Here is a 981,037-nt window from a genome sequence, read left to right on the forward strand (position 1 = left end):
TATTCTAACATTTTGAAATTCCAAAACGGCATTCTCGTCATTTTGCTATTTTGCATTAAAATAAGAAAAAGTGATTTAAAAATACTTTTAAGTCTGTTCTTAGTTCCAAACATAAATTAACATGGTGCTCCGAAGATCCGTATTTTTGTGATATTTCGAATTTCCGTGCTAGAGCAAAGCGTAAAGAATGCGCCCTTTTCAAATATTTCCAATTGGACTTTTTGACAATCAGAAACGTCAGCGTCAACGCCGAGCATGTTGTTTACAAAAGTTTTGGAAGAATCAGAACGAATTCTGCTCTGGAATTTGGTTTGAAAATATAAAATGAATCTTAACTAAATTGATTTCTTTTTGCTAGATTATTATAAGTAAAGTGAGGTAGTAAAGTGCATTGTAGTTGGTTGATGTTTTATTCGTATTTAGTCGATTTTCGAACATAATTTAATTAAGTGGCCTTGTAAGGCTTCCGCATGAAAATTGTTCTAACCGAGCTAGTAATTCGTGGCAAACCATGTTGCTGAGGTAAGATTTTTTCTTTAATTCTGCTAGATTTTCGGTAAAATGCTCTTCTATCATCCGCCAGACAATTTATCTCGGCCAGTAATGCCATCGAGGAGATTTACATCGTCAAGCGGGAGCACGGCGACAGCGACGACGATGAGAACCCGCCGGTGGACAAGCTGGTGCCGGAAACGGGCAGCGTTCCCGAGTCGGTCATGATGGTGGCCGCTGCTCCGGCTGTGGTCGCGGTCGACGCGCAAACACTAGCGGAACCGGTCGAGATCAAGAGCGAACCGGAGGATGACGGTGGGGCTGATGACGATGGGGTGATGGTTGTTGAGGTTGAGGCGGATTCTGGTGCTCCGAATGCTTTGCTGAGTGTCAAACGGGAGGAAGTGGTGGAAGATTTCGATAATGTTCCGCTGGCGGTTCGATTGAGGAGGATTAAGGAAGCGAAGATTGCTGGTCGAAAGAAGCGGAAGATTAGAAAACCGGCTAGGTTTCAGGAATCGGATTCCGCGAACGACACGGCCCGGGTTGAGGAGGATGAAGATGACGACAAGTACACGGATTGTAACATCTGCACGATAAAGTTTCTGACTCGGCACGAGCTGAACAACCATCTGAAGCGGAAGCACTCGGCAATGCTTCCCTTTCGGTGCACGACGTGCGTTTCTCGTGAACTGAAGAGCGTTTGGTCGCTGAACAAGCATTTTGAACAGCACGACGCGTCCAAGCCCCAACAGTGTTGTTATTGCGAGGCTCGGTTTTCTTCGCGAGTTCATCGAACCGCCCACCAGCGACGTTTTCACAAGGACGATCTGGAGAATGACACGATTAGGAATGCGAATCGTCGCTTCGTCTGTCGGTACTGCAATAAGAAGTTTGCGGCAAAGTACAACATGGAGCGCCACGAGCGAAATCATGAGATGAAGATTACGGACGATGATGAGTTCCTGAACCGACGAAACAAGTGCTATTTGTGTGAAACGAAACCTTTTGATTCGGTGGCATCGCTCATAGATCACCTTAGCGTTCACGTCGATCAGATTCCGTACACTTGCCAAAAGTGCGAACCGATGCCGCCGGTCATCATAACGTCGGTCAGGTTGCTGAACAAGCACTTGGCGTCGCACGAGGAGTCGGAGAAGCCCATCAAGTGCGTTTACTGCAGCGAAAGGTTTATTTCCGTGGTAACTTGCCAGGCCCACGAGCGGACTCACACTCAGGAGAAGCAAGCGGACGAGGTGGCCGTGGCCAAGATCGAGAGCGAGCGGATTTCCGCCAAGATCGTAATCATTGATGGAATGAAACGGTATCAGTGTAGCTTTTGTGAGAATTCCTACTCTTTGCTGAGCACCCTTCGTCGTCACGAGAACATTCACACAGGAAAGATTCAGTACGTGTGCAAAGTATGTGGAAAAATCTTCAACAAATCGTCCTGTTTGCTGCAACATGAGCGAACGCACTCTCAAAATACGCCATTTAAATGCGAGACTTGTGGCCGTGGCTTCAAAGAAACCATAAGACTCATTGAACATCGAAGAATTCACAGCGGAGAGCGCCCCTTCACCTGCCAGGTCTGTTTCAAGAGCTTCAGAATCAAACCACTGCTGAAAGAACACAGCCTTCAGTGCATTCCGCCGGAGGAGCTCGCCGAGACCAAGTGCCGTTACTGCGAGTGGTCGTTCAACAGCTACCGGGAGATGCTGAGCCACACGGCCCAGAACCACCCCGTCATCGAGGAAACCAAGTGCGAATTCTGCGATTTGAGCTTCAAAAGCGGTGCGCAACTCGTCGACCACGAAACCAACCATCGAAATCCGTCTTCCATTAGGTGCAAGATTTGCAACCGCATCTTCAAGCAGCTGTCGAACCTGCGCCGGCACGAACGCTTGCACAGCAACGATGCCGTTCCGTACACGTGCGATCTGTGCGGCAAGAACTTTAGCCAGAGCGGAGCGCTCAAAGTTCACAAGCGAATCCATTCAGGTGAGTCTCCCTAAAAATTCTTCAAAATTAAATCCAACCTAACGATTCAAATCTTCCAGGCGACAAACCCTACAAGTGCGAACTGTGCAGCAAAACGTTCTACCACAGCTCGACCATGAACCGCCACAAGCGGTCCCACTACAAGAGCAAAAGCAAACTGTTCCTGTTCGGCGATCTAAACCCAAGTCAAGCGCAGGAACCGACCGACCTGGACCCCAACATGCTGGTCAGCCCGCTCGAACAAGCGCTAACGCCCCAGATTTCCATCCTCAACAGCTCCGAGCTGGTGACGATTCCCGTTTCGGTCGAAGCGCATCACTTTATCGATCCACAAGTGCCTACTGACAACATGCAGCAGGAGCAACAACTTCCGCTCGCAAGCTTCGAAATTACGGCGGCTGGTACGCTGAGTGGGGGAGTGACCGCTACGCTGGCGGACGGAACGCCACTGTACGTGCTCGATTCGAAGCTGCTGATTCCGCAGACCATCATGCAGCATCAGCAGGAGGAGGAGGGCTCGCCGCCGGGGGAGATGGTGCTGGGGGCGGAAATGCAACAGCAACAGCAGCTGCCTTGATGTTGGAACAAGCGATTTAAGATGATTAGATTTCCGTTGATACTTATAGTTTGTCGAAATAAAAACAGTAAAAATAAAATTATCAATAAAGTTATGCCGAAAATCCATCCAAATGTGTTCAATAAATCAATATGTAACTAGAGACCAGCTTAAAAAAATTAAAGTTAAACCGGAATGGCGTTAAATAACGTAGTTCATGTCAGTTTGGTTCATCAAGAGGTACTAGAAATGTCAAAAATCGGTTTGGTGAACGCAAGATTTACTTCAAAATGTTGTGTGTTCTACGTGCTTGATGTTCGCATCCGTGTCAGGTTTTTCGAAATGGCACCTTTGAATAATACGATATCCAACGTCAAAAATGTAGTAGATGTTTACAGAACCGGAATGGCGTTGGAATGTTGGATAATTTCACACGAGTCTCGATATTTACTCAACTGGAGACCAACTAACTAGAAGTCCTTGAAATTGATGAATGTGTTTGGAAATGTGTTTTAGTTACTTTAAGTTCACAACTGTGTTTGAGAAGAGCATTTTCAGGGGCAAATTTTATTCAGATTAGGTACTTGTTCACCTTGTTAGTGAAAAGCACGTTTGGCTGGATAATAGTTAATGGTTACCTTAAATGTTATCCAAAAATTGATGATATAACTCTATGTTTAAGGTTACGAGCTACATAATTAAGGCTTAGTGATCATATACTTTCAAATATTAACGGGGACCATAAGTAAAAAAAAATATCAAATTTTAAGAAACGTGCAAAATGGTAATATTACCTTGAAAATAGTATGTACAAATTACAGAAAGTACATTTTGTACATTAATTTATATTATTCATCAATCACCTATACATTTTACTCGCCAATGTTCAAGATGACACTAATAGAAAATCTATTCAAAATGTCTATGTTGTTTCAAGTCACGTAAGATTGTTCTCTAAATGCTATTAAATATATACCGAAAGAACTAAAGCAAAGATTTTGAGTAAAATATGGATAACATTTACCAGTCTTATTAGCTAAAATGTTGAATCTTTTGTTTAATATCACTTAAATTTTCTTAAACATTCTAAAAGACCTTTAAAGACCAATCAAATTATGCTTATTTATTTTTATCTCTCCCTTCTCAAGATCCGTTAAAGAATCTCAAGTTTCTTGAAAATTGCTCGGTATTTGAAAAAATATCTAAAAATTACTGACTTCTTTTTAGATCAAAAATAATATTATGAAACAAAACTTATGTGATCTTCAATAAACAAAGTTTAATTTTTCTAAATAAAATGGTGGTAAAATTATTATGACAAGGAATGATAGATGATTTGATTTAGCAATTTTTTTTTTTAGAATTTTTGAAAATTTTCTCTTTTTCAATGGAATTTTCATTCCATTCCATTGACATTTTTTCTGAATGTTATTTTTACTTTCATTACATTTGCAATAAATCGATGTTTTTTTTTCAATTTTATTAATTCTAATTTACTTTATTGAGCTATTCATGAGCATTCGTTTCTTAGAAACTGTTGTAACAACTTTGTTTGAATGTATGTTTTCCTTTCAATTCTTCAAATAGTTAACATTAAAAAAACAAAATGGAACTTGATTGTAACTAATAAAACACTAAATTACAAAACCAGATTTTTTTGTAAGGTCCTATAAACATATGAAAGACAATAGCTTATTGGACCTTTTTTTTAAAAAAAACTATAGAAAAAAGCTTTAATAAGAATTTGTTAAATGTTGTTATTTTTAAGCATCTATTAATTTTTTTAGCTTAACGGGGTTACATCAAAATTTCAAATTTTACGATGAACGCAACATTGCGAAAATTCACGAACCCTGAAAATCAAGTAACATAAACAAAAGTGTCTAATGCAGCTTTAAAACATAATCTTTTATAATTTTTTTGTATTATTATTTTTTTTTGCAATAACGACTTTTCATGTGTCATTTGCTGCTTGTGAAATAATACAATTATGTAAGCAAGCATGGATCACGGGCAATACATATTCAAAACCAGAGTGGGTATTTAAGACTAGGTATTTATAAATTAATCCAATGAAAATTAATTAAAAAAGAGTATATTTGTTTGAACTTTTGGATTTTTTTCACGACAGAGATGCAGTCTAGTTCTTGGTAAATCATGGTAAAAACCTAAACTTGACCAAGGAATGATTGGGGAGATTTACGATATAATCTGATAATAAAGATCATTGAGCTTGTTAATGATGATTATCATATTAAGAAATTTCATCAAGAGTATTATCTAATTAGATCAAACTAATGATTTATTAAATCTCTGATATCATAGTTGTTCTGAGAAAGATGGGGAATACAAAAATGGTCCCTAGATGTGTTGATTACCGATGAGTAATACGAAAATGTGTCTTTCTTTATTCCACCACTTAAAATCTACCACTTACTCTTGTCGCCTATTCAGGATTCCGAAGGAATGACAGAGCTTAATCAGTAAATTATGATATACTCTAATAAATTCGGTCTAATTTGGTAAATCGTTTTGATGATTGTTGTTCGCGGATCGTTCCCGAAATTTATATAAAAAAAAGTCCGTCAGCGATTTAACTTATTTTTTTTTAATCTTTTCAGAGTTTTTTTTTTTATTAAATGAATGATGAATAAAAACAAGTGAAGTAAAGTTTTTCGTAGCATTAGGCTGCTTAATCAAATATCTTTTATGTTGCAACCTTTCATTTTTCTGAATCTCATGATTTATGGTGTGTGCATGACCAAGCCGAATTTTAAAAAGTTCCTAAAAACTCAAATAATGGCGTTTTTATATGGAACCAACCTAGTTTTCCGCGGTGGTAAAACGTTATGCGAATGTTTAAGTCTAATTTTTTTTAAACATTCAATTGGAAGGAAAACGAAGCCGAACGAAAACTAATATTAAGAAATTTGACTAATTAACTTAAGAGTAACCCCATTTTTTATGATAATATTTAAAAATATGGAAACATATTCGGAATTTATTCAAAATTAAAAAAATCATCGCAGTAAAATTCTGATTAAATTGCTTTCTTTCTGAAATAAAAAAAACTATTCAAAACAAACTAGACCTCGAATAAATTCTTACCAAATTTGCTCAACTTTCTTCCCACATTTCACTCCCACAACAATCACCGTTCTGTCGATATGTTCGATATCCGATCGCCACACCAACACACGCTCAACTCAGCATACATCGCATAAGCATAATGTTTTCCGTCCAAACATGCACAACCACAACACACCACACGCTCTCTCTCTCCCTCTCATTTCATTCACGCGCGCTCCGCTCTCTCAGCTTCTTCAACGGGGCGCCGCCGAAGCCTACTCTGTTGAAATTCCTGTTCTTCAGTCGAGTTGGGAACGTCGTCGCTGGTGCACGTGCTGCCGATTTTGCGCGCGCGCGCGTTACTGTGATCAAAGGAAGAATCTTTCCACTTCTTGAAGGGGGGTTGGTGTTTTGGGAGTGAGTGAGAAGTTGCGAGTTGTGCGTGTGGGGTGGCAGCATAATAACAGAACCACCACCACCCTGTCCGTGCTGTTCGTGGGTTCGCTTCCGGGGGTGGATCCTTTTTAAGGGAGTTTTTTTTTGAGGAAGGAAAGTGCGTGAGTGTTTTCTTCTGTGGGTGACACCCTAGAGCAAGTTTTGCGTGCGTTACATACACACCGACCGACCGACCTGGAGTCAAAGAGATATACAGAGAGGGAGAATTTCGAGCGCCAGCATGTGAGCAAGAAGATATGTATCTCATGGGTTAAGTCGGGTGGTAGCAAGGATAACGAGTACGACGGTGCTGCTCCGTCTTCCTGAAGTGTTGTGGAGTACGGCGAGTAATGTGTAACACATAGATTTACACCGCGCGACGTCGACGACGTAGTGAATAAAGTGATTAAAGATTCAGATGTTTTGGAAGAGAGTAATGTAATTTCCTGCTTTTTATTTTGTGGAGAGTCAAGTGAACCACTTTTGCGGGAGGGTGCAGCAAGGCCACGAGGTGGTTCGTAGAGGGTTGTGTTTGCTGTAGGCGTACGGTGGCTGGAGAGAGTGTGCCGCCGAAGATAGAAGATAGTGCATCATTTCGGTGAAATGGCTTGATTGTATGGTGTACAGAGAAGATTTCAGTGAGTTTCGGTGAAATGGCCACAACAATGGAAAACTTGGACCATCGTTCAAAGTCGCTGGGCTGGGCCAGCAGTTGTACTAGGTCTTGGTCGCGACGGGCAGAAGCAGTAACAGCAGCAGTGGCAGTACCAAAAGTCAGCAATTGAGACTCTCGTGTCGCCGTTCGGTCCCATTCATCCGGAAGGATATTGATTGTAACCAATCCGTAGATACATACATACAGCACGAGCGAGAGTGCTGCAAAAATTCCACAGCAGAGCCACGACCAGCAGGCTCCAGAGCATCCAAAGCAGTTCGAGGAGTGTTGGGAAGGCTCGAGTATCATCATCGTCATTCTCTAGCCCAGTGTGGTGAGGCATCAAGAGCCAAACCGAAAGGCCAGAATCGAACCGAGAGCGCCGCGACGAGAACCGAAAAAAAATCGATAAAAACAATTCGCTTCTCATCAAAAATACATTTTCACACACAAGCAAAGAAAGCCAAGGAGAGCCGACAACGACGACGACGACTCCATACACCTTTTCTTCGTTCCACCAAAAAAACACAGCACTGCAAGGCTGAAGGAAAGGAAAGCAGTAGCATAGCACAGCATAGCAAGGGTGTGTTTTTCGGGCCCATTCAAACGTTGTGTCTGACTTTCTTCGTGGCGAGAGGACACAAGGAGACACAGAGCAAGAGAGCCAGAGATTCGAGCGCGAGAAATTACACCAAATTGGGAGAAAAACATGGATTTCCGGATTACGTTGCTGCTAATTATCGGTAAATATTTTATTGACGCTTTCGCCTAGATTCTACACGATAGCTTTGCGGACGGCTTACACACAGCCATGTCACCAGGCGGGGGGATTAATCAAACGGGGATAATCGATCCGCGGGATCACCATCGTCACACTGACTGTAATCTTCAGCAATTATTTGAACACAGGAAAAAAAAGTTGGGATAACAAAGTGCTCTGCCAACAACAAACGCAAACCAGGCACATAAAAATAGTTTAGAACGAAAGAATGCCAACAAACTCTTTCCAGCAAACATACACAAACACACACACACGATTCGCTCTTCAAAGTTACGTTATGCAATAGAAGAACCACATCGAGGTCTGGGGAGGGGGGAATGCATTGCAATGTTTGGAGAACGGTGAAGAGTATGGGGAGGGGGGCTAGTTAGAATGAGGCATTGTTTTAAACTAATTGCCTCTGTTCCCGGTAAAAGTTGCCTTTTGCGGCGACGAGAAGGTATCGATGGCGAGGCAGGATATCCTGCAGGTACTATGTTAGTTCGAGGGAAAAAATAATTTAATTATAAATCTAGTCGATTGAGGGTCCTTGCAGTTTCATAAAAAAAATTCTTTTTGAGGTAGTTTTTTCTCGATTGATCTCTTTCTTTATTCTCTATGTATTTATAAAATCTTAGTGTAACTAACATTAAGATAATGTAACTTGTCTGATCACGCCTTTCGTCGGACGGGGAAGTAAATGTTGGCCCCGATCTAGCCTAGAGGTTAGGTCGTTAGCTCAGTTCAGATGTAGGAGTCGTCTCCCTGGGTCCTGCCTCGGTGGGGTCGCTGGTAGACAGTTGGGCTCATAAGCCAAAGGTCGTCAGTTCAAATCCCGGGGTGGATGGAAGCTTAGGTGTAAAAAGAGGTTTGCAATTGCCTCAACAATCAAGCCTTCGGACACCTAGTTTCGAGTAGGAATCTCGCAATCGAGAACGCCAAGGCAATGCTGTAGTGCGAATAATTTGATTGATTTGATTTGAAACTCTGTCTTACCAATTGTTCAATTAGGCAATAGAAATATGCTTAAGAAGCAATGTTTGGAAGTTAGAAAGAAAACAAATCCCGAGTAGGTATGTTTTTGCTCAACATATTGTGAAATTGGCCTTCCAAATACATATTTTTTGCTTTTTTTTATTTTCTTACTTTTAAAATCCAATTCAAATTTATTCAATTATTAACAGTTTATTGCCTATTAAATTAAAAATTGCATTTTTCAATATTTCATCACCGTCACTTTAGCGTAGTTCAGGGATCATACTTAAGCTCGAAAATCAAAAATAAAAGAGAACAAACAAATTTCTTTTCGTGGTTAGATTGTCCGAAAATTCAAAGAATCAAATCTGGACTGTATATTCAAATGTCCAAAACATTTCTTATAACCTTGATCAGTTGCCAAATTTTCTTATTGCACAAACTAAATGCTTAACCAGATTGTTTACCCATTTCAATAAAAAAGGTCCAGTGGTAATGTCAGAGACATAACCAAAATGACGAAGAACTTATCAACCTCCTCAAAGGCTTCTTTGATTTTTTAAAATAAAAACTAAGACAGGTTGCAATGGGACCATCCACAAACCACGTGGACACTTTTTTCGAAATCCCAACCAGCCCCCCCCCCCCTCGTGGACAATTGTCCATAAAAAAAAACTTTTTTGCATGGAGCGTGGACAACCACCATAACCCACCCCCCTTTTCAAAGATAAATCAGATTTGCGTTGATTCTTATTTTAAACTGTCAGAAACATTCGGTTTTTTTAAATATATATGAAAAAGTGTTTATAGCTCATTACATTTGGAAATGTGTTATCCTTCAAATTAAAAAAAAGCATGGAAAGGATTAATTTACCCCATTACTTCTATATTATTTAAAAGAATGATTATTTAAATAAAATTAAAACATAAAACAAATATTCTGAAAAGGTTAGCATAGACATTTATTATTAAAAGATTACAGTGCGAATTCTATATTGCAAATTAATTATTTTAGCTTACTTATCCGATGTTATGCTTAAGTTATTTAGTCGAATTTTGTTACAAAAACGATCATACTTTGATATTTTAAAAAAATGCTGAAAATAACTGTTAAAGAAATCAGAAAGAATCTTGGTAAGAACAAATTTCATGTTGAAATAAATACTTTTCGCAAATTGATTTTAGCTGTTTATGTACGTTATTTTGGTCGTTTTTCCTAATTATCCAAAGTGATTTTTTTCTAAAGCATTCAGATAAGTGAGTCTTGACTGTACTGTCAAATAAAGCTAAATCAATTCAATTTCAACAAAAACACTTGCATCGTTGAGATCGATTGTGTCTAACCCATTACTACATTCTCAAGATGAGGACCACATTCCTAATTAGACCTCCTTGTTGCAAAGTTTCACGAATCAACCCAACTCATGCTCAGGCCCCGTCTATTTTAAATTTTGCAGCAAATAACACGCTAAGCACTCCACCCCAGTTGAGCCTCGTCGGAGAGAACGAGAAGCGGAATTTCCTATCATTTCGAGCATAAATCTACTTATTCGTGCCGGCCTCGTCCTTTGTGCAGAAAACGCAAAAAGCTCTACGAAATAGGATTTCTCCGAGTTGTCTAACGTCTTTGCCGGCAACGTCGTCTTATGGGGCAAAGCCTACAGTAGAGAGCATTTACCGAAGCCTTACACACCACCGCCGGGGGGCAAAGTTTCCTTATTTCGAGCGCGGCATTATTTCAAATGCGAACAACCCGAAAAAGAGTTCCGTTTTGAGCTACTGTGCCGGTGAACCCGGAAGGGAACTCCGGGGCTGGCGGCTTCCCAAGCTTTGGAATTGCACAAGCAGAAGAAGAGGTAGAAGGGTTGAGCCTCAAAGACCAAAGACGTATAGAGTGTAGGAGCGGGCTCTCTCTCTTTCTCGCCTGCCTCTGTTGGTATACGGGTTTTCCAGTTGTGCATAAATTGCAACTGTCGACATCCTGGCGCGAACACGATCCACACACCAGTAGCTAGGGCTAGGGGGAGCGCAGTGTGGCAGCAGTCCTCTGGTGGATGGTTTGGTAGCAGGTTGGAACCAAGGTTGCACCACCCGGAAAAGTGGAGATATACTTTTCTGGAAAGGGCACTTGAATGTCCCAAATTTGCTTTCTTTTATAAAAAAAAAACTTTTTTTCGGATTACCGAATTTTACCTGTGCACTGGTACCCCGATGGTCCCGGTAAATAACACGGGAATACCATATTTTGGTATTACTTGGCATAATAACAAATACCAAAATGTGCCCTTGGTTGCCCAGTAATAGATGGTATAATATCATGAAATCATACCAAAAAACTGTATGGGGAAGACCAAAGCAATACCGAAACGTGCCATTTCAAATGAATACCAGACAAATTACAACTTTCCGGGTAAATAAAAATCTCATTGGACAAAAAACAGTGAGAATTCTCTATATGCTATATTTAAATCCTTCGAACAGGCAGGAAAACGAAGTCTTGCTTGGAGACCCAAAAAAAAATCAGGTAAAGAAAACTAGACGAATACTGGAATCGAACTCGTGATAGGTAAGGTGCAGACACCATTTTAGCTACCCGTTTATCAACTGAGCTATCAACGCTTGTTAAAATTGGCCTGCTGCTGCATCAACATGTTTTAGCTGCAGGCAAAAATATCAGGAAATTCAACGAAAGAGAAACAAACTAAACCAGAACGAAAAAGGCTATAGCCCAGGCAGCGTGGCATTTTTGAGGATGGATGATTCCAACTGAATAGGATTCAACACAAATCCAATATTAAAAGGATTTAAGAACGAAGTTCGAATACCACATGCATACCATCATTTTGGTATTGAAAGAGTTATTTTATCACATTAACAAAGATTGTCATTATTTTTTTGAGTTTATCGATTATGACGTAAAAGGCACACAATGTTAAGTAAAATCCATTCTAAAATTTTGAATTTTTCACCTTAAACCTATTGTTGTCGTAAACTTAATGGTCTAAATATATAAATGTTTTTCTTATCATTATCAAATGCAGCATACTTTTAAGACTGTTAAACGTCATTTGAAAAAGTTTTTGTTATGAATCACCTTTATTTTATAATATTTCTATTTAATAGTAGTTTATGCAACAAGTTGCAAAAAGAGGATTTTTTCAGCACGAGTCGTACATTTATCCAACGAGGTTCACCGAGTTGGATAAATACGACGAGTGTTGAAAAAATCAAGTTTTGCAACGAGTTCCATACATTTTTTTTTTGCAATTCCGAAAACACCCATTGAGTGAAATTTTAAGTACAATTTTCATGTATTTTTCCAATAAATCGTTTTGCAAAATAAATGCTGAAAAGTTCTACTTTTCAGCACTGAAATGAGTGCTGAAAAGTTGAACTTTTTAGCACTTGTTTCGAAAATTAACACTTTTCAACATTTTTTTGATTTAAACGATTTATTGACAAAGTACATGAAAATTTGACTTAAAATTTCACTCAGTGTGTGTTTTTTGGAATTGCAAAAAATGTTGTATGGAACTCGTTGCAAAACTTGATTTTTCAGCACTCTTCGTATTTATCCAACTCGGTGAACCTCGTTGGATAAATGTACGACTCGTGCTGAAAAAAACCTCTTTTTGCAACTTGTTGCATAAACTACTATTACAATACCAATGTATGGTATTCCCTCATTTATAAAGATCATGAAATGACTTTTTTAGACCAAGGCGTTTTTAAGGATGTAAGTAAAAAACAGTATGTCAAAATTCGACATTTTCTTTAAATTTGCCCAATACCAAAATTTGGTATCAATCCACAGATTGGTATTAACTTACACTTTAGACATTTTTTCAAGGGCTCGCGAAAACCAAAATTTGGTATTGATACCATTGAATGGTATTATTTAGCATTTCCCTTGTTATTTACTCATGCTCGGGGTTTGATACCAATTGTTGTCAAACAATCACACTTACTACCAAACACAATGACGATCAACTGATCAAATCCTACAAGGTTGCGAAGTTCCAGAGTGAAAAGATGGACAAGTTGATCGCCAGGAAGCTTCTCGTGCTGGCCAAGTATTCGGAAGCTGCAAGAGCGTCGTCCAGCCTTGCGGAACATGCGCAAGCTAGCCGTGAAGCGTTCTCACCACGGTCCGGGATCGACGAGCCGCGGCAGCAGCCACAACTCCCGTTCGCGAAAGTCCAACGCAACCGGATCGAAGCGGGTTCCGGTTACTACGCCGGATGACGCGTTGTCCAAGGTCCGCTGAACTGGTGTCCGAGGCGCGGGAGCGGATGCTCCAGCAGCAGGCCATGAAAGCCATGGTCTACCAGTCTTTGGCATTTTCAAACAACAAATCGTTTGAACCTTGTTTATTTGACTGAGAAAGCCAAAAAATCTACAAAAAAAGAATAGATTTGCGTTTTTTTTCAAGATTGAAATTTGGCCCGCTCAAGGGCCTCGTACGTGTGCCAACCAGAGAACAATTTCGGGTGGAAATGGTTCGCCGTTTCCAGTTTTGTCTCGTGACACAAACTCAAGGCATAACTGGGAAAACTCTAAATAATTGAGCGCACTGCTGGCTGGAAACGGCTGCCGGCGATGGTGTTGCAGTTTCGCCTAGTTACCGTAATCAATTCACGATTCTTCTTCTCCCCGTGAGAGATCAAATGGTAGAGGCCACCCCAGCAGATGTCTGTCACACTGGCAACACTTTGTCCGACAAGTTCCGGCGGCAGTTGTTGTTTGCTCTGAGTCTGTTTTTGCATCGATCCGAATGCACTTGGTCCTGGTGCCATGGAGTGCCGTTTATATCGTCGTGACCATCAGCTCGGGTTGGTCAGTTTGGCACCGGTTATCGCGGCTCGGAGTTATATTTTTGGGGAGAAAGTGATTTGGAAGTGCGCCAATTTGCAACTTTTCCTTCTCTTGTTTTATGGTCTTGCCCTTGTTTGAATTTGAAGCTGTGAGGTGGAGACGCGCGGTGTTTCATAAATTGAGCAATAAATTCGATATGTGTAAGGGGCCGCAAAAAGTTTGTCTTTGTTCTCTCCCGGGCGATCCGGTTTATGGGCGCGCATTGCGTTGCGGCGCATCCTGGGAGGTAATAAAATCGCGTACATGGCGATGTGATTATGATGCTTCCTCACGATACGCCAAATTGCTTCCACGGCGACGCGGAGGGTCATAAAAGTTGGTAATATGTCGCGGTTAAGCCAAGATCTCGAACCGATACACCGCTTTTAAATGGATCGGCACCTGTCCTCTCGGGCGGAGACGAGCTACCGTGAAGGTCCCAATGGCACCCTGAACTGGCGGTAAATGAAAATATTACGTTGTTTTGATGACAACACGTGCACCATAAAAATCTGTTCAACCAGGGTTAATTTGCGCTCAAGTACAGCACCATTAACGCTGGTAAAATTCATTAATACTTTCCACCGGATTCAGCTCTTGACCCTTTTGGCTAATTAAAAGGCACTGCCAATATTTAAATCATCGGAAGACCCTCCGGAGAAATGGTTTAATTCCGAAGCCCTGCATAGTGGCGAAAAAGCTGCTTAAGGTGAAGCCGTTGATCATTTTCGAAGAAAATTGATCATCACCATAAAATATTCTGTATTAAATTCAATTTAACGAAATTCAGCACCAAAAGGAATCAGCATGTGCCGGTTGTTGCCTTCTTGAAGCCACTGAAGGAATTTTTGATCTAAATCAATTGTGCTTCAAAATTTATATAATTTTGTCGCGCAGTCATTGACGTCCTAGTTGGCAATCATTGATTAATGACGATTTCCATAACTTTACAAGGAATGGGATAATCGTTATCAAAAGGAATCAGCATGTGTAGGGCACTATTCTAAACAACTTGTTGAAGGAATTTTGTCAAAATATTGAAAGCGACGCAAAATTTATATCTTTGAACAAAAAATCATGACAATGATGGAAGTCTTCACGTTAATGGTATGCAAACTCGACGAGAGAGAAGGTAAATCGCTTTATTAACTTCCAAATTAATGGGTTCGTCCTCTCTCGTTTGATGGCGCCACCGTAGCAATGCCAGCAGGTAGCGAAAAGGAATCCTCCGTAATCCTTTCGGTGGTCACCGCCAACCGGAGCAGAGTGGCTAGAGCAAGGAATCGCATTCCGTAAAATCCTTTTTCCTTCTGGTAGACCGCCCAAATTTCAGTAACCTAATTTCCAGAATCTTCGGTAAACCTTTTCGGCTGTCGAATTTAAACTTGGGCCCGCAAGAAACCCATAAAATGTCATCTCTGAACGGGGTTGACTCGGGGTCTTCCTTGCGGATCGAACCGACGACACGACACCGGAGAAGCCGGTGTGGTTGTGCGAAAGTTTTTTAATAATCCTCATTAAGGCCGGGGTGTGCGTAGGTACACGACGATATTCCACGTGGTGGGGCCCGTGTTACAGCATCGACAATTTGCGGAGGATGCGTGGAGAAGCACGTGGTGGGCCGGGGGGAATATTACCTTGCTAATTGAAAACTTGCGCTCGGATTTCCGCGAGAAGTCGAGCGTTATCAGCTAATGCTCGACATGGTTTGGTAGACTTTGTTGTATATTGAAAAATGAGCTCCAAACTGATCATTAGTTTTAAAATACAAAATATATATAAAAAATCAATTCTTACTCTGAACGGAATCAGCACGTTCCACCACTTCTTCAAGCTCTTGCAACGGAATGCTGAAAATATTTCAATTACGTTAGCAAAACCCTTCAAATTTTGTTCTGGAAACCCCTCGAAAAAATCTTCCCCTTGATGTAGCTCTCTCCACAATAAGCAGCAATTTCCCATCGTCAACCCTAAGAAATTGATGATTTTTGCAGCACACAACACCCACAGCTCTTCAAAAGTGTGCAAGAATCTCCGCAAGCGCTGAGGAAGCCCCTGTCGAACTCACCTCCGCCCAATCATCCCCTCACTTTCGGGTGGGGGGACAAAAAGGGGTTGCAAATGAAGTTGAGTTTTTGTCCCAACGACGAGGACGATGGTGATGATATTTGCCCTCCACTTCATCATCATTTTCCAAAAACACTAGAGTACAGTACACACCAGCAGACCGAAGCGAGACTCGAGTGGGGCCAGAGGCTGGGTCGAAGGGTCTCCAAGATACAGGACTGGATTAATTAATTGGCTCAACTCGGTCGGTCGGTCGGTCGGTCTCTGCCGTCTGAAGTCAGCACGACCCCGATGGGGGACGATGAGAGATGAGTCTGCTCTCAGTGGTGTCTGAATGAGGGGAAAAAGGGCACGATGCGTGTTGTATTATTTTAGGGCAGGTTGGACGGATGGGGTGTTGAGCAAATAGAACCACAGAGTACAACACCGAGCACACAAAACTCTCAGCGACTCAATGAAGATGTATGCACAGCACAGTGCTCACTGTGGATAAGGATCAGCCCCGGTCAGGTGCACTCATTCACAGAGTTTTAAACTTGACATTCATTTTGGCTCCTCTGGTGTTGCGTTCCTTTTTGTCCCGAAAACGGGGGGAACCCTGGGAATCGAGGAACCTGTTACGAACCAGCACACTCTCCACCACCACCAAAGAGCCAAGTCAACAATCGTAAACATTAATAACAAGGTGGTAAACTGGTTGGAGCGGCCAGATATGCGAGCGAGTGTGTGTTTTTTATATGGTGGAGGTGTCCCCGCGTGCCGGGCACCCATTAGGCTCGCCGTCTGGACAGAGGAGCCCCATGCAGCACACACGGCCGGCGCATTCCGGGTTATCTGCATAATTAAATTCATACGCGCGAGCCATGAAGCGGTGTATGTTTGCCGTCGTCGACCACTAGCTGTACGACGCGACGGTCCTGTGTGCGGTGAGTCCGACCGCTCAACCAGCTGGCCTTAGTACCGTGTGACTTAACCTTGTACAGGCGAGCTAGTTAAAAAAATCATTAAAATGTAAAATTGAACAATTATGTTCAGTTGCGATTGTTCGAGTGGTGCAGTCCTTGAAAAATTGTGTTCGAAAGGTATTATTGTGTATTCGGATTGAATTATCAACAATTCGTGATAAATCTTAATAAAGCAGTCCAACAAAATTTTCCATTGGAAATTTAGCTAATCCAGTTGAAATTTAGCGAATCTAGCGAAAAACATAGCTGGATTTGTAATTTTAATTAATTAAATAATTATTTGCCGAAAATACAAATCCCATTTAACATTTTGATGGCTAGTTTTAAGAAAGTTGAAAGTATTTTCGGATTAGTCCATGAAATTTTAGCTCATATCACATTTTTATTTATCTCATCCTATTTGGGTGATTCACTTAAAAAAATGTATACGGAAAGTCTGTTAAATTTGTTGAAAAGCGCTCTGTATACTTTACAACCGAAAATCATAACATTTATTCAATATTGCCAATTGATATGACCATTGGGAATATTCCTAAATATTTGTTTTTGATTAAAAATCGAAATAAAATCTACTCAAAACGTTTTTTTTTTATAAAAGACGATTGAAATTTGATTTTCCTGGATTTGTTTTTCATTTCAAATAACTAGTACTAACTTAAATACTGAATTTTAAACTTTGAGCAAAGTTTTCAATGTTTTGAATCAAATAATGACAAATCAAACTAGTGTAAAATTTCTGATCTCTTCGAAAAAAATATTTGAGGATTTTGAAATCAAGACTAACATATATGGGCCAAATACAGGGTTGTTACGGACGGCGCGGATCGCGCGGATGGCGCGTTTCGCGTGGATAGCGCGGATTTGCTGACTAATTTTGCTCAGGCGCCGATTTCATGTGGATGACAATTTTGATAAATAAATAGATAAATAGATAGAAATACTTTCAAGTTTTTAAGAAAAATATTATCGAGAATTACGAGAATTTGTTTTTTTTTCATTGAGTGCAATTTCAATTTCTTATTATTAGATTTTTTCTGAAAATGTTTGTTTGTAGGGTAGAGGACCCAGTTTTCGCCCTGCTCCAGTTTTCGCCCACCTACTGGATTTAATCAGTATTTAGCAAACTTATATCATTTTTTGGTTGAATTACTTATGCAGGTTTCAATATTCATTCATTTCTAGTACTAATTGAAACTTTCCTAATGAATTGCTATTGTTTATCACGTTTTTATAAACACGTCAAAAAAAGCCTTTTTACAGCCGCCATATTTTTGTCAATTTTGACTACAGCGGGTAATAATGTTTATGAGCGAAAACAACTCATTTTGTCCGAAAATAATGTAAATGAGTAATTCACTGCTTCACTGTATGTCTGAACTTCATGAAAGTCTATCGATTAACCTGTTTTAACCGTTTACCAAAGGTTATTTTAATAAAATATAGTGGGCGATTTCTGGGGTCATGAAAAAACATGCGATCCAATTTTCGCCCAGGGCGAAATCTAGTACTGTGTTTTCAGATTTATCTAGAACCAGTTTTCGTTTACCATAAAAACTAATCTAATCACAGCGAAATGTGCTTGTAAATATATTTTCAACATTCTAGATTATTTTTTAAAGTTAATTAATCAATTTATTTTATTTCTTTCATTAGGGACCATCCATAAACAACGTGGACACTTCAGGGAGGGGGGAGGGGATGTATGGCGATTGTCCACAATCGATACAAAAAAGTTTTTTTTTTGTATGGACAATTGTCCACGAGGGGAGGGGGGGGGGAGAAAACAGATTCCCAAAAAAGTGTCCACGTGGTTTATGGATGGTCCCTTAGGGTGTTTTGGTATAAACATATGTTCAAAATTTAACCTAAGCTGAGATATGGGAAACCTATTTCAAATGTGGTAAGAGTTTACTGGTACATAGGAGAACAAATCAAGCAGAGGATGGAAAAGCAGTTACACAATATCCTTCAAAATAGCACATGTGCTTTAATATTTTTATTAAGAGGTATTCAAAGTTTTCTATTGAGTCAATTCGGGAGCAAATGACCCATAGGGTTAAAGCTCCCCTAATAAAATCAACAACAACATGGAGCTAATCTCGGAGCTAATTGTAACTATGTGCCCTTATCTTGGGTGAATAGGAAAACATGAGTTCTACAAGGAATTTTGATTTAGTCATATTTTTTAGTGAGAGTACAGGGAACCTCAAAATTAGTAGGATATCTGTTAAAAAAAACTCCTTGGGTTTTATGACCTTAAATTTATTTTACGACAAAATATGTGCACATCAATGAAATTTAGCTTCGGGAACAAGTTGTGTATCAATAGGCGACCATATTTGCTTAGCTTTGTGCCATAATTTCATTTGATTTCTTGATTTTTGTCGTGGATGAAAACTGGTTCCAAGGGTGGGCGAAAATTGGATTTAGGGGGGCGAAAATAGGCACTTCAGAGCACATTATTAAAACGCAAAATTTTAACAAAAATTAACTTGTTTATGATAAAAACCTTGTGGAAGCTTAAAATCAAATAGTTTATCAACGTTCCACAACAAATAGAACCAAAAAACATAAACTGTCACTAATTTCTCGACAAATTTCCAGGATTCCCACTATAAAGTGGGCGATTTCTGGGTCCTCTACCCTATTTTCTTAATACGAACCGACGAAAAATTAAGAAGAATATTATGTAGAGATTATTTTTTAAATGTTTTTTTGAGAATTTCTTAAATGAAATTTTTACTTCTTAATATATCCGGCTCTGAATATGTTATTTATTTTTAGTTTTGAGTAATGTTTTTTAACCTTATTTATTTTTAATTTTATAGTGGATCTATTCAATTGGCCTTTGAAGTTTAGATGGGATTTACCCGTAGAAATATTTTTTCAAAATTTAAACATAAGGCTTTCTAGTCAGAAATTTACCAACACATTCAAAGTATGTTTACATGACAGCTGGACTTTTGTTTGCATCAGGTTTCCTATCTCTTTCTAGCAATTTTTTTTGTCAAGCGACTTCTAGCTGGTTTATTTGACTGACTGCCCGATATGTCAGCCAACATACTTCGCAGGGCTGTGACAGCTACAGCTCGATCATTGTTTGCATCAGGACACTGTGACGAGGAGTTCGTCATTTTTGAGTTAAATTATATTTTTTTCACTGGGCCTAAAAAGCCTTATTCTTGGCGAAAAATAAAATAATAAAAATTCAAATTTCAAAAGTTCGAAACTTTTTTTTATATTTTAATAGTTTTTTTCAATCAAAATTTTTAAAATTCAGATTAAAAAAATTTCGAATTTCTAAAATCGTAATTAAAAAAATCCGAAATTTCTAAATTCAGAATTTTAAAAATCTGAAATTCAAAACCCCAAAAAACTAAAAAATCCAAAATTCAAAATAAAAAAAAATCAAAATTTAAAAAAAATTAATTAAAAAAAAAAAATTAAATAAAAAAAAATCAAAATTTGAAAACTAAATTATTGTTTTTGCAAAATTGCTTTAATCTCAAAAATATCAAATAAAATTTAAATTTTAGATTCTTAAATTCCTAAATTCCTAAAATCACAAATTCTTCAATTTTAAATTCTTAATTTTTTACAAGAAAATATTTTAATTTGTTTCGGAATGAAATTTTAGTGAGGAATTTGTAATACAATCTGTATTAAAATTAATAGATTTTGAATTTTTAGAATTTCGAAATCTAAAATTTAATCATATTGAAATTTTAGATTTTTTTTGAACTTAAAAAAATAAAAATAAATTTCATTTATTAGATTTTTAAATTTTGTTTTTATTGGTTTATAATTTTCTATTTTGTTTATATTGGTCAAAATTATTGTAGTGTCCCTCTGATTTGCAAAAAGATTTTTTTTGTGACACTTTTCTTGACGTCTCTTGAATTTTTTTTTAAAGGATTTTTTGCTTTCATTCCTTCAAACATAAAACGAGTTTCATTTTTTTTTTTTATCATTTTCTGTATTTGTTTTTTTTCTTTGGAAATAACATTTCTTTAATGTTGGACGCAATTTTTTTTTATATGGCGCGGATTTCGCGCGGATTGAGGTTTTGGTCGGCGCGGATTTGGCGAGGATTTTTTTCGACTTTCCCGTAACAACCCTGCAAATATTCAATATGAAATTGACATTTGAATGAAGTTTTATAAAATGTTTTTTCGAAGAGATCAGATTATATGCTGATATATTAGCATTAGAAAATAGAAGGATGTTTGATTGTAATAACTTAGAAAACTTAAATTTCCTTGTAATTCTTGCTATTATTTTCTGTCTTTCAGCAACCAAAGGTTCGAGCTTCAATGTTTTTAAGACAAATTTAAAGTAAAAAATCTAAACTTTTTGAATCACTCAGCTCATCAGTTTTAATAAAATTGGGTAATTTTTGACTTGTTGCTTGTTGAATTTTTTCCGTTATATCAATTTTTAGCCAGTTATTGTAAGCTTGTTTTCAAGCCGGGTCCGGTGGTTTAGTGGTTAGCGTGGTAGCCTCTAAATGCCAGTATGGCCTGGGTTCAATCCCAGACGGACCCAGTGGCATTTTTCGAGACGAGATTTGCCTGATCACGCCTTCTATCGGATAGGGAAGTAAAACGTCGATCAACACATAACCTTCGGACGCCTTGAAATGAGCAGAAACTTGTAACAGAGCCCACAAAAGACCTGGGGGTCGTTAAAGTGGATTGCTTTTTTGGAAGCTTGTTTTGATTTTTTTTTTCTTATAAAAATCGATTCGAAGCAATAAAAAAGGTTCTCCGTTTTGAATGCATTTTTAATTTCAGAAATAAATGTTATTGTTAAAAAAACTGAATCTCAATGTGATTAATTCTCCAAACATTGCGACTGAACTTAATTTCTTCAGAAAATATCACAAAATTGGGGAAAACACGGTATTTCCTTCAGGTTACGAAAACAGAGTAGTGGATGTTTTTGGTTTTTTACTAAAATGTTTTATTTTTCGTTAAATCGGTTTAATGCAAATAAATGCAAACGATTAATAATCACACGTCCATTAAAGGGTTAACAACCACGGTATAAAAACAACAACACCCAATCACACACACCCACTGTGGTGCCTCCATATTTTATTCCCATAATAAACACCACGTTTTTCCAACCTGCCGAGTTTTGTTCCGACGATTTATCTCTCGTTTGTTTGTTATTTTTTTTGCCGCTGTCCCCACGCGCCGCGTGGTCATCCAGTTTTGCGGCGTCGTCGTCGATTCCCTACAGGGTCGCGCACCGTGATTGCATGTTCCTCCGGGGCTTTTTTTTGGGGTTGAAAATGCTTTTCACCACCACCACACACAAAAAAAAGCTCCAACCAGAGTCCACTCAGAATGTCGGACCTTGATTGAGTGAACTCCGGGGAATAAAAACTGCAATCACACTCTGGTCGTCGCCGGTCCGTTGTTGGAGGACAACCCTAGTGGGTGCACTCGGTGTGTGTGTGTGTTGTGGTGTGGAGTACTGCTGCTAACATGATTAAAAATTCATTCAGTCGAACGTTTAGCGACGACATTCCTCCGCTCTGACGACTGGCCGGCATCGAGTTCCCGCCGTCACTTCTTCTGACGGCGCGCGGTCATTGCTTTCGCGCGAACTCCAGGAACGGAAGCAGCCTAGCCCGGCCACTCTTCCTGCTATTTTTTTGTCATTCTCATCGTTCAATCTTTTTTTTTGCTCTTATGCCATAGTCGCTGGATATTAGTTTAGGTTTCGCATTCTTTTTGGTTTCCTCAAACTTCCCCTTTTTTTTCCTGGTGGCCCCGGGGAGGGTTCCCCGCTTTCAGTCGCTGGCACTGGCGGCAGATTTCTGAAGCAACGACCAAATTTGCCTTAAGGCTGGCCGCGAATATCGGTTGCCTTCGGAATGTACCGTGCCTTTGAGTGAATCAATATTGTTGTTTCATTTGCGATTGAGCAACCATGCGTCTCCATCTACTTTATTCTTTGAAAGTTTAGTGGAGAAGCTTGGTAGTTCAACACTAACATTGTACTTTTGGGTTATAAATTAACGATCTTGCAAAGTAATCAAATTAGCTCCGCCCAACGGTTCTTTACATGTTTAAAATTTTTATCATGCTTTCGCTCCTCCGGCACTCGTGTTCCGCCTGCACTTGCCACTGCTGCTATTCAGGCGGCCCTACCATATAAACATTAATCTTCAACCATTATGGTGGTCCAACATACCCCCCTCCCAAACACTGGAGCTAGGGAGGGGAGGGCGGACGCGGGACATGGCGTCGTCGTCAGTTTTTGGCTCGAGCCGTCTTGGCCGCTGCTGGGTGGTGCCACTGACTAACTGCCGCCCGCCACCACCACCACCGGTGACCGTGCCCTGCCCTGGCTCTGGATCATTGTTTCCCCTGGACTGCATTCTAATGTTGTCGATGGGTTTGGAAGAAAAGAGCAGAGTGCGCGCGCAAAAATGCTCCTTTTATGGTTACACATTGGAAATCGATTCCGTATGCTTTCGGCGAACTCGCTGTACTGTTGTTGTTCTGCTCGAACGACACACAATGATGGTGTACATTTTTCACAATCAGTTGCAGCCAGCCAGCAAGGCGGCGGCGGGGAAAATGGTTCCAGATCAAATATTTAGCGAATTACGTTTGCTGTCAACACCATGCTTGTGGAGCATTTTGTTGAAAAATTCAGGCTGAACTGAAAGTAGGGTACAAAGTAAGTGTTCTTGCGAGGAGAGAACAGCTGAGATATGTATGCCGATTGAAACTTTTTTAAAGACTAAAATTACTTCAAGTGCAGATCAGGCTCGATTTTCCAAAGTCTCAACCCCTGGAGTTCTTCGGATACTTGAATAATGTTTTTTAAATAGTAAATTGTTTTTTTGTTTTTTTTTCTCTACATTATTCTTAAATGATTAAACAAATGTATGCAGGCGCTTCAATCGCCTATATCCAAAAATTGCAAGCTGAGAACGTAACCAGGCAAATTTGTCAGCAAGTCAAGATTTCTCAAGAAATAACTAACTTAACCCCCTTCAACCCAACCCTGCCTCAAGACAGGCTTCGAAATAAAATATCGTAAAACAAATTTTTAAACAAATTTTGAATCTTCAGAAAGCATTGTAGAACTCTTAATTGCAAAATTAGAACTCTTATTGAAATCTTGAAGTTGATGATTTAACTTGTTTCATATGACTTCGCCAAGAAAATTTATCTTGGGTTAACTTTAGCCATTTTTCTAACTAAAAATTCCTATATTTTATATCAAAATAAGTATGCAGTAATTTTTGTTTTGTCCCAAATTATGCATTGACAAATGTTGTTGCGACTTGTTATCTAATGGGTTAAGTTTACATTTAAAAAACCAAAAATCCAAAAATTAACAAGAAAATCATAAAAAAATAAAGGCTTAAGATAAATAATAATCGGGGTTTGTAAAATTGGCTTAAAACTATTGCCAATTTTGCACCTAATTCGACGCACAGCCATAAAATATTCACACCTCAAATATGCACACATCACAATGCACACCCCCTCTCCACCCGCTTGCCTACTGTGTTTGGTGTCTAGGATAAAAGCTATCATCGATTTGAAGCAAAGCTTTCAAGTGTGTGTCTAAGACAGTTTTTTCTGCTGTAGTTCGAGTTGTGCACATTTGTGGAGAGCTTTCCACAACTTGCTCGATTGTCTAAAAAGCTTTGCAATCTGCAATATTAATATAAAACAAAAATGAACAAGGTAAATGCATAATAGTAGTTTATGCAACAAGTTGCAAAAAGAGGATTTTTACAGCACGAGTCGTACATTTATCCAACGAGGTTCACCGAGTTGGATAAATACGAAGAGTGCTGAAAAAATCAAGTTTTGCAACGAGTTCCATACAACATTTTTTGCAATTCCAAAAAACACACACTGAGTAAAATTTTTGCCGAATTTTCTTTTTTTTTGTCAATAAATCGTTTAAATCAAAAAAATGTTGAAAAGTGTTACTTTTTTCAAAACAAGTGCTGAAAAGTTTAACTTTTCAGCAACCATTTGAGTGCTGAAAATTAGAACTTTTCAGCATTTATTTTGAAAAGTGTTGCTATTCGATTCTGTTATTTTTGGTACAGAAAAGTAGGCTATTTCGTCGTTCAAGAATGACAGGAAAAGTAAGTAGTTTCACGACGGGACTGCAAAAAAAAAAAAAAAAAAATAGAGCAAAAGTATATTTTTATATACCCATGACACGGGAAAAAAACAGAAAACAATTATGGGCAGTAGAGTATTTTTTTTGCAATTTTCCTTTTTTTTTTGCTCTGGATGAAACTTTGTCCATGCAAAAGATAAGAATTTTGGGCAGCAGAGCATTTTTTTTTTGCAGTTTTCCTTTTTTTTTGCTCTGGATGCTGCTCTATGTCAAAAGACGAAATTTAGCGTTATTAGTTTTTTCTGATCAATTTGGTGTCTTTGGTAAAATTGAACTTAAAAAAAAGGTATACGGAAAAAAATGCACAATTTCAAAAAGGGTACTGATAAGACATCATTTGAGCCATTGTGCGTGAAGGGTTGCAGGCTTAGAAAATATGAAACTTATTTTTTTTGAAAAATATTGAAAGTCTGGACAAAATTTCATTAGCAATCGAAAAGAACAACAAAAAAATTTTTTTTTGCTAAAATTTACCGTTTTCAAGTTAAAGCTTCTTTTGGGTATTTATTTTTGATTTCTTTTCGTTTTTTTTTAATTTTTGTTGATAGAAAATCACATCTAAAAAATATTTTTGAAAGGCTGACTAAATTTATTTTTTTCTGGAACCTCGAATTTCTCTAAGTGTCACTTTAGTGGCAACTAATAAGCCTGTAATTTTCAACTGACGATATCTCTGCAACTATTGGTCCAATTTTCATTATTATTAATTGAAACTATTGTGAAATTCCTATTTTTTTCAATAAAAATAATTTTAATCCAACCAGGGTGCTAAAATAGTAATTTATGCAACAAGGTGCAAAAAGAGGATTTTTTCAGCACGAGTCGTACATTTATCCAACGAGGTTCACCGAGATAAATACGAAGAGTGCTGAAAAATCAAGTTTTGCAACGAGTTGAAAAGTAGAACTTTTCAGCATTTATTTTGAAAAAATATTGCTATTCGATTCTGCAAATAACAAGTTTTGCAACGAGTTGAATACTTTTTTTTGCAATTCTAGAAAAACATATTTCGAATTTGATTTTTCAATAGAACGTTCGTTTTTTGCATGAATGTCAATTGTCGTCAAGATAACAAAATAAACTTTTTGCAATTCCGTCGGAAACTATTTACTTTTCCTGTCATTCTTGAACGACGAAATAGCCTACTTTTCTGTCAAATGGGTGCTGAAAAGTTGAACTTTTCAGCACTTGTTTCGAAAAGTAACACTTTTCAACATATTTTTGATTTAAACGATTTATTGACAAAATACATGAAAATTTGTCATAAAATTTCACTCAGTGTGTGTTTTTTGGTATTGCAAAAAATGTTGTATGGAACTCGTTGCAAAACTTGATTTTTTCAGCACTCTTCGTATTTATCCAACTCGGTGAACCTCGTTGGATAAATGTACGACTCGTGCTGAAAAATCCTCTTTTTGCAACTTGTTGCATAAACTACTATTTCAGAACTCAAACGGATGCTGAAAAGTACGGATGTTATTTTTGCCGATAAAAAGTAGGCCGTTTCGTCATTCAAGAATGACAGGTAAGTAGTTTCACAACGTAATTGCGAAAAAAATATTTGCTACTAGATTCCTTGCGGTATCACTGAGAGAATTAGTCTGACTGAATTCCTAAATCACTTCACAGAAAAAAAATCATGGTAATATTACATCTGGGAAGGGGTACATCTTTTATGTCAGAAAAAAGGTGTAATTTTACCTCTGGAAATGTGTAATTTTACCACTTTTCTGGTGTAATGTCACTTTTTCAGTCTAAATTGAGGTAAAATTACATCATAAAAGAGGTAATATTCAACATTCCAAAATTATAGCTTCCAAATTTACATTATTTTTTACTGTGTAGCGAATATTTAGATATCAAATACAGCCTTAAAACTTTAAATTTTATGTATAAGCAAAAATGAACTGTTATTTATTCCGATCAATATATACCAAAACATTTTAAACCATAATTAAAATGTATATTATTGATAACAAAGCTCCCTAATTGCCTTCTAATTGCAACGTTTTACCAGCACATTAAACACGAACTTTAAAAGCTCCAAATTGCCTTAAACCACTGCCAGCTCGGGCCCGACCAGCCATAAACCATCCAGAGGGCTTTATGACAGCAACCAAATGGCCGAACACTCTCAACAAAAGTACCCCCTCTTCGCTTTCCACCCTCAACACTAGGATGGTCCAAATCCGGACTTTTTTGGGGCTACCCCCTGAAATCAAAGATTGACCCATCACTAGGCTAAATTCCAAATTTGAGCTCATTCTGACCACGGGAACCCCTCCCTCCAATCGCTTAAAGTTTGTATGAGAAAAATCGTCAAAATGTATGGAGAAAAGCAACTGTTTTACTTTTTTACCTGTGGAAGGCGCCAAAGTTATCCGATTCTTACCATTTCTCAAATGTAGAACCTTCATTAAATTTAGAACAACTTTCCCGAAGACACCATATTTTTAGGATTTTTTCGCGCGAAGTTATTAGCGCCCAAAACTGACCCTTTTTGCGCGGCCAGCTGTAAGGGGCTACCTAACAACGATGTTTATTTCCAATTCGTACACGAACGTGCTCTCTCTCAGGTTCAAACTCTCTCACGAGCTTGCTCGCCTGCCTGCCTGCTTGTTTACCTACAAGCGCGCGCTCTGTTTCTCGGCTTGGACTTTTGTCGTCGTCGTCGTTTTCGTTTGCTATCCGCTGCGCTGCGTTCTTGACATGTTTATTATAATGTTGAACTAAAATACCAGGTTTGTTTTGAGATATAAAATTTAATGTAATATGTGATCAACAAAAGATATCATATTATAAGAGCGTGTGAGGGAGAATACAAATTTGATGAATTAGTTCATCCCAAGTTCATCCATGAATCGTCATCGTTTTGGATTTTAATTTATCTGCTCTTGTTACAAGAAATACCATGCAGTTTTTTTAGATAAAAAATGAAGGAATCTTTTTCAGATTTTTTTTTAAACTGAAAGGAAAGGAGAGCCGCAACTGCAAGATCTGAAGGTAGTTTACGATTGTGCAGAAAGAGATGTTTTCTGAATCGTTAAATTTACAGGTAAACTGACAAAAAATGATAAACAGTTGCAAAATTTGTTGCAGGTGGTCTAGGAACACAGAAAGAAATTTCCTTAAAGAATAAAAAAATAATTTTAGAGAGTATGAATGAAAATTTGCAGCAATAATTGTAAAATTGTTTTGATTTGTACTAAGTATATTTTTGTTAAAGCAAACTACCTAAAGGAACAACATTTATATTACCTGATTTTTTTTTAATAATTGAATCATTATCATTAGAGGGTGACGATTCTCGAGATTTTCAATTTCCCGGGAATCGAGAGTTGAATTTGGCCATTTCCCGAGAATTCCCGGGACCCGGGAGTTTTTTTACTATGCCAATAGTGCTAAAATTTAATAAAATGAAAAGTAATAAATTTGTTTTTGTTATTTAATAAATTCAGTTACAATTGATTCATACTAATTCTATGAGACGGTAATTTAAGCAGCCTCATAATTTTAAGGAACTATATGAAACTTTTTGATTTTTTTTTGAAATACAAAATCGTTTCCTGAGCTTTTTAAGACTCAAAATTATAGTTTAAAATGTTAACGAATCTTAATTCGCACTGAGTCATTTTTCAAAAGTTGCATAAAGTTGTTATTATTTTTTTTTTCCAGTTCATTTATTTATTTGGGCTCAATCGAATAAACTTTACGGAGCCGAGAGTCTAGGATACAATTTGACGTAACTTTAAGTTGTTACAAAACGATCTAATTCTGGCACTTTCACAACGATGAATCTCCAGAGGTGTTTCCAGAAGGGCATCGCTAAGTTGATAATTTCTCTCCAATTGTCCAATTGTCCAATTGTCTCTCCAAATCTCTACGTTTCGACACGGTACATACACGCGGTAGGTTGACGTGAAGGTCGGATTTTGGGTGAGATGGTTCGCTTCTACCCGATCAGTCAAAAGAACTTTCACGGTGTGACGATTTTGTTTGCTGATCTCTTTAATCGATAAATAATATCGATTAATCGTGTCAGCTAAATTGATCAAATTTATCGGGGTGTCTTGTTGCCGTATCAAAACAGCATATGGGCTGGAAGCTAGCTCGGGATACTTTCGTAACCAACTAGCACGTTGAGCAGGTTTCACTTTCGCGAACTGTGGTTCCTTTGTTTCCATATTGACTACAATAAGGCGGACAAGTAAAGCAAGCGATCCGATCTGGTCGAATGTAGATGAGCAACTGAAAGTTGTTATTAGATTTTTGTAAAAAAAAATAACTAATATAACTAATATATAATTTTCCAGTATCGGGAATTTTGCAATATGATAAACATCGACTGAAAACAACAAGTTCAACTTTTTTTGTTATTTTTGAGGTCAACTCTAAAGTTTAATTGAAGAAATATTAGAGTTATCAGTTCACAAAAAACTAGATTATGAGGATTGCTATGCTCAAGACAAGATTATGAAAATAAACTTAACATGAAAAATCTTTTCCCTCTTAGAAATAATTAAAAAAAAAATATTTGAAAATAAAACATTTGATTTCATGTCTGGGGTGTAACTGGTAAATATTTTTAAAGGTAAATTTTGGGGTCCAAATTTTTCTCAATTCTAGCGTTTGGAATTTTTGACAAGTTAAAGTTTAAACTTTCTTGATAAGAAGATTAGAGAAGCATTGGTTTTTTCGAAATTGAACATCGAACATCGAACATTGAACATTAAATGTTCAAAACATTTTTTTCAAAATGTTTTTCTTATTAGTTTATCTATGTTTGCTTCAATATTTATAAGTTAAAAAATTCCCGGGAGTCTCGACCGAATTTCCCGGGAATCGAGAGATCCAAAAATGGTCGATTTCCCGGGAAATTTTTCCCGGGAATTCCCGCTCGTCACCCTCTAATTATCATGTTTCTTTAGAAAAAACAAACAAACCCTGTTCTCATGACATTTGCTGTAATTTTTTGATCGAGCCTTAGCTGTCTTTTCTTTAAACAATTTTATTCAGCGCAGTTTTTTTTTTATTTTTGTCATAATTTAAGAATTTATATGCTAAATATATCTCAAAACAATCCTGCTATTTTAGTTGAAAATCATAATAAACATGCCAGAAACGCAGCGCAGCGGATAGCAAACGAAAACGACGACGACGACAAAAGTCCAAGCAGAGAAACAGCGCGCGCTTGTTGGTAAACAGGCAGGCAGGCAGGCAGGCGAGCAAGCTCGTGAGAGATTTTGAACCTGAGAGAGAGCACGTGCGTGTACGAATTGGAAATAAACATCGTTGTTAGGTAGCCCCTTACAGCTGGCCGCGCAAAAAGGGTCAGTTTTGGGCGCTAATAACTTCGCGGGAAAAAATCCTAAAAATATGGTGTCTTCGGGAAAGTTGTTCTAAATTTAATGAAGGTTCTACATTTGAGAAATGGTAAGAATCGGATAACTTTGGCGCCTTCCACAGGTAAAAAAGTAAAACAGTTGCTTTTCTCCATACATTTTGACGATTTTTCCCATACAAACTTTAAGCGATTGGAGGGAGGGGTTACCGTGGTCAGAATGAGCTCAAATTTGGAATTTAGCCTAGTGATGGGTCAATCTTTGATTTCAGGGGGTAGCCCCAAAAAAGTCCGGATTTGGACCACCCTACTCAACACCCTACTCATGTGGGCGTCGCCCACCCCCACACTGGACAGCTTCATCAACAATCGTCGCACCGTGCGCGTGGTCATCCGGCTTACTGTGTGTGTGTGTGTGTGTCACTCCAAAAACCAATCCCCTGGTCATCATTGACTTTGTCGACTTCCACCCCGCCGCCACTTCTAAGCCGTCGCCTGTGCGATAACTAATTGTTTATTCCAGCTACTGCATTTTTGCATTTGTGCTTATTTGTGGTCCCCCCTCCCCCCTCTCCATCCCAAGCGGGGAGGGGCTTGGGGGAACAGCTGAAACCAGACAGTGCTCTTCCATTTCAGGATTATGGAATTTCACTTTGTGCGCTGGCATTTGTGAGCTTCGTCCGTTCGTCCTGCGGGATTGCTCGTCCGCCCATCCTGTCCTGCCCTGGGAGGATGAAATAGGCGAAAATTGCATGAATATTTGCGCGCGCCATCTCTCGGCGAGCACTGGCTGGCTGGGCTAAAAGCTTATTGCTGATGCAGTGTTTATGCGATTGGGAGAGATGTGCGGGAAGCGGAACGAATGTTTCGGTATTTCCCTAAAATATTTTCATGGATTTATTTCCTGATTGAGTTTTTTTTTGTTGTGTGGTGGGGTTGAGGGTTGGTTGGAAACTAATAGTTAAATAGAGAGGACATAAATCAACCATTTGTGTCAAAATGTCACATTGTTTCGGTGGTTTCAGCGGAGCTTTGGCTAAATTGTTCAATTTCCCAGTTGGGGGAAAGTTTTCGAATACAGCACACATTGTGCAACCATCAGCCGCAATTGCAGTCGGTTGGTCGGTGCCGTCAATAGTCGTTCCCTGAGCTGATTGTCTGCAGATTAGTGCTGGCGACGACCGAGCACTTGACTCTGCTCTCTTCCCGAAATTCCTCGACTCGAGTGGACTCGCCGAGCAAACACAGAGTACAATTAGAGTGTGTACTTCTGCACTCTTTGTACAGTGCTTGGGATGTCGCCAGTAGGTCGTCCAATGGCCAATCAATCAATCAATAGCCCTCGTTGGCGTCTCGCGTGTGCCGTATTTGGCCTCTCTATATCTGGTCCTCGGTCGTCACTCGACACTCTATTGTTATACGACCAATGGGGACGGTCAACGACGACGATGATGGTACGTTTAATTACTAGAGTAAACACATCATAGTCGCGATTGACGATTTTTTTTTGCCCCCGCGCGCACACCGTCCCTTACGCCATTATCGCGCTCTTTGACCCAGTTCCAACGACGACGACGGCTCCAGCTCCTAGTGCTATGTGGCGGTTTAATGGCGCAAAGTTTCGACCCGAAAAAGGAGCTTCTCACTAGACTAGCGGAGATGGTATCGCCCAGAGTAATTCATTTATTCCGCAGCCACAATCGCGCCGTGACGCCGTGTAGGTTAGCGCAAGTCACAGACAGTGGGACGACGCCAACGATGACGTCCGTTGGGCGTTGTGGAGTGTGGTCCTGTTGAAATTTGGCGGGGAGAGCACTCGAATTGAGGCAGCAAAGAGCGGGAATCAAACTCAAGTCTTTGACTTAACAGAACCTTGATTTTACAGTATCTACCACCAAGACTAGATCAGTAATCATCAGAATGTAATACTTGGTGTATCCAAAAAGCTCTCAACTAAAATAGAGGCCATATTACTCTCAACCATCTGAAGTGGCCGTGAGAAGGAGAAAACCCGTCCCAATTCCAACGGGACCAACCCTTCTAACGAGTAACTGGGTTATTACACGCAACCCCCCATCCGTAGAAAAAGCCAAACCACCCCGCATCCAAGGAGGCCTTGAAACACGTGTCTATCCACGACACATGTGGACCCCTCGCGCGAAATGCCGAAACAGGTCACAATTGTGTGTACACGTATGTGTGTGGAGCACGGATTTTACCACCAAGTTGCGGTCACCAAACTTTCAAACCGTGATTTTCCACACCGAGTCCTGCCTGCCTGCCTGGTGACCCTTTTATTTCGCCGGGAAAATGCGACACGGTGGGTGGGGTGGTGGCGCGCCAGCGGTTTGCGTTATAAATAAGTGGAGTAATTATCATAATCCTGGTGTAATAGTTACCACACAATTTATTTATAAGAGCGTGGTGGTACAGCCGACGCGAGCCGTCCCGGCATGCACGGTAGGCCGTTTTGTGGCGTAACGACCAGCGGAACTCTCAAGTGCCGCGCCGCGCCAGCAGCCGTTGTTGGTCGTTGGTTCTATTTTTATGGCGGGCTGGGTATATTATTTATTCCGCGGCTATGGCTGCATCGGAACCAGCGGCGGCTGCAACCAAGTGCATTTTTCGGGACGAGACATCATACACAGCGAGTGTAACACGCGTCGGCGATTTGTTTTGCGTTGCATTTTGAAGCGTTTCATTTATGATTCAAAAGCGACCAATTTAAGCGTGAACAAGGCACGGCGGCAACAGTTGGGAGACCATGGCCACTCCTGCCGGTCCTCGCGCCCATTATGGTCTAGTGCTCGTTACGGTTCGGTTCTGGACGCGCGCAACTCGAGGGCAACGAGCGGTTAAATTGACCAATTTCGAACCGTGCCCGGGCTGAATTATCTCGCCCCGGTCCCAGATTAAGTTATAAATTGTGGCCATCGATTGTTCGTGAGATAATGAAGCGGTGGCGGCATATTGAACGCGATATTTATGGCACACGCGGTATCGAAATCACACAATTATCGCTATTGGCTATTTAGAACCAAACCAACACACAGTAAACTTCACACTACGTGATTTGCTATCGTGACCCGAAAAAGTTCAAACCGAAAAACAACACACAATCAAAAAAACTTTTCCCCCAAACCAGACCAGCAAACGCTCCAGCGACGATTTACCATTCGGCTTAAGCTGCCATTATTTGGCTACAATTTATTACATTTCACCGGGACAGAGGACAACAAAGTTACGCCATTTGTGACACCGACGCAAACCACCACCTCACACACATGTGTATACGGGGAAAACTTTTCCAAAGTGTGCTCCTTCCGTACTATACAGCATTTTCGCCACATTCATCCCCGGTGACATTTGAAGTCGCAACTTGATCCACTTAAGTGGATCTACGGACTTTCCTAACTGTTTTCAGTTTTGTAGTAGTTTGCAGTTTGCAGCAGTGCTGTTTACTTGTGGAGAGTTTGCATACCCCCTTTTGAACTATGTTTTGAGTTCGGCGACCCATTTTTATTTAGAAGATAAATTTTCATTGCAAAAACTTGTACGATTGGAAACTATTTAGAATACAGAACATTTATTTCTGTATTTTGAATCTGATATGCTTATTAATAAATATAGAATTAATAGTATCAGAAATTCATCGAAATTTTTCTAATTTTTAACGGTAGCATAGTTTTAATAACACATCTCGACATTTGTAAAGTTGATTTTGGTAAAAGCTTTAGTTTCATCAAGGTATGATAGATTTTGATTTTCTGAACACGTTCAAATCACCAGAACTCAATTTTAGTAAATTATCTGACAATTGTATACGTGCTACAGAATCATCCGCACCCCCTTATTTTTGCTAGCTCCAGAGATAAACGTGGGTGCGCATGGTTGCTTAACACTGGAACGCCCAACGTATGTCCAACTTACACGGACGTCCAAGCCTCCCAAAAAAGGTGGAACGGTAACTTCAACTTGCTGGTTCCCACACAGAAAAAAATCAATTCCCGTAATCGTTAATTAAGTTCACGAATGTGAGATCCACGAAGGCATTTATTCATGAGTATGGTGCATTTGCACCATAAACGTAAATATATTCCTTCGTGGTTCTCATAATCGTGAACTGACTTCACGGTTTCGAGAATTGATTTTTTTCTGTGCAGGCATTACTCAACCAATCGGGTCGATTCTTGTTTCCAGTGATTTGTAAGAATGTCGAGATGATAATAAAATTCTGCAGAACTTGATTTTAACAAATCTCTAATTTCTGCGACCGAAAACATCGTTCCACCTTTTTTAAAAATACTGCCTCGGCGGAATTTTTGGCGAATTTTTTTACACTTGGAACGATGTGTTAGATCGCAAAAATTACAGATTTGATCAAATTAAGTTCTGCAAAGTTCTAGAATCATCTAGACATCCTAACAAATCACTGAAATGAAGAATCATCTTGATTGGTTGAGTTAGGGCCGAGAATCATTGAGTTGAAGTTACCGTTCCAACTTTTTTGGAGCCTTGGGCGTTGGAATGTTAAGATGATTCCATACCACTTATACCCGAAATTAACTTTTTTGTTTATTAGCAGGTTATTAACTAAATTTCAATACTATCAATAAAAGCGTGTTCGGGGAGCCCCAATCTATTATGCCTTGGCGAAACTGAAGCGTTTACAGACATAAACTTGAAAAATGTCGAGTTGTGTAATTTTAAAAAAAATGTGATGATTTTTGTTTGTCTTTTTTTTTAACTTTGGCTTAAAACCTTGCAAAGAATGATTTTTTTAAGTCTACCCATTTGACACTAAATTTTAAAACGATGATAACTTGGAATCAATTGAGCATTTATTTTGAAAAGTGTTGCTATTCGATTCTGTTATTTTTGGTACAGAAAAGTAGGCTATTTCGTCGTTCAAGAATGACAGGAAAAGTAAGTAGTTTCACGACGGAATTGCAAAAAATAGTAGTTTATGCAACAAGTTCCAAAAAGAGGATTTATCTGCACGAGTCGTACATTTATCCAACGAGGTTCACCGAGTTTGATAAATACGAAGAGTGTTGAAAAAATCAAGTTTTGCAACGAACAACATTTTTTGCAATTCCAAAAAACACACACTGAGTGAAATTTTATGTCAAATTTTCATGTATTTTGTCAATAAATCGTTTAAATCAAAAAAATGTTGAAAAGTGTTACTTTTCGAAACAAAAGCTGAAAAGTTCAACTTTTCAGCACTCATTTGAGTGCTGAAAAGTAGAACTTTTCAGCATTTATTTTGAAAAGTGTTGCTATTCGATTCTGTTATTTTTGGTACAGAAAAGTATGCTTTTTCGTCGTTCAAGAACGACAGGAAAAATAAGTAGTTTCACGACGGAATTGCAAAAAAAATATTTTCAGGTTTTTATTGTCACGAATACATTCGATTCAATTCAATTTTGTTGAATAATTTTACCTAAAATGGCTTAAACTAAAACGAAATTGTTTTTTATCAAAATTCTTTAAAGGACTTTTGAAAATAGAATTCAATGTTACATTTAAACATGACATCTTTTGTGTATTTTTGATACTAAAAAAACTATTCAAAAAACACAATTTACAACAACTATAAACAATGCAGCCTGTCATGCCTGTTTTAGCACAAATGTTGGAACTGTTTGTCTACTAAAACGGATCAAAAAATAAAAAAAAATCGATGCGGTTAAAATCGATGGGGGTTGTCAAAGTCATGATTTGTATTCAAAAGTTATTAAAAGAAATTAGTAATTTTTACGATGTATTTTTTTAAGTAGTCCTGATTATAACCTACAACATTGCCCAAGACACCAAAGCGATCAGAAAATCTCTTCTCGAGATAAAGATGGACAAAGTTTTATACCAATGTATAAAACAGGGATAATTTTTTTGTTTTCATAATTATTGATTATAATTATTGATTTTGAAACATCTTTTGACAAGAAATCAATAACTGAAATGAAAATTAATAAAACCGTAAAAAATACATAAAATAGGATAGGTAGAATTGAGATCGATCATTTTGTTGGTTCAGCGGTCTGATTAAGGTTGGATAATTTAATTAAGTTTGGATATTATAGTGTTCCATAAAAAGAAAGAATTTACTGTCATGAATAAAATCCGAATCGCAACACATTTTCGGCGCAAAAGTATACACATTGCTGCTTTCGACGGCGAAAAGAGCAACAATAAAAAATCCAGTGCCAAAAACTTACCGCCAGGACTCGTATCAAAAATTCCGAATCTCGCACCGAAATCAGTACGCCATTCATGTGAATTACATGGAATTGAATTAAAACTTTCCGCACCAAAGAGGCCAACAAGCAACGTGAGCCCGAACTTTCACACGCCATGCCCAATGTCAGAGTTAGGAACAATAAAAATGAATTAGCTCTAGATTTATTACCCCATATTCCACCCAGTAAGCCCGAGCCCACTCGACGGAGGCCTTGGAGGTCGTCGGGTCAGCGCGAAATGGGCCCCCAGGAAAAAAGGGAATCGATTTACATGAAATTGCACCTATAAATTTGTGGCTCGTTCGGCACGCTGTGCTGAATTGTGTAAGCTTGCGTTTTTCACGGTGGCGCGCGGGAAAAAGGGTTTCCTTTGCTGGCGGTAGACCACGTGCACCTTCGACATGGCGTGTTAATCGACGTTTTACGCCCGCCGAGCAAGCGGTTCAATTTTCTCTGCCGTTCTTCTTGGAGGCTGCCTCTCAGCCTAAATCAAACGAGAAGAAATTGAATTTTCCGTATAAATATGGTAATGTGGTCGGGAAAAGATGCGCCCGATTTTATAGACCGCCAGCAAGTCGGGCGCGCCTCGAACACAATTTATTCCCTATTTTGCGTGCGAATGAGCCGTGGGTATACGCGTCGAGTGGGAAAGAAAAACCAATTTTCCAGCCCCGGCGAGACGCTATTGCGGAGTATCCTTCCGGGAATGTAAATTTTCCACCCGTCTGGAGAGTACTGGGAAAAAGTGCCGGATAATTCCCAGCTCGAGTGCGAAGCGTAAGGACACAAGACCTAATTTATTTATGTGAACTTTGTGTGTGTCTTTGCAGCATGCATTAGCATTTATTTTTTTTATGGAAATTTGCGGATTTTACTTTGCCGTTTTTTTTTCGTTCTCAAACGATATGAGAATGTGACGTAAAAATGACCAAGCTTGGATGCAAAGTTCGGCGGGAAATTGATTCGGCGAGATGGCGAAACTTTAAATTAGAACAAAAAACTTGAACAAGCAATCAAAATGTTTCCCACCAGAGCAGCACGCGTCCAAAGCGAGTGAAACGATAATGTATGGAGCCTTTCTTATGCTCTTTCTCCCAGCCCAACTTTGTGTGACCCAAACCCGAAAGGAAAAACTGCCAGAAGTGCGCAAAAGTTTATAGACATTCATCTGCTGAGCTGCTTTTTTTTTCTCTCTCGTCCGAGTTATTTGCGAGGACTTTGTGCTTTGAATTTGAACGGGGATCTGCCCTTTTGTTCGACCCAGATGGGTTGCCTAGACATTCTGTCGACCGTCCTCGATGGGCCGATTGCTTGGTAATCACTTTGCTATTGGATTTTTAGCCAAGTAATCAAATCGCAATTAATAATAATTTAAGAGGATTTTTCGCCTCTGCCGTCCGAAAATTGTTCGATTTCCCTCCCCATCAAAAGTGGAGCAGAGGAAGCCGAAAAATTGCTTTATTTTCAACCAGTAAGCTCCCCTCCCAACCCTCCAAAATTCCCAGCATCATTGAGTGTGGTCGATTCCGGCACGGCCGGAGAGTGCCCACTGCTCCGTGGTTGATTGCGGATGGAGAGGTTGGTTTTTCACGTCACGTTCTGCGCTAACAATCATTCCAGCCGGCCAGCCGGTGGCAGCCACATTGACGGAACGGAACAACGGAGAATTAAAGGACTAAATGTGAAAAATGTTTCCACCCCGCCCGAAAAGCGAGACGCGGAAAATTTGACCCCTTTGGGTGGTGGCCCCTGAGGGCGTGCGCAAGGGGTTACTGGCAGCACGTGTGAAGCCCTTCGAAACCCCCCCCATTGCTGCCCTCTCACAACTTACAATAACGACTATTGAACCACCGAAAACCACTTGGTTTGCTGGTGCGCGCGCGATTTGGCCATTATTCTGGCGATAGGGGAGGTTTGGGATTCGTGTCATAGTTTGGTCATGTTTTTGACCATTCGATTGCGTCGCTTCGCTTCGCGACGGTGATTTTAGCAGGTTGCAGTTGCAGACTGGATTTCGTCATGTCGAAAATTTAGATTAAAACCAACTCCACCTGAACCAGATTTTCAGCACAATGCCGCCTATCTGCACCGCTCACCAAAGAAGTGTTGACGATCTACTTTTTTAAGTGGAAAAGGGAAAATCTCCATGATATTCCCAAATAAGTTTTGCTTGGAGTTGAAAGGTTTTGTTAAAATATTCGCTTTGCTTGGAGACGGTGATTTTAGCGGGTTGCAGTCTGGATTTCGTCATGTGTATATGATGCTTTTCTAGAACAGGTTACTTAGGAGTCAATAAAAACCAACTCCACCTGAACCTAATTCTCAGCACCAAGACAGCCGTCCATTGCGGGTCGTTCCCATCTCAACGTTCAACAGGAAAGTGTTGATGCTTCGCTTTTTTTAAGGGGATAAGGGAAAATCTCCATGAAAAAGTTTCGCTTGGAGTTGAAACCTTACCCCAACCTCCCCTAAACCGCCAGCAGCCGGTGGCTTATGTTGTTGTATCGTCACATGATCGGGATACCAGGCCAGCGAGGTTACTGCCACTTTGCTCCAACCCTTGGCCGCGTAGAGGTCGGTCGGCGGCGGTGGAGGCGCACAACGACCTCGTTCGAATTGCCGTTTGTGTATAGATTTTCCCTTTCCAACCCCACGCGGGGTGTAGACGGCAAAATAGACCAGGCTTTGCTTTTTTTTTGCTCCCTTTTCCACCAGACTACATGGAGCATACGAAATGAGCCACCGCGTGGGTTGGTGGATGGGTCGCAGTAAAGCTTTCGGAAAACGTTTTCCATAACATATAGCCGGTTCCCTGTGTTTGCCGTTTGGAATCGGAACGCCTCTGCCGAAGGGTTGCACCGGGATAACCTTCGGTGACAACGACTTCCGACGGGGGTTGGGGGCGGTTTGGGGACATTTACACACTCACACACGCGCGGCACTTGTCCACGTAGAGCTGCTACTATACGTGCACATTCCGGCACACATTCGTAACTCTGGCTGGGGGTGAGAGTGAGCCAGAGGGCGTGCGTGACGTGATGGCTCTGAAATTGCTCTAGTTGTGGATTGGTCTGGCTGCCGACCGGTGAGTGGTATCCTGGTTGACGATAAGGGTTTCCTCGTTCACCACACAAGTGAGTTGGTTGTAATTAGACAAAAACAATCTGGTGGTAGAATATGTCTTGTTTGCAGTTGAAATACTGTGCAGCGCACACTCGACTGGACACAATCAATTTTCAATTCTCTAATGTTTTTATCAAAGACTGCAAAAACACTCAACCATCGACATGCGACGTTTGCGACTGTGCACGAGGACAAGTCCAGAAGGCCACACAGAGAAAAAGCAGAGCTCTGTACCACATTGCATCACATCATCATCGAGGAAACTATTTCGAGAGATTCATTTAAATCATACTTTATATATGTTTGGTCGTTCTGTTCTCATCATCATCGTCGTCGTCGTCGTTGTCGTCGCAGTCGTTAGTGTCGTTTGGCCGTACGTTCTGTATGTGCCCTGCTGCTGCTGCATGTAGGAATGATGCATGGGCGATTCCGGAGCACACACTTTGAATTACGAAAGATGTATTTTCTCTTCGTTTGTGAGCTCTGTGCGGATAGGATTTTGCAACATGGTGGAAGCTTTAGAATGGAAGTGACAGGAGCAGTCCAATATTTTGCACTCAATTTATGAGCATTTTGGAGGAAATGTTGCCTTTTCCTTAAACGTTTTATGCACATTGATCAAACACGTTCCTAGCGCAGAATCGTCACCCTGCAGACTTAACTCGGGAGGCGTCGGACTAGGTGACGATTCTCAGTCTGCACCAGTAACATTTAGTACGAGTGCAGTGAGCGCAAATGATGAGATCCACAGACGTGCCTGCATCTAACCTCCGAGTCCGGAGTTGGTCAACTAAAGGGAAGGCTTACGGGTAAAAAAGCATATCCTCAAAGCTAAAGAGGGCCATCATATGAAATCTGCTGCTCCCTGGTCAGCCCAACGTGGTAATGGCCAACCGGCCACACACACAGGCTTCGGCCAAGCTGAACAATTACGTGTTCGTCCGTAGAGGGTTTTTGCAGTCGAGAAAAGGTAAACCATCGTCGTCGACCGCACTTGAAAGGGGCCCACTCGAGTGCGCCGGACTTGGTCTTCGAGTACTTCGCTCAAGTACATCACGACGGCGTTGGCTTTTAGTAACACTTGTTTGGGGTGCCAGCTGAAAATTTGTTTATAAAGGCCTTTGAGTGAACTTTAAGTTTTTGATGAAGTTTTTTTTTATTTACTATGTCGCCAAGGCAAAATTGCCCACCCCTGCCACGGTGAATCGAATCGACCAATCAAGCCTAATCCGAAAAGGCTAATTTGATTGATGAATTCGTGTGGAACAAAGTTGCAGAATTTGAATCCAATAAAAAGCACAACCCCCCAGGTATCTTTCGGGGGTATCAGAAGAAACCCCAACATCGGTATCAGGCCTATTATAAAACCCGGCAGGTTGGCCGCACCAAAAATACGGGCGATCCTGGAACAAAAAGCTCTGCTTCCAGCCCAAGTATCCCACATTTCTTCCAAGAAGCGCGCAATCTACCTGCCAGCGAGCTCCGTTCGATACCCTTCTAATGTCTATAATAAAGATCCTAATCACACAAGCCAGCATAGCGAGGTGAAAAAAAACGAAAACTCCTACACCATGCAGCAGCAGCTGGTGTTGTCGACCTTTTTCGACAAACCCCGTAAAAGGATCGAGTGTGATGAAGGTGGTTCAAAGCGGGTGCGCAGTGAAACCTTTCAGAAAAAACTTTTTGTTAGATGGCAAAAGTTGGGAAAATCGGCTCGCGGGACAAGGCTCGAAATTAAAAACAAAAACAGAACCCATCAGGAAAAAAATAAACGAGGAACGACAGCGCAGAAGGTGCGGACGAAAGGGAGGAACCGAAACTTGTAAACATAATTCACCTTAGACGAAGCATACAAGACAGAAAGAACAGCATGACACGCCACGGCGGCAGTCCCGGGACACTCTGGGAATGTTATTCTCCGCTCTCTTCCGCAGCGTATTCGGTGAATAACAGTTTGACCTAGGCGAGTTTTGAAAATTTCGGTTTGTTTTGGAGATGTTTCGTCGCGGTAGATCGACGTCTCCTCCGCTGAGAGAGTTGTTTATTTACACGCCGAAAAACCGATCAACAGTGTGTAATGCCACCCCAGTTGCAGAACTGTACGGCCAAAATCTGACTGCGCGTCGTTGGCGGCCGGGGAATTACACTGGGATATCCCTTGTTGCGACGGGAGCGTCGGAGGGTCGAATTTCGACAATTTAGACAGTAGGGACCGATGATTGCCATCGATGGTGGTGGTAGCGTTGACCATCTGGCTGCATTGTGATTACGTAGAAATGCTCGCAATTACAAGTAACGATTGGCACGTGCTTTACCCGTGGAGTGTCTAAACTGGAGGGCTCGATGGAGTGGGGGTTGTTATGAGGATGATGTTTGTTTTTGAACAAGTTGTAATGGCTTTTGAAGTGTTTTTTTGTAGTATCGACTTATTTTAAATAAACACAACTATTCAATTTGAAAAAAAATCTGTTGATTTCCATTCACATTCTGTAAGAATTGGGCTACTACATCTCAACCCGGAATTTTTGAAGTTGAATTCAGTAAACGCTTTAGTTTTATCAAGGTATGATAGATTTGGGCTCCCTTAACACGCTCCAATTGTCAGAATTATTTTTGTATTTCCTGTTAAAGAATAAAGTTGTAAATTTCGGGTGCAAAATGGCCTTGAAATCATTCTCAGAAACCAAGCGCCTCCATTGAATTTATATTACTCAGAATAAAACAATGGAGGCGCTTGGCTTTTTAGCACGGAATCATATCATTTGTACCCGAAATTTGCAACTAAATTCTTTCGTAGGAAATCAATCAAAAACCAACTCTGTCGATTGGAGTGAGTTCAGTTGTCGAATTGTGATATCTCAGGATTGCATTTTAAATATTGGAGGTCTGTGAAGGTCAAAAGGTGAGGAATTGAAAGCTGTACAAAGTCGCGTTCTTAACTCAATTTAGTTCAAAGTCGACATCTGACACTTGATCACGATGATTTCTTGTACGCAAAATACCAAATTTCTGGTGTAAATGGTAAGGAATCATATTAAGGGGTTACATACATGTAGAAAATTACAAAATTTCATATTTAAGAAAATTTATTTAATCCACTAAAAAGATGATTTTTAATCACTCCTGAAAGTTTCATAAAGATTATAAATCTGAGAAAGAGACGATTTCAACTAAAAAATTTGCGATGCGCAAAGCGGACTTTCAAACATTCTGAACGTTTTTCTTTCGAACACCGAGTTGATTTACGGGTGCCACGATATCTCGAGATGAGATCGACCAAATTGGTTGAAATTTGGGTTGAAAACTCTCAAGATATATTGCGTGTGCATGACGAAGCCCGATTTTTAAATATCGCTTTAAAAAAATTACAAAAATCAAAAACTGACTATTTTTTATATGAAAAACAATAAAATATTTTGATCTTTTTTTTTAAATAACCTTTTTATAAATCGGCCTTCGTCATGCACACGGGACCAGTTTAACAAGTCTTCACCAAAATTTTTAGCCGATTTGGTCAAAGCAGTGTTGAGATATCGTGGCACCCGTTTTTCTAAACTGCTAACTTCAAATAGCTATATCTCGGCAATGCTACAGAGCAATATGTCAAATAGGGAATCGGTTGTACCCGACCCTCTCCGATTTCAATGAAACTTTGTAGACATGTTATCCTAGGCATATATAAGCCATTTTTGTGTATATGGAGCCAGTTACGCTCGATAATGACATTTGAGAGGAACGTAAGTGTTTTAAATATTTTTGTATTTCGTAATTTAAATATTGCTTTATTTCGAAGCCGTTGCATCGCATCAAAAAGTGATCAAAGACATACTTTAAGGAAATTTGACGGGCTTCCCGAAAAAAAATACACTGAAAGAAAAAAACAATCCACTTCTATGAGATTTTTTGATTTTTAAGTTTAAAAGTCATATTTGAAAATAGCCTAAGACTCACAAAAAATGCAGGATAGAGCAACTCACCTAAAAAAATATACAAAAATCATTTACTGAAACTGTTTTTTTGAAAAGTGCTCTAAACTTCAAAATTTTCAAAAGCCGAATACGGGAATCGATTCTCCAGACAATTTTACATAAAAGTCTCCATATCGATCATTGTCTTAAGTCCAATCCTTGTGAAGTTACAGCGGTTTTAAAAATAAAAATGTTGAAAAAAAAGGTTTTTTTATGGTTTTTGGCAATTTCTATATGACAGACTTGATTTTTCAATCTCAAAAATATTTTTACCGGAAAGCTCGTCCAATTTCCCATAAGTTTGTCTTTGACCACATTTCAATTGGATGTATGGGCTTACAGATGCCAGATATTTAAAAAGTATAGGTGTGTGCTCATACCAACCTCTGACATTTTTGCCGAATTACACCTTAAGAAACCACACACCTTAGTTGAATCTCCTTTTCTTTGAATGAATCAATGGAGGTGCCTGGTTTCTTAACATTGCATACCTAAAAATTTGTTATGCGCTGACCAGACATGAAAAAAAAACACAGAATTCTATCGATTGGACTGCGTTTAGGGAGCCTAGTTCTTATATAACGTGAGAGAAAGCAACAGAAAAATGAATTTCAAAATGTAGAGTTGTTTAATCAACTAGAACTATTCTGTCAGATACTTCAACATTCAATCTTTGAATTTAATTATAATACTTTTCAAATTAGCATAATAATTTGAATATTCAAATGATCATTCCATTTAAACACCACCCTTTAACAATCTCCCAAGTGATTTGAAACGAATCTCACCCAATCGGCCGCTCCCCCATAAGAACGCCAAATCCGTCATCAAGTGTGCGAATTTAAAGCTTGATTGGCCAGCTCTCGAGTCGATTCCCTAGTCCTCGTCTCTGGGCACGTCCAGCTACGGACCAGACCAGACCAGATTGTTCCCGAGCCGCAAACAAACATGCCCCAAGTACATGGAAATTTACTTTGGCTCTGGGAGGGAAATTTTGCACACCCTTGAAAATGGACAACTCGACTTCAACATCAACAACAAGTGGTCCGTCCAGCCTGCCTTCTGTTTAGCCTGATGACGGGAGTGGGAAGCGACGACGGGGTTCGTTGATAAATGAGTATCGTACTCACTCTGGATGCTGTGGACTAGAAAGTCTCTCCTTAGATAACGAGCCGGGGGTTGCAGTACGGTCCACTGGAAATTGGCGAAATCCCCGTAGCAGGTCGTCCAACGGTGGCGGTGTTTTTTCGAGCAGGGGTTGAGCTCGGATTTGAAGGGTGGATTTTTTGCTTCACGCCACCCGAAAGGTCAGTCCTGTCGGGAGTTGGAGCTATTAGGCGCTCTCGGTACAATGGAGCGATCAAGCGCGCGCGAGTTGGCACATTTTAGGTCAACCGTTGCACGTAGCTAGCGTTATCTTGACAGAAAAATCAACATCAGCCTTCCACCGTGTTATCATGTTTCTGCAGCACTCGATCGGTGGCCACACCACGGGGTGTTCCAGCAGCGGCCCAGGAGAGCATACTAAACGATTACCATGGCACACGGGCGAGGTTACCTTCCCCGTGCATACATTTGCCGTGGTATGTTGTACACCCAAACGAGGAGTGTCGATTTTTTGCTAAAAGTTCTGACGCACAGGTTGTCAGCGACCTCCCATTTGGGTGCAAGCGCTCGGGTGTGTTTGTACACTTACACTATTCATACACTTTCATTGCTCTGTGGTGAGCTCTGCAAGCATGCAAAACTAAGGGAAGAAAGATTAACTGCAACTTCAGCCATTATGACAAGTTGTGGATGCGGAATAGAGAAAAAAAAATAGTAGGAAGGCACAACCACTCGACCAACAAACCTCGAATGTGTGTGCACTCTTCACGTTTGAGAGGACTTCCCCTATGCGCTTCTCACAGCATCCCTGTGAGCATTTCGAGTGCGAGATCAGGGTGCAACTTGCCGGCCAGCCAGCAGTCGGTGGTTATGCTGTTTATTATTGACTTTGCCTCACACTCGCACACACGCACACGTGTTTTGAGCCATACTGCGACATCATAATATAATCATGCAGGAAAAAAAAAGCCGAGACTTCTTCTTGTGGCCACTTGTGTGTGTTATGCCATCAGGTCTGTAATCAGTGGACGCGACATCCGTCGGATCGCGCGTCGCGACGACTCCCTTGAGGTGATAAAAATAACGATTTATGCTTGGTGCACGTGGAGTTATGCAACGTTTTATCGGTTTATAGCATCAGGTGTGCTGCTACTACTTTGAGCTACATCCCTGCGGTCGCCCCAGCGACCGCTGCAGATTGGCAGCAATGGGAAAAGCGCACTCCTCTTCAATAAGTCCCTTTCCGAGAGGAGGCCAGGATGAACCACGGTGTTTTTCATGTCGCTTCTGTTCAGGAATTCTTGCCTTGTGTAGATTTTTTTCTGCTGGAAGGCATAATCATAACTGCACATGGCACCGCCCCGCGGGGCCACCAAAGTCACAGTCACTCTCATATGGTACCACCCCCTCGAATTCCCCCTTCTCCCAGAGCATACAGTGAACATATTGAAACACCCACGTGAACGTGATACGGAGCTTTGCCTATGCTGGGCGGCCTCTTGAAGGTGCAACGGCTGTGACGGTAACAACGCCGCCACTCCAAGAGTGGCACATATTCACTAGGCGAACGGCGATGATGATGACGAAGTCAGGATGCTGTGCAGGTGAAAGACAAAAAAAAATGTGTACCACATTCACTCTATTATATGAACATTTCTCCGCTCTTTCGCTCTGCGGCGACCATGTCCTGTACTGTGGGAAAAAAGGACAAAAATTACGACCCTTAATTAGGCTTCTTTTTTTTTTTTTTTTTTTTCCTCCGCTTGCGGTGAATTAATACAATGTATGAATGGAAAAAAGTGGAACTTTGTCACCCTAGCTTGAATCATTTGAGGAAAAAATCGATTAATTTTAATTGCGTTCGGGGTCTGCTCTATCGAAATTAAATCGTCTGATAAATTTAAGCTGATTAAATCCGAACGGATTCGTTAGACGTGAGTGCTGTTTGGGGCGCATTTCCGAGTACGTATGCAGATGCAGATGCACAAAGCTGATAGGAAACTCGAAGTGAGAATGAAATTCCATACAGGGGACCTATCGGACTTCCTGGTAACAAAGTTTGATGAGGGTTTCCAAATTTTCTAAAATAACTTGTTGTGTGAGTCAACCACCAAAAACTTCAATTCAGTTCCCCTCTATGACATCGTAGCTCGGAAGGCATTGCAAACAATCTTAACTAAAACAGATACTTGAACCAACACCTAGCACCCGGTGAACTGCAGCCCCATCGAGAGGGCGCCGGTATTGACAAATGAAGTTTAACATCTTCAGAGCAGGGGTGCTCAAAGTTTTTGAAGGCCGGGCCAAATTTGATGCTCAAATGAGCTTGAGGGCCAAATTTACAAAATAGATTATTAAAAAAATGAAATATTGTAATTTTGATTTAAAAGTCTACACTAAAAATTTTAAGAAAAAAGTTAGTTTTTTTTTTTAATTTCTGACACCTTTCGAAAATTTTCGCTAATTGAAGATTTTTGATTTGATTGTGATATTGTTGATTCTTTTTGTTTTTGATAGCTGAAAAAAAAATTGCTGAATGTAATTATGTTTTCAATGGAATTTTAAAGTTTTTTTTTATTTCAAAAATGGTGACATGTAATCTGAACAATTTATGTAGGTAACAGCGTAATTTCATCTTTAAACTAAGTGTGACTGATGAAAAATTGTTGAGAGCCAGAACTTCAACATTTCAATGAAAAAATATGTTAAAAATAGTTTTAACCCTCTACAACCTAACCCCGCCTTTAGACGGGCTTCGATCTAAAAAATTGCCAAAAATCAATTTTCCAATCGATTTTTGATCTCTAAAAAGCATTCGAAAAAAGAACTTTTAAAATTTTAGAAAATTTAAGGGTTGGAAGTTAAACTCGTTTTATGTGACTTTGCCAATGTTTTTAAAAATGTAATTTTTTAGGGGTCAACTTTGGCTGTGTTTTTTCTAACATTTCCAGTATTTTCAGTTAAAAGAAGTATGCAGTCCTACGCATTTTTTTGCAATTTAAATGATGATGGTGCGATTCTATAGCAGAAAATGTGAAAAACATGCAAAAAATTGAAAAAGTGACTGTAAAAACATGAAAAAAATAGATAGTCGAAATGTAATTATATTAGGTGGTAGAGTAGGCCAAATACTACCAAAAACAAACATAAACAAAACAAGATAAATGCAAATTAAAATACTAAAAATGAAACAAGAAAAACATAAAACAAGAGAAGTCAAGTTTTTCGTAGAACAAAAGTTGCTCAAAAGGACCTCCTGAAAACGGGAAAAATAAATATTTTCGAAAAAAAATTGGGCAGTAGAGGGTTAAGCACCCGTAATGTTAAATTGCAAACATTATTTTCAAAAAAGGTAAAATTCAACGAAAATAAAAACATGAATAATCCCAAACATGCTCAAATGATTCTAAACGCAGAGGAAAGCATTTTTAATAGAATTCAGTTGATTGCACTTAAATTTCCATTGCTCTTTTGCAGCTTTTTGAAAAAAAAATTGCCCCTGATTTTTCGACCAAATTTTTAATTATGAGGGGAGGGGAGTTTGCAACAGGCTCATTCCTCCGATTTCAACATTTTGTATGCCTGAATCAGATGAAGTCAATCAGATTCGTTATCCAACTGGCATGAGTTGGAATCCCGAGAGAAGGTTTCTAAGTGCAAATTAAGTTTGAGGACCAGTTTATAAAAGGGTTATTATGACTTTCAAATTGATATAGAATACTTATATTTTTGTCAAGTAAGTTAAGTCAAATATTTCCAAAAATGTTTGATGAAAGTTTTGACGATATTTACTAGTTTCACTCACATTGAAACGTGTGAAATTGTTTTGATTTTTAAGATTTTTGAAGAAAATATTTGTGTCTTAAAATGTGGATCAAAATATTGATAAATCATTAGTTTTTTACTTAGGCTGTTACAAATATTTTTCAAATTTTATGTCACCCCCACCCCCCCCCCCTTCAAAATTTTATTGAAAATTAAAGTTTAACCAACTGAAAACCAGTTAAAATGAATTTTCTCGCGTTTATAATCATATTCAGCATGTTTGAACTCCTTTGAAAACATTTTAAATGTACAGCCCCACAAAAAAATTTTTTTGGAGAAAAAACATTCCGTCAATACCTCGATATTTTAAAAACTAATGATTGGAAAGCAACTTTACGCCTGTAAAAAGCATTTTAAAACACTTTTTTCATCCAAATGTTGAAACCTAGGCTTGTAATTTAAATTTTTATATTTTTTCATTTTTTGCCCCCCCCCCCCCTCGATTTTGGTCAGAGCCGAGGGACATAAACTTTGAAAAGTATTTGCAACGGCCTAACAAAAAATAAAAAAAAGCATAAAAAAGTTTCAAATAAACATTAATATTGAAAAGTATAAAATCACTTTACAAGTGGAAAACGGGCCATTTTACGTGATCATTCAAAATAGGTCCGCGGGCCACAAAAAATCACCTCGCGGGCCATACTTTGGGCACCCCTGTCTTCAGATGCTATACAATAAGTTTGATGTTGATTCATTTTGAAACTACTGTCATTAACATAGCAACCTGCGTCATGTTTTAACTTGATAATGTTTAGAAATGTTTAGATTCTTTTTCAAATTTTCTAATTTTTGTTCCAATCCTACATATTCTGGTAACGCTAACCCTGCTCCACTAACAAGCTCATTTGCCGTCAAAAGCCAAACACCTCGCTCTCATAACGATGCGCGACACAACTTTCCGCTTTCGTCGGTGTTGTCATCGGCCAACGCCATCACACACGTGTGCACACCACACGCACATCCCGTCTGCACATTATTAAAAATGTTTTTATTAACTCAAAGGTACATTTATTATGATTTTATGCTAAATTTGTTAATTAGATAGAGATGGCCTGATACGGCCCCGGTCTTCCTCCTCTGTCGCAGGTTTTTTTAAATATGCTTGCACAAGAGACACTTTGGCTTTGCGGCGGTGGCGTGTCGAGTGCTTCATTATGAGGTCCGGACTGTGGCGCGTACTCACAGAGTCAGTGTTAATCGCGTTTCACGCTCGGTTCGCTCTGCGGCCGAGGTAGAAAGATTTTAGGCGCTTGATTAATGCGCTCGGGGTTCAAATTTCATCAAATCGTCAGCTTTTTTTGTAAATGTTAACCACATTTTAATGCTGGAAACACGCAAAACACTCTCGCGACGTATAGCGGTGAAAGGGTATAGGAAGCCGAAACTGCGCGCTGCATACGAGTGGAAGAAAAAAGATCAGCATCGTTGATTAGGTCGGGAGGTAGGCAGTTACAACATCATCAGGCCCATGTTAACATAATGAAATCCGAGCATCGATCCACCCAGCAGCAGCAGCACCTGATTGCTGAGTTGGTTCAGAAGATGAAGAGCAAATAGTAGAGGGTCCCCGAAAAGCGAAGTTGGGCAGTGAATCACGTAGCAATCATCCCATCAGGCTGGTCGTTGAGTGGGTAGGACGAAAGTTGCGGTCGTAACTTATGACCGTCGTCGGCCCCCGTGAAAGATTGCCAGGCGATAGTGAAAGCGGCCAACCTCCAATCGTCGAACATACATAGTAGAGTATAGTTTGTAAGTTGATTCCCCGTCCAAAAAGTGCTTAGCTCGAGAGAAAGAATATATGTTAATAAACTCAACGGCGTGGCGTCACATTGCTGTGCCGGTGATGGACAGTCGGGACGGGTTTCGGATATCGCTCTCGCTAGTTGGCCGCGAAGCTGTCGGTTCCAAACGGTAGATGTGGCACGTCGCAGCTGGGATGCCCAACGACGTGGAACGGTTTTCATCTGGTGCAGATTCGTGCTTCGTGTGCCTGACGTTCTCGGTGTGATTATTGATTATATAAACTTTCCCATTGTCTCCCTCTGCTGAAATGAGTACGTGTGGGAATGAAAAGTTGCAACATTCGGCTTAACGGATTAGCGCGAAAAATCATATAAAAAAGTTGTCACACAGAGTTTATCACATTTGATGTTTATCTTGCCACTATAAAAATAGCTACACCAGTGACCCTGTTTTCATTTTCCGCCCGTTATCGATAACCTCCCCACCACCCCCCCAATACTCATAGCTCACTCAATCAAATTTGCCCTGGAGTGGACCCAAGGACACACTCGTCCTCACAGTGCCATTAGCAGTGACCGACCGTACGGTAATGAATCCTGGCTCGCGTGCCCGGCATACTCAATCGCGCCCTCGGGCTTGCTGGTGTTGCTGGTGATGATGGCATAATAATTTTCTCCGCACATTCAAGCACGAGCGGGTGCGAACACACACACAAATTTTCTGACCATTTCCCATTTCACCCTGGGGTCGTGTGTGTGTGTGCGCCGCTCACAACTGTTTCCTTTTGTTTTGTGCTCGATGATTTATGATTATTTTCACTTTTTTTCTACTTTTCATGGCCCAATAGGGTTGGCGATTCTATTTCTGACTTTATTGTTCGCACTTGATTTGCACAAAACGATTGAGCAAACATTGATCGCACACGACGTACGGACGTCAGCACAAAAGAGAAAAGAAAACCATACCGAAACCGATTGTCACGAATATCCGCACAAAGCGGACGCGAAAACAGCCAAGAAAGCGATTTGAACAAGTGCGAACGTCCACACAAAAGGGAGAACGCAAAAAAAATGAACACGATTTGTTCATCAAATCTAAAAGCAAACTTGAACATATTTAAAACAAAGGTAGCACCCTCTACCCTAGTGCACCCCAAACCCGCCCCTTCATCCTGCCGTCCGCTGCCGGTCGAGTGCCAATGACAGGGCAAGTCGTGATTTCGGGTCCTCTTCAACAGCAGCAGTCACGAATTACGGCCTCGATCGGCAGGGGACCCCGGGAACAGGTGGCCGTGTCGCCACGGTCGTCGTCACTCGCTGAGGTGGGTTCCTCCAGGTCGACTCTATCCAACCAAACAATACACAGAGACACACACACACACTGAGTGAGTGGTAAAACTGCGTGACAAACACGTGCCCTCCGGGTCTCTCCCAGTGTGTGTGTGTCTATGGCAGAAGCGACAAGTGCCACCAGTCTACGACGGCACTCGGCGGAAATAAAAATCGTTTGATTGATAGTCGAGTTGCTCTTTTGTTTCGCCGCGGCCTGCCTGCCGTCGTGAGTATTATTTTTCACATTTTTTTTCTTATTTCCATTTTGCCGTGTTCCAGTCCATCTCGTAACATTAGTAGAACGTCCTCAATGATTTTACGATCAGTCGTAAAATATGGAATAACTTGGGCGTAGAAGTCATTCTCTCGTGGAACGATAATTGAGGAAGCATTACTTTAAGTCACATTCAGATTCGATTTTGTTAAAATTTTAGGATCTGAAAGATCTAAGGTACACATCACTTAAAGTCTATAATCGACCCCGAGAGACTCATTTCCGTGAAGTGTCAATATGTTGCTTCGTTTCGGTACGGGATTTATTTGGAAAAACAAGACATTAAAATGTTCGACCGTTGTTCGCCGAAAAACATGGCCTTTATCTCTATGGTACAAAGTATGGGCAGCTGGAAGCCAAAGGCCATAAAAATCGTTCCAAAAATGGACAAAATGAATTGACACCAGCGAGTGTGTCGCGGTTGGGCGTCCATCCATCGTCGTCGTCAGATTTAACAGGTAGCCAAAAATACGAATGTGATCTCATCGATTGCACTCTGCCACTTGATCGCGCAAACAGTTGAGCCTTTATTTGCTATTGATAGACGGTGCGACTAATGGACACCTTCTCCGCGATCGCCTCAAGATCCGTCCTCCGCGCCTTTGGCCGAGTGGGCATAATTATTTGAATAATGTTCACGGCAGCGCGCGACTACCAGTGAGTTTGGTCAAGGTGGGTAAAAATAGAAATTCCATCCCAACAAACTATGGCTTGGGGTACTTGAGGACGGATGTCGACGCTTTCGTCGTCTTGATTGCGAGAAATGACGCTTCATTTATCTCAAACACTGATATCCAGGAAGAATTCATGGAAAATATCAGTTTACTGGGATTTGCGAGACTTAAATTCAGTTAACATTAATATTTTAAGCTACAGACAATCTGTTTAACCTGTACCTTTTTCACACTCCCAACTTTGTGGCGGGACAGGAAGTTGGCCAAGTTTTGCTCATCCCAAAAATGTTCCCCGGCCCGGAACCTTCCGCCCCACCCTGCACAATAAATACTAATGAGCTAATTTTATATTCACCGTAACCTAATATCTTCTGCACATTAGTTAGAACGCCGCCGACGACGACGCCAACTCTCAGCAGGCCATGGGTCAGCGAGGTCGGGTGCCCGTAGTCAGGCTATGCTAATCCCACTAAGGATTTTCTCCCTATTAGCGCACAGCAAGTAGGCGTAGCAGTCCCGGTGCACACACAACGCCTACCATGACGTGGCTTCCTTGGATCTCCGGTAACAACCGCTGGGAAACATTGTAAAAGGGTCTACTGGAGTAACTTTGAAATTTCGAAAAAAAATCAAGTGTGTTTTTGCGTGAAGATTCAGTATTCCGCCATTCCAAATTGTTACCGCCGCATTACTAACGCAGTAAGTGTTAGTGGAACGGGCACGCTAACCAAATAAGCCCGTAAGTATTGCGAGCCAACGAGCCGTAAGCGAAAACAGAGGGATAATTGATTAATATATTGTATTAAATTTCACTTTCGCTGGATTGCGAGTCTTCCAGGCAGATTAATTGAATTTACCGCGCCGGGGTGGGTTTTCGCGGCCCGAAATACCTTCCGTGCCAACGAGCCGTTTCTACCGTGGCGTCGAATGACGGAGGCGTAAATTTGGCGAAATTAGCTTCCTCAAGGCAGCGAGGGTATCTCTCTTTGTTGGGAGTCCTTATGCCTTTAAATTTGGCCGTGGAATGTAATGAGTTGAGTTTAAAAATGAAGTAACTTTTTTTTTCGTCAAGTCGTTGGCGCCTTAAGCTTATTGCGATGAGAGCAATGAACCGAATGTTTGATAGCAAAAGTCCCGGGGATGATCATTGTGATGAAATTTCTATGGTGTCGTAAAGTTAAATTGTAGCATTATTTTAACGGAGTTGTTTGGTGCTAGTAGCAGGGGGTTGGCGTTCAACAACGGCCGGAATAGGTCGCCGCTGCAGGTTCCTGGGGCTTTCATTTCACAATTCGCGAAATGTTTTGTACCAGTGAAAGCTCCTGCGGGCAGTGAGAGTATTCTTTTTCGAGATATAAATTTATTGCCAATTTTGCGGGATTATACGCACACGGTAGCGAGCTAGCGTTGGTGACAAGCTGTGTGCCATTTGTTTCCGCATAATTGAATTCTTTAATGTGATACTTAATATTTTATTGCTTCGTTTATTTGCAGGTAAGAGCACTGGATTAACATTCCTCCAGCAGGGTCAATCGTATTCAGTGAGTAACAAGATATTGAACTTTCTAAAAGCTCCTTGTTTAGAAATCTTAGAACGTAGCTAAAACAATAGGGGAAAATTCTCATTACATCAGCTTCTCCACGTGCAAAGTAAACTTCGTTTCAAACAATGTGCCCACTCACCGTACAGCGATCGGAATCCAATTAGTCCAAAGTATCTCATGCCAGAATCATAAATCAACCGAAAATCCAATTTCACCGGTAAAGTATCACTCGCCATGGTACCCTCAAAAGGCATGTGCCGCCGTTGCTGCGCTCGCCATTCAAGAGTTCACCCTTCTCCTGCATTGCTGCACAAGACGTAGAAGAAGCAATTCATTTAAAATTTCTCAAAAGTTTCTCGCACCAGCAATAAATTAATTATCATTGAACTCTGATTTCTATCACAGCTCGTATGGGTGCCAGTTGCCGCCCCTTTTTATGACGGCGGAGATTCCGGGAGCGCATACACAGTCTCCGTTCATTCATGGTTTGGTTGGTGCAGCACACTTCATATGTTTCCACTTTGTCGTGCCGTGTCGGTCCCCGGGTTCAACTCTTCTAGTTGCGAAGAATAGACGGTGCGAGTACGAGGCGGTATGCTTGCAGCTGGTACTAATATCGGAGATAGTTTCAGCCTTGGGTAACGCCGCGCCGCAATGGCACTCGGGTTCTGGCACACTAAAGATGACGACGACGTTTGGGCGAGAAAGTGTAAAGTTCGTCTGGAATTTAGGTCGGGACGGGCTAGAGGCGTCCCCAGTGTGAACCTGCTTATGTTTGCACCAGTAGTGGGACCAGAGCTGCAATTTGTGATTGCACTTCATTTTCTCTGTTATTGGAGGTCCTCAGACAATTCTTGACTTGATTTTTTCTTGTCTTTCTTAGAACATACAGATATACAGAAAATTCTGTATTTGACAGATTTTTCGATCCCAAAAAACACAAAAATAATATTTGAAAATCTAATCTAATCTAATCTAATCTAACCCTAGCGCAGCCAGTCTTTCGAGGGCATCCTGGAAAATGCCTTAGGTTGATTAACGCCTAGCATCCTCTTGTCATTATTAACAATTGCAGTGCCCCATTGCATTAAATTGCATTGAAACATCACAAACGTTAAAGCGGCCAGGCCAACTGCGTAAAGTTCACCGCAAAGATGATTCGTTGAATTGGATTGAGTTTGAACACGAATGTTCAAACAGCAATACAGTTCTGAATCTGCAGGGGAGGAAGAAACGTGGGGATCCCCCGCTCACGTTCCTGTTTTTAGAGCAATGAATCGTTGGGAGCACCATGCTAAGAAATTTTGGTGCTCCGGGACCCTCGAGGATGGGACATTGTATTTCCACAAATGCCCTGGACACTATTTGCCATGGTTATAGCGCCACAACTCGCTCTCTGTTGATGAGATAGTGTTAAAATAATTATTATGAAAATACAAATTTTTGATTCACACAAAACATTAAAATTTCGTTCAGATTAAGCTGATACATGAAAAAATGATTTCTAGTATAACAAACAAATAGCGGAAAACGTACACAGAAATATGATTGGAAAATAAAAAATGTGGACTGACCTTGATTAATAAACAGAACGCCAACACACTCTGAAAACAGGAAAAATCTTACCTCACATAACAGCTTCTTTAGTCCCTACCGTTCTGAATTATGTTTTCCCTCGCTCACCAACTTTGGCTCGGCAAGCCAGTCAGAGAACGCTTTTTCACCAGTCGTCAGGTAATGCACCAGCCGCATCGCACAGCCGCATCGCACAGCCGCTTTCGCATTTAAGCCGAGTAAACGCTGCAGCTCAGCATAGCAAATTCAGGTTGCCTCCAACGCCCCCTTCCGATGCCGTCAGAGTTTCCTACTGCATACCAGCCTGAATATCCCAATCCACTAACACTAACGCAATCCAGTTTTGCGCACACCTTTTACTGCTAACCACACAAAAATAATATTTGAAAATTTCAACAATTTAGTGTTTGAATTATGCTTTAATATGATTAAAAAGCCTAACTCTACTGTTAAAAATCTAAAAATGTCTTCCATTGTTCCGAATTAGACATGATACAGATAAAATACAGATTTATTTTGAAGAAAATAATCTGGCAACGTTTAGTAGATGTCATTCTAGAACATCAATGACATGGTGTCGATTTCTGGAAAAGTCATGGAAAACCTGGAATTGTCAGGGAATTTTATTTGACCTGGAAAAGTCAGGGAAAGTCAGGGAATTCAAAGCTGGGTCAGTGAATTTTGATGATCTTGTTGTTGTTTATATTACTACAAAATTTCATTTCTTTTTGTAAATTCGCCCTTGATGATGTATTTGAATGTCTTCCAGGCCAAACTTTGCAATATTGATAATATTTATTTTTTTATATTGGTTTCCGAACTGAACGCGAAACTCCATATAAAAAAGGTTATGAAAAGGGTCACGAAAAAAAGGAACAGCAACGAAAAATTTCATTTGGCATTACTTTGTGCGTTGCTTGTTTGTAATATGTTTAGTAGCGTGGCTCACGGATATATGAAAAAGACAAAAGTGTTCAATTTCGAACGCCTCGACCGAAATTTTGTAGCATTCTAACCGCAGAAGCTAGCCTGAAATTTTGAGCGCATTTTGTTAATGTTTAGTTGTTCCACTTCCACTGCCACGCTAATGTTTAGGTTTAAAAATCAAATAATTAATATTTGTTTTGGATTTGCGTTCAACTGAAAATTAAATATTACTAGCGCACACAGGGTGGGACAATATGAGGCAGTTGCCCCACCATCCTCAGAGATTTGTTCTAAAATTGGTCGTTTGTTCAACATATAGAGATCATAGAGAAAATCAAACATTTTGTCAGAAAAATTGAATGATTAAAAAAAATCAAAAGTAAAAAAAATCGAACATTCGAAAATAAAAAAAAAAATATAAAATTATAAAGCTCAATGATTCTATTTTTTTTAAATTCTGAATTTCTGATATTTTTTTAATTGTTGATTTCTTAAATTTTTAAATTTTTATTCTAAAATTAAAAAAAAAAAATGGTAAGGTTAGAAATTTTTTCAAAATTTCACATTAGTATTCGTTATCTAAATTCTTATTTTTCTCAAAATTAAACTGAACTATGATTTAAATTGATTCAAAGTTATCTAATTTTGTGTAATCTGAAATGTAAGCAAAATAGTGGTGGTAAAATGGAATAAAAAATTAAAGAATTAAATTCAAGAATTAAAGAAATTAAACAAAAAATTATGGAATTAACAGGGTTGTTACGGACGGCGAGAATTTGGCGCGGATTTCGCGCAGTAGCAATTTTGATTAAAAAATTTATAGAGAGATGAAATTACTTTCAACTTATAAAGAAAAATTTTATCAAGAATCAGGGTAATGTTTTCTTCGTTGAGTGTAAAAACTTCGATTTCTTATTAATTGAATTTTCTTCCGAAAATTTTTGTTTGTATTTTCTCAATAAGAAACGTCGAAAGATGAAGATGAAGATTATGAAGATTTATTTTTAAATGTGTTGTTGAGGATTTCCTAAATAAATGTATTAGTACACTCAACTCATTTTTAAACATACTGACTCTGACTATTTAATTTCTTTTAAGTTTTGAGTAATGTTTTTTACCCTTATTTAGTATTCTTTTATACTGGATACATTCAATTTTAATCTTGTGAATCTTAATCATAATTTAAACTCTTCCTGAAGATACAGATATTAAGATGTAACAAAAATTATTATTGGGGCATGTTCCAGTGGGTGTACTGTATTATATCCCAAATATGAGCTTCATTGGACGTAACAGAAGCTGGCATCCGCCTTTGAATTTTAGATGGGATTCAACCAGTAGAAATATTTTTTTAATTTAAACATTCTTGAAAAAAAAAACAAAACATTAAAAAATACAGCTCCAAGATTCAGAATTAAATTATTCAGATTTTAGGAAATAAAATTAGGAAAAATAGTATTAAAAAACAAAAAAAAATCATATTTAAAAATATAAAAGATCCGAAATTTTCTAATTGAAAACTAAAAAATCAGAAAAAACCAAAATTATCAGTATTTAAAATAATTCAAGAGATCAAAAAACTTATTTTCTTAAATTCTTAAATTCTTAAATTCTTAAATTCTTAAATTCTTAAATTCTTAAATTCTTAAATTCTTAAATTCTCAAATTCTTAAATTCTTAAATTCTTAAATTCTTAAATTCTTAAATTCTTAAATTCTTAAATTCTTAAATTCTTAAATTCTTAAATTCTTAAATTCTTAAATTCTAAAATTCTTAAATTCTTAAATTCTTAAATTCTTAAATTCTTAAATTCTTAAATTCTTAAATTCTTAAATTCTTAAATTCTTAAATTCTTAAATTCTTAAATTCTTAAATTCTTAAATTCTTAAATTCTTAAATTCTTAAATTCTTAAATTCTTAAATTCTTAAATTCTTAAATTCTTAAATTCTTAAATTCTTAAATTCTTAAATTCTTAAATTCTTAAATTCTTAAATTCTTAAATTCTTAAATTCTTAAATTCTTAAATTCTTAAATTCTTAAATTCTTAAATTCTTAAATTCTTAAATTCTTAAATTCTTAAATTCTTAAATTCTTAAATTCTTAAATTCTTAAATTCTTAAATTCTTAAATTCTTAAATTCTTAAATTCTTAAATTCTTAAATTCTTGAATTCTTAAATTCCTCAATTCTTAAATTCTTAAATTCTTAAATTCTTAAATTCTTAAATTCTTAAATTCTTAAATTCTTAAATTCTTAAATTCTTAAATTCTTAAATTCTTAAATTCTTAAATTCTTAAATTCTTAAATTCTTAAATTCTTAAATTCTTAAATTCTTAAATTCTTAAATTCTTAAATTCTTAAATTCTTAAATTCTTAAATTCTTAAATTCTTAAATTCTTAAATTCTTAAATTCTTAAATTCTTAAATTCTTAAATTCTTAAATTCTTAAATTCTCAAATTCTAAAATTCTTAAATTCTTAAATTCTTAAATTCTTAAATTCTTAAATTCTTAAATTCTTAAATTCTTAAATTCTTAAATTCTTAAATTCTTAAATTCTTAAATTCTTAAATTCTTAAATTCTTAAATTCTTAAATTCTTAAATTCTTAAATTCTTAAATTCTTAAATTCTTAAATTCTTAAATTCTTAAGTTCCTAAATTCCTAGGTTCTTGAATGCTGCCATTTTTGTTATCATCTCAAAAACCTGGTAAAATTTGAAGTATTTTTGGAGTTATTTATTCGGTTAGAGAAATTTTGAGAAGAAGATGTAGGAAAATTTGCTTCGATTTTTCTAAGTGACGTTTTGGTAAGATTATCGAGTATGAACTGTATCTTAAATTTAAAATCTCAAGATTGAGGATTTATGACAATTTTAAAATTTTATTATTTTTCTTTATTTAGTTTTTGATTTTTTTGCCAAAATGTTTGTTTTGGCTTTTCCCTCTAGTTTACCTAATCCTAGCAAAAATACATTATAAGCTTTTCAAGATTCTGCGTTCTGAGATTACAAAATTGAATTTATTATGAAACTCTTTTATATGCTTGTCGCAAAAATATTTTTCTTAAAATGACGCGGATTTTGCGCGGATTGGGTTTTGGGATGGCGCGGATATTTTGTTCGATTTCTCCGTAACAACCCTTTATAAAGGAATTTGAGAGTTCAAGAATCTATAAAATACAAGCCTTACCCGACAAACTTCGTTCTGCCTTTTTTTCGTTTGTTGACGTTTTTTGCTTTTTTGCTTATTCAGCCTCCTGTGATCTAAATTTGATTTTACGTAACTTTCTCCATACAATTTGCTGATGTTCCGGAATCGGTTCCAGAGTGGCCAAAGTGTCAATTAGTTAGCGTATAAACCTTCCTTGGGCTTATTCGAACCCAACGCAACAAAGAGCACCTCGATCCGACGTTCCGTGTTGAATTGATTCGCGTTCGAACAAAACCGTCGAAATTTTTTATATATATAGATGGTCTCTTCGGGAAAGTTGTTTCAACTTTAATTAAGATCCAGCATCCGAGATTTAAGGGATTGTACAACTACATTTTACATGTTTTTCCCAAACAACATTCAAGGGCTTACAAGGTGGAGTTTCCGTGGTCAGATTGAGCTTAGATTTGGAATCTATTCCAAAACACCCAAATATCCAAGTTTGATAAATAATGACTTTTCGAAAAGCTCGAGCAGGTTGTATTTTGTTTTTATTTTTATAAAATGTATTGATCGTGTGACTGATCGTCTGTAGGCTCTGGTCAAGGAAGAAAACTTTTTTTTTAAATTTTATAGCAAAAATATTTTTTTGTAAAATAATTTAAGAAGATATTTTCTTCAAATATCCAGAAACTATCAAGAAAACCTCGATCTTTTTAAAAACCGTAAACATGTGCTTGAATGATGCACACTTAATTGTATATTTTTCTTTTTTTTTATTTTTCTGAATCTTTCTCAAGGTTCTGCAAAATTACATTTTTTTCAAGTTTTTGTCTCCAAAACCTTTAGTTTTTTTTTTATAAAAATACAATCAAAAATGGCATTGGCCTAAATTCGTTTGAATTAACCATTTTGAAATTTATGGTTTTTATGGTCGATAAGAAAAAAATGGTTGACAAAATAAAAAAAAAGTTTTTAAGTTTTTGCAAAATCCATCGTTAAAAAAATAAAATAAAAAAATCATTGAAGTTTTTCAATATCTTAAATTTTTAATATTCAAAAAGAAAAAAGCATGAAACCATAAAAACGCGCTAAACAATATGTTAGTAAAAAAAATAGAAAATAAAAAAAAAATTGGTGGTCTGGAGAGGTCAGGGAAAAGTCAGGGAATTTTATTTTGGGATTTGGATCGACACCATGAATGAGTAAACATAATAAATGAAAAAAGTAAATTATTTTACTTAACATCACTATATTTGATTACTCTTTCTTTTATAAACATTAGTCGTCTGCTAGAACTGACAGCACAGTAAGCGACGACTGACGTTTCACCTGCCTGATATCTCGCACTAGAGAGAAGAGAGATTCACTCTCTCTCTCAAATTTCTCTGCAATGAGTACTCAGTGAAACTTTTTCTGTGAAGATTCTTTCATCGCTGCTCTCAAAATTTCATCGATTTTTATACGTTGAAATACCAAGTTGAGCATATTGAGTTCGTGTAATAACTGTTCCAATGGTTTGTGTCATTAGCCTTCTTAGTAAGAACGCTGGTTAACAAAAGTGGCATGCTTCCAAATCCCATACGTGAAGTATTTTTTTCTCAAATTTTGCGACAAAACGAACAATCCGAAGCCCTGTCACTCTGAGGCACCTAGTTTCGCACACGCCAAACTTTGCCATTACTGTAATGTGGTGCAGCAAGGAGCGAGGAGTGGGAAAAAAGCTTTAAAACTCATCTCCTTTTTCCGCCCGCGAACCTGAGCTTACTGTACATCAGGCTATGACTATATCGTAGGATTGTTTGCCCCACTCGTCCCAAGGCATTGATTATTTTTCGGTGAGAAAGTGCTGGCGCTTCTTCTCGTACACACAAGCATATATCTCACCCAAGAATAAACTTGCCATTGGAACTATGTGTGCTCTCCCCCCCCCCCCCTCCTCGTCAACCCCCAGGACCATTAACCGCTCCACCAAGGGTATAAATTTCGATTATACTTGGGGGGAAATATTTTTGAAGCGGCTGTCGATATGTGCTTTTCTTAAAAATAAACTTTACCCGTGTCGACGGATAAAAGACATCTTTATAATATCCCTTTCTTTACGCTTCATTTCGTGCATGGATCTGCCCCTCCCCCTTCTCCCAAAAAATCATGCCTCTTTCGCTGAGTGACTTCAGAGCAGGGAAATGCTCCAGAATCTTCAGCGCCGTCGTCGACAACGGTTTCAAAAATTCTTTTCCTTCTGAGCTTCTCGCATCCCACATGACTCGCCAAGAGACTCGATGCTGCTGTGCGGTATGGAGTGCGGCATTCTTGAACAAGAAAAATATACATTTCATATTTTATTTTCCCCTGCTCCCCTGAAGCCCCCCCTCCTCACCATACCCAAAACAGGCATTTTCCCCACCCGAGGAGGTCGGCCCCATTTTTTCAGTGCCACTCTCTTGAAAACTCAAGAACGCGATGAAAAAGAATAACCCTCATCTGAGAACGACAACAAAACCCCCCGCAGAACTCATGTCGAGAGGGCGCGACTCGAATTTTGCGGTGTACACGCGAATCCTTTGACTTTTACTTCCCCGAGCATCGCGAAATGTGACACACCAGGAAGCGCTTTTCCCTGCAATTTTCCACCCTCCGAGGCACGAAGAAAGAGATAACGACGTTCGGATATATGTGCTGCATATTTGCATTAGCCTTGGTATCATCATGAGTGTGCAGTGCGTTCTTCTAGGCGAAAAGCTGCTGCTGCACGATGGCGAGAATGTCAGCTGACTGACGATTTCGTCGGTGCTTCCGTCATTATTTCGGTTGAAGAGGTGCTGTCCTTTTTTCATGCACCGTTACTGCGGGAAAATGCCGGGGTTGTTGAATATTATGCGCTTTTGACGGTACATTCAGGTGCACACTTATGGAACGAGATTAAGGGAAGTGTTAACTGCCCTATTGTTAAGCTCGTTTAACAAATTTAAAAGAATGTTGTTGATTTTTTGCAGAACTTGAAATTTATTATATTGTTTATAATTATTTTACTGAAAGAGTCCACCATTAAAATTTTAATCAATTCTGGAACTAAATATCACATTTCTCACTAAGATTGTTAACTTTTAATAAAATGTAAATAAATTTGAGGTTATGCAAACGAAAAGTTCCAAGATTGATACAAAATCATTTGATATTGATTTTTCCATAAAAAAATTAGGTCAATATAACAAAAACTATTTTTGGTGCCGCCAAAATAAGTTTTTTAGCAGCTTACTTATCAAGATTTGTTGAAGCCCACTTCTTGAGGTACTTAGAACACTTCATTACCAAGCTCAGTATTGTTCTATACCATACTGTTTGAAGTCACCCCAGTTTTCAGTACATTTTTTTACTTCTATTGTTAAATATTTAGTTCAGTACTCCTTAAAAATAACAATTCAATTCAATTCATTTTATTTACCGAAATAACAATTCAACATCTTGTGTGATTGGCTGGCCAAAAAAACCTAGTGAGATCGTAACAACTAAAAAATAACAAAATTTATTAATGTTTAAAAAAATGCAAAACAAAAATAAAACATTATTTTAGAATTGATGGATTTTAGCAAATGCACGAACACAGAACTCACAGAAATTATTAACGTTGATCAAATACATTCTACTCGTGATCGATGAAAATGTATAATGTTTTTGGTAGTTTTTTTATGTATTCAAATTTTTTAATATTTTGAAAATCAACCCATTTGTGAAACAATTATAAAACAATTAGAAATGAAAGTGTCATTGAAAAAAGACAGGAACAGCTTATTTTTTAACACAAATAAATCTCAAAAATATTTAACAAATGCATGTTGTTGTTGTTAATTCATTTATTTCTGGCAGCTTTAACCTACTTGATCATTCGCTACACCTGTCACAGAAAAAAATACTTTAATACTTATTTTTTCAAAGAACTGCTCATTTTAACAAAATGCCAAAACTTGACAAAATACTTTGGCCTGTCATTTCAAAAACCACCCATAAAAAATGATTTGTTTGATAGATATCAATTCCTGCAATAAGGCCGTTGCATATATTTTCAAAGTTTATGTCGCCCCCTTCAAAGTTGGTTTGAAAAATCAAATATTTTCAAAAAAAAAAAAATATTTTTTCGAAAAACTTCAAAGTTGGCTTGAAAAATCAAATATTTTCGAAAAAAAATATTTTTTCGAAAAACTTCAAAATTTTAATGAAAATTAAACTTTAACCAACTGAAAACCAGTTAAAATGCATTTTCCCGCGATTATAATCATATTGAGCATGTTTGAACTCCTTTGAAAACATTTCAAATTTTCATGAAATACCAATGTACAGTCCCACAAAAAAAATTTTCCGGGAAAAAAATTCCGTCAATACCTCGATATTTTCAAAACAAATGATTGGAAAGCAACTGTACGCCTGTAAAAAGCATTTTAAAACACTTTTTTCATCCAAATGTTGAAACCTATGCTTGTAATTTCAATTTTTATATTTTTTTTATTTTTTGCCCCCCCCCCTCCCCCCTCGACTTTGGTCAGAGCCGAGGGACATAAACTTTGAAAAATATTTGCAACGGTCTAATTTATGTTCAAAATCTCTTTTATTTTCAGCAGATAATTCTTTCCCAATTCGTTTAATTGCAATTAGACAAAGTATTTGCCTTCTAAAAAAAAAAAAAAAAAAAAACGGGGATGTTTACCGCTATCATATTTGTTTATTTAATGTTATTTTTTGATCAAAATGTTTAATTTTGTAATTCTGAAGCTTTTAGCAAAAAAAAAATTGTAAAAAAATAATTATTCGAAAATTCTCATGTTTCAATTTTGTGATTTCAGATGAATAATTGTTTATTTATTTTCATTCCACTATAGTAACGAGAATAAAAAAAATTTTTTGGCTCATTTATATGCTGCGGATCAACTTGTGGCCCTCGGGGAGCTGATGTTTAAGTACATCTACAATAGGACAAAAACAAACTGTGATCTAGTTATAAGCTTCCATTATTTCTACCCCTTTCCTTTGAATTTCAATTAGCTTTTCTTAAAAAATACTCCTGGTAGTGCCTTAGTTAATACAAAAAAGTTCCAAAATGGATTGCGTTGTTATTCACAGCTAAAAGGAACTCCAAAACTATTTTTTTACAAATCAAATCATTGTAACTTGATTATTCACCAATAAAACCTATTTTAAAATTGAAATTTAAAAAGTAATATAGAAAAGCATTGAGCCGAGTTACATCTGGTGGAATTTCAACAAGGTACAAAAAGCATATTTTTTCTGAGCGCTTTTACTCTAATCTATACTACATATGAGAATTTTACGCATTTTAGGTTTTTGTCTTTGGAAAGTTAATTGTATGTCTGAAGCTGTAAATGAATAACGTTACCTTTAAATTTGAAATTTTCACTTTTTCAAATTCCTTAAATGAAAAATCTATTTGCTATACTAAAGCATGATTTGAAAATAAGCAACTCGAAAGCTTTCTGTAAAATTGAACCTTCTCATCACCAAATTCGTAGAAGCTACCGCACCAATGCTCGTGTGGTGCAAAATTCCGGAAATCGTTCCGGAATTGCACACCCTGATAGAGAGCTTCTACCGCTTCTTCTTCTTCATATTCTTCCCCATAAGTAAACGGCCAAAGAAAGGAGGAGGAGTTCATTTCGGAAAATTTCATATTTTTCCAATCAGACCTGTTTGTGTGTGGGGATGCTGGCGAGGGGGCGGTCCTCGACGACAAAGGAAAGAGCGTTTTCCATCTTGCCGCTTTGCGGCGCAGGATAACCCTGCAGGCTTAAGCTCCCTTTCACAAAACGAGGACGTCGTCGTCCCGGCTGAACCGTAACGAACAACCAAATCTCGCATGAATGTAAATTGCGAAAAATGGAAACGTCCTCATCGGTCCTGACATCTTGGAGAGACTCGGAGCTTTTTTTTGCGAGGGACCGGTACTCTGGGACTCTGGAGTTCAAGCTCTCCCCCCCTCCCAAGTCAGTCAGTGATGAGAGTGTTCGGAACAGCACTGAGATGAATGTATGTAAATCAAAATTTATGCAAAATGAAACGCAAACAGGGCCGCTTTTGGCTCGTTTGGGCTTGCAACGGAGTTGGGGGGTTGGGACTTCCGGTGTCGGCCACACTTTCTCTGTTCTAACCCAACGCGCGTCACGTGTGCGTTGCTGGTGGGAGTCACTTCGGTGTCGGTCGGTGGTTTCCCACCCGTCGTCATATGATTTAGCCGTGTGGTTGATCATTTTATTTTTTGCTTCTTCGGGTTCTGGTTCTGACGCTGATGACGACGGCTGGAGAGGACGTTTCCCGCATAAACACATGCCTCCAACACGGCCGCGGTGTTATGCACATATGTATAAATGCAGAGGAAACAGCTCCGTGATGGAATGCTAATGGCAGCAGTAGCAAGCAGCCAGGCAAGATGATTGAGTCCGACTCGGAGTCGAGTATTTCCGAGGAGCAGCAGCAGCAGCAGAAATTTAAATTTCCCATTTCGTGCTCCAAGTGGAAAACGTAAATAAATAACCGATGAATTATTAAAACGTTAACTGGTTTTAAAAATCGTTTTACATGCGCTTTTTCGTGTCTTGGCTCCCCCAGAAGTTTGTTGAAAAGAAAAAAAACACGTTGTTTTAAAGGTTTCCCCCTCTCAACAAAAAAAAAAAGACCCACTGCAAACGGTAGCAGCTCGTAAATTTGGGACTTTGGTTTCTTTTTTTTTGGCAAAATTGGAGTACGGCGGCCCACCTATTTGGCGGTTGAGAAATGAAAATACACGCGTGTATTAATCGCCTGTTGTGACACGCGCGTAAATTATTGTCGCGACGCGCCGCGCCACGAAAGCGATTTTTTAACCCACGGGCAGTGGTTCTTAAATTTTTTTTTGCAATTCCGTCTTGAAACTTCCTACTTTTCCTGTCATTCTCGGGTGACGAAACAGCCTACTTTTATCTACTAAAAATAACAGAATCGAATAGAAACACATTTCAAAACAAATGCTGAAAAGTTCTTCTTTTCAGCACTGAAATGGATGCTGAAAAGTTGAACTTTTCAGCACTAGTTTTGAAAAGTAATACTTTTCAACATTTTTTTGATTTGAACGATTTATTGACAAAATACATGAACATTCGACTTATAATTTCACTCAATGGGTGTTTTCAACCTCGTTGGATAAATGTACGACACGTGCTGAAAAAAATCTTCTTATTGCTACTTGTTGCATAAACTACTAATTTGCAATTCCGTCGTGAAACTACTTACTTTTCCTGTCATTCTTGAACGACGAAATAGCCTACTTTTCTGTACCAAAAATAACAGAATCGAATAGCAACACTTTTCAAAATAAATGCTGAAAAGTAACACTTTTCAGCACTTGTTTCGAAAAGTAACACTTTTCAATTTTTTTTTATTTAAACGATTTATCACAAAATACATGAAAATTCGACCTAAAATTTCACTCAATGGGTGTTTTTCGAAATTGCAAAAAATGTTGTATTGAACTCGGTAAACCTCGTTGGATAAATGTACGACTCGTGCTGAAAAAATCATCTTTTTGCAACTTGTTGCATAAACTACTATTTGATCAGCACACCCATACGAGAGCGGCCAAAACCTTTGAAAACTCCGACTTCTTATACAATCCTGTATTTAACGCAGATGAAAAATGTGTAAACAAAAATCAGTTAAAATTTAAAAAACAAGTTATACAACAAGTTGCATGAGTCGAACCATTATTCAACGAGGTTTATCGAGTTAGAGAAATACGACGAGTGCTGAAAGAATCAAGTTTTGCAACGAGTTCTATACAAACAAAATCTAATTCCTAATAACACCCCTTGAATGGAATGTGTTTGGGGTTTTCACCACTAAAATCAAAACAATATCGAAAAGTGGTACTTTTCAAAACTAGTACTGAGAATTTCAACCTTTCAGCAACTATTTCAGTGCTGAAAAGTTGAACTTTTTGGCCCTAGTTTCGAAACGTATTACTTTTCGATTCTGTTATTTTTAGGAGAGAAAAGTAGGCCGTTTCGTCAATCGAGAATGCCAGGAAAAGTAAGTGGTTTCACGATAAAAAGTACATTAAAGGACTCCAAAATACCCAGGTTGAGAACCTCCGACGCGCAGGAAGATGGCAACCGAGATGAATGACAAATTGAGAGGATTGAGGCAGTTTTTCAGGGATGCCGAAATGCGGGTCAACTGCGGTGGTGTTGTTGCGAGGTTGGGTGGGAATTTATCGCCGGTCCTTTTGAAGAGAGGTTTATTGCGAGATATCAATCATTTGCGTTATTGACATTTTTGCGTACCCGTCCTTTGGGCGTATTGTGTTTCTCTCTCTCGTTGGTGGTGAAAATGCTTTCTTTTAGAGCGTGTGATGATTTATAAGCCGTTTTGGGGAAGTTTTTTTTTGCATTACGGCTTAAAGATGACGGCGATTATGATGCTTTTGAGGCGATAAAATCTAATGATTACAAATTGATCAATTTATTTTCAGTGAAACGTTAGAAAAACAGTTATTTGATGTCATGTCTTAGCCACTTTAACTTTAAATGTTTAATCAACATTCTCAACTCAGGTCAATAAACCGTTCCACGAAAAGCATCGCAACCGACCTACCCCAACCAGCGATGGAGATAATGTTTGCCTGCGCGAGAAAAGGCAATTTTTCATCCATAATGCAAGCAAGTGATCTTTTATTCCTTATGCAGTTCTCCGACATGCCGACATTGCCAACGAACCGCGACTACCTCGCGTAGAGTTCTACAACAGTGCGCGGAGCAGGGGAGGGAAAAGTAGCAGCAAACATCAGGACCATCTTGGCACTTTTGTTCTGACAGCATGTTCGTTTATTTCCCATCCACCAACCGACCACCGACTGACTCGGTCGTCGGTTTCCGTAAGTTGTGTTTCATTCACTGGCGGTGGTGGTTTCGAATCTGTGCCACAGCTCGGCTCAACCCTTTCCGTTTCTGGACGACGCGCAACATAAATACATGTACTCCTCGAGGAGAAGATGCCGCAGCGAAACCAGGGCCAGCAGTGGCTCTATTCCGGACTCGTCAGGAAGAAAAATCACGCAGCACTATAAAAAGTTTTTATGTGCCAGGCCATCACGGGGAAGATGGCATGTAAAAAGCCATATACACAACATCATCTTCAGCAGTCAGTGGCAGTGGGGCTGCGAAAAAGACAACGAGATCTGCTCTCCGATGCAGCATCCAGCACCGGAGGACATCTCCTGCTGAATCTGAGACGGACGGAGAAGATATAAAGCCAATGTTGTGTGAACGGAAAAATATATCAAATAATATTTGTACTCACGTCGCTATGCCTGCGTCTGAGACGGGAAAATATGGAGGCCGTCCCGTCATCCAGCATCCCAGAGCTACTTGGGTATTCAGGAGAGGCTGTGCGCCATACATCCTCATTTATGTGTTCGTAAAGAGTTGGACACTGTTATGACAGTAGAAAAGCAAAGGCACTTGATTCTGTCCTGCTGCTGAAGTTGATAACAACGGTTCCAGCCAGCGTGGAACCACACACAAAAGACAATCACAGCTTAGCTGTCGCACATCTTCATAATGAATAACGCCCGAACGTCTCACAGTATAAAAACGACGTCGCACGTCGAACCCCGCACCAGCGCCATTAAATCACTTTAGTGACTTTATTGCAGCAGCCGCAGCAGCGCCACACCACACGTCTTAACGACTTTTCCAACGATCCAAATTTATATTGGAAATGTGCGCCGCGAGAAGAAAGCAAACTCGCGCGAACGCGCGTGATATTCGTGAGAAGAAGCGTCGCCGTGTGTTTGGAAAAATTAATTAAATTTTACAATGTCACACTCCACGTGCGAGTCTGTGGTGCAACGGCGATGACCAGCGTCCAGACGACGACTTCGTCGTCGTCATCACCGCGATGAAGTTATTAAAGTTTGATCAACATATCAAAGCCCAAACCATAAATCTTGGCCACTTCTCAATGTGGTGGAAATTTATGGTAACGAGCATAAAAATTTAATCAATATTGCCCTCGGTCGAGCTTATCTCCAGCGCGTTTTTTGTGGTGTTTTGTGGGAATAAAAAGGTCTCGGAGCTTTGTTGGAGACAGCGATGTCGTTAAATTCTAATCGACTTTGATGGCGTTCACACGGAGCAGCAGCAGCAGCAGCATCTGTGGAGCGAATAAATGTCAAGATCGGTTCGAGGAAGTGTCTAAAGTGACAATGGAATGAAGATGAATCAGTTGTTGAATTGGATTAAAGAGCGCTGGCGGGGAACAAGTGATTGGAATTTTCAATTTAAATGGCTCTGGGTTATTGCATTAATTGAACATTATATTGAAAATTTTGTGAGATGAATAGTTCAAAAAAATATATAAATAATAGCTTATTTTCTGAAATCTGCATTATCTTGACATATAAAATTAAAAAAAAAATTGCGAAAATGATTAAAATGACCAAAACGATACAATGACCAAAATGACCAAAATGATCAAAATGACTAAAACGACCAAAATAATCAAAATGCCCAAAATGTCCAAAACTGACAAAATGACCAAAATGACCATAACGACACAATAACCAAAATGAACAAAATGTCCAAAACGACAAAGATTACAAAATGACCAAAATGTCCAAAACGACCAACACGACAAAATGACCAAAATGACCAAAATGATCAAAATTACCAAAATGACCAAAATGACCAAAATGATAAAAATGACCTAAATGACCAAAATGACCAAAATTACCAAAATGATCAAAATGACCAAAATTACCAAAATGATCAAAATGACCGAAATGACTAAAATGACCAAAATGACCAAAATGATAAAAATGACCAAAATGACCAACACGACAAAATGACCAGAATGACCAAAATGACCAAAATTACCAAAATGATCAAAATGACCAAAATTACCAAAATGATCAAAATGACCGAAATGACTAAAATGACCAAAATGACCAAAATGATAAAAATGACCAAAATGACAAAATAATCATATTGCCAAAAATGTCCAAAAGTGACAAAATTACCAAAATGACCAAAATGACCATAACGACACAATAACAAAAATGACCAAAATGTCCAAAACGACAAAGATTACAAAATGACCAAAATGTTCAAAACAACCAACATGACAAAATGACCAAAATGACCAAAATGACCAAAATGACCAAAATGACCAAAATGCCAAAATGACCAAAATGACCAAAATGACCAAAATGACCAAAATGACCCAAATGACCAAAATGACCAAAATGACCAAAATGACCAAAATGACCAAAATGACCGAAATGACCAAAATGACCAAAATGACCAAAATGACCGAAATAACTAAAATGACTAAAATGACCAAAATGACCAAAATGACCAAAATGATCAATATGACCAAAATGATCAAAATGCCAAAAGTGACCAAAACGACACAAATGACCAAAATGACCAAAATGACTAAAATGACCAAAATGACCAAAATGACAAAATGACCAAAATGATCAAAATGACGAAAATGATCAAAATGACCAAAATGATCAAAATGACCAAAATGACCAGAACGACAAAAGTGACCAAAATGACCAAAATGTCAAAAGTGACCAAAACGACACAAATGATCAAAATGACCAAAATGACCAAAATGACCGAAATTACTAAGAAGACCAAAATGACCAAAATGACCAAAATGACCAAAATGATCAAAATGACTAAAATGACCAAAATAATCAAAATGCCCAAAATGCCCAAAACTGACAAAATGACCGAAATGACCAAAATGACCATAACGACACAATAACCAAAATGAACAAAATGTCCAAAACGACAAAGATTACAAAATGACCAAAATGTCCAAAACGACCAACACGACAAAATGACCAAAATGACCAAAATGATCAAAATGACCAAAATGATCAAAATTACCAAAATGACCAAAATAACCGAAATGACCAAAATGATAAAAATGACCAAAATGACCAAAATGACCAAAATGACCAAAATTACCAAAATGATCAAAATGACCAAAATTGTCAAAATGATCAAAATGACCGAAATGACTAAAATGACCAAAATGACCAAAATGATCAAAATTACCAAAATGACCAAAATGACCAAAATGACCAAAATGACCAAAATGACAAAATAATCATAATGCCAAAAATGTCCAAAACTGACAAAATTACCAAAATGACCAAAATGACCATAACGACACAATAACAAAAATGACCAAAATGTCCAAAACGACAAAGATTACAAAATGACCAAAATGTCCAAAACAACCAACACGACAAAATGACCAAAATGACCAAAATGACCAAAATTGCCAAAATGACCAAAATGACTAAAATGACTAAAATGACCAAAATGACCAAAATGACCAAAATGACCAAAATGACCAAAATGACCAAAATGACCAAAATGACCAAAATGACCAAAATGACCAAAATGACCAAAATGACCGAAATGACCGAAATAACTAAAATGACCAAAATGACTTAAATGACCAAAATGACCAAAATGACAAAATGACCAAAATGATCAAAATGATCAAAATGACAAAAATGATCAAAATGACCAAAATGATCAAAATGACCAAAATGATCAAAATGACCAAAATGACCAGAACGACAAAAGTGACCAAAATGACCAAAATGCCAAAAGTGACCAAAACGACACAAATGATCAAAATGACCAAAATGACCGAAATTACTAAGAAGACCAAAATGACCAAAATGAGTAAAATGACCAAAATGACCAAAATGACCAAAATGACCAAAATGACCAAAATGACCAAAATGACCAAAATAACCAAAATGACCAAAATGACCAAAATGGTCAAAATGATCAAAATGGCCGAAATGATCAAAATGGCCGAAATTGCCATAATGACCAAAATGGCCTTAATGACCAAAATGGCCTTAATGACCAAAATGACCGAAATGACCAAAATGACCAAAATGGCCATAATGACCAAAATGACCAAAATGATCAAAATGATCAAAATGACCAAAATTACTAAAATGACCAAAATGGCAAAAGTGACCAAAACGACACAAATGACCAGAACGACAAAAGTGACCAAAATGACCAAAATGACCAAAATGACTAAAATGACTAAAATGGTTAAAATTACCAAAATGACAAAAATGACAAAAAATACCAAAATTACCGAAGTTGATTTTGTTGCAAATTTTTCTAAAAAAAATTAATAAATTTTGGAAAACGTTGAAAATGGCCATAATGACCAAAATGACCAAAACGACCAAAATGACCAAAATGACCAAAATGACCAAAATGACCAAAATGACCAAATTGACCAAAATGATCAAAATGATCAAAATGACCAAAATTACTAAAATGACCAAAATGGCAAAAGTGACCAAAACGACACAAATGACCAGAACGACAAAAGTGACCAAAATGACCAAAATGACCAAAATGACTAAAATGACTAAAATGGTTAAAATTACCAAAATGACAAAAATGACAAAAAATACCAAAATTACCGAAGTTGATTTTGTTGCAAATTTTTCTAAAAAAAAATAATAAATTTTGGAAAACGTTGAAAAAAGCAAGTAAAAGACGTTTATCTCAGCAAATATGCGTTCGATTTAAGAGGTTTTGGGCCTTTGAAGTCGTTCAGGTTGATTTAAAAATGTAACGAATATTTTTTTACTACACAGAAAAAAAAATCATGGTAATATTACATCTGCGAAGGAGTACATCTTTTATGTCAGAAAAAAGGTGTAATTTTACCTCTGGAAATGTGTAATTTTACCACTTTTCTGGTGTAATGTCACTTTTTCAGTCTAAATTGAGGTAAAATTACATCATAAAAGAGGTAATATTCAACCTTCCAAAATTAAAGCTTCCAAATTTACATTATTTTTTTCTGTGTATGAAAATCGGACGCATATTTGCTGAGTTATCGTGTCTTCAAATTTGACGCTATTTTGGTTATGTAGAGAAATCTTATTTTTTCCAGTTTGTTCCTGTTTATCTTCAATGTTTTTGAAGCTAATTCATAGGAAATTTTCTGTTCTGTTCGTATCAAATGTTATTTCGTATCAAATAAATGGAATTTTCAACAAAACCTTCGCTTTTAAAGGTGAATCGTATTCTGAAAATTCTTCAGTAGTGGCGCCAATCACTTAATTTGCAATCCACGTGCGTACGCAGGATAAGGCTAGTCCGGTGTCGTTACTTCGGACACTTCCCCCACAAGAAATCATCGCCCAATCGCCATTGCACACATAAATTCATAAATAATAATGACCAGCCTGGCCAGCGTCCGGCATGCCATTGTCATCGTCTCGTGTCCGCCACCCCGTCCGGAAATAGGCAATTGAGGCAGAGATCGCTTCGTTTGAATTTTGATCAAATATTGACCGTATCGATTATGACGGGTCCTTGTTCGTCTTTTGTGCTAAGGCGGTTCTCCCACGTTCTGAGCCGGCATCAGTGGAAATTGTTGCCTCCGTTTGCTCAAGAGTGGATGAGACTTCTCTACGAATCCATTCTTTTGTGATATGTTTTTTGTCTTTGCCTTATCACACATAAAATTATTCCAAGAAGGAAATCCCACGTGGCAGTGCTTGCACGGCTACTTTCCTATACGAGAAGAAATGAAATGAAATGTGATGTCTTTTTGGGGATTGTGCCTGGGCATCGGCAGCAGTCGCAGCCGCTAAGAAAAGGCAACCCCGGAGGGAGCAATGTTTGCTAACCCAAGCAGAAAACTGATGCTAAAAGAAAGGAAAATACTCAACTCTCCCATCCCCCCCCCCCTCCACCCCCTTCTCAGTCCGGTGGACCTCACCTTGGGATCGCCGGGAAAGCCCTTCCTGCTCCACCATATATATATCGCTACATTTGAAATGAAAATGAAACCACAAAAGTGGGTCCCTTTTTCGCTCTGCTTGACTGCTTGACATCAGTGCAGTGCACAGCGCCCCCGCAATCTGACCACATCGACCGACCAAAAGAATGTTAATATGGAGAGGAGCCTTACGTTCTGTAAAGCCTCAGCTCATCCTGGTTCACATGAGAGAAGTGCTGTGCTGCGGTGTATATGTTTCATATTTAGCCCCAAGGTCTTCCCGCAAACCAAACTCTCGTGCGGTGTAAACACAATTTCTTCCAACTTGTTTCCTTCGCCCTTCGCCTTCAGTGTGTGTGTGTGTCTTGACTGGTGGCTTACAATTTAATAATTAAGAATCAGGGAAGCCGTTTGATCTTGCTCGTGCTGCTCGTGAGTAAACAATCGTGAGCTGTATACATGAATCATAAACACGTGATGATGGCAGTTGAGCAGAGATCGGACGCTCGTGCTGTAACGAGTCGAATCCATCGATTAGATCGTTGCTTCAATTACGCAACGTTACCGGAGAAAATTAGACACAATCCGACGGAATGGGAGCTTAAGTTGCTTCATTTTGGCGCACACGTCAACCCACAAAACCCAGAAGAAATTGGTTTCTATCACGATAATGAGAGGACACCCATTAAGGAGCAGGGTAGGGCCGGAAATGAGAGGAGACTTCCAACTTTCGATTTAGACACGTCGTCGTCGTCGTCGCAAAGCAAACTGAAAGGATTTCCAGGACTCAGAAGCTGCTTTGCGATGAAAAAAAACCCCGTCAGAAGCCTTTCCGAGATGGTAAATATTGAATCAAGCGCTCTGATGCTGTGTGTGGTTGGTTGGTTGGTCTCCAGCTTCAAGGTAGTCGATGTGCTGACGATGGGCTGACTTTTGGATTCCGCTCACAGGAGATGCCCCCCCGGGGGTTGTTTGAACTGGCCAAGTGATGGCAAAAAAGAGCGACACTGCCGATGCTGCTGCTGTGGAGTTGTGGAGGCAAAAAAAAAATATTTCAGCCAAAATAAACAACCATCAAATGAATGTGCACGGGGCGTTCTTGGAGGTACACGGGGAAAACGCAAAAAAAAAGGTGAATACAGAAAAAAACACAAACACTGGAGAACGGTGGGGACGGGACAGTGGGTCAACAGTTGTGGTTGGGCAATGTTGATTGAAATTAGTTTCGTTCTATTTACCTGGAATTGCTATTTAGCAGCGTTGTTTGATTTGATGTTCTGTGGCTGATTTTGTTGTCAATTTGTATAGTTGGTACGAGGTTAAATGAATTATAATCAATCGGGGCACATTTATAAAGCTGAAATTAAATTAGGGAGGATTCTTTTTACAGACAATTTAATTAATTGATTTATTTCAACCGGACGATATCTCAGAAAGTATGCGAATTAAAAAATAGTTGTTTTTTTTATCAAGCCGAACATTTAAAAATGTTCAAAATAAATGTAACAACCTTCCAAGCTTTCAGGATTCATCTAAAACATATTTTTATTGGAAATAGCAGAAAGTTTCACGAAAGATTCTTTTTTCTACGTTGAAAATCGTAGGAATAGTTTTTGATATCCACAGTTCAAATATTGGGGCTAGAGGGTGACGAGCGGGAATTCCCGGGAAATCGTCAATTTTTGGACCTCTCGATCCCCGGGAAAATTGTTCGGAACTCCGGGGAAATTTTATTTTAATCTTCTTATTGTAAATTTTAACTTATTAAAAGTTCTAATAACTATAATGGAGCGAACCCAAAATAATGTGGACTCTAAAATATTCCTCAAAGCATACCTAACAATTAAAGACCAGAAAGGAAATCTAATGGTTTTCAAATGTTTTTTATTATTTTTTAAATTCTAATGTCAATAAATCTCTATAGAAAATTGTCCAAGGAATTCGATAAAATCAAAATTTTATCCCTTAAATGCCCACTAATATTATGTTTTAACGTTTTAAGTATTTAAATTCAGTTTTGACCAAATCCTTATATTATTATTTGTTTTATTTTATCACCATCGTGTTCCCCGGGCATTTTTACATGATAAACAATGTAGATCTCAAACTAAAATGAACTATTGGCGAGATACAGCGATTTTACTGAAAAAAGTTTGATTTTGCGCAGTTAACCTGGAATGACTCATAAGCTATTTTTTACTTCACAAATACCAAACTCAGTGTGAAAAAAAGTAAAAGTTTTAAACTACGATTTTGAGTTCTAAAAAGCTCAAGAAACGATCTTGTATTTGTAGATTCAGAAAGAAAATGAAAAGGTAGAATAATGAGGCTACTAATTATTGTTTTATTGAAAAAGTATGAATTAATTGTTACTGAATTCATTGAAAAGAAACACATTTATTACTTTCCTATATACATTATTGGCACTATTGGCATAATTAAAAAACACTTGCCAAATTCAAATCTCAATTCCCTGGAAATTGAAAATCTCGAGAATCGTCACCCTCTAATTGGGGCTAATAAGTAGCCAGTGAGTAAGCTCATATTTCCCAAAATTTTAAACCTTTGGAGACTGTATTTCAGCTACCAGGAGTCCGATTAACTAAGTCTAAAAAGGGAAATTTTCAGAAAGTATGTCCGCTTTTCGAAAAAAAGTTTTTACTGTAAAATATTTCATCTTTCAAAAAAACTGTTTTTTTTTTCGAAAATGTCAAGCTTATTAGCTTATTTGGCCTAAAACTTTAAAATGCCGCATTTTATCAAAAAGGGTAGAGTAACTTTCGATTTCATCTAAAAATAATTGTAAAATGTTGTGTGAGATTCGAGATTATCAAAAGATGCCTTTTTCATCCCCCAAAACAGACCAAAAATGTTTGAAAGTGAAAAAAAACAACATATTTCAAGAATAACCAATTAAAAAAATTAAATAAACAAAAAGTTTTTTTTTAGGAACATTTTTTCAGACCAGTCGTTAGTAAAACCTAAAACTTTTTCGAAGATGAGCAGTTCTCTCAGATTTCGGTCATTCGGTCAAATATTCAATACTACGCACTTTTAAAATGTTAGTCTTGGTTTAATTTTTTTTTCAAATATTTTCACGAATGTTTCATATTGTAACATTGTAAATCGGACCATTACTGGAAGTCGCGTGTTTCGCCTTTCTTACAAGTGCCGTTACAAACTGTGTACAAAGTACACGTACGCGACTGCCGGTGGGTTAAAAATGGCTTTAGCTTGAAAACGGTGCACTTAATCAAAATTTCACTAAAGTACTTTTTGATTGCAAATTGGATTTTACATCGAAACATGAAGTTGAAAATTTTTGGGACCAATATTTCGATTTTTTTGAAAAAAATCAGTATTGATTGAAAAATTCATAACTCGGTCAAGGATTTTTTGCACAACCTGAAAATTTCTGAAAAGTTGGCATTTTATGTCCCCTAAAACATATAAAACAAAATAAAAATAGTGTTTTTTGCAAATCAAGTTTTAGTGACGAAAAGTTAAATCTGGTCCCCGTGTATCATTTTTTTTCAGTGTAGTCTATATCCATACCTACAACTTTGCCGAAGACACCAAATCGATCAAAATATTCCTTCAAAAGATACAGATTTTTGAATTTTCATACATACCGAAGGCACCAAAAAAGTTTCAGTTGGATTAAAAAATACAAAAATTAAAATTCTTAAAAAAGACCGATTTCGTAGAGAATTGCTCAGATGACAAATCGATTAAGATACAGATTTTCACGTATTCAAATGCCCACTTTGAAATACCATTCCTCAACTTGTATGGAGAATTGTATGAAAATATCATCAAGTAAAAAGAAAACTATTAAAAGTCGTTTTGTGAAAACGTCATTTTTTTTTTAATAATAATTTGATGAAATTTAAGTTTGGGAAATGCTATAGATTGGAGCGTATTCAAGGAGCGCAAATCTATCATACCTTGATGAAACTTAAGCGTTAACATCCAAAAATTTCTACAAAAATATGTATTTAAAAAAACTCGCAAATGATTTGATATATGGTGAAATCATATAGCAACTTATAACCATGTAAAGCTGCTGTGGCAAATTAATCAAACTTGGCCCACAGTGCCCTTTTGATCGCACTCGCGAGAAACTGCACAAAGAAAGACCCAAAAGAACACATCGAAAGAAAATAAGCATGGTACAGAGAAGGTTGAAAAACGAGCATCCCGCAGAACTCCCCGCGTCAAAGAAAAGCCTCGATTGGCGATAGAAGACCGCAAGAGAAGAGTACAAAAACGAAGGGGGAAGTTACCTATTTTCGTCTGGTTGAAATCTCAATCTATTTTTATCATTTCAAGCTTTCAATCTGTCAAAAATCGAAATAAAAAAAAATTTGTTGCAAATAGGTACCTTCACCCTACCTCACAGTCTCACACATGCATGCCGGCAAGAAAACCTGTTCGACTGGAATCACGGCGGCAATTCGCAAACTTTTTAACTTCTCGACAGGTGGCAGCACCGCGCGCCTGGGGTCTCCGCCGGCGGTTGGAGGTGAGCGGGAGGATTCGTCGACCGCGAATCGAGTGGCGGTCATCGCCGGGTCTTGCCTTTTTATTTCGCCTGACATTGGACCATCATCATCTTGGTACAGGTTATGGGACCGGCGGCCCCAAGGAAAGAGAGTGGAGAATCGGTCGGCAAATAGGCTGCCACAAAAAGAATATGTCGAAACGAAGGGTAATTCGTCAGCTTCTAATGGCCGACGCCGCCGCCGCTCGGCAGGGAGTTTATTGACTGATTTCTATTTGGGGAATTTTATGAGGGCAAATATTGCGATTAATTCCGTTTATTAGTATACGGTTTGGAGTTGTTGTCGTTGCTGTTGTCACACGCGGCAGCCCGGGCAGGTTGGTTGGCAAAATCGTTTTGCAATTCGATTTTTTTTTGGAAACCTGTTTGAGAATCGATTCTACGGGGCTTGCTATAATTTGTAAATTGGATAATGGGGGATCGATTTTCTGGTCCGAAATTATATTGCTGCCCCTCGACGTTGCCCAACTTTGGAGTCGTGTTTTGGGGATTATGCCGAAAACGGTTTCGCGTCTGTTGGCAGTTGGTTAGTCGGCGGTAAGTGCTCGGGCGGACGTGATTCACCATCCGCCTCCATAGCAATATTCATTCAGAATCGAGTGTGTGTGACTGAGATTAGTGTTTTGCCACCCAGATTTGGCGCGGCGGCTCTCTTTAAATTGTCGCATTAAAACAACCGCTGATCGTTGATCGTTTCGCGATCTTTCAGCTTATGTACAGTGATCTTACGATTAATTCTACAAATAAAATATTTTTACTTGTTTTCAGTATCTACATTTTCTTAGTAACTAAAAAAGCAAAATATACTTAAATTTCAAAATAAAATTTGAAGGATCACTGTCCACTTCTGGGTATAATCCGTCCCACCGGACACCGGCAAGTGATGTCATTTGTAGCACCGCCTGCACAACACTGAATTCGGAACAAGCAACAACGCTTCTTTTGTCAGTCTAGCCCCTCGCTGCGGTGGTGGTTCATGTCGTTAGTTGGCATTTCGAACCCCACTTTTTCAGGACAAGTGCCGGCGCACACTCGTCTTAACGATTTATTAGGCAAGAAAAGCGGCCAGATGCTGAGTGATTCGTTTTTTCTCTCTGTCAAATTTGATGAAAAACGCTGCATTTTTAAAGTCTTTATTTTTGAAGCGAGTGAGGAAAAGGAAAAAACCCGCTCCCAATACCAAACAGCCGGAGGAAATCATTATTTTCTGTCGGGAAATCGAAGGGAAGAAAAAGAAAGTCCGAAGCGAAGGAAATTCTTCATTCAATCATTTGCTTCATTTCCCCTTTTCACTTTGGCTCAGATGCTGCCGATGCTGACTGACTGCTGGGTGGTGGTGGTGTGTGCGTTTCAAGGAAGAAAAATGAGATCCTGCGGTATTGGAAACAATCGGAACCAGCCGGGATGGGGAAAAAGAGCGACGCAATAGATTCTTTTTGCCTTTCTTACAAAAGAAAGGTTTAAAGTTTGCTTTTGGAAAAACACTTTTCTCAGAAATCTTAAAAAAATCGTGTATGGCTGGGAGTCGTCCTAGAAAAAATCCTATTACTATTTTGAAGGTTTTGATGCGCTCTTTCGATTGAATTCTGGCCCGAAACCCGGAACTCAAAGCATGATTTTTGAGAGCTCTTTTTCTGAAATACTTGTGCGATGTCTGTATCCGCTCTTAAAAATTTGTGTCTTCCATCATTGGAAATGCGCTCGACAAACCCACAATTTTTATATTTCAAATTTGTAGCCATGGGGTAGGAGACGAACATTCTATTTTTTGATTCACAATTTTCGACCAGTAAATGTGGTCAAAGCCATTTTTAGAGGTATTTTTTGGACTATTTTACAGATAACACTATCAAATTAGAAAAAATCAGTTTCAAATAAATTGCCATTCGAAAATACGCAGCATAAATTGGTCCCAAAATTTTAAACTTTTCTAAAATTTATTTTCAGAGATGTTGCCATATTAGTGTTTTACGTCTTATTTTTACCCTATTTTTTCCTATTAAATGTTTGGTTTTATACAGAATCATATAGTCAAAATCATATAGTCGAAGCATAAACGCCAGCATATTTACTAGAGTGTAACAAAAATGACTTTTTGACGAGCATTCAGGGGCTGGTTCCGGTGGGCGTACTGAGCCCAAATTCCAAATATGAGCTTGATTGGGCGTAACGGGAGCTGGCGCTTCGCCTTCAATTTTAAATAGGATTTAACTCGTAAAAAAAGATTTTTTCAAAAATGTTAATTTTTGAGGCACTTTGGCAATCAATGCGTTTACCAAAAACATCACTGGCGTGTAGTTCAGATCCTTGCGCATCTTTTGGTATAAATAACATTGAAGTTTGGAGCACCCTGGAGATCGATACAGACCTTCAAAGATTAGCATTTTTCGAAAAAATGACCCCAGCAAAATCAAATGGCGTCTAGGGCGTCGCGAGGGGCGACGCATATCTTTTTTACCGGGGCCTATTTTTGAAAAATGCCAAACTTTGAAGGCCTGTACGGAGCTCTAGAATGCTCAAAACTTCAATGTTATATATATACCAAAAGATGCGCAAGGATCTGGCCTACACGTCAGTGATGTTTTTGATAAATGCATTGGTGGCCAAAGTGCCTCAAAAATTTAAATTTTTGCTGAAATCTTTTTTTGCGGGTTAAATTCCATTTAAAATTGAAGGGCGGAGCGCCAGCTCCTGTTACGCCCAATCAAGCTAATATTTGGAATTTGAGCTCAGTACGCCCACCGGAACCAGTCCCTTAATGAATTCATGAAAAAATGTTAAATTTTCAGATATTTAAACTTTTACATAGAATACGCAAAACAAATTTTATACACACAAAATAAGTATCTTCTGTATATGTTTCGTGCAATAGGGAATTTTTAGAATCAATTTTTTTTATTGGAAAAATTACAAAGAAAAACTCCCAAATTTTGGCAAAAAATCCGTAAAAACTTTAACATAAAAAAATTCAAAGAAAAAAAAATAAATAAAAAAATTAAAATGAAATCAGTCAGATTTAGTGTTTTGTCAAAAATATTTGGTCGTGGTGAAGACGATTGGAGTGTTCTGTCAGTTATCACAAACAAAGTCGAAATTTCGCAAGCCCTGCCCTGAATGCCCGCCAAAAAAGTCATTTTTGTTACACTCTAATATTTACTCTGGCGCGTTTTACGCTGCGCGTGAATGTGTGAAAGTGCAATATCGATACATTTTTTTAGGTTAATCATAGACTAAAATTAAAGACTGAGTACCCTTTTTTCTAATAATGTCAATCCAATATGTTTTTCTTAATTAAATAAAATTAACTTGCGACCCATAATGTTCCTCTGAAATAAAAAAAATGGCATTCGAGGTTTAGCCTAAAAAGATTCGAAGCTTTAGGTAAAATTCTCACTGGATGGTATCATTATGTCTCTGAAAAAATAATTGCATCAATATATATGTCTGAGTTTCATAATTTTGTAAGAAAGCCTCTATTTCACCTTTGGGGATATTAAATCGGATTTTTTTACTATTGAGGGAAGCAGTGATGGGAGATTCAAGATTTTATTTCTTAACGATTGAAAAAATTACTTAATTCATATGAACATCAACGGTTGAAACATAGACATTGTCTCACACACAGTCACACAAAGTCACACAAAGTCACACAAAATCAAACAAAGTCACAGATAGTCACAAACAGTCACACACAGCAACAAACACACAAGCACAAAATATTGAGTTGAATTGAATTAAAAGTTTGTTTTAATCAGGATTTGAAACCTTTGCAACATAGTTTTTTTTTATCAAGTTCATGTTAATTTTGCAAATCTTGTAAATATTTGTTCTGAATGTGGAAAATATGCCACATATCTAAGAAATTCACCAACACAAATTTCCAACAGAACCATTCCAAGAATGTAAATCTTCCCCATCCCTGCCGCGCGCCGGTCCTTTTGGGAAGAATCGTCCTTTTTTCGTCGTCGCGTTTTCGATTCTTTCAAAGGCGAAGGATAAATAAAAAGTAGGACAGCTGGTTCGAAACCGCACAAGGGCAATAAGAGGGACCCTCTCTGCACAGCACCACCAGCAGTCGTCATCGCACAATAAGGAACGCGAGTTGAAATAAAATCTATTATTGAATTTCGATGACAGGGGAATAAGGCAGTAGGGCACCGTCGTCGTCGGTTGTCTTCCGTTTCGTGCCGCAAAAGGATCTACCTACGACGAAGGATATTCACGACACGGTGACAGCGCAGAATGTAATAAAAATCAACTCGAAACTATGGAAATGATATATATTTACACAGGGTGTGTGTTGTGTTGTGTTGTGTTGTGGGGGAAAGTCATTTGTAAGCCATTCTGATGCAGGCTTTTGGGAATCGATTAGGGTGTGGGATTATGGTGATCGATTTTGGCATGGATTTCTTGGGGTGTGTTCGTACGTGTCTTACCGTCGTCCTGGCACTGTCTGTGACACGTTAACTTTACCTGAAATTTAATATAAAAGTTGCAAGAAACATGAGACTCATTATACACATATCTTGCCATTAGTCGCTTGTACACAGGGTCATTAGACGACCCTCGTTTCGGTGTTATCCCCCTGTCTGGAGCAAAAACTTTGTTACTTTGCTGACACCAACACGTCTTAAAGACGAAGTCTGAGTGTGTGTGTGATTTGGGGGGAATCTCCTCGAAAGAAAAACTCATTAAAGTGTTACAACTTTATCAGCGCGCGCGTTCCGAGAGATATCACGTTTCCAACGCAGGACTCGCGCGACCGACGCGACATCTGCTGCCAGTTCTTCTGGTCGAAGGGCAAAACGGTTATTGAACTGATACGCAACGCGCAAACCCACCCCGCCCACACCACCCGCTGAGGGAAGTTGCTCAAGCACGTAGTGGGTCGAGTCCGGGTGGGTGGTCCTGAGGGGGTGGGAGTGTGCGTGTCCTTTTGCCGCCGTTTTCTGCGTCACCCTTTGCGTCCTTTCGGGAAGACAGCAGGGATGGTGTTTGTGTTGATTTTGTTAAATTGTTTTCAATGGAAAGAAACTCGAAATATCAACCCAAAAACAGAGACAGAGACACAATAACACAATAACTCACAAAATTACACTAAATTATACAAAATCACACACAAACCAATTCTACTCTGGTTGTTTTGATTCTATCCACCGTAATCTAATTTATTTCTTTTCTTTATTTCAGGTAATTATATGTTTCGCAGTTATAGCAAAGACCTCTAACTTGTAAGTAAAGATAGCACATTTTGCTAATAATGACGACGTGACAATTTTCTCAAAATCTTTTGGACTAAACTTAATAATCTTCAATAATGGCTCTGATATTTCATGATTACGTTTAAGAATTCTTTACGCAGGTCCAAAATAAGGCTCGTGTCAAAATTTCATCAGCAACCACTGACAAAACCTCAAAACAGCAACCCTGCCTGGGCAATACAGCCCACGCGTCACAGCAGGCCTGTGGCGAAGTCACTCGTCCCCGTCATCCCTTCATCCCCCAGGGGTGTATTTTGCTTCCCGCCGGCGAGGCCTACTGTGCGAAGGGTGCGTGTGCGACCATTCGTCATTCTAGGCGCCCTTTCTCCCCCCCTCGGGATCAGCGGCCTCGTGCGTGTTTAGTATGTTTGTTTGATTTGGGCTTAACTTTAACCCCAATTTGGCAGTGACTTTGCACGCGGAAAAGCCCGCTACTGTAATCGGTCTTTTTCGTTGGGACGCCGAGTGTCGAAATGGTGCTTGACTTTGATTTCACGCTTCCGAGCACTTTCTTGGCAATATTCGTTTTTCCCCGGCCCCGGGTGAGGAAATGGTTGATTTCGTCAATTTTATTACCCTCTCGTATGCGGCTCGTGTACACATATAATCACATTCCCTGGAAATTCCCCCAGGGCCGTAATTTTTTAAATGCACTTCATGTTTCCTTCTTTTTCAATTTTTATTTCGGAACCCGCTCTTGATTTCAAAGAGCCGCCAAAAATGCCACACTTGGACCATTTTCCAAAGTGCTCTCCTCTCAGTATGTTTATAAGCAGCATCAACCATATTTTAAGAGAAATATCGTTAACTGTGACTAAGTGACGAGTGCGCGCTGCCTGTGAGTGTGTGTGGCGTTGGATTTTTCCAAGTGTTTTTCCTCACCCACTTGAGCCGTCATGAATTTGTCGAGTTGTTGAGCCGCGGCTCGCACTCTCCAAAGCAATCGTGACGACGACTGCTTGAGCGTGCTCGAAAAAATTAACGCACAACAACATCAACACGTAAAAAAAAAACGCCACTCGACTCGCACTTGGCCCGCAGGTCCTCCTCGTTGATGGAGGCAAGAATCGATCTAATTTAGAGCGCACATCAATCTCATTTAGCTCTTTTATTCGTGAGTAGCGTCGAAAAAAAAACAAACTCGAAATTTATATATTCGATTATAGTTTGCCAACTTTAGTCAATGTTCGTTTGCACGCAATAAAGTGTCGACCGTAGGGTGGTCCAAATTTCGAAGAGAGAAACTCGCTCTTCCAAACTCAAATTTGAAGACGCTCTAACAACCTGTAAATGAACTCCTCGGCAAGATACCCTTCAAGAAACGAGCTCAAGTGCTCTCGTTTTTTTTCATTTTATCTTCACCTTGGCGCGCATCTTCGGCCTTTTGCCCCTTGTGTGCGGCCCTAATCGTCCGAAATTAATTACACCAGAATTGGGTGTTGATTGTAACGAACACTTTCGTTCCGTTCTGTTCCGACCGAGCATAATGTGCTGGTTGCACGATGATGCGCCGCCGACAAAGTCAGACTCGAAGTCACGACGAACTGCTGGCTTTGCTGGATGGGTTGGGGATTGTGAGAGTATTTATAAGAAAATTATTAATCTCCACTTGGCTTGTACACACTTGTGAGGAGGCGAAACGCGTGTGTGTGTGCGGTTCTTGACGGTCGTGTATCTCGTTTTGATCGTTCTCGATGAAAGTGGGATCTGCTTTCCCCGCCCCCATCCAGTCGAGAGTTTTATTGGCCGGGCTCAGTGTCGTGCTGTGCCTTTCATCGGAGCCGTTTTCTTGCTTGATGAAGGGGGAAGGGGATCAATATTGCATCGCTGGCTTGCCGCGAGCTCGGGAAATGACGATTTTTATTTTGACGAGGGTGGAAATCGTATGTTTATTGTCTGAGGAAGTGATAAATGGAACAAGTTGCAGTCTTATAATTAAGTGTGACCAGCTCAGACTGGCTTAGATCTGTATTACAGATTAGCAGGGTATTTGGACGGCTGGTGCAATCGTTGGTTGAAACTGAATTGTTTGGTGTTACATTTAGTAGACTATGACAAAAAAATGAATAAAATGCGTTTTACACTTATTTTTCAATTCATGAAAAAAATGTTAAATTTTCAGATATTTAAACTATTACATAGAATACACAAAACACACAAAATAAGTAGCTTCTGTATATGTTTCGTGCAATAGGGAATTTTTAGAATCAATTTTTTTCATGGAAAAATTACAAGGAAAAACTCCCAGATTTTGGCTAAAAATCCGTAAAAACTTTAACATACAAAATTTCAAAGAAAAAAAAATGAAATCAGTCAGACTTAGTTAGTTTTTTTTTTGTAAAAAATATTTGGTATTCAAGATATCTAAAACAAAATAAATTTTAGAGTAGGTCAAGCTACTCGCAAAATGTTATTTCATTATGAATTTTTAGGATGATACAACATAACAAAAAATAAAATTCTTGATACAGTCGACTCTCTGGTTGTCAATATCCAAGGGACCGTCGAGGAAGAGAATCATCAGTTTACAGAACGATGCAAAATGAAGACTCGAATGAAAATATGTTTTTCTTGGTACCCAGCTATGGGAGAGAATCATGGCAACGTCCAGCAAACAAAAACAAACTAATGTCAAACACCCTTCAAAGCTTCGTTTTGCAAAGAAAAATGTCTATGCAAGCCATAAGATAGTGACAATATTGACAACCGGAAGAGATTTTTAAAGCAAACAGAATCCAAGGGACCGTCGAGGAAAAGATCCTTCAAGCAAGAGAAAATATCGAGGAATAAAGCCAATCGAAGTATGTAGTTTGAAGGGACTGAAGAATTCATCGATAGATGGAGAAATATTGATATCGAGAAGATCGACAGCCAGAGAGTCGAGTTTTAAATTTGTTTCAAAAATTCATAAAAAATATAATTTAGGTAATTTTATTTTTTTATTCGATTGAAACTTTTTTTTATAGAATTCTTAGGGACCATTCAGAAACCACGTGGACACTCTTTTGAAATCTCAGAACCCCCCCGCCAATGGACGATTTCCATACAAAACAAATCATTGTGGTTTATGGATGGTCCCTTAACATCAAAACCCAAATGTTTGTCGAAGATACAAAATCGATCAGAAAAAATCGTTCTCTAAATTTCGATTTTACAATACAGTCATCCCACATATTCGGAACACGTTTGTGATAATTTGTCAATAGCATGCCAAATGCACTTTTTCTGTCGACCCTACTATTTTTAGGAACTTTATTTGGACATTCTCTTGCTATTTCACTAGTAATGGTAGTAGCAGCAAAATACTGCCTTCAAATTGCATGTTCCATAATTGTGGGATGTTATTGTGCCTCCCACAGTTGTGAAACACCTGAATTTAACTGGTATTTTCACAAAAAATAGTTATCAGAGCGTTCATGAACCATATCTAAGCTTGAATTTCATTGGTTTCAGTGCGTGACGTCATTATTTTGTAAAAATATGTACCAAAGTTTGTTTACATCCGTAAGAAAAAAGTGCTCCGAATTTGTGGATTTCTAGGGTTAAAGTTTTTCTTCAAAAACTTGATATAAAAGTTTAAATTTGCAGTTGTTCGATACAAAATTTGAAAGATCACAAGAAAAGCTTTGAAAATGAAGGTAAAAGCAAATCATTAAGTTCAATTATTGATTTGCTATGATTTTTTGAACATTGTACGATCTGTAAACTGTTCCGAATATGAGGGATGACTGTACTTTTAAAGCATTTTTGCAATAAAAAAACTATAAGAAATATCTAATTCTTTGTAAAAGTAGCACAAACATTGAATAGTATTTGCATTATTTTTTTTTTAAATTTTGTATCTCTAAAAAATCAAATTTTATTCATATTGAGTTTGGAAAAATTCAAGGGCATGCAGATGAAAGCCTCAAGGTTTAGCAAAATAGGGGGTTGCATTGAAAATCGAGCAAAAACGGCTTGGTTTTGACCGTTAAAACATTTCTGGGAAAATTCCTTATCGTTTTGGGAGGAAACCAAAGAATTTGATTACTGAAATTTGGTGGCCACTCTGATTTAAATGGTTTCCGGCAAATATGAAAAAAGTATCTTGTTCTGTACTGCATTGTCATCATATAAACATGACGAAATCCAGTCCGCAATTCGCTAAGATGCGAATGCAAATATGGAATAAACGTATCTCGTCAAAAATACGTACTTCTTCCTTGGTTGGGACGATAATATCAAAATTAAATGTCAAAAAGTAACAAGATAAACTAATCTTACGAAGCGTCATGAAAGTTACAGCGATTTTTCATGTTTTCACTTTATTCTTTCCAGAAACAATGAACCATGTTTGACATAGTTTTGTTTCGGTTACATTTTTTTTCAAAAAGTTCACAATCAAACTCTAGTCTAATTTTGCAAGACGCCGGGCGTCTCCATCGCCCTCGCACAGAATGCAATTTAAATTCCAAAACCATTTCACCATTTTTTTTGAAAGCATTTTATTCTCGCTTCCCACAGTCAACTGCGAGAAGCAGAGATTTGTGATGTCGAATCCGAGTGCCCGTTTCCACTTCAGTAAACGCTCCAAAATCAACACTCGCCCAACATATTATGTGCGAGAAAAGAATCTCTTTGACGACGGAAACCATCGCTCCTTGGGGCGGGAGGGGAAGAAAAAAAAAATAAAAAAAAAAAACAGAGCAGAGCATCCAATACCTTGAGTGAAAAAATCTGCAATGAAAGTTAAATAGGGTAACCGTGTTTTGAGAAACATCGTAAATTTTAAAATATGGTCCAGTTACTCTACAGACGAATCGGAATCAGCAAGCGCAAAAGACAGTGTTTAAAAGTGGAGATTTACAGCTTCTTATTTTATCGAAGCCGTTTGGAGTGAAATGTATTGCTCTGTCTTTTGCTTTTCCACACGGTCTCCACTCACACTCACACTCGCTTCTCGACTTTTGTCTGGCGAAAGTGCTGAAAATTAGTTCTAGACCAGAGACCTTCGGACTCTTTAATTTTCGTCGGGATTTAATATCTCAGAAAAGACGTTTCAAGGCTGCAAAAGAGTCTGCACAGTTAAAAATTGTGACCTTCGCCAATTGTGTGTTCGCTTTTGTTATTTTTTTTTGATGATTTTCTTTTTATCTTGCCAAGGACCTCCTTCATTTTCCTGACGCCTTTGTGTGTCCTTCCGACCGTCTTCTTGACGCCATTGTTGGGCTTTCCTTTCACGCTCGAGAGCGGACACAATGGGAAAGCGCGCGCGGGGAGGATTATCTTGATTTTATTTTGACAATTATCTCTCAAATTTTGTGATTGTAAGCGGAAGCCCGGTGCGAGGGAGAATGTTGAAAAATAAATGTACAACTTCCCGCGAATCGGCGAATGCTTCCCCGAGTGGAAGAAATTTAATTCGGCTCCCCTTTTTTTTGTGGAAATTTTTAGCTCGCCTTAAGGTAGCAGCGCCCTGAGGGGGGGGAAATTTCCAGCACACCGTAATCGGATTTGGGGCAGACGGGGTGGGCAAATATTTCTCCAAGCTTAGTTCATTTTTCATGCGAAATTAAGACAGTAAATGGATGGCAAACAAGAATTTGCAGTGCGCGCTTCGAGATGGAGTTAACGTAATTAATAAAGTTTGCTGCACAAAGCTCCGCTGACCGTGCTGCAACTGTGTGTGCTGAGAGCAGAAAAGCTGCCCGGATTAACATTATTGGAAAAGTACCTGACGGTAATAAGGGAGACTTTTTGTGCACTCACCCACGCGGGCATGATAATTCCATGAAAATGAGCTTTGGTTTATTCCGTGCTTCCTGGAAGGACTCTTTGTTTGGCATTATTTTCAGATTTTTCAGCGTAGCAAACAAGCGAGCCGTGATGATCCGTTTAAAGAAAAACGTTCTCGGGAAAATCATCCCCCAAGGCACTTCATTTGCTAAAGAGAACACATAATTTTTGATACTAAACGAGTCTTCCGAATAGCATTAACCTCATTTAATCCTTTATTTTCGCCGGAATCGATACAGTTAAAAGCACCAGCTAATCATTGCTAATCCGACCGGCTACATTTGTCGCAGACATTCCCCCAAATCACACTTCTTCAAAATGGCCCCATCGTCGGTGTGTCGTCAAATTATCGTAAATTTCCCCAAACTGGCGCTCCGCAGCATCCCATTTCCGACCGTAGGCTTATGTGGACCATTTTCTTGCTTTTAATCTGCCTCGGAGGCTCCCGGGTAAGGTTCACTTTTCTGACGAAAGCTGGTTGACTTGGTAACGTGCTCTGCGGGGGAGAGGTGGTGGTTTCGGTTTCCAACCGATCGAACACGGTGATGCTGTGCGACGATGGCTCCATTTGTCTACCCGTGGTCTCGTTGATCCCGAATCTACCGCGAGTTGATCTAATTTGTCGGCAAAAGTTGTCAATTTCCGAACTTTACCCAACATTTGACACACAAAAGTGCGCTGTCGAGTTACCACGTCAATTTGCGCACTTCACTCGCGGCTCGTGCAAAATTCGCTCTCATTCAAATGCTCCCACCTACTCGGGAGTGTGCCAAGGTGGGTGGCTGTCATGATTGTGGGTCGACAATTTTATGTTCCACATTTAGGGCGGCGAAATTCGACTGGAGCGCGCGTGTGACGACTCCCTCGCCGGCTTCCGTCGAAATAACAATTTGCGGTGTGTGGGTGAGGGAAAATGAAAACAAAAGTGGATTTTTTTTCTCTCCCCGTTCCGGAAGGCTCATGGCGGCGCGTCCGACGCCACGGGAGGTTGAAACAACATCGAAACTTATTGTTTTCGATGACGTACGCAATATGGAGGGCAAATATAAGAAACATATTCATTAATTTTCAGAGTGTTTGTTTTTATTGCGGTGTCGGAATCTGCGAGGGGATCGGGGCTGTAGCCGGACCGTCGACTTCGTCGACTGCTGGTTCATTGTTTGTTCGAGAGGTTGAGCTCACGTTTGTTTAATAAAACAAAATAAAACCGGCCCCTGCTGCTGCCGCCGTCGTGCTCCCTTCATTCCGGATTATCCTTCATCCGTGCAAAAAGTGGCCAAATGAAAATGGTAATCCAACGTGGTGGGGGCGAGCGGGGATGATGCCTCTGTGAATTCCCGTCCCGCGCTGCTGTCCCGGGCATCGTGACGAATTATTTATTCGCGTGGACCATTGTGGACGTTGCTCGGTAAAGTCAGATTAAGTGATTTTAATGAATGTATCGTGTGTGTGAGTGGAGTGGAGAGCGATTTTCATCATTTCAATTTTGTTCGTTCAGAAAATGTTAAAACAAAAAAAAAAAACGCGACGTGAGGTCAATCATGGCTATTGTCGCGGCTCAAGTTTTGAAAGGGGCCATGAATTATTATTCTCTCGTGAGTGGTACGGCACGTGCATGATGCAATTGTTGTGCACGAGTGATTAAACTGTGCGATCACTAATCTAGTGCAAACGTTCGATGTGAGTACTTTGTTGTTTTGATTTTCGTTTGGACGTAATTGTGCGCAGCAATCAATTATGCTAAGGACAATGAATGGGGCTAATTACCATGAGCGAAATATGTTTGCTTTTGTTATATTGATGTAATGAGCTTAGTGAACGTTTGAAAATGCATTTTATTTCAACTAAATATAGAATTTTAATGAAGAGATTTAGGCTTGTGAAACGATATTTTTAAATCACAGCGTTGAACAGCTGCAGTTAAAAAAAAAACCTAGGTTTCTTTTTAAGAATGTTGATGAACATAGACCAACTTTTTTCCAAAATAACGAGATGTTTCCAAAACCATTGGGCTCACCTGAATTTCGCTATTAGGAAATTTCTGCCATAGGAACGATGTTTAAATACACCCAAAAAAATCAAAATTCACTTAAAGCTACATCAACACCATTTTTTTGAATTTTGATGTAAACCTCTTTTTACAAAAAATATTGATATATGCATTTATGTTTTTTTTTGTTTTTACACGGCTTTCTTTTTTTTCTTTTTTTTTGTGTCAAATTTGGTGAATTTAAAATGCGCGACGGCTTTTCAAAAAAAAATTATATTAATTAATTATTTTTTCAAAATAAAAAAAATAAGATTCACATTTAATATTTGCACATAAAAAAAATAAATAGGAACTTTTTGTTGTTTTTGCAATAAAAGGTTGCTATTTCAACGTTTTTTTTAAATTTTGCTTCGTTTTCAATTTTGGTTTGAAATTCAAACATTTTTTATGCTGTAATTTAATTCTTATTATTTTTTTATTGATATTTTCAGAATCAATCATCAAACTGATAAACTGAGCAAGAACACAAAATTATCCATTTTGTGAAATATATGAAAAATTAGATTGTTGTCTAAAAATTTACAAAAAGACACTTAATATTTTTTCTGAGCTAACTTCGAATTGAAATTTTAATTTTTTGAGGAACTTAAAAAAATAAAATTAAAATTAAAATTTATTTTTGAATAAATGAATAAGCAAAAAAATAGTGTATTTTTCAGAAACACTTTACAGTGTTAAAGTTTTGGTTAAAATAAAAGCTTGAAAACGCGAATTATTTAAAGTGAAAATAAAAATCACTGCACAAAAGGTATTTTTTTGTAAAGAAGATTTGGATACATATTTAAATTAAATAAATTATATCATGTCTCATTGACTTTTTTAAAATATTGGTGTGTTGAGGAGGTTGAACTATAATTACAATACAATTTTAAACAAAAACAAATATAAAAAATATAATATATAATTATTTTTAAAGATATCTTTGTTTACCTTTCTTATAATCAAGATATATGAATCTTATTTGGGTAATTCTCCGCCAACTCACACAGCAGTTGCCCCGACCCCTCTTCGATTTGCGTGAAACTTTGTTCTAAGGGGTAACTTTTTCCCCTGATCACGAATCCGAGGTCCGTTTTTTGATATCTCGTGACGGAGGGGCGGTACGACCCCTTCCATTTTTGAACATGCGGAAAAAGAGGTGTTTTTCAATAATTTGCAGCCTGAAACGGTGATGAGATAGAAATTTGGTGTCAAAGGGACTTTTGTGTAAAATTAGACGCCCGATTTGATGGCGTACTCAGAATTTTGAAAAAACGTATTTTTCATCGAAAAAAACACTAAAAAAGTTTTAGAAATTCACTCATTTTTCGTTACTCGACTGTAAAAATTTTTGGAACATGTCATTTTATGGGAAATTTAATGTACTTTTCGAATCTACATTGACCCGGAAGGGTCATTTTTTCATTTAGAACAAATTTTTTCATTTTAAAATTTAGTGTTTTTTCTAACTTTGCAGGACTATTTTTTAGAGTGTTACAATGTTCCACAAAGTTGTAGAGCAGACAATTACAAAAATTTTCATATATTGACATAAGAGGTTTGCTTATCAACATCACGAGTTATCGCGATTTTACGAAAAAAAGTTTTGAAAAAATTGTGCTGGTACACTTTTCCTACCTCACTGAGGTAAGGCTATAATCCTGCTCTAGAAATGAACTTTTCTCATAAAGCTCGCAGACCCGCCTTCATGTATACCTATCGAGAATCGGAAACTGAACAAATGTGTTTATGTGTTAATGTGTTAATGTGTTTATGTGTTTATGTGTTTATGTGAGTTCTCACTGAGTTTTCTCAGCACTAGCAGATTTTGGTCAAACCAGTTGCATTCGATTTGGTTTAAGATCCCTTACGTACCTATTGATTTTTATAAAGTTTCGATAAGTAGTTCAAAACCGAAAATCTACTAGAATACCATCATGTTATACGTTGTTGGCAATCGACCTTTCCAACGAGTCCAAAACATTGAGAATCTGGCAACCCTGTCTCAAGTTATGGCCACTTAAGTGATATTCATGAACTTTTTGGAGCCGGGTTTCACTTAAATGTATTTAAAATATGTCCGGATCCATCATCCGACCCACCGTTGGTTAAGTAATCCAAAGACCTTTCCAACGAGTCCAAAACACGGCACCAACCAAATAGGTGGATTAAGTTAGTTTTTTTTTTAAATTGCAAGCCTAATTTCAATGTTTAGAATAAAAGTATCAGGAAATGCTAAATATATTTTAACAGTCATGCTACTGTATTTTTTTCTATACATTAACAAAAACATTGATGAGGGGTCCCAAAATTTAAACTTGTTAGTAGCTTTAAAAAATCTATTTGATTAAAAATACAAAAATAAACGTTGTGCAATGTATCCTGAATAATTTTCAACCGATTGTAAAAGCTTTCTGAAATATATTAAAAATTTTAGCAATATTTTTTTTCCACCGGAGTTTTTCAGGAAATATCATGTTTTCAATACAAATTTACGACGCCCTGGATTAATACTAATAGAGAACATTATTATTGATATTAATTTGCTTGTATTTGTTTCTTCTCTGGTACTAGAACAAAAAAATAATTTTTATGGATGGAACTGAAAAAATCGTACGAAAAAGTGGAATAATGAACTCATGAAATCATGATTTTTGGAAAGGGTGATCGCTTGAAGCTACGACAAATCGCCCTTAGTCTGCGTACACACATTTGGGGGAAAAACCTTTCGACAATATTTAATATTTTTGAAATACTCAAAATTCACGTGATTCTTGTGCGCTTCAACTTCATGCATTCCATTAAATGAGAATGTGCAGTGGGGTGTCAGTAAAAAAATACTAAAATTCCCTTCAAGCTGAAAACTGCTTTTTGTTTTTTTTGTATTTATATTTTACTTATTTTGTGAACATGTTACACAAATTCTTCGATGGTTGGTTACTTTTAGTGGTCATATCATAATAATGTATTGTATATGTATTGATGGTTAATCTTCATTAAGCATTTCTAATCATTCCGTAACCTCAATATGTCAATTGATCAGAGAAGCTTTGATGAAAACATCGGGTGATGTCACAAAATGCTAATTCTTGGTCACATATCGTCCTCAACAGACGGCGGCCAGCACCGGCGCATAGTCATCCTCCTCGTCAACGAGATTGAAATAAATTGTAACCCGGTAAAAGCATCATCAATCAGTCCGTTACAGAGTGGCAACGTAACCCCAATTTCTTCTTCATATATGCTAAAACGCTCCATTTTCTGCATAGATGTCAATTTTGCATTGTATTGCACAAACAAAGGGCGTACTTCGTGGAGGACCCCCTCCCCCTCTCTTTCCCTTCCCTCTGATCCTTCCAAGAGGAGACGTCGACCACATTCCTGGTGTCAGCTTCTTTCATCATCGCCCCGAAACCACACATCATTGTGTGCTGTTGCTCCACTCCACCGTCGCCGACGACGACGACGACGCCACCTCGTTGATGTCGTGTGTCGCATGGTTCGTTTGCCTCCCCCTCAACCGCCTCCCACTTTTAAAAGCTGTGTTTTGTCTTTTGTCGGAATATGTATGTGAATGTTTTGTAAAAGCAGTGCACCAGCGAAACACTCTCGGAGACTGTGGCTGTGCCGACATGAGTGATGCATCACACACTCTGCCAATTGAAGAATGAAAGATATGTTCTCCTCGTGTTCCTTGTACAACAAAGTGCTAGTTGACTCTTCATGTCATTCCCGGGGGGCTCCTTTACAACGGTTGGTTAGGGTGATTTGATTACGGAACAGATTCTTATTTGCGATTGATGTTTATCGATTTGATTAAGCAGATGATCCTGGAATATTTATTTTTAAACAATTTATTCCTTACAAATTATCACCCTAATTTAGCGAGAATGGTGACTATCTGGCGGTGACGTTGCCTTACACAACAAAGACACCAAAAAGCTCTGTCTCATCTTGGCTTTTGTGTCCTGCTTAAAAGGAGCTGCGGCAGGCCTCGGTCGGCAGCACTAATAATAATGTTCTCCACTTTCAAAGGCTTGGCTGTGGGTTCGTGGCGCCTTCCATTTTGTAATGCAAACCCCTTTCCATTTGGTCGTCGTCCGACGCGGTGATCGGAGAAGAAGCCCTTCTACTTTGTGGTGGCTGGCGCGCGCGCGCCGGGCTTTCCTCCCCGAATGGGTTAAATTGAGAGTTCAGGCGGGTTGTTCCACGAAGCGGCGCGGGTCCAGCTGAATTTAATTAACCAGCTCAGGGCAGAAAGCATAAGACAAGACAAAAACAATACCACCGAACTGGACCGGATCAAGAACATAAGGCAGCAGGCAGACATGGCGCGCACATCAAGGAGAGCGAGCAAAGGAGGCGAGCAAAAGAACAGTCCAAGGGAGGAGAAGAATCGAGTGTCCGTATCCATTATCTTAATTGATTGAATCTGCTGGCTCCTGGCGGGCGGCGTCCATAAGAAACGGAATGTTCTTTCCTGGAATTTTGGTTTCCAGAATTAGGTCACAGTCGAGTTAAAAAAAACCTCCTAAATAAAAAACTGTTTTGTATCCTGATTAATTATTAAACTCACCGCAATTAAAAAAATACTAATTGTAATCCTTCCAATAGAAAAACAATAAGCTCAATGACTTTTGTATTTAACCCTCTGCAACACAACCACGTCTTTAGGTGGGCTTCGAGAATTTTTCAAACATATATTTATCTTTAAAAAACATTTGAAAGAAGAATTTAAGAAATTATAAAGTTGGAAGGATTTCTTTTTATGTAACTTTGCCAAAGTGGTCCAGATCGCAACATTAAGTAGAAATTAGATTTTTCAAAAAATGGTGAAGTTTTGAAGCTTTTGAGAAGAGTTCTGAATAGTTTTGCAAATGGAAAGGAGCATATTTTGGTTTGGTTGAAAATAATGGTGATTTACGATTAGGGTGATTTGGAATAACTAGCTTTTCAGGAAAATTTTTGGAATGTTTTTTCTCTTTTAGAAAGATTTTGGGCTTGCCAATCCAAATGTAAACCCAAAATTTGCCCAAAAAACGATTTCTTGAAAATTTTCATTGCATTTCTGAAGGACATTTTCAAAGAAGATTTTGCAACAATTTTTCTGAAGACACCAAGGCTCTAAAACTCCACATTTTTCTGTAAAACCAATTTTCCTCTTAATTTTTTTATTTGGCCACCTTGCAATTTTTTTAAATTGATTTTTTTTCGGGCTTTATTTGAACTGATTTTTTTTGTATTATATGCATAAATAATCATGCAGAATCTTAAAAAATATCCCAGGTTATGCCTCTACACTAAAATAAAAAAAGTACCTAATTCCAAAATTCTAGAAATTTCGCCTCTTTTCCATATTTAGTAATTTGGTTTTTTGGATTACTTAATAAGGAAAGGAGCAAAACTTCCTCGAATTTAGGAATTTGGTACTTTTTTATTTCAGTGTACGCGTTCATTCAAAATTTAAGGGATAAAAAATCAAGCCCAACATTTAAAATGTTTATACAAAAGACAAAATCCTTTATACAACTTCTCAGTTGTGCTGCTATCGAAAATATGCAATTAATGTTAATACTTTTCTTCCCTAAATTTTTACGTTTTTTACCGAACTGAGGACATAAATTTTTTTTTGCTAAGATTTTAAATAATCTATTTGATTTCAAATGCATAAATTATCGTTATAAAAAGTTTTCTTTTATGCTTCGCTATCGATTTTACGAGTTTTAATGAAAATTAATATTTTCTCACAAATCGAGTAACGCTAATCTCACTCTCGGAAAAGAGTCCGTTTTGTACCATTTTTTCCTAAAAATTTTGTTAAACTTACTGGATCTCGAACGAAAAAATCCTGGCAAATCGATCGGAAATTTATTTCAAAATTGGGGCAACATATATACAGCAATTCCCCACGAAAACAGCATGGAAAAAAAACAAAAGTGTTCGGATCGGGCTCAAAAATTTTCTGGTGGTTCCCTGGCCGAAATAATTAGACCCGTATTTTTTTGTTTGGCCTTAAGGGTGACCTATGGCGCGTTAGGGTGGTCTGAAAAATGGTAATTTTCGTCGATTTTTGCAAAAACCAAAAAAAAAATGTAATTAAACGACGGAACTTTTGGTACCCAGACATGTATAGGTCATCGCTGAAATTTTTAAGTTATCGCAGTTTTAGTCAAAAAAGTTGATTTTTTGCCAATTTCGTCATTCTCCGGTTTTTGCGCGCGGTGCGTCAAAAAACACGGATTTTATTTTCAAAAAATCATATCTCGGAATCCTGTTAATGAACTCCTCCCATTTTTTAAAATGTTATTTTAAAATGTCCGGGAAATCCGATAAAAATATTTCCAGACATAGGTTCTTTGGTCCAGACACCGCCAAAACGGCATTTTAAAGTTTCATACGCCCTTTTCATATGTTAGGCTAGATTTTTGAAACTTCTTATTATTTTTCTTTAAAAGGCCAACTTATCACCTTTCATTTGCGTATAAGACAATTGAAATCGGTTAAAATGGCGAGGAGTTATGATTTTTCGAAAAAAGTGATTTTTGTGAAAATCGGTGAATTTTTCACTTTTTCGGTGCGGCGTGTACGCGTTTTCGCGCGCGGTTCCGGGAATCGACGCGAATGTGGCCACTTTTGGACGGTCGAAACTCGGTGGAATCGCGGTGCCGGACGGCGGAAATTTCATCTTCAATTTGAATTCATGTGTGGTTATTTAGTTTCACATCGAAAAGTGAGGTAGAAAAAGGAAAGATATTTGTAAAAGTGAGACAAATTATAACTGAAAAGAGTGGGTTGCTGCGAGTGCCGAATGGGCATTTTACATTAGGTCTATTCCCGTACTTGCAGAATTGCAGAATTTCTGCACAATTCTGCATCCAGCATAAGTCACTTTTTTGCAGCACGTTCCCGTACTTTTCAGCTCGCTCTCTTCATCTCTCTCTTTTGCAGAAGTTCTGCAAGGAGAGAAGCCGCAAAACTTTTGCCTGAGTAGCGCGTTCCAGTACTTATTCTGTAATATTGTACACAGTTGAGTGGATTTACTCAAATTGGGTATTGAAGTTTTTTTTTATTATTTCAAAACAATTAAAAAAATGGATTGACAAAAATTGTAATTGAAAGAAGTTTACCTCTAGAACGGGGACTTATTTTTTATGCAAATCAACAGTTTATCTAAAAAATCAAGCATGTACCATATATTAAACTAGAAATTCATAATGCTTAGGTAGACATTTTATATTAGAAACAACTCAAAGCTTTTACATTAGGTAAACAATTTAAGAAATGAGAATGGCAAGGTTTAATATAGAAGGTATATTTATATAGACCATAAATACATGTTTTAATAGCAAAATATTTGAAAGATAACATAAATAAATTATGATTGGATTTCACATCGAAGAACAACGGTGACGCAGCGAAATTGACAAATAAAAAAAATGAATCACAAACTCTACAATTTTAAAACTCATAAATTTAGAAATCTGAAAATTAAGAAATTCGTGATTAAAAATATAAAAAAAAACTATTTTCAAATCGAGGAACTTGAAAAAAAAAATCAGATATTAGATAAATTTAAAAATACAAATATTTATTTCAGAAAAAAACAATAAATCAGAAATTCAAAGCTTGAATAATACAAATAATTAAAAATTAAACATTGAAAATTTCAAAAAAATCTTAATTTTCAAAATTCGAAATAAAAAAATAACTTAACTTAAAAGTTCCTAAACTTAAAAATTCAAATATTTTTAAATTCGAAATAAATGAATCAAAAGTTTGAATATTTCAAAGTTCAGAACACCAAAAATTCAAAAGTTACAGTTTAAAAAAAATAGCAAAAAATAAAGAAACTAAAAAAACAAAAATAAGTAAAATTTTAAAATTCTGTACAAAAAAAATGAAAACTCAAATATTAAAAAAAATAGAAACAGTTCGTACTCTATTTTCCGAAGAACTCGTCAAAATGTTAAATCTGTAAATCCTCTAAACCTGATTTTCTAACGACTCCAAAAAAATGTACATTTTGTGATTCAAGATGGCGCATTTAAGAATTTCCGAATTTTAGAATTTAAACTTCCTAAAATTTAAGAATTCGACTAAATTACATCACATTTTTTTGTTCAAATAAGAATACAAATTGGTAGCACCGTTAAAGGTACAATTTATTATTTGGCAATTAAATTTACCTATTATTTAAACACACATATTTAGTCTATTCAAAAAGTTATCATTTTAACACAAAAAAATATCGCTATAGAGCAATTCCAGCCCAAAACAGCATTTTTTCTCATAATTCAAATATAACATTTTTTCAGTGTAGTAAAGTAACCTGGATAATAAATTAACTTCTATCTGTAAGCCCATACATCCAATTGAAATGCGGTCAAAGACAAACTTATGGGAAATTGGACGAGCTTTTCGGTAAAAATATTTTCGAAACTGAAAAATCATTCCGTCATATAGAAATTGCCAAAAACCATCAAAAAACCTATTTTTTCAACATTTTTATTTTTAAAACCGTTGTAACTTTACAAGGATTGGACTTAGGACAATGGTCAGTATCGAGACTTTTATGTAAAATTGTCTGGAGAATCGATTCCCGTATTTGGCTTTTGCAAATTTTGACGTTTAGAGAACTTTAAAAAAAAAAACAGTTTCAGTGAGTAGTGCGGTGCCTGTGTGGACGCGCAGTCCTGTTTTTTTTTCGTGTTATTTTCCGTCTCTTTTGTGTCGCTATTTGTGTACATGGGGTGATTGGATTTCTTCTTCTTCTTTTTTCATTTATTTTTTGTTCGCGCGTTCGTTGGCCGATGAATTTTATTTTTGTTCCCTTTATATAGTTTTCGATAGAAACTATCCGATTTTTGTTTTTTGAGACAAGCAAGTCGTATTGCTGGATTAAGTCCTTTCCATATCATAGAGGATCGGAAGGCACGTCGACGGATATGTTTTAAGGCTTATGATATAAAATAATTTTAATGAATGAAGCCCTTCCTACATCACCGTTGATCGGAAGGCACGCCGACGGAGAATTTCTGGAGAATCGCGGTCGAATTAATACTATATTTAAATCCCTAGATAGGTATCTTTCCGCAGCCGGCTGCCTAAGATTTTTAAAATTTCAACCCATAAACAAATTGCTCATGGTCGCATCACTTACCACAGTGAATCCTGACCTCATACCCATCTTACTAACCCCTCAAAACTCATGTGATACTTTGTCGGAGACGCAGTCGATTTGGCGGTCCCATCACTCAAGTATCGGCTAACATTCCCATCCACTTCCCCGTGTCTTACCACTGGTCGTGGCCGGCGTCGGTATTGATCAGCACGATAGGGACCTTTGAAAATTGCGAAGGGGTGATGATTGGTTCCTACTTTTCATCTGTGGTCCACGGAGCAATGTTTGGGGGTCCTGGTCAATAACGAAGTAGCAGCTACGGGTAGACACCAATGCTATGCTATGCTATGCTAAAGTAATTTTTGTGAAAATCGGCGAAAATGGCAATTTTTCAGACCACCCTAACACGCCGTAGGTCACCTTGACGGCCAAACGAAAAAAATACGGGTCTAATTATTTCGGCCAAGGAACCACCAGAAATATTTTGAGCACGATCCGAGCCCTTTTGTTTTTTTTCCATGCTGTTTTCGTAGGGAATTGCTGTATATTGATATCTGAAAAAACATTCTGGCTTTTTGGGAATACAGTACAGAAATGTCAGGCGAAACAAATTAAGTCTTAAATTTGTAGAAGTTAACAACGGCAAAAATTGTGCAAAGGTTACTTTTTCAGACTGAGTTTGGGAGAATCTTTAAATTTTAAATTGATAAACATTTTAATCTGATTGAAAAAAACTGTTATGGTGCAAATTTTACAATCACGTGGTAGCTGTTTGACACGTGGCGTCGCGGTTTTCATCAAGCATTTATAGCATGCTAAGGAAAAATTGATGCTTTTCTGGGGAAAACCGTTTGTTCCGAAAACCCCGGATGTATAGCCGTTGAGCTCGATGGGGGTTGAACGCATCGACCTGGTCTCTTAGGGAAAGTGGTTCTCCAGACGATTCCGCTCATTTCTGGCCATCCTAGAAGTTTCTACATGTTTTCCCCAGGCCTGTAGGAGCGAATGAACGAAAATTCAAAATTTCCCATAGTAATTTCCATATAAACTTGTACCCGCTTGAGACAAGCCAGTTTTCAACCAAATGAGCTGAAACTTGGCGTGAGAGTCTCTATGGGTATGCCCTACAAGGGGAACCACACCAGAACTTGATCTGAGAGCTTTTAAAAATCCGTACCCACCTAGTATATATATGAGATGAACTAATTTCAAGTTTAGGGTTAAACTTCGTACGAATTTTAAATTTGTTTTGTCATACATGATGAAATGCAATTTTATTGATCTTTTGAAGTATTTAAAAATGAGAGCCATGCTAGTTTTGCTACAATTTGCTTGAATCAAAAAATTGATTATTGAAACTGATGAGTGCTGGTTAAACATTTCATAAATTAAGATTTTCGCACTTTTTTCCGATAACTGTGACCTCATTACCGGACGATATCTTCGCTGACTCCTTGCTCCAACCGAAGAGATGTATGTTTCCCCCCAAAAAAAACTTGCAATCCTGCTGGTTATGTCTGGAGCCAGAGCGAAAGGGAACGATTTAATATGTGTGTGCTTTTTTACTCTTTTTTTTCGCTCCACACACCACACCATCGTCTGTCTATCCCGCGGCAGACGAAAGAATCGTGAAGAAAGAGAAAAAAACTTATGCGATATAATCTTCTTTTTTTCTTAATTCGAGCAAACTCCTTTTTTTCGGAGCAATTGAGCCTTGGCGGCAAAAAGTTGCTGCAAAGAAGAAAGGAACCTGTTTTGGCTGGCTTGCTGTTTTTTTTCTGTTCACTCTTTCTACTTCTCCACTGTTGCTGCTCCAGCTCTGATGGCTCAGAGCTCCCTTTCCAGCAGCGAACTGGCGTGTAATTCTTCTGGAAACTATTCACGGCATCCTCCTTCTGTGCTTCTCTCTCTCTCTATGCACAAAACAGCTCAACATACATGTTTTAAACAGTTTGCATCTTTTGTTTCCAGCGGCAGCGCTGTGATATGTTTTTGAAGCTCTTGAAGTTTGCTGCTGGCTTTCTCCGCGCGCGCACAATGAAGAAAAAGCCATTCTCGAGCACACCACACCGGGAATGCCATGAATGGCACAAGTCGCCCCACCAAGAAAGAAAGAAAAAAAAAAAGCATCAGCCAAAGAAACTGGAAAAAGGTCGCTGGCTGGTTGCACTTTGCAAAATTACACCCAAACTCACCTGCTGCGCGGCAATATCGACTAAGACAAACAAAAATCTTACTTTTTCGCAAAACAAATCTACCCGCGGCTGGCCCGCCGCCCGCCAGTCAGACTAAAGTAGTCGAGCTGATAAGTTTTATTGGGGCGAAATTGGCATCAAATTAGACGGAATAATTTAAGCTGTTTTGTGGGGATTAAAGCAGAAAGCAACTTTGGCTGATGCTGCCAGTCGCGTCGTGGTCATTTGTGCAAAATTTATCGTGGGGGAGGGTGCTTTTCTTCATTTAAATTTGCTGTGCGATTATGAAACCAGTCTATAAATAGGATGAAAAATTGATGGCAAATTGCATTGGAGCTTAACTGATGGTAAATTGGATCACCGATGCATATATTTAATTTATGCTTTGATCGAACTGGAGTTTTGTTTTTTTTTATTGCTACACAGTTGAAAACACGGTTGAATTTCGGTCAGTATCTATTTGTGATGTTATTTTATAATTTTATTATAATAATTGATTTTACCTTTCATAACGCTTAAATTAAATGACACTTAAAATCTGGCCAATAGCTTCTAACATATCGTTAGGAAGAATTTTGAAGGATTTTTTTAGTGAAACATAGAAAAAAAAAGTTTTGCCATTCAAATCATTTTATTTTATTCTCCCAAAGGTCGTATCTCAGCAATTTATTGTCAGATCATCGAAATCTTTGCTGGATTTTTTAAAGCTTTTTCAAACTATTCTTTCAGGAGTATTTTTATTTTATCGGCAATTCTTCACGGAAACAGCACGATAAAAAAAGATGCAATATTTTCAATTTTTTTAAATCAAGACTAACATTTTAAAAGGGCTAAATATTCAATATTACGCCCTTTTAAAATGTTAGTCTTGGTTTAAAAAAAATGAAATTATTTTTTTCGAAAAGATCGGAAAATTTCACGAATGTTTCATATTTAAACATTGTAAATCGGACCATTAGTTGCTGAGATATCGACATTAGAAAACGGTGGGTTGTTTGGGTGAGACTTCTTAGAAAACATCAATTTTCCTGTTTTTAAACACTTGCATGGCAATATCTTAGCAACTAAGGGTCGTATTAACAAAGTTCAAAATCGCAAAATATAGAGAATTTTCTCAGCTTTTCAAAAATATTTTTTTCAAAGGTGGGCAAATATGTGCACTAATCAAAAAAAAAAAAAAGAAAAACTGCGACTATTTTAAAAAAAGTTACTTAAAAATGGCTTTAACTTGAAAACGGTGTACTTAATCAAAATTTGCAAATATGATTTTACATTGAAAAATGAAGTTGAAAAATTTTTGCGACCAATATTCTGATTTTTTTTTTAAATTAAAAAAATCATAACTCGGTCAAAGTACCATTTTTTTTCAGTGTAGTCCATATCCATAACTACAACTTTGCCGAAGACACCAAATCGATCAAAAATTCCTTCAAAAGATACAGATTTTTGAATTTTCATGCATCGCTTTTGTATAAACAGCTGCCAAATTTGTATGGAAAATTATATGGACAAACTAATGATGCAAAATTGCTTCTTTGGGCATACCGAATGACCAGAATCTGAGCGAACTGCTCAAAGGTCTTCGCCTAAATTTTAAAGATATCGTACACGGAGAAAAAAAAGTTCCCAAAATCGTGAACAAGCGTTCATGAAAATGGGAACCTCGAACAAAGTGTTCATATCCCATGGTACGATTTTGAAAAACGTACCATGAAATTTGAACTCTTTGTTCGTGGTTCCCATTTTCATGAACGCTTGTTCACGATTTTAGGAACTCTTTTTTCTCCGTGTAGTTTTAATGAAAAAAGTAGTTTTTTCCCGTACCAACAATGTGATAAATTATAAGAGTTTTTAATTTTTTGAAAGCTTTCAATTCTCGATAATTTAGTTTTTAGGACTCTGGAAATTAATCACATCCCTAATTTTTGAGATTTAGACTTGCAAATAGATTACATTTTGCACTAGTTGTGTCGATCATGACCGTTCATCGTCACCACGATAACTCGTGATGGTTATAAGCAAACCCCGCAACATTTTTGTAATTGTCTGCTCTGAAACTTTGTACAGCATTATTACACTCTCAAAGTTAATCCTGCAAAGTTAGAAAAAAAAAAACACGACATTTTAAAATAAAAATGTTTGCTCTAAAGAAAGAAAGATCTTCTGGGATAATGTAGATTCGATAAGAACATTAAACTTCCCTTAAAATGGCACATTCCAAAAAAAAAAAAAAAATTACAGTTGAGTAACGGAAATTTGCAGTTTTTATATTTTTTTGTGTTTTTTCGATGAAAAATAGTATTTTTTTATGAATTTACGTCATCAAATAGGGCGTCCAATTTTACATTAAGTTCCCTTTGACTCAAGATTTCCATTTCATCACCTTTTCAGGCTGCAAATTCTTGAAAAACATGTATTTTTTCGGGTTGTACAGCCCCTCCGTCTCCAGATTCGTGATCAGGGACAAAAGTTTCGCGTAAATTGAAGGAAGGTCTGGGCAACTTTTTCCGATTTTGTAACAGTTCGGGAGTCGTACGATGCGCAGCAAGCTGGACCGAGGTGAAGGAGAACCAATACGATACAGAAATGCCAACCTTCCTCGGCCAGGTTCTGCAGGAAGAAAATACCCAATGCCAACACACTACCCTTCTTGAAACACTCCCGCTTTTGCGCCAGTGTGGCCCCGATCGCCACACTGCGGAAGGTCTGTTACGTGCCCGACTAGTTCTGCTCAGGGCGGGTTGTGGAACAATCGCAAATGTACAACGGCAAAGAAACCCAAAATCTACAGCAAAATCGAAATTAAAAGTCAAAACCAAATTGCACTCAATAATGCAACGAATAAACAAACTGTACTTGGGGAATGAACATGATTTTATTTGCCCTGGCAAAATGCATCAGGGACGACTTGGGGAGCTTAATCTAGCTGATCTGACCTGATTTTTCGCTTGTCGTTCTTCTCGCTGCCGCTCGTGCTGTTGATGTTCACGTGGCCGCTCGATGCTCGTGCAGCCGCTGGCAGGAACGCGGGTGAACCCCACAGCTGCGTGCGCCGTCTGCTGTTCGGCGTCTTGTCGTCAGATGACTACGTGCAGGACGAAGAGATGATCACGTGGCCGGAGCGGCTCTGCGCTTGTCGACGGCCTTCGGTGGCGAGCGGGTGATGTCGATCACCGCCCAGATGTTGGCGACGAGACCGGTTGGTCCCGCAGGTGAAACACGTGGCCTGGAGCGTCCGAACGCTTCCCGACGGCCTTCACAGGTGAAGAGGTGGTCGTCGACCGCCACGTGGTTGTAGCTGGCGTGAGGCACGAGGTGGAATGTCGCAAGGCAGTGCGACCGGGTTTGCTCCAGCAGGATGTTGATGGCGCTGCGAAGTCTTGTCACACGATAAGATGGCGTACGTGTGTGTCGAGCTTGAGTGTGCGTGTGTGCGGATTGCGGATGATGCCCAAGTGTGCCGGACGCGGCGTCGGCGTCGAAGGTAGAGGACGTCAAATGGATCGCACCCGTCCGGTGACGATCGCGATCGCTGCTCGCAAGCAGTGGATCCCCAAGATTTTACAGCCGCCGGTGGTTCCCTTTTGCTCGGGGTTTTGGCGCGCCCCTACGGGTAGACCACTACCAGACGTGAAGTACGCACCCCTGCGGAGTGACCGTAAATCACTTTGTCGGGCAGGCGACCAGTCGAAACTGGATTTCCCCTGCAGGCTGCGCCCTTAGCTCGGAAACCGTGGCTGTGGTTTCCTACGGGCTTGTCGACGTCCTCGTGTGCACCACGTGGTCAGCGACCAGGTGCTGTCCGACGCTACGGATGATCGCGCGCTCCGGTAGATGCTGTCCAGAGTTCGGGCCGGCGAAGATCGCCGCGTGGTTTGCTGAGAAGAAACCAAAGAGAAAAACCTTCTCCCTGAAGGTTTTCTTCAGGCAGAAGAACGACACAATTAGCGAACTGACCCTAATTTCTCCACATGACCTTTACCTCTTCCGCAGTCTACTACTGCCTCGTGTTTTGTACAATTGTACACGATCAAGTGTGCTGGTAGATGGCTAAATGGGTACAATTTCAATTATGGGCACAATTCCTTCCGGGACCGCTAACTACTCACTTAAATGGCCAACAAACAGGCTCATGCAACGCCCGTGGGCGCCTATTGGGTCACCTAATCACTTGGTGGTTTGATCGGAGGATCTTTACAACTTTGGGTCGATCGAGATTTTCTAACTACGCACTTTTCTAAACGCACTAGGCTTGGCTGACGGTGGCCTTGCTCGACGGTTTGTACTCGCGCACGGTTGAAGTACAATTGATCTTGACCTTCGTATCGATCGTGCCTCGAGCCCTTTCGTCTCGGATCGGAAAAGGGGATCGATGCGTTGTCCAGTTGTGATTGGTCCACGTAGCAGATCGTAGATCGGCAAGTATTAGTGATGACCGTTTCGAAATGGGCAGGGTGTGGCAAGGATAAATTTTCCCACAGGGTCAGGCCGAGTGGCGGGCAAGACGATATCAGATCGATTCTCCTAACACCTCGATCTGAAGCGCAGTATGTAAAGGTTACATTACCCCCAATTTCAAATAAGAAAATTTTAATTTCTTAAGGAAATTAAAATTTTCGCTGGAATTTAGCTTATGATTTCAAAAATGTATTTTTTTGAAGTTTAAAATATTTTTTACGCGAATTAAAGGACGATAATTAGATTCAAAAAAGAACGGTAATAGATAGAAAAGGGTTAGAAAGAGATAGAAGTGGCTTGAAAAATAAATGGATTTCTATTGCAAAAAGGCTATTTGTTGGATGGACTTACAGTAAAACTAAAGCATAAATCACACACTTTATGCTGCCTCGAACACCTGTCCTTGCATACTGTAACGAACACTCTGCGTATCATTGCATATCCAGACATTTCTGGAGCATTTCGTGGTCCTTTCTATGACACACTAATTGATATACTAAACGGTAATTTGTCCACCAAATATATTTGGTATTAACTAGTACTAGAGTTTAACGCTAACGGTAAATCGCAATCCCGAAAATGTTCGAGTATTTTTTTCTTACCCTAAATGAAAAAAACAAAATAAACTAAAGTATTTCGCAATCCCGTATTTCGCAATCCCGAAAATGTTCGAGTATTTTTTTCTTACCCTAAATGAAAAAAACAAAATAAACTAAAGTATTTCGCGCGCGCACCGATCTAATACATTCCGCGAGCATAACTTAATCATTCGAGAAGCCGTCGCTTCTGCTGTCTCACATACGACGATCTATCTACTACTGAAACATACATTTGCTTGAGCACTATCAGCCAACCAACTGTGCAAATGGAAAAAAGTGATCAAAACAAATGAAATGAAAAAAATTGAACTTTTGCTACAAAGGGGGTTATATTTGTATTTGTGATTTTCTATTGTGCAGATTGTATTGATTATAATGGAATGGATTATTGCTAGATTATTTTGGAACAGCCAAAGTAGAGGAAAATTTGATAGTATGAGTAAATTTAAAAAAAATATATATACAACGACATCGATATTTCTATATTCGAAACTCTCACCACTATAACACGAACGAAGATAAAATTGATCTTTATCTATCTCTTTCGCGGATCGCTCGGGAAGACGAATCTCGCGAGGAACTGATAACAATAAATGTGTTTTGTTTTGATTCCCTTTTGGTTGACCTAGAAAATTGCTTCTATTGTCGACATAGCTTGTTTTTTTTTAATGTATTGTTCTTTTCGGGCCAGCTGGATAGAAGCTGGTTTCTTCTTTTTGTATTAGATCTTTTTCAGTACTGACGAGTGGAAAACACCGAGTCTCTTCTTCAAATCTTTATCCCAGAGCTCGTACGTATTCGAGCCAACTTGTCTTTTAACAATTGCTTCGCTGTACTTCGGGGCCAGTTTTGCATTAAAATTAGCTGCTTTATCAGACTGATAATAATTTTTCTTGAGGACTGTTTCGCCTTCCTTAAACTCGACTTTTCTTGTTGATCTTAAATTGTAATTTGTTGCGTATCGCTGGTACGCTTTCTTGAGGTTGATTCGCACTGCTTCGTAAAGGTATTTAATATCTTTGCCTAACTTCGCGGGATCGAGCGAGCAATCGGAGTTACTATCTCTAAGGTGATCGTATTCTAGGCCGGAACTGATAATATTACGACCAAAATTGATGAAGTATGGTGAATAACCGGTGCTATCGTGAACGCTATTTCGAATTGCTGCTGCGATAGATTGGATGCCCTGGTCCCAGTCTTTTTGCGTTTTACCTTCGAGGGAACTCCTAATCGCTGCCACTATCACACGGTTTACGCGCTCTGTTGGATTAGGACTCGGTCGATAGACAGCTAAGTTCCAGTGATCTACGTTGTAAAGTTCTAAAAACTGCTTGAACGCGCGAGAGACAAATTGTGGTCCATTATCGGAGATCAAAATGTTTGGAACTCCAAACAGCAAAAATACGTTATTTTCTAAGAACTTAATCACAGCTGCTGTGGTGGCTTGACGCATGACCTGAATTAAGGTGAATTTTGAGAAGTGATCTGTGACTACTAACGCATAAGTGTTACCTGCTCTTGATCTAGGGTAAGGTCCTATAAAGTCGATCGAAATCATTTCCCATGGCCTGTGACAGATCTTTTCCTTCCCGCACGGTGTGTTTGGATTTGTGTTAGCTACTTTAGAACGTTTGCAAATTAGACAATTCCTACAATACCTGAGGACTTCAGCACTCATTCGCGGCCAGAAAAACTTTTGCTGAATGACGCTTAGCGTTTTTTCGAATCCCAAATGGGCCTGCTCGTGAGTTTCGCGGATTATAGTTGGTCTTTCTGTCACTGTTGGGTAGTACTTCCACCGAAATGCCGGATCATCTGACTTGCCAGCGTTAGTTACAAATTTGAAAATCTTGTTATTAACAACTTTAAAATCTGAGTGTTTATCAGGGTATTTTTTGATATTATCACGAAGTTCTTCATATTGAGCATCAGGAAGCTGAGTTGAAATTGTATTTAATGATCTTGACAAAGCGTCAGCTGTTATATTTTCTTTACCTTTCTTGTACACAAACTCAACATCGAGGTCTTGAATCTTCATTGACCAACGTGCTAGTCTGGGTGATCTACTGTTGATGGACATCGTTTTTAGAAATGTTAAGCTCATCGCATCTGTCATGATTGTAAATTTTGTACCTTCAATGAACGGACGAAAATGGTCAATTGCCATGAGGACTCCTAAGCATTCACGCTCTGTCGCACTGTACTTTTTCTGTGTAGATGATAATTTTTTTGAATAGTACGCAATGCAATGACGATTCCCATTCAAGGTTTGCGTCAAAACTGCGCCAACAGCGATATCGGAGCTATCAGTTTCAATCGTGAAAGATTCAATGAAATTAGGATTAGCCAAGATCGGCGGTGAAGTTAGAGCGGATTTCAGCGCCAGAAGGGCTTGATCTGCTTGTTCAGTCCAATTAAATTTTCCTTTTGACTTCTTGAGTAAATCAGATATTGGTGTGACTATTGCACTGTAATTTTCAATAAATTTTTGATAAAACCCAGCGAGTCCTAAAAGTCGCCGGATATCTTTAACGCTCGATGGTACTGGGTAATCAAGTATTGGTTGAATTTTGGAAGCGTCGACAGCGATTCCGTCTTCGCTTAGAACAAATCCTAAATAACGAACAGATTTTTGACAAAATTTGGATTTTTCTACACTTATTGTAAGTTTAGCCTTTCTGAGGCGTTCGGAAACTTTTTCTAACAAATCGAAATGTTCTTGCAGCGTATTTGATGTTATTATAATGTCGTCTAAATAGACCCAAACTTTTGGACTTAAATCGAAACCAATAACTTTTGTCATCAAACGAGTTAATGTTGCGCCGCTGTTAAGCAGGCCGAAAGGCATTGTTTTGTATCGAAATAGCCCTTTTGGTGTACGAAATGCAGTTAAATCACGTGAATCTGGGTGCAATAGAACTTGATGATAAGCATCTTTTAAATCTATCGTCGTGAAAAATTTCGACTTTTCAATTCTGTGCAAAATTTGGGACATGTTAGGGAAAGGGTACTCGTCTCGTCTAGTGAATGAATTTAACCTCCTAGCATCTAAGCATAAGCGCCATTTGTTTTCACCCTTTCTTACTGGAAGTAATGGGTTAAGAAAATCGCTTTCGCACTCCTCAATGAAATCCATGCTCCTTAAACGTTCTATCTCTTTATCAACTTCTTTCTCGATCTTTGGCGAGAGTGGGTAAATAGGTACTTTTTTGTGTTTTATTTCATTCAAACTTTTGGTTAGTACAATTCGGTGTTGCATTAAATGCGTTCTACCAATATTTCCATTGACTGTACGCGGAAACCTCTTAATTATCTCAAACAAATTTAGTTTTTCTGAGTTAGAAAGTATGTGTTCAGTTACTACGTCTTCTGGTCTCGTAAGGTCCTGTTCCGGAATTTCTACGGATGGGATATCTAAACTTTCGTCTTTGATTGTTGGCTCTACAGGACCGCGAAACGAGGGGTCTACTTGTAGATTAAAGCAAATGTTATCGTCGTCGTATTCGATAATGTGGACTGAATCGGTAGAATTCTCAACTAAATCAATATTTGGAATGGGCTTTCCCTCAATGGACAGCTGAATATTGAATGCTTTCCAGAAATCTGTGCCTAAAATTAACCTTTTTGATAGTTCTGGTATTACTGCTGTTGGTAAAACTGTAGTTCTGTTGTTGAATGTGAATGGGATGTAAGCGAAACCTAAACATGAAAGTTGTGAACCATTTGCTGCTTGAACTCGAATAGGGTTTTTGATTATTTTCAAATTCAAACGTTCTAAAAGATCGATTGCATTTGTAACGGTAATGTTTGCACCTGAATCTAAAAGACCAACAATTTTTTCTTGAAGGATCTCGACCGTTGCATGGGGGCAACGAGAAGGACTTGTGTTAATTTGAAAGACGCGATTAAAATAGTTGAATTCTTGGGACGGCGGCAGGGATTCTTCCTGGGTCGCCCCGGAGCTTAGTTTTTTGGACTAGAAGATCGATAATTGTGCTTATTTGGACAAGTCTTGATTGTGAACGATGGCTCACCACATGCGAAACAAAATACATTTCTTGGTTCGAGGCAATTTGAATACCAATGTCCTCTTTGCTTACAATTCCAGCAAATACTCAAATCAGGTGTTTTCTGTGCTAAATTTGAACTCTCAGGCCTATCTTCCCTTGCTTTCTGATGTTGATTTCGGTTTTTGAATTTGTTGTTGTTGTTCGATTTGTAAAGTGCATTAACCTCGTCATCTGAGACCTCTTCGTATTCTTCATCTAAATTCGTTTGATCAATTTGATTAATTGTAGAATGTCTTTGATTACCCGAACCGAGCTGAGGGAATAACCCAGGTTCGAGACTATCGAAGTTGTAGCAGTACTGTGATAGCTGATCTAGTGAACTTATTGGAGTCAATTGAAGTCGTTTTTTGTAAGTAATTTTTGTGTTGTTATAAATGATTTTCAACTTTTGTGTTTCATCCATCTTATACGAAAGATTTTGGAAAAGCCTTTCCATGTCTGCCTGATAGTAACTGAACTTTTCATTCCCACGTTGTTTGCGTTCGCGAATTTGTTGTTCGATATCATTGTCTTTGTTAGGATGTTCGTATTGGAGTTTAAGGTAATAAACAAGATGATCCCAGGTTTGGAACTTTTCCCAATACGTAAAGTACCATTTTTGAGCCTCTCCTGTGAAAAACAGGTATGCTTTTTGAAGAAGTTGATCTTGACTAATTTGGTTTGTGTTCGCCAGGATTGTAACTTGTCGTACAAAGTCGCAAACTGATAACGATCTTGGGCTATGCTCACCACTGAACTGCACGGGCCAACGTTCAATTTTTGTTCTCAAGTAGTTGTTCTGGTAATTGTTTTGATTTTGGTAATCTTGAGGATCTTGATTAAAATTTCTGTTTCCGGCGTTAATTCCGGGATTTTGTATCTCATTCGGTACGCTGTTGTTTAAGAATGGAAAATTGTTGTTGATCACGGGTAGATTGGATTGAGCTCTATTGTTTATTTCGGGTCTTACGCGATCTGGAACGACGTTTGGTGTAGATGGTAAGGTTGGTGTCGGTAACGACTCTAAGTTGCCGAAATAATCATGAACTGATTCCCTGACTACTTCTTGTATCATTGCTCTTATCTCATTACGAAAGTCATTGTTGTTTGTTTGAGAAGGTTGCTGTCCCTGTTGTGTGCTATTCAACGCATCAGCTGGTCGTTTAAGTGTGGATGTGTTTGAAAACTGTATTTCGTCTATTACCTGATTAAATGAATGCATATTGAATCTGTTATTGTCTTGGTTATTGTTTCTTCTATTGTTGTTATTCGTGATTGGGACTGATTGGGAGAGTTGGGGGGGAGGGAATTGATTTGGTTGCTGTGGGTGTTGTTGTTGTTGGGAAAACTGAGAGGATTGTTGTTGAGGTTGGGAGTATTGGTTTTGTTGGGGAAATTGCTGTTGCTGTGGGTGTTGTTGTTGCTGGGAAAACTGAGAGGAATGTTGTTGGGGTTGGGAGTATTGGTGTTGTTGGGAAAATTGTTGTTGCTGTTGCGAATTTTTCTTCTGGGGGTTTTGATGTTGTTGTGGGAATTGGGGTACTGATGATTGATTTATCGCGTTGCCTTTTGATTTCTGTGAATGGTTTAACGAAAAAGCGTTGTGTCTGGTGTTGTTTCCAACTGAAGGTTGAGTGTTTGAAACCGGAAGTGGTGGATTTAAAGAAGAGTTCATTATTGTTTGCAGAGTCTCTCTTTCTGCGTCCGTAAGAAAATCAAAACGAGAATCTTTTCGAATATCACCAAGAGGGCGATTGTTCGGGTTTGTATTCTGAGGAATTGGGATCTGATTAAGTGCTTGTCTCTGCGGGTTAGGAGGCGGAAACTCGAACTGTGGAATTCTTGGAATGGCACCAGAGGGGTGATTGTTAGTGTTAGATGACTGTTGGTTACTGTTCCAAAATGGTCTGCTTGCATTAGGATTTGCGTTGTAATTATTGATGACATTTGTTTCTAAATTCGCGAAACTACTCGATCCACTCTGATTCAGGTCAAATGAACGAACCATATGAATGTCCGGGCTGACTTCTGACCCTTCGTTCGCACTAGTCCGATTAGATTGATTTGCTTCTACTAGTCCTGCCGCTTCTTCTTGTGTTCCTTCTGATTCTAGCTGAACCTGGTTTGATGTCGCCTCTGTAATCGTGTTCTTCTTCTTACTAGGAAAGTACATGTTTAGCCATTTATCGATATCGTTAACAAATTTGTTCTTCAAATCTCTGCACGCTTCTTGGTTTGTTGTCAACCGTAGAATACGAAATTTCAAGTGAATAAGTCGCGATCGAAGTTTGTGCTCAGGTTTAAGCGCTAGCATTGTGCTAATCTCTGCTATTTTCTTTTTGACTACTTTTAGTTCACCGAAAAAAGTTTGATTTGATTGGTAAAACGGTCGATGTTTTCTATCATCTTGCAATGCTGCGCGCAGTGTTCGAACTAAGTTTTCTTTAGGTGTATTATCATAAATTTGGACACCTCTGAGCAAAAGCTCGTAAATCACCTCATCGTGTTCTAACTCATCAGCACTGTAATCGTACATCTTGATTGAAAATGTGCTACTAAATGATTAACTATAAGTAGTGATTAAATATGTAAAGCAAAAAACACTAAACGGGCAAAACAAATTCAAAAATTTAATATTCTGCTAATCAGAGAGAAATAGAATGAAAAGGAAAAAGTAAAGAAGATTTTCGGAATAGGACTAAGTAAATTAGATAATAACTAACTAAATAAACGGTAGCGATAGCGGTAAATAAAAATCTGAAATTTCAGAGAACCAATTAAATCTACAAAAAAAATATCACGAATGCGTGAAGAAAATTTCCGAAAAAAAATACGGAAATTCAAAAAAAAAGTTACAAAAAAGAATAAAAAAAATCCGATAGTTGGGCGCCAAATGTAACAGTTCGGGAGTCGTACGATGCGCAGCAAGCTGGACCGAGGTGAAGGAGAACCAATACGATACAGAAATGCCAACCTTCCTCGGCCAGGTTCTGCAGGAAGAAAATACCCAATGCCAACACACTACCCTTCTTGAAACACTCCCGCTTTTGCGCCAGTGTGGCCCCGATCGCCACACTGCGGAAGGTCTGTTACGTGCCCGACTAGTTCTGCTCAGGGCGGGTTGTGGAACAATCGCAAATGTACAACGGCAAAGAAACCCAAAAATCTACAGCAAAATCGAAATTAAAAGTCAAAACCAAATTGCACTCAATAATGCAACGAATAAACAAACTGTACTTGGGGAATGAACATGATTTTATTTGCCCTGGCAAAATGCATCAGGGACGACTTGGGGAGCTTAATCTAGCTGATCTGACCTGATTTTTCGCTTGTCGTTCTTCTCGCTGCCGCTCGTGCTGTTGATGTTCACGTGGCCGCTCGATGCTCGTGCAGCCGCTGGCAGGAACGCGGGTGAACCCCACAGCTGCGTGCGCCGTCTGCTGTTCGGCGTCTTGTCGTCAGATGACTACGTGCAGGACGAAGAGATGATCACGTGGCCGGAGCGGCTCTGCGCTTGTCGACGGCCTTCGGTGGCGAGCGGGTGATGTCGATCACCGCCCAGATGTTGGCGACGAGACCGGTTGGTCCCGCAGGTGAAACACGTGGCCTGGAGCGTCCGAACGCTTCCCGACGGCCTTCACAGGTGAAGAGGTGGTCGTCGACCGCCACGTGGTTGTAGCTGGCGTGAGGCACGAGGTGGAATGTCGCAAGGCAGTGCGACCGGGTTTGCTCCAGCAGGATGTTGATGGCGCTGCGAAGTCTTGTCACACGATAAGATGGCGTACACGTGTGTGTCGAGCTTGAGTGTGTGCGTGTGTGCGGATTGCGGATGATGCCCAAGTGTGCCGGACGCGGCGTCGGCGTCGAAGGTAGAGGACGTCAAATGGATCGCACCCGTCCGGTGACGATCGCGATCGCTGCTCGCAAGCAGTGGATCCCCAAGATTTTACAGCCGCCGGTGGTTCCCTTTTGCTCGGGGTTTTGGCGCGCCCCTACGGGTAGACCACTACCAGACGTGAAGTACGCACCCTGCGGAGTGACCGTAAATCACTTTGTCGGGCAGGCGACCAGTCGAAACTGGATTTCCCTGCAGGCTGCGCCCTTAGCTCGGAAACCGTGGCTGTGGTTTCCTACGGGCTTGTCGACGTCCTCGTGTGCACCACGTGGTCAGCGACCAGGTGCTGTCCGACGCTACGGATGATCGCGCGCTCCGGTAGATGCTGTCCAGAGTTCGGGCCGGCGAAGATCGCCGCGTGGTTTGCTGAGAAGAAACCAAAGAGAAAAACCTTCTCCCTGAAGGTTTTCTTCAGGCAGAAGAACGACACAATTAGCGAACTGACCCTAATTTCTCCACATGACCTTTACCTCTTCCGCAGTCTACTACTGCCTCGTGTTTTGTACAATTGTACACGATCAAGTGTGCTGGTAGATGGCTAAATGGGTACAATTTCAATTATGGGCACAATTCCTTCCGGGACCGCTAACTACTCACTTAAATGGCCAACAAACAGGCTCATGCAACGCCCGTGGGCGCCTATTGGGTCACCTAATCACTTGGTGGTTTGATCGGAGGATCTTTACAACTTTGGGTCGATCGAGATTTTCTAACTACGCACTTTTCTAAACGCACTAGGCTTGGCTGACGGTGGCCTTGCTCGACGGTTTGTACTCGCGCACGGTTGAAGTACAATTGATCTTGACCTTCGTATCGATCGTGCCTCGAGCCCTTTCGTCTCGGATCGGAAAAGGGGATCGATGCGTTGTCCAGTTGTGATTGGTCCACGTAGCAGATCGTAGATCGGCAAGTATTAGTGATGACCGTTTCGAAATGGGCAGGGTGTGGCAAGGATAAATTTTCCCACAGGGTCAGGCCGAGTGGCGGGCAAGACGATATCAGATCGATTCTCCTAACACCTCGATCTGAAGCGCAGTATGTAAAGGTTACAATTTCGTGTGAGTTAGTAGAGAATTACCCCAGTACGATTTAAATGTTTAAAAGAAAAAACTCAGCTTAAAAAACACATAATAGACTAAGATAATGCATAGATACTCATTCTATTACACGGAGAAAAAAGAGTTCCCAAGAGATTCCCCAGAGATTTTCAAAAACGTACCATGGAATTTGAACACTTTGTTCGTGGTTCCCAATTTCATGAATGGGTGTTCACGATTTTGGGAGCTCTTTCTTCTCCGTGTAGACAAATAAAATTTAGTCTTTTCATTTGTATAGTTGAAACTTTATTATATTATTGTTCAATAATTTCATGATACTGCAACTTGGCATCATCTTAAGAACCTTGCGTGGAAACCAAACAAATTATTCAGCAAGATTGGTATCATTCTCTTTATCCATTCTGACCAAAAAAGGACATTGCACGCACTTGGCCACTTTCTTGCCTTCGACAAAAAGCAAAAAAAAAAAAACAGAATCTCCAGATACCCTCCTACCCCCGCAAGTGCCTCGCATTCCACCGCCAATTCCTGTGGCCGGGCCGGTGGCAGCAGTCTTTTGATCGTGTCCCGTAAAAAGAAGAGGCAAAACAGACGTGGAATTCATCTCCGCCCACGTGCCTGGCACGTAAATTTGGTCAGCAGTCTCGCTGCTCTCCGAGAGTTCATCAAAGCATCCGTATAACCTGCTCCATGATCGTATCGGCACACTTGCCAAATGAACTCACAACTATGCAAATGAGGCACGTTAATTTATGATGATAGCCCACATTCTGTCCGCTTGAAGTTGCTGGGGGTGGTGGCGAGGTATCCGATGGCCACTAGGTCCCAGTCTGGACACAAATCAGGTAGGCACTTCACCTGACTCCCCCCACCTACTCTGTGCTGAGTGGCCAAAAAAGCAGCGCCTTAATTTATACACCGTATCGCACGGTCGGAGGAGAGGCCACTTCATGCTTGCTTCCCAATCGTGACCGAAAAAAAACGAAATGGTATTCCGGGCTTCTAAAGGGAATGTGCTCCCACTCCCCAACGAGAGTAGTAAAATATCGGAGGCAAATCTTGCGGTTGGGTAATCTGAGTGTCCGTCCGTCCGCACAGCCTCAATTTGCCCTAGCACCTCTTGGACTAATTCTAGTTTGTTTACCTCGCTCCCCTACCCACTCAGTACCTCCACCTTTTTTGCTCATTGTGTACAAACGGGGAGGGGACGTCCACCCACAACCGCACGTGTGCGTTGTTTCGCTTATCCAGGCCTCGTTTTGTTTGCCACCGCCCTGGTCCGTCCCTTCCTGGTTCGGGGCTTGTAGCTGAAAGTCTGACCTGACTGGCTGCCACAGGCCAGAACAGGGCAAAGCCAAAGTAAATGAACCCCGGCTATGACGACAGTCGGTGTGTGGTTGGCAGTGGGGGCGGAAAAGAAAAGCCACATTGTTAGCATACTTTTTACAGTCGGTTAGTGGTTGAGCTCTATTCACACACAGTGTGTCCCACGGGGACAAAGCGGTCGGGCGTGCAGCTACCGGTGGAAGGAAAAAGCGAATTTTCTTCAGAGATTGCATCTTGATTATATTTAGCCTCGAGCGAACGGAGCGTCCCCGTTGGTGGTCAGGAAGAAGATCCCGTTGACACCGCGGCCAAAGTTGGACGGTTGTCCGCCCATGTTGGCATCCGGTCCACTTGGAGTACACACTCCGGCGAGGATTTCGTCGTGACTGGCACACCGCGTTGATCGGAATGGCACGGAAGCTCCGATCGACTCAGCGTAGAATTGTGGGGCACGGGCGTGGGCGCAGCTACCTCCGATGTCAGTCCCACAGCCTGGCTGAGATCTTCCTCCGTTGGGGTAGAAGTTGGCCTGTCCCAGCGGCACATTGATACCCAACAAACCAGCGTTGCTCATGATAGTCTCCACGTACAAACCGTCCTGAGGAGACACCGCATCGGCCTGTCCAGCGGAGAACAAAGGCCCCGCAGGATCCAACGCAATGATCGTATTGATCCGACCTCCGTGATGCTTTCCCGCATTGCCAGCCACATGAGCCCCCAAACTGAACCCAATCAAATAAATACTGTTCACATCCACCCCACGATGAGCAATCAGTTCGTCGATCATGCGGCCAACTCCAAACCCGGCAGCACCGACACTGTTACGCGCTCCAATGTAACTCGGGTTCAACGCAGCCGCTCCCCAGTCTACGGTGATCACGTTGAAGTCTCCAACCGCCAGCAGTCGATCACGGATAGCGTTGTTCATCGGGTAGCTTCCGTCGTTGCTCCATCCGTGGATGGTGAAGCGGGTTGGGTTCGCCGGGTTGAAGTTGGAGTTGACTATCGAGGCTGGGTCATTTATCCTTAGAAACTGTGGCGTAGTTGGGTTGCTTCGAGTGAACAGCCAAAACCCGATGTCGGTTTCGGGCTCAAAATGTACCTCGGGATCTTGAGCCTCCGGAAGATTGTACGGGTTGATGTTGACGAGATGTAGACGACCATCGGCAGTTGGTACTAGCTGCCAGTTACTGTTATCCACAGGCAGAGCAGACGCTGAAAAATTATTTGATTAAATTTTGTCAAGCCAATATTTTCAACTAAACCAACCAGCTGCCAAAACGCCAAGGAACGCTATACTGAGAATAAACATGTTTTTGAAATTGACTGTTACTGACCCGCAAGAATCAAACGCTCGGTGCTTTTATAGACCAGCATCAGCCGATTGATTAATTTTTGCAGACACCTTCGAGGAAAATCCGGGTTGTGATAAGAAATCCAGGAACACGTTCAGTCTGCTCTCTATTTCGGGAATCGACGTCACAAATGATAATCGGTCAAGTTTTTTTTAATTGTATTGTACCATTTGTGAACTTTGAGCTTTCTTTCCTAAATGTTCCAGACCAAAAAGTTCCTACATTCGCAGGTGCTAAAATGCTTAAAAGCTCTTTAATGGCTCTTTATGGTATGGCATGGAAGTCAAACTGTGGTAATGACATATTTTTAATTTACGATTAGATAATAGATGAGCGGGTATCTTTATCATTTTCAAATTTTACCAATTTCTTAGCTTTTTTGGCATGTTTTTCTATAAAAACTAAGAATAAATCCTTTGTTATTTACTTTCAGAAAATGGCATTCTTAATTACTGCAGCTGAAATTATAAGTTTTTTTTTCATTTTGGCAGGTACACATTTTATTTAAAGCTTTTGTCAAAAATAATTATCTAAATTTTGAAACAAAAATTGTCACAAAAGAGTGGTGGAAATTTTCATATGTTTGGCAGGTTGAGTACTCGCTCCTAACTCCATCCAATTTGTCGATGTTCAGTATTCAATCAATTTAGTAGTAAAACTCTCTATAAAAGGTTATGATATGCCAGTATTAGAGGCACAATGAAATTACATGCTGTTTTCCTAGTTTTCTGGATTTTTTTTATGGTGGTAAGGATGTCATGATTTTCCACACATTCAATATTACGCCCTTTTTAAATGTTAGTCTTCATTAATAAATATTGAAAATATTGTTTTCGAAAAGTTTGGAAAAATTTATGTATATTTCATATTTTAACATTTAAAACCGGATAATTAGTTGCTCAGATTTCGACTTTAGAAAATGGTGGATTGTTTGGATGAGACTTAGAAAATATCAATGTTCCTGTTTTTTAATCATTGCAGGGCAATATCTCAGCAACTAAGGGTCGTATCGACAAATTTTAAAGAAGCAAAATATAGAGAATTTTCTCAGCTTTTCGAAAAAAATAATTTCAAAAAAAAAGTTTGAACATCGAATTTAAGACCCATGGTTACAACATTGGAATGGGTGATGAATAGAGAAAATTCGTAACGTAATTTTCGAATGCTCCCACTTTGTTTACATCTACCAAGTAGGAGGCTGTTCAAGCACAAGCATGACTTTTTTCTTACTGGTAAATGAGCTGTTTTATAATCAGTGGTAGGTATGTTTTTTTTATATTTTAGACATTTTTTGCTGGAAAATGCTGTGTGTTTTCAAGTTTAAATTCCCTGGCTGATTTTGGAATCCTGCAGCTCTTCCTGGTTCATTAAAAAAATTGCTAATTCTAGCGAAGCTGATCCAACAAACAGAGAAGATTTTTACCAGTAGCATTTTAAATGGCATCAAACAATTAAAAAAGTTTCTGGATGGATCCAACCGCATCGACTCCATAAACAACTTCCATTCATAATAATAAAAAAATTACGATCTCACCTTCAACTTCCTTAAAATTTGTCCAGATCTTCAAAAGTCACATATTTTTCATTCTTGCAAAAAAAAAAAAAAACAAAAACATTTTTTAATAATCGATAACAATACGCTCTACTTTTGGGGAACAGCAAATTGGTTCCACTTTGACAGTTCAAAATTGAGGCCGTTTTGCGAACCACTGTTCTGCACCCAGGTCATTAGTTTCCAAAATACCTAATTATTGACGAATTTTTTTTTTTTTGCAAAAAAAAGTTTTTGCGGCGCTGTACATAGGAAATTCATAAAAATTCAAAATACTTTTAATCCAGCCCAAACATGCTAAATACGATTATAAATGCAGAAAAATGCGTTTTAGATTGTTTTAAGTTGATTTGACTTCTATTTTCATTAAAATTTTGAAGATTTTTGAAAACATATTTTGTTTGCCCCCTGATTTTTCGGAACAATTTTGAAGGAGGGGGGGGGGGGGGGGGGGGGCGACATAAACTTTGAAAAATATTTGCAACGGCCTAATTTGAAAACGGTGAACTTTATCAAAATTTCACTGAAGTACTTTTTGATTGCAAATTCGATTTCGTTTTTTTTAAATCAGTTTTGGTTCAAATATTCATAACTCGGTCATAGATTTTTAGCACATTCTGTTAATTTGTGAAAAGTTGGCATTTGATGTGCCCTAAAATAAATAAACAAACAAAATAGTCTTTGTTTTGGCAAATCAAGTTTTAGTGACAATAAGTGAAATTAAAAATAACAAAAAAAATACCGTTTACATTTTTTTCAGTGTAGTTTTTATCAATATCTATAACTTTGCCGAAGACACTAAATCGATGAAAAAATTCATTCAAAAGATATAGATTTTTGAATTTTTATTTATCATTTTTGTATGGACAGCTGCCAAATTTGTATTGAAAATTATATGGACAAACTAATGATGCAAAATTTCAGCCGGATTAAAAAATACAAAAATAAAATTAAAATAGACCGATTTCGTAGCGAATTCCTCTAATTCAAAATTGTACGAAATACGCTTGAAAATGAAGATTTCTCAACTGCTCAGCAATTCAAAACCACACCCACTTTTGTTTAAATCTTTTATTCACCCTTGAGCAAACGGAGACTCTCCGTTTGTGGTCAGGAAGTAAATCCCACTAACGCCACGTCCAAAGTTGGACGGTTCTCCGCCCATGTTGGCGTCCGGCCCACTGACGCTACACTCTCCGACCAAGATTTCGTCGTGACTGGAACAACGCGTCGACCGAAACGGAACCGACGAACGGATCGACTCCACGTAAAACGCAGGCGCTCGCCCATGGGCACATCCTCCGCCGATATCCGTACCACAGCCGGGTTGGGTACGCCCTCCGTTCGGGTAGAAGTTGGCCTGTCCTAGTGGTACACCGTTTCCAAGCAGACCGGCGTTGGTGTTGACAGTCTCCACGTACTGCCCGTCTTGAGGGGATAATGCGTCAACGTCTCCAGCGGAGAACAGCGGACCTGCCGGATCCAGCGCGATGATCGAGTTGATACGACCTTCGTGATGCTTGCCGGCGTTAGCCGCAACGTGTGCCCCCAAACTGAACCCAATAACGTAGATATTGTTTACGTCAGCTCCCCGCAGGGCAACCAGCTCATCGATCAGCCGTCCAACTCCAAAGCCGGCCGGACCGACGGCGTTGCGAGAGGATATGTAGTTGGGACTGTTGGCCACGCTCCAGTCAACGGAAATGACGTTGAAATCTCCGATGGCGAGCACTTCGTCGCGAACGCGGGTGTTCAAGCCATCGTTTCCGTTGCTGTTCCAGCCGTGGATCGTGAACCGAGTCGGGTGCGCTGGGTTGAAGTTGGAGTTTAGGATCGAGGCAGGGTCGTTGATCTCCAGGAACTGGGGCTCGCCAGGGTTGTTGCGGGTGAACAACCGGAACAAGAGATCGGTCTCTGGTTGAAAGTGAAACTCTGGATCGTCGTAGGTTTGCGGTAGATCGTAGGGGTTTACGTTGACGAGGTGTAGACGACCTTCCGAGTTCGGAACCAGCTGCCAGTTGATGTGATCGATGGGAACGGCGGCAACTACAATAACAGGTCATTAGTTATTTGATAACGTCTATAGTAGATATACTGGTACCGACTGCCAGGAGCCCCAAAAAAGTTATTTTTCGAACAAACATTCTGCAGATTTCGAATGATGCCAACTGAAACGGTTCCCGTGATTGCTTGGCGCTTTTATAGCTCAATTCATTTAGATTAATTTGTTATCGGACCACTTCGACGCGCGGTTAATCCGCGCTTTGATAAGCTTATTTTCGGAATCAACGTCACGAGGTTTGATAAACAGTCGGTCTCAAAACATTGATATCAATAACCTTTAGCGCTTCAACGGACAATGACAATGAACGTTCATGCATCGTAATGAGTTCGGGGGTGGTATCGCCGCACCGCCTTCGAGTGGGAGGCACCGTCTTGCACATGGGAGAGAGGGGGCGGAGCATTCCCAAGCGTGCGGCATTGCAAAAGACACAACGAGATCGTTTGAGTCATCGGCCGCTTCGGTGTCAATGGGTTGCAGCATCCGACCACCCTCGCCACCCCGTTCCTCGTCGAATAACATTCTCTGCGTTGACGACGACGATGCAAATGCGTGCAAGGGCAGAAGGATTACTGCCGCCGCCGCCAACACACATGAAGATACAGCCTGAGATTCATCATGCGATAGCAATGTGGGAAAAGAATGCTTGAAATGCGAATCACTCTGGGCGGAGGATGCTCTTAAAACTTAAGTAAAGGCGCCCCTCGGTTGACGCTGCTAAGCCGTGGTCTTTTGCCCTACTCTCTATGCTTGTTGTGGCCGGTGGGGTGAAAGATCAGCGGAAATGTGCTCGATTAAAGTTTGAAATAAATACGACTTCTTTGTTGATCTCACTTAGCAGCGGGGAAAAACTCGGAATCGCGCCAATTCGCCTCTGAAGTGACTGCGACTTCCCTCGGAATTCCAGTCGCACTTCCTCCGGGCAATGATTTGCTTATCAGCGCTTGTAATTAGTAAACAGACAATAAAGCGAAGAAGTATACATTCAATAAAAAGCTTGCTCTGCGAGGGAAGTTAAATTAAAAATAAACTTAGCGAGGCAGAATCCCGTGGACGGGCGATGACGACGACGGTGTTGAGATAAGATAATGACGCTTGGAGAAATGTGTCGCTAAGCTGACACCAATTCAACACTAGTCCGATGTAGGTGAAATTCAACTAAACTACGTTATTTCTTTTTCATTTACAGGCACAGCATTTGCGGTGGAAGTTCACTTTGAGACACCGGACAGTGGCTTTTTCTTGAAGCACTCGCCACGGCAGAGTTCGGTATCGTCCTCGTCGGGTAAGGGACGATCCGGGTCCGACTCGGTGCTGTCGATTGACCGATTTACGGTGGTTCAAACTAGTCAACCCGTGTCGATTCGTGCCAGCTATGGACCGTTTTCGACGAAACAAACCGTCCCAGCGCGGTACATTGTGCCGGATGTCATGGAATCGTCCAGCGATACCACACAAAACACGACGGCCGCCCTGATGGATCTGCAGCAGTCGAACTTGCACCTGGACATTTCGGCACACCTCGTGAAGAATACCATCCCTCGGGACTCTCCAGTGCTGAGGGTACTGTTCCACGCTGGAGCCGATCCCGGTGGGCACCTGCAGCGTCAGAAGATTTGCGTGCTTTTGCACGCTTCAATTGGGAACAAAACACCCCTCAAGGGTCGTTGCATGCCCGAAGGAGAAGACGGAGTGTGCGTCGCCGAAGTCGTGATACCTTCGAACTGGTGGCCTCCACTACCTCCTCCAGAGAAAGACGGGCGCCAACCAGCAGCACTGAAGACTCCCCAGCGAATGGTTCAGGTGTCGTACAGCGTGTTTGAACCCCCAGCGCGTAGTCCCGAACTGTGCGAGCCAAAGGTCCAGATCCAACCGTTGACGCCCTTCGCCAAGATTCCACTGGTCCCTAGTCAGATGCCGTACAAGGAGCTCCGGGCGGACGAAACGCTCACGATGATGGTGCCCCAGCAGCCGCTCTACCCGCTGTCGAAGATTCACGTGCCCGTGTTCCTACACCCGGAACCGGGACAAAACATTGCGGTGTTCATCGTGAGGTAAGTAACGCTACCAGGGTTGTTAGTCGATAAAATTATCGTCGATATCATTTTTGACGATAACGATAATGGTTAGACATAAACTTCGAAAAATATTTGCAATACCTACACAAAATAATTTAACAAAATAGCGTACACTTTAAAAACACTCATGTTTACAAAATATACAATATGGGTGTCAAACGGAGCGAATTGTTTACGCTTTTTCACTTTTATTAGAGTTTTTTTTTGTGAAATTCTCATATTTCCACAAAATACCGTGTTTTTGGTAAAATTTATAAATTTTTGTTCATCACTTTTATTAGAGTTTTTTTTTGTGGAATTCTCATATTTCCAACGCAATACCGTGTTTTTATTAAAATTTATTAATAAAAACACGGTATTTTGTGGAAATATGAGAATTTCCCAAAAAAAAAAACTCTAATAAAAATGAAAAATCGCAAACAATTCGCTCCGTTTGACACCCATATTGTATATTTTGAAAATATGAGTGTTTTTAAAGTGTACGCTATTTTGTTAAATTATTTTGTGTAGGTATTTATTGTTTGAAACTTAGGCCGTTGGAAATATTTTTCAAAGTTTATGTCTAACCATTATCGTTATCGTTAGACGTTAATATTATCGACGCTAATTTTATCGACTAATTTTGTTTACTCATTTTTTTTTATTATTTGCAATATTGATATCAAACGAATCAAAATTTTGCACGCATTTCCTCTTTAATTTGTTTTTTTTTTTGTAAAATGTTTAATTTTTTACAAAATTCCGTATTTTTTTAAAAATACTATTTTTTTATTATTTGCAATATTGATATCAAACGAATCGAAATTTTGTATGCATTTCCTCTTTAATTTGTTTTTTTTTAGTATGATGCTCAATTTTTAACGAAACACCGTATTTTTCGAAAATACTCAAATTTATAAAATTTGCAAGATCGGTATCAAACGAATCAAAATTTTGTATGCATGTCCTTTTTATTTTTTATTTTGTAAAATTCTAAAATTGTTACAAAATATCGCATCTTTTGCGAAAATACCCAATTTTTTTCATACTAATTTTTTTTTAATTTGCAATATGGGTATCACACGAATCGATTTGGTATGCATTTCCTCTTTAATTTGTTTTTTTTTGTAAAATGTTTAATTTTTTACAAAATACCGTATTTTTTGAAAATACTCATTTTTTTTAATTTGTAATATTGGTATCAAACGAATCGAAATTTTGTATGCATGTCTTTTTTTTATTTTTTTTGGAAAATGCTAAAATTCTTTCAAAATATCGTATTTTTTCGAAAATACCAGATTTTTTATAATTTGCAATATTAATATCAAACAGATCGAAATTTTGTAAATTTTGCTTTTTTGTAAAATGCTATTTTTTTTTATATAAAATGCCGTATTTTTTTCTGAAAATTCAAAAAAATATAATTTGCTATAATAATATCAAACAAGTTGAATTTTTGTATGCATTTTCAATTTAATTTTTTTTTTTGGAAAATGCTCAAACTTTTTTTTTCGAAAATACTAAAAAATTTATAATTTGCAATATGGGTATCAAATGAAGCAAAATTTTGAATGCATTTTAAATTTATTCAAGTGGTTTGTTTGTATGCATTTCCTCTTAAATTTGCTTTTTTTGTAAAATGCTATTTTTTTTATATAAAATACCGTATTTTTTCTGAAAATATTAAAAAATATATAATTTGCTATAATAATATCAACCAGATCGAAATTTTGTATGCATTTCCTCTTAAATTTTTTTTTTTTTTTGTAAAATGCTAACATTTTTACAAAATACCGTATTTCTTCGAAAATAATAAAAAAATTATAATTTGCAATATGGGTATCAAACGAAGCGAAATTTTGAATGCATTTTAAATTTATTCAAGTGGTTTTGTAAAATACTAATATTTTCAAAAATTACCGTATTTTTTTCGAAAACACTCAAATTTTCATGCGAGAACAAAAATTTAATATTTTTTTTTTTCAACCCAACAGAGCACGTGTCAAGGCGGGTATGCGCATTCTGGGTGCGAGCGCATCCTCCGAAGACTGGAACGTTTCCGTCGAGAAGGAAAACACCAAGCATACGGTGGCTCGAGTGACTGCGTTCCGCAAGGACCAGGACCCGGACAGTCCGGCCAGCACCGGGGACGATATGAACTCGAACAAGTAGGTTAAAAATTATCTTTTTTAATGTATTGAATTAATCAGCAATTTTCGAATTTCTCATCAGAATCGTGGAGGTCTTCTCCTGGCTGCTGGAGGTGGCGAACGACACCAAAGACCACTGGGACGGCGGACGGATCGTGTGGTCCGTCAGCTACGTGCACGACGGCCCGAAGATCAAGGAACTGTCGGCGGAGGCGTCCAGCTCGTCGCACGAGGAGGGCCGCAAGAAGATCGTCGCCAAGCTGGAGATCCAGAAGGATGACATTCAGGCGGTGTTGCCGATTTCGAAGGTGGGATTTTTTGGGGGGATTTTTTTTTTTTGAATTGGGTGACTGATGTAGTGTTGTTTGATTTGTAGAACTGGGAACTAATGAACACGGCCGTTCTAACTGGACGACAAGTGTCGCAAGCGATGAAGGTGTTTATCGTGTCGCAAGCAGGGAAGGTAGCGGACGTAACGCTGCAGAGTTCGTGCCAGGCTGAGGATGAAAGTGTCATAAAGGTGAAGGCACAACATTACTTACCTTTTTATAGAAAAAAAATCTAATAATTTTCAATTGACAGGTCTCATCGTCATGCAGTTCGGTGTACGTCGACGGTTCGGAGGCACGTGGCTCGTCGAACGCTTCCGTGCAGGTCAAGTACGGAACGTACGCCGGGTTGGCCAAGTTCATGGTTTGGATGCCCGAGTTTCCGCTGGAAGTTTCCGTGGCAGATTTCCGACTGTCTCAAATCAAGGGCTGGAAGATTCCCGAGGATCACAATGTGTAAGATTTTGGTTGGCATCACTTATGTAAAGAACTTCGCTACAAAAATCGTCTTTTTCAGGAGTGCCAACGGGAAGATGCGACGCCGCAAGCGAGCTTACGGCTGGGGTCACCACGGGGATGACTTTGTCAACGGTGTCTCGCCGGAGCGCAGCGTTTGTCGGGCGCGCTACCAGCAGAGTCCCGTCGAGGTGTACGCGCGCTTTTTGGCCGTGGATCAGGATTCTGGACGGGTGAACTACTTGATCTCGCGTCGAACTGGTTTGAGGGTAACGGATTTGGTGCAACCGTTGCTGCGAGTGGCCGATCCGAAAATTGCCACTCTGAGAGGACGAACGCTGCAGGGGCGAGCTATGGGAAGGACCGATGTTCAGGTAGGTTGAGAAACGCTGCATGTTGAGGGATCGCTAAGAGTCAATTTTTCAATTTAGGTATTGTCACCCATTACCGGACGGGTAATCGGAGCACGGGAGGTTCGCGTTGGAAGCGATAAGGTCAGCCTAACGAGACTGCTGGTGCGTGTCGTCTCCGGACTTCAGCTTTCCATCACCAGTGACAATGCGATCGAGAATGGTTACATCGCGGAAACGTCCGTGACTAGGAAGTTGACTGCTCAGTACCAGGAAGGTCTGCTGGACATTGATCTTGAGTTCTCGGATGGATCGCGCACTCCTCTAAGGTAAGATGTTCAAATTAGGAGTTCATAAAAAAAATTCAACGAATCATTTTTAGGGACATTTCCGTTGACGACTACTTCCTCCTTGTGGAGAGTCTGGACACGGAGGTCGTTGCGTTCGCACCCATGCTGGCGTCGCACCATCCGCGTGTGATCGCGGTTGGCGAGGGCAACGGAGACCTTCTCCGGGTGACGCTGCTGCTGTCGGAAGAATGTCGGTTGAGGCGGAACATTCCGGTGTCGAAACAGGTATGTTGAGTATTGCTTGTTGCGGTGCCTGAAATTAACGAAGTTAGAACTAGAAAAAAGAGCAGTGTGATACTAACATCATCAAAGTTGTTCTGTTGAACAAAACAGTTGGTTTCGTTTTCAAGGATGATGAAACCAACAACCGTAGACTTCTTCAAACATAATTTTAAATACATAAACAACAGTTTATAGAAATCATAAATTCATATAGATTGAATAGTCTGTCAATTGGAAGGTAACTGGATCAACCATAATTTGTATCATTCTCATAAACTATCGTCATCCAAAGAATATTCGTAGAATCCTTGATATCATGCTCATCATCTTCATCCAGTACATTGCTTGAACACTCAGATCATCACTATTTTGTCTCGTCACCAAAATTCCTCTGTGTTTGTGCTAAATTTTCTTCAAATAAGTTCCATAAATTGCACGGTTTGCGAAAATGTTTGTAACTCTTACAATTTTTGAACACAATAAATAATACATTTTTAAAGAGTTCCAAATATTGTTTGCCTTCTCACCAACTGCTTCTGTTTGACCCTCAAAAGCCCACGTTACACTCCGACTGATTCCGTTTCCCCTTCCTCCACAGGGCATGAAATCCTCCGTGGGTCCGCTGGTGAGTGCGCTCGCCTCGGTTCAGGTGGATTTCAGCTCGTCGTCGGACCTGAGTGCCGCGACGCGTCCCGACACGGTCCAGAATGACGGTATTAGTGGCCGCGACCGTAAGCCGGGGAGTGAGTATAGTAATTTGGACGACATTTTGATAGGTATCCCGCTCAAGGACGACCACGGCCAGGAGATGGCGGCCCTGTCGCCGTCCCGGCAGAACCGCGGCGGCATTCCCGGGTACGCCAACAGCAAGAGTATGGTCTACTCGGACGGAACCTCGCTGGAGATTGGCATGTACGTGCTGCTGGCGGCGTTCTGTCTGGCGATCGGGCTGTTTGTGGTGTCGTGTGTGGTGTACGCGTCCAAGTTCCGACCTGTGACGATCGACGTGACGGGCGAGGCTAGCGTGCGGGATGGGCTTGGGAACGCTTCGGTGCTGGGCGGTAAGGCGATCGAGTCCACGACGAACGCCCACGATTGGGTGTGGCTGGGACGCGCCACGATGGACAGATCAACCAACGGACACGAGATCGGTGGAAACAATAGAGGTAGGCGGAGTGATCTGTTGAGGTGACTTGTATAGTTACAGCGGTTTATTTTGTAGATTCACGCATGCACATCATCAACAATCCGATGAGTTCCAAGTACGGCGATGCGGAGGAAAGTATCGTTCAGGTGAACAGCTTTGATAACCCGAACCACATTCAGCTACCTTTGACGGTTGGCACAGAAGGACAGCAAGCTGGAGCGGTGAACACCTGCACTTACAATAAACGTGACCGTAGAAGTCGGGTTTCGAGGTGAGAACTGTTTTTATTCTTGGTGTAAATTTGAGTTGAAATGTCGTTTTCTTGTAGTGAGGACGAAAAGGCTCCACCGTTGCCGCCCCATGGAATTCCCGTAATTGATGGAGTCGAATACCGTCCGCCAGTTCCTCCCCACAGGAACATGGGAGTGACCGCGGGCGTTGCCAATAGGGTATGTTTGTACATAACCTAGATCTCAGACTTGTAGCTCAATCATTAAATTCCCCATTCCAGACTCCCGAGCCTGTCATCCAGATGAGAAACCCCAGACCACGTCTGCATCCTCGTTACGTGCGCCACAGCGGCAGCAGCAGCGGTTCCACAACCAACCCCGCGTTCGAAATCCAACTGCACGGTAACCAAGCGCAGCAGCGCAACCTGAACTTCACCCAGCAGCAGATCAACGCTGCCCTGTTCAACAACAACATCCCCCAGTACTCGGTCCAGCCCATAGTCCGGCAAACGACAAAGTCACCGCACTCGTTCGAGAACATGGGCTTCGCGGCGATTCCGCAGCCGGCGGGCCCGTCCAGCAGTCGGAACCCGGAGGAGATGCACATGGCCGAACGGTTGGTCCAGCAGTGCTCGCAAAAGTCCGCGTTCAAGTTCGACACCATCAACAACCAGTCGGGCCGAAACAAGGCGACGGTCGTGGCGCAGCTCGTCCAAAGCAATCCAATCTTGTCCAGTAGTATTAAGGACCCGTCGCCGGTGCCGGTGGAAACGACCGCCGAAATCAGCCCCGTTCCGGCGTCGGTCATGGCGGCGGCCGTCGCAGCGGAGAAGAGACGCTCCCGCGGCGAAGAATGTCCCACCGGGGTCAAAACGCTCGAGTCCAGTTCGGACGACAACGGGGGCTTTGTGACGCCGCCCAATGAGCAGCAGCAGCAGAACAATCAGTCCAAGATACCAAAGCCACCGCTCCCGCTGAAGCATAGTAAACCGACGGTCGTGGGCAACCCGATGTTTGCCAACACGCCCGACAGCGAGCTCGGGCCCGGCGAAAGTCTCGGCCTGGACGATTTAGATATGGACTACGAACAAATTATGCACTACTTCGATAACCTAAAGGTGAGATTTGCTAACATTTGTTTTTTCTCCAAATTTTTGAAAGTGTTTACACAGTAAAAAATGTGTAAATTTGGAAGGTGTCATTTTGAAAGGTTGAATATAACCTCTTTTATGATGTAATTTTACCTCAATTTAGACTGAAAGTGACTATACACCAGAAAAGTGGTAAAACTACATATTTTGAGCGGTAAAATTACACATTTTTTCTGTCTTAAAAGATGTACCTTTGAGAGAAACAGAAAATATTATTACCCAGTAGGGTGACAATAAAAAAAATCGACATCAGAGATACCCTCTGACTCGATTCCTAATGCAAAAATAAGTATCTGTGCCAATTTTGAGCCAGATCGGATATGGCTAAGGGGATCAACTCGGATCGTCTTGCACCCATCTACAAAGTTGTAGGTAATTAAATTTCCTACAAGAATCTCACACTTGGACAATTTTGGGCGAGACCTGCGTCACCTGCTGCAAAAATCCTGAAGCGATGTTTTTCCCCATACATTTTTGCGATTTTCCCCATATAAACCTCAAAAATGAAAAGCGACCCCTTAGCCTTAACCGATTTGGCTCAAAATTGGCACAGTTACTTGTGTTTGCCTAAAGAATCGATCCAAGGAGTTATCTCTTGCGATTTTCCGAAATTTTCAATTTTTCTTGTCACCCTATTACCCTGTCAATATATTTATATTTTTTACATTATTTTGAAAGACGAAGACGCTACAGTTATCTTATCAGTTATTTTTCCAACCAAGCTTTAAATTTTAGGAAATTCTCTACATCTTTCCCGAAGAGCAATTCTCTGAGATTTCGGTCAGTTGAGTTTTTGTTGTATTTTTTAATCCAGCTGAAATTTGTTTGGTGCCTTCGGTATGCACATAGAAGCCATTTTGCATCATTAGTTCGTCCATATAATTTACCATACAAATTAGGCAGCTGTCGATACGAAAATCTATACATATAAAACATTTCGACGGTTTTGTTCGAACGCGAATCAGTTCAATACGGAGCACCGGATCGAGGTGCTTTTTCTTGCGTTGGGTTCGTATAAGCCCAAGGAAGGATTATATGCTAAAAAAAGCCACTTTGGCCATTCTAGGACCGATTCCGGAAAAATCTGCAGATTGTATGGAAAAAGTTGAGTAAAATCAAATTTTGATCATAGGAGGCTGATAAGGAAAGAGCTAAAAACGTCAACAAACGAAAAATGGTAAAGACGAAGTTTTTCGGGTAAGGCTTGTGATGTATGAAAATTCAAAAATTTGTATCTTTTGGAGGCATTTTTTGATCGATTTGGTGTCTTCGGCAAAGTTGTAGGTATGGATGAGGACTACATTGAAAAAAAAGATGCACAGATATTTATTTTGGTAATTTTTATTTCAAGAAGCAAAATATGAAGAATTTTCTCAGCTTTTCCAGAATATTTTTTTCAAAAGTGGGCAAACATGGGCACTAATTAAAAAAAATGAATAACTGCGACTATTTTCTAAAAAGTTACCCAAAAATTGCTATAGGTAACTAACTGCACTTTATCAAATTTTCATTTAAGTACTTTTTGATTGCAAATTCAATTTACATCGAAAAATTAAGTTGAAAATTTTTTGCGATGAATATTTCGATTTTTTGAAAAAAAAAATCAGTATTGATTCAAAAATTCATTACTCGGTCAATTATTAACTTCGTGAGGAATTGCTCCGAAACAATAATCACGCTGTTTTGCTCCTGACAAAAGATTCAGCGTTCTTAAATCTGCTTTTAAGTACAAAACTCGCGTTATAGACCTGTTTGGAACACTCTGCAGCTAAGGTATAGCTTATAAGGCGGTTTTCCCGCTGTCGAAAATAGTTAGCACTGAAACAGATTTTCTGAAAAGTGATTTTTTTTCATTCCATTCCACGATTTTCGATTCAGTTGGAGATGGAACAGAAAAAATCGGTGAAATTTGCCCGGAAAATGATCAAATTTTCACTTTTCTGAAAATCTCCATATAAATCCGGGTATCTTGCTAATTTTTGGCAGCAGAAAATTCCGCTTTACCCTATCTAATCTACATACCTGGAACACTCTGTATCTTTTGACAGCAGCGTTTGTGTCGTTGAAAACAAGAAACAGTTCCAATCAAAATACAAAAAAAAAAAAAACTAAATAAAATTGATTTGATCTTTTAAAAATTTTCTATGCAACGACGAGCTTTTTCTCAGTAATGTTATTTACAGAGTAAAGTTTAACAATACATTTTCCATTTTCCAGGAATCGAATGCCTGAGTGCAAGAGATCATTGCAAAGATTCGGGACATATTGTCCACGTTCCAGCAGCAGTACCGGAACGTGGCGATATCTCCTGCGAACAGCCCGACGTGCATCCCTGGAATCAACGATCCCAACTTCGAACACTTTTTCGAACATTTGAGTGAGTCGTACGCCTAAGTCATTATCCCAGTTCCAGTTCCTTCCGGTTGATTTACCACCATTACCACCACCACGACCGGTTCATCAGTTTGCCATCACGCGCAACTCCACGTCTCTTCCCGGCATCGTTAGAAAGAGGGACGTGTGAGGAGTTTCACACAACACAATCAATGGGTTAGCCGAACTTGTAGTAGTCAGACAGTTGGCTTCGTTTCTCTAATTATAATCGGTGCAAAAGTGCAGGGTTCTTGTCTTGTATTATATAAAGTGATCTCATTTTACAATTTCCTATTTATTTCAACAATTAAGAACGACCTACCAGTGAAACGTGTGCGGAGAAAACAATGAAAGGAAGCGTCTTTGCAGTGATCTAAAAAAATGAATGCAAAATTTAAGAAAATAAAAACAAACATACTGAAATTCTAGCTGAGATTCGTAGATAAGATAGAATATGTATCGTACTTCCACGTAGAAGGAAAACAATGTGTATAGTACCCAAGCAGCATTATGTTGAGCGCTGAAAGAAAACGAGATAAATGGGTGAAAAACAAAACAGCAAGAAGTTACAACAATACAAAACTGAAGAAAATACTCGTATGATTGTGTTTTGTGACATATTCGTAAGCAACAAAGAAAAATTAAGCAAGTAAGAGAGCAAAAAAGAAAACTAAACAAAACATGCTAAAACATTTAATCTGGCTTGAACGTAATGTAAATTATCAAACTGCAACGCTCATCACGCGCGCTCCTTTTGTCCCACGTATTTCTAGTGCAAATTTTCGAACTTTTAATTTTTAATACTCCCTTTTCGAGGCGACCGCGTCTGCTAGTCGAAACGGCTCAAACTGGAACACAACATACACACATACACGCATGGATTGCACCCTAAACACACACATCTACGCGATGAAATGCACTGATCCCACACAGTTGAGTGAATCTTTCTCGATGAGAGAGCACTTCGGGCTGAGACAGGTCGGCAAAAAACACACAAAACACTCACCTTTGTATCATAAGTTATTCGAAGTAAAACAACAGTAAATCAAATTAACACTCTAGTCATTCATTTAAACAAATTTAAGGCAGGCGAAACAAATAAATAGTAATTATTACAACAAAGTATATATATATTATGGAAATGCAGTTATTTAGGTTAAGTTGAACAAACACAGTGTATAGAAAATAAACTCATATACCTTATATATATATTATGATTAAAGCTTTAAAACAACAAAAAATGAAACATTTTATATATATCGAAGATCGACGGCATACATTGCAAAAATTGGCACCGATTTTTTTGAGAGTTCGTTAATGTATTGGAAATCTATTATCCCGCTTGAAATTATATTAAGCATGGCGACACAACATTGAGGAAGAAAAAAAAAGGAAAACGATCCATATCAAGCACAGATTGATGCGATATTTTCGATTGTGTACATAGCGTATTCAGGAATATAAAAAAACACGAGGCAAAATTATTTTTCAAAGTTTTATCTTTGTTGAATTTACTGTTTTGCGCTTGCGACAAATTTTGGTCATGATTTAGCGATTGCATCTGGAAGAAATCGTCTGCCATATATGAGAAATACACGCAATCACCCACTCACACTTACAGAAAAGGAAAGCAAAACAACACAACAAAAATCTGTCTATATACGGAAAATGATACCAAAAATTAGCTTGTTAAGGAAACGTTAGGCTTAGAGAAGAAAGAAGAAAAAACAGCAACACAGGATTTCGTTAACGCAAAACAGAGCAGAGGAGCAGTTGGTTAGAACTGCAAATTGGTGTTCATTGTGTGAGATTAAGAAACAAAAAAAAAGTATGAGAAAAACACATGTACCTATACTCACCACAAGGTATCGTTTGATTCGTTTGATTTCAGCTTGATTTCCAGACAACTGTTAATGTCGAACTTCGGTAACAATCTCAACACATTCCCATTCGTTCGCCAATAGTTTGTTCCAGCCAAGTTCGTCATTAACACCGGGACAATTTCTCAACACATGAACAGCAGCAGACACACACACACACAGATACACGCTTGAAGTTTCGTCATTCTAAACAGAAGAAAAAAATACTCTAACGATAGTGCGTCTACGATAGATTTGGAACCATACGTAAAAGCAACTACGCTGAGACAAATCATTAAAGCCACCCCCTATAATGAGCGAAAAAATAATAAATCTATTACAAAACACTACTAAAATACACTCTATCCTACACTCGATAGTGCTATTTTTGCCTGTGCTCGCCCCCCTTTTCCCATCTGTTGATTATTTTCTTTAACAATTTCTCGTAAAAAAAACATGCAAGAGTGGAGTGGAAATCTGGAGAGTGATGAGTTTGTTATCAATCCTTTTTATAATTTATGAATATTCCGAGTTTGGAATAACATAGTCAGGGTTGTTAATCGATAAAGTTATCATCGATAATATTAACGCCTGACGATAACGATAATTGTTGTCGAGATCGTCGTTATTTTGATAATTCTGTCAGGGATAATGTTATCGACGATTACGAACAATAACTCATTTTTAAAATCTTCCTAAAATAACTTAATCCAATCATATCATGTTAAATATTCAATGCTTTACTTAAGAATGTGTTTTTGGTAATGTAGTAAGTTTCTAAGCATAAAAAAATACAATGCACCGTATATTTTGAAAATGCTCGAATTTTCATAAATGAGTATGAGTTTGTTTTTTCACCAAGTACCGTATTTTTTTCAAAAAAACTCATATTTTCATAATTTGCAAATAACCATCCACTGAACCTTACTTTTGTATGCATTTTCATTTAATTAAAATGTTTTTTTTTGGAAAATAATATGTTTTTTTTTTCAAAATTTCACTCTTATCTTACCTAGCGTCCGGAAATTTATAGCGGGTGTAGGAACGCTCACATAGACGCCCTTGCTCCCATCACTTCACTAAGGGTATGGAGTGACGAGAAATTAATAATCATTCCTCCCTCTCTCCTGTCGAACCTTTATTAAAGAAGCAGGCAATCCACAACTCACAGCGAACGACCAAGGGAATACCCTGCCGCATAATCAGTATTTATTGAAACACTTCCCGACGACACCAAATATTCTTTTAATTTGTTCAATTTTTCAAAAGAAGGATTCCGAAATTCTAAAAAATGACGGAGCGCAGCGAAAAATTTTACCCACATGCACCGGTTGCTATGATCGATTTCGCAGTAAACCAACATTCACTTATCACTCAAAAAATGGGCGCCAAAACACAATTGATCCTGAAAGGCAGCCGCATCGATTCGCCGCCCGCAATCGATTCAAATTTTATAAAATACCGTATTTTTTTCGAAAATATTCATTTAGATTGCATTTAGAACTTGCAAAATAGGATTCCAACCAACGGTTTTGATTCCCGGTTCAAGTATCAGAAATCACTCACTCATCACCGAACGAATCTTTGAGCGCGCAACCATTCGCGAGCGAACACGACTCGTTAGCTGCCAGCGTCTTGGTCATCCACAAACGAATAGGCGCTGCCACAATTTGCCGTAAATTTTTTTCTGAGCCATTCGCTGTACTACCTGATCGGCGATTGGAGTGAGAGCAAATAGAGAGTATTCAGTCTGATACCGATATTGCGAATCATGAAAAATTGTGTGCACATTTTTATAAAAAATAGAGTATTTTGTGAAAAATTGATGTTGCAAATGATGATATTTTAATAATTTTCTAAAAAAAATATGTTAAGTTGATAAATTTTGTGAGTAATTATACTTTGAGACTTACAATAATATCAAAACAATATATTGTTGGCGAGAGCTCAGAGAAATTCACAGGATTTGGTTGGATTTAATCAATTTAAGAAATATATTAAAAAATGAGTTATTGTCCATTATCGTCGAAAAGATAATTGCCGATAGAATGATTGAAATAATCTCGTTAATTTTATCGTTAACAACCTTGGAATATACACTTGATGGCATTCCATTTCGTTACATTATTTGTTTCAGAGTTTCCTTCTATTTTTTGTTGAGCAGTACAGAATCGTTTCCGCCTGAATCATTGCTCCAGGTTGACACTGTTTGTCGAACATTCTTCCAATATTGAAACAACAAAACAACACACAACTAAAACGACCAGCTAAATGTATATTGTTTATGAATGAGCTTGATTATACACGTATTCTGCAAATACCAAGACAAAAAAAGATAACAAATAAACAACAAAAAAAAAAGCATCAGTATATAGACAAATTTAATGCAAATGAACAACACAAATAAAAAAAACGCAAATATTTTGTATCTGATATAACGTTGCGAGAATATGATTTCTAGAACTATTTATACAACCAGAAAACAGAAGCATGGCCAGATCGGTAAGAGAGAAGGAGAAATGTAAGTATTAAACAAAAACACACATACGTCTAAATAAAGCGAAACGCATGAATGTCTTAACCACAAGCAGCTAAAATGTGTGTGTTGAATACCTTTTGATAGTTAGCAAGTTGTAGGTGGCGAAAACAATTGGAACACATGTCAACTGGAAACAATTGGTTAGCTTGAGTGACAAATGTGTAGCAAAGGGGCGACTTCTCAGAAAGAAAGAAAGAAAGAAACAAAAAACGTTATATTATACAGTACATAAATAGCTATTTAAAGTGCGAAAACAGAAACCTGCTTGAGATAAAAACAAACAAACGTGAAAGCAAATCAATACAATTACTAAACACATATATTGCTGTTGTAAGCTCCCACAAAGTAAGTAAAATCGTAACTCTATACACATGCGCATATATACATTCAAAATCACAGTACTATCAAGAAGGATGAAAAATGAACGTTTGACGGAGGCAAAAAAAAAAACAAATCATCAGAATTACTCTTTCCCTAAATTAAACGACTTCGAATGCTTACACCTCGACTTTTTACGCTTAGTAATTGATGTACTTATTTCCTTCCTTCAATTATGAACTACGCACACGTACGAAAAAAAAATCTTTCCCAGTTCAGTTTGTGTTCATATTGGTGAGAGTTGAATTACACAATCTCCCAGAAACAATTATTTGATTTCAAGCTGCCATAACGTATCATACTAGAACGAGAGGCCGTTGTAATAGAACATGCTTAGGAAACGTATTAAGAAATATCAACTGAAACAAAGCGCAATACGACATGGTAAATGTATCCCTTTAAACGAAAACACTCTTCTAAACTAAAGTCTCACACCGTTGCGTGAGCACAGGCCATAGTAACTTGTTTTTGTTAACTAATTGTAATGGTTTTTAATTTGTATACACACAAACCAGTTTGTTGGGACTTCTTTTTCCACACTTCCATCTCGTTACACAAACAAAAAGTCCCCGCATCTTCCACACAACTTTTCACACCTCCAGAAATCAGTTAAATTTGTTAAAACCTCTTTTTTATGTTTCCGTTTGCGCGGTCCTGTGAGAGAATTTAAATAGATACAGTTACCACCGATTGGAGCAGAAAGCATTGCGTAACTTGTTAGAGCGAATTACACATACAAAACACTGCAATAGTCGTGCACTGTATAGGCTAATTGAAACGAGTCCTCAGAAGGAAGAAGAAGAAAGTGGAGAGAACACACTAGCTTTGCAGTGACAACAACAAACAAAACAAAACAAATTAAGAATACACGTTGTTTCCTGTGTGTGAGAGATGGAAACGATACACGACAGCGCAGCAGAAGATAGTACCGCGCGTGCATAAAGCGACTTTATTATTATTTAAATAAATTATTTGAATGATTACAAAATATGAACAAATAAACGAGAAATTATTTGTAACTGTAAAAATAAACAAAAAGTGCTTATATCAGCTGGTTTGCGCGTATGGCGGAAATGGAAAGCAAAGAAATGCCCTCTATGACATTTTTATTTTGTCGTAATCTGTCCAACGTTATTCAACCCCTGAACGAATTGCATGCACACGATTCATTAGTGTGTGATCGTGGCAAATATTAAACATTCGCTAATTGGCCGTTGTTACGGCAGATATTTGCACCTCTTCCACTAGTACAAGCTCGAAAAGATTGCCGTTATGCAAGCGAGCAAAAAGAAAAAAATAATAAAACAATGCAGAATAAATCAATATTGATTCACAACACACAATAAATCAATATCTATAAATAACAGCGTGACGTAAATACTACGCACCGCGAAAAAAAACGAAGTAGCCTCCTCGCTTCGGAAACCCACGCCGGCTAGTGGTTGACCGGTGTCCAGTGACATTGGCCCTATTTTGCCGGCGCGCGACGTCAACCGACGATGGACGACGACGCACTCAAAGTTACTCATGCAGCATAAATAAAAATCATGTCGCGCACACACTTTTTGCTGTGGTGCGGTTGCCGATGAGATCCGAGCTAGCCTGCGTGTTTTGGATTGAGCTGTCGTTATAGGACGATGTGGAGTAAGCGACACTGAGAAGACATTTTGTCTTGCTCAGTGAAATTAGAGTTGATCCTGGTGGATTAAATTAGTTTTTTTCTGTTGATTTTCGTCACGTTTTGTAAGAACGGGGTGGCAGTGCGTGGCCGAATGGTTACGCTGTCCGCTTTGTAAGCGGATGATTCTGGGTTCGATTCCCATCTGCTGCAACCTTCCATCGGATGAGGAAGTAAAATGTCGGTCCCGGCCTTGGTTGTTAGGCCGTTAAGTCATTTCAGGTGTAGGAGTCGTCTCCATGCCATAAGTACAAACAACACACCAAACCAAGCCTACTCCGGTGGAATCGCTGGCGGCGGTTGGACTCGCAATCCAAAGGTCGTCAGTTCAAACACTGGGGTGGAAGGTTCCTTGGAGTAAAAAGAGGTTTGGGTGTTCTCCCCATTCAAGCCTTCGGACTCCTAGGTTCGAGCAGAAACTTGCAATAGAGACCACAAAAGACCCGGGGGTCGTTAATGTGGATGGTTTTTGGGTTCCAACAATCCAATTTGACACGTAAAATCGGTGAATCTTGATTTTTGCCTTGATTTTACGACTCAGGAACTGAAACTTTGTTCTGCTGATCAAAAATGAGCAAGGTTTTTGCTTATTATCTTAAATTTTTTAAGTTGTATTTTTTAAAACAGGGGTGACCAAAGGATGGCCCGCGGGCTAAACGTGGCCCGCGAGGTGATATTTTGTGGCCCGCGGACTCATTTTGAAAGACCATGTAACATGGCCCTTTGACCCGTCTGTAAAGTGATTTTTTTGAATTTAGTTTGGTTTAAAAGCTTTTTTGAGAAATTTTTATTCATGAAAGTTCAAATGTGATTGAAAATTGTAAATTCCTCAAAAATTTCATCAAACATTTTTGGAAACAAGTTATAAAACGTTCAAATTTGACTAAAGAAGAAAACTGATAAAAGAGCTAAAAAGTAGGTATTTCATATTAATTTTAAAGCAATACCGCCCCATTCTTTTATGCACTGGGCCTAAAACTTGTTTGTTAAAATTTTATAAAATTGGAGGATTGATTGCTAAAATTTTTTTTGGCAAAGATAAGAGTTGCACTTTGTTTAGAGAAAAAAAAAACTATGCAATAATTTGTTTTCAATAATATGTAAGGCCGTTGCAAATATTTTTTGAAGTTTATGTCCCTCGGCTCTGACCAAAGTCGAGAGGAGGGGGAATTGAAATGACAAAGGAGTTCAAACATGCTAAATATAAATATAAACACGGGAAAATGCATTTTAACTGGTTTTCAGTTCATTAAACTTTAATTTTCATTAAAATTTTAAAGTTTTTCGAAAAAATATTGTTTTGCCCCCAGATTATTCAGGCTAACTTTGAAGGAAGGGCGACATAAACTTTGGAAAATATTTGCAACGGCCTAATTAGGCCGTTGCAAATCTTTTTGTAATTTTTCTTTGTAAGAAAATAAAAATATCCTCAATATTTTGATATTTTGAAAACTAATGGTTGAAATACTAATGATTGGGTAGGTATTAAATGCATTATAAAACACTTTTTTTCATTAAAATTTTAATTCCATGGCCTGTTATTTAAATTTATATATTTTTGTATTTTTTTGTCCTCCTCGACTTTGGCCAGAGTTGAGGCATATAAACTTCAAAAATTATTTTCGTTTAATTTTGCTTGTTTAATGGAAATACAAGAGTATTCAATTCATCACCTTATTTCCATTTTATTTATTTTAATGAAATTTGGATTGACAAGATAGTGGTAATTAACATCTTACAAAAATATTGTCAGCGGCCAAACCTGATTTTAATGTTTGGTGAGGCAATGAAAAGTTTATGGATCATATTTTTCAGATTTTATTTGGTTTTGTTGATTCTTTTAAATTTAAACTAATTGGTTAGGAACTTTTCTAAACAAAACTGTTGAAAATTGCAATTTGTCGTTCTCTGATATTTAAATGTCAAACATGTAAAACAAATCATGAAATTTAAAAAAGGATGATAAATTTATTTTTGAGTTTTACGCAATTAAGATTTATTTAAATAAAAAATCCTGATTTGGGCCGGAAGCTCATGTGAGCTTCAAATTTGACCCGCTATTAAAAAACTTTGGGCACCCCTGTTTTAAAAGTTGTTTGTGATTTTTTATGACCAAAGAAGACGAGGCTTTTCAAATTTTCAAAAATCTGTATCTTGAAAACGGAATCAGTTGCACTCTAAATTAATTTACCCATTTTTTTCATTTCGAATTTTCACACAAAAAATGTAATTTGGCAAATATTACTTTATGCAACAAGTTACAAAAAGAAGATTTTTTCACCACGAGTCGTACATTTAGTCAATCCACCGTTTAAATCCAAACAATGTTGAAAAGTTTTACTTTCCAAAAAAAAGTGGAGAAAAGTTCAACTTTTCAGCTTCCATTTAGTGCTGAAAAGTAGAACTTTTCAATATTTGTTTTTAAAAAGTGATTCCATTCGATTTTGTTGTTTTTAGTAAAGAAAAGTAGATGTGAAGAATGCGCCGAATGTCAAAAAAGGTTAGCAGTTAGAAGGTTACGACCAAATGAAAAAAAAAAATACTTTTGTTTAAATTACATTTTGAATATCTTTTGCAAATTTATCGAAAATGTCATTATTTCTGAAAAATCCTAAAAAAAAGGACAGAATGGCTTATATCATTCACGTTTTCCAATAAATTTTAAATTTTCGATTAGTTTGCAACACATATTTAATATGTGATTTAAACAAAAGTTTTTTTTTCATTTGGTCGTGAAACCTCAAACCTTTCCTGACATTTGGCGCACTTTTGAAATCAAAACTTTACTCAACATTTGATATCATGCACCGTTTTCAATTAACAGCCACAAAAAGTCAATCGAATCTTCAATGTCTTTTAAGCAAATTTTAGATTGTTTAAGCTTTGCTTATAATATTTTCTCAGAGATGCTTGCTTGGTCATGACTTATACAAAAAAAATATGATAGGTTTTAAACAAAACATGAATTTTAGTTGGCTCTATATTAAAAACGGTGCATGATATAAAATTTTATGTAATGTTCTTTTCGATTTCAAATTTCATTTTACCTCTGAAAGTAAAATCAAAACAATTTTTCGACTTTTTTCACGTTTTAAAAAAATATATGAAAAATTGCAACACTGCTAAATAAGTTTAGACCAATTCGTGCCATAGCTCATAAAATACATGTTTTTGACATTTAAAACATTTGTCGAATTAAAAAAAACAGGTATGTAATTTATTTTAGAACATAACATTTTTTTTCAGAGGAGTCCTAACCAATGTCTACCATTTTATCAAGCATACCAAATTAATCAGAAAATCCGTTCTCAAGATGATAAAATAAAAAAAAAAATGCTTAGTATTTTTGTGTAGACAGCTTTCTTCACCCGCGAGCACTTAAATTATTATTTTTTTGTTTTGTTCAAACACATTGCCCGTTTACAAAATAGATAATTTTTCGACGTGTGACGTTACACATCCAAGGGTAGTAGTCAAATAGATGCTCCGCCGAATAATCAAGATGATGTTCGCTTAACATTTCTTTTACCGATTTTTCGTACGCATCCGAATTTTTCTCTTGATGAGCGTCAAAAGATTTTCTTTTTATGATGATTCTTCCATCGCTGAGTCAAAATCGAGATTTTTGCTCTGAGTGGTAGAGTGGTGTTCCAATACATCATATAAAACTTGATATTTATCTAAATAGTGTTAAGTTTTGGCTGCTGATGCGAAAACCAAACGGCTAATATAACATTCTGATGAGAAATTGCTTTCACAATGATTTGGTGATGAACAGTAAAATGCGTTTTTGTTTTCAGAATATTTGGTTTGGCAATTCATCAGTAAAGTTGTTCCATAACCAATTTGGTTACATCTTAATTAGGTACCCTAAATAGGGAGACTGGCCGAAGTGAATTTGACATACCCATACAGACACGAGTTTGACGTATCCAAACGAGCATTTGCCTTTACGCCCAGCAAAACTTGGCAGTGTTGGCAAGCTCAAAACATACGTTGCCATATCGATTTGGCAAAGTCTGACCAGTCTCCCTATTTAGGGTCTCTAATCTTATTGAATTCTCAAGGCAAGTAAACAATGATTCCCGAATCAACGGTTTTCACTTGTTTAATGAATTAGCGAAAAAATCCTTTTATAATATAAATAATAAACTCAAAATCGTGGGAATGGCACATACGCCAACTGGTTGTGTTCACAGCGACGATACGACTTTGAGACAGCAAAGTGAATAACTAAGGAGACGCATGGTTGTTCTTATAGTTCTGGGTGAATATCTTCATCAATTTGATGTTTTCATAATATGTTCAGTACTTAAATAAGGGACACGAATGAAAATGAGATTTTTTTTTTTTAAATAAATTCAGTAAACATATTTTTAAAAAGTATTTATTACTTATATTTTTAGTTGTACCATCAACTGACCATAACCAAAAAATAAGCCCTAAAACCAGTCCCACCAAAGGGCTCCCCGCTAATGATTCATTCACCGTCCGCGCGCGCCCCAGGGTCTCCGCGCAGCTGTCATCGGCAGGCACGGCCGCGTGTCACGTGGTCTCAGAACCCTCAACGCCGTAAAGCGGCGCGTTCAGCCAAGTGAAAGATGATCACCCAAAGCCGCGCCGAAACACGCGCCGCCTCAAAACACCGGTTTCGCGCCGTATATATTCTTGGAATTGACCTTTTGCGGCCCGTCGTCGCAGGACTTGCTATAGCGGTAAAATATTGAGAGACTTTCGACGACGACGACGACGACTGCGGCTTGTTTGCAACCCTTTTTTTTGTGTGATGGCCTTCACGGCGGCGCGGCCAGATTTTGGAATCGTCGCACGCACTTTGACTTTTTCGTGTGCACGTCGGATGCAAAAATCCTCTCGAAGGCGTCGGTCGGACCGGACCAATGAATGGCGGAGGAGAGACCTTTTCGGCCAGACGGTCGGACAGAATGACAGACGGCGGGCCCCACAGCCATATACTCATGAGAGTCACTTCTCACGAAAACAAGGGGGGCTATTTTTGGGGCCGAACTTCAGGGTGAGCTGATGGGGGTGATTATGGGGTGATTGGGGTGGCCCCCGGCTTCGACCATCGTCAGAGACAGAAGGGTCGATTCACCCAATCGAATCTGCTTAATTCAAGGTCTCGGACCTGTTTGGTGAGGTGCGTACGGTTTTGGCTGGGATTTAAATGACCGGCGTGGTTGCCTCACGTGGGGGAAAAGCTCATAAAAATAATATTGTGAAAATAGATTTTTTTTTATTGATGTAAAGTATAATAAAACTGAACTTGAAACAATATTCGATGTTCCAAAAATTCACGTTTTTTCACGATTACGGTACTTGTTTTTTTTTGTCTGAGTAAGTACAATTCATCATCACGACCTTTCAAAATATTAATAAGCAACGCAAAAAGTTGTCCAGGGGCTTGAAGCCAAATAAACACAAGACGGCATCGGACAAGTGGCAGCAAAAACTTGCCAGAAGTAAAAATAAAAGAACAGAAAAAAGAACACGCTGGATGAAAATAAACCAGCATGATAAACAAATAGCTGTGGCGTCGCGCAAACTCGCTGGAATTCTGTGAGCAATTGCAAAACAATTAAAACTGTAAGCAAATAAACACTCGCAAGGTTAGCCGGATCCGTTGGGAGCAGGTATAGAAGAAGCAAGAATTATATAAGAGAAGTTGCATCATTCTGTGGAGTAAAAAAATGTTTTCAAAAATTGTCAATACTGCACTGTTTCATCATTTCAAAATCCCAACCTTCAAATTGGCAAGAACGAAACGAAGCAAAATATTCCAGAAACACACATTTTCACTTTCAATCTCCCCGCTCCCAGTTTCATCAGCAGAATGCTAATGAGGAAGAATCTGGAAAAAGACCGCACAAACAAAAAAAAAATCAACAAGATTCTATCACAACAGGTGCGAGAGAACCATTCAGATATGATAAATTCTCGTAAATTTCGCAAACTAATAGACGCTCACGAATATGGCGCGGTGGCGGCTGCAGCAGCCTATCAAAGAGTTCTTCGTGAGAAAGAACACAGTGGCGGCGGCACCGGCATGGGCGAAACGCGATTCTGGCTAGAATGATGGTCGGAAATTTATGACTTCCTCTATTGGGGCTTGTTTAGGAGGGGAAACTTATAATAAATTTGTTTGTGGTCACTGACCAATGATTGCTAGTCGAAATAGTCGTAACAGTGTCTTATGGGAGTTTGTTGCCATTTATCACTTTTGCTTTTTTTTGCTGATTCATATAAAGGCAGTTTTGTTCAGGTTCATAATTGTTTGTCTTTTTTCCAAAATTTTATATTCAACGCAATGTGAGTTTGCAAAATTTACTTAATTTCGAAATGCAGGTAAACCTTTCAGTATTATTACCACTCATTAGGCAATGGCAAATATTTTTCAATGTTTTTGACTCACACCCCCTTTAAAAACGGTCCGAAATCAGAGGGCAAAAACAGTTTTTCAAGAAACTTAAAAATATCAATGTAATTTTAAGTGCAATCAGTTAAAAAAAATTGCATTCCCTTCCGTTTATAGTCATTATACACATGTTTGAGTCAATTCAAAAATATATTGAAATTTTGAGCTTTTTTCGATTTTCCTAAAAAAACTTAGAATTTAGAAAATTAATTACAGTTCTTGTTCGGTAACTGCGCTAAGAAAGTTGCCCGGTTACCGAATGTTGCTCGCTTACTGGGTTGATCAAAAATGTCAAGGGGAACGTCAATGCGTTATATTTTCTTAAGAAAAAATTAAAAATAAAATGAAAGTAACCCAAAAAATCTAGAGTATTCCCTTTAAAAATCCTTTGAATATGACATGAAATTTCATGAAAAATCATAAGTAATATTTTTTTTGCTGATAATTATTTTTTGCATTGACTCACCCCTCGATTATTGTGGTTTTGTTGTTGTTTTTTGACGTTTGTCTGCATTTTTTATCGAGCGCCCAGGTAAACAACATCCAGTTACCGAACAAGCAAACCTACTGCACTGCCATTTTCCATGCCTTTTGCATTAAAATGATGAAATTATATGGCTTGTTATTTCATTTTTTTTGCACCCTCCTTCCTCAATCTCAGTTATAGTTGGGAAACTAAAACATTGGAAGATAAATATTTTTAATAATTTGTTTAAAATCAGAAGGCAAACAGTTTTTTTAAACTTCCAAGTTTCGTTAAAAATAGGCTAAAATTGAATTTGAATTTTTGCGTTGATGTTCATTTCTTTCACAGAAATTTTCTAGTATGATTGAACCAGATTCAAATATTTTCAGTTTTGTGAAAACTCGATGTACCTTAAATATATAAAAAAAATTATTTCCAAAACTTTGTTAAAACAAAGACAACTGGGGTGGTGTAAACTGCATTTTGCATCAAAAATATCATCAAAATATCCAGAAATTTAAATTTTTATTTTTTGTTCTCAACGAATATTCTAACAAGAGAGTGCTTTTTTGATAAAAAATTTAAAAAAGTTTGCAATCGTTTGAATAAGTCTTTTCGTTAATTTTTGTGTTACAGTACATGATCTTGCGAAATTTTGATCAGGAGCTATTAGTTTTCTATAGTTTTTTGTAATATTATGTATTTGTTTGAATTTTTTGATTTCTTTTTAGATGCTTTATTAAAAAACTGATTCTTAGCGAAGCTACACCAAAATGTCACTTTTTTCAATTTTCAATGTGATTTTTTATATGAAAAATTTCATTTTAATTATGACCTAATAATTGCAATGTGCTTTAAATGCGTTTTCTTATCTGATATGCCAAAAATATTGACCAAATAAGGTCTGCAAGTCATTGTATGGGAGAGGAGTTTTTTCATAAATCTGCTCCTTTCGTTGTCCCGTCACGAAAAGAAATGGCTGTCAAAAACTCAAATCTCAACCAAATCTTTCAGTTCAAGAAGCAAAAGATTCGTTTTTCAATTTGTGATAATGGGTAGAAGAGCAAAAGTTTAAAAAATTCAATCTGGCAAAACTGTGTCGATTTTTTTGGTTTACGATGTTGTCCCGTCACGCTACATTTTCATTTCAGGAGAAGCACAGGTATAATATTGTTCATTATGTATGTCATTTCTATGTTGGAAAATCAATTATCTTTTCAAATATGTAATAACATTGGGGGGTTTCTTCTTTAATTGTGCCACTTCAGCCAAAACGCTGAAAAAAATTTGGGAATTTTTTGAAAAGGAGCCGAAGAATCGGTGAAAATTGTAATTTCAAAGTACTCTATATTTTTTTGATGAAACCCATCGATTTGAGGTTATCAGCACTCAGATATCATTTATTTAAAAAATATTTTTTAGTTTTTAAGAAAAGCTTTTCGTAAACAAATAGTTTATAAAACTATGACAATCTTTTAGAATTTTTATTGTGGGCTTTGCTGATCGGTAAACTGGATTTAATAACCGATTGGACCAATTTAAGAGAAACTTTTTATATATTTCACCTAATTTGCCTTCATTTTCAAATGATAGAGATTTGGCAAATTATGGTTCGAATTTCAATATTAAGAAAATAAAATCTTGTTAACTTTTCTATGATTTTGAATGATAAAATTTAAAAAAATCGGCATAAAACAGTTTTTAAACATAGTCGAATTTTAGATCTACCTAATAATATTAAAGAAATTAAACGAATGGTCAAGAGGATTTAATTTATCACTTGTAGCCCCAACGGGGTCAAAAAAGGTGGAAATGCAGCTCCAGCTTTTTTATTATAACTTAAGGTAGACGCATCTGTTTTGGATCTGGTTCTGGTGATTCTTGACATTCTTCCGGATCGAATGCAACAAGAATCATCCAAATCGGTTGAGTTTTCACCGTGTTTCGCGTTTCTTGGTGTTTCGCGTAAGCTTTGACCCCGTTGGTGCTACAAGTGATAAGCGATTTTTCATTATTATGGATTTCTTATTCTGGTTATTGTTTACCCTGGATGCTTTTTTGCGATTTCTTGTGCTACACAGAAAAAAAAATCAATTCTCGTAATCGATTTCGAGAATTGATTTTTTTCCGTGTACTTTCAAGGACATGGCGTTAAATTTACGAAGCTGTTTTGGTGAGCATAACAGAAAATCAATATTTTCTGCGAAGTAGGGGAACAGCATCTAATTCCAGCGTGCCTCTAATGTTGGCAGGTCAGAACTTTGACATGCAATTAAAGCTAAATAAAAGCGTTTTCAACTGAAATCGAGTGATAAATAGCTCAATAAGAAGTGAGCAAGCAAGTTTCTACCAAAAGTTTTGCAAAATTAGTTGTTTAAATAGTGAAAATCAGCAAATTGGATGGAGTTAGGAGCGAGAGCTTAACCTGCCAAAGATACGAGAATTTCCCCTATTTCTTTTAGTTTGGAAATATAATTCAAAGACTCTTATTTTTTGTGTTTTCTGGTTGTTTCAAGGCAAGTATCAATATTTCTAACTCATTTAAGACTTATATTTTGCTTAAACCGCTTTTTACAAGAATTGAATCCAACAATAATTCAATAACTGCTGGCCGAACTGAACAAAAATCCACTTCTTAGCACGTGTTTGTGGATCGATAATAGCGTTTTGCCGGGTTGGCACCGGGTGCACTTGTACCAAGCAAATTAATGTTTGTTTTAACTGCCAACTATTTCCATAAACAAACACCCGAAGCAGCTGCAGCACCATCATCACAACAGCCACTTATGCAGTGACGCTGCCAGCAACCAAGTGGTGGAAAGGCCGTGCCTACTTTAGGGTAAAGACATCAACAGTTTATTATTTTAACTAGCTTGTAAATTTTGCAAATACAACGAAAATTAGTTCAAAATTAGGCACCTCTCCCCTAGACTGCGTCAATAGCTTGCAAGAGATTCTGCTGCCACACTGCCAAGAGCTCGTAACAATTTATTTCTATAATGTTAGAACCCAATATTGACAAATTAGAAGGTCGGTTAGTGAACCCGGGTTCCCCCCGTCCGTCCGTCCTATCGTTGCCAGATCACGTCAGTGAGTAGATTCTCCTCTTGTTGTTCTGCAGCGGGTTTCGAGTTCGGGGCCTGTCCACGGTGAAGTTGATCATCATCAATTATACACTGGTGGCGGTACACACCGAAAAATCTTTTCCAGTTCTCGGCAGTAGCAAAAAACTGCGTACCGCGTAGTAGGCGCTGAAAAGGCAATTGACCCAACCTAAGTGAGGAAAGGTTTAGCGCTGGGGAAAAAACACTAATCACTTGAAGCGTAATCTTCTTCCGTGGACGCCAGGTCGTTGGCGTCGACGTCGCCTGCTTTGGTGGTGATCTTTTTCTAGCTGGCAGGGATGATTCTAAATCGGCGATCGTAATTTGCATACATGTTTTTTTTTGTTCTAGATAGAGATATCACCTTTGGACAGTGATCTTTATATGATCGTTTTATCGAGCCACCCGGCAACTAGATGTGGCTATAATTTACTGAACGGGTTGCTTTGTTCTGAACAGTGCATTGATATCGCTTTTCTGACAAAGTTGTCTGAAGATGCTGAGTAGCTTCTTCAACAGGCAATTACGCCCTAATTGAAATTTAACAACCAATCAAGTTGGAACACCAAACTGGCTGATTCTGGATTGATTTCGCGTACTTTGTTCGTTTGTGGAAGCGGCGTTTTTCAGTGACGTATTTCCCAAGGAATGGAAGTTCAAAGAACTTATGCTGATTCGCTTAGAACATTGCCATAATTCATTTGATTGAATTTATAGCTTAAATGTTCTAAATAGTACATATACGATAGCATGATTCAACCTGGACTAAATCAAATCAAAATCAAATGATTCGCTCTACAGCATTGCCTTGGCGTTCTCGATTGCGAGATTCCTACTCGAAACTAGATGTCCGAAGGCTTGATTGTTGAGGCAATTGCAAACCTCTTTTTAGACCTAAGCTTCCATCCACCCCGGGATTCGAACTGACGACCTTTGGATTGTTAGTCCAACTGCCTACCAGCGACTCCACCGAGGCAGGACCCAGGGAGTCGACTCCTGCACCTGGACTGAGCTAACGACCTAACCTTCTAGGCTAGACCGGGGCCAACATTTACTTCTCCGTCCGACGGAAGGCGTGGTCAGACAAATCTCGTCTCGAAAAATGCCACCGGGACCGTCTGGGATCGAACCCAAGCCGACTGGGTGACAGGCAACCACGCTTACCCCTACCACCTGGACTAAATTTCCTTCAATTACGTGGTATAACCTTTTTGGTGTACATTGCCTGCATTCCATGATGATTCGAGCAGCCCAAGCCAAACCAACTTTAAATATGATTTAATCCGCTAAATTTGTTTGTTTCTAATCTTCTGGGAATAAAAGGCTTTCTAAGCCCTGTGAACAAAATATTATAACTCAAACATTACGAACTTCTCGTCTCAGTGCCCTGATGCTGATGCAAACAATGATCGAGTTTGAGCTGTCAGAGTCCCTGCGAAATATTTTGGCTGAAATATCGGGCGGTCAGTCCAAAAAAACAGCTAGAAGCCGCATGACAAAAAAAAAAAACTTTTGCTAGAAAGAGATAGAAAATCTGATGCAAACAAACCCGCAGCTGCCATGCAAACATACTTTGAATGTGTTGGTAAATTTCTGACTAGAAAGCCTTATAACCGTTTTTTTTAAAGCAGAAATACATCTAGGCAAATTTCTATAAACTGTGAATCAACACGTTGGCTTTGAGACCAGCTTTCAAAAAATGTTTTTTGGACTGTCTCAAAGAAACAAATCTCCAATAAAACTCAGCAGGTAATTCACCCTTCTTTTTTATAAAATTTGAATATTTGGTATAAGATAAGAAAATCTCTGTATGTTTCGTTTTCTCATAAAAATTTACCCTAACAACTAGAAACATTTCTAGAAATTATTCATTCTGAGGAATGGGCCACTATGGCGAATGCAGGGTGAGCAATCAAATCCCATTTTCAAATTCCCGACTTTTTCCAGACTTTTCCAGAAAGCTCAAATAATAAGCATTTCTTATCTAAAGAATGGTTTCAAACAAAATACTCTTCATAAGAAAAGTCAATATCAACCACCAAAAAAAAAAAATCTGAAATAATTTTAAAAAATCCAACTATTGGCAATTAAAAAAAACACAGAAACTTCCCAAATGGAATTTCATTAGTATGATTCAGAGTAGAATTAACAAACAATAAGTCCTCGAAAAAAAAAAAACGAAAGTTCAACAATACTTATAACTTTCATGTTATTTTTTAAATTAGCAAACGTATAGTTTTTGATACTTCGATTCAACTGGAAATGGCAAAAAGTTAAAGATAACTGAATTTTTAATTTCATTCCTATTTTTCCCACTTATTATAATTTTTTTAAACAATTTTGCAATAACTCTAAATTTTTTAGATAATTTTTACTTTGACATTTTCAATATTTTCTTCATGTTTTCAAAACGTTTAAATGTTTTTCAATTTTGGATTTTATTTGATATTTAAGAAAAAATATATTTGAATTTACTTAATGAATTTAGTTAAACAATTAAACATATTTACAAAAAAAACTTTGCCATACTCAAGTTGCCATCTGTTTTCACATATTCTATGTATTTAACAAAATGAAATAGAATCATAACTCTAAGCTGGGCATTAGGCTCTATTTTTATTTTTGTTTTTAATTAACTTTACCTCTTGTTGATAAACAAAAATTAATAAACATCATTTGATTCATAAAAAAATGAAAATCTGTGTCAACTGCATCCAATATTTATAAAGATTTTGAATGTCTTAAACAGCTTTTCCATACACAAATATATTGAAATAGTGAAAAGAACCGTAAATTTTAAGTAAGTTATTAAAGAAGAATTGGGTGAATTTAATTTGAAAATTGGGCAAAATATTACAAAATTATGCAAGAGTTAAACTTAATTTTCAAACAAGTATGCTTGGAATTGACGCCTTTTCCCGATTGTTTGACAAAAATCACAAATTCCCGACTTTTTCCCGACTTTCCCGATTCCCCGACTTGAGTAGCCATCCTGCGAATGGATTTCTGAGGAAATGGTATAAATGTAAATGTAAAAATATTGAAGTAAAAAACCGTTTGAAAGTCATCAATTATTCTTTGTTTCATTATATGTGCATGAGAACAAATCATGTTTATACAACATTTAATAAGAAAGCTTCCGTGTTATAGTTATATGCCAGATGATGTATCGAAGGGTTAATGAACTAAATCCGAGATTAAGATTTGAAATTTATTAATTTTTTTTTAAACTAAAGTAAGAATCAAAATTATTAAAATATTTATTGCATTATCTTTATAGATGTGGACACAAAATGTACGACTTTTTCGAACATTGTTCCAAAATTTCGCAAAACGGCTTATCTCGCAAACAATTCCGAACTAATCAAGGAAGAGATGATCAGCGCTGCCTGATAGCAACAAGGAGCCGGCAAAAGCGGTCGCTCAATGTGGCAGGTCAGGTTAATAAACTGTACGTCGTCGCCGCCCCGATGGCGGCGGATTAGCATCATCGTCTTGGGTGGTGGGGGCGCGCTAGACTCTTTGAAGTTCATTATCAGGCAGATTGTGCAATGGGGAAGTGTTGCAGAAATTTGTACCTTTAAAGCGTCGTGAGAGCTGCTCAACTTATTTAAGAAAAATAAATATTTAAAATGTAATCAATTGAAATATTGAAGATAGGTGATGTCAAAAACCTTCAAGCTGCAGTGTAATCATTGAGTAAATACAATTACTCAAAATAGAACCAATTTCGTAGCTAAGGCACTAGGTCGAGCGTTCAAAGGTCCCACTCCGTGATGCGTCTGTTTACTATTTTGGCCAAACGTGGTCAGCAACTACCAGAGCTATTGTTTACACCCGATTGACACAAACATGAGGGCACCGCCACGGTAAGCCAGCAGGCATATCTATCAAATCGCAGCGTGAGACCGATCGTAGCCAAATTGGTAGCCGGTAAGGCGGGAAACTGGGGGCATAATTGTTTACCCATTCACGCGATGGGCGGAGACGGAGGAGGTTGGAAGTAAACACGCGGTCGTTTTGTGGCCTGCCGGCAAAAACGTGGTGAACTGTTGCGTATCGCAAAACAAATTTTTAGAATTCCAGCACATGTCTTCCTCCCGAGAGCAATCATCACACGCCCCGTGTGCCTCACAAACAGAACAGAACATAACGCGCTGGAGAGCATGGGTCTAACACGCAAATGGTCATTCCACCCCGCTCCCAACCCGGCCTCAAACTGTTGACTAACTTTTCGAAAGGTCTAACTAGGTTCTCCCCAAACTCCATTTAACCTCCCTGATGAGTATAACCCACAATGCTAGACATTGTTGTTTCACATAATGTCCGTTGCATCTTTTTCAAACAATTCTCCAGGACTCAAAGCTTTGGCTCCAAATCCGCGCAAAAAACACCTCACACCAACATCGGCAAACCCGCGCGCCAGAGTCATTGATTTATGGCCATGACCTTGAGCAGTGTTTTCCGACAACAACGCCCGCCCGCCCGCTAGCTTCACCGGGGGGATCGGTATCAATGAACTCGTACCCCACCCCCAAACGCCCCCCCCTAAATTCCCCCCAACCCCCGGACTCCCTCGAAATCCAGCAAAAATATTCAAAATATCCACCCAAATTCCCAGAACCTGAATAAGAACCACCAACCACGAGCTGCTCCTGAGAAAGCACGTGGTGGTCGTGAGTTGGGGCTTTTACACCCCCTTGACCTACCACCAGCAACCCCCCCCCCCATCCCCTCTTAATAGTATTAGATGTAGTAGGAATGGTGGTGCAAAATCAAAACAACATGTGGCGTGCGCGGCGCGCGAGATTCTTGAGGCTGACTTTTTCCAGCCAGCGAGAAGCATGAGTGAGCGCGCGCGCACGTTAGCGTTAGCAGCGAATTCTAGGAACGTCGTGAAATGCTAATTTGAACACTTTAGGTCTCTGAAGAACTTTTTTTTTTCGCAAATCACATTCAGTAGAGTGTTTATGAGGATGGAAACGTGAGATGATTTGGATTGACGAAAGAGCGGGCATGGTGAGTGTTTTTTGTTTTTAGCTTTTGATAATTTGCTATATTTTGTCATTAATATTAGAACATCAATGTTTAATAACTTCAATCTTAAATCATGCGTCCACGTTGTTTATGTTAGTTCCCGTCCATACTAATACTGATACTGAAGACGCATTTTCGTTTTATATGACAATCTTTAACCTCTCCCCATAGTGTTCTCGTGATTAATGGATGGCCCCTGACTGAGTGTATTCGAAAAACAAATTATACTGCTTTTTAAAATTCTTATTTTGATGATGAAATCATGAAACGCATTCCCAAAAATCAGGAGCTATACTTTTTTTTAAATGATAAATACGAATTAAATTCAAATGAACCGGATAGAACCATACTGACCTTGGTAGAGAAGTGTCCAAAGTACCTCATGAGTTAGTTTTCAACAAATTTTAAAGAGTTTTAAACGTAAGTTAACGTTACTTAGAGAAACATTGTAGAAAATCATTTTATTAAAAATCTCAAAGTGTCATATTTTTCTCAATAAAAACGAGTTTGAATCAGAAATATATATACACAGAATTGAAGGCATTTTTCAGATAAACAACTTTTATAGCAAATTTGGAAAAATGTAGATTCTTGCTAAAAATTGGTTTTGGTAATATCAAAATGTGATATTTTTATGAAAAAATCGTTTTGTAATGAATTTTGATCGAATTTTGAACTTTTCATTTACTGAATCTTAAATGTTTCTACATTTTATGTTAAGTTATTGAACTTAGCCAAACAAACATTTAATTGTGAATTTTTCATACAAAACAATCAAAATGTTACCTTATCAAACGAAACTATTTTTGAAGCACTACTGAAAAAAATCTTTTTTTTGGGAAAACCTACATGGACAACGAGTGGCCTAACCCAGTACTTTTTTAAAAATATAGTTTTAGAGATGTTTTACCGTTCGACAAATATATAAAAAATAAATTGAAATCTCATAAATGTTATCCCGGTTAGCGGTACAAAATGAAATTTTTAGTAGACTATGTATAGCCTGCTGCTAAATTATTTTTTTTAATTTAAAAATTATCGCGTTTTTTTTACAATTATGCTGAAAATCCAGCGGTATTGACAACACTTCCCATGCCAAACTTTCAAACACTAGGAACTTTGAGGTGATTTTTTTTTGTTTTCACCTTTCTTATTTAGATGAAATTTAGTTTTAAAATACCAAATTTTGATGCTAATGAGAGCGCATGATACTGTTTAAAATACTAAATTTAAACCTATCATTCTCCTGTGGATTTGAGATTGATTGGTTTAAATTTAGTTTGTTATACAGCGTTTTTGGTTGCAAAATTATTATTTTTTGTCTCTATCCTCCCCTCCAAAACTTTGACATAAGAATTAATGGGACAAACATTTTATTAGCGGAACATGTTCGTTTTCATTGAAAAAACATATCAACAACATAACATTGTATGCTTACATTTATATTTTTTTTTAATTTTAAAATTTTAGGCTTAAGGATTTTAGGAACACAAAGCAAAAAGTCAGAACACGATCACGGCCGAGGGACACAAAGTTTGAATAAAAGGCGGATTTTTTTTAAATGATTTTAAATATCCCTTTTTGTCTCTTTTAAAATATGCTGCTTTGCTAAGCTGAGTTTAGAGTATTAGTTAAAATGTAAAAATCATAAAAAGGGACAAAAAAAAATACAAATCAAACAAATATAGAGTCTTTTTTAAAAGGTTGCTATTAACAAAATTTTCATTTTTTGCATTTTGATTGTTTTGAATACACCCAAAAAGCAAAAATTAATTTTTTTTATGTTACCTTCGCAAAAAAAAACTCAAGAAATATTATGATTTGCGTATGTGTGTGTTCCAATTCAATACACGCTGGCGGGCAGCGAAATTATGGAAAGTATAGTTTTTATCAGACTTGGTTTTGCTGACAACATATCTCAGTCCTAGGTATTAGGTGGTGACAGCCCTCGCGCTGCTTCCAATGAGCCATATCAGAACGGCAGATATCCTAGTGGCCCAATTCCGAGGTCATTGGGCATTGTTTGGCCCCCGTTTATAATGATTAATAAATGGCATTTGTGTAACACATTATTCAACCCTGAAACCCGACCAACACGTCGGATTTTCTTCTTTTTCACTCTTTTTTTCATCCTGCCATCCTCCGACAAAGCTCGCACACAAACTCTTCTTTAAAACACTTTACAATTCTCATAAAATTTCTAACATTTTCTATAATTCTCCTAAACTCTCTAAAATTACCTAAAGTTTTCTAGAATTTTTCAGAAAATTCTCCAAAATCCTCTATAATTTTGTACAATCCTCTAAAATCCTCTACAATTCTTTAAAATTAACAAAAGTTGCCCCGACCCCTCTTCGATTTGCGTGAAACTTTGTCCTAAGGGGTAACTTTTGTCCCTGATCACGAATCCGAGGTCCGTTTTTTGATATCTCGTGACGGAGGGGCGGTACGACCCCTTCCAATTTTGAACATGCGAAAAAAGAGGTGTTTTTCAAAAATTTGCAGCCTGAAACGGTGATGAGATAGAAATTTGGTGTCAAAGGGACTTTTATGTAAAATTAGACGCCCGATTTGATGGCGTACCCAGAATTCCGAAAAAACGTATTTTTCATCGAAAAAAACACTAAAAAAGTTTTAAAAATTTTCCCATTTTCTGTTACTCGACTTTAAAAAAATTTGGAACATGTCATTTTATAGGAAATTTAATGTTCTTTTCGAAACTTTATTGACCAAGAAAGGTCATTTTTTCATTTAGAACAAAATTTTTCAATTTAAAATTTCGTTTTTTTTCTTACTTTGCAGGGTTATTTTTTAGAGTGTAATAATGTTCTACAAAATTGTAGAGCAGACAATTACTACAATTTTGATTTGTAGACATAGGGGGTTTGCTTATAAACATCACGAGTTATCGCGATTTTACGAAAAAAAGTTTTGAAAAAGTTACATTTTGCGTTTTTCTTTGTTTCGTCGTCCGTGTCTGTCGCGGGTGACCATGAACGGCCATGATCGATGACGACCAACTTTTTCAAAACTTTTTTTCGTAAATTTTTTATAATTTTCAGAAATTCTCTAAAATTTCCTACAATTCTCTAAAATTCTGAAGAATTCTCCAAACTTTTTTAAAATTTTCTGCAGTTCTCTAAAATTCTCTACAATTCTCTTAAATTCTCTATAGTTCTCTTGAATTCTCAATAATTCTCTAAAAAAATCTAAATTTTCTGAAATTCTTCTATATTCTCAAAAATTCTTTTAAGTTCTATAAAACTCTCTAAAATTATTCAAAATTCTCTATATTTTTCTACGATTTTGTAGAATCTTCTACAATTATCTAAAGTTCCTCTAAAATTCTCAAAATTTTCTAAATTTCTTTAATATTCTCCAAAATTCTCTATCAACTCTAGAAATAAATATGATTTAGGGTTTTAAAAAGGATCTTATTGAAAGTTGCTCAAAATTATATAGGAAAATATTTGGGTTTTTAGGCGCTATAGTAGATATACGTTGAAATCATCCTGATTATCTTATTGGTTGCGTTAACCCAGTATCAAAATCATCTCAAAGAATTAGATCTGCACAAAACAATTCTGGTTGCATTCCAGTACTAACGAATTTATTTTTCATCCTTGAGCCAAATTCCAAAGTTTCCGCCCCAAAGAACTACGCCGCACTCTTTGCATCCACAACAAAGCTTAACCGCTCGATAAGGTCAGCGCCAATTTTTCGCCATCGCCAAATAAACGAGAGTTCGCTCCGCTTCCTCAAATTAAAAATAACCATCTTAATCAACCACGTCAGGGGGGAAAAAACCGTTATCTGGTCGAAGAACACACCCACCGCTCGCAGATCGTCAACCCCTGACGACTGTGTGTTGCAGGCAGGAGAGTTGACGGAAGTTCAACCCGGCGTGCGCGGACGAAATATTAGTGATGACCATTTGCAACGTCCGAGCGCGCGCCCCGCGTCGTCGCCGTCGTGTCCTTCAGAATAACAACCATTTTGCATACAACACCCGCGGTTTCGCGCACTCTCGCGCCCGCTTGAAGTCGTCAAACGACCGAAAGAAGATTTATGCGGAACTGAGTGGCTTTCCGGGGGTGGGTTGGAGTAGGTGGTTGAGGAAGAACGAGAGCAATAAATATTAGCGCTATGATGAGGAGTCTAGTGGGTTGCAGCTCAACGGCCGGCGACGTCTCCTCCGGCGTCGTTATCAGTCGTCTCGCATTGGCAAAAGTCCGGAGCGGCAACAATCCGCGCTATTTCACCTCTCGAGAATCGCGCTTGTTACCCGTTCAGTGACCCTGGTCGAGTGTATTCACCCCAAACAGCAGCACTTCGCGACAACCACCCACCCAACCCCGCTCCGGATGGGGCAGCTTCAGCAAACCAACGGCACTTCCCCAATATTTGTCCCCGGTGGTCATCGACTTCGACTTCGTCATTTGGCGGTAGCTCAAAGGAATTTTTATATTTCTTGCATCACACACTTGACGCGAATGACCATCCCCGGGTGAAGTGGAGCTGGGAAGGGGAATCCTCCTAACGATAACGATTCTGGCTAGATATGGTTCCCCAAAAGAGATTCGCCGGCTTTATGCTCCCGGACAATAGGGGATTATTTTGGCCAAATTTTAACTGCACTCGGCCCTCTATTAAAGATTTGGCCAATTGCACAGTGAGACTGTTGTTAGCTTTTGTAGTTCAAAACTAGATATAATTTATTTGATACAATGACTGAACTGATAAATTTTGACTGTTGTTATTTTTTAAGCATCATAAACAATAAACAAAAACATGAATTTCAAACGCTTTTATCTTCAATCAGGCAAATCGAAATGGCACGACTTATGCACCATTCGATTTGACATTTTGTTAGCATTTTTTCAATAAATTTCCAATATATACTATATTATGACTATTGTAACAATGCAATGTTTCAACATGTTATCAAATTCAAACAACGAAAAATTTCGCTAGTTTTTCTGCTGATATTTTTGGCAGTAATTAGCGAAAACAAAACAGCAGAACTATCTTATTTTTCGCTGATGGTTTTAGTGAAAAGTGTCGCTGGTTTAGAAAACTTTTTGGCAAATATCAGCAAAATCAAACCAGGAAAATCTCTCTGCTGATTTGGCGATGTATTCTCTTTCCGTGTGCATTAGAGCCTCCAATTTCTCGGGGTTTCAAATTTCCCGGGAAACGGGAAATTTTCAACAAATTTCCCGGGAAATCCTGGGAATTCCCGGGAAATTTGAAATTTTATCAAAAAATTGTTCTGATCCTAGTTCTGATTTATATTTTGCAACAAAATTGTATAGAATAGCAACTTAATTGGTCAAAATAAGTGTGAGGATCAATGAGTGCCTTGACTGCTTGTAAAACAAAACATACAGTTTAAAATTCGTTCAAAATATTGAAAAATTGTGATAAGTATTTTTTGTTAAGACGTTGGTATAAACACCACACAATTGTTTTTAAATTTGTCATTTGGAGAGAATACGACAAAGAATAGTATTGATAATTAAGTTGAAATGAGAGAAAAAAAATGCAGTAATTATGTTTTTCATGGCAGATATTTATTCCAGAACAAATCTTACTGGTTTGATCTATATATGATACGAAGTAGTTTTTTAATGATTTTTAAATAATTCAGCCTAAATAATGACTTTAGTTAAAATAATTTTCATGGCTGAAAAAGTAGTTTAGTAGTTTAGTAGTAAAATAATCTCTTACGCCCTTGGTAACGTCATGATTCGAATTCCCGGACGCTTCGAAACCCGGACACTTCATCTTGTTTGATCAATTATTTGGATATAAGTTCGCATTATGAATGTCAAAACTGTGTTATTTGATGAATTCCAACATCAACTTTCATTTAAAGTTTGTTTGAACGCTGTAGTTAATGCCAACACAATTTAATACAATAAAATTATAAGTTTACCAAAAATGCGAAACATTTCACTTGAAATATTTCATAGGCGTTCGAAGCACCGGGAAGGCAAAGCAGAAATTTATGGTTTCGATTTCCTTAAATTCTAGCTAATTTGCATATAAACCATCGATTGTTTAAATGTTAACAGCTTCTTTGAGACCTAAAGAATGCCATTCACTAACATTTCAGTCCAAATTTGTGCGATTCATAAGCAAAAACGAGTGTCCGGAATTCGAAGCAAAAGTGTCCGGAATTCGAAGCACAACAAGTCATTTTAATTTTAAAATTATGATGAAAAATTGTTAGAAATGACATATTTAGCATGCATTTTCTTGAAACTGACTGTTTATACTACATCCTTATGATATTTCTACATTTCCAACTTATTACATGATTTTTTGTCAGCTATAACAAAAATTATATGCTACTAAGTGTCCGGATTTCGAATCATGACGTTAGCTCTTGTGATCTAAAAATTTTCAACGTTAAACTGTAATTCCTCGAACACTTTTGAACAAATTAGCTTAATTCTGCTTGCAAAACCCTCTTTGAGACATTTTATTAAACCAATTCAATTTTAATCTAATTTGGACATGGTAAAAAAAGGAAAAAAAAACTTTTTTTGAAACTTAATTTTGATCTTGGCAGAAAGAGGTACCTTTTTCAAATGATATAACATCAATTTTCGTTTAAAAAGAATACTAAAATTATAATGATTTAATTTTATTCCATAAAATCGTAATTTGTGTTGCCCGCAAATAATTAAAACCTATTCTCAGTTGTGATTGCTTCAAAAATTAATGTAATCTGAAATAAATCTTAACAGGGAGATTTTAGACGATAAGAACAGCAAATTTAATAAAATAAAATTGAGTTCTTTCATTATTATTTTATTATGTAAATTAAAAAACAATACCAAAAAGTCAATAAAATGTATACTTCCGCTTGAATTTTGAGAATTCCCGGGAAATTTATAAATTTCCCGGGAAACGGGAAATTTATTTTTTCGGGAAATCCTGGGAATTTCCGGGATTTTTTTCCCGGGACGGGATGTTGGACACTCTGTGCATCATAGTCCCTTTTAGAAGTGCAACATTACTGACAGCTTGTCCACGGTCTGTCGCGTCGCATTCACTGAGAAACAGCTTTACATTGTTTTCTGTTCACTTTTACACACTTGTGTGGGATTTTTCGGTTCAAGTATAATTACACGAAACTGAAAAATCCCGTACATGTGTGTAAAAGTGAACAGAACAGTGTGTAATGTTGATTCGCATCGTTTCGGTTTGACTGTCAGTAGTGTTGCACTTGTAAAAGGGTCTATGATGTATAACTAATCTAGTACCTCACAAAATACTACCATTCTAGAGTTTTTTTTAAAAGGTCCTACACAGCAAAAAAAGTAGTAATCCAGCTGATGGTAAAAGCCTGGGTGTAAAATAAATTTTGCATTATATTATGAAAATCTATGTAATATTACACTCTAAAATATGCAGCCCATCAGTATGGGAAACCTTCTTGACCGAAATATCAAGCTCATATATACATTATTCTATTTCATTCTTCATCGGTCTGATGGCCGAGCGGGCTATGGCGCCAGTCCTTACTGTTGGTGCTGGGTTTGATTTCCGTCGGTTGCAAATTTTTTTTGCGTTTACAAAAATTGTACATGCACTGTGTAATATTAAGTGTCTTTTTTGACGAAGGTGATGAGCATGCTTTTGCATGCGATTTTATTATCGGATTTTTGCTGTGTATAATCTATTGTGTTTCATATTGAAAAAATGCATTTGCATTGAAACTACAACGATGGAGCGCCAGGTCCTGTCGCAACAAATCAGGTTCATATTTTGGATTCAAGCTCAGTACACCTAGGAAATCATGCCTTGTAGTGATTCAGTTACTTACATAAATCACGTAAACCAACGCCATTACGGTTATGTCTATGACATAACTAAATTGGCTACTCATCTCGAAATCTTCTCTAACTCGTTTCTTAAAATGCATTTCCTTCAACGCTATTTCCCTTTTGTCAGTATTGTCTTTTTTCAGGGCATGCTTAGGTTTTCTTCTTTGCGAAGTGGAGATAGAAAGAAATTTTGACCAGCTTTTGAAATTTAATCATTGAAATGTTTAGCTATATTTTCAATTTTAAAATGAAAAAAGGAATTTGGATGCTGTGACCTCATTAGTCGAACTTTTTTGACCCCATAATTTTTTATAACTTTGATCGAAAGGGGCAGATAAGATGTTAAAAATATTTTAAATGGTCTTATTTAACGCTAAGTTTTATTTTACTATTGTCTATAGAAATATTTTTTGAGGAAATCTTTATCGTTTCAACGAATCTCACTGTTGAGCCGCAATTATCTTCGGCCGGAGGTGACGATAATAACTTTTATTGCAATTGCAGCTTTGCGAATCCGTCATTAGTCTGACCGCAACCGAGAACAATACGATTTTCTCAGGAGAGCAACAAATTATCAAACAGAAGAGTCATAAACTTTATGACTAGCAATTCGCGGGCATGCAACAAAAGAGCACACGTCGTCGTCGTCGTCGGGCAGCATTGTAGAAGAACTGACAGTCTAGCAAAAAACATCGCCAAAATTCCTCGGGTCGGGTGCATCAGCCAGACTTCCTGATTAGGACGTGCAACGCAACGTCTCGCCACCAGAGTTTCGACAAGTCACCTCCTCCGAGGCGAGTGCTCTTCAATTCTCTTACCCATTTTCAAGTGAGCAGAAAAATAGCGTATAGAGGATTAGTTGCACTTGAGGCTAAATTAAAGCCAAAAGACTGACGTACTCGTGCAAACACCCCGAAAAATTCTCAATCAAGCCCCCTCTTGGAATAAATATATATAAAAAAAGAGAGGAAAGAACACTCGGCGCAGGAAGAAAACGAAAAACGATCGACCAAAGTCAAAAATGTCAGACGATTTTTTGCGCCACTCACTGCCGGGGCCGCCGCCGTTGGATGCAAGCACCTTCAGCTAGTGCATCACCGGGCAGGGGGCGCGCGCGCGTTGGAGCAAGTCCGTCAAAGTCAGTGGCTCCGTGTGGCGCACGCGAAAGGAACCATAAAAAAAAGTTTGATTTTTCCCCTACTCGATGCAATTTTTCAGTTTTTGGGGGGTTAGTTTTGGGGCTGGTGCCAAGTAGCGGAACGAGAAGCTGTTCGATTGCAACTAAGTTGAGTTTGAAATATGGAGCTGCGGCAGCGAATCAGGATGCTAAGAACCAGAACTAAACGGACAAATGGCATGCAATGATGATTTATTGAGTGGCGATAAAGTTGCCTAATTAATCTCCCTGGCAGGTCGTTGCGGCCAGACTTTGATCTTTGGCGTTTGGAAATTTAGTGACACATGCTTTAGTTATTTGATTATTTGTTTGACGAAAGAACTTATACAAAATTTAAAACAAGGTGAATTTATTTTGAAGATCAGAAAATATATGCTTTTGGTCGAACCGCTTAAATAACACAACACTTGAAATACTAAATTGACAACATCGTTCGTTTTTGTATTTATAATTAAATAGGGAATCTTCACAAATTCAAAATTGTGGGACTACAAAGCACCGGATTTTTTTAGAAATAAATTGGAAGTTTGTAAAGTAATAATGAATTAAGCTTTTTGGAAATTTGGCTCCTTTACCTTGACCAGCGCCGAGGGACAAAAACCTTAAATAAAATTTTACCAGCCTAAACAATAGAAATTTACTGAAACATTGTTGCCAAATATCTTATCCATTTAAAGCGTCCAAATTTCACGTCCCAGGATTTCCAGTGAAAAAATATTCTCCGATTTCTGGGAATTTACATTTTTTTATCTTTTGGGCATTTATAAAGAAAAGCATTGAAAAAATGAACTTGTTTTGATTTAAATTAAAGTAGTTTTATATTTAAGTAAACAGCTTTTTGCATAGGGTTAGAGTTCCCCTAAAATATCAACAACTAAAATTAGTGGCTTTTTTGAAAATTTAAGTTCAATGCTTAATTTAGATAATCATAATATCTGTAGCATTAAAAACCTAGAATTGCTTTTGCTTATTTGTAAGTAAAAAAAAAATTACGATGTTATAGCATAGCATAGCATAGCATAGCATAGCATAACGGGTCTGCACCACGCTGTAGGGGGTGCCACAATGGTCAATTCAATATCTTAGACAATTTGATTGCTGCCCGGTACAACCAAGAATATCTAAGAACGTAAATTTCCACACTGTGCTCCAAGGCTACGTCCATACAGAAATTATGATGTTATCAAAAGAATATATGTTTTTTGCGTTTTTGTTGTAGCCTTGGCCAAATCGGATAACATTTGAATTGGTATCTGTCAATATCATCTTAGTTGGGATTGTGCGAGATGAATTAAATCAATACGTTGAACAGTTTTCGAATAATTTTAGTTTGATTTTTTTTTTCAAAAAAAAGTTCCCAGAAAAAATAACGATGTCGAATTTATAAGTTTTTTTTTTTGATGAGTTTACGCTTATTTTGAACATTAAAGTTGCTGTCCTATACTATTGTGATGCAAAATATATAACAAAACAAGGATCAGAACTATTTCCAATAAATTTCAAATTTCCTGAAAATTTTCTGTTAAGAAGGGCCTTGAAGTATTTTTTTTAAAATTGATTTTAAAATCCATTTCAAATCTCAAGCGGTCGTACAAAGTGTAATTGGGTGCTAAAATGAAGCTTAGATTGCTGATATTACTGTTTACAGCGATAAAGCTTATTTTTCTAAGTACAATGACCCTTTGTACGACCACAAAGAGTTTAAAATGGATTTTTAAATCAATTTTGAAAAATTTACCTCGCGGTCCTTCTTGACAGAAAAACTCCTACTTGACAGCTCATTTTAAGGGGACCATAGTTGATCCATCGAAAAAATGTTGTCTTGCCAATTTTTGCATTTAAATGAAAAAAAGTGATCAGAAATGGATTTTGATCGTGTTTTTTACCGTTGTTCATAAAAATTGACTTATGGTTTTAGTACCCAATTGTACTCAGAAAAATAAACTTTATCGTTGTGAACATAATATCTAAAATTTTAGCTTAATGTTAGGACTTAATTGCTCATAGTTGTATATCAATATAACCTTTTATTTCAAATAATTTTTCAAGATTACTCAGCTTTCGGTGGCAACAAATACTTTTATAATTTATTTGACATCATAAAAACTTCATCCCAATCATTGTGATCAATTGTATCACAAACTATCAACATTCCTTTTTGAAATGTCAAAAAGAACAATTCCCCAAGTAAAAAAAGGTAATCCCCAATTATTCACTAAAAACAACCGGAAACTCAACCACAAAAAATAACATGCCAAATATCGGACATCAGGGCGCCATATTTTTTGTTCATTGTCTTGTCTCGTGTACTCTGTGCAATCTAACCAAACCCGAACAGCCACAGGAAATCATGACTCAAAGAGTAGGCGAGATTAGTCTTCTCTTCTCGATTCTGGTTGCAAACTTAGTGCTGCTCTCCAGAAACTGACGCACACTGTGTCAACTGCTTATAATGACAGTGACCTCGAATTCCGGTGTACTTGAATTGCATAATTGATTTCTTTTTTTTGCGCTCACTTCTCTCTCTGCAACTCAGTGCCAGCCTACCTAGTTTTGCCCGAACTTGATCTGTTGGATGCAACGGAGGGAAAAAAACGCTAAAGCTTAAGCTAGGAGCAAATAGGAGAAAGAGCACGAAGAAAAGTTTGTGCAGCATGGCGATTATGGTGGTGGTGAATAAATTAAGCTATATTTGCCCGAATCTTATACAATTTCTCCGGGGCACGAGCGCGAGCGCAGTCAATGGTGTAACTCTCACCTTATGCAGCGTGAGCCGAGTCAGCAGCATCCGGCAGAGAAGAAGAACGAGTTCACCGAAGAAAGAAGGCGCAGAAATTATGTCGAGGAAGTGTGCAGAAAGAGAAGAAGAGCAGAGAATGGCAACACGGGAAAGCTTTCCAAACTTGAACGGCACCATGCGTCTCCATCTAAGCTGTTTGTTTACATCGTTTCTTCGTTTTGTTGTGATCAACATTGTTGCAAAAAAGCGAGGGAAACGTGCATCGTGCGTTGAAAACATTCCAAACTGGGCATGTGGAGCAACTTTTGTATCACCGTTTTAGTTGATGTTGTGTTGACCAACTTTTCCTCTGACGAGAAGTAAAGTGAGTTGCGATGATCTTTTTTTTTTGCAAACAAGGGGTAGAATTCCATCCGGTGGGTTGTGATTTTGGGACACCACTTCACCCGAGGCCAAGGCTTTTTTTTTGCTGTTGCTGCTTGGGACTCCAAGTGTGCAAATTCTTCGCTCTTTCTATACAACGCAGGAAGGCTGAACTACCACGGCACCGGTGAAATTAGGACACTTTGAACTGGGCTAGTGCGCAAAATACGTGAAATGGCAGATTTGGGGCTCGAGTTTCGAACGATTTGCTTGCGGCTTGGTGGCTTGGCTTGCGGTCATCATGCGTCATTGCACGATGTGGATCAACTTTTTTTTTCGCTGTGTGGCTTTAATTGAGGGAAAACTTTGTTATTGTTTGGTTTTGGATTGTGAATTAAATCAAATTTGCCTGGGTTTATATTTACCAATGAAGTTGATGAAATTTTTATTTCAAATTAATTGTATAAGATATTATTGAATGTTATCCTATTTCTGTGAGAAATGTTATGTTTCAACGGCCTGATAAAAAATCCAAAAGCAAAGAATTACCCGTAGAAATTATATTTTTCCGAAAACTAGTGGAGACGCCTAGTTAAGAAAAAGAAATTAAAATGGTTGTTATGCCATTAATACAGACTTAAAGAAACTTCCCCTCTTTAAAAAAATTTAAGCTTTAAAATTGTGTAAAATCATTTGGAAATTATTAAGAATACTTTGTATAACGTTCATTTTGCATTTTGAATCATATCAATCATTCAAAAAATTTGAGTTTTCATATCACAGGTTGTAACAACGTCAAATTTCTGGTCGCAGCACCTAACAAAGTGATATAATTTGAATTTGAATGTTGAAACAAACTTTTGTCAAGAATTTGAGTAGACATTTCTCATCGTTCTAAAAGGAGTTAAATCAAGGAATTTTGGAGAAAATGGTTTTTTTCTTTTAAAGAAACTGATATATATATATTTTGTTTAAAGCAACGATATTAAAGTATTACAACAACTGCTAGTAATGTTTCAGAGATGGCGAAAAAGATTCCACTTGGTGCAGGTGGGATTTGAACTCACAACTGATCAACGGTACTGATCCGCGTTACCAATTGCAAATATAATTTTTTTTAATGTCTTTTAAGCTATGAGGTACCCTATATTCATATAACCTATTCTAATGATTTTTTTCTATTTTATTTTTTTCAAAGAACATGCTCGGCAAACTGATTTCCACAATCTGATTGCTACAAAAACGTTTTTGAATATGATTTTGTAGTATGACATAAGAATTTAAAAATAATTTGGGAGTCTGAAAGGCCACAAATAATCCATCTAAATGTTGTTTAGTTTAAATATCAAATTTGTATCCGGCTAATTTTTTGATACATTTTGATGACCAAATTCAAACCATCCACATTAACGACCCCCGGGTCTTTTGTGGTCTCTATTGCAAGTTTCTGCTCGAACCTAGGAGTCCGAAGGCTTGAATGGGGAGAGCACCCAAACCTCTTTCTACTCCAAGGAACCTTCTACCCCAGTGTTTGAACTGACGACCTTTGGATTGCGAGTACAACCGCCGCCAGCGATTCCACCGGAGTAGGCTTGGTTTGGTGTGTTGTTTGTACTTATGGTATGGAGACGGCTCCTACACCTGGAATGACTTAACGGCCTAACAACCAAGGCCGGGACTGACATTTTACTTCCTCATCCGATGGAAGGTTGCAGCAGATGGGAATCGAACCCAGAATCATTTTCATGACGAATTATGTAAATAAAAGTTTTTTTATTCTTTTAACTTGGTACTTTCTGCTTGAGTTTTGGGTTTATTTAAAAAAGGGGAAGATAGGGAGCGTTCTTTTATTACGTCACGCAAAAGTTTGGACTTTTCGACCTCCTACCCCCTCGTTGCAAAATTTCCGGGCAAATTAAAAAAAATGTTTGGTAATAAAAGAACGCTCCTTTATCGGATAAATTTGGTACCAGAAACATTTCGAATTTCGAATTTCAGAAGCATTTCTGGAGTTTTTATTTCGAAAAAGTTTAATAAACCAAATTTATTTTTTTTTGCTTTTGGACGTTTTTCCTGCCCTTAAAAAAGGCGGATTCAAAAACACTCAACCAGCAAAAAAAAAAAAATGGTTTATTGGACCTTTTTTTAATAAAACCATGATATTTTTACTAAAAAATTTATTAAATGTTTTTTACTGAAAAATACCTATTATTTAATTTTGTTTATTGGCTTCAAGGAGTACATATCAAACTAAAAATAAAAACAAAACTTAAAGCTTATTTTAAAGGTTTCAAAAACTCTGGGAGACGTTTATTTAATTTTTTTACGCACATTGTAGAATACAATCATAGAAATGTTGCCATCCTTAACAAGAAATTATGTGAGACGCAAGTTAAAAATCTTTGAAGAATTTAGTTTTTTTTTTCAAATATTATTAGCAGTTTATACGCTTATGAAATATGCAGCTGATTGCAAATGGTTTAGTTTTAACAATCAGATTTTACTTGCAACAGAATTTCGAATCATGAAAAATGCAAATGATTAGAAAAATATTAGAATTCCATATTAAAATTCGGCCAACTTAAAAAATTGCTGAAGATTTCTGATTTAGATTAAGAACAATGGATTGACACTCAAAAAATACTCTTGTTTTCTTTCAAGTCAACCAAAAATAAAAATCAAAATCGAAAGACATCTATGGATTGCGTCAGCTTTGCCATATTTTTAGATAGTATTTATTCAACAATCATTGTTGAAAACAGGTTAAATCGACTTTGCACAGAGTTTTCAATGCAACTATGAATGAATTCAAAAGAACAAAGTTCGTTGATCAAATTAACATAAAACATACGTAACTCAATGCAACCTCAACGTTCATTGACCTTCTCTTGTAAAATATATGTTAAAATTATAAACGTACCCCCCATCAATATCATAAATTTCCCCCGCGCGCACACCGGACATCTGGAACCTTCTGACTCCGACATTCACTCACGGACTGTATTGGGCACTCAATCCGCTCGGACCTACCTGCAAGTGCCACCACGGTGAGGGACAGGGTTAAAAGTGGCAAGGAAATAGGCAAGAGGAGGGAAAACTCAACCACGACAACAACAACAACAACACCACCAGCAACTGCTCCAGCGCCGGACCGGATCGCATAAGCAAATTCCAACTGGCCTGAAAACTGTGTCAATGCCAATGCAAAGCTCCGGCTGAATGCCACCAATAATATAATGTGAAGAACATCGTGTTGCTGGTGCGGCCTGCTACCTACCTACAACCGCTGGATCAGCGAGTGACTCAACACAAACGCTTAGTCTATTTTCATCCCCTTAACAAAAAAAAAAAAAAAACACCGGCAAATTGTTTGCCGAGCGGTGGAAAGACTCGCGTGAAATTTTCATTAGTGCCACGCAAGATGCTGCGTCGTCGTGTACTACTTTTACTATCGAACCCGTTAAATAACACTCCCGGAAAGAAAGGTTCGCAAGCGAGCCGCTTTCCCAAAAAGAATAATCATTAAATGAACCTCCAAAAAGACCGGGTTCCGGTGCGTAAGACCTCATTAAACACTCACACACCAAGCTGCCAGAACGCATAACGAGATTTTGCAGCCCATAAAAGTTTTGTAATAAACGACAGAAGAGAAAAAAAATCCCATTCACACCACACCACCATCTCTTTCGCTGTCGTGGCCGTGGCCATAACCGAGGACCCGGCCGGCCGGGCTGGAAGAGATTCCAGCGAGAGGCAACGGCGGCGGCGGTGGCGGCCTGCCATGAAAGAAACGAGACCACTGACCCACTTTCCGGGGACCAAGTTTTCATAACAATTTCTTCGAGCAATTTCTCTCTTTCTCTTTCCCACAATTACCATTTCACCGGCGAGGTTGGACCCCAGCTCCGGACTAAGATGCGAGAGAGAGGAACCGGGTAGGAAAAACTTGACCGGCTTCGGCCTCCACGAGCAAACACGACGACGACGACGCCGGGGAAAGAAGAAAGCTTTAGTGTAATAGTGTTATGTATATTTCTTGTGTCAACTTCGTGCGCTTCGGAAAAGGGGGCCAAAAGTTGTTTTTATTTTGGTGGATCTCCTCTTTCCCCCCTTATTCTACTTCCTTCGCGGGGATACGAGCCTTTTCAAGCCCATTCAGACTCCCTGTTCGTGGCCCATTTTTCCCAAAGCATAACCCAAACACAGCGTGGAAGAAACTCGAAGCTTGTGGTTGTCGTTCGGAATCACGTGCTCAAAAATTTGGCAACCCAAATGTTGGTGACCGTCACCCGTCGTCGCTAATGTCAATGAACTTGTTGGAAGAAATTGTGAAATTGGCCGTTGAATTCAAGTACACCGGACGAGCCGCACGAAATGTTAATAGAAACAGTCAGCAGTAGCAAAAAAAAATGAATGGAGGTCCCATGCTGTCGCTGAATGAAATCGTGATGTGCATAATTTGGCACAGAATTTGCATTGTTCGTTTTGTATTTGTTTTAGCTTTTAATCTTCGGAATATCCAGGTCTTTTTATTTTTTTCCTTAAACATTATTTCGAAGATTGTATGTTATTCAATTCAATTCATTGGCGAATTATCAAGTTACAATGAGTTCATTTCTAGAGTTTTTTTTTGAATAGGTCCTTTAAACAAATGAAACACAAAACTTTATTTTACCTATTAAATAAAAATGCATAGTTCATCATCCTGCTTCACAGCTAGAAAAGTAGTAATCCAGCTGCGTGTAAAAGGCCTGAGTGTAAAATAAATATTGCATTATTTTATGCAATTTTATGTGATTTTACACCCTGAAACATGTAGCCCATCAGTATGGGAAACCTACTTGACCGAAATGTCAAGCTCATATATGCGTTTATCCTGACAGCTCCTCATCGGTCTGATGGCCGAGTGGGCTAAGGCGCCAGTCCTTACTGTTGGTGCTGGGTTTGAATCCCGTCGGTTGCAACTTTTTTTCTGTGTTTGCAAAAATTGTACATGCAGTGTGTAATATTAAGTGTTTATTTTGACGAAGGTGATGTGCATGCTTTTGCATGCGATTTTACCATCGGATTTTTTGCTGTGTTGTATATAATATTAGTGGGATTCCTTGTTTTTTTATGTGCACCGTACTGTGCAAAATGCATTTAAACGTCAACTCAGCAGGAATATCTAATACATCGATTAGTATGTGGCGGCATTGAAATTTTTATTTCAAAACAAATAAGTCTCGTGATCAATATAATTTTAGGATGTAATTATGACGTCTTGGATACATTGATCGGTAATGGTCAAAACAACCTGAAAAAGAATTTCTGTCAAAATGTTGTTAGACAAAAGAAACGTAGTGAAACGACGTGCGTCCAGATAGCACGATCACGACGATAAACAGACAATTTTATAAGAATATTGTCGGTTGGAATCGTCTCTCTCCCGTCCTAGTTTCAAAAAAAAAGGCTCAATTAAGAGAATAAAATCTAAGGTCTTTTTCTGTTTTTATTCCTTAAAAACAGTGTACATTAGGGTGACAAGAAAATTTAAATCACAAGAGATACTCTCTAGGCTCGATTCTTTGGGCAAAAATATGTAACTGCGCCAATTTTGAGTCAACGCTATTGATCGTTGAAGTTTATATGGGAAAAATCGCGTAAATGTATGGGGGAAAACATCGCTTCAGAATGTTGGCAGCAGTTGGCACAGGTTGACGATTCAATAGAAATCAAATACACTTTTGTTAAAAAAATGTAAACATTTATCTTTACTTTGTTTGAATATTATTGAAATATATGTGAATTTCCTTTGATTTCATCTCTCTAGTAATGGAAAATACCTAAAAATTGTCCTGAATAATTCCGTAAAATTATGAAGATTTTTTACATTACAACTTTTCAGCACTTAAGAGCGAGTCCACTCGTTATATCTGGATGGAATACTTTTTTATTTGAGTTTGAAAATTATGCTATTTTTTCACTAAAATGCCAATAACTCAATTTAAAAATAACCAATTGTGGTGCTCTATCCTGCATTTTGTTGCATTTTGAATTTTGAAAATAAATTGAGTTTTGCCTAAGTTATAGCCTGTTTAAGATTTTTGACGTTTTTGAACCTTCAAATTTTGTGTCCTGATTTGCCTCACTTCCCGTTGACCTAGAGTGCTCATATTTTGGACAAATGCTAGTTTTATATGTACAAACAACCCCTGAAAATTTCAGGCAGATTGGTGAGGTCGATGCGAGATGGGTATGCTTTGCTCGTGGACTTGCTCTTAAAGGTAATAATTTTCCATTTTGTTATTCTTGGTAGACAAAAGTAGGCCGTTTCGTCTTTCGAGAATGACAGGGAATGTTTGTATTTTCGTAACGGAATTTCAAAAAAAAAATATTAAATTATTTTTTTATTTATGAAATTATCAGCATAATTTTACGAAATTTTTTATTTTTTCGATTATCTGAAATGGGTGCTGGAAAGTTGAAGTTTTTAGCACTTGTACCGAAAAGAAATTTTTTCAAAAATTTTCGATTTCAAAATTTATTTCTGTGATTTTTCATATTATTTGATACATGAGCAAAAGTTAAGAATTTTTGTTATAGTTTTCAGTAATGAGCCGTACTTATTTTTTAAATAAATTGAAGCTAGTTTCCATATGCATTCAATATTAGCAGTTTCAGAAAATTAACAAAAGGTTTTTGTTAAGCACAGGTAATTTTATGAAAATTTATTTAAATTTCATTTCTTTTTAACTGGTGAGCTTTTGAAACAAATATTCCGGGAGGTTTGCGCTGATGAGAGTTTTTTTCAGAACATTATTTACATTAATTTCTGGGAGTTAATGCATATTTTTGAGCAATTTTTTTTTTACTTTGAAAAATAATCGAGTTATTTTTTTTAATAATAGTTGATTGACATCTTATTTTTTCTTTATAAAATATCAGTCTAGATTTGTGTGTATTATTTATAACAATTTATAATTTGTGTGTTTAAAATCGCTACATACAGATAATTAAAAAATAAGTTGATTTAAACTGATTTAAAAAAAAAAACAATAATAAGAATTGAAAAACTTTTAGTAGTATGCTCTGGAATGGTTTAAAACAGTAAATATTTCAAGTGCTTGTTTCAGGTGACGAATATTACGTGATGCTTGTAATTTTGAGAACTTTTGCTTATTTATCAAAAAAAGCATTTAAATCAATGATTTTTTTTTACTTAACTTATTATTCATAAGGTTATTCATAAGGTAGAATATCATGTGGAATTTGAGTAACGTTAGTCAATTTAAGTTTAAATGCAAGAGCATGGCGTCTAATCCCGTCTAGACCTCTTACTTCCACCTCCCCTATACAAAATCGTTAAGATTTAGTATAAATTAGAAAAAAAAATGTAATGTTGGTCAAAATCTTTTCATTATTACCTTGTACCATTTTGCGTTTTTCAAAAACAGTTAATCATAAAAATAACCATAGGAATCTCACCTGGTAACAACACAACTTTTCAATCATATTGCCTCACTAGTGCTGTTCTTTCACCTTGTAACATATTTCTAGACTGTGAATTGAATAATAGATGTAAATGCCCCTAATTGACGTCATCGTTTCTTTCAAAAGACGAGTTGACAAAGTCCAAAAAAGACGTGCACATGACTTGTTTGCATGACTTGCTAACGGTCTGATTTATAATCCGTTTGCGAGGTAGGTGATTGCTGCGTCTAGCCCGCTCTCACTGTCTGAATCTTGTTCATTTTTTTTGGCGTTATAAACTATACTGCTCGCCTACTATGGTCGCCTATTATATGCCACTGGCCACTGCAAAACTCAAGACCAAGCCTGCTGACGATCATCACCCCTTTTTCGTTTTTTTTCGACGAATCTCGGCGTGTGCAGCGTTGAATTTCGGCCTGCTTTGGTTGTTCCGAAGCGCGTTCGCGGCGCGAGAGAATGGCTATAATAGCCCCCAAGGCCTGCTGTGAAATTTGTTCTCATGACCAAGCCGAAAATTGTAGCATAAAAACAACCCCCTCCGCACCTCCTAGTCACTTCTCCAGCCCCGCTTCTCTCTTGCATATCCTGTGGAGCAGTGGGCAGTAAATTAAATAATGTATAGAAAGGTGGCCAATAAAGGAGACGCATAGCGTTGCCACCGGATCATGCCTTTCAAAGACTCACCGGCAGATCGGTCAGGCAACAACCACAACAACAACAACAAAGAACACACGTAAACAGAACGTGGAGCAGCAACAAAGACGATTAACAGCCGAGATTAAATTTCGGCACGGACCTTGGCTTAAATCTGGCTGTCTCTCGCGCATCAACTTGGCCAAAAGCCGAACGCTATACGCAAAACATCCACCGGACAAAGAAGTTTTGCTTGGATCGGAAACAGCAGCAACAGCAACAGTTGCAGCTGCCACTGGACCGGATTCAACTGCATTTCGTGGCGAGAGTGAGAGGAGGTGGCTCACCTTTTATGGTGCTGTTCTACCCCTACCCCTGACACTCTTTTTTTTTTTCCTTTTCTCGGTCTAGTCTACTAGCTGAGATCAGTGTTCTGAACACACGCAAAAATAAGCACCTCAACACTTGATCACCTCAGTGAGAAACTGCAGTAAAACTACGGCATTAAACCCAATCAAGTAGAAAATAGAATCCTGCGCTCCAATTAAATCAAAATTAAGCATTCATGCTCAATCTCAATCATTTTCAATGCATTATCTTTGCGGTTAACTTAACACAGTTGGCCTGGCCGCTTAGAAAATATGGGTAATGAAAGAAATTGCCCCAACATTCTCAAAAATGCTACCAAAAGGATGGCTGCGCTGGGATTATATAAGATTAGGTAAATTGTATAAGACCTCGTGAACTGATTGGTGCATATTTTCAAAAGACGGCACATTTTTAATTTAGTTATACTTTTTTTAATCAAATCTGGGATCAAAAGTTGTCTTATAATTAAGAATAACTTTGAAAATGTCATTCATTTTCGTTCTATGTTATGTCCTTTATCAGCATTATCAAAGAAAAACACATAAATTCTTCAAATATCCGAAGATATTTTATTTCTAAAGTAATCATTTTTAATCTAATCCGTTGGCATTTTATTATAATACCTGTATTATTTTTAAATACAGTCCAGACTCGATTATCCGAAGCCTCGGTTATCCGAAGTTCGATCATCCGGAGGTTATTATAGGACTTCGGAAAATCATATCAAATATTTTTTTTGTATTTGTTCAATGTCTTACTTTTAAGGGACCATTCATAAACCACGTGTACACTTTTTTGGGAATCTGTTACCGTGGACAATTGTCCATACAAAAAAAAAACTTTTTTGTATGGATCGTGGGCATTCGCCATACCCCCCCCCCTAAAGTGTCCACGTGGTTTATGGTTGGTCAAATTCGAGTTCTGCGACCCAATTTTAGTCAATTTTGAATGGTTGATTGCCTATTCAATCCAGACTCGATTATCCGAAGCCTCGATTATTCGATGGTTTTAATAGGATTTTGGATAATCGAATCACGAACATTTTTTTCGTTTTTTTTCTTTTAATTGTTTTAAACATCACATTCGAGTTCTGCGACTCCATTTTAGTCAAATTTGAATAGTTGATTGCTAAACAAATCAAAAATTAGACAACGAAAAAAATTTTTTTTTCGTTATTCGGTACACATTTTATTTAAAGTTTTTGTCTCCCCCCTCCTCCCCCTTCAAAGTTGACCCAGAAGGAAAAAAATCAAAAAACTTCAAAATTTCAATGGAAATTAAGGTACAATCAGCTGAAATCAATTTAAAATACGTTTCCCTGCGTTCAGTATCACTTTTAGCATGTTTGAGTTGATTTAAAAATCTTTCGAATTTTGGAACATTTTCAATACTTAAGCTATTTTTTGCTAAAATTTTTGTTTTCGTCAAATCTTTCATTTTTTTTAAATTAATGATTGCAAAACAGTGTAAAATGCATTTTAAAACACTTTTTCCATGGAAATGCTGAAACTATGTCTTGTTATTTCAATATTTATTTTTTAATATCTTTTTGCCTCCCCCACCCACCCTCGACTTTGAAAAATATTTGCATCGGCCTTACCCGAAGTGAAGAAAAAGCATTATAAATGAAAATATGCATATTTAATATTTCATCGCAGTTATGTTGGCCGTCAACTTGGATTTATAAATTCTTAATTACTGTAGAGTAGTTTATGAGCATGAGCATGAGCATGAGCATGAGAGATCACCCATGGTTGCCCCTCCGTTGCTGAACAGAACCGTAATATCCTTTCAGCACTACTGATTATAGGCTTCGACGATCTAGTGGTGTTTCCCTTATCAACAGCATGTATGAATGCGCTGAAAAGATAAAACACCATGATTGCCAAAACAAGATCAGTTGCGAATAGGTAGCAGTCATTGGCCACCAACGGCGCCCGCCATGTCAGTTTGTAGATCTCGATTTTTAGGGACGGGAATGTTAGTTAGCGCAGGTTGCTACTAGGGCAGCTGATTTACTCTGTGCTTACACCCCACAAGCGCCAGGAACCTGAAAATTGGTTAGTAGGATAGGGTGTTTGGTCAGGATTCATCATAGAAGATGATGATGCGACCCAAAATCATAGTGTTTGTTGAAAGGTATTATATTTTATTCTCAAGGCAAACAATCGGTTGCTGCGGATGAGACATTTCCCGTTTAACTGTTGTTAAATTTTAAATGAAATGGTTTAATCTTAGACAGCCGGCTGTGGAAAGATAAAACCAAATAATATTTATTTATAAAATGAGGTGTTAAACGCAATGCTGCAATGATAGCGTAGTCTGATTTTTAATTATATAATCATTTAGTTCATGAATTTGCAACGGAATAGACGCGACGAACTCAATCATCAAGTGCCTTCCGATCTTCTTTCTGTTAGCTAGATAAGGTATTGATTTTCGTTGCCTCTCGAGCTACGATGCTATGGAGAGGGCTTAACACACAAACAACCGACGTCGAGCCCTCCGAGCTACGGAGCTATGGGAAGGTCTTTTCAACACAAAAAGACTCGCGCACCACACGACGTTCTTAATGAATCAAAATAATTTTGCTGCGCGATAAACCTAACGAACTTAGATCGTTTTTATCGAAAACTATATCACAATTCACGACAAAAATGCGAAACAAAAGGCACACACAAAACAAATCACTTTTCACTCCGAATATTTTTTACGACCACGCGCTCCCTTTGCCAATTATGTACTGATGACGCTGCATTTTCGGAGGGTAATCTTCTCCTCGCAGCGCACAATTCACGACAAAAATGCGAAACAAAAGGCACACACAAAAAAAAATCACTTTTCACTCCGAATATTTTTTTACGACCACGCGCTCCCTTTGCCAATTATGCACTCTTAATTACTGTAGAGTAGTTTATGACCCCCAAACCCAAGCTCGACAGTAAAAAAAGACATCGACAAAAATATTGTTTTTTCTTGATTCGATTATCCGAAGTGGAATTATGCCAAATAATCAGGGTTGGACTGTATTTACAAATCAATTTTGTATAGAAAGCTCCCAAGGTTGGTTCCATCATTCTAACCTCCCTGCACTCGGGCGAATATCCCGTGATTCGTGATTCAATCAAGCGTCAGTCAGCCCAATCCAATTAATTGCATCAGAGGCACAGCGCCAGAAAGAAACAAGTGCGACAGCACAGTTGTGGTAGTAGTCGTGCGAAAATTGAGTCTAAGGTCAACAGTTAACATTAAAAGCGCCGGTGGGGTGGCTATAAAAGAGTGGAAAACAATAACAATAAATGCCGGCGAGTGACATGTGTTATTATTTTTGTTTACCTTTTTCAATCACTAGTATTAAGAAGGAAAGGTGATGAAACCATCGCAGCTACTGCACTACAACTGGATTGGATTGTTGTTATTGTTGATAGTAAAGTTCATCTGCTCCTGAGCGAAGCTTTTTGTATTGAATCATGGCGAATGATGCTAAAACAATACAATAGTCAGTTCATTGTATTCCTGCAACTGTCAATGTCCTGAAATCACCCGTCGTAGAAAGCTGTGTGCAACACGTGATTTTGAAAATTTTGCGAAATTGGTCTATACCAGCCTGCTGAATCCTCACGACTATGGCAATGATCAACATAGTGTTGACCCCTTTAGAGGTTATTAACATTGGTCCATAACCAGTTGAAACATAAGTTTTTAGGTCACACCGCTCGAAAGGCGGAAAGCTGCCGAAGCACACGCAACAGCGGAGAACCACTCCAGCCGGCCGAGTGTCCGGGCAAAACATAAAGAAAAAAAAAAAACATTTCGCTCAAAAGTTGGTCACATCGTTCAGTGAACCCGGCCCCGGTGTGACCGCAAAAATGTCGATCTCCACATAATCCCGGAGAGCTGGTTATACAAGAAAGCTCTCTGGTAATCGCGCACTAACAACTGGCATTAATCAAGCCGCTGCTGCTGCTGCTGCTGCTCAGCTTTCTTCCCTCGACCTGGGCTCGCGAGCTCTGACGTATTACGTTTTTCCCACAGCGGCGGACGACGACGACGACGCCCGGGGGCCTTATCGATATTCCGATCTACTTCTTTCTCGCTCTCTCACTGCAACCCGAACTGCTTTCATCGGCCTTTTTTGAGGTTAAGTGAGGTGTTTGTCCCAGTTGTTTTTGTTTTGTAAAATCAGCAACACCAGCAACAACAATGGCGCAAAAAGAAAGTCCGTCCCAAAAAACACGCAAAACATTTCTGGGTAGCGAGAGCATCGCGAAAAAAAAAAAGTTGCATGATCGCGTTCTTCACCCGGTCCGGTCTTTCTCCGCCAATTTTTAGACCTCCTGACTTACTAACCGGTGACCAACGCAGAAGGGGGTAAAAAAACGAGAGAAGTTGTTTCACTTTTGTTCCTCTCACCCAGAATTTGTAGGCCAACCGGGGTGCACAAAAACAATCGCGGTCAACCCCGCGTCGTCCCTTGAACAGTCATTGGACGCGAACCTCTTCTGGCGCCAAATGGGAATGACCTAACTGCCCGCAACAACTCGTTGCCAATCGGAACCGATCGACTCATACAAAAGGCACGTTATCTTCGGTAGCCAACAGTAGCAATGAGGCAATATACAGTGGCGAATGGCCTATCTTCTTCTTCTGGTGTTTGATTCCCAGAGTCAGCATTTTGAGGTCATTATCACTGTTATCTACCAGGCCGCCACCGCCGCCGCCGCCGTCGCTTACTCCAATCGTCTGGTTTGTTGTTGTTTACATTGGGATCAACCACTTGGTGGCGATTCGTCATCCTAGACATTGCACTTTCAAGCGGGAGCGTGCGGAGAGATGCGATGAGAACCACGTTGACGTGCAGGCTGATTTTGGAAAATTTTGACCTTTCCAAATTTGATAGAATTTTACATATGGGAAATAAACCGATTCTCGACCTATTTCTATAATCGGCTTTGCAGAACTATGATGATGAATTACAGCTTTCATTAAGTATTATTGGCTATTTAAAAGTAATAATTAGCACAACTCTCGATTTCAATGCATCTGAAAATATTGTTTGAAAAGTGACCAACTGCAAAAGTGACGGAGAATAGGTCAAAAAGGTTAGTGTGACGAAAATGGGTATATTTCTACTAGATTTTCAAATCACGTGATACCTTTTCTTGAAACATGACGAAAGAATAAAAATATATGTCAATCCAAATTTTAAGTTATCTTCGTAATAACTAAAGTTAATAGATTTAAAAACGTAATATTTTACCAACTCAGAAAATGTGTTGCGAAAAAGGAACTAACATAGAAAACGAAAAAAAAAAGTTTTTTGCTACTTCGACTTAGACATTTTCCAGTAATGCTCGGAAGGTCTATTTTTTTTTTAAAGATCCCAAGCTGAATTTTCATAGTATTTTTTAATGAGTTTTCCAATTTTTACCGATGTTTCCTAAAAATGCAAAAAGTAATAAATAAATGAAAATACATTGAATTTTTTTAATACTGTCAAACATCTAAGTTTTTGACATAATTTAAAAATTGCACACATTGAAATTAATTGTCAAGATTCCAAAACCTAATACAAAATAAAACTGTCTCCAAGCTGCATTATAGATGGAACATTTGTTATAAAAAAATGTTTTCAAAAATTCAAAGTTTTGATTTAAAAAAAACTTATTTTTGCGTTATTGAGTATGACAAAAATTCAAAGTATTTTAAAACTGGTTTGATTAAACTAAACTCTGCATTTTTAAATTTTTGAATTACATTTTTGTTCTAGATTTTCTGATCCAATATTGAATGGTAGGGGGCGACATAATTTTCAAATCAGCATTAATGTAAATAGGATCTTATAATGCATATGACAAGGTATTACTATGGCCAAAAAATTTCAACTCTTGTAAAAATCGGTTTGAATGCTGAAGTGCCATCTCTCAAGTTTGAAAAATTTGATGATGAATAAAAATTAGAGAGCCTATATGGAGAGGCGAAATGTCACTCTCAGTGTTCCAATCGAACTGTCAAATCGGGGTTCCAATCGAGCAACAAGATCATGCAAGAACAAGGTTGGAATCAATTTAAAATAATTTTGGCAAAAAAACGAGACTTATAACAATCACAAAAATTGTAAAACTGTTGTTGATAATAATCTGATAGTTCTTGTTATGTTTGTGCTCGTTCGGTACAAGAAAAGTGCCAGCATCAAAGAAAAACTACAAGTTTTTCAACCTAAAATTTGAACGACTTTGGGTGTTTGAAATTTCTCCCAGAACATTTAATTTCCCTATGTAGGTCCCTAATAAAAATACGTTTCAATTTTGTTATACTTTGGAACATGTAAAGTTGTTTAAAAAACCTTTTTTTTGTGGTACTCTCCTTTGAAATATCACAAAAAATCTAAATTGATTCAATCGAGTTTAAAATTATTTTCAATGCAGGAGATGCATTTTTCATAGTTTTCAGTAGTTTGCTCATCTATCTCCATCTTTTTTTTAAGTTTTTGATTTTTTTGTTCCTTAGTTTTCTGAGGCAACAGAAACTAATTAAAAATATTTGCACCAGCCTAAATTTAAAACTTAATTTTCGAATCATTTAAGGAAACAGTATTTCGAAAAGCTTTTCAAGTGGTTCTCAACTCATTCTAAAAGACGTAGACCATACATGTTGGAATCAATTTATAAGTGTTTGCAACGAAATTTTCAAGTTTTTTACCCCCTGAATTTTAAAGAAATTCACTTCAAGTGAGGCAAAAACATCCATAAAGAGTACTTTTTTGCGTTAAGCACAGGAAATTTAAATAAAAATAAAAAATAACAGCACATCTAAGCAAAGAAACTTTTTTTTTGTTTCCAAAAAATGTAAACAAACATTTCACCGCACAACGACCCATAAATCTGCACCGGACAAATGCCCCCCTGAAGGAAGACACCGCACGAGATCGTGCTGCCTTCCGCGCTAAATCTCAGCACGAGACTGATCGCGATCGCGATCTTAATCACCTGGCGGCTCCTCTCCGCTATCTCTCTCTCTTGGCACTCTTTTCTCCTCAGCAGTTACCGGCGCTCGCGCGTGAGTGGAGAGAACAATATTGTTCTTTCTCTGCTGTGCTGCCCCTTTTTGCTGTGGGACGAGCGACACTCACGATCGTTCTCTCTACACCCAAACGAAAAAATGCTGACATTTAATGTTACCGACTTGGCTTGTCCAGTTCAAAGTAACTTTTTTGTTACCTCCTCTTTGGGTGTAGCCGTGAGTGTCACTCCACGTGCTCTTACGATCGCACATGTTGTTCTGCTCTCTCCCTCTCAGCTACCCAGCACCACTCACTCTCGCGCTCACGCGACGTTTCGCTCTCTCCTTATTCGCTCTGCCTCTCGCGCTACGCTCTCGATTCACCCCCACCTTAACCCTCTCGCAACTTTTGCATTTCTCTAGGTGGCCGGGCCTACTATAAAAGCAAGGACATATAAATTCTTCTATAGTTGTGCTTTTTATCGCCGATGCCGACTGTTTCAATTGTTCCGTACCATCCGTGCGAGCTGGTCGCGTTTTTGTTCCTCCTCATCGAAAAGGTTTAGTGAAAAAATAAAATAAAAGAATCTACAAGTTCAGTTTTTCTCTCGCTCGCGTTGTGGTGTGATATGGTGATTTTTGAATTTTGTGCGCTGCCGAAAAATTTGAAAGCCAAGTTAATACAAACCGTGTGCTTCGTGTGATCGTACAAGTTCCAGAGTTGGCTCGCTGCATTTTCGGTGATCGTGATCTTCAGAAACAAAAGTTTTTCTCAATGAACAAAAGGACTTAGCGTGTGCTTAAGAAAAAGATTAAAGGCGTATTTGCGCTCATTTATTTGGTGAAAGAGTTTGGTGATTGACTCGAGTGTGAAGTTCAGGGTGGAGAAATGTTTCTCGATACGTACCTGTTGAGTGTGGTGCGGCAGGAGTTTTTGGACGCGTCCAAGGCCAGAAGCACGCTGCTGGTGTTCTGCTGTGCGCTGGCCGTGGTGCTGTTCCTGCAGTGGCTGTTCCGGTTAGTGTGTCAAATCAAGAGTCTGCCACCGGGGCCGTGGGGTCTGCCGGTGTTCGGGTACCTCACGTTCATTGGCCGCGAAAAACACACCCAGTACATGAAGCTGGCCAAGAAGTATGGGTCGCTGTTCTGCGCCAAACTGGGCGCCCAGTTGACCGTGGTCATCAGCGACTACAAGATCATCCGCGAGGCGTTCAAGACCGAGGACTTTACCGGGCGGCCACACTCGCCGCTGCTCAAAACGCTGGGAGGTTTTGGTGAGTAGCTTTTTTTTGCGTGTGCTTTGAGTGTCGTGCGAATTTTGAAAGAAAAGTGCTGGTGACTTGGGCGAATGTGAAGTGAGCGAATTTTGAAGGGAAAGATAGTCAAAATATAATATTTTTTTTTGTGAATGCTTCTTCCATAAACTAAGGCTTCACTTGATTTCGTGAAAATTGAGAAGAGTGTCAAGAAGTAATTAATTTCCATTCAACTTTTTTCATCGATTAGTTGGTCAAATTGAATATCTGTGCAATTTTGTTAGTCAAATCGAATAAGTTTTAAGAGTCGCTGAAAACCGTTTAAGTTAAAAAAAAACTAGGACTTCACGATGAAAAAACCGAAAAAAATCATTTCGCCTATCATTTTTAATTTTTTTTCACGCAAACTTCAGAGTCAACGATTTGACTCATATTTGGCACATTTCTAAGCTTAGGTTTTTCGAAACAAAATTGTCTTGTCATTACCGAGTTCAGTAAATTGTAAAAATCTTGTCTTGTTCGGGTCAGAAAATCATCATCTTGTGAGAGTGAGGCATTTAAAAAGCCAGTTTTCAAACTGTTTAAACAGTGAATGTGAAAAGATAAATTGATGATTTTGGATTTTTTTGTGGATCCTGAGTTTGATAACGTTGTTTTTTTGGTGAAGTGGCTGAAAATAGTCCTATTGATTTGAATGAGTGAAATTTCAGGGCATCGAAGTATGTTGTTTATTAAGCTTTAGTTTTGTTAGTGATTTTTATGTTATTTTGCATTGTTTTGCTTAACTTCTTATTTGGGTTAGCTAAGGCTGGTACAAATATTTTTAAAAGTTTTTGTCACCCCCCCCCCCCTTCAAAATTGGCCCGAAAAATCAGGGGGCAAAAAAATATTTTTGCAATAAACTTCAAAATTTCAATGAAAATTCAAGGGCTGAAATTTAATTAAAATACATTCTCCTGCGTTTAAAATCATTTTTAGCATGTTTGGGTTTATTAAAAAATCTTAAGATTTTTTGAAAATTTTCGATGCAAAATCTTTTTTTTTCGATACAATTTTTGTTTTTGTCAGATCTTAGATTTTTTGAAAACTAATGATTGCAAAACAACTGAACTAGTGTAAAATGCATTTTAAAACACTTTTTTCATTTAAATGTGAAGATTATGGCTTGTTATTTAAATTTTTATATTTTTTTTATTTTTTTGGCCCCCCCCCCCTTGACCTCGACCAGGGCCGAGGGACAAAAACTTTTTTAAATATTTGCATCGGCCTAATCTTGAAAATTATTTAATTACTTTTTATTTCAAATTTGCAATAATAAAATGTTCACTCAAAAAAAGGAAGATACGAAACAGTTTCATAAAATTTGCTACAACCTGTAAGCCGCGTTCAAACACTACCCTTAAACTGACAGATAGCCTCTAATGACGCTTCAATTCAAACTTTGTTTGTCCACACTCGCCCACTCAATGAAGACGCATTCACGCAAGCCGTTTGGAGCAGCCACCCCCTTCGTAACGATTCGATTATGTCATGTCACCCGGGTAAATACAGCGACAATAGCAAGCAGAGCATCGTTGTCATTCAATTACGACGCGGCGATCGCGATCGATGTTTTTGTGTGCTAAACAAAAGATCGATCCAGTGTGACGATCCTTTGTAGCCGAGGGAACCGCCAGTCAGCAGGTTTAGTGTTTGTGTTTGTGGGTAATTTCGCACACATACAACAATGAAGTCAACAAGGTGTGAACGGGGTGCACAAAACACGGTTTTAATGACACTCACTTGGTGTGTGGTGACACCCCCCGGTGCTGTTATTTAAACCAATTAGTCATTCGCCAGAAATCGTTACCCAAGATATGTAGTCCGACAGACCGGTTGAGAGTGAATGAAAGATCCCTGAATGGGAGCACCACCGGTGAGAATTCCTTCACGACGACGCAGACCACGCGTTATCGAAACCCGGGGGTTTCGACGTGATGAATGAACGCACCAGGTACGAACGGCCTCGGCCAAGTTGCACTTATCTGCGCTGCGTTTTTTTTTCGTTTAATGTCTGACTTGTGCACGCTCATTAAATTTCATTCATAAAGCGTATTTTACGTCGTGGTCGGTTTTCGTTCGTTATCACATTGTCGACTCATTTTTTTCGTTCGTTCGTTTTTTTTGTTGCTGCTCCTCGGCTGGTGACGGTGTGGATCAGCACAAATAACAGCACTTGGCACCTGTGACTGCATAATACAGTTTGAGGCAGTGTGAGTGTGTGACCATATGATTATGATGTTCCGACAGTTGCGCCGCCGCAGGTCACGGAGGTGAGCCAAACATACTTTTTTTTGTTGGGGAAATTATGCAATTTCCTGTGTTTGCTGATAGGTCCTACTCTCTGTTCAAATCGTCTAATGAGAGCTTAATATTTTGGGCAGGTAATGTGGCAAGCCCACAAAATTTCTACGTTAGCAATGCCACGTTCCGGTGTGAAATTTAAGACGATTCACAAGCCGCCCTTCGGTTGTGCATTCGAGGTGTCTGTTGCAGTGCGTTGCTGCAAAGTGGGACAACTCGTTCAGAAATATTATTTTGTGATATTGACTCAGAATTAATTTAATTTGAAAAAAGGGTGTAGTGTATAAAGAATTCTACAAGTCGGAACATTTTTGTAGATATTATTGATTGCTTAAAATTTGTCAAACGTGTCTTCAAACCCACCATGCTCTCGGGAAGGAAGTCCTCATCGCCCAACAAAAAAGGGTCAGAATCAGCGAAACCACCCAGTCCGTTGGGTTTCCAATTTCAATGATGCATTTCGTCGGCCCGCACACAAGGTGCATTGAACGGTCGCCGTGGGGATATTCCTTTATCGCTCGACTGTTCCAAAGAAATGGCACAAATTTCGCGGAATTGGCACACGTGAAGGCCTGCCTGCCCCGCTCGAATGTGCTGATTGCGGCGCTTCTAGAACGCATAATGCGCTTATCTCCGCCGCGAACAGTGACGCAAATTTGTTTAAAAAAATAAAGATTAGCGCGCGCAACGGCGACGAAGTCGTGTGTGCACATTTCCGAGAGCTGCTGAAGCTGTGCATCGTGTGCAACAATAAACCACTCCGGCTTATGCTCATGAACTGGTTACGTAAAGTGTGCCGCTCTCCGCCACCAGCGGCCGGTCCGGTCAGCGAGAGAGAGACTTAGTAAAGAGCAAAGTCAATGCACTTTGCTGCAGCTGCGGTCCCGGTCTGGCCTTGAGCTTTCCCGCCTTCGGCACGTTCAGCACTCACATGAGGGCGCGCGCGCGCGCGAGTTGGCGCGCATTTTCAGAACACGTGAGTTTCGGGAGCTCCACGTGCTTTTTGAGCCGCGTTGAATGTTTTGTATGAGTGTGTCTGTTTGTGTTCTCGAGAATATCAACAATTTCTAACAAATTTTCATTTTTTCCCCTCAACAGGTATCATCAACAGCGAGGGGCAGCTGTGGAAGGAGCAGCGCCGGTTTCTGCACGAAAAGCTGCGTCACTTCGGGATGACCGTGCTCGGCAACAAGAAGCAACTGATGGAAAACCGAATCATGGTGAGTGTCCGGAGGCAAATTTTTTAAAGCAATTTTCATCAAAAAGCTCAACCGATCGTGCCAGAATCCACCCCTGCTTATTATCCATTCCTCTCCTTAACGATGCTCGTTTTGTGCTCTTCCTGCCTTCTTCCAGACTGAGGTCACCGAACTGCTGACAGCGCTGAATGATGAGGTAGGTCACCGAACTACCGCCACGAATCAGCGTGTGTGTCTATAATAGCCACTTTTCCCATCCTTACTAGGCTAACGAGTCGACCGACCTGAGCAAGTACCTGTCCGTGTCGGTGAGCAACGTGATCTGCAACATTATCATGTCGGTGCGGTTCTCGCTCGAGGATCCCAAGTTCAAGCGGTTCAACTGGCTGATCGAGGAAGGAATGCGTCTGTTTGGCGAGATCCACACGATCGACTACATCCCCCAGATCCAGTACCTGCCCGGCAACATCAACGCCAAGAACAAGATTGCCAAGAACCGCCAGGAAATGTTTGACTTTTACCGCGAGGTGATTGATGAGCACAAGAAGACCTTCGACGCTAGCAATATCCGCGACATTGTCGACGCCTATCTGGACGAGATCGCGAAGGCCAAAGCCGAGGGTCGCGACAACGAGCTGTTTGACGGAAAAGACCATGGTAAGGGCCTGCTTGGCACCGCATTCGCCGCTTGACCCAGTTTCTCACGGTATGTTTTTCTTGCTTGTTGTGTGTCTTCCTCTCCGTACAGAAATCCAAATGATGCAGGTGATTGCGGATCTCTTCTCTGCGGGAATGGAAACCATCAAGACCACACTGCTGTGGCTGAACGTGTTTATGCTGCGCCACCCGGATGCGATGAAACGGGTTCAGGACGAGCTGGACCAGGTAGTTGGCCGCAATCGTCTGCCCAAAATCGAAGATGTACCGTACTTGCCCATAACGGAGACCACCATACTGGAGGTGATGCGAATCTCCAGCATCGTCCCGCTAGCGACTACGCACTCCCCGAAAAGGTAAGAACTGCATACTTCCCATCAAATCCAAGCCAGCCGTCATCGTCGTCGTCGTCGTCACTTCCATATCGAGCAGGTGTCGAGAGGTACTCAACTCTCACGATCGCTCCACTCACCCCGAAAGGTTCTTCCCCTCCCGCGCGGTGCGTGTGTCTCAGAACGTTGCAAAGCTCAGAGAAAGAGAGAAAACGCTCACCGTAGAACAACTTGATCGATCGAGGCTCCCTCGATCGACTCTCTCCCTCGCACACACGCACACTCACTCAGCCAATCTTCCTATGCCTAGTCGGTGTGTCTCCTATTCTCGGTGGGATTTAACGGGAATTCTTGTAAAAGAACTATAAAACGCGCTGGGGCCCCAGCTTTTTCTGTGTTAGCAGTGTGTCCACCCTACCTCCCCCAACAACCTTGGAGTTGGGCAGTCGGGTGTGCGTCGGGAGAATGTAAATAACGAAGAAAACGGAGGTAGAACCCCGGGGGCGGTGGAGAACTTTAAGCTCTTTCTTTTTTCCGTCTTTCCCCCATGTGCGGGACCAAACAGCTGCTCGGCTCGTCGAGAAACTGGTCAACGAGAGTGAAAGTTCTGCTTTCTTGCCGGCGAGCGCGCGTTCTGGAGAGAGGATAAAGCGGACCGTGTGTAATTGTGTGTTTGGGTTTTATGGAGGCGTGTTCTGGCGCACGTGCGCCACTGACCTGGTGACACGGTTTTGGAACACCTGGCGGTCTGCGGGATGTTCAAAGCTTGATGTGTTGCTATTTCATGGCCATGCGTTAAAGTTCATTGCACTGCGTGCAATAGTGGTTCAACATTTCGGGTTTTTCCCTCGTCCAGAGCGCAATGGAAGTCTACCGTCAGACCAGTTGACAGGTTGCAACGGCCATCAAAAATGTTGATTTTCTTGTTTTCCACTCGCGGCAGCGGGTTTCATTCACAGCACAGCTCGACGATGACGAGCAGAAACACAGCCAGCGAAAAGCTGGCTCAAGTTTAAAGTAATATTTTTGACGGTTTTCTTCCATTTCTTTCTTCTGCAGTGATGTCGTTATCAACGGTTACACAATCCCGGCCGGTTCGTACGTGGTGCCCCTGATCAACAGCGTCCACATGGACCCGACGCTGTGGGACAAGCCGGAGGAGTTCAACCCGAGCCGTTTCCTGGACGCCGAAGGAAAGGTCCACAAGCCGGAGTACTTTATCCCGTTCGGCGTCGGTCGTCGCCGTTGTCTCGGCGATGTGCTGGCCCGCATGGAACTGTTTTTGTTCTTTTCCTCGATCATGCACACCTTCACGATTGAGCTGCCCGAAGGTGAACCGATGCCGAGCCTCAAGGGAATCATCGGCGTGACCATCAGTCCGCAGGCCTTCCGCGTGAAGCTGATCCCGCGACCCCTCAACACCGACCTCGACCGGGTGAGGAATGTTGGCGGATACTAAGGCTCCGGCAACTGGCCTTCAAAACTAGAGCACGGTATGTTCCTATGCTTCATGCAAACACAAGACAGTAAAAACAACAAACACATCCATCATGAGCGAGACGCGAGAGCTGAGAAACAACCATCATGATTTTAGCGCAAAATCAAGCAAAACAAAAATCTATCCTCTCCTTCTGTCCTGACCACTTCCCCCCGCAGTGGACCGGTCCCCAGAGTGGAACGAAACAATTTGAATCAAGTGCCTGCACCTAAATCGAAAGTACACTAGCTAGTCATGCGTTTTTGTTCGGAGAGTAATTTTGTTGAATCATTCTTCTACAATGTTGAGTTTGTTTTAATGCCTAATACATATATAGAGAGAGAAAGAGATAGAAATCCGCATTTTAATCGCATTTTAATGACAGTTAATTATTTATACAAGCACCGAGTTTTAAAAATAGAGGGTAATAACGCACTCACGAGAAACGAGAATTTACGTTGTACAAATGGCTCAAGCCACAAATACACAAACACACGCACACACAAAGACGACACACGTACATATCAACACGCACACACAGACTTGCACAAATATCCACACACACCCGCAGCTAATAGAGTGATGAAAAGAAAAAAGGATTGAGGAATATAATATGACAACAGTTGAAACGCACAAATCAGTGAGAGTGAGCGAAAGAAAAACGCGCCAAACAGCATGACAATAAGAGAGTGGTGTTAACAGTTTAACCGAACAGTGATGGAAAGCACAACGAAGAATAGTAGTGAAACAAAAAAAAACAGTAACATGATGCCTCCCAAAATACAATGTGTTCAGTAAATTTTAGAAAAAAACAAAAAAGTTGAAACGTAATTTCGTGTATCGTAATATCGTAAGCATTCCCAGCATGAAGTACATATTTATTACTTTTAATATGGCAGCGTAATATTTAATGACGACAACAACCCGAGGAGAGAAGACACCGAATGAAAAGTAACATTTTCATAGCTTTGATTAAATTTTATAAATTTCTGACTTGATATTGCGACGTGGGCACGCACCGAAAAGTAACGTTTTGAATACTTGTGTTTTCGGACCCGAGCGCGCGCAAAGCGTTAATTATTAGCTCGATAAGTGTTGTAAGCTGACCTGGGTCGGCGTAGGTTTAGAAACGGAAGTAAGTTTCAAGTTTATGTAGTTTTATGATATTTTTTATTAAATCAAAACTTTCAACGACCTTCCATTGAGAGGGGTTCGTCGCTTCGCGCGTTCAGCTCTTCGTTCCGCAAAAGCGTATACAAGCAAGCGAGCAGGAGTGAAAGAAACGAGAAGGAAGAGAGTTTAAGCGAGTGTGTGAGAGTGAGTTAGCGAGAGAGAGAGAGTGAGTGGGAAAATCAGTGCCAATATCATTTGTTAAACAAACGAAAACGAACAGAGAGTATATGGAACGCAGATATTTAACAAGCAGTAAAAAGCTCATGTGTGAGCGCGAATTGACAAATAGGAGGGAGAAGCGAGCGAATGGTTGAGTGTTCGAGCGTTAAAATGTATGGTAATTAGTAATTTGATTAGCATTAGGGAGATATGTGTTATGTGATTATTTATACTTTACATATGTTTTTAAATGTTAGTTTTTCTCTCAAAAATTGACAGTTGAAAAGTCGATTGACTCGATTGTCGGTTTGACAGGTTTTACGAAACAAAATAAAACGAAATATTTATAAGCTTAAATGGTTCTTTGTGTTTTATTTACTGTTGATGACATTGTTCACTTGGGCGAGCACTTCTTAAAGATGATTTCATACGCTGGTGGAGCCAGCGTGATTCCGCAGATTCCGGTCAAGTCGACCGCCTTGCCGTCGAAAACGTCCAGCTCAAAGTGCCAAAAGATTCGGGCGGTGTAAAGATACAAGATCATACGGGCCAGTTCGTCACCGAGACACATTCGCTTGCCGGTTTGAAAAGGCAGAAAGTGCGCGGGAGCAACATACTGGCCAGATTCGTCCAGAAAGTGTTCCGGATTGTAACGATCGGGGTCGGACCACAGATCAGGGTTCATGTGGACGGCCCACAGCACGGGCATGATCATCGCTCCTTTGGGGATTTTGAAGCCAGCGATATTGGTGTCCTGTGAGGATAGAGGAGATAGCATCTTTAGAACATTGTCAATGCTCAACTTATGGGCTACTCACCGAAACAGTGCCATGTGGGATACCGAGGGGCACCACCGTTCTCAATCGCTGAGCCTCGGCCACGCAAGCTTTCAAATAAGGCAGCGAATCCATATCGTTGAGCGTTGGCTCACGCTGCAGAGCGCAAAGTTCACGCCGCAGCCGCTGTTGTACGTCTCGATCGAGGCCCACAAAGAGCAACAGCCAGCGCAAACTGGTGAACGTTGTATCAACACCTGCCCCGAAAAGATCAGCCAAAAGATGCCTCAGCTGGGCGTCACTGCAGAAGGCCAACTCCGGACGGCCGGCCGCTTCCCGCCGACGAGTCTCTTGCACGAAATTTGTTAGAATGCAATCGCCGTTGGCCGGGTCATTGACCTTTCCCTCCTGGTCGCCACCGTCGCCTGCAGCCTCAGGCAGTGCTCTGCGTCGCTCTTCGATGATCGAGTCGTAAATTTTATGAGTTTTTGCTTTGCCATTTAATAAAAATTCAATTATCCTTTTGCTCGCAGGCAGATGTCTGCATGATGTACGAATCCAGCAAGGAGCAGAGGAGGAAAAAAACGAGCATTAATCTTCTTTACGATCTTGTACGTTTGTATCCTGGGTGAACGATGTGAACGTACCTTAAAAATGGCAGGAAATTGACCGCCATTGAAACGCCAATGTGCTTGACGCCTTCCTCCTGTAGGTGCTGAAGGTATCGCCACGTCTCGTCGTCCCGATCGTACCGCAGCCCAAACACGAGGTCATTCAGTAGATTTCCTAGAATGTGGTGCACAAATGGTGCAGGATCAAAGGCAAACACTTTCTCTGATTCCGCCTTTAGGTCCTGCGAACGAAACCGACACAACCGCCCGAGAAGGTTAGCTCAAAGCGCAGAAGGCAATGTTTCGAGAGCATTCCTGGAAGGAGCAACCATAAGGAATTCGACAAACGGTGGAAAAAACCCAAGAATAACCCCAGTAGGAAGAAGGGAAAAAGATTCCGTACCTGTACGAGTTCATTCACACCGGCTACGATGCGGGCCTCGAGGGTCGCCCGGGCTGGGCCGAATTTAGTCATGCCCATCTTGCGCAGCCACTCGCTAGACAGACGCCGTTGATCGCGCCACAGATTGCCTTCTGCGCAGATGATTCCTGGAAAAGCGGTACCATAATTTTCACCTTCGTTCTGTTTTCTCTCACGGCTGTGCATCCTCGCTGAAAAAGCCCCACCAGCGACGACTGCATCAGGCCCGAAAATATTTGATGCGATTAATTCCACGAAACCGACGAAGGTTCTAGAGTGCAACGTGACGCCCGAAGGCCGCACCGGAAATAGCGCACATAATTGGCCCCCGGTGGGATGCTCGGGGCCAGGAATGTGCCACTAACCTTGAAAGTGAATCACCTTTTGCGTCCCGCTTTCGTTCGTGGAATTCGATGGTTTCAATTCCTGTGGGGGTTTTTTCACACGCGGTCTTAGAATTGATGGAATTTTAAGATACAGGGATGATTCGTTGCAAGGATACAATTGCTTGTTGAATATGATTCGAATTTTATAAACTTTTGCGGAAAAAGGCAGTATCATCCCCATCACAATTTGTTTGTAAAATGGTAAAAACTGCGTTCAATAAAAACATAAAAAACGTCATCTACCATCATTATTGCAAGTGGGTCGAATCGGGACTACAGTCTGAATTGGGACAGTGGTTTTTAGAGCACTAATTAGCTTAAAATCGATAGACTAACTGTAATGTCCTAACGTAATCGGAACAATTGATAGTTATGGTAATATTGAGTTGATTATAAAACTAATTTAAAATGGTTTTTGACAAGTAATTCGTATGATTCCTCATGCTGGAGACTTTTGTAGGAGATAACATAAAGGTTGATCATTGTTTTGCTCTCCATTTTGAAAGTAATTTTTTTCTCTGTTGATTTCTCGTCACGTTCTGCAAAAATATTGGCTCTCTGAACACACTTACAGTGAGTCAAATATTTGTCCGTACCCCCCCGTACGGGAAATGTTTGTGATATAAAAGTACATAAAATTCGACTAAAGTGCCATGCTTTATACATCAATCGACGCGGCAGAATGTCCTCTTTAAGACACTGTCATTGGATTTGCAAAAAAACTTTTTCTTGAAAAATACAAAAATTGTTTACTGAAAAAAGTAAAAAAAAGAGGTCAAATAATTGTCCGTACCCCCTAGTAAAAGTACAAAATCTGATCGATTTAAGTGAATTCATTTATGAAATGTTGTTTCAGTGTCAAATACTAGTACCTTTAGCCAGTTTGTGACAACTTTGAACTTCTGATAACTTTGTTTAGTAAGTTTATATTAAAAATTGGTTTAAATTTAGTATTTTTAAGTAAAACTTATCAAAACATAAGTTTATAAACAACTATTTTTATAAAATTGCTATTTTATGTTGTAAGAGTCTCTATTGAACAAGTTTCAACAATATTTGTTCAAAATATACATTGTTTTCATCTTTTTCATTGACATTTTTTCGATCAAAAATACTGTTTCGGAATAATACCGTTAAACAATCCGGATTGTCCCGGAACCGGTTCAACCCCTCGGAGGGAAATTTTGTGGTGATCAGATAGAGGACAAAAAAACCCACCTCTTGCAATTTGAAGCATCCAATTTCGTCCACTACAGCTCGATTACGAGTCCCTAGACTGAAATTTGAAATTTTCACTTTCCGTGCTGAGAATTTCTGTACCGTTCTGGGTCAGAATGTTTTGCTTGGGGAATTCGAAAATTTCAAATTTCAGACTAGGGACTCGTAATCGGGCTGTAGTGGACGAAATTGGATGCTTCAAATTGCAAGAGGTGGGTTTTTTTGTCCTCTATCTGATCACCACAAAATTTCCCTCCGAGGGGTTGAACCGGTTCCGGGACAATCCGGATTGTTTAACGGTATTATTCCGAAACAGTATTTTTGATCGAAAAATGTCAATGAAAAAGATGAAAACAATGTATATTTTGAACAAATATTGTTGAAACTTGTTCAATAGAGACTCTTACAACATAAAATAGCAATTTTATAAAAATAGTTGTTTATAAACTTATGTTTTGATAAGTTTTACTTAAAAATACTAAATTTAAACCAATTTTTAATATAAACTAACTAAACAAAGTTATCAGAAGTTCAAAGTTGTCACAAACTGGCTAAAGGTACTAGTATTTGACACTGAAACAACATTTCATTAATGAATTCACTTAAATCGATCAAATTTTGTACTTTTACTAGGGGGTACGGACAATTATTTGACCTCTTTTTTTTAACTTTTTTCAGTAAACAATTTTTGTATTTTTCAAGAAAAAGTTTTTTGCAAATCCAATGACAATGTCTTAAAGAGGACATTTTGACGCGTCGATTGATGTATAAAACATGGCACTTTAGTCGAATTTTATGTACTTTTATATCACAAACATTTCCCGTACGGGGGGGTACGGACAAATATTTGACTCACTGTAAACCGACATAATAACTTTTTTTTCGACCAGTACCAAGGCCAGTAATAAACATAAGACAGTCGAGCTTTATGCTGTTCATCGAAGCCAAGCGCCTCCACGGGTTCATTTTAAGAAAATAAGATTCAAAGGAGGTGCTTGGTATCTATAAATGATTCCTTTTAATCAATATCAAAAATTAGAATAAGTCATTTTCTGCATTTAATAATGATTTTTCCACCATATTTAAAAAGTGATAAAAATGCGTTAATTTTTTTTATGGAATTTATTACTAACCAAATCAGATCGTGGAATGAACATCAACAGAGCAACAGATGCGACGCGAGTGCAATCAAGTTAAGCGCCATAAATCAGTTTTTTTTTCTCGCGTCAACCAACTGTCCCCATTCAATCCCCGAGCCCCTCCCTCTCCCAGCCTCCATCAAGAACCCACACCGAAAGCGAAAACTTAATTCTTGACTCAACTTTTCACTCCAATCCCCCATCCCCTCCTTGAAACCCCAAACCACATCGTAAATTAAAATTTCCATTTCATTCAGGTTGGGGTTTTCACTTTTTTTTTTGCTGCGCTGTGCTTCCACCTCGCATGAAAGTACGATCTCTTGCGTGCTTTTGCGTCGTTCTTTGCAGCTTTTGTTCTGCCATTCTACACGCGCGCGCTCCTCGGAGAAGCTTCTTGTCGCGCCGAAATATCCGCATCATCTCGAGAATGCCACTGGAGATCTTCGCCGCGCCGAAACTAACGATGTTTGAGCGTGTCGCGTCTTGAATCGAAAGTGAACGATCGCCGAGCGTGAGTCAGACTGGGCTGACTAATTGCGCTGGAATTCTTTTTTTTCGAATTCGTACTTACCCTGTCCTCCCATGATACCGTGGGTGATGAAGAGCGGGGCACGTCCGGTCAGCTCTTCGCGCTTCAGGGCGTCCCGGATGAGGGAGGGATCCGTCAGGACGACTACGTACACCTGGCCCATGTGAAGTCCAAAGATCGGGCCATACTTGGCGCTGAGCTTGGTGAGTGTTTCGTACGGTTTTTTGGAATCGAAAAATGGCAAATAACCAACCACAGGGAGACCAAATGGTCCTGGAGGTTTGCCGCGACGATCGAGAATGGTCCAAATTAAGTAAATGACAATCGTGGTTATGATCAAAAGTAAGTACATCTGAAAATAGATAAAAAAGATAAGAAAAATAAGTTGAAGTCAAAAACTGTCGTTATTAAAATTTCAAAAAGATTTCCTCAGCTAATTGGTAACATTTAGGGCGTCCAATTTTCCCGGGTTTTGAATTTCCCGGGAAACGGGAAATTTTTTTTTGAAATCCCGGGAATTCCCGGGATCCCGGGAAATTTTTGAAGCAGTCATAAAATGTATGTTTTCATAATATTTGATATGTTTTCAAGCTCAATAATAATAATTGGTGACAATCTACACTTCAGTCTAAACATGGACGACAGTTTTTAAATAACTTAAAAGAAATTAAAATTGTTTTTTTTTATTTAAAAAAGGTCAAATTTAAATTTTCAATGTCATTCAAATTAAATAAGTGTTTTATAAATAAATTTCTTCTATATATTTTAATATATGCCATAACTAGAAAAGCTAGACAAATTTCTTTGGAAATATCTACAAAACGAGAAGCGACAACAAAACAAGAGTTTTTTTTAAAAAAAAAGGTCCTATAAGCTATTGTCCTTCATATTTAAAAAAAACAGTCAATGCAAAATTTTAGATAACTTTTGAATGTTTTATTTTATATAAAACATATTTTAATAATTCTCTTTAAGTTACTACCGCCAACTAAGGAAAATCAGGAATACAGACTGAAAACGTACAGGAGATTTCAGAGCAATACATTTGGAAATCGGTGTACTAAATTTTTTTCTGTTCCTGTTTTAACCGAAGTTATTCAAAACAGGATGCAATTTTTTTTTCCTTAAATAGCTGTCTTATTTCATTAAATGCCCCAAAATCCGGAGTTTGATGAAAAATAATTTAAGATGATAATTTTCAACTTAACATCATAAATATAAATATGATAAATAGTCTTCAAAAATATGTAAAATTAAACAGAAAATATTTAAAGCGCCAGGCATTTTGCGGAACTATGACAAAATTTTAATCAATTTTCCCTTATCAGTCAAATTAAAGCTGATATATGCCGAATACAAATTTTAATGCTTTAAAGTTCGTATCGATTACTATGTATTTTACTGTTCATCTATTTTTACAACAAAATTTGAATTTTCAGACCAAAATTTGAATTTTTTTTTCAATTTCGGGAATTCCCGGGACAAATTATGAAAATTCCCGGGATTCGGGAATTCCCGGTTTTGGAAAAATCCCGGGATTTTTGTCCCGGGAATTCCCGGGATGGACGCACTAGTAACATTAATGATTATAAAAGTCCTGACAAGATTTAGGTCGTTGAACCTAAATATGACAAGAACAATGCTCTGAAGTGTTTTGGGAAAATGTTATCAAAGATAGCGGCCAATATGGCGGTAAACAAGCATTTAGAATATTTACTTTGAAATAAAACAGAAAATCAATAATTCGAATTTGACATGATCAGGGACGCTGAAAACGAATTTAGTTTAAAAACCAAGAAAATCAAAAATATTAAACGATTATCCAAACCTTATATGGAGGGCCTTGGATAATCTAAATTCAGGATGATTGAGGCTTCGGATAATCAAGTCTGAACTGTATCAATAATATACTAAACTGTAAGTTGCCACACATAATTTCAAAAAATCACTGAACTATGAAATCTTTAAATTTATTTAAAACAAGAATTGAAATACAAAAAAAATAAAATATGAAAATTGAAACCAGTGGCATTAACAATATATGTTTTAAATGCATTTTGCAACAGCCCAGTTGTTCCAAAATCATTAGTTTTCAAAATATTTTAGTATTAACGACAAAAACTATGAAAGATATTTGCAACGGTATAATCACTTGAAATTTAAAAAAATATTAAAAAATACTTCAAAAACATAAAAAGAAACCTAATTTCAATTTTCAAGCCTAATTTCCATTGCGTCTGTTTTTCAATAACAGTTTTTGATGTTTGATCAATAAATTCGAAATTTGTAAAAAAAAACCTAGAATGCTCTATTTGTTTGAAAATTCAAAAATGAACGTTGCAAGTTGTGTTTCACCTTTCTGGTTAAGAATATGTTAGATTCAAAATAATCTATCGGGGAAAATTGCGTATTTTACGAAAAACGTGTTATCCCACATAAATTAGTAGGAGGAGGCGCATGGTGGCTCAAGTAAATTTTAAAATATAAATGGGACAATATCGAAAGAAGAACAAAAAGTCTATCCTGCTCTTGTCAGTTGATGTTTACGAACGAGCAGGACAGACTCCTTGTTTTCATTTTGAAATTGGCTCAATTCCTTTTTTTTGCTAGAATTTGTCAGTAATCCTAATGAAGTATGACGCGTTTTAACATTTTTAGCATTTTTTTTAAATTCAATTACAGTCCAGACTCGATTATCCGAAGTCTCGACTATCCAAGAGAAGTTGAGGGGTCATACTAAAGTTTGACAATCAAAATTAAGACAGCGAAAAAAATGTCTTTCCTTGATTCGATTATCCGAAGTGAAATTTTTCAAAGGCCCTCGGATATTCAAGTCTGGACAACACATTTTGTCTGAAAACGCATATTTCAGCGATAGAATATTTTGAATCTTACATATTCTTAATCAGGAAGGTGACAAACAACTTTCTACATTTAAATCTCCCATCTCGATTTATAATATTTTCCTTTCGCCATACTTATGCGCCCTTTTTAAATGTTGCTCCAGTAATTTGGTAATTGTTCGCTAATATTTTAAGAAAATGTTGGAGTGAGATTTGAAACTAGAATAAAGTTCTGAAAACATTCTAAACTGAAAAATATGAATTGAGAATTTAAGAACATGAAATTGATCCAAAATACTGCGTATTGAATTGAAAATTTGAGACTTACTTTGCCGGGTTGAATCTCCTCTTCTGAACACTTTTGAAACAATACTGTTCGTTCACTTCTTCTACTAACAGCACTCGCACCCGCTTGGTCTCACTCCATATGAATATCAATCAGAGCGAGCACCAATTACACTTTCAAATTCAAAAGAATGATCATCCGTACTCGTCAAAACAACTTTATTTACATTCGCTTCAGCTGGCCCGATCAGACCAACTCTCAGACATTTGACAGCCAACCGACTGATCGTTTTTCGAAAATCGAAACGATCCTCCTCATCGCCGACTCGATCTTTGATTCTCTTCCCTCCCCCGTTCTGCAAGAACAAACGATCGTTCTATTTCGAATTCGTTAGCCGTTAGAACGCACGCGCGCGCGCGCACTGATTTTGGGAACTCAAGGTTCTCAACCATCCAAGGCGGCGATGCATGGCGTCGTCGACTTCGGCGTCGTTTACGAAAACGACAAGGCGGAAAAGCATTAGCCGCGGACTTGGGCGCAATTCATGTTGGTGGGCTCCAGTTCAGAGGCTGAGCCGGTTGCTGACTTTTTTTTGTGAGTCTGTTCGAGCGCGCGCGCGCAGTTCAACGAACCTAACGACGGTGGCGGCGGCTGCGAATGCAATGGTGCGCTCGTGTGGTGATGATGATCTTGGTTGGGGGAGGGAGAAGGAGCATAACGCAGCGGAGGTCTCTTGCAGTGCAGCTTCGCGAATACGGGAAATGAAACAAGTCTCCTGCCGCCGGTTGAGGGCTCAATGACTGGAAACAGGCTTCTCGTGTTGTTTTATTTTCTTGCTTTTTTGGTGCTATACACAATCGTATGGTGGTGGTCTGGGCAGGAACATTCAAACGAACGGTTTCGTGGGACAGTGTCTGGTGAACGATTTTGGACCACGCGACGTTAATGGGCTGAGATGAAGTTTTGATGAACACTTTTGATCTTCAGTGTGCTGAGGTACCACAAGAAAGTGCATTTACCTGTGCGCAGTGTGGAGCACAGGGTTAATCCGCACGCTGAACCAGACTGGATCAGCCCTGATTGCAAGCGGCAAAAATGGATGAAAAAATATTAAATCTGCAGTCAATAAAAAACAGCGAATGCAAATACTAGCAGTCAGTTGGTGTTGCTGTTGTTGCTGATTAAAACTGGTTGCAGTGCAGAAGGACTTGAACTGCCTCGTTGTTGACTGCGTAAGACTGGTTAGATCGAAATTTAACATACAGTAATCTGGGGTAATTGCTTTTATTTTTATTGGTGCTGGATGTCGAAAGCAACTTTCGGATGCGCATAAACTTTTTGGCCAAATTGCGTCAGATATTTTTGGAACAAAATCAACAAACCAATATGCTCCTTGAACAATCTTTGGGCTGATTAAATATCATGGAAACTATGAAATTTGTGGAATTTTCTGTTGGCATTTTGATTACTAGAACTTAACCTTTTTAAATATGGGTCATTCAGCCCGGGAGCATGTTGACAGCTCCCATACAAACTGAGCGTACCCCGTTTTATGGGCCCAGTAGGCCAAAAATGGCGGCCTTCGATATTATCTAGCCAAACTTTTTAAAATAGCGAATAGTTTAAATAATATAGGTTTTTGCCTTGTTTTGGATTAAAACGACAAAATAAGCATTCTGGAAATTTCTTTAAAAACTTGTTTAGAGATACGCCACGTTCAAATATTAGTCTAGAACAGTTGAAGTAAGCGTGCCGCAAAAACCGTCATGAAAAAAAGGTTCCCATGCAAATTTTGAGTTGCGTATTTGATGGGAGGCCCACTTGCCATCTGTCGGTGAATACGCGCAACTCACGAAAACTGTCATCTTAGGGTCCGGTTGGGGTCATTCCACTGCAATTATGCACAAAATGTGCCAAATTGATATCAACATTTTCTGATCAAACTCATATTTGATGGGACTATCAAAATAAGCACGACCCTTGATTTTTGTCCAAATCTCCCCAAAGTTTAGCCTTTTGTGCAAAAAGTGTTAAAAATATTAATTTTCAAACTGCGATATCTCTGGAACCGCAAGCTGTACAAAGTCGAGGAGTTTTCCAATTTAAAAAATGATGTTTTTTCACCACGATTAATTTATTTATTCAACGAGCCTTTTCGATAGGATTCGATACAAGAGTTGAACAGTTATGTGCTAAACTAAATTTTTTGCAATCCTGTTGTAAAACTACGAAACAGTTTGCCTTTCATCGCCAACTATACTGAAATGTTCATGTTTTCATTACTCTGACAGAAAAGTATTACTTATTGATATTATTTTTGAGATTGACATATTCAACTCGTTGCAAAACATGTTTTTTCGTCTTTTTGTAACCTATTGGAAAAAAACTACTATTTCGTTATCTTCTGTTGGATTTTGGATGGAGGCCGAAAATAGCAGTTATGAAGTATTGAGAAATAGCATTTGGTAACATAACAGGCAATCAACCACTCAAATATGCACAAATCTCGAATCTCTGAAGGAATTTAAAGAAAAAAAATGTTCTTGATTCGATTACTGAAGTCTTCAACAAAATTTCGGATAATCGTGGTTTGGATAACCTAATCTAGGATGTATTTCTCTCACTTCAGATAAGAAAAAAAAGTACAATTATTTGACTAACAATAGCATGATTTAGAAAGAAATTAAGCCAATTAATAAAAAACAATTTCAAACTAGGAGTTATAAATCATCAAATCATCAGTTGCTTCTTATTTAGTTTAATTAATTTACCATCACAATATTTTCATCATAATTCAAATTTTTGCAGCAAATTTTCAGTGGCAGAAAAACGGCATTTTTTCCTGGCAAAAACATAAAATTTTATCGACTTAATTTCAAGTTCTGACTACTTAACCATTTTTGCTAATCAACTTAGAATTTTCTTAGTCCAAAAAACTAAATTGACTTAAAACCTTTGTAAATATCAATTTCATCGCTTTTCCTCTCCAAAAACCGTTTTCCGGCCGCCCGTCAATACAATTTAATGAATCCTTAAGTGACGTCCGCCGCGTATTGTCCGACATCCCAGACGGCGTAGCCGCCAGGATTGCAATCAGTGGGAGCTTTTGGGTACATTTGCACCGCTGACTGCAGACGAGCCTCGATCCATTGACCTTTCCCCTCCGGGCTTGCACACGGCAATTCTGCAAAGCGAAGGGTCCGATGATCTCGCAACAACGACAGCAGAAGCAACAGCAAAAAAAGAAGGTGCATCGTCTCCTTTTTGAACCCAGTCCACGTCCGACGAACTCTGGCCGGTCGTCCTGTCACACCGTGATGGAGGCAATAAACTTCTCGACGTAATGATTCTTGTCTGGCTGTGCGTTCGTTCCACTTCCAATTCGGAGTTCGCGGTTTTGCTGTGTTCCCGTTCGTTGGCACAATCTTTGAGATTCAGGCGGATTTTGTATCCCAAGAAACAGCTGGCATTGGACAAATTGAAGGTATTTGGATTTTAAAGCTAAAGTTCTTAATCAAATGTCATAACTATGTGTAATTAACTTATTAACTTGAGAACTAATAAATTTTCAACAAACTACAACCCATCCCTACACAGCAATGTTTCTGAATCTTTCGTAACTTTTTGCCACCCACCCGAAATTCCGCAAGCCGATTGCCACATCACAGCATCACCGACAAGACCAAAAACCTGCCCCCCTTGTTTCCCCCTTCAATAAAACCCACACACTCACAAACACATCATCGCAAAAGTCGAATAATATCAAGAAGAAACAATAGTCACCACATCTTGAACATTTTATGTTTCCTCCCAGGTAGCATCCGTGCAAAGAACCTCCTCCCCCCAACCCTTTCCCCACAAAAGTCCCCTCGGGCAAGAAGTGACCTCAAAAGTGTTATGTATGTTTGTGCTTCGTTCTTTTCTTCTTCCCAGTTTCCAGGTTCCCTTCTCAAATAGCCCATAAAATAATGTTGCGCCAAGGGAACAAACCAACTGATCGCAGCAGGAGGAACGGACTGGGCTGGAGGAGCCCTAACGATCTGGCTGGATGGCTCCGGTACTCGTGTGTCCCAGTTGGGGCGCAGAGACCCTGGAGATCACGACTCTCGATGGCATCAGTGACCCAGTGAGCCAACGACGACGACGACGACGGCAGCCACCAGCATCACCCTCCACCCGGATGAGTACTTGTTTTTCTCTGGCTGTGTGTGTGGGAGAGAGATAGAGACAGGGTTTGAAGTGCTAAGCAGAAAGAAGGTTATGTGGGGCCCGTTCCCGTTGTCCCGTTTTACAGCTGGGGGTTTCACTTCTGAGGAGATGTTCTGAAGGGAGCAACGCAATGACAGGGCAAAGTCCACGGACTGTTGCTTCGGGAATGATCATGGAAGATCTATACATTTTGTGTATAAACACATTATATTTTTTTTTAGAAAAAAAAAAACATTTTAAATTTTGTTTTATACCTGATACATAGTTTCTGAACATATTGTTTTTTTTGTGTGTTTTTTTTAATTGGGTAATTCTCCGAAAACTCACACTAAATCGGAAAAAGCTGCCCAGACCCCTCTTCAATTTGCTTGAAACTTTATCCTCAGGGGTAACTTTTGTCCCTAATCATGAATTCGAGCTCCATTTTTTTTATGGTATTTCGTGACGGAAGAGCGGTACGAACCATTCCATTTTTTAACAATAAAAAAAAGACGCCTTTTTAATAAATTGCAGCCTAGTGTCAAATAGAGTTTCAAGTAAAATTGGACGCCTGATTTGATGGGGTACTCAGAATTGAGAAAATACATATTTTTCATCAAATAAATACACAAACTGTATCCAAAATTCAGCCATTTTTGGGACAAGTCATTTTATGGGAAATTCAATTTTCTTTTCGAATCTTCAATAACTTTATAGGGCATTTTTTCATTCAGAAAAAAAAATAATTTTAAAATATCGTGTTTTTTATAACTTTGCAAGGTTAGTTTTTAGAGCGTTCTTACAGAATGAAGCTAGAAACAAACATAGAATAATGTTCTTTCAAAATCTAAAATGCGTAAGGGTGGTACCAAGTTTATTAGAAACACATCCAACCTCCTAATCATTTTGAGCGAAAAACTTTATTTTTCTCTTTCTTCGATGTTTTCTTGTTTAATTTTTAAGTATTTTATTTTGCATTTATCTTGTTTTGTTTATGATTGTTTCTGATAATATTTGGCTTATTCTACTCCATACTCTCTTTCATTTTTAGTTTTTTCATGATTTTACAGCAACTGTTTCAATTTTTTGCTTCTTTTTCACGTTTTCTTTTATAGGATGATACCATTATCATTTCATTTGTAGAAAAATGCGTTAAGGCATAGTCTGGCACAATACAAAAAAAACCATATTTATTTTTATAAAAATCAAAAAAATAATAATTTTGAAATATAATAGTAAATCACAGAAAAAGTTGACCCCAGAAAAAAATAAATTTTTAATAACATTGGAATAATCACATAAAACAAGTCCAACTTCCAACCCTATTTTTTGATCGAGATCGAAGCTAGTCTAAAATTGGGGTTAGGTTGTAGAAGGTTAAAATTTTGTGCCTCGGCTCTGGTCGATGTGAAGGGAGGGGAGCAAAATTAAAAATCATTTCAAATTCCAAACATAATTTTCAAAATGCTATATACTACAATTCACGTCAAACCAGCAGGAACCAGATAAAAAGTGTTTTGATTTGGCTCTAATTTGGCATGGAAATACCTTGTCTAAGTAATGAAACTAGTTATTTTTCGTTCAAAAATTAGGGTGGTCCTATCGCAAATAGGGTTTTGTGGTTCACAAATTGTGTTTTTTGACCCAAAAACTACAATTTAAAAAAAATTATCTCTGGAATGGCTGAAGCAATGCCATGTAGGGAATTCAATTCAATGCACAGTGGTCCAGAACGCAAAGTTAAGTGGAAAATGGATTTTCCGAAAAATGGTGACGTTTTGGAGCTTTGGTGTCTTGAGAAGAGTTGTTGCAAATGGAAAAGGGCAGCTTTTGGTTTGGTTCAAAATTAGGGTGGTTCATGACTAGGGTGAATTTTAAGCGCCAGGTTGTATTCTAAGAGGAGAAATAGCACTATAAACGCTGAGAAAAAACCAGAGGTATTTTTCTTTAAACTCGAGATATCTTCATTTGAAAATGTCAAATTTTCAAGGGAAATGTGTATGGGACCACCCTAACGAAATTCGAAAATTGTCCAACTATATGTTTTTCCATGTAACTTTGCCCTCAGAATTGAGCCAAATTGTCAAAAAAAACTTTTCTATGTAAAACTATCCTAATACCCAAAATATGATCAAAAATCGATTTTTGAACCAAGCCAAAAGCTGCTCATTTCCATTTGTAACAACTCTTCTGAAGACACCAAAGCACCAAAACATCACCATTTTTCGGAAAATCCATTTTCAACTTAATTTGCGTTCTGGACAACTGTGCAATGGAGAAGCGTTGTACTTTCAGTTCGATTGGCAATGATTTAGGAGACAATTATATTCTTTATGCATGTCTCTTTGACACAAAATGTATGGCCTACTAAAAACATTAATTTAAATATTTTCAAAATCAAAAGAAATTAGTCAAAGAAAGATTTTGTATACTTATGATATGGTATTTTGATTTAGAAATGTCAAATATTACACAATTTTAAGCATGTCAAATTATGTAAAATCAATCAGGTCCCAGTGCTGGTGGATAGCCAACATTTTTTTCCTCCCAACTAGCCGATTAACCAGGGACGTGAGGATGCAATGAAAAACGTGCACAATTCTTACGTTTTACATGTTTCGTAATTACCCTTTCTTCGGCAGCAGACAACTTTCTTCCCGACGTGAAGTCCGGCTTGGAGGTTCGTGCGCGATTCTTTCACGAATCCGTTCAACTCTACAGCCTCCCCGTAGTAAACGCAAAACCCGGATTGCCCCTACTATTGGAAATAAGATTCGAGGACTCATTTACATCTTTTTTTATGCAAGATCGACCCCAGATTGTACTCGGAGATCGGCACGAAATGTGGCGGTTTTTCGCTCGCTTCCCGAGCACCCACCCACCAGATGACGACGACGACGACGACGACGACGCTAGGCCCCATTTATGTAATACAAATGTTGTCTTTGTGGGTGGGGGTGGCACGGGGTGAACCGCAGCTGGGGCACGTGCATGTGAGTGTGTTTGACTTTTGCGCCAGCGCAGACCAAAGGAACGAAGTGAAAGATTTCGCCCCCTTTTTCCGAACATTCTCTTCGATGGTGGCTTTCCTCTGTTCAAATGCTTCGCACTCCCTCGTAAATCGCAATCCAGTGGGTGAAATGGCGATAAGTGTAACATTTCTCAAATTAACATGGTTTTATTTTGTCGTAAAATTTAACGTCACGTTGTGAAAGAAATTTGAACAAGAAAACAAATTCGATACATGGCTATGAAGAAGTTGACCAGCATATAAGGATTAAAAATAACTCCAAGTAAATCGCAACCTGACGTGTGCAACCGTATTGTTCATAGCTTACAGAGGGGATTTTTTTTGTGAATTCCAAAAGCCAGACATTTTAGAAAGTTGATTCGGTTGGCAAAAGTTGAGACAAGTCAGAGTACAGGGGGGGAGCAATGTGGTCACCAACAGTTTTACCAAATTTACGGCTTTGCATAAAATAATTTTGATGGGAAATGATTGCATTTAAGGTTATCTTGATCCATTCACATCAACGGCTTATACTTTCCAAAGGATTAAGAAATAGAAATATTTGGTATATAATTTTTATCAATGACTCTGCGATTCAGCAAGAATCCGCCTTCTAAAAATAATATAAATTTAAAATAATATAGTAATTTAAAAAGATTATCAGGGGCGCTGAGTTCCGAAATTTTAAGATTAAGCGACTAATGGTTTGATAATCACTTTGACGATTTCAGTTGTTTCATTCGATTTTTTAAAATGTTGATTCTAACATAAATTAATACATAGAATCACACATGGCTTTTTAATGCAAATATCCCTGTCAATGTAGTGCAGTTCGGGGCAATCCAAGCAAGAAATTAGCATTACACTAGTCCCCACTGACAGTGGCAACAAATCATGCATCGAGACAAACCTCCGTTACTCTTGAACAAGGAGGTTGATCTTGCGCGCCGGTTAGCTCACACAACGCACACACGCCAGGTGGAAAAACTATAAATTTTAAATTGCACTCTATCAAAATCTTCGACCTGCCGCTGCATCAGGACTAGGCTCAATTGCTAAGGCTTCAAGAGAGTAGCGCCGCCGTACAAGTTTTACAAGACCCGGTGGCAGTTGCACCGAACAAGGCGATACAATCTTCAGCACGATCAGTGTTGTTAAAACACACTTTACGCTCTCGTCGTCGTCGGAGTGTTAAAAAAAGGTTTAATTTTAATTGCAAATTCAGGCTCAATTTCTTGCTAGTAAACACTGCGGTTACCAATACAGGTGACGACTATGGTGAGAGACACTACGCCTGGCGACAGTTGTGTGATGGTGTGTAGTATATCGTAATCTTCGGCTCACTCACGCAGTCATAGCAGCGGACGAGTTTCCCTTCCTCCCAGCCCCTACCACCCACCGAAATCGATGGTGTTTGGTTTGGCATTCACGGCTCGACGTGAGTGAAAGAGAACGAAGCGTTAAATCCGGTCATTGAACTCTTTGTTGACATAAATTTTTGTGCAAAGCTTTTAAGCTCTGGCTTTGGGTTTGGCTTGGCCAAGTCTGGTAGACCCGGCTGGCTGGCTGGCTGGGGTTGGTCTGGTGGCTATCCGAAAAGAAACGATGACGAGCTTGCCACCGCTGCTGCTGCTGTCGATGAGAAAGGTATCTTTCACCGTGGTTCAGACCGTAAGACGGTGCGTGGTTCTGTGAGTTGATCGTCAAAAGGAGAAGGAGGAGGTATAGAATTGAACGCTTTCGTACTTTGCGCCGAGACCTACATATGGGAACTGCGATGTAGACTGGTCACAGCCGGTTTGCGATGTCCTAGTCAGATTTGAAGAAAACGGCGCAGCGCGGTGGCACGTCGTCGCACAAGAAGTCTCGGCCAGATGTGAAGCAATGGATCAAATTCGGGCATGTATGACGACCAGAATGATAGATCGCGGTTCAACCCACCACACCGTCACCACTATCACACCGCTCTTCAGCTGATTCTGGTTCAGAACCTGTTCGACAACGGATCAGCAGCAGTGGTTTGACCTACAAAGGTTGGGGGAACGGTCGAAATGTAACGAGCGTCCAAGTACCGTTGGATCGCGGTTGGATCCGGTTACCGGTGGGGACGCGTGGTTGCTCAACTGTAACACAAACAGAATGATTCAAACACATTTCCGGATTAGCTTAATCAACCCAGCCGGTGACACCTCGGGTGATTGGAGGTGGTTACGCTGGACCCAAAACTAGTTTGAAGCTGGTTTCGATTACAATTCGCTTGCTGGGGCCCTCCTTCCTTATGGCGTTTCCCTTCACATGGATCAACCGGCTTGCAGCGAACCCGTTCCTTCCTTCCTCCCACGACCGATTCAACGCCAGGCGGTGCAAACCAAAGTGCATTCACCTTTGACTATACTATACAGCATCAGGCAAAGCTGTGGTAGCTACTCAAATAGTATAGTGGCAACAGAAGGCACCACTAACCGCATACTAAGAGCTTAAGTGCCGGTGGTTTAGCACTATAGGAGTCATACTCAACCGATCGACCCTCTTTGATTTAGAGTGTATTTGGGTGGTTGACTCGTTTCAAGATTCAACGATGTCGAATTACGAAGTTCGATTTTTTGAGCTTTGTTTGTTATTGCTACGTCCATTTTTCATTTCATTGTCGATATGACTTTCGAAAAAAAAACTTTTGAGTATTCACATCAAATAAAATAAATAAATCGTTCGCTCTACAGCACTGCCTTGGCGTTTTCTATTCGATTCTTCTTCTGACACAACAATGGCAACATATTTTGCTACATTATTAAATCAATACAGTCCAGACTCGATTACCCGAAGGCCATGGAAAAAAATTCACTTTGGATAAACAAAAAAAGAAAAAAAACCTGGCTTGAATATATCCTCAACACTACTCTAAAGTTATTTGGAATTTTAAAATCCAAGATGGCGGCCAATATGACTGTAATGAAATACAGTCCAGACGAATCGAATCATGATTTTTTTCTATTTATTGTTTTTTCTTGTTTTATACATCAAATTTGAGTTCTGCGACCCTATTTTAGTTAAATTTGAATAGTTGATTGCATATTAAATAATAAAATGTTTTTTTTTTTTCAATATTCCGTCACTGCCATATTGGCCGCCATCTTGGATTCAAACATTTTAAATCACTTTAGCATAGTTCAAGGGTCATACTTAAGCTCAACAATAAAAAAAAATTAGGCAACGAAAACTTTTTTTTTCGTGATTCGACTTTCCGAAGTAAAATTTTTCTGAGGCCTTCGGATAATCGAGTCTGGACTGCATTCAACATTTTAAAATTTGAAGAAAGATCACAAATTTGATGTTAAGAGTAGAAAATGCAATACAGTCCAGACTCGAGCATTGACATGACCCCTAAACTACGCTTAACGGTGCACATCAAATAGAGCTTTTGCACCAAGATTTTTGTTACAGACCTTTAGTATCTTCAAAGCTACGGGACTTATCGATATGTTTTTTATTCATTCCTTGAGCTACTATTTCCATAAAGATTTACAAACAAATTTTTATAATCAAATTATCTCAGGATTGGGACCGTAAGTTCAACAATTTTAGAATAATAAGACAACAACTTCCTTGGTTGCTGTGCACCCCCCCCCCCCAGCAAGAGTAAATAACACGGGAATACCATATTTTAGTATTACTTGGCATAATAACAAATACCAAAATGTGCCCTTGGTTGCCACGTAAAATTATCATTTGAACCCAAAATATGACCAAAAATCGATTTGTTGACATTTTTGCTCAATTCTGAGGGCAGATTCAGATTCAGCGGGCAAAATTACATGAAAAAAACATATATTTGGACAATTTTCGAATTTCTTTAGGGTGGTCCCATATGGTTTTCCCTTGAAAATTAGACTTTTTCAAATGAAAATATCTCAAGTTTTAAGATAAACACCCCTGAGATTTTTTCAGCGTTTGTAGTGCTAGATTTCCTCTTTCTAATGCAGTGCTTAAAATTTGGCTTGCGCCATTTCGAGATATTTGAGTTTTAAATTTTCTTCTTTTTTACCTTAAAATGGCTGTAACTTTTGACCCTTAAGTCCAAATTGACATGTCAAAAAATGAAAATGTTTGTTTTTTAGAGCTCTAAAAGTGCTCCGAATATCACTTTTCTCTAAAAGTTAACCCTGAATTGCCACGTTCAAAAAACTGATTTTAAAGATTTGCTCAGATGCTTTCTATAAATTTGGTCATAGAAGGCGTAGATTACGAGATAAAATTTTGGTGTCTTGGACAAAGTTGCTTGGATTGGCCAGCCCAACAATTTTTTACAAGACATAAAAATTCCCAAAAATATTCCTGAAAAGTTAGATTTTAAAAATCACCCTAATCGTGAACCACCCTAATTTTAAACCAAACCAAAAGTTGCCCCTTTCCATTTGCAACAACTCTTCTGAAGACACCAAAGCTCCAAAACGTCACAATTTTTCGGAAAATCCATTTTCCACTTAATTTTGCGATCTGGACCACTGTTCAATGTTACGTAAAATCCATTATAAAATTTTAATTTTTTCACGTTAAACCTATTGTTGTTGTAAAGTTAATCGTCTAAATATATAAACGTTTTTCTTATCATTTTCAAATGTATCAGCATACTTTAAAGAATGTTAAACATCATTTAAATTAGATTTTTTTTATGAATCACCTTTATATTAAAATATTTTTATTTAAAATACCTTTACAATACCAATGTATGGTATTCCCTAATTTATAAAGTTCATTTAATGACTTTTTTAGACCAAAATAAAATAGTTGGCTGTAATTTGGAGTAGATTTGCGTTTTTAAGTATGTAAGTAAGTAACAGTATGTCAAAATTCGACATTTTCTTAAAATTTGCCCAATAACAAAACAATACCATAATTTGGTATAATACTACAGATTGGTATTAACATACACTTTAGACATTTTTTCAAGGGCTCGCGAAAATCAAAATTTGGTATTGATACCATTGAATGGTATTATTTTGCATTTCCCTTGTTATTTACCCATGCTCGGGCCTTAAGTGATTTTGAATTTTTAGATCCAAGATGGTGGTCAAAAACTTTCAGATAATCGAGTTCGAGGCTTCGGATAATCAAACCTTCGGATATTTGAGTCTGGGCTGTAACAAGAAATAACCTTCGGATAATCGAATTTCGGCTAATCAAAACTTCCGATATTCGATGCTTTCGATAATTGAGTCGGGACTGTGCATCAAATCAAACATCATTCTTGGTCAAACAAACCTCTCAGCTTTATCCACACGTGATTCCCCGTTAGGGTGACCCATTTTATGAACCCATCCGTGGGACAAAACACCGGATCTCATCGGAGCTGCAACCGCTGCCACCGTCGCAGAGCTACGCCGAAGCTTATGCAAATGACAGCTTTGGAGTAGAAAAAAAAAGTCACTTCGGATTAGATGTAGCCGCAGCTTATCCGGCTGACAAACAACCGCTAAGCAGACTCCGATGAGTGTATGTGTGTGTGTAACTTGTCACAGTGCAGTTAACAGTTAAATTACGTAAAAACCCATTTCTCCGCAGAATAATCCAATTGGAATGAAAGGTTAGATAAGCGACGTTGACGATCGCTCTGGCAAAACGGTTTGATCCTCTCTCTCTTTAATGACTAGTTTAGCGTTAGCTTAGATGCTGCGAACAAGGCTCAGCGGCTCATATATCATTCCAATTTAGCAGTGACTTCTTAGCGAATGTCTCCTGGCGCATGCAAATGAGAAGTTCATTCCACTGCTAGGGAGGACGACGGAGCGCAATTTTACGATCGTACAAATCAACCGTTCCCAGCTGGGCCTCGAAAAATCGTCGTCTTTCTAATACACACCGGTGGTAACGAGAAGAAATTAACGTAATTAGAAGCATCTGCGTGTAGGTACTGACCGGCTAGGCACGATCATCCGGTGAGGGCAAGATTTAGAGTGCGCCACCGCTGACACAAATTCAGCGTTGCGATTCTTTCTTCGACTAGAGTCAAGCACTTCAGTAGAGTTGGGTAGGAAGAACGGACCACGATGAGGGAAGGGGAAAGAGGGGGTGGGGGGGACACTTGACATGATCTTCTGATCGCGGTCAGCTTGTCGAGTGCCTCTAGAGAGAGAGTGCTGTTGAGAAGGCAGACAGCTAGATCAAAAAGGCCAGCGAGCTTTGAAAAGAAGTTTGTCCGAAAAAAGCACATATTTACACGTCAGCAGCGGCGGTGACGGAGACGAAAATGGAGAACCATCTCGCGAAAGGGGTTTGTCCTAGTTTTTGGGATTCTGTGGTGGGATTGGGCAGAGCGTTGGGAATGTCTGGATATTGGGCTTGGAAGAAGTTTACAGAGCAGGTCTGCCCAACCTTTTGTAACTAGATTTTGTATGAGAAGTTGGTTCTTTAATAAAACATTGGCAAAAATCTGTTAGTTTTGAAAAATCGGGCAAAACGTTTAGATAGATCATGCCTAAAGCATGTTGATGATTTCAGGGGTTAAAAATTAGAACTTGAACTCATGACGTTCGAAGAATAAAACCATAAATCAATTGTTGGAGACGTGACCGGCAGCAGGTAGCACCGTTTACATCCGTTTGTGGCGTACAAAACGTTACGGTTAATTCCGTATCGGTCCCAAGAAGAAGAGTTCAGTTCCCACCGACTGCTGCTCGTGTACAGGGAGTAGAACACGTTTGACTTAGCTTTACGATGGATGGCACTCATTCTCGTAAATTGTGACACATATACGGCGGCTGATTGGCTTCTCCATTCAGGCAGAACCCGTTCCGTGTCCGTGCCGCTCTATGGGACGGCGAAGAGGTGCGATTGTCAATAACAGTACCTTGCGCCAGTCCATCAGCCCTAATCAGCTGCCGCGCAGGAGACGAGAGTATGGAGCGCTTGGACATTAACAATTCACAGCATGTCGTCCAGAACGCTGTACGCCGTACTCCAGCTGATGGTGGATGGTTATTAGCAAGGTACCGTCCACTTGACCGTCGAGTCGTTCTATACGGACATCGTACCAGGAAGAGGAGAAAAAACACATCGCAAGAACCGGAGAATGACGTGATCGCATGCGGAATGATGTAAACCGAGTTCATGTACCTTTGAGAGTGAAAGTTTTGGAGACACCGCTGCCCGATCACCACCAGTCTACCAGGTACAACCGTCCCCATCAGCTCCCCGGGTGTACAACTCGACACATGATTGAAAAACGCGGAACAGAATTGCTGTCACAGCGCAAGGATTTTAATTCTGAACCTCCCCGGTCCAGCAGCTTGATGGACGTGTGAAAGACTAGCAGCACAACGCGGTGGCGATGACTCGCGAAAAGAAGCAACGGCCACCAATGTACAGTTAAGAAGATTGCAGTGCGGCACCACATTCAGAACAATTAGCTGTGAAGGTGTGGAATTTGCACTGCTGCACACCTCTTCCAGGGATCGGTGATGTAGTTCGTAGCAATTCCGGGTTGTTTGCTGGTGGGATCTGTGGATCTTACATGAAATATGGCAGCCTAGCAAATTCTCACTGAACCAGATTTATTCCTAAACACTGGTTGGTGAGCTTCAGCAGCTGCTTCTGAAATATTGAAGATTCAGGCTCCTCCGAATTTAAGAAATTCAACTTCAACTCTGAGTCCCAAAAAATATTCCCCTTCGACCAAAATTAACAGAAACGCATAACGACAAAAAGCAGTTTGTTATGAAATACTATGCGACTCCATGAAAATGTATTTCACATTGATATGAATATTTTTTCGGCTAGAGAATTTGAGTTATTCGGTAAGTTTTTTATCACTCAATCATAACAAACAAATTATTGGAGTGAATATAGTACGAATACTTGCAATGCAGCTCAAACAAGGCGATTCCCGAAATATTATCTTCGCCCAAAACCTGCACACGATTGGGTAAGCTAATAATGACCTCAAATTGGTGACGGTTAATCAAGATGCTTGGTCGATCGGCAGAAATTGCTCAACCCGCTCTCAACTGGTCCCCCAACCGCACACACACACACACACACATGAGGGTTGGAAGGTGGGTGCAAGACGAGACGAGGCGTGTGTTGAGGAAAAGAAAAAGAAAAACCTGCAAAAAGATTTATTTCGTATGGAAAAGATATTATATAATATCAAAACAAACCAGTCGCGTCTGTGTGCGCTGACATTTGAATAAATTAAATTCCATGCAAGTCAATGAACTCTCCGGTTACAATTTTTTTTGCCCCATACTTACAAAGCCGCATACGATGACTTGCAGTAGGGGATCAGAGTTGAGGGTGGACGAGAGGGGTCCAGCGCTCCACTACCCTCCCCCAGTGCAGTGCATTGCGGTGGTGGTGATGTTGTGGCAAATCGCCGCCGTCACTAGCATACAAATCTCCGTGTGCACGGTAGTGGTACTAGAGTCGGGGTATTAGTGATGCACTACAGTAGAGTGTGTGCACCAAAGTTGAGACTGTGTTGTTTCGTGAATCTCGGCGTTCTCATTTCGAACCCTTCACCTCTGCAAGCAAACCACCCCGTTCGGAGATGTTATGGTGGTAATTCACAGCACAGATACACCTGCTGGATGTACTAGCCCAGCAGCATTGGGACCTGTTGTGGTCGAGAAACCGTGTCCCGTTGTCAGTGTCATAGTCCGACTTTATAATCCAAGGCAATCCGAGGAACTCTAACAAGTGTTTTTAGTGGTGGCACCACCTATGGGGGGCAGGGTGAGTATGCAAACGAACCAAAATGACGTGCTTGGAGTAATTAGTAGATTGAAAAAATTTCCCCATATCAAACCACATTCTTGCTCGACCAGTGGACGTGACTGTGAACCTATACACGTTGGCGGTATCGCTGAACAAGGGGGTGAAATCGGGTCAAGCTCTGTAACGAGCGGCAATCGACCATTTTTGAAAGTTTCCAGAAATTAGAATTCATAGTGGTACTTTTACAACCACCACCACCCCCAAAACGGGCCTGGTTGGCCGGCTTAGTATTCATCGGCGAAGACGTCGCATCGGCAGCGGTCGTTGGCTTGGCCTCTGGTTTGTGTATCGGAGTTCAATGAACGGTCTCTTTAGTAGTCGACAGCTACTAACCACCCAAACCCATCCACCACTTCGGTTGGCCCCACTTCCACTGATGTCGATGCAGTAGTGTGGGTTTAATTTAGTAACTGGTTTTAGGAAAACATTATTTCATAACACCTCGTTCAAACGTCATATTAATTCAACAAAGACTAAATTTAAAGGAGGTTAATGGAAATATCGTCTTGCATTTAAAAAGCTAACTTCAATTTAATTTTACTAAGTGCCTATTCTTATGTTTGGACAGCTGGCACTTTTGACATCGATAACCTGTGCAATAGCGTGGTTCACGGATATATAAGTAAAGACAAAAGAGTTAAATTTTGAGCGCATGATCCGAAATTTTCAAGTTTTATGATCGCAGATGCTAGTTTGAAAATTTGAGCTTATTGTTAAGGTATAAGGGTAATTCTCCGCCTACTCACACAGCAGTTGCCCAGACCCCCTTCGATTTGCGTGAAACTTTGTCCTAAGGGGTAACTATTGTCCCTGATCATGAATCCGAGGTCCGTTTTTTGATATCTCGTGACGGAGGGGCGGTACGACCCCTTCCATTTTTGAACATGCGAAAAAAGAGGTGTTTTCAATAATTTGCAGCCTAAAACGGTGATGAGATAGAAATTTGGTGTCAAAGGGACTTGTATGTAAAATTAGACGCCCGATTTGATGGCGTACTCAGAATTCCGAAAAAACGTATTTTTCATCGAAAAAAACACTAAAAAAGTTTTAAAATTCTCCCATTTTCCGTTACTCGACTGTAAAAATTTTTGGAACATGTCATTTTATGGGAAATTTAATGTACTTTTCGAATCTACATTGACCCAGAAGGGTAACTTTTTTCATATAGAAAATAATCATTTTAAAATTTCGTGTTTTTTCTAACTTTGCAGGGTTATTTTTTAGAGTGTAATAATGTTCTACAAAGTTGTAGAGCAGACAATTACAAAAAAATTGATATGTAGACATAAGGAGTTTGCTTATAAACATCACGAGTTATCGTGATTTTACGAAAAAAAAGTTTTGAAAAAGTTACTATTTGCGTTTCTCTTTGTTTCGTCGTCAGTGCCTGTCGCCATGATCGATGACGACCAACTTCTCAAAACTTTTTTTCGTAAGATCGCGATAACTCGTGATGTTTATAAGCAAACCCCTTATGTCTATATATCAATTTTTTTGTAATTGTCTGCTCTACAACTTTGTAGAACATTATTACACTCTAAAAAATAACCCTGCAAAGTTAGAAAAAACACGAAATTTTAAAATGATTATTTTCTATATGAAAAAAGTTACCCTTCTGGGTCAATGTAGATTCGAAAAGTACATTAAATTTCCCATAAAATGACATGTTCCAAAAAGTCGAGTAACGGAAAATGGGAGAATTTTAAAACTTTTAGTGTTTTTTTCGATGAAAAATACGTTTTTTCGGAATTCTGGGTACGCCATCAAATCGGGCGTCTAATTTTACATAAAATTCCCTTTGACACCAAATTTCTATCTCATCACCGTTTCAGGCTGCAAATTATTGAAAAACACCTCTTTTTTCGCATGTTCAAAAATGGAAGAGGTCGTACCGCCTCTCCGTCACGAGATATCAAAAAATGGACCTCAGATTCGCGATCATGGACAAAAGTTACCCCTTAGGACAAAGTTTCACGCAAATCGAAGAGGGGTCGGGGCAACTGCTGTGTGAGTTGGCGGAGAATCACCCATAATGAGTCCACTTTTGACCAATAATCAGATTTCCAATTTCCTCCTTAAGAGCTCTAAAATGATTTCAAAAATTAAAAATGATTTAGGCATTTTAAATTCAAGAAGGTGAAATATTGAGAAAATTCTCTTGATTATGTAACAGGGAATCAACTTCTCACATCTGACAAAAATGGGGTCGCAGAACAACCGAATTTATGAAAAAAAGTGATTTACTTAGTGTCGTTACAATTTCTTCTGACAATTCATATTTTTATTTCGATGATTTTTTGGAAATCCATTTGCATTGAAATTCATTTGAGTAAGGCCGTTGCAAGTAGTCTAACAAACATGCCAAAAGTATTTATTAAAACATAAAATGTTGCACCGACTTCCATACAACATTTTTTGCAATTCCAAAAACTACTTATCAATAGGATTTTAAGCGAAAGATGATTTTTTCAGCACGAGTCGTACATTTATCCAACGAGGTTCACCGAGTGATGAAAAAATCAAGTTTTGCAACAAGCTCCATACAACATTTTTTGCAATTCCGAAAAACACTCTAAAGTTAACATTTTATTACTCGTCACGAATGCTAAAATTTCAACTTTTCGACGTTGAAAATCGAATGAAAGACTGAATCGTGCGTAAAAAATGGGTACCAAAAAACCATTCGGTTATCCAGCTGATCTGTCCGAAACCAGCCCAGCTGTTAGACTCTGCCACGTTGCACAACACCAAAAGATTAACATATGAATTATTACTGAAGAAACTCGTTGAGAAATAAAATCAAGTTATAACAACTTTCGGCAATGTCAAACTTTTATTACTGCACAAAAGTCACAGCGCGGACCGTCCCCGGCGGGACCAGATCCGGCCGTTTTGACCCATAAGAGAGCGGACGCACCTCCCGCCATCGCCGTCGACGCAGCCTGGAAAGTTCAATAAAACATGCGTCGAATTGCCAATCGGAGCATTGCCCTGCGTCGTCGTCGTCGTCGGTCGTCTTGGCGGGTGTTACGTTATAAGCTGACCGACCAAACGAAAAAAAAACCCGGCCGAAAAAAGAATAATGGACCAGAGGTCCAACGCAGAAAGGGTCCCCAGCATCAGCAGACAGTCAGACAAACCGACGTACGGACAGACAGACAGACAGATCGACGGACAGAGAGAGGTAAGTGACCAGGCAGATTTTGGCGGCTGACGGGACTTTGGGTCGGGCGAGCTTTACGCGTATGCGTGTGCAACACCAACTGAAGAACACGCACCGTAAAATAGCAAGAAATCTGGAAGAAGAAGAGGAAAAGCCAACCAACCAACCAACGGATTGGGGTCCTTATTTGAATATGCCTGACCAGCTGACTGGAGAAAGTCTGGACAAAATTCGTGAGTTCATTAACCGAACGTTACCTAAAGCAAAAGTCTGCTCGCGCGCGGCCCGCTTAAGTCTGCGTCTGTGTCTGTGCGTCCCTTCTTTTTCTTTTTGGCCGTAATGTTTGTTGTAGTAGTCACCGGGTGTGTAGTGTTAATAGTAGTAGTAACAGTCTGGTTTTTTGGCAGTCAGCCTGGTTTTCAGCTTTTGCTGTGTTGCGCTTTGTCCAATTTTTCATCTCTCGCGGGTGTCTGCGTCTTTCTCTCGTAATTCGTCGAAGAAAAATATTTCGTCTGTGTATTCAATTTCGGGCGCTTTTTTATGCACGCCACCACCACCGGGACACACAAGTCAAGCCAGCCGCGAAAGGAAAAGAGGTGTAACACTCCGAATGAAGAAGCAAAAATTTAAATAGTTTTGACTTGCTTTTTAGATAACACACTTTGGCCATTCGCTGCGCGTCTGAACGGTATATAATAGCGTGAAGTGCCGGGGCAACTTTGGCCAACCAAGTGACCCATTCCGGACACCGACCGGACAGAGTCCCCCCGCGGAGTTCAACCCTGGACCACAAGTGGGCGAGCAGACAGTGTCTCGAAGGCCCCCCCCTCCTCACCTCGCACAGCCCGAAATTGTTGCCGATTTTTTATGTCGGATCTTCTCGCCACGTAATGGCTTTGTTACGAATCAGCTGATGGAACTGCTGCCTCACCTCTTCTTTCTTCTGGCCCGTCCAGCCAGCTGAGCAGCCTCCATTCCGGCCAGGAAACTAAGTCATTTGGAAACGTTTTGTGGCTTCCCCAGTTCCCTAGTTTTGTTCTATTTACGAGCCAACCCGTTTTGAGCGTTCTGCCTTTTGGACAGTTATTCCAAGCTATTTTGGACGTTAATTTATTATCTTTTTGTGTTTGATTGACGCTATTAAAAATATCATTTTAATGGCTTTAAACGTTAAATTTCTTAGTAATAAACAGTTGCAAAAGAAACCATATAATTTTATTTTTAATTTCTGCCATTCCTATAATTATTTAAAGCTTTCGCAGGATGGTGACTTGAACGAAATGTTAAGAGACGAACCAAGTAAGGAACTTTTTTATAATGAACTCAACATTATAATTTCTCAACATTTGGTTTAGGTCCAAGTCGGAAACACACTCACAGTCCCAATAAGACTTTGAAGGTGAGAAAAATCATTGCATAAATGTCTACATGTCCCAGTGTAAATAAGATGAAAAAAACAGTACGCAATCGACATAAAAATCCAAAGTTGGATGATCCAAGAACAAAATTATAAAGAAATTGTGTCCTAAAACTAAGCTTAAATTTGAGATATTATTGTTCACAACGATAAGGCTAATTTAAATCAATTAAAAATAATAATTCGCGGCCCTTTCTTGACAGAAAAGGTCCTGCTTGACAGCTCGTTTCAAAGGGACGATAGTTGATGCATCGAAAAAAAGTTGTATTGTCAATTAATTTTTTGATCGTGTTTTTTGCTGTTGTTCACAAAAATTTACATAGGGTTTTTGGACCCTACTTCCCTATCTGTAATTTATTGTAAACGAAAACCTGGCCACAACTCGACAGTTTCGTTGAGGAATATATTTAGAATCCCTGAACACTAGGGTGGTCCAAATCCGGACTTTTTTGGGACTATCCCCTGAAATCAAAGATTGACCCATCATTAAGCTAAATTCCAAATTTGAGCTCATTCTGACCACGGGAACCTCTCCCTCCAATCGCTTTAAAAACTTGGGAAAAATCGTCAAAATGTATGGAGAAAAGCAACTGCTTTACTTTTCTACCTGTGGAAGGTGACTTTTTTCTGCCAGCACGTAAAATTTATAATTTCGGAAAATAATGCTACATTATTATTTTAAGCAACCTTGCGCACCCACGATTTTCTGTGAGGGAAGCAAAAATAAGGTTCTGTCTATGGTTGCTTATGATAGTTACATAATTTTTATACCCTAAATATACAATTTTATTTATGGGCAGGAAAATCACTGAAATTCTATAAGACCGTTGCAAATTTTATTTCAAGTTTTTGTCTTCTCCCACTTCAGAAACTAAATATTTATTGAAAAAACTTTTACAATTGATTGTAAACTTTTTTAAAATTCATTGTGTTACGTTTTATATTGTTTTATTAATCAAAATGTTTAATTATGGATCCACAGATAGGAAAAGATATAAAACTTCAGGAAAAAAATTCATTCATTTTTTGCGAATTTTCGGTAGGACCACAAATCCAATACAATACATTTTGCTATAAAATTTTAATAGTTGGGCTTAACATTTTTATTTTAATCTTCTTAGTAATAGTCTATTTTCAAGTTTTGGTCACTAGATTATTTTTTTAATCTTCAAAGTTTCCAAAAAATTTACAATTTTTACAATAATAATTTCTTTTTTATTAAACAATTATTTTTTCTGCCCCCTTCTTTTTTTTAGAAAAAATCAATAAGGGTGTGAATTCATGGAGTATCAAACCCGTTTTTCTTAATAAAACAACCTATTTCATGACTAAATTTAAAGGTGTAATTTGATTGTTTGACCTTAGCTTATTCATTTTAAAATTGTAAATTTTCGGTTAGTGAAATAACGAAATTATCATAAATCTGTTTTTGTATGATTTCTATATTGTTGTGAAAAGACATAAATTAAATCGATTTCAAAACGCTCCCCATAAATTATATCAAACCTTATGGTTTTGGTTCAACTTTGCATAAAATCTTTACGTAACAACGTTTAAACTTTAATAAGGTAGTTTTGAATGCGTTTGTAGCGCTGGATCATTCTTCTTCTTTATCTTTGTTGAACACAGAGTGCCGCTACACGCATGCCTCAAAACCCACCACTACTATCACATCATTGCCATATGATTTCGGCCCGTCCGTTCGACTATCTGGCCGTCCGCTGGGGCTGGCCACGCATAGAGAATGCGAAAAGTGCGTAATGAAAGAGGCTTTGGCGGACGGACCCCCGAAACTCGTCGTGGCACTGCTGCGATAGAAGTAGAGACCCACGGAGAGAAGAAAGAGATTGGAGCATTTATGTAAGGTCAGCTGGCGAATTGTGATGTTGCTGTGCAGATTATTGTCCGTGCGCTGGCCATTGTACGGCCGGCTACCCTGGGGCCGGTTTCGGATCTTTTTGGACCATAGCAACAGTCGGGGCGGACGTGTCGAAAATCGTTAACCAAGTTGCGTGAGCTCTCACGGAGTCACGCATGTCTAGGGGAGACGAGAGATTCAAAGGAAAAATCCACTCCGAAACAAAATTTTTAAAATCGGTTTATAAGCTAGAACGGAAAAGCATGATTTCAGCATTTTTTAAAGTGATACCAACTGAACCACACTCCCCTACAGCCTTTCGGTTGGGGGGCACGCATACGCACACGCACCATGAATCTATCATCTGACGGAAAGCGTTTTTTTTTCGAGAGGTAGTCAAGCTTTTTCAATTTGGCGAACTGCTCAGGTGCCAGGAGAAAGGAAGAAACGCACAAGACGCACTGTTTCCTCCGCAGTCTGTGGTTATGTAAATTTTCAGACACCCAAAATCAGCCTAAAGTGCCGGCTCAAGAGAGAGAGAGAGAGAGAAAAAGAAGAAGAAACACTTTTGTATACGTTCGTACTCTTATGACAAATGATATGTAGACTAGGATTTTATGTCTTCCTCCCCGATGGCCGTTAATCCGAACGCCGAACCAACGGGAGTAGGCCATAATCTGAGCCAAGTCCGCTGACAGATGCGTAATGAGGGAAGCCTTTTTTGGTAACGTCACTCCCTCTATCTCTCTCTCATTCTCTCCCTCTCTAGGTGACTGCTGCGACGCTTCTTCTCGCTCGCTCTCTCACACGCTACTTCCCGTGGTCTGTCGAAGCTAGAAAGCCCGTGATGAAGGCTAGGCTAGAAAGGCAGTCAGACGGCCTGTTGCTCGCGGGGTAATCTTTGGGAAAAATTCTCGTAAACCGCGGGGAGAAAAAGATGTACAGTTATTTGCCACAATTTTAGCCGGCCTTCGGAACCCGTGCGAGCTGCTCCGGGGACGGGTGGTGTAGAGGAGAAATGAAGCTGAAGGTGGAGCGAGGTGAAGTATTGTGACACAGGCATTAGGCTGGAGTGATATAAAACCGAAATGGAGTCATTGAATATCTTAATGTTTATTTTTAAAATATGATTAATCAGGCCGTGGCAAAATTTAATATTAAAAAATTACACTCTCTTCCATACTCCATACTTAGGAAAAAATATCAGATCAACAGATTTTTGACGAGCTATCATCATTTGGGTATAACATGCCCCTTTGTGAATTGTGATTTTAGCAAGTGCTTTTGAAGTTTCATGTTAAAACCATGGCTTGTAATTCCAATTTATTTATTTTTTGAATTTTGTATATGCAGTTTTCTTATTTTTGATTTAAAAATGTATATTTATTTATTTCAAAACTGTGTAACTCCGGTACCAGATTTTGCACCATCCTAAACTCTAGCGAAAAAGATGCTTTTGAGACCCTTAATTTCGAAATAGTAGTTTATGCAATAAGTTGCAAAAATAGGATTTTTTCAGCACGAGTCGTACATTTATCCAACGAGGTTCACCGAGTTGGATAAAAACGAAGAGTGCTGAAAAAATCAAGTTTTGCAACGAGTTCCATACAACATTTTTTGCAATTCCGAAAAACACCCATTGAGTGAAATTTTAAGTAAAATTTTCATGTATTTTGTCAATAAATCAATTAAATCTAAAAAATATTGAAAAGTGTTGCTTTTCGAAACAAATGCTGAAAAGTTCAACTTTTCAGCACCCATTTGAGTGCAAAAAAAAAAAAGTGAAAAGTGTTGCTATTTGATTCTGTTATTTTTGGAACAGAAAAGTAGGCTTTTTCGTCGTTCAAGAGTGACAGGAAAAGTAAGTAGTTTCACGACGAAATTGCAAAAATATAATTTAAAACCCACAATAAGGGTATTCAACTTTTAGTTATAAAAAATCAAATAAAAACATTGTTTTTTTTCCGTGACCCATTTTTGTGTGAAAAGTCCTGATCATAACTTACAACTGCACCGAAGACACGAAGTAGATTTGAAATACCTTCTCAAGATATATTTATTTAAATTATCAGGTGCTTAAAGTATATTATTTTGCCCTATCTAAATCTATGTTTATAACAGCATAAAAAAAATCTGGGGAACCCAAAAAGAAGCAAAACTATTTTGAAACATGTATCTATTTACTTGTTTTTGCCGAAAACTTGCTGGGATGGATTGGATTGCTTTTTGAATGCTCTATTCGAAGAATCAAAAACATTTGTTAATCTACCCTCGATAATGAATTTATCAAACTTTGAAAGTCTTTCTGGATGTATATACCGCTCACCCTGAAAAATCAAACAGCAAAAAAATGAAAAAAATGTAAAGAAAACTTAATTTATTTTAAAACAATCAAGCATGTTTGGGAACGTATAATAGTAGTTTATGCAACAAGTTGCAAAAAGAGGATTTTTTCAGCAAGAGTCGTACATTTATCCAACGAGGTTCACCGAGTTGGATAAATACAAAGAGTGCTGAAAAAATCAAGTTTTGCAATGAGTTCCATACAACATTTTTTGCAATAAATCAAAAAAATATGGAAAAGTGTTATTTTTCGAAAAAAGTGCTGAAAAGTTCACCTTTTCAGCACCCATTTGAGTGCTGAAAAGAAGAACTTTTCAGCATTTGTTTTGAAAAGTGTTGCTATTCGATTCTGTTATTTTTGGTACAGAAAAGTAGGATATTTTGTCGTTCAAGAATGACAGTAAAAGTAAGTAGTTTCACGACGGAATTGCAAAAAATATTTTTAATTTCTGCATAAATCCGATGTACATCACCGTGGAGTTTTTTTTTGCCAAAAAACATTACGTTAATACTTTAATATTTTGAAATCTAATGATTGCAGGATTGGCGTCATAATGCATTTCAATTTTGAAACATTTCTTTTTTTGTCGGGTGGATTTGGAAGTAAAACGTTGGTTCCGGCTTCAGTTGTTGAATGAGGTTTCACAAAAGATCTGAAGGTTTTTACTCTAAGTGGTTTGTTTTGTTGTTGAGCTCAACAATCCGACATAATTTATTTGTTGAAAAACACTACAGCCTAGACTCAACTATGCGAAGGCATCGAAGAAATTTCGAATCACGATTTTTTTTTTTCATTATCTTGTTTTTGATTATCGAACCTTAATGTGACCCCAAACATGCTCTAAAGTGATTTAAAATTTTAAAATCTGAAATGGCTACTAAAATGGCGGTGTTGAAATACTGAAAAAACTGAAAAAAGAACTCGAATCATATGTTAAAATTAGGAAAATAAAAAATTATATTTTTTTGTTCATAATTCGATTGTTTAAAGTCCCATAAAAACCTTCGGATAACCGAATTTCGTATAATGGAATCTTCGGATAATCAAGATTTTGGATAGTCGAGTTTGGACTGTACTTACTGTTCCTGTTATTCTCGAACTACGAAAAACCTACTTTTCTGTACCAATTATAAAGGAATCCAATAATTACACTTAAAAAAATGCTGGAAATAGAATTTCCAAATCGAGTATCAACTCAACTTTAAATTACATTTACTAAAATTTAAATGCTTTTTTCACCATTAAAGTCACCTACTGTTTACATTGATGTTTTGTATACAATAATATTTGATATGATAAATATAGTTAAGAGTTGATCAAAAAGTTGGTCAATTTAATTCAATGATGTTTTATTTCTCATATTGAAAGTTAAAAGCATATTTAGACTAGTTTTTCTAGCAGATACACCTTTGATTCAAACTAACTTGCTGTATGCTATTTTTTTTCTGTGCATTCGTTAGCTATTCAGTATTAGCATAATATAAAATATTGCCATATTCATGCGAACACAAAATGAGGGGAAACCCCCAACTAAATTATATATTCAAACAAACTTAAAATAAAATGCCTATTGATAATCTTGGGGACCCTTTATAAAAATATTAAAATTATCAAACATAAAAAAAACTCTCATCGGCTTGCACGGGGTCACCTCCGCGACTCTCCACCGCTTAAACTCGTTGCGATTGATTGCAGATGAATAACTGTATAGCCTGCCACTCACCGGTCAGAGTCACATCCACACGCACAAAAGCTCTCGCGAGGGCCATATGCGTGATCTTACCCCTCGATCCGCACCACCTCCCCCAACTCCCACCCCGAAAGCTCAAAGCTCGCGATCAGCATTTCTCAAAACACACATTATACAACACGCGCATACCGACTAAGCCGCGACGACGACGACGACCCAAAGACGACGACAAACGGCTGAGCGACTCCGCTCTCCCGGGGCTGAGTTCTTCTCCGGCACGACTGACTCTTCGCGGGCGCGTTCACGAGCGGTCATTGAACTGCAAGATTCGCCCCCTCCATTGACCCATATTCCGAGGCCGAAATGTAGAACACTAGGTGACAGCCGTCGCAGCAGCAGCACGAACAGCGCGCAGAAGAGCAGAAGAAAACAAAATAAGCAAGAAGAGGACGCAGAGAAAGAGGTACGAGGAGCACTGGAGAGGAGGTAGAGAAAGAAAGAAGCTCGCGCGCGCGCTCGAATGAAAATGAGGAACACACTTCTTGGCTGAATAGTACAGCGAGTAGCGAGGAGCACGTTGAATGTGTGTGACAACAACAAGAAAAGAGCGGGATCGCTGGAGGGAGAGACAGGGAAAATTAAAGAAAAAAGCATTTCGCGTTTGTACTAGAGAGAGATCGCCCGCGCGAGGGCATGTTTCTTTGATGAGGTGCATTTGATTAACAATAACAACGTCATCCGTCTTCTGGTGCTGCCCCTCCCCTTACCAACTTCAAGAACCAAGGGCAGCTTATCTCGATGGAATATGGCAATGGCAAATGCTAATGCCCACTGCGCGAACGATCCGGTACTACAATGTTTACTCTAGAGTGTGTGTGTGTGTGTGTGGTTCTACGATGGTCGACCCCAAACACTCCACGGCACTGCACTGCTGCTGGGAGATCGGACCGGTTGATGATCTCAACGGAGAGGTGTGCGTGTGTAGGAAGGTGGGTTTGACATCGTTTCTAGTAGCTGAGTAGTATGAGAAACGTGTTCTAACGGATGGGCACAGCATCATTGGGCGTATTTTCTTCTTGGAAGTTTAATTTTGCGATACTTTGCGTAGAAGATGAGGATTTCAAACATTTTCATATAAACTAAATTATGCATCTTTTCATACGTTCCAGTTCAGAGCCCCGGCGACGGCCTGATAAACGCTACAGAACAACAATGGCAATGTGGCGCCGTTTGTTTATTCAAAGAGGTTCACCGTGTCAAATGTCTCTGTATTTAGTCAATCCACCGTATAAATCAAAACAAGTGGTGAAAAGTTCAACTTTTCAGCATCCATTTCAGTGCTTGTTTTGAAAAGTATTTCTATTAAATTTTGATATTTTTGATAGAGAAAAGTAGGCTGTTTCATCGTACGAGAATGACTGAATTGCTAATTTTTTGTTGAAATATCTCTATGTGTTACGTCCTCTTAATAGATCTGTCGATATCTGTGTGAAAGTTTAATTTGAATTTTTTAATATTTCCCATAATTACCGTGTTTTTTAGCAAGATCATCTTTTATTTTCAAGCGATTTTGTCTACGAAATTTGGCAAACATGTAGTAAAAATATCAGCAAATAATTTTAATTAATAAAACATTTAGACTGAAGACAAGTGCAATTTTAACTGCACCCGTGTGAGAATCCGACAATGGGATAATTCATGTGATCCAAACAAACAAAATTTCAAACCTCACTGCGAATCTTCACTTCGCAGCATTTGTTCATGTGGGATGTTTCGGGGATCTTATTATTCGCAGCCCTCGCAAAAATTTCCCTTCGAATAATGAAATTTGGTCTTTGAGCTCAAATATGACTCCAAAACCGCTCCTAAAAAAATTGACTAAAATGGGTACGAAGGACCTTAGACTATATGTTGAAAATGACGAAATTAAAATTATGAAAATAAATATTTTATTGTTAATGATAAAATTTTCTAAAGGGACCATCCATAAACCACGTGGACACTTTAGAGGGGGTATGGCGATTGTTCACGATCCATACAAAAAGTTTTTTTTGTATGGAAAATTGTCCACGAAGGGGGGGGGGGGGGGGGTAACAGATTCCCAAAAAAGTGTCCACGTGGTTTATGGATGGTCCCAAAGTGGCGATGAGTGAAGGAAATTAAATGCAAAGAGCTGTAAAAACAGATTTTTTCAGCATGAGTTTAGGTTCGACTGAGTTGGATAACTACGACGACTGCTGAAAAAACACGTTTTTTGCAATAAATTCCATTCAGCACACTCTTTGAATATGATTTATCAGCAAAATATTTGTATTTCAGACATGTTGGTTTTCATGTGTAACGCCAATCCTCCAGATTTTTTTTAACTTCCGTAGTTTGGTGCTTATCGACATTGCGAAAAGATTAACATTTCAGCATTGTTCTATGATATTGACGTCGTTTTGAAAAGCTGAACTTTTCAAAACTAAAATGAATGCAATAATTTACTTCTTTGCATTTTTTGTGCGATGAAAAGCAGGCAATTTTATCAGTACAGAAGGACAGAAGAAGTAAGAAGTTTCACAACGGAGTTGCAACAAATAATATAATGATAATTTTTTAAGCACGAGTCGTGCATTTATCAAACGAAGCTCTGTCAAGTTAGACAAATCCAACGAGTGTTGAAAAAATCCGAAACACCCTTTATAAAGGTTTTCAAATGAAACGTCCATGCAAATGCATTGTTTGCCTGAAAGATAAATATGAAAATCCAAACTGTATTATTTTTTTCGATAAAAGCGCTGAAAAGTTGAACTGTTAATTTTTGGAGATAATAAGTAGAGTATTTTCCTAATGGTATTGCAAAAAAATAGTTTAAGCTACCCAGAATACCTTATTGCCTTAATCAAAACTTAGCAGATTTAAGATTATTGCATTTCTAACTTCAATAAAATTTTGAATCTGTTTGAAAAAATTGCCCTTTGTAGAGAACTTTTTACAAGAAGGCTGGAATGAAAAAAATTGCAATGACTTAAAAGGACCTTGGAAAAAGTATAAAATTAGTTGTTAAGGTGGTTCGAATGATTTTTAGCTCCATGCGTCTCCATTAAAACAAATGGCATAAACCAATTTTCAGGGAGAGGCAAAATGTCGGGTTTGGATTTGACGAAAACTGAGTTGCAATTGATTCCTAGAAAACTTAATTTCTGTTACGAATTCTTAAAAAATACCCTTGAAATGAACTAAATAAATGATGTTGAAGTACCCAAATATAGATTTTTATTTTAAAGTTTTGTATCACAATGCTGTTAAAAGACCTAAAACTGCAGAGCGAAGATTTGCCAAATAGTTCCAACTGTTAAAAAAATCTTGTGGTTTTGGTTTTCACAAAATAATAATCCACATCCGACAGCATTGTCCCACCAAACCCACATCCATCAATGGCACTCGCGGGGTTGAGAGATGCACAATTACGGATGAGAACTTCTTTTGTTTTCTTTGTTGTCTTCTACAACTATCTCCCACCCACAAAGAATCCGCCCACTTGCTCCAGTTGGTGTACAGGCATTTGTTCCGTCAGTTTTCCTCGTCTTTCCACCCACTGGTTGTTGTTGTTGTTAAGTTCTTTGTAGGTAAGCAGCTTGCATTTCCCGTCCCGATCAACCGTGAAGGCCTGCCAGGCAATCTTTTGCACCATTCAGTCGCCGAAGTAGAACAAACAAGTTCATGACATTTGCTGCAGAGAGAGAGAGAAAAAAATACAGACAGAATAATAAGAGCTCGTCCCACCACCGCCGAGGAGGAAAAACCGGACCGAAACTAGATCATCACGAATCCACAAGGGGGGCCTTTCTCCGGGGGTCTGTTGGTGAGGTCCCTTGAGAGTTCGGCTTGAGTGAGCCTCCGCACACCTTTCTTTCTTTCTTTTCGTTCATTTCGCGCTCGGCTCAGAGCCAAACGATGCAATCGTCGTCGGACGGCTGGGTGGGGAAGAGTGGGGTTCAGGTGGGGAGGCACATACAGTTAGGAGGGCGCCCACACAAGTCTTATTCAACTTTCCAAGAGGTTACAAAATCAATCACTTAATATCGCCGGAAGGAGTTGCGACGAGCGTGTGTGTGTGTGTGGATGTTGATCGTTGATGGTACGACAGGGTGGAAGGGGTGTTTGAAGAAGGGAGTGGGGCCGAGTAGGGCAAAGTGGATTGATGGTAATAGCTATTCATACGTTTACATGGGTCGCCGGTGCCAAAGATCGTGGGATGTGAGGGTCGTCCGAGCGAATACACACAGATGGAATTGTAGTTGGCGAGTGCGAAACCATCATGAGCCACGGGATGGAGTGGAAGAAGTGCGGTGGTCCAACTGGAGATTTTTTCAAAAAGGTGTGCAAATTTGAATTTCACAAACTAAAAATCAAATTCTCGAAAGTCTCATACTATTGTAGATTTTTCAGAATTATGAGTGTACTGCCTTAAATTTGGCATCGATATCAAAAAAAATGTTTTCCGATGATTTAATTCTTTTTAAATATATCTCCATAACAGCTGAACAAAAATTTGCTCACCGAGTAGCAAAAGAAAGGTTAGGTTCTTAAGTAACAGTATGTTTTCAGATATTTCAGCATGTTTTACGTAACAATTCAAAAAATGATTAACATTAACATTAACAAAACTCCGAGATGTGATTCCAGACTCGATTAGTAATTTGGGTACCATCATCTGGGGCGAATCGGGACTACAGTCTGAATAGGAACAGTAGTATTTGGAGCACTTAAAGGTTTTAAATTTGGAAATAGATGTACATATTTTGTTGGTCTGATTCTGTTCTATCCCAAACCAACCAGAAAAATCAAAATATTATGCTCTAACATGCTGTCCCAATTCGCCTCAGTTGACAATTATTGAGTTAATGGAAAATATTACAGGGGTGTTGAAAACATTTATTTGGTAGGCTAACATACAATCGACCACCGATTAATTTGGTTTGCTGAACTCGAACCAATTACTCAAAAGTAAAAAAAAAGCCATAAACATTGCCACAAAAATGCGATTCGATTAGCCGAAATTCATATGAAGACCCTTAAGATTGAAATAAACTTCTGGACTGCCTGATTTCTGATAAAAAATATTTTGAGGTAGATACATAGTGATCTCTATAAGAACAAGAGAAACAATTTGAAAGCTATTATTGAAATCTAAGATTCAATATTATAAACATTAAACAAATCTTCTTTCCAACCCACCGCTCCCGAGTTCAGTGACCCCTGATTAAACTTGCTCTAGATTTCCAACTTGTGCTGACCGACTGACACCAAGAAAGAGAAAGACGAAACCACTCCCTTCACCCATCTCGTACCACCGCCCATGGCCGACGGCCAGATCCGATGCCCCTTTTAGCGTGCCTTCAATCTAGGTTCTTTGTCTGTGCGGTGCTATTTCTTCTTTTTGTTCCGCCTCGTGCCAGGAGATCTACCCACCTCTAGCCCTCGCCCCGCCCTCCCCCAAGCTCGGCCCCAAAACGGTACGAATGCCAAGTGGTCATTCTCCATTGTGTTCAGCTTGAACCATAAAATGGATCCACTCAACTCCACACTCCAAAGTCACCTCGGAACGGCCTCCAAAACGATGTAACACTCTTTTTATGTGCTCGACGAACTTCCACCGTCCATGCGCGGCCAGCGGCCGGATAGTGCGTAGAGGTGTAATAGATAATATTAAGTTATTATAATTATGTGAAAGGTCGTTATTCACTATTATGTTATTTTCTCGGCACCGCGCGCGCACACGCGGACGCTGTAAATTGTCAAACTGCCGCTGCAGCTCCACATTGCACCCCGCCTCACCCCTCGGGGGGCACGTTTCTGGAATAACTGAACTTGCAGCAACCGCAGCAGCAGCATCAGGGGCGACTTTGTGTCTCACGTGGCTGTTGTTGCGACCGAGATTTGTATCCACTCTAAGGGAAGTGGCATTAGGAAAAAGCGCCGTGAAGAAGCGGCCGGGGATGGTGGTGGCGATGCAGTCGTCTCTCAGGAAAAACAACAACGTAAAAGCTTGTTTTGCAGTCGGAAAATTGGCGGAAAGTGGAGAGTAAAGCAATGGAAGTAGGGTGGTTCGAACATTAAACCCAAAAAATCAAAAAATATTATATTTACTGAGTGAGTTCACTTCAGCCAGGGTTGCGAATGAGCGAGCGAGCTCAAATCGATGCTCACTCATTCATGAGCATAAGAAATTATCAGGTAGCTCGTGCTCGCTCATGTTCATCGCTTGTGCTCGCGATCAATGAACGCTCATCAGCAAAGTAGGAAGATTTTTAGTATTGTTGATGAATCTTGCACAGGCCAATTGGGTTTCCACTTTTGAAGCTCATTTCATATCCCTGAGATAAAGGGGCATGTACTCATCTAATGTTGTAAGCATTTTTTTTTTTCAGAGTTTTATCATTAAAAATTCTAGTTGCTATTAGGTTCCCGATCAATGAAAAATTGCTGATTTGCAATCAAGACACATTTGCTTAGAATTCCAAACACTCCTTTTAGCTTATTATTTTAACTTTCATAATTAGACTAAACTTTCAAGAAACGGCATTTTTAGTTCTTAAATAAAATGTTAACAGGAAGACAATTGTTTTTTTTTTATAAAAAGAAAACATAATTTTAATTGTGGACTCATTCATCAATAGGTTATTACAATTCATCTAAGACACAGATTTGACATTTTTTATGCTAAATTATTTACAAATAATTGATTAAACAAGAAGAGATGCCCAGACTTCAAAACGTTTACGATTTAAAAAAAAATGACGTATTGTATTTCCAAAAAAAACATTTTTGTGTTCCTTAATGATACTTTTCAGTTTAATTAAATAGTTGACCTTCACGTGTTACTCTTTTATCAACTTTATTTTTATAAATCGGATTATTTCTTCAGATAACGATGATAATCCTTATTCGTCATCTAAACTCTGAATCCTAAACAAGCTTCAAAACAAAATTTATAAAAAAATATCTTCACCCAATGTTATTGAGATTAGCCTATTCCAGCCTCCATAAAAAATAACAACAACAAAGCTCTGCTGAAAAAAAAAAAAATATTATTGTATACCCGTTACAGGTAAAAAAAGACCGCGAGCGCGAGCGATGAGCATTTTCGCTCATAAAATGTATGAGCAAACATGAGCAGAAGCAAACGTGAGCCAGCTTGCGTAGCGCTCCTCCTCACGAATGAGCGAAAATGCTCGCTCATGAGCGGATGAGCTCTCAAAATCGCAACACTGCTTCAACAGTCAGTTTTAAAAGAATGCATGTTAAATATACATTTTCTAAAAAACAATCATCAGCATTTTAAAAATAAGATGACTTGTTGTGCTTCGAATTCCGGACACTGATAATAGCTGATTCGAAATCCGGACACATTTGCTTCGAATTCCGGACACTCGATTTTGCCCATGAACCGTACAAATTTGGACTGAAATGTTAGTGAAATTTGGTCGCAGCACCTAAAAGGACCTAATAAAAATAAGTTAAGAAAAAAAATAAGTGAATGCTGTTAACATCTGAACAACCGATATTTTATATAAAAAGATGCTAGAATTTAAGGAAATCAAAACCATTAATTTCTGCTTAGCTTTCTCGGTGCAAATGAAATATTTCAGTGAAATGTTTCACATCTGTGGTAAACTTGTAATTTTATATCTTATACAATTGATTTGGCATTAACTACATTGAACACTGTACACTGCACAAACTTTAAATGGAAGTTGATGTTAGTATTCATCAAATAACACAGTTTTGACATTCATAATGCGAACTTATGTCTAAATAATTGATAAAACAAGATGAGGTGTCCGGGTTTCAAAGCGTCCGGGAATTCGAATCATGACGTTATGCTACTTATTATTGTGACAATCGTGAGCTAATATTGCATTGAATGTTTGACAGCTGCAAAAAAAAAAACGATTTTGTGTATAATCACATTTTTGTCAGCAAAAATTCCGATGAGTAAAAATTGAAAAAGCCAATCCCCCCTTTTACATGCAAAACCAAAAGCTTTTCTAGGTAGGGTAGAGCTAGATATCCGAGATGCGATATTGTTCTTATACAATTTTACCAAGTAATTTATCCAAACGCGAGTTTTTTATGGTTTTTGTTTATAGTTGAACCAATATTGAACGATTTCACGAAATTTTGTTTTTATATTGAATGAAGTGCACGCAGGATTTTCATCTGTGGTCCATGGAGCAATTTTTGGAGGTCCTGCTCAATAACGAAGTAGCAACTACGGGATAATAAATGTATACATTTCAGAAATATTTTAAAAATACTATTCTTCCCAATGATACTTCAGGAAACCCCCTATCATCCGAGGCCACCTTGTTGATACGGCCTAGGTTACTACTTCAGCTGTGGCCTCCGAGGAGTATCGGACCAAAGGAAAACCGGCTTGACAATTTCCTCCTTCCAGCTTATGCTGCCAATGGTAGCAAGGGGAGGTCCGAGTAGGAAATCGAATGTTTTCTTTTCCGTAATCGCATAATACCGATACATAGTGACGACGAGCCAACCGACTGCAATAGAGATGCATTTTTCTCTCTGCACTACTCCACTCCACATAGATTGGAAAAACAGATCGTCGTCCACAAAGCCAGCAAGACCGCGGAGCAAGGGGCAGCACGAGCAGGGTGTGCGAACCGGGCAAGTTGTTCAACGACCAAATTGAACCGTTCAAGGTAAGCTATGTAAATATGCACGTAACATGATTCATTGGTTGTAACCACTTCAATTGAGAACTCCAAACCCCATTCCCACACAAATCGCTCTGTTCGTGGGCCTCCTCCGGAACATGGCCGAGGGAAGCGGGAAGGATGACATTCTTTTTCTCGGGAAGAATTGTAGGCCAACCAGATGCAAGGCCCCACCACCCCGTTCACCAGTACGACGACTTCGAAGAAACGCAGCTGAGACCAGAAGAGTCTGCTGCAGCGCCAGTGGACCTGACGGCGACGCTACGCAGCTCGCAACTCGCCGTGCGTTACAAAATAGACGACGTGGAGTCGCAGCATAAAACCAGCTGCTGAGTGATACTTTATTTACTTCCGTTTAAGTGTGATTATTAAGCCAGTTTCGAGCTCGAACCTGATGCTGCTAGCGTTGTTGTTGTGAGAAAGCGGTCATTGACCTTGTAGGGTGCCCGCAAAGTGTGTGGTTGAATTTCCTTAAACCAGCACCACGACGACGCGGCACCGGTTTACACGGGGTTGACCTTCCGCGTTCATGATGAGTTCAACAATGTTTACAGTTTTTTTTTGTATCCCACGAACCAATCAAGTTGGAAGAAGAATACCGTAATTATAGAAACCTGCTTCTATTTGGGGTCGCGCGGTTGCAGACGTCCGGTCCGGTGCGTAGATATACGGGTTTGTCACGGCTGGGCCGCTTTCGCCACCTTTTGGAGATGCACCAGACTGTGGAGTGTGTGCCAGGTATATCACCCAAGTGATAAGTAGATGATGCCACAAATGGTGTTTGTCGTTGGGTATTGATACAATTAATTAATTATCACCCGGCCCAGGCGGACGAGAGAGCGGAAAAGGGAATGGAAAATTGTTGAAAAAATATAGGGCACTGGTACGACTTTCTCAGCAGTTGATTGACTTTCGCAGGGAAAACGTATACCATAAGGGGAACGCGTGAAACGTACTTCCGTAAACGTGTTCTTAGAGGGGGTCATCTGGCGGACGTAAAAAGGCAGTTGAAATGTTTTGTTATGGCAGAAATATGTCTTGAGATTAACCAAAAGTAAGTTCAACAAAACTGATTTTGTTTAATATTTTTCAACCTAATTATATGAACTGTGACTAGAAAATAGGGTGAGAAGGACAATTGTAGTGTTGGTTATTGATCGCAATTGCATGGTCGAAACTACATGCAATATGAAACGTGAATACAATGCAAGGCGTTTTTATGTTTTTGGGCACTTTTGTTGTGATATGATATTTTTAGTACAAAGCAAATTTATACAAATGTTTAAAAATAGCTTTATTTTAACATGCAGTCTCAGCAGCGATGAACGACAGATATTTGAACTCATCGAGCGCACATTGTGCTTCCTGAAATAAATAAAAACTCATTATACCTTGTAACTACAAATAATTCAATGCAAATCGTACAGTTTTTACTTCCAAATCGCGATCTTCCAACAGTGACTCCAACGATTCCTTGATTTCGTTGTTCCAGTGTTTCTGAAGCGCCAGGCAGCTAAACCGTGCTAAAATTCTCAACAGCATGCACGTTCTATGCCTAAAATTCAAAGTTGTCTTAACCTCATCTCTAGGGTTAGTGAATTTTCACGATTTCGCGGATAGCGTGAAATTCGTGAAATTCGAAGATTTCCGTGAAATCCCGTGAAATTTATCAATTTTCTCAAATCAATTCTTTAAAATAATAACAAAATCAGTTTTTCATTCATAAAATACTTTTTAAGTATAAATTTTATTAGTTTTCAACTGAAAAATATGATATGGACCATTTGAAAAATTGTTAGCAAAACTTACATTAACATGAAATTGGTAGAACATTTACTAAGAAATGAATGCTGCGAAAACTCAAATGAAGTTAACAAAAATCAGTCAAAGAAAAAAAAAATCTCGCATTTTTTTATAAACTCTCGAAACTTGTTAAATTTGATTAAACAAGTATATTGTGATTTTTTTTTAAGATTGCACAGATTTTTTTTAAATATTATTGTTTTTTTTAGAAATCAATTAAAAGCAAACATTCTTTTAAAAGTCGTCTTTACATTTTCCACCAGTCAATGATTAAACGGAGGAGCAAAACTAGATTGAAAACTTTAAATTCATCAGAGTAAAGAAAAATATTGAGAAAATAGATTGCTATTTACTTGATACCTTTAAAAATATTTTTTATCAATTTTATTTAGGAAACTAACTTAATTTAGCAATATTTTTATTGGCCGTTATGACAATTTAATCATTATTTAATTTGAGATTTTAAACATATAATTTTAAAACCAATTAAATGATTCATGCTTGGTTTATTCAACATTAAATTTATATTTATTAGTTGTTTTTTTTCGATTTTTTTTTTATCTTTAAAGTCAGTTTTTTAAGAAAATTTCACCTGTTTAATTTTTACGATATTTAATCATCGTTCATTATAATCCCGTGGAAATTAAAAAAAAAATGTTTGTTTTCTGTTCGGATTTTGAATAAAATTTTGAAGATTTTGTTACCGATTTAATTATTTTTGCCTATTGATTTTAAATTAAGTTTTTGAAAAGTGAGATGAAAATTCTAAAAAAAATTTCTGCTGGGCAAAAAAAAGTTATTTTAATTGTTAGATTGTTTTGTTGAATTTGGCTTTGATATGAAATTCAATAAAATGTAAATGATAAAATAGTAGCAAATCAGCGAAAACTGTTTAGCTATATTAGTCGATCAATAAAAAACAGCTCAATAAATGAGAATACGCATGTCCTACATTTAGTTTCAAAATAGATCCCCTCCAACAGAGCCCATCCATAAACCAAGTGGATTTTTTAAAATTACAAAAAGTTTTTTTTAGTGCCACGTTGAACGTTTAACGTTGAAAGTTAAGATTTTTTAAGTTTATTCAAAACAATGTATAATAAAGCAAAAAGTGGTTTCTGTAGGTTTAACATAAGATTTTGATAGTTATTTTAATATTTTTCATGTTCCGCGAAATTTCCGTGAAATTTGATGTTTTGAAATTAAGGTCCCCGTGAAATTTGCAATGTTTGAGCGTGAAAAATCACTAAGCCTACTCATCTCAAAACAACCGTCAAAGCCTTCCTCACCTCAGTATCGAGTCGCCGTGCTTCAGCATCTGAATCAGGTCAACGTTGTCGTGAAACACAACCTGCTCGATGATCTCCGCGTTCTCGGGCAGCTCCCGCAAGGCACAGTTCAGTACGGCCAGAATCGAGCAGCTCAGCTTCACGTACCCGTCGTTGGTCCGCACGGCGTTGATGAAGTTCACAAACAGCTCCTTCACGCCCAGGATCTCGATGGCGTCGCAAAACTGGTTCAGGAAGTTCTCCCCCGAGTGAATTAGGAAACAGATGAGATCGTACACTGCCGTGAGGGTCTTGACCTCGTCGTGTTCCAGCGAGGACAGCTGTCGGATCGAGGCGTCCGATTGGGTTAGCTGGGCCGGTGTTGGGGAGTGGGACTGGCTTTCGCTGTTGGAGGAGGTTAGTTTTTTATTGCACAGGAGTTTGGAGGCGTACACCAGGTTTGGAACGAGCTTAAGTTCGGCGTATACGCTTAGGATGTCGTGGATTATTGCGGGAGGGGCGTCTATTGCCAACGGAAGACTTAGCAGGTGGGCAACGTTTTCTATCACTTTGGCACTGGCACGACAATTTCGTAAAGGGGCAACGATTATACTGACGAAATTTTGTTGTTTTAGAGAGTCTAGTTCTCCGTCGAGGATTTCCTGCATGGATTTCTGCAGAAACACCAACCATTCTTCATTCTCTATGGGTGGATTTTGAGATTCGTCACACGAGTCCCAGCCTGGCAGCAGAGTTGGGGTCATTTTCTCAGGCTTTTTGTCAATCTCAGTGGAGTCCTCTTCTGGCTTCTTACTTATGCTCTGAGAGTTCTTTTCCAACCTTATTGAGAAGTTGTCAATATTCTGACTGAGCTTCCTCCGTTCCAATTCTTGTGATTTAAACCTAAGCGATTGGTTCTGTAAGCTCATACTATTCAGTCTAGTTGCCAGTTCATTGGGACCGATTATCTTCTGTCCCTTTTTGTCCAACATTGGGAAATTATCGTTGAAATTGTTCATCACAAGGTTTGGATTGTCCTGTACGATTTCAGCATTCTCTCCTAACGGATGGTGGTATTCTACCGTAAAGTCTTCTGGATTGAGATTTCGTGGCACTTCTACTATGCTGCTTTTCTCATCATCGTGTTGGCTATTTCGCATCATCGAGCCAGCACCAAGTTCCTCCGCGTCCGTTTCCACGTATTCCATGTCACTTTGCAGGATCACGTTCATGCTATCCCTTGAAGAGGCCAAGTCTTCTTCGTTGGAACCCTTTGCCGTTTTAGGTGGTCGCTTCGATCCTGACTGCAAATATTCATAGTTTTCACCGTACATTATCCGGTTGGTTTGCTTTTTCTTTTCGTGGCACTGCGAGGCAGTGAGTGGGTTCGTGAAGGGAGATTCAGGAATGTCCTCTTTGAGAATCACGATGTGTCCCTTTACAAATGGATGGCTTATTATCTTACTCCAGGCCATTCGATGTGAGGGATCTCGTTCCAGAAGTCCCTGAACAAAGGATATGCAATTGGTGGTGAGAAAACTGGGCCATTTGATGTACTGATTTCGGATGAGGCGGACCAAGTGTATCATCGATGTAGAACTGAACGGAGGTTCTCCCGCAAGCATTTCGTAAATAATACAACCCAGTGACCACAGATCGGCATGGTGATCGTACGGTTTGGCCTCCAGCAGCTCCGGTGCCATATAGAGAGGCGTTCCTTTGATTGACGTCAACACATGAGTTCCCATCGTCATATTTCGTGCAAACCCAAAGTCACACAGCTTTGCTGTCATGTTTCTGTCCATCAGAATGTTCTGTGGCTTCAGATCCCTGTGCAGAATCCGATGGGAGTGCAAGTAGTACAGCGCCGAAACCAGATCGTAGGTGATTTTCTGAGTCTTTGGCTCTCCGAGCGATCCATCCCTAAGCAAACTGTGTAAATCAGTCCGAGCGAACTCGGTCACTGCCACAATTTCATGTTCTGTTTCGAAAGAATCCAGCATTCGGATTATATTCGGATGTTGAAGATTTCGTTGTATTTCACATTCTCCCCGGAGTCCTTTCAGTTCGCGTCCCGATCTCCCCCTCTAAAAATAATCACAATATTAGTTTATTCGTAAACTCCAATCCTCGCACTGCTTACCTTGCTAATAATCTTGAGGGCAACCGTAGTTTTGGACTCCTTATCGATGGCTTTGTACACTTTCCCAAAGGACCCTTCCCCAACCAGATTGTTGATGGCGTATTTATCCATCCTCGTAGCTCGTCAACACAGCACCAAAACAATTTTTCGATTTCGATAAATATTTGTTCAACAGGTAAAAACAGCTCCGGCAGCGAGCAGTGCAAATAAAAACATTCATCCGTTCCCACTCACTGACAGCGGGGAGCGACTGTCAAAGAACGCAAACTTTTGCGTTTTCATTTTCGAGCTCGAGTTCTTATTGGAAACGATGGCGTTCGAAAAAAGCTCGACGTTGTGTTCTCAATTGGAATTTCGAGTGTATCGTGGATTTTATAAAAATCTTGTCTGAAATTTCTTTTATGAGTTTTGGAGTCATTATTTTTTAAAATAGTTTTTTCTTAAATTGATGAGATATGCCTAAATATGTCACATTGTGCCATTGCAATGTCACGATTTTTTTTCGAAATATTGTATGATATCAAAATTTGTCCCAAATTTAAAGATTTCTATAGATCCGGATTGCAAATTTAATTTTGTAAAAGTAGTGACTATGAAAACTCATTTTAAGTCAAATTGTTTATTTGCCACATCGATTAGGGGAGAGTGGGGAGACTTGATCCCCTTTTTTTGTATCGCACATAACTCTGTCAATTTCTCACAAAACTATGATCTTTTTGCATGAATTGAAAGCTTAAACATTCAACTATGTTTGGCTGATAAGGGTATTTCATCAGATAAACTCTTCCAATAATGCCAAGCGTTTTTAAAAAATATTTTTAACCGGCATTTTCAAAATGTTGGGGGTAATTTGATCCCCCTTTCAACATTTTGAAGAAATCATAAGCAAAATGTTTCTTATTCATCCAAATTTTTAATTTTCTATAAGATACAGCAATTTCACATTAAACCTGTACGTTTGTGTTCAATATATAACAAGTTTAGCATGTAAAATATTTAAAAACTTAAAATTTTCTTTTTTCGACCAAAATTGAGCATGTTTACAAAAGCTGGTAATTTTTGTTTACAAAACTTTTGAAAAATGGTTCAAACTGCAGTTAGTTATGTACAACTATACTAAAGGAAACTATGTACGAAACCCCAGCCAAATTATTTAATCTTGAGGTTGATTCCAGTGACTGTAAAAATGCTGGGATCAAGTCTCCCTAAACGCACTTTTTTAAACAATTGATTGTAAAAATAGTATGACGATAAATTTAACGTCAAATGCGTAAGGGTTTTGGAGTTGATATGTTTATCAAACAATTCATGTACAAAAAATATTTTTTTGAATAATTTTTGAGTGTTTTCTATACTTATCAAAACAAAGAAAAAAGATCTCTTGGAAGTTTTTTGCAGCACTTTTTAGAAAAATGTGTGTAACTCAATCTAAACATTTTTTAATTTTTTTCTTTGTTTTCTACAATGATTTTTAGTCAATTTCGCACAACTTTCTAGAACAAAGCTAATTGTTTTACCCACATGCTGAAGAGATACAGGCTTGGGATCAAGTCTCCCCGGGGATCAAGTCTCCCCACTCTCCCCTACTCCGTGGCGTTGCAACGGAGTGAGAACTAGGGAGATATCGACCCTTTTTAGTTTCATACAATCTAATAAGTCATGTTCTAGTTATGATAAACATTTCTAATTATTTATAAATCTGTGCTGTGATTGATGATTGGAGCAATGAAGCAACGAATAAATAATTAAAACCTACCAGTCAAAACGTGTCGTTTTGTCGTTGGAATGTGTCCAATTTATTTGTTTAATAACTGTGAAAATACAAATCTAACTACTGACAGCGATCCTCGTTCTGTTCGCACCAGTGCGGCGTAACGGCCTCCGGATTCAAACCACGTGCGATGAGCCGATCACGTTGTCGGTAGAATCGGCCCTCCACCTTGGAGGCGTCCAGTTTGGGATCCGCCCATAGTCGTTCGCCTACAGCTGCCAACCGCGGCCAGGTTCTGGAGTCTGAAAAAAATAATTGACAAAATTAACATTAAACAGTTTAATTTTTTAAATTACCCAGAGAGTGCTCGTCGATGAACTCCGTCCAAATGCATGCTTCTCCGCCGAGAACAAGGGGATTTTTCAAAATCTTATTATTGTACACCTTCTTCCACTGGTAGTAGCTTGTAACACCCCAGAAACCGTGGTCAAAGTACCATGCGTTCTTCGTTGAGATGATCAGTCTGTATCCCTTCTTCAGCAACTGCTTCGGCAGGTCTTTGCTGCCCTCGACCCAAGTCTGGATGATGTAACGATCCTTCGATAAGTACTTTTCAATCACTTCCGGATCTGTAAGATGGCTTGACCAGAGTACAGTAGGAACAGGAGCTTCTTCATTTCGGGCTTGATCCCAAAGGGCCAAAACTTTGCTCTGGAACTCTCCCCACAGGTCTAAGAAATCAAAGTTACGCTCGTCTATGTAGTTCACTATCTCCTGGGTGGCATTCCAGCACCCAAAGAATACTTCATCACCACCCATGTGCAGAATCTCCCCCGATGGAATGAGACCTGCGAAATCTGCGTATACTTCTTGCAGGACTTGGTACAGTTTCGGATTGGCAGGGTTCAGCTGACCACAGGGTGGTTCTATGCACAACTTACGCCACGGTTGCTGGTTGATACAGACTGCCAGATTGCCGTAACCTTCGGAGGGACCCCACTGCCAGCCATTACCAGCATGGGCTGGGGCGTCAAATTCAAGAATCACTCGAATGCCACGTGTCGTAACTAAAAGTTTCTTTTTAATTTCATGATCCCACCACCCACCACATCATGAAATAAACTTGCGAAACTTTCATCCCGAACCGATCACTTTAATGTTAAACACGAGACTGATTTCATTTAGCCAAACCCCAAAGACCAATCTCAAGAAACCCTCTCTTTTTGCCAATTTCCTCTCAGCACACACCAATACCAACAACACTCGGCGCGACGAGAAGCAGACGACGCTGCACCACGCGCTCTCTTTGTTTTCCATCTCTCTTTTCAAATTCTGGTTCGTATCGACTCGCTTGCTTTGCTCTCGTCGTGGGCCACGGTGGCACTCACGTAGCTCACAACGTGTGTCCAACGAGTCCCAAGCAATCGGGATTAACAATTCAAATAGTCTCAAATGATCGTACGCGGAAACTGCGTACTAATTTTATTAATTCTTATTACCAACCTAGCTCATCTACCACATTTTCCTGCTCCTCTACTCTTCTAAGGATAAAAGTTCGTCATTACAATGCTTTTATAATGTGCTCTCCATATTGTTTGAACAAGGCTATACCTGTTATGCTACAATTTACTCAATTTTGTAGGAAAAAATCTACATACATGTAAATAAATAAAACAAATTCAATTCTCTGCCTTAATATAATTATGAACTAGATTATGAACATAAGGAATATAAAAAAAAATTGGTCCGTGAAGTGCTGTACACAATAAAAAACACTTGTCACAAAGTAAAATACTCCCTCAGTCTTTGCCAGACCTAGGAATCTGCACGATTTTTAGCAGATAAATAATTCCAAACCATTTTTGAATTTGATAGTTTGTAAACTAATCGTGAACCGATCCATAACAGCATTGTTTACAACTGATGCTTAGGACTTTTGAAAACTAACCTGAGACATAATCCATTTTAACTATGACATGCATGTATTCATACTTCGATCAACCCTCAAATGATTCAAGCCATTACTTGTAGATGAGAAGAATCTAACTAACCCATGTTCCTTTATCAATCCGCTTATACAAATAACACTTCCATTATCACGGCTCCATGCAAAACGAAATATTAACTGTGCGGTACAAATTTCAACAATTCATATTCACATTAAACATGCGCAAGGTAATATCTCTATACATCAAACGAATATCAATGTCATCATTGTTGAACGGTTCTTTTAATTTTATTTAATCCATCAAGAGGTCGTACCATCTAATTTGCTAATATCAGTTATCTTCATCCACCGAACGAAATTCAATAAAAATATTGTTCTGTTATACTTAACTCTTTGTCAAACCTTAGAGTCTTTTAGCAAGTTGAGTTATATAAATAACTCCATTGAACGTTTCTTACTCTTGGTTCTCTTTCTTCTCGATCCTGTCACAAACATTCTGGCGCTTAGGACCAAATGCAAGTCAATGAGCCTCAGCAGAGCACGTGTGTCAGAATTACAATTGAATTAACCACAACAGAATATCTGTGGTCTAGTAGCTCATCTGATTCAACATACATTCACGCATAAGAACACTCTTAACCAGTGGTTCTCAACCTTTTTGGTTTCATTCACCACTTAGCTTATTTTCAAGAATTTCATTCTCTCCTTAAATTGACAATGCCAAACATCATAAAACATATTTTTTAAATTATCATTTACTAACTGTTCCTGTAAATGGTAAAATGTAAATACTCACAGTTTAATTTCATACAAATCCACTAAACAAAGCTACTCTTGTATAATATTTATTTCGATATTCAGCAAAACGCTACAGATATCATTCTGTGCTGATCTTCATTTCAAAGAAAAAATAAATAAAGAGGATAAAATATCTCACATATATTGTTATTTTAAAAGCTACTCAAATTTAATTTGATTTTCAAAGAATCAGTTCATGCTTAGAGAAAACTTTAAACAGCCCAAAATCTTTAAGAAAAACGTTACTTAATCCACCCTTAGGTGGTTGGCGCCTTCCTCAAATTTAAAGGGTGCTATCCAAAATGCAAAAAGTGCGTAAATAACACTTAAGTGCTTATAACTTTTGATAGGATTGTCCGATCTTCAATGTTTTGGACGCGTTGGAAAGCTCTTTTGAATGCCTATCCAACGATAGATCATCAGAGTTCCGGACAACGTTTTCATCAACATATCTGAGATCCGGCCTCCAAAAGCGTATAAATAACACTGAAGTTTTTATAACTTTTGATAGATTAGTTAGATCTTCAATGTCTTAGACGCGTTGGAAAGGTCCTTTAAATACCTTTCTGAAAATGTATAGCATGACGGGTTTTCTTACAAAACCACCCTTTTACAATCTTCCGGACTTTAGTTAAAATCGTTTTTTAGCATAACTTATGAAGTACTTTACTAAACTGCATAATTTTTAATAGCGACTAATGGGACCCCAAGACAGACCAAATGACGCCAAAACGGACAAAATCGGTTCAGCCAATGTCAAGATAATCGAGTGACAATTTTTTGATCAACATCCCACCACACACACACAGACATTTGCTCAGAAGTTGATTATGAGTCGATAGGTATACATGAAGGTGGGTCTAGGACGTCAAATTAAAAAGTTTAATTTCCGAGTGATTTTATAGCCTTTCCTCAGTAAGGTGAGGAAGGCAAAAACTGTAAAAAATTATGAACAGCTGTTCATTGAAAATCCCAGAACTCGAGTAAATTATTTAAAAAGCACAGCTCATGTTTAAAAGAATGTTAATACCCGAAAGAATACTGTTTCAAATAAAAAGTATATACATCTCGTTTTTGGAAATTAGTACACAAATATTCAAGACATGCGCATGTTTAAAAATTGACATTTAAAGAAATTGATTCAAGAAATTCATTTTGTCAATGAACTGCAAATATGAGAGAGAATCAACTAAATCATAAAAGTGAATAAAATAACATTTTCAAATATAAACAGGAAATTCAAATAAAAATCGTTTATATTTAAAAGAACTGCTCATTTTTCAATAATAATAAACAAACTATTATTTTCTGCACAATTTTACCGATTTCTTCAAATAGAATATCTAAGATATCTTCAAAGATGAAACCGAAAAAACATCAACATAATTATTTAAGCATTAACATTTAGAATGAAATGCCAGATTCTTAAATGACGACAATCTCCTAGGTATCACCTTATTCAAATTCCCTAGCACTGTTTCTCAGTGTAACGTTGTTCAACTTCCATCACAGTCAACGGCCGACTAATCGAAAACTAGAAATTCTCCAAACATCTTAGCAGCTAGCATTAATATTAAACATTCCAATATTATTTTGTCACTGGATCCACTTTGAAATGTGTCCAGATACTCTTTGTTGTTTCTCTCAGCAATCGGGAAAATTCAACTTTAATATAGTCTACAAGTCAATTTATTCACCACCACTTCTCTCAATTCGATTATACAAGGGAAAAGCTTAGTTTGCTAACAATCATCAAGTAAAACAACTCCTTAAAACATTTTTTTTTTGTTATTTTAATCAGTTTCAATTGACTCAGTGGATTCAGACGGATCAAAATGCAACGATGTTGTCTGAATCATCATCAATCCATGTCACGATAATCTTAGCATTTCAATGGTCTGGTTCCTTCACTGATTGACACCTTCTGCTGGTCAACACTAAATCAATATTTGTTTCACCTGTTGAATTTCACCTCTTTAGCAACACTTGTCTGTGTATGTCCATATGATAGAATACCTGTATTTTTTCTAAAAAAATAGTTGCAAGTAACGCATGACATTCGATTTTTCAAACTCTTTCCTTCGTGTGTTTCAGCGTCATTACGTCTTACCCAGCAAGCAACTTAATTTCTGACTATTTTCTTTCATCTAACAATTAACAAAGCCATGCTTTAACTCCTTGTATTCAACAACAAAGTTTGTCATACATTCTTTACTATTGTATCGAAAAAGCTCCGCTTATCGCAAGACATTCGTTCGTCATTTCCAGCGCTTGTGATTTATTCATTTATATTGCTACGTGTATAACAAGCAATATTGTCTCATGATATTCTTCATTCTTGCCCAACAAGTAACACTTGTCTCATCATTTCTCATCTTCGTGTCCAATGAGCAACGCTTGCTCACGCTTTCGATTTTCTCCCGTCATGTTCACTTACGCGTCTCACTATACCTCTCATTCGTGTCCAACACTTTTCTCACGAATTTTATTATTCGTGTCCAACAAACAACGCTTGTCTCACGATTTCTTTCTTTCGTGTCAAACAGTTACGTTTGTCTTACGATTGTCTTTTGTGTCGAACAATTAACGTTCGTCTCACCAGTTCTTTCCATTGAGCCCAACAAGCAACGCTTGTCTTGCAATATCCTTCATTTGTGTCCAAGTAACACTTGTCTCACAAATTCAACTCTTCATGTTCCAACAAGCAACGCTTGTCTCACAATTTTGTCCTTTCGTGTCTAACAGTTACGTTTGTCTTACGAATTTCTTTCGTGTCCAACAATTAACGCTTGTCTCACCATTTCATTCCATTTAGCCCAACAAGCAACGCTTGTCTCATAATACCCTTCATTTGTGTCCAACAAGTAACACTTGTCTCACAAATTTAGTTCTTCATGTCCAACAAGCAACGCTTGTCTCACGATTTCTTTCTTCCGTGTTCTACAGTACGTTTGTCTCACGAATTTCTTACGTGTCCAATAATTAACGCTTGTCTCACCATTTTCTTCCATTTAGCCCAACAAGCAACGCTTGTCTCATAATACCCTTCATTTGTGGCCAACAAGTAACACTTGTCTCACAAATTTAGTTCTTCGTGTCCAACAAGCAACGCTTGTCTCACGATTTCTTTCTTTCGTGTCCAACAGTAACGTTTGTCTCACGAATTTCTTACGTGTCCAACAATTAACGCTTTTCTCACCATTTCCTTCCATTTAGCCCAACAAGCAACGCTTATCTCATAATATCCTTCATTTGTGGCCAACAAGTAACACTTGTCTCACAAATTTAGTTCTTCGTGTCCAACAATTAACGCTTGTCTCACCATTTTATTCCATTTAGCCCAACAAGCAACGCTTGTCTCATAATTCCCTTCATTTGTGGCCAACAAGTAACACTTGTCTCACAAATTTAGTTCTTCGTGTCCAACAAGCAATGCTTGTCTCACGATTTCTTTCTTTCGTGTCCAACAGTAACGTTCGTCTCACGAATTTCTTACGTGTCCAACAATTAACGCTTGTCTCACCATTTTCTTCCATTTAGCCCAACAAGCAACGCTTGTCTCATAATATCCCTCATTTGTGTCCAACAAGTAACACTTGTCTCACAAATTTAGTTCTTTGTGTCCAACAAGCAACGTTTGTCTCACTATTTCCTTCCATTGAGCCCAACAATCAACGCTTGTCTCTTGATTTACCTCCACGTGAGTTCAAATAGATTCAAATTCTCTCTCCCCGCCCTTCTAACAACATTTGTATACCTTCCTACATCAAAAAGTCTCCTTCAAGTCCTCATGTTCAAACCCAAAATTCCGTGTGGGTGGTGGATGCAAATTCATCTTAAAATTCTACTTAAACCCAATGTTCAACCAGTCAACATACTGACTCAACTCATGCTTTAAAAAAACTTCAAACTTTCCTTTTTTTGAACCAATCCTGCTTTTACCAATCATGCGCCCTATCCAAATGTTACCACCGAAACCAACTTGGAATACCAATTGGCCAATCAGCTAAGGACTCTCACCAATATCAAAGCGTCCCTGCGATTCTTGCCACGTCACAAAAATTGCCAAAGCAAGAAAAAATGGCCTCAATTTGTGATCGCCGAATCAACTGAAAAATAACAACATCACTACTTCCTTCACTGCACTGCCCGCAAACTTACCCAACCAAATCCAAACAGAAGTTCACTCTACAAACTGCGCCATTGTCGTAACTAAAAGTTTCTTTTTAATTTCATGATCCCACCACCCACCACATCATGAAATAAACTTGCGAAACTTTCATCCCGAACCGATCACTTTAATGTTAAACACGAGACTGATTTCATTTAGCCAAACCCCAAAGACCAATCTCAAGAAACCCTCTCTTTTTGCCAATTTCCTCTCAGCACACACCAATACCAACAACACTCGGCGCGACGAGAAGCAGACGACGCTGCACCACGCGCTCTCTTTGTTTTCCATCTCTCTTTTCAAATTCTGGTTCGTATCGACTCGCTTGCTTTGCTCTCGTCGTGGGCCACGGTGGCACTCACGTAGCTCACAACGTGTGTCCAACGAGTCCCAAGCAATCGGGATTAACAATTCAAATAGTCTCAAATGATCGTACGCGGAAACTGCGTACTAATTTTATTAATTCTTATTACCAACCTAGCTCATCTACCACACCACGGAATCTGGCATACTCGAAGATCTCCCGTACCTCCGCTTGACTGTAGATCTGCTTCGCAGAGTACGCCCCGAGTCTTGTAACCTGAGGGAAACTCACAAGTTCCAGTGGAAAGCTCTGTGAATCCGTAATGTGCCAGTGAAACACGTTCAACTTCACCGAAGCCATTCCGTCCAGTTGACGTTTGATTCCACGAAGTGAAATGAAGTTTCTTGCGGTGTCCAGCAGAAATCCTCGATGGGGATAGATTGGACTGTCGGTTATTTGAGCCTCGGACAAAATCACCAGACAACTTCCATCCTGATAACTGCGCTCCGTTATCAATTGGGAAAGGGTCTCCAGACCGTGGCGTGCCCCAAAAATAGTTCCAGCGATGATTTTTGCATGTACCGTGTCCTCATGAGTAGATAAGTGCAGTTCATAGGACTCATTTGTTGACCACTTGAGCTTCGTTTCCGCGGTCAAGACTTTAATGCTGACAAACAAACTTGTGCTCGTCGAGTGGTTGCAATGACGACTGCACTCTTTGTACAGGTTCTTAACGAAAATCCGCTGAGTTTCGTTGAAAAAGATCTTAATTTCCTCATCTTCCGAACTATCACTGAAGCTAAACTCGACATTGGCCGGGATGAACTCTCGCGTTCCTTGACCCAGCCGGATTGTTCCAGTTGGGATTGGCCACAACGAGCTGTACCTTCCGCAAACTAGTCGACACTCATTCAACGAACCGAAGCCTTGATCATTTCCACCCAAAACGTCGTCCTCGTACTGGCGGAGGCACTTTCCGTCAACGCATTGATACGGTGAGCTATTATGACAAAGCGTGCAATTAATCAGCACAAAAACCAGAACCAACAATGCCAGGAAACCACCGCAGCGGGAGATCGCGACCGTTCTCATTGTAGCGTGAAATTGGACTAAACGCGACAAGTGCCCGGCGCAGTGAACTTATACCGATTTGCGCGGGAGTACGTGTGTTGAGTTGTAAAGGTAAGACATCCCAGAATAACCGCACTCGACGCCGGCTGGCGATTGTGGAGCAAATTGTCACAGCTGGGATGATGACGCTGGAAATAGGACGCTTTTGCATCGCGGGAGTAACTGCACTTTGCGATTAAATTATGCAAAAAAGGTGTCGTGCGGTAGTAAAAGTGTACAAAGTGGTACATGTGTATTGTGGAACAAGCAAGTTTAGCTGTTGATAACGATCCAAACGAGATAACGATTTACTTTCGCGGCGATAAGAGCTAATGATGCAATGAGCTGAAGGAGGTGCACGGTACTTATGTCTTGATTTATAATTTTTATCTCCAAAACATTTAAGTGTTACAAAGTCCCTCTGAAGTTTTAATCCAGAGCCATTCCAGAGTTGAGCAAATTGGGTCAAGTCGGGGGTGGTAGTTTTAGTTCGAACGAAGTTCAACAACCTTTCCCAAACTCAAGAGAAAGCAAATGAAACCACCACCCACTAGGTTCAGCCAGAAATAAATGAAGAATGATAGTTTGTATTTAATTCAGATATAAACCTTGTCTACATGTGTGTTGTGTGCCACTACGTGAGAATCAGTATGTACAACGAGTTCAACGTCGCATCGAGTTCAGTTTTGTTTGGAACTGCTGGAGTAGTCGATGCAGCCGCCGTTGGTGGTCAGATCGATCTCTTCCGATCCATCCGAGAGGTCACTGCTGTTGGAGTCCTCCGCATGGTTCATAATCTTGGCAGAACTTTGCATCGCGTGGTACAGTGTCCGGTCGTCACGCAGCGGCGGCACAGTTCCATTGTGGTACATTGGATTTCCGCTGGCCTCCATCCGTTTGGCGGGTTCGGGGAAGTTGCCAGTGTTGTTGTTATTGTTGTTGTTATTGCCATTGCTTGTGCCACCGTTTGGTCCCTGGAAGGCCGGATGCATCAGCGTGAATTCTGACTCTTTGGGAGGAGACTCGGCATCGTCTGGTTTTTTGCTCGGAGGATTGTTGTTGTTGGCCGATGCAGGATTTTGGGGATCTGAAATTTTTAAAGTCTTGTAAATTCTTCGAATAATTCTTCTTGTTGAAATAACTCACCAGCTACAAGTTGAGGAGAGCTGATTCCCAAACAACGCATTCGCCAAGCATCCTGAAGCAATTGCAATCTAGCTTGTTTCCTCCACTTTGCCCGCCGGTTCTGAAACCATACCTGATATAGTGGAAAAATACATATTAGTTACACTTGTGGGATATTGTCATGATTACAGCTCACAATTGTTGATGTAATCCCAAACCGAACTGATACCTAAATCAACAAAAAAACGGCAATAACCAACTATTGTCACGCAGTTTTGCTACTTCAAAATTTGTTTTAAAGGTGAAGACATCACATGACATCGTATTTTTTTAAAATTGCAATTAAAAAATTTGCGTCAATATAACAAAAATACACTTTTGATGGCAATGCGTCACGTAAAATCGTCTGTAAAATCGATGGCAAAACGTTCCATACATTTTTCTAATGATTACTATTTTGTTTTTGGGCCAATTTAATTTTTGTTATTTTATTGGTTGCGGAGGTCTGTTAGTATCGCACATAACAATGTCAATTTCTCAAAAAACTATGAACGTGTTGCATGAATTGAAAGCTGAAACATTCAACTTTGTTCGGCTAATAAGGATATTTAATCAGATGAACTCTTCGAATCATGCCAAGCGTTTGAAAAAAATTCAAACCGGCATCATGAAAATGTTAGGGGTAACTTCATCCCCCATTCAACATTTGGAATAAATGTAAAAAAAATGTTTTTCATTCATCAAAACTTTTGATTTTCTATAAGTTTCAGAAATTTCACATAAAACCTGTACGGTAGTGTTCAAAATTAATCAAAGTTAGTATGAAAAATATTTAAAAACTACAAGTATTATTTTTTTACCAAAATTGAGCATGTTCACAAAAGCTGATAATTTTTGATTGCAAACATTTGAAAATGGTTCAAGCTTATTGCAGTTATGTACAACTATACTAAAGGAAACCATGTATGAAAATCCAACTCAATTAATTAGGCTCGAGGCTGAAACGAACTTTTTTAAACAAATGATTGTAAAAATAGTATGAGAGTAAATTAAACGTCAAATGGGTAAGGGTTGTTGTTGATAAGTTTATCCAACAATTCATGCATAAAACATTTTTTGAATAAATTTGAAGTGTTTTTCATACATATCAAAACAAAGAAAAACGATCTATTGGAGGTTTTTTTTCAGCACTTTAAAGATAAACTTAATCCAATTTTTTTTTTTAATATTTTTCTACGATGAGTTTAAATCAATTTTGCACAACTTTCTTGAAAAAGGCTATTTTTTTACCCACATGCTGAAGAGAAACAGGCTTGGGATCAAGTGTCCCCGAGGATCAAGTCTTCCCACTCTACCCTAAGGTCAAAGGTTTATAATAAAATTCGAACACTTCGGAATTTTTAAAAGGCAAATTAAAATAGTAAGAAAAACTTTTAACAAATATGTTTAATTATTTTTGAGATTTATTCAATATTTTAACACTTCATTGTGATTTTCACACTTCATTGTATTTCACAAAAAAAAACATAGCAGAACGAGGATTGAACCACCAACTTCTTGGTTATTGATCCGACACGCTACCACCGCGCCATGAACGCTTGATGAAAAGTGAGTGAAAGAGCACCAACATATGCTTCTCTTTGGAGTGTTGCTCGGGGACAGGCCAGAATTATATGTGTTGGTGAGAACTGCAGATCGCTGAAATTTTTACACGCGGGCAAAAATGATCTACGGGCTTGCTGCAAAAAATGTAATAAAATGTGACATTTTCTGCAGCAAATCCAATGTTGCAGATTTTGAGATATTTTTTTCCTTTGGGTGTATGATTCTTTCCACTGCAATATATCCCTAAGAACATCAATTCTATTCAGTTTTGTATTTCACAAATTGTAAGCAACTTATATCCAAAAAAATAATTAAAAATGCTGAAGCGTTTTTAAGGTGACGACATCCATCGAAGATACAAAAATTGCTTCACTGCCAATATTTCAACGAAAATCCTTCCACAAACGTGAATGATTTATTAGAGCTATTTTTTGCAATGATTAGAAATTTTTCACCAGAGCATCAAAAACGTTTTTTACTAATTTTGATGCACATTTTTCAGGCCTGGAATTTCTTAAGCAGCTTCTAAAGGTACTAAGCTGTTGCATGCTGTTTAATGTTTGTAGATGTAATCGTTAAATTGAATTAATCACAGAGCATATAAAATGCTGATCATTTTTTCTTTAGAAGCTTCACCTTAATTGTAATTGCGTTTTTGAATATATATTTATAGAAAGAAAATTATTTATTTTGCTCTTAGATTTAAAAAAATAATTGGAATGTTTTTATAATTTGCAGAAAAAGGAGCTCACTGATTTTTATTTAATTTTTGTTTTATTAATTTAATATGTATAATTATGATATAATTTGCACTTATTCAAACAATTTTCACTTTGTTAATACAAAATTAAATTTAGGGAGACATTACACTATTCACTTTAAATAAATCATAAAACTAAATGCTGTAAATAATAAAAAAATCGTTGTTATCACTTTTGTTAAGTTTGGAAAATCTTTTTTCCGTAACGGCCGATTATGAGCATGTAGGTCATTTCATGTAGAACGAATTTTTGAGAAATATTTACTGAAGTTTTGAACTTGCTTAGACTTTCTAAAATAAAAAGACTTTCTCAGCAAAAGTGTCGATAGCGTCGTTTTAAGACGCTTATAATTTTGCCGAGTCGTACTTTTTATCTTCAAAGATCTGTTCAGAGCTCCAGGAACTTTAAACTTCAATATTATATACACAGAAAAAAAAATGATGGTAATATTCATCAGGAAATGGTGACAGATTTTGTGGCAAAATAAATGATAAATTTTACCCCAGAAAATGATGAATTTTCATCAGTTTTTGAAGAATATTCATCAGGTTCACATTTTTACACATTTTTTATGTAATATTACACAAATAAAGAGGTAATATTCAACCTACCAAATTTTCAACATTCCAAAATTCAACTTTTTTTCTGTGTACACTAAATTTATCGTAAGAAGTTGACCGACACGCTCATGATGTTGACGTGGATCACAAATAATACCAAGGTATACACTAAATATAATTTAAGGAGTCTTATTTTTCAGGAAAAAGCTTCGAAAAAATCCTTGAATGCTGAATAAATTCAATTATTTTAAATTGCTTTTTTATAAATTTTATAATTTGTTCAGCACATTTCCATCATGGGTGGATCCTCCAAATAGCATCATTTAAAAAATGTATTACTAAATTATAAAATATGTTTTAAATCAAACAATAACTTATAATTTCTGCATTCTTGAAGCTTCCTTTGAAGTCTTCTCACTAACAAAAATTACAACAGCTTATCACCTGCACTCGCGCCTCACTGAGACTAATCCTCAAAGCCACCTCCTCCCTCAGGAAAACGTCCGGATAGTGCGTTTTCTGGAACAACGTCTCCAGCTCCTGCAGCTGCTGGGGCGTAAACGTGGTCCTGTTCCGTCGCTGGCGTCTCCGGCCAAACATGTACTCCGTTAGCAGATCACCGGGCAACGGCGATAAAAATGGTCCAGCCATGGCGCTCAACACCTGCTGGTCAGCACACTTGGAAACAGTTTGCCAACAAACAACACTTTCTAACTGAACTGATATTAACTGATATTCCGGAAGCTATCCTTGAACCCCGAACACAACCGACCTGTCCGAAGTCTACAATGGGACTGAAGATTTTTATCATAAACATCCCTTAAAATTGATGCAAATCTGCCGTGGTTCAACCACCCTCCCGGCTCCGACCAGACCGGAGTCCTTGCGATCATAATGCACATAAACGTTTCTCCTCTCCTCAACCCGCCCTACAAGCAGGTCGTCCTGGCTGCTGAGCTGAGAGCAGAAGCGAAAGGGAGAGCGCAAATTTGGATGCCCAGCAAGGATGTGTGGTATTGGCTCACTTTTAAACTGAGATTATTTTTTTTGGTCTCGATTCCTTTTTAGTATTTTTTTAGGCATAAAGTGTCAACGTTTGATCTTATCGTTTTTAATTTATTGTATTTTATTATTAGAAATTTTAGCATCAAATTTTCAAACAAAATAATTCATCATTACTGTTTTACAAATCATTTAAAACTTATTAAAATTTACAAAAAAAAAACAGTTTTCTTTAAAAAATATAAAATCCACCATTGTACTCAACCAGAAGCTGAAAACAGGTTTTCACATTTACATATTTAACTCAATTATATTTCCCGCCAGGACTTCCACCAATCCAATTCTAAATGAAATTATAACTGGCGCTTGCGCCCCTATTGTTATCGTTTCGTTTTCACTCTCACCCATATCGCTGGCTCGTGCTCGATCTCGCTCTCTCATGTTATCTGCTCGCGATGAGATAATTTTTAACCCCCCCTTCTGGTGAGGTGAGGTGCAGCACGGGAAAGTACAATGCTTCCGCCAGGAGCAGCGCTAAGAAAATTCGTGGAAAGGGACGGAAAAAAACGGCACCCCATGCGGTTGTTGTTGTTTATTATCATGTACAGGCAGGCAAGCCGCTTTTTTTATTTTCGTTGTTATTAAAAAGGCGGGGCAAATTGAGGCCAATCATAATGCGATATAGCAATATGCGAGTCCTTGTGATGCTGGCAGATGAGAGGGGTTGGCAGGGGGAAAAATGTTTTCGCGTACGCAGTCTGTTTAGAGATTTTTTTGATTAATGAGTTTTCCTGCGGTGATGTCATCAGTCAACAAATTGTTGACTGATGACGGAAAGCATTAAGATAAAAAAAATCCTGCAGTTGATATTGATGATAAAAAAAATAAAAATATGAAAAAAGGGAAATTGTTAAAATAAGGTTAATTGTTTCAATTGAATGCTTGAATGCCTCTTGTATATTTTTACCATAAAATCAAGGCTAAAAAATAAATTCAAGGAAAAATCTTTTTAAATTGACTGTAAACAAATTTGAACTATTCACTTCAAACAGAAGAAGAAGATTTTTATCAGATTTTGAATAAGGCCGTTGCAAATATTTTTTGAAGTTTATGTCCCTCGACTAGCATAGCATAGCATAGCATAGCATAGCATAACGGGTCTGCACCACGCTGTAGGGGGTGCCACAATGGTCAATTCAATATTCTTAGACAATTTGATTGCTGCCCGGTACAACCAAGAATATCTAAGAACGTAAATTTCCACACTGTGCTGCAAGGCTACGCCCATACAGTCCCGTGGGGATTTGGGAGGGAATGTTTTTGTTGTTCACTAGTGGCAAAAGTGCAGGGAACCCATGCGACTTTTAAAAGTGAACGGAATATTTTTGGGAGGTTTGGAATGGGGGTTAGAGGAATTTCAGTTTGATCATATATGGTATGAGGAGATGGTATGTTACAGAAAATGAATAGGATAAGGAATAATATGAACATTTAAATAAATCATATAGTGAGTAGATAAATTTAATTGCAGACATTTAATTTAAAATAATTCCAGGAAGCTGTAAAAGAATCAAAATAATTGAAAAACTAATACCCCACATGGAACCACAAATAAAACAATAGAGGCACAAGAATCTAAACATGAAGCTTCGTACCTTCCACAGAATTCAACATGAACACGACCAAGAATACAACACAAAAAGGACACCACAAAAAACCATCTTCTCGGCGCTGCTGCTCACACGATAATCTTGAAGTTTATGTCCCTCGACTCTGACCAAAATCGAGAGAGGGGGGCAAAAAAATAAAACAGTATAAAAATTGTAATTACGAGCCATGGTTTAAACATTTTAATGAATAAAGTGTTTTAAAATGCATTATACACCTGTTCAGTTGTTTTGCCATCATTAGTTTCCAAAATATCTAAAAATTGACGAAAATTTTAGTTTTGCGATTTTTTTTTGCGGTTCTGTACATTGGAATTTAATAAAAATTCTAAACATTTTTAAACAAGCCAAAAGATGCTAATAGTAGTTTATGCAACAAGTTGCAAAAAGAGGATTTTTTCAGCACGAGTCGTACATCGGTGAACCTCGTTGGATAAATACGAAGAGTGCTGAATAAATCAAGTTTTGCAACGAGTTCCATACAACATTTTTTTTTCATGTATTTTGTCAATAAATCGTTTAAATAAAAAAAAATGTTGAAAAGTGTTACTTTTCAAAACAAGTGCTGAAAAGTTCAAAAGTAGAACTTTTCAGCATTTATTTTGAAAAGTGTTGCTATTCGATTCTGTTATTTTTGGTACAGAAAAGTAGGCTATTTCGTCGTTCAAGAATGACAGGAAAAGTAAATAGTTTCACGACGGAATTGCAAAAATATGATTTTTGCAATTCCGTCTTGAAACTTCCTACTTTTCCTGTCATTCTCACGTGACGAAACAGCCTACTTTTATCTACTAAAATTAACAGAATTGAATAGAAACACATTTAAAAACAAATGCTGAAAATTTCTACTTTTCACCACTGAAATGGATGTTACTTTTCGATACAAGTGTTGAAAAGTTCAGCCTTGCAGCACCCATTTCAGTGCTGAACTTTTCAGCACTGGTATTGTAAGGTATTGATTTTCAAATCTGTTGTTTTTGGTAGGCAAAAGTTGGCCGTTTCGTTTCTCCAGAAGGACAGAAAAAGTTGACAGTTTCAAAGAGGAATTGCACAAAAAGGCATTTTAGATTGTTGCAGTAGATTAGACTTTTATTTTCATGGAAATTTTGAAGCTTTAGAGACCATCCATAAACCACGTGGACACTTTTTTGGGAATCTGTTACCCCCTCCCTTCTTTCGTGGACAATTGTCCATACAAAAAAAAACTTTTTTGAGGAACAAAATATAAATAAATAACACATAACTTGAGACTGTAACCCTGTAAACCAGTCAAATGATGAATCTTTGTTTTTAGTTTTTAGTTTTTAGTTTTTAGTTTTTAGTTTTTAGTTTTTAGTTTTTAGTTTTTAGTTTTTAGTTTTTAGTTTTTAGTTTTTAGTTTTTAGTTTTTAGTTTTTAGTTTTTAGTTTTTAGTTTTTAGTTTTTAGTTTTTAGTTTTTAGTTTTTAGTTTTTAGTTTTTAGTTTTTAGTTTTTAGTTTTTAGTTTTTAGTTTTAGTTTTTAGTTTTTAGTTTTTAGTTTTTAGTTTTTAGTTTTTAGTTTTTAGTTTTTAGTTTTTAGTTTTTAGTTTTTAGTTTTTAGTTTTTAGTTTTTAGTTTTTAGTTTTTAGTTTTTAGTTTTTAGTTTTTAGTTTTTAGTTTTTAGTTTTTAGTTTTTAGTTTTTAGTTTTTAGTTTTTAGTTTTTAGTTTTTAGTTTTAGTTTTTAGTTTTTAGTTTTTAGTTTTTAGTTTTTAGTTTTTAGTTTTTAGTTTTTAGTTTTTAGTTTTTAGTTTTTAGTTTTTAGTTTTTAGTTTTTAGTTTTTAGTTTTTAGTTTTTAGTTTTAGTTTTTAGTTTTTAGTTTTTAGTTTTTAGTTTTAGTTTTTAGTTTTTAGTTTTTAGTTTTTAGTTTTTAGTTTTTAGTTTTTAGTTTTTAGTTTTTAGTTTTTAGTTTTTAGTTTTTAGTTTTTAGTTTTTAGTTTTTAGTTTTTAGTTTTTAGTTTTAGTTTTTAGTTTTTAGTTTTTAGTTTTTAGTTTTTAGTTTTTAGTTTTTAGTTTTTAGTTTTTAGTTTTTAGTTTTTAGTTTTTAGTTTTTAGTTTTTAGTTTTTAGTTTTTAGTTTTAGTTTTTAGTTTTTAGTTTTTAGTTTTTAGTTTTTAGTTTTTAGTTTTTAGTTTTTAGTTTTTAGTTTTTAGTTTTTAGTTTTTAGTTTTTAGTTTTTAGTTTTTAGTTTTTAGTTTTTAGTTTTTAGTTTTTAGTTTTTAGTTTTAGTTTTTAGTTTTTAGTTTTTAGTTTTTAGTTTTTAGTTTTTAGTTTTTAGTTTTTAGTTTTTAGTTTTTAGTTTTTAGTTTTTAGTTTTTAGTTTTTAGTTTTTAGTTTTTAGTTTTTAGTTTTTAGTTTTTAGTTTTTAGTTTTTAGTTTTTAGATTTTTGCGTCATTGTGCATTTATTAATTTAATTATATGTTTTCATTTTCGATAAGCAAAACCCTGCTCAATAAATTTAACAATCCGAAAAAGTATTATTCTAAAAAGGCAAAAATCATTTCCAGTTTTGAAGAATAAATAAAATTCTATCTCATTTATCCTAAAGTTTCCCTTTACTATCAAAGCTAAACAAACGCATACCATTCCAAATTAATCACCAAAAATGTATTGTTGTGAGGAGCTCGCAAACCCATTATTCGTTTCGCTTTGCAGTCTAATTTTTTGATGTCCCAGAAGGCGCTCGGGGCCCCGAAACAACGGGAAATTCACCGCATCCCAGCTTAGCTCAACTCAGCTGCAGAGGAGATACCTCAAACGACAACCCAGGTCCTTTGTGATGAAAAGTTTATTCATTTGTGAATTATGAAAATGGGTGGTTATGGTGGGTGGGGGGGAGGGAATGGGTTTTGGTGGGCTCCATTTGTGGAAGCACAAAATTCCAACATAATTTTAAAATATTATTTCTGTCTGTACTGTCGGTGTACAAATGGAATCCTACACACACACACACACACACACAAACCAGAGCTCGTGATTGGATAAGAATTTCTCATTTTCATCTGATGCCGAGAGTGAGCAGACGAGAAAAATGTTGGTGGGAGGAAAGGTGGGAAAAAGCAAAACTCTCGGGACGTGGTAAAAAACAAGTAACAATACTAACTTTGTTGAAACGTTGTCGGTGTATTTGAAACTGTGCTTTGTTCGCCCTGCAGCACATTTTCCTCCATTTCCACTGGGTTTCTGTGTGTTCGTCTGGTGGAATTCAAATAGGATTCATAATCATAACACAATCTCATCAGACATTTCCTCGGAGAGTGGAAAACCTGCCGGGATGAGAATGGCGGCTGCTGCAACAGCAGCAGCAGTGGTGGCCAATGGGAAATCTCGACTCAACAAAGGCAGCACAGTTTTTCCACACCAGAAGGATGCTGAAGGTGGCAGTAAGTGGAAGTAAGAGGCGGGAAAAACGAGTCAGACTGAGGGAGTGTATCCACATTTCATTCTTTTATTTCATTTTTCCGACCAAGCATCCTCTCCTCACACCTCCTCCCCCACTCTCTTTTGTCATCGTGTATATGAAGTAATTTTAATCATTTTGCAAAACAATAACAATACCCGCGCGAGCTCACAGAATTATAGAGCTGTGCAGAGCATCCTTTCCTGCAGATGGTACACAATACTGAGCTGAGGGGTACACAACAGAGCTCAGGAAGGTAAAGTAAAGTAATCTTGAGCGCAGAAGGCATGTTTAATCAAACTGTGCGAGATGTGATGGGAGAGGAAAGGACTGCGCTCCAGTCGTAATGAAATGAAAAGAATGCATAGAGATCTTTTGTTGTCCTCTAGCGTTGGAAAATATCATGAGTTTTTCTTTTCCTTCAGGAATAAATATTCACTAGATGCATTTTCATAACAGAATTAATCCACGTTTAGGCGGGAGAGGAAACGGAAAGGTAGCCACCCGAGGTGGCCAGGGAAATACATTTTTCCAGGATAATTTACTGTTGCAACGCTGCGAGTCACCAGAGCGAAAAGAACGTGGGAAATGAATATTTTCAGTGCACAGGGGTGTAATGCTATTCAGTCCTGGCTCGCCTATCCGGATGTCTTGGACAAACTTTAACTTTACTTCGAATAATCAAATCATGTACAGTCCAGACTCGATTATCCAAAGTTTCGATTATCCGAAGGTTTGTATGGGACTTCGGATAATCGAATCACGAACAAAAATTTTTTTTTTCGTTTTTTTAAACATCTATTTCTTGTTTTAAACGATTAGTGCGCTGACCACGGGGACGCGCTGTCTTGTTTTTGCATGCTCATTTTCATTTCTTTTGTGTCGCTGTTTGTGTGCTTGGGTGCGTGGTTATTATATATAGGTGAAAGGATTTTATTGAATGATCATTATATTGCATTATTATATTTAATTGATTATATAACCACACTATATTTTACACTTAACACATTATACAAAACACATATGAAACTGTAAACAGGAGCGTTTGGTACGGTATGTCCACGCATCCTTCCTCCCCTGTAGATTCTGTGAAATGTGCTCCCTTCACAGAATCTGTCTCTACGGTTAATGCAACGCAGTAGGCCTGGCCGCTTTAATTTATGCAATACATCTTCGGGGTTACTCAAGTGTACTGCAATAATTAAAATTGACAAGAAAGAACTTGGGGCGTAATCTAACCCCAAGTTCTTCCAGGATGCTTTCTTCGGACTAACTGCGCTTGTGTTCGATTAGATTAGATTAGATATCTTTTTCTTTTTTTAAACATCAAATTCAAGTTTTGCGACCCCATTTTAGTCAAATTTGAATAGTTGATTGCTTATTAAATAATAAAATGCATTTTTTTTTTGAATATTTCGGCCGCCATCTCGGATGCAATTTTTTTCCTGATTCGATTATGCGAAGTTTCGATTATCCGAAGTGAAATTTTTCCGAGGCCTTCGGATATTCGAGTCTGGATTGTAATTGTTATTGTCTTGTCATATTTCTTATTGTTGTTTTTAAAGTATGGCCCGTTAATTTGAAGTGGTTTAGACTTTTTAGATTCATGATGGCGATCAAAACGGAAGTGATGAAACATGGAGAATATGCATTTGGTAATTTCACCATTCATTTTGGGGTAATTCTCCGCCAACTCACACAGCAGTTGCCCCGACCCCTCTTCGATTTGCGTGAAACTTTGTCCTATGGGGTAACTTTTGTCCCTGATCACGAATCCGAGGTCCGTTTTTTGATATCTCATGACGGAGGGGCGGTACGACCCCTTCAATTTTTGAAATTTTAGAACATGTCATTTTATGGGAAATTTAATGTACTTTTCGAATCTACATTGAACCAGAAGGGTCATTTTTTCACTTAGAACAAAATTTTTCATTTTAAAATTTCACGTTTTTTCCAAATTTGCAGGACTATTTTTTAGAGTGTAACAATGTTCTACAAAATTGTAGAGCAGACAATTACAAAAAATTTGATGTATAGACATAAGGGGTTTGCTTATAAACATCACGAGTTATCGCGATTTTACGAAAAAAAAGTTTTAAAAAATTTTGTCGTCATCGATCATGGCCATTCATGGTCACCCGCGACAGACACGGACAACGAAACAAAGAGAAACGCAAAAAGTAAAAAAAACTGAAAAAAATATATTCAGAAAAGTCTATTGTTACCTTTTTATTAGTTTTTGTCGAGTACGATCATTTGAATCCATTTTTTATCATTAATCAAAATACGGCAATTTCACGGCACCCAAAATGTATATAATACTAATTCAACTATTAAATAATTACAATGTGGACCTTCATGTGGACGGACTTTTTTGAGCTTGAATGAAGTAGAAAACTTGAATAAAATTTTATCACTAGAAATTTTCCTCGCTCGTAAAAAATCAAACAATATTCAAAAAATGTTGATAAAAAGAATCACGATATGCTTTATTCATTAATTTCAAATTTTGCAAAATTTCAATGCGTTCAAGAAAATTATTTTTATATTCAAATTTAAACTTCTTTTTCCAATCTGTGAGCTTAAAAATAAAAGTATACAATAGGTCCAAACTGGCCGATTTGATTATCAATGCAAAGGCGTCATCCATAAAGTACGCTCTTTTTGCCAATTTTCGTGACATACTTTATGGACGACGTCAAACATGAACGTTATGAATATTTTACAATCCATTCTATAAGATCGTTGCAAATATTTTTTGAAGTCGGATGGGTTGTTGAAAAAAATATATATCAAGATTTCAATATTTGAACGAAAATTCAAAATGAATAGTTTTGAATTTATAAGTTTTGAAAATATTTAATTATTGACAAAATATTGATTTTTTGTTGGTTTTTTTAGCGGTGCTGTAAATTGTATAGATTTTATTAAAATACACATTCATATGCTTAAATTTAAATTGGTCTGAAATATCCAAGAAAAATTAAATTGTTGAATCAAAAGTTAAATAAATCAGTCAGTTTAACTTTATACAATCAAAAGAGATCATCTTAGTATTATAAGTGAAGTTTCATTTATAAACTAAATCTCACAAAAAGAGTTTTTCGACAGCACGTGAGTAAGAAAAGAAAATGTCAAAAATATATTTTAAAACATATTCTTTCAAAATATCTAAGGGAATAAACGTGCAATCAACTAAAACAAATTGAAAAGATTTTTTTTTAAATGAAAGTGTAAATTTTTGATCGACCTCGGCCATAGTCAAGCGATTACAAACTTTTAAAAAATGCGTGGGCCTCGCATTACCGCTAGGCTACATTGCTCGTTGAAACCAAGATGCAAAAACATTTTTATAATGATTTGTGATTTTTTCCGAAAAATTCTCAAAAAGGTATTTGTACCCCACTAGGACCCTGCTCGTTTTTCCTCCATTTCCCGACCAAACGTCATATTCGCTGCAAAGTAAGAAGCAGCAAAAAAAAATCCAATTGTCAACCCGGCCTGTCTCGGTGGAACTCACCGTCAGACGGCACAAATCTGCCTGGGGAACTTTTTGGATAATTAGTTCGTTTGTGCTCTCTGGGAGAAAAATATTAACAATTTTAGAAAACCTTGGCGCAACACGTGTGCGAGCAGCATGTAATCCTGAGGTACACATTCTCATTTGTTTTTTTTTCTCCTCCGTTTGCTAATGAGTTACCGTCCTGAAGACTGCCGAGGGGTGCTCCACTGGGAGCAGCCCAGCCGACACTGACACTGATGGACCCCTCGACGACGGGCTGATGATGAAGCACGGGAGGAGCACTTCATTATTGTGTTCCCCAGCGCTCATTCTGCGAAGCTCATGCAATTCGTTTGCACATCATGCTTTTCAATAGAAATTAAATTCTTTTTGTTTATGTATGCTGCTGGCTTTTCATTGTACGTTTTGCTCCGGGATTGCGCGCTGGCAGCCCTGATTTCGTATTTTCATTTACATTTTCCATTTTCCTGCTCGCGCACATTCATACACTCACACACACACACACGTGCACGGTCGCTCGGGCAAAGAGGAAAAAAGATGATTAAAATTAAAAACTCCGAGAAATTTTTCATAATTAAATGCATAAAGCTGTGAAATTTTTTCGGTCACGTCCCACGCCCCGGCCTGCAAACGGAATAATAGTGATAATGGAATGTGCACCGGGTTGGAAAATTGTTTGCTCGGGGTGGGATTACTCGTTGGTAATTAACCTCAAAGTAGTTAATTGTTGTTCCAGCATCCAGCATGAGCCAGGCCCATTCAGTAAAGGATCATTCAGTGCAAATTAATTATCCTTAAGAGCTGTGGGGGTGCAATGTGGCTCAATCAAATCAAATGTTATGCAATCGCAACCCCCTTCTCGCACAGTCAAACAGTCGAGCGAACAATGAATGGTGCAGCACCAGCTGTTGGATTGAAATCACATTAAAATTAAAAAAAAGCAAATGCTGGATTGAGGACACACCAAGAGTGGGCGTAATTTCATTGTGTGTGCTCTCGCGTGCTCACGCTGGTTCTGTTTTGATCCTTCCCTTTTTGCATGCCCCTGTTACGAGGGCAAAAGCAATTATGTGAGAAAAAATCGGTTAGGGTTGATCCTTATCGAAAAACACAAACATAATATTGTTAGCACAAGTATCTTCTAGAGCAACCCTAGTAATTCCAATTATGACTTTTGACGAGTGTGTTCCACAAAAGAACCGATTACAAAAGAGAGTGTTTGCCTATTGTTAGTGGTCTTTAAATGGTTTAAAAAACCAACAACATTTAGCTCAGTGATAAAATGCGCTTCAATCACAACGGAAGTCAGTCCGCTGGATATCAATTAGTCAAAGTCGCTGACGGATAGATGATTTTTCAGACCAATCTTCGGGGTAATCTTTATTGAGGGCGTTTTGCTCGTCAGCGAAGCATATCACTGTAACAGAGAGAGAATAACAAAAAAGAGAACATAATGGAAAGCAAAATATCAACGTGAAACAGGTGTCAAAATTTAATATGCGTGAAAATCGCATGAATGCATTTGTGCTTGGATTCACTATTATGCACTGGAATATGCGCTCCTGCTTGCTAAGAGCTGCTTCGGCTGCGCTGCTATTATCTATTATTCTCACGATAGCCTAGGACTATGATGACGGTGACGCCTCGCGACACAACAAAAAAACAAGCACTGATACGGAAACTTGTAACTCGGAGCGGAGGGTGAAATGCTAGATGTTGGCAAAATAAATGCAAAATCTTCTTTCTTACACTAGAAAAGCCCTCAGAAAATATTAAACAATGTGCAATAGAGAAAAGAACGATATTCTCAGATTGTATTCGTAATTTCTAAGATCAACTAAAATCACCCAATGTAGTTTTAACTATTTGCTTCAAACCATTTAAAAAAATAAGTATAATAATCCTGATGTCAATAAAATCATATCGCTGCTTGTGTTCTATCTTGGATTGTGTTGAAAATCATTCCCCCGAATACCATTCCCCAGAAATCAATTCCCTAGAATGAACCGTTCCCCAGAAAAACATTCCCCAGAATGTATTATTCCCCAGAAAACCATTCCCCAGAAAACCATTCCCCAGAATGTACCGTTCCCCAGAAATATTTATCGTGTTGATTATAATTATTTCCAAAATTTCAAAAAAAAATCCAAAATTTTCAAAATTTCTGAATGTTTGCAAAATTTCCAAAATTTCCAAAATTTCCAAAATTTCCAAAATTTCCAAAATTTCCAAAATTTCCAAAATTTCCAAAATTTCTAAAATTTCCAAAATTTCCAAAATTTCCAAAATTCCCAAAATTTCCAAAATTTCCATAATTTTCAAAATTTCCAAAATGTCCAAAATTTCCAAAATTTCCAAAATTTCCAAAATTTCCAAAATTTCCAAAATTTCCAAAATTTCCAAAATTTTCCAAAATTTTCAAAATTTCTAAAATTTACAAAATTAGGGGAACAGCATCTAATTCCAGCGTGCTTCTAATGTTGGCAGGTCAGAACTTTGCCATTCAATTAAAGCTAATTAAAAGCGTTTTCAACTGAAATCGAGTGATAAAAAGCTCAATAAGAAGTGAGCAAGCAAGTTTCTATCAAAAGTTTTGCAAAATTAGTTGTTTAAATAATGAAAATAAGCAAATTGGATGGAGTTAGGAGCGAGTGCTTAACCTGCCAAACATACGAGAATTTCCCCTACCTAAATTTCCAAAATTTCCAAAATTTCCAAAATTTCCAAAATTTACAAAATTTACAAAATTTACAAAATTTACAAAATTTACAAAATTTACAAAATTTACAAAATTTACAAAATTTACAAAATTTACAAAATTTACAAAATTTACAAAATTTACAAAATTTACAAAATTTACAAAATTTACAAAATTTACAAAATTTACAAAATTTACAAAATTTACAAAATTTACAAAATTTACAAAATTTACAAAATTTACAAAATTTACAAAATTTACAAAATTTACAAAATTTACAAAATTTACAAAATTTACAAAATTTACAAAATTTACAAAATTTACAAAATTTACAAAATTTACAAAATTTACAAAATTTACAAAATTTACAAAATTTACAAAATTTACAAAATTTACAAAATTTACAAAATTTACAAAATTTACAAAATTTACAAAATTATCAAAATTATCAAAATTTCCAAAATTTCCAAAATTTCCAAAATTTCCAAAATTTCCAAAATTTCCAAAATTTCCAAAATTTCCAAAATTTCCAAAATTTCCAAAATTTCCAAAATTTCCAAAATTTCCAAAATTTCCAAAATTTCCAAAATTTCCAAAATTTCCAAAATTTCCAAAATTTCCAAAATTTCGAAAATTTCCAAAATTTCCAAAATTTCCAAAATTTCGAAAATTTCCAAAATTTCCAAAATTTTCAAAATTTCCAAAATTTCTAAAATTTCCAAAATTTCCAAAATTTCCAAAATTTCCAAAATTTCCAAAATTTCCAAAATTTCCAAAATTTCCAAAATTTCCAAAATTTCCAAAATTTCCAAAATTTCCAAAATTTCCAAAATTTCCAAAATTTCCAAAATTTCCAAAATTTCCAAAATTTCCAAAATTTCCAAAATTTCCAATATTTCCAAAATTTCCAAAATTTCTAAAATTTCCAAAATTTCCAAAAATTCCAAAATTTTCAAAAATTCCTAAATTTCCAAAAAATCCAAAATTTACCAAAATTTCCAAAATTTCCGAAATTTCCAAAATTTCCATAATTTCCAAAATTTTTAAATTTTCTCAAATTTCCAAAAATTCCAAAAAAATCCAAAATTTCCATAATTTCAAATTTTCAAAAAACTATAAAAAAAATTCATAATCCTTGATTTTTTTAAATTTTAAAATTTCTTTTCTCTTTAATTTTGATTTTTGAATTTCAAACTTTTTGATTTTTTTTGAGAATTTTGAAAATGTTTTTAATTTATGACATTTTTGAAGCTTACCATTAACAAATTATGATCGTAATATTTAGATCGAAAAATCTTGATCGTGCTGCGAGAAATAAAGATTGAAATATTACGCTCGAGTGCAATTATAATCACCACGTTTACTTGTGTCAGTAGTTATTACAAGGCCAGAAAGTTTTCCCTTCTTTAAAGAAAGGAAAACTTAACTGACTGATACAAGTTGAATTTGACCTTTAAAAGAGAGGAGGAGAGTTTTCCCTTCTGTAAGGAAGGGAAAAATTTATAGCCTTGTTATTATAACTGCGACACGGGTTTAATTTTCCCTTTTTTAAGTAAGGGAAAAAATACTTGACCACTTACACAACTTTTTAAGAGAGTTTTTCCTTATGGAAACAAAAAAGAATACAAGAAAAAAAAACTTTAAAGCGAAAATTCAACTTCTGTCAGCAGATATCACAAGTCAGGACAGCTTTCCCTTCTTTAAAGAAGGTGAAATTCAACTTGTGTCAGGAGACCTTAAAAGAAGGAAAAATTAATCAGTTATTGTAAGTCAAGAGAATTTTCTTCTTCCAAAAATGATAAATTAAATTTTGTCACCTGAAATCAAATTTAGAAAATTTAAATAATCATGCAAAATGAGCAATATGCCAAAGGTCCAATATGTCCAATGACACCCATAATCATATTTTAATTTCAACAAACATTTTTCTTCTTTGCAAAATAAAAATAGCATTCACGGAAAACAAGAAATAAAAAGAAACTGCAATTTTTTCGGCATTTGTATAACAAATTTAACATGGCTGAAAAAGAAGGGAAAATTTCTTAGAATAATAGAACGAGTCAAAAGCCGAATTAACATTTTCTGTTATTTTCTCAAGAATTGTTGTCAAAAAAAGAAAAATTTCTTGGCATGGATAAAATAACCTTGTCCAATTTTTATATTTTCTAAGAAATTTCAAACAAACTAATATTTGAAACTACTTTGATTTTTCGAGAAAGAAACTTTTCTGGGGAATGGTTTTCTGGGAAATGGTACATTCTGGGGAATGGTTTTCTGGGGAACGTGACACAATCTCTATCTTGAGGTACGTCCTATCTTTTTACAGTAGACGTGTCACAAGATAGCACACGCAACGGTATTCAAAGTCATATTGTCAGTTGTGTGCTATCTTGTGACAACGACCATTTAGTACTTTTCGAGAAAATCGTTTTTTAAAGTTTGTTGGTAAATAATTTCAAAGCTATGAATGATAGAGCCAAACTTTTTGAAGCAATCGGTTCGTATACTATCGCTTAAAAAACGCTCCAAGTTTCAACTAATTTGGTTACACCAGATACAGTAAATAATGTTTAAAAAATCTGAAAAGCACGTGTCACAAGTGTGTTTCGAAAGTAAAACTGTACTACGCGTCACAAGTGTGCACAGAATTCCCATACAAACTATAATAAGCTCAAATCAATTGTTTAATTGACTTAATCAGTATATTTTTATAAACAAAAGGTTGCATTGCCTTTAGAAAGTATGTGTGTACATAAATTTGTGAAAAACAAGAAAAATTTTCCACATTTTTGGTTGGGGTTGGGGGGTGCCAGATAAACTTTGAAAAATATTTGCAACGTCCTTATCAAAATATCTAAGTATTGGCAAACCTCTTTTTTCCCCCAGGGAAAAAGTTGTTGAGGTGCTGTACATTGGAAATTAATTTAAATTCAAAATACTTTTAAACGAGTCCAAACATGCTTCATATGATTTTCAATGCAGAAAAAAATATCCCAGATTGTTTTTAATTATTTACACTTTTAATTCCATTGAAATTAGCTAGTTTTTCGAAAAAAGAATTATACCAATTGTAAGGCTCTGAAAGACATTATTATTGATCGACCATTTGGCGGCCATGTTGTTTTTGAAAAACAATCAAATCAGAATGTTTCAATCAAAAAAATGGTTTTCTTTGTGTTGTTTGAAGCATTTTACATATAGTGAATATTTTTTCATTTCAACTTACTATTTCTGGACCTGAATTCGAACCATGATGGCAGTCATTGCCCCAAAAGTGAAAGACACCATCTACCACCTTAAAGGGGGGACATAAGCTTTGAAGATTATTTGCAACGGCCTTAAATATAAATTATAATTCCATAAATTGAAATTAAAAAAAATATGGCAGTACAACTGTAAAAATGTAAAATAAAATGTTGAAAAATTTAAAATATAACTACAAAGAAGGTGGTTCATCAACATGAGCGATATAAACCAACGATAACTTTTTGAAGAATCCTCTTATTTTTTTCAAAATCTTCCTTCCGCAAAACCGCTGAAACACTCAGGATGTTTCAACGAAAGGAACGGAAAAGGATTCGCATGTGCCACTGTCCTATTGTGCAACTCGGTGGCTTGAACATCATCCTCGTCATTCTCACGACACTCACTGTCTTTCACTGGCATCGCTCTCTCTCTTTCCCTCGGACTGTCTGCTTGCTTTTTAGTACTCTCTCTCTCTCTCTCTCTCTCTGTGTAAAAGTGCTCAAATTGAAATGAAATATTTTCCGCGCTCGCATCCACACTATTCTCCCTGACCTGCCCGCTCATTTTCCATTGTTTTAGCTCTGAGTCCGGATTTTCACGCGGTGTGATGATTTCAGTGATTTTTTTTTTTGTATCCCTCGTTGTTTAGATTCACTCAGCACGGATTCCGGACCGGTTCCCGAAAGGTGTCGCATTTGGCACGGTTCACGGCGCACCGAACCAACTCCACCGTGCATTAATATTAATATTTTCACTATTAATAAGGACCTTTGTTTGGAGGGGCGAAGAAAGCGGATGGATGAGAAACGGGATTCATGCAGCCATGAATGAGCAGTGCAACGAGCAACAGATTGAATCACCTGGGGAGCGTTACTTAACTGATTAAAAATTTTCGATCTCGTCTGATGGGTTCTGGGGCCGAATATTTTTATGCATCGTTCAGCAGCAGCAGCAGCAGCAGCTTTTTTGTGAATCATTTAATAATATTCATAATGGAATCACTGATTGGAACGAATTCGCTTTTTTGCGATTCATGGAAAATCGAGCTTTTTGATGTCGAAGCTGTGTGCTACTTTTTTCAGCAGAATGATGGAATTGAATAAATGTATGCAAAAAAAAGTGCTGCTTTCAAAAGACAATTTCACTGCTGACTGCCTATATTGAATCACGGCAAAACGAGGAGCATTTGCCAAATTGCGTTAGCGTATGAAATTTGTTGAATAAATTTTGTCAACCATTGAATTGGCACAAATTTAGCGAAACATTCGTGCAGCAAAAAATGTCATGTGTGTGGGAAAGCCAACAATCGCAACCGGTATCATGCTGTCAAATGAAGCGAACTAATCAACGATCTCGAAAACTGGTCCACGTTCGAATGGCACAAAGTTCTACAAACTCACCCCTCCCATCCCGACTGAGTTGGACGAAATTTAATGAAATTTTCATTTGGTAATTTGTTTATGTGAGTTGTTTTTTGTTGGCCACTGTTCTCCTCTCAATGGGCTACAACCAGCATGGTGCCGTTTCAATTGCAGGCCGTATCCGAAATAGGGACGTACTTTTGGCCACCCAAATTGACATCAACCCTGCAGAAATGCCTAATCCAACCCTGACGTAACTGTGCAAACCCTTTTCAAGGGAGAGAGAGCAAAGTGACCAGTGCGAGAGGAGCTTCCTCTTCATCACATCACAGAGGATGATTCGTCCTTGCACCACACACCTCACTCTGAGCCAGGCTCCACCGCAGGACACGAGACCATCACAGGAGCAAATCGAAATAAACTCTATTATGTAATTTCATCATTTCATTTCAGTTGGCTTGGGAGCCTGGCCCGGAGAGAGAGAGAGAGAGAGATAGAGAGACAGATGAACTGAACGAGCTCGGTTGATTAATTTACACAAGTTAATTACGGAATTAAACTGCTCCCCAGCCCCTTCCCACCACCACTCTCCACCCAGCCAGCATAGTACAAAGTTCTGCTGATCTGGCCACTTTCCGGCAGGGATTGAGCGCAGTGGTAGTAGGAGGAGGAGGACGGTGCGATCGGCCAAGGAGAAAGAGTTTTGACCGAGAGTCCGTTTTGTCGGCGGATGAATGCACTCTTGGCCACCATTGAAGAAGCCCGGCCGCCTTTCAAGCCGTTTTGTTGGAGAGGAAAGATGTTTGATTCAAGTGTAGCTACAGTATGCAAATCATCAAAGCATTATTAGATGTGAATATCGAAATCGAAATCGAAAATTGCTCTTAATCTATATCAATATTAGTTACTGTATCAAAATAAATAATAAATTTGTATTTATAAACTAAATTAAACGAAATAAACAGCTTTCAACAGCTTTAAAAATATTTTTTTATATAATAAATAATACAATGAGCAGTTCTCTAGGATTTCGGTCATTCGATTTTTTTTGTATTTTTTAATCCGACTGAAACTTTTTTGGTGCCTTCGGTATGCCCAAAGAAGCCATTTTGCATCATTAGTTTGTCCATATAATTTTCCATACAAATTCGGCAGCTGTCCATACAAAAATGATGTATGAAAACTCAAAAATCTGTATCTTTTGAAGGAATTTTTTGATCGATTTGGTGTCTTCGGCAAAGTTGTAGGTATGGATACGGACTACACTGGAAAAAATAATACACGGTAAAAAAATTTGGTGATTTTTTATTTAACTTTTATCACTAAAACTTGATTTACAAAAAACACTATTTTTAATTTTTTTATTTTTGATATGTTTTAGAAGGCATAAAATGCCAACTTTTCAGAAATTTCAGGTTGTGCAAAAATCACTGACCGAGTTATGAATTTTTTAATCAATACTGATTTTTTCAAAAAATCGAAATTTTGGTCGTAAAAATTTTTCAACTTCATTTTTCGATGTAAAATCAAATTTGCAATCAAAAAGTACTTGAATGAAATTTTGATAAAGTGCACCGTTTTCAAGTTATAGCCATATTTAAGTGACTTTTTTGAAAATAGTCGCAGTTTTTCATTTTTTTAAATTAGTGCACATGTTTGCCCAGTTTTGAAAAAAATATTTTTGAAAAGCTGAGAAAATTCTCTATATTTTGCTTATTTGGACTTTGTTGATACGACCTTTAGTTGCTGAGATATTGCAATGCAAAGGTTTAAAAACAGGAAAATTGATGTTTTTTTAAGTTTCACCCAAACAACCCACCATTTTCTATCGTCAATATCTCAGCAACTAATGGTCCGATTTTCAATGTTAATATATGAAACATTTGTGAAATTTTCCGATCTCTTCGAAAAAAATATTTTTGGAATTTTCAAATCAAGACTAACATTTCACAAAGGCCAAACATTCAATATTACTCCCTTTTAAAATGTTTGTCTTGATTTGAAAATTCCAAAAATATTTTTTTCGAAAAGATCGGAAAATTTCACAATTGTTTCATATATTAACATTGAAAATCGGACCATTAGTTGCTGAGATATTGACGATAGAAAATGGTGGGTTGTTTGGGTGAAACTTAGAAAACATCAATTTTCCTGTTTTTAAACCTTTGCATTGCAATATCTCAGCAACTAAAGGTCGTATCAACATAGTCCGAATAAGCAAAATATAGAGAATTTTCTCAGCTTTTCAAAAATATTTTTTTCAAAACTGGGCAAACATGTGCACTAATTTAAAAAAATGAAAAACTGCGACTATTTTCAAAAAGTCACTTAAATATGGCTATAACTTGAAAACGGTGCACTTTATCAAAATTTTAGTAAAGTACTTTTTGATTGCAAATTTGATTTTACATCGAAAAATGAAGTTGAAAAATTTTACGACCAAAATTTCGATTTTTTAAAAATCAGTATTGATTAAAAATTCATAACTCGGTCAGTGATTTTTGCACAACCTGGAAATTTCTGAAAAGTTGGCATTTTATGTCTTCTAAAACATATCAAAAATAAAAAAATAAAAATAGTGTTTTTTGTAAATCAAGTTTTAGTGATAAAAGTTAAATAAAAAATCACCAAATTTTTTTTTACCGTGTATTATTTTTTCCAGTGTAGTCCGTATCCATACCTACAACTTTGCCGAAGACACCAAATCGATCAAAAAATTCCTTCAAAAGATACAGATTTTTGAATTTTCATACATCATTTTTGTATGGACAGTTGCCGAATTTGTATGGAAAATTATATGGACAAACTAATGATGCAAAATGGCTTCTTTGGGCATACCGAAGGCACCAAAAAAGTTTCAGCCGGATTAAAAAATACAAAAATTAAAATTGAAGAAAAAAGACCGATTTCGTAGAGAATTGCTCAATCATAAACTCCTGGCTTCTCCACTTTCTATATCATCAAGAACAATTTTTCAAACAAAATCTGTTTTGAAATTTTTGATGTTTAAAAAGCATCACATCAATTCCTCAAAACATTTTTTTAATGGTTGGAAAAGACGACCATATGGAACAAGAGAAAAAATCGTGTAAACTTGTGTAAACAAGAGTTTATTCCTTTCACTCAAATGACTGTTTACATAAGGTGTGAGAGGGATACACTTTTGTTTACACAATTTTTGTGCCTTTTTGAAATGATATGCTTCAATTGTGAAAATTACGGGAACAAAAGCGATTTTTTCTCTTGCCGTCTTTTCCCACCATTTTCAAAAAAAAATTTTTTTGAGGAATTGATGTGATGCTTTTTAAAGATCTATGCTTTCAAACCGGATTTTGTTTGAAAAATTGGTCGTGATGGTATAGAGAGCCTTTTCCAGAAGTTCATGATTGTATTATTTATTAAATAAAAAAATGTTATTTTTCAAGCTGTTTTTTTTTAATTTTGTATATCAATATGAATTTATAATTTATTTTGATACAGTAATTAATATTGATAAGGCACGAATTTTTATGTAGGATGAACAATTGTTGCTAGCAATGAAATAAGTTAATTCTACTTCAACATAGTCTCCAGAACGCCGAATGAAAAACCTTTAATTTTTTTAGCACAGATTAAGGGATCATACTGATTTATAGTAAGAACTTACGAAATGGTTTTAAAACATAATTAATTGGGGAACAAGTGCTTAATAACTGATAAAAATTTAAACTAAATTGTCACACACTATAATAATTTCATAATCAATCAAATCAAATTATTCGCTCTACAGCATTGCCTTGGCGTTCTCGATTGCGAGACTTCTACTCGAAATTAAGTGTCCGAAGGCTTGAATGTTGAGGCAATTGCAAACCTCTTTTTACACCTTAGCTTCCATCCACCCCGGGATTCGAACTGACGACCTTTGGATTGTTATGGATTGTTTGACTATAGTCCAACTGCCTACCAGCAGCGACTCCACCGAGGCAGGACCCAGGGCGACGACTCCTACACTTGGACTGAGCTATCGACCTATCGAGCTATCGACCGGGCCAACATTTACTTCCCCATCCGACGGATGGCGTGGGGGGGACACCGGGACCGTCTGGGATCGAACCCAAGCCGACTGGGTGAGAGGCAATCACGGTTACCCCTATATCACGGTACCGGCCTCATAATATATTTTTTTAATTATCATGAATCTTCTGAATATTGTTTTTTAAAAGGCCTAAATTATCACTGAATAATAAAAATATCCGTTTAAAATATATTGTGATCTTATGCTTGGTAATAACAATCATTCATTTTTTAGCAAGTTGATTTTATTGTCAAATACTTAAAATCGATTTAAAAAAAAATATTATCAAAAAAACAGACTAATTTTTACATTTCTAGAGTTTTTTTTAAAAGGTCCTATAAACATATAAAACACAGTAGCTTATTGCCCAAATGCCCACTTTTCTCGAACTTGGAAGTTTAGGTGTTGACGAGTAATTCATCAGCTTGTTACACGTGCCCCATTTTCTCGTATACCTGGCTGATAACCGAGATGTATAAATAAACTAAAGAAGTGAATTTCTCGATACAATATATTCTAGGTATGTTTTAACTTTTGAAAAAAAAATTAGAGATGAAAAAATAGCTTTTAAAAAGAAATATCTATTTTAAAGTATAAGTTGCTATAATGCCCACCGTATTACTATTCAATACAAGTGTTAAAAATTGAACTTATTATTATTATTGACTTCAGGATTTTCATTGATAATTTTTTTGATTATTTTTTATGCAGCGCGTGAGGTTTAAACTTTTTTAAAAAAAATCTCAAAGGTTATCGAAAGACACCCCCCAAGAGAACTTGCTTGCTTCAGTATTAGTGCCACACGAAAAAGCTCGCAGTACCGCGCCACTGCCACCTAGCGGAACTTACCTGCAACACAACTGAAAACGCACCACGAAACGCAAACATTCTCTCAAGCTTTCCCATGTACGACGCAAAAAGCGATTCAACTAGTGTGCGTTTCTCAAAGAACAAGTCACGCTCGAGCTGGAGCAGTGCATTATTGTGATTTGCAGCTGCAATCGATAAGTATTTTCTTTCTACGCTTTATTGCTTGGTGGGCAATCATTCGAGGTGGTTGCATTTCATATTTTTGAATTGCTGAGATAGTTCTGATCAATTAGGTAAGTTGATGACAATGAAGACGTTCGGTGCTATTGGTGTCTTGTTGGTCCTGTTGGCTGTGCAGGCAAGCGGGGATAACGTAACAAGTCCAGGACTCCCCATTGTTATGTGGCACGGAATGGGTGAGTAATATGATAAAAGATATTGATTTTAATCCAGAAATGATAACAACTACATTTTCAGGCGATACCTGTTGCTTCCCGTTCAGTTTGGGCGGCTTCAAAATGTTCCTGGAGGCCGAGCTTGGCGTTTACGTCAAGTCGCTGGAAATCGGCAACTCAATCGTAACCGACTACAAGAGCGGCTATCTAATTCACCCAAATAGGCAGGTTGGTTGGAATTTCCTTGTAAGAGCTTTTTTTTTTTGCTTCATCGTTATTCGGTCAAGCAAGCACGATAGTGAAGGTGTTGCGTCTGGGCGTTGTGTTGCCGGCTAAGGGAAAAGTATCGATCACCACTGAGTTCATAATATGAATACGTAACAATGCATTTCAGGTGGAAGACGTCTGCAATCAGCTCAACGGCGACCCCCAGTTGGCCAACGGGTACAACGCAATAGGATTCTCCCAAGGCGGACAGTTTCTGTATGCAAAACGTCGAGTCATACCTAAATTATGGCAATGTTCTAACGATACTGCTTCCATTTCCAGACGCGCCATTGCTCAGCGTTGCCCAACGCCACGCATGAACAATCTGATCACTCTCGGCGGCCAGCATCAGGGCGTATTTGGACTGCCCGACTGTCCCTCGATCAGCAGCAAAACATGCGAGTACTTCCGGCAGCTGCTGAATTATGCCGCGTACGCAAGCTGGGTGCAGAATTACCTAGTCCAGGCCACCTACTGGCACGATCCCTTGAACGAGCGAGCGTACAAAGAGTCCAGCACGTTCTTGGCGGACATCAACAACGAGCGGACGGTCAACGAAACGTACATCGAAAATCTGCAGCAGCTGAACAAGTTTGTGATGGTCAAGTTTACCAAGGATAAAATTGTTCAACCGATCGAGTCCCAGTGGTTCGGGTATTACAAACCCGGACAAGATCGGGAAACCCAAAAGTTGGAAGAGTCGGAGCTGTTTCTGAAGGTAATTTGAACGATACGCTTTAGCAACTGGAGTTGATCTCATAATATATTTTTAGAACCGCCTCGGACTGCAAGAGATGCAGCAGCGAAACAAACTTGTGTTCCTGGAATGTCCTGGCAACCATCTGCAGTTCACAAAGGACTGGTTCAAGCAGAACATCTACCCATTCTTGTAAACCAAAGATAGTGGTGCATTCGAGATTTCAGCTGGTGATAATAATTTATTTTAAGTGCGAATTTTAAACATAGTAAATAAGAAGGAAGAGATTTCATATTGGAAGTGTATTTTCAAATAAACTGGTATCAAACGAAACCAAATCAGACCTTTCAAATTTTAATTGTCAATTTGTCAATCGTGGACACCAAAAAGTTTTGTGCAGTCCAAATTCGTTTATCCGAAGGTTTGTATAAGACTTCGGATATTTGAAAACTTAACAATCCATTTTTTTCGTATTTTTTATTTTCTTTCTTCGAGTTTTGCGCCCCAATTTTGGACAAATTTGAATAGTTGATTGCCTATTTAATAACAAAATGCATGTTTTCGATATTTTATCATCGCCACACTCAAGCTCTAAGTGAAAGTTTTCCAAGGCCTTCTCGGATAATCGAGTCTGGGCTTGTTGTTGAGTTCTGGGACCCCATTTTAGTAAAATTTGAGAGTGATGTAGATCCAGATTATCCCTCCCAGCAAAAAAGGCCTAAATGAAATTTTAACAATAATTTTGATAAAAGTCAATGTCAAGTCAAGTTAAAAATTAAAAAAAAAAGCTTTCGAAACAATGAGGAAAAACGAGTGAAAATTTTATTTTTTTTTTTATTCTAGTACTTTTTATTCCACTAAAAAACCTGGAGGGGGAGAATGTGTGAATTTGGTTTACCAGTTAATGGTCAAAAATAACAGTGGCAATTTTGAGACGAAACGGTTAAGGTTTTATATCAAATTTTCAAAGAAAAACATTGACCCTTGAAATCCACAAATTCGAAACACTTTTTGCTTACGGATGTAAACAAACTTTGGTTCTCTCCAGGAGAACATATTTTTAACAAAAAATAACTTCACACACTGAAACCAATGAAACTCAAGCTTAGTAATGTTTTATACATGGTCTGATAACTTTTTGTGATAATATCAGTTGAAATCAGGGGACTGTGGGAGGCACAATAACATCCCATAAATATGGAACAGGCAATTTGCAGGCAGTGTTTTGCTGCTTCGAATAAAATAGTCTTGAAATGCAGTTTTTTGTTTGAAAAGTACTACTTGTACGAGTGAAATAGCTAGATAATGTAAAAATAAAGGTCCTAAAAATAGTAGAGTCACCAGAACAGATGCATTTTGTATGCTATTGACAAATTATCACAAAAGTGTTCCGAATTTGTAGGTGTCGCATTTTGACAATCCGAGAAAGACGCGTTTTAATGTTTGACCTTGAATAAACTAAAACGAGAGCACGCAATGAAAACAATAACAAATACGTTTTGTGTGGTTGATCATTCTGTGCATCGTCCTGAAGTTTGGTTGCTGGAGTCCTGAGTTAGAACCAGGGTTGCGAATGAGCGAGCGCTCACGGAAGGCTTGCTCGCTCCAGCTGGAGCGTGAGTTTTTATCAGGTAGCTCGTACTCGCTCACGCTCACCGGAGCGTTTTGCGCTCACGTGAGCTGGTGAGCCAAAGTAGGTAGTTGTTTTTTCCTGTTGTAGCATCTGCCTGTTTGAAACGAAGTTTCTAGAACTATCTCAGCACAGACAGCAAAAACAAACAAGAAAGTGGTCGAACAAACAAAAGTATGCAATGAAATAGATTTGATCAGCGAATCGAAATTTATGTTCTATTTAAAATCTAGACATTTTTCGAACAAGGAACAAAAATCTAAATTCATAATGTAAACATTCATTGACGTGAAGAGATGAACTGTTTGTTCACAAATCAAATCCATATTGGACCATATTGAATTGTTGTTATGTACAAAAATATTGACAACTTATGTATATTTTATTTATTTTTAAATAATCTTTTAAACAGTTACAATCATCCATGTTCAAAAAATCATACATAACTTGTAATTGAATATTTTCAGAGGTTTGGTTGCAAAAGTGTTGAATAAAATCCACTTGTTGGAAGAAGAGCCAACCTTTTCGTGGTGAAAAATATTGACAATTTATTTGATTTGAGTCAAAAGGGTTATTTCAACCCTTAGGAATTTTGAGGCATATATTTAAAAATAGAACTGTTTCAAAAATGTTAACCTTTTTTCTAAAATGTTTGCCAAATAAAGACTAACCTTATAGAAATGATTAGCCGTTTCTAATTACTGAAAGATTTAATAAACGGAATAACTTTTTTTAATGGTAGCTCATTCTGACCCGCAATCTGGAAATGTAGTCAAAACACTGATAAGGTACATAAAAACAGTTTAATGTTATATTTTAATCAACCAAACATTTAACCTTGAATCGAACTTACCAAAGCATAAATCCTCTTGAATCAATTCATTCTTTTGTAAGTTTTTCTAAGGTTTCAAAAAAAAAATCAAATTATTCGCTCTACAGCATTGCCTTGGCGTTCTCGATTACGAGATTCCTACTCCTACTCTAAGGTTTACATAAGGCCTTTAATTTCTAAAATATTTATACATTCGACTGTATGTCTAAAAAAATATTTGACCCTTGCGGATCCAACCTTTTATTTAAAAACATGATTGATGAACGCAAAAAATCCATCAAGAATTGAAAAAAAAAAGTTTCTCAAAAACGTTAAATGATTAGCGACACGTCCAAAATGAGCGCTCCGTGAGCGAAATATGAGCGCGAGCGCGAGCGTGGAGCAAACGTGAGCGCGGGCAAACGTGAGCTAGCTCGCGCAGCGCTCCTCCTCACGAATGAGCGAAAAGTGAGCGCTCACGAGCGCGTGAGCGCGTGAGGAACGCAACACTGGTTCTAACTGAAAATGTTTACGGTAGTCGAGCTTGTACCTGTGTCAAACACGTTCTGACCTGAAATCCCTTTGGTCAATTGTCGCACTTCCATCAATTTTTAGGCAGTTTCAAGATAGTACTACAAGATTGACACTTCTTTCTTATGTAAAGAGGTAAAATGCACGGAGTTTTTCCGGATTTTATTGAATATCTCAGGATTGAAATCGAAATTTGGGTATCTGTAAAGGTCAAAAGATGAGGCATTGTGAGCTGCACAAAATGACGTTCTTAACTCAATTTGGCCCAAAATTGACTTACGACAAGTTAGCATGACAGCGACGATATCTTGTAAATTATTGATCTAATTTTCATTATCAAAGTAAACCTTTTTTGAAAAACTCAGAATTTCAAAATCCCGATTAACATTTCAAAAATACAAAATTATACGTTATTGATTTTCGAATCATGATTTCGTGTTGAAATTCAGCTTTTTTAATAAATTTCGAGGAAGATTTCTTTTTTCGTTCCTCCCATCAACATCAAAACGAGCAAAAATCATTAAATTATGTGACTTTTTATTTTTCTCATCAGCGATATCTTGATGTGTGTGAGTGTGTGTATGTTTTGTGGTAAGTGCAGCTTTTGCTCCAATTTCACTAATCACCTAATAGTTGCATCCGGATTTGATTCGCTGCTGATTTGGTTTATTATTCTGCACATTCATTCTCTGTTTCTGATTGGAATTGGTTTTTTGTTTTCTGTTTTGCTGCTTCTTCGATTATAATGTCATAAATTGTATGAATAGCGAATTTTCTTACTCTGTCGACTAACATTGCACGATGCTTTCTCTTTCTCTCGTATCAGCCAACAGTTAATCTTATGATAAATTTCTTTTGATTTTTTGTTTGCTGTTTTGTTTTCTTTTTTTATCAGCTTGTATATAACGTTTACTATTCTGTTTTTTTTCTTTGCCACAAAATTGGTTTAAAGCGTATTCACCAAACTTTTGTCAGTTAGACATTCATTCAATTTTATACTAAGATGTAGTACGATGGGAGGGGCTGGGGGTAGCAAAAATACTGAATTCGTTTAGGGGCGTGTCGACTCAAGTGGAGTTTAAAGCTAGTTGATTAGATGATTTCATAATTGAATTGTATGTTCACTGGTTTGATTGTTGTCAGATTGGATATGACTTGAGTAGGATTCTTTTGTCTTTAGGATTGGAAGAAGCGATTGTTCAAACAGCCGAAACTGGATTAAGAGTTTCGGTTGGTTGAGCAAACATTCAATAAATCTAGTAACGGTACAAAAATAGTCAAGTACTGCACTGTACAGAATATACTGCTTAGTAATCTCTTTGAACGAGCAAAATAAAGTCTTTTCTAACCGGTAACGGATATTAAAATATCGTCAACTCAACAGATGTCGCGGGTGCTGCGATAGTCCTTCCGGTGTGGAAGAGTTTTGTCCCTGCGCGCGCGAGATTAATGGGATGACCGGATAACGCAGAAAAAACTCATAAAATCGACACCTTCGTTGCCACACTTTGGCTCTGATTTTCTTTTCATTACTCTTCTCGGAACCATCGCTGAGTTGTTGTTGCGTTTGGTGCGTTTCCCAAAAAGTTGATGCGCAAAGTTTTGCGATCGCATTTTCATAGCCTTAATTATATTTCTTTGTACACGATGGGAAACTTTTCCGTTTTCGGTTATTTTTTGCTTCTTTTCTGTCTTTTTAGCTATGCTGTTCGATGAAAATTAATTTACGAGACCTTTTTGTACGGCATCCTGTCCCGCAAATTTGTACAAGTGTTTGTGTGTGTGTGTATGTGCTAGTACGATTTGTGTGTTTGTTCTTGCAAATTTATTCAAATATTGTCATTTTACTTTATTCTTATTTCATTTGTTACCATCAGCTTGTACTCTCTAAATTTATCATTTGTTTTACTTCAAAGAATGCTTCATCGACGCTCTCCTTCCCCTTGTTGTATTAGCTACTTTGAATTTGATACGACCTAGCGGAGTTTTGGGAAACTAATTACAGAAAATGATTATCTTATCTGTTTGACCGTGTTCCACTATCGGAAACACTTGGAGGGACGGTGACGGAGTTCGGTTGTGAAAGGAAACGCGGCCCGTTAAACAACGTTTTGTTTGATCAAAAGAGGTCCACCCAACAGGGAGAATGGTGGGTTGGGGACCTGCTAAATTAGTCCCCAAAGATTTCGCTGGACAGAACAGGAGAAAGAAACACAGGTAAGATTCGAATAATTGCTATTGCAGGGGAGAACAAACTGACGCGGAAAAGTTCTTCTTCGAACACGTGTTCTGGGTTTGTAAAGGGGGGGGGATGGAAATTCGTTTGTTTCTCCTGTTCTGGTCTTCCTGGTGTGATGCGCGGTGATGATGAGAGGTGCGGATAAAAAGTGACAAGTAGCAACATTAAGGACCATGGCAAACATTAGAAAACTTTTTATGGTGGCTGGGTGGGGAAAAACTTCACTTCACAAAAAACAATAAAAGAAAGAAAGAGTCAGGACTCTGCTTGTGTGCTGTTCAACAAACAGAGTCTGCAAACAGCATACAAACACGAAACGTTTCATGCGCGGTTCTTTTGAGGGGCTCATTTCAAAAAAGAAGTTTGCATGAAAGTCTCCCGTTGGCATTGTTTTTCGCTGTAATTTATTATTATTTTGCCACATAATTCTAGGGCGCGCATCCTCCACCAACAACTACAACGCACAGAAAAGCATGTAAAAGTAGGGTAAACTGAGTGATTCTTAGCGAACTTTCAATAATTTAGATGCAACAGGTAACAATAAACGGAAACATTACGGTTCAAAATTATGTCCTCTCGACACGGAAAGGGAATTCATCGCCAAACATTTTTCTGGTTTAATTTGATTTTGAACCAGCCATTTTTTGCTAAAACTTCCAGCTGCGCTGATAAAAACTTGCTAGTTTATACACTCAACCCCCGGTGGTTGGTAACTTTTTCGTTTGACACTTTTTTAGTTTGTACCCCGTTGGTTGGTCAAAGTCAAACTTAAAAGTGACAAACTGTCACTTTTTACCCGGCGCTCACGCACACTATCAAAACAAACGTTTGGTAGTGTGTGTAAACTCCGTGTAAAAGGGGTGTCAAACTAAAACGTGAACCCGTTCGTTTGACAACAGTTGGTGTATTTACAACCAAATAAACATGTTAAAAAAATCAAAAGGCAAAAAACATCTGGCAGCAAAGCAAAATCCATCTAGTATTCTTGTCTGCTAATCTGACTAAATTCTTACAGCAGGCAACTGGAACCGATCTCTGAATTGGCTGATGCACGAAGTGATTCGTTTGCCTTTTTTTGTATCCTCCGGGAACGTCAAGCCATACAAAATTGCTGCCGGATTTTTCCGGGGGAGATCCGGAAAAAGATCCGGCAGCAATTTGTACACAGCTAAAAAAGTAGTAATCTAGCTGCGTGTAAAAGGCCTGGGTGTAAAATAAATGTTGCATTATTTTATGAAATTCTATGTAATATTACACCCTGAAATATGTAGCCCATAAGTATGGGAAACCTACTTGACCGAAATGTCAAGCTCATATATGCGTTTATCCTTTCAATTCTTCATCGGTCTGATGGCCGAGCGGGCTAAGGCACCAGCCCTTACTGTTGGTGCTGGGTTTGAATCCCGTCGGTTGCAACTTTTTTTTGTGTGTAGAAAAATTGTACATGCAGTGTGTAATATTAAGTGTTTATTTTGACGAAGGTGATGTGCATGCTTTTTCATGCGATTTTACCATCGGATTTTTTGCTGTGTATTGATTTGACGTTTGCTGAGGGTGCCGAAAACTTTGGTTATGTTGACAAACATTGTGTCATGAATAAATGTAATACAGTAGACTTTCTGGTTGTCAATCTTCTCGATCGCAATATTGGTCCATCTACCGAAGATTTCTTCATTCTCTTTAAACTGCTCACTTTGAGGCTCTTTCTTCCACAAAATTTGTCCATGCTTGAACGACGGTTCCTTGGATTTTATTGACTTTGAAAATCTCTTCAGGTTGTCAATAATTTCACTCTCTCATGGCTTGCCTTACACATTTTTCTTTGCGATACGAAGATCTGAAAGATGTATTTTCAATCGAGTCTTCATTTTGCATTGTTCTGAGAACTGAAAAAAGAACTGTTCACGGTGATTCTAAGAATATTGGCAACCAGAGTCGACTTAATTATTTTTTATTTATCAAACAATGTGTAAAGTTACATCTTTTAATGATTTATTATACCTATTCTACATTAATTGAGGCCAAATAACTAGGAAAAGGGGTAATACTCAATCTTACATTTTTCAACCTCTCAAATCAAACTTTTTTTTTTACTGTGTGGTTCTGTAAAACTCTGAAACTGACCACTAGTCTGAGATATTTTTTCTTGAACAAAGCTTGCTCCAGTTGATGGGTCCGGTGGTTTAGTGGTTAGCGTGGCAGCCTCTCACCCCAGTAGGCCTGGGTTCAATCCCAGACGGACCCGGTGGCATTTTTCGTGACGAGATTTGCCTGATCAGGCCTTCTATCGAATGGGGAAGTAAAACCTTGGTCCATTTGCGTAAAAGAGGATTTAAGTGACTCACCACACATAACCTTCGGACCACAAAAGACCCGAGGGTCGTTCAAGTGGATTGCTTTGCTTTTGTTTTGCTCTAGTAGAATTGTCTTCAACTTAAGAAAATATTTAGCAAGACAACTGTTGATTTGGTGATGAACACTGCGAGACGCGTGTAAAAGTCACATTTTGGGCACCTTCTTGTACCAACCTTTCCCCGAAGGCACTTTCGTGAAGATGCGATGTCGTGCCGCTGCCTTATTTTTGATTGTGCTTGTTAAATACAAATACCTGAACCTGGAAGCAGTAATTAAATCGTCTGCGTGAGTTTCCCTCCAGGACCAATGCTGTCCAAAGCAAAGAAGAAAAATAAAAAAAAACGCGGAAAAATATTTTCCATCAGAACAAAGCAATTCAACACATTTTTTTTCTGGCACCGATGTTTTGGACGAGCTTTTTCCCGCGCGCGCAAATCTCCATGGAAAAGAAAGCAGCCGGTCGCGCGCTTCGAATCGTTGCGGCGGGAAAAGGCTCGTGACGGTGCATATTTTCACGGACCACGCGTTTCGTTTCGACTCCCGTCAGCGTCGTCGTCGAAAAATTATTCCTAGAGAGCATTCCTTCCCTTCAGTTAACTACTACAATTATGCTGCCTAGATTTTCCTCGCTCCAACACTGGTTGTGTAGTTATTTTTTTTGCGTTTATTATTCGTCAGCAGAGAAATAAGTACCGTTGTTTTGTTTTTTTTTTTTTCAGCTGGGAAAATTATCTAATCACACTTAATTGTCTTTCATAAACAGCGAAACAGTGAACGATGCTCTTGCGTTTTGTTAAGTTTGGCCAAGGATACATACGGTTTTGTTTGTTTTTTTTCTGTTGCATTTTTATGGTTGTTTTGCGTTTTTAAAAAATAATACCACTTTTTACACCTTTTTGCTGTTGACCTAGTCATTAAAAATAATCTTATATAAAATGGAGGCGCGGGATACTTTTCCCTTCAAATTGTCGAGAATGCGCGTCCCTGAAATGCAATAAACCACATTTTTCGCAGCAAATTAATAGCGTTTTTTTGTCTATACTTTTTTCTCTAAAAACTATTTACACATACTTGTCAGTATTCTCAATACTGGTGGGTATTTCCTTCGTAAACGCTAAATGTTCTTAACTAGGTGTCGTCTGTTTGTCTGTGTGTGTGTGTGACTTACTTGATGGGTTCAGCTAGTTAGTTCCTTATGTTTTGCGTTAATATTATTATTGTCTATATCATTACATTAAAATTGATATTGTATTTCAGCGAGGGGGATCGGGGTGGCTTAAGTCATGTGCAGGTCACCGCGCAGAATCCGGGTGAAGGTCTTCTTGAACTGCTGGTTGGCGAGGGCGTAGCAGAACGGGTTCATCGGGCTGTTGGCGTAGCACAGGAAGTACGAGAACATAAACAGGTGCTCGTTGATGCAGGGCGGGTTCGAGCAGAAGCCCACGACCAGGGCGAGCACGTGGTACGGCGTCCAGCAGGCGACGAACGCGCCCAGAATAAACGAGATGGTGCGGAACGCTTTGCGGGCGCGATTTTCCGACTTGGACTTTTGCCGACCGGCGATCCCGAGCGGACCGGCCTTCTGCTTGCCCTTCAGTCTTTTGCCGATCGACCGGATAAAGTCCCGCTTGCTGGACGTTTGCCGCTCCAGGCAGGGGTTGATCGTGATGGTGGGACCACTCGAGTGCGTCGTCGTTGGTGGTGGTGCCAGTGCGTTCGTTTGGGGTGGTGGTGCCGTTGAGGTGGCCGTGACCGGTGTGCTACTGCTGGTCGTCGTTGTCGCGGCTTCCGCTACGGTCGTCGTCGTCGTTGCAGCGGTCGCTACGGGCTTGGACTCGGGAGCAGTGCTTGAAACCGACGAAGAATTATTGTTGTTGTTGTTTAATTGCGCTTTCGAATTAAGGCTCGTGCTGTCGACCTGCGTGTTCTGCGGATGCTGCTGCTGCTGCTGCTGTAAGGCCTGTTGATCTATGTTAGAATTATTCGTGTAGGAGTTATTATTCAATACGGTGACCGGTTTGTCCGGATTCTGAGAGGCTACTGTGACTGTTGTACTAAATTTATTGATTGTTTGCGTCGGTTGAGCCGTGGTCGTTTGACCCGTTGGCGAAAGCGGTCCAATGTCGACCGCCCGGAGCAGAACCGTTGGCGGTGGCTGCTGGGACTGGGCGGTGGCTCGAATCAGCGCTTTCTGCAGCAGTGAAGGATTCGCAATGTTTTGGCCGGCCGCGTGCGCCGGAGATCGTGGCTGCACGACGGCAAACGCCGACGGTGGACTCTCGTACTGGGGCGACGGAACCACGACGGAACTTTCGTCCATGAAGCGTAGATCGGCACCGTCCATGCCGACGACGGCGTCGTACGTGACGGTGGAATCACCCTGGCTAATTATGCTATGAGGCCTGTCGGATTTGGACGGTGGACTCTCGGAAGCGTGTGGACTTCCCTGAAAGCCGTACGGTGGTGTTAGGATTGTGTGCGAGATTTCCGGCGCCCGTTCGGCTCTGGCTACCACTACCGGTTCGATGTCAACCGGGGAAATGGGAGACTGCACCGGGGTCGGTTTCAGCGGGGACACCTGAGGTTTGGGATCGCTGTTCTCCGAATCCAGTATGCTGGCCTCGCTGATTTTTGGAAGTCCTTCGCTTTTCGATGGATTACTAGGGGACTTTTTCGGTCTGCTGGGTTCGTTTGGAGATGCCGCTGTCGCGGGTGACGTTGACTTGAGGGCCCCGTTGTAACGATTCGACAAAACGGTAGCCGACGCACCAACCAGTAGTCCCGCCAACGATGTTCGCTTCTTCACTGCTCGTTGCTCTTCCTGTAGCTGCTTGGTGTTGGCCGAGCTCTCGTCATCCGAATCGAACGCAGGACTGCTGGAGCGTTCACTCTTGTCACCCTCCTTCTCTTCTTTACTTTTTTTGGCCTCTTCACACTTTTCGTCCTTGGGCTTGGGAACCGAACTCTTCCGTGACGCGGACGAAAGTTCCTCCTTGGGGAACTGATGCGGCGTAAGCGAGAGTGTCGTAGGAAGAATTACGTTCGGCGATGGCGCCACTGGCAGTGGTTTGTCCTGACTCAACAGGGTGCTCTGCGTTTTCGAAATCCCGATTCCACCGGCCTGGCCGGCCAGCCCCGTCATGGCGTTCCCCAGGGCCACCATCGACTGCATCTTGCGCTGTTTGGCCTCGCTCTTCTTCTGCATGTCGTACGCCGTCTTGTAGATTCCACCGTACAGCACAAACAGCACCACCAACGTCGTCCAGTAGTACCCGATGATGAGGGCGGTGTTGAAGACGGGATCCTTTAGGAACTGCACCGCACACTCCCCCGGCAGTAGGTCTCGATAGCCGAGAAAGTGCTCCCAGCCAAAGATCGAAATGAAGAACAACAGCGCCGGTATGATCCACGTGATCGTCACCATCCAGATGACCTTGTTCTTGGTTCGCCAGCTGCGGTATTTGGCCGCAATCTTCACCGAACAAAACCGATCGATCGTGATCAGCAGCACGGTGTACTGCGACACCAAACACACCGTGTAATCCACCGAGAGCCACAAATCACACAACAGCGGTCCAAGGTCCCAGTATCCCATAAGGACGTACACGGTGTAAAAGGGCATCGAAACGGTTCCTGTGGGATGAAACGAGCAGAACAAAAAAAAAAGCGGTTTAACATTCAGCAGGTGTGAGAGGAGCAAGCAAAAGGTGGAATATTTGAAAAGGGCGTGCGAAAGGCTCACCTATTAGCATATCGGTGGCTGCGAGTGACGCGATGAAGTAGTTGCTCGGCTGTCGAATGCTTCGGTCGACGATGAACGCCAGCAGCACCAGAATGTTGCCACCTATGGTGAGTATTATGCAAATGGCCAGACATATCGCTATCAGAATCGTTTGCCAAAGCTCAAACGGTGGCAGTACCGGTCCGATTCCGTTACCGTCGCGGCCATCGCCCACCACAAACGTCCCATTGTAGTAGAACCCGTCGGCGGTGCCATTGGCGCTCGCACTGACATTGTTCCACTCCAGCAGACTGTAGTTACCCGTTGCGAACCAGTTGCTGTACTCGCGAAGACTATCCAAGTCCATCCCATTGCCGATGCTGCTGCTGCCGCTGCTGCTGTCCCCACCACTCCCACTGCTGCTGGCCTTCTCGTACAACCGGTGGTACGCCGGGATTCCGAGCAAGTTTTGACATTCTGGGAAATTTAATAGATTTAATCTTTTGTAGAGTTGTTTGCAAAACCTTTCCTGTTTCTTCTTCAGCTTCCTGTTTGTTCCGGGTGCATTTGGAATAAAAGAGTAAGAGAGAAAGCAGTGGTCCATGAGAAATGGGCTATCATTCGGTTAGGGGGAGTAACATATTCTAAACTTGGCGGTAACGACTTGCTAGAAGTGATGTAATCGAGTTTAAGAAAGTTGAAGCGGTTATTTGGTCATGCAATGTGTCAGCTAGGGTGGTCCAAATCCGGACTTTTTTGGGGCTACCCCCTGAAATCAAAGATTGACCCATCACTAGGCTAAATTCCAAATTTGAGCTCATTCTGACCACGGGAACCCCTCCCTCCAATCGCTTAAAGTTTGTATGGGAAAAATCGTCAAAATGTATGGAGAAAAGCAACTGTTTTACTTTTTTACCTGTGGAAGGCGCCAAAGTTATCCGATTCTTACCATTTCTCAAATGTAGAACCTTCATTAAATTTAGAACAACTTTCCCGAAGACACCATATTTTTAGGATTTTTCCCGCGAAGTTATTAGCGCCCAAAACTGACCCTTTTGCGCGGCCAGCTGTAAGGGCTACCTAACAACGATGTTTATTTCCAATTCGTACACGCACGTGCTCTCTCTCAGGTTCAAACTCTCTCACGAGCTTGCTCGCCTGCCTGCCTGCTTGTTTACCTACAAGCGCGTGCTCTGTTTCTCGGCTTGGACTTTTGTCGTCGTCGTCGTTTTCGTTTGCTATCCGCTGCGCTGCGTTCTTGACATGTTTATTATAATGTTGAACTAAAATACCAGGTTTGTTTTGAGATATAAAATTTAATGTAATATGTGATCAACAAAAGATATCATATTATAAGAGCGTGTGAGGGAGAATACAAATTTGATGAATTAGTTCATCCCAAGTTCATCCATGAATCGTCATCGTTTTGGATTTTAATTTATCTGCTCTTGTTACAAGAAATACCATGAAGTTTTTTTAGATAAAAAAATGAAGGAATCTTTTTTAGATTTTTTTTTAAACTGAAAGGAAAGGAAGGCAAGATCTGAAGGTAGTTTACGATTGTGCAGAAAGAGATGTTTTCTGAATCGTTAAATTTACAGGTAAACTGACAAAAAATGATAAACAGTTGCAAAATTTGTTGCAGGTGGTCTAGGAACACAGAAAGAAATTTCCATAAAGAATAAAAAAAAAATATTTTAGAGAGTATGAATGAAAATTTGCAGCAATAATTGTAAAATTGCTTTGATTTGTATTAAGTATATTTTTGTTAAAGCAAACTACCTAAAGGAACAACATTTATATTACCTGAAGTTTTTTTTAATAATTGAATCATTATCATTAGAGGGTGACGATTCTCAAGATTTTCAATTTCCCGGGAATCGAGAGTTGAATTTGGCCATTTCCCGGGAATTTCCGGGACCCGGGAGTTTTTTTTACTATGCCAATAGTGCTAAAATTTAATAAAATGAAAAGTAATAAATTTGTTTTTGTTTTTTTTTTAATAAATTCAGTTACAATTGATTCATACTAATTCTATGAGACGGTAATTTAAGCAGCCTCATAATTTTAAGGAACTATATGAAACTTTTTAATTTTTTTCTGAAATACAAAATCGTTTCCTGAGCTTTTTAAGACTCAAAATTATAGTTTAAAATGTTTACGAATCTTAATTCGCACTGAGTCATTTTTCAAAAGTTGCACAAAGTTGTTATTAGATTTTTGTAAAAAAAAAATAACTAATATAACTAATATATAATTTTCCAGTATCGGGAATTTTGCAATATGATAAACATCGACTGAAAACAACAAATTCAACTTTTTTTTTGTTATTTTTGAGGTCAACTCTAAAGTTTAATTGAAGAAATATTAGAGTTATCAGGAAAATTCATATGTTCACAAAAAACTAGATTATGAGGATTGCTATGCTCAAGAGAAGATTATGGAAATAAACTTAACTTGAAAAATCTTTTCCCTCTTAGAAATAATTAAAAAAAAATATTTGGAAATAAAACATTTGATTTCATGTCTGGGGTGTAACTGGTAAATATTTTTAAAGGTAAATTTTGGGGTCCAAATTTTTCTCAATTCTAGCGTTTGGAATTTTTGACAAGTTAAAGTTTAAACTTTCTGGATAAGAAGATTAGAGAAGCATTGGTTTTTCGAAATTGAACATCGAACATCGAACATTGAACATTAAATGTTCAAAACATTTTTTCAAAATGTTTTTCTTATTAGTTTATCTATGTTTGCTTCAATATTTATAAGTTAAAAAATTCCGGGAGTCTCGACCGAATTTCCCGGGAATCGAGAGATCCAAAAATGGTCGATTTCCCGGGAATTCCCGCTCGTCACCCTCTAATTATCATGTTTCTTTAGAATATACGAAAAACTGCGTGTAATGCTTGAAAAAAAACAAACAAACCCTGTTCTCATGACATTTGCTGTAATTTTTTGATCGAGCCTAAGCTGTCTTTTCTTTAAACTATTTTTTTCGGCGCAGTTTTTTTTTATTTTTGTCATAATTTAAGAATTTATATGCTAAATATATCTTAAAACAATCCTGCTATTTTAGTTGACAAATCATAACTAATATAACTAATATATAATTTTCCAGTATCGGGAATTTTGCAATATGATAAACATCGACTGAAAACAACAAATTCAACTTTTTTTTGTTATTTTTGAGGTCAACTCTAAAGTTTAATTGAAGAAATATTAGAGTTATCAGGAAAATTCATATGTTCACAAAAAACTAGATTATGAGGATTGCTATGCTCAAGAGAAGATTATGGAAATAAACTTAACTTGAAAAATCTTTTCCCTCTTAGAAATAATTAAAAAAAAATATTTGGAAATAAAACATTTGATTTCATGTCTGGGGTGTAACTGGTAAATATTTTTAAAGGTAAATTTTGGGGTCCAAATTTTTCTCAATTCTAGCGTTTGGAATTTTTGACAAGTTAAAGTTTAAACTTTCTGGATAAGAAGATTAGAGAAGCATTGGTTTTTTCGAAATTGAACATCGAACATCGAACATTGAACATTAAATGTTCAAAACATTTTTTTCAAAATGTTTTTCTTATTAGTTTATCTATGTTTGCTTCAATATTTATAAGTTAAAAAATTCCCGGGAGTCTCGACCGAATTTCCCGGGAATCGAGAGATCCAAAAATGGTCGATTTCCCGGGAATTCCCGCTCGTCACCCTCTAATTATCATGTTTCTTTAGAATATACGAAAAACTGCGTGTAATGCTTGAAAAAAACAAACAAACCCTGTTCTCATGACATTTGCTGTAATTTTTTGATCGAGCCTAAGCTGTCTTTTCTTTAAACTATTTTTTTCGGCGCAGTTTTTTTTATTTTTGTCATAATTTAAGAATTTATATGCTAAATATATCTTAAAACAATCCTGCTATTTTAGTTGACAAATCATAATAAACATGCCAGAAACGCAGCGCAGCGGATAGCAAACGAAAACGACGACGACGACAAAAGTCCAAGCAGAGAAACAGCGCGCGCTTGTTGGTAAACAGGCAGGCAGGCAGGCAGGCGAGCAAGCTCGTGAGAGAGAGCACGTGCGTGTACGAATTGGAAATAAACATCGTTGTTAGGTAGCCCCTTACAGCTGGCCGCGCAAAAAGGGTCAGTTTTGGGCGCTAATAACTTCGCGGGAAAAAATCCTAAAAATATGGTGTCTTCGGGAAAGTTGTTCTAAATTTAATGAAGGTTCTACATTTGAGAAATGGTAAGAATCGGATAACTTTGGCGCCTTCCACAGGTAAAAAAGTAAAACAGTTGCTTTTCTCCATACATTTTGACGATTTTTCCCATACAAACTTTAAGCGATTGGAGGGAGGGGTTCCCGTGGTCAGAATGAGCTCAAATTTGGAATTTAGCCTAGTGATGGGTCAATCTTTGATTTCAGGGGGTAGCCCCAAAAAAGTCCGGATTTGGACCACCCTAGTGTCAGCCCAAAATTAGAATCTTGAGTAGCACTCCAGTGAAGAGTCAGCTTCAAGTTCATATTAAAATTATTCAGTACCACTTTATAACCACAAAACAGTCCGTCACAGTCTTAATGCCGTAGTCATTTTTCAATTCTACCCTCCTGCCCGGAAAATCTCCCCCTTAGGGGAAAGCACACTAATTTGACACCGTTTCAGAATAACAAAATACCAAGAATTTGATCAACCCGCAACAGAGTCGACACTCCCCTCGTCATGAAGATTACTCAAGCTCGTAGACCAGCGAAAAAGAAGACCGAAGACTGTGCACTTGACTTGAACCGCGCGCGCTACGCTGATGCTGGTCTGTATTTTCGGTCTGGCCAGTGTTTTCCAGGACTGTATTTCATATTTATTCTGCCACCTCACCCGCCCCTTATCCACTCACGAAACCGGGGGGGGGGGGAGTCATTTCCGTTTCCCTTCGTTCGAGCGCGCACTGACTTTGGGCCGTCACTCATTTTCCCACTACTGACGACGGCGACGACGACGAATTTGCCGGCAGCGAACTGTCTGCAAGAGAGTGAGAGAGTTACAAAGCCAAAGTCCTGAAACCCGGACCTGGGTGTCTGTCTGGTGTGCTGGGGTGTCCCCTCGGGGTTATCTAATGAGAAAAAGAGGATGTTTTGAATACGCGTCGTTACCAGGGAAAGTGGAACTGGACCAGCGCGAGCGTTGGGGAGATGAACTTTGAAGCTTCAGGGGTTGAAGCTTTTTGCCTAGGATTTTTCACCCGAGTTTTCAGATTCAAGCAAACATCCAGTTGAATGCCTCGCGGCAAATATATTGCAGCGCGTGTAGTTTGAAGTGGGATCGGCTTTGAAAGAAAAGAGGGTGGAAAAAATACGCCATCCGTTATTACAGCCAGGACTTCGAAGCCTCCGTGAAAGGAGCGAGCGAGTTAAGTGTTTGCAGTAAATTTTCCATTGTGGTGGTTCGTGGAATGTGGAAACAGCGATTTGTCGGCGCGGATTTTGCTGAAAACACAGGAAATTACATTCTGCCAGGTAGGGGCTTGACAGATTGGTGGAACATATGAAGTCAAGAACAGGAGTGGTTTTTAAACTTGCAGGAAAGGGCACGTGGGACGCCTTAACAGTAACTTTATTTGAATTTTAATCATATAACAAAATTACTATAAATCAGGTGTGGTAAATTAAACTTTTTAGTGAAGTTCGAAACCAAAGGTTTCCAGAAACGTTTTTTACTTGCCAGTCTTCTAATTAATTACTTAAATTACTGGGCACTATGGTAACAAAAATTTAATTCAAAATTAAATAAATTTGAGCATTCATTTTATTCCACTCAAAAGCTCATTCAAAAATAAAACTTGATAAAATAAAATCAAGACACTCAATATCACGCAAAGTACAGACAGTTTTTTTTTTGTTCAGAGTCTTAAATTATGATTTTATGGACAATCTAAGCTGTTCATTATCTGATTCGAAATTCCATTTTGCTTCACGTTTCAATCAACCGAAGTCTTATCAATCAATTGCAAGAGAAAATTATTTAAGTTACGTTTTTTTTTTTTTGAAATCGTGTTTATCATAAAAGCAAAAAATAGAAAGCTTAATTTAAAAAGAAATTGCATACTTATTTTTCTTTCTTTTTTATATATTTTTTTTCGCCGCAGAATAGCTTTTTACTGTATTGTTTTACTTCAATATATGAAAAAAATATTACATTAATTTATCTTAAATTGTTTTCAGTTTATTGCAATTCAAATGCCATTAAAATATTGAAGTTGTTTAAAAAAGGCCCCCTTAATTTTTTGAGCTAAACCTAAACTTTAAAAATTATTTTTAGTGGTTTAGGCCGATGCAAATATTTTTTAAAGTTTTTGTCCCTCGGCTCTGGCCGGAGTCAAAAGGAGGGGGGGGGGGGAAATATAAAAAAAATATTGAAATAACATGCCATAGTTTCAACATTTGCATGGAAAAAGTGTTTTAAAATGTATTTTACACTAGTTCAGTTGTTTTGCAATAAAAGTTTTCAAAAAATGTAAAATTTGACGAAAACGAAAATTTCAGCGAAAAAAAACTTTAGCGATAGTAGACATCGAAAATTTTCAAAAATTGAAAGGATTTTTAAATCAACCCAAACATGCTAAAAATGATTCTTAACGCAGGGGAATTCATTTTAAATTGATTTTAACTAATTGCACTAAAATTTCATAAAAATATTGAAGTTTTTTGAAAAAATATTTTTTTGCCCCCTGATTTTTCGGGCCAACTTTAAAGGGAGGGGGGGGGGCAAAAACTTTAAATAAAATTTGTACCAGCCTTATCATGATAACGGAGCAACTCTCCACGAAATCGGCCGATTTCGACCATTTTTATTTTTATTTAGCTTTTTTTCACTAAAACTCAATTTCCTCCGGCTCCGTTTTCAAGATATAGCCACCGTAAGTTTGATTTAAGCAAAATATTTGCAGTTTTTCGATTTTTAAAAATAGTGACCATTTCTAAAAAAAATTTTTTTTTTAAAAGTTCAGAAAATTTGCTATAAAATTTTCTAAGAGACATTGAAGATTGGACCTCGGGTTGCTGAGATAGAGCCGCTTTAAGAAAAAGAAACACGAAAATTGAAGTTTTCTAAATCTCACCAAAGCAACCCCATTATTTTCTAATGACGATATCTCAGCAACTAATGGTCCGATTTTCAATGTTAAGACATGAAACATTCGTAAAATTTTCCGAAAAATATTTTGAAAATTCTGAAATAAAGACTAGCATTTTAAATGGGCGTTATATTCAATGTTTGGCCCTATTAAAATGTTAAATATTTTTTTCGAAAAGATCGGAATATTCCACGAATGTTTTATGTGTTAACATTGAAAATCGGACCATTAGTTGCTGAGCAATCGTCATTAGAAAATGGTGGAATGTTTTGGTGAGATTTAGAAAACTTCAATTTTCGTGTTTCTTTTTCTTAAAACGGCTATATCTCAGCAACCCGAGGTCCAATCTTCAATGTCTCTTAGACAGTTTTATAGCAAATTTTCTGAACTTTTCAAAAAAAAAAAATCCGGAAATGGTCACTCATGGTCACCATTTTTAAAAATCGAAAAACTTCAAATATTTCGCTAAAATAAAACTTTCGGTGCCCTTTATCAAAAAATCTGTAAAGTACTTTTTGATTGCAAATTCAATTTTGCATTAAAAAATAATGTCAAACTTGTTTGACAGTTTGCAGTTTTTCGATTTTTAAAAATAGTGACCATTTCTAAAAAAAATTTTTTTTTTAAAAGTTCAGAAAATTTGCTATAAAATTTTCTAAGAGACATTGAAGATTGGACCTCGGGTTGCTGAGATAGAGCCGCTTTAAGAAAAAGAAACACGAAAATTGAAGTTTTCTAAATCTCACCAAAGCAACCCCATTATTTTCTAATGACGATATCTCAGCAACTAATGGTCCGATTTTCAATGTTAAGACATGAAACATTCGTAAAATTTTCCGAAAAAATATTTTGAAAATTCTGAAATAAAGACTAGCATTTTAAATGGGCGTTATATTCAATGTTTGGCCCTATTAAAATGTTAAATATTTTTTTCGAAAAGATCGGAATATTCCACGAATGTTTTATGTGTTAACATTGAAAATCGGACCATTAGTTGCTGAGCAATCGTCATTAGAAAATGGTGGAATGTTTTGGTGAGATTTAGAAAACTTCAATTTTCGTGTTTCTTTTTCTTAAAACGGCTATATCTCAGCAACCCGAGGTCCAATCTTCAATGTCTCTTAGACAGTTTTATAGCAAATTTTCTGAACTTTTCAAAAAAAAAAAATCCGGAAATGGTCACTCATGGTCACCATTTTTAAAAATCGAAAAACTTCAAATATTTCGCTAAAATAAAACTTTCGGTGCCCTTTATCAAAAAATCTGTAAAGTACTTTTTGATTGCAAATTCAATTTTGCATTAAAAAATAATGTCAAACTTGTTTTTGCATGAAACTTCGATTTTTTTCCAAAATTACAATTTTTTCAAATATTCATAACTCGGAAGCAGATTTTTTGCCCATGTTTCTCTATGGCTCAAAAGTTGCGGATTTTTGTCCCCTAAAACATATCAAAAAATCTCAAAAATCAAAAAAATACGTATTTTGAGAAATTGAGTTTTAGTGAAAAAAAAGTTGATTAAAAAATTGTAACCAGTGGGTGTGTAGTGAGTGAATTCCAGTGACACAGGGGCAGGTTAGCGAGTGTGTTCGTTGAGAGTGAGACGATTCGGTTTGTGTCACCCACGGAGAGCGAGCGCGACCACCCCGTATGAGATCGCCAATGAGATGGAGTAACGCCGCTAGCCACCACCAGAGGGCCGAAGAACATCGCAAGGATGGTAGCGGTGGCGAAAAGGATGATGATGATGATGGGGCGAAATATGGGACTTCGCCGGATCAGAGGTTCGCGGTTCCATGTCCTGCCGTAGATCGGCCATTTGCCCGGTGTATCGGAAAGTGTACGCGTCGTACAGATCGCGAAGAAAGCCGTCCGAGCTACGCTTAAAGCTCCGCGGCGTGATTAAGTGAAGTGCCGCGACTCACCAAGGAGAAGGACTTCACGGAGGACACGGAAAGACCGTGCAAGACACCCCAGGACATCCAGGTAAACCCGCGAACCCGTCAATAACCCTGATCTGTGCCCCGAAACTAACGCCCAGTGTAACCGCCATCTTGTTCCCCCATCTCATCACAGGACCCCGTAGTTTAGCTACAAAAGCCGGAATCCGCGACTCGGATCTCCCGGAATAACCCGTGGCTCGCCAGTGGTATCCCCAACCCGTCCACCGTGCACAATCGGTGTCGACCAGCGACCAGCCGCTCAAAGCTGAGTCGTGTGAGTCCTCCATCCGGGAACCACGAGCCACACCCGAAGACCTGCCTTACATCAACCAACCCTGCGCCGGAAACCGGGCAAGACCAGCGGTACCTTCTGGGACAGCTGAAGCTCGAGTCCGTCAACACACTCGAGGACGCGCAGAGGGCAGGCAAACGAGGGTCCAGCGAAGGCTGCAGCAGCATCAACCCGTGCGTCGGAACGTCGACGGCCACGACAAGCCACCCCAGGCCAGCGAGCAGCGCGAGCAGGCCGAGGTCGGAGACAGCGATCGCGTCAGCAGATCCAGCAGCATCGGCAGCAGTAGCTGAGGGGCCCCGAGCAGCAGGTCCGCCCACGGACAAACAAGGAAGAAAGTGTCAAGGTAGGAGATAGACAATAAGGAAGTGGGTTAGGACAGGAGGGAGAAGGTCAGGTTTAGGAGGAAGCCGTGACAAGAACGTGACAAACAGGACAATAAACCGAGGAGTTAAGCTTGATGCGACACCAGTGTTTTCCTGCCTCGTGAGCATAATTTATGCCGACCCTGAGGTTCAAAAGGGAGTTATTTGGACCACCCACTCACCCCATTGAGTTTTATGTTTCGATCCCCTTGCCTTGTAGCATGAAATAACTAAGAGGGTCACCCTAGTAGACCCGAAAGTTATACTTTGGCGCCCAACTTAAAAGTCAGTTTATGCTACTTGTGCAGGATACACGTTTTACTTCAATAAGGTGTTCGCCGAGGTCTCTGGGAAAACGCCCTGTTTCGTACCCAGTGCACTCTACAAATCTCACAAGTCACACTTGCACGGCTGTTTTTGACCGAATTTACCTGACGAATAAATTTGCATTTGAGGGGTCTTGGAGTTCTGTCAATGATAGTGAGAGACTGCCAACAGAGAAGAGGTTCAACTTAAAAAGATCAATTGTCGGAAAATTTAGTATACTAACTGTAAATTCAACAAAAATCCGGAACATTTCTTCATCTGTGCACTGCAGTCATCTTTTCATCTCAACCAAATAAAACACCGAGCAGAAAAAGTCATTTATTGATCCATTGATCATTAGTCTCATTCACAATTGAGTGATTGATTGGTATAAAAACTGTGATTCTTAATTAGCTTTTACAAGCGTGAACAAATTTTAGGTTTTTCAATTATTTGCAATCTGCAGCAGGCAGATCAATTTTGCATTCTAGGAAGTGCGTGAACAAATTCTATTCTAAAAGAGCAATTTACAATTTGTGACTGAGCAAATTTCTAGTTACATTTTCCAATTATCTCATTTTTGCGCTTGATCAAAACCTAGGTGCACTTATTTTAAATTTTACGACGTTTATTTGTGTCGTTTGATTTTTGTTATTTATTTCTTTTAAATTTCTAATTTTCTTTGATTTTCCTTAATCTGCCATGGATTTAAACCAACTAACTGCACTGTATCATGGGATGGACACAGCTCACTTGACCATTGATGAGCTGGACCATGAACTGAGGACACGTAGCATGAGTGATGCGGCTTCGCGTAGTCGAAAGGAGCAAGCATTACGCGTTCGTCTGAAAGAAGAAAAAAGTATGTTAAATGTTGAGTTTCGGTTTGTAAGCGTATCAGTTGATGAAGAGTTAGCAGTATGCGAAGATAAGATGAGTTGGATTAAACGACATCTGGAGAGTAGTAGATCACAACAAGCTCCCGCTCAGGTATACAAAACAAGACTGGTTCATTTCCTATTCCGGTTGATGCGTCTCAAAGAGAGAGTCACCGATGAGAGGAAATTGACCAGCATAGCGACACTCGCGAGAGTATGTATGGAGTTAATCAATACATATTACTCGCTCACTTCTCACCTTCCAGTAGTTAGAGCAGCTGAGTTGGCTTTGGTCAATGAAAGCGTAACAAAATTGCTGAGAGATGAAGTGGTGATTGAAGAAGGACAGATAGAGAAAGAGAATGAGAAAGGTACTGGTGATGGTAACAAGGTGCAACATAATGCTACGAAGGAGAAGCTTCTTGCTACAAACAAGGAACTCATTACCGTGGTACACCAATTGATGAATCAGATTCAGATGTTGGAGGCAACCCAGAAGGAGAAAGAAAAGCCTTGCAAATCCACAAACAGTACCCAGATCGCGGAGAGAGTTACCAAGGACTCAGGAGACGGAAAGCCAAAACCGAATGATTTTTTTGATTGGCTAAAACAAAAGGGCGTAGAAACGAGTTTGAATGAATCGGAAGGTACAGAAAGCAACGACAAACCAAACGTGAATGGAGCGTCAACACACGGGGGAGTGATGGTGAATAAACGTTTGCCGATTCACAAGTGGGCGATTCATTACGATGGTATGGATAACGGACGAAAGCTGAATGAATTCTTAAAGGAAGTTGAGTTCAATGCGCGTTCGGAACACTTTTCCGAGGATGAACTGTTTCTGAGTGCTCACCACCTGTTCACTCATAAGGCACGTGCGTGGTTTATGGAGGTGAATGGAAACAACGAATTGGGTTCTTGGAGGAGATTAGTAGAGGAGTTGAAAGCAGAGTTCTTACCTGTCGACATGGATTATGTTTACGAGCGTCAAGCCAGCAACCGTAAACAAGGTGCTAGAGAGAAGTTCCAGGACTTTTACTTGGACATGGTCCGGATCTTCAGGAATATGTCGAGTCCTTGGGATGATAAGCGGAAGTTTGAGGTGCTTTTCCGGAACACGCGTGAGGAGTGCCAAATCGCCATGCTTGCCGCTAACATCTCCGACATTCCTAAAATGAAAGAGTTTTGTAAGAAGTTTGACGCTATAAACGGGAACATGTTTCGACAGAGGAAGGAGAGGTTTTCCTCAAATTCAGTGAGGATTGACGAGATTAAAGAACAACAACAACATTTCCACAACAGCAACAACAGACAGTTTTTCCAGCAGAAGCAGAACAATTCTGGTGGAATCCGACACCAGAACCGGAACCAGGACAAACCGAAACAAGAGACACAGAAGCGTGAGCAGAACGAAAGCTCACAAGAAAGCAGAGAGCATCAGAATCGTGAGGAACCAAGGAGGGGAGTACAGACCGGAACAGGAGACTAAACAAACACAACGGAGTTCAGCATCTATGTTAAGCGGAATCAAAGCCTTGCAGCGGATTGTGAATGCTTACATTCCTGTGAAGCGGGGTGTTTGCTATAATTGCCACGAGCCAGGCCATGGTTTTGCTGATTGTCCGATGGAGCTGAATCTCTTTTGCGAGCGTTGCAGTTTTCCAGGTTTCGAAACCGGAAGTTGTCCGTTTTGTGAGTCTAAACCAAAACGGGACTGCTCAGTAAGACGAAGCAGGCGTAAACAGATTCCACCTGAACCTCACGATTCCGGCGAAGAGAATCCAGCAGAAATTTTAGATCAGCTCGGCTATTCACGGGTTAGAAGAGAAGTTGCGGGGGGAGTCTGAGATTGCATCGATGCTCATCACCCTCAGTAACGACTCTAGGCCGTTTGTGAAGGTCGACATGCTGGGAATTTCTGTAATTGGATTGCTCGACAGCGGAGCACAACGAACAGTAATCGGAGGAGAAAACTGATGAAGGATTTACAACTTAAACTTAAACCCACAACTACAACCCTGAAGACAGCAGCAGGACAAGATTTGGAAGTGCTGGGGAGCACGGACATTCCAATCACGTTCAACGGAATAACGAGGATTCTACCGGTTCTAGTCGCACCGAAGCTGGCACGGAGATGTATCTTGGGATATGATTTCTGGCTGCGATTCGGGATTAGGCCAAGCACGTACGAGTTCGTCGATGCGATCGACGAAACGGAAGAAGTCAACGTAGAAGAAGAAGAACATTTTAGTGAAGAGCAGTTACAGCAGTTGGAGGAAGTCAAGAAGTTGTTTTTAGTCGCACGTCCAGGAAGTTTCGGCAAAACGGATCTGATCGAGCATAAGATCGAGATCAAGGAGGAGTTTCAGGGAGCGGATCCTGTAAGGAAGAACCCGTATCCTTGGAGCCCGGAAATTCAAGGAAAAATTCATCGAGCTGTGGACGCCATGCTGGAAAACAACATTATTGAACCGTCCGACTCTGACTGGGCTTTACCGGTGGTACCGGTGAAGAAGAGAGACAGCGAAGACGTCAGGCTGTGCCTGGACGCCCGGAAGCTGAATGAGCGAACCAAGAGGGATGCATATCCTCTCCCCATCAAAACAGGATTTTAAGCCATTTAGGTCCATTTAAATATCTGTCAACGATCGACTTGAGTCAAGCTTTTCTGCAGGTGCCCCTGAATGAGGATTCGCGCAAGTTTACAGCGTTCTCCATTCCAGGAAAAGGCCTGTTTCAGTTCACTCGCTTGCCGTTTGGACTGATCAATAGCCCGGCAACCCTCAGCAAGTTAATGGATCGAGTTTTAGGTCATGGTGCACTTGAACCTTCCATTTTTGTGTACCTTGACGACATTGTTGTGGCAAGTCATTCTTTCGACGACCACATACAAAAGTTAAAAGACCTTGCGAGACGGCTTTCACAAGCAAACTTGTATATAAATTATGAAAAGTCCAATTTCTGTTGTCCTGAACTACCGTATCTCGGATATATTTTGTCCAGAGATGGACTCAGGCCTAACCCAGATCGAGTTCAAGCGATTCTAGAGTTTCAGGTCCCAAATTCGATACGGGCTTTGAGGCGATTCCTCGGTATGATAAATTATTACCGCAGGTTTATCGAGAACTTTTCCGAAATAACTGCTGCTCTCACAAACTTACTTAAAAATAAGCCTAAGAGGGTGCAGTGGACTAAGGAAGCAGATGAGGCTTTTCAAGTCATCAAGGAGCGTTTGATTTCCGCGCCCGTGATGGCCAACCCGGACTTTAGCGTCCCGTTCTGCGTGCAGACCGACGCTAGCGATTCCGCTCTCGCAGGAGTTCTAACGCAAGTTCACGATGGGGTAGAGAAGGTTATCGCATATCACTCGGAGAAACTGAATGGAGCCGAGCTCAATTACCATGCCGCCGAGAAGGAGGGATTGGCCGCGCTCCGGTGCATTGAGAAGTTCCGTGGTTACATCGAGGGAACCCATTTCACACTCGTCACGGACTCGTCTGCGCTCTCATTCATCATGAGATCGAAGTGGCGCTCATCTTCGCGGCTCAGCAGATGGAGCATAACACTTCAACAATACGACATGGAAGTCAAACATCGTCGCGGAAAAGACAACATCGTGCCGGATGCTCTGTCTCGGTCGATGGAGTCGCTAGGTGCGAACGATGGAGACGCGTGGTACAACAACCTGTTTCAGGCTGTGACCGAGGATCCCGAGAAGTACATGGACTTCCGGATCGACGATGGCCGGCTGTACAAGCTCGTTTCTTCTCAATCGGATGTTCTAGACTACCGGTTTGAGTGGAAAGAGTGCGTGCCGGAATCTAAGCGTCGAGAGGTGCTGAAAAGCGAGCACGATGGAAAGCTTCACATCGGCTTTGAGAAGTGCATCGAGCAGCTGAAAAGGAGGTATTATTGGCCGAGAATGAGTGCCGACCTCAAGAAGCACATTGGGAGATGCGACTCGTGTAAGGAGAACAAACATTCCACGGTGTCGATGGCACCAGAGATGGGAAAGCAGCGAGTAGCAACAAAACCGTTTCAGATCGTGTGCATGGACTACATCCAATCTCTTCCCAGAAGCAAGCAGGGCAATGCCCACTTATTGGTCATTCTTGACATCTTCTCTAAGTACTGCCTTCTTGTTCCGGTGAAGAAGATATCTGCTAGTTCATTGTGCACGATTTTTGAGCAAAATTGGTTGCGAAAGTTGTCGGTACCACAGTACTTGATCACGGACAACGCCACGACATTTCTGTCCAAGGAGTTCCAGGACCAGCTGCAAAAGTACGAGATTCAGCATTGGGCGAATGCTCGTCACCGTAGCCAAGCGAACCCGGCGGAAAGGCAGAACCGAACGATCAACGCGATGATCCGCACGTACGTTCGTGAGAACCAACGTTTGTGGGACACAAAGATCTCGGAGATAGAGCACGTGTTGAACAACACGGTGCACTCAACAACAAAATTCACCCCACATCGCATAGTGTTTGGGCACGAGATTGTCACTCGTGGTACTCAGCATCGGTTGGAGAAAGACGAGGATCTCACAGAAGAAGAGAGGATGGAGGCGATGAAGGGAGTGAGTAGAAAAATCTGGGAAATGGTGAGAGAGAATCTTAAAAAGGCTCACGAGAGCACAAAAGGACATACGATCTGCGTCACAAGAGGTACTCACCTTCGTTTGACGTTGGCCAGCGGGTTTTCAAGCGGTCGTTCCGACTGTCGTCCGCAGGTAACGATTATAACGCCAAGCTGGGTCCTCAGTACGTGCCGTGTGTCGTTGTTGCCAAGAAGGGCACAAGCTCGTACGAAGTCGCCGACATGAATGGAAAGTCCCTGGGAGTGTTCTCAGCAGGTGACTTGAAGACGTAGTTTGCCACGCATGGAGCATGAATGCAGCCGATTCCCGTGGAAGGTCAGGAGGTGCTCCGACAGCTAGTCCGACAAAAAGTTCATCTGGTCCAGTTGTCCATTCCCTTCTGCATAATTCCGCCATGTTTCGGGAGTGCAGGTGCATTATGTTGTGCAGCAGTGCGATGCAGATGCACTGTAGGCAGGTTTTGTAGAAGAAAGTCGACAGAATTAGTAAAATCCTAGGTCAATCATAGAGAATTGTTTTTTTCACATTTTAATTGATTTTAATTTGTTTTGTGTTGTTTCATTGATAGGAGTTGATGAATGAAATGCAGTTTGCACATAAATGCAGCAGTTGCATTGATTATCTTGGTATGCGGTACTGTAAAGAGCTCATCTAGTACTGCACTACTTAGTGATCGATGGCGTATGTCTGTATGAGTGCGAATGTTGTACGTAAATATCATAACCTCGAAAGTCACTGTCCAATAGTAAATTTCCAACAGTTTTGTGCGAATCGCAACAGTTTTCTAGTCAGTCGTCGTGTCTTTCAGCACACCTCGTAATCTGAGAAGTCTAGTCAGTTCTAGTTCACCGTACTTACCTTTGAACGCATATTTTCCTCATATCATTTTTTTTTCTTTCATTCACATGTAGCATATCAACAATGATCTTCCAACTAGGAAATCATTAAGTTTATTCGACCTCACTTGAGAATCCACTATTTATCGATCACAAACGCGTAACCAGATCTGGTGTGATCCCAAACTGATTAAATATCCCTCAGTGAGGGAAGAATAAACTCAAAATTTTCCTAATTGAAAAACCATTGCGACTTACCATATTATTCAAGCACATATTGATCACATGGAGCTTGACAATAGTTTGACATTAGCATGACAGTTGACAAACGGGAGCTGATTGCATACACAGATGAAGAAGTGATAACGTTATCAACACGATCGGGTCAACTCCGACAATTGAAATATTTCGCGCGCGCGTATGAAATGAAGATGGTACCGTAAAATTGCGTCGTTTTGAACATGTTTTTTTTAATTTATTTATTTCCGGAAATTTAGGGTATTTTTGTTTATTGCATGCTTAATTCATTCAAAAATATAAAAAAAATACAAAAAAATAAATAAAATTGCTTACTTAAAAATTCCAAAAATCAATTATTCATAATTAAATTCTTTGAATTATCTCAGTTATCTGATTGGAATCGCTGGAGACCGGAGTCGATAAGACATTGATGGTCAGTAGAGACTTATTACAGTCTTGAAACAGAGAGGAGCTTTCGAGCGATGATAACTTATGACCCCGATCCAAAGCAGGACTGATGTAAATAGAAAAATGTTGCATGCTAGTTTTAATTTGTACATATTTTATTTGATATTTATTTATTTGTTATTTATTTATTTATTTATTTATTCTGTGATGTAAATTGTAAATTTTGTAAATAGTAACGGTTTTAAATTGTTCCTCATTTTTGTTGGTTAGTAGGACTTTGTGATGTGTTGCTGGAGGCCGGAGTTGAAGAAACATTGAGGGCCAGTACATTGGTAAAACCGATTAAACAGCGTGGAGTTGAACACTTGTGTTACAACGATGAAACCTTATGACCCCAACACAACCCACACTGTGCGAAATGTCTCCTTTCAAGTATTCGTCTGCAGGACCTAGTAAAACGCATTTTTATTCGAGTAAATTCCTGTCAACTACTGCGCGCAAAACATAAGAAGTGTGAAAAGTGATTTTGTGAGAATGCAGTGGTTACGACGTAGGTTCAGCAGGACGCTACATCTTATTGAAGTGAATGTTAAAAAAAATATTAGCTTCACTAATATTTTTTTACCCGAGTGGGAGGAGAGTGTAACCAGTGGGTGTGTAGTGAGTGAATTCCAGTGACACAGGGGCAGGTTAGCGAGTGTGTTCGTTGAGAGTGAGACGATTCGGTTTGTGTCACCCACGGAGAGCGAGCGCGACCACCCCGTATGAGATCGCCAATGAGATGGAGTAACGCCGCTAGCCACCACCAGAGGGCCGAAGAACATCGCAAGGATGGTAGCGGTGGCGAAAAGGATGATGATGATGATGGGGCGAAATATGGGACTTCGCCGGATCAGAGGTTCGCGGTTCCATGTCCTGCCGTAGATCGGCCATTTGCCCGGTGTATCGGAAAGTGTACGCGTCGTACAGATCGCGAAGAAAGCCGTCCGAGCTACGCTTAAAGCTCCGCGGCGTGATTAAGTGAAGTGCCGCGACTCACCAAGGAGAAGGACTTCACGGAGGACACGGAAAGACCGTGCAAGACACCCCAGGACATCCAGGTAAACCCGCGAACCCGTCAATAACCCTGATCTGTGCCCCGAAACTAACGCCCAGTGTAACCGCCATCTTGTTCCCCATCTCATCACAGGACCCCGTAGTTTAGCTACAAAAGCCGGAATCCGCGACTCGGATCTCCCGGAATAACCCGTGGCTCGCCAGTGGTATCCCCAACCCGTCCACCGTGCACAATCGGTGTCGACCAGCGACCAGCCGCTCAAAGCTGAGTCGTGTGAGTCCTCCATCCGGGAACCACGAGCCACACCCGAAGACCTGCCTTACATCAACCAACCCTGCGCCGGAAACCGGGCAAGACCAGCGGTACCTTCTGGGACAGCTGAAGCTCGAGTCCGTCAACACACTCGAGGACGCGCAGAGGGCAGGCAAACGAGGGTCCAGCGAAGGCTGCAGCAGCATCAACCCGTGCGTCGGAACGTCGACGGCCACGACAAGCCACCCCAGGCCAGCGAGCAGCGCGAGCAGGCCGAGGTCGGAGACAGCGATCGCGTCAGCAGATCCAGCAGCATCGGCAGCAGTAGCTGAGGGGCCCCGAGCAGCAGGTCCGCCCACGGACAAACAAGGAAGAAAGTGTCAAGGTAGGAGATAGACAATAAGGAAGTGGGTTAGGACAGGAGGGAGAAGGTCAGGTTTAGGAGGAAGCCGTGACAAGAACGTGACAAACAGGACAATAAACCGAGGAGTTAAGCTTGATGCGACACCAGTGTTTTCCTGCCTCGTGAGCATAATTTATGCCGACCCTGAGGTTCAAAAAGGGAGTTATTTGGACCACCCACTCACCCCATTGAGTTTTATGTTTCGATCCCCTTGCCTTGTAGCATGAAATAACTAAGAGGGTCACCCTAGTAGACCCGAAAGTTATAAAATCTGCAATTTTTTCCGTGTACCTATTTTTTCTCAAAAGTCCTCAACAATACCTACAACTTTGCCGAAGGCACCAATATGATCAGAAAATTCACTCAAACTTACAGCTGTTTGAATATGTACATACCATTTTTGTATAAACAGCAGCCAAAATTGTATGGAGACTTGTATGGGTGAACCAATGACGCAAAATAGCTTATTTGGTCATAGGGAAGGCCCCCACAAAGTTTGAGCCAAATCAAAAAAATACAAATAAAATCCATTTCCGGTTTTGGTAGAGAATTGCTCAACTGTTAAATTCATCAAAAAACGATAAGTTTTAAAATGTTTTTCGAAAATGGGTTTAACATTATTTTGTTTGTTTTTTTTTCTCAAGGGACCATCCATAAACCACGTGGACACTTTTTTGGGAATCTGTTACCCCCCCCCCCCCCCCTCGTGGACAATTGTCCATACAAAAAAAAAACTTTTTTGTATGGATCGTGGACAATCGCTATACCCCCCCCCCCCTAAATTGTCCACGTGGTTTATGGATGGTCCCCAAGCATATTAAAAAAATCCGTTACCTAATACACGGATAATGTAAAACGTGACATTAACGGTGATTTTAATTTCTGTATCTGAATATTAGTCAATTCTAATTTCACTGAGTTTGATTTTTAACATTGGATTTTTTGTCTCAGAAATATTTAGAAATTTTTCAGAAAAATAGCTAAGCTCTTTAAAAATATTACAGAAATTAACTTCTGAAGATTATGCAAAAATATAAAAAAAAACTTTTTTTATTGTTATGATTAAATAATTCATCCACATAAACTTCAAATAATTTTGACTAACTTTGAAGAAAAAGCATAAACATAAATCAATTCTAGTGTAGTTCTCGCATTTTTTTTCATATTTTCACAAATATTTAATAAAATGAATAGATTTTTGATTCACATATCATTTCTACTGTTTAATATATCATGGCGTTGACTTTTGTTGTTAATAAACTTCGCTAAACAACATGTTTAAAATGAATTTTAGAAGAGTTCTAGGAGAGAACTTTGGGAGCGTACTTTTATTACATTATGCAAAATTTGGATTCGTCCCTCGTCCATACAAATTAAAAAAAAAGTATGGAGCGTAACGCGGCCTTTGCCCACCCCAACTGCGTTACGTAATAAAAGAACTTTGGTGTATAGGGCCTTCTGCATACAGAGCCAGCCTGTTTTAATCTTTGTCTTTATTGTAATCTTTGTGTACTGTAGTTATTAATTACTTGTCAGTCTGAGGCCTCCACTTGTTCGAAACAATGTTTCCTCTGAAAAATGTTTCGTTTACTTTTTTATTTAAGTGATTAAGACAATTGAAAATGGACGTCGGATTCGTGATCAACCGTAATAAAAAGTTTCCCTCAAATCGGAGCATCTGTTTGCGATTTCTAGAGAGTAACTAATTTTAAATTTCTAATGTTTCCCAAGAATAACATGCAAAGTAGCACAGCAAGGACTTCAAAGAATGTTGAACGATGAAGTTGTTTTCACAAGTCTACCCATTACTACTAATGGCACAATAAAACCATTTCCTCCCGGCTCTTAATCAAAAAGCGCCAACAATTCATTACCGTCGTGACTCGAATGAAATATAACGCCGTCATCGTTACAAATAGTTGGTCATAAAACTTTAAACTTTTCCCCCCACAAAACATTATTGTTTCGGACTACCTCCTTCAATCAAATTTAAATATTTTCATGTGCCTGCCGTCAGAACAAAAAAAAAGGTCTCCCCTCAGCGGCACCCAAAAGTTTCTGTTTACACTTCGATACCCCGGCCCCCGGGCCGCGTGATTCGAAACATTCCGGATCCAGATTTGGAAAAGACAAAAAATCACTCAGCTTGAAGTTTCGGCACAAGGTCTTCTTGACAAATATTAATCACTGGACGGGCACAGCTTTATCGGACTGCTCCCGCCGAGTCATCTAGGACTACAGCAGCGAAGAGGAAGTCATTCTCCCAAGGCTAAATGGCATCCCTATCCGGATGCTGACGGTTACCAGGGAGGAGAAAAAAACGTTCCCATTTTGTCTTTTTTTTGCTTTTGCGTCCAGCGCCAACGGCTCGACTGTAAATATTTCTCTCTCGCTGTTCCTTGGAGCACTTTATGAATATAAATTCATGAACTTTTCCTCATAGTGGAAGGGGGAGGAAAAAAGGGGTGGATCCGCTCGCAGTGACATTGATGACAACTTGCCACCGGACGGAAGGCCGTTAGGATTTTTCATGAGTCGGCAGACCATAAAAGAACGGTTATTGACTGATAGCACTTGCCCTGGGGGGGACGTTCATGGTTTCGCTTTTTCGGAGTTGTTTTTGATGCTGCGGTGAAAAATAACAGATTCTTTTAATTTTCTGAACCAGTGTTTATATTGGGGGAGGACCGGGTCGTTCCGAAATTGTGCGTTATGTTGCTTATCTGCTCCCGGAAGGGTGCCCCCATTTGTGAGCGATACCTTATCGCGTATCCTTTTGGTCCTCACTTTACACAAATTTCAGATTTTCAATGAAAATAAACGATCCATTATTCGATGTGCAGTCACTGACGGCGGTGGTCACATTCACCAGCAAACGATGAGCTATGATACGGTGAGAATAATTTGGCCTTCGGCAGCTGGGCCAGACTGCTGGGTAAAGAGTAAAGTTCTGAGACATCCCGGTCTTGGTTGGATTTCGCCGGCAAAATTTGCTCATAAAAAATGATGCACAGACTGTGGGCAAAAAATAATGAAGGTCGATGTGGTTTTTGGGTGATGTTGGTGAGGAAGGAGCCAGAACGGGGTGGTTAAACATTTCCACGACGTTAAGCATAAGCTTCATTAACGGGGGTTTTCATCGCGTGTGTGTGAAGCAATTCTTAAATAAAATCCATTGAGGTAGTCTTCAGCTTTCCGCTAAAAAAATCCTGCCGCTCGTTTTGTCCAAAGAAGCCATTTTACATCACTTGTTCGTCAAAACCAAAATAATTCAAAAGGCTAAAATTTTAAAAAAAGAAAATTTGTGCTTTGAACAAGGATTTTTAGATCGATTTGGTATTTTCTGATAAAATTGTTGTGAAGCATATTAAAATAAACAATCAAAAATAATACCTAAAACCATTTTCAGAGGGGACATCAAATTTAAAATTCAACGTTAGGCTAGTACACATTTTCTTTTTTTTTATTGGCCCTTGGCTCTGGACCAGATTTAAGTTGAGCCAAAAGAAATTCAAGCCTTATAAAAAAAAGGAAACTTAAACTATCACAAAAGGTTTTATTCATTTTAAAACTTATATGTCTGTCAAACATTTGTAAAGACGATGAATTTATGATATTATTTATTTTCTTAAAATTCATTGGAAGATATGAGGGTCAAAAATTCAGAATTTTTGATAAGAAAAAAAGTAGGGTAGATTTGATTTAAAAGGCAGGAACAATAATTTTGAAATGTATTCCAAATAGTTAGCCATTGATTGCACAAACAATATAAAATTTGAAATTACAAGCCAAGGTTTCAACATTTGGATGAAAAAAAGTGTTTAAAAATGCGTTTTAAAATATCGTGATATCGACGGAAATTATTTTTTTTTTCACGAAAAGAAAAACTTAAATTTTCAACACAAACACTTTGAAAAATATTTGCAACGGCCTAAACTGCCCCTGTTCGCATAAATGTCCCATATGCATTTTCAGCAAGTTGAGAAAACAAGCTTTGAAGTTTGGAAAAAAAATATTGTTCATGAATTCCAAATATGGGTCATTCCAGGTCAACTGAGTACACTTTTGGACTCGACCTTCACCGATTTGGACCAAACTTGGAGGGAACGTTTATCTATCGATAGTTAACAGAAATCCCAAGTTTGGTGCTGATTGGACCATCCCTCTATTTTTGACAGCACCCTCTTTTTTAGCGATTTTCTAAAAAAAAATTCTTTTAATCATAACTTTGCAACTATCTGAGCAAAAGACTTTCTACAGGTTGCATTTTATAGAAAATTGTCCAAGGAATCCGATAAAAATAAATTGTTAACCCTTAAATGCCCACTAATATTATATTTTATCGTTTTAAGTATAAAAATTCAGTTTTGGCCAATTGCTTATATTTTTATTTATTTTATTTTATCACCATCGTGTTCCCCGGACAATTTTACATTATAATCAATGTAGACTTCAAACTAAAATGAACTATTGACGAGATACAGCGATTTTACTGAAAAAAGTTTGATTTTGCGCAGCACTCGGAAGTTCATGGTGTACTTTTCAATAAAAAGGAATGAATCTCGCATAATTCGGTTTTTATATGTGAGAAACTTATTTCTGATTTGAATTCATAGGACAGAGTGCAGTGCAAAATCAAACTTTTTTCAGTAAAATCGCTGTATCTCGCCAATAGTTCATTTTAGTTTGAATTCTATATTGATTATTATGTAAAATTGTCCGGGGAACACGATGGCGATAAAATAAAAAAATAAAAATATAATCAATTGGTCAAAACTGAATTTTTATACTTAAAACGTTAAAATATAATATTAGTGGGCATTTAAGGGTTAACAATTTATTTTTATCGAATTCCTTGGACAATTTTCTATATAATGCAACCTGTAGATAGTCTTTTGCTCAAATAGTTGCAAAGTTATGATTAAAAGAAAAAAAAGTTTTTTAGAAAATCGCCAAAAAAGAGGGCGATGCCAAAAATAGAGGGATGGTCCAATCAGCACCAAACTTGGGATTTCTGTTAAATATCGATAGATAAACGTTCCCTCCAAGTTTGGTCCAAATCGGTGAAGGTCGAGTCCAAAAGTGTACTCAGTTGACCTGGAATGACCCATATACAATCCTTTCACCTAAAAATCGTTTAACAGCAATCCCACACATGCTTTTGTTTATGCATTTCAAGCAAAACAATGTAAATGGGCGAAAGCCGAAGTGTAAACAAAGAGTCTGTCTTGCTCGTTCCTTATGTAAACATCCACTGACGTAAGCAGGACAGACTGTTTGTTTACACTTCGGCTTTGGCCTATTTACATTGTTTTGCTTGATTTGATATGTTTGTATTGAATTTTTCTTGATTTATTGCTTTCGAATTGAAAAAGTGCGCAATATGTTCGCTTACCAGCCCGATCGAAGTATGCTATCAAGGTAACCAGCAGTTGTAAACAACTTTGGTGAGTTTTCCTCCTGCAAAACCAAATATTTTAAAGTAAAAGTAAGTGAATTAGAAGACTTTCTACCTCCATGAAAACAAGTTTAGTCTGCTTGACATGGACCTGCAAGGGTATTCTTCCGAAAATATTTGGGTATTATAATCATGTAAGTAAGGGCGACACTGTTCATTTTCAAGCCGGACTGATATGCGAACATTTTCTGGATGGGACCCGTATAAGCAGACGTGCATTGGCACGCTCTGCACTGGCACTTCAAATTTAGCACTTACACCAAGTTCAAAGCATGCTACTCCAGCCCAGTGCTAGTGCTATTATTTAGCACTCCCATTTATTGCGCCTTGCAGCAATTCCTAGAGTTTTGTGTCAATCGTGCTAGGCCTAGATTTTTTCATCACACTGCTTTGCAGGACTGAGAACTGTCAACTTTGCGCACTTTGCACCTCAGTAGAGTGCTGCGGAATAATTTTCATCACAGTTGGCAAACTGATTTTCCATCACACCATCAACACTAAACAAGCGTAATGCATCAACTTCTGACCAAAACCTAGTCACCAAGCTGTGGTAGCCGAGGCAGTTAAGTCATTAAGATAGACTTATAAAGGTTCCTGGCTCGATTCCCGTAATTGACACTTTTGGGGTTTTTTTGACGGGTTATTTTTTCTTAATGAGCTTGAGGGCATAATTCTATCGGCCATCCCGAAAACGATACGTACCTCGATACATACCATTTATTCTTACGACCCGAGGTCATGAATTAGCTGTGAATTTAACAGAGTTCTGGCTTAAAACCAGTACATTGTAGACGAAAAAGGCCTTTTTTGAGTAAAAACAGTTTTGTTTTTCGAAAGACTTTATTAGAAAAGATTACATGCCCGAAATGGAATTGGTAGATCAAACAAGCTCCAGGGTACCGAATGGTAACGAATCGCCCTCTCCAACGGCGCAACTCCAAGCATCCGTCCATCTCGGATTGCAAAACCGCCGCCGTCTGTCGCCTCCCCATATGAGGACCGTAGAGGACGATAAATACTGGCCTGCAGCGCCATGAAAAGACCCTCTTAGCAGCACCGGATCAGCAGATGTTGGGGATTCCAATGCAACACGTTGTGAAGACGCCTGTTCACTACGTAGCCTGCAACACCCGCTGGTTGTCCACCACTCGTCCGGCAAAAAGAAAAGCTCCACCGTAAGCCAAGTTGCCGGCGCAACATCCCAGCACCAAAGACCACGACTCCACAACCGGAACAATCACCGAGCCGATCCGAAACACTTTCTTTGGGCTGGACAAGCCATTCGTTTTTGAACTACCAAAAGTAAATAAATAAACAGCCTGCCATAGCAACGGATATCCTCGTCATCACTGTGAAGAAAAATCACTGTGATGAAAAAATACTGTGATGAAAATAATTGCGCAAGACTCTAGTAAAGTGCAAAATGCGCAATAGCACTCATAGATTTTTTTTCCTTTTTAGGGGCCTCAAGAAAATTTGATTACCGGTCAACGGGAATCTATTACAACTGCAACATACCTTATTCCAGATTCTTCCATAAAAAATAAATCTCAGGTTCCGCAAAATCTTCAGAATGTTTAAATTCAAATGTTGTACCCATTCAAATGCCAGTCTTGTCACGTCCATTTATGTCTCCAGGCCTCCTGGAACTAGTTTTCGGGTACTCCCAACGATCAACTGGTTCATTCCATGAAGCTTATTTTTTCGGACAATAATCTGCGTAGACTAAAAAAAAAGTAACGAAAAATGTGCCAAAGCAAAAAAAAAATTACCTTGAAGGGATCAGAACCATGGATCTTCCTTGAACACTAGCACTGCACCAAATTCACAGATGAATGTGGTTGTAGTTAGTTTCATCATATTCTGGACAATAATGACAGTAAACTTGAAATCAACAAATGAAAAAACAACCTGGTTACCATTTTTGTTCGAGTGCCAGGGCGAGTGCTATGATTGAAAGCGCAGTGCTATCCGTTAAAATAGCACGCGTGCTAACAGCGTGCAGTGCCAATGCATGTCTGCGTATAAGGCCAATATCAAGATGAGACAAATTTAGCCGGCATTGTTTTTCAATTTTACGGAACAAAGTTGTAAAAATGGTAAGTTTAGCATAAAGTACATACAAAATTGACCATAATTGAATACGTATCTCAAAATCACATATAATACACAGAATCATTCACTGTCCACTAGGGTGCCCAGAAAAAATGACCCCCTGCTCCACAAGCGGAAAACGGATTATTGGGTTATTTTAAGCATCTGTGTAAATTTTGAGCGAAATTGGTTGAGATTAACCCATTGATACTCGAGCCTAAAGTTGGTAAAAAAATAATATGTTTCATGCAAAAATGACTTTTTTAAATCGCTAATAACTTTTCAGGTTCAAGTTTTACAGCTTTAGTATGTTCTACAAAGTTGTAGAGCATTAAAGTTTCAATGAGAATCTCGACCCCACAAATTTTATGAAAACTTGCTGGAAAATACAAAATGTTTTCTTGAAAAAGATGGAAAAATTTCATGTAAATAAAATAGAAGTTAAACAACAATATGAATAAACTCCAATACAATCTGGATTTTTTCTTATTTTCAATGAGCAAAGAGATTTTTAATAAATTTTGTAAAATACCAGGACAACTCCAACAAAAGCTTTTCTGCCAATTTGCCGATTGCTTCCGCGTTATTGCCCGCAAACTTTACCATTCAATCACATTTGAAATGAATCAAACACTTGGTCGTTATTTCCTGCTCTCTTGATACCACTTGGGCCCAGCAATAGCAGCAAGTGGAAAACTCTCGCAAAACAGAACGCAGGACCACGCCGCGAACCAGAACCCCGGAAAAGGAAACTCAATCAACCATCGCAAATATAATGAACGTCATCGGGATAATGATTGATGGTGGAACGATTACCAGACCGTTTGACCACCATCCAGGCGGCCGTGGTCCCATTTTTGAAAATGAAGAATGCGGTTGCGGCATCATTATTAGCTCCCCTTCCCGATGTCTATCAATGTAAATTTTTCTGCCACGGCTGATTTACTGTTCAGAGGAAGTGAGCTGAAAGGTCGCAGCGGCCGCCGTCGATCGATCTCCAATTTAGATTTGAAGGACCAGCGCCGCCGCGGTTTTGCCCCCTTTTTCTGAAGGATATTGAAAGACAGTCCTCCCACTTAGAAGAAGTTTCAATTGGGGACCACCGAAATTCAAACACACTGAATAGAATTTCCATTAATGAGATTTTGCCAGTCGCCGCACGCACCGTCGTTTGATGTCACGGGTGGGAAGGAAACGGGGAACGGGGGAAGAAGATTGATGCTGCTAAGCCCAAATCACCCCAGAAACCCCCCACACTCCCAGCTTCTGCTGGGAGAATGTCAGTAATTTGCCTTCGAATCTGGCGTAATTAATTCGAAATTTGTCTGCACTGTCTGTTTGGTTTGCACGTGGAAAAACAACGTGGCTCGATGTTTTATTGCTTTTTCCTATGCTCTGTGGGATCCTGGTGGTTCAGGGGCGTTTTTTTTTTTTTGGTCCTGTGGGATGTGCGTGTCAGGCCAGGGGAGGTCCAGATTGTAATTTAATGTCTGTTACACACACAAGTATACACACACGCCAGGGATGACCAGTTGTGGCTAGTGATATTCGACCAAGGGTGACGGATAGAAAAATAGTACAAAAAAAAGCTGACAGATTTAGGTTTAAAGGTTACATGTCAAACCACGAAACAGATTGATGCCACTGACAGTTAAAATATTGTAACTGCTGGGAGTGAAACTGTTTGTGGCAATAATTTATTAAATTATTGTATTGAATTCAATTACAATCACAATGCGACTCATGGACTCGCACATCCATTTTGAAAAAAAAAACCCCGTTCTTCAAAACTAAAATGCTTTGATCATGATTACATACAATTATTTTTCTATTTTTGCCGAGAAATTCATTCAAATACTTTTGTTCCCCCAAAATTTTACACATGTTTACTACTTCACATTCACAAAGATTACAAGATCATAAGATTATTATTTTTAAATAAAAGTACTGAATAGCACCTTCAGCATCCATTTCAGTGCTGAAAAATTCGACTTTTCAGTGTTGGTATTGAAAAGTAATACTTTTCGATCGTTTCGAAGTTTAGCATAAGGCAACTATCATATTTTATTTAAAAAAATGCCTTCTGCTTCTTTTCTATCGTGTTTAGTTTTTCATTTCAAGGTATTTTGCAAAACTTTCCGTTTCCCTGGATCGATCCACAAGAACTAGTTGGTGAAAAAAAATCGTTTCAAGTATGACACATAATTTCGCATCATTCCAGTTTTTACTAACCAAACAAAGCGTTCCAGTCTTTTCCCCGAATAGGTTATACCGCCATAAAGGATCAGTCTTCCCTTTTATACCTATCCCGGTTTCGTAACATTTCGTGTGCTTTTTTTTCAAACTCCACAGCGACCAAGGGCTTGATATACCCTCAATTCAACCTGTCTCTTCGCATGTTGCGATTCCGGTGAGCCGCCAAAGGTTTATATTTATAACCCCTAGACGACGTGTTTCCTCGCCCCACCAGGACCAGTGAATATGTGCGGATCGACTTAATCTATATTTTATAACACACATGCCCTCCACACCTTCACCCTGATCCCGCAATGATACTTCCATTTTCCGAAGGGTTGGAAACTGTGTGCCTGCCTGACGAAGCTGGTGAAAGATTCAGATTTATGGGAAAATCCACCCTTCCTCTCCACTACACGTGGTTATTTTATATCCTCCTGGCAACGGCAGCGATTTGTCGGGTAAAAAGGTACTTTCAACATGCACTCGAAGCATTTTCCCGCAATTTTTTGCTTCTGAAATATGTATGATTTACGAGTGCAGTCGAGCGACATTGATTGTTGTTGCACAAGTGCATTTTGGTAGCGCAAAATTGGATTGATCCCGGAGTGGTGCACTTTTGGCGGGAATCGAATCATAGCTCCATCAGTGCAGAAAATGTATTCAAATTGAGCGGGAAGGTAAAGATTTAGGGAAACAATCAAACTCAATTGCAGTCCATTTTGCGAGGAATTTGATTGTGCAAGTTTCAGCTGAGATGTAGCCGATTCAGCAGTCCTTCAATACAAGAACACAATGTCCTGAATTTAATCAAATTTCACCACCATTTTCCAAAAATGCATCTTGCACCTAGCCAACTTTCCAAATTCCATTCTGGCCAGAAGCATGCAGCTGACAATCCTTCTGACTGACTGGCGTAGAATTTCTGAATTAAGCCATTTATTCTGACAGCACCGTGCCAGGCGAATAGGCAAAATTAATTTAAGCTTTCCGGCCAAAGTTATTCAACTTTAATTACAAATCTTACTCGTCAACCCGATCCCAAACCGCCCTTCCTCCCCCGCCAACCCAAGCAAATTGGCGAAAGTCGCAGAAAGTTAGTCTGCGTTTCCGTCCTTAAGCTCCTTCCCGCCCAGCGGGGAATGTGCAAGCGATTACAGCAATAAACCACAGCCAAACAGCTGGAAATGCCATGCCATGCCATCCACTGACACTCATCACCGTCGTCCAACGTCGTTGTCGCCGTTGTCGTTCTAGTGCTCAAGTCCTTCACTCAAGCCACCACACTCGTGCATGCACAAGTAGCAGACCGCCACTTAAATCGCAGATTATGAGAGGTTTTCCCAACCCCCACACAAAAGCACAATGGTAAACAGTGGAAAACGATGTAAATACTCTCACACACATGCACAGAGTCTCAACCTCTTCCATGCAACAAGTGGCCACCACACACCCCGCAGCCCGGTGCTGAAGGATGCAACGCCAATTTCATATAGACAACCCCAACCCGACCCGACCTGACGAGGTGCACCTGTCTGCCTGCATTTAATTAAAATTTAATCAACAAGTTTCCTCACACTCTGAAACGGGGTGCGCACACCAACACACACACACACATGAAAGCATCTCCCAACGCTGGTAGAATGTTTGGCAAGTTTTGGTTGATGGCCTGGTGGTGTTGGTGCGGAAACAAGTTAGGTTGGATCAATTTAAGTTAGTTTTCGGGAATTAGCCTTCTTTGGAATTGTTTTCTGGTATAATAAAGTTATATATTAAAACATAAAAAATATTATAATATTATAAATTGTACCAATTGTGAAACATTTTTTTCAAATTTAATTTGGAAAATTTGAAAACGACGTGGATCCAAACCACATTTAAAATATGACCTAGTATTAATTCCATAGTAACAGTTAAATAGGGCGAATCTGCGTTTGTAAACAAGCAGACTATCCCTTTTGCTCAAGTGACAGTTCACGTCAAGTAAGAGGGGGATAGACTGCTTGTTTACAAAGGCAGATTACCCCTATCACTACGAAATTAAAAGCACAATTTTCAAGTTTTTATGTTGGCAAAACTTCACATATCGAATTTAAGAAAATTTTAGGTAAATTTAACTAAACTTGCTAAGTCTATTTAAATCAATACAGCATGCAGCGTACAGCACACACTGTACAATTATTTATATTATATACCATTTATTATTTTTTCTGAAAAATATCTTCGCATAGTATTTATCTCTTTTATAAATCGTTCACATAACATTCCCATCTGAGGACTATCCAGTTAAAAAAAAACTTTAATTGCAATTCCGTTGTGATACTATCAACTATTCCTGGCATTTGAGAGAGATAATACGGCCTACTTTTCCATACCAATTTTAACACCCTTATAACATTTAAAACTTACAAGATTTATGATGGTAAGGAAAACTCCCAAAATATTACACAATTATGTTGGACAGTGTTGAAAAGTAAAACTGTTTAGCATTGTTTTGGTCGCTATAAAATGTTGCTTTTCGGCACTGTTTTGAATTCATGTGGTTTATGTGTATTTTAACTCACTTGCTTTTTTTACTTTCATTAAATTTACTTTTTTAAGCCAAATGAATGGAGTCATCGGCTCCCTTCAAAATCTTGAAAATCTGTTTCTTAGTGAGGATTTTTGATTATTTCGGGCTTGACTTCATGTAAAAAATCATACAGCTAATGAACATCTCAGGTATTTTTTGATGGGAAATTTTTTTTTTCATCATAGTGTTTGGACAGTGCGTAAAATGAGTCCATAACGTCATGATTCGAAATCCGGACACTTAGTAGCACATCATTTTTGTTATAGCTGACAAAAAATCATGTATTTAATAAGTTGGAAATGTAGAAATATCATCAGGACGCAGTATAAACAGTCAGTTTCAAGAAAATGCATGCAAAATTTGTCTTTTGAAGGTAACATTTTTTATCAGAATTTTAAAATTAAAATGACTTGTTGTGCTTCAAATCCCGGACAATGATGAAAACTGATTTGAAATCCGGACACTTTTGCTTCGAATTCCGGACACTCGATTTTACTTATGAATCGCACAAATTCGGACTGAAATGTTAGTGAATGGCATTCTTTAGGTCTCAAATAAGCTGTTAACATTAAAACAATCGATAGTTTATATAAAAATTTGCTAGAATTTAAGGAAATCGAAACCATAAATTTCTGCTTTGCCTTCCCGGTGCTTCGAACGCCTATGAAATATTTCAAGTGAAATGTTTCGCATTTTTGGTAAACTTATAATTTTATTGTATTTAATTGTTTTAGTATTAACTACAGCGTTCAAACAAACTTAAAATGAAAGTTGATGTTGGAATGCATCAAATAACACAGTTTTGACATTCATAATGCGAACTTATATCCAAATAATTGATAAAAAAGATGAAGTGTCCGGGTTTCGATGCGTCCGGGAATTCGAATCATGACGTAACTCCACACTCATGATTTTTTTTGAAATTTGCTTCTGTGACCAGTTTGAGAGAGTATGGTTTGACACACAAATTTGAAATGAAAAAAAACATGCAGAAATTATTAACATGACAAATAACTTTTCTAAAACAAGTCATACTGGTTTCAGCTCTTAAGCAAAATGGTAATGATTTTAAGTATTTCCTTAAAAACTAACTTCTCGTGTTTGTTTTACTTCAAACAACCCAATATTTTCAAATATTTGGAGAAGGTTTTAATTTTTTTCCAATTTCCCGGGAAACGGGAAATGTTTTTGTCAGGAAATCCCGGGAATCCCCGGAAACTTTTTTCCCGGGACGGGAAATTGGACGCTTTACATACAGCAGGTTTGATTTTTTCGGAATGTCCATAGGACAGTCTTAATTTGTGCCGGACTATCCCATCTCTTCTTCACAGCCCATGTTCGCATGAATGTTCCATACACATCACTTTGTGAAAAGACAGTTAATATTACACACTACATGAACAAGTTTTGTAAACACAAAAAAAAAACTGAGCCGTAAAAATAAGTAAAATGGCCATACTCTTAAACGCCAACACATATTTATTCCTCTTTGAAAAACTCTTTCAACTATTTTTTCAGAACTACAAAAAAAAACTTTGTATGGAATTCGGTGAAAAATTCGTTTCTTTAGCAATCGTCGTATTTATCCAACACGGTAGAGCCTCGTTGTGTACGTTAGCAACTCGTGCTGAAAAAATCTTTCATCATTTTGCACCATGTTGCATGAATTACTGTTTCGATATAAGTGCCGAAAAGATCAGAAAAATTACTAATAATAAAAATAATAAATAAATAATAATAATAAATAAAATTAAATTAATAAATCGGAATTGCAAAACATATTAATCAACTCGTTGCAAAACTCAAACCTCAACACTCGGCGAATCCCGTTAGATAAATTTACGACTCGAGCTGAACAAATCCACTTTTAGCTACTTGCTGCTTTTTCTGTTTAAGTGTAAAAAAAAATAAAGGAACATTCCAAAGGTTCAAAGCAACAACAAATGATCCACCCTAAGCAACCATCCTTATCGGTAAGCAGGAAGGGGCGTCCGATTGGTTTGAATACATGGTGGTATATCAATAGAATAGACACAACACCGGACGGACGGTCGGACGGAACGGAATAGAGCCATATCAGGAGCCCAAATTGTGGTCTGTGGCCGTTCCGGCCCGGGGCCCGGAGCGGATGGCAATATTGCGTGCGTGTCAAGCAGGGGTTCATTGCAAATTCATCGCTCTCTCTCTCTCTCTCTCTCTCTCTGAGTGACGCAATATGCTCCGCACCGGGATTGATACATTTGTAATCACAGCAGCAATGAATTTATCATGTCGATTTCTGATTGATTTGTTTGCATAATTACACAGGGAGCGGAAATTGGTTCGACGATTGGCTGGGCGTTTGTTTTGAGTGATTTTGAAAGATTTATCATTGTAGCTTTGCTTGGAGCAAACATTTTATTTCAAATACGTAAACGACTGGATAGGTGCTGTAATTGACCCCAACATCGGGGCGGGCAAAATTGCTGAAGCAAATTCCTAGCAAATCCAATATTCGGCAAACTTCACCCCCGAAAAAGTGTTCATTTCCTCGCAACTGCCGTGCTGCCAGGAACAGTAAACGGAAGCGTAATTTTGTGGAAATAAACCTTGTAATTGAATAAAAAGGCACCGCCATGGTTCATGGCTGGCAGCCCGCAAACACACACTGCAGCACACTGACTTCCGAAGTGAGGATAGCCTATATGTAGCGGAAAGGGAGTCTTTCGACGAGTCTGCCCTTTGCGCTACCATCAACGGAGCTAACCGTAACAGATGGTGAACTTCAATGCCGCATGTGTTTTCGCAAGCGCAACGAAAATTGGCTCGTTGGATAGTTGTGAGCAAAAACTAAGGGGAAAAATCCAGAAATTTCACTGCAAAAAGCGCCAAACCCCATAATCGGTTTTGAAGAATTTAATTTCGGCTGTGATTAGATTTAGCAGATAATTAAATGATTAAAAAAGCTCACCACCAACTCCTTGTCCAGAAGCTTTCAGCAAGCCGAAGACCACAGAAGAGCTTTTCGCCGCTCCTGCTGCTGTTGATGGCACGGGAGCGGGAAAGTTCGCCGGAATGTGGGAAATCTCTTAATAGGATTTTAATGGGTTTTTGGCTTCTGGCTGGTGGTGGTGGTGCGGTAGTGGTTCTGGTCCTCGTGTTGTTGTTACCAAAACCGAACCGAGCGTATTTTCCCAACAGCTTTCAATTTGTCGACGCGTCGCTGGGAGGCTTGGTTGACTGGTTGGCTGATTAGGTTAGGATTTTGATCGTTGGATAATTAAATTATTGACGGATGAGGGGTGGATCCAGACGAACCACTTGCGTCGTCGGTTGCGTTTGATCTCGAGTCGGCTCTGAGCTAATCGATGGAGGCTCTCAAGTGGCTTCTCCGTTGATGGGGTTCGAGACATCTTCCCCTTTAAAGACACAGCACAACACTCACTAACAATATAATTACCGTTTAATGGTGTGATTATGGTCGACGGCATCGTAAAACCGACACATTTCGTATCGATCCAGACCGTCCCGGTTTGTCGGCCGTAAAATTGATTTAATTAAGAACTAAATGGATTCGCCTTCAAGGTTCCATGGCCTCTACGACTCTATGTTTCCTTTAGTGCATCATTCATAATTTGATTTCACTCTCGTGTAGCTCGATCCTCGTAACACTAATCTTTGTCTTCCCGGAGGCGTCACAACAATATTAACTCGTAAGTTGGTATAACGTTAGAATTAAAGTTTAGTTAGTTTTTTTTTTAGTTTCATCAGAACCTTTTCCGTCAACCCTAGAGGATCGCACTAAGGACGACACTTTTCAACGAAACCGTGTGTCTTCCACTAGAACGCTCATTCGTCTTAGTTCGTCGTAAAGTTCCTCGTTCCCCTTGCTCTTGTTTGCACAGGTCCCTTTTTCGCTGATGAAGCGCCTTCACAAAGTTTTGATCTGTTTCCGGTGCCAAGGTATGGCATTTCATGCGCTTGACCTGCAATCTGGCCTTCGTTAAGTTTCTGAATAGTTTGACTCGTTACGCAGGTTAACTTTGTTGGAGACATTCTAGGGGGATAAAAAGTTTCCCGAGGGGAAATCGAAGGGATTTTTGAAGATTTTGGAGTTGGAGTACTTTGTACTTTGAAATTTTTAATAGCCTTCATGAAAGCTGTCCCCTTAATAGGCAATCCATCACTCAACTTCAACTCAGAGTCATCCAGCTAGTGCATGTACTGATTTAATATACAAGTTAAAAAAAAAGGTTTTCCACAAACCACGAAATTCAATATTCTGGCCAGCAATGCCCAAACCCAGAAATAGTCAAACCCTGCCTACAATATTGAGTTGATTACTTCTAGAGTGGTGCTTCAAAACAAACTAAATTATGTAGCCACGAACGAGGCAGCATGGCCCACTTTGTTACAAAATAATGCCTAACAACATTACGAGTGCGCTCACCCTCACCTTGGGAGCTGCAGCATTTCGTCCCAGAGTGCGAACGAACGCATTCACAGCATCCCTCCTCATCAACGTTGCAACATTTCCACGTGTTCAGGATGGTGATGCAACCACCAGCCAACCAGGCCGACGCGAGTGCAAACAAGCTTTGAAATGCTAATTTCCCACGAATCTACCAGCCTTTCCCAGGTGGAAATGAGCACCTTCCTCTCCTCAACTTTGGTTTTCCCTCTCCTGCCCCCACAGCTGCTCTGGGTGGTATTGATTTATTGGAACGCTGCGCGTTCGGCAATCGTTCCGCGAAAGAGACACTTCACTGTTCATTAGGGTGATTTATCGGGGACTGATTTTTGGACAAAATTAATCTTCAAAAGGACACAACACCATACTGCTTAGTACTTTAATCTGCCGAAATCTGCCAACATAATGTAAAACATGTCGACTCACGATCGAAAACTGAACAATCGAACCGATGCTGGAACTCGATTTTTCAGAATTATTATCCAAATTTCAAACAATTTTATCATAAACAAGCTCTTCCCGGCAAACTTCGTCCTGCCCTTTTCTGGTTCCTGGCGTTTCTTGCTTGTTTGCTAATTCAGCCTCCTGTGATCAAAATGTGATTTTACGCAGCTTTTCCCATACAATCTGCAGATTTTCCGGAATCGGTTCCAGAGTGGCCAAAGTTGTCATTTTTTTGGCGTAAAAACCTTCTTTGGACTTTTAAGAACCCAACGCAACAAAAAGAACCTCGATATGACGCTCCGTATTGAACTGATCCGCGTTCGAACAAAACCGTCTAAATTTTATATAAACATAGATAGATTAGGCTATAAATGGCAGCAACTAAAAAATCATGAATTTCAACAAAAAAATATGGTAAAACCTTGATTTAAAATGGCTTTTTTTGGTCATAGGGAAGGCTCCTACAAAGTTTGAACGAAATAAACAAAATACAAATAAAATCAATTTCCGAAAATGCTAATTTTTAAGGTATTCAATTTCGGGATTCTTGCTTGTTCTGATATTATCAATAGCTCCACCAAGTTTGAGCTTGATCAGAAAATGTTGTTTTCAATTCTGCTTTTTTGTGTTGAATTAGATTACAATGCCCCTTGGATTGGATTTGACCATAACCCTAAAATCAAAACCTTTCTCCTTGTTCCATTAAACAGCATGTTAGTAAAAGCTTAAAACGAGATACACATTATTGTGCTACTGAAAAATACAAAAACCTAAAAATATTAATTCGGTAGTTTCTCAATATGAGCAATTCTTTCAGATTTCAGTCATTCGATTTATTTATTTTTTATGTAATCCGGCTGAAACTTTTTCGATGCCTTCGGTATGCCCAAAGAAGCCATTTTACATCATTAGTTCCTTCATATAATTTTCCATACAAATTTGGCAGCTGTCCATACAAAAATGATAAGTGAAAATTCAAAAATCTGTATCTTTTGAAGGAATTTTTTGATCGATTTGGTGTCTTTGGCAAAGTTGTAGGTATGGATACGGACTACACTGAAAAAAAATGATACACGGTAAATTTTTTTTGGTGATTTTTAATTTCACTTTTTGTCACTAAAACTCGATTTGCAAAAATATCACTATTTTTATTTTTTTTATATGTTTTAGAGAACATCAAATGCCAACTTTTCAGAAATTTCCAGAATTTGCAAAAAATCTTTGACCGAGCTATCATGATTCTTTGAAACAATACAGATATTTTCAAAAAATCTAAATATTGGTCGCAAAAAATTTTCAACTTCATTTTTCGATGTAAAATCAAAAAGTACTTTAGTGAAATTTTGATAAAGTGCACCGTTTTCAATTTATAGCCATTTTCAAGTATTTTTTGCCAACCTTCGAAAATTTTTTTTTGAAAAGCTGAGAAAATTCTCTACATTTTGCTTTTTTGAACATTGTTGATATGACGTTTAGTTGCTGAGATAGGTTTAAAACAGGAAAATTGATGTTTTCTAAGTCTCACCCAAACAACCCACCATTTTCTAACGTCGATATCTCAGCAACTAATGGTCCGATTTACAATGTTAAAATATGAAACGTGAAATTTCTCGATTTTTTCGAAAACAATATTTTCAAAATATTCAAATGAAGACTAACTTTTGAAAATGGCGTAATATTTTAATTAATCTTTTTAAGTTATCTCAAATAAATCCTAATTGATTTGCTGATAGATTTTTCTGAAGAAATCGTTGAATAGTGTATTGTTTCACTAATTTGTTGTTTTAAAAGAAAGCTGTATTAAATTTCCCCATCGAAACTTTGAACCACCCTAGCATCCACGATGTGAAAAGGATAACCGATGCTATTCTCGACATGTCGTAATTTATGCAATTATGTTACTTTTTGCACTCCCAAAATGGCAGCACCCACTGTATTCCGAGATTGCGTTTCGGTACCATCAATACCGGGTCAGCGAGCGATGCTACCGATGGTGGTGGCGCAACCAGAACCGTGATTGCCACTATGGTTGTAAACTCCCGGATGAAACATCAAACGAGCCTATTCGACGATGTGGTGTACAGCGTGGATTTACCATGGGATGGAAAAATATCTCTCGTAACTTTATGAAACACGCAATTTGATGGTAATGCACTAAAAACAGGGCTTCAATTTATTAAAATTGATACCACTTTTTGCACGATGCACTCAGTTTTAAACCTGCTTGACTAAATACAATTGAAAAAATCTTTTGATCCTTCTAGGTGTGTATTAAAGGGGAAAATCATCCATCACGTTTGCTGAACAGTTGTCGAGCAGCCACAAATCACGACCACGGTCAAGGTTGCAACCCATTGAACATGAAAAAGTGACTTCCTGGCGGCTCCTAATGGTCTAAACCACTCCTTCTAGCGTACTGGGAAAATCGTAAAAACGCTTGTATGGTTCGAGTTGGTGGTCGACATGAAAAAGAAATTGGTGAAATTTTACATTTCATGTAATTCAGAAATTTGTGAGAAATTTTTTGTTGAAGCTTAAGGTGCATAATATGAATTTTTCCTCAAAAACATTTTCTCAACAGAATCTGCAATCGATAAAGCTAAAATGTTTTGAGACTGCCACCAGTTGATGCCTCGGTACTGCATGTCCCCACCCCCCACTCGAGGACTCAGAATTTATTTCCTGCAATAACTCAACCAAGAAAAAAAGGCTCAACACTCGTAAACTTGTGCCGGCTGAACAATTACCGGAACTATTGATTTATTTACGTGTGTGCGCGCGCCAGCACTGGAAAGCAATTTAATTTCCTGAATACGAAATTTGTTTTTTCCGCCGGGCTTCCGGGGGATTACGCAAATAAACCCCCTTCTAAACTCTCGCTAAACTAATCCGACGTGTGTGTGTGTGTGTGTGTGTTTGCAGCTTTCTAGCTGGAAGTCAATTAGAACTGACTGCGGACCGCTCTTCAGGCGCGCGCGTGGTGATTTGTTTAATGGTTTAATTAAATCCTGAACGGTCGTGCGTTTGCCACCATGAGAGTTTCTGCCAAAGAGGGTGGGGGCGGTAATTGCTAAAATCAATTGGACGTCATTGTTCCGGCATCACACGGTCCATAGAGCTCGTGTAGAACAAGCTTCATTCCTGGAAGCCGTCAAGCGTTTCATAACTATTTCATCGAATGAACCCCGATGAAAAATGGATAACTGTACCTGACACGTGCCGGATTGGAATGAATCAAAATGAGCATGTGGAAACGATTAAATTGGGAGATTCGTTTTATTTATTTATTTATTTATTTATTTATTTATTTATTTATTTATTTATTTATTTATTTATTTATTTATTTATTTATTTATTTATTTATTTATTTATTTATTTATTTATTTATTTATTTATTTATTTATTTATTTATTTATTTATTTATTTATTTATTTATTTATTTATTTATTTATTTATTTATTTATTTATTTATTTATTTATTTATTTATTTATTTATTTATTTATTTATTTATTTATTTATTTATTTATTTATTTATTTATTTATTTATTTATTTATTTATTTATTTATTTATTTATTTATTTATTTATTTATTTATTTATTTATTTATTTATTTATTTATTTATTTATTTATTTATTTATTTATTTATTTATTTATTTATTTATTTATTTATTTATTTATTTATTTATTTATTTATTTATTTATTTATTTATTTATTTATTTATTTATTTATTTATTTATTTATTTATTTATTTATTTATTTATTTATTTATTTATTTATTTATTTATTTATTTATTTATTTATTTATTTATTTATTTATTTATTTATTTATTTATTTATTTATTTATTTATTTATTTATTTATTTATTTATTTATTTATTTATTTATTTATTTATTTATTTATTTATTTATTTATTTATTTATTTATTTAAGCATCGTCAACTGAATTCTTATCAAATCTATGATGATAATATAGAAAAGACTTGCCCTTCATTGCTCGTCCAAATTTTGTCGTGCCCAACATTCCAGATGGAAATCGTAAATCAAGGTGCGATACTCCAGCCGACATTTTTCCCATTGCATCCAGCAGCACCTGGTGGACCGATGATAGACTACTGGCTGCTGCAACACGGCGCCGTTGACGGATGATAGACTCCGCAGGACGACTCCGGTTTGTAGGGCTTTGATTGCAATCAGCTGCGTAATTGAATTTCAACTGAATCGTTACGACCGAAAAAAAGGTCGAGATGTAATGCGAGTTGCGAATCAATCACCGGTCGTCTCCACGGCAATGTGAGAAATGGAGGCGCGTGGTAGTTCAGAGCTCGCCTTAAAGTTCGTCGCTATCACCCAGGACGGAAATAGTTCACATATTTTAGTCTGCCGGAGATAAAGCCCCCTTTTCCAAGAACCACATGCGACATTCTAAAGGAAATATTGAAGGCCTCGCAGCAACAAAATCTCAATACATATTGCTGTGGCCCCGAAACACCTTTCACGACGTGGTATCCTGCCTGGCAAGCCGGTCTATTTGGAGCGCTTTCAGGCCAAGTTGAACGGAGATATTCGCTGAAATATTTCAACGCCCCCAGGGCCAATTAAAATCGATAACTGCCACATGAATAGGCACTGGCAGCAGCAACATCAGCAGAAGAAGCACAGAGGAGCCAAGCCAGAACAGAAACTATCCCCCTATCCCCAGTGTATCGTTCCTGCCAGGAGAAACCTCCGAGTAATGGATCGCCGGGGGCCTCACTCGGCGCTGACGTTGAACGAGGTGGCTGGGTTGGTGAGTGTGCGAGTCTCGCTGAATCAGTGTGTCATGTGAAATTTCTTTACAAATGCCTTTTTATGTAACCGTATACGTATGGAAATGCGGGTCGCCGCACACAATCGAACCGCCAGAAGGACAGTAACGGGAACGCCAAACAGGTGGGCAGGAGGGGGGAAGTGAGTGGAAAGCGTGCGGAGAATTCTGCCCATTCATAAACTATCACCCCACAGCTATAGAATCAGCTGCTTGTAAAGCTGAGAAATATTTTGTTAAAGACAGCCATGAGAGGGGGAAAAATTCATTTATCAAAAGTTTTATTGTTATCAGCGTCGCCGCACCCACCCCCTTTCAAAGCTTTCGATGCAACAGTGTTCTCCGTCTTGTTGTACTTTCTAGCTCTCTGAAAAGGGAAAATGGGTGGTTCGTAGTCGTCGTCGTCGTCGTCGTCCCCTGATGAGATTCTTTTCTTCTGGCCGGCCTTTATGAGATTTTGCTCGTGAAAAATGAAGCAGTGTAGCAGATTAAACAGCTCTCCATACACCACCATCTGGACGGTGGAGGTTCGGGGAGCCAGAGCGCCAGTTGACTGCACTTTGTCATACTAACAAATTGCAAGTTTTAGGGGGGAAAGAGGCTAGATGGCATACAAGGACTTGGCTGGTATATCGCTTAAGGCTGGAAACTATGCATGAATGAAACTTTTTTGGTAAACATGATTATGGAAAATCCACAGTCCAGTTTATGTGTCTTGAGTTAATAAAAATTGTATGGTAATTTCAAACATAAATATGAAATTGACTAGCATTTGATACTGAGTACCCCAATACAATATGTTTTAAATAAATTTATTTTTCCATATTTGTGCTTTAAATTACAAATCTGCTTACATCTTCCCAAATTTCACAAACCAACAAACTTTCTGAAAATAAATAAAACCAGTTTTCAAAAGCTCGTAAAAACCACCAAAATCATACCAAACAAAACATCTTTTAAGTTGGAACAGTAATACAGCAAATCCATTTGAAAAGAGCCTAAACCGAATAAAAAGTTCTCCGATCGGGCTAAAATAATTAGACTCGTATTATTTGTTTGGCGATAAAGGTGACCTACATCGTGCTAGCGTGGTTCGAAAAATTGCAATTTTCGTCAGTTATTGCACAAACCAAATTTTAAAAAAAAATCATACCTCCGCGTCATTTCATCCGATTGATTAGTTTGGCTATTTGAGGAAAACAGCACGCTAGTCAAAAATCTAGCTCAACATTTGAAAAAGTCGTATTTTTTTCGCTAGAGCTGCGATAACTTCAAAATTTCAGCGTTGACCTATACATGTTTTGGTACAAAAAGTTGCGTCTTTCAATGACGAAAATTTGGATACCCAAACATGTATAGGTCATCGCTGAAATTTTTATGTTATCGAAATTTGAGTGAAAAAATTGTTTTTTTGCCGACTTCGTCATTTTCCCTTTCTGTGCGCGTGGCGCGTCGAAAAACTCAGTTTTTATATTCAAAAAATCATATTTCCGAGTACCGTTCGACATAGCCAACTTTTTTTCAAATGTTATGTGATTTTTCCGAGGAATCCGATAAAAATATTTTCAGGCATAGTCTCTTTGGTCCAGACAAGGTCAAAACGCCATTTTATGTTTTCATACGATTTTTTCAAATGTTAAGCTAGAAAGCTTTGGAAACTTCTTACTATTTTTCTAAAATATCCAAACTAATCACCTTTCTTTTGCGTGTAAGACAGCTAAAATAGGTTGAAATGGAGCGGAGTTATGATTTTAAAAAAAAAAATGTGGTTTTTGCTAAACAATACGAAAATTGCCATTTTTGTGACCACTCGCAAGGTGTAGGTCACCCTAATGGCCAGACAAAAAAAAATACGGGCCTAATTATATTCGCCAAGGTACCCCCAAAAATTTGAGCCCGATCGGAGAACTTTTTTTAAGGCTCTTTTCAAATGGAATTGCTGAATACCTCTAGAGCACACTCTGGTCGTATGAATTTTTTTAAAATCAAACCACTTTTCTAATAAAAAGAAAAACTTTTTCGAAATTTAAAATACATAACCAAAAACAAAGCAAAACTTGGTAATTAGTAAGACTTCCAACTGTTCGGGTTATTCCTCAACCTAAGTATTTTCGACCCTCTGCGCGGATTTTCTGCCAGCCGGATTTTTGTACGGTTTTTTTTTCGTAAGATTCGGAATTTGATGACGACATTTATATTTTTTAAATTTAAAACTTTTTTCTATAAATTGTGATGACTTTTTCCTTATGCTAAAGCACATTTATTGCATTGTTGGTTGAATTCAGATGGGATATTTGAATAGTTTCCGAGTTTGAATCTGATAAAAGTTGGAATTTAACTGTTATTTTCAATATCTTATAAAACAAATTTCCTAAGACCGAGCCACGAAGCCCAGAGGTCCCGGCTCGAACCAAGACAACTGGTGATCTTTTCCCTTCTGGATTCGATTGCTTAGTAAAGGAAAGGTCACAAACTGGACCTTATCAAGACACCTTAGGAAGACAACCTATGGAATGTTAACATTAAGTTGATTAATAAACTGTCAATGAATCCGCTTTGTAAATGCCGGCCCCGATACTCTTCCCCTGTTCCCCTCAGGAAAAGGGACGAAGGTTCACATGGTTCACACTCAGTGCAATATTGTTCCGGAAAGACAATTTGTCATTTCGTAAACTTAGTTTAACAGAATATTGAAGGGGCATAAAGATTTGAGTCGGCAAATAGCAGTTCATTTTGAGAATGATTTTAAAGCGTGCAAGTCATAATCTGATATCGAAATGTTATTTTTTGCAATTCCGTCGTGAAACTACTTACTTTTCCTATCATTTTTGAACGACGAAATAGCCTACTTTTCTGTACCAAAAATAACAGAATCGAATAGCAACACATTTCAAAATAAATGCTGAAAAGTTCTACTTTTCAGTACTCAAATGGGTGCTGAAAAGTTGAACTTTTCAGCACTTGTTTCGAAAAGTAACACTTTTCAACATTTTTTTTGATTTAAACGATTTATTGACAAAATACATGAAAATTTGACATAAAATTTCACTCAGTGTGTGTTTCTTGGAATTGCAAAAAATGTTGTATGGAACTCGTTGCAAAACTTGATTTTTTCAGCACTCTTCGTATTTATCCAACTCGGTGAACCTCGTTGGGTAAATGTACGACTCGTGCTGAAAAAATCCTCTTTTTGCAACTTGTTGCATAAACTACTATTGTAAGTTTCATAAGTACCGTAAACTGGGGTGACTTTGATAGCCCGGGGTGACTTTGATAGGTTTTTCAAATGCCCGTCAAATTAATATCTAAACATTTTTGAGAATTTTGAATATGCAAACATTAAGGGATAGCTTATTATTGCACATATATGCAAAAATAAGACTGTTACATTAGATGTATCAAAATTAGTGGCCAAATCAAATTTCTATCAATGTCACCCCGGGCTATCAAAGTCACCCCAGTTTACGGTAATTGTTATACTAAGGAGTCAAATCTAAATGACTAAGTGTACGGATTTTTGCTCAGCAAGAGTTGATAACCTTAATTATGAGATATTTCATAATTCTCACCCTTCTATTTTTATACATTAAGGAACTTTTCGAGAAATTTCAATAATATATATTTAAAGGTTGATTTTTGAGAAGTCATTTTTGGCCCAAAACGTACCTCAACTTTTGACAGCTGCCATACTGACAGGATTTGTTGTAGAGACGTGATTTTATCAGCAAAGTTTTCTTAATACATCCAATTCACTACCAAAAAGCAAAATTAAGTTTCGACGAGAAAGAATCCCGAGAAATTACGTATTACGAAATTAGTATGTCTAGATGCGGTGTTGAGTTGTAGATGGCAAAACTATTTAAGAATACTAATAGACTCATAAATAACCATTCCTGTCAAAAAAAAAACTTAGAAAATCCCAAATCTCAATTGACCAAAACCGCCTTCTATCAACTTTTGCGTCTATTGTTGGAGCAACAAGCTAAACGAGCAAAAAAAAACCTTCACTCTAAACCCCTCTCCCAGCAAAATGCCAAGTGGCCAAGTTTCGCAACACGCGTGGCTGATAAGAAAAATATTTACAGCCGTTTTCCACACTTTCCCGGCGGGATTTTTTTTTTCTTCTCCCTCGCACACAAAAACCAGGCCCAGGATTGCTCAGCACAATCGAGAAACATGTAAATGGAATTATAATAGCACTTGTTCAGACGTGTATATCTCTGCACGAGGACCGCCCTCCCCGCCATCCAACAAGGACGGTTTATCCGACCTCACGAAACGGTGAGCGAAAAACTCCACCAAAACCCACAAAAGTACGGAGTGATTGGAAAAGTATCGATTTTGGAGGAAGGGCCGACCGGCTCGACCACGTGTTTGTCTGTGTGTTGAATAGCATAAGGACTCACCACTGCGTGATGAAATCCGGATTAATCGAGTAGATAGGTGTCGTACGATTGACGTAATCGGTAGCGTTGTAGTCTCCGCCGTCATAGCCGTCGGTGTCCATGGTGGTGACGAGGGCGGCGGTGTCAGAGGCGGTCGGTGATGCGGTCTGCCGAGTCCTACCCACGGCCACCCGGAATCCGTTGATCTGCTGTGTATCAGTGCTGATGTTGCCCAGTGGCTGTTGGAGTCCCGGTCGGATACATTGATCGCTGATTTACTTGCTGAGCCTTTAGCGATCAGAGATCTTAAGCCGTAAACTGCTGATGCGGCGTTGAACAAACATTGCTGGACTTGGCCAATAATGTGTCACCTGTTAAGATCCATGATTTTGGGTTGTTCTTCTTAGTGGGTTCAAAATAGAATCTGAAAAAGATGAAAAAGAAAAAATGTTGTATGATTTCATATTAAAGTATTGATCATATTTCATAATTTTCTCATCATGGAGCAGTTTCCTAACACAAATTACCCCTATTGCTTTTGTCACCCATCCCCCCTTTCCACTCACAACACTTCATCTAAAGAGAACATTATTATTTTGTAATCAGGAAGTTGTTTCCGATGGAAACTCATTACAATTAGGCCCATGCCCTCTTACCCATTTAGCACACATTGCATCGTCTAGCTGAAGCCAGGATAAATTATTTTCACATTTTTGCGCTTAATGAGTTCCTTCCTGCTTGCACTAGGCTCTAACACAAACTAGTGTGCGTGTGTATGTGCGCAAATTGGTATTGTCGTTGCGAAAATGTCGGCGAGAAATTTGTCATTCTATAGGCCCAGGCCGTCAACGCACAACTTTGCGAATAATTAATGCTGAAATGTAAATTATAATACCCCGGAAAATTGAATTAAGACTGGAAAATGCGCTACGCTGCATCCAAACAAATACATCAGCGGCGAGCTGAGGACAAGTTAGGCTGGTTCACCGGGTTTAACCCCCATTAATACCATTGGTTCACGGAACCACCCTAACCCTGCTCACGTTCGCCCTCTAACCGTTCAATCTCGGCTAGTGATGCACGGGGAAGGTATGTTTCTCCCTGGGGAATGCAAAAGTTTGCGCTCAACTGCCAACGCGTTTGGAAGAACAGCTCCGAGCACGATGACGTCGAGCGCCATTTCCAGCGGAAGTGTGCCAGCGGCGGCAATGGACATGCACTCACGGTTCTCACCTGAACAGCGTTGTATGTTGCCACAATGAGTTTGCAGGGAAGTTTACGTGCAGGTTAAAAAATTGTAGAAATTGATCACTAAACTGATAAAAACCACCAAATTGAACAATCATAAATTAATCTTCTCTAAAAGAAGCTAATTGATAAAACATTTTTAACTGTGTTTCTCAAACGGAATGGGACAATTCTGGAATTTCCTCTCACGAGAGAACGAGGCAGAGCAGGTGGAAACAATCCAATTAGTTTCACACATATTAAATTTAGTGAAAATTCTACATGCTTAACGATACGACACTCTGGTGCATACCTCCGAGAGCATATGTGCGAAGTGCATCGGATTGATTCTGCACGGATGTTTGCAGGAATCTGTGAACGACGAACTTTTTTGAAAGACGTCATTCCAAAAATAAACCGATAGGTCTTTGTGAAAATTTATAGAAAACAAATTAATATTCATTGAAAATTTAGCTGACCATATATAAAAAAAAAAACGCTGACGAAAAACTGAGGTCGGTTAAAACAAAACAAACGTCATCTGCGTCATTCAGCATCCAAAACTGGCCATATTGTCCGCAATTTAATTACCGGCCTTCATCGTTGTTGCTCTGCCGAGGGGACGCAAATATACGCACAATAATTCCGATGAAAATTGTAAACATTTCATACCTGACTGCGCAAATTTTACTGTCCGAAGGAAGTAATTTGTTGATTGTGTCTTTTTGCTTTATTAAAAAGGTATCCTGTGTATAGACATGCAAAAAAAAGGATCAAACATGAATAACACAAATCGACATTTAAGAAGTTGATGTCGGTAAACGCTTTAGCTTGGCATAGGATTCTAATTAGATTCCGTTTCAGAATTCAAATTTAACTGGCTGGGAAGGTATGATAGATTCGGGCTTTTTGAACACGTTCCAATCGACACAATCAATTATTAAGTGAATTTTCAGCGAAAAAAAAATTATAAATTTTGAGTATTAATGCAATGGTAAACATGCGTACCCCTTTTTCTATCAGTAAATAAAGGGTTATCAAGGTTGCTTAACTCTCTACAGCTCCTTTTTTTTTCAGGAATTCAGTGTTCAGGCAGTCATTTTTAGTAACATTTGTTCACTTCACTTCTCTTGTTTTTCTTTTTTTCATTTTTAGGCTTTTAATTTGCATTTATCTTGTTTAGTTCATGTGTGTTTTTTATAGTTCTAAACTTAACATTTTCTAATATTTCAAGATTGATTGGAAAAATTATTTTTTTGCAATTCCGTCGTGAAACTACTTACTTTTCCTGTCATTCTTGAACGACGAAATAGCCTACTTTTCTGTACCAAAATTACCAGAATCGAATAGCAACACTTTTCAAAATAAATGCTGAAAAGTTCTACTTTTCAGCACTGAAATGGGTGCTGAAAAGTTGAACTTTTCAGCACTTTTTTGGAAAGTAGTACTTTTTAACTTTTTTTTTGTATTTAAACGATTAATTGACAAAATACATGAAAATTTGCCTTAAAATTTCACTTAGTGGGTGTTTTCGGAATTGCAAAAAATGTTGTATGGAACTCGTTGCAAAACTTGATTTTTTCAGCACTCGTCGTATTTATCCAACTCGGTGAACCTCGTTGGATAAATGTACGACTCGTGTTGAAAAAATCCTCTTTTTGCAACTTGTTGCATAAACTACTATTTTGCAATTCCGTCGTGAAACTACTTACTTTTCCTGTCATTCTTGAACGACGAAATAGCCTACTTTTCTGTACCAAAAATAACAGAATCGAATAGCAACACTTTTCAAAATAAATGCTGAAAAGTTCTACTTTTCAGCACTCAAATGGGTGCTGAAAAGTTGAACTTTTCAGCACTTGTTTCGAAAAGTAACACTTTTCAACATTTTTTTTTATTTATACGATTTATTTACAAAAAACATGAAAATTTGACATAAACTTTCACCCAGTGTGTGTTTTTTGGATTTGCAAAAAATTTTGTATGGAACTCGTGCAAAACTTGATTTTTTCAGCACTCTTCGTATTTATCCAACTCGGTGAACCTCGTTGGATAAATGTACGACTCGTGCTGAAAAACTCCTCTTTTTGCAACTTGTTGCATAAACTACTATTGCAATTCCGCTGTAAAACTGACAACTTTTCCTTTCCTTCTGGAGAAACGAAACGGCCTACTTTTCCCTACCAAAAATAACAGAAAGGAAAATTAATACCTTCCAATACCAGTGCTGAAAAGTTCTATTTTTCAGCACTGAAATGGGTGCTGAAAAGTTGAACTTTTCAGCACTATTATCGAAAAGTAACATTCTTAAATATTTTTTTTTTGTTTTGAACGGTGAATTTACTAAACACATGAATGTTTGACATAAAATTCCATTCAAGAAGAGTTTTTCGGAATTGCAAAAAATGTTGTAAGCAACTCGTTGCAAAACTTGATTTTTTCAGCACTCGTCGTATTTATCCAACTCGGTGAACCTCGTTGGATAAATGTACGACTCGTGCTGAAAAAATCTTCTTTTTGCAACTTGTTGTATAAACTACTATTTTAGATTTTTTTTAGATCGAAGCCGCCCACCTTGCGGGTTTGGGTTGTAGAGAGTTAAGATTAAGAACTAGAAACAATAAAGATAATGATGTTGAAAGTTTAAAATTTTATGGTTAAAAATTGTAACTTTACCTCAATTTATCAACTGTTTAAATATATATGGGTAATTCTCCGTCAAGTCATACATTAGTTACCCCGACTCATCCTCGATGTTCGTAGAACTTTGCTCCAAGGGGTAATTTTGGTCCCTAATCACTCATCCGAGGTCCAGTTTTTATTATTTCGTGACGACCGATTCCCTTTTCTGGATTTTTACAGACACGTTTTTTTTTATTAATTTCTAACTCGAACGAGTGGTAAGATATAAAATTGGTATCAGAGGGAGTTTTGTGTAAAATTGCAAGTTTATCTTCAAAAATAGAAAAATGGTTTTAAAATCGCTGCCATTTCCCCGTCAACTGTCAAAAGCTTAAGGACATGTCATTTTTAGAAATTTTATGTAGTTCTCGAATCTGTTAAAACCTAGAGAAATGTGTTTTTCATTTGTAACAAACATTTGCATTTTAAAATTACGTGTTTTGTTTAATTTTGCACTGGTATTTTTAGAATTTCAAATTTTGATGTTTCGACATAAGGGGCTTGCATGTATTCGACACGAGTTATCAGAATCAACAAAAAAAAATGAAACGGAGAACATGTTTGACCAGTTCTTCGAAGTTTTCACCCCTAAAATTAAATCGTTTGGTTTGTATTTGTTTGGAATCGTTGAGGCTCGAACAAGCTTTGCATTTGAGGATTTAAAAAATCCTGAGCAAAAACATACAACATTTTGATACAATGCAACAGTAGTTCGGTGCGGTTGTGCTAACTTGTCGTACGTGCATTTTGGGCCAAATTGATTTAAGAACGCCATTTTGTGCATCTCACAATGCCACATCTTTTAACCTTCACAGATCCCCAAAATTCGATTTCAATCCTAAGATATTCAATGAAAACCAAAAAAGCTCCGAAAATTTTTGTCACTTTTCATATAAAAGTACCGTAAACATTTGTAATTATAACTCGGGACTCCAGAAACCAACGTCTACCAAACTTCGGGACAATGCACAGAATGGTCAGCCAAACAAAACGTGTTTGTTATTGTTTACATTGCATGCTCTCGTTTTTGTTTATTCAAGGTCAAACATTAAAACGCGTTTTTCTCGGAATGTCAAAATGGCGGTGGCGGGTGGCTTGCTGTTGCAGGCTGTGGCATAATAGCATAGTGTAACTGGAACTACATTTTATTTGCAGAGTGTCAACATTGCACAATGTTTTTATGTTTGATTATGTTTTTTTTTGTATACGAAAAGAGAAAGACAAACGATGTAAATTTATCATAAAATGCATCAGTTAACAACTAAATGGTCAAAATATGTAATCGGGAACTCATCTCTGCACAGTAGATTTTACAACATGATCACGATTTGTAAGGATTGAGATAGTTCCATAATGTTCTATTCCAAGAAATCATAGCATTTAAATCTGAAACTTGTTTAGTTTAGTACCAGCCAAAAGAAATCAAAAATATGATTGAGCAAAAAAATAATTCCATTCATGCAAACTAACCAAATCTAGCAAAACAATGCAAAAGGGCCGTTGTGGGTTTGTAAACAAAGAGTGTAACGTCATGATTCAAATTCCCGGACGCTTTGAAACCCTGACACCTCAGTACTTTTGTTAATTTGATTTGGTTAACCGCGGTGGATTTTTTTGAAATAATTCGAACTGTCAAAAATCCACCAAAGGATCTACCGGTGAGTACTTTTCTACCACAGTTTTTTGTGTGATCAATGTGGTAGATGCTTTGGTGGATTTTTGACGGACCGAATTATTTCAAGAAAATCCACCGCGGTTAACCGCAATCAAATTAACAATAGTACTCTCATCTTGTTTTATCAATTATTTGAATATAAGTTCGCATTGTAATTGTCAAAAATGGGTTATTTGATGCATTCTAACATCAACTTTCATTTAAAGTTTGTTTGAACGCTGTAGTTAATGTCAAAACAATTAAATAAAATAAAATTATAAGATTACAAAAATGCGAAACATTTCGCGTGAAATATTTCATAGGCGTCCAATGCACCGGGAAGGCAAGCAGAAATTTATGGTTTTGATTTCCTTCAATTCATGCAAATTTTTATATAAAATATCGATTGTTTTGATATTAACAGCTTATTTGAGACCTAAAGAATGCCATTCACTAACATTTCAGTCCACACTTGTGCGATTCATAAGCAAAAACGAGTGTCCGAAATTCGAAGCAAAAGTGTCCGGATTTCGAATCAGCTTTTATCAGTGTCCGGGATTCGAAGCACAACAAGTCATTTTAATTTTTAAATTCTAATGAAACATTGTAAATGATATTTCTTCATTTCCAACTTATTACATGATTTTTTGTCAGCTATAACAAAAATGATATGCTACTAAGTGTCCGGATTTCGAATCATGACGTTTTCTTGCTCAAGCAAGAGGTTGTTTTCATCTGGCCTGAAAAAGATACACTCTTTGTTTACAAACGCACAACAGTCCTTTAGCATTGTTTTGCAAGAAATCATTTAACCTAGCGGTAACGCTCTTATAACTTTATTCGTTTTTAATACCGCAAAATATTGAATATAAAAAAAATATAGACTCCAAATCCAAACATTCCCTTCACACCAACCTGGAACGAAAGGGTTTCCACGTCGGTACCGCACACTGACCGTTCCCGGCTGGACCAGTCCGAGCCCGTAGATAGCCCTTCGCTGCAGTTTGTTTTGAGGTTTCCTGCTCCATGGCTGTCACACCACTTCCATCTAGATTTTTTTTATTTCACTTTCCAGTACACTTCAGCTTGTTTGCCGACACACGTACAGCCCCACCAAACAACAAACAACTAAACATTCACACAAACACTCGAGTAGGCTTCTTACACTCTTGTGTGAGGGAGTTTGTGTGTGAAGGTGTGTGTTTTGGCATGTAAACATCGCAGGATGAGGCTGCTTTAATATTTATGGCGTCTTTTTGTTCCACTTTCGTTAGTTTTACAACGAAACTGAACGTCGTCGTCGTCGTTTCGATGGGAAAAGTGAGTGTCTAAAAATAGGTCTTCTTCTCCTCGAGTACCACCCGTCTGGTTGCCGATGGGTTGCTCTCCAGCATCCCGAGCACACCCAGCAGGGATGCATACGTGATGACGACGGTGTGATGCTGGCAAAAAGGGATTTTTTTTTTCACTATTCAAACATCGAGTGTCTTTACTGAGTGAGAATTTCTTTCGGTGTGCATCGGACAAGATGGGTGGAAAAACTTTCCCCCTCAAGTAATCATTATCACCAGAACCAAAGACTGACGACCGACCGGAGAAATGGAAGGGAACTTTTTCGGAAAAATGAAAACTTTTACAATGAGGCGGGGGACGTCGGGAGGACGAGTCTAGCTTTTCAAGGAAATTAAAAACCGAAGCGCTTTTCCTGCTTTCAATTCCGATGCCCCCATTCGGTGGTCCCCTGCAGGGGGTTGAAACGATGCTAATATTTCAGTACATGGTCGAGTTTCGCCATGACCTACCAACCTTGCTTTTGCGATGATTGTGATATTTGATGCAGGTTACAATTTTTTTTTTGCTCTCTCGTTCTTCATACTGCAATAAAGAATCAATACTTTTATCGTTCCTGGCCATTATCATCGCCGTCGACGTCATCGTCCCCGTGACATGAAAATCGGAAATTTAGGACAGCTGCCTGCATACGGATCGTTCCATCAGCCTCCCCGTTCTGAAAACAAGTCCGTTCATTACGGGATGCATCCGTGGGCATAGCTATCTCCTCAACAAGTTGCCATTCATAGTCATTGTGTGGTCCTCCCTCCGCCCGATGTGTTTGCGCTCTGTGGGTATGTTATTTCCCTTTCATTGGCAGGATAAATAAAAGTTGCAACTTTGTGTGTTGTGTTGTGCTGTGTTGAGGAAGCCCATCAACGGCGGCAGCTCGACAGCATTGTGGGGGAGATTTTTCAGTTTGACGGTATCCTGTTCACGGCGGAAGCTGCTGCTCCAGCTCTCGGTGTATCAATATGCTTTTCTCCCCTATGGAATGAAAATGGCACACTCAGGACAGGCGGGAATGTAGTTCTGATTTGTTTATTACCGCAGCCCATCTGTAACGCATGAATGATTCTATTTATTGCACCATCCTTCTGTTGCCATGTGTGTGAAGCTATTGGCACAGGTTGTTCATTCATCGTAGAATATGTTGCAGCCTACAAACTCGTAATAGATTACTGTAAACGAAGGGTAAAAGTGGGCCTGTGGGGTCAGATAAAATTTTCAGCTTTACTCTGAAAATCACGAGAACTGCGACTCTAACTCCGGTTTGTGGAAATTGAAGTTGTTGAAAATTAGCCAACCTCAACTCCAACTTCTCTGGATTTGTTGATTCCTGATTTTTTTTTCTATTTTGATTTGTACTGTTAGGGTCCTTAATGAAAATGTTCAAACATTGCTATGAATTTCTCATTTTTCTTTGTAAGCTATTTAATTTGCAGAGCTTTTCCTCCAACTCGCAACTCTAGCATAAATATAAACAAAATGATTTCCAATGATTTCAATAAAATTACATTGAACGAGTTTAATCAACCACCCCGCCATCAAGAGAACGCATTCACTCTCACCACGTGTACCAACTTTTACCAACAAACACACATCTGACAAAACAATGATGATTCGCTTGCACCCTTTTCTGCAAACTGCACAACCGGCTTCGGGAATGCAGAGGAAACTGAACTGCAGGGTGTGCGTCGGGCAGAGCTTTTCAATTCCTTCCTCCTTCGTCTGGAAAATTGTTTGAAAACGTCGTAAATGTTATGAATTTTAAAAATGTATATTTTTTTCAAATTCAGACTTTTACCCTTTTAACGATTATCTAATCAAACCTAACCTCAACAAGGGAAGCATAAGATCGAAAAGAAAAACATCATCGCATACGATGTTTGTGTGTCTGTATTGTTCTACGGGTGGTTGACAAGCTTCACATTCCTCGGTCATGGCCAATAAAAGGGTTAGGGTGAAACAAGAGTGCAGCAGCAGAGGGTGGAATGTTGACTATTTTTCTGTGCTTTCTTTGTATTCCTCCCTTGTTTTTATCAATTGAGGGATCTTTTTCACTATGAAATTTCAACATTTTGGAGTCAATTATACAAATATTATTCACTGAAGGATCTCAATAAGTGAATCCAATTTAAGATTTCTCGATGTAAATTCAATAATTTCAATATAGTTACGCTTCTGTAGTCCAGCATCTCCAATCATGAATTTCCAAAGTTCTGTCAACAAAATAACAAAGTGCCAGACGTCAAGTGTCGATTGTCATCCCCTAACAAACTCCTCGTCCCCTCCTCTATCAGCCCACCACAAATGATCTTTTCATCACTGAAACATCTTGATTTCTCACCGCCTCCAATTAACTTTCGTCTTTTATCACATTGTTCGCATCTCCTGGCCGCTGTTGTGCTGCTGATGAATCACTTCCTTCTGTTGCTGCGGAAAAGAAAAGTCATCTGATATTGGTCTAGTGACTACAAGTCGAACTTGCTATCATTTTCTTTTGCGGTAGTCAGAGTCACATGCCACAACCTTAGAATTCTGTGACAACATTTGAAAAGGACGCATTCAAAAAAAACAGTTAAACCTGCTCACACTTAATTAAAAGAGAAATAACCAGTCAAACTGAAGATTCGCCACTTTGATAAATGAGCCTAGAATTTTCCCCATCCCAAGTGGCCACCACCCACGGTGATTCGCCTGTTCCACAGAAGAAGAAGAAGCCGCAGTGAGGGTGACCGTCAACGATGCCAACGAGATAAAAATGTGTTGAAGCAGAAGTCCGGCTGTCTCGGGCTGTGATGTGATGATAACGATAATGATGACAAGTTGAAGAACTGCCCGGCACCCTGCGGATTAACTCTCGTGATGGGGCTAGAATGACTGGTTGGAGTCGGGGATTGAACGCCGAATTTCCAAGTGTCATCGCAAAAAGTGTTCAGCTCATCAATTACAAACGACGAGTGTGGATTAAATCAAATTCCATGTTTGCTCACGTGCTCATGTGTTCAAGCTAAAAGTTCCACGAAAGAAAAACTACTCAACGACCAGGATCCGGATCCAGGATGAACGACACCGCTTTCCACTTCACCGGAGACAAGGATGTTCGACGACAAAAACCATCGCAACCGCCACCGGTGAAGGGAGCAACAAAAAAAAAGCTCAGCGCTCAAAGAGAAAATGGGAAAACGAGATAATTGGCGCAGTGATAGACAATCGGAGAGCGGAAAAGTCGATCCAGGATAAAAGTTAATTGTTTTGAGGTGGGTATGTGTCGGTTGGCCTTCTGTGTGCGCTCCAATGCACACACTGTGCTGCCGGTTGACATCCTGTTGACCGGTGACAGGCCAGCAAAAATCCGGCATTCCTTGATCATGGAGTCCAAAGATTTAATGTCGGATACGGATAAAACGCTCCTTTGATTTTTGATTTTGTCTGTGCCTTGCAGGTAAATTCAAATGAAATTGCTCACCGGTTATCAGTCTGATGCCAAAGTTGCAGGAATGTCCTTCTTTTGGATCGAATGGAATCGCTAAATGGGAACACAAATCCTTTAAATTACCTCCTTTTTCTAAATCAGAAAAGAGAAAGAGCGTAATAGCTATTACACCGGATAGAATGATGTGTACAAAGTGGTCTATTCCAGAGTGCAGTGGGAGACAAAAATAATACTTAAAAAATAAATCACCTACTAATTAAATCATTATTTACAACAAAATCTATTAAACTTTTTTTGCGGTTTAAAAAGTACAAGCATAATTTGAGACCCTGTGTTAAACAGCGGTATTTACGAAGAAACAACTTCATCCTTTCCAGTTTGCAGCGCTTCAGCGAGTTACAAACACACATAGGAGAAGAGTATGAATTTTCATCGAATACCTAATGTTGACTCATCAACTCTTCAACATTCAATTACAGCTTTTTGAAAACGTTATCTACTGAAATCAGATTTCTTTATAAAGTCTTTTAAAATATTTTGTTAATAAGAATCGACAAAGATACACGATTTTCCCCTACATTCTCCCAGCTTCAACTACACGGAGAGATGCTTCTCCAGGCACTCTAGGAACGAGATAGAATAAATAGATAATTTCAGAAAATCAATTTCCTCTATCTAATGTGTTAGCGGGAGCGGTTAACGATGCCGGGGGTGGGTTGCGGATCTTCAAGCTTGAGAAAAGACCACAAAATTGTGTTTAACTAAGAAAAAGGAAGAAGGAAAGTTGTCGAGCTGGAAACTGGTTTACCAATGAGAGTGTTTTTGTTGCAATTTGCCACTGTCAATAAACGTTTCAGAATGCAACGCTCAATATGCAAATATTCAAATGAATCGTAAGTTTTTATTCAAATGTGATGATTACTCGAAAATGGCCAAGACGAGAAGGACTTGAGCATCGTCCAGCTGAGCTGCACTTTAGAATTCATCCCCTTTTCCTGTCGGTGCTTGCGGAAAACTTGCAAGAGCAAAGGGCACTTACAAAAAGCTCTTTGCCATCCGGTGGCACGGGGCATAAGTCTCCCTTGTTTATCGGTGTTAGCGCACGTGAAAGCACGTGAAAGCATCAAGGGAGCAGACAAAATAAAAAAAACTATCTCTCCAACTAATGTGCACAAAATGCAGAATTCCTGTTCTAATCGGTTCTCCCCGAGTACGCCATCTCTGGCTCGTTACAGAGATTTTACATTTTTCCACCTCTTCCAGAGCAGCTTCCATCTACGCCAGCTGGATAGTCACAAGTCGGTGTTGCTTGCAGAAGAGCTTACACGAGTTTTGTATTCACACACACACACATCCTAGGCAAATTGTACCAAGGAAATCAGCTTTGAGCTATTTTTGAGCCAGCACACCATCGTCACCGATGCAGTGCTATTGAATTTGAATCAATCGGATTTCCCACTGAATGGTTCTCATTCTGAACTTGGTAGTAGTTACAGCAGCAAGGTATTACATATATACCAAGCTTTGGGGGGGGGGGGAGCTGATGAGGATGCTGGAGACGGTGGGACGGAGCGTCGAAGGTAATCCATTTATACCGGTTGGCGAGGTTTGAGACACGTGGCGTTTCCGGTTTAGCGAATTTCAAGAAAACGTAAAATTACAAGCCGGTACACGGGCAGTATGAAGGAAGTGTGTAAGTGGGTTTTGGGGCCGCAGGCGTTTTTAAACATTAGAAGTTCAACTAGTGTGATGTAAAAGGATTTCATCTCAATCTCAATCTGAAAAGCAAATTCACTGCAGATTGAAAATGTCATCCAATGCAAACTTTGAACAACACGTCAACTAAACCATCTTCATTAGTGCATTACTTTCGAGCGCTTCCACCATTCCGTCGATCCATTATTACGATCAATTTAGCAAAATAAACACCAAATTCGTTTTTGTTTTGCCTCCCTGCCTTCGATGGCCTCGCCCGGTTCCAACGCTAACGAGTGCTAACTACGTGCTGATTGCTTTCGTTTCGTTTTTGCATCTCGTCGGCACAGAATTCCGCTGATTCGTTTTTCGGGTATAAAAGCACCATCCCGCGGAAAGGATACACCCTACCCTCCCCCTTCACCCCGCTTCGGATTGGTGACGGAACCAACGTGCGATTAGTGCTAACGAATCCGGTAAACATTGACACAACACACTTTCGTAAGATCCAACCGTTAACTTTCACTAATTGAACGAAACGGGCGCGCCTGTTTTCTTAGGTTTGTGTACTACGCCAGTGCGAAACCGTTGAGCTGTCATCCGGCGTTGTAACCGCGCGTGTGAAGAAGATACATCTTCTTGCGAGTTGTTGCTACACGGGTATCATCTCCGCTCCGGAGGAAGAAGATGTCGACGGTTACGGAAGATAAATCTTGAACGCCTTTCACACACACGTAGCCCTCTGGATTGCCTTTAGGTTTCAGAAAAAGAAGACCAACAGCAATTTTCCCCGCAATATCATTTTTATCTCCTTTGGGCATAAAAGGTGAATTAGAAGGATGTTTAAATCGAACAACCCCCCCAAACAATACAACGCGAAGCAACAGTAACGTCAACGTGGTGTTACATCGTGCTGTAGTTGGTCCTCCCAGGGGAGGGACGCCACTTTAGCCAGAACCTGCCAGAAACTCTTTCGTGCCTTGTCAACGTATACCGTAATTTACCAATACACGCCAACCCAAAGTGACACGCTTCGGAGCGTGTCCTTAAAGAAGCCAATTTTGGACGACATTGTTGGCCACGACCACGCGTGGATAATCGACTGGAAGGAATTTCTCGGTTTGATGAGAACAGCTCAATTTCAATCTCCTTCAGCTCTTCTGTGGCTTACACAGATCCGAGTTCAGCTGGAAGTGAATCTGCTGGTATTTTTTTTTTTGCTATATATATTCCTTCCTTAATTGAGAAATTTTGCCACACCTGTGTCACAAACCGCTACACTTTAGTGGACGCCCCCACTCACAGAAGAGCCAAATCTGTGCCGGGCAGTGCACAACACAGCTGTTGCTTAAATTTAATTTCGTCGGTTCATTTTCGAATCAATTTCAGCAGATGTAAAATAAATTACAGCCGCAGCAGCGGCGCGAACTAATTGAGTTTCGGCCTCTTATTTATCGAAATAATTTGATAAAGTGATTAAGCTATCCACTGGCAGGAAAGAAAATCTCCTGGTGAAGGTCGTGAAAACGCTGGAATAAGGACTTGTTCAATTTTACGCTTAAACTCGCTCAGTAAATACTTTGAAAATCAAGGTAAAACTTTTACTCTGTTAGCGGAAACTCAATCTCTTTCACCACGCGTACCATGATCTCAAACCGGGAAAGTTTCATGCTAAAAAGTGATAAAGTTATACTACCGGAAAGTCAAACTCCATAGTTGTGCTTCGAGGCAAAATATTCACTAGTTGGATTGCATTGCGAGGAAAAACTCAAATTAAATATGAATAATTTTAAATTCCAGGACCAAACCCCGTGTCCTAGGTCGTTCCACTCTCGAAAAGCATCTCCCTTCATTGGTAGTGACACTTTAGTGACACCGTTTGCAAAGCCAACAGCAGCAGTATCATCATTATCGTCATCGACGACCAGAGAAGAATCATCTCGGCGTCGGGAACTGTTGCCGGGGAGGGTGAAAACCACAACATAGATAAAGCATGCACAAAGTGTCAAGATAATTACGCTTATCCTGGCCCGATCGTTGACACAGACCACAGAGCTATCAGAGTGAAAACAGGGCTTGAAATTGAAATCGAGAATAGCAGCATAAATTAAAAAAATAAATTAGTATTCAACTTTTAAAATTCATAAAATAACACAACTCGACATTTTTTAAGTTTATGACGCTTCAGTTTTGTCATGGTATCCCGAGCATGGGTAAATTACAAGGGAAATGCGTAATAATACCTTACTCTGGTATCAATACAAAATTTAAGGTATTGTTTTGATATTGCAAAATTGCAGAATTTGTCAATGGTTGAACACCACATTTTGGTATTCTTTTGGTATTACAGTCCTTTATCAAATTCCTCAGAAACTATGGGAAAATTATGACCAATTTTGACAAAATAATTAATTTTGTGCTTAAATTATGTCTCAAAGCAAATGCCTTCATTGAAAACCGGAAATTTCAAACTTGATTTTAAACATTTTTGATATACCCCCTAAAGAAATGACTTGAAATTGTAAAAAAAAAATCTAAGTCATGATGGCACATTTTGGTATTAAAGTGTTTTATCAAATTCCTCTGAAATTATGGGAAAATTTTGACCAATTTTGCCAAAATAATTAATTTTGCGCTAAAATGATGTCTCAAAGCGAATGCCTTCACTGAAAACCGGAAATTTCAAACTTGATTTTAAACATTTTTGATATACCCCCTAAAGAAATGACTTAAAATTTTTGAAAATTTTCTTAGTCAGGATGGCACATTTTGGTATTAAAGTGTTTTATCAAATTCCTCTGAAACTATGGAAAAATTTTGACCAATTTTGCCAAAATAATTAATTTTGCGCTAAAATTGTGTGTGTGTGTGTGTGTGTGTGTGTGTGTGCAACCAACCAAACGGGACCACGCGGTCGCTTCTTACAAATTGAGTTGTTTCCATGTATTTTTAGATCTACATTTTATACATGCAAATAACTCGCATAGGCATTTGGAAGGTGTTAGCTCTGCCGAGCTTCGGTGACCCATTTCTACGCTGGCTAGCCGAGCGCGAGGTACTTCAGCTTTGTCGACAAGCCCCGCCCTGAAGAACGTTTGGACCAATCGGATTCAAACGTTATTTAGAACTTCCGAACCCTTGTCAAAATGGACAAGGACCCAATTAATTTTGCGCTAAAATTATGCCTCAAAGCGAATGCCTTCACTGAAAACCGGAAATTTCAAACTTGATTTTAAACATTTTTGATATACCCCCTAAAGAAATGACTTAAAATTGTAAAAAAAAATCTAAGTCATGATGGCACATTTTGGTATTAAAGTGTTTTATCAAATTCCTCTGAAACTATGGGGAAATTTTGACCCATTTTGACAAAATAATTAATTTTGCGCTAAAATGATGTCTCAAAGCGAATGCCTTAACACTCCTCCGTCCAAGGCATCCCGTACTTACACGAACGACCAAGGCGGAAAAAAAGTTGGAACGCTAACTTCAACTCGCTGGTTCTCAGCCAAAACTCAACCAATCTGGATGATTCCTTTTTCCAGAGATTTGTACGGATCTCCAGATGAGCCTAGAACTTTGCAGATCTCAATTTGATCAATCCTCTAATTACTACGACTAAATTAGTCGGAGCAACTTTTTTTCCGCGTGTATTTCCGAAAAGCGACTCAAGCGGGAACATTTTTGCTACGCTGAAAAATACAATAACTTTGCTAAAATGTTAGCAAAACCCATAAAATTATATATCAAAATTTCCGTTATGATCTCAGGATTATGATGAGCTTCTCAAATTTCCATTATTTTCACAAAAAAATTCACAAAACTACGTAAAACTACAGAAAAAATAAAAATGCCTCATTTTATGACTAGAACTTTATAGTAAAATCATTGATTTTTTTATGAAAATGTTTCAAATGATCTAAATTATATGTTTCAGAATCATTCTGAGTGTGTTTTTTCCTGAATACTAAAAAAAATTACCAAAACTACGTAAAATACAGAAAATTTGATAAATTCCTTTAGAACTTTATTTGCTTCATGATAAAATCATTGATTTATTTTATGAAAATGTTTCAAATGATCTAAATTACAAGTTTCTGAATTATTCTGAGTGTGATTCTTACTGAGTACTACAAAATTTTACCAAAACTACGTAAAATACAGAAAATTTGATACTTTCCTTTAGAACTTTATTTGCTTCATGATAAAATCATTGATTTATTTTATGAAAATGTTTCAAATGATCTTAATTACAAGTTTCCGAATTATTCTGAGTGTGATTCTTACTGAGTACTACAAAATTTTACCAAAACTACGTAAAATACAGAAAATTTGATACATTCCTTTAGAACTTTATTTGCTTCATGATAAAATCATTGATTTATTTTATGAAAATGTTTCAAATGATCTAAATTACAAGTTTCCGAATTATTCTGAGTGTGATTCTTACTGAGTACTACAAAATTTTACCAAAACTACGTAAAATACAGAAAATTTGATACATTCCTTTAGAATTTTATTTGCTTCATGATAAAATCATTGATTTATTTTATGAAAATGTTTCAAATGGTCTTAATTACAAGTTTCCGAATTATTCTGAGTGTGATTCTTACTGAGTACTACAAAATTTTACCAAAACTACGTAAAATACAGAAAATTTGATACTTTTCTTTAGAATTTTATTTGCTTCATGATAAAATCATTGATTTATTTTATGAAAATGTTTCAAATAATCTAAATTACAAGTTTCCGAATTATTCTGAGTGTGATTCTTACTGAGTACTACAAAATTTTACCAAAACTACGTAAAATACAGAAAATTTGATACTTTTCTTTAGAATTTTATTTGCTTCATGATAAAATCATTGATTTATTTTATGAAAATGTTTCAAATAATCTAAATTACAAGTTTCCGAATTATTCTGAGTGTGATTCTTACTGAGTACTACAAAATTTTACCAAAACTACGTAAAATACAGAAAATTTGATACATTCCTTTAGAACTTTATTTGCTTCATGATAAAATCATTGATTTATTTTATGAAAATGTTTCAAATGATCTTAATTACAAGTTTCCGAATTATTCTGAGTGTGATTCTTACTGAGTACTACAAAATTTTACCAAAACTACGTAAAATACAGAAAATTTGATACATTCCTTTAGAACTTTATTTGCTTCATGATAAAATCATTGATTTATTTTATGAAAATGTTTCAAATGATCTAAATTACAAGTTTCCGAATTATTCTGAGTGTGATTCTTACTGAGTACTACAAAATTTTACCAAAACTACGTAAAATACAGAAAATTTGATACATTCCTTTAGAATTTTATTTGCTTCATGATAAAATCATTGATTTATTTTATGAAAATGTTTCAAATGGTCTAAACTATAAGTTTTCCGAATCATTCTGAGTGTGTTTTCATCCTGAATACTACAAAATTTTACCAAAACCACGTAAAATACAGAAAATTTGATACATTCCTTTAGAACTTTATTTGCTTCATGATAAAATCATTGATTTAGTTTATGAAAATGTTTCAAATGATCCAAATTATAAGTTTCCGAATCATTCTGAGTGTGTTTCTTCCTGAATAATACAAAATTTCACCAAAACTACGTAAAATACAGAAAATTTCACAGTTTTGTAAAAAAATCATCTGTTGTAGGAAAATTTGATAATTTTTTTTTTTGAAAATCTTTCAAAACACCCATGAGCAAGTCACTGAGATTTTGGTCATTTAATTTTTTGTATTTTTTAATCCGGCTGAAACTATTTTGGTGCCTTCGGTATGCCCAAAGAAGCCATTTTGCATCATTAGTTCGTTCATATAACTTTTCATACAAATTTGTCAGCTGTCCATACAAAAATGATATTCGAAAATTCAAAAATCTGTTTCATTTGATGAATTTTTTTTATTGGTTTGGTGTCTTCGGCAAAGTTGTAGGTATGGAAATAGACTGCACTGAAAAAAAGTAATACACGGTAAACAAAAATTTGGTGATTTTCAATTTCACTTTTTGTCACTAAAACTTGATTTGCAAAAGACACTATTTTTAATTTTTTTTTATTTTCTGGTATGTTTTAGAGGACTTCAAATGCCAACTTTTCAGAAATTTACAGAATGGGCAAAAAAAATCTTTGACCGAGTTATAAATTTTGAATCAATATAGATTTAAAAAAAAATCGAAACATTCGTCGCAAAAATGTTTCAACTTTATTTATCGATGTAAAATCGAATTTTCAATCTAAAAGTATGTTAGTGATTTTTTTATAAAGTGCACCGTTTTCAAGTTATAGTCATTTTTAGGTAACTTTTTTGAAAAGAAGTCGCAGTTGTTCATTTTTAAAATTAGTGCCCATATTTTTGAAAAGCTGAGAAAATTTTCTATATTTTTGAACTTTGTTGATACGACCCTTAGTTGCTGAGATATTGCCATTCAAAGGTTAAAAAACAGGAAAATTCATGTTTTCTAAGTCTCACCCAAACAACCCACCATTTTCTAATGTCGATATCTCAGCAACTAATGGTCCGATTTACAATGTTGGAATATGAAACATTTGTGAAATTTTTCGATCTTTTCGAAAAAAAAAATTTCAAAAATTTAAAATCAAGACTAACATTTCAAAAGGGCATAATATTGAATGTTAGGCCCTTTTAAAAATATTTTCAGCTTTTCAAAAATATTTTTTTCAAAGGTGGGCAAACATGGGCACTTATTTAAAAAAATGATTAACTGCGACTTTTTTCAAAAAAGTTACCTAAAATTAGCTTGACTTGAAAACTTGCACTTTATAAAAAAAAATCACTGAAGCTCTTTTCGATTGCAAATTCGATTTTCAATCGAAAAATGAAGATGAAAGTTTTTTGCGAACAATATTTCGATTTGTTGAAAAAATCTGTATTGATTCAAAAAATCATAGCTCGGTCAAAGATGTTTTGTCCATTCTTCAACTTTGCCGAAGACACCAAATCGATCAAAAAATTCCTTCCAAAGATACAGATTTTTTAATTTTCACATTTCACATATCATTTTTGTATGGACAGCTGCCAAATTTGTATGGAAAATTAAATGAACGAACCAATGATGCAAAATTGCTTCTTTGGGCATACCGAAGGCACCAAAATAGTTTCAGCCGGATTAAAAATACAAAAAATAAAATTAAAGAAAAAAGACTGATTCTGTAGAGATCTGCTCCCATACAATAAGCTTCCAAAACAATGCTCTACATTCTAATACCAACATAAAATTATAAAAATTATAAAACTTTCTGTATTTTACGAAGTTTTGGTAATTTATTTTTAGTATTCAGGAAGAAACGCACTGAGAATGATTCAGGAACTTATAATTTAGATCATTTGAAAAAGCATCATGAAATAAATCAATGATTTTACCATGAAGCAAATAAAGTTCTAAAGGAAAGTATAAAATTTTCTGTATTTTACGTAGTTTTGGTAAAATTTTGTAGTATTCAGGAAGAATCACACTCAGAATAATTCGGAAACTTATAATTTAGATCATTTGAAACATTTTCATAAAATAAATCAATGATTTTATCATGAAGCAAATAAAATTCTAAAGGAATGTATCAAATTTTCTGTATTTTACGTAGTTTTGGTAAAATTTTGTAGTACTCAGTAAGAATCACACTCAGAATAATTCGGAAACTTGTAATTTAGATCATTTGAAACATTTTCATAAAATAAATCAATGATTTTATCATGAAGCAAATAAAATTCTAAAGGAATGTATCAAATTTTCTGTATTTTACGTAGTTTTTGTAAAATTTTGTAGTACTCAGTAAGAATCACACTCAGAATAATTCGGAAACTTGTAATTTAGATCATTTGAAACATTTTCATAAAATAAATCAATGATTTTATCATGAAGCAAATAAAGTTCTAAAGGAAAGTATCAAATTTTCTGTATTTTACGTAGTTTTGGTAAAAATTTTTAGTATTCAGGAAGAATCACACTCAGAATAATTCGGAAACTTGTAATTAAGATCATTTGAAACATTTTCATAAAATAAATCAATGATTTTATCATGAAGCAAATAAAGTTCTAAAGGAAAGTATAAAATTTTCTGTATTTTACGTAGTTTTGGTAAAATTTTGTAGTATTCAGGAAGAATCACACTCAGAATAATTCGGAAACTTATAATTTAGATCATTTGAAACATTTTCATAAAATAAATCAATGATTTTATCATGAAGCAAATAAAATTCTAAAGGAATGTATCAAATTTTCTGTATTTTACGTAGTTTTGGTAAAATTTTGTAGTACTCAGTAAGAATCACACTCAGAATAATTCGGAAACTTGTAATTAAGATCATTTGAAACATTTTCATAAAATAAATCAATGATTTTGTCATGAAGCAAATAAAGTTCTAAAGGAAAGTATAAAATTTTCTGTATTTTACGTAGTTTTGGTAAAATTTTGTAGTATTCAGGAAGAATCACACTCAGAATAATTCGGAAACTTATAATTTAGATCATTTGAAACATTTTCATAAAATAAATCAATGATTTTATCATGAAGCAAATAAAATTCTAAAGGAATGTATCAAATTTTCTGTATTTTACGTAGTTTTGGTAAAATTTTTAGTATTCAGGAAGAATCACACTCAGAATAATTCGGAAACTTGTAATTAAGATCATTTGAAACATTTTCATAAAATAAATCAATGATTTTATCATGAAGCAAATAAAGTTCTAAAGGAAAGTATCAAATTTTCTGTATTTTACGTAGTTTTGGTAAAATTTTGTATTATTCAGGAAGAATCACACTCAGAATAATTCGGAAACTTGTAATTTAGATCATTTGAAACATTTTCATAAAATAAATCAATGATTTTATCATGAAGCAAATAAAGTTCTAAAGGAATGTATCAAATTTTCTGTATTTTACGTAGTTTTGGTAAAATTTTGTAGTACTCAGTAAGAATCACACTCAGAATAATTCGGAAACTTGTAATTAAGATCATTTGAAACATTTTCATAAAATAAATCAATGATTTTATCATGAAGCAAATAAAGTTCTAAAGGAAAGTATCAAATTTTCTGTATTTTACGTAGTTTTGGTAAAATTTTGTAGTACTCAGTTAGAATCACACTCAGAATAATTCAGAAACTTGTAATTAAGATCATTTGAAACATTTTCATAAAATAAATCAATGATTTTATCATGAAGCAAATAAAGTTCTAAAGGAATTTATCAAATTTTCTGTATTTTACGTAGTTTTGGTAATTTTTTTTAGTATTCAGGAAAAAACACACTCAGAATGATTCTGAAACATATAATTTAGATCATTTGAAACATTTTCATAAAAAAATCAATGATTTTACTATAAAGTTCTAGTCATAAAATGAGGCATTTTTATTTTTTCTGTAGTTTTACGTAGTTTTGTGAATTTTTTTGTGAAAATAATGGAAATTTGAGAAGCTCATCATAATCCTGAGATCATAACGGAAATTTTGATATATAATTTTATGGGTTTTGCTAACATTTTAGCAAAGTTATTGTATTTTTCAGCGTAGCAAAAATGTTCCCGCTTGAGTCGCTTTTCGGAAATACACGCGGAAAAAAAAAGTTGCTCCGACTAATTTAGTCGTAGTAATTAGAGGATTGATCAAATTGAGATCTGCAAAGTTCTAGGCTCATCTGGAGATCCGTACAAATCTCTGGAAAAAGGAATCATCCAGATTGGTTGAGTTTTGGCTGAGAACCAGCGAGTTGAAGTTAGCGTTCCAACTTTTTTTCCGCCTTGGACGGAGGAGTGTTAATTGAAAACCGGAAATTTCAAACTTGATTTTAAACATTTTTGATATATCCCCTAAAGAAATGACTTGAAATTGTGGAACATTTTCTAAGTCAGGATGGCACATTTTGGTATTATTTTGATATTGAAAGTTTTCATCAAATTCCTCTGAAAATTTTTTATAAGTTTTGATGAGATAATTAATTTTTAATTGACTTGAAACTCAAAAATGTTTAAGCTGATTTTCAATTTTTTTTTGATTTACCCACTAAGATTTTTTTTTTAAATCGTTGAAATTTCTCTAAGTCGGGATAAGCAAATACTTTGAAAAACAAGTTAATCAACAGATTATTGAATTTTGGTGAATTTCAATCCTTATTTTTCAATCTTGTTATTTTTCAGAATCTTCAAGAACTTCAAGCACAGGCCGTTCATCAATGACAAATGAATTCGATGTGGTAAAGAATATCACTAAGACAACATGAACTCATCAGGTGAGTAGATTTGGCTGTTGCATATGGATCATTTCCGTTTTTTTTTTCTAACTGCAACTGCTCCACTAAAAATGGTATGCAAATACCAAATTTTGGTATTACCAGCGACCAAAATGTGCTCTTGGTTGCCCAGTAATAGATGGTAAAATACCATGAAATCAAACCAAAATCATGTATGTGGAAGACCACAGGAATACCAAAATCTGATCTGATAAAACCATGGCAATACCAAGTTTTGGTATTCAAGCAATGTTCAAAAATCCAGAAGCCCTCAACTTGGTATTGAAATGGTTTTATTTTGAGGTATTATTTAACCCTTGGAATAACATGGTTTGGTATTGTTGTGCCCTTCCACATACAAGACTTTGGTATGATTTCATGGTATTTTACCATCTACTACTGGGCAACCAAGGGCACATTTTGGTCTCTGTTATTTGCCCAAGTAATACCAAAATTTAGTATTCCCTGCTCGGGATGATAGTTTTGTCCTTCCTGAACATACTCCAATCTAAAGAACTGAATTTCAGTGAATTTCCTGCCAATAAGTTGAATTGTTAGTTTCAAATTCGAGATTCGAGTTAATCGACTTGTGTGACAAATAAATAAGTTAAATGATGACATTTCTTAGAAGTCTAATGCTGCGGAATGCCTTAAATTCAAAGGGAAACAACCATGGAAGGTGATTGACCAGTTTAAAACCACATTCGATCAGTGCTTTTATTTGTGAACCGAGAAAGTCACCCAAACTGCGTCATAAAAATAACCCACTCTAAAACTGACTCTGCATATATATACGTCAAGTGATTAATGCTTTTTCCGTCCAAAAGGTCCCATCGTGCTCTGCTACTTTCGGGCGGGAATGCCCACCAAGTGACTTTAACAGGATTCTGGGGATTTTCCGCAAGAGTATAAAACAAAAGCCAACCAGTTCTGCTCCCTGTCGCGATTGGCACATACCTGGGGGGTATCGAAAACGTGATGGGGCATGCGATAATCGGCGCTAGTTAAAAATGCAATTATCAAGAGTTAGTTATTGGCATGCATTGAGCATTTGCCACTTTGTGCATTCTGTTGTATAATCGCCAAGTGGGGCCAGGTGCTTCAGCAGCACCGGTTTTGTGCTCTCGTGGGAGCCGGATATGAATTGATCGGTTTCAACTGGGAAGCAACCCCTCTGCTGATGGTTGAATGAATAAATTATCCCCAAGTTCGGCCGGGGCGACTAACAGTTTGTCATCCCCAGTCGGTTTTATTGATTTCCGACACATGTGTAACGGGAGAAAGTGATAGAATACACTTTGTTTTTCCCCTCCACTGGACACTAATTGACAGGTTGGCACACAAACGGCAGGGACGAGGCACAAATTACAATGTCCTGTTATTCGTTGTTTTTCATTAGGACGAAATTGATGGGCATTTCGATGGAAAGTAAATAGGTGTCCCCCCATCCCCTTACATAGTTCAGCTTATTAGGTTGACCAGCTGACATGGAGAAGATGCCAGGCCAGATAAAGATTTGGCAAACCCTGTTGCTCCTTAAGACGGACTGCTAGGCAACGATAAGATTAGATTGACCTTCGCCCAGCTGAAAGCAGGGTTGACCGCCGTAGCAAGGAAGGAAGGATGTTTGCCTGCATGGTTTTCTTCTCATTGTGGAGCAGCCACGTGGAAGGCTCGTTGATAGAGAGATTGTGTCTCCACCTTCTACACTACTGCCTGGTTGTTTATCTTCACGCCCTAGCCAAGCGAAAGTGTTGCGCCCATCAGTGATTCAGATCACGCCATTCTGCTGCTTGGATGCTGCCGGAAAGTCCCAGAACTTATGCCAGGTCCTTCTCGGGTGATAAGTGAGCAGACGTGGGCTATAATTCAATTAGGAACCCGTTTGTAGTTTCGTTTAGGGAGATCCTTACCGAAGGATCATCACCTTGAAATGCGCCGCCGACGCGAACGGCGGGTTCGTTTTAATGGTCCAGGAAATGCCGGTCGTATAGAGGAACTTCAATCATCCGCCGTGGAATATCTTTTCTGCCAAAAGCACACATAAATTATTCATCACGCTGTGTGCGCTCTATTGGCTTCGATTGTTTTTACTGGCATCTTCGTTCCACGATTTGAATGCAAACCAACGAATGGTGGCGGCGAATGCAAGCATGCGAAAGGTGAAAATGAAACACATTGATATTTAAATCCAGTTGAGCCTCGCCGAACACTATAAACCAGCGGTTCTCAACCTTTATTGATCCATTCCCCCCTTGGCTGAATTTCAGGAACATCACTCCCCCCCAACTAATGGGTATCATTGCACAAATGTCATAATTTTGGTGTTAATGTTTACAGAAACTTTAAATTTTTCACAACATTTCATTTTTTCTTCACTCGCAACAATTTACACATACTTGCAGCATTTTTTTTTCTTTTGCAATTTTCATTATCTGTTCATATTTAATGGAATGCAAAAGCTCCCGAAAAATCTTTTTATTATAATCTTTTTATAAATGTTCCTGTATGTTGCAATATTATAAACACTAACAGTTTTAGTTTTTATCAATCACAGACAGAAATCATGACTGATATTTTATTTAAAGAAAAATTGTCTTTTTCTAGACTTCATATAATTTTTACAAAAACTAATATTTGATGCTCGATTATTTTTCAAAGTATTGGAATTTTGCCCAAAACGATGCAAAAAAACTCCCAGGAATTAATTTGAAAAATGTTCGAAAAAAACGAATCAATGCAAAACTTCACAAATATATTTTATAAAAAGCTTCCCAGTTGAAAAAAACTAAACTTAACAGAACCAAAGCAAAATTGACATAAAATAAAAATATTTTCAAAACATTCTCATTTTGAACGGAAATGAAATTTAGCTTAAATTTATTTAAAAAAAAAATATTAGTAAAGCTAATTTTTGAAATTTATAACAAATTATGCTCATGTTTAAAATAATTTTATAATTTATAAAATTATTTATGAAATTCCATTCTTCAAAAATTGCTCATGTTTGAGAGAATGCAAATATTAAAAAAAAAATGATGGTATTATTCAGAACAATTTCAAGGAGTAAACTTTTCTGAATTTTAGGTTTTGTTAGCTATATTTTTGAAACACCTGCAAAAATAAAATAAAATAAAAATTGCTGTTGTATTTTATCACAGAAATTCCCATATATTTAAAATATATTGTGAACTTCACAGGTTATTTAAATACAACCAAAGATTTATATTTTTTACAAATACGCATTGGATTTCTATTACATCGTCATTCCCCCTCCAAGAACGGCCAAATTCCCCCAGGGGGGAATTCCTCACCGGTTGAGAAACACTGCTATAAACTAAGCTGACAGTTCTCCTTTTGCAAGCGCTGCCATTCCAACAGTACGGTGTGGGAACTTGGCCCATATCGGAAGACGCGCAGCCAGTGTTTGTTGATCTAATTAAAATTTCAAACAGTGCCATCGCATTTACATGACCGGAATCTTAAATGCAAAACAGGACGAACGCACCGTTGTACGGGAATGGCACGTAATTCAACTACGATCTGAAGCTCGTCACGCGAAATGTTAGTTTTGTGCGGTTATCTTGATGTTCAACATGGGGAACAGATTTTTGCTTTTGAAGGTCTACAACTTTTTCTGGGAACTGCGAATACTGGTCCGACTCCACCATCTCCAAATCCACAGATCATCATTCCGTGATGAGATATTCAGATGCCGCTTACATCCGCATTGACAAGCCATATTTGCCACCTTGACTAAAATTGAAAGCACATCATCACAAAAGATCAACGCGCGCTTTCACTGCGCCAAATTCAACCGAAACCCGGGCTATTGCAGCGCCATCACCAGGCGGCACGATGAATGAAGCCTAATTTGCATACATTTCAAGGAAATTATTTGCACTGAATTAAACACGGTCTCCCCACGCCCCCGCTTTTGCCGGCGCCAGCGGGTGCCGGTCGGGTTGATTGTACCGGTTAAACGGTTTCCCCAACCGTCGATTACACAACAGGCAAACAAACAAAACTTCGCTCGCACCTTTGTGATAGTACGCTAAACACCGAAAACAAACAGTTTGATTTCAATGGCATGCCGCAGGCTCTTCCTACTACACACCTTTCCACCCTCAATAAGCTCAAAGTGCCATTCACGAAGCGAACAAATCGACCAACCATCGCCGGCAAATTAATTGCTCGTAAAACACAGTCACTCTCATCGACTATTAATATTCGCCAGATAACATCAGACGATGACCTTCAAGTGCGCGCCGCCACCGGTTTGTTCCCAAAGATCAAAGATTGTAATCGAATTGATTTCAACGCGCCCGCGAACACGAGTCTGGAACAGTGTTTACGTTTTCGCCTTACTTCCACCTGGGTGTATTTGCCTTTTGCGTGTTCCGAGAAAGTGCCGAAAAGCCTTGGAGGCTTCATCGCGATACGATATGATTACGACTGAAAGCGTATTATACGTGAAACCTTGTGCGGTTGCGACGACACGACTCTGCGGCTGCTGCAAACATGACTCTACGACAAGCGGGAAACCCCAGCCCGTTATCATGAACTCTTCGACTCGCTGAAGGTGCTAAAATATCAAACAAACAGAAAATGGTTGGCGGAATCTGCGGGTTTGCCGATTCAACTCAGACTTTGGACTCGAATGTGGCTTCTTGTGGTCAAGGACAACCAACGAGGTTAATGAAATGAGCGGCTTGCAATTCCCGTTCCCGTTCCCAGTGGAATAGTTTATGCATCCTACACAACCAGTCACCTACTGCAAGCTGCGGCGGTCAGACCGGTATAGACTCGCTAGAGTAGACCAGCACTGAAAGGTTTTTTGTTTTAGTCAGCTTTCAATTCTTAAAAGTCACAAATATAATCTACTGTGTAATATCAACCACAAAAAGTGAATCACTTGCACACTGTCTAGAGTTAGTAATAAAACGCTAAAAACCGCTAAAGACAATTATCCTAAAACAAAAAGTCTTATTCATTAGAACGTGACAAAAATGACATGATCCAATTACGTCCAATAAACCGCATATTTAGGATTTGGGCTCAGTACGCTCACCTTAAGAATTGAGGGCTTGACGTCCATCAAAAAGTGATTTTATACACTCTGTAACCTATTTTTGATGAATATAATATAAATCGAACATGACTTTAACAATTAAGGCACGATACACATTCTATTTCTAACAATTTAAAATTAGGCAGCCTTCGTTTTACAACCAGAACCACATTTTATTTGAAGGAAGTCAAAATTTTCTTGGAAAACAGTTTGTGTATGGTCTGAAACTTATGAATTTTAAAGTCTCAAAATTATTTGAGCCAGGTTCAAAAATCAAATAAATCATCTAATCTAATCTAATCTAATCTAATCTAACACAAACGCAGGGTTCAAAAATCAAATAAATCATCAAAATAAAAATAAACCCCCAAAAATAAGTTCTACAGATTTTAACTTCGGAGGTCTCGAGAATACTTTTTCTTACTTTTTCCAAGAAACCTATCAAGATGTAAATTTATTAATATTTATTATTTAAAAAAAAAGCAATATGATCAACTCATATTTTAAAAAGCATTCTTCAGTGAAAAAATGTCACCAATTTCAGACAATGATCGGAGTTTCAATCATTTCGAGAAAAATAAAATCTTGCGCTCCAATAAGTCTTATCTATGGTAACGAAAAGTTTGCTGACATTCTTTCACGGATACCAGAAATATATCGAGAAATGTTACGTGAAATATATCGAGAAATGTTACGTGTATATAGAATTCAATCTTTTCAAAACATTGTTATCCGAGCATTCGTTGGTGAAGGTTGTCTGAATCAACATGACTCGTCGCGTCCCGGCGCAAAACGCCGGCAATATTGCCCTACCTGCGGCTCAAGCAGGCAAAAAAGTGGGAATTTCCAAAAGGAAGGTTGAGGCCTCAACTGATGGCCAAAAACCGGGAATTTCCAAAAGGAAGGTGCTTTTGGAAGTGACATCGAACAGCAAAAAGACGAAAAAGAGCGACGGTACTGTACCGATGGATGAGGAGGAGGAGAACTCTTCGTCGCACGAGGAGCAGCTATTGAAGAACAACAAGTTTGCTGGACTGCCTGACGAGGACCAGGTAGCGGAAGCAAAGGAGAATGAAGTGAAACAGCGAAAGGAGAAACTGCCTCCTTTTTATGTGAGGCAATCAGCAGCAACGATCGACTTTCGAGCGGGGCTGGTTGAACTCATCAAGTCTGGGAAAGTCCTAGGCAACATTCGTCTGTGTCAGGACGGATTTAAGGTGCTGGTGCAATCCAGGCAGCACTATCAACTGGTCAAGGATTACTTGACCGAAAACGAGGCGGAGTACTTTACCCATGATGTCGTCATGGATAAGCCGTACAAAATCGTCGTCAGAGGTCTGTACGACATGCCAGTGGAGGAATTAGCTGCCGAGCTAAAAGTTTTGAAACTGGATGTGTTGGCCGTGCACAAAATGAGCCGACGCAACAAAGACATCAAGTACCGTGACCAGCTCTACCTGCTGCATTTGGCTAAGGGATCGACGACGCTTCCTGAGCTGAAGGCAATCCGAGCGGTTTTCAACATTATCGTGTCGTGGGAGCGATACCGACCAGTGCACCGTGACGTCACACAATGCTTCAACTGCCTGGGCTTCGGGCACGGAGGTAAGAACTGCCACCTGAAGCGTCGTTGCGCCAAATGTGGTACCGATGCGCACATCACATCCCAGTGCATCCAAGATTCGCTGGTGAAGTGCCTCAACTGCAACGGTGAGCACTCGTCAACCGACCGAAAGTGCCCCAAGAGAGCTGAGTTCGTGAAAATTCGGCAGCAAGCATCGACGAAGAATCAGCCTCAGCGTCGTAGAACTCCTCCAGCCCTGGTGGAGCAAAATTTTCCACCTCTTCAACCGCGACGCCAGGTCCCGAACTTGGCACCGTTGCCGTTGGATCCCAGGAAGAGAGCTGAGATGAATCATCCACGGCCGGGTTCCAGCCAGGAGCCGAGACCGCCACCACCGGGCTTCAGCCAGGAGCCAAGACCAACCCAAGAACCAGCAGTTGAGGAAAATGGTAATGATCTTTACACCTCAACCGAACTCCTCAATATTTTCAAACAGATGTCCGCTGCACTGCGTGGATGCAAAACCAAGACCCAGCAGATTGAAGTGCTGACCTCGTTCGTCATCCAGTATGGATCGTAGGTCCCTCAAGCTGCTGAATTGGAACGCTTGCTCCATTAGGAGGAAGAATTTAGAGCTGGTGGATTTTCTTCGCGAGAAGGAGATCGACGTAGCTGCCATCACGGAAACTCATCTGAAGCCCGGTGAAAAAGTTTATCTGCAAAACTACAAGATCGCGACGCAGCTCGATAGGACCACCTCTGGAGGAGGAGGTGTGCTTGTCGCTGTTCATCGTGATCTCAAGCCACGCCGGCTGCCACACTTTAAGCTGGACATCATCGAGGCCGTTGGAGTGGAAATTCCCACTTCGGTTGGCCCAGTACTCTTCATTGCTGCATACTGCCCACGTCAGGTGAATTCCAGAGATGGTTCAGCAGCAAAACTGAAGGGCGATATCCAGAAGCTGACACGGCGGAGCGCAAAGTACATCATTGCTGGTGACCTCAACGCGAAGCATGAAGTTTGGGGCAACAGCAGGAGGAATCGGAACGGAGTGATTCTGCACAACGATCTGCAAAACGGATACTACAACGTTGTGAGTCCGGATCGTCCAACGAGGGTGGCTCGGTCTGGGAATCACTCAATCATCGACTTCTTCATTACCAATATGGCTGAGAACGTGGCTCATCCTGAGGTGTTTGAAGAGTTGAGTTCTGATCACTATCCGGTGGTTGTGGAGGTTGGAGCTTCCGTTACTCCGCAGCGGCAACCAACCCGGAAAGATTACCACAACGTTGACTGGCAGCAGTTTCAGCAAGTGGTAGACAGCAACATCGACTATGATCAACACCCGGAAACTTCTGCTGATATTGATCGTTCGCTGGAGGTGATCCAGCAGGCTATCAACCAAGCAGAGGCTGCCAACGTTCGGGAGGTTCCTGTTAATTTTAAGGTAACTGATATTGACGTAGATACTAAACACTTGATTAGACTTAGGAATGTTTATAGGAGACAATATCAACGGACTGGGGACTATGACAAAAGATTTCAGTGAACAATTTGAACAAAATCATACAAGACCGACTTGACAATATCAGAAATCAAGAATTTTCAAAACATGTAAGCCAGCTTGGGAATTATTCAAAACCATTTTGGAAACTTTCAAAAGTTCTTAAAAACAAACCAAAGCCTATTCCTCCTCTTATTGTTGAGGATTCTCCTTTGATTACATCCGAGGAAAAGGCAAATGCACTTGGGCTTCATTTTGTTAGTTCACATAATCTTGGCGCTTCCATGACCAGCCGTAAAGAAACATCAGTTGCCAATAGTATTTCAACAATCAATGACTCTACCTTTGAATTTCCTGCAGATTCCCATGTTTCTGGTGAGGAAGTCAAAGTTGCAGTAAAACAAATGAAAAATATGAAAGCTCCTGGCTTTGATAACATTTTTAATCTGGTGTTGAAAAAACAGAGTGATCAGTTCTTTCAACATCTAGCCAATATTTTCAATAAATGTTTGCAACTTGGTTACTTCCCCACCAATTGGAAACTGGGCAAAGTCATACCAATTTTGAAGCCTCAAAAAGATCCAACATCGCCAACAAGTTATCGTCCCATTAGTCTTTTGAGTAGTCTGTCCAAACTCTTTGAGAAGGTCATCTATTCAAGGCTTTTGGATTTTACCAACGATAATAATATAATTTTGAACGAGCAGTTTGGCTTCCGAAAGGGGCATAATACTGCTCATCAGCTTACGAGAGTAACTAAAATCATCAAGCAGAACAAGCTTGAGTCTAAATCAACTGCTATGGCTTTGTTGGATGTTGAGAAGGCTTTTGACAATGTTTGGCATGATGGTTTGATACATAAACTGTATTTATACGGTTTTCCAATGTATCTTATCAAAATTATCCAGCACTATCTTTCGGAGAGATCGTTCAGGGTTTTTCTGAATGGGATTGCTTCTGGATTATTCAACATTGATGCTGGGGTTCCCAAGGAAGTATTCTTGGCCCACTTCTGTACAATATTTTTACATCTGATTTGCCTACTCTTCCTGGTAATGGTGTGTTGTCACTTTTTGCTGATGACACTGCCGTTATTTATAAGGGTAAAATAACCAGATATTTAGTTGGCCGTCTTCAGAAGGGTCTTGACGTTCTTTCCGAATACTTTGGCGACTGGAAAATTCGCATAAATGCAGCCAAAACTCAAACCATCATTTTTCCACTTTCCAAATCGGCCCGATTTGTCCCAAAGGATGATGTTTTGATTAAAATGAATGATGTTTCGATACCCTGGTCAAAGGAAGTTGTCTATTTAGGTCTCATACTTGACTCGAAACTTTTGTTTCGGCAGCATGTAGACAAAATATTGAACAAGTGCAGCATTCTCATCAGGTGTTTGTATCCTTTAATTAACAGAAAATCAAAGCTTTCTTTGAAAAATAAGTTAGCAGTTTACAAACAAATAATTTACCCCGTTATTGAGTATGCAGTACCTGTTTGGGAGTGTTGCGCTAGAACTCATAAATTGAAGCTCCAGCGTGTCCAAAACAAGGTACTCAAAATGGTTTTGAATGTTCCTGGCTGGACAAGATCAAGTGAGGTTCATGAATTAGCAGAAGTAAAAATGTTGGATCAGAAGATTCAAGAAAAATGTTTGAAATTCAGGGAAAAATGTGCTATATCTGAATACCCCTTGATTCAAGGATTGGTTTAGTTTATGGTAAGATTAAGTTAGTTTTAGGTTAGGTTATGTTTTCTTAAATTTTTTTTTCCTAATGTTACAAAAATGATAAATCATATACTTTTAAAGTTAAGAAAATGAACAGTGTTTAAGTCACGAAAAGCAAACTAAAGCTGAAGAGCCACAGCTGACCACTTATTATGTAAACCAAATGTAATTATTATAAGAAAGATTCAATAAAGTATATTTAATTCAAAAAAAAAAAAATCTTTTCAAAACATTGAATTCTTTTCAGGCTCTTGGTTCTGCTCGATTTGTCAAATTAATGCCGAAATGTGTTATCAAGTTTCCCATCAAGAGTACCAAATAGAAGAAAAACTAATTTTGAAAACAAAATCAGTTGTCTCAAAAAAATCAATTAACTTGCAATTGTATATCTAACTTGAATATAATAAATAACCACGACATATATTTGCAACGGCATCATGAAAAAAAATACAGTAGATATAGCAACAGCAAATTAATTTGAATTGAATTAATGCTTACCCAGGAGTTTTATCGTTGATGGAGTGTCTGAAAAAGAAGTATGGGAAATGTTAAAAATTTAATCAAATCCTCAATTAATAAATAGCTTGTAAACATCACGCAATGATCAAGAAGAATCAAGAAGATCAATCAAGAACCATCCAAATTTTTATATTATGATGTCATCTTAGTTATTTTGAGCAACTTTTGTTTTAGAAAACATAACCAATGCTTCACTGGATTCGTGTTTTTTCCTACACTCAGAACTGGGCATCGGCAAACGAGAGGATAAATAACACGGTTTGGTAGTAAAATGGTACTGTGAACGGACGCAGAGGATAGTCCCGAAATTACCTCAAGTTAATGTTAAATTGCAATACACACCATAACAATCATGAGTTATCAAAAAATCTATGTTATGACTCGACAAAACTTTATGCTTCAAAAAACAAAAAATAATTTGTTATTTTTCATATTAAAATTTTAATTATTTTAATTTATAATTCTTTTGCAATTGTAATTTTATTTGGCAACAATATCCTGTCAGTTTACACTTTGTATCAGGGTATGGAAGGGTTTAAGGTGGTAGTATGTTATTCCATGGATGATTTTTTTGATTTTATAAGTGAACTAAAATAATAAGTTTTTGTGCATATAAGTTTGGATAAGTGAGTCAAAATTCATTCAAGTTAAAACACTGTACTGGCAACTGGCAATGAGTACTTGTTTGACAAGTTAAACAAATTAAAAAACAAACCAAATTTCAAGATTTATTTTCAGTAAAAAGTTAGTTTTAGATAATGATATAATGTCAGAATATCTCAAGCAACAAAAAATCCACTTTTCAAAATTGCCAAATTTAAAAAAAAGCAGAAAAAAGAACTTTGGTGTAAAATGCATAATACCTTATAAGGCACTTATTCCAGAACATTGTCAGCTAAATTAGTTGTCCAATTACAGCTCGTTTTCCCATCGAGTGCAAATCGCTACTGCTGCATAATGCAACAATTAAAAACGGGCATAACAAAAACCAGAAACTCAACAACAGCTCATCAGATCAAGCCCCCAACACCAAGCCTCACACGCAGCAAATCACGATATCACGGCGGCGATGACGCATCGCCGGCCACCGCCACCAGCTCCATTGAAAAGAAAATAAAAACAAAAACAAAACGCGTAAAACCCGAACCCACGAAGATTTGCCGCGATCGCCGCGTGACGTCACCGATGACGACGGTGAGTTGTTTCCGACCCAAAGTGGACTTAAGCTGGTTGCGTCGCGATCGCTCGGCTTGCAGTCGTCGAGCAACAGTCGGGAACGCAGGTCGGAACAAATTTTTACGGTGTTGTTGTTGTTGAGTGCCAGGAAGGAAAAATAAGAAAGAGACATTGAAGTGTGATGAAGCAGTTGATCTTGTTGTTGACAGTGGCCGCCGTGGTTGGCCACAGCCAGGCTCAGGGCAATCGAAAGTGTGCCGCCAACGGAGAATATGTAATTAGCGATACTTTTGTTGTTTTGTTGAACTGATGTAGCATTGAAAAGTGAAATTTTTGCTTCGTTCTGAATTGTTTTGCTTGCAGTGTTTAACGCACAGCGAGTGCTGTTCTGGTAGCTGCCTGAGCTTCTCGTACAAATGCGTTCCGGTGCCACCGAGCGCGTCCGTTGGGACCACATTCGTTCCAGTCACGGTCGATACGGCGAATCGCTTTGGGGAGGATGATGGCGGTGCGAGCATCACGCAAAAGACCTGTGCCAAAAACGGAGAATATGTAAGTTGTCAATTTTTTGCACCAGGTGGTGCCTGTCCTGCGAACCGTAAGCTCAAACAGGTGGACCTTTTTCATTAGTGTGGTCTACATCGCACACATCAATCAATTTGGCGAAGGCAATAAAAACAACCACGAAAATTGCTCAGCCATGTGCCATGCCGGTCGTGGTGATCGTTCTGATGGTGACCGGCACGCCAAAAGAGGGAAAAAATTGGTTGTTTTCATGAAACTAATGTAGATCATCGCGAAGGTCATCGTTGCCGCTCTATAATTCGATTCTGAGTTGTGGTTCCACCACATCGTACTCTGTGTGTTCTACTTTGCGCGCTCCTTATCTGTCAAAAGCAGTCCCCTGTGACCTCGCTGAAGCTCTCTTTCACCTCACCTCGTGCCACCGCGATCACCGGTTGGACTATCCTCGATATCAACGAATGATCTAGAGTTGGCGAAAAATTGCAGCTGAATTCGGTCGTGCATGTCCAGTTGTTGCACTCGCAACTCAGCAAAAAAAATAGCCGTTTACCGAAATCGGAACGAGATTGACTGGTTTGTCAGAAGCGATTATCAGCTAGTTCGAAAAGCTCAGAGATTGAAACAGGTCAAGCGTGTAGTTCGCCGCACACCCAATCGCATGCAATTTGACTTTCGTTTGTTTATGTTCTGATTTGTTGCCGTTTTTGTTTGTTTGTTGTGCAGTGTCTGACCCACAGCGAGTGCTGCTCCGGCAGCTGTCTGAGCTTCTCGTACAAGTGCGTCCCGATCCCGGGCCAGCCCGCCCAGCCGGGTGAGACCGCGCAGCAGCCGCAGCGGCCACCACCACAGACCAGCACCACCGTGGACGTGGGTAATCGCGTCGGCGAAGGTGAACAGGGCAGTACGGTCCCGGTGACCCACTTGACGCCGCCGCCACCCAAAAAGTGCGCCGCACTGGGTGAATATGTAAGTGCGCGGTGATTCGTGAAAGTTGTCACTAAGTTCTGCATGATGGTCTAAACCTGTTCCCCTGCTAACTGTCGAACCTCGATCCCACGACTAATATTGAAGTAACCAAACAAGAACTAAACTTGATCCTTGCATGAGTTTGAAAGTTGCCTTTAATGGCATGTTCAAAGTACTAAAAATGTAACTGAATAATGTCCATTTTATCAGCTAAACACTGTAAAATTTCATCACGTAATCGAGCAATTAAAAGATTCGCACGTTTAAGAGATAACTTAAGTATTAGGCTGTGTCACGTCCCATTCTTGAACAATTAATACTTGTCTATTAATATTCAAATTAGTACCTACCTAACTACATTGTGTATATCATCATCACTTATTAATGGTTATCAAAAACCTGTTCCCACAAGTTCTGAACCTTATCCAAAACCCTCCGTTTGTCCTACCCACCCTCCCGATCCAGCACCTGCTATCCCGGTGGTATTGTCCCCACGTCGCGCTCCGCCCCTCTCTAACCGATCTCCATCGATCTGCAGTGTCTCACGTCGTCCGAATGCTGCTCAGGATCCTGTCTCAGCTTCTCGTACAAGTGCGTCACCAATCCGCAGCTGGACGTCGGCTTCATCCAACGGCCCGTGTCCGGAGGCTCCTCCGGATCGGACCTGGGCAACCGATTCGGTTCGGGCTCGGACTCGTCGAAGAAATGCGCAGCAGTTGGCGAATATGTAATTATCAAATCCATCAGACCCCCCCTGCCGCAAATGAGCGTTTTGGAGGTTTCGGCGAAAAATATAGTGTGACGACCATCAATGGCAAAATTTATCCCCGTTGCACGACTGCCGCTGCTGCCGGCCGTTTGACCTTACGCCAATAACTCATTCATTATTTTTTGCGTTCTTTTTATTTCATCAATTTTTCGCATGTTCTACTTCCCTGTCAACCACGCGATTCATGATCCGCCAGTGTCTCACCAGCGCTGACTGCTGCTCCAAGAGCTGCCTGAGCTTTTCGTACAAATGCGTCGGAAACTACGACTTGGGCTCGCAGGTGACGCAGCAAGGAATTCCGGTGCAGCGGCCTTCGGGGGCGGGCAACTCCGGTTCCATCGAGACTTCCAATCGCTTCGGAGGATCCGACTCAAACCGACAGTGTACCGCTAATGGATTATACGTAAGTACCACTGGATCCTCATCTTACGGTGCATTGGAAACGAACCTACTCATTCTCACGAAACCCAAAGTGTTCGATTTCCAAGAACCACTTCTTCACCATTTCAAGTGGAAGACGCAGCAAAAAACAGCACTCGAGCGCATCAACTCACTGTGTGTAGAGAGTGGTTCGGTGACGTAGATCGAAGCTGTTGTTGGAGCGATATTTACAAAACATGTTTCGTGGGTTTTTTTTAATCGCTTCTGTCTTCTTTCCTCCTCTGATAGTGCTTCCACAGTGGCGAGTGCTGCTCGGGCGCTTGCTTCAAGTCGTACTGCGCCACCGAGATTAAGCTGGGCGTTCCCGAGTCGGACCTAACGCGGCCATCGCCCGCCAACGGCCCCTACGTGCAGGTCAACAGTTTGGACGAGCTGATAACGCGGTTCGGCGGAGGTGGTCAACAGGCGGACTCCAGCGTCAGTGCGTCGTCCAAGCTGGGCAACCTGGTGACGGGTCGGGCCGATATCGAGAAAAACTGCGCGGTCGTCGGCGAAGGGGTGAGTTATTTGACTAGAGGGGGTGGAGGGATTTCCCCTGTAGGGTGGGGTGAAGGTTAAGGGTTGTTTAGCTTTTCACGACCATTCACTATGGGGGATTCGATGAGGAAAATTGGGCACAATTCCCCTTTTAATGTCCCGTTCAAAACGTAGATCATTGCTTTGCCTTCAGAAATACCTTAAAATTTGAATTATTGCGTTTGATATTTTCAAACCCAAATTTTCCAACTATACACAACATGGTGAAAAATGCAAAACGGAAAACGAACGTTTGCGTGCCTAAATTTGATTACAGATACGAGCGTCGGATGTGATTAATTACGATAAAGTTTTTACGCGAAGCGTTTTATTTTGCTGGTTGCTCTGAGGACCCATGAAATCTGGATTTGAGCCGTACCTTGTAATTATGACAGAGTGATGGTCTTTGGCTGAGTGGAGTGAAATGTGAACTGATTTTTTTATTTCAAATATTTTTCAAAGAATAGAAAAAACAAATCAAGAATTTTCAATTTTCTTTACAATTTAAAAATTAATTGGAAAAAATATTCTTAGGCGTACACAGCAACCAAGGAAGTTGTAGCTTTCTTATTCCAAAATAGTTGAACTTACGGACCCAATCCTGAAATAATTTGACTACACAAATTGACAAATTTTGTTGTAAATCTTTTTGGAAATAGTAAATAGTAGCCGTTGATGTGCACCGTTGACACGTAGAATGATTGTTTTTTCCAACGAAGCCAATACATTTTCTAAGAACAGTCAGCTTAGATTAGTTGACTGAGCCATTACCCCTCATTTATGCGCTTGGTCAGCTTCTTACGACCAACGGAAGAAGTAGGGATGGTGTTGGATACCCTAAAAAGATACTTTGGAACTCTAAATAAAATATTTGAATTATGAAGGAGAAAGATCATTGACGGAATAATTCATCGTCACACCCACCACATTAAAAAAGATAGTTTTGGGTTCCAGGCATCACGAAAGGTAAATAGATTTTTTACCGAAATGGCTTGATTTAATATTTTTTTACAATATTATTTTTATTTATTAAATGGAACACTACATTTCACAATGATGTTGGTTTTTATTTTTGATAATCTAACCTTTCGTTGTCACACTGTGAACTGAACTGTGACACTGTGAAGACTCAAAAATAATTATTTAAGTAATACATTTTCAATCAACAAAGTACAAAAATTGCAAAAAAAAAATATTTTAAAGAGTTTGTTCAAATTTCACGTCCAGAGATTTTCTAGATTTTTAATTATTCCTTCAATTTCAATAAATATTGATCTACCTCAATCAAAAGTTAGTCACACAGATTCATGACCCAAATGAATCTAAGTTAGAATCCCAAGTTGGAAGATTTCTAAGGGCAAAATATGTTCATAAGGAAAACTTATATTTTTGATATATTTACAGTTTTAAACTCTAGTCAAATTTGAAAGTTTCGTAACTAAATTCCACAAATGTTTGATGAAAATTTTGACGAAATTAATATTTTCAAATCATATTTAAACTTTCAATATGGGTCTATCTGAAGCGGAACAGCATTTGAAAATTACCATCTCCGATTCTGCTCGAATTTGGCAGAGCTGTTGAGACTATCAAAACATGCAAAAATCCCGAATTTCATCCAAATCGGATCACCCCCTCCATTTTTGTACCCTCCCAAAAAATCGAATTTTTCGTGATTTTTTAGCGAACCCCCCTATCTTCCAACGACGATGTCATTTTGGTCATTTTGGTAATTCTGGTAATTCTGGTCATTCTGGTCATTTTGGTCATTTTGGTCATTTTGGTCATTTTGGTCATTCTGGTCATTTTTGTCATTTTGGTCACTTTGGTCATTTTGGTCATTTTGGTCACTTTGGTCATTTTGGTCATTTTGGTCATTTTGGTCATTTTGTTCATTTTGTTCATTTTGGTCATTTTGGTCATTTTGGTCATTTTGGTCACTTTGGTCATTTTGGTCATTTGGGTCATTTTGGTCATTTTGGTCATTTTGGTCATTTTGGTCATTTTGGTCATTTTGGTCATTTTGGTCATTTTGGTCATTTGGGTCATTTTGGTCATTTTGGTCATTTTGGTCATTTTGGTCATTGTGGTCATTTTGTTCATTTTGTTCATTTTGTTCATTTTGTTCATTTTGGTCATTTTGGTCATTTTGGTCATTTTGTTCATTTTGTTCATTTTGTTCATTTTGGTCATTTTGGTCATTTTGGTCATGTTGGTCATTTTGGTCATTTTTTTTATTTTGTTCATTTTGGTCATTTTGGTAATTTTGGTCATTTTGGTCATTTTGTTCAATTAGGTCATTTTGGTCATTTTGGTCACTTTGGTCATTTTGGTCATTTTGGTCATTTTGGTCATTTTGGTCATTTTGGTCATTTTGGTCATTTTGGTCATTTTGGTCATTTTGGTAATTCTGGTCATTTTGGTCATTTTGGTCATTTTGATCATTGTGGCCATTTTGGCCATTTTGGTCATTTTGGTCATTTTGGTCATTTTGGTCATTTTGGTAATTTTGGTAATTTTGGTAATTTTGGTAATTTTGGTAATTTTGGTAATTTTGGTAATTTTGGTAATTTTGGTAATTTTGGTAATTTTGGTTATTTTGTTCATTTTGGTCATTTTGATCATTTTGGTCATTTTGGTCATTTTGGTAATTCTTGTAATTCTGGTCATTCTGGTCATTATGACCATTTTGGTCATTTTGGCCATTTTGGCCATTTTGGTCATTTTGGTCATTTTGGTCATTTTGGTCATTTTGGTCATTTTGGTCATTTTGGTCATTTTGGTCATTTTGGCCATTTTGGTGATTTTGGTCATTTTGGTCATTTTGGTCACATTGGTCATTTTTGTCATTTTGTTCATTTTGTATTTTGGTCATTTTGGTCATTTTGTTCATTTTGTATTTTGGTCATTTTGGTCATTTGGGTCATTTTGGTCATTTTGGCCTGTGGGAGTCGCTCAACCTGCATTCCTGCCACATGTGAGGTCTGCACAGCTGATTCCACGTAGGTTTTTCCCGCCAGTAATGACAGGAAACGCTGGCAAACGCCTTTGAAATTTGAATCAGGAATTTGAATATGAATATAAACTAAAATGAATCAGGTGGGATTCGAACTCACAATTTTTCCCCTGCCAATTCTTCATAAGAATCACCTATCGATAGAAAGGAATATGTTTTGTTCCAGAGATATCGGATTTTAAAGTTTTAAGTATTTGAGATTACCTAAAGTTAGCTTTATTCGCCGCAGCTGCTAGAAGCACCCGGGCGCGCTGATCAATAACTGCTACCTGGTTATTTATTGAAATAAGACTTCATCCCAAATAATCATTGGCAAATTAGCCCAAAGGACAGAGCAAGAACGACATGCAATACAAGGCAAAATTGAATTCCCGCAGAGCTAGCAGGAAATTGCAATTGAATCGTGCTGAAATCATCATTTTGCCTATACTTCTATTTAAAAAAAAATGTTTTATCAAAAAATTCTTAAGAAATAATGAGTTGAACATAAAATGAAATGTAGCATGGAGATTATACCATCCCCCAGTGTTCAAGTGGGATAACCTGAATAGACAAGCCATTTCAACGTAATAAAACTCAAATTTCACCGAACTTTCCAATAAAGCTTCGCCCGAGGCTAAACCCCTCAATCTCAATATTTTCCGTTCATCTTTGCGTGATTTACAATCGATTGTACCGCGGCTCAGATGAATATTTAATCGCACGCCATGTTCACAGGGAAGAAATTTATCGAACCGCGTTCATCGTACATCAAGTCCCCCAGCCCCTGTGATGCCATCCTAGATTAAACGCAGGTCTCAAACCGTCTATTTTTCATTCTACAGTCCCCCCTCGTCCCCCCCACAACAACAACAACACCGTCGATTCATCATCTCAGTCTGGTGTAATAGTTGATGTTGTCTACAGACACACAATCCTGCCCGCTTATTGATATCGAATTGCTTATTTTTCCTTCTGTCTTTCCCTCCTCTCTTTGCAGTGCTCCCGACAGGAGGATTGCTGCTCACACAGATGCCATTCGTACCGACGCAAGTGTGTAACTTAAAGCTCAAAAAGTACACACATTTTCACACACACACGAGTACCGTGGGAGAGTCGAAAAAATAAGGGAAGGCCGAACGGAGACAAACATTGGCTTTTCACAGCCCCCCGCAGCAATGGACGAGCCTTCCAAATGGGGTGGAGAAAAAAAAATCATTTTAATGGAACTTTTTTTTACCGTGTGGAGTGGAGTGGCCACCGGAAGGAGGTGGTGGAGAGGAAACCGATTTTCCAGTTTTATTGATGCCCCCGCCGACGTCGTCGCCACCAGCTCCACCTTCGACTTCGGTTCCAGTCGTACTCTTATTTTATTTTTTTATTTTATTCGTTTCAATCAACATTTATTAAACATATATTGCTGTGATGATATACGATCCTAGATGATGTTTGGGCAGACTGAGAGTGAGCGCGAATGAGAGTGTGAGTGCGATAGAGCAAGAGCAAATAAATAAATCATGAATAAAACAAAGCCGCTAGTCTGCATTATACCGTACGTGGATGTGACCGCACCTGATCCCTGGGGACCTGTAGAACCTGTGGCTCAGCTTCTTGGGGCAGTAACAATCTCCGATTTCAGTGCAATGCACATGAATCTCGGGATATGACCTAGAATGGGAAAACATATCGATTCAGCCTATCTTGTTGTTGATCGAATATTGATATGTTTTCCCATTTGCTTGAGAGCTGTGGTTTGAAGGAAATCTCCTTTCGGGGGGTTGGGGAATCATCAGCATCATGATTTTAATATTTATTTTCCATCCGGGATATTACTGTCCTCCGGGATAGCTCTGTTTGTTTGTGCACTGAAAACAGTCATCGGTCATGTCGGAGGCAATATTATGTTCAGATCTTCTCGGTAGGTATATGTTATTATGACTTGAGTTTAAAATGGATTTTTAAATCAATTTTGAAAAATTAACCTCGCGGTCCTTCTTGACAGAAAAGCTCCTTCTTGACAGCTCGTTCCAAGGGGACCATAGTTGATCCATCGAAAAAATGTTGTCTTGTCAAAAAAAATTTTTGCATTAAAATGAAAAAAAATGATCAGAAATGGTTTTTAATCGTGTTATTTACCGTTGTACATAAAAATTGGCATAGGACTTTAGTACCCAATTACGCGAACTAGGTCAGTGTCAGTTCATCGTGAGGACTACTTGGGAAGATGATTTGTAGAAACTACTAAATGGGGTGCTTTGATTAGATTTGATTCATTTGAATTGCTGTTAAAGTTAATTAACTTTCATACAGAGAAACCTTTTCAACGCTAGATTTAATTTCCAGAAGTTCCCCTTAAATTTCGTCCCATTATCACCGCTCTCGCTTATATTTGGCCACGTGTACCAATTTAATCTCTCTCGAAACAAAAAAAAAACAGCCACGTGCACCCAGGTAGATAGGTGTCTCTGTTCTAAAAGCTTTTCGTTGTAGCCCGGCGGCGGCGGCGACGACGACGACGACACCAACAACGGCTCTGTGGTGGGCTTGGCAAGAAGAACTTCCACGTGTGGATGACTTCAAAGTCGTCGGCAATCGGGCCACTATTCGGATCCGGGGAAGATTTTCTGGTTGCTACAGGGAGGGGGTGGACAATTCCAACTAGCTTTGCATTAGATGGCCCGAGGCATGTTGGATGTGCGGATTTGCAAGGCCAAGCTCGAAAGAATCCTGCATACCGTCGAGGTTTTGCCTGGAATTCTCAGGTACGGGAAGCTTGGAATGAAACAATTCCACGTTCTTAGCCAGTTCTTGGAATAGCGAAATCCATTCAACTTTGCTACATTCATTAGGCTAGTTAGCAGCAAACAACTTCTCCTGAAACTTTGTAAACATTTAGAAAAGTCTATCATATTCGTCGTTCAGTATTGACAAATCACCAGAATCCATAAGCCAATCAAAGCAAGTAGCTCAATAACATCATCATCATCGTCGTTGTCGTCTTCCAAGAACCGATGTGCTGACAAGGCAACGTGACTCTTCCAGAAAGTTGGTCCTGCAATTGGATGCAGGTACGGTGGCGCACTCACGAGTATTGAGAACCACAAACTTCCGTTTCGTCCACTCTCTCTTCGCCCTCGGCAATATTCAAACAAAAAGCATCTGCTCTTTCTTCACTTTGAGCATCGAACAGAAATACGACTTGGGGTCTGGCACTTGGCCGGAAAGAAATGCCAACTTTTTCCTGCCTGTATCTCGTGGTCGGCCACCCTGCACGGTCCAAATCGGGCCCCCAAGCGGAGCATCGAAATTTATTTCGATTCTTCCGGCCGAGCTAACTTGGAGATGCAGTCTGGAATCAATCTTGGCCGGTGCCTTCTCGTACCAATGTAGCGGTTTTGGCCCAATTTCTTCTGTGCTTTCTTCTTGCACATCTGCTGCTGCTGGTACGAAGAAAATAGAGAGGACTTGCTGGGCGGATGTCTATCAAAGGGCCAGTGAAAGTAAGTCCGACGTTGATCTGTGACGATGCTATTGCGCAAATAGAACGAACAAGTGCCGGCACTTTGAATGAAGTGTACCAATAAATATTCTGCAAGATCTTCAATTGAGCTGCAATTTAAGTTTGGTGAATCAACTGAGGAATAATCCCAACTTTCATCGCAGAGCAATCGACTTACTGATTCATGCGAAAACAATGCATCATAATCGATGAACTCACAGGTTTACTTAAAGTCTTTCATTGTTCTTCAATGTTGTTATTCATCATTGTGGTTCGATTGCTACTAATCCAGACGTCTCGACGGGTCGCAACGATGCATCATTAATTTTATATCGCTTTGGGGAGTTCAAGATTAATTGTGCAGGGATCTAATTAAAGTTACTCAGCCGATCCATCTGACACGTTGCCAGGAAATCCGAAAGGCTCAAGCTCAGCTGCAGGTGAATTAAGCAATCTGTCTTCCTAGAGCCCCGCAGTACAGCTATTATTGGTTGCTGGCCACAACAATACCCAACGTTGTAAGCCATCGACAAAAGACCCGTCGCCATAAAGAAGATTTATAATTCATATCCTATTTCTTGACACTCTCGTTTTCACTCCGTTCGGGCGGTCGTTACCGAAGAAAGCGCCCAGAGTTTAAGGAGCCCTCACCCGCCTTTCATCATCGATCGGGAAAATTCGACCGGTTTAAGGTTCGCTCCCAAAACCGGCAACAACCACTCGGGGGGAAGAAACATGAAATACAAATGCAGGAGAATGAGCCCAAAGGTAATCCTATTTATATTTGATAGGCCACAGAAGGCTAGCCAAAAAGGTCAGGTTTCCGGAAACGTGCCGAGGAGGAAATCTGCCGGACCATACGACGATCCGTTTTCCTCGAATTCTCACCTCAAGCAGATTTCGGGCAAAAGTTGGGGACGTCGAATGAATTAAAATTTAAAAAACTGCCACCCCCTCTCATAACGAGACACGACGACCTTTTGTCCGTTGCTTTCTTGAGCCAACCACCGGCGGGAGGACACTTGACGGTTTGGGTATGTGTCGTTGCGATAATCCAATATTCTTTAGAAAAGTGAACAGAGAAGAACTCTCGTAAATTGGGTGTTTGCTGTTTTCGACCAGCATCGAGGTGAATGACCAGCGATGAGGGTACGCCTCGGTGATCCGGACTGGAAGTGGCACGAATCTTTTTTTGGGGTTCAAGTGAGGACGTTATCCACATTTTTGTGGAATCTTCTTCCAAGGACCGGACAGTCGTATATTTTTTGCTAGATGAATGAACAAACTAACAAGAGCGAGTTTGTTTTCTAAAAATATATCCTCCTAATCAGGTCCACAGCACCACAAAGTGGAGGAAAAATCTCGTTCTAGTTCAACCAGAAAGTTGTCAATAAGCCAGAGCACAACTCGTCAAACAAACCTGAAATAGGCAGTCCCTCTCGAGCGGAGCCGGCTTGTCTGCGATGAAAAGCCCCGAGTGGATCATCCACTCACAAAAGGACACTTTTATCAGCTACACCTTTGCTGATTATGATGAGTGTCATCGTGCATCCCACTTTTGCAGCATCCAGCTTCTGTTTGCTGTGGCTGACTTTCATTTGCGCTGAAAACATCCGGCAAACTATCTTCCCTTTGTCCATTCTTTTCCTCCTCCCCTTCCTGCCTCAAACGCCCTATCCCAAATGGTCCCTCTCTATATAGGCATTTCTGTCTGCCTGCCACCCCGGGTTTCCTGTTTGCCGTTCCGAGTTGGCACAGTTGGAAATGACGGTTCTACTATACGTGCCCTATTTTCCACCGAGTTCCAGAGTATATCGCCTTCAACAGTAGTTCACTTCAAATGAGCTTCCGCCTGTGCCTGGAACTGCTCGATTTGTTCAGGGGATGGCAAAAAGCAAGACGGAACTTTTCCACTTGAATTCGTCATTTTAAAGCCAATATTTAAATTTCCCACAACCAGCAAAAAAAAAAGCACACGGTGCATGGTCATATCAAGTTGCCTTCCCTTGGGTTGGACACTTCAGGGAGACCGCACACACACACACAAAACGAAATCCTGGGGTCGAGATTGCACAGTAAGTACAGGATGTCGGGACTCGGGCTCAACAGGACATTAAGGCGGAGGACAAGCCCTTCAAAGCGGCTCGAGAAGAGCGAAGAAGCTTTGCGGCTTAGGCCCCAAACACACACACACACACACCCACTCAACTTGCCGGCCAGCACCAGAGCGGCAGCTCAGCAGCGATTGAGAGAGTAAAGAGCACTTGAACTCAAATGGTTTCTAAATGACTTTTTCATTCTATTTACAGGCGCATAAAAAATGTATGGAAAAACGAAGCCACGACGCGAGATGGCTCCCACAGAGCAGCAGCTTCTTGAAAGATAGGGCAGCAGCAAAAAAAAAATGGAACACAAACAGGTCGTTTCCATTTTGGGCCCTCTTGGGCGGGGGGGGGGGGGGGGGATTCTGGATGGAAGGTGGGATTTCCAGAGGGGACGGAGGGTTGAATGTTCCCATTTGCGGTCTTTTTGTCGCGACGACACGTTATGAGATTGTTTATGAATCGAATCAAGGCTCAGAATGATGCAACAAAGCTTGAGAGTGCTATGTTGGAATTGATGATTAAACTAAATAATTTTCATAGTTTTGAAAATTGTAGACAAACTACTTTGCTTGAAGTTGGTTATTTGAACAAATTGCAGCCTGGATTTCATCATGTATATGTGATGATGTTTTGCTTTTTTCTTCACCACACACCGAGCCTTTGTGTTGATGTTCCACTTTTTAAGATGATAAGTAATACTATTTTATTGTGAATTATGAGGTGCTATCATGTATTTTTTACTGGAAACTCAACAACTCAAATGTTCACTAAAATTTCAGTACAATGAAAACTAATTTTGGTAACATTTGGCACAGATACTTTATTTTTATCAAGGCCCCTAGAAGCGGTAAGTGAAGATCATTCCTTCTAGAGGGTTTCAAAAATATCAAAAATTGCATAGTATACGTAATATAGTATACTAATCTAATCTAATCTAATCAGACCCTAGCGCAGCCAATCTTTCGAAGGGATCCTGGAGAGTGCCTTAGGTTAGATGACGCCTAGCACTCTTCTTGGCATTTATTAACATTTGTAGTGCGCCATTGCATCGGAATGCATTGAAACAACACAAGTGTTAAAGCGGCCAGGCCTACTGCGTAAAGCCGTATCGCAGAGATGACTCATAATTGGGTTGAGTTTGAGCACTGAGTGTTCGAACAACAACACAATTCTGAATCGACAGGGGAGGAAGAAGCGTGGGGACACACCACCATACGCTCCGAGATTTTAGATTTTTCGTATTCGTTGGGAGCACCATGCTAAGAAGGTTTGGTACTCCGGGACCCTCTGGGATGGGACATTGTATTTCCACGAATGCCCTGGACACTATTTGCCGTGGTTATAGCGCCACAACTCGCTCACATAGTATACGTAATATAGTATACGTAACAAAATGCTGTGTGTCAATTTTCATCACTTTACCCAAATTTCCGAAGAGTTCATCTCATCGATGAGTCCCTGCAACTCTTCAACAGTTCTGGCAGAACGAACCATATGTGTGCCGAGTGCCGATCCAAACTAACCAGCCAGTCCCGAAACCAGAATGTGTCACTCAAAGTGACGGTTCCTCCACAAATCCTTCATGTATCATTTTAGTGGGGCGGCTTGATGTTTTATTCATCCCAGCCCAAGCCCAGTTGGGTGCGCCAGCCCTTCATCCTTCGTATTAGGATTTCAGGAATCTCTACGGCACTCACCCGAAAGGATATCCCTGGAGAAAACGATGTATGCTAATCGGAAAGGTTGAAAACTATGACTATGTGTGTTGTGTGTGTCAGAGGTGAGAACCTGGAGGTTTTCAAGGTTTCCAAAGGGTAATCGTATAATTTAAATTTCCACTCACAGTGGCAACTTCTTCATTGAGTCATCGGTGCAGCTGAAGGGGTTAAATCAAGATGGAGCGGAGATCAGCTACGGTTTTCCGATTTGCATAGACAGAGAGTGATTCATGCATAACTTTCGATTTGAATTCTACCGAGTCCCAGGAACAAATAAAAGGGTTAATTTGACCTTTGCTGCGGTAATCTCGACGGAAAAGTCAACAGTGAAAGTTTCTCAATAAAAACTGTCCACAAGGCATGGAATGAGTTATTGTTATTATAACTTTACGTTCCTTGCTGTACCAAGACAAAAGTGTCACTAACGAAGAGATTCTGCTAGTCACTGACAGAGGAGTTCCGTCTAGAAAGCCCAACAGACAATCTCGTCATTGATTCGAACTTGTTCTTGTCGTTATTGTTGTTATTTTTCCTTACTGTGGGCGGACCCTGATTGAGGTATGTCGCTGAGGATTGACGTGAATCGACTCTATGGTCGGTCGGCCTGTTGGGAGAAAGAACGGCGGAGTACGGTCTTGTAGCGCTATATCGGGCGACCTTTCCGCATACGAAATTGAGGTTTGATGATGAAAGTTGTTTCCTTTCGTCCTCTCCCAGGGTGTCCAGCATGTGGTGGCCACACACGTTAGAGTCAATATAAATGGTATACACGGCTGGCCAGCCTGCCTACATGTTCTAATAGTCTTCGGTAGCAGCCGCTACCAAGTGTATTATTGAGGTTGTTATACCTCACCCCGTATTATCCATCCTCTTTGCCTACATGACGCCACTTCAGGATAACCCCCCTGTCAGAGTTTATGAAGCTCGGTGTCTGTGGGGGAAACGAAAATCGGATATGGCCAGCGCACACACTCCGAAGCCCATCATTACCAGCCCGTCCTGCAGCCAGGCTGTGTACGGTAAATCCTGTGAGCTCGTAGTTAAACTTTAATATCGGCTACTTAGTCCCGTAATCACACACCTGTGTGAGCCTCTCTCTCTGGCCACCATTCTGGCTTGTCAGAATGGTTGTAAAAAGGGCACAGATTGTCGCTTTTTAAATTAATTTGACTCACGAAATTAACTTGCAAGGGTAATGAGATTTTTAATTGAATAAAGTTTGTAAAACATTTCTGTCATTATGAAAAATGATTTCATAAGTCTAACAAATGGAATTGTCGAGTTTTGTTGCGTCAAATCCATGTGTCTCACCAACTCCAATCAATCAGATTAAACGGTAATTGAAGGAACTGATTCGTGCATATTTAACAATCTGTGACCAGTAGCACTATGAGATAAGTTGTTATTATTGGGTGTTTCTTGTTAGGGAACATTATATCAAATTTGGCAATCAAGTCTTTCGATATTTTTTTGCAGATATTATAATTTGGCTGATGAATTCTGTTACAAAAAGGTAGTCAAAACTAACCTCACATTTTTTCTTTGCAAAACAACCCTAAAACTCCTCTTCATTAAGCTGGTTAGGTGGCAAATGTTTGCGTGTATGTGTGTGAGCGTTTGCATGCCAACCCTGAACCGTTTCATACGATATTCATGCAGTAAGGAGGACTCCTGAAGTGCTTACTCTCCAGAGTACGACACACGGTCACTGCTGTGGCATGCTGGACAGTTAATCTCCCTCGGTTGGCAAACACCCCGAGCCGGTTCCGGAGAATTGCGGTTAAAGTCGTCAGCTTAAAGACCATCGCCACCGACATTCCACACACTCTCTCCGGTTTCCCCCAGCTCTCGAGGTGACACGAGCTAAGCCTGTAAGTTGTCGTTTTAATGGATCGTAACAGATTTGTGCCATTAAAGAAACTGTCTCGACACCATGCCCTCTCCGGCCGCCCAAAAAAAGTTCAACACTCATAAAAACATATCATATCCTGACTTCATGACTAGGGGTGGCAATGTGGAGAACGTTCAAAAAATTAATATTTCCCGTCCTCCGAGACCCAACTCGTCAGAACCACACGAGAAAAAAAAAACAGCTGATGATGATCATTAAACGATTTAGGGTTCATTTTCTGCCACAGCTTGTGGCCACAACATACACTCCTCCCAAAATGAGTGTCATTCTGGGGCTGCCGGAACCAGAAAGGGGACTTCCCTTTTCCTTCCGTTTTTGGTTCGGAAGTCATTCCACATTTCGGCGAATCATTTTCTCAATAACACTGCCACCACACGAAGCTTGAGACGCACAGCAAAGCAGATGAAACTACAATTCCCAGTGGAGGAAGAGGATGGTATCTGGCCATAAGATGCTTGAGAGATGGTTCTGGTCCGAATCCTCGTGGGCACTTTTACAAGACATCCAATCATCGTCAGTACGGACCCGGTCCGGCTTCCAATTCCCCCTCGGGAAAACGGAACGTCGAGGGGGGGGAGGCAAAAAGTTATCCAATTCCTAGTAATACTGTCAGCAAACTTCCGTCGGCAGCAAATCGAGTATTAAAAATCGTTTTACACTTAATCGTCCTCCGACCTCTAATCCAGGATTCCGGTCTCTTCAACTCGAGTTTGTTCTGCCGCCCATTTATTGTCAATTATAGCTGCGAAAAAAAAGCGACATTGTTCCAAAACAAAAATAACAAGTTTCTCGGAAAGGAATTGCTCGGAGGGAATCGGCGGACGACGAAGGTTTTGTTGCCTTGCCTTTGAAGCCCCATTCAACAAGACAAACGAGACATGGTAATGGTTCATTGAGAGCCTTGTGTCCTTGTAGTCTTTAACGATTTGTATTTGTTGGCTTGTTGGGACTGTGTTTTCTTCGAATCCGTTGGAAATATTAGGCGAATTGTATTGTCGTAGTAGGCTTTGAATCCAACCTACTTTTTAGTTTTAAAACGTAAATTGCAGACCCAATTGATTATGAATTCATTAAATTGTACAATATTTACAGTTAAACTCAGTGAAACCTTATATATTTTTTTAAAAAAAACTCTCTTACATTTAATTTACACAAGTATGCCATAAAACAAACAGCCATCAACTTATCTGAATAAAAACCATATAAAAAACAATATCTCAGGTGAAATATTTTCAATTTTTTTTTTCTTGTACTGCTTCTCTAAGTGAAAGCTCAAACTGTTTTCGACGATAAAAGTCCTCCCTCTGAAGCCTTGTGCAGAAGCCAACACAGAGTGATTTCATGCTCATTTGCAGCAACCAAATATTTCCCCATCACCATAATTTTGCATAAAAGCCAGCCAAGCTCAACTTCAGCTCACAACTTCACTTCCAAAAAGCTTTTACTTTCTACACTCACTCGCTTTCACAGTTCGTGCAGAAACTGATTGATATTGTTATTACGCTTTTTATATCTCTTCATTTTCCACCCCTAAATATAATGCGAGTCTATTTCTAAAAATACAAGAATAACCCAGTTTCGCCAAGCATCCAAAGCTCGAGCTTTTTTTTTTGCTGATTCCAATTCACATTCAACAGGAACCACATTAAGCCAGCTCAGAGTGAAGATGCAAATTCCGCCGGGACTTATCCAACGGAGCACACTGTACTCGGGGAAATCTGGCTCTGATTTATTGTTAAACGTGACAACAAGACTTGGCTATCTTCGCTCGAGATACTGCTGCTACTGTTGTGACTTCCACTTCGTGCAAAGTAGCTTCAAAAGAACATAAAATTTAAAATTACATCAAAACGACGAATCAGCAGTAAAAGCTACTCACACAAAAACACACATACAAAAAAAAACAGCAACAAACTGGAATGTGTCATCATAAATATCCAGAAAAATGTAAATCCCGCCGCGGGACACACGCAGCGTACACTCCACGGAAAGAGAGTGCTCCTCCTGCACAGTCAGGAGTGCGACACCAACAGAACAACGCAGCGCCAAAGTGAGAAGTTCAAGAAGTTGAGCCCCCTCTGGGCGGCCGTCACCCCGTGAAGGTGCTGCTGCTGGATGATACCTGAACCCAAGAGCGACCTCGTCCGTGTCGGGATCTGGGCGACAATGTTTGCTGCTCAACAGCTCTGGTGAGGGTGGTTTCCAGTTGGATTTCGTCAAAAGGAGAGAGAGAGAAAAAAAACTGTCCAAGCCTAGGGCAAAGCAGCGCAGAGCTTACTGACCCACATCAAGTGTCGATACAGAGCAATGGGGGTTAATAGGGGTATATTTCAAGGCAGATGGGAAGTTCAAATCTGGAGAAGAAAATCTATTATAGGGTTAACAATGTGGAGTCGAAAGAGTTGCAATCTACTACAATACTTTAAAGTATATCCGTCAACATCGAAATCAAAAAAGAAAAACAACTTTTCCAGAAAAACAGCCCTTAACTACATTTACAAGACATTTCAATACTATTTTTGTGAGATCTGAGAGTTTTATTTCAGTGAATAAACTTAAGTGCTGCCATTAAATGAAGAGCAATTTTTAATTTTTATAACAAAGATTTTATCGTTCAGCAATTCTTTTGGTTACTAAGGCCGATGCAAATATTTAAAAAAGTTTTTGTCCCTCGGCCCTGGCCAAGGTCAAGGGGGCAAAAAAATATAAAAATATAAAAATTTATATAACAAGCCATAGTCTTCACATTTCAATGAAAAAAGTGTTTTAAAATGCATTTTACACTAGTTCAGTTGTTTTGCAATCATTAGTTTTCAAAAAATCTAAGATCTGACAAAAACAAAAATAGTATCGAAAAAAAAAGATTTTGCATCGAAAATTTTCTAAAAATCTTAAGATTTTTTAACAAACCCAAACATGCTAAAATGATTTTAAACGCAGGAGAATGTATTTTAATTTGATTTCAGCTGGTTGCACTTGAATTTTCATTGAAATTTTGAAGTTTATTGTAAAAATATTTTTTTGCCCCCTGATTTTTCGGGCCAATTCTGAAGGGGGGGGGGGGTGACAAAAACTTTTAAAAATATTTGTACCAGCCTAAACGACTAAAAATAAGCTCACAGAACTTGGCTGAAATTTTAAAATAATGATTAGTAATTAGCAGAAGTCTGACATTAGACTGCCATTCCGCGAAGAAAAATCAAAACGATAAAAAAACTAACATTAATTCTTTTTAGGGGTATTAATTTTAATACAGTCCAGACTCGATTATCCGAAGGCCTCGGAAAAAAATCACTTCGGATAATCGAAACACGAAAAAAAATTTTTCACTGTCTTATTTTTTATTGTTGTTATTTAGAATTTTTTAAATCCAAGATGGCGGCCAAAATGGCGGTGATGCAATATTGAAAAAATGCACTTTATTTTTAAAAGACAATCATCAACTCAAATTTGACTAAAATGGGGTCGTAGAACTCAAATTGTATGTGTGACAAAACACGATTTTTTTTGTTCGTGATTCGATTATTCGAAGTCCCATACAAATCTTCGGATAATCGAAACTTCGGATAGTCGAGTCTGGTCTGTACCTCTAAAAAAACCTCACAAAGAATTCAAATCGATAAAAATGATTTTTTTTAAATGTCACCTAATAGGCCTGTCAATATCAACTGACGATATCTCGGAAGTATTGGTTCGATTTTCAATGTAAAAAAAATTAAACTTATGGTAAATTCTAATCCTTTCAATTAAAATAATTTCAAAATTTCAAAATCAAGATTTACTTTTGAAAAAGTATACAAATAGAAAAATTTTCTAATTCCATAGTTTGTTCCAGATTTGAAAAAAAAAAATCAAAATTGATCAAGATCGAAAATCGACCAAACGTTTCCGAGATATCGTCATCTGAAAATAACAGGCTTTTTAGGTACCACTAAAAAAATAATTGTCATTTTTGTGAGGATGTATCTCAGAAAATATTTGCACAATTTCCAAAGTTCCTGGGAGAAAATTTCAAAAAATTTTATTCAAAAATGCAAAAAAACAAAGAAATATAAAAATATATACCTAATAGTAGCTTTTTTTTTGTTAAAACTCAAAAACCGTACATTTTATCATTTTGCTTTTCCATTGCAAATTCGATTTTGCTTTAAAAATTATTTTTAATAATGTGTATACAGTGTACAGGTTTTTGATACTTTCCAAAAAACACGATTTTGCAACCAGATTTTGCATCATGGCTACACTATGGCTCAGAAGATGTATTTTTAGTCCTCTAAAACAAAACAAAAATCTAAAAACCTAATAAATGCATCGGATTTTATCCATGAACCTATTTTTCTGAAAAATCCTGATCATAACCTACAACTTCACCGAAGAAACCAAATCGATAAGAAACTCCCTTCTCAAAATACAGAATTTCATACATTTACACACCAATTTTGTATGACTTTCACTTAAACGAAAACTGCGTTGTAAAACGCTTTTCACTTGAATAAATCAACTGGACAAATGACATAAAAAAAAGTCTAAGTAAGCCGTTGCAAAGCTTTATTTAAACTAAACATCATTGATGAACTTTTTGATAAGTTAGATTTTTCTGAATAATCCTAATCCCAAACAAAGTCAAAAGTATTCCTTTTCGATTGGCAACAAGTTTGATTAAGACACAAAGCTCGAAAACTGCACAATTTTTCGGAAAATCCCATTTAAAATTTCTTTCGATTCAAAGATGACCTACTAAAAAATAAACTTTTAAAAATCTAATACTGAAGCATATAAATCGATATCTGAAAAAAAAAGTCAGGTCATCAAATTGTTAAAAAGTTTGTAGATGGCTTCATTCTTTTCCAAAAAAAAGCCGTAGGATTTATACGGTTTCGTCGAAATGCATAAACTTCCAGGTTAGATTCATTCAGTAAAAATATTTTCTGTTGAATGAGAGTCATCAGAAATTCCCTGAGTTTCCGGGTCCAACTAAATTGTCTGACAATTTATCGTTTGATGTCTTTCTCAGAAATGGTCACCATGTTATGTTTTAGAATTAACTGGAATTGAATGTACATTTTTCCTATGACTTTTATTATGTCGGTTCATGTTAAACCATCCAATTCAACCCTGCTATCCCAAATGGACAATTTGTTGTCACTCGACTGGTTGCTGATAAAGGTTAAATGTGCTTGTACCGCTTCGTGGTTCTAAAGGTCAGCTCACAACGCTACAAAAGTTCGCACGTTAATCACGTTAGCAGTTTTCCATCAAAATGTCATCAAATTTCGATAGACGAGTTGTTAACTTCAAAGTTACGTGTAACGCCATCATTCTAGTCAACCCTTAAAACTCTCGCGCACCGCCCCCACATCAGGTGAGGAATTTAAAATCGTTTTGAACGCGACGCGGAGATCCTTGGCCCCGTCCAACAACGTTCGTCGCGCTGCGGTCGTCCGAAGGCTGTCACTGAGCTGCGGGCATAAATCTGGAATCAATTTCGGCGTGCCATCGTCGTCGTCGTCGTCGCAAAAAGGGAAACTCATGTTGGAACCCACAGAAAAAAAAGAAGAGGGAAGCAGCCAAGGGGCAAAGGATGGCACATATGCTCGGTATGCAAAAAAAAATATAACTGAAAACGGTGAAAAAGTACTAAAATCATGATGAGAATCAAATTCGATTTTGATGTGTGTGCGCCGGCAGCACCGCCTCGGTTCGCGAGCTGCAAGGATTTTACAATTTTCGCGAAGGTCGTACCGACCACAAATCGTTTCGGCGAACTTCTTGCCGGCTAGATTGGATGAGGTGGGCGGTGGGTTGGGTGGAAAATTGGATTACGCTAGCCGTTTTTTTTTTTTTGGGTGGGGAGATGGAAATATTCCCATTAAGCCACGAAATCATAAACGCGGGCACTCGACAATATAAATCGATACCATTAAGGATAGACGAATGACGACGACGGGGATGATGTTGCAACGCAACATGCACGTTTGACATTTTGTGAACCTTTTTTTTCTCGGTGCGGACAAATATATAACGAAACGTGAATCATATTCATGACCGACCCAGGGGCGTAACAAGTCGCAGCTCGTGGTTGTAAACATTGCGCTATCGTCCCGCCTAATTAGAGTCCGTGTACGAGCAATTAGGCAGGAACACGATACGAGGCTGGTCGTAAAATAACCAGCAAAATTTTATGAGTCTCTTCTCTGCACGTGATACGAAATGAATATCATATTGATTTTTTTTTTAACAAAACCCCTTTCTCCATCATTTCATGTTTCATCACTCAGCTGCTATCTTTCTATAATAGATCGATTGCATGACCGATAATTAATTGTAAATTATTTCCTATTAACAAGTTGGGTAACCACTCAAGACGAGGAAAACTTAACCAAATGGGGAAACCCTTCAAACCGTTTGAGCCTCCCTCAGCGCCGACCTGTCAGGTGCGAACGGAATACCCCAAGTGCGTGCAAGATCAGCCTCCTAATTAGCATCCCATAGAGTTCCCTACCGTATCTTACCGGTCTTACACGCGCAGTCGACATCCTGTTCGTGACTGGCAAACCGATCAACACGTTATCGCCATCACGCACTCCAGTGTAGTTACACAGTCGCTTATAAAAAACGTGAACGGATGGCGCTGATAGGGACTAGGACGACATCGTTACCCGCACGCAAACTACCTTCTTGACTTTTTTCTCTCTCACACACACACTCACACGTGTGAGCCTAAAGGATTCGCGTGCTCAACTGTTTTTCAGGTGTCTGATGAAGTATTCATAACCATCGGAAGAAATTACAAGTTGGCTTCGAGTTGGGGAAACGACGCACGCCCCTTCTCCTCCTCTTTTTTCCCCGGCTCTAATCGACCGGTAGATCTTGACTTTTAACAAGCCAACCAGGATAGAGCTTTATCAGCGGTACAACTGTCAACATGTGAAAAGCTAAATGAAAAATCGCAACAAAAGTTAAATGGCACTCGCGAAATTTATGCACAAACCGCAGGAAATGTTTACGGCTGGATTATTAAATTGTGGAGATTTTTCGCACGCCGCCACAAACAAATGCGCTCACACGTGCCAGCCCGACTAGGAGGGAATAACACCGCAATAACAAGAACGTATATTTCAAAAATCTGTTATACATTTCTGATGATTCACCAACCAATCGAAACTTCTCAATTACAAAATTTGGAACATATGTTATTACCACCTCCTCGGGACGCCAACCAATAGAACTGCATTTCCTGCCAAGCCGTGAGGCATTTTTCCGCCAAAATCCATCCATTTTCGGTGCTATTAATTATGCTGACAGGCTGCAAAATACCATTGGGGCAGCAAATTTGTCATAAGTGAGAAATTAGTTACGTCATTGGCTTAATTACTCAGGAATAGTAAACATTTAATAGTCAAATAAAGCGGTTACACTTCCAGGCATTTCACTGCCCCTGATCGCATAAATGTCCCATATGCGTTTTCAGCGATTTCGAGTTTTTGATGCAGTTTGGTTCAAAATCGTGTGCTCTTTCAAAAGAGCATATAACATCCAGTACTTTGTTCTAGAAATCAGGAGTAAATCCAGTTTTTTCGCGAAAACTTAACACGTAGCCTTATGTATGGGACAAACTTCAAATGCGTTATTCTCAGCTTGCTGTTTTTGCATATGGGACATTAATGCGAACATGGGCAGTTCAGCCGTTGCAAATTTTCACAAAGTTTGTTCCTTAATTGCTTGCAGACATCAAAGTTTTTTTTTGCATATTTTTGAAACTGAAATGCAATCAGGAGACATTGATGATTTTTGCATGATTTTTTAGATTAATAAAATTATGATTATTGAAATACAAATTGAATTAATAATGCACTGATAAAATTGGTGTCCACCGAAAATAATAAGATGTCGTCTTATAGAATAATTCAGTAAAAAATTAATTACTATAAAGGCGTCTTCCATAAAGTATGTCACGCTCTAGGGGGAAGGGGGGGTTCTAAGCAAGTGTGACATTGCGTGTTGTAAGTAGGGGAGTGTGGGGTAATTTGGACACCCTAAGGAAATTGCTCTGTTACGGGCTGTATGGATATTTTAAAGGAATGTGGATGACACCAGAGGATAATAGAGACCATATTTGATGGAAAAATGTCATTCATTTCGATAAATTTTGATGAAAACCCCATTTTTATCGCAAAAGTTAAAAGGTGTTCAAATTACCCCCACATTTTTGTGTGGGGGTAATATGAACACCCCTATGGGGTAATTTGGACATGCCTTGTGGGGTAATTTGGACATGCCTTGTGGGGTAATATGGACATACCTTGTGGGGTAATATGAACACCTTTTGAGGGGTAATTTGGACACATGTTAAAGATTAAGTTTAACATTTGATTTTTTGAGCATGTTTTTTATCCTTCAACCTGGTTTTGTAATTGCTTTACATTTTGAAGTGTTGCTCACAATATTTCATCAAAGGTTTATATAATAATTTTGTGATAGAACTATAATTCAATAGGAAGATAACAAATAGTTCAGTGTAGTATACATAATTTAATCATTAATACTGAAATGATTTAAACATTGATTCTGGATCAGGCACACTATACTTGTATTTAGTGATTAAGGTATCGTTTATGTTTATATAAATCAATCTTTATATAAATTTATTAGCCTGAAAATATCATATATTTTTTAATTTTACATTCTGTAGCCCTTCAAATTTAAATATTATTGTAAACCAGCATAGAAATGAGAAATGTCAAAGAAATTAATTAAAAGCAATCAACATTAGATTCTTGTTGAACGCCAAATGTACAGTAATCAGATTTTTATCAATTCTAATATTGGAATAAATTTATCTAAATAAAAAAATAGGGGGTTTGTTAAAGTTCTCATTGCTCACATTCATTTTTGATTGTTTTGACGTATTAAATCCCTCTAAATTTATCTTAATCCCTTTAAAAACTCATCCAACCATGAAAGTTACTTTTTTGTTGCCTGACAGGTAGACTTTCAGGTATGTCCAAATTACCCCACAAGCCATGTCCAAATTACCCCCATAGCATATTCTATCATAAATTGCGATTTTTTGATGATAAAAATGGATAAAATGCACAATTTTTATACGTACATATCTCAGGCATCGTCCAAGCATCCCCCTTAAATAAAAAATGTCCACTTTTTTGCCATATAACTCCTGCAAAACCTTATTTCCTAACCTTCAAATATTAGAATTTAAGGCAGTGCCAACCGGCCTTTGGAAACTTTTACATATTATACCAAAACTACTTGACCTATTCCAACTTTTTTGGTTTGCCTATACTCCTAGACCATTACTAGTACTAGCCTTATCACTTAAATTGCCGTTTTCACTTTATATCCCAAGAAAAGGTGATTTTTAAAGGGGTGTCCAAATTACCTCCACTGTCCATATTACCCCAAACTCTCCTATAGGAAAAGCGTGACAAAGAGGGGAGGGGGGTTGATGTTGGCTGATTTTGGCTGATTTTGGCGTGACGTACTTTATGGATGAAGCCAAACTAATATGTGTTTAATCTTTCTGATAAGTTTGTAAATTTAAGTTAGAGTTAAAAAAACACTCGTTTTCTTTTGACGTGGAGGCGCATGGTACCTGGATAAAAAAAAAAACAATTTTCACGTATGATTTCAAAACAAATTTAAAATTTTGTATAGACAAATCGAAAGGGCCTAGATTTAAACAAAAAGTGTCCACATAGTTTGTGGTTCAGAGGTTTCATATTTCACAATCATAAAAAAACCCCTTCCAAAAGTGTCAGTCCTAAATTTCTCCGCAAAATATCCAAATCAAATTTGCATAATACTATTTCAAGATTCGCCAGCAACATTCTACAACACTGTTGACGACCTCACTTTCGAAACATATTGCTGCGGTCAACCACCCTGCCGGGCTCCCGTTTCCCGCGGTCCCGGGTCCAAATCGCGTCACGCCTGATTAGCGATTAGCATAGCTGATTGTCGTCGGTTCAACGCGTAAATCCAACGTCCCCCGGGCCACCACCGGCCTCACACGCCCCGGCTAACGAGCAGCTTTTTCACGAAAAATTATATCGTCAAACCTTATTTACATGCCCCCAGCACCTCCAGCGACTGACGCGGCAGCGTGAGAATAAGTTGATTCTAAATTTAATAAAAACTTCATCATGGCGCACGGTTTTGTGACGGATTTTGACCCAGAGAGGTTCAAACAGTGGCACTTAGTTCGCTAGAGATTGAGAATAATTTAAATAGGCAACGACACTGGAAGCTGGTGGGTAGTTCTAGTTAGTTAGTTGGAACTTCTGCTGCCGACCTTTGCAATACGCAAATAGCGGTATTATTTTATTGCCGTTGGCTAAAGTAGGTTATCCAATCCGGTTTGTTGTTTCAAAATTATGCAATTCGAGGCAAAAAGGGGAATTTCATTGCTCTAGTAGGAGCTTCAATCCGGTTGTCCAAGGCTGATTTTTTTCTGAATTCTCGTTTGTTTTGCTTATCAAGAATATCAGAGTAGGTGAATTAAAAATGAAAATGCAATATTATATGCCTTTTAAAACACTAATAAAAAACTGACAAGTCTAGTGTCAAATTGATAATTGCTTTCGATCCATTTCAATTAATTGCAGTTGAATGCAGCGTTGCTAATGCAGTGCTCACATGATTAAATTAGCGGATGGAACAATCAAAAGCTCGTCAAAAGTCAAAGTGCATTTTCCAATCAACACGATTGCTGCAGCAATTGATTGCAGGAAAATAACCGGAAACAGCTTGCCACGCCCACCACTGCTGACTCCAACCCCTCTCAACCTTTTTTTTTTGCTTGCGTCTGCTGATAATTTTAAAATTTACGATAAAACACGTAAACAGTTTTATTAAACCTATAAAGCCCCCCTCATAATGCAATAAGCGTAAAACAGAGCACAGAATCACATCATCAGTTTTGCTTCCTTTTCCCACAACTTTTTTTTTCGCGGTCCTTCTCGGTTCCAATCGAGTCCCTGCAACATCATCCTTATCGTCGTCCGTCGAGGCTGATTTGCCCGAGTCAGTGCCATGTCAACAGAATCGTCAAAGTCACCGAAGCGCATCAAGCTCCAAACTCCATGGAGATACCCCTTCCCTACCCCACCACCGTCTCCGCAACCAATCCGTTCAGGATCAGTCTGGGACACTGTTGCACTATTGGTACCTCTGTGTATGCGCCAAACGAGTACAAATTGATATAATAACGTTAAATCTAATGGTGGCAAACGTGAACCGGAAATTGAAATAATAATTCCCGTCGGAGCGAAAGTTGCATCGAAAGACGTCGATTTTGTGCTCCATTTTGTCAGCCGAACGACCGAGCCACACGAGATTTTTTGTTTCCTTCTGCTCCATCGAGCTCGAGTGAAGGACATGGTCCGGGAGGATCTTGGCTAAGGCGTCCGTCGTGTTGTATGCACGCTGCACCGACTCCATGGGGGATGCAACGGCAAAAATGAGTTACTGTGGCGGCAGTAATTTCACTTCCTGTACAACTCTTGGGCTTTGCTCTTTTGCAGTAGACTTGACAGGACTGCACTTGCAACTCGAAGGAAATAAAACGAGAAACGTAATAATCGGATTCTAGATACAGATTTGTCCCTAAGGGAATGCTCCCGGGTAGAGGTTTATCACACGTTTTTAAAGCAGGCCATGCTTCCGCCCTTTTTTACTATTTCAGCTCAAACGAACTCTCGACTGGGCTCAACAAGTTCCAGACAACCCTGCCGTGACCATGTTCTGGAAGCTGTCAAACTTTATTGGGCACTAGTGCTGCCACTCGTCATGGCGTGAATGCAACACTTTTATCCTGTGCTGTTCTGGCTGTGCCATATCTGGTTCCGTGGCCACTTTGCTCCGCCACACGACCATTCCATTTTAGTGCATTGCGAACATAAAAAGAACAATAAATACCGTTTGAATGTAGAGCAACGTGGCGTAACTTTGCCCCAAATTTTCACCAATCCCAAGGGAATCCTTCTCAAAATACCAACAATACAGCTCTCTACCCTGCCTCGCATCATCCAGGATGGTTGCCAGCAGATGGAGCCCCCCATAACCGTTTTCCACTATTATGGCTCACCTTCGTCATCAACAAACGCGGCGGTTTGGTATGGCGGAAGCACATCGAAGGAACAGGAAGTGCCATTCGTGGCGGTGTTTGCGGCGGTGCACTTTTTGAGTGCATATCGGTTTTCCGGCGTTATGGGGGGGCGTTGCAATATTGTGATGAAATTTTTTTTGTTTTTTTCGATAGTTTGAGAGCACGGAGCATGGATTTATATAAAAGTTTTTTTTTGTTTGCACGACAAACTGCCCATCATCACAGATCTGTCCAACTGGAGTAATGACATTTTGAGTTTTTAAGACTAAATAATTTCGTTTATCAAGAAAAATATTTGTCTTTTGGTCTAAAGATTCTTAAATTCAAATTTTGAATGCATTACCAAATTTACAACTACAGTATTCATATCATTTTAATAAGAGTAAGTCTCCGAGGTACCAGCCTTATTTAGTTTTTTTTTTGGGCCATTCATAAACCACGTGGAAGCTTTAGGAGGAGGGGGGGGGGGGTATGGAGATTGTCCACGCTCTATACAAAAAAGACTTTTATGTAAGGACAATTGTCCACAGAGAGGGGGGGGGTGTATTTTTCAAAAAAATGATCACGTGGTTTATGAATGGTTCGTTACCTAAAACCAGTGGTTCTGAACCTGTTTCATTATGTATTCCCCTTAGCTTAATTTCAAAAGTATTATTCCACCCTTTCCACTGAAATTTGGTTGGCATAAGTGTCTAAATATGAAAAATTAAAACAATTTTTTTTCATAACAAGTCTATGAGAATTAAATACGCACTTTTTTTTTTAAATAAACTGACATTTTTGTTCAACTTATGATGTGGGCTGGAGCGCAAGTGCTCTCATAAACATCTACTCAGTTCATTCCTCTAAGATCAAACTCCGACTCTGGACGGGCTTAGAATTGAAATCCGTTCAAATTCATTTTTGTTTTAAACAATCTCGAATAATTGAGCAATTCTCTACGAAATCGATCATTTTTTTTTATTTTAATTTTTGTATTCTATAATCCATCTGAAACTTTTTTGGTGCCTTTGGTATGCCAGAGAAGCCATTTGCATAACTGGTTTGTCTATATAATTTTCCTTACAAATTTGGCAGCTGTCCATACAAAAATGATGTATGAAAATTCAAAAACCTGTATCTTTTGAAGGAATTTTTTGATGGAAAAGTCTTCGGAAAAGTTGTAGGTGACCGATTCTTAGCGAAGCTACACAAAAATGTCACATTTTTCAATTTTCAATATGATTTTTAATATTAAAAAAAAATATTTTTATTATGATGCAAAAATTGCAATGTGCTTTAAATGCGTTTTTTTTTTACCTTAAAAGCCAAGAACATTGACCAAAAGTGGTCTGCAAGCCATTGTACGGGAGAGGAGTTTTTTCATAAATCTGCTCCTTTCGTTGTCCCGTCACGAAAAGAAATGGCTGGCAAAAACTCAAATTTCATCCAATTCTTTCAGTTCAAGGAGCAAAAGATTCATTTTTTAATTTGTGATAATGTGAAAAAGAGCAAAAGTTTTTAAAAATCAAACTGGCAAAACTGTAGCGATTTTTGTAGTGTGCCTTTTAAAAGTCCAGTTTTACGATGTTGTCCCGTCACGCTACATTTTGCCTTCCTCACTGAGGTAAGGCTATAATCCTGCTCTAAAAATGAACTTCGTATAAAAACGTCGTAGACCCACCTTCATGTGTACATATCGACTCAGAATCGAAAACTGAACAACTGACTGTGTGTATGTGTGTGTGTGTGTTTTTTTTTTTTTACAAGGTCGGAATCTGCTACCAGACACCTGAGAATACATTTCTCAGGTAGTGTGGGGTTGGGAAAACAAAAAAAAAAGAGTTTTCCCGACCCACTAAACCAGTCCTTGAACGCCGTGCCCTTGTCCCCCCGGGACCACCTTTCGGTATAACTTCGGGGGGAGGCGTTGCATTTTCTGCACTAGTCTACTTACAGGATCCATGCCGGGTGCTAGAACCATTTCCTGTCCTACATACATATGAGTCCATGCGAGGGTTTAACCGCGCCCAAGAATCGCGTTGCTTTTGATCGGCTAGTCATATGCAGCCCTCTCCTTGGACCATCGAGACGTGTACCGATTTGGTAGAGCCAACCGTCATAACGTGCTCTCCTTCACAGCCACACTCGTGGGTTCTCGACTCCTGTGACCATCGAGACGTGTACCGATTTGGTAGAGCCGACCATCATAACGTGCTCTCCTTCACAGCCACACTCGTGGGTTTTCGACTAGGCTCCTAGTCGTTCCTCCTCTGATCGTCTCTCCATTTCCGCTGGAGAGCCGAAGTGATCTGCGTCACCGCTCCGACGACCGCATTCCACTTGGCGATGTCGCTGCACATTCTTCGCACCACATTATGTGTGCAACGGCATGTGTGTGTGTGTGTGTGTGTGTATGTGTGTGTGTATGTGTGTGTGTATGTGTGTGTGTATGTGTGTGTGTATGTATGTATGTGACCAACAAACTAGCTCATGTTTCTCGGCACTGGCTGAACCGATTTGACCCGAACTTGTTGGATTCGACTTGGTTTAGGGTCCCATAGATCGAGTTTTATACAGATTGAAGTTTCGATAAGTAGTTCAAAAGTTATGTATAAAAATGTGTTTTCACATATATCCGGATCTCACTTGAATGTATGTAAACTATATCCGGGTCCATCATCCAACCCATCGTTGGTTAGGTTATCAGAAGACCTTTTCAACGAGCCTATAACATTGAAGATCTGGCAACCCTGTCTCGAGATATGCCCACTTAAGTGATATTGATGTACTTTTTGGAAGCCGGATCGCACTTAAATGTATGTAAACTATGTCCGGATCCACCATCCAACCCATCGTTGGTTAGGTTATCAAAAGACCTTTCCAACGAGTCCAAAACATTGAAGATCTGGCAACCCTGTCTCGAGATATGGCCACTTAAGTAACATTTATGTACTTTTTTGATGCCAGATCTCACTTAAATGTATGTAAACTATGTCCGGATCCACCACCAAACCCATCGTTGGTTAGTTTATCAGAAGACCTTGCCAACGAGTTCAAAACATTGAAGATCTGGCAACCCTGTCTCGAGATATGGCCACTTAAGTGATATTTATGTACTTTTTGGATGCTGGATCTCACTTAAATGTATGTAAACTATGTCCGGATCCACCATCCAACCCATCGTTGGTTAGGTTATCAAAAGACCTTTCCAACGAGTCCAAAACATTGAAGATCTGGCAACCCTGTCTCGAGATATGGCCACTTAAGTAACATTTATGTACTTTTTTGATGCCAGATCTCACTTAAATGTATGTAAACTATGTCCGGATCCACCACCAAACTCATCGTTGGTTATTTTATCAGAAGACCTTTCCAACGAGTTCAAAACATTGAAGATCTGGCAACCCTGTCTCGAGATATGGCCACTTAAGTGATATTTATGTACTTTTTGGATGCTGGATCTCACTTAAATGTATGTAAACTATATCCGGATCCACCATCCAACCTATCGTTAGTTAGGTTATCAAAAGACCATTTCAATGAGTCCAAAACATTAAAGATCTGGCAACCCTGTCTCGAGATATGGCCACTTAAGTAACATTTATGTACTTTTTTGAAGCCGGATCTCACTTAAATGTATGTAAGCTATGTCCGGATCCACCACCCAACCCATCGTTGGTTAGGTTATCAGAAGACCTTTCCAACGAGATCAAAATATTGAAGATCTGGCAACCCTGTCTCGAGATATATCCATATTATGTACTTTTTTATTCCGGATCTTAAAAATAGATGAAATTTTTGTACAATTCCATCATATCAGCCATTGTTGGTAATAAGTGAGGAAGGCTCCAACCACATAGGTGGATTAAGTTAGTTTTTTAAATCGAATATTAGTCGCAAAAAATGTTCAACTTCATTTTTCGATGTAAAATCGAATTTGCAATCAAAAAGTACTTTAATGAAATTTTGATAAAGTGCACCGTTTTCAAGTTAAATCCATTTTTAGGTGACTTTTTTGAAAATAGTCGCAGTTTATCATTTTTTTTAAATTAGTGCACATGTTTCCCAACTTTTAAAAATGATATTTTGAACAGCTGAGAAAATTCTCTATATTTTGCTTTTTTTAACTTTGTTGATACGATCCTTAGTTGCTGAGATATTGCCATGCAAAGGTTTTAAAACAGAAAAATTGGTGTTTTATAAGTCCCACCCAAACAAACCATAATTTTCTAACGTCGATATCTCAGCAACTAATGGTCCGATTTACAATGTTAAAATATGAAATGTTCGTAAAATTTTCCGATCTTTTCGAAAACAATATTTTCAAAAATTTAAAATCAAGACTAACATTTCAAAAGGGTCAAACATTCAATAATGTGATTTTGTGGCTGGATTTTGATCATAACGAATCTTAATATGCAAGAACATACTAAACCATCAAGTTTTTAACAATGTAATAGATTGATCTCAACGCAACTTAGATAAGGCATTAATTACAATGTCATTGTAGAACACTCTAGACTGTACCACTAATACTACTTCAGATTTTATCAAGGAAAAAGTCAATTATCCCCAATCTGAAGCATCTTTTGTCTGCCCTCCCACATACACTCTCAGCTGCCATTATATCTGAACAGGAAAAATCTTCCCGCTTATAAGCTTACATGTGCTTACACGTGTGCCAGTGCCAGTGTGTCTCAGGAAGAAGCATACTTTCTCTTCTAATATCCTTCCCGACCACACACACGTAGGGAGCCACACTTGGGCTCTTCTGTGTTACGGTTTGCGGCAAGAGCACTTACACGAGCGCACACATTGTTCTGCACTTGACAGTGTCGGATTCTTACACCTTTGAATGTAACCCAATCGAACCGTCATCTACACCTCGGTTCTCGTTCTCGGAGCTCGCTTTGAGTCTGATTCCTTTTAAATGCAGGCGATCAACGGCGATTGATCCTGCCAACAAAAGGAAAAAAAAAAAACACAGAAAGCATGTTCAACAATGAAAAGCGGAATTTCCTCGCATTTTTCGCGTCAAAAGATCCTTTCATCATTCAACCGTACCAATTAAATCGTTAATCGGCGGGTAAAGTTTCCAAAGTCATTCGATCGACATACTTTGAAAAGTTGTCGGTTGACGTAGCAGTTCAGTGATGTGCGCTTCAAATCGATTTCTGCTGTACCAGCTTGCGATCTGATTCCAGTCGGTGATGAAAAGATTGAGATTTTCCCAACGCTGACCACGAGTGACAAATGGCTGAAAAGAAGAAACACTTTTTCTTTCACTTTTGCTCCTCGTGGGAAATCCGATGACAAAAAGCTTTATTTTTTCGGAAACGAAAAAAAAACTTTTCCTTTCTCCACCGACTTTATCCCCAACAAATGGCCTGGAGGATGCTGGAGGAAGGGCGCTGGTTGGGAAGGACCACGACCCAAGCGAGAACAACTTTCCAAAACCCGAAAGGTTGGTGGTCACGCTTCGGCAAAGACATTTATCATGGAATCAAGAGCGCCGGACGAAACTTCGCGAACCGTATCCCCGTGCATGCGGTCGGAGGCTGGTCCGCGTCCGGAGGCCGCCGGTCCCAATTCCGGATGGTGATGGTGGTGGCCCCCATAAAACCGCAAGTTCTCGCCTGATGCTACACGCCTCTGACACCGAGCGGGAGAGATTTATGGTGGGTGAGTACAAATATTGACACTGATAATCCTCTTCTGCGGAACTGTCCCTCGTTACCACCAGAAGCAAACGGGTTAGATGTAAGTGACCGGCGCTGACGCCGGGGTGGGCGCCGCCGGCGTCCGAAAAAGGGGTTATTTATTCGACGGTTGTGGTAATCTGGCAATTGATGGCGAACCCGAAAGCAATTATAGTTTTGAATGGGTTTTCCCGCGCGCGCTCCGGATGGATAGTGTCACTTTGACGGACGGGAGTTTAAATTGTCTTTTTGGCCAAAATGAGTTGGCCAGATTGTGCGGGTTCATATTAGAATATTTTCTGGAATAAATTGTACATAATCCACCATAGAATCTTAATGTTTAGTCATTAATGAAAAATCCGAATAATTTATATATAATAAATTTTAATCAACCAAATTTTCAATTTTTGAATTTTCAGTGAAAGCAGAACATAAAATTTGGTTTGTGGTCCTTAAAAAAATTCCAGATATGTTGGTTTGAAGCAACTTATCGATATAAATAATTTAACTCAATAGCTTAATAGTAGTTTATGCAACAAGTTGCAAAAAGAGGATTTTTTCAGCACGAGTCGTACATTTATCCAACGAGGTTCACCGAGTCGGATAAATACGAAGAGTGCTGAAAAAATCAAGTTTTGCAACGAGTTCCATACAACATTTTTTGCAATTCCAAAAAACACACAATGAGTGAAATTTTATGTCAAATTTTCATGTATTTTGTCAATAAATCGTTTAAATCAAAAAAATGTTGAAAAGTGTTACTTTTCGAAACAAGTGCTGAAAAGTTCAACTTTTCAGCACCCATTTGAGTGCTGAAAAGTAGAACTTTTCAGCATTTATTTTGAAAAGTGTTGCTATTCGATTGGTACAGAAAAGTAGGCTATTTCGTCGTTCAAGAATGACTTTTCCAAAACTAAAGTATCGAAAACAAAAGTAAATATGTTATTTGTTACCACAGTGTCTTTCCTAACGAAATCGGACGCTCATCGCAAGAAATATTTATGGATTCCAACGGGTGCAAATCGGTTTCAGATTGCCACTCGTCGATAGCGGACACTGAAAGAAATTTATTGCCGGTCTAGAATAGAGCAATCATTTTGAATATTGTGTTTCTGAAATTTATAGTAAGATGGCCATTCGCTTTAATAAATTTCAGATCAAATTTCAGTAACTCGTTATGCGTAGAGTAAAATCCCACAAAAGTGAAAACGAAACAGTTATTAACACAGATTCTGCCCGTTGAACGAGAAGCACGAGGCAATACAATTACGGTGGAAATTCGCGACCCAGCCACAATCGAATTACGCTGAACGGTCAATTTGGTCGAGCTTTGTTTCTTTTTTTTTCTCGGAAAATCCATTTGGCAGAATACTTGCCGTTTACCGTGGGACTGGCACGTGACAAGTTTCTGTTTCGCTCCGGGAAAGATCTCTCGTGACCTAGGGAAATTCTCACAAGAAAAAAACATGCACAAATAAATTGTCCCAAAACGGTTGGTGGGTAGAAACGAGACTGTATAATCAACCGATTAAGAATTCCTCAAAGGCTGGAACCATTTCACAAATTGACCTCGACTTTTCATGTCTTTTTTTTGGGGGGTGTTCGTTTTTTGACAACCGTGGATAATACCCAATTATGGTAAAGAGGGGTCGCGCTCCGAAAAAGTGGATTAATTTCTCCGACATTTTTCACCCAACCACGGAAACTGAACCGTGCTCCATAAATTACACATCATTTATCCTCCAGCTTCTTCCAGAGGGAAATCCAGCTGAATGCATTCCGAAATGGAAAATACGCCCTGTCAATGAGCGAGTTCACACACACACACAAACACGCTCAGGTTGGGTAATTTATAAATGGTAATAAATGACTCCTCACATCGCATTAGCATACTTCACGTGGAGCGAGCATCATGAAAAATTCATTCATCTTTTTCACCTCTCCCCCTCTTTTCGTTCGCGGGTGAAATGAAATCGGTCCCAACCCAACAAGAAGGACCCTGGGACGCGCGTTAATGCAATTATTTCATTTTCCCCCCCCTCGAACACAAACATACACCAGGAGGATATACGTATATCCTCGTTAGCATGAAATGGGGATACGAGCAACACAAAAAAAAATCACATCCTGCTCTGGAGAGCTTATGACACCTTGACCTGCACCGAGGGAACTCTCATCACCATTAACTTTTGAGGGCTGTTTGGGTGAAATAGATCAGATTGTAAAATGCTATCAAAAATGCCGTAGCAAACCATGCCCATCTAACCCCACATACCCCAAACATTGCGTTCCTTCTTCAATAGTGGTGGTGGCTGCCCCAGACTCAAATTAGTGGTGGGATGGAGAAAGCAAAGCAAAAAAAACAAGTTGAGTGGTTTCATCAGTCAACCTGTAGAAACCCGCGGAAGTCCTGCGGGGTAAAACGGCAAAAGATAGAGGCTCGCGGACCAGACCTGGGGTTATTACACGCCCGCTGAACAATTAGGATAATAAAAGGCGAAATCATTCAAAATTCATAATGTTCACTGCATATATTTGTGTGATCTACACGCCATTCCAGCGTAATTTGAAGGGAAAGGGTATCACTTTCAGCACGTGGCCGCGGGTGGCTTTTTATCGATTTAGTTCTCATCGTGGGAGCCCTCCCGGGTGCGTGTCGTGGATTTATGTCACAACATGATTTGTCTTTGAGGTTAGGAACCCCGGACGGACGGTGTAGGTATTGATTGACATGTCGAGTGTTTTATAGTGTTCCGCGGCGAAACAATGTCGCCGGAAATGGGAATTAATTGGAAGATGATTGATGCTTTTCAATTAGCGCTTGAACTTCCATTGTGGATTACTTTAAAATGCGGACATTATTGTATTTGCAATGTAAGCTGCATTTATGTTTATTAAATAGATTAAATTCAAAAAGTTTTGATAATTTTAAATTTTAATTGCAGGGTCAAAGGTTTTCAAAAATAGTATGTTAATTTTTGTCAAGTTAAAGTTGGGATTTTTCTTTATAATAACATCAAATAAAAGTTTTTTCAACTGCTTAGTGGCTACTAAAACATCCACAATTGGGTGTTCCATAGAATTGCGTTTCCCAACGATTACCACAAAAATCACATTTTTCAAAAAATCTCATATCTCCGGAACAGCTGAACCAGCTCGCAACTTTTCAAAATAAAGGAATTAGTTGAGCTTTTAATGAAAAATACAAAAAGGTGGCTCAATATACTTACAAATCATACGGAAATATTGTTTACTGTATTGAAGGCTTCAGGATAAAAGATCGCACAGCTGGAAATATTTTTTTATTATTTTCCAAAATGTTTTGGATAAAATATCCAAAAATGTTTAATATCCATTAAAAGGACACTGAGATGTGTTTTTTGAAAAAATATCGCATTTCGGTATAACAATCGACCCAACTTCTCCATTTAAATGAGTTTCCGATACATTTTAGTGGAGACGCATGGGCTTTTTGTTCAGTTAATGCTGAATTCCATTTTTTTTTTTTTTTTTGAAATTATAGCTTGGAATCCTGGGTGAAGGCATGCCAGATATACAAATAAATCTGTATTTGAAATATTTTTCGATCCCAAAAATCACAAAAAACTGTATATACTTTTTTTCAACAGTTTAATGATTGAATAATGCTTTAATATGATTAAAAAACCTAAATCTACTAATAAAATTTTAAAAATGTCTTCCATGGCTTCGAATTTGACATGATACACATAAAATACAGATTTATTTTTAAGAAAATACAGATCTGTCATAAAATAATCAGGCATCGTTGCCTGGATGGAAGGGGGGCAAAAACTATATTAAAATTGAAATCACATGCCATGGTATTATTTGAGGAACTTTTTTTTTGCGAAGCTGTACATTGGAATATAACACAAATTCTAAATATTTTTAATTGATCCAAAACATGATTATTATGATTCTCAACGCAGATGAATGCATTTTAAAATATTTTTAGTTAATTAGACTTCTATTTCAATTAAAATTTTAAGTTTTCAAAATATTTTTGTCCCTTGACATTGACCTAGGTCCTAGGTCTAGGGATAAAATATAAAAAAAATGTAGCGTTTTTTTCCGGTACTGTAGATAAATATAATAATAAAGAAAAGTTGCAGTAAGAGAACGGCAATGCCATCGTGCTCCTAATGTTGGCATTTTCAGCCCATATCAATCAATTACTAGCATCATGGGAAGTGAACAAACAAGTTTATATGAAACAATTTACAAAATTGTTTGTTTTAATATTGAGAAATTGCAAGTTGGATGGAGTTAGGGCCGAATCTTCAACCTGCCAACAATTCGAGAATTTTTCTTTTATCAGTTTAAAATTTGTTGTACATTTTTATTCGCTGATTAAAATAGTTTTTTACTTTTTATTAAAATAGTTTGTGGAAGTTTTGAGAACGTTTTCAATTAAAAAAATAATAATTGATTTCTCATTTCACTTTTTTGATGAACAATTTGTAGAAAAAGTGTAGTTTAAAAAATAAGTTAAGTAAAGTGTATCTCCCTTTTCCTAACCAAAAACTAAACTTTGTATAAGACACTAAATCGAAATCCCTTCTCAAGATAAAAAAAAAATGGATGGAAGCGTGTGTAGAATAACAAAACAATCTGTTTTGGTCATAGAAATGACCCCTCAAAGTTTTAGACTGCAAAACATGCGTGACCGTTTTGCTCAGGAGAAACACCTGCCAGCGCCCGCAACTTTACCAAAAAAACGCACGGTAAACAATATCTCTATCTTGCAGATTATTCAACAAAGTTATCCCGGTAAAAAAAATCCCAAGCGCAAATCCGCAACAATCTGAAATGAGTTTTCAAAAAGTGCTCCTAATTGCTACTCGTGCCACTTTGGCGCAAACATTTCCCGACCAAACTGCGCACTAAAGCAAAAATAAAACTCTTCCAGCGCCACTTGGCGCGGAGAAAATTTGTTAATCCTTTTCTAGTGCTTCATAAAGTAGCTTCTCTTTAGCCACATAAATCCGCTCCGGAGAGCGTGGAAATAAAAAGCAGGTTGGTACCTGAAACTTGCGGAAAGGAATCCTCCTCCCGAAACCGCAGCGCAAAAATTCAAACGACTTCAAACGCAGCTCTCTCCCTTTTTTCAGGGGGATGAGACGTTTCGCCTTCCGCATTTGCAACGCACGACTTCCCCGCCCCGTTTGTGGTCTTTCAAGTCGTCGTTTCGAGATTTGTTACACGACAACTCTTTTTTTTTTTTGTTGTATTCTTTGCTCCTAATTCCCCTGGGGTAGCAACCGCGACGAAACCGCAAGGATTTACGCCAACTTCCGATCCCTGGCTTTCACACAGTTGCATATCAAAGTATATCCTGCGAGGAGCGCTGAACAAAAAGGACACTTTTTTTATGTTGTTTGGAGTTGTTCTCACTTAAGCCATGCAAGCCACAGAAACACGACTACGCGGTAACTTACTTGCCGTGATGGATTTTGCCGCCCCTCCGGGAATCCTCTCCGACAGCCCTGTTGGTTAAGTTGTGGCACAAAAACGACGTCCTCTTGCAGGGAGCAAAACTTTGTCCCTCACACTTTGTTGCCTTTGTTGCGGACAATTTGATCAATTTGTTGTTCGATCACTCGTTTTCTTCTTGAAAGCAAAACTTTTACATCACCTAGTGCGTTCGCTTAACTTTTGGACGTCGTCACTTGATCCAGAGTACACTCACACAACCGTGTTGAATAGAGTGACGAAGCTCGAGTCTGTTGTGCAAGTTTGGTTCAAAGAAAGCGACGTTGGTCAACTTGGGGAAACTTTGTATCGAACCGCCATCGAAGACCAGGTATTTCACACACGTTTGGTCACGGGATGCTAGCGTCCATCGAGCGGCGCTTGAAAAATCCGACCAATCATAACATGATTATGCAGTTAGCCCTTCTACTTCACAGATTATGGAAGACCAACGATTGCTCAACGCAAATGATCCGAAACGATTGGTTCCGTTTCGCTCCGTCGGTTGTACACAAACACTCGTACACATCTACACAATTATCGGCAATTATATGTGAACTATTTATAAACGACTAAACGAAATCAAATTGTCGATTACAATCAATCATCCTCACTCTCTTCACCCCCGGAGCAGTCTGTGTATCTAAATCGCCAATCACCAATCAGAACAGCGCGGGAATCCGCTCAACAACGGATACAATTGCACACCTGATGGATCCGAGCGCACAATCCACCTGAATGTCCCATTCCAATCACTCTTCAAAATGACCACTGAGCACAACAGGCAACTACCAGCAGGGACAGAAAAGGAGAGCATCCGAGCACGCTGCTCCATCCGAGGGTCGGCGGTCAACTGAAACGGAGCTCTATCACATGGCAGTAAACAACCAGCGAGGACACCTTTTCCCGCTCCCGAAGGACGCCAACCGAGTGTTGTAACAACCGCACGACATGCACGTCTCTCCAGCAGCACCGTTGGAGCAACAGTGAGTTGCGAAAGTGTGTCCTTCCAACGTCAACAGCCAGCCAGCTGGTTGTTTCCGGATCGGATCTGTTCGGAGTGTGAAGCGCGCGTGCGCACCCACTTCGGGAGGGAAATTTTCTTTTCCCGCGTGTTCCAGAACTTCCCTGCACGAGGTTCTAGGCCGAGGCCAACAACGATGCAACAAACGGTTATACTCATAATTTTAGCTATCGCGATGATGTGTATTGGCTCATCAGGCGGTTCATTGTGCTACACGCGGAAAATGTACGCACTTTCATCGGGGTTAATCTGCTTCCAGAAGCTGAACTCTCGACAGCGATGCGATGTTAATTCAATCAATTTTCTCCAAATGTGATTGCTTTATCGGAAAAGAGCAATCAAATGGTGCTTTTTGCTCCATTTATGCATGATTATGGAGGATTCTCAAAAAAAGAATCTTATAAACAGGTTACAAACTGTGTAAGTTTAACCCATCTGAAACGTCCCAACTATGATTGAACAAGGTCACGTGGTCCTGTGGGACGGAAGATACGTGCAAGTTATAAATAGAACTGGAAACAGTTGTCATCGTCGGAAATCGATGAAAATGTAAATACTGTATTTCGAGGAAAGCAAATAGCACACTTATGAGATGACATCCAGACACAAACACTGTTCGATTGGCTGACCAGATTATAGCGGAGCAAATCAATAGATTAGTAACAATGCTGTGTGACGTAAAGCAGCATCCCGGCCAAAGAGCAGACAACAATTTAATTTCTAGCAGTCCTTCCTCAAATAGTCTACCTCGAACCCAACAAGCGCCCGAAGGGACAATGAATCTGTTTACTTAGGACCGATTATGTGCGAAGTAATTAATTAAACCTTCCCTGCCCCCAACGCCGCAGAAGACTGGTGGGAGAAAAGGGATTCCCAACACGCACCAGGAAGTTTTCCGTAAATTAATCTTATTATCAAGATTTACGAGACTTTCAACCATCAACCCCAACCAAAGTGTGATGAGAATCGCTCACCCAGCTACAATCAATACTTTCTCCTCCCAAACTGACTGACACGTGCAAACCTGGGGAGACAGCTGACACTTACCGCGCGCGGTGATTTGCGGAAACATAAAAAGAACCGTTTACGCCGCCCTCAAATGACCGACCAAAAATGAATCAACAACTTGCCGTGCAAGCAATTATGACTTGGGCACCATCTTTACACCGGTATAACGCCAGCTATCTTACAAACACATTGATTTGACAGCAAAGTGCTGTTCGATTCGTTATCTGGTTGTAGTTTGGGGAAGAATTTGGTACCTCAACGCGCCACATTTTTCGGGTTGTGTAAGGAAGTAATTAATTATGTGGAACTTCAAAAAACGAACAATCACGTGATTCATGCTTCTGTACTAAATAAATTGTCCAATGAAAAACTGCTTTAAGCTCAATAAATTCCCAGAATACCTGACCACGCGCGAGAAATTTCAAAGAGAGGTACTTCGTCGTGTGTGCCACTTTCCAAACGGTGTCGACCTTGTCTTGGACGCGAAGAATTTACAATTCCAGGCCAATACAACCAGTTCTGTGGTCAAAAAATGAGAAGAAGAAGGGGTGGTACAGCAATTGATATCGACACACACGAAACAACACAGATGAGATAACGCATCAACAGCCCAAGTCTGCAGCAGTTCTACAGCGTTCCCAGCACTGACTGGTTCCATTTGTTGATTAGTATTCAAAAGACCGCAGGACGGTAAGGATGGACAAGTCGGCGCTGCTTGGAAGTGTCTCGGTGGTGCTGGTGCTGCTGTTGGTGCAGAGCTGTTTCACCGTTCGGGCACAGGTAGACGGTGACAACTATCGGTTACCGAACAACAGCTATCCGTTGCGTTACGACCTTGAGTTGACCACGTACGTGCACGAGGATGGCAGCGAACGCCAGTTTCGATTCGACGGAAAGGTCAAGATCGAGCTAATTGTGGAGGATGATCGCAACAGCGGTATTACCGTGCACTACCGCCAGACGACCATAACGCACGTCAAGTTGTGGTCCCTATTCGCAAACGGTACCGAAAATGTCCTGCTGGATGACGACTCGAGCTTCACGTTGGACGGTCGCAGAGAATTCCTGACCGTTACGCCTACGTCACTGCAAGTTGGAACGCTCTTCTTGGAGATTGAATACTACGGCGAACTACGCAAGGACAACGCCGGATTCTACCGATCATCGTACGTGGATGACACGGGCAGGACGCGATGGCTAGCCACGACACAGTTTTCTTCCACAGACGCTCGCCACGCTTTTCCATGTTACGATGAACCCGGAATACGGGCTCCCATCGGACTGACTGTCATTCACGGCGAGCAATACATGGTTCTGTCGAACAATCTTCCCAAGGACTCAACGAAAGGGTAAAAGCCAATCGATCATTTCATGCAATTATCAGTCGGCACAACTTCACCTGTCAATAAAAATCATCCACTACCAATAACAAGTACAATAACAAAACACCTTAATCTCGCTTATCTCCCACCGCACAATACCAAACCAATCGCGACTAAATGGGACCAAATTAGCAAACAAACAACGAATAATTGCACTCACCGGCTTATCTGCTTTCTCCCACACACAACAGCCCGCTGGAAGGGTATCAGAGAACCGTTTTCGAAGATACGCCCGTTATGCAGCCGTACCTGCTGGGAATCATCGTGAGTGACTTCCAGGGCATTCCGTCTGCGATGGATCCTCGCCAGAGCGTCTACGCGCGGTACAACGCGATCCGGAACGGCGAGGCAAACTTCATTCTCGAAGCGGGCACCAAAATTCTCAACATTCTGGAGCAGTATCTGCAGACGCCGTTTGCGCTGCCCAAGATCTATCAGGTGGCAGTGCCGGACTTTGCCGCCGGAGCGATGGAAAACTACGGATTGGTTTGTATTCTAACCTTAACAACTTGACACGACATCATTTCATAAAAAAATAACCTCCAACAGGTAACGTACAAGGAGGAGAAATTCTTCTACGACAGACAGTCCAGCCCGATGAAGCAGCAGCACGAGATAGCTACCGTAGTGGGGCATGAGTTTGGGCACCAGTACTTCGGCAATATGGTTTCGCCAGCATGGTGGAGCTACCTTTGGATGAAGGAAGGGTTCGCTAGATTTTTCGAATATTTCGCAGCTGACATCGCGTACCCCGAGCTGAAGATACGGGAGACCTATACCGTTCAAAAACTGCAAAACGCCTTCGACCTGGATTCGCTCGGATCGTCCCGGCCAATGACCTACTACGTCAACACGCAGACCGAAATAGCAAACGTTTTCGATAACATTGCTTACGACAAAGGTAAAAAGGAGCGTAGAATGGAATAAGATATTTTTTCTACATTTCTGTTTTCACAGGTGGATCCATAATGCGAATGTTCCAGCACGCTTTCGGGCCGGATACTTTCCGACAGGCATTGATCAACTACCTCCGAGATAACGCATTCAAAGGTGCGAATCCGGAAAATTTTGCTTGGGCCATTCAACAAGCAATCGATGCTTCTCCAACGACGGCGCTCCCCCAAGGGGTCACTGCGTTCACTGTCCTCAAATCCTGGACCGAACAAAGCGGTTATCCAGTTCTGCACGTATCAAGGGGAAACAATCTGCAAGTCACACTAAGTCAAGAACGGTATCTGCTCAAGACTGTTGATGTGACCGGCTCGACCTGGATTGTGCCGTACAACTTTGCTACGAGCAGAAATCCAAACTTTGACACTACCACAGATACACGATGGCTGCTTACAAACTCGACGGTTTTGCCTCCAGAGGGATGGTCATCTGCCGATTGGATTATCATCAATAAACAGCAAACTGGCTATTACCGCGTGAACTATGACGAGCGCTTGTGGAACTTGATAATTATGCAGCTTCAACGGAATTCTACGATTATCAACAATATCAACAGAGCTCAGCTGATTGACGACTCGCTGAACCTCGCTCGATCGGGACGCTTGGGATACGACATTCCGCTCCGGTTGATCGCATCTTGTCTTGTGTCCGAACGTAACTACGTACCATGGGCAGCCGCCAACCAAAATTTGGCAGTACTGGTACGACTTTTTTCGGGATCTGCTCAGTTAGACTTGCTGAAGAAGTACTTACTAGGAGCAATCACACCTGCCTTCGCCGACCTAGGTTTGATCACACAACCCAGTGACGACCTTTTCACGCGACAGGCTAGAGAAATTGTTGCAAAGTGGGCCTGTATGATGGGTTCCCAAGAATGCTTGTATAGAGCAGCCAACATCGTTCAACAATCCGTCGAACAGGATCAAACCCAAGTTGACCCCGATCTCCGCAGTGCAATCTACTGTTATGGATTGAAGGAAGCGTCCAAGGATGTATTCCTTGCTGTCTGGACCAAGATGCAAACCTCAAAGGACCAATCACTCCGATCGGATCTTATTTACGCCCTAGGATGTGCAGAAAGCAATGAGCTAAAGCAACTGTTCCTCAATACTTCAATCGCTGACGAAGCAAACGGACTCAACTATTTTGGACAAGAACGGGAACGCATCTTCTCGGCCATTTACTCCAATGGAAGAAATGGAATGCAGATCGCGTTGAACTTTTTCATGGAAAACTTCAGAAAGATAAATGAACTGTACAACAAGGGCAACTTTGGTGGACGTGCCATAGGAAGTGCCATAACTGGTATGGCAAAATACATCGTCGATATCGAACTAAACGGTCACTTCCAGCAGCTGATAGAAACTTTAAAGCAGGAAGGTTTGCTCCGTGACACCGATATCCTAAGGGCGCTGGAACAATCCAGCGAGAATCTGCAATGGGTGCGTACCAAGGGTAAGGACATCGAAAACTGGCTGCTAGCCTTATATCCAGCTCCCACTGAAGAACCTGAAACGACCACGACTACCTCCGCTCCAACTACCACCACAACTGTACCCACAACAACAACAATGTCACCGACAACAACAGTTCCACCAACAACAACAACAACCACACCACCAACGACAACAACGACTACAGCAGAACAAACTACCACGACATCGTCCACGGATGCTGAATCTACTAGCACAGTTTTCGTCGATAGTACAACGGCAGAAGCATTCGTTGGAACTACAACCGAACAGCCAGGAGGGGCAAGTGTAGCTTTAATATCTGGATGCTTGCTTACTTTAACAATTATTGTAGCTTTAAATTGATGTTATTATGTTAAGGTCAGTTCTGCTGAAATAAAGATGAGTAACTTCCAACAACAAATTTTAAGAACAAATCTCACAGTCCACATGACCACATTTGAATGCTGAACATAAATTACATAAATTACAAACGTCTGCCAGCGACATAAGCGTTCATTATTCTAGTCGACAATGATAATGTGACAATGTAAACTTCGACAGGTCTGTCAAAATTGCGATTTTTTAAACTACACGTTTTCAGTGATAAGATAAGCACAAATGGCCATTCAATTGACTGTCGCATGTCGACGTACTTGGATTGATTCTTTCGCAAGACTCTATGACTTGGAATGTGATGGCATTGTTGCTACTCGATTGATTTTACATAGATCGTTAGTATAAAAAGAAACTTGCAGGGTTTTCTGATTAGCACTCAATCAATTCTAAATGACTCTAAGCGAAAACGCATGATCGTCTGCTTAATTAAACCTCAAAAGGATTTTGACTTTTAGTTGGAATGTTAAAGTATTGTTGCTAATCTCCAGATGTTATAAAATAGGGATAACTTCCACTCAAGTTGCCACTTCTAAATTCCAGTAATTTCGCCATTTGACACAGCACTGCTATCAACAGTGCATTGAGTGCAATAAAACAATCTCTTGAATGGTTAAAACCGCAACAAGTCCAATACAGCATCAATTGCCCGCTGCTGTTTAAGAGAGCACTATTTGTCTGATAAGATAAGATAATATAATTAACTTGGTATTCTGAAGATTCCCTGTTTAAATGATCAGCATAACTTCGGCACTTTGATAGTAGAAAGAGTTAGTAGGGCCGTGATATTCAACCTAACAAGATGTGGAAGTACCTGCTCCTGGTAGCAGGACTCGCTTCGACCGTCTGGTCCGGAGTTCCCCTATTGGATCGTCGTGCTCCGACCGTGAGTGCAAAACAAGAGACGGAGCCGGAGACCGGATATCGACTGCCGAACACCACAGTTCCTCTGAAGTACAATATCGAACTCACAACCCACGTCCACGACCACGGCAGTGCCGAACAGTTTGATTTTGAGGGAAAAGTTATCATTTCGTTGCGTGTTGAAGAGGACAACGTGAGAAATATAACTCTTCACTATCGCGAAATCACGGTGACTCATGTGAAACTCAGCGAAAGCGGAAGTCTCGTGCTGATAGATGATGACTCTAGCTTTTCCACCGATTCCACTTATGAATTTCTGGTTATTGAACCACCTAGTGCTCTGAAAGTTGGTGTTTATACGTTGGAAATTCAATATAACGGCGTGCTGCGTACCGATAATGGTGGATTCTACCGGTCATCATACACGGACGCGTCCGGACGAACCAGATGGATCGCCACGACACAGTTCGAGTCAACAGATGCGCGACATGCATTCCCGTGCTTCGATGAACCCGGAATTCGAGCACCCATAGGATTGAAAATTACCCACGGAAGCACCTATCACGCCATCTCGAATATGCCCATCAAATCTCAAGTAGATAGGTATGTCGTTCGCTGAAATGTAAAAAAAAAGTTTCTATATGAGTTATTCTTTCAGTACTTTGCCAAACTATAAAATTACTGAATTCGAGGACACACTATCCATGCAGACATATCTGCTGGCATTTGTCGTTTCCGACTTTGATTCAATCTCGAACCAGGAAAACAAACAATCCGTGTATGCCGCTCCAAGTGCCATCGCCAATGGTGATCTGCAATTTGCCCTGGAAGCAGGTGTAAAGGTTATCGGCGCATTAGAGGACTATCTGCAGGTCAATTATAGCTTCCCGAAACTCGACCAGATTGGAATTCCCGATTTCGCAGCAGGAGCGATGGAAAACTGGGGTCTGGTGACTTATCGTGAGGAAATTTTGCTCTATAATGCGACCAACTCACCGAAAAGCCAGCTGAAACGAACCGCTTCCATCATCGCACACGAGTACGGTCATCAGTTTTTTGGAAATCTAGTATCACCCGCATGGTGGAGCTACCTGTGGCTAAACGAAGGATTCGCTACTCTAATGGAGTACTTGGCATCGGACAAAGCTTACCCGGAGTTGCGGATCCAAGAAATGTTTAACATTGAAGCGGTTCAAACTGCGTTCCAGTCGGATGCTCTGGAGTCGACACGTCCCATGAACAGTTATGTCGAAACGCCCGCTGAAATCTCGCAACTGTTTGATGATATCGCGTACCAAAAATGTAAGTACCAAACATTGTTTACCAATCACTGTAAAGTGTGTCATACGTTATCTTTCATCCAATAGCCGGATCCGTATTGCGCCAACTGCAACATGCGGTCGGTGATCGAACATTCAGAAATGGACTAAAGTACTACCTTGAGGCGAAGCAATTCCAAGCGGCAATTCCAGCAGATCTAGCCGCAGGTCTACAAAAAGCGGTCGACGAGGTTGACGATGCATTGCCGGGGGATGTAAAGGTGATCGATATCATCAACTCGTGGGCTGATCAAGAGGGATATCCGGTTGTACATGTCAGTCGGAATGAAGCAGGAGTTGTAAAGCTACACCAGGAACGCTATCTTTTAAAGGCTTCTGATGAAGATACGAAAGCCACATGGTACATTCCATACAACTTGGCTACTTACCAAGCTCCAAGTTTTACCTCGACCCGCGCGTTGGATTGGCTCACCAAAGAAACGGCAGAGATTCGCCCGACACCTTCCCTCAACTGGGACAATAACGACTGGGTAATCCTGAATATACAACAGACAGGATATTACCGAGTCAGTTACGACGACAGTCTTTGGGAACTCCTCATTCAGGAGCTTAACAATGGGGAGTACAGCACCATCCATCATCTTAATCGCGCCCAATTGATTGATGACTCGCTTAACCTCGCGCGTTCCAGTCACATCAAGTACGACGTAGCCTTTCGATTGATTCAATATCTCACCAAAGAAAAGGAATACATTCCATGGGCTTCAACCAACAATGGGTTGGCATTCCTTAACCGAATGCTAGCGGGATCATCCAAGTATGACTTGTTCAAAAAGTTCGTTTGGGAGTTGGTTGAACCCGCGTTCCACCATTTTACTGTGACCGACAAACCTTCTGAATCGCACTTTGAAAAGCTCACACGAAACGTGGTAATCAACTGGGCCTGCGCGGTTGATGCGGAAGAATGCCTCACTCAAACCAGCTCTCAATTGGCGGAAGTAATCTCCAACAAAACGGATGACATCAATCCGAATCTAAAGAGTGTGGTATACTGCAACGGATTGCGCAACGCCGAACGCAACTCATTCCTATTCATTTGGGATCGTATGCAGCGATCGCAGGATCCGGCCGAACGTACGCTGATAACAAATGCTCTCGGTTGCTCGCAGGACGCTGAACTGCTGAACCTCTTCCTGGAGACTTCCCTCGATGCCTCCGGCGAAACCAACTACCGTGGCCAGGAGAGGTCTCGTGTGTTTAGTTCCGTATATTCTGGCGGAAAGGTCGGTCTGGAGACGGCCATGCGGTTCCTCGACAAAAATGCAGCCGCAATCGATAAGATGTATAACGGTGGAAGCTTCGGTGGTCGCGCCATCGGTTCGGCCGTCACCGGCATGGCACGCCGTATCGTCAACAAAGAACAAGCTGATGAGGTAAGAACGTGGATCTCCGTACAATCTTACATTGTTAGCTAACGTGTGTTTTTCTAATTCCAGTTTGAAGTACTGATTACAAAGCTGGCCGCGGGAAATTATCTCAACAGTGGTGAAGTTTCAACCGCCAAAGAGCTCATACAGGAGAATATCTTGTGGACTACCAAAAATTATGACGTCATCGAAAATTGGCTCGAGACGAATATGAAATCTGGCGCAAACAAACTCAGTATTTTTGTTGTAACACTTGTTGCTTCATTGCTTGTCTCTTTCTTCCGCTAGTATGTAAAAAGTTAGAAAAATAAATTTAATTTTAGACCAAAGTATCGATATTTTTGAGTACTTTTTCGTTGGTGCAATCGGAAAGAACTGACATACAATAATCCAAAGCTCTAAAAGACGGTGGGCTATAATATTGATTATAGTATCAAATCTTATCTATGATTTAGAGCCCCGTCTTCTTATCGTCCCTCTCAAGCCGTATTAAATAAGCCACAAAACACCTTTGCTGAACCAGTTCTCGCGCGAATCAGGGATGATCAGGATGATCGCCCCAAAATCGATTTTACTGTGTGTATTGGCTGTGGCCGGCGCCGCACTGGCGGCTGACCGTCCCTTGTCCAAAAGTGCTGACGTGGATCCGCCGTTGCTGATTGCGCCGGAAATTGAAGCATTCGGAGACGACACGGTTGTTCCGTTCCAAGAAATCGATGAAGCATATCGACTGCCAACAACGATTACTCCAACCCGGTATGATGTGCTTCTGCGAACTGAGGTCCACACTGGAGATCGAGCATTCGAAGGAACCGTAGATATCTACTTTACCGTGCTGGAGGCGACCAACGAAATTGTGATCCACCAGCGTGACTTGGCGATTCAATCGTATGTTTTGTACTCGGTTGGTGCGACCGATGTTGAACTGGCCGCTCCGGCAATGACATACAACGCCCTATACAACAAAGTGACCTTCACCAGTGGAACACTACTGACGGCAGGTGAAAACTACAAGCTGGTTATTAGATTCAACGGAAAATTGGCCAACGACGAGGATGGTTTCTACATTTCCTCCTACGTTGATGACAACGGTGTGACGAAATACCTGGCTACCACGCAGTTCGAATCTACCAGTGCCCGTGAAGCTTTCCCGTGTTTCGATGAACCTAATCTTAAAGCACGATTTACTATTAAGATATTGCACCATGGATCTTATTCGGCACGATCGAATATGGGTGTTGCAAAGGAAGAGGATATTGGAAATGGTTACAAAATTACCACGTTCGGAATAACTCCACTGATGTCAACGTATCTGCTGGCCTTCGTAGTGTCCGACTTTGAAAGCATTGGAACCGATACGCAAAGAGTCTACGTCCGTTCGAATGCTCTCGACGAAGCAACGTTTGCACAAGAAGCTGGCGAAAAGATTCTTGCTGCCCTCGACGCCCATCTTAAGATGAAGTACAGCGAGCAGATGCCGGAAATGAAGCAGTTTGCGATTCCAGACTTTGCAGCCGGAGCCATGGAAAACTGGGGATTGGTTACGTACAGGTAATTACCCGGGGCAATAATGATTTTACGACGCTTTATCTGTGTCAAGGAATACAATAGATCATAAACGTATTGGCCGACTTATCTTCACAGGGAACAGTATCTATTGTTTAATCCTGCCCTGAGCACTTATCGCACTAAAACCAATATTGCCACAATCATTGCGCACGAGTACGCCCATCAATGGTTCGGCAATCTTGTCAGCCCCGAATGGTGGGAATACATCTGGCTGAACGAAGGATTTGCTACGCTGTACGAGTACCTTGCAACGCATGAGGCCTACCCCAACATGGAGTATTGGGAACTCTTCAACCTGCAGGTCATCCAAGCCGCCATGGTCCCGGATGGTTTGGAAAGCACCCGCCCAATGACCTGGAACGCCGATTCCCCACAGAGCATCGCGCGTCTGTTTGATCGTGTCGCTTATCCTAAATGTATGTGTAGCTTAAATCCTTAATTACAATCTTTACTACATGGTTTGATTGTTTACAGCCGGTAGCGTGTTGAACATGATGCGTAACATTGTTGGCGACGAAAACTGGGCAACTGGTCTGAGACTTTATCTGCAGGCCCGCCAATACAAAGGAGCCAACGTTGAACATTTGCACGAAGGACTGCAGGCTGCTATTGAAGGTAAGTCGTTGTACATCTCATTGTATGCAAATTGATTGAAGGTTTGATGTTATGACCAGGCAAAAATATCCTCCCTGATGGAATGACCATCAAGCAAGTTATGGACAGCTGGACGACGGAGAAGGGATATCCAGTGCTGAATGTTCGTCGTTCTTACGACACCGGAGACGTGATTATCTCTCAGGAACGTTTCATCTCTGATCGGAAGGTACCAAACACCAACGTGTGGATGCTTCCGTACAACTACGTGAACCAGTCTGTGGCAGATTTCCATGATACGAACACATACAGCTGGTTGACGACTAAGGCCGCCAGAATAAGCACTGATGTTCCGGACCATCTGTGGATCATCTTCAACATCCAGCAGGTCGGTTTCTATCGTGTCAATTATGACGAACGCAATTGGGAACTCATCACCAACTCTTTGATCACGAACTGGGCAAGCGTAAACCGACTGAACCGCGCTCAGCTCATCGACGACGCTTTCTGGCTGGCCCGCTCTGAAAGGCTTGATCTTGAAATTTTCATGAAGTTGCTGACTTATCTGAAAGATGAGAGGGAATACGCTCCGTGGACGGCTGCAAGCAATGCGTTGTCTTACTTCAACGGAAAATTGCGAGGAACAAACGCGTATCATGACTTCCTGGTTATGGTACACCGTTTAATCAAATACGTTTATTCTACGCTTTCCGTGGCTACCGTGTCAGAAACCGAGTCCATGCTGCACAAATACCTGAAGCAAACAATCACCAACTGGGCTTGCATCGTTGGAGATTTGGAATGTTTGAGGCTCACCAAAGAAGCTCTCGAAAACGAAGCCCTCAACGGTGTCATGGTTCATCCAGACGTGTCCAGTGTTGTGTACTGCCACGGTCTGCGTGACGCGGACGAAAACGTTTTCGTGTATCTCTACAACCGCATCTACAAAACGCAAAACTGGGCCTTCCGTATGCAGATCATCGATGCGTTGGGATGCTCGCGAAACCAGAAGTTCCTGGTTGATTTCCTGCACACGGCGCTCGGAAGTGGTTCCGAGATCAACTACAAGTCCAGCGAGCGCACCCGGATCATCCAGTCTGTTTACTCTGGAAGTCGCGTCGGCGTTGATGCGTTGATCGAGTTCCTTTCAAACACCAACAATGTTAATGATTTCGCTCTTCGTCTGGGCATCAACACGCTCAACAGTGCCATCGCCAACATTGCCTCTCGCACCAACAATGCAGAAGAGCTGGAAAAGGTTTGTGTGCTCATCGGATATCAATGGGAATCATTACTAATTAAACTCTTTGTTTCAACAGCTCGACAACCTGCTCACCAGCTTGGGATCGCACATCACTCCGGCTACTGCCAGTGCTGCCCGTGCCACCGTTCAGGCCAACCTCGACTGGCAGCAGAGCCACGAAGGCTTGCTTACGAAGACCTTCATCGCGGACTATGTCAATACCGTAGAGCCGGAAACGACGACCCAGGGAACCGAAACTACTACCCTACCCTCACCAATCACGACCACAACTGCGGCACCCGCCCCAGGAGAAACGACCACAACGCCATCGGGTGGTTCCACCACAACCCTTGCTCCCACCACGACCACCGAAGATCCGGACGGTGCAGCGACCATTGTGGTTTCTCTTACGCTGCTTATCAGTGCCGTAATCGTAACCCTAATCAATTAAGATATTGTTCTATCCCCAAGTGATCAATCAGTAAATTGTAAAGTCGAAAACTGAGCTACGTAATCGTTTAATTTTTATTTTTTGAACTTTGAATCGATGACTATCCTCAAATTGGTACGTTTTTAGCGATAAGATAAAGCTAATCGGCAACAAATCACAGTTTTATCCAGAGCCATATAAACGTCTTGTTTGGTGGATTTCGATTTATTCCTAAACTGTGTTGAAACGGTCAAGTATGGTGCAAAGAACAATAATCATATTGGCAAGCATTGCCATATTCGCTGTCAGTGCCCAGCGTTTTAAAATCGATCGGCATAACTTGCCCAAATCAAACCTCGTGACAAGAAGTGAAGTTAGTGGAAGAAATTTCGATTCTTTGCGATTGCCAAATAGTTCAGTGCCAACGCATTACAATTTGTTCCTAGATACAAACATTCATCGTGGCGATTCTGAATACAGTGGAAATGTACAAATTTCGATAAAGATTTTGGAAAATACCAAACAAATAGTGTTGCACAGTGTGGGAAATTCAATTCCGCAAGTGGAATTATACGATTCAAATCAACTTAAAATACCGCTGGTGAACTTTGAGCTTGATGTCGAGAAGGAATTTCTTGTTGTAAACACGCTAAGCACACTCCTATCTGGAAGCAATTACCGCCTAGCGATTTCTTTTGCCGGTACACTGCGCACTGATAACACTGGATTTCACCGGTTGGCGTACCAAGCCGAAGATGGTTCCACCACAAATATTGCCGCGACTCAGTTTGAACCGAGCTCGGCAAGGAAAGCTTTTCCGTGCTTTGACGAACCAGCTATACGGGCCACGTTTGACATCCGCATAACTTGTGGATTAAACTACAAGGTCACTTCCAATATGCCAGCCGCAGGAGTAACGATTCAGTAAGTAACTTGTAGTTATCAGATTAGGACTTTTCAAGTAACCAAAATTGTTTCTATACAGGCAAAATGAGAAAAAACTCACCCAATTCAAACCAACTCCTAGAATGCCCACATATCTGGTGGCCTTCACTGTAACTGATTTCATCAGCCAGCGAATGGTTTTGAAAGAGCCAACCACACTCACCATGGAAGTCCTGGCTCGATCAGCAGTTAGAAATCAGCTTGATCTTGGTCTGCGAAAGGGTGCTGAAGCCATTCGCGCTATGGAAAAACATTTTGATCAGATTTACCACCTGCCAAAATTGGACCAAATTGCACTGATGCAGAAACCTGGAGGAGCCATGGAAAATTGGGGCCTCGTGACGTACGACGACCGATACCTGCTGGTCAACGAGGAGACAGCTTCCAACTACCAGAAAGAAGAAGTCATCATAACGATCGTTCACGAGTTTGTACACCAATTTTTCGGCAACCTCGTGACGCCGAAATGGTGGACCGATTTGTTCCTGAATGAAGGCTTTGCGACCTTTTATGAATACTACGTTGGTGCTGAGGTTGAACCTAGTATACGATTCAAAGAGCTATTCGCCGTAGAAGCTTTGCAGTTGGCTCTCAGCGTTGACAGCAAAAATACAAGCAGACCTCTTTCATTCTACACGGAAACCAATTTAGATTCACTTTTTGATGTAATCACGTACAAAAAGGGAGGCAGTGTGCTCCGGATGATGAATCACGCTTTGGGGGAACGCACTTTTCAAAAGGGCATCCGCAGATATCTGGCTTCAAAGTAATACCATAAGATTCGTTTGCAAATATCTTATTTCCTCAAAACAAGTTTCTTTATTTCAGCAAGGATAGTGCCGTAGATCCGAACGATCTTTTCGATAGTCTGGAATCAGCGGCCAAGGAGGACGCCATGCTTCCGCTTAGTACCTCAGTTGGGACGGTCATGAGCAACTGGATCTATGAAGACGGTTATCCGCTGGTCACTGTAGAGTTGGTTCCAGACAGCAACGAGGTAGTATTTCGTCAGGATCACTTTTCCGAGCGAGAGCTTTCAAGCCACCGAACCTGGTGGATTCCGATCAGCTACCGACTGAGCACTCAAACCGCGAGGGATGAAACGGAAACAAAGTTCTGGATGCCTCAAGGTGCATCCCAGGTGTCGGTTCGGATAGACGTTCCGGAGGATGCGTACTTGTTGGTGAATCCGCATCAAACCGGCTACTACAGGGTCAATTATGACAATGAACTATGGCGAAGAATTATTCAACAGTTGAATGCGGACCATGAAGCAATTCCTGCCGTTTCCAGGGCACAGCTGCTGGATGATGCCCTGAAACTTGCAAAAGCTAGACGCATTTGGCCAGAAACGGCCTTTGAAGTCTACAAGTATTTGGCCAATGAAGTTGACTACGTACCATGGTATGCAGCATTCGCATCGGATAATTTGCAGTACATCAACGATGGATTGGTTGTAGAACCTACGGCTTACAGAGCTTTCCAGGTCCTTCAGTACTTTGCTAAATTAAAAAAAAAATCAACAATCATTTTCTCTTTCAAAATTTAGTTCTTCGTCGAGAAGATAACACACAAATTGTTTGTCGAGATGGGTTTCAATGAGCTAGTGAACGAACCTCACGAGCATCAACGTCTGCGGGCAATGGTCATTGAGTGGAGCTGTCGCATGGGATCGATAATATGCCGGTTCGGGTCAAACCAGCTAATGCAAGCGAATATGGACGGAGTTCAAACTCTACCACCCTACATCAAGCACAGTGTCTATTGTGGAGGCATGATGGAAGCGACTCAAGCACAGTTCCAAGCACTTTTCCAAATATACCAACAGTCTGGTGATCCAGCTGAGCGGGCCATGTACATCTCTGCCCTTGGATGCAATGAAAATTATGAATTTTTATCTGCTTACATGACAGTTACGCTGGGAACTGGACAGGAGGTTCGACTCCTACCGAATGAGTGGCTATTGATTCTCCAATCCGTATACTCGAGAACTAACAAAGGTTTAGACGCGTTCAGGGCGTGGATGCAAACCCATATAAACGATGTTGTAAGAGTGTAAGTATGATGGGAACACAACAAACAACAGCATTTAATGAAATATAACTATTTCAGACTATCGCCGAGACAAGAGTTTAATGATATTATCGCAGATTATTCAGCCAGAAACGGATATTTTGACAATTTCAAGCCGGTAATAACTCAAGCTGACATCATACAGAAAAAAACATGTTCTAATAACGATTGTGTATCTTTACAGCTCGTAGATCTGCTGAAAGACTTTGCAGATAATTGAGACATCGTTTCGCTAGCAGATAATTGTTTTTTGACAAGGTGCAGTACATTTCAATATCAATGTAAATTCAAATCAAAACTTATATAAGGGAACAATAAATATAATATTTAGTTTTAGTATAATAGAGTATCATATTGTGAAATTTCAAATCAATTCATATGTAAACAAGTCTTCGTCCATACAAGTCATTGTCTATCTTGCAAACCTCATCGATCTACTTAACGACCTTTCAGGCAATTGAGACAGTGATTAGTGCAGAAAAGATAACTATTTCGAACCTCAAACAGCTTCTGAAGCGAGATAAGATATTTTTCAGGGGCAGTAAACCAAATCCTATAAATGGCTGTACTTATTCTCTTGACGCTCACACTTCGAACAAATCTTAACCTTGTGAGAGCGCAAAATGTGGAAAATATTTGCGCTGCTGGCGCTTTCTGTGAATATTTGTGTTTCATCACCGGTAGTACGGAACCAGCGTGAATTTTCCACGTACAGATTGCCAAACACTACCGTTCCAACGCACTACAATTTATACCTGGACACTGACGTTCACCTGGGAGTGTTTAAATATACCGGAAATGTGAAGATCAGTATAAGAGTGTTAGAAGATACCAAACAGATTGTGTTGCATAGTGTGCGTAATGAGATTCAAAGGATCCAGCTGTTCACCAATCAGTTGCCAGTTCCTGTCCAGGGATTCGAGTTTGACGAGGATAAGGAGTTTTTAATAGTCAACACGAACGTATGGCTTCACGCTGGTGAAAGCTGTGTCCTGGACATTGATTTTACCAACAGTCTGGAACGATACGACCAGGCTGGATTCTATCTATCGTCATACGTCAATGATGCTGGTGAAACGAAGTAGTTTGAAGTATTTGCTTAAACAGACAAGACGATCAAACAAATTTATATTTTGTTAGATTTCTTGGAGTGACACAATTCGAATCGTGTGATGCGAGATCATCTTTCCCGTGCTACGACGAACCGGGCCTAAAAACTACTTATGACGTAAGGATTGCATGTGGCTTGGAGTACACAGCAAAGTCTAATGCTCCAGCTTCAGGAATTCAAATTATGTAGGTTATCCAACTAATAAGCGAAAGACAATTCCGTTTGAACTTTTTTCCTTTCAACAGATCGAAAGGAAAGAAGCTGATCACATTCCAGAGATCTCCTCGGATGCAAACATACTTGGTGGCATTCCTGGTATCGGACTTCGCAAATGAACGCGAGGTTAGCAAAGAGCCACACCAAGTTGCAGTTTCGACCCTGGCTCGTCCAACTGCTAGCCATGCGTTGACGTACTCCGTTGATGCCTCGGTAAAATTTCTACGCGAAATGGAGAAATACTTTAACCAAAGCTATGCCATGACGAAGATTGATAATGTTGCAGTAGCAAATGGTGATTTCGCGGCAGGAGCCATGGAGAACTGGGGTTTGGTGACCTACCGGGAGTCCACCATTTTGTTCGATCCAGAGATTCACGGCGAAGCAACCCAACTGAGTGTGGTTGGTATCGTCGGTCACGAGTACACGCATCAGTTCTTTGGAAACTTGTTGGCGCCGAAGTGGTGGTCATACCTTTGGTTGAACGAAGGATTTGCACGCTTTTACCAGTACTATGTATCTGAGTTTGTAGGTTTATCAGTAGAAGGTCGTTGAAGTCACCAATAACTTGAACATTATTTTTCCAGAGTCATCCAGAGCTCAACATGCGCGAACGGTTTGCTAGTGTACGGACGACAGCCTTGAACACTGATGCCAGTGCAACTGTTCGCCCAATGACACACTACGTCGAAACAACGGCAGAAATCAGCACATTATTTGATAATATCGCCTATGCCAAATGTAGGTTAAATGTCAAATTCAAAGGTTCATTGATTAATAGTACAAATTTTGATCCATAGCTGCTAGCGTTCTGCGTATGTTCAACTATGCCTTGACCGAAAAGACCTTCCAGAAGGGAATACGATACTACGTTCAGCAAAAGTAAGTCACTCTGCGTTGATATCAAAAAACAATTTCTAAACCATTTCTTCACAGCAAGGACAACGGCGTTGTGGAGGAACAGGATCTTTTCAACAGCTTGCAGCAGGCGGCAGCCGAAGACGTGCGTCTTCCACTCAGCTTAACCATGAACGAAGTGTTCAGCTCGTGGTCCAATCAAGCTGGAGCTCCAGCCGTGACAGTAACCCGAGTCGGAACCACCAACGAGTACCTCTTCTCCCAGGAGCGATTCTTCAACACCCCACAGGACAATCCGTCAACCCAATCATGGTGGATTCCCATTTCGTTCACCTCGTCGAGCAACACCGAGTATGAAACACGAGTTGCCTTCTGGATGCCCCCAGGAGTGTCCGAAGTGAGCTATAGAATCGATGGCGATCAGGTGCTCATCAATCCGCAGGCTACCGGCTACTACCGAGTAAATTACGATCCAGAAATGTGGGCAAGCATCATTCGTGATTTGCACGAAAACCCAAACACTATTCACAAACTGTCGCGATCTCAACTAATTGATGATTCAATGCAATTGGCTCACGCTGGAACATTGGACTACGACACCGCCTTCAAATTGATGGATTATCTTCGAGAAGAGGTTGAGTATGTCCCATGGGAGACGGCCGCTTTCAATTTGGACTATTTGCATAGAATGCTGCGTAGTGACAAAAAGGCTTCAGAAAGTCTTGAAAAATACATTTCAAAATTATCTAAGAAGCTCCTATCCAAATTCGGATTAGAGCCTGTTAAGGGTGAATCTGCTAATGCTGAAGACGCTCGTTTGCTGGGGCTTAAGTGGGCTTGTAAATTTGATGAGCAATGCAGAGCTAAGGCAAATGAAAAAATCAAGAAAATGAGACAAAGATCATCGCTTGAAATACACTCCAAATCGGAACAGCTGCTCATGTGCCATCAACTTCGTTATATAAATCAACTAGACATTGTCACGATGGTTGATAGTTTGAGAATGACACAAGATGATCGCTCTCGGGGTTATCTGATCGATGCTTTGAGCTGTGTTGAAGATAAATCTTCAATCAATTACGTGTTGAACTCGCTGAGATTGAAGGACTTTAAAGCCAACGAGAAGTTACAAGTCATTCAGAATATTTTCCGAAACTCTGTCGATGGTTTCGATATTATTATGGAATTATTCAACACATCTACTAACGTTGTGGAAGATCTGTAAGTAATCTTTATTATGCTTTCTTAAAAAATACTACATCTTAAATTTAAAATCCATCAGAAATGTAAATCGTCGTGCCTTCCACGAAATTCTGGAGAACCTGGCCGAGTTCGCTACCGATACGGAATCTGCAGCGCAAGTGATGGCCATCGTCGAACGGGAAGCTCCAGTTATTTCAGCGAACGTACGATCCAAACTGAATGAAAATCAAAGCTGGATCGAGAGAAATTCTGCTGCTGTGATTGAAGCACTTAATAAATATCTTTAAATGTGATACCATTTTAATGTAAATTGATACGAAAATATACATCCAAATATTGATGTCTACAAATCTTGCACAAGCGATTCATGTACAACTGATAATGTCACAATGAACCTCCTTTGTCAGTGAAGAAATCTCCAAAACAATAAATTTATTATCAAATCAAAAATAACCACTGATAATTCCCCGCCCGGCCAAACAAGCACTGATTATGAGAGATAGCTTCTCAAGAATTGAATAACAGTCAAAGGTAAGATAAGTCTGTGTACGATAACCTACAAAACTGAACAACCGAGCGGGTTTTCCCTCACAATCAGTGTGATTCCGAACCAAGTGAAATGTACAAGCTTATTGCGCTACTCGCGCTCCTCGTCAACGTTTGCCTAGCGTTGCCACCGGCAGAACGCAATCGGAGGGAGTTGACTTCACTGAGGCTGCCCAACACGACCGTTCCGACGCACTATGATTTGTATCTGGACACGGATGTGCACCTTGGGGTGATGGAGTACTCCGGTAATGTGCGCATCAGTATTACGATCCTGGAGGATACGAACCAGATTGTCCTGCACAGTTTGCGCAACGTTATTCATCGATTAGAGTTGTCCAGCAACCAGCTTCCGGTTCCGGTTGAAGGTTTTGAGTTGGATGCGGAGAAGGAGTTTTTGGTCATTACAACCAGCAACGTGTTGGTGGCTGGGACGTACTACGTTTTGGATATTGACTTTAGTAACAGTTTGGATCGTGATGATAAAGCTGGGTTCTACGTTTCTTCGTACGAAACCGAGGAAGGAGAAACCAGGTACTTAAAGTAAAGTTCAAATCTACAATTTTGTACTAGTATACCGGACACTTTTGTAGATATCTCGGGGTAACCCAATTTGAGCCATGCGATGCCCGAACCGCATTCCCGTGCTACGATGAACCGAGCATTAAAACGACTTACAACATCAAGATTGCCTGCGGACTGGATTACAACGCCAAAGCCAACTCTCCAGCACTCGGAGTACAGATTCTGTGCGTAACTTCCTTCAATAAGTGAAAAATCATTAACATTCGTGTATTTTAATAGTCCTGGTGGCAAGAAAGTGACCACCTTCCAAACCACCCCCCGGATGCAGTCATACATAGTGGCCTTCCTCGTGTCGGATTTCATCACCGAGCGTCAGATCAGCAAAGAACCGCACCAGATTGCCGTCTCGACGCTGGCTCGTCCCACCGCGGCTCACCTGCTGTCGTACTCGGTCGATGCCTCGGTGAAATTCCTGCGCACGATGGAGGAATACTTTGGCCAGAGCTACGCCATGTCCAAGATGGACAACGTGGCCGTCAATGATGACCACTTTTGGGCCGGAGCCATGGAAAACTGGGGGCTGGTGACGTATCGGGAATCGGCTATTCTGTTCGATCCGGAAACGCAACCGGACAGTGACAAAGTGGGAATTGTGTCGATCATCGCTCACGAGTACGTGCACCAGTTCTTCGGAAACCTGCTGGCCCCCAAGTGGTGGTCGTTTGTTTGGCTCAACGAGGGATTTGCCAATTTGTATCAGTTTTATCTGGCCGACATCGTAGGTATTCGGATGTTTGTGTTTGAAGAGTTTTCACAAATCTTGTTCCTATACAGAGTCATCCGGAAACCAACATGCGCTCACGATTCGGAGGAGTGCGTGAGGCCGCGTTGCGAAACGATGGAGATCCCACTATCCGAGCAATGACGCACTACGTTGAGGATCGAAATGAAGTTAAGAGACTATTCGATGGGATCGCTTATTCCAAATGTAAGCTTTTTTATACAAATCAGAAAATAGTAGTTATTAAGCATTCAATATTTCAGCTGCCAGTGTCCTGCACATGTTCAACTACGTCTTTACTGAAACGACGTTCCAGAAAGGACTTAGATATTACATTCAGCAAAAGTCAGTAACGGTATAATCTCAATTTCGAACAATTACTAAGCTTTCTTTTTCAACACAGCAAAGACAACGGAGTGGTCGAAGACCAGGACCTCTTCGACAGCCTGCAGCAAGCAGTCGTAGAAGACGCTAGACTTCCGCTCAGCCTTACGATGCACGAGATGTTCAGCTCGTGGTCCAACCAGCCCGGTGCTCCTCTTGTGACAGTGACCCGCGTGGGCACTACCAACGAGTACCTCTTCACACAGGAGCGATTCTTTACTGATCCACAAGAAACCGCGCCCTCTCAGACTTGGTGGATTCCCATCACGTACTCCACGTCGAGTGGTGCTGGCATCTTCTGGATGCCCCCGGGGGTGTCCGGAGTGAGTTATGAAATCGTCGGTGAACAGATAATGTTTGATCCCGAAAGTACCGGGTATTACCGTATAAATTACGATCCCCAAACCTGGACGAACCTTATCTACGACCTGTACGAAAACACCGACTCGATTCCCAGACTATCAAGATCCAGGCTTATCGACGACTCGATGCAACTGGCGCATGCTGGAAAGCTAGACTATGGAACTGCCTTCAAAGTGATTGATTACCTCCAAGAAGAGACAGAATTCATCCCGTGGGCGACTGCCGCCTCCAATTTTGAGTACTTGCACCGAATGTTGCGACATGATGAAGAAGCGCTGCAAGATCTTGAGAACTATGTTGCACAACTAGCAGAAAAGCTGCTCTTTGAGTATGGCTATGATTCTGTCAAGGGAGAGTCCGCTGATGCTCATGATGCACGCATGATAGCTTTGCGATGGGCTTGCAACAATAATCAACAATGCCGAGAGGCAGCCTCCAAGCGGATTGAAACTATGAGAAAGAGATCTTCTTTCGTGATTAACTCCAAATCTGACCAACAAATGATGTGCAATGAATTGCGAAGGATTAACTATGGAGAATACGCAACTATGGTAGAAAACTTGAGAAGTATGCATGATCAGAGAACTCGTAGCATTATGATTGACGCGATTACCTGCGCTGAGGACAAGACTGTGATCAACGACTTACTAGTTTCACTCAATTCCAATGACTTCAAAGAAATTGAGAAACTTCAAATTATTCAAAATATGTTCAAGAATTCCAACGTGGGATTGAACACTGTCATGGAAATGCTCAGCGGTCCTGAATATTTGTCCAAAATGTGAGTTTCATAATTTGACCAATATTATAGAACTAAAATCTATTTTTTTCACAGAAATCTATCAAATCGCACCTTGCCCAAACTGTTGCAGACCTTAGCAGATTACGTGGTCGAGCCTGCGGCTGCAAACAAGCTAATCGCCCTCGTCGAACGGGAAACACCCACTCAACTGCTCGCGGTTCAGGCTAAGCTACGCGCGAATCAAAGCTGGATCCAACGGAACGCGGCCATCGTTTCGAGCATGCTGAAGAATCCCGCCCAAGTGGACCTGCCGTAGTACAGATGAAATTTGATTTATCAATAAAATCGATTGTTCTTTTTCCGTTATTCTAGGAGAGTTTTTTTTTTTCTTTATTTGCTTTTTTCACGTGCCCATAATAAGGTGATAAATTCTCAGAAACGGGTTGAACTGCGTGGGAGCGTGGCCTAGCTCAATAGATAAGGAAAAGAAACTTGAAACACTTCTTCAAAAGAGAGAAAGCAAACAAAACTATAAAATAGTGTGAAAGCTACAAACTATAGGTCAGTTTGAGATTTGCCTGGATGGCGATTAGTTCTATTAGAAATGTATTTCAAATCATTCTATATTGGACTTTTGCTTTGGGTAACAGTATGTGAGGGATTCGAGAGTTATCGATTACCCAACACTACAAAGCCGACTCATTACGATTTGTTCATTGATACAAATATCCACGAGGGAGATCTGGATTACAATGGAACTGTGAAGATTTACATCGATATTCTGCAGGACACCAAACAAATTGTGCTGCATAGTTCGCGGAGTACTCTAGTGAATGTGGAGTTGAAAAACAGTGACCTATTGAATATCCCTGTGATTAAGTATGATACCGAAATCGAAAAGGATTTCCTAATTGTCCACGTAGCGAGTGAGTTGAAAAATGGCAGCAGTGTTGTGTTGGAAATCGACTTTGTCAACAGTATCAACCGAACGGATCAGAAGGGATTCTACCGTACGTCGTACACCACCGACGAAAATGTCGTCAAATATGCCGGCCTGACCCAGTTCCAGGCTTGCGACGCGAGGTCAGCGTTTCCTTGTTACGACGAACCTGGCATCAAAACCACATTCGATGTTCGAATTACGTGTGGGAATGACTATCACGCTAGGGCGAACGCCGGCATCGCTAGTGTTACTATGCTGTGAGTTGAATATTTCTCGGTAAAACATTGAATAACGTTGTCCTTTTCCAGATCCGACAAGAAAAAGTTGGTAAAGTTCAAGCGAAGCCCCAAGATGCAAACCTATCTTCTAGCTTTTCTGGTGTCGGACTATGCAGTCAAGCGAGATTACGCAAATTCTACCAAGAGAATAACCGTACAATCGCTGGCCCGTCCATCGCAAGCAGATCAGCTGAACTACTCGGTAGACGCCGCGGTAAAGTTGATCGATGAACTGCAGTCCTACTTTGACCACCCGTACGAGCTCGATAAAATCGACAACGTCGCGATTCGTAACACTGACTATTCGGAAGGGGCCATGGAGAACTGGGGTCTGGTCACATACCTGGAATCGTACCTACTGGTCGGCGCAGCGTCTTCGGAAAGTGCCAAAAGGGACGTGGTCATTGTGATTGCTCATGAGTTCGCACATCAGTTCTTTGGAAACTTGCTTGCACCCAAGTGGTGGTCATACCTGTGGCTTAACGAGGGATTTGCCACCTTGTACGAATACTACCTGGCCGATCGTACCCATCCACATTTACTGATTAAGGATCGATTCACGGTGGTGGCTTTGCAGGAAGCGTTGCAAAAAGATTCCAGCATTACGGTGAGACCGATGACGCATTACGTGGAGACTGTGCCCGAGATTGGCCGGCTTTTCGATAGTATTGCATATGCAAAGTGTGAGTTTTGAATTGATTTTCAAAATGTATAAGTATTAACATAAACTTACTTTACAGCGGGTAGCGTCCTGCGTATGATGTTATACGTGCTTGGAGAGCAAACCTTTGTCAAGGGATTGAGACATTATATCAAGAAAAAGTATGCATTCCAAACCCCTTAAATAGATCTTGATTTAAACACCTTTGCTAAATTTTCAGTCAAAACTCCGTCGTAGAACCGTCCGATTTGTACAATAGCCTACAGAACGCAACCACGGAGCATCAATCACTACCAACTTCATTGACCATCGCTACAGTCATGGAAAGCTGGACCAATCAGCCGGGAGCTCCAGTGGTGACGGTAGAACGGGTAGCAGATTCCAACGAGTTCAAATTTACCCAGAAGCGTTTCTACCACACTCCGAGCCCTCCCGAGAACAACCAAACCTGGTGGATCCCAATCTTTGTGTACACCAACAGCAGTGAAGGCGCATACGGCGATAAACCGTTGTTTTGGATTCCGCAAGGAACTTCTGCAATGACACGGAAGATTCCCATTGAGGAAAACGATGTCTTCATCCTGAATCCCGGTCAGTTGGGGTATTACCGCGTCAATTATGATAAAGCAACATGGAATAGTTTGGTTGAAACTCTTGAATCTTCGCCTGAAACCCTTGATTCCGCCACCCGAGGTCAGCTGATTGATGACTCGATGAATCTCGCCAACGCCGGTATGCTGGACCACGAGATGAGTTTCAAAATCTTGGATCACCTACGAAACAGCACTGACTTCCTTCCGTGGAAATCTGCCTATCGCAGCATACTCGAACTGGATAAAATGCTCGCCACGGATAACGACGCCCTAAACCTGCTGCATCAATACATCATTCAACTATCGACGAAGCTGTTCGAGTCTTACGGAATGAAGGAACGCGTCGGGGAGAACACGAACGATCACGATGCTCGCCTTATCGCGGTGGACTTGAGCTGCCGAGTTGGTCAGCAAAAGTGTACGGAATATGCCGCTGCTAAGAAGACGAACATCCTGGATCAACGAACGCACAGGCTGGTAATCCGATCGGAAACGGAGCAGCGCTGGTACTGTAATGCGCTGAGGACTGCCCGTGAACTGGAAGTCGAGTTGTTCCAGGAAGCGCTGGAGATGGAAGAAGATTCGCAGGCGCGATCCTACCTGATCAATTCGTTGGCTTGTGTACGAGATCGAGTGCTTTTGGAGCAAGTTATGGAGTACGTTGCCGAGCAGGTTGGAACTAATGAGCTGTACAGATTCATGGGAGCCGCCGCAGAGGACAGTGCTGCCGGAATGAATGCCGTAATTGGATTTTTGACTGAAAGAAGGAATCAAATGGATGATTTGTAAGTATTCTTTATCGGAAATATGTGAATTGATTACTAATTTATAAATTTCAAGCTTCTCCAACACGAGGGCCGTCGAGCGGCTAATTTGCAAGCTGGCGGAGAAAATTGTGGACCGAACTAGTGCCGACAGGTTGCTGATGCTGGCGAAAGTTCTGCGCATCGCTCCCGACCTGGAGGCAAACCTCAGCGGTAAACTGGACGAGCAAATTCACTGGAAGGAGCGAAACGTCCCGTTGGTGCGGGCAGCGCTGGAACGGTACCAACCGTGACGGCTGGCTCAATTTTGTGGAAATAATAAAGCTAATGAAAATAGTCGCGGTTAATGTGGTGAAAGTATCGATCGGTGGTTTTAATTGGCGGGAAATGGGGTAAAAAAAGTTGCAATTAATTTATTATGCTAATGACACTTTTCCGAATGGGGTAATTCTACACTATGCGGACAGTGACGAGACACCATAAATAGACGTTATATCGCATATTTAGAAGAAAAAAACATTAAGGATATCTAGAAAGTAACAAACTACCCTCAATTTGCCCACCCGTTGCAACCGGGAATGCTTTTAAAGCGCAAATTAATTAATTCTTCTCATTATACGGAAAGTTTTATGGTTTTTATCGCCTCTGTCTCACGACCAACAAGTGCATCCCAAGTGGTTTTTCGGATCAATGAACACAAGCAACACGTGCAGGCACTTGAACTAACTGATTATGGCGGGGGTTTAATGCAAGTAACGTAAAACGGTAGTAAATGCTACTAGCAGAAGCAGAATCTTGGAGATAACAGGAGCGGCGTTCGCAGCGCCAGAAAGCCACTTGTCAATGCTTGGCAAATTGTCTTCAGTCCAACGAATGTTTTTGCTTGCAACGTCGTAAATTCCTTGCACTATCGGTTGAAGCGTGGGATCCGTGGTTTTCTCCATGAAAACTTTAAAAGCTTGTAGTTGAGTTGGTGTGCTGATCGCATACTTTAAGTTACTGACAATTTCCGTCGTCGATCCGTATCTCCTTTTAATTGTATTAAAATCAGTGTTAAGCCGATTCAGAGCCATGTTGGTTCCGTTGACTCCACTGTTCGCAATGTAATTGAACATTTTGATCCGATCACCCTGCTCCAAAGTGTCAGTAGTAGACATCGAAAGAAGCAAATAACTCTCCAATCTTTCCTCGCTCACCGAACATCCAAATCCGTACAAAATATCCTCAAACTCCTCCGCATTGATTCGCTTCTCTTCAAAGTTCCTCACAATGTACACCATCCTTCGCACCGTCGTGGTCCAAACGTTGTAATTCTCAGTCCCCTTCATCGCACCACAAATCACGGCCGCTCGCAGGTCCGGATCAATAAGCTCGAATCCTTCGAACATTCCTATCGCGTCCTGCAAACATCTCGGAACACCCAGCTCGCAAGCAATCTTCCGCACCTCTGTTTGGTACAACTTGGACACGTGGTCCCCGGCCGTGTTGAGCAGCATACGATCGTACACTTGTCCGAGAAGTTTGACAAGGTGGTTGTGGTAGTTCACGTAGAGATCATTTCCACGCAGAGTTCGATGCAAGTACCGGACCACTTTGAAGCCTGCTTTTAGTGGGACAAAATCGTTTTCTTTGGGAAGGTAATTCAAGAGATCCAACAAGACATCGATCTTCAGAGCGTCGTCTTTAACTAAAGCTAACGCGTCGTCCAATAGTTGTGCCCGGCTAAGCAGAGGAATCTGCCGGTGATCTGCATGCATTGTAGCAGTCAGAAGATCCCAATTCTTTCTGTCATAGTTAACTCTGTAGTATCCATACTGGTGGGGATTGGCGAGAATCCATTCGTCAGATTTTACATTTTTAAAAGCAATTGTTTTGCTAGCCTCTTTATTTGTCATCCAATCGCGGCCAGATTTGCTACTCTTCGATATCCAGTTCAGAGGAATGTAGAATGTTTTTCCTGGTTCGGCTGTAACACTTGCAAAGTCTGCATTATCCCTGGTAATTGTTACAATCGGATACGACGGATTGTGAGTCCAACTTTTAACAATGTCCTCAATCGGTGGCAACTCGACGTTGTGCCGATCAACCGTTCTCTGCAGGACGCGAATCATGTCGTCTTCCGTGGAAGAATTGTAACTTCGATCATTCAAATAGTCGACCAAAAATTGATCAAACGCCGTCGCACCCACCAACGAATGGAACATTCGAATAACTGAAGCTGCCTTAGGATACACAACAAAGTCATAAATGCCAGCAATTTCCGCCGGACTGTTGATCTCCTTAGTCATCGCACGTGTGTCCGGCAGAACGTCTCTCTCCATGACGGGATGCATCTCGTTGACCAAAAACTGATCCATCAGATTCCACTCCGGGTACATCTGGCTTAGAATGTAACTTTCGAGAAATGTTGTAAATCCTTCGTTCAACCAAACGTACGACCACCACGCACAGGTAACCTCATTGCCAAACCATTGATGAATCAGCTCGTGAAACACAATCTTGGTGACGGACTGTAGCTTTTCAGTTCGATCCAGACCCTTCCGATACACGATCCGAGATGTTCTAGAGGGAAATTAAATTAGAATCTTTCAACTACCGTGCGTCTCCATGAAAACTCACTTGTACGTAATGAGGCCCCAGTTTTCCATCGCTCCCATCAGAAAATCATCCACCGCCACAATGTCCAGCTTCGCGAGCTGATAGGGTCGCTGAAAAGCGCGACTCAGGTGCCCAATGGCGTCCCGCGTAAATCCCAGCGCGTACTCGGTCGAGTTGATAACGCTGGGCTGCGCGTACGCACTGATCTTGTCGCCCCCTTCCAGGCGGCTAAAGTCCGACACGACAAAGGCAAACAGATACGTCGACATCGGGGGAGATTCGGCGAAGACTGTCAGAGACAGGTTGTCCTGGGTGGAACTGAGGGTATTGAAACGATTAGGGAAGTAAGAATCATGGGCGGATAATTCCACTTACGGGTCGATTTTCCTCTCAATGTGCATGTTTGAAAGTGCGTGAAATTGTGGTTTGTGGTAAATTTGAAGCCTAAACGTGGCCTTCAGGTGGGGCTCGTCGTAGCAAGGAAAAATTTTGCGCGCATAGGCCGCCGCGTTGAACGTCGTTGCAACAAATCTAAAAATAAAAGCCCATTAACCTCACATCAACCGCGTTCAATTAGTGTGCAACCAACCTTTCCTCCGAACCGCTGTAGTACGAGCTGCGATACAGTCCTTTGAGATCGTCGGCGATGGCACCGGCAAATTGAATTGCCATATGATAATTGCTCCCTGCACTCAGATAAGAGTTGAAGTTGAACGTTACCTCCTCTGAGTCGTACTGATTCACGGAATCTACTAGTTCTTGATTATTTCCCGCCGAATCAGTCAGAGCTACATTGGAAATGTTCAGATCCTTCACGTTCAGGGTTACACTATTGGTTGCCTCAAGAACATCGATCGCGATCTTAACACTGCCGAAGAATCGATATCGATCTAAATCTACCGTAAGCGTTACATCGTAACTGCTTGGTATGGTAGTATTTGGTAATCCAAAGGATTCAGTAGAACAAATCAACACTACAATTGTGTACACCAACAACAGCAGGTAGCTTGTTTGCCCCATTTTCACATCTAATTAATTCGACAGACAAAACACTTCTAACACACGGCGGTTGACTCGGTACTTCAACTCAATTAACCTCGCACTGATAAGATGACACTCTATCACTCTTCCGTGGAATAGATAAGCGCCGGTACGGAGGTGTGTATCGTGAACCTCCACGCGGTAACCAGAAAAGCCGGCCGGTCTACCGGTTTGCCGATGCTCAACTGCTCCGGAATGGTTCAAGTCGCCACAAAACGGTTGGAATGCGCGAATGACTGAAGCAAAACGGCCACTTGAAAAACACGAGTACACGACAGAACAACCGTTCTCGGGAGATTCTTTGAACGCGCTCAAAATGGCACCCTGCAGTGACAATCCCACGCCCTCCAACGGTACCCGTCAGATCGAATCCGTTACGCCCTGCTATCAATGAGTCCCATTGTGTGTCCTATTGATACCCGCGGGCCCGTGGTCAAAGCAAGATGATCAACGAGTCACGAGAGTGTTGAGAGAGAGAGAGACAGCGAACAAGAACAAACCACCAAACAAAACAAAAAGGCGACACAAAACGAGTTTTGGCGTCGCGTATAACATCGCATCTTCCCCCGACCCTCGCGAGCTCGCTCAGTCCGAGGAGAACATCGGCACGAGCCAGGCTCAGCCCGGGGCGCATCGATCAATAAATAACACGATGACGACGAGGATCTGGACGCTGTTGGCCGCGGCAGCTGTAGCTGTGGTGACGATCGTTGACGAGGGTATTTATTACGAGAGAATGTGTTACAAGTTCAAAGTTAATTGACCATCGCAACGCACTTACATTGACCACAGGAATCTGCAAGACGCTCAGCCCGGCCGAAGGATCGCACGTGGTAATGTACATTTTATTACGATGATTAATGGCCCGCGTATGACCGTTAACTGTTGACTTAGGTACAAATTGGTCAGAAGCTAGCAAACGGAAAGATCGAACCGGTTTGCGGTGGTTCCTACATCGGCAAAAATGTTGTGGTTCTAGGAGCTCACTGCTTCAATCGAAATGGGTAATTATCAAATCACTAGAATATTCCCAGCTTACCTATCAATCACGTTTCAGCAATGCTCCAGACACGGTTCGCTTCCGAAATGCTTACGGTGGAAGCACCGATCTTCGCATCTCCAACTTTACCCTGCACTATCGCTACAAGACCCAATTTGACTACCACAACATGGCGGTCGCGTTCCTCGATCGTGACCCAAGGACCGCGATCAACACCGTCAAACCAGCCTGCGTACTCAAGCCACACATCAAGGGCAACAAATCGGTGCAACTGATCGGACTTATCGGCAACCAGCTGGACAGGGTGGATTTGCAGACAGTTTCGTCCGAAAAGTGTCACGAGTACTACAACCCAAACCGGAAGTTGCGATTCGGAGTTCTTCTGTGCTGTTTCTGCGCAAGAAATGCCAACCTTAAAAATTGCACGGTAAGATCAAAATCTAATAAAAACTCAAGATCGCTAACGAAATATTATTTAGGATCAACACAGCGCACCGCTGCAGGCGATCGTCGTGCGCTCGGGCAAGCAGGTTCCGTTCCTGATCGGGCACAAGTCGATTGGGCGATCGTGCGGAACGAACACTCCGGCCGTGTACACCCGGTACGGTTCGTACTACGAGTGGCTTGAAACTGTAACCGGGATCAGTTTGGATGAGAAAGGTTGGATGTTATGAGCTGATGTGGTGAATATTTATTAATTATTATTATTATTATCTGCAGATTGCATCAACCGATACTGATTTCACTCAAGGATTCTCACGGGTAAAATGTGAACGTTTATTCAGGTATAAATGATCTTAATAAGAGTTTTGGAATTGTGGGTTAATAAATTGAAGAAATAATTAAAAACTTATTTGTTAGAAGTCCTATATGTTTGTATTGACTCGATTATACAAATTCCTCGCAAAAATAGCACTTCCGATAATCACATGACGTAAGTAAAACGTTTCCTTTTTTAAGTCGTTGAGCTGAAATAGACTGTTAGCATTTTTACCTTAAATTAAAGTATATTTAAAGTGTTTTTGACTATTTCAAAGTAATAAATAGCTCAAATAACATTTAGTTAGCTCTTGTTGATTGCTCTGAAAATGTTGTTTTGCAAAAGTGGTGATTGGTCTAAAGGCTTCGTGTACCGAAAAAAGGTTTATTTCCACTATAACTGCAAAAGTGCACTGAAGTGATATTGGAATGTATAATCAAAGGTGGCGGTGGACTATTTAGAATCTATAGGTGAACAGAAATTTCCTATATATGATTATGTATCAAAATTTTCGCAATTGAAAGGTGCATCTTTTGCTACCCAAACATCACTGAAAAAAGTTGATTTTTCTCGTTTTTGCGCGTGGCGCGTAGAAAAACTCAGCTTTTTTTTTCAAAAATCATATCTGGAACTTACGTGTCGACAATACGAATTGTATGATATGTATTATGTGAAATTTTGCGAGGAATCCGATAAAAATATTTCCAGACAGGGTCAAAACGCCATTTGAAGTTTTCATTAGACTTTTTTAAATGTTTGCCTGGTTATTTCGGATCTCAAATTATTTTTCCTTGAAAGGCAAACTAATCACCTTTCATTTGCGTCCATCTAAGACAGCTAAAATCGGTTGAAATGGCACAGAATGCAACAAAAAAACGAAAAAAACGGGGTTGGGACCACTCTAGCACGATGTAGGTCACCCTAACGGCAAAACAAAACAAAAATCCGGGTCTAATTATTTTGGCCAAGGAACCTCCCGAAAAAAATTGAGCCCGGTCGGAGAACTTTTTTTTCGGTTTAAGCTCTTTTCAAATGGAATTGCTGTATATCTCTATCTTTTTTCTCTTTTTTCTCTTTCTCTCTTTCTCTCTATATCTCTTTATCATTTTCACTCTTTCTCTCGTTCTCTCGTTCTCTCTTTCTCTCTTTCTCTCTTGCTCTCTTTTTTCTCTATCTCTAGATCATTTTGCTGGCAAGATTTTTTATTTATTCGAATTGACATTCTTGGCTTTGCAGCCAATTTTTTACAGAATTGCTAGCTTCATCACTTAAGAGTACTAAAGTAATGTTTACGATTTTTTAAGGGACGGATGTAAATTTGGTGGAAAACATATTTCTTGAACCTTTTCATAAATCGTTGAACAGTGTATGTATCGTGAAATTTGAAAAGGAGCGTTAATTATGATATCAATATACCTATTTTAGTTCATCTTTGAATGCGAATTCGCAATGAAATGCTAAAACCATACGAATGGAAGGAATGCTCTATTAAGTATCCTCTCCTACACAGCAAAAAAAAAGTAGTAATCAAGCTGCGGGTGAAAGGCCTGGGTGTAAAATAATTTTTGCATTATTTTATGAAATTCTATGTAATATTACACACTAAAATATGTAGCCCATCAGTATGGGAAACCTAATTGACCGATATGTCAAGCTCATGTAGGCATTCATTTTTTCCATTCTTCATTGGTCTGATGGCCGAGCAGGCTAAGGCGCCAGTCCTTACTGTTGGTGCTGGATTTGAATCCCATCGGTTGCAACTTTTTTTTGTGTTTACAAAATGTACATGCAGTGTGTAATATTAAGTGTCTTTTTTGACGAAGGTGATGTGCATGTGCATGTGATTTTACCATCGGATTTTTTGCTGTGTATATTATTTTTTGGTTTAAATTTTGTATGTTCTGGAAAATAATCTTAAAATGGTGTAATAACGAAGATATTTTTATGTTTCACATCCAAATTCCCAAAAATTTAAGATTCTTTTCAATGCGCATTTCTTTTAGTTCTTGTTTTAATGAATTCTTAAGAGACTACTCATCCTTTTATTACGTAATAAACTGCATACAATCTTCAAGCGATAATAAATTAGCAAGCTCGCAATAGCCGCACCATTAAGCTAGTCGCCGGTTTTCCCAAGCAAAATTAAATGTCGACGCTTAAAACAGAGGGTGTTATTATATGATGTCAAAAGTGCTGGAGGTAGAGATTATTATCCGTCTTGCCGTAACCCGGGAAGGGGTCTGTCAATCAATAGCGCTCGAAACAAGCTAAAAATATAACAAAACTATTGAAATCGACCAAATTTCTTCATAAAATATCACACTAACCGTCGTGATTGGCAAAGTCGATCCCCGCGATGGTCGCAATCCATGGAAAGTGTCCATCCGAGCTGAGCCGCGTGTAAATCCCCGGAATCTTTGACCCACACGATCGTCCGATCGTCTTCTGTCCCACCAAAAATGGCACTCGTTTGCCGTTCTTCTCCACGATCGTCTGCATTGGCGCCGACAGTTCACTCTGAAACACGTTTTTTTTAATTATCAGAATGTGTGATTTACCCCAAAAAAAGTTTGCCTACCGCACACTTGGTCGTCGTCGTCGTACTTCTAGCACACATACAGCACACCAACAGGGCGCCATATTTGAACTTTTTCGTGGGACTGTAATACTCGTGGCATTTGTCCGAATCGACCAGCTCGACGGCGGTCTTCTGGAACACACCTTCGGCGTCCCTGCCGATCAGGTGAATTTGCGTGGCTGGGGTTGGAAGGGTGGACAGGATGCAGGCCGGCTTGAAGATCTTCGAAACACTCTGAGGTTCCTCTTTTAGGTATACGATTGCCATGTTGTGATAGTAGTACTCGGCCTGGTACCGATAGTGGACAATCACATCCTTGATGGCGAAATCCCGCGGGGATCCGATGGCTGCACCAAGCCGTACGACGTCGGCACGTGTTCCGTTGCGTTCGAGACAGCGCGCGCCGGTCATGATCATGTTCTTGCCGATGTACGATCCCGTGCAGTCAAACTTGATCCCACCGGCGTGAGTCCAACCGATGAGAGCCACGTGGGACGCCTCGTGGTGTTCAAAGTTCTGAGCTTTACCTGGTAGCAAAAGAAACGCGTGTGTTTAGCTTTAAACTCGTTTGATTTGTTCTGTAAACTTACCTGGCCGAACCATTAGAGAAATCCACACAAGCAAAACAAAATGCACCAACATTTTTGAATATGTAGCCACTACCTGCCACTGAAGAATAAAAACTCCACTAGAAGTGGCAGTGACAACAAACTTTTTGTCCTGAAGAGTCGCCGATCGGAACGCAAATGAAACCAGTTTGGCTCGGCGTAAACGTTTTTATCCGACTCTCACCTACCCCCTGATCTATTTCGCCCTAGTCTAAGCAATACACAAACACGCATCATGATCACACAAAGTTAGTATCAAGCAAGACGGCGTCGACGACGGCAGCGCCACTCCCGCCGGCTAATTAAGACTTTATTGAAGCACACGGGAGAAAAAATCCCTCTTCTCCCGGTTGAGTCACACTTCAATAAAGAAGACGCGATCTGCTAAACTGGTTTCGGCTGTTGTTTTGGCGTCGAGTCGCGAAAAGGGATACTCAGTCTGTTCCGAGATGCGGCCGAGTGCTGTCGTGGTGGTGTTGGTTGCGGTTTTCGGTGCGGTCGTCGGACGGTTGCAGCCGGCCGAGAATGTGTTCCCGACTGACGTGAACAAGGCGTTGCTGCCCAACGTGCGGCAAAGCTTGAACGGTTAGTTGTCTCCTCCCTCCCAGCAATTGCGATGTGTAATTACCGGTGGATGATTTGCTTCTAGATTGCCACCTGCGCTACCACAAGTACGGTGACTACAACTTGATCTATCCCATCTTTGGGGTTCCGGCGCGAGTCGGGGAATTTGCGCACATGGCGGCGATCGGGTGGAGCGGACCGGGAGGCGCGGTTGACTTCAACTGCGGGGGATCGCTGATAACGACCAGCCACGTTCTGACCAGCGCACATTGTTCAACACGGGACGGCACTCCACCGGATGTGGTCCGACTGGGGGTCATCTATGTGAACATGAGCATCGACGATCCTCGTAACAACTACGCCCAGCAGTACCGGATAGCTTCGTTCAAGCGTCACCCCGAGCATCGTTTTTCTGCTTACTACAACGACATCGCGATCATCACACTCGATCGTAAGGTGGCAATTAATGACGTAGTGACGCCGGCCTGTCTGTGGACTCAGAACGAAGTGGATTTCCCCCGACTGGAGGCGGTTGGATTTGGTCAAACCTCATTCGCGGGGGATAAAACACCTATTCTGCTCAAAGTTAAGCTATCTCCGATCAACAACGCGGAATGTGCCCTAACGCACAACTCCGCGATCCGTCAGCTGCGCCAAGGAATCGTCGACAGTCAACTGTGCGCAAAGGATAGCGTTATGGACACTTGTCTCGGTGACTCCGGCGGTCCACTTCAGGCCAAACTCATGTCAAACCATCGAACAACGCCGTACGTAGTCGGTATAACCTCGTTCGGGATGTTCTGCGGCACGGAAGCGCCCTCGGTCTATACCCGAATTTCCTCGTACATTCCGTGGATTGAAAGTGAAACCAACGAAACGTTCGCGTCCGGAGAATGCGCCTCGCGTTACATCCATCTACGGGAAGCAGATGAGTCCATGGTAACGACACGAGCCGGCGATCACGTGTTTATAGAACCGGAGAGAAGCTACATGGACATTGAGTTATTTTCCAAACATCGAGTTTATCTGGGATACGAAAGAAAGCAAGATAATTGGATCCAGTGGAACTGTGGCGGAGTGCTGATCAACGAAGATTACGTCCTGACAGTGGCGCACTGTGACAAATTTGTTTTCGATCAGACGCCGAGTCACGTGAAGGTGGGCGATCTGGACATTTTCGCAAACAATCCGGATGCGCAGATCATCGCGATCGAACAGTTCATCAAACATCCAAACTACAGGGAGGGATTCATGGAGAACGATATCGCACTGGTGAAGCTGGCGAAGGATGTCAAGTGAGGATCAAAGACCAAGCGTCTCCATTGAAAGCTTTGTAACGATCATCAAAATTCCACAGAATCGGACCAAACACCCTACCAGCCTGTGTAGTGAACAACGATCTAACCATGGAAATGTACGAAATGAACGGCTTGGGACCGTACAATTTGAACAACTTTCTGCGCACCGACGAATCCATGTCGAGAAGTGAAATTCTTAAAAATTTTGTTTGTATTCAAAGTGAAATAGTAATTAATTTTTCAGATAGCAGTCTGGTCCTGACGCGGATGCGCGTCGATCCGACGTCATGCCAGCGCGGCAACAGCAACCAGATCATGTGCGCCAAAAACAGCAAATTTCTGGTACCCCAGACGTGCAGGGTAATGTAACATGTAACATCTTAAGGGATCATTCATAAACCACGTGAGCACTTTTTGGAAAATCCTTAGCTAAAAAAAACTATTTTCACAATATTTAAAATTCAAGGGCTGTAGCTCAGCAATTAGTAAATTGTAGGCATTTTGTTTTAACTTTAGGAAATTATTATTTTTTTCTTTCATTCAATAGTTTAAAACCGCAAAAATGTAACATATACCATGGTCATGAAAAGTTACGCGTTTTTTGTGACCCTGAGATAAACTTAAAACAAATGAAAAATGCATAAATTAAAAAAAAAACTAATAAATTCTAAAATTCCAAAATCCTGCAATTCAAAAAATCAAAAATTTCAACATTCAAAAATTCTAAAATTATAAAATTTTAAAATCTTTAAATTCTGAAATAAAAAAATGCCACCATTTTCCCACCATAAAGGAAGATGCATTTTTAAGAGTCATGTAAATGTCCAAATTTCGAGATAAAATAAAACGTTGGACACATAAATACTGCAAGACGCAATAATTTCCCAGATTTTTTAATTTCCTTATTTTTGAACCGACCATTTTTGAATTGTTTAATCCAATATTTTTAATTTTTCTTGTTTGATTTTTTTTAATTATACATTTGTAAAATATAGACTCTTGCTTTAAATTTTTGATGTTTTTAATATTTGTATTTGAAAATTTCTGAGTTAGAATAAATCAAATTGAAAAATATTAATGTTTTTTGAATTTTAAATTTAACTATCTTTACATTTTTTTGTGTTTTTATTTTTTTTATTTCTTAAATTTCGAATGTTGCGTCGGCTGAAAAACTCTATAAAACAAAGAATTAAAACAAATGATCCCTTGCAATTTTTCATTTCTAAATTTCTAGTTTTTTTTTATTTATTTCAACACTTTGATCGTGTTTCCCAATTTCTAAATTTAACTAACTTGATTAGGCCGAGCTCGCATTTCATCCCTAAAAAGATATTCAACGGGTTGAGAAGCATACTTTTTCAATAAACATCCAGTAGACACTTATTATCAAAAAAAAACATTTTTTGCGTTAATTCTAAGCATTAGGTCCTATAAACATATCGTCGCCGTCGTGCTAACTTGTCGTACGTGCTTTTTGGGCCAAATTGAGTTAAGAACGCCATTTTGTGCAGCTCACTATGCCTGACCTTTTGACCTTCACAGATCCCCAAAATTCGATATCAATCCTGAGATATTCAATGAAAACCAAAAAAGCTCCGAAAATTTTTGTCACTCTACATATAATAGAAGTTTCAATCCTGTCGTGCTATCTTGTCGCTCCCTGACATTGTTGGAATTCGAGCGAGAAGAAGGAAAGCATTTCTCGCTCGCGAACGAGGGAGAGAACTTGTAGGTTCTTTTCTCTTCTCGCTCGCGCTCGCATTTTCGTTCGCGTTCTCGCTCTCGCCGCGAGCGCTCGCGAGCGCCTCGTGCTAGCCGTTCGTCCCAAGCTAGCAATTTGTTTATCAGGCTTATGAATACGAACCAGGCGATGGTATAGAGGTGTAACTTCAATCGCTGTGTTGTTTTTTGTTCGTTTCTAACACGTTCAACTTCTCGCGAACGGGCAATTCTGGCTCGCGAGAAAGCCCGTTCGCGAGCGGAGGAGAGCACGGGCAATCGGTGAGTTTCTCTCGGCAGCTCGAGACTCGCGGCGAGAACTCGAGAGAGAGAAAATTTTCTCGCGAGAGCGCGATAATACCAACACTGCTCCCTGAAAATTGATGTAAGTGCGACAAAGGGCAAAGGGATTTCAGGTCAGGATGCGTTTGACGCACGTACAAGTGAGACTACCGTAAACATTTTTAATTATAACTCGGGACTCCGGCAACCAACTTCAACCAAACTTCGGGACAATGCACAGATTGGTCAGCCAAACAAAACGTGTTTGATATTGTTTACATTGCGTGCTCTAGTTTTTGTTTATTCAAGGTCAAACATTAAAACGCGTTTTTCTCGGAACGTCAAAATGGCGGGTGCGACATGATAGCACGACGACGTCGATATGAAAGACAATAGCTTATCCAGGTTTTTAAGCGAAGATGGCGTTTGAATTGTGAACGCCCGAAATGTCAAAATCGCGCAGTACCACCAGAAAAAAAGATGTGGCTGTCATGCTATGGCACCCTTTTTTCGTAATGTTGGTACTACTGCGTGATTTTGACATTTCTGGCGTTCACAATTCGAACGCCATTTTAGCTTAACAATGTGGATAGGACCTTTTCAAAAGAAAAACTGTCTTCTCAAAGTAACACATGTCTTTCCTCCCAAACAGATCGAACACGGCGGCCCACTGGAGCGCGAGACGTGGCACTACGACCGATACTTCCAGTACGTGTTCGGACTATCCGTTGCGGGCAAGGACTGCGGCTTCGGCAGCGAGGCGTACTTTGTCCGAACGAGCGCGCACGCCGCCTGGATCGAGTCGATCGTGCTGCAAAAGCAACAACAGCAGGCTCAACGCAGACGCCAGCGCAGGCAGATATTCTTCCCGGACCAGGAGTACGGCGTTCCGGTGAGGGTTGGGCAGGCTTGCGTGACTTCGAGAAATGTGGCGGGAGTTTGCGATTATTACCGAAACTGTCCGAGTATTAATAACTCAGCGACGTTGCTGGTGAAGTTCTGTAAACTTGGGGTTGACCCTATGGTTTGTTGTGAGAGGTCAGCGGCCATTCGGAGTGGTTATAGTTTGAAGAAGTGCGTTGCGCACTGGAAACAGTTTAAGCGACCGGAGGAGGAGGAGTACGAGAGCATTCCTTCGGAAGGACGACCTGTGAAGATGGAGGAGTATCCGCAGGTAGTTTTTATCGGAGTTCGGAGGAATAATCAGGTCTACTGGAGGTGTACGGGGGTGTTGGTTAGTGACGAGTTTGTACTTTCCAGTGGAAGTTGCGTGAAATCGGGAATGATTGATGTGGTGAGACTTGGGGCAGTTCAATTAGACAGTGGAAACTCGGTTGAAACAGGGGAAATCATCAACATTGCACAGATTTTAACTCATCCGGAGTATGATTCAAGCACAATGAGGGCAGATTTGGCTTTGATCAAGCTTTCATCGAGAGTGACCTTCAACAGTAGAGTGCTTCCGGCGTGTCTATGGCCAAACCAGGACTCAGTACCCCTGAAGCTGTACTCGTTAGGGGTTGATGAAGGTATGTGAGGGCAAAACATTTAATAAATCGAGACAGATTAAAAATTGCGGTACTTACAGGAATCATCAGCGTCCGGCCTCGCCTCTCCAAGTACAACCAGGACTGCCGGAAGTTCTTCCAGCTGCGTAGCCTCGCCGACGACGAGCAGTTGTGTGCCGAAAACTACTTCAGCACCAGCGATTCTTGCTTGGACCGCAACGGGGATCCGATCGAGGGAACGCTCGCCAACGGAAACATCAAGATTTCCATCGTCGTAGGGCTGACGGCGTACAGTGCGGGTTGTCCCGGCGCACCGGAGACGGTCACCGTGTACACAAGGCTTTCGGCATACATGGAGTGGATTCGGTCCATCGTGGAATCTTAAGCTGTTTACTTTTAAGTTACAAATTATACTGGGAAATGCGTTGATTTGCTGGTACCACTTAATTCCGACTAGTTTGGGTTTGGAGCTTATTTTCCTGATAAGAATATCACACGAACAGACACACTCAAGCTTAGGGCCACTCATCTTCGCCATCGATCGCCCTGAAATCGTTAACTGTCAGCCAAGTGAGTCCGTTCCCTTCCGGTTTATGTCCCGACGGTAGCAGCACATTCCACCACCAAGTTCGCTTTCGTACAAGTCCCAAAAACAGCTTCCAGTTCCGCTTGGGACCAAAATCGTACGGATTCTGGTACGTCTTCCCGAGCGCCGCAAGTCGCTTCGTTTCGGACTTGTTTATGTGCGCCTCGATGCTCGTTTCCCCGCGCGTTATCAACGAACTGTGCCACGCCGTAAGAGCACCCAACGCAAACAGAGTGGCCACGTTGATCAGCGCCATGAACACGATTGCGCGATGTTTCGCCGCGTTGCTGCTGTAGTCCTGCGGCACGGGCAGGTCGTGCTGGGCCGGAACCAACCCGTCGTCGATGTAGTCGTTCATTTCGGTCTGTAAAAAAGGTGCAGGTGGTTATGTTACACATGACCAGTATGACAAAGAACTTTGCAAGATGGTTGTTGAAATTTTCGATTACATTGTCTGGTCCAAATTTTCCCAAGATTCACTAGATTCTTAATAACCATAAAGTTTGATACCCATATTGCCCCAACTCTTATGGTTCGGCAAATGTCCCCCCATCGGAACATCGACGAGGCCTCCGGCCACTCCGGATTGTGGCCACTACTGCCGAAATGTTAAATTTCATATCCAGTATCAAAAACCATAAAGTTTGACACCTATATTGCCCATACTCTTATGGTTCGGCAAATGTCCCCCCATCGGAACATCCCCGGGGCCTCCGGCCACTCCGGATTGTGGCCATTACTGCCGAAATGTCAAATTTCATATCCGGTATCAAAAACCATAATGTTTGATACCCATATTGCCCCTACTCTTATGGTTCGGCAAATGTCCCCCATCGGAACATCCCCGGGGCCTCCAGCCACTCCGGATTGTGGCCATTACTGCCGAAATGTCAAATTTCATATCCAGTATCAAAAACCATAAAGTTTGATACCCATATTGCCCCTACTCTTATGGTTCGGCAAATGTCCCCCCATCGGAACATCCCCGGGGCCTCCGGCCACTCCGGATTGTGGCCATTACTGCCGAAATGTCAAATTTCATATCCAGTATCAAAAATCATAAAGTTTGATACCCATATTGCCCCTACTCTTATGGTTCGGCAAATGTCCCCCATCGGAACATCCCCGGGGCCTCCGGCCACTCCGGATTGTGGCCACTACTGCCGAAATGTTAAATTTCATATCCAGTATCAAAAACCATAAAGTTTGACACCTATATTGCCCATACTCTTATGGTTCGGCAAATGTCCCCCCATCGGAACATCCCCGGGGCCTCCGGCCACTCCGGATTGTGGCCATTACTGCCGAAATGTCAAATTTCATATCCGGTATCAAAAACCATAAAGTTTGATACCCATATTGCCCCTACTCTTATGGTTCGGCAAATGTCCCCATCGGAACATCCCCGGGGCCTCCAGCCACTCCGGATTGTGGCCATTACTGCCGAAATGTCAAATTTCATATCCAGTATCAAAAACCATAAAGTTTGATACCCATATTGCCCCTACTCTTATGGTTCGCAAATGTCCCCCCATCGGAATACCCCCGGGGCCTCCGGCCACTCCGGATTGTGGCCACTACGAACACTTCAGCCAACGGGGCCTCCGAACACTCCAGGTGGTGGCCAATTCCAATTATCGACTCCTTCTAATGCCGGCTGGCATGTCTTGGCTGATCCATGCCATCTGCTCCCGGGCCACCAGACCATCTGCTCCTGATGTTGACTCGTCGACGTCCAGCAACAGAATGAATTATCGGGACCAACCGAGCCGAGTTTTGTTGGCTTAGGTTTAGTTTTGTTGCCCCGTCGACGATCCAAAAATTATGAGGTGGAGTGGGGGTAATTTTAGATACATCAATCTCACGTCTCTCGATTGACTGATTGGGAAACGTTAGTTCGACCAACCAGCGTGTACTTTAGAGGGGAAATTTGCCGAGAGGGGAATTCGTCACGTAACGTTTTCGCTTCGCGAAAATTTTGGATTGACACCACGTATAGAAACCTTAGGACAAAGTTCTTTGTCAAAAATACCTTTAACCTCATCATTTTAAAGAAAGAAGAGATGAAAACCTACCACTGGAATGATGTGCCCGGAGAGATTGAATCGCACCGGATGGCCGTGCAGCGGTTCGACCTCGTTCCAACCGGCACCATCGCCGAAAAGAACGTTCCACCCCAGCTCAAAGCCAAAACATATGATGAACAACACACCGACCGAGGTGTACAGCATGTACAGGAAGAAGTACCGATGGTTGCCGTACCCAACGCAGTTGTTGAGCCATGCTGAAAAGTCAGACATTAATTAAATTCGTCCAGAAGAAAGTCAGAGTAACTTACGACAGTGATGATCCATTTTCAGCACGCACTTGTTGCACACCGAGCAGTGATGCGTTCTCGGCGGCTTTGGGGCAATACATTTCTTACAGATACTCACAGCCTCAACTATTAGCTCTCTCTGAAATATCAAAAGACATGTTTTAGCGTTTCAAAATAAGCGATTTTCGAGTTCGTTACCTCCGGTGGATACCCGGGCGATGTGGCCGCAGCTTTGTAGAAATTGTAAGCCACATTCCACAGCAACCAGTGGCCCACCAGCATGAGAAAGTAGGTCGTGTTCTGGCTCTTGTTCCACCAGTACGGAAGGCCGACCCAGTAGCAGATTATCACGACCGCCGCGGTCAGACAAACCACGGCAAATACAAAGAACTAAAGAGATTTTTATTATTACGCGCTTGAAAACAATCATTTAAAAAGTTTACCGGTCCCAGAAGATGGGTGAAGTTGTCCACGAACCAGAAGATTGGTTCCAGGCCCACATCCGAGGCGTAGGATTGGCTCATGTGGTGGTTGTAGGTGAGGGAACGGAGACATTGCATCGAATACTGGCAGCGGAAGCGAATGGAATCGCTGGAAGGGGAGTTAAGAGTTCCACTAAACTGAGTTCGGATTATTGAACAATACTTACAGAAGTTTTTTCGGAAATTCTTTCAGTCTCCAGCGAATGCGACCCATGGTTGCGGTCAGCAAATTGAATACTCGTAATTTTAGAAGGAATTGCTTGTTTTATCTACACTAACATCATTATGTACCGATTATTATAACATTTCACTAAGCACTTTTTCCCAAAGACCCTATTTGCGAGGTCAATCCAGATTTTAATAGAGAAATTTGAGCAATTCGAGCGAAACACTTGCAATTTGCACAAAATTTGTTTACAAACTGAATGCGATCTGTCAAAAACGCCGAGTAAACAAAAAATCGATAAGATGGGGTCACCCTATATAAAGGGCGTCTCCACAGCCGGACCAAACGCTTGATCGAAGGCAATCGAAATTTGCACATCCACAGCATTTAATTGGGTCCTAAAATGAAGCTTTGATTGCTGATATTATTGTTTACAGCGATAAAGCTTATTTTTCTGAGTAAATGACCCTTTGTACGACCACAAAGAGTTTAAAACGGATTTTTAAATCAACTTTAAAAAATTAACCTCGCGGTCCTTCTTGACAGAAAAGCTCCTACTTGACAGTTCGTTCCAAGGGAACCATAGTTAATCCATCGAAAAAATGTTGTCTTGTCAAAAAAAATTGCATTAAAATGAAAAAAATGATCATAAATGGTTTTTAATCGTGTTTTTTACCGTTGTACATAAAAATTGATATAGGGCTTTAGTACCCAATTTTGCAAGAAAAATTCTAGAGTTTTTTTTAAAAAAGGTCCAATAAACCAAATTTCCTGTTTTTGCTTTTTGAGTGTTTTTGAAACCGCCTTGAGTCAAAGTTATTAAAAAACACCCAAAAAGAAAAAAACTTAAAATTTGGTTTATTGGACCTTTTCAAAACAAACTCCATAATTTAAATGAAATAAAATTATGAGTTACCTTTATATTTTTGAAAGGAAAACGAATTAAAAATTGCAAAAATGATTAATATTTCAAAAAAGGCCATTGCAAATATTTTCAAAGTTTTTTTTAATTGCAAATAAAAACTTTTAATTTATCAATCTTTATTTATGCTAGATTTTTTACCTGCAGTGAAGACACCCTGAAAACCCGTAACGCCTGGTAACGTCTATAGTGCATCTCTAGTAACGCCTGCTGTCGAAACTTCAAAACAGAGAGCATTTTCAAAACAATGCGAACTGATTTAAATTTTTCCTTCTAAAAGTTAATGTAAATTGCGTGTTTTGAGTGTTAGGTTTTAGTAAAAACATTTCAAAATGGGATTTTTAACCATCCTGAAGAAAATGAAGCAAAAGGAGAAGGAGATGCGCATCTTGTTGCTGTAAGTAAAGGCCACACGAAATCATCTGCTGCGATGACTAACGCTTTCCTTCTTTTATCCCTCTGCAGTGGCCTCGACAACGCCGGTAAAACCACAATCCTGAAGCGCTTCAACGGGGAACCGATCGACCAGATCTCTCCGACGCTGGGCTTCAACATCAAAACGCTCGAGTACAACAACTACACGCTAAACATGTGGGACGTGGGTGGCCAAAAGTCGCTCCGGTCGTACTGGCGAAACTACTTCGAGTGCACCGACGGAGTCGTGTGGGTCGTGGACAGCACCGACCGGATGCGGATGGATTCCTGCCGGGAGGAGCTGGCCGTACTGCTGCAGGAGGAACGACTGGCCGGGGCGACGCTGTTGGTGCTTGCGAACAAGCAAGACTTGCCGGGAGCGCTGACGGCGAACGAGATCAAGGACGTGCTGCAGCTGGAAAAGATCGAGACGCATCACTGGGCGATCCACGGGGTGAGTGCGGTTACTGGGGGGAAGCTGATCGAGGCCATCGACTGGCTGGTGGACGACATTTCCAAGAGAATCTTCACGCTGGATTAGGCTCGGTAAGTCGCTAAATTATGTATTTATTATTCCACAAATATACTCTCTATTACTATTCTTGAAATGGCCCCTGGATGAAATTTTGAGAAATTCCCTGTTCGGATGAGTGAAACACATATTTTTGAATAAATAACTCATTTTTATTGCATCAGGACGGTTTGAGATTGTCCTCGATCCACGACATGTACTTTCCGACCCTCGTAAAAATTCCGGGAACGTTCCTCTCCCCGCACGTGTTCAAACCGGCGGAAACAATTCCAAACTGAATGAATCTAGCATCCCCATTAAGCATTCCCACCGTTCCAAGTGGTCCCCCGGAATCGCCCCGGCAGCTGTCCACCAGATCCTTTCCTCCGGCGCAGATTTGCTTATCCGAGAGCAGCACAGTCAAACGATTGCTAGCCATCACCTGCTGGCATTCGGAATTGTCCACTCGGGGCAGGGTGGCCTTCAGAAGGACGTCCGAAAGATCGTTCTTTTCCGTCGTTCCCCAACCAGTTATGATGTACTTGGGATGCAGCATGTTCTGGTAGTTTTCCGTCACCGGAAGGCAGATTGGCTTGATGTGATCTGAAAAATTATAAAAAGTATTATTCCTGGAGTTTTTTAAACTTAAAATTTCAAACAAACCTTCAAACATCACATTTCGAACTAATCGAATCAATCCAATGTCGTTCGCATACTTTGGCTTGTTGTACTCGGGGTGAACAATCTCCAACTCAACTGCGATATCCTGAACCGGTCCTGCGCAGTCGTCCTCCGAGCCAATACAATCCTGCTCCTTGCTTTTGGTGTGCTCTCCCAAGCGAACGTGATCCCTTTGAAATAGAAATTAAAATTAGTCACCTCAAATAAGAAGACCCTCAATCCAACTCACAGTGCAAATCTCCTAACTCCCAGGCAGTGTGCCGCCGTCAAAACGTATCTCTCGTTTATCAACGACCCACCGCAGCCGTCCGTAATCGTCCCGCTGTTATCTTTGTACCTCAGCAGTGCCATCCACGGAAACTCAAACGGTGCGGTGGCTTGCCCGTTGGAAATCCGGTCCGTCGTAATGATGCCACACTCAACTGGAAGCAGGGACGGCTTTTTCGAACCCTGCTTGTCCACCAGCACCGACTTGTCGATTTCACTCAGCTGGCAGCAAACGGCCTTGGTGACGCCCGCCAACCGGCACACCGACTGCCGGATGTAGGTCAAAATCTTCGGCGGGATCTTGTTGTTTGTCAGCTGGAAAATCTTGTAGATATTGCGGCATCCCTCCACCGGGACGCACATTCCCGGCTGCATGGCCGGGGTGGTGCAGGAGGGGTTTTCTGTTGGAGAAATTAAGATTTAGATTTGTTCAGCCCTTGTTGTTTTGAACAGATTTGGATTGTTTATTTTAATGCTAACAAAGTGTTATTCTCTCTGAAAATTAGTGCGATTTGGAAAATCTAATCTAACCAAAACCCTATTTAGCGCTGCCAAGCTTCATCTTGTCATTTATAAAAGCTCTGAAAGTTATCATTCCCGGTTGGCCATGTTTGTTTTGAAAAAACTTTCAAATCTTGCTTCAGAATGTATCAATCAAAAATGGTTTTCTTTTTGTTGTTTCCGAGTTTATTTGAACGTTATACAGTACTTGCTCTTAACGAGCGTACTTGTTCGAATACTATATTTTGTGAAAATTTTGGTATTTCACACTCAAAAATTCTAATGTTATTAATATCTACAAAAAAAGCTTTGTTTGAATCCCACATGGCAAATTATTAAAACTCTAGTATTAAAAATAAAGTTTTTTTTTGCTAAAATTTAATATTTTACACTGAAAACATTGGTGTGGTAAAAATCTATACATAATTTGCGGCGTGTGAAAGCTATATTGCAATTTATAAAAATTTTAGTATTTTCAAAAAAACTTTTTTTTTTATTTTTGGTATCTTATACTAAATTCTAATGGAGTGAAAATCTGAAGAAAAAATTGCCTTGTTTTAACATTTTTAAGCAGAACAATTCTCTACCAAAAACGGAAATGGATTTTTTTTTGTATTTTTTTATTTGGCTCAAATTTTTGGGGGCCTTACCTATGACCAAAGAAGCTATATTGTGTCATTGGTACACCCATATAACATTGTGTACATACAAAAATGGTTCATTTTGTACATACAAAAATGGTACGTAACTATTCAAACAGCTGTAACTTTTGAGTGAATTTTCTGATCTATTTGGTGTCTTCGGCAAAGTTGTAGGTATTGTTGAGGACTATTGAGAAAAAACATGGATTTTTTTTTCTAATTTTTTAATTAACTTTTTTTTTCACAAAACTCAATTTTCCAAAATACGTATTTTTTTTATTTTCGAGATATGTTTTAGGGGGCAAAACCCGCCAAGAAAAGTATGGTCAAAAATTCTGCCACCGAGTTATGATTTGTTTGAAAAAAGCAGTGATTTTTTGAAATACGAAGTTTCATGCAAAAACAAATTTGACTTGATTTTTTAATATTAAATTGAATTTGCAATCGAAAAGTGCTTTACAGATTTTTTGATAAAGGGGTCCGTTTTCAAGTTATGGTTAGCAAAAGTTTAATTTTGGCGACTATTGGCAGTTTTTGGAATTCAAAAAAAATAGTGCCCATGATGAGTGACCATTTCTGGAAATATGTTTTTTGAAAAGTTCTGAAAATTTGCTATAAAATAGTCGAAGAGACAACGGCTTGAAGAAAAAGAAACAGGAAAATTGAAGTTTTTTAAATCTCACCCAAACAACCCAGCATTTGCTAATGCTGATACATCTCAGCAACTAATGGTCCGATTTTCAACGTTAAAACATGAAACATTCGATAAATTTTCCGATCTTTTCGAAAACAATACTCGATCATTTTTTAATCAAGATTAACATTTCAAAAGGGCCGAACATTCAATATTACGCCCTTTTAAAATGTTAGCCTTGATTCAAAAATGGGGGGGGGGGATTTCCAAAAAAGTGTCCACGTGGTTTGTGGATGGTCCCTTACTTAAAATCTTCTATCGTTATCCTCCCTACCTTATAGCCTTTCTTTTAATATCTTCTGACGATAAAGTTAGGAGGGCCGAAATGGGTATCTCAAACTTAAAAAAAATTAGCGTTGAGATTTCTTAAAAAGTGTCCACGTGGTTTGTGGAAGGTCCCTTACATTTTTTTTTGACACAAAATCTGTCATCATTTCCTGATGAATATTACCATCATTTTTTTTACTGTGTATCTAATTAACATAAAACAGCACAGAGGCATCGAAATCATTGCGGCATATATTGCAAAGCTTTTATCGATGCAGACTTCACGTCTTCGCTGTGAATTTATATTGCTCAAATATTTGCCAGCAATCAAGCTCAAATTTCCCTTGAGAAAGGCTACGATTTCAATATTTCGCTTCAAAACAAAAATCCCCTCTAAATTGTTTTTCCTTATCTCCTTGAAATTCCCATTCACCCCTAACATTATTAACATACTTTTGGCACATCTATTCAAAAAAACACAAATACTACAAGAATCCACACAAAAACGAACAAACCAGTTTGTCACAGTCTAATGCGTTCAAAAAAAAAACCGGTAAACTGACTCGATTAAAGCCGTAACGATCATCCTCCCACGAGAAAAAAAAACTTACGCGCTTCAGCTCCTTGCAAAAAGCACCAACTACCCCAACTCAACGCAAGTCCAAGTACCACTATCAACTGCATCGTTTTCGTATCGTATCGTAAACGGCGTCTTTGCTAAACTTTGCGCTAAACTTGTAAACTCAAAACGCGCGCGCTCACTAAAAGTCAACCTCTTCGGCTCGATCCTTCGACAAGACTGACCGGACAACGCGAGCCGGCATCAATCAGGAAGACCCTAAACCGCCTCAGAATGTCGTCATTCAGCGGAATCTCAATGAGGTGGTGCTCGAAGCTCGTCGTCACGCGATTGACATACCTCGGCTATGACTCTCTTTCTCTTGGGTTGCGAACCTCGGCCAAACCTGATCATTCCTGGCCTGCCCTACGCGTCGGCGGGTTCAAGATCGTGTCACGTGCTTTCTTGTGCGCCAACGGCAAACTGACCTGCCGCGTGGTTTCGTTGCGAGAGGTGTGTTGTTGGACACCCCTCCTTTTTTTCCTACTCTAGGGGGGAAGGTTTTGAAAATTCCCCAACATAACCAGATCTTGTCACCGCAACAGAGCTGTAAAGACGCACCCGATTAGGTTGGTTTGTGCAATTGGACGCGAAGGTGGGTCGAGCTTGGTGTGACTCATCGCGTCGTGAATAAATATTAAAGTTGTTTGTTGCTTCAAGACAATTGGATGTCGAACACTGAACATGTTACATCTGTTCTTTGTTCCATATTCTTGAAAATCTAAATTCAATCTAATCTAATCTAACCCTAGCGCAACCATTTTTTCGGAAGCATCCCGAAGAATTTCGGGATGAATACTTCCAACATCCTTCTTTTCTAAACGGCCAGGCCAACTGCGTAAAGTTAACCGCAAAAATTATTCGTTGCAGTGGATTGAGTTTGAACTTAATGGTTAAAACAAGAATACAGTTCTGAATCTGTTTATATTCTTGAAAACCTATTTTTTGCAATAATGTATTCGGTTTTTTTTTGCGAAGATGGTGCTACGAAAGGTGCTCGCCCTATATGTGAAAATCGCGCAGTAGTATTGTACGATCGGTTCCTAACTGGGACTCGTTCGTTGGAAACGATCGTCGGCTCAATGACCGTCGAAATAGGCGGCGGGTCAGATTCGGGCAAAACCTCTTCCCCCTCACTTCGTCTCATCATCCAGCTGCAGCTTTGTTGACAAACAAACGGAGCACGCGGTCGTGGTTGTGGTTAAAAATTAAACTTAAAAAAAATATTTTTCCGACTAAATTAAAAATTTACGAGCTTGTTCAAATAATTATTCCTGATGTCGGAGAAGTAATTAAAATCTTAATTTTAATCCATATTGTTTCTATTAATTTAAATTTTTCACAGCAATTGGGAATCCCTAGGTCTATCCACGACCAGTTACCAGCTTAATCCACAAAACCAACATTAGACTAAAAGTGTGGCTGTCATGCCATGGCATACTTTTTTGTAATGTTGGTACCAATGCGTGATTTCCACGTGCTGTTGGGATGCTAACTTCGAAGATTTATCTGCATTTTTTAGTAATTTGGGTTTCATGAAAATGTGACGAAAGTTACAAATATGATAAAGTTAATTAACAACTTTATTTTTTTTAATATATGGCTCGAAAATTTCAAATTAAAAATTATTTTTGTTAAACAAGTCTGGATTCTTAAAAAAACACCTCTCAAAGCACTGATTCAGTCGTTTGTCTCTGATATAATTCAATTTAAAAAAAGCAGAAGCAACAAGGTTTCATCAATCAATTCGAACCGATTCAGACGCGCAAGAAGTGGGCACGATTCAACATGTTTGTGGAGGCGCCTGCGGAAGATTTAAAAGTAAACAAGATGGAAAGCAATTTTTAAGATTCACGTAAATAAAAAAAACAACCGGGATATTCCTGATAATTATTTGCCGTATTCTGTTTGTCGGCTGGTACATGAAATTTATCTAATGAATCAGCATTTCCATTGTTTGCAATTGTTTTTACAAACTGTGAATAAAACATAACAAAAATCAGGGTTTTGCCAACATCACTTGGGAAAGGCACATTTTTTGCAGTAATTTTATCATTTTGAAGCATTTGTTTCCAAGTAGTCGAAAGAAATAATTAAAAAACAAAATCCACAATATTATAACATGATTATCCGAAGGTTCGATTATCCGGTTCGAACTTTGCATTGCAACTGCCTAAATTACAAAATGCATTTTTAAAACATTTCATCACTGCCATTTTTCTAAGGATAATTTGGGGGTCATACTTTTAATTTTTTTTGTGATTCAATTATCCGAAGTGATTTTTTTCCGAGGCCTTCGGATAATCGAGTCTGGACTGTATATAATTTCCTACAAGAAACTCGCCCATGACGATATTTGGGTAAAAAAGCAAGGCCACCTATCGGCGAAATTCTTAATATTTTTTTTCCTATGCAGTCCAGACTCGTTTATCCGAAGCCACGAGTATCCAAAGTTTCGATTATCCGAAAATTTGTGTGGGACTAGGATAATAAAAAAATGTGAATCGATTATCCCAACTGGAATTTTATCAAGGACTAATCGAGTCTGGACCAGGGATAGAAGAATCTACATCAAATAAATATCTTTTGACGCTCATCAAAAGAAAAAAATCAGAAGGGAACATGGCTCTCCTCTCTCGCTCACGAAAAATCGGCAGATTAAAATTAAAAAAATCGTCATCTGGATTATTCGACGAAGCACCGATTTCACTACTACACTTGCAGGTGAGCAATTCTCTGAGATTTCGGTCATTCGATTTTTTTTGTATTTTTTAATCCGGCTGAAACTTTTTTGGTGCCTTCGGTATGCCCAAAGAAGCCATTTTGCATCATTAGTTTGTCCATATAATTTTCCATACAAATTTGGCAGCTGTCCATACAAAAATGATATGTGAAAATTCAAAAATCTGTATCTTTTGAAGGAATTTTTTGATCGATTTGGTGTCTTCGGCAAAGTTGTAGGTATGAATATGGACTACACTGAAAAAAATTGATACACGATAAAAAAAAATTTGGTGATTTTTAATTTAACTTTTTGTCACTAAAACTTGATTTGCAAAAAAACACTATTTTTAATTTTTTTCATTTTTTGATATGTTTTAGAGGACAGGCCAAACATTCAATATTACGCCCATTTGAAATGTTAGACTTGATTTAAAATTTTTGAAAGTATTTTTTTCGAAAAGATCGGAAAATTTCACGAATGTTTCATATATTAACATTGAAAATCGGACCTATAGTTGCTGAGATATCGACATTAGAAAATGGTGGGTTGTTTGGGTGAGACTTAGAAAACATCAATTTTCCTGTTTTTTAACATTTGCATGGCAATATCTCAGCAACTAAGGGTCGTATCAACAAAGTCCGAAAAAGCAAAATATAGAGAATTTTCTCAACTTTCCAAAAATATTTTTTCCAAAAGTGGGCAAACATGGGCACTATTTTTAAAAAATGAAAAACTGCGACTATTTTCAAAAAAGTTACTTAAAAATGGCTATAACTTAAAAACGGTACACTTTATCAAAATTTCACTAAAGTACTTTTTGATTGCAAATTCGATTTTACATCGAAAAATGAAGTTGAAAAATTTTTGCGACCAATATTTCGATTTTTTTTAAAAATCTGTATTGATTCAAAAAATCATAACTCGGTCAAAGATTTTTTGCCCATTCTGGAAATTTCTGAAAAGTTGGCATTTTATGTCCTCTAAAACATATCAAAAAATGAAAAAAATTAAAAATAGTGTTTTTTTGCAAATCAAGTTTTAGTGACAAAAAGTTAAATTAAAAATCACCAAATTTTTTTTTACCGTGTATCAATTTTTTTCAGTGTAGTCCATATCCATACCTACAACTTTGCCGAAGACACCAAATCGATCAAAAAATTCCTTCAAAAGATACAGATTTTTGAATTTTCACATATCATTTTTGTATGGACAGCTGCCAAATTTGTATGGAAAATTATATGGACAAACTAATGATGCAAAATGGCTTCTTTGGGCATACCGAAGGCACCAAAAAAGTTTCAGCCGGATTAAAAAATACAAAAATTAAAATTAAAGAAAAAAGACCGATTCCGTAGAGAACTGCTCAGGTGTAATGTCACACGTTGAAAAATAACCTGTCACTTTTTGTAGATGAACAATGAATGTAAACAAAACGAAATAAATTAATTTAAGTGTTGCTGACAATGAGACTCACAAAAATCTCCTTCTGATTAATTTTCTACGAAAAGTTCGGATAAGTTTTTGTTTGTGTGTTCCGCCTCCTATCTCTTTCGCGGATGAAGAAAACTAGCAAGAAAGAATTTTTGCGATTATTTCATCTAGGGACCATCCATAAACCACGTGGACACTTTTTTCGAAATCTCAACCCCCCCCCCCCCCTTCGTGGACAATTGTCCATACAAAAAAATTGTATGGAGCGTGGACAGTCGCCATACCCCCTAAAGTGTCCACGTGGTTTATGGATGGTCCCCTATGGTCTGGACTGCTGTTTTTTTTTATGATTTTTACTATACTTCCACACACAACTATAATCGATCTTGCTCAAAACTTCTTAGCATGGTTCTCCCAACAAATAATTGCCTAAAACCAAATCTTGGAGCTTATGGTGGTGTGTCCCCACGGTTCTTCCACCCGTGTAAAAAAAACTGTAAAAAATCAAATCACGGCGTTCACCAACCAACTTTCACAGCGTGGCGCTGGCCGTGCGAGTTTGGGCGCGGACTTGGTAAGCTGGATATGATTATACCCTGAATGATAATGTAATTGCATTTTTTTTTTGCATTTTGCATTGCCACAGGGAAATTTACACCTTGTCAGAGGTAATATTGAAGCTTTTTTCTGACGTAATACATCTTTTTCTCCTTTCCAGCTGATTTAATGATTTAATTGATTGTATTTTTTTAATCCGGCTGAAACTTTTTTGGTGCCTTCGGTATGAGACCATCCATAAACCACGTGGACACTTTTTTGGGATTCTACAACTTAATTTTTCAATGTAAAATCAAATTTGCAATCAAAAAAAGTACTTTAGTGAAATTTTGATAAAGTGCACCGTTTTCAGTTATAGCAATTTTTAGGTTACTTTGTTGAAAATAGTCGCAGTTATTAATTTTTAAAATTAGTGCCCATGAAAATTAGTCACTCTTGAAAAAAAAAATATGTTTGAAAAGCTGAGAAATTTCTCTATATTTTGCATTCTTGAACTTTGTTGATGCGACCCTTAGTTGCTGAGATAATGCCATGCAAAGATTTAAAAACAGGAAAATTGATGTTTTCTATGTCTGACTTAAACAACCCACCATTTTCTAATGTCGATATCTCAGCAACTAATGGTCCGATTTTCAATGTTAAAACATGAAACATTCGTGAAATTTTCTGATCTTTTCGGAAAAAATATTTTCATTTTTTTAAATAGACTAACATTTAAAAAGGGCCAAACTTACAATATTCAATATCAGAAGTGTATGAAGACTCCGACTCAAAATTAACCCACTTCTACGAATTATCTCTGCGATAAAACTTTACGCAGTAGGCCTGGCCGTTTCATCGTGTGTGATGCTCAATACATTCTAATGCCATGGCGTACTACAAATGATAACAAATGACAAGAAGAAAGCTAGGCGTAATCTAACCTATGGCTTTCTCCAGGATCCCTTCAAAAGAATGGCTGCGCTAGTTAAGATTAGATTAGATTATATTTTCTGAACTGTTAAAATTATGATGTGATATTTTTAATATACATACATAAATCAATATTCAAATCAGGTGAGCATTATTTATTTGGTAATTAAAATATATATTTTCTATGTCACATATCAAAAACTCTCGTTCACACTCAAGTCCACGCATCTCAAGCTCTAATGTTCTGCAAGATCCAGTCCATGTAGCTGGCCACCCGGCAGTAGATTCCGGGCACGCTCTTCTGTCCGCACGTGTTCACCCCGGCCGAAACAATGCCAAACTGCACGAACCGCGCCCCGTTGTAGTTGGTGCTGAACCCAAGCGGACCTCCGGAATCACCCCGGCACGTGTCCACCAGCTTCTCTCCTCCGGCGCACATCTGCTTGTCACTGAGCGCCACATTCAGCCGGTTCTCGGTCATTTTCTGCTGGCAGTCGGCGTTGCTGACGCGGGGCAGAATCGCCTCCAGCAGCACGTCCGATCCGGTTTGGTTTTCGGTCGTGCCCCAGCCGGTCACGACGTAACGATCGAACTGTTTCAACCGGAGGTCCGAAGTCACCGGGAGGCAGATCGGCCGGATGTGGTCTGGTTTTGGGGGGAGAGAAGGGGAGTCTCGTTAGTATACTTATTACTAATACTTTTTCAAAGCGATCCTCACATTTCCACGTGATGGCACGCTCCAACCGAATCAGCCCAATGTCGTTGGCGAACTTGGGACGATTGTAGTCCGGATGAATCACGAACGACTCCACCTTGTACTGCTCGGCCGGGTCGGCACAATCCCGCTCGATTTCCTCTCCGTCGGCGCCCCGGTAGATGTTGCAATCGATTTCGCTGCTTCTGGTGTGTTCTCCCAAAATTACGTGATCACTGCGAAAGAAGAATAAACCATTGAAACATTTCAACCCATCCCCAAATTCCATCAACTTACATTCTGAGCGTGCTCCTGGTCTTGAGGCAGTGGGCCGCCGTCAACACGTAACGCTTGTGGATGATCGATCCGCCACAGCCGTCAATGAACGCTCCGTTCGTTTCGTACCGCAGCAGGGCCATCCACGGGTAGTCAAAGACCTTGGTCACGTTACCACCGGCGATCCGATCGCTCACCGATTGGCCACAGTCCGTCGGCAGCAGGTTCACGTTCCCGGACAACGGGGCCAGCGTCGTGGTCGTCGGTTCCGGACCGACCTCGGTCGGCTGGCAGCAAATGCTCCGGGGCACCCCCGGAAGGGTACACGCGGCCCGTTTGATGTAGTTGTCATACTGGGGCATCGGCGTTGGGCTCGTGATGATGCTGTAGATGTTTTTGCAACGCTCGACCCGGACGCACATGCCAGGCTGCCGGCTGGGGGTGGTGCATGGTGCGCTTTCTGTAAGCAAACGTCGGACGTTTTTGGTCAATTTAATGTTGATTTGTTCAGTCAGAGTTGAAAAAAAAGATTTGAAAACAAGGCAACAGATTGCGCTAGTGGACAAGCTTTTGTTGTTGTTCTTTTAAGTTTCTTGTCTGTGATGGAAATGTAAAGTAAAGTAAAAAATCTAATTCAAAAATGCTTGGAATTTTTCATCTGTGCGTCCTTGAAATGCTCTTTACTAAAAAACAATGAAAATTTGATTTGTTTCAGACAAACAAAAAAAGAAGTGCGATGGTTGGTACGACGTATTGCAAACTAACCAGAGATATTGTCTTTTCAAAAAAGTCTCAAAAACTACATTTTTGTAATTCCGATTGGAAAAAAACTTATTTTAATTTTAATTTTTATTACGTGTTTAGCCCATTTTAAATTTTCCGCAAAAGGTGAACAAATTATTCATGATTAAACAAATATTGTTTATTCTAAAAACTTGTACAATCAAAAGTAAACTATTATGAATACATTGTTTAACCTTTTTCCTATTATATACGGCAATTTTAGTCTTTTTTTACAGATTGAAAACGGTCTTGATTTTTCATTTAACAACATTAAAAACGCGGAAAAACTCATTGCTCAAAAACATAAATCAACGTTATTTTGAAGTATAAAATCAAATATTACCATTTTTAATTAGCGTGAAATTGAAAAAAAAAATCTACAGTATCAAGCTGTTATTTTTTCATTAATAATCCAGGTTTTTAAGCGAAGATGGCGTTCGAAATGTCAAAATCGTCCGAAATGTCAAAATCGCGCAGTAGCACCAACATTAGAAAATAATATGCGGCTGTCATGCCATGGCACACTTTTTTCGTAATGTTGGTACCACTGCGTGATTTTGACATTTCGAGCGTTCACCATTCGAACGCCATTTTCGCTTAAAAAGCTGGATACATAAAATGAGCTTATAATTTATTTATATTTATCATTCTCGGATTAGTTTTCAAAAAGACGTAAGAGCCATTGGTAAACAAAGCCCATTTTGCATCGGTTTTTGACCTACTTAAGAATAATCAATTTCAAAAATGTTTGAGATTGTTCATCTACACGTCCTTCAAGTGCCCTAAGCTTAAAAATAAATGAAATTTTGTTTCAATTTGGAGAAAAACGAAAATCGGTGTCGGAGATCACGGTGGCTCTTACGGCTTTTTGAAAACTCACCCGAGCATTACTCTTTCTCACTTTGCTAGGAGCCGGTGATTTTAGCGGATTGCAGACTGGATTTCACCATGTATACAAGGTCTAGGATACGCGCTGAGCAAGCGTTGCGACCAATGGCATAATTTGTTTTAAGGGGTTTTATTTCCCGTTTGACTATTGTGATTTTTTTAAAGAGTTAATTTCTATTTCTTAAAGGCAAAAATCTGATGTTGGTATCGAGACCATGCTTGTTTTTTTACCCCTTTTTTATACTAGACAAACGAGTTACAAAAACTATGAAAAATATATTTTCCGTTGAAAATATTGTTTATTGTGGTTCAATCCAATACCAGCCGACCGACTGCGATTCTTAAGGGGTTACATACATGTAGAAAATCACAAAATTTTGTATTACAGATTATTTGATAAATCCTCTCAAAACATGATTTTGAATCACTCCTGAAAGTTTCATGAAGATATTTAATGATTAAACTGAGTAGGAGACGATTTAAGTTCAAAATTTTGCCATGCGCAAAGCGGGCTGTCAAACTTTGTTGGCGTTTTTCACTAAACCCCGAGTTGATTTACGGGTGCCACGATATCTCGAGATGGGATGGACCAAATTGGCTGAAATTTTAGGTGAAGACTCTCAAGATGTATCCCGTGTGCATGACGAAGCCCAATTTTTAAAATTAGCTTTTTAAAAAATTACAAAAATCAAAAACAAACGGTTTTTTAATATATAAAACACAAAAATATTTTTATCTTTTTTTATAATAAACTTTTTGAAAATCGGACTTCGTCATGCACACGGAATCGGTTTAACGAGTATTCACCAAAATTTTGAGCCGATTTGGTCAACACTGTGTTGAGATATCATGGCACCCGTTTTTTGAAACTGCTAACTTAAAATTGCTATATCTCGGCAACGATGCAACCAAATATCTTCAAATTTGTTTTGAAAGTAGGTGAAAATGTATATTTAAATGACATGAAAAAAGAATTTAAAAAAAAGTTGAGGTGTGTGCTCATCCTAACCTCTGACTTTTTTGCCAATATACATGTATGCAACCACTTAAATTAACAAAAAAAAATCTTCTTAAATCTCTTCCTTTTTGCAAATTCGGAACACTTTTTTCTTACGGATGTAAACAAACTTTGATTCTCTCCAGGAGTACACATTTTCTACAAAATTCATTATTCACACACTGGATCCAATGAAACTCAAGCTTAGTAATGTTTTATTGATGGTCTGATAACTTTTTTGTGAAAATATCTGTTAAATTCAGGTGTTCCACAATCGTGGGAGGCACAGCACCATCCAAAATCATGGAACATGCAATTTGGAGGCAGCGTTTTTATGCTCTGGATAAAATTGTCTTGAAATGCAATTTTATGTTTGAAAATTAGAATGTCCAAATAAAGGTCCCTAAAAATAGAATTTGTGGGTGTCCCGAATATGTGGGATGACTGTAGTTAACTTTCACCTTAAATGCACTAATCTCCACTTGGTAGAAAAAAACTTAATTGCTGTCATTTTATATCCGGATTTATCCACCCACTTTTTCATACCACGAAATCCAGTGCATTTGGCTCTTCAAAAACACGTTAATCCTCACATTGCAATCACACATGAACAAAAAACCCTCGAAAACCCCAGTTCAAGGAAACTCCTCGTCGATGATAATGGGATTGTTTGTACACAACTTTGCTCCACGATCGCTCGCTTGGTTCTTTCCAAATCTAAACAACGCACGACGCGGCCGACTATCATCATCAATGCTAACCGGCTGATAGTCGCGTCCAAGCCAAGAAACCACACCACAGAGTCAAGGTCTGCGATCATCATCGACGATCACACTTTTTTTTCGATCTTTCGCTTGCAAAGTGACTCATCTCACACAAAAACCGGTCATCTTCCATCTTTTTTTTCTGGTACCGCTTGTCGTTTACACTGTCCCCATGGGGTTAAACTCTTCACGATCTAATAAAACGGTCTAATTGATCGAGGTGATCACGGGACGACTACGTACGTGCAAAACTGCCCGGAATCGAAACTCCGAGGGCCACGCAGGCCAGCAGCAGGATGTCCACTTTCATAATCGCGGAAGACGGCTTTGTGATACGAGGACGAGGACGAATTGCGCGAAGTACACGAACGCGTGGACATACAGACGTCCAGCCGATTGGAAACTCCACGAAGAACTGACCCCGGGACGCGAAGAGTGCGACCAATGTATAGGATTTTTTTTTTTTTTTGGGAGAGCTGAGAGTGATCTCTCGCAGCATCCTTCGGTAGAGATTAGAGCGAGAGATTGAGCGTGGTGGACCAGTTGAAAGATTATTTTCGAAATCGGTAGTCTTTCAGTTGCATTTATTTGAGTGTTTAATATCTAAAGAATTGAGTTGAATAGGACTATGGCTGGATGTTGTCCAGGATCCAGTCCATGTAATTGACAACGCGGGCGTAGATCCCGGGCACGCTCTTCTGACCACAGGAATTTACTCCAGCGGACACGACGCCGTACTGCACGAACCGATCGACGCCCTTTAAGTTGGAGCTCATGCCGAGCGGACCACCGGAATCGCCGCTGCACGTGTCCACCAGATCCTGGCCTCCAGCGCACAACTGCAGCTCGGTCAGCTGAATGTTGAGCCGATTCTCGACCATCCGCTGTTGGCAGACTTCATTGCTGACTCGCGGGACCACAGCTTTGAGCAAAACGTCCGATCCTGTTTGATTTTCCGTGGCACCCCAACCGGTCACGAGGTACTTTTTGAACTGCTTGGTGCGGAGATCTTCCGTAACCGGAAGACACAGCGGCTGGATGTGGTCTGCAAAAGCATGTAACCCCCGGTCAAAACATCTCAAATTCAAACTTATTACACACAATAACCCACGCTTCATCACAACGGTCCGGTCCAGCCGGATGAGGCCGATGTCGTTGCTGAAGCGTCGTGGCCGGTTAAAATCCGGATGCACCACGAACGATTCGACGGCGTAGTCCTCGGCTGGGTCGGCGCAATCGCGCTCGATTTCGTTGCCCTCCGGGTCCAGGTACACGTTGCAGTCGATGGCGCTGTTGCGCGTGTGTTCACCGAGCCTGGCGTTAATCCTGGAAGAAGTTTAAATTTGTGTTACTATTTGAGTGATTTGTTTAGCCAAAACAATTTACAAAAAAAAAATAATTCTTTGAAATTCAAGCAACTTTTCAAAGAAGTTGGAATAACTTATTACCAGATTATTGGTTTTCAATCAATTATTTTTCTGATATTGAGCCATCTCTAGCGATTAAAGTTTTATTCTATAAGTTTTTGTTTACAAGGTACGGCTATTTGAAAACATAAGGGTTTTTTGAAAAATTGATGAAATTCGCAATACTTTGAGGTGGTGTCTCAAAAAGGGTGTCTGATTTGACTGAAATTTTAAAAAGAAACTTTTGAGCATGTTTGGGGTCATATTCAAGTAGGGGAAATCTACCCATTTTAATCCTAATAAGCGGTCGTGTTTGAATGATGCTGGATAATCTAGAGTCTCCCTTGAATTTTACTAAAACCAAGTACACCAACGAGTAGAGCAAGTTTTTGTGAACATTTCTGTTTATTTTCACTTTCACTAAAAGTTATTCTATTTCTTTACCAAGCATTTTGCATTGGGCCACGCCCATTTTTCTAATATCGGCTTAGTTCTTTTTTCTTCCAACACTCTGTCGAGTGTTGCCATTTGCGCTGACAGTTCAAACGAACACTCACGAAAAGTGGCATTTATAGGGAAAGTTTCCTGGCATCGCTGGCTGTGCTGCTGGTGGTGTTGACGGCCAGCCTTTGTTCTTTGTTGCCTTCGTCTCTCGCTCGGTTTTCTTCAGCCTTCGGTTGGAATGCAAAGTGAAAATTGAAACGTCAAACGACTTGGCGCGTTTGTTTTTTTGATGGCGCTTGCTAATTTATTACATTTTTTCGGGATTATTCTTCAAGTGAGTGCCTTACTAATGATCAAAAGAACATGTTGCCGGTAGTTGGAAGCAATTTCATATCTTAAGCGCCGTGAAAAAGTAAGCGAAAGTGAAAAGTTAATTTTGGCGATATTCATTAAGCGTTTGAGGGATTCTCGTGTGTGTCACTGTGTGTGCCAACAAAATGATGAGAAGTGGTCTCGCAAAATACAAATTATGATCAAAAGTGCATTAAATGTGATCTTTTTGGCCAGTAAGTGGCATACATTTGCGTGCTTACTCGAGGCGGTGCTGTTTCTGGTAAGTTTATAGCCCAAATAGTATTTTTGGAGCTTTAATCGAGCATCAAACTCTCCATATGACGAAGATAGGTGTTTGATTGGAAAGGGTAGATTTCCCCTGCAACAATCAAAAACTAAACAACGAAAAAATACTTTTTTGTGATTCGATTAGGCTGGTAAAAATATTTTTTTTGTCAGGGGGTGGGGCCTTCAAAGTTAGCCCGAAAAATCAGAGGGTGGCAAAAAAAGTAGTTTTGCAACGAGTTGCAAACGGCAAATCATAAGCTCAGAACTTGCACAATATGAATAAATCTGACGAATGTATAAAAAATAGTGTTTCCAGTGAATCAAACGAATTGTCATGCTTTATGTTGGCGTCCGTGCATGTGGCCAATTATTCATTCGCTTTCCGATCTAGTAGACCGTGTCTGTCACACGGTTTCAAGGTGTCGTCAAGTCCCAAGTCGAGAGTGTTGAAAAATTACACTGTTTCTAAAGTGTCAAAAATAGCAGTTTGTGAAATTTCTTTTTCAAAATTCCTACATGTCCTGTGAAAATATTTCAAAAAGGAAAAAAGAATTTTAGAAAAGCTTAGAAAATGTTCAATTATTTTTTGTTGACAGTTTTGATCGGACTGCTGGTTGCTGAGATACAGCATATTGATGTATAGAGCAGACAATTTCACATAAGTTTCATTATTGAAAATCTAAAAAATAGTTTACGAGACATCGCCATTTGAGAAATTAGGGCAGATTAAGAGACAGTGAGAAAAACTATTTTTTCGCAAAATTTATACTTTAAGAGCGTGTTAAAAACCAGCAGTCCAATCGACAATGTTAAAACATTTATTTTGATTTACAAAAAACTTAACATTTTTCTTTATAATAAAACTAGTAAATTCATAATTGATGTCAAATTTGATTTATGCGATTTTGTTTGACAATACTTTAGATTTTTTTCTAAAAATCATTTCAAATCAAATCAAATTATTCGCTCTACAGCATTGCCTTGGCGTTCTCGATTGCGAGATTCCTACTCGAAACTAGGTGTCCGAATGCTTGATTGTTGAGGCAATTGCAAACCTCTTTTTACACCTCTTAGCTTCCATCTACCCCGGGATTCGAACTGACGACCATTGGATTGTTAGTCCAACTGCCTACCAGCGACTCCACCGAGACAGGACCCAGGGAGACGACTCCTACACCTGGACTGAGCTAACGACCTAACCTTTGTAGGTTAGTCCGGGACCAACATTTACTTCCCTTCCGACGGAAGGCGTGATCAGACAAATCTCGTCTCGAAAAATGTCACCGGGACCGTCTGGGATCGAACCCAAGCCGACTGGGTGAGAGGGAAATCATTTATTTTTTTTCAAAAACGTTACTAAATTACTGGTACTTGATTTTTAGCATCCTAAACTCTAGCAAAAAGTGTGTCTTTTTTAGTACCCTAAAATATATCAGAAAATCTATAAATTAAAAGTTACGTATTTTGGAAATTGAACTTAAAGTGATATTTAAAAAAAATCGGGATTTTTTAAATGTGTTTACCTACTTTTTCTAAAGAGTCCAAATCATAACCTACAACTTTGCCCAAACACCAATGATCAGAAAATCCCTCAACAAGATACTGTTTTTCGAATATTCACATCCAGAGTTTTTGCCTTCCTTACCTGACTGAGGCAAGGCTATAAAATCACTCAAAAATTGAACTTTTTAAATAAGCCTCCAAGATATACCTTTAAGTATACATATCGGCTCAGAATCGAATTCTGAACAAATGTCTGTGCGTGTGGATGGACGTAGAATTTTTTTTCTCACTCACTTTTCTCGGAACTGGCTCGGCTGATTTTGTCCGGATCTATGTTTTTGGATTCGTTTTCAGGTTCTTTAAGTCTTTTTTTAATTTCATCCGGTTTGGTGCAGTATTTTAAAAGTTATGTTCGAACAACTGTTTTGGTTGATACAAAAAAGGGTCATTATTTACATAATTTGAAAGCTCCGGCGGATAGCTGTCGGAACTTTCCGCTCAGTGCACGCACACAAACATTGCAGTACACATGGTTCATTAAATTTATCATAGATGGCAGCATCCAGATGTATAGTGTCCTTACTAAGTAAGCGTTAGCCAAAGTTTTCGTAGTGTAAGGTTGCAAGGCTTTTAGGAGGAAGGCAGCAACCACCTTCTGGTGAATTAAGTAACGTTTTTTTAATAGGTCCTTACACATATGAAACACAATAGTTTATTGGACCAAAAAAATCAAAAAAAAAAAATCTAGACATGTTCATTTTATTTGAACAGTAGGGTGGGTACTTGGATTTGGATTTGGACGGATTTGGAAAAGTTCTCAGATCAAATTCTGGTGTGGTTCCCTTTGTAGGGCATACCCATAGGGACTCTCACGCCAAATTTCAGCACATTTGGTTGGAAACTGGGTTGTATCAAGCGGGTTCAAATTTTCATGGGAAATTTTGAATTTTTGTTCGATCGCTCCTACAGGTCTGGAGAAAACAAGCAGAATCTTATAGGATGGCCAGAAATGAGCGGAATTGTCTGGAGAACAACCTTTCCCGAAGAGACCAGGTCGATTCGTTCAACTCTCATCGGGCTCAACGGCAATACATCTGGGGTTTTCGAAATCAACGGTTTTCCCCATCAGAAAGGCATCAAATTTTCCATAGCATGCTAGGAATGCTTGATGAACACCGCGACGCCACTTGTCAAACAGCTACCACGAGGACTAGCATCGCCTATAAAAATGACTTTTTATTAATTTTTGAACTATAGAATTATAAGTTATGGTGATCCTGATACTATTAAGCTGTATTCGAATCCTCCTAAACCCCGGATGTATTGCCGTTGAGCACGAAAAAGTTGTTCTCCAGACAATTCCGCTCATTTCTAGCTTCTGCTTGTATTATTCAGACCTGTAGGAGCGATCGATCAAAAATTCAAAATTTCCCATGTAAATTTGAACCCGCTCGATACAAACCAGTTTTCATTCAAATGAGCTGAAATTTTTCGTGAAAGTCCTCTATGGGTATGCCGAATAAAGGGAACCACACCAGAACTTGATCTGAGAACTTTTCCAAATCCGTTCCCACCCTAATGAACAGCCCGAAAAATTTTAAAAATCCTTGTATGGCAAACTGATGGTGCAGAATGGCTTTTTTGACATAGGGAATGCATGCTTGATGAAAGCTTCATCCAAATAAAAAAAAATACAAAGAAATGTCGATTTGCGAAAACATGGAGCAATAATTTTCGACACTGTTTTGTTTTTTGCCTTCCTCACTGGCATAAAATCACTCGAAAAATTGAACTTCTCAAATACACCTCCTAGAATCATTTTCTGAGCAAATGTCCCTTTTACCAAACGATTATCTCAGAACTGGCTGAATCTATTTTGGTCGGGTTAGCCTTATTTGGTCTGATTTGGGGTCCTCTAAGACCTATCACAAATCCATATTAAAAAAAAAAATTCCAAATCCTCGATATGTTTACCTGATTGAAAAGGTATTGGAAACAACTTCCAAAAAGTGATTTTGAAAAGTTGAAGATTTAGACAAAAATTTACACTATCTTAAAAAATAATTTAAAAGAAGTTAAAAAAATTGATCAGAAACAAGATTATTTTTCCATTTCTCATCAACTACTAAGAGTCCACACTCTAACGAATACTTACAGCTGAAGCGAACTTCTCGTCCGAATGCAGTGCGCAGCCGTAAGAACGTATCGCTCGTTAATCAACGACCCACCACAACCCCCGATAACTGCACCCTTGTGCCGATACTGCAGCAAAACCATCCAGGGGTGGTCAAACACTTTGGTCACGTTGCCGCGGGATATCCGGTCGGCGGTGGTTTTGCCGCACTCTTCCGGCAACAGTGCCAACTTGTCCTCCTGGTCCACCCGAATCACCGGAACAACCGGAGTGGTCGTCGTCGTCGTGGTCGTGGATTTTGCCACCACTTCCGACGGTCTACAGCAAACACTGCGAGCTTCACCCGGCACGGTACACGCAATCGCCCGGATGTATTTGTCATACACCGGATTCGGGTTTGGACTGGACACAATACTGTAGATGTTTTGGCAGCGACTGATTTCCACGCAAAGTCCCGGTTTGCGATCCGGAGTCGTGCAGGCGGCATCCTCTGCAATTGACACTTTCGATAAGCTTTGATCTTTTTGAACAAATTGTAAGAATACTAACGTGCCACAATCGACGAAATAAGCCCGCAAAGGGTGAGTAATCCTAGCAGGGAAGCTTTCATCTCGTTTCTATCAAGATGCAATCTAACAGAACGACTAAAACAGCATTCGATCTAACGGAGACTTAAATAACTACTATCGCGACCGGGACGAGTTTTGCCGCGGCAATTACAACTGAACTATTGAATCCGTGCCAATGACGACGGGTCAATCATGATGTATTGTTCCATAAATTTAGCTTATATTTAGCTTAATTGTCAATTTTTATGTACAACGGTAAAAAAACACCATCAAAAACCATTTCTGAACACTTTTTTTCATTTGAACGCAAAAAATAAATTGTCTAGACAACATTTTTTCGATGGATCAACTATGGTCCCCTAGGAACGAGCTGTCAAGTAGGACCTTCGTTGTCAAGAAGGGCCGTGAAGTTATTATTTAAAAATTACTTTAAATATTTGTTTAAAATCCTTTGTGGTCGAACAAAGAGTCATTGTACTCAGAAAAATAAGCTTTATCGTTGTGAACAATAATATCACAAATCTAAGCTTAATTTTAGAACCCAATTAGAGGAATGCTGTTTTCAGTAAAGAGTCATTGTGGCTCATTTAAACACAACTCAAAATTCCCTTTGAAAAATCTCGAATCGAAGCACCGTCCAAGGCAGGAGTCTAGAGAGAGAGAGTGAGAGAACAAAAAGTAACCGCAACTCTCGGATAATTCGCGGAAAGAAGGAGTTTGCAGGGAAACCCGTACGAGATCGTCTCTGACAGTGACTTCGGAATCACGAAGCTGGAGTGGCGAATCGAAGATCTTGTTCACCTACTGATTAAATTGAGCTTTTCTTAATATAAAGATGTCACACGTTTTAACTTAAACTAGACATTACAAAACACACATGTCCTAAGTTATCACATGATTATTTTTTTTCCAAATCGTCGTGATCGTACTATCTTGTCGGGTTTAGGCCTGATCTGAGTTAAGAACGCCATTTTGTACAGCTTTAGGGAGACGGGATTTAGGGAGACGCTGTTTGCCACTCTTGAATGCCATTCTACATTGCGTATGCGCTAGTTTTTGTCCAATCAATGTCAAACATTTAAAGCGTGCTTAATACACTAGGTTGCAATCCCAACACCTTTCCTCCGTACAAGAGAGACTCAAGATCGGGGCTTGGCGGCCGTTAGTTGTAGCTCGTGCTGGTGTAATATGGCGCCGGGTGTGTGTTTCAGGGGTATTTTTCGAAAACATTGGGATTCCCCCAGGGAGAACACGTTGTTAAACGGTTGATACTGTTGAGGCCAACTTTTTCTGTCGTGGGACTTTGATCGAAAGGGGTGTGATGATGATCACATTTTGAGGATTTTTTTTTCTATGGTTTGTGAGTTGATTTCCCACCGCGATTTTGGAACGAGTTTATTGCAATTTCATGATAGGAGGGAAGTTTTGGGGGTAAATCGTTGGTTTTTTTCCAGTTATTTTTAGAACCGGTCGTTGGCAGATTTCACACAGAGAGTCACTTGTGGTGTTTGTAAGTTGATATGATGAACAACTTTTCCAACTCAATCACATACATTGTTATCAGCTAGGTTATCAATACTTTTTTCTTTCAGAGTAGGTAATTCCACAAATAAAACGTAGGATTATTCATATTCAACTGTACACAGCAAAAAATCAGTAGTAAAAACAGGTAAAGCATGCACATTAGGGTGGTCCAAATCCGGGCTTTCTCGGGGCTACCTCCTGAAATCAAAGTTTGACCCATCACTAGGCTAAGTTTCAAATTTGAGCTCATTCTGATCACGAAAACCCCTCACTCTAATCGCTTGAAGTTGGTATGGGGAAAATTGTCAAAATGTATGGAGAAAACCAACTGTTTTAGTTTTTTACCTGTGGAGCGCGCAATAGTCGTCCAATCTTTATCAATTCTCAATTGTAGTACCTTCATTAAATTTAGGACAACTTTCCCGAAGACACCATATTTTTAGACATTTTTCTTGAAAAGTTATTAACCTCCGAAAATGAACATTTTTTGCGCAGGCTCTAATAACGATACAGTCCAGACTCGATTATCCAAATTTCAAATAACCGGAAGTTTGTATGAGACTTCGGATAATCGAACCACGAACAACAAAATAAATAGTAATATTTTATTTTCGTATTTTTAACGTTGAGTGGTTAATGTGGTTGATGTCCTATTATATTACCAAATGCATTTTCTCACCATTCAACACCACGATCTCGAATTAAATTTTTTTCTCAGTATCTCATTTATTAATGTATATCAAAGAGCTGAAAGACGTTTTGCAATTTGCCAATGTGGGAAAGGGAAATAATTTGTGATTGTAGACGGTATTGTTTTGATTTGCAGCACGTTGAACCAACTGTTGTGAGTGTACCTAAAACATCGCAGAACGGGGTTTCTCTTCTTTCAATTTTTATCGACCATCTATCTTCTGTATTTATTTTTATCGATTTTATAATACGGCTTTTGTTTTTATGTTCCATTTTATTTTGATTTTTTCAACTTTTGATTCTCTGAACTCTCAACGTTTTTCCACTCTATTTTACCAATTAATACTGCTATGTGTTTTCCTTAACAAATACACACTTTCCCTTAATGTGGTAGCGATGACAATTTTGTTAAGCATTATTCTTTGTTGCTTTACCTGTCTATTTATTTATTTGATTAATATTTCATCTTTCCAATAAGTTGTCATTTTCATGAAATGTACGCTTTTTTGTTATCTCTATTTATTACTCATTTTTGTGAATATCAAAACAAACAAACAGTCTATCCCACTTGCTATAATGACAGTTCATGTTGAGTAAGAAAGGGATAGGATACTTGGTTACATCCAGGGTTTCGCCCTTTTGTAGATTTACTACGGATATCAAAAAAATCAGGGAATAAATCTGGAGTTTTTTTTAAAGGTCCAATAAATCAAATTTCCAGTTTTTGCTTTTTGGGTGTTTTTGAAACCGCCTTGAGTCAGGGGTATTAAAAAATACCCAAAAAGCAAACACTGAAAACTTGGTTTATTGGACCTTTTTTTAAAAAAAAAAACTCCAGAAATACAACAATAAAAAATAGTATTCGATAAGGTAAACATGAATTTTATTTTAAGTTAATCTATCTCTTTTCTAAAAACTTTTCTCAAAAAATCAGGGATCAATTTATAAAGAAAAGATTTTTTTAATATATATTTTTTTAATGGAGTGTTGCCCCACGATTCATAATCGCCTAGTAAAGATTTAGATCTTTGTTGCTGTTTGAACACACCGTGCTCGAACTGAACCAAGTGCAACGAATCATCCCTGCAGTAAACTTTACGCAGTGGAACTAGCCGCTTTTATGCGCATTTTGTGATATTCTTTGCATTAAAATTTCTAAAATTAGGCTGGGAAATTGAAATTTAATTAGTTTTGTTATTATTTTCAAAGCCAACCGTCGGATTACCCATTGATCATTACCGGCCATGCGTCTCCACCTAGCCGCTACGCATCGGTTTTACTTTCAAACGTAAAGATCAGCGCACGCGACTCTGTAAGCGGATTCCACACAGGTCACTTGCGATCAACCGTTTGCGTGGTGTTTAATCACTATGTCGCGGATCAGATGAATGTGCAAGCTATGTATAGGTATAGGTTTTAAGTCACTGTTCACCGCACGAGGGATAATCAGTCGAGTTCAAGTGTTCGTGTGGGTAAGGCACTTCTAGGAAATGACGGTCTCCGGTTGTTGTTTTGCCGCGGGTCTACTTTTGCTGATTGGACTGACCGGTGGTGATCGTAAGTTGCTTCTTGCGGCGATCTTCTCAAGGTTATTCTTTCTTACGCTGTGTTGTTATTGACGGTTGTAGCTATTCCACGATCATGCGTGACTCCATCGGGTTCTGCTGGGCAGTGCGTACCGCTGGAGCAGTGTTCGAATCTGTACGCGATCAAGCAGTTATCTCCTGCGAATGCAAAGAACGATCTGCTGAAACGAGCCGAGTGTGATGCGCTACCGGCGGGGAAAGGAGTCTGTTGCCAGCCGGAGCGGATATTCGCCCTGCCGGAAAAGTGCGGACTTGCCTCGTACGATCGTATTGCCAACGGGAACGAGACGGCCGTGTTCGAGTTTCCCTGGATGGCGCTGCTGATGTACCGGGATACGCTCGAGGACGAACTGACGCCGAACTGTGGCGGATCGTTGATCAGCGATCGGTACGTCCTGACGGCGGCCCATTGTCTGACGGAGAACGCGCATTCTAAGCTGTGAGTCATAGATCGCGTAACATCTGCGTGTTGAATTAATAGTCATATATTTTTGCTTTTGTGATAGTGAGTTTGTGCGGCTTGGCGAGCACACGATCAGCAAACAAGAAGACTGCAACAACTACACGCTGGATGGCGTTGTAGAACTGGACTGCGCCGGACCGGTCGAGGATGTGGCGATCGAGTCGGTGATCAAGCACAGCGATCATCGGCGCAAGTTTGGCGGGCACGACATCGGGTTGATTCGATTGGCGAGGAAGATCGTCTTCAAAGGTGACTGAAGAACATTAATCAGCGGAGTAGTTGTACAAAACTCGCGCCTCTTTCAGACCACATCCAGCCAATCTGCCTGCCGCTGCATCCGGAGCTTAAAAATGTCCTCCTCCCGGAATACTACGTAGCCGGATGGGGCTACACCGAAACCATGGAACGATCCGATGTGCTGCTGAAGGCCAAGCTGGAGCGGGTTGAAACTCCGACGTGTCAGAAGCAAATCGACGAGGTGGCCAGGACGTCGCGCAAGAAGATCAAAATTACGCTCGACGACAAGCAAATCTGCGCGGGTGGGAAAGATTTAGTGGACAGTTGTCAGGGGGACTCCGGCGGTCCGTTGATGTGGCTGTCGAAGGTGCGGAATCAGTCCCGGTACGTGCTGTTTGGGGTGGTTTCGTTCGGAATCGAAAACTGTGGCTTGATTAATTTCCCCGGGGTTTACGTCCGCGTGGGAAGCTACCTCGGGTGGATTATGTCGAATATGAAAGCTTGATATTAAAATAGAATAAAACACTTTTTATGGAAACCGATTTGCAATTTATTCAATTGTTACAAGGCTGGTTCCACCGGCTGCGCTTGGTTTTGGCGTTCCGCTTATCCTGCGGGCTCAACGGCGTCAAGTGGGCCGCATCGACAATGTCCCTGAAAGCAAAAGCATTCCGTAGTCATCGTCGTTTCACCGATTGCTCACCTACTTGAACTCGTCGTAATTCTTGGAGCTGTACACCGCCCGCAGCTTGGCGTCGTTCCGCAGATGGTACAGCTCGTCGCCCTGGATCTGCTCCAGGCATTGGGCCTCGAGTCGTTTAATGTCCGCAGCGGAAATCATTCTGGTTCCGGAATCGACTTTTTCAGCACTAGTAAATAAACAATGTCGTTTTTGTTGCCATGGATACCGTATCGATCAAAGTTTGACAATTTGACATGTTGGCAAGGAGACGTAAAACGAACCTTCAATTTGGCGGGAAAAATCAAGTCGTTTAAGTTTAGGGTGGTTGGCCTACTTCGATCAGAATAAAACAAAGACGATATATTTACTGTTGATTTATTAGATTATTTCGCCGTCACTCTTATTTCACTATCCACTATTACTTTCAGCAATACAGATTTCCTTTTTTTTATTTTGTTGTTGCTCACATCACTTATTTCCAAAAACAATCTCTTACACGTCTATTCTGGGATCTACTCTTACATTCAGAATAATGTCTATAGTTTATCGACTAATTATCTTGTCTAAATTATTTAGCAAATGTGAAAACTTAGGAGTACTCTATTTTTTTTGCTTCTTTAAAAAAAGAACTTAGGAAGAAAATATTTTAATGCTCCAGGATTGAGCGATAAGCACGAAAGAAAAAATAATAATAATCTGTTTCCGCTTTCGTGAGTAATGTCGTCGCCAATTATAAAGAAACTATACAAGCTCTTTCAACCAAATCGTCGAACATATCTGGCTGGCAAATAATACACTTATCTATTCATGCGTTCGTGAATATGCGCGTGTCACGAATTCACCGCTCTCGAAACACTCTCTTATCATTATAATGTAGGAGGAAGATTTGTCGCAGATCCAAAGAGGGTGAGGTCAAGACAATAAAACACTGGATTTCAAAAAAATGAAGCTATGCTGCCATTACCCTTACAGCGGTTGCTCCTGACCGTTATTACCACCTTCGTTCGCTTGCGCCGCCACCGGCGCCGGTGGCATCATCTCGTTTAGCAGTTCGCGCTCGATGGCCAGCTGAAGATCGTCGGGTTGCTGTGGCGCCCCGCCGGAAATCTCGTCCAGCTTGTTGTTCAGCAAGCTGTCCAAATCGACGTCGAGGCCGCCCGTCTCGGGCGGTTGCGTGCCGGCTTCGGTCACCGACGTCGAGCAGTCCAGGTCCGGTGGCCTCAAGCCTTCCGTCAGCAGGTTCTGCAGCTCTTCAAAGTCGGACTCGGGTGCTGGCTTGGGTGGTTCGTCGGATTTCTCGGGTGCAGGCGGGGCAGGTTCTGGTTGCTCCTGCGAGTTTTGCTCGTACTCGTCCATGGGCGTGTCCGAAATGGGTGACGTAGATTCCTCCGGAATGTCTTCGAGGGGTTCGTCAAGTTTTGCTGGCGCGACTTCCGGTTCTGCTGGCTGGTCTTGCTCTTCACCGTTAGTGTCTTCTGGTGTTGATTCAACTTCGTCTTCTGGTGTTGATTCAACTTCGTCTTCCTTGGTCTCTTCAGCAGGAGCTGGTTCAGCTGGTGATGCTTCAGCGCTTTCTTGAGGGTTCTGCTCTTCAGCGGACTCCTGTTCGTCTTGATTCTCCTCTGGCGACTTTTCTTCATCCTCCGGTTCTTCAGTTTTTTGCTCTTCTGGCGACTTCGGTTCTTCCTGAGTCTCTTTAGGAGAAGATTCCTCCACCTCCGGCTCTTCAGGAGTAGATTCTTCTTCTTCCGGTTCTTCAGGAGAAGCATCTTTCGCCTCCGGTTCATCATCTTCTTCAGGTGAAGATTTCGCATTTTCGTCTTCCTTTTCGTCAATTTCTTCCGTCGCAGGTTCTTCGACCTTTTCAGGACTAGAACCTGGTTCCTCGTCATTTTCGTTATCTTTCTCCTTCGCTGCAGGCTCTTCAGCCTGTTCTGGGACATCCTTTAAATAGAAAAAAATATAACATTATATTTTTTACTCAGACTTTTCACAATTGTTGACCCTGGTCAGAAAAGCGGGATGTTTGAATAAGTTATTTAAAAAAAGTTTAAAGTGCTGATATGCCAACATTAGGTCCCCGATAAAATTACATGTTGTTTCTTTCGCAATTCGCAATTTTCAGTGTAAGAACGGGCCTTGACCGATCTTATGCACTAGGTTCCCGACGAACACGCACTGCCCTTACACCTACATCTCACCCTTGCTCTGAGTCAGTACGAGCAGCACGCTAGAACACGCTTTGAGTGTTCGTGCCAGGCATGCACACCTTCTTTTCCGGTTACGCATTTTAACTCGGCCGGGGGTGGTACATTACGTAGGGTTTGATGTAAGTATAAGCGCCTAACCGTTTAAAGTGTGCCTATCAACTTTCATTAAAGCAAAAACTGTTTTATTTTTAGTTTGAATTCAAAAACTAATTGTTATTTACTGTGTATTGTTTTCTCCTGAAATCTTCCCTATTGTTGAGTCTGTTTATCAGTTGCTATTTCTTTTGTCGCGGTGTTTTGTTACAATTTTTGGTCCTAAGCATGTTATAAAAGTTTACCAAAAATACAATAGTAATATTTGTGTTAATTCTTTAACCACTCCATAAATTTAGTAAGGGCTCAAACCTCACTTGTTTGAAAAAAAGGGTGAAGATTGAAAACAATTGACAGTAAAAGATAATTTATTTTATAAAAATCAAGTATCAATAGTAAGAGAATGATGAGCGTATTTTGAAAAATAAAAATGAGAAGCTAGATGTATTAGATGTAAAATTAGACAATAGTTAACAAAAAGAGGTACAAAACAAGCTTAGATTATAGTAATGATAATTTATAGGACAGATAAAGAATTATTCAAATAAACAAATTCGCAATAAAATCAAAAAAGATTAGGCGAATGATAAATAGACTTGATATTACTAGTACATTAAGGAAAAGTATATTTTTAAGGCAAAAAAACAAAACAAAGTTTGTTACAGCAGTATCAATTGATAGAAAAGAGTGGAAAATCTTTGAGAGATAAGAGAATCAAAAGTTAGTTAAATTAAAATCAAATGTTGGATATTAAATAAAAGAATCAGTGAAGAATTGGGAATCAGAAGAGCAAAATAAAAATAGGAGATAGGTGGTAGCTGAGAATGAAGAGAAGAGAAACCCCGTTGTGCGATGTTTCAGGTACATCCACAGCAGTTGACTCAACATACTGCGAATCAAAACAATACCGTCTACAATCACAAATTACTTCCCTTTCCCACATTGTTGCGCCCCTTTCTTTTAGCCGTCTCGACTCTGACCCGCGGTGGTCAAAGGTTTACGATCCGTTTCCACAGGCCACCAGCTAGGTCATCATGAAAACCAAGCCAACGTGGAGGTAAGAAAATAGGACACTTGCAAGGAACCAGAGCTATACTGTTCTGATCAAGATAATTCGGATGATCTAACAGAACTACGGATGTAGTTAGTTACGCTCCTTCCAGGATGTTCCTTACGTGGACGTCAACCGAAGAGCACGCAACAAGGTCAGTGCCATTGCATGCTCTTAGGTATCAATCCTTGGCCTGCCATTATGCACGGAAAAATATATTCAAACAAAATTAAAATAGAAAAAAATATTTTAAAAAAGATTTAAAGATTTAATTTAAGGATTTAAAAAAAAATAAGGATTTAAAAAAAATAAAGGATTTAAAAAAATAAGGATTTAAAAAAAATAAAGATAAAAAAAAATTTTTTTTTTCAACTTAAAAAAATTACAAGATTTAAAAAATCGAAAATTCTCAATTTTTGCCTTCCTCACCTTACTGAGGAAAGGCTATAAAATCACTCGAAAAATGAACTTCTTAATTCGACCTCGTAGACCCACCTTCACGTATACCTATCGACTCAGAATCATGTTCTGAGCAAATGTCTGTGTGGATGTGTGTAGGTGAGTGGACAAAAAAATTGTCACTCGATTATCTCCGGACTGGATGAACGGATTTTGACCGTATTAGTCTCATTCGATCCGTCTTGGGGTCCCATAGGTCTCTATTTAAAATCAGCAAGTTTAGTTTAGTACTTCAAAAGTTATGCTAAAAAAACGATTTTGGCGTATGTCCGGAAGATTGTAAAGGGTGGTTTTTGCAAGAAACCCTATCATGTTCAAAGACCTTTCCAATGAGCCTGAAACATCAAGGATCTGACAACCCTATCAAAAGTTATTGGCACTTAAGTGTTATTTATAAACTTTCTGGAGGCCGGATCTGAGATATTGTGATAACAATATTGTCTGAATCTTCCATGTGAACTTTCGTTGGATAGGTTTTTTTTATCAGACCTTGCCGATGAGCCAAAAAAATTGAAGGTCTGCGAACCCTATCAAAAGAAATCAGTAATAAAATTGATTTGTTAAAAATGTTAAGGGAATGTTGCTATTTTTACTGAATGTATTGACTTTATGAATGTGAGGAAGGCACCAACCACCTAAAGGTGGATTAAGTATCGTTTTTAAAATAAGGCCGTTGCAAATATTTTTAAAATGTATGATTATATTTTTCATGGTGGCAAATTTGAACTCAGTATTCATAAGCCGGGTGCAAATTTGATGCCCTAATGGTTGCGGCTTCTGCCTTTCAAACGAAAAGTTCAGGGAGCAAATTCCGGTTGGTTCCCAGAAAATTTGAATCAGAAATTGAACAATGAATATGACCAAAAATCTACTTATTGAATAAGGTGGGATTTGAAGCCGCACATTTGGATTGGTGCCCTGGGACGCTACACCGTCGGCTCTAATAAGGGTTACAATCTAGAAGTGAAATGATCCGTAGCGTTCAACCGAGGTAAGCTGTATCAGTACAATCAATTAATTTAATAATTTTGAAATAAATATTTACACTTTTCAGAGGAGCGCAAAGTTTTTGAATGGCAAAATTTGAAGCTCAAATGTGCTTGCTGGTCAAATGAGGAAATATGTTAATTTTAAAAACTAAATCACATTATTTTACTTTATTAAACCAGTAAAAGTTTTTTTCGTGTTTTTTTTTTTGTAAATTTTTGTAATTTAAATATTAGAAAACAGGAAATTCTTTATTTCATCGCTTCGTTTCACTAGTAGACGGTGATTTAGGCGGATGTGTGTAGTCTAAGTCCAAGTTGCCTAAAAATTGATAGTTGAAAATAGAACCAAATCCACTTGAACCAAATTCTCACTACCATGACAGCCGTCCACTCCCGTCTCCACCGCGCACCAGGAACAAGGAAAGGGATTTGGAAGACGAGAAGTGTTGATGCTCCACTTTTTGCTTTGTTTTGCTTTTGATTTTGGATTTTTTTTTTTTTTTTTTTATTATTAAAGGTCCAATAAACTAAATTTTCAGTTTTTGTTCGAAAATCATGCCTGGGTTAAGACGGTAAGGCGTCATCCATAGAGTATGTCACGCTAAAATCGGCCAAAATTAAACCCACCCCCTGTGTCACACTTTGGCACGCTGGCTCCAATCCCTCCTCGAAAAGTACGTCACGCTTTGTCGCCCCCGTCTTGTTTTTGTAGAATCTAGATTAAATTTTTAAAAATTGCATAGGAAACCCATGACTCATCGGTTGTTTTGAAAATTTATTATAACAAATGTTGCATGATTTAAAATTTTTTTTTTCAAGGTATGATGATTTAAGCGTATTAGCATTTGCTTCCCGTCTCTCGTCGGTACTGGTCGCGGAAGAGGAGTCGCGCTCGCTAAATTTTTTTTGTCGTCTCAAGTTATGTCGCGTGTTCGAATGTTCGTCAATATTTGTTTGACCGGCCAAAGAGTGAACCAACTGTCTGTCGCTGGTGTAATCCGGATTTTTAGCGTTTTCCGGTGAGAAGAAGAAGAGCGCCGTGCAAGTCGCACGATCGAAATTGTTTTCCGGTAAAGAAGGGGGCGCCGCGTGCAAGCCAGCCCGCGCGGCACGATCGGAGTTTGTTCGTTCCGGAAAGAAAAAGCCGGGATCCTGATGTTCCGGTGAAAAGAAGAAGAGCGCCGTGCAAGCCAGCCCGCGCGGCACGATCAAAGGTTGTGTGTTCCGGTAAAGAAGAAGGGGCGTGATCCGGTAGAAAAAAGTGCGAGTGAAAGCAGCCCACGAGCGTGCCCTCAAAAAAGTTGGTCTACCCCCATCAGAGCGTCATACAACGAGAGATGGAACGACGACGACGGTAAGTTTTGTTCATGTTTCTTAATGTTATTTTTACCGATTGCGCGCGGATCAATCTGCAGCCATAAAATACGCTGCATTTTTTTAATCAATAACCGAGCCACGAGCCCCCCTCGTAAGCGGTAGATCGGGGTTCAATTCCAGGGTTGTTACGGACGGCGCGGATCGCGCGGATTCGGCGCGGATTTGCTGGCTAATTTCGCTTAAGCGCGGATTTCGTGACGTTTCAGAAATCTATCTTGGTTGCTCTCGGGTTTTCCAATAGGAAAAACAAACAAAATATTGACAATCTAGTAAGCAGGGTGTTCTTAGTTAAATTTACCTTTGATCAATTCGAAAATAAAGGAAAATATCAGAGCACAGTGTAAATATGTCGTGATAAAAATGGTAATAGTGAATAAAAGAAAGCCGTATTTCTTGTGTGGTCTTGGTCAATGTAAGGTCAAACTGCACTGGAGCTGATCAGCTGTCATCGTGCTCGTGGTGCCAGCGGGGGTCTGTAGGCATGATGAGAACACATGCTTATGTGCTGCACACGGGCTCCAGCTGGAGAGATTAGCCAAGGGATCATCGAATTTGAGGTAGGCTCGTTTTCTTTTTCAGGGCATGTAAGAATGGGCCCAGCACTAATGCTTTGTCAAGGTGAGTTCTTAAATTGTTATTTTGATCTCATTATAGAACCCCGGCATAGTTTTTTTTCCTCTGGCTCCCCTGTAAAATAAAGTTCAAACTGACCCCTCACCCTAAACCATAACTAACCCCTCTCCTTAAAACTGTTTATTCTTATTGATCTTATTCTAATATTTCTTCAACAGTGAGCGAGTTGTGGCGCTATAACCACGGCAAATAGTGTCCAGGGCATTTGTGGAAATACAATTTCCCATCCCCGAGGGTCCCGGAGCACCAAAACTTCTTAGCATGGTGGCTTCCAACGATTTATTGCCTATAAAATAGGAACGTGAGCGGGGGATCCCCACGTTTCTTCCTCCCCTGTAGATTCAGAACTGTATTGCTGTTAGAATATTCGTGTTCAAATTCAATCCAGTTCAACGAATCATCTTTGCGGTAAACTTTACGCAGTTGGCCTGGCCGCTTTAACGTTTGTGATGTTTCAAAGCAATTTATTGCATTTGGGCACTGCAATTGTTAATAATGACAAGAGAATGCTAGGCGTTAATCAACCTAAGGCATTTTCCAGGATGCCCTCGAAAGATTGGCTGCGCTAGGGTTAGATTAGATTAGATTAGAAATAGGGGAAGGTGGGGCAAGACGACCATATGGGGCAAAAGGAACAATTGCTCGTACGGCAGTAATTTTTACAATTTTGATTATTTCCAGTATGAGGAATTGTTGCTAGCAATGCAATTAGCTGATTCTACTAACACATAACCACCAAAACGACGTAAATGCCACGGGGCATAAGATTTAGTGAAGTTTTTTCAAAACCTTTGTTTTCTTATAATATTTGGAAAGTGCAAAATAAGACTTAGGGTTCGTTTTAAGGCTCATTTTATCAAAATGCTATTTTTCCTAGATCAGTAGTGTCCCTACCAATGACATGCACCTATTACGAAGTATGATTTAACTTTTGGTTATTTTTGTTGAGAGATTTTAAAAAATCTTGTTCAGGTGGGGCAAGTGTACCATATGGATTTTTAGTATGGAAAAAATACGAATTGCTGCAACAACATATTTTATTGGGAAATAAATACTTGATAGTACTTAAAAATTGATAAACAATTGTTAAAAAAAATGTCCACACAAAATAAAATGTTATTATGAAAATTTACTATTTAGTAATATTTTTTTTTCGCAAAAACGATAAAATTCTTAGTAAAATATTATTATTTAATCTAAACATGGAAGAAACCCTTCAAATACATTCTAATCTGATGTATCTAAGTGATAACAGTTCAATTGTTAGCAAATTAACATTTTTTTTTTTTCATGCATTGTTCCTCTTGCCCCAACGGGTTGTTCGTCTTGCCCCACTAGTTGAGTAGAACGTACGGAAAATCAAAAATTTTAAAATCATTTTTTTACATTAAAACACTGGATTTTTTTAAAACTGTTTCTTACAAAGTCTTAGCCAAGACCTAGAAAAAGATGATTATAATAAAATCCGAAAGATTTTTTAACTTTTTAATGGGTTATAACGAGCATTTCCTTAGCTTGTTACACTTGCCCCACTTTCCCCTATGATGATTTAAGCGTATTAAATCCATAATATGCAAAGTTACTTTTTTTTAATTATTTTAAGACTGAATTTTCAGTATTCAAAAAATAGTCTGGCGTAACGTCACAAACTCAAGAACCCCTTCTCTCCCCCTTGTCACACTTTGTCACGCTTGCGACAACCCCCCCTGGTTTGTCCCCCAGGAGTGGAGACGCCCTAAAAATGTATTTTCTCTACTTACCTTCGGCTTTTCCTCCTCTTCAACCACACTGGGCTGCTCCACCACACCATTCTGAGATTCCTCCGGTTCCTCCTTGATGGGCATCGGAAACTCGTCCTCTTCCGCATCGTCCGCACTTTCCGCTGGTGGCGCTTCTTCCGGTGCCTCCTCCTTAATCGGCATCGGAAACTCGTCCTGCTCTTCTTCCTCGTCTCCCCCATCCGCCACCTTCTTTTCATCAGCAGCCGTCGAAGACTCCTCCGTCGGTTCCTCCTTGATTGGCATCGGGAAGTCATCCTCGACGGCGGCGTCCTTCGCTATCGACTGCACCTGGGCAATGACGGGGACGGGTTGCTCCGGTGCGGGTTCCGCGTCTCCGGAAATACTGCTTCGCGTGGAGGAAGATGCCGTCGAGGCGGCCGCGTTGCCCACGACGTTCGTGATGACCGGGAGAGGGGATGCGGACTGTGGGGGTTCGGACGCGCTCTTGGCCGCGGCCTCGGCCGCCATTCGTTGCTTGAGCAGGGCGAACGGGTTGATTTTGACCTTGGATTTCTTTTTCTTCTCCGTTGGTTTTGGGGTGGCGTCCGGTGAGGGTGATGGGGTGGCAGATTTGGTTGCTGGTTCCACCGGGCGGTCCGGTTTTTCCTGCTTGATGCGAACTCCGTCGAATGCGATAACGGGGGAAGGTTCTCTCGCGTGGCGAGGCTTCTTGCGGGTAGGAACTTCGTCCAGATCTTGCGCTTCGATAGGTGAACTTGAGGATTCCAGTTCTTCCGGATCGATGCGCTCCTGCTTGATGCGGATTCCGCCGGGAAGTTCCGAGGATTGTGCGGCGATGATTTCTTGCCGCTCGTACGCGGGATCGACCTTTTCCTGCTTGATTCGCACAGCCAAAACGTTCGGCTTTTTGTAGACACTTTTTCGTGCCTTGGACTGGGAGCGTTCCTCCAGGTCGTCTCCTTCGTCGTCGTCCACGCTGATCGGTTCCGAGACCGTTGCGTTGAGGAGACCTTTTTCCTTTTTGATTTTGAGGATAAGCGTCGGCTTGGGTGAGCCTCGGACTGGCCCGGAGGACGAGCTGAGGGTGGACGCCGGGGAGGCCACCGAAGTGCGCGACTCGGGACGTCTTTTTTTAGCCGCTGGCGGTTCGGAATCTTCCTCCAAGCCGGGTTCCCGCTTGATGTTGAGCGCCAACTGCTCGTTGAACGTCGTGTCTTGTGATGGCGGTGCCTCTTTTTCAGCGGTTTTCGGCGCCGGTTGAGATTCACTTTCGGCAGGCGTGTCCTCTTCCTGCTTGATGGGCATCGGGAAGGGAATTTCTTCCGTGGCAGGTGCCGGAGCTGCCGCTGGTGGTGGCGGTGGCGCAGCAGCTTCTTCGTCATCTTCGTCCTGGAATCCTCCGTAGTCGTTACCCGATTCTTCGTAATTGTCGTCATCGTCGTCGCCATTTCCAAGCGGTTCCTGCAGTTGCGACGGTTCCGTGTCAATTTCGGTGGTTTCCTGCTTGAAGGTCGTCTTGGCCAGCACCACCATCGGCATCTTGCACAGTGCCAGCTGCTCGTCCATGCTCATCTGGGCGGCCTGCTCGGCAAACTCGTCCGCCTTCCGTTCTTCCTCGGTTCGCGTGTCTACCGGAGAGCTGCTGTTTTCGGCGGTGGGCGTGTCGACGTTCCGAACGCGGTCCTTGGTTTTGTCCTTTTTCTTTTTCTTCTTTTTGGCCTTGGCCTCGGAAATACTGGCGATCGCTTCCGTGACGGAGCTGAGCAGATTGTTGATGGTGGCAATGTCGGTGTCCTTGTCCAGCTTGGAACCGGTGTCGAGCAGGGTGGCAATCTTGTCTGCTGCGGCATCGGCCGGAGCAGCAGCTGGAGCTGGAGCTTCAACGGAGGGAGGTGCGTTCTTGGGCCGCCCTCGTTTCCTGGCGCTGGACGAAGGTGTCGGTGCGGGAGCTTCCGGTTCCAGCTCCAGCGGAGGCGGGAACGGAATTTCACGCTCTTCCTTGGGCAGTTCCGGTTCGGCGGGCAACGAACGACGTGTTCGACGTTCGGCGGTACCAGCGGCCGTTCCCGGGACGGCGGCAGCTCCGGATTTGCTGTTGACAGCTGCGGGCTGCTCAACCGGTTCATCTTTCGGGATGAGCAGCGGTTCCGGCGGGGGCAGTGTTCCCGTGCAGAACATCATGTAGTGACGGGTGAGGATTTGCTTCTTCACAAAGTACTTGTCACACTTGGGACACTTGGACTTGGGCTTCAGGAAGCAGCTGTGCCATTCGAACAGGTTCTGCGTCTTGAACTTTCTGTTGCACAACCGACACTGCACATCCGGTAGAATCGCCGGAGGGCGACCCCGGGAAATGCGGCCACACGCATTCAGCGAAACGTGTTTGACTAGGGCAGCGTTTTTGTCCCATTTCCGCTTGCACTTGAAGCAAGTGTACGGAGTACGTGTCAGCTGGTGCCACAGATTGTGGTCCTTGAACTCCAGCACGGACTCGAACGTTTCCCGGCACGACCCGCAACCAAACTTGCGCACCGTCGGAACGTGTTTCAGCCCGAGATGGCTGTCCAGCTCGGTTTGCGTTTTGAACTCGTCCGAGCAGAACGAACAGGGATGTTCAAACTTGATCTTCTTCGGCACCGGCACGGTCAGTTCGGATTTCGCCGTTTGCTGCTTGCTGCTGCTCGGTTCCGCCTCATCCGGAGACGGTTCTTTGCGCTTGGAACGGGTTTGCTTCAGTTCCGCTTCGGATTCCTTGTCCTTTTCGAGTTTTTGCTGAGCCAGGAGTTGTTGCTGTTGAAGCTGCTTTAGTCGCTCCTTCTTGGTCAGGGCCTTGACCGGCGTCGACGGAACCGGTTCGTCCTTAACATCGATCGGTGCCTTAACCCGGGTGGTCGGTGCCGGAGAGGGGGATGGCGACGGCGACGGTGGCCCCCTTCGTTTCTTGCCCTTTTTGCTGCTGCTCGAACTGGCCGCTTCAATCTTCACGTCCTCCTTGACGTCCTTCACGTCGGCTTTGGCCGCAATACCAAGCTGGAAAAAGAATCGTTCAATAAATTACCACCACACCCGAAATCGCACATCCTCACCTGCTTCCGCGACGGTTCCACCAGCGGCAGGTTCAGAATGGTCCGCGTCTGCAGATTCGTCGCTGCGCACATCAATCGATACTCGTAGAAATCGCTGATTTTGTCCACACAAAGAGAGCAAATATTTTGCGGCATCTTGTCATCCTTGCTCACCTAAACAACACCGCGCCGGAAATGGAAGAACCCAAAAACCAAACCAAAACAATTAGCGCCCAGCTCATTAAACGTAAACAATAATAAAAAGCAATCGAAAGAGAAAAAAAAAAAGCAATCAAAGCAGGCGGCCCCCTCACCTCTATACCAACACAGTCGAGGATTTTTTTCGCCAGCGTCGCTTCTTCTTCGTCGCCGACTATGATCTCGATTTCGGTCTCCTCCAAAATCGGGACCTTGCTCGGCTGGTCGACCCCGCAAAGCCGGCATATTTTGTAGATCTGCTTGTGCAGAATGTTGATCGCGAAGCGCTCCATCGCGTCCGGCACCGGTGGCCACCGGCACTGCTCACTTTGCGGCCCTTTTCCGGGGCTTAAAATCGATTTTTCCGCGGACCACCTTTCAGAACACAACTTTAGCTTCCATGTTTTTTGACACTTTTTTTTTCTTCTCTTCTTGATGGCCGCACCAGCGCGGGGGAGGGCCACGGATTGCGTGACGCAATGTTGACGGTCAATTTAATTTTATTTTGCTGTTTGATATCAGAAACGCACGAATTTATCACAAAATTATTGTTTACATTTCATAACTAATAAAAAAGGTATCGCTGTGCTGTGCTAAATTTTCATATTAAGAATACAAAATTTTAAAATTAAACATCAGTTACGTTATTCGAGACTCCTCCCAACCGGTCGCGTCAAACGCGTAACACGCTGCGATAGAATTAGTTACTTCTGGAGTGGTATTTAAATTTTACTCAGCCTTTGGGTAGTTAGTGTTTCTCTTCAAATTTGAGTAAAACGTGGCCATGTTTGGAATTTCACTTTGAAAATAAATAAATAAAAAATTACAGATTAAATAGTTACTTTTACTGCATAATATATTAACTTTTAAATTGATGGAAATTTTTTTTCAAACGTTACAAATCCCGCCTCGCCCTACCGCGCAACAACAATCACTTTTTGCTCGACAGCTGCCCGATCAGATTCTCCACCTTGGCCAACAGTGCGGGATCGTTCGAGCAGCAGTCGTAAATCTTCAGCAAGCTGTCGATGTCCTTTTGCTCGTACGCGATGGTGGCCGCTTCCACGTGGCAACCGGCGCGCAGATACCACTTGATCTTATTTTCCTCCCCGCACCGGGGCAAATACTTTTTCGCCTCGTCAATTTTTCCCTGGGCCAAGCAAACCTCCACAAACGGTTCATAGCCGATGGGACTTTTCTTCGACTTTGCAAACTTTTCCAGCTCGTCCCACTGGAACTGCTGCGAGAGAACCTGTATGCGGAGCCACCAGAAGCGCCGGTCCGGCACGCGGAACTCGCTCTTCAATCGTTCGGCATATTTTATGTCCCCAAGCAGTAGCAACTGCCGAATCGTAGCATGCAACGGCAATCCGTACAGTCGCTTTTGGTACTTTTCGTCCAACGTCTTCTGATGCTTCATGAGTTTCTTCGTCTCGTCGCAAGCTTCCGTTTCCAGCGTCTTGTTGGCTTTCTTGTAGTTTCCACTAATGTCCGGAATTGATACCTCGACATTGTTAATCTCCAGCGCTTCCCGCAGACCCAGTTCCGCTTGCGACTGGAAGTCATCCTCCTGCGAGTAGATATCCTTCAACGTGGACAAACTGTTTGCTTGGCAGTACTTTTTGTACAGATTCTGCGCCAGCGGAAACCGACGAATGGTCATCTGGAACTTGGCCAGCGCCGTGGTGCTCTTCATTTCCAGTATCACCATGTAGATGAGGTCGGTATCGCCCGACTGGGTGGCGGCCATCAACGCCTTTTCGTTGGCGCCCAACTTGAGCAGCAGCGGAACCTGGAGGCTTTTGCGTGGTTCCAGCTCCAGCAGCGTGATGGCCAGCTTCGTTTTGCCCACCTGTTGGGCCTTTTTGGCCACGTTCGCAAACGAGATGCGCTCGGTGCGCGTCTGGTGCGAGAGGAACTTTTCGGAAATCTTGCGAGCGACCTCTTCCTCGTCTGAAAATGATAAAAAATTTAATCCTTAGAAAAAAAAGAGATTGAATGAAACTTACTCTTATCGTGCACAATTTTGTGGAATGCCCAGTGCTCTAGAATACGCGATTCTGGAAGTTTTAGATGTTTAGCCACCTGGATTGCCAGTCCGTAGTGTTTGCGGAAAATCAACCGATCAAGAATCACCAACGGTTGTAGAAAGTTGAATCTGTAGCAATATCATAATTATTATAAGTCAAATATCCACTAATTGATTCAAACTCACTGTCTCAATGTAAGCGGCATACCGACGTTCCGATCGCGCAGCGCATTCAACACCCGCAGCACACGGCACATTTCGATGTACTCCTCGGGATTGTACCCGGAAAGAAACCCCTTCCCAAAGTAAGCCGCTCTGATCAGACTCTTCTGGGTATGGGTATCGAATTCCTGGCCAGCGGCCTGCACGCACTCCGCCACCGCCGATGCCAGCCGGTCCCGAATCAGGCAGAGATATTCGTCCGACTGATGGCTGCGCTCCTGGAACTTGCGGTGCGCTTCGAAAAGGAACGATGCCGGTTCGGAGATTCCGATGCCGAAGATGTTGCTGGTACATCGCGGCACGCGCTGGATTAACTCGTGATATCCGTTGGTCAGGATGCGAACTCCGTCCATTTCTTGAATTAGGACCATGGGGGAATCGTACGTGTAAATATTTGAGTCTCCGGTCGTGCCGACCACCAGAACCATCGAAGCGTAGCTGACCACGACCGCTTGATTGTCCGGAGTTGGGTCTTCGTCACAGCACCAAGCGATCTGCTGTGGCCGTTCGGTGCGTCCAGTTGCATATTCACAGTACTTGGTCTTGAGATCAGCCGATCCCATCCAAATAACTCCGGTATTTGTGTACAGTGCCAAGTGTCGGTGATTAAACGAGACGGCCATGAGAATTATGCTGCTGAAATCGCTCTTCATGGTAATGACGTGAGTCAGAGGGGCACTTTCGCCGTGTCTGGCTAATATGATTTCCGTATCACGGGACAGCAAGCAGCACGTGGTACGCTCTTGCGAGACCAGTTCCCAGCTGGTGAGTCCCGTTGGCAAGGACAACAGTTCCGATAGTGGTCGCGACTTTGGATCCTTGATACTATTGACGATGTAAATCTTGTGGCTGGCCGTAATAACGGCCACACCGGTCCCCGAACTGGACGCAAAAATCTTGGCATCAATCACCTCCGTAACGTCCTTTCCCATGCTGAATTTATGTTGGAAATTGCCAAACATGTCGTAGATAACCACAAAACCATCGTCCTGTACGCACAGAAATTCCTCCGCATCGGACCAGCCCATGCAAACCAGGTTGCCGTTGTCCCACTGGAATCAAATTTATGATTTTTTTGAATATTTTTTTATATCAATTTATTTCTAAAGCATTTTTAATAAAACCCCAAAAATTTGGAAGGAAGCATGCAAATTTAAAGAAAATTAAGCCAACAACCTACAACTCAAAATTGGGTCATAATAGTTTTCAGAAAGTTGGGTACTCTCAAATTCTACGTAAATATGAGTAGTTCCAAATAAGTGTGTAATAGCCTTACATCGGGCTATTTTTGTCGGGTTATGTCGGTGCATCCAAAGTTTAAAAAAAATGCAAATAAAATTTAAAATTATAAAATAAACTTTCACTCACATTAATCGACGAGATGAGCTTCCCGGCGCAGTTGAAAATCCGAATGACCGGTTTGGCCGAACCCGACCCGGACAGCTTGAGGAACTGCTTAAAGTCCTTGACCAGCGCCACCGGGCCACCGTACGAGGCGGCGTGCACGGTCATCTGCTCCAGGTTGATGGTCGCCGGCCAGTCCATGCTGTACAGGTCGATTTTCCTGAAAGAAATCCGGGTTTCGAGGCGAACGGGTCAATATTTTCGTCCATTGGGCAGCGATGAGTAATTCTCACCTGTACGAGTTTTTCTGGCCCAGCGTGAACCAATCTCCGGTGTTGCACAGGAGAGACATGTTGGCTTGTGGGAAGCAATCCGGTGTTCAGTGAAAATTTATGCACTTTTCACGAATTAAACAAGTTTTTCGTCGGATCTTATCAAAATTTTCGTGGGGCGAAACAAAAACAATCACTTTAATGACATTTTTTTCAATCATTGAGCTGTCATCATTCAAAAGGGGACATCCAATTATTACGATACGCACGATAAGTTGATAACTGTTGTTAGGCATTAGCGTTAGTGAATTTAAAAAAACTCAAATAATCAAGGGAATGTGATACAAATTTTAAGAACCATTTCAAATTTAAACTAAAATGCGATATCTTTATTGTTCATGTTGTTTTGCATTAAGGATAAGGATTTTTAAGTTCATAATTAAAGCATTAATGGAATAAGGCAATTCAGCTCGAAACGAATCCAGACCACAACACGCGCACTCACTCACTGCCGGATCTCCTTCCCGTCTTCCTCCCACTCACACTACTCGTCGGTCGCTTCGCGACGCTTTTTCGGCTTATAGCTTTCCCATTTCTTGTGATTCAGCTCGTTAAAGTCCGGACAGTGCGCCGCAATGTCCTTCAAATATTTGGACAGCTTGAGCAACTCTTTGTCCTTGCCCCGGTTCAGGTGAGCTTCGGCAAACGGCTTGATGCGCAGTCCCGATTTGGGGTTCATCAAAAAGTTCCGCCGCAGGTCGTCAAACATGATGGTATTTTTGGACGAGTACTGCTCGTATTTGCCCCAAATAACCCCCAATGGTTTGACCTCAATAACGCCACGAATCGGACAGTGTACGGTGATCATGGCCTCAGAGTCCAGCATAAAGACCAGCTTGTAATCGGGATGAGATGAAACGCCCAGCAGTTTCATCTTCTCAACGATCCACTTCATTGAAGTGGCCGACCAAATGGCGATGTCGTAATCCTGATAGGCGGACGTGAGGAACTCGTGCAGATACGGCCGCATCAGCTCGGAACCGTTCTCCGCCGCCGATCGGTGATCAAACAGAGTGTAATCAATGTCCAACACCAGCAGACGTTTGCCCTCACGCGGCGGGTTGAGTTCGTTGATTTTGTACTCGCGGACTCGTTTGTTAATTTTGGCCAAATAAATTTCCTTATTCTCCAGCGGAACCTTGTCGTCGTCGTCGTTGTCCAGGTCGTTGATTACCGTTCCGACGTCGTCCGGCTTCGAAGCTGCTTCCTCGATATCCGCCTCCAGCGAACCCACCATCATCAGCTTGAAGTTGGGCTTCAGTTCCATCATACCGAGACGCACCTCGTCGGTGGCGAATTTACCTGTTAAAGTGCAATTAGTTAAATAAACACTTCTTCATCAAGCAAGGATTAATATGGATCATTTCGCGCCAACTGTACACAAAAAAGTACAAATTCGAAATCGAAATCTTTTTCTGATCATGCTCAAATTTTGTGGAGCTGTTTATAATATCGAATCATGCCAGAATCCTAAATTTCTTCATTTTTGGGATCGGAACTTCCGACAATTTTCCAAAAAAAAACTCTGTTTTCAGATGACCGTATCTTGGAAACATTAAATGATAGAACAATGACGTCATCAGATTTTCGATAAGAAACAGACTTTTTTGTATTTTGCGCATTTGAAAACTTAACATGCATTTTTTTCGAAATACATGCGTCGCCGTTGTGTTCCCCAGACGATTTTACATAAGATTTTGTTTCTTGTTGGGCGAATTCAAACGTTATCTTGAGATAACGATTTTTTTAGCTTGGAGTTGCAGAATAACCTAGAACGCTATGCATTTTGCCTAAAAAAAACGAACAAGACAGGTAAGTACGTTTTATTCACATTTCCGCTCAAAATGCATCGCGTGGTAGGTAGGCCAATTTAATCACTCCAAGTCGTTGGACTAATTAGCGATTCTCAACGGGGGTACCGGGCCTACATGATTTACATGGTAGGGGGTACCGGCCTAGAAGAAGGTTGAGAATCGCCGGACTAATTCTCAACACTTTTACCGTTTCCGCTAATAAATCAACATTTTAAGATTTATCAACTATGGAAAAAAATATTCTTATGTAAAATCGTCATAGTTTAATACCTCCTTTAGAAATCTGGAGCGATTTTATTTCTTTTTCTAAGGGCATCCTCAACGTGCTAATGCTAATGCTAAGGAAAATGTTTTCGATTTCGTAGTGTTACGGAATGTGGGACGACACCCATTTTTAAGATGTTTTTGACTTTGCACAGGAACTACTTAAAATTGAGTAATTTTTATTTATTAGAATACAGACAGAAAGGGTTCAAAAAGAAAAAGAGAAAAAAATAAACTGAGCAAGCTTGTGTCTACAAATTTATTTTTTTTCCATACTGGGAAAGAAAATTTCCATGAAATTTCCAAAACCGATGATCTCATACACAAATTTCCTGTCAAAACACGTGAGATGGAAATTTTTCGACCCGGCAGATCGTAATTAGATTAACAAATTTTTCTCCCCACTTACCCTTGTACTTAAGATTGAGAAGTTTCTGCCGCGGCGGCTTCACTTGTGTCTTTTTGCAAATTTCGTGCTTTAACACAGCAACTGTGTCCTGATCGGTCAAATCTTCTATCGGGAACTCTTTGCCGCTCCATTTGACAATAATTTTAATCTCGTTCGACACTTGCGGTTCCATTTTCTGTCGCGTTTAAAACTCTTCCGCACGAAAACAACAAACTTGTTTTTGCTCAAAATTTCACCTGCTGCAAAAGATCTATCTCTTTTTGCGGTTATGTCAAACTGCTGAGTCGCGTTATTTACGTTTGGGGCGCGACCGAAAGGTACGTAACGGTTAGAGGATTTTGAAGAAAAAAAAGTTGATAATATTATTTTATAACACAGCAACATTTTGTGATAAACAATGATATGCCTTTTGCAAAATGGTCTGATTACAGTTTTTAAAACATTTAAAATCGTTACGTATTTCGTTGAGACTCCACTTTCGACCGGTTGTGAAAGACAGGTCGAAAGTCATCAAAGAGTTTGTATCAACAAGTCGAGTGATTTTTTGAAATTTAAAATTTATCAGTTTTTGAGTAAAAGTTTTCGGAAGAAGTAAATTGCGTTCATCAAAAATGTCACTGTTTTGTGATGCAAAGTTCAAGTTTTTACAAAACCATCCATTTATCGCAGAAATTGAGGAAAACTGTTTTGTTGGTTATGTTGCCGGTGTAAGTAAACAAACATTGGAGTCAGAGCCGGAGGTCGAATGCATAACACCGTCGTAGAACAACTTAAGTTAATTCTTAACTTTTCCTAAACGCAGGTTGCCCACTTGGTTGCCCATGGTTTGACTTGACATATTTACGGAGCTTTTTTTTATCGATTACTTTTGGTTTTATCCCTTATCCCCGAATCCCACTTTCCCGAATCCCATATCCCCGAAAATCATTTCCCCGAAAATTCCACATCCCCGAAAATCTTTTCCCCGAAAGTGCGACTTCCCCGAAAATCATTTTCCCGAAAATTCCACATCCCCGAAAATCAATTTCCCGAAAATTCCATATCCCCGAATGACATTTACCTGAATGGCCATTTTACCGAACTGTCGTTTTCCCGAATTTACATATACCCGAATGGTTACTTCACCGAAAAATCAATTTGCCCGAATGATATCCTTTATATAAACTAAATTGTTATTTTGGGATTTTTTTATAAAAGTATGACGTTAATATTAAATTCTCCTACGTGTTTTTTAAGATTATAACCGTAGAAGGCCATCCATAAACCACGCGGACGCTTCAAGAGTGCGGGATATTGAGATCATCCACGTTCCATAAAAAAAAGATTTTTCTTTTGTAGCGGCGATTTTCAGCAAAGGAAATTTTCCAAAACGGTATCTACGTGTTAAGGATTGAACAGCACGATAGCTTTATGCGAGGACTCGATGCGCAGGATTCAGTTTGTTCTAGATGTTGTTTAACTGAACTGATTTGTCTTTATCAATTTTAGCTGGATGAAGGCTATGAACAAATTTTTTTTACGTCCAAATCGAGTTTTGCGATCAACCCTTTCAATTAAATCTAAATAGTTGATTATTGAATTACAAAATGCATTTTTTGAATATTTCATCACTGACATTTTAGATTTAAAATTACTAAATCACTTTTAAGTAGTTTAGGGACTCGACAGCCAAACAAAAAGACGACTAATTTTTTTTTTATTATTCGATTATCCGAAATGAACTTTTGACAAGGCCTTCGGATAATCGAGTCTGGACTGTAATTTGATTTTCAACTAAATGCATTTTTTGCGAAATGACCAATGTATCAAATCGACGTTGTTGTGTTATCTTGTCGTTTGTCGCTCTTTGCCGTTCTGAGAAAAACGCGTTTTAATGTTTGGCCTTGAATAAACGAAAAAAGAGCCAAACACGTTTTGTTTGGTTGACCATTCTGTGCATTGTCCCGAAGTTTGGTTGATTTTGGTTGCCAAGGTCCCGAGTAACAACTACAAATTTTGCGGTAGTCGGGCCTGAACGTTTGTCAAACACGTTCTGACCTGAAATCCCTCTGGCCAGTTGTCGCACTTACATCAATTTAAATATTCAAAATTCAAGTGAAGCTCGGAATTTTTTGAACGTTCAATTGTGGACATGATACTTCCTTGGTCGCTACTTCCCCGAACCCGGTCAGGCGGGTATGGCCGTTGCCCAGGACCGCGCGCGGTTCTGGGCAACGGCCATACACGCCCGGCCGGGTTCGGGAAAGTGGCGTTCGGGGAAATGGCCGTTCGGGGATATGGTCATTCGGGAAAATGATTTTCAGGAATGTGGAAAATTAGGGGAAGTAGCCATTCGGGGGTCTCGTGGCGCAGGGGTAGCGGCTTCGGCTGCCGATCCCGATGATGCTATGAGACGCGGGTTCGATTCCCGCCTTATCCACTGAGCTTCTATCGGATGGTGAAGTAAAACGTCGGTCCCGGTTTCTCCTGTCTCGTCAGAGGCGCTGGAGCAGAAATCCCACGTTAGAGGAAGGCCATGCCCCGGGGGGCGTAGTGCCAATAGTTTCGTTTTTCGTTTTAGCCATTCGGGAAAATGGTTTTTAGGGGAAGTCGCCATTCGGGGATGTGGCCGTTCGGGGAAATGGATTGTTCGGGGAAATAATTTTCGGGTTAATGACATTTCGGGGAAGTGTCTTTTCGGAGATGTGGAATTCGGGGAAATGTCTCTTCGGGAATGTGGGTTTCGGGGAAATGTCATAGATTCTTACTTTTTCGCTTCTGATTATTTTTTTTTTCAATAAATAAATTGAATTTGGCTACAGGAGAAATAAAAAAATCCAAATTCATTGGTATCGAATTCCTCTAACTAAGTTTGTTTCTATTTACTCAATATTAAATTAATTATAGCAGATGTCTGAAAATAAGTAAAGCAAAAGCTTCTCCTCTTATTTTACATGTTGATTTGAAATAAATTTCACATCAAAATTCAAGTTTGTCTGAGATCCGGACTACTTCTTCCAAAATGTTGAATGAAAGTTTTCGTATTTTATATTTCAGCGATTCAAGCTGCAAATTATTTTACCAGATTTCCCGCAACTTGATAATATGAAAATTGCTGTTTTCGATGCGTTGCAATTAATGAACACTGAAGAGGTTTCCAAAAACGGCACACTAGATGAATACATGGAAAATTTGATAAACTTCCTAACTGGTAGAACTACGCCACCAGCGAAAGAGTCCAATCCGGATGCTTCCGCCATCCTGGCCATCTTGAGCCAACTTGAACAGTTGAAAAAGGAGCACCATTGCCAAGTCCACATCAACAGCTCGCTTTCGCAGCTTAAATTATCCAGATTCAAAGGGGACGATCAACATTTTTTAGAATTGGCACGAGCCTCCGAAACGACCTTCTCGGTCATTTCGCACAGCCTGCCGGATTTGGGTTCGTCCGTGGAGCTCTTCATGTACCCTGCGGCACCGGAAGCGCACACCACGCAATTCGTTCGAGTTTTAGAGCAGCTCGAAGAATTCTACAGCAACCTCAACACACTCGATCAGCTTTGCTACGTGGTAGATCCGACGGAGGTTGACACGCGCCTCACATGGCGCATCATCAAGTTCAGCCAAAAGGTGTTCCTAAAGATTTCGCTGCACCCTCTGCAGCCGTCCTCGATCGAGGTTGCGTTCATCGGGCCAACGGACGAGATTGAACTGCTGCGAGAGCAGTACAACGGCAAGCTGGAGGACTGGGATCCGGACAGCGACGTGTACACGAACATGCTGCGAATTTTCGAGATCATGTCGTTTCCGATGCGCACCGATGACGAGGCGGACGCGATCGACTGTGGCATCTGTATGTCGCACCGGGACGAGAGGGGCAAGATTCCGATCGTCAGCTGTGACAACGAAAAGTGCTCGCTGGTGTTTCACATCGATTGTATGAAGCAGGTGGGTTGATTGGGGATTGCTTGTAGAGTTAAGTGGTTTAAATGTATTTTTTCTTGTTGTTGCAGTGGTTCCTATCGTTGAAGGAAAGCAAAACTTTCTTCGCCATATCCATCGGAACGTGTCCTTATTGTAAGCAAAAGTTGTCATCGAGCTTCGATATGCTGCTGAGATGTTTGTGATCTCATTGATATTGTGTTTAATTTTTACATTCTTAAAACACCAATTGTGTTAATAAAGTAAGAAAAAATGTGTTAATAAAGTAAGAAAAAATCATATTTCAAATTCTCTTGCATTATTGGATCACTTAAGCCTGGAAATTGATTATCCGCTCAACGCAGAACTTATACTTCCTTATACCTTTCAGAGTCTTAAATATACTGAAATCTGCATTTGCAATATGACCTTAATCCTAGCTAAAATGGTCCAGATTTTGATTTTGATAGTCGAATTTGAATGTAACCTCAACAAAAACCCCAAACATGTTTTAAAGTTACATAGAATTTGTAAATTCAAGATGATGGCCATAATTATGCTTTTTCGAAATTGCGATTTTTATCCCCATTTTACTAGCATAACTATTTTTGCAATGGCTCTTCTATTTGACCATGTTCCGGATTCCCCAGGACACATGGAATCGGTACTAAAGTGGCCAATACGGACAAACACCAATATGAAAAATGCCATCATGTTCTCTTCAAAATTGATATCTTTTATCTCCATTTTGAAAGCACAACTATTTTTGCAAAATCAAATCCCATTTGATCATGTTCCGGATTACCAGGGGACATATAGAATCGATTCCAGTATGGACGAAAACCATTCTGAAAAATGCCATGTTTATTTTTTTTTGAAATTTAGATTTATATCTCCATTTTACAACCACAACAATTTTTGCAAAAAAATCTCCAATTTAACCAGGATCCTGATTATCCGGGGACACCTGGAATCGATTCTAAAGCGGTCGGTTTATTCAGAAGTCGGTTTTATCAATATTCTCTTTATAATTCTCAGTAAAATAATCCCGGAACTTTTGTTTTTGCCAGTCATTGCACATCATTCGAATTTTGCCGTTATTTTTCGTTCTCTCTTTCCACCCGTGTCCGCGTGGGTCTGCTCGGTTGGTCAGCGTTGTCGTCGTGACCAGTTTTGATGGATGATTTTTCTAAAAAAATCATTATTTTTTTATATCAAAGTAAAAAGTATCCTTTTTTCAAGTTCACCCGTCGTCACCCTTTAAAAGGGTATCGAAAATGTACTGAATTTGACATACCCTTTTAAAAGAATGACGCCGGGTGAACTTAAAAAATGGATAGAAAGTATCCTTTTTGAGGATTGAAAGTACCCTTTTGAGGGATACTTCTGACTTTGAGTGTAGAATTTAATAGTTCATATTGCTATACATCATTAGGTCTATTCCCGTACTGCAGAATTCTGCAATTCTGCACGAAATCGGCAGAAGAGCGTTCCCGTACTTTTCTGCAACATAAGTAACTTTTTTCCCAGGCAGAACTTCTGCAATGAGAGAGACAGAAGTTGCAGCAAAACCGTTCCCGTACTTTTCTGCAAGCTCTCTCTTCTCTTTCTTGTTGAAAAGTGACTGCAAGTTGGTGTGATGGATGTTGAGTACACGCTTACATAAAGTTTGCAATTTGGGTGAAATCAAGCATTTTATTATTAGTTGTAATATTTTTTTTGTTTTATTATTACTAAATTGAATTAGTCTTTTGAAGAGACGTTTGTATATTTTAATTTGATGGATTTTTTGGGAAGTTAGTTTTTTTTATGTCTGGTTTTATAGAGAACGATTTTTTTGTGTTCATTAATGTAAATGATATAGCGATAATTTTTAGTATTCAAATGATAACTTTTTGAATATACTAAATATGTGTGTTTAAATAATAGGTAAATTTAATTGCCAAATAATTAATTGCACCTTTAACGGTGCTACCAATTTGTATTCTTATTTGAACCAAAAAATGTGATTTAATTTAGTCGAATTCTTAAATTTTAGGAAGTTTAAATTCTAAAATTCGGAAATTCTTAAATGCGCCATCTTGAATCACAAAAAGTACATTTTTTGGAGTCGTTAAAAAATCAGGTTTAGAGGATTTAGAGATTGAACATTTTGACGAGTTCTTCGCGTTCTTCGGAAAATAGAGTACGAATTGTTTCTATTTTTTTTTTAAATATTTGAGTCTTCATTTTTTTATGTACAGAATTTTAAAATTTTATTTATTTTTGTTTTTTTAGTTTCTTTATTTTTTATTATTTTTTTTTAAACTGTGACTTTTGAATTTTTGGTGTTCTGAACTTTGAAATATTCAAACTTTTGACTCATTTATTTGGAATTTAAATATTTTTGAATTTTTAAGTTTAGGAACATTTAAGTTAGAAACCTTTATTTTTTATTTCGAATTTTGAAAATTAAGATTTTTTTGAAATTTTCAATGTTTAATTTTTAATTATTTGAATTTTCAAGCTTTTAATTTCTGATTTATTGTTTTTTTTTCTGAAATAAATATTTGCATTTTTAAATTTTTCTAATATTTGATTTATTTTTTTAAAGTTCCTCAATTTGAAAAAAGTTCTTTTTATATTTTTAATCACGAATTTCTTAATTTTCAGATTTATAAATTTATGAGTTTCAAAATTGTAGAATTTGTGATTATTTTTTTTTATTTGTCAATTTCGCTGCGTCACCGTTGTTCTTCGATGTGAAATCCAATCATAATTTATTTATGTTATCTTTCAAACATTTTTCTATTAAAACATGTATTTATGGTCTATATAAATATACCTCCTATATTACACCTTTTTCTTTTTTTAATTATGTTTTTTAAATGTACCTGCCATTCTCAGTTCTTAAATTGTTTACCTAATGTAAAGTTTTGAGTTGTTTCTGATATAAAATGTCTACCTAAGCATTATAAATTTCTAGTTTAATAAATGATACATGCTTGATTTTTAGATAAAATGTTGATTTGCATAAAAAATAAGTCCCCGTTCTAGAGGTAAACTTCTTTCAATTACAATTTTTGTCAATCCATTTTTTTAATTGTTTTGAAATAATTTAAAAAAACTTCAATACCCAATTTGAGTAAATCCACTCAACTGTGTACAATATTGCAGAAAAAGTACCGGAACGCGCTACCCAGGCAAAAGTTTTGCGGCTTCTCTCCTTGCAGAACTTCTGCAAAAGAGAGAGATGAAGAGAGCGAGTTGAAAAGTACGGGAACGTGCTGCAAAAAAGTGACTTATGCTGGCTGCAGAATTCTGCAGAAGCTGCAGAAATTCTGCAATTCTGCAAGTACGGGAATAGACCTATTGTCTTCGTTAGAAAGTTGGCTACACCAACTTAGATGGTTGGAATATGGTTTTCGAAAAATTTGCAGTGTTTTCGCGAGTGAAAGATAGGGAGCGTTCTTTTATTACGTAACGCAGTAGGGGGAGGGGGTCGGAGGCCGTGTTACGCTCAATACAAAATTTTTAAAATTTGTATGGAAATTTTGTTACGAGGGGGGGGGGGGGAGGGGGTCTAAAAGTCCGATTTTTCGCGTTACGTAATAAAAGAACGCTCCCATAAAAGTTATTTTTTTCCCACCGTTGGGGTAAAATAGCCCACCTTAACATAAAATCTGATCACCTACCCTAGTTGATCTCAACGCTTACTTTGCGGTGTAATTCGTTCGACCCCCGCAGCAAACCCCCTGACTGTTGTGAAGGAATTTGTTTGGTTGTTGCTGCAGCTGACTTTTGATGACCGTTGTCCCGGGAAAGATTCCGGGTTGTTTGCGCTTTTAAAATGTCCAACTTTGATGTCTTTGACAACTTAAACAGCTATTTAGACAGTAAGTACACAGATTTTTGGTTTAAGTTTGATTTATTTAGTAACACTTTTTTTGATAGAAACTGATGATTACGACGTGTCGGATGATGCCGAACTGGGGGTCAGTTTCGACGAGGCAGAAATGCAGCTTCCGGTGGCCACCAAGGGAAAACGCGGCACCAAAAAGGACAAAGAACCCAAGCTGATTTCGCCGAAAAAGAAGCGCGACAAGCCGACCTCGCAGACTTCGTTGCGTTCGGTGATGTCCCAGGAGGAGGAGGAGGAAGAGGATGAGCTCGAGTCCGGTTCCGGATCGCAGTCTTCGATCGCTTCAAGGAAAAGAGGAATGCCAACGGCCGCCGTGGTTGAGATTGAGGATGACGGGTTGGAACGTGAGATTTTCTTTGTTTTTGGGTTTTGAATTGAAATTCAATGGAATTTAAATTATTTTCAGAGCAAATCGCGGCAATTAAAAAGCAATACGACATCATCTTCAACCAGAACAAGTCCTTTGCCGATTCCAACAAAAAGTTCTTTTCCGGTTTGAAACGGCGCTACACGACGCTGTCCAAGCAGTTCCACAGCAAGTCGCGGAGCAAAACGTTCCCGGAGAAGTTGCAAGTGCTGCGGGATGAAATGTTCGACATTTGTGTCAATTCGAATTTGTTTGCGCCGCAGGTTCCGGCTGCTCCCGCGGCACCGCCTCCCGTCGTCAATTCGCAGCTGCCAGCCACGAGATCTGGGACGAGGCGAAGTTTGAGACGGCAGGAGCCGGAACTGATCAATCTGGTTGACAGTCCGGCGTTGATTCTTCCCGGAGTGGTAAACTTGGACTCGGACGATGATGCGGACTGCGTGATGGCCGTCAAGGAAGCGGACCAGTCGTTTGACTCGGAAAACTACGAACTTTCGCTCAAGATCAAGTGGGAGGGTAAGATCGAGCGGTTCGCCCACCGGAAGCACCAGAAGTTTGCGGATCTAATTGAGCAGCTGGCGAAACGAGCTGGTTCCGATGCAAGTCACGTGGTACTGGACATCAACGAGCGGATCATTAACCCGGAAGACACGCCCGACTCGATCAACTATCGGATATCGCAGTTTATCTGTAAGTCGGTGCTGAATCAATTTGGTCAAACTTAACTAATTCAATTTAATTTCAGCGGGTCGCGTAATGCAGGGCAAACTCGCCGACCTGTTTGTAGGAAATCGTCCCAACGTGACCAAACCAGCGGCGAACAAAAACTTGATCAAGTTGAAGGTCCAATCCGATCGCTGGAAGCATCCACTTGAGGTTCAAATCGAAAAGGATCGCAAAATGAAGCTGGTGGTGATAAAGTGCGCCGAGCAGCTCAAGTGCGCTCCCGGCGAGATCAAGCTGAGCTTCGACGGCGATCCGGTGGAGCTCGATTCGACGCCACTCGATCTGGAACTGGAAGGAGGTGAAATTCTGGATCTACGCTTCGTCAAGTGAAACCTCTTCCATCCACTCTACTGCAAGACTGTTTCCGTTATTTATTGTTATTGCGCATTCCTGTGTGGGCGAGACTTATTTTTAAACATTTCATACACGTTTCATCTGAAAGTAGTTTTAGTGCGTTTCTTCCGCGCAAGATGATCCGAAAGCCCCGCCTAATTGTGAATTCTGCTAGCGTCTTCTGGTGGAGAAGGAAATTGCGATTCGGGGACACTTTCGTTAGTTTCTGCACGAAATTTGCTTCGCTGAGACCTAGTTTACGTTTATGTAACGAGAGATGCTGATGGAATAAATTGTGACTTGTGAGTGAGACCTTTTCGAAACATCCGAACGAAAATCGTAACCATTTGTCTAAAGTCATTGTCTTCAACAGTTTGAGCATTGATAAATTTCAATTCCCAAAACACGACAGCATTGCAAGGAAAATCACTTTCGCACTCATCATTCCTTCCTCGCCACGTTGCTTTCGTCCGATTGAGCCGTTCGTTCACATTTCCTTCCGATTTAGCCGCGCCACAAATCGTTTCCACATTTTCCGTGTAAAAAGAATCGATAAGCGATGCGCGAAATACCGCACGCCACCGCGAGAGTATATTTATTGCACCGACTTGGACGGACTGCGAATGGACGGATTCCGTGACTGCAATTGCAAAGTGCAAACTCGCGATTTGTTTATACCAACCCCTAAGCAAAGTTTGTTCGAAAAAAAGGAAAGTTGGTTTTTGGTTGGCGCAAAATTTTCTGGGTCGTTTTGGTTTGACAATCCGTTCGATTACCCACCCAATTAATTTACGTTGTTTAGCAAGCTCTATCGTGATCGTTACTTAGTTGCTTGACTAACCTGATTAACGATCGCTTGTCTGGTTGTTGGTCAATTTTGCATGTTTATCGCAAACAAATCGCAAACGCGCATGCAAATATTGACCATCATTTTGCTCAATTTTGCTCAAACAATGTGCCAACTTGGATTTATCCCAAGCCCAACTCCGACTCTCATCTCACTTTACTCTCATTCCTCAAAGCTCAAAAAATCTCTTTCTCTCGCTTCTCTCGAAAACCGATCACACCTGTCTTATGATTCGTACGCCTATGGCCGCCACCCTTCCTTTTTCCTGTAATTTTGGTTTCTTACCTACTGTCTGAGCTGCTTTTTGTTCCTTCGGGGCATAGTTTTTTTTTTATTATCGCCCTGCTCACGCCTATATCGCATTTGCCGACGGGGTCCGGAATGGGAACCGTGAAAAGCGGATTGTTTCGTAATCAGGATTTCATGTTGATTTTTAATTTGTGTTATTGAAATACAGTTTAGACTCGAATCTTTGAAGATTGGATTATCCGAAGCTATCCATAGAAATTTTGAATGAAATCTTGATTGGTTTTGATTTTTACCATGACCCCAAATTAGTCAAATTCGATTAGTTAAGTGCTTGAATCATTACACATTACAGATATAAGCTAATTTACTATCCAGGTTACTATACTACACTGATAAAATATTATGTTTTGCTTATATCTGTAATCCAATTGAAATGTGGTCAAAGACAAACTTGTGGGAAGTTGGACGAGCTTTCCGGTAAAAATATTTTCGAGACTGAAAAATCAAGTCTGTTATATAGAAATTGCCAAAAACCATCAAAAAACCTATTTTTTCAACATTTTTTTTTTTAAATTCTGCGTGTATTCTCCAGAGCAAGCAGCAGTTAAGTGCTCAGAGCTCTAAAAGTTTTTTCGAATTTTCCGCCGTAATCGACTTTGATTACCCGCGAGTTTGCTCCACCAGCATGCCGAAGGCCGGCCGTGGCCGTGGCAGTTCGAGTGCGGCATCGAAAAACCCGCGAAGTTCGTCTACCGGCCGAGTGCAAAAAGGTAAACAAAACAACGCCGCCGCGTCGTCCGCCATCGCGTAGGGGAGCGTGTGCGCTGATGGATTCAATCCGGAGTTATTGCACGCTAATTACCGTGTCCAGGATCGCAGCCCTATAAGAAGCAGACTCCGCTCAGGTACTTCCGGCAATCTGTCGACCGGTGGCGCATCAACATCCGCCAACATTCCCACCAGTAACAAGTTCGCGAGACTGAGTGACGAGGAAACCAACAACAACAACACCGACGGTAGCAGCACTATAGTATACTATAGTATACCGACGACGACGACGACGATGGACGTGCACGCAAAAAAGGTAGTACGACAAAAAAAGATAATTCTCCGAAGGAACGGCGACCACCTCCAATCTTTGTTTTGGATACGTTGGCGGACGATGTTGACGAGTTGATGGAAGGCCTCCAATATAGTCTGAAAATTGGAAAATCGAAAGTACAAGTGATTACTTTCAACAAAAAGAATTTCGACCTGGTGGTGAAAGAACTGAAGTGTAGCAACTTCAAGTTCTTCACATTCGATCCAGTTGAGAAGACCGCGGTTAAGGTAGTCCTGCAGGGCTACCAAGACCGCCCAATCGCCGACCTGAAGGGACACCTCTCGGGTGCCGGAATAACGCCACGGGAGATAAAAGTGCTCTCGCGCAAGACAACAGTCACAGGTACGCACACTTTGTACCTGTTGTACTTCGACCGCGGCACCGTCAAAATCCAAGACCTGCGACGGACTAAGGCGTTGGACGGTTTTTGGGTAAACTGGCGGTTTCACTCCAAAAACCCAATGGACGTAGCGCAATGCCACCGTTGCCAGAAGTTCGGCCACGGCTCGCGGAACTGCAACCTCCCGCCCCGCTGCGTGAAGTTCGGTGAAACACACCTCTCGGAGAAGTGTGCACTGCCGTGCAAGGCGGACTTGGGGGACAAGGCAGAGCACACCAAGGCGCGCATTAAGTGCGCCAATTGTGACGGCAACCATACCGGTAATTACCGCGGATGCGTCGCGCGCAAGGCGTACCTCGAGGAGCAGGAAAAGAGGAAGAAGAAAGCAGCAGCATCCCACCCTTCTCAGCGCAATACGAGCGCAACCGTTCCTGGACAGCGTACGGTTCCCGTAAACAACTCAGCGTTCCCTCCTGGATGGGGGCGATCGTTCGCCAGCGTGGTCGCTGCCGGTAGCGGTGATGCGGCCCAGCAAGAAGTAACCGGGGAAGATCTATTCACCTTGCCAGAGTTTTTTGCTCTAGCGGGTGAGATGATGACGCGGTTCCGGACCTGCCGTAACAAGGCGGAGCAATTTCTGGCCCTCGGGGAGCTAATGATTAAGCACATCTACAATAGATAAAAAAAAACTGTGATCTAGTTTAAGCTTTTTCTATTTCTATCCCCTTTCCTTTGCAATTTCAGTAAGTTTTTCTAAATTTTTTCTTACTTTTGGTAATCTCTTAGTCATAAGCAATAATCGTTCCAAAATGGATTGAGATTTAACACACAGTTGAAAGGAACTCCAAAACTCTGTTATGTACTACGAATGAACTAATTGTAACATGATTATTCACTAATAAAACCGAATTGAATTGAATTATTTTTAAAACCACTGTAACTTCACAAAGAATCGACTTAGGACAATGGTCAATATGGAGACTTTTATGTAAAATTGTCTGGAGAATCGATTCCCGTATTCGGTTTTTGAAAATTTTGACGTTTAGAGCACTTTTCAAAAAAACAGTTTCAATAAATGATTTTTGTATTTTTTTAGGTGAGTTGCTCCATCCTGCATTTTTCGTGAGTCTTTTTGTAACATCTTAGGCTATTTTCACCAAAATTTTGAACGCAAAAAAATAGTGGGCTCACCTTCAAATTTGACTTTTAAACTTAAAAATCAAAAAATCTCATAAAAATGGAGTGTTTTTTTTCAGAAAACCCGTCAAATTTCCTACAAGTTTGTCTTTGGCCACTTTTTGATACGATGCAACGGCTTCGAGATACAGCAATATTTAAATTACGAAATACAAAAATATTTAAAACACTTACGCCCTTCTCAAATGTCATTATCGAGTGTAACTTGCTCCATATACACAAAAATGGCTTATATAGGCCTAGGATAACATACCTACAAAATTTCATTGAAATCGGAAAGGGTCGAGAAAAAGTACCAAAAAAATTCCTGTTTTGGGCTGGAATTGCTCAATAGTTTTGAAATATTTTGTACAATTTTCAAATTAATTTCACTCAAACGTCTTAAGCATCTAACTTTAAATTTCAGGTTCCTGTCACTAGTTAACATAAGAGAGCACAGAGGCATCGTTTTATAGACTTTATCGATCAAATCAGAATGTAGAAAAGAGTTAACAGAATATTAGCTCTGAATAAAATATCAGCATTAGTTCAATTTTAGCAGAAATAAACGCAATTTTAAAATTAATACCAATTTCTTCAAAAATCTAGATTTATGTTTGGATGCCATTCAATTATTCGAACGTTTAGGTTCGAGTAAAAAAGCAATAGAGGCGGCAAAGTCGTATGTTTTTTTAATAAAATTATTTTTAATAGGACCTTTTTGGTGCTGGGACCAAACAATTTATATAATTCCAATGTGAATTAGCTTAACAAATCATACCATTCTAAAAAATTACCTTTACATCCATATTTTGAAAAAGAGCGAAAGAGCCGTTCAAAAGAGCGGCTCTTTTTAATGATCGAACGAAAATGAGCGGCTCCTAAAAAAGAGCGGTTTTGCCCACCTCTAAATAACAGACTAATAACTTTTAATGGCCGTATCTCAAAACAGCCCTATTTATTTTTTAAATTTGACCTCACCATCGTATTCTCCGGCCAATTTTACATAAGAATCACATTTCGACAGAAAGGAATATGTTTCGTTCCAAAGATATCGAATTTTAAAGTTTTGAGTATTTGAGATTTGAGATACGGCCATTAAAAGTTTTCAATTGCGCAATACAGGTGAAAAACATATGTTAATCTAAATTTTGATCACGGAAATGGATTCTACGTCAAATTTCCTTCAAAATTGAATCTAAGAACGTCCCTCTAAGATTTGTAGTTCCTGAGTTATCGTCGTTTGAAGATAGGGGTTTCGCTCAAAAATCGTCAAAAAGTCGATTTTTCGGAAGGGTACAAAAATGGAGGGGGTGGTCCGATTTGGATGAAATTCGGGATTTTTGCATGTTTTGATAGTCTCAACAGCTCTGCCAAATTTGAGCAGAATCGGAGATGGTAATTTTCAAATTTGACTTTTTTCTGACACACTTCAGGTGGAATTACCCATTTATGTTTTTACTCTGAATCAAAATAATGCTTCCATTCTTGAAGTAATGTTTTTAGGAACATATTGTGAAGATAAAAATATAAAGCTGTAAATATTTTGATTTTTAAACGAAATTTTGTCCAGCGGTTTTAATTGACTTTTTTTTATGAAGAGTTTTTAATTTGGTAAGATATTTGAGGTTCTTGATAAGTCGAAAATGGGATTTTAGTTTCATAAGAATACATAATTAAATATCTTGAAAAAAGCGGGATTATTGAAAACGAGACCATAATTTATAAAATTGTTATTGCTATTGGTTTTTGTTAGACCAGTTCTTTCTATTACAGTCCAGACCCGATTATCCGAAAGCTTTGGAATAATTTCTCTTCGGAATCACTTTTTTTTTCGTTGTCCTATTTATTATATATTTTATTGTCGAGCTGAAGTATAACCTGAAGTAAGTATAATAATAATAATAATAATAATAATAATACAATACAATTTTTTTTGGTCGTGATTATCCGCAGTCTTATAGAAACCTTTGGATAATCGAACTTCGGATAATCGAGTCTTCGGTTAATTGAGTCTGGACTACATATAATCGGAATATTTTTTCACTTTTTCAAATAATGTCATGGATCACAAATTGAAATTAGACATAAATCTTGAAGAACTATTAAAATGCAACGATATTTTGAATTTGGATTGATTTTTTGTAATGTTTTTCCAATTAAATATTAATTTACTGAAACTTGCTACTTTTCGTTCCTTTTTGTTTTTCTCACCCTCCACAGTACGGTTCCCTCAATCTCATTCAAGAGCCAATCTTCTCTTTTCTTCCCAACACGCGTCGCGACGCTCAGGTTGATCATGTTTTCGTCTTCTCGCTTCTCTCTCTCTCTCTCGAACCCAATCAACTCACCTGTCTCAACCGCTCCGAGAGCAGCGCGCGCGGGCCAACTCCGCGCGATCGAAGAATTTGAGCAGCAGAAGAGGTTGGCCACCAGCGCACCACCGATTCAGTCTTTGAGTCACAGCGCGCCGGGCAAGTCGCGATTTCTTCCTTCGTTTTTGATCCGCTGCTCGTGAGGGGAGATCTTCCCGATCCGTTGTGTGAGTGTTCAAGTCTGTGTGGTCACCAAACCGGGATCGAGGGACCGTCGACGAGACAAGTGTGTGAGTGAGCAAGAGCTCGTGCGACGACACGTGAGTGAGAGTGAGATGCCGCGCGCGATCAAGTGATCGTAGGGTGAAGAAGAAGAGGAGGAAGAAGAAGCAAACAGGGTTGTGAGCGCTCTTTCCAATCCGAGATATAACGGGTTTTAAGGAATTTTTGAATATCTCGTCGCGCAGAGACAAGTGTCAATCGTGTGATCGCGATCTGTTGCGTGTGAGTGTGAGGTGTCAATCATTCGCGATCGCAGTGCCCGCGGGGATCATCCTGGAGTAGGGTGTAATCTACCAGCTTAATCCCCCCACCACCACTAATACCAGCGAAAAGGCATTATTATTGCTGGAGGCAGCCTCCGAAGAAAATACAGACTCGCGCGTCGCGATCGCGCTGATCTTCACGAAGAAATGCATGCATGTGTGTACGGGAAAGAAAGCAGTCCGCGTGCGTGTGTGGCGTTGTTTTCTTTTTCTTGCTGGTTTTCCGCTTCGATTTGTGGTGTTATTCCATGATCTTTGGTTGGGGAAAAATAGTTTGGTGATCGTGGCAGGTTCCGAGGGACAACACCACATTCCAGAGGACACACACGCTTCATTCATGCTAGCCACCAATACAAACAGATCAGCTTTGAGATTTCGAGAGACCTTTACTCCGTAGAAGGTAAAAAAAAACGTCGAGGTTCGTCGCCTATGCCGGACAGTCACCACCAGCTTAGAACTAGTCCTTCAAAGGAATGCCAACTCGAGACGGCGCAGACCCATTTCGAATGCTAGAGTCACAGACAGAGCAACAGCCCAAGATCTGTGGTCCATTCATTGAGCTTTCGCGAGAGTTGCAGTTGCACTTTTTCGCGTGTGAATTGGATCATGCAGCTGACTCTGACTTAAGTGACTCAGGGTGACTGCGGTTTTGCTCGAGTTTGAAGAATTTTCGTTCAAAGCCTCCGTTCTGGGTCTGGGAGTTGATATAGAGTTGACTTCAAGTCGGGGGGACACGTTGCGTAAGAAAAGGTGTGCGAGTGTCGGGGCGCATGTTATAAATAGTTTGTGTGTGCGGTTTCATCAGCTGGGTTGTTCTCAGTGCAAGCCATGGGTGGTGGTGTTGTTTGGAAATAGTTTAATCGCTGCTGGTCGCCAATTGCTGGGCACAGCATCAAGTCAAGTGCAGGTGCGTACGAGCATGGAGGCAGCGCATTTTAATGATTGAAATTGGCCATTGCGCTGCGGCACTAATTGTTTGCTGACATGGATTTAAGTGCAACATTAGCTTTTTATTGGGGGAAAATTGGACGATCATTAAACATTAGTTTTCATAATAAGAGTGATTGTTTCCGTAAAATAGAAATAAAATTTTAAATAGCGAAAATAATTATTTACATAATTAACCTTAATTCGGTGAACGATGTATTGAAATTGAAAAATTCTCATGATTCTAATAGCATACAATCTAAATCTTTACACTGATTTCCCTATCGATTTGATGTACTCTACAAAAAATAAAAATAAAGACAACTAAAACAAAATTACCATTTGAAATTATCCGAAAACGAAACTATTGGCACTACGCCCCCCGGGGCATGGCCTTCCTCTAACGTGGGATTTCTGCTCCAGCGCCTCTGACGAGACAGGAGAAACCGGGACCGACGTTTTACTTCACCATCCGATAGAAGCTCAGTGGTTAAGGCGGGAATCGAACCCGCGTCTCATAGCATCATCGGGATCGGCAGCCGAAGCCGCTACCCCTGCGCCACGAGACCCACTTGAAATTATCCATTAGTCCTTAATTTTTACATCACAAAAAATCCAACAACGCAAACAATCATTTTTGGTTATTTTTCTATTACAAAAAATGCTGATTTGTAAGCTATAAAACAAGAAGGTCAAAAATCTTTTGGCAGCGATTTTTTTTTTCATTTAAGGTTTAATTTGCAATATGGGTAATTCTCCGCCAACTCACACAGCAGTTGCCCCGACCCCTCTTCGACTTGCGTGAAACTTTGTCCTAAGGGGTAACTTTTGTCCCTGATCACGAATCCGAGGTCCGTTTTTTGATATCTCGTGACGGAGGGGCGGTACGACCCCTTCCATTTTTGAACATGCGAAAAAAGAGGTGTTTTTCAATAATTTGCAGCCTGAAACGGTGATGAGATAGAAATTTGGTGTCAAAGGGACTTTTATGTAAAATTAGACGCCCGATTTGATTACTCAGAATTCGAAAAACGTATTTTCATCGAAAAAACACTAAAAAGTTTTAAAATTCTCCCATTTTCCGTTACTCGACTGTAAAAAATTTTGGAACATGTCATTTTATGGGAAATTTAATGTACTTTTCGAATCTACATTGTCCCAGAAGGGTCATTTTTTCATTTAGAACAAAATTTTTCATTTTAAAATTTCGTGTTTTTTCTAACTTTGCAGGGTTATTTTTTAGAGTGTAACAATGTTCTACAAAGTTGTAGAGCAGACAATTACAAAAATTTTAATATATATACATAAGGGTTTTGCTTATAAACATCACAAGTTATCACGATTTTACGAAAAAAAGTTTTAAAAAAGTTGGTCGTCATCGATCATGGCCGTTCATGGTCACCCGCGACAGACACGGACGACGAAACAAAGAGAAACGCAAAAAGTAACTTTTTCAAAACTTTTTTTCGTAAAATCGCGATAACTTGTGATGTTTATAAGCTCTACAACTTTGTAGAACATTGTTACACTCTAAAAAATAACCCTGCAAAGTTAGAAAAAACACGAAATTTTAAAATGAAAATTTTTGTTCTAAATGAAAAAATGACCCTTCTGGGACAATGTAGATTCGAAAATTACATTAAATTTCCCATAAAATGACATGTTTCAAAATTTTTTACAGTCGAGTAACGGAAAATGGGAGAATTTTTAAAACTTTTTTAGTGTTTTTTCGATGAAAATACGTTTTTCGGAATTCTGAGTACGCCATCAAATCGGGCGTCTAATTTTACATAAAAGTCCCTTTGACACCAAATTTCTATCTCATCACCGTTTCAGGCTGCAAATTATTGAAAAACACCTCTTTTTCGCATGTTCAAAATGGAAGGGTCGTACCGCCCCTCCGTCACGAGATATCAAAAAACGGACCTCGGATTCGTGATCAGGGACAAAAGTTACCCCTTAGGACAAAGTTTCACGCAAATCGAAGAGGGGTCGGGGCAACTTTTCCCGATTTCGTGTGAGTTGGTAGAGAATTACCCATATGTTTTTAGATCTAATTTTCTAACAATTTAAACAAATTATTATTATAAAAATTTACCTATAGAAGTATTGTTCTATTGGAAAAGATTGGGTCTTTTAAAATTTTAAGCGAAAAGTATCATAAACTGCTTCAAACATTATTACGAAAATTTGGAAAATATTAGCGAAATCACCTATTATTTCCAAGTGGGTGTGGCTGCCAATCCCCCGCGTGGTCAGACCAAAATGCAGCATAAAGCTGTCATACCAAAGTGGGTTTGGCTGCCAATCCCCCTGTCTAGAGGGTGACGATTCTCGAGATTTTCAATTTCCCGGGAATCGAGAGTTGAATTTGGTCATTTCCCGGGAGTGTGTTTTTACTATACCAATAGTGGCAATAATTTAAAAGGAAAAGCAATAAATTTGTTTTTTTTTAATGAAATTACTTACAATGTTTTCATACTTATTCTATGAAACGTTATTTTAAGTATCCTTATTATTTGGAGGAACTATATGTACCTTTTGATTTTTTTTTTCTGAATCTGCAAATACTCGAGCTTTTTGGGACTCAAAATTTTAGTTGAACATGTTTACAAATAATATATAATTTCCCTGTATCGAGATTTTTGCAATATGATAAATAACGACTTAAACAACTTTTTTTTCCTTTTTAATGTCAATTATAAATTTTCATTGAAGAAAAATTTACAGTTATCCGGAAAACCCGAATGATCACAAATGGCGGACATTTACTTTACAAAGAACGCCAGAGTTTTTTCCCCGAAAATATAATCCTAGAGTTTTTTTTGAAAAGGAACGAAAAGAGACAAAAGCTTAAAGGACCCTTTAAAAAAATCTCTAGAATTTAAAATTGTGGTTGACGTGAAACACAATATGACTTATTAACACCAAAAATGAAAATTACCTTTAAACAGCCAAATTAACTTAGGGTCTAAAAAACAGACTATGAGGATTGCTATACTCGAGAAAAAGCTTTTCCCTTTAAAAGAAATAAAATAAAAAAAAATATTTCAAAGAAATTAAATTTTATATCTGGGAAGAAACAGCTAAGTATACTTTAAGGTAAATTTGTGGACCACATTTTTTGGCTTCTTTCAGTTATAATTATTGGAATTTAAAATTTACACTTTTTGAATAAGAAGATTAGAGAAGAACTTGAACATCGAACATTTCACATACAATGTTCGAAACAATTTAGAATTCTTTAAATAATTTTCTGATTAGTTTATATAATTTTGCTTTGATATTTATATGTTCAAAATTTCCCGGGAGTCTCGACCGAATTTCCCGGGAATCGAGAGGTCCAAAAATGGTCGATTTCCCGGATTTTTTTCCCGGGAATTCCCGCTCGTCACCCTCTACCCCTGTCAGACCAAAGAGCAAAAGATAAACAAACTCAAGACACTGATATTGGTGAACACAAATTAGGCCAGGCAATTTTGCAACAAAAACATTTTTTCAACAAAAAATATGTTTCGGAGCTTATAAAAATAATCCATCGACTATAAAATGATTCAATTAAAAAGATTTATAGCAATTAAAAAGATTTATAGAATCTTCTTTTTACATCATCCCTTGATTATTTCCTAATGAGCAGTACTCTACGAAATCGATCTTTTTTTTTTGAATTATATTTTTTGTATTTTTTAATCCGGCTGAAACTTTTTTGGTGCCTTCGATATGCCCAAAGAAGCCTTTTTGCATCATTAGTTTGTTCATATAAATTTCCATATAAATTTAGCAGCTGTCCATACAAAAATGATATATGAAAATTAAAAAAATCTGTATCTTTTTAAGGAATTTTTTGATCGATTTGGTGTCTTCGGCAAAGTTGTAGGTATGAATAAGGACTACACTGAAAAAAATGGTACACGGTAAAAAAAATTGGTGATTTTTAATTTAACTTTTTCTCACTAAAACTTGATTTGCAAAAAACACTATTTTTATTTTTTTTATTTTTTGATATGTATTAGGGGACATAAAATGCCAAATTTTTAGAAATTTTAGGTTGTGCGAAAAATCTTTGACCAATTTATGAATTTTTGAATCAATACTGATTTTTTTCAAAAAATCGAAATATTGGACGAAATATTGGAGTTCGATGTAAAATCAAATTTGCAATCAAAAAGTGCTTTAGTGAAATCTTCATAAAGTACTCCGTTTTCAAGTTATAGCCATTTTTAATCAACTTTTTTGAAAAAAGTCGCAGTTTTCCATTTTTTAAACTAGTGCACATTTTTGCCCACCCTAAAAAAAATATTTTTGAAAAACTGAGAAAATTCTCTATTTTTTGCTTTTTTGAACTTTGTTGATACGACCTTAAGTTGCTGAGATATTGCCATGCAAAGGTTTAAAAAGCAGGAAAATTGATGTTTTCTAAGTCCCGCCCAAACAACCCACAATTTTCTAACGTCGATATCTCAGCAACTAATACTCCAATTTACAATGTTAAAATATGAAATATTCGTGAAATTTTCCGATCTTTTCGAAAACAATATTTTCATTTTTTTTCAAATCAAGACAAACATTTCAAAAGGGCGTATTATTCAATGTTTGGCCCTTTTGAAATGTTAGTTTTGATTTGAAAATGTTAAACCCCCCCCCCCCCCAGCGTAAAACAATATATAAACTGGTTCAACAATAATTTTTTTGTCCCTAATTTTTTGTGGCATTTTTGAAGGGGAGCGTGAGAGAAACTTGAAATAAAATTTTCAATTGCCTAAATCATGAAAGTTTTATTGGCCCTGGCAACACCAAAAATAATTTGATATTTTTTGTCTGGTTAAAAGCATGTTAAAAGTATACCAAAAGTAAATAAATTATTTATTACTCGAATTATTTTTCATGCAAATAATATCTATTATCATAAATACATTTATTTTTTGAAGGTCAAAACACATTTTTTTGTTGATTACGTGATTTATAAATATTTTTTTGATGATTCTCACACAAATATTAGTAGTTTCCTCTTAAAAATACCCATTTTAAAATTTCCTGATTTTGGCAACATAAAAATCACGTCGTGTTGCCAAAAACAGGATGGCACTGTTAAACATTTTTCAATTTACTTGAGGTATTTTTACAGTTATCTACTGCTTGAAGAATTAGATTAGTTTTAAAACACTTTTTTATTGATTTTTTTTAAAGTCTAAAAGTGTCTGCAAAAAAAGGCAAACAGTCAATTATTTAAGTTTTTGTTTCAAATTAAATCTAAAGGTATGAAGTGGGATAAATCAGACATAAAAATAAGTGTAATGAATCGATTTAAAAACCTCGTTTTACGTCTGAAAAAAAGGAATGAAAAATTAGAAACAAGTTAAAGACCAACGAAACAATACAAGCAATTTTTTCGTTTAAAAATTGAAGCCGCAGAAAAAGAACAAAAAAAAAGGTTTCATATCGATATTATGTAAACATGTCGGTGTCCAAGTTCCTAGAAGATCTCTTATTTATACGTAATTGACTATTTCCTTGATAAGAACCACTTTTTACCGCAGATAACGGATTGCTCCACACACGCTACATTGAACGCCGTTATCAGTTATTAAGATAATTATTTAGTATTATAACTAGTGGAAAGAAGATTCAAGACCAATGCACAGTGGTCCAGATCGCAAAATTAAGTGGAAAATGGATTTTTCGAAAAATGGTTAAGTTTTGGAGCTTTGGTGTCTTCAGAAGAGTTGTTGCATATGGAAAGGGGCAACTTTTGGTTTGGTTGAAAATTAGGGTGGTTCACGATTAGGGTGATTTTGGAAATCTAACTTTACAGGAATATTTTTGGGATTTTTTTTGTCTTCTAGAAAGTTGTTGGGCTTGCCATTTCAAGCAACTTTGTCGAAGACACCAAAATTTTATCTCGTAATCTACGCCTTCTATGACCAAATTTATAGAAAGCATCTGAGCAAACCTTCAAAAATCAGTTTTTTGAACGTGGCAATTCAGGGTTAAGTTTTAGAGAAAAGTGATGTTCTGAGCACTTTTAGAGCTCTAAAAAACGAACATTTTTATTTGTTGACATGCCAATTTGGACTTAAGGGTCAAAAGTTACAGCCATTTTAAGGTAAAAAAGATGCAAATTTAAAACTTAAATATCTCAAAATGGCGCAAGCCAAATTTTAAGCACTAGGTTGCATTTGAAAGAGATTTTTTGGGTTTCCATGTAAAATTATCATTTATGACCAAATTATGACCAAAACTCGGTTTTTCGATACTTTGGCTCAATTCTGAGGGCAGATTCGGATTCAGCGGGCAAAATTACATGGAAAAACATATATTTGGACATTTTTCGAATTTCGTTAGGGTGGTCCCATATGATTTTCCCTTGAAAATTAGACTTTTTCAAATGAAGATATCTCGAGTTTAAAGAAAAACACCTCTGAGATTTTTTCAGCGTTTGTAGTGCTAGATCTCCTCTTTCAAATGCAACCTAGTGCTTAAAATTTGGCTTGCGCCATTTTGAGATATTTAAGTTTTAAATTTGCATCTTTTTACCTTAAATGGCTGTAACTTTTGACCCTTAAGTCCAAATTGGCATGTCAACAAATAAAAATGTTCGTTTTTTAGAGCTCTAAAAGTGCTCAGAACATCACTTTTCTCTAAAACTTAACCCTGAATTGCTACGTTCAAAAAACTGATTTTTGAAGGTTTGCTCAGATGCTTTCTATAAATTTGGTCATAGAAGGCGTAGATTACGAGATAAAATTTTGGTGTCTTCGACAAAGTTGCTTGAAATAGCAAGCCCAACAACTTTCTAGAAGACAAAAAAAATCCCAAAAATATTCCTGTAAAGTTAGATTTCCAAAATCACCCTAATCGTGAACCACCCTAATTTTCAACCAAACCAAAAGTTGCCCCTTTTCATATGCAACAACTCTTCTGAAGACACCAAAGCTCCAAAACTTAACCATTTTTCGAAAAATCCATTTTCCACTTAATTTTGCGATCTGGACCACTGTGCAATGTGTGTCAATTAACAACTATTAAAATTTTAGCTGGAAAAGGCATACTTTTTTGAGGTCCAGCAAATCATCGTTCATTTTTGAGATTTCAAAACCTTGACTTTGCAAATCTGACTCATAAATTGCGACCATTAACACTTGACACAGCTGGGTTGTGAAAGTGTACTCGTAAAATTTTCGCTAGTTTTATGTTTGCACTGTGCAAACCGTCAACGTTTTATTATTCAGGTTCTTGTTTTACCTCTAAGCCAATTCTGATTTCAATCTGCAGACACTTTCTTCGAATGCGTAAAACCGAACGACTTTCAAAATTCGAGCTGAACTAGTTTTGAAATATGATGAAGTAACTTTTTAATAAGCTTAAAATCATACAAAGGTTTCAGTCCTCACACATGCTTCAAAGTTGATACTCCATGATATACATATTTTCACACTTTCCGCCCAGTGACGTAATTGGATTTGATCCGCTTTCGTTTACACACCGTAAAAGTACACAATGCTGCGGCGGCGATGGTAGTCTCGACAGCTCGTCACTTTGCCAGCAGCAGCAGCAGCTTCAGCTGACTCCTTGATCGGCCTCTCGTATGCAGATTAAAAATGGTGTGAACGAATACAACATAGTTTTTGTACTATTTCTCCAAACGGCCACCATAGATACAACCAACGTACAACAAACGGCAGATTCATGACTACAGAAACACACACAACAGTACGCGATAGTAGCTCGTTTTGCAAAGTAGATTATTGTAAAACATGTTTTTATCACCACCAATCATGGTAGGCCGGGCGGCGGAGAAAGAGTCGTCGTCGTCGCAGTCGCAGTCATCGCAGTAGGCATGTCCCCCCCGGGTTCCTCGCCGATGTTCCGTTGAAGTCACTCACTGCATCCAAGTTTGCTAGCATAAGCTGCAGTGTGATGTGTCGCTTCAACCATAATAATATTTCCAGTGAGTTGTTGTTGTTGTCAGTGCGCGGCCTGCTGAGTTGTTGTGGTGTTGCTGGAGCTGTTGTTGTTGTGGCTGCTGCTGTTACAACCAGTTTATAATACCACTTTCCAATTTTCATGCATAGCTTAGCTGCGCAGGCTACAACACATCTTATTTGTTTTTTGAGGTCAACACCAATACCCATGGAAAAGAGAGGCTCTCTTTCTTAGGGAAGGCTGAGCGAGAGAATCGAGAGAAGCTGTGAAGCTGAGAAGAATGTGAGATTCGATTTGCTCAGAGAAAGAGAGAAAAAAAGCTTGATTAAAATGGGTATCAGTAGGTTAGACGGAACGAAGAATTGAATTAAAAAACTGAACTTAATTAGCCGATTAAGCGATGCTAATTGTTTTTGTTTTTCTTTTAATTTCACTTCGGCAAGCCCTTTTTTTAAAGCCATTCTCGTGAAATACTTTCTTCTCGATCATTACCGACGCCGGCCAACTTATAAGGCTATTAGTCATTACTTTGACGGGAAGAATTCCGCGTTTCACCCTTTTTCGGGGGGTTTGGAATTTCGCTGGACGTCATCGCATCCGGATTGGACTGGTCTTTTTGGAGAAATTTTGTTGTTTCGAATGTGGTATCATCGATCGCGTGGATAAAATAAAGTGGGAATGAGGATAAAGATGATCCCCCCCCCCTGGTATATCTGTCCGGTGTGCCCAAATTATAATCATCCAAATGCTATTAAATTTCGGACGAAGCGATTTGAGTTGCATGAGATGTGCGCGTGGTAATCGTTGATGAATTATATCTTGCGCACACTTTTTTGGTATGTTTTTTTTTTCTTTTGGCGCCGGTGGCCAAATTCACACGGTGATCGGCGATTTGGGGGGCAATGATTAAATAGTGTGAAATTTGATGTGGCGTTTTCATATTTATAGGGCATCTGTGGTCAGTCAGCCATCTAAAAGATGGGCAGTGATTTGGGTTAAACTGATATATTTCAATGAATAATCTGGATCTGAAAAAAGCCAAATATTTGTTTTGGTTCTTTAATTTATAGTTATAATTCCAGTGTGCCATTCTTATTCTAGAAATCGCATAATCTTTTAATTTGTTTGTCGAGACTGGAAACAAAATAAACGCCAGATAGCGTGAAAAAAAAAATTAACGAACCGTGTAAAAAGGAATAAATCTCAAATATTCATAATTTGAGGTTCGTAAGTTGCCTTGTTGCATGTAACATATCTCCCAAGAATGAGCTTTTTTGCCTTACTCACTGAAGTAAGGCTATAATCCTGCTCTAAAAATGAACTTCGTATAAAAACGTCGTAGACCCACCTTCATGTATACATATCGACTCAGAATCGAAAACTGAACGAATGTCTGTGTGTATGTGTGTGTGTATGGGTGTTTTATGTGTGTGTGTATGTGTGTGTGTATGTATGTATGTGACCAACAAACTAGCTCATGTTTCTCGGCACTGGTTGAACCGATTTGACCCGAACTTGTTGCATTCGACTTGGTTTAGGGTCCCATAGATCGAGTTTTATACAGATTGTAGTTTCGATAAGTAGTTCAAAAGTTATGTATAAAAATGTGTTTTCACATATATTTGGATCTCACTTAACTGCATGTAAACTATGTCCGGGTCCATCATCTGACCCATCGTTGGTTAGGTTATCAAAAGACCTTTCCAAAGAGTCCAAAACATTGAAGATCTGGCAACCCTGTCTCGAGATATGGCCACTTAAGTGATATTGATATACTTTTTTGAAGTTGGATCTCACTTAAATGTATGTAAACTATGTCCGGGTCCATCATCCGACCCATCGTTGGTTAGATTTTCAAAATACCTTTCCAATGAGTCTAAAACATTGAAGATCTGGCAACCCTGTCTCGAGATATGGCCTCTCAAGTGATATTGATGTACTTTTTTGAAGCCGGATCTCACTTAAATGTATGTAAACTATGTCCGGCTCCACTATCCGACCCGACGTTGGTTAGATTTTCAAAATACCTTTCCAATGAGTCTAACACATTGAAGATCTGGCAACCCTGTCTCGAGATATGGCCACTTAAGTGACATTTATGTACTTTTCTGAAGCCGGATCTCACTTAAATGTATGTAAACTATGTCCGGATCCATCATCAAATCCATCGTTGGTTAGGTTATCAAAAAACCTTTCCAACGAGCCCAAAACATTGAAGATCTGGCAACCCTGTCTCGAGATATGGCCACTTAAGTGATATCGATGTACTTTTTGGAAGCCGGATCTCACTTGAATGTATACTATGTCCGGATCCATCATCCAACCCATCGTTGGTTAGGTTATCACAAGACCTTTCCAACGAGTCCAAAACATTGAAGTTCTGGCAACCCTGTCTCGAGATATGTACACTTAAGTGATATTGATGTACTTTTCGGAAGCCAGACCTCACTTATGTCCAGATCCACCATCCGACCCATCGTTGGTTAGGTTATCAAAAGACCTTTCCAACGAGTCAAAAACATTGAAGATCTGGCAACCCTGTCTCGAGGTTTGGCCATTTATGTGAAAATTATGTACTTTTTTATTCCGAATCTAAAAAATAGATGAATTTTTTGTACAATTCCATCATATCAGCCATTGTTGGTAATAGGCGAGGAAGGCTCCAACCACATAGGTGGATTAAGTTAGTTTTTGGATATGTTTTAAATGACTAAAGTCGCCATTATTTGGGCTTCAACCAAGGCTACAGCTCAAATTGGTCAAAATTCAATTGGCAGTGTTGTTCAATTTTCAAAAAAAATCCTAGTTTTTTAAAACATACAAAAAAATGAAAAAAAAAAATATTTCAACTATATTTTCGAATAATTTTAAATATGCATTTAAAAAGTACTTTGCATAAATTCTGAAACCGTGCACCGTTTTCGTGTTATATCAAAGAAAAAATAGTTTTTTGATGATAACTTGTAAAGTCATAACCAAGCTTGACCATCTCTGTAAATATTTTATTCGATAGATATTGTTTAAGCCAACGGTTGCTGAGACACACAAAAATAATGAGGTTTTCTCTACAAATCTTCCAAGCAACTCTAAAATTTGAAAAGGCCCAAAAGGCCCTAAAAATTAGATTTCAAAAAAATTGTCCACGTGGTTTGTGGATGGTCCCGAAACAAAGTTGCTTTTTATACTTCTAAGGGCTAAGTGGTTATAAGTTTTATCCTGTATTCGAGAATCCCAAACATTAGTTTTGATGAATAAAATTGCAAACATTAGTTTTTGTGGAATAACATCGATTGCATTTTATCACAGCCTAAATTAAAAAGCAAACTGAAACCAAAGCAATTGCGTATCGCGTTTTTGTTAAATGTGGGTTGATTTGGCTGAAATTTATTAAAATCAAAAATTCTAATATTTTTTTATGCTTTGCATAAATTTGCTCAACTGTGACATTTTTCCTCGTTCAAGTAGAAAGCCCTCCTCGCTGTGAAGTAATGTTCACCCATGTTTCATACACACCGCACCGATGCCCTTTCAGGAAGAGTCGAAAGAGGCAGCCACAAAAACCACCCATGGCATAACCCTCAGGGAAAGACACCGTACCACCATAAAACCGTACCGCGCACTTTATCGCATGTTGTAGCTCATTTTCGATAAGCGGAAAGTGTCCCCAGCGACATTATATGCAACGCACACTGGCCGGGGCCCCAGCCCTGCGAAATAGACCCCCCCCCCTCCCCCTTTGCAAAGCAATGCCATAAGAGCACCAACTATCATCATCACTTGTGGCGAGAAGTTATGCAACGCGTGTACGAGATCTTCTGAAACAGGTTCCGACTCATCCGAGTAGGCCTCGCGATGCTGAGCTCCACCAGCCTCAATCAGACGGCTCGAGAAGAAGGGGATTGGAAGGTTACTTTGATGGCCTTTTGTCTTGTGTATTAACCCTTTATAGGAAAGCGTTTTATTTGCCGGCCAAACATGGCACACTTGGATATCTCTTGCGAAATCTCTTGTAGTGCAAGTGGCTGATGAAGATGCTGCCAGCAGAGACAAATTGATTGATGCTGCGCGAGTGAGTGAGCGCGCGCTCGCGTGGTTTTAGCGAGGACATTCCAAGAGATGTCTTCTTTTTACGGTTTGTCCGTCTGAAAACGGTTGACCACCACCGAAATGACGAGGAACGTGTGAAATGGCGCAACTCGCGTGGCTCTCCCTGCTGATGCCACTCGTTTATGAATATACTTAGAGCTAAACAAATTGATAATGATGGACGCAGGCCTTAGCCTAGGCTCGAAAGCCACTGAGGTGAGGTTGGGCAACTTGAGATCTGCGATTATCATGCGAAGAAGAGGACTTGGACGACGGTGCGACATCAAGTGATTTCGTAATCAACGCGGGTTGGTCACCTTGCCGGAGCTCTTGCCACGATTGATTCCTCAATGGAATGCCATTCGGCAAAGGGTTCGGAATGCCATTCCGAACTCTGTAGTGAGATGAAATCTCCGCTTCATCTACGTGAGCTAAACGGACGGAACGAATTTTCTCACCACGCAGATATTCATCCATCCATCATCAACTTTCGCACGTGTGTTGATGTGTCAGCCCCCTTAGCCGTCTGTCTGTCTGTGTGTGTGTATGGTGGGAGGTGTATTAGCCAAAGTGCATGTACGCGGGCGATTTCGACGGATGTAATTACGGGAAGCTCAAACGGAGCGGAAAACCGAAAAAAAGTATGAAAACCTCTCCTCCGCACATGTTGGGTGGAAAACGCAGTTAACGAAAAAAACAACAACAAAATCAGCAACAATAATAGGAAAAACCATAAATACGAAAATATCGCGCGCGCGCCGGTAAAAGTGCAATCGGAAATTATCGTTTCTCAACACATGCTCACTCACGTGTAATCGCCGAAAGAAAGAGAGTTTTACAGTTTCATTAGATGGATTAGTCTAATTAGTCGCGCACTATTGATCCTGGCCCCTCAACTGACAACTAAATTTTCGCAACAAAAAAAAAAACACATCAATTTGTAGGTGGTGCACCGACGACGACTCGTCAATACAAATCAACACCCGCCGAGCCGAAACATGTCGGCGAGATGGCTCTTACTGTTCCTGACGACGGCCGCCGCCATAGCCTGCTACGTCCACGCGTGGCGACCCTGCCTGGAGCTGGACGCGTCGATAAAACTACCCTGCCGGTGAGTGATCTAGTAGTCCTAAGGATTAGGTGATAACATTGAACTTCTATTCTAAAAACATTTATTTTTTTGGCCTGTGTTACCGATTAAAAGCATGCATTTTCATCATGTACCTTATGTTTTTGCACCTTGACCTTCGATTACAGCTTGTAAGAAAACAACCAGAAATCAATTTGTTGATTTCACGAGTTTTTTTTTGAAAAGGTCCTATAAACAAAATTTTAACTTTTTGGGTGTTTTTAATACCCCTGACTCAAGGCGGTTCTAATAACACCCAAAAAGCAAAAATTGAAAATTTTGTTCATAGGACCTTTTCAAAAAAAAAAAAAAAGCTCTAGATTTCATGCCAAAAGTGAGTATATTTCTTCTTTTTTGAACACAATATCTATGATTTTAACTCATCCAAAACTCATTAATTTTTCGAAAAACTAAATAATACGAAAGTCTCGCATTTGTTTAATTGAATTGTTACAGGGTGGCCACGATAACGGGACAACGTCGAAAATTTACCAACATTCAAAAAGGTCGGGAATAAGTTGAGAATTCGCGTTTTTTGTCAAAAGTCGGGAATTCCAAGCATATTTTTTTAAAAAATATAGTCTAGTTCTAGTTTAATGTATACTCAAGAAGTCATTAATAATAAATTAATAAAATTTACAATATATTAAATAAACTATATATAGTTTGCATTTGCACATTTTTTTTCTTATTTTCCTGACAAAACTGCGGGACAGATAAATATGCCTAGATATTTAAAAAATGAATCAGGATATTGGATATTTTGATAAGCTTCTGATTTTTTATTTTTTATAATTGTTCAAGTTTTTTTTCTCTGCACCGGAATTATGGATGTTTTAATTTTTTAGAAATTTCAATAAATATGTGTTAAATTTTTTTTTTACCAAAAGAGTGAAGAAAATTTATATATATATTTTTAAATTTATTTACTTTTTTTCAACCTTTTACTTTATATCCTGATCCAGATTTGAGAGGCCACCCTGTTTAATAGTTGAGCAGTTCTCACAGATTTCGGTAATTTGATTTTTTTTTGTAATTCGTGAAATTTTCCGATCTTTTCGAAAAAAATATTTTCAAAAATTTTAAACCAAGACCCACTTTTTTAAAGTTTTTTTTCTCTGCATCGGAATTATGGATGTTCTAATTTTTAAGGAATTTCAATAAATATATGTTAGATTTATTTTTTACCAAAAGAGTCAAGAAAATTTATATATATTTTTAAATTTATTTACTTTTTTCAACCTTTTACTTTATATCCTGATCCAGATTTGAGAGGCCACCCTGTTTAAAAGTTAAGCAGTTCTCGCAGATTTCGGTAATTCGATTTTTTTTTGTAATTCGTGAAATTTTCCGATCTTTTCGAAAAAAATATTTTCAAAAATTTTAAACCAAGACCCACTTTTTTGAAGGGCGTAATATTGAACATTTGGCCCTTTTGAAATGTTAGTCTTCATTCAAAAAAATTGAGAATATTGTTTTCGTAAAGAAAAAAAATCGCGAATGTCGGACCATTAGTTGCTGAGATATCGACCCTCAGCAACTGAGGGTCAAATCAACAAAGTTAAAAAAGCAAAATTTAGAGAATTTTCTCAGCTTTTCAAAAATATTTTTTTCAAAAGTGGCAAACATGTGCACTAATTTAAAAAAATGAAAAACTGCGACAATTAGTTACCTAAAAATGGCTTCAACTTGAAAACGGTGTACTTTATCAAAATTTCACTAATGTACTTTTTGATTGCAAGTTTGATTTTACATCGAAAAATAAAGTTGAAGTTTTTTGCGACCAATATTTCGATTTTTTGAAATAATCTGTATTGATTAAAAAATTCATAACTCGGTTTTTTGCACAACTTGGAAATTTGTGAAAAGTTGGCATTTGATGTCCTCTAAAACATATCAAAATATAAAAAAAATTAAAAATAGTGTTTTTTTGCAAATCAAATTTCAATGACAAAAAGTTAAATAAAAAATCACCATTTTTTTTACCGTGTATCATTTTCCTTTAAAAGATACAGATTTTTGAATTTGCATACATTGTTTTTGCATGGACAGCTGCCAAATTTGTATGGAAAATTATATGGACAAACTAATGATGCAAAATTGCTTCTTTGGGCATACCGAAGGCACCAAAAAAGTTTCAGTCGGATTGAAAAATACAAAAATTAAAATTCTAAAAAAAAACCGATTTCGTAGAGATATGCTCAGTTGTTTTTGGAAATATCGCCAGAAAAGTTGTTTTCCCCTTATTTATTAAGAACTTGAATTATGTGGTTCAATTCAAATAAATTATACATAAAAAGATAGTGTAAATCCAGTAATTGTAAAATCATTGTTCTGAATCCCGATTTTGTATGCCAATCTTAATGGAGCGATACAAAGTTTCAACAATATTTGAAACGTCCTTACAGGCTGTTGTAAATATTTTTCTAAGTTTTAGTTTCCCTCCCCGAGGCCGAAAATTCAGAGTAAAAAAATTTGTTTTTTTTCCAAAAATATCAAAATTTCAATGTAATCAAACAGCTGAAAACAAATTGAAGTGCATTTCGTTGCGTTTATAATCAGTTTTAACATGTTAATTCAAAAATATTTTGAGTTTCTGTGAATTTTAGTTGTACAGTACCGCAAAAAAAAATTGTTTCCATAAAACAATATTTTCTTCAAAACTTACAATTTTTGAATACTAATTACACTACTCGACAAAACAAAACTTGTGTCAAGGGATTGACGATATCTCATCCGTTCCTGAGAGAAAAGGCATCCCCGAATCCGATGCATTCGACAGAATTTGATTTTATGTCCACGCGGACTGATGCAAATCTGGTAAATTTTTTAACATAAAAAATCGAACAATTTAAAAAACCATGCGTCTCCTCCCAATTATATGAGCCATCTACAAGAATATGGAAGCGCCTGGTGCATAGCCATTTCCTTTAAGCACAACGGAAACAACCAATACAAATGTATAAAAAGTTGTCAAGTTCTCGGGGGTCCACAGCTAGCATTTTTGTACGATTATAAAAATAAATATTAAAAGTTTAAAATTAATTTATTTAAAAAACATATTTTTTGATTTATTTGTTTACTAAAATTTTATGTATCTTAAAGGTCTTAAAGGTCATCCAAGGACTCCCTGGAGTTAAGATCTACGAGTCTACCGCCGTAACAAGCAAAAGGTCGTGAGATTTTGACCCCGGATCATGTGCGTATAGCATCAATGGATATGGTAGACTACTATATGAATGTGTTGGGATGTTCATGGTCATCCAAGGACTCCTGGAGTTAAGATCTACGAGTCTACCGCCGTAACAAGCAAGAGGTTGTCGGATTTTGACCCCGGATCATGTGCGTATAGCATCAGTGGATATGGTAGACTACTGTATGAATGTGTTGGGATGTTCATGGTCATCCAAGGACTCCCTGGAGTTAAGATCTACGAGTCTACCGCCGTAACAAGCAAGAGGTCGTCGGATTTTGACCCCGGATCATGTGCGTATATCATCAGTGGATATGGTAGACTACTATATGAATGTGTTGGGATGTTCATGGTCATCCAAGGACTCCCTGGAGTTAAGATCTACGAGTCTACCGCCGTAACAAGCAAGAGGTCGTCGGATTTTGACCCCGGATCTTGTGCGTATAGCATCAGTGGATATGGTAGACTACTATATGAATGTGTTGGGATGTCCATGGTCATCCAAGGACTCCCTGGAGTTAAGATCTACGAGTCTACCGCCGTAACAAGCAATAGGTCGTCTTATTTTGACCCCGGATCTTGTGCGTATAGCATCAGTGGATATGGTAGACTACTGTATGAATGTGTTGGGATGTCCATGGTCATCCGAGGACTCCCTGGTGTTAAGATCTACGAGTCTACCGCCGTAGCAAGCAAGTGGTCGTCTTATTTTGACCCCGGATCTTGTGTGTATAGCATCAGTGCATATGGTAGACTACTGTATGAATGTGTTGGGATGTTCATGGTCATCCAAGGACTCCTGGAGTTAAGATCTACGAGTCTACCGCCGTAACAAGCAAGAGGTCGTCGGATTTTGACCCCGGATCATGTGCGTATATCATCAGTGGATATGGTAGACTACTATATGAATGTGTTTGGATGTTCATGGTCATCCAAGGACTCCCTGGAGTTAAGATCTACGAGTCTACCGCCGTAACAAGCAAGAGGTCGTCAGATTTTGACCCCGGATCATGTGCGTATAGCATCAGTGGATATGGTAGACTACTATATGAATGTGTTGGGATGTTCATGGTCATCCAAGGACTCCCTGGAGTTAAGATCTACGAGTCTACCGCCGTAACAAGCAAAAGGTCGTGAGATTTTGACCCCGGATCATGTGCGTATAGCATCAATGGATATGGTAGACTACTATATGAATGTGTTGGGATGTTCATGGTCATCCAAGGACTCCCTGGAGTTAAGATCTACGAGTCTACCGCCGTAACAAGCCAAAGGTCGTGAGATTTTGACCCCGGATCATGTGCGTATAGCATCAATGGATATGGTAGACTACTATATGAATGTGTTGGGATGTTCATGGTCATTCAAGGACTCCCTGGAGTTAAGATCTACGAGTCTACCGCCGTAACAAGCAAGAGGTCGTCGGATTTTGACCCCGGATCATGTGCGTATAGCATCAGTGGATATGGTAGACTACTGTATGAATGTGTTGGGTTGTTCATGGTCATCCAAGGACTCCTGGAGTTAAGATCTACGAGTCTACCGCCGTAACAAGCAAGAGGTCGTCGGATTTTGACCCCGGATCATGTGCGTATAGCATCAGTGGATATGGTAGACTACTGTATGAATGTGTTGGGATGTCCATGGTCATCCGAGGACTCCTGGTGTTAAGATCTACGAGTCTACCGCCGTAGCAAGCAAGAGGTCGTCTTATTTTGACCCCGGATCTTGTGTGTATAGCATCAGTGCATATGGTAGACTACTGTATGAATGTGTTGGGATGTTCATGGTCATCCAAGGACTCCCTGGAGTTAAGATCTACGAGTCTACCGCCGTAACAAGCAAGAGGTCGTCGGATTTTGACCCCGGATCATGTGCGTATAGCATCAGTGGATATGGTAGACTACTATATGAATGTGTTGGGATGTTCATGGTCATCCAAGGACTCCCTGGAGTTAAGATCTACGAGTCTACCGCCGTAACAAGCAAGAGGTCGTCGGATTTTGACCCCGGATCATGTGCGTATAGCATCAGTGGATATGGTAGACTACTGTATGAATGTGTTGGGATGTTCATGGTCATCCGAGGACTCCCTGGAGTTAAGATCTACGAGTCTACCGCCGTAACAAGCAAGAGGTCGTCGGATTTTGACCCCGGATCATGTGCGTATAGCATCAGTGGATATGGTAGACTACTATATGAATGTGTTGGGATGTTCATGGTCATCCAAGGACTCCCTGGAGTTAAGATCTACGAGTCTACCGCCGTAACAAGCAAGAGGTCGTCGGATTTTGACCCCGGATCTTATGCGTATAGCATCAGTGCATATGGTAGACTACTATATGAATGTGTTGGAATGTCCATGGTAATCCAAGGACTCCCTGGAGTTAAGATCTACGAGTCTACCGCCGTAACAAGCAAGAGGTCGTCGGATTTTGACCCCGGATCATGTGCGTATATCATCAGTGGATATGGTAGACTACTATATGAATGTGTTTGGATGTTCATGGTCATCCAAGGACTCCCTGGAGTTAAGATCTACGAGTCTACCGCCGTAACAAGCAAGAGGTCGTCGGATTTTGACCCCGGATCATGTGCGTATAGCATCAGTGGATATGGTAGACTACTGTATGAATGTGTTGGGTTGTTCATGGTCATCCAAGGACTCCCTGGAGTTAAGATCTACGAGTCTACCGCCGTAACAAGCAAGAGGTCGTCGGATTTTGACCCCGGATCATGTGCGTATAGCATCAGTGGATATGGTAGACTACTGTATGAATGTGTTGGGATGTCCATGGTCATCCGAGGACTCCCTGGTGTTAAGATCTACGAGTCTACCGCCGTAACAAGCAAGAGGTCGTCAGATTTTGACCCCGGATCATGTGCGTATAGCATCAGTGGATATGGTAGACTACTATATGAATGTGTTGGGATGTTCATGGTCATCCAAGGACTCCCTGGAGTTAAGATCTACGAGTCTACCGCCGTAACAAGCAAAAGGTCGTGAGATTTTGACCCCGGATCATGTGCGTATAGCATCAATGGATATGGTAGACTACTATATGAATGTGTTGGGATGTTCATGGTCATCCAAGGACTCCCTGGAGTTAAGATCTACGAGTCTACCGCCGTAACAAGCCAAAGGTCGTGAGATTTTGACCCCGGATCATGTGCGTATAGCATCAATGGATATGGTAGACTACTATATGAATGTGTTGGGATGTTCATGGTCATTCAAGGACTCCCTGGAGTTAAGATCTACGAGTCTACCGCCGTAACAAGCAAGAGGTCGTCGGATTTTGACCCCGGATCATGTGCGTATAGCATCAGTGGATATGGTAGACTACTGTATGAATGTGTTGGGTTGTTCATGGTCATCCAAGGACTCCTGGAGTTAAGATCTACGAGTCTACCGCCGTAACAAGCAAGAGGTCGTCGGATTTTGACCCCGGATCATGTGCGTATAGCATCAGTGGATATGGTAGACTACTGTATGAATGTGTTGGGATGTCCATGGTCATCCGAGGACTCCTGGTGTTAAGATCTACGAGTCTACCGCCGTAGCAAGCAAGAGGTCGTCTTATTTTGACCCCGGATCTTGTGTGTATAGCATCAGTGCATATGGTAGACTACTGTATGAATGTGTTGGGATGTTCATGGTCATCCAAGGACTCCTGGAGTTAAGATCTACGAGTCTACCGCCGTAACAAGCAAGAGGTCGTCGGATTTTGACCCCGGATCATGTGCGTATAGCATCAGTGGATATGGTAGACTACTATATGAATGTGTTGGGATGTTCATGGTCATCCGACTCCCTGAGTTAAGATCTACGAGTCTACCGCCGTAACAAGCAAGAGGTCGTCGGATTTGACCCGGATCATGTGCGTATAGCATCAGTGGATATGGTAGACTACTGTATGAATGTGTTGGGATGTTCATGGTCATCCGACTCCAGTTAAGATCTACGAGTCTACCGCCGTAACAAGCAAGAGTCGGATTTTGACCCCGGATCAGCGCATCAGTGGATATGGTAGACTACTATGGATGTTCATGGTCATCCGACTCCCTGAAGATCACGTCTACCGCCGTAACAGCAAGAGGCGTCGATTTTGACCCCGGATCTTATGCGTATAGCATCAGTGCATATGGTAGACTACTATATGAATGTGTTGGAATGTCCATGGTACTCTCGTCGCCGAGTCGTCGCGATGATCAGGTAGCATCAGTGATATGGTAGACTGTATGTGTTGGGATGTCCATGGTCATCCGAGGACTCTCTGGTGTTAGATCTACGAGCAAAGGTCGTCTTATTTTGACCCCGGATCTTGTGTATAGCATCAGTGCATATGGTAGACTACTGTATGAATGTTGGGATGTTCATGGTCATCCAAGGACTCCCATGAGTCTACGAGTCTACCGCCGTAACAAACAATAGGTCGCCGTTTGGCTTAAGTGGTAAGCAAGGATATACGCACAAGATCCGGGGTCAAAATAAGACGACCTCTTGCTTGATACGGCGGTAGACTCGTAGATCTTAACTCCAGGAGTCCTCGGATAACCATGGACATCCTAACACATTCATATAGTAGTCTACCATATGCACTGATGCTATACGCACATGATCCGGGGTCAAAATCCGACGACCTCTTGCTTGTTACGGCGGTAGACTCGTAGATCTTAACTCCAGGGAGTCCTTGGATGACCATGAACATCCCAACACATTCATATAGTAGTCTACCATATCCACTGATGCTATACGCACATGATCCGGGGTCAAAATCCGACGACCTCTTGCTTGTTACGGTGGTAGACTCGTAGATCTTAACACCAGGGAGTCCTCGGATGACCATGGACATCCCAACACATTCATACAGTAGTCTACCATATCCACTGATGCTATACGCACAAGATCCGGGGTCAAAATAAGACGACCTATTGCTTGTTACGGTGGTAGACTCGTAGATCTTAACTCCAGGGAGTCCTTGGATGACCATGAACATCCCAACACATTCATATAGTAGTCTACCATATCCACTGATGCTATACGCACATGATCCGGGGTCAAAATCCGACGACCTCTTGCTTGTTACGGCGGTAGACTCGTAGATCTTAACTCCAGGGAGTCCTTGGATGACCATGAACATCCAAACACATTCATATAGTAGTCTACCATATCCACTGATGATATACGCACATGATCCGGGGTCAAAATCCGACGACCTCTTGCTTGTTACGGCGGTAGACTCGTAGATCTTAACTCCAGGGAGTCCTTGGATGACCATGAACATCCCAACACATTCATACAGTAGTCTACCATATGCACTGATGCTATACACACAAGATCCGGGGTCAAAATAAGACGACCTCTTGCTTGCTACGGCGGTAGACTCGTAGATCTTAACACCAGGGAGTCCTTGGATGACCATGAACATCCCAACACATTCATACAGTAGTCTACCATATCCACTGATGCTATACGCACAAGATCCGGGGTCAAAATAAGACGACCTATTGCTTGTTACGGCGGTAGACTCGTAGATCTTAACTCCAGGGAGTCCTTGGATGACCATGGACATCCCGAAGTACCCATAGACCTTTGAGATACATAAAATTTTAGTAAACATATTAATCAAAAAATATGTTTTTTAAATAAATTAATTTTAAACTTTTAATATTTATTTTTTATAATCGTTCAAAAAATGCTAGCTGTGGACCCCCCGAGAACTTGACAACTTTTTTATACATTTGTATTGGTTGTTTCCGTTGTGCTTAAAGGAAATGGTTATGCACCAGGCGCTTCCATATTCTTGTAGATGGCTCATATAATTGGGAGGAGACGCATGGTTTTTTTTAAATTGTTCGATTTTTTATGTTAAAAAATTTACCAGATTTGCATCAGTCCGCGTGGACATAAAATCAAATTCTGTCGAATGCATCGGATTCGGGGATGCCTTTTCTCTCAGGAACGGATGAGATATCGTCAATCCCTTGACACAAGTTTTGTTTTGTCGAGTAGTGTTATTGCAAACCAACTGAATAATTCAATTTCATGCCTTCAATGTAAATATTGCAATGTTGGCTTGTTATTTCAGTAAGCATATTTTTTATTTTTACGAAATGAGTTAAATAAAAACATTAATGTTTTCAATTGTATGAGAATATTTAATTTGAAACTCTTTATAACATATGTTAGTAAAATATGATGTAAATTAATCTGGTTATGCATTATATTGTGTTAAAATTTTTTTTTCAAGTTCATTTTCTAATTCCTGCTTGCATTCTCCAAAGTTAGACAAAAAACAAAAAAAAAATCACCTTGCCCTGACTTTACCGCCCAAGAATGCCGAACATTGATTCGACAAACATTTCCCTTGTCCGTGCAATTAGTGGCGAGTTATTTGAGGCGTTTTTTCCCTCGCTGTTCCTTCCCAACCGAAACCGACTAAGCCCGGCGTAATTCGGCCCAAAAAGCCCTTGAAATTTGAATGGAAGTGTGCTGCTGCGTTTGTTTTTTTCGACAGCACGTCGTGATTTTCTCAAAGTCATCCTTCAGCGAGCTGGTCGTCTACAGAGGGTGGTGGTGAGCTGTATTAGGGCATTAGTGAGGAGATTTTTTTTTGTTTTTTTTTTTGGGAGTTTTGCTGGACGGACATTCACTTGGCGCAACGTCGTCGTGCGAGCCCTGTGTGGGATGATGGGAAACCTATTCGTTGAAGGTGAACGAACCGAATGGTTGTGACCATAATTGGGGATAAGTGGCAGGATTTGAATAATGGAGATTTGTTGTTATTAGGTTTTTGGTAGTTTAATTTCTTCACATTGAATCATACTTGAGGAGAAAAAAGATTCGCACTTCTATAACCATGCAAATTTATCGCGAGAAGAGGACTGTTAATCTTGCCGTGGAATGTCGTTCGCCTTGAAGGCAAAATGTGAAATGTCCATCGCACAATCTCTGACAGTCGCAAGTATCTTCCTCTAAGCTCGTCTTCCAGAGATTATCATATGAAGGGGAAAAGTTGTTCAGGCGACTCATCAGAACTCATCTTTGGCCTCATTAGCAATTCTATGTGATATTCGATGCCCCTTCTTCATAAGGAAGTGAAGTGATGAAAACTGGTCCAGCCAGCAGCAGCAGCATCAGCGTCAGCATCTACCAGAAATCAAGTGGGTGTGTTATAAACCGAAAAGAAGTATCCATTTGATGTGTTGTCCTACCGGTTTCCTACGGCTGACTGCACTGCATTCCAGCTATGAGCTACTTCTTGAGTCTTGGTGGACACCTGAAAATGTGTTTTTTTTCTGTAACCCTTTAGGCATTCATATCCACGGGTACCTACTGGCTTAAAAGTGCACTACTATTCCCCGACGAGAACATTTCCTCTCACCACATAATACCACCACCAGAGAGGGGCGTGATTTATGGTCATCTATGGACCATGTATGATTCACTTTAAAATACCTTTTCGGAGCGTGTCAAGGGAAAAAAAAGTCCACGGACAGCCTTCAGTGACCGACTCTGGCCACCGTAAAACGAGCATAAAATCACCCCGAAAAAGCATGCAGCCGAAGAAGTAAATATAAAAAAACCGTTCAAACCTTAATTAAATTCCGACATTTTTACATGCGCTTTACACCGAGGGGGTAGTTCGTCAGGGCCGATGCTCATCTCGCGTTAAAAACTTTATCCACTAATCACGGACAACCTGCGCTGGCAGCAGCACCGTGAACACAATATAATCTAATCAACTCGTGAGCGTTTTGTACGGCACTCAAACGGCTAAAAACAGAAGAAATTTTGCAAAGCATGCCATGGAGGCGCCTCGGGTTCCTTGGCGTCACGTTGAGGCTTGTTGACGCGCGTTTGTTCTTAAATTGGTAGGCGACGAGTTTTCAGTTGCTTTTCGCGTGCGGGAAAGGAGGAAAATTTGGTGATTTAGGTAATATTTCGGCACAAAAAAAATAAAAGTCAAAAAAAATATAGTTTGATTTTCTTTTTATCACAGACGAGTTGCGGGTTGTTTTCGAAATGGTACTTAACCGTTAGATGTTGTACGGTGGAGACGAGCATAAAGTACCATTTCGTTGTGGATTTACTCAATTTACAATACTTGTTCGATCTTAAGCCAAAGATTTACCAATTATGCTGAAGGGTCTTCAGATTACCCGATGTTTATAATCGGTCCGAAAACCCTTCCAACCCGGGGCCATTTTGACTCGCCGAGCCAGGTGCTAGGAAATCTCCAGCTGATGTTATTAATAATCCTTGTCAAAATGTTGCGGTTGTTTTACTGTTGGTCGACGGTTGGTTCTATATCATCGTCCGCTTCGGCTTTATCGTTAGTTTGGTCCACACCGGTCATGTCGTTGCCAGTCAACTGATATATGCGGCTCAGAAGACTTTCAGGAAGGTACAGAATGACAGGTACGGATCCCACGACAATCGTCAGTTGGGCCTGAAATGTACAAAATTAATAAAATTAATGATTTACTATGTCAAATAATACTTGATCGGAAATTAGAATTCACTCTAGCAAACTTACAATCCCGAGGTTGATTTCACGTGCCATTGTATTTGAGTCAGATCGCACACTAAGAATTGAAAAAAATGAAAAATTATTAGCTGACTTGAGAGTTTTTGCAAATCGAATACACTGCCCGCATATACATTTTCATCAGTTTTATGCAGAGAACGTGAGAACAAGAGAAATGATGAATTTTCTTTCGTAAATATTCTAGTTTTTTTTAAATGGAAAGAAAAAAACCAGCTTAACAAATCCTATTTCAATTGCCATCACCGTTTTTTTAACGTTTTCCACCATGTCAAAAACCAAACTGATTTGACCAATACTAGTACAAGCCGAGGGAAAAAAGTTCAAAGTTTTACCTGCAGCTCACTTTCGTTTTCGTTTCAAGGTCAAGCATATGTGAGTTCAAACATGGCGGACCTGTTGCTGTAAAATCACAATTTTTTACTTATGAAATGAATCTTACCGTTAATAACCATTTTATTTGGTGTCACTATTTCTACAAAATTGTTTAACAACAAGTATAACTCATGACGAGATCAATTTTAAACAAAAGATACTAAAATCAGAAAAAATATGTTTTTTCATAGATTTACATCAATTATTTTATAAGCGATTAACGAACAAACATTTACGCATCGAATAATTGTAACGAAGTTGAATAAAAAGCTAATTTAAAATAATAATACTCACAGTTTTGGAAACTGAGTAAATCCACGTCAACTACGCTTGCGATACTTCGCTCGTCTGATTTTCGGCAAAATATTGTTTTGACATAATGACTCATATTTTTGGGGATCGTTTAGAGATGACGTAACACAAGTTTATTTTTATCTTAACATTTCTCCTTAAAGACGTAAAGCAAAATTTGGATTACTTTTTTCGATCCAGATTTATCTAATGCTTGTGTCGTGTGATGTAATTCATGAATGTTCCCAGTACACACTTGGAACAAAGTAGTGACTTATCTTTTTTTTACACCCAACAAAGTGTTTGTTCCTAAAATGTGTATTTTTTTGTCAGAGCTGAAACACGGTAAATTGCCTTACATATAAATCAATCGATTTTTTAAAGAAATTAATGCAAACCGTAAAACGGAGTGACATGGATTTTGTTGTCTCATAATATTTGTTTAAGGGGTTACATACATGTAGAAAATCACAATATTTCTTAATTCCGAATATTTATTAAATCCTTTACAAAGATGAATTCCAATCACTCCTGAAAGTTTAATTGAGATATGTCATGATTTAAGTGAGTAGAAGACTATTTAAGTTAAAACTTTTGCCATGTGCAAAGCGGACTGTCAATCTTTGTGAGCGTTTTTCTCGGAACACCGAGTTGATTTCCGGGTGCCACGATATCTCGAGATGGGATAGATCAAATTGGTTGAAATTTGGGGTGCAGACTCTCAAGACATATTCCGTGTGCATGACGAAGCCCGATTTTGAAATTTGGATTTTTTTGAATAAAAAAATCAAAAACTGACGAATTTTTATATGAAAAACACGAAAATATTTTTTTTATTTTTTTTATAATCGGCCTTCGTCATGCACATGGGACAGGTTTAATGAGTCTTCACCAAAAATTTTGAGCCGATTTGGTCAAAGCAGTGTTGAGATATCGGGCACCCGTTTTTTGAAACTGCTAACATCAAATAGCTATATCTCAGCAAATATACAACCAAATGTGTTCCAATTTATTTTATTGATAGATGAACCAACCTCTGAAATTTTTGCCGATTTACATAACCCTTAAACAATGTTACAATTTTGTTTAATCAATTAAACCAATTTGAAATATGAAGGTATTTTTGATTCCGTTTCAACAATTATTTTAATAAGAAAAAACTAACTGCTTTTAGCTTTTAGCTTTTAGAAAAATCTGAAATTGCAAAATTTATTTCGATTTGTAGTTAATTGTCACAGAAAAAAATCTTTCTTCTTATTTTTTTAGATACATTCAAATTCAGCGACCTCAAATTAGATGAATTTGGGTTTTGAATGTCAAAAAAATATTCAAAAAAGTTATTCGCCGTCATATTGTCCGCCATTTAGGATAAAATACTTCCATGTCACTTTTAGATCATTATGGAAGTTATATTTGCTCTCAAAGGCCAGAAAAAAAGTGTATTTCCTGATAAGATGCTTAGATTCGAGTCTCAAGTGTGAGGTAGCCAATTGTACAGTCCAGACTCGATTATCCGGAGGCCACTTCGGATAATCGAATTACAAAATATGTTTTTCTTCGTTGGCTTATTTTTGATTGTCTTAAGTATTAAGAATTTTAAATCCAAGATGGCGGCCAAAATGGTGGCGATGAAATAAAAAAAATGTGTTTTGTAATAGCTAATATGGGCTCGTAGAACTCAAATTTGATATATGAAGTAAGAAAATTTCGATTATTTGAAGTCCCATACAAACATTTGGATAATCGAATCTTCGGATAATCGAGTTTGGACTGTATTGTCAATTTTGCCATTTATACTGCCACCTGAAAGTACCTGTTGCCAAAGTAATTTTTTTCAGAAAAAAAACCTTTTAATCATGATTTTATCGATGAATATTTTAAATGATTGACTTTGACACGATTGTTTCTCACACTAGTGGGATTCATCAACCCCTTTTTCATTGAACTTTTAACGCGTCCTTTGCCGGTCGTAAACCACGTGCATCTTTTCTGCGGCAAGAACTAAGACATCTTCTTAGCGCTCGTTGAAGAAGGTACATCGCCCCGGGGGTAGTAAAAGTTTGTTTATTGCAACTCTTTGGAGAGACAAACACAATGGTGATGCTGCTGCAATGAAGATCTTGTCTTGAGTCGGCTAAGATCTGCAAGGCCAGCACCTTTGGGGTCTGCTGTCTCGTTTGAAAAATTAAAAACTAATTGTGGGGATGCTAATTATCGCCGGGCTTGGCATGAAATCGCAGCCAAATTTAAGCTTTTAAGTATGTTTGTTTTAAAATTACAGGTAAAGGTAATGTGGCCGGCGGTAGTCAGGCACAATTTTCCCGATAATGCGAGCCTCGCCGCCACACCGCTCTTCTCGCGAAACGATTCAGCGATCATTGTACTTTGGAGCTGGTTGGCTATAGTAGAAAGCCCTCGCGGGCGAAATTGTTTTCCCTCGAGTTTTCCACTTTACTACTTACCTACGGGCTGTTGGCGCCCAGTCAACACCGATTAGTTCCACCGACGATTTGGCTCGATTAGCATAAATCGTGGTCCGCCACAAGACTTTTTAGATTTCGGAGCTGCTTACAATAGGCAAATTTTTAAACAAAACAAACCGCCAAAATTTGGGTCACCTGCACCTGTAAGAAACGAATAACTTCAAGTGCGATCGCCAAAATTTACGCCCACTCTTTGTAGCGCGTGTGGCGCCAAAAGTTATCTAATTTAATGAAAATATTTCTCCGCCATTCGCGGAAATAATGCACCGCGCTCTCCATAGGCGGTATGTAACAAGTGGTACTTGAAAAAAGTTGGCATATAAGATGCCTCTTCAGTTTCAGCTCTTTTCACGTGGATTCGCAGCCATCGGTTGTTGATGTTTTGGTGCGCTCAATGGGGTTTGAACACACCATTCAATGGCTAATTATTGCCATGTATATCGCCCTGGCTTTGGGTAAAGCACTCGTCATGATGAGCTTACACGATTGTGTATTCTACTATTGCGTGTTTTTTCCTCAATGACTTGTTTGAAGATCTAGTTACGTTGCCAAAAAAAGGGAGGTGGATTCTACGCGACCCAGTTCTGGACAAAGCGCAAAAAAGCTCTTCAATGAATCAACAATACTCAAGCACATGTGGCTACAATTATTTCAGCTCAAGCTTGTGTGTGTGTGTGTGTTTTATTTGCGCCTCCCTGGTCCAGGTATAATTTGGTTGAGCTTCTATTCCCCCTCCCTAATTATGCAGTCCAATCAACAGTTGTTTCTGTTGGTTGCGAAAAAAAAAACCAAGCCAGTGCGAGAGAGAGAATGATTGTTTATATGAATGAAGAACCAGACAACATATGGAGTACCGTTTTTGGGGATGTGGATGATGATGTTGATCGGCCGTTGATAACCCCTCCCTCCCTCCCAAAAGTAAGACCACCAACCAGCCAGAGTCGATGTGGTCGGCTTACTTCAGTGGGGTCCCTCTCTCGGCGAATGAATTTTAATTGAAAGGGGTCAAGAGTCTTGGCTACTGATTTTTTTGTGTGTGCTTCTCGGCTATTTGCTAAGTGAGCTTATAACAGTCCCGCGGAATGAAAGATAATCGGACGAAATTTAAATTGTTGCGTAACAACTATTCCTCCTGCACAGCTGGCAGTTTAATGGGTTTCGGCGGTTGTGGGTGGTGGTTATTAGCGAACGGGAGAATGATAATTGGGAGGTGTTCTATCGCGATGGAATGGCGATGTGTGAAGGTGATTTGAAAGGGAAAACAGTTCTGTAGGTGTCTGAAAATTATAGTACAGACCGTACTTGATAATTTTAATTTTGAATATCTCTTTGGATGTTCTTAAAAGAACTTTAGATAAGTAAATCACATAAAAACTGTTGTGTTGTTTTTTTTCTAGTCCAATTTGAATTCAGCGATTTCAATTTGCTAAAATTTGATTGTAAAATTACTTAACAAAATCTTAATCTTAATGGTATCACCGCCATAACGAACGCTATCTTTAATTAAAATATTCTATTATTCTATTTTAGGAAGTTGCAAAATTTACCGATTTCTGTTTGCAAATTTATTGTTTTAATACAATTATATACAATACAAAATCACTTTCAAAATGATAACTAGTGTATAATGATAAGCTCAATTCTCATGGAAATCCATGCCATAAGCTTTTTTTAAAGATCCTTAATATAAGATTAAATGAAGCTAAAATTCAATGGAAAAATATTACAAAATTTTTGTCTTGATATTCTTAAAAGAGCTTTGGATGTTTTGTTTTCTTGCTTCAGAATATTTGTAATTCATTAAATATAAAATTTTAGAAAATTGGCTTGTTTTGAAGTAACAAATTATGGAACACAATAGAAATATAAGAGTTCTAGATTTTTAAGAAAAAATGATTTAAGGTGAAGCAATTTTGATTACTTATATGTTTATTATTTAACAAATTCAAAAGCAGAAATATCGATAAATGCCTGAGGACAAATGTTATATTATGAAAAGCTAAATATCCTTTATTTCATAAAATATCCTGAAGTTTTACGTCTTTTTCTACCTGTGCAGGGTTGTTACGGGCGGCGCGGATCGCGTGGATTTGCTGACTAAATTTGCTCAGGCGCGGATTTCGCGCGGATCGTAATTTAGATAAATAAATTAATTAGGAGATATAGAATTACTTTCAAGTTATTAAGAAAAATATTATCAGGAATTACGATAATTTGTTTTTTTTTTCACTGAGTGCAATTTCAATTTCTTATTAATAGATTTTTTTTTGAAAATGTTCTTAATACGAACCGTCGAAAAATTAAGATGAAGATTATGTAGAGATAATTTTTTTAAATGTATGGTTGAGAATTTCTTAAATACAATTATTACTACACTTAACTCATTTCCTAATATATCCGGCTCTGAATTTGTAATCTTTTTGAGTTTTGAGTAATGTTTTTTAACCTTATATTTTTCTAAATTTAAACATTCTTGGCGAAAAATAAAAAATCAGAACATTCAAAAATTAATGCTCCATCATTCAAAATTCAAATGTCAAAAATTCGAAACATTTTTTTATATTTTAATAGTTTCTTAATCAATTTTTATAATTCAGATTAAAATTTTTTCGAATTTCTAAAGTCGTAATTAAAAAAAAACGAAATTTCTAAATTCAGAATTTTAAAAATCTGAAATTCAGAACTCCAAAAAACTAAAAAATAAAAAAAATCATAATTTAAAGAAAAATTCAAAATTAAAACAATCATAATAAATAAAATCAAAATTTAAAAAGTCGAAATTTGAAATCTAAATAATATGAAAATTAAAACAATTTTGAAAACAAAAACAAAAAACGGAAATCTCAACAATCTCAAATAAAATTTAAATTCTTAGATTCTTAAATTCCTAAATTCTTACATTCCTAAATTCTTAAATTTCTAAATTTTTAGAAGAATAAAAAAATAAATATTTCAAATATTGGAAATGCAATTTGTTTCGGAGTGAAATTTTAGTGAGGAATTTGGAATACAATCTGTATTAAAATTCATGGGTTTTGAATTTTTAGAATTTCGAAATCTAAAATTTAATCATTTTAAAATGTTAGATTTTGGTTTTTTGAGCTTATATTTTTGAAGTTAAATTTTATTTATAAGATTTTTATATTTGGTTTATAATTTTCTATTTTGTTTATATTGGTCAAAATTATTGTTAAGTCTCCCTGATTTGCAAAAAGATTTTTTTCTGGTGACACTTTTCTTAACGTCTCTTGAGGTATTTTTTAAAAGTATTTTTTGCTTTCATTCCTTCAAACATACACCGAGCTCCGTTTTTTTTTATCAAATACTTTCTGCATTAGTTTTTTTCTTTAGAAATAACATTTCTCGAATGTTGGTTGTAATTTTTTTACATGGCGCGGATTTGGCGCGGTTTTTTCGACTTTCCCGTAACAACCCTGCCTGTGATTCTTCCAAACATTTTAAAAATCCTATAATTGTCCAACTCGTGGTAATCAAATTAAGTGTATTTTAAAAAGTTTCCAATCAATTAATTTATTTTTGATTTACAATAATTTCAAAGAGGCCAATAAAAACTCCACTTCAAGTTTTTGTCTGGAGCCCCTTAAAAATTTACACAAAAAAAATTAGCGTCCGAAATAAGATTATTGCCAAAAACAAAAATATTGAAAAAAAGATTGTTAACTATTTAGAACGTATTGCTTATCGCTTATTTTTGGATTTATAATCTAATAAGGAGTTTTGAAGCTTTTCGCAAATTTAGAATTTTGGGATATTTTTTCATGGCTATTTAATATACTAAATTCAAGATAATTGTTTACATTAGCATAGCTGCAGTAATGTGCAAAGAATTTTGCGATACTTTAAAAAAATTAGGCTAGAAAATTTGTCCCATTCATCCTTGAGCAGAGCCGAGTTAAACTTGGGACAAACAATTTTACTACAAAATTTAAAATTTGGATAGTTAATTATCAAGATTTTCTGATTATCTCTATTATTTGATTTTTTATTTAATATTTTTATACCTGTTTTTTTTGTAACGGTCTGACAGTACAAACATAACACACATTAGTTGTAAAATCTTTAACTCACCGTTGAATCATGATGAGGAATTCAAAAACATCTTAGAATTAACGGTTTGAAAATAACTTTTGGAAAAGTTGAGTCGAATTGAACTTGGCTATTGCGCATGAAATTGGATTTTTCGTGTTTTTCACTGCCCTTTGTTTGATTGAACCAGTCAATCATGTTGACCTCATTTGAAATCCTGTTGTTTATTCTATTTACTTTAAATCTCCCCAAAATCGTTTTCCCATCAAGTCAGGTGTTAAACTTTTCAATTAATTTGCAATTCCTTTGTTTCTGTTTCCCTCACTATTTCGACCAGCTACAACGATCCCGTTGTGTAATGCTGTTGTTCTCCTCCAGACGAAATCAAATTGATTTTATTTTTCCACTCTTGAGATTGATTTGATTCGCCCATTTTTTCCACTATTCATTAAATCTCTCGATCTGTGTGCTGCTGCAACCCTTCTGGTGGTGCACATTCCACTTGCCACTTGCTCTCCCAAGCAGGCTAACGGTCTTGATCTTTGGAACATAAACACAGTAACATAGATTTGTGTCCAGGTGAGCCGAGCTTGGCCGCGCTAGTCGTTGCTGCTATTAGCCAGCGACACACCATTTGTTTATTAGCTTAGAGACGCTGATCATGGCGCGGGCAAACCTGTTCGGAAACAAGTTCCAACTCCCACTCGGACGCGCGGACGGAACACACAGGAAAATAGCACACTCGACGTACTCCAGAAAAGTTGGCCACATTCTAGTTCGGAAAACCGTTGCAAATTCCTTCACTTCGCGGAGTTGTGGTACATATTATGTGCAACGATCGTCCTTGATCGCTGGTGGGGGTGCCATTCTAATTCGCCAACTCATTACTACGATGATTTGAATTATCTTAGGTTGACTTTGTCCAGCACCATTGGCACTGCTCCACTCTGGGTGACCTTCGAATGGCGCTCTTTTTTTTGCATCCAAGCTCTGTGCGCAACCTTCGTTCGTCACGTGGGAGCTAGGTTGGTTTAGTCGTGACTGCGCGCAGACCCCCAGTGATCTAATATCCCGTTAAGTAATGCGAACGTTCACTCGCGATGACCCGGTCAAAGCAAACAAACCCTCTCTGTCCGTTGCGATTAGCCGAGATAACCCCGTGAAGAGGGTAGATCTACGGTTGCGTCCCAGAAATGGTCGTCTGATTGGTTTGTTGAAAAGTAGTAATTTGGGTGCCTTTTCTGGATTAAGATGATGACAGCAGACCGAGCATCATCTTCATCTAGGGCTGCGACCCCAGCGACACCAATTTCACAGAACTGCCATTCCTGGCCAAGACCTTACGTAACCCATCGAGGCATAACTTCAACCGCAGGAAAGTATAAACCGCTCAGTTCTAATTATTATTTTCACGCTGGCGAATTGAAAGCGACAGCTTGGCCGGTCTTCTTATGCAACGCCTCCAAGTTCCCTCAGAGGGTTTCACGAAGAAGACAAGCGTTCGCTCCGCGCGTTAGACAAACATGTCCACCGTGGAAAGTCACGTCGTCGTCGTCGTGGTCGATTGTCGTTCACAAATTAATTGCTGAACCATGTGCGAGGTTTATTCAATAATGATCGCCGCTTGGGATAGACCGGGCCGGCCAAGGTAGACAACAATGATGAGCAGTTTTTTTTCGATTTGACTTCATTAGCGGCGTGTCCAATCGGTCATTAGGTTGTTTTACACGCGTGGTACCTTTGGCATGCATAATCGCCGGTTGTCACCGGGGTGTCATCAAACAATGGTCGCTTGGAGTGGCTTGATTGCTCAATTATTACGAATATCTGCAGTGAGATGAGATCTTCGCAGGCGCGTGTGTTTACTTTGCGAGCAAATTTGCTAAAAGTAAAAAAACTGATAATAAACTTGGTCTAACCAGCGTGGCATCGATTTTAAAAGCCGCACCCAATCCTAAACAGCAGCCCCTCCTTAAATTATGCCTTGTAATTATACACGCCGCGGTGGACTCGTTCGCGCGTTGATCGGGGCAGTCGATCAGTCGATCATCGCGGCCAACGTTGCGCCATGCCTCCATCATCTTTTGCATGCAAATCTCCTCCGCGAATCATTACCATTATCGTACATATGAATTTCGAGCTACGATCGATCGCGGGCAAGTCTAATTAGGTCCAATTTTCTCTTTTCTCCTCGCTGTAGATGTAACATTGAAGCAGTTGGCAACAACAGCCAGTATGGATTCATCGCCGTCGACTGCGAACGAACCGCCCTCACGGGAGGAATCCCGGCCGGCCTGCCGATCATCGCCTTCTCGCATCGCAGCAGTGGACATCAGGCGATTCCAGTGAGTGTTGATTGCCCGGGAAGTGCTCGTTGAACGCTAATGATCTCCCACTCCCCCTTACAGGATCTATCGATGCTGAGTGCTTCCATTAGGAGGTTGGATTTCTCAAACAATGGGATCCGCAATCTGCCGGACAAGGCCTTTTCGCCGGTCGGGGTAAGATCAACACCTCCAAAACAACACCAATTCACACGTTCTTAATCGATCACTCTCATCCCTCTCCCATCCCCCGCTGCAGGAATACATCACCGAGCTACGTTTGGCAAACAACTTGCTGGGAGATAATTTGAATCCGATCTTCTCGACCACCGAGCTGCAGACGCTGAAGAACGTGAAGGTGCTCGATCTTTCCAACAACCAGCTGATGGCGCTGGACGAAGGAGTCTTCATCGGGTGTCGCAAGCTGCAGGACATCCAGCTGGACGGAAACAAGCTTACCGCCGTTCCTGCGTCCTCGTTCAAGGATCTACCCTCGTTGAGGATCATTTCGCTGCGCAACAATCTGATCGAGAACGTGTCCTCGGATTCGTTTGCCTTCTCCAATAAACTGGAGCGCATCGATCTGCGTTACAACAGAATTCACATGCTCAGGGCGAACGCTTTCTCCAACCTGCAGACGATGAAGGAACTGCTGCTAGCAGGAAACTTGATCAGTGTAATCGACGAGCGCGCCTTCATGGGTGCAGACATGATTCAGAAGCTTGATCTTTCCGACAACTTGATTGGAGAGTTCCCAACGGCCGCTCTCAGCTCGATCGAGTCTCTGAAAGTGTTGAATCTTTCGCTGAACAACATCGATAAGCTAGAATCGAAGCATCTGCAACAGCTTAGAAATCTGCAGATTCTCGACATTAGCAGGAACGTAATCGCATCCGTTCTCCCAGGAACATTCCGAGAGCAGATCTTGCTTAAATACCTCGACCTCAGTCTGAACTCGCTTCGAACGATTGAAGATGATGCTTTTGAAGGACTGGACAATCTGCAGACGCTGATCTTGCGTGATAACAACATCCTTCTCATCCCAGGAAGCGCCCTTGGACGACTTCCCCGACTATCCAACCTGTACTTGGACTACAACCGAGTAGCTGCCCTGTCTTCCAGCATCCTAAAGTCAATCCAACCAGAAAACATCAGATACCTCTCACTATCCCGTAACGTTATCCGAGAACTTCCCGCCAACAGTTTCACTTCGTTCAAGAAGTTGATCTACCTCGACATTTCCGGAAACAGCTTGGGAGTGATTAACGAGGATACCTTCGCCGGGCTGGACAACACCCTGCTCGAGATTAAGATGTCGTACAACAAGATTTCAACGTTCCGTAAAACCGTACTGCCAAAACTACGGAGGTTAGACATTAGCTCGAACAGCATCGATGATCTCGCCATTGATGCCTTCCACGGATTGAGCAACCTCCTGTACTTGAACATGAGTGGAAACGAACACGTGCTGCAGGTCACGCGAACCATGATCTACCCGCTCAACAAGCTGCAGGTTCTCGACGTAAGCAACTGTGGTCTGAAGGGAATTCAACCCGACCTGTTCCACAACAACACCGAGCTAAGGATCGTTTTACTCAGTCACAACCACCTGAAAATGGTCGATGAAAACACCTTCATGAGCTTGAACAATCTGTTCAACGTCGATCTGTCACAAAACGAGATCACCACTATCAAACCTCGATCGTTCATCAACACTGTCAATTTGCGAACGCTAAACCTGCGTGGCAACAAACTGACGGACTTCAAGGCCGACATTTTCAACAGCGAAACAGCCATGGAGACGCTGGATCTGTCCGATAACGAAATCAGCACTTTTGCTCCCAGCACGTTCAAAATCCACCCTCGGCTGCGAAAGATCATTCTTGCGAAGAACAAGATCGAGCGGTTCAGCCCCGATTTGGCCAACATGTTGGACTTTTTGGAAGTGATCGACTTGAGCGAGAATCAGCTTACAATCATCGATCAGCTGGACTTTTCGCGATATGCCAACCTACGAGAGCTTTACTTTGCTCAAAATCAGATCGAACTGCTGAACGACATGGCGTTCCACAATTCAACTCAGCTGCAAATCATTGACTTGAGCAGGAACCGTCTCGAGAGGTTGAGCGAACGAGCGTTCCTCGGAATGAGCCGCATCGAGAAGCTGGATTTGAGTCACAACACACTTCAAGAACTGCCGGAAGGAATCTTCGACAAGAGTCGGGTGATAAAAGTTGAAAACATCATCTTGGCCAACAACAGCTTTCGATCGATTCCGTTTAGCGCGCTGAAGGATCAGCACGACAGCGTTTACTCGCTGGACATGAGCTACAACAAGTTGACGGACATTCCAGCGTCGAATGCCTACATGGTTATGGTTAACATAAAGGATGTCGACTTTTCGTTCAACTCTCTGTCAGAACAGGCCATCAAAATGCTGCTGGAGCAACCAAAGACGGTTCGCAAACTCAATCTGGCCAGTACCGGAATCGAGCGACTGCCGATCCTTGAAACGCCCTACCTTCAGGTGCTAAATGTATCAATGAACAACATCAGTGCTGTTGGTGATCGTGTGTTCGATAAAACAACATTGCTGGAGGTACTCGATGTGTCTTCCAACCGACTCGAAAATATCGATCCGTTGAAGTCGGTGTGGCCAAAGTTGACTCTGTTGAGCTATCTCGACTTATCGCGCAACCCGATCAAAACGATCATGGCGCATGCGTTCGATTCGTTGGACGCACTGCGAACGTTGAAGATCAAGGATCTCCCGCAGATTAGTCGTCTGGAGAAGAATGCTTTCAAACAGTTGAGCAGTTTGTCCAACTTGGAAGCCTACAATTTTGCCAAGCTCGGATACATTGATGTGCAAGGAATAATCCAAGAGTTGCCTTCGCTGGCATCGATCGATATCGAGGTAAAGGATTCGGTGCTAGAGTCCGATCAACTGCAAGTAATTGATCACCCAAAGCTAACCCACCTGGGACTGTATGGATACATGCTGCAGAGTATGTCGTCGGGAAGCTTTGCCGGACTGAGAAATAAATTTTTGAGTGTCAGTTTGAAGAACACGTCCCTCTCATCGCTACCACCGGCGTTGCTGTTGCCTTTGCCACGATCGTCCCACATTGATCTGGACATTTCCGGATCGAAGATCAGTACTTTGACGCAGCCCTTCCTGAGTTCGATGGACGATCGGAAGAACAGTTTAAGCATTGCTGGATTGAGTACTAATCCGGTGCAGTGTGATTGCCAGGCAAGGGCATTCCGTCGGTGGATTATGGCCGCAAAGGTTATGGATGTACGCTGTTCCACACCAGACGCAGTCCGTGGACGATTGTTGGTTGAAGTTGGAGATAATGAGCTGGTGTGCGATCAGAAGAAATCCTCAACGGCAACGACAGCTTCAACGACTACCCGAACTTCGACGATCACTTTCACTAATTATACTGCAGGATTCACGCAGGTCGTAACAAAGGCTACCCCAACGACAGAACAAGACATAATCTGGAGTGTGGCACCGACGGCCAAGACCAAGTCCAAGACGAAGATGCCTCCGATGAAGCAGATGCCAATTACAAACGACGACACCTTGATCATAGGAATTGTGGGAGGAGTGATTGTGTTCATCTTCCTACTGATCATCATTATCTGCATATGCAGGTTGAAGATGAACAGCGATCCCTACCGGGGACCACCGATTGGTATGTCGACGATGCATCCCAACGGTATGCAGGTCAACTACAAGAGCGGAAAAGGAACGCCCATTTATCCGATCGTGGCTCCGTATGGACAAAATTACGCCACTCTCCCATACAAGCAGAGTTCTTCTCCGGACACGCCGCAGCCAAGGCCAAACTATTCGACGATCGGTCGAATTCCACACCAGTACCAGTACCAAAACCAGCACATGATGCCACCTCCATCACACCACTCTGCAGCATCTCTCCACTCGGTCCATTCTGGTCAGAATCCGTACATGGCCTACCAGGATGATAAGGCCTACCGATAGTCACCGGTTACGCAAGGCCGCCTTCATCACCTCTCCACTGAGATTTTCTTTTAGCTCTTAACTTATTTAAAATAACTGCTAAGTACAATGTTCTTTATTTTAAAAACAACGAAAAAAAAAACTGCCACTACTCTCGTCGCCAACAACACTTTCACATGAAGTCAATACACACACACACACACATTGAACAACGAAGAATGCTCAAATCTATACTTTAGTTAGGCGGTGAACACTGTAGAGAGACCCTTGGGTGCCATCGGCGAAGCTGTCCTTGCCGGTTGTCTGAGGGTAAAATTGTTGAATAGCTCGAAAAATGGTGGATCATATGTTTCCACGAGGACATACTTGTTTTGAGTGGTGCTTCAGACCGCTGAGAACAAAACATCTTGTTTCTGTACTTTATCGTTTAAATTTAAATAAAAAAATAAAATAAGTAATACACTAGTAACGATTATGATCGAGTTGTTTTATTGCCGTTGATAAATCACAAAATGGTTCAAGTTTTCACTGCCAATGCGAAATGACTGAAGAAGTTTCCAATTCTGGTGGGTTGGGAAAGACGGCTGGAATGGCATTGGATTGGTATGAACGCTTTTACCACATTCTGGTCCAACAATGATCACATGACGTCCTTTATAGTTATTGACATAATCGCAAAACGCTGCTCCATCGTTGAAGTAACAAAACATCATAGCATGCCATTGCGCGTTCTCGTCGCTGGTTGAATTTGCACCTTTACTTTCCGCAAACACCATAGGAATGTACGTTTTGGTGGCATACTTGGATCGCCACCAGTTTTCGTCCTGTTCGACGCCTGCCACGAGAATTCCCGTTCCAGCGGTGATTAGCCACTCGAGTAAACCAGTTCCACAACCTACGCTGATCACACGGCTGATGTTGTGCTCTGCCAGGCAAGTGCCAATTGTTTTCAGATCTTCACTCAGTGGCCATGCCCACAAATATTTGACCCGCGTATCCACCGCCAGTTCCTGACCTAGGTTGATCACTTTTCTCCAATCGTTGGCGTCGATGCACTCACTAATTTTACGCTCTACTTGTTCCTCTTCGCTGCGTTCCATTATGCATGAGGGACTGGACCACCGGTTGGACGCGAAACGAAAATAACAAAATTGCCCGTATTTTCACGTGTGCGCTAGCGTGTTTCTTCGCGCTCTCACCTAGTCGAATTGGTGAAGATCTGCGATGTGCGCTTTCGCCAATGAACTTCAGAGAAATTATTTATAGAAGAATAATTATTGCCGCTCGCAGTGTTGGTGGTCGTCGACGATGTTTTAGGGGTTGACGGCGCCGGCGCGTGCTCATCTGATGATACGGCATTGTTTGTTGGTTGAGGTTTTGCTGTGACGTTGTTTGTTTCATGGTCGTCGTCACCGTTGCAGCTCGGTTTGAGGATCTTTCTGTAGATTTCTAGTGGGTCGACCTTCGGGATAGGTTTTGGCTGCTGATCAACTTTGGGTGTCGTTTCTGATGTAGATGCTCTGGGTGGTTCGAGAGGTTTCGGTGTTCCTACTGTTTGGATAACACTGATGCGGTTTGATATGGGTTCGACGGGTTTCGGTTCAGTCTTTTTAATTTTATTGCCCTGCTGGACGTCCTTCTTGATGACTTCCAGTTGGTCGCCAAGATCCCCTCGAAGTACTACCTTATCGAGATCGCTCTCCGGATGGAAACTCCTAGCGTGCCGAAGGATGTTATCTTTCCTGGAACTTGTAATGCCACATTTATCACATCGATATTCCTTCTGGGTAACGTGCGTTTTAAGGTGCCGTTCAAGGTTCCTCGCATCAACAAACTCTTTCTCACACGATCGACACTGGAAGTTTTTCGATTGATGGCTTAACATATGAAACTTGAGGGCATTGTTCCGGTAGAACGATTTGCTGCAACGCTCACATTTGAATAGTTTCTGTTTAGAGTGCAATATCTTGGCATGCTTTGTTAGGTTGCCTTTGAGGCGAAAAGACAACTTGCACTGATCACACTTGAAGGGCCGCAGTCCATCGTCTGCGTGGCTTTTTCGGTGCCGCTCCAACGCTTGCTGCGATGGAAACTGCTTCGAGCACTTGCCACACCTGATCGTTTCTTCGCCAGGCGTCGTCGTCGTTTCGTGCTCGCAGCGTCGGTGAAGATCAAGATCACGCCTATGTTTGTAGGTTTTGTCGCAATCCGGGCACGGGAGACGCCGTTCCAGGTGGGTCTCCGCGTGGAATGCCAGATGCGACTTGGAGGCAAAGGTGCGTTCACATCGGTTACACTTGAACGGTTTCAGTTCCGGCTGGCGGCAGTGCTCGTGGTAGTGGCGCGTTGACCGATTGTTGAGCGGCTTGCGACACACGGCGCACTCCTCCGTGGACATCGGGTTGCGTTACTGCAGGATTGGTTGAAATCAAAACAAAACATTGACTTACGGGGGGCTGTTTCGGTAGGAGCGCATAAGGTATGCTGGTGGACCCCTTGCACCGTGGTATGTTTCCAATAAGAACAAAGAAATGTCACTTTTGGATGTGCTGCGTCGAATGTCGACATTGTCGTGTGTATTTCACGTATAGGTTGCGCTTTTGGCTCAACAATATGTGTGAATTGCATTTGTTCAGGTTATTTATTAATTTAATATAAAACATAATTAGATTCTATGCAAAAAGTAACACAAATAAGAAATTTTTCATACAAATGTTTAAACAAAAATCAAAACAAACAGTCGACATAGCGCGTTCATCGATTTATCTGTCATTCCTCGAGAGACACCCTGTGCTGCTTGCTCTTTTGTGAGCCGAAGCTGGCGCAGCAGCAGGCACTCTGTGCGAGGAGAAAGCCATATCAGAATCAGACGTGAAAACATTGCAGACGAGAGAGGCAGTGCTTTTCGGGCAGCGCTGCAAAAAATCTGCCAAAATCGGCAGAAAAACCCTGGTGATTGGGAGGGAAACTTAGCACTAAATGTGAATATAGTAGTAATTTAACCCAGTGAATTGCGAAAGTGATAGTAGTGGTTACCTTTTTGGTTAAAACAAGCTAAAAATTTAATAGTCTCGATTCTAAGTTGGAGCAAAGGAGTGAAAGAGAGCGAGCGAGAGTGTGAGCGCGAGCCCAAGCATAGAGAAAGGAAGAAAAAGGTGATGCTTCGGGGTTGAAAATTGTCGACCTTTGCAGAATTGTGCGGTTTTGGCGGAGTTTGTTGGGTGCAGCAGGTGTGCGCTAATTTGCGGTCGAGCCGTTGTTAAAATGCATCATGTTCAGATGTAACGTGAAAAGCACGCGGACCGTGGCAAAGTGCAGCATCACAAGAGCAGTAGGCGAGGAGCCGAACGTAGTTAGTGAAAAAGTAGCCCTGTCTCGCTCTTCGTCGTCGTCGTCGTTGTCGACGAATGATCTTTTTTTGTTCTTCTGCTCCGAAGAGGAAAAAAGAGCCCATCATCGTCGTCGGCCGTCGTCGACCAGCAGAAGTAGCAGAAAGCAACGGCACCACCAGCAGAAGCAGCAGAGCACTGCTCTGCTGAAGAAAATGTAGCCCATTTCTGGGTGAAAAAGGGCCGAAAAGCGTGAAAAAGTGCGAATATTCGTGCGTGCCAGTACGTGCAGTGCGAAATATGTGTAATACCAGTGCGGTGAACGTGCACAAACTAGTGAACAATTTGCAGAACCCTCGCTGGCAGGAATTCGAGGTGGAAAAATCAATACTAATATAAAAATTAACAATGGCGGCTGTTTAGTTCGGGGAGGAGCTTTAAGTAAGTTTCGGATATCAGTAGGCATGGTGCGTGTGTTTTCGGATCGATTCCGCTGCATCCAAGTGGGCCTTTGGATGGAACGAAATCTTGTCCAGGGGGTCTTGAGGGCCGTACTAGTAGGCAACCCGTTGGAATTTTCCACTTTGCAAAAGTTTTTTTTTCTCACTCCTCTCCCCAAGTCTGGGTAGGACTGTCGAGGAGTGATAGTGTGGTGTGTTATACACCCTTACAATTACACAGCTTTCGGAGTGCAAAAGCTTCTCGCCGTGCCGTGTGTATCGAGAAGCAGGATATTTAATTCTTCTATATAGATCGCTGTAGCCCCACATACAGTCTTGCAGAATGAAAAAAATAAACTCCCGAAGGGGAGTGAAATGCTCTAGTGCACTTCAGTTTTTCCCTTTCCGTGACTGCTATCAATAATTATTATCTTTCGCCTACACCGAAAAAAAATAACATTCTGAATAATTGTCCAAATAATGAGGTACGGCGAGCGAGCAAAAAAACACTCAGTCGCACGACACCGAAAGAGATATTGATTTCATCTGTCCCGTTTCCCCCCACATCGCCTTCCACTGGTATGTCCTGGGTGGAGAGTGTAATTACTCATTGCGGCGACGACCGACCCCCCTTCAGTCGGCTGCCGAAAATGAAGACCCGCACAAGAACAAGAAGAGGAAGGCCCAATCATGCCTCAATTGAAAATAATTGAAGCCGATTGCTCTAATATCTTTATTTTTGTTTCTCTTTCTCTCTTTTGATTTCCTTTCCAGATCGAATCCTCATAGAAATACCTACACAAAATGGTGATATGAGTAACTTACACAAATAATTTAATTGATATTAATAGCGAAAGAGATAAGCAGCTAAAAGACTAATCCAAAAAAGAGAAGGAAAACCATAAAGAAATTACACAAATCGACACGATTAAAACAAAAATACAAAACACACCTAGCTAAAACAAGACAAAACAAAACAAAACAAACAAACAAAAAGAAGCAGCCCAACCGCGAGAGCAGCAGCCTTTGGTTTTTCCTCATTTCTAAAATGCACAGCATGTTCAAGCAACCTAGCGAAGTTCAGCGTAAAGTCGAAAGGATTAAACTACTAAACATTTCGCTCAAGCCACTCGTTTTGTCGTCTCGTGATTCTTTCAACATTCCTGCAACATCATCATTATCATCATTTCGGTCACCATCAGCGTCAGCGCCAGCGCCGGCGACGTCGTCGAGGTCGTGTTCGGCGTCGTCACAACAGCACACAAAAGGATATCATTTAGTTAGTACACCACACAATAGTAGAAACAACAACGGCAGCAACAGCAGCAGTAGCAGCAGTAGTAGTAGTAGCAGGAGCAGAACGTTACTGTATAGGTTGATTGTTCAAACTTTTTTGGCCTTGTTCTTGGTAACCAAATGCTGTGACGCAGCTAAGCAAGATGGTAAGCACGCTGGCTATAAATATCGTTGTTTTTAGTTCAAGCAAACACATACCACACACACACACACACACACACAAGCCATTGCTATTGAGAGCAGGGTTGGGAATGGGAGACTATCACTATCACACTCAATCGGAGCGGAGCTATAGAGTTATCTACGTGCGCATGTATTGCGTGTACGTACACGAAAAAGATTGAGGTTAAATTTTGTCCGGCCAGCAAAATCAAATGGTGCGCTAGTGTGTGTACGCGAAACGTCATAAAGCTCTATTATTATTCATGAAATATGAGCAGCAGTTCCCAAAATTTCTTGGAAAAGGCATGATTATCGTAACTGATCATCACTTTGATGAATCAGTTAGCAGGTCAACATTCCCAACCCTTGATAACAGAGTATTTACTCTGCGTGTTGTCATCAACATCGCACGCGTGACAGAACGGAAGACGCGCATCGTTCAACAAAAATATCTGCATAATGGAATTATCACAGAAAATTAAAATTGGACCATTATGCCCCCCTCCAATCTCGTTAATGTTGAACAGATGCCTGTTCGCGCTCCGACACTATCATCTTGCTCTTTCACAATACTGGCCAGAGTGTGTTTGTGTGTGTTTGCGTCCGCTTAAATTTCCGACATAAAATTTCAAAAATCGTTGTTTGCCCACACAAAAGGTTTATTTTGCACAGCGAGCAAAAAAAAAAGAGGAAACGATACAGCAGCAGCAACGGCAGCAACTCGACCATAAAAAAAGTTTAAATTGGGCCAAAATGACACAATGGGACGAATCATACTTACAATTAATGCATTGAAAATAATTTCGTGCAAGAAACCACAGGCAACGTCGACCGTGATAACGCGACGGCGACGATTTCGGACAATCAATTTGATAGAGGGGAAAAAGGGGCGAGTGAGCGGCCGCGTGAAATGCGGCCAGATGTTGTTGATTGTGGGCGCGCGATAAGAAGAGGTGAACGGCGGTGACATCATTTCGGGGGTTTAAGCGGGCTGTTGTCGTTGTCGTTCGCGTGTTCAATGTTTGGGCTTGAACTGAGGCGATCTGAGCCTGTTTACAATTGGCACTGATTAGATGGGTTTTGATGATACATTTATAGGTTGCTATTATCGTGAACGAAAATAAATTTTCAAATGTTTTGTAAATCGTTGAAAATCTCTGAGTTTAATTAGAATGAGCAATTGAGGGTGTAATTGCACGAACAAAATTATTTTTTTGTCTTCCATTTTTTTTTAAAATATACTTTTTGAAAAAATATTATAAAAAAAGTAAATTTATGGAATTGATTTTTATTCTTCATAATTACGCCCTTTTAAAATATGAATCTTGGCTTAAAAATTTTGAAAATATTTTTTTCGAAAAGATCGGAAATTTTCACGAATGTTTCATATTTTAACATTGTAAATCGGACCATTAGTTGCTGAGATATCGACATTAGAAAACGGTGGGTTGTTTGGATGAGACTTAGAAAACATAAACTTTCCTGTTTTTAAACACTTGCATGGTAATATCTCAGCAACTAAGGGTCGTATCAACAAAGTTCAGAAAAGCAAAATATAGAGAATTTTCCCAGCTTTTCAAAAACATTTTTTTCAGAAGTGGGCAAACATGTGCACTAATTAAAAAAAATGAAAAACTGCGACTATATTCAAAAAAGTTACCTAAAAATGGCTTTAACTTGAAAACGGTGCACTTTATCAAAATTTCACTAAAGTACTTTTTGATTGCATAAGTTGAAAATTTTTTGCGACTAATGTTTCGATTATTTGAAAAAAATCAGTATTGGTTTAAAAATTCATAATTCGGTCAAAGATTTTTTGCACAACCTGGAAATTTCTGAAAAGTTTGCATTTGTCCTCTAAAACATATTAAAAAATAAAAAAATAAAATAGTTTTGTTTTGCAAATCAAGTTTTAATGACAAAAAGTTACATAAAAAATCATCAAAAAATTTTTACCGTGTATCCATATCCATACCCTTCAACTTTGCCGAAGTCACCAAATCAATCAAAACATTCCTTCAGAAGATACAGATTTTTGAATTTTCATATATCATTTTTGTATGGACAGCTGCCAAATTTGTATAGAAATTTATATGGACAAACTAATGATGCAAAATGGCTTCTTTGGGCAAACTGAAGGCACCAAAAAAGTTTCAGTCGGATTAAAAAATACAAAAAAAAATCGAATGACCGAAACCTGAGAGAACTGCTCACATTACAAAATCCATTATTTCAATATTTCACAATCGCCATCTTGGCCGCCATCTAGCTTTTCCCAAGCTTATCCCAAGATTTGATTTGAAGTGATTTTTTCAGGAAATTAAAAATAATAAGAAATTGTTGATAAAAAAATTGATGAAACATGGAAAACCAAAATTCAAATAATGCTATTATTTTTGATAGCCGTTAAATGTTACTTAAAAGTTTAATGTAAATACACTGTTGACTGTTGTTTATCTTTTGTATTTTTAAAGTTATGTCGATACTTTTGTCCTAATAGTTTTGGATGCACAGAAATTTAGAAGATAATCAATAACTAAGCATAATTTTTGCAAAAACGTGTTTCTACAAAAAATAATAATGTTTTGACTTAGTTGACGTAAACTTGAAACTGATTTTAAATATTTTCTCACCCATTTATCGATCCGAAAAATCATGGGACAAAAATATTTAGAGTAAATAGAAGTAACACTGTTTGAAATGCATTTTTCTGCGTTGGGAATCATATTTAACATTTCTGGGATCCATAAAAAAATGTTTATTTTTTTTTTGTAAAATCCCGATGCTCGGTACCGCAAAAAGTTTCTTCTTGGCGAAATATTTTTTTGGCAATTCAAAGATATTTTGAAAACTTATGATTGAAAAACAATTGTTTTGCTGTTTTGCTTTTTTTATGCTGTTCCTTTTAGATTTCTTTTGTAGGTATCTGGAACAAAAAATTGTTTGATTTTTTTTTATCAAGAAATAGTTTGTTTTACAAATGTTGGATCGTTTAAAAAGTTAGTTGACAATAATTATGAAATCATTAATGAATAGGGCTACTCTCAAACTGTCACAATTTTTGCGATCGGATTCTTTGGACAATTTTACACCTTAAACAAAAAGTTTCATAATTTACGATAGTATCCATTTCTAATAAATTTTGACCAACTTTGGAAAACTTTTTTTGTGTTGCCAACTCCAATATAGATTTAAAACAGTAAGAGACAAGTTTTAAATGATAAAAAAAAAATTAAAAATTAGTTGTCATTCCGGCTAAAGGTACTTTTGTTTCAAAATCAGGCAAGATTTTTTTTGTGAATATTCATTAAAAGTATTAGTGATATGATTTTTGAAAAAAAAAAAAAAAAACATTTCGGATTTCGATAATTATTCGCAATTAATGTACCATGCGTCTACAGCGATGTACTGCAAAATCATTTCTATGGAGAAACATGGTACTTTAAGTTCGATTGATATACCGGAATCCGTTTTTTCCAAAAAATCTTATCTTAGAATCTTGTTAAATCTAAAAACTTCTAGGTATTTTACATCAAATGCTCAACTTATCACCCATCTTTTGCAACGCGACGATCTAAAATTTGTTCAGCCATTCCGATGACATGATTTAAAAAAATGTGGTTCTTGTGAAAATATGAGTCATTTTTTTGATAAGGAACTAAAATTCCAAATTTGAGCCAAATCGGAGCACATTTAATGCGGATGCTGGTTTGACGTAAAAAGCATATTGAGCAATTCCAGCCCAAAACAGGAATTTTTCAAGTACTTTTTTCTCGACCCTCTCCGATTTCAATGAAACTTTGTAGACATGTTTTCCTACGCTTATATAAGCCATTTTTGTGTATATGGAGCCAGTTCCACACGATAATGACATTTGAGAAGGGCGTAAGTGTTTTAAATATTTTTGTAATTCGGAATTTAAATATTTCTGTATCTCGAAGCCGTTGCATCGTATCAAAAAGTGGTCAAAGACAAACTTGTAGGAAATTTGACGGGCTTTTCGATAAAAATACACTGAAAGAAAAAAATACCCAAGTTTTATGAGATTTTTTGATTTTTAAGTTTAAAAGTCAAATTTGAGGGGGAGCCCACGATTTTTTTTCGTTCAAAATTTTTGTGAAGATAGCCTAAGATGTTACAAAAAGACTCACGAAAAATGCAGGATGGAGCAACTCACCTAAAAAAATACAAAAATCATTTAATGAAACTGTTTTTTTTTAAAGTGCTCTAAACGTCAAAATTTTCAAAAACCGAATACGGGAATCGATTTTCCTGACAATTTTACATAAAAGTCTCCATATTGACCATTGTCCTAAGTCCAATCCTTGTAAAGTTACAGCGGTTTTAAAAATAAAAATGTTGAAAAAATAGGTTTTTTGATGGTTTTTGGCAATTTCTATATGACAGACTTAATTTTTCAGTCTCGTAAATATTTTTACCGGAAAGCTCGTCAAATTTCCCATAAGTTTGTCTTTGACAACATTTAAATTGGATGTATGAGCTTGCAGATATAAGCTAATTACATTGCTCATAATTGAAAACATCATATTTTTTCAGTGTAGTATAGTAACCTGGATAGTAAATTAGCTTATATCTGTAAGCCCATACATCCAATTGAAATGTGGGCAAAGACAAACTTATGGGAAATTGGACGAGCTTTCTGGTAAAAATATTTACGAGACTGAAAAATCAAGTCTGTCATATAGAAATTGCCAAAAACCATCAAAAAACCTTTTTTTTACATTTTTATTTTAAAAACCGCTGTAACTTCACAAGGATTGGACTTAAGACAATGGTCAATATGGAGACTTTTATGTAAAATTGTCTGGAGAATCGATTCCCGTATACGGTTTTTGAAAATTTTGACGTTTAGAGCACTTTTCAAAAAAACAGTTTCAGTAAATGATTTTTGTATTTTTTAGGTGAGTTGCTCCATCCTGCATTTTTCGTGAGTCTTTTTGTAACATCTTAGGCTATCTTCACAAAAATTTTGAACGAAAAAAATCGTGGGCTCCTCAAATTTGACTTTTAAACTTAAAATCAAAAATCTCATAAAAGTTGGGTGTTTTTCTTTCAGTGTATTTTTATCGAAAAGCCCGTAAAATTTCCTACAAGTTTGTCTTTGACCACTTTTTGATACGATGCAACGGCTTCGAAATACAGAAATATTTAAATTCCGAATTACAAAAATATTTAAAACACTTACGCCCTTCTCAAATGTCATTATCGTGTGGAACTGGCTCCATATACACAAAAATGGCTTATATAAGCGAAGGATAACATGTCTACAAAGTTTCATTGAAATCGGAGAGGGTCGGGTACAACCGATTCCCTATTTGGCATGGAATTGCTCTTTTGCAAGAACCGGCATATTTTTTTTTTGAAATTTCATCAACCTGAAAAAAATAAGTGCCTACAATTAAATTAACCCATTTTTGAAAATTGACAGTTGAAATAGAAACCCAAGTAACTTTTTTTTCCAGGAGTTCAACAAGAGCTCTTCAAGATAGCTACAGCATAGCAGTTTGGACCGCGGTAGGATAAAACTCTCTTCAAGTACTCTTCCAAACTCCTGAAGAAGTTTTGAAGAGAATTTTATCCTACCGCGGTCCAAACTGCTATGCTGTAGCTATCTTGAAGAGCTCTTGTAGAACTCCTGGGAAAAAATGATACTTGGGAAGTTTATTTAACAGGGTTCATTGGATTCCAATAGGAGCTTTCTAAGCTTTTCGTCGATTATATCGTTTTCAAAGTTTTCAATGCTGGCGACGATGAACCAAAATACCAACACACAAATGGGCTCGTACCGCAGCTAGAAAACCAAGTTGTAGAACTCCTGGAAAAAAATGTTACTTGGGAAATGATAAACCCCTCGTTATGGCCAAAGACACGAGAATGATTTATGCATCCATTACCTTTGCATTTTTTTTAATTTCAATCCTGACTAAATTGCCAAATAAGTTATCGTTGCTTTACAACAGCTTATGATGTTATTCGAAAAACAACGATTTTTGCTGTACCGGAAATATTTATTTTATATCTTTAAAAAATAATCATTTCTTTCTTTTTTTCTACCTCACCCAATTTAACCCCCTTAAAAACAATATCACAAAACTCACACAACGACGCAGCACTACAAAGCGGCACCGGGTGCACGTTTCCAAAACGGTGGGAGGGACGATGGTTTCAATCGGGGGTACAACAGGAAATTACTATAGAAGGATCAACTTTAAGTACTAGAGGAAGATGTATCGCTAGCGAGGGAGATAAATTTTTATTAGTGAACGAGTAAGTACCCTGTTTCTTCTACTGTACTTTTCTTCTTCTCCTTTTTCTTTTTGCTGCCACATATGATACCGTCCATTAATATAAGCTCATAAAAGCATTACTTTTTTTCAATTCGAGTTTCATCTTCTCGCTAGTAATCATAATCATCATCATCATATGCTTAAATTTTTGATTTTTTTTTTCGTTTTCTAATTTTCATCAATTTTTTCTCAATGTTCTGCCCCCCTCAACAGAAAAGGATGTCATCGATGCGTTGTAATATACCAGAAGCATTTAAACATACTACAGTATAAAGAAAGTGAGTGTGAAGATATGTATTCAGGCCAGTTGAACCCGGCTGCAATGCCTATTCATAGCGTTTTAAAAAGTGATCATAGTCGGGGGGCTCATCCCAACATGAACGGGCATTCAAGATTATCGTCATCGGATCCGTATACGCGATCCAATGAAGATAGCGACAATTGTAAGCAACGAATTTTCTTTTTTATTCTCTAGCAGATAATAACTATACTTTTCAATGTATTTTTCTCATTTTGTTTGTTTCTCTTTCTTTGTTTCTCTGTTCTGTTTCGGGTTGTTTTTGATTCTCTAAAAAACATTTGCATTTGAAAATCAACCAAAAAAAACAAAAGAAGCTTGCAAGCAACTTTAAAAGTAACAAACAAAATTGGTTCTTTGGTTTCCGATCTGTTTCTTTTATTTCCTGATTTCCGTTTTCGTCTCCTTTGTCTCACGTATTAGAAGCATATGTTTTTTGTTTTTTGAGTCCCACGCGGAAAATCCACTATTTTTTCACGATAAGCGAATCCCCCTCGAGGCGTGAAAGTTTGCTAATTTTCTTAAACGATTTCGTTAAATTGCCGGCGATTGGAACACAAGTGAACGGCGACCAGTACGGAAAATGTGTTAACAGTAGAAGGATGGAAATGGTGTCCCTTTGTGACTAACTAACACACACAAACTCAAACTCACTGTTAAGCTCGGTTTAGAGTGCTCGCGCGATTACGGTTTTAATGTGATGGTGGTGGTGGTGGTGGTGCAACTTAAATTAACGACTTTGACAAACACATTCGCTGATGTTTTCCGGCTGACGATGATACGCACATTCCTCTGTCCCTCTTTCTCTCTCTTTTTTTTTTTGTTTGACTGACGAGCTGCCATTGTGTTTTTCTTTTGTTTACTTAGGGGACATGTTTGCCGGGCATTGAAGAAAAGGGAACGCATACACAGTCACACACACACACCCACTCGTAGTTATTAAGCTGCCCTGGAGTCATTAAACAGTCACCCCCCAACCGGGAGTTTGATGATCCTTTTTCCCCTCCCTCATTTTTCGAGAGATGGAAACGCGGGGAAAATATGAAAAACCAGAAGGCAGTATCTGTTCTGTTTGCTTCGCGCGGTTTTCGAGCGAACACACACACAGACGCAAATTTTTAATGTTACTTCTCAAAATGGTCAACTGTGGGAAAACCGACAAAAAAAAGCCCACATTTGATTGCCATTTCGCCCTTTTCAAATGCCACTCCAGCCTAGTCGACACGGTCTGCCGCGAGAACGATGACGACGACGACGACGACGACGACGAATTGAGTGCGTGCGTGTGTGTGTGACGCTCCTCGAGCAAACAACATTTCCCTTTTCTGGTCAATAAGTTTTGCCTGTCCCCTCGAGCGAGGCAGGACGGGGTGGGCGCGGACACGAACCCACCGGAAATGAGAGTCTCATTATTGTTTGTTGGAAATTTAATATGCAGGTTATCTAATCGTTTCACGCACCACCAACAGGTCATTTTGGCCGTTTCGGAAAGTCCAAGGATAACGGGGCAACATTTTTTTTTCACTGGGTAGGGTAGGGGGAGGGGTTGTTTACGACTGCGAAACGAGGGGGTGACATCGGTTTTTTTTTTCATTTTCATCCCCTGTTTGCGAAGGGTTGTGTTCCGGCGCGTGGCGCGAAGCTGCTGCTGTGGTGACGATGGTGACTGGTTTATGGGTGGGATGAAAATTTATGTACATGTTTTTGGGAAGAACTTACTGGAATTCCGGTGGGATTCCGAACACGAGGCGGAAGGAATTGGAACTATCAATCTTTGGTATAATTTATTGAGTTCTCGACTGGAGGTGTGAGATGATGTTACAAATTTTGAAAAATGATGTAATTTTTCACAATTATTGATTGATTTAATTTTATAATTTGATTGGATTCAAATGTGACCAACTTCAAATATATGTTTTAGTGAGTTCAATTTAGATATTAAGCTGTTTGGTTGATGGAGTGTCTAACGTTCCCGGGAAAGAAAAACATTGGGATTTTCCAAGATATTCATAAACACAACTTACATTTGCGCAGTAAAAGCGATAAGAACAACATAATTGGTTGGTAGGATAGCAAACATTCATCAGTGATCAATTGCACCAGCTATAAGAAAATGCAGTGTTTGAAACATTTGCTGTGTAGCTAAAGTTATGCCAGAATATCTTAAATACGGCAATATTTCTTTTTAAGTAGACTTTTTTTGTATTTATCTCTGAGATTAAGAATTGGTCTAGATTAAGAGTGATCTTTTTAGATTTTTCCACTGAATCCGATTCCAAGTCCAGAATTGCTCCAATTGATAGCAATTCAAGTGCAGTACTTGTTCGGTAACTGGACTGAACGAAAAAATAACGAGGGGCCCACCGATGCATAATATATTCCTAATGAAATATAAAAACAAAAGTTACTCACATTTCTTTACAACGCTTACTTTTAATTATCCTTTAATTGTTACTTGAATTTACATAAAAGTTTGAAAAACTTTTTTTTATTTATCAAACATGATTTTTGCATCCATTAACCCCTCGATCATTTCGGTTTGTTTTGGTTTTTTGACGTTTGTCTGCTTTTTGACTGGGCTACGGGGTGCTGGAAGAAGAAATTTTCTTCTTTTTTACTTCTTCTTCCCTCTCTTCCTTATGTTTTCTAAAAATTTCAAGGGAGGGTGGGCTTCAGTCCGAAGCCCACCCCCCCTGGCTACGGGCCTGCTTGTTTTGAATGGGTTAAAATTTTGTTTTATGAAAAATACGATGCTCCTTACTAAAATCTAACATAACAGACTTAATATTATTGAAAAAAATGGGAAAATGGTTGATATTTCAGACAAATCTAGGCAAGGTTACCCATCGGCTCAGAGGTTTTTATTTATTTGGTCTTGTTTAAAAAATCGTAAAAAAATCGTGTTTCATTTTTTAATCATAGTTAGAGCGTCCAATTTCCCGGGGTTACAAATTTCCCGGGATACGGGAAATTTTCAGCCAATTTCCCGGGAGATCTTGATTTTAATTAACATTATGCGACAAGATTGTATAGGACACCAACATCAATGGTTTAAATAAGTGCGAAGATCAATTAAAAGCTTAACTGCATGTAAAAATTCATTCAACTACAAGAAAATGTATTTTGGTATTTTTTGAAATTATAAACTTGCCTCTGTGACCAGTTTATTGAAAGAGAAAAAAAACATGCAGAAATTATGTTTTTCATGACAAATACTGGTTTCAGCTCTTGAACAAATGGTAAAGCTGTTTAGTGTTGTTTTTACTCCAAACAACCCAATGTTTTCAAATATTTGAAGCAAGCTTTGAATATATTATGCATTTTTTTTTAGAACAAACAATAGAAAGTAATTTTCAATGTTTTTTTTTCTGTATTATTATGCAATATGATTAAAATTATACGATAAATTAACATCATTCCACAAAAAGTCTTCTATTTTTTCACATTTAACTCTCTAAAACCTGTAGTTGCACCAGTGCTCCATAATTCTTTTTCTTCGAATTGTAATTTCTTAAGTACTAGGTATTCAACCAATTAAATTAATTCTTTTTGCACAAATTCGATTTTCATCTCATTTGATTATAACAACTGGTGTTCACTCCCAGTCCATACTCGAAGTGAACTAACCTTGTAAGAGATGTGCTTCCGGTGTCAGGGCGTACAAAACCGATGGGACTCTCCCTTAAAATACCCAGGGTCGGCGTGACGCTCGAAATTATTCAAATACCAAGAAAACACTGCATTTACCTAAGGGAAACTACTTTTATTTCGTGCACAGTCGACGATTTATTCCGGGAATCCCTTCCAACCATCCACTAGCTCACACGTCCCGTCCCACTTCCTTATAAATACTCCTACCTCACACGTCCTCTTCCTCTCTTCGCACTTCCGGTGCACGCGTTCAGGGCCCCGTTCTCGCCGTTCTGCCGTCGTCGCTGCTCCTTCCTGCTGTCGTCGACGCTCCTCCGGCGCTCTGCCAAGGGGGTGGCTTCTACGTCAGTCGGATGGACCCTCCGACGTTTCGGCTGCAGCCTTCACGGACCCTCGCCAGCCGTTCGCGCCCTTCCTGTGCTTGATGACGTGCAACAGGCTTCGACGGCGTCCGGGGACTCCGTCGGAACAGTCCGGGGTTAGGGTTCGCGGGTATAACGGTAACGGCCTGGCGGTTGAGCACTGTCCAGCGAAACGCTGACGGCTCGTACAGATGGTTCACCGGGCCGGATGTCGTACGGCCGGGGTGAAACCAAGCGGTGTTCACGAAGTGAACAAAGGAACACAAAGGGGTCCTGGATGAGGGATTCAAAATGGCGGTTAGGGTATTGTCAGGCTTGGGGTTCGTTCGGGGATTTTCCTGGGGGTTTTCCGGTCATACCTGGATGTCCAAATCTCCTACGGGAAACTCCTGCTCTCTTGTCACGGCCACGGATGTAGCTCTTCCGAGCACTTCACGATCCTCCAAGGATTAACTTTTCCAACACTGGTCTTCGCGGGTAACGGTTGCACTTGCCGACAACCTTCCACTTCTCGATATCCGGACTTAATGACCGAGCAACGGTCAGACCAAAATCCCGAACCCCTGACCTCTTACGCGCCAACCCATCTCCTCCTCATCCTGTCATCCTCAAGGATTACGCACATTCACCACCCCCAATGGCCGCCCATGCGATGTTATGCAGCAGCGCTCCTGGTGGTGACTAGCGGTAACGACGCACGGTGTGGGACTTCCAGCTTCGGGTTTCTTGCTTGCTGGACGGCGTCCTGGTAACTTCCCGTCGACAAACACAACGTCTTCTTGGCACAATAATTTACATTTAAATAATTTAACACAAAATTCGCGACGAGTCACATCAATTATTGTACACAACACTCACACTGGTTACACTCTCCCCCGGCTCGGGTTAAAAAAATTGTAAACTCCGAAGAGTTTACAAGTTTTTACACCCTGCATATAATAAACTGCCACGTCTCTCTGAACCCAAAACTCGAACTAGACCAAATAGCAAACACCTTTTCATTTTTACTTGCTTTAGGTTGCTTTATTTATAAAAATCATTTTGGATTCTACTAAGTCATGTTGATGAGCCAAGGGTTTGAAACATTTCATACAGTGCGGGCTTGATCGGGGTCATAAGACTTCATCGTCGGACTAAACCAACTCCGTGCTGTTTCGAAGCAATTGCTTGTACTGGCCTTCAACGTTTTAACAACTCTAGCCTCCAGCGATACAATCACACTGTACTACTTCCAATGCTGGTGAGACACAAATCAAAATATTTACAAGTTAAAATTATTTACAATATTTACATTACTTTTATTTTTTTTTGTTTCCCGGGAAATTTTCTTTCTACTCGCATGCAAAATCTACTAAATTGTTTTTGGTAACTAAGCTTGAATGGGTCGGGGTCATAAGTTTTCATCGTCGACCGAAGTCAACTCCTCTCTGTTTCAAGGTCGGAACCTTCTACTGACCATCAACGTTTAATTCAACTCCGGTCTCCAGCGATCCCATTCGTACAGCAAAGTTGATTTTATAATTTTTCGTTTAGGCATGCAATTAATTCAAAACAAATTCAAAAATACATCACAATACGTGAATAAAATAAATTAAAAATCCGGATAAAAAAAAATATTTTCAAACGCGCGCGCAGTTACGGTTATCAATATACCAGTAACGATCAGTTGAAACGTTTCGCGTGTCGGAGTTCATCTTCTCTTTTTATCTTCTCTTTACTGATAACGTTATCGTTCTTTACTCATGTGCGTGCTGTCAAGATCGATTTGTCAAGATCTAATCAAATGTGCAGTGGTCAAACGTGGTTCGCAGCAACAAAATTTGTGATTCCAGAAAATTAAGTGAATTTTGATCTTACCGGGCGTAAAATTATCGTTTTAAAATCAATCGATCGATGATTAAGGGCCCTTTGATCACTTCAGTAATAAGTTTTACCTCGGTAGATCACTAATTCCAAAGTTATCTTGGGTCACAATTTTGTTGATGCTAAAATATTTATGAGGAAAAAAAAAATGCGAAAAAAGGTAAGTTAATTGAAATACTATTGCAGCTGTGTTGTGAAAACGTTCTACAAAGTAAAGTTCAAATTATGACACTATGGGTTGATCAAGATCGATCGACAACTACCTTGCACACACACCATGCATAAGCCAACATCCCCTCCCATTGTGTATCGTTCAATGAAGTGATAACAACACTTTCAAGGTTAAGGACTGCGTCTGTTGCATGTGTATCGAAGATACTCCTACACAATTAACTCCAACTCCTACCATTCCAAACAAAATTTCCACATGTGGTTGGGCTTTTCCCAAAATCAACAAAACAAACAAATTAAAATTTTCTAAAACAACCAATTAGGTATACCATGAATGAATCAAACTATGCTGCGCAATTCCATGAATGAAGCACCAAATTATGCTGCCCTGTGACGCTGTAATCGCCGAACGGCGGATTTCCAAATGCTGTTGCCGGAAAAGCTCCTCGTTCATCGCAGAATCGTCATGCTGGCTGCTCATCTGACTACTTCCATTCATGCCTTCAAATCGGCAGCTGAGAAGACACCTAGCGGCTTCCCATTCATATCAGAGACTGCATACGAGCTGGTCCCTTTCTTCGCTGTAATGGTGCACGGCGTGTACGGTGGACCCAACTTCGCGTTGAAGTTGTCCCCTGCCGATGACTGCTTGAATGAACGTTTGAAGACCCGCTGACCGATGTCGAATGTAGGTGAGTACCGTTTGTGTCGTAAATCGTACTGCTTCTTGGTACTCTCGTGAGCCTTTTTGAGGTTCTCACGCACTGTTTCCCACACCTTCTTGGTCACTCCGCGGAGTTTGTTCATCCGTTCCTCCTCACTGAACTCCTCGTCCTGCTCTAAGCGATGTTCATCGCCCTTGGACACGATCTCGTGACCGAATATGATCCGATGAGGCGTGAACTTTGTCGATGAGTGGACGGTGTTGTTCAAGACGTACTCGATTTCTGATATCCTGGTATCCCACAGCTTCTGGTCTTGACGAACGTAGGTACGAATCATTGAATTGATCGTACGATTCAACCTCTCCGTCGGGTTAGCCTGACTGTGGTGTCGAGCGTTCGCCCAGTGCTGAACTCCATACTTGTCCAACAACTCCTTGAACTCCTTGGACATAAACGTTGTCGCGTTGTCCGTAATGACGTACTCAGGAACCGCAAACCGACGGAACCATTCCTTTTCCAGATTGGTGCACAGATTACCAGCAGCAATCTTCTTAACCGGAATGAGCAAGCAGTACTTAGAAAAAATGTCCATAATGACTAACAAGTGTGCATTGCCATGCTTACTCCGGGGAAGTGACTGAATGTAATCCATACACACAATCTGGAAAGGTCTGGTCGCTACGCGTTGCTTTCCCATTTCTGGTACGGAAGCGGTCGTCGAGTGCTTGTTCATCTTACACGCCTCACATTTGGCAATGTAAGTTTTGAGATCGGCACTCATTCGCGGCCAGTAGTATCGACGTTTCAGGGTGTCGACACACTTTTCATAGCCGATGTGCATCTTGCCATCGTGCTCTTGTCTCATGACCTGTGGACGTAACGACTCCGGAACGCACTCCTTCCACTCGAACCTGTAGTCGAGGACGTCGGAGCGAGCTGACACGAGCTTGTACAGCTTCTTGTTTTCTATCTTAAAATCCATGTACTTTTCCGGGTCTCTTTCCACAGATGCGTACAACCGTTTGTACCAACTGTCCTCGTCCTCCGTGTCCAATGCTTCAATGGACCGAGACAGAGCGTCAGGTACCACGTTGTCCTTTCCTTTCCTATGAATGACCTCCATGTCATACTGTTGTAGAATGATGCTCCACCTGCTGAGTCGCGATGAAGACTTCCATTTCGCTCTCATGATGAAGGTGAGAGCCGAAGAATCTGTCACGAGCTTGAAGTGAGTGCCTTCGATGTAGCACCGAAATTTCTCGATACACCGCAGAGCGGCAAGTCCTTCCTTCTCAGCTGCGTGATAGTTCTGCTCTGCCCCTTCAACTTCTCCGAATGGTACGCAATTACCCGTTCCTCTCCACCTTGCACTTGCGTGAGTACCCCTGCGAGAGCTGTATCGCTTGCGTCCGTTTGGACGGTAAACGGAAGATTAAAATCTGGGTTGGCCATCACAGGCGCAGAGATAAGCCTCTCCTTGATGGCCTGAAAAGCTTCGTTCGCTGCCGTATTCCACTGCACTCTCTTCGGTTTATTTTTAAGTAAATCCGTGAGTGGTGCAGTGAGTTCACTGAAGTTCTCGATGAACCTACGGTAGTAATTAATCATACCGAGGAATCGTCTCAGAGATCTCACTGAGTTCGGGACCTCATATCCAAGAATCGCTCTAACTCGATCCGGATTAGGTCTCAGTCCGTTACGGGACAGAATATAACCCAAGTAAGGTAATTCATGGCAGCAAAAACTAGACTTCTCAACGTTGATTGATAAATTTGCATCTTTTAAGCGTCTCGCAAGGTCTCGTAGTTTTGCTATGTGATCGTCATAGTCCTGACTAACGACCACAATATCGTCCAGGTACACAAAGATTGACGGTTCTAGTGCACCTTGTCCCAATACTTTGTCCATCAGCTTACTCAAAGTCGCCGGGCTGTTAATCAGGCCAAACGGTAAACGTTTAAACTGAAATAAACCCATACCTGGCACAGAAAACGCGGTGTATTTCCGTGACTCCTGGTCCAAGGGCACTTGTAGAAAAGCTTGGGTCAAATCTATTGTGGACAGGTATTTAAAAGGTCCTAAATGACTTAAAATTCGGTTTTGATGTGGGAGTGGGTATGCGTCTCTCTTCGTACGTTCGTTCAACTTCCTCGCGTCGAGGCAAAGTCGCACTTCATCACTGTCTCGTTTCTTCACAGGTACAACAGGTAAAGCCCATTCAGAAGAAGAAGGTTCAATGATGTCATCTCTCAGCAACAAGTCCACGGCACGATGTATTCTACGCTGGATCTCCGGACTCCAGGGGTACGGATTTTTCCTGACTGGATCCGCTCCTTGGAACTCCTCCTTCAGCTCGATTTTGTGCTCAATGAGCCCCGTTTTGCCGAGATTTCCAGGACTCGCTGTAAGAAACAACTTTTGACCTCCTCCAACTGCTGTATTTGATGCTCATCTAATCTCTCCTCTTCTAGAATCTGGTCGTCACCCTCGTCGAGCGTCTCGATACTCTGGTGAACTGACGGACGAATTCCAAACTTCTGCCAAAAATCGTATCCTAGGATACAACGACGTTTTAGATCTGGAGCAATCAAAACAGGTAAGATCTTCGTCTCTTCATTGAATGTAATTGGTACATCTGCACAACCTACGACGTTCATCTGCTGTCCCGCAGCTGTCTTCAATGACACTGCTGACTCTCTCACCTTCAGTCCTAATGAATGGATCAATTTTTCTCCTCCTTTGCCAAGAACAGTTCTTGCTGCTCCGCTATCTAACAATCCTACGACGGTAATACCCAGAAACTCAACTCTCGCGAATGGCCTGGGGTCATTACTTAGGGTGACGAGTAAAGAAGCAATCTCATCATCCTTCGTAACTTCTCCACTCACTCTCGAATAGCCAAGTTCACTGAGTACCGCTTCGCATCCATCGTGAGGTCTTGTGTAGTTAGCACCGCGACTGTCTCGCCTCACTGAGCAGTCCGCTGCAAGTTTTTTTTCTCGCAGAACGGGCACGTTCGCGTATCAAACCCAGGGAACCCACAACGTTCACAGAAGACGTTCCGATTCTTCGGACATTCGCTGAACCCGTGACCTTCTTCATGGCAATTGTAGCACACTCCTCTCTTGATCGGAATGTACGCTCTCACGATCCGTTGAAGTGGGTCAGTTCCGCTTGGACCTTGAACTGGACTCTTCGACCGTTGCTGGTTGTCCTGTTTCGGTTTAGCTTTCTCCTCTCTTTGACTCTGCTCACGATTCTTCGGCTGCTGATGATACTGTTGGTTACGCCGCTGATACTGTTGTTGTTCCTGCTTGGGTGGACGTTGATTCCAATTCCCCTTCTGAAACCCTTTCACCTGCGGTTTCTGCTGCTGATAGTAACCTCTACCATCTTGGTTGTTGTTCTGGAACCTATTTCCGTTTCCATTTCCTCCGTACGGTCTACGTAGTTCTCCTACTTCTTCAACGTGTGCGGTACGAGGTGTGAACCTACTCTCCTTCCGTTTGTACAACTGCCAATTAATCGAGTCGAACCTCTTTCCAAACTCTTTCATTGCAGCTATGTCCTGGATATTTGCGGCGAGCATAGCGATCTGGCAATCTTCGCGCGTGTTGCGGAACAGGGAGTCGAATTTCCGTTTTTCGTCCCACTGCTGAGACATGTTGCGGAAAATTCTGGCCATGTCCAGGTAGAAATCGTGAAATTTCTCCCGAGCACCCTGCTTCCGATTGTACACCTGCCGCTCGTACACGTAGTCGATATCAATGGGTAAGAACTCATTCTTTAACTCCTTAACCATGCGTCTCCACGTTCCAAGTTCATTGTTCCCGTTCACCTCCATGAACCACGATCTGGCTTTGTGAGTGAACAGGTGGTGCGCACATTGGAAAAGCTCCGCCTCGGAAAATCCTTCTGAACGAGCGTTGAATTCAACCTCTTTCAGGAACTCATTCAGTCTGCGACCGTTGTCCATTCCGTCGTATCGTACTGTCCATTTATGAACCGGTAAACGGTTTCGGTTATCTTTCAACTTTTCATTCACAGACGACTGTTCGGGTTTGGACTTCAGTTTTTCCTTGTTATTTTGTTCCGAGTCTCGAGAGTTATCCAACGAGCCAACCTTTTCCTTCAACCACATGAAGAAATCGGGTTCTGCTTTTCCAGTTTCTCCTGATTGCTTGCCGTTTTCGTTACTCGCGATTTGAGTGCTGTTGGCGGCCGTGGCGGGATCTTTTTCGGGTTGTTTCAACTCAAGAGTTTCGATTCGCTTGAGTAAAGCACTCACAGCTAGTCGTAACTCCTGGTTCTGATCGACCAATTTTTGCTTTTCCTCACCATCGTCGCCAGCAGTTCTCTTATCGCTTTCACGCCTCTCAACAAGTGCTCCTGTTTGGTCACTCTTCTCAGTACCATCGCCTCCTGTCCCATTCTCGTCTCCTGGTGTATTTTCCTCCAATTGTTTCTTCGCCACCGTAATGCTCTGATTAATCAACTCCCACTCAGCTGCTCTTACTTCCGGTATTGGAGAAACAATGGAGTAGTACACGCTCAACAGTCTAACTATCTCCACAGCCACCACAGCCAACCTGTCCAAGTCTGCGTTTTCGGTGATATGTTTCCTCAATCGTTCCATCCTAAATAACATGTGGATCAATCTCGTTTTGTACACTTGACCAGGTGCTTTCGCCGCACGGCTGGTTTCCAAGTGGTTTTTGATAAAATCTAGTTTGTCCTCACACACACCTAGTTCTTCGTCTACCGAATCACTCACAAACTCATACGACACATTAAGCTGCTTTCTTTCCTGTTTCAGATGATTGTACAACACCTTCTCCAGCTGACTGCGTGCTCCATCCAGAGGCAACTTGCGGATGTGCAACTCATGGCTGAACTCATCAATCGTCAGGTGCGATGCATTCATCCCATAATACTGCGACAGCATATGTTTCACCTCCATTATGGTATCGTTTAGAAACACAACAATTAAAATTTAAAAAGAAATACTAAAAATTGGAAAACCTAAAATTTATTCACGCTTCCTAAAAGCAATCAAGCACAAGTGCAAATTGAAAAATAGTGCCTAAGTATCACAGAAGTAATCAATTAGAAAATCCTAGAAAATCAAGCAAATTGTACAGGATACAACAAATTTAACGAAAATAAACAACTGTTTCCGTCTGGTGTTTTATTTGTCCTACCAAGGACTGCACTTCATGAGTAAAGAACTCCGGATTTTTCCAAAAATAACAAGTTGAGTAAGTATGAACAATTCTCCGACTTTTTCTGTTCAATTTGTGTCTTTCCAGTGTTGGTAGTCTTCCTCCCTTAAAACATCTTCAAGACCCCTCAAATACTAAATGATCTTAGTTAAATTTAGCCACTCAAAGTAGCGTAAAGTTTTTTTCAAGTTGAGCTAGTATAGTTGCGGAAGTTTTACCAAAGAATCTGTCGACCTCTCATTAATGCAGCGTTTTCCCGAGCCTGAATAAGCTAAGCTATTCTTGTTGGGCGCCAAGTATAACAACTGGTGTTCACTCCCAGTCCATACTCGAAGTGAACACACACTGTAAGAGATGTGCTTCCGGTGTCAGGGCGTACAAAACCGATGGGACTCTCCTTAAAATACCCAGGGTCGGCGTGACGCTCGAAATTATTCAAATACCAAGAAAACACTGCATTTACCTAAGGGAAACTACTTTTATTTCGTGCACAGTCGACGATTTATTCCGGGAATCCCTTCCAACCATCCACTAGCTCACACGTCCCGTCCCACTTCCTTATAAATACTCCTACCTCACACGTCCTCTTCCTCTCTTCGCACTTCCGGTGCACGCGTTCGGGGCCCCGTTCTCGCCGTTCTGCCGTCGTCGCTGCTCCTTCCTGCTGTCGTCGACGCTCCTCCGGCGCTCTGCCAAGGGGGTGGCTTCTACGTCAGTCGGATGGACCCTCCGACGTTTCGGCTGCAGCCTTCACGGACCCTCGCCAGCCGTTCGCGCCCTTCCTGTGCTTGATGACGTGCAACAGGCTTCGACGGCGTCCGGGGACTCCGTCGGAACAGTCCGGGGTTAGGGTTCGCGGGTATAACGGTAACGGCCTGGCGGTTGAGCACTGTCCAGCGAAACGCTGACGGCTCGTACAGATGGTTCACCGGGCCGGATGTCGTACGGCCGGGGTGAAACCAAGCGGTGTTCACGAAGTGAACAAAGGAACACAAAGGGGTCCTGGATGAGGGATTCAAAATGGCGGTTAGGGTATTGTCAGGCTTGGGGTTCGTTCGGGGATTTTCCTGGGGGTTTTCCGGTCATACCTGGATGTCCAAATCTCCTACGGGAAACTCCTGCTCTCTTGTCACGGCCACGGATGTAGCTCTTCCGAGCACTTCACGATCCTCCAAGGATTAACTTTTCCAACACTGGTCTTCGCGGGTAACGGTTGCACTTGCCGACAACCTTCCACTTCTCGATATCCGGACTTAATGACCGAGCAACGGTCAGACCAAAATCCCGAACCCCTGACCTCTTACGCGCCAACCCATCTCCTCCTCATCCTGTCATCCTCAAGGATTACGCACATTCACCACCCCCAATGGCCGCCCATGCGATGTTATGCAGCAGCGCTCCTGGTGGTGACTAGCGGTAACGACGCACGGTGTGGGACTTCCAGCTTCGGGTTTCTTGCTTGCTGGACGGCGTCCTGGTAACTTCCCGTCGACAAACACAACGTCTTCTTGGCACAATAATTTACATTTAAATAATTTAACACAAAATTCGCGACGAGTCACATCAATTATTGTACACAACACTCACACTGGTTACATGATCAAGGTAAACAAAATCGTAAAGCTTAACTAATTGTAATAATTTAATACTCATTAAGCAAGATCTATTCCCAGTTGCTTCAAAAATTAATATTATCAGAAATAATTCTGATATCATAATTTCTGATAATCTGATTAATATTATATAAACCAAACAATAAATTTAATTGAACAAAATCATGTTGAGTTTGTTCATTTATTATTTTTTCAGAGCATTTTCAAAAAATACTTCCGCTTAAATTTCGGGAATTCCCGGGAAATTTACAAATTTCCCGGGAAACGGGAAATATTTTTTTTTTCGGGAAATCCCGGGAATTCCCGGAATTTTTTTCCCGGGACGTGAAATTGGACGCCCTAATCATAGTCTTTGGGAGTCAAAACATACCTTGGTGAAAATTTCGGAGAATTATCGGTGCAGTTTTGGCTGCAACTGCATTGATCTCGTAGAAACTTTCATCAGGGCTATGTTTTGACTCCCGGAGCCTACTTTGATTGAAAATTGAAAACTAGAAAAAAATTATCGACTTTCATACAAGTCCAGATTCATAAAACCTCCAAGTCGAAGGGTTTCTTTCACTTGCAGATATTTTGCAGATTGTTTTCATTTTTAATATTTCATTCAAAACAGCTTTAGGCAATTTTTAGGGAACCCGTATAATAACATGTTATTGTCTATAATTGTATAGAAATCTCATATGTTAGGGTTTCCTTGAATTTTATAATAATATTAAAATTGAAACAAATGCAAACTTTAATGCAATAATAAGATTTGTTTATTCTAAATGGTTTTTTTCGTTCATAAAATTCATTTATTTTAAAAAATGTTTTAAGATGGCGAAATCTAGTTTCTTCAATTTCCACTATTTTAGAAAGGTTGGGACAAAACTTGTGGAGTATGAAGACTTCTTTCTTAAAATGAGCGACATAAAGTTGTGTCAGTGCAACTTGCTTATGATTGCTTAAACAGAAATTGAACACAAATTTGAATCATCATTCATTTTAAGTAATTTTTGGTTTATTTATCATATCAACTACACATTGAATAAATTGCAGACTGTATTCCAAGATATTTGTTTGACAAATTTTAAAAATGTTTACAAATTTTGAGGAAATTAATTTAAGCAAATTAGTTTATGCACTGAATTAGCCTTCAATGTTTTGTTAATGACCATAACATGTAGAAACGGGAAGTATTGAAATTGACTTGTGACATATTTATACTTAATGTTAATCTTGTTAAAGCAGTTCAAAGGTTTTAAATTGTCTAACCGTTGCAACATTCCTCTAGTAAACCACAATCCCACACCGTCTCGGTCAGTTGGTCAATCTAATTATGGTTACGCATTTTTTTTTTCAAAGCCAACCATCGAGCCAGTGAGGTTTTCCCTTTAAAGTAGCCTCAAATTTCACAAAACCACAATTTCTTCAAACAAATTATAACCACACACACAAACTGCCACCATCACCACCGCCATCGTCGTCACACAGAACTTGAGAATCCTAAAAAAAATACACGCAACAAAAGGGAAAACTATACACTGCGAATCGACAATCGCTTGAATCCCAAGAATAGATTTCCCAGTGAGTGAGTTGAGCTGGAGCCGGGGGTTCTGGGAAATGGGGTGGTAAGAAAAGAGAGGCTTGGGAAAACCAAACGAAACGAAGAAAAATCTAATTTAGGTTGTCACCCTGTCTTACAATTTTAAAAATTTAATTTATGTGCATTTTCGTTCCTGTCTATTTCCGTGTGTATAATTTTTTTTGTGACAGTTTTTTTTTGTCTTCGGTTCGTTCGAAATGTGTGATAAAGGAAAGCAAACAAAGCGAATGAAACAAGTAGGAAGATATATCAAACTTTCGGCACACTAATTCAATTAGGGGCGAGATGTGAGAAACGAGACCGGCGCGCGTGCCAAGAATCAGCTGAACGACGATCCGGGAGCGATCTCTGTGGATTGTGAACTGTCCTTCTCGATTGCGCACTTCGAGGTCGGCGAAACTGCGATAGCAAAAAAAGTGCTGCCAAAAGCGTGTTGGGATGGGTTTGCCCGACTTTTGAACTAAACTTTTTCCCGTTTTTTTTTTGTTCTTTTTGGCGTTTCTGTTCGTTTTGCATAAAAGCATATCTGTATTATGTAGAGAGCCAGAATTTTTACTTAGTTTTTTGTTTCCATTCCAAGTCTCCGAGAGAGAGAGTGCAAGAATAAATTTTTCCGCCACTTCCTTTCTCTTCGCCACCTTTTTTTTTGTCCGGCAAAAGCAATATACTCTGTGTACACACGTCAATCGTATATATGCTAAACCCCCTCTCTCTCTATCTCTCCGTTCGAAAGTGCACACATTCCGACCGAGAATGCACAAAATACAACAACAGAAGCAGAAGAAAAAAATAATAATCCAAAAAGAGAGTACGAGCAAGAAATTAAATGTTCTGAAGCGAAGGGCAGCATCCGCAAATGAAAATAGGAAAATAGGGGAAAATTGCCAACGGTTGGACGCCGCAACGCGAATTTGAATCAACCTTTGTTTCGATTTTTTTTTGTTCCATTAACGTTGATAGAACTCATCTCTTATCGTTCAGCAATTCTGAAAGAAAAGGGAACACCCAGAATGGAAAGTGCTTCACTTTAGTTCGATTTTGAATCGCGAAGCACTTTTCCGTCTAGCAGAGTGTAGCTTTCCTCTAAAATTGCAGAATTACTTTTTCATAATAGCTTCTACTACTCGTGTAGCGACCAGTATGGAATGACCGTGTTCGATTAGTCCTTTCCGACACATTTACCGATTCTTTCGATTAGTTTTGAACCAGTTTCATTCAGCGTTTTATCTCTTGATCGTTTTTTCCTGTTTTGAGTTTTTTTTCTACTCTCCCCCCTTCTCGTTTCGTTTCGTTTCATTAACAAAAGAGTCCGGAGAACCAAGCGCCGTCGTCGCCGAGAGCACACAACACTAGTGATGAAGGGGGAAAAAATAATCGATAACCAAAAACTTTTCCGACTGCACACAGGCCAGGCCTCCCCTCGCAGTGGCCATGGCTGGCAGAGGCAATCACGTGACACAGTTTTTCCCAGAGGGAGAAAAAAAAGAGTACGCTCCCCATGCTCCGTTTTTATTTAAAAACAATCTCACAAAGGGACTATGTCAATCGAAAATCGCGCGCCAAAATTGTGTGACAGCAATGAGTTTAAGAAAATTACGTCAAACTTTCCCTGCCCTCCCCCACAAAAAAAAAAGTATGCAACAATCGTAGCAAGCACACCTTGCGAAAAGCGCGCACATATCTTAGCAAAAGTAGAGAAACTTTTTGGACATTAGAAGCTTCTTTCATGGGTGGGAATTTGGACAATTTTAGAGTGTCCTACCCCTCGCACGTTCCTAGAGCGCACGATTAGAGTTGAGCTGGAAAATAAAACTCCCCCCCCACACCCTCTGTGATGATGATAGCAAAGAGTCGAAAACGAACAATCAATTTATAGTTTTGTTTTTGCGTTAATTTATGTATGTTTCTTTCCTTTTTTCAATTATCTTAGTCGTGTTGTGTACAGTGTCCTGTCCCTTTGAGTTTATTTTTCGTATTTATGTTGTGCTTTTCCCTTTTCGGTTTTTACTTCTTTTCTGTGAAACACGTCAAGAAGCATCAAATGACTAAAACGCTAATAAACTCGGGTTTCTGATTTTTTTTCTTTTTCAATTCCGGAATCTACACACGGACATTCACACACTGTCGGAATGTGTCGAACAAAAAATTAAACAAGCGAAACTGAAAACCGAACGCGGCTGAAAATCTGCCAATTTTCCCGTATTTTCCTATGAAAACAAAAACGAACAGAGTCAAAACGACTCAATAAAAAAACTAATTACGAGCGATTAGTGAGCGATAAATGAAGCGTACAATATACAAGCCAGCCAATTACAGACAGACAGACAGATTATTTCGTTTTAGTCATTTAATTCTTGCTTGATTGGGAAGGAGCAGGGCTGGGGCAGGACGTGTGGCCAGCTGAATTATTCACCGGAAAATGGTGGAAATCAATTTAGAGAGATAGTTCAGCTTGCCACCCCCTAAAATCACCCCTCCTCTTCCCCTCTCTCTCCTGCTCAAACACACACTCTCTCTCTCTTTCTCTGTCCAATTCTGTCTCACCTTCCCCTTTCTCTCTCTCTCTATTTTGTGTATTGTACAGAAGCAACAAAAAAAAAACAGTAGCGATTGTGTTTGTTTAGTGTGTGATTTTGGTGTAAGTGAGCGCTTCTTCTGAATGTCTCTCCCTCTGTGTGTGTGAGTGTTTTGCCCGATAACCAATAGATGGCGTTGTGAATTAGTGCACGTGTGCGAGAGGGAAAAATGGTGCGGCTTACCGTAGAAAGATGCGTTAAAAAACCAAAAAAAATGCTAAACAAATTCGTTTTTGCACAACCACCAACGCCACGTGTTGTTCCCCCACGTGTTTGTGCGTGCGTGTGTGTGCAAAATCGACTCTTCTCTCTCTTTTCCACACCATCGTCATCGGTAAGGTATGGGATGCAAGGGACGCGAAACGTTGCACTACCTTTGCGAGCAGATCCCCGGCGATGCACTACTCTACAGTATGTTCAAGATCAACCCCGAGCCCATCAAGTGTCCACTGTCCGGTGAGTACCAGCGTATAGATAGTTATACAAGAACCAACACTGCATTAATAGTTGAGCAGCGAGTGCACTATCGATTGTCAATTCCGATACTGATGGAGGAAGCGAATGGTGCAATTTTAATGGCGCTTTTTCCCTCCCCCAGCGGGCGGACGTGAAATATTCAAAAGTTTATCCCCGTAATGAAAATTCAGCAGGATGGCATTAGTCAGATTGTCTTTGGGTTTTACACGGCGAGCGTTTTTCAATTTTAATTTCAATCAGTGTGGTGTATTTTGTGGTGAATCCTTTAAAAGATAATGCTAATCCATCGAAGGATGCACATCTAAATAATTTAATGGAGCCGCATGGTTGGTTGATTACTTATATAACCATCATTTCAGAATATTTTATACAAGTTTTCTACGAATAAAACAATTGGCTGAAATATGGGGTGAAGACTCTCAAGACATATCCCGTGTGCATGAAGAAGCCCGATTTTGAAATTTTGCTTTAAAAAAAAATACAAAAAATCAAAAACGGACGATTTTTAACATGAAAAACCCAAAAATATTTTTATCTTTTTTTAAAATAAACTTTTAAAAAATCGGCCTTCGTCATGCACACGGGACCAGTTTAATGAGTCTTCACAAAAATTTTGAGCCGATTTGGTCGAAGCAGTGTTGAGATATCGTGGCACCCGTTTTTTTAAACTGCTAACTTCAAATAGTTTTATCTCGGCAGTGATGCAACCAAATGTCTTCAAATTAACGTCGATATTAGTTAAAAATGTTTATGTTAATATTCTGAAAACAAATTTAAAAAAAAAGTTTGAGTCTGTGCCAATACCAATTTTTCACATGTTTGCCGATTTACATGTATGTAACCCCTTAAGTGGAATCTCCTTCTTTTCTTTGCTTTGCTCTGCAATTTAGCTTTTGTCACAAATTTGCACGTACTCATAGATATTTATAATTAATCTGATTTTTTTTTAAAAGATTCACTCTGACAATTTTAGAATATTGTAAATCGTAGAAGGCTATGACTACGAGATAAAACATTGCACAATGGTCCAGATCGCAAAATTAAGTGGAAAATGGATTTTCCGAAAAATGATGATGTTTTGGAGCTTTGGTGTCTTTAGAAGAGTTGTTGCAAATGGAAAAGGGCAACTTTTGGTTTGGTTGAAAATTAGGGTGGTTCACGATTAGGGTGGTTTTGAAAATCTAACTTTACAGGAATATTTTTAGGATTTTTTTGTCTTCTAGAAAGTTGTTGGGCTTGCCATTTCAAGCAACTTTGTCGAAAACACCAAATTTTTATCTCGTAATCTACGCCTTCTTTGACCAAATTTATAGAAAGCATCTGAGCAAACCTTCAAAAATCAGTTTTTTGAACGTGGCAATTCAGGGTTAAGTTTTAGAGAAAAGTAATGTTCAGAACACTTTTAGAGCTCTGAAAAACGAACTTTTTTTTGTTGACATGCCAATTTGGACTTAAGGGTCAAAAGTTACAGCCATTTTAAGGTAAAAAAGATGCAAATTTAAAACTTAAATATCTCGAAAAGGCGCAAGCCAAATTTTAAGCACCAGGTTGCATTTGAAAGAGGAGATCTAGCACTACAAACGCAGAAAAAATCTCAGAGGTGTTTTTCTTTAAACTCGAGATAACTTCATTTGAAAAAGTCTAATTTTCAAGGGAAAATCATATGGGACCACCCTAACGAAATTCGAAAAATGTCCAAATATATGTTTTTCCATGTAATTTTGCCCGCTGAATCTGAATCTGCCCTTAGAATTGAGCCAAAAAATGTAAAATTATCATTTATGAACAAATTATGACCAAAACTCGATTTTTCGATACTTTGGCTCAATTTTGAGGGCAGATTCGGATTCAGCGGGGATTGGTGTCTTGGAGAAAGTTGGTTGATTCCATCAGCAAAAAGCTTGCTAGAAGTCGAAAAAATTCAGAAAATATTACTGAATTTAAAGATGCTTGAAACACTTTAAACATGAACCACCCAAATTATAAACAAGGCTTTTGTTTCCTACGAAAAACACATTTTCAAAAAAAAAAAAATCATCCGATTCAACCAATTTGAGCTCTCCAAGCTGCATTATAAAAATGACTATAGTTGGGCTTTTAAGAAAAAGTAGTTTGAAAATATCAGCCCAATATTTGAAAAAGTCGATTGAAAACATTGAACGCAATTTTTGCGGTGTCCGGACTTAATAAATTATTTTGGAAAGTATTTTTATCGGATGTCTCAAAAAAATTTGGCAAACAAAAATCTAACATTTCTGAATGGTGAAGGAGAGGGAGGATACATATTAATTCAAAAGTTTGTAGAATTCAGATGGTTTTACTGATTTTTTAATGTTGAATTTGCATTGTCTTCAAGAAAAACATATTCCAGATATTAATTTTTCATTAAATTTACGCATTTTAATCAAAAAGTTGATCAAAAATTGAAAAATCTGTCAATATCTGGCACAGAGAAGGGTAAATCTTTATTCTGGCAGACACTTGAAATATCTGACATTCCCAGATTTATCTGGCAGTCCTTGTTGTATTCATAAATTTGGATTTCGATAATTTTAGTTTTGTTATTATTTTACGCAAAAATTGTCCTAAGACTACGATTTTAAAATGAGTTTTAAAATTAATGCTAAGAAATATACAGAAATGCAGAAATGATTCTATCAATAAATTACGAAAGTAAAAAAATATCTTTTTTTTCTGAAAACAAGTAGTACCTATGAATGTTACAAAATCATTCCAAAAAATACCATTACAAAAACCTTGTAAACAAGACAAGAGTATAATATTAAAATAATAAAAATACTTAAGACAAGACAAGAATATCGATTTGTAAAGGTTTCTCAAAATTATATTTTATATAAAACTCGCAATTTGGCAATTCACTCCTCACACTGTATAAACAAGACAAAATTTGGAACCTCTTTAAACTAACCATCCCCCATATTTCCCGCACCACCCAGGATCCTTCACGTTCACGTACAACCGTGGCCACGGCGAGTGCAAGAATCCGGTGTCCAAGATGGAAATGTGCACCGAGGACAGCCGTCTGCTGCTGAACTTCCAGGCCTGTCCGGACGTGCCCGGAACGGAGAGCACGGGTATGTCTTTCCACCTCCAAGCGCTCCAGGAAATTGAACTAATTGTCTGACCTTATTTTTGCTTCGCTTCGGCAGTCGAGGAGCTCACCTGTCTAGCCTGGTGGAAGGACGGAAATTCCCGGTATCTGGTTGGACTGGTGTCGCACTACCACGCGACCTCGAACGAGGACCGTTACCGGTGCTTCGTGTACGAGAAAATTAGTGGATCCGGTAAGGGTTGGAGGTCATTTTGCGTGGGGATAATGATTTAATTAATTGTTTTGCTTTATTTTTGTTGATGTGCGTAGGAGCCGCCAACGCCGACGCCGAGTACAAGCTGGCCCAGTCTGGGGATGCGACCTGTAACGGGCTGGAGAGTGCCGAAGTGGGCTCCCGGATAATGACCCTGAAGCGGGCTCCGATGACGGAGCGGTGTCACTTCCCGACGTGGTTCAAGGGGCCACGTCACTGGCACGCGCTGATGGGGAACGCCAACTACATCTTCCATCCGAGGTGAGTTGATTTTTTGAGAGGGGGTTGTTGAAGAATTGTATAAGAACCTCTTTTTGGTATTTCGTTTCAGTGATGAATCGCTGCACATTGTAAAGCCAAGTGGGTACATGGAAGCGCGGGCACTTTGCGAGCAGATCAACAAGCAGACGGCCACGGAGATGCAGGCCGTCGTCCATCACACTACGGGATGGTAAGTGCAACTCAAATCTCAGAGCCGCTCAATTGCTCTTAATTGATGATGGGTCCATTTATTACGCAGCACTTCGGGCTACATGTGTGTGATGTTCTATCGACGAGATACTCACGTAGCTGAGCTACAGATGGGAACGCCCGCAGCTAGGCTGGAGGATGCCTGTGCTCCGAAGAACTTTGACGTGCATCGGACTCCGTTTGTTACTTTATTAGGTAATTGCAGCGCCCATCAACAAGTGGCTATAAAACTCGCATTAACCAATCCAATCTCGTTTTCTCCCTGTCATCGCAGCTAATAATCCAGAAACGCAGATCTGTCCGATGGAAGGATACTACTCAATTAAAGGTTTCCTCGTTCCTTCCTCGTCGGTTTCGCGCCACAAGCGAAACCACAACAACAAAAGCCGGATGCACCGGCACCGGGAGCTCATCAGCTTCCGCAACCAGGAGAGCTCCCAGGACGGCGTCGTCGGTGGCGTCGGTTCCTACTTCTACAACCTGGAGAAGCGGAAAGCTTTCTCGCGCATGCGGAGAACTGCACAGGAAGTGGCTCAGCAGCAGCTGCAGCCAAGTAATAACGTCACACAAGACTTTTACAGTATAGAGTCCAGCCGGGCACGGAGGGAAACGATGGGATGTAACATTAACCACAATACCAACAGACGTCTATACATAGGATGTAACGAAAACACTGTAATAGAAGTAAAGCCAAAATGTAAAAACGACGAAGAAGAAAGTAAGTACTTGTCACTTTCGCGGAAAGTCAGCAAGTTTTAACCTGATTCCCAAAACTTTTCACAGCTTACACCTGCCACGGCCACTGGCAGGAGAACCAGACGACGTTCATCATCGCGAAGCATCTCAGCTCGCAGCATGGCGTCTGCATCAGCTACGTGCCAACCGAGGGGAACAACCAGGTGCAGCTGTACGTGGGTGACAGCTGTCACCGGCCAGGCATGCAGGGCAGTCCCGGTGGGGGTGGAGGAGGAGGCGGAGGAGGTGGAGGTGGTAATGGAGGAGCGTCGACGGCGCTGGGCGCCAGTGGCGGCTCGTACGGTGGTGGTGGCAACGGTGGCGTGACCGTCTCCCACATGACCCTGTCCAACGTTACCGTTTTAGGTGAGGATTTTTTCGTTTTACAAGAAATGATTCATTTTTTTCACCTGTGTGTGATTTTTTTGGTTTTTTATTCAAAAACATTTTAAATTCTGTCGGATGATGTTCAAAAAGCTGGTCCCGGAAGACAGAGCGAATGAAGCTCTGAACACGCTTTAATGGAAAGGATTACATTTCAATTTCTAAACAAATTTCGGGTAAAAATGTTATCGTTCCCTTCTTAAAAACCAGACGTCTCCATGAATACATATTAAGAAAGAAAGATTCAATGGAGCCGCTTGGTAAAACAAATGATTTGATAGCAGAGTAAATATCTACGTTTTCACAAATCGACTTTTCTTTGCATTTTTTTATTTGGAGAAACTTTGGCCATGCATTTCCTATGGCAGCAAAGTCATTTTGCATAATATGTTTTTACATTTAAGTCTCAATACAATTTTGATCGATGTGGGCATGTGATTTTTTAAAAAATTGTAGCTAAAGAAGGTTTTTTTTTAACAATTAGGTGTCTTCGACATAGTTGTAGGTTAAGATTAGAACTTTTCAAATTAAAAATCACAGGTATACAAATCATAATTCTCATTTTTTTACTCTTAACGGTACACATCAACCAGAGTTTTTGCACCAAGGTTTTTGTTACAGACATTTTAGTTTCTTTAAAAATACGATAATTTTTTAATCAACTCCTAAATTTACTGTCTAAAACATATTTTTTAACAAAGTTTGACTTTTTTTTACAAACAGATTGTTGCAGGATTGTAATAAGAAGACAACAACTTCCTCGGTTGCTGTGTACCCTTAAAAGTTGAATTCCCTAAATAAGTATTTTTCAATTTTCGAAATTTGTGAATATATTGAAAGGGCCAAACAAGGCATTTTTGTAGATAAAAAAAATCTGAAATGTTGTCAAACAAAATTTTCAAAAATAATTTATAGATGCAAAATCACATTTGCAATTGAAAATGACTTTACACGTTTTTTAATAGAGACCTCAGAATTCTATGCGAAAATTTACAGTTTGTTTGTAATTAAAAAAAAACTGCATGAAGGAAAGGCACCCCTCCAAAAACTGAGTTTGAAAAGCTGAGGAAATTTAATACAATTTTTCTTTTAGGTATTGTTGATCAAACTGCTGGTACTGAGTTACAGCATCCTTAAATTTAAATTTTGTGAAAAATGTGTTTTTCTCTAAAAGAAAAAAAAAGTTTTTTACCTCGGAAACTGTTGGTTTGATTTTCAAAAACTTTGTTTAAATTTTTTTAAACATGTGTTTATAAAAAGAACAGAAATATTCTAATAGGTTGTACTGTTTTACGTTGTAAATCAAATCAATAGTTTCCGAGATTTTGCGAGGTAAAAAGAAGACTTATTGAGTAACACTGAGAAAAAAACATTGTTCACAAAATAGAGACTTTAAGAGACTGTATCTCTACAACCAACATTGTCTAAAAGATAAAATTCAGGAATATTTCTCAGCACAGCTTAGAAAGTATGCTTTAAGGGAGTGCTTTCATACATTTTTTTTAAATATCAAAAAAAAAAAATGATTATCTTTCGAAAAAACCTGAGGCTGCCTAATAGAGTGTAACAAAAATGACTTTTTGGCGGGCATTCAAGGGTTTGTTCCGGTGGGCATACTAAGCCCAAATCCAAAATATGAGCTTGATTGGACGTAACAGGAGCTGGCGCTCCGCCCTTCAATTTTAAATGGGATTTAACCCGTAAAAAAAGATTTTTTCAAAAGTGTCACTTTTTGAGGCATTTTGGCCACCAATGCGTTTACCAAAAACATCACTGGCGTGTAGGCCAGATCCTTGCGCATCTTTTGGTATATATAACATTGACATTTGGAGCACCCTGGAGCTCGGTACAGGCCTTCAAAGTTTGGCATTTTTTCGAAAAATCGGTCCCGGCAAAAAAGATATGCGTCGCGCCTCGCGACGCCCTAGACGCCATTTGATTTTGCCGGGACCGATTTTTCGAAAAAATGCCAAACTTTGAAGGCCTGTACCGAGCTCCAGGGTGCTCCAAATGTCAATGTTATATATACCGTAAAACGGGGTGACTTTGATAGCCGGGGTGACTTTGATAGGTTGGCGATTTTTCTGCAAAATTATGAGTACATTTAAAATACGTACGGAATGGTTCAGAATCATACTGACCGTGGTAGAGAAGTGTTCAAAGTACCTCAAGAAGAACTTTGCATAAAATTTTGAAATGTTTAAAAAGTTAGTTAACTATAAATAAGAAAATGTTGATGAAAGTCATTATTTAAAACTTCTCAAAGTTTCATGGTTTTCTCAATGAACATGATTTTGAATCGGAAAACGGAATGCATTTTCGGGTTCTTTGGACAATTTTCCATTAGGAGAAGGTTAAATAAGTTTGTAAATAATAAAAATTATGTGTCCTTGAAACACAATTAAAAAAATCTCCAAATTTATAGGCAATTTCAGTTGAACAAATTTCATGTAAAATGTGAAAACTTGTGATTGGTGCTTTGCATTCAGTTTAAAATGCAATATAAATCGATAATTTTATAAACAAAACTAGTTTTAACAAATTTCAGGCAAAATTCCTATTTTTAAACAATTTTATGTAAAATTTATTAGTATTTTGCTAAAAAGCTTATAAACTTAGTTAACTAAATATAAACATTGATTTTTTTTCTTAAAAACTATATCAGCTACTTTAGTGATGGTACATTTAACGTACAAATAAAGTTTGAACTTCTTAAATATGATTTTAACAAGAAAAACTATGACTATCAAAGTCACCCCGGAATTTAAAATAATAATTTTTAACGTAACTATTTTTCTAAACACTATTGAAAAACTTTTTTTCCAAAATAGTGCATGGACTTTGTGTGGCCTACCCCAGTACATGTTTTAAAAATAATAATCTTGAGAAAAATCTTACCTGTTGGAAAATATTTCAAAAACAAATTGAAATCCTATCAAAGTCACCCCGGTTTACGGTACCAAAAGATGCGCAAGGATCTGGCCTACACGCCAGTGATGTTTTTGGCAAACGCATTGGTGGCCAAAATGCCTCAAAAAGTGACATTTTTGAAAAAATCTTTTTTTACGGGTTAAATCCCATTTAAAATTGAAGGGCGGAGCGCCAGCTCCTGTTACGTCCAATCAAGCTCATATTTTGGATTTGGGCTTAGTATGCCCACCGGAACAAACCCTTGAATGCCCGCCAAAAAGTAATTTTTGTTACATCCTACTGCCTATGTGTGTGTGTGTGTGTGTGTGTGTGTGTGTGTGTGTGTGTGCAACCAACCAAACGGGACCACGCGGTCGCTTCTTACAAATTGAGTTGTTTCCATGTATTTTTAGCTCTCATTCTATACATGCAAATAACTCGGTGACCCATTTCTACGCTGGCTAGCCGAGCGCTAGGTCCCTCAGCTTGAGTCGACAAGCCCCGCCCTGAAGAACGTTTGCATCAATCGAATTCAAACGTTATTTAGAACTTCCGAACCCTTGTCAAATGGACAAGGACCCAGCGCGTATATAGTTGATGGTGGTAACAGTATTCCTAATTCCTATCATAGCTCACCAAGTCGCGATGGGCTAGTGGTTAGCATTTTTGCTTACCAATCCAAAGGACGGAGGATCGAACCCCGACTCGAGCGCCTTTGATTTTTCGTACATGTTCAGAGTTTCAAGATTTATATTTCCTATACTTTCTCGTTGGGAGCAGATGGGAATCGAACCCAGGACCATACGCTTACAAAGCGAACACCGTAACCTGTCAGCCACGGCCGCTCCTATTCGAAAAAAAAACCTGAGGCTGCCTATAACATGAAAAAGATCTCTTTATCACAAAATGTGTGCAAAAATTTCTTTTTTAGTCCACTTAACCATACCAAACACTTTCGAAAATAAGAAAAGCTTAATATGGGAATCTTTTAGTAATACAAGTAATTTTTTTTATGTGTTTATAATTTGCACCAACTTTGTATTAGCTTGTTAACATCCACCGTAATGTTTTGTCCAGTAAGCATATAAATATAAAAATTGAAAATGCCACAATTATTTGAATGAAAAAGTTGTTGAAAAATTATTATACACTGGCACAGTTGGTTTGCAATCATTTTCTCTCCCAGTTCTTGAGGGGAACACCCTTGAAGAGTATCGGGGCAAGTTTTCAAAAAATGACAGTTTCAACGAATAAAAGTTTCGGTGCTGTACATCGAAAATTCACTTCAACTGAAAATATTTTGAATTTTTTTAAACATATTAAAAATGGTTGAAGATGCAGGAGACTGCATTCTAAATTGATTTCAGCTTTTTTTTTTAAATTTCACATTTCATTTTTATACAACTGTATACAAATCACTTTTACTCTGGCCCAATTTCACCCTCCTATTGACAATGTTTAAAATACGTTTTGGCATGTAAAACATGACAAGCACTCATGAAACAAATTTTGTTAACAGAATTGCAATGTTTTTAGAGATCATAATTTAAATGTTTTTAGAAAATAACTACTCTTATTTTAGGAAATAAAAATACGTTATCTAAGCATATTTCGTACGATTTCTCTTCTGGTATGGCATAAAATGTTATAAAATTGACTAATTTAGGTCCCATTTTTCCAGGCAAATGCGGCGAAACAAGCTCATCGATCACGCTACACTACCACCACACCAGCAGCTGGATGATTCTCACTGTATTATCGATAATGCTATTTAATTTTACTCTAAGATGATCATATTGTACATTTCAATAAGATGTAAACAAACAAGAGAAACACAAAAAGAAAGGACTCGAATGGGCGCTGATCTCACAGACGAAAAAAAACCCGGAGCGTGTCGTTCCGGGAAGGTGGTTTGCGGCCGTTGCAGCAACGGAGCAAGCCATGCGGTGAGAGGGAAGCAGCTGGCGAAAATTGTAAACAAGAGGCAAAAGACATATTCTACACGCTCACACATACTGAAACAAAACACACACAAAAAAGGAGAAAAATGAAAATTAAAGGTGTCGTACATCCATTGACTGTACAAAGCGAGACAGCGAGAACGTAGAACCCAAATAAACTTATGGTTTTTTATTGTTTTATCTCTTTTGTTTCATTTTATCACACATTATCGTCCCTTACTAAGCGATGAAATCTTCCTTTCTCGAATCGGTTTCACTTACGTGATGATTTAGCATAAGGAAGCAAATTATGTATACAGAGAACAAAGATTATGAAAAAAATACTAAACTAAAGTGAGGAGAGCAGTGCGAGAATTGACTTAAAAAAAAAAAAAAAAACATTGTAAATTACCAGAGTATCTCAGTGTAAGAAAGTGAAACGGAATGCGTCGGAGCAGGATTAGCAAGCCATGAACAGTTCGCCTACTTTGAGCGCCCACGCGCACACGTGCATCGCGAGTATCGTCAGTGCAGGCAACAACACGTTTTTAACCTTTTTACCAGTACTCTCCTTGTAAATTCCACGAACCAACATAAGAAAAAAAAAACAAAACATTAAAAAATAACCCTTACTGAATGTGATTATTGTGATTGAGAGCGCTCTATTACCTGTGCTTCTGTTGCCTCATTCGTCCTTTTTCGTCCTCCACTGTGGCGCACAAAAGAAAAAAAGGCAAACACAATTTCCGACTCCCCCCGCCTGCGGTGTTGTTCCCGAGAACCACTTCTGGACACAAAGCGAGTGGTTCTTCAGTGTTGATTTTTCTAATCGTTTTCGGCTAATCGGAGTTTTTAGCTTGATCCTTCTTTCCATACACACACACATCCGTACACACTCACACACAGCCACATCCACACACACACACTGCCAGCACTATCTCTCGTGTATTTTATATTTAAAAGCAAGTCATACTCACCCACACCAAAATTTCGACACTCAAAGGAGGAGGCAAGAAAAAAAAGAAAGGAAACGGAGAACAAAACTAACAAAAATGAATTATACTAAAAAACACTGCGGTTAAAGAAAAATAAAACCAAGAAAAAAACTACAACCTAAAGTCAACGAATCACATTGCGCTTACGGTACTCTCCGAACAAAAAATAAGAAGAAGAAGAAAACGGAAAGTGAATAGGAAGAGGATTGGGACGTGAGGAAAGTGTGTATAAGAAAACTATTAAATTATCCGTTTTTTCTTGAATTATGTATCCAAGGTTTCCTAAAAATGCGAAGAAAGCAGACAGAAAGAAAAAAAAACTAAACACGTGATGAGGAATGTAAAACAGAGAGAACAGGAGACAGAATTCGGTTAGCGGAGCGCGCAAGGATAGGAGCAAAATTTGCCGGTAGGGAATGGGTCCGAGGAAGATCGCGAGTGTAGGAGGATCGAGTGAGAGCGTGAGAGAGAGAGGATGGTGTGCTAGAGAGAAAGAAAGAAAGAAAGCAGCAAGCGGAGCGAATCTTGCACGGAACGGTTGGTGATGTCTAAAACGAATGTGTTGGCAGAAAAACTGAAGTTTTTAAGGATGAAAAAAAAAACTACAAGCAAGTACTCTAGGCTTTTTAAATTAAATTATCAACCGTATAAAGATTTGATATTTTTTGTGTAAGTACTTCAAACAAAAAATAAAGCGCATTATGTTTTTTTTCGAAAAAAAAGTTGTTTCAATAAAATCTAGTTTTATTTTCCTCAATACACTATACTTTTTAAAAAAAATCAAGCGATTTAATTGAAAATGTTTTCCACTGTACATTTTTCGCATGCATATTTTTTGTGGAGACACATACCGCTTAAAATTCAACAATGACTGAAGCAACAACGATTACTCAACGATTTTTCCAACACAGATTTATTTTTACTGCATAAAATTCCATATATATTTTTATTTTTTAAACCACGCACTTTTCAAAAGATCAATTCTATTTCTATCCAATTTGCTGATTCTCACTAACTACTTTTTGCTAGGAAATAATTTGTACCAAATGCATTTTCTCGATGTTTATCACTCCATATTGGATTTGAAAAATATAAATCACTTTAGAGTACACAGAAAAAAAGTTGACTTTTGGAGGGTAGAAAATTTGGTTGAATATTACACCTTTTTTCTATAATATTACTTAAAAAATTTGTAAAAATGTGAACCTGATGAATGTTCATCAAAAACTGATAAAAATTCATCATTTTCAGAGGTAAAATTAATCATTTTTTTGACACATAATCTTTCATCATTTCCTGATGGATATTACCATTATTTTTTTCTGTGTAGTTAAGTTCAAACATCAAATCAAATCAAACCATCCACATTAACGACCCCCAGGTCTTTTGTGGTCTCTATTGCAAGTTTCTGCTCGAACCTAGGAGTCCAACGGCTTGAATGGGGAGAGCACCCAAACCTCTTTCTACTCCAAGGAACCTTCCACCCCAGTGTTTGAACTGATGACCTTTGGATTGCGAGTCCAACCGCCGCCAGCGATTCCACCGGAGTAGGCTTGGTTTGGTGTGTTGTTTGTACTTATGGCATGGAGACGACTCCTACACCTGAAATGACTTAACAGCCTAACTTTTACTTCCTCATCCGATGGAAGGTTGCAGCAGATGGGAATCGAACCCAGAATCATTCGCTTACAAAGCGGACAGCGTAACCATTCGGCCACGTACTGCCAGACAACGAAAAAAACTTTTTTCGTAATTGTCCAAATATTTTACTCTCGCTTTAACAATATATTACGATTTGTAGAATAGTTTTGTGACCAATTCGTTTTCTTCTGTCAAAATCCCTTTGTAGAACGTTTGAAATCGCTAAAGCATATGTTAAATTATTAAAAATGTTTGATGTCTAGTTCCACAAAAAGTTTAGTTTGCAAAAATTTATTTTAATTTGAACTTACATTTTCTGTATAGTAATAATTGCAAGAAGTTTTATGTTTTTCAATTATTTGTGGCCTGTTGATTTCTCGTAATTTCATTTTACAATCAGCGATTTTATAAAGCGATAGAATTACATTTTTGATTATTTCTATCCAGTTAAAATTCGAAATAACTTGTTTATAATAGCATTGGAATCATTATAAGAAAACCAAGTGTCTCCATTGAAACATACTTTCTTACAATGAATCAATGGAGGCGCACGGTTTCTTGGAATAGAGCCCCTCATGATTACTTTTTCAAGGTTTCTATGCGCCATGGGTTTCCTGTGCTGATAAGACATTTTGTAAAGTAAGCGAGTATTGCAATATGTTTGTTTTCGTTGGGCTACATTTGAAATACAATAATTTGTTATAATTTGATTCCCCAAAACTGCTCTAAGCGTTAAAATTAAATTCTAGTTGATTTCCGACCACGGAATCTACGGAATCATTACATGAAACCAAGCACCTCCTTTGTGTCAAACTTTCTTAGAATGATTTAATGGAGGCGCCTGGTTTCTTAAAATTTCACCAATAAATTTGTCACTGAAATTAGAGGTATTATTTTAGGCCGGAATGAGCCAGTATTTTATTCTGATGATTCAAGCTGCTCAAAGAGTGCTTGTAGAACTCTTGAAACCTTATGCTGCTTGAGCTTTATTTCGCAGATATCCGTGAAATAAATTACTCGTTCTACGCAAAGCAATTAAAATGCTGGGTCTCTGCTGACGTTGACATACAATTTTGTGCTAACAAATTTAATGTACTTCATAATCAGCTCATTAAGTGTCAGGTAACATTGCGTTGATTTTCTGTTATGAGCAGTTCTAAATCTGTCTTGTGAATGTAAAATTAATGCAATCTGCTTTTTTGGACATTTATGCATTCACATCTTGAGCTATGTGCGCAGTTTTCAAACTGACACCCAGATGACTCTCGCTTCGCGTGCTTGTGCCCAGCATAAATATGCTTCACCGCCCACATTGCATTCATAGACTCCGTAACATTTCTTCACTTATGCTTCTCTTAGCCAAATCTACGTTACAATATAAAGCATAAACACCAACGTAAACAATCAAGCCTCCGTTCATGTCGTCATTTACGCCCCACCCCTCTCCGGTTCCATCCGCGGCGCAGTCGGGGCGCTGTCACGACCGCTCGGCTGTGTCGGCGCAGCGCACACTTTAGTATTGCTCCGAGAGTCGAACCGAGAACGCGCGCTTGTGACTTAAGCTGTGACGGTGCCGCGCGCGCTCTTATACGCAAACGTAAACGAAACCGAAAGAAAAACACCAGATTTTTCTCCACACACCACACAGAGCCAAAACGGTCGCGTCGCGCGCGTGTTGGTGAGCGTTGGCTGGTTGTGGCCGTCCCTTTCTGGTGACCAGATCGCGGCGAGCGGAGCGTGTGTGTGGATTTCGTCATTTTTGTGTTTTTTTTTTCTATGTGTGTTACTACACATTGTTGATGTCGAATTTGGGAGGCTCTTAATTGGGCTCATTTTCGACCTCGGTCGGATTGTGAGATTTTTCTGGGCCAGCAAGTCTGGTGGCGGCGAGGAAAGTCAGCTGTGGGGGATTTTCCGGAGCGAGGACGGGGGGAGGGTACGAGGGTTCCCGCAAAGTGGGCACACGCGTGTGGGGAGTGAAAAGAGAAAACGAAGGGGGTGGGTTGAGGCGGTGGGGAGGGGATTGTGTGGCAATTTGGAAACGAAAAGTGTGCGTTGACTGATAGCCGAGAGCCGTGACGACGGTGGGAGAGACGGGGGTCTTCCAATTGCTGTTTTTGGGTGTGATAATCGTGAGTGTGTCCCCCCTGTCGAAGCGCAGTGACTGCGGGCCGAAACGTTGAGCAGCAGCAGGCTGTGGGTGATATTGATCTGTGCGAAGAGCGTAGAACTCGGGTGTGTGCGCGATCGGCTTAGCGAAACGCATCGATCGAAGAGGGCCTTGCCTAGAAGCTTTAGTGGGAGTGTGCGTGCGTGCGTTGTGTACACACTACCTCACAGCAGGCTGGATCTATCTAGCAGCTAGCTGGCAAGCATAGATCATAAAGTGAGTGAAAGAAAGAAAGAGCCAAAGAGCAGATAGACGAAGAGAGGGAGAGGGCGCATAAAACAGAGGAAAGAGGCCTTCTCGACAACTCGACATCACACGGATAAAGTTTATAGAATGCGACGAACGTAGCGCACAACTCGCGATCATCACAGAGAGCTGAGCAAAACACACACTTACTCACACTTGAAAGATTCCCAAGTACCTCGACTTGGAGAGGGTTAATTAGTGAAATCCGCGTAGAAGGCAATTGCGCGTTCCAGAGACCCCTTGTGTGTGAGTCATCGACATCTGCCGAGGCGTGAGGGAGTCATCGCCATGGTTCAGCGCCGAGGATCACGTCGTACGTCGTAGTCGATGATCTGATCGTGAGTAAATGTGTCAACCAGCGGGCCTGGTGAGCAGATAATTGCCACGGCAAGCAATGCAGGTGGCGCAGCAGCAGCAGCGAATTATCGCCGTCTGTCGAATTTCAATCGCATACTTGAACTTGCCGCAGAATCTCGCGTCGAGCAGCTTAAGCTAGCAAGCTCACACACTGCAAGCCAGCGAGCGAACAGGCAAGCAAGCAACCTCCAAAGGGTAAATATTGAACCTCCGCGCTTTGCGTCGTTGCGCCGTCGCTGTCAAAGGATTTCCAGATTGTTGCTGGATGACGTCACGGCCGATACGCGCAGAACCGCGAGACCCAGCACGCAAACAAACAAACATCAGAGCCCCAACCCAAATGCTCAGCTTAGCCAGAATCGAAAATTATGAGACAACATCGGCGGCCCCAGCTGATAAGCCAAGCCGATGAGTTCAAACAATGTTGGCAGTATGCTTCCACCGCAGTGTGATTCGAACGATGTGATAGACGCGGATGTTGCCAGCACGAATGCCTCAAGCACCAGCACCGACACCAACACCACGATCACTAATCGCGATCATACGGCAGCAGCATCGACAATGTGCAAAATACCGCCGACTTTGGACGTCGGCGAAGACAACAACAATTGCTACGAGCTCGATGTGATCAATAGCAAGGACCCGTACGCCGAGCTCGAGAGATATCTGGAAAAGGTCAAGGTAAGAGAGGAGTTCGACAACGCACACATAGACAAACTAGCAGCGAACAGACACGAAACGCCGGGGCTATTGAGTTGGGGGTAGCGGCCGCGCAATTAGTGTTTTGGCTTAGAACCCGGAAGTCTCGAGTCGTGGCGTGGCTTCTAACGTTTTGAGTTCTGAACGGTTTGATTGTTCCGGGAGCGCAAGGGGTTTTATTTTTTTTTCGGGAAGGTAATTGCTGCGGCTCTCATTGTTGGCGGCACTGATGGGATTTTTATGGGGAGGTCTTGCTAGATTTGGGTATTTTATTGGTTTTAATGCAAAGTTTGGACAAGTGAGCACTTAATTCTTCTTAGAACGTCGTGATTAAGCAAATTTTGTCAAAAATCGTTTTCAAACCAAGAACTTAAACAAGAACCTCCGTCCATTGATTTTCGCATAAAAAATGAATTATTTTTTTTCTAAATATTAGTTTTTTAAGGATATTAATTGCAATGTAAGTTTTCAGAAGGTTTAAATTATTTCAACTTAAAAAAACAAGTCAGCTTGTTTTGACTCAAATTCCGGATACTCCATATGATTCACAAGTGGACAGCATGCACGGATCACTACATCAAAGATTTGCTTGGTATTTTTGAATCATCACCTGTTATACAAGTTTGGGCCCCTAAACAACTCCGCAAAATTTGGGAGTGGTTAGTTGCCTCGCACATTTTGCCTTCTTTTCTACATTTTGATTTTTAACTTTTTTTTTTCCTCAATTTTTTTTAAGCCAACAATTGCGTCAAAATTGAGAAAATTCTCGTAAACTTTCCCGAGAAAAGCATGGTGCTATCTTGCCCCTGTTAAAGTTAAGCGTCCTTAAAACTGGTCTATAACGCGATTTTCGAACAATAAACATGTTTTAGAGCAATTTTGTGGACACCGTATATTTTGACGCGAGCAAGATAATACCAAGCATTTCTTGGGAAAGTTTTAGAGATTTTTTGCAATTTTAAAGGCATTGCGTTGGCTTTAAAATTCATTTCAAAATAAATATTTCAAAAATCAATGTACTAAAGAGTAGGTTTTCCTATACAAAATTAAAATTCAATGCACAAAGTGTGAACCTTGAAAAAAAAAAATTGCAACGGCCTTATTCGTTTTCAAAAAACAAGTTCCTGATAGAGGTTCCTAATTCAAGGTTATAAAGCTTCATACAATAATGAAATTTTTTAAAATTGACGTTGATTTTTGACAACCAGAAATGTTTGAAAAAATGTATTGCCAACGGATTGGCACTGTACACAGAAAAAAATCAATTCTCGTAATCGTCAATTAAGTTCACGAATGTCAGAACCACGAAGGAATTTATTCATGAGTATGGTGCATTTGCACCATGAACGTGAATATATTCCTTCGTGGTTCTCGCATTCGTGAATTTAATTCACGATTTCGAGAATTGGTTTTTTTCAGTGTATAAAGAAAATTTCAGAAATATTCAAAATATGTTTAAATTATTTCAAATTTCATACAACTAATGAGAGGAGTGTGGTGAAATTTTATCACTCTTTTTATGGTGACATATCTTGTCGGGTAAATTTGGCACATTTTGAAGAATCAATAAAAAAATGATTAATTGATAGTTTTCGGATTAGCAAAATGTTTACTTTTGAGTTTTAAAACAAGAATTATAGTATATCCTTACCAATCTCCATTAAAATTCTTGGACAGGTCAGTAAAACAAGAAATCATCAGAAACTATCCATTAAGTTGTTCCAACTCAGTGGTCCATCAAATTAAAATTGTATTCCAAATCATTCCTGGATATTTCATAAGATTTGTTTAAAACAGCCAAATTAGAGTTTGTAGATAGAAAAATGTGTAGAATTCCGATTTTCAACTTTTCAATATACACAGTAAAAAAATGTGTAAATTTGGAAGGTTTAATGTTGGAAGGTTGAATATTACCTCTTTTATAATGTATTTAGACTGTAAAATTATCATTACACCAGAATAGTGGTAAAATGACACATTTTCAGAGGTAAAATTATTAATTTTTCTGACATAACTCTTGCCCAGACGTAATATTACCATAATTTTTTTACTGTGTATATCAAGAAGAAAAACTTTTATTATCATGGCATTCAGTGATTTGATCATTTTAACCATTGAAAAACTCAACCAAAATTGAGGTATTATCACTTTTTCATTTTGTCCATGCTCCTCAGTAGAGGGTGACAAGTTGTAATTCTCAGGAAAAAAATCCGGAATATCTAGCTCGAAACATTTTTTTTTGTTTTTTTGCTTTATAGAGCAATTCCATGTCAAATAGATAATCGGTTGTACCCGACCCTCTCCGATTTCAATGAAACTTTGTAGACATGTTATCCTAGGCATATATAAGCCATTTTTGTGTATATGGAGCCAGTAACACTCGATTATGACATTTGAGAGGGGCGTACGTGTTTTCAATATTTTTGTATTTCGTAATTTAAATATTGCTGTATCTCAAAGCCGTTGCATCGTATGGTCAAAGACAAACTTGTAGGAAATTTGACGGGCTTTCCGAAAAAAAATACACTGAAAGAAAAAAACACTCCACTTTTATGAGATTTTTTGATTTTAAAGTTTAAAAGTTAAATTTGAAGGTGAGCCCACGATTTTTGTTTGCTCAAAATGTTTGTGAAAATAGCCTAAGATGTTACAAAAAGACTCACGAAAAATGTAGGATGAAGCAACTCACCTAAAAAAAATACAAAAATCATTTACTGAAACTGTTTTTTTGAAAAGTAATCTAAACGTCAAAATTTTCCAAAGCCGAATACGGGAATCGATTCTCCAGACAATTTTACATAAAAGTCTCCATATTGACCATTGTCCTAAGCAGAGCTGAAAATGTCAGGGGTCCTGACGTGAAAATCGGCGACGCATACACGATTTTTTAAGATCCATTCACTGAACCGCAAAACCGTGACATAAACAAACCCGACTCAGTCGTGGGTGCCCTAGCTCACTGAGCAGCTGCAATGCGAGGCAGTAGTCGATCAACGCTCATTCGACGTTGCACGCACACACATAAAGAAACAAGTTTTTACACAAAAAGTTGGTATTTATGCGTGGAAATGTAATTTTGAATATAAGTTATGGTTGTTTTAAGTGTTTTGCGCAATCTAGAACCATTCAATTTTTTAAAAATAGTCAAAATAGTGTTTAGAGAGGATTTTACGAGTCAGTCATACGACACGAATTGAGTGAGTGTAGCTCATTTTTTCACGTCTCTCATTCTCCAGCAGCCGACCGGCACGAGTCAGGCGGCAGTGGTTGAACGGACACAGTAGGCTTACAGTCACATGCTAGCAGTGAACTGACATTTTGGTTTGCTTCATGTGTACGCTGGGTTGGAAACATTTTGCAGGCTTGGTCCTAAGTGCAATCCTTGTGAAGTTACAGCGGTTTTAAAAATAAAATGGTTGAAAAAATAGGTTTTTTTCTGGTATTTGGCAATTTCTAAATGACGGACTTGATTTTTCAGTTTCGAAAATATTTTTACCGAAAAGCTCGTCCAATATCCAATAAGTTTGTCTTTGACCACATTTCAATTGGATGTATGGGCTTACAGATATAAGCTAATTTATTATCCAGGTTACTTTACTACACTGAAAAATGTTATGTTTGAATTATGAGCAATGTAATTATTTCAAATGTCATTATCGAGTGTTACTGGCTCCATATACACAAAAATGGCTTATATATGCCTAGGATAACATGTCTACAAAGTTTCATTGAAATCGGAGAGGGTCGAGAAAAAAGTACCTAAAAAAATCCTGTTTTGGGCTGGAATTGCTTTATTTCTTTTATGCAGCTATGTTTTTGTCATTCGCCTAATTAGAAAGTAGAAGATTAAACTTGAAAAAGTTCCTAACATTAAATTTGAAAAATATTTTCAACGACTAGAAGACTGTTCCATCAAAATCCAACTAACAGTCATAATAAATGATTTCCATTTATTTTTCTATTGTCTGTTATTTGCGTAGAGCTTAACAAGTGAAACGTCAAACAAGACGTGATTAACTGCTTAATTAAAAGTTTAAACCAAAACAATTCGGACATGGGACGTTTATGTCTACAACGGTTGAGTGGAACTCTGAATCTGGATTCTTCCAGAGACATCCTCGAAATAACGTTATCATTGTGTGTATTTAAAGCGATTTAGCACAGAAAATGCCAAGAATAAATAATATTATCATTTTTGTCGCATCGGATTGACCCGGTGCCCCCCACCATTCGTTGTTGTGGCCTGCAGGCTTGTCAGACGACACTAGGTTAAACATTAATTGATAAGGTATTGGACGTTTGGTGTTTCTAATGGATGTTCAAAACAAAATTCCATCTCCATACGGACGGGCTCGAATCAGCAATCGCGCAAAAACCGTAAGTTGTTTGTGAATGACAACGGCACGCTCCGTCATGGTTAGTTCCCTCGAAGTTGAGCTATTAAATGATAATTGATTGACAAGTCATCTGGATGACTTGTGTGCCAGTTCCAGACATTAGTCAGGTCTGAAACAAGTCCCCCACGTTTCGCCAATTGTTCGATTTCGTTAACGGACTAATTATTAGTTGTGAGATGCTTGAAAATATCTTAATTATACCCTGTCTGGAGCTTTCCGTTATGGACCCAACCCCCCTGAACTTTGAATGACACAATCGGTTGAGGGGAAATTCCTCGGATCTGCCCCGCGAATTTCGCAACTCGATTATCGCTGATCCCGCGCGAGACTTAGTGATGCGGTCTCCAGTGTGGATTCAATTAAGTTTCTCCCCACAAACGGATCCGACCGGCACACGTCATCCGCGGTAAGTCCCATCCCAAAAAAAAATCCTGTTTGTTTGTCGTTTCGTTTCGCCACTTGCAAATTTTTCTCAACAACCTGTGCGCCGTGAGCGGAGCGCGCGCTCGGCCTGTTTTGCATCTGTTTGGCATTATTCAAATTTACCCTGATCAGCCAGTTAGCCACGTGTTGTGATCTTCATTGTGACGGGGAGCTGACAAAAGACAACAAAAAAAAAAAAAACGGGGGTGATCTCTGGCCGCACGCAATGTGTCCGTAATCCGCTGACCTTCAATTTTATGGGTAGTTCATGAACACACACTCACTCTACCAGTGCGCGATCCAACGCTAGTCAATTGTGGCTGGTCGGGACCACGGCCATGACAGATCGCCGTGAATTAATGAATGGCGCAGATAAACGCAAGCAAAAAAGCCGCTCAGTCCACACCCCAGCGATGACTTTGTATCGATCGAGCTGAGCGAGGATCGGATCAAGATTCTGAAAAGTGATTCTAGACAATTGGAATTAAGTTGGGGTTTGAGTCCTCGTGTACATTTTCGAGGAAGTCGTTGAGAGTGCTTGTTGTTATACGGTCATCAAACATGTTTCAAATCAACTACTCAACAACAATGTAGTGGCGTTGATCCCACGAGTAGACAAACAAGGTTTACTATTTTCTAGCATTATTTGTCTACAAATCGATCGTGTTTCCCCCCCTTACTATCCACTCAATGAAATGCAACGCACTCAAGAAGTTGAACGCAGTCGTGCAAAAGGAAAAACGAAGAAGACAAGACAACGATTTACCTGTGTACTGTGTCTCCCTGCCTCTCTGAACAAGTAAACATGATAAGCGCCTTATGTTTGTCCCCTCCGCGCCGAAATAAGTGGATCCAGGCGCGCCGATCGGCCAACAAATGGCCAATTTGCAAAACACAACACCGCACCAAGAGAGTACACGGAGCCACAATTTGTCCAAAGAAAGAAGTGATCATGCCGCCAACCGAGTCCCTCCGTCGACGATAAGGCCTGACCATTGCATCAGCACAGAGAGAGGTCACCCGAAACTGACTCATCCCATTACCGAACCAGATTAAGCCATTTGCGCACAACTCTCACTTTCACCCGAAATCGGTGATCATCAAGAGGGTCCTGCGTTCAAGTGACCTCCTGCTTGAAGTTCGGTCATCATAACCGTCATCGCAAAAAAAAAAGTTGAACTTTGGAGGTCATAAAGCCTCATTAAACTAGGAGGTTTTATTAATGCCATTAAATAGCCACCCAAAACGATCACGAGTGAGTGCTGGCCCGCAAGATGAGGATGATTATGGTGATGATTGCTCAACATAATACACTGAATAGTGCCCCGCGCAGACAAACTACTCACATATAGGGGCACAGGGCGTTATTTAAGAAACGCTTTGGTGTTAGAAAAAAAAAACGGTTTCACACGCACCAAACAGTGTCGGCGAGCATCCTTTACCCCATATTGTGTATGGAGAGCCGCAGCTGGTTGTTGGCATGACACGCAGCAATGACGGCGACGATGACGACAACGCGCACGGGGTGTAATTGTAGAAATAAGTGACAATAATTACGAAAGCATTTGAATGCTCTCGGTGCTGTGCTCTGAGGCAACTTCCGCTTGAATTAGATGGCTGGCTGACTGATCAAACGGCTTACAATGTGGGACGGACATTTTTTGTTGTATTTTCTTTTATCATTATGACTAAACTAAAAGGGTAATGAACTGCTTAATGGACGTGAGATCATTACGCTGGGAGAGATAAAAGAAATGTCATGTAACAAACTTTAACTCTGCGAAAAGTATTGTAAAAATTCAAGGCACCAGGGCTGCCAGCTCACTTATTTTTTCAGTGACTTCGACACCGACCTCGGATTTTTAAAAGTTTAGTGGCTCATATTACCAATTTATTTCTTCGATTTCTGGAATTTTAGCGACCCTGGATCCAAAAAAGGGGTTGTTACAACATACCGTCATCGGGAATGACATTGGGTCTGGGGGGTGAAATTGGGTCATACAAAAATTCAGGCTCAACTCATTGTCTCAATGTCCCGATGATGGTAGTTTTAATCAGGGTTGCCAGGTCAAAAATGAAAAATCTTGCAGTTTTGAAAAAAAATCAGGAAAAATCTGGCAGACAAAAATTTTACATTCATGAATAGAAGAATATGAATTAGTAAATTTTTTAAAATAAATTTAGATGTTTAAATTGATTCTTCGGCTTCAATAAGTTTAAATTTTCATTTTAAATAAAATTAACAATTTCTATTTTTTTCGTTTTTGATCAAAATTGTTCATTTCAATAAAAAAGTTGTTCGAAATTAGTAGGAATTGACTAATCTGGCAAAACCCGTCAAAGTCTGGCTATCACTTGAAAAATTTGGCATTTCCAGATTTACCTGGCAACGTGATTATATGATGATCCGGAGTAAGTTTACCTCATAAAATGTTAAAATTCACCACTTTTTTAGTGTTTTCCATTTCTGTCTAAAAGAGGTAATATTACACTTTCAAATTTTATACGTAACAAATTTACACATTTTTTTACTGTGTGGTTTCAAAACACTGCTTGGAAGATTTTATCATAGATTTTGTGTTATTTATTTGCGTTCAAGGGCCACTTAACTATAGTAATAATTTTGACACTTAATTTCACCCTCAAAAACCTAGAACAAAATTTTTTTTTTCTGATTTTTTTTTGTTTTGAATTTATAGGCTACCGTAGGCCGGGGTAACATTGACTGGATATGATTTTATTTTTCAAATATTATCCATCCTATAAAGTGTATTTAAAAAAATGCTTTGTTGAAAATTTATATTTAAAAACGTTACTTAATCCACCCTTAGGTGGTTGGCGCCTTCCTCACATTTAAAGGGTGCTATCCAAAATGCAAAAAGTGCGTAAATAATACTTAAGTGCTTATAACTTTTGATAGGGTTGTCAGATCTTCAATAATTTGGACGCGTTAGAAAGCTCTTTTGAATACCTATCCAACGATAGGTCGCATGAGAGATCCGGACAACGTTTTCATCAACATATCTGAGATTCGGCCTCCAAAAAGCGTATAAATAACACTTTCGATAGATTTGTCTTCAATGTCTTGGACGCGTTGGAAAAGTCTTTCAAATACCTTTCTGAAAATGTATAGCATGACGGGTTTTCTTACAAAAAACACCCTTTTTACAATCTTCCGAACTATTGATTAAATCGTTTTTTAGCATAACTTTTGAAGTACTTAACTAAACTTCATAATTTTTAATAGCGACTTATGGGACCCCAAGACGGATCGAATGATGCCAAAACGGACAAAATCGGTTCAGCCAATGTCGAGATAATCGAGTGACAATTTTTTGATCAACATCCCGCCACACACACAGACATTTGCTCAGAATTCGATTCTGAGTCGATAGGTATACATGAAGCTGGGTCTAGGAGGTCTAATTGAGAAGTTCATTTTCGAGTGATTTTATAGCGTTTTCCTGGGTGCTGAAAAGACAGAATGCGTAACGTGATTTTCGAATGATCCCCACTGCTCTTCACTAATACAACTGCACTTCAGCTGTAAACATAAACAAAGTAGAAGGCTATGTTAAAGCTTAAGCGTGACATATTTTTTGCTGCTGAAGTGACTTGTTTTGAAACACTTGATTTTAAAGTTTTCGCTGAAAAATAAGTGCTAAGCGCTTTTTTTGTTCGTAGACTAAACGATGGGCGGTCAAAAGAGTCCATCTCTGTTATCCACGTGACAAACAATTGCGTCAGAAGTGGGTGGAATTTTATTAATCTGATGAGCAACCGAATGGAAGTTACGAGATTTTGTATTTTTGAAGCACAGTGATAATATCGGAGTAAGTTTATTCTATATTATTTGGCTGGCGCCATTCATAGATATTGATAATTCGTCGCTAACATTAAAAAAAAACGTCATAAACAAAGGTTTTGCGTGAGACATAGCACTTATTTAAATGTTAGCGACGAGTTATGCCAATCTCGATATCAACCCTCTTCTTAACTCCTTCTCGCCCAGAGCAAAATCGAGATTTTTACGGTTTTCACCATAACTCGGGAGTAACCATGAGCGTTAGAGGGTTAAAATGTGTTGACTTCGAATACCTCAAAAGCTCGACGCCCTCAACTTTTTTTCCTGACAAAATAAATTATAGATCGATTACAATACTTGCCACTTTTTAGTATCATTTTTCAAACAGTAAATTGGTTCCGCTTTGACAGTTCTAAATTGAGGCCGCTTTGCGGATTACTATTCTGCAGGCCTTTTCTCAGTAACGTGAGGAAGGCAAAACTGGGGTGACGTTGATCCTCACTGTGTTTCTTACAAATTTTAGCTTAAAAGTGAGTAAATTGAAATAATGCGTCAAATTGATCATTGGTAATGTTTCATTTGAAAAAGTAGTTATTAAATGATTGTTTAACTAAGTTTAATAACCTTATTAAAAAAATTACATACATTTGATGTTAGGTAAATATAAGGTTCTAAGTTGATCAAAATTCATCAGAAAATTATTTTTTCATGGAATGTATCAACCTTTTTTGCCTGCAAAACCAATAGTTCTACTGAAAATGCCTATAAATTTGATGATTTCTTTTTCGATTACGCTTAAAACTTCAACCCAGATACTAATTTTAGCCGTTCTTAGAGTGAAATTGTAATAATGCTATGTTATTATACAGCAATTCCCCACGAAAACAGCATGATTCGAAAAAAAAGTTCTCCGATCGGGCTCAAAATTGTTCTGGGGGTTCCATGGCCTAAATAATTACACTCTTTTTTTTGTTTGTCCATTAGGATGACCTACGCTGTGTTAGGGTGGTCCGAAAAATGGCAATTTTCGTCGATTTCCGCTAAAACCACTTTTTTCAAAAAATCATATCTCCGCGCCATTTCATCCGATTTTAGCTGTCTTAGGCGCAAAAGAAAGGTGATCAGTTTGGCTATTTTTAAAAAATACTAAAAAGTTCCAAAAATCTAGCTTAACATTTGAAAAGGTCGTATGAAAACTTAAAATACTGTTTTGATGATCTCGGGACCAAAGGCTATGTCTGAAAATATTTTTATCAGATTCCTCGGAAAGTTTTACATGACATTTAATAAAATGGTGAAGTTATGTTTTCAATACTCTGAGATACGATTTTTTGAAAATAAAAGCTGGGGTTTTCGACGCGCCTCGCGCTATAATGGGAAAATAAAGAAAACGGGAAAAAATCGTCTTTATTCACTATAACTGCGATAACTTAAAAATTTCAGCGATGACATATACATGTTAGGATACCAAAATTTATGTAATTGAAATACGTAATATAGTTATCTAACTTTTGTATTTTTTAGAAATTTGCTGAAAAAAATACTACTTGATGTACTTTCAACAATTCTCTACCATGCTCAGTATGATTCCATATCATTCAGTTTTTATAGAATTTTTATTTTTTTATTTTGCATAAAAATCTTCAACCTACAATGTCATCCTGGTTTATGGTAGTTCTACATTTTTTCATATTTTAAATACCTTAAATCTTAATTTTTTAATGAAATGGGCATGAAATAACAATCATTCGAATAGCGTTTTTTGTAATTCTATTTTGAACGTATTTACTTTTCCTGACATTTTATAGTGACGAAGTCACTAACTTATCGTCACAAAAAATCATTACTGCTTACTGCTTTCTGCTGAAAAGCTCAAATTTTCGGCATTTATTTAGTGAAGTAATATTTATGGAATCTATTTTCGTAGGATTTATTTTGAAAATTAATATTTTTCGGATCTATTTTCGTTGGATAAATGCACGATTTGTGGTGAAAGAATGATAAAATTGTAAATTCGCTGCATAAACTACTAGCATTGACATTCGAAATTCTTGCAAGTTTGAGCATCCTCCAAAATTTCTTTACATGAAAACAATTGAACTGTAGTTATAAGGGTCATGAAATTTTCCAACTCTACTCCTTATCTAAATAATTCAAAACTGCTAAAAATTACAATTTTCATTGCAAGAAACTTGAAAATTGATTGCTTTATAAAGCTGAAAATTAGGCTTTAAAACTTAGTTTTGGACTCCTTGACCATAACTGACGTACAAAAACTTTGAAGTTAAACTTTTTTGAATAATTCCAAAATTATTCGGCGTTGGCTAGTTTTGGTTGCGTCTATCTTTTCTAAACCAAACCCCAAAATATGCAAATCATTACCTGTCATTGGTGACTAATCGTTCAACTTTCCACCACAGATTAGAGGGCAAATTAGTGCGCAGATTGGTTTCAACCGCAAACCCCAAGAGTGCGTCGCCGCCGCCAACCGCAACGCGCTGCATTGCAGGACTCGTTCCGAGAGCCAATTCGCTTGGTTTGGCCTTGGCTGTCAAAGACCCCTGAAAATCGCACCCAAAATTAGTCAAGCTCTAGCGGTACCCGGCCGAAAATTCCAGCAGCAAGGTTTGGTGGGTCAGAATTGATCAGCAGCAGCAGGAATTTCCAGTTGCCTACGCGGGGCAGATTCGACAAAGTTTTCAAGGTTGAGGAGCCGCTCTCTATTAACCTAGACACTCAACGGCCAGTTTTGGACAAAGCCGAGTTGTTGTTGTTGATGTTGGTGGTGTGCGGTGTTCATTTCGTGTTCGGAGCGCACCCCACGAAAGCTAGTTTTGGAGCCAAATTATCAACTTTCTTTAAAAGGCCAAAATGTCAGTCACTCAGTCATATGAGAAAGAAACCCGACAAAAAACAACAAAACTGTGGGCAAACAACTACAAAGCTTGTGCGCGAGCCGGTTGAGAGGATCGCGGTTTTGGTGGTTTTTGGCTTTGGCGATAGGTAATAATAGGAATAACAAGCCAAAAATCAATTTGCCGGCAGCATTTCTGAACCCACTTGAAGCTCGTCGTTGGCGCACGTACGACGTGCGTCTTGGCTCGTTGACGGAATAAATAAAAGATCGGGGGGAAAATAAGCAATAAATGGGTTCCTAGCAGAGAGATAAGTCCTTTCTTGGGATTTTGTTGAATAACTCGGGATCTAAACTGCAAGAGAATTGCACTTTCTCCCGTAAGAAAGGTCATTCGGAATGAAATCCACCAGACCACGTCCATTTGCATTTTTTGATTTTATTTCAATCTCTGAAATATCTCGTCTATGAATATTTAATCATCATCTGTGGAGAAAAAAACTAATTTCTTTACAACAAGCTGGTTAATGAATTCATGAAACACGTCAGTCCCCCGTTAATTTTGTGTTCGTTTCTTGTGTTGTTGTTGCGGCTTTGGCTGCTGCTGTCGCTTGCGGCTCGTCATGTCGATTTCGAGTATCTCTACGCGATAATCTTGTTAGTTTGATAGCGATCGAGCGCAAAGTCGGCATCGTAGCTGGAGCTATCATCAGCTGTGGCCGCCGTCAGGTATTCCCACGGGTCGTCATCGTTGCCGTTCGTGTTCTGGTTGAGCAGGTTCCAGGCGACCGGAATTCGCTTGCCACGCGACGAGAAGAACGTGTCCGCGTTCTGGGCCAGGTTGTCCAGCACGTTGGCCTTCTTGCCCCGGGTCGGGTAGAACAGCTCCTCGGCCGTGCCGTCGTTCTTCCCACCGACGTTCTGGATGGCCGTTAGGACGTTCTTCTTGTTGTAGTAGTATGGCTGCAGCTCGTTCATCGCACGTCCCCCACCTCCAAGCAGTTCAAACAACTCCTTCTTGCCTCGGTTCGGAATAAACAGCTCGTCCGAGCCCAAAATATCGTCAAACTTGACCTTCTTACTTATCCCAACTCCAGTCGCCTTTTTGCCACGATTTGGCACGAAGTAATCACCACCTTCGAGCATCTGCTTGATGGACAGCTCGCGCTTGGCCAGCGTCGACAGCAGAGGGTCCGACTTCCGGCCACGCTGGGGTATAAAGGAGAAGCTCGGGCTGGAGTGGTGCTGCTGCTGCTGCGTGGGTTGTCGCAACAGTATGAAGCGCGGTTCCTCGGCGTACAGCGGAAGTCGGCGACCTCGCAGGTTTGGTGGTTCGGGCCACTGCTGCGCCAGGAGGTCCTCCAGCGAGGGTCGGCGGGGCATGGCGTCTCTGGGGAGGAGAAGGGTGCGGTGGAAGAGCAGAGCAGTTAAACGGTTTGACTTTGAAGATCGTGAGTGAGCAGTTTTATTGTGTTCACGTATTATTTAGTGGGTTAAACTTGATCAAGGTGAGCACGAAATGTTGGGAAATTTGAAGGTTCGAGTTAGGATAGCTTAATTATGGGTTGCATGGAAATTTTATATCGGAGTTAACGTGATAATTACTGTTTTTTCTGTCAAGCTTTCACATACATGGATCATCGTTGCATTTTGATACAAAAATGTACCGAAATTTGGCTCGATAAATAAATGTATACAGTAAATATATTTTTACCAACAATTATTTTGAACTTAAACTAAATATTATTGTGCTTTTCAAAGGAATGAATTGTTATTGCTTACAACCCATGACCTTTTAATAAGGAATCTTATTATCACATTAGAGTTAGAAAAGAAGAGAAGCATTAATTAAATTAATGTATTTGATATTTTTGTGGAAAATATTAATTTTAGAAGTGGCCTATCATCATGATCGATTGAAAAACAATTGGATCGATAGGCAAACAACTATTAGTTGACACTTTTGGTTCTTTATTATAATCAAAAAATGTAGTTGAAGACAAAAAAAAAAAAACAATTTAAAAAACATAGTTTCGAATTTCAATCCAGAGTTTCGAAATTTCTACACAAAAAGTATCATCACAATGCTTTAAACAACTATAACTTTAAGGTTTTGTACCGGCCCCAAAATTCTAAAATTCGTTAAAAAATTAAATGCATGACTAGGCGTTCTACAAAGCGTTATGATTTACTTACGTATCATTGTACAAGCGTTTTTAATAAAAATTTCAACAGCAATTTTTTTTGCCCCTCAGTTTTCTGGAAAAAGTTGAATGTGGAGGAGGGGGGGGGGACAAAAAGTAAACTTAGAATTTGAAATGGCTTTATAGAAAAAATCTAACATCCCTTTTTGTTTTTTGTTTTGATTGTGTTTATTTACATTTTATTTAGCCATTACAAATTTGATTTCAAGATTCTATATCCCCCCCCTTTTCAAAATTGTTAATTGGAAAAAAAAACTTTTAAATTGATTGTAAACTATCATTTTACAAATAATGAATTTTGGTACCACCGACGAAAAAGTCATTGAAATTTTTTTTTTAACCATCGATATTGCCCCCATTTTCAAGTGTAGCACAACTGTAATGATTTATAAAGTATTAAGTGGTACTTTTCGCCAGCATTTTATTTGAAATTAGCATTGAAATTTTAAATTTATTTTTTTGATTTTTTTGTCAACCCTCCCTATTGTTCTCGATAAGAGCCGAGGGTCAAAAACTTTAAATACAATTTGTACCAGCTTTATTTTATTCTAAAAATAAGGGATCATAAAAATAAGGGATGTTGATCATAAACGCGACAAAAATTCAAATTCAACCAAACTTTCCTTTATTTCATGATTTTAAGAGAAAAAATGATTAAGATTGCACCAAACCTGTACATTTCCTACAATTGGAGGGTTGTGCCTTTCCAATGCTTTTTGAAGATCAAAATGTGTTGAAAAAATGATATTTGGCGACCTTTTTGAGAACGAAGTTGTCTAGTAAAGGTTGAGTAAATCTTTTGTTTTAAGTGTCTTGAACTGTAAAAAAATAAGGTAAACTGAAATTATTGTTTGTTTATGTTATCAGTAGGGTTAGTGAAATTTCACGATTTCGCGGACAGCGTGAAATCCGTGAAATTTTGCTTTTTCCTCGAAATCCCGTGAAATTGTATGTTTGTGTGAAACTGTAACGATATTTCTCAAAATAATTTATCAAACTCAAATAGGAATGAAAATAACCTTAAATGGTTTAATTACTAACTGTATTAGTAATTAGTTATTGATTTTTGACGATCTCGTGTACGGCTTATGTTTCGTGAAATTTAACAATTTTCTCAAATATTTTTTTAAATAGCAAAATAGTAAATATTTGATCCATAAAGATTTTTCAAGTAAATTTTATTACTTTTCAATTGAAAAGCTTGATATGAACCATTTGAAGACACATAACATACACATATACATTTTGCTGCCTATTTTATTTGAAAGGTATTGTTTCAATAGAAATTCAAATAATCCAGCTTTATGTTATGCAAAATAAAATCAAGAGTATTTTTATTTTTCACATTACCTTTTAAAAACATTTCAGATTTTTTTAGAGTCCTGGTTAATTTTAACAATATTTGATTATTTGCGTGGATGATTCCCGTGAAAGATAAGAAATACTATTTTTTTTCTGTTCTCATCTTGAATTAGAAATTTCGATTTCGTTACAAATCATATTATTTATGTCTACTGATTTTAAATTTAGTTTTTGATTAGTGAGATGAGAACTTTAAAAAATACTTTTAATGGGCTAACTGTCGCAGAAAATTCAAATAATTGTACTCATTTTGGCTCAATAAGATTGTTTACTCTTGCTTTGATATGAAATTTAGTAAAATGCAAATCAGCGAAAACTTTTTATCCTAACTAGTCGAATATTTATAAAAAAATAAAAGCAGTTCAGTTAATGAGAAAACGCATACCCTACATATTGTTTCCAAAAGTATAAAGAGCTCATCCATAAACCAGGTGGATTTTTTTTGAAAATTAGGAGAATTTTGTTTTTTTTTGTCACGTTCAAATTAAGTTAAGTTTTTTTTAGTTTATTTTAAAATGATATATAAAGAAGCATAACAAATAGTTTCTATGATTTAAACATAAGATTTTCACAGTTACTTTAACATTTTTCACGTTCCGCGAAATTTGCGTGAAATTTGGTGTTTTGAAATTGAGGTCCCCGTGAAATTTGCAATTTTCAAGCGTGAAAAATCACTAAGCCTAGTTATCAGTTATACATTGCAAGTTATCAGAATTGCGATGTTTCGAGAGTTCAGACGAAATAAGCAGAGTGTCAATCGCATTTTATTCTACGAAATGGTGCATATCTCTGCTAAAATTAAACCACAGCTGATATTGAAATAAATTGCTTTGCAAACTGTTTTTCACAATCTGATTGATTTTTTAGACTAAAATGTTTACAAATGTCATGTGCAATGTAGCAGAGGATTTAGACATTTATTTCGAAAAGCTCATGTGTAGCATTGTTAAATGCTCAGAGTTGTACCACTGTTGATGAAATTAAACACATTTAAAATTTATTACTTTTGGGCTTTTCAAAGTCCAAATTAGAAAAATAGATTCGATCTGTATTTGTTTTGTATAGCTTAAATTGTGGCATTTGTGTCTCGATGTTTTAATTAGATTTTCTTTGATAAATCTTAAACAAGGAATTTCTACCAATTTACGGATCAACGAATTCCGAATTGCTTGAATTTTTATCATCATGATTTTAATATGTGCTAACTTGTTATTTTGACCAATCGATATACAGAGCGGATTCGTTAATTCGAATTTCTAATTCGAATGTATTAGAATTAAAAAGCACTCAAACGTCAAAACCGGTTGTCAAACTGATGTTGACGTTTCAACACCATTGTTCGACAATTTCCGAACACGTGGTTTCAAGCATTTGACAGCTGTCAGTCATTCCAATCAGCGAATTTGGATTCGCTCATTCGAATGCATTTCCATTCGAATTAGCGAATCCGCTCTGTATGATTTAAAAAATCAAGCTCGTGCCACAAATCGTAATGCTTTTACGACAATTTGAACATTAATCGATGATGAAAACTAAAAAATCTCAAAACAAGCTATTTTTTCCCATATTTTTAGTTTGACGATATGAAGTATGTTTTTCATGATATCTAGACGAATAATCTTCAAAATTTATGTGATCTTAACCAGATCCGAGCACATTCTTTTGAAATTAGCAAGTGTCACGATTCCATCGGTTATCTCAACGATGTGACCAATTTCAAACCCATAATTACAATTAACTTTCAAGAGCTCATCTAAGATCTCCTCCCCGAGGTCTTCTCCAACTTAGTGCGCACGCAATTAAAGTACACTAGCTGCAGCGGCAAACCTAATTAAGTTCACGTGCAGGCAAACACCACCACTTGAGTACACTCACTTCACACTTCACACCTACCTTTTGTCGTGCTGTCGGTGATGCTCGCTGTCCTGTGGTGCCATGTCCGCCGGGATACCCTCGGGAACGTACTCAAGCATTTTGGGATCATTTTTGACGGTGGCTGACGTTGCCGGAGGTCGCGAATGTTTCGGCGACTGCTGCTGGTCAAACTCGAGGGCCTCGACGATCAGTGCCACCACCAGGCAGCACAGAACGCACATTCCCAGCGATGTGGTTCGACTCATGGTGGGTTTTTTTTTTGGGATTCTGAGTTCTTGGGATTGGATGTTGGGGTTTTTTAATCCTGCTTGGTGCACTTTCTGGTTATAAACATTGTTCCCGGTCTGCAGGTGAAATTCGACTACGACCTGGCCAACGGGATGCTGTCCTTTTAAGAGCAATGCAACAGGTCATACTCCACGTGTGGGAATCCAATTTCTCCCAGGGACCCAAATCACACTTGATAGGATAATTGCGTTTGTCACCCACCTTGCGCAATGGGATTTGACCGTTTGTTTTCCAAACGAGAATAATCGCATTATCCATTATTTTTAACACGACACCTCACCATGCTCAAGTACATATTTTACTTTTTTTTTGCTCTCCATTTCATCTCGTTTTCTAGGCTGAAATCTCGGAGGTATTTGCGCAGCTGGAATCGAGGCGTGAGGAAAACGGCATCGTCGGCAATGACACTGCCACGCTGCCGGCGGCCGGAGGAAGCTGTGACGGTGGCTGGTCAGCATCCGCCGTTGCCACCCCCGCCGTCGCATCGCCGCCACCGCCAACCCGCACCATCCCGAGGAAGTCGGCGGCGGCGGCTGCTCCGGTCCGTGACAGCAATTACAACACCAAAGCGAGCCGCTGCCAGAATGTGGCCTGCGAACTCGACTCCGTGGACGGGGCCAACCTGGAGGCGACGGAACGGCTGCTGCGGGAAATTGCCGCCACGCTGCCCAAGCAGAACCATCACAGTCAGCAGCAGCAGCAGCAACAGGTTGGTACAGTAGACCCTAGTGTAGTTTGGAGTATCAGTTAGAGGGTTTTTCTCTCAACCAACCAAAGTGCATCATGACTGTAATGCAAGGGATGCGCGAGTGGTTGGTGTGTTGGTTTGTTGGGGTGTGAATCAGCTTGCGTCAGAATTGAAAATGAACGGTGCAGAACGGAGTGCTCGACTCGACGACGGTCTTTGGGTGCGGTGGTAATCATATACCGTCTCCGTAACCTGGTAATTAACTGTAAAGTTGCATTATTTCTAATAATACAGGTGGATTATAAATCTAAGAGCAAAATAATCTGATTGACGAGAACGGTCATTAAAAATGTATAGATGAAGTTGATCTGAAGTACTCTTATCCAGGCTTCTCCGCTACATTTCTACTTGAGTATCTTCAACCATTTGATTTGTTTTTATCATCATAGAATAAGTTAAATTTTGATTAAGCTTATTTTTTACAGTCTTAAAACGGGCTAAGTACGACTCTGCTCCAAAGTGATCTAATCGTGGGCAATCTAAGGTGGTATTTAAAATGGCGGCATTGGGTTACTAAATTTCAAATTCAAGTAATTTATGGTTGCTGAACAAAACATTTTACATCACTTATAAAAATATTTTTTTAATTTTTTTTTCTGTTTGTTCAAGAAGTTATCTTGTTTTGGAACATTTTATAAGTTATTTTGGCCGTTCATTTTGCTCACGGTGTAATGAATGAGAAATAGGAAAAGTTGTCAAATCTTTGGTGCTCACCCCTAGAATGATAAACTAGGATGTCAGGAACAATGTTTTCACACAAGAAAAAAATCCTAAAAATGGTTTACAACTCGCGTGCGGAGCATGATTGAAAAAAAAGCATTTTTCGAGTATTGTTTACGTCACATTGTGAGAAAATCTCATGTTTTTCCATTAACCCGTATAGGCCTGGGTGAAATTGGAATCACTAAAATGGCCATAACTCAGCGAAAACTCAACCAATTTACATACTTCTTTATTAGTTGGACTCGTTAGAATGTCTATTTTCCGAAAATGACCCGCAGAACCCGGAAATGTTCCGGTGGCCGGAGATATTCCGGTGGGTCACTGGGTCAAACAGGGTCAAAAATGGCCATTTTTGGGTCCCGCACTATTTTGTTGATAGAAATCTTGGAAAAAACACATTTTTTCATGTTACGATCTTTGTTCTGCCAACAGACAATACTGACCAATGATTTTGCACCACCGGGGATGTTCCGGATTGAGCGGGCAGGTTCCCTACCCCGGGGGAACCGGTCAAGGGACGGTCAGAAATAAAACTATTTCTATCATGGCAATATGGGTGTCAAAGTTCATCATTTTCAAAATCAAGCTCATCTTTGATCCCCAAAACCACTTTTGGACCGATCTGGCCACTTTGGGACCGGTTCCCGGTACTCCAGTGAAATCCGGAATAAGGCAAATTACGGGAATATTTCTGAACAATTTTTGACTGGGCAATATGGGAGTCAAAGTTCATCATTTTCAAAACAAAGCTCATCCATGATCCCCAGAACCACTTTTGGATCGATCTGGCCACTTTGGGACCGGTTCCCGGTACTCCGGTGGAACCCTGAATATGGCAAATTACGGGATTATTTCTGTATAATTTTTGACTGGGCAATATGGGTGTCAAAGTTCATCATTTTCAAAACAAAGCTCATCCATGATCACCAAAACCACTTTTGGACCGATCTGGCCACTTCGGGACCGGTTCCCGGTACTCCGGTGGAACTCGGAATATGGCAAATTACGGGATTATTTCTGTATCATTTTTGGCATGGCAATATGGATGTCAAAGTTCATCATTTTCAAAATCAGGCTCATCTATGATCCCCAAAACCACTTTTGGACCGATCTGGCCACTTTGGGACCGGTTCCCGGTACTCCAGTGAAATCCGGAATATGGCAAATTACGGGATTATTTCTGAACAATTTTTGACTGGGCAATATGGGTGTCAAAGTTCATCATTTTCAAAATTTAGCTCATCCATGATCCCCAGAACCACTTTTGGATCGATCTGGCCACTTTGGGACCGGTTCCCGGTACTCCGGTGGAACTCGGAATATGGCAAATTACGGGATTATTCCTGAATAATTTTTGACAGGGATATATGGATGTCAATGTTCATCATTTTCAAAATCAAGCTCATTTATGATCCCCAAAACCACTTTTGGACCGATCTGGCCACTTTGGGACCGGTTCCCGGTACTCCGGTGGAACTCGGAATATGGCAAATTACGGGATTATTCCTGAATAATTTTTGACAGGGCAATATGGATGTCAATGTTCATCATTTTCAAAATCAAGCTCATTTATGATCCCCAAAACCACTTTTGGACCGATCTGGCCACTTTGGGACCGGTTCCCGGTACTCCGGTGGAACTCGGAATATGGCAAATTACGGGATTATTCCTGAATAATTTTTGACAGGGCAATATGGATGTCAATGTTCATCATTTTCAAAATCAAGCTCATTTATGATCCCCAAAACCACTTTTGGACCGATCTGGCCACTTTGGGACCGGTTCCCGGTACTCCGGTGGAACTCGGAATATGGCAAATTACGGGATTATTCCTGAATAATTTTTGACAGGGCAATATGGATGTCAAAGTTGATAATTTTCAAAACCAAGCTCATACATAATTTCCAAAACCACTTTTGGATCGATCTGGCCACATTGGGACCGGTTCCCGGTACTCCGGTGGATCTCGGAATATGGCAAATTACGGGATTATTTCTGAATAATTTTTGACAGGGCAATATGGATGTCAAAGTTCATCATTTTCAAAATCAAGCTCATTTATGATCCCCAAAACCACTTTTGGACCGATCTGGCCACATTGGGACCGGTTCCCGGTACTCCGGTGGATCTCGGAATATGGCAAATTACGGGATTATTTCTGAATAATTTTTGACAGGGCAATATGGATGTCAAAGTTCATCATTTTCAAAATCAAGCTCATTTATGATCCCCAAAACCACTTTTGGACCGATCTGGCCACTTTGGGACCGGTTCCCGGTACTCCGGTGGAACTCGGAATATGGCAAATTACGGGATTATTCCTGAATAATTTTTGACAGGGCAATATGGATGTCAAAGTTGATAATTTTCAAAACCAAGCTCATACATAATTTCCAAAACCACTTTTGGATCGATCTGGCCACATTGGGACCGGTTCCCGGTACTCCGGTGGATCTCGGAATATGGCAAATTACGGGATTATTTCTGAATAATTTTTGACAGGGCAATATGGATGTCAAAGTTCATCATTTTCAAAATCAAGCTCATTTATGATCCCCAAAACCACTTTTGGACCGATCTGGCCACTTTGGGACCGGTTCCCGGTACTCCGGTGGAACTCGGAATATGGAAAATTACGGGATTATTCCTGAATAATTTTGACAGGGCAATATGGATGTCAATGTTCATTATTTTCATAATTTAGCTCATCTATGATCCCCAAAACCACTTTTGGACCGATCTGGCCACTTTGAGGCCGGTTCCCGGTACTCGGTGGAACCGGAATATGGCAAATTAGGGATTATTTCTGAATAATGATGAACTTTGACATCCATATTGCCATGCCATAAATTATACAGAAAAATCCCGTAATTTGCCTTATTCCGGTTCCACCGGAGTACCGGGAACCGGTCCCAAAGTGGCCAGATCGGTCCAAAAGTGGTTTTGGGGATCATGGATGAGCTTGATTTTGAAAATGATGAACTTTGACATCCATATTGCCCAGACAAAAATATTCAGAAATCATCCGTAATTTGCCATATTCCGGATTTCACTGGATGGAGTACCGGGAACCGGTCCCAAAGTGGCCAGATCGGTCTAAAAGTGGTTTTGGTGATCATGGATGAGCTTTGTTTTGAAAATGATGAACTTTGACTTCCATATTGCCCAGTCAAAATTGTTCAGAAATAATCCCATAATTTGCCTTGTTGTTCCCGGAGTACCGGGAACCGGTCCCAAAGTGGCCAGATCGGTCCAAAAGTGGTTTTGGGGATCATAGATGAGCTTGATTTCGAAAATGATGTACTTTGACATCCATATTGCCCTGTCAAAATTATTCAGAAATAATCCCGTAATTTGCCATATTCCGAGATCCACCGGAGTACCGGGAACCGGTCCCAATGTGGCCAGATCGGTCAAAAAGTGGTTTTGGGGATCATAAATGAGCTTTGTTTTGAAAATGATGAACTTTGACATCCATATTGCCCTGTCAAAATTATTCAGAAATAATCCCGTAATTTGCCATATTCCGAGTTCCACTGGAGTACCGGGAACCGGACCCAAAGTGGCCAGATCGGTCCAAAAGTGGTTTTGGGGATCATAGATGAGCTAAATTATGAAAATGATGAACATTGACATCCATATTGCCCTGACAAAAATTATCCAGTAATAATCCGAGTAATTTGTTCCGAGTTCCACTTGATTTTGGGACAACCCCTGTCAAATTGGCCAGATCCGGTCCAAAAGTGGTTTTGGGGATCATAAATGAGCTTGATTTTGAAAATGAAAATTGACATCCATATTGCCCTGTCAAAATTATTCAGGAATAATCCCGTAATTTGCCATATTCCGATTTCACTGGAGTACCGGGAACCGGTCCCAAAGTGGCCAGATCGTTTCAAAAATGGTTTTGGGGATCATAAATGAGCTTGATTTTGAAAATGATGAACTTTGACATCCATATTGCCCTGTCAAAAATTATTCAGAAATAATCCCGTAATTTGCCATATTCCGATTTCACTGGGTACCGGGAACCGGTCCCAAAGTGGCCAGATCGGTCTAAAAGTGGTTTTGGGGATCATAAATGAGCTTTGTTTTGAAAATGATGAACTTTGACATCCATATTGCCCTGTCAAAATTATTCAGAAATAATCCCGTAATTTGCCATATTCCGGTTCACTGGGTACCGGGAACCGGTCCCAAAGTGGCCAGATCGGTCCAAAAGTGGTTTTGGGGATCATAAATGAATTATGAAAATGATGAACATTGACATCCATATTGCCCTGTCAAAAATTATTCAGGAATAATCCCGTAATTTTCCATAATCGGGTTCCACCGAGTACCGGGAACCGGTCCCAAAGTGGCCAGATCGATCCAAAAGTGGTTCTGGGGATCATGGACGAGCTAAATTTTGAAAATGATGAACTTGACATCCATATTGCCCAGTCAAAATTCAGAAATAATCCCGTAATTTGCCATATCCGGATTTCACTGGAGTACCGGGAACCGGTCCCAAAGTGGCCAGATCGATCCAAAAGTGGTTTGGGGATCATAGATGAGCTTGATTTTGAAAATAATGAACTTTGACATCCATATTGCCATGCCAAAATTATTCAGAAATAATCCCGTAATTTGCCATATTCCGAGTTCCACCGGAGTACCGGGAACCGGTCACGAAGTGGCCAGATCGGTCCAAAAGTGGTTTTGGTGATCATGGATGAGCTTTGTTTTGAAAATGATGAACTTTGACATCCATATTGCCCAGTCAAAATTATACAGAAATAATCCCTAATTTGCCATATTCCGGGTTCCACCGGAGTACCGGGAACCGGTCCCAAAGTGGCCAGATCGATCCAAAAGTGGTTCTGGGGATCATTGATGAGCTTTGTTTTGAAAATGATGAACTTTGACTCCCATATTGCCCAGTCAAAAATTGTTCAGAAATATTCCCGTAATTTGCCTTATTCCGGATTTCACTGGAGTACCGGGAACCGGTCCCAAAGTGGCCAGATCGGTCCAAAAGTGGTTTTGGGGATCAAAGATGAGCTTGATTTTGAAAATGATGAACTTTGACACCCATATTGCCATGATAGAAATAGTTTTATTTCTGACCGTCCCTTGACCGGTTCCCCCGGGGTAGGGAACCTGCCCGTTCAATCCGGAACATCCCCGGAGGTGCAAAATCATTGGTCAGTATTGTCTGTTGGTAGAACAAAGATCGTAACATGAAAAAATGTGTTTTTTCCAAGATTTCTATCAACAAAATAGTGCGGGACCCAAAATGGCCATTTTTGACCCTGTTTGACCCAGTGACCCACCGGAATATCTCCGGCCACCGGAACATTTCCGGGTTCTGCGGGTCATTTTCGGAAAATAGACATTCTAACGAGTCCAACTAATAAAGAAGTATGCAAATTGGTTGAGTTTTCGCTGAGTTATGGCCATTTTAGTGATTCCAATTTCACCCAGGCCTATACGGGTTAAATGTTATTAACACTCAAACGCTCGGGTAGTCATTTGACCCCTATTTTTTTTTCTTAAAAATCTCATAACTTTTGATAGAATTGACCAATTTGGATGCTTCCGGGTGTAAAAGATCCAGATTTGTCTATATTTTCAACTGTCAGACGGAGGACAAATGTGGTCCATTTTTACCGGAGATATTCCGGATTCTGTTGGGGTACCTCGGCCCTCCTAAATGGATATTTGGCCAATATAATAAAAACTTTCAACAGAATAAAATCGGAAATGATGCAAAACTTCAAGGAATCATCCTAAAACATCATCCTGCATAGATACATGACATGCTGAAGACCTTCGGGCACCGGAACAGGTTCTATCCGGAAACGGTTCACTGAGCTGATGTCAATTGTTGCCCAACTGGAACCGGCTCCGCTGCCCCGTAGGACTTAACCATGTCAATTATTTTTGCAGGATGATGTATTAGGATGATGCCTTGTAGTTTTTCATCATTTCCGAAATTTTTCTGTTGAAAAGTTTTTATTATATTGGCCAAATACCCATATAGGAGGGCCGAGGTACTAACAGAATCCGGAATATCTCCGGTAAAAATGGACCACATTTGTCCCCCATCTGGCAGTTCAAAATATAGACAAATCTGGATCTTTTGCAACCGAAAGCATCCAAATTGGTCAATTCTATCAAAAGTTATGGGATTTCTAAGAAAAAAAAATAGGGGTCAAATGACTACCCGAGCGTTTGAGTGTTAACAAATATCATTTATGAGGGAGCAAAATGAAAATATCCATAATATATGCCATCCCGTTTGTAATCATAGTAGGCAATGTTTTATGCTAAAAACACTTATGACCGATTCTTCAGCTCCTTTTCAATTTTTTTTTCAGCGTTTTGGCTGTAGTGGCAAAATAAAAGTAGAAACATATTTGGAAAGATAATTAAATTTTCCTAAAAAGAAATATCATGCAGAATTAACCATAGAGTAGCTGTGCTTCTCCTGAAATAACAATGTAGCGTGACGGGACAACATCGTAAACCAAGACTTTTAAAAGGAACACTACAAAAATCGCTACAGTTTTGCCAGTTTGATTTTTAAAAACTTTTGCTCTTCTACACATTATCACAAATTAAAAAAACGAATCTTTTGCTTCTTGAACTGAAAGAATTGGTTGAAATTTGAGTTTTTGCCAGCCATTTCTTTTCGTGACGGGGCAACGAAAGGAGCAGATTTATGAAAAAACTCCTCTCCCGTTCAATGGCTTGCAGACCACATTTGGTCAATATTCTTGGCTTTTAAGGTAAGAAAACGCATTTAAAGCACATTGCAATTATTGCATCATAATAAAAATGATTTTAACATATTAAAAATCACACTGAAAATTGAAAAATGTGACATTTTGGTGTAGCTTCGCTAAGAATCGGTCTTATATGCTAAGAATTGTGAAAATTCGTCACTTTTTGTTCACTAAAGTGCTAATATCTCGGCATTGCGTGGTCAAAAATTGAATGTCAAAAAAAAGCAAAATCATCTCCGTGAAATTACCTATAAGCTGAATGCATTAGTTTTGGCTGCAAAATTTTTTGCCTCGTTTTGGGGGTGATTTTTGAATTTTTTTACCTAAATAATACAAATTTTTCTCCCTAAAACAAAAGTTTTAATGGACAATGTCTGCACAGGAATTTGTTTAGGGGACACTAAACTATAACTTGAAGCCCAAGGCGACCAAATTTGAATGATTTTAGAATGATTGTTACGCGCAGTTTTGAAAAATAACTCGAAAATGCACTTTTTTAATTCAAGCTCCGCGCGCGATTTGTAAACCATTTTTAGGATTTTTTTTCTTGTTTGAAAATATTGTTCCTGACATCCAACAATCCAATCTATCATTCTAGGGGTGAGCACCAAAGATTTGACAACTTTTCATTTTTTTGGGACGGCCTATTGAGAAATGATTAAAACTATTACAGACTTATTTGTAAAACCATTGATATAGAATATCTTGCTCAATTTCCAGGGTAATCGAGTTTTCGCGAAAGTACGCTCGAAGTTTATGAAATTTGGCATTGTTCATGAAATCGCGTAAAATGTTATGTTATTTTGTTTTCCAAAATAAATACTAAAAACAATGTTTAAAAAATATCGCATTCGCAATGTTCTCGATATATAGAATTAAAAAAATATGAATTGATTGAATTTCCAATTAAAAAATTATATTTTGATATATTCTAAATGAAGTACTGAAAAAAGCGGAAAGAAGGCATTGTTATTGCTTTTTGTTCCTTAATTTTTTTTTATACATTGAACAAAAAATCAATACGAAACGCTCAAGACATATTCCAGATTCGAATAAGATTTCATAAAATTTGTTGTTTTAGAATTATAATTTAGAAAAAAAATCTAATGAGTGTAGAACTGTCAAAAACTCAAAAAAATAAATAAAATAAAAATAGTCTGAAGCATTAAAGATGCTTCAATCTAATGGTGTTTCAAATAAAAAATACACTTTCGGAGTTATTCTCCAAAATTTTGCAAAAATTTTCGAATTTTTGTATACGAAAATCTGTATTTTGAGCAGAATTTTCTGATCGATTTGGTGTCGTCGACAAAGTTGTAGGTTGTAATTTGGACTTTTCAGAAAAAAATGATACGCGTGAAAAATAATGATTAGTTTTTTACTTTTGAAGTTCTCTAAATACCAGGAAGGTGCTGTATCCTAACCCTCGCCTGGACCAGACCAAAATCCATGATAAAGCTGTCAGACCAAAGAGCAAAAAGTAAACAATCTTGGTCTTCGACGTAGGTGCACACAAATCAAGAAAAGAAAATTTGAAAAAGAATTTTATTTTTTCAATTCGATGACTGATTTTGGACTGCAAAATTGAATGTACGTGAGAAAATGATTAAACCGTGCGGCGGCCTGTACACCGACAATTAAATAAGCTGTTAAAAGCCTTATTCTTCCACTTTAATTTTTGATCGCTTTTGCGGTTTACACCTGAACAATCTTGAAATTATTTATACGGATTTGTGATTCCTCTCTTTTCATCATTCCCTTGCTAAATCCGTAATTTTTAAGGGGCTACACAAAATAAAAATAAATTTAAATTGAAATAACAAGCCATAGTTTCAACATTTGAATGAAAAAATGATTTAAAATGCATTTTACACTAGTTCAGTTGTTTTTGCAATCATTAAAAAAAAAAAATAGCGAAGCAAAACTATTTTTGCGATACTAAGCATCGAAAATTTTCAAAAATTCAACTGATTTTAAGGTCAACCCAAAATATGCTTAAAAATAATTCTAAACTTAGGGGAATGCATTTGAAATTGATTTCAGCAGCAGTTAAATTTCCAATGAAATTTTGATGATTTTTGGAAAAAAATCAAAAATATTGTCAAACTAAATTTCACAAATTTTGTTTTTATGCAAACGGAAAAATAAATCGAAAATGACTTTAAATTGATTTTTTTTGATTAAGAGAATCGTTTTCAAGTTTTGGGCATTTTTGGAAAAAAATATTTTTGCAATTTTGAAATATTTTATGAAGTAAACAAATTATTGAAAAGCAGGGAAAATAACCTACAATTTTCTGTTTCTGACTTTGTCGTTCGAATGCTGATTTGTTTGATACAGCCTCATAAAGTATAATTTTGGTGTAAAATGAGTTTTTCTCATTTTTATTTGATAAACTTTTTTTTTAATCGCGATTAACATCTCGGAAAATTTTGATACGATTTTTAATGCTTGAAAATAAACTTTTGTGAAATTTCCATCCAATTTAGTCCATTCAATCTGAAGAAGTCCTTAGGATTTCATGGGGCCTGTAAATGAATGCTGTGTTCCTAGAAAAATGTTTGGCAAATAGTAAAATTTTAAATGATCTGTATCGTACGCAAATATTTTTTACTTTTTATGATTTGTCATTTATTTTTTTCAACTTATATTTTAATTTTGTAAGCTTTAAATTTTATAAAACTCAAAAGTTCATAACGGATCAACTATGCAAAATCCTTGCAAATATCCGATCATTTAGCTACCATTACGATCTAGCCTTAACCTTTGGTATAATTGTCGATTTCGCTACGGTTGTCTCTAATTATGAAAATGAGTTAATCAAGAACCGGTGGAAACCCATTCAAAAAACAGTCGTCATCGGTCGGTAACAAACCTCATCGCTGCAAATTACACTTTTCCGATCTTCTGTGCGGCCCCAAAGCATAGTCATTCGCGCTAAACGCAACTTATCGCGCCGCAAACTGGATTTCCTCGCCTTGAATGGACTTTAATGAACATTTCTATTTGCAATTGCCGGTTTTCGAGCTAAATGATCGCCGAGCTAATAAGCCAAACGCACACGTTCACGTACGATTGACGATCGAAATCACCAAATTACCGTTGTTGGGCCAAATTAGTCGTCCCTCCTGTAATAATCGCCAACCCAGCAACAAATCGTGTACACATTCCGTAATTGTTGAGTACGAAAAGGGTTTGCTGGTTGCTGGTTTTTTTTCTCTCCGTGCCACCGCTTGAGGCGTTTCCTCGCGATCGACCGACCGACACTACACTTCTCTCGACAGTCAGTCTGCGAAGCACGTTCACCGATCGAAATGGGAATGGGGCAATGACATACAGTGTGTGTGTGTGTGTACTCCGACTAGCCCAGGCAGAAAAACAATTCATTTCAATATACGCGCAAACTAATTACAACCCACCAACAGCACTCCCATCCCGTCTCGCCGGTTCTCCCCCCTGAGGGGGCACTTTGGCCGCGACCGGCTAGAAGAACTGAGCGAGCGAGCGGGCGGGCGAAAAAAACGGCAACCTCATTAAGAACACATTTCCTAATTCAATTTATTCCGCCAGTCTGTCTCATCCCATCAGCAATACAGTCATAACGATCATCATCATCAGCAGCAGCAGCAGCATTCGCGAGAGCGCAACAATGGTGCTTTTGAGTCGGCTCGATACTGTGATCCCACGGCGGCGTTCGTCATCGGCGGAGATCATCATCTCCAGCATCAGCAGTTGGTGTTGAAGATCGACGAAGATCACGATAAGCCGGAACATCATCAGCAGCGCACGCAGCAGCGGTTTAATGGCGGCCGGTTTCTCACCGGAGTAGGCGGAGGACTTGGTGCTACCGACAACAGTCAATCGTCGGACTATGAGACCAGCAATGGACGGGAGATGCACGACAGCCTGTCGGACGACATGAGTCTGCTGGAGGAGCTGAGCATGTACGGCGGAGATAGCAACGAACAGGACGAGGATGGGTCCGACAGCAAGGACTCGTCATCGCCAAAGTTGCAACCGCCGGGTCTGGTCCACCCGAGATCGGTACAGTACCATAAGAATCAGCATTCAGGTGGCAACGGCATTCCCAGACAGTACGCAGTCCACCAGCTGGCGGACAAACAGCTGAAAACCAGTACAAATAGTCTACCTTCCACTAGCCGCAACTTTAGTCTACACCATAAGTTTAGGAATCACCAGAACGTAATCGATGCCAAAAGACGACAGTTTTTCCTGCCGCTGGAGCAGGAACCGTTCCAGCAGCAGACGAACCGGTCAAACATGACGGAGCTGCCGTCGCCGAGCAGTACGTCCCTGCACAGCGGCTACAGCCACCTGATCCTGGAGGACCTCGGCACCAAGTCCAGCTCGGCGCCGCTGCTCATGAAGAACGAGGAGGTCGAGCTGGGCGAGCGGAGGGTGAGTTGCTTACTTTTTCAACACTTTCAAAGATGAAATCTAACAAATTTTGTCGTTTTTCTTCTAATTTTCAGAACCTTAGGTACTCCCGATCGCAGAGTGACCGGCATCTAGCAGGTGAGCTCAATTTCAGATAATTATACAATTTTCTTAATTTGTTTTCTAATTTCCAACTGCCATGCGTCTCCATTCTACACTCAAGAGCTTAATTGTTTGGTGGAGACGCATGGTTTTTCTTTGAATGGAGAAAATAGGATCGACCGACAGCTCGATTCCAATCTAGTAAGCATAAGAGAGCACAAAGGTATCGAGCTGTCAAAAGCACGAAGCCACGCGCTTTGAAATCATTCAACATTTCATCAAATCAAAGAGCTTGAAAAATCACAGATTGATATTCATCGATAAATAACCTTTTCGAATAATTTCCAACCTTGAATGTTTGACTCATCCACGAAACTCGCTGACTTCATGAGATTAACTCGTGCAATCGCAATTACTGCCATCGACACACGACTAATTAGATTATCATCTACACGAAACGTAAATTAGCACTTGGCGCTGATTTCATCAACTATTCTAGCAAAATCATTCTTCCAATCCCAGCAGCAGAAGCACCCAGCTCCTCCAGCCCATCGAGAGGATAAATATTATTTTTGGTTCTCCGCGTAAAGACGCACGCGGACTTCAAGTGGTCCATGTCGGAACCTCTCGAAAGACAGAAATATCGCCTGGGAAGACCAAAAATATTCCCGATGCGGTCTGTATTGTCCCAAATTTTTGGTAACTCATTCTCGACGGTTTTTTTTCTTTCGTTATCTGTTTGGAATGGAATATTTTTCTAATGGCCAACCAAGCCCAATAAATCAGCCCACCTTTATTCCGAGAAGAATTAGGCATTCTTTTCGATTCTAAGACCCATTGTCTGCGAGTTTTGAACAAAAAAAAATCCCAAAATCGGTAAGGCAACCCCTTGAAAATGGAAATATGCTTAATTCAAGAGGTCGAGAACCACCGCAGCACACTCGAATTTATCACCCGTCCCGTTTTGCCCAAAAAAGGGATATCCTCATCACCCGACGCCGACGACGACGACGTTGACTGCTTGCTTTTGTGGACGACCTTCGCGACCACAGCAGCCGGCCGGAATGCATCTCTCGCGATGGCTGAGCTGAAATCTTCGTGGTGGCGTTGTTGCCTCCACACACACCGGATTGGATAAACATATAATATTCGCGCATTCGATATGACAGCAAGAATAGTGAGAGAAAAAAAAAGAAAAAAAAAACTTCTGGCGTAATGTTTGAGGTGGTCGTATGGTGGGTGGTGGTTGGTGCATGATTTAGCTTTTTTTATGATAAAGTATTGCGAAACAAATTGCTCGATTGAACCTTTTGAAATGTAACACTAGAATTATTCTCCAAGCCTGAATGCGCTTGAGAAGGGTACAAGGACATACCGTCATAGTAGTCGTCGTCGTCGTCATCATCGTTTGGTCATTGTTGGGACTGGTTAATGGTTCACCGTGTGGTTAAAACAGATTTTTGAGCAATTTGTTAGATCTAGGGGTGAGAAAGCTATAAGCATGACTAATGTGTTCAAGTTAAACATGTGTGTGTGTGTGTGTGCAACCAACCAAACGGGACCACGCGGTCGCTTCTTACAAATTGAGTTGTTTCCATGTATTTTTAGATCTACATTCTATACATGCAAATAACTCGCATAGGCATTTGGAAGGTGTTAGCTCTGCCGAGCTTCGGTGACCCATTTCTACGCTGGCTAGCCGAGCGCGAGGTCCCTCAGCTTTTATCGACAAGCCCCGCCCTGAAGAACGTTTGCACCAATCGGGTTCAAACGTTATTTAGAACTTCCGAACCCTTGTCAAATGGACAAGGACCCAGCGCGTATATAGTTTGATAGTAACAGTATTTCTAATTCCAGACGTCGCTCACCAAGCCGTGATGGCCTAGTGGTTAGCATTTTTGCTTACCAATCCAAAGGACGGGGGATCGAACCCCGACTCGGGCGACTTTGATTTTTCGTTCATGTTCAGAGTTTCAAGATTAATACTTCCTATACTTTCTCGTTGGGAGCAGATGGGAATCGAACCCAGGACCATTCGCTTAGAAAGCGAACACCGTAACCAGTCAGCCACGGCCGCTCCTTAATGTGTTCAAGTTAAACATGCTTTTTAAATCTCAAGCGCCCTCCATGGCAGCACTGCTTCATTAAAAATTTACTTTACCTCGAACTTCTCGATAACTTTTAAAAATATCAGCTGGATTGGTGATTTCATTACACACAAATTCAGAGCTAATTATGGTGTAAAAGTACAGTTTTGAAATGGAATACTAAATAAGTTTAGAAAAATGTTGTATTTATGTTGAAACAAACACAATAGTTAAAAATTTCTTCCCTATGTTGGTCAGAAACCATTTTTCGATAGTAATATGCAATACAATTTTGGATACCTACTTTCCATATACAAATAGTAGGCAAATTCGAGAAAATCCATACCTTAGAAATGCTTTTTGATCTACTTGACCGAAAAAAAGAAATGTTTGAATTTTAGTTTTTGAAAAAATTGTAAGTTTTTTGTATAAATAGAATTTCTAGCAATGCATATTTATTGGCTTTTTGAAAAAAATACATTCTTTTTTTAGGCTAATGCAAAATACTCTCTAGGATTTTATCAAAATTTCTCCAAAAAATTAAATATCAATGAAAATATGTATTGCTAAAAAAAGAATTTCCATTGATAAAGTTGTACAATCGATGGGATTTTTTTGTTGAGCAGATTTTTAATCCGGCTGAAACTTTTTTGGTGCCTTCGGTATGCCCAAAGAAGCCATTTTGCATCATTAGTTTGTCCATATAATTTTCCATACAAATTTGGCAGCTGTCCATACAAAAATGATATATGAAAATTCAAAAATCTGTATTTTTTGAAGGAATTTTTTGATCGATTTGGTGTCTTCGGCAAAGTTGTAGGTATGGACCAGGACTACACTGAAAAAAATGATAAACAGTAAAAAAAAATGTGATTTTTAATTTAACTTTTTGTCACTAAAACTTGAATTGCAAAAAAAACACTATTTTTATTTTTTTAAATATGTTTTAGGGGACATCAAATGCCAACTTTTCAGAAATTTTTTTTGGCTGTGCAAAAAATCTCTGACCGAGCTTTGAATTTTCGAATCAACACTAATTTTTTCAAAAAACCGAAATATTGGTCGCAAAAAAATATCAACTTCATTTTTCGATGTAAAATCAAATTTGCAATCAAAAAGTACTTTAGTGAAATTTTTATAAAGTGCACCGTTTTCAAGGGCCAAACATTCAATATTACGCCTTTTTGAAATGTTAGTCTTGATCTAAAAAAAATGAAGGATCGGAAAATTTCACGAATGTTTCATATTTTAACATTGAAAATCGGACAATTAGTTGATGAGATATCAACGTTAGAAAATGGTGGGTTGTTTGGGTGAGACTTAGAAAATATAAATTTTCCTGCTTTTTAAACCTTTGCATGGCAATATCTCAGCAACTTAAGGTCGTATCAACAAATTTCAAAAATGCAAAATAAAGAGAATTTTCTCAGCTTTTCAAAAATATTTTTTTCAAAAGTGGGCAAACATGCACAAAAAAAAATTTGGGACCAATGTTTCGATTTTTTGAAAAAATAGTGTTGATTCGAAAATTCATAACTTGGTCAAAGATTTTTTGCACAACCTGCAAATTTCTGAAAAGTTGGCATTTTATGTCCCCTAAAACATATCAAAAAATAAAAAAATAGTGTTTTTTTGCAAATCAAGTTTTAGTGACAAAAAGTGGAATTAAAAATCATTAAAAAAAATTTTACCGTGTATCATTTTTTTTCAGTGTAGTCCTTATCCATACCTACAACTTTCCCGAAGACAACAAATCGATCATAAAATTCCTTCAAAAGATACAGATTTTTGAATTTTCACATATCATTTCTGTATGGACAGCTACCGAATTTGTATGGAAAATTATATGGACAAACTAATGATGCAAAATGGCTTCTTTGGACATACCAAAGGCACCAAAAAAGTTTCAGCCGGATTAAAAAATACAGAAAAATCGAATAACCAAAATCTCAGAGAATTGCTCTGTTTCAAAACTAAAAGAGTTTGCAATTTTCAATTAAAAAAAATGCCCGTGAGTATTATATTTTTTTCACAGAGCTGAGAAAATTTCCAATATGTGCGTCTAAAAACAACGAAGATTAACCTTTTCAAATTTGACATACAGTAACTAAACTTAAAAAAAAAACAATAAACTTGAAGTTCCCAAGAGCCACAAACAGCATTTAATTTTCAAAAGTCGATATCTCAGAATCTAAAGGACCGAGTTTCGATGTTAAAAACAAATCATTCGTGAAATCAAGACTTTCAAACAAAAAAGTGCCGTATTTGGCCCTTTTCAAAAAAGATAGCTACAATAAATTGAAATCATAAGCCATTTCATTGAAAAAAAAAACTGTTGTTAAATGCTTTACATACCAGTTCAGTTGGGTTTCAATCATTAGTTTTGAAAACAGCGTAGTTTTAAAGTATAAAAAACCTTTTTGCGGTACCGGTAGCGGTATGCCAAAGCTGGCTTTATCATTCTAAAAAGGATATCAACACAGGAAAATAAGTTTTAAATTATTTTCAGCCGATTGCCTCTTTTGTTGTAATTTTTATAATCTTTGAAAAAATATTTTATTTGCCCCTTGATTTTTCTATATTTGTAACAGCCTAATTTGAATTAAAAACAAAGTTTTCTTGTAATTTTTTTTAAAGGATATTAGCCTCTGTCAAAAGTGTCAATAACAACAAGCTTGTGAATTATTTTAAAAATATCAAATATGAAAATTGCGCTAGAAAATCCAATAATTCAACTGTTTTAATACACACCGTGCCATACTCCTTCCGGAATCTGTGGTGGTGAGAACTCGAACTGAATGAAAAACAATAAAATAATGAAACTGCTCGGATATTCATAAACCGATACGGATTTACATTGCCCCTACCGAGAGAGCAAAATTTCGATTGGAAAATCGTTAACCAGAGAAAGCGGGAGAGCGAGAGGAAACGGGATTGTGTTCGATTGCTGTGGGATGGATTTTGAGCAATTACGTAGCTTAACTAAAAAGGAAGTTGAGCATGATTTACTGAAAATCAAAAAATGTTTAAATTATGCTTGGTGTAAAAAAATGTTTGATCCACGTGATTTACGGATGGCCCCGAGGACGAATGGTGGAAAATCAATTAAAGAGAAAATCGCTCCCACATGACGACGACGACGACCAACGGATGCTGCGATGCATCTTCATCGATCTCCTCACAATATTCATCATCATCGGACTTCCATCATCATCAACCGTTGTTGTTGTTGTTGTTGTTGCTGGACGACACGATGGGAGAATCGAGAGGATTGTTTGTTTACTGTTGGTGTGGGTTGGCTTGGCGATGTCAAAAGGATGCTGGCGATGGAAATGCTGTGCGTGCGTGAGAGAAAGAGACGATGGTCCTCAGGCCAGGCAGCATCCTCTCGGCGTTCGGCGTTCGGAGTTCGGAACCAATATGTGTGTATGCTAAATATGCTCTCCTCGGGACGGTGCAAAAGCTCCCTCTTCGCGCTGCCGAGCTGTGTGTGCATTGTTAATTGGCGAGCTTCTTTGTTTGTAGGCTGTAGGGCATTTTTAGGCTGCTGCTGTTGCTCATGCTGCTCGTTCTGGTGGCAGAGTGTTTTCCGTTCGGTTCTGTTAGTAGATGTTTGTAGTGGCGCAAATTATTATGTAACGATTAATCATTAGAAATCAAACAACAACAATCTAGCTGTAGCGCAAATCAATTTTCAATATGTTTCATCGCAGTGTGCTGTGAATGTAGGAGTCGGAAGTGGTGCTTTTTGCTGTGTGGTTTCAAACGCTTGTTAGCTTGCTAGGATTTTTGCTTTCTTCTATCGCCTTCCATCATTGCATCGTCGCACAGCCGTCTTCGATACATTTGTTCAGATTGTGTGACACCACCCCTCCTCCGCCCGTTCATCATCTTTTTCTGTGAGGAAAAGTCCCCCCCTCATCATCGCAGGGTGGACTACAAAATATGCATCGTAGAATGTCCAGCTTTCGCGAGTACAAATTTTTCCGCAGCTTTTCGGCCAAAATCGAAAACTGGAACGTCCGGAAGGCCGAATCGCTCTGGAAGCGGATGCGGGAACGGAAACTGGCAGGTAAATCGAGCAGACTTTTTTTCTGGTTGTTAACTTCCCCCGCCAACCCAAAGTGAGTCACCTCGAGCTCAATAACCCTACTTTGTGTGTCGAATATCGCGGTGCAGAACCCGCCAAGCCTAATTAATATTCCGTATGTTGTACGCTTGAAAAGAGCATAATTCATTTAGCATTCATACGGGGTACGTATTATAGAGAGACTTTTCATTCATCATCATCGTCACCTTGATGTGTGTTGTGTATAGTTATGTGCATCAAAAGCACAGTAGGCCGTTTTGGTGGGGCAGAAAACGGTGCGGAGGTAGCATGGAAGCGTCGTTGGTCGCGACATTAGTAGGCATTGCGCCTGTCAACTCCGTACACCACCAACTGTACGGTACGGTTGCCACTAGCAACAGTTGGTGGGAGAGAGCCGAAAAACTGTTGCTTTTGTGTTGAGCTGCTGCTGGTGTGTGGGAGAGCGAGCTTTGACTTTGTTATTTTTTATTTTGGGGAAAATGGGAAATTATGAGAGAGAGCGAGAGAGCGGAGCTTTTGGTCTAGATAAGTTTGATGATGTTTTGATGCTTGCTCACGTGCAAACTGTTGCATTTTTGTTTGGTAGTTTAATTTATTACGAACATTTCTATAGCTAGTTTGAAACATTGAAATCATTGAGTTTTTTTTGTTGTGATAATTCGCACAATAAAATTTCAAAAATTATAATGGGTTTAGCCTGAAAAATAAACGGCTAAATAAATTATGTTGGTCTTTATAAAAATTAAAACGAGCTTTGAAAATAAAACATTTTGTCCATTGCAATGGATCTCGTATCTGAGATAAAAACTCACCCGACCTAATCAGGCCCGATATCATCGCTTGAAAAAATATCTCTTATCAATCTCCAAATTTCAAACGTCTCAGCTGTGCGCGCTCTGTCCTTGTCCGCTGGGCTCAGTCTGTACTTAGCCACTCAGAAGTTTGAACCAAAAATTAATCGACCACCACCTCAAGCCAATCCCCAGATTGGGCTCTGTCATGTGATAAAATTTTCTCGTTCGATTTTTGCTCGTAAAAAACCCATCTTCCCCGTAACAAAATGGAACAACGAACCCCGTTGGCCGAGCGGAATCGCCGCGCCAAGATGCGCTTCCTGGCCGGGATCAAGAAGCATTACGAGGCCAAGCGGCAGACGTCGATGGAATCGCTCAACTCGACGACGGCGGAGCCCAAGAAGGTGGACCTGACCGTTCCGGGAACGCCCGTGTCGTCACGTTATTTGAGTACGCTTTCGCGGCCGGAGTCGGACACGGAAATGGACTCGGCGAAGGGTGAGACTGAGCTGCCGAACGAGATCGTCGTCAGCAGCTTGGTGATTGATCGGTTCCTGAAGGACATGAAGGGGTTGGGGGTGGAGGAGCAAGCGCAGGTTGATGGTGAGGAGAAGGACGGTGGAGAGGAGCTGGGGGAGACGGCACAGGAGTACTTTAAGGAGTCGGATCAGCAACGGGCGTACCAACGATCGTTCAGCAAGGCCGCTCAAACGTTGCACACGGCTGAGGTGAAGAGTCCGGTGGTGAAGCGGTATTTTGAGGAGTCATCCGCCAAACAGAGTTACAGTCGGGAATTTAGTGAGGCCGTCAACGAGCTGGACCCGGTGAAGGTTAAGGAGGATCCCTTGGTGGACGATTCCAAGTCGGCGACGCGAGGTTACAAGTCGTCGGTGCCGGGAACGCCCATCAGCTCGAAGCTGTTGCACAAGTTGAAGAACTCGAATTACATAAGTGACTCGTCGGATGACGAAGGGGACGGACCGAAGAGTTCGACGGCCCTGGCGGATCCACTGGATAAGTTTATCAAAGATATGGAGCAGTTGAAGGCGCTGAAAGAGAGCAACATGGCCAAGATCGAGAAGCAGCCGTTGATTGACTTCTCCGTAGACGAGTACTTGGAATCATCGAAGGAGGCCAAGACGTACGCGAGGTCGTTTTCGCAAGCAGTGCAGACATTGAACGCGAGTGAAGTCAAGAACCCGGTGATCAAGGACTACTTTGACCAATCGGAGGAGATGAAAACGTTTAGGCGGGAATTTTCCGAAGTGTACCAGGAGTTGAGCGAAAAGCCTACGTCTACTAAGGTAGATGCAGTGGAAAAGAAGGTGGAGAAGGTCGAGCGGAAGTTGGAGACAAAACCTGATGAGGCTCAAGAGATATTGAAGCAAATTCTGGAAACAAAGTTTGAACCGCCCAAGTTGGAAAAGCGCGAGTTCAAGGACGACTTTTCCGTGGATGCCTACTTGGACACGTCCGAGACGAAGAAGACCTACGCACGCACCTTTTCGGAAGCGGCGCAAACGCTGCACTCGAGCGACGTGAAGAATCCGGCCGTCCGCGAGTACTTTGATCAGTCCGAGGCGAAGCAATCGTTCCGTCGAGAATTCTCCGAAGTTTATCAGGAGGTGTTGAACGTAACCGAGTTTGCACGTGATGTTGTGGCAGAAAAAAGTGCAACCGTTAGCACAAAGACAACGGCATCATCTGACCAACAGCAGGAGCAGGAGCCTCAACAGGCTAAAGATAACGAACAAAGCGCGAAATCAATTTCACGCTCCGGTGGCGATGAAGATGGATCAGCACCAGCTCCCGACTCGGAGCTTGCCCAGTATAAGCGAAGCGTATCCGTTCCCGGTACACCGATCAACTCGAGAAAGCTATTCCCGAAACAGCAACAACAACAACAACAACAGCAGCAGATGCGCGACGGTGCAAAGCAATCAGATAGTACGTATTATGCCAAGGCAGAAATTCCGCTGACACCGCGCTTGCACAGTAGGAAACAGCACGTAGAGCGTTACTTTGCGGCCAGTCTGTTTCGGCGGCGGACACGCAGCTTCTCTGCGGCTGCGTCAGGCTCGGACAGCGACTCCGACGGTGGTGGCACGAACAGGCCTGATAAGCTATTCTATCTTGCAGATGCCAACAACAACAACAACAATGGTGCTTCTTCAGCTGCTGGCGTCGTCCCGAAGAACCGTGCCCAGTCTGCTACCGCCGATTGCAGTTTGGAGAAGGAGTTTTGGAAGAAATTTGGTGCTTCGGAAATTTAATGTCTTTCATTGATTGTTATTAATAAAGTATAATTATGTAGGAGATGATCGTGTTGTTTATTTTTGAACAGTTGAAGAATGCCTTTTTGTTGGGATTAAAACAGCAGTGACTAATGACGATTTTTGTTTTTCAGAAATCGAAGCCATTGAAGCGTGTCGATGGCTCCGTGCGGCCGGATTCCCACAGTACGCCCAGATGTACGAAGGTTCGTAGGTGACAAGCTCAACAAGTCTACCACGTACTAATCCTGCTTTAACCCCGTAGATCACCAGTTTCCGATCGAGATCAATGACGTGGCGAAGGATCATCCGTTTTTGGAGAACGACCCGCTGCAGTCGCTGTACCGGCGGTTGCAAACGTTAAACCGGTGCGCCAACATGCACATTGACACGCATCAGCATTCCCACCCGCCAAAGCAGAGCGAAGACTCGGACGACGATAGCTGTGCCCTGTCGGAGGCTTGGACGTTTGCCCACAACAGTCGGCGGTGGTCGCGAGTTGAAGATGCGGCTGGGTTGGTGAGCGTGATCAAGCAGAAGCACGGCAACAAGAGCGACGTCAGTACGGTTAACGAGACGGATTCGGCGGAGGAATCTTCCAAGAGTGGCTCCAAGACGACGACCACGGACGATAAGGAGAACTGGGGTGACGACGGGGTCACGTTGAGCATTCTGTCGGACAGTGACACGGGAGATGGACCGGTGCGGCTTCGCAGGACTGGCAGCGAACGACTCAAAGATGGTGCTAAAGCTTTGCTCCGGCGGGTGGAGTCAATCAAGTCCCGCAGGAGGAAGCGCCAAAACCGGGACGGACTGGTCCTAAGTGGACCCCACTCATCGAGCTTATCACCGGTGCACCATCCGTTGGACGACCTGAAGCACATGGATTTGATGTCGTTTTCGAATCCATCGTCTCCGCGTCCTTCGGCAGCGGCACTCGGTGACCACAGACGGGACAACAACACACTCGGAACGAACGAGATCGTGTCGAATCTGCTGTCGCCGTACACGCTGAGTCCGTTCGGTCACATGGCTCAGGAGGATCACGGCGGGAAAAAGGAGCACAAACGAAGCACCACAAATCGTTCTAGTCCGTTGCACTTTTTCATCCAGCTGCAGGAGGCCAAGTCGGGCGACGATTCGTCATCGATCTGCAGCGAAGACAGTCAGGATTTGAACACCGGGTACTTTGCGGGAAGGGTGGTGAAGACGCCGAGCAAGAAGTATCCCAAGGCGAAGAAGCTGCTGCGAAACAAGGTCACTGCGGACGATTCGGGGGCCCTTTCGGACTCGGAGTACCAGTCGAAGTTACGCCGGGCCAAAGTTTCGAGTGACTTGAAGGAAACCAGCAGCAATACACTTCAGGTGTCCAAGCTGAACCGAGGTGGATCGTTGAATCTGGGGAAGAATTCCAAAAAATATCGTGATGCATTCCATAATCGCTCGATGCGAGTTGCCAAGACTAGTGACGAGAAGGGTGGCGGTGGCGGCGGTGGTGAGGACAAGAAGCGTCCTACGGTGGCCAGATGGCACAGCTTCCAACAGCCGAAAAACTCCGAAGGACATCGGATGAGCATAGTCGACTTCAAGGACAGTAACGCCAAGGACAAGGGAAGATACTCCGGTGGCACGACAATCTACGAGATGTCTTGCGGTCAGCTGTTGGTAGTTCGCAAGCTGGCTCTGGTCACGCTGACAGGATGTATGGAGCGCTACTGCCCGACGCATCGTTCCGGCTGGAACTGGGAACTGCCCAAGTTCATCAAACGTATCAAAACACCAGACTACAAAGACCGACGGATATTTGGCATTCCACTAGTCCTTAACCTGCAAAGATATGGCAACACACTTCCGGAGATCATCCAGATGGCACTGACCTGGCTGGAGCAGAACGCACTGGACCAGGTCGGGTTGTTCCGCAAGCCGGGCGTCAAGTCGCGGATAGCGAAACTCAAATCGACCGTCGAATCGTGCAATAACGTTTCCAACCGGATGGACATTTTCGACGATCACCACGCGTACGACGTGGCCGACATGCTGAAGCAGTACTTTAGAGAGTTACCGGATCCGCTGCTGACTGCCAAGCTGTCGGAAACGTTCGTGGCCATCTTCCAACGTAAGTTCCACTTGAATATAATCTTAAAGTAACTTCTAACGTTTTGATTTCCCTCCCAGATCTTCCGGTCGATGTTCGCTACGATGCGGTGCAGTCGGCCATCCTTCTACTGCCCGACGAACACCGAGAGGTGCTGTACACCCTGTTGAGCTTCCTGGGCAAGGTCGTGTCCAAGGCATCCCAGAACCAGATGACCGCGAACAATTTGGCCGTTTGTCTGGCGCCGTCACTGTTTTACTCCATTTCCGGTAGCAGGTAAGCTCGAAATCCCATAATCCATCTATTCAACCTTCTAAGACCTGCGCATCCACCCGCAGATCGTCAACGGCATCGCCACGTCGCAAGAAGGGCGCCACCGGCCAGCCCGACGAGAAGGAGCTGAACGAGACGCGCGCGTCGCACGACTGTCTGGCGTATCTAATCCAGAACTATCGCACGCTGTGGACCATCTCGAGCGAGCGGATGCGCAAGTGTAGCTTCAACTACATGGAGGAATCGAAGCCGGTTCCGCTGGAGTCGTTGGGGGCGGAGTTGCACGTGCAAAACTGGCGCGGCTACCTGACCGAGTGCATCAAGGAGTGCGTCCGGGAGGGGAAGGAGCGGTGAGTTTGAGGTGTTAGAGTCTTGATAAATCATATAATAAACATTTTGATTTTAGACCACGTGGCTGGGTTTCGCTCAACTCGGCCGACCCCAGTGTGACAGTGTACTTCAAGAAGGTGGGCGATGGCCACCCGTTGCGGCTGTGGAAAACGGTGACCGAGGTTGAGGCACCGCCGACGGAGGTCATCAACCACATCCTGAACGAGCGGCACCTGTGGGACGACCATCTGCTGAAGTCGCGCACCGTCGAGCGGCTGGACGGCGATACGGACGTGTTTCAGTACGTGTGCGGCCAGCCGATTACGGATTATTGCGTGTTGAGGTGAGCAGGATTTTTGTTAAAGGTGGTTTGGTATTTGGATTTTGGGAAAATTCATTTATCTTTAGCAGGATAAGGTTCCAGGATTTTTCCCGTACATGATAAACCTTTCTACAAAACTATTCTTTGGACACCAAGTAGAGACGCTTTTTAGAAGCTGTAATTGAACGTCAATTGCCAATATCCCGACCACTCAATAAAATTCATGATTGTTGTGCTTAAAATGGTCTGATAAGTTATTGAAATAACAGAGGCAAATAACAGACAATGCTCTGAAAATTACATGAAAATAACAAAAATTGTGTATCCGTCCGTGTGTCAAAAACATTTACGTTATTGATTTGTAATTGCAAGATCAAAGCTAGTTATTTTCTTGTTATTCGCAGAAAATTTTTCATGAGCTCTGTTATTTCAACAAATGTTTTGTTTCAAAAACATTCGAGAAATCATCTGGATAGAGTTTGGATGTTAAACAATCAAACATACCTGCACAAAATCTTAGTTACAATCTTAATTACTTAGCTATATTTTACAAAAATATAACAAGGTTCCTGGAATCCTGTAATAGTAGTTTTACAACAAGTTGCAAAAAAATGATTTTTTCAGCACGAGTCGTACATTTATCAAACGAGGTTCACCGAGTTGGATAAATACGACGAGTGATGAAAAAAATAAGTTTTACAACGAGTTCCAATTCCAATTCCAGTTTTGCAATTCCAAAAAAACACCATTTGAACAGAATTATAGGACAAATGTCCATGAATCGTTTAAATCAATATTTTTTTGAAAAGTTCAACCTTTCCTAACAAGTGCTGAAAAGTTCCACCTTCAGCATCCATTTCAGTGCTGAAAAGTAGAACTTGTCAGCATTTGTTTTGAAATGGGTTACTATTCGATTCTGTTATTTTTGGTAGAGAAAAGCAGGATGTTACATCGTTCGAGAATGACAGGAAAAGTAAGTAATTTCACGAAGGAATTGCAAAAAAATATTATTTTTGCAATTCCGCTGTGAAACTATCAACATTTCCTGTCCTTATGTAGAAACGAATCGGCCTACTTTTCCCTACCAAAAATAACAGAATGGAAATTTAATACCTTTCAATACCAGTGCTGAAAAGTTGAACTTTTCAACACTAGTATCGAAAAATGGGGGGTCTCGTGGCGCAGGGGTAGCGGCTTCGGCTGCCGATCCCGATGATGCTATGAGACGCGGGTTCGATTCCCGCCTTATCCACTGAGCTTCTATCGGATGGTGAAATAAACGTCGGTCCCGGTTCCTCCTGTCTCGTCAGAGGCGCTGGAGCAGAAATCCCACGTTAGAGGAAGGCCATGCCCCGGGGAGCGTAGTGCCAATAGTTTCGTTTCGTTTCATCGAAAAATAACATTTCTCAATATTTTTTTTTTGTTTTGAACGGTGAATTTACTCAACACATGGATGCTTGACATAAAATTTCATTAAAAAATAATTTTTCGGAATTGGAAAAAATGTTTGTTAGCAACTCGTTGCAAAACTTGATTTTTTCAGCACTCGTCATAAACCTCGTTGGATACATGTACAACTCGAGGTGAAAAAATCTTTTTTTGCTACTTGTTGCATAAACTACTATTTAATGTTTTTCCACATTTTCAATCTAAGTAAAGGTAACATTGCAACATAAACCTGGTAATATTACATCTAAAAATTTTACATTGTCAAAATTTACAGATTTTGTTATTGAGTAATGGCAATTATTATGCCACTGTAAAATGATCATGGTAATATTACAGAGGGGAATGTACACAAATTGTGTGTCAGCATGTGTAATATTGTAATATTGTCTCGAAAATGGGTAAATATCCATCTTTTTAAAACATAATGTGAATTGTGGTAAAATTACATCAATATTCTACCAAAATTCAACTTTTTTACTGTGTAGAGTTTCCGGAATAAAAACATAACTTGTTGACTTATTTATTAAATGTCGATTTTTGAAACAGAAAAAATATACATCGACTAAAAACAGAAGTTAAATTCATCTTTTAGCGAAAATGAAATCCTTAAAAATTATTTTACTCTATCTACGGGGAAATTTTCGTATGTTTGGCAGATTAAGCACTCGCTCCTAACTCAATCCAATTAGCTGATTTTCACTAGTTAAACAACTAATTTTGCACAACTTTTGAAAAAACGTGCTTGCTCACTTCTTATTGAGCTATTTATCACTCGATTACAGTTGAAAACGCTTTAAATGAGTTGTAATCGAATGTGAAAGTGCTGAAATGGCAACATTGGAGGCACGCTGAAATAAAATACTGTTCTCCTAGAATTCATGTTTTAAATCATAAAGATATTTTCTATAATTTTTTTATCTTGATTTTTTATTTCGTAACTTTAAGTTAGGCATAGTTGCACAAAAAAGTGTAATTATAAAAGGTTGAAAATTTGGTTGTTGAATATTCCCTCATTTTCGATGTAAAGTTACTTCCTTTTTTGTGGGAAAATAACAATTACACATAAAATGATGTTAGTTTACACATTTTTTGAAGGCATTATCACACATTTTTTTCTGGCAAAATCTCATTCAAAAATTAAATGTTACAAAAAAAATATCTCATTTTTGAAAACATTGACAATGTTACATAAACAAGTAAAAATTTTATAAAACATTCCATTATAAATTAGAATATTGCACTTAATTGGCTCTGAATAACGTTTAACTCTTTTAACACAAAGAGCGCAAAATATTCGATTTATGGGATTTATCTAGTTTGCCGTGCATAAAAAATCTCCAAAAACATGCTGATGTTTGAGATTTGCGTTCAACAAACCATGCTCGGTAATTACGGCTAGGTTAAGATGCTATTCAATCAGAAGTTACAGCACCTAGCCATAAAATAATGTTAATCTGCTAAAAAACTGAATTTAAAAAAAAATGTTTAAGCAAAATCAAGGTCATCTGGTTAGCAATTACTTTGTAAAACAATAATATTGACTATTTCGTACAATAATCGTTGTAAATTGTGTTTTGCTGCTACTTTAGAAAAATATGTAGCTATTAAGATTTTTATGTTCATAAACCATTTCGTTTTTTAAGGATTAATATTGGAATGAAACATGTTTCAATTAAATATCATAGAATTTTGAAAATAGAGTAAACGGGTTAATATTTCTCAAAATTCTACTCGCAGACAATGGAACACCCAGCAATCGCGCGGAACCTGCGTCATCGTCGAGGTTTCCATCAGCCACAACGGCGCCCAGCTGCTGCTGGACGGGGTGCGCGGCGTCGTTCTCGCCTCGCGGTACCTCATCGAACCGTGCGGCAGCGGCAAGTGCAAGCTGATGCATCTGTCCCGGGTGGATATGAAGTAAGAGATTGGAGGCGATTTTCTGAATTTTGATTATTAAATTGATTGATTTGTTTCTTTTAGGGGTCGCACACCGGACTGGTACAACAAAAACTACGGCCACATCTGCCAGCAATATCTATCGAGAATCAAAAAGTTTTTCGAACATTACACCGAGGGACCTGAGAGCAAAGTATAATTACACACAATCACTCAAAAAAAAAAACACACACACACAATTACTACACAAGCAAGCACACAAACCAACACATTCAGCACTGCCGCAAGGCAAGAGGTGTTAAATAGTTAAGGGAATTTATCAAATACACCACAAGCAAAAGGAATAAATTTATTGTCGATGCCAGAAAGCAATGTATCAAACACAAACAGTCTCCAAACATTCCAAATTTTTTGATTACCAAGTGCCTAAACCATGATATTTTCTTAGTATTTCTGTTCGAGAGCGGGAGCGGTAGAGACAAAACCGGTCACCATGTTAGGAAGAAGAGGAAGAAGACGATGACAAAAACAAACAAACACACAAACAAGAGAAGTTATGAGAAACAAAACTAAAACTAGTCCAAGCAAATCAACTTAACCAATTTCACAAAACTTATAACATTGAATCACGTGTTTTTTTTATTTTATAGTTATTATTGTTAAAGTTTATATCGATAGTACGATAGGGAGTGCAGCAAACACAAAACATGAGAAAATAATAAATTACCGAAAGCAAATATGGAAGCAGAAGAAGGAATAAAATGAAAGCAAATAATCTCAGTACCGTTATTCTTATGGGACCAATGTCAATAAGTAATATCCAGAGGTCTTCATTGTATGGTCAGTCAGTGCCAATAAATGTTCATTTTCCCCTCCAAAAAAATAAGAGAAATGAAAGAATCAATTGTTGTATTGGAAAAAAACACAAGAAAACCCATGTTACTACTAATGAATGGATGATTAAAGAAATAATAAAACAAACCGAACTGTAAGATTTCCAGATTTTCGCTTTTATTTTTATTGTTTTAATCTCACTTTGCTTTCCCAGTATTCGTGGTTGAAATTTTTCTTAACTATCCGAAACGACTTCTTAACGTAACGTATAAACTTGTGTGTTTTGAAATATTGTAAGATGACTTTTTCTTTGTTTGATACTCGTAAATAGGGAAGAGAAACGCACACACGCAAACACCGCAATCCGTGATTAGTTGAAAAAGCGAATCACTCCTTTCAAGAGTCCGCCACGTCCATCCGAGCGCGGTCGTCGCTGGGTGCCGCCGGAATCGGTGACCGATCGCTGGGCTGCGGGAGAAGTTGTGGTGGAGGCGGCGGTGGTGACGCCTTCATCAGATAGTTGGTCGCACTGCAGATCGCGTCCAGTGAGATTTTCGACGCCGAAATCCGAGCCTCGATGTCGCTGCTGACCACCGGAACAAACGGTGGCGAAGGGGCGTCCAGCGCGTGCTTCTTCGGGTGGTGATGGTTCTGGTCCTTGGGAAGCTTCGCCAGATGGTGGAGATCGGTGGCCGACGGGTGGTCGTCGGGTTTGGGGCGTCGCATTTTAGCACCGCCGTGCTTGGAGAAATGCTTTGCGGTCAGCTTGGCGGGTTTGTCCTCGGTGGGGTTTGGGGGGAAGGAGGATGCTGACGAGGATGGGGGAAATGGTGGGGTTGGGGAAGAGAGGGAGGATGGTGGTGAGGTGGAGGGCGTTTTGGAGGCCACTTTTGGTTCCTTGGGTCCTTGGCTGGGTGGACCGGTTGAGTCGCCGTCTTGCTTTTTCCACTTGGTGCGGCGGTTCTGGAACCAGATTTTGACCTGAAAGGATAAAGAAAAAATCTTCAATTAACCAAATCTAACTTTGTTGCATGACATTTTAGAGCTTTGGTGTCTTCCGTAGAGGCTATGTAAAATTATTATATAAACACGTGAGGCACGTGGTTCTATACAATTTTCCCTTTAAAATAAGACATTTTTAAATGAAGGTATCTCGAGTACCATAAACCGGGGTGACTTTGATAGGATTACAATTTGTTTTTGGAATATTTTCTAACAGGTAAGGTATTTCTCAAGATTATTATTTTTAGAACATGTACTGGGGTAGGCCACACAAAGTCCATGCACTTTTTTGGATTTTGTTTTTCAATGGCGTTTAGAAACATTCTTAGTTTGAATTCCGGGGTGACTTTGAAGGTAATTGTTTTTCTTGTTAAAATCATATTTAAGATGTTCAAACTTTATTTGTACGTTAAATGTACCATCACTGAAGTAGCTGGTATAGTGTTTAAGAAAAAAAATCAATGTTTATATTTTGTTAACCAGGTTTATAAACTTTTTAACAAAATACATATAAATTGCAGGTAACATTCTTAAAAAGTGTGAATTTTGCCGGAAATTTATTAAAACTAGTTATGTTTATAAAATTATCGATTTATATGACATTTTATAGTAAATTTGAAGCATGAATCACAAGTTTTCACATTTTTCATCAAATTTGTTCAACTAAAATTGCCTATAAATTTGGCGATCTTTTTCATTTTTTTTTCAAAAACGCATATTATTTATTATTTACTTAATTATTAAACCTTCATGTAGTGGAAAATTGTTCAAAGAATCCGAAAATGCATTCCGTTTTCCGATTCTAAATCATGTTCATTGAGAAAATCATGACACTTTGATGAGTTTTCAAAATTTTATGGAAAGTTGATTTTGAGGTACTTTGAACACTTCCACGGTCAGTATGATTCTAAACAATTCCGTACGTATTTTTATTGTACTCTTCATTTTGCGGAAAAATCGCCAAACTATCAAAGTCACCCCATTTTACGGTATTAAGAAAAACACCCCTGAGATTTTTCAGCGTTTCTAGTGCTAGACCTCCACTTTCAATTGCAATCTAGCGCCTTTTTGAAATATTTAAGTATAAATTTGCACCTTTTTAACCTTAAATGGCTGTTTTTTCCTTAAATTTGATCATAGAAGGCGTAGATTGCGAGATAAAATTTTAGTATCATTGAAAAAGTTGCTTGAATTGGCAAGCCCAACATCTTTTTAGAAGACAAAGAAAAAACCCAAAGATATTCCTGAGAGATAGATTTTCAAAATCGTTAGACAATGATTTTTTCAAAAAATATCGGTTTAAATTGCCATTTAAACAGGTTTTGAACCATGTTTTATAAAAGAGTTATTTATTTGAAAATTTAGCTACTTCAAATGCCTTAAGTTTGTTTATATTTTTCCCTGTTTTTAAATAATTTGCTGTGCATAGATTTTTTGATTTTTACAATCTTTTCTCCCATCATTTTTTTTTCGTATGTTTTACTCGAATTAAAGTGCAAACTAATAATCAATAATTTTTACGGACGATTGCTATGAATTTTTAAAACAGAGATTTTTTTAATAAATAAATCCAAATGGCTGGAAAAATTCTACTTACTTTTTTAAACATTTTTGATCAATTCTTTTGTTAATGAGATGCAGGTCACGAATAACATTCAAAAAGTGTTTTTTATTTGATTATTTTGAAGAAAAGTTGAAGTTGATCTTAATGTTTAGAAAGAAATCGGTATATTGCTGCTTTTGTAACATTAAAAATTAGAATCCATAATTTCCAAAAGATCATCGAAAATTTCGTTTTTATTCAATCAACAGTTATTTAATATTTCTTTAGAAAATATATTAATAATTTCGAGAAAAATTAGAATCCTGCGCTCCAATTAATCGCCGCAGAAAGATATCGCCGCAACGGAAAACCCTACAGAAGGCAAGTGAAAGTAGGCTTAGGCAAACCAAAATTGTTTACATAAACTGACAATCTTAGAAAATCGTGGGGGCTAGGTCGGCTGGCTGGCGTTGGCTTTTTGGTCCTGCCATCAATTTTCTGGGTTTCGAGCCGGACGCAGAGGTTCTGCAGCCTTCGCGGTCAGCTTAGTAGTATACGTGGATTGCAGTCTTTGTACCGGGTCGGATGGACGCACAACAGACGTTGTTTGCCCCGTCCGGCAGGCTTTTTCTCTCGTTGCCGAATTGGCAGCTCGAGCATCTGCTGAACCGGACATGTCGAGAGGGGATCTTCTTTGACGGTTAAGACCAGCGGCGTCATCCTCGAACTAAATGGCGCGAGGAGAGGAGATAGTGGTGGTGGTTTGTTAAAGATTAGATGTGGAGAGTCACACGGAATTCACACTGTCTAAGCAGACTAAACCCAAAACGGACTTGCATTCGCGAAACCTCCAGGTTCCACCATTGGTACACCAGGTTCCATTGGTACACTACCTCAGCGGCTAACGCCGCAACCGAGCGAGACTGGCTTCCTCCTGGAGCTCAGCCACACCGACCAAGCAAGCAAGCAGACCAACGCCAATCCTTCACCAACACGTGGCCAAAGCTGGCCTGGCACTAAACGCGCGCTGGCATCGAATCTAACCCTGGTGATTAACCGTGTCGCGCTGTCGGCAACGACACCCATGGACAGCTCTGGAGCCGACGTGACGGCTCCCGACTCACTCTCGAAAAAGTCTTGGTCGGCACCGCTCTCCGATCGATCCCTGAACCCGACCTCTTCGGTGTCCCTACTAACCGGCTATCGCTGTGGCAAGTAATTCAACGGAAATCCAATCAGTGCTGCAAACTGTGGGCAACGGATAACCTTCACTTGACCTTCACCAGCTCTAGCACATCAATAATCTGTACCGGCAGCCGAACCTTCTGGTCGGCAAGCTGATCCTCCTGAAACAAGCTAATACCCCCTTCCTCCCCCTCTCCGATAGTGCGTGAGCCGTATCATCGCTGTTCGTCCAGTCGGACGGACTAGTGCGGGTCGTGAGCGTCAAGGTTCCCCTCGGGCGCTGTCTACGACCGGTCAGATGTAATAGTGTGCCTGATACAAGGCCCTGATACAACCTCTTACCAGGGAACAACCTCGAAGAAGACGAGTCGCCCAGCTATTCGGCGACCTCCCAAGACGAAGAAAGAAGCTAGCTTATAAGAAGTTTGAGATGTGATTAACAAGTTTGGAATCGGGTTTCCATTGGTGGCCGGTATGTTGAGGCCCATAATAAATTGTGACCCTTAAGGACCCCATTTCTTGCTCGGTTGTGCACATGGCCTTGAGACTTGCTCCTCATCTCTGCTCACCAGAATTTGTACACTGCCCCAAGCAGATCTCTATTGCGCTTTGTTAGTACAAATCCCCACTGTTTGCGATAAATGCCACTGACGTATAAAACTCCGATCGAATCCTATAACCAGCTCTCAGTTAATAAATCGCCTCATGGCAAGTGATCGTGAATCCGTCCGCTCGACCTGATTGTCATCCACCATCCACCATACATTCCACTGGCCCCTTCCCTTGTGTGGACCTGGCTGCAAAGAGGTGTCTCGGCGTAGACACCTTGCAAATGAAAGAAGCAGATCAATTTAAAATAAATAGCAAGTTTTATTTTTTCAAAAAGAAACGCAGTACGAAAACAAATTAACAGAAAAAGTTGAGTGGAACTGACAGCAATGAAAAGCGGAAATCAAAACGGTTACTGCGATGGATTGAAAAAATGCTTGCGCTCTTATCTTAAAGACCCCTTCAAGATAATCACCAAAACTGATTATTTCTTAGGACGCGCAATAATAGTTTTCATAAATATCAAAATTTTAATTCATGACATATCGCAATAAGATTATTCGACTAAAATGGGGTCGCAGAACTTGAATTTGATGATACAAAATACAAACCTTCGGATAATCAAACTTCGGATAATCGAACTTCAAATAATCGAAACTTTGGACAATCGCTGCTCCGGAAAATCGAGTCTGGACTATTGCTGATTAGGTAACACTTACAAAAAAAATAAAAAAAATCCTGAATTATTTTTTTTTGCAAAACATGTATTCAAGCAAAGAAAAGTCAGAATAACAATGTTCAAAATATGAAACCAGCATTTTGAATTGTTTTCAAAGCTGACAGTTTGGCAAAACAAATCTCTTTTCATTATTCAAATTCATAAAATTTCTTAACGAATAACAAAACATTTTTTTTTCGACTTAAAAAAACCATTTTTTTAGAATTATAGCTAGGCCAATACGCTCGTCATTTACCATCGCAAGGTACAGATTTTCGAAAAAATAAATAGCCTATGGAAGAAACCAATAATGCAAAACATCTTATTTGGGCATAAGAAATCAATTTACAAGGTTTCATACAAAATAAAAATTCAATGAAAATCGATTTTTCAAAACGGAGAGAAATAGTTGAAAAAATAAATTGCATTAATTGGTTTGCTTCCAATCAATTTGTTGGTTTTTCTCACAAATAATTTGTTTGGAGTATTTATCAAATGTCTGCCATAAAGGGGTTTGTCTTTCAGTACCCCGCAATTGATTTAAAAAACTCTTTTATTCTAGAAAAATTTTTGGTTTGTTCTCCTGTAAATTTCATGTTAACTCCATGGAAATATCTTCGTGTTATTCAAGCAAGTTTAAACCGCAAAAAAAAAAACAAAAAATAAATAAAAAGTGACCCTCACCCACTCACTTTATCACCGTCATCCTCTTCTTTAATAATTCAACTCAAGCTACTGCACCGGCGCGAGTGGCTTAATCAATCTTCGGCCCCAAAAATCACCCCCCTCATCAGTCAAGAATTCTTTTGATCCTTCCCAAAATCCCCTCGCTTCTACGCCAAACAGTTCCCAAAATCACACATACCGCTTAATCCCGCACCATCAACTATGTTTTAATATCTTGTTTTTATTAATTTCTCTCTCACGCGCGCGCACATCACAAAGTCGTCGGCTCACCGAAAGTTAATCCTGCTCGCGCCGTGAGGAAGTTTCCATCATCATCATTTTCGTCACAATTTTCGTCAGAGACGACCATCAAACGGAGCCAATTCCCGGCATCAATCAAGGCTCAGAGCTCATAAAAACCATTACTCTTCGGTTGAAAACGTGCGCCAAACAGTGTCCCCCCAAAAGAGAAGAGTTGAAGAGAAAGAGACGAGTGCTAAGCTCTGTTTTGTTTAAATTACCATTGGCTACCCCATAAGTGTATTAAGCCTTAACTTTTTTCTTTAAATTATTTGTGCGCCATTTCCGAGCCGGGTTCAGAGCGATCTCGCGGCTTGTTCTACAACCATCAACACTTTGCACCCGACAAGAAATAGACCAAAAGATTTTCCCCCTCTCTCTCTCAAAAAACGCGTCCGTCAAAGCCAGTTTATAATACAGTTTGTCAAAAAATCAAACTGTGCGGTGGACATGAAACAACACTTAAATCATTTATGAGTTCGCTTCATTAGTGCGCGAACGGGGCGGCTAAGTCACCAGCGGTGCGCGAGAGTTCGTTGGTCGCTCGGCTGACTGGCTGGTTAAGGAGAAATGAACACCAGTAGGCCATGATGCGTTGATGGGGGGCGCCTGAGATTTGGAGCAGTTTTGGTTGCGTCTTCTAGGGTGGAGTGCGCAGTAAGCGATGACAAATGTGCATCGTTTAGAGGGCAAAAGGGTGTTGTTTGCTTTAGAAAATGCTCACAGGTTCAAGAAATCGACTTTATAATATTTATTTTGTTAACTTGTCAAAATCGGGAAAAACTCGTAAATAAATCTTATTCTCTGTCTTTTTTTTCTATTTTGATTCCTGTAGAGGCTGCAGTTGTAGCCTCTACAGGAATCAAAATAGAAGCGGTTTGAATCGCGTTTTGAAGGTTGACTTTTCATTAAAATCATTCAAATTAATAAAATCGTACACACAATAAATATTGAGCAATAAATTAATTAAGCATTCTCCGTTCCTCTCGTGGGTGAGCGTGAACAAGGAAAAGAGAAGGAGTGATAGAAAGATAATGATAGTTTTTTTTATCACTCATTTAAAACACTGTTCATGTGAAAATCAAGCCCAAAGCCCAATTTTAAAAGGTTGTACTTCATTCTAAAATTTTAAATTATTTGAAAAGAGTTTGAAATTTCACAAATGTAGTACGTCCATCCCGGGAATCCCCGGGACAAAATTCCCGGGATTTTTCTAAAACTGGGATTTCCCGAATCCCGGGAATTTTCATAATTTGTCCCGGGAATTCCCGAAATTGAAAAAAATAGTAAAATTTTGGTCTGGAAATTCAGATTTGGTTGTGGAAATAGATGAACAGTTGAATACTTAGTAATCTATAAGAATTTTAAAGCATTAAAATTGGTACTCGGCATATACTACCATTAATTTGGCATATTAGGGAATTTTTTAAAATTGTAGTTTACAAATCCGCAAAATGCTTAACGCGTTAAATATTTTCTATTTTATTTATTATATTTTTTAAAGACTGGATATTAACGTATATTTATGATATAGAATAAATTTTTTTTTGCCATTTTTTGATTGCATAATGTTTTTAATGACTTCTGTTAAAACAGGAACAAAACAAAAAATAAAATAAACACCGATTTTCAAATTAACTGCTCTAATATCTCCTGTATCTCTTAAGATTATAGTCTCGATTTTCCCCAGTTGGCAGTAATAATTTAAAGATAATTTGTAAAATATGTTTTATAACTTTCAAAACTTATCTAAATTTTTACATTGACTGGTACCTTTTTATTTGCTGTCGTTTCTAGTTTTTTTAGATATATAGAGAAATTTGTCAAACTTTTCTAGACATGTCATATAAAAATATATATAAAAGAAATATATTTACAAAAGACAAAAAATAAAAAAACCCTTAATTTTGTATTTCTTTTGAGCTATTTAAAAACTGTCGTCCTTGTTTAAATTGAAGTGTAAATAATCACCAATTAAAATTTTTGAGCTGATTCTATGATTTTTAGCTTGAAAACCTAACAAATATAATGAAAACATAATTTTTATGATTATTTCAAAATTTCACGGAATCCCGGGAATTCCCGGGATTTCAAAATATTTTTTCAGTTTCCCGAGAAAATTTTACGCCCTACACAAATGTTTAGTTTTTTAACATTGAAAATTGAACTTATAGTTTCCGAAATATCGCGAGTTGAAAATGAAAATTAATTAGCTAACACTGAGAAAAACACTTTTTTTACTTAATTAAAACTTTAAGAGGCTGTATCTTAGCAGTTATCAGTCCGATCAACAAAATCATAATTAGAAAATTGTGGTAAATACTCGGAATAAGAAGAATTCCAGTGTGTTTTTTCTTCATGAAATATTTTTAAAATGAAACAAAATAAAAAAAATGAAATGTCTATTACTTGAACGAAACGGCAAACATTTTCATAAAAAAATATGTAGTCATTTCCGTTTGCAAATAAGATTTTGCGTAAAGTATGATTTTCAAAATTTTGATTGGCAATGTTTACGATTTTATCCAAAAATCTTATTTTTCTGACAATCTTTTACTCCAGAACAAAATATTTTTTTTAGTGAAATGTATAAATGCGTTTTTTTTTCGAAAAACCATTTTTTGCTAAAATATAGATTTTTATTTACTAATAAGGCCGATGCAAATATTTTTCAAAGTTTTTGTAAAATATGAAAATTGAAATAACAGGCCATAGTCCCATCATTTGAATGTAAAAAGTGTTTTAAAATGCATTTTACAGTAGTTCAGTTGTTTTGCAATCATTAGTTTAAAAAAAGTAAGATTTGACGAAAACAAAAAAAAATACGAAAAAATAACTTTTTGCGATACTAAACATAGAAAATTTTCAAAAAATCAAAAGATGTTTAAATCAACATGCTAAAATGATTTTAAACGCAGGGGAATACATTTTACATCAATTTCTGCTGATTGCACTTAAATTTCCAGTGAAATATTGTTTTTGCCATCTGAATTTTCGTGTAAATTTTGAAGGGGGGGGGGGGGGGGGGGGGGTTGACAAAAACTTTAAATAAAATTGGTACCAGCCTAAATAATATTTCGAAAATAATTCCGAAATTATAGAAAGTTACTCAACTTTTTAAAAACTACAGCGGAAATGTAAGTTTTGAGAAAAGCCTAGCCTTAACAATGTTTTGAAGTCAAATTTTAGAAATTGTAAACTTTACAGTTAATAATCTGTTTATATTGTTAAAAAAAAGTGTTGAATTAAATGTTATTTTCTTCACAGTATTACAAAACTCTTTGAACTTAAGGCCTAATTATGACAAACGACGTTCCATAAATACCATCACCAATCTAATCGCCCCGCAGTGACAATCGCTCCATTCGCGATGCCGATGAGTAATCTATTTAGTGAACCGTGCTCTCAATGAGCACTTCTTCCTGTTCGGCTTAGCATGGCCTACTGCCACTAAATAGCGCTATACGCTGCACCGCTAAACCGACACTCTCTTCCAGAGGAGAAAAAAATACAACATGAAAAACGCACCGGTCGGTCTCTCATCTTCTTCTCGGCCTGACGAAGATGTATTAGGGGATATAAAATTGAAATTGAAATGTTTATTTTTTCCCCGCAGGCAGCAGCAGCAGCCAGATCTCCCACAAAATCCAAACTCCGAGTTCGCGCGCGCGGTTCGGCGCGCTCGAAGTCGTTTCCAACAATCATAAAAACCGACAGATATAAAAAGATCTTAACAAAATATGCTATTTTTACCCACTATTCATCATTTCGAATGGCTCATTTTCGTCGTTTCCTTTACAGTCTAAATCGTCTAAATTGGTGTGTCAAAGAATAAATTACTCAAAAGCTAATTTTCAGTGCCGAGTGCCTGGTTCATCTCCTCAGAGCAGGCCATGGCGTTGGCGGGTGTGTGATGCGGTGCGGTGAGTGTGGATTTGTTTGACATTTTCAGCACCCCGCATCGAGCCGGCGAGCGTGTGTGCGTTGGCCCCGCTCACTTGGATTGAGGAGCGTTGTTGCATTTTCGGCGTTTTCCCCCTCGTGACTGCGTCTCGGCGGTTTTGGGGGAAAAAGTGAGGTTAAACTATTGGGCCGGGCCAAGACGGGGAAAACGACGACGGTTGTTTTGAGAACTGGCATTCCTGGATTTGTGGTCGGCCGGTCGGCCGGTCCCCGGGAAGTGGATTGATTTATTGGGTCGGATTGGTGGGGTTCCCGGGAAGAACGACGGGCGTTCGGTGGCCTCGTGGCCGTGGAATGCAATTTGTCACATTGCTACGGGGCGCTGGAATGTGCCACGATTTGTACCGAGGAAGTGTTAATTGGTAATTTGGATTTGGATCGTTTTTCCCGGGGTAAAACAAACGAATGATTTGTAGAGTTTGGTGAATTACCTGCGTCTCCGTGACGTTTAGCAGTTTGGCCATTTCGGTCCGCTCGCTCGACGAGAGGTACTTTTTCACCTCGAACTGCTTCTCCAGCTCGAAGATCTGCCGACCGGTGAAGGTTGTCCGCGCTTTCTTCTTTCGCCGACCGTTGCCACCATCCTCGTCGTCCTCATTCTGTTGTTCCAGCGATTCGTGGGACCTGTGGCTGTTCTTTTTCGCTCCCACCATCGGTCCGGCCGACGGTGGAACTAGCTTCTGGTGGGCGTGCGGCACACTCGACGAGGACGAATCTTTCATCGAGTGCTGGGACTCGTTCGATCCGAATATCTCCGAGTCCACATCCGTCGAGTGGGCCCGCTCTCGGCTCATGGATCGAACCGATTCTTGGGTGATTTCTACCAAATAAAAAAAAAAAAACAACAACTTTATAACAAGAACCACTTCCCATAAAACCCCAAAACTCCTTACCTTCTTCCAAATGCTTCTCGTATGGCGTTGACTTTGCAATGCAAAGATCCAGCGGTTGATCTTCCATCTCAACCTCCTTGGCCGCGATGTCCAAGCCTCGCAGCAGATATGGCACCGAATGGTTGTTGTTATTACTACTATGGTTGATACCCTGCTCCATCGGAGGCGTCTTCTGCACCTCCTCCGGTTCTTTCCACCCCAAAATGTCCATGATGGAGTGTGGCGTCGGATGTCGCACCGGCGCGTACACGTGCGGGTGCCATTTGTTGGTCGATTCCGTCGTCGTGATGTTGAAGACGTTCAGGTTTGTACTGTGGATCCAATCTTCGCTGCCGAGTGACGAAGGTGGCAGAGGGGGTGGCGGTGGGGGAGGCTGCAACGGCGGTGACTTCCGGTGATCGGATGCCTGGGCCGCCTGGGTGTGTAGATCGGGCGTGTTGGTGATGCACACCTGGTTCACTTCGCGGACCTCCTCAGCCTGTGTCATTGCGGTTGCGGTGGTCAACGACGGCGGCGGGTGCCTTTGGTCACCTATGGTTCACTGGGTGGGGTGGTCCGCCAGTTGGGATTGTGTTGACTGGTTGAGCTCACTGGGTTAACTTGGGGGGCCATAAACTGTAAGTGAAAGGAGAAAAAATTGATGAGTTAACATTGCTAACTGAATGTGTTTGAACAATTCAAATTATTTTAGATTTTTTAAATAAACAAAAACTAAACTAGCATCTATCTAAAAAAAAACTGGTGCATTTCGCCGAATGGACATTTTGTCGAAAATCATTTCATCTATTTCAAAATTCACTGAAACGTTTAAAAAAAAAAACAATTATTATCTAAATTCGATAAAGTATATTTTAAACTTTTTCACTCAATAACTAGGATAACATTAACCCTCTTCTGCTAAATATATCTATTTCAAAAAAAATCATTTTTCCGTGTTGAAGAGGTTATTTTGAGCAACTTTTGTTCTACGAAAAACTTAACTTCTCTTTTTTATGTTTTTATAATTTTTATTTTAGTTTTTTTTAATTAGCATTTATCTTGTTTAGTTTATCTCTGTTTTTGAATATCTAATTCATTTGTCACATTTTCTGCTATAAAGTGGCACCATTATCATTTAAATTGTAAAAAAATGCGTAGAGGCATAGTCTAGGACACTAGAAAAATGTCTGCATACTTTTTTTTTATTAAAATTTAGGAAATGTCAGTAAAATGAACACAGCAAAAAATCCGATGGTAAAATTGCATGCAAAAGCATGCACATCACCTTCGTCAAAAAAGACACTTAATATTACACGCTGCATGTACAATTTTTGCAAACACAAAAAAAAGTTGCAACCGACGGGACTCAAACCCAGCACCTACAGTAAGGACTGGCGTCTTAGCCCGCTCGGCCATCAGACCGATGAAAAATGGTAAGGATAAACGTATATATAAGCTTGACATTTCGGTCAAGTAGGTTTCCCATACTGATGGGCTACATATTTCAGGGTGTAATATTACACAGAATTTCATAAAAAATGCAAAATCTATTTTACACCCAGGCTTTTTACATGCAGCTGGATTACTACTTTATTTGCTGTGTTAACAGCCAAAGTTAAGATGACCAACCAACCACACCACAACGCGTGAAGGAAGGAAGGAAGACTCTTTCAACAAGACCCACAGGAGATCATCAACATCCATCAAGACGAAGAACAATAGATCTCGGATCTATAAATAGACGCACGGCTCCGTGATGGCAAGGCCGATTGAGCCAGTTAGGGTATAGGTTAAGATAGAGGACAAAGAATAAAAAAAAAAAAAACAGCCAAAGTTGACCCCTAAAAAATGACATTTCTAAAAACATTGGCAAAACTTCTAAAACAAGTAAAACTTCCAAACCATAAATTTTCTAAAATTTGATGAGTTCTTCCTTTCAATGTTTTTTAAAGATCAACAATTGTTTGAAAATGGATTTTGGTGTTTTTTTTATCGAAGCCCGTCTAAAGGCGGGTTGGGTTGTAGAGGGTTGAGATACAAAAACTCGATGGGTTAAACAATAGCTGACCTTCCCAGCCACCTTCTTTTTTTCGTAAAATAAAAAGTTACTATTCCAAAATGTCTGTTTTTGATTTCCATTCAAATGATGAACGCATTCTACTGAGCGCTGAAAATAAAAAATTTTCGATAATTTGAATTTTTGTTTTTGAAAGCATCATTCGGAATTGCATCATATTTCTTTTGCAAACCTCATGTTTTAAGCACTAGTTGTATTTAGTAATCTGTCCATGATTGAAAAATGGCTAATATCCACTTTTGTCAAAAACTAGATATTAGCACCAGCACCAACATGAATTTCACTAAAATTTTGTATTGATTGGGTTGCCGATGCGAAAAACCAAACGGCTTATATGCCATTTCTTATGAGAAATTGCCTTGACGGAATTTTGGTGACGATCACTAAAACGCGCTTTTCTCGAAATACTTGATTTGGGATAATAGCCGAATTTCAACTATGGGCAGTAATGTAAGACTGAGAAAATCATCATTTTGCAAGTAGTTATAAAAGCTGCATACTTCAGGATGATTTTTCAATAGCTGACTGTAATTGAAGGTAGTCTAGTACACAGCAAAAAATCCGATGGTAAAATCGCATGCAAAAGCATGCACATCACCTTCGTCAAAATAAACACTTAATATTACACACTGCATGTACATTTTTTGGTAAACACAAAAAAAAATTGCAACCGACGGGATTTAAACCCAACACCAACAGTAAGGACTGGCGCCTTAGCCCACTCGGCCATCAGACCGATGAATATTAGAGTGGATAAACGCATATAACAGCTTGACATTTCGGTCAAGTTGGTTTCCCATACTGATGGGCTACATATTTCAGGGTGTAAAATCACACAGAATTTCATTAAATAATGCATTTTTTTTTTTACACCCAGACCTTTTACACGCAGCTGAATTACTACTTTTTTTAGCTGTGTAGCAATGAAATTAACTCTTTAAAAATAATAGAAAAAATATTTGAAACTAAATAATTTTTAATGAATAAAAAAACTCATACAAATAAACAAAAATTCATCTTTTTAAATAGTTCGAAGATTTGCAAATGTCGGAAAGTATGCAACACCTCATAGAAATAATTAAAAAAAATAGCACTGTAAATGAATAAAAGACCAGCATATATTTGGATAAATACATAAGTTCTCATTTTATTTAATTCAAAACTGAATTTCAAAAACTGCTCATGTTTGAATAAATGTAATAGCTCAAACGCAATACGTTTTTTTTTCTTTTTTTTGCTGAGTGTAAGGAAATCTAAATTTGAATACGGAAATTACTATTGCAGCACTAGCGTGATCCGTTTTGCTAATAGTTCCACGGATTGTTCTGAATTCTGCATGTAAAAATAACACCCATGCAGGGGAATCCATCGGTCTAGGGATTTTTAAGTGTTTGTCCTTGTAAAAACGAAACTATTGGCACTACGCCCCCCGGGGCATGGCCTTCCCTCTAACGTGGGATTTCTGCTCCAGCGCCTCTGACGAGACAGGAGAAACCGGGACCGACGTTTTACTTCACCATCCGATAGAAGCTCAGTGGATAAGGCGGGAATCGAACCCGCGTCTCATAGCATCATCGGGATCGGCAGCCGAAGCCGCTACCCCAGCGCCACGAGACCCACCATCTCATAAATATACTGGATACAAATAATGACGTTCTTAAAATCCGTGAAAACGACTTATTTTTAGATAAGCATAGAAACGCTTCGTTTGCCGTCGGCAAACTCTCAGTTTCCCATGATGATACGCTCGTCTCCATCTAAATCAATTACTCCATAACTTGACAATAGCCGATCACGGCTGAAGCTCCAAACGACACAATTCTGAGGAATCAACACAAAGTTAAACGGCGCATGATTGCGTGAAATAATTACATTTTAACTGCATGCAAAAGCAGCTTCCAAAGAAAGTATATATATTTCCATTTGGAATTTCCAGCACCCATTTGCATAATTCACATCGTTCTCGACACCGCGGCTCTCTCTATATCATCACCAACTGCCAACCGGAAATCACACAAACACCACACACATTGTGACGCAAAATGGCACGATTTTCAATAATTACCTAATTAAATCAATAAAAATCATGTGGCTTTCTCGCCCAGAATCCGTTGATTGACTTGCACAGTCGACCATCTCTCTGGCTGACTCTCGGACGACGACGACGACGATGACGATGTACGATATATGAGCTGCACAATCGAGCCAATTACGGTGCGGTGCCGGGCCAAATGCCATTCCACACAAACTCACTCGCAGCAAGAATTTGTGGAATTGCAGCAGCCCCAACATTATCACGAGCATCAGTTCAGTGGATGTGAACTGTGCGTCCCGGGGCAAAAAATCGTTTAACAACCATTTATCGTTTGAATGCAAATTTTATTCAATTATTAATATCAGCGCGTTTGGCGGCGGCGGTTTGGGGAGGAGTGAACGAGCAACGAGTTTGTGGTGGTTGATGATGATACATCACCTTCTCACACTCCCACAGCGCGCAGTTGGGATGCGAGCTTCGCTATGGTAATTGCTGCTCTCGAGCACTCCACTTTCGAAGCGGGGATAAATTGCAGCATATTGTTTGTATCGATTTGATTGTCCCTATATGTATATTTAATTGAACCTCGCCGACCTCACTCTCCTCGCAAGCCAACATCCTCCCTCGCATCAAATATGCCACAACTACGAACATCATCATCATCAGGAACATTCACAAGTGCGCGCATATCAGGAGGGAGTTTCCACCCCATCATCGTCAGTGGATGCTGCACTAGGGTGGTCCAACATTGACATCTGATTCAAACCATCCTAGCATGCAGCTGAACAAAACAATGCACGCGACCAATAACGGCGCCGACCTTGTCAATTTGTAGATCTCCTAGTGAATACCACCCTAACCATCCGTACAGCATCCCTCTCTCGTCGTCATTTCGTCCTTTCCCAACAACAGGCAACAGGATAATAATGGTTGCCATCTCGGAGAGCATCATCACAGTGTGCGGTGCGGTATGTTGCATATCGTATTTGTGTTTATTATTATGTAGAGAGCCTGGCAGAATATGAAGTCAGCAGTCAGAGACCACCGGACCAGGTCCGACGTCAACCAACGCACAGTGTTTCAATTCGATCCCAACCCGATGACCGGTTGGGAAGGGAAGCGTTGTTAGCACAATTGGTACGTACAGAACGGGAACGAGATGGATGATGACATGTTTATGCTTTACATTATCAATCTCCGACCCCCGAGTTCGGCCGCTTTGTGTGCTCAATGTTGTGTGCTCCGGCATCAGTTAAGGCAATCAAGGGCTTAAACGGGTCTCCCGCCTCTCCCCTCCAACTCCCTGCACCGCGTCCAGGGCTTAATTGGCCTCCGACGACCAAGGCGAAGACGAGCCGAGGCGAGTAATTATTTAATCGTAAATGTAATAATCCAACAATCCTCTGAAACGTACAAACGCGAACCGAACAGGGAAGATTGTGCGAGCTGGCAATCGTCAAGTGGCCAACTCGGGACGGGCTTCCGATGCAGTCCCCTCTCCCGATGGTATACTGTTAATTGATTGGTTTTCAAGTATTTACCAGCACCGAACCCCCCCTTTCCGCGATAGTCTCTTGTGTCCGTGATCTGGGATGTAGCACGAAATAAGCCACCCACTCATTCGCTCATTCATCGATTGGCCCGCTTAAGTGCTCGAAATTGACGTTTTCGTGAAGAAGTGTTTCCATTATTCTTCGCCATTTGTGACACCTTCTGTTTTTTGAAAGCACATAAAATCCAGAGAATATTTACTATTTTAAATTTGGATTTTATTTTGGAAAGGTCTAATAAACCAAATTTTCAATTTTTGCTTTCTGGGTGTTTTTAATACCCCTGACTCAAGGCGGTTTGTATATTTTTCAAACATTGCAAATAATAACTGTTGACAAAAAGAACGCAAAATGCTAAAAAATCAATTGTGCACCCAACTATTCGAGTCGAAAGAACAGTGGTACCATTCACGGACACAGAGAACACAGCTTGAGATGGGTGAGAGAATTATTCTCCCAAAGTTTATTAGCAAAAAAAATCATCCCTCAAAACAATAAATAAATAATGTCGACTGCGGGAATCGAACCAGAGGTCTTTGACAGGCTAACCCACTGACCTAACTGCTTTGGCCACCAATATTTGGTGTCAAAGGAGTGGCAAGAAGTCGATGTACTTGTTGGACTTGTTGGAGATAGGAGATGGAGATATTGATTTTATTAACGAATGAACACATTTGTTTTGATGGTGTGAGATGGTACACCCAGAACTGGTCATCCGCATACGAGAGTTAGTAAATTGGAACGAGAGGATAGATCCCAAAATTTCCGAGAGTACTTTACTCGTGAGCTCACCATTCAAGAAAAAAAGTGTCAATATCAAGACTCGAACTCAAGACCTTCGGCATATTGCACCGCGCCTTTACCGTTTCGACCATCATGGTTTGGTGGCTAAGTGGCGATCATTTGTCGATACAAGCCACTCAATGGGATGAACGGTTTCAATGAACGCATGAACACGATTTGTTGCAGTTGCGCGAGAGGCATATTCTCTCGCCAAATAGTACTTTCCTCACGTCTCTACGGGAGGACTATCCGCTTGGTCTTTAACTTTGGGTGTAGCATTATTTTTTCGATTTTGGCACTGAGCTCTCAATAAATTTTGAGGGAACAATTTTTCGACTCTGAATTCTGGGTTTTGATTTGTTAAAGATTCAGACACTACATAAAAAGGTTACCTAAACGAAATTTGTTAGTTTTTGATCATACTCTTAGCTTATGATTTGTCAAAGGCAAAATTTCTTTCTATAAATACCAATAAATAGCTTCTTTAACACTGTACTTCATTTGAGGAATTAACCAAGAACTTAAGCAATAATATTTACCGATTTTTTAAAATTGACAATATTTTATTCACTCAAATTGAAATAATCTTGATAGAATTGAAAAAAGTTCAGTAGATCAGTTACTCATTGTCAGCAAATAATGAATTTGGACATGACGACTGTTATAAGGTCGTTGAACATTTTTATTTTTTGAAGTTTATGTCCCTCGAAAAATATTTTCAACGGCCAAACTAACTGAAATAGCATTTTTTCCATCTTTAGTTAAAATGATTTTTTTCAAGCATTTTTTGTTGTTGCGAAAAGTCGTATTAAAATGGGTTAATATTTTTTTAAAGCTTAAGGATTCTTTAGAAGTCAAAACAAACTTGTAAAAAAAAACAAATCGATCAAAAAGGAGATTTCACATATAATATAGAAAATGTTAGTGAAAAACATAGCCAAAGTTAACCCCCGAAAAATTTAAATTTTGATAATGTGGGCAAAGTCACATTAAAACATGTCAAATATTCAACTCTAAAATTTTCTTTTTTAATTCTTCTTTCCAATACTTTTAAAGATCAAAAATTGTTTAAAAATAGAGTTTTGGATCGCAGCCCGCCTAGAGGTGGGGTTTGGTTTTAGATGGTTTAATAGGGGAAGTGGGGCAAGTGTAACAAACTCGTTATAACCCACTAAAAATGTTAAAAATCTGTCGGATTTTTTTTTATAATCATCTTATTCCAGGTTTTTACTAAGACTTTGATAAAACAAGTTTTAAAAAAATCCTGTTTTTTTATGTAAAAAATTGATTTTATTTTTTTCCGTACGTTCTTCTCAACTAGTGGGGCAAGACAAACAACCCGTTGGGGAAGAGGAATGCATAAAACAACATGCTAATTTGCTAACAATTGAACTGTTATCAGTTAGATACATCAGATTATAATGTATTTCAAACGTTTCTTTAGGCTGGTACAAATATTTTTAAAAAATTTTGTCACCCCCCCTTCAAAATTGGCCCGAAAAATCAGGGGGCAAAAAAATATTTTTACAATAAACTTCAAAATTTCAATGAAAATTCAAGTGCAACCAGCTGAAATCAAATTAAAATACATTCTTCTGCGTTTAAAATCATTTTTAGCATGTTTGGGTTTATTAAAAAATCTAAAGATTTTTTGAAAATTTTCGATGCAAAATCTTTTTTTTTCGATACAATTTTTGTTTTTGTCAGATCTTAGATTTTTTGAAAACTAATGATTGCAAAACAACTGAACTAGTGTAAAATGCATTTTAAAACATTTTTTTCATTTAAATGTGAAGACTATGGCTTGTTATTTAAATTTTTATAGTTTTTATATTTTTTGCCCCCCCCCCCCTTGACCTCGGCCAGGGCCGAGGGCAAAAACTTTTTAAATATTTGCATCGGCCTTAATTAAAAGATTAAAAAATAATATTCTTCTTAAAAATTCGATCGTATCTACGAACATAAATTATTACTAAGATGATAAATAGTAAATTTTCATAATATCACTATATTTTGTATAGACAATTTTTTTAACAATTGTTTATCAGTTTTAAAGTACTTACTAAAAATCCATATGGTAAACTCGACCCTACTGAAAAACTTTTTAAATGCTCTCAACAAATAACGAAAAGTTAAATCATACTTTATAATAGGTGCAAGTCATTGGTAGGAACACTACTGATCTGGGAAAAACAGAATTTTGAAAAAATAAGCCTTTTAACGAACCCTAAACCTTATTATTTAAAAAAAAAACTTCTTTAAATCTTATGCCCCGTGGCGTTTACTTCATTTAAGTGTTTTTGTGGCATTGCTAGCAACAATTCCTCATACTGGAAATAATCAAAATTGTAAAAAATACGGCCGTACGAGCGATTGTTCCTCTTGCCCCATAAGGTCGTCATGCCCCACCTTCCCCTACATTTATTCTAGAAACGAAGTTGTTATTGCTCCTATTGCTGGCAATAGATTTTGTTTACTCCAAATAACATTTCAATGATTTTTTTGGATTCTGATGGATTTTCAATATTGCTATAAAATTCGACACAATTCAAACCAGAATACTTTGAAATACTTAGAAAGTGACAAAAAATTTCCAAACACTATCGGAGAAAGACCTAATTGGCATACAATAAAGCAACACAAAGAACCATCCCATTTTGTTGCCATACATGCTCCCCATCTCCGACCCAGTTACAAAAACCACTCTGTGATCAGCAATCAGATGTTATCTGCCCAGAAGTAAAAATTGCTTTCAAATTGTTTCTCCCCAATTCCCCCTCCCCCCCCCCTCCCCTTTGTTGGTACCAACTCGAACCATTTTTCGAACACGCGACCAAACCAAACTCGTTATCGTTTTTGGCACAGCATCTATCCTGGCCTGGCGGTGCGAGTTGAGTTAAGGAAGGTTCGCCTGTTGTTGGCAGCACCCAATTAGTGACATTTTATGGCAGCGATAATAGGTGCTTCGCCCCTGCAATCGCTCAGCGCTGTTCGATTGGATCGATATGGGTCGTTTATCAGTCACTAGTGTCAATTTCCCGATGAACACCAGCATTGATTCGATTACAACAATTTGTTAGATAACGCCAATTGGGTACTTGCGGTGATAAATTGATTGGTTCTGCTCAGCATTATGAAACGATTTTGAGAACACTGAAATATACAAATAAAAATCGGTTTCTGGGAACAGCTTTGTGACTAAATTTCCCCGAGCTAAATCCGCCATAAATTGAATTTATTCCTACATCAAACACTAACAATTCTCGGAAGAGCCAGGTCCAATCAGTTCTCCCTCAGTGATATTATACCAACCATCACGCAGCAATATAAGGAGACGAAGAGAGCTGCTCGCCCTAATTGACGTTCAATTATTCCCTCTGTTTGGCCGTACATAATCTAATCACCCCTTTTTCACACCCCTACAAATTTGAGCCCAATGTTGTTAGCTCACATGTTCATTTTATGACGATCCTGAAAAAACGTAAGCACTTTGCCCCTTTGCGGCGTATAAAATGTTGCTCATCATCGTGATCATTTAGCAAAATCCTCACTTAATCCCTTCCAGCAGTAGCAACATTTCGGCGAAACATTAACACATTTCATCTCGTAAATCCAATTTTCATTACTCGCGCCGCGCCACAACGATTAGCACGGCGAGAAAAATTTCGAAATTTTGAGTTGAAGGGAAAACATGTATTTTAACGTCATCCCAAATGATTTATTTTTTCGAAACTTGAAATCTCAATCAGGAGAAATAAAACGAGTTGAACAACAACATCATGACGAAAGAAGAAGAAGAGTCTCCTCCTGCCATCATCAGTCATAAAATCATATTTGGGGGAAGTCATCAAAACGGCTCATGTGACGAGAGCCGGCGACGACAAATGAATATAATAAAACAGGTTTACATTTTATTGGAATAAATTGTCATAAAAGAGCGATATAGAGGAGATACACACCTCGCCACCTCGCCAGCCCGGACTGTTTGTGCCTGTGGCGGAGGCCCTCATCATGATATGTTAAGCAAAATATCCCCCCCCCCCCCTTTTCAGACCATCAACCCCGTCCTCAACCACCCGAAAAATACACGCGTGCGTTCGATCGAGCATATATAATATGGAAACAATTAACAAAATTGATTTTCATTACATATTAAATACTCAATCATGGTTGAAACAACAACAGCAGCAGCAGCAGGAGCAGGACGATAGTCTATCCCACTCTGGCAGGATGCAACTCCATTCTCCATTCAGCAAAACGGCAGCCGAAGCAGCAGGGTTGTTGTGGTGTATATTTATTCGCATTTATGTTTTATATCGGGTTTTAAACGCTTCCAGTGCACATACTCACAAGAGCGTCGAGCTGGAGCATCATGTAGGCAATTGTGGAGAAAGAAGAGAAAGGTTTGGGGGTACGGCAGGATGACGATGACTTTGGAGGACGAATTGGCTTTGAGTACTTCTGAATAAGACAATAATTTTGAGGATAAGGTATGAATTTCAATGGAATTATTCGGATTCGTTGAATCATTGAAGTGAAAAGCAAAAAAGTAGGGTAATGAAAAATAAATAGATTTGTTTGAATTTTTTGTCTTAACCTACAGTCATCCCACATATTCGGAACACCCACAAATTCGGAACACTTTTATGATAATTTGTCAATAGCATGCCAAAAGTAGCTTTTCTGTCGACCTTACTATTTTTAGAACCTTCATTTGGACATTATCTTGCTATTTCACTAGTAAAAGTAGTACTTTTTGAACAAAAAACTTCATTCCAAGACTATTTTGTCCAGAGCAGCAAAACACTGCCTCCAAATGGCCTGTTTCATAATTGTGGGATGTTATTGTTCCTCCCACAATTGTGGAACACCTGAATTTAACTGATATTTTCACAAAAAAAGTTATCAAACGATGTATAAAACATCACTAAGCTTGAGTTTCATTGGTTTCAGTGTGTGAAGTCATTATTTGGTAATAAATATGTACTCCTGGAGAGATCCAAAGTTTGTTTACATTCGTAAGAAAAAAGTGTTCCGAATTTGTGGATTTCAAGGGTCAAAGTAATTCTTCAAAAACTTCATATAAAAGTTAAAATTTGCAGATGTTCGATACAGCATTCGAAAGATCGCAAGAAAAGCTTTCAAATGAAGGTAAAAGCGAATCATTAAGTTCAATTATCGATTTGCTATGATTTTTTGAACATTGGCTGATCTGGAAACCGTTCCGAATATGTGGGATGACTGTACTAGAACAAAAGCGAAATCTACAAAAATCACCACACGTAAGTAATTTTTCTTAAATATTTTTTGTTGGCCGAAATTTTCATTTTTTTTTGATTTTTCGTAATTAAAATACGCAACTGTTGGTACCAAAACATGTATATCGCTGAAATTTTGAAATAATCGCAGTTTTAGTGAAAAATGTAGATTTTTCCCGTTTTCTTCATTTTGACCTGGATTTTATTTTCAAAAAAAATATTCCTCAGAGTCCTGTTAATGAACTCCACCCATATTTCAGTATGTAAAATTGTCCAAGGAATCCTATAAAAATATTTCCAGATATAGGTTCTTTTTGAAAAAATGTTTTTGTGAAAATCGACGAAAATGGCAATTTTTCGGACCACCCTAACACGGCGTTGGTCACCCTAATGATTCGACCATAGAATGTTAAGGTGAAGCCGTCGATCATTTTCGGAGGAAATTGAACATCACTCTAAAATATTATGTACAAAATTCAATTCAACGAATTTCTGCACCAAAAAGAATCAGCATGTGCAGGTTGTTGCCTTTTTGAAGCCACTTAAGGAATTTTTGATCTAAATCAAATGTGTCTCAAAATTTATATATTTTTGTGGAACAATCATTGACGTCCTAGTTGGCAGTCATTGATTAATGACGATTTCCATAACATCGCAAGGAATGTAAGAATCCTTACCAAAAAATATTAGCATGTGTGGAGCACTATTCTCAATAACTTGTAGAAAGAATTTTGTCAAAATATTGATAGCGACGCAAAAGTTATATCATTGAACGAAAAATCATGGCAATGCTGGAAGTCTTCACGTTAAGAGAAAAGAAAATTAAAAATTGTACTTTTAATGATTTGATTATTTGTACCTCCTCATTAGGATGACATTAAAAAAAATCGTAATCAGGATACCCCCTGGCTCGATTTTTTATATTAAAAATAAATTACTGTACACAGCCAAATCGGTTAAGGTTCAAGGTTCGCTATAGATAAGGCTACCAACTCTTGCTGAGCAAAAATCCGTACACTTTGCCGATATGACACCATGGTGTAAAAAAAATGTCAATGAATTATTTAGATAAATTAGATTTAATATATTTGAGAATTAAAAATATAAAACTGTGTCGTTTTTACAGCAAAATGCTATCAGAGTGCTTATGACGTGCACGTTTAAAAGTATTCATAAAAAAAACCGTGATTTGAATCAAATCATTATGTTCTTCATTTTTTTTGTTAAATTTTTAAAAAAATAAACGTTATAACGTTTAAAAGTTTACTAAATGTCAAGTTTGCTTATCGTTCTTAGTGTTTTCACGAACAATTTTCCAGAGTTTTTTTTATTGAAAAGGTCTTAAAACATGTAAAACACAACTGTTGTAGGCCCTTTAGAAAAACTCTAGATTTGTTAATCCAAATGTTTTCACAAGTTTTAGAAAGCCTTTGGAAATGGATAAATATATTTAGTAAGGAATTTCTAAAAGAACCATTCTAGAGTTTTTTTTTAAAGGTCCTATCAACATATGAAAGCAGGCCCGTAGCCAGGGGGGGGGCTTCCGGGCTGCAGCCCCCCCCGAAATTTTTTCCAATTTTTTTAAAATTGAACTACCTTAAAAAAATCTTAAATCAATGATTGTGTGTTCTCTTCCCAGAAATAATTTGTAAGATAGAGAATCAAGAATTGATTGATCAAACTAAGTAATTTGCCTGTCCATTGCCGGGCTCAGTTTTTGTAGATTATGGATCCAAAATTTGGATATTTAAAAATTGAGCTGCAGATTTGAACATTGTTCCATTCAGTAACATCTCATTTATCTTGTAGTTTTAGCATTACATTGGTTAGGATGGTCCAAATCTGGGCTTACTTGGGGCTATCCCCTGAAATCAAAGATTTACGCATCACTAGCCTAAGTTCCAAAATTTGAGCTTTTTCTGACCACTGACCACCAAGTTTGGGCAAAATCGTCAAATTGTATGGAGAAAAGCAACTGTTTCAGTTTTTGACGAATGGAACGCGCAATAACTATCCAGTTCTTATCAATTTTCAGAACTAATATCTTCTTTAAATTTGGAAAAACTTTCCCGAAGACACCTTATTTTTTTGGGTTTTTTGCTAGAAAGTTATTAACCTTCGAAAATAGCAATTTCCGAGCGGACTGCTCTAAGGGGCTACATAGAAATAATTACCGTCATCTGGGGCGAATCGGGACTACAGTCTGAATAGGGACAGCAAAAATCCTTAGATCTTGTTGTCTTATTTTTGATTGTAGAACTTAGGTATGACCCCTGAAGAACCATAAAATAATTTAGAATTTTTGGATTCAATGTGGCGGTCAAAATGGAGGTCAAGAAATATTTCTGGTGTTTTTTTTTTAAAGGTCTAATAAACCAAATTTCCAGTTTTTGCTTTTTGGGTGCTTTTGAAACCGTCAGGGGGTATTAAAAACACCCAAAAAAGCAAAAACTTGGTGTATTGGACCATTAAAAAAACAGATGCCGAATTTGATGTTAAAAACAAGCAAATAAAACATGCCGATTTCATTTGTTCCTGATTCGGTTATCCGAAGTCCTTCGAACTTCGGATAATCGAAACTTTGGATAATCGAGGCTTTGGCTAGTCGAATTTGGATTGTAAAATTAATAGCCCTCCTTTATTTGCATTAAAACCTTTAAACTGTTATTACATGTTTTTTCTCTACATTTTTCAAAATTTATCATAATTTCTCAAAAATATTTAGATTTTGTTTTCAAAAACGAAAGCATTTAATATGAAAAACATTTGAGTGAATTTTGACTATTATCAGAAATACAATTCTAATTTTATCGTTTTGGTTTTAAGAATATGGTTAGTTACATATCTTAGACCTTAGAGAAAAATGCTTAAGAAATATCTGTGTGTATTTTTTTATTACTTTTTCGTAAACCTTTTTTCCGAAACCACTCGTCCAAAATGCTTTCTTTTGGTCACATTTTTTAGTTTCCACCGTGGCCAATCTCCAATTTTTATTTAATATATCAAAATCGGAAGATCAACTAAGTGAATACTTATTATCAACTAATTTTCACTTTGTGCATGAGCTTGCGATTTTTAAAGGAAGAAATAAAATGATAAAAATATTCAAAACGTTAAAAAATTTAAGCTTGGATTCAAAAACTCTGAAATTAAATTAATTAAACATCACTTTCAAATTATATAATTTCTGATCAATAATTCATTTTTCAACTATTTAATTTCTATTTTTGGATTTTACAGATTAGAATTTGCATTTTGAAAATTTTAAAATTTCTTTATTATTTTTATAATTTCTTATTTCTGAATATCAATTGTAAATATTTTCCAAAGTTTATGTTGCCACCTTTTCAAAATGGACCAAAAACAGAGAGCAAATACAATATTAAAAAAAAAAGTTTCACAATTTTAATGGAAATAACTTATTTCGATTAAGTCTTTTAGGACCAGCGACCAGGTCGGTCCGGAAAACAAATTTGAAATGTTTTTCCTGCTTTGATAATCATATACGACATGTTTGGGCTCGTTTAAAAATATTTAGAATTTTTGTAACATGTCGCGGAACCGCGAAAAGTTTTTTCTCACGAAAAAAGGATTTCGCCATCAGCTAGATATTTTTAAAACTAATGATGCAAAACAACTGTACTGATTTAAAGTGTGTTTTGAACACTTTTAAAATAATAAAACCATAGCTTGTAGTTTTGATTTGTAACCCTCTCAACTTTGGTCAGAGTTTAGTGACATAAACTTCAGAATAATATTCGCAACGGCTAATTGAAGATTTAAAAATTTTACACTTTCAAATTTCTAAATTTTCATAATTTTGATTTAATTTTTTTGGTATTAGACAAAGAAATGCCAGAAATCAAAAATAAAAATAATAAAAACATAAAAAATTTAAGATAACAATTCAACAGAATAATATCAAAAAATCTGAAATTCCAAAAATTAAAAAATCTAAAACTGAAAATTAATAAAATAATTGATACTTAAGAAATCCTAAACTAAAAAAAATATCATTTTAAAATTAAGTTATTCAAAATCCAATAAATTATGTTATTTCAATCTTAATTTTTGGATGCTTTAAATATTTTTATGTTTGATTTCTAGTATGCCTAAATTAATTTATATTTACCAGAAAATTAAGTGATTTTTGTAATGGCTTTTCCCTTATTTCAGCATTTTAAGATTCAGCGTTTTGATAGTCAGCTTCATGAGGCAATTCTTCAATATTATTTAAGCGAATACATTATTTTCAAACGTTATTTTCAGTCGCATCCAAATAAACAAATCAAAATCTCATCAACACATATTGCTCCCGAAGAAATATCAAACGACGCTTTTGTTTCTGTTCCTTTTCAGCTGCGTACCGCTTAAGAGAAGTCTTTTCGCAAACCTTTTCTTGACCGTTCCTTGAGATTTTTTGTATGGAGTTTTAAGAGTCTCCGTACTACAGGACATTTTTTAAAATTTTCTTTTGAAAGTAGAATATAGTTCTTGTAGCAAAATTCAGACTAAGATTTGATTTACAGGAAAAATGTAATTGATTTAAGAATTCTTACATAAAGTGTTCTTTACTTTTAAAACAAAAATTTAAGATAATAATTACACATGATAATTTAAAAAAAATCAGAAATTCCAAAAATGAAAAAAATCAAATACATAAAAAATATAAAATAATTGCAACTAAAAAAATCCTTGAATTATATAAAAAAAAAACATTTTTTATCATTTTTAAATAAAGATATTCAAAAAATAATTTTCAATCATTTCAATAAATTATGTTTTAATAATCTTATTTTTTTTTATGCTTCGAATATTGGTATGTTTGAATTCAAGTGCAGACTAAGATTAGATTTACAGGATAAAACTAATCAATTTATGAATTCTTACATCTTTATTTTTAATTTAGCAACGTTTCGTAAATATAAAATTTCTAAACCATAAAATGTGCAGGATTTTGTTCCTAGAGTCAAGATATTGCTTGAACAAACATCGATTTTAATAAATGGTTACAATCCTAAATTATTAAACATGTATATAGATTAAAATTTTATTAAAAAATTATCTTTAGAATTGAGATCTGATTAAATTTTGTTGTCATGTTTTAAAATTTTATTTTTGCTCAAATTCTGGACCAATTTTCAGAATACAATGAGTAATGAATTTGAAAATGGCGTTTAGTCGGAATATTAAAGTTAAACATGATTCGTTTTAATGTTTGATGCAATCGAGGAAAATTTTAACGGTTACATATGCATTTAAAAATGGTTACATATGCATTATTAACAACTCTTCCAGTGAATATTTTGGCGTTAAAAATTAATTTAATACATTTTATCTAAATTTTTTAACACATTAAAATTAAACACAGGCACTGATTTTTTTTCTTCAAATATATATTTATTATAGGCCTACACAGAAAAAAATGTGAAATTACTCGACACGGAAAAAATGAATCACATGTAAACTCAGTTGATGTAAACTTGAGATTCGACGTAATTTTTTTTGTTGCCATGGAGACACTTCAGAAGCTGAAATTTCAACGATTATATTTTTTTGTATTTCATTAAAATTATTTATTTTTGAGAGCACCAGGAGCTTCGCAAAATATGAAATGGCTTCAATAGCTTAGAACAATTAAAATTAAACATTGTTTAAGTTTGTTTATAAAATTTTAAGAAAAACAAATATTCCAGTTATGAGTTTTATGTTGTGCTAGAAAAAATGAAAAATGTTAGACAAACCATCACAATTATCACACAGCTGAAAATGTAAATCCAGACAGTTTTAAATTTCTCTCAGTATAAAATACAGAAAACATAATACTTATGGTTAGATAAATCGATATTTCTTTAAAAAAAAATATGCTTTCAAAAATTTGATTCAAGTTAAGTATATTTTAAATTTAGCGACGTTTATCACGATATTGGATTACAATTAAACAATTTAAGAAAATGTTAAAAAAAAACACTTTCTCTACTCCTTTAATACAAACTAGCTGTTAAAATAAAGAAAAAAAAATGACGAACGAGTTTCTTCAATAAATACATTGAAAACTTAATATGAAAATCTTCGAAAACTTTTTTGCATACATTACATTAAAATTTTACAATTCATCTCAATAATTATACCACAAACCAAGTGATGGTATAAATGATTTGCTGATTTTTATACTCCTTGAATTTTTGCACCCAAGCCCCCCCCGAACAAAAATCCTGGCTACGGCCCTGTATGAAAGACAATAGTTCAAACACTCTAGAATTATTGATAATCAAGTTTGAATTGAGGAAACCCCAGAAAACTCCCCTTTTTAAATCAAACTCACAGAAAAATAAAAATTTCTAGTTCACAAAAGCTTCGACCAAATCAAAAAAGCAATTCAATGATTAAAAAGTTGTCAAAATTCCGTACAAATCCGTATTATGCGTAAAATTCCCTACAAAAAATCCGGCCTGTTAAAAATCCGCGAAGAGGTTCGAAAATCTGTATGGTAAGGAAAAAATCCGTACAGTTGGTAGCCTTAGCTATAGACCATTAAAATTGGTGAAAAAAATCTCTTCATAACAAAACGATTTCCTTAAATCTCTATAATTCGTCAGGGTTAACTCGGATCGTTTTGCAATGTTTAACAAAGATGTTTGTCATCAAATTTGATGTAAGAATCTCACACTTGACAATATTTTTTTTACTGATTTTTCCATACAAACTTCAACGATCAATAGCGCCCCTCAACCTTAACCGATTCGGATCAAAATTGGCATAGTTATTTTGTGTATCTAAAGAATGATTTTCCAAAATTTTATATTTTTCTTGTCACTTTTTGCCTTCCTCACTGAGGTAAGGCTATAATCCTGCTCTAAAAATGAACTTTTTATTAAAAGCTCGAAGACCCACCTTCATGTATACATATCGACTCAGAATCGAAAACTGAACAAATGTCTGTGTGTGTGTATGTGTGTGTATGTGTGTGTATATGTATGTATGTGACCAAAATTCTCACTGAGTTTTCTCAGCACTTGCTGAACCGATTTTGACCAAACTAGTTGCAATCGACTTGGTATTGGGTCCCATACATCGCTATTGAATTGTTTGAAGTTTCGATAACTCGTTCAAAAGTTATGTATAAAAATGTGTTTTCACATGTATCCGGATCAAATTTATATGCATGTAAACGATGTCCGAATCCATCACCCGACCCATCGTTGGATAGGTAATCGAGAGACCTTTCCAACGAATCAACAACATTGAAGATCTGGCAACCCTGTCTCGAGTTATGACCACTTAAGTAATATTTATGTACTTTTTTGAAGCCGGATCTCAATTAAATGTATGCAAACGATGTCCGGATCCATCATCCGACCCATCGTTGGTTAGGTAATCGAAAGATCTTTTCAATGAATCCAAAACATTGAAGATCTGGCAACCCTGTCTAGAGTTATGACAACTTAAGTGATATTTATGTACTTTTTTAACCCACCGGCAGTCGCGTAAGTATACTTTGTACACAGTTTGTAAGGGCACTTGTAAGAAAGGTAAAAACATGCGAATTCCAGAAGGTTGCCTAAGCTATGTCCGGATCCATCATCCCATCTTTGGTTAGGTAATGAGTCTTTCCAATGAGTCTATAACATGGAAGATCTGGCAACTCTGTCTTAAATTATGACCGCTTAAGTGATACTTGTGTATTTTTTTAGAAATGGATGGAATTTGAGTTCAAACCCATCATATCACCAAATGTTGGAAAAAGTGAGGAAGGCTCCAACCACATATGTGGATTAAGTTAGTTTTTTTTTGTTACGCTTGTTAAGGTCATCCTAAACTTATCTGAAAATGATTTACAACTGTAAATCGAAAATTCTTCTTGTAAACATTGCCAAAGTCACCAATTCGACCAGAAACACCGTTCACATGATCTCGATTGTCAAAATTGCATGAAGTATCGTGTGGACAAAATAATGACGCTAAAATAACCTCTTTTGAGAAAAAGTTAGTACTTACAAAGCTTATGGCCAGATTAAAAATAAAAAAAAAATATAAAAAAATTAATAACAAGCCAAAGTCTCAAAATTTAAGTGTTTAAAAATGAATTTTACATTAGTTCAGTTGATTTGCAATCATTAGTGTTCAAAATGTTAGATTTGGCGAAAACAATAATTTCAGCAAAAAAAAACCTTTTGCGATACTGTACCTCGAATTTTTAAAAATTTAAAATTGTTAAATAAACCCATACAGGCTTAAAATGATTCTAACCGCAAGGGATTGCATTTTCAGTTATTTTCTGCAAATTGCACATAAATTTTCATTGGCATTTTGAAATTTTTAGAAAAAAAAATATTTCAAAATGCCAATGAATTTTTCAGACCGACTCTGAAGGCGCCCCTTGGGGGGTGACAAAAACTTTGTATAAAATTTGTACCTGCCTTTTGAAAATAACAAAATTGATACTACACAGAAAAAAAGTTGAATTTTGGAATGTTGAACATTTGGTAGGTTGAATATTACTTCTTTTTTCAGTAATATTACATGAAAATGTGTAAAAATGTGAACATGATGAATATTCATCAAAAACTGATGAAAATTCATAATTTTCTGGGTATAATTAATCATTTTTTTACACCATCTGTCACCAATTCCTGATGAATATTACCATCAGTTTTGTCTGTGTAGTGTAACTGATAATTCTTGAAAAAACCGAAACAATATTTTTGGTTATCATGTTCGTAGCCCATAAAACGAATAAACAAATCTTCAAAATTCTACAAATATCACTCCCAAATGCGCTAAATGCCACGTTACGCCAAGCGCTCGTAATTGAAAATCCTGACATATCGCGCCAGCTCCATGGTCGTTGAAGTCGGCACCGAAGCGCTCTACTGCTGCAGATGACGATGATTCTGATGCTCTAAATTATCTCGTTTTCAAGTGCCGCGCTCGCCGGCAGCATTTTTGGTATCATTGCGACGCTGCTAATTAGCCTACCAACATGTTCTTCTTCTTCTTCTGCTACTTTTTCCCACTCTGAAAATAAAACCAGCCAGCCAGCCAGCTCTGCTGTACCTACATAATTTAAATTTAATGAAATAAATGTAATAATCGTCACAGAGAATTGAGCACGTCGAGCGAAAAAGTCATGAAGTGCTCAAACACACTCACAAAAACGAAATGTTAATTACGGTTAAATAGAACCATTGGATCTGACAGACACAGCGAAAAAAAAACCGCTCACCATTTTGTGGGTGCGGATTTGAGAGGAGGACGGGATCCAAACATGGAAGAGGCCTGGCCGTAAATGCACTCATTTAGGAGCACAAGAACACACACAGTTTTCAGCAGAAGCTGAGAGCACAGAGGCGCAAAAGTACATGAAAATGAGGAGGATGCTGCGAGCGATGAGCGATGGAGATGAAATGAAACGAAGATTATAAAATGTGTGTTTTTAATTATTTTTCACTCGCCCCGACCGCCTCCACCTCCCTCCTCTTTTCCCGGGGGTAATTCTCCGTGAAAAAAAAAGTGAACAGTGAAAGAGACCTCAGGCCGACTTTCGAAAGATGTCATCAACGTTGAGAAGAGGGTCGGAGGTGGACGATTTCGGGGCTGAATTCAAGAAATATTTTGCATGATGATGACGCTTTGAAAACGATTTATTTATACACATACACACCATTTGAGATTTAATTAAAGAGGTTGATGGACATACGGAGGGAGACGGCCAGATTCAAAAACACATACAATGTCAAATTTTGCCTGAGGTACTTTGGCCACCGTCGTTTTGTCACATGTTTGGCTAAATTGGCAGGAATTTGGATACGAGACCAGAGAGTGAGAGGCCACGCTGGCATACACCTGGCCGCCAGAAGCCAGGATTCGGGTGGTCCTTCACGTGCTTGGACGGTGTTGGAAGATTGCCATAATCGAGTCGTGCAGTCGGAGGCGGTCAACGGAAGATTTGAATGTTTTGCTTCTGAGCACACCTCATTGAAAGTGTAATGATGGCTGGAAAATATATAGTAGAATGGTCATAGAAAATGTTTCCCCAATATTTCTGCTAAATTAGGCCGCTGCAAATATTTTTCAAACTTTATGTCCACCCTCTCCCTTACAAATTGGTCCGAAAAATCAGGGGCCAAAACATTTTTTTTTCAGAAAATATCGAAATTTTTATAGAAATAGAAGTCTATCCAACTGAAAATATCGTTTAAAAATATTTTGAACTTTTATGAAATTACAATGTAGAGCACCGCAAAACTTTTTTTTTCTCTGGAATTTCTTCGTAATTTTGGAAATTAATGATTGCAAAATAACGGGACAGGTGAATGATGCATTTTTAAAACACTTTTTCCATTAATGTATTGTTAAAATTTAATTGTGTGCAAAATGCCTTGCTCTTTAAATGTTATTTTTCTAATTTGTTTTAAGGAAAAAAAATGTAGATCCGCAAATTTCCAAGCTCTTCTCGGTTTGGAACTATCCAAAAACCACGTGAACACCCCTTGGGAGGGGGGGGAGGGGAGGGGATTGATTGGAGATATAAGATAATCAGAAAAACTGTGCAAAAACAGAATTTGAAACATTTAACATTGACTGAACTTTAACATGGGTCATTCCAGGTCAACTGGGTACACTTTTGGACTCGACCTTTACCGATTTGCACCAAACTTGGAGGGAACGTTCATCTATCGATAGTAAACAGAAAAACCAAGTTTGGTGCTGATTCAACTATCCCTCTATTTTCGGCATCGCTCTTTTTTTGACGATTTTCTAAAAAACTTTTTTTTCTTTTAATCACTACTTAGCAACTATTTGAGCAAACCACTTTCTACAGGTTGCATTTCATAGCAAATTGTCCAAGAAATTCGATAAAAATAAAAAAAAAATATCCTTAAATATCCCCTTATATTATAATTCAACGTATAAAGTATTAAAATTCAGTGTTGACAAATTTCTTATATTTTAATTTGTTTTATTTCATCACCGTCGTGTTTCCCGGACAATTTTACATAAAAATCAATGTAAACCTCAAACTAAAATGAACTATTGGCGAGATACAGCAATTTTACTGAAAAAGTTTGATTTTGCGCAGTGTACCCAGTTGACCTGAAAAGCAATATATGTATTTTGATAATGGCTGTAAAAAAAAACTAAAAAGAAAAGAATCCGAGTCACTGAAAATGGTTTCTTAAAGATTATCAAAAAAATAAAAAAGACACATTCTCCGGCAATGAGCTATTTGGATATTTTACCTCGATTCTGGACTACTTGAAGCTTAAAAAACATGGTTTTCATTAATTGGACTTTTGAATATCATTATGTACAAGTTGGTTAAGTTATGCAACAATTCGTGATAAAATCAGCGTTTTAAAACATTTTTCTGAAAACTCCTGGTTTTCAGCGAAATAAAATCCAAAAATTATTCTTTTGATTGCATTTTGTAGGTTTTCAGATGTACAAAACAGAAATGTCATGGATTTACCGTTTATCTTAAGTTTAGTATTTTTTCAAACTAGTGTAAGTTTACCATTTTATTGCGTTGCAACGTCACGAAAAAGGGACAGTTGTTTATGTCAACAGAAAACTAAACATTCAATCATTTGGATATTTCGGATGCTCTTTGTACTTAGAAAGAGCTTTCAAATGCAACCTAGAGCGACTAAATTGGTTGTCTAGATCCAAAGTTGCAACAGGTTTAAATTTGCGTTGCAACGTCACGAAATTTTAAATCATATTGGTCACATGGCAAAAAAGGTGTATGCGTAGTTGATTGTTGGAGATCAAAGGATTTTAAATATTATATATGTTTTATATAATGTTTCCGAGCCTTTTTTTACAGAAAAATTTTACATGGGTCATTCAGAATTCCGTCACTTAGGTTTGTAGCAACTCGAAAAAAATAGGTATTTTATAAAACTCGTTGAGTAAATCAAAATAGACCGATGTTTACAATGGGGAAAAATTCTAAAACTTTAAAAAAAAAAAAAAATATTCACGTGGTTACTGGATGGCCCCTTTATGATAAACTGATTTATGTGAGGGTTCATTCTAATACAACGCAACAAATTGTTTTATCGCACACATTTATGTAGGCCAAATTATGGTGAAATTCACCAAACAATAATAATCACGTGATTCGATTGTTTTTTGACAAACTTTTGTCACTTTGTTGTTGGACGAACCCTTACCTAAATAAGTTGTATGCAACGTTTAGTTGTTCGCAATTAAAAATGTTATGTTGCGCAGGTAAACAGTTTTATTATTTCCTCAAATTTAATTTAAAAAGCACAAAAGTCAACAAAATAAGTTACGTTGTTTGCTGATCACCCCTTGGAGGCCATCAACAAACGATATGGGCACTTTAGTTATGAATTTCTGTCCTCCTGAAAATTTGAAGCTCCATACCTTCCTTCTAAAACGTTGCAACGTCACGGCGGAATGTGTCAAAACTATTTATTTATTTATAACAAACCTACTTAATCTGATCATCATATAAAATTTAAAGCACATTGAAAAAAAATAAAAATAAAACAAAAATCCAATTTAAGTATTTTAGTAGTAAGTTGTTAAGAAACTGTTGTCCTTATGTTGAATGTAGTCAGGGTCCATTAATTTAATTGTTTTTAAAAGTGTGAAAATCTGTTTTTATGACCATTTCAAAAATATCCCGGGATCCCGGGAATTCCCGGGAATTAGGAAATATGTTTCCCATCACCGGGAAAAAATTACGCCCTAGAAATTATCAAACACCTCGCCTCAATGATCTACAGTCCGATTATCCGAAGAGTTGTACAGTCCAGACTCGATTACAGAAACTTTCATTCCGAATAATGAAAAGTTCGGATAATCTTCACGAGAAAATTTTTTTTTTCGTTTTCTCATTTTTGATAGTTCAGCATAAGTACGACCCGTAAACTACTCAAATATGATTTAGAATTTTCTTAATCCAAGATGGTGGCCAAAATGGCGGTGATTACATATTGAAAAATGCCTTTTTTTAATTAAAAAGGCAATCAAAAATTCAAATTTGACTAAGATGGGATGGCATAACCCAAATTTGAGATCTTAAGTAAGAAAATAAAAAATAAAAACACGGAAAACTTTCATTTTTGGTTGTGGTTCAATTATCCGAAGTCCCATACAAACCTTCGGATAATCGAACTCCGGATAATCGAGTCTGGCCTATATGTGACTTCAGGTAATGATAAGGTTAATTGAATCATATAAAAAATTGAAAATATTTTCTGTATTCTTCTTATTTTCTTACTTTTAACATAAAATTCGAGCTTTGCGACCTCATTTTAGTCAAATTTGAATGGTTGGTTGCCTTTTATATTTACAAATGCAGTTTCTCATTATTTCATCACTGCCATCTTGAATTTGAGAATTCATAATAACTTAAGAGTAGTTTAATGGTTTTACTTATACTTAAGCTTGGCAATCATAAATCGGACTTTTTTTTGATTTGATAATCCTAAGTGATTTTTTTCCAAAGCCTTCGGATAATCGAGTCTGAAATGTGCTTAAATATATACTAATTTGATGATTTCACATAATATGACGAACAAGTTTGTATTACAGAATAATTGTCATTTTTTCGTCACAAAATAATTCTCAGGTGATAATTCATAATCCACCAAGATCTCAAATTCATCTAGCCTCAAAACGTGTTGTTAATTATTTATCAACTCACCCGCACCTTCTTTCCCTCCCTCACTCATAAACCCCATCCTCAAACGATCTCCTTCCCTACCGCACGCCGCAGTAATTAGCCTCGCCGACAGCCAACTTCTTCAAGTCGATCGGGCGCGCGCGCGCAGACTCACGGCAATTAAGGTGAAGCTCCGCCTGTCTGCAAATTTGCGCGCGCGCTCCCCCACTGAAAGAAATCACCGCCAGAGAGAGAGAGTGGGAGAGGGACGAGAGCGAATTACTTGCCGCCCGCCCATCATCAACGATCAACGATCTTGTGTGAGAGAGAGTGAGTGGGAGAAAGATCGTTGGTTGGTTCAGTGATCGCTACTGTGTGTTGATGATCGTTAAATCTTGAAGGAGGGAAAAAAATCTTCCCCGAAAAGTGCTGTCGCTCTAATTAAGGCAATTAAGTAATTGGACTACTTAGAAGCTGCTACTTACTTATGGCCGTTGCTCGACGATGATGACGGCTCTTGTGCTGCTCTGTGCTCACTGTTGATGGCCGTCGGCTTCGTTTGCGGCGATGAGTTTGTATCCAATCAGTGACATCCTTTGTCGTTTAATTTTATTTGAATTGGTATTTTGTTCAGTTCACTCAATTTCCTTTTAAAACTCGCAGTTATTGATAATTTTATTCAAATCACTTTGCACACAATTATTGCACTTGCCGCCGGAGGCTATAAAATGCTCGTTACTTTTCTGTCTCCAACCCTACCCTATTCCGGGAATAGAGTAAACCACACACTCGTAAAATGTACTGTTGCGAAATTAATAATTCCACCCTCCCTCCAACCAAATCGCGACACACAGTATAATAAAGAAATAACCGTAATCAATAGCCACTGCTGACTGACTGACTGTCGTCGTTGCCCAAAGCGCTTTTACACAGCAATTACTCTCGGCTGCTGCTCCTACCCATAATAAAGTGTCACTATAGGAGCATCATAAAACGGCCGCACCAACCGCACTCTCCATCCAATCGTTTGATACTGACGGGCTGCGCTGCGATTTCGTTGCGACCAATGTTGAGAGCAGATGCACGCCGCTGATGACGATGACGATGACGATGATAATCGACACACACACATTCACAACAGATATTATCCAATTTATCATAAAATCACCCACTTTGAAAGTGAGGAGCCGCGACAAACGATGTGAACGAAAAAAAAAAGTGAACTTATGCTGCCTCGTCCCCGAACAACATGTCCTTTCTCTCCGTCTATTGTTCGCGCTGTCCCACTCGGACATTGTGTTGCTTGCCTTTGGTGGGGGGTGGGGGTGGTGGTGTGCGTTTGGATGTTTATGCTGCTGTATGTCCCCTTGTTCATCGCGTGATCGGTTTCGAAAAAGCGACACAATCATTGTCAATTTGTGGCTGGGGTTGTCACAAAAGTAGAATGAGTGAATTTATGACCCAAAAATAAGGTTATGTAATGTTTGAAATATTTTTTTTTGCGGTATTGTGCATCAAAATGTCACTTTTTCAAAAAAAATTTAAGTAGTAATGGTAGTATAGTTTATGCAATTCAGTTGTAAATTACTTAATTTTTCTGCAATCGATCGATTTTTCATCACCTAAAATAACAGTACTGAAAAGTTCTTTTCAGCATCCATATGAGTGCTGAGAAACGGCTTTTCGATGCTATTTTAAAGTTTGACAAAAACCGCGTAAAAAAAAACAAACGTATCACTGAAAAATCCAATTCAAAGGGTGTTTTCCTGAAAAAAAAATTGTTTTCAACTTTTACAGAACTTGACTTTTTCAGCACTCGTCGTATTTTTTGTCCAAATCGGTCAAACTCGTTGGATAAATGTACGACTTATGCTAAAATAGTAGTTTATGCAACAAGTTGCAAAAATTGGATTTTTTCAGCACGAGTCGTATATTTATCAAACGAGGTTCACCGAGTTAGATAAATACGAAGAGTGCTGAAAAAAACAAGTTTTGCAACGAGTTCCATACAACATTTTTTGCAATTCCAAAAAACACACATCGAGTGAAATTTTATGTCAAATTTTCATGTATTTTGTCAATAAATCGTTTAAATCAAAAAATGTTGAAAAGTGTTACTTTTCAAAACAAGTGCTGAAAAGTTCAACTTTTCAGCACCCATTTGAGTGCTGAAAAGTAGAACTTTTCAGCATTTATTTTGAAAAATGTTGCTATTCGATTTTGTTATTTTTGGTACAGAAAAGTAGGCTATTTCGTCGTTCAAGAATGACAGGAAAAGTAAGTAGTTTCACGATGGAATTGCAAAAATCTTCTTATGAAATTGAAGTTTACGAATATGATACAATTTTTGAGAAAATATTCTCTACATGACAAAGAGATTTCCAGAATAATCAGCAATTTTCAAAACTAAAAACGTAAAATTTTATATTAAAAAATAGGTTAAAAATTAAATCTTAGCTCCACAAATAATTCATGTACTTCATATTTAAAAACTCTTCCTTTTTTCATCCTTAAAAAAATACACAACAAATTAAGTATATCAATATACAGTCGACTCTTTGGCTGTCGATCTTCTCGATATCAATAATGCTCCATGTACCGATGAATTCTTCAGTCCCTTCAAGCTGCATACTTCGATTGTCTTTATTCCTCGATATTTTCTCTTGCCTGAAGGATCTCTTCCTCGACGGTCCCTTGGATTCTATTTGCTTTAAATAACTATTCCGGTTGTCAATAATTTCACTTTCTCATGGCTTGCATAGACATTTTTCTTTGAGAAACGAAGCTTTGAAGGGTGTTTGACATTTCTTTGTTTTTGTTTGCTGGACGTTGCCATGATTCTCTCCTATAGCTGGTCAGCAAGAAAAAACAAATTTCAATCGAGTCTTCATTTTGCATCGTTCTGTAATCTGATGCTTCTCTTCCTCGACGGTCCCTTGGATATTGACAACCAGAGAGTCGACTGTATTTAATATATTTTATATTTTTATTATTTATTTTTATATATACAGCAATTCCATTTGAAAAGAGCCTAAACCAAAAAAAAAGTTCTCCGATCGGGCTCAAAATTTTTCTGGGGGTTCCTTGGCCAAAATAATTAGACCCGTATTTTTTTGTTTGGCCATTAGGGAGGCCTACATCGTGCTAGGGTGGTTCAAAAATGGCAATTTTCGTCATTTTCGCAAAAACCACTTTTTCTAAAAATCATATCTCCGCGCCATTTCATCCGATTTTAGCTGTCTTAGACGCAAAGAAAGGTGATGAGTTTGGCTATTTGGGAAAAATAGTAAAAGTTCCAAAATCTAGCTTAACTATTGAAAAAGTCGTATGAAAACTTAAAATGGCGTTTTGACCGTGTCAGGACCAAAGAGCCTATGTCTGAAAATATTTTATCGGATTCCTCGGAAAATTTCACATAACATATCAAAAAATTGGCGATGTCGAACCGTACGTTTTGGAGATACGATTTTTGAAAATAAAAACTGCGTTTTCGACGCGCCACGCGCAAAAACGGGAAAATGACGAAATCGGCAAAAATCAACTTTTTCACTAAAACTGCGATAACTTTAAAATTTCAGCGATGACCTATACATGTCTGGGTACCAAAATTTTCGTAATTGAGAGACGCAACTTTTGGTACCATAACATCTATAGGTCATCGCTGAAATTTTAAAGTTATCGCAGTTTTAGTGGAAAAAGTTGATTTTTGCCGATTTCGTCATTTTCCGTTTTTGCGCGTGGCGCGTCGAAAAACGCAGTTTTTCAAAAATCATATCTCGGAAACGTACGGTTCGACATCGCCAATTTTTGATATGTTATGTGAAATTTTCCGAGGAATCCGATAAAAATATTTTCAGACATAGGCTCTTTGGTCCAACACGGTCAAAACGCCATTTTAAGTTTTCATACGACTTTTCAATAGTTAAGCTAGATTTTGGAACTTTTTCCCAAATAGCCAAACTCATCACCTTTCTTTGCGTCTAAGACAGCTAAAATCGGATGAAATGGCGCGGAGATATGATTTTTAGAAAAAGTGGTTTTGCGAAAATGACGAAAATTGCCATTTTTGAACCACCCTAGCACGATGTAGGCCACTAATGGCCAAACAAAAATACGGGTCTAATTATTTTGGCCAAGGAACCCCAGAAAAAGAACTTTTTCGGTTTAGGCTCTTTCAAATGGAATTGCTGTATATATATATATATATATATATATATATATATATATATATATATATATATATATATATATATATATATATATATATATATATATATATATATATATATATATATATATATATATATATATATATATATATATATATATATATATATATATATATATATATATATATATATATATTTATCAATATTTCAATATATTTTTCAACATTTGAAAAAGAAAATGTGTTTTGAAATGCATTTTACACCAATCCCCTTGTTTCTCAGTATATAGTTTTCAAAATAACTAAGTAATTTGAAAATATTTTTGAAGTTTATTTGGCTTTTCGAGTGTCGGCCAGAAAGAAGAATAATCCAAATTTGAACAACTTTCGAACCAATTTTAAGCAACTTTTTGAATCAAAACGAACAATTTTATTTAAAAAAATGTATATATTTTTTTAAAATAAATAGCGAATTCAACCTTTTTGAGACCAAAAATTAGTTGAACTATCTGAATTCTACAAAATTTCGAATTAATTCACATTTTTCCACCACATCGATTTTCGTCTGCCTGTTTTTTCCGGATTTTTTACCGGTACATGGCCAGTTTTTCTATTATTAATTTTGTCCTGACAACCCTAGCTTTGATTATCATTTTTAGAATAATTGAACTAGCTTCAATAGTAGTTTATGCAACAAGTTGCAAAACGAGGATTTTTTCAGCACGAGTCGTACATTTATCCAACGAGGTTCACCGAGTTGGATAAATACGAAGAGTGCTGAAAAAAACAAGTTTTGCAACGAGTTCCATACAACATTTTTTGCAATTTCGAAAAACAGCCATTGAGTGAAATTTTAAGTCGAATTTTCATGTATTTTGTCAATAAATCGTTTAAATAAAAAAAAATGAAAAGTGTTACTTTTCGAAACAAATGCTGAAAAGTTCAACTTTTCAGCACCCATTTGAGTGCTGAAAAGTAGAACTTTTCAGCATTTATTTTGAAAAGTGTTGCTATTCGATTCTGTTATTTTTGGTACAGAAAAGTAGGCTATTTCGTCGTTCAAGAATGACAGAAAAAGTAAGTAGTTTCACGACGGAATTGCAAAAAATATTTTAAAGTTTTGTGATATTCCAATTTCCACACCGCAAAAAGTTTTTTTTCGCAACAAAAATATTTTTTCTTTAAAATTATTATTCAAACCAACCGAATTGGTGTAAAGTGCAATCTGCATAACTCAAAAAATTATTTAGGATATCCGAGGGGTGCAAATATGTTTAAAATTTATGTCGTCACCGGGGTAAAAACTAATATTTTAACAAAAACTTCGAAACAACACAAAACAACTTAAAAGGCATTATCCTGGGTTGATAATCTTTATAATTTTTTTTTCTCTTTTAAACTAGTTTTAAATAAAGTCCAGATTCGATTATTCGAAATCCTCCGAAAAAATCCACTTCGCTTAACACTTTGGACTGTTTACACAGGGCCGAATTTTAATCTCCATAGTTTTTAAAAAACCATTCGGCCTTGTCTTTTTTTTAATCAAAGTGCACGGGTATCTGAAGAACCTCAAGCAGACTTATAAGACAACTAAAATCGGTTGAAATGGCGCGATGTTAAGATTTTTTGAAAAATGTGGTTTTACGAAAACTTACGAAAATTTGCCATTTTTAGGACCACCCTAGCACGGTGTAGTTCATCCGAAATGGCCAACCAAACAAATACGGGTCTAGAATTGAATTGCTTATAAGGTATATATCTGGAGTTTTTTTTTAAAAGGTCCAATAAACCAAATTTCCAGTTTTTGCTTTTTAGGTGTTTTTGAAACAGCCTTGAGTCAGGGGTATTAAAAAACACCCAAAAAGCAAAAACTGAAAATTTGGTTTATTACCTTAAAAAAAAACTCCAGATATGTTTTTCCCACATTCGAGGGACATAAATTTTGTTTTTTTTTTTTGCAATGCAATCAATTTTATAAAGTTTGTTTTTTCAAACACGTTTGAACTTGGTTATAAAGAATTAAAAAAATAATTAAATTACATAAACAAAATTTCATTTCATTTGTCAGCCCTAGTTCCAACCGCTTGACCCCGCACCGCCGATGCACAACTGCGACAGATCACTCAGAAAGTGCCGTCAAAATTCATCATCGTCGTTCGACCGCACGTCGTCGTTATCGAAAATCGGGTGCGGAGAAGTAAGAAATAACCATATACACTAAATTGATGCTCTCCACGTCCTTCTTCATGCCTCCTCCTGCCCAACTCAACTCACCACCCACTCACTCAAGCTCGCTCTTTGTTGATATGTTGCGCCGCTGAACGTAAATACACTCGTTAGCGATTGCTCGGTGCTTCGAGTTTGACTCGCTCCCTCTCACTCACTCTTGATTCCGAAACAGTAAGACACACACACACACACAGTCACTAATAGCATCGCCCCTCTGAATCAGGATGTGGGTGGAAAAGGTGGAGAAAGGAAGAAAGGACGCGGTAATAATAAGCAATAATAATATCTATATCAATGGATGATGACGATAAACGTTTCGTCGTTCGGGTCGTTTCTCTATTAAGCTGAACCGATCTGGGGTGTGGGACCACAGGGAGAGGAGGGAGGGGAAGAGTGAGGTGAGGTTGAGTTAGCTGTTGGCCCCTGATCAACCAACCGACCGGCGGCCAATCTCTAACGAAGCGACGGATGCTTCACCGCGCGCGCAAACTGACTGACTGCGATGTGAAGCGATCTGGGGGTCAATCGCAAGAGTGGCGTTTGAAGAGAGGGCAATTGGTTGGCCGAAGGGTAGGATTATTTGCGTTGGAGAGATTTGAAGTGGTATTGAAGGAAATTTTTATGATTTTCTTACTTCTTTCAATTATTTTGAAAATTAAAATAAAATCACTGAAAAACTGTTTTTATTTGTCAGTTAGGGGAAATAAACCGTTCCTCGGTCCATTTTCATGATCGTTTTCTCAGAACTTTGATCATGAATTACTGTTTGCATAAAGTGTTTTTGGCTATTTCAAAGTAATAAATAGCTCAACACGGCGTCTTTTTCAGGGGGGTAGTATTTTTTGAGAAATAGCAAGAAAACTGTCATATACATATGAAAGTGTGGAACATCCCCGTTCATTTGCGGGGCGAACGAAAATCTTTGGTCGGGAAAAATCAAAGTTATCCTCATTTGAAGTTTTTGAACTTTTTCCTATGGGGCCAAATTTCGTCTATTTCAATTTAGTATTGTTATAAGTCTACATGGGCATGATTTATGGTTCAGATCATATGATTTCTTATGGGAAATGATGCAAGGAACATTTTTCCTGAAGCACGCAAAGTGATTGAAAATAAGGGAAAAAAGTTATAAAGGTTTTGTTGGAAATTTGGGAGATTTTCTGATAAAATTGCACACCTCTTTCCCAAAAACCGCAATGTTTTTGATATTCAGATCATTATTTTGATTAATTCTTTTTTGAGAAATATTTCTGGGCCCATTGAGTATTTAAATCACTACAGAAAAGTGTAATTGGTTGGGTTTATGCTCAACTGTAAGTCACATTTATGAATTTTGGATTTCAACCGAATCAACATATTTTTGTTTGTTTTTGTTATAAAATGTACCGTTTCCATTAGATTTTCACATTTGTATTAGTCTTATTAAACCTCACAAGAGATCTCGTACTTATTTTGAGGTCAGGTGATAATATTGTAAATCAAAATCAAATCAAACCATCTACATTAACGACCCCCGGGTCTTTTGTGGTCTCTATTGCAAGTTTCTGCTCGAACCTAGGAGTCCGAAGGCTTGAATGGGGAGAGCACCCAAACCTCTTTCTACTCCAAGGAACCTTCTACCCCAGTGTTTGAACTGACGACCTTTGGATTGCGAGTCCAACCGCCGCCAGCGATTCCACCGGAGTAGGCTTGGTTTGGTGTGTTATTTGTACTTATGCCATGGAGACGACTCCTACACCTGGAATAACTTAACGGCCTAACAACAACCAAGGCCGGGACCGACGTTTTACTTCCTCATCCGATGGAAGGTTGGAGCAGATGGGAATCGAACCCAGGATCATCCGCTTACAAAGCGGACATCGTAACCATTCGGCCACGCACTGCCACTGTGATCAATTATTGGTGTGTTTTTTAGCAAAACAATTTAATTGTTGTATTGTTCGTTGTTTCAAATTTGGATGCCAGACTTGTTTAGTATGTTAAGCTCAATTATTTGAGATTAAATTAATAGATTTACATACATTTAAACTTTTAATGATTTTTACGCAATATTTATGTTATTACCAATAATTGCAAGTTCAACTCTGTAGTTTCAATACAAATAATATAGCCCAAATGGAAACACAAATTAACAAAAGGCATAGAAATAGATACTCTGTGATTGTATTTACACTGCATGTTTCAATTAGATACAAAACATATCATGTGGACCATGTACTCACAAAAAAAAGTGAAAATTGTAAACGGTACATTTTATAACCAAAACACGCACAAATATGTTGATTCGATTGAAATCCAAAATTCATAAATGTGACATACAGTTGAGCTTAAACCCAACCAATTACACTTTTCTGTAGTGATTTATATACTCAATGGGTCCAGAAACATTTCTCAAAAAAGAATTCATCGAAATAATGATCTGAATATCAAAAACATTGTGGTTTTGGGAAAGGGGTGTGCAATTTTATCAGAAAATCTCCCAAATTTTCAATAAAACCTCAATAACTTTTTTCCCTTATTTTCAATCACTTTGCTTGCTTCAGGAAAAATGTTCCTTGCATCATTTCCCATAAGAAATCATATGATCTGAACCATAAATCATGCCCATGTAGACATATAACAATACTAAATTGAAATAGACGAAATTTGGCCCCATAGGAAAAAAGTTCAAAAACTTCAAATGAGGATAACTTTGATTTTTCCCGACCAAAGATTTTCGTTCACCCCGCAAATGAACGGGGATGTTCCACACTTTCATATGTTTATGACAGTTTTCTTGCTATTTCTCAAAAAATACTACCCCCCTGAAAAAGACGCCGTGTCAAATAAAGGTGAGCAAGCAAGTCTATATTTTTGATGCATCTAAAAATGTTTTTTTTTTTTAAGCGGCAAACTGCAAATATGACGAGAATAGGTTAAAAAGCTAATTGCGACAAAGTAGTAGATTATGCAAAAAGTTGCAAAAAGAAGATTTTTCAGCACGAGTTGTACATTTATAAATACTAATAAATACGACGAGTGCTGAAAAAATCATGGTTTGCAACGAGTTACTTACAATTTTTTTTTTACAATTCTGAAAAACGCTTCTTGAATTTTAAGTCAAACATTCATGTGTTTAGTGAATTCATCGTTCAAAACAAAAAAAAATATTGAAAAATGTTACTTTTCGATACCAGTGTTGAAAAGTTGAACTTTTAAGCACTAATTTTTCCCCAATTATTTTTTTTTGATTTTTTGAAAGAAAATATTTATATTGTTTAAAAAATATCTGAAGTATTTTTTGAAAAGGTCCAATAAACCAACTTTTTGGTTTTTGCTTTTTAGGTGTTTTTGAACAGCCTGGAGTCAGGGGTATTAAAAACACCCAAAATGCAAAAACTGAAAATTTGGTTTATTGGACCTTTTAAAAAAACTCCAGAAATTAGCAACAACTAATAATAACCAAAAATTAAAAAAAAAAATGGTCACGTCATTGTGTTACACGTTAGAAGAATTTTTTTTTAATCTAAAATTCTTAAAATAATGCATGAATTTTTAATATGTCCGGAGAAATAAATGGCTTTTTTATTCCCAAGGAAAGTGTACAGATATTAAATATTCGTAGTATTGTTAAAAAGAAAATAGCGAAACTCTTTTTTCATGTGAAGTTTCTATACGAAAAGAAAATTTACAAATAATAAAATTATGGTTTGACAAATAATTGATCCAGAGTCAATCACTGTTCACAGCATAAATGTCGTCATTCCCCGAAATTTTGAACCGACCAACATAATTTTAGCTCTATTACCGTCGGTCGCCTCCACCATCAACACCGCCAAGCCAAGAAGCCAAATCCATTTCCGAAACTCATTACTAATTCACGCACATCGTTCCTCTCTCTTTTCTATCTCTGACTCTATTCTACAGTCGAACCCGACTGTCTGTCCGTCTGTCTGCCGACTGTAGCAAATAGATCTCCCTGCTCTACGGAGTCGTGCCATCCATTCTTGCAGTCCTCCCCCGCGTCCGAGCACACGTTTCTGGCCTTTCCCGAAATAGGTCACATCTCACTATTTAGCACGTCGGCCCTTTTTGCGAGCAGCACTTTCCGTTTATTGGTGATTTACACGTCCTCTCTCTCTCTTAGAACCACCCCCTGCCTCTCTCCCCTCCGAGCCATCCTTTGGGAGGGATGGAGAGGTAGGAGAAAGGAGCTAAGGGGGGAGGGACGGAACACACTCAATTAGACGTACAACAGTCGACTAACGATGGGGATGATGGCGCAAACGGGGAGGGGAGCACGCGGCTCTGCTCGCAGAGGAATGGTCAAATTCACAGAGCACTCCACTGAAAAAACCCAACACAGCAAGTTCACATGCTTTTTCACGTGAACTAATCCAAAAACTAACACAATGAATTAACATGCTTTTCCTTTGGTTTAGACATGACTTTCATTATAAATGCACGTGAAAACCGCGTCAGCTACACCCATCTTGATCCACTCTTTTTCCATGGGATTTTCATCCCAGATTCACGTGAATTGCACTTCGATTCACCCCAATTGACTTTTCCTTCAGGTTTCAAGTGAATTTCACGTTACTATCGAATGTTTTGATTTTGAAGTTCGAAATGAAAAAATAGTCTTAGTGAAGATGGCCACTCACGTTAAATCTGAGCCAGAGCTCCCGCGTTTAAATTTGATTATTCGCCAGAAAAGAGGGTTTTTCGCAAAAATGTGGCAGGATTATTTCTAAAACTATGGTAAGTATTTTCTAAATATTTCTTTGGACAAAAATTTATGCCTGACCATTTTTTTAATCGTATTTCCAGGAATCACCGTCTGCTTTTCGCCACCGCTGACTCAAAATTTTGAAGTACCTGCCTAAGATTTTTTCTGGGGATGATGACTGACCCCCATCGAGGCATGATTATGATGGTCAACTAGGATCCAGAAATGTCCAAGGAGACCCGTGAGAGTCCCGGTGTGTGACGCAGGAGCACGGTTTGCTGCTCTTGCAGAGAGCATTTTTTTGTGTGAAGTGTGAATGAAAAAGTGAAGTGTATGTGTATATTAAGAAATAAATGGAAAACTAATGAATAGCAAAATGCATTTTTTTTCAAAACATAAATAAATAAAAATAAAAAAAGGTTACCTAAAATCTTCACTTGAAAAGCAAATGAAAAACATTTGGTTTAAATGTGAAATCCATTTCATTTTCATAAGCATTTCTTATGAATATCACGTGAAACGACACATGAAACTAACGTGAATTTCATTTGGTTTTAACATGTAGCGCGATGAAAATTATCTATGTGATTTACACATGACATTCACATGCAAAGTGGTATGGGGCAGATTCATGTGTAAAACATGTGATATTGCTATGGGCCTTTCTTTCAGTGTCTGCATACTATAGCTAGAAGGGGTCAGGGGTTCTAAATTTGATTTTTAAGTCAAATTTAACAACGAAAAATTTCAAATATTAATGTTAACTTTTTACATCAAGTTCATGCGAAAAATATATTAGCAAAATAGCTCCAATTTTTTAGAAAATTATGATTAATCGTTTCTCAAAAAAATAAATGCAACTTTGTAGTATTTTTTTTATTAGTTCTAGGAAAATAACTGAAAGAAGTTAATCCGGAATAGCACAAGGAAATTAAGTTGGAGTTTTTGAAATTTTTCAAGGAAAAATGTAAGAGAACATATGAATAATTGTTAGATTTTGTGCTAGAACAGTGGTAGAGTAAAAAATATGCTTTAAAAAAATATAAGACCTTGTTGAATTAAATAATTCATGGCCAAACCTTTCTTCTCAAAGTTTATAAAAAACGAAATTAGATTTTTTGTCGAATATTTTACCAAAAAGTTGCTATAGTTGGAAATAGTGCACAATATGTAAAATACTGTTCGGTCAAATTATTTATTTCCTAAGTAATTAACTTCTGGGTGCTGAATAGTGGTTCGCAAAACGGCCTCAATTTTGAACTGTCAAAGTGAAACCAATTTACTATTCGCCAAAAGTAGAGAGTATTGTGATCGATCATTAAAAATTGTAATTTTTTTTGCAAGAATGAAAAATGTGCGGCTTTTGAGGACCTGGGGTTGAAATCAAGAAACCTTAAGAAATTTGAAGACGAGATCGTATTTTTTAAAATTATGAATGGAAGTTGTTTATGGAGTCGATGCGATTGTATCCATCCAAATGCTGTCTTTATTGTTTGATTCCGTTTGAAAACCTGGTTTAGTGAAAATCCATTCTGTTTGTTGGATCAGCTTCCCAAGAATAAGCCATGTTTTTCGCTGGATCAGGAAGAGCTGCAGGATCCAAAATCAGACAAGGAATTTATCTGTGACATCGTAGAATTGTCGAAACGCGACAATTTTGCAGCAAAACATGTCAAAAACTTGAAAAAAATAAAACACATACTACTGTTTATAAAACAGTTTATTTACCAGTAAGAAAAAGTCATGCTTGTGCTTGAACATCCTCCTACTTTGTAGATGTAAATAAAGTGGGATTTTCGAAAATCACGTTACGCATTCTCTCTATTCAACACCCAGATTAACTTCATAAATAAATGAAGATTATCATTTATACATATTTAAATAAATTTGGCTACTTTTCTATGGTACAGATTACTATATGATTAGAGACTTATTTTACAAAACCAGTCTTCAAAATACCTATTAGATAACTATCAGATTTTTTTTACATAGGGGCTGCAAGAACAAAGTCTTAGCTAACAAATCTCATAAAAAGTTATGAAAAAAATGTGAGTTTCATAATTTCGTAAAATAATGAATACAGTTCAAACTCGATTATCCGAAAGCCTCGAAAAAATTTCACTTCGGAAAATCGAAAGATTTTTTTTTTTCGATGTCTAATTTTTGATTGCCGAGCTCAGGTATGACCCCTAAACTACGCTAAAATGATTAAAAAAAAATAAATCCAAGATGGCGGCCAAAATGGTGGTGATGCAATATTGAAAAATATATATATATTTTTTAATAGGCAATCAACAACTCAAATTGGACTAAAATTTGATGTTAAAAACAAGAAAATGAAAAAAAAACACGAAAAAAAATTTTTTTTGTTCGTGATTCGATTATCCGAAGCCCCATACAATAATCGGATAATCGAACTTCGGATAATCGAAACTTCGGATAATCGAGGCTTCGGATAATCGAGTCTGGAATGTATAAAAAAATAGATGTTATGAAAAAATAAGGCCGTTGCAAATATATGTTATGGGAGAGGCCCTTGGTGGTCTATGGTCCGATAAATCAGGGGGATTTTTTTTTTCAAAAAACATCAAAATATCGATGGAAATAGAAGTCTAATCAACTGAGAACAATCTTAAATGCTTTTTTCTACATTGATAATCATTTTTAGCATGTTTGGGCTCGTTAAAAAAATATGTTGAACTTGAACTTGAACTTATAATGTACAGCACCGCAAAAACGTTTTTTCGCAAAAATAAAATTTTCATCAAAACCTAGAAATTTTGGAAATTAATGATTGCAAAACAACTGAACCAGTGTATAATGCAGTTTAAAACACGTTTTTCATTCGAATGTTGACACCGTGGCCTGTAATTAATTTTTTTAACTTTTTTTATTTTTTTATCGTTCAGTGACGCAAAAAATTATAATTTGTTTAAACATATAAAAGGTTTTATTGGATTCAAAACGCATAAAAAAGTGTTATACAACGTATTCTGAATATTTTACAATCGATTTTTGAAGTATTTTTTCCGAATGAAATTTCAATTTTAGATAATCACTAATTTTTTTGGGAAATTTTGAAGAACGCCCCCTTTCAAAAACTTGATATCAAATTTGCAATGGCATAGGAAGCTATTTAAAAAGTTTAAAAATATTTGCAGAGTAAGTTGTTTTAATTTCGTAAATATTTTTTTCAAGGCATTGTGACATATTAAAAATATTAATCATTTCTAGAGTTCCATTGGTTATTGTGTTTCATATGTTTCTTGAACTTAAAAAAACTCTAGATTTGCAAAGCTTTGTTATTTTGAAGTGATTTTTCTTTACTAAAATTAAAATAATTATCACCTGTAATTTTGTAGACACCGTGCTGAGAACCCCTGCTCCACCGAGAGATAAGAGAGGTGGCGTGGAGTAGCAGTAGATGGCGAGCAGCGCACACACAGGACGACAACGACGAAACAAGAATAACACGACTTCAAAACTCGAGAAATATAATTGAAATAAACACACCGTTTTGCGCGCCGGGTGGCTTTCCTCAGAGGCAGGCGGGTGGGTTGGTTGGGGGGAGGTCGGTGTCGGAGTGGGGCAGGGTGGAAACAGAGTTGCAAAGCGGTGAGAATCTTTCTCTTTCACTCTATCACTCTCACTTGGACGCGGCAATTGGTCCTTCAACACACAAAGTGAAGATGCTCCTCCGAATGATGATGCCCTCGCGATGATGGCAGCAAAAAGCATCAAGTATTTACTAACTTTAGTTGCACTGACTAACTGACTTTTGGTCTCTTGTTTTCCGTTCGTTCACCACTTCTTTTTGTTGACAGTTCTGGAAGGGGGGAGGGTTGAGGGGGAAACACTCAACGTCAATTTATCGACTATTAGCGCGCCACTTACAAATGCACACACACACACGCACCCGCACAAGCGAACGCGCGCGCGACTGTTCTGAACCGAGCTTAAATCGAGAACTCTCAGTGTCTTTGACTGCGCCACCAACCTCAACCAGCTACTGACTGCTGCTCGGAGTGATGTCAATTTACAACTGAAACCATTTGTCTCTGATTTTCGCTCTACAACTTAACTGTGCTGTGCTGCCCCGAGATGGCAGTCGGCGGCGGCGGCGGACGGGTCGTCGGGATGATGATGAGCTGCTGCCGAGTGAGAGAGCAGCGCGCAAAGAGCAAAGAAGCACCACAAACAGAGTGTATAAAAGTTAATCGACATCACACACAGTCAGGCAGCAGCACACAGTAGGCCAAAGAGGCGACACTAATGGAGCGTAGAATTACAAACACATGATTTTATTATTATTATGTGTGGTGTGGGGTCGTGTGTGCGTTTTCTCGCTCGCACTTTCTTTCTCGCGCTCTCACTCTCTCGCACGCGCTCGTCGTCGTCGACAGTAGCGTTTTTCGTTAGTGTTACCGTTTAGTTGAATTTCTTGTTTGGTCTCAAATGATTTTTGGATAAACCCAACCATGCTAAACATAATTCAAAATGCAGAGGAACGCAGTTTTAGTTTGATTTCAACAATTTGATGTTCTTTGCAAAAAACATTTTTTGCTCTTGGGTTTTTTTTGTAGCCACTTTGGAAGGGAGGAGGATGAGGGAGGGGGGGTTAAGGGATTGTTACAAAAACATTGAACAATATTGGCAACAGCCTAATTAATGTTTTGCCTGCTATCTTTCTTTGTAAAAAATACTTCTATTTATTTTTGAGCATTTGTGAATTTCTAGTGTACAGACCCGCAAAAACAATTTTTTTCGCAAAAAGAAAATTTAGTTAAAAACATAGGTTTTTATAAAAACGTATGATTGCAAAAAAAACTGTATTGGTATAAAAGCATTTGACATTTTTTTTGTCTAAAAATAATTTTATGAAAAAAAAAATTGTAATTTAAAAAATTGAAATCGTGCAAAGCTACAAACGATTTAATATATACACTTTTTGTTGCCCCCTTTACCTCATGTCTGCCAAAGTCAAGGGACATAGAATCCTAAAAGGTAAACTCTAAAATATAAAATTTAATTCAACCAAACATTTCATATATTTTTTTATGTACAGCATAATTATGCTTTTAACTCAGCCCGGACTGAATACAAATAAAATAATGCAAAAATGTGTTTCATTTAAATGTAAAAATCTATTCATGTATTATATTCATAAAAGTAAAAAAAAAAATGAAACTACAAGCCACTGTTACAATATTTTAATGACAAAAGTGGCGGTGATGAAATATTGAAAAAAAATGCATTTTTTTAATTCAATACGCCATCAATTACACAAATTCGACAAACATAGGGTATCAAAACTCAAATTTGATCTTAAAAGCAAAAAAAAAAAAAAAATAGAATAAAACGTAAAACTAATTTATTTTTCATGATTCGATTATCCTAAGTCGAATATAAACCAACTTCGGATAATCGAAACTTCGGACAAACAAGGATTCGGATAATCTAGTCTGGATTGTAGAACTGTCCTGTTTAGTCGTTTTGCAATAAAAAGTTTCCAAAATGTCTATGAATTGACAAAACTATTTTTTGCGGTGCTGTACATTGAAATTTCATAAAAAAATTAAAACATTTTCAAACGAACCAAAACATGCTAAACATGATTATGAATTCGGAAGAATGCATTTCAGATTGATCCTCCGCCAACTCACACAGCAGTTGCCCCGACCCCTCTTCGATTTGCGCGAAACTTTGTCCTAACTTTTGTCCCTGATTACGAACCCGAGGTCCGTTTTTTGGTATCTCAATTTTTGAACATGCTAAAAAAGAGGTGTTTTTCAATAATTTGCAGTCAGAAACGGTTATGAGATAAAAATTTGGTGTCAAAGGGACTTTTTTGTAAAATTGGACGCCCGATTTGATGGCGTACTCAGAATTCCGAAAAAAACGTATTTTTCATCGAAAATAACACTAAAAAAGTTTTAAAAACTCACCCATTTTCCGTAACTTAACTGTAAAAATTTTTGGAACATATCATTCTAAGGGAAATTTAATGTACTTTTCAAATCTACATTGTCCCAGAAGGGTCATTTTGCCTTCCTCACTGAGGTAAGGCTATAATCCTGCTCCAAAATTGAACTTTTTATTTTAAGCTCGAAAACCCACCTTGATGTATACATATCGACTCAGAATTGAAAACTGAACAAATGTCTGTGTGTATGTGTGTGTGTATGTGTGTGTGTGTGTGTATGTGTGTGTGTATGTGTGTGTGTATGTGTGTGTGTATGTGACCAATAATGTCACGCAGTTTTCTCAGCACTGGCTGAACCGATTTTGACCAAACCAGTCGCATTCGACTTGGTTTAGGGTCCCATACGGTGCTATTGAATTGTTTGAAGTTTCGATAAGTAGTTCAAAAGTTATGTATAAAAATGTGTTTTCGCATATTTTCAGAAGTTGAATAAATGGCAGTAAACTGAACCAAACATCATCATGCTATACATCGTTAGTTAGGTAGTTGAAAGACCTTTCCAACGAGTCCAAAACATTGATAATCTGGCAACCCTGTCTCGAGTTATAACCACTTAAGTGATATTTATGTAATTTTTTGTAGCCGGATCTCACTTAAATGTATGTCAACAATGTCCAGATCCATCATCCGACCCATCGTTGGTTAGGTAATCGAAAGACCTTTCCAACGAGTCTACAACATTGATAATCTGGCAACCCTGCTCGAGTTCTGACCACTTAAGTGATATTTATGCACTATTTTTGTAGCCGGATCTCGCTTAAATGTATGTAAACAATGTCCGGATCCATCATCCAACCCATCGTTGGTTAGGTAATCAAAAGACCTTTCCAACGAGTATAAAACATTGAAGATCTGGCAACCCTGTCTCGAGTTCTGACCACTTAAGTGATATTTATGTACTTTTTTGTAGCTGGAACTCACTTAAATGTATGTAAACAATGTCCGGATCCATCATCCAACCCATTGTTGGTTAGGTAATCGAAAGACCTTTCCAACGAGTCTACAACATTGATAATCTGGCAACCCTGTCTCGAGTTATGACCACTTAAGTGATATTTATGCACTTTTTTTGTAGCCGGATCTCACTTAAATGTATGTAAACAATGTCCGGATCCATCATCCGACCCATCGTTGGTAAGATAATTGAAAGGCCGAGTCTAAAACATTGACGATCTGGCAACCCTATCTCGAGTTCTGACCACTTATGATGCAACTTATGAGCCCTTGAGTGATATGTGTGTTTTTTTTTGTATTCCGGAACTTAACGAAATTAGACGAAATTTGTGTCCAAACCCATCATATCACATATCACCCATTGTTGGAAAAGAGTGAGGAAGGCACCAACCACATAGGTGGATTAAGTCAGTTTTTCATTTAGAACATAATTTTTCATTTTGAAATTTCGAGTTTTTTCTAACTTTGCAGTGTTATTTTTTAGAGTGTTATAATGTTCTACAAAAATGTATTGCAGACAATTACAATAATTTTGATATAAAAACATAAGGAGTTTGCTTATAAACATCACAAGTTATCGCGATATAACGAAAAAAAAAGTTTTAAAAAAGTTGGTCGTCGTCGATCATGGTCGTGGTCACCCGCGACAGACACGGACGACGAAACAAAGAAAAACGCAAAAAGTTACTTTTTCAAAACTTTTTTTTCGTATTATCACGATAACTCGTGATGTTTATATGCAAACCCCTTATGTTTACGTATAAAATTTTTTAGAATTGTCTTTTCTACAACCATGTAGAATATTACTACACTCTAAAAATAAAACACTGCAAAGTTAGAAAAAACACGAAATTTTAAAATGATAATTTTTGTTCAGTATGGAAAAATGACCCTTCTGATTCGAAAAGTACATTAAATTTCCCTTAAAATGACATGTTCCAATAAAATTTACAATCGAGTAACAGAAAATGGGAGGGTTTTTTAAACTTTTTTAGTGTTTTTTTCTATGAAAAATTCGTTTTTTTCAGAATTCTGAGTACTCCATCAAATTAGGCGTCTAATTTTACATAAAAATCTCTTTGACACCAAATTTCTATCTCAGCACCGTTTCAAATTATTGAAAACCACCTCTTTTTTCACACCGCCCCTCCATCACAAGATATCAAAAAACGGACCTTGGATTCGTGATCAGCGACAAAAGTTACCTCCTAAGGACAAAGTTTCACGTAAATCGAAGAGGGGTTGGGGCAACATTCTCCGATTTCGTGTGAGTTGGTAGAGATTCTATTAAAGATTCTATTAGAGAAATACCCTGTTTTCATGGAAATTTTTAATTTTCTTGAAAAAATATTGTTTGAAAAGGGTTGACATAAACTTTGAAAAATATTTGAAACGGCCCAGGCACTTTTGGACTTTTTGCTTATTTTGAATTTTGGAACAATAGGTCGATAAAAGAAAATAAAGTGGAAAAAGTAAATATTTTTTAAATTTTTTATCCTTTTTCTTCACTTAATATGTGCACAAATATGTGATTTGATAACAATAACACAATGTCCTGTTTATGGGTAAAATAAGTGATTTTATAATGAAAATCATCAAAAAAAAAATTAAAAACTAAAATAATGGCCAAATCTCTACTGATTTTGCTTAAAGTTTCACTAATGTCATATTTTGACCAAAAAAAATATGCCTACCTTGATGTAAAACAAACATCTTTATCTGTTTTAAGCAAGACCAAAACATCTTCAATCCTAGGCCAGTAGGTTCTCTTGCGTGGATTTTTCTGGCCTATCGACCACTAATTTTCATATCGATCCGAGAAATTTTTTGCAAAATGGATCACGCCATCGGTTCATACACGATAACAAATTCAAAGCAACATATCAAGAGTTGTTTTTTGAAAAGTCTCTTTAAGCGTTTGTTTTTCAAATAATGTTTTTAAACTTTTTTCGGAAAGCTGAGGTGTAGATAAAAACATAACAGAAATATTGATGTTCATGCAGCGAGTAAGTTGAAAGAAATATGTTTGCCTAGATCACTTTTAACTTTTCATTTTTTTTTCTAGACACCCTAACAACCAACCAACGAGATGATTGCCCCGAGGCGGTGGAGGAAGGGGTTGGAAGTCCATTTATTAGCCGGCGAGTTAAACGTTTCTACCCTCTCACTCACTCTGAAACAGGGAAGGAGAAGGGTAATTGATGATGGTGACGACGATTATGATGATGATGATGATGTTCTGGATTACCCCCGACGTAGCAGCAGTGCTTGGAAATTAAGCGGTTTGCTGACTGATTTTCCACCCGCACTAACTATGCTGTGTTGCTCTGAAGGGGGTGGTGGGATGGTGAGGGTAAGAGAGAGGAAGCAAAAGAGACATCATCCTCTCTCTCGCACTCTCACAAATGCAAAGTGAAGAGCATGGTGGTAACGCGGCGGTGGCTTGAATGAAAAATAAGTACGGCAATCAAGCGATTGTGGGTGAGGGGGTGAATGTGGTGAGGAAGAAGAGGAGGGGCAGGTTAAGGGTGATCTGGAGTAATGCCAGAAGGATAATAATTAGTGAGTGTGGAAGTGAGAGAGGAGCAGTGAAGGGGTGGCTCGAGGAAGAGTAAGACGGAGGGTAGCAGAGATGAATGATAAAGAGGAGAGAAAATTGGAAAAACGATTTAATTTGAATGTCGCTACTTATTCTGCTTGTTGGGGTGGTTCTGAATTAAAGAATGAAATATCTCAGTGTATGAAAAACATATCTATTGATTGTTTTTGCACATTAAAGTTTTTTCCATAGTGGTCTCCAGAAATTGATAGTGTCGCTCTTAAAAACTTTGTTTACAATGCTTTTAATCAATTTTCAAGAGGAAAAATATTTATGTTTATTTTTGTGGTAAGTTAGACAGACAAATACATAGTTTTTCACATAAAAAAGGTATCGTGGAAAATGTAGTTATTTTTGAATATGCTTTCAAAAAAAGTGTTCAATTAGGAATATCGATTTAACTTTGTCAATATTAGTATGTCGTATTTTGATATAAATATATTACATATTAGATAATGAAACCATCTTTTTACAATGAATGTCTGACGGTTGTCTAAGATACGTTCTGAAGTAAGTTTACTCCTTGGTATTTAAAACAATTATTTTAATGACAATAAGTCAAAGTCCTTCAAAATTATATTCATTACATCTCCCAAACACCTCCACCAAACAATAAGCCACTTGTCAAACTGTTAACCCCGGTCCAAAAATACAACGAGCCAAGTCCGGAAGTAGCTCGCAATTGAAATTCACTCATAATTCTGTCCATAATCCCCACCACCAAACTCAGTCCTCGGTTCGCACATAAATTTCCCGTTCCTTCCTCCGACCCCGACCCCGAATCATTGGTTTTCGGCCGAACAAGCACTTTTCTGGCGACGAACTTATGCTATTCTATTATATGATGCGATTACCACGTCATACCTACAAACAACAGTAGCACAGCAGTTATGGAGGGGCAATCAGAGCAAGTTAGGATTTGGAGAAGAAAAAGGGGGAGAGAAAGAAGGGAGAGAATGTTAGGAAGGATGCTGTGCTGTGTCTTGTGTTGATGCTGATGATGCTTTAATTCACTTGTTAGGGCGACGTTTGCTCTCCTGCTCTCGTGGAGTTTCGTTCTCTCTCTCTCCCTTTTTCTCACGAGATTTGAAAGGCCGATCTGAGGGGTTCGCGTTCTCGTTCTTGCCCTCGGGATTCCGGACCATTATATGCTCCTTCGGGGACCACTTTCGGCACACATACCGACATGCACACACACAGTCAAACGCGACCTCTTGCTCATTTTAATGCAGGCGCGCTCTGTTTTCAATAGAAAGAAGGGAAATTATATGGTAGTTAGGGCAATACAAATAAACACTGTATCCATCATAAGTCGAGCGTGGTTCACGGCGAGGAGCAGCAGCAAAAAAAAAAACTGTTGAAGAAATCATTAATTAGTCTAAATGGGTGTTTATGCCGCTCGGGGCCGGGTGAGGGCGGACGTCGTTGTCGTCGTCGTCGTACACACGGTTCGTAGCAACTAAACCGAGAGAAGTATGATTGCTAACGAGGGGAAACGAAAGAGTGTATCTTTTCGTCGTCATCGTCGCCGTCATCATCATCTCATAGAAATATAAGTACTCTGCCACAGAAGCAGCAGTAGCAAGCAATAATACATCACGAAGAGAGCATGATTCTAGGGCGCGCAATCGAAAATAGATTCAAACACACAGGGCAAATGGGCGTGAGTGTGTACGTGTGTGTGTATGTTTGTACGTGTGCCAGAAGGAGCGGCAATTAAATCAAACGATAAGTCCTAGGCAGAATTATTTCTAGTTGGGGGGAGAGACAGAGGGCTGCGCGGAGTGTTTGAAACTATATTAAATTTTATCAATTTATTTTATTTTTTTCCGAAATGTCCTATTATTGATTTGGAAATAAAATACGATAAAATGGGTTGTGATTGTTTATACTAGAACATAATGCACCATGCGTCTACAGTATAATGTAGTGGGAACTCATTTCGATGAAGAACACCCAAAACTGGCAGCGCTAGTCCGAGAGAATGATGGTCTCGAGTCGAGAGAATAGTGGTACCATTCACGGACGCAGAGAACACAGCTCGAGATGGGCGATAGAACTATTCTCTCGAGGTTCATTTGCAAAAAAAGTTCATCCGTCAAACAAAAAACCAAAAGTGTCGACAACGGGAATCGAACCAGAGACCTATGACAAACCAATCCAATGACTTAGCTGCCTCGGCCACCACAGCTTGGTGACCAAGGAGAAGTCAGAAGTCGATGTATGACACTTGTTGGAGATTTATTGATTCAACTAACGAATGAACTCATTTGTTATGATGGTGTGAGTTGCTACCATTATTCTATCGATTTTGGCACTGAGCCCTCAATAAATTTTGAGAGAACGATTATCTCGACTCTGAATTTTGGGTGAAGCATGGTACTTGTAGATCGATTAATATACCGAAAATCGATAACTTTTTCCAAGACCCCGAGCATGGGTAAATAACAAGGGAAATGCGTAATAATACCTTTCTCTGGTATCAATACCAAATTTTGGTATTCCTGGACCCTACACCCAAAGTTAAAGAACGAGAGGATAGTCCTCACGAAAAGAAACGTGAGGAAAGTGCTATTTTGCGAGAGTAAAGTCCTCTCGCGTGTTCATTCGTTCATTAGAACAGTTCATCCTATTGAGTGGCTTATATGGACAAACGACCGCCACTTAGTCACCGAACCATGGTGGCCCATTCGGCAAAGGCACGGTTCAATATGCCGAAGGTCTTGGGTTCGAGTCTCGGTACCGGTTCTTTTTTTTTTTTTGATAAATGAACTTTTTTTGAAAATGAACCATGAGTAAAGTGCTCACGGTAATTTTGGGATTTATCCTCTCCGTCCGCACACAGTACCATTTTACTATCGAATCGTGCTCTTTATCCTCTCGTATGCCGATGCCCAGTTCTGGGTGTATAAAATTTGTCTTGAGGATTATGCAAGAGCAAAATGTGCTATCATACCAATTTAAGGTATTGTTTTGATATTGCAAAATTGCAGAATTTGTCAATGGTCGAACACCACATTTTGGTATTCTTTTGGTATTACAGTGTTTTATCAAATTCTTCTGAAACTATGGGAAAATTTTGACCAATATTGACAAAATAATTAATTTTGCGCTAAAATGATGTCTCAAAGCGAATGCCTTTATTGAAAACCGGAAATTTCAAACTTGATTAGTCTAAGTCAGAATGCCACATTTTGGTATTATTTCGGCATTGAAGTGTTTCATCAAATTCCTCTGAAACTCAGGGAATTTTTTTTATAAATTTTGACGATATAAATAATTGTGCGCTAAAATGATTTGCAACTCAAAAATGTTAAAGCTAATTTCCCTTTTTATTAATGTACCCACTAAGATTTTTTTTTTTAAATCGTTGAAATTTCTCTAAGTCGGGATAACCAAATACTTTGAAAAACGAGTTAATCGACAGATTAGTGAATTTTGGTGAATTTCAATCCAGTTTCATTTTAATAACACTTATTTTTCAATCTTGTTATTTTTTAGAATCTTCAAGAACTTCAAGCACAGGCCGTTCATCAATGACAAATGCATTCGATGTGGTGAAGAATATCACTAAGAACAACATGGAATCATCAGGTGAGTAGATTTGGCTGTTGCATATGGATCATTTCCGTTTTTTCACTACACTGCAACTGTTGCACTAAAAAAGGTATGAAAATACCAAATTTTGGTATTTCTTGTGCAAATACCAGCGACCAAAATGTGCTCTTGGTTGCCCAGTAATAGATGGTAAAATACCATGAAATCATACCAAAATCATGTACGTGAAAGACCACAGGAATACCAAAATCTGATTTTCCAAGGGCGCGGGTATACCTAAAATTAAAACCATGGCAATACCAAGTTTTGGTATTCAAGCAATGTTCAAGATTCCAAGATGGCGGCCAAAATGGTGATATTGAAATACTGAGAATTTGGGGTCACAGAACTCATATTTGATGTTAAAAGTAAGAAATTACAAAAATCCGAGGATTCGATTATGATTCGATTATCTAAAGTCCCATACAAACCTTCGGATAATCGAAACTTCGGATAATCGAGGCATCGGATAATCCAGCCTGGACCGTATTTCCAACTTTTTTCTAAATTCGGATGTTGGAGAATATAAGACAAAGGAAGGATTTAGGACACATGGTCATCAAGTCAAAATAAAGCCACATCACTTTTCAAGTGCCATCAACCGATCACCACTTTATTCCGGCTTCAGGTTCGTACGGATGTAGTTCAGCACCTTGGCCAGCTGAGCCGGCACGTACTTGCCCTGGGGATGGTAACCGAGCGCATCTGCCACGTAGGTCACCTCGACGGTTTCACCCTCCGGCGTCGGGTACTTGTAGTATCCGTTGACGTTGTTGGCATCTCCCTCGGCACGGGCCACCGTTCCGTCGTCCAGTTCGAGGTTGTGCTTGAAGGTTCCGTCGGCGGCAATGTCCAGCTCCTGGGTCTTGACCATCACTTCGGGGCGGGCTTCCGAGGCAACCACGGCCAACAGGGCAACGGCGAGGGCGATCTGAGGGGAGAAGACCTTAAATAAGAAATGTAATTACAGCTTATGAACACAATTGGCTTACCAAAAATTTCATGTTGACGATTTTTAAGGTTGATTCGGCACTTCTGGACGATATCGGCAAACGATGGCAAACTGAACTGGCCGAGACACCGCGTCTGGACCTCCTTATATAGCAGGTTGCCTTCTCATAAAATCTAACAAGATCACCAGATGCCGCCCAGAAGTTCAGAACATCCTCGTAGTAGCTTCTACTTCTTCTCCCTGTTGATCGCCTGCGCTAAGAACTGTTCCTGTTTGGGGGTTGCAATAACTGGGAGGCTGGGCCCAAACACCTGTGGCCAAAAAGCCCCACCAACTCGGGTTCTAAACGTGAGAGACGATATAACAAGTTCTTGTCGGGATCATTATTATTATTGCCCCTCTCGACGCGGAGGATCATCACCGGGATGATGGCCCGGTATGGTTTGGTTCGGGAAAAGTTCACTGTGATTTGCATAAATTTCCGATGACAATATTTTATGGGCTGAATTGTGTGGCCCCCAAAGCCGAGTCCAAAGATGAAAGCAAAAGTGGAGTCCGCAGCAGTGTCGCGAAAGGATTTCTTCAAGATTTGCCAAATCACTCTTATAGTCATCATCGACCCGAAAATTTCGACGAATCTAACTTGTATCCCAAAATTTCGCTAAGAACAACCACCAGATCCGGTAACGAAGTTCGGCTCATCCCTCGATTCTTGAGAAACCAGCAGAAATCTGAGTCATTCACAAAATTGAAACTGGTTTATAGGTTGCACCATGGGGCCAGTAATTAGTTAGAGTTTCAACTGATCTTTCTCTTTCGTTCATGCTTCGCGACTCATTGACGAACGCACGTGCAGCCGATTCAAATGGCAACTTTACTTGAAAGTTCAAAAGTGTCAACGAAATGAGTTGTGATCGGTCACATCTAATGAGGGAACCATCAGGTTTTTAATAAACATTAAAATTTGCATCACTTTAACTAGCCACTTTATCGTCTCTCTTAGGAGAAAGAGCTATTAAAGTTGTTCCGCCAAACTGTGGAAGACGATTAGTAAAAAGCTTGTGCGACTATTAATTCCAATAAGATCCTATCGATTACCCCCTCCGAAACTCGAAATTCAAAATAGTGTGACTATTTTATGGTTAGCGCCAAAGGAGCGTGCAATAAAATTTAAAATTAGAGAGCCAGGGAGAGAGAGAGAGAAGGCTCGTCAGCACTTATCAGCATCTCACATCGGGAGAGCAATTTAACGACAAACTAATTTTGAGTTGTGCGTTTCAGCGCGTCCTGATAAGCTGCATATATGGTCAAGCTTTTTTTTTTGTTTTAGTCACTGTTGATGAACCACTATTTAAATAGGAACACGTTTGATGGGTGTGGAATTGATGGGTTTGCCGAACGGGACATTTTTGATGAGTTTGAGATGATGAGGACGCACGATTTGATAAAGTTTTTGAGCAACATTTCAAATATGCTCAGAGATTTTACTTTCTATATTTGCTTTTTTTATAAAGCCATTGCTAATTTTATTTCAAGTTTTTGGCCCTTCAAAATTTTAGTTGAAATTAATGCACAAAAAAGTTATTTTTTATGAATAAAAAAATATTGTTTTTATGAGAGCAATTCTCTACCAAAACCGGAAATGGATTTTATTTGTATTTTTTGATTTGACTCAAACTTTGTGGGGTCCTTCCCTATGGCTATTTTGTGTCATTGGTTCACCCATACAAGTCTCCATACAATTTTGGCTGCTGTCACGGGTATGAATCTTCAAGCAATTTCAATATGGCGACTTGTATCAGAAGAAAGTGAGGCATTTTCGCTAGTTCTCACTGTTCTGTGTTCTGCGTGCACGTCCGCAAACATCGACCACGCACATACTAACACAAAGCGCCACCAAGAGGCAAAAGGTGATTACGAATATTTTTTACAATTTTGTTACAAAATGTGCGGTTTTGCAAAAACAAATAACAAAACCAACTTTTAAGTGTAGTTCGACTGTCAAACTTGTAATTCGTTGCTGATTTGTTCGAAAATTTGTTAAAAATATTATTTTTTTTTGCAGCACTGCTTTTGGACGGACATTTTTGTTGTCACCTTCTGGTCTTTGGATTAGCCATGGATAATTTCGCAGTGTAATAAACAGGGCAGCTACCACCACGTGGCGCCACTGTTTCGAATGAGAAAATGATACAGGTTTTTCAGACGAGTTTCAATCCCGTGCTGCTGCTTCTTAAAGCGGCTGTATCTCGGCAACCCGAGGTCCAATCTTCAATGTCTCTTAGACAATTTTATAGCAAATTTTCTGAACCTTTCAAAAAAATATTTTTAAAAATGGTCGCTCATGGTCACTATTTTTAAAAATCAAAAAACTGTAAATATTTTGCTAAAATCAAACTTTCGGTGGCTATATCTTGAAAACGGAGCCCTTTATCAAAAAAAATTGTAGAGTAGTTTTCGATTGCAAATTCAATTTTGCATTAAAAAATAACTTCAAATTTGTTTTTGCATGAAATTTGGATTTTTTTCCAAAAATCACTATTTTTCAAAAAATCATAACTTGGCGGCAGATTTTTTGACCATGTTTCTCTATGGCTCAAAAGTTGCGGATTTTAGTCCCCTAAAACATATCAAAAAATCTCGGAAATCAAAAAATACGTATTTTGGGAAATTGAGTTTTAGTAAAAAAAAAGTTGATAAAAAAATTTGCAAATTTTTTTTCCGTGTACCTATTTTTTTCTCAATTATTGTCCTCAACAATACCTACAACTTTGCCCAAGACACCAAATTGATCAGAAAATTCACTCAAAAGTTACAGCTGTTTGAATATTTACGTACCATTTTTGTATGGACAGCAGCCAAAATTGTATGGAGACTTGTATGGGTGAACCAATGACACAAAATAGCCATAGGGAAGGCCCCCACAAAGTTTGAGTCAAATTAAAAAATACAAAAAATAAAAATGGTCGAAATCGGCCGATTTCGTAGAGAGTTGCTCATGAATAAAAATTAAACATAGAAAAAAAATCATAATTTCTCTGATATTTTGCAAAATGTATAACAGTAGCTAAATTTTAATGTTGTGTAAAGCATTTTTTGATATTTTTTGTTTCAAAATTTCGAAAATTAGGCTTAAAATTTTTAAGCTAGAGCATTGCAAATATTTTAAAATTAATGACGCATCCTCTCCAACAAATGCATTGTTATTATTTCTTTTTCAAAAACTTCAAGATTGCAATGAAAACAGTGCACCATTCATTTTTGCATACTACACACGTACTACACACGTCGGTCGATCTTTTTTTATAATATTGTCGAAATTTCAACGTTAATTTCAAAAGCTAAAATCTTACACGAAAAATTCTTTAAAATTGATAGGAATGCTGAAAAATACATTGAAAAGTACATTGAAAAATACAAAAAAAAAACGAACAAAATAAAATATCGAAAATCTAGTATATTTCTCCGAATGCCGAAATTTTTTAAGGTCTTTACTGCGATAAACTCACACAGAAATAAATAACAAAAAATGAGAGAAATTGCAAAGGAATGCTTATGTTCGAGATAATGCGAACCTCGATAAAATATTTTTTATTAAAAATCTTTTTTTTTTATAAGACTGGTACAAATTTTATTTTAAGTTTTTGTCACCTCCACCCCCTCCCCCTCCCCTTAAAGTTGGCCCGAAAAATCAAGGGGCAAAATATTTTCTTTAAAAAACTTCAAAATTTCAAAAAAATGTATTTGCAATCAGATGAAATTGATTTAAAATGCATTCCCTTGCGTTTTAAATCATTTTTAGCATGCTTAGGTTGATTTAGACATCTTTAGAATTTTTGAAAATTATCGATGTTTAGTATCGCTAAAAGATTTTTTTCGCTATTATTTTGTTATCGTCAATTCTTACTTTTATTGAAAACTAACTATTGCAAAACAACTGTCCAATTTTTCCGGGTTTTGAATTTCCCGGGAAACGGGAAAAATATTTTTGAAATCCCGGGAATTCCCGGGATCCCGGGAAATTTTTTAAACAGTCATAAAATCTTTGTTTTCATTAAATTTGTTATGTTTTTCATGTTTTTCATTTTTCATAGAATTAGCTCAATATTGTAAATTGGTGATAATCTTTACTTAAATCTGAACAAGAAAAGCAGTTTTTAGTTAGTTTAAAAAATATTAAAAATGTCTGTTTTTTGTTCATTGTGTTGGATTTATTTTGAATGAATCATAATATTTAATCCAATGTGATTCAAATTATTTCATATTAATAATCACAATATTCTTATTAATTTATTTCTTTAATTTTTTTATATGAAATTACTACAAAAGCTTCAAAAAATCATTGTATCTGTAAAAAACAAGAAACGATAACAAAAAAAAAATGAATCCATCCAATGTAAATTTTTCAGAAAAGTTTAGAATTTTATGTTTTATTGAAAACATATTTTACAAACAATCTTTAAATCACTACCGCCAACTGGGGGAAATCGGGACAGCAATCTGAATTCGTACAGAATTTTTTAGAGCAATAAATTTGAACATTTGTGTACTAATTGCTTTGTTGATCAAAAAAATATCAGAACATAATGCTGTCTTAATTCGTTACTATTGTCCTAAATTTCCCCAGATGCCGATGTTTGATGAAAAATAATAAAATATGATTTTTTTCAAGTTTAAAATCATCATTAAACGTAAATATTTGAAAAATAAATAAAATTGAATGGAAAATATTTAAAGCGCTAGGCATTTTGCGGATCCGTAAACTAAAATTTTAATAGTTTTTCCTTACAAGCCAAATAAATGTTGATATATGCCGAATACAAATTTGCTAATGCTTTAAAAATGTTACTAAGTATTCAACTGTTCATCTGTTTACACAACCAAATCTGAGTTTCCTGAACCGGGGACAAAATATCCAAAATCCCGGGATTCGGGAATTCCCGGTTTAGGGAAAATCCCGGGTTTTTTATCCCGGGAATTCTCGGGTTGGACGCACTATGTTTGACATACAATTCCATTCAAAAAGCTTTTTTTCTGAGTTGCAAAAAAGATGGTAAGCAACTCATTGCAAAACTTGATTTTTTCAGCACTCGCCGTATTTATCAAACTCGGTAAACCTAGTTGGATGAATGTACGGCTCGTGCTGAAAAAATCGTTTTTTGCAACTTGTTACATAAACTACTATTGCCTTTTTCTATTTAACACACCTTTGTCCTTCTCTAATTAGCAATAATTTATTTCCACTTATTTGAAAAAACGTTAGCAATATTAAGTTTAGGAAGTGGTTATAATTAATTAATTTATTAAAATTAATTTAAAAATAACACAATTCAAGAATGTTTATAGAAATGGAATGAGAAGAAGGTAAATTTATTTTTCTAAAGTAATGAGTTAAAAATTCATTCATAATTTTATTTATTGAGACATGTACTCATTGAAGAATCTGGCAACGCTGATCATGCTAACGCTTCCCAACGCTAAAACGTGCAAACATAAAACGAAAAGCAAAACAGACCCACCTCACTCACACCACCAACCGGCATGCTCAAATCAGCAATATGAATGAAGCATACTCGACAAAAAATACATGAACGAACTACCCGAACAGGTCGGTGCTTCATTCATTTCGCATCAGTTGCCGGTAGAGTTTGCACCGCCGTCCGCATCGCACCGCATAATGGCGCAAGTATTTTTCGGCCAGATTATTCACGCCAAGTCCTTCGACGAGCTGGAACTGCTCGCCGACGGTTATCTGGCCGTCCGGGAGGGTAAGGTGAGTTTCGGGGGGGTTTGAACTTTTAAACAGGTTGTTTAGCGTTGATAGCACGTGGACTTGACCTTGACTTGCGTGTGTGTGTGTGTTTGTGTGAGTTGTTTTTAATCTTGTGTCTTTTGCGCTTAGATTGTCGCAATTGGGCCGAAGGCCGACTTTGAGTCGCTTCCGAAGAAGGACTCGTACGAGAAGGTTGAGCTGAGCGAAGCTCAGTTTTTGCTGCCGGGATTCGTTGATTGCCACATTCATGCGCCTCAGGCGCCTAACATTGGGTTGGGGCTGGATAAGGATTTGCTGGGTTGGCTGAATGCGTACACGTTTCCGTTGGAGTCCCAGTACAAGGATGTGGACTTTGCCCGGCATGTGTACAGTTTGGTCGTGCGGGACACGATCGCCGCTGGGACCACGTGCGCGTGCTACTTTGCCACGATCTACAACGATAGCAACAAGGTGCTCGCGGAGGAGATCATACGCCAGGGACAGCGGGCATTTGTGGGGAAGGTCTCGTCGAACCGACTCTGTCCGGATAACTATGTGTGAGTATGGGATCAACATGGATTGGAATAGCATAACTTATTTGGGTATTATCATTGTAGGGAATCCTGTACAGATAGCTCAGTCCAGGACAACATCGAGTTCATCGAGTACCTACTTGCGAAGAAAGTAGATCGCGTTCAACCGATCATCACGCCCAGGTTCGCGATCACCTGCGATATGGCGTTGATGAAGAAGCTCGGAGAGCTTGCGGAACGCTACAAGTTGAACATTCAATCGCACATCTCCGAAAACCTCGGCGAAGTGTCCACGGTGAAGGAATTCTACCCGGAAAGTAAGAACTACTCTGACGTCTACGACGAAGCTAAGCTGTTGACCAATCGGTGCGTAATGGCCCACGGAGTCCACCTCGAAGACGATGAGTTGAAAGTATTCAGTGCCCGGGGATCCTCGGTGGCGCACTGCCCTACGTCCAACACCAACCTGGGCTCCGGGATGTGTGACGTGAAGCGTCTGCTGAAGGCCAACGTAAAGGTTGGGCTCGAACGGACGTGTCCGGCGGCAACCGGATCGGCATTATTGACGTGATGCGGGCCGCGTTGGACGTTTCGCACCATTTGAACATGATGAAGAAGCAGGACGTCAAGGGAACTGGGAAGGTTGTACCGGGGTCACCGAGAACGAGCAGTATGTGCCAATGAACTACAAACAAGTCGTTTATCTGGCAACGCTTGGCGGTGCGGAGGGTGAGTTGTTTTATTTTTCTGTTTAGAGATAAGACGCTTAAGAGCTTGGTGATTGTTCAATTTGGCACATTGATTCAAAAGTTTGTGATGGACGCACGAATGTTATCTGTTGAGACGCGACCGGTATTGAATAACACTTTTTTTACGACAATTTTACCTTTCTCAACTGAAAGTCACGTACTTGCGTGCAGCTAACGGTACATGCACCATTCGTATAAAGATTCCGGGTTGTCCACAGTCGAAAGCATTCTTCGCAAAATGCTGATCCAAGCGGTTTTAGTTGCACTGCTCGCAATATCCAAAACCTACGCGATCAGCGATCACAATGCCGTGTTCAAAAGTCCGCTGCACGCTCGAGCCGAGTGCGTCAAGTACCGGATGGCGCAGAACACGACGTTGATCGGAAGTCCGCTGCGCAGTGACGAGGAGTCGACGTGTGTCTGCCGGTGCGAGCTGATCAAGCTGGGGCTGTGGGATAGCTGTCGGGGGCATCAACTGGAGGTTCCTTCGGATCAGTATTACGACCCGGATGAGGATGATCGATCCTACCGGGAGCGGCTGAGACAGTGTCTTAAGGAGCGGTTGACATCGGAGAAAAATCAGTGTAGCAAGTCGTTTGTGTACTACAAGTGTTACAACGATCAGTATGGGACGGTTTTCTTGAATCGGCTTGGTTACGTTCCAAGTGGACAGTTGAAGCACGAGCAAATAGTGAGGAATTGTGCACGGATTTTACAGCTTTCGAAGGGTGATCTCAAGACGATCGCTGAAAATCCGCTTCAAGCCGATAAAAGTGGGAAGTGTTTATTCCGATGCTTCTTGATCCGTGAAGGTCTGTACAGTGATCATGGGGGATTTAACGAAGAACGTGTATTTGCTCAATTTGCCAAGAAAAATAATCGAGAATTATTCTTGAGAAGACTTCAACAATGCTACGATCGTCTCCGGAGTGAATGTTGGGATCGTTGTACGCTAGCTACCAGACTGGTACAAGATTGTTTGGACTAAAACGCGACTGCTTTGGATAACATCTTGTCTGCTTTGGGTAGCATAACTGCTGAGTAACGGCAGTCAAAACAACAAGTTTTTTACGTTCATGTGCACCAAATAAAAACCCCATCCCGTAACAATTACCCTCGTCACAATGCTGAATCTACTTGCTCGAACAACTTTCCTCGGTGGAGTCATCGTACTTGCAGCATATCACAATGCCAACTTCAAGAGCACCAACTCAGCTCGCCAGGAGTGCGTCCTCTATCGAGACGTTCAGAATCTCACCCTAATCGGAACACGCTTCCGCAGTGACCTGGAATCAACCTGCGTGTGCCGCTGCGAACTGATCAAGATTGGCCTCTGGACGGACGCACTCGGACATCTAGAGATCCCGACGATGCAGTTCTACAACGGCGATCCAAACAACCTAACCTTCTTGGAAAATGTCCGAGAATGCGTATCGGAAATTCCTCCCAACCTGGACCTGTGCTACCGTGCGTTCAAGTACTACAAGTGCTACGTGTCCTACTTTGGCGACGTCAACCTCGATTTACCACGTTTTGTGCCGTCAACCGACCTCCAGCAGCAGCAAACCGTAGTAGACTGCGCCAGAATTCTACAAATCTCCCACCAAGATCTGCGATCGATCGCAGCAACCCTCTGCTCGAGTCCACCCAGAGCAAATGCCTGCTGCGATGCTTCCTCATCCGACAGGGTTTCTTCAGCGACGAAACGGGTCCGAACCGGACACGGCTCTTTGCGCAGTTTGCCACGGTCAACGACGAGAGGAGCTTTCGGTACAGCTTCGGGAAGTGCTACCAACGGCTGCAGGATGAAAGCTGGGACCGGTGCAGCTTCGCGGCACGCATCGTGACCGATTGTCTGTCGTACACGTCGGTGGCGTTGGAGCAGATTACGGCCGCTATTGGGGCGGTTGCGCATGGTGGGGGGTGTTGAATGTTTTGTTAGAATTTTAACATTTAAAAATATTTATTTGTTTGCTTAATATTGCATTAAATTATACCGTAATAAAAATTTCTTATTTATGGAAATACCTGTAGTTTCCTTCACAGAAAACAGAAATTTAATTTATTTTTACAAAATATACAAAAACAAAATCACAAAAATACAAAAAATACAAAAATACAAAAATACAAAAATACAAAAATACAAAAATACAAAAATACAAAAATACAAAAATACAAAAATACAAAAATACAAAAATACAAAATTCAAAAATACAAAAATACAAAAATACAAAAATACAAAAATACAAAAATACAAAAATACAAAAATACAAAAATACAAAAATACAAAAATACAAAAATACAAAAATACAAAATACAAAAATACAAAAATACAAAAATACAAAAATACAAAAATACAAAAATACAAAAATACAAAAATACAAAAATACAAAATACAAAAATACAAAAATACAAAAATACAAAAATACAAAAATACAAAAATACAAAAATACAAAAATACAAAAATACAAAATACAAAAATACAAAAATACAAAAATACAAAAATACAAAAATACAAAAATACAAAAATACAAAAATACAAAAATACAAAAATACAAAAATACAAAAATACAAAAATACAAAAATACAAAAATACAAAAATACAAAAATACAAAAATACAAAAATACAAAAATACAAAAAAAAATACAAAAATACAAAAATACAAAAATACAAAAATACAAAAATACAAAAATACAAAAATACAAAAATACAAAAATACAAAAATACAAAAATACAAAATTGTAATTAACCTTAAACCATTTTCAGCCATGGCCATCGCCGACAAGGTCGGCAACTTCACCGTCGGCAAAGAGTTTGACGCCCTGCTCGTAGACACCTCCGTTGGGCCCATCAATCGCTACAAGCTGCCATCGGTGCTGACGGAGCAGAAATCCCCCGACGAGCTGCTCCTGGAACAGCTGCAAAAGTTCGTGTACGTCGGCGACGACCGCAACATTGTCCGCGTGTTCGTCGCAGGTCAACAGGTCAAATAGTGTGGCTTGAAACACGCAAAATTTACAACATTCCAGTTGAATGATCAAATCAGAACCAGTGGAATATAAAAACAAGTGTTATAACGTGACGTGCTAAATATTTCGACGAAATAAACGAACAAAACAAAAAAGCGACATTCATTCTCTCGTCTGGTTCCGAACCGTCATCATCGTCTCAACGATGATCATCATGACTTCCACCTAGCGTCGTACCTGGTATTGTCTCATCTTCTCAACCTGCTCACGTTCTAAGCTCGGTAGGTCAGTACGATTAGTGTGCCGCTTCATAACTTAGTATCCACTGGCGCATCACTTGATCTAGTCGCGCGCGCGCGCTCAAGTCTCGTTCAACCGTAATTCTTATCTCTATTACACGCTAGCAGTTATGCTAATTCGCGTAGCTCTGCCGCTGCTCTTTGCCATTTACTTTCACTCAGGTAAGTCGCTAGTACTACCAGCATGCCAGCAAGGCTACGCCCATGAAGCGCTTACATTGTGGCCCCCCTCTCCCATCCTCAGCGACATCCGGCGCGTCGCCGAAATGCGCCCACAGCATCGTGTTCAACAAGCTGCTCGGCATGCGGCCTCCGTCAACCAACTCGACGGTGATCCCGCTGTACGCCGCCGCCAGCAAGTCTCGCGAGGAGTCGGCGGTAAACGTGCGTTGCGCCCGAATCTGTCGTGAAGACCTGCTCTGCCACGGGTACCTGCTCGTGTTCAGCCAAAACACTTGCTACGGGTACTCCACGGCGGCGGCGATGAACCCCGAGGGCATGACGGCAGTAGCAGCGTCGCGCTACGAGCACATTGATGACGACGTCGACGCAAACTACCAATTAGTGGCCGATGCTAATGTTGCGTTTTTTGTCAAGACCTGTCTGGACGGTTAGTATTGCCAGCTTAGTAGCATCGTAATTAGCGGCGAGGGCGGCCACGACGGGGAGTTGTGCTGGTTTTGTTGACACAAGTGCCGGGTGGTGATATTGGCGGGAAAACGGAAGGTCTGAGATGATTTTATTAGAATTGTTGGTTAGAGCCCTTTTGCCACCCATGGCTTGTTTGTGAATCGTTCTAGCCTAGCAAGACGTTATTCGCGCGCGTTGTAAAACATGTTCGTTCATCTTCAAGGTCCATTTGGTTTAGGGGAGGAAAATTAGTTTTTCTGTTGAAATCTAAGGTTAGTTTGGATATTATTTACAGCTGAATTAAAAAAAAAATCTGAATGATTTTTTGGGCAGCCACAAAAACAAACAATTTATGTTTTGAGGAAATTTCATTATTTCAAACATAAAACGACAAAAAATCGCCAGCCTTTTCCTCCCCTAAATCGACAACGCTTGACTAATTTTCTCACGCGACAATGCCTGCGGTGCGCAAAAGATCCCCAACTTCCTTCCCACCTTCTTCATCCACGATCTGTAGACGATAAATCCCCACAAATCCAAACACAACAGAACTAAAAACGCTAATTAGAGAGCACAACACGGTACAACTCTCGCGTATAATGTCCAACCGAGCGACGATTAGCTAATCCATTATTCCATCCTATCTGATCTGACGCGATCTTCTCAACAGTGCCCGCCAAATGCTCCTCCAAGCTGTTCCCCCTTGTGACAATCCCCGGAGCGGGTTTAGTTGGTCAGAACGATCGCTTGCTGCCCAGGTTGGTCACGCGGGAGGAGTGCGCCAATGCTTGCTTCCACCTCAAGAAGAACTTCCGGTGTAGATCGGCGCGGTTTGTCCGATCTTTTCGGAACAACCGCCACCGGTTGAGGTTAAAGGTGGAGAGCGCCCCTTTGGGACAGTGTTATCTGAGTGGTGGGGATCGCTTCACGCATCCGGAATCGTTCCGGTACGGTGGCTGGGGTGACGATGAAGAGTACCTGGAGAACCAGTGTGAAGGATGGGTACGGGGGGCGGCGAGTTGTTCGTTCGAGCAGCAACGTGACTTGACTTTTGCGTACGCCGATGACTCGCTGATCGTGTCCGACGAGAGAGGCTGCAGCGAGCGCTGTTTGAACGAGGATCGATTCACCTGCGCGGGGTACAGCTACCACAACAGTTCGGGAAGGTCGACCTGTTCGCTGCATTCGGATGATCTGACCTCGCTGGGGCCGAAGGCGATCCGGGTGGATTTTGATTCCGTTTATGGACGGCGGGTGCGCTGCTTGGACGTGACCGCCCAGTGTTACGACGAGCGGATTGAGGTCGGGTTTGTGCCTCCGGAGGGATTCGCGGGGCGGATCTACCTTAATACGGTGCATGGGAACTGTAGCTACGACGAAACGATGGCTAATGGGACGAGGATGCTGACGATCATGACCGGAAATGAGGTTGTCGAATCGCGGTGTGGAATTCGACGCGCGTTCATCAAGGGCAATGTGAACAAGTATGGTTTTGAGGTATGACCCAAAATTAAGATAATAATTACGGTTCTTTTTTAGCTTCCTGGTATTCGGTTACGTCTACATCCAGCAACATCCAATGGTTCGAACGCAAGCAGATCGCCTGTTGAAAGCAGGTTGCATCCATCACTTGAACTCAACAAACATTACCAATCTTATGAGCAACCTTCCCATGAAGTCCACGGTAGATTTCATCCCACAAAGTCAATCGCTGAGCTTCGGCTCAACGGTCCTCCTAAACGGAACATCTAAGATCACCAAAAAAGTCACCGTCCATCTGTATGACGTAGAAACCCAGGCGGAACTCTTCGAAGCCGCCCTTGGCCAACTCGTCGAAATGCGAATCGTCTCCAAAGATCGCAACTTCGACCTCGCCCCTTACGACCTGATCGCGTACTCCGGCGAAGAATCCATCCCCCTGCTAGACTCGAAAGGATGCCCCCTGGATCGACGACTGTTCCCCGGCTTTCGGAAGCAAAAAACGACCCCCGGCCTCACCTTGCAGGCACGCTTCCACGCGTTCACCTTCCCGCGCTCAACCATGCTGAACTTCCGGCTGACGATCAAGTTCTGCTACGAGTCGTGCCCGAAAGTGGTGTGCTTTTATCAATAAACTTTATTTTAGATTCTGAAACTGACTTGACTGAGTTGCGTTGCGTGGGTATGACTAAAAACAAGCTGCTGTATTTGTAATCTCTTGTGGCGGGTGCGGTGAAGCTACGGTACGCTCTACTGCGGTATCCGGTCCCTCAGGTAAGCCATTATGGACTCGGTGCCCTTTTCCAAGATTTGATGGCGTGGTTGGCGGAAAGCATTTCCGATGATTTCCAACGTGCTGAAAGAAAGAAGTCGCTTACCAATTTGTCTCCAAAACGGTTAAATCATGACTCACGTGATGTTCTTCAGCATTCCGAGGATCGGCGGAACCTGCTTGATGTTGTTGTTGGCCACATCCAGCGTGGCCAGGCGGGGCAGTGCGCCCAACCCATGCTCGGAAGCGTCGAGCTCCTCGATCTTGTTACCCCGGGCCAGCAAAATCTCCAGCCCTTTTAGCTCGTAGACGCACGGAGGAATCTGCTTCAGCTGGTTGTTTGCGACGTTGAGTTCGCGCAGCGTGACTAGCAAGCCAACAACTTCCGGTAGATCGGTCAGCTGGTTATTGGATACGTTCAGATAGCTGATCCGCTCAAATTGGGAAAAGAACATCGGGATGGTTTTCAGCGCGTTGAAGCTGACGTTCAACTCCGTCATTATGCTGGCCAGATGAGTCAGCCCCGCGGGAATTTCCATCAGCTTGTTCTTGCTGATATCAATGTTGTACACCGAAGCTTCCATCGCATCCAAAAACACCTGCTCGGGGATGTCGATCAGATTCTTGTTGCTCACGATCATCGATCGACCCTTCTTCATCTGGTACACATCCGGGAAGGTACTCTCCTCGAACGGCACTCGAACCTTCTCCGAACTCTTCCCCGGACCATCGCGATCCTTCAACGTCTTCAAGATTCGCTGCGTACCACACTGAATGATATCTCGCCGGATCGATCGTATCGGATTGCCGTCGACCTGCAGACTCACCAGGTGAGCCAGCGTTGACAAGCAAGACGGCAAGCTGCTGATCGAGTTGTTCGACAGATCCAGCCGCGTCAAACTGGCAAGCATCGAAATCTCGTCCGGCAGCTTCTCGATCTTGTTGTCGCGCAGATCGAGTATCTTCAGCTGGGGCAAGTTTTCGCAGAAATCAGCCGGGATCGACTTGATAAAATTGTTCGAAATGTGCAACTCCTTCAGCGCGTCACATCCGGTAAAATCGGGCAACTCGCCAACGTCGTTGTGCTGCACGTACAGACATTCCAGCTTCCGCAGCTCCCCCATCACTGGTGGTAGCAGCTTTAAATCGTTCTTGGCCAGATCCAACTTATGAAGGTCTGTTTTGGAAGAAAAATGTTAGCTTTAAATAAGATCCAAATTCAAAAGGAAATCATACTTCTCAAATTGACAATGTCGTTGGGTAGTTCGGTAAGCCGGTTATTGTTAAGGGTTAGCTGCTGAAGCCGCACCAGAAAGCCGATCCCACCGGGCAGCGAGTTAAGACTGTTAAAGGAAATGTCCAGCACTTCCAGCATGATGAGGTCGCTCACGTTCGCGTGGATCTCGGCAAAGTCGTTGTGCGACAGGTTTAGGCTCTTCAGCTCGCGCAGGTTGAAGAAGCTCTCCGGCAGCTCCGACAGCTTGTTGCGGCCCAGGCTCAGCTTGGTTAGTTTGGTGAGGCAGCCGATCCCCTCGGGGAGGGCGGTTAGTGCGTTATCTTGGAGCTGCGGGAAAATGCCCGGATGGAAATGTTTGGTAAGTTTCGGTTACAGAATTATGTTTGCCTTGTAAGTTCAGAATAAGGTACTACCACTTTCTATCGGAATTTATTATTGCTTATGATATGTTGTTAGAATTGATTTAAAGTTATTTTAATAAAGCTAGTTTGTTTTCAAATACAGTCCGGATTCGATTATCCGTAGCATCGATTATCCGATTTTTGAATTTCCAAAGTTCGATTTTCCAAATTACATTTGTATGGGATAATCGAATCACAAAAAAAGGGTTTTTTTTTCAATTTTAACAGCAAATTCGATTTTTGCGACCCCATTTTAGTCAAATTTGAATCAACTACAGTCATCCCACATATTCGGAACACCCACAAATTCGGAACACTTTTATGATAATTTGTCAATAGCATGCCAAAAGTAGCTTTTCTGTCGACCTTACTTTTTTTAGAACCTTCATTTGGACATTATCTTGCTATTTCACTAGTAAAAGTAGTACTTTTTTAACAAAAAACTTCATTCCAAGACTATTTTGTCCACAGCAGCAAAACACTGCCTCCAAATGGCCTGTTTCATAATTGTGGGATGTTATTGTGCCTCCCACAATTGTGGAACACCTGAATTTAACAGATATTTTCACAAAAAAAAGTTATCAAACCATGTATAAAACATCGCTAAGCTTGAGTTTCATTGGTTTCAGTGAGTGAAATCATTATTTGTTAATAAATATGTACTCCTGGAGAGATCCAAAGTTTGTTTACATTCGTAAGAAAAAAGTGTTTCGAATTTGTGGATTTCAAGGGTCAAAGTAATTCTTAAAAAACTTCATATAAAGGTAAAAATTTGCAGATGTTCGATACAGCAATAGAAAGATCGCAAGAAAAGCTTTCAAACGAAGGTAAAAGCGAATCATTAAGTTCAATTATCGATTTGCTATGATTTTTTGAACATTGGCCGATCTGGAATCCGTTCCGAATATGTGGGATGGCTGTATTGCCTATTAAATTACAAAATGCACTTTTCAATATTTCATCACCACCATTTTGGCCGCCATCTTGGATTTGCAAATTCTAATCACTTTAGTGCATCTAGTAGCGCATTTTGTTCGTGTTTAAATTATCCAAAGTCTAATACAAACCTTCGGATAATCGAACTTTGGAAAATCGAAACTTCGGATAATCAAGGCTAAAGATTATCAAACTTTGGATAATCCAAACATCGGATAATGGAGGCTTCGGATAGCCGAGCCTGGACTGCACTCTGCTTATTTCAGAATCGAGTTTCCAATGTTCAATCAAAGTAGGCGTTTTTGGTTAACAAAAACAAAATTGATGATTTTTTTTAATTAAACCTGTCTCTTGATATAGACTTTCTTGAAAATTCAAGCAAAAACATGTCACTGGTGGCTAGTGTCACGATAAGAAATGTTATCAATATCAGACATTTCTCAACACTACATTTTGGAAGTCGTTTTTTCTGTTGATTTCTCATAACGTTCTGTAATTATAGGGCTCCCTGAACATGTTCCATTCGATAGAATTAAATTTAAGTTCATTTCCGGCCAGTTCTAAGAAACCATGCGCCTCCTTGGTTTCATTCTAAGAAAATAAGATTCAGTGGAGGCGCTTGGTTTCTTAGAATGTTTCCATTGCATTTTCACCGACTAGAATTGAACTAAAATGTGTTTCTGTCTGTTGGAGCGTGTTGTGTTCTTCAAAATGAGACGAAAATATATAAAATTGTGTTATTGATGATTTCAAAATGATTCTCTTCTAGTCAACACAAATTCACATGTACATTTCTGGAGTTTTTTTTTTGAAAAAAACCAATAAACATAATTTCCAGTTTTTGCTTTTTGGGTGTTTTTGAAACCGCCTTGATTCAAGGGTATTAAAAAACACCCAAAAAGCAAAAACTGGAAATTTGGTGTATTGATCCTTCTATAAAACTCCAGATTTTTTAAAATAATTGCTCATGAAATTTAAGACCCATCTCAAGCTCTGATTGCACTAATTGAATTTACGACCCTCCCACCCCCAATCAGCTATATACTCACATTCAGCACCGTCAGATCGCCCAGATTCTTCACGTTCTCGCTGATGCTGGTGAGCGTGTTCGAGCTCAGGTCCAACGTGGTCAGCGACTTTTGGTTCCACCAGCTGTCTTCCTCGTTGGTCCGGTCCAGATCGTACCGCACCGCCGCCGCAGCAGCATCCTTATCACAGTCCTCCGAGTCGCTCAGATTCCACACCTTTTCCGGCACTGGAACGAAAAGTGGGGACGGGGTGGGTTGTTTTTTTGGGAAACGAGAAATAGAGACGGATTAGGCGCGTCGGAACTGGCACTGACCGCGGATTTTGCGATAGCGACGCCTCGGATACGGAATCCGGGTTGTTTGCGCTCTTCTTGTTGGCTGCTGATCCCCGACCGGACAAAACCACATCTTGAAAACGCACTCATTAACTGACAACGCGAGCCAATAAGAAGATCGACTAGGACCTGAAAGGATTCGAAGCTGGCGGAAACACTGACTTTTATGCACTGCAACTGTTCGGCGAGCTGGAACTTGACGGCGGTTGTTGATGGTCTACACCCGCGATCGGAACAATACCAAATGGAAGTACTGGTCGGAGAGGTAACATTCCGAAACGATCGCTGCTCGCGCGGGTCGGTCGATTTCCCAGAGTCAATAGAACGTGAAATTGGATTTTTGTCTCGTGGAAAATCGTCGCCACTTTTAGGGGCCGCCAAGATCTAACCAGAGCAAACTAGAGCAAGTCAACGCCGGTGGTTAGCCAACTGGAACCAATATCGACTTAAGTACGACGCTGAGTACCGCGAGCTGTTGTTGAGGTTTTGTTTACGACGCTCACGGTGCGACGTTATATCATCACTCCAAGCCAATCTATAGATTAATGTACAGCGCACATCGTACGATACGACACAAGCTAGCTTAGTCTATCTCATGAAACATGTACATATAAATGACAGCATCACCACGAATCGTGACGAAATTTCAAGGCCACTTACCCGTGGCCAAGCCCTGGCCGGCCAAGTTCAGCACTCCGGATTTGAGGGCCTGCTTGATGCGTGCCTTACTGAGCACTTTGTCGTCCTCTTCCTTGTTTTGCCAGTGAAACACCGGATTCAGCTCCTGCTGGCGGATTCGACTTCGCACGGCGCGAGGCTTCATCGTGGACTAATTGCAGACCCAAGCTAGTTCAGTTTAAGCTTGTGCAGAAATTCACACCGCTAATGGTGTTAACGATTTTTTTTTCTTTGCTGTTTTTCAATTTCACAACACCACTCATTCCGTGTTGTTCTTCTTTGTTTTAAGGCAAAACATTGAATCTCTTTAAATTTAATCAGTCAGTCTGGCTCTCTTTCTTTCACACCACACAAGCAGCAGCTGGGCTGAACTGAGCTGGAGATTGTGAGGCTACTGGATAAAAATAACAAAATTGAAGATAGTGAGAATTCCGAGGGAGGTCGATGCTGCTTGGGCGGTTTGCCTTTCCATGGGCTACTGCGAGTTTGGGGTGGACTTCAAGGCGTTCCCTTGAGCGTTGTCCGGCCAGCTGGGTGGTGATGAGAAAGAAGAGAGAAATGCTGCTAAGGTAGACTCAGCTATGTTGGTGCGGTGTGATGGTGTGCATGTGTGCTGGAAAACTTGAATGCAATGTTGAGGGGGGGAATTTGAACTGGATTGTGATTTTTTTTTTATTGACTAACGGACATTTTGTTTACATGTTCATGCTTTTCAAATAACAAATCCTAAAAGAAGTCAATTCAATTGGAACAATTCATATCATTTAAATTTTATGAACGCAATCTGAATTATTGTAAATTTTTTAGTCTAAATTTTAAATTTAAAAAATTAATAGAAATGCGATCAACAATTTTTTTTTATTTTATGCAGACAAAAGGATTTCATAAATAGAACATTTTTTAAAGCTGGTAAAGAAAACATTCTTTGATACAATCAGCAATCAATCAATTTGATTTTATAGTTTTTTCCCCGGATGTCTTTGCTTGTAGGTGGGACGATGAAGAATTGAATAGAAAGATCATGACTAATTATTCAATAATTTTAATCAGATTTTTTCACAAAATGGTCAACCTACGCAAGCACGAGCTGAAAGTATTCAAATTTAAACCCAACTGAATTTGACTAACAAAATACAATAAGCCTGGAAAATGATGATACAAAAACTGTTTCAAAAACTGATAAAAATATTTTTATTAAATTTTGATTTAAAATTGTTTGTTTTATAGCAACATTAATTAATTTTTAATGTTTCAGGCAAACCCTTCTCCTTTTAATTTCTTAAAAAGTTTTCCGATTACCTTTAATAATCAAGTTACTAATAATTTATATTTGCATTGATGAGAAAACGTTCATAATCAACTTTGATTCCCAAAAAATAATTCATTTATTTCGTCTATAAACTATTTGAGATCAAGGGAGTTGGAGAGTGGGAAAAATATGTAAAACTAACCTCAACTTTTTAACCAAATTTCCAAAATGTCTTTATGAAAAATATCACATAAGCCTAAAGGCATGAAATCGACAGAAACAGTTATACTTATGTCAATAAATTGTAACTGATGTTTTAAACTGAAATGTAATTTAAAGGAAGATCATCACGATATTGTGTAACAAAACATAAAAATATTCGTAGGGATCATTTCAACAAGTTTTTTGTCAAATCTGTCAGAATCTGCCGTCTCAGATTTCGTTATTCAAATTTCCAACCTAAACAATTATTGATGGCAATTTTGGACATTTACCAAAATTGCCATAAATTATTGTTTAGGCTGGAAATCATAACCCAAACCATATTATTTTTCAATAACATTGTCCTTTTTTAAGATTTTGAATTTATTATTATTTTGAATTTATTATGTTTTTTTGCAGTAAGAGTTGATTTTAATTTTTTTTATTTCACATCATTTGCGCGTTGGAGTACAAGATTTAGTAATATTTTCTATTATAACCAAAGGATTTCTGTAAAATGTTGATGACAATATCTGAAGGATTTTTTTTTAAATTCATGGCCAAATGCAAACACAAATATGGAATCGAAAAGGATCTTACAGACTTTTTGATAAAGTACTTCATTTTCAAAGTACAGGCACTTTAAGTTAGTTTTTTTGTTGCTTTTTAAACGAATGCTGTATTGGGAATTGTAAAAGACTGTAAAATTATTGGTCTATGTACTTGATTTAAATCAAGCAAAACATTACAAATAGGTAGATGTGGATATGTAAACAAACAGTACATCCTGCTCACTCCTAATCTAAACATGTATTAACGTCCATCTGCACGGAGAAAAGAGTTCCCAAAATCGTGAACACCCGTTCATGAAATTGGGAACCACGAACAAAGTGTTCATATGCCATGGTACGATTTTCAAAAACGTACCATGGAATTTGAACACTTTGTTCGTGGTTCCCAATTTCATGAACGGGTGTTCACGATTTTGGGAACTCTTTTTTCTTCGTGTGGCCCATGTCTTTTTTAATGCTTGAAATATGTTCATAACACTTTGCCCGAAAATTAAACATGTATTCCATCAAATTGGCTTGCTTTGAACAATTTGATGGAGACGCATGATTCAATGTTCAAGTAAAACAAAAGATCGTTGACTGTTGAATTCAACAAACCACGTGACTCCAACGCATGTATAACAATACTTTAGGTTTAAAAATTCAACGTTTATTGCCCCCACCAGATGAACTTGAAATCCAATAAAAAGAAACTCTGTCATGCTCAGTCAAATTTTGGTGCGGATGACCTTCTCCCCGTTACAACGATAACAACAAAATTTTCTCTGCCAAGGTCACGTACCATCCGCCGGCTGCCATGTTTGTGTTAACTAAATTACTGCCACCCCACGTTGCAGCCAGACCCAGCTTTTGGGACGTCCCGAAACTGCAAAGTCCATCCAAAAGGGGTAACAACCGCCGAAAAAAACAAGCAGCAACGTTCGCCAGTCAACAATAAATCGCCACGTCGGGCTGATTCATCTTCCCGGTAGTGGCCGGCCAGGTTGAAGCCGTAAAGTGCGGCAATTTGAGCGATTGAAAATTGCCACTAGAGGTCAATCAGGAGTAGCGCCGTCGCCAACGATGAGACAACGTGAATTGCCGGGCGAGCTGGACTAATCCGTCCGGCATTAGGCACGAGTTTTTGATTTAATTCACTTAGCAATCGGTTTCGCGTGATGACTCTAGAACCGGGGATGGGGACCGAGAGTTCCCTAGAGGAAGCCGCGGTCACTCTAGAACTTTATTCCAGCGAAGCAAGACGATAAAGTGATGTAACGTGCGCTCTCTATCTCGAAGTGGATCTAGTTTGGTGTTTGATTTCCTGAAACGCAACGCAAGGTCACCTACCCACACACGATGGACATCAGATCCTGGGTAAGGAAATGAGACACCGTCTCGTGGGAAAACCAGGGAGGGAAATTGATTGTGCAATGTTTTGCTAGTGTTACGCTATACGACGTAGTCGGAAAGCACGTGAGTAAACACTCCACCGTTGGAAACTCTCACTCTCTTTGGCGGGCTCGGGCCAGGCTTAATTCGTCCCTCGTGGCCAAAGAATCCTCACGAGTGCCCCACGCGACGGACACGGTAATCTTTTCGCGAAGAAGTTCGTCTTTTCCTAGGGCAACATTTTCGCAAGCGAATTTCCCTCGGTGCAGGTCACTTTTCCGCACGACGCGACAGGTGGAAATTTGATCGCCGGTATAAAAGCGTCCCGCAGGTGAATCTCCGGCCTAGTCGTTGTTAGTTTGCGGTTCAAACATGGATACGATCTCGGTGGAAGTCGAGGAGGAATTTTGCGAGGAGACCAACTTTGAGTCACCTTGTCCGAGCCCGCTGGAGGGGGACAAAGTGCTCAACATGGACTTCCTGACGGTCAACGGGCGCTTTACGCCCATGTCGGGCCAGGCCAGTGCGTGTTCGACGAGGAGTGTCAGCCTGGCCACGACGCCGATTCCGCCGGAAATGCTCGGCGAAGGCGAGCAGGAGGAACAGGGGGAAATAGTGATCAATGTGCAGCCGAAGCCGAGCAGGCATTTGTTTGAGAGTAGTGGGCGGACGACACCGGTTTTCACGTGGAATCCGTTGCCCACCGGGAACAGCATTGTGTACGCAAAGGGCAAGGATAATGAAGTGAAATTTAAGAAGGTGAATCTAGATAAAACATCTGTGTTGCAAAAGTACAAAAAACCAAGTTAGACTCCAATTCGTGAGATATTTGATGATAATGTGCACTGAATCATAATGACACAGCAATGAAAACATGGAACAAAATACTCAGTCTGGAACAGGATTAAAAAAAATCCAATTATAGTGTGGATAAGCTCCAATATCAGAAGAGAGGTTTAATTGCAAACAAATAGGGCAATTCAAATATGAGCTCTATGTGCTTCGATTTACTACAATATTTGCTTCTTTTAATTTCTATGTAGTCTTTATTTTTATTCCATAACTATCTATTTTTTAAAGATTCAGCACTAGCATGTTAAACAGAACTGACTCCAAAAAGTGGTTTTACTGGCTTTCGGGAAATTTTGAAAAAAAAAAAGATATACAGTCCAGACTTGATTTTCCAAAGGCCTCGGAAAACATTTACTTCTGATAATTATAACTTCGGAAATCTAATGCCGAAAAAAAATTGTCATTGTAATTTTTGCGTCCCCTAAACTTCATTAAAGTGAATTACAGTGGACTCTCTGGCTGTCGACCTTTTCGATATCAATATACTGCCCATGATCGCATAAATGTCCCATATGCATTTTCATCACTTTTGAGTTATTGGTGCAGTTTGGTTCAAAATCGTGTACTCTTTCAAAAGAGCCTATAACATCCAGTACTTTGTTCTAGAAATCAGGAGGAAATCCCGTTTTTTCGGGAAAACTTAACACGTAGCCTTATGTGTGGGACAAACTTCAAATGCGTTTTTCTCAGCTTGCTGTTTTTGCATATGGGACATTTATGCGAACATGGGCAGTATAGCTCCAGCTGTCAATATTTTTTCAGTCCCTTCAAATAGATTGCTTTGATTTTTCGTTCTATAATTTGATAATCTCCGCTCTCAACGGTCCCTTTAACATCGACAACGAGAGAGTTCACATGTTTTTAAATCCAAGATGGCGGCAAAAATGGCAGTTATGAAATTGAAAAAGTGCATTTTGTTATTAAATAGGCAATCAGCTATTCAAATTTGACTGAAACGGTTTTGCAGAACTCAAATTGGATATTAAAAACAGAAAATAAAAAAAAATCCAATGCCAATCGAAGCTTCGGATAATCGAGCCGGGACTGTAGTTAACAATGAGTAATCAAATCAAGAATTATTATAAATTTATGAATATTTTAGAAAATATTTTCATGAAAATGTAAATATTTTTTATAAATTTTAAGTAAAACTAAAAATTTAAGAAGGATCAAAACTCAAAAAAAACCATCGGTCATGAAATTTTTAAATGGAGATTTTCTCATTTTACTATCCCCCTGCAGTTTGAAGACGATTCCACGGACACGGAAAGCTCCGCGGTCAGCGACGCCGAGGGAGACGAAAGCGCCATAACAGCCGAAACCACCCACAAAAAGCACGATCCCTCGAACTGCTACCCAAACTGCGATGTGAACGTGTGGCTGCGATCGTGCGAGCAAGAAATCGTCGAACCCATCGCGGGCGAAGTTCGCGGCGTCGTGCCGGAGTGGCTCAACGGAAGTCTGCTACGGAATGGGCCCGGGAGTTTGAAGGTCGGCGACATGACGTTCAACCATCTGTTCGACAGCTCGGCACTTCTGCACAGGTTCAACATCGAGAACGGACACGTGACCTACCAGTGTCGGTTTTTGAAGAGCGATGCGTACAAGAAGAACAAGGCCGCCCAGCGGATCGTGGTGACGGAGTTTGGGACGAGTGCGGCGCCCGATCCGTGCCATACGATATTTCATAGGTGGGTTCCATGGTTTCGTCAGAAGGTTTCTAGTGCTGACTTTGTTTTTTTCTTCCAGAATCGCTGCAATCTTCGGCAAGCCCGGTGAGAACGTTTCGGATAATGCGATGATCTCGATCTATCCATTTGGAGATGAGTACTTCACGTTCACCGAGAGTCCGATCATTCACAGGATTGATCCGGAGACGTTGGAAACGGAGGCGAAGCTGAATCTGTCCGATTACGTGGGTATCGTGAATCACACGTCACACCCGCACGTAATGTCCGACGGGACGGTGTATAATTTGGGCATGTCGGTCACGAAGACCGGGCCAACGTACACGATCATCTGCTTCCCGAACGGCGAGCACATGTTTGAGAATGCTCGGATTGTGGCGTCCGTTCCGGCGAGGTGGAAGTTTCATCCCGGATATATGCACACTTTTGGGATTACGGAGAACTTTTTCGTGGTGGTTGAGCAGCCGTTGAGCGTATCCGTGCCGCACATGTTGGTTAGCCAGATCAAGAACGAACCCATGGTGTCCTCAATGAAGTGGTTTGAAAAGCAGCAAACTTACATCTACTTGCTGGATCGTGACACTGGAGAGTTGAAGCACACGTTTCACGCGGAACCGTTCTTCTATCTGCACATCATCAACCAGTACGAGAAGGAAGGTCACGTTGTGTTGGACATTTGCTGCTACAAGGATCCGGCGATGTTGAACTGCATGTACGTGGACACCATGAAGAACATGCAGCAGAATCCGGACTACGCGAGGTTGTTCCGGGGAAGACCACTGCGGTTTGTACTGCCTTTGAACTACGAAGAATCGTTGAAGCGATCGTCAAGTGTGTTTTCCGCTTCGAAATCGTGGACTGGGTTGATGAAGAGGTTGAGCGTTGGAGACGATCTCGATGCGGATGACAGCTTGACGTTGAAGAACTTGGTGACACTGGAAGGCATGAGTGCAACGGCTTACGTCATGCCGGATTCAACAATATTCTGCAAACCGGAGCTTCTCTGCAATTTGGGCTGCGAGACGCCGCGGATCTACTACGAGGAACATCTGGGTCGGGAGTACCGCTACTTTTACGCCATCAGTTCGGACGTGGACGCGAGCAATCCGGGCACGTTGATCAAGGTCGACGTGATCAACAAAACCAGGCTGACCTGGTGTGAGGAGAACTGCTACCCGAGTGAGCCGATCTTCGTTCCGGCACCGGATCCACAGTCCGAGGACGACGGCGTCGTACTGGCAGCCATGGTTTGGGGTCGCGACGAGGAGAACCGCGTCGGGCTGTTGGTCCTGGACGGGAAGACCTTCACCGAACTTGCGCGCAGTGAGTTCGAAACGCCCGGACCGGTTCCCAAGTGTCTGCACGGCTGGTTCCAGTCGTCGACGTCAAAGAAGAGTCAATAATTGGTGTGAACGGCACGTATCAGGAACGACGATAGGAATCAATCGATTTTCTCGCCGACCGCTTGTGTATTAATGTTTGCATAGACACGTTGTTTCATTATTCACGTGACGATGGAAAACACATTGTCACCATATGTGCGGTGGTGACCGGATTATTCACTCTTGATGATGAATGTTAGAGCTTAGTTAACACAATTAGATACACATTTTCCAGAGCCGCAACTGTGTTCTTATTTGTGCAAAGAAATGTCTTAATCTATTGGTTGTTTGGTCGAGACGGTGGATACAGCTTGTTGTTCTCGGTAGAAATAATAGATATCTTGTGCTGAACGTATTAATTTCACGGCAGATCAGCTCGGATTTGCGCGTAGGAGTTCGCTTTGGATAGTGTGGACTTGGTGTTGTTTTAAAAGGCTCAGATTGAATTAGTCATTTACCGGGTGAAGTGCGATTTAACAAGTTGAAATGTGGAAGAAAGTGGTTTTATTCTTGCTTATTTGGGATTCAGCGTACAGTGCTAAACTGAGTGAGTTTTTCGTAGAATAACCAATCAATTAGAGAGTCTCAAGCAATCGTTTCAGTTAGTCGCCTTGACCGAGAGTCAATTCTGGATGCCGAAAAGAAGCATCGAACTGGTGGTAACGCGTATCTCACCGAGAGGGAAGCCCAAGCAAATGATATCGTAACGAGACTTCGAAGTAAGATACTACTGGAAGGAATCGCCAACTCGACAGGATTTGCACCGGCGATGCACTTTTTCCAAGCAAAGCCACTTATTGAGAGTAGTCCGATCTTCCGTATGTTGAAAGCGATGCCGAAAGGGTCGGTTCTACATTTGCACAATACAGCAGCTGTTAGTTCCAAGTGGGTCATCAAAAATTTGACCTACCGTTCCGAGGCAAAACTCTGTGAGGTTAATGGAACAGTGTTCTTTACAGTTAGGTATGAATTCTTGTAGGTTCTTTAGCCACAGCCAAACAGACCAAAATCCCTGTCAAATTGAGCTATCGGTTATTCACCAAAGCAATTTAAAATTCACCACAGCTTATTTCTTCTCGGTTGGTTCAAGAATGTCATGCGGGTTGAAAGTAGTTGTCAAACGAGTGTAAAAGAGCTGTGGTGAATTGGATATTGCCGTGGTGAGTTTTTTGCCATTCAACTTGACCGTTAAATTGTTGATCAATGGATTTAACAACATCATCCCTCTGTTTTTCTGTGGATTTGCGCTAAAAACATGAACGACATTCTCCAGACAATCCAAGTTCTGTGACAGTGAACCTCAAAAAAGCATCACCAAACTTCGAGCGCAAAACGCTTCAGCAGAAGCGTTCGATCTCTGGCTGGAGTCCTTCATCAATCTTAAGCTTCGCGACCCGGAGCTGATGCACACCGACGTGAACACCGTTTGGAACGATTTCCAGCAGATGTTTGACGCCTCCAAGGATCTCCTGATGTACAAACCGTTCTTCGAAGACTATCACCGTCAGATGCTGCGAGAATTTTACGACGACAACGTTCAGTACATCGAGCTACGGGCGTCGCTTTCAAAGGTGTACGACGCGAATGGAAAAGATTACAACGAGTTTGAAATCGTGAAAATAATTTCGGATATTGTGGACTCTTTCAAAAAAGACCATCCGGACTTTTTTGGAGTTAAGATCATTTACGCCAAGCACCGTTCAATTGATAATGAAACTGTGGAATCGTTCCTGGAGAAGTTCATCACTCTCAAGTAAGTTCTAAGCTTTCTTAAAAGACTTGTTATTAATCTCAATTTATCTTGCAGTCAGGAATTCCCCGATCTCGTTGTTGGCTTCGACCTCGTCGGCCAGGAGGACATCAACAATCCGCTCATCCTATTCACAGATCAGTTGCGCAAATTTGAAAAGACAGCCCCTTACTTTTTCCACGCTGGAGAGACAAGTACCACACGTCTTACCCTTTCGAGAAAAAAAACTAACCCCACCTCAATTTCAGACGGTTACGGCAGCGAGGCCGACCTGAACCTAGTCGATGCCGTACTGCTCAACAGTCGTCGCATCGGCCACGGATACTCACTGTACAAGCACCCGGTCCTGTGGAAGATGGTCAAGCAGAAGGGTATCGCGCTGGAGATTTGTCCCCTGTCGAACCAGGTGCTGCGGCTCGTGACGGACTTGCGTAACCATCCGGCGGTTTTCTACGTGTCCGAGAGTGTCCCCATCGTGATCGCACCCGACGATCCCGGCTTTTGGGACAGTGCAGCGGTTGGCTTCGATTTTTACTATGCGTTGATGTCGCTGGCTCCGCACTCGGCTGGGATTGGATTTTTGAAGCAGATCGTTTGGGATTCGGTCAAGTGAGTTTGGTTTAAATTGGCAGTTATATTGCGTTATTTTATTTTTGATATTTTTAGGTACAGCACATTAACAGAACCAGAAAGAACACAATACGCTGAGTTGCTGCAGCCCAAGTGGGAAGCATTTTTGGACTTCATCATCGCCAATAAAGTGTTGAACTATTAATCACCTTCCTCGCTCAACTTTTGAACCTTTGGATCGATAAAGTTCTGGCAGCATATAGAGATCTGGTTGTAGCACCGTCTATAGGCTTCAATGCCTTGTTCCTAAAACAAAACAAAAAATCACTTTGATTGGATTTCAAATAAAACAAACACCTATTCCTCACGTAAGGATCCACCACGATCTTGTCCAGCTCGTCCATCCGATATTCCCCCAACAGCTCCACTTTCGCCCGACACCCTTCGGGCGCAATCCGCTTTAAATAACTCAGATTACTCTCGTCCATCGAGAGGATGTAGTCAAAGTTTGAAAAATCTTCCACGCGCACCTGCCGCGACACGTGACTCGAGCCGAGACCATGCTCTCGCAGCACTGCAAACGTGTTAGGATTTGGAGATCGTCCGGCGTTCATGTCCGAAGTTCCGGCACTGTCCACGGCCCAGTTCAGTTGCTTCTTTGATTGGAGATGATTTAGGACGGCCTCGGCCATCGGTGAGCGGCATGTGTTTGCTGTTGAAAATCGTAATTTTAAATTGTTGAATAAATTTAGGGAGAAATTTTTACTAAACTTACCGAAACACACGAACAGAACCAACATCTTGCGTGAGTTTGAACAAATTTGCCGATTGAATGTAGTGAAACAGAACTAGCCAAACGGTATTTATATGAGATTTGATAACAATCCATTGCATCGCATTCATCATCTCCGTTAGTTAGAAAAAAAAAAAACATTCAGGACGTTGATATTGTTTGGACTGCACTGATCTTACGTTGAATTAAACTTTTTCCACAAGACTTTCTCGGGAAGCAGAAACGCACGCAGATTATGAGCTTTGTTGAATATTTCTACAATTAACAGGAAGAATTGATTCAATATTGTTCTGTAGGACATTATGAGAAACGCTTTTTACAGTGGACTCTCCACGAGACGATATTTTACAGTGGACTCTCCACGAGACGATATTTTATGGACTTGTTACTTCATGAACTGGTGAAGTATTCCGTAGAATTTCACTTTTTTAACCCCTTCCCGCCAAGAGCAAAATCGAGATTTTTTACGGTTTTCACCATCAGGGACCATCCACAAACCACGTGGACACTTTTTCAAGAATCTCAAACCCCCCCCTCTCGTGGACAATTGTCCATACAAAAAAAAAATTTTTTATATGGAGCGTGGACAATCGCCATACTCCCTCCCCCCCCTAAAGTGTCCACGTGGTTTATGGATGGTCTCTAACTCGTGACTGGATCGACCAAATTTGATGAAATTTTAATAGTTATAAGCCAACAATCTATAAAAACAAACGCAAGTTGAATCAGGTTGAAAAAATGCATGGTTGCAGAGAAATTTAGTTTTGAAAACAAAAATTATTGGTGCTCTGGAGTAACCATGGGCGTTAGAGGGTTAAATGAAATATATTTAATTACATTTCTTCAACTTGTCTAGTGGTTTCACTTTTTTTACACAATAACGCAGGTAAAATTCAACCACAAATATTAGACAAATGTCAGATTGAAGGAAATTTGTTTAAAAATACGCCCTTAAAAATGAATCAATTTGGAAATCTGTGGTTAGATTTTTTATATAACGTATAACATTTTGAGAACTGAACTGTTTTTAAATGAATTTTTTGTAAGGATCCCAAGCATGTAATACAATACTTTGAGTATCATATTTTGGGAATTCTACTTTTTGTGATGAGACGTTAAATGTGATAGTCGTTTTTTCCCATGTCTTTTTTTACTAAATTGTCCAATTTTTGATCATACAACTTTGCCGAACGCACCAAATCAACCAAAAAATCCATTCTAATGAAACATATTTCTGTAAACATAAAACTTCGTTGAAAAAATAGTTTGAAAATTCATAAGACCAACTGTTCTGCTGTCTGTGCAATCATTGAAAAAAAAATATTTGAAGAAATTATTTATTTTTTGTGATAAAAGAAAACCTTTTGCGGCAACTCAAACTTATTTTTAGCTAACTGAAACATGTTAAAATAAATAAAATTGAGTTGAAATTTTGAAGTTTTTTGAAAAAATATTTCATCTGTCACCTGATTTTTCGAGCCGATTCAAATCCGGGAACCGTGGTGTAGGGGTAAGCGTGGTTGCCTCTCACCCAGTCAGCTTGGGTTCAATCCCAGACGGTCCCGGTGGCATTTTTCGAGAAGAGATTTGTCTGGCCACGCCTTACGTCGAACGGGGAAGAATCCCGGGGTGGATGGAAGCTTAGGTGTAAAAGAGGTTTGCAATTGCCTCAACAAAATCAAGCTTTCGGACCCCTAGTTTCGAGTAGGAATTTAATTTAATTAAATCGGCTCGAAAAATCAGGTAACAGATTTTTTTTTTCAAAAAACGTCAAAATTTTGGTTAAATTTTTCTTATTTGAACATGTTTAAGTAAGCCTAAAAATTGTTCGAGTTGCAGGTAATTTACGATGAACCGTGACAAGATCAAGTGAGATTCTTGAATTAGCAGAAGTAAAAATGTTGGATCAGAAGATTCAAGAGAAATGTTTGAAATTCAGGGAAAAATGTGCTATTTCTGAATACCCCTTGATTCAAGGATTGGTTTAGTCTATTGTAAGATTAAGTTAGTTTTAGGTTAGGATATGTTTTCTCAACTTTGTTTTCTTCATTGTACCTAGTGTTACAAAAATGACAAATCATTTACTTTTAAAGTTATAAAAATTAACAGTGTATAAATCACGAAAAGCAAACTTAAGCTGAAGAGCCACAGCTTACCACTTATTATGTAAACAAAATGTAATTATTATAAGAAAGATTCAATATAGTATATTTAATTAAAAAAAATACGCAAAAGGTTTTCTTTTTTCACAAAAAAAAATCTTTAAATCTTGCTTTTTATTTTTTACCAAATCTGAGGCAAATTTGAAAAAAAAACAACAAAATATATAAACATCATGCACTGAAGCGTATTATATTTTGGGATAATCTGTACTGTAATTGCAAAATCAGTGACGTTAAATTGTCTTTTTACGAGTTAAATTTGAAATTAAAAAAAAAATTCAAACTGCTTGCAACTGCCACAGTTTAGTTGAGTTTTTTTAACATTCATGCTTTCTGGGACAAGACTTAGAAAAATGTAGAATTTATGTTTTCACAGGTCTTGATTATTTATTAAGAAGATCATCAAAATGTTCAATTTGATTGTAAATATAAATTAAATACATTTGTAACATGATTAAATCTATTGTGATCACCAACAATAACTATATTTTGTAACTTTAAGATAACTAGAATTTAGATCTTCTAATCCGGACACAACACTCCAAAGTAGTTTGAATCATCCTGGCCAGAGCACGCTGTTCTGTTTTGCTCTATAAAATTTCGACAGCAAACTACAATCTGATTGTAGCATCGTTTGAAGCCACGAATTCCTTTTTCCTAAAATTTAAATCACAAGTTTGATTGAATAAATTCTTCAATTTGAATTCTGATTACTCACAAAGTACGGATCCACAATAATCCTGTCCGCCTCCTCCATCCGGTACTTCCCCAACAATTCAATCCTCGCCCTACAATCCTCCGGCGCCAGCTTCCGCAAATCGTACAGGTTGCTCTCGTCCATGCCCAGAATAAAGTCAAACTCGTAGAAATCTTCGCGCCGAATTTGCCGCGAAATGTGCCGCGACTTGAGTCCGTTTCCCCGGAGCACCTCGAGCGAGCGCGCGTTCGGCAACCCACCTACGTTCCAGTCGGCGATGGCCGCACTGTCCACGGTCCAGCCGAGGGCCGGCTCTTTGGCCAGCAGGTGCCGCATCACGGCTTCCGCCATCGGCGAGCGGCACGTGTTGGCTGGATGTTGGTCGAGTTGTTATTTTAGTTATTTTTGGGATGAATTTAGTAACACTTACCTAAACAGACGAAAAGAATCTTCATCTTTGGTGAGGAGCGACTAGACAGCTTGAAAATACTTTTAACACTGAGCAGTACTAGTGGCTTTTACCGTGACTCATATAACCAGTTTCATCATCGGAGCTAATCAGTTTCACGATCTCTGTGTAAATCAAAAGGTTTTAAAAACATTGCCATCTGGGACAGATGTGCTCGGTAGGTGATCCGATAGGAAGTGCATGTTTGGTGACGAAACACGTGTACAAATTCCTTGTTAATCTTTGAAACAATCTTTAACTGTAAACATAACTCGTCTTGTTTATTGCCTAATGTATCACATGAACGTAACTAGAATTTTGTATAAAATTTGGTGGGATCACCTAAAACCAGACCTGTCAGATTTTTAAGCACTCCGCTTTTGCTGAATAAAGTTACGACAGCATATTACAATCTGGTCATAACATCGTCTGAATCCGTGTATGCCGGTTTCCTGAAATTGTATGAATATTAGTTGCAAGTTGAAAACTAAATACAGTCAAACCTCTTTTTACGCGACCTCCTTTTGCGCGAAATTTTTTTTACGCGGTTTTTTTTACGCGAAGAATTCAAAATAACGCGAACTCAATTTACGCGAAAAATTCAAAATAACGCGGTCCGATTTTAAACTGTCGGAAGTCTTAACCATTATGGTCATATATTCCTGTTCAACGGTGACCACAATCAGGGTTTTTTACCATCAGTAGGTTCGGTATACTCTCTGCGATCTGTTAGAATGTACGAGGTCATCCAGGAACTCCCGGAAGTCATGGCCTGGATATCTACCTGATCAACGGGAGTCTATATGGCTATATTAACCATCGGTATAGCTTCAGGTAGCTTCAGCGGACCACGATGGACACTCTGCGGCATGTTGGATTGTTTTGGGTCATCCAGGAACTCCCGGAAGTCATGACCTGGATATCTAATTGATCAAAGGAGGTCTACATGGCTATATTATCCATCGGTATAGCTTCAGGTAGCTTCAGTGAGCCACGATGGACTCTCTGCGGCATGTTGGATTGTTTTGGGTCATCCAGGAACACCCGCAAGTCATGGCCAGGATATCTACCTGATCAACGGGGGTCTGTATGGTTATATCAACCATCGGTGTAGCTTCAGATAGCTTCAGTGGACCACGATGGACACTCTGCGGCATGTAGGATTGTTCTAGGTCATCCAGGAACTCTCGGAAGTCATGGCATGGATCTCTACCTGATCAACGGGGGTATGTATGGATATATTAACCAACGGTATAGCTTTAGGTAGCTTCAGTGGACCACGATGGACACTCTGCGGCATGTTGGATTGTTTTGGGTCATCCAGGAACTCCCGGAAGTCATGGCCTGGATATCTACCTGATCAACGGGGGTCTGTATGGTTATATCAACCATCGGTGTAGCTTCAGATAGCTTCAGTGGACCACGATGGACACTCTGCGACATGCTGGATTGTTTTAGATCATCCAGGAACTCCCGGTCATCCAGGAACTACCGGAAGTCATGGCCTGGATATCTGCCTGATCAACGGGGGTCTGTATGGATATATTGACCAACGGTATAGCTTTAGGTAGCTTCAGTGGACCACGATGGTCACTCTGCGGCATGTTGGATTGTTTTGGGTCATCCAGGAACTCCCGGAAGTCATGACCTGGATATCTAATTGATCAAAGGAGGTCTACATGGCTATATTATCCATCGGTATTCCTGCAGGTAGCTTCAGTGGCCCACGATGGACAATTTGTGACATGTTAGATTATGTTGAGACATCCAGGAACTCGTCCTAAAATGCGAATGCTAATTCTAATGGGACATTTATGCGTTGATCAGGAAAATATCCAGGCCAGGACTTCCGGGAGTTCCTGAATGGCCCAAAACAATCCAACATGCCACAGAATGCCCATCGTGGTCCACTGAAGCCATCTGAAGCTATACCGATGGTTAATTCACCCATATAGACCCCCGTTGATCCGGTAGATATCCTGGTCATGACTTCCGGGAGTTCCTGGATGACCCAAAACAATCCAACAAGCCACAGAATGTCCATCGTGGTCCACTGAAGCTACCTGAAGCTATACCGAAGGGTAATATAGTCATATAGACCCCCGTTGATCAGGCAGATATCCTGGCCATGACTTCCGGAAGTTCCTGGATGACCCAAAACAATCCAACATGCCACAGGATGTCCATCGTGGTCCACTGAATCTATCTGAAGCTATACCGATGGTTAATTCACCCATATAGACCCCCGTTGATCCGGTAGATATCCAGGCCATAACTTCCGGGAGTTCTTGGATGACCTAGTACATTCTAACAGATCACAAGGTAACCATCGTAGGTCACGGAAGCTACCTGCAATTATTACGATGGTGGATACACTGGTACAGACCTTTGTCGAACAGATAGATAATCAGTTCATTACTTCCGGAAGTTCTTGGATAACCCAGAACATCCCAACCTGCTGTAGAATATACAGCGCAGGTCACTGAAGCTATTTTGAATAACCTGGAATTACATTATTATTATTAAAAATATATAATACTTTATAAAACTAAAAAAATCTGAAAACTCTTTTTACGCGAGCAATTCAAAATAGCGCGAACTCTTTTTACGCGAAAAATTCAAAATAGCGCGAACTTTTTTTACGCGATTTTTTTTTACGCGAGAACCAAAATTCGCGTAAAAAGAGGTTTGACTGTAATACTCCACTCACAAAGTACGGATCAAAGATGATCTTGTCCAACTCCTTCATCCTGTAATCTCCAAGCAGTTCAATCCGCGCACTACAATCCTCCGGGGCCAACTCCCGCAAGTCCCTAATGTTCCCCTCGTCCATTCCGAAAATGTAGTCAAACTGCCGGAAATCCTCCTCTCGAATCTGCCGACCAACGTGGTCCGAATCGAGCCCATTTTCCCGCAACACTGCCAAACAGCGTGGCTCCGGCGACCGGCCCACGTTCCAAGTCGCGATGGCTGCACTGTCCACGGTCCAGTCCAGCTGTTCCCGGGCCAGGGCGTCCTTCAACACGGCTTCGGCCATCGGTGAGCGGCACGAGTTTCCTGGAATTTGAAGGATGCAATCAGCGGCAGATGGCTTACGGATTTGTAAGGATTTAGAGCTCCAATTACCGATGCAAACGAACAGGATCTTCATTTTCGGCCCGGAACAGCTGCTGGTGCTGATTGTGAAATTCAACAGCGTCGAAACTTGCAACAGAACGCTCTAAACTCAGCTGTTTATCTCATTTTTGCTCTTGAAATGTACACCAGACTCGTTTTGCAATCTGGGTAGAAGTGCCTTGCTGCGATAGAGTTGAATCCTTCTAATATGACGATGATATCATTTGAATGGAACCATGTTTAGTCAGCTCTATAGAGCTTTATGACGTTTCGCGTACGCACACTAGCGCACCATTTAATTTTGCTGGCCGGACAAAATTTAACCTCACTTTCTTCTCGTGTACGTACACGCAATACATGCGCACGTAGATATCTCTATACTCAATAGACAGATCTTCTCCAACATTTTTAACCACATGTTCTACCAACTCGCTCTCTTCCCTCCTCATACACTGACCCAGAATACAGCTGCAGTAGATCCGCCAAGTTCACCCAAACACTCTGAAATAACACAAGCACCCTAAACCTGAAAGAAACCCATTCATTCTTGCCACGAAGGAAAAAGAGAATCGAGAGAAACTCGCATGAACAACTGCTCGGAGATCAAAGCGCCCAACCGGCCGATCCGGCACACCGGACAGGTATAATCTGTGTGTGAGAGAAGCGTAGAATGTGGTGTGGGAATGTGAACCCGAAATCAACGACGACGACGACGACCGACGAAGGTGCGGCTCAAGAATGCAACCCCCCATAAAACTGTACAAACCCAATCATACCTGTATGGCAGAGGAAGGGAGAGTCAAGTAATGAACGAAAATTTACTGAATGGTGGATTGGACGGACGGACGGTGGTTCTTTCCCGTTTTCGATGTAAACATTCGTGGAAGGGACAATGTCGAGGTTGTGTTGTGATGAGCCGAGGATGAGAAAAAGTCGGAATGACTTTAGTAGAGTTGAGGCTTGGGACGATGACGACGACGACGAGATAACGATGTGTCTGGCGGTACCTGGGTGATCAGGAGGAACACTTGTTGGGTCGAGCAGATTGTACAATTTTTCTCGTTTTTCAGGTTTTTCAAGATTGTTTTTAATTCAGTAGATTTATCTCGAGTTTAGTTTAACTAAAAACATTAAACTGCATCAAACACTTATTTTTTATGCGGTTCTTTTTGAATATCTAAATCGAAAATTTCCACATAAAAAATTCTCTTGGATTTCAAATAGCGAAGAATATTTCTTTTTAACAAAATATTGCATTTCAAAACAATTTTATCAAATGCAGAAAAACAATGCCTTCAAATTGCCTGTACCATAATTGTGAGATTTTTTAATGTGTAGTTAAAGTTTAAAAAAACGTTTAAATTTTCAGTTGGTCCATATATCAACCAAAAGATCACTATAAAAGCTTGCAAACTTTAGTTTAAAACGTATCATTAGGAAGTCATTTTTATTTTATTAACTTTTATTAATTTGTTTATTATTTTTCATATTGATTTCTATCTTTGGCAAATTTGTAGGTACAGGGAAGAAGATTTTCGAAAAAATAGATGAACTCTATTTTTTTTTAGATTTCACTTTTTATCACACTTAAAAAGCGCAAACCCCGAACAGACGGCAATAACTAAATTCATGCCATTTCAATAACAAATATTGTTAAAATAACAAAAAGTGTTATGGAATATTCTTGTAAAATCCATTTTTGCATAAGGGTTTAATAACAGTTTATTTTATCATAACACAATTTGTTATTGGTCCGATATTGGGAATAACATTTTTTGTTATGGAAAAATAACTCCAACTGTTATTGGGATGATCGGATTAGTTGTTAAATTAACAGAAAAGAATAACAAAGATTTGTTCAAAGAATAACTCAAAATGTTATCAGTCTGTTATTGAGCAATTCCAGCTCAAATCGGGAATTTTTCTGGCACTTTTGTACCCGACCCTCTCCGATTTCAATGAAACTTTTTAGACATGTTATCCTAGGCTTATATAAGCCATTTTTGTGTATATGGAGCCAATTGTACTCAAAAATGACATTTGAGAAGGGCGTAAGTTATTTAAAAATCTCGAAGCCGTTGCATCGTATCAAAAAGTGGTCAAACACAAACTTCTAGGAAATTTGATGGGCTTTCTGAAAAAATACACTGAAAGAAAAATACACACCAAATTTATGAGAATTTTAAATTTTTAGGTTCAAAAATTTAATTTGAAGGTGATGTCACATTTTTTTTTCGTTCAAAATTATTGTGGAAATAGCCTAAATTGTGAAAAAAAGGCTCACGAAAAATGCTGGGTGGTATGTCTCTCCTTAAAAAAATACAAAAATCATTTGCTAAAACTGTTATTTTTAATTGGTCTAAACGTCAAAATTTTCAAAAACCGATAGTGGGAATCGATTCTCCAGACAATTTAACATAAACGTCTCTATATTGACCATTGTCCTATGTCCAATCCTTGTGAAAATACAGCGGGTTTTAATTTTTTTTTGAAAAAATAGTTTTTTGGTGGTTTTTGGCGATTTCTATATGATAGACTTAATTTTTCAGTCTCGTAAATATTTCCAATATTTCCAATCCAATATATCCAATTTCCCATAAGTTTGCTTTTGACAGCGTTTCAATTGGATGTATAGGCTTACAGATATAAGCTTTATTATATTGCTCATAACTGAAAAAAGAATATTTTTTTCAGTGTGGTAAAAACCTGGATTTTATATAAGATTATATAAAAACTAAAACGAGTCAAATTCAAAAGCTTTCGAATGCAAACTTATGAGAAATTTGACGAGCTTTCCGGCAAAAATATTTACGAGACTGAAAAATCAAGTCTGTCATATAGAAATCGCCAAAAAACACAAAAAAAAAATTTTTTTCAGCATTTTCATTTTCAAAACCCGCTGTATCTTCACAAGGATTGGACATAGGACAATGGTCAATATGGAGACATTTATGAAAAATTGTCCGGTGAATCGACTCTCGTGCTCAATTTTGGAAAATTTTGATGTTTAGAGCACTTTTGAAAAAACAGTTTCAGTAAATGATTTTTATATTTTTTTTAGGTTTGTTGCTCCATCTTGCATTTTTCGTGAGTCTTTTTGTAACATCTTAGGCTATTTCCACAAAAATTTTGAACAAAAAAAATCGTGACATCACCTTCAAATCAAATTTTTTAACTTAAAAATTGAAAATTCTCATAAAATTGGCGTGTATTTTTCTTTCAGTGTATTTTTTTATTCCTACAAGTTTGTCTTTGACCACTTTTTGATACGATGCAACGGCTTCGAGATACAGTAATTTTTAAACTACAAAATATAAAAATATTTGAGTAGGGGCGTACCTTCTAAAATGTAATTTTTGAGTACAATTGGCTCCTTATACACAAAAATGGCTTTTATAAGCCTAAGTTTCATTGAAATCGGAGAGGGTCGGGTACACAAGTACCATAAAAAATTCCCGATTTGAGCTGGAATTGCTCTATTACAACAACAATCCAATAACAAAAAAAATCATAACGGCGAATAACAATACTTGTTATTAACAACATAAAATGTTATTGGCCTAGTATTTTCACATATCAAAAAATGTTATTCCCACGTTATTTCCGTCTGCTCGGGAAAACTTTTTTTTTAATCTAAAATTTTACAAAATTAACATCTTTTGAACTGCAATGGAATGTAGCAACTACAATGTGTTTGCTCGAGTTATGAACTTTTGAAAACCATTTTTAGTCGAAGAAAATTCAACTTCATGTTTGGATGTAAAATTGAATTTTCAAGCAAAAAGCAACTAAATTTGGTTTTCTTAAAAAAGGCGTCGTTTTAAGGTTTAAGCCACTAATTTTATTTTATCGAAAAGTAAAAGTTTTCAACTTTTTTAATATTCCTACTTTTTCGAAAAGATCGCAAAATTTTCTAAAAAGACTTCAATGACTATACTTATATTTGCAGATATACAGCTTTTAAAAGGAAAAAAAAATGTGAAATAAGAGGGTTGCACTAAACACTAAAACATGTTTTTTTTTTAATTCTAACCTGCAAAATGATTTCTCATAAAATACGATTCATTTGCAAGCTTTTGTCACTCTGGAGCTCTGAACAGGCCTTGAAGTCATTATATTGAAGCATAAGCCTATGCATGTACAGAGCCTCAGGTGTCTGTTTGAAAAATTACAAAAAAACGCACAAAAAATGATGAATATAACTTTCTAACAAAACATCAATGTATTGAAAAATGAACTTTTTGCAATTCCGTCGTGACACTAATTACTTATCCTGTCATTCTTGGACGACGAAACAGCCTACTTTTCTGTACCAAAAATAACAGAATCGAATAGTAACCCTTTTCAAAACAAATGCTGACAAGTTCTACTTTTCAGCACTGAAATGGATGCTGAAAAGTTGAACTTTACAGCACTTGTATCGAAAAGTTATACTTTTCTACATTTTTTGAATTAAACGATTCATTGACTCAATGCATGGACATTAGGGTGCCCAGAAAAAATGATCCCCTGCTCCACACGCGGAAAACGGTTTTTTGGGTTATTTTAAGCATCTGTGCAAATTTTGAGCGAAATTGGTTGAGATTAACCCATTGATACCCGAGCCCGAAGTTGGTGAAAAAAATGATTTTCATACAAAAATGGCTTTTTTAAATCGCTAATAACTATTCAGGCTCAAGTTTTACAGCTTTGGTATGTTCTACAAAGTTGTAGAGCATTAAATTTTGAATGAGAATCTCACTTTTGAGAATATTTGGCTGGAAGTAGCGCACCGTGCAGACCACACCGTAAGAAAGTTGGGTTTTCCATACATTTTTTTTAATTGTCCCATACAAACTTCACCTCCGAGTATCAATGGGTTAATGTTGACCGATTTTGCTCATATTTGGCCCAAAGTCCTAAAATAGCTCAAGGAACAATATTCAGCTTGTGGAGCGAGGTTTTGAGATAAAGTCCCATATTCTGGGCACCCTAATGGACATTTATCCTATAATTCTGTTCAAAAGGTGTTTTCGGAATTGCAAAAAACGTTGTATGGAACTCGTTGCAAAACTTGATTTTTTCATCACTTGTCGTATTTATCCAACTCGGTGAACCTCGTTGGATAAATGTACGACTTGTGCTGAAAAAATCCTCTTTTCGCAACTTGTTGCATAAACTACTATTATAATTTGTTCTCATGAATTGCTTATGATTAGAAAAAGCAAGAAAAAATCCTCATATTAAAAGATATCTTAAGCTTCCAAACATCAAACACCGACTTCGACTTCATTTTTTGAATAAATTATAAATCAATTGATTTTAAAACATTTTGTTATTTAGTTGACAATAATTTTCGCTTCACATTTGAATTGCATTGATTAGCCGATCCTCTGATCCACCCACCGGTAATCACAGTGTTACCCGCGTCGCCGCGCTCATTAGAAGGGAAAGATGGGAAAGAGACTTATACAGTCAGTCGTTCAATCCCATGTACACGTACGGGAGTGTGTACGGTGTACGTCGTCGTCGTCGTCCAAACGATAATCTCCGTCCATCCGCCGCGGCGCACTCGCGCTCTTCGTCCACCAGGTCGTCCGCGAACAGGTGTCGATTAGCGTGGTTCACGTTTCTATGAAAAAGACAAAAGTTGTTATTTTGTCTTGCATCAACCGGAATTTCGTTCTTTTATGTCCCCAGAAGCACTCCTGAAAATTTGAGCCCATTTGGTAAGGTCTAGGAGCTCCAGTTTTAATTTGAAATTTATATGGGATTTTGATTTATTTTCCATGGGAAACTATCTTTTTTTACATGGTATTAGGATTTTTTTTATAAATCGATGAAATGACTTGATTCTTATAGTAGGAGATAGGTTTTGAACTGGGGAACAACTTTGTAGAACATACCAACATGCTAGAGGGTTTAAAGGGTCACTTTCTAGCATGTTGGTATGTTCTACAAAGTTGTTCCCCAGTCCTCTCCAAGAATCAAGTCATATCGATTTATAAAATCCTAATACAATGTAAAAAGATAGTTTCCATGGAAAATAAATCAAAATCCCAAAAAAAAAAACGAAACTATTGGCACTACGCCCCCCGGGGCATGGCCTTCCTCTAACGTGGGATTTCTGCTCCAGCGCCTCTGACGAGACAGGAGAAAACGGGACCGACGTTTTACTTCACCATCCGATAGAAGCTCAGTGGATAAGGCGGGAATCGAACCCGCGTCTCATAGCATCATCGGGATCGGCAGCCGAAGCCGCTACCCCTGCGCCACGATCCCATATAAATTTCAAATTAAAACTGGAGCTCCTAGACCTTACCAAATGGGCTCAAATTTTCAGGAGTGCTTCTGGGGACATAAAAGAACGAAATTCCGGTTGATGCAAGACAAAATAACAACTTTTGTCTTTTTCATAGAAACGTGAACCACGCTAGTGTCGATGCTATACGGGTACGAAGCCAGTTAAGCCAGTTAGCCAGCCATAGAAAGAGCGTTTCAGGCACACATCAGTGTTTAGTCAGTCAGTCAACTGGTTCTCCAGCTTGCGGAAGCTCGTGACAATTTTTCCTTTGAGTGCGCGTAACTTGGCGCACATTTCACCGTTTCGTCGGTTGTTGCGGGGCTGAGGTGTGGAAAATCGAGTGAAAATTCGCGTCGAAAATTGGTGGAAATTATCGATTCTTTGGAGGAAGGTCCGATTTGTCATAGTCACAGCAGCCGATTGATCGTCAACTCGCCGAGTTGGTGTGAGTGAGCGGGATTAACGCCATTTCACCCCCCCGTCCGGATCAGCACACATACAGCTCGCTCTGGAATGACGACGACGTCGTTGACCACGATCGCGCAGTGGGTCCAAGTCAAGTGGCGCGCGCGATCAAGTCCCGGAATGAATGAGTGAGTGAACCTCCTGCTCTCGAACGCGAAGGAGAGAGTTGAGCTCACAGCTCGACTCGACGACGGAGTTCGGAGGAGAAAACTCGTTTGGCGAACGGCCAAGCATAGATAGTTTAGTTTGTGCGTTCGGCTTAGCCAGATGTGAAAAGTGTCGAGCTCCGGCCGTCGTCCGAGAGCGCGCAGCGTGAGTGTTAGTGTTTGTGTGAGTGTAAGAAGTTGGGAGAAGGAAGACGAGAAGAAGAAGAAGAAGAAGGAGTGTTATGCTGCTGTGTCATATATCGAGTTGCGGGAGAAAGAAGTCAAAGTAGAAGCAGTAATAACAGAGAAGAAGGAGGCAACAACCACGACGACAACATCAGCGACGACGACGATAAAGCCCATAAGAAAGCAGAAAGAAGTTGAACCGCAAAGGTGTCGACTTGCGCCGGGGATGAATCAACGCTGGAACTACGGAGCAGGTTGCTGAGCGGTGTTCGGTGCGTGTACGGTAACTCTACGGTTTCTTTTTCACCTCTCGTGTACCTTGCTTCTCTCTGCGCGGTGACTTCTACCTTCCCACAAGCCCAATCAGCCAAAGAGTATGACGACGACGACGGTTTTGGACTGCTCTCTGCTGAACCAAGCTGAGCTGAGCAGAGTGTGATGTGGATTGGTATTACCTGTTGGCTGGTGGCAAGTGACACGTTTAAAAAATTCTCTCATTAGCCTGTCAGATTTGAATTTAGCGCTCTCGTACGGGGGAAAATCTCGGAAAATCGGTGAAAATTGGTGCCATTTCGAGCGAAACGAGTCGAGAATCGGTCGCAGGTCAACCGTAATCGATCGGAAAAGCGCTCGTCTGTTCTGATTCAATTACAACAGTGTGTAATTGCATAAAGTGAAAGCTGTGCCAGAAATCGATCCCAAAAGGACGTCAAACCCCCCTCCCCGTATGGGCAGGTCAACACAGTGAATCACCCAAGTTGTGCTCCAAATTCTACCCAGTTTGAAGTGAAAAAAAAGTATGTTCAAAAGTCAAAAAGCCAGCTCAAAGAAGGAAAAATACGCAAAGAAAAGCCCCTAAATAGGCCAGTGACTCTGCGCTTAAATACTAATGTAACTCCGGGGCGGTCACATCGATATACCAGTTTTGAAAGGAATGCTTCATATGCTCACACCACACAGAAGAAGGCTGTTGAAGCAAAAGGTAGGTTTTAGTATTCATATGAGTGCGCGAGCGAGGGTTCGTGTGAACAAACACATCTCGAGCCAAGACCGACCCAAACGAGCTGAACTGAGCGCGCGCTCAGCAAAAAACAAGAAGAAACCCAACAAGAACCAACACCACCAACGTCTCTGAGACCCCTCGGGTTTTTGCCCGTTCTTTTTTACTCCGCTGTACGCAGCGGTCCCATCAGCATCTCGCCACCCTTAAGCGCAACGACTCTACGTCAGATCCATGACCCTCCGGCAGACGTTGACTTCATCAACGGGCTCATCTCGTCGCTACGCGACAAGGTCGCTGCATTTTAATCAGTGCGCACTTATCAAACCGTGAAGACCCGCGCGCGCTTTTTTTCACGGTCACAAAATCGACCTTAACCTGTTGTGTGGCGGTGGTGCGTCCATCCGTTTGTTTTAATTTCCAACCTTAATTATTCGTTGGACACCTGTCGGTGTCGTCGTCGTCGTGACGAGGGCAGGGCATTGTTCTCGGAGTCGTGTGTTTGAATGGATGCATTTTTCGTTTGAAATTGTTTCGAGCCATATCAGGCACATGCTTCGAGGGGAGAGAGTGTTGTGTAATTTAGAACAACAAAGGCTGTTACGCGGGGAAGCCTTATACGCGCCACCGTGTGGAGTGGAAAGGCACGGACAGTGGCCAGCAAACAAATAAACAAACGAAACGATTTTTCGTGAGGTGCGGTGTGTGTCGCAGAGAATTCAACGTAATACTTACCTGATAAACGAACTTTGCGTTCTTTCGAGTTGGGTGGAAACAATTGAATAACGAGCTTGGGACATTGTGGAGTGGTACTTTGAATGGGATTTTTTACTGTAAGGGGAGAGATTATCGGTAGGTGATAGTGAATTAAAGTTAAGGCCTTACATAAAGTTAGAAAAAATTAATTGAAAAAAAAAAAAACAATTTTATTTGCCCCTCTAAAATTTCTAAAAAGTCAAGGGAAACCAAAAATAAAATTGCATTAGAATGAAATTTCCATTGTTAAAACTTGTACAATCGGTTACAATTTACAAAGAATACATTGTATAACATTGTACCGTTATCTGAGGCGAATCGGGATATTTCAAGAGCACTTTAGGCTTCAAATTTAAAAATCAATGCATCAATTTTATTGCTCTATGTCTGTTCTGATCGGAACCATTCAAAAATATCGAAATATTGTGAATTGAAAATATGGTAATTTATGCCTTTTTTCAAAAAATGTCACTTTTGGAAATGTTTGTAATTTAGAGTTTTGGGACCAAAGATCAGAAAAATACCTGCAAGTTTAAAAAAAAACCGTAAACCGGGGTGACATTGGAAGGTTTGAGATTTTTTTCCACAAATTGTACAAATGTAATACGTACGGAATGGTTTGGAACAATACTAATCGTGGTAGAGAAGTGTTTATACTATGAATACAAAGAGACGAGTTGTTCCTTTTAATTCCGCTATATATTTTTAATATCTTGACAGATACGTATTTCATCTACTACTTGCAGACTTCATCAGTGTTATGTTCTCGACGTATCTGTCAAGATATCAAAAATACAGTATGTAAAAAAAGTATTTACACCCCTTGGGCACTATGCACATTTTGTGATGAAACATGTAAAAAATTTAAAGTTTGACAGGAACCTAGTACTACGTTTTGTTCACAAACTCATGCCAAACATTTTGCTACAAAAAGCTCATGAAAAGATGATTTCTATAAAAAGTTATATAACAAATACTATTACGAAAATAAAAAAGGCGCAAAAAAAGTATGTACACCTTTCAAAAAATTAACATAAATAATGTTATTTGTTGACAAATCACCATAAATCCAGTCTCCCAACTCCAAATAGGCATCCTTGACTGAATAAAAAAAGAATTTGGATTGAATATAAAGTTTACTAACTACTTAGTATAAAAGTTTATATAACTCTGGAAATTCTATATAAAACTTATCTAAACTTAATTTTGCAAACTTTTAATTCAACTAAATGTCAATATATTACCATATAATTGCTAAATAAACATTTTGGAGTGGGTATAACACCGTTTTGGGGGTATTTGTATCGATAGAATAGATTTTTCGTTGGAATTTCGTACCAACCCGGAATTACGTCGTCGGAAAATCCGCCGGCATCCGAACCGGTCCAAAATTCTTAAGTCAACCTATGTGGCATCGGAAAGGGCATAAAATTTCCGATCTTTTGATACCCAAACATCTACGTTTTCTTTAAAACCTACGTTTTTAAATACCTGGACAAAAAGTAAGTTTGATCCACAAGAACAAAAATTACGAAATTCCATACATTTTTGGCAGGTTGCTCAAACGAAACCATAACAACGTTTTTGCTTAGGTATTTAAAAACGTAGGTTTTAAAAACCTAGATGTTTGGGTATCAAATCGGAAATTTTATGCCTTTATACATAGGTTAACTTGAATCGTGGATCGGTTCGGATGCCGGCGGATTTTCCTACGGCGGCGGTAATTCCAACGAAAATCTATTCTATCGATAAAATACCAGGTGTTATTTGTGCTGGTAATATTTGACATTGAATTAAAGTTTGCAAAATAAGTTTAGATAAGTTATATAGAATTTCAGGATACTTTTTATACTAAGTAGTTAGTAAACTTTATATTCAATCCAAATTCTTAATCAGTCAAGAATGCCTATTTGGAGTTGGCTGGATTTTGGTAATTTGTCAACAAATAACATTATTTATGTTAATTTGAAAGGTACATACTTTTTCGCCTTTTTATAATAAGTTTATAGAAGAATGATCTTCATGATTTTGAGCAAAATGTTAATGATGGTCAACAGGTACTGTTCATCTAAATACATTTTCAAAGAAGAATAATAATCACATACTGTATATAGCGAAATTAAAAGGAACAATTCGTCTCTTTGTATTCATAGTAATGCATTCTGCTAAAACACTCAACCAAACCATAAGTGTTTATAGTTCTTCAAGAAGAAGTTTTCATACAATTTTGAAACGTTTAAAAGGTTAGTAAACTAAAATTCAGAAAATATTCAAGAATAGGATTACAATTTTCTCAATGATTGTGATTACGAATCGGAAAACGGAATGCATTTTTGGATTTTTTGGACAATTTTCCACAAGGAGAAGATAAAATGATTTTGTTAATAATAAATTTTTGTTTTTTTCAAAACACAATTCGCAAAAAAAAATTATAAACATTTTCAGTAGAACACATTTCATATAAAGTGTGAAATTGTTGATTCGTGAATTGAATTAAGTTTTAAATGCAAAATAAAACGATTATATTATAAACAAAACTAGTTTTAAAGATTTTTTTTTTTGCAAAATTCTGATGTTTTTACAGTTTTACCAAAAAAAAGCTTATGAACTTGGGTAACTGAATAAAAAATAATTAATTTTTTTTTATTTAAAACTATAGCGCCAAAATACATACGTACATTTGATGTAAAAAAATAATTTGTTGATCACTTTAAATCTAATTTTAACAAAAAAATCAAAGGGGGACTAGCAAAGTCATCCCGAAACTCAATTTTTTTTTTTCAAACATTATTGAAAAGAAAATCAATGCTTTGGTGAAAAGTGGGTTTGTGACAATTGCATCCATTTCAGTGCAGAAAAGTTCAAATTTCCAGCATTTTTTTTTATCGGAGAAACAAACGTTTTATTTCAAAAATCTTATTTTTATGAATTATTTTTTCCTTTTTGCTTTGTTACTTGTTTTTTCAGCACTCATTGAATCAATCCAATGTACGACTTTTTCAGATTTTTTTTTCTTTTTGCAACTTGTTGCATTAGGGTGTGATAATAAAATCGTTTTTCCAACACAGACATTTTTCGATAACAATTACCCGAGCAGACGGTAATAACTTGGGAATAACATTTTCTGATATTTGAAAATACTAAGCCAATAACATTTTTTGTTTTTAATTACAAGATTTGTTATTCGTCGTTATGATTTTTTTGTTATTGTATTGTTATTGTAATAACCAGGGCTGTGGAGTCGGAGTCGGAGTCGGAGCCGGAGTCGGAGTCGGAGCCGGAGTCGGTGGAGTCGGGTCTTTTTGGGGACCTGGAGTCGGAGTCGGAGTCGGAGTCGTCAAATCTCAAACAGCTGGAGTCGGAGTCGGAGCCGGAGTCAGCTAAATTTTAAGAGCTGGAGTCGGAGTCGGAGTCGGAGCCGAAGATTTCTGATAACCCGGAGTCGGAGTCGGAGTCGGAGTTATCTTAAATTCAACAAAAAATACGATTTTTTATTGTTCAGTATTTCCTATAAAACAGCATAATTCATAAAACTTTTTATATTTTTTATTATTTTTTACGTCGCATGCACTGCGTCGCATTTTTTTCATTTTTTATCTTAGAGATTTATCAGATGCCATTATATTTTTGAAGCTGTTTAATGTGATTGGAAAGCTCTAATTGTGTTATTTCACTAAAATCACTAAATGATAACCTTTTACCCAAGTATGTAGTATCATAATTTAAAAAATAATAAAAAATATTGGTTATGTAGTCAGACATATCTAATTGATTCTTAACTTCTTCCTTTTGCTTGTATTTATGTGCCCATTCAATTCAAATTTGACCAAATTTCATCCAGTCATCTTTTACCCCGATAGCGAATGTCTTGGAGGTTTTAAGTTGAATATTTTTTATGAAAAAAATACGAGGTACATAAAAAGATTAAAATAGTAATCACTGTTTTTGGAAATCCAAAAACAGTCACTAACAGTAACAAATAATCAACATAATAACAATGTCTTACTTGGAACTTAACATGCGCATTTTGTTTATAACTGAGTACAAGAAAATCAAAGTATTGCATTTAAAATAATTAAAACTAACAAAAAATATCAAAAGAAGTTGTAACTAATATTTTAATAATCATTGAATGTTGATGTTGATTTAAGATAAACTATTTTGATATCGTTGCAAATCATCGTGGAACAAATCTCAAGATTTCAGTACAAAAATGAACTAATGAAAAAATGTATAGCATAAAATATAGGATTTTAATTTATTTTTCAAATATTATTAAAAAAATAAAATCAAAATATTATCAACCGGTACGATTTTTTTTCATACTGTATGTCCCACGTCAATATGACGGAAGCTTATTATCATTGCAAATATTTTACTTGTGGATATTTGTTTTTTTTTTTTTTTTACTATATTTTAAATTGTTTCATTTATTTTGATGGAGGCGCAAGATCTTCCATAAAGTTTCGTTTTAGGTGAAGCTCCACGAAGTATCGTGCGCCTCCTTTTAAATGTATATTGAATTTTAAAATTAAAAAAAAAATAAAAATTTCCAGGGTAAAAGAATGTTCATGTCACAGATATTTGAAAAGGAACTCTCAAGCGTCCTTTCCACGAAGAAATTGTTTAGATACATTGATTTGCAATAATAATTTCCTTCAGTCATGGCGTGATGTCCATGTACGTTAAGGTGCCCAGAAAAAATGACCCCCTGCTCCACAAACGGAAACCGGTTTTTTGGGTTATTTTAAGCATCTGTGTAAATTTTGAGCGAAATTGGATGAGATTAACCCATTGATACCCGAGCCTAAAGTCGACGAAAAAAAAAAATTTCATGCAAAAATGACTTTTTTAAATTGCTAATAATTTTTCAAGATCGAGTTTTACAGCTTTGGTATGTTGTACAAAGTTGTAGAGCATTAAATTTTCAATAAGAATCTCACTTTTGAGAATATTTTGATGGAAGTAGCGCACCGTGCAGACCAAACCGTAAAAAAATAGGTTTTCCATACATTTTTTTCACCTTCGAGTATCAATGGGTAAATGATGACCGATTTTGCTCATATTTGGCCCAGAGTCCTAAAATAGGTCAAGGAACAATATTCAGTTTGTGGAGCGAGGTTTTGAAAAAAAGTTCCATATTCTGGGCACCCTAATGTACGTCTTAACTGATATTTTTGATTTCTGTTTCCATAACGTATAAAACTTGTAACCTAGAAACTTTTTTTCCGTTATGTGATTCGAACTTATTTTTCTTGAGAAAAACATGACGCTTAGCGAGTATTTAAATAATCCTATTTATCAATGTTTAAAAAATAATTAACTATAATAATAATTAACTAACTTTTGAAACATTTAAAAATATGTGGAGTCGGAGTCGGAGTCGTAGCCAACCATTTGTTAGAAGCTGGAGTCGGAGTCGGAGTCGGAGTCGGCTAGAGTTGGTAGGCCGGAGTCGGAGTCGGAGTCGGAGCCAACCATTTGTTGAAAGCCGGAGCCGGAGTCGGAGTCGGAGTCGGCTAATCTGAGAAAGCCGGAGTCGGAGTCGGAGTCGGAGTCGCTTGAATATGACCCGACTCCGCAGCCCTGGTAATAACAGACTAATCACATTTTTAGTTATTTTTCGAACAAATATTTGTTATTATTTTTTGTTATTTTAACAACTAATTCGATCATCCCGATAACAGTGGGAGGTATTCTTCCATAACAAAAAATGTTATTGCAAAGTTGTTTTGGCTGTCTACCAATATCAGACCAATAACAAATTTTGTTATGATAACATAAACTGTTATTTAACCCTTATGCAAAAATGGATGTTTCAAGAAGAATCCATAACATTTTTTGTTATTTTAACAGTGTTTGTTATTGAAATGGCATGAATTTTGTTATTACCGTCTGCCCGGGATACCCAAAGTTTGGTAACGATCGGTTTAGTGCAAAGCTGTTTAATTTTGTATGGAGAAAAACATTTTTTTTTATTTTGATACTTAAAAATCCACGTTTCACACCATGTTAACACCGGATCCATATTCGGTTGCTCTAAAAGTGCCCTAAAATTTTCCCGAAAAGAGAGTATGGAGCAATTCCATGTCAAATAGGGAATCGTTTGTACCCGACCCTCTCCGATTTCAATGAAACTTTGTAGACATGTTATCCTACGCCTAGTCATTTTTGTGTATATGGAGCCAGCTTCACACGAAAATGACATTTGAGAAGGGCGTAAGTGTTTTAAATATTTTTGTATTTCGTAATTTAAATATTGCTGTATCTCGAAGCCGTTGCATCGTATCAAAAAGTGGTCAAAAACAAACTTGTAGGATGGGTTTTCCGAAAAAAAACATATTGAAAGAAAAAAACATTCCACTTTTATGAGATTTTTTGATTTTTAAGTTTAAAAGTTAAATTTGACGATTTTTCTTCGTTCAATTTTTTTGTGAAAATAGCCTAAAATGTTACAAAAAGACTCACGAAAAATACAGGATGGAGCAACACTCCAAAAAAATATAAAAATCATTTACTGAAACTGTTTTTTTTTTCAAAAGTGCTCTAAACATCAAAATTTTCAAAAACCGAACACGAGAGTCGATTTTCTAGACAATTTTACATAAAAGTCTTCATATTGACCATTGTCCTGAGTCTAATCCTGGTAAAGTTACAGCGGTTTTAAAAAAATATATTGAAAAATTAGGTTTTTTGATGGTTTATGGCAATTTCTATATGACAGACTTTATTATTCAGTCTCAATTTTTTTTTACCGGAAAACTTGTCCAATTTCCTACAAGTTTGTCTTTGATCACATTTCAATTGGATTTATGGGTTTACAGGACTGTAACACCTATTAATGTTCTGAAAACTAAAATTTTTAGAACTTATTTCGATAACGCCTTGAAAACTTGTGACAAGCAAACATCATTCCAATACTTTGCGCATGGAGCCAAACTTAAAGTATTTCCAACGTCAAATTTTCAAGAAAAATCATGAACCCATCCGTATGATCTCCCCATTACCCGTTATGACCCTTTTTCCCCCCTCAAATCCATCAACCTAGAAAGGAAAAGAGTTAAGGAAACCCACTAAACGATCGTTAGTGCGCCATTTCCCTTCAAATCCGTGCCCGTGGTGGCTCTCACCTCTCGACATTTCGATTTCAACCAGCAAACCACGAACGCGCGTAACGCGGCGTCACATAAAATCTCCCATAAACGAAATTGAGTAAGAAGGAAATGGACCACGGCTCGCCGCACCAAAAACGCAAATGCTGTTTGCTGTTTTTTTTTCTCTTATTTCACTTCTTTCCCATCGTAGTAGCCGTCGTCGTCGTCGTCGTCCGATGCAGATGTTTGTGCCAAAACAGAGAAAAACTCACACACATGTGAGCGCGGCGTGTAATTAGGTGATTATTTCTGGAGAAAAAAAAACCTCGCTCACAAAATTCCAAACCGCGGTTGAAATTAAATGAGCTTGATTCGTCAGATAAACAGTCGGTGTGACGTGTGTTAATTTCTTCAAACGGTTATGGCGAGCTGAACCTTTGGCCAGAGCAATTAATCGGATTATCTCCGCTAATAGGTCACTTTTGGGTTGAACTCTGCGCCGTCGCGATTCGTAACCGCCAAAAATAGGGATGCACAACCACCCAACAAACACTCACTCGCACACACACTGGTAAATCAGCTGTTGAAGTTGTTGAAGATGCTGGAATTATCTCGCCGCGAGTTTGTTGTTGATTTTTGATTGCAGCAGCAGCCACAGCGGTTCAACAGCGGCCGGTTCGGTGTGAGTGAGATGCAATTTTGATTTATTTAGTGTGTTTTTTCGGCACACCGCATCGGTGGCGATCGATATTAATAATAGAATTGAGATTGCTCGCAATTACACCTACTAGGCGCGTCATGTGATTGTTGGCCCCGAGTGCGTGTGTGTGGGCAACCGTTGTGGTAGCATAAATGGCTGAATTGGTCCTAAATGGGGGTGCTGATTGTTGGTAATAATTGGTTAATCTGGGGGAGGTGGTCACTTTCGCTGGTGCAGTGTAATATCGGACACATTAGGAAAGCTATGAAACATTTTCAACAAAATTGCTTGATTTTTAGCCAATTATGACCAGCAAAAAAGCTTGTTTCAATTTAAGGAAAGGTGTTTGGCTAACTTGAATGAAAGTGAAACTGATTTCAAGTTCAATAACGTCATGATTCAAAATCCAAACAGTTTTTTAAGGAACAATTATGCAAATTTTTGTATTTGTGCTTTTCTAGTGTTTTTGAATACAGTACAGACTTGATAATCCCAAGGCCTCGGAAAAATTATACTTCAGATAATCGAATGAAAACCCGATTTAATATCACCAGAGGTGAAATAGAGCCTTTCTTACAAAATGATGAAACTCCGAAAAATATATTGGTGCAATTATTTTTTTAGAAACATAATGATACCACCCAGTGAGAATTTGACCTAAAGCTTCGAATCTTTTTAGACTAAACCTCAAATACAATTTTTTTTATTTCAGAGGTACATTCTGGGCTGCAAGATAATTATATTTAATCAAGAAAAACTTATTGAATTGACATTATTAGAAAAAAATAAAAGGTACTCAGTATTTAATGTTAGTCTATGATTAACTTGAAAAATATATACATCGATATTGCACTTTGTCGATCTATTATGAGAAGCCAGAAAGCACACATTCACGCGCAGCGTAAAACGCGCAAGCGTAAATGTGCTGGCGTTTATGCTTCGACTTGACGACTTGTCGATCTTTCGAGCGAGAACGAGCCGGGACTTCGAATTAGATGTTCAGTATATGATTCTGTATAAAACCAATAATTTAATAGGAAAAAATAGGGTAAAAATAGGACGAAAAGTACTAATATGGCAATATTTCTGGAAATACATTTTGGAAAAGCTTCAAATTTTGGGCCCAAGCAGTTTATGGTGCATGTTTTTGAATGGCTTTTTGTTTGAAACTGAATTCTTTTAATTAGATAGTGTTATCTGTAAAATAGTCCAAAAAATACCTCTCAAAATGGCTTTGACCACAATTGCTGGTCGAAAATTGTGAATCGAAAAATAAAATGTTCTTCTCCGACCCCAGGGCTACAGATCTGAAATATAAAAATTGTGGGTTTAACGATCGGTTTTCCAATGATGGAAAACACAATTTTTTAACAGCGGATACAGACATTGCTCATGTATTTCAGAAAAAGAGCTCTCTAAAATCAGACTTTTTGTTCCGGGTTTCGGGCCAAAATTCAATCGAAAGAGCGCATCATAATCTTCAATTTAATAACAGGATTTTTCCTGGGACGAATCCTCGCCGTGCACGATTTTTTAAAGATTTCTGAGAAAAGCGTTTTTCCAAAAGCTAACCTTAAACCTTTCTTTTGTAAGAAAGGCAAAAAAAAACATTTTTCGTTGTCTTATGTTTGGTTGTTAAAATTAAGTATGACCCCTAAACTACACAGTAAAAAATAATGTAAATTTGGAAGCTATAATATTGAAAATTTGAATATTACCACTTTTAAGATATAATTTTACCTCAATTTAGACTGAAAAAAGTGACATTACACCAGAAAAGTGGTAAAATTACACATTTCCAGAGGTAAAATTACACCTTTTTTCTGACATAAAAGATGTACCCCTTCCTAGATGTAATATTACCATGATTGTTTTTTTCTGTGTACTGTACAGTGATTTCGAATGTTTGTATCCAAGATGGCGGCCAAAATGGCGGTGATGAAATGTTAAGAAAACGCATGTTTTTAATTTTAAAGTAAATCAAGCATTTAAATTTGATTAAAATGGGGTCGCAGAATTCGAAATTGAGATAACACTTGTAGGCAGACATGCATTGGCACTGCGCGCGGTTAGCACGCGTGCTATTTTAGCGAATAGCACTGCGTTTTCAATCATAGCACTCGCCCTTGCACTCTAACTAAACTGGTAACTAAGACGTTTTTTTCATTTGTTTATCTGGATTTGAGTGACGTCGACCACTCGAAAGTTATGCAAATAATTTCATCAACTTTCATCTGAAAGTTTGGTGTAGTGCTTGCATTCAAGACTTGGTATTGAAAGGTTCATGGGTCTATTCTCTACAAGGTAAAGTTTTTTTTTTATGTTGGTGTAATAAAAGTGCCAGCTTTTTTCTTTTAGATTATTGGAATCGGAATGGCAAGAGAAACTGAAAATTGGTTAGATGTTGACCACTTGCGTGAATGGATCAACCGCCTGTAGCCTTAGAAGCTCGCAAAAATTAATCCAGTTTATTGAAATGTACCCAATTGACCGCCAAGGCTAGTGCTAACCAATTTTTTTTTTTGAAATTTCTTGGGCGTGCTATAAGGGAGTGCTAAAAAATAGCACTAGCACTGTGCAATGCGCAGTATGCGTAGAACTTGAGGTAAGTGCTAATCTGAAGTGCCAGTGCAGAGCGTGCCAATGCATGTCTGCTTGTAGCCCCAGCGGGGTCAAAAAAGTTGGAAATGCAATTTCACCGGCTTGAACCCTTGGGAAAAAAGTTGGAAATGCCTTTTTCATTGTAACTTAGAATAGACGCATCTGTATTGGATCGACCTTGTTGGAGGTGATTTTGAATCTCCTAAAAACTCCACTCTTGTCCAATTTTGCTCAAGTGGAATTCAACAATTTCCATTGAAATTAGACTTACATAAACTTAAAAAATATTGGCAACTAATCAAGTTTGAAAAAAAGGCTAAATAACAAATGATAAATCATACAACATATTTTTTTTCAAAAATAAAAAAATATCCGGAGATTAGCTTCATTGAAATCAGTTTAATTACTTACTTTCCTAAGATTAAAAGGCAAATATTTGCTTTTGTTATTTTTATTACCTTTGATTTTTTTTTGTATGATTTCCAGGCTAATTTTTGAATTTTTGTTGTTGAATTATTTTTTGCTGTTGATCAAAATTAAAAGCTCAAAAGTTACAAATAAAAGCAGAAAATTGCGGACATACAATTGAGTTTACTTACAGAAACTTGAAGAAAAAATTGTCAAAAGCCAAATTTTCTATTGAAGTATTTAAACATTCTATCAAATTTATTCAATACCTTTTTTAAGACATTGATAACTAAATTTTTCAAGGCGATAAAAACATTGCCAACATTCTTTATTTTTAGCGATTCCATGTTATATTTATTGTCTATGTTGAAATAAAATGAAACGATGTTTGATTTTATTGCTTTTTTAAATTGAATTATTGAATCTGATAAATTTCAATCGTTTGTTTGTTTGACTCCCAACCTTAATTGGCCACATTATTTCGCGCCACATGATCTCTCCCAACAGCAAAGCTCATTGCTCCATTTAACCCACCACCCCCCTCGAGGACAACTCTCTCGCGCCGCGCTAAGCTGGATAGCTAAGCTGCAAACTAATTTCGCTCGTAAATCATCTCGGGAAAATTCGCCCAACCTCTGCGCCTGGGCGTGTATTTTTCGCCACGGTTTGTGTGTTGTTGCCGTTGATTGTGTGTGCACTTGAACCAAAACACTCGAGCAAACATTTACAATTCGTCACGCAACCGCCTCACAATCGTCGTCGTCGTCAATGAAACAACTATTCCAGCGGAATAAATTGGCCAAATTACGGGGCTCGATTAAAAAGGCATCGCACCTGCCAGCGCACGCGAAAACTGTGATTTTTCCCGGTAAATTAATGACGCTTATTTTCGGGAACCGAGCGCCGCTTTTAATTGCCAAGCTTGGGATCGAACTCCGGCTGGGGTCTATAAATGATTTATGTGGAGAAATTGATAAAAATCTAAGAGTCTGGTTCGCGCTCTGTTTACGACCAGTTGTCTTTGCAGCACGCTTTAGCATCTTCTAACGGCTAATGTCGGTGAGATGTTAATCCACCAGAACTTGAAGAACGCGCGTCCGTCCAGCTATAAATTGTTTAATCGACATACCGCGTCAGAGTTGAACCACTTTCATGGCGGTTGGTCGCCACGACCAGCAAAAAAGAAAACAAAACAAAACCTTAAAAGAACAGTAAAATGACCAGCCAAACCAAACAAAAACAACCGGATTTTGTAATTTAAGCCAACTCGGCTCAACTTCTGGGCCGCCGAGGCCACCCTCAAGAGTCGAGTCGATTGCTGCGCGTAACCCTCAACAGGCTGTGGCCAAACCGCGTTCTATTATTGTGACGCTCCCTTTTTTTGCCGTTGCTGCTGCTGCTGCTGCGTTGTCCCCTTTTACCCCGTTCAGCGTCGTTTGGAAGGGTGGTGGGACATTGAACACATTCCGATGATGGAGGAGGCAAAAAGGAGTGAAGGGGTGGCACAACAACACACACCCACTATTCTGCGAACGCTATACAATGTGGTCGCTATAGCGTGGTCTCTTGACTCAGCATCGATTATTATTATTATTATTATTTTATTTTTTTTTTAATGCAATTTAGTTTTGAGGAACAATTTTCTTACAGTTTTATACGTTATAAAATCGAATAATATAAATAACAAACTTTCTGAGAACGTTAATAAACTTTATAAAGATAACATAGCTCAACACTTTGAAAGTCAATATCAACAACTGCTGAGATTTTGCCCTACCCTCTGAGTGCCTCCATTGAATCCTTTCTTAGACAGAATCCAAGGAGGCGCCTGGTTTCTTAGAATGATTCTGCATTTATTTTGCCAAAAAAAATAACTAAATTGTAATTCATCATTAGGGGGACCCATTCTTACAAAGAATAGCAAAAAATAAGCATTCAGACAGCCAGTTAAGCTGTGTTTCGGATTTCGGTTTATATATCAATCGAACTTTAAGTACCATGCTTCTGCATAAAAATGAATTCCCGGTAGATTTTGCTGGAGACGAGTGCTTGAAGTTGGATTAATGTACCGAAATGATACCTTTTCAAAAAATGACATAATAATTGTATTTAGCTATGCTTTTGTAATTTCATAGTATTTGTTATTAAAAATCCAACTAATCACTTTTATTGCAACGTGGAAGTTAAACTTTGTTCAGTCGTTTCTGAGATACATAATTATTTGGACCACACTATTTCGGATAGGACCACCATAATCGCCAAAAATACAAATCGGAGCAATAGATAAGAAAATATATCAAATTATCTCAAATTTCCCACATAATTCTTGATCAAGCCAAATAAATAAATTATCACCTGAAAATAAATATTTCAACAGATAAACCTTTACAATCGATTTAAAACTGTAAAAAAAACTTGAAATAATGTTCATTTCATCATTCGTCATTTCAAAATGACGGTTTAAGTCTCAAAATAAATTTAGAAGTTCTTTTAATCTTGGTTCAAACACCAATTTTTAGATTGTGTCACGTTCCCCAGAAAACCATTTCCCCGAATACCATTCCCCAGAATGAACCGTTCCCCAGAAAACCATTCCCCAGAATGTACCGTTCCCCAGAAATATTTATCGTGGTGATTATAATTATTTCCAAAATTTAAAAAAAAAATTAAAAATTTCCAAAATTTCCAAAATATCCAAAATATTCTAAATTTCCAAAATTTCCAAAATTTCCAAAATTTCCAAAATTTCCAAAATTTCCAAAATTTCCAAAATTTCCAAAATTTCCAAAATTTCCAAAATTTCCAAAATTTCCAAAATTTCCAAAATATCCAAAATATCCAAAATTTCCAAAATTTCCAAAATTTCCAAAATTTCCAAAATTTCCAAAATTTCCAAAATTTCCAAAATTTCCAAAATTTCCAAAATTTCCAAAATTTCCAAAATTTCCAAAATTTCCAAAAGTTTCAAAATTTCCAAAATTTCCAAAATTTCCAAAATCTCCAAAATTTCCAAAAATTTTAAATTTTCAAAATTTACAAAATTTTCTAAAATTTACAAAATTTTCTAAAATTTACAAGATTTTCAAAATTACTTAAATTTCTAAATTTTCCAAAATTTCCAAAAATTCAAAAAAAAAAAGCAAAATTTGCATAATTTCAAATTTTCAAAAAACTAAAAAAAAAATTCATAATCTTTGGTTTTTTTTAATTTTAAAATTTCTTTTCTCTTTAATTTTGATTTTTGAATTCCAAACTTTTTGATTTTTTTGAGAATTTTGAAAATGTTTTTAATTTGACTTTCTGACTTACCATTGACAAATTATGATCATAATATTTAGATCGAAAAATCTCGAATTTGATGCGAGAAATAAAGATTGAAATATTACGCTCGAGTGCAATAATCACCACGTTAACTAGTGTCAGCAGTTATTACAAGGCTAGAAAGTTTTCCCTTCTTTAAAGAAAGGAAAACTTTACTGACTGATACAAGTTGAATTTAACCTTTAAAAGGGAGGAGGAGAGTTTTCCTTTCTTTAACGAAGGGAAAAATTTATAGCCTTGTTATTATAACTGCGACACGGGTTGATTTTCCCTTTTTTAAGTAAGGGGAAAAATACTTGACCACTTACACAACTTTTTAAATTTGTTATCACTAGTCAAGAGTGTTTTTCCTTATGGAAACAAGAAAGAATACAAGAAAAAAAAACTTTAAAGCGAAAATTCAACTTCTGTTAGCAGATATCACAAGTCAAGACAGTTTTCCCTTCTTTAAAGAAGGTGAAATTCAACTTGTGTCAGAAGACCTTAAAAGAAGGAAAAATTAATCAGTTATTGTAAGTCAAGAGAGTTTTCTTCTTCCAAAAATGATAGATTAAATTTTGTCACCTTAAATCAAATTTAGAAAATTTAAATAATCATGCAAAATGAGCAATATGCCAAAGGTCCAATATGTCAAATGAAATTATACCAATGACACCCATAATCATATTTTAATTTTAACAAAAAAATTTCTTCTTTGCAAAAAAAGCATTCAAGGAAAACGAGAAATAAAAAGAAACTGCAATTTATTCGGCATTTGTATAACAAATTTAATATGACTGAAAAAGAAGGGAAATTTTCTTAGAATAATAGAACGAGTCATAAGCCGAATTAACATTTTCTGTTATTTTATCAAGAATTGTTGTCAAAAAAAAGGAAAATTTCTTGGCATGGTGAAATAACCTTGTATAATTTTTATATTTTCTATGAAATTTCAAACAAACTAATATTTAAAACTACTTTGATTTTTCGAGAAAGAAACTTTTCTAGGGAATGGTTTTCTGGGAAATGGTACATTCTGGGAATAGTTTTCTGGGAAATGGTACATTCAGGGAATGGTTTTCTGGGGAATGGTTTTCGGGGAATGGTTTTTTGGGGAACGTGACACAATCAATTTTTAATGTGATTAACTCACACCTTCTAGACAAATTGAGGCCTTTATACACAAAATAGATTCAATTTACTAAAAAAAATGAAATTACACGATTTTTATTTGTTATTCAAAATTGTAGAAAAATGTATAAAGGTGAATAAAAATAAACAATGAATAATCAAAAAAAAATCTTGACAGTAGTGTGAACATATTTAATTTTATACTTGTTTGGCAACTTTCCTGATTTTTATTCTTTAAAGAAAAACTATCTAAATTCCAATGCCATCGGAAAATTTTCAACAATCCTTGATCTTTTTCGGTCAAGTTGAAATCATGACCGTTTGCCATTCTACAGAATCAAAACATCGTTCGAAGTGGGAGAAAGTCAAGCTGCTAAGCAGATATTAAAAAAAAATCTAAAAATGGATCACACACCCTTCATATGGCGCCGTTTGAAAGTGATTTACGATCCCAGCAACCTTAAACACCATGTGCGGCCTCGTTTGGCTTGTTTCGCCGAAACCTTAAGGAGACGCATGGCATTTCAAGTCAAAGATCAAATTTTTGTCGTTTTTGAGTGGAGCTGGGAAAAGTCAATTTGATTTATTCTTGGAAATTGTGTAACTCCTCGCGTATTTCTGGTTACATGTATAACATTTCCTCAAAGCCACAATTAGTTTCTATCAGTATCAATCAATCGAAAACCGGAAACAGCTGGGTCAACGTCGAATAGACAAAACGTGCCCAAGAACCCATTACGCTTCCCAACCGCACCAGCAAAGATAACCCATTTCTGAGCAGTACAACACACATATGTAGCCTAGAACACAATCCAAAACTAAACCGGAAGGGGGTGCCGCAACGAGCAGACCCAGCTAATGAATGTCGTTCAGTCTGGGGTTTGCAACTGCAGCGAGACCGACACAGACAGAATCACACAATACAATGTGCACCAAAAACGAAACAAAATTATAAACAACCACACCACACCCTCGCTATTCCACCTCCACCTGGCGCGTCGCCCCTCTGCTCACTGATCTGTTCTTCCGTTTGTCTCGCGTTCTGATGTTTGCCGCGCCATATGTGTGTGAGTGAGAGTGAGAGATGATGCAATGCAACGGAACTACTGTTTTTGTTGTTTATGCATCACACGCAATGTGAGCGAGCGAGCTTCGATTGTTGTGAAAAGTTGTCCTATGTTTTTGTTTTCGTTGAACATGAAGTTAATTCATATGTGATTTTATGTGTGTTTTTTTATTTTTCAAATAATTTGAAGACCTTAGTCCTACTAAATAATAATAATGAAATTTTAAATGGGTTTTCAGAATGAATTATTTCGTTGAACAAAGCTAAAAATTGGATTGATATTGTTTTTCCTGCATTAAATAAAAATAAACAATTTCTAATTACTTCAAATAGATTTGGAGTTCTTTTCAACTTTGGTTTATTCATTTCGTTTCATTTTGATGTTTGAATTGGATATTTCAACAATGAATCATAGTTTTTATTGTCTTTTGACCTTGAAAAACCAACATAAATTCAAAATTTTGTTTATTTTTTACATTTTATTATTTAATTGTGTTCTTAATTTTGAAATGAACATATTCTGCGAATGACTGTATATAGTTTGGCTGAGAATTCAAGGAAAATCAAGAATATATCCTGAGTTTTTTAATAGGTCCTATTATATTGTAATACGCCGCGTTAGGGTGGTCCAAAAAATTACAATTTTCGTCAAACTTCGCAAAACCACTTTTTCAAAAAAAAAAATCATGACTCCCCGCCATTTCAACCGACTTTAGCTGTCTTATATGCAAATGAAATGTGATAAGCTGGTTTTTTAAAGAAAATAGTAAGAAGTTTCAAAAATCTAACCTAAAATATGAAACGGTCGTATGAAACTTTAAAATGCCGTTTTGACGGTATCTGGACCAAACAGCTTATGCCTGAAAATATTTTCATCGGATTTCTCGGACAATTTTACCTAACATACTAAAAAAATCGGAGGAGTTCATTACCAGGATTCTGAGATATGGTTTATTGAAAATAAAATCCTGGTTTTCCGCTGCACTTCTCGCAAAAACGAGAAAATGACGAAATTGGCAAAAAAAACAACTTTTATTTACTAAAACTGCGATATCTTTAAAATTTCAGCGATCTGAACCTTCTTCTTATTGGTTCTAAAGACTAAAGGTTTTCTTCTGAAAATTTTGTTTTTCTTCCTTAATTTTTGAATTTTTGAATGCATTTATCTTGTTAAGTTTTTGATTTTTTCAATGATGATATTAAATCCAAGCTACAACCCTCCATAGACATGCAATTTCTTTTCACATTTCTTGTTACAACATTTTATCATAACATTTATCATCATTATTATCGTAAAAATATGTTCATTGTACATTGCAAAAATTACTGCATTTCTAATTCAACTAAAAACATTATGGGATGCTAGTCAATAACACGGCAGGACTTTTTTTTATCGAAATAAAGTTGTCAAATTTATTTTTGTAACGGAAATTAAAATGAAATATTATTTTTACAGATTTTCCCATGAGACATGACTAGAGTTTCTACAAACAAAAAAATTCATAGTATTATATACTTGTAATATCTATGCTCGTTATAGGGTTGAAAATAATTAAAAGTCTGAAGATGCATCAACTTGAATATTTTTTAAGGGTTATAATCAGTCTATAATTGAATGCTCTTTTTTGACAACATATTTGAGGAAAAATCATTTTAACATTGAATTTTACATTTCCATACTCTGAAATGTCCTGTTATTGCCAATTATTAAATACAATTTAATTCCATTTAATAAAGTTTTTTAGATTTTTAAAAGTGAACATTAGTTTAACAACTTTATGCATACATTAGTGTGGTCCAAATTCAAGACGATTTTCTCATACAAACTTCTAGGAGAGGGGTTCCCGTAGCACCCCTCACACTTAATTTATGATATTGTTGTGTATTTTTCAAAAAATATAGCATTTTAATAATATTTTTCAAAGTTTATGTCGCCCCCCCCCCCCCCTCAAAAGTTTGCATGAAAAACAGGGGACAAAAAAAATCTAAATGTACATGAAAATAGATGTTTAATCATCTGAAAACTATCTAAAATGCATTTTTCTGCATTGATTCAAATATTTAGGATGTTTGGGCTCGTTTAAAAATGTTTTGAATTTTAAGAAATTCCAATTAAAGCTTCGCAAAAAAAATCTGAAAAATAAAATTTTCGTCACTACTTAGATATTTTGGAAACTAATGGAACATTACAAAACACTTTTGTTCATTAATATGTTGAAATCATGTTTCCCTATTTCAATTTTGATACTTTTTTTTGCCTCCTCCCCCCTCGACTTTTGCTCAGAGTCGATGGACACAATCTTCAAAAAATATTTGCAGCGGCCTAAACAATCATAAAAAAACAATTTACAGACGAATAAATAAACAAAATTCAAAAAGCAAAAACAATTGCGATTTTGAAAAAAAAGAATTTATCAAACAAATTCCTGACGCGAATTTCAATCAAGCTTTTTCGAACATCCGTGTGCTTTCCGTCTCCCGACAACTTGACATCCCGTTTTCGAACCAAATATCGGAAAAAAACCCCATCAATCCTCACAACCATCCTCCTCTCAAAATCGATAATCTCGCAGATTTACAACTCTCTCGCTCTCTCGCTGGCGCCGCTCTCTGTTGTACTTTCGCCAGGACATCCAGAACGCGTTCGTCCGTCAATAGTTTGTGCGAGAGCGAGAGAGCGAGATAGGGTGAGAACATTTTCCAGGAGTCTTGGTCAAGTGGTTTCAAGAAGGCGCCCACCAGCCAGGGAAAATCTCCAGCGAAAGAGCGAAAACAGAGCGAGCGAGAGTGAAAAGCACACTTTACTTCATCACCCCTTCTTTCTGCAGATTTGCAATCACCGAGGAACGGTGAGCATGCCAACCTCAGTTTCAGTTTCAGTCAGTTAGTTAGTTTAGTCGGTTGGTCGCGAGTCTTTTCGGGGACCGATTTTTTTTCAGCGCGTGCAATCGTGAGAGCGTGTGTGAACTGCGGCGTATTAACTGGATAAATTAGGAGTTTTTTCTGCTCTATTTTTAAAAATGTCCTTTTCTACACTATTGGGATGATTTTTCCACTTTGAGAATGATTCCTGGCGTTGGATTTCCGTGAGTGCGAGTGGGCAGAGAGGTGTGATATTTTGGCCATTTTCACCGTTCGGCCTTTGCCTGTGCATATCTAGTAAAAATAGTAATGATCTTTCTTTTTTGTTTCGCGCTGGTCTCAGGCGAGGACAATTAATGGAAAATGCTGGCTGATTTATGTCCCTGGGTGCGGAAAATTGCGCAAAATTCATTAGAGTGCCAAGCATCTTAGTGCTGCTGCTTTTCCGACCTAAGCAAAAGAATATCGATTTATGTGCCCTCCCGTGTAGGAAAATTTCTACACCAGGAGAAACCACCAACAAACAGTCAGTCAGGCAGTCAGTCAGTCTGACTGTAGTGTGATGCTATGCGTAGTGTGTGGCCAGGAAAGAGAGGTGCGATATGGTTCTTCCACCCGACTGAGGGGTAGGCTCAAGTGCTGCTGCTGCTCCGAGATGGCCTCCCCTTTCTGGAGTATTTCGTTTTGCTTTTCTTTTGATATGCGAAATATTTAAGGGAAAATTGGTGGACTCACAACTGGACCAGGGGTGGAATGCAGAACGAACCAGTTTCTGCAGAGCACCTTTCGTTCGTTTGTTCGTTCTTTCGGTGGATGCACACTGCACATAGAGCATAGAGCGCACATAGATATGTTGGTTGGTGGACGGACATCATCAAATTGGGTCATGGAACGGGCGTTGACTCGCAATTATTGGACGAGGAGGGAGAGATCCGCAGCCCAGCATAAATATTTTAAAATGTTCGATTGAAGGTGCCGCCACCATTCGGTGGCGCGTCTGGTGGATGGACCTCGTTGCGATTAGTATGCACATTCCAAGGTGTAGCTCATATTTTCATTTCTTCAACTCGCGATCCAGGAACAGCCGACAGGATGTGATGGAATTTCAATTAGACGTCGTCGTCTCCAAGCATGGTCAATTGGGCGAAACGCTTCGCGGCATTAGTAATCGTGCATTTTTTTTACTATCGAATTCACAAAACTCACGCTCATCCGCATACATAAGTAGTTTAGGAATTGTTTGAAAAGTGTCGTTCGCATAACAAATAAAAAAACACGAGCCTCAAAATGTTTAACTGCCTTTGGCAATTGTGGGATTGGTAAGCGAGCCGCCGCACCGCAGACAATTTTCAAATCGAAACCGAGAAGAACCACGTGCGATGCATACTAATTGCGGGTGACTTTCTTTTTTTTTTTCCTCCCCAAACAGGATCGATCCACCCACGTTCACCACGATGGAGAGCAAGAAGCTCCAGCAGCTGCAGCAGGCCAACTCACACCTAGCACCGATTCCGCAGACGAAGCCACCAACTTTCCAGCAGCAGAATGCCGCCGATTATCGGCCTTCGCGGGCATCGCCGGTCTTTCAGAACCACCCGCAGTACCAGAGCTTTGCGTCGAATTTTGCCCAAATCAACTACCCACACCAGATTCGACCCCCGCAGCAAGTCGCACAGCAGCAACAGCAGCAGCATCTTAGCGCCCACAGTAGTCCCAAATCGAATAGCAACAGTTTGTACCTTAGCGAATACTCCAGCTCGAGCCAGCAACAGCAGCAGCAGCAGCAGCCATCACAGCAGCAACATCACCACAACACGATCGGAAGTCACTATCACTTTGACCAGATCTACCAAACCAGCTCGCCGTCGAGTGGCAGTGGTGAGCGGGAACGCCTGTACCAGACTGCCCCCAGGCCAACGCAGCACACTCACACGCCAAGCCAGCCGGGCCCACCACAGCCACTCACCAAGCTGGAACTGCAGTTCCAACAGCTGCAGCGTGAAAAGATCCAGGCCCAGATTAAAACCGCCACGGAAGCGTTGGCCCACCAGCAGCAAACCTTTGCCCTTCGTCAGCAGCTCAATCCACCCGTTCCCAACTATCACCTGAAGCAGAACCTCCTTCAAAACCTGTCCCAGCAGCACCAACAGCAAATCCAACACCAGCAACAACAGCTGCAGCGAAATGCCCCTCCATCGAGTCTGAACCTGACCAGCCACTTCCAGCCGGCCCAAGGTCCCATGAAGCTGACGAATCATGCCAACATCCATGACTACGGTGCCACGGCGGCCACCAACCAGCATGCGATCAACGAAGCGTTCTACCAGCAACAGCAGCAGAAGCACATCCACGCGGTGATCAACAAAACGCCCAACAACATGCAATCCCCCGCCCCCAACCAGATCATCATTCAGCAAAACATTCCCGGCCAAGTGGTGAACCAAGCCTGCCAGACCCAAATCAGCGGCGTCAAAAACAATCAGCAGCAACAAAACCAAAAATCACCCAACTCCGACTCGATGTCCTCGCCGTCGCACGACGGCCTTGAACGCCGGAAAAGTGGTCCCGTACACACGCTCAAATCTCCCGTCACCAAGCGACCCCTCAACGCGCCCGTCTCCATGTCCGGCTGGCTCTACAAACAGGGCTCCGATGGACTCAAAGTGTGGCGACGGCGCTGGTTCGTCCTGTCCGAGTACATCCTCTACTACTACAAAAGCCAGGAAGAGGAGAAACTGCTCGGAACCGTCCTGCTCCCATCCTACAAAATATCCGCGTGCTTCCCGGAGGACAAGGTCTACCGCAAGTTTGCCTTCAAGTGCGAACACACCAACATGAGGACGTTCGTATTCGCCGCCGAAACGGGCGAATCCATGACCAACTGGGTGCGGGCCTTGACCCTGGCCACAATGATGCAGGGCAGCAGCGAGTCCGAAACGAGTCCACCCTCGAACAACGCACGCAGCGGAGACAACAGCGATTCTGGCATTCAAACGTACCAATCGCAGGTGTGCAAGACGGGAGCATCCCAAGGACCGGTAACGCCCGTTTCCGACAACGGAGGTGGATCGCAACCCCTGTACGCCAACGCACCTCCCAAACCACGCCGAGCGAACGACGGTGGGTACTCTTCCCCGAGTCCCGAACACATCCCATCCGAGCGATACGACCAGGATCAGCAGCAAATCTACGGAAAAACTCCTGACTCGAGCTTTATGCAGCAATCACCCCAAATCAAGCAGCAGCAGCAACAACAACAACATCTAGGGTACGACCCGAACGCGTATCCAAGTCCTGGCGGTGCTGGTGGTGGCCAAACTGTCTACAACGATGCGATCTACGGCAATGCCAAGCGAATCGAGCGGGACTTGTACATCCAAAAGTTGATCCAGCAGCAGCAACAACAACAAGCCCAACTCCAACAACTTCAGCAACAACAGCAAGTCCAACAGCAGGTTCAGCAGCTAGCTATGCAGCAAACTCCACAACGAGCATTCACAAACCCCTTCATGTACCCGAACGCGGACCGACGAACACCGGACACGTACGGACCTCCGCGAGCCGCCCTGGACAAACACATGTCCGACTACGAAGACATCTACAACCTGACCATGCTGTCCAAGTCTCTTCCAGCGGAAGATCCAACACCTAGTGCAGCCACCGCCGCCGCAGGTTACCGCCGACCGATGAGCCCCCTGCGCTACGACGGCCAAAACATGCCCATGCGTTACACTCCCAACTATCTGGAGGTAAGTTCCGTGTACCTCAGTGTCTCTCTGTGTGACTCACAACCCATGTGTTAACAAACGGATCGAAATCGCGCACGCACATCCTAACACCGCTAACCAACAACCCATTTTTTCATCCCACCCCCCACCCCCATCCAAAACACCCCACGCATTCAACAGAACAACTCACCCGCACAGCAGCAGCACGTACAGATGCGTGCCCGACCGGTCCAATCGACGATCCCGCGACCCCACTCGGCCGACTTTCTGGAGTACGAGGCGCGCAACCCGATCGGCGCCAACTCCCTGAACGGCGTCAAGGGCGGTAAGCTAAAGGACGGCGAACCAGCTCGAGCACCCCGGCCCAAGTCCAGCCTGGACATCAACCGAACCCCGGACAACTACTACTACTCGGAGGCGAGTTACGCGGAGAAGATGCGAATGCAGAGTGCGTCGTACCTGCAGCGGGCCGCGAACCTTGGAGCGGTAGCGGGGAAGGAAGTGCCGGGTAAGTTACGATCGGACGTTGCGCTGCTCACAATCTAATTCACATGGACTTTTTTTAGGCGCCGTCAACTCTAGCACGGTTCCACGCGATGGTTATTACGGAGGTGCGAGTTCGTCCAACGGTCGACTGGACTACGATGAAAACGTCCTGCACCAGGGTTCGGCAAGTGTCCCGCGAGCGCAGCGCATGACGATGAACAACCTCAAAAAGTATCCCAGCCAGCAGGAACAATTCGCTCGGTCGGCCAGCGCCCGGCTTCCACGCAAAGAGGAAGATCCGTCGGCACGGGACGGTGAACGCAAGCGGGAAGAGTCGATGAAGCGACTGCTCGAGTGGAAGCAACGAATGCTCCAGTCGCCGCTGACGCGCAAAATGTCTCAACAGCAAGCCCAACAGCTGGGACTCGGTTCGCCCGGATCCACTGGTAACCCGTTCTTGAGCAAGTCTGGCCAGCTGCAGATGGAGGCGGAGATGTACCTGGAGCAGGAGAAGCAAATGCAAGCTCAACACCAACAACAGCAACTACAGCAGCAGCAGCAGCAGCAACAACAACAGCAAATGCAGCACCTAAGGGTTGACAACAAATCCAACCTGGAGTACAACAGCTATTCGTCAGACGATGAAGGTAAGTCGGCCAGCTATCTGAACCTTCCTATCTGTTGTAGAACGATCCTATTATTTCTTAGTGACAATCAGCTAACCATTGTTCTGGCAGGTCCTTCCGTACTAGACTGCTCCTTTCTAGTGTACATTAGTACTAATCAGTGAACGGAAAATAACCTCTCCAAGTTTGCAGCCCTTTTCCCTCCAGCTCCAGGATATAACACACACACCTCAGCTTCGTTGCTGGTTTTGCTTCCTATTATTTCCAAAACTTCCTCTTTCTTTGTAGCGCTAATACAAGAATTCCTGACAAATTCTGGATTTGCTTTGAAAAGCTGGTTTTTCGTTATATTTCGTTGATTTCGTTCTTTTCTTAGTTTCACTGCGTTCTACCGTTGATTTTCTAGAACAGCAAAAATGATCTGGACTGGCGAACGGAACTGAACGGGCACTAGCAATGACCTTCCTGCCGCGTACAAGCCACAACCATACACAACCCATCGCACTCACAAAACTCACTCACGAGACCATAGCTCCTCAAAAGCAAATCCTGAATCCCGAACCACACGCGAGAACGCGAGCCTTCTTCAAAATTCTCACCCCATCTATACTCGGCTGTCCTGTTAAATAACCGTAAACACGTAGATCTGAATGGTTTTTACACTGGTTTTGGGCGGTAATATCTTCTGTCTCTGTCTACACGCAGTACTCCCACAAAACAAACAAAAAAAACTGAATCCTGTTGCTAAAAATAACGATGATACACGTATGTAGTGTAGCCAACTGTATTCTTCCAGCTGTACCAATCCAAAGCAAAAAAATACCACCACAACCCACGCACAACCAATATCTTATACTTTGTATTATCTGTATTATATTACCAACCCCTAGATGGAACAGAAAATACGCCGGCAGGAAGGTCAACCCCAAATGTGTCCGCTTCCGCGAGTGCAGAGCTAGAAAGTAGTGAAACTGTACCCCCAGCTGAAGCGTCCGATCTAGACCCTAAAGAATTGCCCCCACCTCCCAGTACCTCCGCGGGTGACGACACCCTGAACACCTCCCAACAGTCTTTCTCCTCTGCCACCGTCTCCGTCAGCGTAGCGGTAGACGACACGGACGACTGTTCAAACATTTACGAAAACAATTCGATCGCGGCCGCGTCCACTCCCAAGACCGCCAAACCCTTGACCAGTGTCGGTAGCTTCAAGGAGAAGATGCTTCCCTTGGAGCCACCCAAATACAAACCCGTTTACGACCATAGTTCGATACTGAAATCGCCCATACAGCAACCACAGACGAAACAACAAACTGACCAGCAAACCAAGACTCCCGAAGAACTGCACTCTAACGAAGACGACGCTGAGGACATGTCGTTCGAGTACACCGACGAAGACCTGGACGAAGCGCTGCAAGCGGAAGTGTCCGACGAGACCAAGACGACCATCGGTGACGATATGATTGACGTGAGCAGTGAGAACCAATCGTTCTACATGCCAATGACGCCGAAGAAACCAGTACTAACCAACGAGGTAGCTGAAATGAAGCTTACCGCAATGGACATTTTAAATTCCATACAGAAGGGAACGTCAGATCCTCAGGATGAAAACACCTACATCGAAATGACCAACGGACTCGGTGGAAAGTGTGTGTTTGGTGATGACCTCAAGTCTACCTATGAAATGATCATGGTACAGAATAGTCCACCGAAAGCCGACCAGGAACCGTTGTACATGGAGTTGTCCCAACTTCACAGCAACAGTTTGGAGAAGAAACCAAAACCCGATGTGAGTGGGTCTAGCAAGAAGAACGCACCGGACTCGGCTACCAGTACGCTAAAGAAGAAACAATCCGATCGTAACACCCTCTCCAAGAAGCACAACAAACGCAACGACTTGCCAGATATTCTTAAATCAAACAATAGCTACCTTAAAAGTGACGACAGCTCCGATGCCGACGACGAATCAGCAAAGGACCATGACAAAATAAAAATCAAAGCCGCTCGTTCGCGGTTCAGCCTGTCGGACACGTTCCGTCCAGCGTCCTACTACTTGGGCGCCAGTTCAAGCACTCCGCTCGGAGACTGCATCGACAGCTCGGACAGTGAGATCGTGTCTCCACCCCCAATCCCAACAACCGCCTTGCCCCTGGACGAGCACAACAACGATGAAATGTTTCTCTCGGAGAACTTCGATACGGTGAAGCGCCGTGACAAGGGATCATCCAAGTCCAACTCGCGTTGCTCCCTGCTCAACCCTTCCGATCACCGCCAGCCCAGCCAGACGAGCTTGTCCGGATCCATCGACAACAAGTCCCAGTCGAGCAAGAATCACTACGAATCGAACCGATCGAGCTTGCAAAGCAATTTGTACCTTGGATCGTGCTACAACGTGGACGGTCGGTACGACAACGGGTCGAACACCTCGTCGGACTATGATCTGTACCGGCGGTTGAAGGTAGAGCCAGCCGTTGAAGATGACGCGAGTCGGCGCACTTCTACCTCGTTGTCCGAGACGGAGTCGATCGAGTTGAGACGGAGCAGTTCCAAGATGGATGTTGCGACGCGCAACAAGCGGAGACCGATTTCGGAGGATTCGCTGAATGAGATTCAGGTTCTGGGCGGGTACAGTATCGATGAGACGCTGTCGAACGCGAGCTTTGATCAGTATTTGGGAAATTTGGAGAACGTGTACGTGAATTCGGAGAAGAACAGCTCAAGTCGAATGAGCTGGATTCACGACAGTTTGACGAACTTGCCGGCGATGGATTCGTTCAAGAATGGCCACGATAACAGTATTTACTACGAGAACGTAGAGATGCAACCGCGTGCCAAATCGACTACGGGTAATCGGACGGATGATGAGGCGAAAGCGTTCTACGATTCGCTGGAAGATGTGGCGGCTCACGAGAAGGTCACGCTGTCACCGTTGAAGGAGAAGAATCTGTCGATCCACGACGCTCGATGCGTGTCGGAGGATTTGATGGCGGCTGGGAGAAGTAACTTGAACATTGAAATTGTCGACTCGGTTACGACGATGTCCTCGATGGATTTGGATCAGCGCAGTTCGTGCACGGTGTTTGATTTGACGCAAACGACGACTCCGGCACATAGTAGGGGCAATAGCAATTTGTCAGACTCGGCACCGTACTATTATTCGGATTTGCAGAGTAGGGATTCGCCGCTGTCCGATATCAGCAAACTTTCGGATTTGGCTCGGATCAAGTATCCGTTAAAGTTGAACAATCAACGTGAGGTTGGGGTGAAGAAGGCAGGTATTTCGCACATTCACAATCCGATAAGTCACGTGAAGGCGGCGAACATTTTGACGGCAGCGGAGAAGGATCATGAAATTGATCAGCGCAATATTTACGAGTCGGATCGTATGGTGGATAAGAATGTGAATAAGATGTTGGAGGTGTCGTTGTCGAGTAACAACAGTAAGAATTATTACAACAACAAGATGATGAACAACAAGCCTAGTCAGCTGGAGGAGCCACGGGTCAGTGGAGAGGTGAACTCGTCAACGTCGATCTTGGCGTCGATACTCAAGTCTAGCAACAGTCCAAGTAGCAATCAAGTGCTGGCAGCTTTGAGCAATCAGGCGAGTGCTTCCTCCAAGAGTAGTTTGAACATATCGACGGAAATGTCCGCCAGTGGGGATCAACTGTGGGAGGAGGATAGTTTGTGGCGGGATAACTTGCGCCGGGCATCTCACATGCACGCCAAGTCGATGGAGAGTTTGGATCATTTAAATGCGGGTTCTTCGATGCAGTCCAAGTTGTCCACTTTGAACAGAAAACATCTGCAGCGTCAGGCGGGGAAGGCAATCACTCGGGATGTGACCTACGTGAACGATGCTCTGCTTACGAAGGCGCAAACGATGAAGAAGCATCACAAGTCGCAAAACTCCAGCGACGACAATGACGTGTACGTACAGCTGGCCAGCAATAGTAACATGACAGATTCGGCTTCATCGGATACGACCTCGGACGTTTATGAGGTGTTGAGGGACGAGACCAAGTACGACATTGACCGAGAAAACATTCGACAGTGGGATTTGATGTCCAGCGGGCTGGTCAACAGTGCCAACAAGTGCCTGGAGACCGAGGGTAGGGATCAATACGGACGCAACGGCAAGCAGGACTTGGGCGGCAAGCTCGGTGGGACGGGTGGCGGTGGAGGTGGGGTAAGCAGCCGGGACAGCACGCTCAAGCGGAAGCAGCTCCTGGGTCTGGATGGGTCGTATCAGGCTGCAAAGGGTGCAGAGGCTACCGCTAGTACATCCAGCACTAGCAATGTAGAGACCGCTAGTGCAGTGTCCTCTTCGACGGTTGATAGCAATGAATATACGCCAAGTCCCGGGTCCAGCCATGTCTTTGCAACGTCGTCGGATGCACATGTTCACAAAAAGCACAGTAACACAACACACTAACGCAAGAATATTAAAACAAAAACAACGGAACGCACAATCACGTTTGTTGAAAGGATAGATTTCTAAGTACTTTTTTTATCTTCTAAGCATTCCATTAATCCGGTAAGGTCCAACAATGTCACATTGTATTTATGTTTTATTTTATATACTTTTTTATGTGTAAATTAGCAATCAAAAGGCCAAATTATCAGCAAGCATTTTATCGAACAATAAATACTCTTCCATTTGCAAGCAACGAATCAAAACAGATTAACCTAAGTGATATGATATATATTGATTGATTTTTTTTTAATATGATTTCATATACAAGAGAAACGTATTGTAAATACATATATACAACAGATATGGAAAAAAAAACCAACAACCACGTGTTACTATTCAATTCAGAACACTGAACAAGCCACCAACAAGCATTCGACGACAATCCCCGTAGATTTCAAGCGAGACTTTTCTTAATACTTTCAGCTTCCATTTCAGTTCGCAACGTGAAAAACATTCCCAAGGGAGCGCTGACGGTGAAACCGGACCCGTCGGACTACCGCACCGATCCGAAGCTGGTCCAGGGTTATTACGACCCAAGGCAGACCGAGTACTACTACCAGGACCAGGAAGGCTATATCCGGCCGGACATAAGCTTCGAATCCACCCACGATCTGTATACGCAAGCCCAGCTGCAGCGAGCTCAGGAGATCAACCTGCAGCAGCACTACCAACTTCAGGATATCGATCGCAGCTTAGCGGCGATGAACGAAGAATCTCCGGGAGAAAAGTGGCCACCGAACATAAACCAACAGCAGGTGTTTACACCACGCGGTCCACAAACCCCCAACCATCATCACCAGCAACTGCAGCAGGACAAATCCGAACTGAGAGTAAGTTACGAAGCGATGCGTGATCCGATCAGACATAATCTTCACCCTTTAATTTTGTGCTTCTTCAACACCACTGAACAAACCCAATGTTTTCCCCCACCCACAGACGTTGGAAATGTCCGCCGGGGACTTACTGAACCGTACACACGAAGAACTAGTCTTGCTGTTAATTCAGTTGCGACGACAGAACAGCAATACGGCACGCTCGATCGAGCAGTGTTGCACAAATATACACGATATTCAGGTTGTTTTCAAGTTTTTGATTTTGTTTTTTTATCTCGCAAAAAATTACGCTTTGCCGAGTTGTTTGCAATTCATTTGCTGTGGTGGGAAGCTAACCCGAATCGTAGATCATTTCTGGGAATTCAGTCAAAATTTTACTAACCATCACACAAAAACACGCACACACTGTTTGTACAAACTCAAATTGGTGACGGACTTAACCCCCTTCTGGATCGACATCTCAAAACCCTTTCGGCCAAATATTTTGACTAATAAATCAAGCCTCATGCGGAATTAGCTTGTGTCAGCTGCACAACTTGATCAAACTTCGCCTTCGCTTCCAGAACTCGATACGTATGTCTGACGGACCGTCCCGGGCGGAGAACCTGGCCCGGCTGGAGGCCCTCAAGAAGCAGCTGTGCGAGCTGGAGAAGCAGTACGAGAAGGAAAAGCCGCTGATCAACCTGGTGGACAACATGGTGAAGCTGGGCACGCTGTACCGAGGGGCGCCCGGCAAGGGCAAGAGCAAATCGTCGTCCGGCTCGCTGCACGCGTCCGAATCGGCCACGCTCGACCGGCTGGAGTTCAACCAGCGGATCCAGGAGCGCCGGCTGCTGCAGGAAGAGCAACGCCAGTGGGACCGGCTCAGCCCGAACCACACCGAGCTGCAGGTTGGTTGAGGTGTGTGGTTTCTTGGAGGATTTGAGATAAAGGTTTTTCTTCCCTTTAGTCCAAGGTCCAGCAGCTGTATCAGATCGATCAGCTGCTGCAGGAGGAGTCCGGCACGCTGCAGAGCTTGCAGCGCGACAAGGAAGATCTGGAGCGTGCGCTCGGTGGGTTGAAGGCCAAGATCATGAAGGGTGAGGCACCGGCACCGGCCATGGAGGCGGCTCGGCAGCAGCAGCACACGCTGGAGCGCGAGCTGTCCCGGGTGCACCTGATGCTGGCGGAGAACTCCAAGGTAGGATTGTGGGGGAAGGTTAGTTGATTGTGATTTGATCAAATGATTTGTTTTTTTTTTCAGAAATTGGAAAAGACCGTCGCAGATAACGCTCGCCTGGAGCAGGAGTTGTTGGTACTTCGGCAGAAACTGCAAGCTTCGCGGGATACGCGAGGATCGCAGGCAACGCTGGTTCCGGGACAGGACGGACAGTACGTGGGTTCGGCAACGCTGGTTCTGGAGTCGGAACTGCGACGAGTACAACGACTGGTTGGCGATATGCAGCGCCAGCGTAACGAACTGAGCCAGGCGGTGCGACAGCTGACGGACAACTCGGACTCGCTGCACAAGCAGATCAACAAGAACGGCGACTCGCGATCGCATATTAAGAAACGATCGCAAGGTGCTGCTTGGGTGGAGACTGATTTGGATTCGCTGGTCAGCAAAGATCAGGGCAGGCACGATAGTACGCTGTCGTTGAACGTTTCGGAGAAGCAGAGCTCGGTTTACGGAAGAAGCGATCTCGATCGTTCGGAAGCGTTCGAATCTTGTAGCGTGGATAGCGATGACTTGTTGGAGGACTCTTCGGGTAATCCGTTTGGATATCCGGATAAGCAAGAGATCAAGACGGTTCGGATTGTTAAGCGCGAATCGGAGCGTAGACATAGGGATCGAGAGAAGGATCGAAGCAACGCTTCAACGCACAGTCTCGATCAAGTGTTGGAAGAGGAAGCCCAGATTTTCGAGGACTACAACAACTACCATCGGGCAAAGTCGATGCCGAGGGGTGTTTCGGAGACTCACGAGGCGTTCGTACAGAACCAGGACGTGCAGTCTTACTCGAGCAATTTGAAGGACTACTACAGTATGACGGCCAACAGCCAAAACAGTTACCCGGTATCGATGATCGATCGCAAGGCAGATTTGTACTCTGGCTGTGATCGTACACCTATTGGTAAGACATCCGCCAGCAAGGTGAGCACACTGTCGTTGAACAGTTCGATGGACGGCGGCAGCGTTGAGTACTCCGGACTTCGCACCAAAACGGAATCCATTCAGAGTTTGACCATTTCCGAGCAAAGTCCGGTGTTCCAGAGCGAAGCAGCCAAGCAGATCCTCCATGAAATGGGCGCTCCCCAGCAGGGTGGTTCGAACGGGCTGTCCGCGTCGGAACGGCAGAAACAAAAGGCAGAACACATGGCCCAGCAGAACAAGCATCGGCGGTCGGTTCCGAAGGAGAAGCGGCGTCACCACACGGCGCCACACCACGTCAACGCCAAGCAGATCGAGATCATGCAGAGTGAGAACGATATGAATAAGAATGTAAGTTTTTGATGAGGGGGGATATTGGGAAAGTATTGATCATCTGAACCTCCTTCCAGAACGTCAACTGGCGTGCGCGGGATGACGTGGATCTGGAGGTCACGCTGCGACCGCGATCGAACGCCCCGGACGTGGTCCGGTCGGCGATGGGCCCCCGCGAGAAGATCTCCGAGCACACGATCGACAAGCTGCTGGCGGCGCCCAGCAAGATCCTGATCCCCGAGCGGTACGTCCCGGAGCAGACGCCGGAGCTGTCCCCCGAGGAGAAGCAGCGCCGCCAGGAGAAGGTCGAAGCCATCAAGAAGATGCTGTCGGAGACGCCGATGGCGGGCAATGTAAGTTTGACCTAGATCGTTTTAAGATCGCGGTGAACGTTAATATTTTTTCATTTGATTGCAACAGGACACCTCACCGAATCAGCCGGCCAACGCGGAGAAGCGACAACGGGAGCACCTGCTGCAGCTGAACCAGATCTTGGCCCAACAGGTCATGCAAATGAGCAAAATTGTAGCTGGTAAGTTTGCGATCACCCGAGCGTGAAGGCTTAGCTGTCGTTTCTCCATGCTAGCGCGCTCGATTTAAACTGTTATTTTAATTTTTAAGCCATTTTAAGTTCAAATTTCTGTTCGAATTTCGTCATTTTGTGTTGTTCTATGTTTGCCCAAATCAGATGCATTTGTTACATTATGGTTTCTCTTTTTTTCGTTCTTTTCTCATCCATTAGGTAATCCGTACCATGCCACTAATCCACAAAAGTAGTGTTCGTTAGTGCCAGTCGTGCACGGTTGTTTTAATTTCGTTTTTATAATTTATTGAATGCAAATTTTCGTTGTTTTATGTTTTAAGTTTGAATGGCTTCTAGTGTTCATGTTGAATCGTTACGGAATGTTTGAACCGAGTTGAGTCGATGTTCTACACTGCTCGCTCTCTATATCTATTGATACTCTCTCTAATGCCATCTAAATGTGTATCACTCATGACAATCAAACAAATCAAATGTTTCCCAACAAATGCTTGCCCATCAACAACAACAACTACTACAACACTACAACAAACGAAACCACAACCAGACGACAAACCCCAGGATCAGATCACAGGTTTGTAGCACCAATCAGATCATCAGTACAGGATACAAGGGTGGTTCCGAGAGCACACTCATACCAGAATACTCTCAAAAATTCATGTGTATGATTTCGTTGGAAAAACAATCACCACCAAATTTGATTTTTGTTTTGCATGCTGTTGCACAATTTTTGCAATTTTATCATCCAAAAAGTTTGCATTTTGGACAGACCTTCAAACTTGCAAGAACAACTCAATAACATGAACTTTCTTTACCAACCTCCTCGACACGAACAAATTCAGAAAATTCGATGGCAGTGCTCCCATCCAGCATCTGCAAGCTGCGCAAGCGAGGCATGTTTAACCGCACCAGCCGCCGGAACTCGGCCGGAATGGCTGCTTCTGCGGCTGCCGCCGCCGACGACGAGGAAACCCGCTACCACAGCGAAGTCGAGGACAACGACGATGACGACGACGACGATACGGAATCGCCGCCGGAACCGCTGCCCCTGTACCAGCAGCGTGAAAACTATTTCACCTAAATGTCGAGAGTGGAAAAAAAGTTATACTGGCAACAAGGATTTCAGCAACACTTAAACTGCTTCCAGATGTACAAGTAATCACCAAAAAAAAAGAAGAAAAAAAACAAGAGAATACAGAGTTATTATCGTCGTTAAAGTGTTTAGATAAAGCTGTGAATTTAAACAAACTTGAACAAAACTAAAAAAACGTGTGGAGTGGAACAATTGAATTGATTTATCCGTCCATCATCGGTTGGCAGCACTGCTTTGTAAGACCCGCAACGTTAAAAATGGCTTTACAACCCGCACCTGAGCCTGAAAGAGAAGAGAAAAGGGGAAGTAAGCCACACATACTCACGCATATCAGTCGAAACCAAGAGAAACAAACTAGCGAAACAGGAAAAAAACAGAATTTAGTTGCATCGCAATAGAAAACAAAAATAAACCTTTGCTCACCCTTAGTTGTCCGCGTGTGCGATTTTAATTTAGAGTGTACTGGCCGCGCTAGAGGGAACCCTAATTTTACACACTCACCAAAATAACCCAGTGCAAATGTGTTTGATAGAAGGTTGACAGAAGGAGAAACAATTCAATGAAATGACGCGTAAACAAAATCAATAAGGCAACGTCAATTACTGTAAAATTGTGTAAACAAAAGGACGCATCACATTTGAAGCAAGGAATTACGTACTAAAATAAAACTAGCTAAATAAACACACATGTCATATGCAAGGACTAGTAGAATAGAGTTAACTGAAATAAACAACAACAAAAACAGCATACCAATCACATTACCCATTCAATCGTAGCAAGCTGTAGATTGAGGAGATAGGACGAGGAAGGGATTTTAGTCGAAGTTTCGCGGTGTTTCATAGGCGAACATTCAAGACTGAGCACTGCCTAAAACAGCTGTGCAAAGTCTTGAATGTTAATCTATGGTGGAACGATAGGTGTGGGAATAGGTTGTGAGAGTAAGGGTGGTTCCCAGACTGGACGCCACCCTGCATTGAGCCAGTCAAGCCCGTACATCCGTCATGCACCTTCACCATTAAACCCGCTTGGCTATCCGTAAATATTATACGTCAATTTGAAGCAATTTGAATACTAAAAATTACCACTTGCTCAATTCGAACAGTACTAAATAAAAAAAAAAAGAAAATTGTACCAAACAACAGTATAAATCAAGTTAAACCTAATCGCATTTATCCAAGCAAAATAGTGTTATTCAAAAACAAAGAAGATAACCTCTAACCAGACTTTTAACCGTTCAGCAGTATTAAGTTGAAGTAAATTTACCAACCATCAGTCGAAAAAACCAAACTCGCTTTAACCCCCCTCTAAATCCTCATCATACACGGTAAACCAACTCATTGGATCAAATCAGACGAAAAAAAACACACACAGGGCCTAACTTCGTAGCAAACCCGAGAGCGAGAAGGCAAATTGCTGCTGCAGAACTAAAAAGAAACACGACTTAAAAACGTAAGCTAATAACAATACAATAAAAAAAATGCATTTACAGGGTTCTTCTCTTACTCTTTTTCGAGCGTTTATATTAAAAAAAATCTTATGATCAATTGCTACCTGCATGTAACGGAGAACAAATCGAACCAAGTGGTCCAGCAGTGCGCTCTCGGGATCCCCCCTCACCAAGGTAGAGACAAATCAATCAAACATACACATCATTGAAGAAAAATCGGAAGAAAAATATCTCTATCATTATACCTCCCTCAGAATTGGCTTCGAAAGCGCTAGGTTATAAACAAACAAAAAAAACACTCTCACTTCATACCGATCGAAATCTATGCATATCACATGAACCCAAAAAAAAAGATGGCGTCAAATCGTTTTTGATTTCCACTTAGCGCCACCCTAAGTTTATTGCTCAACGGCGAAAAAAAATCTAACATTTGTTTTTGTTTTAAAATCAAATTGGCCATACTGATGAAAATATACAAGAAATTAGGAAACCTTTGCCTCGTTTAAGATAATCACAAACAAGAACAAAAATTAAATTACCCAAACCATACTGAGTGTGTACGGAGTAGTAGGCGGTGCAACGCGCGCTGCGTGGGAGAAAACACGTTGATCGTGTTCGCGGTAGATTTTCCTCCCACGCTGCCGGCGCAGCCGGCGCCTACTCAAAGGAAGAAGAAAAAAGAAAACAATTAATTTGCCATACTATTACGATGTACTATTGTAAACGAAATAATTGCAGCCTAGTTAAAGCGCTGCGAAACCGCGAGAGATTTATATAAATTTTGTTTTATTTTTTTATTCGTTGTTTTAGGTGCTATAGTTTGAGTCGATAAGTTACTCATTTTCGGTTCGTTTATTTTTATTACCTTTTTTAAACTATTTCAAATCGATCAGTTAAGGCGTTAGCGCAACCAGCAAATTACATTAAATGAAAATCATTCCGAATTATCGTTGTGCGGAATTTATCGTTGAATAATGTTAATATACCTAATGAAAACCGTATAAAGTTAATATTACACGCATGTATTGTTAAGGGGAAGTACACTTTAACCCGACAGGGAGAAAACATACACACACAATATTGTATAAAGAAAACCATAAAAAGCAGCACACAAGAGCGCGAAAACCTCGTTTTAGTTTAATTTATATTCAACCAAATAAGCTAAGTTACGTCACAAAAACAACAACAACAAAAAGATCACACTTTCAATTTCAAACCCCGGCACTTTTACCTTCACTCCGTCGATAAAACTTGCAACAATAAACAAACCGAAATAATAATAACAAACAAACACCAGACAAAAAAAAAACAGAGTAAACAAGTAATGTATACAGGCAGCATCAGTTTTAATCGTTCATTGGTAAGGCAGCAAATCGGCGCGACAGAGCAAGAGGTTGAAACAATGCAAACAAAACCTATAAACAAATAAAAGTAAATTACTACGTCAGAAAAACAAACAGTAACGTCGGTCGTCGAACGGTGCGATTGTGTTTTATTTGCATGAGAAATTTCATGGTTAATTTGGGTTGTTGAACTGACACAATCATTTTTATACCAACGTTGAACAACTTTCGTTTTTTACCCCTCTACCTTCGCTCTCCAAAATGCGTGACGTAATAAAAGAACGCTCCCTAAATTATTCTCAAACATTCAAGTAAAACACCTCGAAAAAAAAATCGTAAATATTTTGATTGCTTCGTACCACGAAGTGGTAAAAGGGCTAAATCTTGATAAGCTCCTCTTCTTTTCATAGAAGGCCATGCGTCTCCATTAAAATTGCTGCTTGAGTGACATCAATGCTGGTATAAGTGACGAACCTTCATTAGTCAAGTTGTTTTGAAAAATTGGCAACTATTTCAAAGACTTCAACTCTGATGCCATCAGATCGACATCTTTATACTCATACTTCGTGCGAACTTCCACACCATTGTCGCTCCAAGCCAATTTCCCATACTCCACTTTCCGCACGCACGCAACTCTTTGCGAAACGCATTGCCCTTCCACCTTTACTGGTTCAACGCCGCCGCGGAGCCACCTTCAAAATGCACTTCCGCCCGGCTCCATCGGTCCAGTGTGGTAGCGCAGTTGGCCGACGACTGATCGCCATGAACCTGCCGCGATACTTTGCCGTTCTGCTGCTGGTGCTGGTCGCGTTTTGCTCGCACGGGTCGGCGAACCCGCTGCGGCCCAAGATCAAGCGACAAACGCTGGTGAGTTGGATTTTGGAGGAGATTTTTGATCGAGGTTTTGATTTTTTGATTTTCTTGCAGAAATTTACCAGAGTCGTGAGCCGGGCCATCAACCAAGCTTTGACGACCATCTTTGGACGGTGATATTGGGAGAAACTCGTGTCGTGGCTATGATTAAAACGAATTTATTTTCGATAAATGTGTTTAAGTGATATTTTGTCAATAATAAAAACCTAATGTTAAAACTCAAACGTAAACTGTTTCCAACTAGGAAAACGGGAAGGATAAAGGATGTGAGACAAACATGCTAATTTTAGGGTAGTTATTTTACCGCACACAAATTTGTTCTCTAGTGCTTTGCTTACTGCTGCTGCGTAGTAAAAGTATTTTTATAGTTTTCAGTTTGTTGAAATGCGTTTGTTGTTTGTTCTATCGTGAGGGGAAAACGGCCTTCAGCATCCGCCCCCGAATGTAGGCTCAATCGCTGTCGATGCAGTCCAGCTTGCCGGAGTCGATCTTGATCTCGTGCTTGACCAGCCCCTCGGCGGACGCGTCCACGTTGACCGTGACGTGGGTGGGCGTATCGTTGGCCGTCACCGAGGACAGCAGCTGGCGCGTGCTCGAGCTGGACGAGTAGCTGTCGCCGGAGCTGCGCGTGGAAGTGTGCGAGTTGCCGCTGATGGGACTGTCCGGCAGCGAGCTTTGCGAGGCCTCCTTCAGCACGGTCAACGGCGTGGACAGCTTCTTGGCTCCGTCCGGCTTTTCCTCGGTGGCGTCCTTCAGCGGGCTGAGGATCGTGGTGTGCGGATCTTCCGGGGTGTAGTAATCCGAGTCTTCGGCGGCTGCGAGCGCTGCGACCGACTTTTGGCTCCGCGAGTCGACGTTTTCAATGTTGGGCATCTTCTCGTACGTATCACAGGTCTGCTCGGCGCCGTCCGGATCGGACTTTTGCAACAGTGGGGATAACTTCTCCGCCTCGCTGTCGTCGTCCAGTTCGGTCAGGTTGGGCAGCTTGGAACGCTCGTTGACCAGCTGGACCGATTCACGATCTAGCGGGGTCGTAGCGTTTGCTTCCTTCGCAGTCGGAGCCGCGGTAGCAACAGGTTGGCTGGACTGAATGCGGAGGCCTCCTTTTTCACGGGGATTCTTGTCGCGGCTGACCGGAGCCCGTTGCATCAGCGGAGAGTGCTTGGTCAGCAGTTCCTTAGTGACGCACGCCACCGATCCGTCCTCTTTCGATAGCAAGACCGACATGCGGAAGTCTACGGCGTTCTGGTTGAGCTTCTCGCGCGATCCCATGGTCTCTTGGTCCTTTTTGTCCGCCTTGTCCGATGATTTCTAAAGAAAAAATACAATTTAGTCTAAAGACGATTCCAAAAACAAGAAGACCTACCTGATTAGTTTGAGTGCTGTCGGTGGTGTTCTCGGTCGAGCCGGTGTTGTCCACTTGCTTGGTTATCGTAATGGGTCCGTTAAGGGCTTCAATCAGCGACACGGGAATGTACCCCGATGGAATGTTATCCGTGCTCTACAAAGAATACACAAACTTAATTTCAATTCAACCTGCCACCAAGAAAAAAAAAACACTCACATCCTGTGGACTCTGGGCGGCGCCGGCAACCGCGGCCGGGGTCGCATTCGACCCGGCGACCGCCTTCTGCACGGCCCTGATCTGCAGCAGCGCCCGGAACGGAGCCCGGCATATCGGGCAGTTGTTGGCCTGGTAGCGCAGCGAGTCCGCGCACGAATTGCACAGACACAGATGCCGACACGGCAAGATCAGCGTGTCCCGGGTGTCGCACATGCAGATGACGCACTCGCTCCCATTGTCATCGGTGTCCTCGTCCCCAATCGGTTTGCTCACCAGCTTGTTCTCGATGCCGTAAATCTCCTGCAGCAGGTAGCACAACCCGTCGACAAAGATCTTCTGCTTCAACGCCCGCAGCGCGTACGTTCCGTCCGAGTGGTGGTCCACGACGCAGATGGTCGTGTGACTCTGGCGGCACTCTTCCGCGCCCTCCTCGACCACACAGTGGATCACCACCGGGAATGTGTCCTTCTCGCAGTTGTACGACAGATCGTCCTCGGAAAACAGCGCCGGGTTGAAGATGTGCGACGGAGCGGAAAAGACCTGGCCGACGCCCCGCTTAAAGTGGAATGTCTCCGACGACAGGGACGAGTCCCGCGGGATGTAGCTGACCCCGGTGGCGCCGATGTCCTCGATGCAAAAGTGGTAGATCGTGATGGCGCACATCGAGTCCGCGTCGAACACAAACTCGATGTTGTACAGGGCCGGTTTGGTCGTGCCATCGCCGTGGATCTTGGCCGCACAATCGGATGCTTTGACGAACCGGACCGACTCCTTGCGGATGTTCACCAGGCTCTTGAGCGTCTTGGTCGGTTCGGTGGCCTGCGGCGGGGGGTACGGGAACTGGAGGAAGATTTGTTTTTAAATGTTTATAAAGCTTGAATTTTTTTTAATAATTTTTAATTCTTTGATCTTTTGATTACAGCTTGTTGATTGTTTGCTACTCAGCATAAAAAGTTTAATTTTGGAAATTGAAATTTGTTGGTAATATCTTTTTTGAGTAATTTTACCTAAATAATGTGTAAAAATGTGAACCTGATGAAAATTTACCAGAAACTGATGAAAATATTAGACTTTGTTGTCACAACATCTGTCACCAATCCCTGATGAACTACCATTTTTGTTTCTGTGTATCTTGTGATAAATCCTTTTTTTTAGTTGTTAAGAATAAATAGTAGATTTTGAAATATTCCAATTCTTACGTTAAGTTGTTAATTTCCTTACTTTTCCGTTGTAGAAGATCAGATTCATTTCCGTGGAATCGAATTACTACGCTAAGTACAATTTTCTAAGTCATGAGTCAAATTCAAATAGCCATTTCAGCCAAGTCAAGTTGATTATTAACCAGCGGAGCGAATGTAAGCGTTCACAATTCGATCATTTTTTACTCCGTATTCTATGAATTTATTCCCGTCTGGTCAAGTCAAGTCAAGATGATTCCGTTCCACGAATTCCGATTAATTATGTGCTGCTCTCGTAGACTGACCAAAACCAAACGCATTGAATTTGGGTTTTTTTTTCACAGCAAAGCTTTATGCTACTCCCTCAAGTGACATTCCACAATAAAAAAAACCCTTTCCCCTTCCTTTATGCTTAGCAGATAACGTTGTCGCACTTACGGGGGTTGGTTTGCAGCCAAGAAAGTTCAGATCAGCGTTCTCCCCGAATAGATACGCTTCCGGCTGAGGAGTGTCGAACCGCTCGCCTCCCATGATGAAATGCGTCCCAAAGTAGTTTCCTGCAAAATGACAAAACCCATAGTAGGCCGTCCACGAAATAAGTATCAATTAATATGTCGCAATCGAGGTCGGCTATGCCACTGTTGGCCAATGTTTTCAAGGACTTTTCACCTCCATAGCCTACTCAGCGCTTACCCTCCCCCGCCCCCCTCGCACTCACCCGACCGTGGTGGATACTTGTACTGATGGTTCGCGCTGACGTCCGCCTCCTCGACGGCTGCATTCTGCCTGCTGGCCAGGGCACCCATCCTCGCAGCGCTTCCCAACTAGCTGCTCCACGCCCAATTACTCGATCACTACCTTCTTCCGCTTTTCCAGCTGCCCTCGGGCACTTTTCCTGCTCCACCCAAATGATTTCGGGCAGCGAAAAAAAACTTTCCAGATCAGCTTTGACCCCCCGCGCACTGTGTTCACCCTAACGGGAACCCGACCACCCTGAGCCCTAACCTGTTTTTCCTCCTCCAAGGAACGGGAAAAAGGCGGAGATTTTTCACTTGGACATTATGTGGCGAGCCAGCAGCAGGTAAAAGTTGTCCATTTGACACAATTATATAGAGAAAGAAAATATCACACACTCTCGAACTGCGCTGCAACCCACTCTGGCAGTAGGGTTTTGTCTGTGATGTGTCTGCTGCTGGACTGTCTGTCAGTCTCGTGATGATGTCTGTGTTTGTAGATAGGCCAGATGCAATGTTAGTGCATGTCAGGAAGGTAAACGTTTGCTGCATGTTTATAGCTGAACTATGAGAGTGTGTTTGTGTGTTCAAGTTAAAATGCTAGTTTATTTGAAACGAATACACACAGAAAGGGTCACACCTTAAGTTATTATACTTTGAAATGTGCTATAAACGTGACAAGATCGATATAAATTGGTGGGATGTATGGTGGGATAATACCACGGTAAATATCATCATGAGTAGTGAAATAAAGACTACAACGAGTGCTGAAAAAATCAAGTTTTGCAACAAGTTGCTTACAACATTTTTAGCAATTCCGAAAAACGCTTCTTTCATGGAATGTTATGTCAAACATTCATGTGTTTAGTTAATTCATCGTTCAAAACAAAAAATATTGAAAAATGTTACTTTTCGATACTAGTGTTTAAAAGTTTAACTTTTCAGCACCCATTTCAGTGCTGAAATGTAGAAATTTTCAGCACTGTTGTTGAAAGGTATTAATTTTCCTTTCTGTTCGTTTTGGTAGGGAAAAGTAGGCCGTTTCGTTTCTCCAGAAAGACAGGAAAAGTTGAAAGTTTCACAGTGGAATTGCAAAAAACAATTTTTAATCTCCTGTCCAGTTGTTTAGCAATCATTGGTTTAAAAAAATTGTAAAATTTAAGATTGTTTATTTGCGAAAAACATAGTTTCTGCGATGATGTACATCGGATTTCATTGAAAAAAAAATCAAAATATGTTTAAACAAGTCTAAACATGAAAAATTAATTTTTGATTGTTTGCAGTTGGTTAGACTTCTTTTTTCATTATTTTTTTGATTTTTGAAAAACAAAATTGTTTGCCCCCGATTGTGTGAACCAATTTTATAGGGAGGGGGCGACATAAACTTTGGAAAAAAAAATGCAACGGGTTAAGTTCAAATCGGAACTGCATTATTGGATTCTTGGTACAATTTCACACTTAAACATTTAAAATTCGTATAAAAAGTTCATCAATAGTTGAATAGGCATTTTCAGTAAAACTAGTTTCTTAGGGCAGGATGAAAAAATATGAACTTTTAGACAAATCTTATAGATTCAATGGTATTCGATAAACTAATTGAAATCCTATCAATGTCAATGTTTAAAAGTTTTGCAAAATGTTTGACAATAGGAGGTTGTCATCATAATTTTTGTAATTTTGTTGATTTTGGTGCGAAAAATGGCATGAGTTGACAAAAAGTCGTAACTAACAGTTTGAGAGCATGTCGCTATCCAGGCAAGACCGGGGATTGCCGGATTCTCCGGTACATCTGGAACAACTAAAAAAGACACTTTTGGCAAATACTACCGAACTTGTTTGCCATTTTCAATTTATATTAGCAGGAATTCTCTTAAAATTTCGGTTTGTTCAGACTAGTTTTATCATCAGAATTTTGAAGGAAAAAGTTTTGCAAGCAAATCGTTTTTCATTCAACTTTTCATATCTAATCGATACTCGACAAAACAATCCATCCATTCACTAAAAGAACTCATCACACCTTTTTATCACATTTGGACAGTACTCGTGCGCAAGCTTCACGTATGCAGCCGTACTGTTCACCTTCAGCTGGATTCCGCTCGTCGCCTTGTTCCACATGTGCACCAAAATATCATCCTTGATTGACGTCATCACCGCCTCGGTACGCTCCGGGTAGAAGAACCAATCGTGCCGCGGGTACCGAATCCGGTAGAACACGTCCGGTGGGTGAACGGACAGCTGGCCACCGCACCGTGCCCGGGTCATGTTGGCCACCTCGGACACGTTGCAAAACTTCTGGAGATTCCGCGTCACCATGAACGGTCCGTTGGCGGCCCAAACCTTGCCGTCAAAGTGCTCCGCGAGGTCGCTGGAGGGAGGAAACTTGATTATTTTTTAAACATTCCTAGAAATGATGGGTTCTGACTTGAGACACGACTCGGCAAAGCGATGCCCGTAGCCGGTGGCTTCCAGGTTGATGACTCCGTTTGCCACGTAGCCACTGCCTTCCGAGCCGAGGTAGTTGGGCAGCAGCAGGTCAAAGGATCGGCGCACGATCACATCCGTGTCCAGGTAGGTTCCCCCGTACTTGTAGAGTACCAACAGACGCAGAACATCCGCTGTGTGTTCAACTATGTAGCTCGAGTTTTGAAGAGCATGCTTGGCGAAAAGACTCTCCAGTGGAGTTCCGTAGGCAAACGTTTCCAAGTCAATGTATCTCATGTGAATATTGCAGTAGTGAAGAAGAGGACTAATGAACTCATTGTTCGAAGAGTTGAACCACGTGGTCGCCACAAACAGTGGGAAAACCTTCCAATCCGCGTTGGATCGGGCCGCTGATTCGATGGCACAGGCCTGCCTGGCGGTCAGCTTGATCACACCCTCCGGAGACAGTGTGGACACGATGAAGAAGATGTTCTTCCCAGAACGAAACTCCAACTCATCGTTCTGCACGTTCGGTAGGTGAACAATATCTCGATCGACGACTTTCTCCGGCTCACTGGTCGTTGTTTCTGTGTTGCGCAGCGCGGCGATCTTCGCGTTCAAGCTGGACTGTAGCGCGGAAAAAGTCACGGATTGGCTCACGGTCAGATACACGAGGTAGAACACTACTAGTGCCGCGAAAATTGCAATAACCAGCGGACGATTGCTGTTGATTCTGGAAATCGAAAACATCACTACCGAATTCTAGTGCGCACCATTATCCACCACAGCAGCTACCGAAATGTGCGGCGTCCGAAGCAAGACTACGGATTACCGGTATCAACACGATCTATTGATTAGAGACAGCTGGGTCGACCCAAACAGACCATAGATTAAGCTACGTAGATAACGTTCAATGTGTTTTGGGTGTGTTCGGTAGCTTGATTCCCAAAAACGTTTTGGTAATACTGTTTTAGTGCTCCATAAAGAGAGTATTGATTGGCTTCATCGTGAGTTGTTTCTCTACTTGATAACGACTTGACCCTGCTTCTGTGAACTCACGTCACGTACTGAAACTCACCCGTCAATCTGTTGTACGATATGCTCAAAATTGGCAAAAACGTTTTTATCAAGAACATGACCACTTTACAGCATGTCCAAGACACGAACAATGATAAATGAAGCATTCTTTCTCGCCGAAAGTTAGTCTTCCAACGGCTCTTTGCCCATCAGGTGATAAGTTCCAGCCAAGCAAACATGCCAAACTGCAGCCCTTATCAAAGGAGTGTAGTTCACATTTTTGGCGGTAATTAGCACCCACTCCCAGGGTTGGCACAGATGGGAGCTTCATTTTTTGTTCGATCTTTAATTGTTGAGGACGCGTTGCGAAAGTGAATCGAACCGTAATGAACTCGAACAAGAGTCGAATCCTGATAGTGATTATGCTGGTGACGATTTTGATACTGTACATGAAGTACCAGAAAGCTCAAACGAAGCTATTTTTGCAAAGCTTGGATTTGAAGTATCTGTACGAAAGGGCAATGTGGCATACAAAAGCAGTTGAGGAGTTCTATTCCCCGGAAATAACCACCGAAACTGAACCGGATCCACCGTACATGCAACGCTCGTACAAACTTCAACAAACCGGAAACTATAAACTGCCCGATCTGGAAGATAACGAAGCCGAACTGTACTTCGAATCCCACACAAACATCTTCTTCATAATCTCAACCATCTTCCAAGCCGGACTCGCCAAGCTAAGCCCCCGCCAAACATGTGCCATCGAGTCCGCGGCCCGCTCCAATCCGGAGTGGAAAGTTTTCGTGCTGTTTGTGTCCGCGGCCGAGTTCAGCTTCTTCAACAGTCCCAACATTGTGCCACTGCTGCCGTATCCGAACGTGTTCCTGCGGCGGGTCAACATGACCACGTTTGGGCTGGGATCGCCAGTCGAGGAAATGTTCGAGCGGGGTGCGCTGAACAACTCCAGCTTCATCGTGGAGCACACCTCGGATGTGCTGAGATTGCTGACGGTGTACAAGTACGGTGGGACTTATCTCGATACGGATGTGGTTGTCATGAAGTCGCTCGATGAACTGCCGCTGAATTATTTGGTGTCCGAGGGGGACGGATTCGTGGCCAATGGGATCATTAATCTGCAGGCGAGTGGAGTTGGGCATACCCTTGCGGAGAGCATGCTGAGGTTGGTATAATTTTCTCATTGACACCTCCCAAACCTGATCAGTCTGACAAGATGGACGGTACCTGGGATTTCTGACACCACAAAACTTTAATGTTTCCAGATCAATTGTCATCAGCTAAATGAACGTCATGAGCAGTTGTATAGATTTTTCCCAAATTGATTTAAATTGATTTCAGCTTATTGCACTTGAATTTCCATTGAAATTGAGATTTTTTTGAAAAAAAAGTTTTTTTTCCTCCCTGGCCGATTTTTTAAGGGGGTTATAAAACTTTACAAAATATTTGTATAAGCCTAATAAAATTCCATTAAAATTCCATAAAAGATAAGTTATCCAATATTGAGTCATATTTTTTTAAAGCTCAAAAGCAATCTGATTTGGGTTTCTAACTTGATAAATATTATACAGAAAAGAAACAACCAAAATAACTAAAATGAGTACTGAATAACTCTGCAGTTTTTGTACGATATTTCATGAAATCTTCAAAAACTGGTCATCTGAGTAAGCGAATTTACCAGAATAGAAAACCTTTTTTATATTTATTTTAAATGCTGCCATTCCCTTCCAAATTTCCCTGAAAATAAGGGGCAAAACAATATTGCTAAAAATTCTAATGTTCATTAAACAAACTTGTACAATCCATTGTAAACTATTTAGAAATAACCTTTTTGAACGTCGTGAAGCAATTTGAAGCCTTCTACATGTTTTGAATTTTGGAACCACTCATCAAAGCTAAAATCGATATATTTATCGATAGATTAAGGGGTTGCATACATGTAGAAAATCTCAATATTTCATAATTCCGAATATTTGGTAAATCCTTTACAAAGATGTATTCCAATCACTCCTGAAAATTTCATTGAGATATGTCATGATTTAAGTGAGTAGAAGACGATTTGAGTTAAAACTTTTGCCATGTGCAAAGCGGACTGTCAAACTATGTGAGCGTTTTTCTCGGAACACCCAGTTGATTTCCGGGTGCCACGATATCTCGAGATAGGATAAACCAAATTGGCTGAAATTGGGGGTGAAGACTCTCAAGACATATTCCGTGTGCATGACGAAGCCCGATTTTGAAATTTTGTTTTTTTAAAAAAATACAAAAATCAAAAACTGACGAATTTTTATATGAAAAACACAAAAATATTTTTATCTTTTTTTAAAATAAACTTTTTTAAAATCGGTCTTCGTCATGCACACGGGACCGAATTAATGATTCTTCACCAAAATTTTGAGCCAATTTGGTCAAAGCAGTGTTGAGATATCGTGGCACCCGTTTTTTGAAACTGGTAAAATAGCTATAACTCGGCAAATACACAACCAAAAGTGTTCAAATTTATTTTATTGATAGATGAAAATGTATATTTTAATGCCCAACATATTAAAAAAAAAGTTTAAGCGTGTGCTCAAACCAACCTCTGAAACTTTTGCCGATTTACATGTATGTAACCCCTTAATAAATTTGGACACGTGAAAGTTAAAGCGTATTTTTTTGTTTCAAAAATGTATAATTAAGCCTGAAATATGAAATTTAGTTTTTTGTTTTGTTTTATTTTGCCCTTCTAGGACCTGCTATGTGGTGTAAATGGTTCAACAAGTAGCTAAAAAAAATGCACAAGTCAACAAAAATTTAAAATAGTACCACAAAATGACATAACTAAACCCGTTTCATCTTCCAGGGACGTAGCGAAAAACTACAGCGCCACCGAGTGGGCCGCCAACGGGCCCTTCCTGGTGACCCGAATCCTGCGCCAGTACTGCAACGTCACCGAGCCGTGGCACATGACTCGGGAGAAGTGCGGCGGCCAGTTTGGCGTCCTGCCGCCGGATCAGTTCTTCCAGGTGTTTTATCCCCACCAGTCGTGGTACTTTGAGGCGAACCGCACCCGCGAGGTGATGGAGCGGATGAAGGGCAAGGTGCTGACGCACCTGTGGAACAAGTTGACCAACGGGATTAAGCTGAAAAAGGACGCAAATGCGGCTTATATTGAGCTCGCGCGGTTGTACTGCCCAAATGCGCTGTGGTCGGTGAAGGAGTACTTTTAGGTTGAGTCAGTTTAGGATTATTCACTTAACCAACTGTATACCAAATGTAGACAACTTTAACAAATGGGTGAGTTTGCTTATCGATGACAAAAGCCTTATCTGTTCGAAATTCCACTCGAAACTTTTTGGTGGAATGTATTAGCTGCTTGATACAGCTTGACGAGCTCGATGTAGGCCATTTTGTAACATTTACACAAAATGAAATCTGAAACAAGCTACCTGCTTGACATTTATACACAAAAAATCAGACAAATGTGTTTAAATATTGAATGTTTGTTGAAAAATAAAGACAAATTTGCAAATAGGCATTTCTGCTTTCAATCTGTCCAAATTTCACTCGTAACAGTTGAGTAAAACTTCTCAAGTTTAGTCTGGCGTCTACCGTACTGAGGAGTTGATTCAGAATAAAATAAGTAATTTATTTGTAACAATTTCTATTCAAAACGCCGTATCACAAAATTTCAACACGTTCGGACAGTACTGCTTGGCCAGCTCGATGTACGCCACTTTGCTGTCCTTCCGAATCTTGATATCGCTGGTCATCCGGTTCCACACGTGCGTCAAGATGCGGTCCTTCATCCGTTCCATCACCTCCTCGGTGTGCTTCTCCTCGAAGAACCAACCATGTTGTGGGTAGTACACCTGGAAGAACTGCTCCGGCGGAAGCACCACAAACTGTCCACCGCACTTTTCCCGCGTCATGTACCACGGCTCGGTAATGTTGCAGAACTTTTGCAGCACTCGCGTCACCAGCGATGGTCCATTTGCGGCCCATCGATCTCCGTTGAAGGTTTGGGCAGCGTTCCTGAAATTGATCAAAGCTTGGAATCGGAACACCCCGTAGGTTCGGCTCTTCAAACAAACCTCAAGAACAGCTCCGCAATCTCGTGTCCAACTCCGGTGGCCTGAAGGTTGATGAACCCATTCGCAACATAACCATCTCCACTGGAGACCATATAGTTCAGCGGTAGCTCGTTGAATGACTTCATGACGACGACGTCCGTGTCCAGATAAGTCCCACCGTACTTGTACACCGCCAGCAACCTCAACAGGTCGGAAGTGTTCTCCACGACATAGCTGGCATTGTTCAGCGTCCCCGCGGCCACCAATTCCTCCAGTGGAGTCCCATAGGCAATCGCGCTCATATTTGCACTCCTAAGGTAAACATTCTCCAACGGTAGCAACGACACGATATCCGAACTGTTGAAAAAGCTGAACCCTCGAGCAGCCACAAACAGCACAAACACCTTCCAGCTGGGATTCGCACGCGCCGCCGACTCAATCGCACAGGACTGTCGCGGTGTCAGCTTGGCCAGACCGGCCTGGAATATCGTGGAAACCACGAAGAAGATGTTCATCTCCGATTTGTACTGCAGCTCGGCTTCGTTATCCTGGACGTCCGGCAGCCGATAGAAGCCGTCCTGCTGTAGTTCGTACACTTTTGGAACCACCTTGGGAGGTGGGTAGCGTTTCTCTGTACTCTGCTTAGCATTAATACTGGCGGCATGTAGAGTGTGTAGCCTAATCTCCAGCGTGACCAACTTGCTTTGAATCAGCCCGTGTCGTATGAAAAGAACTAAAATTGCCAATGTAACAAATCCAATGAAGATTTTCTGTTCTTTAGAGACCATCTTTGCTACGCTCTTGCAACAAAACTAAAATACTGAAAGACCAGTTTGGATCACGTCACCAATCGTTGTTATTTTTTCCCGGATGGTTCTTATCAGTTTCCGTGTTGCAATACCGTATCAACCATTTGGCCAAGTAGATAATTATATATATGGTTGATTGAGTTCCAAAATAGATACAAATTGAACATCAAAATGATGCTGCCAAGTTGTTGTGAGGTCACTGCAATGTCTAGACTGAAAGCTGCTATTGCGAAAGCAAACTATTTTGGTCTGTTCAACATCAATGTTGACGAGTAAACATACAAAATTGGGATGGAAAATCTGTTCAAATAATAAGTGATTAGAAACGCGTGTTTCACGAATCTGTACAAATAACGGAGAACTTGGTACACGACCAACGGAAAAAAAAATGAAAAAGCTCAAATATTTCAAATGTTTAATAAAAAAATGGAATAACAAAATTTTAAGAATAATGACTTCAACAAATTAATTTTATTGAACCCATCCGACATCACGACTTTCTGCGTGGATTTATTTAAGTTAAAACAATATTTTTAATTTTTTTATCTCAATTGGAATTAGAAATAGTTTGCAATTTTTTTGTTTTCCGCTTTAACTGAAAACTGTAAGACGAAACTAAATAAATTTAATCATTTTAAACACTTTTTTTTTTAATATGGCTACAATACACATTTCAACATGGTTACAGTAACTGTCCTATCAACAAATTTTATTATTATCGAAGAATTCATATTTTTTATAAAATTTCTTGTCAGCTGAAAGGTTTAAAATAACGGCAAAATTGGATTTTTTTTTGGAATTTAAGATTTTTTTTTCGATTTGATCGATTTTCATAATGTCTAACAGAAAAACATTTCAAATAATAAGACGGATTGGAAATATGTTTGTTTGTGATCCTAAAAATCACTTCTAAATTTTTGGGTATCACTAATTTGGAAAATTCGAATTTTAGTTGAAAAATCAATTGAACCTCCGGATTTTGTAAAAATGTAATAAAAAAATAAACTCACAGCTAATATTAAAATATATGAGATTACGAAACACATGAAGAAATTTGTTCTGAACATACAGGTTAAAATTAAAAAAAAGTCCAGTTATGTTTTTGTTTGATATTGTTTAAAAATATTTAGAATTTTTCAGAAAACCCGATGTACGGTTCCGCAAAAAGTTTTTTTTTTCGGAAAAAAAAATCGCCAATGCCTCAATATCAATATTTTGATAACTGATGATTGCAAATCAACTGGACAGGTGAAAAGTGCATTTTAAAACACCAATACAAACTTGTAGGAAGTTTGTAGCCCTTCAAAGTTGGCCCGAAAAATCATGGGGCAAAAAAATTATTATTATTTTTCAAAAAAACATCAAAATTTCAATTCAAATTTAAGAACAATCAGCTGAAATCAATTTAAAATACATTCCCCTGCATTGAAAATCATTATCAGCATGTTTGGGTTGATCAAGGGGTTGGAAACTCTTGGAGCTATAACTATTTTGTTAACCAATATATAAAAATATATGTTAGTATACTTATTATTTCCTTTACATATCGCCGGTATACTTACCAATATACTGAGAGTGTCTTAATATACTAACAGTTTATTGCTTTTTTGGTTTGTATACTAATAAGTATACTGGAATATCGTTAGTATACTCAGTATTCATAAGTTATATTAAAGTTTCCAGCCTCTTGGGGTTGATTTAAAAATCATTTGAATTTTTGAAAATTTTCGATGTTTATCATCGCAAAAAGTTTTATTTTTCGCTAACATGCTAACAAAAACGTCAAATCTTACATTTTTTGAAAACTAATGATTGGAGAACAACTAGTGTAAAAACACCTTTTCCATGTAAATGTTGAAACTATGGCTTGCTATTTCATTTTTTTTTGCTCTCGACCCCGGCCAGAGCTGAGGGACAACAAATTTGAAAAATATTTGCATCGGTCTAATGGAATTACAAAAACAAATAAAAAAAATTTAAATAAAATATGACCCCTAAACTACGCTAAAGTGATTTAGAATTTTGAAGATGGCGGCCAATATGGTGGTGACAAAATATTAAAAAAAAAAATGCATTTAGCTATTTAATAGACGTACAACTATTCAAATTTGACTAAAATAGGGTCACAGAATTCGAATTTGATGTTAAAAACCAAGAAAATAGAAAATAAAAAAAAAAACATTTTTTGTTCGTGATTCGATTATGCGAAGTCTCATACAAACCTTCGGATAATCGAAACTTAGGATAATAGAGGTTTCGAATAATCGAGTCTGGATTGTAGACAATTCTCCATATTGACCACGGTCCTTAATCCAATCCTTGTTAAGATACAGCACAGTGGTTTTAAAAATAAAAATGTTTGAAAATCTGCAATTTTGGCAATTTTTTATGGTTTTTTGGAAATTTGATGTGATTTTTCAGTATTTTATGTACGGGTGGGACTTAGTCTAAAATTCCAAGCGTGTGAAAATCTATGTAAGTTCCATATAAAATAAACATGTTTTTGCAATTCCGTCGTGAAACTACTTACTTTTCCTGTCATTCTCGATCGACGAAAAAGCCTACTTTTCTCTACCAAAAATAACAAAATCAAATAGTAACCCTTTTCAAAACAAATGCTGAAAAGTTCTACTTTTCAGCACTGAAAAGGATGCTGAAAAGTTGAACTTTTCAGCACTTGTTTGGAAAAGTAATACTTTTCAACATTTTTTTGATTTAAATGATTCATTGATTAAATATATGGACATTTGACTTATAATTCTGTTCAAAGGGTGTTTTTCGGAATTGCAAAAAATGTTGTATGGAACTCGTTGCAAAACTTGATTTTTTCACCACTCGTCCTATTTATCCAACTCGGTGAACCTCGTTGGATAAATGTACGACTCGTGCTGAAAATATCTTCTTTTTGCAACTTGTTGCATAAACTACTATTTTGCCAGCTTGTGTTTCATGCTTTAACCCATCCAGGCCTGGTGGGTTAAATACCCAAAAATCAAAAATTTCAAAAGTAGCCTATAAATTTCTTATGGTCCTCAGGATCATTTTGTCATCATTAACTAAAACATTTTTTTTTGAAAATTCAGGTCTGAAAGTGTTTAACCTTCGGAAAGTCGCGTGTTTTCGCCTTTCTTACAAGTGCCCTTACAAACTGTGTACAAAGTACACGTACGCGACCTCCGGTGGGTTAAACACAACGCGTCTCCATAAAACGACAAGCCAAGCTTCAGTTACAGCTCTTTGCATCGTTTGTTGTGCTTTCCATCACCCCCAACACAACCAAAAGCTCAGCTACAGGTATTTCTCTCTCCCTAAAAATCACCCCCACACAATCTCAAGCTCCCTTCTCCCATCCAAACTCACACACAAACAAGCCCAGCTTTTCCCGCTCTCTCCCAGATTTTCCACACGCACCGCTCACGAAACCCCATAAATCATCATCACACTCACATGTTGCGCTCTCATCGCACGCGAGGACAACAACACCGACTTCCTTCTTTCCTCTCCCCTTGTTTCGCTTCGCTTGTGTGCGTGTGATTCAACTGGTTATCCTCTCTCGCTCGCTCTCTCCCCACATCGCGCGTAGCCTACTGCCAGGGGTTAAAACTTTCCGCTTATCACACACCTGCTGCTGGCTGCTGGAAGCTCGGCATGGCCTACTACGGAGCTTTCCCGTCCGTCAGTGCCTGGACATCCTTCGTCGAGTTCGGAAGCATTTTCTTTGATTTCGCGCGCGCCTCATCGCTTCAACTGTATTTCCTCTCACATTGAGTGTGCGTGTGTTTGTGTGCGCGCGCGTTATTGTGTCTTGTTCTGTTTCCAAGTTTGTTGGGGATTTTATCCCGACGTTCTGAATCGAGAAGAAAGGAAGACCTGAGTTGAGTTGAATTGTGTTGGCAGTGTGTGCTGAAGTGGGGGAAAAGGCCAAAGTTTTTCCTTTTAGCCTGATTTTCCAGCTTAAAATTTTTGTCTTTATTTTTCACCTCCCCCCACTCGGATCCTGGCGCAACAAATGAAGCCGTGAACGCGTCGTGTGTCGGTGTGTTTGTGTGCGGCGGTTTTGTTCAACAAGTCTGCTGTGGTTTGATTTGGTGAAAAGTGCACACACTGGGAGAGGAAAAAAAGGAAAATTCTTTCCGAAACAAAACGCGAGACAAGCGTCAGCGTGAAAGCTCCCCCCCCCCCAAGCATTTGAAATATTCAGCACCTTGTGCATTCCCCCTCGGCATAATTGAAGTTTCTTGTAGCGATTTTAATTGAGAAAAACGGCACGAAAGAATTCCTGTCCGCATGAAGTGAAGTGCTCGTGTGTGTGTGTGTGTGAGTGTGTGTTCACCAGGTGAAAAGTGAGAATTTTTGGATGGTCTTTTGTTTCTCACCACACACAGAGCCCTGGCCCTGGCCAGGACCTCGGCGATGAATGACGAGGAAAAGCCTGAGCAACAAGTTTCTCAACACAAGCACAGCACACAGGTGTAAATTTATTGATCAATTATCTCTCAACGCGGTCGGTCGGTCGGCGACAGTTTTCGGGGTGATTCATTTCCCCAACTTTGTTTGAACGAGGAAGAAAAACAAGGCACCATGACACCAGACAACAGCTTTGTCCAGGTCAAGTTCGACAAGCTGCTGGCAAGGAAAGTCATCTTCGGGGTCCTCAGCTCGAAGGCACGGTGGTGATGCTCGGGCCTTCACCAATCGGCAGTAAACGCACACACCGCTACTATATAGTATAGAGTTACCATTTAGTGTAGTATCAACTCCCAGCCAGTGGGGGGTGGCAAGTTGACAGTAGACAAGTAGAATAGAATACCGTTTGCGAGGGGGGTGTAAAAGAGAGAGAGGAAAAAAAGGAAGAAGAATCTACACACACGCGCGTGTAGCAAAAGAGATCCTCATCCTTGTCATCACTGGCGAAAGCTGCTGAGAGAGAGGAAACGTGGTCGGTGAAACCGCTCGTAATTGCTCTGTGGTGCTTTGGGGTTGGTTTGGAAATTGGACCTCCTCCCCCTCGACCTTCTGTTATTCACCCCCGAAAAAAATACCTGAGAGTCCGGAACACTGTGCGGACTGGACGAGCGGGCAGTAGCAGCAGCGTAGTGTAGACCAGGTAAGACCGTTTATCGATTAAAGCATCGTTAATTCGGGCGGATGGGTCCGCCAAGGGCGCTTTTAGGGGGGAACAAAGTTGGTGCTTGGTGCTTGAAAGGGTAATTTAAAGTGAAGATTGGATGGGGCTATCAGTTTTAAGGGTTGTTTTCTAGCACGAGAGGTGTCCATGTTTGGTAATTTTGGCACGTGCTAAACTGCCCATGATCGCATAAATGTCCCATATGCATTTTCATCGATTTCGAGTTATTGATGCAGTTTGGTTCAAAATTTTGTGCTCTTTCGAAAGAGCCTATAACATCCAGTACTTTGTTCTAGAAATCATGAGGAAATCCAGTTTTTTCGCGAAAACTTAACACGTAGCCTTATGTATGGGACAAACTTCAAATGCGTTTTTCTCAGCTTGCTGTTTTTGCATATGGGACATTTATGCGAACATGGGCAGTAAACTGGATGAGACTGATGTTCTGCGCTTTTTCTAAAAATAGTAAAATTTTGGATATAAAACTTATTTTAATTGTCCTGAAAGACTCAACAATAACTATATTAAATTTTATAGGTTGCACAGTAAAACAAGCAGACTCTAAAACTCGAATTCAATATTTACAGTGGACTCTCTCATTGAAAAATCAAAGCACAGTCCAGACTCGATTATCCGAAGCCTCGATTATCCGAAGTTCCTATTATCCGAAGTTTGATTATCTGATGGTTTGTATGTAATCGAATCATGACACAAAAAAATGTTTTCATATTTTTTTATTATCTTGCTTTAAACTTCAAATTTTAGTTCTGCGACCCCATTTAAGTCAAAATTGAATATTTGATTGCCTTTTAAATTGAAAAAAAAAATCATTTTTCAGTATGTTATCATCGCCATTTTGGCCGCCATCTTTGATTAAAACAATTCTAAATCATTTTAGAATAGTTTGTGGGTCATCTTTTAGCTCGACCATCAAAAATAAGACAACGAAATAATTTTTTTTTCCTGATTCGATTATCCGAAGTGAAATTTTTCCGAGGCCTTCGAATAATCGAGTCTGGACTGTATGCAACTTGAAGGGACTGAAAAAAATATTGACAGTTGGAGCAATATTGATATCGAGAAGATCGACAACCATAGAGTCGACTGTAAACGATTTTGATTTCACTGCCATTTTAGCCGCCATCTTGGAGTTAAACATTTTAAACCACTTTAGAGTAGTTTATGATTCATACTCAAGCTCAACAATCAGAAATAGGACATCGAAAAAAAATTTTGATTCGATTACCCCGGACCCGATTTTCTCGACCCTGGCTGAATCTTTTTTTATCCGGGTTTGTTCCATTTGGTCTGGTCCCATAAGTCCCTGTTGAAATCTATAAAGAATGGTAAAGTTATTTATAAGTTTGGTAAAATGTCTAGTTCTAGGTAAAAATATTAAAATCTTGAAAATGGATTTTTCTTGAACTCCTTTTTTCAAATTTAGTTTTTAATAAAATAAAAAAATCGTTTAAAATGTTCTTTCGAAAAATTTCTAAAAAAATATTGAGTGGTATAACATGCTAAAGTAACTTAAATAAGTAATTTGAGTTCTAGAGTAATTTTGAGAAATAGCAGAAAATAGGGCGTTCAATTTTCCCGGGTTTTAAATTAGAGGTGTTAAAATCTATGATTTCATTATATTTGTTATGTTTTTCAAGCTTAAAATCATAGAATTATCTCAATCAGCGATGGAATAATCATCATCAAAAAAAACTTTGGGCGTTCATCAAGAGAAAAAATCCGAAGGGAGCATGGCTCTCCTCTCTCGTGCACGAAAGATCGGTTAAAATAATCAAAAAAAATCATCATCTTGATTATTCGGCGGAACATCTTTTTCACTACTACAATTGCAAGTGTAACGTCACTCGTCGAAAAATGACCTGTCACATTTTGTAGATGGGCAATGCGTGTAAACAAAGTGAAATAAATATTATTAAGTGGTGCTGACGAGGAAATTCGCAAAAAATCATCAACAGATTGATTTTCTTGGAGAATTTCGGGAGCGATTTTCTTTTGCGTGATTTGCCTCCGCTCTCTGAAGTAATTTCGCAAGCGAAAATGATTTTTTTGCGATTATTCCATCCCTGATCTCAATACTATTAGTTAGTGATAATCTACACCTTAATCTAAACAAGGGCAGCAGTTTTTAGATAGCTTAACAGAATTTAAAAAATGTTTTTATTTGTTCTTCAAATTAATCACAATTTTGAATCCAATGTGATTCAAATAAAATAAAATTAAATTTTTAATCTAATGTGCTTTAATTAAATTAGTTAAAAAAATAAAAAAGTATAAAAATTGAAATTACGAGCCTTGGTTTTAACATTTGAATGAAAAAGTGTTTTAAAATGCATTATACACCTGTCCAGTTATTTTGCCATCATTAATTTCCAAAATATCTAAGTATTGACGAAAATTTTAATTTTTGTGAAAAAAAATAATTTTGCGGTGCTGTGCATTGGAATTTTATAAAAATTCGAAACATTTTTAAACAAGCCCAAACATGCTAAATATGATTATCAATGCAGAAAAATGCATTTAAGATTGTTTTCAGATGATTAGACTAATATTTTCATGGAAATTTTGAAGTTTTTTGGAAACATATTTTTTTCGCCCCCTGACTTTTCAGACCAATTTTAAAGGGGGGGGGGGCGACATAAACTTTGAAAAATATTTGCAACGGCCTTACTTCATTAAAAAAACAATTTATTTTTCCTATATGACATGACTACAAAAGATTTGAAAAATCTTAGAAAATGTGTAAAAAACAAGAAACGACAACCAATAAAATGATACCAGTCAATGGAAAACTTTAGATAGGTTTAGAATTGATATTCATGATTTATGTTATGATGATTTATGTAAAACATATATTATTTTTTGAGTCACTACGGGACTACAGTCTGAATATGTATGTACAGGAAGTTTTAGAGTAATAAATTTGGAAATCGGTGTACTAATAGATTTGTTCTGTTCCTGTTTTAACCAAAATCAATAAAAAAATCAAAACATTATGCAAAAAAGCTGAATATCAAATTAAAAATAATTACACATGATTTTTTTTTTTCAAATTTAAAATAATAAATAGACGTAAAAATAATACCCAGTCTTTTATATGTATAGATAGCAATTCCATTTGAAAAGTTTCTAAACCTAAAAAAAGTACTCCGATCTAAATTTTTCTAGGGGTTCCTTGGCCAAAATATTTAGACCCATTTTTTTTTGTTTGGCCATTAGGGTGTCCTACATCGTTCTAGGAATGTCCCAAAATTGGCCATTTTCGACATTTTTAGCAAAAACCACATTTTTCAAAAAATCATAACTTTACGCCATTTCAACCGATTTTTTTTTGTCTTGGAAGCAAATGAAAGGTGATAAGTTTGCCCTTCAAGGAAACATAACTTGAGATCCGAAAAAATGGCGTTTTGACCGTGTTTTTTTCGGTTTAGGCTGTTTTCAAATGGAATTGCTGTATATTAATGTGAGGAAGGCATCACCCACCTTACGCTGGATCAAGTATTTTTTTTTTAAGTTTGAATGGCTTTATCCCATTCCGCAGAATAAAGCATTCCCCAAAATAAACCATTTCCCAGAAATGTTTGTTGTGGCAATTCATAGAGATTAATTCTCTTTTCTAAGATTTGGAGATATAAAAAATAAAATAGAAAAATAGAAGTAAATAGAAGAGGAATGGATTTCTAGGGAATGGTCTTTTCTGGGAATAAGGGTAAGATTTAGATTTAACAAATTGTAACCAACCTTCAACCACATTGAATCTTCACAAACATCACATTCAAAATTAATCAAAACGATTTTACACGCACCTTTTTTACGCGTAATCACAAGTTGTTCATCAAGCCTTGAGCAAATAAATTTGCAATCAATAATGAAGCAATCTGGCTCCCATCTCGCATGTCGCATCTTGAAATTCACCCCCGCGGGAGCAATGTTTGCACAAACTTGTGGCCACGAGTTGTAGGAGAGTTCCACCGGAAAATCGATTTCAAATTATCCTTGCTCTCGCCAACCGAAGAGGACGAACGCAAAACGACTTAATCGTTAATTTAGGCGATTATTCTGATGGCATGTGCGTATTAATCGTGATGTAATTCAGTTTTGCACGTAGGACACACACATTCGGTGCCTCGAGTCACCAAAATGACCGTCGTCGTGCTGGCATCTGGGACACAGGACCGAACGCTGGAATCTAATCTCGTCGACTGTGTTTAGCTTGGGGAGTTTGTGTATGTGTGTCCCATCAGGTATGTGTGCTGCTCATTAGTGCCCTGTGTGCGATGTTTTCTTTTATTTGCATAGTCCAATAAAGCCCGGTGACTGCTCTTTTATGTTCTCAGCTGAAAATGAACAAAACTTCCCGCGCTTAATGTTCAAACAGGATCCAGGGGGGCGATTTCGGAGGCAAATAATGGTTGCGATGCGAATTTCAGCACGGATTTGCTCATTTTGGAAGAATGTAACAGCGTCCTCGGAGAAAATGACGAAAATTACCGTGCTTCGTTTTTGTTTCGAATTTTGTTGGTACATGTTTATCCAAAATGTCACAAAGAGACCTTTACAAAATTGTTTTCCAATAAATTGAAACCTCCACAATGCTAAGGCGATTTTATGATGGGATGATGGTCGTTTTCGACGACTCCCACATGTACCTCCTTCTCCAAGAAAGGGCAAGCAAAAACTGGCAATTGTTTGCACTACCGTTGTGGAAAAGGTCGCTGCGAAGGATGATTTTTCTTTTTTTTTTTTTTTTGCTTTTTGCTGGAAAGTGCGAGAAAAGTTTCTTTATTGAATTTCCAGTAAGCCACAGCATTATCGATTATTGTTTTTATCACTGATGCATGCTACTAAGTAATAATCTGAGTTTGTTTTCCCTTAAAAAATCATTTATTTATTTTTTGTATTTTTGTATTTTTGTATTTTTGTATTTTTGTATTTTTGTATTTTTGTATTTTTGTATTTTTGTATTTTTGTATTTTTGTATTTTTGTATTTTTGTATTTTTGTATTTTTGTATTTTGTATTTTTGTATTTTTGTATTTTTGTATTTTTGTATTTTTGTATTTTTGTATTTTTGTATTTTTGTATTTTTGTATTTTTGTATTTTTGTATTTTTGTATTTTTGTATTTTTGTATTTTTGTATTTTTGTATTTTTGTATTTTTGTATTTTTGTATTTTTGTATTTTGTATTTTGTATTTTTGTATTTTTGTATTTTTGTATTTTTGTATTTTTGTATTTTTGTATTTTTGTATTTTTGTATTTTTGTATTTTTGTATTTTGTATTTTTGTATTTTGTATTTTTGTATTTTTGTATTTTTGTATTTTTGTATTTTTGTATTTTTGTATTTTTGTATTTTTGTATTTTGTATTTTTGTATTTTGTATTTTTGTATTTTTGTATTTTTGTATTTTGTATTTTTGTTTTGTATTTTTGTATTTTGTATTTTTGTATTTTTGTATTTTTGTATTTTTGTATTTTTGTATTTTTGTATTTTGTATTTTTGTATTTTTGTATTTTTGTATTTTTGTATTTTTGTATTTTGTATTTTTGTATTTTTGTATTTTTGTATTTTTGTATTTTGTATTTTTGTATTTTTGTATTTTTGTATTTTGTATTTTTGTATTTTTGTATTTTTGTATTTTTGTATTTTGTATTTTTGTATTTTTGTATTTTTGTATTTTTGTATTTTTGTATTTTTGTATTTTGTATTTTTGTATTTTTGTATTTTTGTATTTTTGTATTTTTGTATTTTTGTATTTTTGTATTTTTGTATTTTTGTATTTTGTATTTTTGTATTTTGTATTTTTGTATTTTTGTATTTTTGTATTTTTGTATTTTGTATTTTGTATTTTGTATTTTTGTATTTTGTATTTTTGTATTTTTGTATTTTGTATTTTTGTATTTTGTATTTTTGTATTTTTGTATTTTTGTATTTTTGTATTTTTGTATTTTTGTATTTTTGTATTTTTGTATTTTTGTATTTTTGTATTTTTGTATTTTGTATTTTGTATTTTTGTATTTTTGTATTTTTGTATTTTGTATTTTTGTATTTTTGTATTTTTGTATTTTGTATTTTTGTATTTTGTATTTTTGTATTTTTGTATTTTGTATTTTTGTATTTTTGTATTTTGTATTTTTGTATTTTTGTATTTTTGTATTTTGTATTTTTGTATTTTTGTATTTTTGTATTTTTGTATTTTTGTATTTTGTATTTTGTATTTTTGTATTTTTGTATTTTTGTATTTTTGTATTTTTGTATTTTTGTATTTTGTATTTTTGTATTTTGTATTTTGTATTTTGTATTTTTGTATTTTTGTATTTTTGTATTTTTGTATTTTTGTATTTTTGTATTTTTGTATTTTTGTATTTTTGTATTTTGTATTTTGTATTTTTGTATTTTTGTATTTTTGTATTTTTGTATTTTTGTATTTTTGTATTTTTGTATTTTGTATTTTTGTATTTTTGTATTTTTGTATTTTTGTATTTTTGTATTTTTGTATTTTTGTATTTTTGTATTTTTGTATTTTTGTATTTTTGTATTTTTGTATTTTTGTATTTTGTATTTTTGTATTTTTGTATTTTTGTATTTTGTATTTTGTATTTTTGTATTTTTGTATTTTTGTATTTTGTATTTTTGTATTTTTGTATTTTTGTATTTTTGTATTTTGTATTTTTGTATTTTTGTATTTTTGTATTTTGTATTTTGTATTTTTGTATTTTTGTATTTTTGTATTTTTGTATTTTTGTATTTTTGTATTTTTGTATTTTTGTATTTTTGTATTTTTGTATTTTTGTATTTTTGTATTTTTGTATTTTTGTATTTTTGTATTTTTGTATTTTTGTATTTTTGTATTTTGTATTTTTGTATTTTGTATTTTTGTATTTTGTATTTTTGTATTTTTGTATTTTTGTATTTTTGTATTTTTGTATTTTTGTATTTTTGTATTTTTGTATTTTTGCATTTTTGTATTTTTGTATTTTTGTATTTTTGCATTTTTGTATTTTTGTATTTTTGTATTTTTGTATTTTTGTATTTTTGTATTTTTGTATTTTTGTATTTTTGTAAAATTTGTGTATTGTAGTATGTTTACAAAATTTAACTGCTCTCCATAGGGTTTAAATTAACATTAAATCTTTAAAATGAAGTAAATCAGCCACGATTATCAAGGTGACCAAAAGATAGAAACTGGCAGTAAGAAGGTCATCGCTTGGCCACTATCCAGCGGTCAAAACAATTTCATGCTTTTTGGCAGCCTTTCGGGAAAAGCTCCAAAATAAAAGTTCAATTTACCCACAATATCTCCGAACTTCGCCAAAGCATCTGAAGCCTTTTAGCGGACCTGTTTTAAAAATAACCAGAGGTGAAGGGACTTGAAAAGTTGAAAATTGGATTCTGAGCCTAGGTAAAGTGAAAACTCTTTTGCTCTTCCGAACCCCGGAGAAGCCGGCAGCGATTTTCCAATCCCCTCAACGAACTGCGAGCAGAGTCCGGTGGGGATGAAAAGTCGGCAAGGATCAATCGAAACTTTCCCAAACAACCTGGCCTTCAATCATCATCGAAGAGCAGGTCATCAACGACGATGACGATGACTCTAGCTTCGTGAGGGAGGCAGGTGGAAAGAATCGAAGAAAAATTACTATTTTGGAGAAATCATTTAATGCGAACCACGAACCACCCACTTTGGGGTTTCCAAGCCTGGAGGCAAATCAACAATCACGCAATCCTTTCCTGGCGGCGGTGAAATGGTCTCCGCCAGTTAAAGGGCAACCTCTAGAGTACAGTGTGCTTCCAACTTTAAATCACTTTTTTTCAAGGATCTATTTTTATAAGATAGTAGAATTCAAACTGGTTCATTTCAAAAGTATGGTATGACATGAGGTTGTTTAACCCGGTCCTCACCAGCCACAACAACGTCGGTTTTTTTGTTCTACTTCCAGCACTATCAATCTCGTAGCACTACAACTTTTATTGCTATTAATCACATATTCTAATTTGGCACCACAACAAGCGATGCAAAGGGGCCTCGAACGAGCTTTAATCCATCTTGCTCGGATTTTCCCTCAGTCACCCCGATCGAGGGTTCACAACCGTCAATGGCCGGTAGAAATGCGGGGAAAATTAACGATTCGAATGAAATATCGAGCGAAATTGTGGGCCAGCTTTGGGTGTGTGTGATTTATCGTTGTAGAAATTTGCCTCATGATTAAATATGTGCCGTGATAAGCTTCCCCCGAACGGACATTCACGGCCTTCAGGTTGGCGTTGAATAAATGTCGGTGAAATGAGATGTCACGATTTGTTAGTGTGAGACATTTTACAGCTCCATAGAGGCATGTGAAACCGAATGATTCGATTTCGAAGATTTTAATTTTGAAATGGTTTTTATATGTAATAAATTTACCTTTGAATTTGTTTCACAAACAGATTTAAAAAAAAATCTCTTATGGAGAAAGAGTACAAAGTGTATTAAATTAAAATAAAAATGTGGGTGCGGGACATTTCGCCGAATGTCGTTTCGCCGACGGTCATTTCGCCGAAGGTCATTTCGCCGAATGTCGTTTCGCCGCATGAGACGTTTCGCCGAATGGGACGTTTCGCCGAATTGACAAATAATCGTATAATAAATATATAAAATGGACACAAATTGTATTAAAATATTTTGAAAAAGTATAATGTCCCTAAAAGGTGATTTTGCAATCTTTTTTTTTTTTAAATGTTTTTTTATTTCTTAGTACGTTATTTTTATAAGTTTATGCATTATTGTATGCATGAACAATCGCTTAAGAAATAATCTAGCTGAAAAAAAATCTGCGAGTTTTTGCATTCTTTCAAACTTAAGCAGTTATTTAAGTTCAGCATATAATTCTGTGAGTTTTTGCATTAATTTCTGTTAGTTTTTTGCATTCTTGTTTTAATATATCATTTGAATTATTTCTGTGAGTTTTTGCGTTCTGTTAACCATGAGTAGTTCTTTTAATTTTCTGCCTATAATTTTGATAAATTTCTGTTAGTTTTTGCATTCTTTGTTTTTTAAGCATATTATTTGTATAATTTTTGTAAGTTTTTGTATTATTTCCAACATGAGCAAATCTTTTGATTTTCAGCATAACATTTTGAAAAAAATGCCGGTAGTTTTTGCATTCTTTGTTTACTGAGCATGTTTTTTAAATTATTTATGAGAGTTTTTGCATTCTTTCAAACATGAACGGTTCTTTTATTTTCTGCTTATAATTTTGAATATTTCTGTTTGTTTTGCATTCTTTGTTTATTAAGCAAATTATTTTTATAATTTTTGGGAGTTTTCTCATTCTTTCAAACATGAGCAGTTCTTTTGCAGCATTTTGCAAAATTGCTGTTAGTTTTTGCATTCTATATTTTTGGCATAGTTTTTAAATATTTCGGTGAGTTTATGCATTATTAGTTTTTTAAGCATATTATTTCTATAATTTTTGGGAGGTTTTGCGTTCTTTCAAACATGAGCAGTTCTTTTGACTTTTAGCATAACATTTTGAAAAATTTCTGTAAGTTTTTGCATTCTTTGTTTTTTAAGCAAATTATTTGTATAATTTTTATGAGTTTTTGCAATCTTTCAAACATGAGCAGTTCTTTTAATTGGCTGCTTATAATTTAGATTATTTCTGTCTGTTTTTTTTTGCATTCTTTGTTTTTCAAGCAATTTATTTGTATAATTTTTGGGAGTTTTTGCATTCTATCAAACATGATCAGTTATTTTGATTTTTAGCATAACATTTAGAAAATTTTTTTTTAATTATTTAAGCAAATTATTTGTACTATTTCTGTGAGTTCATGCATTCTTTGAAACACGTTCTTTACTTTTTTAAATTATTATATTATTATCTTACCACTCCTTCTCAAGTTTGCATGAGTGAATTACAAGATGGCACTGCAACGAACAAATAGCATAAATTATACAAAAAAGTAAATTTTTATTCAATTTGGCGAAATGACTTTCGGCGAAACGTACCATTCGGCGAAACGACATTCGGCGAAATGACCGTCGGCGAAACGACATTCGGCGAAACGTACCAGATCCGTTTTAAAAATATCTCGGAAGACTTTTTAAATGTATTAAATTTCATTAAATTAAACTTGACAAAAATATACTGCATTTTATTTTGGTCCTGCCTGCATACAAAAATAGAAGTGTTGTTTCAAGTCCTCCAGTTCCATTCATTAATAAAGTTATCTCAATTTTTACCTCAGCACCAAAAAAACAGCAACTCTATGAATAGCAATCAAAAATATTTTGCCCAACTGTTTTCCAAACGCCACCCCGCAAAACGAAAACCTCCCCAGATCTCAGGATGATAATTGCGTGCGACGGAGACTGTGGTCCGACGTCGTCGTCAGTTTGTCTGCGGCGCTTCTGCAGCTGAACCCAGCGTTTGCGGGGGTGGCTGGAAAATCTCGGAATCCCAGAGCAAAGCGAGCATTTGTGTAAGCCAGAGTTATGCGCCACGCAAAAAAAAAAAGGATAATGTTATTCCTCCGGCGAAGGAGCTCCTCCTCGAGATAACTGTGTGTATTTGTGCGATTTTACGTTGGTTTTTAGGGGGTGGTTGCGTGGGTGGTTTTGTCTGTGGACGGTGATGACGATCGTGGAGTGCTTTTTCGGATTTACCTGTTGAAGTGTTGGCGCCGGAAATTGAGTTTCAACACTTTGTTCTGGGACGAATGAGAATGTTGTGGGAGGAGAAAGGGGGGAAACTTTCCCCTTAACTAACAGTTGCAAGTTGCAACTAGTTACTTTATGGCAGTGTAAACAAACTTGCCAACTATTTTGCCATGCTGCATTAGCACAATGTTGATTCGGAAGTGCAGGAAGAATGCAATTTCTATTTTTATTTTGTCTTAATTTGAAAACAACTTTTATCACTTCAATTGTTTATCTAAACAACAACAAGCCTTTTTGCATTTATTTCTAAAGTTCATTGACTCATGTTCTCTAAAAATGACACAATTTAAAGAGTTTGAATCAATTGTTACTAACTTCGGTTCCCACCTGTACTCAAATTGCCCGGGAAATACAGCTGTGACACACCAAACAAGGAAATGTGTCACTCGAAGAGCACATTGTCGTTGTCGTCCTTTGTTGTCACATTGAATTTTGTCAAAAATGCTAAACTGAACACAAAAAAGAAATTAATTAAGAATGTTTTTGTTACTTAGAATTTCGTAGCTTTCCCAAAAAAAAATATACCTTTATCAATATTATGAAATAGATTAAAAAATGTTGAAAGTTAATTGAAAAAATGATACACATAAATGCTGGCGACTTTTAAACAGCTTCAGATATTTTTTCAACCGCCTTTTTAAATTTGACTTCTTTGCATCAACTTATTTTTTCAATTAGACAGCTATATAATATTAATCTGTAAAAAATAAATAAATAGATAAAAGACGACACGAATGCCATTGCAATGGTAAAGTGTCTTTAATGAAACTAATGATAATGTACAAAAAAATTTATTCGAAAAATCATTTTCAAACTTTATTGTATCTCGAAATCAAAAGTAATTTTCTTGCCAAAACATTCGTTTCTCAATATTTTAAAAGCATCATTATTTAATTTCTCACCTAGAAAAGAAATGAAATATCAGAAAAAAAAGTTTTTTTCCAAAAAATTAATGTTTTAAGAGTTTTTTTTTTTAAAGGTCATAATAACTATTGTGTTTCATATGTTTATAGGACCTTTAAAAAATATGTAAGTATCTTATGTTTTTTCTTTGAAAAAGCCAACCAAATTTCCAGTTTTTGCTTCTTTGGTGTTTTTGAAACCGCCTTGAGTCAGGGGATTAAAAAAACACCCAAAAAGCAAAAAATTAAAATTTGGTTTATTGGACCTTTAAAAGACTTTTTCTAGATGTTTAGTTCTTATAAATAGTAAATGCATTTCAAAATATATTAAGTAATTTTTTTTTTCAATATATTTTTTTAATATATTTTTTTTGAATTATGACTTGCATTTTATTTTTTCAATGCATCAACCTAAAGTTTTAAACATGGTATTTTTCAATATACTTAGGCCGTTGCAAATATTTTTCAAAGTTTTTGTCGCCCCCCCTCCCCCCCCTTCAAATTTGGCCTGAATAATCAGGGGCAAACATTATTTTTCGAAAAACTTCAAAATTTTAGTTTAATCAACTAAAAACCAGTTAAAATGCATTTTTCCGCGGTTATAATAATATTTAGCATGTTTGAACTCCTTCGAAAACATTTTAAATTTTCATGAAATGCCAATGTACAGTCCCACGAAAAGTTTTTTTTTGCGAAAAAAAAATCCGTCAATACCTTGATATTTTCAAAACTAATGATTGTAAAGCAACTGTACGTCTGTAAAATGCATTTTAAAACACCTTTTTCATCCAAATGTTGAAACCTAGGCTTGTAATTTCAATTTTTATATTTTTTTTATTTTTTTGCCCTCCCCCTCCCCCCTTGACTTTAGTCAGAGCCGAGGGACATAAACTTCAAAAAATATTTGCAACGGCCTTACTAGAGTGTGTGTATGTGTGTGTGTGGTCCAATCCAATAACCGCTAACCGGTAGCGATATTATGGGAAAGTATAATTTGTATCAGACTTTTGTATATGCCGAATGCTGATACAGCTTATCTCAGTCCCGGGTATTAGGTGGTGACAGCCCTCGCGCTGCTTCCAACGACCCGTTTCAGAATGACAGAGCTCCTTGCGGTCTAATTCCGAGGTCGCTGGGCATTGTTCGGCCCCGCCTAAACATAGAAGCAAGCATCTGAAGGAAACACGATCTATATTTAGACTTCCAATCCCGCCAGGCAAATCAGGGATCAGCGCGAATTTAATATGAGAAGATGGCATGTTTCAACACTACGGATCAATTCACTGCTAGAGTGTAAACCTTCTGATGGCCGACTGCTTAGCGTCCCAGACCACCAATCCAAAGGTGTGAGTTCGAATCCCACCTGATTCATTTTCATTTTTGTTCATATTCAATGTTCAAATTCTTGATTCCAAATTTCAAAGGTACCGACCAGGATTTGATCCCTGAACCTTCTGCTTGTGAGGCAGAAGCCGTAACCATTAAGCCACGGAGCCGGTTATTTGCAACGGCCTTACTAGAGTGTAACAAAAATGCATGAGACTTTTTGGCGGGCATTCAAGGGATTGTTCCGGTGTGCATACTAAGCCCAAATCCAAAATTTTAGCTTGATTGGACGTAACAGGAACTGGCGCTTTGCATTTGAATTTTAAATGGGATTTAACCCGTAAAAATGTTTTTTTCTTCAAAAATGTCACTTTTTGAGGCATTTTGGCCACTGAAGCGTTTATTTTCTACATCATTGGCCTGTAGGCCAGATCCTTGTGCATCTTTTGGTATATATAACATTGAAATTTGAAGCACCATGGAGCTCGGTACAAACCTCCAAAGTTTGGCATTTTTTCGAAAAATCTGCCTGCTGCGAAAAAGTTCTTAAATTTAAGTTATTGCCAGAAAAAGAATTTCTAGCCAATTTGAAAAGTATGGCTTGATTTCAAAAACTCAAAATTATTGTATTTTTTAAAAAGAAGAGACAATTGAAAAAAAACTGTAAAACTGTGATTGAAAATCGAACCAATAGTTTCCGAGATATCATGAGTTGAAAAATGAGAGCTCATTAGACGACACTGGAAAAACTAATTTTTCAAAATAAAATCTTTCAAAAAAAAATTAAAACTTAAAAAATTGAAATTACAAAAGCCAAACCGGGAAGGTTTACTTTGAAAATATTTGTAATAGCCTTAAAAAGGTGATTGAGGGATCGAAGTAAGCCACGCGTGTGTGCGAATCGAAAAAATTGTCGCTGTCAATTTTGTCCCTCAAATTTCGTGTTAAATAGTGCGAAAAATTGCCTTTATTTCCGGCGATATTCTGTGGAAAAAGTGGTGGTCGCGAAAAATATGTTCTGGCGGTGGATTCCAGCGGAGCAAGAGGAGATGCCACAGTAACCTCAAATCGTGGGTCCCGAGCATGTTGCAGAAAATGGAGCTGCTTTCCGGATTTCCGGCTAGCATTTCCTGGTAGCAACTCATCGGCGAATGGTGTTTTCAAACCGGTGCGTTTCCTAGGACCCAGCGGAATTCGTGTCATCGTTTGGTTGTATCAAGTTTGTCGAAGGATCTCAAATTAATCAAATCGGACCACTCTTGAAACAGATGATGAAGCTGATATTGAAGATACTTAATTTGGTGAGCCCGTTCTTGTTATAATACAAAAAAAAACTATTTCACTTATACGATAACAGTCACTCACTTCACTCAAGACTAACTACGCCAATTTTCACTAAATACGCGGTAGGGTGTTCCCTTGGTCGTTCGCTGTGAGTTGTGGATTGCCTGCTTCTCTAATGAAGGTTCGACTGGGGGGGCATGCTTATTAATTTCTCGTCGCTCCATACCCTCAGTGACGTGATGGGAGCAAGGGCGTCTATGCAAAGTGTCCCTACACCCGCTACAAATATCCGGCGCTTGGGGAGGAAGAGGGAAACCATTTTGTTTTATGCGCCGGTATTTGTAGCATTAAAATTCGTGCAAAAAAACTTATGCACGTGGGTGTACAGATTACGGAGTAAAAGATGATCGAATTGTTCACCTAGCGCTCACATGTGTTCCAGGACCAAGTTGCCTGCGGGTATGGGGATCATACATACATACATACATACATTTGTAATAGCCTTAAAAAGGTAAAAGAAATCGATGATTGAACTTTTTTTTTAATTTATTCAGTTTGATTTGCTTAAAATTCAAGCGAATTTCATACTTTTTTTTTCAATAAAATTCAATAAATCCGTGAAATTCATAGACCAATGGGTAGAGCTAGCACGATTGCAACGACCTGTGAGTGTTTGTGGATGGAATAAAGAAAACTAATGTAATTGAAATTTGCATACAAACTGAACGAACGAACGTTTCAAACTGGTTCGTCGTGTGGGATGTGTCTTGCCGATTGGCTTCGGTTCCAAGCCCGACACAAGAACCGGAAGATGGAAAGACTGTTTTGCTGCCCCGGTTTGATATGACATTGTTCGACAGTTTATAAAACTGTCTTCACTTCGCCATCGGATGGTTACTATTATTAGCTATATGAGGATGTGCGAGGGAAAAAACAATCTATTGATTAGGAGTGACATTTTTTGCCTCAGAATTGCAAGCTTGGTGTCATCTTGGTGCCCTTTTTGCGAGATTGTGGGGTCGAATTTCCGCCCCCACGACGTCGTCGCCGACGACGCTCATCATCATCAGCATCCATATAGCACTCCATCACTTTGGAGAACAATCAACCGTCAGACTTGTCGTCGATCTTCCAGCTGGTTGGCTGGAGCGAGAGTACATCTCAAGGAAACTGCAGCGGAAATTGATGGTTTCCGCTTCGAAAAGCACGTGTGTGTGTGTGCGCGCGCGTTGAGGTGAACTCGTACACGTGGGGAGTCATATGAAGCCGTTGCCCACGCACAAGACCCAAGACCATGATACAACAGAGGGAAGAATTTGCTCGGTCGTAACATTTGCCAAGATTGGGGAAATTTATCGCTACTCAGTCATAACTGTCTGCTGTTTGTGTGTGTCTTTCCAGCTCTCCCCGCCCGAAAAGGTCAAAGAATGGCTAGCGGCCGGGCCCGGTTGCCACCGACTCCGCAGGCGAACGGTGCTGGCGGTGTTGGCGGAAGTGGCGTCGGCAGCAGCGGAAGTAGTTCAAGGCCGCTGGCCGAGATGCACACCAGCAACAACAACACGACGTACGGGAGCCACGTGGCGGGCCTGGATATGTCGGCGGCCACGACCGGTTCCGTCCAGGACATGCAGATGCTGGAGAACCTTACCGACCAGGAGCGCCAAATCATCCTGAACGTGCTGAACCGGGACGAGAACGTGCGCCAAGCGGATGCCGCCCGGATCATGTAAGTCGCCGGAGATTGCATGTACTTCCCACCCTTAAATCCCACTACAAAAAAAAGGTACCCTCTATCCTAGCTCTGCCTCACTATGCCAAATCTACAGCCCACGACACACTCTGTGGGAAATACACTCGAAACAGACACAAACACACCATTTATTATCCTGGTTGGAAGTCCTCGCGTGGGTTTCTTCTGTCCAATTGAGTCTGACGATGGAAAGGAAATTTTAGGAACATCTTCTCGAAATTTGCTAGGGGTTGGCTCAGTCTCTACACATCCAGGATGACGAACGGAATGTGGCTTGGAACGATTGATTGCGTCATTGTGTAACAAATATAGCATTCTGAGAACTCCAAAATATTGTTTAAAAACATTTTCCTGTGCTGATACTGGGCTATCCATCATATTCCTGATTATGTCGATCAAAACAATTCAAAATTACACAAATTAATATACCTTTACTACTAGTGTTAAATAAATTTTACCTAGATCAGTTTTTTGTGTTACACTGAGAAAAATCGGACCCCAAAATCGTGAACAAGCGTTCAAGAAATTTGGAACCACGAACAAAATGTTCAAATTTCATGAATGCCTCACAGAAAAAAAAATCATGGTAATATTACATATGGAAAGGGGTACTCTTTTATGTCAGAAAAAAATTGTAATTTTACCTCTGAAAATTGGTAATTTTACCACTATTTTGGTGTAATGTCGCATTTTCAGTCTAAATTGAGGTAAAATTACATCATAAAAGAGGTAATATTCAACCTTCTAAAATTACACCTTCCAAATTTACACTTTTGTTTGCTGTGTTGTTCAAGGTTTTGGGGAAGTGATTTTTTCCTTGTATGTTTTCCGAATATAATTTTACGTTTTGTTGTTGTTATGTTATGATAAATATGATGTTGAAAATCATATTGTTTGTTTTTATTTAGCAACAAATTGTGTTGAATCATAGTATGGGTCAGAACAAAAAATACTTCATCATTGTTTTGACTAATATTGGGTTTTTATTTAAAACACGGCTATAATAAGTATGTTTTCTATACATTGCAAAGTCGAATAAATTATCAAAATAACCTGAAAATTTTCATCACAATGCTTCAAAATACCAATGAAAATTTAAATGAAATCGAATTTAAAAAAGAAAAAAAAAGTTTTATCATGTAACACTAAATTGCGCCTCAAGACAAGTCATTTGGAAGCATGAACCTTAAGGATAATTGTAATCACTTTCTTTTGAAAATTAAAAAAAATACATGAGCCGAAAAACATTGTACAGAAATTTGTATTCATGGAATCTTATGGTTATGGTCTGTAATAAAAGTTGCTCAATTAGTAAAATTTTAGTGTGGAAAAACTTGCAAAAAATTCGAAAAAAAAGGCAAACTTCGCGTAAAAACATACATGTCCAACAGAAAGCTCACCATTTCTGCTCGGGTCTTCCGGCACAACAGATAAAGCGATAGCAAAAATCGAGATTGCCGCGAATTTTTAAGGTGTAAGTAAACCAAAATTAGCAACAGGCTTTCGAAAGAATACACACAAAAGCAACAGTCGGCAAAAACACTTGCATGCAGTTCCGACCTCACATAAACGACACACACAGACAGATCGCCGTCTGTCTCTCTGTTGGTTGGAGCCACTACGCGACAGGTTCTCTTTATCTTCATATCTTTGGGGACCGTCTAGAAAAAACGTGACAGTTAAGCTCGCATAAAAAATCGATCATATTTAATTTTTTTTTTATTGGCATAATAAAGGATTTTGTCACTTAATGTTCAAATATGACATTAATTTCTTAAATCTTGACTTTTTTTTGATAAGGTCCTATAAACAAATGTAAACATTGAGTGTATCCCTTTCACACCTTATGTCAAAGTCCATCGGAGTAAGCGGGATACACTCAATGTTTACATTTGTTTATAGGACCTTATCAAAAAAAAGTCAAGAAATGAATTATGAAATGAGTAAAGTAATATCCCAACCTTCCCAAAACTGAGAAAGACCGCGCCGTGTGGCGTCAACGTTTCCCCCCATTCAGTGTCAGTGTTCTGTATTCTCTTCTTGAGACCCTACGACGCACCCACACAACCACCCGGGGCTGAAGCTTTTAAACGGTGTTGTGTGTTGTGGCTAGAAGCTAGTCTTTGCTCTTGGCGAGAGCCTCCTAGTCCTATCGGAACCCCAAAATCAGTTACATTTAGCCATTACAGCTCATTTGTGATCTGTGAGAGACCACGGGAGCAGGCCGCGAGAGCGAAGAGAGAAAAATTCTGTGTGTTGGACACGGAGATATCAAACAAAAAATCAGTCCCACACACATACACAGAGTAGGCCGAGTGGATATTTACCACGCGATCGTAACCTGTAGCCTGCTGTGTGCTCGATAGATGTGGTGGAAGTTGGTGGATTGACTTGTTGAAGCAGAGTCACAGTTGGAGTGACTTGTATGAAAATTTGGGAAAAACGTGGAATATTATTAATTAACTGTTTAGGATTATTTTTGATGACAACATTTTAAAATCCTTTAACAACACGAGAAAAAGGTGGATAAGAATTTCGACAGATTAAACTATTTTCCTAATTCTCGGACTTAAGTTATCTTCTCATAAAGCTCGAATAGTAAAACAATAGGTTTTCGATGTCGGGTGATTTGTTAAATGGTTTAATAAATATAAATATAGAAAATGCAAATCAATTAAAACCAACCTAACTCTGTGAACAATTCTAATGTTTTCAAAATTCAAACAAACATGAAATCGAAATCTCCTTTTGTTCTAAATGCAAGAAATACTTTTTCTAGATTATTGCAGATTCTAAAAATACATTAAATTTCCAATAAATTTAATATATTTCATATTCATCACTGTTTACAAAAATACTAAGCAAATTTGCGTCAAGTTGCAAAAGGAATTTTAAAATGAAATGTTTTTTTGCTTCAACAAACCGAAAGCGAGACTAATTTTTGAAAAAAGAATACAGTGAAAATTCAACTGACCAGAGATTAAATCTAAAATAAATTTCCAAACCAACCTGGGAGTCATGGGATTCCTATACAGATAGGACCTTTTGAAAATTTAATCGAGAAATAAATATATTCGCTTCCACGATAAACAAATCACGGTTTGGACATCAAATTAAATTTCTGAATTTTGGTATGTTTACTCGACTCGTTTATCCGAAACTTTTGATCATCGTAAATTTGGGAAAATCGAATCACTAACACATTTTTTTCGTATTTTTTATTTTTCTTGCTTTTTACATCTAATTCGTGTTCTACAAACCCATTTTAGTCAAATTTGAGTGGTTGGTACCTAATGTATTTTCTCAATATTCCATCCCCGCCATTTTGGCCGGCATCTTTAATTAAAAAGTTCCAAATCACTTTAGAGATGTGTTGGGGTCATATTCGAGCTCGACAATCAAAAATTGGACAACGGAGAAAAAAAAAATCGTGACTCGATAATCAAACGTTAAAATGTTCAAGGCCTTCGGATATCTGAGTCTGGAATGTTTTGACTTTTAAAATTTTTATTTCTGTTTCTTTTTGACTATTTTGAAACAAAAGAGGAAGTTGAATTACAAAAATTCATACAAATTTAACTGATTGAGTTATGGTTTAAGCAAGACACAAATACAAATAAATTAGAGTTACAGATTTAAAAACAAAATCTTTTTATTAATTTGTGATTTAAAAAAAACTATACTAATTTTATTGATATTCATTCTAATAAAAAAATCATTTTATCTTATACATTTTATTACATTCTACATAAAAAAAATATTTTAGAGTTTGTACACATTTTCGTATCACACATTGGAACTTTGAATCAAATTTAGAGGATAAGAGATACTTTTTATTATTCATCAATAAATTATAATTCTGACCGCTTTCCTCAAACCGTGTGTGCCTGTCTGTATCAAAACTCACCTCCACAACCTCCACCAACATCACAGTAGGTTTCGGGCCTTCTGGATGTCCGTCCGAACCCCGACGAGCCGACACGCTTGGCTGGCTTGCTTGGATCTGGCGACGGTCACGCTGCCGCCGCCGCCACCGCTCGTATCGATACTATCTAGATATCCGCGTACGTGTGCTTGTGTGCATGAGGTTCTGGCCTACTGCCACCAGCACCAACCGACCGACCTCGGATAGTAGGAGTCAGCTCAGCGGCCGACGACTCAGCGCTTGTATGAGTATGAGCGGGTTCTCTCTCTCTCTCTCGGGCTCTCTTTTTGGATTTTCGAACAGGAAAAGGTCGCGATCGGTGTCAGAATGCCTGCCAGCAACAGTTGAGCTGAGCCGCTTCATTAGAGTAGAAGGGGACCTCGCTTTGGGAGAGCGCGAGAACGAGCCCGCGATGCGCGACGATTCGACGGTTCGGTGTTCGAATCCCGGTCCCAGTAGAGAAAACTTCTTTTCGCATTTTTTTCGGTTTAGTTTTTAAGGCTTTTGCGCGTACGTGGAATTTTTTGTTCTTTTTTCAGTGTTGACACTTGCTGCAAGAATGTGGTGCAACATTAATTGCTGACTAGATTAAAAATTGTCGCGTGTATCGTGAGTGTGTTTGTGTACTTTTAGTGTTGATTTTTTCTCTGCGTGTCAATAAGAATTCCCCGTAGAGTTGTGCATAGTGTGTGAATGCACAAAACAAATAGAAAGGAAGGGGGGCTTTATTGGTGAGCTTTTTGCATTGCTAAGGTCCACGCTGATCAAATAGTGCAAAACTGCAACAGGATTAAAAGCGCAAAGTTGTCACTTTTTATTTCACCGTAACTGTGGGTGACGACAAAAAAAAGAAAGAGTTGGTGTGCAATTTACAATTAGTGTGTGCTGGTGTCGGTCCTCATTTCGGTTGGATTCATTCGAAAGAACGGCGAGCAGCGTTGATTTCGGAAGTCCTCGCACACACCTGCAACGAATGCACCAGAAGCAGCAGAACCAGCAACAGTGGAACAAACAAAGAGGTGAAAATATGCTCAATTTAAATAAAACATGTCCTGCACACCGTCGTCGGTGAGGGTGTGTTTGTGTGTTGTCATCATTACAAACGACGAACCCCCTTGCCTTTTCTTCCCTCCGTGTCGCCGCTCTCCCTCCCGGTCATTATGCGGTTATGTGTGAACATGTGGCCACATCGTCGTGGTGCGTGTGTGAGTTTGTAAATAAGGAAGACAAACATAAAAAAAAGCTCGCAGCATTTTGAGCTGCGGTTAATTTAACTTTAATGTACATAGCATGCCATGGTGTGCCTCACACTGACACACACGTGTGACGTGGGGAATCCTCCCCCCACGGCCAGCTAGGATCTGGTCCTATTTTCGGGTACGACACGCCAGAACCATAGACACATCTCTGACAGACAGACGGACAGGCAAGTGATATCTACCTCTAAGCGTTCTTCTGTCATCTGGTTGAGCCGAAAAGCTGTTGCTAATATCCCCGGCAGCAGCCAGCCTCCCAAACATAAAAAAAGCCAAAAGCGAATGACGACGATGATGATGATGAATATTGGAGTTGCTCGAGCAAAATAAAAAAGGTAGAAATAAAAAAAACCAGATCCCAGTGAGCTGTGGAGCACATTGCTCATCAAAAACATTATATACTTAACTTTACAAAGAGTGAGAGAAAGAGATTGAGGAGAATCCTGTTGACGACGACGAGCTGGAGCGAAGCAACAGTTCCACGAATGAGCTGCAGAAAATAAACAGACTGCTGAAGCTAAGTTGAGGCTGAAGCTCGTTGTAGGGCTTTTCAATGTTCGCGCTCCCCGCGGAATTGGAAGCCAAGAAGATGAATAAGGCAGCGTTTTTTTTTTGTTTTCTTCCTTCTTTGCAACTGGAAGCTGATGCTGCTGCTGCTGCCGTGATTCAAACGGGTTGAGGATAAAGAGAATGAGGAGTGGAGAGATATTTCTTATTGGCTTGGTTAGGGATTGCTGGCGCTGGCGGGTTGATATTTACTACATTAATATTAAAATTCTTGTTCAAGGGCTTACGGTGTTATTGTTCTGGGGACTTCAGGAAGCAACGAACCTTAAAATTGGTTTTGCCTTCCTCACTGAGGTAAGGCTATAATCCTGCTCTAAAAATGAACTTTGTATAAAAACGTCGTAGACCCACCTTCATGTATACATATCGACTCAGAATCGAAAACTGAACAAATGTCTGTGTGTATGTGTGTGTGTATGTGTGTGTGTATGTATGTATGTGACCATCAAACTAGCTCATGTTTCTCGGCACTGGCTGAACCGATTTGACCCGAACCTGTTGCATTCGACTTGGTTTAGGGTCCCATAGATCGAGTTTTATACAGATTGAAGTTTCGATAAGTAGTTCAAAAGTTATGTATAAAAATGTGTTTTCACATATATCCGGATCTCACTTAAATGTATGTAAACTATGTCCGGATCCACCATCCGACCCATCGTTGGTTAGGTTATCAAAAGACCTTTCCAACGAGTCCAAAACATTGAAGATCTGGCAACCCTGTCTCGAGATATGGCCACTTAAGTGATATTGATGTACTTTTTGGAAGCCGGATCTCACTTAAATGTATATAAACTATGTCCGGATCCACCATCCGACCCATCGTTGGTTAGGTTATCAAAAGACCTTACCAACGAGTACAAAACATTGAAGATCTGGCAACCCTGTCTCGAGATATGGCCATTTAAGTGATATTGATGTACTTTTTGGAAGCCGGATCTCACTTAAATGTATATAAACTATGTCCGGATCCACCATCCGACCCATCGTTGGTTAGGTTATCAAAAGACCTTACCAACGAGTCCAAAACATTGAAGATCTGGCAACCCTGTCTCGAGATATGGCCACTTAAGTGATATTGATGTACTTTTTGGAAGCCGGATCTCACTTAAATGTATATAAACTATGTCCGGATCCACCATCCGACCCATCGTTGGTTAGTTTATCAAAAGACCTTTCCAACGAGTCCAAAACATTGAAGATTTGGCAACCCTGTCTCGAGATATGGCCTCTTAAGTGATATTTACTTTTTTTTATTCCTGATCTAAAAAATAGATGAAATTTGGGTACAACCCCATCATATCAGCCATTGTTGGTAATGAGTGAGGAAGGCTCCAACCACATAGGTGGATTAAGTTAGTTTTGAGTTTAAGTTTTTAATTAACTAAATTATTTTAAAAAAAACACAAAATTTCTATCTGTACGTGTGAGTTACACAATCCAATACTCAGTGACTGGCAATGAAATTTGTATCTAACTCGTATTATGCTGATACAGCTTATTTCAGTCCCGGGTACTAGGTGATGATAGACCAGCTTCCAATGACCCATTTCAGAATGGCAGAGAACCTAGTGGCCAATTCCGAGACCGTTGGACATTGTCTGACACCACCTAAACATAGAAAACGAAGTTGACTTTATAGCTGTCGGCCACCATTGCTAGTACCAACCACTAGTGTCTTCCTTTTTATCTACAAGGACTTCGCCGCCCTGGGCTCCTAAGTGTATGAAAGTATGGCACGGAGCGACGGCGCCGAATACCTATATTTATACAAAGAATTTTAGAGCGCCCGCCACGGGATTCGAACCGGCGACTTCTGGATTGTGAGTCCAGTGTCGGTCCGATTGATCCACACGGGCGGGACAACCTAAACATAGAAGTCCACCTGATTCAAGTCGTTTTTGACATTCTATGTACAATTTCAAATTTCAATGAGGCATACCTGGATTTGATCCCCGAACTTTCTGCTCTGCTTGTGAGATAGAAGCAGGGTTTCCAGGTTGCCAAATAAATTTGGGAATCTCAGATATTTCAAGTATACGACAGAAACCTGGTTACCTGGTCGAAATTGAATAAATGACAGATGAAAATCTTACATTTTTTAATAAATTAGGGGAGAGAGGAAATTAATTTGTTCAAAAGTTCGTTAAATTGAGATGTTTTAATTGATTCTTAAGCCTCAAAAAGATTGAATTTGTATTTAATTTTCGATTTTCGATTATAATCGCTCCATAAAAAAATTTGATCACAGGAGGCTTAGTAAGCAAACAAGTTAAAAACGTCAAGAAAACAAAGACATGACGAAGTTTGTCAGGGTAAGCTTGTTAGATATATATTTGAAAAAAGTCTGCACTCTGAAAATTTGGGGAAGTGTTTTTGAAGACGTAATAAAAAAAAGAGAAGTAATAAAACTTTTTAATTAAAACTTTCTTTTTTTATTTTTGTCACGCTTAGCCCCACTGTGAGCCGGTTTAATATATTTTCTATCAGAGACCTGAATTACCTTTCTGATTTTTTTTTTTACTTTTTGTTTTGAAATATCAAAAATCATGCTTCGAGTTTTAGATATTTTTTTGTTAATTTGCCATTCTAATTTTTTTTTCAAAACATCTCAAAAAACCAGGGGGCAAAAACAAATTATTGCTTGAAGTTAATATTTTCATTGAAAAAACTTTATCAATCAATCGTTAACTATAAATTGTATAGCTTTAAATCGTAAATTTGATTAAATAACAAAAATGCTCTTTTGAGATTTTGATAAATTATGAATTTTTAGACCGTAGATCGGAAAAAGACGTACATCTCAAGGATTGTTTCAAAAATTATAAGACGTGAAATTTGATATTTCTGTTTGCCCTCCGTTCAACCTTGACCATAGCCAAGAACCAAACACTTTATATAAAATTTTATTATCCTTTTGAACACTTTTTTACTGTTTAGATTACTAAAAATGCCAATGTCAGTTTATCATTATAGCAAGGTTTTTTTTTTATTTTAGAAATTGCTTCAAAAGAATTTTCTTCCGAATATCCATTCCCAGACAAACTTTCCCACCTAATTTCATACCTTTTCTAATTTCAACAGTAACTTATCCTAATCTAATTTTCGTACCCCTTTCCATAAACCACATCTCACCCGCGTTGCCAATCGCATAACTTCACACCAAAGACGAATAAAACGACGACGACAACAACAACGCCGGTGTGATGATGACGATCGTCGTTTTGATGGTGGATATTAACGTTGCCATTTCCCAGGCCTGACTAAGTGACTCGTTTTCGCGAAAATGTCGGCGAGGCAGAAAATTCCGCTCGAGCTGAGAACGCGATGTTTTTTTTTCCTGAATCAAACGCTTGCATGAGCCGAGAGCTCGCAAAGCGGAAAACAGATTGATATGGATTTTCCCATTTTCCCGCCGCATCGCACCCCCCTGAAAAAAGGGGAAGGTGGATTCTCTCCAGTCAGTGCGGGGTAGCAGCGTCGGGCGCCTCAGTAAGCAAATAAATTTCCCTTTTTTACCTTCGGGGTGGGACCTTCTTTTATTACAATCTTGGCCGTGTTTCATCTTGTCGTGTGTAACGCCCCGACTGAGGCCAGAGCAGAGCGAGTTGAGATTATTCACACTCTATATTGGCCTAGCGGTTGGCAGGTCGTCGGAGGAAATAGCTACTGGTGGGTGCCAGTGGTGGTCAACCTTCTTACTTGTGCACTGAATCATCACTGCGGTCGCTTTGAATTTCCAAGATCCAAACTTATTAGAAGACAACATCTGCACCCGGTTGACAACCACTGAACCTTCCAGCCCCGAGTTGTTTGTGCCTAAGGTGCTGCGGTGTGACTTAACCACCTCTGAGTCCACCCAGCCCGGCAGCGGCAAAGTAAAGCAAAGAGCTTAGGAAACGTCGGCGGATTTGCAAAGAGTCACGATGAAAACGCGTCGAGGTAATTGCGTTTGTTTGAATAATGATAATTTAGGTGTTTGACGAGACAACCTGATTTCTTTCGCCGTCGTCCCCCTTTTCGCACATTTGAGTGTGTGTTTCGGTTCCGGCCTCTCACGGTGGTGGCCTCAGCCTGAAGTGTGGGGGTGGCATTGGCTTTAGAACCAGCAGCTCGTAGTAGCTAATGGAATCTATTACAACTAATTTGTTTTCCCTTTCGGATGTCACTCAAAGTGGCAATCGATACGAGCCGCGCGCCATATTCGAGAGCTTTTTATTAGTCGTATTAACACAACTCGCTTGGTTTGGAGGAGTTTCGACATTGAGAGCAGATGATGCTGGACGGAGCCAAGGCACTTTGGCAAAAGATTTCACTTTTAGTAGCATTCAACCGGAATGATAAAATTCGTGCTGGCGATGTAATTCGCGCGAAAGCATAACACGCCATATAATCGCAGTATCGTGATTTATGGATGTTCACCTTTCGAACACACACCAAATCGAGGAGGTGGTTTATGATTCAGCAATGCTCTTTTAAGCTGCGTTTTATCCGTTTATCGTGACACGATCGATGGCTTGGAGTTTTCGCCGGTCATAGAGGGTGCACAAAAGGGGCGAAAGTGTAGTTTCATTGATCAAGAATGTTATCTTTTCCCGGATAGGAGTTCTTTTCAATGAAAGCACTGGAACGAATAAGGTATTGTTCCGTAAATCGGTGTGTGAGTGTGATATATTCCAGCTGTATATAAAACACAAAATTTGTTTTTTATTCCAGACTGGTAGAAATATTATTGATTAGGTAGAAATATTATTAATATTTTTATTGATTGTTATTGCCTCTCGGCTCTGTTCAATGGCATAAAAATAAACAAAACTCAAATTTCATTACAAATTTTCATAGTTTTTAAGCTAAAAGTAGAACGAAAAGTTGTAACAGTTGTTCTAGTGTCAAAAGTTTTCAAAATATCATTGCAAAAGAAAAAATCTTAAGTTGTACGACTTTTTCCAAAATTTATAAAAACCCAAAAAAACATATTTGATCAAAAATAAACGTTAAATAATAGGACAATTCTGCTAGAACTCTTGAAATGGATTTTATTGTATTTTTTTTATTTGACTAAAAAGCAATTTTGAAGTTTTGGTTCGCGTGGTTTGTGGATGGTCCCGCAGCAGAACACACAATTTGTCTACCATTTGTACGATAAGATTCGAGTTATGATTTTAATTGAAATTATTATTTTTTGGGGTGAAAAATAAATCTTACTCCTAATCACTAGCGTGCCCAGCTCTTTGAGGAAGGTGGGGCAATAATATGGACGTTTTGAAAAATACGTCATGTGTGGACACCCCCTGACCAAATTTAGCACAAATTGCTGAGGATGGTGGGGCAGTTGCCCCATGTTGCCCCACCCTGTGCACGCTAGTGCTCCTAATTTGAGTTCTTTTAGAGTCGAAACGTACTCTAACCTTTTCAGGCCTGATGGGTTTCGGTTGTATAAAATCACACAGTGCTCAAAACAAACAACATTGTTCAGCAAAGTTGTAATTTATGAGTTTCTCTACCTAGGAAAAAATGTTTGAGTGGGTTAATGGCCTTTTTGACGATCTAGAACATCCTGAAAACCTGAAATTTGGAATCTTCCGAAATTTTTGAATAAAAATGAAGCTAACAACGATTTTTCCAGGCAAATGAAGTTTAGTTATAACCAGTCACAACCTCGCGACCATTTGGCACCACTTCCATCCCTTTGGATCTCCTATGGGATGATCTAGGTCTTCCAAAGTGTCCTGGAATACAGATCTTGGAGTCTACCGCCGTAATAACACGATTCTTCCAAGTTTCCGATTATGGTTCATATTCAGTGATGTCCCTGGGACCCTTTGGCAATACTCTGAGCTATTTGGATCCCATTGAGATGTTCTGGGTTCTCCAAAGTGTCCTGGAATACAGATCTTGGAGTCTACCGCCGTAATAACACGATTCTATCAAGTTTACGATTATGGTTCATATTCAGTGATGTCGATGGGACCCTCACTGAATATGAACCCTTTGACATTATATATGAATATGAACCCTTTGAAATATGACACTTTGGAGGACCCAGAACATCCCAAAAGTGATCCACATAGCTCAGAGTGTTGCCAAAGGGTCCCAGGGATATCACTGAATATGAACCATAATCGGAAACTTGGTAGAATCTTGTTGTTACGGCGGTAGACTCAAAGATCTGTATTACAGGACACTTTGGAGGACCCAGAACGTCCAATAATGAAATGTAACTTTGTTTGCCTGTTTCTGTTTAGTCATGTAAAAATTTAACTACTGATACCAAAATTTTAGAATAACACAGCTCAGAAAAATTCAGGCCTGAAAGGGTTAACCCTTTTGACAAAGGGCACCGTTAATAAGATATCGATGCCGGTGTGCTCTTTTGTACTAAGCTTGCTGGGATTCCTATCTAGATAGTACAGAGAGAGCACACGGGCATCGATATAGTATGATTATAACTAAAAATAAACTAAGTATTTCGATTTAAAAAAAAGTTTCCAGGAGAGTCCATTTCTAAAAATATTTTTCAGCAATTTCAGATTATTTTTAAATCTCTCGCTCAAAATTTCCTCCGTGCCTCGCTCATCTTTGCCGGCCATCATCGTCTTCTTCCAGAGCCCTCACCAAACCCCAAAGTGAAGAAGACGATGATGGCCGGCAAAGATGATGCTTCACACTACCGAATTTGGTGGAGTGTGCGAGGCACGGAGGAAATTTTGAGCGTGAAGTATGGACTGATGATACAACAGCAACAACAACAACTACCCGAGTGGCAATTGTTTCTTCTCCTCTCCGCGCTTAACGGACTTTGCCCGGTTTTATGGGCCACATCGACCATCGACCACAGACCGATGACCAAAGGTGCTCAGCCGGTTTACTATCGCTTTGCACTAGCATAAACACTTCCATATACGATTTGGAATCGTTTTTTTTTTTTTTTTTTTGCGGGGATGAACCGTTTCACGACTCCTTTCCTGAGCTGGAATAAACTGTTTTAATTGCCAGGCGCGCAACATTGTGTTTGGTTAATTGCAATGTTGCAAAATTTATTTGTTGTTTTTTTTTACTTGGTATCATTCTCGCTTAGCTGACTGAGCTTGCAACACTGTCACTATTTTATTTTCATTCGACAATTAGTCAGCGATTCCAGTCGACCTAAGGCTACAATGGGAAAGAATGTGGTCCCCATTGTTGCGAAACGGTATCGTGTTAAACCACGGCGTAAATTGTTTTGGGCTTTTAATTAACACCCAACTAAAAAGGTTGGAGAGCTAAAGATTGGGGCTTTTTTTTGGTTCGCCACAAATTGCCTGCACTCTGTGGTCAGCGTGGCCTTTTTTATGCTTCCCTCGTCGTCGTCGTTTTAGACGTTATTTATGGGCGTTTTATCGATAGTCACTTCATTTACGGAGTGCGGAGGAGTTACGTGAGAGAGTCGTGGCCGTGGTCATCTTCAGTCATTACATGGACGCGGACACGCGGCGGTTCAGCGAAGGCCAGCGAGTTCAAATTAAGCGCAAGAAATGGCTATCAGATCGCGATAAGAAGTGAATCTCAATTTCAGCGTGATGAAACTTAATGAATGAATAAATAAAACAGAAGAAGCGGCGAATCGAGTCATCGCTCAACGCTAATCAGCTCGTCAATATACTAAGGCAAAACAGAGCATCAGGTGAATGACTGAAGCGATTTGCGACGATTAGGCGCTCATCGAATTAACGGCGACGAGGACGATTCTCTCGTGCCACTTCAATTTGGAAGTTATTGATGAGTGATTCAATAATTAACGGGGTAACGACAATTTGATTGAATTCGGGGAGACGACGATGTTGACGTAATGCGTGTGCTGACGTGAGGATCTAACTGTAAGGTATGGGACAGTTGAATTGGGTTGTACATTTTTAATTTTGCTTTGGTTATATTGTCCTAGGCCTGGATAATTGTACTGGGTAATACGTTAAAGTTTATTAAATTTGCTAAAATTCAATAAAATATTCTGATAGACAATTAATTTCAAAGAATTGTGAAAAGGAATGTCTCGAAAAAAGCTAATAAATTCTCATTTAAACACATTTAAGTGGTACAGTCCAGACTCGATTATCCGAAGTTCGATTATCCAAAAGATTGTATGGGACTTCGGATTATTTTTTTTCCTATATTTATATTTTGTACTTTAAACGCCAAATTCGAGATTGCGACCTCTTCTAGTCAACTTTAAATACAGTCCAAACTCGATGATCCGAAGTTTCGATTATCCGATGTTCGATTATCCGAAGGTTTGTATGGGACTGCGGATAAGGCTGGTACAAATTTTATTTAAAGTTTTTGTCACCCCCCCTTCAAAGTTGACCCAAAAAATCAGAGGGCAAAAAAAAATATTTTTTCAAAAAACTTCAAAATTTCGATGGAAATTTAAGTACAATATGCTGAAATTGATTTAAAATGCATTCTCCTGCGTTCAAAATCATTTTTAGCATGTTTGGGTTGATTTAAATATCTCTTGAATTTTTGAAAATTTTCGATGATTAGTATCGCAATAAGTCTTTTTTGCTATTTTTTTTTTGTTTTCGTCAAATCTTGCTTTTTGAAAACTAAAGATTGCATAACAAATGAACTAGTGTAAAATGCATTTAAAACACTTTTTGCATTCAAATGTTGAGACTATGGCTTGTTATTTAAATTTTTATATTTTTTTTTTTTGCTCCCCCTTGAACCCGGCCAGAGCTAAAAGACAAAAACATTGAAAAAAAATTGCATCGGCTCAATCAAATGACGATAAAAATTTTTGTTTTTTTCATTTTCTTGTTTTTACTTAAAATTTGCGTCCTGCGACCCCATATTAGCCAAATTAGAGTAGTGGATTGCTGAAGTCTCACTTCCAAGTCTAAACCTGTGGTTTTTTTTTCAATTTCGTCACTTAAATCGAGCAGTTTCGTTTTTAGATTTACCAGCTTAATATTTTTTTACTGGAATACTATACAAATTATCTTCTGCTGGAATTCAGCCAAACAACTCACAGTCCTTGAAAATTACCTATCAAATTAAAAATTGAGTTTATAACCCTCCAATGCCACATTTTTTTTCGAAGGTGTTTTTCCCGGGTGGTCATTTTGAGCAACTTTTGTTCTACGAATATTTGACTTAACTTGTTTAATGTTTTTCTTGTGCATATTTTTCTATTTTGATTTGCATTTTTCTTGTTTAGTTTATGTTTATTTGTGATATGATGATGATATGGCTTATTCACTTCCACCTTTTGCCTTTTTAGTTTTTTTTTTTATGTTTTTACAGTAAATTTTTCAATTTTATGCACATTTTCCCCAGTATTTTCCTCCCTGAATCGATGACCACACCCAAACGGCGGTCGCATGATTGTGATGCATTGCGATATAGGGGTATGACATTTTTGCCCGTTACCGACAATTATCGACATTACCGACGGCTTTTTGGTTTAATTTCACAAAAACGAGCAACGAACAGAACGAGGATTGAACCACCAACTTCTTGGTTATTGATCCGGCACGCTACCACTGCGCCATGGACGCTTGATGAAATATGAGTGAAAGAGCACCAACATATTCTTCTCTTTGGAGTGTTGCTCGGAGACGGGCCAGCATTATATGTGTTGGTGAGAACTGCAGATCGCTGAAGTGTTTACACGCGGGCAAAAATGATCTACGGGCTTGCTGCAAAAAATGTTAAAAAAGTGACATTTTCTGCAGCAAATCCACTGTTGCAGATTTTGAGATATATTTTTCCTTTGGGTGCATGATTGTTCTCCATCATCATGAGATATTTCACTGAATTTGTTTGAATTTAGTACAAATCTAATGAAAATTATGAGATCAGTAACTGAATGTTTATAATTATCAGTGTTGTCAATGAGTGATAGAAAACACCATTCCATCATTTGATGATTCCTTCACCAAAATATCAACAGTTCTGAGTGTGAGTTCTCTTCGTTTTTCTCATGATAGCCAGCACGAGCATTCTCTTTCTATCACTTATTATCTCTTCCTCGTTTTCAAACACTCACCGATGATTCTTTTGTTTTCTCAGAAACCCGCAATGAAAGAACGTGAGATTAGTAAAGTTACTTCTAGAAATCTGTAAGAAAACTGATATACTCGATGTTAATTCAATACAATTACTAAAAAATATCTAATTGAGACGCGAAAAACACTTTTTCCGATCTTGTTTACAAAATTCTTCCCTCCGTGCCCTTTCGTACACGATGTTTATCCCACTTGTGGAAAATTGGATTCGAGTGAGTGTGATTCAGGAAACCAATCATCACAAAACCGCAAACATAAGCTTACTCACTACCGTGGCAGAATCAGCTCTCTAAGGTACTACCTACTTACTGTGGGCCAAACTCCGCGGCTGGAAATAAAAATTCCACTGATTTTTTCTTCCCTCTACTCCTTCTGTTGGCTCGTTGTGAAAGAAGACTCGAGCTTTTGGGGTAAGAATAAATAGCAGCGGAGTGAGGTGAGTGAGGTGGTTTCCCCATAAAATTCACTTCCAAATTTGGAACGTGTGGACGTGTGGTCGTGGCTGCAGAGCAAAAAAAAAGCTTTCCTCTATTTGCTCATCGTGCCTGTTGCACTGACTAAGAGTGTTGGCTTTTGGCTCAGTTGGTTAGGTTCAGTGGTCGTTCTGCCCGAAAACGGACGGGGATACCGTTCTTCAAGCACGCGCGTTTGTTGTTGCTTGAAGTCTCTTTTTTCTCCTTCTTCAACGTTCGTCGTCCATTCTCGTTATTTTATATTGCTCGAACCTTTATCCAACCATCATCGGGTCGGTTTGGTTCCGGTTCGGGCCCGGGTCCAGAGGTCCGCAGTGACTCAGCCACGAGAATGGCTTTTCGAGAGTGGAAAGAGCACACAGGTTCATTAGCATTCAATTATTTCGGGTCTGAAGGAAGTGCTCTCAAAAGCACACACACATACAGACACTGAATGCTGCTATTCTGGGTCTCACAAACACCCACTTAAGTTTGTGTATTTCATTTGTTTATATGCATTTCTTCACGTTTTGTTGTTAGTTCGATCAGAGAGATCGCAGGTTCGCTGTTGATCTTGGCGTTGTTGTTTACCTTTTCGTCTCGTGTAACAAGAGGAATCGAATTATTGGCCAATTTTGTCAAAGAGAGCGAAAACTTCTTTTTTTTAATTTGAATAAACTGAAATCATCTGCCCTTACTTAAGAAAGCGAGCGAGCCACATGTGCGAATAACTTCACGAGACGAGATATTTATCGGAAAACTTTGCGGCACCAAAGCTTTTGTGGTTGGAACTTTTTTCCTTCCTTTGAAGCGGTCGAGACAAAGTCGAAACGTGAGGAAATCCAGTAGCGATGTTAGGAATAAAAAAAAGCAGCCAAGAAAGGAAGAAAAAACTTAAGTCTTATCCAATGTGAGCGAACTTTTTTATGGGTGATGGGGCGGTAAATCAAGAAAGTTAAAATTTAATTGTTGTGAAATGTGAGATTAGCATAACAAGATTGCTGGAAAACTTAAGCTACTTTATGAGAACGATTCTGGGATAGAAGAAAAATCATCCAGTTTGGGAATTTCAAAATATTTCCTCATTTCGCATAATAAAATCCAAAAATCGAAACTAAGCGGGTTAGAAATTATCCAACCTGAAATCAAACGTCATAACATTTATCCAAGATATAGATGAATTCGTCGGATTCCATTCCAACTAAATTGATGATTCCAGGAAGAATTTATTCAATCGCTCCTAAAAACAACTCGTTACAGCGAAACGACGAATTCAAAACGGGTGTTGGTTACATTTTCTGAGAAGGACAATTTGATTGAAAGAGTACGTTTCAAAGTTCCATAATGTGTAATTTTGTTTGAATCGACGCTTTCATTTCAAATGTTTTCGAAAAGAACTCAGCATGGAACTGCGAGTCGATCAACCTTGAAACAAAAAAAAAATAGCATTTAAAACTGCTGCGCACCACGGGAGTAAGCCACCGATTACCATCGCAATCTCCCCTTAACCGAGCCAATTGTTCTCATTTCAAACCCTCCCCCATCGAGAGCAACAAAAAAAAAAAAGCTTTTAAAATGCGTTCCTTCAAATCGCTAAAAATTGCACACTGTGCTCTCGACAGCAGCAGCATAGTATGTAGCGAACTTTCAATTTAGCTCGCGTTTCACAATGCTGTCCAAACCAACCCCAAAAACCAAAGAGAGCAAAAAAAAAAGAGCCTTTAGATCTGCACGCCACCACTGTCAGTCAGTAAGGCTGCTCTGACATGGTAATCCACCACGCTACCCCTATTAATCCACCTCCACCAGCTCAGCCAATTTTTATGACTCACGCAAAATTTCACCCCCCTGCCCTCCCAGCGGTGGTGGGACGTGGGTGGTGAAAAAAACTCACCACCCTTCAACAATGTCACACACAATGGAAAATTCGGGTAATAACTTTTCGCAACGGCTTATCCCTTAACAAACAATGCTTTTATGGGATTTTGAACTTTTCTTCTCTTTTTTTTCATAAACTGTCCCCGTCAAAAAGCTACCTCCTCCTACACGGTGGGGAGGGAAGGTGGAAAAATTCAAACGCGTCGCTGATGAAAAATTTATGTGGGGACACGATGCCGGGGCGCCCGAATAGGTTCTCATGAAATTTTAACGTTGCCACGGTTAAAATTCAATGCAATCGATGCTGGAATGGAATGTCGTCGACGTAGTCGTCGTTTTTACCCGGGACTGACTTAGCTGAGCTGAGGCGGGTTTTTCTACTTTTTCGTGCGAAGATGCACACTGCCGGGTAAAAGTTTGTTTTTCTTTTTTTTTGTTTTGCTTGTAATTGGCCCTTTGGAGTGAATGGAAATGGGGCAAATTATAAAGTTTTGAGCGCGAAATTGTCGGTCTTCGGGGAGTGTCTTTGACTTAAATTACACTTTTTGAATAATTTAAGTTGAATATTTTAATTTTTAATTAAAGGGATGCATTTCACCTGGGTACCAGTTACAATCGGTTTTCGGATCGATATGATGTTTTTGATAAAGTTATAGGTATTTATTAAGAAAATAAAGAGTTGGTACTGTTCATATTTAATTTCCTTTCAATCACCATATTATTCCCAAAACGAAATTGGATTTATGAGAAATTCTATCAGCATTCAGGCTTTTTTGTGGTCTGAAATTAAAAAAAAATCCACCTGGTTTATGGATGGCATTCTAGTAAAGTTGTTTTAAAATCATTAGTTTTTTTCAACAAATCTAAGTTTCGATCAAAGAATTTATTTTGCGAGAAAAAAAAAACTATTCGAGGTACTGTTTCACATTTTTTTTTTAAATATTTCAAAAATGCTGCAATGTTGTTAAAATATATTATTAACACACGAAAATACATTTACAATACAAGTAAGATTTTTGTATAATTCAGCAATTTTTTTTTCTTTTTATCTGTGCCCATATTTGTTCAAGTTTGAAAACATTTTTTCGATTTCAATGTCAGAAAAAGAAACTTACAAGGAATTTTATAATTGTGCTGTTAAAAGTATCATCAAAGTTTTAAATTTAAGACTAATAATTTAAAAGGGCCTGAAAAGTGAAATAAATCCTAATAAAAATTTAGTTTTTGAATTTAAAAATCAGAGCGATACAGACGAAAGCAAGCAATCTGTCAAGTTCAGAATTTGATCTTAGTGAACAGTGAGTTTGGTAGGAACAAAAGACCAAATAATTCCTTTTTTGTTAATTTTGCAAGATGGCTTCTTGAGACATTAAAACAATTATGTAGAATTTCGCAAATCGATTTTTCAATGTAATTTTTTTTTTGTTTGAAACTTTGTCTGTCGATTCCTTATATCCAAATAAGTCATTTTGCATAATTAATTTCTTCATACAAGTCTCCATACAACCTGGGGGCTGTCCGTTAGGGTGCCCAGAATATGGGACTTTTTCTCAAAACCTCGCTCCACAAGCTGATTATTGTTCCTTGAGCTATTTTAGGACTCTGGGCCAAATATGAGCAAAATCGATCAACATTTACCCATTGATACTCGGAGGTGAAGTTTGTATGGGAAAAATCGAAAAAATGTATGGAAAACTCAATTTTCTTACGGTTTGGTCTGCACGGTGCGCTACTTCCATCCAAATATTCTCTAAAGTGAGATTATCAATGGAAATTTAATGCTCTACAACTTTGTAGAACATACCAGAGCTGTAAAACTCGATACTAAAAGTTATTGGCGATTTAAAAAACTTATTTTTGTATTTATGAAAAACTTTTTTTTCATCAAATTTAGGCTCGGGTATCAATGGGTTAGTCTCAATCAATTTCGCTCAAAATTTGCACAGATGCTTAAAATAGCCCAAAAACCCGTTTTCCGCTTGTGGAGCAGGGGGTCATTTTTTCTGGGCACCCTACTGTCCATATAAAAGTGCTCTGAAAACATTCGAAAATCTGTATCTGGAGAAGGGATTTTTTGATCGATTTGAAGACATCGGCAAAGTTGTAGGTTTTTATTAAGACTATCCAGAGAACAGATGCACTTAAAAAAAATATCGATTTTTTCAATATTTGTTTAACACATGAACAAATTTTACCCCCTTCGATTTTTTTTTTCATTTTTGGTATGTTTTAGAAGACAAAAAGTGCTATCTTTTGTCCTCTTTTGTAAGACAGACGTTTTAATATGGACAAATTGGGATTTTTAAATGTATCAAAAATGCACACACAAAAAATTTTAAAAATAATTTTCAGATTTAAAATTGAATTCTTAATCGAAAAACACCCAGTAAAATTTTGATAAAGTGCACCGCTTTCGAGTTATAGCTATTTTTAGGTTATATTATTCAACAAAATTTCCTTTTTAAATTTAAAAAAAAGTTTGTAAGCTTAAAGCTCAAAAATTGGCACATATCAGCAAATCACAGAAGGAAAAAAATCAAAGAGGGTAAAGTTTGCAAAATATATATTTTTTGTGATAAAAGTTATCCAAAAACGGGTATATTTTTTAAGGATGCATCTATACATTCTAAATAGCCTTAATAATAAAATACTACTATGCCGAAGATACCAAATCGGTCAGAAAATCCCTTCTTAAAACACAGATTTTCGAATGTTTTCATAGCACTTTTCTATCGACAACCCCCAAATTTGTATGGAGACTTTTATGAAGAGACTAATGATGAAGGATTCGATGGACAAACTATCATACAAATAAAAAAATACAAAAATTAAAATCCGGGGGTTTTGCGAAATTCTAGAAAACAGCTTATTATGAAAGCTAGAATGTGTTTTGAAAATACAAGAATCAAATAATCTTGCTTTTGTAAAAAAGACATGATTTTTGCCTCTACTTTTGTTGCTGTTCTCAGCTTGTTTAGATTCATTTCTAGATGGAACAATCGGACTGATATTTGAAATGTTTTTAAATTTTTATAGATAAGAGCTGGTAATGCAAAATCTGACTCTTTTCTATTTTCACAAGAAAAATAAAAAGATTATATTAGAAGTGTTTTAACCGGTAATGTTTCTTTCGAGATCGAGAACAAGATGTACGAAAACACAATGCGAAAAATCTTCCCAAATCTATCGAGGATCAGAAGCATAAATTGAACTCCCCTGGCACCACCTTCATTTCCGGGTAGGGTGGGCTTGAGACTCCTCACTCACTTACGGGAGTATGAACATTTTCCCGGAATTCGGAGCAAAATTATTGATGAAAATTTAATTACTCTACGCTCTTCTCACTCCACGCCCGGGGAAAAGCTCGCACACCGGAAGGTCCTCCCGCCCGCCTCCCCCTTCGACTGGTGTCTGCTGATTTAGGAGAGGATGACGAGGTTTTCTCCGAAGCCGGTCACGTTTTTAATTAATAATGAGACTAAGATTTGAACGGGCGCGCACACACACACCTACACACACAAAGCACAGCCTTGCTGCGTCTGCTTCCGGTGGCTTCCGCAGGGGCTCGTGAAGATCCTCTCACTTAAGGTTGAGGAAGTCGACGCGGCGGTGGTAATCTTTCCTCTAAATAGGGGTTGGCATTTTGCTTAAATTTTCAAATAGAAGAGTGGAAGCTTAGTGGACTTTAGGAAGATTGTGTTACCGTGCAAGGGGGTAAGTTTGAATTTATTTGGTGTCCATTCGATCTAGCCTAACTTTGGGCGTTTGCGTCATAGTAAAGTATTACAAATGGTATACATTTAGGCGTTTGAAGTCACAACGCCCTACAATAACCCGAGACAACTCGAAAGTGCAACGATATAATTGCGAAATAACGCTTATTTGCCCTCTGTGACTTTCTTTTTGTGCTCAAACAGTTGCCCCCAGCCACATTGTAGAGTGTGACATTTGCCTTAATCGAACTTGCCAGCCATGCCGTGAGTGAGTTGAGTGCATGTGAGACCAATTTACGTGACTTGGAGCACTTCACTTCCCGGTTCGTACGTGATTTGGTCTGGCGTCGAGGTGAGCCGATGGTGGCCATTTGCTCGATTTAAAAATCGTGGACGCAATTTTTAAGCTCCCCCCCTTCCGAATGCAAAAGCAATTTGCTTTTAAAAACATGAGTGGAGTACGATATCACAGAAAAAAACGGCGGGTCGCACTTGCAAAAACACCGTCTGTTACTAATTTACATTTTAATCACGAGATGTGTGCGCGGCTGGCGTGTGATTCACGAATAAATAGCACTGCAAATTGGTGTTTGTGCTGGGACAACAATCAACAGGCGCGTTTCAAGGTGGAGGGAGATAAGAATCTCGTGGCCGTTTGTTTATGATAATATGCGCCGTGGACGAGGTTGAGTTTCATTAAAACGTTTAGGCTAATCACAAGGAAGTTTTTGAATGTTTAAAGCCAGTCAAAAATAGAACAGAATATTTCAAACGTCGATTACCTGAAATTTCTTAAGTTTTCTTTTAAAAATAATTTGATTTTTTTTCATAACCAAACCTTAAAATGTTTTAAAATTTAAATGATACTATTGAAATCTTCTGATTGGGTTGTCAGACTTATTTTTAATCTCAATTTACAGATTTTGAAACATTCGTAGGATTTTCTTTTTCAATCTTTGTCATACTGGTCATGTATGTAACATAACCACCTGCTATTTTTTGTAACATGAACACTTTATTGAATGAATTGTTCACACAATTTCTACTATTTTGCTGAAAGTTTAAGTTTTTTTAACAATTTAAAAAAAAATTATTTAAAAAATAGATATGACGTTTTGAAGTTATCGCTAAAGTTCATAAATCTTTTCCAAACAAAACTTCATAAGAAAAATTCAAATTTTGCTAGTATTGAGTGAAAATCACGTTAAAAAATAATTTCATTGGAGAACCATTTGAACTTCGCTTTGCTTCGTCTCAAATGCGGTGATTTTAGCGGATTGCAGTCTGGATTTAGCCATGTAATACGATGATTTTCAATTGATAATTGGTAATAAATCCTACTCTACCGGAGCTGATCCTCAACACCATGAGAGCCATGCATTGCCGGCGACTTCCATCTTCACCGCGCACCAAGGTCAAAGAAAGGGCATCAGTAGACAGATAGTGTTGTTTTTATTATTTTTAAGGGGATAAGGTTAAATCTCCATTCTATCCCAAATAAGTTTCGCTTGGAATTGATCATTTTTTTGGGAAGGTATAAAGCTAGACTACGATCTAGGCAAGTCATTGGACAACCACTTGAACTGTTGAAAAAAAATCAAATAAATTGCTGATTTTATGCCTTTATTCAAATTTAGGTGGATTAATCTCAAAAACTAAATTTCTTTAAATTTGGTAAAATTATATTTTGTTCTTTATTTCGATGATTTCAAATAAAAAAAATAAAAACGCTGCTGAACATTGTGAAAGTTCTAATTTTTGTTTTATTGAATGTAAATATAAGTCAAATTTCAATAAGTGTTTTAATCTTTTTGCCTTTCTTACAAAAGAAAGGTTTAAGGTTTGCTTTTGGAAAAACGCTTTTTTCAGAAATCTAAAAAAATTCGTGCACGGCGAGAATTTGTCCCAGGAAAAAATCCTATTACTAAATTGAAGGTTTAGATGCGCTCTTTCGAATGAATTTTCGCGCGAAACCCGGAACTCAAAGTCTGATTTTTGGGAGCTCTTTTTCTGAAATACATGGCCGATGTCTGTATCCGCTCTTAAAAATTTGTGTCTTCCATCACTGGAAAACCGCCGTGCACGAGCCGTGGGGTCGGAGACGAACATTTTATTTTTCGATTCACAATTTTCGACCAGTAAATGTGGCCAAAGCCATTTTTAGAGGTATTTTTTGGACTATTTTACAGATAACACTATCAAATTTAAAGAATTCAGTTTCAAACAAAAAGCCATTCGAAAACATGCGCCATAAACTGTTTGGGCCCAAAATTTGAAGCTTTTCCAAAATGTATTTCCAGAGATATAGCGATTTTAGTGTTTTTCGTCTTATTTTTACCTTATTTTTTCCTATTAAATTTTTGGATTTATACAAATAATTTACTGAACATCAAATTCGAAGTCCCGGCTCGTTCTCGCTCGACAAGTCGTCAAGTCGAAGCTTCAACGCCAGCGCTTTTACGCTTGCGCGTTTTACGCTGCGCGGGAAAGTGTTCTTTCTGGCTTCTCATAATTGATCGACAAAGTGCAATAGCGATACATATTTTTTTAAGTTAATCATAGACTAACATTATAGACTGAGTACCCTTTATTTTTTTTTCTAATAATGTCAATCCAATATGTTTTTCTTAATTAAATTTAAATGTCTTGCGACAAATAATGTACTTCTGAAATTTAAAAAAAAATGGCATTTGAGGTTTAGCCTTAAAAGATTCGAAGCTTTAGGTAAAATTCTCACTGGATGGTATCATTATGTTTTTGAAAAAATAATTACACCAATATATTTCTCGGAGTTTCATCATTTTGTAAGAAAGGCTCTATTTCACCTCTGGTGATATTAAATCGGGTTTTTTGTTTACATTTGAATCTATCCCTCAATCTGTTTGAGATTTGTACCCCTAGCTGTGCACTCAAACCTGGCGCCAATATTTACAGATTTATGACCAACATTCCCTTCTCTGACATCAACCAATAGATTTCCCGCCGTTTTCAATGTGAGCGCAAAAAAAATGCAATCTCCCAGAGCCAGAAGCGACCACTCCGAGAGTGTGATCAGTCCATGGTGCAGAAAATGGTCGTCCTGAACACAACAACAAGCACCAACCACCCATCATCTATCATTCATGTTCGGTGAAGGACGATTTTTTTTTGCGCTACGACATCCGGTCTGGATGGTCCTTTATGGTCAATTGCAGTGATTTCCACGATTCAACAAATGGTCAATGAGTCGTGTGCGCGCCATTCTGTTTGGAATAAAAACAAACGGCCAGGGAAGTCAGCAATAACACTAAATCTCGCCAGCAACAACTGTTCCGCATTGACTCTTTTGGTTTCTATTCGTGAAGGAAACAAAAAAAAATCCGGAGCAAAAGCCGGAACAAATAAACAAACAACTCAATTGTTTTCCACCAACAATCAACCCTTTTTTGTCTTGCCTATTTTAGAGCCTCTCTCAGCTCACGGTAGAGATAGATGGAGGGTGCTAAAAGCATGCGACGCAAAATTAGTCGGCTTTTCACTTGCTCACAAATCTACGAACGTTGACGTCGTTGATTCCAAGCCCATTCCGTCGTCGTCGTCAAAACCGTCCTCTTTCGCCTATATGTGTGTGTGATCCTCACGAGATTCCAGAAGGAGAATGCATCATGCCACATGAATAGTCATTGAGTAGGAAAGCACTTTCATAACCCGACGCATTTCACCGTTAGGCTTATGTCGTTGTCCTAGTCCTCTAGTCCCGCAGAATAGTGGAGATAGCGAAAAGGGTATCAAGTAGACTTGTCCAAGGGACACAAACTGTGGTGTAGTCGCACTCGTAGTCGTAACGTTTAGTCGTAGTGATGTTGTGTACTACACATATTAGTTTAATCGCTCGTTCGGTCTTGGGGCGCCATCATCAGCGCCGGCACACGCGGGTCACACAGACCGACACAGACACATGAAAGTGGCCAATGGGGTGGAAAATCGTACTTTGGCTGATATCGCGCTGTCTCGGCACGGAAAGGGTGGAATGTAGATTTTTTTATTGTCTTACAAATAATCTCACAAATCTTATTTAATATCACAAATCTGCACGACGATTAAAAGTATGCCGAAAAATTCTCCTAACATCACATTCTTTGCAGGGTTGTTAGCAATTATTCATTAATATTCATTAATTATTATCAAAATACTACATTTTTTTCGGCGATAATCGACAAAAACTCATTCATATTATCTTCATGAAATTAATTTATTCAAATAAAAATTCCTGACTTTGAATGCTTTCAATAAAACCATATATTCTTATACTGTAAAATAATTTTAACCCTCTACAACCCAACCCCGCCTCTAGACGGGCTTTGATTTAAAAAATCGCCGAAAATCCATTTTTCAACCAATTTTTGATCTTCAAAAAGCATTGGAAAGAAGAACTTTTAAAATTTTGGAAAATTTTAGGGTTGGAAGTTTGACTTGTTTTATGTAACTGTGCCAATGTCTTTAAAAATGTATTTTTTTTGGGGTCAACTTTGGCTGTGTTTTTACGAACATTTCCTATATTTTAAGTAAAAAGAAGTATGCAGTAATTTTTCTAGTGCCCCAGACTATGCCTCTTCGCATTTATTTACAATTTAAATGATAATGGTTCCATTTTATAGCAGAAAATGTGAAAAACATGCAAAAAATTGAAAAAGTTACTGTAAAAACGTGAAAAAATTAGATAGGCGAAATGTAATTATATAAGGTGGTAGAGTAGGTCAAATACTACCAAAAACAAACATAAACTAAACAAGATAAATGCGAATTAAAATTCTAAAAATGAAACAAGAAAATCATAAAACAAGAGAAGAAAAGTTTTCCGTAGAACAAAAGTTGCTCAAAATGACCTCCTGAACACGGGAAAAATAAAAATTTTCGAAAAAAAAATTTGGGCGGTAGAGGGTTAGCACATTACTGTTTTTCAAATTATCAAATTTTCATGAGATTAGATTTCCACTACATTCAATTTACATTACAAGTGCAAAATACCCATATTTTCACATAAAATACAATACTTTGATAAAAAAAAATCAAGTATTTTATTCTAAATAATACAGTAAAAATACAAGCTTGTACCTTTGTAACCCATTTATCTTCAAAAAAAAAAAAGGTCTTAATTACCATTCATGATATTTTTTTGCTTTTGTTTTTTCCCCTTAATTTTTTCATCTCCAATATTTTTTTTTTCTCTAAAACAGTGATAAGAAATCAGATATCAAAACTTGTTTATAGAGCAATTCTCTAAAATTTCCCAATTTTTTACGAGATTTTTACAAAATGGTCATACAAAATGGGCATGTGAATATTTTGAAATGTGTGTCTCGAGAAAGGGTTTTCTGAACGATTTTATGTGTTCGACAACGTTGTAGTTTATGATTAGAAATTTCAGGAAAAAAAAGGTACACTGAAAAAAAAATCGATTTTCTATTTGACGATTGAGAATCCGAATTTAAGTGATAAAGTTGAATTCTCAAAATACGTATTCATCAAATAACGATATATTTTAGGGAACTGAAAGGCATCTTTTGCACTAGAGTTTTTGATGGTACAAAATATGGCAGTAGAGAAAGTAATTTATGAAACAAATTTGGTTTTCGGAAGAAAAAATCCAAAATGTTGTCAAACTAAAAAAAATAAAATTACTTTAAACATTTTTGATAAAGTGCACAGTTTTTATGTTATAGGCATTTGCAGATTAAATTCTTCAAAAAAGTTATTGTTTTTTGCAATTTACAAAATATGTTATATGGAAAATTACTCCTACAACAAATATTATCGCAAAAAAACTAACAAACTCGCACTTTTTCGTGTTTTGACAGTTTACCAAACTCACAAACTTGTTTGCAACAAACTCACAACCAACTCAAAATGTATGCAGGCTGACGATTCTACAAACAAACAAAGCAGGCAAGCTGCCAAACTGTCAAAAAGTGCTAGTTTGTTTGTTTGTCATAGTCTAATGCCTGCTTTAGAATCAAGAGTAACTTTTTAAAAACAGTTATTTTGGACATTTTCAAATGTTGTGATAGATGTTTAAGTTTGAAATTGTTTTTATAGAAAATAGCAGAAAACATCGGTAATTTCATTTTTCTACGTTGAAAATCGATCCAACAGTTTTCGAGATATCCCGAGTTGAAAAATGTGGGCTTATCAGATGACACTGACAAAAATTCGTTTTCTACAAAACTTATATTTAGGAGGCTCTCAGCAACCAGAAAAAAGTAACAAACAAATAAAACTGTAGGCAATTATTTTTTGTAAGTTTCAAAAAATCGCAAAAACTAAGGCAGTTGCAAATATTTTTCAAAAATTGAACAAAATTCTCATGAACAACCTATGTGTGAATAAACACCAAAACTGATTTCAATTTCATTCACATCCTTTGTTCCAAGCCACTTCCATCGTTTCCGTGCCCAAGTCAGCTCCAAAAAGTTATCCACCACCGTCAATTTCCAGCTCTCACAGACAGTAGTCAGTTTGCCCACAAGTTATCTCTCGCACTTCACTAGGTTTGATTGACACGTAACGGTGTGTACTATACTCTACAGCTGTAGACGATCTAGAAATACCTCCATATTCCACACACGCCTCACTCTATTCTTCTTGCTGCTACTCCTTCACCTAGTTCTCCCAACAGTCTGCCAGTCAAAGAAATGTAGTGTAAAGTGAATGTTGAGTTGCCAGTAATAGACTCACCGCGAAGTAAACAGTAGGTCACACGAACTTCTCTCAATCTCTCTTTCCTCATAGGCGCGCGTTGTTCCACTTTACTTCCACTTTTACTTCAAGTCTTCAAGTGACGAGCCCTTTTGCTCGCTAGCTGTTCTCCTTCTCACTTCTTCTACTCCTCCAATGTACAAATGCTTCTTCCATCTGCGATTTTCTCAATAGTTTGTCTGTGAATAAAAAGTGTGTTAGAATACTAAACCACCCTGTTGTGTATATCTAGATTAAAATCGGCAATTTTGCACCAACAGACACACTTACAATCTTACCTTACCTTAACCAACTATGCTGATTTCCTCTGAGACTAATACACATTTCAGCTCATTTCCGATTAATCAGTGATGAAAAACCAACCAAAAAAAATCTCATTTCTTTTCTCTTTTCTTTCTCCTGCTCTCTGCCTGTCGAAACAATCACCAAATCACTCGAAAATACTTGCACCAACTAAATAAAAATCAACCAAACCTTAAAACTACCCACCTCACCCCGATTGGCCCCTGCCTAAAAAAAAAAAACAACGAAATTAGGCTGTTGCGGGCCGAGCTGTTCAACCTGCGGAAGGCCAAGGGCAACGTGAAGGCCCTGGTCGCCGGTGGCGGTAGCCTCGATCGGCCCACCTACATCGAATCGACCCGGTCCTGTTCCCGGTGCGGCACCGAACTGGGCCGGATCATCAACCGCGGGGCGCCGTGCCGGTCCTGCCGGTTGCGCGTTTGCAAGGGCTGTCGCGAGTTCTCGACCCGCACCACGGACTGGGTTTGCGTGGTGTGCCACAAGCAAATGTGAGTCCGGCTTCCGGGTTTTGACCACCCCATCCCCTCAAGTGGGTGACGTGATGGTCGAAAGAAACATGTGTTGCTGATGGGCCAAGAAGGAGAACGCCTTTTCTTCCTGATACATATAAAATAGCAGCATAATACTACCCCTTTGTTGTTGTCGATGTTGTTGTTGGTGTTTTTTGTAGTTGTTGTTGACGTTGATGTCGTGTGTTCGCTACATCTTCCCCCCTCTCCTGCACTTACCCTCCCCTAAATGACCCGTAAACACTGGTTAGCAAAATATGGTATGTACTGTACTTGAGAAAAATGGTGTCAATATCCCGATCAGACTGAACAAATACAGAAAATATTAGCATTCATTAAAAAAATAAATAACATAACAAGCATTTATAATACCAAAAAAAAATATGAATCAGTGCAAAAAGAGAAGCTATTTTTAATCTTATCTCAAAATGTTATCAAGGCAATTTCTAATTTGTTGAACATTTTGACAATTGATTGATTGGAATCGATAAAATTTGCTGGAATATCGGCTAAAACACAAGAAAGAGGGTTTACCGTTCTCTAGGTCGAATTCTAGAAAATTGTTTTTTTTTCAAATTTTCATGGGTTCATAATCAAAATTATCAAAAAATGAAAATTGAAAATTAACAAAAAAATTATTTAAAAAAAAGGAAAATAAAGTGTAGCCAGATTATTAAACTGTGTGACTCCATGGAAAGCTCTTTAAAAAAAATTTACGAACAATGTAAACATAAGTCCGGATCTAACATTCGTGAATTTTTGTGTGAATTTTACTGAAGTCTTCATAACTCTTGGCAGTGTTGCCAGAACAAAACATTTTTTGACTGATCAGAATTGAAAAAAAAAACTGAATTTGTCATCAATGTGGTTTAAAGTAAATAGAAAAGTACCATCAACTTGGGTTAATCGGAACAACAGTTTGAATAAGGACAGCAGTTTTAAAAGCACTTAAAACCTCAAAACTTGGAAAACGTTGTACTATTTTAATTGATTTGTAGTTACAAGATTAGTTTTCTGACAGAATTTGTGGTTTCGGCAAAGTTTTAGAAATTGCTGGGAAGAATTCTGGAAAAAAAGAAACACAAAAGAAAACTGCTTCACTTTTTCACACAGAAATGGAACTGCCCTTCATAATCATTGCCGAAACAGTAAACATACACTCAAAATCAGAAGTATCCCTCAAAAGGGTACTTTCAATCCTCAAAAAGGATACTTTCTATCCTTTTCATTAGTTCACCCGGCGTCACCCTTTTAAAAGGGTATGTCAAAATCAGTACATTTTCGAAACCCTTTTAAAGGGTGACGACGGGTGAACTTGAAAAAAGGATACTTTTTACTTTGAGTGTATGTTTTTAATAGAGCGTCTATTTCCCGTCCCGGGAATAAATTCCCGGAAAAAAATATTTCCTGTTTTCCGGGAAATTTGTGAATTTCCCGGGAATTCCTGAAATTCAAGTGGAATACATTTTCTTAACTTTTTGGAACGAATATTTTAAATGAAAAAATGAATTTAAATGAAAAAACCCAACATTATTTTGTTCAATTATATTCATTGTTAAGTTCATATATGTATCAGATTATCATAAATTTTGATATCAACATTTATTTCTGATGATATTAATTTCTGAAGCAACTGGAAAAAGATCTTGCATAATGAAAATGAATTACTACAATGTAGGTATTTTTTTTATAGAACTACTGGTGTTATTTCGTTTAAAAATATATAAACCCCTTACTGCCAAAGTAATATAAAGAGTTTGTTTTACATTTTTTTTTACCATGATCAAATGAGATGTACGCACAATTTGAATCATGTTTTTGTGCCATAAATATTTTTTCAAACGAAGTCAATTATAAACCTGAAAATCATGTGGTATAATAAAACCTTTAAAAAAATCATAAAAAAAACTACTTTGTATGGTTTGAGAGGTGCTCAAAAAATAAGTAAAACAAACACGAGAAGCATGGCTTTAAGGAAATAATAAAAAGCTGAACCATTTTGTTCAAGGGCTGAAACCAGTATGGCTTGTTTTAGAAAAGATATTTGTCATGCAAAACATAATTTCTGCATGATGTTTTCATTTCAAATGTATGGGTCAAACCACACTCTCTCAAACTGATCACAGCGGCAAGTTTAAAAGAATTGTTATTTTGGAGTATGGATTCATTTTACTCACTGTCTAAACATTTTGATGAAAAATACTTCCCATTTAAAAAATCCCTGAAATATTTTTTTGATTTATTGTACTTGATTTATCGTAATTTGAAAAAAAAAATATCATTTTCTTGTAGCTGTATAAATTTTTACATGCAGTCAAGCAGTTGATTGATCTTCACACTTATTTTAACATTTAAAGTCGCTGTCCTATACATTTTTTTGCAAAATATTAATCAGAAACAAGTTCAGAAACAATTTTCAATATATTAATTTTTTTTCGACAATTCCCGGGATTTCCCAGGAAATTGGTTGAAAATTTCCCGTTTCCCGGGAAATTGGACGCTCTAGTTTTTAATTTTAATCGCCTTTTATTGAAAAAAAAAAAAACTAGAATTTTGTAAAATGCCGAAAATAAAATCACACGAACAAAGCCACTTAAATCAAACAAATTAAAAATTTCGTTTTTTTTAATCAGCGAAAAAAATGCTGAGGTTTTATTTTTTTTCAAATTTTTCAAAGAAATTTAATTAAAATACATAAATAATCCTAATAAAATGTAGGTTTGCAAGTTTAAAAAAGCGATATTTTTATGAAATTTTGAAAGGGGAGACATGTCGCAGTGTGGATTCTCCAAACGGATCACATTTTCCAGAATCTTCTGGAAGGGAAGATGCGTGGACATACCGTACCAAACTCTCCCGACCAGCTATGATGTGTTTTTAATGCAAGTTTTCAAGATATTCAGACTACGAAACATCAGACCACAATTTTGCTGAGCAGTGTTCTGCAAGAAACCCAAATCTTCAGAAAAATATACTCGTCGTTGCGTTTCTCGTGTTGTTCCCAGAAATAAGAGAAATAAGAGAGTGGAAACCCTTTCATCCCATTCGTCCGTGTCCGTTTGCCCCTTTTTCCCTGCCGTGCTGTGCGCGCTGTTGTGATCATTCGTTTGTTGCTTGCCTCGTTTGAACTCCTCACTTCGAGGAGAAGAGAAAAAGTACGTTTTATCGTAATTGCATCTGTTTGGTTTTATCTTCTCTCTGTCCCCCTCCCCCATGTAACCTCCCTGATATTCTCACCCCCTCAAAAGACGACACCCACACTGCGCGCGTTGTTTGTTTGCGTCTGTTTGTCTGTGCTGCTTTCTTATCCGCTTTTCACGGGAAATACCGCTCGCCTTCGTGTCACGACGATACCCTCCCCCAGACTGTCAACTCGGGGTGATTAGGGACACCGGCCAGATAGATGTAGCGGAAAGATAGTATTCGCGTTGCTTGTTTTGTGTTTTGTTTCCTCCTTATTTTTCTGTGCGATTTCTTTTGTTGGGATCCCGGATAAAGAGTGAAAAAGTTGTTCTTCCTGGAATTGTTATTTTGTTGCTGTTTTGCTTGCTGTGGGTGTATTTATTGTCACTCGAGTGTGGCGTTTTGGTGTTCTATTTCTGCTACAGTATCAGCCACACACATTAGGACTCACTTCTTCTTATTTCTTCTTTGGTTCTGCTCGTTACGCTAGACTGATCACAACGCCGGTTTAACTATAGAGCCAATAGTTTCAGAGTGAGAGAGAAAATGTGGTCATTATTATTATTATTATTGTTATCACAGTTTAAAAGCAATTGCTCGTAACGATTTTGAATCACTGCAGGGAGAGGGAGAGAGAGAGAAAGACCACCAGAATGAGGGGGCGTTTTATTTAAATGAGCGGTATAATTGCTCATCCGGATCAGTGGCTTTGTGGTAGCTTTTGGAAATGCCAGATATTGGAAATATGTGCTTTTCCTAGAGACGATTATGCAATTCCGATATGGGTGGCAGACATTGTTTAATTTGATCATGTGTGAAAATGCATTTAATTAAAAACTTTAACTTTTATCAGAAATGCTTTATCCCGCTTTAAATCGCTATATGGAAGTTCATGCAACAAGTTCCAAAAAAGATTTTTTTCAGCACGAGTAGTACATTTATCCAAAGAGATCTACCAATCTACCAAATGAGCACAAATTATGTTTTGTAAAACTTTTTTTGTAATTTTGGAAATCTTAACAATAACAACATAATTAAATTACGTTTTTTTTCGTTTTTCTTTGTAATTTTCTTACTTTTCACATCAAATTCGAGTTCTGCGTCCCTATGTTAGTCAAATTTAAATGGTCATTGCCAACTTACTTACCAAATGCATTTTCTCAACATTTCATGAGTGCCATTTTAGACGCCATCTTGGATTTAAAAAATCGATATAACTTCAGAGTAGTTTAGGGGTCATACTCAAGCTCGACAATCATAAATGAGACAGCGAAGAAAAATGTTCTAAAATTCTCCAACTTTTACAAATTCTTGAAATTTTCGACTTTTTTTTTAATTCTCCATTTTCTTTTAAAAATCTACAAATTTTCGAAATGCTTTAAATTCTGTTTTTTAAGTCTCAAAATTTTTAAAAATTTTAATATTTTCGAAATTTCAGTTTTCTTAAAATTTGCATATTCTCCAAATTTTAAAATTTTCAAATTCTCAAATTTTCCAAAATTTAAAAACTTCTCAAAAATCTAAAAGTTCTTAAAATTCTTTAAATTTTCAATATCATTCAAGTTTTCAAATTATCCAGATTTTTCAAATTTTCAATTTCTAAAATTATTTTTTTTTTAATTTTCAAAAGCTTTAATATTTTAATATAATATTTTAATATTTAATATTAATAGCAATAATATTTTTTAATTTTCAGTTTTGTTAAAAATTTTACAGTTCTTAAAATTTTCAAAATACTCAAATTCTTAAAAAAACAAAATCCTCTAAAATTTTAAAATGCCCAAAATTCTTAAAATTCTCCAAATTCTCAACATTTAAAAAATTCTCAAAATTTTCAAAATTCACAAAATTTTTAAAATTCTGAAAACTTTCGAAATGCTCAAAATTATCAAAATTTTTAATTTATTTAAAAATTCTCAAAACTCCAAATTTAAAAAAAAAATCTAAACTCCCAAAATTTTTTGAATTTTTGAAATAACTCAATTCTCAAAATTCTGGAATTTTTCATAACTTTCCAATTTCTCAGAATTCTTCAAAGTCTTACAATTTTCAAAATTCCTTTCGTCGTTTGAGGATAAAAGGAAAAAAAAGAAGTTTCAAAACGGAATTTCAAAAATATTCTTTTGGAAATGAATATTTAAATGAATTCTATCATTAAAATTAAGCGAAAGGTTGATAAACAGCATTGCCGTAAAATCCATGTTAAAGTAAATTGGATTTTTTTTAAAGGTTCACGATTTTTAATTTTTTTCTGATCAAACACTGAGTGATAATAATAAATCATATGTTTACAAAAACGAAACGTTGGTAAATCAACAATTACTAATTCAATTTTTTGTCCAATTTTGTGAATTTTTTTCTATCTTAATTTCTAGATCATTTTTTTCTACTATGTTTTAACACTCAATTTTGCATTTTAGAAACAAAAATCAGGTTAACAAATTCAAGTTCAATCATAAGTTGCAAATCGTTTGCAAAATAAAATAAAAAGGAAATGCTGCAAATTTTATGCTTTTCCAGTTGAGCCAGTTATGAAAAATATTGATTTTGCAGTAATAACTTATGATGAATCGCTCAAATTCGTAGAATAGCATATTGCAGCGCATAAATAATAATAAAAACAACTTCTTCAACGAAACCAAACATGTCAGCATAGTTCAAACCAAAATCAAAAATGAACAATTAAATTAAGCATGAGTAATTTAAAACAGCGTTTGATTTCTTACCCAGATATTTAAAATTACTTGTACAACGTTATCAAACAGTACCTGAGCTTCCTACTGAAAACACTGAGTTTGGATTTAGATTTATTACAAAATTTAGATAACAACTTGACACGTTGAATATACGCAAATCTCTTAATTTAACCAAGAGTTCAAACCAAAACCCTCAAGATATTATCAGAACATTCAAACGCGCCAAGAACACACATTAAATCATCAAATTAATTCCATTTCCCCCCCCCCCCCACCATCTCCATCAAAGAAAAGCTCTCTCGAAATTTCCCGTCCAAACCAAAAGGTGAAAACATGACCCACCCACCTAACCCCCTTTTTCCGGAGGCTTTTCCCGCGAAATCGTTATCACGGATCGCAATCACACTTTTAAGGCGGGGGTGGGCGGATCAGAGCGTCTAAAGACTATCATTTCATTCTGCTGCTGCGTCGAGATGGGTCGAGCCAGATTAGAGTGCGAAAAGGGCGCTCTTTCTCTCTGACTTTGGCTTAGTCAGTCAGCGAGCCGTCGTTGTTGGTGGCGCATAATAACATTACAGCCGCCACCGACGCGCCAATAATTTCTGTTTGTACGCGTGAAACGTTAAACGCAAACCCATTTGGACCACCCTCAAACGACCACCACCATGCGGTCACAGTGGGTTGGGTTTGGGTCATGAAAGCCAACTAAAGTGCGCAAATTGCAGGGGTAACTGAGCAGCTAAGTTTAGCGGTTAAATTTTGTATAGTTTTGTCTTGTAGAGTGCAAATAAAAAGTTTGAGTATAATGCAAGAACAAACTAAAGTGCGCAAATTGCGGGGGTAACCAAGCAGCAAAGTTAAGAGGCTAAATTTGACCAAATCTTTCAACTTTCACCCACAGTGCGAAAATGAAAAGGATGATAATACCGGGCGGGGGAAAACCCACCTACTCCGCACTTATTCCCTGGCACCATGCGTTTGAACTCTCTCGCCGGGCACGAGGATAACACAATAAAGGGATTTGAAATTGATTTTTTACGATCCTTTGAAGTCGCACAAACATCAAATTGTACTTGGCATACGCGTACACATGTATTGGATACCATTGCGCGTTGGCTGGCTGGCTGGTATAAACTGTTGCTTCTCGGGTTATGGAAATTGTTTTCCCCCTTTTTTCCTCACCGTTAACTTTTACTCAAAGAAGAGTGGAAGGTTATGGGGGGCGGGGGGCAGTTTTGTTGGAACAACATAAACTTTTATTAACAAACTCTGGTGAACGCAAACTCGACCAGCAGAGGACCGGGTAAAGGACAACGATCCCTTCCTGGCTTGGTCTCGCCAAACACCAATTATGCGGTGGTACTTTTGAGAGGTCCGATCATTATTATGGGACTGACGAAGAAAAGCTGACGACGAGGGTATCGAGAAATTTGAGCATTTTCAGTTGGATCAGATGTTTGTTGTTCAGATCGATTTGAATACTTGAGATTTGCGACCAGGATTGAATGAAAAAGAAATCATAAACACTAACTTAAGTGCGCAGATTGCAGGGGAAACGAAACAGCTAAGTCAAGTGGGTGCCATTTCTAGAAATTTCACGTAAAACCAAAAATTAAAAACCAATTTGGAAAGTTTACTCCCCAGAATGACAAATTTCCCACTAATCACCAAAAAGTCTGACAAAAACCACACAAGACTCAAAAAAACGCACACAAAGTCGAAACTTTCATTAATTAGGATAGAAGCTTAATTTTCGTCCATTCAGTTCCGCCAATCACTCGCAATAAACGACATCACTCCATTTAGTGCTCTCCTGTTGGTAGGTTGGGGACAATGCTCGGGCAAGGAAACTTTATCTTTTGCTCTAAAAACCCGAACCGAAAAGGCGAAGTTAAATCGCATTAGAAAGGATCATTAATTTTATAGAAATCAAGCAGTTTTTGTTTCCTCCGTCCGTCCCAAAATCATCCATCAGAGAGTGCTGCTGCCAGCTGGGGTAGTTCACAAATTGAACTCTCTGCTGGAAAATCGAGGTATGAGAGGGGAGGTCCGGACATTTCCTCAATCGCACACCAATTTCCATCCGGTTTTGTTTCCTGAATGGCCAAGGGGAGTGAGAGGCCGACTATTACGGGCCATTATTCGTCTTCGAAGCTGACGGCAATGGGGGTTCGGGGTTGTTGGAACTTTTCAAATGATCGTTTCGAAGGGTCCTCCAGACCGTGTGGAGTGCCTGTTGAATGTCAATGAAGTGGGTGTCTTCCTTTGTAATACTACACGAGTCTGTATACGTGTTCGACATCGCGCGAGGGGTGAACCGATTGGAGGGTGATTTGATGGACGGACTTAAAATTACCTTCGGCTAGTGGTTAATGCAAGATGGGCTAATGTAGAAATGCAAGAAATTTGATATGAGTCATCGTCATGCAAAACATAAATTTTACTAGATTTAATCTCAAATACTCGCTCTTAAATTTTCAATATTCACCCTAAAATCTCTTGTTTTTAAATCTTCAATGTCAAGTTCGATTCATGATCTTCTATCTTTGAAAACAATCTTTATTTTTCAACGGCAAAATGATTTTTTTGGAGAATTTTCATATTCTTGTAACCTACAACCGTAAATTTCAAACATTAATTTCAAAGCTAAATACATCTAGCTTAAAAATCAATCTAATAATCTTGAGCCGGCTACGAAATTATTGTAAAGTATAATCAGTATCATATCTGTTTCTACGGGGTTTCAAGACGAAAACTAGGCCAAAAAAAGTAAAAAAGGTAAAACAACTTTTAAAAAATTTGATGAAAAAAAAAACAGAACGACAACAAATAATGTTTGATCATTATTTCTCTAAAATTATTATTCTACTGTAAATCAAAGTTTCGCACAATTTAACCTATCTCTTTGTTAACTATTTGAACTTGTATTAAAATTTGTGCTAAATAATTAAAATTTCATGTTATCTGTTTCAAACATAACAGTTTGAGATTACGATCCTAGATTTGCTTCTAATTGTCATGGTTTTGAGTTGCAGCATTTTAACCCTCTACAACCTAACCCCGCCTTTAGACGGGCTTCGATCTAAAAAATCGCCAAAAATCAAATTTCTAACCGATTTTTGATCTTCAAAAAGCATTGGAAAAAAGAAATCTTAAAATTTTAGAAAATTTCAGGGTTGGAAGTTTAACTTGTTTTATGTGACTTTGCCAATGTTTTTAAAAATTTCATTTTTTTAGGGGTCAACCTTGGCTGTGTTTTTTACTAACATTTCCTATATTTTCAGTAAAAAGAAGTATGCAGTAATTTTTGTAGTGTCCCAGGCTAAGCCTTTACGCATTTTTTTGCAATTTAAATGATGATGGTGTCATTCTATAGCAGAAAATGTGAAAAACATGCAAAAAATTGAAAAAGTGACTGTAAAAACGTGAAAAAATTAGATAGGCAAAATGTAATTATATTAGACGGTAGAATAGGCCAAATACTACCAAAAACAAACATAAACTAAACATGATAAATGCAAATTAAAATACTAAAAATTAAACAAGAAAAACATAAAACAAGAGAAGTAAAGTTTTTCGTAGAACAAAAGTTGCTCAAAATGACCTCCTGAACACGGGAAAAATAAATATTTTCGAAAAAAAAATTTGGGCAGTAGAGGGTTAAAAAAAGCTTATTTATAGCCGATATGCAATAGTATTTTTTTCAATCTTAATTGTTTAACAAAAAAAATATTTGGTCAAGTTAAGAAACATGAAATATTTATATTTGTATGCAATTTTTTGAAACATTTCAATCAAAAGTGATTTTTCAAGAGGGCTTAGCTCGAATTAATAACCAATTGGTGCATATCTGTACACGGATTTGGATTTGACGCCCAGAATGAACTAAAGAATCTTGAAATAGGTTTTTCTGTTAAAATGTGACGGGGTCATTCATAAAGCACGTAAACAAATTAAAGTAGAGCATGGGTCAGCTTCATGCAAAAAAAAACAAAAATCATTTGTATGGACAATTTTCAACGAGGGTGGAAGGAGGCTCTGAAATTAAAAAAAGAGCCCACGTGGTTTATGAAAGGCCCCACATCAACAAAAGTTCATTAATTTAACACGTGTTATGACCAAATCTCACATTTCCTCATAATTTAATTTCATCAAAACTTGTCACTGTCCAAAATAAGTGATTTTAAAAGGTTTTTCTTGAAACAAAAATTTCATAATCATTTTATTTTCATTGAAAAGAGCAGTAAATTTCACTCCATTTTTTTATATTTAAAATCTAAGTCGAGTTTAAAAATGAGGCCTATTTAGATGACAATACGAAAACTCATTTTTCACAAATTTTAAATTATAAGAGGCTTAGTCTAGCAGTTCGGCTATCAAAAATAAAAAAAAGTTAGATAATTTTGTTAGCTACCTATTCAAAAAAAAAATCGCCGAGATGCTTTTCCTTCATAAAATGGGAATAAATTTGGGAATAAAAATAAATATTTTTCGACAATTTTTACTTAAGAATGCATAAAACTTGAGCAAGGTGCACTTTAACAAAAAAAAACATTTTTAATCATTTTCAATTTAAAATATGGTTTTGCGTCTTAAAAACCTTTTTTTTTTTGTGGCAATATTTAAGATTCATATTTTTCAATCAATGCCGGGTTCGGTGGTTTAGTGGTTAGGCTGGTAGCCTCTGAACCCCAGTATGGCCTGGGTTCAATCCCAGACGGACCCGGTGGCATTTTTCGAGACGAGATTTGCCTGACCACGCCTTCTATCGGATGGGGAAGTAAAACGTCGGTCCATTTGCGTAAAAGAGGTTTTGGGTGACTCACCACACATAACCTTCGGACGCCTAGAAATGAGCAGAAACTTGCAACAGAGACCACAAAAGACCCGGGGGTCGTTAAAGTGGATTACTTTGCTTTTTTTTATTTTTCAATAGTTCCCTTAGGGAAGAACGCGGAAAAAATATTAACCGATTTTAATTCGGGAATTCAATTTTAGGTGAAAGCAAGCAAAATTTAAAATTGGTTAATATTTTTTCCGCGTTCTTCCCTAAGGGAACTATTGAAAAATATGAATCTTAAATATTGCCACAAAAAAAAAAAAAAGTTTTAAGACGCAAAACCATAATTTAAATTAAGAATAATTAGAAATGTTTTTTTTTTTTTGTTAAAGTGCGCCTTGCTCAATTTGTATGCATTCTTAAGTAAAAGTTGTCGAAAAATATTTATTTTTCTTCCCAAATTTATTCCCATTTTATGAAGGAAAAGCATCCTAGCGATTTTTTTTTTTTAATAGGGGAAATATACCCTATCTAATCAAACACCTATCTGCGTTTCCTACAACTTTGCCGAAGTCACCAAATAGATCAGAAAATCCCTTCTTCTTCATGTTTGAAACTTGAATAATTCTTGAATTCAATTCTATGAGACACTCTTGCCATCAGCTTTCCCACCCTTCAACGCTATTTTGCGGTGAAAATTTACCACACAGCAACAGGTGCACATGCTGGTGTGACTGTTGGCACTCTTTTATTTGCACAACCCAAGAAGGGGAGTGGAGTTGGGTAGACAATCAATTTTGCACGTTGTGGAAAGGGTGAGGGGGAGAATAATCAATATCGACAGGTTGAGAATTTGATGAGGTTTTTTTTAATCGTGTGAAAAATGAACATTTGACGCGTCAACCGAGGGGAAGGGGATTGACCTGCGATTAGGGGTTAATTTGAGTGCTTGGAAGACAAAGAAACCTGTTGGATTTGAAATACCATGCGTTCCCACTGGTTGCATTTGAGCCACCAGAAAATTGCTTGAGAATTATTTTATAATCCTCATGAAAGGATGCACAGCATCCAATCTCGAGCGATAAAGCAAAAACCATAAAGCATTCCAAAACAACTATCGTGTCTCCATTCATGGTGGTGGAGCTCGTACGTATGCCTTCAGTCTGGGTTGAACTTGGCAAGATTCCTGTGTACCCGGCAAAAAGGACGACACTGACGACAACGACGACGACAGGGCAGGACAAAAGATAAAAGGAGCACGACGAAGAAGGATGCTTCCAGTCAGTGGCATGGTATGCTATTAGCCAGCTGCAGTGCTGCACCGAGTGAATGCATGTGCATTTTGTTCCGGGTCACTGACTGGCACATCTGCTGCCTGCTGGTTGTGTTTAGAAACTGGTCAGTCCCGGAAGTAACAAAGGGAGCAACCCTTGTAATCACGTCCAAATTGATAACACGTGCTCAAATTTCGGCTTGGGATTAATTAAAAATGCCACCCGAGAGATTTCCTGATTGGGCACATCGTCCCATCAACCAAACGAGCCGTTAAAGAGTTGATCTGTGATGGAAAGTTTGCACATAAATTTACATCGAACCTACCACCCTCCACCCTCAATTGGGTTAACCCATTACCATCGATTTTCCACGTGGTCACGCTTGGCCGGGTTCGCGCGCGCATATTTCAACTTAATCACCCCGCGGCGACCGACCGACGAGATGCCACGGCCAAATTCCGCCCGAAATTAATTTACTCAATTCTGGTAAACTCATGCGTGTGTAATGTTGATTTTCTAGAGTGCGTATTTTTTTCTCTGCGGGTTTGTGGAATGCCTCTGGCGATGAAAATAATTTGCAATTACAGCATCATCGCCACCTTTTGGGTGGCTTCCCGGAATTCCGGAAAACCTCAAATGTTTCTCAAAGGGATCGTAAACAAGCATGGTTGTGGGGTTAATTTAACTTTGTCTTTGCTAACCCAAAATCATCATTTTGAACTTAAATTCTGAACTTAAATTTAATAAAATAAATCTTTCTTGATAAAAAAATCGAACTTCCAAAAACCAAACCAAATTTCAAATTCACCAACTTTTAGATTAATAGTGATTAGTTCAAAGTACCCAAAAGCTCCCCCTCCCCGCTTACCACTGTATAACTTTCCTAATTGATTTTTAATTTGCCACTGCCACTGTTTAATAGTAAAGTTTCCGCGCGCGGAGGAAAATCTCAACATTGTCGACGCATACAGTTTAGTTCCGTTGCAAAAGTTAAACTTTTACGTTCTTGCTAGCGGCGGTGTGACGACGGTGGCGCCACCCCCTCAAAGTTGGGCGACAGAACGAACACAAAACTTTATCTGTCAATCTCGCTCTCTCGTGTGAACACCCTTGACATGTGCGTTTGAGGGCACTGAAAATTTCGGAATCAAGATTTTTTAGTTTAATTTCTTTTCTTTCACAGAACTGTCATAAAATATGATTCAAAATATCCTTTGTCTTCAATACCAACTTCGAAAAAAGTCGATTGGTTAAGCTTTTTCCTAGCATTGATGCTCGGAAGGCACGGCGATGATATTGTGTAAACATAAAAAAATTTAATCACATTTTTAACTTTTGCGAAATTTAATTCGTAATTTTATTATGTACGAAATAAAAGGAAGAATTATAAAAAAATAAAAATAAATTGACATTGAAATTTGTATAAAAAATTTCTAAGTAAGACTGCTACAAATATTTTTTGAAATTTATGTGTTATGACTCTGAAAAAGCAAATTTTATTTAAAAAAAATATTTGTTTACATTTTTAATCCATTGAAAGCATGTACAGTCCAGACTCGATTATCCGGAGGCCTAGGAAAAATTTCTTTAATATTCAGATAAATTTGAATAACGAGAGAAATTATGTTTAATTTTTTAAGAAAAAGATGCATTTAAACTTTTCCGTGTGCCAACTTCTGATTGTACAACTCGAACTTCCCCTGCATCTCTACCTCATCTCGCGCCAGCTCGTGTGTCTCAACTTGTTCACTTCTCGATATGTATCTTGATGATCGTCTAATTAAACTTTATCATTTGGAAAGAGCTATTTTTGGTAGCATGCTTGTCTTTTTCTCTCTCTCTCTCACTCCCTCTTTCTCGGGATGGGGTTTAATTGCTTAAAGATGCGCTCTTCTTGAAGCATTTGGTCCCAATTGTGGTGGCTGGGTGACGTTACCTCAATTAGCAGATGATTGCTTTATTAATGTCTTATAATTTCGTCACCGACTCGTTTCGTTTAATGGATTTAAGCAGCATTTGATGTACTCGCCCCACCCACATCCCCACCTTCTCTCAACATGTCCAACAGCATCTTCTGACTGCTTCTGACTGGGGAGAGAAAAAAAAACTGCTTCCTTCCCGTTTTTTTTTTCACTGTACTGTTCTGATTTTTCCCCCCTTCGAAAGCATATCGGTTAAAAGCTTTTCTGCTTCCTGCTGCCGTCGCCCGAGGCCAGTCTAATCAGTCTAATCGTTTTTTATTTGTGCTCTTCTTTTCTCTCCTGCCACGAACATCCCGGATCTGGACCTGAACCTGGCGATTTTTTGTTTTGTTTCATCCAGTGAGCTGCAAGCGGCCAGCGAAGACTGGATGAGCGAGTACACGGACGGAACGACGACCACGACCACGACGGCGGCGGTGGCGGACATTCGTCGCACCTCGCAGGTCATCGCCGGCAGCCGGACCAGCAGCACCAGCATCGCCAGCGCCGGAGACTACCTGCCGGTGGGCGCGACCGAGCTCATCAAGAAGAGCATCCGGCGCTCCTGGACCATATCAAGTGAGTGGCGATAGAAAAAAGTAAATGCGAAAATCATGTCCTCGATTCGTTGGAAAAGTCTTCAAATGTAGAAAGCTTTTTTTCTGTGTGAACAACCAAGCGTCTCCACTATCTGTTTTCAATGTCCTGAAACAAGAACTTTGGTTCAACCCCCCTTCCAAAGCCAACTATGATGAAGCTAGTTCGTTTGCCTCATCACAATCATTGCCTACTTGCCGGCGTAAACGAACGGCGGCATCAAATTGATTCAAAGGTTTTTCCAACCTCCCCGGTCGTCGATCATCGAACCGTACGGTCCCGGTCCAAATGGCTCCCAGCGTGTCATTTCATTGTCCCCACACGGGCACAATAGTCGAACACCAACCTCCTGCGGCGATGACAAATGTAACATTATCCCGAGGAGGGGGTCGTCGTTTTAATACCATTGTGTGCCGAGCGAGGAATCGATTGACCCAGAAATCGTCATGGCCCCCCCGAAAAAGCTGTAATTCGAGCTAAAACTGTGCGATCCACTTCCGGTGGAATCCGACGAGGTTGGGACGTGTGTGTGTGTATGTGTGCCGGCAGATAATTACAAAGCCGTGTGCAACAACAAGACTGACTGTTTCGTCGCTTCAACATGTGACACGTGGTGAAGTCGTCGTCGTCATTCAACCCTTTTGAATGGGAGCTAAACGTTCGATGCTGGTTGGGGTGATTTGAAACCGGCTGAATCTGCGTTGGGAGGGTTTTCGCCATTTGAAAATCACCCTGCAAAGTGTATTTACATTACGACATTGTGTCTATCAAACTGACGAGTTTTCCTTTCTTTGTTTCCCCCCGGGCCAGATGCAGAGGATGAGAATCGGCAGTGCGGAGGAGGCGGTGGTGGCACAGATCCACAGCAATATTCACATTTACCTCGAAAGCAATCGCAGAGCAGCTATCCATCGCTGGTAAGGTACCCGTACATCAACCCGTGCACCATGGCCGAGTACAGCCAGGAGGACGAGTTCGACAACGAGCTGCAGCCGCCCATGGGCCGTCGGATGCCGCCACGTCAATCCACGCTGCCAAATCCGGACGCCGGAATGTTCTACGGAAGTAACAACAACCTGATGCCACCGTCGTTGTCACCGAACAAGGGCCTCAGCCCGAGTCCACAGTACAGCCCCTACCACACGGACAACGAGAACGACGATGACCCGCAGCATGCGACGTCGCCGATCGCGGCCCGCTACAAAATCCGAAGACAATCAACGCTACCCTGCAGGCCAAACGAGGCGAACCACGAGATCGGCGCCAAGCTGATGTCCACCTCGCCCAACAGTCGGACCAATCTGTACCAACCGTCGACGATGACGACCACGACGACAACGACCGGTCGATCGCCGGACAAGTCGGAACTGGCCGGCGGAGACCAGCCCAGCCCCAGATATCCACCGTTTGTACGTCAGTCGACCTTTCCATCCAACTCCAGTGATCCATTTTTCCTGCAAATTCAGGCTCATTCACAGCAACAGCCTCTGCCCCAACAACCTGGCCAACAGCGCCATCTGCCCACCTCACCCAACCGGATGCTGTTTAACAAGTCCCCTGACCAAGCGGCCCCCGACCAAGAGTCCGCGGAAGTGGCCACGAACCGACCACCCGCAAACCGCTTTCAGATGACCAGGCAAGCCACACTACCCAATCCCGATCAGCACGTGAAACTGCTTCCAACATCCCCACCCAAAAAACAGCAACAACTCTCACCGCACAGCATCAAACGATCCCCGGAATTTGCACGCCAAAACACACTTCCGGCACCCGACAGTATGAACTCGCTCTCGGTGCACCAGCACGGGCCCAAATTTATGCCCATCTCACCACGACAAAAGCAATCTTTTTTATTCCCACAATCCGCACAACCAGCACCACGTCCCTTTCTTTCACAACAGCATTTCCCCACGATGTTGGCCGACGAAGGCCAGACTGTGGTCAACGCGGCCGCCGCGGTCACGCCGGGCAGTGTCAGTATCGGTGGTGCGGGGGCGGGGGCAGTAACGGGTGGTGGCGTCATCAGTGCCCTGGTCGGAACCGGTGGTGCAAGTGGTGGACCTCCGGGAACCGCCGCTGCACATCACCACTCGGCCAAAATGATCAAAGTGCGCAGCCACAGTAACGAAGAGTACAGCCTCAACCGAGCCTTAACCGTCGAAGGACGCCGGCTACTGCCGGAAATCCCAGCGAATCGCTCGCCAAGACTGGTACGTCAAGAACACGTTAGAGAACCATGCTACGACACTTCCGCTGCTAACCCAGACAAACGATCTCCCAAACAGAAAACATTCGCCGAGGCGAAACAAGCCATGATGGACGAATATGGTGGCGGACTAGAGTCCGCCGCCACCTCGTCCACCACGATCAACAACGACTCGACGCTCTTTGACGAGGACGAGGAAGCGTCCTACTACATCAACGAGGACCGGCTGAGGTTGCGCGCCAGCATGGCCCCGGTCAGCACGATCAAAAGTGCCGAAAGCTTCCTCGACGAGGCCGACTTTCCTACTACTTGCAGCAGCGGTGCCGGTGGCGTCTACCCGGTGGACTCGAAAACGGAAAATCGACGGTTGCGGCGGCGAAAGTCGCGGGATCTACCGGTGGAGCCGGAAGCGGTGGCGTCGTCGAACGAGGACGAACCGATAAAGCAGCACCGGAAGCCGGAAACGATGCGGTCCATATCGGAGGATTCGCCCGGCAACAAGACGGTCAAGATGACGCCGCGGCGGTCACTGTCGCACCCGGAAAAGGACACGCAGGTTGGTGTTTATTTGTTTGTTTATGTTAGATTTAACTAGATTTAAATCTTATAATCTAAATTTGAATACTTTTGAAATTTTATGGAATCGACAGAAATGCATTTCTGTTCATTTCATTCGTTATATCTGCGGAGAAGAAATAACACTATAATGTATTAAAATGCCATTATATCAAAGAGAGATGCAGTTCAAGCAACGCATTGTTTATTCATGCAATATTAAATTATTTTTTTGTCTTAAGAGTAACTTTTTTAAAGGGCTAAAATAACAAAATTATCCAAAAAAATGAGGGGCAAAATTTGTTCGAAAAGACTTGTAAAATCTATATATGAGCAATTCCAGCCCAAAACAGGATTTTTTTAGGTACTTTTCTCTCGACCTTCTCCGATTTCAATGAAACTTTGTAGACATGTTATTCTACGCTTATATAAGCCATTTTTGTGAATATGGAGCCAGTTACACTCGATAATGACATTTGAGAAGGGCGTGAGTGTTTTAAATATTTTTGTATTTCGTAATTTAAATATTGCTGTATCTCGAAGCCGTTGCATCGTATCAAAAAGTGGTCAAAGACAAACTTGTAGGAAATTTGACGGGCTTTCCTAAAAAAATACACTGAAAGAAAAAAACACTTCACTTTTATGAAATTTTTATATTTTTAAGTTTAAAAGTCAAATTTGAAGGTGAGCCCACGATTTTTTTTCGTTCAAATTTTTTGTGAAAATAGCCTAAGATGTTACAAAAAGACTCACGGAAAATGCAGGATGGAGCAACTCACCTAATAAAATACCAAAATCATTTACTGAAACTATTTTTTCAAAAGTGCTCTAAACATCAAAATTTTCAAAATCCGAACACGAGAATCGATTTTCCAGACAATTTTACATAAAAGTCTCCATAGCTTATATCTGTAAGCCCATACATCCATTTGAAATGTGGTCAAAGGCAAACTCATGGGAAATTGGACGAGCTTTCCGGTAAAAATGTTTTCGAGACTGAAAAATCAAGTATGTCATATAGAAATTGCGAAAAACCATCAAAAAACCTATTTTTCAACATTTTTATTTTTAAAACCACTGAAACTTTACAAGAATCGGACTTAGGACAATGGTCAATATGGAGACTTTTTTAGGTGAGTTGCTCCATCCTGCATTTTTCGTGAGTCTTTTTGTAACATCTTAGGCTATTTTCACAAAAATTTTGAACGAAAAAAAATCGTGGGTTCACCTTCAAATTTGACTTTTAAACTAAAAAATATAAAAATTTCATAAAAGTGAAGTGTTTTTTTCTTTCAGTGTATTTTTTTAGGAAAGCCCGTCAAATTTCCTTCAAGTTTGTCTTTGACCACTTTTTGATACGATGCAACGGCTTCGAGATACAGTTACGTAAAATAAAATTTTGATCGCAGGAGGCTAAATAAACAAAAAAGTAAAAAATGTCAACAAACGAAAAAAAGGCAAAACGAAGTTTGTCGGGTAAGGCTTGTAGATTATAAATAACTCAGGATATATTTTATAACGCTATATGTATAATGCAACAGAGAGATGTGATGGCGTCCAAGAGTATGGCCATCTTACTTATTTTTTCCGACTCAGTAGCCTGTGAATTCTAAATTAATTTGTTCAAGCATATTTTTTTCATCCTGCGTCAAGTCAAGTTGTTTTTTTTTCCCTAGATCTGAAGCAGGATGAATGAGTTCGAAACAGATTCTGATTGTTCTATGGGTATTCCGGAAAAATCGGATGTGTTTTATGAAGCTAGTAACAAGAAGTTTCAAGAATGGCAAGCCAAAAATCGGCTTCAATCCATGAACGAAATGTGCTTACTGGCCGGATGGCTATCGCCCGAAAAAGTCGAAAATCCTTTCTATGGAACAGGTTTGCAAATTCTTAAAGGAAGCTAAGTACTCTGAAAAGTTCTACGTTCAGCTCTGTTTTATGTGTAGGCCGTTTCATCTCTCTCAAATGACAGGAAAATTGATAAGATCATTTTTGTACTATGTAACTACGTAAATATTTAAAAAAAATAACTATTGAAGGAATTTTTAATCGAATTGGTGTCTTCGGCAAAGATTTATATTACAGATTTTTAAATTAACTTTTGTCACATAAATTCAATTTCACAAAATCAGTATTTTTAATATTTAGAATTTTTTTGTTTGTTTTAGGGGACAAACAACTGCTACTTTTGAGCCATAGAAAAGTATTTGCAAAAATTTGCCGTTGTGATTTTTTGAGAAAAAAAAATTAAATAGAAATTTTAGTCAATAAAGAAAAAGAAACAAGAAAATTGAATCTCATCCAAACATTTCCACATTGATTGTCTAATGCCAATAAGTCAGCAACTAGTGGTTCAATTTTCAATGTTAAAAAATGAATTATTTTTAAAATTTTATGATCGTTTCGGAAAAAATACATTGAAAATTTTTGAATCATGACTAACATTTTTAATGGGAGTTATATTGAATGTTTGGCTCTTTTGAAATGATAGTCTTGATTCCAAATGATGATTAATTTGTTTAAATAGATTTTTTAAATTTGAGGAAATTAAAAACGTGTATAACGATGTAAAGTGGTGTAATTTCAATCAAAGTGAACACTACACTAAATTCTGTATAAAACACTAGCTGTTTCAATTCTGGAAAACTAAAAATAATTGTTGTTAAGAAAATCTAAATTATACAAATACACATATATTTCATTCAACTGCACCTGATTTTTGAACTCCCCGTACTGACACATATAGATAGTAGCTATCTCTAGCTTGAAATCATTTCTCACACAGGTTTGTCCATGTTAGCCTTAGTTGCATCTCCAAACACTCCCGATAGGTACAATGTCAACTATTTCAGTGTAACTCCCCACCCCTCCCCCATCTAGTCAATTTTCTAGGAAATTAACCTTCCTTCGGTATAATGCAATTCTTGTGTTTCGATTAAATTTGATTGATTTTGATTTGAATTACCTTTTTTTTTGTTAGGTTCCAGGACGAAATTGCATCCAATATATTATCAACTACAATGGCATCAAATGGTCTAAGAATCCTCTTTATCTTTTGTTACCAAACTGAATGAAACCCCTTTTCCGCACAAAATGTGAATGTCAAAGTTAGAAGATGATCCCCACTACCCCAAAACCTTTCGAAATATCGCAACTACGATTGAAGCATGAAAAGATATTGGTTTTTAAAAACGAGCGAATCAAAAGATCTCAAAATAACTAGTTTTTATCGTAATGTACTTACTGTTAGGTGTTACCTTTCCAATTCATTACTATTCTAATTTCCCCTTTCTCCCTCGTGTTCCTCTTCCAGCAAATGCAAAACACGCGGAAAACGGAAATCACTAAAATTCCCTCGCCACGACCGCTGGCCGAAATCCTGGAACGTGCCCAGCGATCGATCAAGCTGCCATCGCCGCGCCGGAAAGCGTTCAAGTCGATGGACCAGGCGTGCGAGTCCGAGATGGGCGCCAACGGGACCTCCCCGTTGATGACGGCCATGAGCCAATCGCCGTCGATGGCCACGACGGCCACCCCCGGTGGAAGCACCGGAGCGATAGCCCGAACTGGACCACGGAAGATTTCCGCCTTTCAGCAGATCTTGCAGAACCAACGGCTGCAGAAGAGGGATTCGAAAAGTTTGGACGTGGTGGCGTCCAAGTTGATGGAGGAAAAGTACGGCGGCTATCCGGAGGCCGACGAGGACAAGTCCAAGTCGCTGGACGACGGCATCTTTTGCGGGGACAAAAACAGCGACGACAACAGCAGCGACGAGCAGATCAATCTAATTGATAAGAAGGTAAGATGACGGCGGGTGTCACCCGGAATCCCCGGATCCCAAGTTGGTCCCGGATTGATTGATTGACTGATTGATCGAATCTCGTCGGGGCGTCAGAGAGATGCAAATTTCCGCTCTAATGCTTCGCTCCCTTTCGATATGTATCTTTTTCCCCACCAGCACAAGACCTATCTCGGCGAAGATGAGATCCAACACGCAGTCGAAGCTGCGGCCGTCCTGTTCAAAAAGGTCGTACTCCAGCGGCGGGAGGAGAAGCGCAAAGACGAGGGTGAGTACAGCAAAAAAAAAGAGAGGTGTCCTTTTCACCTTAATAACAGTGCTGGCTTGTGTGCGTGTGCTGCTACTAGCTAGTCCTAGTCCTAGTCTGGTTGAGGTGATGGTGTGTGGTTAACGATTTTTTTGCTCCCCCCCTGTTACTAACCAACCATATCCAGTAAAGCAAAGTAGCGTAGAAAGTGTAACAAAAGTGCTAATCAAGACTGCCGGTGCAGGATTTCGTGACATTGTCACACGGTTCCCGTTTTATCGCCCTCTTTCTCTCTCGTACATCGTCATCAACATCATCAACATCAACATCACTGTCAACCTGTGATGCAGTGTGTAAGGTGCTAGATTGCTTAGGATTATTGTGGTGGGGTACAGAAAGAGTTTGGTTTGATGAACCAGGGCACGAATTATTGAAATTATGAATTTATGATTATAAAAATCTCCTTGGTTTTAGGTAGAATTCATGGGAATAAAGGGTACACACCAAAAAATAATCGTGTAATATTCTGTTATATTGATGCACATAACTGGAGCGTCATATCTGATGCAAATTTACATCAGATTTGAAAATTACATGACACCACCAAGGCATTTATTGATGCATTGAATTTTACAAAACTCGAATATACGACGATGTAATATTCAAATTGATGTAATTTTAGCTGGGAGAATTGTGATTTTGAGGTTAGAAATAAAAACAAGGTTGATCCTTTTCATACTTTTTTCGCTATATTTTTTCTAAATAACGTTTTCGAACTTTGTCTAGAAAAATCCGTATAAAATCTACGGGAATTCCGTAACAAGGTCACTCTAAGGTCACTTAATCCGTTCCGTTATCGTCGTCGGAGATACATTCGGTGGCATTCCTGGATCACTTGTGGCTCTGGTTCTGTCGGGGTACTCCTGCAGTTGCAGCAGAATCAGGGACAGCCGAATATTGTTAGGAGAGAACTGGCGACGTCACACGAAGTCGTTCTGTTTTTTCGGGTTCAGGCGGCTGGTGACATAGAACCGGACAGGAGGAGGCCTTCGGCGGGCGTTCGTAGGCCGGTGAAGAGTTCTAGGCGGACGGACGGCAGGATGACCATCTCTTGGAGGGCTTGTTTGGCCACTTCTTGGCCGGCAATGTCCTGCCACTTGACCTTGGCGCCTCCCTCGATGATTTCGTCCATGATGATCTGGACCAGCTTGGGCTCGACGCCTTTCACGGTGATATGCTGCTGCTGGCCGGATTGATTGCTTGAGAGCGCCGTCCCGAGCGGCGTCTTTGACCGGGGTGGAGTATTCTTGCCCCCGCTGTGGCCGTAACCGTTGCTTGCTTTACTAATCGGGGAACCACTTGGAATCTGCGAAATAGAAACAAAGAGTCAACAACTTCAACTCAACGACCTACTAAGAATCCCGTACCGAAAATTGACGCCGGATGGCCGGGGGCGTCTCCGCTGGTTTTGGCACGATTTTCGGCATGCCACCACCTGCGGTGCAACCTGATGCTCCGGCTGTGGCCCAACACCGTAACCCGTCCCCGTTACCCCGCTTCCACCGGTCGGGGTCGCCCTGGAGCCGCCGTTGCTGCGGGGCAATGTCTGTGACTTGTTCACGCCGACATTGCCGGGGTGCTTGTAGCCGTTTTCGTCGTCGGAGATACGTTCGGCGGCATTCCTGGATCACTTTGGCCCTACAGTTGCAGCAGAATCAAGGACAGCCGAATTTTGTTAGGCTGTTTTTCGGGTTCAGGCGGCTGGCGGCAAATATTTGAGGATGGACAGGACTTGGATCTGGAAAGGTTCTGTTCGACCAATGCCCAACTCTTAGATGGCTACCATTCCTCTTCCACCTTGAGCCGCTGGTGGCGCATGTTCCAGCGTAGATTCCGACTGAGGATGGACAGGACCCGGACCTGGACAGGTTCCGTTCGACCAACGACCGGTATATTCCGCCTCCGGAGAATCGTGGTTGCATCTTGTACAGCTGGAAAGTAAACAAAGTGTTGTTTTTCAATTGAACAAATTGCAGCGTCAGGTATATTTCACTCACCTTGATCTTTTTTATTTGGCAAATCTAAGAATTTGGAGATTTTCATTGACTTTCAGCAAATGCTTGAAGCCAGAAACTCGACTGATTTCCAAAACACTAAGATGGCTGACACATCATTTGCACTGTCAAGCGAGCGTAGTCAAATCAGGCTAAAATTGTGTTTGTTTAGATGTAAAATTCCATCAAAAAACACGCTCCGGTTATGTGCATCAAATGATACACAAAATCAGGTCATACTAAGATTAAATTTACACGATACTTGACGGAATCTTTTGCTTTGCGTTTTAATTGAGAAATTACGACTCTACATCAAATCAAGCACAATTTTACATTAGGTTTTCAATTAAATCCATGATTTTTACATCATATTTGAAATTCCGTCAAGTGTAATATTATTATTTTTTTAGTGTGTATTCTAATCTAATCTGCAATCTAATGCAGTACTTTCAAGAACCCAAAAAAGCATTAAATTCATTAAAGCGGCCCAGCCTACTGCGTTGCATTAATCGTTTGAAACAGATACTGTGAACGGGTCCACATTTCATAGAATCATCAAAGAATGGAGGAGACGTGGACTTACCGTACAGTACAAAACGTAAAAATGCTCCTTATTTCCCTATTTGTCATATTTTTTTTCTGGAAAATCGCTTTTTAATTTGAAAGGAGGCTGAGCCCATCAATATTTCATTTTAATTCAATTTCTTCTAAAGTTGCATTATTTAGCATTATTGGCTATGTATTGAATGTATTGCATAAATTGAAGAATGCGTAAATTTGAGATTTTATTGTATTTTGATTTATATTCGTATTACAGAGAGGCAAAAAAGAGCTAAAAAAGTATAAAATTTTACTCCCAGAAATATTGTTTTGAGTTTTGGTATTCTAGACGAGTTTTTCAAAAACACCTTTGTCGTAAGATTTTTATGCACACAGAACCTTATAGGGGGAGAGGGGGTAATATGCACCACCTAAGGGAAAACTGTGATTTCTCTGCCATTACAGAATTACTGTGGAAGAATTTTGTTCGATGTTCTAAAACAACTATTATTCTTCGTTATCCATGTGAAAAAAGTCTTAAAAAACCCCAAAATTGTTCGAAAATATCAAATTTCTAAAAACATTTTTGATTCATTTCAAACAACCATGCGGGGCAAAATGCACCACAACATGGGGCAAAATGCACCGGGTAAAATCAGTTTTCACTAGTCACCACTAGATGACACCGCTGTTTTTACAAAGGAGCTTCACAGCGGTGCATTTTGCCCCAACCACGCTTTCTGCAGAAAATTTAATTAAAAAGGCATTTTTCATGTTTTTGGACTCATCTATCTAAAGAATAATGAAGATTATGGCACTTACTATAGGGATCGTTCAAAAATTACGTCCAAGAATAGGGGAGGGGGTCTGAGGTTTGTGACAGCCCATGTTAAAGGTATAGGAAAAGTGCGTGACAGAGGGGAGGGGGGGGGTCTGAAATCCCGAAAATCAATGGACGTAATATTTGAACAAACCCATAACAATAAATGTTTTTTACTTACTTTTACTTTTTACTTTTATTGGCGCTACACCATTAGCTTGGCCTGCTGCACGATTCTCCGCCAACAAGCTCGGTCCATGGCTGCGTGTCTCCAATTTCGCGGTGCACCCACACTTTCTAGATCGCTCTCCACTTGGTCCACCCACCTCGCACGTTGCACCCCCCTACGTCTTGTTCCTACCGGCTCCGACACAAACACCAACTTCGCAGGATTGATCTTCTGGTTCCGTTGGCTCAATTGCTCGGTACGTTCCGGCATCCTTGCAACATGACCGGCCCACTGCAACCGTCCAGCCTTCGCGACCTTCCGGATGCTTGGTTCGTTGTAGAGTTGTGCAAGTTCGTGGTTCATTCTCCGCCGCCATCCGTCGTTCTCATATACGCCGCCAAAGATGGTCCTTAGCACTCGACGTTCGAAGACGCTTAGCGCTCGTATGTCCTCTTCGAGCATTGTCCACGTCTCGTGCCCGTAGAGGACGACCGGTCTTATCAGCGACTTGTAGATGGAACACTTCGTATGTAGGGAGAATTTCCGGGACCTCTGGCTCTTGTGGAGACCGAAATAAGCACGACTTCCAGCGATGATGCGTCTCCGAATTTCCCTGCTGCAGCTGTTGTCCGACGTCACCAACGATCCGAGGTACACAAACTCCTCTACCACCTCGAATTCGTCCCCGTCGATTGTAACGCTTGGTCCAATGCGAGCCCTAAGGGACTCGGTTCCTCCTGCCAGCAGGTACTTTGTCTTCACCACATTCACCCTTAGCCCAACCTTCTCTGCTTCCCGCTTCAAGCCGGTGTACGCATCCGCAACCGCCTTGAACGTTCTGCCAACAATGTCCATGTCGTCAGCGAAGCAGATGAATTGGTTGGACTTGCTGAAGATCGTGCCCCGCATATTGAAGCCCGCTCGTCTCATAACACCTTCCAGTACCACATTGAAACAGAGGCAAGAAATCCCATCGCCTTGCCGAAGCCCCCCGAGTGAAGGAAACGAGTCCGATTCCGCACCCGATATCTTCACACAGCACCGAGCCCCATCCATCGTCATCTTGATCAGTCTGATCAACTTCCCGGGAAAGCCGTTCTCGTCCATAATTTTCCATAGCTCTTCGCGATCGACTGAGTCGTACGCGGCTTTGAAGTCGATGAATAGGTGGTGCGTGGGAACTTGGTACTCGCGACACTTTTGGAGGATCTGTCGCACAGTGAAGATTTGGTCGGTTGTTGATCTCCCCATGACGAATCCGGCTTGATAACTTCCAACAAAACCTTCCGCTATTGGCGATAGGCGGCTGAAGAGGATCTGGGAGAACACTTTGTAGGCCGCGTTGAGGACTGTGATGGCACGGTAGTTCTCACAATCTAACTTGTCCCCCTTCTTGTAGATCGGGCATATTACTCCCACTTTCCACTCCTCCGGTAGCTGTTCTGACTCCCAGATCCTGACTATCAGCCGGTGCAAACAGGACGCCAGCTTCTCCGGGCCCATCTTGATGAGTTCAGCACCGATACCATCCTTACCCGCTGCTTTGTTGTTCTTCAGCTTCTTGATGGCATCCTTAACTTCCCTCATCGTGGGAACTGGCTCCTCTCCTTCTCCTGCTGTACCGATGAAGTCCTCTCTCCTGCCGCCTTGAGCCCCTGCCTCTGCTTCTGCGCCGTTCAGGTGTTCATCGAAGTGCTGCTTCCACCTGTCGATCACCTCACGCTCGTTCGTCAAGATAGCTCCATTTTTATCCCGGCACATTTCGACTCGCGGCGTGAAGCCGTTGCGGGATCCGTTGAGCTTCTTGTAGAACTTGCGCGTTTCGTTCGAGCGATGCAGCTGCTCCATGTCCTCAAACTCCAACTCTTCCTGGTGGCGCACTTTTGCCCGGAAGAGCTGGTGCTGCTGCCTTCGCTTCTGTCCATACGCCTCCTCGTAATCACGGAGATTGTACTGCAGCATTGCCCTCCGTGCTGCATTCTTCTCCTCCAAAATCGCCCGACACTCCTCGTCGAACCAATCGTTCCGTCGTCCTCGTTCCACAAATCCGATGGTGCTTTCTGCTGCGTTGGTGATGGCTGCCTTGACGCTCCTCCAGCAGTCCTCGAGGGGAGCTTCCAACAGCTCACCCTCCCCTGGCAACGCAGCCTCCAGCGAATGCGCGTACCGGGATGCGACTTCCGGTATCTTAAGCCGCTCCAGATCCAACCGCGGAGGGCGGCGGTACCGAACGCTTTTCGCCAGGGAAAGTCGTTGGCGCATTTTCACCATCACCAGATAGTGGTCCGAGTCGACGTTGGCGCCGCGATAGGTCCTGACGTCGATGATGTCGGAAAAGTGTCTACCGTCGATTACAACGTGGTCGATTTGTGATTCCGTTCCTTGCGGTGATCTCCAGGTGTACTTGTCTCGGAGGTTGTGCTGGAAGCAGGTGCTTCGTACGGCCATGTTTTTGGAGGTGGCGAAGTCGATCAGTCGCAGGCCGTTTTCGTTCGTGCGTACGTGGGCGCTGAACTTTCCTATCACCGGTCTGAATTCCTCCTCCTGGCCAACCTGAGCGTTAAAATCTCCAATAACGATTTTGACGTCATGTTTTGGGCAGCTATTGTACGTCCAGTTCAGCTGCTCGTAAATGCGTCCTTGTCGTCATCTTCGCTTCCTGAGTGCGGGCTGTGCACGTTTATGATGCTGATGTTGAAGAAACGGCCCTTAACCCTCAACACGCACATTCGGTCGGTGAGCGGGGTCCACCCAATCACGCGATCGTGCATTTCACCCAGCACTATAAAGGCTGTCCCCAGCCTCTTTTTCTCGCCGCGGCTCTGGTAGATTGTACAGCCAATCCTTCTGTACTCTTGCACCTCCTCCGCACCTATCCAGCCAACCTCCTGCAGCGCTACGATGCTGAACTTGCGGACCCTCAATATGTCGGAAAGTATGCGGATACTCCCGTCAAATTTGAGAGACCTGCAATTCCACGTTCCGAGCTTCCAATCGTGGGACCTCGTAAGAAGTCCAGTTCCGTGCCGATTGGTCCGGCTCGCATCGTGTGCTTCCTGCACTGGTGTTTTACGGCGGGTTCGTGTGGCCTGCACCAACCCCCTGTCTCGCCGGAGGACCATCGTGCCGGTACTGTTTAAAGTCCCACGCCGACACAAGGACTTTTACTCAGCCGCCCCTAACCTGGGGTACAGACGCTGTTTCGAGCCGCCCCTAACCTGGGAACAGACGCTCGAATGAGGGGGAGGTGTCAACCACCTACTACCTGCAATGAGCCGCCCCTAACATGGGAACAGACGCTCACTGCGGCGGAAGGGTCGAACGCCGGGGTTTTGAGCCGCCCTTAACCTAGGGAACAGACGCTCAGCGGGGAAAGGGGGTGTGGTTCCCAATAGCCACTGTAAAGCCGCCCCTCACCTGGGATACAGACGCTTTCAAGATTGAGAAACAGGCACCTTTTTTTGAGCCGCCCCTCACCTGGGATTCAGACGCTCAACGGGGAAGGGGGGGGGGGGTACTTGCTTGTGCGCGGTGGACCTCTCGTACTGTTTATTTATTTTATTTTTTTATTTATTTTTCCAAAAAAAAAAACTTTCACAACTTTTTTTTTTCGCACTCAGGATACAACCCTGTTCTGGGTGTCTTCTGCGTATTCCCTTCCTTGTACTTTTCGCTGCTATACTATCTGCCTCGGCTTGTCCAGCAAAGGCGACGACACACAACACAAAAGTACTTCACGCGGCTTCTTTTTCACAACACACAAAGCACAGTACACGACGACGACGATGACGATGACGATGACCGCGTCGCACTTGCACTGACTCTTCTGCGGCGATTTTTTTTTTTTGTTTTGACCCGTGCGGATCGCAGATTAGGAGCCGAAATTCCTTGATTAATCACGATCACCGGGCTCACTTTCAGGTGCAAACGGTTCACTATGCGTTCCGACGGCAGTTCACGGACACTCACGCCGGGTTGGAACCGGATTACCGCGGGTTTTCGAGAAAAATCGACGGACCGGTCAGAAAAACGCACCCGTGCTTCAACTCACGCACACAGACTTAATGTTTTTTATATTGTCCAAAAATCATAATGAAAGTTCAATGAAAATTAGATTAAAACGCAATATTTTAATGTTTTGCAAATAACTTAAGCTGTTTTTAAAATGCGATGCTCAAATTTTTCCAGAATAGTTTAGCAATGTTAAGCTTCCAATTTCTATGATTTTTTCCCCGGAAAATTCTTCCAAACTCCGAGAAAAGCAGGGGGTGCATTTTGCCCCGGGGTGCATATTACCTCCTCACACCCTAAGTTGAGACAACATAAGCTATTTTTTAATATTTTTTTTATTTATAAGCAGTCTTCCAAACTTAAGCAGATCCTTGTTTTTTTAAGAATATTGGTATTAATTTTGAATCACTGAATCACTCAGATGCAATTTCAAGCTTGATTTTCAAAAATGTTAAAAGAAAAAGTATTACAATATGCTTTGTCCATCCTCACAGTTATGCTACTTTAAAAAATAGCAAAATATCAATTAAATTATGACAAAAAAGTTTTTCGTCTGTTACCAGTATGTGGCCACGAAATTCTAAATTTGATCAAATATTAAAAAGTCTTTATTTGATTACAAATACATAGAATAGTTTACAATCAGTTTTACATATTTTTTCAATACAAATTACAATTTTAGTAATTTTGTTGTCCTCTGATTTTACATCCCTAAAATATGGGGCGGTTTTGGCTATCTTGGCACCTGTTGTATCAACCTGTCTGAAATAAGTCATTTTTTGACCTGATGCAATCGGAAAAAATAAGCAATTAAAAATGTTTTATTTTCAAGAACGAAAAAAAAAAATTTAGCTTCATACCAACACTTTGAAATATGACCGCTTTTTAGATATTCGGCATCTACTTTACCACGTTTTTTCCTACCGTTCAGTAGGTAGTTTATAACATTTACGATAAGTAATATATTCCTAGGACTTGGCAACACTTCCCATGATACAGGACTAGATTCTGTAATTGTAAAAAAATGTATCGAATCGATTAGCATTATGATCTTCAAACCTTTCCTCAGATATTTATAAATAAAAATGACCATTTAAAAGAAAAGAAGGCATAAACAAATTATAAGTGAATTATGTAGCTTTATGAATTTCAAAGTTTGATTTTGACGTAGACTTACGTCTTTGTCGAAGGTACTGGGGTGTCATCCCAAAAAACCCGGGCCGAAGGCCCTGGTTAACTGCGTCATCCGTCAAACGCTTATATCTTCCTTCCCTCTAATCGAATCGACACGATTTATGTGCCATTCGATTCGAAAATTATTCAGCAATTTGCTATAAAACTTTCATTGTTGGCAAAATAGTTTAACTATTGAAACAATTGAATGTTTTAAAATGTTTTCAAAATGCAGAGATTTTGCAAGCAAAATGAGCGCTTCCCACTCACGGACGGGAATGTCAAGTACCTATTTTGAGGGAAAATCATCCGAGCAACGCGACCGAGTGTCGGTCGCGAAAAGGAGGGAAGTAGCGGGCCGAAATCATACATAAGAACGCGCGCCAGAGCCCATTCCATCATTCACGTCTCAGACGTCGGACCGGCAGCAGCAGCAGCAGCAGCAGGAAAGCTCAGCCCAGAGCAGCAGCAGCAGGAGAGAGACCAGAGCAGCAGCGGAAGGAAAGCTCAGCCCAGAGCAGCAGCAGCAGGAGAGAGAGGGACCAGAACTGGAAAAGAAGTGCGCATCGCCCTCTCGTCGTCACCGTCAGCCAGTTGCCTCTCGATGGCCGGACCGATAGGATCTTTCGTGGTTGCTGTGGTTCGGAGGTGCTTCAATCCCCATCCCTCGTCCCACCCGGGACGAGGCATCAACAAGATGAGGCGCGCGCCTGCTGCCTTCCGCCGAAAAGCCTCTCGTGGGCCAACTAGCTCGTCGCATTCGCGGCGAGCGCTTCTGAAAGAGTTCATCTTATCAAATTCTAGAGTGTTGAATGAGTTGCCTTCGTCCCACCCGGGACGAGGCAGCGAGCTAATTTCAATTTAAATTTCAGGAACAAATTTTGGTCTTCGGGGGCGACGGAATGCACAGCTTTCTGAGGCTGCTCTCGCCCCCAACCCCTATGCCCCCCCTCTCCCTCCCCCCATTCGGCTCGCTAAAATTCCTTCGTCTCTTTCTTTCCTCTCTTTGCCGTTCGAATGGGTGTTCCTTCCAATATATATAGCTAATTCTTCAAATTAATATATGGAAAACCCACATGTCCACATATCTAAATTTTACGTAAGTCTACGCCATTCCGGTTATGTCTGTGACATAACTACTTTGACTTTTTTTAAGTTAAATTTATTGAACCAACACCGGAAACACTTCGGTTTAACCAAAATGTGTATTGTTCAAACTTTTTGTTCCCTCCATTAAATATTTTTTCGCATGAAATGAGTAATTTACCAAAATCCTTTAAAGAATAAATAGAGTAATAAAATTCAAATTCAGAGCTTTCCTAGAACTCCTAACCAGCTAATTGACAGTGCACAGGTTAAACGCTCCTGACGGCACAATTCCTGCAAAAAAAAAAAAAAACATTATTCCACTCGCAGGCGAACCGAAAAATTCAATTATCATTTAATTTTAATGTGCCACGTAATGAATATTGATCACTGACTGGCATACCTTCAGGTGCAATCGTCATAGCCCAGGCGTTTAGTCAGTCACGTGTCGTCGTCGTCGCACAATCGCACAGTCACTGTCCTTCTTCTACCTACCCGCGTGCCACTTCTTTTTCTTCCTTCTCTCATCTTCTCACTAACGATGTGGTGGGGCCAGTGGGTGTCATTTCTAAAGAGGATCGTGCCCCCTTTGTGTCGTTGTGTGACGCTGACGCCACTCAAGAGGCACCGAAAGTCGTCGCTGCAAAAGCCAGCAATTCTGTGGTAAAATTAGAATAAAGTAGAATAAACGCTTGAGCTCGCAGATTTTCTGGCACAGGTTTAAACCTGGCTGGCTGCTGCCGGTTGGTGGGGGCGTTTTCTCCAGGTGGTACTTGACGGTCGTACGTGTGTGTGTGTGTGTGTGTGTGTGACAATTTGGTTGAAGAAACGGCTTTCGTACTCGTATTCATCCCTGGCGTGACGGCGAGAGCTTAAAATAGCGAATCGTTTCGTATTACGAGGGATTTGTGATTACTTAGGTTGCTGCTGGCTCGTGTTTTTTAAGGGGGAAGACGTTGTGTCGTGCGAGGTAATTTAGGCGTATTTCAGCTGATTTGTTTACGAAATGTATTTTTTTTTCTCTTCTTCTTGCTGTTGTTTTTGGGGTGCGTGCGTGACTGCGTAATTGACGTACCGTAATCTGGGGTGAATCGGGACTACAGTTTGAATAGGGACAGCAGTTTCTAGAGCACTTAAAGCTTTTAAATTTAGAAACGGATGTACACATTTTGTAGGCCTGAGTCTGTTCTAACCGAAACCAACCAGAAAAATCTAAATATTGTGCTCCAAAATGGTAAAAACTGCTGTCCCAATTCGCCCCATGTGTCCCGATTGACCCCAGTTTACGGTACGTGGAAAGTTTCGTGGGTACTTTTATTGACGCTGGTGAACAAATTGAAAGTTCACACTTACTTACGCGAGTGAGTGGATTTAATTAAAATTTGTATGAAAATTGACGGAAGCATTCGCATGAAGTTTCCCTGCAAAAACTCGACTTTTCCGTTTACATTTTTTTTATTAAATTCAATATTCACCACATTTATTGTCTCAGAAAAAAGTACATGCAAATACCATGTAGAATGTACTAGAGGTGGGCAAAACCACTTTTTTTTAGGAGCCGCTCATTTTCGTTCGCTCATAAAAAAGAACCGCTCTTTTGAACGGTTCTTTCGCTCTTTTTCAAAATATCGATGAAAAGGATATTTTTTAAGAATGATGTGATTATTAAAGCTATTTCACATTGGAATTATATAAATTATTTGAAAAAAGTCTATAAACGATGAAGTTTATTTGACCAGGAGGATTTATTTATTTTTTCCAAAAATCTCTGAGCTATTTAGAAGATTTTTGATAGTAAATTACAAGTTAAGCAATTTTAAATGCTCAAATTTGTATTCGGGTAAAACTGTAGTGTACGATCTGGTTAAAAACCTTACGATAGTTTAAAAAATCATTTTTTTTGAATTTAAAAAAATAGGAAACTGAACATATGAGCTTAAAAACTATTGAACTATTAAGTGGTTTTGAAATATTGACATAAATCTTATTGACAATCTTTCAATATATATTGATGGGAAAGTTGCTATAGACACCCTAATGAAATATGACGATTCAGCTCTGAAAATGTCGTGAAAAAGCCCCTCATTAACATGCCGTTTTTATCCTAAAGTACTTGAAAAAGTACATGTTGACAATGTTTGGATTATTTTTTTTATTAGCATTGAAATATTTGAAATTGTATTTTCAAATCTCAAAAACTAACTTTACACTACAATTTGTTGGAAATTCAATAAATTATATTTAAATATAACAAGTTTAAATTTTTTTCCATCTTGGAACGGTTCTTTCAAAAGACCGGAGTTTAAAAAAAGAACCGCGGTTCTTTTTTTGTGAGCCATGGTTCGTTCGCTCTTTTTAATGAACCGGCTCTTTGAGCGGCTCGCTCTTTTTTTGCCCACCTCTAGAATGTACGAACATAATTTCACCAAATCAACACGCAGTTTAGAATCTCGAATGAAGCACAACACAGCAAAAAACGCAAACAAGCTTTCAAAAACCGTCATCCCAGCGTGAAAAGCACTCTCCCAAGAGAGAGAGAAAGCTGCGCGCAAAGCTTTTTATTCTATTTCAAGTACTGTCGGTAGGTAGTATTTTGACGTTTTACCGCGGTATAACTTTATATCAACTCTACCCGTCGCCACTCAATTTTACCTCCATGCGTATAAAGCGAATATAAAGTTTTGAGACTCTGTATGCATACTTTGTATGTTGATATAGAGGGGATTTAAAGCTACCATATACAGTCCCACGGTTACTTGGGTTTTGTTCAAGTTTATCTGAAAATTTCACTGAAGTTTCAATCCAAAAAAAAACTCGATCCAATTAATCCTAAGATATGTCATCTGAAAAATTAATGCATTTTTACTGACACTTGGAAAAACTCATTTTTCCTGTTTGTTTCTTTTCTTCTTAGGAAATTTTCCAATCCTTTTGAAAAATATTGTTTTTAAAAGATATTATTTTTTTTTTTTGAAATTTGTCTAAATCACAAAATTTTCAATTAATCGTAATTAGAGCATAACGTGTTGACCGACTTTAGCCAAAGCAAAAAAGATAGCAATTTTAATAGTTTAAAATATGTTGGTAGTCATGAACAAAATATCATTGTGTTAAAAAGTGCAATGAGAAAATCAATTGTTCAATAGTGCACCTATTTTTCCTGAATTTTCCTTTGTATACCTATTACCTTTATACAACTTAGCCTATGAATGTATGGCATAAGGTCGAATGAACAAAAGGTCTAATGAACAATAGGTCGAAAATTCGTTTTTTAAGCTTATCTTAGGCAAAACAGGACTACTTAAAAGTTATTTAAGAAATCTCTGTTCCATAAGCGTTAAAAAATAAGCTATAAACTCATACGAACTAGCGAATTAATCCATGCCATGCATAGTTTTCACATTTTCAATTTATTCATGTGTTTTCGAAAAATACTCAAATTTTCACAAAATATCGTATTTTTTAAAAATATTAAAATTTTCATAACTTGCAAAAGAGTAATCAAACGAAGCAAAATTTTGAATTCTTTTCAATTTATTCAAGTGTTTTCATAAAATACTGTTATTATTTCAAAATATCGTATTTTTTGGAAAATACTCAAATTTTTTTGTTTTGCAATATGGGTATCAAACAAAGCGTCATTTTTTTATTCCTTTTTTATTTAGTTTGTAATATACTATTTTTTTAGAGAAAAATTCCACATTTTTTGTATGAAAAATTCCACATTTTTTGTGAAAATATTCATATTTTCATAATTTGCAACAAACTAATGAAACGAATCTAATTTTTGGATACATTTTCAATTTATTTAAGTGTTATCGTTAAATACTCAAATTTTCTCAAAATATCATTTTTTTTTCGAAAATACTAAAATTTTCATAATTTGCAATATGCGTGTAGCAAACGAAGCGATTTTTTAATGCATTTTCGTTTTATTAAATATTTTTTGTTAACTGCTATTTTTTTTATAAAATACCATATTTTTGTGAAAATACTCTAATTTTCATAATACGCAATATAGGAATCAAACGAAGCGGCATTTCGAATGCATTTTCAATTTATTCAAGTGTTTTCGTAAAATACTCAAATTTTCACAAATTTCCGTATTTTTAAACATGATTTTGCACTTTCGACATTTTGTCTTTTCGATCTTTTATTCTTTCGGATTTTTGTCCACTTTCAAACTCGAGTCATGATTCATTAAAAATTGCTGCTTTGGGCATACCAAACCTGGCTTAAAACCAAACTGCACCGTTATCTCAAAAGTGATGCATTATGGGCCTATTAAACGAACATATGCTTCAATACTGTATCACAAATTAAACGTTTTTTTCCATTTTATTCAATTCAGGGTCATTTTTGCAATCGATGGTAAACTGAGTAATTCTTGTTTTCCAATGTTTGTTTTTACATTTAGGAAAATGAACATTAATCAACAAAGTGTTTTCTTAAAAACTAAGAACTTTCTTTTTGAAAAACATCAGATATACTTTTGATTTGACATGAAACTTCTTATTTTTTCTTACTCTTGATGACACCTTTATTTACAAGTAATAATTGCTCCAAAATGGATTTGATGTAACACACAGCTGAAAGGAACTCCAAAACTCTGTTATGTACCTCAAAAGAACTTATTGTATCTTGATTATTCGCCAATAAAACCGAATTGAATTGAATTGACATGAAACTTCATGAAAATTTAAAAATGGTTTTTATTTGTTGATATTCATTTTAGCATCCACTGACCCCTCGGTAATTTTGCTTTGTTATTGTTGTTTGAAGTTTGCCTGCTTTTTAACTGGGCTACAGCCCAGTTATCGAGCGCCCAGTTAAACAACACCCAGTTAATGTATTGATATTGGATGCTTAGTTGTTATTTAAGATCTACTAAAATTGGAGTTTTGTTGTAGAGAGAGTTATGTATAAAAATAATAAAAAATAACAACAAGTATTTTGCATTGTAAGAAAAATAAAATACTAACAAATAATTACGTAGTTTGAGTTGCGATTCCACTAACCCCAGTACAACCCTTTTTCGATTGTTCTAACCACCCCCGCGTCATCCGGCTCCATACTCGCGCAAAACTAACATTTAACCAAAATAGCTTAATCTAGGTCTCCGGCGTGGGCGTTTGATTAATGCAAAGAATTTCACTCTCAATCTCTGTCTTGTCCCCGCGTTGTGGTTCTGTCGGTTGGTCGGTTGATCGTGGTGGTGGGCCTACACAGCCACTCGCAAGAACATTGCAGAAACGGGTTTTGCCTTCGCATCTAACCAAATCCGTCGCAAGCGCGCGATCGCGCCAGTTCGTACTTTGTGTTGTAGTGCACTAACTAACTAACCTCCGGGGTGTAGTAAGCTAATGCTAAGAGTTGTGGCGTCAGTTTGCAATGGAGTCGCGCCGTTTGCTAATCGATGTGCACCTTTATCCAGGTTACGCGAGGTCGCGGTACGAGGACTATTCGGCGTTTGCGGCGGGCTCGTCCTCGTCGGAGCCGGAAGCGGGCAGGTTTGGGACGGATTGCTGCGGCGATGACTACCGGTTGGTGTTTATCAGTTCGGACTCGTCGAGCAAGGAGGAGGAGTGCGATAGTAGTTCTACGACGTCGTCGGCTTATACGAGGCACAGTATAGCGCTGGATGATTGTGATTGGGATTACTTCGAGCCGGGTATTAGTACGACGACGAGGACGCTTCTGTACGATATTGGTGGGGGTGGTGGGGGGAGTAAGGGGGCTACGCCGAGGAAGAGGTCACTGCTGCAGTCGTCCCCGTTGACCTCGCCGATGTTGTACAGGAGGCAGAGTGGAGGAGTGGCCGGCGCGTATGATACGGGGACGGACGACGAGTTTTTGACGCACACGGAGTCGTCGTCGTCGCCAACGAGGAGTGAGGGATTCTTGGAGAACTTTGAAGAGTTTCGGAATTTGGAGAAGTTTAAGGGTGGATCGTGCCGGTGTGATTGTGGGTTGAGGACGCAGTACGTGCCGATTCCGGTTCCGGTTCCGATTCCGGTGCCGGTGTCGACGTTCCACAGCTGGTCGCAGAAGCAGCTGCAGGACACGATCCTGAAGGAGCAGTCCCAGAACGAGTTGATCAAGCAGCTGTGGCGGAACTGCGAGGGCGCCCTACTGGCCAATAACGGGACTTGCATGCAGTCGTCATGCTGCTGCCAACACCATCATCACCATCATCATCACAGTCAGCAGCCAAAGAGCGGCAAAGCTAAAATTACGGTCGATCGCCAACATAAGCAGCAGCAGGAAATGGACCGAAAGAGTTCTGACAACGAAGGCAAGATGGGCATGGGCGGTAATGGAACTAGTAATAACACCATCATCGCCAGTGATGCGAAGAGTAGTTGTACTAGTGACGACGATGGAAAAATGTTTCGCAACACTGACGATGCTGCTGACGCTGATGATGGGCACGATCGGCTGGCCAGCATTAGTACCAAACTGACCACGGTCGGCACTGGTCCGGCCACGATGCTGCCGCCACCGCCCTCCGATCAAGGTTTAAAGTCGCCAACGCCACAGCTAGAACAAAGCTCCTGCTCCCCAGAAGGCAACAAAAGAAACCCTACAGTAGTGCACCAACAACAACAACAACCCACAACAAGCAACAGCAGTCACGAAGCCATTATAAATGAACGACGACCACTTGTGAGCGACGACGACGTGCAAGTGCAAAAACCTGAATCGTGTCGTACACGTGGTGACGGTGGTGTGAGTGAAGAGCCGTCGTCGTCGCTGGTAATAACTGTATCTCGCCGCGAAGAGTGTGAAGAAGAGAAGGAGGAGGGTACGTACAATGACATCGGCACTGGTGTACGTGAGCCGATACTAGTGACCACTACTACCACTACTGACGATGGCCCTCGAGCTCGGGTGGTTCAGGGAAAAAGGGAAAATTATGCTTCTCCAGTTGGAATAATTCGCGAGCCCAGTACCGTTGGCGACGGAGTCGGTGCGACCTGTGATGATAGTGGGACTTATCAGTTGCGCGATATCGATAGCAGCCGCCAGATGATGGATGACGGTGACGGCGAAGAACTGAAAGGGTACCTGCTGTCCGAGAGTCGGTTCAGCTCGTCTCAATCATCCGCGGACAGTTCGGACGGCGGCGAGGACCAGATTTCGGTGCAACGTAACTACGTGGTATCGGGCGATGGCGAACCAGTGCTGCTAAAAGTGAAAGGTCTGGTCAACCGCAGTGGGACGGACTCGTCCACGTCGTACAGCTCATCGGAAAACACGGACACCGATGACACGGGCACGATCGCTGATCGACGGCCCAAATCCAAGCGCTTCTGCCAGGTTCTGATCGTCAACACGGACTCCGACATCGAGTCCAGCGACTCGGACATCTCCAGCAGCACCTCGTCCAACTGTCCCGGCTCCGGTCACGACCAACCGCAACCACCCGAAGACACCGGAGGGATCGTCCTCGTGCACATCCGCCCAGTCCCGTCCGACGACGAGGATCAAAGTGAAAGTGAAGATTTCAAGGAGCAGATTTCGGCCGAAGGCCAACCACCAGAATCGAACCAGATTCTCCCCGCGGAAGAAATGTCCGAAAACAGTGAAAAAGCTCCCTCCACCGACGACGACGAAAGCTGCCCACAACTCGACAACCCCGTTACTAGTGTGAGTGAGCACCGTAACATAGAACAAGAAAACATAGAATTGGCGTCCGACGACGACGACCGACAGGTAGCTGAAACAAACACAGCTCAGGTACAACTCCACGAACCTAATGAAAACAAACACAGCAGCGAACGGTGTGGTGAAGGTGAGCCCGCACCAACACACACGACCCAACACTCGACACCCGTCGACGACGACGACCACGATCCGCGCGCCTGTGTTGGCTCAGTTGTAAACGAACGATCGTCCAACGCGGATGTAACCAACTCTCGTGTAGCAGCGTCCCATGCTGCCAACAATCGGTACAAGAGTTTAATTTTAATTGGCGGCCCCGACAGCGAACCCATCTCGATGGCCACCAACAGCAACGGTAGCGATCAGGTGAGCATCGTGACGAGTCACACGACGCGGATCGTGAGCAGCAGTGACGACGAGATCACGGTGAAGCACACCAACTGGATCTCGCGGGCCATGCACGACGACGAGGAGGATGACGACTACGGTGAGGGTGAAGGCGATGACGTCGGCGTCGGTCCAGACGACGAACCTCGGGTGCGCGATCGCGGCGATCGTGGCCTCGCGGGCTACTTTAACTTTTCGCTCGAGCAGGCCTCCCCGCAAACGAACCGCCGACCTGTGAAAATCACAACGAATAACGACCACGAGCAGTGTGCAATAGCGGGCAGTAGTGTAGTGGAGGGCGACGAAGTCGAGGGTGGGAAAGTGTTGAGTAGTGTGGAAGATCTTGGTGAAGTGGACGGTGGCGAGTTTAGCGCGGAATCTTTAGCCACCACGCCTGATGTAGCGGTTTCAGCCGCAGAAGAGATTAGTGAAAGTGTTGGTTCCGCTGCGATGAGCGAAGACGTAACGGTAGTGACAGGTGCGAATACATTGTCGGCGGTGATCTGCCTAGAAGACGGGCTCGCGGATGATGATTCGTGGGTGGAAGAGGTGAGCCAGGATGAGGAAGAGTTCGCGACGACCACGGCCACCGAGTCGGATATTGATGATTCTGGGGAGGAGATTTCGCTGAGTGTGGTCGATCGGGAGGAAGAATTGCGCGGGTATAATCGGGCCGCGATCGATTTCACGCTGCACACGATCGTGGAGGAGAGTTGCGAGGATAGTGAGGCGGAATCGAACCGGGCCTCGCAGCGGAATCGGATATCGGCGTCCGAGCTGGAAAAGTACTTTTTCTACGGGCTCGGGGATGGAACGTCCGGGCAGGTTGCGCAAAACATTCGTGATGACAGTATCTCGGAGAGCAGTTCCGTGTGCAGTGAGGGGTTGGATTCACTTGGGGGTCCCGAGGAATCACTGGGAACATCATCGGAATCGGCGGACCTCGCGTCATCCCGGTTGGAGAAGTACTTCCTGACCGGATTTATGGGATTCTCGTCGGAGAGGATCGAATCGGATGGCAGTGGTAGTGTGGGCAGTGACAGCGAAGGTCATCCGAGTCCCGAGCAGCGGCGAAAGCGGCTGGTTCGAGCCAGAGGTGCCGGACGATCGCAGAGCTCCTCGTTGGACAACCTGCTTGCGAAGGATTCGGAAGCGGAGCAGCAGCAGGGAGTCGATGGGCACGAGTGTGCTGACTCTTCCGAAACGGACACCTGCGACGAATCCGCCAATCAGGCTGACAAAAATGAAAGCCTGTACGATACAGCGAAGCGAAAAAAGAAGTTCTCGAAGAAAACGCAGGACGCGGATCTGCAGCCGCTCTCGCTGCCGCACAAATCCGACAAGGATGGTTCCGAGGAAGAGTGTCGCAAGACGCCTCAACCGGAACTCCCGCTGGCGAATCCCCTCTCGGAGAGCAAGAAGCAAAACAGTCGTGACAGTGGCTTCATCGGAAGTAACGACGATCTGCTCAAGGATGGCGAGCCGGTACGGTCTCCGGAGCTCAAGATTGAGCTCGAGGAGATCCAGGAGGAGAACAAAACTGATCTCAAAGAAGAAAACAGTTCCTATAAGACGACGGCGGCTGCTGCCGTGGCCGGAGCTTCGGCCAGCAGTGGGGCACCTCCCCCGACGAATCTGGTGAGAAAGGACAGTTTCAACAACTGGAGCTCGGACGAGGAAACGAACCTGATGATGTCTAAGATGAGACAGTTCTTCAAGACGTTGGTGGTGGCATCTGCCAACAGTCGAGCTGCCTCGAGGAACTCCACGCCGGCTGTGAGTGAGTCGAACACTCCGAAGCACGGAACTCCGGTGCCGAAGGCACGGAGTCGGAGCAAGCCTCCGCAGCTAGTTTACTTTGAGAACGAACTGACGCGGTTGATGAAAACGGTTCCCGGCATTCGGGACGAGCAGGTCCGGGAGATTGTGGAGTACTTGAGCAGCGAGGACACCTGGTCGGATTCGTACGATTCGTCGGACTATACGAGCTCGGATTTGGAGGGTGCGGTGTCGCAAAAGTCCGCCCTTCAGCAGCAGATTTCAGCCAGTTGCCAGCAGATTATCAACAAGTTTGATATGCTGGAAAAGGACGAGGAGGGAGATATGGGCGATGGTGGTTTGATCGAGGAACCACACACGTTGAACAAGGAAACGGCGTTCGTGTACCAGAGGTTGGTGGCATCTCTGTCAAAGATGTCCACGACACAGGGTGAGGAGAAACCAACCACCAGTGCGGACAGTTCACCGCCGTTGATCGCCAAGGTGATGCACCACATCGGAAGTCGACTGGTGGCGTTGATGCACGAAGTCAGCAGTGGAGAGTCCCACGCAAGTGCCTCGCCCAAGTCTACCAGTATGAGGTATCACCACCAGCGTCCCAAAGTCCAACCGAACATCTCGGCCACAACGACCGAGGACGATGACAGTACCTCTGAGAGCAATATGGAGAAGAACGAGGATCTCGGGTACATGCTACCGCGGAGTAAGAGTCACGACCTGTTGCTGGGCGATGCACGACCCCATCACCATCAGTCGTCCAACAGTGGAGAAATGGCCGGAGAAGAGAAGGAAGCAAGCGATTACGAGCGATTCTCGTGGAGAGGAAGCTTCGAGTCAGCCCTGCTGGCCAACGGAGACTCCCGGTCGAAGCTATCCATGCTGGACAACTCGTCATCCTCGATATCGGTCCTAGCGGCCAAACGACGTTCCGCTGGAGATTTGCTCTTCAACAACCAAAACCTCAGCCGCGAACAGCTCGATCGTGTCCGCAGCTGTGGCAGCATCGGCGGAGAACGAGAAGACTTCGAGTCTTCCAAACTGTGGGGATCCTCCCAGAGTCAGAAAACTGGCCGTCGAAGATCCAGCGTCCCCGACGATACCGACTCGGACGATTCTGGCCGCACCGAAAACCGCCTCGCGTCCCGCTCGACCCTTCCCCGAAGCCTCCAGAACGCGACCACTGCCGTCAACACCAACTCACTGCCCCGACTGCCGACGTCCAACATCCAAACGATCATGCAGTCGGCCCCGGCCAGCTCGGCCTCGACCTCGTCGGTGATGCAAAAGTCCCAAAGTGTGTACCATTTCCTGCAGAACAACGTCAAGAGTGCCCGCTACCGGGCTCCGGGCTTCAACAACCACCGGCCGCCGCCGCCGCCCAGTGCCCCCAAACGGGCCGTTTCGGCACCCGGCCTGCAGCAGCCGCCGTATCCACGCCGCGAACGACGTCGCGTTCAGAGCAATCTAAGCGGTGAGTTCTTAATTTGAGAGTTTTCCAGGGAAGTGGAGTCGATTTCAACTCACTTCAAACAAATTGCGTAATGGAGACCCGGCCAACTTGGATCCGACAAGTTCTGGGAAAAATTTCTTTTATTTTAGCGAAGTTTGACACAACAAAGCCGTGCGCGGATTATCGTGTTTTGGGCGTCGCGACGCCCCTCGCAAAAGCACGTTTTCCAAATTTAACATTTTCGGTTAATCGGGGGCCAGAGGGTAACAGGTGCGACCGCCCCAACGAAAGAGAAATCGTGGGAATCGGAAGCTTATTTTGTGGGTGGTTGTGGAGGGTGGTAAAGCCCTTGTTATTCTTATTTTGAACGGTAGAATGTTTGGAATATTTAATGAAAAGGAATCTTGACCAGGGTCGCGTCGCGTCGCGACGGATCGCGAAGGTATTGTAAGCCTAAAGGGGGAGGGGGAAGGAATACTTTCCCAAAATTTATCATCTTTTCACTCGGCGAAGAGGGTGAGTCCGCCATCCTCACTCGGCAGTGAAATGAGATAATTGTTTGGGGCTGAAACACAATTGTATACGAAATATACAGATTGTGCGTGGGTTTTATGAGAAACAACTCTCTTAGTTGTTCCGGAGTGAGTTGTTTTTCGCGCCATTTGCTGCGTGTTATTCGTTCGGTGACCATCTTGATAAACTTTATAAATAAATGTCACTTTGAGTGAGTTATTAAGATGTTGGATGTGACGCAAGTTCAGGAAAGTGAATAAAAGCACGCGGGAAAATGGAACCGTTTTGGAACGGATTTTAATCTCGGACGTCATCGCTGTCGGGTTTTGAAGTGAGCTCAGACAAGACTGTGGGAGGAGATAATTGGAAGACGGGTTATTTGAACGTTAGAAAAATTTGTGCGGCTCGGATTTCGTGAAATGTTCAACTTTGTAATAACAAACACAATGAAATTTTTTGGTGAAAATCTATCTAGTTTTAACCTCAAAATGTCATCGAGAGAAATTGACACGAAAATTGGTTCACGCTTTCCATGTTTATTTTCATTCTTCAAACAGAAAAAAAATCACCCAATCGCGACGCTAAATTTAAGGGAGAAAAGCCCCTCAAACGCGCAACACGTGATCTACTGGAAATTTCTCCTCAACGATTTTTATTTCTCAAGTTTGCTTTTCATTCCGATGGCCGACGGTCACGGCCAGTAACGAAGAAAATAAATAATTGCACACGCTGTGTGTGAGTGTGTGTGCATGTGTTTGACCAAGGGGTGGCTCAAAACGGAAAAAAAGCTACGAAAATCTTCAACCTGCCACCACGGCAGGGAGGAAAAAGCGCGCGCGTTCGTAAAAAAAGAGAGCCAAACTTACCCTACTTTTTCCCCGCCACACCTCCACGTGGCCACGCGCGTCTCGCTCACGTCGCGTTCTGCTCTAAAATTCATCAATCTCTCTGTACCGTGAAAAGTGTTTTCTCTTGATCTCACCTTCCTCCTCCTCGTCGTGGACGCAACATTCACAGAAAAACCATTTCAAAATCATGCCCCAAACACACACACACATTTTTTGCCACTTTCCTTAATTAATCTCCCTCACTCACACTAATCACCGGCAGACGGACCTCGCGACGCAGGTTCCGCGAGGCCAAACCTTAAACCGAAGCTTTTCCCTCCAAGTTACAAGCCGCGCGAGTCACGTGCTGAGGTGATTACAAACAGTTGTACCTACCGTACAACACACCCCAAAACTTACAAGCTAGAGGGAGGAGAAGTGAGTTAAATTTTTATTTTTATCCGTTTTTCGTGTTATTAGTGTGGTGGCAGCTGTGACGTGACAATCGGTTTTAAAAGTGCAAATAACCTTTTGCTTTCCACAACTTAGCTTGCCCTCGATTTTACCCTCCCTTTCCTTGCTGCCAGCAAAGTCAGCCTGGCAGGAGCGCAATTATTGCGACATAATCAGGGCGACCAAAAGTGTGTGAAATTTGAATGTTGATTTGCTTTTACGCTTCTTAAAAGAAATAATTAGATTTTTAAGGATTTATAAAAATAAAAACAAGAAAATATTCCTACTTTATCAAAATTCATTAAGGTTTTTTTCAATTTTACTTTTGTGACCATCGACCCTTTGCGAAAATTTTGTGCTTTGATTTTTTTTACAGATTTTTTATAGCTCTTAACAGATTACAGTTAAGGTCTATTTTTTTTAAGTTAGGTCCTGAAGATCTGAAATGCTTTGCGAGCTAACGAGACCAACAAAACTTAAAGTGATCTGATTGATCTAATATCGCCTACTTTTTTAAAAGGTTCAACCAGCATAAGAAACTCAAAAATAATCATAAAATCGTGCAGCATAAGCACTAGGATGTAACAAAAATGACTTTTTGGCGGGCATTCAGGGGTTTGTTCCGGTGGGCATACTGAGCCTAAATCCCAAATATGAGCTTGATTGGACGTAACAGGAGCTGGCGCTCCGCCCTTCAATTTTAAATGGGATTTAACCCGTAAAAAAAGATTTTTTCAAAAATGTCTATTTTTGAGGCACTTTGGCCACCAATGCGTTTACCAAAAACATCACTGGCGTGTAGGCCAGATCCTTGCGCATCTTTTGGTATATATAACATTGAAGTTTGGAGCATCCTGGAGCTCGGTATAGACCTTCAAAGTTTGGCATTTTTTCGAAAAATCGGTCCAAGCAAAATCAAATGGCGTCTCGGGCGTCGCGAGGCGCGACGCATATCTTTTTTGCCGGGGCCGATTTTTTGAAAAAATGCCAAACTTTGAAGGTCTGTACCGAGCTCCAGGATGCTCCAAACTTCAATGTTATATATACCAAAAGATGCGCAACGATCTGGCCTACACACCAGTGATGTTTTTGGTTAAAGCATTGCTGACCAAAATGCTTCAAAAAGTGACATTTTTGAAAAAATCTTTTTTTACGGGTTAAATCCCATTTAAAATTGAAGGACGGAGCGCCAGCTCCTGTGACGTCCAATCAAGCTCATATTTGGGATTTAGGCTCAGTATGCCCACCGGAACAAACCCCTGAATGCCCGCCAAAAAGTCATTTTTGTTACATCCTAATAAGCACATTTTGCTTTATTTATGATTTCATTTTAATTTTATTTTGAACATATTTTTTATCAAATTTCCAAGATTCCAGCTTGACCAGAAAGAATTTCAAACACGAAGTTTGAGAAAGGCATAAAATGCATTACACATCTGTCAGTTTGTTTTGCAATCATAAGTTTCCAAAATGTCTAAGTATTGACGAATTTTTTTTTTTTGCGGTGATGTACATTGGAATTCCATAAAAGTTCAAAATATTTTTAAACGAGCCCAAATATACTAAATATGATTGTCAATGCAGAAGAAGGCATTTTAGATTGTTTTCAGTTGATTAGACTTCTATTTCCATTGAAATTTTAAAGTTTTTTGAAAAAATATTTTTTGCCCCCTGATTTTTTGGACCAATTCACATAAACTTTGAAAAATATTTGCAACGGCCCAAACATAAAAAAAAATCTACAAATTTAAGAAATTCAAAAAAATTTAATATTTCAGAAATTCAAGCTATTTGAAGAAAATAAATTTCAAGAAATTGAAGAAATTACAAAACTTAGAAGCTGAAACATTAAAAAATATCATAAAATAAAAAAAAACCCCAAAAAATCATGAAATTTAAGAATTTTTAGAAATTCAAGAAATTCAGTAATGCAACAAATTCAAGAAATTCAAGGAATTCAAAAAATCAAATGAATTCATTTTTTTTTAATTCAAGAAATTTAAAAAAAATCGAAGCATTGAAAAAACCCAAGAAATTTAAAAAGTCTAAAATTAAGTCATTTGAAAAAAATATTAAAAAAAATCTTAGCAATTCAAGAATACCAACCAATTTAAGAATATTAAGAAATCTATAAAACTCAAAAAATTTAAGAATCTCAAAATTAAAAAAAAAAATTTCAAATAGCTTTAAAAAAATAAAATTATTATTAATTTTACTAAAATTAAGAAAGTCTTAAAATTAAAAAAAACACAAATTCAAAAAAAAACAAGACATTTTTGATATTCAAAAACATTTAAAGAATTCAAGAAATTCAAAATATTTAAAAAAAAATTAAGAAATTTATTGAATTCCAGAAATTTAAAAAAAAAACCTGATCAAGAAATTTAAAAAAAATATTTTTTTTAAGAGAATATCGAGCAATAGAAATTCCAGCAATTAAAAAAATAAAAAAAAAAGTCAAAAAAAATCTAGAAATTCCTAAAAAACATCAAGAAATACTAGAAATTTAATTAGTTTAAGAAATTCTATAAATTTATGAAATTCTGAAAATTCGTGGAACTTAAGAAATTTAAGAAATTCATAAAATTCAAGAAATTCAAGAAAATTAAGAAACTTAAGATATTTAAGAAATTCAAGAAATTTAAGAAATTTTTAAAAAATAAGAATTTCAAGAAATTAAAAGAAATTCAAGAAATTCAAGAAATTCAAGAAATTCAAGAAATTCAAGAAATTCAAGAAATTCAAGAAATTCAAGAAATTCAAGAAATTCAAGAAATTCAAGAAATTCAAGAAATTCAAGAAATTCAACAAATTCAACAAATTCAACAAATTCAACAAATTCAACAAATTCAACAAATTCAACAAATTCAACAAATTCAAGAAATTTAAGAAATTTAAGTGATTCAAGAAATTCAAGAAATTCCAAAATTTAAGAATTCAAGAAATTCAAGAAATTCAAGAAATTCAAGAAATTCAAGAAATTCATGAAATACAAGAAATTCAAGAAATTCAAGAAATTCAAGAAATTCAAGAAATTCAAGAAATTCACGAAATTCAAGAAATTCAAGAAATTCAAGAAATTCAAGAAATTCAAGAAATTCAAGAAATTTAAGAAATTCAAGAAATTCAGGAAATTCAAGAAATTCAAGAAATTCAAGAAATTCAAGAAATTCAAGAAATTCAGGAAATTCAAGGAATTCAAAAAATTCAAGAAATTCAAAAAATTCAAGAAATTCAAGAAATTCAAGAAATTCAAGAAATTCAAGAAATTCAAGAAATTCAAGAAATTCAAGAAATTCAGGAAATTCAAGAAATTCAAGAAATTCAAGAAATTCAAGAAATTCAAGAAATTCAAGAAATTCAAGAAATTTAAGAAATTCAAGAAATTCAAGATATTCAAGAAATTCAGAAATTCAAGAAATTCAAGAAATTCAAGAAATTCAAGAAATTCAAGAAATTCAAGAAATTCAAGAAATTCAAGAAATTCAAGAAATTCAAGAAATTCAAGAAATTCAAGAAATTCAAGAAATTCAAGAAATTCAAGAAATTCAAGAAATTCAAGAAATTCAAGAAATTCAAGAAATTTAAGAAATACAAGAAATTCAAGAAATTCAAGAAATTTATGAAATTAAAGCAATTGAAGAAATTTAAGAAATTCAAGAAATTCAAGAATATCAAGAAATTTAAGAAATTTTAGAAATTCAAGAAATTCAAGAAATTCAAGAAATTTAAGAAATTTAAGAAATTCAAGCAAATTATGAAAGTTCAAAAATCCAAAAAAATTAAAAAAAATAAAAAAAAAATTCAAGAAATTTAAAAAAAATCAGGAAGTTTATGGTATTTTAGATACTTATGGAATTTTAGATAATAAAAAAAATTCTAGAAAATCAATAATTTAAAAAAAATGAAGAGATTATTATTTATTATTATTATTTATCTTTATTAATAGGCTAACACCCGGAGGCTGGTTCAGCTACAAAATCAAGGAATTAAAAAAAATCTAAAAATTTAAAAATTCAGGAAAGTTTAAACGTCTAAGATTTTTTTATACATATTTAAGAAATTTAACTTAGTTTCTTCGAATTCATAACATAAAATTAATCACAATAATATTTATTACTAGGTGGATTTCTTAAACTTTTCCCCAACACTCCTTCAAAAGCTGCTCAGTTTCCACCTCGTTATCGCGACGCCATCTCTCTCTCGAGCCGGTGCGCGGAAAATCGTATCCGATTTCCCCGATACGGAATGTATCCACAATCAGCAGCCGCGAGAGTTGGTTGGTGTGGAAATTATATATATTTTTTCCGATCGTCAGCGGGCATGCTCTCCTCCGCACCACCACCACCACCAATTGAAACCTAATAACCCTTGGAAAGTTTTTGGCTTTTAATGGATTCAATTAAAATCGTTTCTGCTTCTCATTGCGAGGGTATTTTTTTTGGAGTGGAGGGGTGGGAGGAAAAGTTGAAAATATGTTTTTGGAAAACCAACTGGCGGTAATGTAATCACATTTCGAGCGAATGATATTGTTTGATTTTGATTTTTGTGGTGAGGGGGAGATATTTAGGGAAAAGTTCAACATGTGTTTAGGTTGGCTGTTTTTCGAGGGGGAAAGTATTTGACCTCAATGTCAAGCTTGAGGAGTTAAACCCCTTGCTTAGTATTTTAAACATTTTACATAACTTGAAGAAGGTCATATTGATTATCAATCATCACCAGATTCATTAATATTAATTGTTTTCGCCACTTAAAACTTAAATACCTATCGAAATTTGCCATTATTACCGTTATTAATATCAATTTCACCCAACCCAAAACTGCAGCGTGTGAATTCGTTGCACTCAATTGACTTTAATGACGAAGCGCCGTAGGATCTCTCGTCAGCCAGCCAGCTTGACCGTTGGCCCAGTGGCAATTCCAAATATATACATTCGAACCGAACCAAACACAAACAGACTGAGATCGTTCGATCGATTCGATTTTCATTGGCTGCATAAATTAGCACGAATTGCGCGATTCGGGTGACATCACCAAGCTCACATCTCACCAAAAAAAAAGCCATCACCCGGGACGCTTTGGCTCATCTTGATCTTGAAAAGCTACGAATGATAGAAGTGAACTTGCAGCACGAGTCGAAAAGGAAAAGCTGATTTTTTGTCGTTTTGCGATGTTAAGCTAAATACATAATTGCATCCCTCAGCTGACGAAGAAAGTTTCAAGTGGACTTCAACTTGGCACTTGAAAAAGTTGGAGGGAAGCAGGTTGAAGTTTTGCAACTATTTTTAAATTTAATTAAGCTTTCGAGAAGGCCAATGAAAACGGCACTTAACAACAGACTTTGTCAACTGAATCTGTTTTATTCTCGCTCGGTTTAATATCTGTAATCAAATCTCTCCTGTGCGAACGTCGCACAAAGCGGAATAAAAAAAAACTCCAGAGCAATGTCGGAACGAATGACGACACAAAAGAGAATGCGAAAATTGAACCATTTCTTGAAGCGTCGTTTTTGCTGGAACGAATGACGACACAAAGAGAATGAAAATAAAAACATGATTTATTTTCGGGAATGCTTATAAATATAAAGTAATCTTTGACTTCATGCATGCCTTACCAAAAACCGGTCCAAACTTTTCGTTGGCCTTCAAACACGTCTTCATTTGCCTCTCCAACCTGTCTCTCCATATTTTTTTTTCTCTTTTCTTGTTTGCGAGACACCACCATTCGAACCAAAACAAAAACCTCCAAAAACGGCACCCGAGAAAATTAAGCTAGCGCAAAAAAAAATCCAATTTTGAATTTTTGCGAAAGCATTCGCCGGATCAATCAATTCGAATTGGTTTGCACCTGCAAAATCATAACACTGTCGGCGCTGAAACAGACTTCCATCGCACAATGGAAGTGTTTCATTTGGGGTTGCTTCTTCTGAGAATGAAAAAAAAAAAACCTGATGAATGAAGCAAGAAGAGTTACCAAATCTTACGCTCAACCCAAATTAAACCCCCGTACAGTAATCGATAATAGAGCAAGTACCGTTCCTTCTTACCTTCTTTCTGAACCTCTCAATTTTTGATGGACTATGAAGGAGGAACAACAACGAAAAAAAGCAGGAAACGGAGAGTAATTTCACCGGGCACTTTAATACCGGACTGCGGGATCTTCCCGAGTAGAGTCCGGTAATCGCTGATTGAAACGCCTGTTCGTTGGTTCGATGAATGAGTTGGTACGGTTAAAATCCGAACCTAGAGAGAGAGATAAAGAGGGAGTATATGCATTGTGGTAGTCCAATAATGAACCTCACCACCGAATACTTCACTGAGTGAGTGTTTGTGTTGTTGCGATGAATTATGGCCTAGGCAAATAGTTGTGGCTCAGAGGCAGAGGTAAAAACCAGCTCCGCAGCAGTCTAGTCTTTTGGGGTTTGCCGCGACTCGCGAGGTATGGCTCGCGTTGTTGCGGTTTTCCACTGCTATGGGGTGCTGGGAAGGAAAGTTGCTGCTGACGAGCTGGCTAATATGGTGGGGACACTGAGGGAATTTGGAAGCATTAAAAAATTCTATATTTGGATCAATTCTTGATAGATTATCGAGTTACAGATCTTAGTTCTGAAATCAAAAAGGATTAAAATTTATTATATTATAAAAGTAAAATTCAATGCATTGTTATAAAAAATGATAGAAAACACAGTAGACCTTCTGCGAGCCAAATTGTTTCAATTTAAATTGATAGAAAAATGTATAGTTTGGTTGCTTGAAGGTTGAAAAGAAAAATTGGTTTTTACTCTAAAATACTCTGTTTTCTATTCAATTTAACAAACTTCTGCACCAAAATCTAAACCCTTTTTTAAATGTACTAAGGCTGGTACAAATATTTTTAAAAGTTTTTGTCACCCCATTGATCTCCTAATTGACCATCTTAAATTTAGGCTCTGGCCAAAGTCGAGGGGGGGGGGGGGCAACAAAATAAAAAAATATAATAATTGAAATTACAAACCATGGTATTCAAATTTGAATGAAAAAAGTATTTTAAAATGCATTTCAGTTCCCAATTGTTTTGCAATCATTAGTTTTCAAAATATCCAAATGTTGATAATTTTTTTTGCTGAAAAAAAATTACCGTGCTGCAATCAAAAATAAAACAACGGAAACATTTTTTTCGTAATTCGATGATCCGAAGTTTTGATTATCCGAAGTGAAACTATGCCAAGGCCTTCGGATAATCGAGTCTGGTCTGTAGTGACTTGGATATACAAATTTAAAATCTTCAGAGTAGTTTGAGGTCATATTTGAGCACGGCATCAAAATTAAGATAACAAAAAAATTATATTTTTATATTTTTTTTTATTTAACGATTATCCGAAGTGATTTTCTCCAGGGACTTTGGATAATCGAGTCTGGACTGTATTTAATCACCGCCATCTTGGATTCAAAAAAAAGCTAGGCAACAAAATAGAAAAAATAATAATTGAAATTACAAACCATGGGGTATTAACAATTGAATGAAAAAAGGCTTTAAAATGCATTTCAGTTTCCAATTGTTTTGCAATCATTAGTTTTCAAAATATCCAAATATTTAAGATTTTTTTTTCACCGAAAAAAAGTTTTTAACCGTGCTGTAAAATTGAAAATATGTTGGATCGATCCCAGACATACTAAATATGATTTTAAACGCAGGAAAATGTATTTCAAATTGTTTTCAGTTGCTTAGACTTCTATTTCCTATTTTTATTGCCCCCGGATATTTCGGACCGATTTTTAAGGGGGAATTCCAATTTTTTTTTCAATATCCAATCACCGCCATTTTGGCTGTCATCTTGGATTTACAAATTTAAAATCTTAAAAGTAGTTTGAGGTCATACTTGAGCACGACCGAAGTGATGTTTTTCGTTTTGATAATCGAGTCTGGACTGTATTTAATCACCGCCATCTTAAATTTAAAAAAAAAGAAAAAAACGTGATTCGATTTCTTAACAATTTTCGATCCAACAAAGGGCCAAACATTGAATATTACGCCCATTTAAAATGTTAGTCTTGATTTAATGTTTTTCAAAATATTTTTTTCGAAAAAATCGGGTAATTTCACGAATGTTTCATGTTTTAACATTGAAAATCGGACCATTAGTTGCTGAGATATCGTCATTAGAAAATGGCGGGCTGTTTTGGTGACACTTAGAAAACTTAAATTTTCTTGTTTCTTTTCTTAAAGCGGCTGTATCTCAGCAATCCGAGGTCTAATCTTCAATGTCTCTTAGACAATTTGATAGCAATTTTTTTGAACTTTTCAAACAAAATATTTTTAGAAATGGTCGCTCATGGTCACTATTTTTAAAAATCGAAAAACTGCAAATATTTTGCTTAAATCAAACTTTCGGTGGCTATATCTTGAAAACGGAGCTTCTTATAAAAAAAAACTGTAAAGTAGTTTTCGATTGCAAATTCAATTTTGCATTAAAAAATAATTTCAGATTTGTTTTTGCATAAAATTTCGATTTTTTTCCAAAAATCTCTATTTTTTCAAAAATTCATAACTCGGCGGCAGATTTTTTGACCATGTTTCTCTATAGCTCAAAAGTTGCGGATTTTAGTCCCCTAAAACATATAAAAAAATCTCGAAAATAAAAAAATACGTATTTTGGGAAATTGAGGTTAAGTGAAAAAAAGTTTATCAAAAAATCTGCAATTTTTTTTCCGTGTACCTATTTTTTTCTCAATTGTCCTCAACAATACCTACAGCTTTGCAGAAGACACCAAATTGATCAGAAAATTCACTCAAAAGTTACAGCTGTTTGAATATTTACATACCATTTTTGTATGGACAGCAGCCAAAATTGTATGGAGACTTGTATGAGTGAACCAATGACACAAAATAGCTTATTTAGTCATAGGGAAGGCCCCACAAAGTTTGAGCTAAATCAGAAAATACAAATAAAATCCATTTCAAGTTTTGGTAGAGAATTGCTCTTGTACAGTCCAAACTCGATTATCCGAAGTTTCGATTATCCGAAGTTCGATTATCCGAAGGTTTGTATGGGACTTCGGATAATCGAACCACAAACGAAAAAAAAAATATGTTTCGTATATTTTATTTTCCTACGTTTGACATCAAATTCGAGTTCTGCGAAAATCCTTTTTTTAATATTTCATCACCGCCATTTTTGCCAATCACCTTAGAGTAGTTGAGAGCTTTACTCAACAATCAAAAATAAAACATCGGACACATTTTTTTCGTGATTCGATTATCCGAAGTTTTGATACATAAAAATTTATCTAGAACTTATCGTTTAATTTATTTAATTTGTTTCTGTAGAGATCGAACTTTTCCAAACTTTGAGATAATTTGACAAACCAAAAAAAAAAAAAAAAATTCAATGCAAAAAAACAACCTTCCCACCGTGCCCCCATTGCTCAAGCCCAGAAGCCCTAAAATAGACCTTGCTCGCAACCCTACTCCAAACGGCGGTGTGTGGTGTGGCCTTCTAGAGCGAGATATATCTCATGCTGGAATAATTACGAAACCGCACCACTGAGCGCGCGCGAGACCACGAACCACTGCTGCTCTGCTGCTGTATTTTGCAAGACTAGAGACCGAAAGCCCGCCGGAGACCACAACATCACCATCAGCCTCCCCGAAAAGAGTCTTCTCTAAACTCCTCTGGCGCTGGCTAGGAAAAGTTTGCCACTGATTGAAGCTCGCAGAAAAGTTTTTTCCTGGTTCCGCGGATGTGTGCGAGTGTTTGGATCAAGTTTAAATTGATGCTGCTGGAAAAACAACTCACTGGAAAAAGCAGCTCGTTTTAGAATTGATTCAAAACCCATTCACGGTGCCACTAACGAGGGGTAACCCTTGAGTGACGACTTGAATTTTTACTTATAACTGTAAAAAAATACAAATTAAAAAAAAGTTAGTCGAGGGTTAATGACGTCCACGGTGATGATGAGGGTGCAATTTTCCCGTTTTGCAAGAAATTGTCACGCGGACCGGGAAGCACATGTGTGTAACTAACTAACTGGATGGTTAGTCCATCATAATCGTCGTTGCCCTCCTCCCCATCAGACACCTTCTCGCCAGAAGTGTGCAGAGATGGAATGAGTCATGTTCGCGATGTTCTGGCGAAGCGAGCCTCCTCCGTCCCTCACCCCTTTCGTGGCTTGCTTTGATGAATGTGTGTAACGCGCGGTGTGTTACGTGTGCGAATTCCAGTCACACTTCCCCCGTCGTCGTAACGAACCCCCTTTAAAAATACTCACACCTCACCACCAAACCTCACGTGTTTTTGTTGATGATGGTGTATTTAGCAGAGTAGAACACACACACACACACCCACTCCAACTGTGATAGCGAAAAGGGAAAAACCTGTTTTCGACGTCGACTTGTCTGTGTCTGTGACGGTGTGTTTGTTTGTGCCACGAGAGTGTAAACACTTTTCTTTCTGTTTTTGTTTAAGAATCGCGCGCCGCTCACAAAAGCAAATTGTAAACACACACACACACACGACTACTGGTGCACGATTGACGATATGGTGTTGCTTGTTTTAGTGGTGAGAGACTAAGCCAAAGTCATCGCTCGCGCGTCACTCGTCGGTGGGTTAGTCGGTTCGGGTGTTTTATGCAAGCGAGCGAGCTTTGTTTTTTTTTTTTTTTGCTGTGGAATTCTTCTTCTTTTGCAGTGCAAGGTCTTGGTCCAGCGATTGTCAACGACTACTGCGATGACGACGACGACGACGACGGACGTGTTGAAGTTGTGCATGAATTATGAAATTAATGGTTTTGCTCGTTAAGTTTAGCATAAGAACTTTTTGGATTGCTGGCCTGGAGCGGTTTCAAGCTAGAAATGTCATCATTTACGAGTTGGATTTGTACTGCAAAAAGGAATGAAAGTTTTTAGTTTAATTGCACTGCAGATGCAATTCTAAGTTATTGTGATGAATAAAATCACCCCTCTTTAGCTTATCTGAGGACTGTCAATTTATCGATCAAAACTAAATAACTTTCCTAGAATGCATTTTAGAGATTTGATGCCTGCTGGAATGTTTTTAGTTGGACCATAGCGAATATTTTGACGTAACAGATTTAGTGATTAATCTACCTGGAAGTCAGACATTTTTTTTATTAAATTCCAATTTATATTGATTTTCCAGAGAAACATGAACATTCATTTTATTTTATTGCAATAAATTGCATTAATTCTCAAAAATCATTCAAATACCATTTTTTAAAGAAGTATCTCTTTTCCATTAAAAGATCATATTCGGCGTCTTCGACAAAATTGTTAGTAAAAATTGTAGTTACAACTTTGCTTAAGCCAATAAAAAAATGAAAAGAAAAATAATTTCTATATCTGACTTCTAGGTGGATTAATCATCAAACCAGTTACTGAGAATGACCACTCAAGTTTGAAACATATTTTATATCTTTTGAAGAATTTAGTAATATCTCGTAGAATTTTCATATCAATTGCACTCAATTCTTCTTGGGAAGAAGAGAATGAAAGAACTACCTGCATATAAAATCCTAATAGCCCTTTAGGAGTCCCGTTAACTTTTAGATTGAAAAGTGTATAAAAATGTTAATATTGATTGTTTTTCATTGGTCGGAAAAAAACCTAACTATAAAATAAAATCCAAATGTGCTTCGTTCTCAATAAGTTTATTTTTTAAACTTTTGAAAAAACAAAAAATATATTGAAAAAGTAAAGCTGACAATGTAAATTCAAGAAATTTTCATTTAGGCTGTTGTAAAAATGTTTTTCGAATATGTTTCCAAAAATTTTGCATTCACAATGGTGCCAAAAAAAAATGATCCTCTGCTGCAATTTTGAATGAATTTGGTATAGGTAAGCCATTGCTATTAAGGTTTGGTCATAGGGAAAAAAAAGTAGAGCATAAAATTTCCTATAAGAATTTTACTTTTGGAAATTGAATGAAAATAGCGCCATATTTGGCTCAGAGGCTTGAAATACCACAAGGAACAAAATTCAGTTTGTGGGTGAGGGTTTGAGAAAAGTCCTGAGCAATAAACATATAACATACAGCCATGCCAGATATACAGATAAATCTGTATTTTATAGATTTTTCGATCCCAAAAATCACAAAAATCTGTGTATACAGATTTTTTAAAAAATGATTATATTTAAAAATTTCAACAATTTTGTAATTGAATTAATATGATTAGAAAGCTTAAATCTGCTGTTAATTTTTTTAAAATGTCTTCTATGGCTTCGAATTTGGCAAGATACAGATAAAATACAGATTAATTTTTAAGAAAATACAGAACTCCCATTAAATAATCTGGCATCGTTGAATAATTAACACTAAAATAGTGACAACTCGATAAATCAACTGATTGTTTTAGTTTGTTAAATACATTTTTGTTTGATTTCTAGTTTTGCTAAAGTTAATAATACAATCCAGACTCGATTATCCGAAACCTTCGATTATCCGGAGTTTTGTATGGGACTTTGGATAATCGAATCACGAACAAAAATCGTATTTTTTTAATTTTCCTATTTTTAACATTTAATTCGAGTTCTGCGACACATTATTTTGAACACCACTTTAGTCTAATTTTAATGGTTGATTGCCAATTAAATTTTAAAAAAACATTTTTTTTTTCAAAATTTCATGCCCGCCGTTTGGGTCGCCATCTTGGATTTAAAAATTCTAATTTACTTTAGAGTAGTTTAGGGGTCATCCTTAAGCTCGACAATCAAAAATAAGTCAACCAAAAAAAAATGATTCGATTATCCGAAATCAAATTTTGCCAAGACCTTCGGATAATCGAGTCTGGACTGCAGTTTGTTTTTTTTTAAATTTATTTCGACATTTTGTTCGAAGGTTGATATTACAATTTTAATACCACCTTTGATTTGCAATCATTTTTTGGATAAGAAATTCCAGTTATTTGAGATTCTGGAAAAGTCGGGCATTTGAAAAAAATAATTGAGTGGCTACCCTGTAATCATCAAACTCGTTACGTAATCCCGTTACGGGAATCTAAAAATTCAAAATATTGTTATACGTAATATTAAGAAGTCTGCACTAAAATAATCGCCCAAGAACTAAGTAATTGACCAAAACCACTATCCAAGAGTGGCAGTGCACTATCTTCCCACTTCAAACTGAGGAAATCCAAACATCCAACCCTCTCAAGCTGCGATATTTCCGCCACTCAAAACCAAAGACTTCACCTCACCTCACTTCAGAATGCCATCCACAAAACCAACATCGCCAAGTTTGTTGCTCTTGACAACAAAGCCGTTCGGGGGCCGGGCGCCGCCGATATTCAATCTATTCCGATGTCTTCTTCAAGAACGAGCCATGATCGGTCGGTCGGTCGCTCGGACGCAAATTCAATTGACTCCGGGGGTCAATTGGAGCTAATTGCGAATCGGTGCGAGAGATGCCCAGCCCGTAGGCCACACCAAAAAGCTTCAGCCGAGTCGATACACTTGTGGAGGTTAGAATAAGGCCGAACCCCTCTCTCTGGCGGAGGAATCGCCGAAGAAGATCGGTTTCTAATGGAGGCTTGAAGTTTATTTGCGTAAGTGAGGTTGCGAGGAGGACAAGATTGAGCTATTTTTGTATTTTTTTTACGTTTTTCGGGGGAGAAAAGTGTTAGGTTGCTGTTTATTTCGAGAAATTTCAGACATTTTTGTTAAATCAAGTCAAAATTAGCTTGCACCCAAAAGAAAAAAAATGTCTTCTAATGCGAATACCGCAATAAATGACAGTTGTTCTGTCATCCATTACGACCAAATCGCTCATCAATCTACACGCACGTTTCAAATCACTCAGTTTTCTTCAAAACCGAACCTACTCAGAAATGAGTAAAGGGGGCATCTGTCAGATTTGAGTGAATTTCACTCAGAATTCCACGAAAACTGAGTGAAATTCACTCAAATTTAACAGATGCTCCCTTTACTCATTTCTGAGTAGGTTCAGTTTTGACGAAAACTGAGTGATTTGAAACGTGCGTGTACAAGTTTGGCAGTTCATTTGTACACGGATAGAAATCTTGTAAGCAAATTCGCATGTATATGTTATCAAATTTGTAAACATTGTTTTTTTTTTCAAAATAGTCAAACATTGTCGATAAGAAAACAAAACATATCTTTAAGGTGAATTCGCCAACCTTTTTTTTGTTCTCTCTGTTCGCCACGGTGACACAACCGTCTAGAGGCTGCCGGAGGTTAAGGTTGACTCTTCCGTCAAATTACTGCGAGAGACAGAGAGCGAGATGGAGCAATGCGCCTTCCATCACTGTCTCCGGCCTAACCAACCAGTCACTTTTGACCAAAAGTGCCAAAAGTCTCGGGGTGGCGGGGACTGTCCTTGGAGAATTGTTCTGATGTCTTTCTTTGGCAACTTTTCCACACCCATCGCTCAAGAAGAAGGTTGATGTGGGGCAAGAAAAACATCGCCGCCGCCCCACCTGTCTTACCCCTTCGAATCATTCCTCCTTGAGCCTGCTGAGACGACGAGATGGGTTAGTTTTTTTTGTCACTTTCTTAAGAACGAAACACATCATTAGGATGAAAGCCTCGGCGAAAGTCTTTTGCGAAAATTTGAAAGTAAAAGGTTTTCTTCTTCTTTCAAGCAAGAGGAGAGAGAGGTCTAAGTGGCTGACGATTATGATTTTTGGCGCGAAAAGCTCCTTTTCTCAGGTGATTCGAGGGATGGTGTGTGACATTGCTTTCGGATCGAATTTTTCCCTTCTTCCGATGGTAGTTTGACAGGTCAATAAAGAGGGGGTTAAGGAGGCCGGAAACGGCACAATTGATTGGTGCTCGATCCCGGGGTCGGACGACACCTGTGCCTGTTACACCGGAGTTTGACGAAAGAGACGGAAAAGTTTTGTTCGGGGAAAATTGAATGAAAGCAAGCTCGTATATTTGGAGAATAATCATTCGAAATGCATCAATGAAGAAGCAAATTTTTCCCTCCGTGCCGGCAAAAACAAACAATCCTTGCTTCCTTCCAACTAAAAATAAACCGGTTTTTGAAGGCAATATTTTGACAGGAAATATTGTTCGATTGTCGTTGAGTGGCTTCCCACGTGGTGGCAGCACCAGTGGCACGTGTAACGACGTATCTTGCCTCATCATGCTGTGGGAGTACGTGCGTAGCGTTTGTTTGTCTTACTCGAAGGAATGTCGTCTTTTTATTGTTTTATTGTGTGTGTGTTTTTTTGTACACTTTTTGTGCAAGGGGAGAAACGAGTATCGAGACTACTAAATTATCTTTGCCACATACATATTTTATGGATATTGATGTATTATTGCTTGATCTCAGGTGTTACATTTCCGCTGGAAAGGAAAAACATATTTTCGATTACCGGTAAATCATTTGAAAGGCTGCTCAATTTGTTTGTATTTTTTCGTAGTAATAGGGTATTTTAACCATTAGTGGACCCCCTAGGAGAGCCGAAGCACATTTTTCACAAATTTTCAATATTTTAAACACTTTTTTTCATAACCCTTTGTACAAAACAATGAAAACTGAAGTCTTTTGAACAGTTTTAACTATTTGTTTTATCAGTTTATTCGGTTTTGAGCAGAAAAATTGCCATTTGAAAAAAAATTTTTTTTGCCTGTTATGGACCCCCTTTTCCTATAGTGGACCTGGGTCCATAATCCGATTGTGGACCCGAGTACACTATTGGCAAACTGTTATTTTTATACCATATTTAACCGATATTTGATGTTTTGATGCATGGTGTAGGTCTAATGATATGATATGATCTAAATATGGATTTTGCTCACTTTTCATCATAAACAAATATGTTTTGTTAACAAATTTGGCTTTAAACAACATAAAAACCTAACAGATATTTAAACACATTTATTTCCGAAAAAGATCAGAGAAAACGTTTCAAAAACCACTATTAACATAAAAATCATTAAAAAAAATTGATGCACATTTTTTTCATATTAATTACATAAATGGCTGACCGAAACTAAACAATAGATTTGTTTACAGTTGCTGATAAAACCACGCATGTTTATTTAAAAAAAAAGTTTTGTTCTTGATTTATTATTATAAAATATCTTTTCAAACTGCAATTATGATGCTTCAGTTAAGTATAATTGACTATTGTTTTGATTAATTATATTTTTTACGGCTTCAGCATTTTTGGTACTTTTAACATAAAAACAGCTATATTTATACTCACAATTGAAAAAAAAATGCGTTTAGGTTGATAACAACAAGCATTTATTGTATGTTTAAGAGAAACTTTTGCTTAAATACACAGTTTTCTTCATTTTTGAAGGTTTAATTAACAGGGGTCCACTTTTGGAAAAGTTTGGATTTTCGTTGTTCTATATTGGACCCCCCTAATTTTTGCTCGAAAATTTGCAGTTCTTCGCTTTATTTTAGTAAAGTTCCATTATTTCGACTTGCTGAAGTTAAATAATCAGTCAAAAAATAATTGGATACACAGAAAAAAATAATGTAAATTTGGAAGCTTTAATTTTGGAAGGTTGAATATTACTTCTTTTATGATGTAATTTTACCTCAATTTAGACTGAAAAAGTGACATTACACCAGAAAAGTGGTAAAATTACACGTTTCCAGAGGTACAATTACACCTTTTTTCTGACATAAAAGATGTACCCCTTCCCAGATGTAATATTACCATGATTTTTTTTCTGTGTAGTTAATTCAATCACAAAATATAAATGCAGTTTTGTTGTGAAAATGCTAGTGTCCATTGCTGATTTCAGATGTCGAACTCAAAACACTTTTTTTGGTGAAAAGGACAATTCATTATCAGTCAACATTGATTTAAATGATGCTGAACATGCCAAATAAAAGATTTGCAGACAACAACGCGCTTAAAATTGTGATTTTATTGATTTTTTCATCAAAAACCCTGTAGAGGGTCCACTATAGGAAAGGGTTCCACTAATGGATAACGTACCCTAGAGCATCTTCTGATAAGTTTTTCAGATCTTCAATATTTTCAAAAAGCTTTAGAAAGAGTTGATTTTTTTAAATTGATTTTTATGTACCGTCATAAGGGGTGACATTGGGTCTGGAAGGTGAGATTGGGTCATACAAATTTCAGCATTTTTGTATGACCCAATCTCACCCTCCAGACCCAATGTCACCCCTGATGACGGTACCGATATTTAATAACAGGGTTGCTAGATTTGTTTTTTTTTACAATACTACTGTTGTAGAAGTAATTTTTGTTCAAATTAAAACAAAATCCATACATTTTTGCAGGGGTTGGCAAAAAAACTAAATTTCAGTATTTAATAAAAATAAAAAAACGATTTTGCATCCTTATTTTTGTAAAAAAAAATAATTTTGAGGGGGAGGAGCACAAAAAAATTGATTCAAATTTACATTAGCCTAGTCATTTTATTAAATCAACGTCATTCAGCGGCAAACGTGAGAAAAATCTCTGACACCAAGTATCATATCAACTAGTCGGTTTCCCAACAAACCAATACCAATTTACACCACACAAGTTCGACGTGCCACCGCACACAGAGATTTTCCTTGGTGACCAAGTTCCAGGGTCACTTCCAGCCTGCGGTTAACAACCGCCACACGCGAATATCATCCCGCCTTGGGCAGCTTCTTCCCCAAACTCTCCCTCGGTCAATCGATGGTGGTGGCGGCTGATGATCTACATCTCCAGCTCCACCCAGCTACAATTGATTCAATTAGACCGTCAGTTGACTTCTGACACCGCTCCGGGACTTGGCCAACCGCCGCCATAAATGCTTGGTCGTTGGGACCGCACTCGATCAGTCCGGGCCGTGATTTACTCCGGGGAGCATCGCAGAGCTTTTTGCATGAATAGTTTGGTTCGTTTGGCTATTCCCCCGCCAGACGAGCAGCAAACTGTTCCCAAAGGAAAAGTGAATTAATTAAAATTGGCTATCGATGGGATACACGTGCGAGTGTGCTCGAGTGCGCTTTTGACCAACAATTGTGCCGAGTGATTCCACCCTCGCGTTTTTCCTTTGCGAGAAAAAAACACAAAAACAAGTGCCAGTGACAGTGTTCTAGCTACTAGTTAAGGGAAAGGAGCGAAAAAAATAGAGCAGCTCAGTCCATTGTCCATCATTTGCATTGGCTGTAAGCTGACGTTGTGCAGTGTAGTGTTTCAAAAATAGTAGCCCAGCACCACGTTGCTACCTTTTTGCTACAATTCTTCCTTTAGCAATTGCAAAACGTTCCATCGTCGAGTGCGATCATCATGTGACTTCATCCAGCCTCGAGTAGGGGAACACAGGCAGGCCTCTGCAATCTTTTGTGACGACAGTTTTTTTTTTTCTAACAACTCTGTGAGCCACTGCAAAAAAAAATAAGCCAGGAATAAATGCATTTCAAAAAGTTGAAGAAAAGTGTCAGTGCCAGCAGCAGCAGCAGTGTTCAGAAGGAAAAAGTTGTTCACAAAAATCGATACACCAGCTTCAGCAGAAGCAACAGCAAAAGCAGCACTACTGATGAAAGTTTCTCCAAATCTGCCTCCTCGAAAAAGGTGATTTCTTAGGTACCGACGGCGGGGGTGACTTTGGTTGGGGTGAATCAAACAGTACTTGAAATCAGATTTATCTCGAAGATTCTTTTGTTGCAACTCAAAATGAGAATAAAACTGTAAACTAAAATGTATTTCAGAGATATTAGTTAGCTTAGCTTAGTTTAGTTGACCGTACTCTAGCCGAGCATAAAGCTCGCAATAATGTATTTCATAAATTATTATAATAACATTAACTTTTTTTGCTAATTAATCAGAAAGGGAAAAATAACAAACCAAATTTTGAATTTCAGTTCGAATTAAATCTAATCGCGGCAGACTATTATAACAAATCCAATAAATTTGCTATAATATTTATTTTTTCTAAAATGTTAAATCTATGTTCAATCAACTATTTCAATTTATTTAATTCGATATTTTGCTTTATGAAACGTTAAACAATGTATTCCAAACAGTTAACATAAGTTCAAATTTATTCATTTAAAATTTTAATTTCCAGCAATATTTTTTGTTGAATACCTATATCATCTATTGAAAAATGAAGCCTAACAATTTTTCATGTTGATTCCTTAAAAAGGGTAATTCAGCAGCCATTTTTTTTTAAAAAAGGTAACCCTAGAATGTTAAAGCCGTTTTTAATTGTTAGTCTTTCTTTGAAATCCTAAAATTTGTACTTTCAGGTAGACGCGAAAATTTTGAAAAATGTCAATATTGAAAATCGAATCAATAGTTGTTATTGTAAAATTTTCGTTTTTTTTATCTTTGCAAAAATAAAAATAGGCAACCAAAGTTAAAGGAAATGGTGAATTTTCCCAGCTCTTCGATTTTTTTCAGAGCTCAAGTAATATGGCAACTTTTTGATTAAAAACTAATATATTTTTTTTAGAAAAAATAACCTTCAAATTGCTATGCACAAAGGTAGATTTGGATGATTTTTGATGTTTTTTCAACACTCTCTAAATATCACTATTTCTCAACAAAAAAAAAACTTAGCTTGGCCAAGAACAATTTGACCATAGCAGCGATGAAAAAATCTTCATGAAAATAAAATCTTTGACGATCATCAAGCGAAAAAATAAATAAGAAGGAACATGGCTCGCCTCTCTTGCGCACGAAAAATCTATGAAAGAAACTCAAAAAATCATCATCTGGATTATCTGGATTCGTGTAATGTCACACGTCCAAAAATGACAGGTCACTGTAGATGAACAGTGTTTGTAAACAAAGCGAAATAAATCAATTTATGTGGCGCCAACAACGAAATTTGCAAAAAAAATCTTGTGCTGATTTTTTTAAACGATTTTTTTTCTTATGTGTGATTTTTTTCTGTGTGTTTCGCCTCCTTTCTCATAAACATTTGAAGCACAATAGCTTATAGGACCTTTAAAAAAAATCTCTAGACTCAAACAATTCGATAAAAACTAAAATCGAGTTTTTGTGATGATTAAATTTAATTAAAATATAAGCATTTTTTAGAGTCCAACCAGGGTTGCCACATACAATCATACAATTTTCAATATGAAAGAAGATGAAAAATAGAAATTTATTCAATAAATTGTAAAATTAAGATGGTTGATACAATTTTCGGCCTCAAAAAGGTTAAATTTACATTTTCAATAGTATAAATATTTACAAAAGTTTGCAATTTTTGATTGAAATCGTTCATTTTAATCAAAAAAATATTCAAAATTGGCAGAACATAAAAAATCTGGCAAAAACTGTCAAAATCTGGCACAGATCATGACTTATCTTTATTCTGGCTGACACTTGAAAAATCTGGCATTCCCAGATTTATCTGGCAACCTGGCAACCCTGAGTCCAACATCCTAAGGGAATAGAATTCCAAAAGTGCTCGGAAATCACATCGAAGTGTTAAATCCAAAAAGTTTGCAAAAATGGCGATTATAAAATATACAAAATTGCAATAAGATATTATACCAGATTTAACACAAAACTTATCTTCAGAAAAATACAACTAAAAGCACGAACAAAATATATGCACGATTCGATTATCCGAAGCTCTTTTAAAACACTTCGGAGAATTGAGCTGGATTGTAGTCCTGAGCTGAATCAACTTTGCCAAAGACACCAAATCGATCTGAAATTCCCTTCTCAAGGGGATATTTCATTACAGGATAAGGAAAAATTGTTTGCAAATTAGACAAAAAATGCAATTCAAAGTCGATTTGCGAAACGTAGAGAATTGCTGATTTATCAAACAAGCTTATAATGATCATTTAAATGTTCGCTTGTCCAAAGTCACCCCACCAAACGGTCCCCACACAATCTATCCATCCATCCCCCGAGCAGCAATCTAGTCGTAATCATCAGCTGAGCGAAAAACAAATGGTTAGCATAAATGCCATACAGCATAAAAGCAGCAGCAGCAGCATCAACTCGAAACAAAAGCAGCATGTCACCGAAAAGAAAAAGAAAACGACAACAACAACAGTGGAATTGAAGACGAGCAAACAACAGCAGCAGAAACAGCAACAAAACCATTGCACAAAGACCGTGATTCATGAACAGGCTCAAGCTGCCGGAGACAACAAGAACAAAAATGGCAGCAGCAAACCCCGGCGAAGCCGCCTCCACCGGGCTTGGCGCTGGGGCTGGAAACGGGCACGGCGGGCATTCCGGGCGGCCTGTTGCTGCTGTCAAGCGTCCTCGACCTCCTCCTCCTGCTGTTGCCGTCGCCGGAAGAGCTGTTTCCCTTACGTCAGAAGAAGCAACGCCGACTGTGATGAGGAGGACGACATTGACGGTGCCTTTGAGCGGTACAAACGTCAAATGGCGCAACTGTCCGGCGGTGGAATCGGTTCCACTTCCGGTGGGGATGCCGAGTACGACGAGTTGTCACCGTCCCAGCGGAACACAATCAAAAAGTTGCACGGCAAGAGCAAATTTTGGAACTGGAACGACAGCGTCCGCTCGACGTCGGATCGCTTTCTGGAGTGCCTCGAGCTGGACGACATTAGCTGCGGGGAGGCCAGCCTGCGGAAAAAGTTTACCGCGACGGTCGTGGCGCGGCGGAAACAGATTACGGCGTTCTATGGTGGGGGTCGCGAGGACGACCGGACGATACTGGACGAGATCGAGATAGGTTCGGTTGGTGGTGCGAGAAGGGGGAGAGGCACCTGTGGCATCCTTCTTCTGATCCCACTGCATGGCACGCTATGATGGCCGCCTGGGGGAGATTGCAAGCAAAAAGCACCACTATTTGCACACAAACACACACACGGCATGGGCGTTGCATGAATTGAGAGGAGAAATTGGCTTCATTTTGAAGCACTTTTCGTCTCCATCGAATACTTAAAATTTTAAGCAATTTACTCCTCTAGATTAACTTTTCGAACAAGTATCTTGGTTACAAAAACATCTGCAATGTACAAGTACTGTATTTTTCAGCCTTTTTAAATTTTGAAGTATTTAAGGATTGAATTTCTGATTAAAATACGCAAAACATGAGTTTTATTATTACTAAATTTTTGAAGTTTATATCCCTTACACTTGAAATTACAAATAACAGAATTTGGAGAGCATGGAGTCGCGCGATTACTCACCGTTTACAAAGAGCTTGGCGTCTCCATTTAAACAATTAAAAAACCAGCCTACTGCCCAGCATGACCTGGCCGGGTTGCTCTGAACATTCAAGTGGTCATAATTGGGAACAAATTGTTCACACTTTTCCTGCGTCTTGCAAGAGCCCTTCAAAACCCTCAAACAGCAAGTAGAAAATGAGAGAGAGTCTTGTTGACGCCCATGTGGCCACGGCAAACTAAAGCTAATGAAGGCCCGGTATGCATGGTGTGAAACGGTTTTTAAAATCAGCTTAAACATAAAGATTCTCGTCGTCGTCGTCGTCCTCTTGGAACCTGCTACCGTGAGTTAGTAGAGTTTGTAGAGGGGGTTGGGGTGGGGACAAAAACGCCGGGCAACATGTTAAGAAGCAATTTGTTGCTCGCCCCGTAAAAACTATACAGCGCCAACTGGTTATATATTGTTATGAGGTTATAAGCTGCTGGCGGATTAGTCGTCCTCTCCGTGCCGGGCCGTGGTCCCAAAAGGACGTCGTCGTCCCGGCCATCCTGGCACAGAAGAGCAGCTCTGGGGTGTGCGTTAAATTAAACAGTAGTGGAACAAAAGGACGGAACGGAACCGTTTTGTTCCGTGGACGACAAGATGAGCAAAAAGGATAATTTGAGCGGAAATTTATGACCCAACTGTCGTCGTCGTCGCCATCGTCCTTGAAGCGCCGGCCAGAGATTATGCGAACGCGGAGTTAATTTTCTGTGCAAACTCTTGCTCAGCCTGGCTGTTAAGAGCACGGTTCTGTCTACACTAAAAAGTTCGTTCTCGATTGTTATCGGTCCTGATTGAATGTATTAGAGAGACCCATACTTTGAAAAGAAGGCGGCCAAAGTTGGGCCATGAACGGGCACTCCTTGGGTTCCGCTCCCTGGGGGGGTAAGAAATAACCGGGGTTTGACCAGATTTCTCCATTATAATGAAAACATATGGGATTTTTATTAACCCCCAAGCTTCCCATGCGCCAGTGCCAACGCACATCGCGGGTTTGGTTTTCTAGCTTCGGTACGTGCCTGAACCCATTTATGTATTGGTATCTTGGTACATCGTACCAGCGCACCACGACACTCTCGGCTCGCCCCATCGGTTTTGTGTCTGGCACTCACCCATGGCATGAATCCAGCGTGCCGTGGTACGTGTCGTGGTATTGAACCCGTTTTGTACCGCCAGCGCGTACCACGACACGTACCTCGGCTCGTAACGAGTGAAGCACCTTGGCTCATATACCGAGTTCATGCCATGGGTGAGTGCCAGACACAAAACTGACGCGGCAAACCGAGAGTGTCGTGGTGCGCTGGTACGATGAACCAAAATACCCTCGGTTCGTGTGAGTCGGGTACGGGTGTAAACCGAACAAAGCAGGCGCAAAGCAAACCCGAGGTGCAAGCAAACCGCGTGTACCGCACGGTGCAGGGAAGCTTGTTAACCCCTTTTGCGGTCGGTGACGTCGGGGTCGGGGGAATAAATCCGATTCCGATGTTTTGCGGGAAATGGGATGGCGCGATTCTTTATCGGAGCTGATTTAGTTTTGATTTATGAGGATGCTGTCTAGCAGATATTTTTTTAAAGATTAAATGTTTTTTACGGTATTTTTTTTTAAGTTACAGGTAATTTCTGTTGTGATTTGAGGAAGATCTGGAGATATTAGTGACAATGAGGCAAATCTCTGAATCAATTTCTGAATGTTTTTTAAAGAATTTATTATCGATTAAGGCCGTTGCAAATATTTTTCAAAGTTTATGTCCCCCCCCCCCTTCAAAATCTGTCCGAAAAATCAGGGGGCAAAAAAATATTTTTCCAAAAAACTTCAAAATTTCCATGAAAATAGAAGTCTAATCAACTGAAAACAATCTAAAATGCATTTTTCTGCATTGATAATCATGTTTAGCATGTTTAGGCTTATTTAAAAATGTTTAGATTTTTTATGAAATTCCAATTTACAGCACCGCAAAAAAAATATTTTTCGCAAAAAATAAAATTTTCCTCAATACTTAGAAATTTTGGGAACTAATGATGGCAAAACAACTGGACAGGTATATAATGCATTTTAAAACACTTTTTTCATTGAAATGTTGAAACCATGGCACGTAATTTCAATTTTTATACTTTTTATTTTTGCCCCCTTCGACTTTGGTCGAGGAACATAAACTTAAAAAAATATTTGCAACGGCCTCATTGAAACAAAAAATTCAAATGTTTTTTAAGTCTTACCCAAACAGCCTGCCATTTTCTAGTGTCAATATCTCAGTAACTAATGGTTCTATATTCAATGACTTAAAATGAAATATTTGTAAAATTTTCTGATCTCCTCGGAAAAAATATTGCGTTATTGATTTTTTTACAACATTTTAAATGGGCCATATATTTAATATAACACCCTTATGAAAAGTCAGTCTTATTTTCGAAATTAAAAACAAAATTCGAAGAGACCAGAAAATTCCAGAAATGTTAAACTTTTTAACAGTAGTTGGCATTAGAAAATGGGAGAATGTTTGTGTGAGACTTAGAATACTTCAAATTTCCTGATTCTTTTTCTTATACCCGTTGTATCTCAGCAACCAAAAGTCAATTTTCAATGACTCTTTGGAAAAAATGTAGGTTATTTAAATTTTCTATACTTTTCGAAAAAAAAAATCGGATGGACACTGCACAGAAAAAAATAATGTAAATTTGGAAGCTGTAATTTTGGAAGGTTGAATATTACCACTTTTATGATGTAATTTTACCTCAATTTAGACTGAAAAAGTGACATTACATCAGAAAAGTGGTAAAATTACACATTTCCAGAGGTAAAATTACACCTTTTTTCTGACATAAAAGATGTACCCCTTCCCAGATGTAATATTACCATGATTTTTTTTTCTGTGTGGGCACTTTTCTTAAAAATCGAAAAAAAAACTTATTATTTTTAGTTAGAATCAAATTTCAAGTGGCTGTATCTCTAAACAGCGCACTTTATAAAAAAAAAACATTTTTGTTTGAAATTTTTTTTAAATGATATTTCTGTTATTTCCAGAAAAGCATAAAAATAGACATAAACTTTAAAAAATATTTGCAGCGGCCTAAAAAGATAGCAACATTTTTTGACCATACTTCTCTTTTGCTCAAAAGTTGTGAACATATTCTTTTCAAAAAAATTATTTACGGATTTTGTGAATTAATAAAAATCAGCCAATTAGAAATTTTCTTGTGCCAATTTATTTTTCTGTATAGCCTTTTTTCGTTTTCCGATTTTGGGGTTTTGTGCTCAAGTACGACCCCAAAAATGCTCTAAGGTGATTTGAAAATTTCAAATCCAAGATGGCGGTCAAATGGCGTCGATTGAATATTGAGAAAATTAATTTGGAAATTTACCAGATAATCAAATTTTGACTGAAATGAAGTCACAGAACTTTAATTTAATGTTAATGAGAATATAAAAAAAAAATTTTTGTCCATGATAAGATTTTCCAAAGTTCCTAAGAAACCTTCGGGTTTTTTTGCCCTTGTTACTCTCGATTTAGAAATTAAAAAAATAATATTTGAACAGGTCAGCAGTTTTCTCAAATGACATTGAACCTCGAACCATTAGTTTCTGAGAAACGCCATTTGAAAATTGAGTGTTGTTTGGGTGACACTTAAGGCTAGCACATATTATTCAAATTATCAATTATTTTATTGTTTTTGAAGAAATAGGACAGGGTTAAAAGCAAGGTAAAATAATGTTTCGTTTAGTACTTTTAATTTCGTGGATTCGCATAATTGAAATAAACATTTAATTTTCAAGCGAAACTTACTTTAAACATATGTGGAGAATTTCCCTTATCGGTTCAACAAGAGGAGCGTCAACGCTTCAGTTTTAAAAACATCAGATCATGATCAAAATTATCGTAATAACCTAAAATTTTGCACACATGTTTGCCTTCCTCACCTTACTGAGGAAAGGCTTTAAAATCACTTGAAAAATGAACTTTTTAATTAGACCTCCTAGACCTACCTTCATTTGTACATATCGACTCAGAATCACCAGCTGAGCAAATGTCTGTGTGTTTGGCTGTATGTAGACATGTGTACCGAATCAATGCCACTGGAATATCTCGTCACTGATTGAGCCAATTTTGGGTCTTGGGGTCTTGGGGTCCCAAAAGTCCCTATTGGAACTTATACGATTTAGTAAAGCACATCAAAAGTTATGCCTAAAAAACTGCTGCATGTAAATTGGGTCCTAAAATGAAGCTTAGATTGCTGATATTATTGTTTACAGCGATAAAGCTTATTTTTCTGAGTACAATGACCCTTTGTACGACCACAAAATGGATTTTTAAATCAATTTGGAAAAATTAACCTCGCGGTCCTTCTTGACAGAAAAGTTCCTACTTGACAGCTCGTTCCAAGGGGACCATAGTTGATCCATCGAAAAAATGTTGTCTTGTCAAAAAAAAAATTTTTGCATTTAAATGAAAAAAAATTATCACAAATGGTTTTTAATCGTGTTTTTTACCGTTGTACATAAAAATTTACATAGGGCTTTAGTACCCAATTTCACAATTTGCAAAAAAAGGTGGTTTTTGCATGGAAACCTGTCATATTATATATTTTTAGAAAGGTTCTGAAATGACCTTTCTTGTGGATTAAGAATTTTTAAGATCTCACTTATCTATATAAAATTACAAGCAATTTAAAAAATGCTCTGAATTTACATAACCTCAATCTATTTCCACACGGCGGTGTATGTACAATGTTGACAAAAAGTCTGTAGGAGTTCTGTTTTTTTTACTGATCACTTACTTTTATTAGGACGATTAGGACATCGTTGGTGCTGCGATCACGTTAGGGGCGTTGAGAGGAAGGCAACAACCACCTAAATGTGGATTAAGTAAAGTTTTTTAAATTGAATATTCAAATCATCTCCACTTGATCTCCACTTCACGACGACCTTTCTGGCAATGCTAATGGAATGCCTCACCTCTCTACGCAGAAGGAGATCGAAATGGCACGCGAGCAATTATTGCGCTCAATCGTCGTCATCATATCTACATTTAACTCTCGATCTTTCCACCAAAACGGAAGCAATCGCACCAATTATAAGCTAGAGCGCACACAACTCAACTCAGAACGCACCCCTTCTGAAGGTTTCCATTTTTAACGACTGAATCTAATTTGAGTCTCTTTTTTCTTCCATTCACAGAGGAAGCCTCGGGCACGCTCGAATCCGGCAGTTCTCCGGTGATCGACGCCGGTGACCGAAATGGAGCCACCGGAGGCAGCAACCAGGAACTGTCCACGGCGGCAGCGGCCGCTGTGAAAGGCGGATCTTCTGGCACCGGAACCGGTCCCCATCGGAGCGTGGCCACGAGTCCGATCGGATCGGTCGGCTCGGAACACTGGCCGTCGCAGTCCGACGAGGACATTGACCGGCTGGTGGCGCTGCACCAGAACCGCGCATCGCTCAGCTCCCTCGGACTGCGGTCCGACTCGATGGCCTCGGTTTACTCGGGGGCGGGCGAGGGCCGGTACGGTACTGTTACGGTTCGCGGACAGATCGAATTCGGTATGCAGTACAACTACAAGCAGAGCGCGCTGGAGATCCACGTGAAGCAGTGCCGGGACCTGGCCGCGGTCGACGCCAAGCGGAACCGGAGCGATCCGTACGTTAAGGTGGGTCTACTCTACAGTTTCTTAGAGATTGTTTTTTTCTAACAAGATTTTTTCAACAGGTTTACCTGCTGCCGGACAAGTCCAAGGGCGGCAAGCGCAAGACCAAAGTGAAGAAGCACACGCTCAATCCGGTGTTCGACGAGGTGCTGCGGTTCCACATCTCGCTGGCCGGGCTGCAGTCGCGCACGGTTTGGATGACGGTGTGGCACTCGGACATGTTCGGCCGGAACGACTTCCTCGGCGAGGTGATGATGGGCCTGCAGGACAAGATGTTTGACAATCCGGCGCCGCAGTGGTACCAGCTGCAGGAGAGGGTGAGTTGAAATCTACGCTTGATGCTCTACAATTATTCAAATTGATTCTTCCCGCAGAGTGAACCCTTCGAGGATCTGTCCGCGTACAAGGGCGACATCATCGTCGGGCTCAAGTACATCCCGCCAGAGTCGGACGGCGGAACACCGCAGCACCACGCGTCGTCCTCGTCCCACCACAACGGCTCCGGAAGCAGCGGAAGCGGTGGAGGTGGCCCAACGGGCACGCTCAACCTGCGCAAGTTCAGCACCCGATCGATCACGTCCACCTCGTCCAACTCGTCCGGCCAAAGCCGGGGCGCGCTGCACGTGCTCGTCAAGGAGGCCAAAAACCTGCAAGCGGTCAAGGCCAACGGAACCTGTGATGCATTTTGTAAGAGGTAAGTCGCGTGCCAAGTTCTGCAAAACCACAACCGCTGTAACCAAAATTTGCCCACCCAGCTACCTTCTGCCGGACAAGAACCGCAGCTCGAAGCAGAAAACGCCGGTCGTGAAGCGGTCCAACTCGCCCGTCTGGAACTACACCTTCATCTACGAGGACATCTCGCTGGCGGAGCTGTCCGAGCGGGGTCTCGAGCTGACCATCTGGGACCACGATCGGCTCGCGAGCAACGAGTTCCTCGGCGGCGTTCGCTTCTCGCTGGGGACGGGTAAGTTTGCATGCATGTGGCACGGCCCTTGAATGGAATTGGGTACATTTACCGTTTTGCAGTTTGGATATTTAGCAAAAAATTGTATATTCATTTCTAGTGGTTTCAATGTAAATAATTTTATTTTTTAAAGGTGAATGATGATAAATATGTATCAAAAATGATTTCGAAAGCGAATTTAAAATCGCCCAAAATCTTATTTTTTTTTTGAAATTTAAACAATTTTTAATCGACATATTCACAATAAACTTCTCATTTGGAATTATTAATAAAAACGATTTCAACAGATTTTTCTTTTCGTAGAATTTATTTGGCCCACAATTTAAATGGGGTACCTTCATCCAGTTCGATTAGAGCGCGTTGAGATTCTTGGAAAAAAATTAAAATATTCAAAAGTTGGAAATGTAAAAATAAAAAAAAACACAAATTCAAATATTCAAATATTGAAGAATTCAAAATTTTGCGAGCTGAGAAAAAAAAATTATAATATAAAAATCGAAAACTAAAAATTAAAAAAAAATAAATTAAATTCTTTTGTTCTAAATTTTATAAAATCTAAATTAAAAAAAATAAACTCTAAATTTCAAAATCCCTAAATTCTTAATTTCTTAATAAATTGAATTCTTAAATTACTACATTCTGAAATTATTTAAAAAAAAATTATTGTTATTGCCGCCAGATAATCAAACATTTTTGGAGTCGTATTTTAGGTTAGAAACAAATTCCTTGATTATTGATTTTGTTTAAATCATAATTTCTTAAAAAACTCAGTTGTAGCATAATTATATATATTTGATTTTTTGATGTTATGAACTTTTTTTTTTTAATTTTTGAATTTATATGAGCAATTCTCGCTGAAACCGTCCCACTAGATGCACATGTTCTCAAATCGTGACGGCAATGTTCTCATTCGATTCAGCGCACCAAAAAACCATAAAAACAACCTTCGAACCAATGAAAATGTCAGCCGTTAGCCACCTGTAAATAGAAACTTGTTTTGAACAATGGATTTTTCGAAAAATGCCTAATTTGAAGAAATGATATCTCCCAAAATACATTACAAACATCAAAACTTATATATCGTTGGAAAGGTAATCGCGAGGGCTTTCTATCGGACTTTGATAAACATTTGAAAAATTATTTTTTCAAGGGTAAATTTAAGGGTTTTTGGGAAACTTACTCTTAATTTTTAATTTTGACCGTGTTCGCAACCACTTATCATTACGCAGCCATTTTCATTCGAAAGATTGGACGATTTTGCATAAAATCAACTTGAGAAAAGTAGTGTAATGAAATAGTTTTCGTATAGTTATTAGCGGATGAAAGAAATTGGTAAAATTTCAGTTAAAAATAACCAAAGCTCAGACTTCAGAAATGAGGCTTATTTACAGGCATAACAAAGCAGGATTGTATTTGAGCCGAATAAATAGTCATCTGAGGCAAATCTGGACATATAGGATGAATAGGGACAGCTATTTCAACTATGCTTTCACTCATTAGATCATATTTTTAATTTGTTTATGTAAAAGCATACAAAAACAAACAAGTTTCTAAATTTGAAGCTTTTAAGTACTCTGAAAACTAATGTCCTTACTTAGACTGTAGTCTCGATTCGCCACATTTCACTGAAGTAATATTTTATGTACAGAATTTGAGTTTCAGGAAGGTCTGCTTTATTTGTATATCCTCAATCGTACACATAAAAGTGCCAAGTTGAAATCAATATTTTTTGATCAAGTTAAAATTTGGTGGGGCTGTTGATACCATCAAAACTAGCAAGAAACTCGATTTTTGTTCAAATCAAACTACGCCCTTTTATTTGACACCACCCCAAAGTTTCGCTTTTTTTTTGCAAACAATGTTAAAAACCTTCATTTTCAAACTGCTATATCTTTAAAACCGCAAGTAGTACAAAGTCGAGCAAGAAATTCACTAGAAAGATAATTTTACGTAGAATTTATAGGTGTAGTCTGGTTTTCAATTAAAACTATTTTCAGTGTATTTATGTTGCGCAAGTGAAAACTTGATACAAAGTTTTCCATATTTATAGCAATTAAAATTAAAGTTGAATGAATCCCAACATATTTTTTTTTTAAATAGAGAAGAGCGGGGCAAAGGTATGCACCTAGTGTCAATCATTCTGTCACCGACCATACAATATTTTTGATTCGATGTATATACAAAATGGTACCCCTATCACTTGCCTTCAAAACGTAGTACCTAGGTACTACGATTTACCTCAAATCGCTTTTATGTCGAGAACTAGGCAATTACCACAAAAAAATTAAGTGCGTAGCTTTGCACCGTATGTGGGGCAAAGGGATTTTTATTTTTTTTTTTTGTTTTTAAAGTTAATTTTCCATACAGTTTTCAATTGGGAGTTGTTATTCACCCCAAATAATAATAAATTTATCGTAAATTGACATGTGTCAAATAAAAGGGCGTAGTTTGATTTGAACAAAAATCGAGTTTCTTGCTAGTTTTGATGGTATCAACAGCCCCACCAAATTTTAACTTGATCAAAAAATATTGATTTCAACTTGGCACTTTTATGTGTACGATTGAGGATATACAAATAAAGCAGACCTTCCTGAAACTCAAATTCTGTACATAAAATATTACTTCAGTGAAATGTGGCGAATCGAGACTACAGTCTAAGTAAGGACATTAGTTTTCAGAGTACTTAAAAGCTTCAAATTTAGAAACTTGTTTGTTTTTGTATGCTTTTACATAAACAAATTAAAAATATGATCTAATGAGTGAAAGCATAGTTGAAATAGCTGTCCCTATTCATCCTATATGTCCAGATTTGCCTCAGATGACTATTTATTCGGCTCAAATACAATCCTGCTTTGTTATGCCTGTAAATAAGCCTCATTTCTGAAGTCTGAGCTTTGGTTATTTTTAACTGAAATTTTACCAATTTCTTTCATCCGCTAATAACTATACGAAAACTATTTCATTACACTACTTTTCTCAAGTTGATTTTATGCAAAATCGTCCAATCTTTCGAATGAAAATGGCTGCGTAATGATAAGTGGTTGCGAACACGGTCAAAATTAAAAATTAAGAGTAAGTTTCCCAAAAACCCTTAAATTTACCCTTGAAAAAATAATTTTTCAAATGTTTATCAAAGTCCGATAGAAAGCCCTCGCGATTACCTTTCCAACGATATATAAGTTTTTGATGTTTGGTAATGTATTTTGGGAGATATCATTTCTTCAAATTAGGGCATTTTTTCGAAAAAATCCATTGTTCAAAACAAGTTTCTATTTACAGGTGGCTAACGGCTGACATTTTCATTGGTTCGAAGGTTGTTTTTATGGTTTTTTGGTGCGCTGAATCGAATGAGAACATTGCCGTCACGATTTGAGAACATGTGCATCTAGTGGGACGGTTTCAGCGAGAATTGCTCATATTTCATTTTTGAATTTATATTTCAACTTAAGATTTTTTTATTTATTTTTTAATTTTATTTTCAAATTTTGAAGTTTTAAATTTGTTAAACATTTTTCGTATTTTCCAAGCTTTGATTTTTTTTTATTTTGATTTTTTTTTAATTTGTATGTATTTGTTATTTCAAGCGTGAAAAATTAAGTTTATTTTTATTTCTCAATTTTAACTAAATTTAGGAATTTCTATTTCATAATTTTAAAGATTTTTGAATTTTTCTGCCAGACAATTCAATGACATTTGTTAGGCTTTTCCCCCTTTGAAAATCTGCTTAGATTCTGCGTTTTGATATTCTGTATTATAAGGCAATTCAGAATTTCACAAAAGTATTATTTTTGACATTAAAAATCTTACTAATAGTTCCCGAGGCATCGCGAGTTGAAAATTGAGTGCAAATTAGATTATACTGAGAATAACTCTATTTTCACAAAATGATAACTTCAAAAGGCAACAAATTAAAATTCCTGGGAATTTTCCAAGCTCTTCCAAAAAATGGTAGTTGTTTGATTATTCTTTATAATAATTTTAAATTGCATAAACATGAAAAAAATGTAAAAAAATACCTTCAAATCTTGAAATGTGCAAAATATTGATTTCGGTCATTAAATTTTAAATCTGAAATAATATAAATATATAAATAGTTATATCATAAATTATAAAATGTAAAATAAACATTAAGGATTTTTTTTCGTGTACCAGGTTTTTTTTCTGAAAAATCCTTATCATAACCTATAACTTTGCAGAATACACCAAATCGATCAGAAAATTCGTTCCACATGCTGCAAAGAAAAATCGATTCACGATAACCTAAAGAATTCGTCTTGAAAATAAGGCTTTGTTGAGTATTGAAAAGTTTTTTTTTCTCAGTTTTTTAATCATCACCATAGACCATAAAGATCTCACGATTCTAAACGGCAGAGATGGAATAATCGCAAAAAAAAAATCGCCTGCGAACTTTCTTCACCCGCGAAAGAGAGAGGAGACAAATCACGCAAAAGAAAATCGCTTCCGAAATTCTCCAAGAAAATCAATCGATCTTTCGTGCGCGAGAGAGGAGAGCAATGCAAAAAATTAAACTTTAATTAATTGTTTAATGATTATTAGTATATTTCATCAATAGTTTATGATGAGTAATATCTGGATATCAAATACAGTAGTTGTTCGGTAACTGGGCTGAGAACGTAGCCCAGTCATCGAATGCTGTTCGCTAACTGGGCTGAACGAAAAATAACGAGGGGACTACCGATGCATAATATTTATTTGATGAAATATAAAAATAAAAGTTACTCAAATTTGTTTACAATGATTACTTTTCATATTTCTTTAATTGTGACTTGAAATTACATAAATGTTTGAAAAAAGTTTTTTTATTTGTTGACCATGATTTTTGCATCCAATAACCCCTCGGTGATTTCGGTTTGTTTTGGTTTTTTGACATTTGTCTGCTTTTTTTCTGCTTTTTAACTGGGCTACGGCCCAGTTATCGAGCGCCCAGTTAAAAAGCAGCCCAGTTAAACAACGCCCAGTTACCGAACAACTACTGTATTCTTTTGACTAAATTTCCACCTCGGCAAAACAACCTTCGGCGAATTGCCCAACCCCCTTCTGAAATGACGTTCCTCTCTCATCCCACGATCCTCTAGGCAAACACGGTGGCCGCACCGTCGACTGGATGGACTCGACCGGCCGGGAGCTGTCCCTCTGGCAGAACATGATCAACAGACCAAACTTTTGGGTGGAAGGCGCCCTCGTCCTGCGGCCCTCGCTCGACAACGCCAAGTTCACGTCATAATTTTGCGAATCCCCCGTAGAACCACAACTGTCGGGGGAAGTCATGTAGTAGTGGACTTCCCCCCCAAACAATCTCTCCCCCTCCATCCCCCTGTTTAGGAATATTTAGATCAGAATTGAAGTTCGAAGATATATACATTCCAAACCTTTGTGATGTGTTGCTTTACAACAACCTAATCATAGTTCGTAATCCAGTATTTTTAAGAAGTGTGACGAGAGAGAAAAAAAAGAAGCATTTTTCGACAAAATACCTAACCTTATGAACGACAATGATGCTTAATGATGATCGGTGTTCAGATAAGACGAAGTACTATTGGAAGTATACCTTTTTACGGTTGAGTAAGTTTTTTATATCCTTTTATTTTTTCGACACTATATCGAGGAGGACGTTTGTCTCGGGTTAGAAAGCGCGCGAGAGAGAGAGAGAGAAAGAGTAAAAAGAGAGATGAGAGGATAGGAACACAAAACTACTCTTTTTGTGTGTGTAAATATGATAGCTATACACATTGCTGACAAAAGGAAAACAAAATCAAGGACGAAGCATTATTTATCTAAATGAGAATGAAAAACTAAAGCAAAGAGATTCTTCTTTTCCCTCCATTTACTCTAATAGATGTTGATAGACTATTTAAATTTTCCATGAAAAATGGTTACCATTTTCCAGTATCTTTACTACGACTCACAAAATCACACAAAACAAACTCACAAATCAAAATAAAGTTGTGAACTTTTTCCTCCCCCGAAAAAAAAACTAACAAATTGTACATATTTCTACACCAGTTTGAAGTTTAAAAATTCCACCCAAAATCTACACTTCCAAGCGCGGCGTGAATCTTTACGCAAATTCCGCCGCGACTGGAAGGCAAATCTAAAAAAACACTGCGTTCAATGCAGAATTGGCAGGCGCGAGGGGGCCGCCTTTTTCGGCGCAAAATTAAACCTACACCCAAAGCGCGAAACTGCTGACATCTAATGACACACCCAAACACTGTCAAACAGTGCGATTTCGTTGCAATACACACACACTTAGACAGAAGAGCGCGCGAGAGATCGCGCGCTGAGAGCGGAGAAAATAGCTGGTTTATTTTTGTTGGGTTTGGAGTTGGAGCTAAATCTATATTGAAGAAACTATATTTACCTTTAAAGTGGGGCAGAGAACGCGGAAACAATTTCAAAGGGAAAGGGATGGACTGAATGAGATTGAGATCGAGCAAAAACTACGATAAAAGATGATTCTAAAACAACACACACACACATTACTAGTTTTGAGTAGATGGAGTAGATTGCGTGCAGAGGATCAAAACACACATACACATTTACATATGTAGAAAATAAATTGTCGGAAAGGAAATAAAAACATGGACACACACACTAAAAAAATAGTTGGTATTTTGTGCGCGGCGAAACGCAGACGATAATGAAGAAGAAGAAGAAGAAAACACAACTCTTATGAATAAAGCTTAACAAGCGAGTAAAACATTTAAAAACAAACAAATATCGTATTGACTTACACATTTGAATTCTGAAAATTACTTTTCCGTAGTGAATTTGAACAGTTTTTGATAATTCATTGAGAAAATAAACATATAAATAACCATTATATTGCGAAAATTAGCAGAAAAAGATACTTTTAGCAGTAGTATTGGTAGTTGTTTACGAACAGAAAAGTAAGTTAAGAAGACAAACAAACACACATACACACTAACACAAAACAAGTCGAGCTCTAGTTTTCGTTCGTTCGAAAGTGTAGAGAGAATACATGCCAAACAGAGTTGATTTTGCAAGCTGCTGTGACTAAGGCTCAAAGAAAACAATTCATGAAAACAAAAAAAACTAGTAAAACATTACGTATAAATTGTACTTGCAGCAGTAGTGAAATTGTAGATAAATTTGTCCACGTTGTTTGGTTCTTCCCTGATTTCACCCCTGTGCGACACCTCATCAAAGCAACCGCGCCAACCGAGCCATACAAAAACAAAAAAATCCGACCGCGCCGCGCGCCGCCTGCTTAGATCTCTTTCCTTTCCGCTCTTTTGATGTTTGTATCCAGTTATTCTTGCAAGATGACGTATATACCGTGTAAACTATTTCTTCATATTACAAAATGAAAGCAAATCTGTTGAATATTATTAATCTACTTAAAGTAAACAAAACAAACAAAAACTCACTTTAGTGATAATCGACACACTTGGGCCAAATTTAAGCTCACTCATTGATGCAGATATCAACACACACAGCAAAAGAAGAAGAAGAAAACAAACTTGATGCGATGATGAGAAAAGAAGTTCGTCTCCAAGCTATGACTCGGATGCTCAATTATATTATTTGTAACGATAGTGACGATTGCATGCAATTCTAACTGAAAACTGAAGCGTTTCTTACTAACTTTGTCTCAACAACAAAAAAAAAAAAAACAAATCTGTGCAATCACAACAAACATGCCAACACACTCGAACAAAACAAAACACTTTATTCTTATGCTAGCTAGAATGGAAAAGCATGTTGTGCGAAGCAAACTTATCAATCATTAAGCTTAAATAATTAAAGAAAAAAAAAGAATATATTCATCTCGACCAACCGACACACACTTACACGAAATCGAAACATGAAAAGAAAAAAACCTAAACGACACCGACACTAAATCATTGAAACAAGAAAAAAACCCCTAGAGAACCATGTCGAAAGAAACAACCTAGCGTTAAAAACCAATAAACTTATTTATGAAAAATCACGTTTTTCCTTCCCCTCGCGAGCATCAACCCCAACTGGACCAAGGGGAAATCTTCCGACCACGTGTTTGGCGCACCACTTTTTAGCTTGTTGTTTTGATACTCCCGCGAGATTGTTGTAGGACCCTTTCCTGAGAAGCGCCAATCAAGAAATAAAAAGCGGAAGTAACCCTTAGTTCCAAAAAAAGTTGATCCTCGCAGCATGTGAGACTTCCTTTCTCGAAACTGAGCTCTAACAATTGGTAGATTGAGCATCCAAACACATACATGCATACGCAATTAAAATTACCACATAATTTAATCAAAGTAGTGCGTTTCAAGTTGCTTCAATTAACCAGATTTACTACAACAACAACAACAAAAACAGCCACATTAAAAACAGTAAAAAAGTTGCATAAAGTTAAATCTTGTTTGAGCTCAACAAGTAGTGGAAAGCGGAAATACCTAACCCCAAAAAACCGTAGAAATTTGTTCAATTTCGAAGGAAGTAACAACAAATCACACAAATCGACGGAAGAAGCTGAAAGTGGAAGGAAAAAGTGGAGCGAAACAACAACAAAAAAAGTTATACACACACACACATAATTTGCAATATACATGAAGAGCAAAACTAAAAACTTGAAACCAACTGCACTTTCATTGTCACCTGTCTGTCTCTCACACTCGCATTCTGTGCCTCCGCCCTCTTGTTTTGTCTTGCTGGCTTGCACTCTGTCTTGGGCTTTTGGCATGTCATTTCCAGATTTTTGCAGTTTTGGTAAGTAAAATGATTTTTTCGTAGGGGTAACTCATGTGGTAATGTTGACTTTTGCAAGCAGTGATAAAACCTCACTTTTCGGCACCCGCAGCAAACGTCAAACCAGTTCAAACTTGCTGACGGATATTTTATCCGAATGAGGTTGTCAAAACGTGAGGTTATGTCGTTGCTTGCGAATTAACATTCAAAGGTGGACACAAGCTGAATGTCACCTATGTAGTAATATATCTTGAGTAATTTTTAATAAATTATTCCCGATGACTTTTGAAGTTTCGTTTCAGATCAGCTCAACCAACAAAACGCACACACACAACCTTCCGTCATCGACTGTTTATATATTGATTGCAATTTTCTTTAACTATTATTTACCTTATTAATCTAACTCTTGATTATCAGACCCCCTACATCGAGATCGAGTTCCGTGACGCACCGAAAAAACGCATCAAGCGGAACCTGTCGCTGGACTGCGAGGAGAACGACAACGAGACCCGGTAAGAGTAAATTTCTCTGTAGTGTTGACTAGATTATCCATACTGTCGATTATCCATTATGAAGTTTTGGATAATCCACATTTCGGTTTTCAAATTATCCGAACTCAATGAAAAATCTTTAAATTCGAAAAACAACTGAATTATCTATTATCTAAACTTCCTAGATAATCCAGTTACTAAACTATCTTATCCCACCCAGCTGCTGCCGGTACCCGCTGACGGTGGACTTTGAAAAGTTCGGCTGGGACTGGATCATCGCGCCGAAGCGGTACGAAGCTTCCTACTGCGCCGGCGAGTGCATGCTGAGCTTCCTGCCCAAGTACGAGCACACCCACGTGATGCAGCTCAGCACGTCGGCCATCCCGTGCTGCTCGCCGAAAAAGATGAGCCCCATCAAGCTGCTGTACTTCGATCTGAGCTACCGCGTGATTTACTCGACCATACCGAACATGATTGTGGAAAAGTGCAGTTGTTCCTAAAAGCAGTCGAAAATTTGGAGAAAAAAAATTTCTTTTCGGTTTAAAGATAGCTAAAGAAAAAAGTGCAAGAATCTATGAGTCTGATTTGGGATCTTACAATTCGAATTACAAGAACTAAATTATGAACTTGCAATTAAAAATCGACGCAACGGGTGATACGCGAAATTCTCGAAACGGAACGGACAATCTGAAATTTTAGGCTTACTCGACTTAACAAAAAAATAAATGAGAAAATTTAAACTATTGGATCGCTTCTAGGATTTTGATTTTGTGATAACTGTTTCTACTAAAAAATGTAACCAAACAATAGATAATACAATGGATACGGTAATTTTGCGTTAAAAAGTAAGAGACAGCAAGCTATAGCGAAAGAGCACAGAAATACAAAACCATGGGGATAGATGGATATTTTAACCAAACATGAATCAGCAGCGCAGGCGATACATAAATTTGGAATTTGTGTGTGTTCAAAATTGTACATAATACGAGCAGTAACATGCGACGAGGCACCAGAAAAGTTTTTCTATAATTTAACTCAAACCATCAGTTAGAAGCTAAGAGTAGAAATTTAAATAGCTAAATAAAGTCTATCCGAACTAAACAAAAAAGGTTGTTTAGTCTTGAAAGAAAGTCCAACTTGTCCACGTTTGTTACTTCCTATCATAAAAGTCTGTATCGAGCACATACAACTTTAAGCACTACACACTACAGTATTCAAGACACGAACCAAATGCCTGGTCCGAGACTCACACCACAGTTGGCGAAACGAGTGATGCGGGAAGATTGCGTTTCAATTCGGGACTTCAAAGGCAAGTAGCCAAGTTCTAATATTATATCAACTCAATCATTCAATTCATTGTAATGACTTACGTTGATGGCTTCGCATTTCGAAGTTCGCGAAGAGGCTTTTGAAATGTAATATAGTATCTTCGTGTTCAGGTTTCGGGTTTTGACTTCAAGCAGAGGCATGCTAAAGGGAAAATAACTGCATACCGCATTGCCTCGTAAAGCTCTCGAGTTGGTATCCGGTAGATGTACAGGTAGCCGTCCACGTTCTGTTGTGGTTTATTAAACATTTTAAAGAACTTCCGCCCGTATACCGTACCTCAAGAGTCTTAAAAAATGCATTCGGCACGCATACTCCACCCGACACAACCTGGTTTATCGCACCTTAGCATGTGTTATTCAAGGCGAGTCCAGTGACCCATACTGGAACCGGGAAAAGAAACCTCACCAGTCGATGGACTAACATCGACAGCCAGATTGTCTGGCGTAAGCTCTTCGCACACCACGCTTGGTACCTACGGGAAGATGCAGAATGGCCTCAGGTCATTTTGATCCAGTGGCTGAAAGTGTCCCACTTTTACACATGGTGTAAATGTGCCCATCAAGTAAGTGAAGAACCGGGAGTTACCGGAACACAAACTCGTGTTCGGCCAATTACCGCCAGAACACCGAGTTGCGCTCGTGTTTTGATTATTGTCTGCTTTCACAATATCCGATAAAGCCGATTAAAGAATCTTTTAGCAAATTGTGTTCTTGGCATCACTGGTTGCAGATATGCTGAAAAAGAGAAATTTTGCAACCCGTCGCTGTAGCTGTCACTCGGGCGCAAGGCCTTTAGATTATAACAGGTATGACAGGTTCACACAAAAAAAAAATCATCTTTATAAATGTTTATTATAGAGTTATCTACGTGCGCATGTATTGCGTGTACGTACACGAAAAAGATTGAGGTTAAATTTTGTACCCGTCAGCAAAATCGAATCAAGAAAATTTGTTTTCGTGTTTTTTTTTTATTTTCTTACATCAAATTCGAATTCTGTAACCCTATTTTAGTCAAATTTGAATGGTTGATTGCCTCTAAAATTAAAAAAATGCATTTTTTTATACTGCGCCATTTTGGCCGCCATCTTGGATTTAAAAATTCTAATAGTAGTTTATGAAACAAGTTGCAAAAAGAGAATTTTTTCAGCACGAGTCGTACATTTATCCAACGAAGTTCACCGAGTTGGATAAATTCGACGAGTGCTGAAAAAATCAAGTTTTGCAACTAGTTGCATACAACATTTTTTGCAATTCCAAAAAACACCCATTGAGTGAAATTTTAAGTCAAATTTTAATGTATTTGTCAATAGTTCGTTTAAATCAAAACAATGTTGAAAAGTGTTACTTTTCGAAACAAGTGCTGAAAAGTTGAACTTTTCAGCACCCATTTCAGTGCGTAAAAGTAGAACTTTTCAGCATTTATTTTGAAAAGTGTTTCTATTCGATTCTGTTATTTTTGGTACAGAAAAGTAGGCTATTTCGTCGTTCAAGAATGACAGGAAAAGTAAGTAGTTTCACGACGGAATTGCAAAAATCACTTTAGAGTAGTTTAAGGGTCATAGCTCAACAATCAAAAACAAGACAACAAACAAAAAAAATCGTGATTCGATTATCCGAAGTGAAATTTAGCCAGCAAGGTAAAATAATGTTTCATTTAGTAGTTTAATTTCGGGGATTTGCATAATTGAAATAAACATTCCAACTCCAAGGGAAACTTACTTTAAACATATATGGAGAATTTCCCTTATCCCCTTAATAAAGTGGAGCATCAACGCTTCCCGTCTTCCAAATTCCCATTTCTTGCCCTCTGGTATTCGTTGGAGAAGGTAGCGGCCGGCAATGGTGATGGCGATAATATTCTGGTTCTGGTAGAATTGATTCTATTCCTACTATTCCTACTCCAAGCAAATTCCTTGGGTTCAGATAGTCATGACATAAACATGACGAAATCCAAGAGAAGCGAATTGAATTTTCTTACGCTTGTCCAAGCGTTTGTTTGTCTTATTATACAGATTAAAATAATCATAATAACCTAAAACTTTGCACATATTTTTTTAAATTGAATATTCAAATCATCTCCATTCAAACTCCACTTCTCGACGACCTTCCTGACAACGCTAATGGAATGCCTCACCTCTCTACGCAGAAGGAGATCGAAATGGCACGCGAGCAATTATTGTGTCGCAGTCGTCGTCATCATATCTATACACTTAACTCTCGATCTTTCCACCAAAACGGAAGCAATCGCACCAATTATAAGCTAGAGCGCACACAACGCAACTCAGAACGCACCCCTTCTGAAGGTTGCCTTTTAACGACTGAATCTAATTTGAGTCTATTTTGTTTCTTCCATTCACAGAGGAAGCCTCGGGCACGCTCGAAGCCGGCAGTTCTCCGGTAATCGACGCCGGTGACCGAAATGGAGCCACCGGAGGCAGCAACCAGGAGCTATCCACGGCGGCAGCGGCCGCTGTGAAAGGCGGATCTTCTGGCACCGGAACCGGTCCCCATCGGAGCGTGGCCACGAGTCCGATCGGATCGGTCGGCTCGGAACACTGGCCGTCGCAGTCCGACGAGGACATTGACCGGCTAGTGGCGCTGCACCAGAACCGCGCTTCGCTCAGCTCCCTCGGACTGCGGTCCGACTCGATGGCCTCGGTTTACTCGGGGGCGGGTGAAGGCCGGTACGGTACTGTTACGGTTCGCGGACAGATCGAATTCGGTATGCAGTACAACTACAAGCAGAGCGCGCTGGAGATCCACGTGAAGCAGTGTCGGGATTTGGCCGCGGTCGACGCCAAGCGGAACCGGAGCGATCCGTACGTTAAGGTGGGTCTAAAATCTGCTATCTCTTAGAGATGGTTTCTTCTAATAATGATTCTCCAACAGGTTTACCTGCTGCCGGACAAGTCCAAGGGCGGCAAGCGCAAGACCAAAGTGAAGAAGCACACGCTCAATCCGGTGTTTGACGAGGTACTGCGGTTCCACATCTCGCTGGCCGGGCTGCAGTCGCGCACGGTTTGGATGACGGTGTGGCACTCGGACATGTTCGGCCGGAACGACTTCCTCGGCGAGGTGATGATGGGCCTGCAGGACAAGATGTTTGACAACCCGGCGCCGCAGTGGTACCAGCTGCAGGAGAGGGTGAGTTGAAATCTACGCTTGATGCTCTACAATTATTCAAATTGATTATCCCTTTAGAGTGAACCCTTCGAGGATCTGTCCGCGTACAAGGGCGACATCATCGTCGGACTCAAGTACATCCCGCCAGAGTCGGACGGCGGAACGCCGCAGCACCACGCGTCGTCATCCTCGTCCCACCACAACGGCTCCGGCAGCAGTGGAAGCGGTGGTGGTGGCCCAACGGGCACGCTCAACCTGCGCAAGTTCAGCACCCGATCGATCACGTCCACCTCGTCCAACTCGTCCGGCCAAAGCCGGGGCGCACTGCACGTGCTCGTGAAGGAGGCCAAAAACCTGCAAGCGGTCAAGGCCAACGGAACCTGTGATGCATTTTGTAAGAGGTAAGTCACGTCAAACTTCCATTCAGTACAGATTCAGAAACAACCTTTCCCTCCACGCAGCTACCTTCTGCCGGACAAGAATCGCAGCTCGAAGCAGAAAACGCCGGTCGTGAAGCGGTCCAACTCGCCCGTCTGGAACTACACCTTCATCTACGAGGACATCTCGCTGGCGGAGCTGTCCGAGCGGGGTCTCGAGCTAACGATCTGGGACCACGATCGGCTCGCGAGCAACGAGTTCCTCGGCGGCGTTCGCTTCTCGCTGGGGACGGGTAAGTTTGCATGTGGCACGGCCCTTGGATGGAATCGGGTACATTTACCGTTTTGCAGTTTGGATATTTAGCAAAAATTTGTATTTAGATTTCTAGTGGTTTTAATGTAGATAATTTATTTTTTTAAAGGTGATGATAAATATGTATCAAAAATGATTTCGAAAGCGAATTTAAAATCGCCCTCAATCTTTTTTTTTAATCTTAAAATGTTTGAAAAAGATTCCTTGAAATTTAAACAGTTTTTAATCGACATATTCACCATAAACTTCTCATTTGGACGATTTCAACAGATTTTTGTGTTGGTAGAATTTATTTGGCATAAAATTTAAATACCTTCACCAGGTCCACGCCAGTTCGATTTGAGCGCGTCGAGATTCTTGGAAAATAAAATAAAATCATTAAAATTTTCAAAAATTGGAAATGAAAAAACAAAAATACACAAATTCAAATATTCAAATATTGAAGAATTAAAAATTTGGAGAACTGAGAAAAAACTGAATTTAATAATATAAAAATCAAAAACTAAAAAAAAAATTCTTTTTTCTTAAATTTTATAAATTACTAGATTAAAAAAAATAAATTCTAAAATTTTAAATCCCTAAATTCTTAAATTATTACATTCTGAAATTATAAAAAAAATAATATTGTTATTGCCGCCAGATAATCAGACATCAGTCGTATTTTAGGTTAGAAACAAATTCCTTGATTATTGATTTTTTTAAATCATAATTTCTTAAAAAATATCAGTTGTAGCATAATTATATATTAAATTTTTTGATGTTCTGAACTTTCTGAGTGTAAATTTTAATTTTTATTTTGAATTTTTGAGTTTTTTAAATCTGTAAATTTTTCATAATATTTCAACTTAAGATTTTTTTTATTTGTTTTTTTTATTTCATTTTCAAATTTTGAAGTTTTTAATTTGTTCAATATTTTTCGTATTTTCAAAGCTTTGAATTTTTTTTATTTTGATTTTTTTTAACTTTTATACGTTTGTTATTTCAAGCTTAAAAATTTAAGTTTATTTTTATTTCTCAATTTTAACCTAATTTAGGAATTTCTATTTCATAATTTTAAAGATTTTAGATTTTTGAATTTTTCTGCCGGACAGTTCAATGACATTTGTTAGGCTTTTTTTCGTTATTATAAGGCAATTCAGTATTTCACAAAAGTTTTATTTTTGACATTAAATATCTTACTAATAGTTCCCGAGGCATCGCGAGTTGAAAATTGAATGCAAATTAGATTATACTGAGAATAACTCTATTTTTACAATATAATAACTTCAAAAGGCAAAAAATTAAAATTGTTGGGAATATTCCAAGCTCTTCAAAAAAAAAGGTTAATTGTTTGCTTATTTTTTTATAATAATTTTAAATTGCATAAACATAAAAAATATCTTCAAATCTTGAAATGTGCAAAATATTTATTTTGGTAATTTAACTTTAAATTTTGAATAATATAAATATATAAATAATTATATAATAAATTTTTAAATGTAAAATAAGAAATGAGGATTTTTTTTCGTGTACCAGATTTTCTTTTCTGAAAAGTCCTTATTATAACCTATAACTTTGCAGAATACACCAAATCGATAAGAAAATTAGTTCACAAGACACAGATTTTCAGATATCCACATGCTGCAAAGAAAAATAGATTCGCGAAAACCTAGAGAAAACGTCTTGAAAATTAATCTTTGAAAAGTTTTTTTTCAGTTTTAAATCATCGTCATAGAAAAAGAGTTCAAAAAAAAAAATACTTTTATTTATTGTTTAAGGTGGTAGATGGTGTATTCCCCTTTTGGGGCAATGACTGTCATTGATGGCTGTGAATTCAGGATCCAGAAATAGTAAATTGAAATGAAAAAATAATCACTATATGCAAAATGCTTCTACGAACAACATAAAGAAAACCATTTTTTGATTAAAACACTCTGAATCAAGATTTGAATGTTTTTCTAAAACGAACATGGCCGTCAAATGGCCGATCGGGAATTATTATCATTATTATTATCATTCAGAGCCTTAATGATTATGAGTATATTTCATCAATAATTTGTGATGAGTAATAATTCTTTTGACTAAATTTCCACCTCCTTCTGAAATGACGTTCCTCTCTCATCCCACGATCCTCTAGGCAAACACGGTGGCCGCACCGTCGACTGGATGGACTCGACCGGCCGGGAGCTGTCCCTCTGGCAGAACATGATCAACAGACCAAACTTTTGGGTGGAAGGCGCCCTCGTCCTGCGGCCCTCGCTCGACAACGCCAAGTTCACGTCATAATTTTGCGAATCCCCCGTAGAACCACAACTGTCGGGGGAAGTCATGTAGTAGTGGACTTCCCCCCCAAACAATCTCTCCCCCTCCATCCCCCTGTTTAGGAATATTCAGATCAGAATTGAAGTTCGAAGATATATACATTCCAAACCTTTGTGATGTGTTGCTTTACAACAACCTAATCATAGTTCGTAATCCAATATTTTTAAGAAGTGTGACGAGAGAAAAAAAAGGAGCATTTTTCGACAAAATACCTAACCTTATGAACGACAATGATGCTTAATGATGATCGGTGTTCAGATAAGACGAAGTACTATTGGAAGTATACCTTTTTACGGTTGAGTAAGTTTTTTATATCCTTTTATTTTTTCGACACTATATCGAGGAGGACGTTTGTCTCGGGTTAGAAAGCGCGCGCGAGAAAGAGAAAGAAAGAGTAAAGAGAGAGATGAGAGGATAGGAACACAAAACTACTCTTTTTGTGTGTGTAAATATGATAGCTATACACATTGCTGACAAAAGGAAAACAAAATCAAGGACAAAGCATTATTTATCTAAATGAGAATGAAAAACTAAAGCAAAGAGATTCTTCTTTTCCCTCCATTTACTCTAATAGATGTTGATAGACTATTTAAATTTTCCATGAAAAATGGTTACCATTTTCCAGTATCTTTACTACGTTTCACAAAATCACACACAAAACAAACTCACAAATCAAAATAAAGTTGTGAACTTTTTTCTCCCCCGAAAAAAAAACTAACAAATTGTACATATTTCTACACCAGTTTGAAGTTTAAAAATTCCACCCAAAATCTACACTTCCAAGCGCGGCGTGAATCTTTACGCAAATTCCGCCGCGACTGGAAGGCAAATCTAAAAAAACACTGCGTTCAATGCAGAATTGGCAGGCGCGAGGGGCCGCCTTTTTCGGCGCAAAATTAAACCTACACCCAAAGCGCGAAACTGCTGACATCTAATGACACACCCAAACACTGTCAAACAGTGCGATTTCGTTGCAATACACACACACTTAGACAGAAGAGCGCGCGAGAGATCGCGCGCTGAGAGCGGAGAAAATAGCTGGTTTATTTTTGTTGGGTTTGGAGTTGGAGCTAAATCTATATTGAAGAAACTATATTTACCTTTAAAGTGGGGCAGAGAACGCGGAAACAATTTCAAAGGGAAAGGGATGGACTGAATGAGATTGAGATCGAGCAAAAACTACGATAAAAGATGATTCTAAAACACACACACACATTACTAGTTTTGAGTAGATGGAGTAGATTGCGTGCAGAGGATCAAAACACACATACACATTTACATATGTAGAAAATAAATTGTCGGAAAGGAAATAAAAACATGGACACACACACTAAAAAAATAGTTGGTATTTTGTGCGCGGCGAAACGCAGACGATAATGAAGAAGAAGAAGAAGAAAACACAACTCTTATGAATAAAGCTTAACAAGCGAGTAAAACATTTAAAAACAAACAAATATCGTATTGACTTACACATTTGAATTCTGAAAATTACTTTTCCGTAGTGAATTTGAACAGTTTTTTGATAATTCATTGAGAAAAATAAACATATAAATAACCATTATATTGCGAAAATTAGCAGAAAAAAGATACTTTTAGCAGTAGTATTGGTAGTTGTTTACGAACAGAAAAGTAAGTTAAGAAGACAAACAAACACACATACACACTAACACAAAACAAGTCGAGCTCTAGTTTTCGTTCGTTCGAAAGTGTAGAGAGAATACATGCCAAACAGAGTTGATTTTGCAAGCTGCTGTGACTAAGGCTCAAAGAAAACAATTCATGAAAACAAAAAAAACTAGTAAAACATTACGTATAAATTGTACTTGCAGCAGTAGTGAAATTGTAGATAAATTTGTCCACGTTGTTTGGTTCTTCCCTGATTTCACCCCTGTGCGACACCTCATCAAAGCAACCGCGCCAACCGAGCCATACAAAAACAAAAAATCCGACCGCGCCGCGCGCCGCCTGCTTAGATCTCTTTCCTTTCCGCTCTTTTGATGTTTGTATCCAGTTATTCTTGCAAGATGACGTATATACCGTGTAAACTATTTCTTCATATTACAAAATGAAAGCAAATCTGTTGAATATTATTAATCTACTTAAAGTAAACAAAACAAACAAAAACTCACTTTAGTGATAATCGACACACTTGGGCCAAATTTAAGCTCACTCATTGATGCAGATATCAACACACACAGCAAAAGAAGAAGAAGAAAACAAACTTGATGCGATGATGAGAAAAGAAGTTCGTCTCCAAGCTATGACTCGGATGCTCAATTATATTATTTGTAACGATAGTGACGATTGCATGCAATTCTAACTGAAAACTGAAGCGTTTCTTACTAACTTTGTCTCAACAACAAAAAAAAAAAAAACAAATCTGTGCAATCACAACAAACATGCCAACACACTCGAACAAAACAAAACACTTTATTCTTATGCTAGCTAGAATGGAAAAGCATGTTGTGCGAAGCAAACTTATCAATCATTAAGCTTAAATAATTAAAGAAAAAAAGAATATATTCATCTCGACCAACCGACACACACTTACACGAAATCGAAACATGAAAAGAAAAAACCTAAACGACACCGACACTAAATCATTGAAACAAGAAAAAAACCCTAGAGAACCATGTCGAAAGAAACAACCTAGCGTTAAAAACCAATAAACTTATTTATGAAAAATCACGTTTTCCTTCCCCTCGCGAGCATCAACCCCAACTGGACCAAGGGGAAATCTTCCGACCACGTGTTTGGCGCACCACTTTTTAGCTTGTTGTTTTGATACTCCCGCGAGATTGTTGTAGGACCCTTTCCTGAGAAGCGCCAATCAAGAAATAAAAAGCGGAAGTAACCCTTAGTTCCAAAAAAGTTGATCCTCGCAGCATGTGAGACTTCCTTTCTCGAAACTGAGCTCTAACAATTGGTAGATTGAGCATCCAAACACATACATGCATACGCAATTAAAATTACCACATAATTTAATCAAAGTAGTGCGTTTCAAGTTGCTTCAATTAACCAGATTTACTACAACAACAACAACAAAAACAGCCACATTAAAAACAGTAAAAAGTTGCATAAAGTTAAATCTTGTTTGAGCTCAACAAGTAGTGGAAAGCGGAAATACCTAACCCCAAAACCGTAGAAATTTGTTCAATTTCGAAGGAAGTAACAACAAATCACACAAATCGACGGAAGAAGCTGAAAGTGGAAGGAAAAAGTGGAGCGAAACAACAACAAAAAAAGTTATACACACACACACATAATTTGCAATATACATGAAGAGCAAAACTAAAAAAACTTGAAACCAACTGCACTTTCATTGTCACCTGTCTGTCTCTCACACTCGCATTCTGTGCCTCCGCCCTCTTGTTTTGTCTTGCTGGCTTGCACTCTGTCTTGGGCTTTTTGGCATGTCATTTCCAGATTTTTTGCAGTTTTGGTAAGTAAAAATGATTTTTTTCGTAGGGGTAACTCATGTGGTAATGTTGACTTTTGCAAGCAGTGATAAAACCTCACTTTTCGGCACCCGCAGCAAACGTCAAACCAGTTCAAACTTGCTGACGGATATTTTATCCGAATGAGGTTGTCAAAACGTGAGGTTATGTCGTTGCTTGCGAATTAACATTCAAAGGTGGACACAAGCTGAATGTCACCTATGTAGTAATATATCTTGAGTAATTTTTAATAAATTATTCCCGATGACTTTTGAAGTTTCGTTTCAGATCAGCTCAACCAACAAAACGCACACACACAACCTTCCGTCATCGACTGTTTATATATTGATTGCAATTTTCTTTAACTATTATTTACCTTATTAATCTAACTCTTGATTATCAGACCCCCTACATCGAGATCGAGTTCCGTGACGCACCGAAAAAACGCATCAAGCGGAACCTGTCGCTGGACTGCGAGGAGAACGACAACGAGACCCGGTAAGAGTAAATTTCTCTGTAGTGTTGACTAGATTATCCATACTGTCGATTATCCATTATGAAGTTTTGGATAATCCACATTTCGGTTTTTCAAATTATCCGAACTCAATGAAAAATCTTTAAATTCGAAAAACAACTGAATTATCTATTATCTAAACTTCCTAGATAATCCAGTTACTAAACTATCTTATCCCACCCAGCTGCTGCCGGTACCCGCTGACGGTGGACTTTGAAAAGTTCGGCTGGGACTGGATCATCGCGCCGAAGCGGTACGAAGCTTCCTACTGCGCCGGCGAGTGCATGCTGAGCTTCCTGCCCAAGTACGAGCACACCCACGTGATGCAGCTCAGCACGTCGGCCATCCCGTGCTGCTCGCCGAAAAAGATGAGCCCCATCAAGCTGCTGTACTTCGATCTGAGCTACCGCGTGATTTACTCGACCATACCGAACATGATTGTGGAAAAGTGCAGTTGTTCCTAAAAGCAGTCGAAAATTTGGAGAAAAAAAATTTCTTTTCGGTTTAAAGATAGCTAAAGAAAAAAGTGCAAGAATCTATGAGTCTGATTTGGGATCTTACAATTCGAATTACAAGAACTAAATTATGAACTTGCAATTAAAAATCGACGCAACGGGTGATACGCGAAATTCTCGAAACGGAACGGACAATCTGAAATTTTAGGCTTACTCGACTTAACAAAAAAATAAATGAGAAAATTTAAACTATTGGATCGCTTCTAGGATTTTGATTTTGTGATAACTGTTTCTACTAAAAAATGTAACCAAACAATAGATAATACAATGGATACGGTAATTGTTCGACGAGATTTAAAGTAGACACCTTTCATGTAAATAGCCTTGAGCAATATTTTTGCGTTACCTCTTTGTTGTACACTACCTTGTGAATAAATGTCAAGTTGTCAATCAGGAACGGAAGCGAAAGCACGCGTTTTTCTCTTCCGTCAAAACCAAGAATTACAGTCCGCTAAATTTTGAACTATCGAGGAACATTTTGGTCCTTCATGGCCGGATTGCTGGAGCAGTGGTCCGTGGTATGAAGTGACGGGTTGCCGGAGTGGGAACTCGATCCAAGAACAGTCGCGGTCGAAGTGTCTGCGTGTGTGCGAAGCGCGGGGCGAAGCTCCCACGCCCGAAAAAAAAAAGTGATTGAACTTTGGAAGTCTGTGACCGAACGGCTGGAGAGTGGTTCGGGAAGCCGCCTTTCAGAGAAAAGCACCGGGCGGAGTGCCCGGGTGTGAAAAAGTGTGGCCGGAAGAGTGGTCTGAAGGTGACATTTGGACGGATTACAGTGTGGAAACCGAACCGGGACACCGGACGAGACCGTTTGTGCGCGTGATTGAAACTGCCGGCGCGGGGCGTAGCACCTGCTGGTGGAAGTGGAGCATGGTAGTATGACCCTGCCGCGTACGCCGAAGAGTAACAAGAAGAAGAAGAAGAACTCCACGCCGAAGAAAGAAGTGTCTGAGGAAGAATCCGGAAACGGTGACGCGAAGAAGGAGGAAGTGACGCCAATCTACAAGCAGTTGCTGGTGCAGCGGATGAAGGAAGACGCCCGCAAGATGGAGGAGCAGCTGAAAGCACTTGTGCGTCAGCGAGATGCTGCGGAAAGGAGGTTGAAGCGGGTGCAGGCAGATATCAAGACAAGTGCAGCGGCACCGAACGAGAATCTGCGGAACGTGCACTTCCTGAGGCATCAGCTGAGCAACGTGGAGAGCGCTTTTTCCAAGTTTGGTGAGTACCAGGACAAAATTTATGCGATGGCACTCGCGGTGGAAGAGCAGGCAAAGCATGAGAAGTGTGAGTTGGAGATCGAGGCGCTGCGCCGCGGACTGACTCTGAAGCTCAAAGATTTGGTTGAGGAGCTAGAGAAGCCTGGACTGAGCGCTGCGCTCGTTCCAGCTGCCACCCCGCAATACCTTCCACCGCTGAACGTGCCTCTACCGAAGTTCGACGGGACGTACGAGACGTGGCTCTCGTTCAAGTCGATGTTTCAGCACGTCATGGCACGGTATACGGCTGAGGCTCCGGCGATCAAGCTTTACCACCTGCGAGACTCGCTGGTCGGAAAGGCTGCCGGTGTGATTGACCAGGACATAGTCAATAACAACGACTATGAGGCGGCGTGGGCCGTTCTCGAAGACCTGTACGGAGACAAGCGTGCGATTATCGATCGGCACATCGATGTTGTCTTCGCTTTGCCCAAGATCTCCCGCGACAACGCAGCCGAGCTCCGCAAGCTCATCGACACATGTGTGAAACACGTTGAGGGATTGAAGTCGCTGCAGCTTCCGGTCAACGGACTGGGGGAGCAGATGCTCTTGAACCTGCTGGCGTCCAGGATGGACCTGGACACGCGAAAAGCCTGGGAGGCGGAACAGAAGGTCGGAGTGCTTCCGACGTACCCAGCAACCATCGCGTTCCTGAAGGAGAGATGCCGAGTCCTCGAAAGGTTGGAACCGCACGGTGAGAAAAGCGTCAAGCCACAACGATCGGTCGCGTTGGTGGTCGCGAGAGGAGCGAAGTGCTACGTTTGCAACCAGCAGCACGAGACCAAGAATTGCGAGCAGATTCAGCAGAGAAGCGTCAATGAAAGGTACAGCCAGCTGCGAAGGTATGGGTTGTGCTTTAATTGCATGAAGAAGGGGCACCGCGCTGGTGAGTGCACCTCAACAAACTCGTGCCAGAGATGCAGCAAGCGACATCACACTATGCTGCACAAGGACGGAGCGTGGATGTCGGAGACATCTCCGGCGACGACGGCGCTCGATGCGCCGAACCCGAACGACGAACTGCGCTGGCAGTCTGGAAGGAGTGAAACAAGCAGCGTTGCAGCCAAGAAATCGACTCTGCTGTCGACGGCCGTAGTACAGGTCTACGGTGGAGACGGTGTACCGCACCTGTGCCGAACTCTGATCGATTCCTGCTCGGAGAACCACTTTATGACGGAGAGATTTGCCAACTTGTTGGCGGTCAAGAAAGAGCGAGCAAACTGCGAGGTCAGTGGCTTGAACGGAGGATGTACGAGGATCAGTCACTCGGTGCGAGCAACGATGAAGTCCAGGGTCACATCGTTCTCGCGGAAGCTGGAGCTGCTGATCACACCCAAAATAGTCGAAGATGCGCCTCTGAGAACGATCGACGTTGCGAACTGGAACCTACCGTCCAACATCAAACTTGCAGATTCAACCTTCAACAAGACCGGACCGGTAGACATGCTGCTGGGAGCGGGTGTGTTTTGGGACCTGTTGAAGGCTGGTAGAATTGCTCTGGCAGATGGCCTTCCTTCACTCAGAGAGACTGAGTTGGGTTGGGTTGTCGGCGGTGCGCTGCCGATTGGAACACCAGCAACGACGCGCTCGTTCTGCGGTGTAGTAAAGAAGGTGTAGTAGTTGGAGCAGACAGGAAGGATTGTTGAAAGTGTTTCAACAATGGGGGAGGATGTTCGACGAGATTTAAAGTAGACACCTTTCATGTAAATAGCCTTGAGCAATATTTTTGCGTTACCTCTTTGTTGTACACTACCTTGTGAATAAATGTCAAGTTGTCAATCAGGAACGGAAGCGAAAGCACGCGTTTTTCTCTTCCGTCAAAACCAAGAATTACAGTCCGCTAAATTTTGAACTATCGAGGAACAGTAATTTTGCGTTAAAAAGTAAGAGACAGCAAGCTATAGCGAAAGAGCACAGAAATACAAAACCATGGGGATAGATGGATATTTTAACCAAACATGAATCAGCAGCGCAGGCGATACATAAATTTGGAATTTGTGTGTGTTCAAAATTGTACATAATACGAGCAGTAACATGCGACGAGGCACCAGAAAAGTTTTTCTATAATTTAACTCAAACCATCAGTTAGAAGCTAAGAGTAGAAATTTAAATAGCTAAATAAAGTCTATCCGAACTAAACAAAAAAGGTTGTTTAGTCTTGAAAGAAAGTCCAACTTGTCCACGTTTGTTACTTCCTATCATAAAAGTCTGTATCGAGCACATACAACTTTAAGCACTACACACTACAGTATTCAAGACACGAACCAAATGCCTGGTCCGAGACTCACACCACAGTTGGCGAAACGAGTGATGCGGGAAGATTGCGTTTCAATTCGGGACTTCAAAGGCAAGTAGCCAAGTTCTAATATTATATCAACTCAATCATTCAATTCATTGTAATGACTTACGTTGATGGCTTCGCATTTCGAAGTTCGCGAAGAGGCTTTTGAAATGTAATATAGTATCTTCGTGTTCAGGTTTCGGGTTTTGACTTCAAGCAGAGGCATGCTAAAGGGAAAATAACTGCATACCGCATTGCCTCGTAAAGCTCTCGAGTTGGTATCCGGTAGATGTACAGGTAGCCGTCCACGTTCTGTTGTGGTTTATTAAACATTTTAAAGAACTTCCGCCCGTATACCGTACCTCAAGAGTCTTAAAAAAATGCATTCGGCACGCATACTCCACCCGACACAACCTGGTTTATCGCACCTTAGCATGTGTTATTCAAGGCGAGTCCAGTGACCCATACTGGAACCGGGAAAAGAAACCTCACCAGTCGATGGACTAACATCGACAGCCAGATTGTCTGGCGTAAGCTCTTCGCACACCACGCTTGGTACCTACGGGAAGATGCAGAATGGCCTCAGGTCATTTTGATCCAGTGGCTGAAAGTGTCCCACTTTTTACACATGGTGTAAATGTGCCCATCAAGTAAGTGAAGAACCGGGGAGTTACCGGAACACAAACTCGTGTTCGGCCAATTACCGCCAGAACACCGAGTTGCGCTCGTGTTTTGATTATTGTCTGCTTTCACAATATCCGATAAAGCCGATTAAAGAATCTTTTAGCAAATTGTGTTCTTGGCATCACTGGTTGCAGATATGCTGAAAAAGAGAAATTTTGCAACCCGTCGCTGTAGCTGTCACTCGGGCGCAAGGCCTTTAGATTATAACAGGTATGACAGGTTCACACAAAAAAAAAATCATCTTTATAAATGTTTATTATAGAGTTATCTACGTGCGCATGTATTGCGTGTACGTACACGAAAAAGATTGAGGTTAAATTTTGTACCCGTCAGCAAAACAAATGGGGTGCTAGTGTGCGTGAGCTTGGGCTTAGATAACTCTATTGTTTTGAAAGATTTTGAAACTCCAGAAATGTTTGGTTGGGGACATGAAATGCCGATACCATTTCAAAGTGTCCATAACTCAAGGCATCATCCACACATGACGTAGCAACATAGTAGGAAGCGGGGTATGGGGGCGGTTCTGAGGATTTGTGATAATCCATGTAAAATGATTTTATTTTGTATCGGGAAAATGCTACTTCATAGGACGGAAGGGAAGGAGGTGGGTCAAAATCCCAAAAAGCTGCGTCATTTGTGAATGACGCTTTTCCGTTTTACCTAGTAGTATTTAAACGCCTTGGTCCACGCTACCTGTGCATCCCACGTCTTCTTCTTCTTTGTTTTCCTCTTTTTCTTCCTCTTCTTCCTTCTGTCAACTGTCATTTTTAAACGTCATTCTTTCTTTAACATTTCGGCTCTCGGGCAACAAAACGTGGTTTTGGACCGTCCAAATATTTATTTTGCTAAATCGTCGGAAATTGGCCACGGCCTCGCGGAACGGTGCTGTCCATCGGGTCGGGCGTAACGTGGTGCGTCGGTGTGCGTTAAAGTTGACCGGAATCGGTGCCGGGTGGCCGCGCCAGCGGTGGTCAAAGTTTTTTTTTCTTGCTGCGCTGCCAGCCAACCCTCTCCTCGTTGTCTGGGGGCCTGCTTCGATCGGAGAACCGTTTTGCTGCTTCTGTCTGCCTCTGACAGAAGAAGAATTTCTGAAGGATTTGTGGATTCATCGTCGGGCGAAGATTGGTTTTCTGGTGGAAGGAAAACGGAATATCCGCTTGCGTGCGTGAGTGCGTACGTGCGTGCGTGTGTGTGTCACCCACAGCCTGCTGTGTTGGGGGCCTGTTCCGATCGACCGACGTAAAAAAAGAAGCAGCAAAAGAAGACCCATTTGGTTCGTGGAGTTTCGTGTGGTGTCTCGCCCGCGGTCTGCTGAGGTGCAAGATTATTATGTCATCAGGATTCTGCTGCTCGCCATCGTAGGGGAGAGCGGCGACCGTGACCGTGTGTGTGGAAAAAAGAGCATCGCGTTTGTGTGTAATTGTGTGTCTGTGTGCAAACAAATAGAAGAAAAAGTCTAAATTCGTGATCGCCAAAAGCAGTCAAATTTGCTGATTCCTTGAAAGGAAGCGAAAAAAAACAACCAGAATCAAAAGAAAAAAAAAGTTTAGTTCCAGCCAAAAAGAACGTTGAAAAGCGACCGAAACAGCAGCGACAACAACCCCACGGCGAGGGACCATGGCCAGCGCCGGAACTGGCCACCTCCTGGCCTGCTGAATTCAACACATTCACAAACACACACACCCTCATTCATACTCACACCCATTCACCTCCCCCTTTCCACTCTTCTTCTTGCGTTTTGCGTTTTGTTTTTATTCGCTAGTCCGCAAGGGAGAGTAGATTGACGGATATAGAGAGAGAAAGAGAGAACGTGAGCAAGAGAGAACGAGAAAGCCTGCCAGGTGAGTGATTCCCAAAATAAGCAGTACCCTTGTTTTTATTTACCGTTAGAGGTGCAAAGGATAATAACGGTAGTGCACTTTGCTGCACAAAAACAGGTTCATTCAATACCAGCAGGACATAAAGCTATTTGTAAACAAAAAAATGCAACCTGTTTACGTAAATGAATGTTTACATTCATAAAATGCATAGGTTGCATTGTTTGTTTGCAAACACGCGTGCACTATGTAAACATGTTTCGTAAACCAAAAAAAGGTGTTTGAAGAAAAGAAGCCTTTCTGTAACATCATTTAAGAAGGCAAGGTAGTCATTAATGAGACACTTTGTTTTTCAACTTTCGATGATTTTTGTATTTTTTTCCTAGACTTTTTATGATGTCCTTTTTTGTCATTGACCAACATTTAAGATCAATCTTGTTTGGCAGGTTAAGCTCTCGCTCCTAACTCCATCCAATTTGTTGATTTTCTTCACATTTTGCAAAACTTTTGATAGAAACTTGCTTGCTCACTTCTTATTGAGCTATTTATCACTCGATTTCAGTTGAAAACGCTTTTAATTAGCTTTAATTGAATGTCAAAGTTCTGACCTGCCAACATTAGTGGCGCGTTGAAATTAGATGCTGTTCCCTTACATACATCAGGTTTTGATCCAAAATAAATTAGCAAATTTCAATACTGCAACTCCCACTCTAGCTCAAAGTTTAATTTACACGGTGTCTCTTTACATTTTAAAATACAATAGTTCCATAAAAAGAATTGACAAAAAAAAATAGTTTTCAATGAGTCCAAGCGCCTTTTGAAAAGTTGACCGTTTTTACCGATTCTTGTTATATTTTACGAACCATCAACTTCAACAATGCTTTAAATTTTGCATTTGCACGTCCTCGAAATGTTCATTGGGCTGTTGCAAATTTTGTTTGAAGTTAATGTCCCTCGACTCTGGCCACAGTCAGGGGGTTTCAAATTCGAAGCCATGATTTTAGCATTTGTATAAAAAAAGTGTTCTAAAATGCTTTTTGCAATTCCGTCGTGAAACTACTTACTTTTCCTGTCATTCTTGAACGACGAAATAGCCTACTTTTCTGTACCAAAAATAACAGAATCGAATAGCAACACTTTTCAAAATAAATGCTGAAAAGTTCTACTTTTCAGCACTGAAATGGGTGCTGAAAAGTTGAACTTTTCAGCACTTGTTTCGAAAAGTAATACTTTTCAACATTTTTTTGATTTAAACGATTTATTGACAAAATACATGAAAATTCGACTTAAAATTTCACTCAATGGGTGTTTTTCGAAATTGCAAAAAATGTTGTATGGAACTCGTTGCAAAACTTGTTTTTTTTCAGCACTCTTCGTATTTATCCAACTCGGTGAACCTCGTTGGATAAATGTACGACTCGTGCTGAAAAAATCCTCTTTTTACAACTTGTTGCATAAATTACTATTACACACCTGTCTAGTGTTCAGTAATCTAAGCATTGAGGAAAAAAATACTATCGAGAAAAACTGTGTTTTTTGCGGTGTGCATCGTAAATTCATAAACATTCAAAATATTTTTTAACCAGTCCAAACATGCTACATTTGGGTGGTATATGGTTGTATGGAAAAAAAATAAAGTTGTCCAAGTTGTAGGTCACCTTCCAGAGCATCCGAATATGAATCTGGTTTTGATATAGCGAGAAACGTGGATTTTGTAAAATTAAACGTTACTTAATCCACCTTTAGGTGGTTGGTGCCTTCCTCGCATTCATAAAGTGAATACACCACACAGCCTCAAAAAAGTGTATAAATAACAATTATTCTATAAAAATATCTGAGATCCGGCCTCAAAAAAAGTTTATTAAAAACACTAAAGTACTCATAACTTTTGATAGAGTTGTCAAATCTTCAGTCTTTTGGGCTTGTTGGAAAGGTCTTTTGATTATCTATTCAACGATGGATCGCATGGTAGATCCGGACAACTTTTTCATCAAAATATTTGAGATCCGGCCTCAAAAAAGTGTATAAATAACTCTTAAGTGCTCATAACTTTTGATCGGGTTGTCAGATCTTCAATCTTTTGAACGCGTTAGAAAGGTCTTTCAAATGTCTTTCTAACAATATATAGCATGACGAAAACCACCCTTTTTACAATATTTCAAACTCTAGTCAAATCGTTTTTTTAGCATAACTTTTGAATTACTTTTCTAAACTTCATAATATTAACTAGGGTCTTGTGGGACGGACGGCCAAGACGGATCGAATGAGACCAAAACGGTCCAAATCGGTTCAGCCAGTCCGGAGATAATCGTGTGCATATTTTTCGGTGCACGGACTTACAGACATACACACGCACAGACATTTGCTCAGAATTTGATTCTGAGTCGATAGGTATACGTGAAGGTGGGTCTAAGAGGTCGAATAAAGAAGTTCATTTTTCGAGTGATTTTATAGCCTTTCCTCATTGAGGTGAGGAAGGCATATGTTCTGTAATGCAGAAAAATGCATTTTGAATCGTTTTCAGTTGATTAGACTTACAAAAAATAATTTTTTTTTGTTTATGGAAAAAATAGTTGTTTTGCCCCCCGATTTTTTAGACCAATCATGAAGGAGACCAATCAACCCCAAAGATAACGACTTCTACCATTGTCATGCATTTTTTCAGATAATTCCTTCTACCTGTTGTTTAAAACAGTCTCCCAAAAGTGTTGATACTTTTTAGAAACGATGTTACGCTTTTTTCAGTAAAATATTTTAAAATATTTGAGTGTTTCTTTACGTTTTTACAATTTGATTCTTTGTATTTTTTTTATTTGAATGAAACTTTGTCCGTGCATTTCCTATGACAAAAAAAGTTATTTTAATTTTGGCATTTAAAAATACTTTTTGAAAGAAAGCACCCCTGAAAAAATGTTTGATATACTGAGAACATTTCCTACAATTTTTTCTATTGAACTTTGAAAAAAGAAATAAACTATTGTGAAATTTTCTGATCTTTTCAATAACAATACATAGTTTTGAACAACTTTCAAAACTGGCCCGAAAAATCAAAAGGCATCAACATATTTTCTCTTCTATCTAAATATTTGAAATATTTAACTAAATTTGCTAAATATGAAAAGGCATGAAAGAAAGTCTTGATATATAGCCAGACAAGTGATTTTTAACTTTGTAAACTTCCCTCTCCCACTATCCACCTTGAAGAGACGAATGAACGAAAGTGTTAAGTCTCTATAAGGCTGGTACTAGTAGTTTATGCAACAAGTTGCAAAAAGAGGATTTTTTCAGCACGAGTCGTACATTTATCTAACGAGGTTCACCGAGTTGGATAAATATGACGAGTGCTGAAAAAAACAAGTTTTGCAGCGAGTTCCATACAATTTTTTTTGCAATTCCGAAAAACACCCATTGAGTGAAATTTTAAGTCAAATTTTCTTGTATTTTGTCAATAAATCGTTTAAATAAAAAAAAATGTTGAAAAGTGTTACTTTTCGAAACAAGTGCTGAAAAGTTCAACTTTTCAGCACTCATTTCAGTGCTGAAAAGTAGAACTTTTCAGCATTTATTTTGAAAAGTGTTGCTATTCGATTCTGTTATTTTTGGTAGGAAAAAGTAGGCCGTTTCATTTCTTCAGAAGGACAGGAAAAGTTGACAGTTTTACAGCGGAATTGCAAAAAAATATTTAAAGTTTTTGTCTCTTCCTTCGAAGTTAGTCCGAAAAATCAGAGAGCAAAAATATTACTTTTCAAAAAAAATCAAAATTTCAATGGAAATTGCACTGCAATCAGCTGAAATCAATTTGAAATGTATTCTCCTGCGTTAAGAATAATTTTTAGTATGTTTGGGTTGATTTATAAATCTTTTGAATTTTTGAAAATTTTTGTTTTCAACTGAACTGAACTAGTGTAAAATGCATTTTATAACACTTTTTCCATGCAAATGTAGAAACTACGGCTTGTTATATCGATAGTTATATATTTTTATTTTTTTTGGCTCCCCCTCGACCTCGGCCAGAGCCGAGGGACGCAAAATTTAAAAAATATTTGCATCGGCCTAATAAACATTTTTTTTTTCTGAAAACTTCAATTTGAAATCATTAAAAAAAACTCTAGATGTCTTTTCAACTGAAATATTATTTGAAACCATGGCCGTAGTTTCAAATTTTCAAAAAATTGTTTTAATACTCAGCTTTATCCAGTTTACCGAACCATCAACATTAAATCTCTCTTTTTTCACTTTTTCTCCTTGGCACAGGTTTCGATCTGCGCTGGTTCTCGGGGCACACAAGAATCGTCTACTACTACGGTGTTGCGAGGAAAAAAAAGGACGGCGGCTGAAACCTCCCATCGGGGACGGACCATCCGTGCTCCTCCGAGGTAGAATCGCCGTAGATTCCGAGCAAAGCCAAGCAAACGGTAGAGGAAAAAAAAGGAAATAAACACGCAAAAATGGCTACACACGTTTCATCAGGCGAAACTGGCGCTAGCAACAACAACAATAACAACAACAACAACAGTTCAAGTTCATCCTACGCGAATGTCCTGCTGAACATCAAGGAGCAGAACCTGAAGCAGCAGCAGCAGCAGAACGACAACAACAAGGAAAACATTCGCACGGAGAAGGCACCGGCTGTGGCCGCGCCGGTGGCCACGACGGCTGCCGAGGCTGGTCCCTCAAAGACCGCGCCGGATAAAGAGGCCGTGAAAGAGACTGCCACAGCTGCGGTTGCTGCTGCTGCTGCTACTCCGGCGGAAGACATCGAGGACGACGGGAGTTTCGTTCCGGTAGTGTCGCACAGCAAACGGGACCGCCGTTCACGGCAGAAGGCGGCCGCGGCAGCCGAGAAGGCACAACCTCCGGCGGCATCGAAGCCATCACGGCGTTCCGGAAAGGGTGGTCCCCCGAAGGATGTAGCCGCTGTCGGCGGTCCGGAAGGTCCGGCTGCGCCGAAGAAGGAATCCGGTGGCAAGAGAAAATCCGGCGAGAGAAAGCGAGGTCGCGGCGGAGGTGCTGCTGCGGCGGGACCGGCTGCCGGAGCAGCAGCGGACAAGGATGCGAACGTGGCCGCCGCCGAGAAGGACTCCCAAGGGGAGATGAGCACGTCGGCCAAGGTCAGCAGCGAAGACGGTTCGGACAAGGAAGCGCCTAAGAAGTTTGTCGAAGCACCGCTGCCCAAAGTGAACGCCTGGAAGGTAAGGAAGAAACGGTTCGCACCACATGGCTTAGCCTTAAGTCGCTTCTTGTTGAGCGAGTATGTGTGTGTGTGTGTGTGTTTTGCAGTGTGGGATTTTGTAAACACACATGTCGAGTCCGCCGCGTTCGTTCGTTCGTTGGCTGGACGAGAAAGAGCGAACACACACGCAAAGAAGGGAAACGAATGAAATGAAACGAAAAAATAAGTGATGATTCGACGACGACGACAACCGTGGGGAGTCTAACCACGTGGTTTTTTGTCAGATTTTTCGACGTCGTTCAATTTCAAGGTGACGGCGCGATGGTGACGTGGTCGTCGTCTTGTTGAGATTTGGACAAGCGGAAAAAGTTGATCTGCGCGCTGCGTCCGGTCCGGGTTCGATCAGTTTGGACCTTGACGTTGGCGCGATGAGTCGAGTTTCTTCGAGTGGTGAGCATCTTTTAGATTTCAAGTTCAAAAGTGCTGAAGTTCTGTGTGGCAAATCCAATCCGAATCACATCAAAGATGTTGTATCGATAACGAAATGTTTGTGTGCTGCCTTCTGCTGCTGCACTTGAATAAGTTGCCCACACGCGATTGCGCGATTTCGAAGGCGGCGCTCATTCTAGGCTCCTGGTGTGGCCTGCAGGCTGTTCAAACTAATCTTAATTAGTGCCTTGTTGGCAACAGTCAAGTCGCTTCGAGCCACATGTGTGTGAAGCAAATCGCTAAGAGTTGCGCAACGAATCCTCGCGCGCTTGCCGGGCCGTTGTCGTGGCTTGATAACCTTGTTGTTGTTCCACTGACTGAGACTTCTTCATTTTCTTGGTGATTTGTCCCGCACGGTTCATCTCTCTTGGAGGTCAGCGCGCAGATGTGGGTCGGGAAAATTGCGTTTTTAGTGATTATTGAAATGCGTTGAATTTAAATTTTGTGGTACACATAATTTTCCTACCATTCTATAGTTACGAAATGGCCTACTTATCATCATCAAAAATTTACAGTGCTAAAAACTTTATTATAGCACTAATTTGATTGCTGAAAAGATCAACTTTCACTACTTGTATCGAAAAGTATTGCTTTTCAACACTGTTACATTTTTTGAGTTGACCAAAACTCGACTTTTTCAGCACTCGTCGTACCTATACAACTCGGCAGAGCCTCGTTTAAATAGATGTACGATTTGTAATTAAAAACTCAAAATTTTGCTAAAATTCGATTATCCGAAGGTCTCAGAAAAATTTCACTTCGGATAATCGAATCACGGGGTTTTTAATTCATTGTCTTATTTTTTTATGCTTGAGTATGACCAAAAAAACTCCAAAAATTATAAAAAAAAAATTTAAATCCAGGTTGGCGGCCAAAATGACGGTAATAAAATATTGGAAAAAAATGCGTTTTTCAATTTAAAAGACAAACAAATATTCAAATTTTGACTAAAATGAGGTCGCCGAACTCGAATTTGATCAAAATTAAAAAAAATACGATTATTCGAAGTCCCGTACAAACCTTCGGATAATCGAATTTCTTAGTTTAATTAACACCTAACATTCTTCTTATTGTTGTTAACATTTGCAGTATATTATTGCTTTTTAAAATTCATTGACACATCACACTAGAGGTGGGCAAAAAAGAGCGAGCCGCTAAGAGAAAAAAAGCGAGCGAACCACGGTTCACAAAAACAGAGCTGCGGTTCTTATTCAAACTTCGTGAAACACAATAAAAAAAGCTCTAGATTTGTTTAATCATTGTTTAGAAATCAACGCAATTTTGTAATATTAATAGCAACTTTCTTGAAATATCCAACAAATCGTTCGCTTAGGTTCGATTAGAAATCTTGACTTAAAGATCGCCAAGACCTATGGTTTGGAAATGTTTTCGCTTTTATTTTTTCAAATAATTTACCGAAACCGCATGGTTTAGAGGGCCACATTATAAGGTGTTACGTCGATTTCGGTTTCTTTATGAAAGTCCAATAAAAACACATAAAAAATCGCACCATCCTTTAGAATAGCTTTTCCAGTATTTTTTTTTAAAGCGAAAGAGCCGTTCAAAAGCCCTGGGCCTTGTAAAGTCAAGGGGCATGATTTGATCCTAGTGCATTAGTTAAAATTTGGTCTGTGATTTGGGTATACATTGTTTTTTATAAGCACTATGGACACCATTTCATGCTACGAGAACTCGCTTTGTCGCAGCCCCAGGGCTTAAGCGTTGACCGATAAGCTGTCTTCGTGAACTAGGTAGTTCTCCGATAGTGAAAATATCACAATTGCACAAGACACCGCTGCTTCTGTGACTTTTTCACTATCACAATGTGGGATTTAGGTGGGACTTTAGGATAGTACAATAGATTTGTTGCTTAGCACTAGAATTTAAAATAAATCTGTATCTTTTCCAAATCTATTTGATGATAAATTTAGTTGCAATTGTTAAGTTAGAGTAAAGCTGTCAATAAACTTTGATAGATGTAGGATACTAGGCATTCTTTTATGTCAAATTGTCCATAGAGTCTCGATCAATCAATAATGTAATGATATCGGACAAAATTCGTTGATCTGTTGAACTAACGGTTTGCGGGTTATGGTTGTATTGACCATTGTTGCGAATCGAGGAACTACGGATCTTTTGACGTAAATGGTCATTTTTTTTTCAAATCGCGATTTCTATCCTATTTGTATATCAGTTTACAAATTTTTATTGTTTTTTGATAGAAGTAGAACTACAACAGTCAAAGGAACGTTTAGTTTTGAACATTAAGTTTAGAGGATTTTAGATTAAAATTTAGATTTTCATTCCAAAGTAGTTAGCAAATGAATATTTGGACTTAAATGAATAATTGAATAAGTTGGACTTATGAATAACACACAACTGTGCATTTATTCTTGAGTCAGATCCATACAGCGTCAATGTTTATTTGGTCGAAGTGTACTAATTCATTGGCAGATCTGATTCTAGTTGTAATGTACGACAAGACTACTGACGGACGTGACAGGACGAGGGCCCAGTTTAGAGGTTTCAACATCAACGATGTGCGGCTGGACCACCCTCGCAAAAAAAAAAAACATTACTTAATCCACCTTAAGGTGGTTGGTGCCTTCCTCGCATTCATGTTGTATTTACAAATTAGTTTAAGAGTTTTTTTTTAATTTTTTTTTCATATTTTTTATAATTATTGATTTTACTTGAACAGCAATTTTCAATTTTTTTTACCAACTCTCCAAAATAAAGGAGAAAAGTCTCATGGGTTATAAAAAAAATTAAAAAGTTCGTGTAAATCTTTGTCGAGACAAAATGATTCAGCAACATAATCAATACAGATTTTTTCCAGAATAGACGCAGACACTGCTTAAGAAATGTGGCAACCGGGCGATACGCATGCAAGGGGGTGTGGCTGCCAATCCCCCGCGTGGACCAAAATCCCTACGCATGCTGCGCGACTCTCGCGCGTAAGCAAAAAGATCCGGCTTTTGAGGTTATGCAAAAATCACCCTTTTTTGCAGCTACAAAAAAACTTTTTCTTGGCATAACTTTAAAAGTACTTCATTAAACAGAATAAAATTTAATAGGGTCTTAGGGGACCCCAAAACGAACAGAATAAGGCGGATCTGGCCAAAATCGGTTCAGCCAGTTCTGAGATAATCGTGTGGAAAAAAAATCATGTCTACACACATCCCCACAGACATTTGTTCAGAATTTGATTCTGAGTCGATAGGTATACGTCGGTATATCTAAGGTATATCTAGGAGTCGTATTTAAGAATTTCATTTTTCGAGTGATTTTATAGCCTTGCCTCAGTGAGGTGAGGAAGGCAAAAAGCGAAAGAGCCGTTCAAAAGAGCCGCTCATTTTTATGAGCGAGTTTGGCCACCTCTACATCACACACATCAAAGCGGCCAGGCCTACGTTGTAAAGTTAACAGAAAATATGATTCGATGAATTTGATTTTGATTGAGCATGAATTTTCAAGCAAGAAACTTTTCTGAATGGTTTTGGTTGGTCGTTCATTGAAAAAAAAAAAAGCTAATATTTATCAATCCTGGGAGTGCTAAGTGATTCTATTTTGATGAAGGAACTTCCTGGTTATAAACTAAATTTGTTTAAAGTTTCTCGATCCCAATGTTACCTTAATGAACAGTTTTGGATTGGTATTAAACAAATCAAATTTTTCGCAATAAAATCAGGCATCATGAACAAAAAAAAAAAAAAAATGTGTAAATTTGCCAAAAATAGTTGCAAAATTAACTATAAATGGTTTATGTGGACCCCTCTTCAAAAGCTAACCTTTAAATGAATTCTCCTTCCTGGCCCAAAACAGGTTACCCCCACGGTCGAACCGGCCCCGATCCCGTCCGCCGACACGCGCCCCTCCAAGTCTGACCCCGCGACGGCGGCAGCAGCCGTCGCCTCGGGAACCCCTCCCGCCGTTGTTGCCGCCGCTGCCGTCGCACCATCCACGACGTCCCAAGCAGCTGCCGTGGCCGCCGCACCCGCTCCAAAACCCTCGGAAAAGCGAGTCCTCCAGCCGAAGCAGCAGCAGTCCAGCAACAACAACAACAACAAGGCCCAACAGCAAGGTGAGTTGGTTTCTTGAAGAAGCATTGAATTTGAATTTCTGATGAGTTTTTTCGTTTTTCGTTTTTTTAGCTAAAGCTGGACCTCCAACCAAGGCCACGGTGGAACAGGTTAAACCTGCTGCGCAGCCCAAGGACAAGAAGAGACCTAGTCAAAAGGTAGACAAGTTTAGTGTTTCATTTCCATACCGATCATTCTAACTTTGTGGTGTCTTTTCCCCCCAGTCAAATGATTTGGCGAGCAGTTCCGACTGGCCGACGCTGGACGGGCGGCAAAAGTCCGGTGTCGAACCGAAAAAGCAACCAGCTTCAGCATCTGCCCAGGTTGAACCATCCGTGGCAACGGTAGTGGCCGCGGCCGTGGCTCCTGCCACGCAATCGGCTGCCCCGGCAGAGCAACAGGATGCCGCCAAGCGTCAGCAAGCTCCGGCTCCCAGTGAAGCGGCAGCCGCACCCAGTGTGGCCGCAAATGCCCCTGTGGTAGCTACACCAGAAGTGGCCGAAGCGGCCCAAACCCAGCAACAAGTTCCTGTCAAGCAGCTGTCTGCCTCGGAAGAAGCCGACGCAAACCGGCCCAAGAGTGCCGACTCGGGTGACCTCAACAACAGCAACGGTGCCAACGGCCGCAAGGGACCACGTCCCAAGTGGGTTCCGCTGCCGATTGACCTGCCAAAGCCGAGAGCACGTCGTGAGCGTACTCCTCGGCGGCGTCGGTACGATGATTACGAGGAACGCGAGACTGGTGGAGGCGGAGCTGGTGGTCGTGACGGTGGTGGCCGCGATGCCGGCTGGCACCAGGAGCGACCTCCTCCGCCACGTTCCGGACGGATTCGGACGAGTCGTGGCGGTGGACCTCCGCCGTCGTACCGCGGTGGCCGTGGCGGAAGATTGTCCCGTGGTGGACCAATCCGACGAGGACCTCCCTCGACGCGGGGTGGCCACATTCCGGGGGGACTTCGACACGGTGACCGGGGAGTGCCACATGGTGCGTCCGCTGGTGCTGGTGCCGGAGCTCCGTTGACCAACGGTGGAGCCGACTTTGGGCAGGACTTCAACGGAAGTGTCATCGGCAAGGAACAGACCGCGTTCATGATGCCGTACCTGAGCACGTTCTACTACAACGGAGCGCCGCTGATCGGGATGGACCAGATGAGCATTAAGGAGTGCATCAAGAAGCAAATGTAAGTAGAGGCGGTAACGGAGCTGGAAGAATCTTGCGATTCCATATATTTTTTTCCAAAACTGATAAAAATTTACAAAATGAACAAAATTGACAGTGACAAAATTGTTTAAATTGCCAAAAAAAAACAAAATTTACAAACTTGTCAAAATTATCAAAACTGACAAAATTGCTTAAAAAGATAATACTAAAAAAATTACATTACATTTGAAAAAAAAAAATCACAAAATTGACGAAAAAGCCAAAACTTAACAAAATTGACAAAATTAACCGATTGACAAATTTACCATAACTGCTCAAAATGATAAAAATTAACCGATTGACAAATTTAACATAACTGCTCAAAATGATAAAAATTAACAAAATTAACAAAATTAACAAAATTAACAAAATTAACAAAATTAACAAAATTAACAAAATTAACAAAATTAACAAAATTAACAAAATTAACAAAATTAACAAAATTAACAAAATTAACAAAATTAACAAAATTAACAAAATTAACAAAATTAACAAAATTAACAAAATTAACAAAATTAACAAAATTAACAAAATTAACAAAATTAACAAAATTAACAAAATTAACAAAATTAACAAAATTAACAAAAATAAAAAAAATAACAAAATTAACAAAATTAACAAAATTAACAAAATTAACAAAATTAACAAAATTAACAAAATTAACAAAATTAACAAAATTAACAAAATTAACAAAATTAACAAAATTAACCAAATCAACAAAATTAACAAAATTAACAAAATTAACAAAATTAACAAAATTAACAAAATTAACAAAATTAACAAAATTAACAAAATTAACAAAATTAACAAAATTAACAAAATTAACAAAATTAACAAAATTAACAAAATTAACAAAATTAACAAAATTAACAAAATTAACAAAATTAACAAAATTAACAAAATTAACAAAATTAACAAAATTAACAAAATTAACAAAATTAACAAAATTAACAAAATTAACAAAATTAACAAAATTGGCAAAATTGGCAAAATTGGCAAAATTGGCAAAATTGGCAAAATTGGCAAAATTGGCAAAATTGGCAAAATTGGCAAAATTGGCAAATTTGGCAAAATTGGCAAAATTGGCAAAATTGGCAAAATTGGCAAAATTGGCAAAATTGGCAAAATTGGCAAAATTGGCAAAATTGGCAAAATTGGCAAAATTGGCAAAATTGGCAAAATTGGCAAAATTGGCAAAATTGGCAAAATTGGCAAAATTGGCAAAATTGGCAAAATTGGCAAAATTGGCAAAATTGGCAAAATTGGCAAAATTGGCAAAATTGGCAAAATTGGCAAAATTGGCAAAATTGGCAAATTGGCAAAATTGGCAAAATTGGCAAATTGGCAAAATTGGCAAAATTGGCAAAATTGGCAAAATTGGCAAAATTGGCAAAATTGGCAAATTGGCAAATTGGCAAAATTGGCAAAATTGGCAAAATTGGCAAAATTGGCAAAATTGGCAAAATTGGCAAAATTGGCAAAATTGGCAAAATTGGCAAAATTGGCAAAATTGGCAAAATTGGCAAAATTGGCAAAATTGGCAAAATTGGCAAAATTGGCAAAATTGGCAAAATTGGCAAAATTGGCAAAATTGGCAAATTGGCAAAATTGGCAAAATTGGCAAAATTGGCAAAATTGGCAAAATTGGCAAAATTGGCAAAATTGGCAAAATTGGCAAAATTGGCAAAATTGGCAAAATTGGCAAAATTGGCAAAATTGGCAAAATTGGCAAAATTGGCAAAATTGGCAAAATTAGCAAAATTAACAAAATAAACAAAGCTTAACGACAAAAATCACTAAGTTGAAAAAAATACAAAAACGAAAAAAGAATTTCAAATTAATAAAATAATCAACTTTGAAAAAATTACAAAATTTACAAATTGACAAAATCAACAAAATGCAAAAGTTTACAAAATTAAAAAAAAATCAATATTTAAAATGTTAACAAAATTAACAAACACATATTTTTGACAAATTGACAAAACCGATGAAATTTACCAAAATTGACAAAATGACATAGAATCAGTAGCTTGCCCAGCTCTTTGAGGAAGGTGGGGCAATAATATGGACGTTTTGAAAAATACGTCATTTGTGGACACCCCCTGACCAAATTTAGAACAAATTTCTGAGGATGGTGGGGCAGTTGCCCCATGTTGCCCCACCCTGTGCACGCTAGTGCATAGAATACCAAAAATAGCTAAAATGCCAAAATTAAAATTAATTACAGAAATGACAAAAAAAATATCAAGATTTACAAAATTACCAACATTTAATAAATTTCCAAATCAATAAAATTGACAAAAATAAAAAAAGACAAATTTGAACACACAATGTAACAACGCGTTTTTCATCAGCTCCGTAACACTACTTTAAAACAAGAATGGATTTGATATTTGCAATTTTTACATTTTCAACAGTGAGTACTACTTCAGCGAAGAGAACCTGAACCGAGACTTTTACCTACGTCGAAAAATGGACCCCGAAGGATTCCTGCCGGTCACTTTGATCGCGTCGTTCCACCGCGTGCAAGCCCTCACCGCAGACCTGACCATCATCATCACCGCAATTCAGGAATCGGACAAGCTGGAACTCGTCGACGACTACAAGGTGCGCACCATCAACGAACCGACCAAGTGGCCCATCGACCCGGCGGACGTCGGCAACAATCACTACCAATCGAACGTGGTCGCACCGCCAACGGTGGCCCCGGTTCCGTTCCCCGTGGCAGAACCTCAGCCAGCGGCAGCACCAGCACCAACCACAGAGACCAAACCACCGGTCCTACCCGTTGCTTCCAAGATTCTGTCGAGTATTCCCCCTCCGCCGATGCCACGCAGTTTTCGCACGCCAGCCGCAACTGCCACAGCCGCACCCGCACAACTAACACCTGCCACCCTCATCAACAAGGCGCCCGTAGCCATGGCCGTCGAAGTGGAAAACCTCAACCCGAACGTACCGGAATTTGTGCCCACCTTTGAGTGCGGAAACAATCCGCAGGGAACGTGGCCACTGCGCAACCAACAGCAGTGAGCGGTACTCAACAACAGCAACAACAGCCGGCGGATGAGAAGGAAAATGTCGCACAGATTCCAAAAACGCCGCCGGGAAATCTAACTCTGTAAAGGTGACGCTCCCACCGAAGTCACCGACGAAGCCGACCTGTGGAAGGAGGTCAAGAGGCGCTCACGATCGGCGCAACCTCACCAGAAGGACGACCAGCAACAACAGTCGCAGCAGCAATCGAAACAGCAATCCAAGAAGGATGGCGCAAAGTCTCAGCAGCAGCAGCAACAGTCGAAGCAGGTCTCCAAGAAGGAAAAGACTCCACCACAGGATCAGGCTTCGGCCGCAGCAGCGGGCGCCTCAGCAACAGCAGCCTCGACATCGGCCGCTGGAGGAACGACCGCCGCCGCCGGAGTCACACGACCATCCCAGAATCCGGGCACGGAGGAACGGGAGGAGTTAGATTTCCAGTTTGACGAAGAACTTGACATCCCGCGAGGGGGTGGTCGTGTGAACCACTTTACGGACAACTGGTCCGACGACGATGACGAATCCGACTACGAACTGTCGGATCACGAGATTAACAAGCTGCTGATTGTGACGCAGGTGAGATTTGCTGGTCCACGCGGTGCCGCCGAAAAGACCCCGCTCAAACTGGCCGATCCGCTGCAAGTTCGCAGCAAAGCACCGAAGCACGATGGGTACGACCGAACCGGAGACTTTACGACGCGCACCAAAATCACCCAGGACCTGGAGCAGATCATCAACGACGGACTGCACAACTATGAGGAAGATCTGCTCACTATCAACTGCCGCCGTGGAGGAAGCAACTACAAAACCGTTCAGCTGATCTCGCAGGAAGAGTTTGACAAGATCATCCCGAAACCGTCGAAGGTATCGCAGGAGGCACCACCACCACCTCCACCGCCGACCTTCGTCGAGAACCACGACAGCAGCTTCCTGAACGATAGCACGGCCTGCGCCGCCCATCGACACAAGGCGCGCTTCTTCGCGGTCAACAAGGACGAATTCGTTGATCCGATCACGCCGCGAAAGCGCAAAACGAGGCATTTGAACAACCCACCAGTGGAGAGTCACGTCGGTTGGGTGATGGACGCCGTCGAGCATCGACCACGCACCACCAGCATAAGCAGCTCCACCGGAACATCCCCCACGGCCTCCAGCTACGGATCACTGCCGCAGAGTTTGCCCACGTTCCAACACCCGTCGCACTCACTGCTCAAGGAGAACGGATTCACCCAACAGGTTTACCACAAGTACCACAGCCGATGCCTCAAGGAACGCAAACGAATGGGCTCCGGTCAGTCCCAGGAGATGAACACCCTGTTCCGGTTCTGGTCCTTCTTCCTGCGCGAAAACTTCAACAAAACCATGTACCAAGAGTTCCGCCAGGTCGCGATCGAAGACGCCGCCGAAGGCTTCCGCTACGGTCTCGAGTGTCTGTTCCGGTTCTACTCGTACGGTCTGGAGAAAAAGTACCGACCCCAGCTGTACGAGGACTTCCAGCAGGAAACGATCCGCGACTACGAAAGCGGTAAGTTACGCGAGATTCTTTCTAGTTCTGTTCACGCCCTAACCCTCTCATCCCCTCCCATTCAGGTCAACTGTACGGTCTGGAAAAGTTCTGGGCCTTCCTCAAGTACTACAAGAACGCCCCGAAGCTGGCCGTCGATCCCAAGCTCAAGGAGCACCTGGACAAGTTCAAGTCGATCGAGGACTTCCGCGTGCTGGAGCCGCAGATCAACGAAATGCTCGAGGGCGTCGGAAACTTAAAGTCGTCACCCTCGAAGCGACGGCCGCGCAGCGTGTCAGAAAGCGAAGGCGTCACCGTGGTGGCTGGGCCGTCGGGCCAGGGTGGCGCCAAGCGGCACGCGGGACATCACGGTGGACAGCAGGGTGGTGGGCACTCGTCTGGAGGTGGAGGATATTCCCAGCATTATGCGTACGGGCGCAAGAGGTGAGTGGCTGGGGGGTCTCGAGTTTTGTCTGAAAATTGGTACAACGGCTGAGTGAAAATTTGGCCACGGCTCTCGGAACTGCAATTTCACAATAATGGTGCGACAAGTCTGCGAACTGCATTGGGAATCGAACAGCGAATTTATCTTTCAGTAAATCTATTACACTAAAGTCTCGAAAATTCGCTGTGTTGTTCCCATCACAATTGGCGCACTTTATGCGTGAAGTAGAAGTATTCTTAAACAAACAACACCCTTCAACAGGTGCGACTCTGCCGGCAACCGCACCGTGGACGTGACGAACCGCCCGTCGGGAAGCGGCCGCCTGCGGACAGGTTCCTTCGGCGACGGTCCGGCCCGTGCGGCCGGTGGCCGTCCCCGAAGCGGTTCCACTGGCAACAAGGTGGTGCGCGTCCAAGGCAACGAACGATTCACGCTGAACCGACCGTCGGGACCAGGCAAGCAGCAGCAGCAGAAGCAAAACACCACCAGCAGCAGCGGCAGCAGCAGTTCAAAGGTTCCGGAAGCGACGACCTCATCGGCGTCTTCATCAACCGCCGCGACCACGAGTGAGAAGCAGTCGACGACGTAAACGAAAGCAACGACAACAGCAAAAAAGTGTGGGTATAAATCAAAAATTGCAGCTTCACTTCCGTTGAAGGAAAGTTGAACGAAAAGAACCATTCTGAATTGTGCAAAGTTTCAAATGTTTTTTTGACACTCGCGCGCGCTGCAAAAAAAAAACTAAAAGAAACATCAAAAGATTGTCGTCGACCGCGTCGAACCACGAGCGAGCGTGCGCATATATTTTTTCTGCTCTTTATATATATTTTAGAGGACTTGAAATTAATCGTTTTTTTTTCACTGTGTAGAAACTTTCCGCGGATATTGACACTGAATGATTACAAATAGTTTTTTCTGCTTTCCTTCCGCCTTTGATTTCGTTTTTCAGGTGAAACGAATCTGAATCTAAAAAATAATCGTTCGCGATCGAGTTGAAATTTGAACTTTATTTTCTCAATGTGGAGTTAAAAATTTACTGAATTATTTACCGACTACTTTTTTTAGGACAAAATTTTTCACATTTGTAAAAGAGAGAGTGCGAAGGAGAAAGCGAGAGAGCGACTTATTAACTGCCATCTCTGGTTCTCTGGATTAGGATTAGAAGAGACGAAAGTAGACTAAAAGAGAGAGCGCTTTGTTTTTTTTGCTGCGGGAGGGGAGAGTTTAGGAAGGAAAGAGAGAGAGGGAAGATAGACATAAACACATACACATACAGACACCCGCAAACCCACATGAGCTAAGCAGAGAAAAGAACAGAAATAATAATAACAGAGTAATATAACGAAACCAAGGTTTAGATGTTGCTTTATGTTTTGAAAATGTGCTTACGTTTTTCGGTTGAATCACTCCTAAAATGCACCAAATCGCCCTTCTCACTCACACACAAACACAAACATACAGACACAAAGAGTTCATTTTAATCGTACATTGTATCGTGGTTAAGCGTAAAAAATATAATACAAAGCTAGAAGTAAAATGGTAGAACTCTTAACAAACACACACCGCGCAGTGCAAGCAAACAGACACAAACATAAACAAAAAGATAAAAAAAAACGACTAAAAATAGCTAGAGTGATAAAGAAAGAGAGAGAAAAAATAATGAAAACACGAGTGGATCTCTCCAGTGATTTAAAAAAATCCTTTAAAAACAAAACACAAAAACAGTCATGAGTTGGGTTTAAGTTACCCCGCCTCTCCCCTACGAAGCAAACCCAGTACGGAAATCTTCCTTCACATACACACGAACTTACACACAAAAAAAAAAAACACGATAATCGCCTTAAGTTTTGTTTTCTTCTTCCACAAGCGCAAGACGGAACTATAATTATTAGAAAACAAAAAACTCTTTGTTTTCGAAAAATTTCGGTAACCATATCGGTTAGAGGAACTATAGCGGTTTGATAGCGCTTAAACATGTAGCGAACCAATAAGATTTTTTTTTCTTTCTCTTTGTAAGTTAACTAATTTTAATTACCGATTATTGTTTTTCTTCCTTCCTTTACTTTAATTTCGCGCACCCTTTTACGCGAGAGACCGTTTGCTGCGGACTTGTGTGAATGGGGCGCAAAAAATAAAGAGTAAATAAAATCAAGCGTAAGCAAAAATAAATGCAGATTTATACTAATTATGGAGAGCATGCAAAATAAAAAACGAAATGGGGAAAATTGCGCGTCAAGCAAAAACATAAAACAAAGCAAACAGAAAAAAAAGAAGTATAATTGATCAAAAAATCAGCAAAAAAAGTCGAGAAAAAAAAAGTTTAAAAAATATTTAAAACGTACATAAAAAATTATAGTCATACTGTAATTATTTGTGAATTGAGAGAAAGGCAAACAAATCCTATAAAATGTAAATATTAACAAACTTATGCAAGTGAAACTACAACAAACAAAAAAAAAACAGTTTAAAGTAATTTAATAAAATAAGGAAAACACACAAAAAAGCAAAAAAAAAATCGCGTGTTCTTTTTTTTAAAGTAGAGTAATCTTTGGGAAGGGCATAATCTCGAAATCGGTCGAGCAGGTTTTAGGGGGGTGGATCGCGTTGGGTTATTTCGTGGAAGTCTTATTCTTTTTTGAAATTTTTTAACTTTACGCCCAATCATTTAATGTTAGTGGGGTGAAAAATTAATGAATTTTATATTAAAATTACAAAAATAAATTCTTGATATTTTTTTAATCTAAAATGATCTACAAATTTTTTTTTATTTCTAATACTTGAATCAAGGAATTTATGAAATAAAAAAAATTAAAGAATTATGAATTCTGTAATAAAAATATTTTATACTTGAAGAATTTAAAATTAATTTAAATAATTAAATAATTAAATAATAAAATAATTAAATAATTAAATAATTAAATGATTAAATAATTAAATAATTAAATAATTAAATAAATAAATAATTAAATAATTAAATAATTAAATAATTAAATAATTAAATAATTAAATAATTAAATAGTTAAATAATTAAATAATTAAATAATTAAATAATTGAATAATTAAATAATTAAATAATTAAATACTTAAATAATTAAATACTTAAATAATTAAATAATTAAATAATTAAATAATTAAATAATTAAATAATTAAATAATTACAAAATTAAAAAATTAAATAATTAAATAATTAAATAATTACAAAATTAAAAAATGAAATAATTAAACAATTAAACAATTCAATAATTCAATAATTCAATAATTCAATAATTCAATAATTCAATAATTCAATAATTCAATAATTCAATAATTCAATAATTCAATAATTCAATGATTCAATAGTTAAATAGTAAATAATTAAATAATTAAATAATTAAATAATTAAATAATTGAATAATTAATTAATCAAAGGAAAAATAATAATAATAAATCATCAAATTCTTTACGATTTTTAGAATTTCGGAAGCTAACAACCCTAAGGGTGTGTTCTCATAACTCCAGAATTAACGTAAATTCGCAAAAGACGTCATTGAATTAACGTCGAACCGATTGGTTTGTGTCTTCGGAAAAAGTAAACCGCTAACGTTTTTTAAAACGGAAAACTCCACCAGATGGCAGTGATCGCACATTTTCTGTAAATGCTTAACTTTTGAAAACGACGAAACTCTGGAATAAATTTTGAAAATGCCTAATATTTTTAAAGTCAAAAATAAACATTGACAATTTAACTGATTCGGGTGTTTAGGGTGGTATTCCGACTGCTCAATTTGCGTTTAGATTTTCCATAACAATGAATGTTCCGTTAGTTCTTCAAACAAGGCAACATTGACTAACAAAGATTTATAATTCAAGTGTAAGTTTTGATTGATGGGGTGATTTATGCCAAACTGATGCTAGTTAGTATTAAGGAACTCTAGGTTAGACCGGGGCCAACATTAATTTACCCATCAATGAGTTTTTTTTTTTCATAAAAAGCATTTTTGTTATGCGAACACCTTTTTCAGTTGATTTTCAAATTATTTTGTTATTTTCAAAAAGTTTCAGTATAAATGATTGTGTTTTTATGATGAAGCATAGGTTCAGAGTAAAGTCAGTTCCATTTTCAAATATGTATTTGATTGCACCATTGCATAGAGCTAAGTCAAATAATTGATGAATATATTTTCATTTTTAGCATTTCGGTAGTTATGAGTTCTGAGACATGCATTTTGAATTTTAAAAGGCATTTATTTATATATTTAATCAATGCATACGCGCCAAATTATAGACAAAAACGTATCTGAAACAGCTTTCAAAATTTACCCCTAGGACGGCCAAAGTTACGCACATATTTTTCAAAATTACTATGTTTCATTTACCGATGATCTATATTTTAAAATTTTGTGAAAATATTCTCTTTTGTTAACAGAAAATCCACTCGAACATAGTTTTTTCAGTATACCAATTTGCATTGCAGTAAAACATTTGTTAAATTTCCTGAATCCAGCCAAACACATGTTAATTTGTTTATTTTTATTAAAAATAAAATTATCCGGCCCGCTTATCCAATGGTTGGGCACCCATGCTATATTGATTTTATATGAAAATCACAATTCTCGCCTACTTGTTGATTTCAACTTATCTACATTTGCAGATGATTTGATATGAAAAATTACGCTTAAGTCGGTAAACTCGATTTTTTTATGGCAAACTATATTTGCGTCTTCCATAATGGAGACTTGTATGCAATTTACGTCCGACGTTAAATCATTTACGTCACGACGTCAATTCAAGTAAAAGACGTTTTTAGACCTGAAACGGTTCTTCCACCTGGAAAGTTTGAGGTGGAAATTTTCAATATTTTCCGGGAAAATACTTTCAAAAACAACTTCAAATATCTTTTTCAAAGTAAGCAAGCATGTTGACAACGATTTTGCATGAAAAACATGCGTGAATTGGTGAAAAACTATTAACGTCTACAGATGAACCGGTAACGTAAATTCAACGACGTGAATTCAGGAGTTATGAGAACACACCCTAAAGGTTTGAATTTTTTAAATTCGTAAATTTTTGAATTTGGGTATCTTAGGCAGAAGATTTTTTTAATTTCAGAATTTTAGATTTTCGGGATTTCTGAATTAAACAATTTAAGTGTTAATATTTTGATTTAAATTTTGACAGAAAATAACGTGTTTTTAAATCTTGTTTTGTTCGAGTTTTTTTTTAGTTTTATAAACTTTTTTGCAGGCTGTCGTTTTGGATGTTCTTAAATTTAAGATAATGATTTTCAAGTAGCTTATTTGTGATTTTTAGGATTTTTTTTTTCAAACGTGTAACTGGAATCATTCGAATGTTGAGTTTAAACCATAGGTATGCGTCTTGTTAGTTTTGTTTCATTCTAAAATAATTTTCTCAACCAAATCTCTGCGGTAGCTCTGTTTGGACTGGAACTTGTCTCTTTTTGTTTTGACTAACATAATTTCTTAACCAAATTTTGGCCATCCCTTTTCTTAACTGGACCCAACCAGAGTAGTTTCTACTACGGAAGAAAGACCCATCCCACCCATCCACGGATATTCGTATAGTTTAGCAAGAGCCGACTTGTTCCATTCGTATAACCAGCACAGAACGAACCGCCATTAAGGCATATTGGTTGAATGTGATCATTATCATATTTTGAAAAGCCTATTTCTGAAATTCTGTCTTTTGTCTCTGAAATGTCTTTTGATTAAACAATTTAAAAGTCTGCCACCACTAACGCCTGGAATTTCTATTGCGACGCTTCGACACCCGACGCCAAACATTGCCATCCACGGAAATTCGTACAGTTTGGCAGCTTCACTTAATAAGGTCCACCACATTCGAATGATTCCATGCGTAAAAAGTTATCTGTTTTGAAAACTGCGTCTTTTCCATGTCTTTCGTCTTAGTTTTTGTTTTAAATGTCTGCTCCGAAAAAAAACCTCAAATTTTGTACCGATTCGAGATGTTAGATTAAATAGTTTTTAAAAATGTCTTCAATGTTTACGGTAGCGTTAAATTAATAGATTGTGTTAACTGGTAAGACTTGCGTCTTCTTTTTTAATCATAAAATGTGTATATAAACGTGAAATAAACCATTCTTGCTTGAATTTTAATTTAAAACCATTTGTTCTGGGGAAGAAGAAAAATCAGCATGATAGAATGGATAAATAAGCAAGCATGAAATTTTCACAATAGGAAATGAAAAATGAGAAATTCCCTGCTTTTTTTTTTTAGCAAATGTTTATAAAAATATGAATATCACTCAAAAATGGCGGTAAGTAAATATTTATTCAAAATTATCAAAACGCTCAGTACAGATTCACCCCCTTTTTTCTCTTCGGAAGAGATAATTGACACGTCGTTACCAGCAGCACACATTTGGGTAATCAAAGGAGGCGGAATATAGCAAGTGCGCTCTTAAAAGAAAGGGAATGGGGGGAATGATATTCATAACGATCCAAGCAGGCCATAATCGTCGTTTCAATTTTCAACGCTTGCTGCGATATCTATAAAAGAATATCGTAGGAAACGCTCATTGCTATTAACGGGCTTAAATGTTGTTTTGATTAATATTTGTAGCTTTAGCTTCCAATAACTTTAAATTGCGAAATATTTGTATTCTAAATTCAGCTTCAACCCCAAAACAGGACCAAATTCACAAAACGCATCTGTTGGTCATGTTCCCATGAGCAAACCTATTGGTCCTGTAAATATTCATTGCATTGCATTGTGTGTGCAATGCAATTCGTCATTTCTCTGTCCTGTGAGGAACGTGAGAGATTTTCCTCGAACGATGAATGGCCGGTTTTAGATGACCGCGATGATGAGTCCATAATTAATGTCACTTGGCTGAGCCGTTTTGCCGTTGTTTGGCATCGGCACTGCTCGTTTAGGGACTGTTCTGTCGTACAGTCCAGACTCGGTTATCGAATGTTTGAGATAATCAAACCATAAAAACTATTTTTATATTGTGGCGTAAAATTTTCCGAGGAATCCGTTCAAAATATTTTCAGACATAGGCTCTTTGGTCCAGACCGACACCGACAAAACGGCATTTTAAGTTTTCATATGACTTTTTCAAATATTTGGCTAGATTTTTTGGTCCTCAAACTATTTTTCCTTAATATCCAAACTTATCACCTATCATTTGCGTCCAAGACACCAAAAAACGGTTAAATGGAGCGAAGCCATGATTTTTGAAAAAAGTGGTTTTTGTGAAAATCGACGAAAATAGCCACTTTTCGGACCACCCTAACACGGCGTAGAACACCCTTATGGCAAAAAATATACGTGGTGATTATTGCATTCGATCGTAATATTACGATCGTAATTTCTCGACTCACGATCGAGATTTCTCGATCGTAATATTACGATCGTAATTTGTCGATGGTAAGTCGTAATTTGTCGATGGTAAGTCGTAATTTGTCGATAGTAGATTGAGATCATTCGATCGTAATTTCTCGACCTACCATCGACAAATTACGACTGACGATCGAGAAAATCTCGATGTGTGTTTTAAAAATTTCAAGTATGCAAAAATGTCAAAAACTTCAAAAATTTCTAAAATTTTAAAAATTTTAAAAATGTTAAAATTTTTAAAAATTTGAAAAATTTGAAAAATCTGAAAAAATTTGAAAAATTTGAAAAAATTGAAAAATTTGAAAAATTTGAAAAATTTTAAAAATTTTAAAAATTTGAAAAAAATCAAAAATTTGAAAAAATTTAAAAATTTCAAAACATTAAAAATTTCAAAAAATTCAAAAATTTTAAAAAATTCAAAAATTTTAAAAAAATTAAAAACTTAAAAAGATTCAAAAATTTCAAAAAAAAATTAAAAAGTTTAATTTTTTTAAGAATTTAAAATTTTTAAAAAATTTGAAAATTTAATTTTTGTTTAATTTTAAATTTTTGTTTAATTTTTTAATTTTTTTGAAACTTTTATATTTTTTTTGACTTTTCTAAAATTTTTAAATCCTTTTTTAAAATTTTGAAGTTTTTTGAAATCTTAAATTTTTTTGAATTTTTTTAATTTTTTGATTTTCTTTTAATTTTTTGAAATTTTTGAAATTTTTGAAAATTTTGATTTTTTTTAATTTCTTGAAATTTTTGAAATTTTTGAAATTTTTGAAATTTTTGAAATTTTTAAAGTTTTTGCTTTTTTAAAATTTTGTAATTTTTTAATATGAATTTTTTTTAACATGAAATTAGTTAAATTTTTATTAAATTCATTTTTTTTTGAAATTATTGGAATCTTCAATATTTTTTTCAAAAAAATGCTATTACAAATTTCGATCGTAATTTCTCGATCAACGATCGAGATTTCTCAACAGTAAAATTACGATCGTAATTTCTCGATGGTAAGTCGTAATTTGTCGATGGTAGATCGAGATTTGTCGATGGTAAGTCGTAATCTTACTATCGAGAAATCTCGATCGTGAGTCGAGAAATTACGATCGTAATATTACGATCGAATGCAATAATCACCACGATATTTATTTAAATATCGCCAAGATTCGAATTACCGGACGCTGCGAAACCCGGACACCTCATCTTGTTTTATCAATTATTTGGATAAAAGTTCGCATTATGAATGTCAAAACTGTGTTCTAAATTAAATAATAAAATTAAATAATAAGTTTACCAAAAACGTGAAACATTTCACTGAAATATTTCATGCACCGGGAAGGCAAAGCAGAGTACTTCTGTTAATTTTGTTAAATTCTAGCAATTTTATATAAAATATCGATTGTTTTAATGTTAACAGCTTATTTAAGAACTAAAAAATGCCATTCACTAACATTTCAGTCCAAATTTGTGCGATTCATAAGCAAAATCGACGGTCCGGAATTCGAAGCAAAAGTGTCCGGATTTCGAATCAGCTTTTATCAGTGTCCGGGATTCAAAGCACAACAAGTCATTTTAATTTTAAAATTCTGATGAAAAATTGTTAGAAAAGACATATTTTGCATGAATTCTCTTAAAACTGACTGTTTATGCTACATCCTGATGAGATTTCTACATTTCCAATTTATCACATATCGCTGTAGTAAATGCCAAAACAATTAAATAAAATAAAATTATAAGTTTACCAAAAACGCGAAACATTTCACTGAAATATTTCATGTACTGGGAAGGCAAAGCAGAAATTTATGGTTTTGATTTTCTTAAATTCAAGCAAATTTCAGTCCAAATTTGGGCGATTCATAAGCAAAATCGAGTGTCCGGAATTCGAAGCAAAACTGTCCAGATTTTGAAGCAGCTTTTATCAGTGTCCGGGATTCGAAGCACAACAAGCCATTTTAATTTTAAAATTCTGATGAAAAATTGTTAGAAAAGACATATTTTGCATAAATTCATTTAAAACTGACTGTTTATACTACATCCTGATGAGATTTCTACATTTCCAACTTTTTACATGATTTTTTGCCAGCTATAACAAAAATTATATGCTACTAAGTGTCCGGATTTCGAATCATGACGTTACGATTTTATGAGGTTTATTTCTGAATAAATCGCACACATTCAAAAATTCGTTTAGCGATTTGCAATCTTCTACAAGGTGGTTTCTTGTCTTATTTTGCACATTTTAATGATATAAAATACATAAATATTTTAACGGCTGGTCCTAACTCCGACAGATGAGTAAATGACACTTACAACACATCATTTGACAAGTTTCCTGAACTGTTATTAAAAAGTTTCGAATACAGTCCAGACTCGATTATCCGAAGGTTTGTATGGGACTTCGAATAATCGAATCACGAGCAAAAAAAAATTGTTTTTTTCTTTTACTTGTTTTGAACATCAAATTCGAGTTCGGCGACCCCATTTTAGTCAAATTTTAATAGTTGATTGCTTAATAAAATGCATTTTTGCAATATTTCGTCACCGTCATATTGGGCGCCATCTTGGATTGAAAAAATGTAAATCACTTTAGCGTAGTTTAGGGGTCATACTTAAGCTCGACAATCAAAAAAAGACAGCGAAAAAAATTTTTTTTTTCGTGATTCGATTATCCGAAGTGAATTTTTTCCGATCCCTTCGGATAATCGAGTCTGGACTGTACATAATAAAGGAATTTAAAACAAAAAACTAAAAAATAGATATCGCAGCGATGACTGTTTTTCCTGAAAAGTTTGTTCTAGTAAACACGCCGTGGTCTCCATGAATGTTTTATTTTTTTTTAAATTGCAAATAAATCAATAAGGGTTAATTGTTTCGTGTACAACTCTAACTCTCTGAATTTAAAAATCACAGTACAGGTTCGATGAATTTTCTCCCAACAACTAAATCTCTTACTCAAGAAAAGTTATTTTTTAATTTTTCAAATTTATTTTTTTTCGAAGAAGAAGAAAAAGCTGCGTGTTGAGCTTTCGCATTCACGAGCTGAGCACAGCGTTCAGAAATGGCATACAGATAAAATATGTAAATAATGCTTATGTAGCCACACAACCCCGACAGTGTTAAGCCATTCCACAACACCAGCATTGAATTATTGCACTCCAAGGAATTGGTGACGCTGCAACCACTAAAGCAACAAAACTAAAGCAGATCCAATAGTTTGTGGACTGTTGACTCAAACAATTTTAGAGAAGGTCTAGCTAAAATTTGATAGATTTTTAGTTGGTTGAAATTTTTGAGCAATTATCAATGAAAAAAAATGTTAATTGTTAAATTTAAAATAATTTTAAACTAAAGAACCCTACCATCTCTCTTCCGAGCTAAATGACCAAACCATTCCACAAATCCCCATTTCTGACCCCGGGGGCCAAACATTTGCCTTCTCTGGGGTGTTGGTTCATCTCCTTCCCCTTCTCCTGACGCTGCTGACCGGAACCATTCCAAAGCCCGTTGCCGCAGGCACAAAAATATAATTTATTGCTTGCTTTAAACAATAATTATTCCATTTCGAGCTTTGATCTGGCCAACCACGTGTCTCTGATGCTGTTTGTTCTGGAGTTTCATCTCTGACCATATCGGAGAGAAGTGAAATAGCTGCATCGAATAAATTTTCCTTTTTTTTTCTATCCCTCGATATATAGAGAAAAGAACGAAAACTGATCGAAATAATAACCAATCTTTTGCCTTGCAAGAAACAACTCTTTGTCTTGCCAATGGCGCTGGAACACGTTTCCGGAATCTGTATCTTTTTTGTTCACAGCTCCTCCGGCTTCAGGAGTTTTGCTATCGCGATTTGGCCATTAGTTGTTAGTGGGCCACACCACATGTCGTTGTGCTCGTTGCAGTTGGTGCGAGGATTCGTTAGTTCTTCTTTTCGCGCGACCACCCCAAGGATGTGGGCAAACAAATTTGAGCCAATTGCTACCGAAGGTTTACTGTCAGAAGGGGTGGGATTGGAACAATTATGACCAGTCATTTTTTTTTAAATTCAAGGTGCACGTGTTTCTGGGAACTCCAAAGTTAATGCTTCCCCTCGTGTTGAGCCTGTGGAGTCTTTTTTGCCGATTTTTGTAGGTCAATGTAGTAATTGAACATAATGAACCGTGCGTCTCCATCAAAATGTACTGGGAACTCATTTCGATGGAGAAGCATGGTGAGCAATTCTCTACGAAATCGGCATTTTTTCTTCAAATTTAATTTTGTATTTTGTAATCCAGCTGAAACTTTTTTGGTGGCTTTGGTATGCCCAAAGAAGCCATTTTGCATCATTAGTTCCATATAATTTTCCATACAAACTTGGCAGCTGTCCATACAAAAATGATATGTGAAAATACAAAAATCTGTATCTTTTAAAGGATTTTTTTGATCGATTTGGTGTCTTCGGCAAAGTTGTAGGTATGGATATGGATTACACTGAAAAAAATGATACAAGGTAAAATTTTTTTGTGATTTTTAATTTAACTTTTTGTCACTAAAACTTGATTTGCAAAAAAACGCTATTTTTATTTTTTTTAATTTTTGATATGTTTTAGAGGTCATCAAATGCCAACTTTTTAGAATTTTCCAGGTTGTGCAAAAAATCTTTGAGCGAGTTATGAATTTTTGAATCAATACTGATTTTTTCGAAAAATCGAAATATCGGTCTCAAAGTTTTTCAACTTCATTTTTCGATGTGAAATCAATTTTTCAATCAAAAAGTACTTTAGTGATATTTTGATAAACTGCACCGTTTTAAGTTAAATCCATTTTTAGGTGACTTTTTTGAGAATAGCTGCAGTTATTCATTTTTTTAAAATTAGTGCAAATGTTTGCCCACTTTTGAAAAAAAATATTTTTGAAAAGCTGAGAAAATTCTCTATATTTTGCTTTTTTGAACTTTGTTGATTCGACCCTTAGTTGCTGAGATATTGCAATGCGAAGGTTTAAAAACAGTTAAATTGATGTTTTCTAAGTCTCACCCAAACAACCCACAATTTTTTAATGTCGATATCTCAGCAACGAATGGTCCGATTTTCAATGTTAAAATATGAAACATTCGTGAAATTTTCCGATCTTTTCAAAAAAAATATTTTCAAAATTTTTAAACCAAGACAAACATTTTAAAAGGACGTAATATTGAATGTTTGGCCCTTTTGAAATGTTAGTCTTGACTTGAAAATTTGAAAATATTGTTTTCGAAAAGATCGGAAAATTTCACAAATATTTCATTTTTTAACATTGGAAATCGGACCATTAGTTGCTGAAATATCGACATTAGAAAATGATGGATTTTTTGGGTGAGAATAAGAAAACATCAATTTTCCTGTTTTTAAACATTTGCAGCATTTAAGGGTCGTATCAACAAAGTTAAAAAAAGCAAAATATAGAGAATTTTCTCAGCTTTTCAAAAATATTTTTTTCAAAAGTGGGCAAACATGTGAACTCATTTTTAAAAATGAATAACTGTAGCTATTTTCAAAAAAGTCACCTAAAAATGGATTTAACTTGAAAACGGTGCAGTTTATCAAAATTTCACTATAGTACTTTTTGATTGAAAAATTGATTTTACATCGAAAAATGAAGTTGACAAATTGTTGAGACCGATATTTCGATTTTTCGAAAAAATCAGTATTGATTCAAAAATTCATAACTCGCTCAAAGATGTTTTGCACAATCTGGAAATTTCTGAAAAGTTGAAAAATTGATGTCCTCTAAAACATATCAAAAAATTAAAAATAGTTTTTTTTTGCAAATCAAGTTTAAGCGACAAAAAGTTAAATTAAAAAATCACCAAAATTTTTTACCGTGTATCATTTTTTCACGGGTCCCCCACAGACCGTTATTATGAAAAAAAAATTTCCACCCAATCCAATGATTGGACATGGTTCCTGGGACCATTCTGCACCTCTGGGCCGAGTTTCAAAATATTTGCCGGCAGAAATTTCGAATACGGTCAGTTTTAGTGTTTCGAGTAGAAATTAAGGAGAAACCGCATGTAAAATGCGTAGGAAAAGATCAAAGTTTAAATGTTTTAACTCCGAGGCATTACTGGTCATGGTTTTAAATTGCACTAACATGTAGCAGAATGATATAAAAACGATTTACAGCACTGACTTAGCCGGATTTAGCCTAAGTCAAGTGACTTAAGTATATTATTTACAAGTTTATACCTTAATCTTTAAAAAAACTCCTACATCAAGGAATTTTCAGTCAAAGAAAACTATACCGCACAAAAATAACTTTAAATGGGGTGACATTGAGCCAAGGGGTGACATTGTACCAACAAACGCATAAAGATTGCTTTGATAAGCTTGAATATTATGTGAATTTATTTATTTGTAGACGGATTAATTTGGTCTATTAATGTTCCCACAAAGCAATTTGATGATATTGCTACGCAAATCTGCTTTTTCTGTTTAAATAAAGCCTGTTGATTTAAAATTAAACAAATTAAAATAAATTTAAAATCTCCTGGAATCCACCAAATTTGAAAATGATGCTCTTTTTTACCAGTCTTGAATCAATTCCTGTTGAAATCAAATAAAACAATCAAAATATTAGGGCAACCAATTCTTTGACGTGGCAAATTAGTGACATTGCAATTAGAATAAAATTGTTTTTTTTTTAACCGCTTACAAATTACAACCTTACGAATGAAATACTTCAGCTATCATTTAGCTCATATATTTTTGTTGTCCTGTGTAATGATTATAATTAGCAAAAGTTTAATGACACAACTTCCCACAAGATTAATATTTCAAACCAACAAATTATTTTCCAACATTGCAGTTAATGAAAAATAACATTCAATAATTGATAAAAGTAACTCATAGTTAGAATTCAATAGAACATATCTAGAGTTTTTTTTGAAAAGGTCCTATAAACAAAATTTTCAATTTTTGCTTTTTGGGTGTTTTTAGAACCGCCTTGAGTTAGGGGTATACAAAAACACCCAAAAAGCAAAAATTGCAAATTTTGTTTATAGGACCTTTTCAAAAAAAACTCGAGATATAAATGATCATCAAGAACGTTCACTAATAATGCATTCATCAAAACAAAACCTACTTCTACCCAATGGAAAAACACAGCCAATCTTAAAACACGCTTGGCATATCTTTTGAAAACATGGAAATAGTACAGTTAAATATCAAATCAACTCAAATTGTTCGCTCTACAAACAATACCAGGGGTGAGAGACAACCACGTTTAACACTCCACCACCGAACCCAGTATAGTCAAATACGTACAGGCGATGTAAGTTTTCATTGTGACTTATGTCCTAAAACTCTTGTTGGGGTCAAGCGGTAAGGCTCATGAAACTAAAGCTTTATCTATTTTTTTTTAGTTTTTCGTGCTTATTGAACTTTTTATGGCAGAGGACAACATAGTTTAAGAACAATATTTGCAACGATTATACTTTGCAATTCAAGCTTATCAAGCTTGTTGTTAAGCTACCTGGCTATTATAAAATTGTAAAATTTGGTACAATGTCACCCCTTGGCTCAATGTCACCCCATTTAAAGTTATTTTTGTGCGGTATAGTTTTCTTTGACTGAAAATTCCTTGATGTAGGAGTTTTTTTAAGATTAAGGTATAAACTTGTAAATAATATACTTAAGTCACTTAACTTAGGCTAAATCCGGCTAAGTCAGTGCTGTAAATCGTTTTTATATCATTCTGCTACATGTTAGTGCAATTTAAAACCATGACCAGTAATGCTTCGGAGTTAAAACATTGAAACTTTGATCTTTTCCTACGCATTTTACATGCGGTTTCTCCTTAATTTCTACTCGAAACACTAAAACTGACCGTATTCGAAATTTCTGCCGGCAAATATTTTGAAACTCGGCCCAGAGGTGCAGAATGGTCCCAGGAACCATGTCCAATCATTGGTTTGGGTGGAAATTTTTTTTTCATAATAACGGTCTGTGGAGGACCCGTGTTTTTTTCAGTGTAATCCGTATCCATACCTATAACATTGCCGAAGACACCAAATCGATCAAAAAAATCCTTCAAAAGATACAGATTTTTGAATTTTCACATATTATTTTTGTATGAACAGCTGCCAAATTTGTATGGAAAATTGCTTCTTTGGGCATACCGAAGGCACCAAAAAAGTTTCAGTGGGATTAAAAAAAAAACAAAAATTAAAATTAAAGAAAAAAGACCGATTCCGTAGAGAACTGCTCCTGTCAGTGTAGTAATTGAACATAATGCACCGTGCGTCTCCATCAAAATGTACTGGGAACTCATTTCGATGGAGAAGCATGGTACTTTTAGTTCGATGATTCCTAAAAAAAACAGAAATTAACATCTCAGAATCAGGTTGATAGGTTTTGTGGAGGTTCCTTTGCATACTGATAACAAAGTGTACTCAAATTTAAATTTGTGAAATAATAATACATAAATGCAGATATCTAAATTATTGATAATCAAGTTGTTCAATGGTATATTCTCAAATTTCATTTTTTTTTAAATTTGGTTTTCAAAGACACCCAACAAACTGTAGCAATGTTTCCTTTCTTCAGCCAAAAAAAAAAAAGTAACACAAAAAGGCCACCGTGTTGTTGGCTTTCGCCAAAGTCATGCACAAGCCACCACTCTTCATAAGTAGTATGCTGGCTGCTCACGAGCATTAATATTATAAACACTATTTTATCATTTTGTTGCTACTTTGCTGCTCGCGAGATGTTGCCTTTTCCAAGTAGCAGCAGCACCGAGCGCAACAATTTATTATTTTCAATAAGTCGATAACGGCGTGGAGCAAAACGTGTGCCTCGTGGCTTGAACTCTAACCGCACCGACCGCTGCTGCCGAAAGCATCGCGAAGCATGCCACGACACGATGCCAACGTAAGACTACAGAAGACGATGCTTCTTTCCGCGGAAAGGCGATTTCGACGATGACGGAAGTTTTCCATGGCTTGCTGGCTGTTGTGCAAACTTGTGGTGAGGTAGCTTTTTTGTTGGGTTAGAGATGTGGAGTGAAAGACTGGAGGAAATATTCGAGCAACTTTCTAACATTTTACAAAACCAATTTTGC

General features: G+C 39.2%; 59 protein-coding genes and 3 long non-coding RNA genes across 106 annotated transcripts; 33 read left to right on the top strand and 29 right to left on the bottom strand.

Moving 5' to 3' along the window:
- Positions 1 to 250: 250 nt before the first annotated feature.
- On the top strand, positions 251 to 3,149 carry LOC6032035 (zinc finger protein 271). Its single transcript, XM_038248712.1, has 3 exons — positions 251 to 522; positions 584 to 2,493; positions 2,553 to 3,149. The coding sequence occupies exons 1-3, from the start codon at positions 512 to 514 to the stop codon at positions 3,068 to 3,070; spliced, it is 2,439 nt and encodes an 812-aa protein (XP_038104640.1). The 5' UTR covers positions 251 to 511; the 3' UTR covers positions 3,071 to 3,149.
- Positions 3,150 to 6,432: 3,283 nt separating this feature from the next.
- Positions 6,433 to 140,596, top strand: LOC6032039 (transmembrane protein 132C). Of its 2 annotated transcripts, XM_038249513.1 has the most exons (15): positions 6,433 to 7,951; positions 125,148 to 126,012; positions 128,010 to 128,183; positions 128,248 to 128,473; positions 128,542 to 128,685; positions 128,748 to 128,950; positions 129,012 to 129,324; positions 129,382 to 129,629; positions 129,683 to 129,875; positions 130,471 to 130,585; positions 130,649 to 131,038; positions 131,095 to 131,290; positions 131,348 to 131,468; positions 131,531 to 132,367; positions 134,618 to 140,596. In XM_038249513.1, the coding sequence occupies exons 1-15, from the start codon at positions 7,918 to 7,920 to the stop codon at positions 134,630 to 134,632; spliced, it is 4,074 nt and encodes a 1,357-aa protein (XP_038105441.1). In that variant the 5' UTR covers positions 6,433 to 7,917; the 3' UTR covers positions 134,633 to 140,596. The 2 variants fall into 2 exon arrangements, with proteins under 2 accessions (XP_038105441.1, XP_038105440.1); XM_038249512.1 differs by having other exon boundaries at positions 130,471 to 131,038.
- Positions 119,173 to 120,321, bottom strand: LOC6032037 (phospholipase A1 member A). Its single transcript, XM_038249514.1, has 2 exons — positions 120,259 to 120,321; positions 119,173 to 120,204 (listed from the first exon to the last, which is right to left on the bottom strand). Exons 1-2 carry the CDS (start codon positions 120,299 to 120,301, stop codon positions 119,234 to 119,236), a joined length of 1,014 nt encoding a protein of 337 aa, XP_038105442.1. The 5' UTR covers positions 120,302 to 120,321; the 3' UTR covers positions 119,173 to 119,233.
- LOC6032038 (phospholipase A1 member A) lies at positions 122,953 to 124,066 on the bottom strand. The gene is made up of 2 exons (XM_001842653.2): positions 123,998 to 124,066; positions 122,953 to 123,942 (listed from the first exon to the last, which is right to left on the bottom strand). Exons 1-2 carry the CDS (start codon positions 124,038 to 124,040, stop codon positions 122,972 to 122,974), a joined length of 1,014 nt encoding a protein of 337 aa, XP_001842705.2. The 5' UTR covers positions 124,041 to 124,066; the 3' UTR covers positions 122,953 to 122,971.
- A 43,746-nt stretch (positions 140,597 to 184,342) lies between the features above and the next one.
- On the top strand, positions 184,343 to 192,815 carry LOC6032040 (cytochrome P450 18a1). The gene is made up of 6 exons (XM_001842655.2): positions 184,343 to 185,136; positions 188,560 to 188,681; positions 188,818 to 188,856; positions 188,927 to 189,317; positions 189,409 to 189,673; positions 190,709 to 192,815. Exons 1-6 carry the CDS (start codon positions 184,752 to 184,754, stop codon positions 191,106 to 191,108), a joined length of 1,602 nt encoding a protein of 533 aa, XP_001842707.2. The 5' UTR covers positions 184,343 to 184,751; the 3' UTR covers positions 191,109 to 192,815.
- LOC6032041 (cytochrome P450 306a1) lies at positions 192,802 to 200,932 on the bottom strand. The gene is made up of 6 exons (XM_038266880.1): positions 200,710 to 200,932; positions 197,581 to 197,890; positions 194,249 to 194,394; positions 193,882 to 194,087; positions 193,277 to 193,775; positions 192,802 to 193,212 (listed from the first exon to the last, which is right to left on the bottom strand). Exons 2-6 carry the CDS (start codon positions 197,888 to 197,890, stop codon positions 192,853 to 192,855), a joined length of 1,521 nt encoding a protein of 506 aa, XP_038122808.1. The 5' UTR covers positions 200,710 to 200,932; the 3' UTR covers positions 192,802 to 192,852.
- Positions 200,933 to 237,105: 36,173 nt separating this feature from the next.
- Positions 237,106 to 241,282, bottom strand: LOC6032043 (serine/threonine-protein kinase fused). Its single transcript, XM_001842657.2, has 4 exons — positions 241,047 to 241,282; positions 238,925 to 240,990; positions 237,258 to 237,387; positions 237,106 to 237,197 (listed from the first exon to the last, which is right to left on the bottom strand). Exons 1-4 carry the CDS (start codon positions 241,155 to 241,157, stop codon positions 237,132 to 237,134), a joined length of 2,373 nt encoding a protein of 790 aa, XP_001842709.2. The 5' UTR covers positions 241,158 to 241,282; the 3' UTR covers positions 237,106 to 237,131.
- A 1,536-nt stretch (positions 241,283 to 242,818) lies between these two features.
- On the bottom strand, positions 242,819 to 251,485 carry LOC6032044 (chitooligosaccharidolytic beta-N-acetylglucosaminidase). The gene is made up of 3 exons (XM_038248761.1): positions 250,170 to 251,485; positions 243,114 to 243,812; positions 242,819 to 243,059 (listed from the first exon to the last, which is right to left on the bottom strand). The coding sequence occupies exons 1-3, from the start codon at positions 251,068 to 251,070 to the stop codon at positions 242,878 to 242,880; spliced, it is 1,782 nt and encodes a 593-aa protein (XP_038104689.1). The 5' UTR covers positions 251,071 to 251,485; the 3' UTR covers positions 242,819 to 242,877.
- A 154-nt stretch (positions 251,486 to 251,639) lies between these two features.
- LOC6032045 (homeotic protein ocelliless) lies at positions 251,640 to 255,947 on the bottom strand. Its single transcript, XM_001842659.2, has 3 exons — positions 255,584 to 255,947; positions 252,235 to 252,346; positions 251,640 to 252,175 (listed from the first exon to the last, which is right to left on the bottom strand). Exons 1-3 carry the CDS (start codon positions 255,788 to 255,790, stop codon positions 251,769 to 251,771), a joined length of 726 nt encoding a protein of 241 aa, XP_001842711.2. The 5' UTR covers positions 255,791 to 255,947; the 3' UTR covers positions 251,640 to 251,768.
- A 21,123-nt stretch (positions 255,948 to 277,070) lies between these two features.
- LOC6032046 (palmitoyl-protein thioesterase 1) lies at positions 277,071 to 278,615 on the top strand. Its single transcript, XM_001842660.2, has 5 exons — positions 277,071 to 277,334; positions 277,396 to 277,541; positions 277,708 to 277,796; positions 277,863 to 278,298; positions 278,354 to 278,615. Exons 1-5 carry the CDS (start codon positions 277,220 to 277,222, stop codon positions 278,471 to 278,473), a joined length of 906 nt encoding a protein of 301 aa, XP_001842712.2. The 5' UTR covers positions 277,071 to 277,219; the 3' UTR covers positions 278,474 to 278,615.
- Positions 278,616 to 286,492: 7,877 nt separating this feature from the next.
- Positions 286,493 to 408,304, bottom strand: LOC6032047 (platelet binding protein GspB). 3 transcript variants are annotated; one of them, XM_038249361.1, is made up of 5 exons: positions 407,288 to 408,304; positions 367,378 to 367,404; positions 334,740 to 335,142; positions 289,586 to 290,041; positions 286,493 to 289,476 (listed from the first exon to the last, which is right to left on the bottom strand). In XM_038249361.1, exons 3-5 carry the CDS (start codon positions 334,822 to 334,824, stop codon positions 287,120 to 287,122), a joined length of 2,898 nt encoding a protein of 965 aa, XP_038105289.1. In that variant the 5' UTR covers positions 334,825 to 335,142; positions 367,378 to 367,404; positions 407,288 to 408,304; the 3' UTR covers positions 286,493 to 287,119. The 3 variants fall into 3 exon arrangements, with proteins under 3 accessions (XP_038105289.1, XP_038105287.1, XP_038105288.1); XM_038249359.1 differs by having other exon boundaries at positions 289,586 to 290,112; XM_038249360.1 differs by lacking the exon at positions 367,378 to 367,404 and having other exon boundaries at positions 289,586 to 290,112.
- Positions 300,239 to 305,999, bottom strand: LOC119765471. Its single transcript, XM_038249367.1, has 3 exons — positions 305,936 to 305,999; positions 301,437 to 301,646; positions 300,239 to 300,445 (listed from the first exon to the last, which is right to left on the bottom strand). The coding sequence occupies exons 1-3, from the start codon at positions 305,989 to 305,991 to the stop codon at positions 300,349 to 300,351; spliced, it is 363 nt and encodes a 120-aa protein (XP_038105295.1). The 5' UTR covers positions 305,992 to 305,999; the 3' UTR covers positions 300,239 to 300,348.
- Positions 306,607 to 308,546, top strand: LOC119765472. Its single transcript, XR_005276755.1, has 2 exons — positions 306,607 to 307,661; positions 307,751 to 308,546. It is a non-coding gene; the product is annotated as an uncharacterized LOC119765472 (long non-coding RNA).
- On the top strand, positions 368,634 to 376,317 carry LOC6032048. Its single transcript, XM_038249364.1, has 7 exons — positions 368,634 to 368,848; positions 368,938 to 369,126; positions 369,823 to 370,065; positions 370,604 to 370,792; positions 371,031 to 371,237; positions 371,504 to 371,773; positions 375,787 to 376,317. Exons 1-7 carry the CDS (start codon positions 368,756 to 368,758, stop codon positions 375,850 to 375,852), a joined length of 1,257 nt encoding a protein of 418 aa, XP_038105292.1. The 5' UTR covers positions 368,634 to 368,755; the 3' UTR covers positions 375,853 to 376,317.
- Positions 408,305 to 410,005: 1,701 nt separating the features above from the next.
- On the top strand, positions 410,006 to 421,024 carry LOC6032051. The gene is made up of 13 exons (XM_001842665.2): positions 410,006 to 410,702; positions 410,927 to 411,221; positions 411,285 to 411,636; positions 411,693 to 413,497; positions 414,312 to 415,000; positions 415,056 to 415,699; positions 415,765 to 417,110; positions 417,174 to 417,391; positions 417,603 to 418,655; positions 418,749 to 419,089; positions 419,148 to 419,288; positions 419,348 to 420,525; positions 420,587 to 421,024. The coding sequence occupies exons 1-13, from the start codon at positions 410,050 to 410,052 to the stop codon at positions 420,959 to 420,961; spliced, it is 9,090 nt and encodes a 3,029-aa protein (XP_001842717.2). The 5' UTR covers positions 410,006 to 410,049; the 3' UTR covers positions 420,962 to 421,024.
- A 122-nt stretch (positions 421,025 to 421,146) lies between these two features.
- Positions 421,147 to 424,291, top strand: LOC119765470 (aminopeptidase Ey-like). Its single transcript, XM_038249363.1, has 6 exons — positions 421,147 to 421,864; positions 421,926 to 422,651; positions 422,714 to 423,371; positions 423,435 to 423,940; positions 423,998 to 424,076; positions 424,143 to 424,291. Exons 1-6 carry the CDS (start codon positions 421,197 to 421,199, stop codon positions 424,176 to 424,178), a joined length of 2,673 nt encoding a protein of 890 aa, XP_038105291.1. The 5' UTR covers positions 421,147 to 421,196; the 3' UTR covers positions 424,179 to 424,291.
- A 229-nt stretch (positions 424,292 to 424,520) lies between these two features.
- Positions 424,521 to 427,696, top strand: LOC6032052 (aminopeptidase N). The gene is made up of 7 exons (XM_001842666.2): positions 424,521 to 425,039; positions 425,099 to 425,254; positions 425,315 to 425,813; positions 425,873 to 426,026; positions 426,086 to 426,167; positions 426,222 to 427,364; positions 427,426 to 427,696. The coding sequence occupies exons 1-7, from the start codon at positions 424,582 to 424,584 to the stop codon at positions 427,631 to 427,633; spliced, it is 2,700 nt and encodes an 899-aa protein (XP_001842718.2). The 5' UTR covers positions 424,521 to 424,581; the 3' UTR covers positions 427,634 to 427,696.
- Positions 427,697 to 427,901: 205 nt separating this feature from the next.
- On the top strand, positions 427,902 to 434,288 carry LOC6032053. Its single transcript, XM_001842667.2, has 12 exons — positions 427,902 to 428,426; positions 428,486 to 428,641; positions 428,697 to 429,195; positions 429,252 to 429,405; positions 429,462 to 429,543; positions 429,602 to 430,726; positions 430,781 to 431,002; positions 431,261 to 431,887; positions 431,939 to 432,591; positions 432,649 to 432,730; positions 432,790 to 433,947; positions 434,003 to 434,288. Exons 1-12 carry the CDS (start codon positions 427,966 to 427,968, stop codon positions 434,217 to 434,219), a joined length of 5,436 nt encoding a protein of 1,811 aa, XP_001842719.2. The 5' UTR covers positions 427,902 to 427,965; the 3' UTR covers positions 434,220 to 434,288.
- Positions 434,289 to 434,649: 361 nt separating this feature from the next.
- On the bottom strand, positions 434,650 to 438,046 carry LOC6032055 (aminopeptidase N). Its single transcript, XM_001842669.2, has 4 exons — positions 437,114 to 438,046; positions 436,900 to 437,055; positions 436,546 to 436,842; positions 434,650 to 436,488 (listed from the first exon to the last, which is right to left on the bottom strand). The coding sequence occupies exons 1-4, from the start codon at positions 437,542 to 437,544 to the stop codon at positions 434,670 to 434,672; spliced, it is 2,703 nt and encodes a 900-aa protein (XP_001842721.2). The 5' UTR covers positions 437,545 to 438,046; the 3' UTR covers positions 434,650 to 434,669.
- Positions 438,047 to 438,074: 28 nt separating this feature from the next.
- On the top strand, positions 438,075 to 440,029 carry LOC6032056 (serine protease snake). The gene is made up of 6 exons (XM_038249366.1): positions 438,075 to 438,284; positions 438,358 to 438,398; positions 438,460 to 438,569; positions 438,623 to 438,992; positions 439,045 to 439,225; positions 439,286 to 440,029. The coding sequence occupies exons 1-6, from the start codon at positions 438,218 to 438,220 to the stop codon at positions 439,303 to 439,305; spliced, it is 789 nt and encodes a 262-aa protein (XP_038105294.1). The 5' UTR covers positions 438,075 to 438,217; the 3' UTR covers positions 439,306 to 440,029.
- A 1,305-nt stretch (positions 440,030 to 441,334) lies between these two features.
- Positions 441,335 to 442,745, bottom strand: LOC6032057 (serine protease Hayan). Its single transcript, XM_001842671.2, has 4 exons — positions 442,494 to 442,745; positions 441,904 to 442,430; positions 441,653 to 441,842; positions 441,335 to 441,592 (listed from the first exon to the last, which is right to left on the bottom strand). The coding sequence occupies exons 1-4, from the start codon at positions 442,543 to 442,545 to the stop codon at positions 441,573 to 441,575; spliced, it is 789 nt and encodes a 262-aa protein (XP_001842723.2). The 5' UTR covers positions 442,546 to 442,745; the 3' UTR covers positions 441,335 to 441,572.
- Positions 442,746 to 442,801: 56 nt separating this feature from the next.
- LOC6032059 lies at positions 442,802 to 448,333 on the top strand. Its single transcript, XM_001842673.2, has 6 exons — positions 442,802 to 443,096; positions 443,161 to 444,370; positions 444,433 to 444,560; positions 444,618 to 444,733; positions 447,027 to 447,903; positions 447,963 to 448,333. Exons 1-6 carry the CDS (start codon positions 442,961 to 442,963, stop codon positions 448,265 to 448,267), a joined length of 2,772 nt encoding a protein of 923 aa, XP_001842725.2. The 5' UTR covers positions 442,802 to 442,960; the 3' UTR covers positions 448,268 to 448,333.
- On the bottom strand, positions 448,257 to 451,697 carry LOC6032060 (palmitoyltransferase ZDHHC16). Its single transcript, XM_001842674.2, has 6 exons — positions 451,435 to 451,697; positions 451,229 to 451,376; positions 450,984 to 451,175; positions 450,807 to 450,924; positions 450,544 to 450,752; positions 448,257 to 448,832 (listed from the first exon to the last, which is right to left on the bottom strand). The coding sequence occupies exons 1-6, from the start codon at positions 451,479 to 451,481 to the stop codon at positions 448,398 to 448,400; spliced, it is 1,149 nt and encodes a 382-aa protein (XP_001842726.2). The 5' UTR covers positions 451,482 to 451,697; the 3' UTR covers positions 448,257 to 448,397.
- An 876-nt stretch (positions 451,698 to 452,573) lies between these two features.
- Positions 452,574 to 453,377, top strand: LOC6032061 (ADP-ribosylation factor-like protein 2). The gene is made up of 2 exons (XM_001842675.2): positions 452,574 to 452,752; positions 452,821 to 453,377. The coding sequence occupies exons 1-2, from the start codon at positions 452,688 to 452,690 to the stop codon at positions 453,308 to 453,310; spliced, it is 555 nt and encodes a 184-aa protein (XP_001842727.1). The 5' UTR covers positions 452,574 to 452,687; the 3' UTR covers positions 453,311 to 453,377.
- Positions 453,378 to 453,455: 78 nt separating this feature from the next.
- Positions 453,456 to 457,132, bottom strand: LOC6032062 (serine protease grass). The gene is made up of 4 exons (XM_001842676.2): positions 456,943 to 457,132; positions 454,191 to 454,629; positions 453,944 to 454,131; positions 453,456 to 453,883 (listed from the first exon to the last, which is right to left on the bottom strand). The coding sequence occupies exons 1-4, from the start codon at positions 457,013 to 457,015 to the stop codon at positions 453,462 to 453,464; spliced, it is 1,122 nt and encodes a 373-aa protein (XP_001842728.2). The 5' UTR covers positions 457,016 to 457,132; the 3' UTR covers positions 453,456 to 453,461.
- Positions 457,133 to 462,708: 5,576 nt separating this feature from the next.
- LOC6032063 (serine protease grass) lies at positions 462,709 to 467,361 on the bottom strand. Its single transcript, XM_001842677.2, has 4 exons — positions 467,222 to 467,361; positions 463,568 to 464,006; positions 463,295 to 463,506; positions 462,709 to 463,221 (listed from the first exon to the last, which is right to left on the bottom strand). The coding sequence occupies exons 1-4, from the start codon at positions 467,286 to 467,288 to the stop codon at positions 462,806 to 462,808; spliced, it is 1,134 nt and encodes a 377-aa protein (XP_001842729.2). The 5' UTR covers positions 467,289 to 467,361; the 3' UTR covers positions 462,709 to 462,805.
- A 171-nt stretch (positions 467,362 to 467,532) lies between these two features.
- On the bottom strand, positions 467,533 to 473,778 carry LOC6032064 (serine protease grass). The gene is made up of 4 exons (XM_001842678.2): positions 473,636 to 473,778; positions 473,108 to 473,576; positions 468,090 to 468,304; positions 467,533 to 468,023 (listed from the first exon to the last, which is right to left on the bottom strand). Exons 1-4 carry the CDS (start codon positions 473,694 to 473,696, stop codon positions 467,605 to 467,607), a joined length of 1,164 nt encoding a protein of 387 aa, XP_001842730.2. The 5' UTR covers positions 473,697 to 473,778; the 3' UTR covers positions 467,533 to 467,604.
- Positions 473,779 to 477,304: 3,526 nt separating this feature from the next.
- Positions 477,305 to 478,697, top strand: LOC6032065 (serine protease easter). The gene is made up of 4 exons (XM_001842679.2): positions 477,305 to 477,426; positions 477,498 to 477,894; positions 477,962 to 478,167; positions 478,224 to 478,697. The coding sequence occupies exons 1-4, from the start codon at positions 477,360 to 477,362 to the stop codon at positions 478,658 to 478,660; spliced, it is 1,107 nt and encodes a 368-aa protein (XP_001842731.2). The 5' UTR covers positions 477,305 to 477,359; the 3' UTR covers positions 478,661 to 478,697.
- On the bottom strand, positions 478,688 to 479,085 carry LOC6032066 (coiled-coil domain-containing protein 103). Its single transcript, XM_001842680.2, has 2 exons — positions 478,863 to 479,085; positions 478,688 to 478,809 (listed from the first exon to the last, which is right to left on the bottom strand). The coding sequence occupies exons 1-2, from the start codon at positions 478,994 to 478,996 to the stop codon at positions 478,710 to 478,712; spliced, it is 234 nt and encodes a 77-aa protein (XP_001842732.1). The 5' UTR covers positions 478,997 to 479,085; the 3' UTR covers positions 478,688 to 478,709.
- A 113-nt stretch (positions 479,086 to 479,198) lies between these two features.
- On the bottom strand, positions 479,199 to 491,083 carry LOC6032067 (titin). Its single transcript, XM_001842681.2, has 4 exons — positions 490,771 to 491,083; positions 490,478 to 490,630; positions 487,410 to 490,421; positions 479,199 to 480,781 (listed from the first exon to the last, which is right to left on the bottom strand). Exons 1-4 carry the CDS (start codon positions 490,945 to 490,947, stop codon positions 479,804 to 479,806), a joined length of 4,320 nt encoding a protein of 1,439 aa, XP_001842733.2. The 5' UTR covers positions 490,948 to 491,083; the 3' UTR covers positions 479,199 to 479,803.
- Positions 491,084 to 491,539: 456 nt separating this feature from the next.
- Positions 491,540 to 494,728, bottom strand: LOC6032068 (vacuolar protein sorting-associated protein 16 homolog). The gene is made up of 5 exons (XM_001842682.2): positions 494,543 to 494,728; positions 494,274 to 494,469; positions 492,870 to 493,957; positions 492,664 to 492,812; positions 491,540 to 492,607 (listed from the first exon to the last, which is right to left on the bottom strand). Exons 1-5 carry the CDS (start codon positions 494,599 to 494,601, stop codon positions 491,586 to 491,588), a joined length of 2,514 nt encoding a protein of 837 aa, XP_001842734.2. The 5' UTR covers positions 494,602 to 494,728; the 3' UTR covers positions 491,540 to 491,585.
- A 160-nt stretch (positions 494,729 to 494,888) lies between these two features.
- Positions 494,889 to 497,347, bottom strand: LOC6032069 (ubiquitin-like domain-containing CTD phosphatase 1). Its single transcript, XM_001842683.2, has 2 exons — positions 497,069 to 497,347; positions 494,889 to 495,883 (listed from the first exon to the last, which is right to left on the bottom strand). The coding sequence occupies exons 1-2, from the start codon at positions 497,238 to 497,240 to the stop codon at positions 495,066 to 495,068; spliced, it is 990 nt and encodes a 329-aa protein (XP_001842735.1). The 5' UTR covers positions 497,241 to 497,347; the 3' UTR covers positions 494,889 to 495,065.
- Positions 497,348 to 497,553: 206 nt separating this feature from the next.
- LOC6032070 lies at positions 497,554 to 501,245 on the top strand. The gene is made up of 3 exons (XM_001842684.2): positions 497,554 to 497,775; positions 500,105 to 500,995; positions 501,061 to 501,245. The coding sequence occupies exons 1-3, from the start codon at positions 497,680 to 497,682 to the stop codon at positions 501,172 to 501,174; spliced, it is 1,101 nt and encodes a 366-aa protein (XP_001842736.2). The 5' UTR covers positions 497,554 to 497,679; the 3' UTR covers positions 501,175 to 501,245.
- Positions 501,246 to 504,687: 3,442 nt separating this feature from the next.
- LOC6032071 lies at positions 504,688 to 506,601 on the top strand. The gene is made up of 4 exons (XM_001842685.2): positions 504,688 to 504,843; positions 504,902 to 505,213; positions 505,276 to 505,926; positions 505,982 to 506,601. The coding sequence occupies exons 1-4, from the start codon at positions 504,798 to 504,800 to the stop codon at positions 506,290 to 506,292; spliced, it is 1,320 nt and encodes a 439-aa protein (XP_001842737.2). The 5' UTR covers positions 504,688 to 504,797; the 3' UTR covers positions 506,293 to 506,601.
- Positions 506,602 to 512,450: 5,849 nt separating this feature from the next.
- Positions 512,451 to 552,317, top strand: LOC6032072 (protein artichoke). 2 transcript variants are annotated; one of them, XM_038259727.1, is made up of 5 exons: positions 512,451 to 512,614; positions 526,750 to 526,916; positions 548,076 to 548,220; positions 548,284 to 548,376; positions 548,459 to 552,317. In XM_038259727.1, the coding sequence occupies exons 2-5, from the start codon at positions 526,804 to 526,806 to the stop codon at positions 552,209 to 552,211; spliced, it is 4,104 nt and encodes a 1,367-aa protein (XP_038115655.1). In that variant the 5' UTR covers positions 512,451 to 512,614; positions 526,750 to 526,803; the 3' UTR covers positions 552,212 to 552,317. The 2 variants fall into 2 exon arrangements, with proteins under 2 accessions (XP_038115655.1, XP_038115662.1); XM_038259734.1 differs by having other exon boundaries at positions 512,451 to 512,551.
- LOC119768758 lies at positions 538,109 to 539,443 on the bottom strand. The gene is made up of 3 exons (XR_005278210.1): positions 539,349 to 539,443; positions 538,671 to 538,719; positions 538,109 to 538,583 (listed from the first exon to the last, which is right to left on the bottom strand). It is a non-coding gene; the product is annotated as an uncharacterized LOC119768758 (long non-coding RNA).
- Positions 552,318 to 552,656: 339 nt separating the features above from the next.
- On the bottom strand, positions 552,657 to 553,316 carry LOC6032073. The gene has a single exon (XM_038259781.1). The coding sequence runs from the start codon at positions 553,288 to 553,290 to the stop codon at positions 552,679 to 552,681; it is 612 nt and encodes a 203-aa protein (XP_038115709.1). The 5' UTR covers positions 553,291 to 553,316; the 3' UTR covers positions 552,657 to 552,678.
- Positions 553,317 to 553,356: 40 nt separating this feature from the next.
- On the bottom strand, positions 553,357 to 554,912 carry LOC119768757 (zinc finger protein OZF). The gene has a single exon (XM_038259769.1). The coding sequence runs from the start codon at positions 554,586 to 554,588 to the stop codon at positions 553,386 to 553,388; it is 1,203 nt and encodes a 400-aa protein (XP_038115697.1). The 5' UTR covers positions 554,589 to 554,912; the 3' UTR covers positions 553,357 to 553,385.
- A 130-nt stretch (positions 554,913 to 555,042) lies between these two features.
- Positions 555,043 to 593,279, top strand: LOC6032074. Of its 3 annotated transcripts, none has more exons than XM_038259753.1 (13): positions 555,043 to 555,960; positions 556,734 to 557,401; positions 563,549 to 563,705; positions 563,939 to 564,168; positions 582,071 to 582,187; positions 585,166 to 585,303; positions 585,379 to 585,513; positions 585,591 to 585,795; positions 585,866 to 585,985; positions 586,055 to 586,200; positions 586,280 to 586,723; positions 586,789 to 587,106; positions 591,716 to 591,825. In XM_038259753.1, exons 2-13 carry the CDS (start codon positions 557,008 to 557,010, stop codon positions 591,823 to 591,825), a joined length of 2,514 nt encoding a protein of 837 aa, XP_038115681.1. In that variant the 5' UTR covers positions 555,043 to 555,960; positions 556,734 to 557,007. The 3 variants fall into 3 exon arrangements, with proteins under 3 accessions (XP_038115681.1, XP_038115689.1, XP_038115674.1); XM_038259761.1 differs by having other exon boundaries at positions 555,044 to 555,960; positions 563,939 to 564,003; positions 591,716 to 593,279; XM_038259746.1 differs by lacking the exon at positions 555,043 to 555,960 and having other exon boundaries at positions 557,008 to 557,401; positions 591,716 to 593,279.
- On the top strand, positions 569,043 to 575,910 carry LOC119768761. Of its 2 annotated transcripts, XR_005278215.1 has the most exons (4): positions 569,043 to 570,059; positions 570,394 to 570,762; positions 572,934 to 573,139; positions 573,207 to 575,910. It is a non-coding gene; the product is annotated as an uncharacterized LOC119768761 (long non-coding RNA). The 2 variants fall into 2 exon arrangements; XR_005278213.1 differs by having other exon boundaries at positions 569,043 to 570,762.
- Positions 593,280 to 596,612: 3,333 nt separating the features above from the next.
- On the top strand, positions 596,613 to 644,523 carry LOC6032078 (rho GTPase-activating protein 7). The gene is made up of 11 exons (XM_038248830.1): positions 596,613 to 598,064; positions 615,628 to 615,999; positions 627,102 to 627,950; positions 628,025 to 628,067; positions 637,410 to 637,481; positions 637,541 to 639,391; positions 639,451 to 639,646; positions 639,709 to 639,993; positions 640,050 to 640,316; positions 643,482 to 643,661; positions 643,725 to 644,523. The coding sequence occupies exons 1-11, from the start codon at positions 597,792 to 597,794 to the stop codon at positions 643,837 to 643,839; spliced, it is 4,503 nt and encodes a 1,500-aa protein (XP_038104758.1). The 5' UTR covers positions 596,613 to 597,791; the 3' UTR covers positions 643,840 to 644,523.
- LOC6032075 lies at positions 609,981 to 615,380 on the bottom strand. The gene is made up of 2 exons (XM_001842689.2): positions 615,021 to 615,380; positions 609,981 to 610,951 (listed from the first exon to the last, which is right to left on the bottom strand). Exons 1-2 carry the CDS (start codon positions 615,245 to 615,247, stop codon positions 610,204 to 610,206), a joined length of 975 nt encoding a protein of 324 aa, XP_001842741.2. The 5' UTR covers positions 615,248 to 615,380; the 3' UTR covers positions 609,981 to 610,203.
- On the top strand, positions 634,199 to 637,314 carry LOC119765284 (uncharacterized protein PF11_0207-like). Its single transcript, XM_038248831.1, has 2 exons — positions 634,199 to 636,949; positions 637,142 to 637,314. Exons 1-2 carry the CDS (start codon positions 635,269 to 635,271, stop codon positions 637,273 to 637,275), a joined length of 1,815 nt encoding a protein of 604 aa, XP_038104759.1. The 5' UTR covers positions 634,199 to 635,268; the 3' UTR covers positions 637,276 to 637,314.
- Positions 644,524 to 644,632: 109 nt separating the features above from the next.
- LOC6032080 (homeobox protein Hox-A3a) lies at positions 644,633 to 695,980 on the bottom strand. Of its 11 annotated transcripts, none has more exons than XM_038248842.1 (5): positions 695,720 to 695,980; positions 681,103 to 681,338; positions 655,294 to 655,908; positions 654,832 to 655,220; positions 644,633 to 645,455 (listed from the first exon to the last, which is right to left on the bottom strand). In XM_038248842.1, exons 3-5 carry the CDS (start codon positions 655,778 to 655,780, stop codon positions 644,871 to 644,873), a joined length of 1,461 nt encoding a protein of 486 aa, XP_038104770.1. In that variant the 5' UTR covers positions 655,781 to 655,908; positions 681,103 to 681,338; positions 695,720 to 695,980; the 3' UTR covers positions 644,633 to 644,870. The 11 variants fall into 11 exon arrangements, with proteins under 11 accessions (XP_038104770.1, XP_038104769.1, XP_038104766.1 ...); XM_038248841.1 differs by having other exon boundaries at positions 681,103 to 681,377; XM_038248838.1 differs by having other exon boundaries at positions 695,617 to 695,980.
- Positions 695,981 to 705,439: 9,459 nt separating this feature from the next.
- On the bottom strand, positions 705,440 to 705,994 carry LOC6032081 (larval cuticle protein LCP-17). Its single transcript, XM_001842695.2, has 2 exons — positions 705,848 to 705,994; positions 705,440 to 705,786 (listed from the first exon to the last, which is right to left on the bottom strand). Exons 1-2 carry the CDS (start codon positions 705,857 to 705,859, stop codon positions 705,469 to 705,471), a joined length of 330 nt encoding a protein of 109 aa, XP_001842747.1. The 5' UTR covers positions 705,860 to 705,994; the 3' UTR covers positions 705,440 to 705,468.
- Positions 705,995 to 711,385: 5,391 nt separating this feature from the next.
- Positions 711,386 to 715,968, top strand: LOC119765670 (guanine deaminase). The gene is given in 6 exon segments (XM_038250059.1): positions 711,386 to 711,580; positions 711,710 to 712,116; positions 712,177 to 712,616; positions 712,619 to 712,731; positions 712,734 to 712,821; positions 715,609 to 715,968. Coding segments are annotated over 6 exon segments (1,461 nt in total). The 5' UTR covers positions 711,386 to 711,394; the 3' UTR covers positions 715,836 to 715,968.
- Positions 712,836 to 713,848, top strand: LOC119765672 (general odorant-binding protein 45-like). Its single transcript, XM_038250060.1, has one exon. The coding sequence runs from the start codon at positions 713,023 to 713,025 to the stop codon at positions 713,827 to 713,829; it is 807 nt and encodes a 268-aa protein (XP_038105988.1). The 5' UTR covers positions 712,836 to 713,022; the 3' UTR covers positions 713,830 to 713,848.
- On the top strand, positions 713,932 to 714,841 carry LOC119765673 (general odorant-binding protein 45-like). The gene has a single exon (XM_038250061.1). It carries the CDS (start codon positions 713,966 to 713,968, stop codon positions 714,686 to 714,688), a length of 723 nt encoding a protein of 240 aa, XP_038105989.1. The 5' UTR covers positions 713,932 to 713,965; the 3' UTR covers positions 714,689 to 714,841.
- A 133-nt stretch (positions 715,969 to 716,101) lies between the features above and the next one.
- LOC6032082 lies at positions 716,102 to 718,878 on the top strand. The gene is made up of 4 exons (XM_038250058.1): positions 716,102 to 716,272; positions 716,355 to 716,720; positions 717,411 to 718,224; positions 718,280 to 718,878. Exons 1-4 carry the CDS (start codon positions 716,221 to 716,223, stop codon positions 718,851 to 718,853), a joined length of 1,806 nt encoding a protein of 601 aa, XP_038105986.1. The 5' UTR covers positions 716,102 to 716,220; the 3' UTR covers positions 718,854 to 718,878.
- Positions 718,837 to 724,085, bottom strand: LOC6032083 (leucine-rich repeat-containing protein 40). 3 transcript variants are annotated; one of them, XM_001842697.2, is made up of 5 exons: positions 723,589 to 724,085; positions 722,615 to 722,820; positions 720,228 to 720,555; positions 719,133 to 720,168; positions 718,837 to 719,075 (listed from the first exon to the last, which is right to left on the bottom strand). In XM_001842697.2, exons 1-5 carry the CDS (start codon positions 723,749 to 723,751, stop codon positions 718,970 to 718,972), a joined length of 1,839 nt encoding a protein of 612 aa, XP_001842749.1. In that variant the 5' UTR covers positions 723,752 to 724,085; the 3' UTR covers positions 718,837 to 718,969. The 3 variants fall into 3 exon arrangements, with proteins under 3 accessions (XP_001842749.1, XP_038105985.1, XP_038105984.1); XM_038250057.1 differs by lacking the exon at positions 723,589 to 724,085 and adding an exon at positions 723,091 to 723,469; XM_038250056.1 differs by lacking the exon at positions 723,589 to 724,085 and adding an exon at positions 722,908 to 723,074.
- Positions 720,538 to 731,155, top strand: LOC6032084 (carotenoid isomerooxygenase). 3 transcript variants are annotated; one of them, XM_038250054.1, is made up of 3 exons: positions 720,538 to 720,586; positions 729,094 to 729,542; positions 729,601 to 731,155. In XM_038250054.1, exons 1-3 carry the CDS (start codon positions 720,566 to 720,568, stop codon positions 730,940 to 730,942), a joined length of 1,812 nt encoding a protein of 603 aa, XP_038105982.1. In that variant the 5' UTR covers positions 720,538 to 720,565; the 3' UTR covers positions 730,943 to 731,155. The 3 variants fall into 3 exon arrangements, with proteins under 3 accessions (XP_038105982.1, XP_038105983.1, XP_001842750.2); XM_038250055.1 differs by lacking the exon at positions 720,538 to 720,586 and adding an exon at positions 726,376 to 726,984; XM_001842698.2 differs by lacking the exon at positions 720,538 to 720,586 and adding an exon at positions 727,019 to 727,758.
- An 83-nt stretch (positions 731,156 to 731,238) lies between these two features.
- Positions 731,239 to 733,626, top strand: LOC6032085 (adenosine deaminase 2-A). The gene is made up of 6 exons (XM_001842699.2): positions 731,239 to 731,468; positions 731,524 to 731,884; positions 732,195 to 732,674; positions 732,729 to 732,865; positions 732,920 to 733,280; positions 733,338 to 733,626. The coding sequence occupies exons 1-6, from the start codon at positions 731,408 to 731,410 to the stop codon at positions 733,444 to 733,446; spliced, it is 1,509 nt and encodes a 502-aa protein (XP_001842751.2). The 5' UTR covers positions 731,239 to 731,407; the 3' UTR covers positions 733,447 to 733,626.
- On the bottom strand, positions 733,419 to 734,508 carry LOC6032086 (low molecular weight phosphotyrosine protein phosphatase). The gene is made up of 3 exons (XM_038250062.1): positions 734,017 to 734,508; positions 733,610 to 733,953; positions 733,419 to 733,547 (listed from the first exon to the last, which is right to left on the bottom strand). Exons 1-3 carry the CDS (start codon positions 734,039 to 734,041, stop codon positions 733,443 to 733,445), a joined length of 474 nt encoding a protein of 157 aa, XP_038105990.1. The 5' UTR covers positions 734,042 to 734,508; the 3' UTR covers positions 733,419 to 733,442.
- A 2,052-nt stretch (positions 734,509 to 736,560) lies between these two features.
- LOC6032087 (low molecular weight phosphotyrosine protein phosphatase 1) lies at positions 736,561 to 740,636 on the bottom strand. 4 transcript variants are annotated; one of them, XM_038249212.1, is made up of 5 exons: positions 737,845 to 739,249; positions 737,696 to 737,793; positions 737,324 to 737,466; positions 736,915 to 737,264; positions 736,561 to 736,853 (listed from the first exon to the last, which is right to left on the bottom strand). In XM_038249212.1, exons 3-5 carry the CDS (start codon positions 737,346 to 737,348, stop codon positions 736,719 to 736,721), a joined length of 510 nt encoding a protein of 169 aa, XP_038105140.1. In that variant the 5' UTR covers positions 737,349 to 737,466; positions 737,696 to 737,793; positions 737,845 to 739,249; the 3' UTR covers positions 736,561 to 736,718. The 4 variants fall into 4 exon arrangements, with proteins under 4 accessions (XP_038105140.1, XP_038105142.1, XP_001842754.2 ...); XM_038249214.1 differs by lacking the exons at positions 736,561 to 736,853; positions 736,915 to 737,264; positions 737,845 to 739,249 and adding exons at positions 740,052 to 740,398; positions 740,468 to 740,635 and having other exon boundaries at positions 737,336 to 737,466; XM_001842702.2 differs by lacking the exons at positions 736,561 to 736,853; positions 736,915 to 737,264; positions 737,324 to 737,466; positions 737,845 to 739,249 and adding exons at positions 740,052 to 740,398; positions 740,468 to 740,634 and having other exon boundaries at positions 737,575 to 737,793.
- A 6,301-nt stretch (positions 740,637 to 746,937) lies between these two features.
- LOC6032089 (putative mediator of RNA polymerase II transcription subunit 26) lies at positions 746,938 to 785,625 on the top strand. Of its 15 annotated transcripts, none has more exons than XM_038248870.1 (14): positions 768,434 to 768,680; positions 769,535 to 769,775; positions 769,886 to 772,205; positions 772,365 to 772,692; positions 772,751 to 773,317; positions 778,206 to 778,600; positions 778,707 to 778,844; positions 779,167 to 779,493; positions 779,553 to 779,783; positions 779,847 to 781,085; positions 781,145 to 781,420; positions 781,488 to 781,599; positions 782,156 to 782,182; positions 782,451 to 785,625. In XM_038248870.1, the coding sequence occupies exons 2-14, from the start codon at positions 769,744 to 769,746 to the stop codon at positions 782,687 to 782,689; spliced, it is 6,231 nt and encodes a 2,076-aa protein (XP_038104798.1). In that variant the 5' UTR covers positions 768,434 to 768,680; positions 769,535 to 769,743; the 3' UTR covers positions 782,690 to 785,625. The 15 variants fall into 15 exon arrangements, 14 of the variants coding, with proteins under 14 accessions (XP_038104796.1, XP_038104795.1, XP_038104794.1 ...); XR_005276623.1 differs by having other exon boundaries at positions 768,435 to 768,680; positions 778,194 to 778,600; positions 781,810 to 782,182; positions 782,451 to 782,573; XM_038248869.1 differs by having other exon boundaries at positions 768,435 to 768,680; positions 778,194 to 778,600.
- An 879-nt stretch (positions 785,626 to 786,504) lies between these two features.
- On the bottom strand, positions 786,505 to 790,316 carry LOC6032091 (E3 ubiquitin-protein ligase MGRN1). The gene is made up of 5 exons (XM_001842705.2): positions 789,825 to 790,316; positions 789,545 to 789,663; positions 787,929 to 788,768; positions 787,731 to 787,865; positions 786,505 to 787,675 (listed from the first exon to the last, which is right to left on the bottom strand). The coding sequence occupies exons 1-5, from the start codon at positions 789,910 to 789,912 to the stop codon at positions 786,815 to 786,817; spliced, it is 2,043 nt and encodes a 680-aa protein (XP_001842757.2). The 5' UTR covers positions 789,913 to 790,316; the 3' UTR covers positions 786,505 to 786,814.
- A 1,487-nt stretch (positions 790,317 to 791,803) lies between these two features.
- On the bottom strand, positions 791,804 to 793,315 carry LOC6032092 (lactosylceramide 4-alpha-galactosyltransferase). Its single transcript, XM_001842706.2, has 2 exons — positions 792,263 to 793,315; positions 791,804 to 792,205 (listed from the first exon to the last, which is right to left on the bottom strand). Exons 1-2 carry the CDS (start codon positions 793,009 to 793,011, stop codon positions 791,839 to 791,841), a joined length of 1,116 nt encoding a protein of 371 aa, XP_001842758.2. The 5' UTR covers positions 793,012 to 793,315; the 3' UTR covers positions 791,804 to 791,838.
- LOC6032095 lies at positions 792,361 to 940,870 on the top strand. Of its 7 annotated transcripts, none has more exons than XM_038250268.1 (14): positions 792,361 to 792,372; positions 803,241 to 803,261; positions 818,909 to 819,233; positions 848,363 to 848,617; positions 862,894 to 863,111; positions 863,940 to 865,891; positions 869,204 to 869,689; positions 869,849 to 869,957; positions 885,224 to 891,091; positions 934,431 to 934,900; positions 934,961 to 935,215; positions 935,273 to 935,595; positions 935,656 to 935,864; positions 938,001 to 940,870. In XM_038250268.1, exons 3-14 carry the CDS (start codon positions 818,935 to 818,937, stop codon positions 938,147 to 938,149), a joined length of 10,593 nt encoding a protein of 3,530 aa, XP_038106196.1. In that variant the 5' UTR covers positions 792,361 to 792,372; positions 803,241 to 803,261; positions 818,909 to 818,934; the 3' UTR covers positions 938,150 to 940,870. The 7 variants fall into 7 exon arrangements, with proteins under 7 accessions (XP_038106196.1, XP_038106217.1, XP_038106207.1 ...); XM_038250289.1 differs by lacking the exon at positions 792,361 to 792,372 and having other exon boundaries at positions 801,821 to 803,261; positions 863,940 to 865,339; positions 865,415 to 865,891; XM_038250279.1 differs by lacking the exon at positions 792,361 to 792,372 and having other exon boundaries at positions 801,821 to 803,261; positions 863,940 to 864,538; positions 864,596 to 865,891.
- LOC6032093 (lactosylceramide 4-alpha-galactosyltransferase) lies at positions 793,665 to 796,502 on the top strand. Its single transcript, XM_001842707.2, has 2 exons — positions 793,665 to 794,458; positions 796,136 to 796,502. Exons 1-2 carry the CDS (start codon positions 793,665 to 793,667, stop codon positions 796,500 to 796,502), a joined length of 1,161 nt encoding a protein of 386 aa, XP_001842759.2.
- A 1,101-nt stretch (positions 940,871 to 941,971) lies between the features above and the next one.
- LOC6032099 (growth/differentiation factor 8) lies at positions 941,972 to 942,894 on the top strand (the record flags this gene model as incomplete). Its single annotated transcript, XM_001842712.2, has 2 exons — positions 941,972 to 942,120; positions 942,321 to 942,894. Coding segments are annotated over 2 exons (429 nt in total), but the record flags the coding sequence as incomplete, so codon positions are not given.
- Positions 942,895 to 943,529: 635 nt separating this feature from the next.
- On the top strand, positions 943,530 to 945,524 carry LOC119771190. Its single transcript, XM_038266795.1, has one exon. It carries the CDS (start codon positions 943,530 to 943,532, stop codon positions 945,522 to 945,524), a length of 1,995 nt encoding a protein of 664 aa, XP_038122723.1.
- Positions 945,525 to 947,639: 2,115 nt separating this feature from the next.
- Positions 947,640 to 966,819, top strand: LOC6032100 (la-related protein 1). The gene is given in 10 exon segments (XM_038248185.1): positions 947,640 to 948,713; positions 952,944 to 953,881; positions 958,177 to 958,435; positions 958,506 to 958,591; positions 958,658 to 959,613; positions 962,051 to 962,607; positions 962,610 to 962,730; positions 962,732 to 964,191; positions 964,257 to 964,614; positions 964,877 to 966,819. Coding segments are annotated over 9 exon segments (4,869 nt in total). The 5' UTR covers positions 947,640 to 948,713; positions 952,944 to 953,137; the 3' UTR covers positions 965,205 to 966,819.
- Positions 966,820 to 981,037: the final 14,218 nt, after the last annotated feature.

Source organism: Culex quinquefasciatus, chromosome 1, assembly GCF_015732765.1.
Source record: "Culex quinquefasciatus strain JHB chromosome 1, VPISU_Cqui_1.0_pri_paternal, whole genome shotgun sequence".
Taxonomy (NCBI): Eukaryota; Metazoa; Arthropoda; class Insecta; order Diptera; family Culicidae; genus Culex; species Culex quinquefasciatus.

Coding starts and splice junctions, on each gene's coding strand:
- LOC6032046 (XM_001842660.2), top strand. CDS start 277,220: ATGACAATGAAGACGTTCGGTGCTATTGGTGTCTTGTTGGTCCTGTTG. Junction 277,335..277,395: donor TGTTATGTGGCACGGAATGG/GTGAGTAATATG, acceptor CTACATTTTCAG/GCGATACCTGTTGCTTCCCG. Junction 277,797..277,862: donor TCCCAAGGCGGACAGTTTCT/GTATGCAAAACG, acceptor TTCCATTTCCAG/ACGCGCCATTGCTCAGCGTT.
- LOC6032061 (XM_001842675.2), top strand. CDS start 452,688: ATGGGATTTTTAACCATCCTGAAGAAAATGAAGCAAAAGGAGAAGGAG. Junction 452,753..452,820: donor GAGATGCGCATCTTGTTGCT/GTAAGTAAAGGC, acceptor ATCCCTCTGCAG/TGGCCTCGACAACGCCGGTA.
- LOC6032064 (XM_001842678.2), bottom strand. CDS start 473,696: ATGAAAGCTTCCCTGCTAGGATTACTCACCCTTTGCGGGCTTATTTCG. Junction 473,577..473,635: donor TATTTCGTCGATTGTGGCAC/GTTAGTATTCTT, acceptor TGTCAATTGCAG/AGGATGCCGCCTGCACGACT. Junction 468,024..468,089: donor CCGGACCGTTGTGATGAAGC/GTGGGTTATTGT, acceptor ATGCTTTTGCAG/ACCACATCCAGCCGCTGTGT.
- LOC6032070 (XM_001842684.2), top strand. CDS start 497,680: ATGTCACTGTTTTGTGATGCAAAGTTCAAGTTTTTACAAAACCATCCA. Junction 497,776..500,104: donor TTGTTGGTTATGTTGCCGGT/GTAAGTAAACAA, acceptor TTTATATTTCAG/CGATTCAAGCTGCAAATTAT. Junction 500,996..501,060: donor ACATCGATTGTATGAAGCAG/GTGGGTTGATTG, acceptor TTGTTGTTGCAG/TGGTTCCTATCGTTGAAGGA.
- LOC6032041 (XM_038266880.1), bottom strand. CDS start 197,890: ATGTACTTACTTTTGATCATAACCACGATTGTCATTTACTTAATTTGG. Junction 194,395..197,580: donor CGGTATCATGGGAGGACAGG/GTAAGTACGAAT, acceptor CCGCTTTTCCAG/GAATCATCTGCGCAGAAGGC. Junction 193,213..193,276: donor TCCCACATGGCACTGTTTCG/GTGAGTAGCCCA, acceptor CTATCCTCACAG/GACACCAATATCGCTGGCTT.
- LOC6032062 (XM_001842676.2), bottom strand. CDS start 457,015: ATGCAGTTGATAGTGGTACTTGGACTTGCGTTGAGTTGGGGTAGTTGG. Junction 454,132..454,190: donor GGAGTTAGGAGATTTGCACT/GTGAGTTGGATT, acceptor TCTATTTCAAAG/GGATCACGTTCGCTTGGGAG. Junction 453,884..453,943: donor TCGAAATGTGATGTTTGAAG/GTTTGTTTGAAA, acceptor ATAATTTTTCAG/ATCACATCAAGCCAATCTGC.
- LOC6032089 (XM_038248860.1), top strand. CDS start 769,744: ATGTTTAACTGCCTTTGGCAATTGTGGGATTG. Junction 769,776..769,885: donor CTTTGGCAATTGTGGGATTG/GTAAGCGAGCCG, acceptor CTCCCCAAACAG/GATCGATCCACCCACGTTCA. Junction 772,693..772,750: donor AGCGGGGAAGGAAGTGCCGG/GTAAGTTACGAT, acceptor GACTTTTTTTAG/GCGCCGTCAACTCTAGCACG.
- LOC6032047 (XM_038249360.1), bottom strand. CDS start 334,840: ATGGACACCGACGGCTATGACGGCGGAGACTACAACGCTACCGATTAC. Junction 290,113..334,739: donor CCGGATTTCATCACGCAGTG/GTGAGTCCTTAT, acceptor CGGAACAAACAG/GAAGCTGAAGAAGAAACAGG. Junction 289,477..289,585: donor AGCCACCGATATGCTAATAG/GTGAGCCTTTCG, acceptor TTCATCCCACAG/GAACCGTTTCGATGCCCTTT.
- LOC6032056 (XM_038249366.1), top strand. CDS start 438,218: ATGACGACGAGGATCTGGACGCTGTTGGCCGCGGCAGCTGTAGCTGTG. Junction 438,399..438,459: donor CGGCCGAAGGATCGCACGTG/GTAATGTACATT, acceptor CTGTTGACTTAG/GTACAAATTGGTCAGAAGCT. Junction 438,570..438,622: donor CACTGCTTCAATCGAAATGG/GTAATTATCAAA, acceptor ATCACGTTTCAG/CAATGCTCCAGACACGGTTC.
- LOC6032091 (XM_001842705.2), bottom strand. CDS start 789,912: ATGGGTGCCCTGGCCAGCAGGCAGAATGCAGCCGTCGAGGAGGCGGAC. Junction 788,769..789,544: donor TTGGCTGCAAACCAACCCCC/GTAAGTGCGACA, acceptor ATCTTCCTCCAG/TTCCCGTACCCCCCGCCGCA. Junction 787,676..787,730: donor ACAGCACTCAAACTAATCAG/GTAGGTCTTCTT, acceptor TTTTTTCTTTAG/AAATCATCGGACAAGGCGGA.
- LOC6032037 (XM_038249514.1), bottom strand. CDS start 120,301: ATGTTTATTCTCAGTATAGCGTTCCTTGGCGTTTTGGCAGCTG. Junction 120,205..120,258: donor CCTTGGCGTTTTGGCAGCTG/GTTGGTTTAGTT, acceptor ATAATTTTTCAG/CGTCTGCTCTGCCTGTGGAT.
- LOC6032069 (XM_001842683.2), bottom strand. CDS start 497,240: ATGGAACCGCAAGTGTCGAACGAGATTAAAATTATTGTCAAATGGAGC. Junction 495,884..497,068: donor TCTCAATCTTAAGTACAAGG/GTAAGTGGGGAG, acceptor GCACTTTAACAG/GTAAATTCGCCACCGACGAG.
- LOC6032035 (XM_038248712.1), top strand. Junction 2,494..2,552: donor TCACAAGCGAATCCATTCAG/GTGAGTCTCCCT, acceptor CAAATCTTCCAG/GCGACAAACCCTACAAGTGC.
- LOC6032051 (XM_001842665.2), top strand. CDS start 410,050: ATGGACAAGTCGGCGCTGCTTGGAAGTGTCTCGGTGGTGCTGGTGCTG. Junction 411,637..411,692: donor TAACATTGCTTACGACAAAG/GTAAAAAGGAGC, acceptor CTGTTTTCACAG/GTGGATCCATAATGCGAATG. Junction 417,392..417,602: donor CTTGTCTCTTTCTTCCGCTA/GTATGTAAAAAG, acceptor GTATTAAATAAG/CCACAAAACACCTTTGCTGA.
- LOC6032040 (XM_001842655.2), top strand. CDS start 184,752: ATGTTTCTCGATACGTACCTGTTGAGTGTGGTGCGGCAGGAGTTTTTG. Junction 188,857..188,926: donor TGACAGCGCTGAATGATGAG/GTAGGTCACCGA, acceptor CATCCTTACTAG/GCTAACGAGTCGACCGACCT. Junction 189,674..190,708: donor ACTACGCACTCCCCGAAAAG/GTAAGAACTGCA, acceptor TTTCTTCTGCAG/TGATGTCGTTATCAACGGTT.
- LOC6032092 (XM_001842706.2), bottom strand. CDS start 793,011: ATGTTTTCGATTTCCAGAATCAACAGCAATCGTCCGCTGGTTATTGCA. Junction 792,206..792,262: donor TTTGCCGAGTCGTGTCTCAA/GTCAGAACCCAT, acceptor TCCTCCCTCCAG/CGACCTCGCGGAGCACTTTG.
- LOC6032052 (XM_001842666.2), top strand. CDS start 424,582: ATGTGGAAAATATTTGCGCTGCTGGCGCTTTCTGTGAATATTTGTGTT. Junction 425,255..425,314: donor GCTTCAGGAATTCAAATTAT/GTAGGTTATCCA, acceptor TCCTTTCAACAG/ATCGAAAGGAAAGAAGCTGA. Junction 425,814..425,872: donor AGTACTATGTATCTGAGTTT/GTAGGTTTATCA, acceptor TTATTTTTCCAG/AGTCATCCAGAGCTCAACAT.
- LOC6032065 (XM_001842679.2), top strand. CDS start 477,360: ATGACGGTCTCCGGTTGTTGTTTTGCCGCGGGTCTACTTTTGCTGATT. Junction 477,427..477,497: donor TGGACTGACCGGTGGTGATC/GTAAGTTGCTTC, acceptor TGACGGTTGTAG/CTATTCCACGATCATGCGTG. Junction 478,168..478,223: donor GAGGAAGATCGTCTTCAAAG/GTGACTGAAGAA, acceptor CGCCTCTTTCAG/ACCACATCCAGCCAATCTGC.
- LOC6032095 (XM_038250268.1), top strand. CDS start 818,935: ATGGCTAGCGGCCGGGCCCGGTTGCCACCGACTCCGCAGGCGAACGGT. Junction 819,234..848,362: donor GCGGATGCCGCCCGGATCAT/GTAAGTCGCCGG, acceptor CAACGAAATTAG/GCTGTTGCGGGCCGAGCTGT. Junction 869,690..869,848: donor TCAATCTAATTGATAAGAAG/GTAAGATGACGG, acceptor TTTCCCCACCAG/CACAAGACCTATCTCGGCGA.
- LOC6032086 (XM_038250062.1), bottom strand. CDS start 734,041: ATGTTGGTTCTGTTCGTGTGTTTCG. Junction 733,954..734,016: donor GGTTCTGTTCGTGTGTTTCG/GTAAGTTTAGTA, acceptor GATTTTCAACAG/CAAACACATGCCGCTCACCG. Junction 733,548..733,609: donor AGATCGTGGTGGATCCTTAC/GTGAGGAATAGG, acceptor GTTTTGTTTTAG/GAACAAGGCATTGAAGCCTA.
- LOC6032084 (XM_001842698.2), top strand. CDS start 727,372: ATGGATACGATCTCGGTGGAAGTCGAGGAGGAATTTTGCGAGGAGACC. Junction 727,759..729,093: donor ATGAAGTGAAATTTAAGAAG/GTGAATCTAGAT, acceptor ATCCCCCTGCAG/TTTGAAGACGATTCCACGGA. Junction 729,543..729,600: donor TGCCATACGATATTTCATAG/GTGGGTTCCATG, acceptor TTTTTCTTCCAG/AATCGCTGCAATCTTCGGCA.
- LOC119765672 (XM_038250060.1), top strand. CDS start 713,023: ATGCACCATTCGTATAAAGATTCCGGGTTGTCCACAGTCGAAAGCATT.
- LOC6032053 (XM_001842667.2), top strand. CDS start 427,966: ATGTACAAGCTTATTGCGCTACTCGCGCTCCTCGTCAACGTTTGCCTA. Junction 428,642..428,696: donor GCACTCGGAGTACAGATTCT/GTGCGTAACTTC, acceptor GTATTTTAATAG/TCCTGGTGGCAAGAAAGTGA. Junction 431,888..431,938: donor ATCGCTAGTGTTACTATGCT/GTGAGTTGAATA, acceptor GTCCTTTTCCAG/ATCCGACAAGAAAAAGTTGG.
- LOC6032087 (XM_038249212.1), bottom strand. CDS start 737,348: ATGAAGATTCTTTTCGTCTGTTTAG. Junction 737,265..737,323: donor GATTCTTTTCGTCTGTTTAG/GTAAGTGTTACT, acceptor ACCAACATCCAG/CCAACACGTGCCGCTCGCCG. Junction 736,854..736,914: donor TTATTGTGGATCCGTACTTT/GTGAGTAATCAG, acceptor TTTAAATTTTAG/GAAAAAGGAATTCGTGGCTT.
- LOC6032044 (XM_038248761.1), bottom strand. CDS start 251,070: ATGAGAACGGTCGCGATCTCCCGCTGCGGTGGTTTCCTGGCATTGTTG. Junction 243,813..250,169: donor CGAGTATGCCAGATTCCGTG/GTGTGGTAGATG, acceptor TTACGACACGTG/GCATTCGAGTGATTCTTGAA. Junction 243,060..243,113: donor CATCGACGAGCACTCTCTGG/GTAATTTAAAAA, acceptor TATTTTTTTCAG/ACTCCAGAACCTGGCCGCGG.
- LOC6032068 (XM_001842682.2), bottom strand. CDS start 494,601: ATGTCTCTCCTGTGCAACACCGGAGATTGGTTCACGCTGGGCCAGAAA. Junction 494,470..494,542: donor GGCCAGAAAAACTCGTACAG/GTGAGAATTACT, acceptor GATTTCTTTCAG/GAAAATCGACCTGTACAGCA. Junction 492,608..492,663: donor CAAAATTGTGCACGATAAGA/GTAAGTTTCATT, acceptor TATCATTTTCAG/ACGAGGAAGAGGTCGCTCGC.
- LOC6032055 (XM_001842669.2), bottom strand. CDS start 437,544: ATGGGGCAAACAAGCTACCTGCTGTTGTTGGTGTACACAATTGTAGTG. Junction 437,056..437,113: donor TACAGCGGTTCGGAGGAAAG/GTTGGTTGCACA, acceptor TTTTATTTTTAG/ATTTGTTGCAACGACGTTCA. Junction 436,489..436,545: donor TGGGGCCTCATTACGTACAA/GTGAGTTTTCAT, acceptor ATTTCCCTCTAG/AACATCTCGGATCGTGTATC.
- LOC6032048 (XM_038249364.1), top strand. CDS start 368,756: ATGAAGCAGTTGATCTTGTTGTTGACAGTGGCCGCCGTGGTTGGCCAC. Junction 370,793..371,030: donor GCGCAGCAGTTGGCGAATAT/GTAATTATCAAA, acceptor ATGATCCGCCAG/TGTCTCACCAGCGCTGACTG. Junction 371,238..371,503: donor GTACCGCTAATGGATTATAC/GTAAGTACCACT, acceptor CTCCTCTGATAG/TGCTTCCACAGTGGCGAGTG.
- LOC6032074 (XM_038259753.1), top strand. CDS start 557,008: ATGCACAGCATGTTCAAGCAACCTAGCGAAGTTCAGCGTAAAGTCGAA. Junction 563,706..563,938: donor AAATTTTTATTAGTGAACGA/GTAAGTACCCTG, acceptor CCCCCTCAACAG/AAAAGGATGTCATCGATGCG. Junction 586,201..586,279: donor TCCGTTTGTTACTTTATTAG/GTAATTGCAGCG, acceptor CTGTCATCGCAG/CTAATAATCCAGAAACGCAG.
- LOC119765284 (XM_038248831.1), top strand. CDS start 635,269: ATGGAACAACGAACCCCGTTGGCCGAGCGGAATCGCCGCGCCAAGATG. Junction 636,950..637,141: donor CGGTGCAAAGCAATCAGATA/GTACGTATTATG, acceptor TCTATCTTGCAG/ATGCCAACAACAACAACAAC.
- LOC6032063 (XM_001842677.2), bottom strand. CDS start 467,288: ATGAAAGTGGACATCCTGCTGCTGGCCTGCGTGGCCCTCGGAGTTTCG. Junction 464,007..467,221: donor GATTCCGGGCAGTTTTGCAC/GTACGTAGTCGT, acceptor GTTTGCTTACAG/AAAGCGCACCATGCACCACC. Junction 463,222..463,294: donor GCGTGCCATCACGTGGAAAT/GTGAGGATCGCT, acceptor CCCCAAAACCAG/ACCACATCCGGCCGATCTGC.
- LOC6032045 (XM_001842659.2), bottom strand. CDS start 255,790: ATGGCTGGACCATTTTTATCGCCGTTGCCCGGTGATCTGCTAACGGAG. Junction 252,347..255,583: donor TCAGTGAGGCGCGAGTGCAG/GTGATAAGCTGT, acceptor CCACTATATCAG/GTATGGTTTCAGAACCGGCG. Junction 252,176..252,234: donor CTCTCCTCAACTTGTAGCTG/GTGAGTTATTTC, acceptor TAAAAATTTCAG/ATCCCCAAAATCCTGCATCG.
- LOC6032071 (XM_001842685.2), top strand. CDS start 504,798: ATGTCCAACTTTGATGTCTTTGACAACTTAAACAGCTATTTAGACA. Junction 504,844..504,901: donor CTTAAACAGCTATTTAGACA/GTAAGTACACAG, acceptor TTTTTTTGATAG/AAACTGATGATTACGACGTG. Junction 505,927..505,981: donor TCGGATATCGCAGTTTATCT/GTAAGTCGGTGC, acceptor ATTTAATTTCAG/CGGGTCGCGTAATGCAGGGC.
- LOC119771190 (XM_038266795.1), top strand. CDS start 943,530: ATGACCCTGCCGCGTACGCCGAAGAGTAACAAGAAGAAGAAGAAGAAC.
- LOC6032060 (XM_001842674.2), bottom strand. CDS start 451,481: ATGGGTCGCATTCGCTGGAGACTGAAAGAATTTCCGAAAAAACTTCT. Junction 450,925..450,983: donor CGCCCGGGTATCCACCGGAG/GTAACGAACTCG, acceptor TTGATATTTCAG/AGAGAGCTAATAGTTGAGGC. Junction 448,833..450,543: donor CCGGGCACATCATTCCAGTG/GTAGGTTTTCAT, acceptor CCTTTTTTACAG/ACCGAAATGAACGACTACAT.
- LOC6032039 (XM_038249512.1), top strand. CDS start 7,918: ATGGATTTCCGGATTACGTTGCTGCTAATTATCG. Junction 126,013..128,009: donor ATTGCGGTGTTCATCGTGAG/GTAAGTAACGCT, acceptor TCAACCCAACAG/AGCACGTGTCAAGGCGGGTA. Junction 131,039..131,094: donor GATCGGTGGAAACAATAGAG/GTAGGCGGAGTG, acceptor TTTATTTTGTAG/ATTCACGCATGCACATCATC.
- LOC6032038 (XM_001842653.2), bottom strand. CDS start 124,040: ATGTTTGTTCGAAAAATAACTTTTTTGGGGCTCCTGGCAGTCG. Junction 123,943..123,997: donor TTTGGGGCTCCTGGCAGTCG/GTACCAGTATAT, acceptor CTGTTATTGTAG/TTGCCGCCGTTCCCATCGAT.
- LOC6032057 (XM_001842671.2), bottom strand. CDS start 442,545: ATGTTGGTGCATTTTGTTTTGCTTGTGTGGATTTCTCTAATGGTTCGG. Junction 442,431..442,493: donor TTCTCTAATGGTTCGGCCAG/GTAAGTTTACAG, acceptor TTTTGCTACCAG/GTAAAGCTCAGAACTTTGAA. Junction 441,593..441,652: donor CGACTTTGCCAATCACGACG/GTTAGTGTGATA, acceptor TTATATTTTTAG/CTTGTTTCGAGCGCTATTGA.
- LOC119765673 (XM_038250061.1), top strand. CDS start 713,966: ATGCTGAATCTACTTGCTCGAACAACTTTCCTCGGTGGAGTCATCGTA.
- LOC6032085 (XM_001842699.2), top strand. CDS start 731,408: ATGTGGAAGAAAGTGGTTTTATTCTTGCTTATTTGGGATTCAGCGTAC. Junction 731,885..732,194: donor ACAGTGTTCTTTACAGTTAG/GTATGAATTCTT, acceptor GACATTCTCCAG/ACAATCCAAGTTCTGTGACA. Junction 732,675..732,728: donor GAGAAGTTCATCACTCTCAA/GTAAGTTCTAAG, acceptor TTTATCTTGCAG/TCAGGAATTCCCCGATCTCG.
- LOC6032043 (XM_001842657.2), bottom strand. CDS start 241,157: ATGGATAAATACGCCATCAACAATCTGGTTGGGGAAGGGTCCTTTGGG. Junction 237,388..238,924: donor CACGGCGACTCGATACTGAG/GTGAGGAAGGCT, acceptor TTTGAATTTTAG/GCATAGAACGTGCATGCTGT. Junction 237,198..237,257: donor GCGATTTGGAAGTAAAAACT/GTACGATTTGCA, acceptor TATTTATTTCAG/GAAGCACAATGTGCGCTCGA.
- LOC6032072 (XM_038259727.1), top strand. CDS start 526,804: ATGTCGGCGAGATGGCTCTTACTGTTCCTGACGACGGCCGCCGCCATA. Junction 548,221..548,283: donor GTGGACATCAGGCGATTCCA/GTGAGTGTTGAT, acceptor TCCCCCTTACAG/GATCTATCGATGCTGAGTGC. Junction 548,377..548,458: donor AGGCCTTTTCGCCGGTCGGG/GTAAGATCAACA, acceptor CCCCCGCTGCAG/GAATACATCACCGAGCTACG.
- LOC6032075 (XM_001842689.2), bottom strand. CDS start 615,247: ATGAGTCGAACCACATCGCTGGGAATGTGCGTTCTGTGCTGCCTGGTG. Junction 610,952..615,020: donor CACCGACAGCACGACAAAAG/GTAGGTGTGAAG, acceptor TCTCCTCCCCAG/AGACGCCATGCCCCGCCGAC.
- LOC6032073 (XM_038259781.1), bottom strand. CDS start 553,290: ATGGAACGCAGCGAAGAGGAACAAGTAGAGCGTAAAATTAGTGAGTGC.
- LOC6032083 (XM_001842697.2), bottom strand. CDS start 723,751: ATGAAGCCTCGCGCCGTGCGAAGTCGAATCCGCCAGCAGGAGCTGAAT. Junction 720,169..720,227: donor CGACATTGTCAATTTGAGAA/GTATGATTTCCT, acceptor CTTCCAAAACAG/ACCTTCATAAGTTGGATCTG. Junction 719,076..719,132: donor GGAATGCTGAAGAACATCAC/GTGAGTCATGAT, acceptor TCTTTCTTTCAG/CACGTTGGAAATCATCGGAA.
- LOC119765470 (XM_038249363.1), top strand. CDS start 421,197: ATGGTGCAAAGAACAATAATCATATTGGCAAGCATTGCCATATTCGCT. Junction 421,865..421,925: donor GCCGCAGGAGTAACGATTCA/GTAAGTAACTTG, acceptor GTTTCTATACAG/GCAAAATGAGAAAAAACTCA. Junction 422,652..422,713: donor CGCAGATATCTGGCTTCAAA/GTAATACCATAA, acceptor TCTTTATTTCAG/CAAGGATAGTGCCGTAGATC.
- LOC119768757 (XM_038259769.1), bottom strand. CDS start 554,588: ATGTCCACGGAGGAGTGCGCCGTGTGTCGCAAGCCGCTCAACAATCGG.
- LOC6032059 (XM_001842673.2), top strand. CDS start 442,961: ATGCGGCCGAGTGCTGTCGTGGTGGTGTTGGTTGCGGTTTTCGGTGCG. Junction 443,097..443,160: donor CGTGCGGCAAAGCTTGAACG/GTTAGTTGTCTC, acceptor ATTTGCTTCTAG/ATTGCCACCTGCGCTACCAC. Junction 447,904..447,962: donor CTCGTTAGGGGTTGATGAAG/GTATGTGAGGGC, acceptor CGGTACTTACAG/GAATCATCAGCGTCCGGCCT.
- LOC6032082 (XM_038250058.1), top strand. CDS start 716,221: ATGCTAATTCGCGTAGCTCTGCCGCTGCTCTTTGCCATTTACTTTCAC. Junction 716,273..716,354: donor TGCCATTTACTTTCACTCAG/GTAAGTCGCTAG, acceptor TCCCATCCTCAG/CGACATCCGGCGCGTCGCCG. Junction 718,225..718,279: donor ATCAAGGGCAATGTGAACAA/GTATGGTTTTGA, acceptor GTTCTTTTTTAG/CTTCCTGGTATTCGGTTACG.
- LOC119765471 (XM_038249367.1), bottom strand. CDS start 305,991: ATGCTACATGTGAATGAAAGAAAAAAAAATGATATGAGGAAAATATGC. Junction 301,647..305,935: donor AGGAAAATATGCGTTCAAAG/GTAAGTACGGTG, acceptor CTTTCATTTTAG/GAATGTCGGAGATGTTAGCG. Junction 300,446..301,436: donor AACATAATCCATGTCGACAG/GTAAGAACTCTG, acceptor TTCTTCTTTCAG/ACGAACGCGTAATGCTTGCT.
- LOC6032080 (XM_038248842.1), bottom strand. CDS start 655,780: ATGACACAGGCTGAGGAGGTCCGCGAAGTGAACCAGGTGTGCATCACC. Junction 655,221..655,293: donor CGAGAAGCATTTGGAAGAAG/GTAAGGAGTTTT, acceptor TTTATTTGGTAG/AAATCACCCAAGAATCGGTT. Junction 645,456..654,831: donor TAAACGTCACGGAGACGCAG/GTAATTCACCAA, acceptor TTATCCTTTCAG/GTCAAAATCTGGTTCCAGAA.
- LOC6032066 (XM_001842680.2), bottom strand. CDS start 478,996: ATGATTTCCGCTGCGGACATTAAACGACTCGAGGCCCAATGCCTGGAG. Junction 478,810..478,862: donor AAGAATTACGACGAGTTCAA/GTAGGTGAGCAA, acceptor TTTTGCTTTCAG/GGACATTGTCGATGCGGCCC.
- LOC6032067 (XM_001842681.2), bottom strand. CDS start 490,947: ATGGAGCGCTTCGCGATCAACATTCTGCACAAGCAGATCTACAAAATA. Junction 490,631..490,770: donor TCGACTGTGTTGGTATAGAG/GTGAGGGGGCCG, acceptor GGTGTTGTTTAG/GTGAGCAAGGATGACAAGAT. Junction 480,782..487,409: donor AAGAGGAGGAAAAGCCGAAG/GTAAGTAGAGAA, acceptor TTCTATTTAAAG/GATGTCCCAGAACAGGCTGA.
- LOC6032093 (XM_001842707.2), top strand. CDS start 793,665: ATGAACTCGAACAAGAGTCGAATCCTGATAGTGATTATGCTGGTGACG. Junction 794,459..796,135: donor CTTGCGGAGAGCATGCTGAG/GTTGGTATAATT, acceptor TTCATCTTCCAG/GGACGTAGCGAAAAACTACA.
- LOC6032078 (XM_038248830.1), top strand. CDS start 597,792: ATGAGTTCAAACAATGTTGGCAGTATGCTTCCACCGCAGTGTGATTCG. Junction 616,000..627,101: donor AGCAGCAGCAGCAGCAACAG/GTTGGTACAGTA, acceptor TTATTCCGCCAG/TCTGTCTCATCCCATCAGCA. Junction 639,392..639,450: donor GTTCGTGGCCATCTTCCAAC/GTAAGTTCCACT, acceptor TTTCCCTCCCAG/ATCTTCCGGTCGATGTTCGC.